This window comes from Penicillium hordei, assembly GCF_028827395.1.
Source record: "Penicillium hordei strain IBT 12815 chromosome Unknown utg000002l_segment0_segment0, whole genome shotgun sequence".
Lineage (NCBI taxonomy): Eukaryota > Fungi > Ascomycota > Eurotiomycetes > Eurotiales > Aspergillaceae > Penicillium > Penicillium hordei.
In genome coordinates, this window is record NW_026623143.1 from 616,748 (window position 1) to 1,699,153 (window position 1,082,406).

Sequence of the window (1,082,406 nt, forward strand, 5' to 3'; positions counted from 1 at the left end):
GTCCTATAACCGATATTATATATAATAAGGATTTAGTTATAACTTATCGATTATCTTTAAATCTTAGGTTTATAAAATTATTAATAGCTCCTAAGTCGATAAGAGTCTATACTATTCCTATAAGTAGGTTTATATATAGTTTAATATATATTCCTAATAGTATTACCGCTAGATATATTATTAGTCGATCCTTATAATCGTATATCTATCGTCTATTATACTAAATTCCCTAGTATTCTTTCGTCTATTATAGCTTCTTTATCTACTATAGTAGTCTTAGTTCGATATTATAATCTAACTTTACTAACCTATAAATAGTATACGTTTTATTATAATATATAATACTAGCTATCTTACTATATCCTAGGTATTATATATATCCTCTATACGCGTAAGTAGAATTTTTATAAGGGTATCTTACTAGGTCGCCGCCTTCCTTAATTATATTAATAAGGTACTAGTCTAGTCTAGTAGGCTATATCTTTCCTTCGAGATATCTTATAAGCTCTTTAGCTTCTTTATTATTATAATAGTTTATAAGGCTTTCTATTAATATCTCTAGGATAGTTTAATCTATTCTAGGAAGCGTATCTAGCGTTCCTAAATTACTATTAGCTTTAGGGATTAGGTTTTACGTCTCTATAAGCCCTATATTATTAGTCGTAAGATATTTAGGGTTTAAGGACCTTTCTATTCCTATAACTATAGTCTCTAGTCCTAGCGGGTCTTATAACCGCTAACTAAGGTCCTCCCTAGCTATAAGTCCTATTAGGTCCTAGATTAGTACCTAAGATATATACTATATCTACCCTTAACTTTCTACTATATCCTAATCGATTTTTAGATAATCGAGTTCTAGCTTATTAGTTAACCCTTTAATATATAGATTACCTATTATTATCTCTTCTAGGCTTAGGCCTTTATATCTAGCTATAAGATCTTCTAAGAGTTCGTCTTTTAGGTCTATAGCGACTCGCCTTTTCTATCTAAGGCTATCGATAAAGGTCCCGACCTACCCTCCTAGGTCGCCCTATTACTTATTAAGGTATATTTCCTCCTAGTATTCCTAATTAGCGCTTATTCCTTCGGCGCTAGTACCTATATTAGTAGTAGCTTCTCTCTTTTAGGTCGCTTATAGTACTTTACGTATCGCCTATATATATTACCGTTTTTTATATAGTTTCTTCTATTTATATTCCCTTATATAGTATCTTAGTTTCTTATAAGTAAAGTAAAGATTCTTCTATCGATACTCGTCTTATTCTTTACGTATCGCGTCGAGATCTATCGGTATTAGGCCGTATAGACCTATATATCTCGCCGGTTATAATATAGACTATCTAGATCGCCTATCGTTCTAGCGATACTAGATAGATAGTCGCTATCCGCCTATCCTTTACTATCTTATTTCGCGGCGTTATATCTCGCGATCGTAGATTCGATTATCGATTTTAATTATAATACCGATAATCTTATCTAGCGTATCTAGTCGATTATCGCGTATTAGTTTATCTTTAATATATTCCTTTAGTCTATCCTCGAAGACTAAAACGAAGTAGTCCTTATCCTAACTTAAGTATAAGATAATTTATTAAAATTTAGTGGTATATATACTAACTAAGGTAATCTATTATAGGCGTTAAAGGTATCGTTTAGCCGTTTATTTCGCGTCGATATTATTAAACGTAAGTTTAATTCGTTCTTTAAACTTATCGTAGCTATTAAATACTTCCTAGATAAAGTCGTTCTAGACTTCTTAGTCGGTTTCTTCTTAAAACTCGTATAAAAATAGTTCGAATTAATTAAAGGCTAGTCCTTAGAGGAAGATCGATATATAGATAACCTTATCGGCTTCTATAGGTAGCTTAGATCGATTAACCTATTAGTTTATATCTAGTTAAGTAAAGAACGATCGAAGCTTAGATCGTATTCTATTAAAGAACTCTAGTTATAGAATCTTAACTATAGAGACCGGATATTAGCTCTCTAAGATTAAGATTTACTCCTATAATTACTAGATTATCTTAGCTATCTACTAAGGGCTAGATATATTACTTTATATAGAAGCGCCGCTACCGATAGTCGATTCGTTAACTATATTATCTTATTATAACTCGAAACTTAATTTAAGATAGTCTTTAATATATTATATACTAGCTAACTAGTTATAGTTAGATTAGATAGTTTTAGGGTATACTTACCTTAATACTCCTTAAAATAGTCTAATATTAATAATCGGGTCTTAACTAAGCTAATACCGCGTAGGGCCTTATAGTAACCTAAGTCCTTTTAAGCGATTAAGGAACTAATACTAGGTAGAGCGCTAAGTAGATCTATACCGGGGTATTAGTCTACTTATAAGTATTATTAAGTTATAATTAAGTAAAGAGTCATAGTAATCTAAAAGGTAAATATAAGTAATAATATATAATTAAAGACAAAGAACTAAACTAGATATATAAATAAGTATCCTTATATATCCCTAAGTTCTTCCTTATATAGAATAGTAGATAGTAGAATAGTAGAATCGTTCTACTATTCTACTATCGACCGTTCTACTACCTATATAGTCACGTATTTTCCCTAAAGTAGTATAGTAGTTATCTAGTACGTAGAGTAACCTATATAACGGAAATCCTCTACGGGGTAGATCCGCTTAGGGCGGATCATACTCTTACTTAGTAAGCTTATACGTGATCTACTAATAGATATCCTAGTTGGCTCTTAATGGCCTATTAGTGTGCCTAGTGGGTCACCACTAATTGGTAACGGATAGGTGTTACGCACTAGCTAACTGGTCACAGTTAGGTTAGATGGGTTCAGGGTATACTTGCCTTAATACTCCTCGAATGGTCCAACGTCAATAATCGGGTCTCAACTGAGCTAATGCCGCGCAGGGCCTTATAGTAGCCTAAGTCCTTTTGAGCGATCAAGGAACTGATGCTAGGTAGAGCGCCGAGTAGATCTATACCGGAGTATTGGTCTGCTCGTAAGTGTTATCAAGTTATAATCAAGTAAAGAGTCACAGTAATCTAAAAGGTAAACACAAGTAACAATATATAATTGAAGACGAAGAACTAAACTAGATATATAAATGAGTGTCCTTATATATCCCTAAGTTCTTCCTATATAGAATAGTAGATAGTAGAATAGTAGAATCGTCTTGGCGGATTCTACCGATCTACTTACTACCCTTCTACTACCTATATAATCACGTGCTCTAGGCGGTTACGGGTAATCGGTATTGTTATAAGGTAGAATTGCTATTTACCCCGCGAGGGCCGGTAATGGCTACCTTCTGGCAAAACCCTTTTCTACTAGATGCGTTGTACGTGATCTCGATCTGTTAGCTCTCGATAGCCTATTAGTGTGCCTATGGGTTACTACTGATTGGTAACGGATAGGTCCGTAATATCACCTCCCCTCTTCCTAGGAGTTTCGTCCCCGAGACTTATAAAGCTACGGTGTCCCCCCTTAGGTAGGTGATAGATTTCGTTTTCTAAAAATAATGCTTCCTCGTTATGCCTAAACGCAAGGCTGACTCTGTTTCTTTGCTCACTCCTAAACTTCCCTCTAATTCTTCTAATACTCATCATCGTCAGGCGACTTATATTGAGGATAACAGTTTCACCACCTCCATTTCTTACGATCATTGTAAATCGGCAGGTGTTGCTTATCTGATGGATCGTTCTCGTCAATATTCGAAATGTACTTCGTGCACTCGCGCGGGTCGCTTATGTAAGCGTGACTTTCACACTGGTCGGGAATGGGATTTGTTGCGTCGTAATAGGTAAACCTTTTCTCCCTCCTTAAGGTTAGGTCCCTCTCTATAGTGGTCGTCGTAATATTTTTTCATACGTAGATTGACAAAGTCAATATCTCTAGCTAGTTGCGTATGCAACTTTCTTAGTCCGCTAGCCTTTAGTCTCGCTAACTCTACCACGGCTGTCTTGTTTATTGGTTCTCCGAACACTATTGGATTATATCTATAATTCGTAAAGAATAGTGTTTCGTTAGTCGTAGAGTGCGCTATATTATTATATACTAGCTATGCTATTAGTAGTAGTCCTACCTAGTTGTCTTACTAGTAATTTACGTAGTATCGTAGGTACTATTTTACTATCTAGTTCACTCTTTCTATCTAACTATTAGTCTACGGGTAGTATACGGTAGAGAGTCTAAGCTTAATACCTATCTAGTCCGTAAAAGACTTCTATATATTCGATATAAATAACTTATCTCTATCTAATATAATCTTACTCGGTATCCCGTGGTTCGTAACTATATATCGAAGTATAATATTCGCTATTTGATTAGTATCGATAGTTTCTATAGTCGGAATTATATAGGCGTACTTAGTAAGCCTATCGACTATAACTATAATTATATCGTATCTATCTAAGATTAGTAACTTTGTAATAAAGTCTATCGTAATCTATTCCTATAGCTAGATTAGCGTCTTAGATAACTATAATTCTCCGTAAGATACGTATCGTATAGGTTTGTTTCGTTAGTATATATCGTAAACGCGGATATAGAATCGAACCTTTCGCTATATATTTAGAAAATAATAATTTCGTATAATATATTCGATAGTTTTTTCTATTCCTATATATCTATATAAGATATTATCGTAGTATCGACGTATAACCTCTTCTCTTAGCTTACTTAGGATATATATCAATCTATATATATAGAGTAATCCTTAGTCGTTCTTAGTAAGTTTTCTACCTTTCTCAACGAGTTAATTAATCGTATCTTCTTCTAATACGTCTTTGATTTTCTATAGGAAGTCGTTATTCTTAACTTCTATCGTTATAGCTAGTAACTATTTATTATACGAAATAGTACTATTAGAGTTTTATCTTAATATAGTAGGATCCGCTACCTTAGTTCCTAATTCGTAGTCTAGTCGTCTACTTAAAGCGTCGGCTTATCCGTTCTCTATTCCTTTATAGTATTCGATTTTAAAATCGTATTATATAAGGGTTTCGGCCTATCGCGCTTATCGTCTCGTTAACTTCTTCGTCGTAGTAAAGAATATAAGATTCTTATAATCGGTCTTAACTATTACTATATACTTTACTCCTTCTAGATATACTCTCTAGACTTAGAACGCTAATACTATAGCTAATAGTTCTTTATTATATATATTATAATTAAGTTCTACTAGAACTATTTTCCTTAACTAAAATATAACTAGTCGGTGCTTACCGTTAGTTCCCGGTTGTATTAGTCTTACTCCTAGAGTATAGTCTGATATATCGGTTTCTATAATAATTAGTCGGTCGTAGCTAAACGTAGCTACGATTGTTCCTTTATTAAAGAGTTCTTTAAGGTCCTAGAACGATTTGTCTACTACCTTATCCTATATAAATTTCTGATCTTTCTTAGTAAGATAGTAGAGTCCTAATATAACTCCGGCGTATCTATCGATAATCTTCCGATAATAGTTAGCTAGACTAAGAAATTGTTATACTTCCTTTATATTTTTAGGTATCGGCTATTCTATAATACTTTTAACCTTATCTTCTTCTATCCCTAGTCCTTTAGGGGTAATACGGTATCCGAGGAAAGTCGTTTCCTAAACGTAGAATTCGTATTTTTTTAGTTTAAGAGTAACTTCTACTTCTCTTAGCTTCTATAATATAAGTCGGTTATATTTAATATAATCTTCGAGTATCTCTAAGAAGACTAAGATATTATCTAGGTATATAATAACGAAGATATCTAAGTATTCCTTAATCGCTTTAAAGATAAAGCGTTAGAATATTACTAGTACGTTAGTAAGGCCGAAAGGTATAACCTTATATTCGTAATATCCGAATTTAGTTCTAAATACCGTTTTCTATTTATAGCCTAGCTTAATCCTAATATAGTGATAGGTATTAGTAATATTATACTTCGAAAAGTACTTAGTATATCTAATCCTATCTTATATTTTGTTAATTAAAGATAGTAGGTATCGATCTTTAATAGTAATCGAATTTAAATATTAGTAATCTATATAAAGTCGAAGACTCCTATCCTTCTTTAGTACGAAGATAATAGGATATCTAGCCGCTAACTTCGAGACTTAGATATATCCTTTTCGTAGGTTCTCCTAGATATATTCTTTAAGTATATCGGACTCCTTTTATAATAACTAATAGATAGGTATAAAAGTTAGTTTAGTACCTTCTATAGTATTAATCTCGTGATCGAAGGATCTATATTTCGGTAATACTCTATCGGCCGGTACTATAAAAATATCCGTAAACTCCTAGTATTCCTCCGGAATCCTAGGTTTATCGCTAGTTATATATAGCTTCTTATATTTAATTATTATATAGTCCTTTAACTCTTAGTCGGATATATCTAGTGATTGTTCTATAGTATCTAGGGCGACGCCTATAACTAATACTCTAGTCCTCTTACTTCGGGACTATTTACTACGCTCGTTTCGTTAGGTAGACTTCTATCGATATATCTCGTATTCGTCGTATATCTCTATATACGTATATCTATCGAATAAGATATATCCCGACTACTAATTAATACTCGGGTTATACTTCTTAAGCTATAGAATGCCTAAAATAATATTATAGTCTCCCGTCTCTAAGATATTAAACCGTATTAATTCTAGGTATCTATAGATAGATATAGGTAATATAATAGTTTCCTCGCTAACTCCTCCTAAGAGTACTTCTCCGTCGAGTCCTACGACTAGTATTACGTATAGTAGGGGTTCGGTCGTAACTTATCGATCTTTCTTAAACCTTAGGTTTATAAAATTGTTAGTAGCTCCTAAGTCGATAAGAGTCTATACCTTCCCTATAGGTAGGATCGTATATAATTTAATATATATTCCTAACGTTATTACCGCTAGATATATTATTAGTCGATCCTCGTAATTATATATCTAGCGTCCGTTATACTAAATTCCCTAGTATTCCTTCGTCTATTATAGCTTCTTTATCTACTATAGTGGTTTTGGTTCGATGCCGTAATCTAACTTTACTAACCTATAAATAGTATACGTTTCGTCGTAGTATATAATACTAGCTATCTTACTATATCCTAGGTATCGCGTATATCCTTTATACGCGTAAGTAGAATTTTTGTAAGGGTATCCTACTAGGTCGTCGCCTTCCTTAATTACGTTAATAAGGTGCTAGTCTAGTCTACTAGGCTATATCTTTCCTTTAAGATATCCTATAAGCTCTTTAGCTTCTTTATTATCGTAATAGTTCGTAGGGCTTTTTATTAGTATTTCTAGGATAGTTTGATCTATTCTAGGAAGCGCGTCTAGCGTTCCTAGATTACTATTAGCTCCGGGGATCGGGTTCTATATCTCCGCGGGCCCTATATCGTTAGTCGTAAGATACTTAGGGTCCTAGGACTCCTTTATTCCCGCGACTATAATTTCTAGTCCTAGTAGGTCTTACGACCGCTAACTAAGGTCCTCCCTAGCCGTAAGTCCTATTAGGTCCTAGATTAGTACCTAGGGTACGTGCTATATCTACCCTTGACTTTCTACCGTATCCTAATCGATTTCTAGATAATCGAGTTCTAGCTCGTCGGCTAACCCTTTAATATATAGGTTGCCCGCTATTATCTCTTCCGGGTCGAGGCCTTAGTGCCTACCTATAAGATCTTCTAAGAGCTCGTCTCTTAGGTCTATAGCGACTCGCCTACTGCTTCTAAGGCTATCGATAAGGGTCCCGACCTACCCTCCTAGGTCGCCCTATTACTCGTTAGGGTGTATTTCCTCCTAGTATTCCTAACTAGCGCTTATTCCTTCGGCGCTAGTACCTATGCTAGTAGTAGCCTTTCCCTCTTAGGTCGCTCGTAGTGCTTCGCGTGTCGCCTATATATATTGCCGTTTCTCGTACGGTTTCTTCTATTTATATTCCTTCGCGCGGTATCCTAGTTTTCTATAGGTAAAGTAAAGATTCTTATTACGACGCTCTTTTTACTTATTATAAGTAGCGTCTAACTCTATTAGCTTTAGGCTATATAGATCGTTGTCCTATAGTATCGCCCTCTCGCGGCGTCTACCGAATCGGTTAAAGCTATATATCTTTCTACGCTTCTATAGTTCTATTTCGTATCGTTCCTTTCTTCGCTCGTTATTACGGTTGTCGATCTTAACCGTAATCTTAATAAGTTAATTAAGCTCTTCGGGCTAATCTATTCGCGTTAGTTTATCCTTAACGTCGGATTTTATTCTAGCTTCGAAGTAAGGAAGGTATACTCTATCTAGCTAATCTAAGTAAGAGATAATTTATAAGAACTTAGAGGTATAGCTTAATATAGTTCCGGTTTGTCGGATTTGTTATAACTTTTTCTAGGCTATTCTTATAGCGTCGATATCTCCGAACGTATTTTCGAGGTATCGACGGAAGTTGCGATACTCGCTGAAGATATTTGTCGTAGTATCCGACTATTCTTTAGGTTTCTTTCTATAATAGTCACGGATATAAGGTTCGAACTAATCCTATACTTAACCGCGTAAGTAGGTTAATATAAAAATCACCTTACCGGCTTCGTTAGGTATCTTAGTACTATTTATATCGAGGTATATATCTATCTAAGTAAGGAATCCTCGAAGTTTAATTCGGTTTCCCTTAAAGAACTTAGCCTTAGGTAGTCGTAGTGCCTAGATAGTACTAATAGGTACGGATACGTTAACTTAAGCCTTAATCTACTCGAGGTAGTCGTCGACCTCGCTAAACTTACTACCGCTTCTTTTACCTAAGTGACTAAGCTAGTCTATAACCTTCTTAAGGTTATATTTAAGTTTATTAATCTTTCGCTTCTATTCCGTAATAGTATTATCTCTCTCGACGTTAGAGTCGGGGTCCTCTACGGGTAGAGTAACCTATTCCCGAACGGGTTTCTTCCCGGTATTAACGGAAGACATATTACTTATTATAACTCGAAACTTGATTCGAGACGGTCTTTAATATATTACGCACTAGCTAACTAGTTATAGTTAGGTTAGATAGGTTCAGGGTATACTTGCCTTAATACTCCTCGAATAGTCTAACGTTAATGATCGGGTCTTAACTAAGCTAATGCCGCGTAGGGCCTTATAGTAGCCTAAGTCCTTTTGAGCGATTAAGGAACTGATGCTAGGTAGAGCGCTAAGTAGATCTATACCGGAGTATTAGTCTGCTCGTAAGTGTTGTTAAGTTATAATTAAGTAAAGAGTTATAGTAATCCAAAAGGTAAATATAAGTAACAATATATGATTGAAGACGAAGAACTAAACTAGATATATAAATGAGTGTCCTTATATATCCCTAAGTTCTTCCTGTGTAGAATGGTAGATAGTAGAATAGTAGAATCGTCTTGGCGGATTCTACCGATCTACTTGCTACCCTTCTACTACCTATATGATTACGTGCTCTAGGCGGTCACGGGTGATCGGTATTGTTATGAGGTAGAATTGCTATTTGCCCCGCGAGGGCCGGTAATGGCTACCTTCTGGCAAAACCCTTTTCTGCTAGATGCGTTGTACGTGATCTCGATCTGTTGGCTCTCGATGGCCTATTGGTGTGCCTGTGGGTCACTACTGATTGGTGACGGATAGGTCCGTAACAATAGGTCCGTAACAATAGTCTTTAATATATTATATACTAGCTAACTAGTTATAATTAGATTAGATAGGTTTAGGGTATACTTACTTTAATACTCCTCGAATAGTCTAATATTAATAATCCGGTCTTAACTAAGCTAATACCGCGTAGGGCCTTATAGTAGCCTAAGTCCTTTTAAGCGATTAAGGAACTAATACTAGGTAGAGCGCCGAGTAGGTCTATACTAGGGTATTAGTCTACTTATAAGTATTATTAAGTTATAATTAAGTAAAGAGTTATAGTAATCTAAAAGGTAAATATAAGAAATAATATATAATTAAAGATAAAGAACTAAACTAGGTATATAAATAAGTATCCTTATATATCCCTAAGTTCTTCCTATATAAAATAGTAGATAGTAGAATAGTAGAATCGCCTTAGCGGATTCTACCGATCTACTTACTACCCTTCTACTACCTATATAATTATATAATACTAACTAACCGTCTTCTACGTATAGCGGTTATCTAGTACGTAGAGTAACCTATATAATAGTAATCCTCTACAGGGTAGATCCGCTTAGGGCGGATCATACTCTTACTTAGTAAGCTTACACGTGATCTACTGATAGGTCTGCTGGTTAGCTCTTGATGGCCTATTGGTATACCTGGTGGGTCACTACTGATTGGTAACGGATAGGTCCGTAACAACTAGGAGGAATTATACCCTAACGAGTAATAGGGCGACTTAAGAGGGTAGGTCGGGACCCTTATCGATAGCCTTAGATAGAAAAGGCAAGTCGCTATAGACCTAAGAGACGAACTCTTAAAAGATCTTTTAATAAGATAGACTAACCTAAGCCTAGAAGAGATAATAGCGAGTAACGTATATATTAAAGAGTTAGCTAATAAGCTAGAACTCGATTATCTAGAAATCGATTAAGATATAGTAGAAAGTTAAGGGTAGATATAATATATACCCTAGGTACTAATCTAGGACCTAATAGGACTTTAGACTAAAGAGGATCTTAGTTAGTAGTTATAAGACCTACTAGATATAGAGACTATAGTTATAGGAATAGAGAGATCCTAGGATCCTAAGTATCTTACGACTAATAATATAGGGCCTATAGAGACGTAAAACCCGATCCCTAGAGCTAATAGTAATCTAGGAACGCTAGATATGCTTCTTAGAATAGATTAAACTATCTTAGAGATACTAATAGAAAGCCCTACGAATTATTATAATAATAAAGAAGCTAAAGAGCTTATAGGATATCTTAAAGGAAAGATATAGCCTAGTAGACTAGACTAGTATGTTACGCACTAGCTAACTGGTCACAGTTAGGTTAGATGGGTTCAGGGTATACTTGCCTTAATACTCCTCGAATGGTCCAACGTCAATGATCGGGTCTCAACTGAGCTAATGCCACGCAGGGCCTTATAGTAGCCTAAGTCCTTTTGAGCGATCAAGGAACTGATGCCAGGTAGAGCGCCGAGTAGATCTATACCGGGGTATTGGTCTGCTCGTGAGTGTTGTCAAGTTATAATCAAGTAAAGAGTCACAGTAATCCAAAAGGTAAACACAAGTAACAATGTATAATTGAAGACGAAGAACTAAACTAGATACATGAATGAGTGTCCTTATATATCTCTGAGTTCTTCCTGTGTAGAATGGTAGATGGTAGAATAGTAGAATCGCCTTGGCGGATTCTACCGATCTACTTGCTACCCTTCTACTACCTGCATGATCACGTGATGCTGACCAACCGTCTTCTGCGTGCAGCGGTTGTCTGGTACGTAGAGTAACCTATGTAACGGAAATCCTCTGCGGGGTGGATCCGCTCAGGGCGGATCATGCTCTTGCTCAGTGAGCTTGCACGTGATCTGCTGACAGATATCCTGGTTGGCTCTTGATGGCCCATTGGTGTGCCTGGTGGGTCACCACTGATTGGTGACGGACAGGTCCATAACATCACCTCCCCTCTTCCTAGGAGTTTCGTCCCCGAGACTCATAAAGCTGCGGTGTCCCCCCTCAGGTAGGTGATGGATTTCTTTTCCTCAAAATAATGCTTCCTCGTCATGCCTAAACGAAAGGCTGACTCTGTTTCTTTGCTCACTCCCAAACTTCCCTCCGATTCTTCTGACGCTCATCATCGTCAGGCGACTTATATTGAGGACAACAGTTTCACCACCTCCATCTCTTGCGATCATTGTAAATCGGCAGGTGTTGCTTGTCTGATGGACCGTTCTCGTCAATATTCGAAATGTGCCTCGTGCACTCGCGCGGGTCGCTCATGTAAGCGTGACTTTCACACTGGTCGGGAATGGGATTTGTTGCGTCGTGCCGAAACCAAACTTTCTTCGGATCTTGAAACGAATGAAAGTGAACTCGATTTGTTGGAACCCGAGTTAAGCGAACTGCAAGCTCATCTCGCAGAGCTGCATCAAAAATTGTTGAATAAACAAAAACAATACCAGGAAGCAATGTCTAGGCAACGTCGGTTGCGTAAACAAATGTCCTTCCTAAAACAAAAGGGTTTCAAAATGTCGGAACATGATGCTGAACTCCTTCAAATTCTCGATGAAAAGCAAACATCCCCAGAGCAGGCTTTCCCTTCTGCTCTCGACCTCGAGCAGCTTGCTGCTACTGCCGATCATCCGAACTTTGATCAGATGTTGGCGGAGATTGCTGATCTCCCTGTTTCTTTCTGGGATGAATCCGGTTTCGTGCCCTCCTCGCTTTCCGTTGCGCAGGGGTCCTTTTCGCCTGTTGGTAATACTGTTGAACGAGCTGGTGGCAGCCCCTCAGGTTCTGGATAGGTTCCCATGTGTTTTCTGAGGTAGGATACCCTTTCCACTGAACTAAGAGTTGTTGCTGACTGTTGTACCATCTGTCCGACAGGATTCGTTCGACTTCATATTCGTCTTCGGTTTCCTCGATTTCCACATTGGTTGCAATTTCGGCGTTGTCTGGTGCTGGTTCGAGTAACGAGATATGAAACACTGCATGGAGTTTTTGCATGCTTTCGGGTAGCTTCAAGCGATAATTTACTGGTCCCAATTTTTCCTCAATCTTGAACGGTCCTAGTCGTAGGTGGTCCAATTTGTTGCTGGGTCGCTTGGTTTTGATGTTGCGTCGCAATAGGTAAACCTTTTCTCCCTCCTCAAGGTCAGGTCCCTCTCCATGGTGGTTGTCGTAATATTTCTTCATGCGCAGATTGACAAAGTCAATGTCTCTGGCTAGTTGCGTGTGCAATTTTCTCAGTCCGCTGGCCTTCAGTCTCGCTGATTCTGCCACGGCTGTCTTGTTGATTGGTTCTCCAAACACCATTGGATTATATCCATAATTCGCAAAGAATGGTGTTTCGTTGGTCGTAGAGTGTGCTGCATTGTTGTATGCCAGCTGTGCTGTTGGTAGCAGTCCTGCCCAGTTGTCTTGCTGGTAGTTCACGTAGTGTCGCAGGTACTGTTTCACTGTCTGATTCACTCTTTCTGTCTGACCGTTGGTTTGCGGGTGGTATGCGGTAGAGAGTCTAAGCTCAATACCCATCTGGTCCGCAAAAGACTTCCACATGTTCGATGTGAACAACTTGTCTCTGTCTGATGTGATCTTGCTCGGCATTCCGTGGTTCGCAACCACATGTCGAAGCACAATGTTCGCCATTTGATCAGCATCAATGGTTTCTGTAGTCGGAATCATGTAGGCGTACTTGGTGAGCCTATCGACTATAACCATAATCATGTCGTGTCCATCTGAAACTGGTAACTTCGTGATGAAGTCCATCGTGATCCATTCCCATGGCTGGGTTGGTGTTTCAGATAACTGTAATTCTCCGTAAGGTGCGTGTCGTGCAGGTTTGTTTCGTTGGCACGTGTCGCAAACGCGGATGTAGAATCGAACCTTTCGCCACATGTTCGGAAAATAATAATTTCGCGTGATGTGTTCGATGGTTTTTTCCACTCCCATATGTCCATGTGAGATGTCATCGTGGTGTCGACGTATGACCTCTTCTCTCAGCTTGTTTGGAACATATATCAATCCATGCATATGGAGCAATCCTTGGTCGTCCTTGGTGAGTTTTCCACCCTTCTCAACGAGTTGATTGATCGTATCTTCCTCCAATGCGTCTTTGATTTTCTGCAAGAAGTCGTCATCCTTGACTTCTATCGTTGCGGCCAGTAACTGTTTGTTGTACGAAATAGTACCATCAGAGTTTTGTCTCAATACAGCAGGATCCGCTGCCTTGGTTCCTAATTCGTAATCTGGTCGTCTGCTTAAAGCGTCGGCTTGTCCGTTTTCTGTTCCTTTGCAGTGTTCGATTTTAAAATCGTATTGTGCAAGGGTTTCGGCCCATCGCGCTTGTCGTCTCGTCAACTTCTTCGTCGTGGTGAAGAATGTGAGATTCTTGTGATCGGTCTTGACCGTCACCGTATACTTTGCTCCTTCTAGATATGCTCTCCAGACTTGGAATGCTGACACTATAGCCAATAATTCCTTGTCGTGCACATCGTAGTTGAGTTCTGCTGGAACCATTTTCCTTGACCAAAATGCAACTGGTCGGTGCTTGCCGTCAGTTCCCGGTTGCGTCAGTCTTGCTCCCAGAGCATAGTCTGATGCATCGGTTTCCATGATGATTGGTCGGTCGTAGCTAAACGTAGCCACGATTGTTCCTTTGTTGAAGAGTTTCTTGAGGTCCTGGAACGATTTGTCTGCTGCCTCATCCCATATGAATTTCTGATCTTTCTTGGTGAGATGGTAGAGTCCTGATGCGACTCCGGCGTATCCATCGATGATCTTCCGATAATAATTGGCTAGACCAAGAAATTGTTGTACTTCCTTCACATTTTTGGGTGTCGGCCATTCCATAATGCTTTTGACCTTGTCTTCTTCCATCCCTAGTCCTTCAGGGGTAATGCGGTATCCGAGGAAAGTCGTTTCCTGAACGTGGAATTCGCATTTCTTCAGTTTGAGAGTGACTTCTGCTTCTCTCAGCTTCTGCAACACAAGTCTGTTGTGTTTGATGTGATCTTCGAGTGTCTCTGAGAAGACCAAGATGTCGTCCAGATATGCGACAACGAAGATGTCCAAATATTCCTCAATCGCTTTGAAGATGAAGCGTTGGAATGTTGCTGGTGCGTTGGTGAGGCCGAAAGGCATAACCTTATATTCGTAATGTCCGAACTTGGTTCTGAATGCCGTTTTCCATTCATGGCCTGGCTTGATCCTGATGCGATGGTAGGCATTGGTAATGTCATACTTCGAAAAGTACTTGGCATGTCCAATCCTGTCTTGCATTTCGTTGATCAAAGGTAGTGGGTGTCGATCTTTGATGGTAATCGAATTTAAATGTCGGTAATCCACACAAAGTCGAAGACTCCCGTCCTTCTTTGGTACGAAGATGATAGGATATCCAGCCGCTGACTTCGAGACTCGGATGTATCCTTTTCGTAGGTTCTCCTGGATGTATTCCTTGAGTGTGTCGGACTCCTTCTGTGACAACTGATAGATAGGCATGAAAGTTGGTTCAGTGCCTTCCATAGTGTTGATCTCGTGATCAAAGGATCCATGTTTCGGTAACACTCCATCGGCCGGTGCCGTAAAAACATCCGTAAACTCCTGGTATTCCTCCGGAATCCTGGGTTCATCGCTGGTTGCGTACAGCTTCTCATGTTTGATCATCACATAGTCCTTCAATTCTTGGTCGGACATGTCTGGTGATTGTTCCGTAGTGTCTGGGGCGACGCCCGTGACTGACACTCTAGTCCTCTTGCTTCGGGACTGTTTGCTGCGCTCGTTTCGTTGGGCAGACTTCTGTCGACGCATTTCGTATTCGTCGTATGTTTCCGCACATGTACATCTGTCGAATGAGATGTATCCCGATTGCCAATCGATGCTCGGGTTATGCTTCTTAAGCCATGGAATGCCTAAAACAATGTCGTAGTCTCCCGTTTCCAAGATATTGAACCGTATCAATTCTGGGTGTCCGTAGACAGACATAGGCAGTGTGATGGTTTCCTCGCTGACTCCTCCTGAGAGTACTTCTCCGTCGAGTCCTGCGACTGGTATCACGTGTGGTAGGGGTTCGGTCGCAACTTGTCGATCTTCCTTAAACCTTGGGTTCATGAAGTTGTTGGTGGCTCCCGAGTCGATGAGAGTCCATGCCTTCCCCATAGGTAGGATCGCGTACAACTTAATGTGTGTTCCTGACGTTGTTGCCGCTAGATGTGTTGTTGGTCGACCCTCGTGGTCGTACATCTGGCGCCCATTGTACCAAATTCCTTGGTATCCCTTCGTCCATTGTGGCTTCTTCATCCACCGTAGTGGTTTCGGTTCGATGCCGTAATCTAACTTTGCTGACCCATGAATGATGCACGTTTCGTCGTAGCACATGACACTGGCCATCTTGCCATGTCCTGGGTGTCGCGCATATCCTTTGCACGCGCAAGTGGAATTTTCGCAAGGGCATCCTGCTGGGTCGTCGCCTTCCTCAATTGCGTCAATGAGGTGCTGGTCCAGTCTGCTGGGCCACATCTTTCCTTCGAGATGTCCCCTAAGCTCTTTAGCTTCTTCATCATCGTGATGGTTCGTAGGGCTTTCTGTTGGTGTTTCTGGGATGGTTTGATCTATTCCGGGAAGCGCATCTGGCGTTCCTAGATCACTATTGGCTCCGGGGATCGGGTCCTGTGTCTCCGGGGGCCCCACATCGTTAGTCGTGAGATGCTTGGGGTCCCGGGACTCCTTTGTTCCCGCGACCGTGGTCTCCAGACCTGGTGGGTCTTGCGACCGCCGACCGAGGTCCTCCCTAGCCTTAAGTCCTGCTGGGTCTTGGATCAGTGCCTGGGGCACGTGCTGTGTCCACCCTTGACTTTCTACCGTATCCCAATCGATTTCTGGATAATCGAGTTCTGGCTCGTCGGCTAACCCTTCAATGCACAGGTTGCCCGCCGTTATCTCTTCCGGGTCGAGGCCTTGGTGCCTACCCATGAGATCTTCTAAGAGCTCGTCTCTTAGGTCCATAGCGACTCGCCTTTTCTGTCTGAGGCTGTCGATGAGGGTCCCGACCTGCCCTCTCAGGTCGCCCTGTTGCTCGTTAGGGTGCATTTCCTCCCAGTGTTCCCAACTGGCGCTCATTCCTTCGGCGCTGGTGCCTGTGCTGGTGGTGGCTTTTCCCTCTTGGGTCGCTCGCAGTGCTTCGCGTGTCGCCCGCATGTGTTGCCGTTTCTCATACGGTTTCTTCTGTTTGCATTCCTTCGCGCGGTGTCCTGGTTTCCCGCAGGTAAAGCAAAGATTCTTGTTGCGACGCTCCTTTTGCTCATCGTGAGTAGCGTCCAACTCCATTGGCTTCGGGCCATATGGATCGTTGTCCCGTGGTGTCGCTCTGTCGCGGCGTCCACCGAATCGGTTGAAGCTGTGCATCTTTCCACGCTTCCATAGTTCCATTTCGTGTCGTTCCCTTCTTCGCTCGCTGTTGCGGTTGTCGATTTTGACCGCAATCTTGATGAGTTGATCAAGCTCCTCTGGCTGATCCATTCGCGCTAGCTCGTCCTTGACGTCGGATTTCATTCCAGCTTCGAAGTAAGGAAGGTATGCTCTGTCTGGCCAATCCAAGTAAGAGATGATTTGCAAGAACTCAGAGGCATAGCTTGACATGGTTCCGGTTTGTCGGATTCGTTGTAACTTTTTCTGGGCTGTTCTCGCAGCGTCGATGTCTCCGAACGTATTTTCGAGGTGTCGACGGAAGTTGCGATACTCGCTGAAGATGTTTGTCGTGGTATCCGACCATTCTTCAGGTTTCTTTCCATAATAGTCACGGATGTGAGGTTCGAACCAATCCCATGCCTGACCGCGCAAGTAGGTTGACACAAAAATCACCTTGCCGGCTTCGTTGGGTATCTTGGCGCTGTTCACATCGAGGTGCATGTCCATCTGAGTGAGGAATCCTCGAAGTTTGATTCGGTTTCCTTCAAAGAACTCAGCCTTGGGCAATCGTGGTGCCTGGACAGTACTGATGGGTGCGGATGCGTTGACTTGAGCCTTGATCTGCTCGAGGTAGTCGTCGACCTCGCCAAACTTGGTGCCGCTTTGCTTACCCAAGTTGCTGAGCTGATCCATGACCTTTTTGAGGTTATGCTCGAGTTCGCTGATCTTTCGCTTCTGTTCCGCAATGGTGTTGTCTCGTTCGACGTCAGAGTCGGGATCCTCCACGGGTGGAGTGACTTGCTCCCGAATGGGCTTCTTCCCAGCACTGGCGTGAGACATGTTGCTTGTCGTGACTCGAAACTTGATTCGAGACGGTCTTCAATGTGTTACGCACTAGCTAACTGGTCACAGTTAGGTTAGATGGGTTCAGGGTATACTTGCCTTAATACTCCTCGAATGGTCCAACGTCAATGATCGGGTCTCAACTGAGCTAATGCCACGCAGGGCCTTATAGTAGCCTAAGTCCTTTTGAGCGATCAAGGAACTGATGCCAGGTAGAGCGCCGAGTAGATCTATACCGGGGTATTGGTCTGCTCGTGAGTGTTGTCAAGTTATAATCAAGTAAAGAGTCACAGTAATCCAAAAGGTAAACACAAGTAACAATGTATAATTGAAGACGAAGAACTAAACTAGATACATGAATGAGTGTCCTTATATATCTCTGAGTTCTTCCTGTGTAGAATGGTAGATGGTAGAATAGTAGAATCGCCTTGGCGGATTCTACCGATCTACTTGCTACCCTTCTACTACCTGCATGATCACGTGATGCTGACCAACCGTCTTCTGCGTGCAGCGGTTGTCTGGTACGTAGAGTAACCTATGTAACGGAAATCCTCTGCGGGGTGGATCCGCTCAGGGCGGATCATGCTCTTGCTCAGTGAGCTTGCACGTGATCTGCTGACAGATATCCTGGTTGGCTCTTGATGGCCCATTGGTGTGCCTGGTGGGTCACCACTGATTGGTGACGGACAGGTCCATAACATAGTACCTTATTAACGTAATTAAAGAAGGCGACGATCTAATAGGATACCCTTATAAAAATTCTACTTATATATATAAAGAATATATATAATATCTAGGATATAGTAAGATAGCTAGTATTATATACTATAATAAAATATATATTATTTATAGGTTAGTAAGGTTAGATTATAGTATTAAACTAAGACTACTATAGTAGATAAAGAAGCTATAATAGATAAAAAAATACTAAGGAATTTAGTACGATAGACGCTAGATATATAATTATAAGGATCGACTAATAATATATCTAGCGGTAATACTATTAGGGATATATATTAAACTATATATAAATCTACTAATAGGAACGGTATAGACTCTTATCGACTTAGGGGCTACTAATAACTTTATAAACCTAAGATTTAAGGAAGATCGATAAGTTATAACCGAACCTTTATTATATATAATACTAGTCGCGGGACTTAATAAAGAAGTACTCTTAGGAAGAGTTAGCGAGGAAACTATTATATTATTTATATCTATCTATAGATATCTAGAATTAATATAGTTTAATATCTTAAAGATAGGAGACTATAATATTATTTTAGATATTCTATAGCTTAAGAAGTATAATCTAAGTATTAATTAGTAATTAGGATATATCTTATTTAATAGATATATATATATAGAAATATATAATAAATATAAGATATATTAATAGAAGTCTATCTAATAAAATAAGCGTAGTAAATAGTCCTAAAAGAAGAGGACTAGAGTATTAGTTATAAGCGTCGCCTTAGATACTATAGAATAATTACTAGATATATCTAATTAAGAATTAAAGGACTATATAATAATTAAATATAAGAAGCTATATATAACTAGTAATAAATCTAGGATTCTAGAGAAATATTAGGAGTTTATAGATATTTTTATAGTGCTAGCTAATAGAGTATTATCGAAATATAGATCTTTTAATTATAAGATTAATATTATAGAAGGTACTAAACTAACTTTTATACTAATCTATATACTAATCTATTAATTATTATAAAAGGAGTCCGATATATTTAAGGAATATATCTAAGAAAATCTATAAAAAAGGTATATCTAAGTCTTAAAGTTAGCGGCCGGATATCCTATTATCTTTATACTAAAGAAGGACGGGAGTCTTCGACTTTATATAGATTACTAAGATTTAAATTTGATTACTATTAAAGATCGATACCTATTAACGTATTTCACAAGCGAGCCGCCACCACAAGCGAGCCGCCACCCCATCTAAAAACGCGTCCATGAATTAGCACTTAGTCATTTTAACCACCTACCATGCCACCAATTCGCTCCCGAAGCTCTAAAGATTTAATAGAGCAAGAGGGTAGGCTTTTATTAGCTATCCAGGCCCTTAAAAATAGAGATATTAGCTCTATTTCTCTTGTTGCGCGTACATTCAATGTCCCACGTTCAACTTTACGCGACCGCCTTAACGGCCATACTGAACGAAGCACTATACGCGCCAATTCATATAAATTGACAGAGATTGAAGAGGAATCTCTTGAAAAATGGATTCTTTCTATGGATCTACGTAGAGCAGCCCCCCGGCCCTCTATGGTACGAGAAATGGCCGATCTTCTTCTTTAAAAGCGTGGAACTACCCCGGTCCTTTCGGTCGGCCAAAATTGGGTTACGAACTTTGTTAAAAGGCGTCCTCTCCTCTCTTCCCGATTCTCGAAACGGTATAACTACGAGCGTACGAAATGTAAAGATCCTAAAATCATTATAGAGTGGTTTAATCTAGTTTAAAAGACAATCCTTGAATTTGGAATCGATTCCGACGATATCTATAACTTTGATAAGACCGGCTTCGCGATAGGATTGACTATAACGACAAAGGTTATTACGAGAAGTAAATACTATAGTCGGAGGCCGGTTTTATAACCTAGAAATCGTGAATAGGTGACTACAATTGAATATACGAATGCTTCTAGATAGGTGCTTCCTCCGTATATAATCTTTAAAGGCAAAGTCTTTATTAAATCATAGTTTAACGGCCTCCCGGAGGATTAGCGCTTCGAAGTTAGTCCTAACGGCTGGACTTCCGATGAAATTAGCCTTCGCTAGCTTAAAAAGCTCTTTATTCCTAGTACTACGCGTACAAAAGGGGTATACCGGCTTTTAATACTCGACGGCTATAGAAGTCATTTGACACCTAGATTTAATAAACTTTATAAGTAAAATAAGGTAATACCAATCTATATGCTAGCTCATTCATCTTATCTTTTACAACCTCTTAATATTAGTTGTTTTGCGGTGTTAAAACGTACGTACGGTCGGATGGTTGAAATCAAGATACGGAATCGGATCAACTATATCGATAAACTTAACTTCCTCGAAGCATACCCCTAGGCACGAATTGAAGCATTTAAATCGGAGACGATTAAAAATAGCTTCGTAGTAGCCGGTTTAGTACCATTTGGACCCGACCGAGTAATCTCAAAGCTTAATATCCGGCTTCGAACCCTAACCCCCCTAGCTAGCCGGGGTAGTGAATCGAGCCGGAATTTCACCCTAAAAACCCCCTTTACAGAGAAAGAACTACGTCGGCAAGCTTCATCAATCAAAGCTCTACTTCGTACAAGATCTCAGAGCCCACCTAGCCCGTCAGATCGTGTATTAAACCAGCTTATAAAGGGCTTCCGTCTTACAATGCAAGGTGCTATCTTACTCGCCAAGGAAAACAAGGAATTACGCGCCGCCAACGAGAAGCAGAAGCAAAAGCGTACTAGATCCCGGAGGCAGATACCTACAGAAGAAGGCCTCTCAGTACAAGAAGCTTCTCAATTGATTCCTGAGCTAGTGGAAGCAGATAAAGCACCCCATGCCGGTGCCGGCATAGATAAAGAACCGGCTTTAGAACTACGTACGCGGGCTACACCAAGGTGTAGTGGGTGCAGATCAACTGAGCATAGATTTAATAGATGCCCAGCTAGATAGATTTATTTTAGTATATTCAATTTAATGGAGTTATGGTAGAGATATATACATTTAAATTCAATGGGTTATGATGGGGTGGCGGCTCGCTTGTAGTGGCGGCTCGCTTGTGAAATACGTTACCTTTAATTAATAAGATAACGTATTCGGTAAGCGAGTGGCCACTATAAGCGAGTGGCCACCCCAACCAAAAACGCGTCTATGAATTAGCACTTAGTTAATTCAACCACCCACTATGCCACCAATACGCTCTCAATCCTCTATAAATTCAATAGAGCAACAGGGTAGGATCTTATTAGCTATCCAGGCTTTTAAAAATAGAGATATTAGCTCTATTTCTCTTGCTACGCGTACATTCAATATCCCGCGTACAACTCTCCGCCGCCGAATTGATAGAGTACAACACCGCGTGATTTCATACGCCAATTGCTCGAAATTGACTAAAATTAAAGAGGAGTCTCTTCAAAAATAGATTCTCTCTATAGATCTACGTAGAGCGGCCCCTCGGCCCTCTATAGTACGAGAAATAGTAGATCTTCTTCTTCAAAAGCGTAGAACTACCCTAGTTCTTTCGGTCGGCGAAAAATAGGTATTTAACTATATAAAACGGTATCCTCTCCTTTCCTCCCGATTCTCGAAACGATATAACTACGAGCGCGCGAAATATAAAGACCCTAAAATCATTTAAGGGTAGTTTAATCTTATTTAAAAAACCATCCTTTAATTTAGGATCGACCCCGACGATATCTATAACTTCGATAAGACCGGCTTTATAATAGAATTAACTATAACTACAAAGGTTATTACGAGGAGTAAATACTATAGTCGGAGGCCGGTTTTATAACCTAGAAATCGAGAGTAGATAACTATTATTAAGTATACGAATACTTCTAGCTAGGCCCTTCCTCCGTATATAGTTTTTAAAGGCAAAGTCTTTATTAAATCATAGTTCGACGGCCTCCCGGAGGATTAGCGCTTCGAAGTTAGTCCTAATAGCTAGACCTCCGATAAAATTAGCCTTCGTTAGCTCGAAAAGCTCTTTATTCCGACTACTTCTTTACGTACGAAGGGGGGGTATCGACTTTTAATACTCGATAGCCATAGAAGTTATTTAATACCTCAATTTAACAAAATTTACGAGCAAAATAAAGTGATACTAATCTATATACTAGTATATTTATCTTATCTATTACAACCTCTAGATATTAGTTATTTTACGGTATTAAAACGTACGTACGGTCGGATAGTTAAAACTAAGATACGGAACGGGATCAACTATATTAACAAACTTGACTTCCTCGAAGTATACCCCCCTCGTACGAATTAAAGCCTTTAAATCGGAGACGATTAAAAATAGCTTCGTAGCAGCCGGTTTAGTACTATTTAGACCCGACCGAGTGATCTTAAAGCTCGATATCTAGCTCCGAACGCCTACCCCCCCTCCGAGTAGGGGGAGTGAATCAAGCCGGAATTTTACCCTAAAAACCCCTTTTATAGAGAAAGAACTACGTCGACAGGCTTTATCAATTAAAGCTCTACTTCGTATAAGATCTCAGAGCCCGCCTAGCCCGTTAGATCGTATATTAAACCAGCTTATAAAGGGCTTCCGTCTTATAATACAAGGTACTATCTTACTCGCCAACGAAAACAAGGAATTACGCGCCGCTAACGAGAAGCAGAAGCAAAAGCGTACTAGATCCCGGAGGTATATACCTATAGAAGAAGGCCTCTCAGTTTAAGAAGCCTCTGTATTAATTATACAGCAATAGGAAGCAACTAAAGCACCTCCCCCCGGCCCCGGCATACCTAGAGAATCGGCTATTCAGCTACGTACGCGGCCCCCCCGGGGGTGTGGAATATGTAGGAAGCCAGGACATAGAAGAGAGACATGTCTAGATAGATGATGATTTTAGTTTATTCAATTTAATGGAGTTTTGGTTGACGTATATGCATTTAAATTAGTAGGTTTTAGTTAGGGTGGCCACTCGCTTACAGTGGCCACTCGCTTACCGAATACGTTATAAGATAGGATTAGATATACTAAGTACTTCTTAAAGTATAATATTATTAATACCTATTATCGTATTAGAATTAAGCTAGGCTATAAATAGAAAATAGTATTTAGAACTAAGTTTAGATATTATAAATATAAGATTATACCTTTTTAGCCTTACTAACGTACTAATAATATTCTAACGCTTTATCTTTAAAGCGATTAAGAAATATTTAGATATCTTTATTATCGCGTATCTAGATAATATCTTAGTTTTCTTAGAAACGTTTAAAGATTATATTAAATATAATAGACTTATATTATAGAAGCTAAGAGAAGTAGAAGTTACTCTTAAATTAAAGAAATATAAATTTTACGTTTAGGAAACGACTTTCTTTAGATACTATATTATCTTTAATAGACTAAGAATAGAAGATAAGATTAAAAATATTATAGAATAGCCGATACTTAAAAATATAAAAGAAATATAATAATTTCTTAGTCTAGCTAATTATTATTAGAAGATTATTAATAGATATACTAAAATTATATTAGGACTTTACTATCTTACTAAGAAAAATTAGAAATTCCTATAGGATAAGATAGTAGATAAATCGTTCTAGGACCTTAAAGAACTCTTTAATAAAAGAATAATTATAGCTACGTTTAGCTATAACTAACTAATTATTATAGAAATCGATATATTAGACTATACTCTAAAAGTAAGACTAACGTAACTAGGAACTAATAGTAAGTACCGACTAGTTATATTTTAGTCGAGAAAAATAGTTCTAGTAGAACTTAACTATAATATATATAATAAAGAACTATTAACTATAATATTAGCGTTCTAAATCTAGAGAGTATATCTAGAGGGAGTAAAATATATAGTAATAATTAAGACTAATTATAAGAATCTTATATTCTTTATTATAATAAAGAAGTTAATAAGACGATAAGTATAATAAGCCGAAACTCTTATATAATATAATTTTAGAATCGAATACTATAAAGGAATAAAAAATAGATAAGCCGACGCTTTAAATAGATAACTAGATTATAAATTAAGAACTAAAATAGTAGATCCTACTATACTAAGATAAAACTCTAATAGTACTATCTTATATAATAAATAGTTACTAGCTATAATAATAGAAGTTAAAGATAACGACTTCTTATAGAAAATTAAAGATATATTAGAGAAGGATATAATTAATTAACTTATTAAGAAGGGTAAAAAACTTACTAAGGATAATTAAGGATTACTCTATATATATAGATTAATATATATTCTAAGTAAGCTAAAAGACGAGATTATATATCGATATTATAATAATACCTTATATAGATATATAGAAGTAAAAAAAAATATCGAATATATTACGCGAAATTATTATTTTCTAAATATATAGCGAAAGGTTCGATTCTATATCTACGTTTATAATATATACTAATAAAATAAACCTATACGATATATATCTTATAAAGAATTATAGTTATCTAAGACGCTAACCTAACTATAAGAATAGATTATAATAGACTTTATTATAAAGCTACTAGTCTTAGATAGATATAATATAATTATAGTTATAGTTAATAGGCTTACTAAGTATATCTATATAATTCCGACTATAGAAACTATCGATACTAATTAAATAGCGAATATTATACTTCGATATATAGTTACGAATTATAAGATACTAAATAAGATTATATCGGATAGAGATAAATTATTTATATCGAATATATAGAAGTCTTTTATAGACTAAATAGATATTAAGCTTAGACTCTTTATTATATATTACTTATAAACTAATAATTAGATAGAAAGAGTAAACTAGATAGTAAAATAGTATCTATAATATTATATAAATTCCTAGTAAGATAACTAAATAAAACTACTACTAATAGTATAACTAGTATATAATAATATAATATACTCTATAATTAATAAAATACTATTCTTTATAAATTATAAATATAATCTAATAGTATTCGGAGAACTAATTAATAAGATAGCTATAGTAGAATTAGCGAGGCTAAAGGCTAGCGGATTAAGAAAGTTATATATATAACTAGCTAGGGATATTAACTTTATTAACCTATATATAAAAAAATATTATAACGACTACTATAGAGAGGGACCTAACCTTAAGGAGGGAAAAAAGGTTTACCTATTATAATATAATATTAAAACTAAGCGACCTAATAATAAATTAGACTACTTATAACTAAGACTATTTAAGATTAAAGAGAAATTAGGACTAGTAAATTATCGCTTAAAGCTACTAGAAAGTATATAAAAACTCTATATAATATTTTATATCTTATTACTCGAACTAGTACTAGATAACGCCGAAATTATAACTAATATAGAAATCGAGGAAACTAAAGATAAATATAAAGTCGAACGAATCCTATTAGATAGATAGTATAATAGATAGTAATAACTCTTAGTTTAGTAGAAAGAGTATCCTACCTTAGAAAATATATAGGAACCTATCTAGAATCTAAAGGGCTACTACTAGCTCGTTTAGTGGTATTACTAATAGGCGAAAAAGACCCCTAAATAGCGGAAAGCGAGGAAGATATAAAACTAGAGTTATCTTAGAAAGAAATAGGAAGATTAGTAATCTCCGCTAATATCTAATTAAAGTTCGGATAATCGGTAATAATAGTAAGCTACTTAAGATTAATAGTAGAAGAGGAAACCTACTCTAAGGATATTTATTTTTTTATCGAGAATTTAAAGGAGTTTAGTATTATATTCCGATATTTTAAAACCCTTTTATTTTAGGAAAAATATCTATTTATATAACCGACGTTACCTAGATATAGCCTCCTAGTATTATTTTTATTTATTTAACAATTTTTAATATAGCTCTATAAGATAAGGTTATAATTTACTTAGGTTCTAATAAATCGAGTTTACTTTTATTAGTTTTAAGATCTAAAGAAAGTTTAGTTTCGGTACGGCGTAATAAATCCTATTCCTAACTAGTATAGAAGATATATTTATAAAAGCGACTTATATAAATATATAAGGATATATATTTCGAATATTAACGAGAATAATCTATTAGATAAGTAATATCTACCGATTTATAATAATTATAGGAGATAGAGATAGTAAAATTATTATCCTTAATATAAGTCGCCTAACGATAATAAGCGCTAGAAGAATCGGAGGGAAGTTTAGGAGTAAGTAAAGAAATATAGTTAGCCTTTCGTTTAGGTATAATAGGGGCGTATTATTTTAAAGAAAAGAAAATCTATTACCTATCTAAGGGAGGGAACTATAGCTTTATAAAGTCTCGGGGACGAAACTCCTAGGAAGAGGGGAGGTAATATTATAGACCTATCCGTTACTAATTAGTAGTAATCTACTAGGTATATTAATAGGCTATCGAGAGCTAATATATCGAGGTTATATAATAAACCGTAGAGGAGCCGGTTCTAGCCTCTTATTCGCTATATTAGAATATACTCTATTATACGATAAGATAGTTAGTTAGTATTATATGATTAGATAGGTAGTAGAAGGGTAGCAAGTAGATTAGCAGAATCCGCTAAGGAGATTCTACTATTCTACTATCTACTATTTTATATAGGAAGAACTTAGGGATATATAAGGACACTTATTTATATATCTAGTTTAGTTCTTCGTCTTTAATTATATATTATTACTTATATTTACCTTTTAGATTACTATAACTCTTTACTTAATTATAACTTAATAATACTTATAAGTAGACTAATACCCTAGTATAGATCTACTCGGCGCTCTACCTAGTATTAGTTCCTTAATCGCTTAAAAGGACTTAGGCTATAGTAAGGCCCGGCGCGGTAATAGCTTAGTTACGATCCGATTATTAACGTTAGACTATTCGAGGAGTATTAAAGTAAGTATACCCTAAAACTATCTAATCTAACTATAACTAGTTAACGTATTTCATATACGAGTGGTCCACCCCATCTAACCTATTAAATTTAAATACATTTATCTCAACCATAACGCTATTAAATTAAATCAACTAACTAACTGGTCTATCTGGATATGTTTCTCTTCTATGTCCTGGCAATCTGTATATTCCACAACCCCGGGGGGGGGGCGTACGTGGCTGAATAGCTGATTCTCTAAGTATGCTGGGGCCGGGGGGGAGATGCTTTAGTTGCTTCCTATTGCTGTATAATTAATGTAGAGGCTTCTTAAACTAAGAGGCCTTCTTCAGTAGGTATCTGCCTCTGGGATCTAGTACGCTTTTACTTCTGCTTCTCGTTAGCGGCGCGTAATTCGCTTACTTCTTTCTTGAGAAATGCGGCGGATTGTATAGTGATCTAGTATGCCTTTAAAACCTAGTTTATAGCGGAATTAAGAGGACTTGGGGGACTCGTTAATCTTATACGAAGCAATGCTTTAATTAACGAAGCTTGCTTTTATAATTGAACGTAGTTCGAAGGGGTTTTAGGGTCCTAATCACTACCCCGGCTCGGAGGGGGGTCGGGGTTCGAAGCTAGATATTAAGCTTTAAAATGACTTAATCGGATATAAATAGTACTAAACCGGCAGCTACGAAGCTATTTTTAATAGTCTCCGATTTAAAAGCTTTAATTCGTACGAGGGGGTACGCTTCGAGGAAGTTAAGTTTGTTAATATAGTTGATCCCGTTCCGTATCTTAGTTTTAACTATCCGACTATAGGCACGTTTTAATACCGTAAAATAACTAATATCTAAAGGTTATAAAAGATAAGATAAATACGCTAGTATATAAATTGGTATTACCTTATTTTACTTATAAATTTCGTCAAATTTAGGTATTAAATAACTTCCGTAGCCGTTAAGTATTAAAAGCCGATACGCCCCCTTTATACGTAAAGAAGTAGTCGGAATAAAGAGCTTCTTAAGCTAGCGAAGGCTAATTTTATCGGAGGTCTAGCTATTAGGACTAACTTTAAAGCGCTAATCCTCCGGGAGGCTATCGAACTATAATTTAATAAAGACTTTGCCTTTAAAAATTATATACGGAGGAAGGGCCTATCTAGAAGTATTCGTATATTTAACTACCGTTACCTATTTACGATTTCTAGGTTATAAAACCGGCCTCCGACCGTAGTATTTACTCCTCGTAATAACCTTTATAGTTACAATCAATCCTATTACGAAGCCGGTCTTATTAAAGTTATAGATATCGTCGGAATCGATTCTATATTAAAGGATTGTCTTTTAAACTAGATTAAACCACTCTATAATAATTTTAGGATCTTTATATTTCGTACGCTCGTAGTTATACCGTTTCGAGAATTAGGAGGAGAGGAGAGGACGCCTTTTAATAAAGTTCGTAACCTAATTTTAGCCGACCGAAAGAACCGGGGTAGTTCTACACTTTTAAAGAAGAAGATCGGCTATTTCTCGTACCATAGAGGGCCGGGGGGCTACTCTACGTAGATCTATAGAGAGAATCTATTTTTCAAGAGAATCCTCTTCAATTTAGGTCAATTTAAATAAATTGGCGCGTGTAGTACTTCGTTAAGTATAGCCGGATAGGCGGTCGCGTAAGGTTGTACGTAGTATATCAAAGCGGCGTGCTATTTTACGAATTGAAGAGATTTCTCGATTCTTAAAAGCCTAGATAGCTAGTAAGATCCTACCCTCTTACTCTATTGAATCTTTAGAGCTTCGGGATCGAATTGGTGGCATGGTAGGTGGTTGAATTGACTAAGTGCTAATCTATGGACGCGTTTTGGTTGGGGTGGGCGGCTCGCTTGTGTGGGCGGCTCGCTTGTGAAATACGTTAAAATATAGACCTTTTAATTATAAGATTAATATAATAGAAAATACTAAATTAACTTTTATATCTATTTATTAATTATTATAAAAAGAGTCTAAAATACTTAAGGAATATATTAATAAGAATCTATAAAAGAGATATATCTAAGCCTTAAAGTTATCGGCTAGATATCCTATTATCTTTATACTAAAAAAGGATAGGAGTATTTAACTTTATATAGATTATTATTAAAAATCGATATCTACTACCTTTAATTAATAAAATATAAGATAGAATTAGATATACTAAGTACTTTTTAAAATATAATATTATTAATATCTATTATTATATTAAGATTAAGCTAGGCTATAACTAGAAAACGGTATTTAGAACTAAATTCGGATATTATAAATATAAGATTATATCTTTTAGCCTTATTAATATACTAATAATATTCTAACGCTTTATTTTTAACACGATTAAAGAATATTTAGATATCTTTATTATTATATATCTAAATAATATTTTAGTCTTTTTAGAGATACTCGAAGATTATATTAAATATAACCAACTTATATTATAAAAACTAAAAGAAGCGGAAGTTACTTTTAAATTAAAGAAATATAAATTCTATATTTAGAAAACGACTTTCTTTAATATATTAAAAATAGAAGAAGATAAGATTAAAAGTATTATAGAATAATTAATATCTAAAAATATAAAGAAAGTATAATTATTTCTTAGTCTAGCTAACTATTATTAGAAGATTATTAATAAATATACTAGAGTTATATTAAGACTCTATTATTACGGACCTATCTGTTACCAATCAGTAGTAACCTACTAGATATACTAATAGGCTATCGAGAGCCAATAGATCGATATCACGTGATAACCCGCGAAGTAGCCGGTTCTAGCCTCTCTTTCGCCGTATTAATATACTATAATATACGACGAAACGGTTAATTAGTATCACGTAACCGTGACTCTAGGATCTACTCCTAGGGAGTATATTAAGGGAGTTACTAGTGACTCTAGTAGTAACTCTAGAGGGAGTTACCTAGTGGGTAGGAGAAGAAGGATATATAAGAATACTCCTATATATACTTAGTTTAGTTCTTCGTCTTTAATTATATATTATTACTTATATTTACCTTTTAGATTACTATAACTCTTTACTTAATTATAACTTAATAATACTTACAAGTAGATTAATACCCCGGTATAGATCTACTCGGCGCTCTACCTAGTATTAGTTCTTTAATCGCTTAAAAGGACTTAGGCTATAGTAAGGCCCTACGCGGTATTAGCTTAGTTACGACCCGATTATTAATATTAGACTATTCGAGGAGTATTAAGGTAAGGATACCCTAAACCTATCTAACCTAATTATAACTAGTTAGCTAGTATATAATATATTAAAGACTATCTTAAATTAAGTTTCGAGTTATTATTAATATATCTTATATTAGTACCGGAAAGAAGCTAGTAATTAAATATGACGACCCTAACTCTAATAACGAACGAGATAACTAAATCGAAATACTAAAGGAATAAGTAACGACTTTATTAGCTAAGTTATAAGAGTAGGAAAAGTATAATATCTAGGTTAAAGACTACTTAGTTGTTACGCACTAGCTAACTAGTCACAGTTAGGTTAGATGGGTTCAGGGTATACTTACCTTAATACTCCTCGAGTGGTCTAACGTTAATAATCGGATCTAAGCTAATGCCGCGTAGGGCCTTACTATAGCCTAAGTCCTTTTAAGCGATTAAGGAACCAATGCTAGGTAGAGCGCCGAGTAGATCTATACTAGGGTATTAGTCTACTCGTAAGTGTTATTAAGTTATAATCAAGTAAAGAGTCATAGTAATCCGAAAGGTATATATAAGTAATAATATATAATTGAAGACGAAGAACTAAACTAAGTATATAAGGGAATGTCCTTATATATCCTTCGTTTCCTACTCCTTAATATACTCCTAGAGTATATTCGGGAGTCACCGTATACTTCTACGTATACTCCTAGAGTCGACGTAGGAGTTATAGTCACGTATTATCCTATTTAGGTATATTATATTTGCTAATATATTAAGATATATATATACTAAACTTTAGTCCGGCTTAGGGCGGATTATACTCTTATTTAGTAAGCTTATATATAATCTAATAATAGACCCGCTAGTTGGCTCTCGATAGCCTATTGTCGTACCTAGTAGGTCACTACTGATTGGTGACGGATAGGTCCGTAACATTAGTATAGATATACGCTTAGGTTATCGCTTCCGCCCTAGCTAGTACTATTAAGGGACCGATATTACCTAAAGCTAAGTACTTTAAAGGAAACCGAACTAAGCTTCGAGGGTTCCTTAGATAAATATATATATCGATATAAATAAGGTTAAGCTTCTATTTAAAGCTAATAGGGTAATTTTTATATTATCCTACCTATATAGATAAGTATAGAAGTAGTTTAAGCTATATATCCGGGACTACTATAAGAAAGTATCTAAAGATTAGTCTATAACGACTACTAAAATCTTTAATAGCTATAGTAGCTTCCGACGATACTTAGAAAGAACCTTTCGAGATATCGATATTACTTAAATAGCTAAACGAAAACTATAAAAAATTAGATAAATAACTAATATATTAGTATACTCCTCTAAGTTCTAATAAATTATATCCTATTTAGACTTACTTAATCGGGCGTATATTTTATACTATAAAGTAGGACTTAAATCTAATATAAAGGATAAACTAATATAAATCGATAGACTAGAAATCTTAGACTAACTTATTATAATTATAATTAAGATTAATAATTATATTAATAAATAGTAATATAAGCGATAAAAAATAGACTAATAGAAGAAAGATAAGACTTATAGATTTAATCGCTTTAATAATAGGCGCTTATGGTAGGTACCTTAAAACCCCGATCTATATAGCCTAAGGCTAATAAAATTAGATATTACTTATAACGAGTAAAACGAGCGTTAATAGAAGAATCTTTACTTTATCTATAAGAAACTAGGATACTATATAAAAGAATATAAATAGAAGAAACTATATAAAAAATAGTAAAATATATAAGTAATATATAAAGTACTATAAGTAATCTAAGAGGGAAAGACTACTATTAGTATAAATACTAGTATTAAAGAAATAAGCGCTAGATAGGAATATTAGAAGGAAATATATCCTAACGAATAATAAAGCGATTTAAGAGGGTAGGTTAGGACTTTTATTAAGAACTTTAGATAGAAAAGCGGGTCGCTATAGACCTAAAAGATAAACTCTTAAAAGATCTTATAGCTAGATATAAAGGCCTAAGCCTAAAAGAGATATTAGCGGGTAACCTATATATTAAAGGGTTAGCCGATAAGCTAGAACTCGATTATCTAAAAATCGATTAAGATATAGTAGAAAGTTAAAGGTAGATATAATACGTACCCTAAGTATTAATCTAGGATCTAATAGAACTTAAGACTAAGAAGGATCTTAGCTAGTAATTATAAGGCCTATTAGGACTAGAGACTATAGTTATAGGAATAAAGAAGTCTTAGGAACTTAAGTATCTTATAACTAATAATATAGGGCCTCTAAGAATATAAAATCTAATCTTTAGAGCTAATAGTAATCTAGGAACGCTAGATATATTTCCTAGAATAGATTAAACTATCCTAAGAATATTAATAGAAAGCCTTACGAATTATTATAATAATAAAGAAGCTAAAGAGCTTATAGGATATCTTAAAGAAAAGATTAGTACCTTATTAATATAATTAAAGAAGGTAACGACCTAGTAGGATACCCTTATAAAAATTCTATATATATATATAAAAGATATACGCGATACTTAAGATATAGTAAAATAATTAATATTATATACTATAATAAAATATATACTATTTATAGGTTAATAAAATTAGATTATAGTATCGAACTAAGACTACTATAGTAGATAAAGAAGCTATAATAGATAAAAGAATACTAGGGAATTTAATATAATAGACGCTAGATATACGATTATAAGGATCGACCGATAATATATCTAGCGGTAATACTATTAGGAATATATATTAAACTATATATAAATCTACTAATAGAAATAGTATAGACTCTTATTAATTTAGGAGCTACTAATAACTTTATAAACCTAAGATTTAAAGAAGATCGGTAAGTTATAACTAAACCCCTACTATATATAATATTAATTATAGGACTCGATAAAGAAGTACTTTTAAAAGGAGTTAGCGAGGAAACGATTATACTATCTATATCTATCTATATATACTTAGAATTAATATAGTTTAATATCTTAGAAATAGAAAACTATAATATTATTTTAGATATTCTATAGCTTAGGAAGTATAAGCTAAATATCGATTAGTAATTAGGAAGAATTATCTTTAATATATATAAATATATATAGGAATATAATAAGTATAAGATATATTAATAAAAGTCTATCTAATAAACGAGTATAGTAAATAGTCCTAAAGGAAAAGGACTAGAGTATTAATTATAGACGTTACCCTAGATATTATAGAATAATTACTAGATATATCCGACTAAGAATTAAAGGAATATATAATAATTAAATATAAAAAGCTATATATAACTAGCGATATACTTAAGATTCTAGAGGAATACTAGGAGTTTATAGATATTTTTATAATATTAGCTAATAGAGTATTATTAAAATATAGATCCTTTAATTATAAGATTAATATAATAGAAGGTACTAAACTAACTTTTATATTAATCTATTAGCTATTTTAGAAAGAGTCCGAAATACTTAAGGAATATATCGATAAGAATCTATAAAAGAGATATATCTAAGCCTCGAAGTTATTAGCTAGATACCCTATTATCTTTATACTAAAGAAGGATAGGAGTCTTCGATTTTATATAGATTACCGATATTTAAATTCGATTATTATTAAAGATCGATACCTACTATCTTTAATTAATAAGATATAAGATAGAATTAGCTATTATAATATTACTAATACCTATTACTATATTAAGATTAAGCTAGGCTATAAATAGAAAATAGTATTTAGAACTCAGTTTATACCTTTTAGCCTTACTAATATACTAGCGATATTCTAACGCCTTATCTTTAAAGTAATTAAAGAATATTTAGATATCTTTATTATTATATATCTAGATAATATTTTAGTTTTCTTAAAGACGCTTAAAGATTATATTAAATATAATAGATTTATATTATAAAAGCTAAGAGAAGTAGAAGTTACTCTTAAACTAAAGAAATATAAATTCTATATATAGGAAATAACTTTCTTTAGATATTATATTACCCTTAATAGACTAAAGATAGAAGAAGATAAGATTAAAAGTATTATAGAATAGCCGATACTTAAGAATATAAAAGAAGTATAATAATTTCTTAATCTAGCTAGCTATTATCGAAAGATTATTAATAGATATTACTAGAATTATATTAGGACTCTACTATCTTATTAAAAAGGATTAGAAATTCCTATAGGATAAGGTAGTAGATAAATCGTTCTAGGATCTTAAGGAACTCTTTAATAAAAAAATAATCGTAGCTATATTTAGCTATAACTAACTAATTATGATAGAAACTAATATATTAGATTACGCTCTAAGAGTAAGACTAATATAGCTAGGAATAGACGGTAAATACCGACTAGTTATATTTTAGTTAATAAAAATAGTTCTAGTAGAACTTAACTATAATATATATAATAAAGAACTATTAGCTATAATATTAACGTTTTAAGTCTAAAGAGTAGTATATCTAGAAGGAGCTAAATATATAATAACGGTTAAGACCGATTATAAGAATCTTATATTCTTTACTATAATAAAGAAACTTATAAGACGATAAACGCGATAGGCCGAACCCTTATATAATATAATTTTAAAATCGAATACTATAAAGGAATAGAGAATAGATAAACCGACGCTTTAAATAAACGACTAGATTACAAACTAAGAACTAAGATAGCGGATCCCGCTATATTAAGATAAAACTCTAATAGAACTATTTTATATAATAAGTAGTTACTAGCTATAACGATAGAAATTAAAGACGTATTAGAGGAAGATATAATTAATTGGCTCGCTAAGAAAGGTAAAAAACTTGCTAAGAACGACTAAGGATTACTCTATATATATAGATTAATATATATTCTAACTAAGCTAAAAGACGAAGTTATATATCGATACTATAATAACCTTTTATATAGATATATAGGAGTAGAAAAACCTATCGAATATATTATATAAAATTACTATTTTCTAAATATATATCGAAAGGTTCGATTCTATATCCGCGTTTATAGTACGTACTAACAAAATAAATCTATATAATACGTACCTTATAGAGAATTATAGTTATCTAAGACCCTAACCTAATTATAGGAATAGATTATAATAAATTTTATTACGAAGTTATTAGTCTTAGACGGATATAATATAATTATAGTTATAGTCGATAGGCTTACTAAGTACGCCTATATAATTCCGACTATAGAAACTATTAATACTAATTAAATAGTAAATATTATACTTCGATATATAGTTACGAACTATAGGATACCGAGTAAGATTATATCGGATAGAGATAAACTATTTATATCGAATATATAGAAGTCTTTTATAGACTAGATAGATATTAAGCTTAGACTCTCTATCGTATACTACCTATAAACTAATAGTTAAATAGAAAGAGTAAACTAACGTATTTCACTACCGAGTGGCCCACCCCACCCAACCCATTGAATTTAAATGCATTTATCTCAACCATAACGCTATTAAATTAATTCAACTAACTAACTGGTCTATCTAGACATATTTCTCTTCTATGTCCTGGTAATCTATATATTCCACAACCCCGGGGGGGGGGGGGGGGGGGCGTACGTGGCTGGATAGTCGATTCTCTAGGTATGCCGGGGCCGGGGGGAGGTGCTTTAGTTACTTCCTATTGCTATACAATTAATATAGAGGCTTCTTAAACTAAAAGGCCTTCTTTAGCGGGTATCTACCTCTAGGATCTAGTACGCTTTTACTTCTACTTCTTATTAGCGGCGTATAATTCGCTTACTTCTTTCTTAAGGAAAGCGGCGGATTATATAGTAATCTAGTATACCTTTAAAACCTAGTTTATAGCGGAATTAAGAGGACTTAGAGGACTCCTTGATCTTATACAAAGTAATACTTTAATTGACGAAGCTTACTTTTATAGTTAGACGTAGTTCGATAGAGTTTTAGGGTCCTAATCACTACCCCAGCTCGGAGGGGAGGTCGCGGTTCGAAGCTAGATATTAAGCTTTAAAATCACTCTTTCTAGTTTAAAAGGGACTAAACCGGCTACTACGAAGCTATTTTTAATAGTCTCCGATTTAAAAGCTTTAATTCGTACCTAGGGGTATACTTCGAGGAAGTTAAGTTTATTAATATAGTTAATCCTATTCTATATCTTTATCTTAACTATCCGACTATATATACGTTTTAATACTATAAAATAACTAATATTTAAAGGTTATAAAAGATAAGATAAATATATTAGTATATAGATTAGTATTACCTTATTTTACTTATAAATTTTGTTAAATTTAGGTATTAAATAACTTCTATAACTATCGAGTATTAAAAGCTAGTATACCTCCTTCATATATATAGTACTATAAATAAGGAGCTTTTTAAGCTAGCGAAGGCTAATTTTATCGGAAGTCTAGCCGTTAGGACTAACTTCGAAACGCTAATCCTCTAAGAGGCTATCGAATTATAATTTAATAAAGACTTTACCTTTAAAAATCATATATAAAGGAAGCGCCTACCTAGAGGTATTCGTATACTTAATAATAGTTACCTACTCTCGATTTCTAGGTTATAAAACTAGCCTCCGACTATAGTATTTATACCTTATAATAATCTTTATAGTTATAGTTAATCCTACTATAAAACCGGTCTTATTAAAGTTATAGATATTATTAGGGTTAATTCTAAATTAAAGGATTATCTTTTAAACTAGATTAAACTACCCCCTAATAATTTTAGGGTCTTTATATTTCATACGCTTATAGTTATACCGTTTCGAGAATCGGGAGGAGAGGAGAGGATATCGTTTAATAAATTTCGTAACTTAATTTTAGCCGACCGAAGGAACCGGGGTAGTTCTACGCTTTTAAAGAAGAAGATCTACTATTTCTCGTACTATAGAGGGCTAGGGGGCTACTCTACGTAGATCTATAGAGAGAATCTATTTTTTAAGAGATTCCTCTTTAATTCTAGTCAATTTCGAGCAATTAGCGCGTATAGTACTCCTTTAAGTATAGCCGGAGAGGCGGTCGCGTAAGGTTGTACGGGGTATATTAAAACGGCGTGCTAATTTATATATTAAGTATATTTCTTGATTTTTATAAGCCTAGATAGCTAGTATAATCCTACCCTCTTACTCTATTAAATTCTTAGATCTTCGAGAGCTAATTGGTGGTATAGTAGGTGGTTGAATTGACTAAGTACTAATTTATAGACGTGTTTTCGTTAGGGTGGGCGGTTCGGTAGTAAAATACGTTATAATCTTATATTTATAATATCCGAACTTAGTTCTAAATACTATTTGCTATTTATAGCCTAACTTAATCTTAATATAGTAATAGGTATTAGTAATATTATATTTCGAGAAGTACTTAGTATATCTAATTCTATCTTATATCTTATTAATTAAAGATAGTAGATATCGATCTTTAATAGTAATCGAATTTAGATATTAGTAATCTATATAAAGTTAAAAAAGACTCCTATCTTTCTTTAGTATAAAGATAATAGGATATCTAGCTAATAACTTCGAGACTTAAATATATCCTTTTCGTAGACTTTCTTTAATATATTCCTAAGTATATTAGACTCCTTTTATAATAACTAATAGATAGGTATAAAAGTTAGTTTAATATCTTCTATAATATTAATCTTATAATTAAAAGATCTATATTTTAGTAATACTCTATTAGCTAGTACTATAAAAATATCTATAAATTTCTAATATTCTTCCGGAATCCTAGATATATTACTAGTTATATATAGCTTTTTATATTTAATTATTATATATTCCGTTAGTTCCTAGTTAGATATATCTAATAATTATTCTATAGTATCTAAGATAATATTTATAACTAATATTCTAGTCCTCTTACTATAGGACTACTTATTATACTTATTTTATTAGATAGACTTCTATTAATATATCTTAATTATTAATCGATATTTAGATTATAATTTTTAAGTTATAAAATACCTAGAATAATATTATAGTCTTTTATTTTTAAGATATTAAATTATATTAATTCTAGATATTTATAGATATATATAAATAATATAATAGTCTCCTCGCTAACTCTTCTTAAGAGTACTTATTTATTAACTCTTATAATTAGTATTATATATAATAAGGGTTTAGTTATAACTTATCGATTATTTTTAAATCTTAGGTTTATAAAGTTATTAGTAGCTTATAAGTTAATAAGAGTCTATACTATTCCTATTAATAGGTTTATATATAGTTTAATATATATTCCTAATAGTATTACCGCTAGATATATTATTAGTCGATCTTTATAATTATATATTTAATATCTATTATACTAAATTCTCTAGTATTCTTTTATCTATTATAGTTTCTTTATCTACTATAATAGTCTTAGTTCGATACTATAATCTAATTTTACTAACCTATAAGTAGTATATATTTTATTATAATATATAATACTAGCTATCTTACTATATCCTAGATATCGTATATATCCTTTATATATATAAATAGAATTTTTATAAAGGTATCTTATTAGGTCGTCGCTTTCTTTAATTATATTTATACTAGTCTAGTCTACTAGACTATATCTTTCCTTCGAGATATTTTATAAGCCTTTTAGCTTCTTTATTATTATAATAGTTTATAAGGCTTTCTATTAATATCTCTAGGATAGTTTAATCTATTCGAGGGAATATATCTAGCGTTCTTAGATTATTAGTAGCTTTAGAGATTAGGTTTTATATTCCTATAGCCCCTATATTATTAGTTTTATAATATTTAGGATTTTAGGACTTCTATATTCCTATAACTATAGTCTCTAGTCTTAGTAGGTCTTATAACTACTAATTAAAGTCCTCTTTAGCTATAAGTCTTATTAGATCTTAGATTAGTATTTAGGGTAACGTATTTAGTAAGCGAGTAGGCCATATAAGCTAGTAGGCGACCTAACCTAAAACGTATCAATTAATTTAACCCCTTCTTCTTTAACCACCTACTATACCACTAATTCGCTCTCAATCCTCTAGCAATTTAGTAGATAAAGAGGGTAGGATCTTAATAGCTATCTAGGCTTTTAAGAACTAAGAAATCTCTTTAATTCGTGAAGTAGCCCGCCGGTTTAATATACCGCGTATAACTTTATAACGCCGCCTTACTAGTAGTAATCCCTTTCGTCCTAAAACACGTACTAATAATTATAAATTAATACAAATTAAGGAGGAATCTCTTAAAAAATAGATACTCTCTATAGATTCTTATAGAGTAGCCCCCTAGCCCTCTATAGTATAAGAAATAGCGCATCTTCTTCTTAAAAAGCGTAGAACTACCTCGGTTCTTTCGGTCGGCGAAAAATAGGTATATAACTTTATAAAACGACTTCCTCTTCTATCCTCCCGATTCTCGAAACGGTATAACTACGAGCGTACGAAATACGAAGATCCTAAAACTATTACGGAGTGGTTTAATCTAGTTTAAAAGATAATCCTTTAATTTAGAATTAACCCTAACGATATCTATAACTTTCATAAGACCGGCTTTATAATAGGATTAACTATAACTATAAAAGTTATTATATAGAGTAAATATTATAGTCGGAGGATGGTTTTATTATCTAGAAATCGCGAATAGGTTATAGTAGTTAAATATACGAATACTTCTAGATAGGCCCTTCCTTTATATATAATTTTTAAAGGTAAAGTCTTTATTAAATTATAGTTTAACGGCGGCCTTTTAGAGGATTAGCGCTTCGAAGTTAGTCTTAATAGCTAGACCTCTAATAAAATTAGCGAATTTTACTCTAAAAACCCCCTTTATAGAGAAAGAGCTACGTCGATAGGCTTTATTAATCAAATCTTTACTTCGTATAAGATCTCGAAGCCCGCCTAGCCTATTAGATCGTATATTAAACTAGCTTATAAAAGGCTTCCGTCTTATAATATAAGGTACTATCCTACTCGCTAAAGAAAATAAGGAATTATACGCCGCTAACGAGAAGTAGAAGTAAAAGTGTACTAGATCCCGGAGATATATACCCGCCGAAAACGGCCTTTTAGTTTAAGAAGCCTCTATATTAATTATATAGTAATAGGAAGCAACTAAAGCCCTCCCCCGGGCCCCGGTATACCTAGAGAATCGACTATTTAGCCACGTATACGGCCCCCCGGGGTATAGAATATATAGATTGCTAGGGTATAGAAGAGAAATATGTCTAGATAGACCAGTTAGTTAGTTGATTTAATTTAATAGCGTTATAGTTAAGATAAATATATTTAAATCTACGCGTTTTGGGTTAGGTGGCCTACTAGCTTATATAGCCTACTCGCTTACCGAATACGTTATATATTATATCTACCTTTAACTTTATACTATATTTTAGTCGATTTCTAGATAATTAAGTTCTAGTTTATCGGCTAACCCTTAATATATAGAGTATCTACTAATATCTCTTCTAGATCTAGGCTTTTATATCTAGTTATAAGGTTTTCTAAAAGTTCGTCTTTTAGGTCTATAGCGACTCGCCTTTTCTAAGGCTATTAATAAAGATCCTAACCTATCTTTTTAAATCGCTTTATTATTTATTAGAATATATTTTCTTCTAGTATTCCTAACTAATATTTATTCTTTTAGCGCTAGTATCTATATTAGTAGTAGCTCTTCTCTCTTAGATTGTATATAGTACTTTATAACGGAAAGCTAGTATACGAATAATATATAGTATAAATGACTAATATTAACAACTCTACCTTACTAAAATAACAAAACCCGCTATCTTAACAATCTATACGGACTATAATAACCAACTATAATATACACTTTTATATAGTATGCCTAGTACCTAATATTATATAATATTTCCGGTATATTACCTAGTTTCTACTATATATTCGGACTTAGTATTCGATATACCCCCTAGTTCTTAAAGCCTATATTTTCCTAGCTTTAAGAGCTATTAATTCCTTTATTTCTATACTCTCTTTAATTAGCCTCTATTTCTCGGATTAGATAACTAATCTCTCTTATCCTAATTAACTCTCTAAAGAGATATTACTTCTACTTTAGAAGCGCTTTCGTAAGGCTATCTACTAGTATAGCCGTAGTTAGAACCTAGTTAATATTAACTCGACCCTCGCTAACCTCCTATCTTATCTAGTAACGATTAATATTAATATATCGCCGCCCCTTCCTTTATTAATAATTTAACGGTTTACTAGTTATTATATATAATAAATAGTAGGTAGTTAGGTTAGAAGCCTAATATAGAGAGGACTCGATACTACTACTATATAGTTTTGCCTACCTCGGCTAGAGCTAGTAGCTCTACCTCTATGGTCGACGTAGTTACTATCTTCTACTTAGTTACTTTCTAATCTCTAGGGCCTCTATATAGCTTATAAATCCAACCCTTAGAGCTTTTCCTATCCTTATTATCTCTAGACGATATATTACTTATAAATTTAATTAATTTTATAGCTAGCTAGAGACTATAGTTTTTATTATATCGATATTAACGATCTATCTCTCTAGAACTATACTTAATAGCCTAGTACCTAGTCTTATATAGGTATTATATAACTCGGTCGATAGTATTAATATACTTAGGACCGGGGTTAGTTAGGAACTTAGCTAGTTTAGCTATAGCTTTTATAATATCTAGCTAGGTAATAGTAGTAGTATATTAAGTAGATCCTACCTTAGCCTAAAAACTATAAATCTAACTCGGTAACGCTACTCTATTATACGGAATTAATTAATCGATAGCTAGTAGGGATCCATCCTACTTTCGTTATAGTAATTAAATTATACCTCGCTACTATACTCTTAATATAGCTATCCTAGTATAGCTAAAGCTTCTTTTATTCCCTATCTCTAAGAATTCGTATATTTAAGAACTAGCTTATATCTAGTTTATATAATTCCTATTATTTCTTAATCTCTCTATCTAGCTAATCTACTTACTCTATATAATAAGGATCTAGATAATTTATAATAATAATATCGTCGATATAAAAGAAAACGATAATACCGGTACTAATAAAGATATATAGATCTTCCGGTACTAGGGTAAGGCCTAGTTTTACTAGTATCCTAACGTATTTTACCACCGAGTGACCTACCCTACCTAACCTATTAAATTTAAATGTATTTATCTTAACTATAACGCTATTAAATTAATTCAACTAACTAACTAGTCTATCTAGATATATTTCTCTTCTATATCCTAGTAATCTATATATTCCACAACCCCCGGGGGGCCGCGTACGTGGCTAGATAGTCGATTCTCTAGGTATGCCGGGGCCGGGGGGAGGTGCTTTAGTTACTTCCTATTGCTATATAATTAATATAGAGGCTTCTTAAACTAAAAGGCCTTCTTTAGCGGGTATCTACCTCTAGGATCTAGTACGCTTTTGCTTCTACTTCTCGTTAGCGGCGCGTAATTCGCTTACTTCTTTCTCGAGAAAGGCGGCGGAATATATAGTGATCTTATATATATTTAAAACCTAGTTTATAGCGGAATTAAGAGGACTTAGAGGGCTCCTTAATCGTATACGAAGTAATACTTTAATTAACGATACTTGCTTTTATAATTAGACGTAGTTCGATAGGGTATTAGGATCCTAATTACTACCCCTACTAGAAGGGGGGGGGGGTAGGTATTCGGAGCCGGATATTAAGCTTTAAGATAACTTAGTCGGGTCTAAATAGGACTAAACCGGCTACTACGAAGCTATTTTTAATCGTCTCCGATTTAAAAGCTTTAATTCGTATAACAGGGTATACTTTAAGGAAGTTAAGTTTATTAATATAGTTAATCCCGTTCTATATCTTAGTTTTAATTATCCGACTATATATACGTTTTAATATAGCGAAATAACTAATATTAAGAGGTTATAAAAGATAAGATAAATACGCTAGTATATAGATTAGTATAACTTTATTTTACTTATAAAATTTATTAAATTTAAGTATTAAATAACTTCTATAGCCGTTAAGAATTAAAAGCCGGTATACCCCCTTTGTACGTATAGTACTAGGAATAAAGAGCTTTTTAAGCTAATAAAGTCTAATCTTATCGGAGGTCTAGCTATTAGAACTAATTTCGAAGCGCTAATCCTCCGGAAAGCCGTCGAACTATAATTTAATAAAGACTTTACCTTTAAAAATTATATATAAAGGAAGGGCCTATCTAGAAGTATTCGTATATTTAACTACTATTATCTATTTACGATTTCTAGATTATAAAACTAGCCTCCGACTATAGTATTTACTCCGCGTAATAACCTTTATAGTTATAGTTAACCCTATTATAAAACTAGTCTTATCGAAGTTATAGATATCGTTAGGGTTAATCTTAAATTAAAGGATAGTTCTTTAAACTAGATTAAACTACTTTTTAATGATTTTAGGGTCTTTATATTTCGTACGCTTATAGTTATACCGTTTCGAGAATCGGGAGGAGAGGAGAGGATATCGTTTTATAAATTTTATAACCTAATTTTAGCCGACCAAAAGAACTAGGGTAGTTCTACGCTTTTAAAGAAGAAGATCTACTATTTCTTATACTATAAAGGGCCGAGGGGCTACTCTATAAGAGTCTATAGAGAGGATCTATTTTTAAAGAGATTCCTCTTTAATTTCCGTTAATTTAGAGTAATTAACGCGTAAAGTCGCGTAGTAATATATCCTATCAATTCGGTAGCGAAGAGTTATACGTAGTATATTAAAACGGCGCGCTATTTTACTAATTGAAGAGATTTCTTAGTTCTTAAAAGCCTAGATAGCTAGTAAGACCCTACCCTCTTACTCTATTGAATTTTTAGAGCTCCGGGAGCGTATTAGTGGTATAGTAGGTGGTTAAAGAAGAAGGGGTTAAATTAATTGACGCGTTTTAGATAGGGTAGGCCACTCGGTGGTGAAATACGTTAGTTACTTCTTACTACTATAGCCTTAGTAATATACGTAATCTATATAGCGCTCTATAGAGTAGCTAATATTAATTTAATACTTCGAATCCTAAAGGGTACTTTATATATATCTTACTTTATAGTACTAAGTTTAGAAATATAATAACTATATCTCTCTATATTATATCTAGGTTAAATATAGCTACTAATATAAATATAGCCCTCGCTATCTTAATAGCTAGTATTATAGCTCTCTTTTCCTCTATAGATAACTATTAAAGATCTCTACGGATATAGATTCTCGCTTTAAACTTCTCTAGTATACTATTAGTATCGAATTTAAATATAAATACCTACTTTAGTAGTAGTACCTATATACCTTACTTATTCGGAATTAGAATCTAAGAGAACGTTTCCTTTTTCCTAAATATCTCGACCTCGAATATAGCCGCTACTTTAAACTACTCGGCGAATCGATAGGTCTCTAATTAATTCTAGGTCTCTAGCGGCGGTAGTAGGTTATCTCGATATAGCTTAGTATCGAACCGCTTATTTATACCTATAGTAAATATATATAGTAAGCTTAGTAGCTCTATCTATTCGTTAAGAGATAGGTATATAGTATAATCTAGAACTAACCTTAGTTTCCTAGATCTAGTACCGGTAATAATATTTAATATATCGATATTACCTACTATATCTCTTAGTACTCGATCTAAACTTACTTAGAACGATATTAATCTAGATATTATCTCTCGCTAGGATAGTAGTATCTCTAGAGTCGGTAAGTATACTATTTCTTACTATAGTTAACGCTCTATCTTAGTTTCTTTATCTATCTCCTCCCCCCTAGTTTCGATCGATAGTATTATAGAGATTAGATCTAGCGACAATAGGATAGTTTCTTAGGGTACTAGATTCGATAGATTTAGAGATATAGATAATACTAGTAGTAGAGAGGATAATAATAGTCTTAGTAGTAGGGAGGTTAGAAAGCTACTAAGTAGGTTATCTATATACTCCCTTAGTCCTATCTAGTCCCTTAGTCTGATAATAGACTATAAGGTAAGTAATCTAGTTATTACTAACTTAGGATTTATATATACTAGAGTTCTCTCTTTAGTAACTATCTCTTTAGCTACTTAGCTAGCAATTTTATTATATATTTTATTAACTATATCGATAGCTATATTAGCTATATTAGTTTTATCGATAGCTATATCGGTAGCTATCTAGCCTTACTCGGTAACCTTAGTTTTATTATCTAGAGCTATCCTTACTATCGATCTAGGTATTTATATCTATATACTAAGCTTAATCTATACTTCTTCTATAGTAAGTATAGCTAGCTAACGTATTCGGTAACCGAGTGGCTACCCTAACTAAAACCTCCTAATTTAAATGTATATACGTTAACTAAAACTCTATTAAATTAAATTAACTAAAATTATTATCTATCTAGATATATCTCTCTTCTATGTCCTAGCTTCCTATATATTCTATACCCCGGGGGGGGGGGGGCGCGTACGTAGCTAAATAGCCGATTCTCTAGGTATACCGGGGCCGGGGGGAGGTACTTTAGTTGCTTCCTATTACTATATAATTAATATAAAGGCTTCTTAAATTAAGAGGCCTTCTTCTATAGGTATATACCTTCGGGATCTAGTACGCTTTTACTTCTACTTCTCGTTAGCCGCGCGTAATTCCTTATTTTCGTTAGCGAGTAAGATAGTACCTTATATTATAAGACGGAAGCCCTTTATAAGCTAGTTTAATATACGATCTAACGGGCTAGGTAGGCTCCGAGATCTTATACGAAATAGAGCTTTAATTAATAAAGCTTACCGACGTAGTTCTTTCTCTATAATAGGGGTTTTTAGTATAAAATTCCGGCTTAATTTACTCCCCCTACTTAGAAGGGGGGTCGGGGTTCGGAGCCGGATATTAAGCTTTAAGATTACTTAGTCGGGTCTAAATAGGACTAAACCGGCTACTACGAAGCTATTTTTAATCGTCTCCGATTTAAAAGCTTTAATTCGTATAATAGGGTATACTTTAAGGAAGTTAAGTTTATTAATATAGTTAATCCCGTTCTATATCTTAGTTTTAACTATCCGACTATATATATATTTTAATACTATAAAATAACTAATATCTAAAGGTTATAAAAGATAAAATAAATACGCTAATATATAGATTAGTATAACTTTATTTTACTTATAAAGTTTATTAAATTTTAAGTATTAAATAACTTCTATAGCTATCGAGAATTAAAAGTCGATACCCCCCCCTTTATATATAAAGAAGTAGTCGGAATAAAGAGCTTTTCGAGCTAATAAAAGCTAATTTTATCGGAGGTTAGTTATTAAGACTAACTTCGAAGTACTAATCCTCTAGGAGGCTATCGAACTATAATTTAATAAAGACTTTCTTTACCTTTAAAAACTATATATAGAGGAAGGGCCTAGTTAGAAGTATTCGTATACTTAATAATAGTTACTTACTCTCGATTTCTAGATTATAAAACCGGCCTCCGACTATAGTATTTACTCCTTATAATAACCTTTATAGTTATAGTTAATCCTATTATAAAGCCGGTCTTATCGAAGTTATAGATATCGTCAGGGTTAATCCTAAATTAAAGGATAGTTTTTTTTAAATAAGATTAAACTACCTTTAAATAATTTTAGGGTTTTTATATTTCGCGCGTTTATAATTATATCGTTTCGAGAATCGGGAGGAAAAGAGAGGATATTATTTTATATAGTTAAATACCTATTTTTCGCCGACCGAAAGAACCGGGGTAGTTCTACGCTTCTAAAGAAAAAGATCTACTATTTCTTATACTATAAAGGACTGAGGGGCCGCTCTATATAGATCTATAAAGAGAATCTATTTTTAAAGAGACTCCTCTTTGATTTCAGTCAATTTCGAGCAATTAGCGCGTGAAATCACGCGGTATTATACTCTATTAATTCGGCGGCGGAGAGTTATACGCGGGATATTAAATATACGCGTAGTAAGAGAAATAGAGCTAATATCTCTATTTTTAAAAGCCTAGATAGCTAATAAGATCCTACCCTCTTGCTCTATTGAATTTTTAGAGGATTGAGAGCGTATTGGTAGCATAGTAGGTAGTTGAATTAACTAAGTGCTAATTCATAGACGCGTTTTTAGTTAGGGTGGCCACTCGCTTACTAAATACGTTATATAATTAGTCCTAGTCTATTCATTATAGTACTAATTATATTCTCTTACTTAGATAGGGTCTCGATTTCGAATACCGTCTCGTCTCGTCGAATATAGTATCTCGAACGACGTCTACCCTCCCTATACCGCTAGTACGTCCCTTATAAAGGAACTATACTTTATATAGGTTCTTAGAGATATACCTAACGAGATATCCTATCTTTACTCTAGGTAATATCTTATCTAACTAGGTCCTTTTAATAATTCTCGAGTAAGTTAAGTACCTATATAACCTTATATTCGATAGGTTAATTATCTAATATTAGATCCTTTCTAATATAGTATATTTTATCAATTCCTTCTAAGGTATAATCTATTAGCTACTAGTTTTACTAGGTTTAATAACCTTAATAGAGGTCCTATTTAGGATATATATCGCTATGTATATTACCTCTAGCTATAGAGTATAGGGTAGCTCTATATCGTTAATTAATACTAAAATTATAATTAATATAGAGATCAAAGAAACCGAAGATAAATATAAAGTCGAACGAATCCTATTAGGTAGATAATATAATAATTAGTAATAACTCTTAGTTTAGTAGAAAGGATATCCTACTGTCGAATACCAAGTCCGAATATATAGTAGAAACCAGGTAATATACCGGAAACTTCATATGACATTGGGTACCAGGCATACCATACAAAAGTGCATATTACAGTTAGTTATCATGGTCCGTACAGATTGTTAAAATAGCGGGTTTTATCATTTTAGTTAGTTAGAATTGTCAATATTAGTCATTTATACTATATATTATTCGTATACTAGCTTTCCGTTAGTTATAAGCCCGGAATCGTTCTATTGAACCTAGCTATCGTCGAATTAAGGTCAAAGTGACATTGTATCGTTAACCCCGTCGCCGAAGCTAACCCCTAAATTAAGAATCGGAAGCCTATCTATAATGGACAACGAATATAGCTAAATACCTCTCCGCGGGTATATCCTCTCGCGTTATACTAAAGGATATAACGATATAGGATATATAGCTAGCTAACATTAAATCGATTATAGTACAATTCGATATATAGGAGCTATATAAACCTAGTAATAATAAGAGACTAGAGCCGCTAGTAGTACCTAAGAAAGTTATTTTAATTATAGAAGTATAAATATAGTATAAACACTAATAGGTCGATATATATAAGATACTATAGATAGAATAGGCTAATAATAACGTAGCCTATACCTAGTAGAAGAAGGGACTAAATATAGTAGTAATAGCTATTCGGAATAGCGTCTACGCTAACTATTAACTATTTATTATCGTTTTTAAGACCCTATATAACCTCCTCTATAACCTCCGATAATAGTTCGCTGCCGAGTATAATCTAATAAGTATAGCTAGGCTTCGTTAGCTTTAGCGTACCCTAGATCGAGGATTAAATCGGAATACTAATATCGATAAGTGGTTATTGAACTAGGAGACTATATAGGTAAGGTATAAGAGAGTAAAGATACCGGAAGTAGATAATACTCCGACGTAGTTCCTAGATACTATCTTAGTAATATCCCCTAGGTTTTATAAAATATAGACCCTAAGACTATAAGATAAAGTAGATAAGGTAATATTTACCGAGCTTCTTAACCGATATAGAGCTTACTAGAGAATTACCTACGGTAAGCTAGCTACTAACTAGAGAGGTATTTCTAGAGCTATATTTTCGATATAGTAAGGTTATAAAGAAGTAAAGCTAAGTAATTCGAATTCGATAAGTAATAACGAATTATTTAGGAATAAGTCCTATTTATATAGCTAGAGTAATAGCCGGTATCTAGCTTAGAAATATTAGGACGTATTCGATAAGAATAAGTCGCCTTTATATATAAGAAACTAAAGTACTAAGGACAAATAGGAGAAAGTAATAAAAGCTAACCCCGCTAAGAAAGCCTAGGTTAATAAGAAACGTTAAAAGCTAAAAGTATAAGAGTAAGTAAATACCGCTTTTGAAGACTAAGGTTATAGCTTCTTCTCCTCCGAAGCTAGTTTAGTAGCTAGTAAGATAGTAGTTAGTAAGATAGCACCTAGTACGGTATAGGTAGCTATATTACCGGCTAGTAAGTATATTAACGTCTCTACTACCGTTCTATCTATCTAAATCGATAATATATAGCCCGTACGAAAGCGCTAGGTAGTCGATACTAGAGTATATATATATATAATAATCGAGAGTTAGTTATAACTTTCGAGGATATATAGAGTAGCGTATAGATAGGAGATATAGAGACGAAAATCGATAGGGTAGGCACTATAGTTATCTATAGTATTAGTCCTAGTAGTAGAAAGGTAGTAAGAATAGAGTTATATAACGTTAGATACTCTCCTAATTTCTATACTAATCTAATATCCTATAGGTTAATAATAAAAGAAGATCTAATAATAAACTTTAGACTATATTAAGTCTAAAGATAGATAACCGATTTTTAAAGTCTATTAGGATATAAAGCTATCCTAGTTAACCCTACCGAAGGATCTTTAGTATCCTAAACTCGAACCTAAGGACTTAGTGTTCGTAACTAAGAAGTTAGCTTAAGAACTAAGAGTAGAAGCATCGATTCAAACCTAGTATAAACGCCTAAGCTATATCGGCTAGTAGCATATTAAGAAGCTAGTAGAGATAACGGAAGGTATTACTATTAAAAGCAACCCTAGTAATAACGAAAAGTAGGTATATAAAGCTTATCAATTAGTAGATATACCGAGATAGATCTCTCGCCGGAAGATAGGCTAAGTATATAGTATATTTAGAAAGGTCTATTTCGACATAGTATAGAATTAGCCGGCCTATAATAGATATATCTAGTTAACTTACTTCTACCTAGATAGTATTAAATACTACTTTATATTTACCTATACTAAGAAAAATAACTATTAGATAGCTATTAGGAAGTTCCTAGTACTAGTTAAGAACTAGTTAAAACTAGAAATTAGAGTAGTCTACTATAATAACGAGCGGAGCGCTAGTAATAAGGTTAAATTAATAATAGGGGTAGAGGGATATACTATTAAGCATTTACTACCTAGCCTACTAGAAATTAATAGTCTAGCCGAGAGATCTAGGGGGATAATAGTACGTACTACTAGAGCGTTAATTAACGATATAGAACTACCCTATACTCTATAGCTAGAGGTATTATATATAGCGATATATATCCTAAATAGGACCCTAACTAACATTAGTAGTACTAAATAGATTATACCTTAGAAGGAATTAATAAAATATACTATACTAGATAGGATCTAATACTAGATAATCAACCTATCGAATATAAGGTTATATAGGTACTTAACATACTCGAGAATTATCAAAAGGACATAGTTAGATAAGATATCACCTAGAGTAGAGATAGGATATCTCGTTGGATATATCTCTAAGAACCTATATAAAGTATAGTTCCCCTATAAAGGACGTACTAGTATAGGGAGGGTAGACGTCGTTCGAGATACTATATTTAATAGGAATTTAGTATAATAGACGCTAGATATATAATTATAAGATCGCCTAATAATATATCTAGTAGTAATACTATTAAGAATATATATTAAATTATATATAATCTTATCTATAAGAAAGATATAGACTTTTATCGATTTAGGAGCTACTAATAACTTTATAAATCTAAGATTTAAAGATAATCGATAAGTTATAATTAAACCCCTACTATATATATTATTAGTTATAGGACTTAATAGAAAAAGTACTTTTAAGAGGAGTTAGTAAAGAAACTATTATATTATTTATATCTATCTATAGATATCTAGAATTAATATAGTTTAATATCTTAGAAATAAGAGATTATAATATTATTCTAGATATTTTATAGTTTAGAAAGTATAATCTAAATATTAATTAATAATCAGGATAAATTATCTTTAATAGGTATAAATGTATATAAGAATATAATAAGTATAAGATATATTAATAAAAGTCTATCTAATAAAATAAGTATAATAAATATTCCTAAGATAAAAGGACTACAGTATTAATTATAGGTATTACCCTAGATACTATAAAATAATTACTAGATATATCCGACTAAAAGCTAATAAAATATATAATAATTAAATATAAAAAGCTATATATAATTAATAATATATTTAGGATTCTAAAAAAATATTAAAAGTTTATAGATATTTTTATAATACTAGCTAATAAAGTATTACTAAAATATAGACTTTTTTATTATAAAATTAAAATAATAAAAGGTACTAAACTAACTTTTATACTTATCTACTAGTTATTATAAAAGGAATCCGATATATTTAAAGAATATATTAAAGAAAATCTATAAAAAGAATATATCTAAATCTTAAAGTTAATAGCTAGATATCCTATTATCTTTATACTAAAGAAAGATAGGAGTCTTTAACTTTATAGAGATTACTAATAACTAAATTCGATTATTATTAAAGATCGATACTTACTACTTTTAATTAATAAGATATAAGATAAGATTAGATATATTAAGTACTTTTTAAAATATAATATTATTAATATATATTATTATATTAGGATTAAGCTAGGCTATAAATCGAAAATAATATTTAGAATTAAGTTTAGATATTATAAATATAAGATTATATCTTTTAGCCTTACTAATAATATACTAGTAATATTTTAATATTTTATCTTTAAAGCGATTAAAGAATATTTAATGTCTTTACTATATATCTAGATAATATTTTAGTCCTCTAAGAAATACTTAAAGATTATATTTAATATAATAAATTTATATTATAAAAGCTAAGAGAAGTAGAAATTACTTTTAAACTAATAAAATATAAATTCTATATCTAAAAAACGACTTTCTTTAGATATTATATTATCTTTAATAGACTAGGAATAAAAAAAGATAAGATTAAAAATATTATAGAATAGCCGATATCTAAAAATATAATAATTACTTAGTCTAGCTAATTATTATTAAAAGATTATCGATAGATATACTAGAGTTATATTAAGACTCTATTATTTTATTAAGAAAGACTAGAAATTTATATAGGATAAAATAGTAAAAAAGTTATTTTAGATCTCAAAAAACTCTTTAATAAAAGAATAATTATAGCTATATTTAATTATACCTAATTAATTATTACAGAAATCGATATATTAGATTATACTATAAAGTAAGACTAATATAACTAGGAATAGATAGTAAATACTAACTAATTATATTTTAGTTAAGAAAAATAGTTCTAGTAAAATTTAACTATACTATATATAATAAGAATCTTATATTTTTTATAATAATAAAGAAACTTATAAAATAATAAGCGCGATAGGCTAACATCTTTATATAATATAATTTTAAAATCGAATACTATAAAGAAATAGAGAATAGATAAGCTGATATTTTAAATAGATAACTAGACTATAAATTAGAAATTAAAGTAATAAATCCTACTATATTAAGATAAAACTTTAATAGTACTATTTTATATAATAAATAATTATTAGCTATAATAATAGAAGTTAAGAATAACGACTTCTTATAAAAAATTAAAGATATATTAGAGAAAGATATAATTAATTAACTTATTAAAAAAAGTAGAAATCTTATTAAAAATGACTAAAGATTACTATATAACTTTTTATAGAAATATATAGAAATAGAAAAGACTATTAAATATATTATATAAAATTATTATTTTCCGAATATATAGTAAAAGGTTTAATTCTATATTCGAGTTTATAATATATATCTTATAAAGAATTATAGTTATAGTCGATAGGCTTACTAAATATATCTATATAATTCTAACTATAGAAACTATCGATACTAATTAAAAAGCGAATATTATACTTTAATATATAATTATAAACTATAAAATACCAAATAAGATTATATTAGATAGAGATAAGTTATTTATATTAAATATATAAGTCTTTTATAGACTAAATAGATATTAAGCTTAGACTCTTTAATATATACTATCTATAGATTAATAGATAAACTAAAAGAGATAAACTAAAAGAGTAAATTAGATAGTAAAATAGTATCTATAATACTATATATATTACTAATAAAATAACTAGATAAGACTACTACTAATAATATAGTTAGTATATAATATATAGTATACTTTATAACTAATAAAATACTATTCTTTATAAATTATAGATATAATCTAATAGTATATAGAGAAATAATTAATAAAATAGCTATAGTAGAATTAGTGAGATTAAAAGCTAGTAGGCTAAATATATATAATTAACTAAAGATATTAACTTTATTAATCTATATATAAAGAAATATTATAACGATTACTATAAAAAGGGACTTAATCTTAAGGAAAGAAAAGATTTACTTATTATACTATAATATTAAAACTAAGCGACTTAATAATAAATTAGACTATTTATAATTAGAACTATTTAAAATTAAGGAAAAATTAGGACTAATAAATTATTGCTTAAAGTTATTTAAAAATCTATAAAAACTCTATATAGTATATTATATTTTATTACTCGAACTAGTATTAAATAATACTAAAATTATAACTAATATTTCTAAGAAATTATAGAAATTAAAGATAAATATAAAGTCGAATAAATCTTATTAGATAGATAATATAATAATTAGTAATAACTTTTAGTTTAGTAGAAAGGGTACCCTACTTTAGAAAATATTTAAGAATCTATCTAGAATCTAAAAGACTATTACTAGCTTATTTAATAATATTATTAATAGGCGTAAAAGACCTTTATATAACGATCTAAAGAGAGGAAACTCGATTCTACTAAGGGTTTCCCGCCTTACGTAGTTTGTATTATTTGATTGATAGTAATAGGATCTTATAAAGGATCCTATCTTAGGGATTCCTTTCTTTCTTCTTTTCTTTTTCTCTCTATACTTAGTATTTTCGTTAAAATATACTCTTTCCTTTAAAGAACTAGTTAGTAATATAATACTAAGTACTATTCTTATTTCTAATAAAGTAATACGGCTATATAGATTATTTATTATAATTAGTCTCGGTTACGCTTACCCTACTTCCCGTTCCTTAGTATTATATAGCTAAGACTCGATCTAAAACTAAGCCTCTAGCTAATTAGGATAGCCGGAACGAAACGAAATCTAATAAACTATAGTAAGTAACTAATTATTATAATAGATAAAGATAATAAGTAGGAGATAACTATTTAAGAACTATATACCCTAATACTTAAAATAATTAAACTAGTTAATACTAATAAGTTTAAAGAAAAAGATAATAACGCTAGAGAAGGATCCTCTATATATGAGACTATAGAAGACCCTAACTAAAGAGCGATTCTATAAACTTACGAGTATATAAAATTATAAAAAAAGTATCTAAGTACTTAAGGATAAAGTAATAATCCTATAAGTTAATAAGATCGAGACTAAGACTCTAATCGAATATCTTAGTCTTAAGCGGGATAAAGTAATCGCTTATCGAGATATTATTATTTATAAATAAAAAGACCTTATATTCTATTTTATAAACTAGACTAGCTTTAATATACCGATTATATAGGCTATTACTACTTATAGATCTATTAAGATATCGGATACTCCGATACTTAGTAATAGTAAAGAAGTCTATTATAAAATCTAGGAAACTATAATCTAATAGAAACTTAAAACTAACGCCGACTATTATCTATTACTAGTTTATTATAAACTCTATATATAGAGTTAGTATAAAGATAAAGCTTAGTTATATATTGTATCCTAAATAAGTTCTAATTTAAGTAATCCTTATAATAATTCGAACGATATAATTATTTACTTAAAGACTATTTTTAAAAATCCGAACTATTATACGAATCTTATATTATATATTATAAATTAAAGATAAAACTAAAAGATAGCTTTACTAATTTCTTTATTAAATTTATATAACTTACTAGAAAGTCTACTATTATTAAAGAGAACTAAAAGCGCGACCTATATTTAAAATTACTATACTTTAAAGTTAAGTAATATAGATAGTTAACTAAGACTTTATTTCTTTTAATACTTTTGTCTAGAACTATTAGAGTATATCTTATAAGATTAGCCTTTAGTAAGAGGCTAAGTCTATCTTTTATATATAATTAACTCCTACTTCTAATAGTAGAGCTAATATAATACTAAATTTAAATTTAATCTATATTCTTTATATAAAACGCGAAGGAAGTACTAGTTTTATTGGTCTTCCGATAGCTAAATAAGAGACCCTTATAAAAGAAGAACGATACTTCAATTATAAGAATTATAAGAAATAAAGATGTATAACTTATAATTATTTAAAGAAGTTAGCTACTACTATTACTATAATTAATCTTTCTCCTTAAATTATTAAACTTAATAAAGAATATTATAACTAAAGAAAAGTTAATACTTAGGCGAAGTCTTTTATTTAGATAGTTATAAAGTATTACTTTATTCGCCAGATTTATAGAAGTTAATTAGAGATCCTAGAAATAGTTTAGTTTTTAATACTTAATTAATATAGAATAGACGCTCTTTCTCTATTTTAGTACTTAATAATATTAGGGCAAATAGATATATATTTATAAATTATAAGATAATTATACTTTTTAAGAAATAATTTAGTCTAAAGATAGAGATACTAAATTAAGAATATCCTATTCGAGGTTTCGATAAAAAGCTAAGTAAATCTATATCTATCTCTATCTTTAAAAGACTAAAAACCGATACTAATTACTAAGTAGATATTAATTAATAATATCTTCCTTTTAGATAGGAAAATTAGAAAAAGAAGAAGGAAATATTAGTATAGATACTAATAAATAGAAGAATAATAAAAGATAATTCGGAATTTAAAGATCGAGGATTAAAATAAAGAGAAATTATTAATTAATATTAGTATTATTAATAATATAAGATTTAACTAACTTTATAAAAAAAAGATCGATAAAGAAGTTAAAATCTTTATAACTTTACTCTATAAGATTAATTATATTAATATAAAAAATTAATAAGATTTTAAAAAGAATTTCTAGAAGAGTATTATAATCTAATAAAAGTCTTTTTAAAAAAGAAATCTAATAAGCTTCTACTATATAGATCTAGAGTAGATTGTAATATTATATTTAAAACTAAAGTTTAACTAAGATATTATCCTCTTTATAAGCTATCTTTAAATAAATAAAAATAGTAAAGAAGTATATCCTTAATAACCTAAATAGAAGATTTATTACCCTAAGCTTACCTCCCTATATATTATTAATCCTAATAGCTAAAAAGCTAAGTAAAGGACTTTATTTTTATATAGATTTCTAAAAGCTAAATATAATTATAAAGAAGGACTATTACTTTTTACCTTTAATCGATAAAATATTATAATAAATAAGTAAAGCTAAGATCTATATAAAGCTTAATATCTAATAAAGCTTTTATCGGATTTATTTAATACTTAAAGTAGAAGATCTTACTATCTTTAGGATAAGATATAGATCTTTTAAATATAAGATAATATTATTTAGATTAATAAATAGTCTAATAATCTTTTAGAGATTTATAAATAATATACTTTAGAATATTTATACGAGTATATAGTAGCCTTTATAGATAATATCTTAATCTATAGCGAGAATATTAAAGAATACTAATAATAAGTCTAAAAAGTACTTTAATACCTTTAGAAGGTAGATTTATAAGTTACTTTATTAAAATCTAAATTCTTAGTTTAAAAAACTAAGTTTTTAGGCTTTATTATAAGTATAGATAGTATCGTTATTAACCTAAGAAAGATTTAAGTAGTTTAATTATAGTTAGAACTAACTATAGTAAAAGGAGTATAGTTATTCTTTAGATTCTATAACTTCTACTAATAATTTATATAAAGATATAACGCTATCTCTAAACTACTATATCGATTAATAAGATATAATATTCTATTTAAATAATTAAAGAAAAATTAATTAATATACTAATACTCCGATATTATAATCTAGATTAAAGGACTTAAGTTAAGATAAATATATTAGATAGAGTTCTTAGTATAATATTTATATAGTATTATAAAGAAAAGGATCTTTAATACTTTATAGCTTTCTATTTAAAAATAATATAACCTATAAAATTAAACTATAAAATATATAAAGAACTTCTTATAATTATCTATATATTATAATAGAAACCTAAACTTAAAGGATTATCTCGGAAAGATTATTTTAAGATTCTTACTAATTACTAGTTACTTAAGTATATTATAACTACCTAATAGATAAATTAGCGATAAATAAGATAGAGTAAATTCCTATATTAGTTCTATTTTATAATAAAGTACTATCCTAGTAGGAGGAATATTATTATTAATATCTTATTATAAAAAGACTTCTTTTATATAGTTAATAGATAATAGTTTATTATATTTCTAAAAGACTAATTTAAGAAAGAAGTCTTCTTAGCTTATTTAGCTTCTATTTAATTAACTAAACTAAATATCTTTAGAATTATCGAATAAGTAAAGAAAGTTAATTATTAAAGTCTAGAATTAGATAAATTGTATTAAGAAATATAATCTAAATAATCCTTAATAAACGTTAGATAAAGGACTACTTTTTTATAAGGAATAATCTAAAATATCTAATAAAGAAGATCTCTATATCTATTTAATAATATATACTATTAATTATTAACTATATATCTAGATATTAAGAAGCTTAAGAAACTAGTTTTAACTAAGTATTACTAGCCTAGATAGATAACTAATATAAAATAATATATTAATAATTACCTATCTTTAAAAGATCCTAGTAATATATCTTAATAGACTTCTATTTATTCCTAAAGGATTATTATAGCTATAATATAGTTTTTATAATAGTCGATTATTTAAGTAAAAGATTAATATCTATCTCTTATTATAAGGATATAAATATAAAATAGATAGTTTAATTAATTATTAATTATATTATTCGAATTACTAATATCTTAGAAATAATTATTTTAGATTAAAAAGGGTAGTTTATTTTAGAATTCTAGACTAAGTTTTATTAGATCCTTAAGATTAAGAGAAATTTATTAATTATATACTATCTCTAAATAGATAAATAAAGCGAGATTACTAATTAATATATAATATAGAAATTATACCTATATATTAAGTAAAATTACGATAACTAATTAACGTATTCGGTAAGCGAGTAGCTACGATAACTAAAATCATTATCTATCTAGATATATCTCTCTTCTATATCCTAGCTTCCTATATATTCTATACCCCCCTTGTGGGGGGGGGGGGGGGGGGGGCGTACGTGGCTGAATAGCCGATTCTCTAGGTATGCCGGGGCCGGGGGGAGGTGCTTTAGTTGCTTCCTATTGCTATATAATTAATATAGAGGCTTCTTAAACTAAGAGGCCTTCTTCTATAGGTATATACCTTCGGGATCTAGTACGCTTTTATTTCTACTTCTCGTTAGCGGCGTATAATTCCTCGTTTTCGTTAGCGAGTAGGATAGTACCTTATATTATAAGACGGAAGCCCTTTATAAGCTAGTTTAATATACGATCTAACGGGCTAGGCGGGCTCCGAGATCTTATACGAAGTAGAGCTTTGATTAATAAAGCCTATCGACGTAGTTCTTTCTCTATAAAGGGGGTTTTTAGGGTAAAATTCCGGCTTAATTTACTCCCCCTACACGAAGGGGGGGTAGGTATTCGGAGCTAGATATCGAGCTTTAAAATTACTTACTCGGGTCTAAATAGTACTAAACCGGCTACTATAAAGCTATTTTTAATCGTCTCCGATTTAAAGGCTTCAATTTATATAAGGGGGTATACTTCGAGGAAGTTAAGTTTATTAATATAGTGTTACGTACTAGCTAACTAGTTATAGTTAGGTTAGATAGGTTTAGGGTATACTTGCCTTAATACTCCTCGAATAGTCTAACGGCGATAATCGGGTCTTAACTAAGCTAATACTATATAGGGCCTTACTATAGCCTAAGTCCTTTTAAGCGATTAAGGAACTAATACTAGGTAGAGCGCCGAGTAGATCTATACCGGGGTATTAGTCTACTCGTAAGTATTATTAAGTTATAATCAAGTAAAGAGTCATAGTAATCTAAAAGGTAAATATAAGTAATAATATATAATTAAAGACGAAGAACTAAACTAAGTATATAAGGGAATGTCCTTATATATCATATCCTTCGTTCCCTACTCCCTAAGATATACTCCCTAGAGTATATCTACCGGAGTTATAGTAACTATCTACTCTTTCTTAGCGTTAGTAGATAGTTACGGTTACGTAGTAGTTTAATTGCCTAAATAGATATATAATATTTACTAATATATCGAGGTATATATATACTAAATTTTAGTCCGGCTTAGGGCGGATCATACTCTTGCTCAGTGAGCTATACGTGATCTGATGATAGGTTTACTTAGTTAGCTCTCGATAGCCTATTGGTGTACCTAGTGGGTCACTACTGATTGGTAACGGATAGGTCCGTAATATATAGTTAATCCCGTTCTATATCTTAGTTTTAACTATCCGACTATACGTACGTTTTAATACCGTAAAATAACTAATATCTAGAGGTTATAATAGATAAGATAAATATACTAGTATATAGATTAGTATCACTTTATTTTACTCGTAAATTTCGTTAAATTAAGGTATAAAATAACTTCTATAGCCGTCGAGTATTAAAAGTCGATACCCCCCCCCCCCCCCCCCCTTTATATATAAAGAAGTAGTTAGAATAAAGAGCTTTTCGAGCTAACGAAGGCTAATTTTATCGGAAGTCTAGCTATTAAGACTAACTTCGAAGCGCTAATCCTCTAGGAGGCTATCGAACTATAATTTAATAAAGACTTTATCTTTAAAAACTATATATAGAGGAAGGGCCTAGCTAGAAGTATTCGTATACTTAATAATAATTACCTACTCTCGATTTCTAGGTTATAAAACCGGCCTCCGACTATAGTATTTACTCCTTATAATAACCTTCGTAGTTATAGTTAATCCTATTATAAAACCGGTCTCGTCGAAGTTATAGATATCGTCGGGGTCGATCCTAAATTAAAGGATAGATTTTTAAATAAGATTAAACTACTCTATAATGATTTTTAGGTCTTTATATTTCGTTCGCTCGTAGTTATACTGTTTCGAGAATCGGGAGGAGAGGAGAGGACGTCGTTTAATAAATTTCGTAACCTAATTTTAGCCGACCGAAAGAACCGAGGTAGTTCTACGCTTTTAAAGAAGAAGATCTACTATTTCTCGTACTATAGAGGGCCGGGGAGCTACTCTACGTAGATCTATAGAGAGAATCTATTTTTAAAGAGATTCCTCTTTAATTTTAGTTAATTTAGAGCAATTAGCGCGAGAATTCGCGCGGTTTTATATACTACTAAGGCGGCGGCGGAGGGTAGTTTTAGGTATAGTAAAACGGCGTACCACTTCACGAATTGAAGAGATTTCTTGATTCTTAAAAGCCTAGATAGCTAGTAAGATCCTACCCTCCTACTTTATTAAATTTCTAGAGTGTTAAGAGCGAATTAGTGGCATGGTAGGTGGTTGAAGAAGAAAGGGTTAAATTAATTGACGCGTTTTCGATGGGGTGCGCCACTCGGTGGTGTGCGCCGCTCGGTAGTGAAAAACGTTAGCTAGAGGATATAGGTAATATATAGAACTCTAATAATAGTAGTTAGTATCTTCTAGTATTACTTACTAGAGACTTTCGACTAATATTTTATTGTTTAAAGTATTGTCGGTTATAATCGTAAGTAGACTTCGGCACGACCCACTATAACCCGAACCCAACCCAACCCAACCCAACCCAAAATGGGTTTTGGGTCCATTGCTTCGACCCAACGATGGGTTTTGGGTTATTAGTTATAACCCAAAACCCATTGGGTAACCCATTGGGGCCCCAATATAGTGCAAACAAGACAAACAAAATTTTTATATGGTTGAAATTCAAAGATTTGAATATATATATATCTAGCATAGTAACTCAATTACAAAACAAAAACAAAAATATATAAAAAGCTTTTTATACTACTGAAAAAGTATGTTTAAAAATGCCAAGACTTAGATTTTATGAATTTTATGAATTTTTATACAAAAATGGGTTCAAATGGGTTATTATTGGGTTATTGGGTTTAACCCATTGGGTTTTGGGTCGGAGACTCCGACCCAAAATGGGTTCTGCCGAAGTCTAATCGTAAGTACCTTATATTTAATATTATACCTCTTAAGAATATCTATAAGTATAATACTAAGGTTTATACTAGAGTAGGTTCCGTAGAGAGGTTTGAATCTAAGAAGGATCTTATAGTACTACTAGTCCTTATTAATAAAATAGCTAGTAATTGCTATAAAAGCCTATACGAACGGTAAGGTCTAACAATTAAGTATAACGGATAGTTTTATACTAGGAGGTAGCCTCTATAGGATACTCTACTAGCGCTCTTATATAGTACTTTAAAGACGGCGTCTAATTATTTTCGCGGAGGGAATTTTAGGTAGGGAATCCGCTACTTATATAAGTACGACTAATATATAAAATTCAGGGTATTTAATTAACCGGAATAGGAGGCGAGCGACTATAAGAAATCGTAGTAGCTAGTAGTTCTAGGCTATCTAGTTAAACGTTATCCGTACTAAGGAATCCTAGTTCTAGAAGATAGATATATTAGTAATAGTAAAGTACTAAATTTGAAATATATAAGTATACTATAGCCTTTATAAACTAAGTAATCCCCGACTTCTAAGTACGGTATCGAGCTATCTTAGTATAGTTAGTACCTTTAAGGTACTTTCCTATCGTAGAGGTACCTTAGCGTACTATTATCTCTAATAATAGGGATTAAGGATACTCTAAGATTACTCTATATCGCTTATATATTACCTTAGGTACGCTATCGGAGCTATATACGACCTAATCGAATTTATCCTAGGATTTTAACTAATACTTCGAGTCCTATCTAATCTTAGTATTACTAGGACCCCTATATTATATTCTAATCTACTAATCTATAAATTTTTTATTAACTACTTTGTTATAAAGAACGAATGCCTTTCTATAGTCTAGGCCTACGCGTATAAGACCTTTAGGGACTAGGAGTAGAATTAGTAGGCGTAGAAACTTAGGGTTAAATAAATCGATTATAAGCTAGCTAGTAGAGGGTTCGGAAATAGTAGCGAGCTACTTATTCTTAGGCGTAAGGTAGGTAAGGTTAATATTACTATTATATAGAGATAATAAAAACGCGTTAGAATATTAGCTTTAAGATATAGTATCGGGGAAGGGTAGAGTTAAAGATTTTAGTAGAAGGGCCTTACGTATAGGAAGAATCTTAAAGACCCTAGCAATCTATCCTAAGGTACTATATCGCGTTTAAATATAGGTTGATATATCGTAGTACTAAACCTCTATATAATAATAATTAGCTTATCTAATTTAGCTTTAGTAGCTAGAGCCCGTAGAAACCTATATAAACCCGTAGAAACCCGCGTTAATACCTATAATAACCCGTAAACCCTATAGTATAACCCGAATAACCCGCAAAATAACCCGTAGAAACCCGTAGAACCTATATAAAAAACCCGTAAGAACTAAGAAAATCACGAAAACTATAATACCCTATTAAAATATATATCTATAAAATATATATTTCTAACTCTACCTATAGTTTCTAGCTTATAGTACGATAACCCTAATAAAGAGGTAATTTCTAACCGCGGTTAGAGATAGTAGTAGTCTTAAGGGAGCTTTCAATATATAGATAATTTCTGACCGCGGTTAGAAATAGTAGTAGTCGAAGGGTGCCTTAGACGTATAAACAAAACCGCCGTAGATTACTATATTTTATTAGTATAAATCAGCATTTTTATATACTTCGCCATGGCTTAATTGGGAAAATTATATAGCCGCGGGTTACGGGGCGGGTTGCGGGTTGGTCGAGTCTACCCATCGGGTTTGCGGGTTCGGGTTGCGGGTCGACTTCTCTTACCCATTCTCGGGTTTTGGCGCAGTCTACTATTAAGAGCTAACTAATAGACTTATTATTAGATTATATATAGTATCTTATACTCCAGTAACCCTAGGTATAAAGGAAAGGAGAAAGTATAATTATACTTACTAAGTAAGGGTATAATCCGTCTTAAGTAGACCTATTTTATAAAGATTTTCTACTATATATATTACTCTCTATATACCAGATAATAATTGTACTAGGGAAAGCCCGATTAGGAATAGGGAGTATATAATTATATATATATAGTATAAGGGTAGTAAGTAAATCAGTAGAATTCGCTAAAGCGATTCTACTATTCTACTATTTACTATTCTAAATAGGAAGAACGTAGGGATATAAGAATACATATTTATATATCTAGTTTAGTTCTTTATCTTTATATATTATAACTTATATTTACCTTTTAGATTACTATATCTTTTTACTTGATTATAACTTAATAATACTTATAAGTAGACTAATACCCCGGTATAGATCTACTCGGCGCTCTACCTAGTATTAGTTCCTTAATCGCTTAAAAGGACTTAGGCTATAGTAAGGCCCTACGCGGTATTAGCTTAGTTACGACCTAATTATTAACGTTAGACTATTCGAGGAGTATTAAGGTAAGTATACCCTAAAACTATCTAACCTAATTATAACTAGTTAGCTAGTACGTAACAACTAATCCTTATTAGCCCAAATAGGTTCCTAGGGAGCCCCGGACTATATATCAATTTACCCCGCTTCTATAACGTAGGAGCTATATAACGATTAGGTCACGAATCGTTCTTATAACCTAATCGATAAGGTTAAGCAGCAACTCTTATCCCTATATTATAAGGATCGTTATCCGTTATATGTCCTTATAATAGTTTAGTTAAAGTAGCTCTTTATAGCTTACTTAGATAGAAAATAGGATATACTCGAACTGATTTAGTTAGCTCCAACTAGTATAAATTGCTAACCTTCTTAAGAATCTTATATAGTCTATTTATAAGATAAGATAGCTTCTTACTCGGTCGATCCTAAAGCTAGTCTTTATCGTTACGAATACCGAGTTACTAACTCCGAAGTCCTCCTCTCGTCGATACTTATTCGCCTAACGAATCTATAACTACTATAACTTTATAATTTACTCCTTAGTCTAGGTCTAGATCCCTTATAGCTCGGAAAGTATTTATACTATATCTTATTTATTAGGCGTTATAGTCTTTTAATCTTTCTAATTAAACGTTATTATAGATTTATATCCTCTTTCTATAAAGAAAGACGATTTCTTTATTATATCTTATAGAAGAATTAAAGCCGCGAAATTAACTATTAATAGGACCTTTAACTAGTTATCTTAGTTTTATTTAATATATTGGCGTAGTCTCTATACTATATACTAGTTAGCGATATCGGTCTTTTACTTAAATAGTCGATTACTATAAAAACTATATTATAGCTATAATAATCTTTTAGGAATAAATAGAAGTCTATTAAGATATATTATTAGGGTCTTTTAAAAATAGGTAATAGTTATAATAATCTTAGTATATAGTCTCTCTAGGTCTTTATATACTTATAGATAAAGTAGTTATTAATATATTATTTTATATTAGTTACCTATCTAGGCTAGTAATATCTAGTTAAAACTAGTTTCTTAAGCTTTTTAATACTTAGGTATATAATTAATAATTAATAGTATATATTATTAAATAAATAGGTATAAAGGTCATTTTTATTAGGTATTTTAAGTCGTTCTTTATAAAGAAGTAGTCCTTTATCTAACGCTTATTAAGGATTATTTTTAGATTATACTTTTAATATAATTTGTCTAATTCTAGACTTTAATAGTTAGCTTCTTTTACTTATTCGATAATTCTAAAGGTCTCTAGTTTAGCTAATTAAATAGAAGTTAAATAAGCTAGCTAGTAAGACTTCTTTTTTAAGCTAGTCTTTCGGAAATATAATAGAGTCTTTCTATAATAAGATATCGGTAATAATATTCTTTCTATTAGAATAGTATTTTATTATAAAGTAAAACTAAGATAGAAATTTATTTTATCTTATTTATTACTAATTTATCTATTAAGTAATTATAAAGTATTTAAGTAATTAATAATTAATAAAGATCTTAAAACGATCCTTCTAAAATAGTCTTTTAAGTTTAGGTTTTTATTCCTATAATATATAAATAATTATAAAAAGTTCTTTATTATATATTTTATAGTTTAATTCTATAGATTATATTATTTTTAAATAGAAAACTATAGGATATTAGAAATCTTCTTCTTTATAATACTATATAAGTACTATATTAAGAACTCTATCTAATATATTTATTTTAATGACGGAAAGCTGGTGTACGAACAATGTATGGTATAAATGACCAATGTTGACAACTCTAACTAACTAAAATGACAAAACCCGCTATTTCAACAATCTGTGCGGACCATGATGACTAACTATAATATGCACTTTTGTATGGTATGCCTGGTACCCAATGTCACATGATGTTTCCGGTATATTACCTGGTTTCTACCATGTATTCGGACCTGGTATTCGACATTTAACTTAAGTCTTTTAATTTAGATTATAATATTAGAGTATTAACTAACTTTTCTTTAAAAAGTCGGAACGCTTCTTAATAATTTATTAACTATTTAAATAGAACGTTTTATCTTATTAATCGATATAGTAATTTAAAGATAATATTATATCTTTATATAAATTATTAGTAGAAATTATAGAATCCGAGAAATAACTATACTTCTTTTACTATAGTTAATACTAATTATAATTAAATTACTTAAACCTTTCTTAAGTTAATAGCGATACCATTTATATTTACAATAAAGCCTAAAAACTTAGTTTTTTAAACTAAGAATTTAGATTTTAATAAAGTAACTTATAAATCTACCTTCTAAAGGTATTAAAGTACTTTTTAGACTTATTATTAGTATTCTTTTAATATTCTCGCTATAAATTAAGATATTATTTATAAATCTCTAAAAAATTATTAGACTATTTATTAATCTAAATAGTATTATCTTATATTTAAAAGATCTATATTTTATCTTAAAGATAAAAAGATCTTCTACTCTAGATATTAAATAAATCTAATAGAAGCTTTACTATATATTAAGCTTTATATAGATTTTAGCTTTACTTATTTATTATAATATTTTATTAATTAGAGGTAGAGGGTAATAGTCTTTTTTTATAATTATATTTAGCTTTTAGAAATCTATATAAAAATAGAGTCTTTTATCTAGTTTTTCAGTTATTAGGATTAGTAATATATAGAGAGCTAAGCTTAGGATAATAAATCTTTTATTTAAATTATTAAAGATATACTTCTTTACTACTTTTAATTTAAAGGATAGCTTATAAAAAGAATAATATCTTAATTAAGCTTTAGCTTCAAATATAATATTATAATTTACTTTAGATTTATATAGTAAAAATTTATTAGATTTTTTTTAAAAAAAGACTTCTATTAAATTATAATACTCTTTTAAAAGATTATTTAAGATCTTATTAATTTTAGGATTATAAGCTTATAAATTTCTTATATTAGTAATATAATTAATTTTATAAAGTAAAGTTATAAAGATTTTAACTTTTTTATTAATCTTCCCTTTCTTATAAAGTTAATTAAATCCTATACTACTAATAATACTAATATTAATTAATAGTTTCTCTTTATTCTAATCTTTAATCTTTAAATTCCGAACTATTTTCTATTATTCTTTTATTTACTGATATCTATATCTATATTAATATTCCTTTTTCTTTTTTTAGTCTTCTTTTATTTAAAAAGGAGATCTTATTAATATCTATTTAATAGTTAGTATCAGTTTTTAATCTTTTAAAGATAGAGGTAGGTATAGATATTATTATCTTATTTATTATTTTATTAAAGAGTATTTTTTCTTTCAGTTAAATTATTTAATATTAATAATAATTAAAGAAAAAATTATAATTTATAAAACTATTTTCTTTTAAGGATTATGTTATATTTTCTAAGATCTATAATTAATATTAGAACTTACTATTATATCCTTCTATCTATATAAATTATAAAAAAGGTTATATAGATAATAGGCTTATTTAGCTTTCTATTAAAACTTTAAATAGGATATTTTTAATCTAATCTCTTTATCTTTAGACTAAATTATTTTTAAAAAGTATAATTATTTTATAGTTTATAAATATATATCTATTTACTCTAATATTACTAAATATTAAAAACTAAACTATCTTTAAAATCTTTAATTAACTTCTATAAATCTAGCGAATAAAATAATACTTCAACTACTTAGATAGGAGACTTTATGTAAGTATTAACTTTTTTCTTAGTTATAATATTCTTTATTAAGTTTAATAATTTAAAGAGAAAGATTAATTATAATAGTAGTAGTAGTTAACTTCTTCTTTAGATAATTATAAGTTATATATCTTTATTCTTTATAATTAAAGTATTATCCTTCTCTTATAAAGGTCTTTTATTTAGCTATTAAAAGACTAATAAAACTAGTTCTTTTTTTTTATTTTATATAAAAAGTATAAATTATACTAGCTTTACTACTAAAAGTAAGACTTAATTATATATAAAAGATAGACTTTACTTTTTATTAGAGGCTAATCTTATAAGATATATTTTAATAGTTTTAACTTAAAAGAAATAGAGTCCTAGTTAACTTTCTATATTATTTAATTTTAGAGTAAGTATAATAAATTTAAGTATAGATCGCGCTTTTAGTTCTTTTTAATAATAATAGCCTCTTTAATAAGTTATATAAATTTAATAAAAATATTAATAAAACTATCTTTTAGTTTTATTTTTAATTTATAATATATAGTATAAGATTTAATATAATAGTTTAGATTTATAAAAATAGTCTTTAAATAAATAATTATATTATTTAAGTTATTATAAGAATTATTTAAATTAGAACTTATTTAAAGTATAATATATAATTAAGCCTTACCTTTATATTAACTCTATATATAAAGTTTATAATAAATTAATAATAAGTAATAGTCGGTATTAACTTCGAGTTTCAATTAGATTATAATTTCCTAGATTTTAAAATAGACTTCTTTACTATTACTAAATATTAAAACGTTTAGTATCTTAATAGATCTATAAATAGTAATGGCCTCTATAATCGGTATATTAAAGCTAGTCTAGTTTATAAGACGGAATATAAGATCTTCTTATTTATATATAGTAATATCTTAATAAGCTATTACTTTATCCTATTTTAAATTAAGATATTCGACTAGAATCTTAGTCTTAACCTTATTAGCTTATAGGAATTTTATTTTATCCTTCAAGTACTTAGATACTTTCTTATAATTTAATATATTTATAAGTTTATAGAATCGCTTTTTAGTTATAGTCTTCTATAGTCTATATATAGAGGATCCTTCTCTAGTATTATTATCTTCTTCTTTAAACTTATTAATATTAACTAGTTTAATTATTTTAGATATCGGGGTATATAGTTCCTAAGTAGCTATCTTCTACTTATTATCTTTATCTAGTATAATAATCGGTTATTTACTATAGTTCATTAGGTTTCGTTTCGTTCCGGCTATCTTAATTAGCTAGAAGCTTAGTTTCGGTTTCGGGTTAAGTCTTAGCTATATAATACTAAAGAATAGAAAGTAGGGTAAGCGTAACCGAGACTAATTATAATAAATAATCTATATAGCCGTACTACTTTATTAGAAATAAGAATAGTACTTAGTATTATATTACTAACTAGTTCTTTAAAGGAAAGAGTATATTTTAACGAAAATACTAAGTATAGAGAGAAAAAGAAAAGAAGAAAGAAAGGAATCTCTGAGATAGGATCCTTTATAAGATCCTATTACTATCAATCAAATAATACAAACTACGTAAGGCGGAAACCCTTAGTAGAATCGAGTTTCCTCTCTTTAGATCGTTATAGTATATATAGATATTAAACTAGTAACTAGCTTACCTACCCTATAGTCTATTACTAGACTAAGGGAGCAAATATTAATATAGATAGGTCTGAGGGAGTAAATAGATAATCTATCTAGTAGCTTTCTAACCTCCCTACTACTAAGACTATTATTATTATCCTCTCTAATACTAAGATTATTGTTCCTAGTACCTATAATAGTATTAGTATCTCTGAATCTATCGAGTCTATCGAATCTATCGAATCTAGTACCCGGAGAAACTATCCTATCGTCGCTAGATCCGATTTCTATAATACTATCGATCGAAATTATGGGGGAGGAGATAGATAAAGAAACTAAGATAGAGCGTTAGCTATAGTAAGAAATAGTATACTCGCCGACCCTAGAGCTATTCTAGCGAGAAACGTCGTCCTAGGTCTAGATCGAGTACTAAGAGATATAGTAGGTAATATCGATATATTAAATATTATTACCGGTACTAGATCTAGGAAACTAAGGTTAGATCTAGATTATACTATATACTTATCTCTTAACGATACTAACTAGATAGAGCTACTAAGCTTACTATATATATTTACTATAGGTATAAATAAGCGGTTCGATACTAAGCTATATTAGGATAACCTACTACCGCTACTAGAGATATAGAATTAATTGAAGATCTACCGGTTCGCCGAGTACATTTGAAGTAGCGGCTATATCCGAGGTCGAGATATTAAGAAAAAAGGAGACGTTCTCCTAGATTCTAATTCCGAACGAGCGAGGTATATAGATATTACTACTAAAGTAGGTATTTATATATAAATTTAATACTAATAGTATACTACAGAAATTTAAAATAAGAATCTATATCTATAAAGATCTTCAATAGTTATTTATAGAGGAAAAGAGAGCTATAATACTAACTATTAAGATAGCGAGGGCTATCTTTATATTAGTAGCTATATTCGATCTAGATATAATATAAAGAGATATAATTACTATATTTCTAAATTTATCACTATAAAGTAAGATATATAAAAAGTACCCTCTAGAATTCGAAGTATTAAATTAATACTAGCTAACGTATTTCACCACCGAACCGCTCACACCACCGAGCCGCCCACCCTAACGAAAACGCGTCCATGAATTAGCACTTAGTCAATTCAACCACCCACTATGCCACTAATTCGCTCTCGAAGCTCTAGGAATTTAATAGAGTAAGAGGGTAGGATTTTACTAGCTATCTAGGCTTATAAAAATTAAGAAATATACTTAATACGTGAATTAGTACGCCGTTTTAATATACCCCGTATAACCTTACGCGACTACCTCTCCGGCTATACTTAACGGAGTACTATATACGCTAATTACTCGAAATTGACTAGAATTAAAGAGGAATCTCTTAAAAAATAGATTCTCTCTATAGATCTATATAGAGTAGCCCTCCGGCCCTCTATGTATAAGAAGTAGTAGATCTTTTTCTTTAAAAGCGTAGAACTATCTTAGTTCTTTCGGTTAACTAAAATTAGGCTATAAAATTTATAAAATAATATCCTCTCCTTTCCTCCCGATTCTCGAAATAGTATAACTATAAGCGTACGAAATATAAAGACCCTAAAATTATTAGGAAGTAGTTTAATTTAGTTTAAAAGATAATTTTTTAATTTAGAATTAATCCTAATAATATCTATAACTTTAATAAGACTAGTTTTATAATAGGATTAACTATAACTACGAAGGTTAGTATAAAGAGTAAATATTATAGTTAGCGTTTATTTTTATAACCTAGAAATCGAAAGTAAATAATTACTATTAAATATATAAATACTTTTAGCTAAGCCCTTCTTTTATATACGATTTTTAAAGGTAAAGTCTTATTAAATTATAGTTCGATAGCCTTCTAGAGGATTAGCGCTTTAAAGTTAGCCCTAACGGCTAGACTTCTAATAAAATTAAACTTTATTAACTTAAAGAGCTTTTTATTCTAATTACTTCTTTATATATAAAGGGGACGTATCGGCTTTTAATACTTAAATTTAACGAAATTTATAAGTAAAATAAAGTAATATTAATCTATATATTAGCGTATTTATCTTATCTTTTATAACCTTTAAATATTAGTTATTTTATAGTATTAAAATACATATATAATTAGATAGTTAAAATTAAGATATAGAATAGTATTAACTATATTAATAAACTTAACTTCCTCGAAGTATACTCTCTTATACGAATTAAAGCTTTTAAATCGGAGATAATTAAAAATAGCTTTATAGTAGCCGGTTTAGTCCTATTTAGACCCGAATAGGTAATCTTAAAGCTTAATATCTAGCTCCGAATACCTACCCTCCTTCTAGTAGGGGTAGTAATTAGGATTCTAAAACCCTATCAAACTACGTCTAATTATAAAAGTAAGTATCGTTAATTAAAGTATTACTTTATATATAATTAAAGAGCCCTCTAAGTCCCCTTAATTCCGCTATAAACTAGGTTTTAAAGATATACTAGATTACTATATAATCCGCCGCTTTCCTTAAGAAAGAAGTAAGCGAATTATACGCCGCTAATAAGAAGTAGAAGTAAAAGCGTACTATATCCTAAAGGCTTATACCTACTAAAGAAGGCCTTTTAGTCTAAGAAGCCTCTATATTAATAGTAGTAGCTTAAAACTCGATTCGAGATAGTCTTTAATATATTATATACTAGCTAACTAGTTATAATTAGATTAGATAGATTTAGGGTATATTTATCTTAATACTCCTTAAATAGTCTAATATTAATAATTAGATTATAATTAAGCTATTACTATATAGGATCTTACTATAGCCTAAGTCCTTTTAAATAGTTAATAAATTAATATTAGATAGAGCGCTAAGTAGATCTATACTAAGGTATTAGTCTACTTATAAGTATTATTAAGTTATAGTAATCTAAAGGGTAAATATAAGTAATAATATATAATTGAAGATAAAGAACTAAACTAAGTATATAAAGGAGTATCCTTATATATCCTTCGTTCACTGCTCCTTAAATAACCCCCTCTAGGGTTACTAGAGTCGCTAGTAACTCCCCGATATACTCCCTAGAGAGTAGATCCGGAGTTATAGTTATATATTAGTAATTCCCGATTAGGTAGTTTCCGGTACGTCTATTATTCGGTATATATAGTAACCTATATAGTAGAAAACCTCTATAGAGTAGGTCTACTTAGGGTGGATTATACTCTCGCTTAGTAAGTATGATTATAGTTTCTCTTTTCCTCTATACCTAGGGTTGCTAGAGTATAGGATGCTATACGTGACCTAACGACAGATCTTGCTAGTTGGCTCTTGATAGCCTATTGGTATGCCTGGTAGGTCACTACTGATTAGTGACGGACAGGTCTGTAACACCCTACTATACAAATAGGCTACCGCTAATAGACTAGGAGTACTAGAATAGCCGGAGAGGGGGGTAAATAAGTATATAAATAGGCTAGGAGGTAAGGGGCCGAGATAGGGTAAACGTAGTAGACTTGGTAGTTATCTAGCTAGGCTTAGGTATACTACCGGCTACTAGTAATAAACGGAGAAGGAGAGAGATATATATAGCTAGTTCGTAGGCTTAGACCTTCTCTCCCTATTAATAATATTTCGTTTTAGATAAGTACCTCCTTCCTAACTAGCGAATCGAGTTTGACAACGTCACAATGGGCCCGGAATGAAAGCCCACAAATTTAACCGGGGCCTATAATAGGCCCCTACTATAAACTAAATAATATAAACATGCCAATTTATCGCGGTTACATAATTAATGCATTTTTCCCTTGTTTTTTTAGGTATTTCAATTACCTACTGCCTATAGAGAAAGCAGTGATTCTATTAACCATAATATATAAATGACTTTATATTGATACCTAGTAATGCTCCGAGGTACAAATTCGTAGACCACGGGTCAAACTAGGTCTTTTTACGGTGATTTTGTATAAAGTCTAGCATCATAATTCCAAAATAAGTATAATATCTACTTAATTCCTACTTCTTACTATGATAATATAATAATACTAAATATATATGTTAGTATATACGTAAATTACAGCCATTAATCAGCTACTTTATACGTGCCATGACTATATTTATACATAGAAATGGGCTAGGGGCTTGGGCCCATTTGTGGGCCATCTTGAGGTGTAGACACGCCTAGAGGTATAACGATCTAGAGAGTAGAAACAGAAAGTGGATTCTACTAGAGGTTTAGGATCATATCATAGAGGATCTTTTGTTTCCTTCCTCTTACTCCTTATAATTAGTATTCTAGTTGAAATACAATCTTTTCGTTAAAGAACTGGCTGGTAAAATCTAATAAGTTTATTATATTTATAAGCTAGTTTACAAAAATTGTTTATAAGTCAGAGTGCTAGATGCCTTTTCGGATCTCATTTTTTAAGGTATCTTCTTCCCTCCTCATCGCTAGGTAGAGGGCGGAAGAAAGGCGGCAAAAGGCTTTCAGTGTCAAAACGACAATTCAATACATATATATCATTTGACTAGTAGGGATGTGTGATTAGGAAGGTGTTGAAAAACGTTACTCTCATGCGCATGGATCCTACATTCAATTGATATGATACTGGGACTGAGAATATTATCGGATAAGACTATTACCTGTGAACATCCATGGATATGTAGGGTAGAGAGGGACGAAGTATAGATATTTAATCTATCCACCCCATCGCATGCCCATATCCCAAGACGACAACATAGGTGCACCCGAGTTGAACCTAGGGACCATAGAACATCACTATACCCGCGTGAAGAAGTAAAGATATGCAGTTTTCTTCATCGCTTCGATATCTTCGAACTTGACAACCTTTTCATCATTGAACATCACCCATGACAGGCCATTTTGACCTGACAATGTTTTGCGAATCACGGCAACATAATGCCTTAGCATGCATGTGTTAGTCTAACTCAAGAAAACGAGAACCGAGAGATATCAAGCCACTCACCCTGCATGAACAGATGTGCCTTTGTGGCACACAATCGACCTTAATTCATAGCGAGCAGGTAAGCTGGTGAGACCAACCGAGCCACTATGAGACTGTGCGTCGAGATCACCGACACTCGGTTCTTCCTTCTCCACCACATCATCCGGGTGAGTGAAAACCCAATCAAGTGCCCTGTTAACATCCCCGTCGGTCGCAGCCAATGCTCGCTGGGCACGAGACGCCTCAATGCCCATATCTCCTAGTTGGGCAATTTTTGTCGCATCTTGCCCAGTAGAACTAGAGGTGCCGACTCGATCGAGGGCCACCGGTTCATCAATGCCTGGATCCTCCATGTGGGCAAACAGCCAATTCATGGCAGTTTCCGGATCCAAGTTACCAGTGGCATGCAGAGCTTTCTCACACCTCACAGGAGGGAACCCCATGCCCATAAGTTGGTCGAGCGCTTCCGGATTCGGGACAAACGCGGTGGATTCTTCAATATCCGGAAGTTGCTCCTCATTCGCATCATGCTCACCAGTAAGGTAAGAGCTGAAATCTAGTGGCTTATCGTCGACCAGCACAGGGATATCCAACTTTGTAGGAACCCAGTTGACGAGCTCAAACCGACGAGCATTGACCACCAATTCCCGAGGCAATGTTTTGAAAGACGACTGCTTCGAAAAGCCACCTTCGCTGCCACAAGCAGGACATGTAAGCTCGACGACCTCCATCGAAGTAAAAATGTCTAGACACTCCGACAAATCCACAGATTCATATTGCTTTCCGGTTTCATCAGAAGTGGCAGCAGGACGTGCGGGAACAGCAACCGAAACATTATCTTGCTCATCCACTTTATAGCGGACTTTCTTGCAATGCAAACATTGAAGACGCTGCTCAACTTGGAAGCGAAAGTCCTGTACCGGGTTAATCTGCGGACTGATGTGCTTCGATAGGCTGACCGACTTGAATAGATGAAGAAGGAATTCAAATGCATCCTGCTGTCTCATGGTTGCAAACTCCTCATGACCTTGCCCAATAAGATACTTGAACATTGCTGGTGCTAGACCTTTCTGGTGAGCGATTTCTGGGATGTCTGCGGACAACATAACGCGAGAATCAGGTTGAGAATACCGGCCTGAGAGTAAACCATCGGCGAGCTTTTGCAATTGTGTCTCAAGGTCTTGTGCTGGTGCTTGGCAGAGTGGTGGTTCTTCCGACACCTGATAGTATCGCTCACGAAATCCAGCCACAGAAAATATGCATTGCATAATACTAGAGAGATAGCAGCTGTTTCCAAGATTCGCTAGGCCTGTAAATGCAGGCCCAAAGACTGGAGCCAGCTCCCGGCCATCCTCGGTCGTCATGGAGAATTCCCATTTTAGATTGTGCTCGACCTGCATTTCCATCAGACTCTTCTCTGTCTTCTCACGTCCAGCCAAGTAGATTCCCCAGTGCGCAAGGTGGGTCGCCAGTTCAGGGTCTACTCTTTCTTCGTTGCACTTATAGCAGTAGACATCAGCGGAGCCTTCTGCCGTGATGGAGCCGAGCTTGACAGCCACAGCATGTGATGTCGAGTCTGCGTGAGTAAGCCCATGTGAGTTTCCCTTGCTTCCACCAAATTGACTTCGCCCACAACCCTTGTTCCCACATTCTAGACAGAGCCATAGGTTCTCGCCCATATCACACTCTGAGCAATGGTTTGAATCTGAAATTTCGTTAGCATTGGCCCAGTTGAGTATTGCAGGGAATCAATACCCGTCGACGCGGCTTGCGTGTTGTCCTGTTGAACCAGACAGAGCGTATGCTCGCAAGGAACAAACTCTTGCTCCCAAGCTTTGATTTCTTCCTTTCTTGAGAAAGTCATCGCGGTCATCACACCTTCAATGACAGCGGGAAGCTTGCCACTGGCTTTGTCCACATTGTCCCGAGGGCATGAATAGCACACCACTGACGTAGCAATGTTATATCTATCCTCTTCCGTTTCAGCTGCAATGGAAAGCTTCGAAATCTTCGGCGGAGGCTCGTCGCGCTATAAATCAGGGGTGTGAGAATCATTGGTCACAATCTCAGGAAGTGTTTGGACGCTATACCTGCACTTTCTTGGGGGTCCTTCGAATGTTCAAAGCCAGTGAATGGCCAAATCTCTTGTAATGAAGCAGGGCGTGGTCTCTGTTTCCAGCACATCCACCATTGAAGCAATGGAGACAAACATTCAGACCGGCATCATCGTCCTTGCAAGGTCAGAGTCAGTGGAGTAGTGTAGGGACCAAAGTGGCTGGCATACAATAGAATCAAAGCACTGAGTGCAATCTTCTCGATAAACCGCCTGAGAGGATCCTGGTGGATTCAGATCTATAAAGGAGTGTTCTCCATTAGCTCGATTTGCGATTATCAAGGTGATGTCACAAACCCGCAGCACCGGTATGGACACAAGAGGCCATATCCAGAGAGGGTATCTCGGGAATTCAGAACGAAGTGCCAACAAGGTTTCTTAGCTTTTTACAGAGACTTCAGAAGACGTGACAGTATCCCATTGAAAGTAAAGATGGTAAAAGAGAGAATATCAGATACCGCAGATCAACCCAAAGCTACGATGCGTGGGGTTGCTCCTCACCGCCTGCACGTGCTGTTATCAATATTATCCTGAGGCACCAAGTCATGTGGTGGGGGGCGTTGTGCCACTTAACGCGTTATTTTTCTCAACACGCGTTTCCAACCTTGTCCTACAACTACTTTGCAACTTGATCTGGACTTGCTCTGTCAAGTTCAGTCTTTGCTTCTACCTCTACCTCTACTTCTTCTTTTTTTGTTTCCCCGATCCATCCCTTCATTCCATCATTTTCAGTCTTTTCCCAATACTTCATTCTCGACAGTGTCAATTACTGAAATTTGAATTCATCATCATGGCTTCCGAGGCAGCATCCCAAGTCACTATTGGGGCTCTAAGGTTTGTATCCATTTGATACAATGATCCTATATCGCATTATATTTATTAATCGCGTATTTATTTAACAGTGCCATCTTTGATGAAACTAAACCCAAAGTACGAGAGCCGATTGTTCAATGCGTTCAGATCAAGGCATTGCCAGCTCAGCCCAACCAACCAGAACGTTACCGGGCTGTTTTCAGTGATATTGCAAATTATGTTCAAACCATGCTTGCTACTCGTATGTGTTGTCCTTTCAGTACTCTGTGTAACTCATCGGGCCTACTAACTGCTTTAAGAAGCCAACTCGGTGGTGACGGATGGGTCTCTCCGGAAGGGATCTTTCGTGCGACTCAAGTCATTTCAATCAAACTCCGTCAAGGGAAAGAAGTATGTGAGGGAACTCTATCAATTTTGATTGTTCTGACTATTATAGAATCCTCATCATCTTGGACCTTGAAGTTCTAAAGGAACTGGGCGAGGCTGAAAAAATCGGTGAGCCTAAACCACTTGAAGTCAAAGCCGAGGAAGAGGAAGTGGCTCAACCGACAACGATATCCAGCAATGGGTTTTACGGCTCCAAGATGGAGGGTGCACAGGCTCAGCCAAACAGCCGAGCGCAGCCAATGTCCGCTCCTATGTCTACTTCCTCCGCTCATGTCACAATCTTCCCGATTGAAGCCATCTCCCCGTATTCCAACAAATGGACGATGAAAGCGCGATGCACGAGCAAGTCCAGCATCAAAACATGGCATAACAAGAATGGTGAGGGTAAACTGTTCAGTGTGAATTTGCTGGACGACAGTGGTGAAATTCGGGCAACCGGTTTCAATGAACAGTGTGACATGCTCTATGAACTCTTCCAGGAGGGCAGTGTTTATTACATCTCGAGTCCCTGTCGGGTCCAAATTGCCAAGAAACAATTCACAAATCTCAACAACGATTATGAACTCACGTTTGAGAGAGATACCATCGTTGAGAAGGTAACATCTCTTTCTTTACAAACCAAATGCGTCGCTCATATTTTATGATAGGCCGAGGAGCAAAATGATGTCCCTCAGATTCGATTCAACTTCACCACCGTTTCTGATTTGCAGACCGTTGAAAAAGACACAACCACCGATGTCATTGGCGTGCTGAAGGATGTTGGGGAGACCTCCCAGATTACATCAAAAAGCACCGGCAAACCCTATGACAAACGTGAGCTTACGCTGGTCGATAACACAGGATTTTCTGTCCGCTTGACAATCTGGGGTGCAACTGCAACCAATTTTAGTGTGGCGCCTGAGTCTGTTGTTGCCTTCAAGGGAGTCAAGGTTTCTGACTTTGGCGGAAGGAGTCTGAGTCTTCTAAGTTCGGGCTCAATGACTGTTGACCCTGATATTGGGGAGGCTCACCGACTCAGAGGTTGGTATGACGCTCAAGGCAGATCGGAGAACTTTGCATCCCATGCTTCATTGTCAAATGCGACCAACTCCACGGGCAAAACAGATCGGCTCAAGACCGTTGCGCAGGTTCGCGAAGAGCAGCTTGGCATGTCTGAAACTCCTGATTACTTCTCCCTGAAAGCAACTGTGATCTACATCAAGCAGGATTCCACCTGGTGCTACCCTGCTTGCCTTTCTGAAAACTGCAACAAGAAGGTAACGGAACTTGATCCAGGACAGTGGCGGTGCGAAAGGTGTGATAAGACCCACCCCAAGCCAGAGTATCGCTTCATCATGCCCATTAGCGTCAGCGACCATACTGGCCAGCTTTGGCTGAGCTGTTTTGATGACACTGGAAGAAACATCATGGGCACAACGGCCGATGAGTTAACTCAACTTCGCGAAGACGATCCAACTGCTTTTGGTGAAGTCTTCCAAGGAGCCAATTGCCAGACCTGGATCTTCAGGTGCCGAGCCCAGATGGACAATTTCGGCGACCAGCAGCGGTAAGAATGATGGAATGACAATAATTCTAATGACGTGAACTTCACACTAATTATGCCATCCAGTGTGCGATATCAGGTCTCATCCTCCCAAGCAATCAATTACTCGGATGAAGCCTCTCGCCTTGCCAACATCATTGACTCCTACAGCATTGAGTGAGTACAGGCGAAGTAAGGAAATATCTTTGTCCAGCTCTGTCCTAGCTTTACTATTTCTACATGCACTCGGAGCTTTTTTTATCAATGTTCATGTGTACTTTTATGCTGCCCGAGCTGCGCCATGATCATTCCATTTATGGCTTCTTTCTGTTGGTTCTTTCTCGCCTATTTAGTACTCCAAAAAAAAAAAAAACCATAACTAGTAATTTTATCATACTCTTATTTATGAGTCTGCAACCCGGGCTATCACTCCACACCTGGACAGGGCATTACCCCAGGGGTTTTAGGATGAGAAACATACATACAGATCCATGGATGTTCTAGAGTGTAAGGCGGTAAGACAACAAAGGCGGAAACCAACGCCAATATATCATGGGGGGATTTTTTTTTTTTTTTTTTTTCCCCATTCCTGTTTTTCTGCTGGAACAATCCAGGCAGAGAATCCAGTCTGCTCCTCTTTATCTTTTATTCCAATAATTTTTTGTTATATACTCCTTCTAGAATCCTCGTCATGGGTAAGCGAAGCCATCTCGAGGCAACTGAGCAGCGACCGAAGAAAAAGTCCAAGTCCGAGAAACCCGCAAAAGCTTCTAAAGATAAGCAGGAAAATGGAAATGAGAAGACTGCATCTTATTCTGATGCGTCTGCTCTATCTGAGATCCCTCAGTCGGACATTGACAGTTTCTTGACCGAGAACGTGATTAAAATCTCTGATCCCTCACCCGACGCCTCCCAATTCCGCCCAATCCTTTCGTTTGATCACCTACCCGAATGTGATGCTGGTCTGTACACCCAGTTGAAGTCTTTCCCTGCGCCAACACCGATTCAGTCCACTACCTGGCCTCTTCTTTTTGCTGGCCGTGATGTGATTGGTATCGCAGAGACTGGAAGTGGCAAGACCTTGGGATTTGGCTTGCCGTGTCTGAAGAAATTGATCGACTCCAAGTCAAGCAAGCCTTGTCAACCCAAGGCAGTGATTATTACACCAACACGAGAGCTTGCAATGCAGATTTACGACCAGCTTGTTAAATTTGGCGGCACTGAGAAGACTCAGGTGACATGCATTTACGGTGGTGTGGGTAAAGATGAACAGCGTCGGGCTCTTCAAAAGGCCGCCATTGTGGTTGCCACCCCTGGCCGTCTCAAGGATCTCCAGAATGATGGCTCGATTGATCTTGGAAAGGTCAACTACCTCGTCTTGGATGAGGCGGATCGCATGCTTGACAAAGGATTTGAGCAGGATATCAAGGACATCGTCAAGCCAATGCCCGTCTCCAGGAGACAGACTGTCATGTTTACGGCAACATGGCCCCGGTCGGTTCGGGATCTTGCAGCAACCTTTATGCAGACCCCGGTGACTGTTACCATTGGCGGAGACCCATCTGCGGATCCCCGAGCCAACACAAGGATCAAGCAGGTCGTCGAGGTTGTTGATGGCCGAGACAAGGAGGGCCGACTCGTGCAACTGCTCACTAAATCCCAGCGTGGCCATCCGTCGCCCGAGAAAGTCCTGGTTTTCTGCCTCTACAAGAAGGAGGCTATGCGTATTGAGAATCTCATCAGAAACAAGGGATTTGCAGTCGCCGGTATTCATGGTGATTTGAACCAATCAGATAGATTCCGAAATCTTGATGCTTTCAAGAAAGGCAATGCTACCGTTCTTGTCGCAACCGATGTGGCGGCGCGTGGTCTCGATATCCCAAACGTGAAATTGGTGATTAATGTGACCTTCCCTCTTACCGTTGAGGATTACGTGCACCGAATTGGAAGAACTGGACGTGCTGGGGCTGAGGGCCTTGCCATCACCATGTTTACTGAAACTGACAAGGGACTTTCTGGCGGGTATGTTGCTCATTTCTCCTATCCTTGAACGGAAAAAATCATCAGGGCAAAGCTAATTATGAAATAGATTGATCAATGTTCTCAAGGCAGCTAAGCAAGATGTGCCAGAGGCGCTGTTGAAGTTTGGGACAACAGTCAAGAAGAAGCAGCACGACGTTTACGGTGCCTTTTACAAGGACGTTGATATGGACAAGACAGCAACAAAGATCACATTTGACGATTAATTGGATTTATTCCGACTTGGTACCTTTGGTGGAGGATCTGGAGGATAACATGTGACGAAGCCTTGTCAATTGACCCATCAAATATTCCCTTTCTGTATAGATTCTATTATTATTTTTCGTTAGGCGTTAAGAACAAATCAACATCAGATCAGGTCAGGTCAGGTCAGTACTCACATAAGGAGAGCATAGCCGCCACTTAAGGCACATGCTTTGATAATTCCCAATTCCCGGCCAAATCGGCCCAAGAACAAGCTCACCAGAGCACACAGAATGAAGCTAGCAGGTCGAATGGCCACTTCACTCGTGTGCAGGCTACATCCATTTCGATGGAGGTACGATTTGATAAAACTGTAACTCCAAAAGGTTCGAACCACCATATTCACGATGTTGGCCAGGACCAATCCATACGCACCCAAGTTCCCTACTTCTAGGAACATATAGGCCGCCAAGGCATAGCAGGCGGAAAAGACACCCATCCACGCTGTTTGCTTCCGTATCTGTTGCGAATTTGCTGCAGATGACACAAACGCTTCAGTAATCCCATTGAATGCCAAAAATGGAATGTAATAGCAGTAGATGGAGAGCAGGTCCCCGATTCTGGGGGAAGCCCATTGACGACCTCCCAAGATATGCAACAATCGAGGAACCATCATTGGGCCCAACGGGAATATCAAGATTGACATCAACTGGTACGCTCGTAGAATATCTACGAGGTGATCTCTGGTAGTGCGGATATGGATATTCTTCAGCTTCTCGCCCACATCGTGGCTCAGTAGTGCTGAGAATAAGTTCCGGCTGCTCTCTTCTAGTGGCTGGAAGATGATCCGTGCAATGAGCCCGCCATAGTTGGACGCAAGAGAATACATGCCCTGATCTTCTAGCCCCGAAAGGGCTGCGAGCATCATAGTGTCGCCCTGTGTGAGCAAATGCTTCACCAGAGATTGGAAAAAGACATTCGCAGCAAGCGACGTTAACTGGCGTGAGAACCGCCCAAGGAAGTAGTTAGAGGGGTCACTATAGACGGTTACTTTGTTGTTCTCCGTGCTATAGCTTGGATGAGATCAAGCCAGTCTTACCTGGATTGTATACGTGTCAATAAGAAAGAGAACTGGGTTGTGTTGGTTCCTCTGAGTAGGGCCAGCGAGTAGCCACAGATGAGTGCCAGCGAGTAACTGAGATGACCAAGAGCAAATGGTAGCACACCGAGGTCATAATTGACTTGAGAAGCATATATAAAGGCAGAGGATGTCACCGCACTTCTCAGAAATGCCGCTGGCATTTCAACAACAGCACGTTTCTCGTAAAACATATGTTGCTGCACTACCGAGAAAAAGGGCTCGATGCTGAGTTCCATGAGAGCTGCAGCTCCGATCAAGATGACACTGTGGTAAAAGAAGGCAGTCTCCGATGCTTCCTCTGGGACAAAGCGCTGGTAAAGCATAGCGAACATCAGACTAGAAGGAATCCCAAGGGCGAGGCTCAGGTAGGACACGTTCACTACTGCTTGAGACGCTACAGATTGCGAGTCTGTCGCTACGGCATCTGCTTCAAGGGAAGATTTTTTGTCGGGCGAAGATGGAATAGGCTGTCTTTGGATGGCCATCCGAATACTTTCCCTCGAGAAATACAGGATGGAAACCTGGAAGAGCTCCAGTTGTGCTGCTATTCCCAGTACGACCGGTGAAAGGGAGCGCAAAATCAATTGGTTCGAGGCAAAGGTAAAGATTCTGGACGCCAATTGAATCAAGATCAGAAAGCTTGTGCCCGTGGCTGATGACGCCAGAATCTTGCCCATACGGGCATCGTCAGGTTTAGCCATGCCCGTGATTTAACCCAGCTATGACAGTGGACGCAATGAGGTGTACTTAAATCAAGGAAACCAAGACTTCAAGCCGACGTCGGGAAGTGTAGGGTTCATATGGGAAGGGGTTGTAAAGGAGAGGATGTGAACACATAGGTGGGGCCTCTTTCAAGGAATGGGAGAGATATCTGCCAGATGAAATCAAGAACTATCTTCAAGGTCAATACATATAAAAGGGATACTTTTCATATAGGTATCTACAATAAATCTATATAACTTACTTAGAATTCCACTTGGCCCTGTATACTTGCTTATAAGTAGCCCCCAAGGTCTAGGTATAGTTAAGTGTGCCTATAGGCAATTGTGAAATTTCGTCTAAAAGAACCCTCCATGATATCTTTGATAGGCAAAAATTTTCATGGCAAAGGAAAAGAGGCACTATGGGTTAAAATCCGCAAAGCACCATGCTTCTTCCAAGTGGTCCTGGCCCCTGCCAACTTCTGTCATCATATACAGGAAGCCCTAGAGATGCCTAGCCACCAGGATGTCAATGATAGCTTGTAGACCACTATGTTTCCAGGTGTTGCCGTCTTCAGGCCATTGATAAGATAGACTCCTGAACGTTCTAGAACGGAGGCAGATAGAATGGATAGCCACCATTCTTGGTTTTGAAGACACTGAGAAGGAAGCTGTATGTTGCAAAAAGAACAGTTGCCCAGATCAAGACAGCCAGCTGCTGACCCTTGACATCTTCCATCCGGGGAACCTTCAGTGCGAGTGCGATCGTAGCAAAGGAGAGAACGGCGTCTGTGCGAGCAAAATGTTAATCCAGGAACTTGGCATGGGAATAACGCTCAGTATCAATGAGCCCCATGACTATCACTTACAGATGGCAGCGATAATTTGAGTCTCCATCCCGAACTGGTTCTGGAATCCACCAGCAAAATAGCTAATACCACCTTTGCCATCACCAGCAACATATGGAACCTTTCGGATGTGGTTGAACATTTGACCACTTGTGAACAGAAGAATAGCGATAAGGCTGATTGCAGCCCAAAGGTTTCGGTTCTGGATAATTGGTAGCAGGTAGGGAGAAAGGACCGCAATCGCGGTCACAACCGCCATCAGAATTGTGATCGCTGATACAATCCGCATGTAGTTGATGGGTCGAACTAGTTGAGGCTTAGGGCCCTCAGGAAAATGACGTCCAATCCAAGAGTAGACCTGGTCGGCTGAGATCGGGCTGTTTGGGATTGATGTGTCAGTGAGATAGGGCCTCGGCGCAAGAGCCTTGGTAAAGAAACATACCCTGTGAAATCAAACCGGAGGGGATTCCCTTCAACCTTGGCAAAGGGACCGATGGTAGGAGGGAAGACAAGGAGTACGGGTGCAGTTTGCAGCATGAGCTGGTTAGGTTAGTCGCATGTCAAATAACTTAAGTTTCGAGTAAAGATGCCCTACCTTTTGGAAAACAGCCTTGCCATTATCAAAGTCCAGTGTTCCAAAGACTACCTTGAGATCATCAGGCTTGGTGCCCTTAGTCCAGCTTCGGGCGATCAGGTCCCATTCAGATTCAAAGTCGCGGCATAGGATGCAGCCAAAGCGAGGATCCGTGGCAGTCAGGATAACCACAGCATAATAATCTCGAGGTGCCGAGGTGAGGTCTTCATATGATGCACTGTCAAGATCAACAGGTCCCGAACGAGACAGGGATTGGTATCTTGCAAACTTGTCCGGTGTTGAGCTCGCAGACAGGACGCCGGACACGACCGACAAAAGGAGAAAAAGGGCCGTCCAGAGCTTCATTTTGACATTCCAAGGAGCTGGACAGCTTTAAAGAGGTTAGTTATAAAGTGCAATTGATTGAAAATTTATCAATCGGTTGCAATTGAAGACGTGTGAACACGTTTGAGGTGATAAAGTCTAGGTGTCCACTATCAACGTAATCGGGTGGCCATATCGGCTTACTTAATATACTCGGGGCGATGCCAAAACACCCATGGACCAGCGCGTCGTCCTTTGTGACGATTTATATCATATACTTTGGACATTAGATACAACACGACATATCTTACCTAGGTATTTCTTTTGCTCTGGAAAGGCATACTTTAATTTATAGGCCATTCCCTTCTATTTTCTTATATCGAAGGGCTGCTGTTTTATTGTGGACACTGTCGTCATGGCAATGGCCAAAGAAGCATCCGCCTTAGATGTATGTGGCTTCCCTGGATTGATGGGCATTTGCTCAAGCTTCTAACTTGATCATGCAGTTTGAAATGTCCATGAGGACTATGCGTTTAGAGAAGGAGTATGAGAAGACTATTTCGGATTCCGCTCGTCTTCTGGATGGCGAGAGGGATCGCGTACGACGCATCGAGCTCTTGCTCTCAAAATTCGAGAATGAAGCTCTCCGATCCCAGTTGGAGGAAGCAAATGGGCATCTTTTGGGACTCACAAGTGCTGATTCAGAGGCATGTGCTCAACTTCAGGAGGCTTGCCAGGAAATTGATCATTTGGAGCTTCAAGCACAGGCATCCTCGAGTGAGATTAACCGACTCAAAGTAAGTTTTAACTTGATGTAGGGGCTGGATGCATAATCCGTCATGTTGACAGCAACAGGAAGAACTTTCGGCCCAGAAAAATAGTTCGACCAGTTACAATACTGTCCTTGCAGAGAAACTTCATCTCTCCAGAGACTTTTCGACTCTGCAGTCAGAGCTAGAGCGGTTCAAAGCGCAAAATGCATCGTATCAAGCTATCGTTTCCGAGAAACATGACATGGAACGGCAAATAAACACTCTGGAGCTTCAACTGGACAATGAAAAACATGCCCACGAACGTACCCAGGCCAAGGGATCACAGCAATTAACAGAGATCAGCCAGCTCTCTGCCCGAGTTGAAGAGTTGCGGAATGAGCTAGCGGGAGAAGTACGAGCCAAACAGCAGCAGGAACGAGACAACCACCATCAGAACTCGACATGGGCCAATCAGCGGGCGACGTTTGAAGGAAAGATCGATTCGCTCAAACAACAATTGCGGTCAACAAAGGACAAGCTCCAAGAAACCCAGATTGAAATCCAACAGCGACGCAGCCTCAAATCACACGCAGGAAATGACTCTGAATCCAGTTCTCGAACAGTCCCGCTTCAGCGCCCTGGTCCGAGTGGGCATGCCGGCGTGACGATTGCAACCCCTGGGGCTGTTCGTGTGCAAGAGAAACTGAAGAGGGATTCGGCCATGCCTGGTGATAAGTCGGCGTTTTCCATCACCCCCTTCCTGAACCGCACAGGGGCACCTTCGGATTCGCCAATGAGCTCAGTCGGAGACGAAGACGATATTCTTGGAGATAACGACACTCCTCGTGGACCACTTGGCAAGCAGAGCACTTTTGGGGAATCAAAGCGTATGGGTTCGACCCTCCGGCGCCAACTATCTCCAACAGAAGACCGCATTCCAATCACCAAATTCTCTAAATCAAGGGCACGCGATGGCGCTATTCCTGTCTCAGCGCCGAACAACGAGGTCAAGAAACCAACCCATCGCGTAGATCGCAGGGTGCCAGCCACTGAGACCGATGAATTACACGAGCAGTGTGAGCATGAACAGGCCAAGCCAAAAAAACGCAAACTTGGTGGCCAGCGGGATCGGAGTTTGTTTGAGGAGGAGGGTGAAGAAGAAGAGCTTCAACTCAATAAGAAATTTGCGCGAAAACTTGCAATGGGAAATGGTCGGGCTTCAACGCTGGGGAGTAGAACACAGCCTGGTACCACTAGTCTACCACGGGCGCTTGGTCTTGGGGCAGCGCCCATGGGATTTTCTCCCTTGAAGAAAGATCGCAAACGGTTTTAATGGATATATCAGAAGAAATACTCATTTCTATTGGTACAGACTCTACATAGTGTATATTATAACTAAGTTGTATGTACATGTGTATGATGTAGGCAGAATATCCGTCCAAGTTAAATAGTTAAGAGCTGTCCGACTCGGAAGTTCGGCGGTCCAATCTGTTTTGCCGGCAGAACTAGAAAGCTTCTTGCTCTCAGGACTCCTATTATTTCCCCTGACATTATTCAATTCGCATTATGTTTGTTTTACGTTCAATTCGATTTTCGCAGAATGCCTGTCACCCGCAGGCAATTGGTCAAGCAAGACATGCATCATCCAAGCGCTGGCAAGCCCGGCAGCAAAAGGACCAGTTCACCAGAGAGGCAGCTGTCCAAGGGCTGAAAAGCCGTGCTGCTTTCAAATTGCTACAGGTAATCCAGCACTGGCATTACTCTATTTTACCTGGGTTGATCTGACATACTGGCATCTGTCGTTAGATTGATGAAAAATATCGAATCTTCAAGGCTGGGCAGACAGTTGTTGACTTAGTATGCTAGTCGTTCAACCTGAACTCGAATTGTTGTTTAATTCGTTTCATTTAGGGTTATGCTCCAGGGTCGTGGTCGCAGGTGTGTCGACCATTCCTCTTTTGCCTTTGACTTATCCACTCCCGTTTTTCTGTCAAATGGGCCGTGATTAACTGCCAGAGAAGGTTGCTGCAAGCCGTACCCAACCGCATGGTCGAGTCCTCGGCGTCGATATCATCCCAGCTCAACCACCGAAAGGAGTGTCTACAATCCAAGGCAATTTCCTCGCACCCGAAATCCAAACATACATCCGAGACTTTCTCCGCAGTCCAGACAGAGGCAGGCCGCGCCAACCCGGCTTTCTGGACAATTCCAGTGCCAGTCTATTGGAGCCAAATTCGGATACTGAACGCACTATCGAGGCCGAGAAGACGGATACGAGGGGCGATAAAATACTTGAAAGAACGGTAGATGTAGTTCTCAGCGATATGTCTGCTCCCTGGCACCAGACCTCCGGTTTCTGGAAACGAAGTCTAAGTGCTCCTTATAATAGGATGATGAACACCAGCGGTGTCAGTTTCAGAGATCATGCTGGAAGCATGGTATAAATTCTCGTTACTCAGTTGATAGGTGTGAACCCCTTCTGACTTTACGCAGGACCTCTGCCATGCGGCTTTGCGCTTCAGTTCGGATGTTTTAAAAGCAGGCGGTCATTTCGTCTGCAAATTCTACCAAGGCGCCGAAGATAAAGAACTGGAGCACCAGCTGAAGGAATTATTCAAAAAGGTTCATCGTCTAAAACCCGAATCATCTCGCAGTGTATGATTTGCCTTGCCCAATTTATACACATCCACCGACTAAAGCAATTGGCAGGAATCCAAGGAGGCCTTTTTCATTGGCCTAGAGCGAAAATCGTGAGACTAAAGCTGTCTCGGACTTACATGTCGGCAGATTACAGCGTAGCCGAAGAGCCGAATCACGCTGTCTGCCTAAAGGATCTCGATCTCCTCATTGTCAGATGCCTCATCCCAGTCAATATCGGCGAGTGCTGCTTCCGCCTTCTCGTGAACCTTTATATGTGTCAGTTTAGGATTGGGTCGTTTTACAGGCACTGACTGACCTCTTTTAGTCCACTCAATTCTTCGACATAACCATGTTCATTCAAAGCTCTTCGGACGAAGTCCCAACCCAGCTCGCGGTATGCACTGACAACTTTGTCCGAGCATGCACTGCAGCTTGGATAACTTTTGCCGGTGACAGACAGGTTCTCGAAATTGGAGAGAAATCCTCGGATTTGGTGGGGCACGATGCCTAAGGGATGATCATCATGCTCAGTGTTGCGGGTCAAGGGGGCCGGTGCGGTAGCGCCTTGGGGGTGCTGAAGGAGTGACACAAAAAGCTCCACCAAAAGTGCAGAGGCTATAGGAGCCACTCCAGGGCGGGTCACTGTACACTGCTGGTCGAGAGTTTGATCTTTAATAGACTATTCTGCAGTCAGCTCTGTATAAAGCGGGTCCCTCCTTTGGATAGTGTTACATTAGCTGGTGCCACCACATCGTTGCAGAAATAGCACCCAAGCTCAGCTGGATTTTCATCTTTCATGATACCATGGCGCATCACCACGAAGGAATCAAACCCTAGGGCTGCATTCATCACGATTTTCCCTGCTGCCTTCCCCATCACGGTGGGCAGCCATCGTGACTCTCGGGTGTCCATAAGGAGGAAGATAGCATCGTGTTCATCAATGAGTGTTTTGAGACGATCAAAATCGGCCCTTGTCACCTCTTCGTCCACCATAGGATGGCCTGCCATGGGCACCGAGAGCGCATGACCTGTAGTCTCTACTCCTGGGTAGATTTGGGTTAAGGCTTCGGATGCCCGATGTGCCTTTCGGACGCCACCGTTCAAGCAGTCTTCAAAATTGAATAGTGGCTGCCGAACAGGGTTAGAAAATGAAACGGTCCCGTTGTCGACGAAAGTGATCTTCTTCACGCCCCACCCCTGCATAGTTGATAATTAGAACTTGTGTTTCCGAGCGCGGAAGTTGACATCTACATACCAGCAAATTCCGGGAGACGTAGCTACCTAATGTACCGGCCCCTAGCAAGAGACATTTCGTGTGTTTGATTTTCTCAAGATCGAGCGTCGGGCTGATCCGCCATTTGATAAGCTTGAGGTTGAGATCGACCGACTGATCTGCTAATCTTTAGGGGAAAATTAGCTCCATTGATCAAGTTTTCGGGCTGGGTATCTCCAAATTAACGCCATACCTCTTGGGATCCATGTAATCTGTAAGATTGACAATTCTCCCGGCTAATTTCCCAGTCGAGTTACGTTCCCAGCCGGTCACTTTTGGCAGCGGTAACAACTTTGGGGTTTGCAGTGATTTCGGAGTATGGGCCTCTTGTTTTGAACTTGACCCTAAGTGAATTACTGTACTGCGCCCCTGATCACGCTTCGCGTGCACGTCGCGATAGCGTATCAACTGCACCCGTTCGATGCCCCATCGCTGCTTGACCAGAACGAGCAGGTTTCGTAACATCCACCCTGGGGCCTGTTCATAATTTGATGGGTCTGAGAAACAGAAATAGCGGTCTTCAGCAGCGACATTCTTGAAAAACCCATTTTCATATTCGGAGAGTGACGCTATCTGCCAGTTGCTATTTGATGTACCATCTTGTTGGGTACTCTTAGTCGAGGAATCGCCTGAGGATACGTTATCGGAACGTTGTCTGGCTTTTCGAGCCAAAAAGAACCCTCGTTGTCGATGATCCACAATATATGACCATGTTTGCACTGCTTCCACCAAGGCAGTGCTCTCATGTGGAGATAAGTGTTTTCCCTTCAGATTATCAATATCATGATCCTGGTGTGGCTGGAGTACTTGATCTGGTGGTTGCACGGGGCCCCATTGAGGATCTGAGTGGATTGCTGGGAAAGCAAACCAGTAGTGAAACTTGTATTTTTTGAGGTCTGCAAAAGATACAATCACAAAACTGCATAGTAAGGAGGGGCATGAAAGTATTGTGCCATCGTGAATGGCATCCCATATCTTTAAAGTTTTCATTAGCAATCTATCTTTTTCTCTCCAAGGCAACTGACTATGGTTATTCCTACCATTTGTCCAGCTTGATGGAGCAGTTGGGATCTATCCATGTTTCGATATTCCTCGACGGTATTGACATTTTTGATCATGCCCTCTGCTCTGTAGTAGCCAGCTGGGACCCTAGGTCGCTGTTAGAAGAGAAGTTTAGAACAATTTCGTTTTATCTTACTCGCTGCTAGTGAGGGCATTCCCATGTATTTGGATTCGACATGACGCAGCCTCGGGATCAGAAGGACGGATCTCGTATAGTCCCAGAACGGGCCGGGCAGCGTCATCTAGTTTGTCATGATTGATCTTATGGGAAGCCAGTGAAGTATAGAAAGGTAATTCGATGTCGGAAGCAAACGGTGTGTACTGCATTTCGGAGGAACAGAGAGAAAGAGAAGAGAGTATCAAATCCCCGAATGATACAGGCTTGGAAGGTTGGATGTAATAGTTAGGGTGGGGGTGTAAAAGGAGGTGAAAGGGTCTGATGTCACGAGAGAGAGAGGGGGGGGAGCTTATCGATAATCCCAAGGTTACCTGTGTGCTTTATAAGGTCAACAATAGTGGATTTTAAAAAAATCTACATATATTTAAGAATTTAAGGACATAAGACCTATTCGCCAGTATATATATCTACACTCTCTACTCTATGTACATATTAAATCGGTCAGGTTACAATCACTGCCTCGTGAGATTAACAGCTGACTTATGCTGAACACGCGATCTACATAAACATATGTGTCTCTGGTGTATTTATTATTTATATACACTACTTAGAATACATACTTATACAATACCTACATAGGTACTATCTCCTCGGCCTAACTTTTGGAATTCCATCCTTAGAACATTCCCTATTAGGCCGATAAGATCAGGCTGATAAGATCGCGTCGCGACTTTCACTTCGCTCTGCCCCACCCGGGGCACTCTGCTTCTGTTCTTTTCCTCTTTTCTCCTCTTTTCCTCTTTTCCACAGTACAAGTATTCAACAATTGAAAATGCTCATCGGATTATGTGGAGGTCAGCAGATAACTGTCGCAAATCAATCCTTCACCCCCACACCGGATGAACTAACGAGGATATACATCAAAAGGCATTTGCGCTGGCAAACATGCGATTGCCGAGTACCTGATTCAGCAAGGGTTTCAGCTTCTTGAACTCGCTAGCAAATCCCAATCTCATATCCCTGAGTTGGGGGATGACCTGCGACTGCAGGCGTCGGAAATTAGAAAGAAAGAGGACCCCAAGTCGCCAGAACTTACCTTTCAAGACCCCGACTCTCTACTCGACTTTGCGACAAAAAGATGGCAAGAACGCTGGGTTACCACAGACATTGCAGATGCCACTACCCTAGATCGATTCCTCCTGCGCCCCTTCTTCCTCCTTGTGAGCGTCGATGCGCCAGTTAGCCTTCGATGGAAACGATTTGCCGACAGGTTCGTGATGCTACGTCTGACTGAAGCCCGGGAGCTGACTGTTTTACTTTTATAAAAAAAAAGATGTTGGAGAAGACAACTGGATCCGCCTGAGCTCGAAAAGTTCGTAATGTGGAACGACCATAATCTTTACGATAAGGATATTGGCCGTGTTTACTTGACCGACAAAGCACAGTTGCGCCTATTCAACTCCTCTTCTTCTCTGGAAGAGCTACACTCAGCTTTGGAAACTCTCGACCTAGCAGACGAACAACGACTGAGGCCAAACTGGGACCAATATTTTATGCAACTGGCCTCTCTTGCCGCACAAAGAAGCAACTGCATGAAAAGAAGAGTGGGATGTGTGCTCGTTCGGGAGAGTCGTGTCATCAGCACGGGATACAATGGGACACCACGGCATCTCCAGAACTGCAACCAAGGTGGATGTACGATGCTGACCAGAACCGAATAATCCCAGTAGCCCTATTGTTCATCTAGCTCACTAGAAATCCTTATAGGTCCACGGTGCAATCGCGGGGATGGAGGAGGAGTCGGTCTCTCAACCTGTCTTTGCCTTCACGCTGAAGAAAACGCATTACTGGAAGCAGGCCGAGAGCGGATTCGAGAGGGGGCGATCCTCTACTGCGATACGTAAGTGTACTTCATTCTTCACTGAACTGTGCCAAAGATAAAATCTTACTGGATTTGTAGATGTCCCTGCCTGACATGTACTGTCAAGATAGCCCAAGTTGGAATTTCGGAGGTCGTTTACTCTCAAGGGTACAACATGGATAGCGATGTAAGTCAATGCTTGTCTGTTTCCAAGGGTTCCAATTAATTCAATTTGAATCTACAGAGTGCAGCTATCCTACAAGAAGCAGGCGTACGGCTACGACAATTCCACCCGGTAGCTAATCTTCCCTCTACACCCCTCACCTCTTTTATACACAACTAACTATAAGCTTACAGCCTACAAATGGACTCATCTATCTTCAAGCATCCGAGGTACCAGTTACAACCGAAAACCAATAACCTACAATATGACAGTGAAGGCGCAGGGCAACCCAACCTTAGTGTGAAGAGAAACACCTGCATCAGTAACTAAACATTTGCACCACCCTAGGGCCATGTCAAAGTTGTTGTACGAAGTAACTTGCCCAGATGACATTGTAATTAAAGAGGAGGTTATTGACGGAAACTAAATGTCCTAGGGCTGTTATTATGAAAACAACTCCAGAGCTACTCCTTAGACAGTATGCACATGCTAGTTATGTATGACTCACGGGTACTTATAAACCACAAAAAGAACCTAGATTACATAGTAACTTTACGTTTTAAAGGGGTACCCCAATGTACCTCTTTTCTCCGCATTTTGTCTGGCAGAAAAAAAACAGGTATGACTCAGCGTGCGAATTTTGGCGGGGTCCTCAAGCACCCCTCGACGGTCTTTATAGCTGGATGCTTTACTGTGTTGGTAGCTCAACCTCGATAGTCCAATACCCTGTCCGCTGTCAGCTGCGATCACCGTTGTGATTTTGGCCCAAGGCCCTACGCCATGCCTACCGTCCACTTGCTGGACTACGTTGCGGGAAACATCCGTTCCTTGGTCAATGCGATTAACCAAGTCGGATATGATGTCGAATGGGTTAAATCCCCGGAGGATGTGAAGAATGCTGATGTTAGTCAAAGGCTCCGGACAAATTCCACCATGATTGGCTCACGATCGTGCCATCGCTAACCATGGGATTTTAGAAACTGATACTCCCTGGTGTTGGCCATTTTGGCCATTGTCTCTCCCAACTGGAGAAAGGAGGATTCTTGGAGCCTATCCGACAGCACATCGAAGCAGGGAAGCCTTTTATGGGGATCTGTGTTGGTCTGCAAGCCCTTTTCCAGGGCTCAGAGGAGGACAATGACGTTCCAGGGCTTGGTGTGATTCCTATGCGCATCCAAAAATTCGACGATACCTCGAAGAGTGTACCGCACATTGGATGGAATTCCGCAATCAACACTGGATCTGATGGCACAAAATATGAAAGCTTTTATGGGCTGAGGCCGACCAGCAAGTATTATTACGTCCACTCCTTTGCCGCCCCCTACAACCCGGGTGTATTGGAAAGTGACGGCTGGTCTGTGGCTACAGCCACATATGGCGAGGAAGAGTTCATCGGTGCTATCAGTCGGGGTAACATTTTTGGCGCCCAATTTCACCCGGAGAAGAGTGGCGTGGCTGGGCTACGGGCCATACGCGCATTCTTGAATGGCGATCAATTCCAGTCGCTCTCAAAGGACCTGGTCACTGGCAAAGAAAATGGTCTCACTCGTCGCGTTATTGCTTGCCTTGATGTTCGGACAAACGACTCTGGTGACTTGGTTGTCACCAAGGGTGACCAATATGATGTCCGAGAGAAGAGTGGGGCAGACGCCGGCGGCAGCGTTCGCAACCTTGGTAAGCCTGTTGACATGGCTAAGAAATATTACGAGCAAGGGGCAGATGAAGTGACCTTTTTGAACATCACCTCTTTCCGAAACTGTCCCATTGCTGATACGCCCATGCTTGAAATTCTGCGACGAACATCGGAGACGGTCTTTGTGCCTTTGACCATTGGTGGAGGAATCAAAGACACCGTCGACACCGATGGCACCCGGGTCCCTGCTCTGGATGTGGCAACGATGTATTTCAAGTCTGGAGCCGATAAAGTCAGTGTTGGCTCCGATTCTGTCTTTGCCGCTGAAGACTACTACAACGCCGGTGAGAAGTTGAGTGGCCAAACAGCAATCGAGACGATATCCAAGGCCTATGGAAAACAGGCTGTTGTGGTGAGCGTCGACCCCAAGCGGGTATATGTGAATAAGCCAGAAGACACCCACCACCACACAATTAAGACCCAGTTCCCCAACTCAAATGGGCAAAGCTTCTGCTGGTATCAGTGCACCGTCAAAGGTGGCAGAGAAACTCGCGATATCGATGTGCGGCAACTTGTGCAGGCTGTTGAGGCCATGGGAGCTGGTGAAATTCTTCTGAATTGCATTGATAAAGATGGAAGCAACATTGGATTTGATCTGGAATTGATCAGAGATGTCAAAGCTTCGATCAAGATTCCCGTCATTGCTTCAAGTGGGGCTGGAGTACCTGCGCACTTTGCAGAGGTCTTCAACAAAACCACCACTGATGCAGCATTGGGAGCAGGAATGGTAAGTATATATTCTTCCAAGTATCCTTTTTTTTTCGCAACAGACTTTCTAATCCTTTCCCAGTTCCACCGCGGTGAATATACCGTGACTCAAGTGAAGGACCACCTGCAAACCGAGGGATTCCTTGTCCGCCAATTTGAGGCTGAGATCTAATGACTCGGCTGCGTCGAAGTTGTGATATTCTTACATGGGTATCTTTTGCAGCTTTCATGTTTTTATACGAGAATAGATGATAGAGATCATGAGGACGGAGCCATCAACCAAGATCACTATGTATGCAGTTCAAATGAAGTTCACACAAAAACAGTTTAATCTACAAATATGTTTGAGATAATGGATTCCATGCCCTTGATACTTGAAGGGCCGCGGTGCCACAGGGTATAGTAGGCAGTGCTAGAATGATTATGAAATAGTTAAGATACACTTCCACTTCACTTTAACTTGATACAATATGTACATATATTACCTAGTTTTTTGGGGGGGAGGTCACGTGGTAGTTAACCTAAACCATTACTGACCCAAAGCGGTCTAGAAGGCGGTGGAAGCAGGACCCAAATCATCTGACTTTTCCTCACTTGCCACTTCACCTTCTCCTTCTCCCCCAGTCAATAACCTACGGTGCGACGAAAAAAAAAGTTCTCACCCTCACCATCCCCACGCGTCCATTATTTTCCCCCCTAACTTCCCTCTTGCTAAATTTCGGTCTTCTGTTTTATCCTTTGATGATACTCCGTCTCGTGATCAACCAAGCCACATTACCTAACAACTGTGACACGGTCTTGTTTGACAGTGGATTTGCTCATTTCTAACAGGGTCTCTCTATAACTGGATTTGGTGTCTGCAAGGATCTCCAGATAGGTCCAATCACACAGGTCAGGGTGCTAGGGTGGCTCTGCGAATCACTTGAAGGACGGGGCAGACCATCAAATCTCTCTTGAATACACCTTTTTTATTCAGCGCCAGTGTTCCTTCGATCATCGTATTCATCAATTCTTTGATCTCCCATTTGTATGCAGTGACCTGAACACTCACCATTCAGCATTCAAAAAGATTCATTCACACATTCCATTGTCTCAGTGGTCTATTGATCCCTGCTTTCTTTTCTAAAAAAAAACCATATCTCGTGCTTTCTCTGTCATTTGAACAGATAAAATCTGTTTCCCGACCTTTTTTTGTTGTTGTTGTGAATGGTGATACACCAGTTTCACTTCATCTCACGAGTTTTTCTTTCCTCTCTATTATCCCTTATTGCTCACTGTACACGGCGGCGCTGCCTCTAAATCTGGGTCTTAATACACCCGCGGCCATCTTTGTTGCGTCACCTCCCGTCCCAAATTGAATACAATGTCATCGTCCGTTCATTTCAAATTCAAGTCCCAGAAAGAACCCTCAAGGGTCACCTTCGATGGCACTGGTATTTCGGTCTTTGAGCTCAAAAGAGAGATTATCAGCCAAAGTAGATTGGGCGATGGGAGTGATTTTGAGCTGTCGATCTACAACGAGGACACCAGAGAGGGTATGTTACTCTGTTCCAATATACTCCATTTGCTCATTAACAGGAATTCTTCTGACATCCAACAGAATACGACGATGACACCACCATAATCCCTCGGTCGACTTCCGTGATCGCCCGCCGATTGCCCGCCGCGCGCCCTGGGAAGGGCGGTGCTGCTCGTTATGTTTCAGGCAAGATGCCAGTCAATGCTCGCAGTGCCCCTCGCAACGAACCCTCGATGAGCCGAGTAGCACCCGGAACGGGACAATCCGTGAACAACAACGTCCTCGAACTCAATAATGCACAAACAGAAGAAGAGAAGATCAACGCTCTGTTCAACCTGCAGGCTAGCCAATGGCAGGAGCAACAACAAGAAATGGCAAAGTAAGAGCACTCTTAATTGGATTCTCGATCATATTGGAGATATTGATTTCATTTAGCGCAACACCCGTACCGTTTGGTCGTGGTAGAGGGAAACCCGTCAATATACCCGACCACCCTCCGCCTCCAGGGTATCTTTGCTATCGTTGCCGGGAAAAAGGTATGCGTCTCTAGCTCAATCACCACACCCACAGACCGCTAACCTTCGTACGCAGGTCACTGGATCCAAGCATGCCCTACGAATAACGACCCCAAGTTTGACGGCAAATATCGAGTCAAGCGATCAACTGGCATACCACGCTCACTTCAAACCAAAGTCGACAAACCAGAATCCCTGGCCCCCGATGGCTCTACTGAAGATTCAAGGAATACCGGGGTCATGGTGAATGCTGATGGTGATTTTGTCATTGCAAAGCCAGACAAAGCAGCCTGGGAACTGTACCAAGAGAAGGCGAAGGCATCGGCGGCGGCAGCAGCCGAAGCAGCAGCAGCCGAGGAGAGCAAAGAATTGCAAGCTCGAGGTCTGGAGTGCCCAATTGACAAGAGGATGTTTTTAGAGCCAACAAAGACACCATGTTGCCAGAGGACATATTGCAATGATTGTATTTCAAATGCCTTGATCGAAAGTGACTTTGTTTGCCCGGGATGTGCTACCGAGGGGGTCTTACTTGATAACCTCACTCCCGATGATGAATCTGCATCAAAAATTAAGGAATATGAAGCCGACAAGGCTGAAGCCAAGAAAGAGAAGGAAAAGATCCCCGCAGGCACGGATGGTACTCCTGTCCCCGAAATCTCCGAAACCGAGCCCAAGGAATCTCCCACCAACAAAGAGCAGAGCCCAGCCAATCAGATTCAAGAGACGGCGCCCACACAATCCAAGAAAAGACCTGCTGAGGACGAGCCTACCAGCCGGAATGAAAATGCAAACTCCGAGCTGGGTAATGTGCCAAAGAAACAGAAGGCAGATGACGGTCATTCCGACGTTCCGACCCAGGCTAATAGCGTTCAAGACGGTGTGCCTGGTGTTACCCCAGCAAATTTTAATAATCAGGATATGCCCTTCAACGGCTTTGGACCAATGCAAGGCATGCCTATGATGCCTTTCTCGGCTCCTGGATTCGGCAACGAAGCCATGGGGTTTATGAATCCCATGGCGATGGCGTCTGCCAATGGATTTCCCAGTGGCATGGGCCCAGGATGGAATCCCATGAACATGCCTTTCAATCCCCTTCAAGCTGGAATGTTCGATCAAAGCAATGGTGCCATGCCCAACGGATTTCCCAATATGTTCAATGGTGACCCTTCAATGATGTTCCCCATGCCCCAGAATGGCTTCCAGGGACCAAACTCTGGAATGAACAACTTCTCAAATCAGCAGCGAACGACTTTCAGCACACCATACTCCCGGGAAGAAGATTCACCATATTTCCGTCAACCTGTGAATCCGCAACGTCATCAGGCTAGAAACCGACGAGTTCGGCCTAGCGATTACAGGGAGCTCTGAATAGCTAAGTGCTGACCATGGCTTATATGGATTTGCATTATGGTTTTCCTAGTACACTGTGAATATGCATATTATCTAGAGCGGCTTTTTCCCCTCCTTTCTTTATGTTTCTTTCTCATTCTCTCATGTCATCCTGAGAGCTTTCTTTTTTTTTTTTTTACCTTCTTCGGAATGTGTACTACTACTACCATAGCCGCAATAAGAATAATCCAACCTTTAATCATTTTCTCTCTTAAGCACTCCCTAGGGCTTGACAGGGCTTAGGCATTAATATATGCCTTTCAAGGTGTATACGAACGTGGTAAAAAATAAGTATAACCTTTGATCTCACACCGTTTTCTCCGTTGGGCATTAATACTCCGATCATTTTATAACTTGGCTTTGATCACACACTTTTTATAGAATTGAATGGCTAGAAATCATGTATACGATACGAAAAAGTCAGAATAATAATAACTAATATGAGAAAAGGTGAGGGAATAGAATCAAAACTATAATTCTATGAGGGAGAGAGGGGGTCAGGTGACTGGGGAAAAGCGCCCGACTCACACCGTCTCTAATTCCACCGTCCACATCCGTCCACACCGTCCAACTTCCCTCACTTCCCTCACTTCCCTCTGTTCAACATCAAGACCATTCGGATTCTTCCTCATCAAACCAAAAAACAAACAACCGTCTTCATCGTGTCTTCTCCACTTACTTCAAATATCAAATTTCGATCTAGTTCGATATCTTGACCTACAACCATTCATCAAATCCCTCTCAGAACAATTACCTGAAAGATCAACTATCATGGCGAAATATATGAATAACCACAGTAGTAATTCCAATCAAATGCAGCGGTTCCTCGACCAAGACTCCCAGAGCACCGTTCTCGCTACTTGCTACAGTGCTGAGTCGTTGACCTCCAAGGTCCGCGGCTTCCACTACTGCACTACCCTGGGCGCCGGTAAGTATCTCGTAACCCCAAATCGCATCCATGTTGCTCGAGATCTAATCTTCAAATTTAGGGGTACAGTGGTATCCCTGAGGTCCCTTCGGGGACTAAATCGTCTCTTCTAAGTCCTCCCCACGACATCCTCGATTCCCGCGCGGAACGAATCTGGCCTGGAAATAAGCCAGATTACAAGGGGGAGGCAACGCATAACATCCCGGAAGAGTGTGAGAGACTCTTCTGTGACAGACTGTCTGCGACATTCCTGGGTGAGAGGAATTCCGTGGGACAGGAGTCACTGGGGATGGATGCGTTCCAAAATATCCAGTCAAATCAAATCGGGAACCAGCATGATCGGATCCAGCAATGGATAGAAGTGTGGGATTACTCTAGTGATGCTATCTACCGCGGATTTGTGGCTGAACACAATAAGGAGCGGACATTGTTCGTTTTCTTCGAGGACCGTGCACTTGAACACGGCCTCAAGTCAGGGTATGTACACCCCTCGTGATCTCTGCGACAAGCCAAGGCTTTCCCCTCTTGTTTAGTGGCAGGCCTCCATGTGTTTTTGATTCATCCGCTGACCTTCGCCCTCCTCAGCTTGATCGCTCTGTTTGAACTTGCCGATATTGTCACCTTTGGGTGCTCGCAAATAGTTGCCTGTGTCAGTCGCTCCCAGCGCACAGATGAAATGGAGCTCGTGCGAAGCCTAGGATGGTGTGGATTCAACCTCACCACCTTGGCACCCTGGGTCTCACGCGGTGACCAAGGGTCATGCCTTAGTAATAAATGGCTTTTCTTGGTTGCTGAAGTCTAGCGATAACATCATAGATAACATCCATGATTCGTTTACATCGTTTTGGATTGGAGTTTATTTATCTTTTTTTTTTTTGTATCTTGATCATTTTGATGCTTGAGCTTGTTACACAAGGCAAATATCCTTTTACGCCGAGTATGGAATATCGATTATCGCTTCATTATTTTCATTTAATTTCCATGCGTATTGTGTTTTATATATATATATAAGTAATGTATGTCTACTCTAATGAGAATTGTCACTTTCCCCCGCTTTGGGGGGAAAAAAAAGCCGCACGGATAAGATAAGAGATAAGTCATATATGACCTCACCTAAATTCACCTCTTGACCTGGGCATCACTTCCAACCTTGGCCTTTTAAGGCCCTCTCAAAGTGAAGCCTCCGGGTTAAAAATCTTCCAGAATGTCGAGGGAGCGTGTCAAATCTCTCCAGTTCCCCAAATTTCTCCTTTCTGCTGTGTTTTCTACAAAACGCAGTGCGGGGCTTACTCCAACGGACCATAGACCCCAAAACACAAAGACCGAGAAGTATCTCGACGGCCATGTTTCCTATCTGCGCTGTGCAGGCTGTGCATCACATCTGTGCTGGACCTCCCAAATTATTAGCAAAGGGTTTACAGGTCGGCATGGCCGTGCCTATCTTGTGTCGGCGGATCCAGTAGCTACTGCTGTGTCGGTCAGCGCCTCGTCTTCGCCAACAGCCTCACTCCCCAATACGATATTGCAGCGCCCAGTCCCTCGTCAGCTTGTAACGGGAGCACATACAGTCAGCGATGTTAGCTGCACATTCTGTGACAGTGTCCTGGGATGGAAGTATGTTGCAGCGGAAGAAGAATCACAGCGGTACAAGGTTGGCAAGTTCATTCTGGAAACTAAGAAAATTGCCGCCTCTTCATGTTGGGAATCTCCGCCTGGTGTGGATCAGACTGTGCAAGCCGATCACCAACATGAAACCGAGTCTAGCACAGCAGATACCGAGTTTGACAGCCAGGACGAAGATGAGTGCGAGGACCTGTTCGCCGGAATATGGAGCCCTGGACTTGCTGCACGCCGAAGAAACCGTGATATTAAACGTCGTCCTGCGATGTGGGGAATCTCATAAGCTGTAGGAAATCCGGGGGATGAACCTAGTGGGATGAGGCCATTGCAGAATGTGACATGATACCCTTTTGAACAACCTTGATCTCTTTGTCTTTTTCCTACTATCTTCTTTTCTCTTCTTCTTTCATTGGATACGAATCCACTATGACATCAGCAAACAAGAGCTCGCGATCTATGATCTATTTTATTTTTGGAAAGTCCGACATTTTCGTACGGGATATGATCCATTGAATTCATTAACACCCTGGTAATTTAGACGGGTTCTAGGATTTATAAAAGAGAAAGAAAGAACATTCCGGTTCAACCAGAGGACACAAGACAATCTTGTTCACGAGGAAGCATCATCAACGCGAGACCGCTTGGAGCCATTATCCGCAGATTCCTCGGCAGGCCTTTTTGAGGCAGTTTCAGGTTGGTGGGATGCCTGCTTTGCAGGCTTACGTTTGACAAAGGCAGACAGATCTGTTGCTCCCTTGCTAGCTGCATCAAGCTGAGCTTTCTGGTCCGTCGCGGACTGACCGATAATTTGACCCAGAACTCCCTTTAGCATAGCCTCGTTGGCTTGGTCATTCTGCTCAATCGAGACAGGTGGTCGGCGCAGATCAACAAGCTGATTTAGTTCATTATTAACGAATTCGAACAATATGTAGAAAAGACAGACCACGGAGAAAACACTTACCCTTTGCTCCATCTCAGTGACAATCTCCTTGACATTGGCGATCTTTCGCTTTGTCGCAGTTGCCTTGTCCTCATCCCCATCTTTCTCGGCCTCAAGTTTCTTCTCCTCCTGGGCCATCCGGACCTTGCAGCTCGCAATGGCATGTTCCATTTGGGTGGCAGCCTCTTTCCTCATCTCTTCATCAATTTTGGGTTTATCGTTGCTATCCTCCTCGCCACCTTGTTGGACCGATGCGAATTCTAGGGCCAGGGAGAGCTTGTAATGACACTCAGCAACAGAGGGATCTTCTAGAGGATACAGCGAGTTTCTCAATTCGAGAACAGTTCGCAAATCAGTAACCGCTTCGCTGAATCTTTCTGCTTCCAGTGAAATTTCAGCTTGAAGATCGTGCGTGTCTGCGATTCTTTCTTTGATGTGCTTGATGTCGGAGGACACCACAGTCGATTTTCCTTTGCCCCCGTCATTTTCCTCTGCAGCACTCAGCTTCTTGAGGTACAGAATGCGGGCAAGATCCAAGACCTCAAAGGCATTGGCGAAATCGTCGTCTTCTTCATCATCCTCGGCTTGCCCAGCGGTTTCCTCATCCTCGTCCTCGGAGTCGACAAAGTTCTCATCTCCCGTAAACTGAAAGAATGGCTTGGATTCTGTGGGCTCTGGTTCTCTCTCTGCACGCTTGGCGGAAGACGACTTTTCCGTCATAGAATTGGCAATCGCGTCTTGAACAAGGGAATCACTGGTGGATTTCGATCCAGCGGAAGATGTATTTGTTGAAGATGCGGTGCCGGATTGCGGCTGCTGCTCGCCGGCTACCTTGGAGCCAAGGACATCACTTTTACTCACAGCCACATTGTACAATGACTTTCCGTAGGCATAGAGTAAATCGGCATTCTCGGGGGACAATTCGCCGTTGAGTTCGGCCTGAAGCTCGGTAGCTTGGGAGTATAACTCGGAGGCAGAATCATGATCTTTGGTCGCATCCTTTGCAGCAGCCCGTGCGATCAAGTCATCGAGTTGAGTTCGTTTCTCTTGCTCCGAGACGGGAGATTGAACGTCTTGTGGATCAGCCATGGTGAATGCGATTCTGGTGAAGAGTATTGAAAGAAGGAAACAAATTTGAGAAAGGAAAAGAATAGCCTTAATAATTAAAAATAAGACTAAAATAGGCGAGTCGAGTGAGGTGAAAAAAAAAGAGAGAGAGAGAGATTGGAAGAAGAAGCTTTAGCTCCGGCGCGCGTGTCACGCGTCTTCGATTTAATTGAATTCTGGATCTCTCTCTCTCTCTCTCTCTCTCTCTGTCGGTCTTCTCCCTCCTTCTCCCCTCTTATTATGCATTTTCTTTGAATCTTTACCAGAGCCTTTTCTAGTCTGAATTGATCTCTATCGCGTTTCTTGAAATCTTGAGACAATATGGACGCCTCGACACCGCGACATCCTGATCGCTTCAGAATGGCGACGGGAGACCCTATTCCTTCGTCCTCGCCTGCATTTGGAACACCAGCACGTCCATTTCGAATACCTAAGGGAAATGCGCCTCCCTCCAAAACCTCGATTTTACCAATCTTACTCCCTCCATCAACCCTACGCCCAGTAGCCTTTCGAACCTTCACTCGCAAACATAACCTCACAATATCATCGTCTGCACTTCAAACACTAGCAGTGTTTGTGGGCAAGAACTGTGGCTCGGGATGGCGCGAGGAAGGCTTAGCAGAGCGAGTTCTGGATGAGGTTGCCAAGATATGGAAAAGAGCCGGCGGAGGCGTAATTGTTGAGGAAGGGAAAGGAGCGTCTCTAAAGACAATACTGCAAACCCTCGAGGGCAGTATGAGTGGTGGAAGGGTTGTTTTTGGGAAGACGACTTCCCAAGATGGGTCCTTGAAGGCATCCACCCTGGGTGTAGATGATGGGCGGGTTGAAACAGCGGGTGATACCTCTAAACAAGGGACTGCTGAGGAAGACACACAGCTGTCACTTCACCCAAGGCATTGGCTCAAGGTGATCGACGCTTTCGACCTTCCGCGCTTGACGTATAACGTCGACAAGAAATACTTCGAAGCCATGAAGTCAAAGCCATCCTTGTTTCCATCACCATCTTACAAAACTGCACTATTCCGAGATAGATACAATCTTGTGTATCAGCGATTGCTCCGCAATGAATCTTTTCAAAGCTCATTGGGTGTCGCGGGCGTTCCTTCACTGCAACGTTCATCGTCCAATATTGCCCACCGACAATCCTATAAACTGACGCCAATCGCAAATTTGCTCGGAAGAAGTGGAACCTCGCATCTACTATTAGGATTGCTTGCAATTTCTCCTACTGGAGACTTGTCCCTGGTGGACTTGACTGGAAGTGTAGCATTGGACTTGAGCCATGCCCGAATGATACCCGAAGATGGCGCGTGGTTCGCGCCAGGCATGATTGTGCTTGTCGATGGCATATACGAAGAGGAAGAGATGGTAAAAGGTGCTGCATTGGGAGGAAATACAGGAATTGGAGGTGCAATTGGAGGTCAGTTTGTCGGTATATCAATCTGCGGACCTCCCTGTGAGCGACGTGATATCTCTCTAGGAACAAGCAACCGCCACGGCAGCGCACAGCTGAGCTCTAGTGGTGGTTTTGGATGGGTTGACTTTCTTGGATTGGGAAGTGAACGTGCCCAGGGTGCACGGATGAGAAGAATCCAGGAAAAATGCCTACGAGGGGACCAGGAGGCACCAGAGACAACCAGGCTCAAAGTCGCTATCATGAGCGAAGTCAATCTAGACAACATGAAGATATTGGACGCCATGAAGAAGGTCTTCAGCACCTACAATGATCTGTCTCTTACCGAACGCCCACAAGCCTTTGTCTTGATCGGTAATTTTTCGCAGAAAGCTATCATCAGTGGAGGTGGCCGAGCCGGGAGTATCGAATACAAGGAATACTTTGACTCATTAGCGCTGGTTTTGTCTGATTTCCCCGCATTGCTACAACACTCGACCTTTGTATTCGTGCCCGGTGATAATGATCCTTGGGCATCGGCATTTTCTGCTGGTGCAGCCTCAACAGTACCACGACAGCCCATCCCGGAATTGTTCACCTCTCGAGTCAGACGTGCATTTGCAACAGCGAACTCAGAGGTGAATAGATCACAAGCCCCCGAACCCGCGGGTGATGCAATTTGGACCTCAAATCCAGCACGTCTTTCGTGGTTCGGGCCAGTGCATGACATCGCCATCTTCCGAGATGATATATCGGGAAGGCTGAGACGCAGCGCTGTCAACACCACCCTTGACAACGAGTCAGATGTTACAATGCATGAGCCCTCGAGCAGTGCTGCTAGTGATGCGGTCTTTCCTGAGGGCGAAAGCCAGATCGAAGACATGGGCCAGCAACAGGGAACCAATGCTACAACCGCCTCGCCTGGAGCGTCAATGGCCCGCAGACTCGTCAAAACCATCCTGGACCAGGGAACAATCTCCCCATTTCCGCTACCATTGCGGCCCGTCCTATGGGACCATGCCTCAGCCTTGCAGTTGTACCCGCTGCCAACCGCATTGGTACTTGCAGACCCCGAGGCTGCACCGTTTTGCATGACCTACGAGGGCTGTCATGTCATGAACCCCGGGCGCTTGCTACCGGAAGGTTGTGCTCCCTTGGCCAGATGGGTCGAGTACGATGTGTTACGCAATCGAGGGAAGATCAGGGAAGAGCGCTGTTAACCTAGTAGGAACGATTTAATTAAATTTCACGCATCATGAACAGAAATACATTTAGATGCTATGTCATATTGAGACCTAGGAATACATCGTGAAGAGAACATTGTAGTTGCTCTTGTATTAAAACGGAAAAGGTTCAAATCAAGGATATCGAGCTACGCCGAAGCCCTGAAGAAGACGGGGATGGAAATCATGGATCTTCACAATGCTTAGTCAATGGTGATGACATCGGTATTTCCCATTGCTTGCAGAGTGGCAGATGTCGAACCTTTGATGTGCAATTGTTTCGGAATTTGCTCAGGTTTGACTTCCACTTTTCTGTCGAGTTGAAGATGCGGAGCATTAAGGCACTCATGCATCTCGAGTATGAGGTTCCCAACCTTGTTGATACTCGCTACCGCTCCATCTCCAAGGCCATTCCAGCCATCGCCTTTGGACTGGTAAAGTTTCTCTTGTATAAAAGCTGCGACCTGGCCCCGGCCAGACTGGTCCAGTCCGTTGGCATCCCTTAACATCCAGACCAAGTGGTCCTGGTGCATCACTGCACTCAAGTGGAAACGAGACCTCAGTCGAGGATAGTGAATCAGGTATACAGTCGGTTTCCGCACGATGACCTGCACAATTGACAGATCCGTCTGATTCGACTGGGGAGTGATCTGATCCAATGACCGCAGCAGAGGAAGTGTGGTAGCCAGGAGCTGGAGGGTTGATTCAACGCCGGCTTCGGTGAATCGCTGGTTTAAAGCCACAGTGAGGGGTTCTTGAATCCGACGATGAGGGCTGGAGATTTCGAATTTGATGCCCAGCTTCAGTTGGAAAAGGGGAGTAGTCTTCGAAATAGCATCTGCAACGTCAACGTAGTCAAACAAAGAAGGTCCCTTGGCGCTGATATCAAAGAAAGCAGAAAATTTGTTCTCGGGCCCGTAGGCAAAATCAATTCGTGACATAGACAAAGATCGGGGTTCCATTCCTTTCCGGATGAGGGACTGGAGAATAGAGAGAACACACTCAAGTCGCTGCAAGAGTTCAAACAGACAAGCAACGACAGAATGCCCAGCTGGCACACGCAAACGAAGCGCGAAGCCAGAACCCTTGTCTTCAATAATCAAAGAAGGATCCATATTTGAGACAAGTGGGACTAAGGATTTGATGCGGGTTTTCAAACTACCGTGAGCCATCATTATGACAGAACGGGTCTGGCTGTCAATTCCATGGAAAACCAGTCGAATCATTTCTTTGAACTGCGACTGTTTCTTTGCCCCGAAGGGCAAGGTGACCCGGAAAGCAGGTGGAAGTGTGGACGAACTATAGTTGAATAAGAGATCCGGGACTGTGAGATCCGTTTCTAGTTGCAATTCCTTGAACGTTGGCCAGAAATTCATGGCTGGTAAATCTGCCAGATAACGCGCATTGGCATGGATCGCCAGGATTCCAGTGAGCCCATGGACTAGCTCGGCGCACGTTGTGTAGTTGAGTCGTCTCTGCGGAGGAATGAGAGTTTCACTGACCACGTGGGCCTGCGGAACACCCACGCTATGATCGCCAATACTATAAAATGGTCCTATTTTCGTTGCCTCGGTTGGCCGAAGTTGAACAAGCCACCAGCGGTCACCATCCATGCTACTGGTTGCTGCAGCGACCCAGTGCCGGTTCCAAAGCCGATGGGTGAAGAAAGTGGTCCGCATTACACCAGGAGGGAAGAGCTTGCGGGGATCAAGCCCAAGTGCTCTTTGGTTCACAAGTTCGAGACCGAGCGCCTTTGTGCCGGAGTCAATCTCATCCAAAGCAGTGATACATCGCAGGCGAGCGACACGAGATAATATCTCTTCTATCGACGATTTATAGAGCCCTCGATCACCATCGAGACGTTCCAACACATGTGGTGTCCCACACATGGTAATGGACCCTGACATAGGTTCGATAGAAACCCGAAGAGAGCGTGAGGCTGTGAGTTGCACATCAAGGCGACAATCTCCAGGTTCTGTTGGTGATAGTTGAGCTTGCAGTGATAGTGTGTGATTCGAGAACAGAACATGCTTTTTGAGGGTGGTAAATGCGGTAGAGAGAAGATATGACGTGTGTAATGCAATGACGCTTCTCAGAATAAGCTCCATAGATAGATTATCTGGGTTAAATCTGATGGCATCGCTGCTGACCTGCTGGCCGTCGCGCATCCATCGGAAGCCTAGGTGGGATATCCCAGGCTTCGGGTTGCTAGAACTGCCAGCGCGGTGACCACTCTTGACTCCGATTTCGAGCCAGCTCTTCGGCCCCGATCTCTGAGGCCAGTACTGAACAACAAGTGTTCGATGTAGTAGCTCAATACGCAACGCATCTGCCCAAAGGCCCCGAGAAAGCTCCACGGCTTGCTTGTAGAGAACGTTGATTTTATTCGTAAGAACGAGACCATGGAGAAATTGGAAACATCCCGTCAAACCATCATCACGGAGTAGATCGTTAATCTTACCATCAAGTTCATTGAATATTCGACCTTTTGGGATAGGCGATGATGGCAAGAAAAGGAAGCGAATATCCACAAAGAAAAACTGTGAAGTCTTTGACTCTTCCGCGACTGAGAGATCGAGTTCAAATTCACCAGAAATTGTGAATGTCACCCGGCCATCGTGGACCCGGTAATTGCGCAATGGCGGCGGCACTGAATCGTGTAATGCCAATCGCACGCTGATGATTCGGTTGAGTTTAAGTAGCTTTTTGAGTGTTGCTCGTGTTGTCAGTGGCGTAGGAGGCTTATAACCGAGCTAGGTAAGATGTTAGATTGTTACAGGTTGCGAATCCATTGGGAAGACTCACATCTGGCAAAGAGGCGACTCGTCCCTTTGATAATACCTCCACCGCCGTTTTTAAATCAGGGTTGGCGACTTGTGCTCGAACAAGATCTCGTTTAACTTCACCGACATACTGGAGAGCTGCGTCGTATGATTGGTGTCGTGTGCGAATAAACCCTTGGATATCAATGAGTCTGCTGACATCCGCAGCTTGGCGACTCCACTGCGAGAGAACTAGGAGTTTGATGAACTCGGCTCTCTTCGCATGAGCGAAATCCAAGAGTCGCAACTTCTTATGCACATTCTCCGATGACTGGTTGCCGGCTGGTTTTCCATTGGTTGATATCGAACCACCCGAGGCTGGCACTTGTATCGTAGCCAATTCTGTAATCAACTCCGAGAGCTCATTCCAACATTCCTGTACTGAGCGATTCACCAATGTCCCGAACGGAAAGAACCCTTGTGTAATATGTGGCAGTATGAATGGCGATGTCGGGATGATTTCCACTGCCTTATCTGCGAGCGTTCTTGATTGTTGATCCGAAGCAGCAATCCCGCTCGATGCGCCATTGACGTAAACTGACCCATTCATGCCAGAGAGCTGGCCAGACTTATCGGCATTATCAAGGGCATTAGGTACACCATTTCTAGCCTCGTTGAGGCCCGGTCGGCGGACAGATCCCTCAATATTGACATTATCCATGACGACACCGGGCATTTCTGGAAGCACAGCCTAGCTGTTTTGTGAGTGGCCGTCGAAGCTTTCCCCTCCTCGGCCCTCTGCACGGCGCAGAACAAGCGACGCAATACAGGCACTGCTCCGGGCTCGATCCAGTCGGCGCTGGGGTAGGAAGGGAAGCCGAAATCAAAGATAAGGCCACAGGTAGGTCCTCAATCTGATGCCATGCGTTTCACGGGCCGTGCAAACAGAAGGCCACGCTCATAATCGGAGGAGCTTGGTGTACGGCTTTGGCTTCAAATGGGCCTCAAACGGTCGGTCGAGGCTCGGGCGAGGATGGTAATGAATCGGGATCGGAATCAGTCAGAAATGCTCCGGATCGCACAGGTTTCAACTTCGACTTGTCTAGCAACTAGCTGTGACGAGGGACGCGATCGGGGAACTAGATTATTTCAAGGATAATAGCAGGGTTGTCGCAATGCGAGGAATGCAGCAAAACAGCCTGGTGGGCTGGCAGGAAACGAAAGGTAAATAAAGTAATGGTCAAAGTAACCGAGATGAATTTAAAGTTTCATAGATCGTGTGGAGAAGAAGCACTTAGGAAGAAAATGAGTGCCCAGAAGAGGACTGGGTCAATAATAATATCTCAAGCCCAAGATGATTTGATGAAAGCGCGATGCACTGCATGCGTTACCCTACCGCCTTCCATATGATGCCTTAATGCCTGAATGCCTGAATGCCTTGATGCCTGGTATTGTGCTGTATTACTTTGGTCAGTATGGTAATCAATCCATGTATTATTGGAAGTACTGCTACAACCACGATAGTACAATTTAATACCGAAGTTGAAGTTCTCAGTAACTTCTCAATACCATACCTCGTAAGAGCCCTCACCCCCAGCAAGTCAACATTGACCCTTTATATGACTTCACCTCTTCAGTCCCATCACCCCTCCAACACTACCACCTGGACATTGTTAACCCAAGTGACTTTCAAATTGAGCTTTATCACTTTACAATACTGTATGCCTTCTTGTTTCGTCGTTTTTCTTGCCATGAATTTGGCTTTCCCTCGCCAGCCATGAGTATACAGGAGAATGTTGAGTCTCTTCCTCAATATCCTGGCGATGACACCCGGCCGACTAGCAACAGGGAGCTTGCTGGCTGGTATTGCTATGGCTGGGCGGCCGAGGTCTTTGTAGTTTGTGCCATGGGTACGTGTGCTTCTACTTTCAGAAATCTTCATCCTAGACTTCATCTGATCTGAGAAAGGTTCATTTCTTCCGATAACACTGGAGCAGCTGGCTCGAGATCGGGGCGTTCTGCTGTCTGACAAAACCACACCATGCAGCGAAACTTGGAGCCCCCCGCTGCCACCACCAGGCTCAGATACACCAGTATATCTTCCCCAGGTGTCAGATGGCGGTCAGTGCATCATCTACTTCCTCGGTGCTGAAATCAACACGGCAAGCTTTGCCCTGTATATCTTTTCATTGAGCGTGTTGGTTCAGGCAGTCCTCATAATTTCAATGTCAGGGGCCGCTGATCATGGAACCTATCGCAAGAAACTCTTGGTTGTATTTGCTTTCATTGGCTCGATTGCGACCATGTTGTTTTTGGTTGTGGTCCCCAAAGTTTACCTCCTAGGTGGGCTGCTTGCAATCATCTCAAATACTTGCTTTGGTGCGTCTTTTGTCCTTTTAAATTCGTTTCTACCTGTTCTGGTCCGCCACCACCCGTCGCTCAAGGAAAGTGTAGAGCCGACGCCGTCAGATGATAATGTGACGAGCCCCAGGGGCGGTCCTTTGTTATCGTCGACCGGGGATATTGACCGAACAAACGTGGACGACTCTACGCCGCTACTCGGGCCTAACAGGGATACTACAAAAACGTCCGCTGCCACTATGACTTCCCTGGAGCTTAAACTCTCCACTAGAATCTCATCCAATGGTATCGGTATAGGCTATATCGGGGCAGTGATTCTACAGGTGTTTTCTATTTTAGTTGTTGTGGTCGTGCGTCCACCAACATTCTCATTACGCCTTGTACTTTTCTTGATTGGGCTATGGTGGTTTGTTTTTACCATCCCGGCAGCTTTGTGGCTGCGCACTCGGCCAGGCCCGCCTTTGTTGGGCAGTGATGGCAAACCACTCCATTCGTGGATCGGGTACATGGCATATGCCTGGAAATCTCTTGGAAAAACTGTGACGCGGGCGCGGCAACTGAAAGATATCATGATATTCCTTGCTGCCTGGTTCCTTCTCAGTGACGGAATTGCCACTGTCAGTGGTACTGCTGTACTGTTTGCCAAAACCCAACTGAACATGAAGCCTGCTGCCCTGGGACTGATCAATGTGATCGTCATGCTTGCAGGAGTCTTCGGTGCATTCTCTTGGAGCTACATATCGAATTTCTTCAACCTACGAGCCTCGCAGACAATCATTGCGTGCATTATCCTGTTTGAGCTCATTCCGCTGTATGGTCTTCTTGGATTCATTCCTGTCGTGCAACGCATGGGGCTTGGTCTCCATCAGCCTTGGGAAATGTATCCTTTGGGGGCCGTTTATGGCCTTGTCATGGGTGGACTGTCATCATATTGTCGAAGTTTCTTCGGGCAACTCATTCCCCCAGGTTACGAAGCAGCTTTCTATGCGCTTTATGCAATTACCGACAAAGGGTCTAGCATTTTTGGGCCAGCCATTGTTGGCGCCATTACGGATCGCTACGGTGAGATTCGACCGGCGTTTGTGTTCTTGGCGGTTTTAATTATTGTGCCACTCCCCCTTATGCTTTTGGTAGATGTTGACCGTGGGAAACGAGATGCCTTGGCGTTGGGAGCGGAATTGAATGGCATACCACAAGGATCTGAGTATGGGACCATATTTACTGGTCAAAACGTAGGGGATTCGATTGAAGAGTGAAGATTAAAGTACGGAGTATGTTTGACTGTGATGTTGACGAGTAAGGGAATTGCTCTGTTTTTATTTTAGGAGTCTATATGTTGGTAAATTAGTCCTTTTTCATCTCAGAACTATTCCGAAGTAAATATATGAAGGGAAACCAGGGTATTCCGATAGATTCCATGATGTTTTACGATGTTTTAATAGGGGATATATGATATATCGTACATACAACATAGTTAAATAAAGGCCAGTTGTCAACAATGCAGATATGCGTCAAATATCAAGGGCATGTGTCCGTTACCATTATAGACTATTACTACATATGTAACTATAACTACATAGGTAACTATGTAGTTATTATAATAAGTGTCATGTACTTCCAATTTCCCTATAAATTGGCCTAGTAGCCGAGGTACCAGGTACCTGAAGGAAAAGGTCCGCCCTTGCAGCCCTGCATAGTCCAGTCACAAAGCTCCACCTTTACTGAACAAACTGTCCTCAAGTTCCCATTCCCTCTCACCCCCCCCCAATAAAACCTTCCCTCTCTGGACCTTTTAAGCTTGCCTTTTCTTTTATTCAACCTTGAGCATTTTGGGCTTTTGTTTGATTTAAGACTCTTCATTATGCGGTCTTTCGCCCCTCTCGTTCTGAGCCTCCTTGGAGCTACTGCTGTAGTTCACGCTGCTGAGCCTGAAGTTGCCGACGCTGACGCCAATGTCGTCACTTTGACAACCGATACCTTTGATGACTTCGTCAAGGAGCACCCTTTGGTGCTTGCTGAGTTCTATGCGCCTTGGTGCGGTCACTGCAAGGCCCTTGCCCCCAAGTATGAAGAGGCTGCCACAGAGCTGAAAGCCAAGGATATCCCTGTGGTCAAGGTGGATTGCACCGAGGAGGAGGAGTTGTGCCGAACCTACGAAGTTGATGGCTACCCTACTCTGAAGGTCTTCCGTGGTCCGGACTCACACAAGCCCTACGCTGGTGCCCGCAAGTCCGACGCGTAAGTCATTCTAATTTTGTGGTTATTGTCCTTTGGAAATTAATGTGTTGCTCCAATAGAATCGTTTCATACATGACCAAGCAGTCCATGCCCGCTGTCTCGAACGTGAACGAGGAGAACCTGGAGGAATTCAAGGCCCTGGACAAGATTGTGATTATCGGATACGTGGCTTCTGATGACAAGACTGCCAACGAGAGCTTCACTTCGTTCGCTGAATCCCAGCGTGACAACTTCCTCTTCGCTGCCTCCAACGACGCAGCTCTCGCTAAGGCCGAGGGTGCCAAGCAACCCTCGATTGTTCTCTACAAGGACTTCGATGAGAAGAAGGCTGTGTACGACGGAAAGCTGGAGGATGAGGCCATCCTTGAATGGGTTAAGACCGCTAGCACTCCTCTTGTTGGCGAGCTTGGTCCTGAGACTTACTCAAAGTACATGGCGGTATGTCTAGCTTCTGTCCCGCATTTGAGCAAGAAAGTAAACTGACATTTTACAATGATTAGGCCGGTATTCCCCTGGCTTACATCTTCGCTGAGACTCCCGAAGAGCGTGAGCAGTTCGCTGCTGATTTCCGCCCCATCGCTGAGAACCACCGTGGAGCTATCAACATTGTTACCCTTGATGCTAAGCTCTTCGGCGCTCACGCTGGCAACCTCAACCTTGAGCCCGAGAAGTTCCCTGCTTTCGCTATCCAGGACACTACCAAGAATGCTAAGTACCCTTACGACCAGAACAAGAAGGTTGATGCCAAGGATGTCGGCAAGTTCATCAAGGACGTCCTTGACGGCAAGGTTGACCCTAGCCTTAAGTCCGAGCCCATTCCCGAGACTCAGGAGGGATCTGTTACTGTTGTTGTTGGTCGCAACTACCAGGAGGTTGTCATTGACAACGAGAAGGATGTCCTGGTCGAATTTTACGCTCCCTGGTGCGGACACTGCAAGTCGTAAGTTTTCATACAACTCATCTGCCATTTGTCGCATCTCTAACTCACTATCACCAGTCTTGCTCCCAAGTACGAGGAGCTTGCTGCGCTGTACGCCGATGTCCCTGAGTTGAATGAGAAGGTCACTGTGGCCAAGGTTGACGCCACAGCCAACGATGTGCCCGATTCCATCACCGGCTTCCCCACTATCAAGCTCTACCCCGCTGGTGCCAAGGACTCCCCCATTGAGTACGCCGGTTCCCGTACCGTTGAGGACCTCGTTACCTTCATCAAGGAGAACGGCAAGTACCAGGTGGACGGCCTGGCCGATGGTGCCAAGACCCCCGAGGAGCGTGCCGAGGTCACTGCAGCTCCCAAGGCCACTGAGTCTCCCGCATCCGATGAGAAGGATATTCACGATGAGCTTTAAGCGCTTACTTGGTTTTTGAATGTGTAACTTCATATGTTGTATTCTTTGTCTGAACTCGGACTATATTCGATACTATTTATTCCCCGTAGTTTGTTGTTCGCAAAGACCATTTATAGTGGTCTAGCGTAAATCAGTAAATTATTCTATAATTTTACCAATTTTGTCAATTCTATAAATTCTAACGTCGATTTCAGCCAAGCTCAACCTTGCTGATCAATCGCGTCGCGTGACACGCGTCGATCTCTAAACGCGTCGATCTCTTATCGCCCTGGAGGTCCCGACAACTTCCAACGTTCTGTGATCAACCCCATCTATCTTCGTATTTACCCATCCATCATGGTCAGCCCTGCCATAAAACGGAAATCGGAGCATCTCTCCGGCCCTGACTCGAAAAAACCCAAAGGTGGAAGCATCACTGCATTTTTTGGAGCTCCAAAGCCGAAACCCCTGAGCAATCAATCAACTTCAACCCCACGATCAAGCAGCTTTGATAAGGCAAAATGGGTTGCTTCCCTGACACCAGAACAAAAGGAACTATTGCAGTTGGAAATTGATACCTTAGATGAGAGCTGGCTCGCTCACTTGAAGGATGAAGTGGTCAGCACTGAATTCTTGAACTTGAAACGATTCCTGAAGAAGGAGAAAGATTCCAATGTCAAGGTCTTTCCGCCAGAGGAGGATGTCTATTCTTGGTAAATTAGACCACCCTCTATTTGGGCCAAGTCCGTATGCTGATCCGATCGTAGGTCCCGACACACCCCCCTGCACAACGTCAAAGTGGTCATCATTGGCCAGGATCCGTATCACAATCACAACCAAGCTCATGGGCTATGTTTCTCCGTCCGTGCTCCTGTGCGAGCCCCGCCATCATTGCTCAATATCTACAAGGGCATCAAGATCGACTATCCTGACTTCGAGTCACCGCCTGATAACGGAGGGCTACTCATACCTTGGGCTGAGCGTGGCATCCTGATGCTCAACACTTGCCTTACCGTTCGTGCCCACCAAGCCAACAGTCATTCCAACAAGGGCTGGGAGAAATTCACACAAAAGGTTATCGACCTCGTTGCTCGAGTACGAACCAACGGCGTCGTCTTTCTTGCTTGGGGCCGGCCTGCCGGAACCAGAGTGGCAAAGATCAACAAGGAAAAGCATTGCATCCTACAATCTGTGCATCCCAGTCCTCTGAGCGCGCACAATGGCTTTGTGGGTAGATCATTCTCTATGGACTTGTCCTTTAAACCCCTTCTTCGCTGACAGGATGATATATAGTTCAAAAACGGACACTTCAAAAAGTGCAATGATTGGCTTGCTTCGCGATACGGAGAAGACGAAATCATTGACTGGAGTTTAGTACCGTCCAAGAAGCCTCTGTTGGCTCCTTGTGTCTCCGACAAGGAAAATTCAACCGCTTTGACCAACAAGGTGCCAGTTGAGCCCCCTCAATCTGCCAAGACTGAGGTTGTCAAAGTCCAGCCTGGCAAGGTTGATGAGTTTGATGATGATGATGCTATTGAAGCCCTAGTGGCGGCTGAAGCAGCAGAAAATTCTTCAAATCTAGTTTAGGTTTCTTCACCTGCATGCATACATGTCATCTTCCTGGCCAAGAAGAGTCCTGTGTTGGCTATGTTTGTTTCCATGTTGTTTCAGCCGAGGGGATAAGGAGTTCAAAGGGTTAAGCGCATTCATGGGATGTCAGATCGATTGCAGACCCATTTGTATCATGTGCACTAGCTAATGGTTTATTTAAATCCATTTAAATCCATTGATATGTCTATGTATGACTGTGTAGAGAAAATGCCTGATGTTAACTTAATTAAGCTCCCGACGTCATTGGCTCGAATCTTGGGATCTCCCGAGGTCGGAAGCTCCTTATCGATAAGCCTATCTCGATCTTTGCTTCTTCTGCCCAGAATGTCCCTCATAAAGATCATTTCTAAGCTTTATAATAGCCTACCATCTTTAACTAGTTAACTGGTTAGTTAACTATGGGTTGTTTGACATAAAAGCATACCAAATTGGAAGGCGGTGTAGAGAGGTCAATTTATGTAACCACCCCAATTAAGAAGGCGGTACTAAATTTTCAGGCAGCGTGAGATTATCCAAAGGGTCTATCTAAGCAACACCCCTAAGAATATTAAGGAAATTAGATAACTAAAATAAGTAAGAGGTAAGGGTATACTTTTTTTTTTCTTTAAAAGAATTACACCTCCGTAAATGGTTTTCTTAGATGGAACTCACTTGGCTTCCGGATATCCCTCAGTCGCGGAATCGCACTCGAGCCTTGCGAGCTTGTCCCACATGCCAACGATCAAAGGTGCGTAAACGAGAGAACCATTGAATACAGCAATCCTCAATCTAACATTGCAACAGAAACGGTGCCGACATTTAATCCCCAACCGGGAGCCCTCCAATGATCTGAATCGACAGTCACCACCCCAGTTGAACGATGACCCTGGGAGGCACATCCACAGAGATGACTCGAATCGCGAACAGCTTCTTGTATCCGCGCACATAGACCGAGCGCAGACAACATCCGATAGTCCAGCTTCGTTTTCGGTCCCTGCCACCGAGCGATTTGTGGGCGATCTCAATCCAGAATCCCTGATTCGGGAAAGATTAGATGAGCCGACTGGGAGCCCTCTCCGGGATCATATTGGGCTCTGGATCAACTCCCCAGCTGCGCAGAAAGCGAAGCCTCGCAGCGCACACAGAAGACAAGCCACAACCGAAGAATCTGTAGCCAACCCCCCAGCACAAAGGGCAATCGATGGCCAAACCATTGCATCATTACTTCACCAACAGTTTACCGCGGGGATGCAAGCATGCGAACAACTACCCCTCGCGACGCGCCAGTCTTTGTCCGCTATCTACTTCTCCAAAGTTAATCACATTGTGCCAATAGTTGACCAGGAGTTTTGCCAAGCTCAATCAGAAGGTTCGGCGTCGGTGTTCCTTGAAAAAGCCATATGCCTCGCCGCAGCAAAGACCCGAGCGGCCAATCCCCACCTACGCCTTGTGGCAGGGGGCCCAATCATACCGTCACGCCAATTCTGTTCTGAGATTTACAAGGGATTGGTTGTTGCTATGAACGCAGAGCTAGAACCGGATCGATTGACACGGATCCGCGTTCTTGCACTAATGTCCTTGCACTGTGAGGGCCTTGAAGGGGCCGAGGCAGCGTCTTCACACCTCTGTCAAGCTATCCACCAGGCCCAAACGGTAGGATTGCATCTTGGCCGGCCGAATCAAACCTCCACCGATTCCCTGACTAAACTCTTCTGGTGTCTATGGACATTGGACAAGATGCATGCAAGTATCGGTGGCCGGCCGGTTCTTCTAGCTGACCGCGACATCGGGATCGTGAAACCCAATGTCAGCGCTCAGGCATCACGAGGGGCTTTTGAGGTGTGGCTTGCTGTGTCAGATCTGCTCGCAACTGTGATTTCGTTCTACCGACCCTCCGCAGAACCCACCAGTGGGTGGGAAGAGGGTTTCCCTGCATTTGAGGATATTGTCGGGGAGGACACCCAGGGTGATCTGGATTTTGCTACCCTAGGTATGTCTATCATAGACATCTTTGCTGCGTTATCGGGACTTCGAACTAACCGCGAGCAGGATTCTTGGAGCTTTATTACCATTCTGTTGCTATTTTGTCCTGTCGGTATAAACCCACCGAGAACATTGATAGCACCAGGCTCTCATCGGTCAGACAAGGACTAGCAGCTGTTCGAATTCACTCCATCGTCGCATCGGAGTGTGCACATGACCTACCACCTCTCCCAATCGTGCCATACTCTGTCACCTTGTCGATGGGTGTTTCGTACCGGCAACTCCGCTCGAGCAGACTTATTACGCACCTTGACCGAGCGAAAGCTAGTCTTGAGGCTTGCCGTTCTGTCCTAGAAAATCTTAGTCCCTACTGGTATTCCGCCGAGGCGATGGCCCGGCTGGGCCAAAAAGCCCTGCGCCAGGTTCAAGGCAAGCCACAATCCTCTCGGACAAACCCTATGGGTTCGCCTCTTGTAGCAGAGTCCTCGCACAAACCAGTCAACACCGACAGCTCGGTATCAAAGGGGCTAGAGACGATCAATTCCGCACCCCAGGGCAATGATTCCCCCCGAGCCAAGAGGCAGCGCAATAACGGCCATGGAATTGCAGCTGTATCTCCGACGCCAGAAATCGCAATGGACGTCCTCCAACCTCCGGTGGACGATCTGGATATATCTTTGCAGGATGGGTTTGCAGACATTGACACCTTATTTGGAGATTTCCTAGATATCTCTCTACCCACCCATTTCTGGGATCCTATTTTTATGGAGACTCAAGGGCAAACGAATAATCCGCAGTCATAATCATCATCATTATAAATATATACTGTGTATAGGAAAGAAAAAAGTGAAAAATGAAAAATGAAACTATACAGGATGCAGCATGAATTTTAGTGCCGAGCCGTTCGCCTGTGCAACCTTCGAATAAGTAGAATATACCCGGGGCACACGAAGAGCCGTCCTTCGTATTGACAACTCGGAGACTGACTGTAGCTAAGCCCGAGTTGGCTCTCGAATATGGTATTCAGTCTGAAAGCTTCAGAGTCTCGTGCTCGGGCATGCCGTTGTCCGCCAGATGGGCGAAATCAACAGCCTTCGTATCAGTATCAAAGCCCATCATATTCACGTTATCAACGTCAAAATCAAACCCCTTCTCCTGAGCCGGGGCACAATTTTGTTGGGCATTGTCATCAGCAAAGAAATCGGTATTGCCCGGATCGTCAAAGTTTATGAGGGCATCGAAGTCATTCTGGGTAACCTCGGCATCATTCGCTAGATCCATGAGTTCGGTGAGACTCATTTCAGAGGGCATAGCAAAGGCATCACGATCCTTGTTGCGGTTGGCATTCGGATTGAGATTATTTGTGCTGCCGTTTTCGCTTCCGTCGGAGTGCGGTGGCGTCGAAGCGAAAAGGTCTCCGGTAGACAGACCGCCCGCGGAAGGACCGGAGAGTTTGGGGTATGTAAGGTCCGGGATCTTCTGAGCAAGGGAATCCGGCGGGGGCGTCAGGGTGTTCAGACGGGAAGGAGCGGCAGTGGTGGTCGATTGGAAGGGGTCTGGGGATGTGGTAGGTTGGTCGGGGGGATGTGATGAGGCGGAAGAAGACTGGACGTCTTGGGGGGAGACGGTGAGCTGGATGCCTGCTTTGCGGATTGCGGCCTCAAGGAAGGAGGTGGCGAAGTCTGCAGAGGCGTAAATCTCACGCAGGCGCTGGAGGATGCGCATGCATTGATAGAAGCGTTGGAGACTGGTCATGCGGATGCTTGGGTCTGTGGACTTGATGTCGAGGAGGTGGATGATGACTGCTGGTAGGAGAACTGTGACGCCGGTGGTGGGGTAGTACCGGGTCAGATCGAGGCAATGCAGGTCCTGGGCGATGGCAGTGATCTCGACTGCGGCGAATCGCACCTTGTTCCGGGACATGTCTTGGAGTTCGGCGTCTGTGGATGGGTAGGGGAGGGCGGGGAGGACTTGTGGGCGGTGCAGAGCGCTAGATGTGGTGAGATAGACCATCTTCAACAAGGCACGGTGGGAATGAAGCACTTCGTCTGCTTCAGATAGCTTCGATCCACTAGAGGCTGCATATTGGGTTTCTACGGGGAGGTTGGCCAGCCAGTCCTCCAATTCCTGGTCACAACTTCGTACCTCAAAGGTCTCCGCAGTGGATTTCTTCGGGACGAGCATCATCGTGGTTTCCATGGTGCCACCAAACTTATGGCTAAGGACCGAGTACTGGGCAGATAATACATGGCTGACGCAGAGACAGAGCTTCGCTTTCTCGATGAACATCAATGCGAGCTCGCGCTGGTGGCTCACGTTCTGGAGAATCTCCGAGTTGCCAACGATCGCCACGATCTCGGGGGAGAAAGGGTGGAATTCAAAATCATCGAGACTTAGCATGGGCACATCACAATCGTCATCCTTGACACGCATGGGCCGTCGCATGCCCAAGGCAATCAGTCGGTCACGGGTGTAAGTGCTCCACCAGATCCGCTTCCACATGCGTTGGCGACGCACATCCATCCGCGAGTTTCCAGGATCCCGATGTAGGCCAATCGTGTGGGCCAAAGACAGACTGACACCCATCCAATGCCAGGTGTCCTTCTGGTCATCGGGAGTCTCGTACCAGTAGGTCATGAGCAGAAGCGACTGCACGAGCGAGATGCGGTCCACCTCGTAGTCGAAATCATAGAGGAGACGGGCACGTTGGAAGAAGACCTTTCGGGCAACTTTGCGGGTCTGGTAGCCGGCGGCCTGCAGATGCTTCATATCAATGAAGGCCACACCGGCGAACATGACGGCCTGGAAAAGCAACAGACTGATGCGGTGGATCCCATCGTTCTGGACGATATTCTGCAAGAACTCCTCCAAGTCGAGCAAGGGCATATAGGTGTGAACATAGTGGATGTAGCTCTTCAATAGTTCGTTCCGCAGTGTCACGTCGGGGATGGTCAAGGCACCCTTGACAGCCAAGTAGTCAATATCCTCTTTCTGGAGCCGTGCGGGGAGTCCTCGAATGTAATCCGGTAGGAACCCACTGGCAGATCGTGTATTGCCAAAATTGGGGTCTAAAAGTTGTTGGATTTGCGAGGTCACATTTGCCAATGGCATGGAAGCAGGAACTGCTGGGTTCGGGGCCATACGGCGTCGATAGTGGTCATCGGTGCCGATGCGTTGAGCCTGATTTTGATCTGTTTTGTTGTTTTTGCATGTCAGCCAAATGGAGTCCTCGGCAATTCGGAGGGAAATGACGAACATAGCAGGTGAGGCATATGTTGGCCCTGGTCAAAATCCACCGAGGCCTGCGAGGGAGACGTCGGCACCAAATCGGCCAACCCTGAAAGATCACCGAGTCGATGGAAAGGATTCTCCTCTGAGGCCTCCGGAGATTCGGAGTGGTTCTCTCTTTCAACGCGAGATTTCCTAGACCCCATGTCAGTCAATCTCAGAGGTAAAATTGAATTTCAATTCCACGAACTTTCTGCGTTTACTCTCTGTGACCACACACTCAACCTGATCTAAACGGCAATTCGTGCATGGAGAGCCATTCTCAACCACGTCACATCGCACTTTACGGGCACGGCAACAACAGCAGGCTTTTGAGGCGCGTCTCTTCACGGGACGGTTATGACCGGAGAGTCCGGCCGCGGAGGCCTTTCTTTTCCCAGATTCGGTATCAGTCATGTTGTGTTATTGCGTCCGGGGGCGAATGGGGGACATTCGAGTTATATAGAGATACTGAGCATGTGATAGAGAACTGAAAGGGGAACGATATGTTAACACGTGAAGGGGGAAAAAGAAGAGAAAAGGAAAAAGAAGTCCAAAGCAGAAATAGAGAGGAATCCTTTTTTTATTTAAATTGAAATCCAAAATAAGTTATGCCCCAGGTTCCCACAGTTTCTCTTACCATGGTTGAATCCACCAGCCAAGGTTTGAGGGGGGATAGATTACCGTTTCCCCCATGTATTACACATATTACATGTATTGCCATGATTACCCAGTTAGGTAATATGCCACTAACCCAGGGCTAAGGCCGTCAAACTGGGGTACTTTCGGACACCGTTGCGGCCTTTGTTTGGCCTTTGTTTGGCCGCTGTTTGGTCTGTACTGTCCCTCGGCCCGGTCACGTTACGTGTCTTTGGGGACTCCATGTGAAAGTGTATCGGTCTATGATATCATTCTCTTCAAACAACATACACCTAAAGTCGTCATATCTTCATATTAAGTCGGCTATGTACTCATGCTAGTAATCTTATAAATATGGGATTTTAATCTATTCATATTGAAGCTCTTAATATATGTTCCCTTTTACTCCGTACGAGATATATTCTGACTCTTATTCCCTCTTTTCAAAGTGGGCCCCATCCTCCGAGAAACACCGACCAACAAAAACTGAGCTAAAATAAATCAAATAAAACCCCGTGAAGATCCTAGATTGCGGGTCAACGTTGGAAAAAGGGGAGTTTTTTTTCCCAGGATTTTCGCACCATTCCCCCGACCCAGACTTTTCAGCCAAGACTGGAGAGAGTTCTCCAGTCTCCGACAAGCGGAGCCCATGTGGAGGGAGATTAGCCCTGTTGAGGTGGCTGAACGTCTGCAACGATGAGTAATGCATTTTCAAATTAAACATATATGTTGTACATACTGGACTATATACAATATATACATATATCAATGTAGGGTTGAACTACTTTGTATATGTCTAAAACTATGGTTACAGAATTCCATTGATTCCTTACATGTAATATCATAACCCGGTGATACCTACGTAATAGCACGGTCCTAAAGGCTCCATTTTGACGCAGCTCTGTTATATTATTATTAATCTTCAAGTCTAGGCCTTCTACAAGTGGAACACCGTTCTTCTGTGAGACAATTAAATGAATGTACTTTGTACAATATGTATATATGTTGTGCTTTGTACGGAGTACTCTGTGCTACAGATTACATTGTTTAGTTCTCACATTGGACTGCACATATTGTGTTACACTACCCACCGTCCACACCCAAGCGCCGAAATAATGACGACAAACAAGCCGGAATCCGTGGAGATGCCCCTGAATGGGCCCAAATGAATTGATGTATATCCCGCACCGTATTTCACACGGCCTGCCGAGTTAACCCTCACGTGGACCTAAAGTGCCGATTTCCGGAAGAAACGCATGTAACATTCTCGAAGTACATACCTACAATGGAGTACTCGATACTTTCTTTTTTCTTTTTCTTTTCTTTTTCTTTTACTTTTTTACTGTCCATTCCATTCAAAATATGTAAATGACCACAATTACGCCATGCTCTCAGAAGCCTCAAACTGGGAATTCCAATTCCAATGGAGAAACATGAAAGAAATAAGAGAATTTTGTCCCTCGCAAGGTTGAGAACGGATCCAGTGGGACGCCAATCACGAATATGGCAAAGTCACTCCCTTTTTAATTACCGGATCTTGGAAATTCTATTTCTGCCCGGCATATTCCGTTCCCCTAGAATAAAACCCAAGAAATCACCAGATCCTGGGGTAGAGGGTAATCGTGACTTTGTTCCTCTTTGGAATTTCCGAAAAAAGGAAGTTGGAACTCCAAGGGCAAAAGGCAAAAGCTTACATGCTCCGATACATTGCCGACTTTGCCATCCGAACCGGAACCATTCGGTTCCAACCCTGGAAGTACAAGGTTATATACATATATTTTTCGATTCCTCTAGATCACAAAAGATGTAGTCTCCCTCTGAATCTGATCCAGCGCTCGAAGGCGGAGGTACGCTTACGATTCAAATAGTCGATTCCGGAATAAAAGCGTTTATATGACATATTCCTAATGCAAATGCAACTCAATGGAATCGTGGCTGTAGGATTGCGGAGCGGATTGCGGAACATGCATGTACCCTCTTCAGGCATGTCAATGATAACAGGTTAAATACTTCAAAGAGATGGAGGATGTCAAATTACGAAGCGCTCAGAGGGAAATACACGGCAGTCCGGCATGATTTCACCCCACGTTTTCCCAGTCCGGGGGAAAGCCGAGTCTCAGCCACAAGCTAAACCTTGGAAGCCTTGGATGTCATAGACCTTTTCTAAAGGTTGGGGTCATGGCGTACTTGCCCCTCCAAATGCGGGGAGATTAGGAAACTTCCAATGAATCATTACGGACTGATAAGAGAAATCCCCCATATAATATAATATATTTCTTGCGCGTGACTAGATTCGGGTCAAAGTGTCCCCCGTATCCATCACACCCCGCTAGAAATCGCCATTTCCGGTGGATTTTTATTTTTATTTTTATTTTTATTTTTATTTTTATTTTTTCCCCTTTTTGCCTTTGGTACAGCTGCAATGATTCCATGGTTAAAGGATGTATGTTCCGGTATTCTAAGATGTCTTCCGTATTGAAACGGAGTAAGTCATGAGTGTACTAGCATCGCCATACTGGTCAAAGTTGCGAGAGTGCTACTCGCCGGGGTAAATCCACTATACATAAACGACTGAAATGCAGCCGCCAAAGACCTACAAATAGGGGGTTAGCATGATTTCAAACGGAATAATAACCTCTCGCAGAGAAAGTGGCACATCAGACCTGCGATAATCCTCGCCGGCCTAAATCTAAGAAACATAAGGAGCGCTATGGCAAGGATGAAAGCGATCTACTATACTCATGCTGTGATGGCGGCGAAGATATCTGCGACTGGTCAGCGAGGTCATATCTATAACTGGACAGGCTAGGTCTTTACTAGGACGGGAAAGCTATTGTAGGATACTCTGTAGCGGTGATAGCTAAGGGACTGTCCGCAACGAGGCCATGGCGCCTTATGCTATAGGTCGTTGCTGGAGTAAAACTCGAGCTAGCAATAAAGATATCGAGAGGATACATATTGCTGATAAAATACAGCGGAGAGGGGCAAAAGAGGAGAAGCAGAGAGAGGTATAGGATGTTGGGTGTTAATGTTGCTTCCTGCAGGTGCGCCTTGTTAGGTCTCATAGCCTATAGATAGCCGCTGGCTCCATTATCTCTCATCTCTTAGTGTCTCGGCTGTTCATCCATGAGCTGCCTATATTTCGATGCTGATTTCTTGTATGCTCATATACTGGAAAATAGGGAACTGGGCCTGGGAAAAAGTTAACAAAGAGACTACTGACTTGGCATCCAAGATCCCTCTGATGCTCTCCAACGGCACAGCAAGACTCCAGCCGCTTACTCACTGCCTAGGATGATCTTGAAAATCATGAAATGGACCTTTGGACTCGTTACATCATTTCATATCACTGAGGAATCCAATTCCAATAGACGCCCTGCGTGGACCAATCTGAACAGACGCCGAGAAATAGAAGTAGACATAAACATCGTAAACCAAATTTAGGTAAACCGCAAATCATATCTGCTGTCGGGGAATCAAGATGGGAATGACCCATGAAGATAAAAAAAAAAAAGAAAGCAAAACAAGTATCCAAGTAAAATCCATAAACCCCCTAAACACCACCACGGCCCATCCGCTCAATTGAACTCATGATCCCGCCTCGGCCGGGAGTAGGCATTGCAATGCCAGATCTGCCACCGCTATTACCACGAGAATGACCCCCGGGAGCTCCGAATCTAGGGATCCTCTTTTCCGTAGTGGCAGGAGGACGGATGCTTCCAGACATAGAACGGCTGACACTGCGACGGAAGTCATCAGGGGTGACTTCGCGAGATGGCTGAGCTGGTTCATCAATGTGGTCATTGTGCACAGAGGATGCCACAGAGGGCTCGCGGCCTCGAGGCTGAGATGGGGCGGGCGCCTGCTGCATGGCTAGCCACTCGTCAACAGCGGCAACAAGCTCGCCCTTCTCAGCGCGTTCAGACTCCAGGTTTGCACGAATACGCTCGGTATCGTCCTTCAGAGCAGCCATTTCTCGCTGCAGACCCTTGATCTGGGCATCCATGACACGCCTTTCGACCTCGTGCTCGTCATTCTCACGAGCGAAGTAACTGTTGTTAGCCGCGCCCATTGAATCGGATTTCGCAGTATCACGTTCGACACGGAGATGTTCATTCTCCTCGCGTGCAGCAGTGAGCTTCTTCTCCGCTTCACGCAAACGCTTCTCCCAGCGAGATTCGTAGCTCTTTTTTAAGGCCGCAACCTTGGTCTCATGCTTGCCCTTGTAGAGCACGTGAAGCTCACGAGCGACCTTTTCCACGGCATCCTGAACTTCGCGAGCAGTATCTTCAGCGGAGTTGGAAGACTGGTGAGATGAGCTAGCTTTACTAGTGTTAGACACAGCTGCAGCACGTGCAGCAGAAAGCTGGCTTTCGAGCTCGACAACTTTGCCTTCCAAAGTTTCCTTGATTTTTTCGGCCTCTTCCGCCCTTCGGGACAGACGGTCACGCTCGCGCTCTCCCTCCAGTAGTTCGGAGCGGGCAGACCGCAGAACAGTTTCCATCTCATTGACTCGGCGTTCCCACTCGGCCTGTTCCATCTCCAGCACCTCTTTGCCGGCGGCTTCGTTGCGCACTTCTTCCAGCGCTTCGCCAACTCGTCTCTCCGCATCTGCCACTGCTTGCTTTAGGCTGGCTACCTCGGCCTCTTTGCCACTGAGAGTAGCCTTGAGCGAAGATATGTCAGACAAAAAGCCGGACTTCAGTGACTCCAATTCACGGGGAGTAACCGTGGGAATGGATCGAGGGGTAGGTGCAGCCGGAATATCAAAGTCCAGCAGTGACGACATCTTCCCGGGAGATCGAATGGATTGCCGGGCAGATCGTATAGGCGAACGCCGCGAGGGGGAGAAACGCGTACTTTGCATGGACTGACGAGGGAAGAAGTTCATTTGATCGGACAAGTCAAGCGGATTGGTAGAGTCAACTGGATGAGCCATGTCCCGAGGGCCTCTGGGTCTCGGTGTAGGCGATCCCATCGGCAAATTTCCATCTAGATAGACACCCGCTCTGTATCCCCTGCGCCCTGTGTCTGGGGTTGTTGGATCGACACTGTGTCGATGCCCGTCCCTAGTGGGAGCTGGGCTGGGGGCGACACTGTCTCGCATTGATTTCATCGGCGACTGGGCGCGAAGCTTTGCAAATGTAGTCATATCAGGCATGGCGGAGAATGTACTCAAGCAAGTGTCATCCATTGAGTCGTCGACCATCGAATTCTCGTGTGAGATATTCTCTTTGTCGCCATCTTCATGAAGTACTGTGCTCATCCCTTCATTGTGCCTGTCCTCTATCATGCTGTTGCCAATTGCTGATCGGTCGTGCACGGCACTTGTAGCAGAGAGGACGCTCTGGTCATGGAGTACAGTCGGCTCCTCTGCGGCATCGATGTGAATCGCTGGTGCATCCGGTCGACTCACCATACCCTTCTTATGGCGCTCGTGCATCTGTAAATCGTCCTCCAGATCCTGGGGTGTTTGGTCATATGATCTTTTGCGGGGAGTTGCAGCAACCGAGCGCTGGTCACTCACCCCAAGTGGTGCACGAGAAATCCGGCGCGACTTATGAAGATCGAGGGTGCTTTCCTTGGGACTCGGCCGGAAGGACGAAGTAGGTACTGGAATAGGGGAAGAGGAGTTGGATGCTACTGGTGACTCTGCATGTGCATGTACCTTGGGAGAATCAATTGCCTCTGCTGCTTCGCCGCGGACGGGCAAGCTCGATTCCGCAGCAAAGGATGAACGCTTAGATGCCACCGGTGAGTCTTGTTTCAACTCGCGCAGCTTCGGTGAATCAGCCGCCGGCTCTAGTATTTCAGGGCCGATGGGCGAGTTCGGTACCACAATAGGCGAAGAATCCTTAGACACCATCGGGGAATCTTGTTGCATATCATCTAGTTCCGATGGATCGGCTGTTATGTTTCTTGCCTCATGGTGGAAAGGTGAACTAGCGGGATCGGGCAATGGCCGCGATTTAGGAATTGGCGAGTCATTCTGCATTTCGCACAAGCGATCAAAGTCGGCCGTCTCTTCCCGCGCATCAGGGCGGAACGGGGAGCTCGCGGGATCCTCTCTAGAGCTAGCCGCCTTCCCAATCCAGGAGACATGGGCTGGACCTCGCGCAGTTTTTGAAAACCCACTGTCTCTTCTCGGACATGAGGTCGGAACGGGGAACTTCCGGGGCTCTCCTCCTCTAGTGGCTCAAGTTGTGGGTATGGCAGAGGAGACGACTGTTGCTCTTCGTGCATATTTTGGAAATCCACTGTATCTTCACTGGCGTTAGGGCGGAAGGGAGAGCTCATTGGCTCCTCTAGAGCCAGCCGCTTGTCCAAGCCAGGTGACATGGGCTGCACTTCACGCAACCCTCGGAAATCACCTGTATCCTCTGTTGCATGTGGTCGGAATGGAGAGCTTACAGGGCTCTCCTCCTCTAGCGGTTCAAGTTGTTGGTGTGATTGGGACGAGGTCTGTCGCATCTCGTGCAGCTTCTGGAAATCCACGGTATCTTCGCGTCCATCAAACTGGAACGGTGAACTGGCACCGTGTTGATATGAGTCGGCATCATTGAAATCGTCATTCTCGTGTTCATACTCGTTATCGGGTTCGTTAGGGTAGTGGGCTTCGTTTTCATCATAGGCTTTCGGGCTCGGCGTGGCGTGGCTTGTCCATCCTTTCTTCAATGGACTTGAAGGGGCAACATGTTCTGAGGACTGGTCAAAGGTCTTGTGGAGAAAGGGCGAAGAATTCGCCATTTGAGATTGTGCGCGTGCGTTCTGATAGGAAGATGAGAGGGGCGAGAGTGGATTTGACATTATGAAAGCAAGAGCACCCCTGGGGAAAGGGAGGGGAAAGGGCTAGTCGTAAAAAGTCGTCTCTGGGCTATTTTCAGAGCCAGTTCAGTTGGACAGAAAGAAAGCAGAGCAAGGCAGAGTTTGTGTATACAAAAAGAGTTGCCGTGTTGACGTTGCTGGGTAAACAAAACTAGGCCTAACTGGGAAAGGTGCATCCAAACTATCTAATCGGAGCCTCGGACTATACAACGCAATAACCTGTCGTTGACGACGTAGTTCAGTTATCTGATACATTTGACTCATGTTACTAGTGATGTTTTATGCAAAATATCACCTTTGGACGTCTTTCTACATGCATTCTTAGGTGTCTTCGTACATATCTTTTCATGTCTTTCTAGATGTTCTTCTGTATCTCTTTCTACACTTGGATGAGGTGGAGCATCCTATAAGAGAGAACAATGCCCAATGCCTTTGTTGATCATATTATAATATTTATGATTATATGAGTTTAGAACTCTAGATATATATATAAAAAATCCCCCAGTCGCCCTTTGTTTCCTAATCAGACACTATTGCCCCTTATGTGTACGCATCATCTCCATTGACAATGATATGAACGATGTCGTCGTGCGACTGCACTGGAAGGGCAACATAATGACAAACGGCTGCTGGCTCCACGGTTACTGATGAGCGTTTATCGCGCTGGAGGAACCACAGCTGTAGAGCGCCGATAAACGCAACGAGACTACTCCCCCACCAGGCAAGAGCAGTGCAGCCAATCTCAGCCCCAGAGCTGTAAAGCAAGCCGGCAATCGGAGGAGCAAGAGTTCGAGATGCGGCCCCAGCGGAAGCAGCGAGGCCATTGATTTTTCCCATGACGGAGTCTGAGGGGCTAGCTTGCTTGATGAGAATCAAGAGAATAGGATAGTCGATAATGGACAGAATATTGCGAACGATCAAACAAGCATAAATACCGACATAGATGAGCTGGCGTGGCAAGAAGACCAGGAAGGGAACCATAAAGTATGCGATTGGATGGAGCACTGTAACGATGACAAAGAGCCGCCAGATTCCCAGGTAATGTGCCAGCATGGGGAAAATGATACTTTGGATCACGAGGGCGATGATACCATCGGTGGACATGATCACACCCACAGTTCGAGTGGAAAGACCGACTCCGCCCGGAATGTCAAAGGGTGGGTGATGCGGATGTGACGATCCTCCCGGGTCCTTATCCTGCAAGAAGATGGGCAAGAGATGGTCATATGTCATCGAGTGATAAGTGAAGATAGCCAACGCAACTATAAGCATACTGACTCGCCAGGTGAAAGCGTTGGGCTTTGGTAACTTCTTCCACGTAGGCGAGGAGCCATCGGCTTGCACACTCCAATTCTCATCATTATGCAAGTGAACCCGATTAAACGTCCCGTAAGACTCCGCTCGCAGGTCCACGCCAGCATTGGCAGTTGCGCCAGATGTAACCAGAAGCGGCTGCTCAGCTGCTTGGACGAAATGTCCATAGGCCTCGCTAGGTTGTATGTCTGGATGAGTCTCTTGCAGGAACAGCCAGCTGCCGATAATGCTAAGGAGAAGTAAGACACAGCACACGAGGTTGGGCAAAAGGTAAGGAAATTTGCCAAAGAGGCCATCGGCTGGGAACAGGGAGGGAAACCCTTCAGCGGGCTTTGCTAGCAAGCCCCCAATAGCTGAATGGAATTAGCATTTGCAGTAGAATTCAATCATGGAAAAACGAAGACTATACATACCTGGGCCGATAATCGTTCCAATTGACCAAACAAAAGGCATGACGGCATACGCTCGAGCTGTATGCAAGATTAGCCTCCCAACTCCGCTAGATTTGACAGAATGGCGATAGACTCACGTTCATGCTCAGGTCGCCTGATAAGCTCACCAACCATTGTCTGAATTACTCCAATATTCCCATTCAAGGCTCCACCAAGAGCGCGACCGGCGAGCGCGACCCAGAAGTTCGGGGCTATCCCTACCAGGATCAAAGAGGCCATAGTCCCCACGCAGCCAGATATAAGGATGGGCTTCCGGCCCACGCGGTCTGAAAGAGCACCCCAGAACATACCGGTCAGAGCCTCGGCGAGCGAGAATGCTGAAATCAGAATACCGGCATAGAAGGAGGCATTGTTGCCATTATCCATGTGGAAGTCCCTGACCATCACCCACGAATAGGGGAAGATAGAAGTCAAGGCAATGGGCTCTGCAACACGGCATATTGCTGTTGTTGTGTTAGTCATTGCCAAGTACGAGCCCGGAACATAACATACCTAGGAGGAAAAGCTGTGCTGTTGGAAAGCTGTCAGGCGACGGATGAGATCTTTCCTGTGGTGTCAATATCATAGTTCCTCAGAAGCTGTTAAGATCTTACGGCAATCCACCCCGGTAGTATCGAATTGATCTTGTTATCCACCGCACTGCTCGTACCTTGTGAGCGGAGCGGAAGGTCTGGCTTCTTCCTTTCTTGCTTTCTTTTTGTATTATCTCAAGACTGTCAACTCCTGTATTTTCTTGAGAGTATAAACCAAGGACAAGGTGGAAGAAGGGGTGAGGTTGAAAGTTCGGAGAGGGAGAGAGAACCTCGGTAAGAGACTTTATTTTCCACCGCCGAGAACGGACAACATCTGACCCTGATCCCTACCTAAAGCAATTTAGGATTCTTAATACTTTATAAACAACCACATAAACAGCCATATAAATGAATATAGATCTTAACTTTTGAGAATCTTATTTTGTACATGTAATTTAATACTTCTTTCCACGTGATGTAAAAAAAAAAAAAAAAAGAAAACTCTCTTTGGGTGGCGAACCAGAATTTGTTCGGGTATCTCGGTAACGGTCGAGGATATCGTTCAATAATAGCTGGCTATCAGGTTAATAACATATTACAACATGACAGGATATAATAAACATATAATAATGTTATTTACGATGTGAGATAAATAAACAACAATGGAGTCTTCCAAGGTTTTCCCCGCTCTGCATTCTTAACCCCTTCTCAACCAATCACAACTCGTAGCGTAATTTGAGTTGGACCCGCAGATCAGCCGCATATGTACTTCTTTGTTTTGCAAGTTTAGAAATGGAAAAACATCCCAAAAATATATTCAAAATATATTGTAGAAGGATGATTGGATATATCGTCCCTTACATCATTTTAAGCCATATGGATCAGATTGCTAAAATACATCGTCAAGGAAGCTACATTAGCGGCCAACTATTCAAGATCATATATAGTATGTACTTACGGACATGTATATAGTTGCCATAGCTGTATGTACCGACCCATTGCCTTCCTTGCGTAGATAGTTTGAAGAAATCAGAAATCTCACTATTCACCGATCTGAATGCTAAACACAAAGAATTTCTATCATTGACCAGAAAGTAAGAAATGATGATATGGAAGGCCCGATGTGACAGAAAAGGTGGGGAAAGAAAAAAAAAAAACAATGAGCATAGAAAAAGATAAGCAGAGATGCCTTCACCAGTGACCAATCCCCTGCGCCGGCTAACCCACACATGCCAAGCGGTCCGGATTGTATCTAGATACCAAACAAAGCCAGACTGGAGAAAAAGAAACAGCAAAAAGAAACAAAATCAAAGGTTTCACAAAGTAGCTTCCGGATGCGTGGGGGAACTAGTGATCTCGACAGAGCGAGTCTCAAGTTCCTTGGGAAGGGTATCAGAAGGACCGTGAGGCTCCTCACAAGACTCAACGATAGGCGCCGATCCAGGGTTCACCTCAGTGAAAGGCTGGTGGACCGACGGAGTGGCACTTGAGGAAGAGCCCTCTGTTTGTGGCTTGTTGGAGGTATCCTCAACGTGTTCCGCAGAGTCATCCACTTTCTCCTCATCTCCAATCACGGCAGCTAGACTGCGGAAATTGAACATTGGCTCAAGAGGGTTGGTGTTGCCCTCTCCAGCGGCGGAACCGCTTGCACCATCCTCTGGGGTGTTTTCCATGACAGAAGAGAACGATGAAGAAGCACTGGAGACCTGTCGCAGGTGAGATTGTCGTGACGGCTCGGACTGATCCACAGACTGGTTTGCTGGTGCTGCTGGATCAAGCAGCGTGGGGCGGTTCGTTTCTTCTGCAGTCGATGGCAGTGTGCGGTCAACTCCCTTGCCTTTGCTACCAGCAGCGATTTCTTCACCAATGACATCCTCGCCTCTGACAGAGGATGAGCTACTCCCCTTGCCTAAATTTGATTCGCCAAGGATATCCAAAGCGGAGGCGCTAGCATTATTGCTATACAAGCCAGTCTTGCGAGCTACCTTATCCGCCTTCTTGGCCTCTTTCTCCTTCTCCTTCTCCCTCTTTTTGGCCTCCTTCCTTGCCTCTTTCTCCTCCCGTTTGAGGCGTTCGTCTTCGCTGGCCAAGCTCAGTCGGATAGCTTCCATCATCATCATTTCCTCGAGATCGTCAATTCGATTGCGCCTTGAGCTTGATCGACCAGCAGCCGGGTTACCCGCACTTTCCTCGGCAGAAGCAGAATCGGTGTCTTGTCCAGTTGCTCGAGGCGTCCGATCAGCACCCGTACGCTCCGTCAAGAAAGCCAACGCATTGAGGGCGGGTGAAGCGGTCCGGCCGCTATACCCTTCTCCGCCGGTGGCTCTTCGCATTCCGCGCCGTCCGATGCCAAACCCACGCGAGTCACTCCCAGATGTACTGGGGTTGATCAAATACGCCGCAGTGTGAAGGGCAGTCGCTGCCGCAGATCGACGTGCCGCGTGGGCTCGTGCATTCGATAATTTGGTCGCCCAGTCCGGTCGAATCCTATCGGTTGTAACCACTGTGGGGTCAGTGGCCGATAGTGAGGTCGCACGGCGGCGACCTGGCACGGCGGCATTGGCAGATGATAAGGAGGAGGTGGAGGATACGGGGGAAGTGAAGTTAGGGGAGAGCCGGGCACTGGGGTCTGCAGCATAAGTCAGGCCCCGGCGAAACGAGGGCGGTGCGTAGGTGACTCCGAACTCGGGCTGGACACAGAAGGGGCATGCCGAGGGCTCAGAGACTAACTGTGACTCGGTCGACTCCGTCTGCTCTCCCTCGGGGGAAGGCGCATTCGCGCTAGGCTCTCCATGTTCTGGGGTGTGCGGGTCCGGGCGCTTGATCTGCACGAAGCACTCGGAGCAAATAGGTTGATCGCAGCATCGGGTACGATTTAAGTACGGCGGATAGTAGAGGAAACAGATAGGACATTCGCTTGCGTCTTTGTACAAATTGACTTCGATCGGCTGTCCGTTGACAAATGGGTCCTTGGGAAGCTGCAGTTCCCGGGGCGTTAGATCTGTCTGTGAGTTATGCTTGGAGGTAGTTAAAGCGGCCAAGGTCTTTGCCCTTGTTCGGAAAAGAGGGGAGGTGGATGTCCCGGATGCGATCGGAGATGCGGAGGGTAATGATTGAGGGGGGTTGGAGGACTGCGAAGCATCTGAATTATAAGATTGCGATCTGGACGTGATCGGCACTGTGAGATGCTGGATATTTGTTGAATCGGCGGAGGCTTTGTCCGGGATCTTGGACAGTTTGTACTCTAACTCGGGCGGGATTTCGTCGGGCTGGGGAATGGGCATCCCTCGTGCAGCCGCCATAATCTGATGCTCAGCCCACGACTCCGAGAAGTCATTAAGACCTCTCCAGAAGGGAGCTAGTCGGCGTTCGATCTAACCCTGCTGTCAGCCTTGGCTAGTTCGCATCGAGGGGTTATTTCAGACAAACATACCATCAGCTGGCGCACCACTACCTTATTGTAGTCTTCCGTCCCCACATACACGCCTTGTGTCACGAGATAACCTCCATCGACATGCTCCTCCTTCATACTACGCTCCCTCTCTTTGAGACGCGCCACCCGCTCCTTCTCCAAGCGGCGGGCCTCGCGCTCTTGCTTTGTCTCCCGCCGATGTTCTAATGTGGCCACCTCTCGATCATGACTGCCGATTCCAAGAATCGAAAGGTCAGGTCTACTGCCTCTTGCAGACCGGGAACCATGATACGGTCGACTTGAGGCATCGGAAGCGCCCGGGGATAATTGACTCCGACGACTGGACGGGGCTGTGGAGCGCGACTCCTTGGTTTGGGAGTTTCCCATTTTGGAGCCCAGATAGATGTGAGGATGTGAGGATGTGAGGGGAAGAAATTAATTCACAGTCACGGTGATCCGAATCGGATATGGCGGAAAAGGCCCCCAAGGGGGGTTTTTATTGGTGGGCAGTAGAAGGGGGGAGGGTAAAGGAGAAAAGGATAAGGCCAGAAAGTTGGAAGGCTAATAGTAGAGTGGAGGTAAGAGGAGTAACTCTCAGAGCGGGGGGGGGGGTTGTGATCTGTCCGGAGTAACTGGGGAAGTGAGATCGGTAAGGAACCCCCAAGCACAAGTTACAGATTCAAAGGTGTTTTCAGATTCAAAATTATAAAAAAAAAGAAGAAAGATAGAAAATATCGGATGTGGCGGATGTTGTCTTATTTTCTTATTTTATTTCATAAGTGGGCTATAGTTACTTGTTTGTCTCATTTTAAAGGTCTAGACTATATGAATTACATGTACCATAGTCATATATATATAACTAGATAACTATATAAACAAGCACACGTGGATATGAGATATACATGTAATTATCTACTATATTAATGTATATCAATGTATATCAACGTATAAACAGGTTATCTAGGTAAATAGCAAGCTTTTTACTACTCACCCAGGACCATCAGTTGATCCATCGTCATCGTAAAGTCATGGGCAGATTACAAAGAACACTCCTCTTCCACCTTTAATGCGATGTATACATCATAGGCCCTAAGATGCTGCACTTTGCAGATCTGAAAGATTACCTAATTAACTATGTGTTGGAATTGGAAGGTGAAGTCATTAAGTTAGGTAACTATGTTGTAGAGAATTCAGGCAGAAATAGCCAATTCGGGCCAATAAGGCCAATATCTAAGGCCAGAATGTGCTTTCCAACCTCGGAACCATCTCAGCCAATAAACACATACCCTTAAAAAGGCGGTGGCATAAAATCAGTCTGTACATTATTTTTGCCCCAAAAAAAAAAAGATTCGAAGAGCGGTGTTGAGGCTTTGGAATCTTTTCCCAATTTACCTTGTAACTTTGACATCCTCCACAGATCATGCATTAGTGATAACCCTAGTCTTTCTCAACTATCAAGCATCCTCTGGCAATGACTGAAACAACAAGACTATATATCACGCCTTTCACCCAGGATATCCTTCCGTCTGTGCTGCCAGCATCTATTCGCAACTTGGCCACAGAAATATCTTTCCACGAGATTTCCACCTTCCCCGAGAATAACTACGGATACGTGACTCTGCCAAACATGGAAGCCGAGAAGATCAAGAAGAAGTTGAACGGCTCCATCCTCAAGGGCAAGAAGTTCAAAGTCGAGGCCGCCCGCCCTCAAAAGAGACACCGGGAGGAAGAGGATGTGGTGCCTGAAGCCCCCTCTAGTGCCAAGAAGAAGTCCAAGAAGTCCAAGAAGGAAACGCCCGAGGACGGTGTAGTGGAAGGCTTTGAGCTTCCCGCAGACCGCAAAGTGAAACGAGGCTGGACCGAGTCTAGTGATGCCAAGCAGGAAAGACGAAAGTCGGAGAAGAAAGAGAAGAAGAGCAAGGAAGAGAAATTGCAATCCAAGTCCAAGTACACCGACAAATCGGAATGTCTGTTCCGAGCAACGATCCCACCCAACCGAGCATCCGACGCAACTTCCGACGATAAGAAAGCAAAGAAGAAGAAGAAGTCAAAGGATGATGTCATCCATGAATTTGAGAAGACGGTGACCCAGCCAAGCTTTCTGCGCACCGCGGAGGAAAGCGCAGCGCCTACGGCTACATTTGAAGATGGAAAAGGCTGGGTAGATTCCACAGGGAACCTGAGAGAACCTGCCAGCGAAAAAATCTCGAAGGACAATTATCGGCCTGGTCAGATTCCAGGAGCCAAGGAGAAGCGTCGAGCTGCCAAATTGGCCGCCAAAGACACGAAAAAGCTTTCACGCAAAGAAAAGACTCCAGATGAATCATCCGAGTCTGAAGATTATACCTCGTCAAGTGGCTCATCGTCAGACGAAGGCAGTGAATCGGAGAGCGAGGTGGATGAGAGCAAAGTCGATGAGAACCCTGAATATTCATCTGCATCTTCTGACGAAGATGATGTCAAGCCGCAATCCCAAGAAGAGACCACCAAGACTACAGAGGCTAACGACGGTGATGCCGATACACCGAGCCAGCCGGTCTCAGATGTGATACCCACGGAGGCTGCGCAAGGGGTTGAACAAAATTCATCTGCGAAGGAGGTTCACCCCCTTGAGGCTCTTTTCAAGCGGGCCGCCCCGACAGCATCCGATAACCAGCCAGTTCCCGAGGCCGAGGCTGGATTCAGCTTCTTTGGCAATGACATTGAATCCGAGGACGAGCCTCAAATGGCTGAGCCGCAGACACCTTTCACACCCTTCACAAAGAACGACCTACAAAACCGAGGCCAGCGCAGTGCAGCTCCCACTCCCGACACTACTGCGGCCACCCGGCACATGACGTGGAATGAGAGTGAGGACTCGGATGATGAGGATGTTTCGATCGATAGTCCTGTCCGCGCGAAAGCCGGTGCAAACATGGAAGAAACCGAATTCGCAAAGTGGTTCTGGGAAAATCGCGGTGACAACAATCGCGCCTGGAAGAAGAGGCGACGTGATGCTGCCAAGGAGCAGAGACAGAGAGACAACCGGAAGAAGGGAATCAAGGGAAAGTCATAGATTCGAAAAATCCGAGAGTTTTCTGAGAAGTTGAGTGATGTTTATCTAGACTCTGATGTGGTACTTATACATAACGAGGCTGCCAGTAGCCTTCCAACGACACAAATACTATGTAATTTATACTTAAGTTCCTTTACAAGCTTGATCAAATATAAACGTAAATATATATGAACATCCAGACATCTTTCGCCGCTCCAGGGCTGGTGTTTGTTGGATTGCGTACGCAGTCATGTGACCATCCATCGTCATTAAACCCAGTCCAACCAGGACTTGTCGCATCGTCCACTGCGTGCTCAGGATGTCTCCTACCTGGTCCTCACAGCGTAGCATACAGCTGCTGCTGCTACTATTTACATTTTTGTCTGTCACATCATTGGTAGCAGCATCCAGTAAGTGCTCGCCTCTCTTCTCCGACACCTCAATGCGCCCAGTGGGAGATCAAATGGCTACCATCTTTGTGCCGATATTTATGTGATACTAATACTCAATGCCTACAGCACCAACTTCGTTCTGCAAATGCACCTGTTTCTCCAATAGTACGATCATCCCCCTCAACCCGGCCAAGTCTGAAACCTCCTCCGGCATCGACCACGTCCGCTTTTACGAGCGCGACTCTCTCAGCTCTGAGATTGAGCATGCCGATGAATACCTCAAACGAGCTCAGAAATACCGATCCCTGAGCTGTAATGACTGCAACCGCAAGTTCTGTCTTGACTACGAGCTACCGACATGCAAAGGCGCCAAGGAGGAAGATGTGTACACGACTTGCTTCCGTAAGTGATTTGTCGGACCCATGGACCAGGCGAGAACCGAATTGGATGTGATAAGAGATGTGCTGACGGGGTCTTACCATATTAGAGCGAGATTCACGGAAAGACGAGGCGGTAGTGTTTATTTTCATTTTTGCTACAGGTGGACTGCTGGCTTGGGCTGCTTGCAAGCCATGGATTGAGCGATATGTCGAGGTAGGCCGCCAGTTGGATAGATCTTTGTGGACAACGTACTAACCGGTTTAGGCTGCTCGAGAACGCAGGTCGTATATACCCGTTGCTGAACCCGATTCCTAAATAATGAATTTGAAATATTTTACTGAAATATAAGCAAAGTGCCTAAAAACAAAAGAAAGATAGAAATGATGACATTGAGAATTGGAGATCGACATATGATGGATCCAGGAATCATTGGATCTCGAGATGATAAGTAGGAATGAGCATATAAGAGATGTACAAAGTATTTCAGGGGTAATATATAAACACCGCTTTATCTCGTATAATCGGAGTACGGGAGTTAGTCGATAGATCTTAGCGCTTTCAGACCGATCCAATCCCCACTATCTGAAACAGGGTAGATTGCATGGATAACCAATAGATTCGAGTAGTTCAAGGTGGAATGTGGTTTAATAGGCATTTGACGATCCTAACAATTGGCTAATTATCGAGTGGATTCTTAGAAACTCGATTATTATTTTTTTCCCCTTCATTTTCCCTTTTTTTTTCCCTTTTTTTCCCCTTTTTTTCCCTATTTTTCCCTATTTTTCCTATTTTTCTCTCCTTAAATTACTTGGTCTCCCTTCTTTAAAAGGCTTGATCTATTTCATATATTCGAACTGGTGTCAGATAACACACAAATTGACGGAATATGGCAATCTTCGACTCGGAGAAGCGCCCTCGCGGCCTTCGTGTGCCCTCGCTTGCAGCACTGAAGTCTTCAGCAACGAAATCGCAATTCTCTTTCCAAAAGAAATCCGACTTACCATCTGACTTGCCGTCCGAGTCATCCTTACCCAAACCGGCAGACTTTCCTGCCCCTCCACCACCAAAGCCGGCCCCTCCGCCGGACAAGGAACTACCAGTTCCCCCCAAAGTGGACATTCCAGTCTCCAACAACCCATACTTCCCTCCAATCCCCGGAAATGCAATCCCAGAACGACGCCCAATTGAACGGGTCCCCGTCCCAGCGCAGTCTCCTCCTCCTCGGATGACAGGTATGCGAACCAAGAAATCACAACCTGATTTCCACGCGCCTCAACAACAGCCAACCCCAGTGACATACTCTCCCCCTCAAGTCCCGACCCTAGTCCAGGCTCCAGCTCCAGCTCCAGCTCCTGCCGACGAGGCCAACTCCCCCTTGCCGGAAGACTTCATCCCGACCCCAGACAGCGCCGAACCGCCACTAGCAGTGCCAGAACTGCCGCGCGAGGAACTGGCCCCCTCACCCTTCGTCCCTCCGGATGTTGAGCCCGTGGCGCCGAAGTTGAATGAGATCCATCTCACATGCTACCAGCAGCACCGCGCTATGCCCGTGGCGCAGAATACTTGGTGTCCGATGCCGTGTATGACCTGTCAGAAATTTGACATTGAGATACGGCATCGCTGTGTGTTCTGCTGCTTGCGCATCTGCGTGTCGTGTTACGAGATCCTGCAGAAATCTAAGAATCGATCGGTCGAGGAGTTGGTTGATCAACTCGTATAATTTGTTGGTATCCTTGACATATCGGGTGCGTTGGTATAAATGATCTTGAGAGCATATATTGCATGATCCCAGCACATATTGTATAATCTCCTGCGCAGGAAGTACAAGTCCTGTCAAGGCTGTTAGTTATGTTTTCTTTCTTTTCTTTCTCTTCTTATCTATATACCTTTTTTTTTTTTTTTATGATACCAAGGATCTCGTGTATATTATGGTTTAACAAGATGGACTGAAGCTGCATATTTATAATGAATACTCTTTTTTGGCATTTGTGACATAAAATGTAACATTTCGTAGAGATACAAACCTTTCCATAAAAGGTTGGGCTATGTGCTGGGTATGATACCAAACCGTCAGCTCATTGCTGTGTCAAGAGGATACCCATACAATACAATACAAACGGCTCTGATAGATCAATCGTGATCTTCCTCGGTCAGGCCAGGACACCCTTCCAACTCAAGATCGGTTTCGTAGGCATATTTGCACCAGAAGCAATACCGATATTTCTCGCGCAGAAAGAGGACCACCTTGCGTAGCCGCTCAGCTGGCTCTAGCGCATTGAAGGCATCGAGCTCCTCATCGTCTTCTTCCAACTCTATCTCCAGTGTGGAGGTATTCTGATCCAGTTCACTGTCCAGTTCACGGTCAAGGGCCTTTTTATCCTCCCGGTCCATAGTCGGGTCGTCGTATTCTGGTAGTCGTAGTTTGGGGAAAAAGGATGAAGGAAGTGAGGAGTGGAGAGCATGGCGTGCCTGGCGGTCACTATCGTTCCGTTCGCGCTCACGGATAAGACCGCGGTAGAGGACATTGATTTGGGATGTGAGCTTGATTGGCTGCTTCTTTGTCGTGGGGACGTCGCGCCCGTCGCGTGCTTGACTAGGATCTGTGGAGTCACCTTCTTCTTCTTTGTTGGACTTGGCTGAGGACCCTATTCCTTGTTCTTTCTCTTCGTCGGCGGTAGCCCCACTCTCCGATTCCCCATCCAGCCTCTCTGCAACTTTCTGCGCCGCGCGCACCTGTGCTTCGATGCGTTTCAACTCGCGCTCTTCACGAACGCGATCTCGGTAACTTCCCTCTTCATGTTTGATTCTCTTTGCTGCTTCTTCTGCTTCCTCACGGAGCTTGCGCTTTTTCTCCGTGTCCAACCCGATTCCACCGCGGTTTTCTTTCAAGGTTAGGTTTAGCGGTTCAGCGCGTGATTTTAGGAAATCGGTAGTGTTGGTAGTGTCAGAGTGATTGGTAGCAGGTTTGCCTAGTACCCCACCAGGCTTGAACCCAAGCTTTGCCATCATTTGGAATCCTTTGTTGGTTGGGTTGAGGGTGCTTGTGGCCAAGGCTTCCTCTCGGCGGGCGGCTTCCCGAGCGGCGCGTTCGGCTTTGGATGGGACTCGACCTCGGGCTTCGGCCTGCAAATGGAAAAGAATGTTAGAATTGGGTTGGCATTTAGCCGGAGACAGATATGGTGTTAAGTTTAGAATGTGGAGGATACGGTACCTCTCGTAGTTCGCGGCGCTTTTTTTGGGTGAAGGTCTCCTTTTGAGTGGGTTCCTCAATGACCATATTCATATAGTCATCTTCATCTTCTGAAGCCATTATGCCAAGGGTTGAGGTATGGTCTAGAAGCCGAAGTAAGTGAAAACGAGAGACGGGAGAGAGAGAGAGGCAGATCCGCAGGCGGAAAGAAAACGCTTTGGGCTCTGGGCTTTTGGTTTTGCGGGGGAGTGGGGCTCTCGGCAATTCATTGGGGCTCTTGATGTACATTGGGTACACTTGGGTACATTTCGTCCATTTCGTCCATTTTTTACCATTTTTACCCTTGTAAATACTACTATATGCTCTATTTTTTCTCGCTTTTTGGTATAGAATAGATTACATTTAGAATCATTTCTTTACTATCTTATTTGAGGAATAAATGTAGAAGATCGAACAAAAAAGAACCTAGATGGTGTAACATAAACAAAGAAGCTATATAGAGTATCTAGGTATCTGTGAGGACCACCCCCTCTAGAACTTATCCCTCTTTGTTTAGACCCCTAGATTGAATGGTTTCAGATGTCTTTCAATGTCTCACGGTCCCTCTTACCCTAGAAAGTCTGTGGTGTGGAGTGTATCTGACTAGAGAGTTGCTTTGGTAGCAAAATAACTTCCAAGAACACCGAAATTACGGAATCTTGTGCCTATCACCTACTTCTGGGACCGACTAGTCTGCTGACTGCTAGAAAACCCCATGTATCATGTCTTTTATGGACACTGTGCTTCCCCGAACAGCTCCCTTGCTGCACATGTGACACATCCCCGCAAGCGTCGAGTATGCATATCTCAAGGAAGCAACAGTGGCGCAAGGGCTTTGTCCTCGTATTAACTTCCGATAGCCGAGTGCTGTGCGTTGTCACCGTGACTTCGATGGACAACGGTCGGCTTTTCTTTTATGCCCGTGGGGCCCTTTATAAACCATGGCATCGACCGGTTCACAATCAGACTGTCAGTCATCATGGCTAAGTTCTTTGCTATCTGTACTTTGATATCCCTAGCATCAGCTTCTACAGTGGTAGATTTGGGCTATGCTAGGTATGAGGGTCATACCCACTCCGGAGTCACACAGTGGCTTGGTATGCGGTTTGCTGCTCCTCCTGTAGGAGATCTGCGATTTGCTGCCCCGCAGGATCCCTTGTCGGTCGAGGGAATACAGCAAGCAACTAAGGTATGCACCTATTGTCTTCAGTTCTTCATAGGTAGCCACTGACTATTCACTACTAGCATGGAAGTATATGTATCCCCACGGTAGCAAGTGAAGGCCGGCCAGTCCCACAAGGAACTTCAGAGGACTGTCTCTTCCTTGATATATATGCTCCCCCAGCTGCAGTAAAAGGTGCAAAGAAACTACCTGTCTTCTTTTGGATCCAAGGAGGAGGATTTGCAGTCAATTCAAATGCCAACTATAACGGCACTGGGTTGATCAAGGCATCTGGAAACAATATGGTGGTGGTCACTTTCAACTACCGGGTTGGACCTTACGGATTTCTTGCCGGAGAAGAGGTTGAACAAGGGGCCAGCCTAAACAATGGTCTGAAAGACCAACGCAAGGCACTGAAGTGGGTGCAGAAGTATATCAGCAAGGTAGGTCAAGTCGTCATTCTTCGTTCTTCTCGTGTGGCTTTGTTGTTTGATATTTGGGTTTTGACACTGTCTCTAGTTTGGCGGAGACCCCAACCATGTTGTCATTGGTGGTGATAGTGCAGGTGCTGCCTCGGTGACTCTCATCCTCTCGGCGTATGGTGGAAGAGATGAAGGCCTGTTTATTGGGGCTGCTGCAGAGTCACAAAGCTTTGCCCAAATGCTCAACGTTACCGAAAGTCAATTTGCATACGACGCCCTGGTAACTGCGACTGCATGTGACAGTAGCCAAAACACACTGGCATGTCTGCGCAACCTCGATGTTAGTGCTTTGCAGGAGAAGAACGTCAACAGACCTAACCCAGGAGCAAAAGGGAAGCCGTTATACATGTACGGTCCCACAATCGACGAGGACCTGGTGCCGGACTACACGTACCGCCTCTTCCATGAAGGCAAATTCATCAAGGTGCCAGTAATATTTGGCGATGACACCAATGAAGGCACGAAATTCGTTACCAAGAGTACCTCGAGTGTTGACGACGCAGATACGTTCATCCAGAACCAATTTCCAGCAATAACACAGGCCCATCTTGCCTGGATCAACAGTATCTATCTTACTCCAAACCAGACGGAGGAATTCCCTGGCGCTGGGTCCTACTGGCGGCCGGCAAGCACGGCATACGGCGAAATTCGCTACATATGTCCCGGAATTGACATGTCTTCCATCTACGCAGCGGCAGGTGTCCCAAGCTGGAACTACCACTACGCAGTCCTGGACCCCGACCACGAGCACTCGGGATTGGGCACACCGCATACCATCGAAGTGAGTGCGATTTGGGGTCCGACCAATACCAGGAATAAAGCTCCAGCTTCGTACTACACCACCAACGCAGGTATCGTTCCTGTGATGCAGGGTTACTGGTCAAGCTTCATTACGTCTCTGGATCCGAACACCAAACGGCTTCCTTCGAGCCCGAAATGGGAGACTTGGGATCAAGGTGGTGATGGATATCAGCGGATCTTCATTCGAACCAACGAGACTAGGATGGAGACGGTGCCACAGGGACAGAGAAACCGATGTAAATATTTGACCAGCATTGGTCTTGATTTGAAGCAGTAGCATATAGTATATATATATACCCCTTAGAAGGAAATAAAACAGCGAATAACCTTGAACTAGTCAATTCTTTACTTAAAAAAAAAGAAAAAAGAAAAAGGACTAGTGAATTTTGTAGATATCGTAGATCTTGATGAACTTTACTTTTATTCCCAGCCTTACGCCAGATGTGTATATACCAGCCCAACAGGATGCACAACCAAGTGTGATATATGAAGAAAAAAGACCACCAGACGTGGAACAGGAAGTTGAAATGCAAATCGCAAAAAGCAAGATTATCGCCTGCCACGCGCCCGCTCGTACTCGTTGGCGGCACGGCCCTCCTGGCTCTGAATCTCCGCAACAAGACGCTTGTACTTCTTCTCGTACTCGGAGTCGCGCTCCTTCTTCTCGCGCAGTTGCTCGCGTGCAACGAAGCTGGCGTCCTTGCGGAGCTCGCGCATGGCGCCCTTGCGCTCGCGCTTGAACTCCTTCTTGAGACGGTTGGACTCGGCACGCTCGCGGTCGGGATCGTAGTGCTTGTCTGGGTTGAAATTCTCCTCGAACTTCGGAATGGCTGTCTTGATGGCCAGGGGTTTGTGGTCGTGCAGGAACAGCGGGCGACGAACGAGACGAGCCTGTGCAAGGTGGGAATCAATCTTGTCTAGGGTGCTCTGGATGGGCTCCCGGGCTGCCGCGTATACCTTGCCCTTGAGGGATTGGCGGAGGTAGTGCAGAACAGCACGGACCGGTGTGAAGATCTCGGTGAAAGCAGATTTCTCGGCCCAAATATCGGAAGCGGAACCAAGGAGAGAGACGAGGGTAGTGAGGAGGGAGATCTTAAGCTCCTCCTGCGCCTGAGGTTCAGAAGGAGAAGTGGTTACATCGCGGAATTGCAGCTTGCGAGGTGTGACCTTCTTGGAGGACACGAGTTGAACAGATTCCTGTGACTTTCTGTAGGGGAAAGCTCCGAACTTGACAGTTGGCTCTGTAGGAGCAAGATTGCAGAGGGCATTTAGAGTGTAGTTAATAAACTCGGGCATATATCTCTTGGAGGCCTTTTGATATTGGAGGCAAAGACTTGCGGCAAATGTACCACTGGCAAGGTCTGCGAGCGAGGTGGTGGTGCACTGACCCAGGTATCGCGCCAGACAGAGATGAGCGGGTGTGGCTGTCGTATGGAAGTGATCTGATGTGGGGAAGAAGGTTGAGAGGCCGGTAAGCAGGATAAGGTCGCCGGGCAGCAGATTGAGTGGGCGTTCCTTGCCGATCTCACGAAGTTGCGCTCGGCATGCGATTGTCACATTCAAAGGATGGGTCTTTGCCAAGGAATGGATGTGACGAATGATATTCTCCAGGATGGCAAATGGAGGCTGCTGAGTCTTGTTACCCATGTAAGAAACATGTTCAACAAGAACTTCAGCAAATCGGCCAAGCTTGTCCTTGTTGCCAGGCCTGAGCCGGGGATGATGCAATGCTCGAATGCGCTGGATGACCGTCGGGATTTCCTCGATAGGCACGTTCTTCGTGATACTCAGGAAGCTTTCGTGGTCCTTTGGACAAGGATACGTGAATGCGAGTTTTCCGTTTGTTTCCTTATTAACTTCGACAGCAGTCGATGCGGCAGCGGAATCCTCTGTCGGTAGCGTCATTCCGTTGATGTGCTCATCCTCCCCATCTGGCCCGTCAGACTCATCGCTCGACGAACCTTCCTCCTCCTCTTCCATGTCACTGTCACCCATATCGAGGCTGGCATTTGAATCTGTCTCGACCAGATCTTCGTCGATGATGAAATCATCCTCATCTTCAACACCGAGTTCAGGGCGTGTTTCAGTGGGGTAAGTCGGAAGGCCGAAATGCATAGCATCGTCAATTTCCGACTCGTCATCCTCGGGAATTTCGTCCTGATCCATATTGTCCTCCTCATCATCAGTGAGCTGCTCTCCACGCATACGTCGAAGTCGGTCGTTCTCAAGTTTCTTGAGTCGCTCGGCCTCTTCCTCCACCTTCTCCTCTTCGGTCTTCGTGCGATCCGTGGGTTTTGATCGCTGATCGAACGTCATTTGCCTGAGGCGCTGATCGTATTCCTTCTCTGGATCCTTGCTGTTTTGCGACTCTTCCAGCATGGCAGCACGCTCTGGGTTCATCTCTGAGAAATCTTGCTTTGGTGCCTCTGGCTTGGCTACCTTGGCTGCAGGCTTGATGCCCCGCAGAGCCTCGAAAAGATCAGGAAGTTCCTTATCCAGAGCTTCCCGTAGGTCTTCATCGTCGTCTTTGGCCTGTTGCCGTTCCGCTTTGTAGAACTTGGACTTGGCAATGACTTCTTTCATGACCTCGGCCTTGGTCTTTTTGCGCCCTGGCTGTTCTTCGTCCCCATAGTCGATGAAGTCCTCCTGGTCCTGATCTTGATGCTGGGGTTCATCGCCATCGGGGAATCGCTTCCGTTTCCGCGACGCTTCCTCGTCGGATTCCGCGTCATCCAGGTCTCCGGCCTCGAAGTCGTCTTGGTTCGGCCCATCGAACGACAAAGATTGACCCATGTGAGTAAGCTGCATCTCATCATCATCATCCTCGAGGTTGAACATGGACTCCTTCCGCATTTTTCTCTGGCTCTCTCGCGCAAATCTCTCGGCGGCTCGTTCCTCGGGTGTCATGGTGGGATCATTCTCACCGAACCGACGATCGATAAGTCCACCGACCTTGTTTCGGCTGTTCATCTCTTTCAGAAGAGTGGCGCGTCGCTAATCAAAGTCAGCTTTATAAATAGTAGTACTTGAGGAAAATTCGTAAACTTACTCTTTCTTCACCCAGTGATTTGGTAACACCTGGGCGAGCGCCACCTCCAGCAGTCGTATTACCGTCTCTGGTTGTGACATCGAACTTGCTGGATTTGTTTATCGTTTTGATCTCGAAAGGGTTGAACCGATCTCGAATGGCTTGCAAAGCGACCTCGCGCTGGTTGCGATTCTTCGCACCGACTCCGGTCTTCGCATTTTGTCGTTTTTCTTTCTTGGACTTCTGAGGACCAAGAACTCCATTTTCACGGAGCGAAGCCTTCAGCTGTTTCAGCTGAGAAGGCGGCATTTTGTGTGGTTGGGTTTGAATTCGAGAGTTGGGAGTTTTTTTCCCCGTCGTGATTCTCATCAAAAAAATCAGGTACACCGCCTCCGCGGCCTGCGCCGATCAGGATTCTGCCGATTGTGTTCTCCGCATCCAACTCTCACAATCTCACAACCACTATGGCTCCCTTTTCTGGGGATGGTGTGCTATGGCTATGCCTAGGTATGGACGCGCCCGCCCGGTGAATTGAGTTTGGCTCAGGTGGTTAACTTATCTAGGCGTCTCACTATTCTTTGCCATCCGCGGCATCGCTACAGACCTCCGCCAAGTCGTCGATCTTACAGAAATCAAACATGTTGAAAAGGAAGACAAGATCATCAGCGAGGGAACAGAAGAAGGTGCGCAGATATATATATCTAATATGTTACTGTACTAACGAATCCTGTAGCTCTCAAGTTAGACACCCTCTTGAAGCTTTCTCAAAGCACAAGCCATGACCTCCGAGCCGCGTACGCTAAAGCATTGTTCTCTTGGACCACTTTGTGCGCCAGCTAATACTTTCTAGGGCTTTGCGCATCATTTCAGAACGATCTACCAAGGGAGATACTCGTGACTTGCTATTGGAGGAACTGGCATCCAGGAACAAAGTTCACCAACGACGAGCTCTGAATGCATTGAACTTCTTAGTTTCTAACCGAGCCCGTATGCCACCCAATCTGCCTCATTTTGACAGTCTATGAATGTTCATATTGTTTTGCAGTCACTCGAACCTCCATTTGCAGTCGACTCGCCGACATACCCACCTTTACCGCCATTATCAACTGCCTTTGCAACTTACTAGAAGAACATGTGGAGAAGACGTCTACGACTAATTCGCCCATTTTGCCAAAGACACGGCCGATGGGGGAGAAGAAGGCGCTGAACATTCTGAACGCCCTATTGCAAGAGAACATACCCGATGCACTGGAAGCAGGGATCATCAGTCGATGGCTCTGCAGATATCCATTCCCATGTGCAATAGCCGAGCCTTCTCGCCGGCGGGACGTGGTAATCCTCATGAAAACATGGTGGTCAGATGACGCAGTCATGAGCGCAATTTTCAGCGCGCTTTCCTCGCACCCCGATGGGGTCAAGCAGCTGCGGAAACATGGACTGATGGGTAGCATGATTGAAGAAAATGACCATGACGATGAGGATGACGCGGATAGTGATGTTTGGATGGTAGATGCGGACGAGGCAGGGGGCTCCTTTGGTCGAACTCCTTCGCGTAGACTTCAGGAGGGGAGTGCTGAAGAGCAAGCGCTTCGCCGACGCAGGAGAGAGGCCATGGTTTTGAGCGACGGTGGACGGCCAATTGGAAATGACGACATAATCCAACGACCTATTGATTGATCGCGGTGAGTGCGTGCTCTTTATGATCTTCAAGTTGTCTACAACAGACAACCCAGTTTCAAAACTACATATGTAGCTTGTTAGCTACTGTATTTTTATGTCCATGATACCCCACGCCAGAAAGATGATATGCAATGAATTTCATTTGAACCTCAATAAAAAACTAAAGCCCCATCCACGCTGATTTGGCCAAGTGGTCAGTCTTCTTCCGACTGTTCTTGATCACACCGAATGCCTTTAGTTCCGAGAGAGCGCCATAGAACAAAGACATTACGACTCGGTCATCGCATCCACCAGCCTCTTCGGTTTCAAATACACCATAGAAAGCCTGCCAGAGATCATGGACGTTCACCAGAGCGCCCGAATCAAGGTACAACTGATAAAGAATCGCGGTGGCAGGTTGCTTGGCCGAGACCTTGGTCATAGTGACATCCGACGAGGAAAGCAGGTAATCAAAGGGAGTAGATAGGGCGCGCTCAATTGCAAAGCGTGGCCGAGGGGCAAATGTTTCCTTTAATGGATTTCGCAGATCAAACAAAAAGATTTCATGTAGAAACAGATCTTGTGGGTTGATAAGGGTTTCTGTGAGATGCACTTGCAAAAGAGCAACTAGTCGGTCGACAATGTTGGTATATTCCACGGCTGGTTCCGAGAGATCGGCCTGCCCTTTGCTTAGCAGGATACGCTGCTGGACGACAGTGGTTTTTGTGACGGTGCTGTTGATATTGTATCCACTGCGCAGTGGGCCGGAGTTCACGCACGTTCCCAATAAAGTCCTGAGATCTTCTTGGATCGCACCGGCTTCTGGACCCATTATAATCTCCCGGAGGCGGAGGAGGAGTCCATCCAGTTTGTCAGAATCTAGAGTCTTCGTCGTGGCGACCATTTCTTCCACAATAGTGGACTCAGACAGTTCGCCAGAGAGTGCGCGAATAGAAAGGTCCGACACATTGGTTTTTTTCGAGCTCTGTGTGTATTGAAGGCAGGTATGTACGACGCGGACTGCCTGGAACATGTTTTGCATTCTTTGCTGGTTTGCATCCAGGTACTTGGGCGCCTCCTGAATAAGATATTCGTCAACTTCTAGCATATCTCGGACTTGGTTTATAGAGCCCTCTTCGACTAGATCCTCGCAGAACCTTGAACAACATTAGTGGAGATATAACTTGAGAATCGGAGACACTTACATTCGGAATGACGGTAGGTTTCTGATCGCCTCACAAAACTTGTTTTGGGCGAGAACCGTAGAATCCGGGTTGGCTAATAGTACTGCCAGCGGATTTGCGAAGAAATGGGACATGTATGCATACTAGATAAATTAGATGTCTGTTTTTAAAGCCATTGGGGATAGTTCTCACCTTGACCATACGACTGAATGCCTCGGGACTTTGGAAATAGTCACTTGTGTTCTCAAACAGAGTGCTAGTAACGTTGCGGCCTAGCCAAAGATTGGTGTCTGGGTCGGTCTGGAGAGTCTCATAGATGCGGTCGACACAGTTTCCGGCCTCTTGGACCTCAAAATGCTTTCCCTGAAGGAGAGCAACACACGAGCGAGGCAGTCTTCCTTCGAAGAGCTCTACAGAGGTAGAGATACCAAGTAAGACTGTGAATGGTATACGGTCAAGCCATGATCTAGTAGAAGGTCAGTTAGGAGATCGACCAAAGTCTGGAATGTCAATCGCACTTGAATAGAGACAAAAGATCGGTCAAGAGGCCAGGGTCAAAAGCCTCACTATCTCGAAGAGCTAGGACCAGTTTCTTGGTCCCCTTTCTCTGCACATAGTCGTGAAGAAGATCTAAATCGTAACCAAGAAGTCGAGGTCCCTGGTGAACGGTTAGTACAATAATCCAATGTTTTTAAGGCGACCACATACAGCACGATCTGTAAGGAACCTTTGATATCCATCATTGCCATCCGTATTTGTAACAGTAGCTCGGATAATGTTCTTCAACGTTGTTTTCAAATTGGGAGCATCCCCTGATTCCAATACCACGACACTGCCTTCTCCGGCCGATATCAATTGACCATTAAGCCGTGATAGCAATCTGCTGAGCGAAGATACATTTGAACCAACTGTCACCAGAGCCGTAGGAATACATCCATCACATCTAAAGCCCTAGTTAGAGCACAGTCGTGGATCGCATTGGGATAGGGACGTACGTTTGAGGTGAGGTGTCTCTGACAAAGGACAACACATCCGTCAAAACCCCAGCATCGACATCCTCGAGGATGTTCTTGAGTCCTGGTGAGTAATTTATCACTATGACCACCCATGAATTTGCCTGACTAACCTGAATCTTATGTTCTTGCTTCGACCAGAGCTCCTGATAGGCATCATATCGTAATTGGACGGACTTGGCGTTCTCGTCTCCGTTCAAAAGGGGCACAAAATGCTGTCGATCAGGCCGCTCGTCCTTGTCGGCGGTTGACGAGACTTTGCGGCGCTTCGAAGGTCGCTCGCCCGCTGATTTTCTATGTTTGGGCGGTTGGTAGATGTACGCACCCTGCGATGATTTGTTAGCGCGCATCCTCAAGGTCCGTGCCGGATCTCAAGACAAACCAGGTTTTGGGACTTGTCATTCGACAAGCCCAAGGCATCGTTCAATCCATCAGCATCCATGCTGCTGCTCGAAAGGACTTAGTTGTCGCACTGGGGATGACTTCAAGGGCGGAAGCGCGACAAGACGCTAAACCCAATCAGGCGATAATTGGTTCTCTCCCGAACTTGAACTTCTTCATTTCTCCAACTTTTCTGGTCGCATTCGATGACCGATTGACTTCAGACTTCATGCTGCGCCAGGCTATTCAAGGAGCCCGATGGTGTCAGCATGTGGCCCGCAGCCCATCGACACGCGTTCCACGCCGGGCCTTCTCCGCCATAGCTCCGCAGCGTCTTAAATTTGGCGGACCGAACGACAAAGTCACATTCTACGAACAAGAATCCCTCGAGAGCAAAACGCGACGCAAAATCGACCCCGAAGCCGAAGATAATGAGGAGCGAGATGAGGTCAAAAAGGAGCTCGCGAAGCTCCAGGATGAATTGAAGGTTTTGGAGGAGGGACCTTTCGCTCCCAACAGCCCTTTCATCAAGAGTTTGCCAGAAGAGGACCGCAAGATTGCCCTAGAAGCCTTGAGAAAATTTGACGAGGAAAATCCTCAGTCTGCAGACGAGCCTGGGTTGGATCAGGTTTTCGATGAAGAACTTGATGATATGCTACGAGAGGAGTTTGAAGGCCTCGCCATGGAGGAGGAGAATTGGGAGGATGGCGTCAAGAATCGGCGAAAGCTAGCCGCCAGACGATCCGCCGCAGCAAAGCGTGCAGGGGCAGAGTCTCATCCCTACGCTATAAAGTTCAACGATTCCCTACGACAACTCCAAGGAAAGATATCAGATGAGCGGGCTCGACAAGACTTATGGAAGTGGTACCGACGATGCAAGCAGACCATCCCAGGCTTTTTGACAATAATGCCTGAGGGGGCACTCGAAACAATATGGGATGCACAAGCAATGGGGGAGACTGACCGGGATACACGCTCAACGCATTTGCAAATCCTGGTACAGGACGCTAAATCTATCGGCCAAGAACTGGCCACGCCTCAAATCCTATCTTACATCACATCTCTGCATGAAAATGGCTCCACCAACCTTGCACTGGAGCAATGGGAGGCATATCAAGCAGAGCTGTCCCAGAAGAAGGAGGATTTGGAAGAATACTGGAAGCTCGGAGTACGATTATTTGCTGCAGACAATAACCCACAACGAGCTCAAGATATTGCTTTGGCTTTCCTGGCAAACGACCGAACTCGCCAGCCGCGTGTACTCATTCCTGTCATCACAGCATGGGGAAGACTGCCCGGAAAGGAGGCTGAAGTAAAAGCCTGGGCACTTTATCTGCAGCTGAAGACATTCTTGGGCTCAGATATGACAATGGAAGACTATGATCAAATCAGCATTGCCCTTCTCACGGCTGGTCGATTGGACACTGCAGTTGCAATCTTCAAGGATATGATGGTGACTGGAAAAGACCCAGCCAATGACTCGACTGCTTTGTACAAAGCCGCGTTGGGTCTGGCAGGTAATCTTCATGCATCAAGCATCAACGAAAATGAAGTAAACAAGGTCTCTTTGTCGGCACTCAAGGTGTTGCCTCGCCAGTTCCAGAATCGGTTCTTCTATGCCAGTTGGATGAAGAAGCTCATTGGTATGGGCGAGGTCGACTCTGCTGCCCTGGTCATTGAACTTATGTATGAGCGGTGTGTCAAACCCGATAGCAAGCACTTGAATGGAATAATTGCGGGCTGGCTCCGTGACGGGAACACAAGTGCACGCGACAAGGCAGAGCGACTTGGCTGGGCCATGATCCAAAAGCGTGTCGATGTTGTATGGAGGCGGTACCAACCAGCCGAGATTTCCCCTCAGCTTCGAGTCAGATCTGGGGAAACAGAATCAGCACGCATGCCCCAATTTATGCAGAGAGAGGTCCCGCCTGCGAGCATCGAGACCTTCTCTATCCTTCTTCTTCATTACACGCGCCGAGGTGACGACGACATGGTCAAATACTTGGTCAAGTGCCTTGGGGATGCACATATCAAGCCGAATTCTTACTTCATGAACCACCTTCTATACGCAGAGCTCCGAAAGCAAGACGTGAAACAACTTTGGACCAAGTTCCAGACGATGTCTACCGCCATCCGGCCTGACATGGAAACATATGCCTGCCTCTGGGACTGTGCCAAGCTCCAATACGACCGCGGGCGTACTGCCTTCGATGCGGGCTTTCCATCAGCACGTCAGCTCTATGCCAATATGATATCCTGGTACTCCCAGTTATCTCCTCGCACCCAGAAAAACACCCAAGCACAGATTCCTAGAGCTCTATTTGATCAGATTGTGCGATGTTTTTGTCTCTCCAAAGACCTCTCCGGCACGTTGGTCGTCATACACTCGATGCATTCAGCCTTCGGCTTCGCACCTGATGACACGACTGCCCGCATGATAGTACTTCAAATTGCACGACTTGCTGGTGTACCGGCCGACACTCCGAAACGGCGCCTCCGCCGCTTGTCTTCGACGCCACGAAGCAAAGAGAATATCGGCCAAGTCAGCCGTTTGCTAGAACTGTTGGGTGATCGCAAAGCTGAAAACCTGCGATTGCAAGGATTGAGTCTTGAACAGCTAGACCCACGTGAGATGGAACAGTATCAACTGGAGATCATGGCCAGTCTACTACGGATCGTGATGAGCCGAGCAGATGCCTTGGATCCAGTTCAGGTCGAAAATAAACTCGAGGTAGCAGCGAAGGAGATGTTGGCTGAACATATCGACTTAGGACCGCCCTTGGGGGTAGACGATAGCAAGCTTCTGTAATTGACCATGTCAATCAAGCTATTCCATTGCATGGGAAATCATGGCGTTTGACGGTTTGACGGGTTTGTTTTACACCCAAATTAACTAGGGTTGTGTATATTATTTTGTTGTTTAGACATAATGTACTTACATCGATGTAGCGTCTATTATCTTTCCTCTCTACCTTGATCTTCCCTTTCCTCCTTTTTATATCTCCCTCTTCCACTACCTTAGCTCAAGGCTTCCCCCCCTTTTCCTACCTGCTCCAGCAAATTTCACCCGATTGTCACGCCAATCCAGCTGCTCTACCCAACCCTCTACAGCTAGACGACGGGTCAGTATCTAGCCTTACCTTCATAAACTCCCGGTTCGATTGAACCAATGACCGGAAATCCCACAAGCTCAATGTCGGCGCAAAACTTGCAGGCTCTTCTTGCCCAGGCGATGAGGCCTAGCAGGGACCCGTCTCTGCCAGCTCTCAACCCACGAGCTGTGGACGGGGCCACGACCTATAACAACACCCCATTCCAACTAGGCCTACACCACCCGTCTCATAACCCGATCCGGGATACACGGCCACAAATGGTACCTTACGCTAGTCAATTGCAACCCGGAGCCACGTATCCCTACCCCGAAGTCCCAAGCTTAGGTTATGACCCATTCCCACCGCCACCGTCGGGCCTGGAAGGGTATACGGCCGCTCAGCTAGCTACACTCGAGAATTCGTTCCGAGGACTGCAGTCTGCGAGTAATCCAGTCGACTCAACTGGTCCAATCCATCCCGAGGAGCCTGTTCCGCCAACCCACGTCTATAGCAAGGGGATTTTATCTGGGCACCACAAGTCTGGGAAAACCCAACCCTCGGCAAGCCTTCTATCCAAGAAAATTCGACCTCAAACATCGAGCTCTCATGTTCCTACTCGTGACTCAACCTCTGATCTGGCGGATATGGACTGGGACTCAGAACCGAGAACCGAATCCGAACTAGAACCTAAATCAAGATCAGAGAAGAGAGTAGCCTCTTGGGGTACCAACCAAAAGCGATCTCGATCTCAGACTCATGACCCAACCCCGAACAAGAAAGTGAGATCCGCCCCTGATCCAACTCCGGCCGAGCCTGCCCGGGGGGAATGGAAAGAGATCCGCACTAGATCGGTGAACAGACATCCGGATTTAATGAGGCACCTTGGGCAAAGAAAAACCGATCCTGTGTATCATTACTATCATGAAATCATGGATACCTCTAGCAACGAGTCCCCAGGGCATTGGGATTGGAAAACGGAGAAGGACCTGCCTGCGAACCTTAAAGGGTTGGAGAAGGAACGCTTGACCTACGAACAAATCAAGACATTGGCTTTCTTTAAGCCCGGCATCCGGAGAAAGTACGGAACAGCCTTCCGATGGAGAGGTCATATCCGCTCTGAATACGCCGCCTTCTCGAAGCCGTGGAGAAGGGGAGGTTCAAATTGCCTGCACACCTCCTTCATTCGTGTAACCCGTGTCTAGTCGGACAGTCTCTCTTCTGTAAGGTCTCTTCAGAGAACCTATCCTCGAGGAAAATCACACCATCCCCAGCGGACTCTTCCGTCATCCATCCCGAACTGACTAGTCCACCCATTCCTGCCCAGTCTGCTGAGAAGCAGGCAGCCAACCCTGCTCTATCTTTTTAAGTCCCTGGCAGTACTCAGAACGATAGTGTGATGGCCGTTACTCCATAAATTGCGCATCACTCAGCGGAACCGAAATAACCAATCCTCATTCAACCAAACCCTGTCCGCTCTATTGACAGTGCAGAGTGCAGAAGTGACATCACTCAGGGATAGGATACAACGCTACGATACACTCTTAGAGGTTCATCCGGCTCTACAGTCTCAAGTCAAAAAGTGGCGGCATCTACCTCAACCCACTCCGGTGTCTACCTTTCCCTGCCCAAAGCCTCAACCCGTTCCTGATTCAATATCCACTAAGTGTTTTTTTTTTATATTTTTTTTAATTCTATCTATGTTTGGCGTTATTTTCCAAGACACCATCTCTGTTCGGGACCCATCCTAGGGAAATGTGATTGTCCTTGGCAGAAAACTAGGGCATTGATACCCTAGGCCTTGCTCTTCTGTTGTTACCTATGAAACCCCCAAATGTCACTCATTTCCTATGGATTAGTTTCTAGTCATTCGCCAAATGGGCAGCTATTTTGTACCCTGTAGTTAGACTACCTGGCTGCATTACCTCGCAGCGTATTGGAGAACGTAGCATTTCTCAACCCGATATCATCGGTATCTTCTCTACTAGATATGCCCGCAGTCTATATTACCTATATAGTGTGCGCACTATAGGGTAACGATGCAATCACATGACTAGCAGATGTCTATATAAAAGCGTTGTTGAATTTGAGCATTATTTTCACTTCGGACTTGAATCTGGCCTTGAATTGGCCGGTTCGTGGTATATTGATAGGTTTTCTGGCTATTCAACCTCTCACCCATAACTTTAACTGGTATAATAATTTAATTCCTGAACCCGTGGCCCAAAATCCCCTAGCATTAAGAGTGTATTTTGAACCCCAGATTAGAGTACGAAAAAAAAGCAGAAAAAAAAATAATATCTATTTCTTGCCCTTGGCCTTCTTCTTTACGCTTGGCGGAGAAGCAGGCGTATTCGAGGAAGTTTCAGCCTCCACAAGAACAGCATCGTCATCACTGCCCTGGACAGAAGTACCGGCGGTAGAGATTGTGGGTGGAGCCTCAACAGACTTAGTTATGGTGTTGGTAGACCTAGCCTCTTCCGTAGAAGCGGTCGAGCCCTCGTTCAACTCCTTCATAAATCCCTCCTGGATACTCGTCTTCTTCTTGCTCCACCACTGGCGCTCCTCTTCCAATTTCTTTTGTTGATCGTCCATGCGCTTGCGGTAGATATCGTTATTCATCATTTCGTTAGCGGACTGGAAGATAGTCTGGCCCCAGCCGGGGACATAGGCGTTTGCCTGTTTGATTTCGGTCAGTAAAGCACAAAAGCGTGTACAATCATTTGTTCATTTGTTCGCCGAGAACAATGGTTTATTGGCAACGGAGAGCAAAGTTTATCATACCTCTGAAACCACATCCTTGACCTCGTCTTCCATCTCCTTCTCCGCGCGCTGGAATCGCTGCCAGAGATCATCCCCGACACTACCACGTTGAACTAGTGTTGTGAGAGCTTGCTTCTGGTTGCGCAGTGCCATAATGCGACGGATGTCCTCAGCTGCGCGACGGAGAAGAGAAGCCTTGAAGATAGAGTCGGGGATAGCGGGGGCCTTCTTCTCTTTTGTGGAGGTTGCTGAGGGTTCAAGATGGAGGAGAGAGAAGTAAATATCGCGCTGGAGGTGGGCGGGGAACCATGGCTCTAGAGATGCTGCCTTGTCTATAACGATTCACAAATCATATATTAGCATGCAAGGACAACCGGACGCAACGGCGCGCGAGATGGGTGGGTGTTGAGGACTCGAGGCTTTCTGGGGGCATTTCACATACGGGACTTGCGCTTGCGGTAGAGGGAGGAGAATGTAGCAAGCGATCCCAAAAGAATGCCTAGGTAGGCGATTGGGACGGCCAGACTGAGCCAGTCCACGTCGAACATTGCAGCGATGTGGTTTTTAGGACAGAGGTATAGGGATTGAAGGTCCGGGAAAGAAGATGAGATAGCAATACTCAATCTGTACCAGTGTGAAGGTGAAATGAAGAAAAGAAGGGTATTGAAGTTGCGAAATGTGGTGTTGGTCAAGCTCGAAAGGCCAGGGTGTTTAGTGGGTCACGTCACATGTTCATTCCCAAGTATAAAAAGTTGTAGATTTTAAGAGTCATAATTACGAAGAGAAACAACATTTTAGACCATTATCCTCATAGTCTACATACATTCCCCATGTCAAATAACCCACTAAAACTAATTTTTGCATAAACAATTAAGGAAATTGGGTAATTGACACATTTGCTCCCCCTATCCATCCATCTCGCCACACAAGAAAACAAAAACAAAAACCATCGCCAGATCAAAGGGGAATATGAACCGAGTCAACATATTGACAAAGTAAAAAAAGGGACAAAAAAAAAGGAGAAAAGGGTGAAAGTATGGAATTATCCATCAGTCAGCTCTCACTGGAAACTCAGGTTGGCCAGGATATCCTTGGTTTGTTGGCTGATAGGCCCGATCTCCTGCATCGCCTGCATATCTTCTAGGACTGCATTGTATGTTTTTCCGAGACCATCGGCGACACGAGTACGGTTCCATTCTCCACGCATGTGCCACACGTAGTCCATTAGATTGGTGTTGATTTGCTCCAGCTGCTCCACTGAGAATCCGCTGGTTGACAGGGTTAGCTGCGCGTGCAGACGCTCAACAACCTCAAGATCGAGGACGAATGGCTCATGGAGTTCTTCGCTCAGGATCGATTGCAAGTTAGTCGAAGCATTCGTTGCTGGCATGTTAGGTGCATCGAACAGCGGGGGTTGCGGCTTCGACTGCGACTGGCTTCCATTCAGACCACTGTTCTCCTGGGTGTCTGCATTGCTAAGCAGTGAGTCCCGGAGATTGGGAGAAGGTTGACTGCTGTCATTTTGCTGGGTGTCGGGCAGGTGGTCTTCCTGTGACACGCGATCGGGGTATTGAGTAAGGTCGGGGTATTCGGTTCTCGAGATATGAGGGCTCTGAGTGTGGTCATTTTGATTCGACAGATGCTCAGAGGATTTCTTATCAGAAGTCGTCTGAGTAGTGGACGCTTCATTGGTGTAATCAGCTGGCTGAGATCCGGGGGCCATTGGGGTCATGGGGCCTCGTTGGGAGAAGCTGGAAAGACCAGATTCTCGACGAATCTGCTGAGAAGGTGCCGTGTGGGAATAAGGAGGCTTCGGCTGTGCAGATGGCCCGAATGAGCTTCCCTGAGTGTCCTTGCTACCCGAATGATCATCAGAATTGGACATGAAAACGTCGCCGTCTCCATCTCCATGGGTACCGTTGCTCGCTCCGACAGCATGGGAACCAATCTCGTTGAGATCCGAACCACCGTCGTGATGATCTCCATTGGCGAAACTCTTGAACTGGGATGTGGGGGTCACGGGATGCAAAGCTGCTTTTCTATCATCCTCATTGTCGGGGAACTCCTCGCCGAGTTGAATTGGGCCTGTCGACAGGCCCGATTCGGTGTTGCCATGCGACTCATTGGAAGGGTCAGGGATGGGAGCTGCGTTCTCCACTTGGGCACGTTTCTCACGCTCCGCAGCCTCCTTTTCGCGAGCCATCTCACGCAGATAGACCTGCTCACATTCTGCCATAAGAGCTGGCTCGGCGACCAGGACACCGGCGATATCAACTTCGACATTGGTCAAAAGTTCACTTGACCGCAAAATGCGTTCGGGGTCACCAGTCTGACGAGCATCCTTGACCATTCGCTTGACATCCGCCACAAAGTCGATGGCACGCTTGTAGTATCCGTTTGCAAGGCGTTTTTCAATTGTCACAATCTCCAGGTTGTAGTAGAATTTCCCAGTGGCAGTTTCACGGAGACCCAACACACCATGTTTGTCGTACGCTTTCTCATAAGGCCGGAATGTGTTTTGTTGATCCGGGGGAAGATCACTGGTAACAATGTTGGGATTTTCCTCCTCCCACAAATATCGGATTTGGGATTCATCGATCACGCCCGACCTGAAACGCTTGTACCTCTTGACCTGATCCATGATAGGTTGAATCCGGGTTTTCAAAAGATTCAAGGATATGTAATCTTTCTTCTTTTGAGCCTTGATCTCCTCCTTGGTGAGTTCTGCCTCAGGCTTTGGAGGTGGGGGTGGCGCGACTTCCAGTTGTTCAAGCTGACGAAGTTTTCGATTTTCGGGGTTGGGGAATCCTTTCGGAGGAGTCTTGACGAATTCAATGATCTTTCCAAAGAATTCACGACGCGCGTCATGATTTGGAGCAGATAGACCATACAGGTTCTTCTTAGAAAATCCAAACATGTTCTTCAGTAGACCCTCATCCAGTTCCTCTTCTTGTGATTCGAGAATACCAAGCAAAAGAACTGGATCCGAAGGAGCCACCGACCGCAAAAGACTCATGAAGGTAGAAATCACAGTAGGTCCGACAGTCTGGAACCACAGTTGGATGTTGGGAATGTAAATCACACTCGGCTTGTGTCGCTTAACCTCGGTGAAGAGCTGGATGACAGCTGCCTCTGGGGAGCGGGTTGAGTCGCTCAACAAGGTGGGGAGATCGAACGCCTGCACATGCAGGCCCTCAAACACATGCAGTAGTGCGGCTGCGAGGTATTGCTGGCCCATGCCGTGGGGGCCCCGAAGAAGGAGTCGGGGTCGGAAGACACGCGAGCGATCAAACTCTTGCAAAAGGAGCTCTCGAGTGAAGCCTGCACCATCATCAGGTTCCTCGTATTGAGCCTCCTCGAGAGCAGTAAGCTTCTTTCGCTGCGGAAGAATCTCGGACAGCAAAGATTTGATTTCGGACAATGGATGGCGAAGCAGGGGTTCAATGTTCGGAGGCAGGGCAGTCGCACTAGATGAGGTCGACCGCTCTGAAGAGGGCACCATCTTCTTGATTGCCAGCATGAAATCTTTGGGGGCCACATCGATTGTCTTCGGATCAATCACGAGCTTTTGGTCTGATTTGTAGATTTGGGGGTATCTTCTTTGTACGGCATTGATTGCAGCCTCGGTGCAAAGCGCTCGCAAGTCAGCACCGCCATAACCCTTGGTCATATCTGCCAATTCATCTTTGATGTTGCTTGGAAGAGGAGGATCCCATTCCTTGGTGTGAATGTCGAGAATAGCACGACGTGCCTCAATATTAGGCAGCGAGAAATAGAATTCACGGTCAAAACGACCAGGGCGGCGAAGAGCAGGATCAACAGAGTCAGGTCGATTGGTAGCACCGATGACAACTACTTGACCACGACCATCCATGCCGTCCATCAACGCAAGTAGGGTCGAGACAATGGAGGCATGGATTTGTTCTTGTTTGCTGGATCTCACGGGAGCCAAACCTGGTATAGAATATTAGCACTTGTCAGCTATGCCTTCAAGAGGGGCCTTATTTACCGTCAATCTCATCAAAGAAGATGATACTGGGCTGGTTCTTGCGGGCTTCTTCGAAAAGAAGCCGAAGTTGTCGCTCAGCCTCACCGACCCATTTGCTCAGTGCATCCGCACCCTTTCTCATGTAGAATGTGACCTTGCGTCCTTCTGAGCTCACGCTGTTGGCTAAAGCACGAGCCATCAGCGTCTTTCCGGTACCAGGAGGACCGTGGAATAGAACACCGCGAGGGGGAGTGATTTTGAAACGCTGGAAGATTTCCGGGTACAGCAACGGCAAAGAAACCATTTCTTTCAACTGGTCAATGTGTCCTTGCAAACCGCCAACATGGTCAAAGTTGACATTCATGTCAACCCCCAAGGGATCGGCATCAGCCAAAGCCTGCTTGTTATTGAATTTTCCAAGGTTGGCAGGTGTACCGGCCGAGTTCTGACCAGGGTCAGCCGACTGGTTGTGGGTGGCTGCAACTCCAAGGCCAGGAGCACGATTTGGCTGTTGAGCACCTTCATCATCGCTGCTATCGCTGTCCGCTCCTCCGACTGCAGTAGGGCCACCAGGAACACCGAGAATAGCTGAATTACCACCCCCACCGAATGGACCCAACGTCGAGAACAAAGTGCGCTGCCAGCCTCCACCTCCACGGCCACGCCGGGATGGAGACCCTGTCACTTCGTTGTCGGTGTCTTCATTGGGTTGAAGCATTTCAGGTCGAATAATGCGATAATCAACGTCCTTTCGATTGCGACGCGGTTTCTCGTACACGACTGCTTGCTTCGCACGGCGACGGGCACGGCCAGTAAGGTCTTCCAATTCTTCAGCGAGTTCTTCTGCCTCCTCTGAGGGTGCGCGGGTTCGAGAAGGCCGTTGACGTAGGCCAGGGCGCCGACTGGCAGAGCTATCTTCGGCTTCCTCGCGAGCTCGAAGTTCTTTGCGAGGAGAGGCACGCGATTCAGGCTCCGAGTCTTCCTCTTCATCATTCGATAGCTCCTCCTCTGGCTCGAAATCACTTTCTTCATTTTTGCTTTTCCGCTGTGAGCTTCGAGACGGCTGCTTACGGCTGGATCGACGTAGCTGCGATTCTTCATTTGTCTCGGCGTCTTGCGCGGTATTCTCCTCGTGAGGTTGCTCGTGGGAGAGCCTGCCTCGTCGCCGAGTTGTTGGGGGTTCCTCGGCGTGTTCGGAATGATCAATCTTCGCGTCGCCATTTTCTGATTCAGGGACAACGTCTTCATCTGGCATTTCTTCGTCAATTGGGTCGTGATCTCCATCATTCACTGGCAATGTATCACCTTCAGCGCCGCCTTGAGGCACGTCACTTTCCAGTACCTCCATTTGCGAGCCCTGAATAGTCGTTTCGTTGATAACATCCTCAACATCCTCATGTCCTTCGGCGTCTTCATCCTCTTCGTCAATGATCGTGCGCTTGGCCATGCGGTCGACTCTGGAAACGCGGCGAAACGGGGATGGGATTTCAGCTTCTGGTGTATGTGTACCTCGCTCAACGGTATGTACGTGACGGCCAGAGTTGGTAAGGGCGTAGATATCCTCTGAAGCGTCACGGGTCCGGCGGGTTACACGTTTAGAGAAAGCCAAGTAATTGGGCGGGAGTTTCAATTTGATGACGGTGCTCTTGCGTGGAGCAGGAGCTCGAGTCTCATTCTCACCATCATCGTTCAGCGGGTCTTCTTCCGAATCTGGTTCCTCGTAGTGCGGGCGACGGCTCTGGGTGGTTCGTCGACGTGCCGTTCCTCTGACATTGCGTTCAACCTCCTCCTCTTCCTCCTCCTCCTCCTCCGATTCTTCTTCTACCTCATCGAAGTCAAAATCTTCGGACACGTCTTCCTCCTCCGAGGTGAGACCATCGTCTGAGCTGCGCCGTCTCTTCTTTGGGGCCGGCCGCGACTTTTTCTTGGGGCTGGCCTTCGACTTCCGGCCGGTCGAACGCGAGTAGTGAGCGTGGTCGCTGTAGTCCTCATCGTCGGAGTCAGACTTGTTGGCGACCTCGTCCAGGGTACGCTTTGCGCCACGAGCCATGACGGAGTTTTGGTGATTAGGGGATCACTTTGAAACCACAAAGTCAGCACAAACCGCTTCAATTTGGGGAGTACAATGAGAGTACAGTCAAGGGCTCAGACGCCCTGATAATAAGGAAGATACAAAGATGAAAAAAGGCGGATTGTCGATGTTGCGCGATGCGGGTAGGAGGGACAGCACTTACGAATGGTTCAGTTGTCGCCAGCAACAGCTGGACCACTCGATCGAAGGGAAAGAATCTGCCTGTCACAGCAGCAACCTTGACACTTTCTTCCCGACAATTGCTGATCAATATGTTAGCGGAGACGGCACGATGGTGGAGCGCAATTGGGGCAGAGGTGGAAGGGTCTCACGGACTCGGGAACGCGTGGGAAAACAGAAGTGTTGGAAAGCTGTCAGCCACCAAGATAAATGCGCAGTACACGGAAAGAATTATTGAAAGTAAAAGAAAGTAGAAGACGATGGGAACTCGAGGAACAAAGACTTCAGGGAAGAAGGGCGGAAAGGACTCGCTCTCATTGGGGCTGACTGCCTGAATTCATCAGCCACTTATTGTGGCGCTCCCAATTAGTCAACAAAGCGCACGTGCCACCCTCTCTCAATGGGGGGAATTGCTTCAATAGCCATTGTCGCCCTTCAGGTGATGAATCAAGCCCCCATGAATCGAGCTATTGTAGTGCTCCATTCTTCTCCTGAATTAGCTAAATGGATACTTTCGGCCATTTTGATGCCCTAATACGGCACATTCAGGACTGATGGAGGTGTGGGGAAATGACATGATACAATGATGACAGGAGGTGTCAGAGGGCAATTTGGGACATGAAGAAGACGAGAATAGTGCCCTTTGTTTTTTCCTTTTGGTTGTCTTTTTTTCTGCGACGCTTTCGACCGGACCTGATATCATGTGCTGCTGACTCAGCAGTGGCTCGTGCCACCCTGAAGCCCTGAAGATCTACAATCTGGACAAGCACCGATACTCATTTCGCCCATCCAGCCAATTAATCTTATTCTCGATCTTCTAATTTGTCACAAGGACACATTTATTGATATCGTTTCATTTATGTCGCACTATAGCACCGATGAAAGCCGTGGAGGCTCTCCAGTATATACCTTGACAATGCTTCTTGCGTTGCCAACATGACATCAAAGGAAACCCTTTTTTGTTTCTAGATAGGTCTTTTTAAAATAGCAATGGAATCTGTTGAATATCTGTCTATAGTTCAAGTGTTGAATCTTCAACTTCAAGAAAAAGTGTCAAAAGCTATCATTTCACGAGTAGCCATCTACTCCCTTCCGGTAATTTCCCTCCATTTGGACCGATTTGACGCCGGGTCAACATGCTCGGCCTTCTCGACCTTTTTGTCCCTTAACAAGTAAGCGCGAGGCAATGTGAGAAGATAAACTCTATCCGAGTACTAGTCGCTCTGAGCCTATCTTTAATCTTGTCCTTCTCTGTTCCAGTGAGCGCACATCCTCGAAAGTTCAAGCAGCATCCGCACCCAGTGGTACAATGCCCGACTCCCATGTTTCGTCTGGGAGTAGGCTCACGTTTCTCGCAGCACCTTCAGTCACGCCTGAAGCAACCAACTCACCTAACACAATCCCCGATTAGTTCCTTTTGTATATACCATTTTAGATCCTTTCTTAATGATTCATAGGCAAATTTTATAGGGCCACTGGGAATGCTGCATTGCCAATTGTAGAACACCCACTCCTGATGTTAGTATCTCTTCCGGAGCACCTCTTGCTCTTCGTCCAGTTTTCTGGAGTCGCGCTCTGTCTTCATCAGCGTTTCGCATTTTTCGGAGTGCCCAACCTTTTTCTTTCAGTGTTTCCTCCTGTTGAACGAGTTCATGGACATAGTAATCACACATGATAAGCTTTACGAAGAGATCAGCCTGACAACGAGCTGTTTTGTTGCCTATGCCGTACACGTATCTGGTTTGCGATACCCATCGGTCTTGTTGGTAGTTGTGGGCAGTTTCAATCCACAAAGGCTCTGTTTTGCAGACCATACTGGAAGAGATGTCTTTGGAGATGAATTTAGATATACGGTAATTTCACTGCCAAGGTTGGGACTATACATGTCATCATTCGGTGGTCAAGCGCCGACACCCGAAAAGATCAACTCTGTGTGTTATAAGTAATTGACTCTAGAAGAAACCGAAATACAATGAGAAAAAAGCTCTCGACCACCTTTTACCTGGTCTTGTTTTGGATAAGCTGTATAATCATGAGAGGATGAGAAAGCGAGAGACGGTATGATAAATCGACACCTGAGGAATAAATGCCAAGACCGCCATACCTGAAATGGAACACGAACTCTAACATCACCCTGGCTCGTCTCCTCGGATATCAACGAGAAAGAAGACACGTTAGAATCACAATATGTTCTCGCAATCAGCTCGTCGGTTGACACCGGCTGTGATGTCTTTTCAATCTGCTCGAGCTCCCATGAGCCTTCGCACCTTCTCCTCCACACAAGCCATATTCAACTCATCACAGAAGCCAAGTGCATACAAGGAAGGGGTTCGTATATGTTTTTCTTTAATACCGCAGGGTCAAATTGAAACCTTCTAATGTTCTATCTAGATGAACCAATACCGAACCTTTACTGGCCCCTTCGCCAAGGTCTTCTTGGGGGGCGTGTTCGTCTATCAAGTCCTTTATTGGACCTGGTTGAAGTTGGAGATGGATGAGATCAAGGTGGCGAAGAATGGTGAGACCAGCGAAAATTAATTAATTAGTACTCCATCATGTATGTTGCTTACCCTTCTTACAGAGAAAGTGGCAGTACTAGAGAAAGAGGCCCGGGAGATTACTAGCACTCAGAAATGAATCCGATCTTGAGAGAATCTTGAGAAAATGTGTACCATATTATGTTTCATTGATTCTCGGCACCATATTATATTGTGGCTTTGTATAATGCCATGACACTTCCAGATTTGGAGAAACATTGTCTTGATGATCCCAATAAACCAAACATTGCAGAATATCCTTATTATATTACGAGAAGCCAGGATTTCAGTATTCAAAGTCCCTGGTATGTCATGCCACGGCATACTTGCGCTTCCGCTCGCCAGTCGTTACAGCCTTCTTACTGTGGCCAAGCGTCTGGATCGCAACATCCTTGGACTGGTCCATCTCGTCCCCCTCGAGCGACGAAGACGGGAACCGCCAGTCCTGACCTTTCTCTCCTTTCTTGAAATGCTCAATATCGATATGATTGAACCTCTCATCCAGGGCCTCGGGGCCATGGTTCTTTAGTGGGACTCTGTGGTTACAGAAGCCACACCAGAAATGCGACTGGGCAGCCAGATCGAGCCGGTTATTGCCAGCCGAAGCTGCGACGTGATATTCGTGAACCCCATGTTGACGTAGGTGGTGAGTATATGTGTCGACTCGATAGAATAACCGCTCACATGAGGCGCCGGTTTGCACATCATGTTCTGTGCAGAACCAACTTGGCACACCGAGATGCTGGGAGCTCTCATGGCGCTTCCAGTCGGCTTTGCTGCCAAAAGACTTGGCGCAGTGAGGGAATGTACAAGCGTAGGGTCGTTCGTGACGCTTCTGGTGTTTCCTGATAGCGTTTGTGGTTAGAACCCTGATAAGAATAGGGAAGTGTCCGGGGTGGCTTACTTCATTTCACAGCGGAGCCGGGTCTGCTTTGGACACGCATCACATTGGAACCAACCACGCTTTTCGCTATCAGGTTCCTGTGCGGTGATTTCGTTGTCGTCGGATAGCCGTTCCAAGGCCACCGAAAGCACCTTCTGCAGCATTCGCCGCTGGGGCTGAGAGAGCTGAGCGGTGTCGGTTTCAAGATCGACCCCCTCATCAATATTCTGACTTGATCTCCGCCCGCGGTTGTTCATCATCTTCGTCATGGCGTTGATTAAGTTATCAGCTGCGTCTGCAACCGATCCATCGGGCCTCATGATACCGCGTTCAGCAGACGAATCTTGACTTGTTTTTGATAGACCTAGGGAGCCAAAAGCGGGAAATTGAGAAGATGTCGAGTCTGCAAGAGGCGGCGTAGTATACTGAGGGGGTCTTGGTGTGGCAGCACCAAATGTGAAGATATCAGTCCTCTGTTGAGATATGGAACCGTATTCTGGCTCCATATCGGCGGTCGACTGGACGGACGCCTCGTCTTCTTCCGGCTCTAAGACCGACTCATCTCTTGAGTTACGCTCGTCGAAGCTCTGTTCCGGTTGGTGGAGGATAACTTTCTCATACCAATCCATGGAACTGTTCATAAATTAGTGCTTGGAACATTACACGTCCCATGTCAAACTCACTTTTTCAGGAGTGTCTCCCCATCCTCTTCATGATGCATTCGGTTCAGGTGTTGCTTGAAGTTATCGAGACGCGGCCACCTCTTGTTCGGGCGAGGGCAGTTTGCCCCGAAACACATGTACATCATCTTGGGCCCACGTTCGGGCTCTTTATTGTGAACACATTTTTTATGACGAGCAAGATCATTAATGGTGCCGAAACCGTCCTTCCGCGGGCAATTTGGCACGTCACATTTGAACTGTTTCTTGTGGCGAGCCTCATGTTTTCTGCGGAAGTTAGTGTCTTGTTATCATCATTTTCAATGAAACTGAAACAGTGAGTACGACACACCTTTTGTCCGAAGGACATTTCCCAACCCACTTGCACGATGGATGCTCGCATCGCATAGAGGCATCAACCAACTGCGATGGCGAGCTCATGAACTCCGACGTGTAAGATGGCTCAGACACAGGCTCATACTGGGGATGATCAAACGAAAACCCTGACTCAGTGGACATATTCTCTGTCATGTCGATGTGAGGGCTCGAGGAATCCATGCTGTACGAAGAAGTAATCACCGATTGCGTTGCACAGCTGGTTGCACCGTACCCGGAATCCGTAGAGTGATAGCTATCCACGTACTGGCTCCCGTTCTCAGAGGGTTCGCTATATCGATGTTGCGAGAAGCAGCAGTCCTGGTCGGGCATCTGGGCAGGCATGTTCATATGCGAGATGGACGAAGCGGCCGGAACACCGGTGGCCAGCAACGGATTCCAGGCATCTTGGTCACCTGTCAGACGGGAGTGAGTGTATTGGGAGTAGTATAGGTCTCGGGAATGTGAAGGCCATTGGCCTAGCAGTGGGTTAAGTGTTGGATCGAGTGATCCGTGTTGGAGGTCTAGTAGTGGGTTTGCGGCATCGAAGGGGAGTGAAGATTTAGGATCGGACAGATCATGTCCTTCGTGCCCAACCATGATGCCTTGGAGGACGTCTGTGGAGTCATTCCAGTCCAGCTGTGTTTCCTGGGGTGCGGTTAGATTATCATTGATTGTGGAGAGCCGGGGCATCATAGAGTCAGTAGGGCACGAACCTCCATAGCTATATAATAAAGTCTTGAATATAAAAGACGAAAAAAAGCGTAACGTCGAGAGAGAATAAGCCAGTCAAAATGGGAGGGGCACAGTATTAAAAGGCTCACGATGCATGCAAATGCCAAACCCTACACGCGAGAGACACGCAAGCTCCACACCCTCGCCCCGAGCCGGTTGACTTCACCACGCGATAGGCAATTCAAGGGTTGGAATGTGTTAAGCGAACATGATTAGGAATATGCTCAAAAAATAAAAAGAGAAAAAGAAAAAGGAAGGAATTGATAAAAAAAGGACGAAAAAGCAATACTGAAATCTGAAAGGTAAAAAAAAGCTAAGACAAAGTTCACCCTCGCGTGTTGCCAGCGTGGAATGCAACATGTCATCCCTTGATTGCACAGCCCCTTCACCCGGGTAAATATTATAATTTGTAGGACGGAGTACACAGGTAATATTGTGATGATATCTTCTATAACAATGAGGCTGATAATTAATATCCAATAACAGATCATCACCTTAACCCAGGTCGTCCGATTGACGATCGGCTATACTTTCCCCCATCTCCCGGGGTTTCCCGGGGTTGATTCAGCCCGCTTCTAACATAATCTCAGATAAACCCGTAGTTTACACGTATCACACCCATACACCCACGCACACAGAAAATGTCGTTAGTCTCCCTGCACGGGGTATGCAAGACAAATCCAGCCCCTCATCTTAAGATAAGTCTCTACAGGGAAGGAGGGGTCTGCAAGGGAGCAAGGACCGGATTGGGCTGTGACAGGACAGACGATCGACATAGCTGATCGACGGCGATACTCGCTTGCCATGTTCGTGCCGCAAGGGATAAATAAGATAAATGCGCACGTTTATACGTGATACGGAGTACATGTTATGCAGTTTCGGATTTAGGAGTCAGGGGGGTTGTCTAACTTTGAAACGAGAATATTTTTTAATTCATGATCTTAGCCTGATAGATACTCCATCTCGTCTTGCATGTCTCAGATTACCATTTGATCCCCATATGTCCACTCCAGGGATGGCACACTTTATGTTATGAACCGTGGAACCGTGTTCTAAGTGGGAACGGCCTAGTACAGAAGAGGAAAAGCCAAAACATAAATCTGATCTCTCATATGCCATGCCATGCACATCGCCGTTTAGCAAAAACGCCATTCGGTCTGAAACGGAATTCCTGAGCGCCCGAAATATGTACAGAGATATTGAGAGTACATGTTAAAAAAAGGGATCTTGCTAAATCATCATCATAGTCATCATTCCAGAAATGCATAAGATTGGGACCTGCTTGCATAACTCTGCTGATGCTGGAAAAAGGGTACAGGAATTCCTTCTAGTGATCATGTGCCATCCATTACGATGCAGCTGATGTGGAAGAATTGATAGCAGAACGGAGAAGGGGAATAGGCAGTAAAGATAAAAAAAGGAAAAGGAAAGAAAAAAAAAAAAGAAAAAAGAAAAAAAAAAAGAAAAAAAGGGGGAAGACGATCTCAAGGGAGCATCGTGTCTATAATCACATTCGGGAGGGACATCCAGAAGAGTAAGTTGCAGAAGTGTAGGGGATGTTGGACTCCATGGGTTGGTAAGCCGGGTAATTATCGGGATACAAAGAGGGATGAGGGAGAAACTGAGCGAGAGGATACGAATGCTGCATGAGATCTGCCTCCGGGGATCTCGATCTCGGAACGGCGTTATAAGGCGGTGGGTACGTCACCGAGTTCTGATGCAGGGGATAGACCTGGGCCTGAGCCGGGTGGAGTGTAGTTTGGCCAAATTGGTCTGTCGTCTGCGTGTATGTTGAGAACTGATCAGGGGTGAGAGAGTCTGTCATGGACTCGGGCTCCATGGAAAGTTCGCTGCCAGAGATGGTGGGATAATTTGTCAGCGGGACGTTGTTGATTGAGAACGCAGGGTTGGCGGGCGTGCTAGTGTTTCGGGTCGCATACTGCGGCTGCAGATGGGTGGAGGCCGTTTCGGGTCCTTCGTGTCCAGGGTGATATGGCGCGACAGAGGGATAGGTTGCGGCCACTGATCCGCGATTTTTCTCCACTTGGCTGGGGCTGGGGTTGGCGACATGGGTTGGAGCGTTGCTCGGCTTCGCTAATCGCAAAACGGGCAGGGCTAGTTGCTCCAGGTGTTTGCCAAGGTGGACTGACAACTTTCTCCACTCGCTACAGACATTCCCGCAGAAGCGGCATGGCTCCTGCTGGGGGGCCTGCGCTGTGTCATGCTGACATTCTTCGACCATTTTCCATAATCGATCAAGCTCCTGCTCCCTTCGGCTATTCGGCACAGCCTCAGCATCCACAATGCTAGAGGCTTTGCCATTTTTTTTGATCTTGGGCTCTGGCATTTTGTGTTCCCGCACCAAGTGCTGAACGAAATTATCCTTACGATAACATTTGTGATTGCACTCGGGGAATGTACAAGTCCACCACTCTAGGTGCCGGTGTTTCTCGTTCTCATGGCGAACCCAGTCTGCTTTACGCTTGAATGACTTGGGCTCGGTGCAGTGGGGAAATGTGCAAGTAAATGGCTGCACATCCTCATGAACGTGTTTGGACCAGTCGGATGGTTTTTGGAATGTTTTTACTTCGAAGCAAATGGGGCACTCAAACCGGGCGGGAAGAGTGACTGGCGGAAGGGGCACACCGGGAGGGAACTGGGTGGCGGCCCCCGTGCCGTCGCCTGGAGAATACTGTTGCTCATGTCCATAACTGAAACTTGTCACTTGGAACTGGATCTGTCCTGCCTCAGGATCGTTGGGGGCCTTGGGGTCCTGCAACAGAGTGGGTTGCCCTCCCTGAACAGTACAAAAGTTGCCGGATTTACACGTATGGTTAGCAGCTGCAATAGAATGCTTCTGCTGCAAGTCAACCAAGATCTTGTATCGACGATTTTGCTCATGTGCTAGGCGATGAATCAAAGCCGACTCAAGCCTTGGATTCAACTGCATGATCTGCGATCTGAACCCTTCGATTGTCGGCACTGGGAGACTTTGAACAGCAGGGAAATCCATAACCACACCTTTGCTATTGCTGGTGTCCATATCATTCTCATCTTCGGCACCTCCGGTTTCAGGGTCCAGAGGTGTACTTCTGGGTGTTTGGTCGGTGTCCGAACTGACTCGAGGCGATGTGATGTTTGGAACTGGTGGTCCACCATGAGCGGTCATAAGATTTATTAGCCCGGGGCTACTTGGTCGGGGGATCTCGCTTCTGCTTCGACCTCGACCCTTAAATTGGATGTTCAAAGAACTCCTTTCCGGATTCGGCGAGGGTGCAGGCGATACTGCTCGGACAGGCTGACTACCCCCGACAGCCGCCATTTGACTGGTCATTGAAAGAAGTGCATTGCTCAAGCTTGGCGACCGTGAATGACGGCGGTGCAAGAACCCATTTCGTGGTGTGTAACTCGGTTTTGCCGGTGTGTCCTCTGTATCACGATGGGGAAGTCCGGGGTAGCTATTAGATTGACCAATGGAAAGTTCAGATGCTTGGCGCTTCAGAATCGAGGATGCCTGCAGAAATTGACGCTTAAACAGACTGGTACGTTTCTTGGGTTGTTCGGTGAAGGAGAAGTTCTCGAGAGATGCACCAACATTGATAATGCTATTGTTATCAATGGTTGCTGCGAGCGATGCCGTTTCAAGATCCCGCACACGTCTGTTAAAAGCTATCATAGCGTCGGTGGAGCTGTCCGGCTGCATCGCTTGCAATCTGGGCGTCGCATCGCGAGGGGGATCATGCCAGGGATAAAGACGGACACTTTCCTCAGCTTTGGTCGGAGAGAAAGACGAGTAAACATCGGGGGTGCTGCGATCATATCTGCCAGGTTCATCTACATCGGCTGAGGGCTCGTCGGAGTAAGTGCCAATGCTTGCTTCATCTTCGCTGATATCGTCGCTGCTCTCATGAACTAGTACACCAGGTCCAGGGAATGATGCGTCTCTGGTGCGGGATTTTAGGTTGAAATAATCTTCTTGTTTCAATGGGTGATCCCCGGTGCTCCTCGCTCGAAGCCTCCTGGAAACATGGTGTGGGCGTGGACGCGGTAGACAAGGTGAGTCCCCACCGGCGTCACTGTTGGCTGCGCTTACCGATACAGACCAGTGGGAAATGTCCTCGTTTTTCTCGTTCCTTTCTCGCTGGACATGGATATCATTAGGGCTTGGCACGAATTCATCTCCACGGGACCTTGGATCAATCCCAGCTAGACGGGTTGATGGGTTTGGAATCCATCCGCCGTCCTTAGATCGCTTCACGGGAACAGACGAAACCGAGTGACGATCGCCATCATCTTCGTCTTCTAGCTCGCTTGGATTAGCAGATAGGTGTGCAAAGGATTGGCTGAAATGTCCTTGCGGTGACGTGCTGCGTTCCTCGGGCGAATCGCCTCGAGTGAAAGTTGTAATCTTGACAACGGGGCTTCTTCCCCTGGTTGCACTCGACGCCAGCTCGGTGGTCGACTCCTCGTTGGTCAAGACACGGAGTCTCGATGGCTCGGCGGCTGCGTTCAAGACACCGAGGCCAGCCTGATACGAGGTGGGGATTGATTGTTGTGCGCTAGAATTTCCATGAGGCTCTAGACCTGCCGGCGTGGATGACGGAATCGTGTTCAGGTTACGGTCCGAGCTCGTCCACTGAAAGACATTCGGTGCCATGGACGAATCCCATGCAGGATCGACGGGAACATTACCCTCCCCAATCCTGTAAGATGGCAGGTTTTCATTTTGCCATGCCGAACCACTATCCAGTTCGATGTCTTTTGGCTCCACAAAGACACTTGTATCAGAGATAGGGGAGGTGCAAGTGCTTCGGTCCGTATAATCATTTGTCCTTGGGTCCAAATACCCTTGGATTGTGGAGTCGATCCGAGCGTCCTCATGAGGGGATGAGCCAGGTCCCGCAGTGTGCCCAGGACTTCCCCGCGATGGCGTTGGCGTTAGTCGAATGGCACTGGCCTGAAAGAAGACTTCTTCCGGATCAGATGCGGCTGACAGGTAAGGATCCGGAGCATATCGATCTTGAATCGAATCTGCTGGCGATTGCCCCTGAGCGCTGAGTGGGGAGGCGCGCGACATATTCAAATGGCGGTCAATTAGCCTAAGATTGACCGCGAAAATGGGAAGTATCAAATCAAGTTGATTATAAAAGCATCGAGTGGGGGGCGTTCGGTATAATCTGTACAAGCAGTTCTGTGATTATATTGGAGTTTGTTGCCCAGTTGTGTTTGGTGCTCTGTTGTCCTGTCCTGATGACCTTGTCCTGATACGGTCTTTTGACGCTCCCAATACATAAGGTAGTGGAGACTGGGACTGGACAGACGATGCCCCAAATAGTTGAAATTGAATTTAAACTTGAAAATCAAGAATCAAAGAGTAAACGAAGATGGAAGATTAAAGAGAAAGAAAAAGAAGAAGCGATGGGGGCCGAAGATCAGTCGGAGATGAGGGGGACAGCTGAACAAGCGCCGGGCGCATCCCTCCACTTATGATTTTATGCAGGACTAGCAAGAGAATCCAATAAGAACATATATTAAATCTTAGTGTGTGGCACAGGTAACTGCCTGTCAGCCTTGTTCAAAGAAGAAACACGAATACCCAAAAAAATTGCTCCGCTTTTTTTTTTACGGAGCCTCACTGACGAACGGCTCACAGCAAAGAGGCCCTGTGGCTGTGCAAGTTGTATTCTCTCTTTACATCATGACCTATGGAGCATGGAGTCTATAGTATGGAGTATTATTCCACAAGTATACACATGTAATAGGTTCATTATATATAGGCGCCCTAGCCACAGCATTCCCATTTCTATTCTTATCCTCTCGGGCTCAGCCTCCCGTGGGGTCCATCACAACATTATAGGGCTGAAAGGATTGGACGAGTTGGCTAAATCAAGTGAATTTGCCCTTTGACTGTTGAAAGAAATTACTCATGACCACTGGCGTATGCAGCATTTACATTCCTAAGTTCTATCTATATATCTGACCAATATCAATACATGAGGCATAACAATAGACCCCTCCCTACGCGCCCAGTGATATGTCTATAAACCACATGGTTTATAAACATGTCGAGATAGCATCAATTTCAGAATCCTACCTAGTTACAAACAAAACTCAATAATCTTCAATAACCTCAAACTCCGGCAAAGGTTTCGTACTAAATGTATGGTGATACTCCTTCAGCCAAAGATGCAACGACCAATCACGATCACAATTATATATGCCAAATGGTAGGTTGGTCAGTAACTGATTATTAGTTCGGTTCTACCCAAGTAGATTCAGGCTATCGGCTGGTGTCCTAGGTCTCCTATGACGTGCCCCGCAGTAACTACTCAGCCTCAATAATACGAAAGAATAAGAAAGCCCCACAGCTTTTATTCCAACCACAAGATTCATATCTTATGATCTCTAATGTAAATGTATGTAAGGAATCATAAGTTGGTCTATAATCATGAGGTTTATTCTGGCAGTGGTGCAGTTCACAGTTTGGCTGATGACAAGATTGGAAGAAAGGAACTATTGGGGACATCGTGAGGACGGGGCTGTGGAAGTATTTATACCTGGACATTTAGATCCTGGTTTGGCACCCTATTCGCTTTTAATATAGTACTTTATACAAAGACCACTCCGTATTATTTTCGGGACTATTCAAGTCGTGTCAACCATATGCCAAGATTGCCCCCCAGATAAGATAGGTCGTTCGATAACAGCCTAAGCCCTAGAGGGTTGTAAGATCCGGGGTCGGCACAAGAACAAGACGTAATTGGATGGTTGAAACTCCATGAAACACATTCTCTCGGATCCTTATCTTAAATCAGATCGGATAGTCCTCTTATCGTCAATAATTGATCTGACAGTCATAGAAATTAGAGGGATTCGGGGATTTCCCATGAATCGTTGGCGACTACTATAGATCTAAAGCTCCCCATTGATGCAAAGGAGTCTTGGCTGCTGTCATAAAATAGATAAGATGTTTGGAAATCGTTGTTCGAGCTATTATGGCCTATGTGAAGGTCCACTCCACTAGAGAATATATGTGCTGTGGACCCCCGAACCCAGAATTTAGGATTGCGATCCATTCTAGCTCTCATCATGGCTGACGGTGTAAGTCTAGTGATTGAAATGACACTTGCACACAGCTGACACGGTCATATAATATAGCCAGTATACAATGCATCTACCCCAACAGGCGGAGATCCACTCAAGGTCGATGTAAATGCTCAATATGCAGGCGTCGAATGGAACTATACCTACATCATCTTCTGCTCGTTCATTGTTTGGTTGATCATCCCCGGGATCGGTCTTCTATACAGTGGCCTCGCACGCAGAAAATCAGCTCTGGCATTACTCTTCCAGGCGTTCATGGTTGTGGCTGTGTATGTTGAGGTCTGCTTCAAACCCTACGTGTACATCGTACTAACAAAGATCCCACCAGAACAACATTTCAATGGATGTTCTGGGGTTACTCGTTGGCCTATGCTCGGGATGCAAGTCCATTCATTGGGACCCTGAAGAACTTTGGTCTGAGAGGTGTGATGGCAGCACCATCACCTGGCTCGACCGATCTCCCAGAGATTGTATTCTGCTTTTATCAGCTTCTATTCTGCGCGTGCACGGTAAGTAACACCTCGCAAGTCAATGTCGCGAATTCAAAACTAATGGAATGCTGCGGTAGGTCATGATCGTGGTTGGCGGAGCATTCGAACGAGGCAACATGATCCCCTCGCTGATCTTCAGCTTCTGCTGGGCGACCATCGTCTACTGTCCCCTAGCCTGTTGGACCTGGAACAGCAACGGGTGGCTGTATAATCTCCCGTCGCTTGATTTTGCCGGTGGCGGCCCGGTTCACATCGCATCTGGCTGGTCGGCATTGGCTTATGCCTTTGTCCTGGGGAAGCGCAAGAACATCGACCGCCCTTCACAGGCGAAACCCCACAACACCACCTTAGTCTTCTTGGGGACCACCTTGATTTGGTTTGGATGGTTTGGGTTCAACGTATGTCACACCTGTGCCTTTTTTCTCTAAGCCCAAACCTAACAGTTATCTCTTAGGGTGGATCGGCTCTCAATGCTAGCGTGCGGGCAATGCTAGCGGCATTTAACACCAACACTGCGGCTTGCACAGGAGTACTAGGATGGGTGATGGTTGACTATATCAAGCACCGCGGGAAGGTTTCGGTGGTAGGAGCGTGCGAAGGCGCAATCGCAGGGCTAGTTGGCATCACGCCAGCGGCCGGATTTGTGTCTGTGTGGCTTGCTGCCCTCATCGGGTTTCTCACGAGTATCGTTTGCGCCCTCCTCCAAAACATCAATGAGTGGTTGCATATAGACGAGGGGATGGATGTATTCAAGCTGCACGGTGTCGGTGGGATGGTGGGGGCCTTCCTTACCGGGATCTTTGCATCGCAGTCTATTGCGGCGTTGGATGGCGTGACCGAGGCTACTGGGGGCATTGACGGCAATGGAGTGCAAGTTGGGAAACAATTGACCGAAGTGTGTGCTATCTCGGCATATTCTTTTATTGTCTCGTGTATCCTGCTCTATATTCTCAAGTTCATACCGGGGATGCAGTTGCGGGTGGATGAGGAGGCGGAAATGGTTGGCCTGGACCGCGCGCAGTTTATCGATGAGCAGATTGGCGAGCGGATGCTCCTCGATGATTTATGCGGGTCTTCATCACCCACGAGTGTGCTTGATGGGCAGATTCCTGTAGTGGTTGGCTCTCAGGAAACGAAGACGTGACAGGGTTACAGCCCGTCTCATGACTCCAGCCCCCATACTTGTATGTAGAACATGTAACCTATCTCGGATCTATTACCTTCAATGTTTCTAATTTTAATTTACGTCCTTTTGTCTCTCTTTTATGAATAATATTTTAGAGAAAGATGTCTAAGAAAAAAGCTTAGTCGTATTTATTATATACATGGAAAAGGCTTTTTTTTTAAGGAGCTTTTTACTATAACCCGAATTATCTTTATCATTCTGGCCACAGGGAAAAACATGAAAAGCCTTGGCCAAGACATTTACCCTTCACCAGAGTGACGCAACGAATCTCCGGCTTCCAAGGCTGGGGAAGGGAGGGGCTGACGTATACTTTCCCCTCTCCCCGGCATTCTAGTCCTGTAAGCCCTGAAGACCCTGTTCGAGGGTCCTTTTCAACCTAGGTACATTCCATGATGACGAGGCTGGAATACCTATCCGCTTACAATGTGCGGAGTCCATAGGTACCTAGTTATAATAAATCACGAAGTTGAGATAGTCAAGATCCAAGTGGAATTGTCCCTGTCAAGATTAAAACGTTTAGTCTGCATGCCGCAGTGAGACGAGTACACATCTGCAGGAGTAAATAACCTTGGAAGTGTATGTGGTGTACATCAGAGATTGTACAATGTTGTAGATACTTCAATGTTACTATAGATGTGATACTAATTATACTGGTTATACTGTTATACTATGTTGTATTGTACGATGAAATTATAGTACGATGAAATGAAAATAAGCTGGAAAAAAAGAAAAGAAAAAAAAAAGAAAGAAAAGGGATTATTTGGTCACAGAAAGTTACATTACCCATAAATTACCCCACTTTCCCGAATTCAAACCAATCTGGGCCCTTTTCGCCACTTAAAATTCCTAGTCCGGCCCGTTATGCTTCGTACCGCCCCGGAGTCGTCGCGTCCAGGCCGCTTTTGGCACTCCTTATCTTTCTTGGCTGGAGTCCCTCTCTTTCTCTCTCTCTCCTCTCTCAAGTCTTCTTTACTTCCTGTCATTCGTTTACCCCATATTCTTGCTCTTTAATTTGAAGAATTGTTCTCTTTCTTTTTGACAAGTCTGTCATGATCTGCGAATAATCAAAAGTCCAAATGGGCAAATGTATGCAGGCCCACCTCAACTTTCATGATACGGCAAATTGACCTTTCTATTAGGGCGTTATGGTGTTGTCCTAGACGCGGGCTCGTCTGTATGTCGACCTAGTTTGGGAGACTCGGTGTCAGATAACTAATCAACTGTATAGGGGACTCGCGTACACGTTTATCGATGGCTACGAAATGCCGCTGCACGAAAGCACGCCCATGTGGAGGAGTTGAAATCGCTACCGGAAATCAAAACCAAGGAGGAATGGACGAAGAAGATTCACCCTGGTGAGTCCTTGAGTCAATACCAACCAACAACCCGACATTAACCCACCTGCGCAAAAGGTGTTTCTTCATTCGCCAATAGACCCGAATTGGTTGGATCAGACCATCTCGCTCAACTGTTAGACCACGCCAAGGGAATAATTCCTGCGGAGGATGCCAAGGATACTCCCATATTTCTCCTCGCCACTGCGGGCATGCGACTGCTAGGAAACCTCGAGCGCCAACTGCTTCTGGATCAGATCTGCTCTTATGCTCGTGACAACTCAGACTTTTTGCTTCCGGACTGTGGTGTTCACATCCAGGTGATTCCGGGTGTGACCGAGGGACTATACGGATGGATTGCGACAAATTACCTGATGGGATCCTTTGATGCCCCGGAAAAACACGACCATGGGAAGGGACACAACACCTACGGATTCCTCGATATGGGTGGCGCATCGGCCCAAATTGCATTCGCCCCGAATGTTACGGAGACAGAAAAGCACGCCGAGGACCTCAAATTGCTGCGATTGCGGAATATTGATGGATCTGTTCAAGAGCACAAGGTGTTTGTCACCTCGTGGTTGGAGTTTGGCGTGCACGAAGCCCGAAGACGTTATCTAGATGCTTTACAGACGGCAATTGGGCCAGATATCAAAGAGTTGCCTGACCCTTGTCTTCCCAGTGGATTGCGGACTACGCTTGACGGCAAAGTCGCATCGGCGAGCGAGACGGAAACATACCTGCTAGGTACAGGCAAATTCGACGAATGTCTCCGTCAGACATTCCCACTGCTGGACAAGGATGCCCCGTGTGCGGATGAACCGTGTCTGCTGAACGGTATCCACGTTCCAGCTATCGACTTCGATGTTAACCATTTTATCGGGATCAGCGAATACTGGCACACCACTCACGAGATTTTCGAGATGGGATATAAGGATAAAGCATACGACTTCAACACATATCAAGAACGGGTTCAAACGTTCTGCTCTCAAGACTGGGACTCCATTGAGCACGGCCTTGAACAGCACAAATGGGGAAAGAAGGTTGACCATCAAAAGGCCCACGAAGTATGCTTCAAGGCATCATGGATCATCAATATGCTACATGATGGCATTGGAGTGCCTCGCGTGGGTTTGGAGGATACAACTGGCTCTTCGCACAATGGAACTAAAGAAGTCTTGGCTCATGGAAAAGAAAAGGGCTATCTTGATGCGTTCCAGGCGGTTAACAAGATCGACTCTACCGAAGTGAGTTGGACTTTGGGTAAGATCGTTTTGTACGCATCTTCCCAGGTGCCTCTAGAGATTGAAGAAGGTCTCCCGGTAGGCTTTGGCAGCAACATCCCCGGTATCCCGGCCGACTTCCAGTATCCCAGTGTTCAACTACTACCGGATTCAGATAGCTTCCACAGTGAGCACTGGCATGACGCACTATTTGACGGTGATTCCCCGCGCCGGATCCCAGGCCTCGTCCTCTTTATGCTCATTGTTGTTATGGCCGGTTTCTTCTTGTGCGGACGCAGCCGTCGATCGCGGATTTTCAACCGCGTGAGTAACGTCTTACGCCGTGGTGGGCCATCGCACCCCAATCACCCTAAGAAACGAAAGGGACTTAAGTCGATGCTGCCATTCATCAATCGAAGTACCCCCTCTTATGAGCGAGTTCTTGAGGACGGTGCTCAAGATTACGAGCTTGGTGCCATCGAGTCTGACGGGAGCGAGGATGGTGGACGTCTTTCCGAGGCAGACTCGGCTAGACTGGGACCACCGAACCGAGCGTCGAGCTGGGGCAGCAACAACAACACTCCCAGTTTTAAATACGCGTTAGATAACAGTTCGACTGGGACGATTGGTCTTGGGATCAGCGGTGGTGGCGGTGGCTCAGGCATCGCTATGGATCGAGCAGGCTTGGTAGTCAGGACGGAGAGCAGGGACCACCTGGCTCCAATTGCTCTAGGCCCTACAACCAACGGCCGTCGATCAAGAGCTGGCAGTCCAACAAGATCCCACCAAAAATCACCCAGCATGACCCCCCTGGCCGACGACTAACGCGACATATCTGCCGGGCCCGAATTATGCATAATTACTTACACTGCATTGCATTTTCAATTGGAGTTTATTTGTTTCACATGCGTCGATCCAGTTCGGCGCTGTCTGGTTTTTTGCTTTTTTTCTTTCTCTTCTTTTTCATTTGCAAAGGGAGTTACTCTTTTTACTGAGTCGCGTGCATTGTGGCAGGCTGCTTTCGATTCTTCATATCATATTTCAAACACTGTGCTCCGGAGTACCTTTTTGTTGGTTGGTTGCGGTGCTTTTGATCTCAGGCCGGTGATTTACACGTAATGAGGTGTGTACTATTAGTGGTTGAGAATGTTTTTTTCCTGAATATAGATTAATACATTGCCAAGGTTTATCCTGCATTTGAATTGTACATCTTAGTGCTAATATTCATTAATTGATTATGCTACCTGGTAAGCCCTGGAGGTAGGCAGTTACATGTTCGAGCAATCAAGTTCCAAGCAAAATGATATCACGTGACAATATTGTCACCGCCTGGCAAAAATGATGTAGAGAGAAACTGGCGCAAGTAGCTTCCGATTTACTCGTTGCATTGATTCACCGAACTTGTTCAATATTCTTCCCAAACACTTCACCTATGCTGTCGCGATAGAACTCACCATCCCATACACCCCTTACTCTCGGTAACCGCCACCACCGCCACCATGCGCTTGACCGCTGAGCTCATTCAAAGTTCCCTAACATATATCAATCCGCTCACAGATCGTGAGCTGGATCTCCGAGGTGCGTTCACCCACTACACACCTGCCTGAAAAGAACAGGTACTACACTTTTGATAAGAGCTGGATTGATATCGTCTTTTTGTGTGGTCGTGTAGGTCACAAGATCCCCACAATTGAGAACTTGGGTATTGCCAAAGTAAGTGCTGTAGTTCTTCCCAATCCTTGAGGCATGCTTGTCTCTATTGTCTCTCTCCATGTTGCTGCTAGACCAATTTCCGAGTCCGCAGTCAACTCAGTCATTCGTTTGTGAACCCGATGTTGACAGCTTTTAGGATCAAGATGCGATCGACTTCACCGATAATGACATCTCTTCCCTCGGAAACTTCCCCCACTTCCCTCGCCTCCGCACCCTCCTCCTGGCCCGCAACCGTATCAATCACATCCAACCGGCACTCGCTACTTCAGTGCCTAATCTGACGACTCTGGTCCTGACTGACAACAATGTGTCTGAACTTGCCGACCTCGATCCGCTGCGGACCCTGGGACGGCTGACACACTTGTCTCTCCTCCAAAACCCAGTGACACGCAAAGAGGTTTGTCTAGCCCTTCGTGCATATACTAGTTAGATCTGGCTATATATTATATGGTCTGGATTCTGTTGGAAGCTAAGCTAACTGGTTCTCGTAGAACTACCGATACTGGCTCATTTGGCGCATTCCCTCCGTTCGCTTCCTTGACTTCCAAAAAGTAACCGACGCCGAGCGTGCCACGGCTAAAGAGCTCTTCGGCACCTACGAGGAACCCTCATCCCTCGCATCCAAGATTCTGGGTGTCAAGTCTCGCACCTTTGACGTCTCCACGCCGGCTGAACGCATCCCCGCCGAAAAGGGTGTCCGAGTACAACTCACGGACAAGGAGCGCAAGCGCGTTGAGAAGTTGATCCGTGACGCGAAGAGTCTGCAGGAAATCACCAAGTTGGAGAAAGAGCTTAACGAGGGACGGATACCCGGTGGAGCGGATGTCGATGGTGATGAGGCCATGCAGATGTGAGAGATGATATTCGGCTCTTTCTCTCATATGGGTTGTGCCGTGGATCATGAACATGCAATCACGTTTTGTTGTCTTTTTTTTCTCTGGAGCTTAGCTTTCTGGGTTTCTTTTCTGACCGGGTGGGGTTTAGTGTGTATCGTATCTGGGTATTCATTTATTCATGTGCCCCTAGTTTGGGATTGGAAAAAGAATCCCGGCTATGAATTGTGAGCATATCGAATTGGAAAAAGATCATTTGATGCTTCAACAGAAAAACATCGTGTTAGTCTATCAGACTGCATCTGGAGTAATGATCATCGAGGTGCCCCTGAACAGCACAGAGCCTAAAGGTTCGCCTGCCGGCTATCCTTTACTTGACGACGCATCTATCAGCCAATGGCGGTTTCGTCGCTCATGGGAGTCTACTACTTAACATACAGATGAGGTTCGTTCTCTATGACTTCACTACTGCTGTCTTATATAGCTTCAATCCCTGTGAAGTATTGAATTTACATTGGATAGAACATGATGTAATGTCAAGGCAAAATTGTATGATACATGTCAAGAAAAAAAAAAGTCCTATATACGACTTTGCTTCAGCCTTAGATATATACATCAAGTCGATTCCAACCCAGGGATCATTCATACCCAGGGTCAAAGATCCTCGCCTTGTAGAATTCAGCATCATCCCACCCTTTCTTATCCGTCACGGTCTTGGATGCGCTCTCATCACTAAACGACACATATTGTCCCATATCACCCTTTGCCCCGCGCACCCAGGCATACTCTCCAGAAGAATGCTGAACCAGAGACTTCAGTTTATCGACCTCCATGAGAACATCAAATTCCCCACTGGTTGTGTTGTACTTATATGCAGCAGCGGTATGTGTCAACAGCAAGATGTCATCATCCTTGTAACTGGCAGAAAGATCGTGGCCGTTGCTCGCCCTGCCTTTCACCTTAGGCAAAGGGATTGCTTTTCCATCCCTCTCTAGCTCGATGGCCATTCCTTTTCCCACCACATCAAATTTGTGAAGGTAATCCTCCCCGATGGCCCACAACTTGCCACCATGCCAGAGCACCCCATGAGCCTTTTGAACAGTATATTCATGGCTCTTCTTGATATTTTTCAGACTATTGATATCTGACACATCGGTTGGAACATACAGTGTCAGCTTATGGGAGGCTGAGCTTGCGGCAACAAATGCTCCCAAATAAGGGATTCGTTCGAGGGAATGCGGATTGCCATCGGGTGTTGCTGACCAGACGACGTCGTCTATCGTCGTGGACTTCTGCCCAGATTTGATATCGATCATGCCAACTTTGCCCCCGGACGCGGCGACCAGGGCAACCAGGCCCCGGTCAGCTGTTTTGCGGATTTTGACTTCAGAAAGGTCGGCCCAAACGTCCTTTTGCCAGGGCCATGGGTTCAGGTCGGCAGTGAAAGACCAGTGAATGGCGTCTTTGTTCCATTTGGAAGCATCTCGTGGGAAGACGCGAACGGACTTGGAGTGCTGGTCGGTAACAGCCAGATGGTAGGCTGTTGCGAAGGGAGCTGCAATGGAGAGAGAGAGGAGAGTACTTTTAAAATGCATGATTGTGGTGATAATAGGTGTTGGTTACACCACCAAGGAGTAAGTCATTGGAAAGAAAATTAGACAAGAAGGGACTTTATGGATTTATATCTTCAAGCTTCTACGGGATGATATTATCAACATAATTGGGGAATTGCTTCACCATACAACTATTAGGGAAACCATGCTCGTAAAGCTCGTATGCCATCGCGTACTCTGTCAATAACACGGACCAAGATGGGGACAACTATTCCTGATTTGGGTTGGGATCAACAACCCCTATAGTATACAGGCCAATGTGATGCTCTCTTTTTTCTTTTATTTTTATTTCTTTTATTTTATTTTATTTTTTATTTTATATCAACTCGAGCGAGATTCAACTAATTTTCGTGGAGAATTAGAATGAAGCTATTCTTAGATTCAGAGATCGGGGCTAGCATCAAGGGCGGGATAGGGTTTGGCAGGCAAGGGCTGTGCAATACGAGTTCTTCATTCTTTGCAACCTCGGTATAGTGACAGGGATAAAACGGGACGTATCTCGTATAACGCAGATCCGATGGGAAATCTAATTAACCAGCAATCAGGCAATGATGAATGATGTTGTCAGTTCATACAAGTATATTTAACCGCTTGTGCGGCCTTGTTTCTTTTTTGGATGTCTTTCTAGGTATATATGAAAACGGTAAAAAGCATACCTTGTGCAGGAGACTACAACATAGTGTGTACTAGACTAACAGTATCGAACCCCCGATAGCTCTTGATAGGAAATAACTTGAAAAGAGCATCCCGACTTTGCTGCATCTGATCTCCTGAAAGCCAACTTGCAATAGTGGAGAAGGCGGATCAAGACGCAACTCTGGTGTTCGTGTTTGACCGTGGAAAGACCATCCAGTGTCCCACATAATACGAGCCTACCCCAAAATTCCTCTTAACATTTCATTCCGCGTATTTACCCGCCTTTGCTTGAAAAGTTATTTTTCATGTAGAAGGGGCTTGACTGCGTAGAGACGCCCAGGGACTATGTTGTATAAGGTAGAAGTAGTACCCTGGAAACTCTCTGTATTGCGTTAAGGAGAGGAAGAAACGATCTACAGAACCGAGACTAAATGTTAGTAAATAACTGAAGTTATGTGACTCCCAACACTACGCTAACTGGACTAAGTCTCGTATTTTATGACGATCACATTCTAAGACGACTGATGCGACGGGAAAGGCCCCTTTACGGATGTGTGTATAAAGCAAAGGCTCTTCGGGTACACTTCATCTGCCGCTAATCGTCTTGACTCTCGCCGGATCAAAGTAGTGGACTACGCTATAAATTGTATCCTCCCTGGGAACTGGACTCACTCAAGCTTGCTGGTCAAAAGAAAACCCAAGTCCCATCATGCGGTATACATTAGTCTTGACTACTCTTCTTTCTCTTTGCTTCACCGTCACCACCGCAGCAGACCCTCGTTATTGCCAGGGAAAGACGACCCTTGACGGCAAAGACTTCACCCTCGAAGAATCCGCGGACAATGCTCACCTACCTGTGCTCGCAAAGTACTTCAAGTCAAAGGGTAAAATTGCGAGTGTCACTGCGGTTCTTCAGTCCGCAAATCGTGCCTTAAGCAAAGGTTCTCCTCCTGTCGGTAATGGGTCTCCCGCCGAAGCATGGGCTTGGAACTCGGGCGATGACAAGACGAAGGAGTGGGTTCCGCAAGGAATCACCAGCTCTGCCGATGCTTTCGGCAAGGGAACCTGGAATGACCACGAGGCGTGGGTTGTCAGTTGGTATCGCGATGGAGACAGTGTACGGCTCAGCTTTGTTGACCGCAAAACACACAAGTATCGCCATGTGATGCTTGTATATCCTACTGCCGACGATGACTTCAAATCCCTCACTATTCATGCGGGTGGCATCATGTGGTATGGTAATGTGCTGTATGTTGTTGATACCAAGAATGGTATTCGTGCATTTGACCTGGACAATATCTGGGAGGTTGAGATTGCAGATGGTGTGGGAAAGACCAAAGATGGAAAAGGATATTCTGCGGATGGGTACCGATATGTGCTCCCTCAAATCCGGTAAGTCTAGTCTATTTATTATTTTCCTTTTGACCAAAGACTGATAGCTTTCCAAGTTGGTATAAATGGACTCCCGGCGACTCTTCTCCCTTCCGCTTCTCTTGGATTTCCCTTGATCGCAGCGACTCACCCGACACTCTCATGGTGGGTGAGTTTGTGCGTGATGGAGAAACTTTCAAGGATGCCAACAAGACGCCAGTCCCTATCCGCTATGTGAAATACAATCTAGATGCTACGACCCGGCGCCTGCACACCGACGGTAAGGGCATCGCTACCGCAAGCTGGGCCCACTGTGTCGATGTACCCAATGTACAGGGTGGTGTTTCATACGATGGCAAGTTTTACATCTCGCGCAGTACGGGCAGAGCTCCCAAGGAAGGCGATCTTTTTATTTGGGAACAAGGGAAGACAGCGACAGAGCACAAGGGGTGGTTCATGGCTGGAAATGAGGATCTGAGCTTCAATCCTGTTCGCAAAGAGTACTATACTGTCACCGAGTATGATGGAGATCGGTACATTCTGGCCTACAAGGTCTAGTTTTACTCGATCTGTCATTGGAAGGACTGGTCCAACTGCAACATCGGTGGCGGTGCCGATATAGCATAGTCCTTATGATTGCTGATATCAATAATTAATGTTACGCAGTTGGTAGAACTATAGTACCTGGTACTTTATTTCAGGCAACTGTAATAGTTATTATTTTGATTCTTTTACCGGTCTTAATGCAAGCGTCCGGGCCAGAATAGGATATTAAGGCATGAATAATTAGTAAAATGGAGGGGGTTGGACGCTGGCGCCTATAGGACTGCGTATGTGCAGTAAGTGATAGATCTTGTCGTGCTTGTGCTGGGCCTGTGGCGAGTATCGCAGATCGACCGTCTTCATTGTAGCTCCGGTATAACCGACCATTCTCTCGCCCATCTCCCTGCACAGGCAATTTAGACGAATGATGATTGGCAGGACCTAATGTCTCTCCACCGGACAAAGGTGAGTCTTTGTGGCAACCGAGGAGAGTCCTGTTGGGCTTAGGAGGTAGCACGGTCGCTGGGTAGCCAGGGCTGGAACATCCTTCTCCTGAGACCATAGGGCTTATTCTGCATTGGAGTTGCAGTGATAATCCAGATAGCATTGTGTGGCAGACACACTCCGGTGCTGGCGGGGGATATAGCCTTCACACATTGACCTTCATTGCAGACAACACGTTCGAAGTTGGTATCTAGCAGTGGCTGGACTTGACGTCGAACCTCCTTCCTTACCAGGGGGTTGATTGACCTGGTGTTCAAAGATCTGCCACACTAGGAGACTGCGTTTAAATTGCCGTTTTTGGCAAACGAGATGCGTATTCTGGTGGGGCCAATGCTTGGCATCATCTATAGTCCACTGCTTGCGCAGTATAAAATATAAAATGCCCTCACCAGAGACTTTCTTCCAAATCTCCGACTCAAAGCTCAAGCACCTGCAGAATTTCGGAAAATGCACATTCTTGTTCTAGGGGCTTCTGGTATACATGGCTCTGTCCTTCGATCTGATGCAGAATCTCTAACTTGGATGTGACCTAGGTGCTATCGGCTGTCTATTCTGTGATATCGCTCTTAATGAAGGGCATCATCTTACACTATTTGTCCGAAATGCCAGCAAAGTTCCCGAACACCTCCGCCTGAGTGAAGGAACAGAGATTATTGTAGGCACGCTTGAGGCCGATTTGGACCTGGAAGTAGCCGCAAAATGTGGAGCAGACATCATCTCTTTTGCAGGGCCAGCATTTAGAGCACAGGGCACAGTATGAGCCCATTCTACAATCTTTTCAGCATTTGATTGGATACTGACAGATTACCTAGCCTTTGACAGATGCCTACAAACTCCTCATTCCAAAGCTCGCCTCCCAAAACATACCCCGTATTCTCATTCTTTGCACTCCATCTTTCAGAGACGAATCTGATATTATAACATCGACGTGGTGGGCAGGAAAATGGTTCATGAAGCTGTTCAGTCCTGGCCAATATCAGGAGATGGTAGGTGTTGGAGAAGCGATTTCTTCCTTACCCGACACAGATGGCCTCCAATGGGGATTATTCCGAGTCGGCGGGCTTACAAACGGAAAGGAGGCACCGGTTAATGCAACATACTTGGGTAGTGGAGTGGATAACACATGGATTATCCGAGCTAGTGTTGCGAGATGGGTTTTGGATGAGGCGGTTGAAGGGAAAGCGGTGGGAAAGATGCCATACATATGTAACAAATGAGGAATGCGGGAGGATCTTCAAAGAAATATGAGAGACAGACAACCTCACCGCCTGTGAGATAGCAACGGATTAATATTTTGCCTTGGAATGCTTATTTACTTTCTCTTCAACCTCATGTTGGCGCAGAATTCATAAACTCATGACATGCCTCAGAGACGCCCTCACACGAAATCCCGGGATGGCTGCAACCGATGTAAGAAATGACGGATAAAATGTGTCAAAGTGCACCTCCTTGTCCGACTTGCAAAGCTCGAAATGCAGTGTGTGAATACAACAGTAACGCCTTTCGACTTTCCAGCTGGACTGGGATATACGAAGAAAGGCATCCATCAGTAAGTAGGCAGCTACAGAAGACGGTGCCTGAAAACTCACATCAAAAGCCGCATCCTGAATTTGCTCAGAATACTCCAAGCACGCCATCGGCTTCACGCACACGGGAATTGCAACTGATGCATCATTGGACACTGAAAACATGCAGTAGCTTCTCGCCAATACTAAGAGAAGTTTTCCAAACATACGTGGTAGAACAAGCACTGCATTGCCCATTCCTGATGGACGCACTGCTAGCCCTTACGTCATTCCATATGGCGGCTGAACTCCCTATGCATAGTTCAGAAAAGGCAGAATTTCTGGGTGATGCTCTACAATACCAGAGCAGATCATTGCCTGCCTTTCGTATAGAACGAGAAAATGGATCACCAATAAACTGCGATGCGCTTTTTGCGTGTTCGGTGATAATGATGGTTTGTACTGTTATTTCCCCGTCACTGGAAAGCAACACCGATGACAAGCTAGCGACCAGAGTGAGAGTGCCCCCTGATCTAAAATCCCTTTTCCATTTGGTGGAAGGGATTCATTCGATCATTGACCAGGCCCGCCCGTCACTTGATGAAGGGCCATTCCATTTTATCATCCAACCCTGGTCCGGAGCAGATCCAACGTTCTTGTTTTCAGAAGATGGCGCCCTCCCTCCAGTGTTAAGGAAGCTTGGCTGTGGTATCGACGGTCCATCTCAGAAGATCCATGGACACGCTATCGATACACTTGAGCATTGTGCTCTAGCCGAAGGAATGGTGATTCCGTGGATAGTTATGGCTGGAGGAGGTTTTGTCGAACGAGTTCAAAGCGAAGAGCCTTTAGCATTACTTATATACATTTGCTGGGGAGCTCTGCTGGGACGTCTCGAGGGGATGTGGTGGGTTAAAGTGGCGGGAAAGACAATAGTACAAAGCCTTGCTGAGCATCTTACGCACCAAAGTGAGGAATGGGATGAGGTTGTGAGATGGGCGAAAGAGACAGTGGAGATAGATACCCTATAACACCCCACGTAAACAAATAATTGTTGATTATTGTAGCATTATTATTCCAACTATATGCTTAGTCATATGCCAATCCAATCATGTTCAGGTTCTATAATTTCGTTGGGGGCAATCTTATGCCTATCACTCTACATACCCTACAACAGCTGAATCGTCCGTCACAATTTCGGCACAATGGTTCCACTCTATACGCCAAGTGGATGAAATAAAACCCCCACCGAAAACAATCCAATCTAAACCGGCTATAGAACGAGCTAGAGAAGCTAGAGAAACTGGAGTAGCTTCAGGGCCTTTCAGAATTAGGCCCAAATCCTGTAACACCCCGGCAGCGAATAGCCAAGACTTCTGTCACTTTCGCTTCACTCCGCTCTCCGTCGACCAGGCTTCCAAAGTTGTATACTACCTAGGTATACTCATTCACCATGCGCATGGCATTAGCCATGCTCTCGCTGGTTGGCGTAGTCGCAGCATCGACAGCCGCTGATGTATCGCCCAATGTCTCCGCAGGCTGCAAGGCGCTGCAAACGCCCCTTGGGGATTCGTTGTTCTTCACCAGCAGCAGTATCTACAAGTACGAAGCGGCGAACTTTTGGTCGAACACGGAGCTGATGGCTCCTGGCTGTGTGTTCCGACCGCAGTCCAGCGCACAGCTTGCGGAGGGTATCGTGGCGCTGGCCAATGCCAATGCTCAGTTCGCTGTTCGGGGCGGTGGACACATGGGTATTCGGGTGGGTTTTTGATCTTCAAGTTACTAATTGCACTAATATGTTGGATTGACCCCGTTTTGACGATCACAGGGCTCCAATAATATCAATGATGGTGTCTTGATTGTTATGTCGAACTTGACTACTTTGGAATTATCGAAGGATCAGTCCACTGTGTCCATTGGTCCTTCTCACCGGTTAGCTCTTTGTTTCGTTCTGTTTGCATCGGTAATGGTCTTTACTTACCTCTGTTTAGGTGGAGTGATGTCTACGAATACCTGCAGAAGTTCGAACTGACTGCTGCCGGTGGTCGTCTCGGCCCTGTCGGTGTGCCTGGATTGCTCCTCGCTGGCGGTATCAACTTCTACGGTAACCAGGTTGGCTTCGGCTGTGATACCGTTGTCAACTACGAGATTGTTCTTGCCGATGGCTCAATCGTGGAAGCTAACAAGACAAGCCATCCGGATCTGTTCTGGGCCTTGAAGGGTGGGAGTAGTAACTTCGGCATCGTCACCCGGTTCGACCTGGAGACTATCAAGTCAGCCAAGGTTTGGGCTGGTGCGCACACCGTGTCCGCTGAGCACATAGATCAATTCTTAGAGGTATGTCATATTGGTGTCCTTGGTTGCTCTAGGATTGGCCACTAACTAGTTTCATTAGGCCGCGGCTACCTATGCATCTGACATCCATGACCCCAAGACGCACATTGTACCGGCCCTTTTGCCTGGCGAGACTAATCTCGCCTCCGTGATTCTGTTTTACGACAGCGACACCATCAGCTACCCCGATATCTTCAAGCCGTTCACCGATATCCCGGCTATTAGCAGCACCCTTGACTTTAAGACGGTCGCCGAATTTGCCGCTGAAACAGCCGTAGTGGTGGTTGATGGTATCAAGTACGATCCCTCGCTCAGAAGACCATAGACTAGTAGCTAACCAGACTTAGTGACGTATTCGTCGCCGGAACCGTTAAGGGTACAAGCTACAAGGAGCTCCTCAGCGGAATCAGCATCATCAACCAAACCTTCTTCAACGAGCTCCCCAAGCTGTACGCGCAGATCCCTACCGCCAACATCTCCACTATCCAGCTGGACTGGCAACCTATCGGCGCCGACTGGATGAAGGCCTCTGAGGCTCGTGGCGGGAACGCCATCGGCTTGGACTCCTCGCAGGTCTATCTCTGCTACGCGGAGGTGGTTGAGTGGATTGGCTCGGCTTATGATGAGATTGTCGCTTCCTGGGTGGAAGAGACAACGTACAAGATTAACAATGCTACCCTGAAGGCCGGCCTCTACGATGCCTTCAACTATATTGGTGATGCTGCTGGATTCCAGTCTATCTTCCCTGGCTATGGTGCCGAGAACCATCAAAAGCTCCGTGCTATTGCGAAGAAGTATGATCGTCGGGGTGTTTTCCAGACTCTAATGCCCGGTGGATTCAAGGTTTAGGAAATCCTCGGGAAGTGTATGGTTCTTCCTATGGATGGACAGAATATGGATATATAGTATCTACTGGTAGGATCTATGCCTGTTTTACAATACTCCGAGGTTTCAGAGGGTGATAGATCCATGTTTCGCGTGATGCAACTGGCATTTGGGTTTGATGGCGAACAAACGGACCAGTATCTTAAAGATATCGAGTGCAATCAATTTGGTATGGGCACATAAAATTAGACGATGAAGTCCCGGAGTCTTTCCTTATTGAGGATTTCTCCTTCCACCAATCTCCCCGTCTCAGTGACTTTCCCATTGACTTGCTCATAGCGTACCAGCGCGGGAATGTTGTTAGTGCCCCACGTTGTCCGGTAGACATTCCGAGGGTTACTCCACCTGATAGATATCAGCTCAATGTATCGGATGACATGGTTTTAATATGTAATTTGGAAATAAAATATCACAGGTTTAGGCACGAGAATGGTATAAACTTACTCAGGCTTTTGTCCAACCTCGATAATAGCTAATTCTGGTGCATCATCTCCGGAAAATGCCTTGTTGATATGTGGCAAGGCATCCCGTACGTCTGGGCACCAAGGTTGATTGGTAATTGGATCTGGTGAAGATATGAAGGCAATGAATAATTTCGAGTCTGGGCTCAGTGCCAGCTCTTTCGCCGAACTTGGCAGTGTGAGATTTTTGGTGATTGGCATTCTTGCGGTGTTGGATACAGTTCGAGTTTGAGTACAGAATGTGGGCAAGAAGTATGGCCGAGACAATCGAATTCTGTTCGAGATCCAAACTCCAGGCATTTACAAATTCTCCGTCGACATGTGGCCTTTGTTGATTGCATGACTAAGCACATCGCAATTCCACCGCATGAGGATTTCTCTTCACAAAGGATTGTAGATATTTTGCAATATCATCAATGTCATCAATGTCACCATGTCCCTTTTTAATGTGAACAGAGGTACTCTTATCTGGCGACTGCTATATTACACATAGGGTCTATGCACCTATTAGCTACAACTCTCAATTTGACCTGTTCCTATAGTCAAACCTCAGGGTTCAGTCCTTTGCCCTATCTACCTAGCTATCTCGATGGGTGAACTGACATATTTTTCGTGCTAGTTTTCTTTTCCTGGGGACTTATAATGGACTATGCATGTGGTCAGTGCTGAATTGTGGATATCCTCGTATTTTCCACGTTGACACTGTCCGGGCGTAGTCGGGGCGTAATGTAAGCGAAGTTTAGCCCCAGCGCTACTGCAGGTGAAGCCTTCTTTCATCGCATGCTGACCAAAGCTGTACAATTCAGCTTTACCACAGTATGGATCAAGCAGCATCCAGCTTCCGCGCACAGTTCCTCAATCCATCGGACTTGTTCTCAATTCTCTTGATTATTGGCGGAGATGTCATTGGGCTCGCTCTAGCAGCCCTCTCCGGCGGACCTATTACTCCCGTCACATTCTCTTTCGGATGGGTATCGTATGCCATCTCGGCGCTACTCACAGCCCAAAGCGAGGGCAACTTCATGCCCCCGAGCCCTGACTCTTCGCTCCGGGTAATCAACCTAAGCACGGGGTATACTCGATTCAACCGGTCCTGGACTTTAGGGCGAGTGTTTCAGAATTACGAATATTGGATGCCGAAAGAAGTGGAACAGCGACTGGAAAATCACCCGGTCTTGTACCAGGATGAGGAAGCCGGGGCCGTAGACACGGAGATGTCAGAGAAGGGCGCGGCAACGGCAGAAATATACCCTAATCCTCGCAAATTTGTGAGCCCTCACCAGGCGCGTCTCTGCGTTGCTGTTTACGAGTGGGCGCTGGATGGAAACTATCCCGTGGCGAAACCTGGTTATGACTGGGTGCATTGGCTGGGAATCATCGTGTCGGTGGTTCAACTAGGCATCGGTGCAGCACCGTTTGCCCTGTACGGAGACTGGAGTATCTTCCTGGTGACTGTAGCCGGGACCATCCTGGCCTACGCGTCTGGTGCGCTGCCACAGTGGCAGAAGGAGAAATGGGCGTGTCGAATCTTGGACAAGCGCAAGGATGTTGCATTGACGCTTGGTAATGGCATGCAGCATGTGATCATGGTGCTAGGGTCAAAGGGCGGGTTAGATTTGGAAGACATGGCTGGGGGGCAGTTGCCAAAGGATGGGGAGGGACGGCCACGTAGGGGCCGATTGATACGACTGATGAGCCCTGGCAATACTACACGCATGATGACGTTCTTCTTAACAGCGATGTGGCTCATGCTTCTCCTCAGCAGCACGGGAATTCAGGACCATGCGTGGTATTTACTCGCAGTGGGAGGCATTGGCATGGTGCAAAATCTCATCACGGCCGGGGCTCCGCGTCAGCCGGAGATGCTGGGGATACCGATCCGACTTGCTATGCATTCGAGCTCAGGGAACGAAACAGGCCCGATACCAATGGTGTTCGCCGAATTCAAGGTAATGCATACCCTGATGGAGCTCGAGTTAGACTTCAAGGGGGCTGGCCGAGCTCTGCTCCCAGAGTTCTTTCCTGGAGGCGGCGGCCTGCAACCGTGGGAGGAAAAATGGTGGTCCAGCAATGAACCGGAAATTCGACGCCAGCTACTACGGGCGGCGAAAGGAAAAGAATTCAACAAACAGATGCGCAGGACGCAAGCTGGCTGAAAAGTGGTGTACGATACCCCGGTATATGGCAGTTTTCCACCAAGTCCTGCCCCGCAGGTGGTGGTCTGTCTTGTTGATCCAAGCAAAGGAGAAAGAGCCGTCATTGCATGCATGCATTGTGTCCCAAAACTTTGCTTTTCACATTCAAACAACTGCCTTTTTCTACTCCGAATAATCGTTTATGCGACTACATATACCTTCTCCAAGTTTTACGTGTTACTAAGGACTTCGTTGTGTTTAAGGCTTAGAATGCCACGACGTAGGAAGAATAACATATCACATCACAGAATTACTATTTGTATCTTGCCTGGACATACATGCTGGAGAAACAGAGGCTGGATATGAAGATAGGAAGCATGAAGACAAGGGAAACAGTTTAGCAGCAAACGAGACAACAACGTGGAGAGTAAATACGAGAATCTCTTGGCATGGGAACTGACCAACCAGTACGAGACTAGCGTTTTAGGGCTATGCTGGCGCGGGGCTTCATCTGACTGGAAAAGTGCGACTGTCAAAGACCCTCGTTGGGCAGACAATCGCAATGGCGGAGCATGTGTTCTTCCCTGATGAACCCCCGAGGCCTCTTCGAATCAAGTACAACGGTTCACTATACGATGGAGGTAATTGGGACCAGTTCCCAGTTCGCCATGGGTGGAAATTGGAAACAGGAGCTGAAAAGTTCCCTCGACGCCGAATCCCACAGAGATTCCACTCTGGAATAGAGTGCTGGCTCTACTTCGGCATGCTCCACTATGTGTTCGGGGACCAGCTGGATCAGTCCGATTTTCTCCTGCGAAGGGAAGAAGACCCCCAGCAGTATATCACGACAAAGCATCTCCATAAATATATCGACAACGCCAAGGAATGGAAGAAGAGGAAACTTGGCGAGCGAGCCGTTGACATTGTCAATAAAGTCTGCGAGCAACTTTCCGGGTATGGCGATTATTATGTGCGGAATGACATGTCACTGGCCATTCGGCTGGTCTGCTATGTTTTCTGGAACGTTGCAGTCAAGCGAGACGGTCCTCAGACCCAGACCCATCATGTTAGGCAATGGATGTTCACCGGAGAAATTGAGACTAAGCGAATGGTCGCAGAGGGATGGTGCCCCTTGGAGGCAGCGAAGTGTCGCGTGGCTGGTGGTGGAGTGGACACCCCAGCGTATCTGCTTCAGTTAATGCGTGTCAAGCCTGGCTGGAACAAGATAACCCACGAGTTCTGCAAGAATACAGAATGTGTGGCTAACAACGTCGATGAGAGCGAATATGTCACTCGGCACGTGGAAGAAGATTGCACTTGTTCGCACCTCCAGGCAAATGTCGAGCAGCTGCATGCAATTCTCCGGGATGGGGGAGTCCCCCTTTTGATGCTCACACCTGGTAGCGAGGACGAGCTCGATAACCAGAATTTCAAAGTTGAGATTGTGAGCAAGCGCGTCGGGAAGCAATATTTGGCCATCTCGCATGTGTGGTCCGATGGGCTGGGCAACACGGAGGGTAACAGTCTCCCGAACTGCCAATTAAGTCTCCTTTACGGGGAGGCAAGGCGTGTCCTCACTGGCGGTGAATATGTCCCTCGCTATGAGGGCGGCCCATTTGCAACGCTGCACACTAGTGCGGCTCGACTTGCCCATTTCGCGGGCAGCCAAACTCTGCGCAGAGGCGATTCAGTACTGTTGTGGATTGACACCTTGTGCATACCCCATCAGCCCGACGTTCGGAGCCTGGCGATTCAGCGCATTCGTGAAGTATACGTGGATGGTCAGTGCTCGCTTTTGACAAATTACTGGACGATCTTAGGTGGTAACCTAACCGATTATAGCTTACCGGACGATGATCATTGATTCGGAGATGAGACATGTAAGCGCCAGCTCTACAAGTCATCTAGAGCTTCTCCTGAGAGTGCTGCACTGTTCGGGTTGGATGCGCCGGTTATGGACGCTTCAAGAAGGACTGGCAGCTAAGAGCAGGCTGTATGTGCTGTTCTCTGACAAGGCAGTTAACATTGCCACTATTGCCGACGAACTCCTGACCAAGCTTGACCGAGGAAAACTCCCCGTCATGCAGGAGAGGATTGCTACGTTCGCCATGGGTGTTTGGTTCACCTTCTTTAAACATACTATTGACTCTGCATCCAAATTCGAACGTTTTGTTAACCTAGTTGTTAGTCCTTTCGACAAAAGCGACATTACCAAGGATCAACTAATTCTATGGAATTGGTTTAATGTAGCCACGCGAGCCACCAGCAAGGCAGCCGATCGCCCAATCATTCTAGCGGGAATCCTCAATCTCGACGTGAAGGAAATTCTCCAGGTCAAGGGTTCCGATGAACGGATGAGGAAGTTTTACACCCTGATTGACGACTTTCCTCAAGGCGTGCTGTTCCAGCCTGGGCCACGGTTTGAAGAAGAGGGGATGCGCTGGGCAATGAAAGTGTGCCAATATACCGAAGAAATCCGATACCTCTCGGGCGGACCAGGAAAAATTACACCTCGAGGACTTCAGATCACACTTTATCCGTCGTGGCTGTTCCCATCCCGTATCGTGTTCGACCTCGGCCTCTTTGACGTCGACAATAATCAGGGGCAACGGGCTTGGGAGCAGTGGATCAAAGAGCACAATATTGAAGATGCCGACAACATGCCGAGTGTATGTTTGCTGAATACCGAAGTCCCTGTTGTTTTCGAGCCAAATGAAACCTACGGGATTATTGTGCACAGGTCAGAAGGGTCTCGTCCTGGATCAAAGAGATCGTGTGCAGTGGTGTCACTGCGTACAACGGAGGATTCAGTCCATTATTCACGATATGAAGCCCTAGGGACAATCAAATCTATCGCCAGCTTTGTACAATGGCCAGACGGAGGGTATCTAGTGCCAGTCGCTTGGGATGACCAGCAAGAACGTGAATGGATTGTTGGTTAACTGAATGGACTGTTGGTTTGGGTGAGTGAATAGTTGGTCAACTAAGGTCATAAAACAGGATTGATAAGCAGAGTTATAGGCAAAAACAATGTTATTTACACTATATAAGTTTATATATCACCACTTTTAGCTTGGTTTACAGCTTATTGATGTCTTTTTTTAAATGTCTGTTTAGTTATATTCTTATGTATTGCAAGAAGCGGTCTAAGCCCTCAAGATAATCAAACATCCAGGCATTAATGATACCCGAAAAGGGACTTATACTGCTGCGTGGTCTCTTGTGGCAGGAAGAACCGGGACCGAGAGGAAACGAGTCTGGTTATATGATGATGATGTGATGATGATGATCTCATTAACCCGATGTAGCTCGCTATTACATACATGCTGAGTCTGGTTATATTTCACCGGCGAGGCTGACCCTAGGGAACCTCCACAGACCTCGGATTCTATGTTTAAAGTACGTCTTAGTAGAAGCTTGAAAGAAAAATAAAAAGTAAGTTCATGACCTCGTGTATGCACATGTCGAGGTCATTAGTGCGAGCCACATCGAGCACCGAATAAAACATAGGCAAATCTAGTGGCTCATAGAAAGTAGACCCGTGAATTTAATTGACCTGGCCGCTTTCACCCTCACCTTCCTCGTCATTTCTCTCAACATCCTGTTCCCACATGGTATCGGTATGCTCCCCAGGCCACAAGGTGGCACAGAGGTCACGCGCATCGGCCCAGTCTTCATAGCCACCATCAGAGCTATAGATAATTAGCATGGATTATCTGGATGGATGTAACATGTAGCATACCCAAGATCCAGGTTCTTCGGTGCCAGCATCCAAATCCTGAGAAGGATGGATGTAACGACAACATCGTATGGCTTTCGAGCAGTCTTGCAGAAAGTCCACTCGCCCGGCCTGCACAGTATGAAGGGTTCATGGGCATTTCTTCTAACCCCGTTCAGGTCTATGCCTTTCTCAGAGTCCATGACCACCGGTGTAATCCTGTCTTCATCCTCGGTTGGGCCGCTGAGAGGAACCCGGGCTTCTTTGATGATATTGGGGACATCCTGGATGAGCTGGGCCCAGGCGTTTTGCCATTCAGGAGTATCCCAGCCGTGGATGGCATAATAGTGGGTGTAGCTTTTTTCTTGTTAGCAGTGTAATGTTTGGGATGATGGATAGACTAACCCCATGGTTGAAGATGAGTGTTGTGAATGGAAGTTGAGTTGTTGGAATCAACTTGGGCAGTTACAACCTTAAGAATTCACCTTCAGGGAAATGACATCACTTCACAACCTTCCGATATCTTTCTGCTTTCGAGAGAAAAAGAAATGATGAAGAGAAGTGAAAGCCCAGGTGATTACTGTTTTACACTTTTATTCAATCTTTGGCCTGAACAAACAGGTGTCTCAAAGCCTCCATTTCCCTAAGCACTCCATCTTTATCCTCATTCCCCGTCTTACACAGCTGTCTTTCAAGATTTCACAGAGATGGCTGAAGTGAGTTTATATGAGCCTAACTATCTAGATAACTTTGGGATGATTACGCTAACATCTCTCCTCTGCTACCTAGTCGACAACTGATGAGCAATGCTTAGCTCCAGAGCTTCGTCAAGCTCTTGATGACTTGAAAACGGTTGTCCATGCGACGAATTGCTGTCTGACTACTTCTCGCTTTCTGGACACGTTCCCAAACGTCAGTACCCAGCACTCAGAGATCCAGAGAGCTGTCGAAAAAGTGATTCGGTTTGCGCGGGACCAGGAAGAGAGCGCTGATCAGGCTGTACAAAAAGCCCAAACGACATTCGAAGCTCTATCTCCTGAACACCAACACAGCTTGGTGCAGTACTACGGGGAGGATCTCAGTTTCTACCTTGAGATCGCCATTCCTCTGGACTTGCCGCGTGCTCCCACATCCCCTTTCAAGGAATTTCAGGTTTTGCTATTTGATATGGAAAACCTCCACCGTGCACTCGCCCGGGTACGTGGGGTGGAGGCAAACATCACCAATGTCTTTTCTGGGCTACCTTCCATCCAACGACTGAGGCGGGAAAACCGGGACGAAGAAATCCGGCTGTTAGAGTTACGCAGCTCGGCTGAGATTCAACTTTGTAGGCAATTCTTTGCCTTGGATCGGGAACGACAGGACATGCTCTGGTTATGGTATCAGGACTCTATGGGGATCAGTGCGATCCAGAGGGATGACAATGCGCAAGACCCTTACTCGGCTAGGAGCTGAGATGGAGGCAGCCATGAGAATGATGAGATTGTCAATTCGAACGGTATCCGAACACGCAATCATTGAAGCACGCAAACCAGCAAATAGGGGGAAAGAATATCAGATGCCTACAGTTTCCGATTGGTAGTATCATTCCTCGAATAACCGACACATAATTCACTCATCAGCCAGATATGGGTTGTGGGTCAAACCACCCCGTTTATCTCGTATTCTTTAATCTCTTCGGATATTGCCAATGATTGGGAGTGTGGGGTAGATAACGGGCCAAATTGCCGAGTTTCGGGAAATTGTCCTTTTTCTTATCCTCTGTCCACTCTCCATGGCCCTTCGGATAACTGTCCAAATTGATTATGGACTCTGCCTCGAAACGACGACGAAGAAGACGGGTTGCCGACGAGGATCGCAAAAGAGCACCCCGAGCGTATGCATGATTTACCCGAGATGACGCGTATCCACTAACTGGCTCAGATGCGATCGCTGTAAGACCAGAAAAAGCAAGTGTGTGGAGGTGATGCCGGGAAGATGTCAGCGGTGCTTTGCGAGTAACCTAACCTGCAGGTTTAGAAGGTAGTGAGTCCATGATTTTGAGAAAACATCTGTCTAACATGAGACAGGGAGAGATCAGCTTCTGTTCAAGATACTGCGTCTAGTGACCTCATCGAACCTAGCATGCCCACTACATCAAGCACCAGCCAACCCCAGCTATTGCAAGACAATGTCAATCATAATGATCCGCTTTCTCCGGCATCAGTCTTGTCCCAAAGGCTCGCCGAACATGTTATTGCAGGTCAATCCAAAAGGGTCCCGTGGCCAAACATTCTCTCCCGCCTGAGGGAGGCTTTCTCGCTAGATAGAGATGCTACTCCCGAAGAAAGGGATATGGTCGCCATCCAGGCCGTGAGTCATATCAATAGTTTGATTCTCGTTTCATGTTAACTAACGAATTCAAGCATATGACGCGTTCAAAGGCACCTCATCCATCTGAGATGGCACGTTTACATGCAGCCATTGATGCATTTCCCCCACGACCGGTTGCCGACTTCTTACTTTCGGTATGCATTAAGCATGCAACAGATACATTTTTCTACTTTGACCAGAGCCAAATGCTGTCCGATATTGACCAATTTTACATAGACACCACCTCGCCGTTGAGATCTGACTTGAGCTTTGTCTGTCTTGCAATGGCAACATTCGCACTAGGCAGCCAATGGACGCCACTAGAAAGACCAGAAGGATTTGCAGTCAGTCTGCATCGGGATAATGATGATTTAGGCCAAGTGTTCTACACCCATGCCAAAACGCTTATCCCCGACCTGATTGACCGACCTTGTCTCCGATCCATTCAAGCGCCTTTTCTATTAGGTGTCTATCTAATGCCAGGAAGTGCCATTGGATCATCCTATATCTATATGGGCTTGGCTTTGCGCAAAGCTCTGGCACTTGATCTCCATCTCAACCCAGAGGATCAAGCAGTTGATGTTCGGGAGAGAGAGGTCCGGTGTCGGTTATGGTGGTCAATCTATTCCCTCGAGAGGTAGGTGACAAGACCATCGTCAACGCCAACCTCACTAACCACTATAGATGTACTACCGTCAAACTAAGCAGGCCTCGCTCTATTGATGTCAATGTAATCAAAGTGCCACATCCATCGCCTCTCCCAGCACTGGATCGCCTACAAAGATACAACAATATTCAATCTCAGATGGCGTACACTCGTCTAATCACGATCCTCGACCGAATTGCCGAAACATGGTATGTTGCTTCGACCCTAATAGAATAATATGAACTTATTTTATTCAAGTGGCGCTATCGTCGAAGCCGAAGAGGAGCCAGAATCCGAAGCCCTGGCCTCTGATCTTCGACAATGGAAGAAGTCCTTGCCGCCAGACTTCAAGCTTGATAACATGGACCCCAAAGACTCGAGATACCGCACGATATTCCATCTCTATTTGAATTATTACTATGCTTGGATAACTATAGGTAAAGTCTCGCTCGTAACTGTCGCCCGAACGAGGCTTCGCTGCCATATGTTTCCTGCGTCGCGCCCTCCTGATCTAAGCGACGCTACTTTGAGGCAATTTCGATATTGTGCAAAGGCAGGCAGAAAGCTTCTTCTGCTATTTGAGGGTCTGACAAAAACCCGCAACATCACTCGTTTCTCCTTCACCGACTTCCAGGGATGCAGTATTGCGACTATTGTGGCACTAGTGGCTGGGATTACGGAACGCGATTCAGGATACAATGCTCGAGTAAAATTTGGTTTAGATTGCCTTCGGAGAATGGCAAGTGGGAACATGACAGCCAAATTGGGGGTGAAGTTCGTGGAGGCTGTGCAGTCGATAACAAACGAGGCCGCGGAGAAGCTCCATCAGGCGTCCTCTACGGCCAACAAAACGCAGGATGTACAAGCTTCGGTTTCCGCATCTGACTACAGCCAATGGGCCGAATGGCTTACCACATTGGAACATTCTCAGGCACTGGAGCAACGAGTAGCCTGTGAGGTAGACTCCGCTGTGCCGTTTTCACCTACTGTACTGCACCCTCGGTCAAACGAGAATACGACTGATTATACGTCCGATTGGAGGACTGTTGGTGAACAATATATCTCGGATAGCTCAATCCCGCAAAACCTAGCACATGGATCAACTATGCTGCGAGAGTTCCAGTCGATAGAGGATGACCTTTTGTCGGGACTCCAGAGTGATGATCCAACTTTCCTCATGGGCTTAACTGGGATCGATGTCCTAGACTTCTCTGGGTTTACATGAATATCAAGTACAATAATCAGGAAGAAAACAAAACCTATATTTGATTCGTATATGTTTATTTCTGTCTTAACACTCACAACACTAACCGCCATGCAATGCAATGCAGTGCGCAACAACATAGATAGTCATTATACTCTCACAGGGATATGACCATCCTCTAGCAATGCATCCCATCTACTTTTATAAACACGACCATCCTTCATCACACCAAGCACATGTGCATCAGGCTTATCAAAAACGGTTACATCCTCAAGCGGATTCTTATTTAGAATCACGACGTCAGCATGGAAACCCTCCTTAATTTGACCCAGCTCATCCGCACATCCCATCATCTTCGCCGGATTCACGGTAGCACTACGCAAGATCTCCAGCGACGATAAAACCCGTGATCGCAGTGCAAATTCATGGGTCTGCGCAGAGCCCAGCGGACCCAGCAAATCAGAGCCATAACACATAGTCACACCAGCCTCCGAGGCAACTCCCAAAGCCTCAAGACCGGACTTTAACACGATCGAGTTCTTTGTCTGAGACTCAATGGGCAGATAATTCTTCCACCGCTCGGAAGCCATCTGAGCATACGTGATAAGCGTAGGGGTCAAGTAGACTCCCTTCTCGGCCATCAGCTTAGCAGTGGGTGGATCGATGAAGTTCCCGTGCTCAATACCACGGACACCATTGTCGATACAATGCCGGATAGCCTTGACGGTGTATGCATGAGCCGTGACAAAAGTCCCAGCATTATCGGCACATTCCACCATCGCCTGAATCTCCGCCGCTGTAAACTGCAGATGCTCCAGCTTATCCGTTGGCGAAGCCACACCACCAGAGCCCATAATTTTGATAAAGTCCGCACCGCAACGGATCTCCTCACGGACAGCACTCATGCACTCTGGCACGCCGTTGCACATACGGCCTAGGTGATTATTGTTGTGGGTGCCGCCGCAGCATTCCGTAGCTTCATGCGGGCCGCGCAGATCCCCATGACCGCCAAATTGCGAGAGAGCATGTCCTGCAATGAAGATGCGTGGGCCGGGGAAGACACCGTCTTCGATAGCTTCTTTCAGAGCAAGCTGGGCACCGCCACAGTCGCGGATGCTGGTGAAGCCGCGATGTAGCATCTGCGAGGCTGTGTAAGGCTGGCGCAAGAGGTGGACATCATTTGGGTTTCCGAAGGCTTTGGATAAGTCGCCGAAGCCTGGAACTGCGCATAGATGTACATGGGCATCGAATAGACCGGGGCAGAGGTATTTGCCTTGGCAGTCTACTGTTTCGAGATTGTTTTGTGAGGCTGGGATGGATAATTCTGAACCGACGTAGGTTATTTTGCCTTCGGTGGTAATGAGTGTTGTGTTTTCTTTGATTGTGCCTGATTCGACATCAACGACGTTGGCGTTGATGAATTTATACCCCTGCGGTGCGGGGCGGGTCCATGGCTTGATGTCTGAGCCGGGGAGGATGGGGATGGTTTGTGCCATGATGGGATTGTAGGATATGGTATGAAAGAGTTCTAGTTCTATTGTTTAAAATATTGAGTTTAAATAGCCAGAAAGAGAGAAGTCAAGTGAGGAGTTATCTCCCATTCGGCAAATTGGTCGACAGATTCCCGACGCCATCGGACCGATGTACCTTCTCCGCATATCTCCCTCAATGATAAGCCTCCATTTATAGTACGGGGAATCCGGGGCATATCAACTCATTTTACTGGGAAATTTGAACCTTCTCATATTTGTCTGTTCTGTTAAGCCAAATCTGAGCTTGTCCAAATCTATAAAAAATAACCCTAGCATTGGTATATCAAGGGGCACCAATTCCACCCGTGATGGATAACTTGGAGAAGGATGCTACGAGCAGCGATAATGCCGATCAGGCAAAGGGTGAAATGGTTGAGCTTCGTGGAAGTTACACCGAGAAGGAAGAGAAAGCTGTCCTACGCAAAATTGATTTGGTCATTTTGCCTTTTGTAAGGGGTTCAAGCTGTCTCCTTGGTTCTTGTTCAGGCTAATGACGCGTATACTTCCAGATGTGCTTCGTGTTTTTCCTACAGTACCTTGACAAGCAAAGTCTCAGCTATGCCGGGGTCTTTGGACTAATTGAAGACCTCAACATGTCCAGCTCGCAATATTCATGGTCGAGCTCGATTTTCTATGTTGGCCAACTGGTCGCCGAGTATCCATTCATCTATCTCATGAGCCGGCTCCCCTTGACCAAATTCGTCGGTGCGACTGTGTAAGTTTGCTCTTGCGGTGTTATATGTGCCATGTCTGTCTCCCATCATGTGTTAACCGCCAATTCAGAATTATCTGGGGCATTATATGCATGTGCCTCGCAGCGCCGAAGAACTTCGCCGGATTTGCCACGGTGCGTTTCCTTCTCGGTTTCAGTGAAGGCGCCGTCTCGCCTGCCTTCGTGACAATCACCAGCATCTGGTACCGAAAGAAAGAACACAATGTCCGCACGGCATTATGGATTTCCGTGAATGGTCTGGCACAGGTTCTAGGCTGCTTCCTGATGTATGGCATCGGCAAAAACTCCTCACTTCCAATCGCTCCTTGGCGCGTGCTGTTTATCATCTGTGGCACGATAACTTCTGCTGCAGGCGTGGCGTTCTTTTTCCTTATGCCAAACGGGCCCAAAGATGCATGGTTCTTGAATGCTCGCGAGAGGGAAGTCCTGTCTTTACGCATGGCACAAGACCGGGATGGTGGTGACAAGTCCTCTTTTTCTGTTGCCCAGCTCAAAGAGGCAATAATGGATCCCAAGGCGTGGGTTGTCTTTTGGTTTGGTGTTTTGGTATGCATGCAGTCGCCGGTTTTGACTTTTGCATCTCTTGTGATCAAGTCGATTGGTTATACTAATCTCGAGACTATGCTATACACGGCTCCTTCGGGGGCTGTACAAATTTTCTTGTTGTGGATCGGTGTCGGTCTAGTGCTTATCTTCCCTAATCAGCGAACGCTGGTGGTTCTTGTTCTTATTATCCCGCCTCTAATTGGGACTGTGTTTTTGATGAAGTTGGACGTGACTGCTCAATGGGGTTTAATTGTTGCCTCGTGGCTGGTATGTATTTCTATTGACCGGGCCGGGTTTCTGTTGTTAACTGATTTTTTGCAGTCTTCATGTATCACCGCCTCCATGACAATACTTCTTTCACTGGCGGCATCGAATTTCAAGGGAAATACAAAGCGCGCTGTTGTGAACGGCATGTTTTTCATTGGTTACTGTGCTGCCTGCATTGCCTCGCCTCAACTATGGACTCACAGTCCTCGTTATACGGAAGGTGTGATAACATCCATCGTGACATGGTGTCTGCTTTTCGTGGTGGTGATTTTATTCCGCTTCTTGTGTGTGTGGGATAATAAGCAACGTGATGAACAGGCTGCCAGTTCTAGTGTTGTTAGTGTGGATCAAGAGGTCAAACTGGACCAGAATGGGTTGCCACTGACAGACATCACGGATAAACAAGACCGACAATTCCGATATGTGTGGTAACGCATTGTTTATATTCGTCATGGAAAGGATTTCCAGGGGGTTAGCTAATTTGACTGGTGCGGTTTTGTTGTAATGTATAGCACCGGAAACGTAAAATGCATAACGCGAAATTATTTCAAAGACATCTCAAAAGCGATACTAAAAAGTAACAGTGTTGAATTAAATATAACCTGGATAGCATGATCATAAGCCAAATATACCCGATTGTTAAAGACCCGCGTCCTCGAATACAGAGGCTACAGAAACGGTCGATTATTGTTGTTCAGAATAAATAGGTGTTCAATATGCGTACACAATGTTAATATACCATGGCAAACTATGACTGCTCCTTGATGATATCGGCCGCACGCTCAGCAACCGCATACACGGTACTCTGAAGGTGACCGCAGACCTGGAAAGGCATGACGGAAGCATCCACAACACGAACGTTCGAGGTTCCGTAAACCTTCAGCGACGTATCGACAACACCACCAAGCTCCTTGGGCAGCATGCCAGCCGTGGTAATCGGGTGGAAGTTTGATCGGTCTAGTGAAACAAAATGTTAGCAATGGAATTCCCACCAATCTTCTCCCAGCAAGTCGAATGATACACGTACATTTGCTGTAGATAAAAGTAGACCAGGCCTTGTCATCGGCACCAGCAGCAACAGTAGAAAGGCCGGGAGTGATCTCGGCGCCAGCCATATCAGCAAATGGCTCAGTCTTGAAGATATCACGAATAAACCGCGCGGCCTGTGCCTGGGAGTGGAGATCAAAGTCCAGCATGAAGTACTTGGGATCAATGATAGCCGGCGCCGTGGGGTCTGCGGAAGAAAGGTGAACGCTGCCGCGAGAGAACGGAACGGAACCCCAGTATTCGCTGCTGTATGAGGCTCCAGAGGCCGATAGCAGGATCTCCGCGACAGGAATTTCATCCTTGAAGATCAGATCCCACTGGATCTTGAAGAAACGGTAGATGTCACGGGCTTTGGTGATGTTGCCGTTGGCGGAGGCAACCTGAGCTGCATACGCGGGAAGCTTGCGAAGAAGTTCGGCTCCCAGTGCGGTGGAGTTGGGGAAGAGCTGGTCAGCTGAGGGGTAGGCGACGTAGTCAGCACTCTTGTCGCTGCCGTAGGTCTTCTTTGACTCGAACTTGAGGCCGTTGTTCATTTGGTCCTGCAAGTTTTCGCCGACGGTTGGCAGGTTAACCTTGGTGGCGATTCCGTGCTTGGAAAGAATGCTAGTGGGGGGAGTTTGGGTTAGCTTTCGTCAAAGGTTGAACGGGGGCGGTATTATGCTTACTGTGGGTTTCCGACTCCAGAAAGCTCGAGCAGAACGGGGGATTTCAATGCGCCAGCAGCGAGAATTACTTCACGGGTAGCCTTCACCACGGTCTTCTTGCCGTTTGAAAGAGTGACTTCGACACCATTTGCGGTGGCCTCGTTTCCATCCTTCCAGGCAATCTTATTGGCGTGTGTGTTGAGCCAGACATGGAGGTTGGTTCTGTTCTGGTAAGGATAATAGTATGCACGAGCAGCATCCTCACGGATGTTGAGATCAGCGTCAACCGTCTTGGGATACAGACTGTATCCAACCATGTCTCCGCTATTGGCGTCCCGGTTGTACGGAACAGGAACATCGAGGTTTTGGTAAGTAGCGTTCAACTTCTGAGCAAGACCGTCGTTCAACTGATTTGAAGACCAGCCAACCTTCAAGGGCCCAGTAAAGCCGTGGTAGGCCGGGTCAAAGGCAACACCCGATCCCTCCAAGAATGGGTAATTTGCCGGATCTTGCAATTTCTCGCTCTTTTTGAAGTAAGGGAGGAGAGTCTTCCAGTTCCAGCCCTTATTTCCGATGGTCTCCCACGCGTCGATCTGGGCAGCCTGGGCACGGAGGTAGGCCATGCCGTTGATGGTCGATGTTCCTCCGAGTGCCTTTCCGGCACGCACAATTTGTGAGAATCCACCGGCATATTCTTGGGCTGTCGTTTCGTAGGCCCAGTCAATGTCTGTACCGAACGCTTTACCGTATCCGAGGGTGTCGGTCACGTTTGGGTTGCTATATACAGAACCGCCGGCTTCGATCACGAGGACCGTGGTGTCCTTTTGCTCAGACAGTCGGTTTGCAACAACGAGGCCACTGGTGCCACCTCCAACGACGATGTAATCGTAGGTCGAGTCTGACTTGTGTGAGGCATTGGGGACTGCAGCTGCTAGTGGAAGCAGGGCAAGGCCGAAGAGGCTGCGCATGATTGCTATAATTCCGGGTTTAGGGGAGAAGGTTCAACGAGGAATATAACAGAACTTGTTTCCTAATGATTTTCCTCGTGGCTACATGAACGATTTATACTTCTGGGTCCCAATATGATTTACAAGCATAACGATCCACCTTTGATTCAGGAACATGGTGGAACACTTTGTCACATCAGACTAATTCCTTAACACGCGATCTACTTAGCCGTTGCTCCGTATTCCGTAGCAAATGGAAGAACAGAAGAACCCACTCTCCATCACTATCCACCACTCTCCACCACTCCCTACCACTCTCTACCACTCCCTACCACTCTCTACCATTCTCTACCACTCGCTACCACTCGCTACCACTTGCTATCACTCGCTACCACTACTCCGTGAGTATTTTTTTTATCCCAAAATTGGATAGCCAAGTGTAAGCCCAACAAGTGGCGGCCGAAATTAGAAGTAAATCCTTCTGAGGTTACAATTGTGGATATAACGGACAATCCTGACACCTCAAATCTCCGTTGTTTTTCCGTTATAGCGCCGGTAAGCAAGTTTAAAGTTCTTGCAGTGTGTCTCAATACCTAAGCCCCTACTTTGCTGATACCATAATCACTTCCATCGATCCACTCAATCAGCGGAAGATGACCGCAGCCACAGTCTTACTCATCTTTAGTCAGGAAGAAAGTATCCACCTTGGAAAAGTCGGGATTAATAATAACGGCATGCCGATCTTATTCGTTTCGGAACTCAAGTCATGCCGAATCCCCACATGAAACTTTCGACCTAAGACAAAGATAACCGGTCCCCGGTACTATGTTTCACTCGTTTTTTTTTGGTATTTGGTTTAGTGCACAGTTGATATCATGTCCCGGGGCTATGCAATCCGTGGGCTATGCAATGTGCCAACATCCTATACTCCATATCTAGGTAACCATTGTAACCACTTCTCTAATTGGTTTCCTTTGGGAACTTAAGATTTACACTTTTGATCTGATAAATAAAAGGGTGAAAACTAAGTTGGTCTAGGCCCAAATGTTAGAGAGCAAGTGGCGAGTGGCATCAATTGTGGATACAATGCGGATATTTTCGACCTTAATCACTGGAGTCGCCAAAGTACAACATACTATGTTGTATATCCAACACGGATCAGTCATTCCCGTCACGACGGGTTACGTGAAACATTTGGAGTGGCACCACCAACCCCCGAATTAAGGATAGAAGCCCTTTACAAACTGACACTACCCGACTGAGATGGGGCGAATCATCATGGCGGAGTGTGACCTGCCAAGAGACAAATGACACGCTCTTGACACATACGAAGCTCCGTGGCATGTGCTGATGAGAAGAATGATTTCTACCATAGTTTCATCAGATCATGCATCCGAGATATTGACTCCATTATTTCTAGCGTAAAGAAGCTGCTCTACTAGACCGCATTTTGAGCATTAATTTAGTCAAAAGGGCAAGATCTGCACAACAATTCAACCATGATCTTCAAGATCTTCGATTAGAACATGCTCATGCAGGGCTTTTAGTGCGCTTTCAGTCTTGATCCCTTTAAAGTATCTATCCGCATTACTTGTACGTTGCGCCATAATACAGGAGAGACCACGGCCATTGTTGACTCGTGCCGTTTATAGGAACATTCTAAAACAGACTATCCAGTCTATCAGCATCCGTTCCCTAGAAAGTTAACACCCGGTAGATTCAAAACATCCACCGCATCCTCATCACCCAATCCATTAAGATCCTTGCGCAGCCAAAATGACCGGAACCCCTCCACCAATCTCTGGGTGAAAGGTGCCACCTCGTCAACCTCCATAGGGGCAAAAGCAAGACGGATATACCGATAAGCTTTCTGGGCAGACATAGGTGTCGCAGCGAACATCGATCCAGGACCGACAAGACAAAGGTGAGGCTTCTTGGTCAAATGAATCCAAAGCGCCTGTGCGAGTCGCTCGGGAGAATATTGTGAGCGCAAGGGATGAGTATCAACCCGAGTCTCAACCCACACGAACATGCCACCCATCGGCCAGACAAAGTCATACATCTGCACTCGATCAACGACCTCCCAGGCATCGATGTGCTCTTCACTCGATCCATAGAAGAGATACTTGTTCTCTTCTAGAATCGTGCACATAGCCTGCATGCGCGTCTCATACCCGGCACGTAACCCTTCCAGCCACCGTACCCAACCATCCATGTGCCAGCTCGAAGCGATCTGTTTGGATGATTTCCCAGATATATCATCCTGTTGACCAACGATCATTTCCGCTATTAGTGATTGAACAAATCCGGATGGTTGTTGAGTTGACACTTCTGTTATGCGAGTGAGACGTTCGATGATAGCCGGCTGTGCTGTGATCCAGCCGAGACGACTACCGGGTGCAATGGTCTTGGAGAATGTGTCGAGTCGCACTACTCGGCCCTCTGTGTCGATGGATAGATATGAGGGGACGAGTGAGTCCAGGTAAGCGTAGCCTGAGGACTTGCCCTCTGCGTTGTAGTTCTTGGTGTATAGATTTGGTTCCGAGGATGAGCCACGGTAATGCACCGTCTTCCCATAAGCGGATGGGAACTGCAAGTTCCAGTATGGCTCGTCTTCGATGATAATAACATCGTATTTCTGGCAGAGGGCGTAGATCACCTTTCGGCGTTCGACAGAGAGTGTTCCACCAGTGGGATTTTGGCCGGTTCTCATCATCCTGTCAGTACACATTCACGCCTTTTTTTTCCTCCTGCTTTTTCCGTTTCTTTCCACAGGATAGATACTCACGAAACAGTATACATCAAATGAGGCCGTCTGCCACGCCGGAAATCCCAATTCTCCAACACATCCTGTAATCCCCCTTTCCCGCTAGCAAGCATACCCTGACCATCCATCGCAACACCGGCGACATTCAAACCACGAGGTGACACCGTCTGGATAGCATTCATATAAGCAAACTCCTCACATAGGACGCCCTCCCGCTGCTGAATCCAATCCCGGTCGGGATTCCATATATTCGTAAATGCTTCAATGGCCTTGGCAAAGCCATCGGTCGATCCACAAGTCAACAACACCTCGGGACCGCCCACATAGGGTACATTTGGATGTAGATGGTCTCTTGTGAACGAGCGCAGAAAGGTCCTTAAAGGAGGGTATCCTTCGGCGGTGCCGTATTGGAGAGCGGTTGTTAAGTCGATTTTGCGAGTGACATCTGGCGTGGGGCTTTCCTTAGGGACTGTTACTCGGACGGAGTGTGAATCTTTATCTTTGGATTCGAAGCGCTGGGGTAGAGCGACTTTGGCTTCGAGTGTATCGTAGGGGAAATAGGATGCATGTGGCAAACCTAGGAGAATTAGTATATGCTAGAAGTAAGTGGAATTATCTCTTTTACCTCCAGCGAAATTAGCAATCCCGGGTGTCTGGAAGTATTTATAGAACCCCTTGACGCTGCTGGGTTTCTTGTTCTTGGTCGCATAGGACAAGTGGTGTGACAGGTCCAATGGTGGAGCCGTCATGATTACCGACCTAACGGTTTTGCATAAATAGGGTGGAGGGAAAAAGCAATTATAACATATGTAATGAGAACTGAGGTAAAATGTAAGTCTCTGGATTATTTCGACAATTCGATGTTTTTTTAATCGGAACTCCCCGGTTACCCCCCCCCCCCCCGCACCGTTTGCTTGATAATCAGGGTGTTGGACTCCAGTGTCAGTCTCCACCAGATCTAACCTCTTTCTGATAGCTTGAACTGATTTGGTTGGCTATATAACTTTGTAGATATCTTATCTGGCAGAATTGAGACTCTGACCATTGCCACGCAATATCAAGTGATTGGCGGGAGTCTTTTGGGGTGATTGGTTTCTCATATGACGAGCTCGGAGTATAAAGGGAGAATACGGAAAACAAGTTCAACCTGCGCTTAAAGCCATTTTATCTCGATAGCTCGATGGGTTTTATCCCAATTTCTTAGACTAGGTCGAGGTTGGCTTTGTTCTAACGGCATTCGCTTGCGCCTTACTCCAGCATCTATGGGAAATTATTGAGAGACTGTCCCTTTAGATATTCACCACCTTATTGATGTTAAAGCTAGAATCTAGAATCTAGAATGTAAATGTGATGGGTTTCCATCACGATAAAAATATTTACTTAGACCGAGCGCGTACTCGTATGGACGCGACTGGACGTGTTCATATCTGGTCTATGCTGTAGTTAATTTCATAAAAGTACGATAAAGTGTTGGGTTCATCGCACCTCCGAAGTCATTTTCTCGTCAATAGTCCGCACTAGCCCTATACCGTCAGGTTACGAACAGGTCTTTCAGGTGATTCTATACAAAACCATCGTTTGAATCGCGTGCCTTCTGCATACGTAATTGACAGAGTTGTCGCGGAAGACATATTGCCGAATATCCGAATTGTCGGATATAAGTTTCTCTGGAATATCGACATGGCCCACAAAATGGTGGTAGCTATGAATTTTAACAGGTCAAGCCTTAATCAAGCGGCAACACTATTTCCATCTCTCCTGCAAGACCCAATTCTTTTTTTCTAACGCCATGGGCTGGTGGCCAACCCTAAAAAAAAGCGGGAAATGGATTCAAGAACTACCGGCGACTCAAATCTTCCACTTCATACTCGTCACTCTTTTCCCCAACGCCTAGAGAGGTTGGATATATGATTCTGATTGATTATGGGGGACGACAACATGAATCTAAAGCCGGTCGAGTCGGCGCGGTCACTCGCTTCAACTTTCTCGCCCATCCACGAGGTCTTTTTCGTTGCCATTGTTTGCATGGGTCAATTTATGACACAAACCAATGTCGGAGTATGTCTTTCACCGCTTGATATTGTCGGTGATAGCTTTGGTATCGATGACCCTGGCATTTTGAGCTGGTTCATGGCTGGGTACTCCTTGACTGTTGGCACATTCATCTTGGTGTCTGGCCGGTGCGGCGATCTATTCGGTTATCGTCGAATGTTCATCATCGGATTCTGCTGGATTGCGCTCTGGTCTCTTGTTGCAGGTCTCAGCGTCTATTCTAACTATATCCTCTTTGTCTTCGCACGTGTTTTCCAAGGCATCGGTGGCGCATTGCTGATGCCCAACGCATTGGCTCTTCTCGGAGCCACTTACCAACAAGGAAAGAGAAAGAATATGATTTTTGCCATCTTCGGTGCCGCTGCCCCAAACAGTGCCCTTTTGGGATCTGTCTTCGGTGCGATCTTCTCTCAGTTAGCTTGGTGGCCCTGGACATATTGGACCCAGGCTCTCGTTGCTCTTGGTTGCGCTGGATTAGGCCTGCTCGTGATCCCGTCCATTCACCATGACACTCCCTTTGATAAATCCTTCCTGGGTCTGCTAAAAGCTCTCGATGCGCTCGGTGGAGCCTGCGGTATCGGTGGCCTGGTGCTCGTGAACATTGCATGGAACCAGGCACCTATCGTGGGATGGAGCGAACCCTACGTCTATATTCTTCTGATCATTGGAATTTTGTTAATCGCGGCGTTCTTCTGTGTCGAATTCTGGGTAGCCGAGCAACCCCTCATTCCGTTCCACGCATTCAGTCGCGATGTCTCATTTGTCCTTGGTTGTGTTGCCTGCGGTTGGGGCTCATTCGGAATCTGGATCTACTACTTCTGGCGATTTGAAGAGAACTTCCGTCAGGTGACCCCTCTGCTGGCTTCTGCTCAGTTTGTCCCCGTGGGTCCTGTGGGTATCATCGCATGCGTTGTCACCGGATGGCTGATGGGCCGCATGCGCCCCGGGCTGATCATGGTGTTGTCGATGACTGCCTTCACCTTAGGCAATGTTTTGATAGCAATTGCTCCGGTGCACCAGACCTATTGGGCCCTGACATTCGTTTGCTTGTTAGTTATCCCTTGGGGTATGGATATGTCCTTCCCCGCAGCGACTCTGATGTTGTCAAATGCGGTTGAGCGCAAGCATCAGGGTGTCGCAGCGTCATTGGTAACTACTATCGTCAACTACAGCATCTCGCTGAGTTTGGGACTCGCCGGTACTGTGGAAGTTCACGTCAACAATGGAGGTCACACTCCCGATGATGTTCTGAAAGGATATAGGGGCGCGTTGTATTTGGCTGTTGGTCTTGGTGGGTTAGGGATGTTCCTCAGTGCGATCTACGCATTTAAGGGTTATCGAGATGAGAGACAGTCAGTAAATTCCAATAACGAGGAAGCTTAGGAATAAGTTAGTGTCTAATTGTATGTAATATTTAATTTAGAAAATCAACAAACTAGTCAATCAAGCTTAGTACTTAGCTAGAAACAAGGTCATCAGATAATATTTACCGGCTTTTAGGTCATTTCAACTTATTAGTCTTCTTCCTACGTAGTCATCTATCATCTTCAAGATCACATGGCGACTGCAACCTCTAGGATCATTCAGTGGCTTAAAGGTTCCTTCCCTGGCAATTGATACATCAACCTTCCAATCTGTCCCCAACAACACGTTGAACCTCAGAAAAGACCACCTTTATCCCTCAACTCATCGTCGATAATTAGTTGAAAAGGGACCGACTTGTGACACTTTTGCATTTTTGCGGCATGCCACCGACCAGCACTGTCCACTCAAAATGGTTTGCGAACTCGCCGCTTGGTAAAGAAGTATGGTTGGGTGGAACAAACACCTGTGTACGGAATGCCTAGTTCCGAACTCTGTCTGGATGGACCTCGGCATCGAAGATAAAATCTCAATACGGCCATTGCCTCACTAACAGAATCCTATGGAAGAGGGAAAATGTCGCGGACTTGGCCAACCTTCAATGCAAGTCTGGCGAGTTTTGGAATCTACCAAACTGGGGAAAGGCTTCAACAGAGAAGTATCTGACTGGGTGTGAGGGTTCCTTAATCATATCGAACCACCTTGCCTTTTAACCCGGAAAGCTGATCCTGATTGGATCCTTTTCCAATCTGCGGGATCAACAATTCCACATCAGAGGAGCCCAAGGTTCCGGTCAGGGCAAATCTTAAAAGAGATGTAAGTCCAAACCTGGCTAAAGCTTCAAGCTCAGGGTCTTCTAGTTCGAGTGGTATAAATAGGTGTGGAATCATGATGTCCATTTTGTGGTGCTGTAAATAGTAATTCTATGATTCTCTATGTGCTTCTTGGATATCCTTCTCGATACATAGTTAGTGATAATATACAACTCAGTCAATCCCTTATTCAAACAAATTTTCATACCTAGACGCGAAGGGTCGGATTACTAATGCCGCATTAAGATAGACCTGATCTGGAAAATAGGATGCCTCATTGTCGATATCGTGGAGTCCACTGACTCCATAACTCGATGCCGCACATGAAGTATTCCAGGCCCTTGATGTACATTTCAAGTTCATAGGTCAAGCTTTCCATACTGTTATGTCGAATTTCATCAGTGGATTGCTTAAAAGCGAGCTCCAATTCCCGACAGTAGCTATACATCAAGCGCTTGCAGGCTGTATATGGTAGTCCTGTCTCGTTGGCAAGAATGTAGATGGCGGAGAATGGCTGGGCACCATCGGTTGGGTTCGCCTGGTATACTTTCCATTCTCGCTCCCAGCTATAGATATCATTCATAACACTGACATGCCGAAATGCCGTGCTTTCCAAAGCGGCGGTATTTTTGAGTTCAGGGGAAGTGAGATAGAGCTTGGCACCGAATCTAATGAGAGCTGTGTAGAGTCTACATAGCCGTCAGTACTCAACAACGATTTCTGAAAATAAACAACGACAATACATACGGTCTGCCCATATCTATCTCCCTAAACTTGAGGTATGATCCGAGAGCTTTTATTGTGGCCCTCTCTTGAGATGTCTGTGCCTGCAGCAGTTGACAGAATCCATGGGCAACATCACTTGCCAGAATCTCATCCATACTTCGCATGGCCATAACCGTATCGTGAAGCATCCACTCAAGACAGATACTTCTATCGGGGCTCGCTGTTCCAAGGGCAATTGTCATAACCCTGTCCCGATACGACAGCATTTGTGTAAAACTCATTTTCTCAAGTTGATCTATCTCAAAGGTCAATAATAGATGTCCAAACGGAACCCCCGGCCATGAGAACTCACCATCAATGAGTAAAGATAAGTAAAGCATCTTGCATGTCAAATCAATGCGATCGTCTCGCGTCAATGGAAAAAAGTGACTAAAGGCGCGGGAGAACCCGACACAAAGGAACCCCTTTTTCTCCTTCTCGCTGGCGAAATTCCAATTATTGCCGAAATATGGCTCAACCTGTGCTTGAATTTGTTCCCATCCTAGTGGATGAGTTTTGGATTCTAGTCGGCGTGCTGGAATCTCACAAGGGACATTTCGTGGTGTTGAGTACTGTCTGGCCGATTTTTTTATCGAATAGATATGGGACATAAAGACCGGCCGATTAACAGCCAATCCCACGTCAAATCGGCGTTCATTTGCCAATAGCTTCCAGATGCATGCCCTTTGAAATCTATGCATTGCAGCTTATATCGATTGGATTTCATTTGAGTTTTTGGTTGGCGATTGCGAGTCTCCACCACAGATGCTGCACAAAATTACGCACGGACCATCGAAACGTGATGTCACCCATATCAACCAACCATGGTCCATGTTACTCTTCTTTTTACGCTTATCTCTAATTCTACTCCAAGTTTGCTTCATACATATGTACGCACCATACCAATCGACATTCTCTCTCCATTACTATCTCATCTTGCAAGCTGAACTCAATATTAGAAATCAGTTCTACCCCGCCAATCCGATCGTCGGCGTTTGCGAGAGAAGGCCGAGACCTTCATACTGACATATGGTTCTAGCTTCGGCTTCTATCAGCCATCAAAGCTCTCTTCAGGTAGCCCTCCGGCGCCTCAGTGCAATCAAAGCATATAGTGGAAGTTTTCCCAGCAGTTCTTTGAGTCTATCAACGAAGGCTGCCACAATGAGCGCACCGTCAGAGAACCGACAGCCTGCCCCATGGCGCGATATCCTTGATTCTCATCTCAAACAAACACCTGGATATGAATTCACAATTGCAACAATTGGCTACAATGCTCAGCAGCGTCCTGTACCTCGCCTGCGGACTTGCGGCTGTCGTGGTTTCTTCCCAGAACTCGAGCTCCACCCTAAGGGCCAGGAAGCTATGGATCAGCAGGTGGAAGGTGGTGGCAATCCACCCGTGTTCGAAAGTGACATGCTTTCGTTTACCACTGATGCTCGAATGGATAAGCTTCCTCAACTGGAGTCCTCGGGTCATGCGATTGAAGCGGTGTTCTGGCTAAAGGATCTCATGACTCAGTGGCGCATCAAGGGGACGGCATATGCAATTGGCAACCCAAGTGGAGAGGATTCAGAGGAAGAGAAGACATCTCGAAATGAGATTAGAAAAGCATTGAGGGTGAAGGGGGATAACGACAGCGACATCGCAAAGTGGACATGGGAAAAGGCTGTCACAAAATACTTTGCAAACCACTCCCCTGTCGCAAGAGGTATGTTGTCTCTATCTAGGTTCTTGTGTTTTATTCCTACATTGATCTTATACCAGATTACAAAGCCGGTTGTTTTCCTGTCATCCGGAGCCCTTACTGACTGGGAATCTAGGTTCTTTCCGAAACCCTCACCCTGGACAACCTAGATCCTCAACTCCCAGCCAATTAGATCTCAAACTAGGTCAAAAGGTTCTGGACCTACATGACTCTGTTGCACGGGCAAATTTCCGAGTTGTCGTTATTCGACCGGAGGAGGTTGAGCGTTTAGATCTTACTGATCAAGAGGACGCCAAAAGATGGAACTGGACGTTGATTGACGGAAACGATGTTTCTTGGTGGAATGAGGTTGAATTGTGGCCGTGATTCTACAAATACTGCAAAGAGGTTTATTTTATACACGTTTAGATGAACTTGTATTCCAAAGAATATGCATGAATCGAGCTACCTACGTTGGATGTTTTCATCTAAAGTTATAAGGCTCTGTATCTATACGTATTAATGGGATATCTTGAAAAAAAAAAGCCTAATGTCTTGGTAGTTTCCGTAGGTGCTTATCGGAAGCTGCACCGAGTAAGTAAGATTATCAAATCTGTTTGATTTTCGTGGTTTGCTTGATGTGTGTGAGCTTGTCGTTTTGCTTTCTGGTTGTCGCATGCCTGAAAGAATCTTCACTCTTGTCAACCTGTCGCAACTCGAACACAACGACTAATAACGACTAATACGCGTCGCACGCGCGACAGTTACCTTTCACTTCTCATTTCCTCTGATCTCATTAGTAAAAGTGAGTCCCCTCAAATCTCATTCTCTTACCTGCGTTATCCCAGCACATACCCGACCACCGACACGTTCAAATAGTGTCTGATACCAAGATGCCTAACGACAACCCTGCCTGCGCTGACTGTAAAGCCAAGAAGAAGCGGTGCATTCACCGTAACCAGCCTGTGAAGGTCACCGAGGCTGAAGCTGTCCCAGCCAGCATGTCTTCCCCCTCCGCTCCCCCTCCCCCTCCCCCTCCTGTCCCAACTCCCACCGCGACTCCCGCCCCTGTGGCTCCCCCCGGTCCAGCTACCAGAGGCCGTCGCAAGGCCGCTGAGGCTAAGGCCAAGGCCAAGGTACGTAACATAGACCCTTTAACTTATCTTTGGTGTTGTCACCCAGCTAACGCATGGGTGTAGGAGATGAGTCCCGCTCCCGCGGACTCCAGTGACGAGCTTTCCTCCGTGCCCTCCGAGGCCGAGGAGAAGCCGGTGGTCAACAAACCCACCAAGCGCACTCGCCGCGCCAATACCACCGCCGCCGAGTCCCAGACCGGGGCCCCTGACCTCTCCCCCGATAATCTCCATGCCGCCTCCACCATGTCCATCCACCGCGTCTGGGCGCGCGTGCTTCAGGGCAACCTCCAGGAACTTGAGAGGAGCATGCAGGCCTTCAATGAGGCTCACCGCGAGAGCCTCGCCGCTCCTCAGGCCTTGAACGAGGCCCACCGTGAGACCCTCGCCGCCGCCCAGGCCATCCAGCGCACTGTCGAGGGCTGGATTCAGACCTGGGCGGCCACTGGTCGTTAAGCATTCTCAACGTTCATCGCCGCACCCTTCCAACGCCTCGGTCCTGGTTTCTTTGGTTCTCATGCTTTGGGATGGATATTTGCGGTCGGTTGAGATGTTATCGGAGGGAATTTTAGAGGGAAATTTACTGGTTCTGATCTGAGAGGAAATTCTTCGGTCCCTGATACGGGACGTGCGCGACCAGGTCGGGATAATTCACGTGGCTTGAAGCCACGTGAGCCTGGTCGGCACCCACGGATCTGTTTGTTTTGTTTTCGAGAAACGTTCCTGGTGTCCCTGGACACCTACATTATCCATGGATTTTCGAAGTCGAGTCGTCTTTGTAAACATAAACCCCTATACTACCGAGTAGTAGATTCAACATGTATACTCCATAGTTGGTCGGCCGTAATGATTAGCATAGTCCAATGTGGAATGAGTTATTTGTATGTCACGTGTGAAGCCTAGACTAGAAACTCCAAAGCCGTCTTTAAAAAATATATATATTACTTTAAAATTGTTTTGGAGAGTCGGGGACCTGATATGGGTACAGGGAAGTTCCCAGGAGAAAATGCCAAGAGGAATTCTATGATACCTATGACGGTCGATTTCCTCCGATCAGCCAACCACCGTTGGTTATCAAAATACAGTGGGTCCCGGCCTCCAACCAGGGACACTCCCGGTTCTTCCGCGGGAGGGATCGTCCGGCTCCCAATAGTGTGCCTAGGGACTCCATTTTCTTTTGGTATTTGAGTACGGAGTATGTATTAGAGTATTTGACTTTCACAATACTCGTATTCCCCGTGATCCCCGTGATCCCCGAGTCCCCGGTTTTTGGTCCCCGACCGTTACGTGTCAAACCTGTCTTAGGAAAGGTGTGTGTTGATGTTTACGAAACAGGGTTCTCATCAAATTTAATTGTCTTTTCTATTTGGTCTTGTCTAATTCAACAATCTCTAGTTCTCCAGGAATCTCCCCATATATTTCGGTTGCCGGGAGACTCGACTTTCCGAAGAATGGGTGACTTGAGTACAGCGGGTGGATGGTCAGGATCTTCTCATAATGATCATCACGAACTTTTTTGGAGTCTGATAGAGGAAGCTAAAGTACTAATGGAGTACGGAGTACTCCGTATACTCAGTTCCCTAGGGCAACACTACTCTTAGTCTGCATAAACTGACACTGACACATGCAGCAATCTGCCTCACCGCTTAAATGATAATGGTACAGGCGGTCCAATCACTAATGAAAGATCAGAAGTTGCCGATGCAGTTAGCCCTAGGATATGCAGGACGTGCAGGATTCCTATCAAATACATCAGGGGCCTTTTTCTGTACAACTGTCCCGTATATAGTTATGTACGGTATTCGTACTCCGTAGCAAGATATGACCCACTAAACAAAGTATTTACCATACCAATACCATACTCTTCAATTTCTCGATTTCCAAAGTTCTCTTATTTCTGTTCGAACTTTCCCCTCCTCTCTGCTTCACCGTTACTTGCACTTTTAACTGCAGATCATATATCATTGAGGGGTCAATAATCTCCTTTTTCGCTTTCTCCGTCACCTTTTGTCTTCCCTTCCGATTCTGGTCGAACTCACGATTTACGACGAAACGATCACCCAAACACCTACCCAACTATAAACAGGAGATTCAATAATTTGTTATGGCCATGGCATCAATGGATGCTCTAGGGGCCTTCACCCACATGAAAGACAACCTTCCTGCATGGATCGCTCGCGTTTCAGAGCTTGCTACACACACTCACAAGAAACACAATGAATACTCCGAAGCTTACAGACGCCACGCAAACATCAAGTCCCGCCGACGCAAAAACAGCTCTGTTTGCTCCATCCATACCAATGACCTCGTTCCGATCGCACAAAGGAAGAGTCCCAGCCCAGAACCTCTGACCCTGGAGACACCACAGGATGCGCCCGAGCAAGGCCAACGTTCAGGTCGCAAGCGCACTACAGATGACGCCCCATCAGTCGAGTCCAATGAAGAATACAACATGTTGGTAAGCACACGGCACAATGTCATCATTGAGTATGATGGCCATACACAGCAGACACTCGAGACAATTGTACACGATATCGGGGTGGCCAGGAACAACATCAGACGAGGGCAAATGTCATTGATGCCGCGCACAGGACTGCGCTCGGGCTTGTTGAGCAAAGGCATGATGAATATGCCGAGTGGACTGGGACAGACAGGGCCACTCTCTTGTGTTCGCAGCACCCGGACCACGGCTGGAGTTGTCGGTATTTCTGGGACCAGCGCACTTCGGAAAGACTCCCCTTTTGATTTCGCAGACAAGCAATTGGAACTTGCTCATTCGCTTTGCGAGACAGCAGCTTACCAAGTCCTCCGATCGGGCGACTGTGGCACGGAACTGGACGGCGTGGAGGAGAAATTCAAGATGCTACTCGAGGCGGCTATCAACGAGGTCGACCGCATTATGGCAGAAAAGAAACAACAAGAAGAACACGAGCAAAAACAGCAAGAAGGGACTGCGGAAGAAGGACCTCCCAAACCGCCCCCTACTCCATCCGCGGCGCGACTTGCCATGGTTGCTGCCATTGCTGCGAACAAACCCTCAATAGCCACGGCAGGCACCATTGAAGTCGATGATAACTCATCTCTCTCGGCTGAGTCGATTGATCTCACTGCATTCCGATCCACTCGGATCCGAGTTTAAACCCTGGCACAGCCAACACTTGATCTCATTAGCGATTTAGCGTGTGTTGAAACCCTTCCAGCAAAACCATTACAGCCAGTTGATCCCTTTGATCTGTTGAGACCATTTCTTTCTCTTTGATTGCGATCTGATTTGTAGTTACGGGGGCGCGCACACCAATTACTCCATTCATTCTCATATTTGCGATCCATATTTTACTGTTCTTACTGTCTTTGATCTCATTTTTCAAGATTGTCCTTGTTTGGGTTTGGGGGTACATATCTCCTACCTATCTCTTGCATCAGCTCATGACTCATTCCCCAAGGGAGCACGGCGTTGGAATCGGCGTTTTTATTGTTATTTATGTTTCTTCTGTCCTTGTCCACCGAGTTTTCTGGGCCCCTCTACGTTCCTTGCATCCATTCTCAGTACATATTTCTGGCAGGAATTTGAGTTTTCTTTTCATGGATATTTCAGCTTTGTTGTCAGGTTCGCATATAAGGTCTACAATACAAATAATTGCTCGGAGTACTCCGTACGTTGAAGGCGTGATGGGTCCAACATTCTAACAGATTTGAGTCAAGTTCCGCCAATAATGTGAAATGTACAAATGAATTTGTGTCCTTGTCATTATCCTTGTCATTATCCTTGTCTTCCCTGTAATAATCCTGGACTCAGGGCTCGGCAATGTCCCAATGCATGACCGTTGCCGTCCCCTGCCTCGGTACGGGAAGCCAACGGCATGCATGTCTTTAAATGATCCACCAAGCAAAGTCGCCAGGACGGGGCTGTCCGGAAGCCAGTGATACCCAACCTTCCTAATTAAGTAAACAGTCTGGTAATATAGTAGCGTGGAGACACAAGTGGGGGGGCCTTAGGGGTGAACTCCCATTCTTTGTACAACTACAATTATATGTTGAATACTCCATATAACAGATAACAAAGTGTATCATCCGTGTGCACTGCCGCTCAGATCATCTTTATCGTTCTCCACGGCAGCCACGAGGGCTGGGGCGGCAATTTCCTTAATTTGTTGAAGGATTTACACGTATGCATGCATGGCACATGCTGCGGAGAGTACAAAGTACAATGTACATCATGCGACCCATTAAAGGTGCCTACTTCGTGCTTAGTACAGAAAAGTCTTGTTTTTCTGCGTGCGAATGCATACTTTGTATGGGGTACACATATTTCTATATGCATTGAGAGGAAATTGAAAAACATATATACATGATATTATTATGCATGGTCTAGACACATTCTCTTTCGATGGATGTGGCAGCTGAAATGATAATAATAATAATAACATACGGAGTAGATGATAATAATATATGGTGGCATCCACCTGGCATGCAAGTACAGGGATCTTGCTTCTCGAATATATGTACGTAACTGAATCATGAATACAATCTATCTGTATTAGTATTATATTCCTTCTTTCTCGTTCTTCCAGCTTCTAACTCTAATGTCCCCTTGATGGTCTCACCTTGAGCATAGGCTCTATATTGGAAGATCCCAATTCAATCTAAAAACATGGGATATATCAAGATGCTTAGCATCAAAGCTGACACTCTTAATTCTGATATCACTACAGTATAGGTATAGTAATTTAGTATGTATTCTGTATCGAACCCCCACCCGTCTCTATGCCGATCATCTCGCTGTCAGCTTTACCTTCCCTTTTTAGGTAGCGTGGATCATTTTTCCAGTGGTTTTTTTTTTCCTTTTTTTTTACGGGATAAAAGTACGATGTAAGAGGGAAGTCAGATTTGAGTCTTTCTACAGACAAAATTGTTTTTTGATGGTTTGACTGTGCTTTATCCCTATACAAACGGAGTACAGAAATGCGTCCTACCCCTTAATAGGAGATTCCATGATACATTTACAGATGTATCAGGCATCAACCAAAAAAAAACACAAACACACACACACACACACACACACACACACACATTACAACCCAAAATTTGTATTTTAAATTGATAATATCGACCCCACTCCCACTAGCCAGAATTGACAGGTGTCAGAGAACATCGCAAGCCAGGCACGCCACCACGGTATCCTACCGCAATTAATCCTGGGCAACAAGGGGGCTATGACGCTTGGCGGCCCTTTCTCTGTTACTTAGTACTAAATTCACAACAAGGATGTGAACAAGGTGTATAGGCTATAGTAACCTCCTTCCCTCCTTGGCAAGAGGGTCGCAGGATTCTAGTAGCTTGCTAGCAGGGAAGGTTCTGCTAGTTTCTATTATTTCAATTATTTCAGGGGAGATGTTGGTACTTCTGGATGTGATGTCTAAATTGCGGCAGGATCAAATTTCGTTTGTAAGTATACTCCGTATGTGGTGTGATGATACACAGCATACACTTTGTGCGGGTACTTGATTGTCGAAAGGTAAAAGCCACCTGGGCACCTCAAAAGAAGCTTACTTGCAGGGGAATGGGGCGATTTGGGTTAAATACGAGTAACAGAGAACTAGCTGTATTAATCACCTCGGCCTTGACAAAAGCACCTACATGTCACATGTTCACAGGTAATGTTGTAAAGTACGAGATCTCATTGAGTGTATCCGCAATAGGGATGTCTACAATGTACTCTATGGCATAATAAAGTCGAGGATGCCTCAGTAATAGAGATCCAGATTACTAGTTGACTGGTATTTCTCAATCCAAGGACTAGACTGCTTATTTTGCAATACTCGAGAAGTCATGTGTGGTATACAAAGTAAAATATTGAATATATATTATGTACCCGAGAAACGAGAAAAATGAAGAACCTCACTATACTACAAATACTTCTTTACAAGGTCAGGAGATTCGATATTCAAGTTCTGTAGTCTCCCAGTGAGCTATAATGTGAAAATCAGATGGCATAATAAGGACTCCATTCAATATATATATATTACTGAGTGACCATGATCAGAAGAGTTACTGACTTCCTGGGATTTGATATCCATCCATGTCATTGATCCGAATTCGTTGGGACTTTGCAATGATAGTACCAGGACAACTGTGCAAAATCCAAAATCTATTGCCCAACAGCAAAAAGATATTTATTCTTTTAAAAAAGTAGCAATCACTTTTCATGTTCAAAACATATATAGATAAAAAATATAAATGATATTGCATTGACGGGGAATCGAACCCCGGCCACTACTTATCAACCACTTCAGATGAAATGATATGGAAGAGTAGTATTCTACCACTGAACTACCAAAGCTTCTTATTAATCATGCCATCTTGTAACGTACTCTGACTTCCTAGAATTTGAATCACTTTTATAAAGGTGTGGATTGGATTCGAATACGTTAGACAACCCGAGGAGTATTAAGGCAAGTATACCCTGAACCCATCTAACCTAACTGTGACCAGTTAGCAGTGCGTAATACGCCACTAAAAAGGGTTAGAGAATTAGATAAATAGGAAGTCGATAAAATCTTAGATATAAGAACCTACTACTATAAGTTATAATACCGAGTATAGTAGCTTAGATATAATCTCGATCTATAGTAGTCACCTATTAGAAAATTTAAATATATACCGAAGAGGTTCTAGGAATTCTACGAATAGTACCTTTTAAAACCTAGCCCTCCTATACGACTCTAAGACTAGCTTAATACTAATAAAGAAGGACGAACCCTAGAAGATCATACTAACGATAACAAGCTAGCATTTAGGGACTAAATATATTCTTAGTCGGGGGTTATATAACGAATGTTTCTTTGAGAATATTTCCGGACTCAACAGGTGCTGTGGTGAAGCTATAGTGGGTGAGATAGAAAAAGACTTGAAGACCGGCAAGCTCGAGAGGCCACACGTTATCGTACGCATCATATGCGTGTCATTCTTCTTCAAACAAGATGACCAGTAAGCCTGCGATAAGTAGGTGGGCACCAACCGCCTCTGGAAACAATTCTCGAAGGCTGTCGAGATCAGCTGGTGTGAGGAATCGCCTCGGGTTGATATATCGATCAAAGTGCTGGTTGTATTTTTCAGGCGATCGGGGGGTGAGTGGACCATAAGATGTCTCTATGGTATAATCTCCGGGGTAGTAGTGGATAGGTCGACCGCCAGCAAACACACTTTGGGACGCGGCGAGAGGAGAGCTGACAAGCCAAACAGGCTCTCCGAACACAGACTCCGAGACACACACATCCTCCTGTGAAGATAGACTTGGACGGTGGGTTCTGATAAACTGCTCATTTTCTTTGTTGATATGAGTTACTGATTCCGCGCGAAAAGCGTCTGCTAGGGAGCTATCTCCAGTGAAGGAGACTGATAGAAGAAACTTGGTCAGCGCTGGAAAAACGAACCTCGCAACAGGAGAGGTGTCGACATACCATCTACAGTTCGGAATGAAGTTGGCTTATTTGCAGCACTATGGGGAGGAATGTCTTGGTCCCTGGCTGGGATGGCAGGGTATGCAAACCCCGCTGTCTTGCGACGTTTTGCATGTGGACGAATGATATCTGACTTGGTTGTGGATCGAAAACGTTTCTGCAGCGGGATCAACCGGTCGCCCCTCCCCACTCGATATCGGGGCCTTGAAGGATGGAATTTTCGTGTGCGGAGCTGATGCTATTGTGATTCTGTCGGTGTTCGAGATCAAATTGTGAAACAAGCCTTGTCGGCCGGAAGATGTCATCAACCCATAGTGTGTGGGAAAGAAGGAAAGTGAAGTGAGAGGATGAGGAGAAAGAGATGGAGAGGAGAAAGACCCTTTTATAGCATTTGGATGATGACAGGAATACGTGGACGCACGAAGTAACGTAGAACTGCCCCAGGTGTCTCTACCTAGGTAGCTATCCTTCCCTTTCCTATCATTTTACTGTCGATCAAATACGGGCCCATGGCCATCAAAATCCTGATTGAAAGCCAGGCTAGGGTTCCAACGCATAAGTATTAATTGTTCCCTCCACTGCGCAACCGACGTCGTAATGTGCATCACGTAGCACCAATTTCCATCCTGTCATTTCCATATCCGGGTCCACCGCTATCCACAGGGCGTGCACTTGTTAAATTACCAGTGGATGGAGTAGAGGCAGTGACGAAATAACCGGAGAGCTGTTGAACTGATGAATTCAGGAATCAGGATACGTGCGTGGAGAATTCAATTGCTGGTTGAGACCAGTGCGGAGGGAATCGTTGATTCCTCTGTGGAAAGCGGAGATTTTCGTGATGTCAGGCTAACCTTGTACTTTGACTTCGTAGAGCACACGTTCGAACGTCGCGGTTTACGTTGGGAGAGTATCTGAAGGTTCCTGCTGATCGAGGGTTCATTTTCAGTCTGCTGCGTAATTGCTCAGGCTATCGTGCATTCAGTGAGCTGTCGAGGGTCCGTCTTCGTCTCCTGCGTATTGGTCGGACTGTCTAACCCGTTGGAGCCGATCGAGGGTCGAATTGAAGTCATGTATGCCGGAATCGCGCGCGGGAGCCACTAAAAGAAAAAACCATTGTCGGGCAGGACCCGACTGGAGAGGTGGAGGTAAACGTAGTAAAGTTGAGCTGCATCCCGAGGCAGCATTGGTTCTTGTATTCGCAGACCCTAATGGTAAAGGCTCCACTGAATCGAAGGCCTCCGGTGATAGAGCTGGCTAGGTCGGCGTTTTTCACTAGGCAGACACATCATGGATGCTTTGACCAACATTATGACACGTAGTTAGGATAAGTAGGTACTGGGACACCGACCATCGACCGCTGGGGAGAGTGGGGGAAGCAGTCTCTGGCGGTTCATTGTAGACAAGGCGATATGTTCCTGCAGTTCATTGCGCTTGTTCCTCCTGCGATCCGCGCTATTTCAAATTCAACGTCAAGTTGTGGGAATCAGTCACCCGACCCTAGTGGGATTCCCTTCTAAATCCAGAATATGTGAATTTCATCACTACTCTAGTAGAAAAACTGGTCGCAGCGGGCTGTGCTCCACGGGACATCTTGGTCCTATCATTCTACGATGAGGAATGCTGCGCTCTATCTTCTTTACTCCATGGTGAGATAGGCCTGAAGGATATTGACATTAAAAGTGTTGATGCCGCCCAAAGGAGTGAAAGCCCCTTTTCGGGATTCAATTAACGTTGTGAAATTTGAATTTATTTGAATTCAGTATCATTCATGTCTTATTAAACATAAGACGCACCTAAACGGATATCATCACTCATAAACCCCTGCTCCTTCTATTTAACCCATTGAAAATGCCCAACATAGCCCGGCCCTGAAAGATAGACAGTACGAAATAAAGAAAAAGAACATATTCAAGAGACAGAAAGCACAATCCCATCTCACATCTCCTCGTAGGCACAATCAGGATGCATGACGAAAAGAACTTTGCCGTCATTTTGCTGGGCGTCATCATTAGTTCCATCTGTGAGGCCAGACCCGGAGATACGCAGCAGGAGTTTGTCCTACAGAATAACTTTGTTAGTGGCATGTACTTGATGCAAATTTACAGAAATTGCCGTAGCAAAGGAAGAACGACTAACCTTGACCATGCGTTTCAAGACTTTGCCTGCCAAATCGCGCTCGCGCTCGTAATCATCTTCGGTGTTGAGTTCACCCTCAATTTGCTCCAAGTACCAGAGTACAAGATCCTCTTGCTCGACACCTTCGCCTGAGTTCACCTCGTCCTCGTGTACGCGTCGGACGATCTGGTTCAGGATCTTGGCGTACTTGTCGTAAGTGATCTTGGTCTTCTGGCGTTCCGGCTGGGCAGGGGCTTGAGCAGGTTCTGCGATATCACGCATGGGGCTGTCACCCTCGTTGTCGCCATCGGCCATCTCCTGGTCTTCATCGGCGCCGTTGGCGTGAGTAGGGACATCATCTTCAATCTCAACATCATCTTTCTCAACAGTGACGATACTCTGGCGGAGAAGATCGTATGCCTCGATGACGAACTTGGGAGTGATCTCCTCGACACAGTTGGCCTTGGCAACAGCCTCGGACAAACGGATCAATGACTCGAGCTGACGAACGGTGATACGGTATGAAGAGCGGCCCACACCTCCCTGGGCGTCATTGGAGCGTAGCTCCTTGTATTTCTCGACCAACAGTGTCTTCGCTTCGTCAGTGAAGACGGGGCGGAATGTGCGTGCAAACCGGATGTAGCGCTGCAGTTGTTCTGTGCTCAGCTCGGGCTCAACAGCCTCGTCGCGGTTCATGTGCACATTGACAATGTGCTCAGCCAAGCTGCGGTCAACAGACTCCTTTGGGTCATCGCGGATAACAAAGAACACATCGAAACGACTCATAATGGGAGCGCTGAAGTTCAAGTTGTTCCGAAGGGTTTGCTTCGGGTCATAGCGACCATTAACGGGGTTGGCGGCAGCGAGGATCGATGCGCGGGCATTCAGAGTAGTATGGATACCAGCCTTGGCAATAGAGATTGTCTGCTGTTCCATGGCTTCGTGAATAGCGACCTGATCGGCGATATCCATTTTATCAAACTCGTCAATGGCACAAATACCACCACCGTTCTACAAGTAAAATGTCAGCGTTGAACCCAAACTTAATCAGAACTGCATTTGGGACATACCGCAAGCATCAGGGCACCGGCTTCAATGGTGAACTCGCCTGTCTCGGGATCCTTGACCACTGAAGCGGTCAAACCAGCTGCCGAGGAGGCTTTACCACTGGTGTATACTGCACGAGGGTGCAATGAGCAAACATATCTAAGGAACCAAGTCAGTAACCAATGGCTATGTGTAAGGAGTTGGCAAGACTTACTTCAAGAACTGACTCTTACTGGTCGATGGATCGCCAACAATACAGATGTTGATATCACCGCGAAGTTTCAGGCTCTCAATTGAGGTCGACTTGCCAACACCACCAATCAACTGCAAAAGCAGACCCTTCTTGATTTGACGATGACCCCAGATCATGGGGGCAATCGAGTCCACAAGTCGGGAGTAAATATATTCGGAGTGCACCAGTCGCTTGAGATCCTGGACTTCAGCCGGGGTAAGACTTTGCAAGAAAGCTTCTTGGGCTGATTCATCCCCAATATCAGCCTCCTGGTTCTGGTTCAAGGAAGCCAGGATATTATTTGACTGGCCACTCAGCTGCTGCTCCGGCTTCTGGCCAGGAGTCGTTGTGTCTGGAGTAACCATGCAAGAAAGGAAGGCCAATCGGTAAGTCAGATCACGCACGCCCAGAGACTTCAATCCAGAGACTCCGCTACCACCGACCTCGTTACCCCGGAAGGAATTGTTATCGCGGACGGCCTCAGGACGCACACCCGGAAGACCCAATTGACTGACATCTGGAACGACAATCAAGGTACCTGTGAAGACGCAGCGTTCACCGGCCTTGGCGCGATCAACCATCTCACCACGCAAGATGACATCCATTGTGCGTGGCATACTACCCGTCGGAATTTCGTGCGACGATTCCTGGAGCTTGACTTTTTGCCAATCGACAAATGTACTCTTTCCGATATCCAGGCGCCATCCCACGCGGTTACCGCAGGTGTTATTGGGACACTCCGTTGGCTCAGTATACTTGAAAGTTTGTTCAACATTCGGGACGACAGTCTTGCAACCTTCACAGATAAAAGTACCCAGCGACAATTCTGGTCTAACTTCTGAAGTTCTTGTGACAGTTCCAGAGACGGAAAGCAATTTTCCGATCTGATTTGTCCGAAGTTGTCGGAGTCTGGAAACCAAAGGCAGGTTGTAAAATGCAAGAGCAAACAATTTGTCAGTTTGCTGGTGGCGAGTCTTCTCGCGGATCTGACGCTCAAGGTCGGGGTTATCTGAAACGCCCGCATATGCCGAGGCGACTGAGGTACTAGCTCGCGAAGAGGCGCTGGCAGTCATTCGGTGGGAGACGAAGTATTCAGGCTCGTACTTGGCGATAAGATTGTGAAGTCCCTTGGTGAGGAAGGGTTGGAATCGATAGTATTGGCCGGCAATGGCATCTGCCAAGACAGGGTTAAGGATGTGTGTGAAATCAACGTAGAGAGTTGATAGCTCGAATTTTTTCATCCCCTTGATCTGAGCAATATAATACTTGTCACTAAGAAACTCCCCCGATGAGGGCGGCGCGGAGGATGAGGGTTCATCGATGTATGACTCGAGCAGCTCTTCAAATGCCTGCTGGACTTTCTCTGCCGCCTCATCGACCACCGGCGGGGGGCCAGGGGCATATGGATTTCGCATACGGCTGACTGCCGAACTTCCCGCTCCGACAACTTGGTCATCTGGGAAGGCATTCATATCACTCATCGGCCCATTGCTCTCTGAGCGTCGGGAGCTGGGCAGATTGTCGGATCGGAGGTTTTGATCACGAGAAGGCGCAGAGCCCAGCTCGGACTGGATCACGGCGTCGAAAAGGGAAGACATGGTAAAGAGCTAATCGGCTGAAAATGGCCAATGTAAAAAAGGGTATTAAGCTCTCACGTCTTGAAGGGGGGAAAAATGTGGAGAGATGATATCGTCGATTCAGTTTGCTATCTTAGTTTTTCGTGGGTCTCTTTCGCAGGTCTCCTTGGGCAACTAACGCGCGACGCGAACGCGTCCTCGGAAGAACAGTTGATCCAATACCGACGCGTTAAGTGGTTTCCTTATGTAATTATACACGCTAACCCATATAGGCAGTCGGTCCTCCTCATCTTCACTGCAAATAACATTGAGTCTTCTGCTTAGCGCCCCACTATCGTTCATGTAAGGCGCACAAATGCTAGCTCCCGGGGTATCCGAAGTCATAGCCTAACCTCTGGTCTTCAAACCCTGAAGCATATTCATCTTACACTTACCAATGAAATTAAAGGGGAATAGGGTAGTATGGTCTGCAGCTATGGTCAATTTGGCTCGTTTGACCCCGAATTATTTGTCAATCCTAATAATATAAGGGTTGCAAATCAACACCCCTTTCATTCAATAAGTGACAAATAGGGATATAAGACCGTGAGCCCCTCAACCAGAAGCCCACTTTAAATGATATATTCCAAATCCCGGATACTACGGAGTACTTCACAGTTCGGCGTACTCCGTAATATATATTTGAAATGGAATACGATATACTCCAAATATGAATCTGAGATTATTTCCAAGTATAGAGTAGGACAGTGAACAGGTCAATAAACAGTTTATGCTTGTTTCTGATATGTATATGTGCTTATGTGCTTATGTACTTATGGGTCACCTTGCAAGGTTGGAAATTACATTGGGTAAATGGTTGATGCTTGGCGCTTATATAAGAGCTCCTCCACTCCCCGGGGTGGTGCCCGCACTGGAGCATCTGAAACCATCCCATTATTCCCTCCCGGGGAATTATATTCCCATCGCGTTGTATTATCTCGTGAGTTAGAACTATTCTGTGCTAGCGTACTTCCCTCAGCACCCTTTCTTCTGTGCATATTCTCCGTGACCTTCTGACACTGTCATGATATAGGACTTGTGTGTCTTGCGATGGTTTCTTCCAAATCCAGAGTCCTTGGCTGGAGGAATCTTGGTAACTATTGGTTGGTTATGCAGTCTTGATTGCTTTATTGTGCCGACGAAGGAAATATACTTTTTTGCAGCTCGACATGCCTGAGAACGAACGACGGTTAGTATCGACACTGACCAGGCCCAGCGCTGTCCCGCCGTTGGGCCCGTCTGACACGGATGCATTGGGTAAGCCCCGGCCCGCCTTTACGGGCCAACCTCTCAACTTGCTTGCACAAGTCAGCTAAATCTTCTCAACCAGCACCCTCTGCATCTGGGCGTGGCCAGAAAACCGCCAAACCTGGAAGGCGACGACGCGCCGCTGAATCGACAAACGCACCCAAGAACCAACACTTTTACTTTGTTGATCAGAACTCGTCATCTAAAGAAAAGCGCGCTCATGTTATGCGCCACCATGTACAGGAAAAAAGGAAACAACGCAAAATGTCACGCGGGACACTTCCCACAGAGCATACCCCAGATTATACCTCATATCCGGCGAAGAAAGAGGCAGGCACTGTCGAACAGACGCGACTGGAGTCGCCTTCGACAGCTGCGCAACCCCTCCCAAACGGGGAAACTTCGGTATGGGGATCACTTTCCTTTAGTCAAGTACCTAGGCCACAGCCAAGGCTAGCCTAATCTAGGCGTCGGCTTAGCTGCAAAGACGATGGATCGGAATACTAATCTCGTGGTGTGATACAGCTACAAATCAGATTCTCGAATCTGAAATCACAACCTCATACATCCATGCTACAACACATTGGCTCGCCAATCACGGTACTCGATGCTTCGCGAAGGGATCCGTTTGCCAGTCTCCCAATCGAATATGACACCCTAGATATTGAATTGGCTGACTATTGGAGGAACAAGTTGACATACTGGTCCGGGCAAAACCTTCACGTGAAAAACCAGATTTTCCGCACTGCTATGGGGAGCGTTCTTTCATTCAAGGCAGTAGTCCTGTCATACTGCGCGCGGTGGAAAGCACAACTGTACGGCGTGTCGGACAGCACCGAAATTCAGCGCCATGTTGGTCAAGCTGCGAAAATGATCGATGACGCTACCTCAGGCTTGACGCTTGTCAGGGTGGATGATCTTGCAATGGCCTTGGGGGGAATGGCCTTGCACGAAGGGCGCTTCGGGAGCAAGCAACTGGCCCACACGTATGTTGATCGGGCGGTCCAGATCATGCGACCGAGAACAGGAACCAACAGGCCGGTGGAAGTATTTATCCACTACATCCGATACCTTATGATGCCAGAATACCCCCAGATCAGTTTGACCGAGCAGCAATGGCTGCTCACTTTTCTGCGCGGAGCTGAAGACCTCATGCGACAACATAGCTCCCCCGAATACATACTCCAAGCACCACACAGACTCAAGACTTTCGAGATGGAAAGTCCTCTATTCTCCCTGCTGTCTAGTGGACCGCGGCCCTCTCAAGTGCCGCATGAGTCGCGCGTATATGTGGTCCGCGATGCGCAAACCCAAGAGGTCAGCCGTACGGCGGCGCTCATTTACATCACGGCTGCATTGTGGGATTTCCAGGAGTCCCCAAACAAGACTGACCGATTCCTTCGCTTTTTATGTACGGCGGTGAAACAGCACCATCTCGACCGAGATCCAGCTTGCGAAACCCTTTTGTGGGTGTTGCTGGAGGAAGGACATGATTCCGATCTACAAGATCCCGAACGTGGATGGTCCACTGGCGAGCTGCTCCAGGCACACAAACGGCTACGGCCGGAGCTCCAGTTTCAGTTTAATGAGATTCTCATGAGTTTCTTATCTTTTCAGAGACCTATTCGTGGGGTCACTACATTTGAAGAGGACCTTCGACATAGTCCAAATATTTCTCAATGATAAATTCTCGGATTTAACTCAACGCAGCTACTCTGTACGGAATACTATGGTATCAACACACAACTCAGGTACGAGTGGAATGTCTTGGCAGTCCTGGACCCGAGTACCAGGATAAGTCTAAGCGTCATTGAGTTCACCCCAGTGGATACTAAGGGGGAACCTTGGAAGCTCGAGGGCTGGTTGCCCCTTCCAGATTTTCACACAATTTGATATTCTATGCATATATCATATAGGAAAAAAAAAATTCAAAAAAAATCTATGATTCTTTAGACGTTGCCACACCACTTGGCAAAGAAAGATCGGGTCTCCATGAGTTCCAAGCGCATGCGTAACGCCGAATTATCTCCACTGCAAGACTAACCCGACGCTAACCAAATACGTATGTATCACCCGTAGGCGTGTCGCGTTGCCCACTATCCACCGCGGATTGTGAGATCGATCGTCATACAATTTGCTAGTTGTAACTCTAACGTTACAATGTAGATACATCATTACAGAAGATCAATTCATCGCCCACGATTCACAATAGAGTCCAGAATGTTACGTATTAATTTTTTTTGTTCTCATTGAGGTGCAACAAATGCAGCTCCTGTTGTCTGGGGGGCAGCTAAGGTTTCAAGTTGTGAGAATGTCGTACTCGTCCTAGGGCTCGGTAACTTTACCTACGGAGTACAGCACTGATGGACTCGCGAAACGAAGGGGGTTTCATGCAAATCTTAGCCCCGCTGAACACACAGATCCGGGTCAATAGTGTAGCCCACTAGCCTTAGCGCTCTGTGTGGCGACAAATCCCGATCTACGGGAGTTATTGGATCCAGCTCAGGTACTCCGTGTTTGGTATGAAATTATCATTTGATGATCACCTCATGACTTACTCCGTAGTGGGAATCGGTATGCAATGACACGACAGACCGCAATGATGTTGATAGTCCACTAATAAAGCAGAAGATAAAAAAAAGCAATAGCAATTGCAATAGCAATAAAAAGTATCGACACAAAAGACAACTTCCTGTCTTCTTGGACTCGGATATTGATCTGTGGAGACACAATTTACATACCCCTGGATTCTCCAAGGCCCGATAGATAGATTCCCTGGGACTTTTCCAATTTCGAATATGTGCGACAGAGGATTCTGCACCTACGAAGTATTCCAAGAAGTTTGTTTTGTCTCACAGCATCCCTTGCACGGTCAGTAGAATTAATCAACATCCTGGTCAACTGAGCGTCATGATCGTCGGGTAAAGTAGCTACGGTAGCTCATTTCGGTTGTACAACGTAGATGTGGCTGGGGTTGTGTGGCGGACATCTCCGTGTTGAAGGCTGGAAAAGTTGGATCGAATCTGAAAATCCATTTTTCTATTTTTTTTTTTTAAAAAAAATAATCCGTTTTATATGATTGAATAAGAGAATGGGGCCACCCGTGGATGGATCATTGATTGCGACGAACATGGATGGATCTTTGGTCGCATCTCAACCACAGTGAACAAAAGTCTGGATTGCCCACTTGCCACCCATGGATTGACCAACGCTAGATTGTGATATTAAGTTCAACTGCAGGAAACAAAAAATAGAAAAACAAAAAATCAGAAAATGAAATCCCTAAATAGGAGAATATCCCAAATAATACGAAAACATAATCTAAGGTCCTCCAATTACGTAGACAGATCGAAGATCCTAGCCCCTCTCCTCCCTGTTGTCTATGGGCTCCATGGGTCCTTACTAAACTTTAAGCTTCTCTCTTTTTTTTTCACCTTATCTTCTATTTTCCTCTCACACCTGGGGAGATTTAACCCCCCTCCCCCCCTCTCTTCCTCCCCGATACCCTTCCTCTCGATCCTTCACGTGAAGATCGAATCGCGTTTTTGGATATTTTGAATATACCATTGCGAATACCTTCAGAATGGCCAACCATGCCGTTCACTGGCTGGTTGCCAGGGACTCGGTAAGCCCTGTCGCGCAGCTAGGTAGTGGGCTCTTTACTAATGATACTAGAGCGATAACCCGCAGGACAGCACGCCGTCGCTGTCTGGCCTGCTCACCACCCTAATCCCCGCCCTCATCTCCTTCGTTGTGATGGTGGTTCTCTTCATCATCTTGCGTAAGAGCAATCGCAGGATGTACATGCCCCGAACCTTCATCGGATACCTCCGTCCCTGGCAGCGCTCCCCCGAATCTCCGACCGGAACCTGGGACTGGATCAAGGCCATGTACAAGCTACCCGACACCTATGTCCTGCAGCATCACTCGATGGACGCCTACCTCATGCTTCGGTTCCTGAAACTGTGCTCCGTCATGTTGTTTGTCGGCTGCTGTATCACTTTCCCCATTTTGTGGCCTGTCAATGCCACTGGTGGTGGTGGAAAGGTCGAACTCAACATGCTGAGCATTTCCAATATTCACGACACTCAATACGGTCGTTACTACGCGCATTGCTTCCTCGCCTGGATCTTTATCGGCTTCATCTTCTTCATGATCACCCGCGAGCACCTCTTCTATATTAACCTGCGTCAGGCGTACCTTTTCTCGCCCGCCTACGCTAACCGCCTCTCGTCTCGCACCGTTTTGTTCACGACCGTTACCCAGGACCTCTTGAACAAGGACAAGCTTCGCACTATGTTCGGCCGCGACAAGGTCAAGAATGTCTGGATCGCAACTGATACCAAGGAGCTCGAGGAGAAGGTCAAGGAGCGTGACAGTGCTGCTATGAAGCTCGAGGGTGCGGAGACCAAGCTCATTGTGCTTGCCAACAAGGCCCGCGCTAAGGCCATGAAGAAGCAGGGCTCGGCTGAGAACCCCGAGACCGAAATTGGTGATGGCCAGTTTGATGATGAATCTGGCTCCGTTGCTGCTCGCTGGGTGGAGGCCAAGAAACGCCCCACGCACCGTCTCAAAATGCTCATTGGCAAGAAGGTCGACACTATCAACTGGGCCCGTTCCGAAATCGAGCGTCTCTCTCCCGAAATCGAGGAATTGCAGGCTAAGCACCGCGCTGGAGAAACAAAGCTGGTCTCCTCCGTCTTTGTCGAGTTCTACTGTCAGGCTGATGCCCAAGCTTCTTTCCAGTCTGTGGCCCACAACCTCCCCCTGCACATGAGCCCTCGCTACATTGGTCTAGACCCTACTCAGGTTATCTGGTCCAACCTCCGCATCAAGTGGTGGGAACGCCTCGGTCGCTCCGCTGCCACCCTGGCCTTTGTTTGTGCCATGATCATCTTCTGGGCCATTCCCACTGCCGTTGTTGGTGCTATTTCCAACATTGACTCATTGACCAAGATTGTTCCTTTCCTGAAGTTCATCGACAGTGTTCCGTCGTGGATTAAGGGTGTTATTACCGGTCTTCTGCCCACTGTCTTGATGGCTGTCCTCATGGCGCTGGTCCCTATCATCCTTCGCCTGATGGCCAAGTTGGGCGGTGCTCCTAGTCTCGCTGCCGTTGAACTGACCGTCCAGAACTGGTACTTCGCTTTCCAAGTTGTTCAGGTCTTCCTGGTGGTTACCGTTGCCTCATCGGCTACCAGTGTCGTCAGTGATATCATTGACAACCCCTCCTCGGCTGCCTCGCTGCTCGCCCAGAAGATCCCTACCGCATCTAACTTCTACGTCGCCTACATCATTCTGCAGGGATTGTCCTTCAGCGCCGGTGCTCTTCTACAGATTGCTGGTCTCATCGTCGGCAAGATCCTGGGCAAGTTGCTCGATAGCACCCCTCGCAAGATTTACACTCGTTGGTCAAGCTTGGCTGGTCTCGGATGGGGCACTGTTTACCCTGCTTTCACATTGTTGACCGTCGTCGGTATGTTAAAAACCCCTAATTGATGTATTTGCTTACCATACTAATTTCCGTTCTAGCAATTGTCTACTCTTGCATTGCGCCGCTTGTCATGGGCTTCGGTACCATTGGTCTCTACCTGTTCTATTTCGCCTTCCGGTACAACCTGTTGTACGTGTCGAACGCAACCATCGACACCCAGGGTCGATCCTACACCCGTGCTCTGCAGCAGCTCACTGTCGGCTGCTATCTGTCCATGGTTTGTCTGATTGGACTGTTCGCTATCGGCTCCGGTGCCAACAGAATGGCTCTCGGTCCCCTTATTCTGATGATCATCTTCTTGATCTTTATCATCCTGTTCCACCTCTCGATGAACACCGCCATGGAGCCCCTTCTTAACTACTTGCCCAAGAACCTCGAGGCAGAGGAGGAGAGTCTGCTCGCTGCGGAGAAGGCCAACGTCAGTACCTTGAACGAGAAGTCGAAGGATGAGGACTTGAACGGCGCCAGCGGCTCCATCTCGGCACCCCGCGACAGCGGCGTCGCCAACGTGGACAACGGCCTCGGCAGCGTCGACTCCGCGGAGAAGGGTCTCACCGATACTTCGTCCCCAGCGCCCAAGCCGAACGTGTTCACCAAGTTCCTGCGTCCGGACCTGTACCACAACTACCACCAGCTGCGCAAGCTGGTTCCCAGCTCCTCGGAGATCCCCACTTACTCCGCCGAGGTCGAGCGTGACGCCTACTGCCACCCCGCCATTACCTCGCAGCCTCCTCTTCTCTGGATCCCCCGCGACGCCATTGGAGTCAGCTCCCAGGAAGTCGCGCACACCTCGCGTGTCATCCCCATCACGGACGAGGATGCCTATCTCGACGAGAACTGCAAGATCCAATGGAACGAGGAGAAGGGCGAGCCCCCCATCTACGAGGAGAAGGTTAACTATTAAACGCTTTCTCTCCTTGGTCGATCTTGATGTAGTTCTCGTTCGAGTGTCTAGTCAATGATCTGTCTCACCGGCCGACGAATGCACCCTGTTTATATACCTTGTGTACAGACATGTCATCGCCGACCTGGTTTCTTCTGTGATACCCAGCTGGCTAGTCCACTTGACTGGCTGGCTCTAACTCGGGCATTTTTTTTATATTTGTCCATCTAAGATTGGTTCTGGGGCTTACACAACTCCTGGGCCTTTCGCTTTCCTTTCTATAATCTTTAAAGTAATCAATCGGTGCTTGTTCACGTCTCATGTCAATGTTATGTTGTGAGGATTTTGGCCATAAAATTGGACATCTTGGACCATGCTTGACGATTCTTGATTTCGAGTATTTATTGCAGGATGTATTATATTCACCCGGCCACCTTTGGTTAGGGCTCTGAATGATATGGATGATTGTTCCTCTTTTATTTATGCCTAATGAGTGTGTACATGCCTGCCCAGGAAACCCATCTGGGCAGTGCAATAAGAATAAAATCCCTTTCGTAGCTGAAGCTGAAACAAGCCACTGCTCAAATCCATCGTTCTGCTCCTTTCCTCTTCTTCAATGTCTTTTTTTCGCTCTTTTTCTTTTCTTCTTTGCCTAGTAGCCAGCCTCCTAATCTTCTTCCGAAGAATTTGTCTCGAGGATCCCTGATTCGGCAACCCGAACCCAGCTGTGGGCATGCTTGTTTCCCTTGTTATTGAAAATGGAGAATCCACCGTTTGGCTTTTCACGGATTTCCCCAGAGAGACCGAGGATCTCCTTGAGCGCGTCTGCACTGAATACTTGACGGATATTCCGGGTCTTCCTTTTTTGCAACTCGACCATATAGTCGTCAATGGATCCCTTGGCCACGACTTGGACGGATTCCACAACGCGCGGCTGTCCGATGCGGTACAGTCGACAGTACGCCTAGCAAATCCATTGTTAGCTTGCTAATGGCCTTTCAACCGTTCTGAGGTCTGAGTCCTGGCTCCCTTACCTGGTCTTGGATTGCTTCATTCCACCAAGGATCCACAAGGATGCACTTGTTGGCCATAGTCAAATTGAGACCCACGCCACCAGTCCTCAGGGAAGAAATCATGATCTTGATGTCCTTCTGCTTGCCGAATTGCTCGATTTGTTTATCACGCGAGATGGGAGACACCCTTCCTGTAATCTGTATGGACGTTGTTAGTTATGTGACTCGTTTCTTTTTCTTAACCTTGACGTACAACTGCGTATTTCCAGCCCTCTTCCTCACACATGAACTGAAGAAGTCGGACGGTCTTCAGGAACTGAACGAAGATCACGACCTTAACGTCCTCATCCTCTTTCACCCAGTTTGTGACGAGTTCCCGAACCGCTGTGGTTTTCGCAGATGGCATGCTATCGCCAACCCGCGAAATCCAATCCTCCTCATCCTCACTGGGCTCATCCCACTCATCATCTGATGGATCTTTGTGTAGGAACCTTTGTTTGAAAACCTTTGGAGGTCGTTTGTCAAAAATCTTCTTGCCCTTTGGCTTCGGCTTTGACCGCTTTCTTTTCTTTGGCGAGCCCTTCTTTGGCGAGTTCTTTGGTGAATCATCGGAATACCCGGCTTCCTCGATGGGGTTCTTGCAAGAGCTGCAGACTCGGGTGATGGTATCGAGTTTTCCGTTTTGGTCAGGAAGCCCGTCGAAGCAGCCTTTACAGTAAAGGTGATAGCAAGACGTAATAACAAAGCTCCGGTCTTCCTTCACGATCACATTGCAACGAGGGCATAGTTTGTATGTAAGCTCTTCATGTACTCCCTTGTCTTGACGGACTTGCACCATGTGGTCGTAATATATTTTGCGAAGTTCGGAAAAGTTTCCTGGAAGCCTTGGTCGGGAAGCAACCTTGTCCCCCAGAGCGAGAATCAAGTCGATAATGATTCCAGATGCGTTTTCGGCCACACCTTCTTCTTGTGCTATGTCTTTGAGCCCTTTGATCACACTTTTGTTGAGAATGGCTTCGAGAGATTTTTGAACGAGGAGCGGGTGGCTCACAAACATTCTCAGCATTGTTATAACGGCGAAGATGCATCTGCTTTGTCTTTGTTTTGTATTAGCCGTGCCTGGTAGGCTGTGTTAGCGCATTGCCTCATCACTAGTATTGCCAAGCTTACCCTCGATCATCGCAATACCGAGATCCTGGATTTCCCTATAAAGGAGCCTTTCAGCTGCGCAAAGCTCGACCTCCACGACTCGGCTGTTGATTCCTGGAAGCGTGACGATGGGCTTGCCAAGCATCCGCGTACTGTATGTGCTGCGGTGTAGCACGATTTCCAGGATGTTGTCCAACCCCTAAGTGAAAGGTTAGTTTCCGATTTCGAAGTAAAGGCTCCAGGAGACTTACATTGGAATACTTCTTCAAGAAAGTCTCATACTCCATTCTTCCCGATGTAAAGATGAAATGGAGGTATGGGTACAATTCTTCCGCGCCGCTGGAACATATAGTTAGTACACATGATTCCAGTCATTTCAAACCCACAGTAGCTAGTGCTTACTTGTGCAAAGGTGTTCCGCTTATGGCCCATTTGAATTTGCCTTTCAAGGCTCGGATAGCGATAGAGGTTGCGGAATCTTTGTTCTTGATTGCATGAGCTTCTACAAAGTCGGATTAGTATCAACGTGGATCCTTTAGCAACGCCATGGTACATACCATCAAGGACGATCCGGTGCCACCCAATCTTATGGAAAGGTCCAGCTCTGAGTTTGTATTCTTCCTCCCTCCAGGCCTCAAGCTCTTCAGGAGACTTGATCGTCACTGGCGGCTTCAACTTCGGATGTGAACTGCAGACTTGCTCATATGTGGTAATCCTATAAAGTCAGTCATTGGGCATGAAACAGACAGTAACCGGCTTCAAATGTTGTCTTACACGATACGCTTTGCTTGCATCGTGTCCACAACAATGCCCTGGCTTGCTTGTGAACCGGCGCAATACTCGAAAATGTTGCTGCTTATCTTTGGCACGCAATGGGCATGAATTTGATTGATCCTAGAACAGCCAAGTTAAGGAAAACAGCCTTGATTCATGCGTCTAGGAGTGAGACATACCATTGTGCAACCAAGCTTCTCGGCACAACGAGCAGGGTAGGAGCGTTTGACCGACGTGGGATCTTTTCGTGCGCGATGGTTGCTTGTGAAAGAGGTAAGCTCTCCGATACCATAGCCCTATATTCTTCGTTCTTACTGAGAACTGTAAGTGTTTTCCCGAGGCCCATCTCGTCGCAGAGCAAGCCTCCATTTGGCTCTTCCTTTGAGCTTTCGCGGTCGTGCTATTCAGGTTAGCTAAACATCGTGTCATAACACCTAGAATACTAAGCTTACCATCCACGCAGCAGCCTTGAGCTTTGTCAATAGTTAGTCACATATCATAAATTCGGTTTGATAGAGATTCGAACCTGATGGTGTTTCAGCAAGGTGGTAAGTCCGCCGACCTGCCAATTCATATCCACAATTTTCGCCGAAGGGTCGAACGTCTTAGAGCACTCAATTAGTTCATTGACATCCTTTCTGGCCTGCGGTTGGTCCTCAATTGAGAGCTTCAAAACCTCCTCCGCGAGCGCTTTTGACTTATCCTTCTTCTGGGAAACAGGGATTTGGTGCATATTGTTTGCATTCACATTGGCATTTGCAGAGCTCAGTATGTCGCTACTCATTAAGCTCTTGAGTCTCTCATTCAAGGTCAACGAAATACTCGCCTTCCTTCGTCGCTCTTTCGAGGGCCCTTTTTTTGTTGGCTTGGTCGACGATTCATTGGGATCAAACTCGGAACCATCATCAGAAGACGGCACTGCTTCTTCAGAGTCAGATTTATCATCCGAGGAAGATTTATAATCTTCTTCGGAAGCTTGCTCGTCATTGAAACCTCCTTTCGAGTCTATTTGATCCAGTGATTCTTGTTTGGGCTTGTTGGGCAAATCATTTGCTTCAGGGTCCTCATTGTTGCGCACTTTCTTCGAACTGGGGAGAACTGCGTGGAGTTCCTGATTTGGCTTGACACTTGTGATGCTGACTTCCAGTTTTGGAAATTTGGCGGGACTGGTTGCCTGGTCCTCTGACTCAGTTTTCACCTGCATACCGTTGACAGGAATTGAAGCCTTCTTTGGGGCTTCGTTTGGAACCTCCTCAATTGGGTTTGTGGTGTGTTCAATGGATTGGTCCATTTCGACTTGCATCTGCGTATTGAAATTGTAGGATGACACTAGGGACTGTGCCGGAATATAGAACAGTGAGATAAAGATGGGCACAGTCTTTGTGGCTTTGGTGTGCTTGGGTACAAAGAAGTGTAATGTAGGAAACAGAAGGTTGAGTGAGTTCAGTGAACAATGTTTGATAAAGAACTTGTAGGTGATCGAACTCGAAATGGGGGATGAGGAGATAGAACTCGGTGAATTGTCTCAGAAGAACTTGGAGGTGTGTGAGCTGGAAATGGGGGATGAGACAAAGGAGCTCGTTGAATCGTGTCAAGAGATAAAGAAAGGACTCCAGTGTAACAATGCAGAGCACGAAAATGTTGTTGGAGGTTGATGTGAAGAAGATCTTTAGAACAGGGGCGAAAAGAGCTTAGTTGGGTGGACTGAAGCAGAGGATGGTGAGAGAATGATGGTCGGAGACCACAGAGTCGAAGATCAGTGAGTCAAAGATCGCAGAGTTGGAGAATCAAGGAGAACATATAGGTTGATGTTAAGAAATAGAGTGAAGGAAGGAATAAGAGACACGGATGGGGAACTGAGTAGAGGGATATCCAGGAAGTGAACGGTGAAGACTGTGACCATGGCAGAAATGAAACAGATTTGAAGGAACAAAGAAGGGGAATAGAGACAAGTTGAGAATGCCCAGGTGTAGGAAGACTATAAGAAGAAAGATAATTCGAGAAAGACGAGAAGAGATACTTCGAGAGCAAAATATATGATGTCTCGGTGAGATGTTCGGATTTGGTCAAGTAGGGTTGATGCAGATCACGTTGAAGATCAAGCAGAGATGTTAAGAGATACAATGTTGGAAAACGATGCTTGGTCTCATTTTGCCAACTATTTCTGAAGGATTGAGTGGGAGCTTTTTGAGAGATGAAAATGCGGGCTGGAAGGTAAATGGACTTTAGTCGAGATTGTTAACTGGAAAGAGAATATTGAGTTACTTTATGGGTTGAAATGCAAGAACCATCCAACACATCATCTTCGATATCTTTTTTAGTTGGACCCCCAAAGCAATATTTGATGAGACTACTACCGTGAAAGAAGAGGAAGAAACCCTGATATTCAACCTATGGGAAAGCAGGCCATTTATACCTTGAATCTGGCAAACAAGCGCTCAGTCTACAAGCAAACAAGGGGGAGATGGGATCATCTCAACAATATTTCAACGAGTTTGTTCGATGTTTTTATCGATGTCTTTCTTGGTACTCTCCTTAATGCCCTGGGAATGCCGCTTTTTATATGCGCTCTCAGGTCTAAAACGATATCAACAATATACGTAGCTATTAGATACGTCATAGTTATAGTAAATGCACTCATTCAAGATAAAGGCTATGTAAGCGGTCGACTAGTCTCTTCATGGAAGCATCATATGTGTATTGTTTCAAGTCGAAAATACACGAAAGGAATAAGTATCAAAAACTAGATAAATTAGGCTAGGCATCTTATGACCATATGGATTAAAGTGCGAGCAATGAAGATAGTGATGATAACCCTAATGCATGGGCTGTCACGATGGGCCTCTAAGATAGAATCCGGGGCTCGAGCTTCATCAATATATTAAGAATGATATTTAGGCCCTTTCTCCATTCGGTACGTACGTCGTTTCCTTCATGCCATACATATATTTTCTCCCCCTTTCATAACCTCAATACTACACAATTAGCCAAAATTCTCATTCTATTATTACCAGACCCAAGGTAGCTCCAATCTGTTTACTTCGTCTCTCTAGTTTTGTCTCAACCCTTGGCTGGTGGTTCTGAAAGGCTTTCCCTCCCTTCACACCATATGTCTTTCATATTTCCTCCTTCACATTCCCGTTGTTACACTATCCTCTCATCACTTGACCAAACCAGGGCCTTTGCCTGATTGCTTCGTCTATCTAACTCCATCTCGAGTCCTGGGAATGGTTCTTATAGACGTCCTTCGTGTCCTTCGCGTTACACATCCTTCCCCTATCCTCCGCATTCTCGTTGCGATAGTATTCTCTATAGCAACAACTAACCCGAGCTAGTCATCATCTCCCTAAGTGCCAAGCCCTAGAAGTGCCGTTTATAAAAGACCTCTACTTAATACCTAACATCCATCCTCTCTCTTCCTTCACATCCCTACTTGCTATATTGTCCTCTACATTACTACCTACCCTAAACCAGAGACTTAATCCGTTTGTGAAAATGGCCAAATGACCTTTTTCTCGCCATATATTTTCTTTGCACCTTAACCCTATACATCTGTCTTATCATACCCCTATTACTACACAATTAGCCAATGCCCTCAAACAGTTTCTGTTATTTCCAAACCCTAGGCAATCCCCATCTGATTACTTTGTTTCTGTGCTGGTATAAAAGGGTTCTGCTTCCTTCCTCCCTGCCATTCATCCTCTCTCCTCCACATCCCTACTTGCTGCTCTGTCCTCTACGATACGGCTTATACTTTTTAGTTCATACTACCCTGCATCATTACATGATCAACATGCAGTCCTTCGAAAGAGAGAAGGAAACCCGCAAGAACAGGGTCTCTGAGATGCCTCATTCCCAGTTCAACCTGAATGATCGCCACCTCACTTTCAGCCCCAACGAGGGGACCCAATACATGTCTCAAAACACAATCTACCCAGCGGCGCAGAGTTCAGGCAATGGCCAATATACCTTCGGTGGATTAAACCGGCCGCGGATCAAGAAAGAGTTTCCCGATGAGAATGACCAGCGAAGCAAAACCTGGGACAGGTACAATCCATTGACCATCAAACAAGAACCAAACATCAAACAGGAACCAGGAATCAAAATGGAACCACAGGAGGTCAACAATACCCAGCAAGTTGAAGGCCGTCTCGTCATTGACCTCACAGAAGATGACGACAATTCATCAATTCAAAAACGTCCGATGCCGCGTGCTGAAATATGGACTGCCATCCAAAAGCGCCAGAAGACGGCTATGACGCCGATTGAAATCATTGACCACCCGGTCGAAAGCTTGTTCGTACAGGATGATGATTCCCGACGATCTATCTCTCCCAACACCAGTAATCCGTTTCTTGAGCTAGGTGAAGATCATGTTTCTGAGTAAGTGTTAAGGGAACCTCTTCATGGGAATGGTAATCTGATGGACCTAGATTCAATGAACACCAGAAACAATTTCAAAGCCTGCAATCCCCTTCCATCGAACAGCAGATTGAGTTCGAAAAGCGAAGAGAAAAAGAGCTCCAACGAAGGAGAAAGGTTAAGAATGACAAGCTTTGCAATTTGACTGCACAGGCAGAATTGGAAGAGGGGTCCGAGGGTGATATTTCTTCTCGTCCTGCCGTGGAAGAACAGCCTCAACCCAAAGACGCTCAGCCCAAAAAGCAAACTCAGTCAGAGCTGAAAATTCCTGCTAGAGTAAAGCGAGCGGTTACACGAGTCTCAAAAGCGGGGACTCAAAAGGCCAAAGAAATTGGCCTTGCCCAGTTGCTTTTAAAGGAAGGGCATCGAAAGCGTGCTAAGGCTAACGAACCTGAACCTGAACCTGAACCTGAACCTGAACCTGAAACGGAGCAAGCACCTGAAGCAAAAGGAAACCGGAAAAAATCCCGACGTCCACACATGTTATTGTCAAATGAAGAAATCCGAAGCATTTTCCAAAGCGATGGTGGTCCCAAAAAAGGAAAGGACCCGTTACCCCGCGGGTTTGTCTCCACGGAGAAAAACAAGCAGAAGGCCTTCAGAGAGATGATCGCTAGTATCCCAGTTGCAGAACAGGCTGAAGCACGTGAAGACCTATCCATCCTGGATGAAGCGGCGCAGACTTTTAATCCATCAGCACGGCCAGACGGTCAAGGGAAATGGAAGGTTAGAGGGCTGCTAACATGCCTCATGGTGAACCAAGTTTGTGTCCATTTCTATATTGACTTTAATTAAATAAATGACTGACATTTAGAGCAGGTATTGGCTGGCTCTTGGATGGTGAGTTCGGATTTCTTCCTTCGAACCTCAAATTTACTGATTGGCACAGATCAAACGCGAGACTTCTTCGAGCAAGCCGAACGGTGGTTTACTCTGTGATGTGATGGGCTTTGGCAAGACCCTGTCGGCACTGGGTAAGAGAAATTGAGCTAAGAGACTGTGGCAAAACACAGAACTAAGCATTTCTAGCGTGCATTGTGAATCAAAAAGTGCCAACTGAGCCAGAAGGTCCGACACTGATTGTCGCCCCGAGAAATTTGATAGAGACCTGGTACGGCCTCTCCTTCAGCTATGCTAAGCATCATCTCTTAACACTAAACCATACAGGATGTTGCAGATTAGGCAACATTGTGACCGTGTGGCAGCCGGGACCGTCATTGCACATTGTTCTGGTGCACGCGTGAAGACCAATAACCTCGTCCACTATCTGAAACAATGCAGCATTGTGTAAGTGCTGGTTCCGACTAGAGACACACTAAGCCCTTACTAACAATAGCTAGGTTGACAACGTACTCAGATATATCTTCTTCCTATCCTGGTCTAAAGCTGCCCCCTGAACTGAAGAATGAAGCCGCCACCGAAAAGTGGTGGAATCGGGAATATGATGAGAAAGCCGGCGTCTTTCATCAAATCCACTGGCACAGGATCATTGTCGATGGTAAGTGAATCACGATTCGAAATGGAAACCAAAGGAAGCTTGCACTAAGTAAAGTCTACAGAAGCACACATCATCAGGAACAGGATGACCAGAACATCGATTGCAGTTCGTTCTTTAAGTGGGAATTTCAAATGGGCTTTAACCGGTACACCTCTGCACAAGTGAGTACAGGCCGTGTTTAAAATGGAGAACCCGGGCTGACGTTCCAACATAGCTCCGTTGATGAACTTTATGCTTTATTTACATTCATCGATGTCCCCAACAGCTACCCCTACGATGTGTTCACGCATAACTTTTGCAATGTAGGTTTTGCTTCTGTTCGGAGAATTTCATATTTAACAATATTTTGCCAATCTAGGGGACGCACCATGCTAAAAATCGGTTGATCAATACGCTTCGCGCCATCATCCATCGCAAGACACACGACAGCCGTCATATGGGAAGGCCCTTCATCGAGCTCAAAAGATTCGATCTGAAGGAGGTCAAGATTGAGTTCTACCCTGCCGAGAAACAGATCTACAACGCAATCGCGGAGAAGTTTCTCGAGAAAGTCAATGGTGAGCTTAGAAGCCCTCCGAAAGTATAGTCGATTAAATTCACTACTAAGATGGCTATAGCTACTCAAATGAAAAAGCAGAGAAAATGTGTTTTGACGATGATCCTAAAGCTACAGATGTTCGCTAGTCATCCACTTACCGCAGAAGATTACCTCAAACGAGTGTGTAATTTCAACAGCACACTGGTTACACAGCTAAAAGGTTGGGTTAAGGATGAAACAAGCCCAGGAAATCCGTCTCCATCAAGCAAAATTGCGAAGTGTTGTCTTGCAGGGAAATACCAAACCGGAATGCCTACAGCTCCTTTGAGGTCTCGAACAGAAAGTGAAAATCTTCGACTACGGCCGCCCGGAAATTGCGCAAAGCTTGTTTCAAAGTTCGAGGATAAAATCAGAGAGCTTGTTAGGCACGAAGCATACTATGAGAGTGATCATCGCACATGGTTTTGTCCTGGCTGTGACGGGCTCCCAACAAGGGCTATTATCACGGACTGTCAACACCTTTACTGCGAAGATTGCTTCGACGCACTCCCCGATGAAGGAGGAAATACTGATGGTGTCGCTCGATCGTGCTGTGAGTGCAGAATCCCTATTAAAAAGGCTGCATTCTACGGAATCTACGATGACTTCCACACACCTCCACTGGAGGCTGCCGAGTCTTCTTCTCTTGGATCAGCGGGCCAGCAAAAGCGACCAGCCACGCCAGGGACAAGAACAGCAAGTGAAGGTCAATCCAAGAGACGCCAGGCTAGTAAAAGCCGTGGTTCCACTTTCTCAGAATGGTTATTGGCCGATGGAAACCTAATCACATTTGACGACGAAAGCAACGACAGCGAAGATGAGCACCAAGATGGAGCGGAAGACAAAAACCCCGACGAGGATGATGTTCCCTGTGAAGAAGAGTTTGACCAAGAACAAGACTGGATAGCAGAATTCGGGAGATCCATGCCAGGCGCCAAATTTGCTGTAATCATGTCTCAAGCCAAAAAGTGGTTCGAAGAAGACAGCACCGCAAAGATCGTGATCTTTACGCAGTATGTCAACAGCACCAGGCTTTTGAAGTACTTGTGTGAGGACAACAACTGGAAATGCTCCCAAGTAAGTTTTTCGAAAGTAACGAATTAACGGAGGGCATACCTAACATGGCTTCACCAGATTACGGGTCGAATGGCCAACAGATCACGAGAAATTCATCTAGACAATTTCCGGGATGACGATGAAACCAAGATTATGATTGCGTCGATTAAGACAGGTGGTCTAGGTCTTGATTTCTCTGTGGCGAACAAGTGCATCCTGGTTGACCTATGGTGGAATGAGCCTGTCCAAGACCAAGTAAGTCGTGAACGAAAATTGAAGCTCCGGGGGTTAGCTAACTTGTGAAATAATAGGCGTTCTTTCGTCTTTGGCGGATTGGTCAACAGCGAGATGTCGAATGCATCATTTTAATGGTCAAGTCGTCCATTGACGATTGGATGGACAGGACCCAGAAGCGCAAAGCCAAGGAGATCAGCGAAGTCATGAGTCAAAATGTGCTCATGGACCGAAGCACCCTCAGAGAACTGCTGGAGATGTTCGGTGAAGTCATTGATGACCCAAAGAAGGGATTCAGGGTCTTAACGCACAAAGATGCGGCCCAAAGTGCGTCAAATCCAGCGCGCACTCGCGCACCCAAACCTACGCCCAAAGTTGCTGCCAGAGCCATTGCCACAGAAAGGGCCATTTGCTCTGCGCCTAATAAATGGAGTTAGCTTGCTGGGTTCATTACAGCAGAAGGATGGACCAGGAGATGGACAGCGAGAACGAAAGGAAAGGAAATTACTAGTCCTGATGCATACAAAAGGACAACCAAAAAAGGATGAAAAACAAAAACACACCAAAAACAGGAACGATATGGACTATGGCATTGTGCGTCGCGGGAGGGATTTGAGATGAACTGCTTATGGCTGAAATAGGCCTTTATTTTTAGTGGAGGAAGTCCTTTGTAGGACACTCAGTGCATTTACATAGCAGAAGCGACGCCAAATTTTAGCTGGTCAACATGAATTTTGCCCAATATCCCAGTAGGCCTAATCAAGCTATACAAATAGGGTACGAGAAGTGCTGGCTTTGTTTATTATATTGGCATCATATATGGAAAGGTCGTTTTATAGAAATTACGGATTAGTATGCGGTTGATTATTTTAAATAGACATTCATAGCTATCTAAAAAGAAGTCTTAAAAGGCACCTCGAAAGACATCTCAAAAGACATCTAGCACTACGAGAATGTTTACGCAGAATGTACTTTTTGTTTGGAAAAATAGCAGCAAAGATTCACGGGCTATCAATAAACTAATCATACATGCCGTGAATCTTAAAAACATATTCGAAGTAAGAACACAAATTTGAGTGGAGATTGTCAGACCATAACAGTGTCAGATCGCGAACAATCTCAGACCACGAAGCTGTATGTTCCCAGATTACTGACCCCGGTCCTGCTCCGGCTGGTGCTGCAGGGGCTCCTCGATTTCCTCGGGGATGACAGAGCGATGACCCTCGTTTAGCTCGGGAGTGGCAGGGCGACTAGCCTCGGGCTGCTGGAAATCAAGGACGCGGCGAACATTGTCAAAGTTGGCCGGATCCTGGAACGGGGCATTCTCACGAAAAGCAGGCTGACGATCAGAGCGGAGTCTAGTTCGTCCTCGTCGGATGCTCTCTTCAATTTGCTCAACCTCCTGAACCCGGGTGTCAGTCACAGTGTCATTACGCAGCCGACCATTATTCTCCTCGGGAACTCGTGGCGCATCAACCCAGATGGTTCGAAGGACCTCTCGACCGCGGCGCATGTGACGCTCGTGGATTGGGTTGGTGGTAGGTCGGACGAAATCAGACATTTCACGATTGAGGGGCAGACCGAAGGCATCAAGAAGGCCGATAGAAGCTTCACGTCCAGCGAGGTTGGGTCGAGTGTCTTCCTCTTCTTCATCAGAGTTAGCATAGTCGGAGCTAGTGAGGAAGATGTTCTCTTTATCCTCTTCGATACCGTGGAAGCCCTTCTGCAAAGGGCTGACGTTGGGGGTCTCCTGGTCCTTGGGGTCTTCGTAAATGGTGAAGTCCAAATTCGAAGGACGATGAGATTCCCAAACACGTGAGTTGGGGGTGGTAATGGGTGGGAGGTCAGGTAGCTCCAGGGGATCCAGGGGAGCCATTGCACCGCGAGGAGTCTGACGCTTGTCATCAACTTCCTCACTTCCTAGATTCGGAACGATGAGTTGCTCGTCCAATTGTTTAAGAATAGAAAGACGGTGGGATCAAAGGGGGAAAACTTACCAAGCCGAGGCAGAGGAGACTCGTCAACAGTAGACCAGGAGTCCGAGTCAATGGCGTCGGTAGCTGGACTTGCCTGCTCGCGTTCTGGGGTAGTGTCACGCTTGCGCTTCACCCCAGTAGAGCTGGATGCAGCGGCAAGGTCTTTGTCAGAGTAGTTTTCCGCTGAGGGTGGCACGGGGGGAAGGGCAAGTTTGATCTCGATGTGAGCGACCTAAGTGATGGACATGCGAGAGCGTCAAACGTTAGCTTGTTGAGACACAAATGGACAACACGCGCGAAGGGGGAAAGCGCCGAGACGTCTACTTACCCTGTCTTCGTCCAGTCTAAGGTTTACCTCCACGTTGGCAGGGTTCATCTTGTAACACTACTCAGCGATTCAATTAGTATACAATGTCCTCCGCGAGCGACGCGAGTCTTTACATCGCGGATGTCTCAAGCTAACCAATTTTTTTGGCTTGGAAAAGGAATATAAGAGATCATACCTTTGGGGAAGACATGTTGCAATATCGCTGATTTGAAGGATCGAGTAGTGGCCCTCGCCGATTGGCTGAAGCGCCTTGCCTGTGTTTCGAGGATGTTAGCATGAGATCAACACGGGGGATATATTTGGCTGTTTGAATTACAATATGAGACAACCTGAAGCTGTATCAGTATCAATATCTGTCCTCGATACTCGATGGCCTAACCCTGCACTGTTTTGTGTACAAGGTATTCTCGGCGACGGCACTGTGTCGGGTAACAACAGTGATGAGATTGGACACGAATGGGATTTATACCCACTCATTGCTTATGCCCAGGAAGGAAGAAATATTTTTACTTCGCTTAGTCGTCGTCCATCCAGGCCGCGCGTAGTCGTCGGAGTCGAACTAACTGAGTTTACTGGACATAATCTCACGATGTTGGGATTTCTAGATGATTTCACACTGCCTGGGCTCTAGGGTATCAGGGCATTTAAACATGAAAAAAAGAACGTTTTATCTACCTTCTCATCATTAACAGAGTCAACACTGTCGTCAGTCTTCATATGTGGTCTGGAATTGGAGGTGGTCATTGTATACTTCATTTTTATAGATCGATGGGGCAAGAGTTGTCACGTGCGGTCAACTCAGCTGAATCAGCTCACAGTATACAAGCTAATTCTAACCGTAGCTTTCCCCGGAATATACGATATATTCATTAGAAGATGCACTGAAATCATCAGTACGATTATTGTAGTTTTATGTGCTCTAATTCACAGTAAGCGGCGATCTGGTCATACAGTCACACCACAAATACAGGTTCCATCACCCAACACCACCTAAATCCCCAAGGGGTCTAAGCAGATCACAAAGAAGAGCCGCAGACACATCGGATACAGGCATGGCCAACGATAGGCCAAAATAATACAAAGAGAGCGAGACCGAGACAGAAAAGATCCCAGCCGATACGTAACTGGAAAAGGAACAAACTGCAACGACTGTAGCAAATAAATGAATTATGTACTACGGCATAGAAGGGAGCAATATGCTATCTTGTTCAGAACGGAGGAAGAGTAGTACAAATGTTTTGCGGTATTGCTCCTAAGCAGGGAGGGGTAGGATCTTGTTTGATTGATGTGGCAGCCGTAAGATAAAAATCGTTCAAGGCTTGCCTTGAGATCGTGCCGAGACATATTACCAATCGACCCTTCATACATTTAAACATGAAACATTTTACAAGGATCTCAGCCTCGAACAAATGGTGGATAGATTGTGGCTGGTCAGCTATCTATGGAAACAAAGTATGGGTCTACTGGCAACCAGCGAAGAACAGTTACCCAATAAAGTCATAGTTAAAAGACCATCCATCCACCACCCTATCGACACATATTGTCAACCCCGGGTTATAGTCGTCACGACTATACTCATCAGATTCACCACCAGAAGACACAGCACAGACACATCGCCCTCGAGAGATTTCAAGAACACCAAGAAAAATATGAAAGGGAGAGGAAAAGTAAAGGCCCGGTAATAGATGCAGCAAAATCACACCAGAGAAGCCAAAGCCAACGCAGCAAAGGCTTAAACGCGGAGTAGGGGGCAGTTATTGGTCACGGACATCACTTTGCCGGAATGGCATGAGCAAATACATCGAGGAACGGAAAAAAGACAAGAAAATGGGTATTTTGTTCTCTCAAAGGGAAGGGTGACGTTGCCGTGGGATCTGGGTGGATGGAAAATGAAAAACTAAGATCACGTGCCCTTGTACATCGGCTTCACCAAGCTAGCGTAGATAATCATAAATGGTCATTGGGCAGTGGTAAATGATGCATAAATGTAAGGAGGCGTTAGATATAATTTCCCAATATTTTCCGTTTATCTGAACTGGCCAGGACCGACCATGCCACCACGGACGTCACCGCCGTTGGACTGGCCGAACATCTCCAGAAGGTGTCTGGACGAGGGAGGAGGGCCCTGTGGGCCGGGGTTGCCAGGCCCAAAGGGACCCTGGCCACCGGGACCAAGTCCCATCATGGCCTCAGGGTTTGGCGGCATAGGTGGGAAACCTGGGGGAGGGCCATTCATGTAACCCGGAGGTGGCATCATACCTGGAGGCAGACCGCGAGGGAAGCCTTGGCGCTCATTCATTGGAGGCGCGCTACCGGGCATAGGAAGCATGCCAGGGGGGAAGTTGGGGTTCATTCCGCGGCCTGGATTGGATATTCCAGGAGGGCCCATGGGGCTTGGTACATTACCCTGCTGCGGGACAGGCTGGCCAGTCCATCCAGGAGGTGGCAGATGCTCGAGACCTGGGGGTCGCTGAAGCGGCATAGGAGGCTGATTCGGGCCCTGAGGAGGCCGCGACCCACCCGGAGTAATAGGTCCACCTGGGGTCATGGGGCCTTGATTACCCTGAGGGAACGGCATGTCGTCAAAGAATCCCATAGGCGGACCATTTGCAGGTCGCCGACGGAGGTGCTCGCTATCTGGTCGCTGCATGTTGGCAATGGCCGGGTCATCGAGGAAAGTAGGCGTCTTTTGAGCGGAAAGTCCTTGAGCAGAAAGCCCTGGCGGAGGACGTGGCATGCCTTCTGGCATCAGACCTGGGGGAGGGGCAATACCCGGGTTGGAAGACTGCTGGGGTAGATGACCCGCAGACGGTGGACCGACTCGGACTTGCTGCATCAAACGAAGCAAGTGCGCCCTCTCGAGCGCCTGGGGATCCTTGGGGCCAACTTGGGCCATTGGATTCTCGGGGCCAGCGCCCATATAATCGGATCGGTGGGGGTGTTCCCTGGAAGGAGATGACAGAGATAGGGCGGCATGCTGCTGCTCGGCATGCATCATGGAGATATTCCGTTGCTGCTGGGGCAAACCCATTTCGTGCGGCGTAGAATTCTCTGAACGTTGTCCACCGAGCATCTGTAGAATGCGCTGGAAGCCTTCTTGGTCCGCACTGTGCGATGGGAAAGGCATACTCTCAGGCGCCGGCTGAGGCGGCTGTTGATAATGCTGGGGCTGGGGCGGGGCACTGAAATAAGGCATCGGCTCGGGCTCTCTGGCAGGGCTCTCTGGCGTGGGGCTAAAGAGACCTGCAAAACGAGATGATTTTCCGGGCTTTCCGGGAAAGGGAGAGGGTTCCTTTTTGGCGACTGGATCGGCAGCGATAGGAGTACTGACTTCTGGGGTCTGAGGCTGAGCCTTCGAATCACCTAATAGTCCGAAGAATCGTTCCATCGACTCGTCGGACATGAACTGAGCACCGGAATTGCTGAAGATCTCACCATCAGTACGGCGGGTCTCCGGCTTTTGCTCTTCAACGTGTGCTTCTCTCTTCTCCTCAGCAAGTGCCGGGGGTGGCGCGGATGATCCAGATCCAGCCTTCATACGCTCTTTCCACCGCTCAAAGTCCTCCTGAGTGTGTGCTCGTCGTGGTTCGTCTCGGTCATTGGCATCCAGCCATTCAGGTTCTTGTTCAAATTTGGCGCCACGGTTCCACTCACGTTCGGTGCCGTGTCGGGTCTGGTTTTGGCGCCATTCTCGATTGCGCAACGGTGCTTTATCGTCATCGGCATCAGCGCCCTCTGGGGCCTGTTCCTCACGGAACCAGCTTCCTTCATATTTAGATCGTGGGGGTTGTCCTTCTTTCCGAGTGGGGAATCTGCCATCTTTGTCACGGGGCACCCGTTCAGCATTGGGATCGCGAGGTCCTTCTTTGTTTTCCCATCGGTCAAACTCGCCGTTTCGTCTAGGCTTGCGCTCCTGCTCATCCGGGCCGAATGTGCGACGTGGGCGCCCGGCATTCCAGTCTTCTCTCTCCCCACGCCGGGCAGCCAGTGGCCCTGGCTTGGCCTCCCGTCGATCTAACTCTTTATCTGGGGCATCACGGTCCTTGAAAAACTTGTCTCTGAAGTTGAATCGGTCGTTCTTCGTTTCATCCGAATCGGTTGGCCGCACCGCTGGTCGGTCTGTCTGATCAAACGAGCCTTTGCCGCCAATGCGAGATGAAGCAAAGGCGGTTTTCGGGGGGCCGAGTACAATGTCCTCTAAGAGCAGGAAGAATCTATATTAGCAAGTGCCTCTATTGCGGATCGATCAGGATGCCAGATGACCGATAGAAAGGGAGATAATAATACCAGAGTTGGACCCCCGAGAGATATGTTTGGCTTCAAAAAAGCTAGGTCTTCTGTTTGTGCCAGTCTCGGATGGATTGTTGGCATCACGGGTGCCATGGGCTTTGCGTTGTGTGGTTGTTGGGTCAGGTTGAGGCCTAGAGGTTGCGGTCAGTCTTGACGTTGACAGTGCGGGACAGCCGAAGAATTGCGATCATTGGAGCCAACATACATCCACTCTTCAATTGGAGGCAGACCAGGGGGCTTTGCGACAAGGGGCGAGCCGCGGAGCCATATCAGCTCATCGATCTCGTACCGTCGCGCCATGGCGGCTCGGTCTGTGAGGTTGTGTGTGTGTGATCTTCTTTACGGCGATGACCGGTTCATTGGTTGAAGGGGTAACAAAACCGGATAGGGGAATAAGGGATTCAAAGAGGATATGCGGAGGTATGGAATATTTCAAGCAAAGTATGGTGAATAGGTAGCAGGCACGTTGGGTGGTTATGGGAAAAGAGGTTGGATGAGGAGAAGCACACAAGCCACCGTGTGGCGATGGCGGTGACCAGAGTTTCGGGAGCCAACTTTACACTCGCCAGTTGGTGCGCAAATATGAAAGTGATGTATCATCTATCTAAGGGCAAATGCTGAACACTAAATGCGATCTAGAATAGAGTCACTGCTATACAATTAGATCGCATTTTATCTTTATATCTAAGAACAATTCTAAGTGGTAGTGCTGAACACTAATGCGACCTAGAACAGTGCCAGTGCTATACAATTGGATTGCATCTTATTTTTGTATTTAAGGTCAGATATAAGAGTCTATATTGAACAGCAAACGCGATCTACGATGGGGTAGATCCTATACAATCAAGTCACGTTTTATCTTTATATACAAGAACAAATCCAGTGGTCCATATTGAATGGCAAATGCAATCTACAGTAGTGCGAGTGCTATACAATCCAGTCGCGTTTTATCCCCATGTCTCAGAAATCTATACATCCTTCAGTATTATTAGGTCAAACACTACAGCCTGGTGCCAACCACAAATATTCATATCGCCCCTCATTTTTATGTTCGCTAAACAAAACCTATAAGACAAACTAATTGTATATGCCTATGACTTAACATATTCATGTAGAAAAACAAGTAAAGGAAATAGAAGAGTCTGTAAGATGAAATGGAACAATTTTTCCTATATCTCCCTCCTCGTCTTCTCTCATCTCATCTCACGGTATTGGAATTCATTTTTATAGTGATAGAGGAATGATATAAAAGAAACAAAAAGTCAAATTTCCTAAGACATGTGGATGATTGTTTGTTGAAAACAACTAGCCGAACACAATGCTTTCCAGATGTTGAGTCACAAAACCACGACATATCAAAAGAAGATACACTAGCCCATCGAAAAGCATCACCTTCTGTTGCGCGAAAATATGTTTCAAGGTAAAAGACATGGTTATTTCACACACAAGCTAGATCTTAGACCACCGCAAGAGCACAGCGGCGATGATGACGGGCAGTACACTGATTAGCTCCCCCAATCCCGCAAACTGGGGCGGAATTCTGGCATTCACAAAGGCCCCAGCCGCAAGGAGCACGGCGAATGTGTTGTACACAAAGCTCCAAACGAAGTTAAATTTGATGCGTCTCACAGAGACCTTGCTAGCATCCATTATGGTGAGAAGGCCAGACAGATCTGGACGCATAAGCACGACATCAGCTGCAGACTGGGCAACGTCACTACCTTCGTTCATATGAACGCCGATGGTTGCCTGGGCGAGCGCGACGGCGTCATTGGTGCCATCCCCGCAAAAGATGACAATTGGCACCTTACCATCCGAACAATTGCTTAGCAGATTTTTGATGTATACCTGCTTATCCGCCGGAGAGCTACGAGCGTGAACATTGCCCTCGGGGATTTGTAACTTTGTGGCCACGTTTTGCACAGCGCCATCGTCATCGCCCGATACCACATGAACTGACACGCCGCGTCTCTGTAGGGTATTGACCACGTGGGTTGCATCAGCTCGGAGAGAATCCTCGAGACCGAATACTGCAAGTAGTGCGCCGTCGATGGCAAAGCAGAACGCAGTATAGCCTTGCGAGAGAACCGGCTGCACCAGGGGGTGCGTGGAAAGCTCTAGCCAGCGAGAATTCCCAGCTTGCAGCGTTTGACTGCCTAGTTTCGCTTCCACACCTCGGCCGGTCAAGCTTTTGACGTCGGGGACAGCTGTAGCAACAATTCCCTTGTGACTAAGATGATTACCGACAGCAACCGAAACCGGGTGCTTACTGTCGCCGATCAGGCCCAAAAGGAGTGACAGACTTGATTCTCCGTTTCCAAGGTAGTGCTCAATGGCTACGCGGAGCTTTCCTTGGGTCAGGGTTCCTGTCTTGTCAAGGACCACGTGCGAGGCCTTGTGGGCGACTTCGATGGAATGCGCAGACTTGAATATCACCCCCCGCTCCGCCGCGATACCGCTGCAGATTACAACCACCATCGGCACGGCAAGACCAATGGCGCAAGGACAGGAGACGATAAGCACGGTCATGGCGTAGGTGACAGCCTGAATGGTTGCTTCGGAGCCAGTCTTGCCTTGCATCGCTATGCCAACAGCAACCCAGACTACAAATGTGATGATAGTCAAGCCCACAATGACTGGAACAAAGTAGGATGCCACTTTGTCGGCAAGTTCTTGGATCTTTGGCTTAGAAAGCTTGGCTTCATCGACCATGGCGGCGATGGTGTTGATGGCGTTGTCACCCGGGAGGCGAGTTAGCTTGACCATTAGACTTCCCGACCCGTTGATTGTCCCTGCAATGACACGCGATTTGGGATTTTTTTCAACGGGTCGAGACTCTCCAGTGAGCATCGACTCGTTTACTTCAGATGAACCAGATGTGACAGTTCCGTCGGTTGGGATTCTCACATCAGGAAGAACTTTAAATGTGTCTCCATATTGCAGTAGCCTAACGTCGATTTCCTTGGGCTCTGAAGAGTTTGATTTGTCCACGAGAAGGGCAGTTTGGGCCTGAAGGGATCGAACAGAGATTGACTCCACCGCTTTTTGGCGGGCAAGGGTGGCGATATATCGCCCGAACATGATCAATGTAACTAGAAGGGTGCTTGTCTCGAAGAACTGGCCAGTCGAAAGAGGTTTACCAGCGATGAGAAAGCCGAAAGACACCACAGAGAATATGTATGCCGCACTGGTACTCAGCACAATAAGAAGATCCATCTCAATGACTCGCGAAAAGAGAAGAGCCTTCAAAGCTTTAGGGTAAAAAGGCCCTGCTATCACAACCTGAATAACAGTAGCCAAAGCTAGTGAGGCAGAGCTGTAGGCGATTTCTCTCTGGGGATGGGGGCCCATGCCATGACTAACACTGGAATGGTGAGGACTGCAGATAAGAGAGTCATGAAGCCGGAATGGCGGACATGCTTGCTTCCAGCTGCGAGTGCTGGATCAGCACAGATGGGGGCAAGCTTTGCAGTGTCGCCCCAGTATTTTTCAATAAGATCTCGTGCCCCAATCACTTCCGGGTCAAAAGAAACACGAACAGTACAATCCTCGACGAGCGATATGTCACTCACGCCTTCTGGCCAAGCCTGGTTGACGATCGAATATGGATCTCCAGAGACGATAATATCCATAGTTGACCCATTACTGGTGATGGCCTCGCATTTGAATTCTGTGGTCCGCTCCAAGTGTTTCATAATAAAGTCCATAGTTGAGAGATTGAGGTCCAAGTCGAATTCAGCTCGAGAGAGAACCAGACTTGTCCTCAAGTTCTTTACACCTGTCACCGTTGCGAGGGTTCTGTTGAGTTTCGTCTCGCAGCCAGTGCAAGTCATACCAGATATCGAAAGAACCACGTGCTCGACGCCTATGGCCTGACCCTCTAGATCGGGGGTAATGCTAACATTCCCACTCTTCTTGTCTTTAGGCTTTTTCGGGGTGCAGCAAATATCAGCGCAGGAACCATCCGCTGACTTGACTTTTATTTCATTGGGTTTGGGGGCACAGGGATCGGTGAAGTTGACGCTGGATGTGGTAATATTAGATTTGCAGCAAGATTTGGAACAGGAACCTTTGCTGGCACTGTTTTCAATACCACATGCAACGTTGTACTTTCCGCCATGCTCGGTACTTCGACGCGGCGATCGACTTGTAGACGTGCCATTTGTGTGGCGAGATTCAACCAAGTCGCGCGAAAGAGACTGTTTCAGTGGTCTTTCAGAGCACCGCCCCTTTACCAGCGAAGTGCGCTTTCGAGGCTCGCAGCATGATTCTTTGCCCAGGGCAAGAAGAGCACGGCAGATACACCCGAGTGCTGTAAGCCTAGCGGCATATTGCTCTCTAACCGTGCGATGGTGACGGTCACAAGCTCTGCGGTTGAGCTTTGCACCCTCTACCGGTTTAGATGTCGAGGGAAAAGCTGCATTGGATCCAAAGTCAGTAGAGTAATATGAAGATAAACTATTTCATTTCAACATACAGTATCCATCTGCTTCCATGAAATGGGTGCTTGGCTCCATGCTACACTCACGTAGAGCCAGGCGGTCGAGGCAGGTCTCATTACAGCAGGGCGAAGACTTGCCCTCGCAGCACTCGGCCACGATAGGTTCAACTGAAGTAGCAGGTTCGTTTGAGGCGTTGGACCAGGAGGCACTGCGGTCTAACTTCCCAGCTTTGGTGGTAGGATTTCCTGTACAACAAGATTCCTTAAAAGCAGAAGCACCACAAGAAGGGACATCCTTTTTACCAATAGCCTCGGTAGACTGGTCGTTGCAGCAGCCTCCCTCGCAAGCCCTTGGTCGAGCCTTACCCTTGCAAAAATCAGTGGGCTCCTTGCACCCAGTCTCTGCAATTTCAGCGGAGGAAGCTGCATTGTTATTGTTGTTACTCGTTTTGTTGGTTTGGACAGCATGTTCTTCGCAAGAGCTCTCTTGACCAGACTTCTTCATGGGCTCACCGCCATAACAAGCCGCAGAAGAAGTATCGGGTTCTTCCACCTCAACCTCGTGAGTCGCATCTGTTTGAGAGGGTGTGCCTCCGCAGCAAGAGTGTCCCATAATGCTGGTTAGTTCTACGTGGGGTGAAGAGGGGATGGGGACCCGTCGGGCCCACTGTGTTTTGCCTGCGGGGCGGTGAGTTTGGCTTGTTTGCAGGGATCATCAACGCCAAGCCTCTACCTCCTAAATCCCTCGTCTGAATTGGTTTCGCCTTTAATGTGATTATAGATACAATTATAGGCCCTAGGTGTCAAATCTGGCAGGCCGCAGGTGCAACCAGCAGTTCCTTGTGAAAAATGGACATCACATCTTTCTACTATTGCACTGGCTGTCAATCTCTTTTACTGGGGAGTCTCATTGGGTGCTGAAACTAACAACCTGTCAAGCCCCAAGTCACAAGGATACCCTATTTTCATGGATCCACGACTGCACCCCATAGTGGGGCGCTCCCCATGGTCCCCAGTGTGGGATCGCACACATTGGGACAATATGTCGGTGGAGGTTGTATAAAGATGTGGGACAGGGGTTGGGCCTCAAAGATGGAGTGGACTTTTCTATTCATTCAATCTACTACTATGTTATTCCCCCTTCTTTCTAGCATCAGGTCGCCTTTTTGATCGGAGAATTGAAGCTGAACATTCATATATTCTGCCTTCTTTTCCATTTTACTGACAGTCGTGTAATCGTCGACATCAATTTCATGTAATCCATGATAAAAAAGGGCCAAAACGGACGACTTCCACAGCGATGTGCTGCCCTTCTTGTTTGCAAGAATGGTCAAGACGAAAAACAACATCCCAGAAACCACTAGCAAAGCTGGCAGGATTAACCAGGCCCACTGTACTTTCACAAACACTTCGATAGCATATGCTGTACCATTTACACCTTCGCCGCTAGCATGTAATGCCATCTTATTCAAAGAGCTGGCAACGTTAGACATGATGACTTCAAGACCGGCAATTCCAATGCGCTCTGTATTAGGATCAGGAAGTTTAAACGAGGCAGGATAGCTGTGAACGTCCCACATGTGATAGACAAAAGCTGAAGATCCCACAAAAAAGCCCACATTTAGTGGTATTCCTGGCCGAATCCCACAGAATGCAAATTCAACGGGACTTAATTGGAGCAAATCATTGTGTGCAGAATGTTCCCCAAAAGTGATATTTGATGGGCTAGATGTTGGCCTCCAGCAGAGAGTTTGATTTCCCGCAAAGTCCCCCTTTCTCCAGAACAATTGACCATAGTCGATGGTTGAGATATTGGTCATAGGAACACCGTTGTTAACTGAAACATCATGTTCGTTCAGGCAGAATGCAAGGCTACACTCGGTCACATTATCGATTGTAATTCCCTTGATTGGATCTGAGTCGAAGTGACTTGGATCATACCCAACTTTAGCGTACGCGAACACCACCAAAGGATTGGCTACCCCGGCAAAGGTCAGATTGTCCACATGTTGGTATACTTCAATGTCGGCGTTCTGATCGAAAGCAGAATACATATGCCAGGTGATGTTTTCTGGTATTCCCACACGACCAGCACTCGAGTTCTTGTATGCGATTCCGAATTTGACGAGAAAATTGGTCGACATCCCTTGTGAAGGGGTAAGGTGACATGATGCATTATAATTGTAGGACTCCGATTCGCTATCGTAATTATTCCAAAAGCCATCGTTTCGGGGGTCCTTGTGACAATCCAACGACACAGATGTTGTGATATCAGTGCATTGATTGCACACTTCAATAGACCGGTACCGAGGCCAGGTACAGTTCACGGACGAGCAGGTTGGATGGAACGTGTTGTCATCAGACCAGACTCCTGATACCCAGGCTAAATTCCACTGTACTTCGTTTACTTCTGGAAGAAAATACTTCAACCTCTTAGTTACTGCGACCCCGGTGCCATCATGAATAGCCGCCGACCGAGTAGGATAGCTCAAGATCTGCTGAACAAATGGATCGAATGAAAGTAAGAGAATCATGATCACTGCGCCAAACGATACGAGTGACCGTCCTTTGTGTTGGAATAGAATCATGATCGACCCAAGGGGTCCCCGACTAGCATTGTCAAAAGCCTGCATGTGAAGGAGCTGCTTCGGCTTTATACGAAACCAGATCCATTTCAATTGGCTCACGGCCTCTCCTATCACAAACATCAAAGAGGCTTTGCAACCCGTTGCCAGTATTGAGATAATCGCGTTCAAGGATAGGCCGTATGGAAACTCGGGTCGAGGCTGTTGGTCATAGGCAAATAAAATACCGCATATTGCAGTAAGACAGGCAATGCTAAATAGCGTAGCTAGTATCTCTAGCAACCATGTGTCCAGATAACGAGAATTCCAGTCTTGATTTGTTTTCTTTGCTGTTTTTGAGAGGGTATCATATAAAGCCATTGGTAAAGTTTCCTAGGTTTGGTGACTGATGGTATAGCTAATTTGACGGAGGTTGTTAGAGAGCCTGCAGTAATAAGGGATACTTTTGGCACTTCAAGGTTCTCCGCAATATAAAAACGTAGCCTAAGCGAAGCTGCCACTTGACCAATGTGGGCTGCTGCATAACAATGATATTCATTAGTATGTTGACTAGCATGGATATCACGTAGATCGGTAACCTTTTAGGTATACTGAGCTTTCTAGCCTGTTGCCAAGCGTTTCAGGCGGAATACATACATCCAATAACGTTAATTACAACTCAGCGAAGAGCTCCAGCGCGGCCGGTCGCGCACCCCCAGGGCAATCCTCACCCTAGTGGAGGCATTGGGGTGTCTAACGGACGGTCTCTTTGATCATAATAGCGCTCCTCGTCCCCGCACCTATGATGACCATGTTGCTTTGTTGCTCTTGTTCTACTGTGTATTGGGACTTCATCTTCGGCCGTCCACCATGTTCTACTCTTCGTAATACCTTTACTTATTCGCTCATATTACTGTTACTGAAAAAAAAAATGAAAAATGAAAAATGATTTTGCGCTCCATTTTAGCCATATGGGCTTTATTCATACTGAGGGAAGCCAGAAACGGTTCGAAAAAGGAAAATTAAAAGCATTTCTCATCTGAGCCCTATATTCTTATGCAGTGTCCACGATGCATTATTCCGCGTACAAAATTGTGGGAGCAGCTGGAGAGAATTGGGATCAGATTCACAGAGATAGACTATGACAAGATCATATCTAACCCGCAGGCCATCCACTACGCGGTCAACTTCATGCACCGAACAGATCTCTTCCAGCAGACTCAACACGTTGGGATCGAGGAGGACAACGACGACGAACCCACAGGCCTCGCGGCAATGGATCTAGGTGTGGAAGACGATGGGTATTAGCCAATGAGGATAGATGATGCTGTGGAACGAGAAACTCAGCCAGAGTCGACGAACATGCCAATCAACAACTGGCCATGCCAACGTCACCATCAATTGAAACTGAGGCAGGGGAGGGTACAGAGAAAGAGAGAGAGAGAGAGAAAAGTGGGGGTTAAAAGGAGGAGGGTACACTCCACAACTATCATTATATGTTAATTTCTTATGTATGGGATTACGGGTTTGAGGGTTTTTATGGGTTACAGGAATGGGCTGATTCCGCACTCTCTACGATCAGCATCTGTATACTCTGGGAGTGATCCCACTCAGCGTTTGGCTTCGAGTTCTTGCTTCAGTTGGATGAAGCGCCTGCATAGTCATACGGAACTAGTTAGACTGCAACAGGTTAATTGAACTTTGATTGATTGATTGATCATCTGAGCCCTGGAAAAGATAAGGGGAATTCTGGCTGACCTAGAGGTTGGCGTTAAGCCAGGCTGATTTGAATGAGCCAGAAAATAAACCCCTTGAGGTAGTTGACTAACTAGTTAGTTAATACTACTTCTCTTACTAATAGAGTCGATGGAGCGGTAACTATCGTATTAATGAATTTCTCTGAAGCGAAGTATGCAACCTTCCCTCGACACCACTCCCGTACTTCTAGTAGAAAATTAAAAGCAATCCCCCGTCTTAGAGTGCAATCTCAACGAGTGCTACATAACAATACAGACAACACATGCTGAAGAAAAAGTTTCAGGATCAAAGACACCATCACTACTCGACTCTTTTGCGTTTCGACGGGCGTACTAGTCGTCTACTAGTCATCATCTCGGCCTTCAGAGCTAAGGGCTTCCTCATCTCGAGTAGAAATCTTGAGGTTGGCAGAGACTTGTGTGGAGTCTGATGTATTCTTAATTGAGACCTGCCAGGAAGCCTTTCGGAAGAACATGCTTCTCGATAATATGTGTCTACTAGAAGTTAAATGATCCCAGCAATAACGTAAACAAAAACAAATTTGTATTTTCAAGAGTCCTGAGCTTTGCCGCAGCGCTTACTGTGGGTCTTGCGTTAATTATGGAAGAATGTTTCAGTGTAAAGTTGACAAAAGTGCTCCAAGACGAAATAGGGGCCCTAAAAAGAAGCTTACCACAGGAGCCAGCAGGCAGAACGGTATAATAATGTTCTCAAAAATCTCCAAGCCGATGTCTACAGACTCCAGGAGCAGACCTTGTGCCAGAGCCAGGAATTATCAGATTGTCTTATAAGCAAAACCATGTCCTTTGGTAGTCTACCGGCTAAGAATTGAGACGATGAGTATTGGTTAAAGGAATAATCACAAATAAATGAGCAGCCGGTTCAACTCTCGGGGTTATGAAAACCTCGAGTCTCTCGGGAATTGAGATGGGGAAGGAATTCGATGTCTCAGCCTCATTTCTTGGTTGGAGTGGTTCCGCATTTGACGACTGGGAGAAATTGGTCAAGTTTTCTTAGGAAGCTAGCTATGTAAAAAGTAGATTCGGCTGTAGTTCAAATGGGTGAGCATACTCACGGATACCTTCTTTGGGACCTGAATATAACGAGGTATGCTCTAAACCCAGAATCTGCACAGTAAGAAAGAGAGATCCCCGAAATGACATGTATTCCCCACAACGTACACCAGGACCCATATTTTCCTTATCTGACTGACAGGATCTGCGGGTGACAGTTTAATTTTCTTCACGGGGAAGTTCTGGGGCTTGGCAAATTGTACCTAGTATGCAAGAGCGGCGTTGGGATCCGGCGACCTTACAATACGATTATGCTTCAATTCCATGGCTTTTCCTAGCTAACGCTTTGTAAAATAGCCGCTCTTACCTAGGTATGGTGTAGCTATCAATAACGAAACATGTATGATGGATTGAATCGACAACCATTCCTAATTCTGAGTTATTTGCAATAAAGGAGTTCGTTCTAACTAGGTAGGGATATTCGCAAGTTATCGTGCACTAGTTCTCCATCTATGTGGCTACCTTACTAAAATTAATTTGGAGACTGCGGAATACGACAAGGTTGAAATGTCTCGGATTTTAAATCAACTTCCTCGGCTCAAAACCAAGCTGCTCCACCCGGGCGAGGACCATCACGACATCGTAATTTGGCTCACCCCCTATCCTCATTTCCTCTTGGTTTTTTAATTTTCCCGCCTTATTATCTGCTTTATAATAACATAGATAACCTTGGAATACCCTAATTTCACATAATCGCGGGATAATTCCGTCTACAAATCAACCGTAAATACATGTATAATATATATATTGTCCATGAGTGCCCTTATTAGCCATCACAACACACATTCACCCAGTCTCCTGGACATTTGGCCTCAACCCCGCGATGAAGATTGCTGGACAACCATTTATTCTTGGCCTTTTGGGCCTGGTCAACCTTGCTCGTTGCAACGTGCTGCCCAATTGGAATTCCTATCCCAGCCATGATCCTGCTATTGAGAATCGCACTTTGGACGAAATCTACGCGGCTGCTAAAAAGGAGACGGGTGATTTAATTGTTCTTTGGGGAGGTGATGGTAATGATTTCACCAGTCTTAAATTGCGGACGAACTCTTACTCACGCGGTTGAAAAGCTGTAAGCCAGGGTGATTCGACCATTGAAGCATGGCAGGCAAGATTCCCCGAAATTAAGCTCAATCTGACTGTCGATGTTTCAAAATATCATGACAGCCGAGTCAATCGTCAGTTCCAGCGCAATGGAACCGATGGGGCAGACATTGCGGTGTTGCAGACGCTCCACGATTTCGGCCGCTGGAAGAGGGAGGGACGGCTGCTGCCTTACAAGCCGTTGAAATGGGAGGACATTTATACCGCTGTCAAGGATCCTCACGGTGCCTTTGTGGGAGCATTTATATGTGAGCAACATGATGATTTCCCACTTCATAAATCGTTTTCCAAGCCAACTAATTTTATTCTTCGCCAATTAGATCAATTCGGAGATCTTATTTACAACACCGGTCTCTTGAATGAGTCTAATGTTCCATCCTCCTATGGAGACTTTGTCCGCCCGGAGTGGAAAAGCAAACTGACATTGACGTACCCCAATGACGACGACGCTATCACTTACCTTTTCTCTGTCATCATCGACAAATATGGTTGGGAATGGTTTGAATCACTCATCGAGCAGGACGTTCAGTGGGTTCGGGGAACTGGCGAGCCTGCTAACTATGTTGCCGAGACCAATTCAACTCGCTCGTTGTCTTTCACCACCAATTTGAACGGCGCGAACAACCTGGCTAGCAAAACTCCCCAAGAGGCTGCTTTGCTATGGCCACAGACTGGTGCTATTTTTGCGTCTACCCCTCGCCCTGAAAGTGCTAAATTGTTTATGAGCTGGTTGCTTAGCGACGAACGCCAGCAGGGTAGTGGGAGCTACTTAGTACGGAAAGACCTGTCTCCTAAGCTTGCAAGCGTGTGGGACGATAAATTCACGGCTCTCACTCAATTCGCAACTTTCATGGAAAACCGTGAGTTGGTCGAATGGTGGAGATTCCAGTTTGAGACTTCTATCGGGAGCGCACAGGGACCTAGCCCAGTGCATTCGTACTATGGTAGTCGCTAGACTGGGCATCATTCAATGTGCCCTGGCCTTCCACTATGTGATCAGAAGTGAATACTGCTGGTGGTAAGCTCCAGATGTGTTTGTCAGATTGATATACAGATTCATACTATACGCCGTCACTTTGAATGTATATTAGATGTGATCATTTAATAGTTCGAGAATGATATTTTAGTTTACACAATATTCAGCGACAATAAACCAAGCAATGTTCTTCAAAGGAGAGTTTCAGCTAGTGAAAGAGCTAAGTCTGGTGTTGGATGATTATTGATTTCTGCTTTTCCTTGCACCTTGATATTTAACAGACAACGATTTGAACTTTAACTACGTGCACTATGCCAACAATGCTACTTATACTAGCAGAGTATACTAGATGATCAGGTTTAATCAATGCATAGTAATCTCTATCTACTATAGAAGCAAACTCTACAATGAAAGATGTGAAACGTTACCTTGACGGGAGGTTCAAACGCCCGGAACCGTGCGAACCGGCTTCGGAAATTAGACTGGAAACCCCAGGAAAAGAGAACGTTTGATTCATTGGCTCATTAGTGGAGGAAGAGAACCCAAACATCATAGAGGAGACCGGGGAGTTTAGTGGTTATTCCAAGACGGTGGCTTCGTAACGTGGGTGTTGCCTTATTCACTGTTTCTAAATAAACCGTCAAAGTGTATCTATCTCAATTCATTTTGAAAGGTTTCAATGCGATCCAAAATTCTTTTTTTCTTTTTTTAAATAAATAAATAATAATAACGCGGTGTAAATCTAGGCTACACAAGGATCGGCAGTCCCTACAGTGATTGATTGTACTAGAGCCAAAGTTTGGCTGAGTGCCCTACATAGTACCTTTCTTTGATCATTCAGCGCTCAACATAATGCTTACCATGCATACCCTCATAACAGAGAGCCAAAGTTCACCAAAAATAGATATATCTTCTAATATCCAGCTTAAGTTATGCCGATATTGGAGGGCTTGTCGAAAGCGGATTACCGGCATGATATGGATCCCTCGGATTCATATAGCCACGATTAAATGACATACGTCGAATTTCTCTGCCAATTTATTCACACTGATCAAATAGTGTTGTGAAGGAACCCCTCACGTCTGCAGGCATCGCTCGGTATGGCTTCAGTTTGCTCTCGGCCATCAAGCTAGAAACGGTGGCCTTAGAGTAATTTCCAACATCCCAGGCATCGTCACCAATTATTTTGGCCTGCTCTTCAGTTGACCAAATCTTTCGACAATTTAGTCCCAGTGCAAATGGATTGATTGTTTCAACCGCCTCGTTCAAAGCCTGAATAATGTGCTCTTCACTTTCACTTCTGCTCAGCGGAGCCACCCCGAGCCTTTGTGTGAGGGCTTCGACGATTTTGGTACCAGACGGTCTCAGTTCACACAATGCTAGATCTTGGTTTTTCAATTGACTGATTGGGGTGGAAGCGAAGATACTTGCGTAAGCTGCTCCCACGTAAGATCGAGTGCTAGTCATTTGTCAGAGAAATCTAATAAAAGAAATATATATTTTCGGCTTGGGAGAGGCCTACCAAAGATTCAGAGGCTCTGACGCACTGTTGCCGATGAATTGAATTTTATTGCTTTCGTACTCAACGCCCAGTGCTCTGTAAGATCCAGTTCCGCCGTCAGAAAATTGAAAATTCACTTTTAGACGATCAGGCATGGTACTTACGGCGTGTCTAGGGCGAATTCTGCGAATTTTTCAGGAAGAATAACTGTGGTAGGGATTGCGGCTTGACAAGCTGCTTTCTCGACCTCGACCTTGTTCATGTTTACCGGAATTTGGTTACCCTGGTCATCATACCTTGCGGTTAGGTCAGAGGGAACAAATAGCTGCACTTGTGTTATCGGGATTGCCTCAACAAAGTGATGCTGAAGGGTCACGCCACCATGTCCAACAAGACAGCTGGGTAGAGAGGCGTGTGTAAGCAGGTGGTTCTGGGCATACTTCTTTTTTTTTCATAATCCACTAACTCACATGATGATATCGATATTCCTAAGGGTTTGAACCAATGATACTTGATCAGTCAGTTTGACTTCGGCGATTTCAACGTTGGCTGGTAAGCTTGAAATGTCGGAGTCAGGGCGATGGGGACCCGAATAGCAGCATCTGAGCTAGCGAGAGCTTGAATGACCTCGGAACTAGCCCATCCTCGATGATCATAAACTGCAATGCGATTGGATGTCATCTCGAAATAACCTTGTTCAGAAATAACCTTGTTCACGATGATCGAAGTAAGTCAATGGAAGTTGATATCTCGAGATATCCACAATTTCCGCCGATATTGGGTGCACCTGCCGGGTTTAAATATCGTCAACGCAGTGCTACAATACAAACTCATGAATCTACTCAAACAATTCTATAGTTGTTTATCAGGCGCAACGCAACTCCTCGAGTGGAGCCTATTTCCCGTTCCCGATTTGTCTGCTGTGTGTTCAAACATGCCAATAGGTAATTTCTGCGAATCTAGTAAACCTAGCAATCGATAACCGTGTGGCTTTTAACTGGGTGCTTTCTTGTAAAGTTGAAATTTTGACGGGCCTGAAATATTACATGTTATGTACAACACACATTCCGTGTATGTTGGTGCACCCCACTAGATGCAAAGAAATCCTCAATTATCAACTTCACATCCATTTTAGTACTATACCACAATGTCAGATCAAATCAAAGAATATGTAAGCCATCTGGGTACTGGACCGTAATGGCGTCCGGAAATAGATTGCCTGGTTGACAGGTCAACATACTTTTAGTGCACACCCCGACACCGCTTTCATTCATCTTACCGGTTGCTTCTCCTATTGGTGGCAAATTGGTTGGACTTGCCTCGGGACCCACACAACAGGCTGTCTGGGTGAGGCTGTTAGCCGGTTCCAAAAATGATTGGTTGCATCAACTCTGTCCCCACCTGTGCCCTGTGCCTTCTCACAACTATACATGTCATTCGACGAAAAGTGGTGACTGACTGACGGCTGCACTGGACGCGAGGCAATCTTTTTTTTCTATAAGAAGCTTGCAGCCTTGCCTTTCAGAGGTAGTCCATAATTCCTAAAAAACAATCATTCTAGGCTCTTTCCCATGATGGAGGTAAACATGGAGGAAGCGCAGCAATCGGTTTGCGACGACTGCCAAGAAGCTCTCGTGGTCAGCACGGAGGAGAATGCGGAACCTATCCATCTACACCAGCATGACCCACATCTCTTCCTGGCTAATTGCTCTGACGGCCTCTACTGGCAGGCCTCTGGGATGTATGAGACCCAGTCGATTCCGAATGGAAATCATGGTATGTATTCACAGAACTGGAAAATCCTGGTGAATTTTGACTGTCTAAGTACTCACCAAATTTCAGCTGAGGTCAATTCGAGTCAGAGCATTGAGTTCAACCACAACCTAAATTTTCAAAATTTGGCTTTACCATCAATCCAGCAGCCAGTGATTGCTGGCCCTGACCCGAATTTTGGTGATGGATATTCGTTTGTCCCTGCAGTGGATTGTACTCAGCCGGAGTATCTCCTCGGATACGAAGAGAATATTTTTGATCATCTCGTTTCGAATGATTATCGATTTACAAGCACCTCAAGCCTATTCGGTGCCCCAAATTTGGACAATCAGTATGCGCAACATGATGCATATTCGACATTAGGTGATTCCGTCTACCCACAAACACTTGAGTCAGAGGTCTATGCTCCTACTCTGGCACAAAGCCAGTGTTCCCTTTCTTCACCCCACATCACAACCCAGGGATATGATACACAGGGTGCTAGCTTGTTTCGGGGCTCAGGAAGCTGTCAACTCCCATATATGACAAACAGCGATGGTATTGCGGCTATGTGGGATATTGGTAGGTGGCCAAATGAGGGCAACATCGCCATGCCTTGGAGCGCGCCCTCTACAGTAGCCAATGATGGCGACTTGACTCTCAGTTCCGAAATTGGCCCGTGGCCAATGTTCACGTATTCAGAGTCCGTCCCGGTACAAGCAGAGCTATGGAATAATCAGGCTTCTGTTTCAAATTCCGTGGCTCTTGATACCTGGGAGAAAGCACCACAAACAGATCCTTTTTGCTCCCATATGCCGGAAACACTTGTTGAGACAGAGAGGCCTACAGCACCTATAGAGGTGGAGGAAAGACCACACACTGGTAGCCGACCAAGAAACTCCCTAGGTCTATCCCGTCCTGTGTCATTACCGCCAGTTCGCAGGGGAGGAAGAAAGGGTCCACTCACAGCACAGGAGAAAGTGATACGCAAAGAGGTTAGAAAAAGAGGGAGCTGCATAAGATGCCGGAAGATGAAGGAAAAGGTTAAAACCTGACCCAAATACACGAAATCAGACGTAAATACTGAGTCAAACTAACGTCTGATTAGTGCTATGCATTTATCCCTTACAGCAAATGCCTTCAGACCTCAAACGAGATAATTTGGAGCACCCCTTGTACTCAGTTCCATTTCTTGGATATACTTGAGACCGGATCATATTTTCAAAGTTTGTATTCCCTCATATATTTTCCCGGGTGAGCCTCATCCAATTATCATGCAATAACTGAATTTGGGTCTTTTATTCCTAGAGGTTTTTGTTTCCCGAAACAAATTGATAACCAAATTGGATCAGAAAGGCATATTTTTGCAGTTGCTGGTTGTGTTCTCGATTGGACAAAACGAAGATTTGGGGAAGATCATGACAGGTCTCCCAGCTCCGCTGAGAACCGAGGGAGTGATTATTTGGAAAGTTGCACTCGAAATCCTACTTGACCTTCTTACCAACGATGACTACCAACGCAAAGGAATGTCTTTTGCCGAGCGAGTATCTGCAACCGCGTGTCTTCGCTCAAAAGACGCATCTCTTCTGCCTCCGATTTTGTTTTCCAACCCTGAACACCTTGGCACATCTTGTTTAGACTGCATAGTAGGTTCAGCATTTGAAAGCAACATGTTCCATGCTGATACAATTGTAGCAAGCACCTTTGGCCTTCTGCCTGACAGAATTCAACTACAGTGGCAAACCAAACTATGGTGTTAATGAGGATATCATTACACAGTCTCTCGAGGCTACTTTGGAAACCATTGCGTATCTGAGCCGCCGTCAATTTGAGCTTACCACCTTTCAAAGATTACAGTGCTCCGCAAATCAGTTATTTGCACGCACGAAAAAGCATTCACAGAGGCAAAATTACAGCACAGCAAAAGCACTATTTCAGCTGTTAATGTCTGGCTTATTTGATAATTGCAAAATGGAGTCTACTAATTCTGTGAGAAAATCACCGGCTTGTACAAGGAACATATCTAATGATCGTTGATCTTAGGAAAGCAATGAGAGTGGGACTTTACTGGCGAGGGCGGCATACACGGAGCAGAAAAGAAGAATTCGCTGCGATCTCCTTCGTTACTTTGAAACAATTCTCAGCAAACTTCCTTCTTGGAACTACTTTTTTGAGGATACAATTGGCTATGGGGATTCAGACGGCGCGGACTTCATGCGAGGATTGTGCTCAGATGTGGACAGCTTTGACGCAAAAGCAATTGCTTACGGCTCAGTGGTTCAGGATCGTGTTACCCAATGGTTGAAATGGGAAGATACCTTCGATGACTTTGAACTCTATGACAAGTCTGAGTTACAAGAGGATGCAGAACTTGATCTAGCATGGTTTCAATCCTTCCATCGGGATGTCTTGCGGGGAACACCTTACAAATCTGATGTCAACGCCATCGAAACGGATCTGGATGAAAACTATAAGCCATTACTGAATTCACTGATCAAAACTTTCCAAGGGATTATTCCCGAGATGGCCGCACTCTTCGAAGAACTTATGGTGGACCTGGGAAGGCTTCGAGAAGCTTTGTCGGTGAATCTGAAACATTTCGAGGACTGTACTGCTTCCGAAGAAAAAGAAGCGGCTCTTCAGAACTTGAAGGACAGAGTTGTTGAGTGCTATGGGTGGATGAAAGAATTTGACAACATGTATGAAAGGATACGGATGGACTACGGACCTTCCGGTGATCATTCTTAATATCCAGAAGGCCCTCGATGACACAGGCGAGCGTGGTTCCATGTTATTGACACACTTTCTCTTCTTGGAGTCATTGGAGGAGCTACAACCGTCATTTTATTGCTATTAACCTTTTCCAAATTTGATTAGTCTTCTACCAATCAATTCCGACCGACGTTTTGAGATTTAAGGTTTTTGAGAAGGATTTATATAGCCCATATTTAGGTATCGTGACATAAAACGTCAGTATAATACTTGACAAGACCCCAGCTAATATCTGGTGGCAAGAAAGCTTATGGGTAATTCCTGATCGGCATATGCATTTTGATCATGAACTTAGGGTAACACAGCGATAATTTTAAAATACTATATTACGTGACTTATGGAGCTATGATTTGATAATTACTCTCGCTATATTCGAACCCTGCCTGGTTAATAGGCTATTGGCACTAGTTACCTACTCGTCTGACAATTAGCTAGTCACAGAGTTAGGGTTGCAGATGGGATCTACAATACCACCAGGCTAAGAGATCAACCTTACCCGAAATATGTTCTTTTCTCCGACTAAAAAGGGTTCTGCTTCGTTATCATTCTCATCTCATCTTTTCACGACATCCTTAGTTAAAAAATGTACTAGACCAAACTCTAGTACGTAATTCACATAATATACGTGTTCTCTAGTAACCGGTGAAGCTAAAATCAATGTACCTCAGGTGAATGGGTTGAAGGGACTGAAGAGTACGGCGGCGAGAGGGGATTCCCTAATGAATAGGAAAAATGGGTGAACAAAAAAACATACAACAGTGAGGATTCGCTGGTGGTCACCCACCCAACTACTAACTCACCGGCGTGTGGCTTAAGTACGGCTGAGCGGACGGGAAGCCCTGTTTTCCACACCCTATGGTCGTATGTATCTTATTATTTATAAAGACAAATTATAAAGTGCAATGGACTGGGTGATGAATAGATATCGAATGAACTATTCGGAATCCATTAGGCGTGGTGAGTTGGTTCGTCTGGGGCCACATCATTGGGACTATGTTGACAGTATTGAGTTAATTGAATATCTTCTTATCACAGGGGGACGAGGCATCATACGTGAAGAAACCAAGGTCTAATTGCATGCCCAAGACGGTCTTAATGAACGGCATGGAGTGACCAGGGGCCGAATCTCTTTACAACCCCTCAAGCAACGAGCTAGGATGTTTGAATCTATAGATGGTTTGGTAGAGTTTAGACCGAGGAGATTTCAAATCCTGCTAGCCGAGCGGTATCGCGCTTGAATGCTAGCATGAGGCCCTCCGTGCCGCAACCCTAGAATGGGGGACTAGCAAAGCATATTTAGATGATTGGGTCTGTCCAATTCCGAGTTGTATTTGGCAACACATTGCCAAAGATGACTTGACTGATAGATAAAGCATTATTGTCATCTACATAATTGCAGCCTCTGTAGTGATGCTTTTGAACGACCAGCCAAGCATCAAAAAGTCCTATTTAACCAATTAATAGACCTGGCTAGTCGGATCTGAGACCCTTTGGCATCGGAAAAGTCAGAAAAGCGAGCGTTCAGAATATCATCGAGCAAAACGTTACACAGCACGATCTATCCAGTACTTGTTGAGTCAGTGGTCCAGGTTGTCGTTCTCTATTAAAGGAAAAACGATTGTCTCCTCCTTGATGTCGAGACAAGGAACCACCCCCTCGATTATGTCCGTGGGATAATTTGCTCCCTACGGAGTATCGTGGGAAGCAGAAGTGTGACGAATGCGAAAACTTGGGAGCAGGAAGTACCGGCTCTCAGGTGAGTATTGCATGATCTGTCTTAATTTAGTGATGATGTGTGAAATGAGAAATTCAACAGTCAATTCAGAAAGGTTTAGGCGGGAAAAGTGGAAGACGAGACACGTACGGCAAGAAAATCAGCAAGATTTAACGTGGCTAAGACGTCGGGGGCGTGGTGGGTTGTCAAATGAATGAGGTACGTACTTGATGGAAATCCCAAGTGAGGACGCCGTGAAAGTGTATTGAAATGAAAGGTATTTTTAGTTTTATTATCAAAGACTAGAGAATTCTGTGAAAGACTTGAAAAAAAGTTGAGATAATCTCGTCTTGGATATGGTCTTCGGGGCAAATCAAATGGTTAAGCGATCTCAACGATATCATGGCCTTCGGTATGCAACGTAGCTTCATTATCAAGTACCCTCTTCTAGTTCTCTTCAAACAGCCACAATATAATTCATATCGATTGCTCAACTAGTTCTGCCTATACAAACTCATGACGGCAGTGACACAGCTTTTACCATGGGCTCCTTAAGCGTGAAATTTGAACATAGTGCTTCACATAGCCCTTGAATATTTGCTGTTCCTCGTTCAGTATGGCATTTTGGGCTCTATTGGTAACCTCCCTTCCCGAGTGATACACCCATAATCTATGGCAGTTCGGCTGATTCTTGCCCAGATTTGCTAACTTGTTAATAACTACTCCTTTCAACATAAAAGAAGTTCATTCGCTAACGTATTCCATATGCGAGCTGCGCAGCCCGATATATATATTTCTCAGTTCGAGCTACGTAATTTTCAATATAACAATAATGCCGCTTTTCAATTTCCTTAAAACTCGTATTTCTTGCTTACAAGGCCTATCAATGGCTATCGGCAAATAAACATATAATAGAAAGGCGTTTGTTATTGAAATATAAGTGTAGCATATGTCGCATTTACTATGGTGTTCCGGACTGCGCAGCTCGCTTGTATACGTTACCTATTTATTACATAGTTAATTACACTTTATAAACTGTCTTTATAAATAATAAGATACATACGACCATAGGGTGTGGAAAACAGGGCTTCCCGTCCGCTCAGCCGTACTTAAGCCACACGCCGGTGAGTTAGTAGTTGGGTGGGTGACCACCAGCGAATCCTCACTGTTGTATGTTTTTTTGTTCACCCATTTTTTTTTTATTCATTAGGGAATCCCCTCTTGCCGCCGTACTACTTAACTTACTCTTCAGCCCCTTCAGCTTATTTACCTGTATGCCCTGAACACCACTCACTATTCTACACTTGAATATCCTGCATGCCCCTAAACCCTGACGTGTCCTTCCCCTCCCATCTCCCATGCTGACTTTTACTTAGGCGTGCTGTTTTAATCACAACTCTCTGGTAATAGTTTCCACCGATTGGCACATGTCCTCCTAGTGTTCAAATGACAGTAGGAGAGAAAAAGAAGAAGGGCCGCCTTGGAGAATCAAATCTGTTATTAAATATAAATTCGCTGGAGGGCACTTACCCCACTACTAACTCACCGGCGTGAGGCTTATCTGCGGCCAGTAGTCGGGTGGGTGCCGCTCGTGCGAGTTTTAATTGAGCGCCGCTTTAGCGTTGCGCGACCAGGGTGAGTGTCGGCGAGAGGGGGTTGAGAACTATTCTTCGTCAGGCAACTGTCGCATTGACCCTCCCAGCTGGACTATGCTATATCATTAATGGGTCGCCTCAATGCATCTGAAACGCCGGTCTCTGGGCATCTGCACATAGCCACGATCTGGCTTTTGACAAATTAAAATTACAGCTTAGGTACTCAGATTTTGTGAGCCGTGCATGTTTTAACGCCCGCCCCGCACCTCTGAAATTCTGTTGAGAGGTGCTAGGCGCCCAGTCGTGCAAGCAGATCTCCCTCTTATCTCTATCTTTCCTTATTCTCATATGGATGGAAATTGACGACTTCAATCAAGTTCCCTTACTGTCTTCGTACTCCCAGGAACCTTTCTTTCAGGCAATAAGGTCGTCTCATTCACGAGGTGCCAGATGCTAGTATTATTGTGACCATATTGCTGGGGCTACCTATCCTACTCGAGACGATGAGAAGCCTTCTCAGACCGACAAAGTCATCTAAAGCTACACCCCAGAAGCTGCAAGAAACAAGCCTCGGCAGAGCAGGATTCTCCCAAGAGATAGATACCGGCGCGTCGAAATCTTCCACCGCCTCTTGCTTTCCAGATGGAACGAGGCTTCTGCACGACTGCTCGGATGCAATCGTAGATATCTGCTTTGTTCACGGATTGACCGGGGACCGCGATAGCACCTGGACGGCCGACGGAAAATCCACCCCGTGGCCGAAGACATTCCTCCCGTCGAAACTCCACCGGGCTCGCATTCTGACTTATGGCTATGATGCATATATAACTCGAAAAGTGGTTGCATCATCGAACCGGTTGATCGATCACGCTACCAACCTTCTCAATGATCTAGTAACCGATCGATTCGCATGTAATGCATCATCTCGCCCGCTCATCTTTGTCGTACATAGCCTAGGTGGTCTTGTCTGCAAAAAAGCTATCCTTCTTTCGCGGAATAACCCTGAGCCTCATCTTCGGGATATATTCGATAGTACCAAGGGCGTCATATTCATGGGCACTCCCCACAAAGGAGCCTGGATGGCGGACTGGGCCAAGATTCCCGCTTCTGTATTTGGCCTTGTGAAGTCAACCAATACAACGTTACTGGATGTTTTGAAGCGAGACAGTCAGCTTCTTCAATCGATTCAATTTGATTTCTTAGCTATGGTCCGCCAGTTAAGAGAAGATGGCAGGAGATTTGAAGTAACCTGCTTCTTTGAAGAACTTCCCATGCCTATTGTTGGACAGATTGTGTCTAAAGAGTCAGCCACCCTTGAAGGTTATACGCCCCTTAGTATCCATGCAAACCATCGAAATATGGTCAAGTTCAGGTCTACCGAAGAGAATGGGTTCAAGAGGTTACTGGGAGAGTTGAGTAGATGGATCGCACAGCCTTGTGAGGATGGTTAGCACTCGACTTCTATAAATATCTTATTCAAGCTAATAATGGCCTTAAGCCCGCCTTTCATCGAGAGTTTCGTCACCGAATGAGCGGCGTTTGTTTGATGCTGGAGACCGAGCCTGTCTGCGGGATCTATTTATAACCAACCCCTGCGATGACAAGAGTCGCATTGAAAGAACCAAGGGAGGGTTACTAAAAGATTCTTACCGCTGGATCCTTGATAACAACCAATTCAAAGATTGGTGCTACAATCAAGAGCAAAGGCTGCTCTGGATCAAGGGTCATCCTGGAAAGGGCAAAACAATGCTCCTATGCGGAATCATTGATGAGCTGATCAAAATGACGCCTGACACTACTCTCATTCTATTTTGTTTCTGCCAGTCGGCTGACGCACGAGTAAATAATGCCACAGCAATCCTACGGGGAATAATCTTTCAACTCGTTGACAAGCTACCGATGCTTATCCCCTATGTGCGACGACAATATGATCAGATCGGGAAACAATTATTTGAGGGTATTAATGCGTGGGACGCTTTATCCAAGATCTTTTCCGACATCTTAGAAGACCCGATATTATCTGGATCCTACATCATCATTGATGCGCTCGATGAATGCATAGAAGGCATGCCTCTACTTCTTGATTTGATTACTCAGAAGTCATATACGTGCTTGAATATCAAGTGGCTTATCTCAAGCCGTTATTGGCCAGCAATCGAAGAGCAGCTTTCCATGGTTAACCAGGAAGCAATGCTTTCGCTGGAGTTAGTTGATGAGGCTATTTCCGCAGCCGTCGCTACATACATCCACTTTAAAGTCCAAAAGCTGGCTGAGCGGAAGAAATATGAGGACGGAGTTCGTGAAACAATTTGTCGTCATTTACTGTCAAACGCACATGGCACCTTCCTCTGGGTAGCCTTGGTCTGCGACGAGCTAGCTAAAGCAAGAAAGTGGAACGCTCTTGAACTCCTCGACACCTTTCCCCCGGGACTTGAACCTCTCTATAGGCGGATGGTTGAACAGGTTCGCGGCTCACAAGAGATCGAAATTTATGAACGAATCCTACGCGTCGTCATAGCTGTGTACAGACCAATTACACTAGAAGAACTTCCAGCATTAGTCGACATACCCGATGGTGTCTCTAATGATAACGAATTCTTGACAGAAGTGATTGGAGGTTGCGGCTCATTTCTCATCCTTCGAGAACGTGATATCTTCTTCGTTCATCAGTCCGCAAAAGACTTTCTACTCGAAACCCCATTGAATGAGACGTTAGTAAGAGGAATAGAAGCCGAACACCACATGATCTTTTCCCGTTCGTTACAAGTCATTTCCAAGACACTTCACTGCAACATATATGACATCAGGTCTCCTGGCTTTCCAGTTGAGCAAGTCGCACGCCCTAACCCAGATCCGTTATGTGCCTTAGGTTATTCATGTATTTACTGGGTTGACCACCTCCAGGACAGTTATTCCGGTGAAAATCTCAGCTCTGAAATCTTTGATTGGGCCGCTGTGGATACGTTTTTACAACAAAGTTATCTTCACTGGCTCGAAGCTCTTAGCCTTCTCAGAAGCATTTCCAGAGGAATAGCTGCGATATTGAAGCTTGAAAAGATAATTCAGGTTAGTGGCCGTTATGACTGAATGAATTTCCATTCTAACAACTAAATGCATTATCAGACAATGGGTGTGTCACAAGAACTTTTGTGGCGAGTTCGAGATGCGTCCCGATTTATACAGTACCATAAGGTAGCAATTGAGAGCAGCCCTCTTCAAGTCTACAGTTCATCCCTCATATTCAGCCCAAACAAGAGTTTAACAAGAGCTTGCTATCAAAAGGAGAAGATAAGCTGGGTTCTAAATGAACCAGCAGTTGAAGATGATTGGAGTCCATGCCTTCAAACATTTGAGGGTCACAATGCTTCTGTTTTTTCTATCGTATGGTCGCAAAACGGAAGCAAACTTGCCACAAAGTCATGGGATGGGACGGTGAAGATCTGGGACTCGGTCACCGGACAGTGCACAACTACAATTCAACGAAATGATGGTTCAATCACGTCAGTCGTCTGGTGGCAAGATGAACCTCAAATTGCCATAGTACATGGCAAGACGGTGGAGATCTTGGATCCGATCACCAGAAAATTGATATTCGCCCTTGATGGACATGCCGATTTAGTCATATGTCTTGTCTGGTCGCAGGATAGAAGCCAGCTTGCAACAGGGTCTTTGGATAAGACAGTCAGAATTTGGAACTTAGCCACTGGAAAGTCTACATTGGTCTTGAAAAGCCATAACGATCGCTATTCGTCTATCTCTTGGTCCCAAGATGGAAGCCGGCTCGCAACGACGTCTGAAAACAAATCAGCTAGTGTCTGGGACCTAGCTAGCGGGCAATGTCTATTTACGCTTCAAGAACATACAATGCGAGTCTCGTCTATTACATGGTCTCAAGACACAAAATTGCTTGCCACAGCGTCTTGGGATAGTACGGTTAGAATCTGGGATTCAACCACAGGACAGTGCATATCCACCCTTGAGTTCCGTTGGGGCTCAAGCCTATCTGTTTCGTGGTCACAAAGCAAATTACTCCTCGCAATTACTCAGGGGAATATAGTGAGGATATGGGACCCAATCACCAAACAGTATACCGCTACTCTCAAGGGCCATAGTGAAAAAGTCCGCTCTATCGCGTGGTCCCAAGATGGAAGCCAGCTTGCATCAGCGTCAAACGATACAACGGTCAGGATATGGAACTCAGACACAGGCGATTGCGTGTCCACTCTCAGCGGACATGGTGATTCAGTAATATCTATTATCTGGTCGCAGAATGGAAGTCGACTCGCATCAGGTTCATTAGATAATACGGTCCGCATCTGGGCTGTTCCAGCCGTGCAGCCTATTTCAACAAGGCATGGTAGGCGGGTAATGTCTATCGCCTTATCGCAAGATGGAAGACGACTCGCAACAACCTCAGAAGATAATATAGCTGAGGTCTGGGATTCAACTACGGGAAAGCGTGTATTCAGTGTTGAGACGTACGCCCGACTAGTCGCCTCTCTTACCTGGTCGCAAGATGGGAACCGGCTCGCATTGGTACTAGACGATAATACAATCAGGGTAGAGGACATTGTCAACAAAGAGTGTATATCCACTCTTGAAGGGCATAGCGACTGGGTTAATTGCATCGCATGGTCGCAGGACGGAAGCAAGCTTGCATCAGCGTCACGCGATAAGACAGTTAGGATATGGAATCCTAGCAGGGGATATTGCGAGTCCACTCTCAGTGGGCATAGTGCTTCAGTTATATCCATGGCCTGGTCAAAGGATAGAACTCGTCTAGCTTCGGAGTCACGGGACAATACAGTGAGAATCTGGAACCTTACCACTGCCCAGAGTATCTGTAAGCTTGAGGGCTATACTGACTCAACTAAGCCTCCTGGATCATCGAAAGATGGCAGCAAACACGCAACAATGCCAGTCCCTGGCTTAGTTCAAATTTGGGACACAGCTACTGTACAGTGCATATCAATTTTCGATATTTGTTCGTCGCCTGATTTCGATATGGATGCATGCAAGGGTCTCCAGCTGGATGAGAACAGCTTGAGTCATCTCCATGCTAGTCTTGGTATATCCTATCAACAATATGCTGGCCCTGCCCCACCTTCCCTTGAGGATTCGGTTCCTTCATCACAATTGAGAGGATACGATCTGAGCATTGATCGTTCTTGGATAACCTACCGAGGGGAAAACGTCTTGTGGCTGCCCCCAGAGTATCGGCCATCCGCATTATGTTCATTCGCGTCGTTTGCGACAACAGTGGGAATTGGCTGTCCCTCAGGCAATGTCTTACTCTTGTCATTCCCCGAAAACATTTCAATGTCAAAAAGAAGAAAAGAGAGATATATATAGACTGGAGTAAATAGCAGCATCCATCAGACCCCAGATATCTCAACAAGACTGGGACATTCACTCCTTCCCCTTTTGCATACGATACAGCTATATTCGAAATTGGCTTCCATGCTTTGCATAAGAAGATTGTTTCTAGAACCCTAATCCAAAACACGCTAGCCCTAGCACTATACCCTATGCCCGCGCAAAGTCAGGGCAGACTCCTATTTCTCTTGCCGCTGATTGGGCTTAGCTAGACTCTAGCCCAATCGGTAGGGGTTCTACGATACTTATAGTGGTCTCGACACTATAACTAAGTCATCAAGATAGTTAAATCATTTAGGATACACCGCTATCTTTGTTCATTTACTTAGTTAAGAGAGGGATCTTGATCTTTAGTTCACCCACGATATACTATCTAGTATTAGCCCTGATTGCTTTAAAATGACGCTAGTATAGACCTTATTGATTGTAGTCCGAGTGGTAAGTGGGAATTCAAAGTTTCTTTTTCTCTTTATGCTAGTCGAGAATTTCCTAAAAAATCCCTAAATCGTCTCGACTTTAGGTCTTTCTTCGATCCGACCGTCTATTCCTCTTGCAACCCACTCGAGAGATGCAGAAATGCCCTATAAGCTCTAATGTCCGGCGGAATGACTGCCTATAGATATAATTTGATAAAACTAGGGATAGAGGCACAATTTAGCGATTTACTTCTCTACTCCTAGGGCTAAGACTTACTCGTCAAAAATAAGTAACGTGTGACTATAACTAGATTCTATTCGTAGTAGCACTGCCCGCTGGATTTCATTGTTACTATGCTCCCCGAAATCTACAATATTAGGCATATATTTCAACGTTAGGTCCTTGGTACGTATCTTATCGTGACAAAGCGAGGTTAAAGTGATAAAGTGAGACTAGAGATAGGGAAAAAAAAAGAGGGGGGGAACAGAAGGATACTTGTAGCTATTTTAGTCATGATAGGAATTGTACCTTTTGCTGTACGGGCTGAATATTTGGGTGAGGAATATTCAGGTGGGTGAATATCCGTCCTGAGTGCCCTGAATAAAGCGACGAGCCGCCCATGCCCGAACCGTGGGCGCTAGGTGACCACCAACTTAGACATGCTGTTGTATGTTTTTGCTATTTTTCTTTCGTTCAGAAACTCCCCTCTTGCCGCCGTACTCTCCAGTCCCTTCAACAAGAAGCTAGACTTGCGTGATTTGCAAAAGAAAGTTATCCAACCAAACGAGTTGTATCACTCGAAAACTGGATCTAGTTGGCACTTTATAGGTTCAAATTTTGTCCCAATTCCTTCAAGCTCTGTCGAGTTAGCCCACCTTGTCTCCCAGTCTAGCCGAGGTCCCATTGGTAAAGGTCGTTAATACCTCAAGACATCCATGCTATTCAAGTGAGTGTGGATGCGACGGGAGCGAAGTTGCACTGACCGACCCAGAAAGAATTTCCCGAGTTGGCGCTAAGCTCACGATAAAGACCTCATAGGATCCGAATATACACCAATGCAATAACATCCCTGTAGGGGGGGGGAAACTCGTCTCGAAGTATACATCTGCCTCAGGTTGGCTAGGGAAATATCCCCCATCAGGTGTGGGCCGAGGGAGTATTATTTCAAAGTAGCGCAGCTACGGGTGAGTGATAGTTAAATTGGTCTATAGTATCCCATCGCATAAACCATAAACGATAGCACGAGCTCTTGAGGTAGCTTTGTGGGAATTAAACCCTCCTATTTCCCACAATTAAATGATTTCTTGCCTTTCTCTCACGTCGCCAGTATCTCGAGGACTATGATAACAATGCAGTAGAAAACAGCATGTGGTAAATAGGACAGGACATGCCGTACAAATCTCGCGAGTTGGGGGCGAAACCTTCTGCTCAAGTGTAGCCTGAAAATCTACAACGACCTAAGTCTAGTCTAATTCGCGTTCCGTTCCGCCTTGGCGATGTTTTCTCAATGCAATATAAAGTCTACCTAGGCGATTACAGGAAGCAACCGCCCCTAACTTAGGGGTCTAGCTTTCTTAGCCTTGTTACTTTACTTGTTTTTTTGTCTTTTTTGCATGTGGAATTCGCGCAATATTCGGTACAATGGATTCAAGGGTCGTGTGTTTCCAGGTTGGATATAGTACCATTTCATATGCTCATAATTTGATATTCTTAATGTTAGAAGATCGAAAATGTAATCTAGACGGAAATCCGAGCTTGCATGAATTGCGGCTCGAGGTAATAAGGTGTCAGCATTACCTTACGAATACTGCATGAGACCGGGTCTATTTTGATTTGACCCATAAATAGCGAAAAAAAAGGGCAATGAAAGACAGAATTTTCGATATCGTCCAAGGTCGATAGAAACTGGTATTTGACAGCAGACAATGATCCGACGCTATTCGTAAGACGTGCTGATCCCCAACCTCCCTCTCACAAGAGATTCTGTATTAACCCCATGACCATGAGACTTCTGTTTATCACAAAGGCAAATATCTGATAGCATCTAGGACGGCCGTGGTGAATTATTACAATGGAACTGTTGTCGAGGTTGCCAAGATTTGGGGGAATCCGGAATACCTCGAGCTTATGGCACGCCTCGCTACATCTAAGCCAGTACTGCAATCAACTCGAAATTTTATGCACGAACTTCCATCCTGCTTAGTAGAATATCTCTTCCCGAGCGTCTCGTCGCCCTGGAGAGACTGGTGGCGTTGGCTGAACATGAAACTAGGCAGCCGATAAAAGCAGACAGTGTCGAAATTATTAATGATTTACTCCAAGAACTGAAAATCGCCACCGAAAAGGCAATTTCCCAGCCTCTGGATAGGGTTGCTGTTACAGAGCCGGGTTTCCAGGCGCTAACCCCGGCTATGGTCAACGCTGCACTCCGAGTCCTAGGTTTGCGCACGTGGCTACGCGACAGCGTTTATTACCCCTCTCGCTTAGTGGAAGGAGATGCTGTGTATGCAGCGAACGGTTATGGTTTATGTATCAACTACCTAGATCGTTTCCAATGCGCGGATGAATTTGCAAATTCGCCAGCTCCTACCGTTTTTGTGGTTTCCTACAACCACAATCTCTTATACAATAGTATCATGGACTATACTACTAGTGAAGCTTTCCCTTACGTTTCAAGTCCTGAGGCGCAACTCGTGGACTACGAGCTTGGCCTGGATAATCTTCTCGGGAATGATCAAGACCAAACCGTATTTTGGGATCGTCTTCGTTCACAACTCCAGATCCTTCCTCGGGAGTCTGAATATACTATCACGCATATCCTGCTAGCTGGCGAAAGCGTCACACACCCTCGCTTCCTAGCTTCCCTCAGAGAGTCTATGTCGGAACTCTCGCTTGGTACTACCACGGCCAAAATTCAACTCGCGATAGATCCAACTTTTATAGCAGCACGGGGTGCAGCACTTTACGCACGGAGGCGCCAAGAGGTGCCGAGTGACTGCTATGAAAAATTGGAATGCGAAGAAATGAGGTTACGAGAGCGTTTACACACTTCCACGCTAGAGGAACTTCGGTAAAAAAGGATTTAATAGCTATATTATCATAAGCCCTTTAGCTTCGCGTTATAAGTCAGCGAATGCATTCCTTTCGCAAAGCAGCCTCAATCTGAGCAGGCATTTTTTGGGCTGGCAACGGGACTATTTACGGGCGGCTATGTCGCGTTTTGATCTGGACATGTATTGTATATTGATATAGATTGGCAAGAGGCCCCGGGAACGAGGGTAATTTGCTAGGTACTCTAGTTGATCTCCTCATTTTCAAGTCCGAGGGCAATTTAGCGCAGTTGACTGGCTCGGTAGAAGAGGTTCTTCATAATGTGGCCGAGAAGCATTACACCAGGCGTTTTGGAGTTGAGGTCCAATACAACCAGCTTGTATAGCAACAAATATCCAGGTTGTACAAAACGTCAGTGCAATAATTCCGTTCCAGTCGAAGTAATTGAAAATTTTCAAGTCAACGTTATATGGATAATGTAAGTCAGAGTCAGATCCATGGATAGACTATGAAATTAGGTGGCAATCTGACGGAAATATTGAATATAGATAGAGAGTAATTTTATCATATAGGCCAGTGTGCATTAAAAGTCACAAGAAAATCTGTGCCAGGCAATCTTATTTATGTAAAGCTTTCACTGTGAGAGGTTTTTCACAGCATTTAAAAGATTGGGGAACGCAGTGACAAAATCGGATGACGCTTGACCCCTGGAGACAAATATCACCGCTGCAGTACGGCCATCGACGTCCTTCACACCAGCCTTTGATCCCCTCATTGTCGCAGCTGTGAGTAAACCAATGGTTTCGACGTCACCTCGCGCCGCTGCAATATGAAGAACAGTCCTGGATTTTCACTTAGATACAGGAATAGGAGATAAAGTGAGACATTGCTAAATCGTCGGGATTTCCAGCTCCTCAGCCACCCCGCAGAAGTCCAGTTATCAAAGAACTGATAAAATGCGGGACAAAAAATCTTGTCGACCTCGTACGACAATTACCAAAAGATCTAGATGGGGTCTATAGGAAGTTTTAAGAGAGACTATATGCATCCAATGACAGCTAAGAGTGCAAGAGAGTTCTTTAGGTTACAGCGCTCGCATATCGTCCTCTCAACATGTCTGAATTGGTAGAGCTATGTGAGTTAGAAGATAGGGATGCCCAGGAGGCAATTGTTAGGCACTGTGGTTACCTTATTATCCAGCCAGATGATATAGTTTACTTTGTGATCCACAAGCGTACGTTTTACGAAAACCGATCACTCCAAAATTTTTCATCGAATTGAATTTCAGAGCCGACGACAATCGGGTCGTGACGAAACCGAATAACCCCTCCTTTGCTCCTCGGGTGTGGGGCATGGACAGTGACGATTTAGAAGAAATGGAAATTCAAGATTTAGAATAATCACTCGGTGCACCAACAGCGGCTCATTGGTGGTATCATGGTCACGAAAATGAAAGCAAGACTTGAATTACCTGGAGGGGAGATAAAGTGCTCTAGTTACCATCAGGCTATCGTCCCGAATTGAAGACTTTAAAACCCTAAGCAAACTGTCCGGCTATTAGTTTGTCCAAGGGATGCAATGAATGGTCTAACTTAGTACTTTGCTCGTTAGTGCCTTGGAAGTTAAGGACCTCGGGAGCCCAAACTTGAATGCATAAGGAGTCGCCCACATATTTACTCCGTACATTTTGTATTTTGTATTTTGTATTTTGCACTTTGCACTTTGCACTTCATTTGGCCTTCCCAAAAGTTGACTGGAGACGGGATCTTTCCCTTCTGGAAGTGAAACGGGTTAGCCTCAAACGTGGAGCTTTCGGCCGAACCGGCTATATATCGGACCCGACCCATCGGCCCCGGCAGTTCGACAGACACATAACACCTATTCGGATAACGATCGGCAGCTTAGTGAACAGTGTTTTGCCGAAATCCTCTTGCAAATTGACATTCCTTTTTGTTTCCCGCGATACCTCTGAGCCCTGCAGTATTTCACAACACTACTTACTCACCCTTCAAGTTAGCATGTGCGAAACGCGGATCCAGATGCTGACTACCGAGCCTCTTTAAGGCAAACCATATACCTACCCTTCAACAGGAAACCCCGCAGGTTCTATGGATTGGATGCTCCGATAGTCATGCCAAAGATTGCACCGTTCTCAATATCCCCACCGGCTACCTGCTCGTGCTCAGGAACCTACGCAAATTCCCCGAAGTCACCGGTGCAATTACACTAGGGCGCTTACATATCCATGGGATAGTGTATGATTCAGAGACTGAGAAGGCCTATCGAGTATCGGAAGGGGAGCAGAACCACTAAGACAGGTGTTGAGGCCGCCTTCCTCTCTCTCTCTCTCTCTCTCTCTCTCAACGAACCACTCATTCATTCCATGGCTTTCTTTCCTATTCACATTTTCTACAACAGCATGGTGGATATGCGTGATGTCTATTACGCGCAGAGAGGAAGAAAGAAGAAATCAGAAGCAGAACTGATCGATGAACATGAAAACTGACTATGACAGATCACTGACTGCCACGAAGACATGTGTATAGCTCTATGGAGACAGGAGGGAACAAATCACAAGAGCAGTCTGAAAGATACAGGCTGAGCAACAACAAACCGGACACTTAAGTCGTGACTGGCAGTTGACAATTGTGACTGGGATCATTCAATGTCCCGAGCTGGAACCCGGAGACAGACAGTATATTTTCTGCACATCCGCCAACTCAGCTTCGAAATCAACCTTGAGGTCTTTCAGCAGTCCGTCGCCGAGATCGAAAACCCAACCGTGAACGATGGGGTACTGATTCTCTTGGTAGCTCTGCTGGACAGCCGCGGTCTTGATGATATTCCTACACGATTCCATCACGTTGAGTTCAATCAAACGATTGTATCTTGCGTGCTCCTCGGGGATATCGTCGAGTTCCTTCTCGTGCAAGCGATAAACATCGCGAATGTTTCGGAGCCATGGGTTAAGCAACCCTAGGTCAGCAGGTGTCAAGGCCGCCTTGACCCCTCCACAGTTGTAGTGGCCGCACACAATGATGTGTTTGACTTTCAAGTGTCGCACAGCATAGTTGATCACGGACATGACGTTGAGGTCGACATTGGGCACTAGGTTGGCGATATTACGGTGAACGAAGACCTCGCCCGCCTGCAGACCCATGATCTCGTTCGCGGGGACACGGCTATCGCTACAACCTATGTACCTGATTTGTTGTTAGACGTGTTCCGATACGAACAATTTTGACCAGCACAAGGTCATGTCTATGTTACTTACAGATAGTCGGGCGATTGTCCAGCAGAAAGCTTGTCAAAAAAGGAGGCATCTGTCTCTTTCTTGGACGAGACCCATTTCTTGTTGTTTTGGAAGATGTGGTCCAGTGACTGCTTGAGATAGCGATTGATATTGGATTTGGAGGCCATCTTGTCAGCTGTGCAAAGGTTTCGCAAAGGTGAATAGCGGTTCGAGGTTCTGGTCGTCTTACACAGAGCAGTAAGCAGATATTCCGAATCCGTTGGGACCTGTCGGCTTCGGAGGGGTTGGGCTTATATAAGCACATGCCAAGACCTGCCGCTTCAAGGTACTGCAAGTCTAATTAATGGTAGCTACTTTGTCCATCAAATAATTATTTACTTTCATCCAGATTTTTTATAATTTCTTAGTTCTTTTTCAATTGACTTTTCTGCAATCCCAAGGAAGACAAAGTCCAAAACTTCCGCTGGCTACTCGTGACTCTCCAGCCCCGCGGGAGGCTCCTCATCGTCAAGCACTTTTATACACTGTGACTCCGCCGTTGAACATTCCGATAGCCAGCGTCATGCCCGTGCTACCGCTGAAACTCGCCGCCCTTCCATATCGCACCGCTCCGATGGGGGTCTGTGAGCAGGTCGCACACCTCGATGCCGGTGTCGGAGCGGCACGCAAGCAGATAGCAGTCGGATAAAATAGCGAGCAGCAGCAGACCATCGAGCCAAAGTACTTCACGCTCTGACAGTGACAAAACTCGGTTGTTCCATCCAGCACAGGCGGTATGGGGATTAGCGCAAGGCTGCCAGCAATCCCAAAACACCGCCTGCAAACGGGAAAAACGAGCGAATGGTGTTGAGACTCGCCCATCTGTTCAGCAGGGGAGCCAATTGTGTTTCATCGTGGACGGGGGTTTCTGACGAGTCTTTCATATTTGCAACCTCGAATATGCTCGAGTTTGTTTGTAGCATGAAGAGAAGTGTCCATGGCACGATACCAATATTGAGGATTGCAGCCCCCCAGTACAACAAGGAATGCGACTTCATAGCCAGCCAAATAAAGCTCCCTGCTCCCAGGATAGCGAAAGGAGGGCCCAATGAATGTCCCTTGTGGTAAAATGCGGCCCACTGCGTTGCAGCTAAATGCTGGGAGGTTGGAGTGGCGACCAAGACTGCGGGGACTGCGCCCCATGAGTAGGTGAATATTTCACCTGTGTTATTGACATTTTTAGTATCCTGCACTTTCTTTATTCGAGATGGATAGATACATACCTGACAGCCAAAATGATGACGAAATTGCCACGACCTGTGTTAAGACGTAAGAGTTCATGTTGATGGTGTAAGAACTTCCCTTGTAAGTTGTCACAAAATATTTAGTTCGAGTCGGTTCAGATTTTATATCGTGGAATAAAAGGTTAAAAGCTCGAATTGAAAGTCATTGCATCAGAAACCGACAATACCGAATCTACAGCTCTCTACATTCCGGATATCGGGTTTAGCGGCTGCGCCAAAACCCGCTAATATGATATGGAAGAAGGTCCCCGCAAAGTCTCTAGGCTATGCATAAGGAATGCCCTCTCAGCCAATTTTCTTGCCACAGCCCCGGGGATGCGGTGTCCCGACGTGGACGAAGCCCGAAGCCTCGGCCCTGGAGCTGTACCACCGCTGAATCAGCAGGTGTCATCGAATTCAATCTATTCGCTTATATATCAATTCATATATGGAGCTTGAAGAGTTGAACTGATCCCCAGGATATATCCTTAAACACTAGCACAACTGGGCTTCCGGAGCCATCGATATATGACATGTAGGTTTGGTGATTCTTCTCACACTTGTAATGCTGTACTAAAGCAAGGCTAAGTATCAGAATGCCGTAGTCTTAACCAGCATTAGTTAGGTAGCAGCTAGTCTACCCTTTACGTGATAGTGATTCTAAGAGGACCTATGTAATTACCCAATCCACGATGCTCTCCAGGCATTCAATAAATTCCTACTGTTTGCTCTTTCAAGGTTGTTCCTTCCTTGATCCCTCGGCAAAGAGCCGTTTCCACATGGGTGCGAGATGCGTTTAGGAAACACACAGAACGGGAGGAAATCCACAGACTGAACTAGGATATTATCTACGGTGATGTGCGATCCGATGCTATGGTAGTCACTGAGCGCTACAAGAAAGGCAGTGCCGAATGGGAATGGTTCCGTACCCTATATAGCCTCAAAGACACATTGCTTTCATATCGTAAAACAGTTCAGTGACGCTCTGAAGAAAGAAGAAATGATTGTTCTAGTTGCCGAGGATGCTTTTAAATCCAATGAAGACGGGTGCATAGAAGCCATAATCTCATCCAAAAATGGCTGGACGCCTCCTGCCGATGGTACCAAGGTCATTATTGGGGCTGCGAGCATTAATCTGTAACCGCTGTCGAAGCGTCTTGGCTAATTTAAGTTGAGTGAAGGTACAGAAAACCCAACAATCAAGACTTGCTCAACTGGGAAACAAGATGTAATAAGTCCCCGGAGGTGAATACCCAGAGCTACCGCCAAACCTAGGCCGTGACCCCAATAAGAAGCATTCAATCCCCCGGTGTGATATCTCTGGTGGTATAAAAAAAGAGGTTGGTCTCAAAACTTGTTTTACCTTAAGGCCGATTAACCATGATTTAGATACTACGCCGACTTCTCGATAATGGACATTCTCGTTGTGAACCATACGTGCTAGAAGCGAGGCCATGGTACTCAGCTTGTTGAATGGGGTATTGGCCTTTCCAAGCTCGACAACGTTATCCAAGGGGTGAGCGCCGCGGAGATAGGATCTAAGCTATATAAAAATCTTGGATATACTTCCATCTACAATATTGAAGAGGAGGGTGACGAAGAGCATCCTAAGGAAATTTCTACTGAGCTCCTCAAGTTTGTCCCAATGCCTGCCTGGTCTTAATCAAATCAATTATGGACCCCAGACAAGATGCGTAGACTCTCAACACCTGGTGGGCCACCATCAATTGGTGACGGGTATTGGGTGCACGGCGTCTGTTCTACTTATGTATGCCTCTCCACACTCGTAATTGAGTATCTTGACGCTGTTTTTGGAAATCCTCGTCGATCGATTACCTCAAGCTTTGACCGCGAACCAATAGTCAGTTAGGTGTTGGGTCGAAAGTTAATTAACCAGTCTTTACCTGTTTATTCATCATACCGAGAGAGATCTGTCGAGAAAAGTGGAGATTTCTATTACAGTGACATGGGATTGGCCCAGACGGAAATCTCGAGCCCGCAGTCCTCCAAGACTTACGCCGCTCTCCATTTCTAGTCACCATTCTTTCCCGACATTCCCAGAGGGCTTAACTGTCATTCGGACCGACTATAACCTACACTCGCTTAAATCTACTATGCAAAGTCAGGACGTTATGATTAGTAGCGATGCAGCCGGGGACCAAAAAGATAAGGTTTTGACCAATCACATCAACTCTAGTTAATGATGCGCCACCTGGAAATATGAATAAACATTCCGAGCAAAGGTCTGTAGTAGTCAGTTAGTTAGTAGCGCAAATTAATAATCAAGCGGATAGGTTAGTTAATAACAACTTGGGATCAGGCAAAGAAATTCCTATAGAAGAAAGATGAGTATGATCATTGGGGACAAGTGGGTCCAGTCGGTCTTTATTGACGCACTGTATTGGTTCTAGTCGTTCGATCATCGTAGCTCGCAATGAATGTGATTGATTAGTCGGTCTAACTACCGATCTAGATCTACGGGGCCAGAGTTTATAAGGTTAGACCCGCCCAAATAGGGCAGGGGGCTCTAGCAATCAAGCCCCACTATTCATCGTATCTACTCCGTAATGAGTTGGTGAGTAAGTTAACTTTAACTAGAGCTAGGAATGTATAGTAATCAACCCGAGCGAATAAGTTATGCCTGATGATTCCACAAAGACGGTTGAACTTGTTAGGAAACCCTTAATACACGAGATGTTTACTAATCACCCCATCCGTCGAAAAGATGTCCCATGCTCTTCGTTTAGCACATCAATAAGGGATGAGACGGAGGGCTTCTTTGGGCTCCGGGCCTTGAATCGGATTATTAATCAGAAGCTAAGTTAACTATGGTCATATATCCCATTACTTTGTTGTTCTTATATCTTGTGCGTGATGTTGCTACTCTCCCACTAGCAACTCCAGTTGTCTGATCTCCAGCATTTTTTCCATCGAAGTTCTTCTGCTGTCAAAGTCTGGAAAATTAGCGAATCCGAACAACCACAACATGGAGGTCAATCGCGACCCCAAGAAAGCGATGTACCAGACGAGTTCGCTCGGAAAGCCCTCCGGACGAGCTCCCTCCCCAACGGCGGACCCTATCGTCAACTCCAGCGCGGAGCAGTCAGACGACGAATCTGGCCAAAAGACCGACCCCCAAGACATCTCACAATGGCCCATCACTCCAGATATACTACAAATACGACAACGTAACGAGACTAACGGTGGGAAATCGAAGAAGCTGGGTGTGACATGGCAGAACCTCACAGTAAAGGGCATCAGCAGTGATGCCCTTTACAACGAAAATGTTCTCTCTCAATTCAATCCATTCGGAAAGGGCAGTAAGAGCCCACCCCTGAGGACCATTATCGACAACTCTTCTGGATGTGTCAAACCCGGTGAGATGTTGCTTGTTCTTGGAAATCCAGGGGCCGGATGCACAACACTGCTTAGCGTTCTATCAAACCACAGAAATGGCTTCGCAGAAATTACTGGCGACGTCTCGTTCGGTTCAATGACCAGTCAAGAAGCCAAACAATATCGTGGTCAGATCATCATGAACTCAGAAGAGGAGATCTTCTTTCCAGCTCTTTCAGTTGGTGACACCATCGACTTCGCCACACGTTTGAAGGTGCCCTTCCACCTGCCACCGGACATTAAGAACGAGGAGGAGTACGCCCAAATATATAAAGAATTCCTCTTGAAGTCTCTCGGTATCACACATACAAAGGATACTAAGGTCGGAGATGAGTTCATTCGTGGCGTTTCGGGTGGCGAGCGTAAGCGAGTGTCCATTCTCGAATGCCTTGCGGCTAGAGGCAGCGTCTTCTCCTGGGATAACTCCACTCGTGGTCTCGATGCGAGCACTGCGCTAGATTGGACGAAAGCTATGCGCGCTATGACAGATATTTTTGGTCTCACTACAATTGCTAGTCTGTACCAAGCTGGTAATGGCATCTACGAGCAGTTCGACAAGATTCTGATTCTCGACAACGGCAAGCAAATCTTTTACGGACCTCGAGACGAAGCTGTGCCATATATGAAGGATCTTGGCTTCCTATACGACCCTACAGCCAACAAGTCGGATTTCCTCACGAGCGTATCAGCGCCTGCTGTGCGTACAATTGCCCCAGACTTTGAGGACCGATTTCCTCGATCAACAGAGGAGCTACTCGCTGCTTATAACAACTCGCCTATCAAGCCAAGGATGATAGCCGAGCTCGACTACCCCAATAGCCCCGAAGCTCAGCAGAATACGGCGGACTTCAAGGAACAGGAGGCTCAAGACAAGCACAAGAACCTCCCGAAGAAAGCTGCGGAGTCCGCAGGGTATTTCCATCAGGTACAGACGGCTACCATCCGCCAATTTCAGATCCTCTGGGGCGATAAGCAAACTCTGTTTATCAAGCAAGCCACAACTATCGTTCAGGCGCTGATCGGTGGCTCACTATTCTACAATGCTCCGGACAATACGGCAGGGTTATTTATCAAGGGAGGCTCACTCTTCTTCTCTCTACTATATCCTACCTTTATCGCTCTCGCCGAGGTTACAGATTCGTTCGTCGGCCGACCCGTCTTAGCCAAACACCGAGACTTCGCTCTCCACCATCCATCTGCCTTTGTCTTCGCCCAGGTCATTACCGACATCCCGATCATGCTCTTCCAAATCTCGCACTTTGGAATTGTGCTGTACTTTATGACTGGATTCCAGTACACCGCCCAGGCTTTCTTCATCTTCTGGCTTATCAACTTGATCTCGGCCCTAGCTATGACACAGCTGTTCCGGTTCATCGGTGCCGCTTTCCCGAATTTCGACGCAGCAACTAAAGCTTCTGGATTCACCATCGTCGCTGCCTTTACATATGCAGGATATATGATTCCTAAGCCCGACATGCACCCTTGGTTCGTTTGGTTCTTCTGGATCGACCCTATGGCCTACGCGTTCGAAGCATTGCTCGCGAACGAGTTCCACGACCAAGTGATTCCTTGTGTGGGCCCATTCCTGGTTCCAAATGGCGAAGGATACAGCCCCGAAACAGGAGGCGGACAAGCATGTACCGGCGTCCGTGGTGCGCCTCCTGGAGCAACCAGCGTTACTGGTGACCAATACCTGGCTTCCATGTCCTTCAGCCACAGCAATCTTTGGCGCAACTTTGGCATTCTCTGCGCCTGGTACGTTTTCTTCGTGGCAATGACCGTCTTCTTCACTTCTAGGTGGAAGCAAATAGGCGAAGGTGGTCGCGGCCTCCTTATCCCCCGTGAGAAGCAGAAAAAGGTACCTAAGGCCGTGGTTGCGGATGAGGAATCCCAGGCTGTCGAGAAGCCATCCGAGAACTCCGGCTCCGATTCCGAGAAGTCTGACGCAACCATCGACAACCAGCTCGTCCACAACACATCGGTATTTACCTGGAAGAATCTGACTTACACCGTCAAGACGCCGCATGGGGATCGTCTTCTTCTCGACAACGTTCAAGGATTTGTCAAGCCCGGTACGCTCGGTGCTCTTATGGGATCTTCGGGTGTAAGTGCACTAGCAATACGATTGACAGATGGATATATGCTAAAATTTTCACTCAGGCCGGAAAGACTACACTGCTCGACGTTCTAGCTCAACGCAAGACTGATGGTACCATTCATGGCTCCGTTCTAGTCGATGGTCGCCCGCTCCCTGTGTCCTTCCAACGATCTGCTGGCTACGTCGAACAGATGGATGTCCACGAGTCATTGTCCACGGTACGCGAGGCTTTGGAATTCTCTGCTCTTCTTCGTCAGAATCGTGAAATTCCCCGCGAGGAGAAGCTCCGCTATGTGGACACAATTGTCAAGCTTCTAGAGTTGGAAGATCTCGAGCACACCCTCATCGGTCGCCCTGGTGCCGGTCTTTCTGTCGAACAGCGCAAGCGTAAGTCTGAATCCATCGAACAGAGTCGAGACAGACACTAACAACTTATCAGGTCTCACGATTGGTATTGAGCTCGTAGCTAAGCCCAGTATTTTGATCTTCCTCGACGAACCTACTTCTGGTCTCGATGGCAAAGCTGCAAATAACACGGTACGCTTCTTGCGCAAACTCGCGGAAGTCGGACAAGCTGTCCTCGTCACGATTCATCAGCCATCGGCCGACCTCTTTGCCCAATTCGACACCCTCCTCCTACTGGCGAAGGGTGGCAAGACCGTATACTTTGGCGATATCGGCTATCATGCAAGGACCGTCAAGAAATACTTCGCTGATCATGGCGCACCGTGCCCCCGAGAGGCCAACCCTGCTGAGCACATGATTGAAGTCGTATCAGGGGGTCTTTCTAAGGGCAAGGACTGGAACCAAGTCTGGCTCAACTCGCCAGAACACGAGAAGATCACTCAAGAGCTTGACACTCTTGTCGCTGATGCTGCCGCCAAACCGCCTAGAACTATCGACGATGGCCATCAATTCGCAGCGCCCATTTGGGAGCAGGTAAAGCTTGTCACGCACCGCATGAACATCTCCTTGTTCCGCAACACCGAGTATATCAACAACAAGCTCATCTTACATATACTTCTGTCTCTTTACAACGGCTTTTCGTTCTGGTCGATTGGTAACAGCGTCAGCGATCTCCAGCAACGCCTCTTCACGGTCTTCAGTTTCCTGTTTGTGGCCCCCGGTCTCATCTCCCAGCTTCAGCCTATCTTCATCGATCGTCGCAACGTGTATGAGACGCGCGAGAAGAAGAGTAAGACCTACCACTGGGTGCCATTTGTCACTGGCTTGATCGTTTCTGAGCTGCCCTACCTGGTCGTCTGCGGTGTGTTGTACTTTGTGTGCTGGTATTGGACTGCTGGGTTGCCAAATGATACCAAGTGGGCAGGCAGCACATTCTTCGTCGCAGTAAGTTCTCTCTTCTTTGGTTGACTCCTCGCTCCAAACTAACAAACCATCTAGATGTTTTACGAGATGTTGTATACCGGTATTGGACAATCGATCGCCGCGTACGCTCCCAACGCAACCTTTGCATCTCTCGTCAACCCGCTGGTCATCACCACCCTCGTATCATTCTGCGGTGTCTTCGTTCCTTACTCCCAGATCACGGCGTTCTGGAGATACTGGTAAGCCTCATACGACTATCAACACCCACGAGATCAATGCTAACATCACATTTTAGGATCTACTACCTCGATCCCTTCAACTACCTCTTCGGCGCCTTCCTCACCTTCACCACCTTCTCTGTCGATATCACTTGCGAACGAGGCGAGCTTGCGGTCTTCAATCCTGCTGCGAACGAGACATGTGGCGACTATCTCTCCACCTATCAGCAAGGCATGGGACGTGGCACGAACCTTCTGAACCCAGGCGCTACGGAGAACTGCGAGGTGTGCCGATACACTACTGGACAAGACTACTTAAAGACACTCAACTTGAACGAAGAGTACTACGGCTGGAGGAATGCGGGACTGGTTGTATTGTGGGCTGGAGTGTTCTACGCCCTGGTGTTCTTGATGATGAAGTTGCGAACCAAGGCGACAAAGAGGGCGTCTGCGTAGACGCATGGTGTTGAAGAGTGAAAGATTGCCAAGATACCTTACTCGAAGAAGAGTAAAGACGGAGTGCGAAGTTGAACGCGTACGTGTTGGCTTCAGGTGTGGTATTGAAGCTGCACAAAGGATGGTTTAAATCCTAGATCATAAAATTGCGCACTTGCGCCAAGCCTAGACTGTTGTAATAGTTTCATTAGGTAATTAAGACCATATTGCATTCTCAAAGCTTCCTAGATGTGGTGACTGGTGATCTGTTGGGGCGCGAGCTGCCTGGGTTTGCCTCCTGTCCTTCCAGTATCTCGGTAGAGCGGAACATATTTGGTATTCTATCTATTGAAGACAATTATTGTTATTATACATAATTCATGGTATTTCGCACACAGCGTTAAACGCCCAAGGATGATCCATCAAGAGTTGCAAGGCGAATGGCTTTCTCAACATCGCGCTTTCGGAACGCTGGTCCGCGACCGAGACAGATAGGGCCGAGGGAAAGATCTACGACAAGGTCAGTAGATGCATGGAAAAGAAGACACAAAGAACCATTGATCTCGGCACTACTCACATTTAGCGAAGCTCGCGGCGTTGAGCTGCGGAGCCGAATTGAACCGGGGACTGGAGTCGGGCGAGCTCGGGTCCTGAATACGAATCCCTCGCTGCTGTAGCAGCCTTTGCACACCACTCGCATCCATCCACTCACCAGCACCCGATTCATTGACAATTTGCCACGTTCGAGAGGAAACGGTGAGTTGTTCAGGAGAGTAGCTGCTCCTCCTTGAACTGAGAACTTTTGCACTCAACTCGACCGTGTCTCCCATTTCGTCGTGCATGTTGGCGAAGAATCCGAAGATGAAGCAGTCGCGCTCGTCCATGGTCAATCGTTTGCCGAAGACTGCTTTGACCCTTGGATCGTCTGCAGATGATCTTGTTAATAGATAGTAACCAGTCTCGCAGCATTGTCGGACCAGACGGTGTGAGAGCGTCCAGCGCCCTTGCTTTAAGAGGCTGTCGGGCGGTACTATGGTCGGGAAATTCAAGGTGGGACTAGGGATGGATGAGAAGGGGATATTCGGAGACGATGAGACTATTCCGAACGGTAGCATTGCTTGTTCTTGGAAGGGTGGCGCGGGGGGTAGTTGTGACAGCCCAGGCCATTGAGTGGCGAGGTCCGACGAGGACTGGAAAGCGTCACCGATTATTGGCCATGAATCAAGTTGCGTTATGAGCGGATTGTGATTTGAGATTATATCTTGAGTATCGCTGAGCGTGGGAGACGTCGATTGCGATACTTCTGCCGGGGCTGCAGGTGCTTTTTCGGCCTCGTCGCAGCCACTTTTGGCAAGCGACACGCATTGCTGTGTAATTTTTTGCAGAGCAGCTGTGACACGAGGCTGATTTTGGAGAATCTTAGCCTCTAACAGAAGATCACTAAAGGAAAGGAACGACTCGCTGAGCTCTTCGATGCCCGACTCGAGTTCCTGTACGCGAGATTGCAGATTGACGATCGTGGTATCTTTTCTCTTGCGATATACTTGCTGCGCGACGCGAAGCTGCTTTCGACGTCTCTGGATTCCTTGAGTCAGTTCCAACTTGCTCTGTAGTTGTTTGGGATGTACCCACCTCGGGACCTTGCTGATTGTCCGTCCTAGCTCGAGGCCGGCCTCTCTTGCGAGGAGCGGGCGCGTCAGTCATTGCTTCGACCATCGTGTATTGCTTTTGAGGCCTTTTCCTTATCTTGAAGACATGCAGTGATGTAATGGATAATCCGAGAACGCGAAAAGGCCGTAACGGGGTTGCTTTACTGGGGCGTCGGGACAGTTGAATAATCGAAAAATCGGTGGGTCGCCACGATTGGCCTCCGTCCGAACGTCATCAACTCATCAAGACCGAGCGCGCCGCAACGAGGAATATAGATCAAATCATCAACCTCAGCTTACTCCATTATTCTCCATCTCCAATCCTTTGAAATACCTTCATCCGCAGCGCACAGCATACAGCTTACAGCTCTAGCAACATGTCTTCATTCACTCAGCCGATGCCAGTAGTTGCCTGCGGCAGAATACCCACGATGGGGAAATCAATCTCCCAGCACCTGCTGCCCGAATATGAAGGTTTTTGATATACATTCCTGAAAAAAACAAAGTATGGTGCTAATGCTCCTCAGTCATCCACTTCATCCTGTCATATGAGGCTGCAGAGGCTGAGCTCCCGCATCTGCTTGCAGGTCGCGATCCTCAGTCTCGGAGCCCCAATGAGATCGGAACCCACGATTACAGCCGGCCTCCTCGCGCGGTAATCTTCGGTCGCGGCTATGACCCTCAGCAGGTTGAAGAGCTTAAGAAGAAATTTGCGGGTGTTGCTAAAGAACCTGTTGCTTGGGTGAGGGGGAACCCAGCGGATTTGCCTGCCGGGGCCGCTGGGCCTGACTATGCTCAGAATATCGCGGCGGGTATGAAGAAGGTGGTTAAAAAATGGAGGGACGAGGGAGGAAAAGATGAGGAGATTTTGGTGTACTAGTTGCTTTTGTCGGGGAGAGATAATCTGATGCCTTGCTTTTTGCCAGTTCGAATCTCACAAACACAAATTCAAGGGCCGATATCAAGGATATTTGTAAGTAGTCTTGGACTTCGCTAGTTGGTTCCCTGGGTTTCGATCTTTTGGTGGTCGATGTACTTCTTCTGGTCGAGGCATAGAATGAGAATAGGAGATTGAGCATCCCAAATGTTTACAAAATCCATACATTAAAGCTGATGTTTCATCCGCGACATGGGAAGTACCATCGTTGTTCACTTTCTCCTTCGCTAGTTCAAGTGAATAATTCCACTTTCCGGAGTATCGTATTTATTCCTGAGCTATATCTGTGAATAGCTGGGGGAAGGAAGGATATAAATTAATAGATTTGTGCAGAATAGTGACGGCAACATCGAGACTGTATGCAAGTAAGATTCAAATCCCCAAGATATAACTGCGACATAGACTGGCTTCGCCTGAGCGATTGCCTTGATCTTCAACTAGAGGCCGGGGTACAGCAAATACAGTTTGAGATATATAATTATTGTTTCAGCGACCCTTCTTATACCCTGTCCCCTCTCAGTTCTGTCAAGCCCTTGGCCAACCCGAGACCCTTGTATGCACGATTTCCTTCACAAGGACACATAACACCTTTCATGAACCTGTATCTATGTTGCTGGGATAGTGAGACGGTCTGCCTTGGGAGCTAATCCCGAATGAGCGGAAGGAATAGTATAAGCTCTATAGGTGTCCTTTTCATATAGGGCTATGGGGCCCTGCGAAAAAAAAGCCTTGCCAACGTCAACAAAGTCGACTCCGATTGGCCTTTTTCTAGGCAAAGATATTGAATTAGCCATGTCTTAACCTAGGAAATGGTTCGTGTTAACTACGGGCCGGAAAATCCTAGTCCTAGACTCAAAGATTAGGCAACAACGACTTCGTCAGTAGATTGGCGTATGATAATTTCTTTCAGGGTGAGGTTTCGTTCTATGCCCATTTCGCATGTTGATACCTTGAGATGACGAGAAGGATACAAGGGTCATGGCAGGCGCGTATTTTTGCATCGAAAATTGAGCCAATGGCCTTTTCACCGAAAGGATATGACTTTGTCATTCACTAACTATATATTTTTGAAGTATGTCAGGTTAGAACGGAGCTGGACAACAAAGCCCGAAGCTTGGTGTGGTTACTCACTTAAATATTCTACTATCGTCAGCACTAAGATAGTGAGCCTTCTGGCTACTGAAATTACTTTCTAGGGTCCGGTTAACTACCACAACTCAATGGTTGGACTTGTTTATTTGTATTACTCGAGGCTGCGAGACTGCAATTTTCGAAGTATGGACCCCCCGTCTGCGTCTTTCCCTTCATTCTGGTTTCTTTATGAACAGCTAATGATGAAATCGAGTCTTGGTCATTTGATTTAGGCACCAAAATGAACGTATTGGGCCCACAGGTATGGCCTTCTCAAATTTTGTTCGCGGACAGTCATCACAGCCGTATGCAAAGCCGTTGCGACAGCCCGGTTGCCCTCCGCCAACCCACCCTCGGTGATGAGCTCACGATAGAAAATGGCAGCCACTTGTACACAAATTTCATCGTTCGATGACCACATTGACCCAACTGTGTGTGCAAAGCCCGCCACCTGAAAACCGCTCGCAAGATGAAGAGCTTCATCTGCCAATTCAGATATTTGGTTCTCCGCAGTGGAGCAGGCAGAAAGGTATGCAAGCCATGCTTGCTTCATATGGGACTCGGAGATCGTCTTGACTGTAAGAGGGTCGGCAGCTAAATCGGATTGCCCTTGAAGAGCCAGAAAACTGTTCGAGGGATCGCGCATGTCTGACGATCCGTGACAGGCAAAATGAGCGATACTGCAATCTTGGAGTCCCTGGATAACTACCTCTGCACTAGGCTGAATCAATGCTTTTACTGTATGAGGTGTGGTGACTGCTTCCTGGATTGCTTGGCTCTCCGCCATCACGCCAGGGAGATCATCTTCACCAGGAGTTTTCGGCATTGTGACTAGCAACACCGACTGTGCACCGACTGTGACATGTGTCTTTTCCCTTGCGAACTGTAGCATTTTGATTGATGGTGTATATGAGGAAAGGACGCAACTTAAGGAATTCTCGAGTGAGCCTGGTGAATGATCGCCCGCCGCATGGAAGGGAAGGGAGGCAGCAAGGCCCGTTCCAATCCACCAAATGCGAGGAAGTGCATTGTCGCTTGCAGGATATAGAAACCCTAGCTCATCTAGCACCAATCTAACACAGTCGGACCACAAATCACGTAGAAGCTGTTCAAAGGTATTCGGCCCTCCTGTCTCTTTCAGCTCAATCAATCTCGATGGGCTACGGGTCAATCCCCAGGATCGATATTGATTAGCCTTCGATATACCAAATTCGGGTAATGGAATGTGCTTGATGCCAGAAGGACGAACAATCAAGGCGTCGCTACTGATAGATGTGACATTCACAACCACAATCGGGCCGTCGGTGGCGTTTGCTTGTAAGGCCTCGGAAGAAGGGGGAAGTAGGAATCGATCAAACCCCTCTAGTTTCCGTATATCCGCTAGACAGTCCTCTAAGCGTCTCACAGCTTCTTCACGGTCTTCTAACAAACGTCGGCGAGTCTCAAGCGGGTCTTCTTTTCGAATAGGCATAAAAGCCTTATGACGAAGCCGATCGAACTCATCCGCTTCATTGGGATGCTTAATGGATAGATCTGAGATATCGCCCCGACTGTCAATGAGATATCCAATGATCAGGCCACGGCCATGCTCTAGGTATTCTAAAGCTTGGGCTGGATCATTGTCTGTTTGGAGGAGAAGAGAGGATGCTTCGGCAGCTAGGCCCGACATCTGCTGAATGGCATACTGCTGGTCCTCTCGGGAGAGGTAGCGGCTGCACACGAGAGGCAGGAGATCTAATGCTCTTCCAGCTAGCAATTGAGCTCGATCAAAGTCACCATCCGGAACAAGAAGGTCGATCGCTCGACGGGCAGCTTCGATTCGATGGCGCGGAGCTGCATTGTGGGAATCGAGTGATTGTGAGAAGTGCTTCAAAGCCGCGGCCTTATCGTTTTGCTGATGTGTATGTTCATATTGGATCGAAAGGTAGATCGCTAGATTATTCAACCAGGGTGCCAAATCGGGATGATCCTCTGGGGTATTGTCGACGGCCCTTTGAGCAACTGGAATTGCCTCCTGTAAATCAACCAAATTTCCAGTGCGATTGTATTTTTTTGACATATAAATAGATAGATTGTTCAACCAATGTGGTAAATCGGTGTGGACTTTAGGTGTAATATCGATGGCTCTTTGTGTAAGCTGAATCGCTTGTTGTATATCATCCAAGTGCGAGGTTCCAGATCGATCAAATCGGGTTGCGAGGTTGCTAGCCAGGTTCAGTAACCGATTTGCTAGATCAGAGTGGGTTTCTGTGGTAGCGGCGACAGCTGTTTCAGCCAGCTGGATTGCCTCCTGTAAATCTTTGAAGTCCCCAGTTCGATGATACCGGCTGGAGAGGAAAATTGATAAACTATTTAGCCAGTGTCCTAGGTCAGGATGGTTATCTGGGAGAGTATCGATAGCTGTTTTTGCTAGCCGGATTGCTTCTTGCAAATCATCTAGATCTCCTGTTCGGTCATACCGGATTGAGAGGTAGCCAGCCAAATTAATTGAGATAAGGGCTACATCAGGGTCGTCGTAGTCGTATGGGGTAGCAGAGACAGCTCTTTTAGCCAAGCGAACTGCTTGCTGTAAATCATTCAAGTCTCCTGTCCGATCATATCGCGTTGATAGATAGACCCCTAGAGTATTTAATCGCATGGCTAGGTTAGGGTGATCTTTCGGGATGATGTCGACTGCTTTTTGAGCAAGGCGGACTGCTTCTTGCAGATCATCAAAGTTCCCAGTTTGCTCATAACCGATGGAGCGAGTTCTCGCGAGAGTGCTCAACCGGAGAGCCAGATCCGGATGGTCATTCGGTGTAGTATTGATAGCTCTTTGGGCAGCCCGGATTGCCTGCTGCAAATCGTCTGAATTTCCCAATCCTTCGTATCGGGTTGAGAGATGGGTTGCTAGAGTATCCAACCGGGTCGCTAGATTGGGGTGACCTTCCGGGGTATTGTCGACAGCCGTCTTGGCCAGGTGAACTGCGCTGTGTAAATCGGCTAGATTTCCGGTTCGATCGTACCGGGTTGAGAGGTCGTTTACTAGATTGTTCAACCGGACCGGTAGATCGGAGTGACCTTTTGGGGTATCGTCGACGGCTGTTTCGTTCAGCCTGATTGCCTTGTGTAAATCCTCCAAGTTTCCAGTGCGATCGTATCTGCTTGACAGATGGATCGCGAGATTGGCCAACTGGGACGGTAGATCGTGGTGATCTTCTGGAGTAGCATCAACGGCTGTTTCGGTCAGGCGGATTGCCTCGTGCAAATCCTCCAAGTTTCTAGTTAGACCATATTGGGTTGAGAGGTTGCTCGCCAGATTAAATAGCCGAGTTGGCAGACCAAGGTCGCCTTCTTGGGTAGAGTCGATTGACTTTCGTAGAAAGCGCACTGCCTCCTCCAAGTCAACCCGATTTCTAGTTCGATCATATCTGGCTCTTAGAGACATCCCTAGTTCATTCAACCAGTGTGCTAGATCAGGGTCCTCTTCTGGGGTAACATCGACAGCCGTTTGTGCTAGCCGGATCGCCTCTTGCAAATCTTCCAAGTTGCCAGTTCGATCATATCGGGTTGAAAGGGCGCTCGCTAGATTGTTTAACCGTAACGCTACATAGTCATCATCTTTCGGGGTAGCATCCACAGATCTTTCGATGAGGCCCACTGCATCCTGTAAATCACTAAAGTCTCCGATACAATGATATCGATGTAATAGGTACGTCCCTAATTCATTTACCCAGTGTGGCAGATCGGGGTCGTCGTCTGGCGTAGCGTCAACGGCTATTTGTTCTAGCCGGATTGCCTCCTGCAAATCTTCCAAACTTCCAGTTCGCTCATATCGGGTCTCCAGGGCATTCGCCAGATAATGTAACCGCAACGGAAGATCAGGGTGGTTTTTTGGGGTAGCGTCCAAGGCTGTTTGAGCAAGGCTGACAGCCTCCTGCAAATCATCCATTCTTTCTAAGCGCTTGTTTTTATTTTATATGCTAGATTGTTTGACTGCGTCCATGATGTCAGTTTGTTCTTCCGGTGTTTTTCGGTTGCTATTTGTGCAGGCTACTTACAATTCGTGCTAGAAGTCTACGATAGTAGGGACCGGAAGAGGAGGGAGAGGGCTGAAGAGTACTCGCCTATGCTTAGGTCCTTTTTTTTTTTTTTTTTTTTTTTTCCCAAAGTACGGAGACAGTTGATGTGGCTGCTAGCGGAGTACATGTTCAGCTGTAATTTATATTTGGGTGGGAGCCTCGTATTCCGGAGATTCTCCGTAGTTGCCTGACACATCCCAGTGCCATCCCACAATATAATATAGCTAGTGATAATATAGCTAGATAATAAAACAACCCTCACTACCCTCATGAATGATTCTGGATAGTCACCGAAACCGGCTGGTACTTCACAATGCGCAAATCTGGCTTGTTCGCAAAATACACCGTCGCTCCAAGCGGTACCCTATCATTTTCAATATATAAGATCTTCTCGGGTCCTTTGAACACGCTGATTACACCAAATCCTTCTTTGCGGGTCCATAATGGGAATACCGCGGTACTACTCTCACGACCTTGGTCTTGAGCTGCGAGTGTTTTCCGTGAGGCTGGTCCTACAAAGGTCTTTGTGAAATGTCAGCCTAGTCACAAGAGTAAGGGGCTATAGCAGTGTACTATACCGTAGTCTCAAAGTTTAATCCTACTCCATTTGGTGAGGCACTTAATCCCATGCCCGTTAGGAGACGATTTGGTTTGTATTTCGAAACCACGACCGTGATTTCTTCTGAGTGTTGATTGATAACCCAAACACAAGCGGGGATATTTTTCAGTTTACGGACTGCTGCACCAAACATTCCCTTGCGATAAAAATTAGCGGCATTTTTGACAGAATGTTCTAGTTTCTTACTCTCGGAGTGGGCTCCCTCCGCGGAGGATAGCGGGGTAAGTCTGCCACTTCCATCATTTCCGCCTCTTTGAGATCAACAGCGGGAATCGGGTCTTGAGATACATAGTCGACATCATCATCTGTGCCTATACTATCATCCTGAAGGGATTGGTCCATGGCCTGGCCGTAATTCAGTTTAATAGTGTAGGAGAGAGAAGCGTATCTGCGTGAACAGTACAGATGTATAGTATAGTATTTTATTAGGGCGAACTAGCCCATTTATAACTGTCGCGGCCCCGTTATCACGAGTATAATATTTCAGGCTAAAGTTTCGGGTATAATTGGGCATATAGTGCGCCCTTCCTCTTCGCTCATTATTGGTTGGACTTCAAGCCAAGGAGTAAAATTCAGCTTCTAAGAATGCTCTAGTACCGAAAATGCAATTACAACCTCATTCTTTGTATATAACGTCATATATCGGCCATCCATACCATACATTATCATACGGCCGGATTTCTGTCATACAATAGAACTCCGTACCAATGCCACATGATACGAAAGGGGGGTTGTTTAGCTGATTCCACTCCGTGTTCGCTATCTGGTTTCGCTATCTGGCTTCTCTATTAAAGTATATCTGGACCCCTTTCCTGCCTACCACCTATTATAAATATCATATTCATTATGCCCCCAAACAAGCGCGCCCTACTTATCGCAAGTCCCTATGGCGATCTTGAGGGGCCCGAGAACGACGTTGAGATGATGTCTGAAGTCCTCCAAAAGCGGGGATTCCAAGTCTCTCAGTGTTGTGGTTCGGCAGCGACTCGCGATGGCATTCGTTCTGCTTGGCACACCCTCATATCCCAAATTTCACCCGATGATACAGTTGTCATCTACTATTCAGGGCATGGCGGAGAAGCGCTTTCGGCAAAGAGTGCAGACAAGCAAGATTCTGGTCAGCCACGGCGCCTACAATTCATTGTTCCAATAGACTATAAAGAGATCCCCGGAGAATTCCATGGGATTTCAGAAGAGGAGCTGTCTCAATGGCTGCTTGATACCACAGAGAAAACGCAGAATGTTACCATCATCATGGACTGCTGTCATTCTGGCCGCATGGTGCGCGATTCTCGCTATGTCAAGAATGCTAGACGGAGAAATCTCCCTACAACTATTTATCAAGATCTTGCTCATCATATCCAGTCACTTCAGGATAAGGGATTGGTTCGAGAACGCACACAGCCGGGAGACAATCCTCACGCAGTGCGAATTGCCGCCGCGGCACCTTGGGAAAGCGCGTATGAATACGAAAGTGATTCGGGGCTTCAACTCGGCGCGTTAACCGAGGCTCTTGTTCGCGTGATCCAGGAAACAGATGATGACTACATCTCTTGGAGGACCGTAATGCTTCGTGTACAGGAATTAGTCAATATGTCCTTTCCACAGCAGCATCCGCGAGTAGAAGGACCACACACTCGCTTTCTTTTTTCTCTGGATGGCCAAGACTCTACTTCCATTCTCATAAAGCAAGAGGGTGACAATGTAGCTACAATCAAAGCTGGCAGGATTTCAGGAGTCCGAGAGAAGAACACCTACGCGGTTATGCCACCTGGGTCAGAATTTGTTAATCCGCAAACTCAGATCGCCACTGCTATAGTCACAGATGCGAGTGGGTTCGATGCCGTCGCAACACTTACTTGGAGGAATGGGTTGTCTCAATTGCCTGATGGAGGCGCACTGGCCTTTCTTGTCGAAGAGGCTCTCTACAAATGGCCAGTCTCTCTTTCAGAAGATAATGCCGCGCTTCAGAAGCAGGTTGAGCAATCTAGGCTCGTAAGATGCAGCTACGATGGCGAGAGGGACTCTCTACTTGAAATTCGCCAGCAACAAGGCAAACTCACTGTGACCAACAAGTCCGGGGTTGAAATATTCTCGCAGCGGTTCTATGGCAAGGAACCTACACCTTCTACGTACAAAGCAGCTGTTGATATTGCAGATAGAGTGGCTCGTGCGCAACACTTTCTGGTTCAAACTTGTGACAGCCCGGATGAACATTTACAGCATGACCTTGAGATCAAACTTGGGTTAGTGGACGATAGCCGTGAGGGAAGAATCATCAACCCCACTGGCGAAGATTCCATCACTGAGAACTCCAATATCTTCATGTCTCTAAAAAATCATGACGACCTCAACAGTGTTTTCGTGTCTGTTTTTGAAGTGGAGGTGAATGGCCAGATAAATGCAGTAACTGAAAATCCAGATGGAATCGATCTGCCCCCAGGATGGTGTCACACAATCGGCAGTACCAAGGCCAAGCTTGAGGGGCTGAAGGTCAAATGGCCACTCAATATTTCCAAACGACAAGCTGTGGTAGATACCTTGATTGTGGTGATTTCAAATCGCCCTGTTAACTTGCAATTTTTGATAAGCTCGCAAATCGCCGCGCAACGGGCCATCACAAAACAGTCGTCTTTGGAGAGTCGCCTTCTACGACTTACACAAGACGTGGGCCGTCTTATTGTGACTGAAAAGAGCATATCAAAAACCCGATATGATATCGTTCAGTTGCCTTTTCTATTGAAGCCACTCAGTTCCTAGATTACCTCGTGAAAGGAATGTTCGCAACATTCAATCAAAATACCAGTTAATTGAGTGTCACCTGCCTCTTAATTGTCAATTAAAATAGAGAAATCCCCGCCACGTACTCTGTCTAGTTGTAAATAACTAGTGAAAGAGGCGTATTCGAGTTTGAGAAGTATCCAACTCTAAAAAGCCAATTATGACGGCAGGGGCATATTGAGTCTGAAAGCAATACCGAGAACGATCGGGAGTGAGCTGATCAAATTTGGGTCAAACACGTAGATCTTATCAGTCTCCAATATGATATCCGAGCTCATGCCTATGCCTGAATCGATACATTCGGGTGCAGAAACAACCGCGAAACCAGCCAGCTTCAAGAAAATGTACCCACGCTAGTCCCATCTAAATGTAATCCATCACCCAGCTGTCTTTCCCGGTGTCCTTTGAAAGAAGGACTGACATTATGAATGTGTCAATCACTCTTAGTTGTTTAGTCTGTACATAAACATTAACCGGGTCCGGCCAAACGGCCCGGCCCGGCGCAGTGGGACTAAACCTTGATACCTTTTGAGGCGTTAAGACTCTCTGAGCGGACCTATACCCTTCAGTGCCTAGGTAGATGGTATGATGACGTTAGAAATCAATTTTAGTAGCTGCATGAGACATAGACGACGGGATGGAACCAAAAATGGGATGAAAGTCTCTGTATCATGCATCGCACCAAGAACGTTTGCTGAGAAAATATTTTCAACGTTATCCCGTCTAGTAGAACCAAGTCAAAGTTGGGGCAGCATTGCTAATAAAGAAGTCAACTGGCCCTTGGCCGAAAGATGACTAGAAGGACTGGTCAAAGGACAACTTGAAGGAATGCCTTTGTATTTGTGTATTTATGTATTTGTATTGTAGGTGAGTGTACGAAGGAGAGCCCAGCGGTTTACGGCGGGTGGTCGCTGCAAAGTAGTGATGATCAACGCCCGCGCAAGCAAGTGAGAATAGCCTCCCAAAATCTTCAATATCTCAGTTACCTCAGTTCCTTCGGTTACCTGCTTTCATCTTATACATATCGCAGGGTTGCTTTTTTTTTCTTTGAGATTTGATCCTTTTCTACATTCAGTCATCCTATGTATATTTATATAATAGTTATAACCCTCACTTGAAAAGGGTAATGAGTGAGCACTAAGTCGTCGCTGCTGCGTTCACAAAGTGAGAACACCCTTTTCGAAAGCTTCAATTTAATAGTTCACTCATTTCCTTCGTTCGACTTCTCCAAACCTGAAATATCATATTATTAATCCCTCACTTCCTTTATTCAACTTCTCCAAACCTGAAATATCACATCATTTATCTCTTCAGCTTCAATCCTTATTGCAAATCCGAGGGTTATTGATATATCTATATCAGATAAAAACTCGAGAAACATGGATACAGACATATCAGGTACGGCAGCTCTACGCCGAGTGACTAGTGGATCTTTTGAAAGATACTAACAACGGATGCGAAGGGGCAGAGCGGCCAAAGGTCAAATGCCTGATTTTGTAGGAATGATGCCTTGATATGTCTGAATTATAGACTACTTTCGACACCGCTCTATACCATATACTGTAAATTGAAGCTATCCCTAGTTATACACACCATATATAGGAATAGTTGGTTGGTTATACGGCCTTGTCGTATCTTTTTAGGTGATATGTTTAGATATACTTTTTGTTAGTCTTTTTAGATGTTCTTTTTAGATGTCTTTTACGTATATATAAAGGCGGTAAAAAAAGCAAACGTATAAGAGACTTTGAAATCTCTATATTACTCAAAATTGAAGCTATTCCTACCCCATAAATCATCAGTTTCTTCGAATCCCCAACATCGAAAACGTCCAAACCGCGTAAAATGCCTCCTTATGTTATTCTCTCGAGATTTGGTCGGTCGAAATAGCTCCAACGCCTAGAAATAGGCGCATACGGTGATTTATATGGTAGGAATAGCTTCACTCTTACGAACTACTAGGCCGACGGGTGATCTGTTATAATTGAGTTAACTATTTTGATTTCTGCCAGTCTATGTAAGACAAGGCATAATTCAGGCATATTCAAGTACCAGGCCTACAAAATCAGGCATTTGACCTTTGGCCGCTCTGCCCCTTCGCAAACGGAAAAGCTCCTCAACCAACCGAAAGCAACGGGACAAACGCTCTTGACAGCGCCCCCAACCAGAACCCACCGCTATTTGACAAATTTGGTGCACTAGAATGAAAGCCAGGCTTCTGGGCTAAGCGAGCAATTGCATGCGAATGGAAAAGGGGGCTGAACGCGAGCCTGACACGAGGCACCCTTCTATACCGTCTCGTCAGATTGCCATTACAAAGGGAGCCGGTCCTTCAATTGAACGGCAAGAACTTCAAGAGGAGCCCCCCACACCGGTAGTCAGTGGGACCGACAAATTGGGTTCCACGGAACAAATATCGAAGCCCTAGTCGGGCAAGCCGTTGGGGAGCTCCTAGACGAGAACGCCTGCGACAATTGCGTTAGGTTAGATGGAAAGTTCGACAATTGTGTCAAAGTGCCTGGAATGGCATCGTGTCCAAATTGCCACTTTGACCGGCAGGGACAAAGATGCAGCTTTTTCAAAGAACGAAAGCCAACCAAAGCACCCATTCCTAAAAGGCGAGGGCTGAAGGCTATGCTTAAAGAAATGAGCAAGTTATACAAAAAGGAGCTTCAGGCCCGGAAAAGCAAAAACCGTCTTACATATCGTCAGTGAAAAGCGGAACCTCGCCAGGGCTATTATGGAGGAGGCTGAAAAGAGGGCCTATATCTGAATGTAAGATAGAAATATAATCAATATTTCAATTGGGATTTTTAAAACCTATTATATTTTATCCAAACAATGTAAAGATCACGGTAGCGAAGACCATATGACCTAGAAAGAGTGCTAGAGATATCTGTTCTATAAAGTCTACGGACCTAGATCCTACTAGTAAGGAGGAGACTGGGAGGATATTTGGAGGAGAATAGGGGAATAGTTAGAGAAGATTGTAGGTTATTCCGGATAAAGAAAAGAATAAGTGGAGAAGAGAGAATTTTTAATTGTTAACTTAGTTAGAATAAAACGAGTCTGTCCTCGGTTTTAAAGTGCCTTTACTTAAAGCTTTCTAGGAACTCCTGAAGCCGCTCCATTAGAGTTTCCACCGCAGGGACCCTTTCCTCCATCGTTGTCGCCGGGTTATCGAAGGTTCGTCGCACGGTTTCGAGTCTGGGCCCGGAGGGCACGGCGGACTGGGGGTTGACGGTGACGCTCCTACGCCTGGTGGGAGAGCTGTCGTTGCCTCTCCATCTGACCTTTTGTCAGGTTGGTGTCCATGGTGATGAGACTACTACTACCGAGAAGATAGAGAAAAAAATATTGATATTCAAAGTATGGGAAAGCAGGGTATTTGTACCCTGAATCTGACACATAAGCGCTCAGTCTGCAAGCACACAATGGGAGACGGGATCATCTCAACACATAGTATTGTCCACGCACTTGTAGATCCAGCCGATGGTAAGAAGCTATTAGGACAATATTATTGATTAGAAAACCCGATAGGGCAAGTATATTTGATACCATACTATAATATAGAGGTAAATACCTGGCAACTTGTCACTTTTCAATCCCAATTTCTCCACGAACATACGAAATTATGTATCTTTGGAAAGGATAATGGAGGATACAAAATAAAAGCGTCCATGTGCAGTGGCTTCTGGAAAATTAATTTCCTTGTGTGAAGACATTGGACCAATCCTGCTTCCTGAAGTACTCCACCACACTGTCCAGCTGCAGGAGCGAGTCCAACTAGGTTGAAATATCAGCAATTTGAAATAAAAAAACCACCTTGAGAATTCCTCTAACGAACTCACCTCTTTGGGGTGGATGAGCGTGGGGTCATCTCGGCCCTCGTATCCAAACTCGTTGCAATAAGCCCAATTGTCGTCCAATTCAAGTTGGAGTTCACTCGGAAGGGGGACTTTCGATTGTCCTTTTGGTGAAAGAATGCATTCTGCTTCGATCCCAGTAGCTTGAGAAAATGCCTTCGAAAGTTCGCGCAAGGAGCTCCATTCCCGATAGCCGATGATATTCTTCCCAGCGCTCTCTTGCACAAGGGCCTTGACAATTGGACCAGTATCTTCTTCCGCGGCGATGAAAGGCAGTTTAAGGTCTGGATCTAGACTGCTAACGAATTGGGCTGTACCATGCTCTGTCTGAATAGATTTAGTGATAATTTTGCGGGTCACAGCGATCAGTGAGCTTACCATCACGGGCCGGAATATAGGGTTCAAGACAAAATTGCTCAAGAAAAACCCAGCCTGGAAGACACTTGTCTTCTTCCACAGCTCAGGGTAGGTTTCTCTTCCGTACACCTCTGCCTTGGCTTTCGAGTCGAAGTGGTAGACGTGCGTGTATTTTCCCCGGGACCACTTCGTCGCGTCGGAAAGAGATGACAACACGAAGCGCTCCAGCGTAGGAATTCTCGCGGCAACATCGATGACTGCCTTTAGTTGCTCGGTCTCATGATTGGCAGCCCAGACATTGAGCGGCTGACCCTTTGCCTTGGCTTCGTTGGCAGGATCACCAAATAGACCCCAGAAGTCACTGACAGCGAAAATAGTATTCGCGTTCTCAAAGGCAGACGAGAGAGTCGATGGTGAATCCAAGTCCGCTTGGACCACTTCCGCACCGCGGGCAGCTAAAGCCTGGGCTTTTGTGCCGGTTGGATTCCTGGTCACTGCACGGACACGCCATTGCGGCTCCTGGAGGAAAACCTCTGCGACTGAGCCACCCTGATTTCCCGTAGCCCCGAGGATAACGATAAGTTTCTTAGATTCCATGATGAATGGCTTAAGAGCAGATCCTTAACCTTGATGGATGTAAGATACAGCTTGATGTCATGGAGAGAAAAAGAAAAAAAAAGCAGGTGCGACCTGCGAGCCTATCTATAGTTGCCATTCCTGCAGGACGGAGCAACGTCCTAGAAATGGAGTGAACGAACCATGGAAGAGGCTCGGAAGCTTCGGCGACTTTTTTGAGGTTTGCTTTGAGGATGATGTTATCGGCCCGTGTATGGTTTGAGGGCGAAGTTTAATCTCTGTGGATCGTCACCACCCTGAGGCCATATGATGTTCAACAGATAATCTTTAGTCATCGGGACATCCATAGCTTGGAGGCTTCTCTGTTCCCTGAAGAAGCTGATTGATGCTGATTGATGCTGATGTAAATTAATGATTACTGAACATTCCCAATGCAAACCAACCATGGAAGGTCCACTTAGCTCGAACGCAATCTGAGTTCCCCATTTTATGTTTGTTCCAAGCCATTCACTTCCCCACACGCTGCTCTTTAGTACACATAAAACGAGTCCGTATCACATTCATGAAACTCTTGGCGAGTTTGCATCACTACAGATGATTTTGATTTCTCATCAACCGAACGGTCTCCCTTCGAGAGCATCTCTAAACTCTCCGCAGTGACATAGATGTCCGGAAGCAGGTGTTAATTTATATGAAGTTCAAGATTCGTCAGTTACATGGCTTGGTTATCTAAAAAAACTCTTTAAGAATCAGCATTCAATTTTTCGCAGCCGGTGCACAATGGCTTTCCCTAATCGCCTCTTCACTCGTTCAACATGGCGCTTTATTGGCCTTGGTCTTACTACGACTGTCTTTTCTCTCGGAGCCTTGGCCATTCTATCTCCGTCCGTTGCTGCAGGGTCTCTCGGAGTCATCCCTACCACGCCAGAAGGCCGTGACATATCCGAAAAAGCAATGATATTCCTTGGAATACGTGATATTGCCGTGGCAGGTGCCCTGTTTTGGTTTTGGAGTGAAGGAAAATGGAAGGAAATGGGAGTTATTTTGACCGCGTGGACTGCTGTATGTGTGGTGGATACATGGGTTACGATACAGGGGCCAAGAGGATGGGACAACGGGGTTTGGGGACTGTGTGGAGGAGCAGCGGTGGTGGCCTTTGCGGGGTTAGGGCTGTTGCAATTGTAAGGCCTCGGGATTGCTGGGGTGCTAGGGAATGTCGCGGTATGAGCAGAGCAAGAGAGAAATCACCACTTCATGCCCACTTAGATAAATCCATCATCTTGGGAAATTCTGAGAGCGTTGACCGGTATTCCGTCAACATTACCCTTGGATACTCTGTGTCCTCGGAAATCATTGACCGCGTAATAAAGTACAAGCGAATGTGTCATTGCTTCAGCACTTTGGAAATTTCCAGGGAATATTGCAGTGTTTTATGTTAATTAGCCATAACAGTCAGGCAAGGTCAAAATGGAAAAGTGAGAGAAAGGATGGCGAGCAGCGACGAATATTTTAAGTCGGAGCATCAAAGGGAGGTTAGGTGACGTATAAGACGCTAAACCCAAACAGGAAGAACTAACCGGATGCAGTAATTCATAGGGCGAGGGCCAAAAGCCGCAGACGCCGGGCCGTGCTGAGGTTCGGGCCGCCAAAGACCGAAGAACTAGAATTCCATCACCAAACTACCGTTTTAGCTTATAGATTGTTCGTATTCGTTAGGTTAGAGTCATAATTCTATAGTCACTGGTTCTAGACCGTCGCGCTTTACGTTCTTTATTTAGGCTCCGATGCGGCTACATCTAGTCGCTTTATCTTCCCTATATCTATCTCTCGTCTAGCGCTTTTTTAAATCCCAACTTTTTGTTTTCTTTCCAATATCCAAGAGTACACTCTCCAAATACTATCACCGTTCTCTCTCGACCTTCATCACCCATCGATCTTCGCCCATTATGGCCGCGTCCCTCAAGTCAGCCCCCGCCATGACCGTTTTCCGGGGCTTCCCCGAAAAGGGCTGCTACACCTGGTCACCATTTGTCACTAAGCTCGAGGCCCGCTTGCGCTTTGGCAATATCAGCTACAACGTTGACGCAGGCTCACCCCCGAAAGGCCCTAGGGGCAAGGTGCCCTACATCACACTCGAGCACGAGGGGCAGTCTCAATCTGTCTCCGACTCCACCCTAATCGCAAAGTCATTCATTGAGTCTGGATACCTGGAGGATCTCAATCGTGGACTTTCCCCCGTGGAGAAAGCCCAGGATCTTTCCCTCAAGGCCCTACTAGAGGATAAGCTCTATTTCTACCAGGGCCACGAGCGGTGGGTGGTAAACTATTACGCCATGCGCTCCAAGATCCTGGCCAGCATCCCCTGGCCTGTACAGGTGATTGTCGGCAACATAATCTACAATAAGAACGTCCGTAACTTGCAGGGTCAAGGAACCGGCGTCTTTTCGGGCGAGGAGATCGCCGCATTCCGGCAGGAAATCTGGGAATCTGTTGACGGGTTGGTATCGGCTGCGTATGCTCAGCATCGGGATTGGGAGGGGCCGTTCTGGGTGTGGGGAGGTGATGCACCCACTGAGGCCGATGCAGTGCTGTTTGGCTTTGTGGTGTCGGGTTTGGTCTGTGGAGCGTAAGTACATACACTTTTCCATGCTATGCCTTAATATATCTGATGATGCTGACTTTTCCCAAGGGCTCCGGAAACCAAGCAGATTGTGAAAAGTTACCCAGCGCTGGTGGAGTATGCTCGGAGGATTCATGACAAGTATTTCCCGGATTATCAGCTTTGGGAGTAAATTTGGAAGTGTAACGGTACGAGAATAAAACAATATCATTGCATGTAGTCGCTTGAACAATAACTATCCCTGAAATTATTCACATAGATCGTTAGTCTGGTCTCAGCTGTATCGTTTCCTTCCCGAGCCATTCCTCTCCGAGCCATTTCTCTCCGAAGCCATTCTTCTCCGACGCCATTACTCCCCAGCCCCTATCCCATTTGTTCCGTCTATATAACATATAAAATATTTATATAAACCTACTAACATCAACTGCTAATCCCCAGCTTTGAAAGCCCATTTTACTTTTCATCCTAAAATATCCCGTACCCGAAACCCTCATTTTATTCTCATAATGCCAGCCGGCCCCGAGCTTGATAACGCTGCTGTGTTGGACTGGCTAGAAGCGGTAAGCCTATTTCTTTTGACAAAGCAGGACAACCGACTTATATCGATTAGTTCCACCGAGCGAGTGCTACCCTCAACGCCGATCAGTGGCTGGACGAATTCATGACCGACGATGTGGAGATGCAATATGCAAATAACCCCGTGATCAAGGGTAGCGAGGTGCGACAGATGTTCAAGACCGTCCTCGGCCAACTGGACATGATGGTTCACGATATCCGTTACTTCGACTATGTCGCCCCTCGCATATACCAAGCCGCGACCATCCGGTATCTTGTCAAAGGAGACAGTCTGGACACCGACGAAATCACCATTCCTGGGTTTGCTGTGTTCTCTGTCCGAAAGGATGACGCCGGGCGTGTGAAGTGCTATCGGGCAGAGACCTTCCTAGAGCCGTCCGCGGTATTTCAACGAATTGTTGAAAAGTCGAACCGACAATAAAAGCGATTGGTGGTAGGCATATATATTCATATTGGTTGAAGTGATGGACCAATTGACTGACAGCATAACAGAGGCTACAAGAATAGAGGAGTATGTTTCTCTGCATGGGTTTTGGGGGGGGGGGGGGGGGGGTTTGATGCGAGGGTTCGCTGCGCGGGTCCAAGAGAAGCGTATATAACCCTTCTATTGATACGAGCTAGAATATTAACTCTGATAACATATGATTTAGTCGGAATTTAAAGTATAAAAATAAAAAGAACAATATTCTAGAAAGTTAGAGTATGGAGAACGTAGGTCTCGAGAATCCAACTAAGAAGTATACGAGGTGGGCCACATTAATCCAGAGATATTGAGGCCTTATGTGCTCACTGGCCAATGTCACCGTGTCTATAGTACATAAAATAAAAGGAGAAAACAAGTGGATGATTCAAGATCTACGATCAGAGAGCCAAGAGAGCAAGATGCTGAAGCAGGATTTGGGAACATGAACAGGTTGTGGTATGGATAGGCGTCATACTGACGCGATCGAACGTTCTACAAAAAAAGGTATATAAATATCTTATATAAGTACTTTATTTGATCTTCTTATTTGATTCTCTTATTTAATTAAACTTCATAGTGTTTTATTTTTAATTTTATTACTAAAATACTCCAAAATTATCATGCAACAGGAAGTGGAAAAGCCCTCACGGGGACCCCAATCACAGTTTGAAAAGGGCAAGTTAATATCTTACTAAATGGTAATTGCGCTCTTTTTAATACGTACTGCAGGTCATCAAATTCCTGTCGAGCATCACAAAAAGCCCGGCTTACAAGCTGAAATGGAAGATCCCAAGCCCACCTCAAGCCAACTCCCAACTGAGGATAATGGGTACCAGACCTATAAAGCGGCGGGAAAACTTTCTGGGAAGAAGGCCATCATCACTGGTGGTGATTCAGGAATCGGTCGCGCAGTTGCTATTCTATTCGCCATGGAAGGGGCATCTAGCCTTATCACGTATCTGCCCGAAGAAGAAAAGGATGCGCAGGAGACCAAGCAACGAGTAGAAGAAACCGGACAAAGCTGTTATTGCTTTGCAACCGATATCCGGGATAAAAAGAACTGCCAAAAGGTGGTTGAAACAGCCCTCAAGAGCTTAGGTGGAATTGATATTCTCGTCAATAATGCCGGGACTCAAACGATGATTGACGACATCAAAGATTTGGAAGAGTATGTATCTTCTATGTCTTTTTCTGGTCTGCTGGAATCTTACATTAACGCGTTTCTATAGGTCCCAATGGGAGAGCACATTCGACACTAATATCCATCCCATCTTCTATCTCTCCAAGTACACGCTTCCTCACTTGAAGAACGGCTCCACGATAATCAACTGCGCTTCGGTCAACCACTATATTGGTCGTCCTGATCTGCTTGATTATACATCCACAAAGGGAGCCATCGTTGCCTTTACCAGGGGATTATCTAACCAGCAAGTCAAGAATGGAATCCGGGTGAACTGTGTGTGTCCTGGACCAAGTAAGTCCAACGGGCCGAAATTGAATACAAATGTATAAAAACTAATAATTATATGTCTAGTCTGGACCCCTCTAATTCCAGCAACCATGACGACCTCCGCAAAGGAGCAGTTTAGCGGTACACCAATGGGCCGCCCGGGACAACCCAGCGAGGTTGCAACATGTTTCGTCTTCCTTGCAAGTCAGGACAGTAGTTTTATCTCTGGCCAAAGCTTGCATCCGAATGGGGGAGTCGTAGTCAATGGGTAACTACGGACTCGCAGTGGATTATGCGAAAATGCTGTGATGCAATCCTTTCTTCCCAATGTGGTCCTGAACCCAGGCTTCAAAACCAGTAGCTCCTTGAAAGGATATGCGTGATAGTATATTGTACAAAAATATGTGGATATTTGACACGGTTAATTTCACCTAACTACATATGACCAGAAAGGCAAGAACGCCGATGATCCAATCTGCTATTGTACAAATTCCAATGCCTCAAACTTGCGCCTGAATCTCATCAACGACCCGTCCAAGAGTCCCATTACTCCAGCCATCAACTCGCTCACGATCACACTTCTCATATAAAGCACGTGCAAGTGCCGCAAGCTGAGCAGCCTCCTTGGGATCAGCCTCTGCAGCTTGGATCTGGATCCAACTGATGACACCAGAACGGGTGATCAGCGTAGTACTGCCACCGACCTGGGCGGCGCGGTACACAATGTGGAGGATCTTTCGTCGAGCTGCGGGACCAAGGGTTGGGGACTGGTAGAGGGAAAGGATGCGCTCGAAGACATTGGCTCGTCGGTAAACCTCCATATCCTAGATTCAATGTGTTAGCAATTGCGATTTTGGAGTGTAGAACTGAATAGAAACTTACAGCCTCGGTGCGGAGTGCCTTGATAAACAGGTTGAGGAGCCAGTCGATCTCCTCGAAATACCCATCATCCAACTCAGGCTCGTGTAGGAGGATTTTGTCAACCCAGTATGTTGGGATCTTCTCGACTTCCCAGGATGGTGCCTTCTGCAGGAACTTGTTGACTTTGCCGTAAACCTTGTGGAGGGGGTCTATGAGAACCGCCAGGCAGTTTGCAGCGCACTCGCCCACAATCCAAGGGACGGGCTTCTCCATGCCAATGTTGTTGACTGTCTCGAGGAGCTCACCGGCTAGAGTAAACACCGTGCGCCATTCTGCGTAGGTAGATTCCTTAAGCTTGGCCATGAAGCGAATAATGTTGGCAAAGGCCTGTCTTCGGACTTCTTCGTGCTGAGAACAGAGGCAGAGCATCAGCTCGGCGACATGACCTTGGTCCACTGCTTCTGCAATGTCCTCTCTTTCCCATTTGTTCAGGGCATTGTGGGTTGTGCCTTCAATGGGCAGGGATCCGAAGATCTCATCAAGGTCAACGGTAGAGGTTTTGTTGGATGAACTAGGCACATTAGAGCCAGAGTCAATGTCCATCTTGTCCTCATTATCGACATCATTTGCCTCCTTCAGGGACTTCTTAAGAAGAGACTTGATTTTCTTAGTCTCAGTTGCTTCAACCAACGCATCCCGAGCAGCTTTGAGCACCTTGGTGCTCTCGCCTGCCTGCTTCAGATTACCCAGAAGACTTGCGATCCAGGCTCCAACGGCAGCTTCCGCGGATACATCTCCGCTCTTGACGATAAATGGCCATTGCTCAACAATAGCAGCGACAAGCGCGCTAGTAGTTCTAGACGCATCCTCAGATAATGACTGTAGCAGATCCAAGTAGTGAACGGGCTTCTTGGCGACACGGGAGACACAGTTATCAAAGAAAACCAGCTGTTGATGCAAAGCATCAGCCTCGGAATTCTCAAGACTGGACAAGACAGAGGCAAATGCGTGTGGGGAGCTTTGCAGAACAGAGTTATCAACCAGAACAGTCCTGAGCAGGGTAGAGATACGGCGCGAAGAGTCCTTGTCTGAGGTATCCATGAGAACCTTCAGGATCGAGGTGAAGGGTGAGTATTGCATGGATGCTGGCTTTTGCCACCAACGCAATGAAGCAGACTGTTGTGCGATCTGGAGGATGCTCTGCAGTTGGCTCAAAAGGGATTCGGAATCATCTGCGCTAACGTCTGGGGCTTCCAGGCGCTTGAGAACGTCAACCAAGACTAGTGAGACGTCAAAGTTTTCCTCCAAAGCAATGTCCGGCATCACTTCATAGTAACAGGTCAAGAGCTCCGCAACAGCTTCCTGCTGGGTCAGGTCCTCCTTTTCTGTTCTCCGGAAGAGGACAACGACATCCTTGACAGCAGGGCACCGACGAGAGAACTCTGCCAGCAGCTTAGCAGAAGCCTGGTTCCAGAATAGCTGGCCTTGGCCGTGATCCGCCTGGAAGATTTTAAGGACAGCTCGCAGCTTAGTGAACGCGAGAGTCAGGATTCGCACGGCGAACAGAGTGATAATCTCCGCATTCTGGTTGAGGCAGCGGGTCATAATCTTCTGGCCAAGGGGACGAGGGAGAATATTTTCAATAACGATAGAAACCGGCGGGGGGAGGATGGGCTGCTTGTCCTTCCAGCCACAGTTTGCAGGGACAGGCAGCTGCACAGTTGAGAAAAGGAAAGCGGACTCGGCCATCCACGAGGGGGTGGCCTTGGGGTCTGAAATAAACATAGTTTTCCTCGAGAAGTAATCGGCAACGAGCTCTGGTGCCACTCTGAAGATTGACACCAGCAGTTCAATCTGAAGACTATCGACATCAGGCCGAAGGCACTGGATGAGGAATGAAAGAGAACCATTGCGCACGGGGACAGAATCTCGGTATTTGTCGACGTAGATGGGGGAATCCAGGCCCAATTCAATGCATGCATCATCATCAACAGCTAAGGTCTCTGGATCGGTTCCGGCCGGATACCAGCCGGTCTCGGGGAGGAGAACGCCGAGTCCGGCAGTTTTGCACACATTCATCATGACTCGGTGGATCTCATTGGCGATGATGACACCTCCAGCATTAGGTTCGTCTGACTCGCGATCATAGCCATAAAGTGTGACTAGTCGTTCGAGATTGTGTCTGTTGAAAAACTTGCTCTTTGATTTGCGAGACAGAGCGGAATCTTGTACCACGTCCCTCTCAATAGCCTTGATAATTTCTAGTACAGTGTCCCGCGGATCTTTCCGGATATATTCGAGGAAAGACCTGGTGATCTTGTGCTGTTCAATGATATCATTCTTCTCAGAGGCATGCTGAACTCTCAGGTTCGCTAGCAGGTATCGCTGAGCGTTACGTCTGAGGGTTGACTTGTTAGACTCATCCTCTGAGATCTCTTGTGCTTTGTTGGGGGTTAAAAAGACCTCCAGTCGCTTAAAGGTAATGTACCGGCGAAGGTACAGCTGTCGTGCCACTGCTCCTCCGTCAAAAGTCACGATCTCCGTAAGCAAACGGAGACATGGTGAAATCAAGTGCTCTTTAGACTTGGTTGCTGTCAAACCGCGGTTGAACAATCTCAGCTGGTCTTTCTGCAGCAGATGCTTGCACAGGGCGATTCCGAATTCCCGGAACTCTAGTTCCGACGAAATCGTCTTAAGAAAGATCGCGAGAACAGAAGGGACACTAGTCAATAAAGGCTCATTGTTATTGCTATCGCCAAATGACCAAGATTGGATGATGTCCGCAAAGCACACTGAGGTTTCATCCTCCTTCCCGGAGTTAGTGATTTGCTTATCGCAATACTCCTTGAGGACACGCAATTTCTCTGCTTTGTCGCTCTCTTTTTCTGTCTGTGAAATTGACAGTAGGAACTCTTTAAACTTGATTATACCTATATTCTAGTCAGTTTTCGTGTAGCTTTGGGTGGCTTGCGATCTGCCTCACCTTGCTTTGCCAACGGGGCATTTTGCTGGACAGCCAACAGGTCACGCAATGAAGCAGCAGACTTGATATTAGACGTGACAGTCAGTTTCTCCGGCTTAGGATCATCGAGCTTTCTTCTCTTCGCCCGAGAGGGATGCTCTGTGATGTGCGACATGATTTGATGGGTTGGTGTTGTAACTTATTTTTTTTTTATCGATGTTCCGATACCATCGACATTTCCAGCTCGTTGATTGGTTGGGGGCTCCCCGCCCAGTACAAAACTGTGGATACACCGCCTCCTTCTGCCCGATGAATATCAGGGCGGTGTGCTATTAGCCTCCGATAAGTGGAGACAACATCTTACTTTTGTACATTCTGGTTGTCGATTTTTCTCCGTCCTTTACACGATATCTTCGAAATGATGGCTTATACAGCCTGTTAGTAATGACCCTGTATGGGAATGGCACTTAATCCTCTGTTGGCGGCGATATGAATGGCCTGAATACATACAACGGGCTTATCGGAGTCCTGCTGCGGTGTTAGCAAGGCTAACAGGCTCTTTATTGCTGTTTCTTCATGCCGATCATTATCAGCTTTTACGGAGTATGCTACGCGACCTCGGACAATTAGCTTTTGGGGTGTGTACGGCGACTAAGTGTGCCACCCGGAACATAACTCTCTCATCAAATAATCCATGGATAATCCGTGGATATTGCCAGGCAGTAATTTATGCTTCCACCAAGGTTTCTGAGGCTCTAAGGTTAGCAGTCATCATTATCAAATATTATATATACGAGTGTGCTTTTTACGACATTCGTATATGTAGACATCTCAAAAGACATCTCAAAAGGAAAGACACTACAAGGCCATGCAAGCACCCAACCATTCTAATTAAATCCACTTACCTACCATAAATCGATAATTTACAAGTGCAGTAATTCAATCGATCCTTTATAATTGTATGCTCTATATCAATTCTATAGGGTCAACCCAGATCACAACTAATATAAAGAAATTGAAATTGAAATTGGCATATAGCTTTAAGGCGGTGATAACAACGGTCAGGTCATATCCAATGAGAGAGTTTATGTCCCGGGTAGCACACTTAGTCGCCATACACATCCCAAAAGCGGCTAGAGTGAGAAATAGGTTGTGGTATTTGACTGTTGCCTTAGTGTTCTTGTTCAAGATAAGCCTAGTGACCCCTGCCCATCACCCTCGGGACACTTGTTATGTGGCCTTCTGCCCCTCATGGTGTCACGACCTTGTATATAGTCAGATAGTTCCCTCTTGCCTCTTACCTCTTCTTCACTCTCCCTGTCTGCTCCTTTTGATAGTGAATGCCATCATATTCAGTAGCAATCTCTAGATCACGTCCTCTTTACACCCACCAGCCGATTCTCCTTGTCAGAGATTGAAGCCTTTCAAATCTTTTCTTCATTCTGCATCATGACATTTGTCATTCAACCCTGTTTCCCGGAAGATGCCCCGGGCCTTGCAGCAACCATGATGGGTGCTCGTCTCACCGATCCCCACTGGAGGTGTCTGTGGGATGATCCATCTGCCGAACGCATTATTCCTGGGGCTATCAAGCGCCTTCCTTGGAGCCTGGTGACCAGCACAGAAACCAAACGGCATCAGAAGGTTATTGATGTCGAGACCGGCCAAGTGGTGGGGTATTCGCGATGGATCCTCCCTCCAATTTTGGCAAAGAAGGGCGATGTTTGGCTTGAAGCACAGGTAGCCGAAGTGCCTCCCGCCAACCGCGCAGCGTATGAGAAGCAGTATCAAGAGAACAGCCGGAGTGGACAGCCTATAGGCCTAAAGGTTGGGGAGATGATGGATTATCGCAGTGGTCCTCTCGAGGAAGCGGATGCTCGAATTACGGCAGATGGGCCTTTTCTGAGTAAGATGCACACCGATATATCACTAGTAGGCGGATGACTGATAACACTCTCCAGCTCTTGATTATTTGACAACAGACCCTTCTTTCTGGCGTCGAGGTATCGGGAGTATGCTCGTGCAAAGTGGACTGCAGATTGCAGACCAACAAGGAATAAAAACCTATGTGATGTCGGAACCAGCTGCACTGAAGCTATACCTCAACCTTGGCTTTCAACTGGTGGATACGGTATCGGTGGACTACTCCCGTTATGGTGGAACGGAGCCCATGGTGGAGTACTTCCTTGTTCGCGAGCCATCTCAGGTGGAGTCTGTAGGTGTGTGATGATAACACAGAATATACGAATGCAGAGTAGTATTTTTGATCTAGCACCCCCGGGCGGACGTAAAGTCGCTTAGGAATGCTTAATGGTGGATGGAACAACCAATAATATTCCCATCTAGATATTATACAAGAATTAGATCCAAAACAAGTAACTCCCATATTTTAAGCTAAGTGATTCATGCAAAAGCACAATGGTAAAGAAATATAAGACGCAAGAAATAAAAAAACTCGCGATTGCAACCATGGCTGGTATATTGGAAAGACAAGAAAAATCAACCCCAAGTTCCACCACCACCACCTCTGCCCTGCCGCCGCTGGGCAGAAATACGCCAATCGTCTTCGCCAGCAAAGCGGTTGTGCAGGGGCTGGATGCGTTCTGCCTTCTTACGCTTCGACAATCGATCCGTAGGTGCAACCTTGAAGAAAGTGGGCGCCGCCTCCACGAGCCATTTCGGCTCAATAGCAGTGGTGCAGTGCATGTACTCCTTAGTCGTGAGGACGAGGGTGTGGTAGATGACGTGCTCAGCCGGTTTACCGAACATCGCAGAACTGGGATGCATGTAAACGGGCGTTCCTTCCACCAGGGTCTTGTATCCCTCCTGGGGGTCTTTGCGCGCTGCGTTGCGGAAGAAGCCGGTGCACAGGGACTGTCGCACTTTCATGGTATCCCGGCCGCAAGAGACGATGCGGTGCTTGTAGCGGTTCATGATGCCCATCAGCTGCTGGCGCACATCTTGGGCGCGCTTGATCTGTCGTGCTTGGATGAAGTTCTCGAAACACCAGGAGTTGTTGAAGCCTGCGTTCTTCCACCCATTGTAGACATTGAGGAGGGTCAGATGATCGCCGTGCGGATCGTGGAATTTGGACTTCTTCTGGTCTGCTTGTTGCTGTTTTTCTTTGGGGCGGTAGAAGACAGACTGGATGGACAGCATGGCGACAATGCTAAGCATTTCATCGGAGCAGCCTGAATCCACGGATGCAATGAGCACCTTGGCAAGCGCAGGCTCCATGGGGAAATCGGCCATCTTTCGTCCAAGGCGAGTCAAAAGACCCTCATCATCAAGTGCTGACAAGGCATACAGTTCTTCGAGTGCTGTCAACATGGTGTTGGTAGGCGGTGGGTCCATGAAATCGAAGTGGAGAAGGTCGTTGATACCCATTGCCTTGAGCATGAGAATGGTATGTGAGAGGTTCTGACGCTGAATTTCGGGGATGGTTGTTGGAAGCATTTCAGACTGATAAGCAGCCTCCGTATACAATCGGAAACACTTTCCAGGCCCTGTTCTTCCGGCACGGCCAGCTCTTTGTTTAGCTTGCGCTTGGGAAATAGGAGTCACCACAAGAGAATCCATGCCGAGCTTCGGATCGTAGGCGTTCTGCTTCACGAAACCGGGGTCAATAACGTAGTAAATCTGATCAATTGTGATCGAGGTCTCCGCAATATTAGTTGCAATGACGACTTTACGTCCACCCGGGGGTGCTGGGTCAAAAATCCTACTCTGCATCTCACTGGGCAATGCAGAATAGACAGGTAAAACGACCAGTTCAGGGACAGTAGGTCCCAAAGCTTTCATGCGCTCGAATAAAATCTCACATGCTGTATCAATCTCTTCTTGGCCCGTTAAGAAGACCAGAATGTCACCTTGCGGTTCTGTCAAGTGAATCTGCATGACAGTGATGAGTGCGGCATCCAGGTAATCAGATTCAGGTTCCTTGGAGTACATGACTTCGACAGGGAAAGTTCGGCCAGGAATGGAGAAAATGGGACAGCCGTGGAAGTATTCAGAGAACTTTTCAGCGTCCAGTGTGGCAGATGTGATAATCAATCTGAGATCGGGTCTTCGTTTGACTGTCTTTTTCAACAATCCGAAGAGGATATCAGTTGCGATTGTCCGCTCGTGCGCTTCGTCAAGCATGATAACGGAGTATCTCTTGAGATCTGGATCCAGAAGAATTTCTCTCTGAAGCATTCCATCGGTCATGTACTTGATCTTGGTGTCTGGGCTGGTACAATCCTCGAAACGGATGGTATATCCAACCTCGGCTCCGAGCTTGCAACCAACTTCTTCGGCCACACGTTTAGCCACTGACATGGCAGCAACACGGCGAGGCTGGGTGCAACCAATAATTCCATTGTTTCCATATCCGCCCTCGGCCAGGTACTGTGTCAACTGCGTGGTCTTTCCAGAACCCGTATCTCCGACGACAATCATCATTTGATTGTCCTTCACGGCATCCAGCAATTGCTTCCGGAACTTGTAGACGGGCAGACTCTCGCGCTGTTGTTTCATGGACATAGTCGTCCGCTTTCCAAAAGATGTGTTCTTGCCCATCGTTGCTCTCTTCCACTCCGGTACAGCCTCATCCTGCTTGGGCTGCTGCGCACTCCGAAGATCAGCAGCAAACTTTCGCTCTTCCGGTGCAACCATGGGATCCTGCCATTGAGCATTCAGATCAACATTGGCCGCCTTTTCGGCCGCCTTGTCCTGTGCTTCCTGCTGCTTCAATTCCCGTCTCTCCTTAGCAAGGTTAGTGCCTGCCATTGCAGAACGATTCATTGAACCATCGGGAGCCTTGACAACACGAATAGGAGAAAGTTCGAGGGACTGTTTCGTCTGGCCAGCCAAGAAAGGAGGCTCCTCATCTTTGACCTCAATGTCGATATCTTCCTCCTCTTCGAAAGTTCCTTCGCCAGTGAGCGTTGCGTTATATTCCTCGTCGATATCGGGATAGTCTGCTGCAGAGGCAACACCGGAGGCAATCAATTGTCTGATCTCCCACCGCTCTGGCGAAGTCATGCGTTTTCGGTTCCTCATTGGCCGGCTTCCGGATCCTTCAATAACGGGCACATCGGAGCCGAGGCTGCCGTACCTATCATCTGCGAATCCACCATCGAGACGTTCCATATTTGCACCAGAAGCAAGGCGCTTCTGGGGAACAAGATCCATGCCTGTCACTTGATCCACCTCCTTCATGGACAGTCCGATGCGAGTGCCTTCAATACTAGCGACTTTGACTTTGACTGGTTGTCCACGCGAGACCAAATCTGAGGGGTGATTGACCCGTGCTCCTTCTTGCATTGCTGAAACGTGAACAAGACCATCCACCTTCCCTTTGACGCCCTTTAGATTCACAAAAGCACCGAAATCTTTCACACCCGTGACAATCCCATCATATATTTTGAACACAACGGGGTGGTCATCCAGCTCGACAGGCGGAGGACGGCGGAAATCATCATCCTCGTCACGATCACGGTGTCTCCGACGGTCACTATGGCCATTGCGACGGCTGTCTTCCCGGTTGTTGTATTTTCCAATCGATCTACCGAACTCGTCGACGAGATCATCGTTTTTGTTGTAACGCCGGGCACTTCGAGACCTTGATCGCGAACGGTATTTTTCTCTGCGCCGTCCACGGTCGTAATCGTTGTGCTCCGGGCTGCGGCTCCGCTTCCTCGTTCCACGGCCGTTTCTCGATGCATGTGGTTTGTGCTCCTTCGCTTTTCCTGCTAGGCCCTCAAGCATGGCGAAAGTGTCGTCCATCGCACCTGCTTGTGCGTCGGCTTCGTCTGCCGCTTGGCGATCTGTGTAGTCCTCTTCCGCCCAGCGCTTCTCCGTATCGGGGACCGCAAGGCCCTTGAACACGCGAGACTTTTGCTCTAGAGCATCAAGCAAAGCCATGTCGTCGTTGGCATCAGAACTCCCCTTGTCGTTGTCTGCTTTCTTTCCCTTGTACTTGGGGTGCATCGTGAGCACCATGCGGTCGACACTCTCCAAGAGACTTTGGGGAAATTCGCCGCCCATGTCGTCGAAAAACTTCTTGAAATCGGAAAACTTGCCATTACATTTGAGGTGCTGATCGATCACGAACTCTGCGAGGGTCTTGTCGGCGATTCCCAGGTGATTCTCGAACTCGTTCGTCACGCGCGAGACGAGCGAGAACAGCTCCAGAGACTCAAGGTCATCCATGATGGGCGGTGGGACAAAAGAGATCCAACCGGATAAAAGATAGAGCCAGCAAAGCTGGAGAAGTGACGTTTAAATTGGCAAGCGCGCAAAACACTGCTACCCTGTAGCTCTTCCGTCGCAGTACGGGATCTTGAAGGCGGAAAATTAGTGCAGCCGACCTCAAGTTGCCACCGATAAGATAAGGCGGTATGCACTTTTTTTTAGCACTTGGGACTTCATCGATTTATGGTGACAATATAGTAGTAAATGTCGGGGATCTTCAAAGATGTTCAATCAAGATGTGAATGGAAGCTGAAAGAGACGCACAATAGAGCAAAAAGAAATAGTAAGTAAGTCTAAAGGTATTAGGTATTGAGTTTTGGAGATCGGTTTTATACATCTAATATACATATTTCTTGTTGTACATATTCATCATTCTTTGGGGACTTCTGTGTCATAGTAAGACTCTTTTGAGTCAGACTCCGAGTCGTTCGAGTCGGGGGGTGCACCCTCTGCCTCGCCCTCTGCCTCCGGTGATGGCTCATATAATGAGAGATCAGCGTCGGACGATTCACCCTCTGCAGCCTCCCCAACCTCCGAAGCAGCTTCTTCAGAGAGATTTATTTCCATCTGCTCTCCTTCACCAGATGGTTGCCTCCAGTCTCCAGCAACTCCCATGCGTTCCTGCTCCAACAGCTGTTTCTGCAGCGCAATCTGGCGCTTCAGAGAGGCACCCTTCCGCAACCTCTTATTAGCGGAGAATTCAGTCAATGCCCGAACCATCCGCTCCTCAACAAGTTCCTTGACATGACTTGCCAGAGTTCGGTCAGTGAAGACACCACCGAATCGGAAACTGAGCCACAGGTACAAGATAACTGCCCTATGAAGGCTCTCCAGATCATGCAAATAGTCATTGCTGCCAGAAACGGGCTGTTCGATGACTTCCAAGTTGAGATAGGCGATGTCCAACAGTCGCCCTTCATGATGTTCGGCTACACAGTCCGCCATAGCACCGGTAACATCACGCGCACCTGAACTTTTACGGTCCATTGGAGAAACCATGAACTTTAACTGATCCTCAAACGGCAGTCCTTTGACAGTGTCGATAATTTCGGCGTTTTCCAACTGACTGCTGGGGTCACACAAGAAGAACAAAGGATTGACCTTGGCAATGTCCAAGACCCGCTTGATCAGATATTCGAAAGGTACACCTGGTGGGAAGTAGGCGGCGAATTTCCGGAAAACAGATTCTGGAGGGAAGATGCCTGCCGCACTCAGCGGTGGGGGCTCCAACTTTAGAGCTTGCTGGATATATGGAAGGTCAACCTCTTCGAGACAGGAGATCAGGCCCACGTTAGGCTCGTCATTTGTGCTTTCCGTGGCATTGGCTGGGCGATATCGACCAGCACGTCCACCAATTTGTTTAATCTCGGGGACAGTAAGCCGTTGAAGTCCAGTCGGGACACGCTTGACGAGGGTGTCAAAGATAACGCGTTTGCAGCTCCTATTGTGAGTTAGCATGGAGCGTAAATATAAACAGGGAGCGTAGAACTCACAGGTTAAGACCCATGCCAATCGCATCACTTGCCACGAGGAAGTCATAGTCATTATCTGGGTCGTTGAACAGATTTGCCTGTTGGGTCCGAATCTCTGCTGGCAGACCGCCATAAACGATGGCTGCACGTCTCCCGGTGGTCTTCTCGATGTCTGCCTTCATGGCGTGTATACCTTTCCGGGAGAAGACGACTATACAGTCGCCCTTTTCAAGACTATTGAGATTACCCTTTAAACTGTGCGGCATCACTTCCAAGGCGTTCAGACGTTCGTAGCGGTGGACCTCCAAATTATCTCCCGTGAGTGCACATAGCTCCCGAATCAATGCTATGGCGCGGGTTTCACCACACAGGTGCAGTTCGGCTACCTGAGCACCAAGGAAAGCTCGAGTCCATGCCCATCCTCTTGACGAGTTAGCAATCATTTGGATCTCATCGATTACGCCAACATCGTATTCCTGCCCCAGGCTGACCATTTCCACGGTATTGCTGGTAATGCGCGGCACCTGATCATCATCGGGAAATTTGACATCGTCACCAGTGACGAGACTGCATGGAACCCCATCTGCTTTGAATCGATGATATACTTCTTGCGCGAGCAATCTCAGCGGACCTGCGTAGAACCCATTCTTGCTTTTCGCCAGCCGTTGTAGTGCATGGTAGGTTTTTCCGGAATTCGTCGGCCCGACATGGAGATGGATTGTTCGCTGCATCGATCGTGCGCGCGGATACCACTCGGCTGGCCATCGAAGGTCGGTCACTTCTTGCTGTGCTTCCAAGATGGGTGCTGAAAACCTGGCAGTGATGTTCTCCGAATACTGCATATATTCCACCTCCTCCCGCAGGCCCTGAAGTCCGGAGGAGAGGTAAGCCTTTTGCAGCGCTACCTTTGTATGCCGAAGGGGTCCCCATTGTGCAGATGCCTTCTTATCGTCTGATTTGCAGGCATTTTTAATTTGGCGCTCGAATTGGGACCATCCTTCTAGTGATTCGCCTGATTTCGTCAACTTGCTGTATAGATCGCGCAGGGTCGCATCCACCAGTTCGTTGAAATCTCGTGCGGCCGCAATATCCTGTCGGGCGGACCTTCCGGCCGAACCTCCTCCATGTGATTTGCCTTTTTTTGTGTCTTTCCTGTCTGTGGAGATCTCGGGTTTGACCTTTCTCGATCTCTGCAGAATCGAGGTTGTGGTGAAGGGTCGTACAGCGAAACGAGCCAAGGGTCGTAAGGTGAGGGAGCGACTAACGCCAGTCCATGGCTGCATTCCTAGACGACGGGGGCTCCAATCCCGTAGAGAGGAACAATCCTAAAACAAAGAAAGTCGAACGTAACAAAGAGAACGGGTAGACTAAAGGACAAGGGACATAAGACATAAGGAGAGAAACCAAAAAGTTCCCTTATCGACCTGATCCACTTTAAAGCTCCAATGGTGGGGAAAATCATCTTCCTTCATATACCTCAGACGGCCACCTCTCCTCCTCCTGGAACTAAACATCTACTCAATCTTCCTTACTATCTGCCTGCTTTTTTTTTGTGCTCTTTCTTTTCTGTTCCAGTCTTCACTCTGAAGCCCCAAGTTGTGGGCTGCCCGCCATCATGGGCTCCTCGATAATTAACATTCAACGCGACTGTGGGTGACTACTTCTACTACCTCTTGCAAGAACCCCTGGCTGACCTGATACTGTCTGGAATAGTTATACTGAACACAATCCGCAATACTGGTGGCCATGATGTGAGCCCGACCCCTCCGATCAACCCCTCTACCGCGGATACTGACGGCAACCCTCCCCCTAATAGTGGAAAGTTCTGGTGGTCGATGAGACCAGCAAGAAATTGGTCGACGGCGCTGTGAAGGAGGAGGAAATACTCAATCTCAATGTTTCCAGTGAGCTCGCTTTGTCCTTTGCGACTCAAGTAATCTCACTAATCACCACCACACCACAGACGTCGAGCAGATCGAACATCGACGACCGTCCAATCCCGATATGGACGCGTTGTACATATTGTCCCCGGAATCGTACGTGATCGACTGTCTGATGGCAGATTTCGAGGTGGGCCGATACAGAAAGGCATTCTTGGTGTGGACCTCATGTTAGTGGGCTAGCGAACCCGGAGCCATCACGACGTCATTTCGCTCACACAGCTTATAGCCCTCGACCCGCAGCTGCGATCTCGAATTGATCGGTCCCAAATGGCGCGCGAGCGCATTGCAGACTTTTACACTATGAACATCAATTTCTATCCCAGGGAATCACGCTTGATCACATTCCGGGACCCGTGGAGCTTCCCAGTGCTCTTCCACCCGGGTTGCAACAACTTAATTCGGCGTCATTTAGAAGAATTGGCCCAGAAGGTAAGGTGCACCCTCCGAGGATGCCAATTGGGCTTGCTGACGTTGAATCAAGGTCGTCTCTCTTTGCGCTTCCCTGGGCGAATACCCTGTGATTCGGTACTATCGGCCCCGGTCTCCGACTCATGAAGCCGGAGTTATGTGCTCTCACTTGGCGCGTTTCATTCAAAATGAATTGGATCAGTTTGCGCAGTATCAGCGCGACTTCCCGCCCCAAACAAACCGTCCCCGAGGCGTACTACTCGTAGTAGACCGTTCCATGGACTTGTTCGCACCCCTTCTTCACGAGTTTACATACCAGGCCATGGTCCATGATCTACTTCCTGTCACAGATGGAGACAAGGTCACCTACAAGACAGTTTTAAACCAGGGCAACAAAAATGAGGAGGTCAAGGAGATGGAGATTGGCGAGAATGACCGAGTCTGGGTGGACTACCGCCATATGCATATGAAGGATGTGCTTGGAAAACTGGGCGAGGACTTTGCCAAATTCCGAGCGGCAAACCCTCAGTTTTCAGACGAGTGAGTTTCAACGGGCCATCCCTATGCCAGAGTCGAAATACTAACTTGGGGGGTTCTTTTTCAGTAACGACAAATCCAACGTGAACACCATCAAGGATATGTTGGGCGGACTGACAGAATTCCAACAAGGTAAGGACGCCTACACGTTGCACCTCAACATGGCACAAGAGTGTATGAACTACTTCCAGTCCCGCAAACTCCTGGAAGTGAGCTCCACCGAGCAGTCATTCGCCACAGGTCTGGATGAGAACTACAAAAAGGCAAAGAACCTAGCAGCGCAACTCGTACAGCTCCTCGATGACGACTCAGTCGTACAACCAGATCGGCTTAGGCTCATACTTCTGTACATCATGTATCGTGGTGGATTGCTAGGTGGTGACATTCGCAAACTCATGGCGCACGCTGGACTCCCACCACAAGACGGCGGGGTGATTGCCAACCTCGAACTGCTTGGAGTTCGTGTCGAGAAACCTCTAAAGGATGAAAAGCCACCAGCGCAACCTCTTTTCAACCGACGAAACCCACCACCCGAATCAGAGGAGCTCAGCCTAAGCCGGTATGAGCTAGCTATCAAGCAGATGCTCGAAGACCAGCTTCAGGGAAATCTGGACCCGACTTCTTTCCCCTTCACACGCCCGCACACCGAGACGGATGGCGCCATAGCTGCCCAAGAAATGCAGTCACAGCAAGCCTCTTTGCGCAGCGCAAAACCGACTTGGGCACGTACAAGATCCGTCGACCAGCCTCGACAGCGCGTAATCGTCTTCATGGCCGGTGGTGCCACCTACGGCGAGTCACGAGCCTGTCACGAAATCTCAGCGACATACAACCGAGACGTCTACCTTGCCACAACTCACATGTTGACTCCGAGTCTCTTCCTCCGCCAGGTACGGGACCTTGGTGTTGACCGGCGTCGTCTAGACCTCCCATACGAGCGCCCCAAACCTACTGCCCCGGCCCATCTCTTCGAGCGGGAGGCCCCTCCAGCTCCCACTCCGCCACCACAGAAGAAGCCCGTCTCAACAGCACACCTCAACCCGCCAGCTCCGCCAGAGGCACTGATGGCTGGTATGTCGATAAACGGAAACGGAAGCGGAAGCATCCCTGCCTCATCTGGCAGCGGAAAGCACGACAAGAAGGACAAGAAAGATAAGGACAAGAAGGACAAGAAGGAGAAAAAATACCGTTTCTTCAAGTAGCACTCGCCATTTCTATTTCTCTTGATCCCACCCTGTTTTCTGTGTCCTGCTGTCCCCGTCCAGCGCTTTTGTGATACCATTCTTTTCCTTGTCTTTCTGTTGGTCTGGTCTGGTCCCTAGCATTCAAGGCGCTATTGTCAGCGGTTTTTTTATTATTTATTTCCCAAGATGAGTCCTATAAAGACTTAGGTCATGGGAATGTGCTCACTGTACTACAATTTATGTTTCAACTTACAGTACCTACGGTAAATATATCTTCAAGTTAAGCACCCAAACAGAAACAAATGCTGTATCTCCATTTGAAACTGATATCCACATAGAACCACACATAACAAATAAAAAAAACCAAATAGGGGTATCATCAAACACAAAAAAGACAAAAAAGAAGCATATCCATCCATTCACCGTCCATCCATCCATAGAACCCACCACCTAAGCCCCCTGCCCAAGATACTTCAAAACCTCATCATTCTGATAAAAAGCCTTCCTCATCCTCTCTGCCCTCTTCTTATCCTCCGCCGTCTTATTTCGCACCTGCTTAGCATTAAGCTTCTGCACCTTCACCGGCGCAGGTTTAGGCGGCAACGGATCTCCATCCGGATCAAGCCCAGTCCCCAGTCCAGCCGTACCATGCTTGGCACGGGGTTTGATAGGTTCACGGATCCCCTCACGGCCCGATACGCCGAGCCCAAGTCTGCTATCAGGATCCCAGCCGTAGGTAGAGAGGTATCGGAGACCTGGGCGTGTGCGGTCGAGGTGCGATGGCGGGTGGGAGTGAGTGAGACAGATCTGGTGAGCGAGAGAGGCTTCGTGGGGACGTGGTTTTTGGTCTGTTGCATTCGCTGTGGCTTTGAGGATAGGTAGTTTGCACACTTCGCAGTATTCTGAGGCCGCAGGGGCGGGCGCGGGGTCTGTGGGTGGAGGTGGGGGGATTATGTCTTGAGTGGGTGGCGCGGAGTGCGTACGGATTGGTGGCGAGGGTGCGCGCTGGGTTGGTGTGCTCGGTAATGTACTTGCGGCCGGTTGGGCCATCACAATAGAGAGGTATTTGTCGGCGATGCTGGTGCCGGAGGAAGAGGAGGGAGTTGGGGCTGTTGTTGTGTCTAGATTGGAGGAGCGCACGAACTGCACGCGTTTTCGGCGGATACCGGAGCTGAAGGGGCGTTGTTGCTCTGGTGGAAGGAAATAATCTTCGTCCTCGGAGGCCATGGTTGAGAATTGTAGAGCTGTGAAGGCAAGGAAAGAGAGAAGAGGGAAAGAAGATTGGGGGGCGGAGCGGAATTAAATGGTGGCGATAAGAGATAAGCGGAGATGTGGACGTGTACGTTGAAATCCCTTTGGACACATACCTGTCCTTCCTCTTCCCATCTTCGCATCTCAATTAAATATGCCCATCCCCATCATTGCCCAGGGTCTCCGGGATGGCGTCTCATCCATCCCGCATGCCTGGACAATCCTTCGTATAGCACCATGGGTGCTAGTCCTCGCGGCACTGAAATACTATTTCGAAGGAGCCCGCAACGGCTCCGAGCGGATGATGCGATCAAAAGTCATAATGGTGACGGTAAGACACCCCTATAGCACCGCCCAATCATCCAATTACCCAATCTCACAAATATCAAAATCATCAGGGCGGAACCTCCGGAATAGGCGCAGAAGTCGTCCGCGAGCTCGCAACTCGCGGCGCCCAAGTAATCCTCCTAACCCGCCAACCACCCTCAGACCTCTTCCTCTCCGAATACATCGACGATCTCCGCACAAGCACGAAAAACCCTCTAATCTACGCCGAACAAGTCGACCTCTCCTCCCTGCACTCAATCCGCACCTTCGCAACGAAATGGATCGACAACATCCCACCCCGTCGACTTGACGGTATAATCCTCGCCGGCGGCATAGCCGAGCCCTCCGCACCGCGCACCCTAACAATAGACGGCATCGACCAAGAATGGCAAACAAACTACCTGGCCAACTTCCATCTCCTCAGCATCCTCAGCCCAGCATTGCGCGCACAGCCCGCACACCGCGACGTCCGTGTCATCTTCGCAACATGCTCTAGCTACATTGGCGGCAACTTCAGCAATCTGGACTCCGTGGCGCGCGGGAAACAGAAGGTTGTCTCGAAGCGGACGAAGACTTCCCCGACTTTGTATGCGCAACCGAAGGGCGTGTACGCGCTCAGCAAGCTCGCATTGACTATCTTTGCGCACTCGTTCCAGCGGCATTTGAATTCCTACAAGCGGCCGGATAGTCTGCCGCCTTGTACGCGGGTTATCGTTGTTGATCCCGGTCTCACAAGAACTCCGGGGATGAGACGGTGGTTGACTGGTGGGTCGTTGTGGGGTCTTGCGTTGTACTTGATTACCTGGCCTATCTGGTGGTTGGTGTTTAAGTCGCCTACGCAGGGTGCGCAGAGTATTCTGTATGCGGCGATGGAGCAGCAATATGGACGGGGTGCGGGTGGGTGGTTGATTAAGGAATGTCGGGAGATGGATTATGCGCGGGCTGATGTGCGGAATGATGAGGTTGGGAAGAAGCTTTGGGAGTTTAGTGGGAAGATGGTTGAGGAGGCGGAGAAAGAGAGTGCTGTTATGAGGGCTTTGGAGAAGAAGGAGGTTAAGGTTGAGAAACAGAAGGCTGAGGATGAGCAGGTTAAAAAGGAGGCTGAGAAGAAGGGAAAGAAGACTGAGGGGTCGAGGAGGAGTCGAAAGGGTCAGAAATAAGTGAAGATATGTGCATGTGTATATCTATTTTATATGGAGGTATGGTATGATATGATTATATAGATGGAGTTGAGGGCTATAACTCTACTGTGATAGAAAGAAAAACAAACTCAAAATTATAGACCAAGCATCACAGAAAAAGGAAATTCGTTTCATGTATTCTACCAACTAAATCCAGGATTTCAGGACTTCCATATCAACAAAGGCAAGATCCATTACAAGCCACAAGCACAGTCACATCACCCCGAAGTAAATTTACTTCTTGAGCTGAGCGAGCAGCTCAGCAGGGGGCTCCTGGCGATAACCCTGGGGGTTGTTCTTAGTCCAGAGCCAGAGATCCTCGCAAGCCTGCTCGAGGGTACGCTCAGCCTTCCATCCGAGCTCGGTGTTAGCACGGGTGGGGTTGGCAGTGAGGTTGAGGACATCTCCAGCACGACGGGGAGCAACCTCGTAGGGTTGGTCCTTTCCGACGGCGGCAGAGAAGGCGCGGACCATCTCGTAGACGGTACTGCCCTTGCCGGTACCCAAGTTCCAGGCGCGGACACCGGGGTTGTTGGCGCGCAGGTAGTTCAGGGCCTTGAGGTGGCCGTCTGCGAGATCCAGGATGTGGATGTAATCGCGGATGGCGGTGCCGTCGTGGGAAGCGTAGTCTAGGGAAAATGTTAGATGAGGGGCTTTGCTAGTGGAGAGGATGCGGGTGAGGGGTTGGTTGCATACCATCACCGAAGACCATCAACTTCTCGCGCTTGCCAGTGGCAACCTGGGCAAGCAGGGGGAGAAGGTTGTAGGGGACACCCTGAGGGTCCTCGCCCATGATACCGCTGGGGTGGGCACCAGCGGGGTTGAAGTAGCGGAGCAGAGCACCGTTCCACTTCTTAGCCTCGGCCTCGTTGCCGGCCTTGGTGGCGTTGTTGCGCTGAGCATTGATCACGTCGGTGATGGCGTTCTCGACGGCGAACTTGGTGTTGCCGTAGGGGTTGGTGGGACCCAGAGGGCAGTCCTCGGGGATGGGGATCATGTTGGGGAAGCGGGTGGCATCACCGTAGACGGTGGCGGAGCTGGAGAAGACAATGTTGGTGACATTGTTCTTGACCATGGAGCGCAGGAGGTTGACGGTGCCGTAGACGTTGACCAGGTAGTAGTCCAGGGGCTTCTCGCCGGACTCGCCAACGGCCTAAATTAGGACAATTGGATTAGCCATTGGATTATACGATACAGGTTATTTTTTTGTTGTCTCGTAGGATAAATACCTTCAGGGCAGCGAAGTGGATAACGCTGTCAATGTCGGGGTGGGCCTCGAACACCTGGTCGAAGCTGTTCTCCTTGGTGACATCGAGCTCGTAGAACTCGGCCTTCTTGCCACAGATAAGCTCAACACGGTTGAGAGCCTCACGGGAAGAGTTGTACAGGTTGTCAGCAACGACGACCTTGTAACCAGCCTCGAGAAGGGCGAGAGTGGTGAACGAGCCAATGTAGCCCGTGCCACTAGCGGGGAGTTAGTTTCCAAGATCCCAAATAGGGAATTCGACCACTTACCCAGCAACAAGAACTGAACCAGAAGACATGATTTTAAATTCCGGGTAATAATTAACAGGAAAATGGAAAATACGGAGAGTCCGGAGTAAAAAGCGGACGAGGGGCAGCTTTTTAAGGGGAAATTGGAGGTGGGGGGGGGGAACCTGGGCCGTCTCCCCACGTGGATATGTGATGATGCGGCCAGGTGGTTTGATGGTTGTGTTTTTGGTTTGGGATTAATTTCCAAATATCCATTGATCTACACATTGGTACCTCCAATTTCCTTTTCCTCCCCTATTCGAGGTTATTAGACCATTGTTGATTGTTGATGCGAACATTATGTACAGGTATGTGTTCTGACCGGGGAGGTGAAAACAGCCCTCATCTCGAAACGGGAAAGGATATGCAAGGATGTGCAAGGATGTGCAATTGCAAAGATAAATCACTTGAATCCCTCGAATTCTCCGAAATCCCCTGAAAATCCTAAATTTCCTGCAAACGTCATTTCAATGCCGAATAGGAACATAGGTATGCAAGGGGGCAGTCCGTTCCCGGGGAATTTTCCGCCAAATAATATTTACTGTTTGAATATAGAACGTTGAAGTGAAATTGGTATTGGAAAAAAAAAAGGATAAAATAAACCGGGTTCAGGTACAACAGTATAACCTGATTTTGGGGGTCCCGTATACCCTGTAGATATGGTAGATAGCGTCGTTGCATTTCAGCATTGTCATGAGACCATTGAGTACTCAAGGCCTCGGGGCTCATTCTCATTCGTTCAAGTCTGGATGAACTCGGACAGAAGTGGTTAACATGCCAAGGATAGATACCCAAGGAGGCTCAAAATTAGAATATCCTTATTAACCGAGGTATTTAACCGAGGAGCTCAACGTCCAGACCAATGGCTCGCATGAAAAGATTGACGTTGTTCAGACGCTGACTGCCCATGTCGGCAGGAAGGGTCTTGCTATATCCCACGGTTTCCATGACTCGGTCCCTGTAAGAAATTAATTAGCACTGGTTCTCTGCGCTAGATCGAAACGGAAACACTTACTTAACGGCAATAACCAGACGCTGCTGCTGCTCAGGACTGGCGCCAATGCCCACGGCGGCAAGGAACTGCCACACATACATATCGTCACCGGAGCTGATCGATCCAGGGAAGATGTCATTCAAGCCAAGTTCCAAAGTATCAAACAACACGTTGAACTTCTCAACCCACTGCTGCCAATCATGCTCGGAAGCCTGACCGGCCTCCTTAACAATCTCGGCACGACTGAGCAACATGGTCAAAATGCCCAAGCCAACCTTGGTGCGAGCCACGGTCTGCACATGGGTTTGGTTGATGACCAATCCCAAAAGACCAATTATAATGTTGAATGGCGCCTCGTTCACATATCCCAAAAGGCAGGGCATGACGGCCAGCGAGAACAGATCAATGGCTTCGCGCACACCGAGCGATGGCTGGGCCTCACCGGGCACGGGCTGAGCAAGACGGACTACATCCAGGCTATCCAGGTGGACGACAATCATGGTGAGAATAGTGACACGCTGTTCCTGGTCAATGTGACGGAAGATGCGAGGAATGGCCTTCTTGCCCTTGGGGTATGACAAGAATGCGATAAAGGGGTGTGGTGTCGTCGAGTTGGGCACAATAGGTTCCATCACCTTCAATGACCGCCACAATTTCTGGTTCAGTGAGTGAAGTCTCTGTCTCCATTCCATGTGTTCTTGGATTGCCTCGGCATCGTCTTCTTCGGGGGGTGGCGGCATCGTGCGCTCCATGTCTTCCATTGCCATCAATGCACTGTAAACACCTTCGAGATTCGTAAGAATCGACTTGCGATCACTAAGACTCAGATCCGACTGCTTCTTGGGCTTAGGTCCTTCTGAGCTATCAGGGCGCTTAATGTTCAGCATCGGCTTGGGGGCCTTGGCATTGCTAAACGAGATCTTGCCCAAGCTGCCCTCGATGATGAGCTGCTTGTTCTTGGGCTTGGCCTTTGCTGCCTCTACGGCACGCTGGACCTGCTGCTGCATTCGCTGCATGTGGTTATCGGCACTCTGGAAATTGCCCCGACGATGCCCGCCGAGCCGGTTACCAGTCTGGAGCAGATAAGTCTGGGCGAAGTGACCAAGGGGTTGGTGGGGGTGTTGGCGTGGTGCGCCACGAATCTGGCTGTAGACCTGGTAGTAGAAGTCCTCTGCCAGCACGGCCTCAGGGTCCGAATCTGCGACATTTCCGGCAGCCGCGACCAGCTGTTGTAACTGAATACGGGTGATGAAATTCTTGTCCTGCGGGGTCATCAGACCATTACCGCGGGACAGGAGGAAAATCTTGTGATTGCGCTTTGCCCGCTTGGCATCCTCCACCAAATAAGAGTTACGCTGCTCTTCTGTGAGATGCATGAGTTGCTGCGGGTTAGTGATCACCGGCATTCCATTGTTGGAGCCCCGGCTAGGAGGCGGGCCTTGCTGATGTTGAAGAGGTTGCTGCGGCTGGGGTTGCTGAGGGCGCTGGGCCTGGAGCTGGGGTGGCCCACCATGGCGCGGGCCAGGAGGCGGCATGTTTTGCGGGGGGAGGTTGGCGTTTTGCATCATATGCAACGGCCCACCGGGTGGCATATGCGCAGGGCCACCGTAGAGCTCTGGCATACCAGGCGGTGGGTGTGGCATTTGCGGGGGTAGGTGGCCCTGTTTCATCTGTGCTTGAATAAACTCGGGAGGCACCGGAGGGAACCCATCAGGAAGTGTCTGAAGGTGCTGGAGCTGGGGTGGGTACTGAGGCTGCTCCACCATGGATCGCAGGAAGGCTTCCGCGGCTGGCGTCGCGGAAGTATGGCCATGATAACGCATCTGTGCTTCGACCTCTTCCAAGCTCATCATCTTCCGGCTCGGGGCAGCAGCGGCAGCGGGTTCAGCTTTCTTCTGCGACACACCCCATACACTAGATTTGGCTTGCAAGTCTGGAATATAGCCAGGATCCGAGTACTTCTCATAGCCTGAGCGCTTGGTGGTCTGCTGGGGGGCGGCCTGCTGAACAGGAATTTGGACAGGCTGAGGGGCGACTCGACCTGCATTGGGATTTTGTAGGCTAAAGCGAACCTGCTCCTCGCCAATGGCGTCGGAAACCTGAGCAGTCTTGCCAAAGAAATCAAAATCTCTGCCAACAGACGTATCGGGCCCGGCTCCGCCAAACGTGTCATCGTTGAACTCGTCCTGATCGTCGGGAAGCTGGTCTCCAAGACCATCGTAGGTATCCTCAAAATCAATCCTAAATGATGATAAGTATAACGGCCCATTCCAAGCCATTCAAAAAGATAAGCTCACACGTCGTCATCTCCCAGCGCATTAGCTCGAGCAATATCGGCGAAGGGATCTGGGTTCTCGAAGAACCCCTTGGCCCCGGAACCATCACGGTCCCTGGGTAGGGTTGTATCAAATCCAAAGAAAGCCATCCTCTGGATGAGAAAGGATGGAAAAGAGGTGGGGAGGTAAATAGCTTAGTGGGGGAGGTTGAGGGAAAGGTGCGATCGATGGACGGGAAGTTCTGGAGTGCGGATGCCTCAGGCATAAATGGGTGCTTTTTGCCAAGCCACAGTTGTCGATCTTCACTTCTGATGTGCAGCTTTACAGCTTTGGATATGTAAAGAAATGTCTAGGATTAAGAGGAGATAAGATGCTATAGGGCTATTTAAGACTTTAGAGTCTACCTGGTAATACTTTGGCCTTATCACTACATATGTCCATAATGTTACATACTCGCATACTTAACAGTAACAAGTTGACCAGAGAGAACATTAGCTTGAACTTGTATAACGAGAACCCTTCCCCTTTATCTCTCTTTTCTAAAGTGGATTTGACATCATTATCTTCAAGATCGAATATCGGATGAACATAGATATAGATCTCACTAACCCACCTCGGTACCCTAATAATATCCCCTAAGTACTAGAATGTCTCAAATTGGATGACACCCAAAGTGGCTGAAAGCGGTTGTCATTGTCTTGCGCGGCCTTTCATCTTTTCCACCTTTAATCTCCCCTCCACCCCCCTAAAACACCTTTGGGATTTCCAGTGACTGCTCCTTACTTTTGCTTCTATCTCATTCTCCATTGATGTCGCTCGCTTTTTAATCTGGATTGGTTCCAACTGCGCCGATCTGACCTCTGTTGTTGCCTTGCCACTTGACGGGGAATCATCATTGTTCCTCCCCCACATCGCCATGTCTATCACTATTCGATATGCGCGCTATCTAGTCTTTGCCGTCGTGGTGAGTCTCTCTTCTATGCTCATGACTGTCCGTTGCTAACGTTGAGTAGGCATTGGCGCTCTTCTTCGTCGTCTCAAAATCCTCTATCCCGATGCCTACCACCGGGTTAACCACTCCTACACCCAAGACCCCCACATACGACTCAGTCAAGTCGCAAAAACCGCAAGTTATCGGCTCACACAGTGGCCAACGTGTAAATGCCACCTTTGTCACCCTCGCGCGTAATTCCGACCTTTGGGACATGGTCAAGTCCATTCGAACAGTCGAAGACCGTTTCAACCACAACTACAACTATGATTGGGTATTCCTGAACGACGAAGAGTTCGATGAAGAGTTCAAGAAATTGACCACCGCACTGGTCTCCGGCAAAACTCACTATGGTGTGATCCCCGAAGAACACTGGTCATATCCAGAGTGGATCGACCAGGACAAGGCCAAAGAAGCGCGAGAGGAGATGGACCGCAAAAAGATCATTTACGGCGGTTCGGAGAGTTACCGCCATATGTGCCGTTATGAGTCCGGATTCTTCTTCCGCCACCCGCTCATGATGAACTTTGAGTACTACTGGCGCGTTGAGCCTAGTATTGAGCTCTACTGTGATGTCGACTCTGATCCGTTCCGCTTCATGAAGGAGAACAACAAGAAGTACAGCTTTGTCATCAGTCTGTATGAGTATGCAGCGACCATTCCTACCCTGTGGGATAGTGTGAAGAAGTTCACAGGTAGTCACCCTGAGCATATCTCCGAGGGAAATGCCATGGACTTCATCAGCAATGACGGCGGAGAAACCTACAACAACTGCCACTTCGTAAGTACTTCAGACTGGGTTAAACCTCAACCTCTCTAACCTTTCTATTAGTGGTCCAACTTTGAAATTGGCAGCTTGGAGTGGCTGCGATCCGACGCTTATATTAACTATTTCACTTCCTTGGACAAGGACGGTGGTTTCTTCTATGAGCGGTGGGGCGACGCACCGGTTCACTCCATTGCCGCTTCTATGATGTTAAAGAAAGAGGAAATTCACTTCTGGGATGAAATCGCCTACTACCATGTCCCATTTACGCATTGCCCCTCGGATGAAAAGAAACGCCTCGACTTGAGATGTTCCTGCCAACCGAAGGATAACTTCGACTGGAAGGATTACTCTTGTATGTCTTTACCCCACCGATCTATACCTCTAGTCCAAAACTAATTGTGATACAGGCACCAAGCATTGGTTCGATATCACCAAGACGGAGAAGCCGAACGGATGGAACACGAAATACGATTGATTTACTCATCTTGTTCATGGTCCCTCTGGGTCTGTTCAAGGATGGCCCAGTCGTTTCCTTATTGGCGACAATGCGCGGGTCGGTTGTCTCGTCTGGATACGAAGCGCTGCGCATTTTGGAGGCTGACAGTGTCACCCATTTGTGCGGCAACTGCAACACCTCGGTAGAATCCTCCGGTGCACTTTTCCCGCTGCTTTGCTTGTGGTGGGTCTCACCTAGATGTAGCAATATGCTACTGATTTTACCACGCTCGGCCAAAAAGCTGCACATTTACCTTTCAACTGTTTCATTGTGATTCCCGTTATCGCGTTACCTTCTGGAGGTTTTACTTCGATGTCTGACATGTGTTACTATTGATTTTCGAGCGTTCGTCCTTGTTTGGGGTCTGTTTTGTTGCATGGGTCCGGAGTAAAGTGATATTCCCGGAACCATTTTCTATACCTCTTAAGAATTTCAAAGATATGAAAACAGTTGACTTTAAAGAGCTTGAATATCGAAAGAGGTAACATGATAATAAACAGTCGCAATCCGTAGTGTTACATGCAAATATGAACAGAAGTTGCTCAGCGAAGAGCACAAAAAGCAAAATCCAAGTAGCCCCATAAGGCTTCCTCTTATACAGCAGTCAAAAGAGACCAGAATTGTATAATCTCACAGCAGGTCAATCATAATAAACCTGTATCCCCGAATCCTTCTTAGTTGGTCTTCGGCTTCTTCGCACCATATTTCGAGCGACTTGTCATACGGCTTCCAACACCGCCCTAGTAATATACAATCAGTAAAGGATCAAGGAAGACACTCCAAAAGTGGGTATATATAAACACAAGCAAAAAAGGACTTACCAAATCCATCGCACCACGAACAAGGGTATACTTCACACCAGGACAATCCTGAGCACGTCCACCACGGACCTGGACAACACTATGCTGCTGGATATTGTGACCTGTACAAGATAATTAGCCCAAATCCCGTTAAAAAAAAAGGACCAGCGCCGGAAACAGAATCCACAGAATTCTGTTCCCTACACCAATCCAACCCAATTGCAAGTAAATCTTACCTTCGCCAGGAATATAAGCAGTAATAACCTTCCCAGAACTCAACCGCACTCTTGCCACCTTCCTCTCGCCAGAGTTAGGCTTCTTAGGCTTGGTAACACCGGTCTTAAGACAAACACCCTTCAACCCAGGCGTACCCTTCAGCGCAGGCGATCCACCACGACGAGCCCGCTGTCCAGTCCGAATACCGCGACGGACCTGGTTGTACGTAGCGCGGATGATCGGCGAGCTAGAGAATTGCCGCTTCGGCACGGCAGCGAAGCCGGCAGCAGCTGTGCGGAAGACGGGGTGGAAGTTGAGACGGGAGGTGATGGGGGATTGTTTCGCGGCGAAGGAGATAGCGGGTGATGTGGAAATTGTGTGGCAGAGGGGTGATGAGACCGCAGGACGGTGGATGAGAGTCCGTAGAGCCCGGAGGGCTATTGGGGAGAATAATTGGGTCATTGTGGGTGGTGTGAGACGTGCGATTTGGGTCCCCTTTCGCTGAAGAATCTCGCGATAGAATTGAGTTGGCCCGGCGGAAGTGGAATGCACGTGATCTGATGGTTGGGGTGGTTGCGTTGTTGGTTTCTCTCGTCTGTCGTAGGAGCTGGCCGCGCTGCTTCTCTCTGCCTGAAGCATCATCGGTGCTTGTCATCTTGCATCCCTCCCTTTGGCTCTTGTTTCTACTTTTCTATCTCCTTTCCGAGCTTTGAATACACATCCAAAATTATCCAATCTCTGATTTCGGCCCTCGAACTTGAAATCCTAGCATTATCCATCCGTCATCATGGTACGTTATCAAGCTACGGACCCGGGACCTCACCCTGGAGTCCAGCCCATAAGCAAAGCATCTAGAACCACCATCACTATCCCTAAACTACTATCTTTGAAATCCCCAATTCACCTTAAACCCAATTTCAAACACAAAACTAACAAAAACCCCAGTCCCTCCGCATCGCCCCCCCAAGCGGCAACGCAACACAAACGAGCAATCTCACAACCCGCCAACAAGCAAGCCTCCAAGCACCCCGCCCGTCTAAGGGTGCCCCCTCCGCCCCAGGACTCCCGGATACTCTCCGCAACAAGCTCACGCAGACCGCCACCGCGCACGCGTCGTCCACGAACTCCAGCAGCGAGATTCCAACATCTACGCACCCTCTCGAGGCCCGACTCCTCGCGTGGCGGGCTACACAGGACGCCATGAAGATGGAGGGACTGCGTCGGGCATATGGTATTGCGGAGCCCGTTCGTCGCGGGATGGAGCTGAAGATCGTTCGGGATGGGACTTTCCGGCCTGCTGTTCTTGGCGGTGTGCGGGGTGGCAATGTTCATGAGGATATTCTTGTTATTGGAGGTCGGGATAGTGAAGTTCAGTGGGAGGATATTTACCATGGTACGTCATATTCTTATATTTTGGGGAAGGGAGACGGGATGGTTTGGTTTTTGGATCTGTTTTGGCTAACTTGGTTGCTTCAGGTGATGACCTCCGTGAGCCGCCTGCTTTCCATGATGAGATGGAGAAGAGGCTCAAGATGGATTTCTAATGGCTTTGATGATATGGTGTTCTTTTGTTTCTCTGCTTTTCTATGTCGATGTGTTCTACTATTCTCCTCTTACATCCCTCGTCATACTCCTACCCTTTATGTCGTCAAATAGAATGATAGATCACTGGGCTTGATGTATTTCCGATGTGTGTGTGTCTGTCTGTTATTAAGACAGTGCGGTACTCTCGATATATTGAATCAATCCATGATCTATTTCTACCAAGCAGAACTACAAAATCCACCACCAGCCGTAATATGTATTAGAGGTTTCTAGAGTATGAATGAACAGCATGCTACTCCCAAATTGTTCGTCAACCTCAAGAGCCCCGACTAGCAATTCTAACCAAGATCGCGGGAATATATAGGCGCTTTAAAGTTATTTAATATATGACAAAGAAATATATCAAACCCGGGGCCTTCTCCAAAAACACCCTATACACTACTAGCAACCATCCTAGGCCGTTATAAAAGCAAGTAAAAGCAATGAAACGCAAGGAAAAGAGAGATAGAGGAAAGAAGGAGCAAGGGGTCAGAGTCGTAAGTACACGAAAGTCCATGAGGAAAGGAAGCATACAGGGGAAATGATAGAGCGCAAAGAAAAGGAAAGTCAGATTGGAGGGGGTATATACCGAGAAACCGGGGTAAGAATAATGGTGACAGCAATGCGAAAAGCAAAGAATGAATCTCAGATCGAGCACTCGCAAGACATAGTCGAAAAGAAAACCCGAAGCACTCCGGTAAAAAGATCCATGGATAGATGAATGAGGCTTGCATGCAGACGATATGGCGTTGACAGAACAAGCGGACGGCCCACATATGGCACAGAAATAAGAGGAATAAGTCGAAACCCATGGTCCTAGGATGTAGGTCCAGTTAGAGGAAAGAAATGTCCAAACGCCGCTTGCCCATGTTGGCTCCACAAAACAGAGATGTTGATCCTGCGTCCAGGCAGAATTAGGCGTACCGCTGCAATAGCGGGTATATGGAGAATGGAGGGTTGGCGGAAGACGGACAAAGGAGAAAAGGTTAGGTATGGTGGTGGAAGGATGTACGCAACAGACAGTATAGTTGCCGGGAGCAGGCCGCTCACACTTGAGACCCGTAGCTGGGGCAGCGAGATTATAGAATCACGCATCGACATCCAGGACTGCGCTCGCTGGCTTCGCGCTCCCGGCTGTACTGTGCCTTTGCTCCCTTTGCGTCTTCCTCGTCGACGACTTCTTGCGGCTTGACGGTCATATGGACGACGTTTGGATGTTCCTTGCTGAATTTGGAGTCTAGTCGGGTTGTTAGTATCAAATTCTATAACCATAACAACCATTCATTTGAGACAAAAACATACCAGAAACAGGTGACTTATCATCCAACAACTTCCCGAACGAAATAAGACGGATAGAGCTCGGTGACGAGGGTCGGGTTTCCCAATCTGCATCGATAACAGTGTTAGCTTGAACTATTCTCATTCCACCACATCTCGTATCAAGATGTATTCTGCCCATCCGATGCCCATTTAGAGATCTAGGTCGGGGGTAAACTCTTACCAACTCTCCATTCGCGCCAGATCAACTCCTTAAGGGTGTAAACGCTCATCAAGAATGGGTCGTAGTTCTCAACAGTCACCGATCGCTTCTTTAGATATTTCCCATTGATAGTGAAAGGGTGTCGTGACCCCGTTGTTAACAGCAGCGTAATCACCAGCGACGGACCAGCATCAGCATCCTCCTCGAGTTCCTTCCCAGAGCCATCGTCGGAGTGCTCCGTTGAGGTCTCGGGCGCAGTCTTTGGCTCTTCGGTATCCATTGAAGGCGGTGTAGTGGTTTGTGGCAGCACGACAGCGGGTGCGTTTTCGGTTTGAGGAGGGTTGGTGGTTGTAGGTGGTGCTGTCACGGGGGCGGAATCAGTTTCGCCACTTGAACCAGTTGCGGGGTGGCTCTGGGTCTGGGGCGCGGGTGTTTGATCATGGACAGATGGGATGGACGTATCAGCGACGAGATCTGACTGGGGTTGAACCTCTGTGGTTGGTGCTGCAGTCTGTTGATCCTGCGGAGATGCTGTGATTGGGGGTTGGTTGATATCTCCGTTGGTTGGCCCCGACTCCGGGTGAAGCGTTGTAGACATTTTGAGATGCCCCGATGGCAGTTGACGATTGACTTTTCCCCGTTGGAAAGGGGCTGTCAACGGGGGTTTGGAAAGGAAGGGTATTCCGTAAGAGTTGGAATGGGAAGAGATAGAGGGAGAGATGTAAATGTGAGGAGTCAAAACAAGACTAAGCGGGAGGCGCAGTATAATACCTCAACTAGTGTGGATGGGATAGAATGGAATGGCTGTACATATGTACCCCCGTCCCAAATAGATATTCGATTGTATTTTGAATATGTTGAAGAGGGAAGAAAGAAGGCAAAAGGGGATCTGCAAGCCGAACAAGACTTCTTGACCCTGGTTGAACAACCTTGAAATTGCCAAATTATTTTCCCCCCTATTTTCGAGTCAAAGAAAAAAAACTTGTTAATGAGTTAGTACTTTGGTACTTTAGTACCGTAGTATTATTATAAATATCAATAGGGAATATCGATTGAAAATCCGGGGAAATTAGTTAGGCCAAGAGAAGTCTTGTTTATATGCTACCTCGTTAATTACTATGTAGATCTGGACATCTCGGGATAGTTGCATACACAAGACAGGTCACTTTCTCCACATGTGTAGCTCTGTACTCTCTGTACGACGATTGGGATCTCACGACTATAATGAGTAAACATGCAATTGTCACTGTTTCATTGTTTCACTGTCATCATGAAATGTAAGTGGATTCTATGTGTATTCAATATCTCATATGTTAGGTATCATGAAGCCGAAGAATATCGATGTGCGCAGTTCATTCCCTTGAGAGCAGTCCAGTTCATATTGAAACACGGACAAACAGACCATGGTCACACACAAGGGGACGTCGGGAAAAAAAAAAAAAAGAAAAGAAACGGGCAACCCTCAGCCAGGCAAAAGACTTGTGGTGCATATGCAGGGGGATAAGTTTGAAGATAGAGACGCAGATGGGTGGGTACTGGTGGAGCGCACGAGTAAGGGGAGGTAAAAGGTAGGAAACACATCCGAATCAATGTCGATGTTTCAGCCCGTGATTCGTGTAAGTAATTATCCTACAGGCTTGTGTATTTTCTGGAGGGTCCAGCCCAGGATGCAATAGGCGAGGCTAAGCTGGTAGCCGAAACACGTTGTTGATAAGTCATGGCGGGCTGGGACACCGGTTGCCTTGTTTTAAAACCAGAGCAACCTAGACCCAACCGGCATATTGCTCCAGCAGTTCGTTTTTCGCACCTTCAGATCCATGCTGCACGCCTAGCAGTCGTACGTTGCCGATCTTGCCTCCAAAGTCATCCTCGATCGAGCTCGTCCAGTTCGTAAGATGATCTCTCAGACGCGCAATTACAGTGGGATCATCCTGGATCAGGAGTGCGATGGCATCGTATCCTCCAGCTCCCGGGACGACACCGCCAATGACACCTTCGATCTCTGAAACACTGTCTAGCAGCTCGGTCTGCACACTTGGTTCAATGGGGACGCCCGTCCGGCGGGTCAATGTGCGAATATGCTGGCGTGTTCGCTGAATAAGGGTGCGAATATCAGAAAAGTCGCCTTCGGGGTTGGCATCGGGGTGTTGAGCCTGGCGCTTGAGCTCTTGACGCAGCCGCTCGTTGTTATTCTGGAGACTAGCCCAGAGAATATCGGCTTCCTTGCGGTTGTTATTTCGCCATTCGAGAACTTTCTTGACCATTGAGGGTGTCTGGGAACCACAGTCCACGTCGCACAGAACCAGCTGCATCCCACGGGGGAGCTGCATGCCAAAGTCAACACACTCGGTGTCCCATGGATGCTCGGGATCAGAGTCCTCCACGATGGGGAAGAGGCGCTCCTCGAAACCAGCCGAGCCTACATCGCCGAGAGACTCCAGAATTGACGGTGAGAACCGTCGGTAGAGGCACGAACCGTAGACAGCGCTAGCAACGTCGAATCCAGATCCGACCTTACCCTGGGCTGCGCAGTGGGCCGCTTGAGCGAGGTTGTGGAGTTTATCCCGACCAGCACCGAGGTCCTCCGGCTGCATGGTGCGGTGAATGACCAAGGCAGAGACAAGCGCAGTAACGAGAGCAGCTGAAGAGCCCAATCCTGTCTTGTGGGCTTCGAAAAGAGGAACGCCGAAGTTGACAAAGCGCCCACCACGCCCCTGCGACGCCGGGCCCCTGGAGGAAGCGGTTTCGGAGTAGTAGTCGCTGTCAGCCATGATGGTGACGGACAAGGACCCGAAGTCCTTGGAGTCGGCAACGTAGCTAATATAAGTCAATGCATAGCTAAGAGAGGTCTCGACAAAGGGGTTTCGCGGTCTAAAGAGAAGGTGATATCAGTCAATTGTGTTCGCGAAAAGAGACAGCGATAGCCAAGCATACCCATCTCCCTTCTGGATGACCTTGACCCCACCACCATTCCCACATCGCTGCACACCATATTCCCACACCGCATTGAGGAACTGCGGGGAGCGCACAACAACAGTATCCTGGCCATCCTGGTCCTCGACGCCCGAATTAGACGGTGCCTCAGTACCAACGGTGGGCCCAGATCCTGATGCCCCGCGGCGGTGACCCCTCCTCAGCTGCTGGACAATAACATGGATGCGGGCATCGAGCGCAAACACGGTACCCGTGTACCCGCGGTCTAGAACGAGGTAGCCACCGGTTAAAAGAACCTTGCCCGGCGCAGACAGCGCCGTGACGGAAGACGGTAAAGGAGACATGAAGTATTGATAGATTGGAGATATGGTTGTTGTGGGGGAGAAAAAAAGCCGAGATGGGATCTACGGGGCGCTTGAAGATTATGGAGGGACTGCCCTGCGGTCACGAGGGTGGTGGGGGGGGATAGGTTGGAACAGTGCAGATAATATGTGCTGAGCTTACGCCGCCATGCAGATGTAGCTCAAAGCAGACTTGAATATTTCCGAGGGGTATAAAGGGTGTATGGAATTATCCTAATAGGGACTAGTGGGGGTATTGCAGAACCCATGGTGAAGAAGAAGAATGAGTAAGTAGAGTATAATAAATACTTTCTTCTAAGGAAAAAGAACCCCCCCTAATATGGAATAGGTTGTGTAGTGTAATGGCCATCACTCTGGTTTCTGAAAAGAAATATACCAGCAATCCTGGTTCGATCCCGGGCACGACCTTTCTCTTTTTCTATTCCTTTTTTGAGGAACTGTTTAACTTGCTTAACTTTATTCTTTCTTTGTGTTTGTTGGTTAATTATTATATTTGCTTTTTTTTATGCTTTTTTTATTAGATAGTCATGCAGAACAAGGTATATTTGTGTAAATTATGTACTGTGAATCAGATCGGTATATATGCAGTTGAACTCCCTTCATGGAACTCCTTATTGTTCAAGAGACCACTGTAAACAAAGAATGAAATAAACGAAATAAACGAAATAAATCACCGAAACTCCCCATGCATCAAATCCGACAACCTTCTAATCCGTTGATTATAAATGTACAGGGTATGTTGTGCGTCGAGATATCCAATCGATTCGTGACGGGCGATGGCGTGGAAGTGGAAGGAGGGTGTGCTCGGGATATTGGTCCAACTTTTGAGGCCCGCAGAGTCCCGAGGTCTGATATCAGGAAATTATCCAATTCTGTCCAACTTCCCCACGTCTCCCGCGCTGAGAAACATTGCGCCAAAAGCCTAAGCCTTAGGCTTCTGCGCAATGATGCTATAACTCGTCGTAGCCAGGCGCATACGATCCATCTTAACAAAAGCCTGACCATCCAAACAAAGACGGTTAATCAAGGTCTTGAAGTGTCGTGGTAGCACGTGCACCTTGACTAGTGCAAGGATTGCTTGGCGCAGAGTGCGGAAGTATACATCGACGGTATCGATAAGCGGGGCCTGGAGACCATCGATACTAGCATTCTTCGACCGCACAACCTCAAACCCAGCTTCCTTCAACGCCGCCTCAAGACTTTCCTGCGTGGGTGTACCAACAGCACCAATGAGCGGCTTGACGCGGCGCATGAGCTCCGCATGTTCCGGGTTACTAGCGTCGTAAGCCGGCAAGCTGATCCAGTCCAACAGGGAGATCTTCGAGCCCGGCTTGACGACACGGAAGATCTCGCGGAACAGGGCGGGTAGATCCTTGCACAGACTCAGTGCTTGAATCTGGTAGAATGCATCGAAGCTCTCGTCGGCGAAGGGCAGGGGGAGGTCGTTGAAATCTTGCGTCACGAAGTTATTCTGGAGCCCGCGCTCCTTGTTAAAGGTCGTCGCTTGCTCGACCTGGTTCGGGTCGATGTTGAGACCCGTTACCTGGGCGCCGGTGTGTTGCGCCATGTGCGCTGCGACGCGCCCGCGACCACAGCCCAGATCCAGCACTTTCTTTCCCGTCCCTAAGCCGATATCTTGTGCGATTGAGCGCTCGTACAGGATCTGGTTCTCCAGAACGTTCGACTTGGGGTTCATCCAGGGTGGGATGTACATTTTTTCGACATCGCCCAGTGCGCACAGGTGGTTCAGGACTCCGTAATAGGATTTCAAGCAATCGCCGACTTTCTCTTGGTAATTGGGGCCCAGAGACTCGGTCATTTGTTTTTCGTCAGACCAGTCAAGGTTATAGATGACATATGACGCCATGAAATCGTCAACTTGTTTCGGGGTCAAGTGCGCGAGGTGTCGGAATGCCGTCCAGAAACTTTTCCACCGCTTCGGGGATGCTGAATTGTCGAGGTCCTTTCCATGATGACCGGGTGTTGTCACCAGCGCATTCTGCTTCTCCTGCGCGATCTCGTCGAGCGAGCTATCACTTTCCGAGCCTCGTCCGCTGCGCCCGGGGTGGTGTGGTGTCTCCGAGAGAGTTTGTGCCATGATGGATGAGCTTTGTACAGGCTATTAACAATATATATATATAAAGAAAAAGGTATATACTAGGTATCGTTGCCCAGAGGGAAAGGAGGACGTGTAGTAACCAGCAGCCCCAGCCCTGTAGGGGATATGGCGCGATTTATAAGCACGGTCAATCCCTTTGTCCAGGATCAATACGAAAAACATTTGCCAAGGTAGATGTATGGTCCGTAGCCACATAGTGGGTTTCATCACCAGACATGGAAGCTCTGACCGGTTATCCCGGCAATAATGGGTTGATCGGTTTAAGACGGCAGAGATCCAGAGAATGAAATTCGGATAACCAAGAACCATACTTCCCAATTGCTTCACTTTTTTTGCCATCCTTATCTAGGGCCTTCCGTTCTCTCTCCGAATTCTGTGATTCAGCTGTGGCGGAGGAGATACGAGGCCGTTGTATGCGACCACTACGACATGTCCAGGTGCGGATGACGCGGGTTCCTTGAAGGAAATTAGCATCGTCATTGGAGCGGCGATCCAGGCCCACTTCTATAGTTTGAATACAAAGTACTGTATTCTACATGGGTATATATTGATACATGATAATCGGTGAGTCAGCATCATTGTACACGCCGATCCCCCAATGTGGGATGTCAGATATGAAATATACAAAATATAGCAGTACAGCCCTAACCAAAGACTATATTCATGAACTTCCGTTTAGCCGTTGAAACACCCATGGCTCCCGGAACTTTCTCCCGTGTTACACAACGTTTGAAGTGTTCTAGAACTTCCAAGGTTCTCGAAACGAATATTCGACGGCGTTTTGTTTTTGCTTTGATTACCAACCAAAAGGCTAACATAAAGGAAATAAGCCCTAAACCGACCGTGAATGTGATTGAACAAAATATCAGGGACTTGATATTGGAGACCCGCATAGATCGTCTGGGCGAAAACCCATGCGCTCCCGAGTTCCGAGTCCGAGACCCTGTCCCCGTATTCCCGTATTCCCATATTCCCATATTCCGCCGGTCACGTGGAGTCCATATAGAGTATTATGCTCCTATAAAAATACACTTGGCATTGATTCTATCTCCGGCTCAGCCGAAATATAGTAGGGTATCTTTATGTAAAGCTGAGAGAGCATACGGGTAAGCACATTGGAATATGCACTTGGGCAAGTCTGTGGTGTGAGTCATAATGAATATCATTTATAATTATTCCCATGTCATAGTTCAAGCCGTGCATTAGTGGATAACAAAGTACTGTTGTATGTAGTTACCAGCAGATACAAGTACCAAGTGGGGAGAAAAGGCTGGGTTAATTCAAACTCTTTTTTTTAAAAAAAAATGAGGAGTTGAAAGATACATATGTAGATCAAACAAGCATTCCAGGTTTCTTAAAGATGACTTGGAGAAATAGCATTTTTACTACATGAATTTCCTGTTGGTCCGAGCTGCCTTTTTCGGTCAATGCGGTGATTAGCCCACATCTACTACGCGCACGGTGCCTGGGCTTGAACTTTAGTTTACTCCAAGAGTATATATAACATAGTATGATTGATGCAGAAGAAAAATAAACGGGTGCTAGTGACGAGAGGGGTCTTTACCACCCCGCTACTTCCCGCGATTACTGTCTGACCTGCTGTCAATATGGAGATTACGCATTTGATCGGCCACCCACTCAATACACTCCATTCGCAAAGCGAGTACTCTTATAATCTAGCTACGTCAGATATAGTCAGGCGCTGGGGTAGTTTTACGTCTTACCGCAAGAAAGATCATCACAGTCCGCATCTGCTTTTAGGGAACAGGGTAGTAAAATATATTGTTGATATTGAGAGAGAGATATATATATATATATACCAAGTTTGTCCCTCATCACACCCTTCAAGATCATCGATTGCTTGATATGTTCTTTCTTTTCGCTCCTCTTAAACAATCATATGCTCTTTAAAATCCAATATCACGGTAGATACAACTGGTTTTCACCTTTTGTTGTATCCGGTAAAAAAGACTTGGTTCATTCTTGATATCCGGAGGTGTTGGGGAAAGGAAATGCTACGGCGGGGTAACCTCTTTTACGATTTTAACCGTGCTTAGTTTGCTGGTACACACGTCAGGTTTCTATGCGTGATAAGGCTGAGAGACCAATGTTCGTAAGGCGAGGCGGTTTGTAGACGTTCGCCATACACGATTCAACTGGTTAATTCTTGAATCTGTTTGTGGGTCGCTTTAGCCCCGCTTTAGATGGGTCGAACGGTCTGGGCGTTTACCTGGGATAAAGGCTCTCGGGCTTTTCCGCTCTATACCTACATATATGTACATATTGAAGAGGGGAACGCTCAAGGCTATGTTTTCGATGGCATGCGGGTTGATTCAGCACCCGCAACTCAGCTTCATACCCAACCTTGTATACAAAAGAACCCGGGCGATCAGCCTAAGAAGTGAAATGAGGGAGGTGTAGGAGCGTGTGTTCTCAACCTGCTATCTGCTACTTTTATCCTCCCTACATCAACGATTACATAATAAATTGTCCTAACAAAAAGGGACGGGTAAGGCCAATATGCAGTGAGGACCTGGTTCCCCACTATAATATGCATGTTCTAATATGTTAAAATTGACTATAACTATATAGTTACATAGTTGTAAATAGGTTGCTCGTCGGCCTACAAAAAATAAATAGCTAATTGATGGATACTTTATATCTAGAGGTTGTTTAGATGTCGTTATATAGTTTAAACCGACCTACAGGGGACCCAAACAGCAGAACATTGCTTACTAGCAGAAATGGCTTCTACATATGATGCTGCTTATGGTGTCCGGACAACAACAGCAGATGTTGTATATGAGAGACTTAGGGTTTATTGCACCTAGCTATTCCTAATAAGGAACCTTGGCAACGTGGAATATCAGCCCCCACTAATGCGGGGGATTATAAGACTGAATTCACTAGATTTCATTTACATGCACAACATATGCGTGCAACTCCCTCTTTTTCCATTTCCCCATAATCAAATCGTCCGCTCACCATGGTCGTGACCACAAGGGAGCATACCGATAGCAGTCTGCCGTCCCTCTGGCATAGCGCCTGCGAGGACTATGGCAGGGAAACCGGAGTTTCATTAACGGAGGAGCGTTTCCCCAAAGTACAGGGGCCTGAGGACCTGTCTCGCCAGCTAGAATCCGAAAAGGACAACTTCGAAGATTTTCGAATGAAAAAACGGCCCCTTTTACATGCAATGCAGATGGTCATGGCGCCCTTTGAAAACTGGGGTGACCTGATCGCTGGTGCTGTCGCTGCAGCTTTCCCTCCAGCATCATCGATCATGGGTGCGATGCTCCTTCTAATCCGGGCGGCACGCAGAGTTAGTGACGCATTCAACGGCATCCTCGACTTATTTCATAAGCTGGGCAACTTCGCTCTACGTCTGGACTCATACAAGGGGATCACCCTCAGTGAGGGGATGAAAACAATCATCGTGAAAGTGTTGGTTAATTCCCTGAGAGTTTGCGCAGCGTCACAAAAACTCTTGAGCCAAGGTTCGCTCAAGGGGAGACTTTCAAAGTGGGCAAAGAATATATTTGTTGACGATACGTCAATCAGCTCTTTACTAGGCGAGTTAGAGGAGCTGACAAGCCAGGAGCATATGATGGTTTCTGCCCATGGGCTGAATCTCACCCATCAAGCTCTGAGAAACACCCAGGAATTGCTCAATAGAGACGATGACAGAAAGGATCGCGAGAGGCTGGAAATGGTCAAAGCAGCATTAGGCCCGGTTCCTGCATCGGGCCAGGTCTTCTCTTCCATCACCCAGAATCGCATACCGGGATCTGGCAGCTGGGTTGAAGATAGGCTTCGGTCCTGGTGGCAAGGATCTCATCCGCTCCTCTGGATTCACGGTGGCCCTGGAGTAGGCAAATCTCATCTGGCATCAAAAATTATCACCGAGCTTTCAAACGAGTCATCCACGACCCCGCCGCCCCTGGTTGCCTCTTTCTTTTGCAAGAACAACGATGTCGATTTACGTTCCCTCAACAAAGCCCTGCGAACCATAGCATGGCAGCTGGCCATGCAACAATCAAGCTTTGCGGTGCATGCCGAGGAATTCTGCATGAAAGAAGACCCGGGGAATAACTACCTTCTTTGGGAGAAACTCTTCCTAAACTACTTTACCGACGTTCCATCCACCACAACAGCATGTTTGGTTATTGATGGTATTGATGAGGTTGAAACAGAGGAACAAGAAGTCCTTTTCAGTCTGCTGGAGAAACCCTTCTTAGCGGAAGACAATATCAGCCGAACCTTCCCTTTACGAATCGTGCTTCTTAGTCGAGATTCGGTGCGCGCCATGCTCGATGAGCATTCGTTGAACTGGATCCCGGAGATTGAAGTCGGTAATCACGAGAATAAGGATGATCTCCACGAATACGTTTCGCAGAAACTACAGAAGACCAAATTGTTTCGTGGGCACCTTGATTTACTTGAAGAAACTATCACCGGTATCAGCCAGGAAGCCGAGGGTATGTGGGAATGGGCCAATCTCGTCATCAAATCTGTTTTGCGCTGTCGAACTAAAGAGCAGATCCGAAAAGTGGTCAGAACAATGCCCCGAGGGATCAGTGCGATGCTTAGTGAAGAACTGCAGCGTCTGAGTAAAGAACTGTCCGAGTGGGAAGAATTGTCTGACGATGAGACATCAGAGCGAGAAGAGCCTGCATCACAGATTGCGCAGTTGAACATCTTGCTCTCCTTTGTCACTTTGGCTCAAAAGCCACTGACCGTGCGTCAGCTTGAAATTATTCTCGAGCTCACCCTGAAGGAGGAGTTCATGAATCTTCAAGATGATATCCGTACGATTTACTCCTCGCTGTTTTATATCAGAGCCAACGATGATGAAGACGACCCGTACGAAGACGGTGGCGTCGTAACACTTCGGCATAGCTCCTTTTATGAATTTTTCCGGACATCTGCGGAGTCCGGACTAATCCATGTAGACGTCGACCAAGCGGAAGCGAACTTCCTATATGTTTCCCTCTATGCCCTCAACGACTGGTACACACCCTGTTCCGAAAAATTCATAGGAGCCCTCTGGGTATATGTTATGAATTTCCTGCCATCACATCTCACCCGTGCGAATCCCGAAAAGGCGGGAAATCTACGAGAAGATATTTCCACCTTGCTTGCGAGCCTGTTCAGCAATAAGAAAGCTAAGGAGTGGTTTCTTGATGAAATATTTGTTCGGGGGATTACCGCATACTCACCCTACCTAACATGCGAGCCATCAGAGCTCGGTTCATACTGGCTGGATGCTCAAGATCAAGATACTGCAAATAAGAGGGCTGAGGTTGTACTCCATTGGCTTCTTCCAGATCAAAAACAGAGCTTTGTGGATCATGCCCGAGAATCAGCGGTGGCAAGTGATGCATGTCCCTTCACCGTTCTCCTGTCACCCCTGGTAACGCATTGGAGCAGACTCTGGCTAGAACCAGAGGAAATCAAGCATAATGATGGATTGCCTGACATCGCTCCTGCCATTTTGACAGTATACGATGCGATGAAAGGAGGAATAAAGGAGTCTGGTACGGACGGTCTAATATCAAAGGTATCAGACGTAATGTGGAATCACAGAGAGCCTTCCAGTGTCTTGATTCCCGCCCAGTCACAAAATCTTCAACGGACACCTATGTGGCATGCGCGGGTCGCTCAGTCGCTCATGAAACACTGCTACGTGCAAGCTCTTGAGCATTTTCAAATTTCGCTCGACGGAAACCATAGTACTCCGACATTTAGTGACCAGTCCTTGTTCGTCATCCACAGAGACATGGCTCGTGCATGCACCGAGGTCGGGATGCACGAAGAGGCATTGAAGCATCTTGAGTTATCAGAGTCCCTGTGGAGCACCTTCGCAGGTGATACGGATCCAGACGCCGATGATGATATCAATCGCTTGCTAAACAAAGCGCAAATGAAACATCATGCCAATTTGAAGGATGATGCAATTGCAACCACAGAAGAAGCTTGGAATCTGTTCCTGGAAAATCGAAGCGAGAACCGCGATAATGAATTTTTGCCCTTCTTCAAGATCTTCCTGGAACTGAACCAACCGCACCGTCTGCGGTCCGTGTTTGACTTTGCTTTCACTCATTTTGAGAAGACAGCCGGCAGTAGAAGCATGTCTCTGAATTTTGAGAGCTTCATCCTCGGCTGCTGCGTTGTGCGACCCCTCATGATGTATAGGGTCATTCACTATGCCCTTACCCGCTACGATCAGAATTATCTTGATGTTATCGCCGGAGTCCTGAAGAAAGTCGATACTGAATCTGATTACCCCGTGGAAATCAAATACGTTCTCGCGACGGTCTTATTTGAAAAGGGGCAAAGAAATGCAGCGGTACAGGGTTGGTATGAGGTTGTCTCTCTCTCGGTTTCCTCCGAAAGCTGGGACAAGGGTCCTCGCATGCGGGCAATGAGCAAACTAGTTGCTTTGTGCCTGGACGATGCCGATATCCCTTTCTGTGAACGGCCTCGATTGGTTCTGAACGAAAACAGTGAACTCGACGATATCTGTCTGGTCCTATCAAGTTGGCTCCGGGACCGTGGGGATATTTCAAACGCTAGAGATGCTCTCCGGTGGTGTGTCAAAGAGTGTATCTCGTTGCTATCAGACGATGATCCTTCAAATGACATAGATGCCTATATGAGACTTTTCAGGGTATTCCTTGCCGTTACAGATAGCGACGAAGATCTTGGGGCAGCCTTATACTTGATCAAGCAAGAAACAGAGCCACGAACGAGCGTGGCTCGCAACAGGACAGGTGCTACCAAATTATCAGGCGATGATGTGCAGCTCGACATCTCCAGAACACTCCAAAATGTGCAACTGACTGATAACGAAGATCAATGTCTGGATGGTGACACTGATGATGACGATGATGATGATATAGACGATGCCTTATATGCTGACATCGTATACGACCGCTGCACCGACTGTTCGGGCTGCAAGCGGGAAATTGGGACCATGCAACACTGGTATTTCTGCCGCACTTGCGCATTCTCGACAGTTTGTCGACGATGTTACCGCCAGTGTGAGTCGGGCGATCTATCCAAAATCCCGGGTATCTGCAATCCTGAGCACAAATTCTTTTATACCGGCCCGCTTCTTCGGCCTTCTGAACGCGTGCCTAAAGGCATGGTACCCTTGATTTCTTCTGATGGCGAGAAACAGATTATCTGGATAGAAGAATGGAAGGATAGGCTTACAGAGAGATGGGAGACCGCGGATTTTGCATTTGCGGGTGGGCTGTCAGCTTGGTGTATGCGTGTTCTTCCAGAACCGCAGAGGACTCGGTGGGCTACATTTTTCCAGACATGACATGGTGATTGAATATCAGGTATGATGGTAGTCCGAGAAAGCCCGTACAAGACATCGTCTTTTCCGTTGGCTATGTTGAGATCCAGCGTTGTGGTCAGATTCGTAACCTATTTTATCCCATGCACTAGCCAACTTCTCAAAGACGTGGATTAGTTGTGCACCATGCAAGCTCCACGATTGGTACTTTCTTAGAAACAGCTATCTAGTAGTATGATCTGTCAATTGGGCATGAATCAGTAGTGGGCCAGAAGCAATCTATATATAGTTAGCTGAGACTCAATGCCTTCCGTGACTAATTGGAGCCGCAGATTGCAATCCCTCCGCATTGCTGCGAACAAAATATTAAATTGTGGCGGGAATAGGACCATCCCTATACTGGGATAGGAGCCTTGGGACTACTAGAATACAAAATACAGTGCATACTGCTCGTTAGACCGATTCACTAGTGATAAGGAACTAGGAGAAGAGAGAGCAGGCAATATGACTGTATTGAAGCTGACTGCAAACTGCTAAGGGGAAAGGAAGAAGAGGAAGAGGAAGCTATGTAGCTACCAGTTCTGTCAAACAGGGTCAGGTGATCCCAACAACTAGATTTATTTGAAGCCCATATGCAATCTTCATCAGATTGTAGATGTCGTTTCCGGAACGACATTCATCCATGAGATAGCAATTTCATTATCATATACATCATAAGAGCTGCATTGCTCATAACAAGCAGGAAAATATTGCAGTGTCCAGTCTAAACAAAATCCTTCGCCGAACTAGCAGCTTTGGAGGTTTCCATTACAGTCTGGCCGCACGCGTCACCGATCCAATACCGCGTCAGCAATTGCACAACATGAGTGTTCTTCCGCGTGAAATCGTACAACCTAGAAGCGCGTATATTGAGAATCTCTCCATCAAGGTCAGCCTCTAGTACACGGGCATGACGAGGACCCATGAGAGACAGGACAAGAATCTACCAGAGGAAGGTTAGTAGACCATTTAGAATCCACGAATCCACCATGGGAGGTCTTACTGGGGCAACAATATGCGGGCGCAGCGACTTGGTCCTCAGACGAGCAGCCATAATATCAGTGATAGTCATAATTTCTCCGCGAAGCAGTCGATCATCCCCGTTCACATCACTTTCCAGGATGACCTTGAAGTGTGGACGGTTCCCTGCTGGATAATCGGTTACTGACACGGCATACCAGTTGAACTTGATACACTCCAGCAGTTGGCCGAATCTGTAATCTCCAATTCTGTCGTGAACAGTCAGCAGGCAAGACAAAGTAGCTGTGAAAGATAACGTACTCTCGATATGCGCCAGATGGCGGAGGGTTATGGGGGTACTTCTTCGATGCATGTGCCCAGCAGTCATGAAACTGGCGAGTGAGAAAGAGCTGCATATCACGAGTATCCCACATGATGTGATCCGGGTCAGGCTCAAATTCCAGCAGCTTGTCCTCCTCCTCCTTCGGTGGGAGAGGCAGTTCTTCTTGGTATGGCTTGAAGAAGCATGGATGATGCCGGGGGTCCCCTTCAAGGAGTAAGGGGAGGTGGCGGATACCAGCCGCCTTCAGGTCAGAAGATTCGACGTGGTAACTCGGGGTTTGCTTGATTAGGTTCTCAATCCTAGCCAACGTGTGGCGACGAGTAGCTCGCTTCAGTATGAGTGCCTCCTCCATCTCGAGTTTGACGAGAATTGACGAAGATAACAACCTGCTGAAATTATCATCAAAATTACAAGAGCGAGTAAAAAATTAGCAAGTTTGATAGCTGGATGGAAGACGAGATGGGGAGGTGGTTTTCTTGTCTGAACGAAGGCGGCAAGGGCGGGCTTTGAGACCTGATATATAAGGCATCAACGGTCTGTCGGTCTTATTTACACAACTTCACCAACAGTTAACTAACTAGTTAAAGGTGCATACCTCCTTAGTAAGGATAATCGGTGTATTTCTCGTGTCAACAAGGTCAACTAGAACTAGTTGCTTGGCAACGTTGAGCAACTCTGTTCTTCTCAGCTTGCCGCCGCCACTTATTATCTAACTCGAAGAGATGCATTATATTACTATTTTAGTATTTTGCAGCGGCACGCGGACCATTTCTGCCTTGTGATTGCTCGCCACATCTAGCCTCGCCGGTAAGATGAATCACAATGCACCTCATCACGCCCGGGTCCTATTCCTTCATCACATCCGTTGATTGGCGAAGAGGAATTCTTATGGCTTCCAAGGCTTTTTTTTTTTTTTTTCACTCGGCGGCAACACCGAGTAGACCAATTATGAGGATGAGATTGGCGCTTGCTATACTCCGGCCGATGTGTGCCCTTGATCGTGAGCCTCATCCTGATAAGGGCCGGGTGACCTAGGCATATCTACTGCACGCTCGGCAAAGAGAGTAGCCTTAGGAGTCTGGTGCTTCATCTGTTTTCCTACTTAGTACACAATATCTTCTCCGCACACTACTATGGCAACAACAACCTCCCCTAGTACGGATCTCCCTTCGGACGAAAATAATTGGAATGATTGGACAGCTCGGTACCAAGTCTCCGGTTCGACCATCCATGATGCCACTCTCACCTCTGCATCCACAATCAGCGAGAAGCAATACTTGTTGTTCCAGATTCTCTGGACCTCAGGAAGCGGCCGACGTCTTAGACTAACACAATACGACCTGGAGACGTGGAAACGGGAAGCGGATAAGCTACTTGAAACATTCCGATCCTGGGATAAATATCGGCAAAGTTTCCCAAGCGGCCCTATTCGTGAAGGGACATTTGCCTTGGCCAAAAGGTATCAGTCACAGGCCTCAGAATCCAAGGATGAGATCTTCCAATCGAACGTGGCATTCTCACCTATTGCGAATCGCACACGGTCTAAGATGGGTAGTTTAGAGCAAAAATTGAGGGAAGCACAACTCGAAACTCCAACAAAGTCAACAGGCAAACCGTCGGACCTATTAGAAGTTGACGGCACTCCAGATGCCGGAGACTCGCCCTTTTATTCTCCAGGGCCTGATGAGATTGCACACCTGATGTATCCACAAACAAAAGATGAGCAGATTGTCAACACCGCGCTAGTGGACTTCCTAAATGCGCTGAGCATGCACTTTCTCCAGGCGAGCGACTGGACCTTGCACCGCAAATCGTTCAAGGCAGCGTTCCAACATACCTCATTTGAAGCACGGACCGATGGGTATCTTGAGGACGGGGGATCTTCAGAAAGGGTACGAGCATTGATCGAAGTGAAGCCAATGTTGAGGGAAAAGAAGAAAAATCCCATTCGTATGCAAGAGGCTGCACAGATGGTTGCATGGATAAAATCAGATCCTGATCCCAGGGGCGCTTTGAACCTCCCGGGCCGGTAAGGTCACCATTATTCTTAACCCCCCCCCCCTTAAAATCACCCTACTGGCTATGTTACTTACAATTCTTAGTCGTCTTCACATATCACAGGACCGTCACCAGATATTCATCACCTTCGCGGAGTATGACGAAAGTTATATTCAATATCTCAACAATACACTCCCCCCGAAATCGCCCCGTCCGTTTCTCAAAATGCATGAATTCGGACCTTGGAATACAATGGCTAGAAGTGATATGGAGGATATCGGTGGCATTTTGCTGGCGATCGCCTTGCGCGCGTATTCCGATGCCCATCCGAGCAAACCATCCTCCAATAAGCAGAAGGGTGGCTGACCGCAGTAGAAGAGCGGTTAGGTTAGCGAGTGCGGCAGTGTTCTCGGCTGCCATGCAATGTCGCTTTGATGACGCCTGAAAGAGCATCCTTTCCATGTTATTTCGTCCCAAGAATAGTCGGCCGCTTATGCTTTCTTGTCATCTCTTTTCTTGGTAGTCTTTTTGGTAGTCCTTCTAGATGTTATTTTAGATGTCTTTTTGTTAGGTATTTTCTCCCCTTTCTCGGTTTTATAGTTAAGACAGAGTAAACCATAGAGACGACCTTTTGATGTATAACCAGGGAGTCACTAGGATGGGAGACTCGGGCCTGATTATCCAACAGCTCCAGCAGAGATAACAAAAGTATTATAGGGTAAGGTGAAGACGCTTGACAGGTTTATACGTAGGTTTCTAGGCTGAGGCTCCAAGTTTTTAGATAGGGCGTAAAAGCTCGGATCCATATGTACATCGTGAGTCACTGATCCCAACTGCCTATATGCCTCAAGAGACCAGCCTACTTGATCCCGATTATATAATTGTATACAGGGTCCCTGACAATAGCTATAAGTCTCTAGGCTCTAATGACGATCTTTCCGACTTCGCTGTGCTTTTCCATATATACGAACGCATTAACAGCCTGGTCAAATGCAAACACATGCGCAATAGTAGGATGTATATTATGATGTTGGATGAACTTTACTAGCTGTGTATGCATCTCCTTTCTCCTACTCTAACAACGCCTCTGACTGTTCATTTGTTAGCTAAGTTAGGTTCCTAAGTGGCCTATTCACTAGCTCTACTCACGGGTTTTCCCTTCTATTATAAGCATCGGCACTAGATCTGATTTCTTCGACTCTGAAAACATACCTAGGACTAACATAACCCCACCTTGCCGCACGCTGAGCAATGCTTCCTCGATAGTGCTTGAGCTAGCGACATTAACTATATGATCAACCCCGCGGCTTTACGTAATAAGAAGGACATCTTCCGACCAATTCGGTATCTTGCGGTAATTTATTAAGTAAGTGGTACCTAGCTGCTTAGCAACTTTAAGCTTCTCGTTAGAGGAGGATGTCGCGATTATAGTGGCTCCTACAGCGGCAGCTAGCTATTTCAAAACGGCATACAATTAGTAGAGGAAAGGAAAGCCTTTATGATAATATAGGGCTATAACGTGAAATAGGGGGTTTCAAAAGTGCGAGAGGTAGTTCTATCTATATCTATATTGCGAAAGATCTAACATGTTAAAACTAAAATGCTAGGTCGACGTCGGACAGGCCTATGAGAAGCGTATTCTAAGCTGTTAAGGTAGCCGTTAGTAACGTAGAAGCCTCCTCTACGGTTAAATTTGTTAGCGACTCCTAAATTTGCATATTATGCAGCATGATATACTTAGTCAAAGTACTATATACATTACCTCCCCCTAGCACGCTCTTTATATCAAAATTACTTAAGTCTTCCTGCAAACATATGTTCGGATATAAGATAACTACCTCTTCACAGCGGGTTTCCTAGGAGGAGCCTAGTCCTACGCTAATTACGGTACCTACGCTATCACTATAAGGGACAAAACTCGTTTTCGTTAGCAGAGGGTAGGTGTGATAAAGAACGGTATAGTTACGGGGGTTAAGTAAGATAGCATTGATACGAATATAGACCTGATTTAGAGCGTAGGAATAGAAGTGTCGAGCTTGGTAAGTACGGTGGGGCTACTCCTAGTCCAAGGTTAATCCCTTCCATTATCACTTTCGGGTACCTTGCTCCTTTCGCTATAGGCTAATAGGAAATTATATCATTAGACTCTATTTTAACCTCACTATCACTATATATTTATCGGAGAATAAAGTTCTAAGCCAATTATTTTAAGTGGTTCGAACTAAATATCTCTAATCATTGGTAAGATTGGCAATCATTGGCAATTATTTCCACTTGTATTTCTAATCAAGTATATAGATATAAGAATGATATTGCAAAGCAGCAAGCTCGTACCTAATTTATCAAGGGTTGTCTAAGCGTTTTCTCGTAGTTATTAAATCCGAAGTCTCCCGTTTCCTTTTCAGTATAATCTCTATAACTCTCTTTGGACACATTGCAAACACCGTTGTACAATTCGATCGAGATATTCACAATGGCATCCATTCTACCCTCGGGCTCGACCGTGCTGGTTACCGGCATTACCGGCTACATCGGCTCTCATGTTGCTGATCAATTGCTCCAGGCGGGCTTCAAAGTTCGTGGAACTGTGCGAAATATCGAAAAGGCTGCAGGTTTGCTCAAGCATTGGGAGAGCAATTTTGGCACAGAGCAAGTGGAGTTGGTGGTTGTCCAAAACATCTCCGAGCCTGGGGCTTTTGATGAGGCCGTCAAAGGTTGTTTGAAGATAAACCGTACTCTGCTTCCTACCGCGCCCGCTGACGTCAACTTCTAGGCGTCTCTGGTATAGCTCATGTTGCCAGCAATGTGAGCTTCAACCCTGATCCCAACATTGTCATCACAGAGGTTGTCTCCTCTGTGCATTCCATCCTCGATTCGGCGATGCAATCATCATCAGTTCAGAGCTTCGTCTACACTGGGTCAGCAAGTGCTCTTGGACCTGCGGTGCTCAATGTTGCCCGAAAGCTAGATGCAACTTCCTACAATGAGGAGGCAGTTGAGAAGGCGTGGGCTCCTCCGCCTTACACAATGGATCGTGCAATGTCCGTTTATGCGGCGAGCAAAACACAGGCCGAGGAAGCTGTTTTCAAGTACGCGACTGAGAAAAAAGCGCCTTTCGTCGTTAACTCTATTGTCCTGGGCCTCAATTTTGGCAAAGTCCTGGATCCTTCTATTCCATCCAGTTCCGGAGACTTTGTAAAGCAGATCTTCAATGGAAATACCGAATTGGCCAAAACGGTCGACTATCGTGAGTTTTCTTCATAGCCGTGCTGAAGAGTCAGCATGGACGATTCTTCTGTGTTCTTAGCTTTAAGCCTCACGTCGCCCCTTGATGAGAGGTATGCTTTGCTAACCATATTCACAGAATGGTTTGTCGACGTGCAAGATTCCGCACGTCTGCACGTGGCGGCTTTGACAAATCCCGATGTTAAAAATGAGCGTATCATCGCATATGCCGAGCATTGCACTTGGAAGTACGTTTGACGTCTCTTTTTCAGCAACATAACCAGAGTTAACCCCTAAACAGTGACGTGCTGAAGCATCTTCGTGAACTACGACCGAACCACCAATGGGTAGATGATTTCACGGATCCTAGCAGGAAGGATATCTCCGAAATATCTAACGGACGTGGTCTGGTTTTGCTTCAGGCTTTGGGAAGACCAGGCTGGACTTCCCTTGCAGACTCGCTGAAGTTGAACCTGGAGGCGGTTTAGGATGCTGGCATTCTAAACACTAATGAATATGCCGAGTAGTCTAGGCTGGAATATTAGATTCAATAATAGAAGCTCGGCGCTGCCGGCACGTCAGATGTCCCTTCGGATATCGAACAAGTGTTACACCAGTAGGTGGGAGTAGAACATGATGAGACTACTACTGGGGAGAAGGTAGAGGAAGAAATCTTGGTATTCAAATGGGAGATGGGATCATTCAACTGAATACACCGCAATTCCGCCCAAATATCAGTGCTGAATGACCTAGTAGCCTATAGGGCAAGAGTGAAGATGTATAAGTGAAGAGATCTACGAGAAGACGGATCGGAGAAAACAGTCTGTCTCTGGATAGATGGACGGCATGCATGAGAGGCTGGGGTGTCGAAGATTGAAAAGAAATAAAAAGAAATAATTCATCAGAACGGTGAGCCGGGTCTAGATGACATGTAAGGTACGTAGACACCATGGAAAGCGACTTGAGGGATGAGATATAGTGCAAACTATAAAACCGCTAGAATAAGGTGTCCGCAATGCCTTGAACGGGTGGGACAACGAGCTATGACAGAACCTTGGCCACGGCGTACATGGACTTTCCGATGTATCCCAGTGGGTTTGCTTCACTCTCACCTCGCTCACGCTTTCACCTCACTTCCTCCTTACAAGCCTTTATGGTAGTGAATAGAAAGCCAAAGCCCATCAAAATATCCAAAATCTCTAGACAAATTATAAAAACTAGATCCAAAAAAGCCTATATAACACCTAAATCTCAACGCAATCCAAAATCTAAGCCCCCTCCCGCATCCCAACCAGAATACACCCAGCCCCCATCATCGCAGCCCCCAACCACCAAAGCCCCCCAACAGCCTCCTGAAAAACAATCATCCCGAACACCGCTGTCGCCAAGAAATTCGACGCCGTATTCGTGATGGAGACTTTGACCGTCGATGGACCGGCTGTTAGCGCGCGTGTGAAGAGTGCCCACATTATTATGTTGCAGAGAACGTTTAGGCCGAGGCAGGCCTGTTGAATAGAGGTTAGTATAATGAAACATATTATATATAACACATGTAGTAAGTAGATGGATGTGATGTATCCAGGATAATCCAGATACAAGAGAAGGGTGTAAACATACACCTCGAGTAAGCACCTCAATCACGGGCGATGACTCTAGACCGAAGAGGTGGGCGAGGGATTGCGCGAAGGCCGTTGTGTGGTCGTCCGTGGTTCTGTGCAACGTTCCAAGGTTAACTTCGGGGTTACACGGATCGTATAGCTTATAGCGTATAGCTTATATGCCTATAAATTATAGGGCATTGCTCCGATACTGCGCTATAGGGTGAATGACCCACATACAATTTCGCGAAAACACCGTTCAACGCAGCGAAGGCGCCGCTCGTTACTGCGAGGATGATCCAGGGGGATGTGGAGGATTGGGGGATTGACGGAGGCGTTGAGGTCGACATGGCTGCGGTGGAGATATAACTGTATATCCGGTGGTATATCGGACTGTTTTTTATAGGATTTCAGACTATATCCAAGTAGCGTAGGATTCAAGGGCTAGATGTTTTAGAGTGACGTTGAAGGAGTTCGCGTGCCAAGACTGATAATCGATAAGGATACTCGATAAGGATAATCGATAAGCTGATATGGATGATCGACGCGAGACATCAGACATCCATCGTTAATCAAAGTATCACTCGTTTGATTGAAAGGCCAAGTATAATAGCAGTAGGAATGCAACTAATCTACACCCACCTCTACGGCGACAACCTCTGAACCCGCCACTTAGCATCCTCCCCTTCCCCCTCAACACGCACATACCGGAACCGATCATGCAACCGACTCCGACGTCCCTGCCAGAACTCCACAGACTCCGGCACAAGCCTCACACCACCCCAAAACGGTGGCAAGGGAATATCTTCAACACCCGCAAACCTCTTCTCCATCTCCGCAACCCTGGCCTCCAACAACGCCCGTCCATCCTCGACATCCGTCTGCTCAATATCCAACGGAATAAGCTGATCCCCATCCCCCTGCAACCTCACTACACTCTTCCTTCTCTGGTTCTCCTCCATCTGCACAGGCTCTGCAGCCCACAAAACCCGACTCTGCCAGCTCGCCCATCCCCCAATGCGACTCCCCCGCTCACGCGTCCGCCAATACATCTCACTCTCCTCTCTCCGAAGCGGCTCGAGCAACCCCTCAACCCTCACCTGCCGCTCAACACTCGCCCAGCTAAACGTCAACGCGCCCCATTTATTCCCAGACCCAACCTCTGCCGTGATGGTAGGTTGCTCCGAATCCGGTTCCGGCATGGCATCTAGCGTGTCACCACTCTCGCCTCCGAAAACCTGTCTGCCTTTGCCTTCACGACTACCCCAGTTACTGTAGACGACCCAGCCGCGCTCGTCGAGTTCTTTTAGGTATACGACGCGCGCGCTGACGCGGCCCGAGGGGAGCGAGGCTGTTGATAGAGTGCATGTTTCCGGGGCGGAGGAGGCTGGGAGACGGGGGTCGCGGAACCAGGTGTTGAATTGGTGTAGCGGGTTTGTGCCATGGATTTGGGAGATTGTTAATGGTGGGTTTGTGCCGAATTGGTGGGCGCGCGCGGCGTGCGAGAGGACTTCGGTTTCCGTTGTGGAGTTTGGGGTTGAGGCTGAGGTGCGGAGGGCTTCTAGGACGGTGATTGGCGCCGGGATTTCTTGGGGCTGTGGTTCTGGTGTTGGCGCATTGGAGGTTGGTGCAATGTCGCCTGGTGCGACTGGGGTTTGGAGGGTTAGTTTGAGGTTTGGGGGAGGATGAGGGGGGGATCCGTGTGTGGAGGGATTGGCTTGGTATGTAGAGCAGACTTACAGATTAGCTTCTTCGGGCGCCGATGGGCGTCTGTCAGGTGTTCGATTTGATCCATTGCTGGTTTAGGATTGCTGAGTTGGTTGGTTGAGGAATATGGAAGTTGGCGGGGTTGGCCGGGAACGGTGCGGAGGAATGAGTCAACGGTTGAACGGAAAGTGAAGGGTAACCGAGTCTGCATTAAAATGGCAAGGGAACAGAATAAATGTAATGTCTCAATTGCCTGGGATTAGCAGAAGTAAAGCTAAGTTCTAGGAAGCTGTGAGTTCCGCAATAGGAATCCTATGAAGTGGATGTTTTGGTCTCACCGGATCCTTCCGAGACGTCATGCCATTTCTTCGGAAAATACTACGTACCTAAATATATATATAGAAGAATAGAAGATAGGAAAACATATTTTGACTCATTAAATTTTTTTCATTTTGATATTTGCGTCTATGACGCGGTGGGAGAGTGGAGATGTGTCTATGGACAAAAAAACAAAAAAAAACATAAATGGTATACAGTGCTTCAATGCACGCCCTTTTTGCTCACCAGAATAAACGCCGAACCTTCGCTGGATGCCAATATATATAAATCAGAGATCAAAAAACAAATAGATATCCCACCAGGTATATCCAACTGCCGCCCTGCAGACGCCAAACCGGAAATATCCCAACACAGGGATCCAGCCCTAGCAGAGAGATTGTAGGGGTGCAAATCATTAAACGGGTATCACCTGGTCACAAATATAGGCAAGAGAATTTAGAGAGAGGCGGAAGCTCCACCGATGAGATCAACGATCTTGCCGGCCACCGCAGAAGGGTATCCGCGCGACATCATCTCCTGGACGATGGTGGCGGCACTGGTGCGATCCTCGGCGCTCAGGAACGCACGGGTCATCGCTTCGTAGGTGCTGGGCTCTCGCTTCTGAATGCCGATGCTGTCGTAGATGGCCTTGGCCTTGGACACGTTACCCTCGGCGGCCCAGCCGTGGATCAGTGTGTTGGCAATATAGGCGGTCATCTCGACCTTGCGTGCGAACATGTTCTGGACAACTTCTTCGGTGTCGGTGACGCGGTGGTTGGCGACCATTGACTCGAAGAGAGCTTGGTAGAGGCATGGCTGGAGACGAACACGGCGGTCGGAGACGACGGCGTCGAAGACTTTGCGCGCGCCGGCGAGATCGTGCAGGACGCAGCCCTTGGCGTGCACTAGCGAGGCGTAGTGCACGGCATCCGGCTGGTGGCCTGCGGCCTTCATGGATTCCAGCACGGCTTCGGCGGCAGCCATGTTTACTGGCTCTAGGGAGGCGTGTGCGTCAATGAGAAGCTTGTAGGTGTGTAGGGTGGGCTGGATGTTGCGGGCCTGCATGCGCTCGTAGTAGTCTAGGACCTTGCTGATGTCGCGCTTGGTGTTGAGGAAGTACTGGATCATGGAGTTGTAAGGTGCGGGACGCGGCTTGTAGTTGGGCATGGACTCCATCTCTTCGAACATCTCCTCGGCGAAGCGCTCGTCACTCACACGGCAGAGGGCATTCACGATTGTTCCGTAGGTAACACTGGTCGGGCGCACGTTGTTGGCACGCATCTCGGCAAAGTACGCAAGGCAGTCGTCAATGCGGCGGGCTTTGCCCAACTTGCCGATCAGCGCGTTGTACAGGAAGGAGGTAGGCTCCACGCCTTCAGCGACAGCACGGTGGAAGACCTTGAGGGCCTCAGTAGCCTCGTCGAAGGTCTTGGTAGACTCCTTGAGGGTGGTGATGTACAAGCCGAAAGTGTTAGCCGAGGGTGCGGAACCGAGAGTGAGAAGCTCCTGGTGGTACTGAGCAGCAAGCTGGCGGTCGCCAATGGTGAGACAAGCAGCAACCATGGCATCAAGAATGGAGACCCATCCGTATTTGACAACGCTAAAGTTCATATCCAGGGGAACATCAGCCCGTGCCATGCTATGAATGTCGTGAGCCAGGGTCATGCGACCAGCCTTGGCCGCAGCGGTAATCAGCTTAGCATAGGTGATGTAGCGCGGGTGACGACCAGTGCGGCGCATGTTGTTCAGACGAGTCAGAGCCTCATTGAGGTGAGTCTCGGTGCGCCCGCTAGTCTTCTCAAGCTCCTCTGCGATGATGGCGGATCCGCGGAAGTCGGTCGCGTGAGCATAGGGATCAAACGATTCGGGAGCAGCAGACGGAGTTGTGATCGAGGTCTCCGCCATGGAGACGGGGCTTTGACGATCAGACGAAAGGAACATCTGCGAAGGTGAAACGGAGGTCTGGGAGCCAGCCTCCAGATAATCTTGCCACTTCTTGACGACATCAGGGCGACTGACAAAGAGCTTGCCAACAGCCTGGTCGACGAGGCCAGTGGTGTAGAGATCGAGAGGGAGGGCAGAAGACAGAGCGACATCGAGCATGTGGGCAAAGCGGACGGGATGAGCGACATCGAACAGCATGGAACCACTGCTGACCAGCATGCCAGCCTGGACTTGGAGCGCCAAGGTGAGGTCGGCAGCCTTGAGCTGGGAGATACCGATGGGACCAAGGTTGGCGACAGCGTGCTCAGCGAGGGGAGACACTAGACCACCGTTCTCTAGCATGGACCACAACAGGGTCATAGACGACTGAGGGGAGAGAATCACAGCCGACTGCATGAGGACGCGACCGAAGAGATGAAGTGACTCGGTAATCTGTTCTCTGGCGACGGCAGCGTGTTGATCTTGGGCGGTGTTGCGGATACGCTTAAACATGTGGCGGGCCTGGTCAAGACCTTCCTCAACATTTCCACTCTTGAGCAGAGCGACGGCATACATAGCTGTCGGCTGGACCAGATCCGGGGTTGCCTGACCCACCGTGTTCAGCATGATCCACAAGGAACGGGCAGCGGAAACATTGCCCCGGCGGACTTGAAGGGCCAACAGGGAAATAGCTGGGTTCTGTCGTACGTCAGGTGCAGTGGGCAGACTATCGTAGGCCGCAGAAGCGGTGGGGAGATCGCCCGCATCGGCTGCAGCAATACAGATGCGGGAAATGGCCTGATTCCGAGCGTCATCATGCAACTCATTCTTGGCCTGGTCCAATGCCTTGCTGTGGTCGCCCATGTTGAGCGAGTGTTGCACAAGTGCATCCTCGACAATCACGGCTTCCACTGCAGACCATCGGTCTTGACGACCTTCGGTTACCTCGTCGAACGAAGAACGAATCCGATCAAGGAATTGCGTGGCACCCTCCTCTTTACCGCAGTGCAGGTAAGCACGGATCACAGCAGCATAGACCTGGCCATCCTGGCGCTGAACGATACTGAAGACGCCGCTGTCATCGGAGACTGCAAGCCCTCGGTACTCGTTATAACATTCAACGGCACTCCGCAGATCACCAGTGGAAGCAAATGCGGTAATCATGGACGGGAATATAGTGGCATGCGGAATCATTTTCTGGGATTCCATGTGGGCGTAAATCCGGATCATATCCTCCACCTTGCCTTCCTTGGCACAGGCAATGATAAGATGGCGGTACATATCGCCCGGGAACACAAGTCGGTTGTGTCGCGCAGTGGCGGTATCAAAGAGCTTGACAGCGATAGACAGGGAAGTATCCTCAGCGAGAAGATCCCGCTCCAATTCACTCGACTGAAGCATGAACTTGCCAGGCTCTTCCATACCACCGAATCGAACGCGTTCCTGCTCCAATGCCTCCTTGGCCTTGATGATATCGTGAGACCGGGTGACCAGAAGCTGAACGAGAGTCTCATAGGTATCTTCATCGGGAATTACCCTACGACGAAGCATGTCAGAGTAGACATCGAGGGCCTTGGGAATGGCCTGAGCAGCATCAGGGTGAAGACGGATGGCAGCGACCAGCAGGGCATTATATGCCACGACAGTCGGGGTATATCCGTCTCGTAGCAAAGTTTCGAATGCAGCGGGGATTTCTGCAAATTTGTTGGAGTTGGCCAGTTGCACAACACGATCCGAAGCAATGTGGCTGGCTTCAGACACTTCCGAAACGGCGGCATCCTCCACAGTCGGTTCAACACTTGCTTCTGCCCCCAGTGCAGCCTCCTCGGCCTGTGCCTGTTCCTCCTGAATCTGAATCTCACGAGCTACGGCCTCCTCCACTTGCGCACTAACATCCTCGTTCATGGCAGCCTTCGTAGGATGAGGGGGAGATAGATCGGATGCAGCCCGGTCTTCGTTAACATTATCAGTCTCCTCGGTTGGCTTCCAGCCAATACGGCGCTTGAACTCGAACTGGGTCCAGTCGCTATCATCCCCGGTCTGCTGGGCGTTCTGCCATGCGGCATAGTAGGCTGCTAGACCGAGATCTCCATTTCCCGATCCTCCTTGGCTTGCCTTGGCGCCAGCGCCGGACGAACTGGACGCATTGGAGAAAGCATTCTGTAATTGGGTTGTGCGGGAGAATTTGGCGGGTTGGGCGAGGGGGTTAAAGGGGGTTGTCGACGCGTAGGACTGCGACGCGGCGACTACGGATTGAGCATAGCCGTGAGTAAAGGCTTTGGTGAAACTCTGGCGCGCGAGGTGGGTGAATGGTTTGAAAACCATTTATCTGATGGGCGACCTCTTTAGAACAAAGAGGCGATGCTATGGATCGAGGTTAGTGTTATTGTCAATAAATTTCACGTGCTCTTTTTCGTACCTTGCACTCAAGATAATATCGAAAGTGCAGGTTCATTTGACGACTGTCTGTCGCCAATGAACGCGCAAAAGCAAGATTAAGAAAAATAGTATAAAAAAAGGACCTGTTGACCAGGGCCCAAGAATTGTGTGAAAAGAGAGAATAGTGGGAGCCTGAAAAAAACGAAGGGGGAGTGTCCAAATAATATTATTTACCCGCGGACTTTCTGGAAGGAGATGGAGTCTCACAGGTGGACCATTTCCTTAGGGCCGATCTTCTCCGGAGAATCCTCTTGATACTTCGGACTCAGGAATCTACGTAACATTTTGTGACTGCTCCGCCTCATTCCTCCGATTTTGTATATGTATCTTTTACTCTTTACCAGATTATTGTACTAGTACATTGATGCATTGTATCGGGCATATCAGATCTTCCATATAGCGCGGGGGTTTCCCGACGGGTCATCTCGTAGATACATCGAGAGCAAGTATCTAGTACTGCCCATAGTAAGCTGAATCCACAATGAGGGTTTTAAACGTCAAACAGGTCAGGTGGCTAAAGTAAGACGTAGTAGATAGACGCCAATCAGCGTGAAGCCATTCTCTTGAAACCTTGGAAAAAAGGGGGGTCCCTGGAAGTGAGTCACGTTTTTCTTCCGGTTCTTTTTCTTTTAGTTTCCTTTTTTCGGAACTTCTTCATCTTCCCCGGCGATAGTACGGAAATTCGGTGTCCCGACTCGCCGATCGGATTTAACGGAGAGGGAATGACGGGGCAGAATCAAAAAGTCTTTAGGCGGTGAAGGCGGTGAGGCGGTGATCTGGCCTTTGATTTGTAACCTGCAAACCAACGGGAGAATCTTTCTTTTTTCGCATTGGTCTTGAACAGGGATTTTTGTGCCCCCTGTCACTTTCCAACACGTATTGAGTTTGTGGTTATCCTTGATTCGACGATATTCGGCGTAGTCGACGTCAGATCGAGGTGAATTGCCTCATTGTTTGGGTCTGAAAATGCCCAAAATCGGACTGCTTCGAACTATTACAATCTCACGGATCTTGCACTTGTGGCTGAGTATCTACCACAGCCACTACACATGAGGCTCTGGTCTTTATAGTGGCTTGGAAGGTGCCCAATTCCTTATGGGGTATTCCCTGGGGTGACACTAGTTCTGGTAGACTGATTTTGGGTGATTTTCAGGCTCAAACGGCGAGCTAATTTACCTTGCTCTTGTGATTACGGCATCTAGAAACCACCTAGACATGGATTGATCTATTAGGCTATATTTTAGCTACACCAATAAGGGGGAAATACCTGTAACAAAACATGTCAAAATATCTGATAAACATCTGGATATACTAGCAAACACACCTCCCTAAGGGTCCACGAAAGAAGAGGGAGTGATGATCGCGTAGAGTCAAAAATTCCTATGGAGTTTGCTTGCTAGTATCAGGTCCTACAGACAATAGGAAAGCTGCAGGTGGTTATCACACAGTTGAGAGTTTCTTGAGTTGGATTCAAAAGTCGAGTCTCGCACTTTAGTCACCGCTTGGAGGGAACCGAGAGGTTGGAAGCTGATGTGTGTAGTGTACGAGTAACCCCGTGGAAGCTTGGATCTAAGGCAATATCATCGCTATTGGAAAGAAGAGTATGTCGGTGTAATTCTTGGTCTAGCGATATACGCACTTACCGGAGCCACTGATGCCGAGCTACCTGTGTTGGTGGCCATAGCCATCGAAAAAAAAAAGGTGTCGTAGGCTTCACAGGTAATCTTTTTTCCAAGGGAAGGGAGAGAAACCGCCAACTATACTGAGTCTTGTGATAAGGTACGACTTGGCTTGGTGTGAGGTAAAATCAGATAGGTAAAGCCGTTGAGGCCCCTACCTCGGGTTGGTATCGGAGCCCAGTGGGTATGTTTGGACTATTTATGTGAAACACAAAGCAGGATAATGGAAATTCAGACTAGCCTCATCGTATACACACAATCTACTAGACTGAAAACGGTTCATCAATCGTGGATCTTGCGAAAAGAAGCAGTTGAAGCTACGACGACAAATACACAGTATCGTCCATATAGCGAGTAATACCTATTACCACATGTGCAATTAGTGTGTCAATTTCCACTCCTCGAAGACCTTTTCACAGTCTCCCAGCACATCTAGACCGAGGGTCTGCCCCTGTCGGAATGAAGACAGCCATGTCCAATCGCTCTTCCGGGTAACTCCTGCATACCCCAACAGGAAATCTCGAATCATTTGCAAGAGGCCATCTGGGATGTGGAAAAGCTTCCGATTCATGATTGCTCCTTGGACATTCCGGGTTGTGCGTGCTTTCCGGTATTTTTCGTAGAGCGTTAGCACAGCAGCTGTGAGACCTTGAGCTGAAGATCGCGTTGATATTGACGGGTCGCTTCCAGAGTTTTTAGGATCTAGATAATGAGCCTGAAATAGGCCAAGAAGTTTGCCAATGACTGCTCCGTCTTCGACAGCCATCGCAGCTCCTTGTGCCTGGTATGGCAGGGTGGGGTGGCACGCATCACCAAGTAAAGCAACCGATCCCTAGTGAGTCCCAGTTAGCAAATTTGTGATTGGAGGGACATGGTGATATGCCGACCTTGGTCCAAGATTCTAGCTCGGAGAGATGTGTCAGTTTCCATTTATACACCGATGGCACACAAGAAACCAGCTTTTGCAGTCTAGAGAAACATATTAGTGGGGAATTAGAGTTGACTATTCCAGGAGTCCTTACGTTTCATCCCAGTCGGCATAGCTCTCTCGCATCTCGTTAATATCTCCCTGCTCTCTGCGAGAGTCCGATGATAAATTATCGGGCCGCATGAGAACGAGATTGAACTCCTTTCCACCACGGAGAGGGTAGAAAATGGTGTGCTTCTCCGGCCCCAGCCAGCTTGTAACCGCAATTTTCTGACACAGTTCATTTACTTTTTCATCACCCAAGGCCTCCAGCTGCTCTCGTGAAAAGGTTGCTCGATAGGCCATGTCGCCGGTAGGGACTGGAGAATGAGGAGATCCAAGGACAGCCTTTCTGGTCGTAGACATTTGGCCTTCTCTTGTCAGATGAAACAGTCCAAAAGGTAACTAGCCAAATATCTATTGACGTACCATCAGCACCAATCACAACATCTGCCGATATGCATCTCCCGCCAGCGAGAAGCACGGCTGGCTGCTCTGTGTGAATATCCTCTACCTCTGCCCCGAGTTGAAGAATTGCACCAAGTCGGATTGCTTCATCTAGAAGGATGCCATGGTAATCCACCCGATGAATAATTCTGCAAAGCGGTTAAGGGTGTCTGTAAACATCAGAATCAGGCCAGTCACGTACATCCACGGTACCCCGAACTCCTCCGTAATATCATCCCCAAATGGCATTGATCGCAGAAGACGGCCATCTTTGTACCTTCGGAAATCTACTTGTTGCACCTGACTTCCTTTCTCGAGTAGTTGGGGAAGTAGGCCAAAGTCGCGCATTATCCTACCGCCATTTGGTGGGATTTGGATGCCTGCTCCAACTTCGTGGATCTCGGGAGACTGCTCGAGAATTTCCACGTCAATGCCTTCACGGCGACAGGCGATTGCACAGGCTAGGCCACCTAGACCTCCGCCGACAATAACAACCTTCATGTTCTCCGTTGATGTCAAAGTGATGTTCCCCGGACTGTGTTGGGTTCCGAATTAGGACTAGTGGGATTTTGATTGACCACCACGCAATTCGTATGCAGGCAATATATCGATGGATATGTAGGATTTCAGGTTTGGTCCATGGGAGATGAAATCAATATACTGCGTCCTAAGACACGCTCGTCGACCTAGAGATGAGAACTATATATTTCAAAGGAGTCGTGGATTTTGGGGGGAAACATCCCGAGGTCGCCCTAGATACAGCCACAGGTGATATCCAAGGGAACACGACTTTCCGGAGACATCAAGCAATCAACGGGACGTGTATTCTGTTGTCGCTGTGTTTTTATCTGAAAAATAACACCAGAGTCTGTGTGGCAGCACGTGACTGGGCGATTTCCCTGCCAGCAGCCTATCTCGCGCTCTTTCACTGGACAACTCTTTTCACCGGTCCCTTGAAGCACACATGATGCATCTATTCTCTTGGCCTCGATCTCATCTTCTAGAGATTGGTGATCAAACCTGGTGCCCCGCATGGCTTCACCAACACGAGCAACTGGTTCTCACCCAACTGTGGAATCTTCGAACTCCCGGGTGGAGCCATGGAAGTCTCGCCAAACAGGCATGTGCAGTTTTCAAAGAGCACCTGAAAGATCTTTCCTCATACACAGTTCTGGACATCTGCGCCGGTGCCGGTGGGCCTACTCCAGTCCTCGAATCAGAGCTCAACAAAGAACTCGAGTCCGAAGGCAATGGCCCTGTTCAGTTTGTTTTAAGCGATCTTTACCCCCATATTGAAGAGTGGGAGCGAATTTCGAAGAAACAACAGAACGTCACGTATATTGAGAGTCCGGTGGATGCTCGGGCCGTTCCTCGATTTGCAGCAAGTTCCAAAAGAGAGTGTCGGATCTTCAATATTTGTTTCCACCACTTCGGAGATGAAGATGCAGCGGGAATACTGAAGAGTGCAGTTGAGACCGCTGACTCGTTTATGCAAGTTACTATCACATTAATACCATTTGTTCCATTAGCTAATCCGATTCCCTTCAGCATATTCGAAATCACATCACGCGATCTTTGGACATGTCTATGTTCGCCTTTGGTCTTCTTTTGGACATTCTTTGTAACTCTTGTTTGGTACTGGGATTCGCCGGTCCACCTATTTTTCACATTCATTCTGCCCGTGGCGCCTCTGACTATCTTCATTGATGGGCTTATATCCTGTCTCCGAACCCGCACCGCGAAGGAAACCTGGCAACTACTGGATCAGCCAGATCTTGATCTTACCAACTGGACCTTCCACAGTGGGCAGAAGACTGTTCAATTTCCTTTCATCACTTTGTATTACCATGTTGGCATCAAATCATGACGAGAAAAGGGTTATGTTCATCGAGCTTGTTCTATATCCTCGCCTACACATCTGCCTGACAACCCAGGCCTTCAGCCATATCGCCCTAATTATATATGGCTTAGTCCAACCTCGGTTTATGCCTTTACTCTCTCTTATATATTTGCTGTTATGTGTTATTGTTTACCTATGTCATGGTTAGGTAACAAAATTCATATACAGTAAATCTATGTGGCGTCGAAGCCCTATGGACTAAAAGAGAAGCGGCGATGATGTCTGTCTGATGACCAGTTTATACTGCCTTTATTGATAAACCTTATAGTTCCCAAAACAGGACCGGAGCTTCAACTTCCTTCGACTGTCTAGCTATTCTTCTTCCAACACACTGTTATTCTTTTTGTCAAACTCACTATCTTTCTTTCATCCATCTCGATCTTATTCGCTTCATACGAATCCTATACCAATATCCTTTTTCCCGACTACTTCCTTTCTTACCAGCTCCCCTACGATTTTGTTGTTTATCTTCGACTTCGTTGCTTGTCTTCGGCTGTCCAACTATATTCTTCTCCTTCCAACTCACGATATTTCTTGCATTCAAATTCGTCTTATCAAGCTTTCTACTCTCGCTTCAGTATGGGCACCCAAATAGCGCTTGCATCAGGTATGCATAGTCTCCCAATTGAAATACTCGCGGATATCGCCAAATTTACCAAGTCACCCGAACTATGCGCTCTTCGGCTCACCTGCCGAGCGATGTACCAGAGCACCCTTCACCACTTCGTACAAACTTTTGTACATACATTGAAGACCGATCTTTCACCAAAGTCACTTCCCCGGGTCGAGGAAGCAGCCAACGATGCCCTCTTTTGCCCCTATGTCCGCAAGTTGGAGATCGTCAGGAATTCACAAGGTTGCCTGGGACCATTATCCCCTCATACCACATCAGAAGGAACAGATATCCAAGCGTGGCGAGACGTGATAAAACGCTTTTTCAACTGCCAATCCTTCGAGTTGCGCAATTCAATCTATACAACCGCGCATGCCGGCTGCGACGGCATCTCGCTTGACGAGGCCACTGGTGCTGTTCTCAAGGCCATAGCTACTGAGCACATTCGGATGGAATCTTTCTCGATAGACATAATCAAAAACAGAAGAAGGGCTCACGAGGATAACGATAACCTAACACAATTTCCTATCACCTATTTTGGGATCCCGGCCTTCACCCACCTCAAAGAGCTGAGCCTTGCGCTCCCGGATGCCGAGCGTGAGACTCTTGATTGGATGGCGAGCATGATCCAATGTGCCAAATCTCTCCGAAAACTTGCGATCCTTTTCAGCTGGAAGTGTGAAGCAGCTCCACTTCTCGCCCAGATCTCATCGGTTGGGTGCTTGCCGGCACTAGAAGAGTTGACTTTCTCGCGGATGACATTCCAATCTTCAGCTGCTTTGGCGATCTTTCTTTACAGTGTTACAGGTTCGCTTCGCCGTGCGACTTTCTCTTTTGTACAGCTGGAATTTGGAGGCTGGCGGTCCATTCTCCGCGAGTTGGGTGGAGGTGCCTACAAGCTTGACAGTTTGATTTTGCATAGTGTACTAGAACAGAACAAATTTCTGAGCTTTCGAAAGATTCCAGAATACCCACTCGCGAAAGAGTCTCTGGACAAAAAATTATGTCGTCCGTTCCAATTCAGCTTTGTTGATCCGAAGGATAAGGGCTTCAGCTGCTCTGGTCCGGCTTTACAACAGGTTTTACAGAGAGTGGCTGCGCTTGCAGAGATACGCTAAGATGAGTCGGATGGAAGTTTTCCTAAGTGTCTGTCTGTTTTTTTGCTTTAGTCTTATATCAATTTAAACAATATCAGTATCACTTGATTTCAGCGCATCATTGTAAGCAATATCTGGAGAAGAAACCGCACCTCACCGCAAAAATCAGAATCTTGAAGACTGACAATACCAAATGTACTCCGTTGGCATATGTGTGGAGTAGTCCATATCGTGTCCCATCCATGAGTGACCCATCCTGTTCTTCATGTGCCTGCCCCCTTACCATTTCAATCACAATGTCCGACCCAACAGAGTTACCTGCTAAACTGTTTGCTGCCGTTCTGGGCTTTGCTCTACACAACGATTCAAATTTAAACCTGCATTCTAGCACTTCTAACCCACAAATAGGTTGCATATACTATGGGTGGATCTACAATTCTCCTGGCATCAATCCCAAACCTGCCGTACCGCATAATGCATTGTCAGTGAGGCTGGTTGGGCTGACTACTGCCCAGGGAAAAATTAATCCCGATGATTGGACTTCGGCTGAGGACCTCTTGCGGCACCCCCGGTTAGGTGCACTTTAGCAAAGGGATCATTGGAGATAATTGGGAGAGAGGTTTTTTTTGGCCCTCATAGGCTTTTTCCCCGCAAGCGAAAACCTAACATATAATCAAGACTGCTCTTCTATACTTTGCATGAGCACTTGGAACGAGAGTCAGGAGATGAAAAATGAGAAATGAATGATAGATATGAAAATAGTTCGCTAATCAAGAATGCAGTAATTAAAAGAGCCACAAGCTCTTTTTGTGTTCTATATTAGTAATTATCCATCTACAAGCCATGCCTAATATATATCTCAGTGGAGCTTCAAAGCCTTGATAATCCGCGGGAAGATTGTCAAAGCATTCAGATTATTGATCTGGCCCATCTCCACTGTGGTAAAGTTACCATTACCCTGGATCGCGGATAATCCCGCCGATGCCTGCGAGACAGGAACGTACGGATCTGCATGCGTTAGTATACTGCAGCAGCACTGTTTCGGCGTTACTGGCACTGCCCACTTACAATCCGTTCCAGTCACGATCTGATCTGTGCCAATGAAGCTCTTCAGAGCCGCCAATTGAATAGCAGAAGTCGAGGCCGCGGTATCAAAATAATATCCGGCAAGTTGCGCCAGGGATTCGGGGACTGACAGCCCACCCAACCAGGGAAGGGATGCCATGCCGGCGATTCGGGTAGCCAGAAAGGGGATTGCGCCACCACCGTGAGCAAAGATCATCTTGATATCCGGATATCGCGCACGCTGACCCGTCAGTAGCATGTTCTCAATGGCACGCACGGTGTCGAAAGGATATTCGGTCATCGGGATGGGCCAGCCGTTGGCGACAGATGTGCATTCCGGAGAGGCTGGGTGGACAAACACGCTGGCATTGCGTTGGTCCAAGGCCGAGAAGACGGGGTCGAGGGATTTGTCACCCAAATACGTGCCATTGGCGTTGGTGTACAGTCCCACGCCAACAAACCCGAGGGTATCCAGGCAAAACTACGATTTCCAAGTTAGATTTGACCAGGTTGATATGATCTACTAGGGGTGGAATGGTACCTTCAACTCCTCAACGGCCCCGTCAACGTAAGGGAGAGGGAGAAGGCAGAGGGCTCCAAGTCGAGTTGGGTAAGTTTGAGTGTACTTATGAAGCAGGAGGTTGACTTTGCGAGCTAAAGATTTGGCCTTTTTGGCCTCTTTTAAGAAGAAGACGCCGGGGGCGCTGACACTGATTGTTGAATAATTAACTCCAAGGCTATTCATGGTGCTAATGTGTGAATCCAGTGTCCAGTCAGAGACAGGGAAACCATCCGTATACAATGTACCATTCTTGACTGGATAGCCTGCAGAGATCAATTCTTCCCTCCAAATGGACGGAACGACGTGGGAATGAACATCGATCTTATAGTTCGAGCTGACGGAATCAGTGAGGGCATGGCCGCTGGCTAGACATACCAGGGGAATTCCCAACAGGAGTTTCTGCAAAAGAGAAGGCATCAGGATATAATTCGCAGGTCGAGAAGTGTGTAAAGCAAAGACAAAAAAGAGCAATTCAAGGGTACTGGGGTAGTTAATACGAGCATTGGTTTCCAAAAAGGCTAAACCTCCCAGCCATTTATATTGGAAGACGCGTGGAATGTGGAGTTTCACCGCCTGGTTCTAACTGCCTATAACCAATATGGATTAGATATCTATCACTAGCATGTTCCTGTAGATATAGTTCGTACGGAGTACTACGGAGTACCGGATTGGCGAAGGCTTTGTCAGCGGAGACCCGGGGACATACCTAGGAGATCCGGCGTTTTATCCCGGTGGAGAAGCACATTATACGGAGCGAATGCCGTTGTGGAGGGCTAAAAAAAAGGCGGAACCATGACCAGCCGAAAATAGTCGATAATAGTTCTGACCTGGCCTTTTATCCAATGCCCCGGCATTTTTGGGGGCCAGAAGTATTCTGTCTTGGCAATACCAATTGTCTCACTCCGGGTCTGTATACGTAGGCCCTAGACTGCGTTTCACCCCTATGTTGTACATACGGAGTACCTTTTACAGATCCATTCGAACTAATGCATGTAATACAAGGCTACAAAATTGCAATAGACCAAAGAGTTAAGACAAGTGACAACCATAGTTATAATGGTATATAGTTATGGAAGTTAATGTTGGGTTTCCGGAGGATTTGGAACCAGAAAATTCCAATATCTCTATAATGAGAACACGAGGACTGCCGCAACGTCATTCACAGAGTCATGTCAGCGATTGGGTGCACCCCAGTCGCCCCCAATATACTATATATCTGGGCAGCTGGAAAAAAAATCCCCCTTAAAATCTTCCTGGAATAGAGATCATTGAACATGGGACTTTTATAGCCGCTTGGCCCATGCTCCTTTTCCTCACTCTGGAGTCGGATATCGACATATTATGGAGCCATTCTTTCAGCCGCGATCTGAGGTAAGTCAAGGTCCCACCCAAAAGGCAAAACATCCCCCTCCAATGGGGGTTTCTCACTATATATCCATCTAGGTTGAGAATCGTGGGCCCCTATTGCTGATCATCAATGGCACCATAACCGGCATCGCGGCGATCATTGTGGGCCTTCGCGTGGTTTCAAGGGTCTTCATCGTGAAAATGATGGGTGTGGACGACTGGATAATGGTGGCCGCGATGATTTTCGCAATTTTGAATGTGGTGGTCGCGGGACTTGGTACGCCTTCTGCCCCTTATATGATCATCCCATCTCTGATATGTTGTGAATAGGAGTCACGTATGGGACAGGGAAGCACAAATGGGATCTCAACAAAGTAGATGTGTTGCCTGCAGCGAAGGTATAGGAGAAATGGGAAGATAAATCACAACGAGGCTAACCAAGTTCGCAATATAGATTCGATACGTGACTCACATCATTTATACCCTGATCAGTGGTCTGATCAAGGTATCAATATGTCTGCTATACCTACGCGTGTTCCCTAACATCCGAATAATCTGCCTTGCAACAATCACATTCGTCACAGCCATGAGTGTCGCAATTATCCTGGCAACCATCTTTCAGTGCTCCCCGATTGATGCTGTCTACAACGAACAGAAATACAAGCATTATACTTGCTTTGCATCTATTCCGTTCTGGTATGCGACTGCCGCGCTGTCTCTGGCGACGGATATTTGGATTCTTCTCTTGCCACTGAAAACAGTTCTAGGACTTCATCTTAGAACGAGGAAAAGATTCGTCATCGCCAGTTTGCTATCATTGGGATCTTTGTATGTGCAAGGTGTGCTTTTTATTTGATGTATGCATTAGTGCTAACTGGATAACAGTGCATGTATAGCCAGCGTCGTGCGGATGGTCTATATTGTGAAATTATATCAGAGCTCAGATCCCTCCTGGGACACCTTTGGGATTTCTATTTGGTCAGGAATTGAATTGGCTATTGCTATCATTGCTGCCAGCATCCCGGCAACCAAGCCGCTCATGAACAAGCTATTTCCCAAGCTGGTTTCTAGCAGTACTGGCGAATCACACTCTGCTAGCCACCGAGTTTATCCTTCGGGTAGTCGAAGTCAAAGTACTCCACGTCGCTATCGTAGAGATAGTATTCCGCTCTCGCTTTTCACGAGGAGAGAAGGAAGTGATACGGGGGATGATGAGTCTACAAAAGCAATAGCGCATACAAACAACCCATGATATCAAAAAATATTAGAGGAAAGCGGGATCGGAATCAAAATAACTGTATTATATATGAATATCGACAGGACTTGGAGAAAATAAGAGAAAAAGGAAAAGTAGGGTCAAACAGATTTCTGCACAAGGCCCTGGCGCCAACGTCAAGGTTTAGTGCTTCGCACCTCCTTTCCTCCAACTTACGCCATGTTCCGCACTCTGTGCTTTCCGTTGATTTGATGCAGTGTCAAAAATGCCGTCCCTGCAGAATCTTCCTGATGAATTGCTGCTCGAGGTGATCAGCAAACTTTCGATATACAACGTGGCCGTGTCGCAGCAAAGCCGTGAAATACATGCTCTATGTGATGTGAAAATCCGTCGGAAATATTATCGATTGAAGTTCGGCTGAGAGAAGTACCCGCAGATGCATAAACCTTTACTCTAAGCTGACCTAGACATATTACTTGCCATCTTACGAACTCCCTCCCTTGAGGATTATCTTCGTCGTGTGGATCTGTACGGAAGTGGAATGATTGGGTTTGATCCTGACTCTGAAGATTCAATCCGAGACTCTCTACTTCCCCGAGGTTATTTACACACTCAAGCAAGCGACCATAGGCGCTGGCTTCCAAGACACATGGAAGCGCGACTCAATTTTATCCATGCTTTGGGCCTCTGCGTCTATAAAGACAGTGCTATACTACCAAAATCTACGAAATATTAGCTTCTACGTAGGCTATATATACTCTTAACGAATCTAATAAGTACGTTAAAGACCTATATTATCATCGGCTTGATATAGTGCACAAACTACCGGCTATTGAATCGGTCACTTTTAAGCTAGTAACGTGGAGCATTGAAGCCGAAATACCGCCTCCTCCTCGTTCCGCTAACTATAGTAAGATTAGCTTTATACATTCTATAATATAATGTTAGGAGCTTTGCCGTATCATCGAATTCTCTAAGACCTCGAAAAGTTTTACTTTTGCTATCGGTGCTCGTCTATACCCTAAGGGTGGCCACCCGTGTTATACGTGAGCTCCGATACTTAAGTCCCTTTGGATATATCGCTAGACTCTCGAATAATTGAATCTGGATAAAGAGAGCTAGACACCTCGGCAAGAATTGTATGGTGAGGAATATCAACCCGGTTAAGAAGATGGGATGACCGAAGAGGACTAAGGGGATTATAAGGAGCAATAGGCAGACGAGCTGCAGGAGCTAGCCACCCTAGAAATCGCACAGGCACGCGTCTCCCTGAAAGTCTTTCTACAACTTAAGAATATCAGTATTAGAGCCTATACGCTATGCTATCCAATGCCCAAATTAAGTGGCTCGCGAGTATAAAGAACCCAGAAGTAGGTTGGGCTGAGGCCCAGTTGGAGGTGATGAGGATAGAAGGTAAGTTATTGGATTATATGTTGGACTGAACTATGCACTTTCCCGATTTGGCCACTTTTGGACGGTCTGAGATCGATGTTTTCCCTCTTACTCTCTTACCTTTTACTTTTTACTTTCTACCTCAGACACTGAAGTCAGAGATTCCACCCTTTTTGAAAGGGCCATCTTAAGGCTCATCTTCATACCTGATATACCCTATTCGGGACAGAGGAAACAGGCCATCCAGTAAGTGAAGCCACAGTGATTATTGTATCATTTTCTCATTTCCCGTGCTTACAGTCACCTTCTTACTCTCCTCCATGGCCGTCCCGGGCAAGGCTCTAGGCACCCCATGTTTATGGGTTGCTAGACGCACACCACCAAAAACCCTGGTGTCTCAGAATCATATTTTTCAGTTATGTCAGGATGCCTAGTGGTGGCACAGGAATTCGAATATGGGAAATCCCCACAGCGACCATATCACGGTTGTCATTATCATTAACACCACTCGCGAGACAGCATGCGAATGGACCTAGAAGTCTGGACCGATGAACCTCGCCCAAGTTCAGAACTTCCATGGGAAGAGACCTCTAAAATGGGTATCTGGTTGTTGGACAATCCAAACAGTCAATTATAGAACCTAGAACGGACCATTTGCATAATTCGACGGAAGTCAATCGCAAAATACACGGAATATTGTTTGCTGGAGAATCCACAACCCATACCACTCACGAACAACCACACCGAAATGACGGGAAATGCAGGGATATGGTCCATAGCACACTCCAGCACGCTGGTCATCTCGTGCCTGGAGATTTCGGAACATTTTTATCAACATGACCCGAATGTTAATGGAGGCTGCTCAAGAATCGGTATCATCACCGAGGGAAGCTGTAACAGCTTTCTCTAATCGCCAGCGGAGATCCACCACAATCATACCTCAGCAATGTCACCTCCATCTACTTCACCCGCCTGTGATCTCTTAACTGTCCGCCTGCTACGAGCTTCACAATGCGAAACTTCAATCTCAACTTTGAGCTGGAAAGATTTGGGCCTTAGTTGGTTCCGATGCACAGGGCGTAGATATATTCGCCGGAATTGCCTTGACAATTCCGGTCCAAGCGAGGCATTAGAGGAGATATGCCTCAGAGGAGAGGATGTCTTCGAGCTCTACTCATTTCCTAGTATTTTTTACAATCTTCATTCTTGACGTGCTTTCACATGCTGCCAGATGCGATATTCCATGCAGAGGTAGATCGTCGCCATATGGGTAGCCAATTCGGCAAACGTAATATTTTGTTCCTTAGACTTGTTTCATAGTTCCAGGTTAAAGGGGCCTAGTCACGGTAACCTCCGTATAGAATTTAACGGGAGCAAGATGTGATGGGGCTAGTGTAGATTATATTGGGCGCCTTTTACTCTGAGACATAAGGAATTCCCGTTCTTGCCTCCATCGGCTTGAACACATTGGAGCTTGCAATAGATGGGAAAATAGATAGAGCAACGCTTGGTACATAGCAAACATATCTCTATCAACGTAACGTATAAACATGGCAACATAGCGAACCCGCTTTTCATGGGATCATCGGCCGATCCTCTCTATCCTCCAATTCTACTGCCGCATCATCATCCCTCCCTTCTAGGATATCCGCCGACTCCGATTGCCTAGGTACAGTGCGGTCACGCGGCCGGACCGGCCGGCGAGAGACCTTACCAGACACAAACCCAGCGACATTCTGAATGAGCCGCCACAAGCGGTCTTCCAGTGTTTCAGGAGCAGGGTTATTCAGATGTCCACCAAGTGCGCCAAATTCAGACGAACTTGTTGCGGCCAGTGTATGTTCTTCGGCTTCGACCTTGAACTGATACTTCAAACAGTCCTTAACGGTAACCAAGCCGGTGAGTTTACCGCGGTGCTCGACGAGAATAACTCGCGGACCCATCTTCTTGAAAATTTCCATGACCGTTTCGAGAGGATGGCGCGGGTGAACGGTCAGCGGTGTGTGGTCGACATATCGTGAGAAATCGACGAAAGATGCCCCTGCGCTCTGCTGGATTGCATCGAATGTATCTGATGACCGAGCGTTATGCGAGACGGATGCCCTGCGCGCAACGGCTGCGTCGGCTGCATCTTTGGTGAATACACACAGGGCGTTTGGCGCTACCATTCCCTGGTTACGGGCGCGGTCGATGGCATATCGGAGTTCGGTTCGGCCGATGTATCCGACTAGGGTTTTGGAAGTGCGGTCCTCCACGACGGGGAAGCCTTGGAATTTGTTGTCGTTTAGGAGATGTTCTGCTTCGCGTACGGGGAAATCCGATGCTGGCACCGAGAGCGGGCCTGTGGTCATTGCGTGGGATACAGGTACATTGAAGACGTGGTCTTCTTTGTTGTCTAGGAATGGGAACCCGTTGAACCAAATCATTCGATCGGCGATACCGCCGCTGCCGAATCGGTCGCCAACAGCTTTGGTGACGCCTACCACGATCTTTACAAGAACAGTCAGCGTGGTCAAATAAAACAATGCCACTTGGAATGAAGACTTACCATAGTTGGTAGAATGTAGGTCAATGCACCAGTCAGCTCGAACATGATGACCGTTACAGAGATGGTCAGATGCATGATTCCACTGAGGGCTGCTCCAGCTCCCAGGAACGCATATGTCCCCGGTGTAATGCAAGGAACATCTGGCTCACACGAAGCAAAGAATGCTGATTGGGGAAATGATTCATGTAGTGCCTGTACCATGATGCCAACCATGCGGCCGAATGAAGCGCCGACGGCCATCGAAGGCACGAAGATACCGGCCGGCACCTTGCAGCCGTAGGAAATAATTACCAGGCCAGTGCGAAGAACAGTCGCAATAGCTAGTGAGAAGACCATCGACCATCGGTTCTTGGATCTGCAATGAGTTAGTAGTGTCCTCTCATGTATATGAAGGGGTATATTCGTACTCGCATAGCCCTTGATAGTCATGGCCACCTTCGCATTCGCGGAATAAGATCTCCATCATTGCGGTCATGTTGATCTTTAAAAACATGTTGGGGAAGCACAGTATCGCGGTGAGCCCCGCGAGAACAACCGACTCGGTTATAGGCCACTGTGCAAGGTATTTCTTGCGGAAGGCGGCCACTCGAAGGTTCCATTTCATTACGAATGCGCCGTAAAGTCCACCGAAGATACCAAGGGCAATAAAGAAGATGAACTCGAAAAAGTGCCATGTACGATCATACTCCACTTGGAACATGACCAATTGGCCAGTCCGGAAAGGATTGACAGCCTATAATGGATCAGGTATGGTCCAGAATTAATTGACAATATGGGAAACATACCGCCAGCACACTGGTTGCCACCAAGGCACAGAAATAGCTGCGCCAAAGAGTCTTGAGGGGGAAATAGTTTGCCATTTCCTAATGACTGTCAGCTTTCATCCTATCAGGTAACGCGCCCCATTGAACTCACCTCCAGGGAGAACAGCACGCCTCCAATTGGACTGCCAAAAGCGACAGCCACACCAGCTGCCGCTGAGGCAGTCAATATTTCTCTCGTCTTCGATGCATTTTGTTTGTATTTACCAAAGAACCGTGATATCACGTTTCCGGTACACACAGCAAAATGCACACTAGGGCCCTCTTTTCCAACAGACAAGCCTGAAGCAATTGCTAGTGGAAGGGCAATTGACTTGATTAGAAGAGTCCAGGCACCTAGGAAACCCTTCATGACGAAGCCAGCAATAATGCATTTAATCTCTGAGATACCAGAGCCTGCGGCGTACGGCGCAAATGATTTGACCAGGACTGCGGCGATGGATGAAAGTAGCAACTATCTCACAAATTAGCCTATGGATTCATAGTTTCTCAAGTATTAGTCGGACATAGGTCTTACCGCGCCAAAGAAATAGAAAACATAATTTAACAGCCAAAATGAAGTCCAATGTTTCCATTCGGGGCAGCCTATCAAAGAAAAGGGTTAGATTATAAGGATCTCGCTGTACAACCTACTGAACATACCATTCTCGGCGCCCCAGCAGCAGAAAGACTCGTTGAGATAGAACGCGGTAGTACAATGGCCCAGCTTAATATCAGAGAGCCATTCCGTGATGATGTTGAGCACAGCCGAATTTAATCCAATTGCCATTCCCACAAGTGTAACAACAAGCCATGCCTGACCTGCATCGTATGACTCGTACATTTTCCGTCTCCAGCCAAAGATGCCTTCCTGATCCCAGAATCCAGTGCCACTGCGCCGTTTCGCGCGCCGCCGTGACTGCTCATAGACAGCATCTTGAACCCAGTCTATTGTGGTGAAATCTTCATAGCGCTTGATCCCACTGATCTCTTCTGAAATGGCGGGTGCTTCTTGGTTGTCGGGATCGGCTTGTGGGTCGATGGGGGAGGGAATAGAACGACCGGATGGCCTTCGCGAGCTGCGCCGCTCTCTTGAAACTGAAAGGGACCTATCAAAGGTCGGGGAGAGGCGTGGAGAGGTCATAACATTGATCGAGGAGGTAGGGTCAGCATAATCGATTTAAGGTTGACTCGATGATCTGTTCTTGTGTCCGTGATGGACGTCGCAATTCGATGTGAGAGGGCGAACTCTCGATTTCGAAGTCAGATCCCCCTGGGGTGCTTCTGTTCAACCCCTCTATGAGCGACAAATTCAGAAGAGGTAAATAGAGGTCTTGAAAGTAGATGATGTGACAAAGCGAAGTCGCCAAGTATCCATGGATCGATAACGGGGAGCCTCCTGAGATAACGCGGCCACGCGTTTTACTCTTCCTCGACTCCACGCTCGCGCCCACTTACGTCTACAACGGGAATATTTGACTGGCGCATGCTGCAAATTGTATATTTTTGTTCGGCCAATACTTTATCCCACCAGAATTAAACACCATGGCCCCAAAGACCGTGGGAGAGCCGGATGAGATCACCGGACAGAGCGCACTTCCGAGTACGTCCCAGGCACTACTATTACTTTGGATCGACACACTAACGCGTTTCTATAGTTGCTCGAATCAAGAAGATTATCCAGTTGGACGAGGATATCGTACAATGCTCGAACAACGCAACCTTCGTTATCGCAATGGCTACCGTGCGCCAAACCCTCTACCTTCATGCCTCGCACACCGGCTAATACTATATATAGGAGATGTTCATCCAGTATCTTGCTGAGCAAGGGCACAACGTGGTCAAATCTGAGCGAAAACCACGCAAGACCGTCCAGTACAAAGATCTTGGTTGGTTATGCCTATCATGCCTATAGTTGGCAAGAGTCAAACAGCATGCTAACCTGCAATAGCTTCGGCGGTATCACACACCGACAATCTCGAGTTCCTTTCTGACGTGATCCCTAAGACTACGACCTATAAACAATTCAAGGAAAAGAGGGCGAAGGATGCGGCGAATCAAGGCGCCATGGAGAAGGGTCAGCGCACTCTCAACGGTACCGGTGCACCTCCGGCACCAGAAAACGGCACAGGTACAGGAGATGCCACCCCACAAAGAGAAGATTCAAAGACGACATCTCCGTCGGTTTCTCGGCCTATGGTCCCTGTAAGCGCGTTGATTGCGGACCGAACAGTCGAGCCTGTGGCCACCCGTGACCATGATGTGGAAATGCAAGATTGATTGCGCCATATTGTCCCTTTTGCTTTTGAATCTTGTTATTTGCATAGGAGTTTTCTGATGGGTTTCCCTGCGCATTGGTTTTGGGATTTGTGAGGTCGCATTGGGTCGGGTTAGATATTAGCAGAAAAGAAAATGAGATAGTATACAATTGACGAGTAATTTTTAACATAAGCATCAATAATTAAACAATATCAATCAAAGAAACACCTTAGATATAGTTATATTGCAATAGTATTAAAGTAGAATGTTTTTCTTGTTAGGGAGTGAACGGGAACTGATCAGCCAATGACAGGCCCCGTGATTCCGATCGCTAGCGAAAGCTCTGGCTCCAACTTCAACTTCCGACTTCATCCACCCTCTATCCTCACCTCGCTCTCCACAACTCGCGGCTCAATTCCCTCCGTGGTCAATTGCCCTCACAATGTCGCTCTCCTCCGCTTCCAGCACTCTGCTGCGCACCGTCGCTCGGCAGCAGCTGCCCACTTCCCGCGCCGCCGTCACCTCCTGCCAGCAGCGGAGGGGAGTTGCCGATGCGAAGTCGTCCTTCGAATCTCCCTTCGCCAGCGCTAACGAGCGTGGCTCGACCCTGAAGATCCCCAACTTCAGCAAGTACAAGTCCAACAACTCGCCCCGCTCCAACCAGGTCTTCTCCTACTTCATGGCCGGCTCCCTCGGTCTGGCGACCGCTGTCGGTGCCAAGGCTACTGTCCAAGGTAGGTTTTTGCGAACTCCTCGAATCAGAAAGAGATGGGAAACAACATTGGCATGGAATACAGGGATTGAACAAGATTATTGAATCATCGGGGAAATTCGGGCGACTTTGAACACACGACTGATGTTATTCCTTTCTCTCCAGATTTCCTGGTCAACATGTCCGCCTCCGCCGATGTCCTGGCCCAGGCCAAGGTCGAGATCTCTCTCGGTGCCATCCCCGAGGGCAAGAACGTACGTGTTTCCATTCGCCACCTCATTCGACACATTCCAGTACCCAGTATCCCTATCTAACACTCTTTCCAACAGGTCATCATCAAGTGGCGTGGTAAGCCCGTCTTCATCCGTCACCGCACCCAGAGCGAGATCGATGAGGCCCGTGAGGCCAAGTGGGAGGGTCTCCGTGACCCCCAGCCCGATGAGGACCGTGTCCAGCGTCCCGAGTGGCTCGTCATGCTCGGTAAGTAAACATGCGATTCGCAAACAAGCTGCAGCATTCTAACTCTCCTTCCCCCTCCACAGGTGTCTGCACCCACTTGGGTTGTGTCCCCATCGGTGAGGCCGGTGACTACGGCGGCTGGTTCTGCCCCTGCCACGGTTCCCACTACGATATCTCCGGCCGTATTCGCAGGGGCCCTGCCCCTCTGAACTTGGAGGTTCCCACCTACAGCTTCCCCGAGGATGAGACCCTGGTTATCGGTTAAGCGAATTTCGAATACACCCTTTTTTTGATCGCCGCCAACGGGCGGATTGTCTCATTAGAAGTGTCGATGAGATAAAGATGGATGGATTATGTGTCCTATCTATCTGTGTATGTGCTTGTGCTTGTGTGTGTTGTTTTTCCCCTTTTTTAGACAGAGCGGCCGTGTGTCTTGTCAAGATTAAGAGACCTGTGTTTTAATATGGACAAAAAAATGAGCCTCTTTCTTCCTTTGTTCCTATCTTCCTGGATCTTGGTCTTTCTCCATGGCGAACACACGAGCTGTGGAGTTCAGAGGATATCCTATGGTCTCCTTAAGTACATATGTTCTTTGTTTAGTGTATCGCCTAGTCATGTTATTTCCTTTTTGTTCTAGATCAATGCTTCTTTAGTTCTTTTGTAATAGCAACAATTAACGCCAATGCCTCAGTGTTTTGATATATACTCCAGACAATTCTCAAGCAGTCATACACTAAATTCAAGTCCAAGGTTATATCCAACTGCTTATCTATTTTTCTCAATTGTATGTACAAGTATAACCACCCCAAGCAAAAGGGCAAGTGATTATCAAAAAGACCAACACATGAACCAAATATTGAGTTCTCGCTGGTAATGCAATATAACATGCTCAAAGGAAATGATTTTTTTACCTCGATCCGATCAGGGCGAAGAGTAGACCCGTCACAGCTGCACCAGCTGCTGCACTCTGAAGAGCCACAGCGGTGATATCGTATTGGGAGGCAGCAATGCTGCGATCACTGAAGAACTCGCCAACCACCTGCTTCCAGTACTCGAGCGACGAAACCGGCGAAGTAATATTTGCGAGACGGGTCTGAAGAGACTGGGATGCATTAGCATCGGTCACCGAGACAACAGACCCCGTAGTGGCCGCATCTATCTCCGGCGCAGCAAGCTTCGGCTCAATCAAAAGAGAAGGAGCGGGCTCGGTTAAGTTCTCATCGGTAGAATCAATAACTTCGGGGAGGATGGTGGTATTCGGCAACGCCGAGATCGAAACAGCGTTCTCAGCAAACATAGCCCGGTTCAAGACCTTCTCTTTCTCCAACGCTTCAACAACCTTATCCTCAAATCCCTTGACGAGTCGCTTCCGACGCCACGGCTCCACGAGGATTTGGAAGACAAGGAATAGTAGGACGTTCACGCCCATCAAACCCCAGGTTCCCCATGTCGACATGCGACGGATCTTATCAGACCAGACTTGCTCCTCGTGGTATCGCGAGAGGATGCTCTTGCTTAGTTGCCCGGCTGCCTCTTCAGCTTCGCGCTCTGCGGCTGATAGAGCTTGCGAGGTTTCGGTCTCGGCGACCTCGTTTGTGTGGTCGTTGCGGTAGAGGAGGGTGAATCGCTCCAGGTCTGTTGAGGACCAGGCGTGCTTGCGTTGGAGGAGCTCGTTTACTTCGCGTTGGGAGGTTGAGCGGCGGTTAATTGCTGCGGTGTACTCTTCTTTGGCTTGCTTGACCTTCGATCGAGCAGTGCGGAGTCGACTCTCTGGATAATTGAGCGGAATTAGTGTCTAGGATTGAGTGGGTTGGGGGTTTGGGCGGTGGTGCTATGCTACATACCGTGGAAATGGATATCGTTCTTCAGAGCTTCGATGCCGGAATATCCAGTCAAGTCGTTTAAACGCTGACCCGCTACAAAAACATTGGATTGCACATTGTCCATCACTGTGCTGAACTGCTTGGACCATTTTGACCGACGGCTTTCCAAGTACGAGGGCAGACCCCTGCTCCTTGTGCCAACGGAACTAGCATCTTCCTCAACCGAAGCTGACTGGTCCTTTTCATTCTCCTTTGTTTGTGACTGTGCGGTGGTCTCATCGGTTTCTGTGACAGGAGGTACTGAACCGAAGGAACTGCCCGCCTCCACACCCGGGATCGGGGCCGGGTCGCGCGAGGCGAGCTCCAGATCGGCCAGTTCTTTCTCCTTTTCCCTGATTAACCTCTCCGTATCAGCAGAGAACTTCTCTCGGTCATTGAAGGCCGAATATATGCCCGGCTGTCGGCGGAATTGGCATTGTACGCAGGCGGAGAAGCTCCGCGGAGTCGATCTGGTGACGGAGAATGCAGGGCGGAAGTGCGCTCGCACTGGGGAGGAAGTGCTTGTAAATTGGAGGCTTGACCGGAAAGATTGCCTAAGCAGCTGTGGCATAGACTGCATGGCCAGAACGAAGGCCACAGGCTTGTGGCAGGAAGTGGTGGTGGTGCTAAAGAGAACGAGGATCATCTCGGGACGGGACTTGGCCTCGGATAGCTTATCAGATTGCTGTTAGTGTAGCACGTTTCGTACTTTTCTATGAGTAGAATCTTGGGGTATTCTATTGTGTATTATACACATATTTGGCTAATTGTATTTAATGTTCTGACTTATTATTAAAATAGTGTTCCTGGGTTCCTGGGTTATTCCCACTTCCTCGAATTTGGTCTGCCACCGACATCCATAGCTCCGGCTACCAAGCACATAGAAAAGCAATAAGCAGCAAAAATATTGAAACACTAGAAAAATATACATAGCGAAGGGAAAGAAACTATTTAACAGCAGGGACAGGCTGAGAACAAGGGAATATAGGTCTAAACAACCTACTCAGCTGCCTGGAGAATTTCATGCTTTCCAACCATCCACAGCTCTCTAAACCAACTGTCCACCTCGTCAACCAATTGCATCGGCTTGCCCTCTTCCACGAGCCTGCCTTCATCCATAACAAAAACCTTGTCAAAATCCATAACCATATCAAGCCCATGGCTAACCATAACAACAGTGTACCCTGCAAATTCACGCCGTATAATATCCCGCATGGTCTTCTGCGTCGCCATATCAACACCACGGTTGACCTCGTCGAGGATAAGGACACCGGTATCACCCGAAGCCTCAGCTGCAGAATTGCGTGATTTGATGTAAGAATCCCCAATCTCGGCATCTAGATGGCGAGCATGAACTCGCCGACGCAGGACCGCCCTTGCCAGGTTGAACAGCTGCTTCTGGCCATGGCTAAGCCCATCGACACTCAGTCCGGCCGAGAGCCCCCCGCGATCAGATACCAAGGACCATAACCCTGTCATTTCGAGCACAGCTTGGCATTCATCCTCGTTTGCAACGTTGAATGGGTCGAGGTTTTTGAGGAAGGAAGTGCCATCAGGGAAGAATGTTGAATCTTGGGGCACTGCGATAATGCGCCGGCGCAAGGTGGAGCGGTCGATTGTCAGGAGTGAGACATCGTCAATGGTGAGTTCACCAGTACATGGAAGAAGTGGGTCTAAAAGGCGTAGTAGGAGGAGGATGATGGAGGATTTACCGCTGTTGAAAGTAGTCCTAAGTGTTGAGCACTAATGCATACCGATGTAAGGATCTGCTCAATGATCATTTCAGACTCACCTTCCTGTTCTTCCGCAAATCGCTACTTTCTGTCCCCCTTCAATCGTGAATGTGAGGTCTCGAAGTGCAAGATTGTCCGAGGCTTCCGACTTCTCGGTTGATTCGGTACCGCTGTATGATGCAGACATATTTTTGACTTCGATCCTACCTCTCACTGGCCATGCAGCTGGGGGAATACCATCCTCACCAGGTAGGTCTTCCGGAACAGTATTGTCGCTAAAAGACTTTAAGCGGGAGACGGCCCCAATTGAAGTCTCCAGCAACGTATACATTTGCACCAGAGTAGCCAAAGTTTTCCCAAGCGTCATGATTGACACCAAACTCGCACCGGTAAAGCCAGTGCTTGGACGAAGCTGAGTAGTAAGAGTGACCACTAGCAATGCAATAATCGCCACAATCATGTCGAGCACAAAGGACAGCCATCGCTGTATCATGCTCAACTGATAGGCAGGGCGTTGCGAGGTGTCTAAAAGGACATTGTTTACAGAGACGGAGTCCTCTATCCAACCAAAAGCTCGCAGGGTGGCCGCGCCTTTGATCGTATCCAAAAAGTGCGTACTAGAGACATTAAAGGTAAGTAAAGGATACTGTAATACATTAGAAGAGAGAGACATACTAAAGCGGGCTCTTTGCCTCTAGATCCAAGAGCCGAAGCTGGCGAGATGTGCGAAGATAGAATCTCTGAACACTGTAAAGAATTGCCACAATGAAGGGATAAGTGATAACAATATAGGGAGATGATGTTGCAACCACTGCCGCCCCTCCTACCGCTATCCAGGTTTGTAGGGACGTATTGATCAAAGCCTGTGGAAGCTCGCCATCGAGAAGCGTCATATCCTGGGAGAACAGATTGGTGATGATTCCCGTATCTGTCTGAGAGAAGAAACGCAGCGGTGCGGAAATAACTGTTTGCAGAGCAGCCTCGTGTAGACGTGACCCAGCGTTGCGAATAATTAATAGCATGCCGATGGCTGCCTCGCTGATGACTGTAGCTAAGGCCAGACATTGGAAAAGGGCGTATATGCCAATGTAGAAAGACTTCGATCGAGTGAAAGAATCCGTGCTCCAGTAGCTTAACCAGATCGTAGGGAAGTTGTAAAAGAATCCGCAAAGAAAACCAGTCAAGAAGAAGCTGACGAGCCAGAAAGTACCAATGCTCCGGCAGTAGTGCGCGAAGATGGAAAGGTCACCCAGTTTTCTACTCGATTTCTTGCCATTGGTTTCGGAAATGGATGCTTCATCGTCAGTAGTGCTTGCCTGAGCCGACTTCATTTGAATCTCGACCCTAGACTGTGGTATCTTAGGTATTGTTGTTGTCGGATGAGATATACCGCTGGCGTCAGTCTGGACTCCGAGGCCATGGACGTATTGGCGATTCACAACAAGATCAGGGAAACGACCTTGTTCCACGACCGTACCGTCATTTCCCAGTGCAACAATGTAATCGGCTGATGGGAGGTGTCGGATGGCGTTTGTGCAAAGTATCACAACTGCCTCTCTTGCCTTGAGAATTCCTGAAGGTCCAAAAATATTATGGAAAATGTGCTCTTCTGTATTGGAATCCAGTCCACCAAGGGCATCATCGAGAATAAGCACATCGCATTGCAGGTACAATGCTCTTGCAAGCGAGATTCGCTGTTTCTGTCCACCACTGAGGGCGAGTCCGTCACTGCCGATCTTGGTTTGATCTCCTTTAGACAGAAGAGGCAGGTCCTGAGCGAGCATTGTTGCTTCGATAACATTGGCATATCTTTCCTCATCAAAAGTTGAGAAGCCTATGATGGTGTCCCTGATACTTTCATTGGGGAGGAAGGAAACTTGATCGCAGTATCCGATCCTGCGATATTTGGTTCGTATGAGGATTTCTCCAGATGCAATGGGGATTTCTCCAAGCAAGGCTTTGCATAACGTCGACTTCCCAGAGGCAACGGGGCCAATAACCATATTCAAGCCCTTGGACATGGAAATATTGATGTTCTTCAGAGCCGGGACATCCTTTTCCCAGCTAAAGTCTGCGTTCTTGATCTCCACAATCGATGGCAATTTTTCACTCAAATGCTCTTTCTCAGACAATTCATCTGGACCCAAAATCTGACGGAAGTCATCCCTAGGCTCTGTCTCAAGGAACAGCTGAATTCGTGATAGACATGAAAATGCCGCAAGCAACTGAGGAAGAACTTGAAACAGCAATGACAGTGGTCCTGAGAGAAGCTGGAGATATGACAGTGACGTGAAGATAATCGTAACATTCAGTTCGAGAGATGAGAGAGCGAATGCGAAGACAGGGCCCAAGATAACTGGCGTAAACCCAATTCCCACAGAACCCACGAGAAAGGCACGGAAGTGGCCTCCAGCCTTCAATTCTTCAAGACGCAGCCATTGAATTGACTCTTCAACAGGCGCGGTGAGCCCAGATATCTTCAAATGTTTCATATTACCAATGACATTCGCTGTATGGCCGACCCGCCTCTGAATTCCTTTCATCCAAGCCATTTGCCTTGGACCAATAAAACGCATTAGGACAGTCGAGGCGATGATGCAAATAAGGACAACAACCACAGGGGCCACAAATGCCGTTCCAAGCCGGCGCTGAAGTAACCAACACACAATAGCTACCTGGATGGGATTTGCCCAAAATTCGTGAAGCTGCATGAGACCCATCCTGATCCTTTCGACATCGCTGCTCATAAGTGTAACTGCGGCCGAGTCGTCCGCGGCCGAAGTCTGTGCCTTGATGGTCTTGTCGTATATCGCAGAGACCAAAAGTGCTCGTGACATGAATAAGGCTCGTTCATGCAGATACCAATAAAGGGCAGTAGCAAGTGGCATTCCTGTGTAGATCAGTATCGTCGCGCCAATCAAACCGTAGCCCTTATTAGTAGTCAAGTAGGTTTGAGGTTCCTCGAGCGAGTTCAAGACGGCCTCGATAAGCAAAGGTTGACACAGAGTCAGTCCGATCAGGGCAATGCGAGGAGCCACTGGCAGCAAGATTGGGACTGTCAATGCGCGAAGAAGTGTTTTCGTCAAGCCGTTTTTGTCTCCGTGGAAACCGGCGCGCTTGATATACTGGCCAAAGGATGCTTGAAGGGTCTTTACAGAGATACTATTGTCAAGTGGAAAGAGATCTGATAAATTCAGAACCGTTTTGTATCCTGACAGGAAGAGGGGGTTGAGCCAGAAGAAGCTGCCTAGTCCATATAGCCCAGTGGTTTCTTCGGGACTATGCGTTTTCCGGTCCCAGGATAACCAGCTCTGGAGACGTAGTGATTGCACCAAGACTAGGACAGCCTTCCAGACGATAGCCGCAGTGAAAATCCTCACATAGGTAATCTCATTGTAGCTCTGGGCCAGCAGCCAGAGGGATCGTACTTGTGCAATATCAAAGAGGATAGTCAGGGAGAGAAAGGCGCTGAGCAAGATAGATGGCCGGGGTGAGCGAGAATGTTCTAAGGAACTCAGAATGGATATGGCTATCGCCACAACAAAGCTTAGCACGTCAGCTGTGATGGACAAGCCGCGCAGTTCGGATGGTTCAATGCTGCCGATAATGAGGAGAGTAAGCTGCAAGACTGTGTAGATTGCCCCTGCTGCCTTCATAGTTTCCAAGGCATATTAGTCAAGATGGTCCAATGTTCAGTAGGGGCCGAATGAAAACACACAATCTTTGTAAATCGGAAGGTTGTACCGCCCACTATTATCGGTCTACGAACGAGGTAAATACCTCGAGGGACCGATAATGCAATAAATATAGCGGACGGCAGTATCGAGAGGATGATTTTTTCGAACTTCAGCGTAAAGTCAAAGTTTCCGCGGCAACCATTGACTGTAGGGCCAAAGGAAACGTCGTTCATGCAGCTTGACAATTCCATGCCAGGCACAAGATCAGGTTGGACTGCAGCTCTTTGGCCTGAAGACAATGGATACAGGAACAGAACTTATATGTTGTATAAAAATTCTTAACAATCTAATGTCAATACCACGAGTTAAATAAGATTCTTCTTGTTGCCTATTCTATGTTGACAGTTGACTTGCACTTTGCTATAAACCCGTGATGATTCGTGGGAGATAAACAAAATAAATACCCCCTCCGATAAGAGCGCGTGTATCCCTGGGGAATTGCCCTGATGTTGCCCTACTAAGTGAAGCCTAGTCAAAGACTATCTGCTGAGGAAGATGTACTCTGTACGGAAATTGGTGCCTAGGATTTACTGTGTTTAATATTTGCGGAGGATAGTTTATTCCACCAGGTAGATTATCATGGTACTGTTTCTCGATGCCTAGCATATGGCTAAGTGATTACGAATTGACTACGAATTGACAAGGATAGTAAGACATGGCGCCATTGGCGCTGTCGGCGTTTCCTATTATGTTCGCAAGGCCGGGGATCAAGCCGGAGGCCATATTTGTACTTCGTGTACTTTTCTTAAATACGAACTCCAGGTCAGTCAAAGTACTATAAAGAACAATAAGCGAAGGAATGTGGTGGGAGCTAAGTTGACACTGGTTCTCTGGTGTCAGTTCTAGTCTCGATAACGACCTCAGATTGGCGAATGCTAGGCATCGCAAGTTTTAACCTTGGCACATATGAGACTAAATAAACATCGACCCTAGGTCCGAGGTAGTGCCGACGTAGGAGCCTGATACCCGAAGCTTTATTAGTATTTCCTGCAATATGCGGAGAAAATACACATGCGAATGGCATTCAATCAATACATTATCTTTGGGTATGTATGTAAAACACTAGAACTGCCTAATTAACTAGTAAGGTATAACTCCGATAGTTAGTCAGTTAGAGCGAGAAGTAACCGATGCCTAAACTCTTGGGTATCAAGCAACTTTCTAGTTTCTTAATACTCACCTTGTGCTCCAATCCGTGTACCGACGCTAGTTTTTCGGTTCTAGTACAAGCGATATATCGATTGTCGAGATCATTATACTCCGCCACAAGGATACAAAAAAAGATAACCACTTTTCAAGGTGGAAATTATTCAGAGTGGGGCCCTAATAATGATTAATATCTAGGACTTGTCAACCCAAAGGCTTATTTAGTGCTGAATGCCTCCAAGGCTAGCATAAAAAGTATTGGTATAGTATCACGCATCCAGAGCATTATAAAGAACATACAATCGAAGAACATCCACAATCAGTGAACAAAATCAAAAATTCAGAATTACATAGCACATTCCTTCGTCAAGTCATAACATAACGATGCAGTTCTTAGGAAGTGCGCGTACAAGAACAGCAAAGCGGAGGGGTATGGATAGTACAACCAGGTCGGGAACAAAGTGACCGATGAGATAATGGCAAGCCGAGGACACCACCCACAAGCACAGCCAACGAGTCGAGCCTCATTCTCATTCCTGACTCTGCACCTTGTTGTCACCCTTCACAGCCTCAGCATAAGTGGGTGGTGGGGGCGCGCTGCTGCTTCCCGCATTCCCACTATCTTCGGTCTGGTTGTGTGGTTTGTTCGCCGGAGCAGGCGCCGGCTGGCCGTGAGGGTTAACTGTGCCATATCCGCGCTGGGAGGGGTGTTGAATAGGCTGGTGAGAGACGTAGTAATAGGTAACATTGCCGTTCTCCAGATCACGACGTCGACTCCCGCCACCGGGGATGGGCTCGTAGGCTACATCGTCATCGTTTGGTTCCGGATACTTGAGGATGATGTACCATGCGTGGATGAGACCCGGGAAGAAGCAGAGTAGGGTGAGGGTTATGTTGATGATCGAGTCTGCGGTGCAGAACCCTGTCTTGACCCAGACTGTTGATGCAAGGGTTTGATTAGCATTGTGACTACCGAGTGGAGGTGGATTTGCGGGTTTGCGGGTGGACTTACCTGCGATCGGTGGGAAGAATACGGCGAGTACTGCTAGGAAAATGTCGGAGCTGCACATGGCTCAAGGTGTCTCTGAGATCTGGTGGGAAAATGTGAGTTGTATCAAGTACACTAGGGATTTGTGGCAATGGTCAGAGAGCTTTTCCACCGTTTGGACGAGTCGCAGATTGTCTGACGGCAGCCTGGTTCCAGATCAGATGATGTCAATGGTCACATGACCACTCCATAATTCGCCAGAGCCCTACATTGTACATCATACATAGCATATTGTGTGACTCTCTACAATATACACTTTCTATTATATTTCCAAGTAAGGTAAAAGTAAATTTACTGATCTATACAAGTAGAAATCAGACTTATCCGATATCTGCCCAAGCGGGGGGGGCAGTTTTGAATAAAATGTACTAAGTTTTGTAAGTACCTGGTACATGCAGCTGCCGGGTACCTGCTGCTTGCGACCGGGTACCCTGTACTCCATATTCCGTCCCAAGTGTGCACATCAGTCCCTCGCATTCTCAACCGATAGCTCACATACGTTGAAATGCGCTGCATCCATTGCCAAATTCTGTGCAAGAAGCAAGGGAAATTCGGGAAATTAATGTCAAGCTCCAGAGACTGGTAATAATATAGTTTCCCCAAGTTTTCGAGTTTTTCCGGACGGCAAAGGGTGATATAGCGATCGTCTCCCTAAGCCGCTAACGGGTCACTAGCGAGGCTGGTGATGAACAGAATCAGAATCTGACAATAGACGCCAATCATAACTGACTTGGATAACCGTTGTCATTGTCGAATATTGTATTTTATAGTACAATCTATGTACCAGGTAGAAATTCAGTCCCAATTGAAGTTCGATACCCAAAGAGTCCGGAGAATAAAGAGAGAGAAAAAAAAGGTAAACAACGCGGAACTACTGCCCCCCACCCCCTTTTTATCATTTTAGTTATTATTGTCTTTCTTCAAGTCCCATCTACGGAATAAGATAACAAGGTTGAGCTTAGCGTGTCTGAACCTGTACAGCCGATTATGCCTGTTTCCCGTGTTTCATAATTGGCCTTTTTCCCAGCAGTTCATCTCCCTAGCCCCCTGTTACCCACAAGCCCAGACCATCTTGAAGGTCTAATCTTGTCTTTTCCAATCTTAGAACTTCGTCTTGTCATCTCTTTCTCCGTTTTTCGAATTCAGGCCTACGGGGCTCGGTTGACCTTTCCTTCCGGGCGTTGAGAACCCCGAGTCACTCGTTTACCTGCCTTTGACGCGTTTTTCTTCTTTTCGAGCTTGAGTTTCGACCTGGGGTCGACACATTCTATCCAATTTTCCCATTCGAATATCCGATTCGCATCACGCCTAGAAACATTCTCGATCGCAACCTGACACATTCCGCGCCGATATAACCCAAAGGGGGTCCATTTATACGACCAGACTGCCAATATTGCCCGGCATGTCGAACTGCATTTCCCTCAAGGGGTCAAGTGCCTGCCCTGCCTGGAGTAGCTCGTCCATTTCAACCAGTTCCAGTCTATATGCGGACTTGTGAGTGGAAATTCGCCCGATTAGGCATGGGGGGAAAAACCGATTGCTGACAATGCACTGCTAGCCCTTTCCTTAAAAGCGTATCGAATCTGACGGATTTCGATAATTCATTAAAGGACTATATCAATGGATCATATATCTCGACAAAGTATGTGTTGGCATCAATGGACCGGGAGAAGAGTCACTAACGGGCCTAGGTATGATGACTTACTGGGATGCCAAGGCATGAATTCGAGCGCGCCCAACAACTACTATGCCCAGTATACAACCAGTGTTTTGTGCAGCAGTGTCGTGCAAAGCTCCATATCCGACTGCAAACTTTCCACGGCTGAATCGGTACCAATTTGCGTCGATACATGCGCTCTTTGGGCCCGGAGTGAGCAGGAGACAATGGCAAACACAGACTTATGCACCAGTGGCGACAAGAACTATACGGACCTAATCTATGCCGAATTGACCATCTGCGAAAAACCATCCAACGCCCTTTCTGGAGATTGTGTCAAAGGAGCTGCGAATGAGCCTCACAACTGCGGCTTTGGGACAAATACCATTGGTCTCTGCACTTTTTGCGCCAACGGCACCGATAGCTGCTGCACGAAATCCAACGCCACGAGTCGCTGTGACGGTGTTGCAGTACCGACTGTTACTCTACCACCTCTCACGCCCTCGCCCTCCGCCACCGGAAGTCCTAGCCATCGCTTGTCGGGCGGCGCAATTGCCGGAATCGTAATTGGCGCCGTTGTAGGAGCTGCCATTCTAGGTGCTCTCGCCTTCTTTTGCATTTTCATGCGCCGCCGTCGTCGTGAGACCCAAAACGAAGCTGCACTCAACCAACCAAACCCACAAAGAAAGGGCGGATCGCCATCAATGCAGCAGCCCCCAAGCCCAACGTCGTACAACATGGTGCCAGGAGGCCGAGTCACACGGATGTCTGCACTTCGCGAAGTGCCTAGTCAATCATCGCCCGCCTATTCGCGCACCTCCGCGGCGATGTACGGCAGCGGAGCCAAGTACAGCGACACGTCAGACTCAGAAGGCACGGGCGCCAGTCCAGGAGCTATGTCCAAGAGAATTCCACCAGTGACAGGGAAACGACATGGCTCACTCTCGAGCAGCTCGGTTCTGGCTGGACTAGAAAGCGACAGCTCGCCTCGCTCCGGCCCGACGAACCAATACTCTTCCCCCGAAGCAGTAACCAGTGGTCGATCTGAGCAGCTGTCTTATTTCCGCGACTACTACTCTCAAGATGAGATTCACGCTGGTGACAAGGTTGCCGTCCTGTGGGCGTACTCGCCACGCGCAGGTGACGAATTCGAACTCGACCGAGGCGAGATGTTGAGGGTAATTGGCATCTGGGACGATGGCTGGGCGACGGGTGTGCGACTCCCCGAGCGTGCCGAGGACCAAGATATGCACTACCGCGAACAGCGCGACAGTGGTGTCTCGAATGGCTCACGGATGCATCCTTCGTCGCCCATGCCGTCAGGTGAGATCAAGGCTTTCCCCTTGGTCTGTATCTGTCTGCCGCAGCACTGGCACAAGATCATCGACGGCGGCCAGGAAGACGAGGAAGTTTGAGCACGGTTCTCAATTCTCAGTTTTCATGCAAACTTACGTTTTGACGACAGCGCGTTGATCCTTCTGTTCCGTCCAGTGCTTTTTACGCCCCGACTGGCCATCCCCCAAACGATCTCAACAATCGACTTAGTGCTCCTTTATACTCGTATTCGATATACCCCCCATTTTATGACGGTCATCTCGTCTTTCTCATTTTGACCCTTTTTTTTCTTCTATTATCTTCTTCCACTTGATCCGTGTGGAACCGGTCGCTGGCGCATCGGGCTCGGTCAATGTGCTCTTTGCTCCTAGAGCACATTTCCGGTCTTTTTACGTACTACACCTCGGTTTGCCACTTGAGACTACTTCTATACCCCGATGGATGAGCGCCGCTGAAGGTTGGTCAGAAGATATCGGACACATATAGTGCACGCTTTAATGTATGTACATAATTAGACCAATTTTATCCAAGGACCTTAGTTAAGGTACAATAATTTCTCTACCACCTTACATATATGACAAATGGATCATTTCTGCAGGTCCCCCACATCTGTTCAATCCTTAGCCGCGAACGGGGAACGGCAACGGAGTTAACGACTCGATTTCGCGATTGATTAACAATTAAGTACATTTTACTAATCCAACCCCTCATTTCGCAATGTGGTTTAGAATGGCGTTTCTTCTTCTTCTATATAACTTCCTTCCCTAACCTCTTAGGTACTCCTACATAATTACCACACCTCAATTCATCATGTCCTCCCCAAAGATCGTCCTCTACACCAACCACCTGTGCCCCTGGGCTCACCGCGCACACATCGCACTCAAGGAAATCGGCCTCGAGTATGAAGAAGTCATAATCGACCTGAACACACCGCGTGAGCCGTGGTATCTGGAAATCAACCCAGTAAGTGCCGAGCCCTCTTCCCCAGCGCTCTTGTCATCTACACATAACCTACACTGCATACCACGCCTCATACACTATAACCCATATATTAACATCTCCAATAGCGTGGCCTCGTCCCCACCATCACCTATGATGGAACCATCGTAACCGAATCCGGCATCGTCGCCCAATTCCTCGCAGACGCCCACCAAACCCACCTCCTCCCCCCTTCCTCCCCAACCGAAAACGCCCTCTACCGCGCCCGTCTCAGCTTCTTCGTAGACGCCTTCTTCAGCAAAGTCCTCCCATCATTTTTCGCCAGTCTCCGCGCCGCCGATGAGACCGAGCGCGATGCCGCCGCTGAGCAGCTCGTCGCTGCCATCGTGAAGGAGGTTGAACCCCTTCTGGCAGACACGGAGGGCAAGGGTCCATTCTTTGGTGGTAGTGAGAAGTTAACCCTTGCGGAGGTGCAGTCGGGATCGTTCTTGTTGCGGATTTTGAGCTTTGCGAAGCCCGAGCATGGACTTGTTTCTGCTAAGTTGTCAACCTTGTTGGAGCAGGCTCCCAGGTTCAAGCGTTGGGCGGAGGCGACTGCTGCGCATGAGAGTGTTAATTTCATTTATGATGAGAAGTTGGTTGCGGATAAGATGAGGGCTAAGTTTGCGCCGGCGGCGAAGGTTTAGGTTTTTGTGTTTGTATGTATCTAGGTCCTGGGGGTTGGGTTTAGGATTAGAGGTGGTGCATAGTTACATAGTTACTTAGGCTGAGGTTCGCTTAATGTTGTTTATGGATTGAGGAATGAGAATGAATTTGTCAGGCATGATATTTATGATATTTTTGTATTTTTGGTTTGGATATATATATTGGTTCGGTATGAAATTATTTATACATAGATCTATATACACAGACACTTTTCCGGGTTGTATGCGAAGATATACATATATTGGTTATAAGTTACATTATTACCCCTACCGAGTTAGTATTCATATTGCATCTTGATGATCAATAAAATAATAGGGATAGGAAAAACTGCTTCTTACTGCATCAACCACAAAGTACATGGTGGGCCAGGACAAAAATAGCCACTGACGTGTCCCATGGTTGACCCGGTCTATTTTAGCCCGCAGACACCCACATTAGAGAGAGGCTTACTTCGAACATCTACAGGTATGTACCTAGTACATGTTATGCAGCTACAGCCTAATATTATGTGATTTCAACCCCTAGTGTACATAATGCCCGGAGTACCTGGTACTTCGAGACTGCAAAGGGAAAAAACTCATGAGGACACAAATATTGTTCCATATCAGCTCGTACACCAGTCACTATATGCCATTTCCCCCATTGTTTAAGCCAAACCCCCTAACAGCCTCGGAAAGCCCAAAAATCCAAAAAAACAAACACTATAAGATCAATTATCTACACGCTATCCAACCTGTAAACAGGTACCGAGCACTTGAATTATCAAAAGTCTGATATCACGTGCAGCCACCCCCACTATGGCCCATGGCAACACCTGGGAAACAATTCACCCCTCAAACTCCATCTTCCCCGTCTCAACCGTCTCCGTTGCTCGATCTCCGCCTCCTTCAATCCTTTGTAAGTCATTGGAGGGCATGCTACTTTGACTTCTCATGTCAAACCAAGAAGCTCGAGGGACCCCCTGAGTTTGGCCATCTCAGCTACTGACATAGCACTCGACAGCCCCGTCCTTTTTTTGTCTCCCTCATCTACATAAGCCATCATGTCGGTTAGTATTGACCCCCAAAACTCTGGTATACAATATCCAGTACTGACTATGATATTGCGCAGCTCGCATCCGGGTAAGTCGTCGGTGGTTCCCGCGCTCGCAACCTCTTTCCCCTCACTTCCACCACTTATTGACATTTCGCCCCCTACAGTGTCCAGATCCAGGATGACTGCATCACTGCATTCCAAGACTTCAGCCGCAGCCACGGAAAGACCAAGTACATCATCTACAAGATTGCCGACGACAAGAAGTCGGTTGTTGTAGACTCAGTCGGCAAGGACCAGGACTACGAGGTCTTCCGCAACGAGCTCGCCGATGCCAAGGACAGCCAGGGCCGCGCCTCTCCCCGTTACGCCGTCTACGATGTCGAGTACGAGATTGCCGGCGAGGGCAAGCGGTGCGCATTCCCATATTCGCAATTGTTTCTTGGACACCCCGCTGACTTGATTGTTCCCACAGCTCCAAGATTATCTTCATCTCTTGGGTGCCTAGCGAGACCCCCACTCTCGTAAGATTACCACCAGACCCAGGCTCAGCCCCAGGCTCCAACGCAATAACTAATTTTATTTTCAGTGGTCCATGATCTACGCCAGCACTCGCGAGGTTCTCAAGAACGCCCTTAACGTCGTCACTTCCATCCACGCCGATGACAAGTCCGATATCGAGTGGAAGACAGTCCTGAAGGAGGCTAGCGGTGGCAAGGCATAGATGACAGCGCCGGCTGGATCCGGGCTGCGCGACTGATAGGGGTGCGCCCTTGACGGCGCCGCGGAACGATCAATTCATAACCTTCTCTGCACACCGTTCTCCCATTTTCTTCTTAGTTGCAATGCAAGACCGTTACGACTTGGCCCGTGTTTGTTTTCATTTCGCGAGAGGCCTGAAAGAGTCTTGATTTCACTCCCAGCTTGTTCTAATCGTTCTGAATGATTTTCCACCTCAGGTTTGAGGGTATTTGGTTAACCGGGCACCGAATCTTGCTGCCTGTTGGTTTATTTTGCACATGGTGGGCGACGAGAGCTTCAGGATGCATGTTGTTGAATTGTAGAATAGTTAAGCAAACCGGACAACTCCTGGCTTTTCCTGCGAAGTTATTGCTTGACTGGAGCTAGTTTAAAGGCGGTTAAAGATTCCGACGATGGTCAAAAGACTTGAGCGACTGGCTGAAAATGGGAAAATTTGCGAATAGAGGAATAATAACTGTCGAAAAAAAAAAAAAAGTGCATAAGCCACTGAAAGAATATCAACATCATGCCATATCTGAAAATGATGATGATGCTCACTGGCAGAGAGAGCCGGTTTGGGCGATGAACCAATGAGAGGGCGGCCAAACCAAAACTGCGCTAGTCCCGACCGGATCCTCGCCTTTCCACCTCAAACCACAAGAAACGTCTTCAAGTCATTCCCCATCCACGATCCTCCTCCACTCTCTCCTAAGCCGTGCCCTGGCGTGCTCTCTGGCTTTCAATCTCCCAATCTCCCTCTAATTACCTCAATTGAAACCGATTTCGACGTGGTGCTGCCACCTCCCGCCTGCCGCACAATGTTTCTTCGCACCGTCTCTCGCGCTGTCCCTCGCAGCACCGCGGCCATCCGTGCTGCCCCGACTGCCTCTGTGAACGCCCTGCAGACCCGCGCTGCTTCGGACCATGCTATCCCCAACCCTACCCTCGCCAACATCGAGAAGCGCTGGGAGGGCATGCCCCCTCAGGAGCAGGCCGAGCTCTGGATGCAGCTCCGTGACCGCATGAAGACCGACTGGCACCAGTTGACCCTCCAGGAGAAGAAGGCCGGTACGTGATATTCCTAGAGCGGGAGGTCTTGAAAGACGGCCTTTCGCTTCGACTACCCTGAGCCTTCCGAGGTTATTTGTGTCGGGGTGGCCCGAACCCTCGAACAATCACAATTGTCTTTATAAGTAGTTATCTTTCGCTGACTGGAATTCTTTCCTTACTACAGCTTATTACATTGCCTTCGGTGCCCACGGTCCCCGCGCCCAGGCCCCCAAGGGTGAGGGCTTGCGCGTGTTCGCCAAGGTTCTCCAGCTCACTGCCGTCTCCGTTGCTCTCTTCTACGCCGTCCACGCCTTTGCCGGCAAGCAGCCCGGCACCATGTCCAAGGAGTGGCAGGAGGCCTCCAACGAATATGCCCTGGTACATATCCCATCACCCCTTTTCCGATCGCAGTCGGGAGAAGTCTCTGCCCCAGACAAATTGGACGATGCTAACCTATCCGACTACAGAAAGAGAAGATCAACCCTATCCACGGCATCAGCAAAGAGGGTTATGAAGGCAAGGGCTTCGTCCAGAGCCCCCCTGCCGAGAAGTCATAGATGTACTAGCTGCCCGACCAGGAATGATTTGATATCTACGCACGGACGGCGACACCCATCGCACGACCTAGAAGTCGATTTTCTTGCCAGCTACTCTTTCTATAGCCATGTTCGACAAGTCTTTGTATCGGAGGATGGATCTCCGCCCGTGCGCGCGGCCGTCGACTGTTCCCCCATTCTATCTTTTTTGGCAAGCATTGGAAAATGCGTGTATCCCGTACTGTGCTATAATCAATGTATCTCTTTTGTAGCCATAGAGCCTGAGCTTTTGATGAGTATAAAGATCTATAAAAATACCTGTAATAGTTCCCTTGCACCGACATGGTGTGGTCTACGGAGTGAATCGGAAGCCAACGTAAGTGCGGAGAATCCCTGCGGGAACACGGTTTCGAGGGTATATAATAAGGGTTAGTTCGATGTTTTAATGGAGGTTATGAGGTAGAAAATAATATAAATATAAACCAACATTATGAATTATAATTATAATTATAACTATAATGAACATATTTAGCTTCAGAATAGCATTTAGTGTATTTTCCTACTATAACTAATAGGCCAGTTCTATATTTTCGACCCGGAACTGGTTGACCCCCCAACATGTCAGAGTTTTTCCGATATTCGGACCAAAGGGCCATTGACTTTCATGATATATACTTTGGATACCATTGAAACACCTTAATTAGCAACTTACTTCCCTTAAAATATGAAGATTTCCAAGCTTTCTCCCGGGGAACGATGTCATTTAGAAAAGAAAATACGCTGTGGCTCCCCTGCACCCGGCCGCCAAGCCCCGGTGTGTGTGCGCGAATTCCAGGGCAACGGGCTGAGCTCTCCCTCGGTCACCACCTCACCACACAAGATTGGTATCAATGGGCATCTAAAATTGATAAAGATGAAGATTTATATCTAAAAAACAATTCTAAATTAGAAAATCAAGCTCTTTTCCCTGTAGAAAGCTCAAGTTGGTGCTCGGTTCATCACGGGATCGTCGGCAAAACCGCCCCGGAAAGGCTAAGGGCGACCAGTCCCCATCCACCAACCTCTTCCCTTCCTCTTCTTCCCTCTTTTCCCGTTCCAACCTCACCTCTTCCTTTCATCACATCTCGCTCTTCAACACCGTCATTATGTTCAAGAGGTATGATTTGATCATCAATCCAATCTTCTTCTCCTTTTCATTTCGAAACTAATTTTTTTATTCTCTCTAGCGGTCTCGCCCGGTCCTTTGGGAGGGCTGCTTTTGCCCGGACGACCCCCGTCGCCCGCGCTTTCCAGCCTATCCGCTCCAATGCTCTCCCGGCTCTCACTGCCCGTTTCGCTAGCTCCGATGCTTCTTTGACTGGAAAGGTTCACCAGGTCATTGGTGCCGTCGTTGACGGTACGTGTTGTCGACTCCTGACGGAATGGGGACCACGCGAAAATCTTTTCCCTGGACCCAATCCATCACCGAAACCATCGCAATCAACCCCAAAATCATCAACAAAACCGTATCTGACTTTATATTCGCCATATTACAGTGAAGTTCAGCGGAGAGAAGCTCCCTGCCATTTACAACGCCATTACCACCACCAACAACGGCCAGAAGCTCGTTCTGGAGGTTGCTGTACGTGATCTGATTGGCTGAACCTTGATTCAAATCCGCAACACAAGCTAACAATGACCTTCTAGCAACACTTGGGTGAGAATGTCGTCCGTACTATTGCCATGGACGGTAAGCTTCATACCCCCCTTCCTCACCCCCTTTCTTGGGCCACCGTGTCGTTCCCTACCCGATCGGGGGACCCACTGAGCTGTGGCCCTACTGTCTATGAGAGCTTCAACTAACGTCATCTAAAGGTACCGAGGGTCTCTCCCGTGGTGTCATCGCCGAGGACACTGGTGCTCCCATCACCATCCCCGTCGGTCCCGCCACTCTCGGCCGTATCATCAACGTCACTGGTGACCCCATTGACGAGCGTGGTCCCGTCAAGGCCACCAAGTTCGCTCCCATTCACGCCGATCCCCCTGCGTTCGTCGACCAGTCCACCTCTGCCGAGATTCTTGTCACCGGTATCAAGGTTGTCGACCTGCTCGCCCCCTACGCCCGTGGTGGTAAGATTGGTCTCTTCGGTGGTGCCGGTGTCGGTAAGACCGTGTTCATTCAGGAGCTGATTGTAAGGATTTTCCTCTCTTTTAATTGCATTGCAAAATTGGATAAAATGGCTTATACTTTGACCTATTTAGAACAACATCGCCAAGGCCCACGGTGGTTACTCCGTGTTCTGTGGTGTCGGTGAGCGTACCCGTGAGGGTAACGATCTGTACCACGAGATGCAGGAGACTGGTGTCATCCAGCTTGAGGGTGACTCCAAGGTCGCCCTTGTGTTCGGTCAGATGAACGAGCCCCCCGGTGCCCGTGCCCGTGTTGCCCTGACCGGTCTGACCATTGCCGAGTACTTCCGTGACGAGGAGGGTCAGGATGTGCTGCTCTTCATTGACAACATTTTCCGTTTCACTCAGGCCGGTTCTGAGGTGTCTGCCCTTTTGGGTCGTATCCCCTCTGCCGTCGGTTACCAGCCTACCCTGGCTGTTGACATGGGTGTCATGCAGGAGCGTATCACCACCACCCAGAAGGGTTCTATCACCTCCGTCCAGGCCGTCTACGTGCCCGCTGACGATCTGACTGATCCCGCCCCCGCCACCACCTTCGCTCACTTGGACGCCACCACTGTGTTGTCTCGTGGTATCTCCGAGTTGGGTATCTACCCCGCTGTCGACCCTCTCGACTCCAAGTCCCGTATGCTCGACCCCCGTATCATCGGTGACGAGCACTACAACACCGCCACCCGTGTCCAGCAGATGCTCCAGGAGTACAAGTCCCTCCAGGATATCATTGCCATTCTCGGTATGGATGAGTTGTCCGAGGCTGATAAGCTCACCGTCGAGCGTGCCCGTAAGCTCCAGCGTTTCCTGTCCCAGCCCTTCGCCGTCGCCCAGGTCTTCACTGGTATCGAGGGTACCCTTGTTGACTTGAAGGACACCATTTCCTCCTTCAAGGCCATCATTGCTGGTGAGGGTGACGACCTCCCCGAGGCCGCCTTCTACATGGTTGGTGACATCAACGCCGCTCGCGCCAAGGGTGAGAAGATTCTCGCTGAGCTTGAGAACAAGGCCTAAATGTAATTTTGTCATTTGCTAGCTAGCGCCGTCTTAACTTCCCCCTTCCATCTTCAAGCTCTTCCTCTCCTTTTCTTTTTTCCTCTTATCCCTCACCTATTCTCTATTGGTTCTCCCAGTTTCATTTTAATTCCCTTTGTCAGAACACTCAAAATGTTCCAACGTTGTACGCGACAACATAATTTTCCCTTTTTCGAGGCGTGTATATTACCATGTACATTACCCGATCTAAGAGAAAAGCAAAATGCAACAAGGAAAGGGATTTGATTTCACTTCTATTTTGCACTGCATCGTCGTCGCTCAACGTTGGAATACCCTTGTTTCGTTCTCTCTAGACTCGATCCGAAAGGAACCCGAGCAAGGGAATATGAAATGTCTGGTGATGGACTGAGGGCTGAATCGTGGTGTTGGGGATTTGTGAATGAGGAGTTGGGGGTTACTTGGTGGTTTGGGGGAGGTTGATATGCGTTCGTCTATCTTAGCGAGTTGATGGGATTTTAAAGCCGGTCTGGATTGGAGATACCTTACACAAACCCCCCCCCCCCTCGACCGGCGTGTTTCATTATTTTGTGTATTTAGAGTTCAAAACCTGATTCTCGACATTTCCTTTGTGATTGTGTCCTGGGTTTTCGTAGAGATCGTAGATGTAGATGTAGTAGTGGTAAGTATAGTTCATGGACGGGTTGTGATATATGGATGTGCAACCATCCTAGTCAACTCGATCGTCCAGGCTGGTCTTGTCTGCATATAGCTTGTAGTCCGTTCTGATTCATTCTCGTTCACGTTATATGGTCCCTTTCAAATCAACCCTTGAGATGATATTTGTATACTACCTACAGAGGAATTGCCCATCACAGTATCTCCCTTAAAGCTCTTTCTGTCCAGTCTACAATGGCGAACGGCGTTAATAAAAACAGTGTATATGATATGAGACTACTAGACATAGGTAGCGGTGGTTAGAAACAAAATGCAGGACATTACACAACGAAGAAGTCGAGTCAAGCGCACCATCAAAGAACAACACCCAGAACCAGCATTAGCCAGCACAAGATATTGAATCTCTGATTCGGCCGCGTGCAAGACACAGACATGGATTGGCGTTCGCATTACAGAGTATCTTCCAGAGCCAGGACCTGTAAACACATAGGGTCAGCAAACCAGACACAGAAAGACAGATGAACAGCAAAGGAAGGAGAAGAAACATACCAAAGCAGTCCTTGTAGGAATATAAACCTGCACAAAATTCCCCCTCCCATTCCATCCCATATCAGTGGTAAAGAACCTCGTCTCCTTAACATTCCTCCCAAACCCACCGAAATCCTTCTCATCGGTATCAAGCACAATGCGATACGTACCAGGGACATCAACCCCAACACGATAATCCGTAAAGCTCTTCTTAGCATTGAAATTGAAGATCCAAAGCAATCCAGCCCTTTCAAAGACAAGTACCTTGTCACTCTCATTCTTCAAACTGATATACGCCTGCGGCGCAGAAAGCCATCTGTACTTCTGCTCGGCCAGCTGCATCCCGCGATCGAACTCGTTCAGGAACTGGTACCGTAGAAGAGGGTCTTCGGTTAGGTTTAGTTGGCGGCGAGCGTACCAGAAGGAATTGTCGTTTCCGGCGCGTGGGAAGTCGAGCCATTCGGGGTGGCCGAATTCGTTGCCTTCGAAGTTTAGGTAGCCCTCGCCGCCTAGGGCGTGGGTTACAAGTCGGATCATTTTGTGCAGGGCCATGCCGCGCTCGATCACTGGGGTGAATTCGGTTAATTTCGACATGTGCGTGTACATCTCTTTGTCGCAGAGCCACATCATTAGGGTCTTGTCGCCGACGAGGCTGTGGCGTTTTGTCAGGTGGGTTGATTGGATGGATAGGGCTGGAGGGTGGTTGGGATTTGGACTTACGCTTGGTCGTGGCTCTCGGCGTAGGCAATGGTCTTCTCGCCATGGCGTCGGTTGGTGAGCGTGAAGGAGATGTTGGCCATGTCCCACTCGTCGTCTGTGCTTTCCTTGAGGAGCTTGATCCACATGTCGGGGACGGCCATTGCGAGGCGGTAATCGAAGCCAGCACCGCCTAGTTTGTGGGGTAGACACAGTGCAGGCATGCCGGAGACATCCTCTGCGACTGTGATGCAGTCTGGGTAGAGTTCGTGCAACATCTCGTTTGCTAGGGTGAGGTATGTTACGCCCTCCTCGTCGACGGATGGTCCGAAGTACTCGTGATACCCACCGGAGAAGCCACTGTTTCTTTTAGTTAGCAGGCTCTTCTAATACATACTAGAAGAATGCACGTACGTTCCGATACCGTGGTGCGAATAGAGCATGCTGGTCACACCATCGAAGCGGTATCCATCGAATCCATATTCTTCCATCCAGAAGCGCAGATTACTCAAAAGGAAACGCAGAACCTCGTGACTTCCATAATTGAACAGACGGCTGTCCCACAGCTCATGACGGCCCTTGGCACCGCCATGGAAGTAGAGGTGGTCCGTTCCATCGAACTCATTGATTCCATCAATGACGTTCTTGGAGGCATGGCTGTGAACCACATCAAGCAGCACAACCAACCCCAAGCTGTGGGCTGTATCAACAAGCTCCTTCAGATCCTCTGGGGATCCGTAGCGACTGCTCGCCGCGAAGAAGTTGCTCACCTGGTACCCGAAGCTAGCATAGTACGCATGCTCCATGATGGCCATTAGCTGGATTGCATTGTATCCCAGATACTTAATGCGGGGGAGCATATTCTTCGTAAACTCCTTGTATGTAGCGACCCTAGTCTCCGGCGACGAAATGCCGACGTGGGCCTCGTAGATTCGCAGACTCTCGGGCTTCTTGGGCCGTGCATGCTGGAATTTGTATACCTCTTCCGCGGGCGGGTTCCAGAAAACGGCATCGTATGCAGGCGACACGGTCAGGTCTTGGACTACGCGCTTGATCCAAGCGGGGATTCGGTAGATGCGCTCGCCGCTGGGGAGCACCATTGTAATCTGTGGAGTTATTAGCGGGGTATTCCACTAATGTGTATGGCTGGTATGATTACCTTGATCTTGCTGTCGTGGGGAATAGCGGCAGCGCCGTCCTTCGGTGGTACTGTTACATTCCAGATGCCGAAGCTATTCTTCGTCATGGGGTTGGCATTGACGTCCCAGTTGTCTACGAGTCTCAGTCAAGCTCATCAAATATGGCTCGTACACAACGTACTGAATTCGCCGACCAAAGAAGCCTCCGTTGCGTTTGGTGCCCATTCTTGGTATTTGATCTCTCCGTTGGGTTGTGCATGTAGTCCGAAGGTTTCGTAGCTCTGATAAGTGCATTAGTTAAGAGGATAGCAATAAATGGGGATGTAATTCACCTTGCTGAACTTGTCCAAGCCACCCTCTGTTTCATTGATGGTCTTGGCCCATTCCTCGACTACCTGGTATCTGTGCTTCAAGACATCGCGATGGGGTTCCAGCCAAGGGTCCAGCTGGATAACACCTATTTTTTTATTTTTTATTGGTTAGAATTGGAATTATATTTGAAAATGCGAGTAGTTGCAAGCTTACCTGTGCCATCGGTGGGAATGTTGGAGCTGTCAATGGTAGAAGACATGTCTGGTGGGGAGAGCTGGAGAGCTTGGGGAGTGGAGAGAAGATGGTCCAGATCAAGGAAATCCAGCGCGGGGACCTCTCAACATGTGACATCAACCCCTCAACGCTTTGTCCTTCGGGTTTTTTGACTTCTTTTTTTTTAAAGTGGGTTTTGCGCTTTGATTTTTTGGTTATTTCAGTCTTAATAAATGCATATGCTACATTGTAGCATTGGACTTTGAACAAGCTCCAGTGGGGATGTGGAGACAGGAACGGATCCGCAGATACAGCTGTTTTCAGACTACAACATACTACTATCTCTAACAGACTATAACAGACTATGTTTCTCATTTTTAACATGCAGGCGAATTGATTCGGACATCCTCAAAGCTTCCAAATAGGATTTTTCGGAGGCTTTGTACAAACTTTCCATGGTGTGGCAAAATTTGAACCTGGAAGCTATATATATATCTAGGTTGCATATATACTCGGAGGACACCTTGCCGTTAGTCGTATTCTCTCACCGGGTGAGTGCTATTACCATGTCAAAAGTTACACGATATTGTGCAGGTACCCGTTCAGGTATACCGGGTCTAGTCTCCTTAAAGAAGCATGTTGGACAACCTTTGGCTAAAGCTGCAATTTTCTGCATCGGGATCTAGGGCAAGATACCAGTAAATAAAGGTACCCCCGGATATAAAGGGGGAATACTTGGGATGAAAATAGGACAATGTACACGATGGTATTGATAAACCAACAGCTTCTCTAATGTGAATCACGTTAGGGGAACGCTATATGGAATCTAGGCATGATTTTGGCACAACTAATTCGCCAAATAGAGCCATAGTACCTCTTCGTGGGTTTCTCAAAGAACCGAGGGAGGTAAAGATCCAGTCTTTCGTTATAAACCATATATTACAAAATGAATAACACACAAGAGCACAGGTATCATAAAAAAAAAAAAGAAGAGTCGTTCAAATCAGCCTCATACAGAGGTATAGGCCGTGTTGTACGCCGGCTCAGGTCTCTGTTCCACGCGGTTGCGAGGCAAGTTCCGGGTCACCACTCCGGCTGTTAAATAGTTGATCATCACCAGGAACTCGGGGACAGTGCTAAAGATGACGCGCACTGGCAAACTGCCTCCGGAGGCCGAGTGATGGGCAAACGCACTGACAACTGCATAGATAACTCGAACACCAATAAGTGGCATAGCAATCATGACACTAAGGAGTATCTTTTTTATTATTCTTATGAGCCAAAATACTCTTGTAGGAAGGGTGTATTTCCATCATTGTCATACCTTTTCCTCGTCGTCAGATCGGAGACTAGCGGAATTTGCTTTCCAAGAAAAGAAGGCAAATGCTCCCACGATGAGCCACCCGATGGCAAAGATTACCAGGCCGACTTCAAGCAAGATTAAATGCTTGCTGCTAGCAGCCGCAAGTCCAATTCCGGCGCCAATAACCAGGTGAGGGATTAAGAGGCCAAAGCCCCCAAGGAACGCGGGGAGTGTTCGTTGGATGGAATGATTCCTATAACAAATCAGCTTTCATTTTCATTTTTTTCATAGCCAGTTCTGCGGTCAGGACGTACGATTCACTAAGGAGGCCTAGGGCTGCCATCAAAAGCGGCGAGAGACCGATTCCATTGATGATGGAGGCAGTCATGTTGGGCTGTCCAGTTGTAGATATGGCATGGTAAGCCATACCGTTTCCAACCAAGCGCAGTCCGCACATCAAAATCACATAGAGCCAGGCGAGTAGTCCATGTTTTCCATGTTTAGCGAAGCAATAAAAGGCGGGAATAGTTGCAATGGCATAGAAGATTATCTCGGCCAGCTCCAGGCCTTCGGTTGAGTTTGTCATGATGCGAATAGTAGTTTCGCGAGTGCCGGATAAAATCTTGATCTTGTAAGAGGTTGATTGCTTGAGATAAGATCCAATGCGATTCTGGAGTTGGGAGGTGGGTGTTTTCCAACCTTTTAAGCCCAATCCAAGCCTATATCAGAAGGATTTGTCAGGAGGATTTACTCGAAGGATTAGTTTCTATTTTTCCCTATGCAGATCCTTACTTCAATGTAATAGCTAAGCATTAGTGGGGCTCAGCATAGAATTACCATATCACAGCCCTATACCGAGTACGTTAGGTTTGGCCCCCAGTGTTGTATGCGTGTTGAGGCAGTGAGATTGAGATTGGCGATTGATAGCACTTCGCCCCACAGTTATAGCCACCAAGAAAAGCGGAGATCACAGACATTCACGTCGTGGCGGAGTCATTGGAAATTAGTTACAAAGTTGTGCGTGGGAGCCAACTCTGGTTTTTGGAATGAGCTACACAGCTTCCGGTGACAATAATGAATATCCCTCGGTTTCCCGGTCTTCAAATCATCACATTTTCAATTATCCGGCTTCTAATGAACCCCTTTTTTCTCCTTCTAAAGCAACTCTAAAGCATGGGTCTTATCAAGACTGGTCTTACCTTGGCTGGTGTCTATGGCCTTATTAAAGCTGCATCCAAGTGCGTTCTTCACATCTTCTATGCTTTCGCTCTCATACTCATATAATCTCCACTAGGGCCGCTTCTGAACATGAAGACAAGAAGCAAAACCTCCAAAATACTTCCCAGCAACAGTACTATCCTAACCACAACCCGCAAAGGGGCTATATGAATGGAAACTCAATGAACAACCCTCATGTCCAACCATCGTACCCTCCACATGGGCCTCGCTCAAACCATAGCGACGTGTATGAGCCTTCGCCACAAGCACAATCCCGGTCGATTCAGCAGCAGTCGATGGGCTATATAAGGACCATGGAGAACCCTCCGCCATACTATCAGAGCCACCCATACGAAATATAGCGAGATGACAAGACTGGATCAGCTCAGGAATATTACAAATTTAAATAGATATAGCTTGGGTCAAGTTCGCAGGCGTTTACGAGGGAGCTCTAGATTCGATTGGTCTACATTACCAACTAGAATATGAGGATCTATGAAAATGACGCCAAAATGACCACTTTTGGCACCAGGAACGGCCGCTTTTCCCGGTGCGGTAGTCGCCAGATGGCAATGTACTAGTTACTTCTAGTAGTCCATCGTAGGAGGTCAGTAGAAGGTTAGTATTACTAGTGTAAATTACGCCCTAGGAAGCTTGTAGGCGTTAAGCCGATGCCAAGCACTGCCCTGCCTCCTGGTTCAAACCGAACGATTAGAATTGTCTAAGCAGTTGAGACTAACTATTGAATTCTCCTGTCTTAAATAATAACAGGGAATTTCGGATTTTGAGGGCTAACCGGGGGGGAGAGGGGAGGGGTTTCTTTTAGTAAAATAATGACTTTTGGCCTCATAATTTCTAGTATGGCAGTATCTACACTACAGTACGAGCCAGTTTCAGCTACCCCAGACTACCCCCAAACCTGATGCAAGGCACGGTTAGGAAAAGTAAAGTGTGTGTGATAAGCACTTTAAGTATCGTCGTGGCTAGTATAAGCCAGCGAGCAAGAAGGACACTTGGATCGTAGACCTGGAAAATATGGCATAAGAGGGAATATGCATGAGGCTTTGAAGGCTGAATTGAGGCTACGAAAAACATAGCCAAATTACGCGGCAAGCCTTTCTCTCATTGGTCTGGTGCTTGTCCCCTCAGGTGCTCGCCTTTTTGTTTCGTTTCAGGGCAACTACGTGCGACATCAAACTTGGGGTAGTGTCTGGATATTGGAAATGCACGTGAAATTGAGTCTAACTAGGTCAGGGTTGTTTGTTAATCCTTCACAATCAACCTAGATGGTGCATAAGGTAGCCTTAGCTGCTAACTAAGGCGTCCTGCCGAATTCTTAGATAAGTAGGCGGGGCTGGGATGCACCTGATATGATTGGCTAACTCGAGTAGTCATCGATGATCTATCAGTCTAGAAAGCAAAGAATTGCTACATTGCAGTGGCAATGGTGATAGAGGGCCTTAGGCATCCTGATAATAGGGGGCCTTAGGTGTCCTGTCCTGGCTGAAGCAAGCCGCGGGTTGAGTGACAGGGGAACCTTTCAGCTGAAACGGGCTCTGGAAGAAGAAAGGATATTCTCCAATACTACCTATCGATGCACAGAGGGATGATTCACCTGGCTGGCCTGAATTGTCCAAATTTTCTCTTGAATCAAGTATAAAGTCTGCATTATCCATCATACGAAACTGACAAGAATCACTCGTCAACATTCAAAATCCAATACGAAAGTGCCTATCAGATACCATTGAAAGAAGTTCAAGATGCGTTTCACTTCGCAAATGTCGCTAGTACTGCCCTTGGCGATATGCGGCATGTCAACTATTGAAGGGGCAATGGCAGCCTGCTCAGATGGACTTGTGAACGTTGTCTTCAACGGACCCTCCAACTCGGCCCAGTTCCCTCAGAAGTTCTCTCAGATGCCTGGCGCTTCCAACTGGCTTACGTTCAAGTTTGGAACCGAGCCTAAGCAGATTCCAATGATCGGAAACGACAGGGCGGCTGTCAAGAAGGCCATCGATGCGGTCAACGGCCCAAATCCGCCAGACTACCTGCTCACATTCAACGAGCCTGACCATGATTATACTACCGGCAAGGTGATTTTGACTCCACATAACGCCTCTGTTCTCATCAAACCGTTGTTAGAGTCACCTGGAAAGCATACAAAATTCATCGCACCGGTGCCAGCCGCCCAAATGAGCTCCTGGCTTGATAATTTCTTCAAAGAATGTCAATGCAAAGACTCCTTCGCTGCATACAATGTTCATATATATCGAGGAAATGTCGAGGATGCTAAAGCCGAGATAAATGCTTTCCACGACAAGTTCAACGATAAGCCTTTGTGGATTACCGAGATTGGACCGGGAAATAGAACGACAGCTTGCCCGAATCCGCCGCCCTGGAACCAAACGATCAAGTTCATGCAAGAAATTTACGCCTGGGGACAGTCAAAAGAATGGATTCACAAAATCTTTTGGAACACTGGCAATCAGATCACCAGCCATGTAGACAACAATGTGTGCAACTCTTATCTACTTGATGGCAATGATAAGCCAACACCACTGCTGAATCCTTTCAATCACTTGACTTGTTCGTGAATATGGCTACTGCACCTATAGTGGTGAGCAGCTGAAGCTAGACAATCCTACCTTCTGCTGAAGTACCCCTACAAGCAGTAATTGTTGTCTGACAATAGACCGCTGTTGTCAACCAAGAATTGTGAAAAGAGTCATTCTTTTGGAACGTTTTGTATTATTCTCTTGTTGGGCGGAGTGATAGTTGAGAGATTGAGATATTGTTAGTGGGGTTCAGGAGGACGGTAGTAACTAGTTATAGCATCTTCCCTTCGCCTTGCACTGTGGTCCTGAGAACAGAGGTGTCCTAGGAATACCAGAGAATATGGCTATGAACTGTGAGGATCTCACATATACGTAGATGTGGACATTAAGCTTTAGATGAATAATCAATATTAAAAGCTATAGTCGACTCTAGACACAAGACGTAGCGCGAGGAAGCAAAGAAATATAGCTTCCTCGCGTTCAGGGGAATCCAGATGCGCCATATGGGTCCGTGTCCTTCGCTTATTGTATATACCTCATGTCAATCCCTGATGTCAGATGTTTATTTCTGTAAAATGATAAATTCCGTTGTTTTGCAATCTATACGGATATAGCTAACTAACAATAATATACAGTTTTATACAGAGCATGCTATTATAGCAGTCCGTTGGTTCTCCAGGGTTCAATACCCTATATTCCTACCATGTACTCCGTATTCGACCATAGTATCCGATATTAAGCATTAAGTAGAATTTAACATCCGAAACTCATACCGATCTCTACAGAATAATCTTGTGTAATTTTCGCCATAAACGCAATGATCAATCAGATAAACCGACACTAAGTCATCGCCAACGCTAACTCAGGATCGGCAGCAGTCTTGCCTATAAAAATCCGCCCCCATCATCCCCTATCCCTCCACTGTCTTCAACTGGCCCGCTTCAACTACTCCCCACCCACGGCCTCTTGATGCAAATGATTCCCTCAAATTTTCACCACAACCAGATTATCCGTTGCTTCTTTTATCGTCGCTTATCCGGATCCCTGCTCAGTTAAGCTTCGCAAACAAGCCCTGTCCAGTGAAACGGCCAATCGCCGCGCAGTGAACATCGTCTAAATCTTCCCCAAAACTTCAGGTATACCGGCTTCCAGTGTGAGAACTTCTGGCTCGAGTAGATAGACCATGCAGAAGCAGTTTAACAACGCAATGCCTTCCTCGCTGTGCAGTATGTGCCCCCACGTCATATGGTTCATATGGCCATGCCGATTAAGACTAAATACTAAAAAAATATTCGATCTACATTAGACGAGTGCAAGAAAGCAGAGAAAATTCTAAGTTCATTCGTGAAGCCCAAAAAATGGAACAAATCGAAATCAAAGTCAGAGGAGCCAGAGCTCGGCATCCCACGCGCAATCCTCTCCGGTGCAAAGGTTCGCAATTGTCCTCAAGAATGAAAACATTAGCTAATATTTTCATGTCCAACAGGCCCTAGTTATTTTTACAGCCATGAAAGCAGGCGCCGTAGCTTCAATGCGCTTCGGATCGGGCCTAATCGTCGCGCGACTTCCAGACGGCACCTGGTCCGCCCCGTCAGCCATGGCAATGGGTGGCATCGGTCTCGGCACCCAGCTAGGCTTTGAAATGACGGATTTTGTCTTCGTGTTGAACAGCGAGCAAGCTGTCAAAACGTTCACTCAATCAGGGTCTGTCACTCTCGGTAAGAATCTCTCCGTTGCATTGGGTCCATATGGACGAAGCGCGGAGCTGGGTGGCGCGATCAGTTCGAAAGGAATGGTAGGGATGTTTGCGTACTCAAAGACACGGGGCGTCTTTGGAGGGAAGTCCTATGAGGGCGGGATGATCGGGGAGCGGCCCGAGGCGAATAAGAAGATGTATGGCGTTACGTTGACGGCGAAGGAGCTGCTTAGTGGAAAGATTGCCCCGCCGCCTGATGCCGAGTCCCTCATGCAACTCCTGAATTCAGATAGGTTTAATTTTAGGGAGGGCGATGTGTCACCAGCGGCCTCTACAGCTGACTATCCTGCTTATGATAGTCGTCAAGAGGTCGCTGAACTGCCTGCTCAACTACCTGATCTGCATAAAGAGCCATTTGAACTAGGTGCCGAAGAGCCCCCAAAGTTTGCCGAATTGGATGCGGGACCTGGTCATCAAATTTTTGAGTTGCATGCTGAGGATGTTGACTCCAAAGTTTATGAGCTCGATACTTTCCAGTCGCTTCCGTATCGGGTATCAAAGGACGGGCATCCTGCGTCAAAAACTCCAGCAGTACTACCCTCCAAGGACTCGGCTCGTGAAAAGGAGCTGCCCCCGCTACCTTCATATTGAGTTTACGTCTACGTTGGAATATAAAGTCGAGCGGCTTGTAAGACAGGTCACTAGACGGATGCTCTTAGGAACTACGAGTATTCAATTTATTGACAGCAAAATAGTCGGACTATCATATTGCTTTCTCCTTCAAACATGTATGGATCATACTCATAGACTGGCAAGGACTATCGAACTTGATCAACGGCAAGTAATTCTGTAGAGAGGGATGGTACGCAGACAGCTCAATCATCACCATCGTAGTATGGGCGACCCAAACTCATGCCTCTATCAGTTTCCGCATTTCATTCTGAATCAGAGTCCTCGTTGATGTGGATGTCATGGACCTCACGCAAAATTATAAATGCCAGAGGCCCAATCCCGAATGCCAACATGGGATCAAGAACAGCAGCAGCGGTAACCATCAGCTTGGATGTCACCTGGCTAGGCTGCTTCTTGGGAGCTAGATTTGCCGCACGGTCCACACCACTTGCCGTAAGGAAAATATAGCCAATCATTCAGGGCAATTGGTTCTCTTTCTCCATGCTGCCTGCCCCGAAGAGTTCGCGAAGCTAGTCTGCACAAACCTCTTTGATGGTAGTCAGAAGCCGCCAACAGGTCCGACGGTTCTTAGCAAAGTTTGCCGCCGAGTATCCCATGCTGAGGCAAACCCGTTTCATGTACTCAAATAAAAGTGTATCTAACGGCTTCCCGATCCTCTTTGGTAATGTTCAACGCTTCTTCGTGACTATTCCGTGAGAATACATTAAAATAGGGTAGAAAGGTGTTATGACTAGTTAGTGAATTCCATCCCCCACAGGGCTTAATAATCAAAGGATAGGGTAAGTCGGGCTTCTCACCTGGGCAGGTATCGAGATGGCTTGATTGAGACTTGAGGCATGCTAAGCTTGGCCAGCGAATACTCTCGTATGGTACTTGTTTGTAGCAATCTTGAAGCCTTCTGGAGACCTAACCAGGTAACAAATACCAGGAGCTTTAGATACCATCATACCAGTATGGAAGATACGATACAAAAATCTATGACTAGACGCTTGGACTGGCTGGAATGTTCGATGCAAAATCGGCAAACATATAGACAAAGGGTAGGTGGGGGGGGGGGGGGGGGTGGTGATGTCGGAATCCAAAATATTGACACTAGACAAGATGAGTGATTCGAGATTTGGCGCATTTTCAACCATTCTGAATAAATGGGGGGGGGATAGGTGCTATTAGGAAAGGCAGTATATTCCGGTAAAACTGGCGTCTGCTTATGCCTCTGGTCCGCCGAATCCGTGTATGCACAAACGTATAGCCCTAGGTGTCGAAGATGTTGTATGATATCTTCAATAGGCGTTTGTAAAGAATTGGGTCTGTTCGGAAAGAAACGTCCAAAGTCGTGGGTGATAGGAAATCTGACTTCAAGTTCTGATAGGCTTGGAAGCGGTATGTAACAAAATATAGAGATAACTGTGTCTATGTACGCTGCTCTCTGGGCTTGCGGTAATGATAAGGGCGGTTCGTGAAATCCAAGGGCCCTGAGATTGGTGAATTTAATTAGAAGGGACGAGTGCCGTTCTGCTAGGTCTTCGATATATAGTGTACTGGCATCAGACTGACGGCTTTCCTTAAAGCCAAAGTCAATTTGACAAACACATGTAGCATACGGGCTTTTCGATAACCGCATAATCTGTTCTAGAGACGGAGTGACTAGCGAGGAAGTACACTCCGCATTGATATGCCGGAACAGCCAGGGTGACGCGCTGCGGCAGAAGGCCCTGTTGACAAGGCGTAGGTTGGCTAAGTCCCGTCGAGCCCCGCCTCCAATGATCGAGTAATTCCTAGCGTCGTCTTCCAAATATAAGAACTCATTGTATACGTTCCACACAAGATGAACAATCTGTAAGGAATGTTAAGCACCAAGCAAAAGAATTAACTGACACAATCCTCGGCCTTACATGATCGTATATCTCCGTAGGGATTTGCATGCTGTTTTCCAACTTCTTTCAAGTTTGAACCTTCAGTGCGATTTCCTGAGGTCTGGCGTTGGTAGTCAGAAGAGGGGTCGGTCTTGCGATGGTTGTCCTAGTGTGGGGAACTTCAGACCTCTTGTACCGTAACAACTTACTAAGCCGTTTCTTTCGTCTGGTATTAACTACAACATATACCATCCAGCCCTTGTGACAGATCCTCAAATACGGGAATAACCATATATGGGCTAGCGTAGGATGTGATTAGGGGTTGGAAAAGCTCCTCGGTATTGTCCGACATTGAGGCGAAAGCGGTCGCTACTATAAGTCAGAGATTGTCATCGTGACTCACAGTTTAATCTACTATTTATAGTAATACGAACATGGTAGGAACTGGCTGGACTGACTCATATATTACGTATTATTTGTTCATTGGATATAGCTCCGGAGCTATGACTAGCAAGCTTACCCCCAAAATAGGCTAGATTATGCATATTGTTGGAAAAATACAGGCTATTCTACCACTAGACCACAACAAAAACCAAGGTTCCTGTTTATGGCGTAGGGGGCCTTATTCCATTCTGACACATGCATAATGTCGTGGCAGGCCACTACGCATTCCGATAAGGGCAAGCTATGTCAGAATTTCGAGCCCGTATATAATCCTATGATTTCTATCTCTAAGATTTTTTAAAATAAGTTTGCAGCCTCATCTTTTCCGCCATCAATTCGCTCTTTGCAAAATGTCGTGTCCTGAATGTTTCAACGGCCATGTCCATGAAGGTACTCCACGAGGTGAAGTCACCACCTTACATGGGTTAAAGGCCTACACCACCAAACCTTCCAACGGTGAAGCCCACCGAGGAATCATCATCATAGTTCCCGACGCCTTCGGATGGGAATTTGTGAATAACCGTATCCTGGCCGATAACTATGCCGATAAGGGAAAGTACCTCGTCTACCTTCCCGACTTCATGAATGGTAAGTACTAGCATTGTCAAATATACCTTGAGTAAATAGCCCGCTGAGACTATTATCCCAACTTCAGGACATGCGGCACCGGTCAGCATGTTGCACAACACGAGAGAGTTACTCAGAGCAGATGGGATAGCAACTTGGCTTATGAAGCCGTAAGTCACAATAACATGATACGATTCACGGATATAATACCGGGAAGCGTTAATGGGACCATCACTAAATCGAGAAATAGCTATTATGTGACCGCTGTGATGACTCAAATCATCCCCTTCAAACACTACAATTCTTTCGAGGCCACATGGCCTATCGTGAGGGACTTCTTCAAGTCCGTGCGAGGAAACGAGGGCTCCGAGCTTCCTATCTATGCAGCTGGGTTCTGCTGGGGAGGAAAGCATACCGTAAATCTGGGCTTCGGGGGCGACACCGCTTCCAACGGAAAACCCCTTCTTAATGCTGCGTTTACCGGTCACCCCAGTTACCTCGAGATCCCTAGTGATATAGAGAATATTGTCATTCCTACTAGCTTTGCTCTTGGCGATAAGGACACGGTTGTGAAACCTCCACAGATAAAGCAGATTCGACAGGTTTTTGAGAATGAAGCTAAATCGACAAAAGGAGAGGTGAAAGTCTATGAAGGGGCCGGTCATGGGTTCTGTGTGCGAGCCAGTCTTACTATAGGTGATACAAGCAAGCAGGCTGATGAGGCGGAGAATCAAGCATTAGCTTGGTTCGAGAGACATTGAAGCATTATTTCAAACTACATTGTATATTTAATGCTTATATATGACGCTTGATTTGATCAAAATAGGAGTTGAGTGACTCACCCGTTATATAACTAACCGGCTAAGTCACCACCAGCACTTTCTTGGTCACCAAGACATTATCTTGACAACAACCAGCATTTAGAGCCCACGCCAACATCATCGTGAGCCCTTGGTAAAAATCTCATTCAAACTAGTGCTAGTCATAGATACTAGCGTGTGGTTTTCGTTAGCATCTAAATCTATTAGCTTTTCTATTTATATCCCTCAAGTTGCCTCGCCTTATCTCCGCCGTCCCTCCAACCTTTCCTAGCTACTGAGCCCGCCTTTGTCTGCTTGTCCGAGGACTTGTCAAAGGATCTATAAAAGCCATGGCGTTTGTTCTCTTATTGATTCAATGAACAAAGACTTTGTTCAATGAACCCAGTCAACAGCAACTGAAAAGCATAAATAGATGGAATTCTCTATCTTTTCGAGCTGTCCTTCTCATCGTCTAGAACCATCGAAGACTCCAGGTAAGCAGACCTACATACATTCACCCTGTTAATCAAGCCCCCAGTCTATTCCTCACTACAGAAAATCAACATGCCCTTGAATAAATACCCAGACAACGAAGAAGTCGACAAGATGAACTACGAGAAGCGATTCCTCATAGCATGCACCTGCTTCAAGTCCTGTCTCTACGAGGAGCTTCGATTCCTGAGTCTTGGAGATGGTCTCCGCTCCGAGATCATTCCAACCCTCCACAAGTTGGTGAAGCTGCTGAATGCTATCTTCCTTCTGGGCGAGGAGATGGCACGCACATGCCCGGATTGTCGCACTGTCCATAACAGGCCTACGGACCACTTCTTGGCCCAATTCGAGCGTCTGTGTAATAACCGCATTATGGTTCCTTTAACGCAGGCTATTGCTGACCTTGAGGCGGATGAGTTGTTGCCAGAGCCGAAGGCGAGCGTCGACTTTTATGTGTCTTCGGATTTGGATGATTGTCGTGCGGATGCTAGTGTCTTGCTCTCTAGTGACAAGCTGCCTCGGGATGTGACTAACGGCGTTCAGTTTCAGAGCGCTTCTCGCCCGTGAGCATCTTTTAGTTTTTTTACTTGTTTAGTTATTGAATAAACCAAGTGTATCTTTGACTCTGATTTTCCATTGTAAACCAATGTAGCGTTAAGTCTTAAGGAGTGTAGGTTTAAATTCTCAATCTCTAATATCTTTTAACCAAAGACTGTACGGGGTAGATAGACTAATGTAGAGTTGAGACTAAATAGGAAGGTTGTAATCATGTCCCTTGCATGCTCCGCGCATGAATCTGATCTCAAATTGAATTCGTGCCTATCTTCCCTTCTGATAATTCGCCTAAATTTTGTTTAATTAACTCTCTTTGATTTTTATTTCCATTAAAAATACACATATCTCCTACTCTGACATAATCACCCCCCAAAAAATAAATCGGAACCCTAAGGGGCCAAAAATCGCCCGATGCTGCACGGGCCGCTCCTGATGAGCCCCCCCCCCCCCCCCAATCACCTGGGTGTCATCAGCACTCCAGCTCTAGTCGCATTGCTTATCCAAAAGCCCAACACCATGTCCCTACAATCAGCAGCAGGTAGCCAGCTACCATTCCACCAAACGACCGCAATCCGACTCCTAGCCGACTCCCTGTATGAGTCGACGCGCGACTCAACGGGCCTAACGAACCAGGCCCAAAATGAGCTTGGTCTGCTTCTGGCCGTGCTAAGCACGACCGAGACGTACACTTCATCTCTAGGCGCAGAGTGCGTCCACTTTGCAGTTCTGAAAAAAAGATTGCATAGTTGCCATGCTGTTCTGCTGGAATTGCAGAAGCTCCTGCTGCATCCAGATGCGCTCGGGGCTCAGAGTCTGGTGTCTGATATACGCGCGCGTCTCTCATCAATTATTTTTGGAATTACTGAGGTGAATTTGAATATGATGATGTTTGTTGGCCATGTTCTGCGTGTGTGTGGGTTTTAACATTGGTACAGATCATCGCAGAAGATTATTGAGCGTGCGCTAAGATGTTTTGTCGATGACGTTCGCACTGGCAGAAGGGGGGCTTTAGTTGTTTCTGATGTTTCAAATGATTTTTCGAAGCTTAAGGAAGATGGTGTATGGCTTCGCCTGCAGGCAGAGTTGGTCGCTACTGGCATTGCTTCAGATCTATTGAAACTGAACCGGGACTTCGTTATATCGACTCTTCAAAAGATAGCAGATGGCCTTCTATCTACTAATAAGGAGAACACGACTCCAGTAGAAGTTTCCGAGTTTACGGTACCAGAACCAGCCCTGGAATCAAAACGCCAGAGAAGCCTAGACGACAAAGACTGGCTAGCAGACGAACCACCCGGTCTTCCATTCCTCCCGCTCCCGCCAAAAGGTTTCTCATTTTCAGACAAGTACAGCTCATATCCAAGCCAAGAGCAGCCCTATCCAGAAAAAGAGACAATACGAGAAGAAAACTTGCCAATACCAGTGATATTGGACATGCAAGATTGCACAGATACACAAAAGCAGGCAATACCAGTCGAAGACTTGCCCATCCCAGTTCCCGCAGAGAACCACCTACAGGAAAACAATGGCATGGACCTCCCAATACCAGTGACAGTACCTATCTCGCCCAAGCCGCAAAAACCCTCACTAGACCTGCATGCCTTCAAAGTATCAGCAAACTCAAAAAAGCCCCGCCGCATGAGCCGCATTCTCTGGGAAATAACCGGCTCCAAAGAACCCTTCATAGCCGCCATCAAGACCAACCAACACCAAACTGTTAAAACCCTCCTCTCCAAAGGCGCCGACGCCAACGCCCAAAAGACCGACGGTACAACAGCCCTAATGGCAGCCGTCTCCTTCGGCCACGAAGCCACAACCCGGCTACTGATAGAATACGGCGCAGCCCTAAATACCCGGGCCGGAACAGGCGAGACAGCCCTCAACGTCGCTGCAACACGCGGCTTCGACCGCATCGTACGGACACTGATTGCCTCGGGTGCGAATATCAATTCGGGGAAGGGGACGGGCAAGACGGCGCTCTCGCAAGCTGCCGCGTACGGACAGGACCGGATTGTAGAGCTTTTGCTGGACTGCGGGGCGGATATTGATGCTGTTAATAGTACAGGGGATACGGCGTTGGCGTTGGCGGCGTTGAATGGGAATATGAGGGTTGCGAGATTGTTGCTTGATCGTAGGGCGAAGGTTGATCTTATGCGTTATCCTTGGCAGACGCCGTTGTATAAGGCTGTTCAGTCGGATGTGGTGGGGATGGTTAGGCTTTTGATGGAGCGGAGGGCGGATCCGTTTGTTAAGGGGGGGATTCGAAGGACGGAGACAGTTATGGCTTTTGCGGGGAGAATGCAGAGGAGGGAGATTTTGGAGGTTTTTGCGCAGTATGGGTTTTATCCTGGGGGAGGGGGACTGGTGAGGTATCAGTATTTCTAATGGGGTTAGGATTCATGGAGTATGCGTATAATATTATGTAGTATCTAGCGTGAAGCGATTTTGATTCTTTTTTAGTTTGGCTCTTGATCTTTAGCAGGCCATGTTGTGGAGTTGAGAGTTGGGATGATTGTATGTCTGTCTATCTTCTAAATGTACGAAAGAGAGGTCTATAGGTACCATTGATATGCAGAAACTAAGATAATAAAAAGATACTCTCCTTGCATAGTAGCACACAATGACACAAGTGATAATCACAATAATATTTGGTACATCGTATTCTGAATAGCATTTGGGGGCCAAATATCCCGAAGCCCCACGAGTATCTACATGATTGAAGCATTTTGCGTCTAAGCCTACCAGCCAGCCTTGAAAGGCTTACGGAGGGGCGCCCAAACAGGAATCGATCAGCTGCGGAGCCGCAAATGGCCGCGTGATTGGGTTGGCGTTTACGATCGTCGCCCGCATCGGGTGTAATAATCTTAAAACTGCCAGGGGTCTACATGGGCGGGATTTTGATTTTGATTATTGTTATGGGGTGTATGTAGAAGAAAGCCTATGAGATAAGTACAATGAGCTGCGATATACTAAGCCCAATAGAATTATATCGCAATATATAGATTTCCACTATTTGGAAGCATTCTGCGCGGCTTCTAGGAGGTTGTACAATGTACAAGACTCTACTTTCATGTGGATCTGCTACATGTGGAAATTGGTCGCAAAATCAGCCGCATTACTGCCAGCAGCCTTTTGCAATACTCCGTGCACCTTTTAGACTGCTCCTGTGTTTCATGTTCCCGTCAACACGGGGCATGAGTATAGAGTCGGGTCAATAGTATCTTGTAAAGTCCTCCGACTACAAGTTCCGTACTTAATACTTCAAAGCTCGTTCAAAACATTAAAGTACAAAATACGAAGTACAAAGCTGTGGCTTAGACTTGGCATCCCCCAAACCCGTTTAAGGCAGTGCACTCATATGAAATCCCCCGGTATCCACTGTAATACGAGTTGTACTTTACATTTAAGCCCTTGACGATCATATCGTCTCTATTTTTAATTATCTTATTATCTGGAAGCTCTGCCGTCTTTCGCTTTAAAACCCTTCCCATCCCCATTACACAAGTGAGACGTCGCGCATCCACCAAACCATCTCTCCCCAATACCCCAGACTCTCAACTCAACAAGAATGCCCGAACACACCCAACACCCCGAGCCAACGCCTAGTACGCATCAGCCCCCTCACTAACCCCCTACAGTACCTAATAACTAACAACCTCTAGCACCAGCCCCAACATACAGCGAAGCCCCAGAAGTCGTCACCCCAGACCATCAGAACCAAGGCCCAGTCAGCCCATATTCCGACACCAATTCATACACCGGTCAATCTCTCCCATCCACCCTACACACAAGCCACACACCAACGCCAGTAAACGGTCCCTCGGAAAAACAATACCCCCACCAACCCGATTCCATCGGTCAAGCACCAGCATACGACGCGTCGACATCAATGTCTGCTCCCCCCGAGAAGGCATACCCGGGCCAGCCCCTACCACAGTATTCACAGGCACAAGCGCAAGCTCAAGCACAACTCCAGGGTCACCCGCAGCAGTACTACACGCCTACCGGCCATTCTAGTGGATATGCCACGTCTGTACCGCTGCACTGTGTCCAGTCTGCGCCTTGTCCGGTTGATTGTCCTGTTTGTGGAGAGCGGGAGATGACTAGTGTTGAGTCTGTTAGTGGCGGGACTACGCAGTAAGTTTAATTTCCCTGCACAGTTGAAATACTGGATTGGTCGTTGACTTTGTTTTGTGCAATAGTGGCTGGGCTGCTATTCTTTGCTTCTGTTGCTGTCTCGGATGTATCCCTTACTTGATGTCGTCGCTTAAGGATGTCGAGCATTCTTGTGGGAAGTGTGGTGCTAAGCTTGCGAAATGGCATAATAGTGGTCGTGTAAATGTTTTGCAGAATGGAGCGAGGAAGTGAGGTTTTTTTTTACTTCCCTTTTTGTTTTTTTCTGTTTCAGAATTGATACCACTTTGTTGTTTGACGTCATCGTTTGGAGGTTGGAGTTGTCGTTTGCGCAACTTTTGACTTATTTTTCTTTTCGATGTGATGGTTGCATATTTGACCCACTGACGATTTAATATGCTGAATTTATGAGAAATAGTTCAAACTGGCAGATATGAGGATAGACGTAGGAATAGATGAACGCGCCAAGCCAACCTCGTATCCGATGATGCGGATCATTTGACATCCTTTTTCTCAACACACAAAACCCCAAAGACCACAATTGGAGACGTCTCACAGCCTCAGATAACAAAATGATCCGTCTTATCTTCACAGCAACGGCAATAATAACCAGCTCCTCAGCAATCTACTTCTACATTTGCCATGAACGTCTATCAAAACGCATAGCGCACAAATCGCACCTCGGAACACTCTCCACGGCCACAAAACCACCAGGTATAGAATCAATCCCAGAAACCGTCTTCGGTGATGAGTACTTCACTCTCTATGACTATGCCTTAAAGTCTGTGCCACGGGCCTCCCTTCCTGGCGATGAGACCACAGATATGTTCTTCAAGAGACTCGTGCGCCGCAACATGAGGGCGTTCTCGCGGTTCCCGCAGGCGCTTGTGCTTGCTATGACCAGTAAGACGCCGGAGCAGAAGCAGAGTTTCAAGGCGGGTTATCTTGCCGCGTTAGACTTTGAAGTTGGGGATTTGGTTTGTGGAGTTTATCGCGTTGTTCTACGGAAGAGGAACCGGGTTGAGTTTGAGATTACGATGGAAGCGGTGGATTTTGTGCAGGGGAGGTTGGTGATTAGTTATGAGGAAAGTGGTAGTCTGGAGGGAGAGGGGGAGGTTGTGTTTTGTAGTGAGACGGTTATGTGGAAGAGAGCGGATGAGGTTAGGAAGATGCCGTTAGAGAGGCCTGTCTTGAAGTGGATGCATGAGACTGCTGCTTGGTGGTTGTTGGACTCTGGGATTAGGTGTTTGACGGATTTGGAGGGTTGAGTGATTTTTAGTTGTTTCTTCTAGTTTTACCTGCAGTTGGATCTGGATGTGTTTTGAGATAATACTTTTGTGTTGGGAATATTGGTATTACGGCAATGGGAGGGCTTTGCGAAATTAGTTATAGTTGTAATATATTTTGTGATGTACAATCTGACCTTTGAAGGGCGACTATGCTATTAGTGGTATGGTTGGACCTCAGGTAGGCAGGAGAGGTGCACGCAGTACGTCTCGGGCAGCTAGATGCATGACCTGCGTCATTTCTTTTCTAAGTTGAGTTTGTTGTACTATTGTGGAAGCCACATGCTCCAGATCATATACCAGTAAATTATGGCGTTTTCCCAGTCGCTTTGGTCATTTCTCTTGCGTTTTCCAGTGCCTGCGGCTTGGTTTGCGCGGTGTATTGTGATCAAGGTGAATGACGGGGTTTGGCAACCTAATGGGAAGATGTAGTTCCAGTCATTTCTGTAGAACTTTCGAAAAGTCGTCCGGGTAATTGTACTGAAGTCAATTTGGTCAGTGCCTCCACCCTCTTGGCTTGGAACTTGTCCTACTCGGCCCGAAAGATTATATTCCTAGCTCTCTTAGTTGATTGGCCTATATCTCCGGGGTAGTGCTATTCAAGTTAGCGAGGAGCATGGAAAGGTAAGGTGGTTATCACGAAATACCGATTCCCATATTCGATGTCGTGAGTAACCACATGGATGGGGTTTGGTAATCCTCTGCTCCCCACCTTCACTTAGTCCTGTTACACGGTCCTGTCCTCGCATATCTTATTGGTCCCAGACCCAACAGATGATGTAACTAATATAAGTCAACACTAATCTCTAGAACAGATGCAGATATCGAACTCTCATCTGGATGTTATTGTTCAGTGACAATTGGCGCATTCTTTTGGTCAACCTGGAGCATCGATGAAATAGAGCTCGAAAGGAGTTTCCTTTTTCTTGAAGTTGTACTCGCTTCCTCTCGCTGGTTAGCCCGATACATTGGATGTACGCAGCTCAAAGCTGGCAATAGGTCCTCCAATATTCTCATGAAACGCTTCCGATTTCCACAGATGTCCTTCCCGGTGGACTGGCTCTCGGTAGAGAGCTATTGTTTGAAAATAACTGGGCTAGACCCAACATAGGATTTAGTTGACATGGCTGCCACCTTCAACGTGGTGCCCATGTGTTCGTTCAGCAGCTTGTAGTGATCATATTGAAAGTGAAAGTGTAGGAAAGTTGCGAACGGTGAGATCTGCACGAGCTAGACACCCAAGCAACAGCATTTTGATGATAGGTGATAGCACCAGACAGTAAGCCAGCTTGAAGATGTACATGTCAATTAAACTCTGCGCAGCAGTAACCGTAGTGTCTCGGCGTCACTTAGCCATGGACGAAGGGTGCTGGAAAGAGCTTCTATCCCAGAAGTTGACCCCAATCATAATTCATTGTCCACATAATAGTAGATATCTGGTCGATGATGCTGTAACTTTGAAAACCATGGGGAAGAGAGGAAGGGAGGAGGAAGGAGGAAGGATAATGGTGAGGAGCAGAGGTCATATTCGCCTGAGGCAGGAAGGCCTGGCATATGAGAACAAGAACGTCTTAGATATTGGATTAGATTTCTTTATTCCTACACCTTCTAGTTTTGATTTCTATTGGATCAAGCTGATTGGACCTATAAGAAACCATTCCAGCATCAGGTCAACCTACCTATGTCTCGCTGTGCGCGTCATCGGAGTTGGATACAATGGGTATTGTCAGGTGGTTTGGATACAATGAGGATGACTCTTTGAGGATAGTTGGAACAAGGCATCTAAAAGGCCAAAAATCCTTGGGATTTTGTTTTACACATAAAGAATTGTTCACAGACAGTTGTGAACAAAGAGTTTCACCATGACACCGAAACAATGCCTTTAATCCTATCTTTGTTATATCACATACCATTGTCCATCGACTCGGCTTTGTACTCGCCCATCGGCGACTCCCTCACCCCCAGATCCAAGTTCTATATAAGCCGCGATCCTCGCACAGATCTAATATGGCAGCAGAGCACCCCTCTCATCTCATCTCATATATTCTCTACTTCCAACCCATCTATTCCATTTCTCCACTACTTGAAATGTGCAAACACACCTACCACCACTATCCCAGCTGCGGACACATCTCCAACTGGAGCCTGATCAGCTGCCAAGAATACACCAACAAGCTCCGCCTGGCCGGTCCAGAGCGCAGCGCATCCTGCACCCAGATCACATCCTCCCACGACCTCCTCCTCCCTACCCAACCCAGCATGTGCGTGCAGTGCGAGAGCGAGTGGGCTGAGAACTTCTCCAGAAACGACCAGATCCAACCCTCCAACTATTACCGGTCAATCGAGGGTATAGATTCTAGGCAAATTATCGAAGTTAACGCGCGCATGTTAAGCGACCCTATTCACGACGACAGGGACACAAGCAGTACTGACCACAGCGACAATGGCCAGGTCTTCTTGGGTGCTGCCGTTGATAATTCGGGAAATGGGGACGCGGACAGTGCTGGCCACAGCGACAATGGCCAGATCTACTCGCGTGCTGTTGTCGGAGAATCGGAGGAGGATTGCGGAAGCCTGGCGTGTTCTGATAAGTCGTCTAGAACGGCTTTTAAGTTTTCCCGTACTAATACCAGTTCGCCGGTGGTGGCTGGAGATCTTGATTCTTTTATCTCTACTATCGTCAGGACCAGTCCGGATTATCTCGCACACAGCGGACATGAAAAGGACAATGCTGAAACTGAAACTCTGGACATCGAGGATGCTGTATGTGTATCCCCCAGCGATACAAGTAGCTATGACACAGACAGTTCTGGCTCGTCGCTCTGTGGATCGTCTTTGATAAGGTATAACATACTTAAGCTGAGAATTGACGAATATCTTGAAAAGCGACAGCGACAGCGGGAGGTAGACACTGACCATAAACAGCACGATACTAAGACCTCTAGTGTGGACATGAACATTTACCTTGCTGACGTAGTTGACCCCTATGTTGCTCTGAAGGACACACCTCCTGCAGACCCAGTTGGTAACCCTGAAGCTGACCATCACTCATGCGACGAGCCCACTCTTGACATTGACATTGTGCAGCAGCGTATTGAAGCTACCATCCTAAAACGCATTGAAGAAAACAACGAAAAGGAAGCTCGGCAGGTAGCCATCTCCAAGCTCCTAGACACCGCACTTCTAAAGAAGGACCGATACGACCGGCGCGAGCGCAACGCCGAGCTCGGCATCGAAGAGGACCCCCATCTCTGGGACACAGAGTCCCTCGACCGAATGTGGCAAGCAAAAGATTATACTACTGTAACCACCGCTGACGCCAGCATCCCCGTCCCCCCACGGACCTGTACATCCCCCCAGACCAAACAGGTCTCACCAACCTCAAACCCAGCCCCCCAGCCCCAGAAGCACCTGTACATGGGCAGTATGTTCGCCAGCGAAGAACAAGCCTACCAACGAGGACTGCGCGAAGTCCGACCCTACGGTAATTACTCCGGTGAGTCTGAAGGGTTCATGCTAGCCCTCTCCATAGACGACGCGAACCGGCAGGGCCTGCTAGACCCAATTCACGTGCGGGGCTGCTGCACGGAGCGACGCGCCGACTTCCACCTCTACTACGGGGCGATGCAAGCACCGTCGGAGGTCGAAGCAGAAAAACGTTGGCTGGAGGATATCCGACGGATCCCCGGCGAAAATGGGAATTTCTACGGGTTGTTGCGGGCGGATGATCTGCAGCATGCCCGGGCAATGGGACTCACGGATATCAGCCATCCATGGGGGTGTTGCAAGGATGGGCTTTTTGCTATGCCGGAGCGTGTGCGTCATCGGTACACTGGGTTCATGTGTGCGATCTCATTGGAGGAGGTTGGACATATGGGACTGTGTGATGCGGAGCCAGTTCCTGGGGAATGTGGCGAATACTACGGTGGGACTTATTATGGGTATCTTGAGGCATATTGTGAGTTGGATGCTTTTCAGATGGGATTGAAGGAGCCTGAACATGATTGGGATTGTTGTGTGAAGGCCGAGGTTGCCGATGTGTCGATCACTGAAGCGGGGCAGTACACGTATTACGGTTATATGTATGCAGGTTCTGAAGAAGAGGTTGTGGATAGGGGCCTCGAGGATGTTCTGCTCGTTCCTGGATTTGATATAAAGTATTCTGGGAATTTACGGGCGGACTCCGAGGCGCAGGCGAAAGCTTTGGGGCTTTTTGAGCCTTCACGTATTAAGTGATGTGCGATACAGAATTTCCTTTTTGGGCGATATTTTCTTTGCACTCCTTTCCTTTCAATCTTAATTTTCTTTTGTGTACGGAATATTGAGGCATTCAATAGATCCTTTTTCCCTTTTTCTTTGTCTTAGAAAGAGAGCAAGAATAGAATCTCAAATTTGATCGCGACGGATTTTATAAAACAATAGTCTGTTGGGGTTTTATATGCTAGTCTAAATTTGGACGCTGCTACATCCTGGCTGTTTTTTTCAAGCAAAGCCAACTCGACTAGGCTATTATCTTGCATCCCATGTGATCCTGAACTAAGGATTCCACCAATAGTAGAAGATGTCTCTAATTTGACATAGGGACGTTGCGTCTGAAACATGCTTAGGATTTTTGCGGGAATTAACGATAGCATGAAGAAAAGAACTGCGATGTAGTTATTATTATAGCTATTATTATAGCTATTATTATAGTTATTATTATAGTTCTTATTATACCGTAAGTACACGATTAAAACGTCATAGGCATAATATAACGGCCTGCCTTTTAGGGCTACGATCGACTTCCTTCACAGAACACAGTTTTTGAGAAAATCAATAGTGTCCAGGGCGGATTCAAGAAAAAGGGGAGACTTTGGTGCCAAGAGATCTTGATCTTGAATTTCATCTTATTCATCTTATCCAACCAATCATAACTTGTCTTAAATTGACAAATAGCCCGAGTGGATATTCTCCATTCGTGAACGGGACCGAGACGGGCCACCACGGTGATGGAGTAACAGGACTTAACTGAAACCATAACTGAGCAGTTATTGACCTCAATCCCCAAAGAGTCTCCACAACGTAATATTTCCCAGCAGAACTATGGAGTCAAATGGATATCCCAGCCATAATGATCGACAACTCGATGCTGAAAAAAACCTGGTTAAGGGCCCACTTACTCGTGCAAGCGTTTACCCCGTGGCTCCAGTTTTGTCGATGCACGATGTTGTACATAAGGACATGGAGACCCGGCATTCTGGACACTAAGCGCTACCCAACTTCACTCACATTCATTAAGCACTTGCAATTTTTTTTTCCCGAGATGGGGTCCGAATACGGTGCCACGGCTGAGTCCAAGGCCCAGATTGATCTCGGCCCCGTCACCATCTGGTGGGCTGTTTGGGCATGCGTGTGGACGTCCGCCCTCGTGGCCGGTATGGTCTATCTGATCGCTAACCGCGATATGCCGACACTTCGCATTCGAGGCCTTGCTCTATCGTTAACCTCTATCGCTGTCCTTCATTTATACTGGATCCCGACCCAGTTCGGTACTATGATCGGTACCCTCTTGCCGGGTGATTGCGGCTATTGGCTTATGGGGACTCTGTTGCCCTGTGGCATGGCGCTTTTCCATGGCTCTAACACTCGTTTTCAACATGTCGCGAAGCTCCAGAGGAAATATGCTCTGGATGGGCACCGTTTTACTGAACCGCCTGCCTTGGAAAACAAGGATGGGCTGATCAATCGTTTCCGTGCTCTCAGATATACTACCAAGATTCTTATTTACGTTGGTATCGCAATGTTTGTTCAGGTATGATTACCTCACCTTCTCCTATATATAACAACTCTTATCTAACTCGCCTTCTCCCGTCTCATGCAGGTGTTCCTCACTATCCTCATGTGGTTAATCTCTCGCAAGTACCATAGCTCATGGGGTATCCCCGGTACCGAAGTCCATGGTACCCCCGCAGAGGTGCTCGCGGCACAAGGCGCAGGATGGGAATGGTGGCCCGGTGTGGTCTCGCAGTTCTTCTGGTCTTGGATCGTTGCCCCCGTCGTCCTCTGGAAATCCCGCAACATCCACGATACCCACGGCTGGCGCGTCCAGACCATTGGCTGTGCTGTTTCCAACCTTCACGCTACTCCAATGTGGCTCATCGGCCTCTACGTCCCCGCCATGGCCCCGGTCAACAAGGTCTTCGTTCCTCCTCAATGGTAAGTTCTAAACCAACCAACATAACCATAAAGTCCTACTTTCTAACGGAATTATTCTATAGGATCTGCGTATCCATCATGTTCATCGAAATCTTCACGGTCTTCCTCCCCTGCTGGGAAGTCATGCGCCACCAATCCCTGCGACAAGAAACCCTCGAATCGATCGCACGCTGGGAACTCAAAGTCAAATCCGCCGGCTCCGAAGAAAAGTCCCTCCACTCCGACATGACAACGGTAGCATCCATTATGTCAGGCTGGAAGTCCAACAGCTCGACAAGCACCCTCAACTCGCGCGACAGCATCCTCACAATGAGCGCCCTCGAACACGTCCTCGAGCGCAACCCAGCCCCACTCCAAGAATTCTCCGCTCTCCGCGAATTCTCCGGTGAGAACATCGTCTTCCTGACCAGCGTCGCGGAATGGCGTAGCCGACTACCACAATGCATCAGGGACGGCAGCGCACTGCGAGAAAGGAATAAGCGCGAAATCGTCCGCGAAGGCTTCAACCGTGCGCTGCACATCTATGCTGAGTTTATTAGCGTCCGTCATGCCGAGTTCCCCGTCAACATCTCGCACCAGGAGCTGCGAAAGCTAGAGGACGTTTTTGAGAAACCGACACGTCTTTTGTACGGCGAGGAACGCGAATGCGATCCCACTAGTCCCTTTGATAAATTCGCTTTTGATCTCCCGTCGCCGGCTTCTGCCGACTCCGGGAAGACTATGGCCGCTGATATGGTAGGGTCGATTAAGGACCGCGTTCAGTACTGGGGTGATATTCCTGTGGACTTTGACGCTTCGATCTTTGATGCTGCTGAGGCTAGTATTAAGTACCTCGTGCTTACGAATACTTGGCCTAAGTTTATCAAGGATCGTAGGACTTCGCTTGGTTCGATCGAGACTCTCAAGATTGGAATTGAAGTTTAGATGTTTTACTGTGTGTGGCATGCGAAATGAGTTTAAGTCGTTTTAAGATTTGGGTCGGGATTTTTGGACTTTTGATGTCTTTCTTTCTTTCTTTTTTTTTTTTTCTCTTCTCTGGCTTTCGGATATCCCTACACTTGTTGGGGGTCTCCTAGGCCGTACATACTAATTGGTTCTCATGGTTGGATATAATATTCTGGATACCCACACACAACGTATTTCTTATTGATAATATTATCAAACACATTCTTTTATCAGACTACAAAAAGACGTGGCTGTAAGCAGTATTCCTTCTACCCAGTAAAGTTAACACATCGAAGTAGCATGTCGACAAACTATAGCCGGCTGCGCTTACAGCGGGAAAAAAGAAAAATAAAATAAAATAAAATAAAAAAGCAATTAAATGACGTTTCAAGTAGAATGTGCACTGTCCATAAATTTGATATTTTTGGGATATAAACTTTCATATTTCATCACCATCCGCAATTGTACTAATTTTCAAAAGCCTTTACCACACTGGCACTCCCCTCAGCCCCTAACCCAGACTTCTTCGCCATGAACAACACACTCAAAGCAGCATTACCAAGATTCAAAGGACAGTGAAGATCACGAGCCTTCTGCACAGCCTTCTCTAGACGAGCAGTAGCACCCTCAACGGTCTCCCCACTCACATCCTGTCCAAGTCCCTCAATAATCTCCAACCCCTTCGTCATGAATTGCCGACTAGCACCAGCAGCATCGGCAACAAGAGTATAAAACTGCTTCAAATCGACTTTGAGATAGCGCGCAAACGAAATAGCCTCCGCAGCCGCAACGAGGTTAGTCACCTCCATCAGATCCAACACCAGCTGCAACGCCTCCGCCGTCTCCTCCTCAGCCTTAGTAGAAGAGACCTTCGTAATCGGCTCAGCAAAGTACTGTCGCACCATAGACGAGTCATCCACCGGCCCATAGCCCTGTAGCAAAGCAGACAAATAAACCTGTTCAGCAGTGGAGCATAGCGGAGTCGGGAATTGACTTTGCCGTGCAGAGGTCGTGATAATCCCCTGATCGGAAACTCAATTAGCAAACTTAGCCCCTGAACCAGCACCCACCCCTAAAATTAAACATCGAATATCCTTACCACATCCTTAAGAATAATAGTCAAAGCACTAGCACCCGGATGCCAATCCTCATCCAACATCCTCTGCAACCGATTCTCATGCATCCAACTCCAAGCCGGACTGGATTTAATCGCCTCAGCCGTCTTCACAGCATCTAACCCCAGTCGCGCCGCGAAGCCCTGAGCTTCACTAGCACCCAGAATATGGATACCTGCCAGCACCTGGTGCACCATCTTCATATTACTACCTGCGCCAATCCCGCCGGGGACAAGGTACAGCTTATTAGCGTCCGACATCTCCTGCAGCAGGAACCGGCCATTCTCTAGCGCGGCATCTGGAGCACCGGCCATGATTGACAATGTGCCGGCTGCGGCGCGGAGCGCGCCACCGGATACGGGTGCGTCGATGAAGGATATGTCGCTTCTGCCGATGGAGGCGAGCTCCGCGGCGACAGATTGGGCGTAGGATGCTGGGACGGTGGAACAGAGGAGGAGGGTTGCATTTTTGGGGAGGGCTATAGGATATACGGGTTAGTTTGTAGTTTTGATTTTATTTCTTTAATTATATTTCTGGTTTGAGCAGGTCGGGGTGGGGGTGGTGTTTACCTGCAACTATACCATCATCACCGAAAAGAACACTCTGCACCTGCGGCGCTGAAGCTACCATGCAAACATAGAAATCCTTTTCCTTTGCTGAGTCCTGTAGTGAGGACGCTGGGATCCCGCCTGCGGCCTTGAAGCGCTCTACTGAGGCTGGGAATACGTCGAAGCCGTGGACCGGGTAGCCCTCTTTCACGAGATGTGTGGCCATCCCGAAGCCCATGGCGCCTAGGCCGACGAAGCCGATTGAGGGTTTGGACATTGTTGTTGGTTGTTGAGACGAAAATGTATGGAATTGAATAGAATAAACGCTGGAGAATATTTCCTGAGGAAATGTCAATTGTTAATGTATAAAACGAAATAAATTGGCTCGAGCTGCGTGGGGGTTTTATGAGGGGAAGATGTTTGGGGAAACGCGGGATGGTTCGGTGGAAAGTCCGAGGGGTTTACCTTGCTTTTGCCGAAAGGTGATGGCTTTGCCAGGGTCCGATTTTGGATTTTGATGGTTTCTTGATTGCCGGTTAGTAGATTTGAGTCTTGTTATTCTTGTTGGAGTGGCACTTGGAAGTTCGGAGGTTGGCCGACATCACAGGCCAAACATCACTTTTATACTTGAATGGCTAATCAAAGGTCCTTCGATTGGGTTTGACGAAGCAGTGATATATATATGCTTAATATTCACAACAAAAACCAGATAAGAACTATTGCTCCCATCTATCTACTTTCCATATTAGCGGGTGTATAGTCGCATAAGAGCCCGTTATTTCTTTATTTCAATGTTAGTACCAACAATTAACTCATTTGTTTTGGAACATTTAGCCTAATCTAACCTATTGGAAATCAAAAACACCACCATTATCCTTTCTGGGTTAAAGTAAATTCTGCCAGCCCTGGCGAATAGCTCAAAGTGACGTAGCTTCCGGAGCAACTCCGACACTCGGATGTGAAGCGACCAACTCGGACAACACGAGACTATATAACACGGCCTTCGGTCTACAATAAACCTCAAAACTACAAACCCCTCATTTCCCACGAAAGGATCTCCTCACCCTCACTCTCCCACTCACACCCTCCCAAACCCCAAAAAAATGACTCTCCAAGAAAACCGCGCCCTGCGCATCCTAGACCACGCCTCCGCAAACCACTATGGCATCCCCGCAATGTGCTGCTACAACGTGGAAGGCATTCTGGCCACTGTCCGCGCCGCCGAAGTCAAAGGCTCGGCAGCAATGATCCTCCTCTTCCCATGGGCGATTCACTACGCCGACGGCCTCCTCGTCCACGCCGCCGCCGAAGCCGCGCGCAGAGCCACCGTACCCATAACCGTGCACATGGACCACGCACAAACACCGGAGATAATCCGGTATGCGGCTGATCTGGGCGGATTCGACAGCATCATGGTCGACATGTCTCACTACGAGAAGGCGGAGAACCTTTCGCTGACGCGTGAGCTGGTGGAGTACTGCCATGCGCGCGGAATCGCGACAGAGGCGGAGCCTGGTCGGATTGAGGGTGGTGAGGATGGTGTTGCTGATACGGCTGATCTTGAGGGGTTGCTTACGACGCCGGAGGAGAGTCGGGAGTTTGTTGATACGGGGATTGACTGGCTTGCACCTGCGTTCGGAAATGTTCATGGGGAGTATGGGCCCAGAGGGATTCAGTTGGAGTATGAGAGGTTGAAGTCGATTAATGAAGCTGTTGGTCGGGAAGTGAGGCTTGTGCTTCATGGGGCAGATCCGTTTACTGAGGAGATCTTTAAGAAGTGCATTGATTGTGGGGTTAGCAAGATCAATATCAATAAGGTGTTAAATAATGAATATGTGAGGGTCCAGGCAGAGATGGCTGGGAAGGTGCCTTTGACGACCTTGTTGGAGGAGGCGACCAATGCGATGCAGAAGGCTGTTGAGGGGTGCATTGATCGGTTGGGGTCTGGGGGGAAATACCCGTCGAGTTAGGAGATGAGGTTGGATGGTCTTGTATCTCATTTGTTGAGATGGATTTTGTGTGATAAACTTGTAGATTTCAGAACGCATGAAGAGCTAAAACAGATCCTATAAATAAAGCGATTGGACATATGAAAGACTTCAGGACGAAAAGAAAGTAAAAAGAGCCACCAATCGATTGCCAGAGGTACGGAAGTATAAAAGAGCAGAAGCGACCGACGTCAACATTCGACACATAGGTTAATATTCCACACCCCACGGAAATCATAACAGACAATAATCTCAACGACGGAGACCGAGGCCAGCCAGGGGACCGGCAACGAGGCCTCCGAACACCGGAACGTTCCCGGCCAGGCCACCAAGGGGGCCAGGGGCAGCAGGGGTGCTAGAGGCAGCAGATGCCGGAGTGGGAATTTCGCTAGAAGGAGAAGTAGAGCTGCCCTTAGCTGGAGTTGGGATAGTGGCGTAGGAAGGAGTAGCGATGGCGGCGTAAGAAGGAGTAGGGATTGCGGAGTAGGAAGGAGTAGCGATGGCGGCGTAAGAAGGAGTAGGGATTGCAGAGTAGGAAGGAGTAGCGATGGCGGCGTAAGAAGGAGTAGGGATTGCGGAGTAGGAAGAAGTGGGGATGGCGGTGTAGGAAGGGGCAGGGATTGCGGAGTAGGAAGAAGTGGGGATGGCGGCGTAGGAAGGAGTGGTGATGGCGGTGGGGGTAGCCTTGGAAGTGACATGAGACTGCGAGGTATCAGAGGAGGGGTGAGGGAGATCCGAAGGCTGAGAGATGACAGGAGCTGGGAAGTCCGCGACTCCATGGGCGGAAGTGGGCTTGGCTAGCACGACGTGGGTGGTGGATGGGTGTGCAGCGGCCTGAGCGGACTGCGCGGACTGTTGCTTCTCAGCCAAGGCCTGTTCCATTGCGTCGAGGGCGGAGGGGAAGTCGTCGAATCCATCATCGTTGTCTACGATGCTGGAAGGGCCCGCTGGGTTGAAAGGGAAGCCGCCAGTGACGCCTCCGACATCGTTGCTGGGCTTGGGAGCAGCGGGGGCGGCGATGACGCCGATGGTGAAGAACGCCAGAGAGATGTATGAGACGTGCATTTTTATTGGTATAGTGACCTTGGTCTTGGGAGTAAACGAGAGTATGGATGGTGAGAGAAGCAAACGAAGGAAGGGCTAGTGAACGAAGGAAGAGTTATAATGGTCTTTATGTAGGCAATATAGGGCTCTGATGGACTGTTATGATTGCTGTTTTCTCCCATGCCTCGCGCTCCTATTGATAGAGATCAACATCGCTGGGATGGCGTTCACATAGCAGGGAACGGCTGCGAAGGGTTCCGTATGCCGCGTATGCTGAGTTCCCGTGGAATGATCGCCTAGGGACCTGCCCAGCAAAGAGAAAAGCTTGTCAGATTCTGGATATCAAATCCCACGATCAACATTTTATGTGCGGAGTAGCCAAAGTGTGCAAACTTCGTGGCTGGAATATACCGGAGGTAATGTGACGTGGTGGCGCACAGGAAGCCCTTTCAGTTCCCTCGTGGATGTGAGTTCAAAATACGTGGAGTTTACCATCTAGGGCAATAAATAGGACTGCTTTTCCCAACCAGTTTGCTACCTAAGTCTCTTAGGCTGATGGTCCCCAGAAAGAGCAAACTACGTTGTATAATAGTATCACTATAACAAGTATGGCATAAACCCTTCGGAAAGACGTCTGCTCCAACACACAAAGTGATCAGACCTTATAAAAAATTCCTTCAAAGGGAGATGAATGTGTAGGGGATATTCTGGCACGTAGGTATCCCCTAGCAACCCTAACTACCCCTTGCAGCGCCAGCCAATCAGTCCATGATACATACGAGCTTACTTTGTATTGAGACTGGCTACATGTACTTTTCTTACTTCTACATTGTAGTCACATATTCGCAGGATCGCGTCAGATATGATCTGTCTTTAGCTTTGATCGTGCGCACAGTGTTGTGGTCTGTAGGGTTGCATCGAGCATGATCCCGCTCCTATCCCTAACTTGATGACATGACTTGCTTGATATGAATAGAGCCTTGTTGGTACATCTTGAATCTACTGTTCAATTCATTCAATGTTCAGTTCATTAAATTCTCGCTTGCAGGGTGGCGATTTACAGCAATAGTTTACCTGGAGTCAATTTAAAAAAAAATACCGTAGTAGCAACATTCTAATGCTGGATGAAGTGCTCCGTATGTATACCACTGTATGCATTATGAGTGAATAAACTAGTATTCTTCAATATATTCCGTATTATAGGCTAGAATTCCTACTATCAAAAATGAGTGACTATACCGAATGCAATGTTCTTGGCACCAGTTCGACCATTGGGCTCTTCATCGTGCCCAGCTAGAACATACCACTACAGTATAAGGAATATTTCTATATCTGTATAAGAAATGTTACATTAGAGGGAAAGAAGTCAATTGTTCTATAACCATATTATATAACACCTAACAACAGCTGCTATTTTTTAAACCTCGGTAATATCTATAATGCTTTTTTATTTGAACGCAAATTTTGAAAATAGCCCAAAAAACGGTAGACATGAAGACAAAGTTTAACTAAACAGCTTAATATAATATAACGATATAAGCTTACTATAAATAAACCGTTTAATAACGGTCACTAGTACAGTCTTATTAATTTGTACCTCGTACTTCCAACTGTCAACCTCTGCGTTGGGTGGATAATCATGCTTACATAATGGATGGGTCACGGCCAAGCCTGCCCAATTAGGACTAGTTCATCGATTTTGAAACTTTTCAGCCTCCAGTGGGAGGGGCTTCCTTGGAATATCCTATATCCCTCACTATTTTCTATTTTGTAAATCATTCTAATTATGTGATTTAGAAGAATCATCGGATAGTTGATTTTTCCAAATTGAAGAGGTATGGCTGATCTTTTCCAAGGTATGTAAAACCTCGGGTTTACTTTTTACCCGTTATGGTCAGTGATATTCTGCTCTACATGTAGTTTCCCTTTCACCTGTTCTAGACAGTAGTATTAGATCCAACGAGTTTAGGGATATCAATGTCAAGATGGAAACATATATAAAGGACACCCTTAACATGCCAATTCAATTATTTATCATTCATCTCTTCTGAATCATCTACATTCGTCCTCTGCTTTAATCTTCACTTCAAGATGCGACTCTTCGAACTTCAGGTTGTCGCTTTGGCTCATCTTGTCATCTCCCTGAATGGCTTTGCTGTTGCAGAGCATGGGAACAGCTCACTCCACGCTCGCGCTACACACGTTGCTTCTCCCGTGGCATCTTCTTCGCCCTCGCCTTCCCCTACTGGAGATACTCAGAAGCCACCGGAATGCACCGGGGTCTTTAGACAGTGCTGTAGTGACTCCACGACCACTACTGAGGATGTTGTATAACCCATACTCCTGACGAGGCAGTGGATCGAAATGTCAATGTGTCCTCCGGGATTGAGGTCTAGTTTCAATTCATTTAATTCCGCTTCTCTTTTAGTTATGTATCTATGTGCCGATCGTCCTTATTGTGATTATTGTGATTATTGTTAAGATTTATTCGTTTATTGGTGACCGATATAGTTGTTATTTCTTTCTTATTGCTTCATCCCTATATATATATACAAGAGATCTTTAAATCTTCACTAAGGCAAATGACACTATACATATAATAAGTATCCTCGGAGTTGCGTTCATCGGGTAATTGAAGAATTCAATAACTACCAGAATAAAATATCCGTCATCATCCAGCCACGTAGTTCCTCGAGTGCATATCAAGTGAAGCATACCCCACAACATGGTTACCTGCATATGTAATACGCACGTCAAAAAGCACCGCAAAAGCCCCTTGCAATAGACAAAAGTACAAGCTCCACTCCCAGATATCATCGTACTCATGATCAACCCCACAGATAAACCTTGCACAAGCTATAGTAACAACCCTACTCCTCCACAAGGCCCTCCACTGTAGCCTTAACATCAAACAAACCAACCTCTGGACACCCAATCCCCATGTCACGATAAACACAGATATTATCGGTAGTAGTCTCGTACAGCGCAAAGTTGATGCGACGAGCAATATGTGCCAGAGATAAGTAGATCTCCGCATAGGCAAGACTAGATAAGACTTAGTATATGAAATCCGGCGTGATACATAAACAACACTCACTTCATTCCCAGACATTGTCTGCTTCCCTTGGTGAACGATACAATATACCGACTCAGATACTCTCCCTTACCTGCAGCGCGGATCCAACGCTCCGGGTCAAATTTCTCTGGCTCAGGGAAGAGCGTGGGGTCCATATGGACGAAGTAGTTCGACTGACTGACCGGAGTCTGCAATCCAACAAGTATCAGTAACTTTTCTAGGAAAGAGGGGACTGAACCGGAATGTTACATCCAGTAAGCATCATTCACTTACCCCTGCAGGGATAACCCAATCCTTGTAGAACATAGGTTCAGTCGGTGAAACACGAGCCAGCCGGGCTGTCATGCCGTGGCTAAGACGGAGGCCTTCATTAACGACACCCGTCTTATTCACGGAACGACGAAAATCAGCGATCCACAATAAAAGTAAGAAAGGACTTGGAAACAATAACCCACCAAGTATGGTAATTTCTCCAAATCCACCCACGAAGCCTTGGACAACGGTGTCGCCAACACAGTCTTCAACTCCGCGCGCAGCTTCGCCATAACCTCCTTGTTGTGGATGAGATAGAACATCGCAACAGTAATAGACCTAGCGGTAGTCTCCGTACCAGCACCAAGCAACAGCGCAGATTCATCCTCTAGGCGATCAAGCGTCCTCTCATTCTCAGGCAACTCCAACCTCGTCAACGCATCAAATATAGTCGACCTCGCCTCAGAATCAATCTTCTGCAGACCCTGTTTCTGCAAAGTATCATCCGCCTGCTGTCTAAGTCTAGCCTTTAAATCAAACAAGTCCGCCATCTGTGGCTGCAGCCAGCGCAGCAGCTTAGGCGGCGCATTCCTAAAAACAGAGATAAGGAACGGGAAGAACCGGTTAATGTGGAACATAACCATCAACCCATTAACCGCGTCGACGAGGTCATTGCTCTGCGATCCCTTCTCGCCGTCCAGGTAGCCATAGCTCCAGCCGTAGCAGTAATTGGTAATGACATCTGCAGTCAGCGCGGCGAAGTCTAATTGCAGGTGCAGCACATCGTTGGTTTGGTGGGCTTGCTCGAAGCGCGCGATTAGCTTGTCGACTTTGTCGTGGATGGACGGGCCAAGGTCTACCACCGAGCGCTTGGAGAAGTAGTTACTCAGCAGGCCGCGGCGGAAGCGGTGGTGGTCGTGGGTTATTGTTCCTACGAGGGAGTTTGGCGCGCCGAAGGCGATGGCATATTTGGGGTCTTTCGAGCGTCTGCGTGAGGCGCCAGCGTGGATTTCGTCGTAGTAGCTTGAGTCTTTGATGTGCACTTCTCGTGGGCTGATTCGCACGATTGGGCCTAGTTTATTAGTCACATTTGCATTTCTGTATGTTTTTGCTGACTTGGATAGTTGATGTGGATCTCGGATCTATATACTTACCATATTTCTCGTGCATGCGCTCAATCTCCCATATGTACATGCCGCTCTTGACCACATCGTAATAGAACTCATAGAGAAAGGTCGCAGCAGCGAGTTTTGGACCGGGGAAGCTGGACAACGGGTGGAAGTACACATGGTACACAGTGCGCAATACCAGCAGTCCCAACGGCAACGCCAGTACAGACACGTATAGTGCCAGGGAATCCATTATAGACGAATCTACTCACTAATAGTGAGGAAGAGTAGCGGTGGACCGCCATGTCTTATATAGGAATGGCCAGGACAAGGGTTCAGATTGAATAATAATATAAAAAAAAACAGAGCCGTGCCCACGAGGTTGGTAGTGCATAGAGAGTGCATAATACAAAGTTAATGTACAAATCAACTCTTTCCTAATTCAACACACTTATTTAGTTAATCCAACCGTATTTGGATATTATGACGCGCCGGGGGCCCGCTAGGGTGCTATATGTAGCTATCATTCGTCGAGTACTATCTGAATTCGCCCACCGTGCAGATGCAAACGCATCTAACGCTAGGGTCAGGTCGAACACAATCCTGCTTGTCCATCAGCCTGGGAACAATGGGCCCCCCTGGTTTGAAAGGATGTGATGTAGATGACGAGGTACAGCTGCACGGCCGATAAATGGGCTGATATACCCACCTCCGTATGAGCCGGCCGCTGGAAGGACCCAATGAATCCCGGTGTTCGGTATTGGATTCCATAGCCTGCTTTTAGCTGCAGCCCGACAAGAGGACAAAGCAAATAAACCAAGAAAAATGTAGGGAGCCAAAAACAAAAACAAAGACAAAGTGGACTATCTGGTAATCGAAACCAGGACCTCCCGCACGCTCGCAATAATGCGAAGCGGGCGCACTACCAACTGTGCTAACAGCCCAGTTGAGTATCGCTCAAGACCTTAGTACGATTTGTGGAGGCAGTGTACAAGTGGCCTTTTTAGCGTGCTAGTCGTCTTAGCCGAATGAGTCTAGCCCAGACAGGGATAGGTGTATCAGGATTCGCTTAGCATGTGTTAGGGAAATACGCTGTGAATATAGATTGCAGATCTTTATATGGATATATATATATGGATATAGATGGAAATATCAGACATCTAGATTGAGAGATTGATACAATACAAAGGTATAGGTTGCGCTATCATCATGCAGCCGAATGGACTACCAGTGCATTCCTGTAAGAAACAAACGTCCACAATTTACACCTATAGAAACATGCGTGAAGTAGTCGGGAAAAAAAAAGTAAAAGAAAATAGGAAATAGAGAAACAGAGGGAAGGCGACTGGAAAGGCATTGGACAGAAAAAGAAAATTCCGCGGTACTCCGTTTTATATCCACAAATCTAGACAGCCAACATCTTCTTGATCTCGGCAATTGCGCGACCTGGGTTAAGACCCTTGGGGCAAGTCCGTGTGCAGTTGAGAATGGTGTGGCAACGGTAGACGCTCATGCTGTTGTCGAGAGCGGCCTTGCGCTCTGCGGTCTTCTCGTCACGGGAATCGGCCAACCAACGGAAGGACTGGAGCAGGATGGCGGGTCCGAGGTACTCCTCACTGTTCCACCAGTACGATGGGCAGGAGGTTGAGCAGCAGGCGCAGAGAATACATTCGTAGAGACCGTCGAGCTTCTTGCGATCCTGGGGGGATTGACGGAATTCGAGACCCTGGCAATTGTTAGTTTTTGTAACTGATGTTGGTATGTAAGAGAACTCACGTCTTCGGTAGGAGTGTCGCGCTGGAGATATGGCTTGATGGACTTGTATTGCTTGTAGAAGTGGGTCATATCAGGGACAAGATCCTTGACGACGTAGGTGTGAGGCAAAGGGTAGATGCGAGACTCGGACTTGGTATCGGTGGGAATGCGGCCTATACGGACACAGGATTAGCTTTCATTCGGAGCTGTCGGATGCTTCGAGATTGCGCGTGTGCGGGTCCGGGTACATACACAAGCAGGCGAGAGTGTTAACACCGTCGATGTTCATGGCGCAAGAACCGCAAATACCCTCACGGCAAGATCTGCGGAAAGTGAGGGTAGGGTCAAGTTCGTTCTTTATCCGGATGAGCGCATCGAGCATCATGGGTCCGGTCTTGTTCAGGTCGAGGTCGTAGGACTGCATCTGGGGCTTCTCGCTGGGCTGGTCCGGGTTCCAACGGTAGACCTTGAAAGTCTTCATCTTGGGCTGCTCGGAGGGAGTAGGCTCGACGGTCGCGTAGGTGCGAGCGAAGGCAGGGCGGAACATCGGCCGCGACGCCGCGAACAATCGCGAAGTGGTACGGAGGGAAGCCATGGCGGGTGATCGGAAATGTGAAAAAACACCGAGGTGGAAAGGAGAGAGGATGGAGAGGGTGGAGAGAATGGGATTGATAGCAGAAAGACAAAATAAGAGGGGAGAGCTTTCAAAAATGTGAAGGTAGCGACGACGAAGTCGAGTTTCACAAACCAACAAAGATCCTCAACAACGAAATGAAGTCCAAGGAGTCTGTTCGCTAGTAACCTCGGGTTTGACGGGTCGGGTGTGTAGATGCTGACATCAGCGGGTCTTGGCCAATCAGATCCAAGGTGTTTACAAGCCTCGGGCGGACACGGCGTCAAGGAGATTCAGGGAATTGTCTACTGCCGATACTACACTCCGATATGATCATATATATGTCCTGAATACGGGTCAATTGGAAGTGTAAATGGGATGTGATTGATAAAATATATCAATCTTCTCATCTTATCTACTCCAAGCCTCCATTGATCAGTGATTTCCCCAGTCAAAACCCACAAAAACTGGGTGCCTCAGGCTATAAGGCCACTCCCGGTCTAGTTGCCGAGAGGGATAACGGCTACTCCGGTCAACTCACATGCCATCCATTGGAATCTACCACATTGTCACATTACGACTTCAATATATTCGACCATTACAGTAATCGCTAACCAACTAACGAACTAACCACGATTAACATAGTTCTGATGCCATTCATAGTCCCGATTTTCCGTCAAAAAGGCCCGAATAGCCTCACGCGGTGGCACGGGTTGACGGTCCAGCACCTCCCCCATGAGCGGATCAATCGTGCACGTCTCCCCCTTCGAAATACTCTCGTACCATGACAACAGCGCCTGGAAGAACCCTTCCGGCTTCCCACCCTCGTCATCAGCCGCTTTCAACCGCACAAACTCCTCTGGCGAAACAAGCTTGAACTGAACATCTCGGCCGGTCGTATCGTTGATCAGATCCACGATCTCAGAGAATGTGATAGTCTGCTGCGCAGTGAGCAGCACGATTTCTCGATCGTGTCCACCCTGAATCATCAACCGCGCATTCGCCTCGCCTAGCTCTGACCGCAGTGTAAAGGCAATCGGCCCGTCTGAAGGGACGTAAACGGTTGATGCGTTTGGATACCAGCCCATGAAAACCGGGAAGGCGTCTGTGTACAAACCCTCACGAATAGAGGTGAAGTTGATATCGGCCCTGGCTGGTGTGAGTGAAACTGGATGGATTATCACGGTCGGAGGCTTGGCTTACTGTTTTAGCATTTCCTCCGTCATCAGATGGCCTTGTTGGACGGCTGCCTTGGAGTTGGAAGTGTATCCACCGAATGCGAGAGATGTATACCATATCTGCAGCTTCCATGTTAGCTGGGATAGTAGTGTGGGGAATTTTTTGATGACTTGCGTGTTTCACGTTCATCTTCTTCGCTGCAATTACAAAGTTTTCGTGTTGCTTGCGCCGCTTCTCGATGTCGAAGGTGTTGGTGCTAACGAAGAACAGGTTCTCCACGTCTTTGAATGCGGTCTCTAATGTCTCTGGGTCGTCATAGCTCGCTACTCGGAATGCGATCCCTCGGTCTTCGAATTGTTTGCGATTTTCCTCTCTCGAGGACGCTGCAGCATACTCTGATGCCGGGACATTCGCAGCAAGGTAGGATAGGACTCCTGAACCGAGGCCTCCAGTTGCTCCTGTAATGAGGTATTTGAGGGTCATTCTCGTAGAAATTGAACGATTTGGTCAAGGATCACTGGGGAAGATCAATGTTGTAAATGAAGTTGATAGTTTATTCTCTAGAACATCAAGTGTACTTATTCTTTTAAACATCAAATGTTCACCATATGACAAATCCAGTGATCGTCCCGAAATCAGCAGCTTCGCATTAGAAACATATCGACTATTCATGAGGTTGGTAAGCACCAAAATCGATTATTTAACAGCTTGAACTACACCCTAAAGAGGTTGGGTCATGCATCTTGGCAAATGACAACGTTGCACTTGAGAGGCCAACTTGGGGCCAAGTCTGGGGGCCAGTCTTGGGGGCCAGTCTTGGATCAACATTGGGGCCAGGAATAGTAGTCATGACGACATCTCGTGTTTTGTTCAACCGAAGGGCCGCCAACCGTTTTATATTCAAATGTGAAGCTAACCCGACAACATCACGAGACACAAAGCTTAGTCTCGGACCCCGGCATTGTAGAATCATTCGGAAATTATCTTTCGAAACTCTGGATCAATTTGAAAAAGAGAGGGTTGGAAAACACTGAGAAAGCTTCATGCTTCCGCGTTCTTCCTAACCAATTATACATCCACGTATGGAGTACAGTGACCTCCACAATAACTGAAACCAAGAGCGCATAAGCGCTAAATTCCAACGCCACTCGGACGAGAAAAGAAACCCCATTTTATGTCTCACTAAACAAACTAAGCGCCGTACACTAGTTATTCAACGCCTCTAAAGACGCCCAAAAGGAAATTACCCCACCTATTTACCGAACCCCCCCTTTAGTTTATCACGTCTTTTCTTTACTTGTTGCACGACGCCAGCACCTGAGGGTGTTTCATCAGATGATTCATTCCGGCTTGTTATGCTTCGTATACTATCTTGGCGGATTGGGAGACCGAGATTTACAAGCTCGTCGGTTAATTCGATAAACTCCCCAAACCTACAGCCCTTGCTTGCAATATCGATTGGGCTTCTCAGTCACATCCTCCCCTCGTAATTGTACGTGGGCCATGAATCCACAACTGTGGGATACAGTCTAGTTTCTGGGAAGGCGATTAGACTGTCAAGTTTCGCCGAGTTGAGATCGTAATGCTGCCTGAGAGTTTTTGGGAAGTGGATGTGGCTTTCTCCATAGCAGGAAAGGATTTCAAATACGGGTGTATCGAGGTCCACCTTGAGACGCTGGCGTGGCGTATCAGGTAGAAGCGCTTGCATGGTGGGATCATCTCTTGAAGCCATGGTATGGCCAACAAGATAGATATTGATAACTTGAAGTGAGCCCAGATGAGGATAGATGAGACAGCTGGTGATATGGGTAATTGTCGAGATAGAACACTCTATTTATGTGGTTTTAGACACTGCTGTTCCAACTGATATTGTCTGTATCACATCGCCGTTATTGAATAAAGGACTAGGTGATCGGTTTGTTCTTATGACCTGTGTGCCCCTATATGTTAATATATTTTTGGTTCCACCAACCTTGGAAAGAAACGAAAAGACATAGTCAATGCCATATATGGAGGCGCGTAGGATTCCTTGAGAAAAAAAGGCTTTTAATATGAATAAGTAGCCTAATATATATATATATCTATTTGATATACTAGAACAAAAAAAAAAGCATTTCTAACTCTCCCTAGACCCGGGCTTCTCAACCCTAACAACACCGTCATGCCCACGATTAATAGTAATCTCATTCGTAACCCGAATCACGGGACTCCTCGCACGACTCTCCACCTCCCCACTGTGATCACTCGCTCTCGACGCACCTCTAACATCCCTCGAAACTGATATCTCAGAAGGCATCATCTCATAATCATCCTTCCCAATCTTCGACCAATTAATGAGACGCTTGCTATCCCGATTGCTGGATACCGCACCGCTTGCAATAGTCTTAGAATGACCGAGACTGTGCAGTTTTGTCGAGCGCGAGCGCGTGTGGCTGGACGTGTACTCGGTCAAGTGTGCGAACAAGTTTCCGAAGACGGGTTTCAGCGCCGGCACCGAGAGCGCGATTAGAGTTGCCGCGATCTCGGCGTTCTCGACACACATCATCGGATTGTAGGCCCAGCTGCCGTCGGAGTCCCATTGACCCTCTGCTACAAGCCAGACGCGGATTGCGGAGATTATGATTACGCTGTGTGGTATTAGTTTTGTGGGACTTGTTTGACAATCTGGGAGGTGGGGGTTACTCACAGGATACCGGGGAACATCACGATGGATAGCTTGATCTTCTTTTCTAAAGAAACGTGCAGTCCCTTGATGAGTGCTGCTGGGATGGCGAACATCAATATATCACAGGCGAGAGATAGCCCCGAGTTCACCGAATACACGAGTCCCCATGAGAGGCAGTTGTATGTCTTCGGCTCAACTTGCCACTCGTAGGGCCAGAGCCCTGTGACCGGTTTGCAGTGGAAGATCAGGAGGAAGAGCTGGGGTAGGTACGCGGCGAAAAGGAGTGGCGCGGCGATGATAATGCTTAGGTGGAGTTTCGTTGAGCGGGCTGTGAGCCGGAAGTAGAAGGCTAGACCGGACAGACGACATAGGAATAGAGCCGTTGTGTAAAGAATGTGAGCGATGAAGTCTAGAACTTCGGTTTGGCGGACTGTGGGCAAAGATAGCACATATTGGATGTATTCGATGTGGCGACCGCTTCCCAAGTTGATCAGGATGATTGAGAGGATGACAAAGGCAATATAAAGCATCTGTGATTGGAGTTATTGTTAGTTTTTTTTTTCTTTGTTTATGTATATTTTTTGTAACTATTCATAACCAATTTGGTCGTGCGTGGTGCTCATGCATATTTATTTAGTGCAGTGTAGATCTGGGGTGAAAAGTGGAGGATCGTACCAATGTCACGACGGCCAATGCATCATCCAAACCAATCTTCTTCACAATGAATGCCCGGGCATATAAACGTATAATCATCAACAGGCCCGTGAAACATATCATGAAAATGATTCCCACAATGGCAGAGCTATCGCGGGACTGTGCTAGATATTCGAGCGTGACCCCACTGGGTATTCTCCCTGCTGCATCTGCAGCAAGGATATCATCGGGGATGGTCATTGCAATTTCAAATGAGTGACATGATAAATAGGAACGATGTAGTAAAGGTATAGACCGAGAGGAGCTTACCCATCACGTCCGGAAGGCCTGGTATATTATCTCAAAGAACCCGAAGGCAAAGATATACTTTTCTTTGTTCTCTTAATTCTCTCAAAGGAAAGTGGATATGAGCGGATCTTCCTTCCAATAATTCCATGGGATCCCGACCCCAGTGACCAACTGAAGTGCCGTACCAAACATTGGAGACTTTTGAAACCACGGACTTGGTTGCATTCGAAGTTTATGGAGTTTGGTCAAATCGAATAGTTTATTATACTTTGAGTATGTAAACAAAGTATCTTACTGGATAGATGTCATATGTCAGAATATATACCGAGTATAGAGATGTGAATTAGAACTAAATCAAAAGCCCTAACTCGGAACTAATGCGACCTGCTTTTTCCACGTGGGTGAAAAAGTCGGTTAGCATGCTATTCTTGGACTTCATAGGCCCAGTCGCGATGTTACATTTTCTATCAATCAACATCCACCATGCTATGGCCGAGCTAAGCCGAGCTGGTCGTACGATCTTTGACACCATGGGGGACATCGCGCAAGGCAGCCAATCAAAAATACTTTCAAAGTGGATTGGAGATCGAACGGAGCGCAACTCGGTTCCGATGGTCTTTGATGGGGCCGGCAGACTTTTCGGATCCAGTTAAACTTGCAGTTTTAGGCAGGTCGTCTCGGTTCTATAGCCAACTAGTACCAAGGTATGTTTTTTTTTTTTTTTTTTTTGGAATATAGGTAAACTAGTGCGCAAGGTACCTAGATTATAGATTAAAAAAAAATGTCCCTATTGGTCATTTTTGAACATTTTTCACGGAGGTTTGTACTGAACAAACGCCACTAATTCAAATAGTTTGGCAGATATAGTGGATGGAATGAGATTAGACCGAATAGAATAGCCGTCTAAAGCAGATAGGAAAAAAAAAAAAAAAAAAAAAAAGAGCTTAAAGGAAGAAGAGAAATATTCAAAACCGTGAAAAATGTTGAAAAATGTCTTGGGAATGCGGCCCCGGTTTATGTGCAATTAGTCACGTACCAAAGTTAACTATCTTGCAAGTATAACAACACGAACTCCCCCGAAATATAATCATTCTGCCACATGGTTTTTTGGCGGGGCTTTTCAATCTAATTCCCATCATGGCACCTTTAATTCAAACATTGGTGAGCGGCCTCGCCTTGGTGAGCTCTGTTGTTGCTCAGGAGTCCGACTGCTTGGTCGAATCCCAGATCCTAACTGATCCCTACCTCTATGACTTCCCTCGCCTGGGCGGTGATGGTGCCGCACAGTTCCCTATGCGCACCTGCCACGGCTTCAAGCTGGAGGAGGCTACTATCGACCAGATCCAGGCCGAGCTGGCGATTGGTACTTTCACCGGCGTCCAGTTGCTGGACTGCTACATGGACCGTGTTTACCAGACCCAGCCTTACTTGAAGTATATTATGTTTGAAATCCCTGTCATATAATTATTGACTAACAGCCTTATTAGTGCTATCCTGCAAGTGAACCCGGATGCTTACGCCATTGCCAAGTTGCTCGATGCTGAGCGTGACGAAGGCAAGGTCCGTGGTCCTCTCCATGGTATCCCATTCATTGTCAAGGACAACATCGCCACTAAGGACCGTTTGGAGACCACTGCCGGTAGCTGGGCTCTGCTCGGTAACGTCGTGCCCCGTGATTCTCACGTCGTCAACGGCATGCGCAAGGCCGGTGCTCTGCTTCTCGGCAAGGCCGCCCTGAGCGAGTGGGCCGACATGCGCTCTAACAACTACTCCGAAGGCTTCAGCGGCCGCGGCGGTCAGTGCCGCAGTGCTTACAACTTCACCGTGAACCCCGGTGGCAGCAGCACTGGCTCTGGTGTCGCCGTCGGCGCCAACCTGGTCCCCATTGCTCTGGGAACCGAGACCGATGGCTCTGTGATTAACCCCGCTCAGCGCAACTCCATTGTTGGTATTAAGCCCACTGTTGGTCTGACCTCCCGTGCCGGTGTCATCCCTGAGTCGACCCACCAGGACACCGTCGGAACCTTCGGTAAGACCGTCCGTGATGCCGTCTACGCCCTCGATGCCATCTACGGTATTGACCCCCGCGACAACTACACTTCCGCCCAGGAGGGTCTCACCCCCGTCGGTGGATACACCCAGTTCCTGTCCAACCAGACCGCTCTTAAGGGCGCTGTCTTCGGTATCCCTTGGGATTCCTTCTGGGCCCTCGGCGATGCCGACCAAATTGCCCGGCTCCTCGAGCTGGTCGAGCTGATCCAGTCCGCCGGCGCCACTGTCATCAACGGCACTGAGCTGCCTCACTACAAGGAGATTGTCTCGCCTGATGGCTGGAATTGGGACTACGGTACCACCCGCGGCTATTCCAACGAGTCCTCGTACTCCTACATCAAGGTTGACTTCTACAACAACCTGCGCACCTACCTTTCCGAGGTTGAGAACACCAACGTTCGCTCCGTCGAGGACCTTGTCCAGTACAACATCGATAACTACGGCTCCGAGGGTGGTCTGCCCGGTATCCACCCTGCCTTCGGCTCCGGCCAGGACGGTCTCCTTGCTTCCCTCGAGAGCAAGGGTGTCATGGACGAGACCTACTTCCAGGCTTTGGAGTTCTGCCAGCGCACTACCCGCGAGGAGGGTATCGATGCTGCCTTGAAGCACGGTAATGTTACTCTCGACGGTCTCCTTGTGCCCCCCGATGTTGCTCAAAGCGTTGAGATCGCCGCCCAGGCTGGATACCCTGTCATCACTCTGCCTGCTGGCGTCAGCGATGTCTCGGGCATGCCCTTTGGCCTTGCTCTCGTCAACACTGCTTTCTCTGAGGCTACCTTGATCAAGTACGCTAGTGCTATCGAGGACCTGAAGAAGAACCAAGGCGCCAAGTGGGACCGTCCACTTCCTCAGTGGCGTGGCTACCTGGAGCGTCCTCTGCCCGTCGCTTTCTAGAAGCCGTTGGAGTGGATTCTCTTTAGAGATGGTTATAGCTGATCATTTGTGCTTTTTATTGTATACCACACATCATTACATAGCCTACACATGTTTAATGAATAGAAATCTAGCGTTCATTCGGACATTTTCAATCCCCTTTCTTATCTTTTTTTCTTCTATGGCCTTTAGATGAAACGCGCCAATCACTAGTAATATTTATGCAATCTATATTACTCCACCAAATCTCCGAAATTATTTCAATCAAAAGAACCTCGAGTGGATCTGATTGCTGTGGTGGGTAACATTAGGCTCGTGGGCAGGTTCCGGATCTTCACATTTTTACGGAGTACAATTTAGACTACGACTATCATTGATGCAATAACAGTGCTTAAAGATCGACAGAGGAAAATCCCTGTGTTCGCCAAGACGGACAAATTCTCCAACCTCACCACTTGATCATCTTGCCGTAACACGAGAAATCAGAAAACCGAACACAGATCATGGACATTGGTGCAAAAAAAAAGGGAGAGAACCTCAGAATGAACCTCGGAGACCGTTCTCATCCGAGTAAAGAGTCCGACCACAAAGTTGACAAGCTTACTCCATACAGTTACCGATGTGGGGAACATCCCCCAAGTGAAACACCTTCAAGGACCGGACCCAATTCTTCAATGCCGGCCTGATTTACGACTGGGATTATTCAACTTTGACTCCTGAGGTTCCTTTGCATATTGAATTTGCACCACAGGGGACCTTGTGTACGAATATACGAATATACGAATATACGAATATACCCGCTATCCAACGGCCTCCTTATTGGTGTACTATCATCTCCCATAGCACAGGTCTACAATTTTTCCGCATGCTTCTCATCTACACTGTACCCCTGCAGAGCATAAGTGTTTATTTCTCCGCCAAATTGTGGATTATGCACAACCTTAATACATTGCCCGACTATTCAAGGCTGGTCCCACGTTTTATGCCAAGCCCCAGGCGCCTAGGGCTTCGGTCACTATTCGTCGGAACAACATCGGCTTACCACAACGGAGATTACCCGGGTGGAGAGACTTGGTTCTCAAACGTGCTTGTGTCTTAGCCCGGATTAGCTCGGAGAGCTATGTATATTGGACTGCTTGTTGATCCTATATAAGATCACGTCCATCGCGCCCAAAATGTCTCCCTCAGCTCTTCATCCCAAGGATTCCATTCTTTTAAACCGGTAGAACCTACCATCTCCCAACATGAAGATCACAGCTATCTTTGCAGCACTCGCTGTGCGAGCCGCTGCCGTCGGTGTCACCGGCGCCGCAGAGGGTTTCGCCAAGGGCGTCACTGGTGGTGGCTCTGCCACCCCTGTCTACCCCAGCACCACAGCCGAGCTGGTCTCGTACCTGGGTGACTCTTCCCCTCGCGTGATTGTTCTCTCCAAGACTTTCGACTTCACCGGCACTGAGGGAACTACCACCGGCACTGGCTGCGCTCCTTGGGGTACTGCCTCTGCTTGTCAGCTTGCCATCAACCAGAACAACTGGTGCAAAAACTACGAGCCGAATGCGCCCTCCGCCTCTGTCAAATAGTAAGCCACCTCCAACCACCCAAACTCTCTGTTTCAATCAATCCCTGAAGTCCATACTAACTGACCGCTCCCAGTGACAACGCCGGTACCCTCGGCATAACCGTCAAGTCCAACAAGTCCATCGTCGGCTCCGGCAGCGCCGGTGTCATCAAGGGCAAGGGTCTCCGTATCGTCAGCGGCGCGAACAACGTCATCATCCAGTAAGATATTGATAACACCCCCAAACCAAAACCCGAATCCCAAAACTGACGCATCTAACTAGGAACATCGCCATCACCGACATCAATCCCAAGTACGTCTGGGGCGGTGACGCCATCACCATCAACAACGCTGACATGGTCTGGATCGACCACGTCACCACTGCCCGTATCTCTCGCCAGCACATCGTGCTCGGCACCGAGGCCTCCAAGCGCGTCACTATCTCCAACAGCTACATCAACGGTGCCAGCGACTACTCCGCTACCTGTAACGGATACCACTACTGGGGCGTCTACCTCGATGGATCCAGCGATCTCGTTACCATGAAGGGTAACTACATCTACCACACCAGTGGACGTGCGCCCAAGGTTCAGGGCAACACCCTTCTGCACGCTGTAAGTTTTGATTGATCTACTTTTCTTTGGGATGGCACATCCTGTCTCGGGATTAAGTCTATGGAAATACGAATGATGCTAACGAATACATGCTAGGTCAACAACTACTGGTTCGACAACTCCGGCCACGCCTTCGAGATCGGCGCTGGCGGCTACGTTCTCGCTGAGGGTAACGTGTTCCAGAACATCGTTGCTGTTGTCGAGACTCCTATTGCTGGACAGCTGTTCTCCTCGCCCGATAGCAACACCAACGCTGTCTGCAGCTCTCACCTCGGCCGTTCCTGCCAGCTCAATGGATTCGGATCTTCCGGAACCTTCAGTGGCCGCGCTGATACTGGATTCTTGGCCAACTTTGCTGGAAAGAACATTGCTTCTGCTGCGGCTTACACTTCCGTTGTTGCCAGTGTTAATGCTAACGCCGGTCAGGGTAAGCTTTGAAGTGGAGTTGAGTGTCATATACTCCTGGGGAGGGGAGTTGTGAGGTGACAAAGGGGGATGGGAGAGGTAGCTGAGGATTGTTTGTGTGTAATTTAAACAATGAGATCTCTATGTGATCTACTAGCATTAATAAGAAATCATTTGATTTATCGAAAAGGGCAGTACGAGTAGAACTAATTCGAGTTGACAAGATGGACAACTTGTGCTCGAGTCATAGGGCTAATGATAGTGATGTGCATATGCAGTGATTTGCCAGAGGGGGCTGAGGATGCAGTTCAACTACTTGATGATGAAAAGACCAGGTCCGGCGACAGTTGCATTTGCCACACTGTATGCATTTGGGAATGGTCCCTCGGATGTGGTCACCGCAGCGATGGTCAACCCGTTCATTTGGTGTGCCTCATAGGGGAACAAAGCCTTTGCAGTAATTGTGTCATTCTCCTTCGAGATGACGTGGAGAGACTCCACAATCGGCCGATTCTGCTGATTGATGTAGGTGATCCACAGCGTGTCTCGATCAGTCTTGTCCTGGTCGTCGGCGGAAAAGGAAAACTTGATTCCTCTGGTCTCTGCAGTCGGTGGTATGATGACATTGAGAGGTGAAAAGGTTTTGAGCGGAATGGAGTTAATATTGGGGCAAGTGCCGGGCACGACGAAGCTCTGAATGGCAGTGAAGGCAAAGTTGAGATCACTAGTCGTCAAGAAGGGCAGTTCACTAGGGACCTTGCCCTGCATCACGCGGAACCATCCCTGCTGCTCCCCCTCCTGGCCGATAATTGAGGCAACCTCGCGTGTCAGCGCGAAATCACCACCGAGAGCGAATCTCTCCACGACGTCCTGCAGAGTCCCTAAAACCACGTCTGTGAAGGTGGTGGCGAGAACAAGGGCGGAATCGAAGTCATGGACGGGGAAGGTATATTGGCAAGGCTCAATTGGGTCAATACCAACATGAGCTAAGGCGTTGTTGGCGTCCAGGGCATGAAGCTCCTCTTGCTGCATCAAATTAGTAAATATCACCGAGTAACACGGGAATATCATGTCATACAGCCAGGATCACCTCCAAGCCATTCAAAACAAAGTCATAATCCTCTTCATCAGTGAAGCGATAGCCCAAGACTTTGTCGGTGATATTTGTGATCAATTGATGGAAAAAGGCAACTTCAAAGAGTTCGTTGAATGCGATGAGCTTGAGGTTGATGATCCCTCCTTCGCTGATACCAGGGGGAGGAGGACCGTTTGGCAAAGTGCCATGGGAATTCAGCTCAATTGTTTCCAGTTCACTGGGGCTTGGATTAGGCATCTCATCCGGGAGAGGGTGAATGGACACATTCGAAAACGGAGCGGCAAAGGCCAAGGAGGCCACGCCTAGAAGGACGGCAATGTGGAAACGCATATTGATGTTAAGAAAAGTACTTGGAATGAGAGACGCTGGTATCAATGTATGATAACAGAGTGGACTATGTATGAAAGAGTGGAAGATGAAGTTATGAAGTTGCGAAGTTGGGGGAAGTCGAGGGAAGCTAAGGCGAGTGGCAAGTACAGAAAAAAGGAAGGAGCTCATGGATTTAGATACTTCTATTTCCTTTTTGAACCTTCCCTTCTACATACTCTAATAGAGTGAATGTCTACTCTTCCGTTCTCCCTTTCCATGCCGGTCTACAAATAATTCTGTGGATGTCACTCATGAGGGCTGGTTTCTCTCTCCCTACTCCCAACTGGTGTTGTTTCTGCGTCAGACTCAGAACTCCGGAATCAACCAATTCGAAATGAAGTTAACGTATAGCATCCTTTTGGTAAGTAAAAACTTCGTCGAGGGTCATGAAAGAGCTACGCTCAACATATGATGACCATAGCTGACTAGAAAACATAGCTCAACATCCTCATATCGTTGCTCTTTCAATTCGAGACTCGGTTAATTAGCATGAGCCAAACCATTTCCGACCTATTGCGCTGCGTCATATGTTCGATGCATCCCAGGGAGAGTTCTCAACACCGGGGTATACGTATATTCTGACATTCGTACAGGGGGGCTGTCTGGACAGTTATATAATATCTCCCCCGAGTAGAAAGGAACATATAGACACACCTATGGGGTAAAGATAGTGACCGCGGACTAGGAGAGACTTAAGATAGTCTGCAACAACTCGGCAGACTTATTAAAAATAATGCCAGACAGCATGAACAAATCATCGAAACGTTGGATGAGCATTGCGGGAGATTTCGGCCGGGTGGAGCATATCACGACTGGATTGAAACTGGAACGAAGTTCGACTGGTTGATTCTAGAACATTGGACGTGATACTTTCCATCACCTCAAACGACATCCAGAAAGGCCCCCTAGAAAGGTTCTCAATATACCACCAATGTCGGATAGACCCCATTCTTAACACAACATACCAGGAGCGTAGGACCGCGGACAGCATTACCATGTACACCCTGCTCGTCTGTAGGAATCATAGAATAACCAAGAAGAGTATTACCAAATTAATTCATCAGTAGCAAGCAAATATATCATTGTCTAACGACAATCGGCACCAAAGCATGCCTATGGCTATCCTTTTCACAACGACACACAATCAAGCATGTTCCCTATACTCAGGCGACTCCTTCTCGGTAATTTGAATCTCCTTCTCGACCTGCTGAAGATCAACATGCGCCACCTGGGCATCATCACCATCGAAGATCTTAGCCAGCTCCTCGAGAGTGGGACCCCGGGTCTCGACGTAGAAGAAGTAGACGAAGCAGAGCTCAATAAAGATCCAAATCGTGTAGATCAGCGACAGGTTCCAGTGGTGAGGAAGGTTCTCCCACGCAATTGGGTTGGTATAGCTAGGATGGTTAGTTTGGTCTAAAGCGTGGGCATATATATTTAGCGCAACTTACTTTCCGAGAACCAGAGTTGCCTGTACCGTCAGGTTCATAATCATAATACCCTTGGCGCGTAGGCGATAGGGCAGGATCTCGAGCGCGTAGGCGACGAGTAGACCCGACCAGGCAATAGCATAGAACACAGAGAAGAGCCAGACAAAGACGACTTGTGGGTAACCGGTAGACGCGACATCCTGGGTTCTTTCGAAGACGGAGGAAACGACGGTCCATGCGAGGAACATGAGAACCATGCCTGGGAGGAGAAAGTTATTAACTTTGCAAATTTATCACGGAGATTCTAACACGTACCAATTGTGGAAATTAGGAAAAGAGGTCGTCGTCCAACTCTGTCAACGAAGAATGCACTTGAAACACTAACAACCAGACTCAGTAGGGTTTGTCCACCGTTGAGCTATGAAATGTCAGCAAGTGGTCATTTGACATAGGGCAAGGGGAAACAAACGGGAATCTTCTTGGTCTGTTCGGTGATACCCATGCTGTTGTAGATCAAATTGGTGTAGTTGCTGAACAAGGCATTGCCACTGTATTGGGAAATGATTCCCAGAGAAACCAAAAGTGCCAAACGATAACGATTACCCTTAGTCTTCATGAAGTCCAAATAGCTGCTGTTCTTCTGGAATTGCATCTCCAAGCTGATAGTTTCCTTAATCTCACGGTACTCGAACTGGACGGTGGCGTTGTTCTGATCGCCATTTCCGTGGTAGTAGGCGAGTGTGTCCAATGCTTCCTCGTACCGCTCCTTGGAGACGAGCCAACGGGGAGATTCCGGGACCCCTAATAATGATCAGCCACCTGGATGCAATCGAGTGAAAGAGGGGAAATGAAACTTACACCAGATGAAGGCGATCTGAATGACAGCGGGGAAGATTTGGAGGATGGTCAAACTACGCCATGACCAATCGTTGGGGATATACATCGTTCCCCATGCAATCCATGCGACAACTAGACCCAGTCAGCATACCAAGGTCCAAATTCTGGTCCGAAGGATACATACCTAGTGCGCCCAAATTCCACAAGCAGTTGTAAATAGTGGTGACTTTTCCGCGGTGTTGGGGGTGGCAGATTTCAGTGAGTAGGACTGGGGATGCCATCTGGGCTAGACTGTTTCCGAAACCAAGGAGCAATCGACCGGCGACATACACTAGATAGGATTAGTAAATCTAATGGTCCCAGTGTATAAAATGGGCAAGCTTACTTCCATAGTTCCTGCAGAATGCACCGAGCAAGCCACCGAGAATCATCAAGACACATCCGATCATGATAGGAACCTTGCGGCCCCATCGATCAGCGATGAAGGGCCTATTTGAGTCAGCGCGCTTCCATTGTATTTAGTGCAGGGGAACTTACACAAAGGGAAAACTGGCAAGACTACCAATCTGGTAAATTGCATTCATCAATCCCAGCTTGGCGCCATTGGGTGTGTCGAAGTACACCTGCCACGTATCCAAATTCTGGGAGGTGTTAAGCATCATTCTGCGCAATGTCCCGTCAGCTCTATACATATTCAATCGCATTGCTATAGTGCTTACCCATCGTATCCAGTAGTAGCAGAAGCAACACAAAGCACAGCAGCCCAGAAATAGAGCCTGCGCAGACCAGGCTCTTGCCACCAGTTAACCTTCTCCAACTCAGGCTTTGAAGCTTGAGTCGCGTCCAAATCGGACTGCAGAGTCGAAGCTCCGACAGCGATACCCATGTTGTCTGTATAGTCTGCTCAGATGAATGCTGTGTATGAAGTATCAAGGTAGAATGTCGAGATGTTGTGTCCACGAGCCTGTAACACAACCAAGGAGAGAAGTATGGAGATAGAGGGGCAACCCCCAGAGTTTTTAAGCAATTCAAATTTGCCATCATAGGATAATAAGCTGTGATATTAACCGGTGAATAAGAGCTGATGTCTTGGCTGATTTGCTCGGGTCGACAGCTCTCCCCGGTTTTCGCGATCGAAACACATTGGGAAAAATGGAAACAAAGAAATTCGAATATTTCCCAAGACGCTAGGACGGATTCCGTGCAGCGCCGGGACTAGGAATGCCCATTCATGAACGGACTAGCCGGATTCGTGGGATGTCAGACCAGCCTTGCCGTATAGGGGATGTTAGTAGGGCAAAAAAAAAAAAAAAAAAAAACGTTCTATCCCCGGGTTTTAGGGTTATGGTGTATCAGGCCCAGGCTAAACCCATAGCTTCTGAACTTTGGCGTAGAGATGCGATTGGCGCTGTCAAATAGGCTACAACAGCCGAGTCACAGGGTCTCAATTAGCCTGGCGTACTTGGGTACATAGCTGTGTGCCGCGGTTTTAGAATCCTTCCTTGGATACGAGACAAATGTTGGTCTTCCCCATAATCGTGTGGATTGGGCGGCCCGAGGCCCACAAATAAATAAATATGAACAAGGCAAAGCGTATACTATTGACATTCCTCCGTGCTCATTTGAGGTATGAGCTAGGTCAGCTGTGTTGACATTGGGTCTGTTTCTGCTCAAGGTTTTGGGTAATTCGTGTTGGGAGCTTTTCTGTATTCCAGACAGGTTCAGTCTCTGAATGGCATGCTCCGTGTCAGATTGAGTAATCACATTAGCCTGGACGCCACGGTGGAAGGCAAATGAAATAAGTGGTATATGAATGGTGATGCCAAGAAACCTGGGGGAAATTTGGGGGGAATTCTTCATTTGCGGGGGGACATGCACAGCACCAGGCTTCGGTGTTTAGCCGGAATTCGTATCTTGGCAACGCCACTTTATTAGGCGGTTAATGGTACGAGAATCTTGTTCAGATCCAAGCAAACGCCATATTCTTGAAGAAAAGGAAATGCGAATATCAAATAATGGGAGGTGTATACCCTAGTTCACCGCTTCCTTCTTTCCGTCTTATGCCGGGGATCGCCCCGAATCAAAGAGTGAAGGGGTAGCCTCTAATTGGTGCGATCCGAGTTACCGGCAGAATAGGGGACCCAGTCACGTAACGCCAACGCACCTTCTCCAAGTAAGTAACTGCCATCATTGCACGAGTCTATATCTCTCATCTTCTTAAAATGTGGGTTCATTCTGTAGTGCCACTGAGCACCCAAACACAATGCCAGCCAAGCCCAAATACAAGCTCTCACAAGAGCAAATCGATCACTTCATGAGATATGGCTACGTGCGTCTACCAGACTGTTTCTCGCGGGAGAAAGCAGCCGAATGGGCAGGCGACGTGTGGACTAGACTCGGTGTATCACCAACAGACAGGTCAACATGGACGACCGAAATTACCCACATGGGAGACAACAAGGAAGAGCCGGTTAGAGCTTTTGCACCCAAGGCATGGGCGGCCATCTGCGAGCTTCTCGGGGGTGAAGACCGCATAGCCCCGGAATCGGCCACTTGGAACGATGCCTTGATCGTCAATCTCGGCTCGCCGGAGTCCGAGGGCACATGGCCCCATCCTGCTGATCTGCCGGGGTGGCATGTGGATGGCGACTTCTTTACCCATTTTCTTGATTCGCCAGAGCAAGCCCTGCTCGTTATACCCCTATTTACCGATATCCAGGATCGTGCAGGTGGCACTATGATATGCCCTGAGGCGATGAAACATGTTGCCCAGCATCTGGTAGGTGGTCAAGCTTCTTATTCCACTTTTACGTCTTTCTGACTCGTGTGTTTCTAGTACAATCATCCTGAGGGTGTGACACCATATATGTATCCTCGTGGCCAAGAGCCTATTGGAGATCCAGGGGACACGCCCTTTTACTCGGATATTGTTAAGAATTGCAGCGACTTCCACCAGATGACCGGTCAGGTGGGCGATGTCGTTCTTCTCCATCCTTTGATGTGTCACTCGATTTCTGTCAACAGCCTGAGACACCCACGCGTCATCACCAACCCGCCAGTGTCCTTGAAACAACCGTTCAACTTTGACCAGGACGATCCCTCCAAATACAGTCTCGTTGAGAAGAAGACGCTAGCGATGCTTGGTAAAGACAGACTGTCTGGCTGGAAAATCAAGGGGAAGCGAGAGTTCGTTGTGCCAAAGAGGCTAAAGGATAAAAGCGGATCGAGTGAGCTAGAAAGACTAGCGAACATCACGGGACAACCTATTTCAGCCTGATTACCACGACCTTGACCTTAGCCGAGACAATGACTTTTATTCTTATGTGAGATTAGCATTTAGCATGGAATTCGAGTTATTCTTACCAGAGTTCAATCCATGCGTTCGCTTCTTGCCCTTACATTGCCTGTCATGACGCCGTACTCGATCAAGCTAGCTGTCTGTGCTAATTTGGGATGGTCGGTTTGCGACAAATGTAGTAATTACCAATGCGTTTTAATTCTGTCACGTTCAATATTCACATTCAATTTTTTCGCCATAGGAAACCGGACGAAACTCCGCCGAGGATAGCCACGCCCGTGATGAGATCCCATACTCCTTGAAAGGCCGCGACTGAAACAACTGTAACTGCTTCTCTCTGTTTATTTGTCATGCTCACGTCCTTCATAAGAATAAGATATCCGTTGGCAGAGTTTACTATATCCCGATCCAGCTCAACACTTGCAAGTCCATTGCCGAAGCAGTTCAACAACACAACACCCCCGACAGGGACCGCGACTGCCATACCCCAAGCTCGCATGTAGTATGACATAGTTGTTGGCAGAGTTGACATGGATCCATCCCCGTCTTTGGGCAGATTCTGGATGCGGACATTGTAACTGGAAAGCAACAGACCATGTCCAAGGCCTGCTGTGAACAACAGAAATACCCACGCCACGGTCGGCGTGGAGTTATCCAAGAGAATAGAGCATCCACTTGTCAGGGCAGTCAATACCCAACCGCCAGAGATGATCCACTGGGTACATCTTAACTCCTTCGCAAAAATTACACCAACCACCGTAGCCGGCGCAATCGCAAGCCCAACCATGGCTAGCAAGGTGATTCCAGACAAAGTGACGGACATATAATGAGTGGAAATAAAGTACAGTGGGAAGAATTGCAAGTGAGCAAAGACCTAGACGGGTATGTTAGAAACCATGAAGGAGATGCAAAGAAAATGGTGACTAACCACAAAGCCATGTAAAAAGCACCCTAGGTGTGTCATAGCCATCATCCTCGAGCGAAATACCCTCCTCCCAAACTGTGGATACACAGCCCACTTGGTCTCATAGAAGAGAAGTGCAAGAAGGACCACAGCGCCCACCGCAAGAGGCACAATCGTCTGCCAGTTGCCCCAATGATACGAGCTTCCACCGTAAGAAAGACCAACCAGAATAGCCCCAAGCCCCAAAAAGGCCAAAGTATTACCTGTCCAATCTAAACCGCGCAATTTGGACATCGGGATATATTTCAATGCGCGAAGATCCACAGCGAACGGAATAGCCAGCAAACCAAGAGCACAGAAAATGAGGTTGAAATAAAACACCCACCTCCAGTCCGCGTTATCCACAAACAAACCTCCGATAACGGGTCCCAGGATGCCGCCACACATGCGCGTCAACAGGATATAGCACGAATATCGTGAGTGCATGGATTCAGACGCTGTCTCGGTCATTACCAGGAAGCACAGACTCATTGCGCCGCCGCCGCCGATACCCTGGATCATGCGGCCGATTATCAGCTCTGCTAGACTCATCGAGCCGCAGCAGATTCCTGTGCCGATTGTTGCGAGGACCACAGCGATGATCCATACGGGTCCGTGGTTGAAGACTTCGCTCATCATTGTGAAGTAGAGGTGGCTGGTTGCGCCGAAAAGGAGGTATACCGTGTTGACCCACATTGTGCTTGCTAGTGGCTTTGCGAATGCGTTTGCCAGGTCCTAGATTGAGTTTCTGGTCAGTTCTAGTGTAGATATCAAATCACGCTCGAGGGTATTTCATGTGGCATACAGGTAAGGCTGGGATTAAAATGGTCGCATTGAACGAATCCATCATTGCTAGAATAACGATACAGATAATGATCAGCCATTCTCGCACTTCGATTCGTCTTTTTTGTTCCTCGGTTGAAGGGTCGCTCTCGAATAGTTGAATTGAGCTCCCCAGCGCTGGGTTGTGTGTCATCCCGTCCACGCTTCGGACACTGTCCGGTACACCGAAGTTGATTTTGGACTCATCATCGTAAATTTCTTCGGTAATTGAATGGCGTCCCATTTGTGCTGAATCTGGCCGTCGAAAGGCCCTTCGAGCTATATATACTAGTCGTTAAGTTGTCGTTCGTCACGACAATCGGGGTGCTGTGGTATCTGAGGTCGATCGCGGCATCGATCGAAACTGAACAGTGATTCCCGGAAGAAATTTCATAGCTAGAATTGCAAGGTTACCCACACTAATGTGGGATGGAAGAGATGTGTAATAGGGGCTCCCCCCTCCCCTCCTTCGTCGTCGGGAAACCTGGAAAGAGACGTTTAGGTGAATTCCACAAAAGAAGGGATACATAGTAAGTGCATTGCTATTGGCCTGGAGTTTGATATTTTCTTATTTAAACCTTCTATCGCGGGGAATATTAGCCCCAAATCGCTGGGAATGATGGGTTAAAGGGTGCCAGGGTCTTAGCACAGTTAACATTCCAGTCTCATCCCTTGTTGGATGTCGTGATGTAGGTGCATCGAGCATTCCGTGCATGATGTAAGGGGGCTTTCTCGTGAACTTGACGTAGCCTATCTTGTGGTAGTATCCTCAAGTTGTATCGCAGATTTTACATATAAAAGTGTTGCTAAATGGATGAAAGTGCATATATAAGATACATATTCTCGGAGAAACGCCAGGCCATACCTTTGACTTTGAAATTCTTTTGTTAGAACTAAGGAGAGACTTCTAAAAGCACCTAATAGTTCAATTATAATTCCCAAATCTCAATAGTAATTAATAGGCAGCGAAGTGAAGCCTCTTCGAACGTCTTCCTAGCGTCACATGCCTAGCCGTGGAGATGCCCCCGGCTTATCTTGCGTTGGCCTCGTGTTGGCTACTCGCCGCCGCTGGGGACACCCCCGCTATTTCAAAGGGAGGCATGCCCCTATTTTTACAAGCTCAAATCAGATTCCAAATATTTCGTCAGGAGTTTGATTTCTTCTTGTGGATAGTCTCCCTGGGAGACATCTGGCCTAGTCTCCTGAAATGGGAATCAGGAGATTGTGGAACTTGCAGGTGAACGGCCGTAAAATGCGTGATAATATATCTTGATATGCTTATGGATGGTTTTAATTAGGCCGTTGGTATCGTCTCTGTTATCTACAGATTCGAGTGAGCCCACCAGAAGTAGCCGAGACAGTGCGCAGAGTGAAGAAGATACATGACAAGACTATCGATCTGCGGCATGAGTTTTGGCCAGCGGAGGCTGGTTGACGTAGAATTTGTGGATGATGCTTTGGCGGAGGGAATCGCTGGCCATTGGTGATAGGATTGGTCTTTACAGGGCTTTTGCTCTGTGACCTTCGTTTACCTTTCCTATAATGCTTTCCCTTGCTACAATGCTGCGCCCTGCTAAGGGACTCTTCCGAATGACGCCTACCATCTACCCTCTACGAGCCGAAAGCTGGAATATGGACACAGATACGACAGTGCTCCACGCGTCGCTAAGTTCCTCCGCAACTTTCTGCCATTTAGGATAGGTCTGAAACCCGAAAATAAGCAGATGCGACTACCTCCTTCTAATACTTCTTAGGCAAAACATATCCGCCAATACTAACAAAGAACTGCATAGCCTGACCCATAAACTCCGTGAGATCCGCCCCTAACCACGAAGGCAAGAGCCTTGCCCTAGGCTCCTCAAGCTCGCGAAGATACTTACCAGCAACCTACACAAAAGAAAAGAGAGTTAGCACCATACGGGGTCACCCCCTTGCAATAGATATACTCACTAAAACACAATTCCCCTCCCGCTCTTCATCTAATGCCACAACCGCAATAGCCTCCGCAACTCGATCAGGAGTATTTTTCTCAAGACCAGCCTCATCCCACTTGTGCGCAAAGCCCGCCGTGATATGAGTCGGTGTCAGAAACGGTGCGACAGCATTAACCCGGACACCGTGTGAGCGCGCAACATCCTGACACGCCCGTAGGAGACCTAGCACGCCGTGCTTCGACGCGATATAGGCGGCTACACCTGTGCCGCCGAAATAACTCGATGTGGATGCAACTAGTAAGATTGACTTTGTCGGTTGAGGGTCTGTAGTGGTTGACGTGGAGGATCTCGTATAGTGTAACCCTAGGCGGAGAGCTGTTTTGTATAAATGGATAGGCAAGTTGTCAGTATACTAGCCAGCTGAAATTGGCATTTAACGTGAGATTGAATATTGAAGATAATGGGAAAATTCACTGTTCAATGTTCCTTTTAAATTAACATCAATAACTCTCCCCGCCTCCTGACTCTCGAGAAGACGTCCGTTCGCATCCACGTTGTTCATGTCTAGGGCGGACTCGGACTCCATAATGCCCGCGTTGGCTATAACGATATCGACTTTGCCGAAGGCGGTGATCGCCTCTTCGAAGCATGCTGTTAGCTCTGCCCAGTTGACAATGTTGGTAGATACAAATATCGAGCTGTTTGGGAATTTCATCTGTTTCTGGATGACTTCCTCGGCGCTGTTTCGCAATTGGGGGAGGTCGGCGAGAACGACATTGGCACCGTGGGAGTTGAATAGGACCGCGGTTGCAGCTCCGATCCCGCGCGCAGCACCGGTTATCAAGACTGTTTTACCGGCAGATTGGGAGAAGAGAGCTTGGCCGACTTTGACTTCGGTCATTATGGTTTGTTTAGACCGAAGATATGCGAATGGAGAGGAAGGAGGATGGCTGATGGTTGGTTGCTAAAGTCTGGTTATGCAGATGGACTAATTGCGGAAAACTATATTGCGGGGTATTGTTGATTGCGAGATCTACCGCAGTAATTTGTACAACTCACCTTATGCATTGATGAAGGCAATGATAGAATGACGCCAGTCATCTCATTATGTACAAGCCACGCCAAAATATGTACGGAAAGACTAGCAACCGCCAACAGACCAAAGGGAAAGACAATAAATCAATCGTTCTTGTGCCGATCACCACGTTGCGATGATGCATACTCGCTTAGATCCGCCCTTGATCCTGCCCGAGAGGGCATTCGCGACTCGGCCATTGACTCTCCTGTGCTTACAGCGTGGAAAGAGAAGTCTAATTCGCCGACTAATCCTTTGACAAGCCTAGGATCAACAGCCCAATTAGCAAACCTGGCTAGGTCTAACAACAAACTTTCTATTAGAAACCTACCGAAGTAATCTGTCCATATCACCGACAATGCAGCGGGTCGAGATTTGCAGAACTGCAAATGCCGCGAATCCCGGCTCGGCAATGTGTCGGAGACTAAGAAGGTCACTGTCAAGATCCATAAGGCGCTTTGTGAAGCTGTACGGACGGGGTGCTTTGAGATATGGCGGTAGAGGTTGTCGGTTCGTAATACTAGCAGAGAGAAGGCAGAGCAAAGATGTGACCTCGTGAGTCGTCACTTTGGCAGTATTGATCAGCCGCCGGAAATCGGTCATCCAGGCGGTATCTGTAGGATCTTCGCTGTCGCCGAGATTCATGAGTGTATCGGATGCATACCCTAGCAAGCTGAGGTAGTTCACGATGCTAAAGGATAAGCACTGTTAGTACCAGCAAAGGATGTGGGAGGGCATGGCATACTTTTCTACACAGATAATAATCGAATCATACTGCTTCTTAGGGAATCGACCGCCAACCGGAACCTCCCAGCGAAGGAACCCCGAGTATGTCCGTAGACCGGCTAGCATAAGCATCTGCTTTGAGAACACTTTGTGTCGTGCTTTCTCAAGTTTACGACCGGAAGAGGTCTTGAGTAGGTATTCACCCTCGTCCCCACGCATACGACCGGAGATCGTCTCGTGGATGATGGAGTAGTAGTTTGCCAGGAGATACAACGATGCACCTAGACTTTGACGGAGGACTGAATGCTCAGAAATTGGATATGGGAAGAATGTCCAAATAAATGCGACAGCTATACCGCCCGCCACAACAGCCAAGCGATAAGGCGCCAGGAGGTAAATAGGGTAGAAGGGCTGTCCATTGGATGTCGCGACAGCCTCGCCGACTCGGCGAACTTGGAGTTCATATCCAATGATCATGCTTGTAGTGATGATGCTGATGATCCCGACTGCTCGGAAGCGGAACATCTTGATGGGGATGTAGAAGGCCATGGACACAAATATGAACAGGAAAACGATGATACCCGGTGTCTGTTTACCTGGAATATACCAGATCAAAAGACTTGCTACCATTGCAAGGAATGTACCCAAAATCCGCAACACGAAACTGAAAATGCTCTGTCCTGAGGTGGGTGACATGCTGAGATTGATCATGATCAAGGCCCACACTAACCTTTGGGCAGTAAAGAAGGTCTGAGTATCGCGTAGGAACCCGATTACTGCAACAGTCATGGTGGCACAGGCAACACGGAAACCGTATGTCGACTCAAATGAGCGAAGGAATCCCGGGATGACACGAATTCTGTCTCCAATCCTTTCAAAGAGAGTAGTCGGTGGTAAGTGCTCTGGGTCTTTCCGCAGTTTATACGCCTCGCCAAGCTGCAGTATGTTGTTTTGTGTATGAATGTCACCCATATTATCATCTTCATGATCCTGAGCAGTCAAAAAGGACTTGGCCCACTTCCAAACTCGCTTACCACCGGGAATGATGAGTCGAGTCTTCGATAGCTTCCCTTTCGCCTCAACATGATTGGCATAGCGGACAAAGTCGAGCACGGTTTGACCGGTCGAGTACAGCAATTGCTCCATCTGAGTTTACGTTAGCTTTCATCATGTTGACTGACTGGTAGACAGAGGCTTACATAGAGAAATAGATACAGCTGTCGTCGGCTTCGCTCTTTTTGCGTAGCCGAGGTATCCAAAAAATCGGTGTCCAACATTTTAGCTGAAGCAGGGTGATCGAAAAAGTCGGGAGGGAGCGTGACACCCTTCTCCTCAGCCCATGTTTGCAAAGCAAGGCGTTTCGCACTTCGAAATTCGCCAAGTTTCTTTTCAAAATGCTGGGTAAATGCTTTCTCTCCGGGAGCAGTGCCCTCGGCTGTGGCCTCGACATCTTCGCCTCCCTCCGTTGAATTCTCATTTGAAGATTTCGCTGTCGTTTTACGTTTGGGTGGCTTTGTTAGCCCGAAAATATATGACGTATGTAGCAATCCCTCATCAATAGTTTGGATCATTACTGCGAAAGGATCGTGAACCGCCCTCATGATATCATTCCACTCGTGCACAACGCGTTGTCGGATATCCTCTGGGACTACAGGCTCATTTAGGTCAATGGGCTGATTCCATCTGTTATAGTCTGACAGTCGCTGAAAGATATCCACCACGAAGCTCAACCCCACAACCGGGATCATAATCTGGCGAAGATGACGGAAGATGGCCTGAAGATCATCAGGTCCTAATTTTCCCAATGCAACCTCACGCTTCGCAAATGTGAGATCACCATGAAGTTTGGCGTGGAGATCTGTGATCTGTCGCACCGCACCGCGGATGGCTTCTGCCTCGGGACTGTAGATCTTTCCATTCTTGCCAAACTTCTCACGGGCGTCATCATATGTCTCCGTGCGACCAAACATATCGTCTCTTTCCAATGATTGGAAGTATAGAGCATGGGCATTCAAAGCCGAGCGAAGCCCGCCAATGTAGCCTGCCATTTGTTTGAAGACGACCTGACGTGACGTCATCGGCAGGATGAATAGTGATGTTGCTGTTGAAATGCCGAGGCCAGTAAGGCATGATTTAAGCAATTGGCTCACCATGGCAAAAGCAGCTGTCATGTTCTTCATTTGCGGGGCGTATATTGAAGAAATGTTCGCGAAGATTGCGTAAATAATAACGGGGAATTGCAGCTGCGGGTATTTGGCGCGGAAGGTGTGAACCATCCAGATTTGAATGAACAGCCACAAACCACTGACAGCAGATGCGGATGAATTGTATGCATCAGTGGGGCTATTTGAGGTGTGTTGACGTGCCCTGACACTGCAGAACATTGTCAACAGAGCCAAACATGCTGCTATGCAGACAGCCAAAACGTCAAAGATCATCATCTGGATAAACTTTGCGCGGGGCATGATCGCAAAGCCCAGGATAGAGACGATGGCCACGAGATAGCCTAAGGTTGTGTACTCGTTGGCAACAGGCTTGGATTGGTAGCTAGACTAAGGGTCAGGGTTTTTCTGATAAACCGAGAACTTCGAAGGTTGATAACTCACATAGAAACAGCTATTGTGGGTGGGATACCGCCTCTATAGTAGCTGTTAGAGGTTTCCTACTATGGAACATTGGAAGCTTGATCCTGAACTCACTTCATCATCAAGAGGATGGTGGGTCTGTCCAAGCCCGTTTTCTGCCATGTCTTTTTAACAAAACCGAAGAGTGAAGCTTTCTCCTTGTTAGGGTCATCTTGCGCATCTGGCGATGGCGACGACCCGAAGGATGAGCCCGACTGATGGGATCGAACATGCGCCATATTCACACAGGGGTCACACAGTGATGTGCCTCGGCCCAGCCACAAAAGATCCAATTCTTCAGAAACGCGGCATGGTCCACGTGACCTTCAAATGAGGGGGATCTGCAACGCGGGCAAGAACGCGATAGATCTAGACAAGCCTCCAGAGCTGGTGGAGTAATTTGAAAGAACAAAGAAGTCGGATTAAAGTCCCCATCACGTCGTAGATGTTTGCAGTTCACCCCACCCTCGAGTGATTGGCTACCACATGTGGGGAGGAATGCTCTCCGCATATAAAATTTGGATGTTGATGCCTGACTTGTGAGGCCAAATATCAGGATTCTTCACGATATAATTCTTTCGTTTGATAGACTCAATAATTCATTTGCTATATTTATTGGCTTTTTGGTGATTTGAACAATGGGGCTATTAGATAGGACTGGCTAGGATTATGCCCATCGGTTCGATCAGTCTGCCATTTGATAGTCATATCGACGGCTGCCTTTTTTGTTTCCTATAGATAGTCTATAGATGGTCGTAGAAAGGAGTCTTGCAAGGTCTACTGGGTGGGTAGGAGGGATAAAAGTCGCTGCCTTGCGCTTACCGAGCTCCGCCAAAATGGGCGTAAACATTGAATGGCCTAAATAGTTATTGCCATCACAGTATCTCGTGAACAGCGTGGCACCGTTGGCTTTCAAAATAACCATAGCATACTGTATCTCATTCAATATGTCCTTTATATCCATCAGGGAGGGCAAAGGCGCGAAAAGTCCAAACTTGTCAGGATGTCTATCACGCAGGCCCGCAGCATATTCATTAGCCTTGCAGGCCAGATGTCGACCTTCCTGGTCAGTTGGGGGAATTGTTGCACCTGGGGCAGTCAAATAAATAATAGCTTTCTGTATCCCATTTTATTTCATGTTCTCTAAAGATAGCTGTGGGCTAACTGGACGGATCGCCGCTAGCTCTTCCAGGGCTACTCTTTTGTTAGTTGTCCAGCAGGATAGCCAAACTGGTATCATTACCACTTTCCTTTAATATAGAATTCAGTTACGAAATGGTGATGGGTATCTATCTTAGGTGGCTTGTAGGTCAGGGCGGTTGTTGGTTTTGCAAAAACCACGAACTCCAGAGGATATAAGGAATGAAAAAATAGAGAACAGGAAGAATGTGCGAAAACTAAAAGCAGGCTCAGCAGGCTGAAGAATAAATTCATGGCTGCACTCATGAATGGGATGGGTTCAGGATGGAAGCAAGGACTGGCTGATTCAAACTGCACTTATATATAATCCTTTAGATAGCTACCCAGTGAATACATAACTACAACTACATCCTACTGAGCCTAGTTGCGGAAATTCTTTTCCCGTAAAGGATCAATATACGTATCATGTAAATGCATTCCATGGGCTTCAATTGAAGCTTGCTGTGGGAGATGAATCCAAGTTTCGAAAACTACCGTATATTGATCATAGTCTGAGGTTATTATGCTCTATTGAGAGCTAACCACCTATTTGCCTCTCGCCCAGCGTGTTAGCCGAAATATATGTAACAAAGGGATACTAATTACCAGCTTCTCCAGCTTCTCCGCAAATCCCGGGGCTACTTCCGCCATCTCCCCGGAATTATTTGAGTGGAGATCGGACAGCTCAGAACCAAGACCGCTCATAGGGGTTAGACAGGCAGGATTTTAGGAGAGAAAAAAGACATACCTGATTGTCAATGAAGTTTCGGTCGGCAGGTCTACTCACGGATACTAGATACTCGAACTCTTGCTAAAGCTGACAAGCTGTAAACTGTGTTATGTTATCTTACGTCACACCTTGTACAATCCTACCCGCAATGCTGTAATTAGTCTAAGAATAATAATTTCGTGTCGAATACCGTAGGGAGAAGGGGCCAAAATCATACTTTGGTGTAATCCCGGTCATCGTTCCCCTCTGCACTATATAACTTCATTGAACAAAGAATCAGAATCATAAATAGAAGTCCACCAAACCCCATGAAATTGAAAGAGACTTCTATAGAATATCCATCTGTGCTCCTGCCAAGAGTTTGGAGGAACAGGCTGCTAGTTACCTAAAATAATTCCGTTCCGGAATCTTTGGAGGAAAAGAATTGCGTCTTTCTGGATAAGGGAATATAAATAAAACTGGATATATTTGTTGCACGGCTTCAGATCCTCGTAACTTTTTAGAAGTTTCTCTTCTAGAGTGAAAGTGGCAACTAAGTAGATATTGAAGAGGGGAACGCTTAAGGCTATATGCTCTGGAGCATACGGGTCGATTTAGCACTCGTAGTTCAGGTTTATACCCGACTTTATATACAAGGGAACCTAGGGGTACTAATCTAGATATAGATTTAGAGAGGTATAGGAGTATATATTCTCAATCTATATCTACCTACTACTTATAACCTTATAATCTCAATGCTTATATAACAACACTTCGAAATAAAAGAAAGAGAAGAGGTAAGGGCAAATACGTAGTGGGAGCAATATACACTAAAAGTCCTAAACCACTTAATAAAATGGAATCAAGATATAAACTACCTATGAATAGTTGAAAAACACTCAAAGTTGTCCCGTATAAAGTGTGATCTATACCGAATGAATTGCGGGGTGTATCCTTCCTTTTAGGGTTATATTGCTTCCTCCGATCTTCCGATTTTTCGTACATTGTAAACTCGACAGTGCCCCGAGGTCTGCACTATAGTTTTCTTAAGAGATTCTAACATAATATTACGGCGAGGTATGGAAATAGTTAAATAATTGACAATGTCCAAAATGAGTGCTGTTCCGTTCCTGTCCTTCCCAATAAACAGACAGCAACAACCCGACAATTCCATCGAAACGCTCCATTCACTCCGGTTATTTCAGATACTCCGATTTAGTTCTTTAGTCTTGCTTCTGATACTCCGCGGCATTTTGATGAGCGTAATTACATGGATCGTTCAAGTACAAAATGTCTTCACGGGAACATGATATAAACAGCGAGGGAATTCCCCAACTTTGACCTGAAATGGACAACCAGAACCACCGACTTTGCTGAAAAGCAAGAAAGAGAAGACCTGACAATGACTTGTAATGCAATCTTCAAGTGCAAGGCCATCGCCATGATGGCATTCCTCTTCACGGGATTAGCTGTGGGGGCTCCAATGGATACTCATGAAAATGCCACTTCTCATGATCTCAGCAAGTAAGTAAACTAATGCAAACTTGTGTGTTATTTTTATTCCTGCCTGTCCCTAGATTCACGCTCCATCGAGGCTCATGCTAACTCTGCCCCCAGCCCCAGCCAATGGAACAATACACATAGCCCCCGCGCAGAACACACCCTTGGCGGCGATCTAACCTGGTATGACACCGGGGTTGGAGCATGCGGCTGGTGGAATAACGCGTGGGACTACGTGTGTGCCGTGTCTCATTTTGTTTATGACCGTGCGAATGTAGACGGCAACCCCAACCACAATCCACTTTGTGGCCGGTTGATCCACATCAAACGGGGCGACAGGGGTATAGATGTCACTCTGGTGGATCGTTGCGAGGGATGTGGGGAGTTTGACATCGACGTTAGCCGTGGCGCTTTTGAGGCACTCGGTAACCTCGATGAGGGCCGGGTACACACTGAGTGGTGGTGGATATAGATAAAGTCATGATTTAGAAGCCACAACTCATAGTGTCATTGACTGTGATGTGGGCACTGGAGGCTGGTTGGTGGGTAAAAACAGGAAAACGAAAGGATATAGTTCGGATAGTGATTTCATGTGAGCGACATGATTCATTTAGTATTCGGGCCACGAGGGATCCACTTGTTCTTTCCATGATCGTAGTCCCCCGCGAATGTCACCAATGAATCTCTTTCCATGCTGATCTAGTCCCAACTCTTTCATTTTCTTGACGACAATCTGAGAGTCGTTTCCTAGGCGGCAGACGACGTAGATTGGGTTCGTAGACTCAGACGAGGCAACCTCGGACGGTAACCAAGAAGGGAATTGTTCAGCTTGCCCGTTACCATCCCCCTGTAACCCAGCAGTATAACCCGAGGAAAGGATATTTGAGATAGGAATGTTAATACTATTCTCCAGACTGCAGATCCCAAATTGAGCTTCGTCTCGGACGTCAATTATCGTATGGAGCTGTGACGAATCCGAGGTGACATTTGGGTGTCTCTCGTTGTATTCTCGAGCAGAGATACGTTCCTCGGGACCAAGTAAGGAGGGCAAATTTGTGGATCCACAAAAGAACACATAGTCCATTGACCCTGATTTTATTGTATCCAGTGTCACAGTTGCCTCAGCAGAGCAGACGGCACAATTGGCCCGGCGCGAACGCAGACGGATTGTGCGGACTAGAGGCGATGAGTAGGCGGAGAAGATATGCAAAGACGGGGGATCCTGTGCACGACATCTGTTAATATCAGGGGTAGTGATGACCTTGATTGCCTCTAGGGCTTGCAAGACACCCATTGTCCCAACAACCGGCCCCAGGATACCCCCATCCGCACAACTGACCACACTATCAGCCGGTGGTGGTTTAGGGAACACACACCGATAGCACGGTCCTCCAGTCTTGTCGCCCGGCGCACGGGGCGGGTTGTTCAACACCATCAGCTGTCCCTCGGTGCGCAGGGCGGACGCAGAGACCAATGGTTTTCCAAGAAGCACTGCAGTGTCAGAGATTAGATAACGGGTCGCCGGGTTATCAGTGCAGTCGAGAATAAGATCATAGTCCTGGAAGACCGCTGGTGCTGCCTCAGGCGTGAGGTGTGTTCGATGGGCAATATACGTGGGATGCGGATTCAGTCTGCAAGAAATCGTCAGCGCGTCGCTCAACATTCCTACACAGATCCACTTACTCTTTCAAGGACTCAATTGCGCTGTCAACCTTGTACTTCCCCACATTCTTCGTCCGGTGTAGGACCTGACGATGGAGGTTCGATACCTCGACTGTATCCCCATCGATGAGCCCGATAGTTCCAACGCCAGCACCAGCGAGATACTGCGCAGCGGGACATCCCAGTCCTCCGGCTCCAACGAGCAAAACTCTAGCCGATCGGAGTTTCAGTTGACCTGTAAATTCATTGAAATCGCGATTAGTCACACTGTTCAAGGCGAGAAATTCCCATATCTCTGCCAAAACGAAGCCATGGCCAACCTTTCAAACCAACTTGCGAAACAATCATTTGCCGTCCATATCGTTTGTATTCCTCCTGGAGCAAAGGCCACCGCCTTCCTTCGCCATTCTGGTCCTCGTGCCGGATTTCCGCAGTCGGTGCGGTCTCCGATTGCGCCGCTTGTTCGGCGTTTGCAAGGTCGCGTTTCAGCCCAGCAAGTTGTGTTTCCGTCGCGATGATCTGGGCGCGCAAAGAAGCGCATGTTTCGTCGAGAGATCCCATCGAGATTGTTCGCGTCAACGCATGTGGCAAAAAGAAAGTGACGCGGGAGTGGGAATTCTCGAAGTTCCCCGCGGTATCTATTGTGGGGCTCGGTGATGAGGTATGCTGGGTAGAGGCATACGAGTTTTGTACTCCACCGTTAAAACCCCCGTCAAATGTTCATATATGTTGTTTATACTGATCTATGGATATATAATGTAGTATTCTTGGATCCATGTATGACTTAATATAGGGGATCAATAACTCTATTATCCATTTACTCCTTGTGCTCTGGAGTCTCTGTAGTCTTCGCAGTCTCTGTCGTGTCTGCATGCTCTTCATGCATAATTTGAGTCTTTTGCAAGGTGTGTTCCACATCAGCGCGTCTCTGCTGCTCATCAACAGCACCGAAAATGAGATCCATCTCCTCCAGGGTCCGGCCTTTGGTTTCTTTGAAAAATACGATGACGAAGGTACCCATGGCAAAGCAAAAGATGCCAAACATGAGGAAGGTTTTCCAGCCAATCTTATTGATAGCACGAGGGGTAACCTCAGTGATGACGAAGTTGAACAGCCATTGTGTGGCGGCACCGAAACCGACACCGTAGGCGCGAAGACGAGTTGGGAAGATCTGTCGGAATAAACAATGTTGGTCGGCTGCAATGGGTAAGAATATAGAGTGAACAACTCACCTCGCCAAGATAGACCCAAGGAACTGGTCCCCAGGACGCGGAGTATCCGATGACATATAGATAAATCATCGCAACCATGGCGGTGGACGCCGATGAGACGGATGTGGCTTTTGTATCGGGGGGATTGGTAGCCAAGACTGCTCCAATGATGAACATCATACTAGCCATCCAGGCGGCACCACCAATCAAACTCTTCTTCCGGCCCCAGCGATCGATACCGACGACCAGGAAAATCGCAGTTGCAACCACCTTGACTGTTCCGTAGATACCAGTAGCAAACAAGGAGGAGTCCGTTTTGCTCAATCCGACCTGAAATTGTGGAAAAGGTTAGATTGATGCCAATCCAGAAAATGGGAGAAGATGTTGTGGTATATAGATACTGCGGTGTACTTACACTTGCAAAGATCTGAGGAGCATAATATCCTATGCTGTTTGTTCCGGAAAACTGCTGCCAGAACATCAGGACGAATGCTAGGAAGAAGCGGTATCGGTTGCTTGGCTTCAGGCATTCTCTCCACGTCAGACCCTCGGTAGCCTGCGACTCTTCGTGAATAGCAGCTGATATTTCAGCAAACTCGAGTTGAACAGCCTCGCTGTTTTCAGACTCGTTACGAATGTAAGCGAGGGAATTGAGTGCGTCGTCTTGGCGGCCTTTCGTCAGCAACCAGCGAGGAGACTCTTTCAGGAAGAATAATCCAATGAGCATTAAGCCACCCGGAATAAGCTGGATGGCAACTGGGATACGCCATTGGCTTGTGCCTTCAGGAACATGAAGCGAGACGCCATAGTTCAGCCAGTAGGCGAAGGTACTACCAATCACCAGGAACTCCTGGAAGAGACCGGCAACACGGCCACGGGTTGCCGGAGGGCAGTTCTCACTGACAAACACAGGGGTGATGCTGGACATACCACCGATACCGAAACCGGCGATGACACGTCCACCATAGATCACGCCGATCTCATGGTGAGCTCCAACTTGGACGGCTGCTCCTACTAGGAAGATCACAGCGAAAATCATCAGCGAGTATCTCCGGCCCAGTCTGTCGTTCATGTACGCAGCGAAGATGGATCCGAAAAAACATCCTGCTGTGAGTAGCGACACCACATTGGAGGAGATCTGAGCGTTCTTCTCGTCGCTGAATCCGGATGACTCTACGGGGAGGCCGAAGTCTTTTTTGAAACTTGAGAGGGCCAGGACTGACCCCATGACACCCGTGTCATAACCTAGGGAAGGTGTGTGAGTAACATTCTGTGATTGGATTGACCAAATCCGCTAACCAAAGAGCAAGGAGCCCAGATAGGCCACCGAGGTCAGGATGTAGACCCGATAGTTCTTGAAATTGACGAAACCCATCTTCGAGTAGGTTGGATAATATCCTCAGACAATCTATCGCCGGAATAAAGATTGACTTCGGGATGAGTCTTTCGTAACACAAAAGGAAGAAAGAAAAAGGAAAAGCACCATTTAGTCGGGCTGGGACCCGATTTATATTTGACCGAGAGATCAATCGGCATAATGCCGAGCGGCATTATAAGAATTACAAGCATTTAAACGGCTTGAGCATCATCTCACTATATTGATAACCCCCCAAAGATGCCGACTCTGATAGTCCGGGGCTCCGGGTGTGGAGACTGGGGAACGAATTGGGGAAATTGGTGGCGGGGGAATGCGGGTCCCACTGGATGGAAATATCGCCTGACATTTTCTCCGTCCATTCAGCAATGGCTCTGGTCTAGGGTATGTTGCTTGAGGCCTTGCTTGCGAGGAAAGCCGGTTGGCGTTGGCTGGATGCATGGCTTTGGTGGCGCCCCAAGGATTATCAAAGTGTGGGGGATTGGTGATTGGTGGAAGAATTATATCCGTGTATTTCCCTTTATTCTCCATAACATGGGCTTATAGTGCAGAAAAAAATTTGGGAAACGGGATATCCCGTGAACTGATGTTGTCATATTCTAAGTGCTATAAGTATTCCCAAATTGCAAAAGGTACCATTAGGACCTAAGAGATGGGACGGTTGTTAAAACCCCCGTGTCTCGTACTACATAACTGTCATCATTGGAGCTAATGGGCTAAACGATAATATATTGGACAAGGTCATCACATAGGCGGTCCTTTGAGTATATTTTCCGAGTCTGCATGGGTGGGTTTCATGATCTGACTCAACTCATCGAAGCTGGAAGAGAAAAATGGCGGAAGAAAACGACAGAAACGCAGGAAAAAAAAAAAAAAGAAAAAAGAAAAAAGAAATCCAAACCAACCTTAGTACTTCTGTTGAAGATTCCTAGATAGAAGCCACTCCTGAGACGTTGAGGTACGGTTGGCATCGAAAGGTGGTATTCAGTATGCCGGTGGTAGTTCAGTCGTTTCATATATCTCCCCACTTCGATAATCATGAACATCAAGAAGCACCCGAATCACAAAATTGGAGTTAGCCGGGTCTGAAAATACCCCGTGCAATACCTTCCACTGGGATCGGAACGCGTCGATCTGATAATAGCAACTATCTGTCTCCGATCGATACGACAACTTCATATCATACAAATTTAATCCATAACCACCACAGGACATCATATGTCGAATAATGTCCCGGAATGATGCAGCTGTCCTGCACAGTCGAGGGTCCTGTGTCATCGTCTGATCTGCTGGAGGGAGTAATTTCCCCTCATGCACGATAGATGAGAGGACGCGGCACAGATCCGCGTTCCTATGTGTGTTTTCGTCGCTATCCCAGGTTACCTTTACCTGAATTAGGGGGATGGCTTTGGTTTTTCCCTCGGGAGATGAAGACGAGCATTGCTGAGCTAGTCTAAGGTGGTTTGGCCTTGCTCTTGTCGCTGTCGGCATCCCGCTGCCATACGTGACCGCCTTATTTTCTGAGGAGACGAAGAATCCCAGGGCCTTTTCCCAAGACTTCATATAAGGAATCCATGAGATGTATCCCAAGATTGACCAGCAGCGATCACACCTATCGTTCAGCTCGTTTCTCCAAGATATGAGCTGGGGACGGGGATGGGAAATGTTGTCTAGCGGGATATCGAGCTCCAGCATCGCGCTTAGTTCCCCGCGATATCTCCTTGTGCGGTGGAAGTTATCTAGGTCACTGGACCTGATGTACTCCTCTATGTCCTTAGACATCTGCACCAGATGCCATGCCATGATATGTTTTAGCCTCAAGGAGGCGTGCTCTTCTGACTCCCGGGAACGTTGCGGCCAAATTTCATAAGGATCTTCGATACAGGGCAATTCTTTGCCTTCCTGGATGAGATGGTTTATCTCAACCTTCAGCGAGTGAGTCTGCTTATGTGGTGCCCTAATCCAGGTCTTGATGACAGGCCAAGACAAGGCAAAATGTCTGAGGTCGTGTTTGTTCTGAAGGCCAACATACACGGCTAGCTCTGCCTCGTCACGGGAGTCACGTAGGAACATTTTGAAGTTCCCAAGGTCGTCGAGTGTGTGATCAGAATGACTCGCCGAACTCGCTCCAGTAGGCCACGGTGACTTTCCTCTCCGGAATTAGCCGTTGTCAAATACGGGGAATTTCTATGTTTGCTCACCGCAATATGAGGCACCACAGGGACCTGTAGATATTGAGATGAAGTTTCCTTGGGGAATGTGTCACCAAGATCTAGACCATCGGCTTTTTCCTGATTCTTGGAGTGAATATGCGGTATTATGGCAGGAGTACCTGCATCTTACCTTCCGCGAGACAATCCTGGCTGACTGTCTCTGGGGGATCTTCATATCCTTGGACTATGGAATTGAGAGTCAGTGCCATGGCCTCAAACATAAGTACAGAAAATTAACCTTCTTAGACATCGGGTCTTGAGACGGTGACTCGGGCCGTTTCCTCTTTCCCTTGTCATCAATTGGACGAATGCTAGTTGGGCCTGCTTCTGAACTCATGATTCCACTTTAATAATCCGAAACGATGGGATAGACGTATGGTGACTGTCTCTAGAGTATCAGCAGAAGAGGAAATTGCTGTGGCATATAGGGGAAATGTCTCTGGGAGGGCTAGAAGAAGAATTGACCGACATTATGAGAGGCTTATTCTGGTTCTGTACAAGGTGCAGATGCACACAGGAACCGGAGAAATGGTTGAGAGAGATTGCCATAATTATTTCTGACATAATCTCGCATAGTGATGTTAGTTAAGTGGCCTACTGTATTATTTTCCTTCAACCATTTCATCTGTGGCAGTGACTTAAGACTTGAACAGTTAGAATATATGTATTATGCTCGCTTCAAACGGGGGGTATACACAAATGTTGACTGTAGCCCTATGTTGCTCCTCTACCTCGTTACTCCCTCTCGTTGCACAGGGCAAGTCTAGATCTGTAAAGCATCTGGTATCCACGGGAAGTGAAATACGATTTGTTTCAGCCATCTAGCCAGCCTCAGCAAATGAGTCTATGTGAAACGGAGAGGCCCCCCACGAAACACGACGAGTGTGTGATATTATACAAGATTCCCTCACATCTAAGACAGATCTAAGAATAGCAATTCCAAGGAAGATCCCAAACCTCACAATTTCCCACGTTCCCCCAACCTGCTTTCCATGTTTTGGGGGTAAAATATGCGAGTGTGCATCCCATTGCACAGAGTAACGCAACGTGTATGGACCAGACAAATCCAAGAGTTGAACCCACGAAGAAAATAACAGGGTTAGGTTGGTCCATCTACCCAAAGGTTGGATGTTGCACTAAAACGCTTGGTGCCTGCTCAGACCTTGTCAGACCTCTCTTTGGGTCTTTATGGGGACTTTGTTTGGCTTTCTCTGATGCACTTTCCTGGGGCCAATTGTGTGTTTTTCTTCCTCTCCTTGAACCTACACAGCTAGATTTATCAGAATGAGGGGTGAAATCGATCTCCTCTGCCAGCGGAACCAGAGGCTTTGCTCTCTGACTTCGAACCCAATCTTCGTGGCACCAAGACTGCAAGGCCCTGAGTAGCAAGTATCCCAATTTTGTACATTCGATAAAACAAAGTCAATTCCGGGAGATCAAACTCGAGGCGCTGTTAGAAATTTTCATTTTTCTAAGTGACTGCTGAGTTCCAAGGTCTTGAGGGTCAGGTCAGTTTTGATCACACAACAAGGGATGGGATGTCAGATTCGTCGGGTTCGAAAGAAATATAAGGTTTACTTTTTACCTCAAACAGCATTTTCTCGAGGATTAGCCGACAATCAAAGCGATGATGAATGACATGCCAAGGTGAAATTTGTTCAAGGTGTTGAAATAGGAGGAAACCACATGGTGTCAGGGCCCCCGAGTTATTTTCCCCACAGTCCATCGCCCTTTCGCTTTTGTAAAAAGCAAATAGAATTTTGGAATTTACTAATTAGCTGCGGTCTGTTTGGACGGCCCAGAGCGAATATTAGTCCATGACAATGCCTTCATCGAGCTCGTTATGAAACGCGTTGCCCAAAAAGCAACAAAAGACACATACATCAGAAATAGTTGCAAGCCAAACCAAGGTTCGTATTGTTGATTACTATTGATCTTTAACATGAAGGAGACCATATTGTTTACACTTGGACATTATTGATGCTATGCTCGCGGAAACTGCCCATCTCACTTGAAGTTGCATAATGGGGATTCGCTAGAGCCAAATACCAAGTCGAACATCAACCCGCACAAACGTACATCACCGACTTTGAGAAGCCCATCTTGGTGGCCCAAATCCCAGACGCACCTGCCGATTATAGTGAGGCCATCCGTCTTCGAGTCCGACTGCATGGCAATCCCAGTGCCAAGGTCGCAGAGTGCGGGATGAGCTAGTCACTCGTCGTCTCATAGGACTCCTTGTTGGCTTTCCGTTGCAACATTCGTCGATACCCAAATAGTGCCATGATTCCAACCACGACGAGAAAAACGATGCAGAAAACAAGCACCACCCCGCGGTTCCTGTTAGCCCAGTTGCCCTTGTGGCCCGATCGTTCGACAATCTGATGGAGAGACAGGGATGCGGACTTGGTGTGATGGATTATTTTGATCGCCGCCATACTATCGGAATGGTGGTAAGTCAACAGTGTATTTCTGTTTTATAAGTAAGTCGTCGGCTAGATAATGGACTCATCGGCTGCCTCATTTAAGAAGAGGGGCCAAGGGCCCTGGATTGAAAGGTATATTCTCACTGGATATTGCGGCTTGGCGATCTCGATCGATGACTCGGCTATATAAAGTATATTTCAGCAATCGTTCAGATCTCATTGTATCAGAACTACATCAACGCCATGACCAATGATAACTACCGACGAAAACAACGATGGAAAGAAATATCTCAAAGTCTTGGGGGAAAGACACCTACTGTCGCACCAATAACAAGACAACTGTAGAAGACGAGCTCAGACCACAGTGAGATTAAGACTGACTGGTAAATTGCAATGGATTCTCAATGATTGATCTAGCAGATGATGGTGATTTTGTCCGGGGGATGTTGGGACAAGTGCTCAAGCTCACCAGCGTTGCTTTCCCTCATCAGGGGAATCTCCGGCACGCGACGGACAAGGATCATTGCCAATCGATGATGCTGGCTCTCCTGGTACCTAGCATCGTCCTTAGTTGACCTTTAAGCTGAGACAGGCTCCAAGTTTGATTGGAGCCCGGTAATTCTTTACCGTGGCTATTGCCCTTTGAAGGCTAAAGATACCAGAAGGCAAGCTCCGCGGTGCTCCGATATGGAAGCACAAGCTCTAACTGCCTTTACAAGCCCATGGCGAGCTGTAAACTCGATGTAATTTGACCAGTCGCTATTTATGTAGTTTGCGAATCAAAGAAGCTTGTGGTCGAGTGTGCTGGAATAACCGCATGTGGTGCAACGACTACGACCAACAAACTAGGAATTCCGGACACCTCTGTGGTCGTACCGGCACTGCTACGTCACCCATCAATCATGTTCTAAGCTTGGCTCGTCAGGTACCTGGTGATAGCCTAGTTTAATATGACTGGCCTTTCTGGAAAATGGGGGTCACAATGTCTATCATTAGTAACTATACACAGTGGTGAGTATATTTTTGACCTCGCAGTAGACCTGAATATAGACACTCTTTGAGAGTCATGATAATCAACTATATCGTCTCTAGCAAGAACTTTGTGCGCATCATACCTTTGAGAAAACGTGGTTTGACGTCATATCTGGTCGCATGAACTGTTGGCAATAGTTAAAGGCCACCTGGGCAACTACAACATACTTTGTTACTGATCATTGCCAAAGCAAGGGTGAAAAATCACATACAATCACATGTTGCTGTTGATTGCATTCACGCCCGTGCACAAAAGACAACGGTCTATAAACCATTGTGGCTCAGGCATCCGAAATTTAGCCTTTACCAAAGAAATGAACGCACATCCACAAATACAAGTGAACGATTTCGGAGCGCAGAGAATCATATTCAATCGCAACAGAGTCCCCCAAAGTTTAATTTCCACTTAAACCCCTATCAGAAGCCCAACTCCTTGATGCGACCAAGCATTGTCGTCCCGCAACTCTTGGCAGTGCCGTGCGTTTTTTTCCCCCCTACTCAATGATGATCTGTAAAAGACGAAAGGAAAGAGAGTAACAAACTGCTTATATACTGCCTTACAGAAAGTAACATGCATTTATCTTTGTCTTCCCCCACAATACAGCAGATAATACGATGGTCTACTGTTGAAAACTTTTTTTTTCACATGCTCATCACCTCGTATTCGGCACACAGGGCACCAATCACCATACCCCACAGACGAAATAGCTGCAAGCCGAGACTCCAATTTTGCAGTTTTCGCAGCATATGGACAGAAATAGCTAAAGTACTCCGTATTCTGATTAAGAGTATCATTCTGACAGGGATGGTACGAAGTAAGAGCACAGGAATGCTGCACCCCGTATTCTCGGAAATGGTCAGCCACCAGGGGCTAGATATTGACTTGCATGGTATATTCACGCTATACAGCCACCACACGAAGGTTATTAGCACACATCGAGATTGGAATCGGGTTTAAGTGGTGACTGTTTTAGGTTGTGACTACGGGATGGAGCAATTTGATTCTCCCACGACCCACGCGACTAATTCATACTGACAAAATCTCCCATCCTAGAGATGCACTAGAGACCGCGTTAATCTGCATTTCAAACTAGCTCCTTGGTCTTCGCCCGTCTTTTCCCCACCCGGTATAGATCGGCCGCTACAGTCATCTTAGGGTCCAAAACCAGGGGCTTTAACTGGCTTCAGGCATAGGCTAGAGAATACCCACCACGGACGAGGCTCATTTCAATACGAGGTTTATTCTCTGCAAATTAAACAAGCGATCAGGGTCCCTGCGCTCTGTATATTACGACATGTTGCCCCCTCACACATTTAACAACTGAAAGTCTAATCCTACCGATCTTGTTCTTCTTTCTGCCTCGATTCACCTTTCAAAAGACACACGTCGCCATGATACTACCACTACACGCACTGTTCCTAATTCCACTAGCCAACGCATGGACCTTCAGCTATACCAATTCAACCGATGCTACTGAAATAGCCCGCGGCAACGAGGCACAGAACTGCACAAATTCCCCCATCGGCAAAGAAAAGCCCTTTTCCTGGGACCCTGAGGGATCAGATCTATGTGTCTCGATATACCGCGACACCAAGTGTGCTTCTAGGGCGGGATACTCGTGCGGAGTATGGAGGAAGAATGCTAGTGAATCCTTTGCAGCTTTTGATGTCCTGCTTGAAAGGGAGATTGATGCCAAACACCAAACTACTACGCTGACTTTGGAGTCTACCTCTACATCGGCCACGACATCTACGTCTACATCTACATCTACGTCCAAGTCCTCATCTTCATCCGTGTCCTCGACATCCGCATCCGCAACCACAACCCCCACCGAGTCCGCAGTCTCTGCAGGCAATGTCAACAGCGGCTCCTCTAGTCCATCACTATCCGGCGGCGCTATTGCGGGTGTTGTCATTGGCGTCGTAGCTGCTGTCGCCATTATCATCGCCTTCGTTGTCATCTTCATGAGAAAGAGGAACAAACAGAATGCAGCGGTTGCTAACCAGCATGGTGGGTACGGGCCCCATGAAGCGGATGCTACTGGATCATCCATCAGCGGTTCTACGGCCGTTGCAGAGAAGGGAGCAGACCCTGGTGCCCGACCATTCAGACCTCCGCCTGGATCCCATGTTGTTGAGTTGCCTGGTGATGAAGGGAGTGCCGAGCTGGGCAGCAGTCCAATTAGTGAGATGGATGGGAACAGCACCAAACGTGATTTTCATCGGTCCTGAATTCCCATGTGTAAAGATTACGGTTTCTGAGAGTTGAAGTTGTTGCTATGTCAAAGTGTGGTTGGTCTGGGTCTTTTAGTAGCGAGCGGGTTTTGGGGGCTTTTCTCTTCTATGCGACTTGATGTTGATACATCAGCTTTGTGTTCTGGATAATTCATACACATGTATCTATTAATCTATTTGTTTAATATCTCTATATATATAAACCGTTGTATGGAAAGGTGTGGTAAGGACACTATGTTTGTTTGTGCATATGTAATACCTTACCGAAAAGTATCCCCAAGCTACCTACCTAGGTACACCCAACAAGTATATAAGGATTACTACATCCAACAAAATGCTTATTTCTTTGCTCATCTAGGTTTCCGATTTGTTCTTCCTGCGAAATTGCTTCACTATTCCTTGACTTCCCTTTCACCGTTACGCATTCCCACTTTTCCTGCTTTACAGCTAGCTTGTCTTCCACAAGAGAAAACCGTGATCCTGGGAATGCCGATGCGGGGCAGCAACCCCGTATGCAGAGAGCTCTCTTCACCAACTATCGTGAGCGCGCCATGTGCCATTCTGTCCTCACTTATTGTGGCCATGACTGTGAACTGGCCAGAAATGCATATGGAATCCAGGGGGCAGTCACTGCTTTTCTGATGTTTGTTGTCAGACCCCACTGTCATGATCAGTTATCCAAGAAGGTTTCTAATCTGACATCTTCGCAGGAGTCTAGTTCTCCCTTCCCCAAACGCCCTGTGGGAGATGCCCCATGATACCAACACAGCTGACGGAAATGTCTTGTCCCGGACCCCCGCTTAAACCCCCTACCAATGTCCATGTTCAGAGCCTCCTGCCGACACCCCCACAAGTGCAAGGAGGATTCGAACCTTAGGGATTCCAGGGTTTAATCGAAGCGACAGCGTCAGTCTCCTGTAAAGGTTGCTCTGGGATAAAGCGGGTCTGCTACAAGGTGCGTTTTCGAAACTCTGAACAGGTGGGACGATATCTAGTTGTTTTTAGCACTTTCAATAAACGAGGCTAACAAATATGACGACACCATGCATGGATGGCCTGAGGAAAGAGTTGATACTGACAGCCGCGCCCTACACCGCACTTTTTATTAACTTATTGAGTAGAATGTCGGGCAGCCTGTCAACCGTCAAGCAGCTTGATGTGAGTATGGATGATGCAGCTTGTGGGACAACTTGGAGAGTCCAAATACGAGTGCTGTCTCAAGGCCAAAGGACCTATCACCTACTGCTGTCATATTGATGCTATGGGATTGCCCAAATCAGGCGATAACTGTCTCTGGAGGCACCACTCCAGCCGACCCTGCTCCATCACTCTTGCTACACCTAGTAGCCACCGTCACTGTCAAATCCTCCCTCAATCCGCCAAATTCCCCATGAATCAATTCAACAGGCCTCAGGTTCTACCGAGTCAAGCGTTCTGCGTAGACATTTGCTTCCAGAGCTGCAGCCTTTAATAAAGAGATATACGAGAAGCCACGTAAAAATCACTGCAACCCAGTCAACCAATTTTTCCAGTTCCGCCCACCCAGATTACTGCAATACCACCTCAGATTAGAATTCACGTATTGGCCGGACTATATATCACTTTGAATAACTTATCCTTCAAATTCGCTATTCGATGATGCAACATGGAGGACCAGACCAATCCGAGGAAACTATGGGCCTGCCATATATATTTATTCGAGGTTTACAAATCTTTAGTTCTCTTCGCCTGAACCTGATCAAAATATTCATCGACGGCACGCCGGACGAAGCTTAGACTCTGAGTATATAAAACGGGCTCTAGCTAAGGCACATGTCTTAATCGGACGTTATCGTGAATCCCCAGTGGGATGGCTTCGCGGGATGTAGGCTTTCGGCTGGTTCAGTCTCGTCTGTGGAGGATTTTCAAACCGGCCAGGCTCTATCTTGAGTTTGAAGAGGACTCAAGATATCTCCAAAGATCCATTCCTCATGGTTATCATCTCATGGTTATCACCTACAGCTCTTTGTCAGAAGCTAGCTAGCTTTGACCCAAGTCCAGAAGAACAATGGAGAGGCTCAGGATCTAGCTTTGAATTGTCGCCACCAGGTTCCTTAGGAATGGAACTAAATTCCATGTCGTTGATTTTTAGTTCGACCACCGGTCTCAGAAAAAATATCGGATTCTACCTCTAGGGCCCAACTTTATCAAATAGGCCTCATGCTGATCACATGAGTGGCCATTTCACCATCTCCTGGATCCAATTACTCGCACGAGAAAGCGAAAAAGTAACACTAACCGATGATGGCTCGTTGCCTTGCCGGCCTTCTTTGATATCCACGATGCCAAGCAACGCAGATGGCCATGCTGCAAAGTCCAGGTGGTTATGCAAATATCCTGCATGCCTTGCTCAAATACAAGGTACACGGCAGACGCAAGTTGACGCCTTGGCCCATTGTAAGGTGCATGTCCAACAAGGTAACTCCAACGTTCAAAACCATCCTAACCGACAGCCGAAAGGACATCCGCTCGTCGCAAGCAAATTCGGGGTGCCATTTATCGCCGTCTATAGTGACTATTATTCGCTGACCGACCAATATCTGGCTGCTTACGTCTGGCTGCTGGACAAACGAGATAACATAAAGATTTATCAGACAAGGAATTTTATTTTGTGAAACTGGTAGCATCACTCGACCAGAGCCTGGCCCCATCCAGAGGTGCCATTAACTTTGACTGGTCTGACGAAAGAGAAACAGTCTTACCCTGGCGGGCGCGATAACAAGAGACGAGGCTTTGGAGTGTCCACCACTGAAGCTTGTTCGAAGCCATTGGCAAGGTATCATCGTTGATTGCGTCCGAGATTGTTCATGCCGGGGCTGTTCTTGAAGTGGGATCATGTGTAGCGCCATCTAAATTTCAAGCCGGGCACACAAGCATCACATCAATTATCGATCGTGGCAGAATTTTAACCTATTGTTTATCTCAATGATACAGTCTTCCCTTTATCGCACCAGGGGGAACACCTTGTGCTGCAGTGGTTAGGGCAAGACATCCTACGTCAGCTTCAGGCTGAACATCCCCAAGCCATATTTTCGTGTCTCGCATATTCTTCGACCATTCATCTGAAGACCATGTAGAAGACCCAACAATTCCTTCGGTCTTATTTTGCAACAGGGCAACGGAGATAGATCCTAAGAGGTCGGGGGCGATCGTTATGATGTGGAGGTAGGCGCCCACTAATGCAAAGCAGAAGATAACCACCGATGAAATAATAAGGACGGCAAGCCATGGACGGTTACACCTGACAATATTTTGCAGATGGGTATTTTTGGCAGCGAATTTGAACGGGGTATCCTTGATTGTGCTTCCTTTCTGTGTGATTTGCGTCATGTTGACAGAGCCCGTGAATGCCGATGGGCTGATTCCAAGATAGAGCACAGAATTAAAGATCTGCGACAGACGCGTTTCAAATACTTTCGCCGTTGTCGTCTCAGGCGACATAAGACTCTCGCCGAAAAAGCTTCCAACAGCGTGAAAAGGGTCGATAAAATATCCAATTAATGGCTGTAGACCGCCGTTCTCGTCCATGTGTGGAAACATGGTAGTAAGGAGCTCAAAGAGTCCATTGTTATAGCCTTTAGGTAGCTTGATATCTCCTGAGATATTGACATCGAAAACAGTCCAATTCTTGTGGAAGTGGGATGTATCTACCGACCGACGAGCGGAGCGTAGGTTGCAAGTGTTTGTAGACTGATTCTCGTCTAAGCTCTCACATGTTGCGTTGGCATCGACGTATATTGTAGTGATGTCGCATATAGCTCGCGTGATGGGGGATCGATGCTTTTCAGGGCCTGCATAACCACGATCCCATGATTCCCATATCAACTTACGGGCGTTCCGAGTCCTCGTCATTGATGCATTGAGTGAGTTCGAACATGGCTCCGAGAGGGCGATCAGGAACTGCTGTCCACCCCATGCGCTGGTCCAGCTGCAATCATTCCCATTGCCAGGAGATGGAGCATCCGGGCCGGTGAAATTAGTGAAATTCAGACCGTGTATTGTGTCGAAGACGGGACAGGTGATGGATAAATAGGAGCCTAGGAGAGTAAAGGATGTGTTGCCCGATCTAGGTAGATCAATCACTGGCACGCCGACGAGAGACGCGTACGTCATGTTGTTGCTTTTGGGCACATTCATCCAACCTGTACTGTTTTTCTCGAGGTTCTCGATCACAGGGAACCTAATGTTGCCCCAGAGATCTTGGTTTCGGGTTGCAAGTAGCGAGGCCGCGGAAATGGATGCAGTCATTGGATTAGCAACTGATGTTATGGCCTCCGTTGCCGCTTGATTATAGCCGTACTGGTACGGGGTGAATGTGTTGAAACTTGTCAACTCAACCGGTTTACCTGGGTAACTCGGGACGATGGAAATTACCCGGAGAGATGCTTGACTACCTAACGGAGACAAGCACCACAGCAGTACGGTAAAGACGGCAACGAAGTTGACAGCACGCAGTCTGATTTGGGTGAGAAACGCTCCTGTGATAGTCTGGCTGCCGAGACATTGCTCTACTAGCCCGATGGTCGCTCCTCGAGTGGTCTGGATGCGCCATGATGCAATACTTTTGATGCTGCTACCGGCAATGGCAGCAAAAAGGACCGGGAATACAGTGGGCGCCTTTAAGAGGGAATGTGGTGTCAGCTGGGTCTGTTTGACGAGAATGAGAGGACGAGTGTAGGATCGGGGCAGCTAACGTATTGAGAGACCTCAAATAGTTTAGAACCTATAGATTCTGGGCCGGCCTTTTTTCCGTCGATACAAACAACCCATATACCGAAAACTGTGAAGAGGGAGGCTATAATAGCGAGAACCAAATCCCATAGTAGACGAGTAATTCTATCAAACCGAGAAGGCCTGAGGGGCTGTGGTTGATACCTCTGCTCGTCGATCTCGGGAAGCTGGATTGTTTCATAATATTGGAATTCTGATGGTCTTCGATTTGAGTGGTTTTCCTCTACTGGTACGGCCCCGTACGGGGGTCGTTTCGAGTCCCTCATCTCGTAGGGTTTCTTGGTCCAGAATTTTCGTAACAGCGACATGGCGGGGGTCTCCTTGATTTGGAAGGGAATCAGGGGTACGTACTCTGTCTTCATGCAGGAGAAACAAGCGTTATTTATAACGCGGGCGCTGACATTGACCTTAGTACGGAGTTGTGGGCACAGCTCAAAGCATTGAATGATTCGCAATTGGCTCCAGGGAATCCTCTAGGGCTCGTGCGACGCTAAGCATGCCAAATGCCCATCATTCCCATTTACCAGTGCTAGTTCGGCGCTTAGATCCAGCTGATTGGGTATGAGCCCCATAACCAGCCCCCTAAAACCGGGGGCCCCATTGCCCCAACACGTCAATCCGTTCAGTTTTGTCACACCACAATCACCCAGCCTTGGCGAGGGGTAAATCATCTGTTTCGGGTATTCCGCAGGGCATTAGACATGGGGGAATCTGAAATGTGTATCGAGAGGCTGGATGAAGATCTGACACTATTCTTCTGAGCACGTTGTAACCCAATTGTGATTTTATAGCTACCTTTTTATGTTGGCTAATATTCGCACTCAAATCAATCTTGACGCATAAAGTTCTAACTGCCGTCCCAAGTGTAGTTCCCCTCTGCCCAGATGAAACAAACAAGGGCTTCCAGTGAAAGGATAAGCTACTTAGCACCCACTCCAACTCTTGTTGTCTTATTATTCCTATTATTGCTTTTTCGGAGCATCTGCTTGGAAGGAATTTTGCCTGCTGCGGGAGATCAGCATCTGTCCGCCGTATCCGACCATACTCTATTACAATTAAGCGTTGACACCCTTTTAATGAAAGCTCGGGCACGAAGTATACGATGGAAAATGCCCTCCGTGAGAAGTTAGAAACTCCCATCACCAGCATTGGCCAAACACGGCAAAATCTTTTGTATAACAAATTCTCATAAGTGGCATTTTTATTGTTAACTTCTTGATGATGCTATACTTTGGACTCCGTATTAACCGATGGGGCGCTGCTGAGGGTTTCTTCGGCACGTCATGAGGCTTACACTGTCACAGCCCATTTCCCGTAGTTATGTAGTTTTATGATGCATAATATTGGGATATACTTAAAGTGTAGTGCATAGCGGTTAAATAAACTTCATATGTCTCCACGGGTCAAACCATGGTTTTGCGACCGGGATCCGGGGCGTATTACCCTTTTGGGACATCGCGGCAGTCCATAGCGGCACTGGTTGTATGGACTCCCGTAGCACTTTGAACGGATCAACCGGGGAAAACAACACTCCATGACGACACGGGCTACCATCAAGGTGATGAAAATTGGCCGTTTGATCCTTAGGAACAGAATTTTCCGAAAGGTTAGGTTTCTGAATTGTTGTATATATTTTGGTTGTTCGCTAGATAAAATCAATCTTAAAAGCCAAGGTGCATAGCATATCATACCATTCATCGGCATGCCTCACAGCCCACAGGATACTAGTTCCAATGGAAGTGATGACCTCAGTACTATCGAGACCAGGCCCGATCGCCGTCTATCGGAAATTGGGTCCATGCGCTCAGGGACCATCAATCGCCGTCAAAGTAACCTGAACGAAGTCGAGCTAGAGCGAATCAACACTTATCGACTCCAACATCGCTCAACAGTCGGCTCTGGCGTAGGAACAACACCGCCCGACCAGTGGCTCCCCCTCGGAGCTGGGAAGCCTCATCCCCCAACGCTCCCAGACCCGGAACAATATATCGTCGAATTCAACGATGCGAACGATCCTCTGCACCCCCAAAACTGGTCCCTCAAACGCAAAATCGGTATATCAGTGACTCTAGCATATACAACCTTCGTTTCGTCTTTCGCCAGCGCCATCTACTCCTCTGCGGTCGGACAAATCAGTGCTCACTTTCACATCAGCACCGAAGTCGCCATCCTCGGTGTGACCCTGTATGTTCTGGGATTTGCTTCAGGTCCGACAATATGGGCGCCGGCAAGTGAGCTCATTGGGAGAAGATGGCCAATCTGCATTGGCATGTTCGGGTACTCCATTTTTGCCGTTGCAGCAGCGACCAGCAAGGACGTCCAGACCTTGATGTTGACGAGATTCTTCGCTGGTTTTTTCTCTGCTTCCCCGATCGCTATTGTGCCGGCCGTGTTTGCCGATATCTGGAATAACCAGACCCGGGGTGTGGCTATCGCTATGTTCGCCATGGCTGTATTTGTCGGACCTTTCGCGTCGCCGTTCACTGGTGGCTTCATCACAATGTCGTACCTGGGATGGAGGTGGACCATGTATATTGCGTCCATCATGGGATGGCTGGCCACCGGTCTTTGTCTTCTTTTCTTGAAAGAGACCTATGCACCTGCCGTCCTTGTGGAAAAGGCGGCCATCCTGCGGCGTCAAACTCACAATTGGGGAATCCGCGCCAGGCAAGAGGAGATCGAGCTTGATTGGGGCGAGCTGATCACGAATAATTTCAGTCGGCCATTCCGCATGCTTTTCACCGAGCCAATTGTTTTCCTGGTAAGTCATGCATGAAGATCTCCAACTGGTTCAAGCTAACCTTCCTTCAGATTTCTCTCTGGATGAGCTTTGTATACGGCCTGATGTACGCGCTTCTCAGTGCTTACCCCGTTGTGTTCCAAGGGATCCATGGAATGAACCTCGGTGTTGGAAGTCTTCCATTCATTGGATTGATTATTGGCGAGATTTTAGCTGGCGCCTATATCCTTTGGGATCAACGAGCATATTCCAAAAAGCTAGCCGCTAACAATAACATTCCGATTCCGGAATGGAGACTTCCTCCCGCCATCATTGGAGGTGTTTGCTTCTGTGTCGGACTCTTCTGGTATGGCTGGACGGGATGGACAAAGTCAATCCACTGGATGGCCCCCACTGCCAGTGGAGTCATTACTGGATTCGGCATCTATGTCATCTTCCTGCAATGCTTCAATTACTTGATTGACTCATATTTGACATTGTAAGAATCTTGATTCCTGTGTTAGTTTACCGTGGAGCCATATACTGACTTTGAGATCTAGTGCCGCATCTGTGTTTGCTGCCAATACCATTATCCGGTCAGCGGTAGGAGCTGCATTCCCCCTGTTCTCAAAGCAGATGTTTGTAAACTTGGGCGTGCAATGGGCAGGTACACTTCTTGGATGTCTTGCGCTCATCATGATCCCAATTCCCTTGCTGTTCATCAAATGGGGACCTGCGTTACGCAAGAAGTCGAAATTTGCTCCCATCTTCGAGCCTGCTCTTGCAGCAAATTCGAAGACAGGGGAGGAGGCTGTCTAGGCGCTGGTTTGAAGTGACTTTTGTGTTTTGCATTTCTATACGTATAATTTGCCTGCTATAGTCATGAAATCCATGTAGTCAAAATTATAATTTTTAATCCCCGCACTTTCTCTATATGGGTCATTCATTCAAAAATGGATGAAGTAGAAGGTCGGTTAGGAAGCTGCGATCTTGGAGGTTTTGTTGTAGCATTGACCGAAGAACATTTGCCAACATGTCCGAACTCTCTGCGCAAATGTCTGGCGGCAGTCTCATACTCAAATAAGCAGCGAACTGGTCCCTCCCATCCTCAATTTTATTGGGAGATTTCAACTTTCCGTTCAACTAATCGGATAAGCCCCTGAAAGCCATCAGAACAAACAGTAGTTCATTTGTCACCACAGTCAAACACGGTGCTATCATTGCTGTCCCTTATTCTGAATCTTTGTCCGCCTGGCGTTGTAGCCAGCTGTCTCAGCCAGTGGAAATGGAACTCCTTTAGTGGGACACGAAGGCCTCTGGCGGACATAAATGTCCATGATTCGGCTAATCGGGTTGAATCTCTCCCTCTTTCATGATTCAGTGATGCTGATAATGTCATATTCATAGACCATATGCCACAATTGGGGTGGTTGCTACTACTTTGGTTGCCGGGAATGGGTCTTTCATTCAGCAAATGGCTACGGTCAAAAACCACCGCATCTTGTCTAATGTCGCGACAATGGGCGTGGATCACGTTTCCTGCGGCGTTGATGGTAATAACGATGGGATTCCGTGGAGTCACGATCTTGCAAACAAGACGAACCGGCGTACCCTTGTTTAAATCCTCTTCTATTCTAATTTTATGCTCCGGTTTAGACAATGATATTCAAAATAACATCCGCCATGTTAAGGACCCTGGGGCGATGGATGACCTCAGTCGCACTGTGATGATCAAGTTCATCAAAAACGAGAATACATCTTGGCGGATGACGGTCGAGCAAACTACTAACGATCAACCAGGTTAAATATCATACACTAGGCCCATGCATTCCGTCGATAATACAAAAATATGATGGTGCTCTTGTTGTCGCCAGGAACTTGTGCTATCTACGATATAGATAGTTCTCCACTGTAGATCGTATAAGCTCACTTAGAAGGAAGGGGTTTAGTTCTCTTCCAACACGTGCCTTATACTGCCGCAAAGAGCGGTGAATACAACGCTACGCGTGAATACAACACAAGGTATCTGACGGTGATGTGCATTGTTTCGGTATACTCCGCACGTATACAAGAAATAGATACGAGATGACCGGATTGACTTTTTGATACCTCGGAGTTTTTCTTGATGTCTTCGCCTGTCGCATATCCACGTGGCATAGCGCCTCAATAACTTCAGACTAACCCCTTCTTTCTCCAATGAGCAGAGCATGCCCATGCCACCAATTGGTGTAAGCAGCCCCTTGATGGACGAACGCTTAATTCATGTCAGACCGAATAAATCCGATATCTGCGGGTGAGATTTGTTGATGGTCCACGATCGGATGTGGCCGCCCCAGATATGCTAGAGCCATGAGACCGGGGACATTTGGATGCAGGATTTCTCCATACTACTTATGTCATCGGCTTCCTCCGTTATCGAGAACCCTGCAGATTTCCAAACACACGACACACAAAATTGATAAGATAGAGATCTCACGAGGGCTGAGCGCACTGGTGTCTTGGCATTCCAGAATCTTGGCATTGCAGGGGTGTTCATCTGCAGAGCATTTTTGCCAGCATCGAGCTCTTGCTTTGAACATTCTAATGTTGTTTCGAACACTTTTTATGCGCAACTGATGTCCATCGGTCTTTTTTTCGTCGCCGGTTTGCCGAGTCTTGACCCATGGACAACCCTGAACAAAATCCTGTCGGCAAATATACAGCCAATGAGGGCATCTACACGGCATCTCACGGGTGAAACGAGACCCCACCACCGCTGCCAAGAGTCCAACGACTCGGAGGTAGCTCAAATTGGAGGCGATTTTTTTTTTTTTTTTGGGTTCTTATCAGCAAGATGTGGTTGGTCGAGAGACACCATTGAGATTTGCCCATTTCTTCCTTCAAACCTATATTCTACACCTACCTCTACTGGAACATCTTTAAATACTGCGTCTCCACGACGACAGCGTCTCCGGAATTCGCTGTATCCACCGCACACGACCGTGATACTCTCTCGCAATGGGTTTAAGTAACTGGGTCCACGACACGAACGTGCGGGTTGCCCGCAGTCCCGTGGGGAAATGGTTTCGTTTGGAGGGCTCCGGTCATGTAAGTGACATTACATTCTATGCGACGTGTGATCGCATCGTCAATACCAATATGAGACTAAACCATGTCTCAGCCTCTCGAGAGGAAGGGTAGCTACTTCTTCACTGAAATCCGCGCCGGTCTCGCCACCTTCTTCGCCATGGCATACATCATCTCCGTCAACAGCAACATCACCTCTGCGACCGGTGGAACCTGCGTGTGCCCCGAGGAAGATATGCAAGACTTCTGTGCAACCAATGTCGAGTACGCTATGTGCACGCAAGAAATCAAACGCGATATCGTCACCGCCACTGCCGCCATCGCCGCCCTCTCAACTTTCTGCATGGGTTTCTTTGCCAACCTGCCTATCGCGCTCGCACCTGGAATGGGACTGAACGCATACTTCGCCTACACCGTTGTTGGAGTCCGTGGTAACGGCATGGTCCCATACTCGACTGCTCTCACGGCTGTCTTCGTCGAAGGATGGGTATTCTTGGGGTTGACGTTGATCGGTATGCGGCAGTGGCTGGCGCGTGCGCTACCAAAGTCTATCAAACTCGCAACTGGTGTCGGAATCGGTCTGTACCTCGCATTGATTGGTTTGACATACAGTGCCGGCATTGGACTGGTTCAGGGTGCCTCTGACACTCCCATTGAGCTGGCCGGGTGTGTGTCTAGCGCCTTCGACGAAAAAACGGGCCTATGTACGAGCGCATCTAAGATGCGCAACCCTACTATGTGGATTGGTATCTTCTGTGGCGGTATTCTGACGGTTATGCTCATGATGTACCGCATCAAGGGTGCTATCATTATCGGCATTTTGTTGGTTTCTATCATCTCTTGGCCTCGCACTACCCCCGTCACCTACTTCCCCTACACCGAGCTCGGAACTAGCCAGTTCGATTTCTTCAAGCAGGTGGTCACTTTCCATCCTATCAAGCATACCTTGCTCGCTCAGGATTGGAACCTAGCTGGCAAGGGTGGCCAGTTTGGACTGGCTTTCATCACATTTTTGGTATGTTGCAAGCTTTTTATACAGCGAGAAGTCCAAGACTAACATTTCCACAGTATGTGGATATTCTGGACACCACAGGCACAATGTACTCTATGGCCCGATTTGCCGGCGCAATCAACGAGGAGACTCAGGATTTCGAAGGCAGCGCCATGGCCTACATGGTTGACGCGATTTCCATTTCTATCGGATCCCTTTTCGGCAGTCCCCCCCGTTACAGCATTCGTCGAGTCCGGCGCCGGCATTTCTGAAGGCGGTAAAACCGGCCTAACATCATGTGTCACCGGCATTGCATTTTTCATCGCTGTATTCTTCGCCCCGATTTTCGCTTCCATTCCACCTTGGGCCACCGGCTGCACCCTCGTGATTGTCGGTGCGATGATGGCCAAGGCTGCTGCTGATATCAACTGGCGGTACTACGGTGATTCGATTCCCGCATTCCTCACCATCGCCATTATGCCTTTCACATACAGTATTGCCTACGGTCTGATCGCCGGAATCACCAGCTACATCACCCTCAATGGCTTTGCTTGGTGTCTTGAGAAGATTTCCGGTGGTCGCATCGTCCCGCCTAACAAGGATGAGTCTGATCCTTGGTCTTGGAAGGTTCAGGGCGGTTTCCTCCCACCCTGGGTTAAACGTGCTGCTCATGGAAAGAAGGACTTCTGGAAAGCTGATGAGGAGTATGCGGAGCCACGTATTGCATCTGGTGAGGCTGTATCTTCCTCTTCCTCGTCAGTGGACCGGGTGCCTCTTGAGAAAGGTCATGAGCCTACCGCTGCGCCAATGAAGTCGCAGTGAAGTCGACGTAAATATTTGGATGAATGAAGAAGGGGGGTTACGATATAGTTGTAATTTTTATTTGCATGGCATTATAGCGGATGTGTTCATTTTGTATACTTTCTTTTATGTATTTATTGACTTACTATTCACACCTGTTGTCTTCTCAGAGGTGTTGTACATACCGCGGGATGAACATATTGTTTTAATACCACAAAGTCCTCCTTTATGTAGTTGAAGATTATCTATATATATTCGCGGTAATAATTCTGGAGACTTTACATAGAGGAGCTTAATGTGAGTAAAAGAGACAAAAAGTCGATCAATTACAGCCAAGTCCATGCATGCTATCTTAAGGCAATCCCCCGCAAGCATCTTAAGAGAACGAGGCAATAAAGGGAGATATCAAAGCTGACTATATGGACTCTTAAACGAAGTCAAATTTTTAGAACTAAATACGGTCACACGGCTGACTGCTAGTCTTAAACAACGATCACTATAAATATTATCTCTACATAAATACATATCACACTAAACGAGTGGCGGAATTAAATGAATTTCAACAAGACCTCAATCCTGGAGCATGGACCGACTTTTCAACCCAATGTCGCAGTAAGCCAGAGGTATGGATTGATAGTAAATCCAGAGTTGATCGTCATATCACTGCAGTATATCTTCTACACTCGTCATCAGCGAAATCCAGGTCACCCCAGGCGCCAGGCCGCCACGCTTGGAGATCGTAACTAGGATTCCGATATCGACATAAACTTCAGAAGGGCCGCGCTTCATTGTACCAACTAGTACCCGACTAAGTATGACATTTCCTTGCAATCGTGGTGGAAGCAATGGAAATCAAATTTCGGCCCCCGGGGGAGAGTTTCCGCTGATGCCGTATGATTTAGGTCCTGTCGATCACCCAGACCCTAGCCTCTAAATGGATCATGTAGTAGCGATAGTGTTGCCATTTATAGAATTCGGCAGAGAGGCGCCTTCTATGTATCCAGTGGAGATTATACCTAACCCTGACGACATTTAAAGCCCTTGGGTGTATCCTATAATGGAAAGGGTCTTCAATGATGCACTCCACCGTTCTATAATCAATTACTCGCCTACTTAACGGCTCTCCCTAAGGATAAGTAGTCGGAGGATATTGTTGGAACACATTTTGGTGATATTGCGGCTCATATAAGAAATAAGCGAGACTAACGCACTCTTCAAGTGGTATAGCTAAACCAGACTGTTCAGTCTAATAAAATAATATTGGTGTTTTTAATATCTATTATGCTTTTTAACCACGCTTCTATAATTATCTTTTTCATACTTCTAACCTACAGGTCGCTAACATTATCACCATGCCTCCTAAGAACGACTAAGAGTGTCCCTTGGAATCGAGGAATGGCCCCGGGATAAAGATCGGGATCTAGAATAGGTAAAGAGGTGACTATGGTAAGGGAAAAACTAAGAGTTAGGAGGTTATTTTCAGAGAGGCAGGATCTCAATAGAATGGGGCAGTTAGTTGGGGTAGTGTCGTTGGTTATACCGTTAGCATCCACCAACCTAGCTTAATAGGGCTTGTATCGGGTCAATCTAGAGACCAATATCCAAAACATACCCCTCACTTTTCAAACCAATCCTGAAAAACCTGCGAACGGCGGGTTTTTGTGTTATCTTGCTGAACCTATTTAGTTGACTTCCAAATTGATGAATTGGGTAACAAGTGGCGCGGGCTGATTTAAACGTTACACTTGCACTGCGTGGGATGCACTTGATGAGACCGTAATTGACCGTTGAAATCTATCTGTACCTGGAAGATTCCTCGTTTCGCGAGAAGCAGGCGGTTATTATAGTGGATACTAATTTAACTTGTGATTGGGGTATTTTGCATGCATTAAAATAAATTACGCACACATTGAATAGACTATGTGGATATATTCAACAGAAGTCGTGTGATATATTTGATAGGCCGGGCGTAAACCCCGCTAACCGCAAGAATTAACCTTATCCACATAGACTGTACCTATTATGGTAATGGATGCGTCTGTTTGTTTCATTTTCTTTCGTCTTGAAAATGGGACTAGGTCATTGGATTACGATGGAATCTAGGATCCCCGCAGTAGAGACTACCATGCCGAGGTCTCTCCCAGAAGATCCCAGAGAACCGGCTATAAATATGGAGGCACCAGCCTTCATATTCTATATCGATTGTTCTCAGTTATCCAAAACCTCAGGAAGCTTCAAATATCCATATTCAACATATACTAGGAACTAAATCGACAGTTTTTACAATGGCTGCCACACAAGGTCTCTGCGACCCCGCATTCAACCGGGTCCGTGATATTTTTGAACAAAGACTTGCCTCGGGAGAAGAAGTCGGTGCCTCAATCTGCGTGAACATCGACGGAAAGAATGTCTTCGATATCTGGGGCGGTCATGCAGACGCTGCGAAGACGCGCTCATGGGAAGAAGACACCCTGGTCGTCGTCTTCTCATGCAGTAAGGTAGTCGCTGCCCTGGCTGCGATGATCCTGATTGATCGTGGCCTGCTTGACGTCGAGGAGAAAGTGTCAACGTACTGGCCGGAGTTCGCAGCTAACGGCAAGGAAGACACAAAAGTGTGGCACATCCTCAGCCACTCCTCTGGTGTGCCCCATTGGGAGTCGCGGATCCCCATGGAGTCCATTTACGATACCAAAACATCCACTGAGATGCTCGCTGCGCAGGCTCCGTGGTACAAGGCCGGCGAGGCATCCGCCTACCAGATGGTTAACCATGGACATTTAGTCGGCGAGCTGGTGCGGCGCGTTAGCGGGAAGTCGTTGAAGCAGTTCATTGCAGATGAGATCGCGGGTCCACTGGGCGCGGACTTTGGTCTCGGTGTGGCCGAGAAGGACTGGCCGCGTACGGCCGATATCATTCCCGGTGCGCCCACAGTTTTTCCGCCGCTCAACCCGGAAAGTGTTGCGGGTAAAGCCCTGCCCAACGTCATTGTCAACGCTGAAGATGCCCAGACGCCCGAGTTCAGGGGTGCTGGGGTCGGTGCCACGAACGGCTTTTCAAATGCACGTGCGCTGGCTCGGATTGGTTCAATTGTGTCCTTGCAAGGGACGGTCGATGGGAAGCAGTATCTTGGGCTTCAGACTATCGATCAGATGCTCCAGGAACGGATTAGCGGTGTCGATCAGATGTTGCTCTTCCACATTAGATTCGGCCTTGGAGTTGGCCTACCGGTGCCGGAATCTGTCACCTTTATCCCCGAAGGAAAAATTTGCTTTTGGGGAGGTTGGGGTGGATCTATGGTGGTCATGGATCTAGATCGCCGCATGACTATTGCTTATACCATGAACAAAATGGGATCAGATATCGTGGGTAATGACAACGCCAAGGCTTACATCGAAGCTATTTATGAAATAATGGCAGACAACAAACCGTCGGTGACCATCTGATGTGACAATATATTCCTTTTGCTTCTTTGAACAAATTGCACGGATGATTTTGCTTGTGGAATGGAAGGAACCCCTTCTAGATACACAAGATCACTTTATAAATGCACAAATATTACATCAGCATTGATAACCCAAAAGATGAATTCCATCCTTGCTCAAGTAATATCCCATCAGGTGGACTTCTTGGCCTTCGAAACCTGCTGCTTGTTACCACCAGTCTCTGTAAACACCAGCTCATCTCTCTCCCAGATCAACTCCACCGCAGCACCTGCGGGACCAGCAAAAACTGTCAACAGAGCAATTTTGACTAGTAGACTAGGCCAAGAGACAGTGTTCAGCAAGTACTTGTGAGCAACGGTGTACAACGAGGTAGCCCAAATCAAAACGCCCGCAGAGCCAATCAGATAGTCCCATTGGAGGAAAACCTGGACACCGTCGCCGACATTATCAACAGTCACCCCAGACCAAGGAAGAGGTAGCGAGAAAACTTTGGCCGGGTGAAGGGAGTTTCGGAAGCGTTCTTCAAACAGAACCGGTACCATGGCAGTCGCCAGGGAGATGACCCATGACACAATGTGTGACAGAGACGCATTAGCAAATGCAAATGCGTAGACCCAGCGCAAGCTGGACATGGATGCCCGGTGGTTGTTTGAGAGGAGAGGAGACAGAGTAAAGAAGGCGACCGTTGTCATAATTGACACGTATGCTGGCCAGGGGTGCCAGATGGCAATGGCGAGCTGCTTTAAGTCCACAGAAATCACAGAGGGAGCGGGTAACGTCATCGCCACGGTCGGCACCATGTATCCGACAACATAGATCAACGGCAGAGTTGCCAGAACAGCTCGCGGGATGCGGATATTATCTGCATGAGGGCGGCGCGCAGTGATCGAGCTGCCTAGCTGAAGACCACATGTCAATGGGATCCCAAAGGCAAACGTGAATACTTGAGCAATAAGGCCAAATATAGTCGGGCTGAATGCATTAGTGAGTTTTATCTCACATCAAGATGCTAGTGAGTGGGTGTAACATACTAAGCGGCTATTGTCCCGGCATTGCCCTTTCTCCAAGATTCCAAGACAATCAGTGTCCATGTTGCGCCGAATGTACCACTAAATCCAACACCATGAAGGAGCAGACCAGGATTGTTGCCATCGAGTGCCGGGTAGAAAAATGTGGTCAAAAGAGCCAGCACATGGTCGACTGCATTGATTCCCGTGTAGACTGTGCGTAAAGGCGCATCAATAGTGGGAAGCTTGCCCGATTCAATGGATTTGCGGGCTAGTGCATCTAGGCCATTGGTGGAGGCAAAATAGAATATGACATAGAACACCAGGGTGCTCAAAGAAAAGAGTACGTATCTCATTATGAGAGTTGTAATAGCTAGCACGGAATTAATCTAAATCTGGGGAAACAGGGTCAGGCGGACTTATAAACATGGGGTCAATGATCTTCGCCAAGTCCAACGGGATGTGTGAGACCGAGGCCTGTGTACTCCGTAGCGAGCCGAAGGTTGTGCAGCCGCTCCCCACACGATCTTTCATCCTTTTATTCACATGTGGATGACGCGCGAATGGGGCACGCGCGAATGGGCAACGCGCGGATGGGGCACGATTCTAGGTAGGTGATGTCCTGTGAGGTTGTCGCCTCAACATCTTGCATCCCCGAATTGGTTTAGCGTTCCCCACTTCATCTTCCCCCCCGGTCGCCCGAGGTCTCAGGCATCAATTACAACTTATCTTGTCTCTATTGATCGACATCCACTTCATTCGCTATGGCTGAATCATTGCCGCTTGAAACTCTTCGCCAGATATTCTCTGACCTGCAAGATAATCTTGCACCATATGCTTCTGTCTGCCGGAAATGGCAGGTTGCCGCTGAGCAACTCACCTTCGCCGATTTACATATCAATTCGGCAGACCTTGAGGACTTCAGTCAGATTGTTCTTTCCTCCCATTCCGTCAGTCGATGTTTCCATGTGAGGCGTCTCTATTTTAAAGTTATTATCCCAGAATATACTGTCGCCGCCCGGGGTCACTATGAAAACCGAAATGATCGCGATGGCAACAGCAAGGTCTTCACGCAGGCCATAACATCTCTCTTTGAAATTATGAGCTCATGGCCTGATGCCGATCGCCACCAGATGTCACTGCAGATTTACGCCAGGTCTCCTAGTGATTGGGAGGCGGAGAAGGACTGGACTATACGACGTATCCGGGCACAACGATGCTATGCTTTCCCAAATCAGGAGCTGCTACACCGGCGGTATCAACGTTCCTATCTGCAGCTGTCGGAGGTAACTCTACCCAACGTCAAATGTATTACTTCATTGAGGGTATTGGGATATGGCAGATACCGCAATATTGCACCAGGATCTGTATCTGAGATGGTAGCACGTCTTCCACGACTGGATACCATCAATGCTGAGCTCCGCGACAGAGAGAGAAAAGATGCTGCAGCGTCTGATGATGTTGGTGGTAAGTTGCACCGACCTTCCGTGTGCAATTATTTCAAATTATCCACAGGTTCTAACAGCGTGAATAGATTTCCCTAGTGCTAGTTGGCCTTCGTCCCTGCGGCATTTACGACTAGAGTGTGAGGCAAGCCAACACTATAGCGCGAAGTTCGCCCCTCTAGCAAACCCAGCCCCGAAATCTATGTGTCTTGCTTTGCACCGATTGACTCAGCAGTTAAAAACTGTTGAATTGTCACAAATCATGATCGACCCTGAATTCTTCTGGCCGATCGATGCCAACGGCACCACTCCATCCTGGCCAAATCTTATCAAAATTGACATAAACTACAGATATGCAGATAACTTGCTCTATGGTCCCCTTCGGACCTTGAAACAAGATACCTCTAGAGTTTCACGGGATGACTCTGTGGAACCACGCGATGACCAAGAACAAATTTCGTCCGGTAGACTGCTGAGCAAACAACTGGATGAATTGTATCTCGCTGCTGGACGCGCTGCACAATACATGCCTCGGCTAAATTCCATGGATCTTGATATTATCATATCCAACTTATCGGCAAGCCAGCATTATTTCAGATACGATGCAACTTTGGGCACAGCAACATGGACGAGGTCTTCGGATTACTGCACCACAAATGAAGTTCAAGAAGCATGGGACGTTGCGGCAAGGGGTCATGGACATGCTCAGATATCTACCGAGTTTCGTTCTACTGGGGATTCTGCCAGTGAGTCAAGTGTGTCCTCGTAAATATGGAAATTAGAAAACAAATACAGAGGAAAGCAAGAGTATTGAATGCAAAAGTTCACTAGCAATCATTCAGCACAAGTAAAGATAGAAGGATATCTAGTGTAAACGGCCAACTTGCACCATGAAACATACACAGACTTCTGATTGAAAGCTATGACAGGTAAGAATTAAGCAGAAAAACAGCCTGTCAACTTCCTCGAAGGCCTAGAATCGAACAACCCAACCACAAAGCGTGTGATTACAGCTAGGCGCCGAGTACTACGGTATACATCGTGGTGCTACGAGTTGCCTACAGGTGGGATCAGATCCGCGCATCCTGGTTGAGCCTAACTTCTACTACGACCAGGAGGACTATTTGCAGGGCTTGGCGAAGAAGCATCAAATCGGCTGGAGCACAATCCGACCGTCGCACATTGCCGGGGCAGTCCCAGATGCTGCCAAGAACTTGTGCTGCCTCTTGGCCATTTATGCCACAGTTCGAAAATATCTCAACCAATCTCTGGAATACCTAAGTGACATCGAGGCGTGGGAGGCAAACATGCCCATCTCAAGCGCCCGGGCGAATGGATACCTCGCGGAGTGGATCATACTGACCGAGCGGGTCGAAAACGAGAGTTTCAACGTGTCCAATGACCGCTTCTTCACACGGGGCAAGTTCTGGGCGGAGCTGGCTGAGCGTTTCCGGATGCCTTGGAAGGGTCCTGATGCGACAACGCCTCCTATGAGACCATGACCATTCCTCACGATACACCCCGTGGTTTATGGTCCGCCCGGTATTCTTCGGTTCCGCTTTATAATTGCGAGCTGGGCGAAGAGGTAGTAGGCTCAGTTTAGAAGGCGTGGGCGGAGATTGCGGAGAAGGGTTGTGCAAGCAGGAGTTTCGGTATATTGATCGCGTCTTTGGCTTCACTGACTTGTCCATCGCTATGAAGTTTCCTATTTCTCTGAGGTAAGTGGAAGACCTACTTTAAATGTCAATACAACATAGGCTAACTAGAAGTCAACTCATAGCACGCCTAAAGCCAAGAAGATGGGGTATGGGTTTGTTGATTTGATCTTGAGTGTCGTGGGGGAATGTGTGGGTCTGCGGATCATTCCGCCGCTGCCTTGATCTTGATTGGTCTGTGTGAAGTATGGAATTCGTGTGTGGCTCTCGAAATGCTCGGCTACCTACATTATGTAGGAATATATAACATCTTCTTAAGATACTTCAACTTTAGCAGGTTTAGGACCTTGGTGAGGAGTTGTCCGGGCAAAAATATTGGAAGCTAGAGGATTAGCTCTTTAGATGACCGAGAAGTGAACAGAGGACTAGTCCTTTGGCACGACACGGTAATTGAGGGATTCTTGGTTATCCACTGTGATATTGACACCTGGTGGATAAATATGTACAACTTGTCGCGGGACTGAAACACCGTCATGGTAGATGGGTGTATTATATATGGCTTGTCGAGTGATTAGATCGACAAAGGGCAGCCGGTGGACTCTTGGGGAAAGGGATCGTCCACACAGGTAGGACTACTCGAGAGAAGCTTTTCATAGGCTGTAGCTCGAATGAAAAATGGTAGGCAGCCAATACGATATTTCTTAGGAACCACCACACGAGATATCAAAAACAGCTGTTACTTTGGGAATGCATTTGAACCAAATATTCAAGATGGCGGTGACAGGTCAGTCAATTTGAGATTATATTTTCTTGCGTCCATTTCCCACCCCACTGCAACTACCCGCAGCAGAGGTAATAAAGTAATTTCTCATCGTACCTACCATTGTGGTGTTTTCGGCCAGCCTTCCTAGTGATTTGAGCAAGGCAATATTGAAGGTCTTCTTCAAGTAAACCCCTTCACCTGCCCGCACTCTAGCAGAACTGAAACACCTTGATTTAGTATTGTACGGTGAAGAGACATGCACTTCTAAGAATAGGGCCTGAAATTGACGAATGTTCCAAATCAATAGCTCCTGTTGTTCTCTGCTATTTAGACATGGCGCCTGGTTAGGTTTGTTTGTAACAAGCAGAGTAAAATCGGAAGTGTTTCAGATATGACAGCTACTGCGTTTCATGTACCTACAGTAGCGTGTGGAACACAATAATATGTGGAAACCACGCTGCTTCAGACACCTCGTCCTGCTATGAAGCGGCACGGCGTTACTACTGCTTCCGTGGGCTTTCCCACAACGCATCTTTTGGCAAACTGCTACGGGATAAAACTTCGTTCGCTTTTGGGGAGCTAGGTTAAACAGTTAGTCAACCACTAGGGTCTCTAAGCTTCAAAAATGCAAGGTTCAATGGCAGAGGCGACATAAAGTAGCTGCTCGCCTGCCTATGCTCATGTATATCGTATGTGATAACGTGTCCACTTCTTGGTAGGAAAACTGTGTCTCGGCCAAAGTTTAAAACTTAGGCGATGATCTCAAACAAGGAACAGGCCAAAATAGGAATGGCAATGGTGACTTCTATAGATGTGTCGGATAGGAGTGAGACCACTCGGTCGAACAAATGGGTCGCGTTGACGCTAATCCACCTTAGGCATTTTTACGGGGAATATCACGTGATGCTGCTAACGTTTCGCATTATACGTGAGGGGTCACCTGATGCCTAACGGCCATTGACCGCCCAACGAGCCAAACAGACAAACAAATTTCCCCACCGTAGCTCTTCATCTCACCTCACAGCTTGGACAATCAAATTTCTTCTTCTCAATTCTCAATCGAATGCTGGCAACTTGCGTTGAATCAACTTGGCTTATGGGACTGGCACATGCCGTCCCGGTACTCCGACAAGATGCTGAGAGATTCTGATATAGATTCCTTGAACGAGCATCTAGTGTCCTTATCACGAGAGCAACAGAAGCAACATGACAATCTGCAGAACTTGCTCAGCCAGTTTAAGAGTCTGCTAGATGACTACAGCTCGCTCAAGAGTGACTACGAGGAAGTTAAAGAAGGCCGAGAGAAATACAAAAGACAGGCCAGAGGCCAGGTAAGAGTCGACAAACTTACAGAAAGCCCGAGAGCGAAAAAAACGACTGACCTTCAACCAGGACCGTAACCCCTTTGTTCTTGTACTTGTAGATGGAGACGGATATTTGGTGAGGCTGTCTTACTTCCTTCGGTATCCACTCAGTTGACTAACGCAGCTGTTCAGTTCAAAGAGCATTTCCTCAAGCATGGAAGCGAGGGTGGCATCAATGCAGCCCGCGAGCTGAGCGACTCTGTTAAAGAGCTTATGCATTCGACAATGGGAACGCAGGCTGAACAGTGTCGGATCATGGTTCGTGTGTATGCAAATGTTCTCGGTTTGTCGAAGGCGTTAGCTCGAGCTGGACTTATGGGCCATGAGGCTCGATCCATGTCGCCATTTACTTCGTCATTTACCCGTGCTCAGGAACTTTTTGATTATGTCGATGCTGCAGAGAAGAAGGAAGGCAGTGATTTCAAGATCAGAGGTAATGAAAAATTTAGCATGAAAAGTCTTGTTACTATACTGATATTTGCTGCGAAATCAAGAAATGTTCCGTCTCTTTGTGGATCTCAACCAGTGCCGCCATATCTATTTTGCCGGCTGCCACGACACTGGATACGGCTCCCTTCTGACGCCCTATAGAGGCAGAAGTGACCGTATCACCCTCATCAAAGCTGCCGGTTTCCATCGTGAATTCGAGGCCTTGGATCTCCCTATCAGAGAGTTGCCTTCCGTATTCATGTCTACCCCTCTACTTAACAGCAAGCCACCCACAGGCCCGGCAGCGTCTGCTACTCTGGCCAAGTTCAATGGTGGAAACGGTACACACCACGTTTCTAACGGCTCAAATGGTACCAATTGTGCGAGTACCACTAAACCAATCTGCAGGCATTTCCAGAAGGTATTGATTGCAAACCTGGCGATGATATCGCGAATTAGTCATTAACTCACATCGACCTAGGGTATCTGCAAATTTGGCAACAGCTGCAATAAACAACATGTTATGCCGAACCAGTCATTGAATCACCAAGCATCGCCTAAACACTCAAGTGCAAGTGATTCACCTAAACAGTTCTGGTCTTCCCCTACAATTGTCGGTCGCTCCGAGGATTTCCTCAGATCCAAGCTTCCTTTGCCAAGCATCAAGACGGAAGAATTTATTCCAGTCAATAAAGATGGGGACCGTATCGACCCATACTATCCTCACCCATCGCCTGAAGCGTTCGATGAATACCACGCTCGAGCCAAGGAACACAAAGTCTGCAATAGCTATCATCTGTCAGGAGAATGCGGTGACATGAGCTGCACTTACGACCACAGCGATGTTTCTAATGTGATCATTGAGGTTTTGCGATACATGCTCCTCCAACACCCCTGCACTCGAGCCGGGGCTTGTCGATCAATCAAATGCTATATGGGCCACCTATGCCAGAAGCCTGGATGCAAGGCCGTGAAGAGCTGGCAGTGTCGATTCAACCAAACTGCTCACACCCTGGATCTTGAAACCGCTCGGTGGGACGTGCCAAGTGACCAGAGCGAAATTGATCAATGGTCTGTCAGCGGCAGTTCTATCGGAGATCGATCCATCGGGTTTGGTTTCTAATCAATCACAATCTCCGCCAAGAAATTTGCAATCCATACCTGCGGACAATCTCTCTTACCTGGGATGTCTTTGTATGTGTGAAAAGTCTGCAACTGCAAGGCCAGTTGCTAGACAAAACAATGGGTCGATGGCTAGCACTAAACAGACAGATTTAAGGAAGACATTTCAATGGGCTAGAAAGCAAGTTCAAGGCATCATTTCAATGTTTACAGATGAAGTTGCAGTACCTTAGTAATTACGACTATTTGCTGGTCTATTTTCATAACCGGTGATTCATCTGGTAGATAGGTTAAAGAGCACCAAGCTCTCATTCTCACTGTCCTTACTATTAATCTACTTAATTTGATGCTCCTCGCATACTTCCTATCTATGACCAACCCAATAGACCGACATGAAGGTCAATCATTTCGAGGTTTGTGATGTGCGTTGCCCGCCCACGAGACAGCGTAGGGGGGGGGGGTCCCACAACATGGATGCCTTGCATGAGAAATCAAAATTTTTGAGGTCCATGCAGGCCTACACCCAAATCAAACGGGGCATTCTCGTGTGTGTTATTTGACTTGATAAGTTCTAGGGAATGTATTGGGGTGTTTAATCACATCCCGTTTTATGGTATAGTTATTTACTAGATAGTCATTAGATACAATATCTAATATGTGTGGGTAGAGTAACAAGCCGTGCCTGTATACAAGCTATGCTGGGTGGCACTGATGATCTATAAATACGTATTTCCACCCAGTCAAGCTTAACACACTCCTACACAACTTAAAATATCTTTTTACCTAGAAAGCCATTCCTTCAATTACTATTTAGCATGGCCAAGGATATGGAACCAAGAGTCCACTCACCCTTTCTTCGGGCCCAAGACTTGTTCTTAGCAGTATGTAGTAGCTTGTGCTGAAAGAAAGCGGCCATCATCGACCCCGTCCTGGATTCTAATCCCGGAAACTTCCTAATCACCTCCGAGTCTACTGATGAACACATCGAATATGTTCTCAAGAACGGATACACAGTAACCATGCTGCTAGAGACGCATGCCCACGGAGACACCTCTCAGCCGCCTACTATATCCAACAAACTGTCTGGTCCCGCAGGTAACCTCACGCACAGATCTGCATCGGCGAGAACTTCAGAGTCGTCGAAAGCCACTTTGCAAATATCAAATCCCGAGACAAGAAATTGAGAATGCCATCGGCCATGTCTTCTAACCCAACGAAGTATTCAACATTGGCGATGTGACCAGCATCGCCCTTCACCTGCTTGCACACACACCGGACCATGGAGGCTACAGATAGGGAACAATATCTTTACGGGAGACAGTATGTTCAATCCAGATGTTGGCAGTGGCCGAGGTGACTTCCCACATGGCGATGCTCCGGAACATTTCCACTCGATGAAACGCCTCCTTGCTCTCCCGCCAGAAACGAGATTATACACGCATCATGATCATCCTCCTTCGAGTGAGTACACATCGTGAGACCCATTGGCGTATGTTAGGGTCGGCGAGCAAGAGAAGAAAAATAAGCACATCAAGAGTGACTCGTCAGAGGACGATTTTGTGAAGTGGAGGTCTCAGCGAGAAAAGATGTCTGAGCCTAAGCTTGTGCACCAGGCTATGTAGGTCAACGTGCGTGGAGGGAGGATGCCAAGCAAGTTACATAATGCAAAGGCATATCTACTTTATCTCATCAATGTCCCAAAGGTTTTAGTGACTGGAAAGCAAAGATAGGCAGTCCTGACAGGATCAAGATTTGATATTTTGGATTTGCTCGTGGCTAAATATGTAAAAGGATGAATGAAACTATAAAACAATGAATTACGGCGTGATATATATTTTGAAACTAAGTTGTCGACTCTGACATTTTATTTGTTTTAAACTCTCCACATGAATAACCATTTCTACTTCTCATCCAGGTATTTCCCTAGTATGATCTCAATCCTCATTGGGCACTTTTACCTTTTACTTTTTACCTTGAATCCTGATGTATGCTTCCTGGACTTCTTCCCGTGTCGCCATGAGTCCAAGCCACTTTTTGATCATAGGATAGTTGTCAAGTGAGAGGCCAGCAAAAGAGTACATACGCACCCAAGGCTCGAAATGGTAATCAACAGCAGTGACGCGACTGGGCAAAATGCTCTCGCCGCGGGTCTTCTTCAACTGTCCCTCGAGGACATCATAGCAGCGGTAGGTCTGCGCCGTGTATCGCTGGAGCGCATCCTCATTCTTCTGGGAGTGAAAGTTTCTGAAGGAATATAGTTAGTATCATCCTGGAATTTCTTCCGAATTCACATCGAACCTGAACCAATTTGCCTGTCCGGTCATGGGACCAAGCGTCGACAACAAGAAATACTCCCACTTTTCGAAATCCACCAAATCTTGCGCCGAGTCGCCCGACGGCCCAATAGAATTACCCATGTCATACACACGACGGACGTAGTTCATGCATGCTCCGGATTCCCACGAGACAACGCCGGTGTTTGGATCTTCGATGGCAGGAACGCGTCCGTTCTCATTGATTTTGAGGTACTCTGCGCCCTTAACACCCTTTTTGGGATCGTCTCCGAATTCCCACTGCTTCGCAGTGTACGGGATGTGGAGCGCTTCGAGCGCCATGGCGATCTTGACTGGGTTCGGGCCCGTCGCGTGGGCATGGAGGATTAGCGGCTTGATATGTGCGGCCATTATCTGATCGGTGGCGCGGTTTGACATTTGGTGTTGCTGGAAGGTGTCGAAGAGAACTTCATCTCCAGTGGGTTGAAATAAGGGAAGTATAGATGGCGACATGATATCACCATGATGTAATTTGCCTGGTGAAGGGATCGAATTTATTTAGCCTGATTTTCGGTTAACGTCAGGGATATAGAGGGGGAAGGTCCCGTATTTGAAGTTGTCTAGTTTATCACTTCTGAAAATATTAGTAGGTTGTAGTTTTGCCGGTGCGCCGGGTAATTGAGGAGATCTTCCTTCAATGGGATCAAAGTTGGCAGCCGGCTTGCTGCTCGGGTATGCGGAGTCAGCTTTGTTGATGCGGGGGAAATAGATGCAAATTTCGAATTACAAAACCAGATAAAATGCTACCTTGCGGGACTTTTGTTTGTGTTATTGTCACGCTTGATTACCTTACGAAGTGCTCGTCGGCAACACCCAGCCCATAGTTTATACAGTGATTTCAGTAATCACCACTGAAAGATGCTGTGCAAGATTTCACAGTTATTTACCCTGTTTTCCGCAGTTGCCAATTTGGTTTTAGCCTTCAGCAATAACCACACGGAACCCAAAAGCAATGGGCTACAGGATCTAGTGAGCCTAAAGCCTACCACCACCCTGGGAGTAGCATTGTACTAACGCACCACGGGTAGGTGACATGGGACCAGCATTCCATTATAGTACGCGGAGAGAGGCTCATGATATTTTCTGGAGAATTCCATCCATTCCGCCTGCCAGTGCCAGGTCTTTGGCTCGACGTGTTCCAAAAGATAAAGAGCATGGGCTTCACCGGCGTCTCATTCTACGTGGACTGGAGCCTCCTTGAAGGAAACCCGGGGCATGTCATCACCGATGGTATATGGAGTTTGGATGAATTCTTCAACGCGGCAAGCCAAACTGGATTATATCTCATCGCTCGGCCGGGTCCGTACATCAATGCAGAAACAACTGCTGGTGGGATACCTGGGTGGGTTCTACGAAAACAAGCGATTGTCCGGTCTGACGACCCCGAATACTTGAATGCGACTGCAAATTATGTGTCCGCATTGGGTCGAATGATTGAAAGAGCGCAGATCACACATGGTGGCCCAGTGATCATGGTTCAGCCAGAGAACGAATACTCCACGTGGCCGGGAGTGACTGATTTCCCCAATGAAATGAATCGGAATTATATGGCACATGTTGAAGAACAGCTACTTAGTGAAGGTATTACGGTTCCTTCAATCGTGAATGATAACTTGGTTATGGGGTACTTCGCACCGGGCTCAGGGCAAGGCCAAGTCGATATTTACGCTATCGATGCATACCCCATGCGCTATGATTGTGAGTTTGGCTCCAAAGTCTCCCAGTGCTATACATGATGCGAGGCTAACGCGCTTTACCACTTAGGTGCGAATCCTACTGTTTGGCCTACATACAGATTTCCATATGATTGGCAAGTCACGCACCAACAGCAGAGTCCAACGACACCCTTTGCTATTGCCGAGTTTCAAGGGGGTTCTGGCGAGGGGTGGTAAGCCAATTCCTTTACTCTAATCAATTGAAAGGACCTAAAATTATTCCAGGGGAGGCGTGGCTCAGGAGATGTGCGGCCAGTTAGTGAACGAAGAGGCCGCCAGAGTTGTGTACAAGAATAACTACAGTTTTGGCGTAAAGATCTTCAACATTTACATGGTAAGTGTATACAACCTTTCGGTTCCATATTTAAATGCTTATTATCGATTGTTATCAGACTTTTGGCGGCACCAACTGGGGTAACCTGGGTTACATGGGCGGGCACACATCATACGACTATGGCTCAGCTATCACGGAAGAAAGGGCCATCTGGCGTGAGAAATATAGTGAGCAGAAACTGGAAGCTAACTTCCTCAAAGTCTCCCCTGCTTATCTGACCGCAACTCCTCATCTTGGAGTAAATGGTACTTACGGCGCACCGTCCTCGATAGCTGTTACTCCTCTTCTTGGGAACGGGACGCGCACAAATTTCTATGTTGTCAGACATGCCGACTTCACTTCAGCCGACAACACCCAGTACACCCTGGCATTGTTGACAAGCATTGGAGACATCGAAATTCCTCAGCTGGGAGGTCACCTCACGCTGAGCGGACGAGATTCCAAATTCCACGTCACAGATTACGATGTCGGCGGCATCAACCTGATCTACTCCTCCGCGGAGATATTCACATGGGCGCGTGGGCCAGGGCCAACACGTGTATTAATTCTCTACGGAGGGGCCGGAGAAACACATGAGTTTGCTCTGCCTAGTCATCTTGGAAAACCAATTGTCCTCGAAGGAGAGGGCATCAAAATACAACAACACGGATCCACTTGGGTTGTGCAGTGGCATGTTACACCAGCCCGACGAATCGTCCAGGTAGTAGATCTCGAGGTATACCTGCTCTGGCGGAACGAGGCATACAACTACTGGGTGATGGAGTTGCCGATATCAAGTCCGATTGGAAACTACTCATCGCCATCGAAAAGCCTAGTAGTTGTCAAAGCCGGATATCTTATCCGCACCGCTGATCTGATAAACAAGCAACTTCGACTGACAGGTGATGTCAATGCCACAACAGAGATCGAGGTCATATCTACTCCACTGACAACCCTGAAAGGCATTACCTTCAATGGAGAAGTCTTACACATTTCGAAAACACCCAATGGGAACCTCTGGGGAACTGTCAGATACAACCCTCCCAAGTTGGACATTCCCGATTTGTCCAACCTGAAATGGAAGTTTATTGATTCTCTCCCTGAGATTCAGGCCTCGTACGACGACTCAGCTTGGACACCCTGCATACGAAGATCGACACACAATCCACGGCACCTGGATACCCCAATTAGTTTGTACTCCATGGACTACGGATATCACACAGGGTCATTGTTATACCGTGGTCATTTCAATGCCAATGGCCAAGAATCCAATGTTTGGTTGAATGTATCTGGCGGCGTAGGATTTGGACATTCCGTGTGGTTGAATAACACATTCCTTGGCTCATGGGTGGGGTCGAGTGCCAATACCTCGGTAGTCCACAACATGTCGCTGCCCGTCCTGTCGCAGGGAAGCCTGTATTTGATCTTGGTTCTGATTGATCACATGGGCCAGGATGAGGAGGCTCCTGGTACTGATGCGATCAAGTTCCCAAGAGGAATTTTGAACTATGGCATTTCCGGTCACGCGCAATCCGACGTTGTATGGAAGTTGACGGGTAACCTTGGAGGAGAGCAGTATCAGGATCTCGCCCGCGGCCCTCTCAATGAGGGAGGTATGTATGCCGAGCGACAAGGATACCATTACCCTAATCCACCCAGCTCGACATGGGACTTGTCAAACCCAGTCGTAGATGGTTTATCGAACGCAGGCGTCGGATTCTTCGCTACATCCTTCCGCCTGGGCATCCCCAGTGGATGGGACGTCCCAATGAGTGTGGTGTTTAACAACACAATCCAGAATAATACCAAGGATAATATTCGAGGCAACAATTATAGGTGTCAGCTATTTATCAACGGATATCAATTTGGAAAATACAGTATGTGTTCCGATGTTTGGTTCGGGGACATGGTTCCACGGCTCCAACCCGGAATCCACCAACTCTAATCTTTTTCAATTTAGTCAACAATCTCGGCCCCCAAACAGCTTTCCCAATTCCAGAGGGTATTCTTAACCACGTGGGTGATAATCATATAGCCTTGACGGTGTGGGCACAGGATAAAGAGGGCGCAACACTGGGAAAGTTGGAATTAGTTCCTACATCGGTCATTAGATCCGGCTATAACAGACCACAGGCTGCTCCACAGCCTCTCTGGACGAAGCGAGCACAGTCATACTAGACAGTGAGAAGAAAGGAGATTGAACAATAAATGTTGGACCGTTAAATAATATATGCATAATGAGAAGTATATATACATGAACTCTGTTGAAACCTGTTAACATTAACAGCCGAAATAATATGAAATGGCCTATATTTCATCACTTGGCGCCCAATGCAGCAACCGCCGCGACCAATGCATCGAGGGCCGAGCTATGTGTTGACGCATCCACCACTGCCTGGATAGGACCAGCCCAGTTGACGCCGAACTGTCCCTTTTCATTCCGATCATTATTCCAGATGCTGGTCGCACAGCTGCTTATCACCTTCTGGTAGATATCGTGAGGGGATGCTTTCTGCAACATCCGCAGGTTGCGAATGAAAATTCCCTTGAACTGTGTACCATCCGGAAGGCATTCCGGCTCACAGAATTCATGGATAACATTGTTCGAGTCTGCCAATGCCGTAATGGCTGCCTTTGCAATCTTGTTGGCTGCGGGTAGGTATGTATCATTGGGTGCCGCTCTATTCAATTCAACCAGTCCGCCAAGGACAACTCCTTGATTATATGACCATCTGCCGAAGATTAGCCGAAGGGAAGGATAATCGGAAAACAAATGCTTACACAGTAGCTCCGTTGTTCTTGCAATTGTCTAAAAGACCATCGTTGACGGTGCCGTTTGCACCAATGAAGTCCTGAGCCGCGAACCAGTCCCACTCCTTCTGAGCCCAGCGGACATAAAATTCTTTTCTATCGGGGACTCGGTTTGCAAGGTGTGCTGCAACAGAGAGAAATACCTCGTTTGTAATTGCATTGACGTATGTGCTGTTCGGACTCCAAGGAAGACCACCACCTCCACAATGGGTGCCCCATGCGTTTGCCTAGAAAGCATTAGCATACATCAAAATACCTATTGACCTTAGTCTATGCATACCAAGCTCTCAAATATTCCCTCAGCCAGTTCTAGGTATGTCGCCTGCTTTGTGACATCGTATGCGGCAATCCATGCAAGGGCCCACCATCCATCATCGTCATAAGCCTGATCGAGCCACTGGCTAGCATTGACAGAAGTTGATGGTTGGTTGTCGCGAGTATACACAGTTTTATGTTCCGGTCCGGGACTAGGATTGGACACTGGGCCCACGTGGAATGTGTTGTTGAAGACATATGTGGCTGTATCAATCACGGAGGGATCAAGAGCAGCTAAATCTGCCACTGTATTCATGCAGCTCGCACCATCCCACCAACCACAGGTGTCCCAAATGCCACTGGTGGAGTTATACCAACCCTGAAGGGTCTTGAGCGCGTCGCGTGCTCTTGTTCTTGCGTCACCAGCAACTGCATTTCCTGCCAGAAGCAGTGAAATAACTGAAGGGGCCAGAAGACCCTGGCGAGAGAACAACATGGTTGGGGGATGTGAAAGGAAAAGCGACCTATTTAAGCGGAGTTACGAAGGGCAGTGCGTGTTCGCTTTAAATAAGACAGATGGGGTATTCAGACCCGGCTCCTAGACACATTACGGCATATCCTAACCAAATATTCGTTGTACATTCTTGCGGCTGTAGTGCCTTGATTGGCGATCAAAATCAATCTGACCCACTGTAGCAGATCGCTAGGCCCCTGATCTGCAATGATCGCCTCGTCGTGAGACTGAAACTCGTCTAAAACCACGAATATGTATGCAGGTGAACGGCAATCTAAGGAACCAGCCTTGCAGAAAGACTGGTCCGATCTCAGCCAATTTGTCAATCTTCCTATTTCTCTTCATCAAGGGGGCTGTCGATTCATCAGGTTGGCGCTGTACTCCGTATAAGTGTTGCCATTAGCGCCCATCCCTTGCAATGCGATCCCCGCTCCTTTTTTCGCTGAACAAGAAAAATGGAGATTTTCATTGTGTCATTGTGAATAACTCATCGCTCTGTCGGGCCCGCTATGAGTTCATTTTTTGATCAGAATCGAAAACCCTATCGTCCCCAGAAGCCCACTTAAGCGCCGTTGGTAGGTTTTTGGATTAAGCCTATTTGTTCATTGGATGTGATTGGTCAATTGAAGTGATCGTTGATCATCAAATCAATTGACCTTTAATGTGTCGCGACCGAGCTTACTTGAACCTGTCTGTAATGTAATGTGCATTTGGGGCTGCATTATTTTCAGCAGATTGGTTCTCTTGAGCTTGGGCGCAATTAGCCTCGAGGGTAGCTCTATGAGACACTCATTGTCTGACCTGCATGGCATTTTAAATCGGACTATTGACGTCAGCCGCAGCTCCATTCCAAGGTTGTCATCCCCGTGGGAGACAGGTGTCTTGGCATATTCTCCGTGCAGCCAACTGTCGGCGAAAGGGAGAATTGAATATTCTCGTAATCGGTTCGACTTTTTTTAAAGGCAGCGGATTGTAGGGGAAAATTAAAAGGGGGAGAAGTCTCTTTTTCTCAATAATATTATCTCGAAGTCGGGGTTCGCTCTGTTCGCTAAAGCTGAGACAGACACGTACCACAAGTCAACAACGAGGCATATTCTAATATGTAATGTTCACTCGGTCATAGTCATATCACCCGGCATTTTCCAACTGCATCCGCAATGCATAACGAGAACATAGAGAGACACACGTTGCAGAACATAGGAGGTAGCCAAGTAAACCAAGGGGTTCGGCATCCCTTCTTTCACTACTTTCAGAGACTTAACAGAAAGATACCTCACCAATTAATACGTCCTTTATTCAACGTAAATAAAATGCACATGAACGGTCAGGGAGTGAAAACAAAAAATTCGTCTACCATGCCTTGCGCGAGATTCCGAAGATCGACGATTATATGTTCATTCGCACCGGAACCTAGGGCTAGCAAAAGATCGCCCGAAATAATCAAAGAAACGTCACAACGCGGAAACGAGCGTCATTTTGTGGGTAAAATTTGGGTTCATCCAGATGGAAACACTCCGGTAGGAATCTGCTGTTTGGTGACGACGATGCGACAGATTTTGCGGAGGCCCACAAGATCAATTCACTTCAGAGGCCGACTAACTGCGCTATAAATGCGAAGTATTTTATACCAAGTAAGCAGTAACTAAATGATTTCTGTTCTTAACTTCTGCCTAGTATGGTAGCCGTAGTTGGAGGCTAAACTTGAAAATTGAAGAGCAGAGCTCTCCTAGCTTGATGGCCGGCAAAGGATCATGGATTGTCTCAGACCTCTAATTCAGTCAAGGTCTCTGATAGTTAGATATATACGATAAGAACTAGGAAGACCGAGGAAAGAAAGTTGATTTTGTGAAGAAGAGAGACTACTTGGAGCTGACCAACTAACTGCCCGACATCCATACACCTGTACCAACAAAATCCTTCTTCCTTTCCCTTCCTTCGCATCCCCTCCTCTCCATATTTCCATCCTTACTATGGTAAATATCGTAGGTTCCTTCCCTATTAACATCATTCATCTAGCAGCGGTTCCCCTTAGCATAACTACAAGACGGCAAATATATTAACCGGGAGGAAGGGAATTCTTGATGACTTGGCAATTTTACATAGATTGAGTAGCAAATCATGGCGAAGGATAGATAAAGGATTAGCCATTGACAATTTCTAAAGAAAAATGAGAGATATATATCTTTATACATCCTCTATTGAGAACATAGTTGGTGAGGCCAGTATACCCCTCACTAGCGGTAGTGAGAGCACATTTTTATAACCTTTCCTTTGGACGATAACCAGACCGTGCTCTCACCAATAATAGCGATACTTTCGCCCATTACTTTCTACATGTGTAACCTCTGATTCCAGCTCTGGATTGTCCACCAACTTCTTTGCGAAAGTCCGGTTGGCCCACTGAAAGCTGAATGTCTGTGTGATTATTCCGGCGAGCCATACTGCGCCCAGGGATATACAGACAATCCATCCGGTATGATAGAGAGGGGCATCGCTCTGCATTAAGTATCAGTTGCATGTTCTCCACTGAACAAAGGTTTAACACCAATGGGAGCTTTACGTACCGCTCTGAATACTTGGTTGCCGTATGTACCCCCTAGGTTAGAACATCCAACTGCGGTACCGTTTGTCAGTAATCATCCTCTCTCAAAATCACCAAGGACAATGATTCCTTACTGTATACCGCATACGCGACGGCGCGTTTCTGGGGCGTCTTAAAGTTTAAGGACAACCAGGTTACATTGATCGGCTGCCAGTTGCTACCGGGTACTGGTTAGTTAACCGTTAAATTTCAGCATCAAACATCACTTACGGGGCAGATTGGGTGACTAGATAGGCCGCATAAAAGGACCACGAAGCCTTGGACGTGACTGGGAGAGACTGCGATAAGAACGTCAGAAGTCAAATACTACACAGCAGAGCAAAGGGTATCAGCCTTACATAAAGTGCAATTAGGCCCGCCAGGGTCCACACAGCCGAAAGGGTGATTGCATACCCAAACCGACTATACCTGTCTACAAATGTAGATAGCACAATGCCAAAGATTGCACCCAGCAGATTTCCAGGGGCATTAAGCAAGTTAGCTCGGATTGCACTGAAGTTGAGCGACTTGATGATGGTTGCACCCCAGGTGCTCAGCCCATTCGTAGATTGTAGGCCGGTCAGGCACACAATGAGGTACGGCCAGGTAGCCCAGTGGAAAAAGACATCGGTTCTTTAGACAGCCACATATTAGTCGAAGCTTCGGTAGCTATTAAGCAAGAGGGGCACACACATATCTTTCCAGCTAATTTTCAGAGTCGACCCGGCTCCCTGCTTGTATTCCTTTCTGACTTTTCGTGCAACGAGGATGTCAGCTTCATGCTCGTTGAGCCAGCCCCGTACACGGATAAGACCACCAAAGAGGTGACCTGTATGGTACGGAGACTTGGGCACAAGAGCAAAAGCCAGAACTCCTACGGCTGACTCGGGCCTGATATTAGCTAGGCAGGCAACACGGGATGTTGGTATGTGCATACTTATCGTAGAGACGCCACATATGACAAATATCCTACACAAATTACCCTCATGTCAACAGAAGTCACCTCGAGACGAAGCACAAAAATAAAAGCTAACCATTGCCATCCACTTAATCCTCCCTGCAAATGTAACGTCAAAGCCCCCGCCGAAATCAGCGAGCCAAAAGCCCCAGCCAACGCAGGCCCCAGGAAGAATATTGCAGTACGCTGTGTGAGTTCATTGGGTGCATACCATGTCGATAATATGTATAGGCCACCGGGGATGAACCCGCTCTCTGCAAGCCCTAGGAACAACCGTGCAACGTACCAACTACGGGCATTAGTCACAAACATTTGCAATACCTCGATCAAGCCCCAGACGACAACCTGGGCCGGAATCCAGTAGTGCGGACCCACTCGGTGGAGGATGATCTGCTTGGTGAGTTAGACGCGGATTCGCTATCCCCCAAAAAAAAGGGAGAAGTGGGGAATACGTTTGAAGGGATCTCAAGCAAGACAATGCCCAGCCAGAGTAGAGAGACACCTGTGTTGGCCTGATCCCGGGTCATAGACGTGTCGGGCAGGAAGGTGGAGGTCAGCACACTCGACACATTGGTACGATCAATGGCCATCCAGGTAAACAGTAGCTGAGGGTGATTTTTAGCGGGGAAGGATAATACGAGAGAGGTCAGGACGGCGGGGAGACCGACCGAGAATATGGGGAGGAAAAGAAAGTCGAGTTTGCGAACGATGACAGATTCTTCATCCAGTGTCCAAGTGACAAGGACTTGGTGGCCATCTTTGAGGATAGGGTGAGAGAGCGTGCCTTGTTGGGCTTCTGGGTCTGGATTGTCGCTCTCCGAGGGAGGGGGAGTGCCATTATAAACCTGATGCACATGTAGATTAACCGGTGTGTCTTTCTCATCAAAGGATTCCTTTGCAGGAAAATGCAGTTTTCCTTCTGCCATGTTGTAGTGTGGCTGATCCAGCCAGTTCTGCTGGTAAGCTGAGCGCCAATACTGGAGTAGGAACGATGCGTAGGGCTAAGATATCATTAAATTTGGGCTCTCACTACATTATATGAATTGATTGTCAATCTTCCTCCGAGTTGATATCGTCCGGTCCAAAGTCTATCGTTGAATCCATACATACGGTAGTTGCGGTGCATTTTATACGCTTAAGGGTTGGCGTATGATGTCGTCTTGGATAGAATTATGTCGTGACTTGCCCTAGGTGGAAGCACCCCATACCGGAATTTGAGAATCTCTCTTTATACGATTAGGCCTTGCCGTATGGGACTAAAACTTCGAAGAGTAGGTGAGCGTTTCTGGTGATTGCCTATTTCGGTAACCGAACTACCTAAATAGGATTAGTGTGCGACTATCGGACTAGAATCACATATTCCGTATCGGAAAAATGTCATGACTTGTCTACGACGCCTATGGAAAATGTCAAGTCTTGTGTATGATTATGATGCTACATATCTTTCTACATTAGGCGTAATTGGTACGTATAGCTGACCAGATCCTGATCAATATTCATTTGCACTCAGAATGTATTGGTTGGTCTATTTACCGGCGATGACGTCCCTGCTCGAATGTCTTTGCTGACGCCATATAGAGTTAATACACGGCATTCTAGGGTTATAAAACTGGTGTTCCAACCCCGGTTGTGCGGCACATCACAAAGAACAGTGACATACGTAGAGGAATTTCCTATACCCATTGACGCCATACACAACCAAGTACGCGCCATCCCACAATTCTGGAACTCACGTTTGCATCATGGGTAAGCGGCATATAGAAAAGAGGTATAATATATCGGCTTGTTCCGCACCTTATCTAAGTTCCACACTTCGCTTCTGCTCCTGGGGTCGTTGACCCGCATGGAATGTACAACATACGTTGAGGTAATTAGCAATCTAAATACATGACAGATAATTTCACGCCATGCTGTGATTATATAATTAGCCTCTGAGGGTCGGTTACATGGCACTTGGTATGATACACAGTAAAGATATGAAGCAGGGTTGTTGTGGACTTAATTTTTTTCCCCTTAGAGCCTTTAACAACGCACGACAGCGTACCCAGTCCCCTTCCAGCATTACGCGTTTCATTTCCAATGTCGTCTACCACCGAGCCTGCCCACTCTCTCCCCACCTATTTCATTGGTCATGCCGGTGTGGGACTTCTCTTTGATGATAGACCTCGAAACGAAATTGTGCAAGCGAACTTGAGGAATATTGGGGAAGAGATCCTTTCTTTGTCACCGCGTCCCAAAGCGGTTGTTGTCTTTAGCGGTCACTTTGAAGCGGACGAGATCCATGGGCCAGGGGTAATTGAAGGCGAGCTTACGTGATAGCATGGATGTTAACCCGTGGTCAAATAGAAGGTCAAACTGATACATATATATAGTAAATGTCAAACGTGTGACACACATTCAAGTGAGCAAACATATCTGCTATGTTCTAATCAATACCCATGGTGTGAGGTGAAAAAAATACTGATCATACATCAAGCACGACTTTGTCAACGACTTCCATGACTCTAAGCCGTTCGTCTATGAATACAACTGGCCGCATCAAGACGCGCCGGAGCTAGCGGCACAACTGTGGGAACATCTACGCAAGGCAGGAGTTAAGGCCAAACGAGTGGAGCGGGGAGTGGATCATGGTGTCTGGGTGCCGTTCAAGGTTATGTTTCCCAATGAGAAACCGCTGGACATACCCGTAATCCAAATCTCTACATTCCATGGGACCAATCTCGAGAGCCAGATCCGTCTGGGTCAGGCCTTGCAGTCGCTACGGTAAGTCTGACTCTGAATCATTTATGGATAACGCATATAAAGTAACCGATGACCAACACACATCTAGACATGAAGGTTATCTCATTATAGGTTCAGGCATGGCTGTTCACTCGTTCGCATCGATCGAGGAGATTGTAGATGCCCCAACAGAGGAGAGGGAAGCCACCCGGGCTAAGGTCCTTACCGAGTCGCGAGCGTTTGATACCCATCTGAGAGCAGCAGTGACAAAAAGGGATGCAAAGGAGAGAAATCAAGCCCTGCTAAACTTAGAGACCCTGTACGAGTTCAAGCGCTCCCATCCGACTGTTGAGGTACGTTCCATTAAATCTTCTAGAACTCACCCAAGAGGTCCCCTAACACTTGCTCGACTTGTGTATTAGCATTTTACACCACTTCTGGTGGCTGCAGCCGCGGCTGGAGATGCAGATGTAGAAGCCCTAGGCGTGGACTTAGTCGACCCAGGCTTCTCTTATCTCAATCTACGTTTTGTTTAGGAAGAGGCAAGGGTCGGGAATCGCCCATCCAACTTTATGGCTGAATATAGGGTGGGGTCTTACTAGTGAATCGTAAGGTCTGTCAACAGTCATAAGAGCCGCATTGACATCGAATCGGCTGTTGATATCATTTTACTTGCGGTTTTCTTATCCATGGAGCACACACTTCCATTGCACATGTTTATCAAGCGTTTGAGATAATCTTTAAGTGGACCTCCTTTTAGAGTTAAGCCGAGTAGAATACTCATGGTTATCTTCAACCTTCCAAGGTTCAACCGGACTCCCGAGATCAGATTCTAATTTTCTGTCAGCTAGATTCGATCGCATAGGCAGGAAGAAGAGTTTATTAGACACCTGTAGTTCCCGTTCGGTTCGATAGCTCTATAGACTCATCTCGTACGCTTACTTGTACAGTTTTCATAATTTGTAATCCTTGAATACCCTCGGATGAGTCCATGATTGGGTCCTCTTCTCGCTCCCAGCCCTTTACTCCTCGCCCTGTTCTCACACTACGGGACATCCGGCGAGAGATGGTATCCTTCGGTGCAGTAGTTGTCGATCGAGAACCAGACTTTGGCGGCCCCCGATGTGTGTATGTTATCCCCATATCGTCTTCGTAGACTGCAATGAAGGACTTGAGAAAGGCTGTCAACAGGCAGGTGACACTTATCCCTATGTATGTCTCCGTTGAGACCGTGGCATAGGACCCGATGAGAGTTGGGTCTTCGGAGGAGAGTTGGACTAGGATGAAGTGCAGACGAACTGCCGCGATGGGAATGAGTCTATCCAGTTGTCACGGTGTCAACAAAAGAGCTCACAAAAGAGTTCCTAAATCAATCGTCTAGTGAAGGGACTTACAAAATCCGACTCTCGAGAGCGCAAAGAACAACAATCTTTTTCTTTGTCGAGATTCTGACTTGACGGATTGCAAGTGCCGCATACACAAGAAGTAAAATCTCGGTACAAATGTCGAGGGCTGTAATGACTTCCCAGCGGGGCCGCTGTAGCTTGGTCAGTGCTTATACTCATCAGGGGTAGGGACAGGTCTTACCAATCCACTACACTCAGCGTCGCTGATATCGGACCAGGGATTAGAAGAACACCGAGTTCCTAACAGGATGACGGATAGTATCGTCCACGCGACCATTACTGGAAGCATGACGTAGGAAATCCGACGTTGTATCTGAGAGAATAGGCCCTCATAGAACATGCAGGCTGTCATCTTCGAAAGGCCGAGCACAACAATGGAGAAGATATCGGCAGCATATACTATCTTCGTAATGTTAAATATGTCAATATCATTAAATTCAATCACAACGCTTAGTTAGTTACCTTTAACATTAGCTCTTTGCTTGTCATGTCGATCCCGTCGATCGGAGTTCCCCACCCATAGTGCACCTGGCAAAACACGATGATAATTTGGACGATTGCTGCAAGCTATGAATTTGTTAGTTGAAAGGCCAGAAACTCAAGCATTGTAAGTTTAAAATGGTGTGAATAATACTGTACCACCAGAGCACCAAATGTGTAATCATCTCGCTGTAGTCTATTCCTATGGTAGGAAGAGAAGGTGCGCGCTGCGAGAGAAAGCAAAACCAGACAAAGATTGACTGCGGTGATGACCACAACCAGTCCGCTATGGTTATGGTCATTATCTGTCGTGAGAGGAGGGCTCACACCCGTAGGCCATGTGGTCGAAGTGGCCGACATGACAAGCTAGAAGTCGGGTAAACACCGGCAGAAAAAGAAATTGAGATCAGAAAATTTCATATTTGAAATATGACAGGGAAGGTTAAGGCAATTCTAATTATTATGGAATTGGAAGAACCCTGATCCTCGAATGGGTAGGTGTTGGGGCCAAATGGTCTAAAAAAAAATAACTCCTACGGCAATCAACCCTTGTTCGCTAGAAATGCCGAGTTTATCAACGCTAGATTTATTCAGTCGACGATACGAGGGCGCCTAGTGGGCCACGATAGCACCAAACATGACCGGGGGTAGAGAAACAACCGAGTGGCATGGTTTGCAGGGATTGTAATCCTTGTCGAACTATATCAAGGCTAGCAGGGCACTAGAAGCGAAATGGAGTCAAGGGCGTCGATTAAAAATTGATTTCCTCATTGAAATGACCGGCCCCCCATTCCTTAGAATACTCTTCCAGGTTGGCTTTGAAAGATTTGTCGACCTGTGCCAGTGTGAGTGAACTATGTATCTACGAATGAATGAACGACAATGTTTTTATGGGCACGGATCTGTGGAAAAGACTTCATCTACCCGCTCCCGTCCCAATCAAGAGCAATGCACCGGCTTGGCACAAGTCAAGCCAATGAGGATGTAGTCCCCGGTGGAGAACATCACTACACGACATTCGTATCTTGGTGGATTTCGTACTTTGGACAGTCTGCTAAACGATGGTATCCGTACATTGTGACCAATAGTTATACATCCCCCACTTAGTAAAGCCTCGAAGGAATTTGTTCATGCATCCCTACTCTAGTGCCAAAAAAATCTCCTATCTCTGAAACAAAAGCCGCTCTAGACCCCGATCAGAAATTTAAATTATATTGGGATTTTAAATCGAAACACGCGAACTAGATAGTCATCAGTCGAAATGAAAGGCTTCAAATGCTTCGGCTGTTTTTCCCGTTCCCCTCGGTGGGGCAGCACAGGGCAGCACAGGGCAGCACGAGGCCACAGGGGTACACTGTAAGGGATCCATTGTTCCACGGGTATCTCGGCCATCCATGCGAGGTAAAATTTAATACTTTACTCCCACAACCCCCTTAATCCTTGTGAATCAAGTTATATCTCAGTCACTCTTTTGTCTGGATTGGTATTCATCGCATTATGGAAACCTCAATCAAAGCGACCGCGATGGAGACCCTAGATATGGGTATAGATCATAGGAATCTAGAGGCGTCCCAAAAAGGTGGGACAACTCTGGATGACGATGAAATGCATCGCATGGGAAAGGTTCAGGAGTTCAAGGTTCGTTTACTCGCTTAGACAGGTATCAAAATCCATGGCTAATGTTCTGCGACTTCAATTAGAGAAACATGCGACCTCTTGCAGCATTGAGCTTTGCATCAGTTTTGCAAGCCACTTGGGAATATCTGATCATGTAAGCCAATTGAAATATCCTTTCTCTAAGTGACATGCATACCGGACAAGCATACTAACTCTTTCCAGCTCTGGCTCCCAGGGATTGGAGAATGGAGGTCTAGCAGGCATGTTCTGGTCATACATTTGGACATTTATCGGATTCGGATTCATCATTATGTCGTTGTCGGAAATGGCTTCGATCGCACCTACCGATGGAGGTCAATACCATTGGGTATCAGAGTTTTGCTCGCCTCGATACCAAAAGTTCCTCAGCTACGTCACTGGCTGGATGTCCGTACTGGCATGGCAAGCCGGAACAGCTTCTGGATCCTTCCTCACCGGCACCATCATCCAGGGTTTGATTAGTGTTCGCAATCCAGATTATGATCCTAAAGGCTGGCAAGGCACTCTACTTGTGTTCTCAATGGTGCTAGTGTCATACATTTTCAATGTGTATGCGTCAGACCTGATGCCAATGCTGAGTAACATCTTGATGATTCTCCACGTCCTTTGCTGGGCAGTGATTTTGATTGTCCTATGGGCCATGTCCCCTCATCGATCTGCTGAAGATGTTTTCGTCAATGACTGGAAAAATCTGGGAGGGTTACCTACGATGGGAGTGAGTGTGATGGTTGGACAAATTTCAGCTATCTACGGCTGCCTTAGTAAGTTTCACTTGTGTTATTCATGCAGATAAAATCCCATGGAAAAGAGACTAACTACCCCTTAGGTTCCGATGCCTGTGCGCATATGTCGGAAGAAATCAAGGACGCTGGCCGGAACGTACCACGAGCTATGGCCTGGGGATATTTCTCTAATGGAATTATGGCAGCCATCTTGCTGATTGCCTACCTCTTCGCCACCCCATCTGTCGAGGATTCCCTTAACGATGTCACCGGATTCCCATTCCTCTACGTGTTCAAGCAGGCTACCAACACGGCAGGAGTCAACGGGTTAACAGCTATCATCTTGTTGCCTGTCATTTTCAGCAATATCATGTTCAATGCCTCCACCTCTCGCCAAACTTGGGCTTTTGCTCGTGACAAGGGTCTTCCCTGTTCTGGCTGGATTTCCAAAATTGATCCCAAGCGCAAAATCCCCGTCAATGCTATCTTCCTCTCTTGCATGTTCAGCTGCCTGCTTTCTCTGATCAACATCGGTTCTGATACTGCATTCAACGCCATCATCTCTCTTAACACCGCTGCGTTGATGTACACCTACGTGATCTCAATGACCTGTCTGATCTGGCGAAAGATCTGGCATCCGAATACCCTGCCAGTCGGTCGGTGGGATATGGGCCGCAACAGGGGGTTGGCTATAAACATCATCGGCCTGTGTTACTCCGTTTTCGCGATGTTTTGGTCATTCTGGCCAGGTGAGCTACCGGTCACTGCTGAAAATTTCAACTGGAGTGTTGTGATCTTTGGTGCGGTCTTCATTCTTAGTCTTATCATGTATGTCATCAAGGGACGGAAAGAGTATTCTGGCCCAGCTGTGGATGTCAAACGTGAGGACTAGATTGTTGTATATTGACAACAGTTTAAAGAGGATAATAGATTTAAAAGCTACTAGTGAATAACTACGTCAAAATTCATATATTTAAGATATGAAAGCTGTAACAGAATTACACAAAACATAACGGGTGTGGCCGCTGGGTGCCTGTCCGAGTTCGCCGCAGTCTTTAGTGAGTATCCACCCTGCCGAACTTGAAGCATTAGGGAGAATAACAGTGCATCGTAGCGGTACTTATCTAAGATTGTCCTTTTGACCGAAAATAATGGCTATATTTAGAGTAATAAGACATTTCTACAAACTCGAAATGAGACTCGGTTGCTAAACCGTGACGGGGTAGTGTCCAAGGGCACAAGTGCATCAACCGTCAACCGGGTGCAATTTTCATCATCAACCAGTCAAAGTTGGATGCTCTGCCAAATTAGCCCAGAAATCCATCTCGAATTCCCAAGGCTGTGAGTCAATGAACGCATTCCAGTCTTCCGTGAGATAAGTGTTCTCGTTCTGATGTGAACTGCAGAGTTCGGTATGTGGTTTCCATGCAGTCAACGAATCCAACAAGCTCCGAATCGTTTGAGTAGCGCGAGTAAAAAGCGCAAAGTTTGGCTCCCCAGCTTGGATCCATGCGCCTATGGAGATCTCTGCAACAAGTGTACTTAAATCTTGTAACATCTTCGAACGTGGAAATGGTCTACAATCAGCGCTTATCGGATGTAAGAGGGCCAATGAAACAATTCCTGCCGCAGGAAGCCCGTATTGTGCAACCTATTATCTGATGAGAAGGTGAAACCGACAGAGTTTGCGTGTGATAGGCTTACTTTCCAAATCAGAGATGTTCCGGAATTTACCAAACGATCACGGAGAATAATCACTTCCACTGTTATAGAGAGCATCTCGCCTGCAACCTCAAGAAGAGACTGGTCTAGTTCCGATGCTCTCTTTTGTGAGACCAGCCCAAGTAGAAGGAGAATGTGTAAATAATCGAGTCTAGTTCCAGCAAGGAAGTCCCGCTCAAACGGGCTCCAGTCGCAATCCTTCAGGCTGGTAGCGAGACGAAAGTGAGCTGGAAGCTCCTGCCATTGCGCAACAATACGTGATCGAAGTTCACTTTTAAATCAGCATAATGGGTAGAGTAGAGTTTGCAAAGAATCGATTTGCTGACCTTATCCTTTCTGTTTCATTGAGGTGGCGCTTACGAAACATTAACAAAACTTCCTCCTTCAATGACGCAAACAAGGCCGAGCAACGTGTATCTGCAGTGTAATTGATGGGTTCAGGGTTGTCTTGAGTTCGGCCGCTCATCCCCCAGTTGACATTCGAAAGGGGTGATCGAGTCAGGCTGTCAAACCCCGCGGCATATTCGTCATTCCGTACCCCTGGGTGAGTTGGAAGCTGGAAGAAACAATATTCCTTGACGATTCGTGGCGGTCGTCCAAGAAATATTGCCAAACTTTTATCGGCGGCATAAATACGCGCGAAACACGCCCTCCGCAACTCGGCGAGGAAATCGGGAATGCCATCCATACCCCCATTAATTTTCTCATGGTATCCCAGGGCAAAGAGGGAGCTCGCGACGTCTCCCATCCTTCGCCAAGAGTGATAGCCTTGGTCTAAAATTTAGCTCTTCCGAACGCAAACTCGTAACAGATAAACGGTGGAGTAACTGACTCTGATCTCCATCGACTTGGGAATGTACTATAAGGTTTTCATACTGCAGAACAAGTTGCAGATCATTCAAGCAATCGAGTGCAAGACAGGTCTCCAAACAAAAATCTCCAATAAGACATAAGGTTTTGGTAAGCTCGCGACGCTGCCGATCAGTTGCGAACAGTGCCGGAAAAGAGCAAGTGTCCAAAGTGGCTCGTGCTGCAGCTGTTAGGAAAATTCCGAGGGCCTCCAATCGTAAATTCTCCCCGAGAATCTGACTCAGAAATAGCTCAAAGCTTGAGTCATGCTGTACGACAATTGGCTTCTGGGTGCTTTCCAAGAGAATTCGGACCCTGTTACGGGCATCAATCCTATAATCCGAGCTATTCCAGGAAGGTTTGGGGTGCTTGCTCCAATTTGTGACTGCATTTAAGGATTGGGGCACGAATGGCCCAGCCAAGGGGAGATTGACACCCCTCTCAAGCCAAGATCGCACCAAAGATGCAAGGTTGGGTATGTCCAGCTGATCCAAGTGACTTAACGCGAACAACCCCTTCTCCAAGATTGTCAAGTCCTGGATGGAATCGGTTAGAGCAGGGGAAATAGGCGGAGGAGCAGGTTGCTGCACATCATGCTGAGGTGCCGCGACATGCGCCGTCGTAGATGAAAAGACCTGGTTGAAAATAGTGGAATGACTTGACATTCCAAGATAACCAGGGTTTGGATAGTGACGGGGCAGGGATGAAGCGTTTGAATTTTCTTCGTCTGGTGAGCTGACTGGTAGTGACCCAACCATATTTTCTGATAGTGCCTCCCTAAAAGATGGATTTTAGAGCTGAGGCACAGCCATGCGCGTCGAACTAGCGGGACTCACACTGACTCATCGACTCTATTATTCTGATTCCTTCTCCGGAATGGACGGGCTCTGTATACGCACAAGTCATTGTGCCCCCGATGGCGGCATCGGGAGCATGTAGGCCGCTGATGGTCACAAGCCAACTTTGCCCGCCGACAAGGATCGCACGCGACGCTTCTAACAACCATCTTCAAGGCGCAAACGCGATAAATCTACAAAAAACCGGGGTAATAATAAAGGAAGGAAACCTTCTACCGGGTTGCTCAATCCAGCAGAAGCTCACAGTGCGAGTGTGAGAGTGTGGGCGGGCGGGCACCTGCGCACCCGGGCGCCCGGGCGATATTGTTGGATTAGTCATGTTTGGGGGGACAGCAGGCGGGTAGACAAGGGCATCTTTGGGGCCGGGTCTCTGGGGTGGATACCACATGCTAGTGCAACTCGATTTTAGACAAATATAATTTAAAACAGAAAGAGTTGGTGAGGAATTACGGCAACTGTATATATATATATATATACCTAGATAAGAACATTCCTCTCTTCACACTACAGCCCACTACAACCTGAGCGTTGATACCCCTCATCCCATTGTCGGCGAAGTCGGTACAGAGCTACTCATTCGACCGTATCCAACAGATGGAAACATGTTTTCAAAGCTTCCCCAAAGCGCATCACAGCCTCCTCAATTTGGTCTAACGATGCCGCTGCGAAAGTTGTCCTATAAAAGACTTCATTGCAAGTGGAGTCTCCTGTGGCACTGAACCAACTGCCGCAGGCCACGAGCGCTCCATTTGAGATGGCTTTAAGCCAAATCTCCTCCTCTATCTGTAGGGCAGATTTGATATTTGCGTCGGGGTGCTTTGTCCAATCTACTGCCAGCCATTGCTACCAGAGAATATTAGTATCTTGGGTGAATCAGCAAAAAGAAATTGTGAGCTTACAAACATGCCAGCCTGAGCAGGCTCCCAACTAGTAATTACACTCGGTAGATAGCGCTCGCAAGCCCGTATCATAAAGTCTCGCCGATCTGTGTATTCGTTGCGAATGTGCGTGAGCCATTCCAAATATCCAGCGTGTCCCCAGTGCTCATCTAGAAGTTTGAACAGCGCCAGCTGACTCAAGCCACCGGGACCTTGAGTTGAAACGTCGGTGTGGTTCTTGTATTGCTCGATCACCTGTTGGGGCGCGGTGAGCCATCCTAACCGGATTCCCGGGCTGACTACCTTGCTAAAGGAGTCCATGCGAACCACCCGTCCGTCGGTATCGATGGAAAGATACGACGGTACGAGGACCTTAAGCAGTTCTGCTGGTGTCTGGGGACCGAGTCTCGTTGAGTCTCGGGTTTCTGCCGCCGAGAAAGGATTCATCTGCAGAAAGTAGTATGGGTCGTCTTCCAAAATGATGAGATCGTGTTCTTGGGCTATGCGGTAAATGTCTCGGCGACGTTCTAGGCTCTGTGTTGCGCCCGTCGGATTCTGGCCCGTGGGGATTGCGTATAGTAAGAAAGGTTTCCGGGAACCTCCATGCACGTTCCGATCCCATCCCTCAAGTATCTGACAGAGGCTGTCCGGTCGCATGCCTTCCTTGTCCATTTTCACGCCTTCGAACTTGACACCCATCGGTTTTGCCGTTTCCATCGCTGTTGCGAAGGTGTACTCATCCGACAAAACGCAGTCTCCAGGCTGAGTAAACATGCGCAAAGCCATATCCAAGGCTGATGTGTTCCCGACCGTCATTGTACATTGCCAATCAGCGTAAGGAGGATCGTGTACTATCTCCGTGTGCTCTGTGATCCATCTCAGAAACTGGGCTGACCCGCTTCCCTGGCTATAATTCAATGCCACTGAAAGGTCGTAAATGCTACGGCCTTGGCTGATATCGCACTTTGAAGCGTGCAGGGGAGAATTTGCGCCATTCGAATCACTGTTCTTGGGATTCGGTTTCTCGGGTGAGGAGATGGTCAAAGATAGACTCTCGAATGGAAAGTAATCACTCAGAGGGAGCCCCCCTCCCAAGGAGATCACACTGGGGTTTTTGAGGTGTTTAAAGGCGCTTTTAAGGGTCGATCCCGTCCGACTCATAGACTCCGAACTTAGATAATCTGCATGGGTCTCTTAGCAACTCTCATCGAGATTCTCGGATCATGTCCTGGGTGAAGCATACACAGCATTGGGGAGGAAGGGGAGGTCACTCACGGTTCCATTCTCGAGCAATGGGCTTGCCCTGCTGCCTTCTGGTCTTGAATTGTTCGCTACTGCAAGGTGCCGCAACTGCCCATTGGGAGGGATCAACCACTTTGCGCTTGGGTTCAAGGTTGAGGAGTTCGTCAACTTCGCTAGATGCTTGCCGAGTAGACATTTTGAAAGTCAGCTTGGGCCGAGCAGTCCAAAATTGGGTGTTAGGGTCGGAAAGAAGCCGATCAAACTTTTTGGAGAAATCTCACTTGACAATGGTCACCATATATAAAATACCACTCATGGAAAATAGATTGTAGGAAGTGTCAATGTACGGGACATCGGAGTGCATTTCGGCATTAGGTGGGTCTGTCAGACTGGTCGGACTGGGGTGGGGTCTATCAATGTGGATGCCCCACAAGGCTCCGACACTGAGTTGGTACGGAGTTCATTCTGGTTAGAAAAGGCCGGAGGAGTCCGACCTAGTCGGTATGAAGTAGGAGATTAACTGGTTAACCTAGCTCGAAGGCAAGTCAGTTCGGCAAGATACTAGCCTCTTGGTATCGGCGATTGACAATCCACTGCATGTGTATGTACTATTACAAACATGGTAGCAGTAGGCATGCACAGCACTCCTATTTGGGTAAATTAACCACCTCCTTATCACCTTTTTAACTTTTTCCCTTCTTGGATTACTGTAAGCATGATAGTGTCAATGTCTAAAAAAGATTGCACATATCGTCTTTGATTTTGTAATATCTAATTATAAGCTCCTCGGACCCGGGTCCACTGACTATGGCCTCACCTGACGAAAATGAACCCTCAGCTCAGGCTTCGACCACATAACATGCAAAGAACTCTCCGACTCCCAATCCATTGACTTGTTGACCATTTCCATATCGTACATCCAAATCAGTCGGGCGAGAATGAGATTGATCTCCATATAGGCCACGCTGTCCGATTACTAATTAGCGACTGAGTTGTAAAAGACGGAGGTAATCGATGCCCCTGCGAAAGGTGGCGGCCATGACCTACTTTCGTCCTAGACAGGCACGAGTACCAAGAGAAAACGGCTGACTGGCCTCCTTAATACCGGCACAGTCTGGGTCGATCCACCGCTCCGGTTTAAAAGTGTGGGGTCATGGAAGTTAGCCTCGTCATGGGTCACTGTCCACGCACTTGTGTAGACTTCGGCCTGTAGAACGTACAAATGATCAGCGTTTTGTGGGCTCTTGTCGGGGGTAAGACTACCTACACCGGCGGGGACTAAAGTCCCGTCGATAGAGACTCCGGGAGATACTCGAGGAAAGCCTTGGGAGCCTGGAAGGTAGATGCAAAGTCCCTCGCTGATGACGGCTTGCAGATAAGGCAGGCTTTGCGCCGTGACGCTGGTAATCTCCGCGTAGGTGTTGAATTGCCCGCGGATTTCTGCTTTCAATTTCTCGTATACGGCGTCGTTTCGAAGGAGGTAAAAGGTTGTTGCGGCAAGGAAGGTAGCCACTGTCTCTCCACCGGCGATCCTGTTTCTAGGAATCAGAAAATTGGGAGACATAGATGGGATATGATTTGCTCACACCAGGGTAGACGCGTGGGCAGTGAGCTCTTCCCGGTCCATCTCTTTGGACTCTACCTTACCAATGAGGTTGGCCATGAAGTCCTTGCGGGCCGAGGATGAACCAATGCGCCTAGCCAGGATGTTTAGTTGACCACGCTCCTTATTTTAGAATCAGATAGAAAGACTCACCGAGCCACTTTCGCTCTTGTGTATCCAGTATGCTTTTTGCGGATACCGTCCAGAAACGGGGAGAGCAGCTTGGCTATCAAAGCAATCACGGGGAAATGTCGGAAGTTATCTGCCACAGTGATAAAATACAAATGATCTTCAACCAATGATGACCAGAAGTGTGGTTTTCCTAAAGAAGCAACAGAACGTATTAGAGGGGCGACGGGGGTGTTCTGAGGGGTCAATTGACACCATACCATCTTCAATAGAGTGGAAGGATTCGCCGAAAGCTATTCAAAGAAACGTGATGATTAGACTACGCGAGTAACTCTTCGGGAGAGCAGTGAAAAGGCATTGGGGCTTACCAAGTTCTCCGAGGATATCGAATGCCACCATTTCGTACCACTTGGTCATATTCAACCCCCCAGCATTAAGCTCAGGCTCACCCATCCGGGATACAAAGCGATCAACGCATTGGCTAACAATGGCCTCTTGATCTCCCAAAGAACGGAGAGAAAAGGCAGGCGAGAGACACTTTTTCATTCGGCTGTGCTTCTCTGGGTCGCGCTCACTTCCGATGCACAGGGAGCCAAAACCTGCGCCATAAATCTCGTAGAACTTGCTCTTGATCAGGGGGGGTTGCCCGCTGGCACGGTGACCGTAGATGCCTTTCCAAGACGCGACGCTGGCAAAAGACAACTCATTCGGTGAGACCCGGAAAACAGGACCTTATCATGCATATTAGAGGTCTGGGAAAGAAGAACATTGTGAGGAGGCCACAGCCACATACCATATCGGCGATGTCGATCATCAATTACCCGGTGAAAACGACCACCCATGGAATGATAGATCCTCCACGCCTATCGGGTTCCGGTGTAAGCTGAACATAGAGATATCAACGAATAGACGGAAACATACCAGTGACGCGCGAGCTAAAAAGGGACCCGGAAAACCTGCTAGCGGATGAAAATAAATGTTATACAGACTCCGCGTGGTGAGATAGAGTAGTGTCTGGAGTTCCGTGCCATTAGTATACTGCTTATTTTGAAATAGAAAGGTAGAATTTGAGAGATACCAGGACAAACACCACTTTGATGATGTCCAGCAAGCTGGCTGGTTCGTAACCCAAGCTCGCCGACATTTTGTGTAGGGTGATCTGGCCCAAAGGCAGCATTGGAATAGCTTGCCCACCGCTAGCTGGCAGGAGAATTTTTGGTGAAATATACCTGCCCACTTCCCAAGGTTACTGGCGTGTCGTGCTTGACAGAAATGGCCCAGCCTGGTTTGAATTTCGCCCAAATAGGCAACTCCCGAATACATCTCCCTTCCCTGCTTTCACCATGATTTCGTTCTAACCCTTTGGCTTCTTCTGACCAACTAGAAAGTGCAATCGAAAAAGCAGAACTAGGAGCTTCAGTTGAGATCCAGATTCTAACAAATATGGACCTACCTAAGCAGGCGGTAGTTCAAGTGCTTATTGATGATGAATTTGGAGATGTTTCATCCAGGGTTAGACATAAAAGACCACATTCCGACCATAGTAAAAATAAATATCTGATAAGAGCACGTTTTCTATCACTATCAATTTTCATCCATAGTCGTATATTTCGTAACTGATATGTTTCTCCCAGGATCCGCGGCCACTGGCTTATTAGAATCGACCCGCAATTCCGTGACAAGAGGACAGACGGACGTGAGCTTTCGAAACAAGTCCTTTATGTGTTGATCAATGCGCGACATTCTTGCCTGCTGATGCGTGCGGCGGGTGAGGGAGTCGATCATCTTCATGCGAGCTAGAAAGCTTTCCAATTCCAACAGCCGCCTGGTCACCAGCACTCCCATCATGACCTCGTAGTCTCCACCCTCGATCTCATACTCGCCCAGGGCTAAAGGCTGCTTCTCTATCATGGCCACCGGTATGGGTGGTGCCTCCGGACCATTTGCTTCCCTTTGTGCGATAAAAGCATCAATCACCTCCCCGCAGAGAATGGCTAATCGCTCAAGCACCATGCTGAGAATCATCATATTCTCCGACTTCCCTCGGCAAGAGTCACAGTTGATCATGCGCTTGCACAGGAAGATCACTTCCTGGTAGATCGAAAGAATGGAGTCGAGACCTTGCTCGCCGGCGTCCCCTTCATGATGGGGCGACTCCAATTTGTCCAGTAGGAAGACGGCCGAGTTAACGCACGAGCAGGACGATTGCTCGCCCATAGCATTCTCGACAGTATCCTCATTTGATCGGATTGTGCTTACGGTCGGAGCAAGAATATGGGTCAACCGTGGAGTAGGAAGTAGATCCGGCGGTGTGGAACCATTGGAAACGAGCGGCGGCGGCGGCGGTTGCTGCTGTGCGGTGCTTTCTGACCCAGAGTAACTGTCGTCCATCAGTGTTTTATTTCTGGAGCACGGTCCCTGAGCCAACAAAAGCGGGGTGTTTATATACCCAGTGTTGAAGAAATCGGCCGGGACGGGTGGAGAATTCCCCGCCATGGGGTAGTCCGAGTCTGGCACAATGGTGTCCTCACCTTCGAGAGACCAATCGAGGCAACTGGACCAAGTCGAGACTTCCTTGTACATCGGATCGAGGACCGAGCCCGGGTCACCTTGGACCTGGTGCATTGCCTTGTCCGGCCCGATATAATTCTCGTCTACTCTATGCGGTTCCATCGTCAATAGGGACGGCTGCATGTCAGCTGTAGCTGCAGCGTCCCTCGCGGGAGATCGGCTAGCTGCCGCGCCAATTTCTGGACAGGTCTCATTCTCATTGTCCTTTTTAGAAGAGCTGGGCGCTTGCTTCTTCTTGCCTTTCCGTGAGGGCCCTTGGGTATAGTTGCAGGGGAGAGAAAGGGTCTTGCACCGTGAACATCCCCCTTTTCGGCCGCTGCAGCGGATCTATTTGACACGTTTCAATTGCCTCGGTTAGCCGTTTCGAACATGGGCTGTGAACACATGAACTGAATGAAGCCTTCCAGGATTTGAGATCACATACCTTTTTTACCCGGCAATTATCACAGGCCCAGTGTTGAGGTTTGTTGGTTGCCACATTTCCCGCAACCCCTGATTCACGCTCGAGGAACTCCCCGGTCTTCTTCTCGGGCAGGTAGCGCAGAGTTCCGAACATTGCAGGATCGAATTGACTGAGATCGTCGAGCGGGAAAGGCTTAATGAACTTAAAAACGCGCACCGTCTATTTTAACTTGCATCTATGCCATAGAGATATGTGAGATCACGGTGATAAGCTACCTTAAGTAACGGCTGCTCAGCTCAGCCTTGGGTTCATCCTATGAAACGCAGTCTGGCGGCTCAGATCCAACTGGTGGATCGCCCGGATCACCCGAAATCTGATTGGAAGAACCCATCCCGCCGCTCTCGTAAGCAGCCACGTACATTTGTAAATCTGCGGGCTACCAACATGGCCTAATGCAAGGCTTTACGGCGCAGCCGAGTCTCAGGGTCAGTATCTGTATGGTGGATTTTGATCAGTGTCCGGGGCTGGCCCGCCTAAGTATAGTTTGACGCATGGCTCTACATTGCAGAAATGTGATTGGCTCGTGATATGGGGGCGCTGTATTGTCTCGATCGCTCCCGATGTTGCAGCCATAAATTTGGCGTTCACGGCTATTTATGTTGTAAAGCTGCAGAAGTTCAGGTACAATGGCCTAATGGGGACAATCGGACTGTTACCCTTATCGGGTAATTCCCGTAATCTGAAATGCGGGCCTAACCTAGTTGAAGAGAGGAAATACCCGTGAACAATGAGATTTGATCTAATTCGGTCGGACCGGATTGTACTTCATGTCTGATTTCATTCTGGTTGTGTTGTAGAGCATTAGACTCGAATCACATCCACAAACCAAGCACTCACAGACACACACACCTATAATGACTTCTCTCAATCTCTCCGTAGACGATATCCCCCTCCTGGAGGGGAAGACAGCTATCATCACTGGTATCTTCCAGCCCAATGCCTTCCGGTTTAGTTGATGGACCTAGTTGACCCCCGGCCCTAAATTAGGCGGTTGCTCCGGCATCGGATGGGAATCTGCCCAACTGCTCGCCTCGAAAGGAGCCACCGTGTACGTGCTCGATCTCCACCCCCCTCCCACCCAGGAGAATCAGAGCAATGAGGAAGAGGAGACAAAAGCATCCAGGATTCATTACAGGCCCTGCAATGTGACTTCCTGGCCAGCGCTCCGGGCAGTCTTCGACGAAATCCCGCAGGTGGATATCGCCATCGCGAACGCCGGGGTCTCAGAGGAATGCGACTACTTCGTCGACACCTGGGATGCGGAGGGCAAACTCGAAGAGCCGGGTTACGCAGTTGTCGAAGTGAATTATCGCGCGGTCCTCAACTTCGTCAAGCTGAGTCTGTCGGCGTTTCGCCGCGCTGGCAACAAGAATGGTAGTCTCATCCTCACGACCAGTGCCACGGCCTACTCGCCCGAGCATAGTTTGCCAGTGTACAGTGCCACAAAACTAGGGCTGGTGGGCCTCGTCCGTGCCTTGCGATCCTCCTTACCGCATCAGTACGGCGCAACCATCAACGCCGTTGCGCCCGCTGCTACCATCACCAGCCTCTTGCCAGCCAATCTAGCCGCCCCCATCATCGCTGCGGGGGCCCCCGTCAGCACGGCCCAGCATGTGGCCCTTGCAGTCGTATACTCCGCCATCGCCTCGCAAGAAAACTCCGTTGAGAGCTATGGGAATGATGGCCCCGAGCAACTTGGCCCCGGCCGGTGGAATGGCCGTGTCATTCTCACCCTGGGAGACAAGTGGACCGAGCTTGAAGAGCCATTGGCGGAATGTAGGGCAGGGTGGTTTGGGGCCTGGAATACGGAGAAGACTGCGTTCCAGCAGAAGTTGACAGATATGCGATTTGGGGGGTTGAAAGGAGGGGAATGAAAATGATCAAATGTTTCATACGCTTGAAGCGAGCCAGTGATAAAGCAAGCCTAGGGCCAAATAGTTTGGCGAGCCAGCAATAGACTCGGTAGACAGACAATTCTCGCCGAGGCCATTTAGAAACCTATCATGATAGATATTTCTACATTTATTTTCACAAAGAAATAAGAAAGGTAAGAACTACGAGGAAACTAGGGTTGCAAATTGCCTAAAGTCCGGATCCGCTACCAACCGCTCCATCTGCTCCGCCAATAATCCGACGACAATTTCCACCGACCCGTCATCCGCGCGCGGTTGAAAGCTGCAAATGCCTGCAAATTGGCCACGGGGCATCCGGAAGGTATCAATGCGCCCGGAAGTCCCCAGGGCAGGGCCGAAATCCAGCTGGTAGAAGGGGAGCGCGACCCAGGAGGTGGTGACGAGGTCTTCAGCAAACCAACTCGGGAAGGCATTGGCTAAGGGCTGGCGGACGTCAGGAATCCCGGCGGCGAGGGTCACAGCCTCCTTAAGCCGTGATGTATTGCGGTTGGCGATGGTTTCTTGGCGGATGCGCGCGGCGATCTCGCCCAGCGGGGTGTAGGGGTTGGTGAGCTCGTGAATTAGCATGTTGGTCATGCTGCAGAAAACCACGTTGCCCGCATAGTCGGCGGGGACTGAGAGGGGCCTGCGACCATCGATGGCGACCGAGACGTACGAGTTGTCTCGGTACGGTGCATTTGGCCGGCCGGCGGGAAAGCGGGCTTTGGAGACGGTCCGCCAGATCCAGGCCACTAGGGCATCGTTGGTTGAGATAGGGGAAAGAGAGGAGGAGGATACAGCGGAGGCTGTTCTCTTGAGGGTTGCCTGAGCTGCAGCGGAGAGGGAGAAGATGCGTGTCTCCGCGCCAGTCGAGGCCTATCAGCTTCCACAACTCCGGCCTCTGTTTCAACGTCGGGTACTGCTTGGCCGCCTGGCTATGTGAGACTTGAAATGCAGGAGGTAGCGAGGTTTGAGGCTGAGACGGCGCGTGAGGGAACGCCGCAGGCTGCGCCGGGAGGCCCTGGACTTGTCGACAGTGTTGGGCCCATTTCTCGAAGATCAGGTAAACTCCGTAGGCATCGGCGAATTGATGGGAGAACCCAACCGAGAGAAGACAGCCGCCGGGGATGAAGCTGGCTTGCGCTGCCATGACGCGCTGGGTCGTAGCGACGCCGGCAAGGGGGGCCAGCAGTTGACCATCGAGCTTGCAAGTCGGGAACCCTTGAGCTTGAAGCTGGGCATAGCTATACGGGAAAGGACTGTCAGAGCCGGTGAAGTCGCGAATGGTCAGAGGCGAGCCATGCCCCTCCAAGGGCCGAATGGTGGGTTGTGTTCGTGGTGGGGAGTCCGCTGGGGGAGCGACGATCTCCCCCGCCAAATCAGGCCATTCTTCAAGGACCAGGGCCAGCGAGCGTTGCAAGACCGAGACCAGAGAATCGCGGCCGTCGTCGGAACAAGACCAGCCCACGATCAGTGCGTTGAAGATCGGGGGCATGATCGCGTCAGGGGGCTGATTTGATGCATGTTTTCGTTGACCTCGTGGTTCGGGACCGTTGAACTCAAACGCTGGATGGATTGTGAGAATAAATGGGTGGAAGTCTCTTCCACTTGGTGCAAGACCTTCATACATACTTAGACACCCATCGCCGTCGCCGAGGAGCGCGGAGTTCTCGCGGACTGCTCTCACCAGAGTCTCTCGGGCTGACCGCATTAGGAAAGTTCCGAATTCACCTGGCGTCGATGAGATTAAAAAAAGGGCCATGGTTAGTTTTAGAGTAATTGGATCAAGAAAGAAGTTCACCTTATTCCATTTAGATTAACATCATGCCGTCCGCGATTGAAACCACTGCCATCTCGACTCAGCTGTTGCTGAAGGGAGACAAAAGCCATTCGCATTCGGCCTGGAAGGCCCTGATACATCCCCGTGCCGATGAGACTTGCCATGAAAATGATGACTATTTCCTGCAACACTGGCCATTTTCTTCCGAGAAGAGCCGAGAAACCTTTGTCAATGCCGGCTTCGGTCGAGTCACTAGCCTCTACTTCCCGCTGCCGCGCGATGACCGTATTATCTTTGCGTGCAAGCTGTTAACAATCCTGTTCCTCATTGATGGTGTGTAGAATGCGCCCTTCCCTATCTGTTAGACTGTGTTAAAGCCATGAGGAAGATATCCTGGAAGATATGTCCTTGGAGGACGGAGAGGCGTACAATGCCCATCTGATGCCCCTCATGCGGGGAGATGTGCTCCCGAACCGTAAGGGCTCTCTTGCTATGATTTTCGTGAAGTACGCCAGAACAGAAACTGACTGCGGTATGAGAGAGACAGGCAATATCCCCGTCGAGTTTATGATGTACGACCTTTGGGAGGAGATGCGCGCTGCGAGCCCGATCCTGGCGGACGGGATTCTCGAGCCCACCTTCACCTTCATGCGCGCGCAGACGGACAAGACCCGTATTTCGATCAAGGAGCTGGGTCACTACCTTGTCTACCGGGAGCGGGATGTGGGGAAGGCGTGAGTCCAGATCCAGTTAGGTCTTTTGCTTGATGGTTGCTAACTCCAGGCCGTCGTCAGTCTCCTGTCAGCGCTCATGCGATTCACCATGGACCTCGAGCTGACGCCCGAGGAGCAGGCGGCAATGGTGGCACTCGAGCGCAACTGTTCGAAGCAGATCTCGGTGGTGAATGATATCTGGAGCTGGGAGAAAGAAGTGCGCGCGTCGCAGACCGGCCATAAGGATCGGCCCTCTGCTCGGGTGTCAAGGTGCTGGCTGAAGCAACTAATCTAGACATCGCGGCGACGAAGCGGCTGCTTCAGGCCATGGTCAAAGAGTGGAATCAGGTTCACGATCGGCTCACGGCGGAACAAGTCGCGGTGGGATGTCGGCCGGCCGTCAAGCTCTATATGAAGGGGCTGGAATACCAGATGAGCGGCAATGAGATGTGGAGTCGGACGACCCTGCGCTATGTTGATAAAGAGGCAACCGGTGTTTAGGGTTTTGTGTTTGGCAATCCGCCTCGAAGTGGGATACTACGTTGTTTGGAAGCAGTGGATGGCCAAGGTCGAGGTCTCCCCATTTGCAAGACCTTCAATGATTCAATATTACGATCCTATACTTTGTTGAGATATCCCTGATGACTCTCCATGTACGGAGTAGTATTTCCCCCATAACCTTATTCCTTCGGTAGACCGTATTAGGTTACGAGCTGCATTGGTAGCGGCCTTCGGCCGCTGGTCCGGTGGCACGTCGAGCAGGATTGAATGGAGTTCATTGGAAGAGAGGTAGTTAGTGTAGAGAAATTAGAGCAAAATACCAAATCTACGAAGCAGGTGGCTCAACCTGGCCGAATCCCGACTGTGGAGTGAGATCAACTGTTGCCAAGCTTGCAGCATCTAATACCAATGGACCTTCAAACCCTCTCTTATACTCATCTCATCATGAATCTCACTTCAGACAGGCAGGAGCAGATCATGGTATACCACATTCAGTGTCGAGTGAGCAGTCTCATCAGGGTCCCGCAGGACGCAGATTTCCGCTGCCGCAGGATAGACGTTTCTTTGTTCTCCTTGACTCCGGAACTTTCCCTTCTGAGCGACAGGGGGCAAGGAAAACAAAGAAACGAAAATTCCTTCTTTTGAAACTACCCCTTTCCCTTCTCTTCTCCCGTGCATCTTCTCCTCCCTCTTTCTCTTTTTCTTCTCGTCAATCATCTCACAATGCCCCGTTGCGCTCTCGTCACCGGCTGCAGCGCCGGAGGCATCGGCTCGGCCCTGGTGGAGGAGCTCCACGCCCAAGGGCTGAGAGTGTACGCGACCGCCCGCTCCCCAGCCAAGATGGACCACCTTGCCAAACTTCCCAATGTCACTCTCGTCACCCTCGACGTCGCCGACCCGGCCAGCATTGCCGCTGCCGTCGATACCGTCCGCCAGGATTTGTCCTCGCACGGTGACTCCCTCGACGTTCTCATCAACAATGCCGGCCAATCCCTCGTCTCTCCCGCCCTGGATACCTCCATCGACAAGGCCAAGAGTCTTTTCGATGTGAATTTCTGGGGTGTCATCGCCGTCACCCAGGCTTTCACGCCGCTGCTTCAGGCTGCCCAGAATGGCAGTACGCTCGTGAACGTCTGCTCCATCTCGGGCTTCTTGTACGCCCCTTGGATGAGTGAATAACCTCCACCCCGGCGGTCGCGATAAAAATATATCACGAGTGACCCGCTGACCATTCGCATCAGGTGCCTACAACGCCTCAAAGGCCGCTCTGATGTCTTGGAGCGAGACTCTCCGGTTGGAATTGCAGCCTTTCAACATCCGGGTTATTTCCCTGGTCACCGGCTCGGTTGCCACAAATGTCATGTCGCATTCTGAACTGACCCTGCCTGAAAACTCACTTTACCAGAAGGCGCTCTCGGAGATTCAATTGCGCGGCGTCGGGAAGGATGTCTCGAATAAGAGCGCGCCGGCAGCCTTTGCTCGCGAGGTTGTCAAGGATGTCTTGGGCGGAGCGACGGGACCTGTGTGGCGTGGCGCGATGGCTTCCATGGTGAAGTTTATGTCCAAGTACATGCCGACATCCGTTTTAGTGAGTGTCCCTGTGTTCTTTGATTTGATATTTCTCTTTGACCTAAATTGATTACTGATATGTGTCGTGTAGGACCGGGCAATGAAGGGGGGGACTGGGCTGGACAAGTTGCCGTGAAAGAACATTGCACAGATATATCGTAGAACAACGACTAGGTCCGTCCATAATATATTTTCTCACCTCTCGTTGCTTATCCTACCTAGGGAATTATCTATTCACTTTTACACGTTCCCACTCACTTCGCCCGTGGAAGCACCTGCGTGATGAGCTTGGGCTTAACCCACAGGAGATGCATGGCCACGTCCCTGTGCCATTCCACCTCATCGTCCATCAGCTTCAGATCGTATCGGTAATAAAGCTTTGCCAGGGTCAACCGTAGTTCCAACCAGGCCAATCTGTCCAATAATTGTCAATTATACGCCACTAATCTCCATGGAAGAACTTGGGGGGAGAAAGGAGAGCTCACCCAATGCCAGCGGGGGAAAGATACGCAATGCCTCCAGACATACCGCGTGCAAGTACTTGAGCGAGGAGGTGAATTGTCCATTGATCTCCTTGTAGCTTCCGAAGGCGGATCGAACCTCCTTCTGCAATGCCTTGAGAATGCGGGGATTACGACCGACGTAGTAAATGACGGTTGCCAGACATGTGGCTGTTGTTTCACTCCCCGCAATGCTATGGTGGTCAGTTTTTAGCGTCGCTTTGACTGGCAAGGAAATGGAAGCAGTTGATCGGTACGTACACAAAGTCCGAGGCGTGAGCGGCCAACTGAATGTCTGATATCTGGGATGCGTCGCGCTCTACCAACAGGTAGCTCATGAAGTCTCTCTGGTTGATCTTCTGCTGGATTCGACTAGACGATGGAGAATGAGTATCCCAGTATTAATGAATGTCGGATGAGGCAGAGTACCGTTTGACCAAGTCGATCGTATATGTTTGGTGTTTGATCGCGCCATCCATGAGCTCCTTTAACCAGCGTGGATTGAGCTTACCTATTAGCGCCTTCTAGTCGACCTTTAAGATTACGAAACTCGATAACGGTATAAAGGATATTACGTTTATTTTAAAGGTCTTTTAGGTAGAAAAGTTCGATATCGCGATAGTAGACCGAGTCCGGAAGATCTTTTAAGGAAATATACTTTAGAAGATTACTCTAGAAGGTATTATCCCGTTTACGGGACTAGAGCTAGACTATAGTAAACTAAATAATTATATTCCTATAACGAAAGAATCTCGAATAGACCTAGTGATACTAGTAAATTATACTAAAAGTATCTATATCTAGAGTATTTTTATCTTTTATTTATTAGGGAATTTTACGCTCGGCTAGGAATATACCTATAAGAAACTTTCTAGGGTAAGTATACTCTATTTAGGAATAGATAGGATATAACTTACTCGTTATATCTATTAACGGGTATCCTTACCGACGCGGCGACGGGCGAATAGCTCGAAGTATTAATAAAGGTGTCGCTAGACTGCGACATCGCCCGTCCACGGTGGGCGGTGGGCTATTTGGATTTTCGAGTGCCCGTCTATAACGCCTAAGGTCCACGGGTATGCCTATCCCGGGTATGCCTACTATGCCTACTATTGTATAAAGTCACCTAAAATAGACGTATAACTCGCTGACTTTGTATAATAAATAACCGTTATTTATACCTATTTTGCTAACTCTATATAAAATCGCGGTTTTAATCTATAATATCTATAAATTTTACTAAAATATCTAAGTATATAAGAAACTAATATATATATGATACGACTTAGAATAAATTTTTAATCGAAATATATTATATTATATAGTATTTTTATTAACTTATTAAATTATACTATAATAGTTTAAAGATATATATTTAAGTTAGTAGTATATACCTACTATTTTCTATAAGTAAAATACTACTTATAGATTCTACTTTATCTCTCGCTCTAGTATATTTCTTATAGGTAGATCGAAAGTAAATTAGTATAATTCCTATTTTATAAGCTTATATTACTAAATTATATCAATTATATTACTAAAAGACTTATATTATTATTCTAGGAGTTTTAAATCCTTCGATTATAACTTAAGATAGGCGTTTAGGTATATATCTATAGATATACCCGTAGGTATACCTATAGATAAAGATATTTATAGCTAATTAGCTTATAATAGATAGTAGGTCTATACTTAATTTACGATCTATTAGATCTATATAAAGTACCCCTTTTACTAGTAACCCCTATCTTATACGGTTATAAGTTACCTATTATAAGTTTAGATTACTTACTCTCCCTTTATCGTTAAATTATCCCTTATATCGTATTAACTATATCCTAACCTAGTACCTATACTATAGGGCCTTCTTTACTTCCTCCGAGCTCCTAACTAGACCTCTCCTATATCGCTAATATATTTAATCCTAACCTTAATCTAAATATTAATCCTAGTCTCTTTAATAGCTAATAGACTTCTATATTAGTAATAGAGTCTAAGTTTACTTAATTAGCTATTCTTAATTACTCTTTTAAACGCGTTAGCCCTAATCGGAGAAAGTAGTTTATCCTTTATAACGCGATAAATAACGCGTCTAAAGTAAAGTTTATCGAGTAATAGCGTACTATAGTATATAGTAGCGGTACTAAGATATAAAAAAGGCTACGATAGGATATAAAATATATATTAGATATCTAGGAGAACTTCGATTAGATAGTATATTATATTATAGGCGAACCTTTAGTTATATATCGGACGTATAGGGCTATATTACCTTATCTAAGTACGAAGTAAAGCGGTACTAATATACTTAAGCGGTATATAACCTTAGGTAAATACTAAAAGGATAGTAAAAGTAAGTCTATATAATAGTCGATTAAGGATACTATATAGTATATACTAATAAGTCCTATATAATTATATCTTTTAAGATAACTAATATATTATATATTAGGTACTAGAGTTATCTTATAAGTCAAAATTCTCGAATAATAAATAGGAAAGAGAGTAAATTAAATATCTTACTAGTCTAAACCTCCCTTTCCGGATACTTAAGAGGAAGTAATTTACTTCTTTAATTCGAATAGTATAAAAGGCTCTAGCTAAACCTACTTTACTCTATCCTTATACTACTTAATACCGGCTTAAGAAATTAGTCGATAAGGAGTAGTATATAATTCTCGCTACCTTACTATAAGATATAAAACTCTTAATCGCCCTCGATTACTAGATATCGCCTTTTTAGTAGGTATTTATAGCGATTATAGGGTACTTTATTAACCGAGACTAGAATTACCGTAAGCTCCTACTTAGTTTCGAACTACTTAATAGGGCGTATTCTAGTATAAATCTAAGTAAAGTACTTATAGAGATCTTTAAGAAGCTTAATATTACTAATCGTATATTAGCGATTATATTAGATAACGTATCGAATAATATAACTTTAGTATAGGTAGTTTAAGACTCTATTAACTCCCTTAAACTATCGAATAGCCTAGTAGTTATTCGAATCTCTTATCTTATATATATTATCTAGCTAAGCCTTTATAAGCTACTTAGATTAGTAAAGGCCGATCCCTAGAACGATACTATAAATCGGAATATTTCTAATATCTAAGCCTAAGCCTAAGCTCGATCGCTCCGTACTTTATAGAGTAAATAAGTTATTATATAAACCCTTATTAAAATAAGTATATCACTTTATTTATTACTTAATATATCTAATAAATATCTAGATTTAAGGGCTTACTATATTTATTAATATAAGCCCCTAACGTCGCGATAATTTCTTCTATCTCTAGACTAATAAAGTAAAACTTACGCCTATCTAAGATATCTATATATACTAGAATTCTACCTTCTTAATACTTTATCGTACGAAACGCCTTAGTAAGCCCTATAATAAATACTATAATAATATTAGGACTTAGAAATATAAACTTAGTAAGATAGAATAGCGGTAGGTCGACTATCTTCTATATATTATAGAGCTATTCTACCGCTTTACTATAGTACTTTTAAAGACTAAAGAGATAATAATATATTATATTTTTAGTATTTATAACGCCCTCTTCGAGTACTTCGAGGAATCGATTATATAACTTACTCCGAAAACTATATCTTAGAAGAAGGCGATACTATAAGCCCTTAATATTAGGATAGTAAAGCTTACCTCTTACTATATAAAGACGAAAGAGATCTATAATAGTCTCTACGTAATTAGAATAATTCTTATACCCTAGTATAAGCTTTACTTCTTCTTAAGTAAGACGTAAGGTACGTTAGAGAACGATATAAACTAGAGTAATTAGTATAAGGAAACGCTTCGCTAGTTTATAGCTCCTTACGCCTAAAGATATACCTAGATATAATCCCTATAAAAAGAGTAACCCCCTAAGCGTTACTTAGCTAGTATAAATAATCTAGACGCCCTCCTCGACCTTCTATCTTATATCTACTCTAATTTATTAATATTAGAGTATAAACTTACTAGATACCTTAAAAAATATATATTATATTTACTATTATTATAAGCGGGAATACTAATACCTATAATAATAAAGAGAAAGGTCGATCCTTTATAATTCTAGAAGGAATATAAGAATAAATTCCCGATTCTTTTAAGTATTACTCGCGATATCCTCTCTATTCCTATAATAGGCGTTAGAGTTAAACGTTTTTTTAATTTAGTATAGGATATCTACTACTACCGACGTAGGCGGCTAAGTACAAAGATAGTCTAGGATATTATAATATTCTAGTATAAAACCTAGTTCGATATTAAAATTAAAGAACTACCTAATAAGGATATATACTTAGATTTTATATAAGAAATAGACGAATAGAGAGAGGCTAAGCTTACTACTAATATACCTAAACTAATTAGCGATAGTAAGGATTCCGAGGATAATAATCCTATTAGGCTAATCGAGTATAAGTTTATAATAGAGAGTTAGCTTTCTCGTCCTTCTATAGTACTAAGTACGCGGAAGCGATAGCGAAGTAAACTAGTCGATAGCGAAGATAAGAGTAGTCTATATCTCCCTTCTTATAGAGATAAGGGTAGTACTTAAAGGCGCCGTAGTTTAAGAGAAGTAAGGAAGCGTAGTAAACCTAATAATAATCAATTTATATTATATTAGTATAAATATATAACTATAATAAACGCCTAAGTTATTATATAAAGGCTTCTAAACCTTATTTCTAACCCTAGTTAAAAAAGTGATAGTATATTAAGTTATATAAAGGCTTCTAAACCTTATTTCTAACCCCGGTTAAAAAAGTGATAGTATATTAAGTTATTATATATAGGCTTCTAAAGCTTATTTCTAACCTCGGTTAGAAAATTGACTATAGTATCAAGTTATTATACAAAGGCTTCTATAGCTCATTTTTCTAACCGAGGTTAGAAAATTGATAGTAGTATCAAGTCATTATATATATAATCAAATTACTTAAAAATATAGAGAAAAAATATACAAATAATATAAGTCACGAAGTCAAGAAATTCTACTTACTAAAAAAGCCTATAGGCGCCCACGACGCCTAAGGCCCGTAGGCCCTAAGGGTAGGGCCCGTCTATAGGCCTCTCTATAGGGCCTATTTCCCGCTTATATAAGGCCTATAGGCAATGCCTACCCGCCCGTCTATAGGCGATGTCGTAGTCTAGGTGTCGCTAGTATTTATTATACGACTAAAGTAGTTTCTTTCGTGATATTTTGAATATCTAATTAAAAAAGTTTATATAGATTATCTAATCCTTTAAAAGAAGAAAGTCTATATAATCCTCGTTCGATTAAATATAAAATCTATTCTCGTATTATTCTTAGTTATAAGACTTTTCCTAACTAAGTAGGTACTTACTTTCGCTAATAACGTTTAACGATAGCGATACCTTCTAAGGTCTTTAGCTTAAAGTTTAGAGGAAGCTATCTAAGACTACGAAAATATTCTAGTCTAGCTCGAGTTTCCTCGTAAAGAATAGGATCGTTCTAGTATTAGTACTTATTAGTTTGAGCCGGATATATAGGCGTAGGTAATATAGAGGCGGTTAGATATAAAGACTAGGGTAGAAAATTTGTGTTATAGGAAACGATAATATTAAGGTCGCCTTAAAGCGTAGATAACGAGGGTAAGAGTGTTAAAAGATACTCTACAAGTCAGGGTAGGTGCCTATCAATCAGGTAGGAGAAGGTAATAAGATAGGTGGTTCCTAGAAGTCAAAGACTGTTTCTTAGAGAGCCGTTAGGCTTCCTCTATATAGTCCAATTTATATATAGTCTCTCTATATTAATAGCGGGAGGAAATGTAATACGTAGAGCGGGGTCTCGTTCCTACGGGGAACCCTTCTCGGAAGGGTAGGGAAATATAGGCGATCCCCCTCTAGAGAGGTCAAACCTCCTATAGGCCTAAGGCACTAATCTAGGAATAGCCTTACGTCTAATTATATTATAACAAATCATCCCTCCTTTAAGAATCGCGTACCTTTACGTAGGGTAATAGGTAATTAGGAGGAAGTATATAATAGGGTAAACGATATAAAATAGGTAGGAGCGTAAGATAGATAAATAAAGTAAGATCTCGCCTATAAAAATAGGGGACGCGTCTCTTTATTATAATCCTATAGCCTCTCTTCGTTTTATTTCTACTCTTTATATCTTACTTTCCTACCTTTCCCTTTATTAGAATCGTCGTTTCGTTAGCTCTTCTTTAGTTTCGAGGTACTAGAAATATTATAATACCTCGATAAAACCCTATATATAATACCCGCCTTCTTTTAGAGGCCCTAGTTCGTATTAGGATCCTCTAGTATATATACTATCTATATATTATAATCGCTAAATAGAAGGAGGACTAGACTCGCCCTTTTAAGATTAACTATATAATAGATATTAAAGCTTCTATTACGTATAAGTAGTACTCTAGCCGCGCTTCGATATATATTCCTATAGGTTTTATTAAGTTTTATATATAGAGATAGCGGCTAATAATTCTTAGGCCGCGACTATAATACTCGGCGACTATTAGGACCTAAGTAATATACTAGTATAAGCCTATAAGATATTCTAGCTAGACTAGATTAATATTAATAGTATTAAGAAGGATAGTAACGAGCTAGAATAGCTATTTTCTATAAAGACCTATTAAGTAGTCGCCGAGAAGATAATAGAGCTCTATAAATCCTTCGACGCCTCGGAGTAGGCTTATTATAAAGAGTATAGATTAACCGGTAATAAAGCCTAGGTTAAGATATATAATAAGGTAGTTTTAAATAAGGTTTTTAGCGTTCTCTAACTATAATTTCGGTAGTAAACCTAGGCCGATTATAATATATTTCTTATAGGCTATCGATCCGCGCTCCTTCCTATTACCGCCCTTAATTTCTTTAATATCTAGGAGTAGAGAGTAGCTTATTTTTCGAAAGGATTTATATATCTTTTATCTAGAGATAAGGGATACGTTTTATAGACTTTAGCGAAGTAGATATTTTATAAAGATATTTCGGCGGAGGTTTATAAGGTTTAAGATACCCTAGACTCTAATATAGATAATAATACTTCTATTAGGGGTAATAAGATAGAGGAGCGGACTATAATAGATTTCCCTATTCTTTTAAAGGAGATTTAAGAGTAGGCCTAGTTATATTTTTAGATACTTTTATTATATTATCGTTTCGGCGTTGTTGGCACTTTAGCAGATATAATATTATAGCCTATAATTAGGTTATAATATTTTAGTAGGGAAGTGGTATTAGGTAATCTTTATAGCTTATATAATTATATTATATAAGATATAAAGGGTTATACTTAGCTAGAATAGGAATTAATATAAGAGGTAGAAGTCAAGTTGATTGTTATTATGCTTATATTATTATAACATACTAGCTAAGCAAGGAATTTCGATTCCTTATATAGCTAGTTAGGAGGCAATTATGAGATAATATAATATCTTATAATGTTATAATATGACTTCACTATATATGGCAAATATCATAATATGACCTCACTATATATGGTAGATAATAGTGAGTCATAATATAGTTTACCATATATCATATATCTAAGGATCACTTAGATAGTACCGGTAAAATATATATAGGCTCCTTTCCTATCATAATAATATATATATACCATAATATATATCCTATATATATATTATATAATACTATTATGCTAACAGGCGTCCCTTTTCTCTACTTATTAGCCGGGTTTCCCTTATCTTTTAAAGTAGTTTCGCTATCCCTTTATAGTAACTAAAGGTTTTTTTTTTCCTTTTTCCGCTTCTAGTAAAAGTATATTACTTTAGTTATATTTTCTATATCTCTTTAGAGAACCTATTAGTTATATTCTAAGGGCTATCCTTTCTATTTAATAAGGAAGTATTTTTCGTTCTTAATTTATTTTTTATTATATACTTCTTCGACTTTATATTCCTCTTTATCTTTTAAGTCGGGTATTAGTAGAGATTCGCTACCCTTTCTAGGTAGTTTTCTCTATAGTTCGAGGAGGGTTATATAAAAGATATTATAGATTCGATTATATTACTAAGGTAAGCTTAGGCGGTAAGCTTATTTTCCGATAGCCTATAAGACGCGAAAAGGGCCGATAAAGCGAGGTACTAATTTTCTACTCTCTTTTAATCTAAAGTTTTTTATTAATAGGCTAATAAGATCTCCCTTTTTAAATTATATCGGAACGTAGTCTTTATTATAATATTTTATTATAGTTTCGTTTATCTTTTACTAGTATTCCTATAGTTTTTAGCGGAGATTTTCTAATTTCTTAACTTATATAGACGCCGCTAAGACCTCTTTATAAAGAGTTTCGCCCTCGAAATATTATTAGAAGTTAGGTAAGTATCCTAGTAGGGCCTAAAATAGAGATATACTAGTTATTACGTTAATAACGTTATTATATATAAATTCGGTAGATCTTAGTAAAGAAGCTTATAAGACTTACTTATTATCTATAAAGTACTAGAGGTAATATTTAAGGGTTTAGTTTATATATTCTATTTACCTATCGGTTTATAGGTAAAACGCTATCGAAAGCCTAAGATATATTTATAATAGGTAGTATAATTTTAACTAGAACTTACTTATAAATAATAATCTATAGTCGGATATAATACCCTTAAAGGGTCTAAAGCGTAGTTTAATATAGTTATAGAATAGTTCGGCGAGGTCTCTAGTAGTAATTATTAATAAAATAGGGAGGAATAGCGACTATTTCGTAAACCTATTAATAATTATAAAAATTGCGTCGACTAATCTATCCTCGAATATTACTAGCGGTAGGCTAGTTATAAAATCTATCAAAATTTCTATAAAGGGTCGTAAGGGGATTAGTAATAGTTAGATGTTACGTACTAGCTAACTAGTTATAGTTAGGTTAGATAGGTTTAGGGTATACTTACTTTAATACTCCTCGAATAGTCTAACGTTAATAATCCGGTCTTAATTAAGCTAATACTATATAGGGCCTTATAATAGCCTAAGTCCTTTTAAGCGATTAAGGAACTAATACTAGGTAGAGCGCCGAGTAGATCTATACTAGGGTATTAGTCTACTTATAAGTATTATTAGGTTATAACTAAGTAAAGAGTTATAGTAATCTAAAAGGTAAATATAAGTAATAATATATAATTAAAGACGAAGAACTAAACTAGATATATAAATAAGTGTCTTTATATATCCCTAAGTTCTTCCTATATAGAATAGTAGATAGTAGAATAGTAGAATCGTCTTAGCGGATTCTACCGATCTACTTACTACCCTTCTACTACCTATATAATCACGTGATACTAAGTAGCGGTTGTCTAGTACGTAGAGTAACCTATATACCGGAAATCTTCTACGGGGTAGATCCGCTTAGGGCGGATCATGCTCTTGCTTAGTGAGTTTATACGTGACCTACTGATAGGTATCCTGGTTGGCTCTCGATGGCCCATTGGTGCGCCTGGTTGGCTCTCGATGGCCCATTGGTGCGCCTAGTGGGTCACTACTGATTAGTAACGGATAGGTCCGTAATATTAGAGCTCTTTATATAGCTTATACGTTCTTACTATAACGCCTTAGTAGATCTAATAATTCCTTATATATTCGGTAACGTCTAGATAGAGGTTCGGCTAGTAGTATTTCCTTTTTATTAGCTTAAGTATTCTTATATATCTAAAATAGCCGGCTAGGGGGTTATTATAGTAAATACTTAATAGTTTAGTTCTTAAATTACTCTCTATAGGGATATAAATATATTTCTTAAATCGTAAAAAGCCCTTAGGCCCGATACTCTAGCCCTTTAACCCTAGAGTCGACGACTTTATAGCGGTCTTTCGGTACTAAGTCTCTAGGTCTTCGCCCTAAAGTTACCTAATAAGCTCTTTAAGATCTATACCTACCTTAGTAAGATATACTTACTTAAAGGCGTAAGCTAGCCCGACCTATACGTTAAGGAGATAGCGCGTACGTCTAAGCTCCCCCTAATCGATTATACTAATCGATTTATCCCTATTTTTATTCTCTTCGAAGTATAGGATATTTAAGATAAGTATATTTATAGTTAGCGACTAGATTATAATAGAACGGTAATTAGTTATCTATAATTCGCTAGCTATTCGGCGGCTTAATAATAAAATTAGATTAATCTTATAGTTACTTAGTAGCTAGCGCCGAGAGGGTCTATCTATAGGATTACTCTTCCTAACGCAATATCTTATTATAAAATTAAATAGAGTAAAGGCTAAGTACTATTATACTTACCTACTATTAAGCTTTAGCTATTTTATAAAAGCCTAAAGGTTCGAATAATCCGAAAATACTTTAATTAGGTAAGTACTCCTCTTAAGGTAGTATCGCTAGTATTTAAATAAGTATACGATAGTAAATAGCTCTTAATCCGGTATTCTATAAAGGGTCTCTATCTTACTAAACTTCTATAACTAGAAAGCTATTAGGTACTATATCTTATTCTCGTTCGGTTAAGAGAGAATCCTAGCTATAGCGCTATCCGATATATCTATTTCTAGCTAAATCGGCCCTAATAAGTCGAAGTATCGGAGGAGAGGCGCTAACTAAAAGGTAGCGATTAGATAGCGAAAGGCTACCTTCTTACTAAGTATTAGGTTAACCTAGCCTAGCTTTCGCCTATTTTTACTACTTTTTAATAAGGCTATAAGTAGTAATATAATTTAGGAATAATCCCTAATAAACCTACGATAAAAATTATAAAATCCTAGGAATACCTAGATATCCTAATAAGACTTAGGAATCTCTTATAAAGCGATATTAGTAACCTAGCGAGGGTCTATCGAAACGCCCCTTAGGGATATAATAAACCCTAAAAAGTCGACTTAGTCTTAGTAGAAGGCGTATTTACTAGGCTTAGTATAGAGGCCTACTTTCTATAGTCGTTTTATTACCTAGTAAAAGTAATTTATATATAATTCCTAGTCTAAGAAGAATATAAAGATATTATCGAGATACGCTACCGAAAAGGTATCGAGAACGTTATAAAGCGCTATATAAATATAGTTTTAAAAGATTACTAGAGTATTTATAAGACCGAAGGATATAACTATATATTTATAGTATCTATAGCGGGTTTAGAATATAGTTTTCTATTTATCGCCCTCTTTAATATAGATTCGGTAGTAGGCGTCTTAAATATCGATTTTATTAAAGACCTTAAAGCCGGAAAGCCGGTCTAAAATCTCCGAAATAAGAGATAATAGGTACTAATTTTTTACCGAAACCTTATTAAGTCCCTAATAGTCGATATAAAACTATAAACTCCTATTAGACTTCGGTATAAATAAGATAGGGGCCCTAGTAGGGCTCTTAGATTCGCGGATTCGACTATTCTAGAGGTTTTCGTCGAGGTATTTTCGTAGCTCTATAAGCTCTTTTTATAATAGGGGGTATATAGGACTAAATAAGACCTTTACCCCTAGAGTTAGGTTAATAGTATAATCGTACTTATTCGAGGAAGGTAAGGTTTTCGAGTTTTAGGATAAGAAGAAGTCTTAAAACTATACTAGTTTAGTAGATAATTAGTAGTATTCCGGCGATACTTTAGCGGTATTATAGTTAATAAGTAACTATACTTCTTCGGGTAGTTTAATTATAATAAAGATATATATAAGATTATAGATTTCCTTAGTAAAGCGGGCTAGAGGTAGTATTTTAATAAAAGGTATCCCGAACTACTAGAGGCTACTTCGTTCTATAATATAGATATTAAAGTCGTAAATTATTATTATAAAGAGAAGGATAAGGCTTCCGGAGAGTTAGGGGTCTTAGTCGATTACTATATAGATATAGGTAAATCGACGGGTAGTACCCCTTAAATCGGTAGCTTTTAGTAAGATAGTCTATACCCTATAAGTCGGTATTATCCTTTAATTAATAGCGTAAAGAAGAGGCGCGGTAAGTTTTACTTAGTTAAGTTTATATCTTTTAATAAATTAGAAGCTTATAAAGTTAACTTTAGCTCTACTATTAAGATTTATATAGGTTTCGAGATCGTTCTAGGTAGTAATCGGAAGATAAAGCCGAGTTCTAGTTCCTACTATAGGAAAAGATAGAGGTATAGGAGTTACTCTATCTCGCTATTATTTCTTTATAGGGCTAACTATATTATTATAGTTATTTAGCCCTTAAAAGGATTTAGGTATTTATTAGAATAGTACTTTTCGCTCCTATAATTAAAGTATTAGTTACGTTTTCTATTATCCCTAATAAGATTTAGACGCCTATCCGATAATATATCCTTATCTTCTTTAGATTTTAATTTTCCTATAAATCGGGGCTTCTAGGAATTTCGATTAGAGTTTCTTTTCTATAATATATTCTTAATAGTATTAGTATATTTTCGTTTATAATTCGACTCCGATTTCTTAAGGTCCTAGAAGTAATACGCGATATTAATTATATCTTCTTAGATTTTAGGGAGTTTAATAATATAATAGCGGATTTCGTTTTAAAGGTTATATAAGAGTTTTATAAAGAAGGAAAGAGCCCTCTCTTTCTCTACTATCCTTAGGAAATAATATTTTAGGGTATCGAGATATATATAGAATTCTTAAGGGTCCTCGTCTCTTTATTAGTAGGCCTTCTCGAGTTAGCCTATTACCTCGGATTCTAAGATAGCCGCGTTTTTAATAAGGGTTAAGGTCTAGTCTTTAAAATAGGGTTAGTCTTCCTTAGGATTTTATAGTAGAACCGGTATCTTTTTATTAATATATCTATACTATCTCTATCTATAAGTTATATCTATATTACTAAGTACTCTAAGAATCTAGGTCCGATCGTTATAGTAGCGCCTTAGCGCTCCTTTAAATTATTATTATAGGTCTAAAAGCTATTTTTAGCGTTATTATAGGGTATAGTTAAAGGTAAATATAGATATACTCTTAAGTTTAATTTCTTAGTCTCTACTAGAGGTATTATAAATATCTTAGTAGGGGCTTATTAGGGGTTTATTTAGGGTTCGGCCTATAAGCTAAAATCTAAGAGTCTTAACCTAATCTTAGAGGTCCTTAAGTCTCTATAGCTTCTCTATAGTAACTTAAGTCGCTACGAGATTCGTATTAAGATCGATAATTAGTTCAACTAGGTTAGCCTAGGAAATAGCTTCGGTAGGGGGTATTTCCCTAGTAGTTCGGGGAGGGTTCGGTATCTTCTCTATAATAGGAGTAGAGCGAGTTCTTAGTACTATTCTTCTAGGTAATTAAAGAAGAAGAAATAGAATTATTAAAAGATACTCTATAAGTTAGGGTAGGTACCTATTAATTAGGTAGAAGAAGGTAATAAGATAGGTAGTTCCTAGAAGTCAAAGACTATTTCTTAGAGAGCCGTTAGGCTTCCTCTATATAGTCTAATTTATATATAGTCTCTCTATATTAATAGCGGGAGGAAATATAATACGTAGAGCGGGGTCTCGTTCCCGCGGGAACCCTTCTCGGAAGGGTAGGGAAACATAGGCGATCCCCCTCCGGAGAGGTCAAACCTCCTATAGGCCTAAGGCACCAATCTAGGAATGGCCTCACGTCTGATTATATCATAACAAAGAGAATAGGAGGTATAATAATACCGGAAGGGAGGGAAGGCGATATATCTTATAGGCGCTTAAATAGACTAGGCGAAAAGGGAGGGGACTTTGATTTAGCTAGAGGGGAGCTATTTTCGGCGTCGTTTCGGTCGCTAGTAGAAATAAGGGGAACAACTATATAAGTCGAGCGTTAATATTAGGACTAGAGGATGACTAAAAGTGCTAGGTAGGTGTAGAATAGTGGTGTTATAGGGCAGTGGGCGGTCAAGGGGCGGCTAGACGTCCAAAATTACGGGTAGAAAGGCAGCCGTTTCTGGCCTCAAAAGCGGTCATTTTCGGCGTCAATCCCACAGGTCCTCATATTCTAGTTGTAAGCTTAGCTTTGATGTTACACCGAATATAACGAACAATTTGTAGATTTGCTTTCCTCTATTTCTACTTCTGCCCCATGTAACGCAGTCTTTGCCATTCCATGAGAATGGAGAATATGAAACTATGTGGGCAATATTTACATCAATTGTAGAATTCTAAATTATTACCACACTCGTCCAATTCATAAAAATGTTATCTGCAAATTAAGCTCAGGCGAATCAAGTTGTCCATCTCGTTAACTCGTTTTGTGACGAGAAGAGCAGAGCAAAAAAAGTAATCTATAGCTGTCCACTATTTCTTTTCTTCAGGTACTCAACAAATTTGCTCAGGGATTCTGGTGCATCATCCATGCTCAACGATATCTCCACAATGTTTAGCCCCTTACCCTCCTTGATATCAGGTCGCTGGAGGATAGTTTGCAGTTCGCCCCAGTTCTGAGCAGATTCGGTTTGCACGGGGTATGAGGCATCACAGTTGAGAGCCCCAAAATAGCTTGGTGCTTGGAGATTCCTCCACGGTTGAATATCGTTGTAGCTTTCTGAGAAGCCGTGGATAATTCTTTCGACTGTATACCCGTTGTTGTTTAACACAAAGATTATCACATCAAGCTTGTTCCTGATAATGTCGCTGATTGCCTGGGCGGTCATCTGAAGGCTCCCATCGCCTTCAAATAGGATGGTTCGGCCTGGGGGCCGTGTGCCATCCTTAATCATTTCTCTCTGTGCGAGAGAAGCTCCTTGGCAAGCACCAAGCATGTATCCGATAGATAACCAAATTGAAGAATTGATCAATGTCGTTCCCTCCGGAAGATCGAAGCTCTGACCGCCATAGGATGCAGTACCAGTCTCTGTCATGACAATGTCTCCTGGTTGGAGGAACCGAGACATACGAAGCCAAAGGGAATACTGGTCTATCGATGCAGTATCAAGAGCCTTGGGAAAGCTCTTCAGAATCTCACGCGGGAGAAAGGGGTCTTCTGGATACGGCTCTGGGGTAGGGATGTCCAAGCCATTCAGGCGACGTAATAATTTCGAGAGTACAGTATTGATGGAGACAAGGCGGGCCTTGACAGGTATCGAGCCTGTGGTGTCTAAGGACACTGAGTATTTGTCGAATGCCACTGTCGCTCCAGGTTGTGGCTGAGCAGTGAAGCCGAATGTGTTGATTTCAGATCCAAGTACCCCGAAGCGGAGAACCAGATCGCACCCTTGAACCCATGACTGATAGACCGCCCCGCCCGCCGACCCAAGATAGACTCCGTGGAAGTTGGGTATGTTTTCGTCAATGATGCTCTTGCCAAACGGCGTCGTGAGAGTTGGGAAGCCCGTAAGCTTGACCAATGCGTTGATATCATCTCCGACACCAAATCTAGCGGTAAATCCGTCGACCAGGATTAAAGGCCGCTTGCAGCTTTGGATGCGAGCAACAAGAGAGTCGACAATTTTGTCTTCGAAAGCTTCGTCATAAGCAGGTATCGAAAGATCAATTGGAAACTGTGGCACTGGCACCTTAGCCCGGACCATGTCGGTAGGTATTTCGATGTATACCGGGCGACTTTGTCGGAGACATTCTTTCAGCGTGGTATCGATCAAGTGAGGAGCGGTCACGGCATCCACAAGATTGGCTTGCGCACATGTGACACTTTTATATATATCCGCAAAGACTCTGAAGTTGCCATCACCCAGGCTATGGTGCAAACAGGCACCTGATTCTTGGGCAGCTCGCGGCGGCGTACCAACGATATGCACCACGGGGGCCTTTTCGGAATAGGCTGCGCCAATAGCGTTGATGGCCGACAGCTCTCCAACCCCAAAGGAGGTGATCAGGGCGCCAATGCCTTTGATTCGGGCGTACCCATCCGCAGCGTATCCAGCGCACAACTCATTGGCATTACCAACCCAATGAAGACCTGCCGGCTCAAGGTAATCCAAGACAGTAAGGTTGTAATCGCCAGGAACACCATGAATAGAGCCAACGCCCAGTTGGGCAAGCCTTCGAAGCAAATACTCTCCTAGATCCATTGGGGTGCTGCGAAAGTGTATTGTGTTAGGCTAAATCGCGATGCCTAAAATATTTTGTTACACTTATTGTAATGTATAGCAAAATGAATTTTGATGACATTATCGAAAAGGGCGCTGATTATTGTATTATAAGGGAGCAGATGAGTAACAGGCTAAACACAATAAACATTCTAGACGGAGGATTATTTGAAGCGTATCCACATCACTCCGATCAACGACAATCGGTCCGGTGTGGGGGCACTTGGTATGCCGAGCGCAGCCCCCGACTTTCTTCGACCTTCAACTCATTTTGATTCGATGCGAAAGAGATAGCACATTCTTTGGTGACTGGTAGCTCGGTGTCGATGGTTATTTCTCAACGGCGAGGACTTTTCACAAGGTTTCTGGTGCTCTAAGCATAAGTTCCGCGAGGAAAACCTCAAGTGAGTTCCAAGTGGCCGACGACTGCACAGACATACCCGTTTGCCAGTCTCCAGATAAATGTATAGAAGTATTATAGTCTATTTTTGGCTCTAGAGAAAACATGTGACAGAATCTCCGTATGAACTCCTTTCGGGGAGAGGTAATACACAGGAAAGGTTTCCTCACAAACATGTTGAATGTTCTGAACTGTTGTATTGTAAAGGAGACAAACTCCCAGAAACATCTGTTTCCTAGCTATCCCGATTTTGGCCTGATCTGCTAGGCAGTACCAAACACCCATCTCAATAGTCAAAGACTTGATCGGGGTCCTTCCATATGTGTCTCCGGCAGTTTTAAAACTCGAAGAGCACTCCCACCCATAAAGCCCCTCACCACACTTTCTCTGAAGCCACCCTTGGTCCCCACCAGATGGCTATTGACTTTATCAACGCAGTCCTTCCATCCCAACTGCGGAAAGTTTGTTCCTAACACCACTTTGTCCTTGCCCGTAGTGCTGGCGAACGTGATAAACTCCGGAGCGTAATATTTCGGAGACAATGCGCTGGTGTCTATATAGACATTTTTGTGCTTCCAAGCAACTACCGTGGTCTCCGCAGCCCAAGGATATCCAATATGACCCATGATGATTTTCAAGTCCGGGAATTTCAGCGCGATAGTATCGATGTACGGGATCGGACGCCCGACCTCACTTCGACAGGCAGGTGCGGTGTGACCGACTTGGGTCAGAAACGGAACGTCAAGCTCGATGCACTTGACAAAAAGAGGCCAATAGTGCGGGTCAGTTGGGGGTAGGTTCCATAGCCAAGGCACCACCCTCAACCCCACAACCCCTTCGACTCGAACGTAATATTCCGGATCTTTGACAGCTTCCACGGGATTGTGGAGATCAACAGCAGCTAAACCAAAGATTCGCTTCGGGTAGGCGCGAGTGTACTGGGCGACCTCTTCAAAAATACCATCTTCCCTGGGCGACTCCATGCGGATAAACAAATATGGGAAACTCCAGCTTCGTCCATCAACGCAATGGCCTCTTCGGACGATCGCTTCTTGTCAGCAACCTCCGAGTCGGAGTGACTGTAGGCAAAGAGACGAGCAACTTCAGGGATGGCAGCCCCAAGCTAAATGATATGTCAGTGATGCAACTATACAATGCTGAGGCATGATATATCTACTCCAGGAAGATTCTCCCACACGTCAACAATGGGATATTGGATAGATTTCGGTGCCATAGTGTCGCGCGTGTGCGTTGTGAGCGTGTTGAATCTGAACAAAAATGGAATTTGTATGGTCACTTGTCGAATGACAACTTGACTAGCCTTACACTTGGTAAAAGGTTCACTTCATACATTAAATAGCTAATACCAAGTCCCTAAATGAGCCGAGGGGACACAGTACGCAGTACTAGCTCCGGTTATTTCGGTTATTTCGGCTGGCTGGCTTGGCTCTCGATTCTAGCGAATTGTCCAACGCTTGTGGAACTTCACCCCGAGGTTAATTTGATTTCTCCAACTTCGCCCAAGGCCAAGTTGATTCTAAACAACAGACGAAAATGGAGAGATACCCAAGGACATGAAAATACTTATTAGTTGAAGACAATATGTGCCAAGCGTGTACTTTCTTTCCTTATCACTTCGAATATGCCATCGTCAGATACGATTTGAGTGAATTGGCCAGACACCTGCCTGATACTCGGCCCATGGACTGGCAGCGATTTCTAAGGACAAATATACACTCTGTGAGAAACCGCCTAGCATAGACATTGCGGAGGTAATTTTTTCTTCCTTGGTCAGTTGAATCATTGATATAGCCCTTATAGTTCCTCCTAGGCGCAATCCGTCGTTGACACCGCAAAGCAAAACCCATCGGTCAAAGTAATGGCAGGATTTTCTCGCGGGTTTGATGCCTCCTATCGCGATTCTAGAGACAAAATCTTCCGGCAACAATCCATTGGATCACCTTTTATGGTCCGGCTCAACACGTGTGATCTTCGTGATGAGACCAGATTTTTTGTTCGATATACAACCCGAAACGGAGGTTCAACCGGAGTATTGGCAACGATTCGAAGATGCGTTTGCGTTGGAGGCCAATGATTTTGTCGAAGCCATTGTCAAAAGTAAGGAGCTCCCTCTTAACCTTGAAACTGGAATTACTGTTATGAAGATTGGACATGCCCTGCAGAAAGCCCTATTGACTGGGGAAGTTACAAGGTTCAATGAGAGCGGGGAAATATTGGACTAGGATATTCTGCTATATAAAGACGTGGATAACCTTTTGTCTGATAAAATAAAGTACTTGAAAATAAACCCTTGCTGTCACACTGTAGTTTTTTTCGAGCAATTTATCAAGGTGAATTGGAAATGGAAACGGAGTCGACGGGATGAGAGATTTGCCACTGCGAACTTTCATTTTTAAATTGCACATGAATAATCGGCCGATTATGCGGCCTTATGATGCTTTTTCGAGTGTGCTTTTTAGATGCTCTTTTAGATGCCTTTTTAGGTGTATATGAAGGCGGTAGAAAAAGCATACTTTGCGCAAGAGACCTTTCTATCCATATATAACCTTTGATGTGAGCTCAACAAGGTGAGTTAATATTCAAGTCGGTTATCGATATATTGTAAGATTGCTTGTTTGATTGAACATTGCATGTCTCATTATTTTTGATTAGGTGTCAACAAATTAATGTTCCAACTAACAAGAGCATTCGGAGATTATATATCTCTTTCATACGGAGATACATATCATGAGTACCCACCTCAATCTTGGGCGTTTCTTGATAATTATAACGAATAGATATAATAACCAAGCTTAATATACTATGTATACCATAAGATATAGCAATATGGCGTATGAAGATGATTCGAATTGGAATGTGATATTCTACAAAACTGGTCTTGGTAACCACGTGACCATCCCATCTATCTTCGGGGGTTCAACTCTAGGGATTGGTATGCCGCCTGAGAGCCTGGGCATTCAATTTCCAACCGCGGGGCCCAAAGTTGGAGGTCTGATACAGAATCAACAAATGCTTTCTTTTCAATTCCTTCTGTTGAAGATGACGCCAAGTACCGCATGTGCCAATGTGGACACAAACACTCAATCGGCGGGCGTGGCTACCCAACACGGCAATTTACATGTGGGGTAATCACGCCTAACTGCATAAGGAAAGTGGCGCCGCCATATCTTCTAGCGGTTTGAACGTCCCGTTTACTCGAATTTTCTCTGTGACCTTTTTCTGTGGCCTAAGGGATTTTGTGAGATATGTCAGCTCGCAGTTCATTGGCGAATACACCTTGCTCGAGCTGCCGCGGTAATAATGCCCCTGCTTATGGTCCTGATCTTCGCTAATATGTGTTATAGATAGGCATCAGAAATGTGCGATATCCAGATGCAAAAACACCGTAGTCTCCCTTATCTTCATGTGCGCTAATTCCCCTCTCTGCAGGCGATCGGAGGCAACCGATTTGCCTGAAATGTGAGATCAAAGGTCTCGATTGTAGGCCTGCGCAACGAAAGCCAGTCTTTCGACACGGCTCCACGGCCAATTTAGATGCAAACTTTACGGAAGACCAAACATGGGTGAATAGCAGGCCTAGAAACTGGAGACCCCTGACGCGTTCAGCTCGATTATCCCATCAGTCTAGCCTGTCCGTATCAAACGAAGATCATGACGAGAGCTCACTCACATTGGGCGGCCTGTCAAATGAGCATCAAAGGCAAGCCGGCAGTTACCCGAGTGGGATGAATTTTGGATCCGCCGAGCCAATTGAAAATCTTCAGAATGAGTCATCGCATGCGGGCTCGTTTAGTGTAGTCGGTGCAAGGCCGGCAGTTTGTTCTCCCGGCTCATTAAACAATGCCTCGCATTCTTCGATATCACGAGGCCTTCCCAGTGGATTACAAGGGAAACGATTGCATCTGGCAAAAAGTGGTGGCAATCCCCGAAATGCCGAACCGGATTGCCATACAGCCACGTTGAGATCTGTCAACACATCTTATTTTGTCAATCAAGATTCGGCAGAGGCCGATAGCAATATCCAAGAATCTTGCTTACTACGGTATTTTATCGAAGAGCTATCCCCATGGGTGCGTTAAATCACTTATTCTAGGTGCTGTTTGGAAATAACGCTTCATAGTTTGATCATTGCGATGAGCGACGTCACTTTCAACTAGTGGTTCCTCGTCGAGCTAAGCACTGCCTTGCTCTACGAAATGCGGTATTTGCGGTATCATCCCGGCATCTTTGTCGTTTGCCACAGTACACAACATCCCGAGGAACTGTTTACCACGGGCAGGTTTTACCTGGCTTAACAAAATCGACGTCGGTTGAGTACATGTTGAAATGTATTCCAGAATTGATCCAATTCCCCGAAATTCAGGATCCACTACACCAGGAAAATATTATGGCGGCCACCGTGATTTTACGACAATACGAGGAAATGGAAGAGGAGATGGAGGAAGGAGAGATTGGAAATCATGTCTATGAAGGAGTCAATTTCCTGGCCATCACCCAGACAATCATTGACACCATGATTTCCACCCCGCTTGATCACTCCCTCGCCACCGCGGCCTACTGGATTGCCATCCGACAGGAAGTATATTATGCTTTGACAAGGCAACGGGCTCCACAGGTTCGCTTTGACTTGGAGCGCTCTCGAAACACCTCTGTTGCCAATATAATGATTGTATTCGCTAGTGAAGTTGCCAAGTGGCGCTGGGGGTTGAAACAGCCCCAGGAATGGGGTAAGTTTGCTTTCAGCTTTGCCATAAATAATCGAAGGTGTTAGTATCAACTGACTAACATACCTCATCGCACTAGAAAAGCTTAAGGCAAAACAGCATCAGCTTCACCAGGATTATCTGCATGAATTGGAACCAATTTTGGAGCAAGATGCTGATAGAGCCAGAGGGAATATCTTTCCTACTATATGGTACTCCTTTGAGGCGCAGGTGACGGCGATCCAACATTTGAAATTGGCTGAAATGATTTTAATTGCCGAAAGCCCCTATCTTGAGTAAGTCAACCTATATCATTTAGCACAGTTGAAATTTTGTTATATCTAATACGCCATCAATTTTCAGGAACACAAGGGGTGCATTACATCGCAAAACGGAGGCACAAGTCCGGACTATTGTCCTATGTCTTTGTGGTATCGCGTCAAACCATCCCCGATGTCAGCCTGCACTAGTTAATGCTGTTATGGCAATTACACTGTACGGTGAATATTTCACCAATCAAGGGGAGAGAGACGCCCTCCTTGGTATCATGAATCAAACCATGGAAATACATGCCTGGCCGATGAGGAAGGCCTACCAGTCTCTACAACGGCAATGGGATATGTTAGATGATGTTGAACTTTAAGCTAAAGTACAGAGTTGACGAATATCAGTTAGAACTCTGCTTACACTCTAAGGCGTTCTTAATCTTAAGTACGTACATGAACAGTTCTTACGGAAGGTTGACCCTGAGAGTCGTGCAGTTGCGTGACCGAGAACCCACAATCGCCCGTTTCTTCATCACTACGCTGAAATAATTACTGAAGCTGGCATTTGACCTGTGCCTCAAGGAAGGCGTAGCGGACGGGACGTCCTATTTTGCATACCCTATAGTCGTACGTATTAGGCTAGGCGTGAGAGAAAATGATAAAATATAGGTGAGATGATTGGGTGAGAATCAAGTCGTATAACCACCGCATGGGACGATCATGTTCATATTTTGTATTAAATAATTAGCTATGCATCATTATTCTAAATTCTCTAAATCATAATTCGAACTCCAAGACCTGATTATCTGCGATAACCCCAGGCCTCACATTCCAGAATCCTATCGACTTGATGACTTCGCTTCCTCATCAGGAATATCAGGCTGCGGTTTTGGCTTGACACTTCTCCAACGGATTCCAAGTGAAAGGAGGAATGCAATGGCGGCAACACTGGTTGCGACGTAAAACGCTGTGGTGATCGCGTGGTTGTATGAATCTAACACGCCTGGAAGGTGTGTCGCAGAAACGACGCTTCTTGCTTCGGCAGAGCCTGCACTGATAATTTCATCGACCTCATCGCTGCCAAATCCCCAACTGGCCAATCGCGAGTTAAGTTTGTTATCAAAGATAGCCTCCGCGATGGCGAGGTTCACAGAAGCACCGAAGAATTGGAAGCATTGCAGTATTGAGGTACCGACAGGAATATCTTCGGGCTTAAGAACTGTTTGTGTCGCAACATAGGGCATTGAGAGGGTCATTCCCACTCCGAGACCCTGGAGGACTTGGAATGGGATCCAGTGTTGGTGGGAAGTGATTAGAGAGAAGGTAGAGAAGAGTCCCGTTGCTATGCTCATCAAGCCCGTGCCAAGGAGCATATAGGGATTAGGATATCCGAGGTACTTGAGTGAGGCACCTGTCAGGGTTGCAGAGAGAACATCGGAAAGCGCGAGAGGAAGGTACATGAGTCCAGACTTCGTTGGCGAGGCACCTTTGATGACCTGGAACCACTCGGGAAGATAGTAGATCGAAATGTAGACAGCGCCCATGGCGAAGAATTCGCTGAAACAGGAGAAGAACATCGTACGCTCACTAATCAGACGCGGCGGAATCATAGCACAGTCACCCTTTCGTATTTGCCAGAGAGCAAAGGCAACACCGAGACCGGCGCCTCCAATGAAGAGACCAATGATGGTAGCACTCTTCCAAGCGTATTCGGTGCCTCCCCATTGCAGAGCCAGGAATATCATGATGATGGCGGGAGCGAATAGAACAGCGCCTAGCAAGTCCAGATTTTGCAATCTGCGAAGAACGGTCGGACCCTTGATCGAGTCACGGGTAGGCGGCTTGAAGAAGAAGAGTAGTGAGAGTATGGTGACAGCACCGATAGGGAGATTGATCCAGAAACACCAGCGCCAAGTGGCATGCTCTGTGAATGCACCACCTAGTACAGGTCCGATGATTGTGGCAATGCCAAAGGTTGACTGAAGGATTCCGATATAAAAGGGTCGCTTGACGAGCGGACTAGAAACCGCAACAATACAGAAGGCTCCTGTAAAGCATCCTGCTGCTCCAATTCCGGCTATAGCACGGCTGACGATGAGCATGGGACTGTTGACAGCAAGGGCGCAAAGCAATGAGCCAAGCTCGAATATACCAAGACTTCCGAGGAACATGACCTGATATTGTTAGGGGGTTTTCTCGTTTCCAAATGAAAGTTTCGGATAAGCTCACCTTCATAGGGAAGCTTCCAAACAGTTTACCTGCGATAGGCTGCAAAGCGCACATCGCAAATGAGTATGCACTTCCATACCAGCCAATATCGCCGGTGCTGTTGAATTCTGACGTGATCCGAGGAATAGCCGTGGAAATGATGGAGGAGTCTAGTGACATGAGAAATATAGAAAGAGAAAGTCCAGTGATGACCAGGACTAGTGGAATTCCAGTCAGCTCGTAGTCGCTCGCAACGTCTGTTCGAGAAGAGTCGCTGTCGCCAGCCGACAGGCTGTTCGCCTTCGGGGGGCATAGGCCCTCGATGGGAGGTTTCTCAGCCATTTGTTATTGCAGTTGAAATGACAAGGTGGTTCGAATTGGAAGAGATGGACAAATGGAGACAACAAGCTTACATAGTAAGTGAATTCTAATTGATGTATCCACGGATGCGACGCTCCACCGGCGGCGCCAACCTGCCTTCGGATTAGCGTGCGTGAATCAACATGACTCATGGTGGCTCAAGAAGCATCATTGGTCCGTAGCAGGACCCGCCGGAATTATGGTTCCCACAAGCCTCCTTTATTGGCTACTTGTACATCCTACACCAAGTTCACTCGAGATTTTTGAATCTATTAAGTATCCCCCACTACAGTAAAATCCCTTTATAGCGATATAATTGAGATATAGCCAAATATCGTTGAAACCAGGTAACCGTGCCAAGCGCCCAACCAAACGCAATCTTTTCACCGAATGCAAAATTTCCAATTTATTATCACTTTTCTGTGTATTTTACACCACAACACGATATCAGATCATATCAAAAAAGATGGAAAATCAAATCCGGCTTGCAGTCAAAGTGTTCTCTAAGGCTAAGAAGCCTAATATTGCCCAATTGGCCGGGAATTCGACGTACCATACCATCGGCTTAGGGCTAGGATTCATGGCCGCTAGTCCTATGCTAACTGTGCGAAAACAACCAGAACCTTGAATTTAATTCAAGAAAAGGCACTCACTAGCTAAGCTCAAACTGTAGATATCGCGTATACATCATCTACCTTAGATATAGTTAAAGATATTGCAAATTCCATCTTACAAAAGGCTGGTGAAGATCGGGTTGTTGGCTATAACTAGGCGTACCGCTTCCTTGTAAGACTACCCCCTAGGGTCAATTATATCAACTAAAAGCCAAAGGAAAAATCGAAGGTAGAGAGCGCAGATTATCGTTCCGCATTGACTACCGTTCACCAATTCTTAATTAAAGCCTTGGGTACAACAGATTGTATGCCTCATCTTTTGACATGCCAATTTCAACGCTCTAGCAGTAATTTGTCAGGCGATGTGGCGGTGCTATTAATGTTTGCATTGTTTGCTTATGTCAAACAAATACAAAAAGCCCGTGGGATCCTTTTCTGCGCTGGGGTTACTAGCATCCTTTTCTGATTCCTTAAGTCGATCGGCTACGTCAATCTTCATGACGAACGAGATGCATTCGACCATTGACCCCCGGCCGTTGACGAGATTGAAGCGTCGACCAATATCCTTAGTATACGAACAAATGCCATTAAAGTGGTTCGAGTGAAGGAACGCTTCGCAGTCAAGATTGGATATCCGATTCCACCTTTAGAAGCAGAGAACATGAAATTCGTTGCAGCCAACAGCAATGTTTCTGTGCCAAAAGTTCACGCCAACTTTGTCGATCCAGAGACCCAGAAAAGATACATCGTTATGGATTTCGTCCCTGGAACCGACTTGCAAAAATTACTACCATTGCTCACATCAGCCGAGAAGACGACGGTCAGCGAGCGGATCAAAGAGACAATCAACGAACTACGAACAATACCACCCACCGGACTACTTTGGAAACTTGAATGGCACGCCTTACATTGACAATGTTCTTTCAACGCCAGATAACAACCCAGTTATTTCTGGCCCATTCAAGGACCAGGATCAGATGAATGATGGAATACTAGTGAGGCTGGGCCAGACGCAGTCACCGCACTACATTTGTTTATTGCGAGAAATGGTAACCGCACCCTCAATAACCATCGAAATGTTTTTACCCATGGAGATCTGCAGCCAAAGAACATAGTCGTGGAGCGAAGAGTGGGCTGCGATGGTAGAAGCGCAGACTTTAAAGTTACTCTCATTGACTGGAATTTGTCAGGCTGGTACCCCGTGTTTTGGGATTTTTGCAATTCAACATTGTATTGTCAAATAAAACCGGATTGGCTCGAGCTTATCCCAGACATATTTGATCAGTACCCGTTGGAATATCTCATGATGCAAGTTGTCTACTCGTCCGTCTTTTACTGATAGTACATTGAGAAAAAGTGAAATGTTCGATCTTACGTCTAAAAACAAAATCCATAAGCTCTGCATTTTAATTTTCTCTGTACTCAGAATCAGCTCATCAGCCCATCCCCTATTTTAATATAAACACCAGATGGGCTTCAAAACTCAAGCTGGCTGTGACCCAGATATACTGAAAAGAACGTTCAACTGTAGAATGAACCTATTTGTAAGGGCTCTTCTATTCCGAATAGCCAGTTTGCGAGCTTTCGTGTTCTAAATTCCGTTAGAGCTTCAGCCGCGTTCCAACTGGGTTTGACGGGGTTACCTCATTCTACCGCTCAAAGATGCCCTTTTCGAAAGCCAGTCTCCACAACGATAAAGTGGTGTACCGTTACAATTGTTTGCCGCCGAGTGTCAACTGGGCTCGCGGTGCATCGACTGCTCTGCAGCACTCAGTCTCGAATCTGGGCAAATCTGCCGGTGCAATGGTTCCAATCCTTCTCTTCGTGCCTGGATAAAAGACACCGAGAACTCAGGTTCAAAGGAACCTCTTGGGTCGTATTTCATACTTCATACCCTGAAGTAGGCTGCATTAGTTTACACAGTAAGACGCGTAACATAAAACCTCTGGTGACTACCCCTCTTTTACCGCAGTGTACATAATGAATGCGCGCAGTAGGTTGGCAGATACTAAACCCTCCCCTGTTTTATCCCTCTTTATGCAGACATACCACATCACAAGTCAGCCACCAGCAAAGTAAACGCCGGGGAGGCCAACCAACAACGTATGGGTCTACGAGGTCGACAAATTGGACTCATTAATTGTTTCAATTTCCTTCCATGAATATGTGACACAACTGTAAACGCCCGAGGTCTCCATAATTAGATTGTCTGCGCTGGATAAAAAAACGTGGTAATTGACTAATCACACTTACATTGCCCTTTGATGCGGCGGCTACAACGAATGTTTTATCAACATGAATGTCAGCTTGCTTCCCTCGACATTTTTCCTACTATGCGGATAGGTCCTAGAGGCGTCATTGAACTTGGTTTGATAGATGAATGCAACTTCCGGCTTCATCTCAGTTATAGAATTTGTGGAATCCGGTCATAGTAAAGAACCACGCAGACATAGCATAAGCCTGGGATGTTAGCGTATTTCTTTCTCTCGCTGAGAGTGCCACTAGGCCAAATAGTCTCATATTACCAAAATCATACCTACACCTCGACCGCACTCTCACCATCCACCAAGTAAGAAATTACTGCGATGGTACCACACTCTACAAACTGAACCTTAGCTCTGAACATGAAACTCAAGACTTCTAAGCTGGACAACCCACGAATTCAAGTATAAGTTTATTGCCTTAGAAAAGAACAAGAGAGATCGTCTACTAGTCTCAAGATCGCACCGTCGATTTGCTTATTGATCGCAAACACAATGGCTAAACCAGACTAAAACGTACGAATCATGATTTTGAATGCGTCGTTAAATGCGTCATGCGAAATATAAGAATTTTACCCCTTGTAACCCTGCAAGGCGCTCTCGGTACCCTTCACCAGACCGAATAAGACGGCCAAAGAGACGGCGATCCAAAGCGGATACTACGGGCTTACATCGCATCGCGCCTCTCATTCCATCATTGTGTGATATTCGACGGCCGAGTCTCGTCAAATTCATTATCTGTATCCTTCTCGGTTTCCTTGGAACTATCAGCTGCTCTTGGATACTTGAGTTAAAGTATAATATTAGTTCACCAATACTTATCCACGGGAGTCACATTCTCAACTATTTAGCTCTCCACATCCGAGTCGCTCCCAGGATATGAAATAGATTTGAAAACGGCAAAATCTTTACATTCTTATGAAAGGCTCTTCCTATACTTCGCCAGGATGGTGATAGATATCATGCTATGTACCTTTCTCCTAGCACTGAAAAGATCGCTCCATCCGAGGATTTGTTCCTCTACAAGTCTCGAATACTGCGTCCTTTCCGACCTCTACGAGATTGTCCCTTGTTACAATTTTTTGTCGCAGACCCCGTTATCAATGTCCTTTGCTTTTCAGTTCAAAAGAAAACAGCTCGTAGTTCATTTCTCGTTTGTATTTTTCAAGCCTGCATGGTTTTCAATGTCCACAGTTGCCCTGTCAAATTGTCAGAGTAAGATGACAAGAGTGTAGCAGAAGCTAGTTCTTACCTCGAAAGATTGTCACTTCTGACGATTCTTCCTCCTCGTAGGAGACGAAAGTGCCGAATTCTAACCTCTCGCATGTACTTTTGTTGCTCTAGGCTCGGCGTCCATAATATGTCTTGGGAAGGATTGACGACAGTGAATATGCCCGCTGCGAGTGAGACACATGTGAGAGCACAAGCGAGCACGATAACTATGATAGCAAAATTGCTGACCATTGTGCATATATTGAACGATTGATTTTTGAAACGTGGTTTTAGGCCTCATCTGAAGGTTTCAAAGCCTCTTAAGTAGTGGTGAAAAAATGAAAAAAAAAATTCAACAATCAAGAAATGTGCAGCGTATTGCTTTTCGTGGCTTTCGCTGAAACCATCGTGGTCCTCAAACATAATACGGATGCCTAAAATTTCCGAGGATATCCAGGTCTTTATGCGAGCCCGAACTTTCCTAGACCTTACAAAAGTGGATGCCAGGTATTATACCTATCCCCGTAAGGAAGCTTAACATATGCCTATCTTGGCTGGTGGTATCAGTATGCTCCCTTGTTTGCGATGCGGTTCAAGTTCTCTAGTTTGATTCAGCTAAACATAGAATCAACAAAACATCCCCACCTCTCCCAATTACAAGCGCCTACATAGTTGTGGGAAAGTAGACCGTCGGTTTCGTATTCGGCTTTTCCCGAGCCAATTCTGTCTGCCAAACTATGTACCAAATGCTTGTCAAAAAAAAAAGCTTTGTAACTCCATAATTAGCACTTTGTTCTGGCTGCCTGACGTGGCAATTATTTATCGCAAAAACGGATTATGCAGAGGTTTTTGATTCTGGGACATAAATAACTTTGTAATGTGCTTATGATCTGGCCATCTTCCTTCAGTGTAAAAGCTGGCCTTCGGTTCCTAGACCTGTCATTTCATCTATTTGACCTATTTCCTATCATCTCATTTCTTAAGTCGCTCGTTACCTTTCTTTATCCGAATCATCGCAGCTCGATCCTTGTCATTCGCTATGTCCGATTACATTTTTTACAACTACACACCCTCGCTGGCAGCCGCAATCATTTGCATGCTTCTTTTTATTGCCATCACGTTTGGTCACATATTTTTTGTTTGGAAGCACAAGACAATATTCTTCATCACCTTCATTATCGGTGGTGTATTTGAAGCCGTTGGATACGGGGCACGAGCAGTCAACGCCCACGAAGCCCCAGATTACTCGACAATGCCATACGCCTTACAAAGTGTCTTTGTTTTACTCGCTCCTTCCTTGTTTGCGGCATCGATCTATATGATCCTTGGTCGGATCATACGTCTGCTGGATGGTGATTCCAGATCTCTCATTCGAGCAACGAGGTTGACCAAGATATTTGTACTGGGGGATGTGCTGGCATTTTTCATCCAGAGTGGAGGTAAGAAGAAGTATTTCCTCCCCACACTATGGATTACCTATTAACTTTCATATGCAGGAGGCGGAATTATGTCTAGTGCCAAATCCGCTAGTAGCTTGAAACTCGGCGAAGATGTCATCATTGTCGGATTGATCGTCCAAATTATCTTCTTTGGCTTCTTCGTTGTCGTCTCGGTCATCTTTCACAAGCGGATGGCGAGCGATCCCACTTCCGCAGCAATGGCTACTTCGGTGGACTGGCATCGGTACATGCTTGTGCTTTATTTTGCAAGCGCTTTGATTATGACTCGTTGTCTCTACCGAGTCATCGAGTATATCCAAGGATCGACTGGCTTTCTGCAAAGCCACGAGTACTTCGCGTACATCTTTGATGCTGCGCTCATGCTTTTAGTCACAATTGTTTTCCTGATTTTTCACCCAAGTCAAATCATTTCTGGAGGACATCGCAAACTTGACGATATGGAGCTCATAGGTGGAGATATGGCATAGCTGGATATAGAATAGAAGCAGAACTAGAATAAGTCTAGAGTCCACGTTTCATTTCAAGTTTTAGCTTTGATTTCACTGAGTTTTCACATTTATCCAAGTACAGGATGGATCGAAATCAGTTTCATCACTTTATTCTCATAGAATCTTTCTAGAACCCTATTCCCAAACACCCTAATCAATTTCTGCATTGGCGCGATTTCAGGTATTAAATCGTATTGAAATAAATTATACCGTGATACATATTCTATAAATCCCTTGCCGGTCAAAAATACTCGCATCTCCACAGGCCCTTAGCTCGCGCGTTGACGACTTTCCTTCTGTTTGTCCTCAAACTCTTGGCAGCGACAGTCATTGAAGTAGTTGAGTAAACCCCTGATTCCTCTACGTAGATACTAGGTTGACTATACTCGTCAATGTAGAGGGATTATCATCGCCGAGGTTTGCTTTGTGAGTCTCCATCACCTGCACTTCTAGCTGTTCGGCCATCGTCCACTGGCCTTCAAGCCGGAACGATATTGCCAACATGCTTATGCTATCAAGGACCTCTTCGTGGTCTTCGCCTAACAAGGTCGTCCTTTCGTTTCTTGAGGATGATGCCATTTTCCTAGCATCTGCGATGTTACTGCTTTGTAACGTATACTATACACTTCTATAAAGTAACGTGGCCCATGCTCACAGACATTCGGGCGATTTTGGCCGTTGCGACAGTGCAGATTTGACATGGGGAAAGAGTGACCTACACTTCTCCCAATTTTCGTATTCACCTGTTGGAGTTTCCGTATATAGGGTGCTGGTAAATCCCTCCCTCGAATGGTCTAACAGTCCGTTGTGAGATTCCAATCACGCGCGTGTAGCTAGTTGCAGTAGCCGGTGCATTGTGAAAAGAGCGGTGTTCTCACTGGCAGATATCAATGAATAATCCCTCAGTGTTATAACATCGTCTTCAAAATCGAGACCTATATCAGATTCGGATGCCTCCCCGTTATTGTGATAACTTAGAGCTTCTGAACTTAATAGTTATGTAGTTGGCCCTAGGCTGCTGCCCGATAAGGTTCTTTGGTATCCCTTGCCGATCAAAAAAGCTCATGAGGGAAAGCAACTTCGTAGCAGATGGCTTTGCGATATCACCTGCCCTAAAATTATCAGCTATAGTGACACATTGGACAAGCGTTGATTTCTTACTATGGTAGATCTTAAAATTAGCAGACGGTGCCGATAAAAGACGGAAAACCACCCTCACCTCGGTTCCTGTTTAAAGCCTAGAGGGCCATATCCCAGTCTGACAGATCCGCTAATGATCGACGGCCCCGCCCGTGATTCTACGGTCTATATGAAAACTATCAGATAAAAGTGGATTCCTACTAACTGGCCACTGTGATTTTCTTTTTCAAAAAATACGCACCCTATAAATGCGATCATCATAGCACCACCTAAAAAAAAAAAAAAAAAAAAAAAAAAAAAAAAGAGACCGACTGCGAAAATGCACATCCACTGAGCAAAAGAATAAGTCGAAGATAACTCAGCAAGATGACCCGCCCTCGTGACCTAAGATGCAAGCCCCGACCCTTCTGTTTGTGTGCCAAGGTAGTCCTAACTCAACTTTAGCTCGCACCCCTCACCTCTATCTCAGATTCAGTCTCGCTGATGGTATCAAGTGAGATAACCTAGGTTAGCCCCTCTATACTCGTCACTCATCTCGGTCACCTGAAGACTCGCTTCCCAACTTCGCTCTTGTACCATCACAACCACCACTCCCACAAAACCATATCATGGACAATATCGAAATTTCATCGACTTTCTCGGACGAAACCGGGATGACGCCCACGCATACCAGCTTACCTAGGTTATACGCCGACCCTGAACTACCGCCGTATATGTGTCCTGCACCTGCCGCAGTCGCTCCTTATAAGGGAGCGACCTTCGTCATTCGCGATCCTCAGAGCGGCCTTGTTATCACACTCAAGGATGGCAAGTTAGGTTTGGCCCCTGGGGATAAGGCGGATTCTTTCATCAATTATGATGACGGCCGTGGCAGCCACTGGCGCTGCGTCGAAAACAAGGACCGCTGGCTGGGCTTCAAAAATGCAGTTTCCGGAGAATTTATTGGACACGATAACAACAAGAAGAACTGGCGCTTTATGGCAAAGGTCGAGGCCCACAATGAATGGGAGTTTTTCTGTGTCCGTCAGCATCCGGATGGCGGTCATGAGCTGCTTATGAAGCATTGGGGTGGCTTTCGTGCGATGCAAGTAGGCGGCAATGACAACAGGGAGCTGGTGGTTGCTGGTGAAGGACAAGGCGGAATGGCATGGGAGTTTCTCAAGGTTCACTCTTGAGATTTGACTTATGTCTGACGCATTGTGAGAAAATCAGGAATTGGGCATTGTTGCTACCAGATTGTGATTTCGTGGGATACCGGAGTCCACTTGGGACCTCAATTAGCCGCAAGGACAATTTGCTTTTGAGCACAAGAATGACTAGCTTATAAGCAGCTCTTATATGCTTGGCCAAACCTCTAACCTACGTACAGTATTTTGAGTAGAGCAAGCAACAAGTTTACGTTTGAATGGCCCCAATCACCGCCATAAAAAAAGGCCCTCTAATATGAGCACGTACAGATCGTAATACCAGTTAATTAAGGTATCTAAGTTTCTACAGCAGTCCAATCGATATCGAGATAATCAAATCTTTTCATCAGGTCACGTTGGGAGCGATCATTTACCGATACGACGATCGAGGTGTCATCCAACTTTACCCTTCCTTTATCGGGGGTCTTTCCTTCTAATAGACTTTCTAACTTACCCTTTGAGCTCATTAGCTAGTATACACTCGGAGTATCTCGTAAAAGGACTTTCTTGTTCAAAGTGACTTTGCACTCTATCGTATACTAGATATAGTTTGCCGGAAGTTCGTTACTTATTATTTCATTATGCCATTCGGATAGCTGAAGCAGCCTCGGAGTTTGCGGTTGCTACTATGATATGACTTCCAGATCGTTCTCGGAGTGATAGTCGGGAGAAGGGCTGAGCCCATAGCTTGACGTGGGCGTACGACCGTAGCATCCTAGAGTGGGGGCATATTGCGAATCTCGATCTCCGGGCTTGAGGTCAAAATGACGGTCATCAGGAAACAAAATGCAGTCATCGTCTTCACTCTAGCCGATCCTACTCCAACGTGGACATGATCACGACAGTCAGTCCAGCAGGTACTATCCTATTAGAATGCCAAGCATGGTACATGAAGCGAAGACACATTACCCACTGGTACTGTCTCTATACAACGCTCTCGGTCACAATGGTCACTCTATAGGGTGCGTGGTTGACGGAGTGGGGAATCAAATTCCTGTTATATCTCCAGACAACAAACAAGAGCGGACTCGTCTGTTCGACTTGTTTGCAGGATCAACGTTCTAGACGCTCTAGAGACCATACATGTCTAATACAGAAGCTATTTTGATGCTGTTATTCAGAGCTGTACTAGATTAGTGCTAAAATAGGGGTTCAGGGGAGGACTAACTGTAATAGGAATAGCATATCTTGAAAGAGGGTTCGAGAATAAATCTGTGTGCACATAGTGAAACTGATTTTGATCCTCGTTGTGTTCCCAACCCTCCTTTGAAAAAGAAAGAAGAAACACATGGTTAGAAACTCAGAAGTGAAGCAACGTCACAATCATGAAAGGCTAATATAAGCAGCATTTAGAAAGCAAGAAATAATATATATTATTCCAGCTTATTTTTTACCTAAAGCATTGTCTACTATCCACTCATCGATGGTATACCTTGAAGTAGGATGTAACTTGAACGGTATGATAAAAGTGCGAAAGGAATTGTCATCATGCGTGTATATACGCATCCGAAGCGAAACAAAAATGTGTCTAAAGAGGAAATTCTACATTAAAAAAAAGAGAATACATCAGGGAAACTATAACGAACTGGTCCTAACAATGGTACTCCCAAATATTTGTTGAATCATAAAACTTTTACATGCTAAGCCTGCTCCTTCGACCGATCAACAGAACCCTCGCTTGAACTAGACTGGGCAGGTCCGTCATTCTGCAAAACATCAGAGGGGTGAAACACGTTCATGATCACCATAACCAAGAACATTATGGCAGCATCAAAAATGTACAAGAAAACCTCGTGACTGATAACGTAGCCATTGTTTCCTTGCACAAATTCGATGAGGCGATAAGCGGATCGAACCACAATCAACAGACTAACAGCATAGCATGTAAAGAGAAGGTTGGGCCAGTTTCTGGGCAAGATAGATATTCGGAGGTGCATTGTTCGTTCCGACTGTTCTGTGGGTGACTGGAGAATTCTCAGATGGAAGAGACCGGAGGATATCATAAAGGTACCGAAGAAAAGAAGTTGGACACAAAGACCCGCGATGATGACCCATTGGCCAATAATTAAGGTCTTTTCAGATCCACTGCTCATAACACCGCCACCTAAGAGATGAGTGAATCAGTTTCAAAGCCTTAAATTGAACGTCCCTTTATCAATTGCTTACCTGCACCTTGGAGGATAAAGGAGAGAATATCTCCACCCACAAAGATCTTCGTCATAAGACGGACAGGCACATAGCTCAGATGTTCGCCGTGGAGGAAGCTGATGATTCTTCCGAGAACCATGTAAATTGACGCCGCGTAAAGGATCGGTGCCAGCAAAATCAAGAGTTGCTGAATTGCGTAAAGAACGGTTGATGTTTTGTTATAATGAGCGGCGGCACGAGCGATATACCCTATGATTTGGACTACAATGGACATGTGTATGAGCCAATGAAGCGACCTTAATAAAGATGGCATAAACTTACATAATCCTCCAACAATGAATGGATTGAAGTATTTCGCATGACTTCTTATTCGCTGGTAGAGGTGGAAAGTAGTCGTTAAAAGGAAAAGCGCAGCAAATATTACTGCGCCCACCAGACTGGGCGTGTAACTGTAAAGGATATAGGTAGAGCTGGCCATTGTTGCAAAGAGAATGGTAATAAGAACGTCGAAGATACGTTTAGTATCGATACTGGGATTCAAATGTTTGATATTATTGACATGAAAGACCTGGGTGGACGTGACATATATAGGGCATTATTTCTGGGCACCGAAAATTTCAATCTATTTTTCCTGCAGGCAACATAGATTCCAATGTTCCAAGGTTCGATGAACCGTGAGGATGCAGAAAAGGCTTGTATGCCATCTACTACAAAGCACCAATACCTAAAATCTAGGTTATCTGTGCTAATCTCAGTACATCTAGTAGAAGATGGTGCTTATTGTTGCGATTGATATCCGAAGCCGAATACGAACAGAAAGGTTCCACTTTAACCTTAATCAGATGTGGGTCTCGTATTCGGGGTTCGTATTCGATCCGAACAAATGGCTATGTTCTAGGAGGCCTATAGAACTCCTTAATAACAATATGACCGTAGGTTCGTTTTTGAAGGATTAAAATACTTCACAGTTGCCTTCGGGATAAGAAAATAAAAGAGGCTTCCTAAGGGACCATACGCCACTGGCGCAATTCTATAATACGAAGGTGTTTCAACTGCTAAACTTGTGCCCACAAGATTCAGCAAAATGTCGTCGAAACTCGAGTTAAGACAACTGGAAGAGGACATACTCGAAATTAAGGAAATGAGTGAAGATTTACTCACTGATGAGCTGCCACCTACGTACAGCTCTCTCTTCTCCGAAGACTTACTACTTTCACCGCCAACCACCACGGATGAAAGCCGTGAATCGATCCTGATCGCAGGTATGAAATATGGAAAAAGAGGCTATAGTTAAAGGTGCTCTCGCTAAAAGAACCTAACTTACATAGATATCGGCCGTTTTAGCATAGACTTAAGCGCGGGAACTCGCACATCTATGCTAATCCAAGAATTTTCATTACCTGCGCAACGACCTCAGGTTATAGAAATTCGAGCCAACAATTCTAACCCAACTTCACTTGCCAAAAGCACCGATGATGTCAAGGATGCACTTGGAACTCATGAAATCCCACTAGATATTATTCTGATGCTAGTGGGAAGCAGAGGTAAGAACAGAACATCGCCAAGGGCAGACGCATGAACTGCTAATACAGGGCCACTATACAGAGGAGACTAAATCAATTATACTGATCGGACAGGAACTCCACCAACATGGCCACCGAGTTCGAGTCGCTGCACATTCAATCTTCCAGTCAGTCGTTCACAGGGCCGGACTGGAATTTTTCTCCATCGGCAGCGACCCAGAGCATACCATCGCGGTAAATCCCCGTTGACCTCCTTATCAATTTTGGAGTAAAAAAAAAGCTCACGAGTAACAGACAAAGGACTCAGCCCTCATGCCTGATTCCAGTGGTGTTGACAGGCACCAGGTCCTAAAAAACAAAAAGGTCTTACTAAACACACTCAAAGAATGTTGGAATGCGTGCACCCATCCCGGCTCGCACGAAGATAAACCCTTTGTCGCGGACGCCATCATTGCAACGCCTCTTGCGCATGCTCATATCCATTGTGCGGAGCACTTGTCCATCCCGCTTCATATCATGTCTAACAGCCCCTGGACACCGACGAGACGATTCGTACATCCGCTAGCACAAATCGAGACGGGAAGTGAGATTGATTATCAGTTGCAGAATTATCTGTCCCATTTACTGGTCGGAGAGTCTGTGTGGCACGAGTAATTATTATCTTGATCCACGAATCATTTAGCCGTATAAACATGGTCATTGACAGAGTTCTAGAGTCTACAGCGTCGTCGATCATTTTCGCCAAGCAGTTCTAGGTCTAGAACAGCTATCTTTGTCTAATGGAGCCGGGATTTTGAGAGAGTTCAAGATTCCTCATACTTATTTGTGGTCCTCTGGGTTTCTCCCAAAACCGGAGGACTGGGATGACTCCATTGGTATGCGCACATGCAATTTCGGACTTCACTGAAATTTCTTCTGACACGAATCTTTAGATATTTCCGGCTACCCCACTATCAAAAGCCCATCTCCTTATATTCCTTCAAAGGAGCTAGAAGACTTTCTCCAAGCCGCAATCGAACCTGTCTTTGTTGCACTGGATATCACCCAATTGAACAAACCGAAGTTATTCGTTCAATACGTTGTGGAAACTTCTCAAAAACATGGGGTTTATCTTCTTCTGCCGAGTGGGTTCCGAGAAGCAATTGATATTTCCGAAGCGCCCAAGATTTTCCTACTTGAGAATGACCCAAATGGTGAGTCCATTCATTTCTGAATAAGATATACGCCTATCACAATGATGAAGCTAACTGAGAATTTCAACGAAGTTAAAGAATGGCTCATCCCCAGAGTTTCCGTGTTGTTAACCAGTGGAGACATCCCAACGGTAAAGGAAGGTGTTAAAAACGGGAAACCAATGATCTCACTACCACTTCTCTGCGAGTAAGTCTTCTACTTTCAAATTACTCCGGCCTATCTGTGTGCCCCAAAGTCTGGGCCCTAACAATGGGACCTTTTAGCCAACCTTTTTGGGCAACAACCATTCATACTGCAGGCCTCGGTCCATCTCCACTTCGCGAGCAAGCCCTCAGCAGCGAGACCCTTGTCGAGGCATTCCAGTATTGTCTACGACGAGATGTGAAACAAGTTGCTTCGAGGATAGGCGAAAGGACCCATGAGGAGAACGGCACTGCAAACGCCGTCCAATCGTTCTATCGCCATCTACAATGGGAGAAGGTTCGATGCAGTGATATCAACACGGAGCCTGTGGTATACCGTATGCAATTGAAACCATCAATTAGGAGCAAGGTCGAGACTGATGGGGTGGTAATTTCGACAAGAGAAGGCGGGTCCCCCGTGGAACCGTAGGTGTTTTCTTCCTCTTCGCTGGTCCGGTTCGAACTCAAGGATTCCAACTAACCACGACCAACAGAGATGAGTATCCAGTCCACACAAGACGGGATAAAGCACCCGAGCTCCGCGAAGAAAAAGTTCACACCACCTTCCTTGTGGACGCAAAGGGCGTATCCAAAAGTCTGATTAAAGCCATCATCAAACCTACCGTATCGCATATCGCAGATGCGCACAGAAAACGTGAGGTAAAGCGTCCAAACATGGCTTAACCCAAGCGAAATTTATCTATCTGTGCACCCACAGCTAACCAGACTATTCATTGTTATCCAGGCTCAGAATGATGTACCCGTGCCGACAGTCCGGAAGGTCGAGAAATACAAAACCCGAACGGGAACGGCCATGAAATTGGTTAAGAATGTGGGATTTGGGTCTGCGGTTGCTTGTGGAAAGATTGCTGTACTGCCATTCAAGAGTGAGTTGCTCAACTTCTAGATTTCTCTCAGTCTTCGTGGGCTTCAATATTCGGTATCCATAGGTACTGACGCGGGATTTAGCTGTATGGTATATGAGCGAAACGGCATCATACGGAGTGCGGGCACTACAGGGGCTGGATCGTCAGGAACATAAAAGTCACGATCAAGGCGTGGAACAAACTTCCAATGTGAACGATTCTCGGTTATTCGATGAAGGTAACGTGATAGACTTGCGAAGCGTGAAAGATACTATGTCTGACGATTTATATGTTGTCACAGAGATCTATACCACTTCTTTGGGCCGAGACGATGCTTATACGCGCGCAATCACAGCTTCGGGTATGCGTCGGAGTACAACTCAGACTCGCGATGGTGATGGGTTATCTCTTGGATCTCGCCGGTCTCATTCTTCCGCGCCTAGTGCCAGGATGGAGTAGAGAAGATAGTGTGTATATTACGGATTTCAATTTTTCTGTGGCTAGGTCAAAATTGCGAATACTCTTGCGGGAAACCCAGGTTATCTGAACCGAGAGATTTTAACTTTTAATAAACAAGAATCATTATACGAATTTCAACAGCTTTCTTTACCGTCGCCCCGGGAATACTTTCTTTTCTTTTCCTTCATTTTGGGACATCCATAAGTAAGTAGTCACGCGTTTGACTGGAATGACGCCTACTCTATAATCCCTTCCACAGAGGCATGCGAACGTCCAAAAGAGAAGAACAGCCTCACCTGTGTAGGCTCACATAATTGCTCATACGTTGGCTCGCAAAGTGCCGACGAAGGCTGATTTTCTCCCATCTCTTGTTCGATAATATTATACGTCATCTATCTGACGCGTATCGAACTGTTCTCGTGTTAACAGCGTACGAGATGGGCAATGTCTTGCATCTTAGTCTGGCTTCTAGTCTAGCATTCACGGCTCGGGCTTACTACGCAGTAGTAATGCGCCCAAATTGTAAGAAATCTTGTCTCAATTGGCGCCTAAGCTAAATTTATATGGAAGCCTGAAAAGTTTCGGATAGAGGAACGATACAATCTGATGTGGCAGGATTGAGCGACATCCGAATACGATCCCGCGCTCGCATTCGGGATTTGCGTTTTAATTGGGGCCATGCCAAGCATTTAGTTCGGGTCCCTGTTGATCCAACAATCTCTCCTTGAAGTGTCCGAGTCTGTATCGCGCCTAAGCAGGTATAGGTAGTTGATTGAAATACGTTTAAGGATCTTTTTACATGTAATATTAGACTTAGTGGATATAAACTTTATTCCCGATTGGTTACTTTACGCATTTTCAGTCAACGGTTTGGTAATAGGAAAGTCTAGCAATATCCAGTAACTATCTGTTACAAGTTTCTAGGAGAAGAAATCATTAGTAAAAAACTTCGAGTCGATTAGGGAATTAAGGGGGGCATGTTTGTACATATTTGTAATAGCGGGTCTTCCGGCCCTTCCATCATATCCCTTCTAACTACTAGTAGTGCTAGGCTAGAATATTTCTAAGATGGTCAGTTGCTGGTAAGTGCTTGTCGATCCGAGGGCGACTAGCTACCTAGGTAGTCTAGGGTTTGTGAAGATCCACGGCACGATCGGCAGATGCCTTCATGGCAGATAAGCTTACTTCCAACCTTCATGAACCCCAGGGCTGTACCTAGGGGAGGCTCTCATGCTTCCTGTCAATATATGGTCCATAGTCCAAATTTTTTGTTTGAGTACTGGTAGTTTAGAGAGCCGATGCAGCCAATGAATTTATTACTCATCTCCACTTTCGAATGATCTGCGACCTTTTTACGTGAACCATTCCATTTCGAAGTTAATGTGCACCTGGACATTTTGCATGTCTGACGTGATTCGATAATAATTCAATGCGTGGCCCTAAAGGCTAAGTAATTCGGGGTTTTTGGAAGTTCCACTAATACACCTGTACATAAGAGAATACCAGGGATAGTCTACGAAGAAATAGCACCCGCATTTCACCTTTACTTCTGTTGAGGCAGTCTGACTGCCTATTTAGAGAGGACCTTGCTCCCTACCTATTTGACTTTCCTTCCTATTTCTTCCATTCACCGACTCAATTCAGCCTACGGTTTTCTTTCCCATCCTGTCGTGCCCCACACCTTATGAGTCCTCGCTCGTCGATTTCGTCCCCGAACGCATTCCATTTCATCAAACTCAGCAGCTAGGGTAGCAGGCCATCAGCTTCACTACCCTCGATACCCCCGGGTACCCTAATTAGACACCCACCACCTTAGGACCAGGGAGGGTGAGAGACTTCGCTATGGCCATTTTCGTCAACACTATTCTTACCATGCATCGCACTTCGCCCTATTTGTCGAGACCCCTTTCGGTATCGCAGTTGTCATCAAGACACCATTCATAATACACCTATTTGCACTTTCAGTCGAGACCTTTTCGATCTCGACGCACGTTTGAAAGTTGACCCTCATTTGGAGAACATTCAACCGCGTCGTCGGTTAAAATAGCTTCGACACCCAAAGTTCCACATACAGCCAACCGTACCTCGTTCTACCATAAACAGATCGTCAGAGTCAGCAACAAAGCTAGTAACAAAGTTAGCACTGCAGTTAAACTGGAGAAGGGGCCAGAGCGAGAGCTAGAGCGAGCGCCCCGTGCCAGTTACGACAATAATAGTGGATAGATTGGGGGGATTTAGTTCTGTGGGTTTACTTTTACACTGCTGATTCAATATCATACCTACTCAGAGACTAGGTTAGATCTGGTCCTATAGGGGGCTGAACTATCAGCCAGCCATCAACAGCAGATGGCTACACCATCAGCAGGTGTCGATATACAACCCCTTTTTCAGTGAAGTATACTCACGACCCTTGTTGTTCCGAGCGTGAAACCACAACATGCTGGCCCAAGTCCCCTAATCCCGAGGCTGAAGAAAGTTCACCTCGATCGAGAGCTATGCCGTGGTCTCGCTCCCCCTACCCGAGGAAAATTCAATATATTTGCTTCCATTATTTGATAGGAGCTATACGAGCTATGTGGTCCCTAGGAGTTATCCAAAGGAAGGTAGTGTTCTGGTGCTCCTAGGAGAGTGGGTTGAGAAGTGGAAGCATATTCTCGCCTCATTGCCTGCTAGTAATGTGGCCCGAGTTGACGAGTTCGATAAGATGGGCGCTTGCTATCACTCAACTGTGGCCAAATACTTGTCGTCCCTCAACGAGAATGGCAAATCAAAGAACTAAAATGGTTCACTTTGGGACTAATTACCGTCCATAGTATTATGATTGACTTGTTATCACCGTATATTTGGAATTGGTATGCGCATCACCCTCGTTTGGAAATATTACTCCGGCTTAATTTCACTTTTTCTAGCATATGATATGATATGCTCATTTGCAAAAGCAGCCAAACGCCAGTGAGCGGCTTAGATTTAAAAAGTCCCCATCCCGTAGCCAACGATATCAGTTTCACTTGTTCAATGAAGAATACAACTGCCAAGGTTGACCTCCATCCTTTGGGTACATAAGTTAATACGGCTGAGCGAACAGGAATCCCGTTTTCCACACCCTATGGTTGGATGTATCAGGTTACATGTGGGAGAGAAGTGTACATGTAGAGTATAAGCGGTTAGGTGCTAAATGGAGGGTCTATGCTATAGAGAAGGTAGGAATAATCGCCCACATAATGTACACACGACCCTGTTGACCAGTATCACCTATTTATTCTGGGCTGGTGATAGACTTGGGTGCATGCACAAAGGAATACGGGGCATTCGCAGCCAACAGGAACGAGGCCTTTCCAGTCACTTTAGGATCCGGACCGATAAAGTTGCCTGGGAAGCCAACGTCGAATGGCTTTTGGCTCTCAAGGTATTCGATTTGCTCCGCTGTCAATCGGATATTGAGAGCCTCGATGTTATCCTTGAGATGTTCAACTTTGCGGCCGCCAACAAGAGGGAACACATTCGGTGCTTTCGCCATCACGTATGCCAGGGCAACCGCAGTAAGAGATTTAATCCCATGCTCCTTGGCCACCTTCGAAAGTGCAGCACTCATTGCGGCTTCTTCTTCGGTTTGTTCCGAACTCAATATGCTACGGAGGCCCTGTCCCTGAGCTTTCCGTTGCTCAATTTCCTCCTTTGTTTTGAATTTTCCTCCGCCCATAACATCCCAGGGCGCAAGTGCCATTCCGAAATAGCGCGCCATGGGGATGATGTCCCGTTCGAAATCACGGAGCATGACATTCCATCTACCCTGGTAGATACTGAACGGTGTCTTTCCGTGCGATCGAGCATACAAGTTTGCTGCAGACACAACCCACGCCGGCGTATCCGATATCCCCAAATAGAGTACCTTTCCTTGTTCCACAAGAATATGCAGACTGTCCATAACCTCTTCGATTGAGGTGGTCTGATCCCACCAGTGGAGATACAGGATATCAATCCAATCGGTTTGCAGCTTCTTCAGTGAATCCCGAACACTCATATGGAGACTTCGCCTGTGGTTGCCGCAATGATTCGGGGCATTTCCCTTGCCAAGCTTATACGAGCGAAAGTCTGTGGTGAATTTGGTCGCAATCACCAATTGATCGCGGTTCTTGCGTTCGGCGATCCATTCCCCAATCCAGGTCTCGGATTGTTCGTCCTGGTAGTTGTTTGATGTATCAATGAAATTTCCGCCGGCTCCATGGAATGCGTCGAGAAGTTTAAAGGACTCCTCCTTGCTCATGGATCCCATTGTGTCCGACCACGCATCGCCAATGGACATGGCTCCGAGCTGTAGAGGGGAGACACGAATCCCAGCCGTAGAGGAGAGAACGCGGTACCGTCCCAACTCGGTGGTTGGTTCCGGAGCTGGGGTCCATAGATCCGCCATGATAAGTCAATTATAGAAGACTAGGAAAGAAAATATAAAGAGGAATGAAAGTTCGGTTTGAGGCAACTCGAAATTGGGTCTGTGAAAGTCCAGTATATATTCATTTTCTGACAACGTCATGACATCACTGGCAATGTGTTTTTTTTCTCCCGGCAATTGGAGTCATCGAGAACAAATCCCAAAGACCATTCTCTCATGACGTTGGAAAGCATATAGCGGGCCCAGTGTCATCAAGCGGGCCCACTGTCATCAAGCTGCATTAGTCTCCGTGTACAAGGTCTGGCTGCAATAACATATAGCACATTCATGAGGTAGAATCATGCGTACTAGAAACAAAGTGACTCGGTGGCTTATTTATCGAATAACCATAGTTAGTTGGCTATTGTAAGTGTAGTGATATCTAAACGTCACCTCGGCCCTCATTTTCTTAAAAGCTCCACTTGTCCTAATTGAATATTATTGTAACAATAGTGTGGATCCTATGCCACCCCATTGTACTCGTCATGGTGCCGCCAATAAAAACAGTTCTGTCATCACCATCCCATGGGATGGCTGATCAAGGTCGCACTTCTGGACAGCTATTCGATCGCAAAAAGTACCACCCGAAGAACCTAAATTCACCTTCATCCTCCACCATCCACCAATAACTTTAGGTACATACGTCAATTCCTATCGAAGTAAGTCCTGGGCGAGATAACATTTTTAAAGGGAAATGGGACAAGAGCTCAGGAGAGAGAATTAATACAATGCGAGGGCAGTATCCCAAACTAGCATGCGCAGACGAGTGTTTACATCGTCACTTCCCTCGCCATGCGGATATCCTAGAGTCACTCACAACCAACTTGGAGTAATTTGGGCTCATATTGACATGAGTTCGGAGTTTGGATATATCGCCGATTGCCCAGGTGTAGAATTGCCAACATTGGTTCAATCCGACCAATCAGGTTAAAGATGTCAGCACAGTGCAGCTATCTGTTCCCTTGGATAATTTGCTTCGTGCATCGCTGCTAGCCTGTACGTGCACAATTTGTGTTAGATTGTCACGCTTTTGTTTGGGATAGATAACTCATCTCCAAACGGATTCTCGGTAGCTGTGTGGCGGTGTATTGGGACCGGCCTCGTCAGGACCAAAATTCCACGGGAAAGTATTAATGTGCGAGGCTCTGGAAGTGTTCGGCACGTTGCTCACCAGATTCCGTTGATTTGGCCTAACAATCGAGATCGAGGGTGGTGCGATAGGGCGGGGTGGCAGGTGTTTATCCCAAGAGAAGAGATGGGCAACGACACAGGGCTACGAGTAGACCACCTCGCTCAAAATCGACAACGTGGCAGTCCATCCGACAGCTCAGGGTCGAGGTTACGGATATCATATGATCAAGTATGCGGAAGTGGAAGCTCAAAATAAGGGGCTGCGCAGTGTAACGTTACTCACCAATGTGAAGATGTTTGAGAATATCGGGTTCTATGCAAAACTCGGGTTTGTGGAAACGGATCGAAAAATGGAGGATGGGTTTGAACGTTTATATTTCTATAAGAAGCTTTGTTACTGAGGATTTTCTTCGACTCATGAAGTTCATTAGCATTTTGGGGAAGTGACTTAGACCCAGATCAATCATTCCCACTAGTGGTTCCCTGGATAAATTTACGCTCAACACGTTCTGATGCGACGACTTACGGGGAAATTCTTCCAATCGAAACCAAGTTCTGGGTCTTTAAATTCGAAAACATTAAGTAGCACATGCGAATCGCCATGGTTCACATGAGAAACGTGTCGGTCTTTTTCCAAAATATATACATAGAAGGTTCCGTTATAGAAGTAGATGCTGGGTGGGAGTATAAAGAGACATAGAAAAGAGGAAGAAAAGGGGGAAAGAAGAAGGGGTTGGAAATGAGACATGAAGCGGTAGTACTAAGGCCGTGAGGAAATGTTATAATGACAGAAAGGGGGTATCGAGGACATCACACCACGGGAAAATATAAATGGTGACGATTCAGACGACTCGAGCATAAAAGAAAAGAAGTGTGAAGGTTCATGAGAAAGGTTCATCTCCGCCATCCTGCATAAGGCGGCCGAGGCGAGGAGAAGTCCTCCTTGCTAGAGCGCTCACTGGACACCTCGTTGGGATAAGCAGGCTCGTGCGTGATCTCAATGGTGGTTTCTTGGTACACCTTTCCGATCGGGGTCATTTCATGATCATGGCTGTGGTGGCCGTGTGCGCTGGGCGAAACGATATTATCCGTTGACCCATCACGGTCAAGGTCATCGTTGAAAGTGCCGCCCACTTTGCGCTTGGGATCGGCAGTGATGGTGGTTAAGTTGGTCTCGCCGCCTCGCTTGCCCTTGCTGCCGGTGAACATGTTGTAGGAGTGGTCCTGGCTGGGTTCGGAGTCAATGATCAGGTTGCGGCGGGTGAGGGTATATAGAATGACATCGACCAGCCCGGAGCTGGTGATGATGGCGCCGGAACAACAGAAGAATATTATACTGGGTGCGTCGCCGTCAGCTGTGGCCATGCGGCCTGCTGCGAGCGGTAACGATAGGATGATGTAGACGATTGGGTAGATGGTCATGTAGCCTACGACGCGGCGCAGGCGCTTGAGGCTCTGCAGCTGGCTGTTGCCGAGGATGGCGGAGGCGGCGATCTGCCGACGTAGTTGGAAGTACATCACGGCGTAGAGAATGACTGTGCCGAATTCGGCAACGAAAATCCAAATGTAGTGAGTCCATAAACGGGTGGTCTCGAATTCATCGTTGATCCAGCACCAGGCGCCGGAAGGCACGAAGACGTTGGCACCATGTATTGCCAATGGGATCACTACCATTAAAGCCACAAAGGCCCAGACACCAACGACAAAACAGACAAAGTACTTGTAGGGCATTTTTCGTCCCCAGACGACTAAAAGGAATGTGTGGAAGGCGATGGCAAGCACGAACAGACCACTGCCGGGGTCTCCAATTTGCAGCCATAGCCCTTGGAGAAAGCATCCGGCGGAACCAGATTCGATTTTGTCTATCAGAATCCATCGTAAACAAATAATAAATGCAAGCGACTGTTGGAAATCTGCCAGGACAAGGTTGTAGATAAGAACGATGTACTGGTTGTAACCGATGTAACGTGCATAGCTGCCGCGCCAAAAAACAAGTCGATAGGTGATGAAACCGAGGAGTACTGATGTTGCAATGAGAGATAGGAAGGCCATAACTGCGATTGCTATTAGACCTCGTCGATGCGATTCTGGGAGAGGGTCGATATCAAGTTCGACGGAGCTGGTCAATCGAGCTGCCAATGAGTGCTCATTGTTTCTAGGCATCAAGCCCATGAGAATGAGTGTCGACATGGTGGAGTGTCTTGTCGGTTCCTTTCAGTTTCCAAGTTTCCAGGGTCTGCTATCATTGCCTGGTTGAATGGTAGAATCAAAATCTGCAAGATGACGTTCCTGGGGTCCAGAATCTGATCGACACCGGGCAACGAAAAGCGATATGTAAGGCCGACGCGAGTGCGAGCTGAATATGCTAAACACCACCTACCCCATGAACTGCCTGCAATGGAAGATAAAAAAAATAGCTCGGGAAGGAGAAAGGCAGGCATAAAAGTTGAAAGCCAGAGGCAATGCGAAAGAACCAAGAAACAGCACCCAAGCCTGATTGAACTCAAAATTTGATAGGCAAATACAGAAAAATGGGACTTAAACCCATTTGGTCTCTTTATCGGTCAATAACAGGGTGATCCACGACAAGTTTGAGTGAAGAGTGGAATTCTTTGCGGGAAAGATGGACAATTGGGAGAGACGGTGCGATCTCCATAATAGTTCACGGTCCAGAGCCGTGAATCCCTGTATACAACGTATATTGTGCTCCACTTACCCTATTTAGCCTACCTTTAGGCCATATGCGACGCTCAGGTGGGTAAAAGGACGCAAGTTTTGCCACGAGATGTCGAATAAAACGGCCGCAAACCTTAGCTTGGTTAGTCTACTCCGTACTAGTCCACTCGATAAACAAGGCGAACTGCCTAGTTGCATACAAAAATAACAAATCAAAGGACATTCGCCGTTTAGAAACGTCGTTGCATGAGAAAAAGACACACCCCCAATTTTTAGAACCATTAAGACACAAAATTCATCCAGATCCCACGAGCTTCGTGTTCTCCGTCTCAGGGCCAAAGCACACGTTGGCCCGGCCCATTGACAGGGGGCCTCGGATCGCTAGTACACTATGTTCACTGCAGGGGCGAGGCTTCTGGAACACTAGCGGGGTTCATTTAGGACGAGTTTATTATTTGTACTCCGTACTCCATGTTGAAAAAATATCCCCCGTATTTTATAAAAGCCACCAGCAGACTCTTTCCCGAACCGCTCAAAGGTTACAATATCAAATTGACCAGTGGAGGGATATATCATATTCAATACCATCCAAAGAAAAAGAATACAAAGCACAATGTGGGCGACCCAGGGGGGGGGTGTGGACCAGGGTGACACGAGCAGGAAGAAATGATTTCATGAATCCACCCCGCACAAAATAAGCCGGATGCAGAAGACGGGAGAAAGTTGTTGAACGTCAAAAAGACAAAAGGATTATTTAGCACCGGTGGACATTTGTGGACACTTCAACCTCTTGGCCATGCGATTGGGCCAGGTTAAGCTTCGATCCGCCTCTTGACTCTCCAACCACAAGTGAAAATCACCGGTTTTAAATGGAGTCGACAGGACGGAAAGGTTTTCTCGTGTCTGCATGAAAGAATGTCAATTGGGGAAATCACGCGGGTCTTTGTTTGGTCGCCTATTGCCGGTTTAATTTAACACGGATGTTTATGCCGAGAAAACTGGATAGACTGGATAAAGGAGACTGCTCGTGTCCAGTATGATTCCAGCTAATTAGCACGGATTAGTGGAGACTTTCTCCCCAAGTAGATGGGATCAACAGAGTAGAATCGCTGAAAGGATGATTACGCACCACGGGCAGCACGGTCTGGTTTAGAGCCGCAGCGATCATGGAGTAGGCATGGCCCGCCAAGGAAGGAATCTTACCCCCGAGTTAAGGCGGGAAGTCCACAAGGTAACACATTTTGGAACTGTCTCAGATGTACCTCAGGGGTAATCGGGAGCATCCCAATTTATATTGCACCCAAATTCTGGTTGACAGCTTTCAGTTGTCTGGCTGTCAGGTACCCCCGAACGTAAAACAATACCCTGATATCCTCGCGTACAGAATATGCTGCACAGACGGAGTACTTCCTTGGATATTTTAGAAGCCTCGCGGGGTTGAAACGCCGTTAACGCCGTGTCTCATTCCAACGGGATTTCTTTCCACGACTATCCTTGCTCCGCTCATTGCCGATCCAAATTCCAGCGCAGCACCGACCACATTGTGTGTATAGGCCAAGGCCCAGGTTTGGAAATAATTCCATATACTAGAATGAGATGAAAGCTTAACCGGTCCGCTATAAAAAAAATAAAAATAAAAAACTCAGTTCGCCGGCTATTGTTCCATTAGCTTCTACCGGCGGAACTCGGGGTAACCCCCCTTAACCTTGTTTTACCTCTTCGTCTTCTCCTCGGAATCAACTATGTTGTATATACAGCATAAATATGTAGCCGGGATATTATAACCTCCACTATGGAGCACGGAGTATCCAGTCACTTAATGCAGGAACGGCATCCCGAGGTCCCGGCTCAGGTTAGAGCAGTTGCAATATATGATCTATGATCTCTGAAACATACATATCTAACAAGACATCCTTATCAAGATGGAGCGTACTGTGGAATAACAACCCAAACCGGTCTAAGACATACGCCAATCAATCTATCAATAATCCAATTTTTACTCTTGTGGAAAGTATATACTCGCCCTAGCGCTTTGTTCCGAGCCGTGTACGTGCATACACACCAGCCTGTCATATCTAAAAATTCGACTGGGGGGCCAAGTTTCCTATTTTGGTGAAGACACTAACATAATAACCTTATGGCCTTAGCCTATCGACCATTAACTAGCGTAATACCTGCCTAAAATCACTCAAATCATACTGTACCATGGGACTTCGCTAATCAATAGCGTATGATCGTCTCTGGGATCTCCGAATTCTGCGACTCGGGCGCCTAGTGATCTACATTAACATCTTCTGTACCCCATATATACGGAGGTTTTACTCCGTACATCGTGGTGGTAAGTAGCGAATAGAGACTATTGGGTAGATCCCCTCTAGTGATACGACCCTACCAGTCCTTTCACTCCTGGCCCGTGTGCCATGTGATCGCCAATAGTTCTTCCAAAGTTATTATTGCTGTTGTGCATACGAAATACGGGGTAGTGTATACTCATCATGCAGGCCGAAATAACATCAACAGATCTACTTGCACAAAAAGCTAAAAGTACGTCGACGCTTACGGAAAAGGAAAATCCCGTGGATACCTCTGAACGCACCAGTAATGCATTGTCTCCACCAGTTTCACGGTAGAAGGGTATGAATAGCCATAAGCAGGTTAATCCCGGTCTGTCATTTTGGTACAAAGTACGTGTCGGTGAGGAATACATAAACCGCAGTGGGTAGTAGTGGAACTCACTTATGCAGCTTGGCCCATTGGACAGGGGATGGAGTAGCAGGATATAAGATGCCGAGGTCCGAGACGGGGCGAAGAAGGATTTTCAATCACGTCCCACAGCGGGCTAAACCCACAAAAGGTTTCACGTTGGGCATTCTTTGCACTCTGCAGTGTAGGTACGGAGTACATGACAACCCTATCAGTTGCCTTTTGCGGTTAGTTTACGGTTTCGCCTCTGTGGATGATTGTTTCCACTTTCATTGAAAGTCGTAGGATCAAGGTTGTGATTTAATGTGCAATTCCTGGTTATGGAAAATCGCCCTTCTATAGTATCAATTGTGCTTTGATAGAGTGCTCACTCTACTTATTTCGTCCATTCGTTCTATTTCCCGTATTGCCCTCCATCTATCTCACTCTATTATATATTTAAATTGATGATTTATTATACTCGGCCTATACTCCTTTAGTATCGATGTGAGTGAGCCGGAAAGGCTTGAAAGGCACTGAACATTGGTGCGTTGATACGTTACTATTCATTTTAGAGATAAAGAGTCGTCGCAAGATGTCAATCGTACGTTTCTGACGCATAGAGCGATCCATCGCAAGGACAATAGTAAGTCATCGAACAGCGTCTGTCAGGTACTGTTTGAGATCTCGATCCTCTCGAATAACATCCGAGGTGCCCATCACATCTTTGGTGGAATGCGCCGTCTCCGACATCATCGGCCTCCATCCAGTTCCTTACCGGCGAACCGATCTATCAGCAAAGAGAGCCTGGAGATGGCCATAAATCACCTGTTCATCGGACGGAAGCTTGTCGCCGAGACCGGGGCCCATGCCGTGCACTTGCACAGACTTACTATCGGTAATTTACACCACAACATCCATGTACTGTACGCCTAGTGAACGAGGTCCATTCGGTGGGATGATGTCGTAAAATGTCGTAAGATGCAGCTGATGACGAGTGGCCCTTCGTATGTCATGCTATTTCTACGTCGCGTTCTATATCAACTACTCTTTCTATTATGGGCTTTTCGGTGGACAGCTGTGTTCTGGCTTCCATTACAGCGATAGTATGGTTGGCATGGGTGGCAGTGTGTGTCTTGATTGACACTACTGGGTTTAAACATGAAGGTCTCGTTAAGGCTAGGCCGAATAGGGTGCTGGCTTAGTACATATGAGCCTCTTTGACAGACCCCAGCTAGCCTAGCCAGGGCGGCGCTAAAAGCCTGGGTTGTTGTGGTAGGAAAGCGCATGACTGTAGCGCATCTAGCCAATTTCGACCATAACAACTGTAAGATATCGAGCTGAGTGGTGTGGAGTATACAAATAATGCTACAGCACGGAGTCATACGAAATATATATACACGATCTGGATACATATCTGTACTCCGTAGGCGCATTCACTTTGGACTCAAGCGGGGATACGTAAGTCATACTACTAGTGGACTACCCCTGCAGTGTGTAGTAGAGCGAGGTTACAGTATATCCCTACTAGTAACGCCTCCTCGCCCCAAAGGGTTAATCGTGGTCGCATGATTGGGATTTCCATTAGAGCCAACCGTCGCGTTAACGGACTTAAAGCTCAGCTAGATGCAGAGCCATGGACATAGGCTGCTGTGGATCCTTATATCGCTTTCCCCTTGTTTGCATTTGTCTATAGTCTCCTATAGTTCATTGCAATGCCTGAATCCAGTTCGCTTATATTGCACAATGCTAATGATCCATCCGGTGAGAGATGCTAAATCAAACTTGTATCATAGCCTAAACGTACAGCCAGGCATTAGGTCGTGGGAGGGAAGCTCATGGCATTCATAAATCATCAAAAGAACAAAATATAAAAAGGGGGGTAGGCAGTAGGCCAAGCGCGAAAAAAAGATGCAAAAATAACAAGCTCGAAACATAGTAAAAACACCCAGGACAAGAGAGTAGGGGAGGGGGGGTATCATGAGTTCCTCAAGCCCATTGCGACAGCAACAGTTATATCCATATCCCATGCTATCCAGCAAACGGTCCTCGAATGATTCCAACGCTGCACGTAGATCATAAATCGAAAAGAATTATTCCCATTCCATCCCGGTACTGATCTATCTCCGCCTCGAGTTTCGCGTATCCCGACGACCAAGACCGTCATCTTCCTCGTCTTCCTCCTCGACAGGCGCAGGTGTGCGTCGCTCAGTGCGTCTCTTAGGTCGGCGACGACGGTTCGAGCTGATGTTACTGGCCGAGTCATCGGGCGCAAGAGAGCGCTCGTCGTCGAGGAAGTCGTCTTCACCACCGCTTTCCCACGTACCGACGCCCGAGAAGGGCGTGCCTAGACGCGCTTCGACGAACGAGCCACGGCGGCTTTGGTTTGCTACGGAGAGGCCGGCGCCACGTTCGCGTAGTGCGCGCCGCACGACTTCGGCTTTGCAGTGGAGGGCTTCGAAAGCGTCTTCGAGGGCTTCCATTCCGAGGAAAATGTCGCGCTCGACTTCTGCTAACGCGGCGATTTCAGTTTCCTCGTCGAGGGCGATTGGGCCGCCGAATGAGGCGGGGGTTGAAGGTGCGCCGTTGACTTGGCTTGACGGTCGGAAGCTGCCGTCCATGTAATTGGGTGTCGGTCCTCGGGAGATACCGCCGCCCAAGGGTGTGTTGGAGCGACTGCCGTTCCAACGAGGCCCCCCGGCGGCATTCGCAGTGGGACCTGTGTCTTCTGCGCCACTGCGGAGGAATCCGTCGAAGCGGCCAGAGATGAGGATCTCCCACTCGTCATCGCTGATAGCGGAGAGGGTGGCGAGGACATGGTGGAGGGTAGGGTTATTCAGCATGTACATAGCGGTTTCGGGGTCACGAGGGAGGGAGGATAGTCGGTAAAGACGCTGGATGGCAGAGGCCGATGAGACAAGCGCGGCAGGTTTCGGTCGGGGCCGTTCGTCGCTAGGTCGCGGGACAGGAGTAGAAGAATTGATGCCGAGCAAAGAGCAGAACAATGAGCGCTGGTGGGGTTCTAGATGCGTGAGCATGGCAAAGGTTAACGTCTCATCGTCGACCTCATTAGGGGCGCTGGTGCCTGGATCATTCTGCTCGTAAAGCCATTTGTCGACAGCGACCTTCGTCTTTCGAGATTGCCGGATGAAGTGCTCGCGGTACTCTTCAGGAACGTCAACGTCGAGCTTCTGCATTGGAACATGCTCATCGCCTGGCGCACCAGTATCCACGGTGGTTGGTGCCATTGTGAAGGGAGGCCACATGGGGAGTTCCCTGCGGCCAGACACGAGCTCCAAAACCTCGCCCCAGCTCACTCCATCTGGTCGATCGTCTGAGTCCGCTTGGTCGCATATCTGGCAGCTACATGGCTCGGATGAGATGTCGCGCGCGAACACGGCTTCGAGACGGTCCAATAAACGGCGGGCGACAGACCGGTAGCCTGTTGCGACAGCGAGAGATCCATTCTTACTCATGACCTTTTGGTAGTCGTCTAGTAAACGGTTATATGGATCGAAGATTTTGCCAGCGATAGCCCGGGACTGAGGTTGTCCTTGCGAGAATGGATCCTTCTGCCCGAGGCTAGTCAGCAGCGCCCTAGAGACCTTATTTTCGAGACCACCATTTTTCAGCAAGTAATCAACTCTAGGGATAGTAGCAGGCATTTCGGGCGGAGGTGGGGGCGGCGGGGGTGCGCCAAACGAATTCGGATTCACTGGTTTCACAAAATCGATCGATTCGTCACTTGCAGTGCGACGATGGGACATGGCCGATCGGTTCTGGGTTCGAGAAGGAGGCTTCGTAGGTGGGGTCAAGGGTTTTCGTGGCACCGAATGCTGCTGGTTAGGCGCAATAGACGTCGCGTCGGACCCGTTGACTGACTCTGCGCCGACATCACGAAGCGTAACGTTCGACTGGGAGGCAGACATCGTCGAGCGACTCGACCGTTTGGGTAGTTTCCTATCATCAGAGACCTTTGTCTTGGACTTATGGCTTGATGACCGAGGCGAAGCTTCACTCTCTTCCTTAGGTCTGGATTTTGTAGGGGTCTCTGTTCGCGACGTCTTGCTGGACTTGGACTTGGTGCTATCATCGCGTTTAGACCGGAGACTTGACGAGGACCTGTTGACCTCGGAGGCTCTGATTTTTATATTTGTTTTCCTCTTGGGTTTGTCTGCCTCCTTCTCATCCTCGTTGACGATACTACCCTTCCTCGACTCCTGGTCGAGACCAGTTAGGGGCGGGCTAGGAGGCGCATGGTGGTTCTCGCGGTGACCGTTCTTCCCGTCGTCATGTGTCAAATCGGTCGGGTCGGGTGTAGGGATGCTGGCTCGGACACCTTCCTTGCTGTGAGCTTTAGAGAAAGTAGGATACGGTAGACTAGTTCTCGACTCAAGGAACGAGGTCTCCGATCTCTCGAGTCCAGGCATGGAGGACCTGCGTTGGGAAGTTGATGAGCGAGCCGTGGTAGAATCCTCTGGGTCCTTGGTTGAGGTCTTTCTGTTTGTTTTGTTTGTCTTAGCCTTGACGGTCTTCGACTTCCTATCGTCGCGGTTTAGTCTAACAGGAAACATGGCGAAATCCGTATCGTGTTGAGGACCGCGCGAAAGAGTCGTTACCTGTCTAGGCTTGTACCGCCACTGAGGGGAATGTGATCCTATTTTTGTCTCCAATTGTCCTGGCGCTTAGTTCGGGCCGTGACTGGTTGTGACTGGTCGCTTAACGTTGCAATGCGCGGCAACCAATCCGGCATTCCGTGTGTCTAGGGTTTGGGGAAAAGAAAGGGATATGAGTCGAAAAAAGAAAAGACAAGAATAACCTCATTCAGGTACGACGCATGGAATTGTTGGAAGTGGAAAGAAGCGCACTATGCGATTATGCGGTGAGCAATCTGCGCCCCGCTCTTTTAACTGACGTGGTTTTGCTGCATGGAAGCCTGAAATCGGATCCTGAGAGAGAGATATATATATAGAGTACATAGCCCTCTCAGCTGAAAACTTGCTGAGGGAGCACAAATTTCTACTGGCTGAGGCAACAACGTATACAAGTATGTGGATTTGAAAACTTGATATTCAGAGTATCATGTACATCAACACTTGGAATCAATCTGATTCATGTAATCCATTCACAGCCTTGACGGGGGAGGTCTCTAGTACCCAATTCCCCTCTTCTTCACGAGCAACTCCTCCACTCTGCGCAGCTCTCATCATCTTGTCACTCGCAAGTGTCAGATCACCAGTGTTGTAATCCCAAATCCATCCTTCTTTTAGCCACATCCATGTAAGATAAGCACGTAGCTCCTTGTCGTGTGGCAGAACGCACTTCCATTCAGGCACAAACCCGACCTCTGTCGCATCCATCCCTTTCCAGTCAGAGGCTTTCCCCCGTAATTCGTCGCGACAGAAGATCCTCCAGCTATCAAGGGAATATGCTCCAACTCCTGGTAGATGTGCAATCTCCCATGCCACTCGCAAATCTTCTTCATCAATGCATTCTTCACGGCCAACATTTCGACCGTCAAGCTTTCGTGGGTAGTGGAGCTTGCGATATCTTTTGCTTCTGTTCGGGGGGTCTGATAGCCATGTTTGTGCCAATGTGATGCATTTCTTTGCACGTTGGTTTTGAAAGCCTAGGCAGTTTATCATCGATACAAGTTCCGGTGGGTTTGCTTCGGCCATCGCCTCAATCGTAGGGTATCGTTCAAACACTTTGAACAAAACCGGCAGGGCAACACCCCCGCGGGTTCGATTGAGAAAAATGGTTGCAATTAGTAAATGAAAGGGGTCATGTGCAAGCTGCTCCTGGATGAGTCCGAAAGAGGATGCTTCGATAGGGGGGAACGGGAGGCATGATTCAGGATCAACTGGGACACGTGGGAAATAAGGAGAATGCTTCAAGGGTTTGACTTGGGGGGTTTTAATAAGTTCTGGGTTAATGAAAGAGGTAGATTTCACAGGGGTTTGGGGGTCGGGGTTTGTGAATTGGGGAACAAGACGGGGGCTTTTCGGAGGTGATAATTTGATATGAACATGCGACCGGGGTTCATCTGAATCATCCGAATTGGAATCAAAATCACTCGGCGCATCACTCAAGGAAGAATCTGACGACAAGAAGTCTGGGGGCAGATTCAGATCTTTCAACAGCTGTCGGGTTTTGGGTGGGATAGACAAATCATACAGGGAAGAAGTCATTTCCCGCTTGTTTTTCGAGCCAACTTTGGGGTTGCCGGCTCCTAAGAAATACTTCGATTGAACCTCATCACTTGGAGTCACACCTGGCAAATCACTGGTATTCAAAAATCCATCGTCCACTCGGATGGATCGGCGGGTAGCGGAAGCTGACTGGAGCTCCGTCTGCTTCCATTTGGGCTATCGGAAGAGGTTTCTTGCGGAATGGGAGGCGGAATTGAGTCTTGATCTGCTCTATCGACTGAGTCACCTTGAGGGCGTTGCTGTCCACCCAACTTGATTCGATGTTTGTTGCGCTCCCTCCTCCGTTCGCGCTTGCGCTTGTTTTTGTCTCTCTGTGATGTTTTTCCTGGCTCACGACGTTTCCACGGTTTTCGTTCAACTTGTTCAGGTGATGGACTCTGAATCATCTCCGTCGGGGCATCGGGTAACAAGTGAGGCGTGATAGCCTTTTTGGTGCTATCCTGAAGATCCTTGGTCTCCCGGATGACATCAAGTTTTTGGGCATGAGATGGAACCACATCAGCTTCACGGGCGAACTCGTGATGAGGAGTAGAGTGGGTCAGGTCGATGGGTGCGCTGGGGCTACCCCGAATGATGTTCGTAGGCATTTTAGGCAGATCCGGCGTGTTGTCCTTACGTTTCGGTTCCTCCAGCTCAACGTAGCCATTGTCCTGGCCGTTAGTGAAAACACCTGCCGGGACATGAGTTTCCACAACCTTGTTTGGCTCATCATGCTGCATAGCATCATGGCTGTGCCGTCTTGCCTTATCCGAGTGTCGCTTCTTGCTTTTCTTGTGCTCTTTGTCCTCGGGCTGGCCCGAGCTGCTCTTGCGCCGTTTCCGGTGCGAGCTCTTAGTATGTGCTTTTTCCTCACCGTCCACCTCGTCCCCAAATGCAGAGCCGGCATCATCGGCTACCGCAATTCCACGGTCCTCAAGGTAGATCTTTCGAACGTGGTCGACCAAAGCATCGATAGCTATGTCGTCCATGCCAGCCTCTGCGGCGACCCCACGCACTTGGCCAGTGAATTCTCGCCGGGCCGAACGTCGAACATGTTGGACTGGCTCCGTCATGAAAGAGTGTGATACAACGAACTTCAACACCTCCATCTGCTTTTCGGAGTCCACCGAAGCAAAGATCTTCTCTTCCGCCGTCATTCCATAGTCATCAGTCAGCATTGCCGCCGAGTTGGTAATTTTAGGAACTGTAGAAGGGTGATCGCCAGCTTTGTGAACGGGATAAGGTTCAACTTGTAGGACTTCCTCCACACGCTGAGGTTGTGTGATGTTCTCGAGGCTCATAGGAGCTTCACCATGAGCATTGACATCCTCCATTGTAACACTCTTTCGTATTCTGGAAGACCTTCTCGACTTCGGCTTATTTGCCGAGGTGGTTGTGGGTGATGGGATTGATGTTGTAGAAAAATGCGCCGAGTTGGCTCCGGTCCTTTGGCTACGACGAACGTTGAGGTTCGAGGAGTCAGACGCACCGTCATACCCAAATGGACTCGATATGCCAGTGTTACCGTCCATCATCTCGTCCCGGGATTCTTCGAAGCTCGCCTCCTCTGACAAGATGTTGTCAACAGCACGATCAAAGAAGTCTTCGTCAAAGGTCCTGAGGGGATCAATATCGAAGGATGGAAGGGGAACAACAACGGAGACGTTGCTGAGTCGAGCCATTGTATTCCTGATACCACAGTAGATGGTAGGTTGCCTAGGGTAGGAAGTTGGTGAATCTCGAAGGGTTTGCAGACATATCGCGGTAGCGTTTGGATTGAGTGTGAACTGTTTTGATGAAAAGCCATCTGGTTAATACAAAGCACAAAGACAAACAAAGAGCAAGAGAAACTACCAGCGAGTATCCTATGCGAATGTAATGCGTCCTAGTCTCGGGGAAATCGCGAGTAAAGCTTCCTAGCTTCTTTGACGCGGGGAGGTCGATTCACGTGTAAGTTTGATAAGGTGACGCGATGTCGTGTCAATAAAACCATTAAAACAAAACTAAGGAAGGGAAGAGTTCAGATCAACTTTTTACGTCAGTCTAGACTTTTAAAGGAGGGGAAAAGGTTAAGTTAAGTTGGAGCTGTCTACATCAAAAAGGGAATATCGAAAGCACAGACCATCAGATAAAGAAACGCCAATCTACCCCCTGTCAAAGAATCTACAACAAAGGACTGCATTTGCGAAAGAGTTGAACTTGTTAGATCGGTTTGTCTATTTATAGTGATGCTTTTGTACCCTGACACGCGTTTGACAATGTATGTACTTTGGCATCCACAGTGCCAACATATCCCGTTCTATACAGAATACCCGCCAGAGTTGAGCTGCCTCGGCTCTCCAGCAGCATCGAATGTTCCATTGGGCAAGACCCGAATCAACTGGGCAGTACTCTGTCCCGGAGCAACCCAAGTAACGTTATGGCCGCGTGCCTTCATAGAGGCAACAGTTGCGTTGTCATAACTGTATTCGAACCTGACCTGGTTTGGCACCAGCTGATCATGCAGACGGGGCTTGGCCAACGCTTTAGCGGCGGAGAGTCCCTGATCAATGGAGTGAATGATACTCTGGACGGTGGCAGTGATGATACGACTTCCTCCTGCGGATCCCGCAATCAAAAATAGCTTGCCATTGGGTCGCTCAACTATCGCGGGCGTGATGGAGGACAGAGGGCGTTTTCCAGGGCGAATGTAGTTGGATGGGGAGGGGATGTATCCAAATGAGTTTGACGATCCAGGAATGGAGAAATCTGTGAACATGTTAGTTAACTCCGTGACCTAGGACTGGCTTTCTCAACATACCGTTCATCTCGTTGTTCATGATGATACCGGTTTCTGGGACCATGACCTGGCTACCGAATAATAGGTTGATTGTGGTGATTACGGAGATTGCAAGGCCAGTGTGGTCAGCTACTGCGATATGGGAAGTTCCAGGGCTGATGCGCAGTTAGCTTAATGTCAGAGAATGATATATCGAATAGGACCTACGTGTCCAGGCTTTCCAGTCCCGCTGGATCATAAGCAGATACGTTCTGAGTCCGCACATCCGAGATCTTAGATCGAATGTCATCAATTGTAGACTGATCCAAGATCTCCTTCTCATAGTCGGCCAAGCCGTCAACAAATAGGGGATCGCCAAAATTAGATCTCTGCGTTTCATGTAAGCGACCATTGACCAGAGTCCACGGGTGGAATAATAGTCGGTCATTCATACCTCGCCATATCCAAATCGGATCGCCTCGTCCAACCGATGGGTACTTAAATTCACAGATTTTTCAGTCGTGAAGAAATCCTTGTATGTCCCAAGGATCTTCAGAATGCTCAGGGCGATGCTGCCACTGGAGGGGGCCGACGTACTCGTGATCTTGTACCCACGGTAGTCTATCTGAGAGATATCCCGAATAGCCACAGTGTAATTTTTAAGATCTTCGAGTGTCATTGTGCCGTTTTCGCGCTGGACCGCATTGATCATAGCCTCGGCGATAGGGCCCGAGTAGAATGCATCCGCGCCACGCTGTGCAATAGCCTCGAGGGTGTCCGCATACCGGCGTCGGGTAATGATATCGCCCAGCCCAAGCCTGGTTCCATTCGGAGCAAAGTCAATTGCCCACGTGGGATTCTTAGATAGGAAGTCCTCTCCACTGCCAACGGCAGATTTCATGTATTTGACAAGATCCTCTGTGACAGGGAATCCGTCACGGGCTGTGCGGATAGCAGGCTCGACAACAGTCGACCATGGAAGCGAGCCGTATTTCTTGTGGAGATGCTCAAGACCTCGCACTTCGCCCGGTACTCCACTTGTATAGCTGTTAGCTTAGCTCCCATCAGCTCCGCGTATTCGTCTTACCTTGCCAGTCCGCCGTATATGGAAGCATCTTCGTTGTTTTTGTACATGTCCTCGAATGCCGCAGCCGGCGCCGTCTCTCGGAAATCAATGAACTCGTAATCGCCATTTGATGATCTCACGAGCATGAAGCCACCTCCGCCGATTCCACTGTGGTACATCCCTGGTCTCCGTTAGCTACGCTCAGATACAATTATTGACCGAATGAATGCTGCCTCACCTACGACACCAATGCAAAATTCGGTTGCAACCAACTATGTCATCTCAGCACCGAGATTCACCCCAAAATCCACCTGGATAGGTAAACTCACAGCATCAGCAGCGTTTCCGCCCTTCAACAAAATATCAGATCCATGACGGGAGCAGACCGAGCTTTCGCTAGCAACAGCGCCCAGCTTTCCAGGGCCAATTAAACCATGCGACCCGAGGTCGGCATTCGGGTCTCGCTCGGAGAACTCTAAGGGGGAGGTGTTTGCACTGGGCAGATGAATTGCGATCAATAGCAGTGATAAAATCGCCAAAAATCCGAGTTTGATTGGTCGCGACATGTTGACAAGGGTCTGCCTCCAATTCCTCCGTGGTATAGAATGTTGCGCAAGACTAGGTCCCGGAGAAGAAGAAGCTGGTAAGGCCTCAAGCTGTTACAGTCTCCGATATTAATATTCTCAACCCGGGCTCAAATGAGGTCGTAAACGAGAGGGGAAAAGATAGATTTACCTTCTCCACATCTTGGCTGATCGGACAGGGGTGGTGCATATTGCGATTGGAGGCCGTCCCGACGCTTTTGTATAGGATCAGCGGGCTCCAGGTTGCTTGGCGAATGCAGCCAGCACCGAGAGATAAGGAATGAAGAAAGGAAATGACGGATGGAACATTTTGAAAGATTAGAAGATCCTCTTCTAAGACGTTTAATTTACTGCGTAGCGGTGTGTTCTAAAACCCCGACCCCCGCTGATAAGCTGTCGGGTAGCTGTCGGGAGCAAATGTTATGGCTCGGGGGTTTTTCGGGATCAGTAGGATCAAACGCCATACTCCATACATAGCATCTTATCTCCCTTCGATATGATTCGGTCATTAGTTGACCTATCCTTTGTTATGAATAAACTACCCCAATCTATAACCCAAGTACTCTATACCCCACGCATGCTCAACATGGTATCAATCCCGCGGCTAGTCTTCCCTTGCAGCGGCTCGTCTTATCCAAGAAATAGTTTCCTCCCACTCCTGAGGAACCTTATCCAGTGCTTCCAGCGTGGCTAACACCAGCCGACGACCCCAGTCGCGCACATACCATCGACGGCACAAGAGACGCATAGCGATGCCAAAATGTAGAAACAGAATTCGGGCAATCCAGTCGCCATGTTTGAGTAGTGAGGAAAACTTGTCGGAGAGGAATAAGGGCCATGCAAGCGGGCCGCCATGCGGTCCGATTTTTGGCCACGGTTCGATGGCCTGATGAAGCTGCTGCCATGTGGCTAGGTAGATCGGTTGATCCGATCCTTTTCTTGTGTCAATAATCGAATGAAGTCGAACCAGCGACGTTACTATGTCTCTGTGTTGATAATCAGCTTCGCAAGCCCTACACCGTCACTCCATACGTTAGTGGAACATACTTGTGGAGGGTGAATAATATGTTTGTGCTCTCGACCGGGTAGCTGCCGCTATTTCGTGTTATCATCCAGCCTTCGCCAATGAGCTAGAGAGAAGGAGTTCCATACTGATCATGTTTCCCAGCTTCGAGAATTTCTTGTGTGTCAGGAGCGCACAGCCATCCATCCAGCTGCGAGTCAACCCCGGCTTCAAGTATCCGGGAAAGAAGCATGGCGGGGCCAGACATCAATGTGCGAGCCTCAAGAACCACCGAAAGCGGGTCCAGAGGTCGTGTTTCAAGGGATAATACTCGAGATCCCATGGCGAAAAGCATTATGATGATAGACGAGACGAATGCGGGTTCATAATCTGGCGGTGAGATTTCCGGAAGAACCTTGCTCAATCCAGCGCATGCCTGGCTCTGATATTGCACGGCATGATTCAGCCATAAAGCCCGATTATCAGTCTCAATCGAGGCCAAGTGTAAGGCTGAAAATGCATGGATGCTGTCAAGCAGGTAAGGACAAGATGCAGCCATGCGAGGAATCGTCATGGAGAGATGGTGTGCAGATAGTCCATCCTGTGACAAAGTGTGGTATGTTGAAGTCATATACTGGTGGAATAATCTCGTCTCAAGCAAGCGTGTTGCCTGTGGGAAATCCCGTGATGGGGTCACAGTGCCACTATCTGTTTCATCATGGGCGCTGGATGATGCCCCGGGGCTGTCTTCGTCCTCATTTGGGGGAGGATATCTGCACTCCAATTTTCGCTTCCTGCACAGAGTACATTTTGGGATGCTCTCATCACACTGACCGTTGTGTCAGAATATGAATCTCAGCTGGTGGGTTACTGCCGTCCGGGAATGCCGCCTGAGCTACATCCAACACGCCGACGGGTTCAGGGGAGCAAAATTGTTGACACTGACCTTTACATGTCTCCTTTTACACTCCAAACACCCCTTTCGAGACTTCGTGTGACTACGACGCGATGGCATTGATGGTTGCCATTCAGGAACGGAATCAAAGTGACCCGGTCTCAGCAAAGAAAACGAAAAGAAAAACAACAAGCCTCAGTTTCACTTCATATCTCGGTGAAATTAGATCGGTGGCCCCGACCTCGGTTCTTTCTGGGGGATCTGCATATGACACCGCGTGATTGGCAGAGACAGTGCCTGAAGGTGCACTGGGGTGGGAGCCCGCCCGCGGCTTCCTTGTGGCTTATGTAATCGTCACTTCGACCCGTCGACAAAAGGGGAGGGAATTTCGGGGGTTCCAGTAAGGAAATAATCCTTGTATATAGAGAGACACCCCTCGTACGGAGTAGATACCGATGACAGCAATGCGGTGGCTGAGCAGTTTCGAGTCGGCACTTCAGAGTTGAGTAACAATTGCCGACACGGGATTAGCGATCCATATGAACTTTTGCTATCACATGCTATAAAACACCAATTGCAGGATTTTTGTATCTGATAAAAAAAAAACTATGCTTTGAAAAATGACTTCCTCTGCATATAATGGGAACATTATATATATAATTTGTATCTCTTATTAGTGTAATATATAGAAGAGTTGTTCGGCGTCTTCACTGTTCTACTTTAACCTCCAATTCAACGTTGAAGCATGCAAGATAAATGAAAAAGGCCAATTTAAAGGAAGCATTGGATACTGTGGCAAATGAGTTCCCACCTGCTGATAGTCTGGTTGGAGTTGAATTATGGTTACTGAAAGTTGAGATTCGAACTGTACGGAGGATGATATCAGAATATACAACATATAAATGCGAGCTAGCCCCGCTTCGAGATTGGCCCAATCTGCTTTTGTGTATTAGGGCATTCGGTTAGTGATAATGAGATAAAGTATGGTTCAGAAAGTTGCTTAGGAGAGACATCGTTTAATCATATTAACAAGGGACCCCGGGAAAGTGGTATAGATTTCAAGAAGTGACTTACCGTCGATCTCTTCAACTATGTAATCGTGACTTGATAACCTTGGTACTAGTAAAGTTTCACACAAAACAGCAATTTGTTTAATATTCAGACCCACAAGAAAACTATAGAAGGCACCAGGCATTGTAGGCATCAAATATTTATACCTCGGGCCCTCAATCGATAAACGTAACCTCCAGGGCTGCATATACTCTGAATACTCAACAGCCTATCTACCTAGGTATCCTCGGTGGATTTTTCCAAGAGTCAAATCTCTCGTTATAGCCAATTAATTGTCGTTCACCTCCAGCTCCACTGCAGATTCAGAGTTGTATCCCATCCCCAAGGATCTTTTGTCAATCAAGCCAGAGTCATGGCTAGCGCCAATCGTGTAGGAACCCTGCCATCTTCCATATAGTACCTAGCCTTACCTACTCTGGGACATAGATATATCATTGCATCATCTACGGATACCTAGGTACCCATGATCGACTGTATACCACAACTGATACCAATAAAGCGCTAAGATGACATCGCCTCCTGGATGGATAATGAATCCCAAAGAACTCGACTACGAGCGTGAATGGAGCGCGGGGGATAGTTGGGGGTATAATGTCGCCGTAAAATTTGAGCTGAGGATTCGCACCCCTATAATTTCTTTCTTCAAAGTGGGATTGTTCCTGGTGTTTAAATAAAATGTTTCTCATATCACCACCTTAAGCCAAATATATTAGATTATTGGTTCTACTTCGTCCAGGATAGAGGCCGCATGAACGGCCAACTATTCTGGTCTTCATACTAAATAAAATTAGGTAATTTCAAACCACTCCGTAATGGTTATTCTAATGTTCTCGGAATATTCATGGGCGGGGGTTTCTTGCCAATCTGCCATGGGGGCCAAAAAGGGACAGGTAGGACCCGGGGGGGTACATGAGCCACCTGCGTAAGCGGCTTATTTTGTAAATAGACTGTAATTGACGGTAACTTGCCTTTTCGGAGAAATTCTTGTAAAACCTTTGGTTTAATTTCGAATTATTGAGCAATACATAAAGGTAGTGTATTTGGCCCCCAGGAACAGCGATCCACATATCTTCCTACTTGCAACACGCTCGAGCGTAGCAAATACATTATGTAATGGTATTGCCCTGCCCCACGTGGGCAACTGGGGTAACCTTGGTCCCGACGTTCGGTCTATTTGTGTCCCAGCTCTAAACCAAACTATACTATTTACCACTTTCTATATTTGCACCATTAGTTACCGGATAATCAAATACCGTATTGCTGGGAATATTGACAGATCCGGACCGAACTCGGTGCCCCAAGACAATGGATTCGAGCTCTGAATCGTACGAAAAAACAGGCGGAAACACCTTAACGGAAATCCTTCAGCCCGCTGTCTTCTTTTTGTCAGGTCAATCTGTCTTCGCTGAGTCTGCAACTCCAAGGCTGCTTTACCAATTAAACAGTGACATCAGGTCAACCTCGAATAAGGACTCATCTGTGGCATTCGAAAGAGTCGAGCAAGATACATCTGATCCCGAGATAGAAATCGAGGGTGTCACTCCTGGCACGTGGCGCAAGCGACATCTTTTCTATCTTGCACACCCTGTGAATGCACAATACCGGACCGACATACCCGCTAAGTACTACATCACAGCTGCGGTGCCCGAGATGATGGGCAATATTCGCCTCGAGAATTCTGAGGCACGATTTCAAAAGACGTCCTTCAAGGCGATGTTAAGTGCGAAAAAGACCGCCTCGGATAAACCATTATTCTACGAGGGCACGCAACAACTCCTATTGTTTGATATCCAACCAAACTGGAAGGTCGGTCGAAATTGCTACAAGTGGAGCAATTCCAATGGCACACAGGTCGCCGTTGAAGAAAAAGAAGATGACAGATATAAATTATCAGTCACGAGCAGTATGTCGCAGGAGTCGATGGATGCACTGGTCGCTACATGGCTATTGAGGCTGTGGCACGATACGGCTGAGAGTAAGCAAGCCAAAAGAGAATGTGAGTTAACTTGATCTCTGTTACTGTCGAACCCTTCTAACAATTACTGACATTTTGTACTTTGGTTAACTTCTCTTTCTAGTCTTTGAAAGCATGGCATCTCCGGAAGAGTATAAAGAATATATGCCGAGGCAGTGCATAATGATGTGAGATTAGTTAGGTAGTAACCATCTCTGTCGCCTACATGTTCAGCCTAGGAGAAGCGCTGGACTTCAATGTCGCCCAATACCCCACTCCCTCGTCGTTGTCATACACAAAGCCGAAAAAAACCCCCCAATATCGCCATCTTGTTACGAAACCTTCGGTCCACCAGCGGGGTGATCGCCCGTACTACGAACACAGCCTTCACGAGGAAGGGCGGGTTGAATTAACCATGCGCAAAGTGGAACGAGGTCTCCGTATGCCACTCCCTGACATACCTCCATAGCCGACTTCCTATTCATACAGCGAGTTGCTGCCATCACACACCTAGCCGTCGATATTATATATTGTTTAGGCAGCCTTTCTGCCCAAGGTTCCTCTAAATGCATTCATATTGCCAAATGTGACCAGGGGAGCAGGTCATCAGGGGTTGCTACCCCGGGGCGAAGAGACCTCGCTGTCGCCACTTTCGACGAGGCACCTTGAACACGTTAGAATTGAAGAATAAAGATACCTACAAGTTAGGGGAAAGGAATCTCGTAGTGCGAGGTATGTAAGACTAGAGAGGCAATGGAAAAGAAACCGGGCCTAGACCGTGTTTATCAACTTCTAGGATGTTCCTGTTTGGAGATTAACCTCGTATAATCCCGACATGGAAGTGTGTTCATCTTGCATCCAAGGCCTGGCTGATCTCGAAGAAATGTTTCTGAACTTAGCGCTGACTGAAATATAGTTCTTTCTCTGACTGTATTCATGAGCTTCGTGCTAGAAAATCCGACATGAGACAACATCTTGTTAACAATCAGACCCCCTAAGACAACTATCCTTAGTAACGCCCAGATCCTTCTAATCCCTTCAATCCCAGAAGAAGACCACATGTCCGAAACCAAGTAATCAAAATCACAAAGCTCCTGCTTGGATCTCAGATATATCCCCCGTGCACCCTTCCCACATGCTCCTTCATATTATCCTTTCGGTTGAAAGACTTATCACACCTAGGGCAGTTGACGGAGCGCGGGTTGATATGCTGAGTTCTGATATGACGAATCAACACACTTTCGCAGCTAAACGCGTGGCGGTGCTTACAGCCTATCCAGTGACATTCAAAAGAGATGTGGTAATCCCTAACGTCTTGTCAATGTCGATTTCTAATGTGAGGGTAGTTGTCTTACTCTTGTTTATTGGCTCGTCGACCGTCAGTACGGTTTCCCTGGGTTGCCAGCATGTCGTTGTCCTTGGGTGGAGATGGTTCTTCCACAGAGGGAGAGTCTAAAGATGGGACCCGAACGATGCTTTCGGCTAGACGGCGATAGTCTCTAGCCAGGCCTTCGGTGGTACTATTCCACTGGGAGAAGAAGCCCTGCATAGGGTCCTGGTCCATATACTCCAGATTGAGAGGGCCGAGAGTGGAAGGTAAAGTGAAGTTTGTGTCAAGCAGCGCTGAAGCATGCTGAACACGAGGATCGTAAAAGCTGTACTCGGTAGATAATGGCTTCGCGACCGTAACAATGGGAGTTTGAGTAGCAGTCACGTCCTTGTAAAAGGGAGAATCACCATGACTGGGCTCATATTGCCAGGATAGGCTTGGATGATCTATATGGTCATTGCACAAAGGCCATGCCATAATGAATGTTGTACTAAGATAAAAACAAACAAAAGTATAATTGAGATGTTGGAGGACAGCCAAAATGCCTCTGGTTGAATTGACTATCACAGTGAGGGAATTGGCTATCTGTTTAAATTCTCGAGGGTGAACAAATATTAAGTCGGGTTTACTTCAGCCGTACTATAACATGATCTCTGTAGAGGATCTTGGGGGCATCCCGGTATCCACAGTGGCACAACCTGATTTGATCGTAACGCCTTTGCATTGCTTACCTTCGATTGGGGGAAATTACGTGGACCAATCAGCCACATGGGTGCTAGGAAACGAGGTCAGAGCAGGAGAACATCTGGGGACTTGAGTTTGGTGGACTTGGGTTTTTAGAAGTCCGGCGCTGACATTATTATGTCTACGAACTTCGCTTTTTTTTTACAACTACACATAACCCAGTAACCCCTTTTACAACAAAAATCACTGACTTGCAATTGGTTCCATCTATTTTCTGCATCATTTCCTCCGCCTCTACGTCAGTGACTGCCCATGTCTGATAGAGAATGGCTCTCGTACCTTTGCCACCTCGATACATCCTTTGCTACATATTTAGATTCGGGAGTCCTATCCCTCCAACCCGACTCTATACTTAGCTATACCGAGGCTATTGCTAACTAAATAACTAGCAATCTGAGTCCGTGTTCTACGGGCTTTGTTGATCACGATCAGTTCAGAGTTTCATGAATACTGGACCGGGAGGGAGGTCTTCCCTTCGCAGCGAAAGATATTTCGGGAAGCGTTCATCCTTGTTACCGCGCGCCATCAGCTGGGCCTTCCATATATGAAGAATTTTTTTATCTTGGCTCAGCAAGAGTGCTTAAGCAAAATTAGATCCACAAGTCACAGGATTTCTACAAGGCCACACCTAGGATTCCGACAGCATCTTAGGCATTGAATATTAACGCCCCAAGCTTTAGGGTGATGAGCCTGACCTAATTTGAATAATCAGGAACCTTGGAACCCATCCATCTTTGGGTCAACTGGTATCCTGGGACCACCTCGCCATCGTCAATTAACTATTATCCACCTATAGCGTGGTTCCAGATTCAGAGCTATATCCCACCTCCCCAAAAGATCGCGAAGAACATATTCTACAATTCGTGATGGTTAGTGCTAGATGTTAGGCAAATGAGTTTATTATGAGTCCATCCATCCATCATGTAGTTGGTTAAATCACCTATGTACTTACCATGGGTTGACTTTATCAAGCTGATACTAATAAAGCGCTCAGATAACCCCCCCTCCCGGATGGACAATGGATTCCACCAAACTCGACCACGAAGGTGAATGAGCGGCAGAGGATAGCTGGGGGCATTCTCTCGCCGTTGCATTTGACCGCGGGAAATGCACTCCTATAATGTGTCGCTTGGATAGCTATGGCGGCTGCGAGGTGATGTTCCGTGCTGGCGGCACAGTTCTACCTATATGACCAGGGCAATCAGTACCTTGGTCAGATCACTTCCCTGACAACCCTATATGAGATCATTACTCTTATGAAAGGGGGTGATAAGGCGAAGGAGAGACTGAAGTACAAACCCCAAATTTTAAAAGCCCAAAGCAAGCGCACCATAGCAAGGCTCGAGTAAGCGGAATGGATTGAAACGATGCAGGTTCGGGTGGAAAGCCCGTCTGTGTTAATCGCCCACGGGCTCATATTTTTATTTTTATAGAATGCATAATCTCTATGTGTATCTGGAGTTGGTGGAGGTTGTGTTGCTGAAGACCCCGACGAGGCCGACTCAGAGTCTCGGCGAAAGCAAAATGAGACAACCCAACAGTGCCCGAAGCGTGTCCTGCCACCCAATCAGAAGGACACCTGAAATCTGGGACTCGTCCTTATGCGTTCACCATAAAACCAGAAGATGACAGGCAATGCGCAGAAGGCCAGAGCGATGAATCCAAGTAGCGAGTTACCCCAACCAAGTCCAAGAGCCTCATACATCTTCGGGCCGGCAAGTGGAAGCATGGCACCGGCCAGTGAGCGGAACACCGTGTTAGCTGCCATTGCGGAAGCGGCGTAATCCGTGAAGGCATCAACCAAGTATGTGCTCACACACATCTAAACAGCAATCCCGGTGTTAGTTGGCCAATTCGCAGCGAAAGGGAATCACGGATGGAAGGAAAGTAACTTACGAATGTGATCATCATGCCAACACCGAGGAAGGAGGTACCGATGATAGGCACAATCCAGTGGGTTTTGTAATAGGCAGTCCATCCATACATGAACAGCGATATGGGAACGAAAACGGCTCCGGGGATCATAGGCGGAAGACGATACTCGGGCTTTTTCTGGCCATTCTTGACAGATAGGTAGTTGAGTAGTCTGTCGGATGTTGCTCCGAGAATGAACAACCCGATCAAAGACCCAACGCCCAAACCCAGATAAGTGAGTCCGACTGATCCCTGAGAGAAATTGTACTGCTCTTCGAATACGGAGGTGATAGTTGTAAACAACAGATATAGGTATCCGTAGATGACGCCGACATAAAGCGAAAGAAGGAAGACGATCGGGGAGAGGAAGAGCATCTTCGTCGGTCGCACAATGGAGTATAGGAACAGTTCCTTCGGTGTACGGCCTGTATCGAGTGCAGAGCGCAAGTTCATGTTCCCCGTTTCCTTCCGGAGCTTCTTAGTCTTCCGGGCCAGAATAGTCGGGGCGTGGGATTCACGGAGGGTTATAATGGAGCTGGCCGTGATAGCACCACCCTGCCAGTTCTGTTAGTATATGTTCTGTCGTTGGGTGTCACGGTCTTCACTTACAGCCATAGCCAGCACATAGAAACTCCATCGCCAACCCTTTGCCTGTGCCAGATACGCACCCGCTATGCAAAGTTAGTAATCGAGTTATCAACTAGAGGAAGCATGAGGGAAATGAACATACCAACCGGACCAACGACAGGACCAATCAAAGGACCAAGAGCCCAAGCTGCCATCGCACCGCCTCTCTGTTCTTGTACGAACATATCTGCGATCGAGCCGGCGCCAATAGTCAGCGGACAACTACCGGCAAAGCCAGCGAGGAATCGGAAGACAACAAGACTACCCATCTCGGGCGCAAAGGCGCAAGCAATTGTCCAGATCACGTAGAGGATGTTGCATACATGGTAGACATACTGTCGACCGTACAACTCCGATAGAGGTGCGATGAGCAGGGGACCGAAACAGTATCCCAGCAGGTATACCGATACCACGAACGATGCTAGTTCGGTGCTGGTGACATTAAAGTCTTTGACCAGTTGACCTACGCCGGGGGCAAACATGGATGATCCGAGAGGGCTGTTAGTTTCCAGAAATTAGCTTTGGCCATCTGAATGATGTAGAAAAGGACCGTCCATACGTCAGAAACGTGATCAGCGCAATAGAACATGTCGCTGTGATCTTCTTTCTTGAGGTCCAGTTGAGAGGATTTTCGGGATCATCCGGCCCATCCCAATCGACGATGTTTGGGTCTGTCGATTTTTCCTCTTTTGATACATCATTCAGATCGAGGGGGCCGATTTCAAGGTCTGTTCCGAGATTTTCCCGGTTGCTCGTGCTTAGGGTCGATCCATCGACGGAGGGGGTTTCTGCATGAACACTTTAGATATTGCGCTTTTCGCGGATGTTATGTGGTGAAGGTTATTTTCACATAGACACATTACAGAAGTAGAGATAGCCATACCTAAGCCGTCCTTCATTTTGGGAGATATGTTGGTGTTACCAATATAAAAAGAATATAGAATCGCACGCTCATGTCACAAATCGTTGGATTTGGTCTCGTTCTAGGAGTAATATAGGTTGAAATCGAGGGTACCCGAGTAGTAATGGACTTGGGGACGTTTCATCCAGTTAGAAGAATAAAAGACAAAAGAGAGGGGATGAGCGCAATAATACTACCCCAAACGCCAACGGGAACCCATTATATAAACAAGCACCACCTTCGGAGCTGCTTTTGAACACCCGCGGGCATAACTTTCTTATTCTGCATTACTAGGGAGTCCATCTTGCAGCTGATCCCTAACACCCGGGTAAACTCATTAATTTGACCGAAGATATCTGGTCCCAAATGGTCGGATAGTTAATTAGGCCGAATAAAAGTATAGCATCACACTGTGCATTTTGTATTGCTTGTAAATAAGCCACATAAAATGTGATGCGACGCATAATCCCATAGCAGCGAATATATAACCCACCTTGGAGTCGGGGGAACTCCGAATCAGCCATCGGAATATGTATTGGCATTTGGCAACCAGTAGAAGTTCTTCCAAGCTTTGTTCCCCGCAAAGAGAAAAGTTCTGGATTCCACTAAGGCTGTAATGGCCAGTACATAAAAGTTGTGTACCGGGAAAGTTTCAGGGCTCGATTGCTTAGCCCTGTGACTATGTGATGCGCCTAAAATCTTACGTTAGGCCGGTCATGTGTTGTGATTGGTTTTTGTTGGAAACAATATAGCCTATTATACCACTAGACCATAACAAAAACTTCGGTTCCTGTTTAGGGCCTAGGGCGGGGGGGGGGGGCATATCCCAGTCTGACAGTTTTGTTTCTCGGTTTCTATGCTAGGTAATAGACATATGTTGTACTTAGCTAAAAGTCAGATGCTCGACTCAGCTCACTTCGTTCTACCAGCAATATCTTATGTATTGTCAATACATATCATTTAATAGAGCTTAATGTAGAATATATAAAGAAACAATGTCTAAAATGATCTTGATCGAGCTGAATAATGTACAGATTGGTACTCTTTTCAAATTTAACCATTGCTCTATATGTTTTATTCTAAGAAATATCAAATCTAGAGCATGTTCCAACTACATCTCTCCGGTCGGTTCGGTAATTGAATTACATGTCTTTCATGAGCATTGCTTGGCATTTGGGGGTTTTCAAATGCTCGGAGGGATTCTTGAAATGCTCGAAATGCCAAGAAATACAGAGTGGATACCCTTTTTATCCGTCTTCAGGCATAAATTAGGACTGTATTGGGCAGAAGCGAGCCGAACCGGGCATTCCAAGGTTTTACGGAGTAATGAGAGAATATCATAGATTCGTGCTGCAGGGATCTCGCCTCATTTTTTTTTGGTTGGATTTACAATATGCGGTCACATCCCTGGAAATGCACCGTGGTTACCGGGACATCCATTCGACGTATCGCTGGTAAACATGTCAAAAAATCCCAAATCAAGGTCCCAATCCCGCATATCGATTGAGGCAAGAGGCTCTTGACCACCTACACAATTTATACCTCCAGCGACAGCAGTAGCTGTCCCTAGGCTCATGGCAATACTCAGTAGAGGATGCGTGGGATGGTTGACGACCGGCGACGAGAGGAGGACCTGGACTAGTCGCTGAAGGTAGCTGGGAACACCCTCATCTTGCAGGTCATGAACGCATGGTCCTTGTTGGGCGGATACTTTCACCAGGCAGACACATGCAAATGCCACCATGGTTCCGATATAGGTTGGTAGCTTTCCCAGCCATGACGATGATGCGTCATCATCGACAATGCATTTGATAATTTCCAGAGCACTTCTCACCGCGCCATGTGCGAACTCGTCCGTACCAGTATCAGACTCACATTCAGCCCCTGCTTTTGGGAGTTTTGTATCTTGCGGCGAGCCTCGAAAAATATGGGAGAAAAGATACAACTTCGCTGAATGGGAGTAAAGATCAAAAAGACGTCGTGAAAATGTAGCCGGCGCATCCGTGAAAGAAAGCATGGCAATCCATTCCTCCAACCATCCATCGTAGGTAGCACTTAGCTGCGCCAGTTTATCCGACCCCTTGCTAGTGGCTTTGCATTCAATATCAGCGCCGAAAATGTCGAAGACACGACTGCTGATGGACCATAGCTCGACCTGGCTGATCAGACCCAAGTCAGAAGGGTTGGTGAAATAACTCTGCAGGAAATCCCTTGGTTTTCTTAATGAGTGGAAGTCTCGTGTAAGCGGAGGTCTTCCGTGAATGAGAGAGCAGTGGTGGTCGCAGAGATATACTAGCCAGTATAACCGAGTACGGTCGTAGCAGGCTCGTTTTGTGTGGGGCATTTTTGTGATGCACCTGTGTAAGTCTAACTCCGTGGAAATGCGTACAGCTTAATATTTGTTAGTGTGCGGACAAGCAGAACTCGAGATCATCGGCTCATCGCTCACCTAAACTATTCAGCGCGGTGGAGACTTCGTTCAGCCATAAAGCTCCAATGCACAGAGCACGGACGTCGTCGAATGTGTGGTTGCTCGAAAACACTTTCCCTGAGACTTGGTTGGTGAAATGTTTTAGTAGGGCGCTGTAGTTCTCGGAGCCAGTGCAAAACGCAGATACTGTGCATATTGAAGTAGTGAGGAGAGGAGAGCGTGTACGGATTGCAGGGAAAGTGTCGTTGTCGGTGAGGGTATTGTGAATGCAAGGGTCTAGGTTGTGTTTATAAAATACGAAGAGTCTCTCCGCTATTCGTTGTGAGATGATTCCGCATGAAACTGGGTCAGGGTTTTGTTCCGGGGTTGTTCCAATGTCACCCAACGTAAGATTGATCATTGACGATGCTGGAAATGCGCCAAGACTGCATGACAAATTCAAAGTTACTGTAGCGGACGTCTCGGTATGCGCTGGTTTGTACAAGATGCTGGGCGTGTCAGTTTCGATGTTGTTGGAATTAAGTAGCTGTGCCGGAGGAGCATTGCCCCAGGCAATCCTAGAAGGCTGAGTCGTGTTTTGTGTGATAGACTGTTCAAGTCTGCTAATTCGATCCTCCATCTTTTCCTTCCATCTAAACATATTCGTTAGGTTATTGAAACCAAAAGTTATATGTGAAACCATGCGTAATGGAGACAACTTACGAAGCATCATTCTCCAAGAGCATCTGGAGGCTCTTGTTGACCGAACACGCAAGCCCGCGCACTTTACACCGATTGCAGGGGGGTTTATTATCATTCATATGGCATTTTATCTGCTACAGTATGAGTGCGTGATTATTTTTTTCGTACTCGTGTCGTTCTCACCTTGAGTTTGCGGCACAAGACACACGCGGTGATCTTGCGTGAAATATCGGGGATCTTCCGATCACCAAAGGAATTGCGCAAATTCATTGCCGCAGACTGAGACATGGTGAACAAAATTTTATATCTCTCCTTGAAGGTGAGGTTAACGGTTAGAAGGAAGGGAAGGTGAAATGAAAGTCGACCTTCGGATGTATGAGCCTTGCGCCAATCACGGGTTCGGGTCAAGCCCCACGACGGTCTTCTTGCCGTCGCCTCGTTTTCGTAATGAATTCTAGGAGTATAATGAGTTTAAGATTTAAGGTGGCAATAATATCTCTAATTGGACCACAAGGACAAAAAAAATGAATAAATATGATTATTATTCGGTTTAGATAATTACGAGAATGAACGAGCATTTTGGTGGTAGGTAGCACAGTGAAATATATATATTGGTATTCTTCACGCTCAACAAGATAATTGCAATAAATGGACATTGAAGCAGTGGCTTTCGCTCTACATGGTAGGTAATGAAGCACACCAGAAATAACGCGAAACATGAACAAGGCTTCCCAACCCGTGCGTCATAACCGGGTATACTATGCAACGGAAAGGCCTTTCAGAAAATCATTTTACCCTTGTTCTGCTTCAGGTTAACGTCGTAGTTCTTCCAGACCAGGATGCAAGGAATAGTCAACGCCAAGATAGCAGTAGAAGCAATGCAGTTCAGGCGCTGGGCATAGCCCCACGTATACGCGACAGCTTCGCGAAGAGGGGTTCCCCAAGGGTAAGTTGATTGCACAGTGATACCACCGAGGTAAATCTGAGTGGCGTTGGCCTTCAAATTATCTGGCAATTGTGTCGTGAGGGTATCGACAAAGACATTATTGTAGATAGCAGCGCCAACAGCCAGGCCAATCGCACCGCCGATGTTCGAGAACAATCCGATGAGGGCCAGCATCATCGGAGTGCCCTCACGGCCACCTGCAGCCATAACAGCCATGTCTTCGCCAATGACGAGTGTGCCACCAGCGAAAGCAATGAATATCTGACACATGACAACGTAGCCAATGCCGTGGTCTGCGCCACGGAAGTAGATCATCAGCCCGGAGCCGAGGATCATGAGCGGGGCTCCGAAGAACAGGCATATGTATTTGAAGCGCGCAGTCGCCCAGATGATGGCTCCGATGACGGGAGAAAAGAAGCAGGAGCCAACGTTATAAATCTGGATCATGTAATTTGCATGAACTGGGGAAATATCGTAGGAGATCAGGACGTAGTTGTAGAAGTACTGATCCCAGAGCTCGAAGCTGAAAAATAGCACGGCGGCCAGTATGCATGCGCCTAGAATAGTGGGCCGCTTGATCAACTCGTAGCGGATAAAGTGGGTTCGTGCACCCCATTTCTCCCATGCTGCAAAGACACCCAACATAAAGACTCCGAGGATGAGGAGAACGATGAATTTTGCATTTGCATATGTAGAGCGGCCATATTGTGCCAAACTGAATGGCAGGAGGAACAGCACCCAACCAGCCATGAGCAAGAAAGCGCCAATGACTAGTGATGGAACGTTAGTGTCAACATCCCGGGATTGCTTTGGGGCATTCTTACCATCAAATTCATGAATATAGTGAATGATAGACTGTCCAGTAGTGCGACCACTAGGCTGTCGGCGGAAGATACCATTCTTTTCTGCCTTCTTCTCGAAATACTTGAAAGCCATGGCGAGGGGCAAGAACACAAATGGCATCACGATGCAGAAGATGCCATAACCCCAGCGCCACCCGAAATTACCATATATCGAGTTTGCTGCAAGACTGCCTGTGAAAGCAGTACAGATAAATGGAGTTTGCATAAAGCCAAAAGCGAACGCTCGGTTTCTTAGACCCGAGGTATCGGCGACGAAAACATTCAAGATCAGGTATAAGCAGTAGTACCCGATCCAGTACAGCACATAGCCCGCCGCGTATCCGTTGGGACCGTCACATGCCGTGAGGACGATCATACCAAGAAGGTAAATGCTGGCCGAGACCACCAGGCCCTCAGCACGACCCCACAAGTTCAAGGTCTTACCAAGCGGTAGCTTAAGAACGCCGCCCACAATATTCGCGAGGATATAGGACGTTGAGACCTGCGGTGCGGTCTTGAACCCTCCCTGGATATAGTTGATGAGGAACCCGCTTATATTCGAGTGAAACGCCAACATAAATGTGCAAATCCAGATCCTGCAAGTTCAATCATTGTTAGTAGAGGGTTTATCGCAAGGGCATTGAAACGAATGGGCAGAGATCTACTTACCAAGCATATATTCCAACCAAAGCTGGCCAGCTCCATGCGAGCGCCGCTGCTTCCGCCTTCTGCTGACCCAACTGAGCACCCTCTGTGATACTGTCGGGGTGTTGTGCTAATTCCTTTTCGTCATCGAACGTGTCGCCTGCATGAGAGCCGTCCGATGTGGGCGGTGATTCGGGATCATATTGTGATGATCTATCTCCGGTGGCACCGTTTCCTTCCAATTTCATATTTTGCGAGTTATATGATTCCTTTCCGAGTACAGCCCGCTCGATGGTTTTGCCGTCATCGCAATCTTCAGCGGTCGCCGGGAGACCCATCGCTGTATGTCCCATTCGTCCGATCACAGGAGGCCCAATCCAGATTCCAAATCCTCAATTATTTTCGGGGAGGCTGTATGAGGATAGACAGAAATTAAGTATTGGGCGCAATGGGAGGTTGGAAAGAAGAGAGGAGAGATTCGTGATGCTGGTGAGGCACATAATCTGAAGGGACAGAGACCCGGGGGGTTTCAGACGAGAAAGTCTTGAGTGGTCCAGGCACCGTCTCCATTTTTTTTTTTTTTCCATTTTTCTCTTTCCCTCACTCTCGACCGCAGGCTCCGATGTGACGAGGATCAGATAATCTCGGGGTGAGCGGATTACCCAGGTGGGTCAATCGGATAATTGATCCAATCAGGGGTTGCAGTGACGGGCTATCATCGCTCATTCGCTACTAGACGGTGTGGTGGTAATATCCCTGATTGGCCAATTTTTAACTTTGCGTCCTATTTTGGACTAGTATGCCTCTCCGTCCAAAGTTACAGTTCTTTTCAGGGCTACCTGCTTGATGCGGCAACCCGTTTGCATCTCAACCAAAGTGACATTATCCAATATTGTTGTATGCGAGTTATGCTCATCTGTCCGGCTCTTTTCTTTTTCCCCTTACTACGCTCGAACACAAAAGGCTATCCGCTCTGTCTGTCTCTTGCTCATCCATGCAGTGTACAGCGCAAGGTTGCCAGATGAGAAGCTTAAATACAAAAAGAGATCAAGATCTTTTCCAGTCCCCAATTTGTACCCAGACGAACAAGCATTATTGACTTCGTGCATGAATCATCTTGTTCATGAACTCACAATATCAATTCAAGTGAACTTCGTGGAACTGTTCGCCTTCGGCTCCTCGGTCCATGGGTGGGTGCATGGCGCAATTTAACATTTACGCCCTCTTATCTGATTAATTATTTATCTGATCGATCAGATATACATACTCAACTAGAATTAATGACGCTGTTAATCCAAGCTTCCTAGGTGTTCCCTTGGCATTCCCCAAAGTCAAGCCTCTCAAGGCAGGATCTGCCTGCGGGATGCTCGGACTACGGTAAGTCAGTGGTCCAACTCTTCGTGGTGTTGGATCGTATTTTCCCCAGCCGCTCGAGGCGCTTCGCAGTATGTACGGAATATCTTTTCTGTGAGATTCCAACGGCGCACTGACTCAGTTGTTGACACCCTCCAATGAGCGCGTGCGACCGCACAAATCAGAGTAAAACTTTTGTATCCGCTGTGACGGAGGAAGCTCTCTTGAACGAACCCACAATCATTTTAGCCTGCGCTGATTTAGATTAATCAATCAAATCAATCGCCCCATTTCATGTAATCTGATCTTGAATTTTCCTAATCCACTAATTTCCCTAAATACACCCATTGATTGTGCCCTCCATTGCGAATGATGTTGACATCCCTTGCCACTATGTGGAGCCTACCGCTACCACGATCCTGTCCGAATTCCCGTTTAATTTGCCTTGGATGGAACCTATAAGGATCCTGTCCATTAGTTTGTGCAATTTTCTACAGTCCCTCCTTGGTCTAGATGCGGCGAAGCGTTGCGTGAAACAATTCAATTGTGCTCTATGTCCCTAATTCCACTGGAATATCTGAGTTTATTGGCAGCCATACCGAAGTGGATGATGCGAGAAGCCCAACTTGTTCCCAATTAAATTCCCTTCGGCTTAATGTCCAACCATAGCCTGGTGCGTAGGGCCATATCTGTTACCGTGTGGCTTAGCAGCATCGATAATTTTGCGCATTTCTTGCTTTTCCTCCTCGGTCAATTCAATATCCCGAGAAGCCCAGTTCTCCTCCAGGCGGGCCGCTTTCGTTGTTCCCGGGATGGGGATCAGGCCTTGGGAAATAACCCAGGCTAGGGCGATCTGGCTAATCTTGCATCCCTTGCGGGTAGCTAGCTTCTTTATTTCCTCGACGATGGCCAAGTTCTTGTAGAAGTTTTCGCCTTGGAATTTGGGAGCTATCGAAACGGATAGCGTTAGCGAGTTTGTCCAGTCTATGATTAGGACGCTTGTGGCAGGGTATATACATACAGTTTCGGCGGAAATCGTCAGGGGCAAAGTCATCCGGGGACTTGTAATCGAAGTTATCAACGAGCCAACCGTGTCCCAGTGGACTGTATGCGACATAGGCGATGCCCAGCTCCTTTGCTGTCTCGATCAAGGCGTCTGTCTCGTGGAGTGTCTCAAAGGCTGAATACTCCGCTTGGATAGCATCGATCTTGGCAACTATTGACGGTTAGTAAAATATTCACAACCTCTCAGGAAAGAAGCGTACTTGAGTTTGCCTTGCGTAGTGTGGCAGCTGAACATTCGGAAAGTCCAATGTACTTGGTCTTGCCTGCCTTGCGAATTTCGTCAAGGGCAGGAATAGACTCAGTCAAGGCTGTGTCTATTGAAATTAGTAATTTGAGATTGGAAGATGATCACATATGTATTCAACTCACTGGGGTCAATCCGGTGCAGATAGTACAAATCAGGCGTAAAGCCAAGTCTCTCAATAGTTCCATCAATGTACTCCTTAATATGCGAGGCGGAGTTGGTGACGGCGCCATTCCCTCCCATGACGTCGAACCCACATTTGGAGGCAACTATCAATGACAGCAGTTAGTTTCTAACAATTTTCCTCATTCCGTAATGTCTTACTGAAAATCTTGTCGCGGACGTTGTGTTTCCTGATGAAGTCTCCCAAAAGCTTTTCGTTCACACCAGCTTGATAGACAACAGCGGTATCCCAGAATGTGCATCCCAGTTCAATCGCCTTCAGCAAGACTGGTTCGGCTTGCTCGAGGCTCATGTTGCTACCCAAACCGAAGCTCAAGCCCATGGCACCGAAGCCCGGTGTTGGGATCTGAATATCACCGAAGGGGAGCGTCTTGACCATGTTGACTGAGTTTAATAATTTGATGGGTGGTTCTCAATTTCTGTTGCTTTACAATTCTCCAGATGTGGCAGTGAGCTGGATTTATATCATACCCGGGATTAAGCCTTCAAGTGGGTCTTCCTGGTTTTCCTTGTAAGCCTTAACTCCGCTGGCTCCAATCAAGTTCCAAGGACTATTTCCTTCCATCTCGTGTGTGAAATGTAAAATGAGATGGTCCATTTCAATCCAATCATAGCGAGAAACAGACAGAGGTACGAATTTCTCCTGGTAATCGTCAACAGTAACGGACGTACCAATGCCTAACTCCGAACAATCTACAGGTGGGGTGTCATCAACCCACTAAACTCCGAAACCACAATGACATCATGCCGTATTGTGAAGCCCCACTATGTAGGGCTCCGGTTTAATCGATCAGAGTGACAGGGTGTATACAATACTACTACGAAGGCCAATACAACTAGTACTGCCTATATTCAAACTGAACTCTGAGCTTCTAATTGTTACGGACCTACCCGTCACCAATCGATAGTGACCCACCAGGTACATAGATAGGCAACCGAGTGCCAACTAACAGATCTATCATCAGATCACGTGTAATATCCTATACTCCAGGTTACCTAGGCACTAGGAGAAGAGAAACTGTAATCACACTTAGTAAGAAAGAGTATAATCCGCCCTAATCGGATCTACTACTAGGGGTTTTCTATTATATATATAACTATCTATATTAGATAGGGCCTACTATATAAATAGCGTTTTAGGAACTATAGACTACGTAACTATAACTTTAGGACCTACTCTATAGGAGTATATCCGGGAGTATACGGCGACTCTAGTAGTAACTCTAGGGGAGTTATTTAGGGAGTAGGAAACGAAGGATATATAAGGATACTCCTTTATATACTTAGTTTAGTTCTTCGTCTTCAATTATATATTATTACTTATATTTACCTTTTAGATTATTATAACTCTCTTACTTAATTATAACCTAATAATACTTTATTTGTCCAAGATCAACAGGGCCTTTTAAGTAGATTTTTGACTATCTTACCCCGCCTCTGACCTTAGTGCACCTTTCCCAAGAAATACCTAGCGTAAATGGCCATAGTCCCTCCTCGTTCTGACCCTGAATTGCAGTGCTCCGTGAGCAAGAACTATCGTACACCGGACAAAACCGCCACAACTCTCATGGTTCTTCAGTCTCATTTTTTATATCAGCATATCTGAAGTAACTATACCTAGTCTGATCGAGCTCACCATGTTGTAAACAGTAGGAAGTCTAACCGCCGATGGAAATACTACCACCGGCCCCACCTGCAACACTGTCTGATGTGGTAGTAGATGAACGATCAATGACAGTTCCGTCACCGGTTTCCCCCCCTTTACAAGCATCTCCCCCATTGCTCGAGATGTTGCCAGTCCGGACGACCTTGTTTCCACTGTTGTTGTAGGTAGTCGTATTGCCGCAATTCTCCGACACCGTGTTGCCACAGTTGGTTGATGTGACGTTGCCGCTGTTACTGGACCAGGTATATCGATTGTTGCTTCCACCGTGGGGGAATGAATTATTCCAGCTCCATGGGTTTGGAGCGTCGGATATGTTGCCTGATTTCCAGCCTCCGTAACTCATGTTGCTTTGAAATGACATTCACGTGGATTGGTCGGACATGTAGGGAGCAAAGAGTAAGGAGCAAAACGAAGAGTGAATTTATAAAAAGAGTAGTCCAAATCTCTGGCGTGTGCATTCCTTTAACCCAGCCTATAAGCAGTTAGGTCATGACACCATTGCGAAGGCCTTGCCGGCCCGGTGCCTCACGCTGTCTTTGTGATGAAGAGCTGAAATGATTGACACAAGGCGTTCAGGCAGCCCGACAGTAGGCCCATAGCTGCTGCAAGAATCTCGCCAATTATATGCAAGCAGAGCACAGCACCAATGCATGCACCACGCACCCACGCTGGACTGGATCATCCCCAAGGACAGGCTGGCAGTTGATGGTATTGAACGCCAAGCCAGCTGGATTGCAGCTCGCTCTATCCATCGTGTTTTTGTTCATTTGTGACAACCCAGTTGACACTTTCAAATTGTAGCGTATGTACCTACCAACATGTTAAAGAGATAAACTATGTTACTGCCTCAGAAAACTCATTTCCCCATCGTTTTCGTTTAGGTTTCCACGAATTGCATATCTAGACTGGAGGAAAAGGACGCCGTGAGGAATTTAGGCTAAGTGCTGGGTGGAAAGGATGTGAAGCCTTTGACTGCATATGACGAGTCAGGGCCTATTAATCTCTACAGTAAGAAGCAAAGCACCAGTGGAGCTATGAAGCATCCAATGCTGGCCCCAACATACTTTTGATGTCTCGGACAATGAGGCATGTAGATAAACCGGTATGATGACTGTATTCAATTGTACATATCTCTACATATGTAACTCTTGGCATGCCAATCAGTTGGATTAATGTTATACTCAAAGCCACGGCGACCCCCAAAGTGTTTCAGAAGCGTGCATGCAAAGATCATTGTTGCCCAAAAGTTGCAAGGTCATCGCTGTGTCCTATTTTTGAATCAGATAAGCTGCAAAGGTGCAGCCAGTAATGATTCGCAACTCCAAGTCACAGGTTCAGCACCCAAGAATATTTATCAGGGTCACCTTTTCCCTCCGAGCGAGCTTAGAGTTCTTTTTGAAAGCAGCCACCAAGGCAGATTCAGCCCACTCCAGAAGATCTACTTCTTTCATTGCATTTATTTTACTTCTCTTCCACGTTACAACCTTCGAGTCGACCATCCAACCAAAGCTATGGCCGAGTCCAAATCTCGCAAGTTCGGCAATCTCAATGCCAATGGTGCAAAGGCCACTGGAAACGCTGCAGTGAATGCGGGCCTTTTCAACGCCAGGGCCGGGACTTCGTCGGCCGATGTTACCGGTGGTGATGGTGGAAAGATTTCCATTAGCAAGGACTACGAGCATGTTGAGGCTGCGGATATTAACGTCAATGGAGGCGAGGCTACTCAGTCGGGATACACCGTCCGAGGCTTCCAGAATGCTCAGACTTCAGGCAATGTGAAGAGTGGCAGCGGTGGCACCCTTGACCTCTAAAGTACTCTCATTGGCCAAACATCTTCGCCGCCTATTTTGAGTATGTGGCCCTTCCTACTACATTTCGGATGAACGTAATGTTGAACTGCGTGATAGGCACAATCAGAGGGAGTGGGACTGATGACAGAGGACAGAGGACACCAAAGTGGGATAACTACTTCTCTTTAACACCTACGTATGGTAACTAGCTATTACTCAATGACAGTCAGTCCTGCAGTCAGCACGTAGCAAGTGATTGTAGGTGCATGCCTCGATACCCCGCACCTGATAATTGGTTCAGAGTAAAAGGATAGTCATACACCCAACAGGTATACTCCCTACTCACCTCATATTGTACCCGAATTCCCTATTAGCGTGACCTATTTCGATACAACGGGTTCAACATCTTTCCATAATTCCGTTGTCACGATCTGTCATAATATAGAATCTACGAATATGAGTTACTTATGGTGTATAAAGTGCCTAGGGAATAACTGTTAATTGGTCAACCATAAGGTCCTATCTGACGGGGGATGCCCCCTCCCCTCTTGTAAGTACCTGTGAGGGAGGAATCAGTAGGTGTCTGGTCTACGGAACATTGGTGGCTAATTGTAAAGTGAATTGTCGCATTGTCTGTCTGGAATCCTTGTATCATATTTTAATTTGCTCCCGTTGTGACTAGTATCAGGGCCAAGCGCATGCATAAAGCGGATATGGGTGTGATTTGTTTCTTTTTTTTCTTTTTTTTTCCCATTGTGCATGTCTATCCATACACTAGTATATCTCGATTGTCCGTGTATTCGGAAGATCTGATGGGTGTTTGGGAGAACACTATATATAGATGGGGAGCCATAACCAACTGGAGTTGATCTTTGAGCCTTTTGGCCAAGCGGATACGGTCCACTTGTGCCATAGCGCAGGAGTGGAGATTGGGATCTTCTCACGAACACCTCAGCTGGCACTGTCCTGCCTCGTTATTTTTCATATGATCGTAGTTAGAATCTCCCCTCTGGATTATTTTTTGCTTTTTGGGGTTTTTTTGCTTTCTTGGTTTCTTTTTCCAGAGAAGCCGAAAAACGAAAAATCACAGGGGTTGAAGCCTCCCCCAAACATCCTTATAAGCTGGGCTTCGGGCTTCGCCGCAAGCTATACAACTTGGTTTATTCTACAGTATATATTGTGATCAATACTTCGCCACCAACCATTCCCCACCTCACATATTACCCCAAGTTACTACCATCATCGACATTTCACACCGCTTAAATTTCTGACCATGAACTACCTCGTAAATACGCCTCGGAAAGTTCGCACCAGGAGGTGTAAAGGGCAAGCAAAGCATGGACGCATGTGCAGAAGACGTATGGCAATCTCCGACTCATATTGCCGATATCACAAACATCAGGTGGAACAACCTAGAGATCTACTACCAAGCAAGAAACCCCAGGAACCCCAGACTTGCTTGGAATCCAAAAGTCCTAACACATCGGTGTGCAATATGCAATCTGATGAAGCCGATATTTTGCCTGAAACTGCCGCCGCGGATGTCCCAACTAAGACGACCTCTGACGACGTTGCGTCAGCACGGAGCTTGCCAAACTCGATCCCCGAGTCATCAGATACCCAGGATAGGAATCAATCTGGAGGTTCAAATTCCATGTCAAAAGGAATAGAAGACAATGCGGAATCAACTGGCGTCTTCAACGGCATTGACAGCGATATTACGACCGCACACCCACCCACAAACCTTGACCTGCCACCCGAAATCGACTTCTTGGAGCAAGAGACTGCACCAACAAATGATGGCAACCCCTTCTCTAGTACAATCATTAATCGAGAGAGCGGAAACACAACAAATACGAACTGTGGAAACACTGAAAACCGGGATTGTGGAAATACCACGACAAACAACACAACCTCCCAGAATATTCAACAGGCTGTGGTGAGTGTATTACCATGTGACAGTTGCTATCTTTCGCAACAGCACTAATATAACCATGTCCATGTCCAGATAGCTCGAAAGTATCAAACTTTCATTACCAATAACTACTCTAGCTTTTTCTCTCCAGATGATCCGTCTATCAAGACGGTGATACACAAGGCAGCGGCTGAGATGATTCATATTACACAAAAGTATGGTATGGCTCCCAGCCGCGGGCATGGTATGGTCGAACTGGCGTTATTCGATATGGTCATTGTTTGCGGTAAGTTGCTGCAGAGCGCGAGCTACGTCAAACACTATCAGTCCTGTGATGAGCTAATAACCTTTTTATATGCTAGACAACAGTGGTTCCATGTGGAGATACGCGGCAGCTATGAAAAATACTCTACGACAACTTGTGACGATCACGTCGCTTCTCCTACCAAAGGGAATCACAATCCAGTTTCTCAATCCCAACAAGGACGGGAGGGATTTGCACGAAAATATCACTCACGGTAGCCAGGTGGATGAGATCTTTCAGATGGTCCAATTCATCTCTATCAGGAGAGCCATTGGGTTAAGTGGAGTTCCGGGCTCTCGGGGGCTTGGAGAAGTTGTCAAAGAAAGGATCCTCCACCCTATGATCTTTAGGAAAGCCCGTGCAAGGGAACTCAAACGGCCGGTGATCACTGTTATGATTACAGACGCACAGGTAAGGGTTTCGTAACGATTACAGAGGTCCCAAGAGGGTTACTAATCTATATGCTGACCGAACTTGCATCTCACACACTAGGTGTCTTCACAAGACGGCGAGACGCTTAAATCCACCGTTCGTTCCTGTAAAGAATCGCAGGTTCTGCAGTTCTATGGCGAAAAAGCAGCACTCTTCCTCTTCTCTCGAGTGGGAAACAGCAGGAAGGGAGAAAAATTTGTCCGCGAACTGGAGAGCGATGATACAATCAAAGATATCCTACACTGTTCGCCGGGTAGTCTGGATAGATGGCAGGAGGAATTTCAAACCCCTGGAAGCGAGGACAAGTACACAGGCATGGTTAGTACCCGTCTTCCCCCTCCGCTTTTTTCCAGGCTTAAAGGGATTCAACACTAACCGGGATTTTGCGGGCAAAACAGCTCATCGATATTTTCTTAACTGCCTTGGACCGTGATGGAACTGCCTGAAGACAATTCGCCTCTTCCGCATGTTATGAAATTGCTTCAAACCTGCCAAATATGGACTGCGGTATATCACTTGTAAGCCTATCGGGTCACTCCGCTATGTACATGTATACTATCATCGTCAAGTCATATCCGCTCATAACATACACTAGAACCAGTTCGTCCTATTCTAGGCTTGTCTAGAAAAGGAAAACCATATAATTATGCCACGAAATGAGTAAAACACGGAAATGCGACAGAAAGGCTCAAAGAATAGCCACTTTCAACTTTGGGGGTTGTATGCGCAATAGTCGAAATTGTCTGCACGATTACCTGCCCACGTCGGGAAAGCAACCGAGTTCCCAGAACCACCAAAAACTGCAAATGTGGCCAAGAACACCATCACTTGTGTGCCACCGTCTAGTGCAGCGGACATAAGGTAATTCCACTTCACAAACCATTGCGGTCGGTAACGTCGTAGATAGAACTGACCGAAAGCCCCCAGAATGTAGTAGCTGGTGAGAGAAGCATTCAAACCAACAAATAGTTCACCAAGATACCACAGAATAATGGCCGAGTTAAGGTATGACCAAATTCGTTGGTGAGGGAAGAAACGGTGCATGAGATAGAATGGCAATGGAGCAAGGAAGCCGACCAGGAAAGCTGCTGTGACCCATTCGTAGCGAGCACCGATGGAAAACATCTTGGGGGCAATAGACCAAGCAATGGCGAGCGTGTTAAACTGCTGGATTTGGGAGCCGGACCAAATGTTCGTTCCTTCGGCGGACTTGAGGATATCTGCTTGATTTTCGACAATGCTGAAGACAGGTTAGACTAGATGGCAATCTCACGAGTGTTTTGACTTACGTTATCATCATGACATAGTTGAGAAGGGCGCCCATGACACAACCCATAACTTGGGTGACAAACGTAGCTTTCGGTGACAGTTTATTCTGTTGAGCCAGTTTCAGGTCACGGAGAAGCAGCTGTCCTTGCGTGATACCATTGTAGGTGTACGTAGTGAAGTACATATTAGCTGGAATTTGTCAGTGGAAAGATATCAAAAAATCTCGAAATAGCGGAGTACATACCCAAAGGACGTCCGGGCATCATGTAACCAGCAAGCATTTGGAAAATTGGCTGCAAGTTGTATTGGAAGCCCGTAATGGCATACTGCGCCCCAAAGAAGATCGTGAAGACCACAAGAAAGAGGGTCGCGATAATAAAGCCCCACCACGGAAGGGTGGACTTCATCACGTATAAGCATACAAGACCAACGATCCAGCTGACAGCAAACACTATGAAATACCAACTACTTGGGACTTCATCATAGTCAAGCATCAATTTATAATGAGGGTCAATAGAAGGGTCCTGACGAATTCGCTCCTTCTCTTCCTCGGTTCGAACACCAGTGTGCCGCCAGAACATATAAAGGGAAGGATCTAAAATCTTCTTTATATTGTTTAGTGTCATCCAAGCCCATCCAAGACTGACTTCAGCGTAATTCCAGAGCAACATGTGAACAATAGTGGCAGTGAGCCCAGCGTTGGATGTAATGAGATAGTTCACGTATGTTGCAGTGAGATAAGGTGCTCCAGCCTGATCTATCATAGTGGTATTCACAGTGAAGTCCGGGCTCATAATTGCAGTCTCATTGTATTGGACAAAGGTGGTCGTGTTTGAGGTCTGGTCATAGAGAAGCTGAGACATGAAAGGGAAATCCTTGGCTCTCCAAACGTTTCCGTAGTAAAGTGCCATGGAGAGGACAATACATCCGAGATAACCGATGAAACTGTTGACCAGGGTTTGAAGCGGCATCCAGAGTGGTGATCCGAGTCCAGCAATGTAATTCCAGTCAAAGCAAACTGACAGCAATCCCATGCCTTCGTTACCCTGAGAACCTCCGAAGAGGTTTGTGAAGACTGGATTACTTTGATCCGCCAAGCAGAAAATGGAAACCGCAGACAAAAGTGGGAAGATATACTAGACATTATCAGGGCCCGTAACGTGGATCGATGTAGTTGAGCAAACGTACCTCGGGGAACCACTCCCAGCAAAAGATTGCCGCAAATACGATCCAGAATACCTTGAATCTCTGCTTGGTCTCCACTTTGGGCTTGTGCAAGGTTTCCATGACAGTCGTAATGGGTAGATTGACGGGGTACAACATTGAGGTGGGATTTACCAAAACATTCCGCATCATGCCGGCAACGCCATACCCAATAAGTTGTGAAGAAAGAGTAATGAAGATTCCCGCAGCTTGATTAGGATATCCTCCGTACCAGAGCTTTTGCACAGCCAAAGCTTCTGTTGACAAGGCCGAGACGGCGGCCGCCGATGACATGAGGACTGCTGCAGTGTGTTCCTTTCGGTTCCACGGGAAAGGATTAAGAAAACGTCCAATGACACCTTTTCGTGGGATGAAGGTAGACATAGCCGTGCCCAGGGTTTGAGCAAGGACAGTCAAGAACATGACCGAGACGAAAACAACCTGGGGCTTGAAGTACATGATTTCTTGCAGGACCGCTCCGAATGCGGACAATCCAAGACCTGACTTCGGGTAAGCGTACATGCTAGCTTATCACAAAAAGCAAATAAAGGGCTCACCAATGAAGAACATGCGAAAGGTCCATGGATTGAGTGTTGGGTCATCGTCAACATGAATGACATGAGTGACTATCTCCTCCGCGGTTGCAATGGGAGCTGCATTCTCTTTAGAGAGTGCTTCAGCGTCATCGTAATACGGAAGAGGCACTTCCCGAATAGAAGGGACCTTTTTCATATCTCCGCCCTTTTCCCCAGATTTTTCGCTCTCCACCCCCGCCGAGGGTTCGCGCTCAACCAGGCTACCTGTTTTGATTGGCGTCGCCTCCATGTCGAGGAACTGACAAATGCTGTGATGTCTCAGGGGTCAGAGATGAGATATATACCGGCCAGAGTCATAAGAATTGTCGGGTGGGGTCTTCTGATATATCAATGATGGCCAAGTCACGCAAGAAGCGGCATTGCCATTCTAACCCCTGGTCTCCCAGCACTTGAGAACAATGATTTCATTAGCCATAGAACCCAGCTCGTGGCACGATAAGAGAGACCAATCATAGCCTTTGCGTTGGAACTGTAACAACTACCTTCCTAGAAGAGGAGGTCGTTATACACTTTTAGATTGAGGTACCCACCTGGGCTCAGTACCGCCGACGGGACACCGTAGAGTAGTATTCAAATGTTCGAAACTAGATGCATCGCTTTATCACCGATAAGTAGGTCTCTCGTCAGAAATTAGTGTGGCGTCTCATTCATCCATCTTCTTCGGTAAGACAATAAGTGGATTCCACGCTAGCCTTATCTGCAGGTGAATTCGTAGCACTTGAACCTTACCACACACACACACACACACACAATATTAGATCGTGGGATGCATTGGCTGTCATACCCGCGCTTTGACCAAGGACCTACTAGAATGCTGAGGAGCTTGAAGTGGCTAAAACCAACACTATCGGAGGATGCTGCTCCGACGGAGTCCATGACTTTATCGGCTTATTTTTTCTTTTCTCAATCACCATGACAAACCCGATTCCGAAGAGTATTTAATTTGTCTGTGTAGAGAGAACTAAACTATGGAAGAGCAATTGTTTCAATTTCTGTGCTCTACCGAACCTTGGAAGTTACAGAAGTCTGAGCATAAGCTTTTGCCAAGTCCCCATCCTATTTCTATTTCACTTAAGCTAATCCAAGCATTTTCTAAGTATTCCTTGTCTTAAAAGTTATCCCGAAAGACTCTGCCGAAAGATCCACCCGAGCAACGCCACCAAAAGTTCCTGGCAGTCAAGTGGCTACTGATAACGAAAAGATTCTACTGGATTCGCACTCTTCTCATCCTTTACTTTTTTCCCCTGGGTCTTTCAATCTACGGCTTTGGGGGGATTCCGGTCATATTTTTCTCTCTTTAATCGGTTGCTTGATTGGTGCCATCACCGTGTTATTATACATATTTATCTACCCTTCCAAGATAGAGATCTATCAGGAACGGTCAGTGCCCTTTTTCATTAGCAGTGTGGGGTTACCAATCTGGCTTTTTCTGGTTTAATACTCCATGTATAATTCCTATGACTACGGAGTACAATCATATTATTCGCCGAGGGGAATGTTTACATCTTCATTAGGCAGTACAGCCTAGAATATGGTCGACACTTACCATAGTTTAACAATGGCAAGTGCCATGAGTGCCAAGAGCCTAAGTGCAGGGCTGACAGCTGCTTTCCCGCCATTCACGGTTCAGAGCCAGTGGTCTAAACATCATCTTCCCATGAAACCCACTACAGAATGGCGTTTACGAAACTTGGGATTGCATAGACCTCGAGCTTACTCGGATTTTTTGTCATTCTCTCGGCTGTGTGCCTTCAGGTTAATACATCAGTTACTCGGCCGCATGAGATATAAATAATACCAAACTTGTGATGTGAATTAAATAAGTGATTAGTAGTCACATGGGCCAGCTTTTGGCAAGGCCCAATGTCTGCCAAGGATATCCAACAGTTCGAAAAGCAACGTGGCCTATGGCTTCACGCTGCCAGACTCGTTGAGCCATCATATTAATTCCATGACTTACTTTAGCCAAACTAAAATTGAATCTCCAAAATGAAAATGACGAAACCGCTCAATAGTTCAGTATTGTTAGCATTGAACCAGTAGTATTATCTGGGTGCCACATAGAGATAGCCCTACCTTTAGAATAGAAAGCGACAGAATGTCGGACTCTTGAAAATCACCTTTGAGAAAGCTTTACTATTGCACTATAGCTTAAATGGAACCTCTTTGCTTATGTTGGAGGGGAGAAGTGAGGCTTTGTATACAACGAGAGGATCAAGGTGATATTTATCGAGCCATACATACCGAACTAGGTAGTACTGTGTACTTTTCCTTTACACTGATTGAATCCAGTGAAGTCTCAAATAAGAGGCTATGCTTATAAATGATTTTGATTTTAATTGCCAACAGCTACAACGTAACTCCAGTCAATATCTTAACATGATCTGAAAGGCTATTCATACAACGCGCAACTTTAACCCCGCACCCAAATGTTTCTCTGACATTCAACACTAACACTATTTAGGTCGTCGATCGCACAGGCATGCGACGTTACAGCACGGTGATATGAAAAACACTCTCCTTGCAGGGTAGGCGCTCGCTCCTTCTTCCCGCCTTCTGCATCCAGCGTATTCCTCACAGCCCAGATCAACAAACCCAACGCGTCATTACGCGTGTATCGACCCTCACATTCCAGAGTGCCATGGCGATTTTGCAGAGGAATACACTGTACAGCCTCCTACTTCTCCAATGTGCCCTGAGTACAGTAGCAACTCAGGATGACCTCCACTCCGTCAATCCTTTGATCGGGTCAACCAATGGCGGCAATGTCTTCGCAGGCGCAAGCCTTCCCTATGGCATGGCAAAACCTGTCGCTGACGTCGACGGCCAGAATACTGGAGGTTTCTCGACTGATGGGAGCAACGTCACCGGCTTCTCCCATATGCATGACAGTGGCACAGGCGGGAACCCGTCTATGGGCAATTTTCCTCTGTTCCCGCAGTACTGTAAAGACAATATCGTGGATAATTGCAAATTCCCTAAAGCTGCTCGCGCGGTTCGCTACAAGAATGACTCGGTCGTTGCGCAGCCTGGGTACTTTGCCTTGACCCTCGAGAACGGCATTAAGGCTGAGATGACTGCGGCCCGGCGCACGGCGTTATATCGATTCACTTTCCCAAAGGGACGGACGGCGGATGGAGATGACCTGAACCCTTTGATCTCAGTGGATCTAACTGATCTGTGGGATAGTCGACAGAATGCTTCCATTAGCCTTGATGCTGATAAAGGTCGAATCAAAGGCAATGGTACTTTCTTGCCGAGCTTCGGCTCTGGATCTTACAAATCATATTTCTGTGCTGATTTTGGCGATGCTGAGGTCGATGACAGTGGAATATGGGTCAATGACCGAGCTGGATCAGTGCAGGAGTTATTTGTCACTCGCGGCTTCAACAACTTCTACCTTCAAGCCGGGGGCTATATGGCCGTTGATCGTCCGAAAAATGGAGTCGTGACTGTGAGGGTGGGCGTCAGCTTTGTTAGCTCTGATCAAGCCTGCAAAAATGCCGAAGCGGAAGTGCCTCAACCGGAAGATGCCTTCGATCATCTGCGTAAAAGTGCAGAGGCTGCATGGGAGGAGAAGCTCAGTCCTATCAAGGTCACGCCAGGTGGGGCCAGCAAAGACATGATCAGCAGTTTCTGGAGTGGTATCTACCGAACCATGCTATCGCCTCAAGATCTGACTGGGGAGAATCCACTGTGGAAAAGCGATGAGCCATACTTTGACTCATTCTACTGCCTATGGGATGCTTTCCGGGCGCAGCATCCATTCCTCACAATCATCGACCCAAAGGCACAGTCAAAGATGGTCCGTAGCTTGTTGGACACTTTCAAACACGAAGGATGGCTGCCCGATTGCCGCATGAGTCTCTGCAAAGGTTGGACGCAAGGAGGTTCTAATGCCGATATTGTTCTCGCAGATGCTTACGTGAAGAATCTCACGGGTATTGACTGGGAACTTGCCTACAAAGCTATGGTTAATGATGCAGAGAACGAGCCACTTGAATGGTCATATGAAGGGCGAGGAGGTCTGCAGAGCTGGAAACACCTCAACTACATCCCATATCTGGACTTCGACTATATTGGCTTTGGAACCAATTCACGGAGTATCTCGCGAACGCTGGAGTACGCATACAATGACTACGCCCTATCAGTTATCGCCAAGGGCCTCGGCAAAAAAGATTACACCACTTATTTGTCTCGGTCTGGCAACTGGCAAAACTTATACAAAGAGGACCAGAAGTCACTACTGGGGAATGGAACTGATACTGGCTTTACTGGTTTCTTTCAGCCAAGGTACATCAACGGAACTTGGGGCTATCAGGATCCTATTGCCTGCAGTGCTCTAGCGTCATGGTGCTCTCTTACCTCAAACCCTTCAGAGACATTCGAGTCCAGCATCTGGGAGTACCTATTGTGCGTATATATTTCTTCCAAATAACCCTCCAACGCTAATCCTATATAGTTTTGTCCCCCATGACATGGCAAAGTTGATCAAGATGGTCGGCGGGCCGAAGTCCTTCGTGTCTCGCTTGGACTATTTCCACACCTCTGGCTTGGCAGACATGGGCAATGAACCTGTCTTCTTGACCGTGTACGATTATCACTACGCCGGCCGCCCTGGTCTGTCCGCCAGCCGGGCTCACGCTTACATCCCATCTTCGTTCAACGCTACGCACAACGGGCTACCTGGCAACGACGATTCGGGAGCCATGGGATCATTCCTGGCATGGAGCTTGATGGGCCTCTTCCCGAATCCCGGTCAAAATGTGTACTTGATTATTCCTCCGTTCTTTGAGGCCGTCGCAATCACTCATCCTGAAACTAATCAAACTGCTACCATTCGGAATGTTAACTTCGACAAAACCTACAAGAAGATCTATATCCAGAGTGCTAGGCTGGACGGAAAGCCATACACCAAGAGCTGGATTGGACACGAGTTCTTTACTCGGGGTATGACGCTGGAGCTGACACTCGGGGACAAGGAGAGCGACTGGGGTACTCGCAGGGAGGACTTACCTCCGAGTTTGAGCGACTCCGTTGCTGCAGTTGGAAATCGCGATGGGATGTAGATAAGTTTGGACTTCAACGTAATAATGCACTAGTTGGAGATGTCAAAAATGCTTTGCAGCGGTCTGACAACCCTTCTATGCATCCAGGATAAACCCTGCCAAATCAGAAGTAAATCGCCAGAACACATCCGATGTGGGTCTAAATGGGCTGAGTCTACAAAGTATGATTTATGATTCGAAGAGCCAGAGTATGGTCAGCGTAAAGTAATGCTCATCTGGCAAGGATATAGATTCTCTAAATCGTGTGTTGTCCCATACCGATCAATCGTATGACAGACACTCCAGCACTCTTCCAGAGCTACTATATTCGCGGCCCCGCACTACCTAGGCCCGGCGAATTCATGACTAAGCCGCGGCGTGCCCCGGCCCAAGTAGGCAACACGTCGAATCCCCTTTGTTGAAAACTCCCTTTAGCAATCATTTCTCGAATCTTCAGCTGAAATAATCTACCTCGTATTCCGCGCGGGAATATTCCCTGCTCACAAGTCCCAGGTCCTCCCGCGATCGGACCCTTGGCGACACTACTTTTCCCCATTCACCACCACGCGAACATGGCAAGCCGACAAATCACACGGCGCATTGTCACCAGCGCATCGATCGCACTATGCCTCATATTTTTCCTCTTTATTCGACCACAAGGGCCACCGAGCCCCGCCGTCCGCGCCCCAGGCCATATCGACCACTCGGCACCAGTATCCGCGCCGGGGATAACCATCCAAGATAGCACGCTAAAGGGCGACGTGGTGATGCCGAAGTTAGGCAACGAGACGGTCAAGTAAGGCGCTCTGGGAGGGACACAGTGGGAAGTACACGAGCGAGGTGGGACAATTTGCTGATTACGGTATTTGTGACTTTTACAGGGCTGAATTAGGTCGTGCGACTTGGAAGTACTTCCATACTGTCATGGCGCGGTTCCCCGAAACACCCACAGAAGATCAGAAGGAGGCGCTGCGCTCTTATATCTACCTATTTGCTCGGTTATATCCTTGGTAATGAGATTCTCCTTCCCAAGTGTGCTCCACCGTTCCGGTGCGAGGTCCTGTGCTAGATTGGAGACTAACGGTTGATGACATCAGTGGGGAATGTGCTGAACATTTTATGCAACATTTGAGCAAATATCCGCCTCAGGTTTCGTCGCGAAATGCGGCTTCTGGCTGGGCTTGCTTCGTTCATAATGAGGTTAATGCCATGCTTGGTAAGCCTGAGTTTGACTGCACCAATCTAGGGGAATTCTATGATTGCGGCTGCGGTGAGGATGAGAAGGAGGGTAAGGGCAAGGAGGGGACGGCTGCTTCTCGGTCTGATGCTGGGAAGGTGGCTCCGGGCCAGCATGATGGCCCTGCTGTGGAGATATCGAAGGAAGAGTTAGTGACTTCCCGTTGTGGCGCATGAATTATGGTTGCTAATATGCGATTTAGTACGACCCGCGGTTGAGGGGATGAATCCTCGACTATACTTTCGACTCTGTGGGCCTCATTCTATCTGGTTGTACCCAGCGATTGAATGTTTTTTTAGATACCTTGTTGTTCATACTTACGGAGCTGGTCTCACTTGTATAATAATAAATTGTCAGTTGACTGTGTCAATATCAATAAATATACCCTTGTTGTGTTCTGCATGTGGATTTCGGTGCAAAGAGGGGTCTATCTTAATATCTCTACTTCTAGTACCATCTCATTGTACCGATATAGTAGGTACCCTTGAGCACATCTTGTTTTCTGGCAGTCTCTCTCGATATGTTTTGGAGCCTATGCTCAATAGCACTTCCTCTTGTCAGAGAAGACAGATACTTCGAGAGCTTGTCCTATTCCTAAAAACAAAATGTGAATGATAACAACCTACAAGATGGTCAACGACTAGTAGGTGTACAGTACAAGGCATCCTCTAGATTGCCGATCCCCAAAAGTGCATGACCCTAGCCCTCTATGCCCAAAGATCATCCTATCTGGTGATCAAGTGTGAACAGATGGCGCGCATGACCAAGAGGCCTAGCCAGTATATCCCAGAATGACAAAGCAGACCAAAAGACGCATTCCGCCGTACCAAGCTCGAATGTCTTATCAGAAAGCCCTGATTGAACTTTGTCTTGTTATTCACTATACGCAACAGCGATGATGTTGTCAGGTTGCACCCTTGTGATACCAACCCTCCATCAGATCAACTAGTTTCATGTGGCATGACTCAAATGGCGGTATCTCATGGATCTTAGTATAGATGAAGGGAGTGTTTGAGTTTGGGCCAAAACTAGCAGTAAACCCACCAATACGGTATGTTAGAGGGGCCAGTTGGCTAGTCTGACTTCTCGGATCCTACCCGCGTCTGCTCGTTCAGCTAGGAAGAAGCGACAAAAGAAAACATGGGGTCTCCTGACAGGCCTGCTATCCATGTCCTCGTGGGATCTGCGCCTTTTTACGCTGAAACATGTAACAAGTCGAGGGATGATAAATCAGAGGCTTCTCGCTTGCTCTTTGGATTATTTTACGTGATGAAATGTTTCCAAAGTGGTTGGAAAGAGTACATTTTCAGCTCCCTCAACGCGCCCAGCCCATTCATATTACCCAAGATAGCCTAGTGCGGCTCCCAATTTAGACTAGCGTGGACCTGCGCGCCAAATTTTGACGCGAAAAGAAAAAGAAAAAAAGAGCAGAAAAGCCGAGATATTGAATTTCGTATCAAAGCGAATTCCCCCGCTTGGACGCTTTTTACTGGCATACTCTCTCAAGGGATACAACCCCCCCCCTTGAAAAACCCTCTTCAAACGCTTGTTCACCCACCTGATAAGGTGATCTTTAGTGTCAACAATGGTCTCCTTCTCTTGCGAGGTGAGTCCTATCTGCTGTCTGAGGTCTATGCCTTGCGCTTGAATCACTGCTAACAATCGGCCTAGGCATGTGGTGATGTTCTCACCAAGAAAAAGCTCGATCCTCATCGCGGCCAATGTCGCGGCGCCTCCTTCACCTGTATCGATTGCATGGTGCATTTCTACGGAATGGAGTATAGAGCTCATACGGTACGTCGGATCCGCGTCGCATTTTCGCATACTGGTCGTGGACCTACTTTATTAGAGTCCCAACTCTGGATCACCAAGGGAGACGTCCGCTAACGAGCCTGGTCACCACAGTCATGCATGAGCGAAGCGCAAAAGTATCAAGGTGCTCTGTATAAAGAGAAGCCCCAGAAAGGAAAGAAAGGACAGAACAACAAGCAAAATCCGAACCAAACCCCTAACGGCCGCCACCAGCAAGCCCGGGTGGAGGACGCTCCTCCTCCCCCTGCCCCCACGCCCCCGCCTGTCGGTGAGGTGAAAACGCCGGCTCCTGCCCCGGCCAACAACAACAAGCCTGTCAATGTGTTCGACTACCTCGTCGCCGATGAGACCCCGAACGCATCCAAGGTCGCTCTTGTCGAGCCGCCTAAGGAACAGATGAGGATGAACCCCAATGCCAAATCAGTTTTCGAGCCCAGCGAATCCCTCACTCGTGTCGAAACCAACCCTAACACTGATGACGAGGGTAAAAATTACGATGTCGCATACCAGGAGAATGGCTTTTCATACGGCGCCGGCCACATCCCGCACTCAACCTCGCCCCCGAACGTGTCAACAACAGAGTTAGTCACGCCCGCACCTAAGAAAAAGAAGGACCGCAAGACCCCCGGCACCGTCAGCGAGAAGAAGCGCAAGCGCGGCCAAGCAGAGATACTCAGCACCCCAGGCGAAGCAGTCGACACCCAAATGATGGATGCCCCCTCCAGCATCATCAACAACGCCGGCACACCCATGCTGAACCACTCCGGCCTGACCGGTGGCCTGAGCCGGATGATGCGCTCCGCATCCCCCGACGGCGACGACAGCCCAGAAACCAGCCGCCGTGCCTACCAAGACACCTCGTCCCCGATCAAGCGCAGCCGCCGCAACGGAAAAGAAGCCAACGGCAACGGCGACCCAGGTCTCGGCATCTCAATGAAGAACCGCGCCGGTCGCCTCGTCTCCTCTATGTTCGGCGGCTCCGCCGTCTCCAGCACCAACGGCTCAGAGCCCGGTTCCAATGCTGTTGTCCACGCCCGCCGCGGCAGCTCCTCCAGCGGCGACGGCCAGCTCGATGTCCGTAAGAGCAAGAAGTCGCACAGCTCGCGCGCAAAGAGAGATGACTCTCACAAGTCCAAGCGCAAGAGCTCAAACCCCATGGACGGCGACAGACCTTCCCGCCGTCTTAAGCAAATCGACGAGCGTCGCGGCTCCGCTGACTCCTCCCACGGCCACCAGGTCACTGTCTACAAGCAGTCGCGGCCCCCGGCGCGCACGGACGAGAGTCTTCAGCGCGAGCTGGGTCATCACTTCCTCTCGCTGGTCGCCAGCCATAGCGAGCGCGGCTGCTCCGTTAACAAGGCGCTTAAGCGCTTCCACCGTGATCTCTCGGATGAGTATGATGCCGATCGTGGTCGTGATACTGGGCGCAGCCGGGCGGACCGGGAACGCAGGGTTGATGATGAGAAGGATCTTTTCCGTGCGTTGAGGCTGAGACGCAATGACCGTGGTGAGATCGTTGTGTTCATTTAGAGCCTGACCCGGTGTGTATGATTCCAACCAAACGATAGGATCGCAGGGTGTTGTTTGGTTCTTTGTTACGAGGTGAATGGGCTGGTTTTTTGCATAGCGCCATGTTTCTTTTGATGCGCCGACTTCAATACATTTTTGTCTATATTAATTCAGGATTGGGGACTAAATTGCACTGATAATGTGTTTTTTGGCTGTCTTTTCACATGTTCTTCCTTTTGTAGCACTCATGGAATCGAAGAAAATTACCTCGTTTCATTCAAGATCGAGCATATTCCCAAAGTCCGATTGTGCTTTGAATATGCAGGTAGTGTTTTAGATACAAGCCTCCTGCACTGGGTCTTTGTTTAATGTCTTGGCATAAAGTGGAGTCAAACACCCGTGGACCCTCATTTTGTGATTACATGCATCAACCAAGACCAATGAATTGCATCAGTTCATGCTATCTCTCAGTGATACGAGCATGGCTCGAATTCATAGATCGCCGACCCACATTACCACTAGGCACAATGAGTCATGTTGTGTGATTCTTCAGGGCTGACTCACACCTGAGCCACTTGCCACTATGTCACCGCCTACTGCACCGCCCAATTCTGCCCATGCGAGCTTTTATCGCCTTCTAGATAATTCATTGTGCCACCAATTTTCTTTCTTCATTCGATAAGCGGGCTTTTGCCTTTGATTTTTCCCTCTTTGCATTATTTAGTGTCTAGATTACGCTCATTTCACTTTGCCGTACCTTTTCAACCTACATAGACCAACACACTCAGTCAACCACCAGTTACTCTCTTCAAAATAAGCGCCAGTGAGAAAATCCACCGGAAGCATATGAGTACACCAGGAGTCTCCAGTCAGACTTCCTCCACATTCTCAGTCATGGCAGCACCACAGCCAGAGACTTCAATTCCGGCCGGGCCACGACCCCCACGTTCTTCCAGGCCATCTAGACGCAGAGGGCGGGGTTCTGCGAAGCGTGATGGTCAACAACAAACGCCTGCGGGCGAAACCCAAAATCAAGTTGCACCGCAAGCACAGCCTACACAGCCTCAACCACAGCCGAATACAGTACCCCAGCCCAGTCAACCGGATGGACCATCCAGCTCACGGAGAGGGGGAAACAGAGAAGGAAGAGGCCGGAGACAAAGGAACCCTCCCCGACAGGGACAGAATCAGAATGGAGGAGCTGAAAGCAAAGAGGCACGGCCAGAGGCGCGAACCCGTGGAATGAGAGCGCGTGGCTTCGAAGCCCAGTTGACAAGACCAGACCAGGCCGAAAATGCCACTTTGGACGGTGCGGGGCATTTACATGACCACTCACTGAGAGCCGATGTACCGGATTTTGTACCGGGGATGCCGTCATCCCAACAACGACAACCTGCTGAATCAACGTCATCTTCAAAAGGGAAAGGGAAAGCCAGACAGCCTAGGGCACCGCCACCACCTAAAGTCACGGCGAAGTCCACAGCCGACGACTTAGCCACTCGCATCCATGAGGATATTTCGCATAACCTATACGAATGCCCTATTTGCTGCAGCGAGCTGGGTCGCAGGTCTAAGGTCTGGTCTTGTGAGCTATGCTGGACTGTTTTCCATCTGAGCTGTGTCAAGAAATGGTCCACGAATGAAGGTGCAGCTGCACAGAGGGCTTCTGCTCAAGAAGATGGGCAGGAAAGCTCCACTCCTCGCGCTTGGCGTTGTCCGGGTTGTAACCTTTCTCAACAAAACTTCCCCACGAGCTACTCTTGCTGGTGTGAGAAAGAGGTCGATCCTAGACCGCTTCCTGGTTTGCCTCCGCACTCGTGTGGTCAGACTTGCTCACGGCCTCGCAAAAATTGCCCCCATCCTTGTGATACGACTTGTCATGCTGGTCCGTGTACGCCTTGTACTGCTATGGGCCCGATCCAAGATTGTTTCTGTGGCCTTAATTCGTCGCAGAAGCGTTGTCAGGATACCGATTATGAGAATGGATGGAGCTGTGGCGAAATCTGTGGCGAGTTGCTGCCATGCGGGGAACATACTTGTCCGCTTCCATGTCATGAGGGATTGTGTGGTGGCTGTGAAGTTAGCATCGATGCCCGTTGCTATTGTGGAAAACTGCAGACGGAGATGCTGTGTAAGTCTAAGGATGATGAGGAGGACAGTCGAATCGTCCGTGATGATGGCTCAGAAGATGAGTGGACCGGCTGCTTCGGTTGTGGGGAGTCTTGTAACCGTCCGTTTGATTGTGGCAAACATTCATGTCAGAAGAACTGTCACCCGCAAGATCCTCATCCTGCGCACTGTCCACAGTCACCGGACGTCATTGTCGATTGCGCCTGTGGCAAGACACCGTTGTCTGAGATCCCGGGATATACACCTCGTACCTCCTGCGAAGACCCCATTTTGAATTGTTCAAAGCCATGTGGGAAGACTCTGCCATGTGGTCATCCTTGCGAGAAGCTGTGTCATGTTGGATCGTGTGGCGCTTGTTTGCGCAATGTTCACATCAAGTGCAACTGCGGTCGTACTAATAACCTGACCATTTGCCATCAAGGCCAGAATGAACCTCCACAGTGCCCACGCACATGCAAGGCGACTCTTCACTGTGGTCGACACACATGTACTGAACGGTGCTGTCCGGGAGAGCAAAGGGCCAACGAGCGCCAGGCTGCACGTCGTAAACTCAGGCCACATCTCCGCCCTGCTGACGAGGACATCGAGGCAGAACATATTTGCACTCGCGTATGTGGCCGGATGCTGAAATGCGGAAGGCACACATGTCCGGAGCTTTGCCATAAGGGTGCTTGCAATACCTGCAGGGAGGCAGTATTTGAAGAGATTCCGTGTAATTGCGGAAGGTCTGTTCTGTATCCCCCGCAGCCGTGTGGTGCAAAGCCACCCGCTTGCAACTTCCCCTGTGAGCGTCCAAAGCGATGCGGTCACCCTCAAGCCTCACATACCTGCCACACGGACGAGGAGAGCTGTCCGAAGTGTCCATTCTTGACCGAGAAGGCGTGTCTGTGCGGAAAGAAGGTATTGAAAAACGTTCCCTGCTGGCTGGCAGATGCGCGCTGCGGTCAAGTATGCGGGCAGCTGCTCAAGTGTGGCTCTCATTACTGTCGGAAGGACTGTCATCGCCCGGGGGATTGCGAAGACGCAACCAAACCTTGCAGCCAGCCCTGTGGAAAGAACAAGACGATGTGCGGTCATCCTTGCACAGAGCAATGCCACGCGCCGTACGCGTGTCCCGAGAAGACACCATGTTCGTCCAAGGTCGCAGTGACATGTGGCTGTGGACGACTGCGACAAGAAAGACGCTGCAACGCCGCCAAGGCCGTGACTTCCAAGGGCCAAGTGCAGTCGCCCCAGCGCCATCCAGAATTAACCCCGTTGACCTGCGACGACGAATGCACGCGTCTGGAGCGGAACCGCTCTCTGGCGGGCGCTCTCGGTATCGACATAAACCAGACAACCACACTTCAAACCATCACAGCAGAGAACCTCCCGTACTCGGAAGAAACTCTGAACCAATACGTCCAGCTCGCATGCTCGGTCCCTCTATCAACCCTCCAAACCTACGAATCCAATCTCCATGCCCTGGCAGCAGCAGATAAACCTACCCGCTCATTCCGCTTCCAGCCGGCGAAATCCACTCTTCGCGCATTCGCGCATTCTCTCGCCGCAGACTGGGGCTTCGTAACAGAAAGCCACGACCCAGAACCCCACCGTCACGTTTTCGTCTTGAAACCGGTTGCCTGGACGCCTCCCCTCTTCGGCATGGGCAGTGGCTCGACCATCGGCATTGGCGGCATGAGCGTGCGCGAGTGTGTCAAACTCCGCGAGCGCGAGCGCAGCAAAGAACAAGAAGCGCGTCGTGTCGCTGCCGTCGAGGCTAAGGCCGCCCGTGAAGCCGCTAAAGCACAGGCTAGTACTGGAGACGGTGGATGGGCTCAGGTTGCTTCCAAGAGTAAGGGTGGTAGCGGGGCTAGTTCGAGGACTGGAACTCCGGTTCAGAACTCGTGGGTGAGCAAGTCTATCTATGCTGCTCTTGATGGTGATGGGGCGAAGAAGGAGCGTTTGGTTCTGAGATCTGGTGTTGGGGTCGGCAAGTCTTTGCGTGCGAAGACACCTGCACCTGAGGTTGTTGATGATTGGGAAGAGGCTGAGGAGAAGGAAGAGAAGGAGGAAGCGGGGGAACAGAACCAGGACCAGGACCAGGACCAGGACCAGGAAATATCCGTTCGTGAGGACCCTGAGGGAAAGCCTGAACTTGCTCCTGAGACCGAGACTCCTGTGGACGATCGCCCCACTCAGGTCCAAGCAACTCAGGCTGAAGCGTCTGTTACAGATGATGTGCCAGTCTAAACTTTTGGACAGGATTTGATGACTGATGACCTGAGAAACAACATGAAATGTGTTTCAACAGCGGTGGACATTTCTCATTATTTGCGTACTCACTTGCATTAATCTCGGAGTTTGGAGTTTATCATACACAGTACAATATCACATATCGAAAGCGTCACACGCATCACGCATCATGCTTTAGCATAGCTAAGCAAAAAGAAGAGAAAAAAAAACCAAAACCTAGCTTGAAAACTCGAAAACCACCACCCAAAAAACCAGACCAAATTATCAATACGCAGACCCCAAATAGCCAAAGACGTAGCCATTAGTCTCCATAGATCCCAACTACACACTCAAAAAACCCAAACCCTCAACTCCTACTTCTTCACTGGCACGACCTTAACAAACTGCAAGCACCCCTCCTTCGTTGCCCGATATGGTCCATGCTCCATTCCAGGCTCCCGGTATGCATAAGCACCAATACCCCACGACTGCCCGAGCGAAAGATCCTCCAGCCCGCCGCGCAGAGTGCAGACCTCTTCGATGTAGGTATGTGTTATTGGCTTTGTCTGCGCAGAGACAGTGTTTGGCTCCCACCACTGCAACACAGCTTTGTGCTCTGCGTCGCCGTTTAGGAGGAACTCCCATACCCCCGGCGCGATGGAGTACCAGGGCAGCGCGGATGGGGAGTCCTTGGGTGTACCCGCTGGTGGATGGGGTGGTGGGGTAGAGAATTCTTTTTGACGGATTGGCATTTTTGTTGGACTTTTCTTAGTTTCCTTTTTCTAGGATGGGGGAGATGGGGAATATTGGGAGATGAAGAGCTGGATTTAGAGCGACGGTGCCTTTTAAGGTTATACTTCAGGGACCCAGCCCACATGGGCAACCATGGTTGGGCAGTGAAATGATGACTAATATATATACACGGGTGGATCCACTGTGATATAGATGTATGGAGATGCGAAATATTAGAAAAGACGTTCGTAAATGATTAGCTGGTATTTAGGCTATTTATTAAAAAGAAAATCAAATTGTTTCGTAAAAAACTATACATAAATGCACAGGCCAGGACCCTTATTGTGGAGAAACAGAAGTGGCATGTTGGAGCTAATCGAGGTATGGATGTACGTACGATGATGTGTTGGTGATTGTTTTTGTTTTTTTGAGTCGCCATTTCAAGTCAATCCAGATGTATTAAAAATCAAAAGATTGAAAAGGTAGCCTTGTGGCTACAATCCCCAGCTGAAGGGGTCGAAAGGTGTAGCTTGTAAAGCTCAATGGGGAGATTTGCTGGGGTGAGATCATGCTAGAAAACTAGATCTTCTTTGCTTCGACTTCTTTAGTTGTATAATACTATTGTCTTTGGCGGTCGGTCCTTTGGGCATGTGGTAGGCACCTACTCTGAAGTCCAAAGGATTAAAAAGGAATGAATCCTCTGATGCTGTGTTGAACGTATGCATCGGTCTCGCCGGTCCGGCTCAATATGGCAGTCTGCTCCCGCCCTAAGCTCGCAGAAGGCATAGCAGCTAACGGTTGGTCTACCCAAGGAGGATTCAAAAATATTTACTGTCCAGTGAAATATAAGGGACCCACATGACCCAATTAGGCAATATTGATGTCTGATATTTCCACTTCTGCCTTATTTCCCTGGCATGAATCAGAAATAGAAATGCTTATGTCAGTAATTATGTCATCTATTTCTCTTATCTGGAGATTCGGATATTCATTTTATTGACTCTACACACTCAAAATGCCATCATTCCGACTGCAGGGATTCCAATCGGTGATCCGTGGCAACTCCCACCTGCTGCGTCATCAGCAGCGCCGGTGGGCTCAGGTCCACGACGTACGCTTCCTCGCCTCACACCACGATCCCAAGTATGTCTTGGACAAGTATCGGTCCAAGCTGGACCAGAAGGCCAAGGAGTGAGCAAACTTCCCTCAACAATTATTTCCACTTCAATGCTAACTATTTTCCAGAGAGGGACATGACTCAGTCGAGTCCTTGAAGGAAGCCTACAACGAAAAAATCCAAGATCTCCGCCGCAAAGCATCCACCGCAGCTACCCCAGAACCCGGCACTCCTACATCCACCACCGCCGTCCCAGGCACACCCCCAGCATTCCAGGCACCCCCTCCCCCACAGGAATCGCGCACCGCCAAAGCCGCACGCGCCGTCTCCGGCGACTCCAGCCCCGTCAAGCCCCTCAGCAGCTACCTGGACGTCGAGAAGATCCGCGAGCTCCCAGCCAAGGAGATCGAAGCGCTGTGGCGTCTCCGCTTCGCGGAGAACTCGCACGCTATCACCGCCGCTATCCCCCTCGACACATACAAGCGCATCATGCAGGCCGCACGCGAGAACCCGCAGTTTATCCTACCCCTCCCGCGTCCGCAGACCCCCGAAGAGGCAGCGCAAGCGCCCGAGGGAGCTGGCACCGTTGCCGACATTCACTTCCTCCAATGGGCTTTCCACCCGCCTGCTGAGGGGTCCACTCTGTCGCCTTCTAATAGCCACACCTCTACTGTGATCTTCACGAATCTGGGTGTTTATAAGATGCACGGCGCTTTTGCCCAGCCTCATACTACTATCACTCACCACCTTGATCTGGCGGATGAGAAGGGTTTGGTCCTTATGCATGGTCAGATTATTCCTGAAGGCGGTGTTTCGGCACCCGAGGCCACTTGGCTTGTTAGCTGTGTGCAGCGCTTCTATGACTTTGAGGGACAGGCTGCTGGTCGGAAGAGTGAACTTGTTCGCATGTTCACCCGGGGTGATGTTGAGAACTTCAAGGTTGAGGAATTGGTGGATGAGGCCGAGAAACTTGAGTAGTTTGACTCTGTTGTACTAAACCTTGTGACTTGTATTATATGTATCACCCCATTCCATCTTGTGTAATGGTTTTATAGATTTCTGGGACTTGGGCTCTTGTGGTTTCAATAATAAACACGGATGTCTCCAGAGAATTGGCTATTGCGCATGGAACGGATGTAAAAATGAAAAAAGAAGAAATTGATTTCCAATTGCTTGGTATTCTGATATCTAAACAAGTAGCACAAACGTCGTAGATTTTTATGCGTTAATGAGTCCTTATTGATGGCCTTGTTCAAGGAAATCGAACCATTGGATAAAGCTAGTGATATATAAATTTTATTCTATTCCAGCTCGCCTCGGGTTATAAGAATCATTTCTCTTCTAATACATTCAACCATCAGTCCTAACAACCCAGAATGACATCTGTTTAGTATCACCACCCTGCCAATCCCCAGACCTCTCCCCCAGAGTTGTCGCGGTTTCATACCCGGATAATTGACTATGCACCTCCCACAACCCAACATCCACAGTGCTCCAAAGCTCTTTAATCGTCTGATCACTATGCCGATACATATCCCATCCAAGACTCTCCATAAAGAACGGCCCTCCTTGCTCCGCACTAATATTGCGTCCAAAAACCACAGAACCAGCCCTAGGAACAAGAAGCCTCCCAAGGCGAGCAACAATAGCCCGCTGCTCCTTAAAGCCAAACAGATGCAAAAAGTTCCCCAAGTAAATCATATCAATAGACCCACGTCGATCAACCAAGAAGTCCTCGTCAAAGACGCTCCTAGTCACAAATTGCGCCCCGAAGGAATCTTCATCTCGGAATAATTCATACCCCAGTTGAACAAAATCACCCTCGATATCTGCCCCGATCAGGTTCGTGGCTGAAGACAGCTCTGCATCAAATGCCAGCTTGCGTAGGTCTTGCCCGAAACAGCAGCCTAGATCTAGTAAGGTCTGCCCCTTGCGTACGCGGTCTACTACCTGTGTGTAGATTGGGGAGAGGCTTATGCTGAAGTTTAAGAAGCGAAATAGTCCGATGCAGGGGTATGGATGGCTATGGGGACTTTGATATTAGCGTTGCCTTTGCTAGAAAGCACGATGGCTCATTCTGGGGTGTTTTCAAGGGTGTCTTGCTTACATCTGCCATGCTTTGTCGCGGATTTTGTATATATGGTCTTTGACTTCGTTTTCGGATTTCAAGCCTGTGTATTGTAGGAACAGTTCCACTGTTGGTGCAGGGAGCTGGTCTAGGGTTGGTCGATACCATTCAACTGTATTGCATGCTGGGGTCATGATGGTTGGTTGGTCACTTGAAGTGTCCATCTTGTACTTGGAATAGTACAAGGGATAGTAGAAGAACTCGGGAGAAATAACAGGAAAGAGGACGGCTAGGGCTGATTGTGTTGAAATTGTGTAAAGTAGTGGTTGAAGTGCTACATGACAATGTACTTATAGCAAAGTGTGTGCAGCATTTGAGTGTAGAGTAAGTTATATGAGACTCCCTTCCGGGTCTATGTTTCTCCAGGCCTTCGGAGGATCTTGAAAGTTTCCTGGGCATGTGGGTAAGCTGGGGGGTGCTCCGGGGCCGTGCCTGCTGCTTACTATGCCCCTCTTCTGGCAATCCAGGCACCGAAGCAACCTAAGTAAGCAATGGGTGGTTCTCGAGGGTGCAAGGCCTCCACCTTAGGAATTTGGGGACCATCGGATAATATCAACATAAGATCTGTTGATGGGTATCCAGGAATGCGCAGTGAAATAATCATGAATCAAATTATTACATTCGTACGGGTTGCGAAGGGTTCTCCGTTTAGTATTTGCACAGAAGGAAACTTGCCGGAGCTGATAAGCAAGGCGAAAGGCAAAGGTCCGTAGAAAAATAAGCAGAGAAAAGAAACACGCCCAGCGCCCGACCTTGAGCCAATATTGTAAACACCGCGAGTATGATATCAGTGAGCAAGGAGGAAACAAGAAGTAAACAAGAATCGAACGGATATTGGACAAGAAGAGTTAGAAGAAAAGAGCCATTCTCAATCAAATGGGAGGCATGGCCCTTCGCCCCGAGGGCTTGGGGGGTCAATAAAGGAAGTCGTCACAGCCATGTATGGGCCATAAGAGGCAGGCCGTGATCATTTGAACAGATGCAAAGGAAAAGTCGTGTCTTGGTTGTGTGGCAGGGGTATCATGGTCATAATTAACAGTTCCTGTTAATTGATTCTTGTGTTGTAGGGGCCGAAACTAGACATCTAGATTGGCCGTCGAAAAACGGTTTGACAGCCAAGCATTGGAGCCAAGGTTGAAGTATTTACACTTCTTGGCGGAAAGGAAGACCTGAGACGGGAGGTCTTAGGCAAAGGGTTCGCCAGAGGGGATTCGAACAACCCGAGCAAGAGGAATAAGTCACATCGGTCTACTGTTTATTAGATAGCACTTCTTCCGTAATGAAAGAAAGAATGTGCTCGAAGTAGCCTGGCTCAGCCACAGAGTCATTATGACCGCCGTTCGGGAGTGTGCGCCAGATCTTGCATTCGGACTGGCAAACGGCGAATAATTGGGTCATATTGGACGGGCTAAGGGAGGTTAGCAATGAGAACGCCGCGCTTGGAGTAGACGAACTTACGGAATGAGTTCGTCCTTGAGTCCACTCAGGAAAAGAACCGGAGTTTTAGTGATCTTAGGCAGCACATCTTCACTGGTCCAATATTGGTGGCAGAGACGTGCCAGATAGCGTGCTGGGGGGAAGACACTGAGTTTAAGTTAGTGTTACTCGCCCGGAAATCTTGCTGATAATTTGAAAACATACTTTGGAATCAACTTCCGAATGCTCAGGAAAGTGTTCTCCAAGATCAGTCCTGCGATATCACCTTGCTCTTGGTTGGTGGCAACTAAATTAATCGCGACCGCTCCACCTAAACTTTGTCCGTAGACAACAATCTCGGTATCCCTTGTCTCTGGGCGTTGTCGTAGGTAATCAAGGCCGGTTTGAGCATCGATCTTGATACCGGCTTCATCCGGTGTGCCTGTGGACATCCCGTATCCGCGGTATTCCAGCAGGAAAACATTGCACTGAAGTGTATCCTGCACAGCTTTGGCGATGGGGACACGGTGACCGATGTTGCCTGCATTTCCGTGGAACATCAGGACTGTCAGATTGCGAGAGAAGCGCCCTGGTCGTTGGCGGAGAAAAAAGGCGTGCAAGGACTCTCCGTCGGGCGTGGGGATCTGGAGGTCTTCAAAGTCGGTGATGCCAAATTGGCGAGGACTAGGGACATTTGTGCGCGCATCCACTGGGACATTGCGGGGGTAGATTAGTTCACTAGGCAAAGTGGTTAGCTCCGTAAACAAATGGCCGATGCCAATAGCGTACTTTTGCTTGAAGTAGAGGAGCCCACTTGCAACAACAGCTAGACCAGATGACGCAAGAACAGGAAGTCGCATGAACTGCGCAGCACTGTTGGCCATGCTGCTGATGCTCCAAGACGGAGGTGGAGGGGAGTCGGACATGGCGCTCAAGTTGGCACTTTAAGAGTGGGGACCAGATAGAGAACGCGACAAAACGAGGTCTGGGAGATTCTGGTATTGCAAAATTATCGACTAGCAAATATGGTAAATGCAACCAGAGATGGATACAGTAAGTTAATAGGAACAGCCACAGAAGAAAAGGGTAATTGAGCTTCAGGAGTCTCGCGGGGGAGAAGATAAGTCGATCGCAGGGGCTGGGGCCTCACCGCCCGAGCTGCCGCGTTGTGAGCTTCTGCCTGTGTTCATGATAGCATCACCTCTACTTCTTCCCTTAACCTCCTACTTCTCCTTACCGTTTCTATCTGGTCTATTGAAGTCATCTTTATACTCGCCCTATCTTCTCTTGAACACAGCACAAAATGGTCGCCCCCCATGGAACATCAGGGATGCTCGGTGAAGGTTAGCAGAGCTATCGTCATCCGCCGACAGCAACCAGCTAACATCTCTCCAGATGGCATTCACGTCGACATGAACCACCTGAAGTCTGGTGAGGTCAAGTAAGCTAATCCCACGATGATATCATTTGCTGTGGTGCTATATAACATGTACTAACCTCTCGTTCTTCATTCAGCTTGGGAACCTCGATGTGAGTTGAGCTGAAGCTCTCGAACCTTCCCATCTCCAAACATCACCATTAACATTCCAACAGCATGGCCATCAACTTCAAAGACGGAGTCATTCTGGGTGCAGATAGTCGAACAACCACCGGTGCCTACATTGCCAACCGAGTCACCGACAAATTGACACAGGTGCACGACACCATCTGGTGCTGTCGATCGGGTTCCGCCGCAGACACCCAGGCTGTGGCCGACATTGTCTCCTACCATCTCAACATGTACGGCGTAACGAACGCCGAGGCCCCTACCACACAGGTTGCTGCATCACTCTTCCAGGAATTGTGTTACGAGAACAAGGATGCGTTGAGGTCTGTACCCGAGTCTTTGGCATCATCGGTTGTTGGTTTCGAAATCCATGCTAACTGAGCAATAGTGCGGGTATCATCCTTGCCGGATGGGATGCACGTCATGGAGGTCAGGTGTTCTCGATACCTTTGGGAGGATCCCTTCACAAACAGTCGTTCGCTATCGGCGGTTCGGGCTCAACCTACATCTACGGTTATACCGATGCCCACTGGCGGGAACAGATGACGGAGGAAGAGGGCATTGATTTCGTGCGGAGTGCTTTGCAGGAGGCGATTAAGTGGGACGGCAGCTCCGGTGGTGTCATTCGTCTTGTGGTCCTAACCAAGGCCGGTGCCGTGAGACATCTCTACCTGCCAGACAACGGCTACACCGGGCCGGGAGTGACGAATTAATAAGTGTTCTAATATTGCGTCCATCTCCAAATGAAATGGTTTCATGATCCCAGTTCTCCGGTCTTCGCATTCTGTTATCCGCCCCCACCGAGGGATATACAGTGTCTGAGCGCGAATCTATGACAAGTCTGGCACTAGTCCACGGGTGCTGCCATACCCCCCACCTTTATCATCGGGCTATGTAGGGCGAAAAGGACCGAGCAGTTCAAGAGGCACCAGATCGGAAGTGTTCGGCCAACTGGCTATTGGGTCATAACTGCCAAGTGTTATACATGAGCTGGGAAAAACGCCGGATTTATATACCCTGGTCTATTACAATATGGTATGAGGGACTTGATACTGTAGTAGCTTGTAGAACACAGAAACCGAACACTAGATCTGCAGTATCCATTAGTACTGCCCAGACCTTCTAAGGTTAGATAGGCAGAACATGTCACATCCCACATGCAGCATATGAACTGCCATGCTCTCCATTATTATTCTTTGATGCAAGTTTATATCCTGGAAGGAGAATGCATTCTATATGTCGGGAAATATCCGCATTAGCATTCTAATATTCGATGGATTCATCCCCGGACTAACATATCAAATCCCCTGAGGGTAAAGTAAACGCTAAGACAATGTCCGAATCATCCCTAACACGGGCTCGCAGATCGTTCTATCATTCGTCAATATATCCTGACCTATAGACCCTCTACACCGTCTTTCTTATATCTCTTTACTAAGATGACAGGTAGATAATCTCTTTTTGAAGAGTATGTTTCCTTTTTTTTGATATATATTTCCTTTATTATTTAGTCCAAACAAGAATGACAATTATATACAAGTTCCCAGTTTGAGTGTTTAATTAATTGAATCCTGTTTCATCTCCGAGCCACACATTCTGACCTCACCGATCTCACTTTGACCCAAACTCCCCTTCCCCAACTCCCCATATATCTCCATATCTCTCCATATCTCTCCATATCTCTCCAGATTACTTGTCCTCTTCCCCTATCTTGTTCTTCTGTTCTATTCTCTTCCTTTTCAATGGATTCGATCGACAGTCGTTGATCCTCGACCTCTCCTTTTTAGACCGGGGATTTTCCCCGATTCTGTGGTCTAGCCCTTGTGGTAATTAAAAGTGTATGCAAACCCCTCTCTCTCTCTTTTCCCTTGTATTGCGTATATCATTTCTATCCTCTCTATCCCCTCTATCCTCTCTATTCTCTGTATTCTCTTTTTTTCTACGTACCTGTGGTTTAATGGCCTCCGAGCTGCGACCGCCTTGCTGACCCGTGTTCCCGCAGAAAAACAGATCACGATAGCCTTGACATGGGCTCCGTTGTCGTCAACCACGTGCCGTCGGATCATAACGACGTGTTGGGAGGTTCAGACTCAGTTTACTCGTTCGCCCAGCCAATGGACACTCACTCGACTTCCTCCTCAAATCCCCCCACCTCTACTGCCCCACCGTCCGTAGGCTCTGCTCGGCTTCCTGTGCATGCGAATGATGTACCGGCTTACATCAACTCATACACACCCCAAGCTTCCCGTGCTTCTTCCGATACTCCCAACTTCACCCCACGACCGCCCTCGATGACGTCTCATCCCAACCATGCCTTTCCTCCGGACTCTTACACGTCAACACATACCCCACCAACCCAGAGCGGGATCAACCCATACTCTTCTAATCAGCTAGCGCCGGATTCACCGCGCCTCCAACCCACATACCAGTCCATGCAGTCTGTGCCAGGCTCCGAAGCCAATTCACCAAGTCGCATTCGCGTCCAAAGCTTGTCCCATATCCAGAGTCTCGCCAATGAGGATCTGATGGGATCGCGGAGCTCCCACACTCCCGGAACGGCGTCGCAGCAACGACAGTATGAGATTAGCTCCATGCCGGTCACGGAGATCATCGAGATGGTCGCTGGGCTTCTGACCAAGATCACGACTACAAATGATATGCATCACGAACATGTACATCGCCACATCCCGCCACCCGAGGGCACCTCCAACCTTAGCCCTCAGGCTACCAGCGTACTCGCATTCCACGGAAAGAATGTTCCGACCATCACCATCCTGAGTTACTTGACTCGCATTCACAAATATTGCCCTACAACCTACGAGGTCTTCCTAAGCTTGCTGGTCTACTTCGACCGTATGACTGAGCTGGTCAACCGCGATCAGCTCGACCACCTGCACCAACGTTGGGACTCTGCCGAGGAATCCGGATCTTCATCCGCATCTACCGAGTCTCCAGGAGACCACCAGATGCAGGATTCTCCAATGGCGACACCTCCCCCCTCCACAGGCTTTACTGCGCAGGACTCGCAGGGGTCGAATACTTCGATCTCACCCGGCCTTTCACCTCAGTCGGATCCTGAGGCACTTTCACATTTCTTCGTCGTTGATAGCTTTAATATCCATCGACTGGTCATCGCCGCTGTGACCTGTGCAAGCAAGTTCTTTTCTGATGTTTTCTACACCAATTCACGTTATGCAAAGGTATGTGATTCTTGATCTGACTAATGGATCACAACTAATCATGATATACAGGTTGGCGGTCTTCCACTGGTGGAGCTCAACCACTTGGAACTACAGTTCCTCCTTTTAAACGACTTCCGCCTCGCCATCACCGTCGAAGAACTAGAGTCATACGGGACCATGCTCGTAGAGTTCTACGCAAGAGAGGTTGTGACCCAACAGCAGCAACAGTACAGAAGTCTTCCCCGCCCGATTGATCCCCCAGCCAACACATACTCTGATGCCATGTACATGCGATCCCGCAATAAGCCTCGCGACCACGCCGAGTTCGGACAAACTCCGACACCACCGTAGTGCGTTCATCGGATACCTGAGTTTGCCATTCCACGTGGCCCATTGACTTTCTTTCCCTAGTCCATGATCTACCTGTCTTATCTTTCTCATATTTCTGTTGCTATCCTCGACCCGTTGAGCGTTTGCTTATCTCATATCTCGCACTCAACCTTGTATCCATTCCGGTTTCTGGCGTCTCATACCCTTCGCCCCCCCTCCACCTTATACTCACACACCATTCACACCTCTCTGGATCTGTTTCAGCGCATTTACACGTCACGACTTGTATAGAGTTTTGGTTCTCAGGCCGGGCTTTGTGGGTTGTCTCTTTACAACTATTCCCCCTTCTTGCAACATACATAAACATCTACTTGATCTTGTTACTGGTCTTGTGAGTTTGTGCTGTCTTCTCTTATCTTTTTCATGGGTTGGCGTTATGCTGGCGCTTTTCTTGCATCCCGAGTTTGTTTACAGATTAACGTGTCGTCCTTTAGGAGTGGTCTCGAATATCCTTCTAATATGCTTTTCTCTCATTACTGCTGTATTTTTATTGTAGTTGTAGCCCCGTGCATTCGTGGAGTGGTTCGAGTATATCAATCCTCGACCTCCGAGTTTCGAGTTTCGAGAACCGCATATTTCAGAGGAGCATCATGCAGTGATTTGATATTAATACCAGAACCTCAGGCTTCATCCCTGACGATAGCAAATAAGTTAATTCTGTGTAAAATTAAACAAACCAAACACTACAGGGCAGATTTCGGGTCTCGGCCTCAGGCTTTGTTATAATTAGCCCTAAGTGACAACCCGAAACACCTATCATGCATATTTATATCATACATGGAAGACATGATATAGCTTTAACTCCAGTCTGAACAGAGTCTGGTTACACTTCTATCAGTTATTAGCTGTTAGAAAATGCTGTCATACTATAGACAAAAAAAAAGCGCTAATCCCATTCTCTCCTTGATTATCACACTTGTCTTCTATATTTTGAGACGAAACATGATCTGAATTCAATCTCAATTCTCTCCTGTACAGGCCTGGCAGCTGTGTCAGCCATTTTTATGTCGTGGTCTAATGACTGTGCTTCAACTTAACCCGTGAGGAAGCGAGAACATCCACAATCAACTCCCATTTCCCTGTCCCTGACGAAGGCTTCTCTGGAGCTACCTACAGCGGCCACGAAATCACTACTCATTCTTGTGGACTGGTGAGTCTGGCAATACCCCAAGAACAGTAGGCTAAGTACTGACGAGGATCATTGAGTCCTGCTCATCTCACTTCGACCATCTCCATCTTCATCTCCATACCTAGGACAGACAGCGCGTATATTACAATGAATACGGATACCGCAGCTGCAAACAGGGATGTTCCAACAGTATCCTCGACGGGAGGTGATCTTGCTCTATTCGCAGTTCTTGACAGCAATCGAGAACACTGGTGTCTCAACTGCCACGGTGCCTGGCATGACCAACACGCTCGCGCACAATGACACCGTGATCAACAGAGGCACTGGAACCCTATAGGTAATGCAGAGGCAATTTCCCAGCACCGACCGTGACGACGGGAATTGCTAGGACGAGACCATTTGTACCTGACGTCTGGATAGACATCCTATGATGTTCTGGACGGTTGCTTGTACACGAACAATAGTAAAGCTGGTTTCGTATTCGATGGTCGCCCATTTCAGGGTTGTAGACAAGCACAGACCACTTAAATATACTCGGCTTCAACTTCATCCTTTCTTCTTCATACCCCTCGCACTGCGAGAACACATGATGAAAAAAAGAAGAAAAAGAAAAGAAAAAAGTATCAGGATACCAGCGGATACTGAAAAGTCAATTAGCGCAGCCACAGAAATCCATGCATCAACATACTCCCTTCGCCAAAGGATGAAACCACCACACGTCATGCTGCCTTCCGCATATTCACAGCTAGAGACGTTCGCCCTACCCCTCCCCCGGGAGTCATGTGGTTAGTATGCAATCAAGACGAAGAAAAACAGAGTGGAATCATATTTACCTTGAAAGAAAGAAAGATGAAGCCACCATATGTCCTGCTGCCTTCCACATGTTCACAGACAGAGACGTTCGACCGAGCTATACGATGTCAGCATACGAAGCAGGACGGCCTTGCGGCTCAACCACGCTGTCTCCAAAAGTATTGAGGGGATAGAATCAAGGGGGAAAGCAGGTTACCAAACGCTCTGCTGCCCTCCGCACATTCACAGACAGAGACGTTCCCTTCGATCGGTTCGATTCGTGGCGACGATACCCACCAACCAACTGTGGATATTAGCGGATAGAGCCATCAGAGGCCTGGAGTATACTTACCCCCGTCACCACTCCAATTGAGCCACCATACGCTCTGTTGCCTTCCGCACGTTCACAGACAGAGACGTCCCCAAACCGCTCCCCCGGAAGACATGCGGTTAGTATGAAGCAAGCCAAAAGGACGGGGTGGAATAATATTTACCTTGAAGGAGAAAATAATGAAGCCACCACACGTCCTGCTGCTTTCCGCATATTCACAGACAGCGACGTTTGATCAGTGCAATTTTCGATAGCGACGCCCACCAGCCACCTAGAATTGATTGTCATATTAGCTCTTGGAACCATCAGATACTTGACAAGGACTTACCTTCGTTGCCACCCGATTGGGCCACCACACGCTCTGTTGCCTTCCGCACGTTCACAGACAGAGACGTTTCATTCTATCGGTTTGATGCCCGCCAGCCACCTGGAATTGACCGCCATGTTAGCTCTTGGACTTGAAGCCATCGGATGCTCGAAAATACTTACCCTCGTCGCCATCCAATTGAGCCACCACACGCTCCGTTGCCTCCCGCACGATCACAGACAGAGACGTCGTCCCCCTTTCTCCAAAGTACTTACCATATCCCCAAAACAAACCAAAACAAAAAACAAAACAAAAAACGGCAAAAAATCAACAAGAAACACAGAAAGCAATGTTTTTGGGAGGGTTTTTTGTTTTCACAAAAGCAAACGGCAAAAGCCTCAGCAGAACAGACCAAAACGCCAACAACCAACACGAAAGCAATTTCTGGGGGGGTTTTTTGTTTTCACAAAAGCAAACGGCAAAAGCCTCAGCAGAACAGATCAAAACGCCAACAACCAACACGAAAGCAATTTTTTTGGGGGGGTTTTTGTTTTCACAAAAGCAAACGGCAAAAGCCTCAACAGAACAGAACAAAACGTCAAAAAGCAGACCCAGAAAGCAACAACAACAACATAAAGGCAGCAGAGGAAGGAGCAGGGAGAAAGAAAGAGGAAGCCAGCCAGTCAGGAAGGAGCGAGGACACCGAATATGGACCGTCAGCGGCAGCATCAAAAGCACGTCCCATAAATGGTCAGGAGCACAAGCGCAGCATATAATGCTGGTGCAAGGCATGGGAAGCAGAACCCCAACACAAGGCAGAGCCCACAGAGGTTGTAGAAGCAGGTGGCGAAGGGGCCATCCTGAACGTGGGTGTGAACCGCACGTACATGAACCTCTGCAGGTAGATCGTAGGAGTGGGGAGCAACCACATACTTGGGCGCAAGTGCAAGGGACGATACTTCAGAGGGAGTATCAGGGTCGGGAAGTGCACGCTTCAGGGAGGACATGTCGGAGGCAAACCCGCGTGGTGAACCATCAGGCTCAGGCAGGGCATCCATCAGCGAGCGCATGTCGAAGGTGTCATTTGGGTCCGGCAAGGCATCGGTCAAAGAGAACATGTCGAAGGCAGACCCATGCGGTGAGCCACTGGGGGCAGGCTCAGGCAGGGTGTCCTTCAGGGAAGCCATGTCGAAGGGGGACCCATCGGAGGAAGGTGCAGATTGCGGAGAACGGGGTTGAGAGGAATACGCAGCGGCGAGTTGGCGGGCACGAACAACGCTCATCCACTGGGAATGGCGTTCGTACCGAGGTCCATCGCTTCCAGGAAGCTTGGAGAGGAACCGCTGGTTCGAGCCTGAGGTATTCGAAGTGTACAAGAGGAACGACTTCGTCTCCGCAACTTGACCTTTTTTGAAGATGGTCTTCTGGTACCGATCCTTGCGAGCCGGGATTGTCCTGACCCGCTCTAGGAAGAGTTTGTCCTCGGGGAAGTGTACAGTCTTCCGGACGCGAAGCTCTTCAGAGGGGGTGGAGTCCCGGTCAGAGTCCGAGGCGGCGAGGCATGACTTCAGAGGATGTGGGCGATGTTTAGAAAGGAGCTGGAGGCGAGAAGGATGAAGCCTTCTGCCAAAAGAAGAAGAAGTAGGAGAAGAAGGGTGCATGATGAAAAGCTTTGAAAGCAATAAGAAATGGTTTTGTAGTCAAAAGCAAGAGCAATTGAAAAATAGCCAGTGGCATGGGGGAGAGAAGAAGAAAAGGAAAAGAGGAAAAGAGGACTGGGGGGAAATAAATAACAAGTTGGGGATGATCCATGGCAACGGGCAATGGCAACAGGAAGGTACGATGAGATGCTAAACAGAATACGATGAAGCTATACAGGAAGGAACTATGGGTGGCCATGGAAACCAGTTAGGGCAAGGAAACTACGACCTCACCAAAGGCAGGAGCATGGTATCACTACTATATACTATATACTACATGTATGGACTTTGGGATATACTCCAAGATTTGATATGTACAGTCAACTCGGGATTATCAAATTGATGGGAGTTAGGGCTAGATTATAATTGGGACCGAAGCATCTTTCTTTCGATGGACTATACTCTGTTTTGTAACGCTGCTTTGTGTCTATTCTTTTCGCTGTGCTGGCTAGAAGACGAAATCAGCCAGCAAAAATGATATCTAACAAGATGACACGAAAGACATCAAAAAAGACATCAAAAAAGATACATGGCCAATGCCCCTACCAAGTATATTAAAGATTATGCGAGGGTCCAAATGAGTAATTGTACAGTATCATGAACCACAGTAGTACGCATCTTTCATCAGGCTCCCAAAAAGTTGTCGTACATAATCGTCAACGATGCGCTCAGAGCTTTAATGCGAGGTTTGGGGTGTGCATTTTCTGGGTACGCCTCGGAGCCTCGGACGGATCAGTTATCCATCAGAGAAACATAGCCTCTCGACCCAGGAACTTAATTGTTGGCTTTGTTACTTCGACAAGAGTGAACATAGCACTCATTTCTACAAAATATAGCCACAGCAAGGCCCGAACGGTCGAAGTGGACGGACATCTTACACACGACAGATTAAATGTGATGCAAATAAATTCAAAATAAAATCGCTCAACCTGGGAACCGCCTGCACTCCACCGGGTCATAATGATACATGCATTTCTTCTCAATTTTTCCAGTGAGCATCAGTAGTCAAAGACTCATGAGAACATCGCTGGGCGGGCGATATGTTGGACTTCCTGCTCCTCGAACTACACTCAGTTAGTCACACGATCATCAATTCGGCTCAATAGATTGCAAGAAAAGAAAACGTACCTCCATGAAATCCGTCGCAGTAACAAGAGCCATGAATGTCTTGACTAGTTCGCATAGAGTCTTATGGTGGGCGGTTGATGTATTTCCAATCTTCGCAGATCGTTTGAAGATTCCCACCATGCATGCCCGGTTTTCGGCCAAAAATATCCGGGTCTGCTCCTTAAGCTGTTCGTTGTGGATACCTCGGGAGAAAACCGCATATACAATGACCTGAAGGACCGAAAGGAGAAGATCGTAATACCTCTGAAGGGCATCGGGATTCTCAATGTCTGAGGAGGTCAGCAAAGTACAATTGGAGCTGGATATGATTGACTGACCAATTCCGATGTCTGGATCAGCAGCGAAAAGTCGTGATTCGTGCACAGCTTGGAAGAGACCAGAGTTGAGCACACAATTTGCTCCGACCTTGGTTTGAGACAGCCGCTGAAGTAATGACAAAAGCGACTCGTAGTATGCCAGTAGTGCCGGGGTATCTGAAGTTTTGATTAGTTATAATAACATGGCTGTTTCAAAGGGGAAATGACTGACCGCTTCCCTGGGCATTTTGAAGTTCGACGGGAAGAGACCGCAAGGCATCCAGGAATAGACTCAAATAGTTTGACCTCGAGATTAACTCGGCCAAAACACAATCAGTTTGGCGATCTAGAACAGCTAAACTGTTCAATAGCACAAGAGCGGAGGCACGGCACGACTCTTGGCCAGTATAGGCGTCATCGCACATGGTCTCAATCAGGCTAGAACCGGCCGCTTTGATGACATGTTGGCTAAGGCGTTGTAGGTTTTCGTGGCCCTTGTTCGACGATGTGATGCGTATTATGTAGTGGGAACAAATACTGTAAAGTGTTTCTCTCAATAACACATTGCCTGTTGCCAGGTTGGTACCTCGGATGCAGAGTTGGAAGAGCTGGTGGAGCTTTTCGTCAATAACATCCCCGCTTCGAGACACATCTGTTGCCGGTGGCTCCGACGCAAGTCTACCGATCAACAATTCTGCCAATCGTGCCAGTTCAAGTGCTTCGGGAAGATCTGCCTCGATTGCCGTTGTGAGCTTGGGGAGAATCAGTTGGATTGAATGGAGAATGAAAGCCGGCCTGCTTCCTTCATCGATAGCAGAGCAAGTGATCATCGTAGCAACGAGCTCTACCCAGGAACGGAGAGCGTGATAGCGATTGATTTGAATCAGGTTGTTCTGCTTTGTTGCAAGAATGAACAACTTCAGATCATTGGCCTCAGCTAGCAACTGTTCCTCATCATGCGGGCGGAGCGGTCCATTGGTCATGAGTTCTGCCTTCCGCATTTGTATCATCTCCTCTACCCCTTCCATACTGTACACGCCATCCTCCCGCTTGCTTTCTAATTGAAGAGCAACATCACCGAGCAAGTAAAGCTCGGGCATGTTGAACTCGCGTCCAACATCAAGATCTGCGAAATCGAAAAGATCAAACACGGACGGACTGGAGGTTGGTTCACCGCTATCCGCAGTAGTATTTCCGAGCAAAACTGAAAGAATTTGGGCATGTAAAGCCGGTGATCTAGCCTTTGCTGTCGAGCGAACCTCGGTTGCAGCATATGTGAAGAGGTGACCTCGGTAAAGCAAGAATTCTGCCAAGGCAGTGGCAGCGTCTGTAAGCCAAAATTCCTCTGAATCGATAGGGAATCCATTCCAGGCCGTGCTCGGGCTGATGATCGGTTGGTAGGCAAACATCTCGCGCATGAATGCCTGAGCACGCATTTCACCAAGGGTGTAGTAGCTTGCCAGCTTCGATGACCACAAATGCTTTAACACTTCGAAAGCCATACGTTTGAGGTGCACTACCCATGATATAATGCCCGCATCGAGGATCTCCGGATAAGACTTCAGGAAATTCACGATGGCATGTAACAAGGAACTTTGATTTGCGAATAGCCCTTCCGATGACACATCAAGAATATTGCCCACGCAGTCGAAGCCCAGCAGCAGATGAGCTACCGTTGGGCGATCTGTAATTGTTCCGAGGCAGCTGTTCAAAAGAGCAAGAAGGCTTTCCCGAATGACATAGCCGGCGGCATTCGGGCCGAAATCAAGTTCTCTTACATCAGGTTCCATTTGTAACACAAGAGGCCGGGATATGCTATCCACGTCGACCTCAGATGCAAGCACCTCCACAATCTTGTTCGAGGATTGCCACTTGATGAGTTCCGGCGAAGTCATCTTGTTGAGCTTTCTGGAACTAGTAAGCTTTTCCAGCAAAGCCATGGAAATGACGGTGAGTTGTTCATGCGCCGTGCCACAATAGAGACAGAGTGACGGGATGAGTGTCAGATTGTTCAGCACGGTGTCCTCAAATGAAGCGAGCGAGGAGTTCGCGACGATGGTCCGGGATGGTACGGGCTGGGAGTGTACCAAAGGCTTGACAATGTTAAAGTATGTCGATTGCATGTCCACAAGCAGGTTCATAACCTCTAGACTCCGGTGCAAGGTCAGAACCAAAACAGAGTCAGGTGACGCGGTAGCAACATCCGAAACGTCTTGTTTAGAGGCTGCAAACAGAGATTTGAGTACGTCTTCGTTGAAAAGCCATTCCACCACGCGGGCGAACGGGTGAGAGCGCACGTAGGTGAGTAGCGATGAAGTCTGCGTCGGAGAATCAGACACGGATGGCTGGCTCAGAAGTAACACTAGGTCTTCATTGAAGGATTTCAAGCTGGCTACAACGAAGTCCAGGCAGTTGAAGGTCAACATGCGGGATTGATACTCGTTAAGATCTTGAATCTTCCGTGAAAAGGCGTGCCCCAAGATGAAATCGATGTAAGGCTCAATCCCCGACATGCGATAAGTTCCACCCAAGGTCTCCGGGAAAGGAAGTGACATTGGGTCGTCAATTGCGTCGGAGGAGGGAGCAGTAAGTGCATTGATAAGAACAACAAATGCATTCGTCTGGTCAAAGTTCTCTCCAATCTTCTGCAAGGCTTGTTGCTGGTGCCAGACGGCAGGGTTGGAAACCAAAGGCACTTTGCTAATGCCGGACGCCCCGGTTCCTCCTGATAACCACCCATCGAGACGGGACCACGTTTCGTTTCCAACGGTGGAAAATTTGTCAGTCATCAATGCGGAGAGAGTTGAAAAGGTAGTCGCCCGAAGGTGCGATGGAATCGGCCCACTGCACAGGTCTAGCAGCGTGCTAACTACATTGAAAGATTCGTTTTGCAGCATCCAGTCTCGGATAGGTCGGCTCTGCTTGCACAGGTGGCCTATCAGCCGAAGGTAGCATGTCAGCATCACTGGGCTCTCAGGCTCATTCATCTCCACCGGCTCTGGTTTCCGTGGACGAAAGATCCCTTGCGGCCCTTGGGGGCTTGTTGTAGTGGAAGGCTTCTCAGTGACCCGAGAGGCGTAAAGCTTTAGTTCAGCGAACATTTGCGACCAATTCATTGTTGTGGATCGTTTGAATTTGGAGGCCATGAATTTGTCTTCTTCCGACAGGAATCGATGCGCCGCGGCTGCATTTTCTTCGCCTTCGGATATCGAACACAGCATTTCGCAAAAAGCGCTCACCCGAGGAACAGTTTGCCGTTTGGACGCCCATTGAAGGAATCCATAAAGATTCCCATCGGGGTCAGCCCAAAATTCTTGGGCGGCTTCTTGTCGGTGCTCAAAGGCGAATGAAATTATCATAAGAAGGGACTCGAGGTGAGTCCGCACCTCTACCAAGCCACGGTGGAGGTTAGAAGTGAGGCCATCTCTGAGTGCGGTGATCTGGTCCAGTCGTTGTGAGTCCTCTTCCGATTTCAGTTGTCGGACCGCGTCAGGCATATTTGCAACGCATGATTCCACGAAGACCTCGAGGTTTTCCATCAAAAGCTCCTTCATAAATCCAGAACATGGCTCGGGATCAGGCAAGGATACGACACTTTCCCTGAGTAGTAATGTCACTAATTCGCTCCGCGCGGGGTCCGCCCATTCCTCGGTGTTGACGCTGGAGCAGATCGCAAGCATGAAATCAAGGGCGCCATCGTCGAGAGAAGACATGAACATCTTCGTACGCTCTTCGGATTCCTTCTCCGCATCGATTGATGGAGATAAAAGACCATCGAAGTACCATCCACTGTATACCGAGAGCCACAGCGCAACAAGGGCGGCGTGGAAATTTGACAGCTTCCAGCCTTGGCCATCCTTGGATGTAGTGACTAATTTGTGCAGGTCTCGTGCCTCCTTCTCGGATCCAGATCCCTCTGGAGAACCATGCTGTACAAAAGACACGATTGTGACTGGAATGTAGTGGAACAAAAGTCCATCAAAGCGATCAATGTTCTTCAACTGGTTCACAAGTATGCGGAAGTCTTCAGAGCTTGTGTATGTCCCCTTGAACATGTAGAATAGGATCGCTCCGAGTGACTCATGCTGCTGTTGCAGACTCGTACGTTGGAATTCAATGGCCTCCATGATATCGCGGTCATTTTCCTGCCCGACAACTGAGGCTTTTTGAACTTGATCTCCAAGGAGCGAGAGCCATTTCTGGATGTCAGCCATGGAACTCAAGGCTTTTCGCGCGAAGAGGGAGGCATTCCGCAGAGGGCCGTTTTTAATTTCCAAAACGTGGGCGAGTGTTTCGTGCATGATAGGGTGGGTCGCTTCATGTTCAATTTCGCGCGATTCTCGGAAAATGAGACGTAGACACTCGAGGGTAAAAAGGCGGCGCTCGTGGAAGCTTATTATCGCAGTGATGAGCGGTGGCCTGTCCAGCGCTTGTGAATTTTCCTGGGCGGCCAGAAACATAACTGCTGCTTCCATTTCATCAATGTCAAGCGCATCCGCAAGTTGCAGTGCGCCTTGTTGGAAATCCTGGTTCACCGAGTATTCAACGTCGGCAACGGTGATCTTCCCTAGCATATCGCATTCGATGTTAGTAGCTTGTCAAAACGGACCGGCAAAGCTTCTTGGGACAACCGAGATATCAAGATACCACTTACCCGAGAGAACAGCTTGACGGCTGGCATTGTTCTTTGCGGGCTTGTCTAGGAGTTTGCGGAAGTCTTGGATATGGATCTCCAATTCGAAACACAAGCGATCGACGTTGGGGAGTTGAGAGTTCGAAAGGGCAGAGAGATCCTGATACAGGCCACGCAGGCCATTCCGAGTGTCCTGGAGCTCTGCCATGACGGCGGGGTGAAGTTGGGAAGTGAAGCTCAAGCTCTCTGTTTGTTCCAGAGTCCAGGAAGGCGGAACGCGACAAAAATCGGGCGGTAGACAGCTTTCCCAAGTACTGCCACTCCACTTTCCACTACAATCACTTCGGCGCTTATCGACTCATTTATTAGCTGCACAGACTGGTTGATTTGAGATGTCTTCTTCTACCAGATGCCAGCAGAATTGTTGACCCTCAATGTTTCAAGGCTTGTTTTACGCCGAAGAAAAATACGAGAGAAGATACGAACAAAGATCCCAAACAATACCATAAAAAAGACCCTCAAGAAGACGCGATGGGGGAGGTCTTTCTTGACAAGACGATTAGCCTACTCTCGTCAGACAAGCAGAAGGCCCGCTCGGATGGTTTGGCAGGTTTGATACTTTCTATGTCTTCTCATCTCAAAAATACTGGTGCTTACCCACTTCGTAGACTTAAAGCACATCTTCCAGCAGAATAAGAAGAGCTCCAAGCTGTAGGCAGTCAACTACCCCCAAATGAACCATGCAAGCTATCAAAGACTAACCAGGCTTCTAATTACCTAGACAAACACTCAATGACAAAGCTTGCCACAAGATCTTCGAATCACTATTCCGTTTCGTCGCAGCAGAAAGGTCAACATATAATCGAGCCCAAAAATCCACAAACACCTCTTCTGCGTCGCGGCTCTCGACATGTGCTTCCGTACTCCGGATGGCCGTTGACCTCTTTCTGGGGAATTTGAGGATCAAGACAGTCCGCGCCATCGTCGATCACATTACTGAGACCATACCGGTCCCTGGGAAAGGTCTGTGGGAACCCCTGAGCCTGGACTATACCAAGTGTCTGTCGTCGCTTCTACGCTACCGTCCTCACACTGAGCATCTTGACGGAGAAGACTGGGAAAACCTCATAAACTTTTGCCTTGCTAGTATTAGCCTCCGGGATAACGAAGAAAGTCAATTGAGTATTCGAGGCAGCTATCGATCCGTTCCTGAAGATCAAGATGCCAGCGATACTCGTTCTACCCCTTCAAGGGTAATCGCCCCCGTCTCAGTCAGCAGGGAAAGGCACGACGGCAATAGAAATGTCATTGGAGAAGTTGTAAACTGTATTCAACTCTTGACAACGAGTCCGAACCCTCCTCTTGAAACTACAGCCCAAAGCATACTTCACGGACTTTCGGAGTTTGTCGAGTCAACTGTGGCTGGAAATGCACACCAGCTCGCTTTCAATAGCATCAATGCAGTCGTTACAAAAATCATGTTTGATCAATCCGAGCTTGTCCGTTCAGTTCTCTTGGGCCTGATCCCAGTAATTCGACGCGTATGGGCCACTAAGTTACAGGTTCTCAAGGAGGAGTTACTTATCACTTTGATGCTGTTGATGGTCGTCCTTGTGGACACTGCTCGAAAAGACCCATCTGAATCCCTGGCACATGATATCGAAGGATTGGCCAGTACACTTCATTCAGAATATGCCAAGCGGTCAGAAAAGGAAATCCTACAAATCGATGAAATAACACTCTATCAAAATGAGGTATGCAAGAGCAGACCAGTATATGGACCTCGTCTCGGAACTGCTAGATCGGAGAATAACTGGACAGTCCTCTGGTTGATTGCAGAATTGTTCAAGCTCTCGGACAGTATACATACTCGAATCAAGTCTGGGTCAGCACGCGACGGCTCAAACAAAAGGCAGCGCTTCAATTCTGAGATCCAAGATGTATTCCGAGACTCGGTCTCGGCTACAGGCACAGGGAGAATATGCGCATTGCAACTCATCCCATTCCTCGAATCCGAGATTGACATGGAGACGAAGGATCCCTTCTTCAAGCAGCTTGTTCTGAACGTTCCTGACAGTAATGGCGCCATATCATCATGGACAATGGTTGCTCTGACGAGGTACGTAAATAAATCATGACTGGAAAGACTCTGGAAATGCACCCAGATGTACCTTACCAAAAGCACAAGAACAAACGCACGCCCTAACTTGAACATAACGACAGTATTGCGAACGGGGCTACTGCCAAATCGCCTGGAATTAGAGCTCACTGGCCACGAGTAGTGGAATTTGCTACGCGTGCATTCTCATCTCCGGTGACATCGAGAGCTGCATGTAACCTATTGAGTATGGTTCTGCAGTCAGACTTATTGGATTACTCAATAGCTATGGACACAACGCGGTCACTCTTGACTTCTGCCAATGGACCATCTGCTATCTCAGACTCGTCTTTAAGGCTGTGGGCCTCAATTGCACGAAGGAAGACACAACTTGATCCTGGATCAGCCCAGCAGGCATCGATACAGATATGCGGCTGGCTAAGAGAAGTCTGGGCTGGTACGACACCCCAAAATTCTCATTTTATGATTTCTAGCTCTGACAAATTTTGCAGGTTCGGTGACCGATCGAATCCAGACAGCTCGAGTAGCTGCGTATGCCCGTCCGTTGGACTTGCTAGACCTTTTTTTGTCATGCACTAATCGATCCTTCGCCATTCCTCGTTACCAGGTCACAGGACCAATAGGGCATATAGCCCGCACTTGGTTCTTTCTACACGAGAACCGCGAATTGTTAGATTATGGTTTTCATACGAATTCTGCCGCAGTAAACCCCTGGGGCCTGCAGGAAACATGGTCCTTGGAGCAATTCTCTAGGCAAGACCCTGATGACATAGTGATCTTAGATCTGCTTCGAGTGAGATCTGATTCATTTCTACACGCATGGTACGCCATGAATGAAGAAAAATCATATATCACTCCCGATAACTTACAGATTATGGCGTCCTTTTGTGTTGTGGTTTCCCTTTTCATGGCATGTCTTCCTCGATCATCGCAATCTCAATCTCGATCACAAGATCTACATCAAAACTGTCAGAGTCTGTGGAACGCTATATGCGATTTTTTGGCAGCTCATACTCGAGAACCTGCTTTCGTGCAATCTTGCTTGGACTTGCTGTCGCCGCTCCTCGGTCCTTTAACGAGTTCAGACACCCCACCTGCCATCCGGAGTAGTCTTAAAGAGCTCGTTGCTCCACTCTCCAAAACGCTCGAGTATTTCCGCCGGAGCTCAAAGAGTCCATCTACAGCCGAAGATCCTATGGATCTGGACGACCGATTCATGGCCGAAACCACAGTGGCGACTGATGAGACTATTCTTACCTTGAACCGGAATTCTCTGTCTGTCTTCCTTGACCCTGTCGCATATCAACGCTATGTAACCATCCAACTCTCGATATTTCTCAGAACCCAAGCAGATTCTGACTCGTCAGCTCTCGTTGAATACCTGACAGGCTTGGATGAAGCCGATATCCTGGCAGGCCAAGCTATTTTACCTAAAATTTTCCAGCTCTGCTCGAAATCGGAACCCTCGGAACTGCTCTCCATCCTGGAAGATCTGGGTGAAAAATGTCTACAGTCTTATGAAATGGAGCGATGTGAGGCTTCACATTGCATTTGCATCCGCATGATGACCAGCTTTGTCGACTCCTGGACAAACGGGCCTGACGATACCTTGAAAGAGTCGGCTATGGACTTGTATAATTGGTTTATGGAAGTGCTGTTGACCCGTAAAAGAGCTTCCCCGAAAGTCTACATTGCATTAGCCGAGCTCATCCAGGGGGTGATTGGCACTTGCCCCTCATACGGCAATGAGCAGTCTCTTCCGTCGCCACGAACAAGTTTATTCACAATTCTTCGAGAAGGTGGTGTTCAGGTCAAATTCAGCATTGCAAAATTTATCCCTGCTTTATTTGAGCGGTTTCTTCTCAAAGACCACAATGCTATCTTCGATGATGTATTGGAAAGCCTCCCGCGAGACCCGGAATGGATCGAGGGAATTGCAGTCCGCCTTTTTGTGCTTTCACAGTTGGCTTCTCGATGGCACACTTTGCTACGAAGAAGCATCTACCATCTATTTGAAACCCCAGCTCAAGTCCCACTATCACTGTGGTACGCCGAGAGATGTATGATCTCTGTTTCTCAGACTCTTGGTCTAGAAGACGCCAAAGAACTATTTCGACTTTTCTCGTCTCAAATTCTTTACACATGGACCGAGACACAAAGTATCATGTCTATGCCATTTAGCATATTTGGGTATGAGAGCCTTCAAAACATGCTGGTGGACGTCAAAGATGAAATCGTTGGGCAAATGATGATGCGTGCCAAGGAACAAGAAACAATTGAGCTTGCGAAATACCTCCAGATTCCACACCCCGAGCTTTTGGCGACCTCGTTTCACAAGGCCGAGGCATACAGCATTGCACGAGATATCAGCACTCCTCCGGGGCAGGGTAGTCAGCCCAAGGGTGTTGAGATCCGTCTGCGGAAACTTCTCGGGACAGACCAGTTCGTGACACAAATCGAGAGTCAGTTCCCACTGATTATCGCGACATTTTTCAAATCCCTCGACTACTATGACCAGATCGAACGAGCATTCTCAAAGCGTCAAAACTTCAGTTATGCGCTCGACATTCAGGCGCAAATAATCAACAAAAGCACCTCTCAAAATTTACTGCCAGCAAATCAACAGCCCTCCTTTCGAGCACGCTATCTCCTGGATGAGATTGAGTTTCTTTGCAGACGCACTGGGTTTGACTTTGAGTCAATATGGACGCCATCACTGGTGTCTTTTGTGTGCCGCTCGCTGCTTGAATCCATACATCGGGCCCTTGGCTCGCTTCATGCCTGTTCTGTCATCCGCAAAATAAGAATTCTAGCCTGTGTGGCTGGTCCCATCATACTTCAAGACTATCCTCTAGAGATGACACTCAGCTCTTTGCGGCCTTTCCTTGGCGACATTCATTGTTCTGAGGATGCTCTTGGGGTTTTCTGGTATCTACTCGAGGCAGGGAACCCATATCTCCAGGTCGCACCAGGATTCACTGCAGGCATTGCTGTCTCGACACTGGTCACTCTCCGTAGAATATTTTCGTCATTACCTGAGAATACGACTCAAGAAAGTCAGTTCAGAATTGTGCAGTCAAATGCTAAAAGATTCCACCAATGGCTGGTCGAGCTCCTTGGAGAACTCCGTTCCTCTGATTGGGATGCAAAGACGAAAAAATCATTTGATCGACTTGTTTCACTAGCCGAGAAATTCTCAACATCCGAGGACTCTTCAGGCGCACAGCTTGGCAAGGATTTGGTCTTCGAAGTTCTCAAAGACAGGGATTCTGTGGATTCGCTGTTGAGTAAGCCTGTGGCAGATCTTGTTCTGTCGCTCTTATGTCCCGAATTCGAGCAGACATCCGAGGCTGGGAATTGGGTCTCGACTGAAGAAGTGGATCCTGCTTCCCATGTTGTGTCTCTGTGGCACACACTTCAAACATCCAATGGAGGACCTCAGTATCGACTTTGGGCTGCTCGGGTCATTGGAAGATCCTTTGCTGCCACTGGGAAAATCGATCAATTGCTCCTGCGAGAACAGGATCTCTCACTGTTTCAGTCCCCTGAGACTTCTCTGTCGTCTGATATTTTCTGCCATTCGAAAGCCAGAATTCTTCGGGTGCTCTGCGATATGCTACATGTGCAAAGGCACTTTGAAGCCGGCCTGGTTGAGCGTACTTTGCAACTGATTGTCAGCAATATCGCGCATTATCCGGATTTCCAAGGTTGCAGCGAAGTAATTCCCGAATCTCTGATGAAAGCCCTCATCTGGAACCCATACATATGTCCCGCCGTTTTACTTTCAAACTCGGAGCAGGAGAGATGCGAAAATGCAGTAACCAGCGCCTCTGGGCTGTCGGTTCCTGACTGGGCTCGCAATGTTTCCCTGTTCTTATCGAATGCTGCTTTAGAAGACCCAGTCATTGGCTCCCTTCGCAAAGTTCTCAATGTGACTCCTGGCTTAGCAGTGCAGCTGTTGCCATACGTGGTTCATGATGTTTTGCTCTCAGAAAGGGACGATAAAGGCGAGAAGGGGGAGGTCCGAGAAGATATCTCTACTACTTTCCAACAGGTGTTGTCTGAGACTGATGAGGAAACATTACCTCACGCTCAGCTTGTAATCAACTGCATTCTATACCTTCGCAATCAACCTGTGCCAGATGAATCAACTATAGTCCAACGCGATAAATGGCTTGATATTGATTTCGGAGAGGCATCTTTGGCTGCACATCGCTGCGGTTTGCATAAGACGTCGCTGCTTTTCCTGGAAATACAAACATCCCGAGTTCTTGCGACATCTCGTCGGTCATCTGTCATTAAATATGAGCCACCACCTGCTTTACTGCATGACGTTTTCAAAAACATCGATGACCCGGATCTATTTTATGGCATTCAGCAGAGCTCATCTTTGAACAGCGTCATGGAACGGCTGGAGTATGAAAGCTCCGGGTTCAAGAATCTCCTGTTCCAGAGTGCAAAATACGACAGTGAAATACAGATGTCCGACAATGCAGAATCGTACGGAGTGTTGAAGGCTTTGAATGCTACCAACCTCCAAGGCATCGCCAATACGATGCTCTCTGCCTCCAGCAGTGCAAACGATGCCCCTGTTGCCTTTGACAGCATGTTGCAGGCTGCAACTAGTCTTCAAAAATGGGATATTCCGGTATCACCTCTGGATGCATCACCATCTGCCACTGTATTCCGTACATTCCAAAGTCTCAATACCTCAGGCTCTCTACTCGAGGTCACTGGCTCAATCGAAAGCGGCCTGTTGACAACTCTGGGCTCTCTTCTCAAAACCAGTGGATCCGCTATTCAGTTACGAAGCTCGATGCGCACGTTGGGAATTATGACTGAGATCAGCGACACTTTGCACTCCGTGTGTTCTGAAGATATGGAGGAAGGGTGGCAGAATATTATGGCGAGAAGCAACTGGTTGAAAACTGAGAGGTGAGTGTTTTCCTTTCCAAACATGTCTACAGAATACATACTGACTATAGCAGTTATCATGAAGTTGGAGAAATCTTGTCGTGGCATGAGGCGTTGTTTTCATCAATCAGGAAAAACGACATCCTCAAGTCACGGGCAAAACTGAGTCTCGAGGATTCGCGACTTCTAGAAGCGAAAGTCATTCGACAATCCTTGGAAATCACAAGGACTCATGGTATCTCCCAGGCATCGCTCAAATCTGCAATGAGTCTTTCGAAGATTGCCGAACCGTGCGCAGCGTTGGGAATGAACATTGACGGAGCTGCAAAATTCGATCTTGCCAATGTTCTGTGGGATCAAGGAGAGATGACCGCGTCCATTCGCATGCTCCAGCAACTGAAGGGCCAGAATGACCTTCATAAGCAGGCAATCCCCCTCAGTCGGGCTGAACTTCTCGTGACTTTAGTAAGTTCGATGCCCTTTCAGAGACTGCTGAAGGGAACACGCAAAGACTTTCCATCCAAAATGCTAATATCATGTTTAGGGTCACCACGTTGCCGAAGCGCGCTTAGAAAAGCCCGACTCGATTCTTCAAGAGTACCTATATCCTGCAGTCAAGGAATTGAAAGGAGGCTCCGACGGAGAAGAAGCTGGACGGGTATATCACGGTTTTGCAACTTTTTGTGATCAGCAGCTCCTGAACCCAGATGGACTTGAAGATTTCAAGCGGGTGGAACAACTACGTGATCGCAAGGAGAAAGAAGTCCTTGGCCTGGAAGACTTGATGAAGAATGCCACAGGCAAAGAGAGAGAATACTTAAAGAATTATCGAGCCAAAGCAAAGCAATGGTTCGACCTTGACGACCGCGAATATCAACGTTTGCTGCGAAGTCGGGAGGCTTTCCTGCAGCAGTGCCTTGAAAATTACCTTCTCAGTTTGAGGGAAAGCGATACTTACAACAACGATGCTCTACGTTTCTGTGCACTCTGGCTTGACAAATCAGACAGTGAGACTGCAAATTCAGCTGTATCTCGGTATCTCAACGAGGTACCCAGCCGGAAATTTGCACCACTAATGAACCAGCTATCCTCTCGTCTGCTCGATGTCTCTGATGACTTCCAGAAATTGCTCACTCGATTGGTATTCAGAATATGTGTTGAGCATCCTTTCCATGGCATGTACCAAATTTTTGCCAGCAGCAAGTCCAAGGGAGGGAAAGATCAGTCGTCTCACTCACGTTTCCGTGCTGCGAATCAGCTTGTGGATCGTCTAAAGAACGATAGTCACATCGGCCAGACTTGGATTGCTGTGCACAATGTGAACATCAGCTATGTTCGATTTGCAATCGACAAACCAGACAGCAAATACAAAAGTGGTGCTAAGGTTCCACTGAAGAACTTAGCTACTGGCCAGCGTCTTGGGCAAGATGCCGTCACCTATAAACTGCCACCACCGACAATGAAAATCGACCTCCGTGCAGATTGCGACTACAGTCACGTTCCTACGGTCACGAAGTTCCAACCTGAGTTCACGATTGCTTCCGGCGTCAGCGCCCCGAAAATTGTGACCGCCGTTGCATCCAGCGGCGAGCGCTACAAGCAATTGGTGAGCTTTATGTTTATTTGAAGTCCATCAACTTTCTCAACCAAAAAACTAACAAAACAATAGTACAAGGGAGGAAATGACGACCTGCGGCAAGATGCCATCATGGAGCAAGTGTTTGAGCAAGTTAGCAGTCTTCTGAAAGACCACCAACCCACACGCCAGCGGAGCCTAGGCATCCGGACATACAAGGTTCTCCCATTGACACCAAGCGCAGGAATTATTGAGTTCGTCCCAAACACAATTCCCCTGCACGACTACCTGATGCCCGCACATCAAAAATACTTCCCGAAGGACATGAAACCCAACTCTTGTCGGAAACACATCGCCGATGTGCAAACCAAATCATTTGAGCAACGTGTCAGAACTTACAGACAGGTGACCGAGCACTTCCATCCAGTAATGAAGTATTTCTTCATGGAGAAGTTCAACAACCCCGATGACTGGTTTAGCAAACGGTTAGCCTACACACGAAGTACTGCTGCGATCTCTATCCTCGGTCATGTTCTCGGGCTCGGCGATCGACATGGACACAATATTCTCCTAGATGAGAAAACCGGAGAAGTGGTGCACATTGATCTCGGTGTGGCCTTTGAACAAGGTCGTGTGCTACCTGTTCCTGAGGTAGTACCGTTCCGGTTGACCCGCGATCTAGTTGATGGATTCGGCATCACTAAAACCGAAGGCGTTTTCCGGCGCTGTTGCGAATTCACACTGGAAGCCCTTCGCCAAGAATCGTACAGCATAATGACGATCCTTGACGTGTTACGTTATGATCCGTTGTATAGTTGGACTGTCTCCCCGCTCCGGATTAAGAAAATGCAGATGCAAGACAACCAAGCCGGTGATGGACCTCCAGCTCTGCCTGGCGCAGCTGACGCTCTCGTCTCGAAGAGTGGGAACGAGAATGAACCTAGTGAAGCTGATCGTGCGTTGACTGTCGTGGCGAAAAAACTGAGCAAAACACTCAGTGTCACTGCTACTGTCAATGAATTGGTGCAGCAGGCGTGTGATGAAAAGAATCTTGCTATGTTGTACTGTGGTATGTTTCTTTTTCCATTTCTTTTTCCATATTTGATCATCGACCGCTTTACTAACTTTCAATAGGCTGGGCATCTTATGCATGAGGCTTGTGGCATTTTGTGTGAGTTTTGTTGCGATAGCATCGATATCCTCCGAGGTTTGATTCCATGTGCATAGTAAAGAATCATCTAAAAGGACATCCTTTGGTTAGGTTATCCCGATCCTCTTGCTCCAAATGCAAAAGACATACAAAAGACATACAAAAAGATCTCTCGAGGCAGCCTTTCTACCCAAGGCAGATAGGACCACCAACTCGGCTCCTTCTTTCTTCTCTCCATGAAGAGATGTCTCATAGCTGGACGGAAATGTTTCGTGCATTGGAGAGAGACGATGAAACGATCGTTGAGGGCGTATAATCCAAGTGGAAAGACATCTAAACTATGCTTGCCCTTTATTCGAGTAATCCATCCCAAAAGGGAGAGTCGTCTTCCAAACAGTCATCGTAATCCGCCATTATCTTGCGTACTTGACAAAAAATCGTGGTTCGAAGATTTTCGAATGCTTCACAGCTCAACCCCTGCGGTGCCTCCCCTATTCGCTTTAAGACCGTATCTATCGTCCCTAAGAGCACCAACAGCGAAGGCATGGAACCTGCAATCAAACCTCGATCGGCCTGATCACCGTAGCCACCTAGGTCGTAATGAAGGATAATACCATCCTCGGCATCTACCATCACCATGGCATCGCTGCCAACACAACCGAAGCTATAACAAAAGTTGACTGGCGGGGAATCGTCATCCGCCCACCGACGGCCAAATATTTCATCGGCATCGTATGCATATAGCTCAACACCGGCATCTACACTCTTCTTCAACTCGCTCGAGTCCCATTGAATACCAGTACATTGGACTAATGGAAACCCAACGGTTGTGAGAAATCTTCGCGTGTCTGCATCTGTGAGCCTGGTGGGGAGCTCCGATTCAGTGGGTTTCCAGAGAGAGCCGGCCCCGAAGTGGGCTTCAAGCCAACTGGCGTCAGGAATTTTGGGAAGAGGTAACGCGTCCTGACAAAATCAGCGAGATCTCATGGGCAGATACTTTTGAACTTACACCTATCACGATTGATTCTAATATCTTTGCCTGATATCTTGGGTGGTTGAATAATCTGTTCAAAACTTTGCAACATTGAGACAGGTGAAGCGCGTCTCTGACGCTATCGAAACTCTCGAAAACCCACAGAATGACTTCGGTGGGTAATCCTAATAAATGATGCATGAAGGATAGGTAGTTGAGTCTAGCTTGCCCGGTGGGTTATTCTCCATATTTAGACCTTCTAGCACAAGCAAACTATGTACCGCATTAGCGCTCTTGAAGCCCACATTCTCGTATAAGTAATGGATACTCATTTTAAATCTCAATGGCCTAGTACTTTGTATCCGGAGATCTTTTTTTTTTGCCCTTTACCACAAATTAAAAAGAACACGAAACATGGAGTACATCCTTCTCTTGGCTGTTTCCTGTACAATATTGAGAGTAATATTATATTGTCCACTCTTGGTCCTGGTATAAATGCGATGATCATCCCGAAGCATGAGCATACAGTGGAGCTTCTCGTATTCACCACTTGGCATCAAAATTTAATTTTCTAGAACAATCATATCGAGCCTTGGCAAAGAATAACTAGCCTTGAGATACCCTATGTGTACTACTTCTAATGCCCTACAAGTTCTGTGAGGAAATATGGCATCTCAGCTGAATCTGTAAGCTGCCGTCAGTTTGACATAGAAATAGTGGAGCTGACGCCTGCGCAGGGTTCAGCTTCCTGAAATTTGCTTTGTTTCTTTCAATTCATCAACTCCGGTAATCTCGGGATTTGCAGTGATTCCGAGACCTCGTCGCCATAATTCTGCAGACTCTCTGGAATACATACCACACTACAAAAATCATGGAAGAATCGTACTATGTTGGTTGCCAATCATTCAACCCCTTGAATTCAAGGTGCTTCAATAGTATCTAGTCTCTAGGTCCCTCTGTTCCTTACCGTGTTGATCTTGAAAAACCAAGAATTGGACTATGTGATAGATTACAGTTATTACATTCCTGACCAGAAACTTTGGCATATAACAACGACAAAGCATTTGTAGATAACCAAGGTTCCAGGGGCAAGCAGAGAGAGCACACTGAAAGACCACAAACATCAACGCTGAAGGCTGCGTGGGTTCGGGTATTGAACAAGCTGGTTGTGATCCTCAAAAAAAGGTAGAGGCTCCTGGCCATGTCCATTGTGTAGCGCTGCCAGTGTCTCAGCCAGTGTTTTATCTAGGGGTTGTTTTCGGAAAATCGTAGGTTTCTTCGATAGTCGGAGGACGTAGGTAGGGATAATAGACATGTCTTTATGGGCAGTCTCATAAGCATAGCCGACATTGTTGAGGCCTACCACGAAATATGAGTGCTTTCCGGGGTATATTTTCACTGCTAGGAAACAAGTTTGGCTGTCTGGGCGAAATTCACGAATGGACGTATCGACCCCAGATAATTTCCAGGGTCGAGAAGGCTGTTAGGGGTATCGCCAAATATTCAAATCGGTGGTGAATCAACCGTTCGAAGGAAACATTGTATAACATCTGGAATGTGACTGATGATACTCTCACGGATTTTTTGCTTCGAGTCACCCATTGTGAAGATAGAAATGGATGAGGCGGTAGAAGCTAACGCAAAGAATTATGCGGTGGATGATATAATGTAAAGAAATAAAGCTGGGTTTCGTTCAAGGATTGTTATATATTTCAGAGCACACCACTCTAATTAGATATGCACCTACAGCATATGCGTATATATGTACGATATAGGCACCTCAAGTACTTCTTTTCCCAAATAGGAACAGCGTAAGCAGAAGCTGTTTCAATCATGCTCTATAATTGGTCAACTTTTAAACTTCATCCATGGACCTACAGGATCAAGACCATGGATTCATGTAACAAAGTGGCAAGGGATGTCCCAACCCGGAAAGGGGAGATCATATAAAATCTATGTGATCATCTATAAGAGGACCTTGGGGGTTTTTCGATGTATATAAAAAGCCCTGTCAACCCTCGACCTCTCTATTTTTCCTCTACAATATACTCCTCTGACTCTAATGTTTATTCTAACAATAGATGCAATTAATAATGACTGTATGCAGCTGAATGGAACCGAGGTCCTTCTAGGACTCCGCATCTCACCCCTCAATTCATCCGGACACAAAGGAACATATCATATTACTATAACGCATGGATGAATAATCAGCTTCCTCGGCATGCACAGCGTGTATCCGGGTACAAGCTGCATTAACCAACGTGTGTAAATGATCCGTCGATCCGAAAGCAAACCCCGCAATTCGTTGATGCAGTTCTCCTCTTTTAAGTACTTGGCGCGATAAGTCATAATCTACTTAAGAATCATTCCAGCGTTCAATGAAGCGTTTTCTCTAGATATATCTCCATCGAAACCCCCAATTGATATTAACTTCACAATTATACCGACCTCCTTTCTATCTATCACCAGCAGTCAGTTAATATGGCCGCTCCTGAGATCCCCGCCAAGCAGAAGGCCGTCGTCTACGACCAGCCTGGGACGGTTTCGACAAAGGTTGTGGAATTAGATGTCCCAGAGCCAGGTACCGGCGAGGTTTTGATTAATCTGTACGCCTTATTTCTCGCAATTTCGATCCTAGAATTGCACTGACAACATTAGAACACATTCGGGCGTGTGTCATTCGGACTTCAGTATCATGACCAACAAAGTACGTGCACATCCAAGTCTCTTTATCCATGGATGTTGCGAGCACTAACTAATACCCGCAAGTGGAGCGCGTTCCCAAACCCAACTCAGCCAGGCCAAGTCGGCGGCCACGAAGGTATCGGTAAGATAGTCAAGCTCGGTGCAGGCACCGAATCCTCAAACCTGAAGATCGGGGATCGAGTCGGCGTCAAATGGATTTCCAGCGCATGTGGGCACTGCCGTATGTATACGCTTTACTCTCATCAACAACCAAGACCTCGGACCTAACACCATGCTTATCCAGAACCCTGCCAGGCCAGCGCCGACGGGCTGTGCTTCAACCAGAAAGTCTCCGGCTACTACACCCCAGGAACATTCCAACAATACACACTAGGACCCGCAAACTACGTAACCCCCATCCCAGACGGTCTGGACTCCGCCGCAGCAGCACCACTCCTCTGCGCCGGTGTAACCGTATATTCCGCGCTGAAGCGCAGCAAGGCGCGGCCCGGACAGTGGGTCGTGATCTCCGGCGCCGGCGGCGGCCTAGGCCACCTCGCAGTGCAGCTTGCGAGCCGGGGAATGGGCCTACGGGTAATCGGTATCGACCACGGCAGCAAAGAGGGACTAGTTAAGGAATCTGGGGCGGAGCATTTCGTGGACATCACGCAATTCCCGAGGGACGATAATGGCGCCGCGCTGACGAAGCATGTTCATTCGCTGGCGGATGGACTGGGCGCTCATGCGGCGATTGTCTGTACGGCTGTGAATGCGGCGTATGCGCAGGCGCTGCCGTTGCTGCGTTTCAATGGTACGCTTGTTTGCGTGGGCATGCCGGAAAATGCCCCGCAGGCTATTGCAACTGCGTTCCCGCTTTCGATGGTTGGCAAGCAATGGACTATTACAGGGTCGGCGGTTGGGAGTCGGAAGGAGGCTATTGAGACTATGGAGTTTGCTGCGAGGGGTGTTATTAAAGTGCATTATCGGACTGAGAAAATGGATGCTTTGACTGGAGTGTTCAAGGAGATTGAGGAGGGGAAGCTGCAGGGTCGGGTTGTATTGGATCTTTCTGGGTGAATGCTGTGTATATAGGATATTGAATCTAACTTTATCTGCGACCATGAACCTTTTGTATATTTGGTAAAAAGATCCATAACCAGTTAACCAGGATGTGATATTACTGTTGGGATATATATATCTCCTTTGGCTAGCTACCACATTCGAGCTACCATATTTCGGACCAATTGAATAACTTATTCCCATCGAAAACACTGACAACAATTTACATTCCATCAACTGTTTTTTCAACCAAGAAAATGCAAAAAAAGGCAAAAAGAAACATTTTTGATTGGAGGAATTTAAAAAACGCAAAAAAAAAGAATTGACCGACGCAGGGATCGAACCTGCAATCTCTTGATTCGTAGTCAAGCGCCTTGCCATTGGGCCAGCCGGCCAGGGTTATTGAGAAGGTTGGCCAAAATGTGTATTATAAGCCAAAACAACTGCCTGGGCATATGCTTCACCCTAACTTATACGAATCAAGAAAGAACAATCTCCAAATAAGAGTAATTAGCCGTTACAACCTGACTTATCTGGCTCAAAATAATACGAGGGAGGCAATATGTAGGATAATACGCCTGCATCTTTTAAGATGTCTCTTTTTATGCGAAATGTTGAGGCGGATCCTTGTTAGGCTTCCACAGGCTATTTATTTCAATTTATCTGTAGAGAATAACAGACTACTCCTTCTCTCTTCTCCTTTTTCAAAATTTTTTTCCTTCGCGAGGAGGGAGTCTTTTCGGTGTGTTTATGGCATGCTTCGGATTGGCTAATACAATTTACGTTCATAGTCATGAAACATCGAAACATATCCCCAGGAGAATCCACCACAGAGTTTACATTAGGAATTCCTGCCTTAACACCGGTCACACTCCGCGGAAAACGAGAGTTACGCAGAGTATCGGACGACTCGATCATGGTGCGCCATAGACAAAACCTGTTACTAGGAATGATAGTGGACTTTCTGTGATTGAGCGAATGAGTGAAATAAAAGGAATACCGCCGAAGAAAGGCAGGGAGAGTATAGTTAAACAGAGACAAAGTGATTATCGAATCAAAACGCCGTATTGATTTGTTCTTATTTCATAATATAGACCATCCGATGACTATTCAATGATCTTGCTTGGAAAATTTAAGAACCAAATAAAAATAGAGTATTTGTTTTGAATTTGAATTTGCGTAAAATCAACGGCATCATCAAGCAATGTTAGCAGCAAGCCAGGTGCAAAGAGCTATGCAAACTCCCAAGAGCTGAGCTTCTATCAAAGAGAAAAGACAAACGTTCCACCTCGAAGCACCAAATCCACCCAGATAAAATGCACCATAGCGATTATTGTTTACCATTCATCCGAATTATTGCAGTTAGATTTTGCTTTCTTCCATCCCGGGCAGTCTCAATGATCGTATACGACCCATTATCTCCAAATCGTCCCCAGAGACCTCATGCTGATCACTCTGAGCTGCCACAGAACCAGGCTGTGGACTCAGAGAAGTGCAAGTGCACTCAATCGACACCGTACGCTCGTAGTCATTAGTACAGTGCTGAGAAGCGATAGGCACGCCTCCAGTCGGCACCACAGGCTCATAGTACCCAAGCCGGTACCGAGAAGCGATAGACCCCTGTCTAGCTCGTGAACGAAGTTGAGCGCAATCGTTCCCATAGTTCCTCGACTCAGAATGGTTGGGGGTTTTAATGCAGTCCCGTGAAGTGACGGATTCCGGTGAATGAGGCTGAGCGCAACAATCCCCATAGATTCTCGACTCGAAATTGTCAGGGGTTTTAATCCACGCTAGGAAAGTGGCAGCTGTCGGCTCCAGCATAGTCGGTGAACGTGGTTGAACGTATACATCCCTATAGTTTCTCGACTCAGAATGGTCAGGGTTCTTAATCCAGCCCAGAGAAGTGGTAGACTCCCGTCTAGCTGGCGAACGAGGCTGAGTGCAATCATCTTCATTCCTCGGTTCAATATGGTCGGAGTGTTCAATCCAGTGCTGGGAAGTGATAGATTTCCGCCTTGCTGGTGAACGAGACTGAGAGTATACATCCCCAAAGTTCGACTCAACACGCTCGTGGGTTTGAATCCAGTGCTGCGAAGTAAGAGGCAACCAGTTCCCGGAGATATCTCCCGCTCTCTCCACACAATCCCAAAAGACATCCTGCCTTCGAGCAGAACCAGAAAGATACACATCGCAGTCTGTGAACAGGGAATTCCACAGTTTGAATAGCGCTTGTATATCCGGCTTATTAGCCAGTTCCTGTATACGCTCCCACCTTGGCTGCAGATCTTCTAGGCGAGATTTCTTGAACTTAACAGATAGAACAGTCATCTGCTCCAGCGGCGTTTCCGCATGTTTAATGTGACTGAAGTGTTCGTAATCGACATGGTTTTCGATAAGTTCAAAGATGACCTGCAGTTTTGTTTGAATGTTTTCGTATGCGCGCATCTGCTTCCAGTATTGGTCCACGATCGAGGATAGCTCGATGAAGTCATCCTCTCCAAGGTCAACGATGGATTTTGCTTCGGGTCGGACTGTGGAAATGTGTGGTTTATCGGGTTCGTGGAGCTCGGAGTAGTATTCACCTGGGGAATCGGGGTTGCAGTACTTCCAGACTCCTTCTTTCCGGGCGTGCTTCTCGATCTCATTCTTCCATGATTTCCAGTTGCTGCGGGTGAGTATCTCGGGGCCTTCTAGATCTCGCCGCATGCTCATTTTTGGCCTGAATATTTTCTTGATGATGGGTTATTTTTTTGTAGTTGGTTTGTAGATGTTAGAAAAGTAAACAGGGTGCACTGAACTGGAGTGCTGGTCTAATAGTGAGTCAATTACCGAAATAGGTGTCGGAGGTCATCCATAGATCGAGGTTTAATACGTCATTTCAAACCTTTGGATGGATATGCGCATATCCGATAAACCTCGTCGTTCTCTTCAATGTTTCCTTTTACGGACAATTTCTTAATAATAGTCGGCGATTTATGCGGCCTCTTTCCTTGACTACGTAGTTCAATAACCTGACCCATTTGACTTAAGATGATATAAAGGACATTATAATTAAGATAGCACCACATTGTCATTTTTTGGATGTTATCACCCATTATTAGTGCTGTAGCTTACATAGACAGATCCCTGTACAATCAAGATGCACAGCACCCCTGCGGCAGGCGTCCACCTACATACAACATACACCGGAACAAGCCCACCCCATAAGCTAAACACAGCACTAAGCAAACTAGCCCCAAAGGATCCAAAGTCACGGCCGTGTGCACGGCTCAATATTGACTTTCACGGCCTAAACTCGGCTTAAATCGAATAATAAGTACATAATCCTAATCGCACACCTAAGCATCAATCCCAGTCTATAACGTGGGAAAAAAAAACGTGGTATGGCAATATCCACTTTTGATTGTTCACGTGGAATCCTTTGTCCTCATAAACTCCTAATATATAGTACAGTTTGTAGCATGTATGCCTAATCTTGTGATTAGGACACCATATTTCCCCGGCACATTATTGGTGAGTGTTATCGAACTTAACTTGTGCATTGGGCGTGGATTGAGGGGCGGATTTGAAATTAAGATGCCGCGTGGTCCCGATAGTTATATTCGTACCCAAAATGTTAGTACGGAGTATTACTCCGTAGATACATAGATCATCGGATGTGCGAAGCGATCGGACGGATATGGAGCTCAAGATCTACATTTGGAATTATGTGTCCATGGATGGCCCCCCGTCTTGATCTCGGCATTATATTTTGGTCTTGCTGATTCGTGTATTTGTTGGGCGTCCAAAAAAGGAGGAAAACCACGAAATCAAAGAGACATTTCCAAATTGTGGGTGACCCACAGCCTACCGAGCATCAGTTCCATGGTTCAACGTCATGAATTGGGTTAGCTCATCTCTGTCCACATGGCGGTGATACCCGGCTTACAGGGCCGTACCATGGACGTGGAAACCCAAAGCCGTAGTGTTGGGTTTGGGAATGACGACCCGTTAATCATGGGACTTGTATTTTGCTTTTTACGTGGTCATAGATATTGTTGATTCCAGTGGATTTGAAAACTTTATCCGTGCTGCCTGTGATAGTGATTGTATATGATAATGACTATGGCAAATATCAACAGTAGCAGCTCTTATGATCGTAAATAGTTAACGAATGACATGACATGGCTGCGAAGCAAAATAGAACTGGAGCGATTCGTCGCTGATGAAACGTAAAGACACGATGCAGCGGGGTATTGCAATGAATGAACACGATGGCCTCCTAGAACAAGATAACATATGTATAAAAAAAGATCGAGAACAATTCAACGGGTTCGTTTAGAGTATCCCCCAGAATTGCCATTCCCAGTCGCCGGTCGCTTTTGTCCCGATCCCATAGCAGCGGCAGCGGCAGATTCAGCGATACGGATCAACGATCCTAGATGGAGAAGATATGGCTTTGGGGCACGGTTGACTTCGATCTTGCGGAGGATGTCGCGCAGCCGGTTGGCGCATTGGTGAAGGTCCACCGGCGGCAGGGAATCAAGCGCGTGAAGGACAAAGTGCCGCGCGTCTGTTTCGGAGTCTGTTTCGACCGACCCGATGAGCAAGTGGTATAGATTGCGCTGGTCCTCGTCTTCGCCGTGGAAGGACTGCCGGCCCAGGGGATTTCCTTCGAGGGGATCATTATTGCGAGCCACGACTGACTCCAGGAGAGACACGAGGGCTTCGGCGGCGCCTTCCGAGCCGTGGGGGGCACGCGCTGCGATGTTGACTTCAATCCGGGACACAGAACGCTGGAGCTGTGTGACGACATCGTTGACCTCTACGCCCAGTCCTGGGATCACGGGGTCCGCAGGTAACTCGCCGGTTGTGCAGTATCTGTCGAAGTCGTTGAGTAGTCGGCGTGAATGTTCTTGTACTTTGTCGAAGTAGATGGCCGCACACGCGCCTGCTGGCATCGCTTTGCAGAGGCTGTTAAAAACCCCGTCGTCGTGCATTGCAAGCCGGAACATCGTCGCTTCGAAATCTCCCTGAACCACGCATTCCTCTGCCGTTCGTGCTTGCTCGGTTGTCTCTGTCAAGTCCCGGCGGGTGTCTTCTGGGAGGTTGCGGTTGAATGCAGAGAAGATGTCCCGGACCTTTTCTGTCCGCGTCATCCCATCCTCCTCCTCCCGTAGGTACTGCCACTTGAGCTGCGTTGCGACTGACATTAGATTACCCTTTAGGAGGTCCTCAATGCGAGGGAGGCGGTCCGGACGTCCGTCTGGAGTTAGTGACACCTCCGTCGACCGAGGCGTCGGGAGGAAGCAGCCGTGCAGTTGGTCGACGAGCCACTATTCAGGCGATGAGGGGTTAGTATTATCGGTTCAAGCCTTTTAGCTTTCAAGCTTCCTTTCCCAAAAGGCTATACTTACAAAGATGTGCTGGCAAGCCCCGCTTGGTCGATCCTGGAAGACGGCGCAAGTGCAGGTAGATGAGTCCGCGCCAATGTGCACCTGTGGCCGATCCGACAGCTGGAAGTCATAGCCGGCGGGAGTAGAGCGACAGTTGATGACATCAAAACGGCCGGTCAAACCCACAAAGGCCCTGGCTTCAGACTCGGAATCTAGTTGGCTGAGGTCATAGGTAATGCCGGACGTGGCGAGGACGGAGGCGCTATTCGATTCGGACTGTTCGACTCCGCTGCTTTCTTCATCGTCATCCTCGTCCTCCTCTTCTCCATTACTGGAGCTTTCCTCTGAAGAGCTATCGTCCTCCCCACGATCACTGTCGTTGGAAGTGTCCGACCGCCCCGCGCGGGCCGCTCTAGCAGGCAGGACTGTATCTGGCATGTTTCGACCAATAGACAGCCTGTGAAATTGCCCTGTTGGAGCGGACATGGCGAAAAGAAAAGGGAGAAGACAAGCTCCCCTTAAGGAAATCAAAGAGGGGCTACAGATTGCGAAGAACAGACGTATTTCCCACACGGTGGACTTTCGTAGACTCACAGAGTTCTTCCGACCCATGGACGGAAGCGGGTACACTGAACCATGGAACGGGCTTCCCTGGCGCCCGCTTTAAATAATCAGGGGCCATTGAAGACACACACTATGCTTTTCATGCTTTTGTCCTCATTCCACCTGCGCAAAATAATTGCAACTTTCACGAGTGGGGGCGTTGGGTCTTTGGATTTTGCAAGGGGGGGTTTTTTTTAACCCCCAACAGCGCGTAGTGAAAGGTGAGTGCTTAGGTAGCAAAGAGGGGGAAATTTGGAGGCTCAATTAGAGGTGCCGCAGGAGAGAAAGGAAGGGGTGATGTCTCAACAAGGCTGCGCCGTTTAATCCTACCTAGCACCATCTCATGGGATCAGCATCATCGCGCAGCGCACAGACATCCACTAATGGGGGATCCTGTGGAAAGATCTGGGGCTTAGTGGCTGGCAACCAAGAACAGATTGTGAACCCGAGGATGGCTACGGCGGTCTCCGCGGACACAGGGCCATGTCTCGTAAAGATGCTGCGCTGTTTTTGTCTGAGAGCAATACATGCGACTGGAAAGAATGTAAATAGAATCAACAGAAAGTTAAAATCTTGGTATGTGTATGTAGATCCCCGAGAGTCGCAAGTTGGCTGATTCTACAGTTGGCCAATGCAAAACCTGCATATCGTACTCGCATGTGTAGACGCTGTTGGCGAGCTCGATATTGAGCTTGATGCAGCGCATGGACGATGCCGCCGAAGCTGGGGAGATAACGAGTATAGGGGGACACTGTACTCCCAATACGGTACAAGATAAACCCAGCCCATACCTCACAACGTAGAGGCGCAAGCTGTGATCGCCGCCCGAGCAACCGAAAGCAAATTGGAAATTGTTTCGAAGCTCCAGAACAGCATGACTCGGACCCGCCACCTGGAAAAGTTCCTTTTTCTTGACAATGATTGCACCGTTGTATTTTCCGTGGTGGGGAATTACTAGGATGGATGCCATGGCTCCCGGATAGGTCGGGCACCCGAGGCTCTCTTTTCTCCAGTTGCCACACGGCCAGTCCACGCGACAACCATGCCTCAAAAGGAAAACAAAGAAAGCGCGCTAAAACCCCTGTTCATCAACGTGGGTTGAATGTGACAAACCATTCCAAATGAGGGCTTCTTGGCGGACATGGCGGGAACCCCGATGAGAATTCCGATGCTCCAGTCCCCCAATGATGGCGAGCGCAGCCGAGCATAGGCAAGAGGTATACGCCGCAATGTCCTTATTTCTCCGGTACCATATGATGTCTCCAGGATCATCAAAGATGCGTTGGTGATAGCAAGGGTCTGCCTTGCATATCGCGCAGAGAAACCATCAATCATTGGAAAGTGGATCACCGAAGTGTAACCGAACAAGACATGTTAAGTGGTTCAAAAGTCCTGCGCAGGATACTATATTGTCTGCGGCGTTCTTTCGGCCCCAAGTTGTCCGGGGATCGATATCCATCGTATAGTGCGAGGGCGCAGCGAATCCGAGCGCGACGCACAGGGAATTGTGCGGCACAGCAAGACCCGCGACCCGCCATATTGGGTATTGGGTTTGGAGGTAATCCTCTATCCCTGCAAGTTGATGCGGCCCAAGCACCGTGGCATCTCGAGACAGGCCTGTTGAGCTGCGGCAGGCACTTTTGACTGCGCAATACCGTTGATCGGCAGCAATTGGCGTTTAGCTCAATGGCTTGGCTATCGCCTGCCAATCACCACCCCTCGGCGCCTAAAAATTGTGCCCGGCTCTGCGCTGCGGTCAGTTTCACACAAGACGTAGGTGATGGCTTACTTCCTTAAGCATGGTTCTTGAGGGTTCGAAGATATCGTCTGTGCGCTGTTTTTCCCCCTTCCTGCACGTAGAATCACTTGACTGAATTTGGCCCCTGCCCATGACGCAGCCACAGTGGCGCGAATGGGAAAGCAACATCAGCATACCCTCAGAATGTATCGGAGCCTTACGGGTCTTCTGGGAAGGGAAAAAAGGTATGATTTCAACCATCAGGTTTATCATCAAAGTCGTCTAGTGAACTCTGGAGGTAGTTAAGACAGAATACTATGGTGCTGATGTTTATAGCTAACAAGACAACCCTGGAAGATCAGAGTGCTAAGAGAAAAGAATCTTCCTGTAACATCGGGAAAAAGACTCCGTCAAATTTGGTTTGATTCGAACTAGGCGTAACTTCGAAATCCATACACTCTTGTTTAAAATATTTTATCAACTGGATTACTGTGAAGAAATTAGACAAGAATAAGGGCCCACATAGTAAGAATTGGCTGTAATCTAAATGTGCGAGACAAAATGATCAAAATAGGCAATTTAGCCTAATCTTCATTTAACTAGTAGATTGCATAAAGTGGGTATCAACTCGGAAAATACGTAGTTGCAGAAACACAAAGTGGAAAACTGCACAGGACAAAAGAGAAAAGGGTATATTATTGAAACGCAAGGAAATTCGTTGCAATTCGTCGCGTCATGGATGTTCCGTTCGGCCTGCTTCCAACCCGGTCAATGGTGGCTCCTGGCAGCGTTGCGCTGCTTGGCTGCCTCTAGCGCTCTGAGAAGCCTCTGTTTATGTTCTATGTCTTCATCTGTGCTTTGGCTCATGGGCGCTGGGCTAGCAGATGAACCTGGGCTAGTAGTCGAAGGACGAAGGCTTAGAGGTAGAGGAGGCACTTCACCAGATGGGCTCGTTGGGAAAGGGCCTTGGACTGGAGATACCGGGGCAGCGGCTTGTGGGTCACTGTGTAAGCCATGGAGAAGGCGTTGAATTGTTGCCTCGATCTGCAAAGGCCCCTTTTGAATGCTCTGCAACTTTGAATTCAGCTCATCCTGGATTTTCTCATCCTCTTTTTTCTTCTCATCCCCCAGCCGGTGGAAAATATCCGTATCTGAGTTGGCATATCGCGCTTCGGCCACGGAGACTCCATAGTCTGCGTCGTTTAGGGCCATATCCGCAACCCCAGCGCTGCGGATGATGGCCTCCGAATCGGCTCGGAGGGACGCAGCAAAGGTTGCTGCAGATTTGAGAATCTGCTCAATCTCAGAATCCGGTAGACCAGAGGCTCGGAGGGTGGCGGTATCTAGCCGGGCTGCTTTCGAGGCAACCTCGTCTAGGAGGGTCTGATTTATACCTAGCCCGTTCAGGATTGCGTCGTCGAATGAATCCATGAGTCGGTTGGCTCGGTCATCACGATCCTTGCACGCTTCTAGAATGTTTCGCCGTTCCATCCGGTCAAATTCTCCGTCTAGCTTTTGCAGACCAGCTATATCACCCATGACCACAAGTGGTCGCCGCTCAGCCCTCTTCCGTCGTCGCTCACAATCAAGGGCCATCTCAAGCCGTTTCTGGAATCGGATCTCAAGCTTGTTATGAATGTCGTTAACCATTTTCATGGTCACGGATGGGCTGCCTCGCTCACTTGGTAAGCCTTTGCCCTGTTGGTCACGGTCGAGTTGACTGAGAGCAGAGTCGTAGGACTTGCGAAGCGCCGAAATTTCATTTTTCAGGCCTTCGTCTAAGGGGTTGAAGACATGTGTCATGAAATCGTCTACTTCGTGTCGTTCCTCCTCTAATTGGACCCGAGCCTCGGTTTGCCGAAAGTCTTCTTCCAAGGTATTGATGTCTGCATACCCAATCTCTTTCCCATTGAAAAGATCATCGATGTGCTGCTCAGATTCATCCTGACGAGCCACGCGCTCCTGTTCCAGCCTTTGCCGTCTAACTCTCGCTGTTTCTTCCCATTGACCAACGGTCCGTCCGATGTATGACAAGTCATCAGGGAATTTTTCGAGTTCTTCCCGAGTCGTGATGTGGCAAGAGCTTTCAGAGTGTTTGTCCAAGGGTGTCCATACTATGGTGCGTAACTCTTCCACGAGGCCCTGCGGTCGGCCTTGGCGGAGAGTTTCTGGCAGCAATGGAAGCGGCGGAGATTTTTGCTCAGCCGGTTTAGAATAAGCGACGCTCTTGTGACGGATTAGGCCCAGGAAGGTCTCATCGGTTTCATTCTGAGCCAAAGCAAGTGCAGTGTTTGACCTCGATCGAGATGTAGGTGTCGGCGCGTTTGACATGACTCGCCCGCTGACAGCAGCTTGCCGCAGATCGGAGTAGGCTTGATAGGCCGGGCGAGCAAAAGTGAGGTTGTCCGAGCCTCGCTGAGGACCCTCCGTATACTGGAATGGCGTGTATATGGGCCGCGGGGGGTTCGTAGTCAGGGGCTCCAAGGCTTGCTTCTGCGTATCTGCCGATATGAGCGATAAGGGTCTTGAGAGACTGGATTCTGTGCCCGAGAGCACAGTAGATAAACTAGGAACGAATTGCGAGACTCGTTGCGCTTGCTTAGCGAGCAGAGGCCGACCGCCTGAGCTGTACTCACTGCGAACATCATCGAGATCTTCATCCCCTGTCGCTGTTGCCTCCGAGAGGGGTGGGGTTTCTTCTGACGCAACGGGTATCAGTCCAGACTCAACAGGTGGTTCGCTTTTGCTGGAAATAGATAGCGGTTGAGGTGGAGCAGGGTCCGGAGCTCGCGGAGTCAGCGGTTTACTTTCAGGCTCATGCTCAATATTATAAAGAATCTCCCGGAGCTTGGTCTCTTTGGCCATGAAGGCCGTGAAAATCTTATATCGTTCTTCATCCAAGTCGGCCACTGCCTCCTTACGTAGCATGGCGACGTATCTTTCCAACGATGATTTAGACCAGGGGTCCAGATCTTCGAAGGGGTCTTGGCTTTTCGGCGTAGCCGCCCTTCTGGGTCCTTCGACCATTCGGGCAGGGTTATTTGAGTTTGATCGCATGTGGTCGAAGTAAGACGAGCTGGTTTGCGCTGATTGTGAGCGCTCTACTGGGCTATTGTGATAGAATGCGCCAGGCTGGCCCTGATTTTCCGGTTGAACGGGTTTATGTGCAGGCGATAATGGACGGACCCATGCATCTATTACATTGTCGATGCTTTCTGAGCGTCCACCCGTAGACAAGGCAGAGTTGGTGGTGTCCACGCGAACCATTGGAGGCGGTGTTGGTATTCCATGTGTCGTGCATGGACTGACGGGTGAATTTGAGCTAACGCGTCCCGACTGTGTCGCACCAGAGATGGTACTTGAAAGCGTCTCATTTGTATCTGTTCTCGGGCGAGCGAGCATGTCAGACTCGCTTCCCACAAACGCATTGGGAACATCGACCGGGAGGCTTGATGGTGGTTGAAACCCTTCGTGATGCAGAGGGGGCGTTCTGCGAGGTGGGAACCACGCTGCGTCATCGAAGTGTCCAGGGGTTGGTCCAAGGTGCTCCCAATCCGATGGTGTTCCAGGGCCAAGAGCCGATGCGCCGACAGGTGTAGTATTTGTATTGAGGATAGGCGCAGGACGGAATTCGTAGGATCCAGTCATCGCAGCCGGTCCTGCACCTTGTGCGAGCAGTGGAGGTCGCCCCACCTGATCGCATTGCAGGGTTGGTACATGTTGCGTGCCTTGTGGGATCTTTGGGGGCGGTTGTGGAACACCGGGTGTTGTTGGTGTATATGGAGGTGGGGGCGGAGGGGTTTGCGTGCCGTGAAAAGGAGTTGCGACAGATGGATGCGGCTGAGATTGCCCATAGGCATATCGTTGCTCATTAGTACTTGAAGGTCGGGGCTATGCAACTGTTAGTTGTTTATATTTGACATTCCAACGTCGAACTTGCCGGCAACGGGGGACCAGAGCTCTGGTTGAACCGCACTCCCCACGTGGTTGTATCCGCACCACTCGGTGATGGTAGTCTCTGTGGATTTGAAATCGGTCCATATGTGGCCGGCGAATATGGAGCAGCTGGTGAATATTGAGCAACTGGGGGGCGTGGAGGAGGGGGGGAGGAGGAGGTCCTGGCTGCGACGCCTGCGCGGGGAGACGCGGAGGGAGTCGCCATTCTGGCTGTGGGGGGGGATCGGGACGATTCGACTGTCCGTGCATAGTAAGATGAATCGGATCACTTTAGGGAGTTTAGAAAGACATGGGAATCTTTTAAAAGTCCAGTTCAAAAGTGTCGAAGGATTCCTCCAGGCTCCAACTATGTTGGGGGTTGGGTCAGCACGGTTCACCCCCACGAGACTCCCAGTGCAACTTCCCAACTACAACATACAACGTACTACTCCGTACCCGTTGGGCATATATATACATGTATGTACTGGTACCGATGCATCGAAGGCTGATCCAAGGTTTAGCATTGCAAGCCTTCGAGCAAATTCCATAGGCCATGGTTCGCGTTTCATCCTTTGTTTTGCCATTCTTCTATACCCCAAGGCTGTTTCCCACTGAAAGGTAGAGTGGATTTCAAGAACCTCCGACGGTCCCGATCTCTCTGCTCATTGCATATTAGTGTTGATAGGAAGTTAGCCAAGGGATCTATCTGCTGGCTTTCATTGTCGTAGAAGCAAGTTCATTTGGAAATTACGCATGTTTTTCGCTGTTCTTTGTTGAACTATAACTCAAGTCAACTGCGTTCATCTCCAAAAATAAACCACCATGATCTTATCCTTTCTTTGTCCTCCGGGAATCTTTGCTATGCGGATTTCTTTCAGTCGGATTTCTTTCAGTCGTGGCCTACGACAAGTATGTGAGCTAATTTAACATTTATACTCTCATGCCAACCCCATGGGTCCGTGTCGGCCTCTCAGTCTCATGAGATCTGAGGAAACCGAAATCCCGAGACCTGGCATACTCTTTCCTTCATATAGCCATCCTTACAACTGTTTTCCATTGCTTGATACAGCAAGATACCAAGATGGATCCGAGGCAACGACTATACGAAGTCTACCCAGGTGGAGACATCGTCCACCCACCCCCGTTTCCAAAGCGGCCAGATCTCTTTAATCGAGCGCCACTAGCCCCAGCGTTGACCGAAGACGACGCATTTCTTGCCCGCCGATTTTGGCAGCAGCCCGATGAGTCCCTCGGACGTGCATGGAAGGCACATCCCCATCGACCTTATACACGAGCAACCGAAGAAAAACGATCGGTAATGCATGCGTTGGCTCACAATGTCTATGAGCACCTGATGAGCAATCCACTTCTGCCTATTTCTCGCGAGGATGCACGAGTCAGATTCACAGCGGAGGGCTTGGACGAGACCTATAATGGCGTGCAGGGGCTAGACGCAATGGAACAAAAAGTATTCATACACGGCCTCAACGTCAGAGACCCGGATCTTTGGACGAAAGATGCACTCACAGACGAACTGACATCAAGGGGTTTAAGCACAGACGGGAGAAAAATAGACCTTCAACGTCGTCTATGGGAATACGAATGTGATGAGCGCTTTGGGGTCTCGAGACAAAGCAACCTGAGTCACTGGGGTATTCATCGTGAGCCAAGGCCTGTAATGAGCCCTGCTACGAGAACAGATATGTCTGCACTTGAAATGTACACTGCAGCAATTAAACTGAGCCCATACAACCCAACTTACTGGAACAGCCGCGCGTACTGCCATTATCTGCTGGGCCATTTTGATCTCGCCATTGGAGACGCCTATCGCGGAGAACTTCTCTGCGAAGTGTTGACGACAGCAACCCAAAGGAACAAACGCCCTGGGATGTATACCAGAGTTTGGGACGCCATTCAGCAGCACTTGATGGTAGAATTGAAGATCAAAGGAGTCCCAATGACAAGGGAAGTTCTGCAAATGAGGAAGGTAAATGGTATCAACTATTTCATTCCAACTCTGAGAAACGCCCTTCACAGTATCACTAGTCTTAGCCTTGCAGCACTGAATTGTTGGGATGATTTCGACGACCACATGCAGGGTCAACTCCAAAGACCACTACCATACCGCGACGTATCAGTCCCCAAAAAGCGGATGACAGTGAGCGCCCCCGTGAGAGCGGAGATCGAACACAGGAGAGAATCCCTCGGCGCTTCATCCATCCCTTTATGGGCATGAATGGAGCCGAGGATGGATCTCAGGCGCCGATAAATATCCATACGACCAAGCGGACGTGAGACGCGAAGCACCACATTTCATCAATGCATTTAATGCAAACATTTTCACAGTTAATGCTAGTGTCGGGACGTCTTCCAAACGGACATGTCAGGTACAACCAACACTCACAAAGGACAATTCCTTCAATGGGTTGGGAGTCTTCGCCACTGCAAACATCAAAGCAGGAACCCTGATTCACTACGAGGAACCCGTTATTCGCGGAAATCTCATACCCAACAGGCTCCTTGATGATGAAAGCGAAGAGCCCCTCCACGCCCCACGATGTGACAACTGTCAAACGGCGATTGACCCAGACGAGGTTCGGCATATCGGGGACAACTGGGACTCCATTCATAATCTGGCACCCCTTCCGGGATGGGGACACCCGCCTACTTGTGCGTGTCTTGACATGATGTGTAAATGTGCGGATGTCGGATACTTCAGAGCTACGAGGGGCGCTCTGCTATTCTGTTCTTCCAACAATGTAATATCAGACGGCGTGGCTCCCCATTGCTTGGCTATTGCGCGCGAGACATACCATTTCCAAGAATTCTGTGGCCTAGATTGGGGCTGGTTGCACGACGCAATGCGACCTAATAAAGTGGCGTGGGGGGGATCGCAGTATTTCACTCACACAAATGAACGCCACGGGACCGTTTTGAGTCTACTCTTGAAGAGCGTGCTCGAACTCACGCTCCACCGCCGCCAAGAGGACCCTAATCTTCTCGCGCATGAAATTAACGAACTCCTCATTCTTGAGGCAGGTACTGACACGAACGAGCCGTGGAGAGAGAGCTGGTTCCCTTTTACTCTGGCTGGTAATATCCAGATACCTTTCGATATCCTCTTCAATCTTGGAGTGGATATCTTCAGCGACCTTTCATTCGACACTTGGATTATTCAGACCGTGCTACGGAAGTTGCTGGTCAATGCTGTGCCCTGGGAACATGTACGGCGAGATGCAAACCCAACATTCAATGACTGGGATGGTCCCAAGCCGGTGCTACACCCAACCCTACAGTCTAGAATGAAAGACAGACTTGAAGACCTCTCGGCAATGGAGCCATCATTTGGGAACTTCTACCTCTTCCCTGGATTAAGCATGTTCAATCATTCCTGTCGCCCTTTTGAAAACGCACTGTGGGGATACGACAAAAAGGTCCCCAACCGCGTAGTCATCTGGGCGAACAAAGATATCAAAGCTGGAGAAGAGATTAGAATTCCGTATCAACGTTATAGGATCGCTGATGCTGTCGGTGAAGATGTCGAACTCAATATCCATGCCGTGCAGTTGTTTGGAAAGAATTGCGGGTGTCCCAGATGCCAAGGCAGAGGGCTTGTTCCTCCTGTTGATAATGGAAAGGCCAAATCCGTGTCCGGTAGTGAGGCTGTTCAGGACGATGGGGCTGTTGATTGGACACCAGGGCCTGTGATGATTCCTCCAAAGCAGGAAAATTGGCGTGGTGTTCTCGGAGAGGACGATTCTGAGCTTGATGAATATATGAAAGAGTATCGGGAGATTGTGGATGATATATACGACCAATATTACGATATCGATGACCCGGAATCCCAGGAGGACGATGAGAAGGAGGATGAGGGGGGCGCATTATGGGGATGAGGCCAATGATGGTGAGGCTAACGATAATGAGACCGAGGATGTTACGGCTAGGGATGGGGCTGGGGATGGCCCGGCCCTGTATTGCGGATTCTGAGCTTTAATATAACAAGAACTAACGACTCTATTTACTTGAATATGTGAATAAGTAAAAATGTCGCATATACTGTACCCCAACGGAGTTAACCCTGAACTGTCCCCAAACCCAGATTTGGCCGGACTTAGGAGTTAAAGAGGTCATACTACATGTACATATACTAACTACATATCACAGCTTGGAGACATCTATCCTACATAGATTATTAACACATTTAACCCCGCATATGGTGTGCTATAAAAGCCCCCTTCTACATCCTCCCAATCCTCATTTTTACACCAAATCAGCTTCAATCCTCAATTCTGACCATGTTTTCCCGAGCTCCCACCCCCAAGTCCTACCTCGGCCGCTACCGCCTGTTGGCACCCACCGCTGGTGTTAAGGTGAGCCCACTATGCCTAGGTGCCATGAACTTCGGTGATGGCTGGTACGTGAAATACCTACTTATAAATACATATCAATGGATATCCCAAATGTCAATTATAGAGTAACTAACACCGAAATAGGAAAGACCGTCTTGGGGAATGCAACAAAGAGACCTCTTTCCAGATTCTGGATACATACTATGAGAATGGAGGCAATTTCATCGATACGTATGTATAGCATCAATCAGTCACTCTTATAATATTCCCCACTGAGCCCAGCCACTAACAAACACCAAAGAGCAAATAACTACCAAGCGGAAGAATCCGAAAAATGGCTCGGCGAGTGGATGGAAGTCCGCGGCGTGCGCGACCAAATCGTCCTCGCGACAAAGTATACCTCGCCCTACCGTATACACAACCAGTCTGAGATTCAAGCCAACTTCATCGGCAATAATGCCAAGAGCTTGAAGCTGTCTGTTGATGCAAGTTTGAAGAAATTGAAGACGGATTATATTGATCTGGTACGTGGCTGTGGCTGCCCGCTTCTTTGGGCTTACTTCTCCGGATATTCTTGCTAACAAATACCCTCCGAATAAATAGCTCTATGTCCACTGGTGGGATTTCAGCACTTCCATCGAGGAGGTAATGACCTCACTCAACCAGCTAGTCTTATCCGGGAAGGTGCTTTACTTGGGTATCAGTGATACACCAGCGTGGATCGTAGCCAAGGCGAACCAATGTAAGTTTTACTTTTACAGATAGCTATACCACACCGCTACCCCCATTCAAGTCATTAACCAAAATCACAGACGCACGCGATCACGGTCTCCGCCCCTTCTCTGTGTATCAAGGCAAATGGAACGCGGCAACACGCGATTTTGAGCGGGACATAATCCCCATGGCCGCATCCGAAGGCATGGGCCTCGCACCCTGGGGCTCACTCGGCAGCGGCGCATTCAAAACAACCGCGCAGCGGGAAGAGATCGTGCAGAGCGGGAATCCTGGACGACAGAATCCAGTCACTGAACGGGACATTGCTGTGTCGAGAGTGTTGGAGGTTGTGGCAGAGCGACATGGGACTGCGTTGACCAGCGTTGCGTTGGCGTATGTGATGCGCAAGGCGCCGTATGTGGTGCCGATTGTGGGTGGGCGGAAGGTTGAGCATTTGTTGAGTAATATTGAGGGGCTTGGGGTTGATTTGTCGGACGAGGATCTGACGGAGATTGAAGCGGCTTATGAGTTTGATATTGGGTTCCCGATGAACTTTTTATTCCGGGGGGATGATGTGGTTAAGGAGGCGCATCCGGGGAATTCGGTTTTGAATATTGGGGGTAAGTTTGATTATCCTGATTTGGTGCGTGGGCCTAGGCCGAAGAAGTTGGATGCTTGAGGGCATTGGATTCAAAGTCGAGCCCTGAATGGTGCTCTTTGGATTAGTATTTCATTAGTCGTGGAAGAGACCAACCCAATGACACAATCATGAAATGCCAAATAAAAGGATATAAAACTTTTCCAAAAACAAATCCATTATATGCATACAGACACAAGCGGACCAAGTGAGATTTGTAAAATACATGGGCAAAGAACACACAAGGAAAACCCCAGGATCCGATATACAGTAGTAAACGTGAAAGACAAATTTGAAAGCCGGGGATAAGACAAGAGAAAGAAATGCAAGATGGAACCCTTATTTCGAGACGGAAGCAGTGGCGCGAACACGGCGGCCGAACTTCTCCAGTTCGCCGATGATACCGCCGCCAGACAAGCTCCACTTCTCGCTCACCCACTGGTCATTGATGATCTCACGCAGCAAGCCGCTGCGAGCAAAGTACTCCATGAAACCACGAGCCTCATCGCGAGTTAGACCGCCCAGTGTCTGCAACTCGAGTGGGCTGACAGCCTTCTCTGCGGGCTGGAACAGCTCCAGGACGCGAGGATCAGCATCGCTGTAGGCTGGTAGTTGCGGGTATTCCGGCGATGAGGCGCTGATACCGGCCTGGCGGGCGGCCAGGCGGTCCAGGGCAATTTTGAGAGCCGTGGGGTTGGGGTTGTTCGAGAATGAGGTGGCGTAAAGAAGGAGACCGCCGTTCTTCAGGGAATCGCCTTCCTTCAGCAATGAGAGGAAGTGGTGGACGAAGGCGAGGTCGTGGGCGTGAATTGGCTTATATTCCGCGGAGCGGTAGGCACTCTCGGTCATCCAATGGGCCAGACCGTCCACGGCAACAAGCATAGGAGGACGGGGCTTGAAGTCCTTCTCCAATCCTTCAGCAGGGGCAGTAGCAGTAAGCTCGGTCCAAAGAGCCTGGAATACGCGCCAGGAGACGGCAGGATCATTGAAGCCAAGCTTGGCGAGGTCTTCGAGGGTGGAGGAAGGCTTCAGCATCTTCAGAGCCGGGTGCTTCTGGGAGACCTTCAGGCTAGCGAGGAGTTCCCGGTTGGCCTCGACAGTGCGAGTCAACAAAGCCGAGGTCGCACTAGGCTGGACATACTGCAGCGGGTTGCTACCTTCAATGGCGGCGTAGGCGGTGTCACCGGACACAAGCTCTCGGGCTGCAAGATTGACAGGTCAGTAGTTGCAAAGTTGAAATACACACCGGCAGATAGTCACACTTACCATCGGGAATAGTGACCACAGCCCACTTCTTCAAGAAACCCATGGCCATAGCCTGCAGCAGGTGCACGGTCTTGCCAGACCCCTTCATACCGGTAACAATTTTCTTGACAACCTTGCCCTTCTGGGCCTCATCGCCCTCCCCGGAGATATGCTCAAACAAACGACCCATCTCAATGGTATCACGTCGGAGGACCGTTCCAGGTCGGCGGAATATCGACCAGCCTTGCTTAGGCTTGAAGGCTTGCACTGCTCTCAATTGATCGATCATCGGTACAGGCAACCCCAGAACGGTACCACGGAGACGGGAGTCCACCATAGTCTCCGGAGACAGCTCCAGCATACCCTCAATCTCAAGGGCATTAGGGTTGCTCAGGACAATGCGTTTCCGCAAGGCCTTGCGCTCACCCACGGCCGGGGGACGGCCGCCGCGATCAGCAACCTTCTTCTTCTTCCTTCTCAAGCTGGTTGACTGTCTGTGCTTCACTACAGTCAAGCTGTTTCCCTTCTTCTTGGCCGGCTGGGCATAGTGCACGGCGGTGGAGTGGAAGGGGGCGCTCGAAATCCGGGGCGTTGCGGACGGCGGGAGTAGTGCTCGCGGTGTCGGGCGAAGCCTCGATAGGCAATTCCAGCACCATGAGGAGGCCATTGTTGTCAGAAACACCGGCGCGGCCAGTGAGGGGACAACCCGTGCTGAGATGGAGAGGTGGGTGGGAATTGAGTTGAGAAAACAACAGCAGTTAACACTTCGGTCAATAATTTGATGCGAAATCCGCCCGCCCTGAGAAAGGAAAGGCGGTCGGGATGCCTTAGTCATGGCAGAAAAGTAGAAGCGGCTGTATCTGATAACCAACTTTTTTTTTCTTCGGGCTGATACCAACCTTTGAATATCAACAGTCTACCAATACTTACTAGTATCGCTATGTCTGATACCGAGATGGCCAACTCCGCGCCTGCGGCTGGTTCCAAGACCGAGAGACTGTAAGAATCCCTCTTCCCGAACCGGATACACGACCAAAAAAAGAAAATGAAGAAAAATATAGAAACTAACATCTCAATCAAGGCCCATCACCGTCTCAAAGCCCACTCCCTACACATTCGACCTGGGCCACCTGCTCGTCAACGACCCCAATCCCCTGGAGCTCCCCGCGGACCAGAAACTGAACGACTCGCTGAAAGCCACAGCCCGTGATGGCGTCCAGGTCCTCCTCAACCAGCTCCTGACAACCTGCGAGATCAAGACCTCCGTCTCTGACGGCGTGCTTCTCACCCTGCCAGAGCCTAATATCCACCTCCCTCGCCACAAGCCGCTTCCCGTCCCCAAGGCACCCACGAAATGGGAGTTGTTCGCCCGCAAGAAGGGTATCGGCAAGTTCAGCCAGAAGCCCGGTGCTGCTGGCCAGGACAAGGAGCGCCGCAAGAAGCTCACCTACGACGAGGCTTCCGGCGAGTGGGTACCACGCTGGGGTTACAAGGGCAAGAACAAGGACGACGAGAACCAATGGCTTGTTGAGGTTGATGAGAAGAAGTGGAAGAAGGAGGCTGAGGCCAATGCTGAGGGCGGTAACATTCGCGGTATCTCGCGGACCGAGCGCAAGGAACGCATTAAGCGTAATGAGCGTAAGCAACGCTCGAATGAGAAGCGGTCGAACCCTGCTCGTGCGAAATGAGAGGCGGTCGTTGATTGACCTGGTTTTTATCGGGTTCTTTTGTGCTCTTTTCTTTTCTTGTCACGCTTATGTTATGGCCTCTGGCCTTTTCCTGTCTTGATTCTTTTTACATCTCTGGCGTTGGGGTTGGGAGTCGAATGGGATTCTTCATATATTGTGGACATACCGTGATTCACTAAAAGCACTCTTGTTGCATCTATCGATGGCCTTTACTCGATGGTTCGATGGCATTGATTTATCTGTGTGAGGCTACGGGGATTATTGTAGCAGAAGTGATCTTACTCGAACTGAAAAGTGCAAATTTAAGGAAAGTTGGTCATCCCGCTCCGAATTTGGAAGCCAACCTTGGGAGTCACTTCCTCTGTTCTTTTTAGATGGCTTTAGATGCCCTTTTAGATGTTCTCCCTTTTAAATATTCTTTTCAATGTCTTTTTAGGAGTATACGAAGACCGTAACAAGCATATTCTGTGCAAGAGCCTTTGATATAACCTTTGATCCTTAGGGCTACGAGGATTATTGTAACAGAAATGATCTTGCTCGAACCGAAAAGTGCCTTTCTCACTTTCTTTATTGTACAATACTCGAAAGGAAACGCCAAATGAATACTTCAGACAAAAAAAGACGGAAATGGAAATGTAAACAAACCCCATTGCAAAACAGTGTAAAAACACGCATGAAGCAAATAGCGATGATGGAAATCAATGTCAACCGCAGAGGGGAATCTGGAGATGTCGCGATATCAAGCGAAGCATGGAATGAGATTTATTGCGCTTCCAAATAGACAAGAGGCAGCAAAAAGAGGGAAGAACAATGCGAGGTAAGCAAAATGGTACGAGTAAACGAAACGGCCCGCCATTCGCCAATTTCGGAGTAGGTGTCAGGAGAGCAAAGGATGTACACATGGAAGAGGAATATTGATGGGGCATCTGATCTCAATATGCGGTTGAGACCAAATGACAATGGGGATATCGACAATCATACCGCTAGCGGGCGATGGACGTATCGTATCAGAGGTATGGGGGGAGGAAAAAGTGGTCGTGACGAAGGAAGGGGATGCCATTCTGGAACAACTTGTCCAGTACTATCCGGTCCTGCAGATAGAACGGAAATCGGGCCAGCCGGATTGGAAGCAGGTCATAAAAGGTAGATAACGATGTGAAGCTGTTTTTAATCCAGGACAATTTGGTGTGAGGGACGTTTGTCGGATCTAGATTTTGATAGGAGAGAGCGGTGGGCCAAGCTCGGGAAGCTGAGAGATGCTCCGGTTATGTGCCGTCTCGATATTCTTTGGCGGAGCCTTTCGGGTTCGAGCGGTTGCTGGGCGAGCTGGTTCTAGGTGAGTGGTTGCTGGACGTGAGATCGAGGTCGCCGGGCGAGCTGGCTGGCGAGGTTCTTCCCCAGCGCTGCTGCTGGAAGATGAGATAGCGCGTTCATGGCTGGCAGAGGCTCGTTCCTTTGCTTTAGCGGCCTCTTGCTCTACTGAGACCCGCAGGTCGCGCTCGTCCATCTTTTTCTCAATCTCAAGGTATTCCTTCTCGGTCCAGCATCCCTGCCAGCAGTTCTTCCAGTCACATACTAAGAATTGGAAGCAGAATGCGTCGATCTTCATGCAGGGCTGGAAGCAGATGCACAAGTTTCGGTAGTCCATTTTGTTCTGGTCCACATATGAGTGAAGGAGGTTGAGGTGGCATGTGATGGCGAAAAGGAGATAGTAATGGTATGGTGGCAACTTGGAGAGCTCGTCTTTGAGTAGTTGCGGTGCGGTCGTGGCGCCTTCGCACTTCATAGCAATCATCGTTTGCGTTGCCTTGGGGAAAAGCTCATCCGGAAGCTCACGAAGCCAAGCTTTGAAGAGAGATCCAACCGTATTAATGTCGTAAAGATCAGGGATTTCGAAGAGATCGATGTCGAGTTCTGTGTCAAATCGTCGTTGCCAATGCTTGACCTCCCTGCCACTACCGGGTACACGGTAAAGGCCCTCTTCCTCACAACCCTTAAAGTTGAGATAATCAATTGAGCGGTATGGCAAGGCAGGCATCCAGAACTCGGTCTTGTCTCGGCAGTCTTCGAGCTTCTTCGCAATACGGGTCTTTCTCGCCTGCTCAATGAGCGGAAGGTTGATCACCGAACACGTGTACGAATCATCAGTGATCATCTCTCTCTCGTTGGTGCTGCCGCTGCGAGTGATCTTGCTAAAGAATCCTTTCCCAGCCTTGCCAATACGATCTGCAGTGCCGCTTGATGAAGACTTTAGATTGTTGAAAATGGTAGCCCCGGCGCCGGAAACTTGACTCAGCGAACCCGATGCAACAATGTTACCGTGGCTACGCTCTTTTCGCAAAGACACGGTATCAGCTTGGCGCTCAGGAGGCTGCAAACCTCCTCGGACGGTGCGTTCGGGTCGCGCGGTCGCAGTCGCGGTCGCGGTCGCGGTCGTTGTTGCGCCTTGACTGAACTCTTCAAGTTTCGCCAGACCAGTAGAGGGACGCCGGCGTGGTGGTCTGGGTCCGGACGAGTCGTCAACTCGAATGGAGCGAGATCGGGTCAAAAGGTTTGCAAATCGTTGTTTATTTTTCTTCGGCACGGCGGACTCTAGATCTGTAGCGACTTTCTTAGTGCTTGTTTGCTGCGAACTATTGTGACCTGAGAGTCCATCTGTAGATTAATCTGTTAGATATGGTCCCTATATGTGGCGATGGAAACTCACTAGTCCTTTCGTTGCCATTCGCATGGGCAAGTTCCCCTGGAAGATCAGGCGTTGACTCGTATTGTTTCGAAGCCATTGGTGTCTTCCGTTCCCTGGAGCTGCCTCTGCTCTTGGTATGTTCGGTGGAGTTCTCCGAGCTATCTGAACGTTGTGACTTGTGTGATGATTTCGGTGCTTTGAGGTTGCCAAAGAATGATTTCGAGGCATCGCGCGTATGCCTTGAATCTTTGGAAGAAGGGAAATGTTGAGGAATGGCTGTAAGACCGGGTGTCGTAGGCTCGGCGGAGCCTGTGTTAGGAGAAAGTGGGGGAACAGGACTAGTTGCCTTGTTGTCGGAGTCTTGCATGACAGGGCGAATTGTTGCGCCTTTGAAGAGTGGAGAGCTTGATGCAGACTTGGGCGAACGTGGCGTTAAGGGGGTCGGTTCGTCTGAACTGTGGTCACCTGGCGTCACAGGCGATGAAACCTTCTCTTTCTTCGACTCAGTCTTGCACGAGCTCAAGTCGAGGTTGGGCACTGTTGAAGTTCGGTTCGACATGTTGGGCGACAATTGGACCTGGTCCAGGATGAATATGAAGGTTCGGGGGTCAAGATTTTGTGGGTTGTGTGCCGCGTCACAGCTTCAGATGAATATGAATTGGTCCTTGGGCTGCTAGACGTGTACTTGGTCAGCGCTGAAAGCCAAGTCACGTATGCGGCTGAGAGGCTCGTACGGGTATCAATGCTCGAGGTCTGACCGTGTGGTGGGGGGCGAAGCGACTTTCAAAGCCGAGTAGTACTGGGAGATAGGTAATGTTGTCTACCTAAACGTCAGGTGTAATGACGAAAGTAGTATGGATCAAACGAAGTATTGAGGGCGTGGGATCTGAAGCGCCAGTTATAGGGTCAGCGCGAAATCAGAGACATGTGAAAGGAGAAGCAGAAGAATCCAAAAAAAAAAAAGACAAGAGGTGAGACCGCAGGTGACATATACACGCGAACCCCGAGTTAAACGAAGCCACACCTCGACTCTTTGTCGACAGACAAGGCCAGGAACGAATCGCAGAAACAATGAACGGGTTTCCTTCATTCAGCTGATCACTCACCAAATTCCTCATGTTATGTGTTTTCAATTTGTTTCCACCGATGTCTCCAGGTTTGTGAGACCGGGACTTGTTCAGTGCAAGTTCACTTTCCCCCCTCTTTTTAGGCGCTTTGAAGTTCGGGGATCGGCAGGGCGGAAGGGGGGGCGAGATAGGAGTTGCGGTGGATCAAGGTAAACCGATGAAAGAATTCAATTTCGAAGACGGTATGATGTATGATGTAGGAGTCAGGGTTATGAAAGGTGAAGAACTGAAACTGTAAACAAAAAAAAAGTCGCCAAAGTCCAAGTGTCTCCTAATAGACTTAGCGGTACACTAGTCCGAGTAGAGACTATCAGACAAGCCACGCTAGTATTATAGAAGTCATAATTATTAGATCATATCAAAAATCATAGGAATTAGAGAACTTGAAACCGTTCCACATTCTGTATTATCTTTTTCCTACTTAGGCACCTAAATATTTCTATAATTTCTATGGATACAGACCACAAAAAAGAGTGGAATATCTTTTTTTTTTAAAAAAAAAGGAAAAAAATATCCCTATCTGATCCCCCCTGAAGGCCGAAACGTCAGTTTTGTAGACCCAAGGAACACCTGTGGATGATCCGAGTGTGACGGTGGAGGAGCATCATAAATGTCCATAAATAGTCATAAACGTTCATCATTATCAAATTCCGATAACATTTTAGGTCTACTCAATTTGCATTGGCTCACATCACCCAAAAAACCCTCTCAGACACTGGAGCTTAACGGGATTAGATTCTATTCGCGTCCAAAGGTACTTGATACGATTATAGTGGGCTGTACTCCTTACGGAGTACACGAATGATCGGAGCTCTCCACTTTTGTAGGTCAGAGCCACGGAATGTGTTGCCTACGTTGCAGTCGATGTGGTCTGTCATTGGTTGATCGAAGAACCAGTGACAGTACAATAAATCAGTACCTGATTTCCGTTGCCGGAAGATCCATGGTTGTACTTGGGCTTGTTTATGGTCGCATATGCACCTGGTTATAGTATACCTCTACGGATATCATATAATATAGCCCATGATCTATACGGAGTAAGTGCTCAAGGCAATAAGCAACGATTGCTTTATCTATGTATTTAACAGAAATCTATTCATACATCAGGGGTAAGAGCTAAATGAATGCATAAACATGTCCGTGTCCGAAGTTGTCGCGTCCACTTTTTTATAAATTAATTTAGCCTGGTCTCGGATCCAACCTTGGAACCCATATTCCCGCTTGCGGATAAAGACCTCACACCAAGGATAACTGCCTCATGTGGAGAATACCTGTTTTAGAGACAATTTTAGAAAGTTTCCATTGCCTACAATTGTGATACGGTGTGCATTGTTAGCCAAAAAAAAAAAAAAAAAAAAAAAAGACCTTGTATAACATGGGAAGACTCGGGGCTACAACACTCACTGACAATACTCCAGAGCACTATCCTATAGAGAGAATAAATATGGATACTGTGTAACGGCTTAGATTGTATTTTATACTAAAGCCCTACAGCGAACAATGCCTATTATGTTGTATGTACTATTTCTAGCGCACTTTTCTACTTGATACAGCTCTTCCACGGTTCTTTTATTCTTTTACACACCACCCTCGTGTTCGCATCTTTCCACTTGAGGTTCCATCCAATCTGAAACATGGCTGGAGATGTCAAACTAGCGCCTCGGGGATGACAGTGCTTTTGGCGTGGTGCACGGGACATTTCGAGTGGATACTATTGAGTCTCTACCAATGAACGTCGAGTACAATAGTATAGCAAATGTAACAGAACCTTTGGCGCTTGCCTAGGGTGGATTATCAAATTGATAACCTTGGAATTAGCCGAAGCACGTGCTACTCGTTCTTCTCACGTGAGAGTGTACGGATTATAAATTATCCGAAGAAAAAGAAAACCAGCCTAACTGCATTTTTCCAAGCCATTAAAAAAAGGTCAAGCCACAAATGTCATCAGTGGTTCATAAATGACCTAGCTTGCAGCTTCACCGCCTTGTGCTAAAACAATAGTTTCACGAGCTCTCAGATCTTCGATCTACTAACCTGCACATCCCTATCCAATCATTGCTCGTCTTCTGAGATCACCCCCATTGTTCCCAAGACATGGCTCTAGTATCGGGCCCTGGTAGAGCTGGGGTCAGCCCCGCAGACTCTGAACTACACACCTCAAAGCATGTCACTTACATCAAGAACCTGGACACTGTGCGTGCTCCTTGAAAGAATAGAAAATGTTGAGTGAATGGTGATGATTGACCAACATAGAGGAAAGATGAGCTGGAATATTGGCTGACCGAGCACCTACGACTAAATGGTGTCTACTGGGGTCTCACAGCCCTGCATATTCTAGGTCATCCGGATACGTTACCCCGAGATCAGACCATCGACTTCGTTCTTTCGTGCCAAAATGATAATGGAGGCTTCGGTGCTGCCCCGGGTCATGATGCTCATATGTTATACACCGTTTCTGCCGTTCAGATCCTCATAACCATTGATGCTGTCGATGAACTCGAGAAGCGGGGCCGAGGTGGCAAGGAGAAAGTTGGGTCTTGTACGTATTCCCTCATATTCACTGATATCAATGATTTTTTACTGAACCATCATAGTCATTGCAAAATTACAGAATGCAGACGGCTCCTTCATGGGAGACCAGTGGGGCGAAACAGATACCCGGTTCTTATATGGTGCCCTAAATGCATTGTCACTATTGCGTCTGATGGACCTGATCGATGTCCCCAAAGCCGTTTCTCACATTCAAAGTTGTGAAAACCTGGATGGAGCTTATGGTATTCGCCCCGGTGCCGAGTCCCATGCTGGCCAGGTGTTTACTTGCATTGGTGCGTTGGCCATCGCTGGTCGCTTGGACTTGGTGAACAAGGATCGACTCGGAGCTTGGCTGAGCGAGCGCCAGATCGAAAGCGGTGGTTTCAATGGCCGACCAGAAAAACTTGCAGATGCGTGCTACAGCTGGTGGGTTGGATCAAGTCTTGCCATGATTGACCGTCTTCACTGGATCGATGGTGAGAAGCTCGCCGCATTTGTTCTACAATGCCAGGTCAGTTAATTGCCTATTGTGTGTGGTGGAATCTGTTGCTAAGCCTTATTTAGGACCCTGATGCTGGTGGCTTTGCTGATCGACCCGGAAATATGGTCGATGTGTATCACACACACTTCAGCCTTGCAGGACTGAGTTTATTGAAGTTCAATGGCCTCCAAGAAATAGATGCTGTTTAGTGAGCTATAATGCATCTGACTATTGGATTATTTGCTAACTTGAATGAATAGTTGCATGCCTAAGTCAATCACTGACAAATGCCTTGCGGGGTAATTGATCAGTTGATTAATGGGTGGATCAATGATCAATCCATCCATAATGAACCCTCCCGCATTCTAAAAACCCAGCGTTCTTCTCTATACACTATGGGATACAATGCGGGAGGAGAATAATGACCACGTTGACTTATTCCGCTTCATATCCCCCTACAATGGCCAAAGAGCTGTTAAGACATCGTGGTACATACACATTGTATACAGATCGTGTACATAAAGATAATTATGAAGAGATGAATGAAAGTTGTTTGGGCTCAATCCCGTGACTGACCGACCAGCGGACGCTCCTTCCTCAGATGTCAATAGCTGATTGATAACGAAGACGGTCAGAACCGTCTGCCTTGTTGACGTGTTTATAACGGCCGCTCATATTCCTCCATCGCTCCTTCACCAGCTTCATTCACATCCACTTTCTTGGCATTTGACACTTTGGTTGTTTTGCCCTTTCCATTTACATCTCATTCTATTACTTTGTTGCTTCCTGCAGGGCTTGCATCATGAATGACTCTGTCCTCCTATGCAGCATCTGTCCTGGGCAACCCCAGTTCAGCGATGTTTCCCACCTGTTGACCCATGCTGCCTCCAAGGCTCATCTAGCCAGCCACTTCAAGCTCAAGCTCCGCACCGACGATCCTAACGCAATCGAGCTTCTCAAACAATACGACAACTGGTTTGACGCCAATGGCTTTGCGAAGCAGCTGGCTGCTCGCATGGCCAGCAAAGAAAGTCGGAAAAAGAGAAAGTCGGATGAAGCATTGACTTCCCAGACCACCAAACGCGTAATTAGCCAAGCATCCAATATCGAGCCTGAGGGCTCCAGCACTGTCTCGGTTCCAACCACCCCCATCCCTGATTGCCTCGACCCCCGCCTGGCCGATTCCAACAATGACAAACAGCAACATGCGGGTACAACCGTCACACCAACTACGCCAAATCAATTGGCTACAACGAACAACAATACGAAATCTCGGACGGGCCCTATCCTCCGCTCAATGCGATCCTCCAATGGCACAAAGTCAACCGGATTACAACCAGTGAATGCTTCTGGACTCAGCAATGAAAACCGATCATTGGCTTTGCCTGTGACACCGATACAGCGCCGACGTAAACCGGATCCCTTGAAGAGGACCTGGACTTCCGGCAGAGATACCCCTGACCCTTTTATCGACTCCCGTGATCAGACTCAGGCATCGGGTGATGTCGAGACGGACAAGACTCGGGCTGAAGAAATCGCAAGACTGAAAGGAGTTCTGTGGCCAGGCATGGATATTTTTGATTCCGCCACAGTGCAGATGCGTCGTCGGCGCAACCAGAAGAAGGATGGTGCCGTGTTGAAGAACATGGAAATTACTTCTTCTCTCGTGGAGCCAACCGAACTGGTCTTTTCCCCACACGGAACTTTGTTGAAGGGACGTGTGATCACGGGTAATGTGGAGGAATACAGTCCACTGAAAGGAGAGACTCCAGTTCCCAGGCAAGGCCTCACTCGTACCAGGAGTACTCGTTTGACTAAAGCCGACCCCAATGTGCCCCGAGCTGTGGACAGAAAGCGACAGAAAACTGACAAAGACCGCAAGAACCCAGAAGAAGAAGAGAAGGTCAAAGAAGAACAAAAGTCTCCCCGCCGCTCGCGCCGCGCAGCAGACCGTACTCACTCTTATGCTGGCGATGATGACGAGTTTGGTTTCACTGTCAATACCTTTGGCAAGCGGCCGAGGGGTGGCTTCGACATTTTTGTTGACGAGGAAAAAGAAGAAGAGGTTACAACAGGTTATCAGGAACCGGGGTACCGAACGCAGTTTGACACATTGACCCCCACTCGCCTTGTTTTGAACGGAAAGACGAACACCGGCATTCATGCCTCGAGAATTGGGCACAAATCCATCGACAAGGAAAACATCGAGCCTATTCTGAACCCCCAAGGCCGAATTGGCCCCCACGATTGGCAGTCTCCATTTGCCAAGCGCACTGACGCTGACGATTTTGGATACGGCCCTCCATACCTTCCCGATCTTAGTGATCCATACAATCCATACGACAACTTTGACAAGGCCGGGTATCGATTCAACCCTCTGCAAGCCCCCTCGAGGCATCCTTTCTATGACAGCCACTACGAAGAGGAGCATGAAAGCACTGCAGCCCACAATGGCTGGCTTTCAATGGAGCAGACTGTTCCGTCCGAAGAAACCATCCCGGAAGACGACCACATGTTTCATGCATACTACTTGACTACTGATGCGAACTAAGTCTCTCCAACCTGCTGGTCAACCCTGCGACACTGTGATGCTATGTGATGTTCCCTGAAATGACAGAAGGCGTTATGGATAATCAAGGACCGAAAACCCAGACAGTGACAGTGGTAGCTTTACCTTGATTAGACCTCACCCGACGACCGTACCTTGTTCACACCCAGGCTGATTGCTATCTTTCATCAATTGTGATTATCCATGGGGGTGTCCATTTGTATTTCTCATCCTTGTTGGGTTGTTTGATATGCTGTACAATATCATGATTAGCCAGTATCAATATGAAGAATGTGCATTATGATTGTTTTCTGTGTCCTAATGTATACATTGTAGACCACTCCCTCTTTGGGGTCCTCTTGTCTTGTACAGCCCCAAGGCTGTTTCGGCACTTTTTGGTATATCCAATGGGACTGTCATAGAAACAGCCTTCGAGGCTCAATTCAATGCTTCAAGTTGTGGATGTTATCTTATTCCTAGCACATCTCTGTCTAATATCTAATAGCCTGGAAGATCAAGCATGATGATCTCAGAACGCCCTGCCCAGGTACGCCATACTGGTGCTGAGTCAGCAACCAATTAATTACCCAGCGCGTTCTGTACGCGTCGAGCTCCGAGTAAAATGCGGAGAACTCACATGGAGCTCGATTTGAAGCATTCTTAGTCTGAGATCAAGCTGAGATGAAATGCCCATGTATTGAATTCCATTGAAGTCCATCTCTCCCAACCCAACCCAGAACCCCTACGTCCAACGCCACTGCCACTTCGCATACTTGCGGAGGGAGCAGTTGGAATCATCCTTCGTCAAGATGGCACCTCATTCTTCGCAGTCCTCCGCACCCTCTCCATCGTTGAAACGAAAGCAAGCAAGCATCTCCAGCTTCTTCACCCAGAAACCCGCATCCTCGGCCTCACCCAAAGACTCCGCACCGACCCCGGCCAAGGCGCCCAAGAAAAAACAAGCGTCGCCAGTCAACAATATCGAGCCGAAGCAAGGCGATACCACCCCGGCAGATGGCGATGACGATGATGACGAGGATATCGTGGCACCAGCACCAAAGCGAGCCAAGACCACCGGCACAGACGCGGAGGAGCCAATCCGAGTTGCGACAAGCGTACATTTTGAGCACACATCCCAGGCAAGCAGCAGCCAACGCACCGATATCTTCAAGTTCCAGAGCTCCCCTGCTGTTACCCCAGTCCCCACAGAGGAGGAAGACCCAGAGCAGGAACAGCGGAAAAAAGAGAAAGAGAAACTCCATCAGCAGTTCGTCCGGAAGCTCGGTGGGTCAGATTGCCAGGTCGGGATTGGGAGAATCGCGGTGAGCGATGCTGCCAGCGCGGAGGCCGAAGCTGCAGAGGCCGAGGAAGATGATGAGCCTGCACCACCACCACCCCCAACCAAAGGCAAGGGTGCGAAGAAGGCCGCGAGCAAGCTCACGCCCATGGAGAAGCAGGTCATTGAGATCAAGCGTCAGAATATGAACACAGTGTTAGTTATTGAAGTGGGATACAAGTTCCGGTTCTTCGGAGAGGATGCGCGCACTGCAGCCAAGGAGTTGGGCATCGTGTGTATCCCAGGGAAATTCAGATTCGACGAACGTGAGTATCTCTTGCATGCCATACCGAAAATATACTAATGCCATGACCTACCGCAGATCCATCGGAGGCACACATCGGTCGATTTGCTTCGGCTAGTATTCCCGTGCACCGATTACACGTACATGTGAAGCGACTCGTTACAGCCGGACACAAGGTCGGCGTGGTGCGACAGATCGAGACGGCTGCGCTCAAGGCTGCGGGTGATAATCGTAATGCGCCATTTGTTCGCAAATTAACCAACCTCTACACGAAAGGAACTTATATCGATGACGCAGAAGGTCTGCAGGGTCCTGCGCCAGCGGCGGGAGGTGCCTCACCTGCTACCGGGTACATGCTGTGTATGACGGAGACCAATGCCAAGGGCCCCGGAAATGACGAGCGAGTCCATGTCGGGATTGTCGCTGTCCAGCCAGCTACCGGCGACGTTATCTACGATGACTTTGAGGACGGTTTCATGCGGAGCGAGATCGAGACACGGCTATTGCATATCGCTCCCTGTGAGATTTTGATTGTTGGAGAGATGTCTCGAGCTAGCGAAAAGCTCGTGCAGCATTTATCTGGAAGCAAGATGAATGTTTTTGGGGACGCCGTGCGCCTCGAACGGGCCCAGAAGAAGAAAACCTCCGCCGCTGAGGCACACAGCCATATATCGGGATTTTATGCAGGAAAAATGAAGGCTACCAGTACTGAGGAGGATACCCAAGCTGCGAATTTGCTTCAAAATGTCCTTGGCCTCCCGGAACAGGTGACTATCTGTTTGTCTGCTATGATCGAACATATGACCGAATATGGGTTGGAACATGTGTTTGATCTCACAAAGTATTTCCAGCCCTTCTCCGCTCGTTCGCATATGCTTCTGAACGGAAACACACTGGTCAATCTAGAAATCTACCAAAACCAGACCGATCTCTCGACAAAGGGTAGTTTATTCTGGACCTTGGATCGGACGCACACGCGATTCGGACAACGCATGTTACGGCAATGGGTTGGAAGACCTTTGCTGGACAAAGTGCGCCTCGAGGAGCGGACGAATGCCGTGGAAGAGCTTATTGATCCTGCGCGAGCGGTTCCGGTGGAGAGAGTGCGAGGCCTGCTACACAAAGTCAAGAGTGATCTTGAAAAGAGTTTGATCCGCGTTTACTATGGAAAGGTGGGTAATATTTCTGCGATAATGACCACACCTGTACTAATATGATCCCAGTGCGAGCGACCCGAACTTCTCACTGTTCTGCAAGCTATGCATATGATTGCAATGGAGTTTGCAGATATTAAATCACCTACCCAGACGGGTTTTCAATCATCGCTAGTGAGCGAGGCCATCGCCTCCCTGCCCACGATTCGAGCGTCAGTCGTCAAGTTTTTGGATAAGATCAACATGCACGCAGCACGAACCAATGACAAATATACTTTCTTTCGCGAAGCGGAGGAGACAGAGGAGATCGGTGAACTTAAGCTCCAAATTGGAAGCACTGAGCACGGGTTCTCGGAACACCGCAAAGAGGCAGCATCCACAATCGGGAGAGGCAAAGTCGAATACTCGACAGTCTCCGGGATTGAGTATTTGATCGAGATCGAAAACAACTCCCCGGCACTCAAGCGCGTGCCAGCATCGTGGGTCAAAGTCAGCGGCACAAAAAGAGTGTCCCGCTTCCACACGCCAGAAGTCATCCAGCTCATCCGCGAGCGTGATCAGTACAAAGAAGCCCTAGCAGCAGCCTGCGATCAAGCATACAAAACCCTCCTGGCTGATATTGCAGCGCAGTACCAGTCCTTCCGGGATTGCATCCAATCCCTCGCAACCCTCGACTGCCTACTATCTCTTGCCGACATAGCCCAGCAACCGGGCTATGTCAAACCCGAATACACAGAAGAAGCAGGCGTCCATATCGAGCAAGGCCGACACCCAATGGTCGAGCAACTCCTCACGGACACATACGTACCCAACGACACGAATCTCCAACACGACGGGACGCGCGCCCTCCTCGTCACCGGCCCAAACATGGGCGGTAAATCCAGCTACGTGCGACAGGTTGCATTAATCGCAATCATGGGCCAGATCGGATCCTACGTCCCAGCAGCTTCCGCCCGACTCGGTCTTCTAGATGCGGTCTTCACGCGCATGGGAGCCTTCGACAACATGCTCGCCGGCGAATCAACCTTCATGGTCGAACTCTCCGAAACAGCAGATATCCTCAAACAAGCAACCCCTCGATCCTTGGTTATCCTCGACGAGCTGGGCCGCGGCACATCGACGCATGATGGTGTCGCTATTGCGCAGGCGGTGCTGGATTATATGGTTCGGTCGATCCAACCCCTGACCCTTTTCATTACGCATTACCAGCATCTCTCGCGGATAGTGCATTCCTTCCCGGACCAGGCTCTCCGTAATGTCCATATGCGGTTCACGGAAACGGGTAACAAGGACAAGGAAGGGGAGGGGGAGATCACTTTCCTCTATGAGGTTACTGAGGGAGTTGCACATCGTAGTTACGGGTTGAACGTTGCGCGGCTGGCGAACTTGCCTTCGGCTGTTATTGACGTCGCCCGTCAGAAGAGTGCTGAGCTGGAAGAGTCTATCCGGCGGAAGCGCTTGGCTGGGCTTGTTGGGGCGGTTGGTCGGGTGCTTGATGATAAGAATGGTCTCGATGGAGAGTCTGCCGGTGCTGATAGCCTTCTTAATAGGCTTATAGCTAGTGCGGAGCAACTGTAGTTTTACATCATGCGAGACATTGGACATTTTCGGTTGTACAGTTACATAGTTATACACTCGTCGGGCCCAACCATTGCAGGTCCTTGAACCGTATTAGCTTTGGACAAATGAGTCCTCCAAATCTCTCTGTGGAACTCCGTTGTCAGATCTTCATATTTGATGGTCAGAGGGATGCGGCTTATCATTGCCTCATCAAGCTGGATCTTCCGGTTTGTTGTGAAGAACTTTGTGCATGTCCCCAACCAGTATCATGGATCTTAATCTCCTCCGGGTCATACCTAGGTAGCGCTATATTGATGCTTGGAAAGTTTTGCATTGTAGGAGAATGAATGAATTACCTCATGTTAAATCCGACAGCACGTTTAGCATAGATCACTCTAGATGGGATCTTACAAACAAGGGTAATAGTGACAACAAGCCCAAAGCTTATCTCTTTTAACCGCTAACGCTGTGAAGGACTTGAGTATTGTTACCGGGAGAATGTATTGGAAATACAATTACTAGAAGAGGTTTGGCAAGTCGAGAAAGGGTCCTATAACAGCGCGAGGGGGGGTTGGTTCATTTTAGGATAGCCCTAGTTTTATTCGAATTGAAGCTAGGTGACTTGCAAATCGAGCTGTAAATTGTGATTTTGTTCTGGTGATTAGTCAAGGCTTATGATACATAATAATTCGGAGAGTAATCATAACCGGTTCCATAACTCAGTTGGTTAGAGTGTGGTGCTAATAACGCCAAAGTCGAGGGTTCGACCCCCTCTGGAACCAACGAATTTCTATTTTTTCTAATTTTTTTACTACTATTATAGTACTAACAGAGTCATCGAATATTCATACTGCTATAAATTAGATTAAGTAGAAATATTATATGAAAAAAAAGCAAAAGAGACAAACAAGAGGAGCAAGGAGCAAGAAAGAGAACGGCAGGCAAGCACACGAGCCGAAAGCAGCACCACTTTCTTAGATTACTCTGTGATCTCTGATCCATGGGGTTTTGCTCGCAGGCTCTTACGAGGTGCAAGCGACTGGAGGGCTCGTCTGCCAATAGTTTTCAGCCACTCTCGGCCACGGCCACGGACACGTTCGTCTTGGCAAGCCCGTTGTTCATGGAACTCTTTTTGTGTCTCCATGAATTGCTCTATGGCATCTATAATAGCCAGAGTCTCATCGTCAGGCTTATTAGCCTCGACGAGAGCGGATATTAGGTAACAATTGGGTCGGAAGAACAGCGGACCTTGATTATCATTAGGGAGGGGAATAAAGCAGTCGCCAAGGGCACTTGATATACTCTTATATCGCTGCATCCAGGTAGGATCGGTCTTTGTAACGGCGGCTTGCCAGGCAGATTCATCCCAGAGGATACACATCCTCTTACTAGGCACAGGAAGGCCGAACACGCTAACGACATAATCTGCAAGAAGTGCCATCTCCCAACGAAAGCGGATTGTTGCTGCAAACTTCGGTGCTCGTTCCTTAAACTCATCGCGCTCGTAGTATGCACGTAAAGTTCCCCCAAATCCCACCATCCGCCCTCTGTCCCAGTCTCCAGGGCAAGTTTGGTGGAATATTCGTCCCATAGCTTTAATCCGTCCGTGAGCAATATCATCCGTCATATGATGGACAATCTCTTCAACACCACCAGTGCTTGCGGGGTCGGCCTCGCGGAAGGTAGGGTTGTCTGGGTGTGTGTTTCGGAGGTCACGAATGTCGGCCGGGCCGGTGTAGGGGTGAGATGCGAGCTGCTCCCATCGGCGTTTGAAGTCTTTGAGAGGGACTCCGGTTCGTCCTGTCCAAGAGAAATCCCACTCATCATTCTGCGCGCTGAATCTGAATCCCTGTTCACTCCAAAGCCGAGTTACACGATGCTCACATACTTCCCAGATCGAATGACAGAAAGCATTATACGTCAGGGTCTGGATTTCGTCGGGCTCTTCAGGCTGCAGGGTTTGGATTTCCTCCGACCCTTCAGCGTGCAGCAGGGGTTTGGTTCTAAGGGAGCGCGATGGCTGAGACCTCTCACGGGGGTCAAGGAGTGGGCTTGCTGCGCTGGACAGGCTCTGCACAAGCGTGCTAGCAAAAACGGAGCCGCAACTGCGGCCGATGCTCTGAGAGATTCCCCACGCATTTGACATTCCTTGTTTCGTTGAAGTCTCATCGGCAGCTGCCATAGTGGTATGGTTGAAATCCGGGCTTGTGGCCCAGCCACCAGAGTGACATGCCGTAGTAATGAGGGTGACACGTACACCGAGCTCAAGCACACCTCTGAGTCTCACCATGCTCAGACCCCTCTTCGTATCCCCGTTGTTTAAAAGCAAATGAAAGTCTGGGAGTCCGTGGCAGAAGATAATAAGAAGAAGGGGGGCTGACATTCTCTTGGCCAGCTCAGAAGCCCTTCTCGCTTCTATCAGAAATTGGTCAATCATTCTCGCCGGCCTAACCACAGTCACAGGCGAGAGTTCATCGCTGTCCAAGAGCTCTTGGCTCAGGCATATCTTTCGTTCCTCATAGGGGTTTCCATGCAGGAATGATCCGTACTTCTCGACGAGCTTGGCAGGTTCCACAGCGGTCAGCCAGGTTTGCTGCATCCCAAGTCCTTTAAACAAGTAGTTGAAAGCATAGAAGTCTGAAATGAACCAACCATCTTCTGTCGGGTCGGCGGTGGAGAGGGTAGGGTGTGTCGCCCCTAGGATGATAGTATTCTCATGGACGACGGGCACCGTTGAGGATATGAACATCGAAGGCAGCTTATCAGGTTGGTGGGCATGGCCACCCTGGACAAGAGGCTGGTAAGAGGATGATGTGGAGGTCATGATGACGGAGTATATGAGTGGGCTCTTTGGCAGATAGAACAAGTCAGTCAGTAGTGGCGTGTTCTCTGCTGACGAGCAACGATGGTGGACTCCAGTCCACAAGACTGGGGCTCACAATGCGATGACTGTATGATATAAGAAGACGAGTTCTGATGGAAGAAGGTGAGTCCTGGTGGCAGAGGACGAGTTCTGGTGGCAGAAGACGAGTCGTAGAAGATGAAGTAGAAGTTTGTGGTATTCTTAAGAACTAGAAAACCTGTCTCTTATCCAAATCCTTGACGAAGCGGAATCCCTTCCCTCTCCTCCGCTTAACACCATACTTCCAGCAGAAATTCTAATATCAAGCTTCAGAGTTTGCCAGAGGGGCCGAGACGCCACAAGGTTCCCACAATTTTTACTACGTATAGTTGTAGGTAAATCACAACGGCTTATATCAATCATTTAATTTAATTCTGCGCTAACTTGGCCAAAAATGGATCTAGTAGTAGTCTCAAATGGGGCCTGGTAAGCAGGGACTTCGCTCAAAAAGAGGCCATATGACGGGGGTGTCAGAAATTAATGTGGAGAAACTCAGTCAGACTGTCTGGAGTTAGGGGGACCGTGTAACTATTTCGCATTAACGAGTTGAGAGAAATTGAGCCCAGGGAGGGTGAATGAATATTGAAAGCGAGCTGGATGTCTCGTGGACCTGAGCCAGCTTCACTTCTCTCAGTTCACATGCATCGGACACCTTTGCCCATTGATCCCTTCTCAGTGACTCGTCTGTAGTCTACATTCTCTCTCACTTTCCCCGCCTTATATCCATCTCTTATTTTGCTCCTGATACATATATCCTTCCTTTGCTCCATTTCATCTCACTGACAGCATGGCGACTTCATCCTCGTCGCGCAGTTCTGAAGGACCTGGGGAAAGCAAGAAACCCAAGCAGAATGTCATGTCACGTACTATATATATTGGAGCCTAGTCTATCTGAGCATAACGCTCAGATATAGTGGCATTTTTGGCCTAGTTTGTAACTCGCTAGTCCAGGGGCAGGTTGTAACACAGAAGAAAGAATGCCCCAACCAGTCGTACATCTTCACATACAGGTGGTTGAACAATGTGTTTACACGCTCGCGAAAGCTGGCCCAGGATTCAGTCACTGGGGGATTCCCGTGGGGGTTTTTACCCCTGATCGTGATATTGGTCATCGTGTCGCCACTGTGGACGGAGACCTGCCGTACTACAGATTGGTTTTTTGCCAACTTGGATGTGACTTCATCCATGAGACTTAACGTCTCCGACGTTAACTTCACTGGGTCGATTCCTCCAGGACCCCGCAAGAAACGGGCAGCCGGTGCCAAGGGGAAAACTAGCTTCTTCCAAGAGCATATTGCTTTGAAGGGCCTGACATCTGTGGAGGCTACAATACATGTTTTCAAATGGATGCGGCACGACTGGGACATGGGGACGATGTTCGCGTGGCCAAACGTTAGGACATGCATCAAGGAACCGTACCGTTTTACGGCACGACTCGCTCGGAAAGACCGGCTTGACTCGAATGACTACCAGGTACCTTTATTCCGAGATGTTGACTTCAAGATGAATGATTCGGCGGAAGCCCGCCAGAGGGTGCTGCAATTGATGAGCAATACCGCTCAATTCCACAAAGGCTCGCCTGTCGGAGATTTGGGGCAAGCCATGAAGAAGATTCCCTCGGCCCACCAGCTCCAATTCTTGATGTGGACATTCATGCAGCAAATGGACATCATGAGCGAGATAAGGGATCAAATCCTAGCGGAACATAGCTGGACACTGGTCTCAACTCTGAGATGCCGCGAGTTATACCAGAGCCATTCCGACAAGTCAATACCGATGTCGCACAACGAAAAGAACGCCATGAGACGCATGATCAGTCATACATTGCTCTTCTCGAAGGGGGACCCGCCAAAAATGGCACTAGCTGGAGGACCGTCCTTATATGCCAGGTTCTCGCGAGAGGGATACTCAGATCCGGTCCAAATCATGAGCTCTTCCGCAGGAATTCCGCAGCGAATGGGCCCTCATCCTCCGCTCTCCAAATCAGAACAGGCTATTATAAAAGTTTTGGGATAATTTGAACATTTCAACAAGGTCCGATGGAATTGCGACGAGAAATTGGATAAAACCGTCTCTCTGGTTCACCAAGGCACATGGTCCGACGACTCACATGAATCTCGCGCAGATAGCAGTTCGAAAGGATCGGGCCGGTCCCGACGGTTGACAAAAAGGAGACGCGTGATTCACCTAAGGATCGAACGTATGAAGAGTAACAGGGAAATCCAAACGGCAGAGGTCAATCAAAGCCAAGAAATGCTCTCTGGGAAATGAGCCCCGACGGCCAGATTCTGGGGGAATTGCCGGCCATAGAGCCAAATCCACAAAAATCACCAGCAGCGAGAAAGGCGCAAGGTCCACCAGATCCATCAGCAAGTACACAGGTCATGCCCCTGCCCCGGCCCCCCCCCCCCCCCCCCCTCGGCCGCAAAACGTTCCAAGGGAGAGGCCACATACAATGAGGCGCACAGGAATTGACGGCCACCCGACTGAGGGACAAGACGGTGTCAGAGGCGTCTCTGGGAACCGAACCAGTAGCGGCTGAGCCGACGGATCTACATCAGTCGGACAGACACCAACAGCCCCTAAGCGAAACCAACAAGAGGCTGGGATTGGCAGAGAGAAGTACCCTACGCAGCCGCGAGGGGCCCAGCGGAACATCACACCAACGACAGGAGGCGCTTTCAGTGAGAGGACCCAGCGGCTGGTCGATGATTTCCTTCGTAGGACAGGGCGAACAGTCCGAGGAAACACTTCTCGTCCAAATCAAGAAGTATCGACGCCCAATGAAGCGGAGGCCGAAGAGCCAACATCTGATCATCAACTTGCGCCGGTGGAGACGGGCTCGGGAACAACTGAACCTTCAGAACCTGCCATTGAGGTGACAGGAGCCCTACTCCCGGAAGATTAACACCCACGACGAGGATCGCGGGGGCGGTCCCCTTCCATTATCGGACCGACCACGCACCTGGAATCGGTGCAGGAAGAATCATCTGCAGAGGAAGAATCAGTAAGACCTTCTGTTCCGAGATCTGCTACTCCCAGAAAAGAGCCCTCCGTACACACGGAAACTTCCAAAGGAAAGAAGAAGCGCTCATCCAAGGATCCTCCGGAAGAAGGGTTTCCGTTGGACATTGAGCCCAAGGGAAGAATCCGCGCGAGAGTACACCGTTTGGACAACACGATTTGTTTTACCAAGTTGCTCAAATCACCGCCGTCTCTCAGGGGTTCCTGCCCTACGATATTTGGGTGATTAACGAGTACGATCGGCGAGCCGCAATTCGACAGGGTTTCGGTGTGACCCGGTCAAAGATATCCAATCTAGAACAGCGATAGGCAGATGCACCACAACAAGCGAGACTAATGTCTATGCAGACATTACAGAGACTTCAGGCCCATACCGAGGCGGGCGTGTTCGGATACAATCCGTGGCAGCGCGATGCTATTGCTGGGGAGATCAAACAACGGAATGAAAGAAGGAGCGGTGGGCGAGGCGTTCTAAGTGGTGAAATGGAGTATTGATGGGACCGCGTTGTTTGATCGGGGGAGAGGGCGAGAAACATGACATTTCCATAAGGTGAGACGGGCAGTATGGGGGAATCAGCAGTCTAAGAGATATCCGAACTAATGGTATTAATACCGCTCGAAATCAGTCTTTACGGAGAAAGAAACCCCTGTCTTTACTATGCTTACAAGAATCCATATGGATTGAACCATTACTTGTGTTCGTTAAGAATTTATCTCATAGAAACGATATTTATCTTTAAGAATATGCTAGAGGGGAATAAGCAGAGTATGGAAGAAAAAATAACCTATATAATCATTTCCGTCGGACTCGGAGTCCGCCAGATTCTTAGAGCTATAGAAAACATACTTATACAAAGTTAAGCTATTCTTCGGGGTCTTCTCTTTTCCCGCGTTAGCTTATCTATATAAGCGTGTAAGCCTATTTGTTAGAGTCTATAGGTAGATAAGATCATGAAAGCACCACGATGTAATGTATTGTGGATGATGATAGATTTATGTTATATAGGAGGAAAGTTAGGAACTAGACTACTACAAACGTAGGGACACATCATATGACCAATGAGATATCTCAACACTATTAAATCATATACTATAATAAAATGGCCCTAAGCAGGGTGCCGCCGCTGGCGGCATTAGTGAGAGCTATAGCGCCTATAGTGCTATATATTGATTCTCTAGTAATTTTTATGATCTTATACTAATTATCCTAGACCTACCCTGTTTAAAGTATCCCTCGAGCGTTTTGGGTGAAAGGTACCGGGGTTGGGACTGTCTGTGGTATAATAGATAAGGGCGGTACTTCAGTAGCCTGTATAGTCTTGATAAAATTGTGATTCTTTAATATAGTGGCAAATATTTCTATCCAGAATATATACTTGGTTCCATAACTCAGTTGGTTAGAGTGTGGTGCTAATAACGCCAAAGTCGAGGGTTCGACCCCCTCTGGAACCACGATTTCTTTTTTGTCCTTTCTTTGCTTTTTTTGCCTCTTATTCAAATAACAATTAACCGCCTAACACACCGCCGTGTATTGATGCGCCCCAGTAGATAACCATGTTTCACTAGATAGCCAATCTACAATATATCCATATTTTGTATGACCTTTCCATACGAGAGATACTTATGTACCTCGTAGTCACCATGCAGAATTTTAATTCTCGATATCTAATGTGGATGAAGGGTAATATTTTAGAAAAAAAAGACAATATATATGAAATTATATGTCGAGATAAATATGTGTTTTTTTTTCCCTGAGTTCACTTGATATTCCTTATCAACCTATTGTTAAATGAATTAAACTTCCTTTATACTATATATCCCTTCTCATATCTCCCCTAACTGGTTCGAAGCCTGAGAAACTGTGCATGGTATCCACGAGATATATAAGTATCTTTCGTATGGAAAGGTCATACAAAATATGGATATATTGTAGATTGGCTATCTAGTGAAACATGGTTATCTACTGGGGCGTATCAATACACGGCAGTGTGTTGGGCCTAGTACGGTTATGGAGAGTATCGACTGTAGATATAATCTGTGTTGAATAATATAATCCTAAGTAGCATTAACAATCTTAGGATAAATAGAATCTCTCCCAGTGTTACGTGCCAGGTCGATCAATGAAGAAATTGTGCATTCCAACTAGAATAACAAGGCTAGAGAAGAGAGGGAGAGAGAGATGGGGTCCCTAGGGATTAAATAGCAGAAGCTAACCCACGTAGCAAACAAACTCATTAGGGCTAGTAACACTCTGTAGAACAAAGTACAAAGAAGCAAGAAGCAAGCATGTGACAAAGTATGTGACAACAGATCAGATCGTCATACAAATTATATGAACTAAATAACATTGTAGAACTATCTAATCTTCTTATACCTAGAAATCGAGCTATATTCATAGCTTCACTTCTACCCCTCAAGAATAAAAAAATGATAAGAGCACCAGAACATTGATAGTTGCAAATTATTGACACTACAATATACCCTGGTTCCATAACTCAGTTGGTTAGAGTGTGGTGCTAATAACGCCAAAGTCGAGGGTTCGACCCCCTCTGGAACCACGATTCGTTTTTTGTCCTTTCTTTTCTTTTTGCCACTCTATATTCTTCATCTCATTTCTGTCGATATTTTTGCTTCTATTCAAATAACAAGTTATAGAGAGTGTCGATCATAGATAGACACAATTTGTGTTGAATAATATACTAAGTAGCACACTGTTACGGACCTACCAGGCACCAATCAGACATATGCCTTCACTACACAAATGGGCCATCGAGCGCCAATCAGTTTATCTGTCATCAGATCACGTACAGCATCTTATACTCTGGGATCCATAACTACCGGATAAGGAACGGTAGGATACGTGATCATATAAGCGGTAGGAGGGTTAAAGGTGGATCTATAGAATTCATAAGGCGATTATACTATTCTACTACCTACTATTCTAACTAGGAAGGACTTGGGGATATATAAGGACATTTATCTATATATCTAGCTTAGTTCCTCGTCTTCGATCATATATTATTACTTATGTTTACCTTTCGGATAATTATGACTCTATTACTTGACTATAACTTGACAATACTCACGAGCAGACTAATACTCCGGTATAGATCTACTCGGCGCTCTACCTAGTATTGTTCCTCGATGCCCTCAAAAGAACCCAGCCCATAGTAAGGCCTGATACGCAACAGTACGGTTGAGAGATAGATCGTTGACGTTGAAGAACACGAGGAGTATTAAAGCAAGTATACCCTGGACCCATCTAACCTAACTGTGACCAGTTTGTTGTGCGTAGCACACTAAACAGCGTATAAGATCTCAGGATAAATGTTACTAGCCTCTGGATCGTTGTATAACCCCCGACTAGGAATATATTTAGTCTCTGAGCACTAGTTTAATATTATCTTTATAATCTTGAATAGTTTAGTTCTCTTTATCTGGATCTAACTATTCCTATATAGAGAAGGGAGGGGCTTTTGAGGGTATTATATTAGCTATACTACCACATTGCCCGTCTATAGGCACCTATGAGGTGCCTATCGCCCGTTTACGGTAGGCGAGGTAAGTTAGTCGATTGTGAAGATAAGAATAACGTATTCGGTAACTAAGCGAGCTGCGCATGTAAGCCAGCTGCGCAGTTCAAGACACATAGTAAAAGCGATAAACTACAACATGATATTGCAACAGAACTTATCTATATAAATTTTCCCTGTAGACTAGTGCGTTTTATATGATACTTTGCCACTTTCTAGAGTATAGGGGAGTTGGATAAATTGGTGACTGAGATATATATATTCCTGGGGCTCAGCGACGTATTTTTTGATGCCATAAAAATGCTAGTTTCTGATTTATTCAAAAATTACATATAACAACAAAAAGGCCTATCGATTGCTATCGGCAAGGAATGAAATAAGGTAAAAGCGTTGGTTGTTGAATGTAGAGAGATATATATATTTGATGGGGTGCGGGTAAAAACCGACCCGGGGATTGTCGCACGACTTACATCATAGGGTGTAGCTTCACTTCTACCCCCAAAGATTTATCTACCCCTCGTCATGAAATATTGATAGGTCCAAATTCTCGGCATGAACACATAATCCGGTTCCATAACTCAGTTGGTTAGAGTGTGGTGCTAATAACGCCAAAGTCGAGGGTTCGACCCCCTCTGGAACCACGATCTCTTTTTTTGGTCCTTTCTTTCCTTTTTTTTTGATCCTACCTAGAGAGCGTACGTTGACAAACGTCATCGAGAAGAGTCTGAAATCAAATAAAGACCGAATAGAGGAGAGAAGTACTATAGCAAGCAAATGCAACATCCGACAGTCAACCCTCTACCTTCTTCTCCACCAATCAGGATATCAATCTCAGTCCGGTACCACCTGACAAACAGTAAGTAGGTGGTAGATACCGGCGCCCAAGTCTACGTTTAAAACGATAAAGAGCTGTCTTTGACGTTCGAGAGCGTGCGAAGCGCTGTTCGTGTAGGAAATACCGAAACCTCGCAAATGCGAGGAAGTACCAACCTGAGACTATTGATAGCTAGGATCTATTGCATAAGACATGCTAGGATCATCAGCTTATTTGACTTACATAGCCGGATACAAAGATTCTGAACCCGACAGAAGGAGTGCTATTATTTGCAACTATAAAGAAGTCAACAAGAGAGCCAGCTTCACAAGCTCCGATTAAGCCTTCGCATAAGCGTTTAGGCCATATTGGTATTGAGCGTATTGTCAAATTAAGCGAGATGACAGAAGGTATGACTGTTGAAAGCAACCCTAGCCAAAAAAAGTAGGTATGTAAAGCTTGTCAATTGGCAGATGCTCCGAAGCAAACCTCGAGAAGAAGAATCGGAGAAGCCTATGGTGTATTCGGCAGAGTAAACTTTGGTCTTATCTAGATGCAGCCTGCGTATAATGACTATGCCTGGATGACGCATTTCTATCTAGATGGTACTAGATGCCACGTTGTATTCACTCACGTGAAGAAGAACGAGTGCCAGATGGTAGTGAGCAAGGCTGCTATGAAAATAAACACGCTAGTCGATATGCTAGAGGGTATCACTCTCACTGAGACTCGCTCGTTTTATCGCTGTTGGGATGTGAGTCGCACGAAGAAAGGAGCACCGCGGAAGACTAACTACACGAACGAGTAGCCCTAGTGTGAAGGCAGACAACCAGCAATCATATGCACGATTAAAGCGAGCTGCCTAAAATGGCCGCATTATGCCGATGGTTCAATCGTCGAAGCCGAGGTTTAAAAAAGAGAAAGGGACAAAAAAAAGGAATCGTGGTTCCAGAGGGGGTCGAACCCTCGACTTTGGCGTTATTAGCACCACACTCTAACCAACTGAGTTATGGAACCAGAGTATGTTTTATTTTCGAGAATTTGCATTTATCAATGTTTTCAATCTCTTCTCAAAATCGAAGATTCTATAGTAAGGGGCAGATAAATCTATAGGGGTAGAAGTGAGACTATAAATATAGCCCTGGTTCTAGGTATAAAGAGATTAGACAGTTTTACAATTTTGTTTGGCTTATATGCTTTATAAAAGATTATATTTATCCTAAGACTTTTAATGCTAACGTATTTCACTGCCAAGCGGCGCACACCACCGAGTGGCGCACCCCATCTAACCCATTAGATTTAAATACATTTATCTCAACTATAATGCCATTAAATTAATTCAACTAACTAAGTGGTTTACCTAGACATGTTTCTCTTCTATGCCCTAGCATTCTATATATCCCACACCCTCGCTGGCCCCGTATACGTGGCTGAATAGTAGATTCTCTAGGTATACCGGGGCCGGGGGGAGGTGCTTTAGTTGCTTCCTATTGCTATATAATCAATATAGATACTTCTTAAACTAAAAGGCCTTCTTCTACGGGTATCTACCTCCGGGATCTAGTACGCTTTTGCTTCTACTTCTCGTTAGCGGCGCGTAATTCCTTATTTTAGTTAGCGAGTAAGATAGTACCTTATATTATAAGACGGAAGCCTTTTATAAGCTAGTTTAATATACGATCTAATAGGATAGGCGGGATTCGAGATCTTATACGTAGTAAAGCTTTGATTAATAAAGCCTATCGACGTAGTTCTTTCTTTATAAAGGGGGTTTTTAGGGTAAAATTCTAGCTCGATTTACTACCCCGGTTTATTAGGGGGGTCGGGGTTCGAAGCCGGATATTAAGCTTAGAAATCACTTAGTTAGTTAGGTCTAAATAGTACTAAACCGGCTACTATAAAGCTATTTTTAATCGTCTCCGATTTAAAAGCTTTAATTCGTACGAGAGGGTATACTTCGAGGAAGTTAAAGTTATTAATATAGTTATGTTAAGATATAATCAGACATGAGGCTATTCCCAGATTGGTGCCTCAGGCCTACAGGAGGTTTGACCTCTCCGGAGGGGGATCGCCCGTGTTTCCCTATCTTTCCGAGAAGGGTTCCCCGCAGGAACGGGACCCCGCTCCACGTGTCACATTTCCTCCCGCTATCAATATGGGGAGACTGTATATAAATTGGACCATATGGAGGAAGCCTGACGGCTCGGCAAGAAACAGTCTTTGACTTTTGGGAACCACCTATCTTGTTACCTTCTCCTACCTGATTGACAGGCACCTACCCTGACTTGTAGAGTATCTTTTAACAAGTTAATCCCGTTCTATATCTTAGTTTTAACTATCCGACTATACGTACGTTAAAATTATAGATATTATCGGGGTTAATTCTAAATTAAAGGATTATCTTTTAAACTAGATTAAACTACTATCTAATAATTATAGGGTCTTTATATTTTATACGCCTATAATTTGTTACGGACCTATCCGTCACCAATCAGTAGCGACCCACCAGGCACGCCAATAGGCCATCGAGAGCCAACCGGGATACCTATCAGTAGATCACGTATAAGCTCACTAAGCAAGAGTATGATCCGCCCTAAGCGGATCCACCCCGCAAAGGATTTCCGTTATATAGGTTGCTCTACGTACTAGACAACCACTACTTAGCATCACGTGATTATATAGGTAGTAGAAGGGTAGTAAGTAGATCAGTAGAATCCGCTAAGGCGATTCTACTATTCTACTATCTACTATTCTATATAGGAAGAACTTAGGGATATATAAGGACACTTATTTATATATCTAGTTTAGTTCTTCGTCTTTAATTATATATTATTACTTATATTTACCTTTTAGATTACTATAACTCTTTACTTAATTATAACTTAATAACACTTACGAGTAGACTAATACTCCGGTATAGATCTACTCGGCGCTCTACCTAGTATTAGTTCCTTAATCGCTTAAAAGGACTTAGGCTATAGTAAGGCCCTACGCGGTAATAGCTTAGTTATAACCCGATTATTAACGTTAGACTATTCGAGGAGTATTAAGGCAAGTATACCCTAAACCTATCTAACCTAACTATAACTAGTTAGCTAGTACGTAATATATTAAAGACCGTCTCGAATTAAGTTTCGAGTTACGATAAGATAATATAGTTAACAATTCGACTACCGGTAGCGGTACTTCTATACGAAGTAACGCGCCTAGCCCTTAGTAGATAGCTAAGATAATCTAGTAACTATAGGAGTAAATCTTAACCCTAGAGAGCTAACGTCCGGTCTCTATAGTTAAGATTCCGTAACCTAAGTTCTTTAATAGAATACGATCTAAGCTTCGATCGTTCCTTACTTAACTAGATACGAACTAATAGGTTAACCGATCTAAGCTACCTATAGAAGCCGATAAGGTTATCTATATATCGACCTTCCTCCGAGAACTAGCCTTCGATTAGTTCGAACTATTCCTACGCGAGTTTTAAGAAGAAACCGACTAAGAAATCTAGAGCGACTTTACCTAGGAAGTATTTAATAGCTATAATAAGTTTAAGGAACGAATTAAACTTACGTTCGGTAATATTAACGCGAAACGAACGGCTAAACGACGCCTTTAACGCCTACGATAGACTACCTTAGTTAGCGTATATACCGCTAAGTTTTAATAAATTATCTTATACTTAAGTTAGGATAAGGACTACTTCGTTTTAGTCTTCGAAGACGGACTAAAAGAATATATTAAAGACGAACTAGTACGCGATAATCGACTAGATATACTAGATAAGATTATCGGTATCGTAGTTAAAATCGATAATCGAATCTACGATCGCGAAACGTAACGTCGCGAAATAAGATAGTAGAGAACGGGCGGATAATAACTACCTATTTAATATCGCTAGAACGATAAGCGACCTAGGTAGTCTACGCTATAACTAGCGAGATATATAGACCTATATAGCCCGATACCGATAGACCTCGATACGATACGAGAAGAATAAGACGAGCGTCGATAGAAGAACCTTTACTTTACTTATAAGAAACTAGGATACTATATAAGGGAATATAAATAAAAGAAACCGTACGAGAAACGGTAATATATATAGGCGATACGCGAAGTACTATAAGCGACCTAAAAGGGAAAGGCTACTACTAGTATAAGTACTAACGCCGAAGAAATAAGCGCTAGTTAGGAATACTAGGAGGAAATATACCCTAATAAGTAATAGGGCGATCTAGGAGGGTAGGTCGGGACCCTTATTAATAGCCTTAGATAGAAAAGGCGAGTCGCTATAGACCTAAGGGACGAACTCTTAGAAGATCTCTTAATAAGATAGACTAACCTAAGCCTAGAAGAGATAACGGCGGGTAACCTATATATTAAAGGGTTAGCCGACGAGCTAGAACTTAATTATCTAGAAATCGATTAAGATACGGTAGAAAGTTAAGGGTAGATATAGTATATACCCTAGGCATTAATCTAGGACCTAATAGGATTTACGGCTAGAGAGGACCTTAGTTAGCGGTCGTAAGACCCGCTAGGACTAGAGACTATAGATATAGGAATAAAGAAGTCCTAGGACCCTAAATATCTTATAACTAACGATATAGGGCCTATAAAGATATAGAACCCGATCCCTAGAGCTAATAGTAATCTAGGAACGCTAGATACGCTTCCTAGAATAGATTAAACTATCCTAGAAATACTAATAGAAAGCCCTATAAACTATTATAATAATAAAGAAGCTAAAGAGCTTATAGGATATCTCGAAGGAAAGATATAGCCTAGTAGACTAGACTAGTACCTTATTAACGTAATTAAGGAAGGTAACGACCTAGTAGGATACCCTTACGAAAATTCTACTTACGTATATAAAGAATATATATAATACCTAGGATATAGTAAGATAGCTAGTATTATATACTACGACGAAACGTATACTATTTATAGGTTAGTAAAGTTAGATTATAGTATCGAACTAAAACTACTATAGTAGATAAAGAAGCTATAATAAACGAAAGAATACTAGGGAATTTAGTATAATAGACGCTAGATATACGATTATAAGGATCGACTAATAACGTATCTAGCGGTAATACTATTAGGAATATATATCAAACTATATATAAACCTACTAATAGGAATAGTATAGACTTTTATCGACTTAGGGGCTACTAACAACTTTATAAACCTAAGGTTTAAAGACGATCGGTAAGTTATAACTAAACCCCTACTATATATAATACTAGTCGCGGGACTCGATAGAGAAGTACTTTTAGGAGGAGTTAGCGAAGAAACTATTATATTACCTATATCTATCTATAGGTACCTAGAATTAATATAGTTTAATATCTTAGAAATAGGAGACTATAATATTATTCTAGGTATTCTATAGCTTAGGAAGTATAACCCGAATATCGATTAGTAATCGGGACGAATTACCTTCGATAAGTATAAGTATATATAAGAATATAACGAGTACGAGATACGTCGATAGAAGTCTACCTAACGAAACGAGCGTAGCAAATAGTCCCGAAGTAAGAGGACTAGAGTATTAGTTATAGGCGTCGCCCTAGATACTATAGAATAATCACTAGATATATCCGACTAAGAGTTAATAGACTATATAATAATTAAATATAAGAAGCTATATATAACTAGCGACGTACCTAAGATTCCGGAGGAATACTAGGAGTTTATAGATATTTTTATAGTACTAGCTAATAGAGTATTACCGAAATATAGACCTTTTAATTATAAGATTAATACGATAGAAGATACTAAACCGACTTTTATACCTATCTATTAGCTATTATAAAAGGAGTCCGATATACTTAAGGATTATATTAAGGAAAATCTATTAAAGGGATATATCTAAGTCTCGAAGTTAGAGGCTAGATACCCTATTATCTTTATACTAAAGAAGGACGGGAGTCTTCGACTTTATATAGATTACCGATATTTAAATTCGATTACTATTAAAGATCGATACCTACTACCTTTAATTAATAAAATATAAGATAGGATTAGATATACTAAGTACTTTTCGAAGTATAATATTACTAATACCTACTACTATATTAGGATTAAGCTAGGCTATAAATAGAAAACGGTATTTAGAACTAAGTTCGGATACTACGAATATAAGATTATACCTTTCGGCCTTACTAACGTACTAGTAATATTCTAATACTTTATTTTCAAAGCGATTAAGGAATATTTAGATATCTTCGTTATTGTATATCTAGATAATATTTTAGTCTTCTCGGAAATACTCGAAGATTATATTAAATATAATAGACTTATATTATAGAAGCTAAGAGAAGTAGAAGTCACTCTTAAACTAAAGAAATACGAATTCTATATTTAAGAAACGACTTTCTTCGGATACTATATTACCCCTAAAGGACTAAGGATAGAAGAAGATAAGGTTAAAAGTATTATAGAATAGCCGATACCTAAAAATATAAAGGAAGTATAATAATTTCTTAGTCTAGCTAACTATTATCGGAAGATTATCGATAGATATACCGGAGTTATATTAGAACTCTACTATCTTACGAAGAAAGATTAGAAATTTATATAGGATAAGATAGTAGACAAATCGTTCTAAGACCTTAAGAAACTCTTTAATAAAAGAATAATTATAGCTATATTTAGCTATAACCGACTAATTATTATAGAAACCGATATATTAGACTACGCTCTAGGAGTAAGGTTAACGTAACTAGGAACTAATAGTAAGTACTAACTAGTCGTATTTTAGTTAAGGAAAATAGTTCTAGTAGAACTTAACTACAATATATATAATAAAGAACTATTAGCTATAGTATTAGCGTTCTAAGTCTAGAGAGTATATCTAGAAGGAGTAAAGTATATAATAACGGTTAAAACCGATTATAAGAATCTTACGTTCTTTACTATAACGAAGAAGTTAATAAGATAATAAACGCGATAGGCCGAAACCCTTATATAATACGATTTTAAAATCGAATACTATAAAGGGATAGAGAACGGATAAGCCGACGCTTTAAATAGATAACTAGACTATAAATTAAGAACTAAGGTAGCGGATCCCGCTATATTAAGATAAAACTCTAATAGTACTATCTCGTATAATAAGCAGCTACTAGCTATAATAATAAAAGTTAAGGATAACGACTTCTTATAGAAAATTAAAGATATATTAGAGGAAGATATAATCAATTAACTTATCGAGAAGGGTAGAAAACTTACTAAGGACGACTAAAGATTACTCTATATATATAGATTGATATATATTCTAAGTAAGTTAAGAGAAGAGGTTATATATCGATACTATAATAATATCTTATATAGATATATAGGAGTAGAAAAAACTATCGAATATATTATAAGAAATTACTATTTTCTAAATATATAGCAAAAGGTTCGATTCTATATCTACGTTTACGATATATACTAACGAAACAAACCTATATAATACGTACCTTATAGAGAATTATAGTTATCTAAGATACTAACCTAACTATAGGAATAGATTATAATAGACTTTATTACGAAGTTACTAATCTTAGATAGATATAATATAATTATAGTTATAGTCGATAGGCTTACTAAGTACGCCTATATAATTCCGACTATAGAAACTATCGATACTAATTAAATAGCGAATATTATACTTTAATATATAGTTACGAACTATAAGATACCGAGTAAGATTATATTAGATAGAGACAAACTATTTATATCGAATATATAGAAGTCTTTTATAGACTAGATAGGTATTAAGCTTAGACTCTCTACTATATACTACCTATAGACTAATAGTTAGATAGAAAGAGTAAACTAGATAGTAAAATAGTACCTATAGTACTATATAAACTACTAGTAAGATAACTAGGTAGGACTACTACTAATAGTATAGCTAGTATATAATAATATAGTATACTCTATAACTAACGAAACACTATTCTTTATAAATTATAGATATAATCTAATAGTATTTAGAGAACTAATTAATAAGATAGCTATAATAGAATCAGCGAGACTAAAGGCTAGCGGACTAAGAAAGTTATATATATAACTAGCTAGAGATATTAACTTTATCAATCTATATATAAAGAAATACTATAACGACTACTATAGAGAGGGACCTAACCTTAAAGAGGGAGAAAAGGTTTACCTATTATAACGTAATATTAAAACTAAGCGACCTAGTAATAAATTAGACTACCTACGACTAGGACCGTTTAAGATTAAGGAAAAATTAGGACTAGTAAATTATCACTTAAAGCTACCCGAAAGTATATAAAAACTCTATATAGTGTTTTATATCTTATTACTCGAACTAGTACTAGATAACGCCGAAATCGTAACTAATATAAAAATCGAGGAAACCGAAGACGAATATAAAGTCGAACGAATCCTATCGGATAGATAGTATAATAGTTAGTAATAACTCTTAGTTTAGTAGAAAGGATATCCTATCTTAGAAAATATATAGGAACCTATCTAGAACCTAAGGGGCTACTACTAGCTTATTTAATAGTATTACTAATAAGCGAAAAGGACCCCTACGTAACGGAAAGCGAGGAGGGCGCGAAACCGGATTTATCCTAAAAGGAAATAGGGAGATTAGTAATCTCCGCTAATATCTAATTAAAGTTCGGATAATCGGTAGTAGTAGTAAGCTACTCGAGATCGAGAGTAGAAAGGGAAGCCTACTCTAGGGATATTTACTTTTTATCGAGAATTTAAAGGAGTTTAGTATTATATTCTAATATTTTAAAACCCTTTTATTTTAGGAAGGATATTTATTTACGTAACCGACGTTACCTAGATATTACTTCCTAATATTATTTTTGTTTATTTAACAATTTTTAATATAGCTCTATAAGATAAGCTTATAGTTTACTTAACTCGGGTTCTAATAAATCGAGTTTACTTTTATTCGTTTTAAGATCCGAAGAAAGTTTAGTTTCGGTATAACGTAATAAATCCTATTCCTAACTAGTATAAAAGTCATGCTTATATAAGCGACCCGCGCGAGTATATAAGGTATATTTCGAATATTAACGAGAACGATCTATTAGATAAGTAATACCTACCGATTTATAATAATCGTAAGAAATAGAGGTAGTAAAACTATTATCCTTAATATAAGTCGCCTAACGATAATAAGTATTAGAAGAATCGGAGGGAAGTTTAGGAGTAAGTAAGGAAATAAAGTCAGCCTTTCGTTTAGGTATAATAAGGAAGTATTATTTTAAAAAAAAGAAATCTATTACCTACCTAAGGGGGGATACCGTAGCTTTATAAGTCTTAGGGACGAAACTCCTAGGAAGAGGGGAGGTAATATTATAGACCTATCCGTCACTAATTAGTAGCGACCTACTAGGCACGCTAATAGGCTATCGAGAGCTAACCGGGATACCTATTAGTAGATCATATATAAGCTTACTAAGTAAGAGTATAATCCGCCCTAAGCGGATCTACCCTATAGAGGATTTCCGTTATATAGGTTACTCTACGTACTAGACAACTACTACTTAGTATCACGTGATTATATAGGTAGTAGAAGGGTAATAAGTAGATTAGTAGAATCCGCTAAAGCGATTCTACTATTCTACTATCTACCATTCTATATAGGAAGAACTTAGGGATATATAAGGATACTCATTTATATATCTAGTTTAGTTCTTCGTCTTCAATTATATATTATTACTTATATTTACCTTTTAGATTACTATAACTCTTTACTTAATTATAACTTGATAACACTTACGAGCAGACTAATACTCCGGTATAGATCTACTCGGCGCTCTACCTAGCATTAGTTCCTTAATCGCTCAAAAGGACTTAGGCTACAATAAGGCCCTACGCGGTAATAGCTTAGTTGCGACCCGATTATTGACGTTGGACTATTCGAGGAGTATTAAGGCAAGTATACCCTGAACCCATCTAACCTAACTGTGACCAGTTAGCTAGTGCGTAACATAATTATATCGTTTTAAGAATCGGGAAGAGAGGAAAGGACGCTTTTTTAACGAAGTTCGTAACCTAATTTTCGCCGACCGAAAGAACTAGGATAGTTCTACGCTTTTAAAAAAGAAGATCTATTATTTCTCGTACTATAGAGGGCCGGGGGGGCTACTCTACGTAGATCTATAGAGATTCCTCTTCGATTCTAGTTAATTTAGACAAATTAGCGCGTAAATTCGCGCGGTTTTATATACTATTAAGCCTGGTAGAAAGGGTAGATCTTAGAATATTAAAACGGCGCGCCACTTTACGAATTAAAGAGATTTCTTGATTCTTAAAAGCCTAGATAACTAGTAAGATCCTACCCCCTTACTCTATTGAATTTTTAGAGCTTCGGGAGCGTATTAGTGGCATAGTAGGTGGTTAAAGAAGTAGGGTTTAAATTAATTGACGCGTTTTAGGTGGGGTGGCCAGCTCGTATGTGAAATACGTTATGTTTATAGCTCCACTTCTACCCCTCAAGAAATTAGAATGATAAGAACACGAGAGCATTGATAGTTGCAAATTCTTGAAACTACAACGTACCCTGGTTCCATAACTCAGTTGGTTAGAGTGTGGTGCTAATAACGCCAAAGTCGAGGGTTCGACCCCCTCTGGAACCACGATTCGTTTTTTGTCCTTTTCTTTGCTTTTTTGCTTCTTATTCAAATAACAATTAACCGTGCCAAGCGCCCAACACCATACCATACCATACATATATCACCTGGTATTAGTGTGCCCCACTACATTATCATTATTCTTCTATAATAAATACCAAGAATTAATATTAGAAATATAAAATCTACTCATAGAAGTATAAAAAAATCCTTCTAATTAATTTATTAACTATGTAACTATGGTATGGTAGGTAGTAGAGTAGGTAGGTAAGTAAGCTTATTAAAGTCGGCTTTATATCCCTTCTTTTTTGATTAAGGCTACTAAGACAAGGCTATATATATAACTATAGTAAAAGCTAGATAATTACTCTACTTCCAATAAAATAAGCAAAATAGGCCTACTAGAGCGGCCAGTTATCCGAAGCTATACTTCCCCAGTTCCTTAAGACTTAGTAGTTATATCTCTAACTTTACTTAATAAGGCCATCGATCTGTCTAAATTCGATAAAGAGCTTTTTTTATTAGTAATATATATAGCAGCGCATATAGTTATCCGTGACAGAACCGCTAGCTATTAGCTAGTATATTTTATTTAATTTCTAGATCTTATCTCTAGTTATCAAGCCTTACGACCTTAATAAGATATAGGTAATCTAGATTCGCTAGCTATTAGCTAGTATATTTTATTTAATTTCTAGATCTTATCTCTAGTTATCAAGCCTTACGACCTTAATAAGATATAGGTAATCTAGATTCGCTATTAGAGCGAGTTCTTAAGGATAATTCATACTTATAGAGTATTTATTACTAGGTAAGTGGTGAAACAAGTATGTATTACAAAGAGTAGTAAGCTACTTAATATATATTCTCTGAATGCTCATAGAATGAGTCTATATGTGGATCCTATACACACTAACTAAGCGAGGGGAAAATATTGTACGGGATGGGGCATTTCTGGCTGACACGGTCTACCTAACGAGACCCTGTAGGATTTGAATATGTGCATTCGTAAGAAGGTGGACGAGGACGAGGACCGGACGGGGACGGGGTCATGGATAGGGAGAAACTGGCAGCGGTGAGACTACTCGAGGACGTGGTCGAGGACGAAAATGCGCGCTTAGAGGTGTATGAAAAGAAGCATACGCAATATATAGAGTAGATCAATACAGAAACCAATGAAATGTACATTTTTTTACTATATAAACTAGAACTCATATAGTTGGGGCAGAATATATGGTAGAAAGCTCTATACCGGTAGGAATGACTGCAGAATCCAGTGCCCTACCGGATCCGGGATTGGGGGGGGGGGGGGGGGGGGGACTAACAATACCCTTTATTTATACTATAGATTCTTTTACTCTAAAAAAATGCTCTTTAGTACGGTATATAGTACTATAGTAGGAGTATTAAACTACTAGTTTAGAAGTAGATACCCCGGCTTCTAGGGTATTATAGATTCTAGTTCTCTACTTCGAAGATAGCGCTGCAGCCCATGCCTACGGCCTTGCCTTCTGTTTCCAGAAATTTCCATCCCAGAAGACCGTATGGTTGTTAAGAAAGAAGAATTTGGAAATAGGGTGGTTAGGGGGGGTTAGGGGAGTTGATGGTAGCGCTAAAAAAAAAGTGAAGCTTTTAGCAGGACTTAATATAGGGGACGTAGTTTAGTTGATCTTTAAGAAGGATAGAAAGACTAGAGACTTAAAAAAACATAGGAATTATTTGAATCCTGGTTCCAGAGGGGGTCGAACCCTCGACTTTGGCGTTATTAGCACCACACTCTAACCAACTGAGTTATGGAACCAAGTGTATTTGTCACCGAATTTTAAGCGTTATATTCAAAAAATATAATTTTATCTAGTTAAAAAACCCATCTAACTGGCCCTTACATTTTTTTTTTACAAAAATTACTGACCCTTGTAAGCGAGGGTCCGCTAGCTATATAATACTCTATCCAAATACTCCTTTCTAAGTAAATACCTACCGCTAATAAGTCTAGTTCCGTAAACCTCAGGCTATAATAACGATAATACTTTAATATAATTTACGGTTACTATGATTAGAAAAGGCTATACGAAGGTAAAGTAACTATAGGCTAGGCGTAGGGGGATCGCGGAGATATAAACCTATCCGTATATACGAAACACAACTTTGATTAGGCGATAATAACTATTAACGCTCACTAAATCCTAAGACTTTCGAAGCTTACCGCCGGAGTATTACCCTTAAAGATTCGTATAACTCCTAGAATATCCTCGACCTCGAGAGCTTCCTAATACCCTATATTTTAATAGGATAAGGTGTTACGGACCTACCCGTCACTAATCAGTGGTGACCCACCGGGTATATAGATAGGCCACCGAGAGTTAACCAGTTATCTGTCATTAGATTACGTATAGTATTCTATACTCTAGTAACCCTAGGTATCTAGGAAAAGAGAAACCGTAATCATACTTAGTAAGTAAGAGTATAATCCGCCCTAAGCAGACCTACTCCGTAGAGGTTTTCCGCTATATAGGTTACTCTATATACTAGATATTAGGCGTATTAAGGACTACCCGATTAAGGGCTAATAGGTACGTGACTATAACTCTAAGATCTACTCACTATAACTCTAAGATCTACTCCTAGGGAGTATATCTAGGAGTTACCGGCGACTCTAGCGAGTGACTCCAGGGGAGTTACTTAGGGAGTAGGAAATAAAGGATATATAAGGATACTCCCTTACATACTTAGTTTAGTTCTTTATCTTTAATTATATATTATTACTTATATTTACCTTTTAGATTACGGTAACTATTTACTTAATTATAATCTAATAATACTTACGAGTAGACTAATATCTTAGTATAGACCTACTCGGCGCTCTACCTAGTATTAGTTGACACGGTGAGCGGGGCGCTGGAAACGGCTCTCATTGCACTGCCCCTCTGCCATCCTCGACCGCCTGCCCGTCTCCGCCATATCCTTGCCCCTTCAGGTTTGGCGCCCTCACCCTCCCCCCGTTTGGGTTTAGCCCCGTCCCTGGCCGCTTTTACCGCCCGGCCATCTGCCATCCATCTATATAACACCGCTCGCCCTCTCCCCTCGACTTGTCGACGCACTTTCCCTTCTCTTTCCCTCTCTGCCCCCTTTCTTTCTCGCCCCCACCGTCGCCTGCGCATTGGCTTTCAGCCCGACGCACTGCCCCCTTTCATTTTACCAGAGATGCCGCTCGATCCGACCCCCAGCTCGTTCTGGCCCCGCAAAGCCGATATGGTTTCGTCTTCAGAAACAAGCATTTTCACTGGAGCAAAGTTCCAAGTTGGGGGGATTGGGGAGGGAGGCTTCGCGGTAATGAGGGAAAACCACCTGGTTTTGGAAAGTGAAATGAGCAATGAGGGGCATATGCTTCGACAAGCCAATGAATACGTAGGATGTAGGAACGCGATCTAACAATCTACGCATTCATTGGCTTCTAGCACATGCCTAGTCATAGGTTTGGACTGATCAGCGACTCCCGAGCCTTTCCCCGCTTTAGTGCTTTGGCTTTGCCTATAGAGGCTTGAGACCCCCCAAAAGAACGGACATGCCAAAGAGAGTCTACCGATTTTTTCCGACATCTAATTACTCCGGTCTCGATACGACTAGGTATGAAGGGTTTGAGCATAATATTTTGAGCCCCGCTCAAATTGTTAGAAGGATCAATTTTGAAATCTTGACGATCGCTAGCTCCCAGGAATTCTGCTTTGCTCCACTGCCGTTTTAAGCTCAGCTCAGCTCATATATTAATACACCAGCTTCTCTAGATGTACACCGCAATTTATCACAGACCAGCTGGGTTCATCTTTCTTAGGTCATTTCTATACGCTTTCTCGTATCATGTCTGGCGCATTATTCCAGCATCCGGGTTAGTGCTGGAAAATCATTCTTAATATTATTTCCTACTACCGAAAATTCATATTTTGCACCTCGGAAAGAGACATTGATATTGAAACCCCCATTGAGGTATAATTTTTGTCACCCTCTCTAATAGTACCGGCTATTCTAACATATCGTGGGCAGTTCAACAAGCGTTATCGTAACCATCAGTTCCGGAACGCTTCACTGCATTACGCAGACTCTGATCCTAGGATAGAACTTGTTTTCTACGAAGATCAAGAGGTTGTGACGACGACCCGCAGTCTTAGAGACCAAGATCTTCGGATATTAAGCGTGGGCTTGGGATACTCCGATGAATCGAACAGGTCGATAGTAGAATTAACACTTCAATTTTATCATTGGACTTTCATGCAGGATGTCCCTTAGGTTTGTATAAAAGGTCGATCGGATTTTAAGTCTTCCGAGGTGCTATGATTCCTTTATTTGGCAATATCCGCATTTTCTATCTGCTTTCTATACTCTCTATAGTTAAACGGAAATTGAAATAACTTTATCTTGTCTCTACTAGGTTCTCTAAATACAACTTCTAATACGTTAAGAATGAACCTGAAGACGGTAGGTATAAGTCTATCTAAGGATCCCTATAGTTTTTATAAGCATAAGGAATATTCAGTTAGTATACTAAGAGTCGCTGCAACAGAATAGCTGGCATATAAGGGTGTCACTCTCCCTAAACCAACCCGAACCCTTTTGACCGTGATATTTCATCCCAAAATTACCTCGCTCAAGCTTTTTTTAAAGGACTCGTTGAGTATCTTGGTATCCGTCATCCGTATCCTAGGAAGCCACATACATCAGCTCGTATCATTCTAGGATATAAAGTGGTTATGGCAAGTACCATTTAAGCCTAAATTCTATATAGAAGAGAGATATCTTGATTCATCTTCTCTCTGGTATAGATCTCTTCGGCATGGATACTATAGAGCTGACTTTGACCACCCTTATTGCAAGCTAGTATTTTCTCATTTTTTATGCACTTTACTACTTCCCATTTCTCCATAATCGCACTCAGGTAGGCAAATCTGCGTTCTCTATTCTTAGGTTTAAGCTAACTTGACTTCATATATAGAGATATCAATCCTCACATCGCGATTGAAAATACCAAGCGCAAATAACACACACCAAATCATACTGTGCTATATAATTCCTCCTAACGGGAATATGCCTAATACTGCTCAGTCTTCTTCTGGAGGTGATGATAGGAGAACGTCTCTGGGTTAGATCCCATTTGTATGATATCACAAAAGCATTGAGTGCCCGTGGGAGACAACTGATTTCTTTTGCTGCAAACGTGTTTGATCTTTACTATGTTCCGTATAAATTGCCAGAAATTGGGCTATAGAAATAAAGAGTCGTTAATGCGTGCTGATTGGCCATGCGAAACGTAATACTTCGCTTTAGCCTAATAAGGTCAATACGCGTGGGCTGTCTAGCACGTATAAACCTAGTGACTTTGACCAATTTAAGTCCTCGGTCTACAATATATGCACAGTAAATTAAGTAGTTGCTGTAATGAGTCTGATGTTTGCTCGTCAAGGAGATATGAAAGAACTTTGCTGATTGAGAAATTTTACCACTCCTGGAGTTAGATTAGGAGACATCGAGATAAGAGAATGTTTGCTGGTCTGCATCGTGCCTACGATGGTCGCGGTTTGCAGCGACCGACCTGTTGGAGAATATAAATCTAGCTGCTTCCCTAATTTACTTTCGCTTTTACTCATCTCAGAAACTCCTCGCGATGCCAGATGCCGAATTTGAACTCATACCAATGAGCGCAACCGACAAGCTCAGAAAGTATTATCGGAATACGCTTAAAAAGCTTAGCCTTGACGAGCTCCGCTACATTTCTAGAATATTAGGCGAGCCAAAAGGTATAGAGCCTCTACAATAAACTTAATATCCGCTAAGCTTCAAAGCAGAAACAATCAATTCTATTCTTTTCGTCTTACGCACGAAGCCTATGACTCTTTCACTTTTAGATAACTCTCCTTAAGTCTCAGTGGAAATGAGAAAAATACTAAGCGCAATCACACAACTTATGAAACTCGAAGAAGAGTACGAGAATAAAGAAATTGGTAAATCCTCTTTTACTAGTCTCTATAACTAGGTCTAAACTACGCAGGGGACAATATAGAAAATGCGGCTATCAAAATTACGACAGATAGTAACGGCTATACATTTGAACGATGTAAGATACGTGAGTGTTAACAGTCGGCGTGGCCATACACAAGTAGTCAGGATCGGCGTCCTAGTAGGGCTCAGGTGATCCCAGCTTCGCAGGTTGTAGGAGTGTCAACCCTTACGATAGAAATCAATAAGTGTTGAAGATTATTTCGCCAGGACTAGATTCTGCTCTTTGCCCGAGGTTCTAGATAGCTAATGCTTAATATTCTTTGATACCTCGGCCGACCTCATCATATAGTGAAAGGGCGGGTTGTCGAAGGCGAATATCGTATGACTAAGCTTTTGAGGGATAGAGGAGTCTATTGGTATGCTAAGTGTGAGAGACTGGATTCTCTAAAAGATTGGTAGCAACCAAGGGCAACCCTAACTCGTTAATGCTTTATATTGAAGGACGTCCTTTTGTCTCCCCTCCATTTTCTTTTAATACTTCACGTTAGCTTATACAAATTATATCTCTCGTTACCTTTTTCCCCCTTACCTATAGAAGAATAGGCGGTTCGTAAGAGGCTCTATCGGGTCTGGTGGAGGTCAATTCGGGTGATCCCTCACGAACTAAAGAAGCTTTCCATCTTCTATCCTTGATTTACGTAACTCATATAGATTACTGTCACTCTATTTGGCCATAGAGTTGTGTCTCTTAAGAGAGTCTATATTGGGAGCCAACGAACATCTCACAAATTAGACAATACGTCCTAGCCATATATCTATGCACAAAACTACACTATGTTGCCATTCTGTCCAAATACGCTTGTTTATCATGGTCAAGTAATTGCTCTTATGCTATGTGCCCATCCACACACTTTTGCAAACGTAGTAAATCTATACCTACCTCCATTGAATGTAGTGCGAGAGCTAGCTATATACCCTATCACGAGCATGCCTCAAGCCCTGAATAGTATTCAGAAAGCTATAGCTATATGCTTAAATGGTAAGTCAATAGCAACGGCAGTCCTAGCTGGTACTACTCCGTAAAACTATATGGGTATTCACCCACCGGGACATTGCGGTCACCAGATGGGCGTGGTAGTGATCAAACCACCTTTTCCTAATTTGGCCTAAGTCTTAAGCATCTTATACACCCGGGTAAACTGGTGGCGTCGCAAAGCTCGACAAGATGGTTTATGACTAGGCAGCGCTCTATTCTCCTATGAAACAACAACACACATAGTCATGCTTACCATTATCGAAAGGCCATATAATCTTAAAGGGAATAGCTCGGAATGCATACCCTATATAGACATTATATCGTTCATGGAGTCCGAATGGGCCTGTCGAGACCACCCGTCATATCAGTTAATTAAGCCAATGATCCAAAGGGCTACGTAATAGGCATAATTTCCCTGATAGTATTTCTGCATATTTATGCCTACTTCGTACCTTTTACCTCGTACCTCGCACCTAACCTTTTTCGAAGTAAGGGTGGACTATAAATATGTCGAATCTCTCCCATTGAAATAGCTTAGTCTTTTCTCAATATACCCGAGAATCCTTCCGCGTCGTTGCTTACAAACTCCGTAACTCCGGCCTTAGCTTTATCTAATCTATTTTCTCGCCGATCACTTGTTGCGAATCTCATATTAGACGCTAAGACTTGTCATTGTAGGTACCTTCATTAATCATTCTAGTCTATCGGCTTACCTTATATAATACCCAGCCGAAAGCCCATATCCGAAAATGAGCAATAATAGGATTCCCGTATACTATGCCCTTAGAAGCACTTAAGATCAACCTATAAGCCCGATTGAAGCAGTTCGGCGTGGCTTTCTAGCGCTTCTAGCCGCTATTAAGTCCCCGCCCTCAGAGGAAAATGATCTCGATATAGCGTTACAGTATTATACAGAGCGTTTAGTGGAGCTTTCCCCAATCTTAGGTGCTCTCGGAAGCAGTTCCCTGATAGGGGATATCAGTGCGCTCCTCGAGAACCTTAGGAAGCAACTATATATTCGATACGACCAAACAGAAAATATCGATCATCTTAACTCAGCGGTCGAGTGTTCTCGGCTTACGACTAAGATGACTACTTCTAACTATCCCGACTACAAACCGCGCCTTGATTTTCTGGCGGAACTACTCGAAACTCGATTCATATATAAGGGATTTCGGCCTGACATTGTTAATACGGTTTAACTTACTCGTGCTGTAGTCACCGCCACAAATCATAACGACGATGAAATTGTGCGTCGCTAGTCCGTCCTCGGGGAAAGGCTCAGAAGACTATATGACTCTAGAGGAACTACCGCCGATATCGATAATAGGATTCAGTACCTTTCCTAAGCGGTCGAGGTCACTAAAGATCCTATTTCCTTATTCGATCGCTTAGTTTAGCTCGCTTTCTATTTAGAGCTCCGATTCGACGGATTAGTAGAGATAGAGGATCTCGATAAGGCGATTTCACTACGTCTATAGGCTCTTCACGTTCCCGGTGATCAAGATAAAGAATAGTTAGATTGCCTATAAGAACTTAGAAGCGATATAGAAGCCCAAGACATATACCGGAGAACTATCTAACCTCCAAGAAGCGATCATAGAAGCTCACAATACAACCAAGGCAATAGTAGCCATCAGCCCTAGAGTAGGTGCTGCTATTAGGGGCACGCACGGATGTCTTTCGCCACCTCGAAAACTTATTAACACTTCGTCACAAGAAAACACATCAGATCGATGACTATGAAAAGCAGCTAGGTAGGCAGAAGAAGCAGCCAAGATAGAAAAAGTAGATCATTAGCCTTTATTAATAGCTACTTTCATAATCCCGATGTGGAGGCGTGCTTTTCATAGATGAATATAACTACCTCGTCCGTCGTCAATTCTAATAGTGAACATCTCTTTAAGCTCCATTGGCGTCTAAAACGCTGCTAGGAGTGATATACGCATTAATAGGGAAGCCCCATACTTATAGAAACCCGCACTCTATAAGCGGCTATGTCCGAACTAGGCACTATTAATAAATACAAAAAAGGGTAAGTATATATTTTGGTATCCTAGGATATCGAAATGAGATCACATGTCCCTTAGCACGCAATCTAGTCTTAGTAAGACATACCCGGGGAATTAATTTTAGTTAAGTCTTCTTTTCCTAGTCTCTATAACCGGAGCTAAACTACGTAAGGGACAATATAGAAAATATGGCTATCAAATTCACGAGAGATAGCGACGGTACATTTGAACCGTATAAAACCTATTATTAACCAACAAACAAAGTACCTCGGGAATTGTTTCTATATATCTGTCAGTTAAGGGGGGATGGTACTATACTAAAAGAATTCTCACATTTTTTTACCTACTTCTTTACTATACCGAATAAGAAAGCTAGGGCCAAAGTAGCACACACACCACTACCAATACTTACCGATTTTCTTTTCATTGTGAAAAGATTTGTGGAGTTTTCTTTTCTCGACTAGTATCAGGCCTCTCGAGTTGTAAAGCGTGCTCACGATAGTTCTTTTTAGAGTAGTCTTTGCTATACCCCGTTGACGTTTATACTCGATTTCTCTAATAAAAAACAAAAACAGAGAATATCGAGCAACACGTAGCTTTATATCATACATATCGTTCTCATTGTACAGGCGTATCAAATAGGTCATAAGACTAGTACGATTGGGCTTTTAAGCGGCATTCGAGGAGCTTGGGTCATTCTAGGAAGGGACGCTCTAGAAACCAGAGACCTTCTAGGTATAGGAGTACTTTTCTAAAGAGGCAGCGAGGTTGTATGAATGAAGGCGTTCGCCGGTACGCTAGACTTCCGTTAGCTATTACAAAGTTAGGCGGGAATAAACCGATTCTAGAATATTAGTTTCATTCGGTTCACAATCTTTAACTGCTATACTTTGTTACTTAGGCTCCTCTAGTTGCTTAGGGGCAAGGCGGGGCCTAAGGTTCCTAAAGGATTGGTCAGATTGAGATTCAACAGCAAGGGAAAGCTTCCGCTTGGAGCTTGCCTACAAACCCCTAATTAGCGAGGGCAAGTAAGACGCATCTGAAAGCTTCTTAGGTAACGCAGACAGGCCATTATTATTAAACGGAGAGATAGATATGGAAATGCCGCCTTAGGGGTTCGAGGTAAAGTCGACCGGATTCTCGTCTTCACTCAAAAACCTTATAGAATCACCAATAGCCAAGTCAATATCCGATTCCCTAAAGCTTTCATTTGAAATTGAACAATCATTAGGGTCGCTACCCCTTGCATTGCCAGGAGTATAGTCGGCTCGTTGCTATGGTTCCAATGAGTATCGTTCACTCGAATTAATATCGTCAGAGCCAATTAGATTGATAGCAGCAATTTCGTCCTCATCGGGAGTATCTTCAACTATCGGCTAGACTCTCGATAAGGATTGTCGGGGGCGTTCGGGCAGCCGAGTTGCTTGGTAAGTTTATGTTTAGGCCGTCCGGGAGGTGCTTGTCGAAATCGTTAGGGAAAGATTGATTATAGGTATCGACGGATATATCTAGAAAACAAAGGTAAATTTAGTCAAATCTTCTGAGACGTATTTCTAGGCTTCTTTACCGGACGAGTTTTAGTCGTTCAGCGGAACCACCGAGTCTGACGATACTATAAGATAGCCTTGATTTAGGCTACCATCGATAGCCGATAAGAAAAATTGCCCAGAGCTGTTGTGCTTTACCTTATAATCGATTAAATAGTCTATATCAGCTCGAATCTACTCGTAAAGGCTTATGACCGTTTCTATAGGTAACATCGATTGAAGTTTATAAGAGATGCGGACTACGTCTAGAATCTATGATAGTGTTAATAAGCGTTAGGCCCTAAGTAGAGTCAAGCCTACCTCTTTCTCTAAATTTTCTCTAGGTAAGAAGAAGTCGAAGCTCCCTTATTCTTTATAGTGATTAGCCTAGAAGAGTCAGATAGTACGAGTTCCGATTCGGGGGCTAGCTCATATTAAGAGAAAACTTGATCTAAAGCATTTTAAGGGTAAAAGCTTCTAAAGAGGACTAAGGAATTCGATAGCAAGTAATAAACGGGATATCGAGAGCACTTAGAGATCGCTTGGTATACTTTAGGGGGGAGGGGAGTAACGCCGACTACGAGGACAAAGTGGGTACCACTCTTTCTCGGCTCACCTTCTACTCACCCTCTGCTTACCTCCTCTAATCGTGGGATTCATTATATCCGTAAAGTCGAAATATACGGGATAGAAGGATTTATATAACATTTTATAAGTGGCTGAGGGTATAAAAGGAACTTCACGACAATTTGACAAATTCAACCTCCATAGTTGAAGTGAATGACCATATTCTTTCGTCTTGTTGTGAGTTGTTAAGGAAAGGAAAAAACGATCTAGTAAGTTAATCACACGGGGTTAGTCATTGTCAGCCAAAGCAGCTATCATATGACCGGTATTGTGGACTAATGACGAACGTTAAGTTACAATATAATTGCGGGGTGCTTAGAGCACTTAGGGAGCAAAGTAGGGATTATTCCTCCCTATAAAAAATGTAAACACACCCTGCACGTTTTAGGTATATATACTAGCCCAAAGCGGTTAGCGCTTGTCTTTACTCTAATCAGAGTCGCCTTTGTCCTTTCCGAGTCAGTTTCTATATAGTAACGCCGTAGAATCCCTGCTACTGTTCTCGAGGTATTGATTTATATGTTACGTATATAGAATCATGCTCTTATTCCTAGAGGCTAAAGTGATCTAGGATCAGTATATAAAGTTGAATCCCTAGCCAATAATAGGCTCTGTGGGCGATACAAAAACTGCCTTTATTGATAGGAACGGCAATGGTAATTTGTTTGGGTATTGCCAGAAGACCCGACGTCGGGTTGAGGTATTTATAGGCAAAGGGCTTACGTGATCGTGGTAGTCTTTGATTGAGTTCCCGGGTTTAGGTAGGCGTTGATGGCAAAGATGATAGGCACGATCATGCTTCCTAGTAGAAAAAGAAAAGTATGAATGATTCTTCAGATCCAAAAATGACTTTTTTCACCATCAATCGAAACTTGTTGGAACACGGTACGCCTCATTTTCAATGCCCCTACATAAATGCCTCAAATTTCTGCTCTTACGATAAGCTGATCTATATAAAAGATACAAGACATCATTTAGATCAAAAGCTACCGTATTATTCTAAAAGAAATAATGAATAAGAAACGAAAACCAAACTAGACCGTAAGACCTCCTGATAGGTTTTAAGACCTCTTGCTAGTTTTAGAATTGGGTAAGTATAGAAACATTCCTGAGTTAGTTTAAAGAAACTAGGATTTCAAACCAGGCCGCTACTAGGTTGCCTAAAGCTTGACAAATTGTCCTTTACATTATTACCCCCAGATAACATCATCTTGCTTAAGCAGCCTGATTTGGACTAGTGGCACTCTGAATGCTTTTCAGAGTCACGCCAGCTCTCGGCTAAACTAATTTCCGAATAGTCCATGGCCAATACCTCCTGTTTTATTAGGATGCGCCCCAAAGCTGTAGTCCGAGTAACCTTCCATATATGAGTTAAAGGAAGTCTCTCTGCTTTAGCTCTGCCCACTTTTCAGTAGTCTACGGAAGTCATAATGGCTCTTGGATCATCTTGCCCCTATAGAGTTCCCCGCACGACCCTTGTGCATTCGGAAGCGTAACCACAGTTCCCAGAGAACTAACTATAGGGCCCCGTGAATGGACGGGTGTGCTCCAGGATCTAAGGTTGAGGGCCTAGGAACGATCTGTCTCGCTCCTAGGAGTGACGGGTTTAGTTCCTAGAGGACATTAAGTTCCTAGAGGACATTAAGCTCCTAGAGGGGTAAGCATTCCTAGGAGCGATGATTAAAACTCAGCATATCGTAGGTTAATAAAAAAAACAGCTAGCTGGTTTAGATCTGTACAAGACAGGCAAACGCATTTAAGTGCGGCGGCGTTGAAGAATTGAGAAGCCGCTCATTTTCGATGGCGTTAGGGGCGATTCAACGTGTTTAAGCTCTCGTCATAGTAGAGTGAGGAAACAGATGCCCTTCAAGAAATGTTATTGTGGAAATCGGGTGGATTGGTTGATCCTGGACGTGTTGATCATTGCACACGACGAACTCGATAAACGTTGAGTAAATAGGAAGTCAAGAGCTGTTGACGGCAATGTTAGTGTTTACGGTCCTTGTCCTTTATGCGCATGCCAAACGTTACTGGGTGAGTGTTTTACTTGTTCGAGGAAATCGTATTGTTTAACTAATTAATTAAATCGATCACTAACTATTTAGCAGAAAAGGAAAGATTCTCGGTCCGCGATTATAAACAGCTTATCTCAATAGAGTAGAAGTTACCGAGGCCCTTAGGGTAAAGCACGATGACTTGTGGTTCCAAAGAGGATTCTCCACACTCAAGAATTCGCAGTAGATTCCTAAGTCATTCACGAATGACTTATTATCCTGAGGATAGGGGAAACTATATAGCCCATGCAGTCAGCTTATCGCGTGCGGAATTCAACGGTGGTGGAGACAAAGCGACTTCTAGAGGTATGAAAAAGCCTGTACAGTAGCGTCCGATATCGCCTTCCACGTCTCGGACAGAGATACTCTTTCAAACCCTAATCACATGATACGGGAAAAATAACATGTACTGTGCATACCCGTAATAATACCAGTTTCTTTTTATAGATCGTGAACAATAACAAACCCGCTATTTCGATCAATCTATGCGGTAACGATGACTAAACGTAATATATAGTAACTACTCGAAGTCATATGATGTATGTGGTATAATACCTGGTTTCTACCATGTATTCGGACTTCGTATTCGACAAAGAGCCTAAAATTAGAGACCGACCACACCTATTCTAGGCCCTGTTTCGTTATAGACGTTTAGTGGGTTCGAATAGGGGACTATTATAACAAGCGGATCCTCCGGAACGCAGGGTTTTACCCACTCATACAGTAATCAAGCACAACACTAGTCTTCTCTTCTAAACATCATCACTTTCAACGCATCCTATACATATAAGTCGCCTCTTTCTTCCCTTTGAATTCGAGCTCCATTCCTTATATTGGTCAATCGCTACCACGAACAGAATGGCTCAGGTCCAAGGCCACTGCGACGCCCGGTTTTCCAAGCTACGCGACTTGATGCAAGAGTTCATCGCGTCTGGACAAGATATCGGTGCCAGCCTATGTATTAATATCAACGGCAATAATGTGGTGGATTTATGGGGGGGCTACGCCGACGCATCGACCGAGAAACCATGGGAAAGGGATACGATAGTGAATGTCTTCTCGACCACCAAACTAGTCACCAACCTGGCGGCTCTAATGCTAATCTCGCGTGGTGTGCTTGCCCCCGAGGATAAGGTGGGCCAGCACTGGCCTGAGTTTGCAGCAAACGGGAAGTCGGAGGTCACGGTCGGCCAAGTACTATCCCACACGGCGGGTCTCTGCGCGTGGCAGGACAATATGACGCTGGAGGACCTATATGACCTCGAGGCGGCAACCAGCAAGCTAGCGCGCCAGGCACCGCTGTGGGCTCCCGGAACCGCAATGGGATACCACGGCATAACACAGGGATTCCTCGTCGCGGAGCTGGTGCGAAGGAAAACGGGGATGTCAATCGACAAGTTCGTAACGGAGGAGATTTGCCGGCCGCTGGGCGATGGGGCGGACTTCCAGCTCGGGTGTCGCAAGGAGGACTGGAACCGGGTAGCCCCCGTCGTGCCTCCACCAGGACCTTCGATCCAAGCGGTGCTTCGCCAACAGCCGGGATATAAGGAGGACTCGATCGTCGTACGCACGATTTGTAACCCCTTTCCCACGGCCGAGGCCGCCAACACTGAGCTCTGGCGGTCCAGTACGTTAGGCTCGGTCAACGGCCACACAAACGCTAGGGCGTTAGTCAAGATCCTCTCCTGCTTCTCGCTCGGCGGCACATGTGCGGAAACAGGCCATCGCCTACTGTCGGCTGAGACAGTGAAACTAGCGCTTACAGAGCATGCGACTGGAATAGATCTGGTGACAGGGGGGAGCGGGAGACGTGGACTTGGGATTTACCTCACCGGGCCTGGATCGGGGATGGTCGGAAGCAAGCTGCCGGACGGCAATATTGGATGGGGTAGCGGATGGGGGGGTTCGATCGTGGTTGTGGATAGCGATAGGAGGCTCACAATCGCGTATACTATGAACAGGATGCTCAACGCGGAACATCCTTCCCCGGCAGCATATATCAAGGCGGTTTATGAGATACTTGGAGCTACCCAGGCTGCCTAGGATCTGGACGGGCTTAGTTCAGAAACTGCATATTCCTGGGCTTGGCAGAGGTAGATCATATCAGGCGTGCAGTGTGAGAAATAAGCGGGACGGTCCTCGCCGAGCTTCGTCTTGCGAGTCTGCATGATCTGCACAAGAAGTTGCTCCGCCTCCTCAGCCCTACATCCTACATATCGACGCGATGTTAGCCATGTCTACTAACGCGTTGAAACGTTTCAAACCAAATGTTCTTTTCTTGTCTTGGGCACTTGGATTGACTTCAATGTCGCAACAACTATTTGTAGTATGGATCCCTGGGCAGGGATTGTTATTTTTGGATCAGTAATAATAAATATTGAATTTTACCGTTCAAAACCGAAACATGATCTAAAGTACGGGAGTAACCATATCTGGATTAAGAAGAGCATGTGATTAGGGTTTGAAACAGCATCTCCATGTTTCCGACATGGAAGGCGATGTCGGGCGCTACTGTACATAAAAGAATGAAAATATCTCGGGAAGGTTTGAGAAGAATTCTCCGCGCTGAGCTTTAATGGTATCTTGCACGGCTTCTATTAATTATTTAGAGAACTATCTAAGCCACCAAGGTACGAGGGGGTTGGAATGGGGCCTGGAAAATGTGGCATGAAATAAGCTTGGCACGGGTGAAAAGAAGTTCTAGCTGGAGAATTGGGGGGTGTCTAGGTATTAGGAAAAATGCGCGTGATTTGGAGTGGAGACTGCTGTCTACCCAATAATATTCAATAAACACCCTACTTCTTTAAAAAAACATTAAAGTAATTATAATTATAATTATTCTAAACCCTCGCATTTCTGAGACAACCAATTGTTTAATCAACAACTGCAAGTTTGCTTGCGGTTGACCCCTCATCTTTCACCACTATGGGCCTTCTACTACTCGTCGACGATGTCTTACAGACTCTCGTTTATTCTACTGATTGTTGTAAAAAATATCGTTGATATTGAATGTGCTTTCGGTCAACTCCCAAATAACCGTTGGTTGTATGTTATTGTTCATCAACGTCATGTCTCTTCAAACAGTGTCTTTACGCTTTGCCCGCGTTTTAATTTGCATTCCAAATATTAATTACCCAGACAAGATCCCGCTTTTTTTTATCTCGCGAGTGAGACCCTCACATTTCTGGGATCATATTCGATCCCAGAATCCACGGCATGGTCCCTAGGCACGCTCTTGGCCGCTCACAGGAGGAACGGTCATGGTCCCAGAGGACCTATAGCTCCCGGTGGACTGTATAGCTCCGGGGAATGAGAGGTGATACCCTGGGAGCATGGAATCTGGGATCAGATATTATCTGGCACTGGTTTATGTACTTCCGCTACGATAATTCATATACCATATTCTCGGCCGTTCGTAGGGTCGAATTCGTCTTTCCCACCAATTGCTTTGCATATAGTTATACAGAGTTTTTATTTGTTCCACCGAAATAGTTTAGCTACTCCAAGGTGGAGAATGGAGTAGCGGTAGGCCAATCACACATTATATTTCAACCAACCCATCAAACATATGATCAAGTGTCCTAGATAATAATTGGCAGCCTGTGAGGGATAACGGGCCCATTCGTGTCTCATCTATCTACCATCAGATCATCTAAAGCCTGTAATAAGGCAATAATATGTCCAGCAGCCTTAGAATTTACGTGTAATTGTCTACTCGGGATCTAAGTCCGGGTTAAGCGTTTAAACAGAACATGAATGATTTGGTCCTTTTTTTTTTCTTTCTGTACTCACATTTTGAATCAACCAATTATTTAATCACTGGTGCAAGTTTGCCTGCACGTTGTCTCATGCTTTCCACCAATATAGGTCTTGCACCGCTCGTCGACGACTATGTGTTTATTTACTAGATATCGTCGAAGGCATCGCTGAAAATGCAAATCGGCCAACTCTTAAATAACCGTTGCATTTTTTTTTTCTTTATCACCATTGTGACTCTGCGAACAATTTAGCTATCTTACAACCCCCCCCCCCCCCCTCCTTCGATTCGGTTAGCGTCTTTATATGCGTAGCTCAGAGTCACGCTAGTCCCGAACTGGTAACATGTCAAGTCGCGGACCGAGAATATAAAAAGGAATCAAGGACACAGAGCAAAATATGTCTCAAATTTTTTTCAAAGTGATCTGATAGCCAAAAGCCATGAGCTGGTAGTAGCTATGTTATTGATTAGGAATGAGAGGGACTGATGTGGGGCACGATGAGCTGAAAGCGGTTAGCCTTTCTCTGTCCTCCACTGCTGGTAGATCGAATAGATTCTATCGCCTATAAAATCAGGAACAGATTTACACTTCTGTCAAAAATAGTGGTTTAAGTACAGCTAAGGCTGACAGTAGGAGATAGGAGGCGTGGCCAAAACCGACCGTACATTTAGCAGCTTTCTTACTTTGGTGCAAAGCAGCTGGGCTCCAAAAGGCAACGAGTATGATTCATCTCTGTGTATACGCATAAATTTACTTTATAATTAGCGATAATTCTATTTAATGAGCAGGTAGAAGTAAATAAAAAACAAGAATCAGGAACTTTGGTACTTCGTATATCCTCGCTTCGCGCAAGCCGGCGACTGGTGTAGGAGATATTGTTCTTTTTGAGGAGCAGCGCGAACAAGTTCTTCAAATGGTTGAATTGCCCGAAGAGCAACAACCGAGACTTTCCACATGAGATGCCCTTCACCCCGTCCATCGATGAGCTCCCACCGAAGACGAACATTGGAGTCCCCTCCAGGAGCAGATACCTTCATGAAATTTAGTGCCCCAGTCACCGTGGAATAATCCAGCCAAAGGTTTTCTTCGGGACCAGGTATACCGTAGACAACGCTGCATTCTGAAGAGTACCGGATCACTCCAGCAAATCTCCCAAGGGTATCTCCTTCCTGGACTGAAATGATGGGGCAAACCGTGAGAAAGACATCGTCTTTGGGTTGAAGAATAACGAAAATAGACTTGTTCCGCATTGTTTCTGCCTTTGGCTGCAAGTCAAAGAACCCACCGAGTGTAACAGCGGATGGCTCGTGTGACCCGCTCAATTGGAAGACGGTTTCCTCCACGCTGGAGAACCATGGGTTGGTAGCGCTATTCCACGCATTTTCAGGAACACGAAGTCTGTCCGCTACAAGCGACTGGCTCAGCCATAGTCTTCCCGTGAAACCGCCCTTGCTCTCCTCGACCACACGCTCTTCCAACTGTTTGATATGGAAGGCATATCTTTCTTCCCAGTTCCGGACCATCTCTACTAAAGAAGCTCCAGCTTCTGACGAGTAGCTTTTGCAGAAGCGGTCGAATTCCTTTGTGCGATACAAGAGGATTTTGTCAACACCCGCGTTCCGCATCTCGAACAGTCGTTTCCAAAAAAGACGGCACTGCCGTTGATTAGCGAGGCTAAGTCCATAACCCGCTTCCCTCATGAAGCGCTCGGTAGCGACCTTCTCGGCCATCGTGAATTCATCAAGAGGGCCTTTGGAGGTTGGCAAATCCTTTGGGTCAAGGAGTTCGGCGCCTTTTTTGATGATTTCCCAATACACGGTCTCGTTAAATCGAGATTGGATACTTTTGCTTGCCGAGAATGCATTCTCCTGCTTGATTAGCTGGACTGCATCGGGGTATTGCAACTTGACAATGCCATCCACAAAACTCTGAATCGCCTCAACCTTCGTTGTCACAATTGCCTGCTTTGAACAGTGGCCATATCTTCCGAGTGGATCGTTAAGCTTGATACAGTTGACAAGTATGTTCTCGACGATACTGTGCGGCACTTTTCCACCTTGATGGGTATATACGTCGGTCAAGGGTGTTCCAGCCCGGGGTAAGTTCATCGCTGTGTTCGCTTCATCTGTCGACGGGGAATCGGTTGGTATGTTTCCTTCTATAGGTGGTACGGCATCATTCATCCCTTGCGACATTTCTTTGAGAGTAGTCTTGTCTTTCGCCTTGACTTTGTTCTTCCTTTTCTTCTTATGAGACGGTACGTCTAACCCCGTGTAGTCCGCTCTACTTCGTTTTTCAGGTGTGGGGAGGAACCGATAAGAGCCGCGCTTTGCTTTAGGATCCGGACTAGCTGTGGGAGTAGGAAGAGGTGGTGGATCTGTTATTCCTACCTCCTGTCTTGTTTGGCGGACTATGCGTGTCAGTGGATATAGTTGCTCGAACGGTAGTTTGGGGGCTTACTGAAGTCAGAAATACCAAGTATGTGTTGCTTGATAGGCTCATCGCAGCAGTTACTGATTCCGCAGATTACTAGCAGCTCCTGGATTTTCTCCGCTGTCAAAGACCGAAAGATTTCCTCCATGGTGGGTTGTGCTGTGGATGTAAGCTCCAACCAGGAGATGTTGGGGGAGAGAAGTCGGGCAGCCGCTATTTTCGGTCGCATGGGTAACACTAATCTGTATTGGGGAAATATGGGGTCTAGACCGTGGCTAGCAGAATGAGATGGAAAGAAAGGGAAATGAACTTTTCTAAGTAGACCATATTGTAACTAGTATCTTGCACTCTATCAATTCACTGCTGGTAATTTGTTTGCGTGCTCTTCCTGCTACAGCGTTGCTTTCGTGATGGCACATCATGCGGGTTTCTTCGGCACACCGGCCTCTTTGCTTTCTCGCGCTCTTCAGCCTGTCGTCGTGCAGGTGGTGTGATCCCTAGTAGAATAACGATCTTGAATTTCCTTGTAGTAATCTTCATATTATAGCATTTATTGTCCAAATTGGAAGACTTCCCACCAAAGGGGGTGTTCGACTAATAAGACATTCGCCTACTAAATACGCACATGGTGGTGGCCGCGCGCGTATCTGAGACTTGGCAAATCGATAAGATTACAGTTTGCGAGGCGGCTGAGGCGTTGTGCTTGCAGCGATTTTGATCCAGAAAGTGCATGCCACATGGTGATCTGGCAAGAAGCACGTACAGTAATGCATGCGCGAACATCTGCAGTCTACATAGATACCCGTTTTTAGATAAGGCTGCAGCCTCAGGCTTCATAATAGCCAGAGGCGGTTAGCGTTTCTCTTCATGTTTGCTCAGAGTCACGCTGGGCCCAATCAAGACACTATTAACCAGATTTTAGCACGGCGCAAGACTAGAAGGCCATGCAAGATTTGTCTCTACAGAAAAGAGCCTGGGATTAAGAAATACGATTGGTCACCGCCGCATATACGTACAACCCTTCGCCGCTTATGCTGAGATCTTGGAATAGGGAGGCTGCTACGGACCTACCCGTCACCAATCAGTTGGTGCCCCACCGGGTACACAGATGGGCCGACCAAGAGCCAACCGATCTTTCTGTTATCAGATCACGTGCAACATCCCCAGGTATCGGAGGAGAAAGAAGTCACGATGATGCTCACTAGCAAGAGCATGATCCGCCCTGAGCCGGACTAAAGTTTGGTGTATATGTAAACAAATATAGACACCACCTAGTGGTACAAGTGGTACATACAAGCCAATAAAGTCGGCTTGGATTTGATGCCTGGGAAATCTGGCATAAAAGTTGGCATGTTACCATGGGTAGGATGAAATGATTCTTCCAACAGACATTGGGGGTGCCTGGGTATTAGGAAATTCGCTTGGTTTAAAGTGGAGAGTGTTCCCTAGCCAATCATACTTAATGAACACCTTCTTTCACTGCGCTGATAAAAAAGATCAATAAATTAATGGGTTTGTTTATTCTTTTCAACAATTTTGTAGTCGGATTTCTGAGACAATCAATTGTTTATCATCGGCTGTAAATCTTCTCTTGCCCGTTGACCTTCATGCTTTACTAGCATTGATTGGCCTTCTCACGCTCGTTGACAACTCTTAGCACGCTATTAAGTATTCTATCCTCATTTTTCTGCGACACTAGTATCGTCGTTGACAATGCACGTTCGGTCGACTCCCAAATAACCGTTGTATCGTATCGTTTATCAACATGATACCTCACTCTAAAAAACATTTACACCGGCTTTTTGCCCAGTTAATATGCATCACCTCTTCTTTCTATTGCCCACACTTATGTCTGCATTTCAATTTGTGTTATTAAAACTGATTGACGAGGCTATCTCCCAGGACTGGTAGATCGGGTTTTAGTCTCTCGATCGCAGAGCATGTATTTTATTGCCTCTCTCCAGTGTCTTGACACCATGATTCTGCCCAGTTATGTAATCACATGAACTTTCCGTTGGGGGCGCATAGAACGGCCGAAAATAATAATAAACTGATTAATTCGTTCATACATAATTAATGCAAACACAGTGAAAGAAGTAAAGTACTGTTGACCATACTACACCCTCCGCCCCAAATGACGCGCATTTCCTAATACCTAGGCACCGCCCGGAACAGTCTTTTTTTACGTTAACCGATGATGAATTCATTTGCCAGGCTGCTTGAGATCACGTATATGCACTGATGAATATTTCGATCAACATGAAGGGTTGCTGGTGCTGAAGGTATGCTGTAGTGATGTTGCAGTCACGTAAAAGGTATGGTGGGCAACATGTCAATAACGTTGAAAGTACGGTTGCTTTCACGTTGCCGCACCCATTTGATGACCGCAAATAACACCGGTGAATGCCCTTCTAGTCTTGCGGGGGCCGCCTTGTGAGTTCAACACATAAAAGACCAATTTTCGTGGTCGTCTCGCCTTCCATGATTGATAACTCCCCTTCGTGCAATAACATTTATATTTATTGAGCCCTTTCCTATTAGCAGACCTAAGTTTTATAAGAGTCCCCGCTATCTATGTTTTCTATATAGGTTTCTCTTCTCCTAAGAACCCCCAGATATCAAGGCAATCCGCTCAATGGCCGCTATTAAGGCCACCAGGTCCAAGGATGCCACTTCGAAAATAAAATTGATACGGCAAAAACAATGCCGTCGCAAAACAAGTCTGATGAAAAAGGCATGCGAATATAGTAGGATGTGCAGCGCAGATGTGTGCGTAGGTATTCGCATGCGGGAGACCGGTCAGGTGCATATCTTGTCGGCGGATGCTTCGGGCTTTTGGGCTTTTCTTACTTCGCAATTGGTATGTAAACTACATGGCATCATCTACCAGGCGGAGCGCTGACTTACCAGAGCTCTCATTACCCGACTCCGACTGTGATGACAGATCGTGATTTGGAGAAAACCAGGGAGGAGACAGTTTTCAGGGAGCAACGATAGGCACTTTATAACGCAACTGCTGTATACTAGAGCATTCAAGTGTATTTCAATCCTCATTGCAGTATGTTTTCGCCCATAGACATTTTTGTGAAAAACAGTTGTTGCTTTTCCTTTCACTCTCTTACTTGCTATGTCAAGAAGTATATCAGAGGCTGTGCCAAGCCAAATACCACAGTAGTCCACAGTATCATTTTGAGCTTCATGAATAAAGCAGGAAGAGGCTCGAAGCTTGACCGGGAAGAGCCGCCAAATTGGGGCAGGGAAAGGAAGATGAGCCGCCCTGCAATAGACTATACAGTATCATGAGAGATATACACCTTAGTGTAACAACGGTTCCAAGCAGCGATATGGGTGCCTGAGAAATAAACGTGGTAACGCTGAACGAGTTGTTGCTTCCGGCATAAATATTAGTCATCCTACTGGTGAGGATTACTATCCTGGGAGTATAAAGCGCCGTGGTTTCCTTGCAATAGTTGAAAAATATGTGATACCCAAGTCCTGACTGACAATGGAAATCACGATATTTTACGCCATTGCAGTGGGGTGCTTACTGACAATGCTCTTTCTCATTCGCATAGCCCCCTCCTTTCTGAATCTACTCGGAATTTTGTCGTTCCTCATTACGAAACACTTAACATATCCATACTTGTGGGGTCGCCATAGGCTGATTGCTCCTTGCACTCGAGCAGATGCCTTATCATATCTCGCGTACGCTGTAACAAATGTTTTTCTTGTTGCCTTCAAGACTCCGTCAACAACAATGGCAAGAGACCGCGCCGGAACCCTTTCAGTGATCAACATGAGTTTCCTGTTCTTGGCACACCATCTGGGATTCCTTGCAAACGCCATGGGTGTTTCTTTGATGGTGTGCAAGCGCATCCATCGGGCTGTGGGTTGGATGACTGGAACTCTTCTTGGTTTACATATCATCATGGCAATGATAACTGATCGGAAGAGCTGGATACTTCGCGAGAAGCCCAACCTCTTCGCATTAATTGTTTGTCGTCGCTCTCACTCAACCTACCCTGTCAGATTAGTAGCGCTAATCCTTCTCAGGGCTCTGTGATTATGGCCGCGATTTTATTGTCATCCTTCCCTTTCATTCGCCGTTTCCTTTACGAGCCATTTCTTCGACTGCACCAAGCCCTGGCCACAGCTTGCATGTATTCTGTATGGCGGCATCTACCATCCGGTACTCTGCTGCCCCGGCTGTATGTTTACATTCCGCTTGGCACAATGCTACTTGCATTGCTGGTCGAACTTTTCCTTTTCATCGTTAGGAACGGTGTCTTCCCCCCACGTCCCTATTCTCGTGCCTCTATCAGATGTGATCGGGTGCAACAAACACCGATACAGAGCAAAGAGGCAACACCGCTGAAAGTAAGGATTGCACTTACAAGGCCCCTACATGTCGAGGCAGGCCAATACATAAGTCTCTGGATACCCGCGGCAAGCCTATTCTCCTGGGCCCAGACACACCCGTTCATGGTGACATCTTGGTCGCCAGAAAAGCAGGATGTCCTGGAGCTTTTTGTTCAACCTCGAAGAGGGCTCACTGAAACTATTCACCATCGTACAGCCCTGGATGGCTATACTTCCTTGACAGCATTTGTTAGCGGGCCGTATGGAGTCAGCAAATCCGTAGACCATTACGAATGCGTCTTGGCAATTGCGACCGATTTCGGTATAGCAGGTGTCATATCTTATCTTAAAAAGCTCCTGTACGGGTACAACACTTGCACGTCACATGTGCGCCGGGTACATTTCGTGTGGGAGGTCCAAACATTGGGTAAGTTCGGCCTCCACGTTCAAAGAGCAAACCAACGATGCTGAATTTCTCAGATATTGCTGTTGCAGCCCAACCGCTTCTGAACAGCTTGTTAAGCGATGATATCTTGGATGATGGCTATGTGGGTTGGCTGTTCTTGTTTAACCATACTCGCGCTGATAATGTGATACAGATACTCGAAATGTCCTTTTTTGTGGCATCAAACCAGATGATAGAACATGGCAAGCCGTTTGGCCAGCATCGCCGCGCGACAGTTTTTAATGGAAAGCCTCGATATGATGAAATTATATCAGAAGAGGCTTCCGGGCGAAACATAAAACGGCTGCCAAACACTCATGAAGACCGCGGTGAGGTTCTGGTTATGGGTAAGTCCATCACCTTGAATAACAAACCAGACGCTAACTTCCTAGTATCCGCATCGCATGAAGTACGAGACCGTTTGAGAGAATTAGTTCGTAAACACCTCGAACAGAGAGTAAGGTTGCATGAGACGGAGTTTCAACCTTCATAACGAGAAGGGACCAATCTGTCAAGTGGGGGGAGATGGGGCAGGTGGGGCCAGTGAATGACCAATTGGCCACAGATTAAATAGAATTCACCGCCCTCCAGAAACAAGTTTAACCATTGCACCCGATCTGTTCTTCACCTTCACCGTAAACCGATTCATCAGTATATTCTCCGGTCCAAGGAACAGCGTATGCTCTATGCTTCTGTGATCAGTTCTTGTTTATTCCAGTCACGGCACAATTCAGGATTTGTAAACAGGGTGTACTCCATTTCCTGATCGGCTTCTGTTTTAATTCTCACGGTTTCTTAGAAAGCGATTCCGTTCTGACCATGACCTTGCTGTTGCGTTGACGAGTATTTTCATTAGGGCATGGCGACCGGCAAAATCTACTTCAACGATCCCCCCCTTTTTTTGGCGGGTTGGGAAAACTGTGGCCATGAGCGAAAAATCGTGGTCAAATGATTCAATTAATTGCCGTTTAGGTTGCGACACCTTTTTGGGGTCGCAACCAACACGGCTCCCAGTTGTCACCTTTCAAGATGCGCCTTTTGGGGACGCTAGAAACCCCTGTGTGCCATTGTTTATCTTATTTTCTGGCCATTCGCTTTATTCCTTTATTTATCCAGCTATCCCGAATTCAGTGTCTGTTCCTCTTCACACTTTACTTGACAGAACACGAGGCAATTCTTCTACTATCCAGACGTTCCCCCTTGAAGCCCACCATTGCGAGAAGTTGACCATTAATTTCTTAGTATCGCTGACCAGCACACGAATAATGGTATCATTTGACCCAGACACTTTAGTCTCTCATGGTGCCCCTGGACCCGATATTTCTGATGATGACCTTGTTGATTGGGATGCCTGGCTCACACCAGAGGCACTCCACAATGAAAAATATCTGGCTACCTCACAATGCAGCTTTATCAACATGGGAGACTGTACTGAGCGTCAGCATTTACTGAAACATGCCCCTCAGCTTCATTCAAACCTTCCAGAAGTCCCTCTGCCATCAGATGGGAGTTTACAGTTGACGCAGTTCACAGACAGCAACAAAGAGACAATGACAATAGGCCTCCAAACGTCAAGTCCAGGCGTATATGCCTTTGCGAAATGTGGAAACACAGAAATCCAACCCATCGTGATCAACGAAAAAGAACAACTCAACTATTCAAAGCCCCGTGAAGACAATTTCAGTGCTTTCAGCCTTGGGAATCACCACCAGAGAAGAGCCCTCACTTTACCGGATCTCAAGCTTCTGAAAGTACAAGAGATCGAAAGGGAAACCTTTCACAAATACAAGCCAGTCGATAACCGGACCCAGGCAGCTGAGTACGTTGACTGCATTCAAACAGTATGTCAGATTGCAACTGGCGAGACTATGAGCGCAAAACAAGCTCGAGACGTCGAAGACTGCGGTGATAGCTTGATCACAATTATACGATCCGACGGCCCGATTGCCTCGTTTAAGTCTCTTTTACTCAACTGTCACTTGTATACCTTACCTCGCGTTGACTTGACTTCGTCCCTGACGGCATGCGTGTCATATCTGAGGTACCTGAACTCGCTCACTTGTTCAGTTTCGAAGTCAGACGATATGAATCGCCGTCTTGCCCAGATTTGGATCCATATTCATTTCGAAAATCATGTCAATGATTTGAAGGAAAGTGAGAAAAACGGTCTTCCGCTTAACCGACAACGTCGGGCAATCCCTACGATCGCTAGAGATTCTATCTTACAGGCTTTTCATGGGAACCAATTCGTGCCCCAAAAAACAGATCGCGACTATTTGAGTGATCAATGCCGCTGGGGCGAGCGTTGGTGGAAAGCTGCTACTTGCATGGGACTTGGTGTGATTTTACTAGCCAGTGAAGACTTGGCAAATCAAATGTACGCTCATTTATGCCCTATGGAATGGTTGTATTGCTGACTTTGAAATAGAGGTAGAAGAACAGCTTTTCAGAACAAAATGGTAGACACGTTGGCCATTTATGTTCTCAATCGCTACCCAGCTCTAACCAGTCTTTATCGATCGTTTGAGTCTATGGCAGTAGACCTCATGCTTGGAGGTGATAGCGTCTTTTCCCAGGACCAGCTAAACATCATCCAAGAGGCGCCCGTGGAGAATGAAGCAAATTCATGCAAGCTAGAAAGATGGGTGGTTCCCAACCTCAAGTCTCTGTCTAGAATTGCTTCTTCCCACCTGATCTTTCTCCAGAGATTCTAAGGCCATGATTATATCTAGTAGGTGTTGAGTAAAACATATTATTTCACAATGCCTTCGTCTCTCTCTTGCTCTTAGACCGTAGGGAACCGTGCCCCAGAGGGAGGGCCCTTTTCCAAGTCGCAATTGCTGACTCAGATTTATCTCCAAATGACCCCCTAAGCTAACGTTATTAGATCATATCCTACAACCAATCCTTGTCTTCTCGATACGCGCGCTGGCTGGTGGTTGCGGATGGCACCACCTTCTCGGTCCTGTCCTTTAAATTCTTCAATAAATTCGTGATAAAGATCGTGATCTATTGGAGGGTTTCGGTCGGCTGTGGCCTCCCGACGGGCCGGTCATGAGTCAATCACGTAGTCACCATGAGTCAATCACGCAGCATGTATGAAGTCCCTTATGCGGCAGCCACGTCTCATTTTAGGAATGGCGCCTCATACCCATCTCAATTTCTCGGACGACATTCTGAGCCCACGATCTCCTTCACTCATAACTGGTAATTATTGGTTTTGTACCATGATATTCTGAATAGTTAGGGCCTAGCCGCCGTTTAAGGACCTACTGGGGAAAATATAGCATTTCTAGGTTCTTAGTTTCTTCTGTACTCAAGATTAGATCTTTACCGACAGCTCTTTGCTGAAGCACACGAGCTGATAGATTTCATTGTCTGGATGCACGCTTGATGCATTTACTGACAGCCTTTCCGACATGATTGAAAGTTACGGGTATATAATGGAACCTTTGAAAACCATGAGCAAGCCAATACTCACAATTCCTTGAAAGATATCGTTTCCTACTATCTCTCGTAGGAATAGAACATCCTTGCAGAGACTAAAACAGACCGAGCAAGAAGCATCAACTCTCCCACCAATCGACTTTCTTTGCGGACAAGCGGTTGCTGATAAATGTTAGTTTTATATTCGTCTACTCGTGACATGTTGGCTTGGGTACCTCTTTCAAAGATTCAATAGACTTTGCTGTCGAGAGGGCGGAAAGGAACCCAAACGCATCTGAGTCGACAGGCCAACGATCCACGTCATCTACTCCCACCATTCCATCATCTTTCACATACTTCTGCATGATTTCCATGGTAATGGAAGCGAGAGTTTTGATGTATACATTCTGTGCCTGACCCGGCGGACGTTCCACGCACATCTCCAAGCTGGCTATAGGGGATTAGAATAATCATTACGAAGGAGGCAATTGCCACTTACCGATCTTGATAACGCCATCTAGGCCGAGAAGAATATTCCGGCATGTCAGAGACTGGTGTTCTAATCCAGTTTCATTGAGGTAACATAAACCATCCAAAATCTGCACTGTCGTGAGCTTAAAATACTTGAAGTGTCAAGAGCCACACACCTGCCAAGTCATGGAAGCTAATTCCGCCTCCGTAGGATAGAGAGACCGACACCCCACAAGCTGCTCCAAAGTGAGCTGGAGGTCGTTGACGAGAGCGTACATGCATCCTTCATTTACGAAGCACTCTCGGGCCGTCAATACATTATCGTGGTCAAGGATATCATACAGCCGTCGCATTTTAGCCACGTCCCCTTTGGTGTACTCCCGAAGGGCTACTACCTGGGACGGACGGGAACGGCGAGCTGCAATGAACACCTCACCTGCCAGATTACACCTGAGTGTCCGACGATAAGTGTCCCAGGGTGATTCCTCCCTCACGATTAACCCGCGAGATGTACCTTCCTCGCACACCTGAGGTAAGCCAAAGAGTTTTGGGCCTCCACTCACAACCTTTCGTGTATGTTCGCTCCAGGGAGACGTTTTTCTCTTTTTTTTGTTGGAACTACTGTCCAATTGGGTGGGTGCATCAAGCTGGTGTGGCTGTTTGCTCAAGGGTGCCTCTCGTGATGGGTTATTCGCAAGCCGTTCTTGGTAGCTCTCGAAGTCAATCGCCGTGCAGTGCTTATCTTGTTTCGACATATTTGGGCCAGATCAAGATGTGCGGAAAGAAAATGAGGTGGAAACGTATAGCGCTTGAAGGCGAAGAGGCCTATTTATAATGCAATTGTATTAATGGAACTAAATTTGTTTTGAGGGCCACCCCCGGCTTTTGCAGTCACATTGGTCACCAGGGCGCTGAATCAGCTAGGTGGACCCTTTCTTCTGTGAGGCCAAGACCAGTTAAATATAAACAACCGATACTCTACTGCTACATATATTCTGCCTCACCAGCACCATGGACGAGTCTATATACACAGATCCTGAGCTGCAGATTCTGACAGAAAGGTGTCGGACTTACCAAGGAACAGCCAAGGTTAACATCAGCCAGATTACCCCCCACCCATCCATCTCGCAACATATGAACACAAAAAATGTGGAAAGACTCTGTGAGGTATTTGACAAAGAAGGTTGTCGAAGACTCGATATATACAACCACGTGAGCGCTGTTGTGTCAAGAGAGCATCTCCATGAGGCTCTTCAAGCAGGGCGAGTAAACGCCGCTGACATGATGACTGATCAACCGAGCCGCTACCCACACCTCCATTTCTCCACTGGTTCCATACAGTGCCTTCATGGTCAACATCGATTAAAGGCCGGAGAACACTATTTACCATCGATCGACCAATGGTGGACTGTTGACTTGTATTTGGATGGTAAGCCAGAAATCCACCACATGCTTTCCCGCAGTTTTGACAACCCCAAGACATTAGTCCCGATCTTCAAACAAGCCTTGTCGATGAATATTCCAACGAGAGAGTTCCAAGCGATGGTGAGATTTACCTGAAAGTTCGGCAATATCGATATGAAGCAAATTCACACTTCGAAAATCGATGGTTGGCGCGGCTGTCAGACAACAAAGCCAGGCGGCTTCGCGGACTTGAGTCTCATCCGAGCGTCCGAGCTGCTTTTGACTCGTTACTCGGCTTGCCCTCCTTGATGATACATGGAATGCAAATCGGATCTCTTCCGCAGGCTCTAGCTATTTGCTGCGATGAGGTAAGGTCGTCTGACTCTTAAAAAAACATAGATGCTGATTACGTTCGTAGGAGATAGTTCACGCGCTGACTAGGCTACGGCAATACTGGTCTTCACTCGTGGGACACGATCGTGCTAAGATGCTCAAAGTTGACCCTCATACGGTGGAAACATTGCAACTCCTGGCACCTGGAGTCTCCTCGAAGGATAGAACCACCGTGAAAGGTCTTGTATACAGTGGCGAAGTCTTTTCAAACTTCACAGAATCCGAGCGGACCTCAATTTGGAAGCGATTGAAGAGGACAGAGGGCATAATTCCATCTCTGTATACGTTTTTCAAAGATCTCTGGTACCTAGAATCATGTGCGAACTGCCTCAAACGGCTTATCATACCTTCCAGATCATTCCCCACGATTAGAGGCGCCACGCGTGCGGCCTTCTTGTCTTTTGATCCCACCCATACGCAGTTCTTGATACAAACATCTGAAGCTGGGTTTCGATCTTACTCGCGCTCCCAGGGGGACCCAGCGGAACTTGGATATCGACAACTATGGCTCTATGCTATGCGTCACTACCCGAAGTTATCCAAAAAGCCTCAGAAGAAAAATCCTACGGCGAAGCCTAATTGTGAGGTGGTGGAGCCTATGATACTGTATGAGATGGCTGTACTCGCAAAGAGACTTGGGTTTCAGTCGCCACAAATTGAGCAGCTCATCCAGCAGTCGCCAGATCGGCAAATTGCGAAAGATGCTCTTTTGAGAGCCCGTCGACCAGATCGTTATCGGTACAATAGGGAAGAAATTGAATCTCTGATCAACAAAGTCACCGAGTGCTTCTTGAGGGCCGTCCTTCTTGACCATAAGCTTCCAGTACAATTCGTTGGTGGAAGGGAATCCAAGAAAGAATCTCGATGTGGACATCCGCAAACCGAAGCCCAACTGCAAGATTGTCAGTTCCTTTTCATCGACCAACTCCATGGTGATTCCCTCCAAAGGGAACGAAAAGCTACTTCCACTTTGGTGAGGAGGAGTGTCTACTTTACCTTCTTCAGCAAGCTGTCAATGCCCCGTGAAAATAACGACACAGCGGGTAGATCTCCAACTCCAGACTTGCCAATGTCCCCGCTTTTTATTCCGAGCAATCGTTCGCCGCAAGATGAAGGAGGACGGGTTGGGTCTGCGGGTACAGGAGCCGGCCAGGATAGCAACTTAGAGCGGCAACGCTTGAAAGATGCACGCCGAGGGAGACGTCAGCAGAAGCAAGCGAAGAAGCTACAGAAGCAACAACAACGACAGCAGCGAAGACACCGATCCTCACGTGCCGACCGTCATTATGGCAAGGAAATCGCGCGCATTGATTCGGAAGGCAGCCGGATAGGAGAGGTAGTGGAGCCAGCATCCGAGACAGAATTTGGATTCGTTGGAAGTAGGGGTATAATAAGTCAAAATGAGCAGGGTATTCTTCACATGGAACCGGCCGAAGCCGATGAACTGGAGCACGGCGAGATTATTGAGGGGGATCATGATTTCAGCGACGATGAAGCATCAGAAGATAGTCACGCTGGATTTGGGTTCGTTCCCTCGAGACCTCCCTCGCCTTCTGTGGGGTCAAGGTATACCTCCACGGAACTACAAGTATCAACGGTCTCGCACGACCAACTATCCTTGATGCAACCACCACAGTCACCGGGAGAGTTTCGTTTGACATCTATGGCCTCTTTACCACCACACCCAGATATGGATTCGCATGAGAGGCAACAACACCTCCTCGCCGCTGGATTTGAAGATCACGGCTCTATGGCACCAACGGGCAAGGAAAACAAAATCCTCCGCCTTGCTGATGCCGAGGACGAGCAGCCGCGGGGAGGGGGTGAGGAAAACATAGCTGGGGGAGAATCTTCGATAGATGTCAATATGGAAGAGCACGCAGGCGAACAAGAGAATGAAGCGGCAGAAACAGCAGCGCAGCTTTCTTCATCGGAAGAAATCGAAAAAGCACTGGCAATTTTAGAGGGACGTGAGGCATCGGAGATAACATCGGGCCCCTCTAGGACTGTGGGCACCAAAAGTGTGGCGCTGCGAGAGAGCGCTAAATTCAAACCATACGACCGTACGCAACGGCGCCAACAAACCCGCAAGTTATCCATTCCGCCACAGGAAACTCTGGAGCAGGATATAAACGCACTGTTACGAACGGCTGATCAGGAACAGACAGCAAGACCTGGTACTCAAATTGATTTCCTCGAAGCACAGCATCATCCTTTGTTGGAGATGAATGAAGAGCAGAGTCCATGGCCCGTGGCTAGTCAAGTTGGCCTGACTCAGGACCAGCAACAGGCACCGGAAGAAAGATCAGGCTTGGTCGAGTTCGAACCGCAGCCAGAAATTTCGAGCTTGATCGATCAGAACTCAGAACACCATGGAATAAGAAATATCCGATCGGAACAGGAAGAACGGTTGCCTGAGTCTGTTCCGCTGGACGCTTCGCCGCAGGTTCATGTTATAGCCGATGCTAAGCAGAAGGACACTCTGGTAGAGCGCCCCTCGTCGTCACTACAACGAGAGTATCCCGCGCAGACCGATACGCGCACACAAAAAGAAATAGCTGGGTCAGACAAGTTGCCAGAGGAACAAGACGAGTCTCGTGAGCGAGGAGAAGGAGCGAGCGATGCAGCCAAGCATTCTGCAGTGACAATCATGTTCCGTGCACGTGATGAACACGGCGACTGGAATCGCTTGGTCCACCAAATGGTGGTTGATCCATCTGACCCCTCTCCTGTTGGGCGAATGGCGTCCAAAAACGCGCGAGAACGTCAGGCAACGTTTTATGACCAGAATTTACGGCAGGTCCCACCGGGGCAGTGCTTTGATGCGGCGATTGAGGATGGCACGAACACGATATTCATGACATTCGGCGACGATCTGGTTGTGAGTGAAGAGGCGGTGAATTCGATCGCACGAGTAATTGAACCCGGTAGTGATGATGATCTGCCGACAAAACGCCGGCAGTAGGCGATGAATAATGCACTTGAGATCTAGATCAAAATACTTGTGTCCCATATAGACCGTAGTCAGAAGACCGAGGACCCTTATGGTCACTAAGCCAGGGTGGCCGCCAGTTGACAGCTATAAAGCCCACCTAGACTAGGAGCCGTGGACGTACGTCCAAAGTGGGTCCACGTCCACTGCCTTCCATCGGTGGCCTCGAATCAACTGTGCTAGGTCACAGTGCCTAAAGCCAAAGCCTTCCCACCACAGCTTCCCAACCACGGACCCACATCTCCGGACTTAAAGCCTGCCTGGACGCAGTTCCACAGATCTATTACATGACTGGCGTTAAGGCAGTGGATTTGTGTCTTTGTCGGCCTGGGGACAACATAGGCCAGAAAACACTCTTCCTCCATCTATGGAAGCGCCATGTCCCAGCTTTTTAGTTGAATCCGTCGTAAAGCTCATCTAGCCTCGATTTCTTGGTAAACGTCCCTATAGGGGTTCTTGAACCCTCCAGTTTGATACCGAAGGTAGGACTGGATACGGGCGAGCCTCTCACACCAAGATCAATCTCAACCTCTACCCAAGATACCCCTTTTCCAGCTAGCAAATGACGCAGGTAGCGGGGCTGGGCGTTCCAGTGGGGTGAAGGAGACCACGAAAGAAAGATGATCAAATTCGTGGGCCTTGCTCCAGCACGCTGACTCAGCGTCCTGGACCAATCACATTGAGGTAGCATGTAGACGACACATTTCTTGTTAGCCACTGATCAATTATTTAAACTCATGCTGCTCACTTCTTCCGATGCTCCTATATATAGTGCTGCCTCGAGTTTAATTGATAACACCGACGAAATATCTCGTTATGATTCAAGTACGGCCAGAGTAAGTACGCTTTCCTTTCCTCTGGAGGCGTTATCTAAAAACACCCAGTCACTTTATCTCCCCCCTCGCATACCTAGAGGTTGGCCCCAACGGGAAGAAATTCGCTGCGCCTAGCGGGATAATCCAAAGCCTCCGGTGTCGTTACAAAAGTTCGCCCGAAATAATTTATATGGTTGACGACGATGTTGAGGATATCTTTGGCCATATCCTTCAGTACCTTCACAGTGGGGACTACTCTGTCCTTATTCTAGCAGCCGATAAATCGAGTCATGCTTCATGCGAAGATGAAATCGATATTGTAACGTAGGATCTACTTCCCTTAAAAGAAAATTATTTTGCGAGTCATAAAGATATCCAGGTGAAGACCGACAATTCGATATCTTTGCTATATTATGGAGATGGAAACCACCTATGCAAATATCCTAAGATACTGCTGGTGCATGCTCGTTTGTATGACTTCGCTACTAGACATGGATTAGACCAACTTCGAAATGTGAGTTTGAACAAGCTTTACTAGACTCTCTCGGAATATCCGTTAGATTCAGAACAAGCGGACGCAATCGTCGAGCTTTTACGGGTTGCCAATAGAATAGGCACCATCTATACGCTAATGATTCACTATATATCATTATACCTAAAGACTTTCATACGTTGTTCCAGTTTTCTCTCGTTCTTAGAAGAAAACCATTATGTCAGCTTCCACTTATTCAATCTCTTATGTGATTCCCTATGAGCCTTTATTCTTTATAGAAGGGCCTAGAGCGCTGAAAGTATCCTAGGATATTGAGATAAGATCACGTGCCCCTAGGTACGTAAGACACACCCGGGGAATTAATTTTAGTTATAGTAGTTAAGCTAGAAGATTTGCCTCGCTTGGTTTCCTTATAATACCTTCTTCAGCCTTCTCCAGGTCTTGATCCATAATTAAAAATGGGGTCGGATAATAGGAGGCCTAGAAAAGTTAGTCTTGGTCATATGACTCGTTTCTGCCTACATACTAGTTGCGACCTAAGAAATCCCCAAAATCCCGAGGCATCCGCCGATAGGATAAACACTTAGCCCGTTTCCCGAAGGCGAATCCCGACGTAGATGTCTGCTTCACACAACTTACTATATTCGTGTGCCTTTTTCATCAAATTGGATTTGCGACGACCTTGTTTTTGACGCATTGATTTTCTTTTCGAAGAAGAGCCATTTGAACGAGGGCCTATAGTCGCCATCTGCTAGTCTATAGCCTAAAATATGCCTCGGGACTCTAGTATTAGACTTGCTGGAAAGTAAGATTAAGGGATAAGGAAGTGGGTGCTCTTATATTCGTATTCTCGTTGGCTAGGGAGTAGCTTTTAAAGAACGTCAAACGTTATGAAAGCACGAAAAGCGCAAAAGCGCAAAAGTGCAATGGCGGTTTTTGAACATATAACCATGCCAAGCCCACCAACACACTACCCGATGTTGGTGGGCTTGGCACGGTTAGTAAGACTTTAATCTAGCAAACAAATCAAACCACCAATTCAAGCACCAACAACAGCACTGACGATAGCCCAATCGACTGCAAGTGGGGCACAGGATCTTCATTGCCGATAGAGTAAGACTATTCTGAACAGTTTCGTGCTACGTGGCCAGGCTGCCCACAACTAAAACACTGACCATTCTGCCTTCGCTCCTCAGTAAGTTGACGTTTAACAGCGATCGCTTTCTCTGCCATCTTTTCCCACGTGTCAGGAAGCTCCCCTAATTGACGAAGACCAATTTGCAATTCTTTTTTAAGGCCAATGAAGAAAATGGATGCAATAAATGTCTCCCGTGTGATTTTGCTTCGGAGCTTCAGGAATTCGGAAACGTAGTCAGCTGCGCTCCCAGTCTGTACCAGACATTGAAGCCGAACTGCTGCTTCGATTCCAGCAAGGGGCTCATTCGATGCCGACATGTCTATTGTCATGCTAAGAGATATTTCTTAGGAAATCAAGACCAGAATACCAGCATGACATCTATCGCGCCGCCAAGCTCTACTAGCCGACCCCTGTCCGAATGCTTTTTCTCGTGTCGCTGGGAAATTACCACCGAGCCGCCCACCACCATGAAGTCTCCTGCCGAGTCCCCGTCATCAACCGGGACAATATGCGCCAAACCCATTACTCCTGCCGTGGGTGCACTGCCATGCTCACGTACAACAAGAGTGAACGAATCTCCGACAACAATATGCGGCTGATGCGACTTGATCCCGCCCTCGACAAGTATGAACGCTCGTTCGAGATCTTCCGTCGCGCCTTTCGTGTGTGGACTGAGGCGGATTTGATTGAGCATATTCGAGCCGAATGCATTGCAGGTTGGATCTTGCTGTATTTTTGAGGGTCAGAAACTGTAGTCCTGAGTGGCTTTATAGCCCTGGCTGCAAGAAGTGATGACAGCCAGTGGTGGACGGGGGAGCTGGAGAAGGAATGTATCGTGGTGACTCTTGGGGGCGTTTTGTGTTCAACGGAGCGTTGGAGGGTTCGAGGATTTTGATTTGAATGGATCGTGAAGAGATCTGGTTGGTTTTGGCGAACAATGTGTACTTTGGGCTTCCTACATAGGACAATAAAAGTACATAGCCGACGGCAGTTTGCTCAAGTGGACTGATCTAAAAGGGATCGATGGCTTCCATACAAAATGATAGGCCAGAAGCCCCCACCCAGTAAACGCATCCATGGATAAACGAATTTATTACTATATATATTTATCTGTCCTCCCCTATCGTTTCCCATCCAAGAGTGCTAGCAACTCGCCATTCCCGACAACAACTATCACCGAATAATAGAACAATAAGACATTGAAATCACCCTACTCATTAGGCTGCCCAGATGATTGACCTCCTTTCCGGCCTGCCTCTCTGGCCCTCGGGTCTCCAGGCTCGAAGCTTCCTCCTGAAGCTTGACCGCCTTTCGAGGCAATGCCATGCTGTATAGAGTCAGTCTGTTATCGTATATACAATAGGTGCTTCTACGAACCTGCTTGTTCGAATCCATGGAAGCGAATCCGCTCTGGTGGCTAGACTGCCCACCCTTGCGAGCGATATTCTCAACCTCTTCGTGAGGTCGGTTGGCGAAATTACCAGGGTTGGAGTTGTCGGACATAGTGAAGGTATGTCAAGGTAGTGTTTTTGTTTGGTAGTGTTGTGCGATTGCTTGGATAATTGCAAGATAGCTTGAAGGCACAAGAGGTCATCCGAGGGGTAAATTAATCGCTTATTTATGTGCGTCGCCAAGCTTGAGCTATTCATGATCTGAAGTCACCTTTGACGTCAGTCTACTTCGATTGGATATTTCCATCGCCACATACCAAACGCATCATTTTCAGATGACTTCAGAGGCAAGATAAAGCAGGGCAGAGTGAATGTGTGCTTGATGAGGCAATGCCAATGCCAAGTTTTCTTGTCTCTTGCTTAGTTTTGGGACCGGGTCAAAACTTGTTTGTACGAACGACACGTCACTATGAGTTACATACAGTTCGATCTGTATCTTTTCATAGGCTGGCCATAGGCTGACCCGAAGAAAGGAGACTAAAAGCATGGAACAGTTGATGCATGGATTGCGCGACTGACCGGTTTTCTATATGCTTCCTATTGCTCGCGGTGCTGGTTTGACCGGCGCAAGTTGAAGTACCGGTACAAAGGTAGGGCCAACGATATTTTTTATCGCTGCATTTACGTTTGATGATGGTTTTGTATAAGCGGTGGATCAACTTCGTACATCAATAACGCGTATAGACCATTCTCTATCAAGGCACTACGCACTACAGGGACCGAAGTACAAAGAAGGATGAAGAGACTTGTGTAAAGTTGTATGAAGAGAGAGAAACGAGAGCGAGCTTCAGACTAGCACACCTGGGGTGGATCAGGGCACCCGACTATCGACCTAATCCTAAGGCCACAGCAATAGTTCGGCTATCCCATACAAAGTAGTGGAAAAAGCAAATCACGGCAGATCTTCACCTGGACCCTCGCTGTACTTGTTCGAGGTTTTAGGCTTTGCGTGACGGAGACGGTCCCCCCTCAAGATGTTGGAGTTATCGATCGCCTCTTGTTCGTCCTCCTCTAGACGATGTTAGCGGCCTTCTAATTACTATAGAATTGTTTTAACAGAACATCAACTTACCAAGCTGCTGATCAGTATTGGAATAAGGAGGTTGCATTGGATCGTCAAATTGCTGATTGTCTCCCTGAACAGGGACTTGACCTTTCAAGTTTGGGTTGGTCTCTTTCGCATAGGAGTCATCTCTGAAGGTTCCGGCCACGGGCGAAGGATCATTCTCCCTCTCGTAGTTATCTTCTGCCACTCTCTCGGTACGGTTCGACATCTTGTGGTTGGAGTAAACTGTGTGGAAACTTTTAAAATTTCAAAATTCGATCAATAACCCCAAAAATGAGGAAGACATGTCCGGAATATATAACGGTTGTTGGACGGAAAACCTGTTGTCAAACCAGTCATTGCATGACCAAGAGGTTGGTCGTGCTACCTGTTTCCAACTATTATGACCCATGGAATATGTAAATTCAAATCCTGTTGGTAAATATATGTCGCTTGCTTCAGAACGGAGGGTGATGACAGGTGAAGTCATGGGTCACAGGCTATGGCTGCATCAGCTATTGTGAGATCATAGGCCGTAAGCAGCGGCTGCTCAACGAGAACGCTTGATTTGTCGGGTTGAGAACTCATGTTTATCGCCGATGACCGACGACTTTTATATTGGATGGGGATACTTTCTAGGTGTCAACGGCTCGAGATAGTCCAATGTCGAATTTTGGTGTCTCGAAGCTTAAGACCACGAAAACTAGTATCTTAACTGGATATTATAAACGGCCGATACTAATTCCAATTAAATAACTAGATATCCCTCAGTCTATACATGAAAGCATGTAGTCAAGCCCTTGACATGGCGTAACCGTGTATTGCGGTGCATGAGTACTACTAGAGGATTTCCAAGTTGGGGAAGTTGGATGAACAAGATCCGCTCTCGCTCTATAGAAATAATTCTGTGCCAATAGATCACATGGATATCTTAATTCATAAAGGTGATATTGGAGTGTCGATTGAGTTCTTTCGGCTACTTTCATAAATTCCTGATGATTCGTGGTTTGCACAACCGATGATCGAGTGTACAACATATTCACCAATCTAAAACAGTAGAGAGAGCCATTGAAAAGAAGGAGTTCAAAACAGGTAAGAAATAGATATTAAACTAGGAAGTGCTTGTATTGTCTTAGTTTGATAATGACGTAATTCCGGATGACGTCGGTCCCCAAAGTTATAAAATCCCAAGATCGCATTGATTCGACGGATATATATTTATATATTACTTGTACAGACTGTGAATAATTGCGACATTCGTACATATGTTGGCTTTCGACTTGAGGTATTCGATATGACGATTTTCGTCGCGTCTCTGTATGTGGTCATGGGTTTTCCTCGCATACGTATCTGATACAAATCGCCATCTAGTTTTCTCCCTTACACTGTGACCCGAAATTCATGCAGGTCTGAAATTCCATCACCAAATCCCCTCCTGCCTCAGAGCCTTAACTCACCACCGAGTGGAGGTAATGGTGAATTCAACAATGAGGCACTGCATGGAATTGACTTGACCCCGGATGCCACCCCAAACCACAAGCACATATTTACTTCCGATACACCCCTTCCACCAAAGAAGGGTATGGGTTATCCGTTTTTCTCAAAACCGCAGTTAAATGGTGGGCCACCTACAAAAGGCGCGCCTCAGTGGAGCATTATTCCTGCAACAGAATTCAACGATGGCTTAACAAGCGCTATACGTTCCGCTGAGGATATCGGCTACCTCAAGGACACAATGTGGGTGGGCACGCTCGGAACACAAACGGAGACAATGGAGGACTGTGATCGGATGGCCATTAAGCAAAAACTCAAGGATGAGTATGGGTCCTTGCCCGTGTTTGTATGCGACCGTGACTTTGATGGACACTGCACGCACTGCAAGACCATCCTCTGGCCGATCTTCCATTACCAGGTTCCCGATAGCCCCAAAAGTAAAGCCTACGAGGACTGCTCCTGGGACTACTATGTGAGGCTCAACCAGGCTTTTGCGGAGCACATTGCGGAACATTGCAAGATAGGCGATTCGGTTTGGGTACAGGACTATCACTTGATGCTGGTCCCAGCCATGCTCCGAAAGATGGTTCCCGACCTCCAGATTGGCTTTTTTCTTCATACCGCGTTTCCGTCCTCCGAAGTTTTCAGGTGCTTAGCCACGGATAAGGAGCTACTTATAGGTCTACTCGGTGCCGACTTGCTCGGCTTCCAGATCGACGAGTACTCTGGCCATTTTCTACGATCTTGTAGCAGAGTCCTTTCCGTTGAAGCTACCGACGAAGGGATTCAATTAAACGACCGCTTTGTCAACGTGGGTACATTCCCAATTGGCATTGATCCAACCTTATGGGATCGGCGAAGACAGCTAGCCGATATTAGGGTCTTGATCGACACTATCTTGGCTCGGTATCGTGGTAAGCGGATCATCATTTCCCACGACAAGATGGACTCTATCGGGGGGATCCGCCAGAAGCTGTTAAGCTATGAACATTTTCTTAACATATACCGGGAATGGGCAAACGATATCGTTTTGATACAATTAGTTACTAGCACTACACGGCAGCCCGACCTGGAAGCGACTATATCCGACATTGCTCTACGCATAAATTCTGCCTATACGACCCTTGAACATCAGCCCTTGATATTTCTCAGGCAGGACCTCTTGTCTGCACAGTACGTCGCACTTATCACGGTAGCAGACGTGCTGATAGTCACCAGCCTTCGAGAGGGAATGAATCTGACCAGCCACGAGTTCGTTTACTGCCAAGACGGGCTCTATAGTAATAAGGCGTACGGATCAATGATTCTCAGCGAGTTCACGGGTAGTGCATCCATATTTGGTGATAATGCGCTCCTAATCAATCCTTGGGACTTCCGTCAGTGCGCAAATGCAATACATACGGCATTAGTTCGGAACCGGGAAGAGCGAAAAAAGGCTTGGGAGCAGCTATACAGATCACTATTGGATAATACAGCAACAAATTGGGTTAAGTCCTTTAAAGAAAGGCTGTCTCATGTCTGCAGCAAACAGTTATCGCACCGAAGGTGCACACTACCGTGTCTTTCCGTCGACCGTTTAAAAGATCAATACCGACAGGCGCGCCATCGCATGATATTTATTAAATACGAAGGCACATTAGCACCCTGGAGACCCCCAAGTGGCGTCATGTTTCTTGTCACGCCCCAACGTGCAGTAACAACCTTGAGCGACCTGACAGACGATCCACTCACCGTCGTTTACGTGGTAAGCTCAAGAACACTGGGGGAACAGGAGCGACACTTCCGCCATGTTGCTGGTGTAGGATTGATTGCCGAACATGGGTGCTTTTTGCGTGAGCCGCACGCCACTGAATGGAAGAAGTTGGTGAGCGAAGGGCAGACGGATACGTGGAGAGAAGGGGTATTTTGTATCTTTGCATACTTCCATGAACGAATGGAAGGTAGCTGGGTCGAAATGCGCCACTTTTCGATTGTCTTCCACTTCGGTTCGGTGGCCGACACAGCAATGGCCAAGCGTCTCGCAGCTGAGTGTGCAGACCAGATTAATGATGCCTGTGCCAATCAGGGCATTCACGCTATTATCTATGAGTCTGCTGTGATAGCCGAGCCTATTAATACGAAAAAGCGTCCCGCGGCGGAAGTGGCGTGGCGCTACGCGGAAAGCTCCAACAATTCAAAGCCTGACTTCTTGTTGATCATTGGTGGTGACCGTGAGGATGAGGATTGGTTCAGGTGGGCCAATGAGATGGAGAGCACTGGTGCAGTCGATTACTCCATGACAGCGACAATAGGCTCACAAGGCTCTGAGGCTAAGACGAGGTTGACACATGGAGTGACAGGTGAGTCTAGTCATTCTATGAGATGTGATGTTGACTAACCTTAAAACTAGGCATTCTTGATTGCTTACAGCGACTGGCCTCCGACTAGGGGTAGACGCCCGGCATTGTTGCGAAGACAAATTACGGAACAGCAGTGTGGAGTCACTCACAGGAAACATTATTAGTTATGGCTAGATATTGTTATGCACGAGGTGGAATTACATTTGACCAGTGTCTTGGGAGCGGGACGGCCTGTCATGTTTGAGGCGTGCTCTATTTGGTTTAGTGGTGTTTGTTTCTGCGTGGCCAGGTTCTGCTCAGTCCTGCTTAGTGGGCAAAAGAACGGCAAAAGGCGTAAGCACAAAAACAGAATGAGAACGCCAAGAAGTAGCAGAGTAAATCTAGCATGTACAACACATTACATAAAAGTATTTGTCTCCAGAGATAGGACAGGAGATAGCAACCTTGGAAGGTTTGCGGCCCACCGCTCCACATTTACTCGCTTCCCTGAACATCTCGGCCCAATTCACTGAAACAGGGACAAATGCCGTACAAGCCTACGACATACAAAAGCAGTAAAGCCAAGGGTTTTGTCCAAGACCTTGGACTAATATGTCTTCACGAATCTTGCATATCACGCTATATTTTCGTATTTATCCGCCTCCGAAGATCGTCCACTTCCCCGCTAGTCGGCCTGTGGGTCTCCAGCTATCCAATGATACATGGAATAAGGCATAAGCACTGGGGCTGTCGCCGCAAGCCATGGATCGTCGGTTCGCGACTATCAAAGGCCTTGGTGGCCTGATAATCTTGCAGCGTTCTAACTGGTTGAAGTTGCCGCTCTCGGTCCGCCGGACCAGTCACAGACATGGCTGGTTATCGTATCCCTCAGTCCCGAAGTTTTATACCCCAAATCCGTTACATAACGCTACTCCGTACTCGCTTCCCCCGCGGGGAGACAACGGTAGCGGAGAAGTAAATTGGGAATATGAATTGATATTCGAAAATCTGTCGTCATGTGGTTTCAGCCGGGTCCTGCTTAAGATCCCTGTTTTTCCTTGTCTGATTTCTTTCTTTTCATCACTTGTTGCCTGTGGTACATCCTCGGCATGGACAAAGGAGAATACAATAGCGATGATGCTCAGCTGGCCCAGATGGGCCATAAGTCTGAGCTGAAGCGAAACTTCTCGCTGATGTATGTGCTACAATTGAACCACATTCCTGGATTGTGCTAACCTCTCTGTTCGTTCTTGAAGCTCAATGCTGGGTCTTGCTTTTGCCATTCTAAATGTATGTGATGCGATCGAAAGCTTACCAGATTCCATAAGAATCAACGATTAACACTAGGCAGTCACTGGCCAAACAATATTCTACCTGACATTTCTCTTCGCGGAGCTGCCCTCTCAGCTTATATCGAAATGGGTTGGCCCCGATCGCTGGATTCCCGTGTAAATGATAAGCTGGAGTCTCATCGCCGTATAACAGGCATTTATCTAGAACAAAAGCGGGTTCTTCGCAACCCGTGCTATGCTCGGTCTTCTCGAGGACGGCCTCATTCTAGACACCATCCTCTTCCTATCATTATGGTACAAGTCTAAGGAATTGACTATCCTTAGCAGAGTGCAAAAAGAGCGAAAATTACCACTATATATCTCTAGAGCCAAGGTGAGGGGTAATGCGGTGACACGTCCTAAGCGCCTTGCGGAATAAAACATACTTTTGGGATATATGATCTTCCCACGACTATGTGTTGTTTCAGGTCAAGACTCACACACAACATATATCTCGCTTTTACTATAGAATCCTCTTATATACTCTAAATGAACATTCTTGGGTCATACTCTTCCCACAGTTTGCATTCCCCTAGGTAGCCGTATCCTTACAAAATGCCGCAATTATCTTGGCAGATTTTCGGTTGAGAAAAAATACGTAAGCATTAGAGCACTAACGGCCCGAGACGCTGATAACAAGGTGATGTATATGCTGGCAGGTGCGTTGGGGATTTGAAGCCCCACTCTAAAGTTAGGAACGTTATCATTAGCCAGGGGTACCTCTAGGTATGATATATATCCTTAACCGTAGTCATCTCCGCAGTGGGTTCTTATTCGACTACACTAGGAATAGCGAGATGCTCTCCCGATGTAACAGTGGCTTATAGACGGCGGTTCTCAACCACCACTATAAAATTCAGCTACCTACTATTGTGCAGACCTCCTGATTGCAGCCAGGACCTATTGGTTCCTATACCAAATATTCAGCCGCACTTCGGTCCATATACGAATCCCGAATAGTTCAAGGATAGCAGCTCTAACGTTCCTAGAACATATGTTCCTAGGACGTGATAAATTTCTAGATAAGAAGATAAGAGCGAGGAGAAAATAATAAGATTTAAATTTTAAAGAGCTTTATTTCTAAATAAGCCGGAATAAAAGATCCCTTTCAAATTTGAAGTTTAGAATATTTGACCTTTTGGAAAATTATAGCGCGTAAATTTGAAGAGGCTATATAATTTAAGTGACCCTAAAATTAATAGCCCGAAATTTTCGAGCCCTGAGAATATTCTATTATCTAGAATATTATATGCCGATAATTTTCGACTCTGGCGGTGTTAACCGGACATAGGAAATTGGCGTAATGGTTATAAGGCGCAAAAGCGCATTGTGGACAAGGTGCATAAGCATAAGCGTCTTCTACAACATATTTAATATTTCACTCTTTAAGTTCGATTATCTCACATTACCTCTATTGCCTCATAATGGGACTTCTTTCCAAAATCGCCCGGAAGTTGGGATTTGTGCGCGGTTATTTAGCACGCCATACTAATGGACAAACACGGATTATCCACTCTATCTAGCCACCTCATGAAATTGTAAAAACAATAGAATAACCCGGCGATTTCGGACTAAATTTAAGAAGTAGAGTGATAAGGTTGAGCTGTTAGACGACGTTGATATCGAAAGAAAATTGAAAATAACCTGAGCGTTCACGACTGACACGGTCCCGACCCTATCCTTTAGTTGTATACTATATACTTCATAGTGTTCGCAAACTATAATCATTCCTAGGCTAATAAAAGAGGATTTCGAGTTGAATCACCAAATACGTCGAGCTTATATTAGAAAATACATGCACATCTATCCTGCAAATGGATAGCATTTGATAAACCCCGAAAAGCTTGCTCTACAAAAAGGGCATGCATTTTGATTAAGTCGTTCTGCGCATGTCTCACAAATCATATGCCCGTATAGTAGAATATACCAACAATCCGGCTGCTTATAGCATATTTTGCAGTCTAGAATGCGTCGCCGGGAAAGCTCCTCTTGATGCTGGTTTTCCTATTGGAGAAGCTTGCTTTGAAGTTCCTGGACTTGCTTTTGCTACTTTTCAACTTCTTACTCGAGATTTTCAACCTCCTGATCGAGTTTTTCAACTTCTTGATCTCTTTCGTCAAATGTCTTACGCAGTCTCTTAAAACAGGTATCCTAGTCCATCATTAGCTTAGGAAATCGGAGTATCTTAGGAGGGAAGGTTCTACCAGAGTGTTAGGTTGTTTTCTCTTAGCCCTTTTGCGTTTGCGGGATGGTTCTATGCTACCACTCGTAGCATCGTTTAGTTCAATTGGGGTCTTAAGAGATATACGTAGAGACGTCCTTTAGGCCTATGAATTGCCTAACCGCCAGCTCGGGGGTAGTTCGTCATCCTCAATAAGAATCGTGCTTGAAGGGCTAGTCATCGTAGCTTTAAAAGAAGAGACGGCTAGTGCTAGGTTGACTAGGTAGGAGGAAAGTAGAAGTTTGACTAAGTCAGAGTTAGGGTATAAGGGTCATTATATACCAGAGAGCTAGCAGCTCGAGTGGGCTACTACTAAGAAACGATTGGACACTACTTTGCGTGATTTATCGTGCATATATATACAACCCGATTAGATTGCACAAAACTAAAATAGTATATATAAAACGTTAAGTGCTAAGTCGGGTATATTCATGGCCGGTCTATTCTTGTTTTTGAAGTCCCTGTATCGGATTTGAGTATGGCCAGCGACTCCGCACGCGGTATATATTAGAAGCATGGCGTTGGAAAGCCATTCGATATAGCAAGCCTACTTCACACTAGTTATATTTAAGGGGTTTTTCTTTAAGATAAATAGCATCGAAGTGGCGTATAATATACCCGGGATCGTAAAATATCGGAAAGCTAACCTTGTCCGGAAGCCCTTCACTTGCGAAGTATTGTAAGTATGCCTCTAGCCGCTTAGCAGTTTCAAGGTATTCTCTGGCGGCACGAAACGGCTTGCCATATACAGGGACTATAAGACCGAATAATAAAGGAAAGCACCCGGAAACGGAGAATCAAAAGAGTTTATATTCATCAATATGTGTGTCTACAAGCTCCTAGGGTCGGCTTGTACGTTACTGGAGCCACTGGGGCTGTCTCTAGGATCGACTTCCTTTAAGGGTGAATTAAGGAATTTGAGAGGCAGTTTCATATATAGGCCCTATCAACTTTAGGGACGTATAGGCTAGCTCTAGGAGCTTCGCTACTCCTAGAAGCTCAAGCCTTTCCTAGAGGTAAACTATTAGTTCCCAGGCTCGAGCAAAGTGCCCCTATGATAGACAAGAGTCCCTAGGGCTAGTATGCGTACAGCAAAATGAGACACGGATCACCCTAGTTTGGAAAAATAAGGAAAATACCGATCCTAGAATCACTTCCGTTGATCCTAAGATGACTAGTGGTTGCCTCTAGGAACTTTACGTAGGGTTCTAGGAGCAATATAGCTCCTAGGAGAGGTGGTCCGTGTTCCTAGAGACAAACTTTATACTCCTAGGAAGCCCCGCGTATATAGCGGGGGAACCTTCTCTACGATTATGCTCCAGGAAAACTTTAATGTTTATTTTTAATTATCGCTTCTAGTCATACTATCGGCCTCTAGGAGCTAAACGTCCTCCGGGAACTAACGTAGCACTTCCCAGGAGGCATAGGGATCGTACCGTAGAATTCTACGGGGGAATGTTAGGGATGATATATATATATATCGTAGATAGCAACTTTGATATTGTACTTCTAGGCCCCGACACGCCTAAGCTCCTAGAAATCAACCTAAAGCCCCTAGGAACAATACTTTGTTCGGGGGAAATTTAGTTAGTTCCTAGAGCCACCAGCTTATAAGCGTGACGTATAACTTGCTAGCGTTTATAGTGCATCACTATTGTGTAGAGCTATATAGGAGGGCCAGACTACTACTAAAGACGGGAGCGTGGACGTTTACTCGAAGAGTGGAAACGGCCAAGGATAGAGTTCTTAAATTTGACTGAAAACCTATAAGCCTCCCAATTAATCGGTATTAATGTCCGATCCCGTATCTTCTTTAGCGTAGTAATTCCGTTCAGTACTAAGGCGATAAACCTCTTCTACATGCCTGCGAAGATACATCTTATATAGTCCGGAACTAACCATAGCTCAGGAACGCCAGACGCGCTCCTAGGCCCGGATCAAGTGATCCTAGAAACACCCCAAGAACAAAGTGTCCTCTAGGAACTCTAAGTCTGATCCCTAGGAGCGACTAAGAGCGTGCCTAGGAACCATACTATAGATCCTAGGAATAAGAGTCCTAGTAAACGGGTCTAGAATACTTAAAATTTACTTAAGGGTTTACTATTCCTAGCCCTCCTTAATACATTTGATTTCGCTATTGCGATTGAGAAGAGCATGTTTAGTCATCTCCTTAGAAGCCAAGGCAAAGCAGGTTATATAACTAGTAACATCATCGTATCAGAAGCAGGAAGGTAACGATATAGATTATCTTGTAAGAAATTCTATCGTAAAGACATCGATGTACTCACGAATATATTAATCGTTAGATCACGTCTATCGTAGGAAATACAACGGTTTCAACGCTATATTGCTGTTTAAATAAAGCGTTTCTTTGGGTATTATTCACGCACTTTCTTAGCAACTTAAAATAAGTAGAAACTTGCGGGACTAACAAACTTTTTCCCGAGGTACTTCCATTAAAACAATCTGCATCAAGCCCATATAACACAGAAGACATTGTAAACTTTCCCGAAATTTTATTTATATCTACACAAAGTAAGCGGCCTGATATATCTATGGCAACTTTGACTATGCGATTAGATATTTCGTAAGCGTGCTTATATATCATCATGCCTTGAACGCGATATACTGCTATATCTAGATATGGATTATAGGAGCTGGGTTTTCTTCTAGTGTAGGCCCGGCATTTAGTCGTAACTAAATAAGATAAAGGTTCTGGCGTTGTATCCTTATAGTGAAGGAAGTCCAATTGTTCATGGCCTTCATACTCAACTAACAAGGCTGCCGGACACCGGTAGTACCAAACAAACATGTGACTACGTGTCAAGTCTAGTTATTCCTTTATAGATAATAAGCGGAGTTCAGAATATATCAACCAAACTTTTGACTCACATAATTTACCCTTATATATGCCACGTCGTCATATTAGGCACTTCTAACCGTTGCTTTAGACTGTAGTGTATCAAGGACAAATCTACTTAAGTTATCGTCCTCGTAGGGGCCTTCTAATAAATCTTTGGACTCTGAAATCCCTGACCTAATAGCCTCACTTGAATAAATAGGGTATTTAACTTCAGCTTCGATGGCCTTAGGTGATTTAACATTGTTTTCAATATGCTCTAGCCCGGGCTCAGGGTCGGGTGCGAAGCTGGCAGATGGTTTCGCATTACGCGAACGGTACTTTGAACAAGTATGTTTCTTTCCTTTTCCTCCCATGATTTTAGTAACTAAAGATGGGTGGGTATATCTTCACTAAATTGAAGTATAAGAATCTGCGGAGGTTGATTATTTTATTCTCTAAGGGCTACAACTCTGTTCACTATATCGATTACGACACTACTTGATGCCTAACCAATTAACAATTGGCATGAAGCAGACTTTCGGGGAATTACTCTGTTTAAAGTATAACATTTGGTCCTTTGTATCATTGATTTAGTCCTAAGTCATAATATATAATTATCCACTACAGAAATGCTTTCGGAGTCGGCTAGCGTTCGAATGCTTCTTCGCATAGAAAGGGCATACTCGCATATAGGAAGCGATTCTAATCTCTGCATTTTCCTTAGGCCAATGCTGGTAGTCTGTCTGATATGCAACACAATCGCATATACGGTGTATATCTGTCGTATTTTCCATATGGCTGTCACGACTGGGAAGGACTGGGAATGATTGGGGTCGATTGAGAACGATTCGGGACGATTGAGGACGATTGGGGACGATTGGGGACGATTGAGATAATGGCTCTAAAGAGCGGTTCATACAATAAATTTAAATCTAGTAGGTGTTAATTAGTAATATCGATGATAAGAAGCTAATAAAAGCACAAACGGCTTCGTTCATACCGCGTATTTGCGCAAACTATCGCGTCTATATATAGGGATACAGGAGAGTAGTGCTTCTCTACCTACCATATTAGGTTAGATTGTATTTTTCCTATCTATACTGTAGTTAGGATAGATTAAGAATCTAGACAAGTGTTCCGCTTCCGAAGATCTATTCCTATTGGTTGCCCACGCATACTCGAATTATGTGTGACTTGACAATCCTTGTAGACCGTTAGATACGACACAGCATAGGACTACACAACAATTCACAGAATAACTTCGAAAAAGGTGGAATACAATTTATGCGATAGGGCACTTTGAACATTCTGATTAAACGTGCTATGAAATATCTGGAGTCTCTAATATGACCCTCACATAAAATGTAGTCAATAGTACAAAATGTGCCTTTGTCGCTGAAAGGACACCATCGAATGGTTGAACCGCCTAAAGAGTTCTCACCGAAACCTTCCACCCCAGACGCAACTTCTTTCCATGCCCCTTGTGGATTAGTTTCCACTTAAAGGTAGACATTTGAGTCATGATTGGCCAATTAGTGAAGAACAAGTTATCATAAATACACCTAGCTACGTGTAGAGTAAGGTTCTGGGTAACTAAATGCTTCCAAGGGCATCACTGGCCAGCCAACAACCTCAATCTCCGAAGGCCCACTGTGGGGACCCACCCTTCAGCTGATAATCCAATGATGAATCAGACACAAAAGGGCCCGACGAAGAGCGCAGGCGACACAGAAGGCTACACGTCATATTTCAACCAGGCACTATAATGGATTGAGGCTATGGGTCGGACGGATGCTGTTGGGAACGTACTGGGTTCTTATGGTGAGAGTTAAGTTAATTCAGTGCTTGGAAACCATTACATAGCTGAAGGCTTTATGGTCACTTCGAGGCGATAAAATAATACTACGAGTACAATATTACTGTACTGTAATAAAAGTGCTCTGTTCGGGAATTTCTTACAATCGTGTGGCTGTTTCCTGGTCTTCTGAATCGCAGTCTGTCATGTGACGTAAAGTCATGACGTCATATAATTATATCAATAGTTCCGTATCCTGGGATATTGAAATGAGATCACTTGCCCCGGGGCACGCAAGCCAGACTTGGCAAGACACACCCGGTGAATTAATTTCAGTTATAATATTCAAGCTAGAAGATTTGACTCGCTTGGTTTCTTCATAGTGCCTCTTCAACCTTCTCCAGGTCTTGATCTGTAATTAAAAATGGGGTCGGATAATAGGAGGCCTAGAAAAGTTAGCTTTGGTCATGTGACTCGTTTCTGCCTGCATACTAGTTGTGACCCAAGAAATCCCCAAAATCCCGAGTCGTATCCCGACGCAGACGTCTGCTTCACACAACATTCGCGTGCCTTTTTTATCAAATTGGATTTGCGACGACTCTGTTTTTGACGAGCCTCTTAACGCATCCCAAATTACCTGAAGACGAGACTGAAATAACCCGCTATCACGCCCTCTTTGAAAGTCCTTTTAGTTTCCTCTTGTGTGATCTGTCAAGTAATTACCAGTCCCGCGAGATTAATAAAGGTGCTCATAGAGGGTAGGACCTTCTGCCATCGCAAGAAATTCGGCGCCAACTATCTCCAGTTCAGACCAAGGATACCAAACGGCTAATGAACCCTGACGAGACAGGCACTTCTAGCCCTCGAGATGACTTGGACATGACAAACAATGAAACGCCAGCTTCCCAGGTTCAAAAATGGCATGACAGGCCTCCAAGCACCCTCAAGTCACTCAGCGCAGTGTCCGAGGCCTCAAGCGACCCGCTTACGGAAAGCTTTGTTCCGCAGCCCCTGATTGAAAAAATTGCCATCCCACGAGGATCAAACAGCGGACTTTGGACATCGAATGGAAGAGTAAGTCGAGCATGCGACACTTGCCGTGAACAAAAGGTCAAATGTAGTGGTCACCGGCCCGCATGTCAACGATGCCGCGAAGGCGACTTCACTTGCGTCTACACGGACCGAAAGCGAGAGCGAGAGGTCAAGTTTAGTGGCCCAGTCTCACAGAAATACTTGATGCATGAATGGCTGATACCCATATTTAGACAATCTGCCGATCTCATGTCTCAGGTTCGGATGTACGAGGATCTTCTACGCAATCTGCATCCTTGTCTCGAACGTCAATTGGCAATAAAAATTGAGAAAGCCATCGGCGTAGTAAGAAAACGGGATATATTTATTTTTCTGACAAGCATCTGACGATATCTAGCTCCCAGGCGCCTCGAGCACGACCCCCGATGGCCATCAAGCAAAGAGCAACCCTATACGACCGACCGATCATATGGTTGAGGACCTCAATCGTAATAGAAATACCCAGGCGGCAGGGCTGGTGGGCCGACCGTCGGAGGTAGCGTGGCTACATAGTCTCCAGTGTGAAATGGACAAGCACAGCAAACCTGAATGTCCGTTGGACAAGTCAGAACAGCCGCCACTGTTGTCTACCAATTACTTTCTCGACAACTTCCCAATGTCTATGGCCTATCTGAATAACTTGGCGGACTGGCCCTCCGAAGATGCTGCTAGTGAATTGGTGGAAAGTTATTTTCAGATCGTACACGCGTCCTATCCCTTTGTTGGAAAGTTGTACTTTTGGAAACAATTTCGCGCTTTTTATGCGAACCCCGGTAAGCAACCAGGCGGGGCATGGATAGCAGTGTTAAATCTGGTGTTGGCTATCGCTTCACGTCACAACTCTCTGATGAGGAAAGAACCGGAAACTGACACTGACGTACACATCTCATACTTCACAAGAGCTTGGCAGCTCTACATGAGGAACTCCGCTGTATTAGACCCCCCAAATCTACAACAGGTGCAGATCGAGTCCCTCATGTCACTATACATGCTTTCTATAGGTGATATTAATAGGTATGTGTATTCCAATGCCGCATCCAAAAACCGGGGATTGATGATGAGCAGGGCTTGGCGGATATGCGGCGTCGCAATGAGATCAGCAGTGGCCATGGGAATCCACCTTCGTAGTAAGAGTGAAAGCATTTCTTACATATCCAATGAGATGAGGTATCGTCTTTGGTGGGCATTGTACTCGCTTGACATTCAGCTATGCTCAATGACTGGACGTCCACCTAACATGAGCTTGGAATACTGTACAGCCTTTCTTCCAGCACCTTACCAAGAGGAAGACTTTCTAGAAGACCATGTTTCCCAATTCATTTCAGACGACGATACTCGGAAGGCTCTACTGGCATCTTTCATCTTCAGAGCGTTCAAATCGGACAGGAAAGGAGAACATGCAGAACATCTCCATCACCCCGCTATGAGCGACAATGACTCTCCCATAGCCTTGGCGCCAAATAGTGTTAAGCCCAACACATCGCTATACTTCCTATTTCGTTTAGGCTTGGCTTTCGTTGGAAGAGCTGCGATGGACGAAATACACTCACCTAGCACGGCTTCCCTTTCATGGGATGAGTTAGAGGCCTCAATTATCAGAAACAACGCATCTGCTGATAATTGGTTGGCTAATCTACCATTCGTCTACCACTTTGAAAAGTCATCGCCGAATCGCCCATTTGTTCGTCAACGCACTAGCTTGGCATTCCAATTTTACTCCATCAAGCTCGTCATCCTAGAGCCATGTTTGCGTCGTGCGATCAGGGTACCGTTTGAGGGCTCATGTAGCAAGCACTGTCAGATTATGGCCACTCTGTGCATGCAGGTAGCAGAAAGTGTCTTGAACCTTTTCCCGGATAAAGCGGATATTCGCTGGCTATACGGGTATTGCCCATGGTGGTCCATAGTGCACTATCTTATGCAAAGTTCTGCCATCCTCCTGATCGGCCTTGCGGGTCAAATCGACCTGGGGGCAATCCAAAACGCGGCAACGGTGAACAACATCAGAAAGGCTTGCGGATGGTTATATGAAATGTCCAAAAACGATCGTTTCTCCAAGCGTGCCTGGGGGGTCTATCGTGGATTAGCTGCACGTCACAACCCAAATTTGGTGCCTTTGTCAACTCTAAACACTTGACTTCATTCTCGATATGACCGAATGATAATCTGTCAGTATCTAGCCTTGCAATTGTAGAGCTGCGAATTTATATTACTACAGTGGTACAGTAGTTTTGAAATTCTACCAAGCAATTCTACGTGATGCATCGCGGTATTGTAAAGATGGCTTTAGTGAGCCATTACAGATACAGCGTGTGCGGAGGCCAATCATTTGCCTCCAAAATGTATGGGGCCCTAAAACAGATCATGTGATTGGATATCATGTGCGACTTGTTGCCACGTCACCTATCGCTGGGCGGGTCTGACATTCGATCACAGTCTTGACTAACGACAAAGTACAGACTTCCTCGCGTTCAGGGGAACCCATATACGGAGCCCTCTTCCATACGGAGCCTTCTTCCATACGTAGTTTTCTTCTAGGGTGACCACGAATTGCGGATGGCGGTTTAGCCAGACGCCGTTCAGTGAGGATTGCGTTCATTGGCTTATCATCTTGCTGTAGAAGCGGGTCTCTGCAGTGGCTTTCATTGGACGACAGTGTACGCTGCGGACGCTAGACCCACGTTCTTGTCTCAGAGCCTCGGTGGGCGCTTATATACAGCCACTGAAACCGTCCCACGATGAAGAAAGGCGGTATCGAAGGGTGTTTTTTTGGCCCGCTCTCTATCTGACTTGACTCGTTATCTCGGTCACCCACCCCACCTTCTACTTCCCGCTAACCGTCTCCTCCACCCTTCCTCTCAACACACTATATGACTATGTCTGCGCGCCCCCCCCCCTTCAGACCCATTCAGCCTCCAATAACAATTAACAAAGAAGCAGTAGTTGGTCAATTTCAAAATGAAGCATCAAAACAAGATACGAAGGCAGTCCACTGCCTGCAAAGAATGTCAGCGTCGGCGGACAAAGGTAGGGAATATTATAATAGTATAGATCTTCTACTTACTTTTCATTAAAATAGTGCACTGGTGGAAATCCGTGCTCGGAATGCAGAAAACGCGACTGTGTCTGCGATGTCGATGAGAGCTCTGACAAACGACGCAAACTCTACTTAAGTATGATGGAAGAAGAACTTAGGTACCATCAACAATTCATGGACGGGTTTCTTAAGGTAATACGGACTTCTAATAATACTGATGTCCACCACATTATCGATGTTGTGCGGTCGGGATCATCGACCAGTGAGATACAGACTGCGGTGAATCGCGTTCTTACGGATAATTGTTCTTCCTACAATGACGTCCCCGAAGGAGGTCCTGAAGCGGCCGGCCCAAGGAAGGCCTAAGAGGAAGGCTTCTAAATCGGCTACATCGGATTATCTTCTGGATCAAGCAACATTCAAAGTGATAGTGACTCAGCCCAGCAACCTGTTTCCGTGCCCGACGAGCCGTCGCGTGCTACCAAGGAATATCTCGAGAAGTCTGAGAATCTAGAAATGCTTTGCGAATGAGGAGCTTCCAGATGATGTTTGATTTCAGGTGTTTTACGACGCCGGATATGTTACGCGCCACTTTGGCGCTATTTATCTACAAGAATAGTCACTCAACTACAACTGGAAGTATCCTTGCTACATAAGATGGCGTTCCAACGCCATGCTATTGATGTGCATCATATGCGCAGTCAGTCGCTGGCGTTGCTCGAATTCAGTGCAGGAACTTCAAAGACAAGAATAAGCAGGCCATGATCTCCTGAACGGCAGTCAAGTAGGGAGATCCAGATAAATATAGGTATACACTGTCTGCTTCGTCGGGGCAGCCCATGCAACGCTATCGCCTGTTTCATCACTATCACGGTTTGATGTCCAATCGTGTAATGTAGCTTAGAAGATTGCGATTGCACCAGTGTCCAATGCTTTTCCGGGGCTGAGTCCGTCACCGTTGGGTCTCAGGTAGTCGCGTTTGAAAGAAAGTGCATTGAAGATGCGCTCACCGATGAGAAATGAGTAATTTTATTGCAAGACAATCCCAGCAGCAGAAGCCACTGTCGCTTCTGGGACTCTGTTCCTACGAAGTTAAATGGAGAACCTAATATCAGGTCTGTATTTCGTTTCAATGTTGAGGATCTTTCCGGTCGATACTATGGTAAGTCCTGATAGCCCCGTTAAAACCTATCTTGAATCTCACAAGCCGTAGAACCGAACAAGTACTATCATGTGTTATGTATAGAGCAAATATTTCCCAACCTAAGTGCCTTGGTAGAGCGGGGGGTTTTGTAGATAGAAGGTGTGGTCACCTAGCTGACCTTAGCCAGCCGGCAAATATCACGCTTTTATAACGCTATTAAAGATTAGTTCCGCTATAAGGGCCATACCTTCGAAGTGAACCTATGCGATCGATTCTAAAGAGCAAATGCTAAGTAGAGCGGAAAGCTAGCGCAGTAGAGATTAACTATCAACTCGAGGCTTATAAGGGTAGTTCTTAGGGTTATGAAAAGTGTGGAGAAGTACCGGATAAACCGCTAAGAAAAGACTACTTTCCTAAAGAGGCTCGTAGTAGCCTACTGAGCGAAGTTCTGGCCTCCGTGATTAGCGTAGGGTATTTGGATGGAGTAGATAGAGATTCGAATGCTCGCTATGGTAAGAAGATTCGGCGTAGGTAATGCTATAACTTATCAATTATGGTATTGCTCTGATTTTATTACTATGACTTATTATTAGATATCTTAGCTACGAGTGGTTATCAATATATTTCCTTAAATCAATAATTATGCGATCGGATATTTGTATACTATATATACTTAACCTCGCTCTATAGGACATATTTAATAGAGAAATAAGAAATATCGAATATTTAAGGAAGGGGTAGGCTAAGAGCTAGTAAAGGTAGGCAGGAGATAGTTCTATATATTCTTTACGTATAGTTTAGGAGTCTCGATTTTGATATTAGCTTTTCTCCGTAAATGTTATACTTATAGTGTATATTATTTGGGAACGGCTTAATATGTTTGTTAACGAAGTGTCGGCTAAGGGACCCGGGGTTCTTATACATTTTTAGGCGTTCGCGTTCTAGTAGTCTAGTATTACTAAGACAAATAAAGTAGATCGTTAGTCTCTCTCCTAGATATTTGACGCAAATAGAAGCGATCGCTTTAGAGAAAGTATTACTATTCTTATCTAAGGGGGTAGACTTCTGCCTCTTAGGCAGAGCGGTAGTAGGTAGTATATTAGTAGTATCGGCGGTACGTTTTTACGGGGCCCGAGGCCGCGAGGGAGTACCCTCTTCCGTATTATAGACCGCAATTACTATATTGATTATAGTAATTCGACGCTTATATTCTTTCTCGACTGTTATACCCGGTAGAGTTAGAATACTATCGATAAGTATTATATACTACGGTATTATATAGCCGGTACGCTATAACGCCCCTATAACTTCTTCGTTAACAACTTTTCCGGAAAGTTACCGCTTACTATCGATCACCGGCTACTTATTTTTATACCGCTCTAGATTTTCACAAATTAATCGGTACTTTTACTATCCCTTCTTATTTCGTAATTGCTTTACTATGCGATTATACTACTTATCTATATAATCAAATTTCTGGCGTAACTTTTTGATACCTTTCTCTTTAGCCTTCTACCGCTTATAGATTGTTCGGGAATAAGGGCTACTCTACGGTAGGATATCGCCGAACTCCTACTATAATCTAGCGTGCGCTTCTTTATAGATAAGCTTCTTAGCGTCTCGAATTCGCTTTCTTGCCTATTTTCTATCTTTTAGGGTACGTACGCGGGGAATATCTTTAATATAGCTCGAATCCTTAAGCCGATAGGGTCTACGAGGATTAATCGATCGACTTATTAAGTAGGCAAACCGTATAAGCTGTTTCTAAGCGGGTATACCCCGTATAATTGCCTAGGTATCTACGTAGATACCTATACTATAGTACCGGACAAAAGTATTAATACTAGCGTACTATAATATCACGTTCTACAATTCATTCGATACGTCCGCTAGTAGAGAGGAACGTATTAGCTAAAAGTTATATATATATAATATATCACTTACGACTATCGTTAAACGCTTTTACTACGCCGTATCGGAGATAATATAGCTTCGCGACTTCCGCGAAGCCGGTAATCTTACTACCTCGTTTTATTCTATAACGTAGCTATAACCTAGTAAGTCCCTTTTCGAGTACGATTCGAAGGCTATCCGCCTCTTATACTACTTAGTAAAATATATTCTAATCGAGAATTTCGTCCTTTAGCTTTAATTCCTACTTACTAAGTCTATCTAGGATCCGAAGACGGTACAAATTCTTAGGACAGTCTATTATAAGGCCGTCTTTTAATAGACTTTTAAATACGCCAATTCTAAATAGTATACCTAGTAGGAAAATATAAGGACTAAGAACCAATATAGGATTAAAGATAATCTCCGGAATCGGGAATATATTTCTAATTAGAAATAATAAGCAAAAGGGCGCTAAGAAGTATATAACTAGAGGAAAGACAAGTATAAAAAATGGCTTAGTAAGGGGATATTCTTACGACTCTTTTTTACTAAGAAATAATTTTGTGAATTTAGGTCTTAAGTAGATAAAAAGTCGAGGACGTCCTCTATTTAGATCCCGAACTAGTATTAACTTAAGATCCTAGAAGCGAAGTTTTAGTAGCGCCCCGGGACGGCTACTAGTAATAGCGGCTAGCTAGTAGAAAAGGAGGAGTTATATCCGGTACTAGCTATAAGGAAAAGTTATCTCTATCGTAGATAAGATCACTCGGGCAAACTCGGCTATATCCTCGATATATATAGTCGCTTTCGGTCGATCTTTAAGGGAAAGTTTCTTATCTCTAGCAACTATCGCGAGGACCTATAGAATATTAGTCGCGTACTATCTATACCGATCTCGATACTTAATCGGGATCTTATATCGCGGATCTTAACTTAGATATCTTTGCTAAGCTTATATCTAACCTCGGCCTTATAGATTAGATACCACTACTTCTAGAATAAGTCGAGCGAGCTTTTAGTCTTTACTCCTAGGGTACGACGTCTATCCTTTCTACGTCGCTAGTTATACCGCTAGGAGAAGAGAGCCTTAAAGAAGCGTACCGTCTCCTCTATATTAGAGAGCTAGGACAAACATTCTACCGGACCGCGCTTTGTACTATTATAGAACCTAGAATAATCAGCGAACCTAGTAATAGAAGCGGGATATTACAATGATATCTCACCTATCCCAAAAATATTATATCTTATCTAATCTCTCCTAAGTTTTCGGGCTATAGCGTTTCTATCGGAGCTAGGAGACATCAAAAGACTCGGCCTCCTAGAGATAGTATTCTAGTAGAAGTTGCTTCTCTTTATCTTCTAAAGCCAGCTTATCTTCGGACTTATCTTTAGACTCGGATTCGGATTCGCTACTTAAGTTAAAGACGCTAGGTACAGTAGAGGAATCAGAGTCGGAAGCGTTATTCGAGAAGATCTCGGGTAGGCGTAAGCTAGTGTCACTCTTATCATCAGATAGAGTAGGACACAGAGAAGGTATGGCAGTAGAACGTAGTATAGGTTTGAAGAGGGGGAAAGAGCAGCGAAGACGAGTAGAAGCACGAGAGAATGGTCGACAGTGATATTATTTCACTTTAAGTAAGTCACTCGTTAGAAACCTAGAACTAGGGCTAGAGTTACTAGGGAGCGAGGGAGGACTATCGTTCGGGGCCATAGTGGTCGATATTTATAGAAACTTAGGGAAGCAGAACGGTGAACAGAGGAGCCATTTTTAGCTCCCCTCCGCCAGGAGGGTGGACGAGGATAGGGCCCTATAGCGGCTGCGGCACGAATAGACATCGGTCGATCAATGGGCCCAGGCACCAGGCACGGCCAACCCGAAGTATAGGTAGCAGTAAACGGGGTTGGCCGTGGGCTTTAGTGCACGTGACGCCAAGACCGATCACGGTGAGCGAGCGGCCTAAAACGGCGTCAAAAGCGGCCGTTTCTAGCCTCCCATTCACCGTGTCATCCTTAAATATAGTATTAGTTCCTTAATCGTTTAAAAGGACTTAGGCTATAGTAAGGCCCTACGCGGTAATAGCTTAGTTACGAACCGACCATTGACGTTAGACTATTCGAGGAGTATTAAGGTAAGTATACCCTAAACCTATCTAACCTAACTATGGCTAGTTAGCTAGTGCGTAATATAAGGTAGCTAGAAATATAGGTATCCTAAGAGCTCTGAACTCTATAACCATATATTTACTTAATAGAATTGAATAAAGCGCGAGTTAAAGAAGGCCCTAGAAACTACCCTGTATTCTTTAATTTAATAATCTTATAGAACCAGCTAATCTTCTATAGATATAATAAAATTTAAGCCCCTAGTAATACCTAACTAGAGTCGCTTAGTAGATATAACCATAGTTGCTAGTACTATTACTACTAGTAGGCTGCCTACTTCTTCGATACGTAGGGTATCTTTACACGTACTGAAAATATCTTTAGGGGAGACCAGCCCTAGAAGTCCTGGTACTAGATTCCGCTTCTCCTTAGTAGTCCATCGGGCGATATACTAGACGTCTAGCGTATTTCCCTTATCTATTGCCCCTGATGAAACTAACGGCGGACCTTACGTGGCTGTGCTAGAGATTCTCTGATCCAAACGAAAGACCGACTGATTTTCCGGGCACTGTCGCCTCTTAGGTCTCCACGATACCGCTCTAGACGCGCGTGCGCGCGGCTAGGTCAGTGGAGAGGATAGTAGAGGGAACGTTCGGCCTAGCCGTGGAGACATCGACCATAGATGGGACTTTGATGGTCACATCGTAATTTGGACTTCCGGCAAGGCTCGCACGATGACAGCTGTCCATTTCGGCGAGGTGTTGCCATTTTCATCGAGTTTGTTAAAAAACAAGAGGCTGGCTGGCCTTTATCTGGTGAGGTGATGATAACAAACACGACTAGGTGATTAAGACATGAATTGTCTACTAAATAGGGCCTCAGTACCGGACCTCGGCACCGGACCTGATTAAATTTCCTATTTGAGTAATACCAGTTGAAACTCCGAATAGACTATAAAACAGGACTAGTATTAGCGGTCATCAATGTGGCCATCGAGGTGGGGGCGGCTAGTCCCGTATGAGTGGGCATATTTACCTCAGTATTTACCGCGACAATTCAGGATTTTGACCTTGACATTCCCAATGTTCTCTCCTTTTACATGAACCCTTGTCTATCATCACAATCATCAATTTCTGATTCGTCACTTCACCGCTCCTACATTCTTGTACCCAAAGCAAGAATTCCTATCAAAATGTCGATCACATCCTGCCAGTCGAAGTTATGTCGACGGTCTGTAGCTTTCTACAGCTCTCTGAATGGCGAGCGCTTAGATTGTCATGTCACGCACTTTACAGAATATCCCTCGAGGGATTTTCCATTCACTATCTCAAGAGCATTTGCTTCATTGCGACAAGCGATAGCCTTAGAGAACTAGAAGCACTAGCCCAAACAGATGGTATTCGGGAACGAGTTCAAGAGTTGTGGATGATTCCATCCGTGTTTGATGGTTCCCATGCAGAAAGTGAAAGTTCTATTTCCGAATTTGCCGTGTCATCGAGGAGTTGTCGCCAGGTACCTAATGACGAACTAAAGGCTCGTTTTTCAACATATAAAGCCTTGGTTACAGACAATTCTAGTCTTCTAGAATCGGAGGCCTTTAGCACTCGGCTACGCAAATGCTTGGAAAGGTTCGACAACCTTGACACGGTTGGACTTGCACATTGCACGACGAGCTTTTTGCTCGACCCGCGACAAGAAAAAGTCAGTTTCCTTGGCTGGCGCCGCCTCATTAATCAAATCGACTTCCGATTTGGGAGTAAGAACTTCGAGCCGCTTCGTAGTAGCGGAAGCGTAATGGACAAGGTTAACTCTTTAGCCGCGTCAAGGCTTTTGCAGGCGCTCAGTGGAACCAACCGGAAAATCAGGAAGTTACAGACATGTAATCCTGATTGCTGTGGTAACATTGCCCCCGAAATCCTCCTCACGGAAGAGCAATACAGCTCTGTTCAATCCGTTCTGGGTGATTTAGAGGATCTCCACGTTCGCATAGCTTTCAGAACCGCGAAGCCGGCTTGTGTCATGAGTGCAACGACCTGGATCACTCTGCTTATCCATGTTGCTCCCCGCCTAAAAAGACTTGCTCTCTCCCAAGACTATTCCCTTGGAGGGCTTTCTAGCGAAATCGAATTCAACCGGCTCAAAGAGCTCCATCTCCATAAGACTTGCATCAACTCCAAGAATTTGAAATCATTGCTCCTCAAAGCCAAGGAAACCCTCGCTATTTTCACGATTTTTAAGGTGATCATGGAGGATACCTCACCATCATTGTTGCCGGATTATCCATCAATTTGGTATCCTATAACTCCAGCCAGGCTTCGTCCACCTCCAGTCCCTATTTCTACAATCACAGATATCTATGATCCAATCTTAACAACCCCCTCTCTGACTCCAGCAGCCTACAATCCAACTTCAACAGCCTACACTCCAACCTCAGCCTACACTCCAACCTCAGCCTACACTCCAACCTCAGCCTACACTCCAACCTCAGACTACACTCCAACCTCAGACTACACTCCAACCTCAGACTACGCTCCAACCCCAACTCCGTATTATACTCAACCACCCGGACAACTACCACCCGGACAAACTTACATCCCTTCAACCCCCTACATACCCTCCGTGGGTCATGAAGATGTTCTTTGGAAGTCGGTTTGGAATTTCTTTGGAGAAAATCTATCGCTACAGAGATTCTCCATGGCAAAGATCGCCGACCGCAGCCATGAGATCTCTATTCAAAGCACAGATGACTCGATTGAACCTAGCGACAAGGCTTTTTTTGATGCTGAAACTGTTGGAATTTCGTTTCGTCAATGGATCAGCCAATTGACCCCTATGCATTTACTGGATTCACCTAGTATTCAAATGTGGCCGTACGACGATAACAGTAAGTAAATCAAGACAGAGTAGCTATCCAACAATTTTCTAATGATTTTCAGAGGCATGGTTCAACTAAATGATACCCGCAAACAGCAGCTCACAGAGTTCCGCCATATGTGACTGTGGGAGTGTATCTAGAGCCTGCTGCTTTGGATATGACTATAGGGGTTGGAACTGTGAGCAGGCAAGATGAGATGTGGCAAAAGACTGAACAATATCAGCTGCTCTACATGTCCCAAATTTGATGGGTTGTGATTCTGTGCTAGAAACAATACCCAGCGGTTCAGGTTGATCTTTATGTTTTCTGAAATGCGTGTAATTAAACCACAAAAACTGGGGTTAGCTTCGCATCGTGTCCGTATCAGACTGCCTTTATCGGGAATTTGTAATAGCCTGCCAATGATTTTCTTTATGATTGTGTAAATTCATGTTCTTCGAGGTTTACGCGGATAAGGAAGTCGATGAACTAATTTCATTGCTCTATAGTGCTAGCGCGAGAACTGCGTATCAAACCCATGCTATACTCTCAAGTTCTGCGGAGAAAAAGAAAAACCTCAGGTCAGAGAGAGAACTTCCCAGACCGTTCATATTTATGCTAGAATATTTGAACACCGAGGTACCTCGATGTACCCGCTCCCTATCCAGCCCCGATCCGTTCAGTTGTGGTGCCGGCGGATCACTCACATAACGGCACGATCCAGTGCCCCAATTGCAGATGTTGAGGAAAACAGCTAGAAGGAACAAGTTAGAGGCATATTAATTCCATACTAGTTTTACGGGGTAACCCATCACTCACCACAAGCCCAGTATGCAAAGGTATCTAGAAACTGTCAGTTTGATTTCCACTAGTTCAAGGCAGAATCTCTCATACCACCATTTTTAAGAGGCGGAAAGTCTTCGACCTCCGTGCTATCCTTATTCGCTATCGAATACAAGCTCATTTTGTCCCATCCATATGCCGGATCCCCTGGGCGTTGAAATATAAGATTAGTCCTGACTCACAACCACAGTTTGCAAAAGGAACACTTTGCCAAACTTACCTGTTTGGAATGATCCAGACGCATTATATCCACGGCTAAACTCGTGTAGGAGAAGTCGCTCCGGTATGTTGAAGATAATATTCCGAAGGTTTTGTCCTCTGAATGAGTCAATTCCATCAATCTTCACTTGGCTTAGGAAATACTGCATCCCTCTAAGTCCTCCGGGGCAAATTGTGATCCAGTCAGGAAGGTTAGCGTTAGGACTGAGGGTGACGGCAGCTGAGTCCTGTTCCACTGGGACTCCAGCGGCTGGGTTGGCAGGCATGGTACAGATATGTGACGTAAGTCTCTCAAACCGAGGGCTTATTGGCACCCCGTCCACCATCCAGTAATCTAGTGCCAATTGTTAGGAATTGGCCAATGCCAAAAAAGAATGTGGGCTTGAATGATAAACTCAAGTGTATGCTTGCTGCCCACCACCCATTCATCCGCGTCGCAGAGGATATAATAAGGGAAGGTCCGGGAGTGGAAACCGTTGTAAAAAATCGCCGCAAGCTCCGTAAATAGTCATTGGTTTCAACTAAACAATTATTTGCATCACATTATCGATTGATATGTTAACCCACTTTCCAACCGAAGTGCGCGGGCTTGAGATCTTTGCTTTGCAGCATTGTCATTTCACCTGAATGGGCTGTAGAGTGTCATAAAGATATCCAAGAGTCGTCGTTGTATTGTCAAATCCTACGTTGCATCGCGCTTGAATTTTATTCTGTACGGTCTGATAGTGTGTCAAGATTGAGGATGTAGGCATGCAAAAAGAAAAAGGAGTTGATTTGACGGTTTGGAAGTATGGGTTTATTATTAAAAGCTCATAAAGATTCAGGCCAAGGGCTACCCTAGGTGGCAACGCACTCACTCGTTTGCATTCTACCAGACACACTCATTCATTCATCTTTCAATTCACTCTTTTTAAATTTTGACATTTTCTCTTGGAAGGGTCCAAGCATGGGCCTCCTCTCTGTGGCCAAGGCCCTGGTTCTTTTGCCATTTATATTGAACTTGGTACTAGCTGAAGTCTCCATGGGCGCATCCGGTTCATGTTCATCGACTCAAAGATGTGTATCCGGCTGTTGCGGCAAAAGTGGCTATTGTGGGTTTGGACCTAGCTTCTGTGATGAGAACAATTGTGTATCAGACTGTGATGCTCAAGCAGAATGTGGCCGTAAGTCCAATCCGGACAAAGGACCTTGAAAAGGAAAATTACTCACCCGTGTATAGCGTATGCTCCTATCGCTAACACTACTTGTCCTTTGGGCGTGTGCTGCTCTCGATTTGGGTAAGCATTAATTGCTTCTCGCATCTCTTATACATGCTAAAGGTTGATCTAGTTTCTTTGGTACTACAGACGAGTTTTGCGGGGCGGGGTGCTCCAGTGGGTGCGATCCTATTGACCGACCGTATGTACCTGTTAATCCTCCAGCTTGAGACTCCTCCAGCTTACAAGATGTTAGGTCTTGTTCTGGAGGAGCAACAAGTGAAGCGATTTACGGTGGATACTTTGAAGCTTTTAACTACGAACACGCATGCGATACCACTGAGCCCCAAAACATCGATGTGGCACCATGGACGGGGATTCCAAGCCAGACTAATTCTTCTTATAGCATCTTTATTTTGCATTTTCTGGTATTGCCAGTGATGACTCGAGTATCGAACTAACCTATCAGCATGACATCGACTAAGTCCCACAGATGGTCGCTCTCAACGGAAAAAGCCATCTCTGAAAGTCTGGCTTTCGGTTGGAGAATGGGACCTTGGCGGTCTAATTTCCTCGGACATGGTACGCTTCAAAGGCACACGCAATAATTTCATCCGCTCCGCAGTCGAGGAGATGGAAAGTCGGAAGTTTGATGGCATTGACATTGACTGGGAGTATCCTGCTGCGTCGGACAGAGGTAAGCAGTGCATATCCAGGTGTTGGAGCGATGTATTTTGTGCTAATATTTATTTGTTCAGATGGTCGAGACGAAGACATCGCAAACCTTGTTACCTTCATGAAAGAGCTCGGGGCGGCTTGTGGTGATACGTATGGCATCTCCGCAACTCTACCATCATCCTACTGTGTGTTTTTACGTCAATGCTAATGGCAGTGCTATCGCATTCTAACTTTGTGAAGATTACTTGAAGGGCTTCGAATACCCTATTCTATTGATCTAGAAGACACTGTATCGGCTCTGTATAGCTTAGTACTACACCAAACTGGATATTATAGTAGCGATTAATCGCCTTCGTATTCCCAAGGGAGACGAATGGAAGACTGCGTTCCGGACGAGTTACTGGTTATTTAAATACTCTGTGCCCTTTTGGTTGACGAATGGCTATGCTTCTTTCTAGTACTATGTGAACGATGCCCTGAGAGAATACCTCGATATTTTTTGTACGGTATATCTAGATGATATCTTGATCTACAGCAATACATTGGACGAGTATAAGAGACACGTGAGACAAGTATTACAACACCTTAAAGACCATGGATTATAGTCCGACATTGTAAAGTGCAAATTCTACGTGCACGAAGTGAAATACTTGGGCCATATTGTGGGTACTAACGGGATTCGGATGGACCCACGAAATGTTAAGGATATACAAAGTTTTCTCGGATTTGTAAATTTCTACCGATGATTTATTAAAGGGTTTGCCAGAAAAGCCAGCGCGCTTACAAGATTGACCAAGAAAGATACCCCATTTATATGTGATGAGAAATGCTAGACATCGTTTGAAGAACAAAGAAGCGTTCACCTCAGCACCAATTCTACGACATTTTGACCTAGATAAGCCTCGCACTATCGAGTGCGATTTATCAGATTATATCAATATAGGTTGCTTGTTACAGCCTGGGACAGATAAGACGCTGTACCTAGTTATATTCTTCTCTCGTAAGCTGTCACCGACGGAGTGCAACTATGATATCTACGAAAAAGAACTGATGGCCGTTGTATAATCCTTTGAAGAATGGCGGGCCGAGCTGGAAGACGTAGATACTCCTATATAAGTGATCAGTGACCACAAGAACCTCTAACATTTTATGACACCTAGGGAATACGAAAACTTCTCGCAAAGCAATAACTCGATATCGATACTGTAGACGCTTTCGCGAACGAAATGGCAAGACTTACGGAGATACTACGTTCAGAGATGACCATGATTTAAGCGTAATACACCGAGTACGCAAATAAGAATCGAATGCCAGCGCTACAGTATCGCGAGGGAGACGAAGTGTAGCTAGGGACAAAGAATTTGAGTATAGAACGACCGGCTAGGAAACTCTCGGAGAAATTTATTGGGCCATTCAGAGTCGCCGAGGTTATAGTCCTAGTTACGTACCGATTGGAGCTTTCTCTAGCATTGAGAATTTACGATGTTTTCCACACGAGCTTGCTCCGCCTAGTGGCTTTGGACCCCTTCCCTAACCAAAATGAACCAACTTAACACCGAATTAGATCGAATAAAGATAACACCGAAGAAAGAGAATAGATGATCGAAATGATACTGGATTCACGCGTCACTAAGAATCGACATGGAAAGAGAGGATTGGAGTAATACGTGAAATGGAAAGGCTACCCTCCTTCGTGGCGACCCCAAATGGTGTATATGGGTTGCCCTGAACGCGAGGAAGCTACCTTTCTTCTGCTTCCTCGCGCTACGTCTTGTATCTAGAGTCGACTATAGTAGTTCTTACTTTTGATTATTTATCTTGAAACACTATCCACTTCTATGTATACGTGAGACCCTCGCAGAATGGTGCGAATGTAGACGCCCAAGTGGGCCGGTGTCCGGGCATCATTACATCGGCCATTATAGGTGGCCAGGGGTGCGGTGCGTGGTTATGACCGGGTAGATGCGTGCGAAAAGGGGTGGTGCCGAGGCCGCCACTTTTAGCGTTAGAAGGAGCCAGTTTCGACCATCCCAGCACAAATGGTTTTTGTTTATAGGCCCAAAAGGCCCAATAAGAAAAAAACGAGGCGGAAATAGAAGAAGGTATTGATCGAAGTTAGGAAGTATAGAAAGGCCAAAAAATGTCGGGGGGATTATATTATCTTTATATTATAGTAATAAAATAGCCAATTGATTTCTTTACTATTTTTGATCAATTAGATTACTACATTTTAGGGTAGTAAATGGTGGCTAAAGAAAAATGTAAGGGCCGGTTAATCTATAACTCTACGACCTACAACCAGCTATTATAGTACCGCCTAAAGTTCTTTAGGTTTTTTTTTTTCTCAGAGGATGAATTAAGCTACATAATAAATATCGATGGCTGTTTGAGAGACTATTATAATAGAATTAGAAAAAGATTAGCAAAAAATAGAGATACGTTGGTTCCAGAGGGGGTCGAACCCTCGACTTTGGCGTTATTAGCACCACACTCTAACCAACTGAGTTATGGAACCGTATTATGTGATCGTGCCAAAAATTAGGACCTATCAATGTTTTCCTAAATAATAAGTATTTCAGACCTAGTTAAGTTATTATGCTCATGTTGGCACTGTAAAAATACCTAACGTATTTCACTGCTGGAGTCACGGTCACGTGGTCTGTAGTTTCTAAGGCGTCGTTTGTATGGCAGACATTATCTGGTACAGGTAGTCACATATGTATTGGGTCATCCCATTGCTGCCTGGTTGTGTAGGCTTGATTGCTTGCGGGGTGATCGCTTGTTTGCCTGATTCATGGTACAAGTATCTACCCCGCTTCCTCTTCTTCCCCGATCTGTATAGCAGAGGCTATAACATAATCTGTAGTTTTAAGCACCGAAGGCTTTATTTTCAGCATGGAACCTTCGTCAAAGGATCAATACTTTTATCGTTGCTATTCTTCAGGCAGTGCCGGTGCCCTAAGATGTGAAAAATAACCCCCACGTCCCTAGGATGCTATCATAGGGACAGCTGCTTCATGAATTTAGCAGTCACATGATTCGAAGACAGAGAGTCCCCACTGCACTGATATCTGTTACCATTTGCCCCATTGAAGCGCTATATCGTGCTTCGGAAAGATGCTACGTTTTGCAGCAAGACCCGGAGGATCCAGCGGAGATATGGATCGTGATAATATTCGGGCTGGATGACGCCAATACGACGCTTCACCATGCTCGCGAACTTGCACAGCAGCTTATGGACAGCAAAGACTCAAATGCTTTTAAATACGAGTATTTGTTCGAACGGGAAATCCCGACGAGCTACCTGCAGCACAACGTCTCGCTCAAAGAGCTAATCAAACGCGGACTAACAGACGGGATGTTCCTCAACATAGAAGGCTCTTTTCCAAGCACTCTGGAAGAATTCCGGAATGTGGTAATGAGCGCAATATTGTCGGACGCTTATGGCGCTGGTCGTTGGCTAGGAGGCGCCCGAGCTTTCGGTGCCGGGCACCTGTATATGAGATCGCGAACAAGATATTTTTAGATTCTCTTGGAAGTTCAGGCGCATCGATCGGTATCGCCAATATATCGATGTATATTGGGTGAATGATGAAGGAGACCTTGAATTTGACTATGGTCTTGAGTTTGGGAGCATATGATGTTGAAAACGGCATCACGAATGAACTGGATTCCTGGCTTGGTATTTGAATGAAGAGCTAGCTGAGGTTTTGATGTAGTCCTCAATGCTGCTGGTTTCTTCTTACTTTAATTCATGTTTCTAGCGTCTTGCTTTGCTGATGCTATCTTCGTTCCCTTGCGGTTATTCTTTAGATTTTATGAGGGCCTTAGAAATTTTAAATAAAACAATACAATGCCCTGGCCGGTTTTACGGAAAGCTTAACAGGCGCATATAACGTACAGTTCCAATCTATGACAAGGCACAGGGCAGTTACCGTCTACATCCATGTACTTGGTGGATACGTCGTTGGGAACCCCAGACAACAGTCAAACCCCGGAAGATCTGATCTAGAACCCCACATAGACTACACTGGCCAGATGTTCTACGAACGCTTTCAAAACCTCGACCTCGACAAGGCTGAACTGGAAGTTTTCAAACTTTTTTTGGATTCCATTGTTCTTTTTGTCGATCGGGTTCCGGTTCGAATCGGCGTTTGTCTTTTCTGAGTACCAGTAATGGGGGGAAGCTGGTACGAGGAAGAAAAGAGAGGAAACAACATCACAACCTCGTTTGTCGCATTGAGCCCATGCAAGCACGCCTAGATGGACGTGTGTATGTAGTAAAACACCAAGATCGAAACCAGACCAGACCGTGCCACAAGTCCACAAACCAGCCCTCGCGCAAGAACCTGAATTCGTTTTCTCGTATCAATAAAAAAAAGGCTTTCTATTATCTTTTTTGCACTCTCTGCTCCTCTCTCTCACGATCGTTTCTCCATAATCGACCTTCCGCGGCTTTCGGTATAAAAACCAAAAAGTCAATCCACCCAAACTATCACCTCCAGTCGAAACGTCGGAAATCGTAGAAACGGCCGAGAGTCGGCAGGCGGGAATGGGTTGAGCAGCGCGGCGGTTTAGGGCTGATGGAGATAGGAGGTTGAAGGTACGGCAAGAAAGAAAAAGCGGGGGACTCGATTTTGGCCGAAGAGTAATCATGAAAAACCGGTCGTAAGGGATATGCGAGAGAAGAAGAGAGACAAAATAGACGACGCGAGCGAAATTTCGTTTTGGTGGATTTTAACGGAGACGGCGGGCCTCGCGCTCGGACTCGAGCAGGCAGAGGATGTCGTCAACGCGGACTGGTGCGGAAGAAATATATGTTAGTGATGTGGTTCGGTAAGGTTTTTCGTCTCTTGGGTCGATCTTCGAAAATTCCACATTTCAACATGAGGGGCTCTTCTTCATTGTAGAATGAATAGATTGACCCATGTTTGCTTCCTCCTCTTGTGATCCCAAAAGACGAACGGATTCAAGGTAATCAATGTCGCATACCTGGGCCCTTGACGTTGCGGATGATGGAACGCGAGGTGTCGTCCATGAACTCGACGCGGACCTGGGTGACACCACCACGGGATCCTAAATGAATAGACCACAAATTAGCCATTGCTATTCCTCCAAGTGTCTGGTTTTCATCGGTTTGTTTCGGGCGAGCCGGGGCGCAATGGGTGCACCCCGCGAATATCGAATATCGAATTGTGGGTTTTGGAGCTTCAAAAAGTTGGGAAAGCACATACCGGTGCGGCCGAGGACACGGGTCACCTTGACGAGCTTAACGGGCTGCTTGCTGGAATCCATCTTGGAGGTCTGGAGAGGGCGTTGAGCTCGAGGATTGGAGTTGGTTGGACTGAAGGTAAGAGAGTGTTGAAGTGGAATTTGGCCTGTGTGGGTTCGTGCAAATTACGCGAGGGCTCAGGGCTGGACACCTGAGCCGTCAGGCATCAGATGAGTCAGCGGATAAAATTGACACCTGGGTCATCAGGCAGCTTGAGGCAGATTCAGGCAGAACATATTTTCGCTGAACTCCGATATCGTTCAGCATCACCATTAGACAATTTAGACTTCCACAGCCAATTATCCTATGAAATAAATTAAAAATTTCATTGAAGACTCTACCAAGTATATCCTGTAGACGATCCAAATAGCTACATGCCACAGAATCCTACCACGTGGGTTCATACTGTCCAACGAACACGATACACACTCTGGTCCGGTCACCAGTCCACCGAAGTAATCTGCCCCTCCAATTTCTGCCGCAAGTAGCTCCGGCCTCTCCCTCCTTCTGACTCCTCCGGACTATATCAATTGTTCTACCTTGTCCCGAGATATATTCAAGTCTCAGAATTTCAATTGACTTAACCTCTTTGTCAATTGATCCCCGGTCAGCTTACTCTCCCACCAAAAACCAGTGAAAGCCCCGCGCCGCACCGCTCTATCGCCATGGATCTCGTCAACCAGTGAGTCAACTTCAATTACAAACCGCATTGAGAGATCTCTATTAACACAACGATTCTAACTAGCCTTGAAGGCCGTCTCCTCTTCGCTGTGCCCAAAAGCAAGTTCCCTCCCAAATCGTGACTCATAGACCTCTGCGAGCAGCGATACCTACATGAACAAGAACCAAGAAACAAGAAACAAAGTTAAAGAACCCAAGACTGACGAAGCAAACCCCACTATACAGAAGGACGTCTTCAACAAGCAACCCTCGATCTCCTCGCCGGCTGTGATGTCCAGTTCCGCCGCGAAACCCGCCTCGACATCGCGCTGGTCAAGAACCTGCCCATCGCGCTGATCTTCCTGCCCGCCGCCGACATCCCGACCTTCGTCGGCGAAGGCCGCGTCGATCTCGGAATCACTGGCCGCGACCAAGTCGCCGAGCACGATGCCACCCTGCCCGCTAGCGAGGTCTCCGGCGTCGAGGAGATCCTCGACCTAGGCTTCGGCGGCTGCAAGCTGCAGGTGCAGGTCCCGGAGAAGGGTGAGCTCAAGGAGGCCAAGGACCTCGTTGGCCGCAACGTCGTCACCAGCTTCACTGCCCTCACCGAGGCTTTCTTCCGTAACCTGGAGGGCGCCGAGGCTGGCCAGAAGCTCACCACGAAGATCAAGTATGTCGGCGGTAGTGTTGAGGCTGCTTGCGCCCTCGGCGTCGCGGATGGTATCGTTGATCTTGTTGGTATGTTGTGATAAGCGCCAGTCAAACTGAAATACCGGAATCTGTCGCTAACACTCAGATCTTTTTCTTCAGAGTCCGGTGAGACTATGAAGGCCGCCGGCCTGAAGGCAATTGACACCGTCGTCTCCAGCACTGCTGTGCTAGTCAAGTCCCGCCAGTCCAACAGCGACATCCTCACCCTCCTTACTTCCCGTTTGCGCGGTGTCATCACCGCCCAGAAGTTTGTCCTGTGCCAATACAACATCCCGCGTGATCAGCTGCCCGTCGCATCTAAGATCACCCCCGGCAAGCGCGCCCCTACTATCACCGCGCTCGAGGAGGAAGGATGGGTTGCTGTTAGCTCGATGGTGGAGAAGAAGCGCATTGCTACGGTAATGGATGAGCTGATTAAGGTTGGCGCAAGTGATATCTTGGTTCTGAACATTGCCAACTCGCGCACGGATTAAAGACTTGATGATGATACTTTGTTTCTTTTTGGGGTTTTTATAGCATCCTTCTTCTCATGATTTTTTTTTTTTTTTTTTTTACTATGATGGACTTTTCTGGGATACTGGTTCCTTTTCTTCTGACTGTCTTGCTATTCCAACAGGTATTGGACTGATAGGACAAAAAGCACATACATAGAATGGGATATAGCATGTGTGCAACGAGATCTATCCATGTTCGTATATTGAGCTCTGCTCTAGCTTTTTTTTGTCTATCTTTCTATGTATTTCTATATAAATAGCCTCATCCTCCCCTGCTATATATATGCTATAAAAACGAGAATATACTGATTCAATGCCAGTATGGTACAGTCACATCCAAATGTGCCACATCCCAAAACCCCTGCCCAGAACTACGTAACCAATCGAAAATCATCAAACATATGGCAATGGTATCATAAAAGATCATCAGGAAAAAAAAAACACCCCCCTCACAATTCCTTCTCCCCCAATCCAACACCCTCCTTCCTCCCCCGATGAATAGCCATAAGACACTGTCCAACCCCCTCAAGATCCCCAAGCAATCCAACATGCCCACGATCACTCTTCACCAATCCATCCTTAATAATCCTATATCCAGGTGGCAACATAGCAGCCGAAGCAAGACAAACACCATCCCCAGCAGCAAACGCAAGATCATCATACGCATCAACCTGCTTGATACTCTCACGCGATACAACCCGCGCACCATACACAGTCGGCAACGTCTTCCCGTACAGCACAGCCGCAGGCGGGTATCTGTTCTCGGAATGGTGCGTCGGCCGGAACGCCAGATTCTCCTTGAACCGTTTGGTATCTGCCAGCGTGCGCTGTAGGTACTCTCTCGCCGCGGGGAGCGGGATAGTGCTCGTCGTGGCGATTTTGTTGGCTGTGGAGCTGCTGCGCGGGTATGCGCCCGGTCCGACTAACCCGTCCGCTGGGTTTTGGGCTTTTTCCGCTGCGTATGCGGCGTACGAGGCTGGGTTATGCGGTGTGTTGTTATTGCGGGCGTAGATATCTTTTTCTATTCCGGTGATGGCGTGTCCGTCATGCGGGTGATTGTGTAGGTCTTGGGAGAGGAATTCGTCCGATTCCTCGCGCGGACCCATGGAGAAGCGCTTTCCGATTATAGGGATGTCCTTGAAGCCGAGGGTTGTTGGTGTTGGGGGTGCGGGGAGAGCTGGGCCCGTGCAAGGGGAAAGACGGTGGTCTTCCCAGGTTTGAGGGTTAAAGAAGTCGATGCGGAATTCTTGTTTGCTTTGTTTGTCGATGAAGCAGTGCCCGTCTTCCGGGAGGAGGGCGAAGCTCGTTCGGAAGGTGAAGTTTACTTGCGCTGTTAGAACGCGGGAACTGAGGAGGACGTCGTCGCCGCTGCGGAGGGGTCCGAGGATGTTTACGCAGTGCTGGGGTACGCCTGCGTACACGACTCCGGCGAAGAGGTCGGGTCGCTCGTTGACCGCGTGTCGGGTTATCAGACCGCCCAGGCTGTGTGCGATGACTGTAGCGCCGCGTCGCGGCTCACCCGGCGAAGGCTCTTGGTTGCATGGTAGGCTCTCTAGGAAGGCGATGAGCCTGCGCGAGAGTAGCTCGGGGCTTAGACGCCAGTCATATCCGTAATCGTGGACACGCATGTCGCCACGCAGGGCGTTTTCGCTCTTGCGCAAGCGCTTCATCAATCGTCGACAGACGTCCACGGGGCCAACGTGGGAGAGAACCCCAGATGGGATGATGGTCTCCTCCATATGTTCCTCGTCCTCAGGGTGTAGACCAACCTCCAAGTCTACTTTCCGCAGATTCAGGCCAACTTTCATCGGCACCCAGAGTTGGCGATGGGGTGGCTTAGCAGACCGCAGGATTGATCCTCGGTAGCCACCTAGAATCACCACATCGCCCGTAAGATCTGCCATTGCTTCTTCCAAGACTGGATGTGTTATGTTTGGATTGTTGCGCGGAGTTAGCGGTGGGGTTGCAGCCCGCGGTGGCTGTTCCCTTTTGGCAGTACCGTTAACACCGTTGCTGTTATTTGATGAACTGTTTCCAAGATCTGGCAGGAATTGACGAGAGCCCCAATCATTGCGGATATCCGGTAAATGGAGATTTGGCATGCTGAGCAGCCTGTTACTCGAGTCTTGGAGACTATCCTTGATTGCCTTGAAGCGGCTGTTTACCTGAGTATGCACATTCTCGTATAATGGTCGCTGCTCTAGGGACGATGCTGTGGATGACGCACGCAGATACAGCGATTGATCCGATGAGGACCTCCGTAGACTTGGCGGTCGACCGGGCATCGCTGAACTAGGCCTCCGTATGAAGGAATGCTTCGCGGCCGAGGTTCCATCTGGCGAGCGCAGCTCAGGTATCGGCCGAGCGGCTTCTCCGTCATCGTCAACGCTAGAGCTGCTTGGTGCAAGAGGTGATGGCGACGGGCGCAGGACCAGCGATGAGGTTCTTTTTGGCACTCCTGAGTTCTTTTTAACTGCGGGAGCTACTGTCTGGCTGCGGATTCGGTTTTGGCCATTGGGGGCACGGAACGAGAGAGACGGGCGTTTCCTCAAAGAGGTCAGATCAGGAAGGAATCTCTTCAGCTCGCCGGACCAGGCGCGTGGTCGGCGAGGCAACGTGTTCTTCAATAAGGTCCCGACAAAGCCAGACCTCTGGCTCACGGCTGAATCTTTCGACCCCGCCTTTTCAGGGGCCGTGGCAAAAAGATCGCTGCGAGGGCCATGCGCGAGGCCCGGCTCGGGCTGTTTATACTGCGGAGAGGGGTATGATGCCCGAGGCTTATGTCCGGACTTCCGTTCGCGTGGTGATGGTGCTGGTGCTGGTGCCTTTTCGGCCTTGGGCTCCACCGACTCCGGCTCGGCCGTGATTTCCGATGCAAATAGGCCATCCTCGCCAATAGTATCCGGTATCGTGGTAAAATACGACCCCTGGTGTTCTAGTACGCGGTTCTTCTCTTCCACGGGGGTTGCTCGGGCCTTCATGCGGCTCTGCTCGCGCCCAATGCTAACCCCCACCACGTCGCCAGCGGCATCTTCATCGGTGACCTCGATCGAGTGCGGGAGTGGCTCGTCGCTATCGGAGCTAGAGAAGGATGAATAATGGGAGGGGGAGTCTGAAACAACCAGATTCGAGGATGTCTCCGATGAGTACAATGTCTGGTTCGGCGGGTGTGTTGAGACAACCGCCGCCGCAGCAGTTTCCGGGGCCAGACTTGACGAATAGGGTCGGTTGGCGGGGATTGAGGCCATGGCGATTTATACCGGGAAAAGAGAAAAGCTCTGAAACCAGTTCAAAACATGAGGTCGTACGAGTGTGTAACTATTCCGAAACTTAGTATTGGCTGGATGCAGCAATGTGGGCCGCAAAACGGGGAGCAAGGATATCAAGAGCTTGGCCCTGATGTATATTGTATATAAGGTATATTTGGAAGAAGAGTGTTCAATGTTTTATTTTTTTTTTGAGAGATGCGTTCATAAAGGCTGGGAATAGGTGGGTTCCACCAGCACAGCCTTCTCGGGTCGGTCGGATGTTGACAAAAACCTTGGAAGTTTATGATCTCCCGGTTTTGACTTGGGTTCGATATCAGAACTTTTATGAAACCAAGCAAAATACTAGAAGCTTGGCCTAACCAGGTACATGGGTTACCTATGAACTATGAACTATGAGCCTATATCTCTTTCTATGTACATGCATGATCGACATTCGTATTGAATCCGGGGGATACCCTAACTTTCGTTGTCTTTTGCATGTGAGAATGAGAGATTCCTTAATAAGCCAACTGTTATACCAAAGTACCATATACCTCAATTTCGCCGACCTACTTGGAATAGCTTTACACTCGTACTCGTATACACTTATTCCCGAAACCGACCAGATCGAATCTCCTCCGCGCCCTTATTCGCAATCTCCTGATTCCGCTCAGCACCCTCATTAGACCCAAAAGCCCGGTCAACAGCCGCATTCAATGCCCCACGCAATGACTCTCCAGCACCCTATACCACAATCAGAACCCCATTTCCCATCAAAAATATATCAACTTACATGAACTGACGCCGCAACACCCTTCGCTTTATTTCCGACCCCCTCACCAGCCCGCGCAGCTCTAGAGTCCTCCATTTCCGCCCGCTGCGCTGTACTGGCTGTGTGCGGGAGCGGCGCATCCCCTACAATCCGGTCATCGCTGCGAGACGGCGACGGTGAGAGCGGTCGCTGGTGGGTCTGAGTTGGTCCACCTGCTGATGATCGCGAGTAACTAGCTCCTGTAGACGGGTTGTAGCCTTTGGTTGCGTCGTACTGGGATCGTGTATCGTGCAGGCCTGTCGGGAGGCCTGGGGCGCCGGTTGAGGAGCCGCCACCCACTGCGCCGCGGGAGGCTTGGATCGGATCGGCGTGTTCGTAGCTTTGGTAAGCTCGTGACATGATTATGTATTATTTATTGTTGGTCTGGTGTTGTTAGGATACTAAGTGTAGTTGGAGTGTTCTCGTAGTTCGACGACGCATCATTACCGGGCAATGACGTCACTATGAGAGGTATAAATCGTCTTGTTAGTCCTAGAGATGTCACTGAGCTGGATATAGGTACATCTATGCATATATCTCTTTTATGTTCAAATAAACGCAAATAATGCATTCCCAAGAAACTGATTATTCAACAACTTCTTCTTCGAGCCGGGGTAAAGCCGAGGTCCAAGGAGCAGTTTTCCTAATATGGAGCGTCTCCGATGGTACATAGATAATTTTATATCTCCGCGTTCTCTTCCTTCTCTACAACACATGTTCTCCCTAAACTCCTAATTCCCCAAACATCCTTCAAAATGTCCAATAAACAAATCATCTACACCACCCCTCCGGCCCCGGCCATCGACCCTTCTCTCAGCAGTGGCACCTTCCGCCTAAACACCCTCCCCATCCCCAAAGATGTCCCCACAGACCAGCTCCTCGTACGCGTACACTACCTCTCCCTCGACCCAGCCATGCGCCAATGGCTCACCGCCAAGCGCTCCTACATCGCCCCCGTCGAGCAAGGCGCCGTAATGCGTGGCCAGAGCATCGCCCAAGTCCTCGCCGTAGGCAGCGACCTGACATCAAAGTTCGCCAAGGGCGACTGGGTCGTCGCTGGTTCCGGCTGGCAGGAATACGCGGTGATCACCGCAAAAGAAGCACAAAAGGTAACTGTGCCGGCTGGCGGACGGCCCACGGATGCGATGTCCGTGCTTGGCATGACCGGGCTGACGGCCTACTTTGGCATGGTGGAGATCGCGCAGGTGAAGAAGGGAGACACGGTTGTTGTTTCTGGTGCTGCGGGTGCGACGGGCATGGTGGCTGGCCAGATTGCGCGCATCAAGGGCGCTAAGCGTGTTGTGGGGTTGGCGGGGAGTAAGGACAAGTGTGATTTCTTGGTTAAGGAGTTGGGCTTTGATGCGGCGGTCAATTATAAGGATCCGGATTGGAAGAAGCAGCTTAAGCTCGCTACGCCTGAGTATATTGATGTATTCTTTGATAACACCGGTGGTGATATCCTTGATGCTTGCTTGGCGAGGGCGGCTCAGGGCTCGCGCTTTGCTATCTGTGGCGCTATCAGTCAGTATAATGCTGCTAAGCCGCAGGGTCCGGCTAGTTTCATGAGTGTTATTGTGAGTTCTTCTTGGATTTGGGGGTTATTTTTTGGGGGGGGATTTGGGCTAATTGATGATAGTCGCAACGGATCACCTTGAAGGGTTTCATTGTCTTCGATTTTGCGAAGCAATACCCTGCTGCGCTCAAAGAGCTCGGCTCTTGGTTGGCTGAGGGTAAGCTCAAGCGCAAAGAGCATATCGTGCCTGGTGGCTTGGAGGCAGCGCCTCAGGGTCTTATTGACCTATATGCTGGTGCTAACACCGGTAAGATGATGGTTGAGGTGGCGCCGGTCAGCGAGGCGTTGGCACCAAAGGCCAAGCTGTGAGTATATCTGTGGGTAGCACGTATTTCTGGTTTTCTGGTTTCATGTCTTTGGTGATAGGATGGATGCTTTTGATGCAGGTCGTATTAGACCTTGTCTATTAGCTATATACTAAATAAATTTTCAGCTTGAGCAATCTCGAAAATATTTCCAATCAAAGTCAGTTTAATATCAAACAGTAAAATATATCCCAACAGGTTCTTTTTTTTTTTCTTTCTCCTTTTTCTTTGTTGTTTTTAGTCTACTTGAGTCTTTCTGCTCTGTTTCGAGTATACAGTGACGTCATTCTGAGACATACGAGCCCCGGTTACCACGTTCGTCTACCTAGATTTAGCAGGAATTGAAAAATATTCAAACAAATTGGAGCAACAGATGACCTACAAGTGATTCATAGACACAACAGGCAAAATAGGAGCAAAACAGGTTTGAGCTTTTGTCCCACACGGGTTATCCCCATTTTAATCGTCTATATATACAGCCATCCGCCATGCCGCGATTCTACATACCAGCTCTCAGCAAGAACCAGACTGTTCTAACGTCAATTCCATCAATCCGGGTATCCAAGATTTCTCTCCTGCTTTGTCGTCAATTCGGAGTAAATCCCACCAGAAAAGCTCCTGTTTCAGACAAGGTCAAGATGGCAGCTAGTGAAAGTAACAAAAGCTTCAAGCTGGAAAACCTGTTCAATGTAAAGGACAAAGGTGAGCAATGTATAATCACTCCAGACCATCATATCCTAACAACAGTAGTGGCCCTCATCACAGGCGGCGGCTCAGGAATAGGCCTAATGGCCGCGCAAGCGTTAGCCGTGAACGGCGCCAAAGTATACATAACCGGGCGCACAGAAAAGAAACTCGACCACGTAGCCACACTTTACGACAACGACGAGGGGAGCGGCAAAATAATCCCGCTCGCAGCCGACGTAACCAAAAAAGACGAGATCAGGAAACTAGTCTCCGAGATCTCCACACGCGAAGGCCACCTCTCAATACTAATGAACAACGCCGGAATATCCAACCAAACGCAAAAGACCGAAGCGGAAGATGCAACCGAGCTCCGCGAATCCCTCTTCGACGACCCATCCGCGACATTCGACGAATGGGATGATGTGTTCCGCACGAACGTCTCTCAGATCTTCTTCATGACAACTGCATTCCTGCCGTTGCTGCAGCGCGGCTCGGAGATCGAACATGGCTGGTCCAGCACCGTGCTCAACACGACTTCTATCTCGGGGATTGTGAAGCTCTCGCAGCATCATTTTGCGTATAATGCTTCCAAGGCTGCGGCGATTCATTTGACGAAGATGCTCGCGCACGAGGTTAGTTCGTCGAAGCTGCGGGTTAGGGTTAATAATATTGCGCCGGGGGTTTTCCCTAGTGAGATGACTGCTGGGGAGAGTGATGATATGCAGAAGAGTTATATTCCGGCTGAGAAGTATCGGGAGAAGGTTCCTGCTGCTAGGCCTGGGAGAGATGAGGATATGGGTAGTGCTGTGCTTTTTGCGGTTTGTAATCAGTACTTGAATGGGCAGAGTGTCGTTGTTGATGGGGGGTATGTTCTTGCTGCTGGGTCTGTGTGATTGGGAGTTGGATGGGTAGTGGGTGGTGTAAAACAAATTTGTTCTTTGTTTGTGGGTATCTGAAGGAAAGCTAGGAACATGTCAAAGAAAGCATCTTCAAACCACCAAGTACGTATTGTAACGGGGTATCAAATTGCAGCCTTGTTCAGTATCCTTTCGCTCCCGCTTCGCAAACTACCACACCATGTATCCATTCTGATCGCAACAACTTCGGAGTTGTGATACGCTTCCGAGAGCAGGGGTGCAACATTGCATAGATAGCGTTGCGACGTCTCTAGAGACTAGGTATTAGTGACTTGTCTGTGCCGGAGCTCCAAAAAATAATACTATAACATACCTGCCCCAGAGTCTCAATTGGCGGGTATCCATCCTCCCCGCTACGAGAATGAAGGTACTCTAGATACCGCACATCCTCCTGGTCGGGACGTGCACTACGCCACAACATCCGGTCGGTGACAAGCGCCATGTAAACCATAGCAGTGGCCCATACATCAGCGGGCCGAGAATCAAACTCACCACGATTGCCATGTTCCTCATGACAATGGGATTGAAAATGAAGCTGGAATTCTTCCGGCGGGATATACGGCAGCCTCATACCAACAAACGAAGCTGTTGGCGAGTTCGCAATGACGGCCTGACTGTCATTGCCAGAAGAAGATTCAGAATTTTGACGACATAATGAATTCAGCGGCCACGGTAGCGTAAACGACCATGCATAGTTTGTAGGTGGCTGTGGTCGCGGGGGAAGCATTCCTTCTCTCCCAGCCTCGGCAGACTCCTCCCATATCCGCCGGACATGTCCGTCGCCAAACCCGGCTAGTTTCACGGCTCCGTTAGCAGTGAGCAGGGCTGTCTCAAGGCGGACGTCGCGATGTGCCGTGCCGTGGTCGTGTAGGAAGGCAAGAGCGCGTAGGATCTGGGTGATTATACAGTCCGCTTCTTGGGTTGGTAGAGGACCGTTGCGAGATAGGAGGGTGTTTAAATCGCCACCGGCGCAGTATGGCATGACTAGACAGAGCTCGGCGCGTTCATTATGGAGGATATCTAGGATCGGCAAGATGTTTGGGTGGCTTGGATGCAGGGATGTTGAGTGGGAAGAGCTTGGGGGACCTCTGAGGATGGATCGTCGGTATACTTTGATTGCGACAAGTTGGTTATCGCTTCCTTTGTTTGTTTTGCTTTCATGTAAACGGGTTGTGCTGTTACAGCCATAGTGTACCATATGGCGATAACGACCGTATTTGTCTATGAAGGGGAGGTTTGGCGATGGGAATGTTGATTGTGATTGGGTAGATAATGATGGCGTTGAGTCTTGCCTTAACAAGGGTTGCTCCTCTGTTGGGATGGCTTCCAATAAGGGTAGATTGTTGTTTTTGATGGCGCTACCATTGGACAGGTGGTGTTCAGCTGAGAGCTTCCCTCGTATCAGGGTGTGGTGATGATCGACAATCTGGGCTGGAGGATACATGACAATTGTTAGACAAGTGTGGTCGTGTCTCTTTCTGTATGTGGTCACTGAGGCGGTTACCGCGTTGTAGAACTCCAACAAATTGAACAAATTGAACAAATTGAACGGAGAAAAACATCATAATTTCAACGAGGCGTCAAGCCAATGCCCTTTTATAGTATAGGATTAAAGTGAATGAGTGAATTCCCCCTTACAGATCTAGTTGGAGGGTAGCACCGGGGGGGGGGGGGGGGGGGAAGAATGTTCAACTCCATTGTGGCCTACATCACTCATGGACCAGATTCAATTCGAGTCAATTGGGATATTCTGCGATTGGACAGGACAAAATGCTCAGTTAAAGAGCGATTTATTTTTTCCCCAATCCTTCGAAGCCGCTCTTAGCGAAATTGAAGGAAAATTTCGATTGCGGAAGGGTATAGTATAGTGTAGTGTGAGGTCCGAATTGAGTCTGCAGTCAATTCTGTGGAGAAGAAAAATCCCTCATGGTCCCTCATGGCCGGGGATAAACACCGCACTTTCGTGGCTGTGTACTTTTCTTTAATTTTTTGTTCTACTTTGCCTTTTTTAGGAAATGTGCGGCATTTGTTCTTATCTTTTTACTAAAAAGCAAGAAATCTCTTCTGTTTCATATCCACGGAGACTCGTTGCTGAACCAGAGGGGACGAGTTAGGGCTGTGTTCTGTATTGTCATAGATCCATGGTTTCAAATTAATGATTGGCTATGGGGCCTCTTTCATGGTAATATTACCCTAAATCTTGTATATGTATGTAATATATATAGCACAATGACAGCTGATGGGTGTATCGATATATAAGGTACCATCTGTTTGTAATACCTAGCTCTAATATGCAAGCCTCAGTTGCTCATACAGCTGTGGACCCTTACATGTATGGATGGGATCTTCCCTTTATTCCCTCAATTTTCCAGAACCGGCAGGTCCCTCGTGGACTCGCGTGGCTGCGTGATACATCTCTTGCGTCAGGGAGAACCTTCCCAATTCATATCTGAGCTTAACCAGCTTGAGTTTAGGCATATTGGAGCCTCCCACCTGCGCACACCCTGGTGCCTATATAAAAGGCTGAGGGTCGTACACCTATTTTTTCTTTAACCCTTCAGCTACTCTTCGTCGGTGCACTTATTAGTCTCTGCCTCCCCTCCAGGGCTATCGACACTCTTGAAGTGCTCTGATTTAGTGTCTGTCTTCTTTAGGCTCTCCTCTTCTCATACTCTTACCGTCCTCTGACCATCCTCTCCCACCCACCTTCTGATCAACCCATGGCGCCCATCAGTTCAGATAACAGCAAGACCGACATCGATGTCGAGTCAGAAGGCGATACGCTCAAAAATGATGAGCGCACTGGACGTTCCAGGCAGATAACCTTCGAGGGGTCTACCTCCGCAGAGGGGGCTCGGTCTATCTACCAGCCCACTCAGATCAATCGGACCCGTTCGATAAGCCGCGATACCATTCATAGCACCAGAAGCAGCATTCAGGGAATGCCCGAACTGCCAATTGAGTTCCGAACCATCTCCATCCAGATTTCGGAATCCCAGAACGCTCCCAAGGAGGCTATTGTCCAAACAAAGGAGAAGCAGCCCCACCAAGATTATTTCGAGAGCTTGGACTTCCATATTATATCCACCGACAGCCTGTGTCGAGAATTCAACGTCGATCAGCGTACTGGGCTAAGCTCGTCCTCTGCAGCCACACGTTTGCAGCGAGACGGCAAGAACATCATTGCCCACCATGGGGAGAACTATTTCAAAAAGATCTTCTTCTACATCTTTGGTGGATTCTGCTCTGTTCTTTGGGTCGGAGTCATCATCTTCTTCATTTGCTGGAAACCTCTCAGCAACCCTCCCTCGGCTCAAAACCTTTCGCTGGCTGTCCTAATTCTGATCGTCATTGCCTTACAAGCAAGCTTCTCAGCTTTCCAGGATTGGTCCACGAAGCGTGTCATGAACTCGATCTTAGATCTCCTCCCCGCAGAAGCCATGGTAATGCGGGATGGGAAACTCATTCATCTCCCTGCTACGGAACTGGTCGCTGGTGATATTGTTCACATTGGAATTGGAAACAAAGTCCCAGCTGACATGCGCCTTTTGTCCAGCTCGGGCGATGTTCGCTTTGACCGTGCTATTCTGACAGGCGAGTCGGACGAGGTTGAAGGCGCCATTGATTGCACCGAGACCAACTTTTTGGAGACTCGCAATATTGCTCTCATGGGAACCGGCGTCACTAATGGCAATGCTATTGGAATTGTCGTTTTGACCGGCTCTCGCACCGTGATGGGCCGTATTGCGTCGATGACAGCTGGTGTCAAGCAGAAGACAACCTTGATCCAACGCGAGATCAATCGCTTCGTCACAATTATTGTCATTCTTACATTGTTCTTGGCTTTACTGATCCTGTTCACCTGGCTAGGATGGCTGCGCAAGGATCACCCTTCCTACATGAGTGTTGTAGCCATGTTGAACAATGTCATGGGGTGTGTTGTTGCCTTCATCCCCGAGGGAATGCCTGTCGCCGTCGCATTGACCCTTATGATGATTGCCAAGCGGATGAAACATACCAACATTTTGCCCAAGGGACTTGCAACCGTTGAAACTCTGGGCTGTGTGAATGTACTCTGCTCCGACAAGACTGGCACTCTCACTCAAAATCGCATGTTCGTCAAGTCACTCGGAATGGTCGACTGGGAATATAACCTCGAGGATTTAGCTCCTAGCGAGTCTGGCACTGTTGATCTTCCCGGCGGCCTAAAGAATATGCTGCAGGCATCTATTCTGTGCAATGATGCCATGTTCGACCCTACTACGATGGATATGCCCGTTAATGAACGTGCCGTCAATGGCAATGCTACAGATGCAGCAGTTTTGAGACTGGGTGACAGTGTTGGATTAAACTCCCCGACTGCCCTGGCTGCATATGAACGTGTGCATCAGATTCCATTCAACTCGAAGAACAAGTGGATGCTCACCCTGCATCGTGATCCCAAATCTACCAAGGAGTTCATTCTCTACGTTAAGGGAGCACCGGATGTGCTGTTGGATCGTTGCACCAGTTATTGGTCTGTCGTTCACAATGCAGTTCGTCCACTAGATGTCGGGGCGCGGGAAAAGTTCTCCAACTTCCAGGCTAAACTTTCACGTCGCGCAGAGCGGGTGATTGTCATCTGCCAGCGTCGTTACATCCCACACTCTGCTCCTGGCTCCAATGATTTCAGTAATGAAATGCTAGACCACGGTGTGCAGGATCTCACAATCCTCGGTATCTTTGGTATTATTGATCCGCCACGCCCGGAGACAGCCTCGACTGTCGCAGCTTGCCGTAAGGCGGGTATCCGTTTCTTCATGGTTACCGGTGACTTCGGATTGACCGCAGCTGCCATCGCTCGTGAGATTGGAATCTATGATGGACAAGCTGAGCCAGACACCATCGAAGAGCTGAGGTATAGCCTCGACCCATCAATGGAAGTCAAAGTTCCCAAGTCTCGACACAGCCTGCTTCTTGAAGGTCCCAACTTGTCAGCGTTGACTTCAGAAGACTGGGAAACAGTCTGCGGATACGATGAGATTGTTTTCGCTCGCACCACCCCTGAGCAAAAGCTTCGCATTGTGACAGAACTTCAAGCTCGCGGTTCCGTGGTTGCTGTGACAGGTGATGGTGTCAATGATGCGCCAGCCCTACGCGCAGCAGACGTAGGTATTGCAGTCGGATCCGGCAGCGATGTGGCAATTGAAGCAGCTGATCTGGTGCTCTTGGACAAGTTCGACTCTATCATTGAGGCCATTCGCCTTGGTCGGTTAGTCTTTCAGAATTTGCAAAAGGTCATCGCCTACCTGCTTCCAGCAGGTAGTTGGTCTGAGATCTGGCCCGTGATCATGAACGTTTTCTTTGGCTGTCCTTCTCCACTAAGCACATTCCTCATGATCATCGTCTGTGTGTTCACCGATCTGTTCCTATCTCTTTCAATCATCATGGAGAAAGAAGAATTCGACCTCCTCAGCCTCCCCCCACGCCGTCCAACCAAAGACCACCTCATCAACCTCCGCATCTACGGTCAGTCGTACTTGTTCGTCGGTGTGATGGAAGCCTTCAGTGCCCACTCCATGTTCTTCCTATACATGTGGCGTCACGCCGGTATCCCTTTCTCCGACCTGATCTTTGCATTCGAGGGCTATGCCGAAGGCTTCCACGGATATACCGAGGATGAATTGAACCACTTCATCAGCGTAGGCCAGTGTGTTTACTTCGTGACTCTGGTCATCATGCAATGGGGCAACATCTTGTCTGTCCGCAGCAAGCGCATGTCCATCCTACAAGCCGATCCGATCCGTCCAGCCCGCCGCAACCCATGGCTGCCACTGGCGATTCTAATTTCGTTCATCATCGCTATCTTCGTCACTGAAGTCCCCGGCCTCCAGACTCTCTTTAGCACCGCCTCAGTCCCAATCGAGTTCTGGTGCATTCCTCTTGGTCTTGCAATGGGCGTCCTCTGTATGGATGAACTGCGCAAGGTCTTGGTCCGGATGTTCCCGAAGGGACCTGTGGCCTGGGCTTCGTGGTAATGGGGTCTTTGAAAATGATTGTCTGTGAAAGAAAGAAGAAAAAAAAAACCCCCAAAAAAAACTAACTAATGAAAAAGAAAACCAAGCTGGCTGTAAATCCAACAGGAAATTGGTCACATCATACATACACTTATCATGGAGCAGATTGGATTGCTTCATTACCTGGTACCCCTACCTCTTGGTACTTTTTTGGTCATTTGTAATTACAAGCAATATTTCAATGTTGATTTCCTTGCCACTATGATTTCATGGCTTTACCGAAAGAAACGTGAAAGATGCCAATTGAGCGTGTTGCTCAGGATTTAATGAACATAACTACTTATCAAAAAATGTGATATTTGACACATATCCCTTTCCTAGATGTAGTCTATCCTCTTCCGGGGTTTGCTTTTATTATAAACCTATGTAGCTATATTATGTGTGTCGGGGTCTAGCCCCTAGCCACTCAAGATATGGTCCGGTAGTTGGCTCACGGCCTAGATAACCTCTCGAAGTCTTCATCTCAGACTGGCTCGCGCCTAGACGAAGAATCATGTCACGATATCGTCGCCCAGCCTCTTGGCTCATTGTGTCCTGGCGAAAGTCTCGAAAATATCAAAACAAGAACCGTGCCTCTGAGTATGTCGTTAGTTTTCTGAAGCTAAAACAGGCTGAGGGAAAAGCACGCAGTAGAGTACGTACAATAGGTAATTGTAGTATCTAACATCATATCTGTTAATCACGTTTCGGAAAGTTGCCTGGCCATGGCCCCATTCCCACCCCGAGGAGCTATACCCAACACTGCGGTATAGGGTGTCGCTACTACATAAGCCAAACAACGCTACCTTTTCATCCTTCACGCGTCGTTAGATGCATCAGTCAGTTACCTCCACCTACCCCTGGAATACAACACTACCTCCCAAGTATGAAAATGTAATATGTTTCGCTGGAATGATAGAAAGACTGAAAAAAGACCTGAATTGCTTGTAATACCACTAAACAAGTACGTACCAACAATGAAAAAACAGTGATTGCATCAGGGCATGAAAGTCAGGATGGCTAAAAATACAAGATGAAGTAGGAAAAGCAGGAAGTGAAAAAAGACCAATCAATGAGCTAAGAATATTGGGGTTCCTGGATGTGAAAAAAAGAAGATAGATAATATAATGAGAAGACAGAAACGAATGGTTCTCAGGCAGTCCATGATATAGAGAATAGACAAAGCGGCTGGGCAGCGAATGACAAGTGTGTATACGGGGTAGAGAATGGATGGTAAGACAAGTAGGCACGTTGGCTAGGGTCTGATGTCGTACTATGCATTCTCTGGGATAGCGAGTGGATATCAAGATGGATGAAGCATCGTGGATGAGGGGTATGGCGAGGAGGAAAAATGAAGAACATAAGGCTGGGGTTAAAGTGAAGGCGCAATTAAACACAGCCCGTGTCATACCCAGCAAGTTTACTGAGCTTGCTCAGTTGGTTGAATTGGCTGGCGCACCTTCCCAGCCTCTCGGACGACCTTCATAAACCCATCCTCGTTGCCTGCAGCAGTAAGAACCCAATAATCACCAACGCCAGGGTTCTCAATCTGCCCGCCGCCAAAGCCAGCTGCAGCAGGGGCGCTGTGTCGCTCTTTGGGTTTCTGGGTATTTGCTCCATGATTGCGGGGACCCCAGCCCAGCACGTTGCGCACAGCAAGACGGGACTGGTCATCAGTCTGGTGGAAGGAGAACAGCTGGGCCTGGAGACAACCCAGAATGGCGACGGCGGAGCGGATCATGATGCGGTCGCCCTCGAAGACCCAGCAGTCCCAGACGCGGGAGATGCGCTCGAGGTCCAGGCCGTTTGTCAACAGCGAGCGGAAGATAGGCTCCCAGATCTCTGCCTCGGAGAAGTGGAGGGTTTCCGTTAGATGAGTGTGCAGACGGGGGAACTTGTAGCGCAAGGTGTCTGAGGCCAACATGTAGGAGCGAGCCATGGCGCCGCGGTCCCAAGTGAGGAATGCGACGGGTAAAGGACGGTTGAGCGCGTTGGCCATGGCGAGGAAGGCGGAAGCGGGGGTAGGGAATTGCAAAAGGAGGAGGGCAGCGATGGTGTGCAGGCCGTGGATGTAGCCGACGTCGCTCCGGTACATGCAATATGCTTTCAGGACGTCAACGAGGGTTTCCCGTAGTGGACCGCCTTCTTGGAAGATGTTCAGATCTGGGAAGGCCTTGGGCACGTCTGTTTCGATTGCCTCAAAGCAGTCTAGCAGTCGTTTGTTGTTTTCGCTTTCTCCATCCTTCTGGCTTTGGAGATCCTTGGCTCGGTGAAGCGCTTTGGTAAAGGTTTCCTCGGTTAATGCTAGTTCATTGCCAATAGCTCGCTCCCATATAGTGCCCCGATTGCGAGGCGGAATTCCCCGCCACCATAACTCGCGAATTCGGGGCTCGCGGAGAGCGAGCTCCCAATTCGGATATACGTATTCATCCCATATGTTCTGTAGTGTTGCTCGGGTGTTGTCCTTTTCACACTGCGCATTTGCAACCTTAGCAGCTTTGCGTTTCTCTGAAATACCAATTAGAAGGCTCACAATACTACAGGATCCTGTCTGAGCACATACCGAGTTCTCGAGACTGGGCCATCATTTGCTGATACTGCCTCAGGTGCCTTTTCTCCTCCTTCTGGTCCTTAGGCGGAAGCCAGCTTGGGCGTGTCCGCGATAGGACCTTTTCTTTCTCCTTGCTAATTGGCAGCGGATCGATCATGGTATTGGATTTCTGCAGAGGCGGTAAAGCGACAGCATCACGAGATGCGCGATGCGAGTCCTCGCTGGACTTCCGCGAAGCACCAGTTTGAACATTCTCCTCCCGCTTGCGGTCTTTATCATCAGCATGCAGCTCCAGAGCTTCAGTGATGATCTTTGCTTCCTCGGACAAGTCTGATAGATAACTGTTGTATGAGTAGGTGCGAGGGTTGCGTGGCGAGAGCTGTCCACGCTCCGGTCCTGCGGAGCTCGATCGTTGTATACGCTTCATGCGGGATGCCTTAGCCGTGTTTTCGGGTGACGCTGGTTTATCGCTTCCCGCTACGGTGTGCTGGATAGGCAGAGGCCGCCGCCCGGGGCTGCGACCATTTGGACTGGCGGACCGTGATGGAGCCCGTTCTTGGGCTGGCCGCGGAGAAATAGGAATGTTCCACAGACTAGCATCGTCCGGTAGTTCATCGTCCGAATCATGGTATTCTTCTTCCAAGTCTTTAAGCGACTTGCGATTCGGTTGCCATGTTTGTTTCTGGATGGGTACTCGTGCGGATACCGGAGACAGACCTAGGCTGGTGCTCGAGGTGGAGCGAGTGGATGTCGGCCGGAGTGGTGAGACAGATCGTGAACGGCGAGCTTGCGACGGTGTCAAACCAGGTGACTGCAATGTGTTGCTCGAATGTGTCCGGTTTGCAGCTCTCGCCGTGAGGGAGCCTGCCGGCGCATTGGCCGATCCACTGTGAATCGGAGGTAGGGGGCTTCGCTTGCGAGGCTTTGGGGCCGCAGTCAAGTCGCGAGTCGAGGTCGCGGGGACTTTGCTTGACATTCTGGGGGCGGGCGACCGTGACATTACCCCAGAGCGGCCGTAGGAGCCTGGTGGATCTGCGTATGACAAGTCGGCGTCATCTTCCAAGCCAATATCTTCAAAATTCGAGATGTCGGTAAAGATACTGTCCGGACCGTCCAGGTGGGAGGAAGAATGAAACGAGGAGGATTTGGAGGATTTGGACCCGGAGAGCTCGGGGGGAGAATTGGGTATCGGTAAAACGGTGGTCATGATCTCATGTAATTATTCAGACGTATTGATCCCCCACAATTCTGATCTACCCGGGAGAAAAAAACAGAGTGGGTGGAAATCAACGGGATAGCCGGAAGGGGTCAACAACAAACGCGAGGATCGGGGTTTTTGGATGAGAGTGGTCGATAGGTTTCAGACAGGAAACAATAACACCGCAATAGAGGTCGATTAATGTAGAAGCGAATTGCAGGCACAGCCGCAGCCTGATGAAATCCAGATCAGGTGTTGTAAAGAGGGATCAGGAGAGAAGATTACGGGGTGACCATTGGAGACCAGGGGGGTTGGAGTGTAAACAAAAAAGGTGAGAATGAGTGTGGGGGGGTTGAAAGTGAGTAGAAAAGAAGTAAAAGATTCAAACGAGAGACGAAGACAAGAAATTCCAAAGAAAGTGAAAAAGAAGAAACCGTGATGCTCAAGTCTGCAAGCGGAGAGCCTCAGGCAGTGCCGCACTCGGTCTGGCCGAGAACAGGGGGGTACCTCGGGGATACTTTACGGCACTAGTACAAAAGGGGTGATCAAGAAGTACCGATTAAGTATTTAATACATTTCTGGAGATAAACCGATCTCTGCCTAGATGGGAAGGGATAGACTTACACAGCCTTGAAAGACTCTGAACACAGATATATGGACCTAAACCCCTGAACCATGATCACTTCTAGTCGGATCCAGTTGGATTCATGTCCAGGACGGGCTGGATAGACGTGGCACCGTATGTAACCTACAGTGTTTAACTGGCCCTAGGAGATAGTGTACGATTGTACATTGTACAAGTTGGGAGCAATTGATCGTACAATTACACCGATTATTTGGATCCGCCGACATTACAATCCACAGTCCAACACTTTAGAATTATTCTAGAATCGCCATTCCTGAAACATCGCATTTCCCTTCTTCACAACCTGCGTCATCCTTAAAGCCTCGGAATCTGATGTGGGTCGAGCATCTTTGATCAGCGCGTCTAGCCAGCGGAGCACCATCACATACCGCGTTTGCTTGCGCTTCAAAACAAACCGAAACGCTGCAGAAGCCAGATACTGCAGATGAGATCGCTGGACGAAACACGAGAATGAAGACTCTGAATTACTAGCACGCCTGGCCTGGATCGTGCCATTCGTCTGTGAAATTAGATCGTGGATAGTCTGTGTTATGATCGCTGGGCCGGGATGCGCACGGCCCTGAAGTGACTTCATGTAGCGGTACATCTTCATGGCAGAAGTGATGAAGCTGCAGTAGAGATTGGCTAGCACAACTGCGCGCGAGTTGTGCCCGTCATCGATGTACATGGCATGTAGCTGCAGACGGAATGAGGAGAGCACTTTACGATGAAAGGTGCGACCGGGGAGGCGGGTGGCCTCAACGGTTAAGGTGTTGGAAAGAGTCGCAGCAGCTGACTCGCCGCCCTCTAAGATGCGGTCTCGATCGCGGTGGAGTTCTAGCGTACGGGTGTCTATAAGACTACCACAGTACGGGAATAAAGGGGTCCCTTCTAGTCTGGGGAGAAAAATCCCATCAACTGCTGCGCTGAAATTGGCCATGCTTTTGGCTGGATTGACTTGTACGCCGTACGCGGGTTGGCCCCGGATCATTATTTCCAGGAACTGCATTGCCATGGCTGCATCCGGTGTGATCAGGAGGAAGTCGTCCACGAGTCGCAGGAGTAGAGAATCCTCGGGTTTGATAAAACCTAGTACTTTTCGCTCTAGCTCAGCGTAGAAGAAATTGCAAAGGATGCTGGACAGCACGGAGCCTTGAGGGATGCCGTTGCGTTGGCGGAAATATTTCTTGCCTATCTTCACAAGGTTGTGCCGAACATGTTCATCGAGGAGGGCCAGAAGACTATTAGTATCATGATTTTTCTGAGCTATAGAGTCAACAAAAACGGTATTGGCCTTTCGCGTCGTGCCTCCACTGTTGACGTAATCGGGTAGGTGTTGCGGTCTCGTCGCAGGCGCAGCGCGGCCCATAAACCTTCGTGTGGGCTTCCCGTTTTGCGTAGTTGGGGCGGGTGGTTGAAATTCGACGTGCTTTGAGATGCGGTAGCTCTCTTCAGAGACCAGCTCTTCGATCAGATCAAGCAACTTTTTTTGGGGGATGGTATCAAAACAAGCTTTGATGTCAAGCTTGACAAAGTACATCTGTGGGAGCTTGGATTTCGATGATTTAGGACCCGAGAGCAGCCGTTTGGACAATTGTTCTTTGTACGCCTTCAATCGGCGGTGCATGTCTCCAATGGAGAGCATTGACGAACCCAATTTGGCCGGAGCTTGCTGTCGCTCGTAGGTCAGCATGTTATAGATAGGTGTAATAGTTGTATTGATGCTGGCGGCAAGGTACGTGCGCCGTTTTCCCCATGACGATTTCTTCAAAGCTCGTTTGCGAAGATTCAAGATGGGCCGGAGGCCTGTAGATTTGGGAAGCAAACGGAGAGCACCGAACCCAAGAGATCGCCGTGCCAGCACACGTTGGGCTTGATCTGGTTCGAGTTCCTCGAACATCGTTGCCTTCAACTCCCCGAAAGGTTGCTGGGTCAATTGCTGCCACATATCATGGCGGAAATAGAAAAGGCGGTTTCGGTGCGTTTGAGACTCGGTGACATAGAAGTGCGAACGAATGAGAGGAATAAGAATTGAATCAAAAATCCAAAACATGAATTCGTGAAATAGTTCGGTGCGTTTGTGGAAGTCAGACAAGGCGATCTTCGATCTTGTCTCAGATGATGAATTAGTCTGGACCTGGGGTGGTTCGAGCCAAGGAAAGCTTGTTACCTAGCGTGTCGATCAGTACGGCATTGTCTCAGATGATTAGTCCAGTGCAAACGATGACTTACCTTGATACCTTTGCATACTTCGTGCAGACTTAGACTCTCGAATCGACGTAATTTGATAAAACGGTCAACATGTCTGAGAACAAGCTTTAAGTTCAAAGCGCCATCCGGACCAACCCCCCAAAATTGTCGAGGGATCAATTTCTGGATCACCGCTCGACAAAAAGCTGAGACGGAAGAAGCCGGAGTCGCATAATCAGTTAGACTGACTTGAGTTTTTCGAGCCACTGGTTTCTCGGCATCGATGCCACAAGATGCGTCGACAGTGATGTGCGACTCTAATCTCGAACCATCACTTGAGGTTTGTGCCGAACTATCACTTGACGATGGGTGATTAATTTGCACCTGTGTTACTAAATTTGACTGGAGAGAGGAGATAGGCTCGCTTTTGTTGGCATCAGGTGTGGAGGCAAACGCGCCAAGTCTCCCAGGTCCGGTTTGCTGCCAAAGGTCAGTACACAATCCTAGCCATTGTAAACAAAAGTGTCTCACTTCGGTTGGACAATAGTATCGCAGCAACTCTCCATAGGAGCATTGTGCGTTGCGGTTCCGGAGCTTCCGGACAAGCTCTATAGTAATTCCACGAAGCCTCTTAGGTACCTTGACACCACAATCTGCGTCTGCGAATTCATTCTTGGGTTGGGGCCGCTGGAGTCGTTTCTCTTCTTCCAAACGAGATATCTCACTCTCACGAAACATGAAAGTCTTCGAGTCATCCATGATGTTGCAGTTATCCGAGTCCAGCTTAAACACATTCCGCAGGCCAAATTGCCGGGGAAAGATGTACTTCATTACATGGACTGTTTCTGCCATTGAATCAAGTGATGAGAAGCGGCTAAGAACATCTAGAATGGAGATTAGTTTAAACCTAGAATTCGATATTCAAACGGCGAAGCACGTACGTGCCTGTCCTAGTCCAGAAGGTACTTTCTTGTTGGACTCGACGCGTCCATAGAGAATACGCCGTCGAAGAAACACAATGCTGTTCGGACTTTGGAGTGTCTTATCGGAATTCCGTGTACGATCGGCTTTCTCTTTGGGGGTTCTCTGATCAGTGGTAGGCATTGGGTTTTGTGCTGTAGTCGCAGACCCATTGGCTCCCGAGGACGCATCGCTCAAAGGCTCGAGTACCGAGAGCGGCAGGCCTAGAGAAAGATCAGCTAATTAGGCTCAAGTCCCTCTCCACACCTTAACAAAACCATACCACTGAGTTGGTAGTATATTCTCCTTCGAGCGTCAATAGCGGCAAAAACTCCGCAATCGAAAAGGAGTTGCATCATAATTTCCTCGCCATTACTACCAAGTAAGCCGAGGACCTCTGTCCATGCACCCTCTTTGAGAACTCGCACATTCTGATTCGGGAATTGTTGAGCATTTTGCCCATTATACGGGCGTTGGAAGCCATGCGTCAGCAAATGCTCGGGCCTTTGGTAGGAGCCATGGCTCTGACTAAAGAGTTTCCAGATCACAAAATCAACCACCTGCAACAAGGGTTAGCAGTCGGACACCTAGAAATAATTCGCACATCATGGGCGCACTTCGGACTGCGGACAGGTCGGCCCCGTATCGGTGCTGACGAGACTCGGCCGCAATTGAGACTCATTAAAAGATGAGTATTGCTTTTGTCGCTCCGAATTGAGAGTGGGAGAAGATTCCTTCAGCACACCCACCAGGGTAAAGTCTAGCAGCTGCGCCAATGTTTGGGATGTTTGGGATTGTGTATTGTGGTGTTGGTCTTCACGCGAGCCCAGTGTTAGGATGCGACGCCGACGCGACTTGGAGGTCACGGGAAGTTGCTGGAGCAGGTACTCCCGCAAGGATACGACATGCTGGTAGTACAGGGAGATAACGGGATGGCTTGTTTTTGTTTCCAGGGAAATTGGCGCGTGGGGGGTTCTGAAACGGCGGGGAGATGTGGTGATACCCATGTGAGACGAGGACGTGGGCCCGTCCTTGATGGGTCGTTTCCGCTTCTTGCCCATGTTAGGTGATTTGAGGTGTAATTTCTGCTCAGATCCTATGGTTTCCAATGTTGGTTTTACTCCAATGCGTGTCGATAGATTTAGGCGACGAGTTCCCCGACGCGCGACGCGTCAAGGTTCCGCAGCAAGCAGGAAGTTCGGATATGTGAATCCTCCCTAGCTTTCTCGAATTCGGGCACCTTCCTAGTATTAGTTTTTACACATGGATGATCAACTGTTGAAGGTCTCTGTATACATAGAAAGTACCTAGGTATAATAAAGTGTTACAACATAAGAGCCTTCACGTGAAACAGGAACAGGGCAGGAACCAATCAAGGCTACCAATTAAACATCGGAGTGAACCATGGAACGGGCGGTCTAGATACCTGGCCATTGCGTCTCCACTGCGTCATCCATGGGCCGAGGGATTAATCTTGTTCCTGAAGAGAAACAATATACATAGGTTTTAGTTACGGTATTGTAGGTGTTGAATATATGTGAAAGTATTTCACTAGCTACAGTGTAGACAGGAATACATACAAGAAAATATATGTATACAATTACCCATATTGTACATACAGTACAGCCCTACAAAGTGTAACAATGAACAAAAGACAAAGAAATCCAAATCCACGACATCCACGACATCCACGAAATCCACGAAATTCACGAAATCCACTTCCCAAATCCAGTTTCACCTTAAAACATATTATCCACCCCAATTTCTTTCTTCTCATCTCTTCTCTTTCTTCTTTTCGAACTCATCAATTTCATTTATCCAACACAAGCCAAAAATAGATCGACACTGTAACTTCACATTGTCACTAGTGTATGTCAGCCCGTCAAAATGGATTGGCCCCGGAGAGCTAACAAACCGGCCCACCGCTAAGATTCGCTTTCAAACCCCTCAACTACCAGGTCCCATCACCTATCAGCGTCCGCTGCTGCTAGACAAAACGTCAGTCCTGAGCTCGACCCTCCTATTTGTCCTTCCCCTCGCTAGAGTGTAATTTCGGCAACTGGCCGATCATCGATCTCACCACTTTACCCTCCTCCGATCCCTCCGATCCGAACTCCATTCAAACATCTTCGTTTTAGGTTCGACGGGGGACATATCCCCTCGATATCGCGGTGGTTTTTTTTTTGTTTTGCGAGTGTCTCAAATATGAATGCTGAATGGGTGTGCGCCACCCGAGAGGATTGCTTTGTAGCCTGAATCGACTCACCTGCGACATTCCCGTTGGGCGACCATCCTGGAACAACGCACCAGCTCAACCCGCCAAGAACCGAAAGGTCGCGATCAGTCCACGTCGACCTGTCGGCCTGAAGCATGCAAGATGTCTGGCGGTGACGAGCAGGGTTTTGATGTCCGGTATCGCGACCCGCCTCCGTTTGGGCGACAATCGTCGGCTCCGGTATTTGGCCAATCTGTCAATGGTCACACTACCACTTCTTTAGGTGACTCGCCGACCGTCTCTTTCTCCCCCCAGGCACAATCATCGACCACGTATTCTCCACTACCGTCGGGCTTCATTCGATCCCATAATCCCTCCACTTCCACGGATCATCTGTCGAGCGATCAATTGGAAGACCGTAGAGGGGAGTCTCCAGACCCTGCTGACTATTATCGCCAGCGTGGATCCCTGCCAGGAACTTCATCCAATGTAAGAGAGGGGTTCGGCGATGTAAGAACGGGCATGGCTGCGGCCGATTATCCTGCAGTCGGTGACAAAGTGTCACCCCTGCCAACAAACATGTTGGAGTCATCGCGTGTTAGACGTCAACCATATCGTTCAACATCAGATTCTCCAACATTAGGAGCTCCCTCGGCCAACATACCCCCATTACATACGAACGCAAGGTCACGGCAGCCCTCATTCAAAGATCTTGTCAACAAGTTCAACAAAACCTCTGATCAGATCCTCCCTTTGCCCTCTATTTCTCGTCCAATCTCAAGGGCACCGAGCCCTTCCGGAAGTGTTGACGGAGAGCGAAATCGGGTGTTACCACGGCATCGTCAGTATCGTGATTCTCTACCAGAGTCAATCACCAGCAATCCTCGAGCGCTAGTTGATTCGACCCCATCGTCGCCAGAGACAGATAGATTCGGTCCACCCCTAGGCACAAAGAGTGTTATTCCGCCGCCTCTGTTCCAACGGACCACAGAGTCCCATCCTCATCGGCCATTATTTGATGAACTGTTGCCAATCAACACACAATTGAACAACGGAGTCATATCGCGTCTACAACAACGCCGCGGGTCGGATGGAAGCCTTCCAAGCCCAAACCCGGCCTTCCTTGACCATCGCGATCGATATCCCACAAAAACACCACTCACACCTACTGCATGGTATCTTGGACACACAACTTCTTTGGAGGCAGTTCACGCTGGGATAAATACCACTGGCAAACATCGCCGGGTTCAAAGTGACTTGGATAAAACAAGAGAACCCCTTGCAGAACCGTGGAATCCTGAAATGGCCGTACCCGCGCCCTTGCTGCGGACCAAGCCCGATCATGGATCGCCCCCGGGCAGTCCAAATTCCAAGTCTCGCATTCCTGTCTCCTCGCACCGTCTCGTCACTGCTTCCGGTCCCGAAAGCTTATCACCATCCTCCAATCCAACCTTCAGCAGCCGATCCGCCGCCATTACCTCGCCGCCCAAGGGCAGTAGCCGCCTTCCTATTCCGTCAGCTAAACAAAGTCCTCACCGCATGCCAGCAGATGATCCCGCTTCGTTCGCGACAACCTCGCGTGGTAGGCGGGATCTAGCAATCGGCCGAACACGCAATCAATTGTCCGAATCCAGTCGGCGACTTCAGGCCTACATCGCTGAGCCACCACCTAAAAAGTCGCCTACGTTGCGCAGTTCACGACCCCGACAACCCGTTTCACATGATGCCGCGGTCTCTCCACGCTCCAAAATCGGAGATAGAGTTTTAAATTTACAGAAACACGCCACCCACAGTGACTCGCGGTCTCGTCCTGATCGAAAATTACCTGAATTGGGTAAGGTTGATTTTGACGCTCGTCGCCGGCACATTCAACAGGCAATCAACCGACATTCAAGCAACCCAGGCGTTCAAGGGAACCAGAATGACAGAGGACCGGACAGATCAGCTGCTGCAAAGCTTCGACGTCACGCTTTGGTGCGAGAGCAGGAGACACATAAAGATTCCAAGCAATTGATGGATGAACCTACAATTACCCCTAACCCGCCTGTAACCAACGCCCCGAAATCCGATGAGATGGCTACGATGATCAAAGAGTCGACCGGTTCGGTTGATTACAAGGAAAATAGGGCTCAAGCCGTTCCTAGGCTGCATCTCAACACTGCCTTGCCGGCTTCGGATATGGCAGCGCCACACACAACAATGGACTCTCCAACTCTTGGCCTCCCACAGGGTGTGAATTCAACCACTTCGGGTGAGGGACGGCCTACCAATGAAGACACGACACACTCGGGTGCCGCATCGGACTCCGACGGTACCCATGTCACTACTTTTGATCCTGAGCCGCAGTCCGGGCTGCTGCTGCGCAATCCCAGCGTTTCTCATCGAACTATTCTGGAACAAATAATGCAAATCCGCGGGTCCAGTCCGAGTGACGACTCATGCGACGAACCTGATTGCAGTCTTTCAGAGAACGACGACAGAGAGTCCATCCAGATTATGCTTGGAGATACGACCTACTACAACTCGTCTAGTAGCACCAATACTCAAGAGCCTGAGCGTGTATCAATGAACCAGGCTCAAAATGGGACTCATCTTCACAACCGATGGAGTATGAGTTCATGGTCCTCTGGACAAAACCAACATTCCACCTGTGACGAGCAGTGTGACGAGAGTGGAGATGATTATCTCCTACAAGGCCGTGAAACAGAACCACCAACTGAAACTTGTTCAGCTGTCTCAACAAGGCCAGCTTCAATAGCGGACGATGAACCACCCGCTCCAATTCAGGACCACGGCGTAATGGGACCGAATACACTTCAGACATCTGAGCAGTTTCGATCCAATGCCTTCTCTACTCCACCAAGCTTGGCTAGATTGGGCAGATGGGATTCGAAGCGTGTCACTCAGCTCTACCTGGAGGAGTTGACGCGAGGCAGGAGCCACCACCCTGGCTCATCAATCCACCCCTCATCCGAGCCTCGATCTCATCCCACTGATACACGTACAGATGGGCGACCCGATAGTCTGACTGACGATCCAGTTGTCGTTCCAGGATTCAAGGATTTCCAGACATCAGATAGACTCTCACACGCGGCTAGTTTGGTTGGGCGTGATGATTGGGAACATGCATCTCCTTCCATCATGGACTGGATGCAGGTCGCGGCTGAAGATGAGGTTTTGACCCCTAACACCGAAACCGATGGCATGCGTACTGAAGGGGTGCTCACACCCCGTCTGGTACCTTCGGCACACCACGACGCTGGTACATCAAGTACGAATAATGGCCTTGGAGTCTCCGTTGATATCCAAGCTTCCAACGAGCAGACTCAGTCTCATGTTTATTCTTCATCGGCATTCATCCCGCCCTCAACAACGCCCCCAGCCGATAATGAGCCTCTTGGAGGTCAGCCATCGGGATACGTTGGACTCAATCGCAGTACGCAGGCTGCTCCTAGAGGTCTGGGACACAGCCCGGGTAGCAGTCAGGACTCTTCTTTCCGAAATTTGGAGTCTATTCAATCTACTGTGGCCGCTGACTCCTCCGCTACTTCACTTGTTCCGTCCACCGAGCAAACCTTCCGTGTTGAGCCGAAGGACTCGCCTTCTCCAGAACAACGACGTCTCAAGAAGCGGCGCCACATAATCAAAGAACTTGTTGATACGGAACATACCTTTGGTCATGATATGATAATCATTGAGGACATCTACAAAAGGACCTCGCTCACGGTTTTAGATCCTGATGATGTCAAGGTTCTCTTCGGCAATTCCGATCAGGTCGCGGCCTTCTCCGACAAGTTCTTGTATGATCTTAAGCAAGCAGCACAAAGCGTCTACGTCATACCAAAGGCTTTGCGATGGACCAGCAAGCGAAAGCGTAACAATCAGCCTGCCGAATCCACAACCCCAGAATCCGATGAAGTAACCGAGCTTGCAGGAATGTCGGAGCTTGAAAAGGATCGCGCGACCTCTGTTGGTCAGATTTTTGTTACCCACATGACGCAGATGGAAAAGGTGTACACCGACTACTTGAAGAACCATGATGCCGCAAACAAGAAACTTCAGATCGTGCAGCGTAGTCCAAAAGTGGGCTTTTGGCTGAGCGAATGTCAGAAGGGTGCTATGGATCTCACGACCGCCTGGGATTTGGACTCTTTGCTCGTTAAACCAGTGCAAAGGATCTTGAAGTATCCCCTTATTCTCCGCGACCTATTGGAGTCAACGCCAAACGACCACCCGGACCGAGCGGCAATTGCCAATGCCCTGGAAGAGGTGACAAATGTTTCTCATCGTATCAACGAGCTGAAAAAACGAGTAGACCTTGTTGGTCAAGCTGTCGGTCGAAAGCGCAACCAGTCCGATGTGCGTACCGGTCTTTCTAAAGCCTTTGGTCGCCGCACGGAGAAATTCAGACAACAAGTTGGCCTCTCCGACTTGTTTGAAGACAAAACCTATGATTCACTAGCGCAGAAACTTAGCGACGGCTATTTTCAGTTGCAGGTTGTCATGCGTGACGCTGAGAGTTACTCCCGGGATGTGCAGCTCTATGTGAATCAGTTCAATGAGTATGCCGATTCGATCGAAGAGATTATTGGCATGTCGCCTTCTCCATATCCACAGTTGGAGAGCAAGTGGCATCAGTTCAAGATGACAGTTCAGGAACTTGTGTCGACTGCTCTGCCAGAACATGTATGTTGTGTCGTTTTTATATTTTGAACAGAATACTAACGTTTATTGCAGCTCGCTGTCGTCCGCAAAACGGTCATCGATCCGATGGTTGAATTACTAGGACTTTACAACGCACCCCAGCGAGTCATGCGGAAGCGCGACAAGCGACTCCCGGAGTATGCACGCTACAAAGCCATCAAAGACCGCGGCGACAAACCGGATAAGAAGACCATCGAGCAGGGCGAGCAGTTCCTAGCTTTGAACGATACTTTGAAGGATGAATTGCCTAAACTATATGCATTGACTTCCAAACTGATGGCGGCGTGTCTGAAGAACTTTGTCGAAATTCAAACTGTGTGGTACAGTGTTCTACAGAAAAAGATTGGTGCTCATGTGGAATTATTCCCCAATGACCTCGACAGGCTCATCAGCGACTTCAATAGTGATCACACTTTGATGGAGGCACGAATGGGGGAGCTAAGCTCCTGCAATGGGTCGATGGTGGCTCATTCGCTCAATTTGGTCCCCCTTTCGCCCAGTGAGCAGCAAAACCCCATGTCGCCTCGCCGTCCTTCTACGGTGAACAGCTCAAATGCGCGACCTGGGTCTATGACTGATGATTCACCAAACATGTCCCGGGATTTCAGCGTCGGCAGCCAATCATTCCAGTCTCCCCAGATGGAAAGCCACTCTAGCCGTAGCAGCCGCTACCGGGCTGATTCCATTCTATCTGGCCGAATGGTCCCAGACACCCCCGGCCAACTGCTGCAACAAGTCACCAGCTCCCCCGCCCCGGTCAGGGCCAGCGACATCGAGCCTTTCCCAAGCCTACCGAGACTCAGTCTAGACACACCTTTCCTCGAGGATGTGATCAACAGCTCCTCGCACTCGAGCAATGTGCCGACTTCCCCGACTGATCGATACTCGGGATTCTTCTCGTCCGCCATGCCCATGTCGGATGCCCCAAGTGATACTGTCGTGGATGGGCACCTTGAACGCAGCACCCCTCCTATGGGCCCTGCGACGTTGTTCTGCGCGGCGAGTGTTTATGACTTTAATATCGACACTCGCACCGAGGGCGGATATCCCTATCTGATCTACGCCTCCGGGGATATTTTCGACGTCATAGGCGAGAAGGGCGAGCTCTGGCTTGCCCGTAATCAGGACGATGCCACCAGAACAGTTGGGTGGATTTGGAACAAGCATTTTGCCCGTCTCGGCAGCTGAATCAAAAAACCTCACGCCATGTTTCCGATGTATTCGCCAAGTGTCTTTTCAAAAATCTGCACGAACACAAAAAGGCATAAAAGGTTCCATACTAACTACTGGATATTACAGGATGATATTCCATGTTTTTTTTACCTGATTTCTTTTCTTTTCTTTTCTTTTTTTCAATGATCTGTTTTCATATTTCTTCAAAATAATACCCCCTGAAGACCCAGGGCAAAACAAAAGTGACTACACTAGTTGCAATGTTGCTGCTTTGTTGCTTCGATCTTGCTTTGGCTTCATTCGGCGTCATCTCATGCTGATGATTTATGGTCGTTTTCTTTTTCTGTTCATTTAAATTGCTTTTCTCTCCCCGTTGTTTTTAGCTGATCTCTCTGTGCATTTCGTCCGATCTCTGTTCCTTTCCTCCCATCTCACTGCATCGTCTGAACCTCTTCTTCTACTGGAGCTCTGGGAGGCACGTTTAGATACCCCTCTTTCTTGTGAATTAAAGTCTTTAATAATAAAATCCTAAGATCCTGCAGACTTATCCAAATGATAGCTTTAAACTTATCAACCTTGGAACATTAGAACAATGGAATGTATTGTCAATGAGCCAGCGTAAATTACAGCCCTGGAGTACTCTCATCCCTTAACAGTTGGTATCCCACTCTACATCACTGGTCGATTAGTGAGTCTCCATACTGACGGCCGCTAGACTAAATTAGCGAACTACAGCCAAGCAATTAACAGAGGATGTACTTGATGGCCCTTTTAGATAGGTTTCCCCGCCACCGCTACTATCCCACACAGTCTATGCCGAGTCCCCCCAGCGCCTGTTGGATCTCGTTAACAGAAGTTGACATAGGCCACCTCAGACCAAGTGTCGGGAATCCTATACATATTTCTATATATTTACTGAATTTGTAGGGTTATATTGAGGTTGTCGGACGTTGTCGATATCGGCCCGAATTCGTGCTGGGGGATGTTACGCAGTGGTTTTATTCCATAGAGCGCATCAAAGATTTTGTAACCCGCCGTGTTTAGCTGTGCCATTTCAAATGGCCCAGGACTCGTGATTGTGATTGGCGAAGTCGAGGAATCTAGAAGGGGTTGGGGTTCTGTTGAATCTACGAGTGTGATGTGTATGCGGCCTCGGCCTAACCTCCCAACTCGGGTGATCTTCCACCACTGCCTAATCTACTTACTCTTACCCTTGGCGTAACTCCTCACCTATTGTCCATAAAGCGCAATTGAAATAGTATCGGCGTTCAAGTATTCACTCGATCCTCCTCCCTTCTCCGCCACCTATCAGGCTGGCGGCCTCCCCCTCCGAAGCGCCCAATCCCGAGGTCCCGACCGGTCCCACTTCCACTTCGCAAGTGCAGAAACGGGGGGGACACTTGCGAGCCTGTTACTCGGGACATTGCCGTCGCTTTCGCCTCTTGCCACTGGAACCAGGTTGCAGATTACATCCCATTTTACATTGTGCGCAGGGGCACCCCAAGCTCTCAAGTTCTGCACAAAGATCTGCCCCGTTTATCTCAACCGCGATTTGTGGGGTCTAGCTTGGCTGTCTGAGGAACCTAGGAAACCCAGCACATATTGCGCGTTCTCGATTGTGGCGCAGTGTATAGCTTGCCACTACCTTACACGGTGTTCGTATTCGTTTGACTGAGGTTTTGTGATTAACTTCAACATATCATATCTCCATCATGTTGCGCAAGGTGCGCGGGCGGTTTGGCGATAAGGTGAGTTTGGCGCGATTCGACATCAGCGGCGCGAGTACTGACTTGCGCAGTTGAACCCAGATGATGCCTTTTTAAGTTGTAAGTATCAGGAACAGAATCTGTCGCTTTGGTGATCGAAGACGGTATACTTACAAGTCGTCGTTGGGTGCTCATAGATTACGACGTGCGACGTATGGAATCAATCCCGAAAAGTGAGAAAGGGCTCTGCTAATGAACATGCAGTGACAAGAGAGGATATGCAAACTCTTAAGAACGATTGGCTCACAGATAATGTGGGTTTGAATGGCGAGACAATCCTTCCAGCTGGGACATATGAGCTAATTTGTCATAGATCATTTCATTCTGGGAGGAGTAAGTCCCTAAAATCAGTCCAGCATACTTCACAGTACCGAACATGGCACTGATCTCTGACTTTCATGCGCTAGATATCTCGAACATGAATTTCTATCACGATACCAATCCTCCAATATCATCCTTCTCCGCCCCAGCATGTCATTCATGATCCTCCAAACCCCCGATCCACGCACCCTCCGCGAAGCACTCCCGGATTTCACTCGAGCCACCCACGTCTTCCTCCCCATCAACGACTGCCGCAACGTCTCCCAAGCAGAAGGAGGCACACACTGGTCTCTCCTTTTGATCTCAGTCGTCGACCGCATCGCATTCCACTACGACTCGCTATACCAAGGAAACGTCTGGGAGGCAGACACGGTGACCCGCAAATTCGGATACCTCCTAAACATGCCCATTAGGTTCCTACATCTGAACGACTCGCCCCAGCAAGACGGCGGCAGCGACTGTGGCGTCTACGTGTGTATGAACATGCGGCATCTTCTCATGAAGCGGTTGCTGATGGCGAGCGCACACGAGAAAGTGAGTATGAGTCTCGGAGGGCGGAAGGTCGATGCCAATGCGTCTCGCAAAGAAATGGCCAAGATTATTGAGGGGTTCCGGAAAGAAGGCGAGCGCCGACGATCGTATGTCACCCGTGAACAACCTAGCTGCACGGCAGAAGCAAGAAGCTAATATTGGAATTCTTTTCAGAACAAGCGCCAGTCCTATGGGGAAGAAATCGAGGAGCCCTCCACGTGTTGATTGATTGGTCTTTCCTTTGCTTATTTATTTTTATGTGTCTACGCCTTCTTTATGCTTCCCTTGCGCACTCTCGGACTCCTCTTCAGAAGACAAAGCTTCATCGAAAACATATGGACATTGCATTGACGATTGTGTATCTACCAGCGTTGCATTACTTGAATGCATATCATGAACTACAGAATAACCTTCCAAGTACATTTTATTGTACTGTCTAATTCCCATGAACTTATTTCTTCCGGCTTTAAAGTTACCCTAGCTATATGTACTATACCATTATAGGGCGCTAGAAGTGCGCTTGCTATAGTTCTATAAGTTAGCTTAATTTTTAGGGTACGCTTTATAGACCCTATCTCTACCATTCAAAATATCAAGTTGCGCATTGCCAGTTATTAATATTAAATTCAATTGAATTTCCGTATTTGACTGGAAGGCTACAAAGTAGATCCTAGGCTAAAGTACCGAAGGTCAAATATGTACTACTGTACGGAGTATTTGTCGCTTCGCTATCTGACCATAATATGGGGCCATTGTAGTACTCGAGATGTGTATTTTCCATCTTATTCTCATAGCAAAATAAAGGGGATCTTGCTGATCCAGCAGTTGACGCCTTGGGAGTCAGGAAGCAGCGGGGGTTGGATGAATAAGTAACGGTACTAACCTTGGAACCCTTTCTCTAATTGTGACGGGAGGGAAGCGCAGTGCGTTCCTATTGGCAGAACTTCTGGGCGCTAATCCAAATGGGAAGAGAGAAACTAACATTTACCAACAGAGGGTCGCGTTTCTGCTGAGTAATATGAACGCTAGCCAGAATTCGACTAGTTTATTCTTGGAAGTACACTAGATAATAATAGCAGCTTGGGAGTAACCTTGAAACTGCGACGCTTTTCGAGATTTTTTAGTCGATACTCGAAGTCATCACCCCGGAGGATGTCCTCCATGAGTAATCCTGATCTATTCGAATACACCTCTGGACGCTTTTTGTGAGTCGTGACGGCGGCTAGCTGCTAAACGCGTCAATTGCGATAAACTAACTTGCTACGTCAAAATGGATTTAACGAAGAACTCCGTCGCCCTGAACGCTGTATTTAATTTGATATAGATGGCTCTTGTTAGGGCGGCCTGTGACTCTGTCGATCGACACCCTAATGGCGTGGCCTCGGTTATAAAACTCGCCGAGGGGGGCTTTAACCGTGTCTTGCAAGTCACCTTCAATGACGGATCTGCAGTTCTAGCAAGGATACCATACAAGACGACTGTTCCGAAGCATCATGCAGTGGCTAGTGATTGGGGCGATCCATTATCCGACACATTATCTAAGCCAGAGGTCAAATTGCCAGACAATTTTGATCAACTCAGCTATAAAGAACAGGAAACTATTCAAGAGACGATACGGAGACGGATTATACATTTCTATTATACTGCGTTAACCATAAAATTTCTGCCGGGTCATTTTGACGCTATCAGATCCGAAAACTGTATGCTCCGAGCGAAACTTTTTCATCGTGTATAGGCTCCTTAGGAAGGTGACTCTGTTTCGTTGAAGATGTTATGTTGTAGGTCCTTAATAATTGGCCTATTTCGCTGGATGAAGGAGCCCAAACGAGATATGTTGAGTGTCCAATTCACTTTTCTGAGGAAGAGATACAGAAATGTTCGGAGGATTATCGCCAAGAACAAGAGAAGCTACAAGAACTAGGCGAGATGAGGGATGTAATCGGGACAGATGCCCTAGGCTGGGTTTCAGATAAGGATGAGCTTGAACGGTGCAGGGCTGTCATCTAGAGCATCAAGGATGGTTGATAGAACATTCAAGCACTGAAATGGAGAAAACTGCGGTCCTTTCCCATTTTCCTTTCGATGATCATGAAGAAAACGCATGATACCTTTTCATAGTTCAGATCTCGATCTTGATAAATAAGGCATTGTGTCTTCCCAGGGTGTGCAAGTCTGCTCCTAGTTGGGAGACCCCCCATTGGCCGCTTCAAGGGTCTTTATTTATACATAGCTTACGGCCATCTTCAGATGGCTGGTCCCAAATTCGAGCAACAGATGGCTGAGATCCAGATTGGTGCTCTGTTGATGGCTTTGTTTGAAAACGGATTGGAAGAAGATGTCAAAAATACCTTATACCTGAGACCGCGACTGAGCACTCTATCTTGTCTGATGCAGGAGGCCTCGAAGAAAGATGATATGATTTAATAAAGGGGACCCAAACGAAGTGCTTCGAGCCCCTGGTTGAGATAATGTATTTATATGTGAGACCCCCATATACAACCTAAGCGGAATACTTGGAATTAACGTAGAATGGGGAAATAGAGGATAATGTATACTAGGGTAGTATAATAGATCAATAGCTGATGCTCTAAGGAAGCAGCCTACAAACAATATGGATGCTTGTAGGTCATATAACCTAAGGCCTAGGTATGTAACTAGGTATCAACACGTGCTACATTACTAGTTAGTTATCTGGATCTCCTGAAGGCTCCTAAGCCCCTAGGAACCAACGAATGGCTATCAACCCTGCAAAATCAGGCGGCATTTGACCTTTGGCCGCTCTGTCCCTTCACAATGGGTCGAAAGTCGGTGTGAGGGTAAGATATGGCAGGGGTACGTGGAAAGATACACGGATTACACTATACATGTAAGCTGTAAATACCTAGAATCAAGGATTCATCACAGAGATTGAATTCCTCTTATATATCAGATAGGGTGTCCACGCCGGTATATATTAGACTGCAATCAATGTATTGTTTGTAAGGTTATGGATGTTGTTGGGAGGTAAATGTGCAAGTTGATACATTGTACATATCTAATAAGACATAAGTAGTCAAGACTTGTGAATAAAAACAAGTGGAAGTCATCTATTTATCAAAACCCTCATAAAAGCCCAGTTCATCTCCAGTCATCAGGGCTGGTAGCTCCGTATCTTATCGCCGTGCGGAGCCAAACCCAAGCGCAACGTTAATTCCCCTCGTCTCTCGAATCCACTTTCCTCCATCATCTCCAACATATTGAGAGTGACCCAAAATCCCAGTCGGGCTGAACCGGGTAGATGCCGCAGAACTCGAGAGGCGACACCGAGCAGAGCGGTAAGCGCCAATCGATCGGCAAGAGGAAGCTTTCTGATCAAGGAGAGCCGTCGCAGCCGGCACAACAGACCATCTCCGAGCTCCTCTCCCAACGATATTCACCCGACCGGGGTTTCGATTCGCAAAAAAATAAGCGTTCTCGCCTGTCGCTATCTCCATCACGCCCCTCCTCAACACAAACGGTCCCACATAAGATGTATCCGATTTCCGGCTCCCCGCCTAAGAATGGCGCGCCTGGTCGGGGACTGTCTGGGCCAAATGGTCCCATCAGACCCCAAGGCTTGAACGCTAATACCCGCCAAAATAACTTTTCTCCTCACACCGGCGCGAAAAAGCTCGTCGTCAAGAATCTCCGTACCGGACCGCGGTTGAACCAGGAATCATATTTCGATAAGGTGTGGTCGCAGTTGGATGCGGCTTTAACCGCTATTTTTGATGGCAGGAAACCCGAGAACTCGCTGGAAGAGCTATACAAAGGCGGGGAGAACGTGTGCCGCCAGGAGCGGGCGGCCTTGTTGGCTAAGAAACTTCAGGATCGATGCAGAGAGTTTGTCAGTGGGAAAATGCGCACGAATCTTGTTACGAGAGCTGGAGGTAGCACTGATGTTGCTACATTACGGACAGTGATTGAAGCATGGTCGACCTGGCACTCGAGGCTGGTATGTGGCAAGGAAATATCTCGAATGAAGGTTCACAGCTGACTTTTCCGCTCCCCCAGGTTACTGTTCGCTGGATCTTCTATTATCTCGACCAGTCATTCCTCTTGCATTCCAAAGAACAACCAGTGATCCGTGAAATGGGATTGATTCAATTCCGGTCATACATCTTCTCCGACGCCAGTTTGAGGCCAAAGATTTTGAAAGGAGCATATGATTTGATCGAGGCGGATCGAGGCGGATTTACAAAGGCATTAGCTGATGCATCTCTGCTAAGAGAGGCCATAGAGCTTTTCCACAGCCTCGATGTTTATGGGAGTGACTTTGAGCCTTTATTCATGGCCAAGTCCGAGGAGTTTGTGAAAGAGTGGTCTCAGCAACAAGCAGCAGGAACCCTGGCCGCATACGTCGAGAATGCTCACCGGTTGATCGAACGTGAAGTAGAACGGTGCGGGCTGTTCTTTTTCAATCGAAGCACGAAGCTCAAACTGTCGGAGCTCCTGGATGAGACTCTAGTTACACAACAAACGGACGTATTGACCAGCGAAAGTGAAGTGCTTGGTTTGATGCGAGCCGGCAATAAGACCGCCTTGAAACAACTGTACGGGTTGCTTGACCGGCGAGATCTTAGTCTCGAATTGAAGCCTGCATTTAGGAAGTACATCATCGAGGAGGGTGAGAGCATCGTGTTTGATCAAGAAAGAGAGGCTGACATGGTCATTCACCTGCTCCAATTTAAGCAAAAGGTTGATGATATTTGCGCCAATGCCTTCGAGTCGAACGAGGAATTGGGTCACACGGTCCGCGAAGCCTTTGGTGTCTTTATGAACCATGGGAAGAAGATGGACTCTACTGGTGGCACCGACAACCCCAAATCGGGTGAAATGATCGCCAAATATGTGGATAGACTGCTTAAGGGTGGCTACAAGCTCCCACCGGGCCGTAATCCCGAGGAAATAAGTCTGATGTCCGACGATGCAGAGCTTGACCGACAGCTTGATCAAGTTCTCGACCTCTTCCGGTTCGTACATGGAAAGGCCGTCTTTGAAGCCTTTTACAAGAACGACCTTGCCCGGCGTCTCTTAATGAAACGAAGCGCGAGCAACGATGCGGAAAAGAGCATGTTAACTCGTTTGAAGAACGGTTTGTCGCATTGAAGATCCTACACTTGTGCGCTTTGACTAATATTTTGGTCAGAATGCGGGTCAAATTTCACCCATAACCTCGAGTCCATGTTCAACGACATGGACATTGCTAACGATGAAATGACGGCCTTCAAACGGTCGCAACAGGAGGAGCGAAAGGGCCGGTTCGAATTCGAAGTCAACGTCCTCTCTGCCGCCTCCTGGCCAACATATCCCGATGTCCCCGTACGGATTCCTGCCAAGATTGCACGCTCGATCAACAAATTCGAGACATTCTACCACAACAAACATACAGGCCGCAAGCTAACCTGGAAACATCAACTCGCGCATTGTCAGCTGACAGCAAACTTCCCCCTTGGCAAGAAGAACCTGGTAGTCAGCTCCTTCCAGGCGATCGTATTGCTGCTATTTAACGATATCCCCGATGGCGAGAGCATGCAGTACCCCCAGATCCAAGAAGCGACCGGATTGTGTAAGTGAACCATCACTGCCACACCCCAAAGAGTCGAACAATCCCTAATATAACACACAGCGGACCCGGAATTGAAGCGAACACTCCAGTCTCTCGCATGCGCCAAGTACCGAGTCTTATCCAAGACCCCCAAGGGTAAGGATGTGAACTCTAGCGACAAATTCTCGTACAACGCGAGTTTCAGTGACAAGCAAATGCGCATCAAGATCAACCAGATCCAGTTGAAGGAGACCAAAGAGGAGACCAAGACGACGCACGAGCGAGTTGCGGCCGACCGTCATTTCGAGACGCAAGCTGCTATCGTGCGCATTATGAAGAGTCGCAAATCACTCAGTCATGCCGAGCTGATTGCAGAGGTTATCAATGCTACTAAGAACCGGGGTGTTCTTCAGCCTGCGGAGATTAAGGGAGAGATTGAGAAGTATGTGTCCTCACTACTACCCGTCGTATCCGGTTACCGTGTCTAACGTCGTTTCCCCCTCTAGGTTGATTGAGAAGGAATACATTGAGCGCAAAGAAGGAACTAATCAATACAACTACGTGTCATGAGGCATAATCTTTACATGTTGAGAGTTGCAAGTAGGTACTTTGTTTCACTAAATGCACAGATTATTTGGTTTTATGTTTGATTCTTTGAGTGTGTGAACTATTTGGCTTGTCGGCAATTGATTATACCTGGAGAAATAACGGAGTAGCTCCGGTCCCACCAAGCCATTTAAAGTACTTGACCTCGGCCAGCGCCGATGGTTAATTAAACCAAAGTCAAAGCCACTAAAATACGAGAGACCAGGTAGAGGGGTAGACCAAAAAGGGAATCCGTGCCACCATTGTACATACCGAGGCCCGTTAGGATAATGATGATAATGATGATAATGATGATATTGGATATAATGGAATACTTGGCAATAGGATAATATTTGTGAATCATGAATGTTATAAAGTACGGAATAACAGCCGAATGCACCTGATACCCACAGTTATCACCCATCCGAACCCGATTGGGGAGGCATAACCCTATGAGATCAACGATATTCAAAGGACCCCATGACCTCGAACTAGACATATATTAACCCCACAACACCCCTGGATCTGACAGCAGATCCGAGGCTGGATGCTCCTTTCGTATTTTTGTAGATCCTTTTTTTTTTTCAAGGTCTCATGACGTCTCCACTTGAGACTTGCGGTATCCCAGTATTTGCTCTGGCAATTGGCGTTCGCATTGAGATACCATATTGTAGGTATTATGGCGAGAGTATCTCAATAGAACCTGAGATCAAGCCTATAATATGGGATAGCTATCCCTGGAATACATCAATCTATAGAACGTCCGTGGGTATGTAGCAAGTAAGAGGTGGTAGGTGCACCAGGAATGCCGGCATACCTACCCAGTTGAGGTTCGAACAAAAGTCCACTCGGGCGAGAGTGGACCAGAGTACCTTGTAAAGCTCTGGATGCATCGAATCTTACGTTCCAGGAATGTTCTCTGGCGGTGAAAACGTCCATTCGGACGATACAAAGACGCCTTTCTGGAATGTGGTGCCTGGCGGGATATCCCTAGAGGGTAAGCCGAACCGCAGATCCAGGCCTTGGATGTTCATGTGAGCAGAAAAAAAAGGAAAAAGAAAAGAAGAACAGTACGTACTCCATTACACGATGTACACGATGTACTTACTCAGGTTCCTTAAAGAGGGAGAGGGTTGCCTCTAGTGTTTAACCACGTACCTTGTACTCGCACACCTCTCGACTATCCATACGTGAGTCCCAACAATATACTTGCCCAGGCTATATACAAATACACTAACATCATATCCCCAGAGAAACCCACTTTTTCCCCGCCTTCAAACACCCTCAAATCCAATCCGAGAGCTTCTCGCTGGCGTCAATTCGATTCGAAAATCTTGGAATCTCGGGAGCCTCTATATCCTCATTGGCGAAAGCGAACAGTCCCCTTTACTTGGAGTACTTGGGAAAAACATTTAAAACCTCCCCAAAAATCAGATCAAAAACCAGTGATCTCTTCCTCATTTTTTTTGAATCCAAAGTCGAATATATCCACTAGTCCCAGCTGTCCACTTTTGATCAACAATGCAGAGTACGCTCCACCTCTGATCACCCCAGATCTTCCCCACAAATCTGACCATTTCCCAGCCAAACATTTCTTCACCGACCCAAACCACCTGGTCCTCACAGCGCTTAACTCGCTTACGCTCACAAACCCATCTCTGGCCCTGGACCGACAGAATAAGATCATTTTCCGCCGCCCAGATGCGCCCCGCAGAGCAAACAAAGTCTCCATCGTGACCGGCGGCGGCTCCGGCCACGAACCCGCATTTGCAGGCTTCGTCGGCCACGGACTCTGCGATGCCTCGGTCGCCGGTACAATATTTGCCTCGCCGTCTGCCGAGCAGATCCGCAGAGCGGTGATCGATCGTGTCCCCACCGAGAACGGCGTGCTGATCCTTCCTATGAACTATACCGGTGATGTGCTGAATTTCGGTATGGCTACGGAGAAGTCCCGTGTTGCTGGTATCAAGACGGAATTCTTTGCTATTAATGATGATGTCGGTGTTGGTCGTGAGAAGGGTGGGAAGGTCGGTCGTCGTGGTATTGGTGGTGGTGTATTGATATTGAAGATGGTTGGTGCTTTGGCTGAAGCTGGGTGAGTTGATATCGCATTACATATCGCATGTTTCCATGCTATACCTCTTTATCGCAATCGACTCAATACTAACATCCCTCCCACAGCGGCTCCCTGGACGATGTCTACGCTCTAGCCCAGCTAGCAAACGCAAACCTAGTCTCGCTAGGATCATCACTGGAACACGTTCACGTGCCAGGCCGCGGTGTACCCGAAGACACGATCCCGCACGGAGAGGTCGAAGTCGGCATGGGAATCCACAACGAGCCAGGCTCGCACCGTGTGAAATTCGACCTCGTCGAGCTGGTCGAGGGTATGTTGCTACAGCTCCTCGACCACAACGACCCAGACCGCTGCTTCGTCACCCGTAAGCCGGAGGATCAGTTCGTGCTACTGATTAACAATCTCGGCGGCGTCAGCCCGCTCGAGCTCGCCGGTATCACGGACGAAGTCTACCGCCAGCTCCAGCGTGATTACCAGGTCAACATGGTCCGCGTGATTCAGGGAACTTTCCTTACCAGTCTGAACGGCCTCGGATTCAGTATCTCGCTGATGAAGCTGGTTGACCCAGGTCTGGGCGTGAAAACCACTATGCTTGAGCTTCTCGATGCGCCCGCTGAGGCGGTTGGATGGTCTGCCCCGGTCAATACAGCTACCTGGGAAAACAACCGTAATGCGGACGCCGTCGACCTGAAGACATCTAATCTGGCCGAAGACATCCACAGCAACCTACAGCGTAAGTTTCCTTCCCATCCCACCTTCTCTTCTCCAATAACGGAACTAACCCAACCCTAGTCGACCCAGCCCTCCTCCAAAAAGCCCTAAGCGCCGGCCTCCAGCGCGTAATCAAAGCCGAAGCCGAAGTAACCCGCTACGACACAATCGTCGGCGATGGCGACTGCGGCGTCGGCCTAAAGCGCGGCGCCGAAGCAATCCAATCCCTCCTGACCAACGCCACCCCACCCCTAACAAACGACGTGGTCAGCACTGTCGCGCGAATCGTGACAGTCGTCGAGAACGTAATGGACGGGACATCCGGCGCGATCTACGCGATCTTCCTAAACGCCCTAGCGCACGGTCTACTAGCTCAGAACACACCTTCGCCTTCGACAATCACGACAGAGACGTGGGCGAAGGCGTTGAAGTCTTCGCTCGCGGCTTTGGGGAAATACACGCCTGCTAAACCTGGTGACCGCACGCTTATTGATGCGCTTGCGCCCTTTGTCGATACTTTGCTTGAGACAGGGGATGTTAGGGTTGCTGCAGCGGCGGCGCAGCAGGGGACTGAGTCTACGAAGGCTATGAAGGCGAGTCTTGGGCGGAGTGTTTATGTTGGTGGGGAAGATGAGTGGATTGGCAAGATTCCTGATCCGGGGGCTTTTGGGTTGTCGGAGTTTTTGACGGGGCTTGCGGAGGGTGTTTAGGGTTATGTGTTTGGGTTGCGGGTTGCGGGGTTTGGAGGGTGATTGTATACATAGCGACATACCTAGCCCTTCCTTTTCTCTTTTGTTGTTCATGGTTGTGTCTTGATATAGCTTGATATGGCCATCTGATGATAATGATATTCTTGCTTGGTTGATATTAGATGGCGAAGAATAAGCTATAATATCTACCTTTGGGCTTGAGCCTGGTAGACGAACCCTAACTTGTGCGTATGCAGTGCCTAGTATGGCGGAATAAGCTACGACAATCTACATCTTTGAGGCTGGGGCTGGGGCTGGGATGGATGAACCCTAACTTTCAGGAGACATTCCCGAGTGACGAGCTTGCAGGGGGAGTATGGATCACAAGACCTATGGTAACTTGCTAGCTTACGAACACCTACTGATGTCGGATGGAATCTTTCTATAACATTCATTGCTAACCAGCTCTGCCCAGGTTGACGCCGCCCGAGGATTCCCTCTACAAAAAAACAACGGGTCTAGCAGCCCGCGCAAAGATCTGAACGCCAACAGGTTTTTTTAGTCCGTCCCCTTGGAAGATCAAAAAACAAGACAAGATCAACCAGAACAGTCTTATTCATGCAATGGTTACTTTGGGACAAGTGACCATACCAATCAAGACAGTGGTTGGATCCGTCAACAGTGTTCTGGCGGGGACCAGAAGCAAGGGAGGAAAAGCGGGATGTGAGGGGAAAAGGAAAGAAAAAAGGGTATCGAGATCGATTACATGATAACTCGCCCACGGAAAATGTTTATGGGTTCGAGAGGCTGTGCAAATAGCTGGATATCGATCATCCCATAAATCGAAGATATCAAGATCATGTCAACGTGGGAATCGAAGTGTGCGAGAGGAAAGTGTGATGAATTGCTCAGCTGAGCAGGACGAGGATGACCGAGTCGCCGCGAAGGAACCTAAAGATAAGACAGTAAAGTTAATGACTGTTTCAAAGATATGGAATAGGGACGAATATCCGCCCACGGTTTGCACGTACATCTTGCTGATGAAGCGGTCCTTGTTCACGCCCTTGCCCTTGGCACCCTTGGGCTTCTCGGTCCACATCTCCTTAACATTCTCGAGAACCATGTTACAGTGTCGGTCAAAAGCCTTGACACGGGCCAACAGCTTGCGGTTGTTTCGGCAATTAATCAGGACCTGGGTGTGTGTGCGGGTGGCGGTCTGAAGAAGAGACAGGGGACCGGCGGTGAGCTCGTGCTCCTCGACGAGAGCGACCTCATATTCACTGTTGAGACGCAAGACGCAAGATGCAAGATTAGTTTTTTTTTCCTGCTATATGTGCTTTGCGCAGCTTGCATAAGAATGTGACGATGTCGGTCGCAAAGTTTCCGAGATCCAGGCGTGGTACGCAAGCCCCGCGAGCCCGGGAATCAGGCAGAAACTCCCAAGGTCAAGGGACAGTCGATTATTCAGAATGAGGAAGATCGCATGGGAAGGGAGAGGGGCAAATCCAATGTAACGGGTGTACATACGTGAGCTCGCTCTTCGGCTTGTTGAGAAGGTCTCTGTTCGGATCGTTAGCTGATTGGTCATTGACAGAGCTATGAGTCATTTATAGAGTAACATACTGAATCTGGGGTTCGGGAGCGGTCGACATGGTGGGCATAAAAAGGTCGTTGAGGTCAAGAGATGCCGTTGATGAAGCAGTGTGACAGTTGAAGTTGGCGGAGAGCGCAGGTCACGTGAAAAGTCTTCCTAGCACCTGAGGAAAATAATAACACCTTAAAGTTCAGGCATCAACTCCCAGCCATTTCCCGAGGTCGCGATTGGTCGCCGTCACGTCGCGTCACGCTTGTTTGGAGATCTTTCGATATAGCTTTGACCCGCGCATGCAAGGCTTCTTAACCTCATCCCTTCCTCACTTCTTCTCTCTTCCACTTCTGTCTGCTCATGCAGAGCTAGTGGAGAGACTATTGCTGCCCTTTTCTGTTTAATTGGTAAGAATTGGTTTTCTTTTTTTTTCCCTTTTCTAGTGCCTATGGTTTCCCTCTGCGAGGACATGCAAATCAATTGCTAATATTCCAGGCCTGCAGAAAAAAAGACCCCTCCACTACCTACTCCTGCATAATCTGTCTATTCCCCCGGTCGACGAGATCCCAGATAATGCACTGCTGATCGGCTGGCTCGCTAATACCTTCTGGTGCATTCCCGGTCCCGAGTGAAAGGGCTTTCTTTAATCGACAATTTCGCTCCGCTCTCTCCCCCCTCTTTCCACTTACCAACATTTTTCGGTCCTCGAATCTCATACCTTTTCCCATACTTGAATACCCTTCGCCCGCTATCCTTCATTTCAACCCCAGAATTTGATCTACCGTCTTGCATGGTGGGCAACAAAGTCCGATGAGATGGAATCTCAGGACGGTATCGATGTCCGCCCTATGAGGCGTATGTTTTCCACTACCGTTCTAATGAGGTTAATTGAGTGGCAACTAAACATGGTTATCCTACAGTGAAAGTTCTTTACACATTTGACAACGAAAATAAGACCAATTGCCTTGCTCGATGGCCACACGTGCTTGACATCCAAACGGCCTTTCTAGACGAGAACACTCCCGTTGGAGTGATCGAGTTGAAAACATGCATCCAAGCAATTGTCTCTGCTAGGTTTGACTTCCTTGCCCTCGGATGACCAAAATCGCATACTTACGCAGTCCCTTGTTCAGCCCGGAGCTTGTCGGTCAATTAGGGAAGGATTATACCGTCTATGCCTATGACTATTCCGAATTCGAAACCCCTCTTGTCGGACAAGGCATGCTTTCTGGGGTGCTGGCCACCTTCTCATCGACACCCGAGACACCCAACAACCCGTCGAAGACCATGATTACTGGGCGTGTTTGCAAGAGCCCTCTAAGTGGTCTTTTCTCCAAAGGTGCCCAAGAGACGTTGGAGGTCAAACTACGGCTGGTGCCTGTCCCGACGGTCACTCAGAGTGAGTACTTCACTAGCATACAGCAACATCAGAAGTTAACCAATGACAATTCAGGTGACTTTGACACCCAGTCATGGACAAACTTTGTTCGCCAAAGCCCCGCCCTCCTTGAAGCTTCGAGAAGCCAAAGCCACAACGACAATGTTGGATCTCCGATACATCAATCTGGTATTGAGAGATTCCACCAGCTCTTGAGCGAAGGCTCAACGCCACGAGAGTTCCCTACATTCCACAACAATGGATCGGTCCGCTCGGTATCACCTTCACACTCATACGCTGGTAGTCGAGTGTCAACACCTGGTGGATGTCGAACACCAGCTCATCATCAATCCTACACCAAGCAGAGCATTCCCCATAGTGATATGATTCGCCCATCCTCAAGTGCCTCTATGCGGGACTGTGACAACCAGACCCAACTTTCACACATCTCACAGAACAACCTTCGAAGAGGGTCCATTCAGTCAGGATACGGCAGTGGCGATGAAGAATCAACGGAGGCCCCAGCCCGGAAGAGAGCCAAGGTGTATCAAGCAAACTGGCCCGGAAAGTCAGGTATGAACATCGAAAGACAACCAAGTTCGCTTCGAGTTGCAGCCAGTACGGCGGCCTCTGTACGAATCCACCGCCCAACCCCCGTGAACCCTGCTCTCGCGGTTGAGCATTCCCATGAAGAGCCCGTCCGTCCACCTACCCCCATATCTCGACCATCCGATTTCACCCGTCGGAGCCGACCCACGGGTAGCTTGTTGCGGGAGTCGTCGAGCATGAGCATTGCCTCGTGTCCTGCTTCGTACAATTCTCCATACTGTATGAGCGATGACGTCCCTACTACTGACGCCGCCGGTCCATCTCCTGAGGATACTCGCTACCAAGGTCTCTTCGAGCCATCTTTCAACATGCCATCATCACCCCCAGTTTTCGATAGCCGGTTACCAAATAGATCAAGCCCCGTCTTGCCTACCATGTCTCTGGACAATGACTCCGGCTTCATGAGTGCTGGACCGGATGAACTCATGGATGATGAAACCGTTATCCCCTTTGATGACCCCAGAATGGCAGTGTCTCGTGGAATAACCCGAGACAAGTGCTCTGTCCGCACTACCGTGCAGGCAAACTCTCCAGCCAGCATTGTCAGTGCTGCACAGGGAACTAACAATGATCCTCTCCCCGTTGATGATAATCCAACGGAGCAGGTTTCAAAACAGCCGCCGCGTCCGATGTCTCATGCTCCCCCTTCTCACCCTGCTCAATCCCGTCCCACATCCCGTCCCACATCCCGTCCGCCCACAGCTACCACATCGAGACCTTCGTCGAGCTCTGGCACACAACGCTTGGCCCCCAAACCCCTCGCACCGGCGCCACATATCTACCATAATGAAGTTCCCCAAATGTTCCGCGCAATCCCCGCTAGTGATCCCATTATTCCTCGGTCTGCTGCGCCTGTGGATGTCACTTTCATGCCGTGTGAGACAGCTAGTTCCAATTCCAAGCAGTCGAAGCAATCTTCGAAGTCAAAGTCATCGACAAAGCAAGGGTCCAAGCCGGTGCCGAAGAACATAAAGGCACGCTTGGACAATGCTATTCTCAACGGGTTAATTCCGCCGTATTGTGAGAATTGCGGCTCCATCGAAACCGCCAGCTGGCGGCGAGCGTGGGTGAAAACAGTGAAGGGTGGCGAGAGCCTTGCAGAAGAGATGATGAAGTCTTCCCCCATGCTCTATTGGGAGGCCGTGGACCGAAACGATAAGGGTGAAGTGGAATGCTTCAAGATCTACAAAAAGGCTCTCGAGCAGGACGATAATGATTGGGATCAGATGACCTTCTGCAATCCATGTGGTCTGTGGCTCCACAAATTTAAACAAATGCGCCCAGAAGACAAATGGACCAAGCCAGGAGCAGCGAAGCCGGCTAACAAGAAAAACAACAAAAAGCGTCCTTCGAGGAGCCGAGAGGGTCAGGCCAAGTCCTGCCCTGCTGCCAGAACTCGGAGCAAGGCCGCACCAAAGAAACCTTCGGCTTCATCTCCAGCACCCACTGAAGCGTCTTCTGTCCATCCAGATGGGGAAACTCCCCAAATGGACAACGACGACGACGATGATCACGACGGCGAAGTGGATTATTCTCCCAACGAGTCTCCTCGAGCCACTAGTGCCGAGTTGGAGGGGACATTTGACACCCCAGGACGCCGTTGGTCCAAGGAGGATGCCAGAGAGGTATTGGCGCGCGCTACTAAGTCTAGCCCAGTGAGCCGTATGCACGCCCGCTCTGCTCAAATGACAGATGTCAATAGTCTCACCCCCAGGCCTTTGAGAAGGTCGCTTTTCCAGAATTCCCAGAATGACGGGCCTCTAAAGGAGCTTGATTCTTCTATGGTGAACAACTGCTCCCCACGTCGCAGCCCTCGCATTGCCTCCACAAAGGATGACAAGTCGGGCCAGCAGAAGGAGAACCTTGTACCCACTCTGCGTGATGACCTTGATGATCTATTCGAAAGTCCCTCAATTGGATTTGACTCAGCAAGCCCTACTCCTCGTCGGCGAAACCCGCGTATCAATGCGATTGACAAGCGTCTCTCTTTCCCTGCAAAATCCCCAAGCCTCACCAAACGCAAGGATCTAGGTTCGGTTATGTCTCCAGCTCGACTGTCCGCAGAGCGCCTGCAGCGTATCCAATCAATTCACGGAAGTCCTCAGTCATCGCCACGGCAGCAGAAGTCCCCAGCTAAGCAACAGTCTTTGGCACCACAGCCTGCCAACGACGGTCTTCCGGAATCCTTCGGGTCCCTTGATGGCATGATGCTTGACATTTTCGATGACGCTGACAAGGCCGATTCCTTCTTCGAAATGGAGAATAGCAAGTTCACCGGTGAAAACTGGGCCGAATGGCTTCCAGCGGACTATGTCTCCCCTGCTGGATCTTGCGAAACTCCTGCCAACGAGCTGCTCAACTCTCTTTTCTCGGACAACCCCAATGAGAAAGTCAACTACAACCCGGACCTCCTCCCTTTCAACTTCAATGATGTTGTCATTCCCGACTCCGGGTTCTTCAGTTCGGATGCGCTCACCACCGACGCACCCCAGAGTCAGCCCGCTGGTGAAGAACCTGAACGCCAATAGGCCATCTCCCTTGTCCAAGACCGGGAGCGACGCCACGGATGTGTTGAACTACATGTCCACTCAGTCAGCTTTGCTTTTTTTTCTCCTTTTTTGTTCTTTTAGCGACGGCGTTCGGTTTATGGGTTGATCTTGTTGCATACAGCCAACGGATCCTGACTTCGACCTTGAGATTTATGACCTTTTTTTATTTGTTCAAACCGATGACCTGGAGTATCTTGAAAGAACTCCGAAACAGATAGGCATTAGGCTCAAAATATCAAAAATCAATTGACTATAGAATTCCTTCAACACCCAATTGCGGACCTCGGTTGCCTTGAGTGAATCAACCGAGGCGCTCGGTGGCAATAGACTTTTAACATGTAATCATGCCAAGCCCACCGTTCCCAAAAACATATAAATTAGGTATCTTTTGTATGTCTTTCCCATATAAAAGATACTTATACACAATATAAACATAATGTCCATAAAGTAGTCAAGATCTAGATGTATATAATGTAGAAGTCTATTCTAGTATTCTTTGAGGATGGAGAAAAATTGAGCTTATGTGCATGTATCTTTTATATGGGAAAGCCATACGGTGGGGCATAGCTACCCACTTTCTTTCATGCCCACCAACACCCCCGGAGCTCGGACAACTCAACCATGACAGAGTGACCAACAGGGAAACTCCAGTAATTTTGCGCGATGGATAAGGCAGTCAAAGATGATGTAAGTGCTAATAGACTGCCCAGAGACTGCCCAGGTGGATCTCGAGGTGGGTTATTGCAGTGACTGACTAATGCCATCATAGAACAATGGAGGGGCGAGCGATACGGAGGCTCAGAATCACCTAGAGGTAAGCAGTTTGACTCCATGATAGTTCCATACTCCATACTAAGCTCATGTCGTTACCCAGGTCGTGTTCTATCCCGACTCGAACCACCGTCGCAAGTCCTCCCTTGTTACCATGGACAAGCCGAGGGTCCAGCCTCACCCAGCTCAGGATGACAGGACGACCGCCTGCTACGTCCACAACCTCATTGCGAGCGAGTGGGCCTCACCCCCAAAACACCTCAAAGATGTATTGAGAGAGGACGAGAGTCAACCCGTGACAAATACCAAGGGTATCGAGCCAGAGGAACTGGTCTCAGTGGTCGACCGTGACAACAAACCTATACCCACAATCATTGAATCTCGGCATCTCACGAAGAGACAACTATCAGATATGGCTTGGAACGTGCGCAAGCTATCTAAGAAGCTGGGCAGTATCAAGCTCAAGCTCACCGTGAAGAATATCTTCATAGTAAGCAAGGCGCAGGACCAGTCGCTGGTAAGCCTAACCCGAAAGGTTACAAGGTGGCTACTATCTACGGACCGGGACTCTCTATACGTGGTATACGTCGAGCGGCGCCTCGAGACGCATCCGGACTTCGGTGCGTTACAGCTAGTACAAGACGAGCCCTCCGCCGAGGGCCGGCTCAAGTACTGGGATCCCAAGCTTGCCCAAGAACAACCGCATTTGTTTGACTTTGTAATCACGCTCGGCGGAGACGGAACTGTTCTATACACGAGCTGGCTGTTCCAGCGCATCGTGCCACCCGTGCTCTCTTTTTCGCTGGGCTCACTGGGCTTCTTGACCAATTTTGACTTTGCGGATTACCAGAAGAGCCTCGATAATGCGTTCCGAGATGGCGTTTTCGTCAGCCTACGGCTACGGTTCGAATGTACCATCATGCGCAGCAAAGCGCGGATAAGAGACCCGCATGCGCGCTCTCTATCAGACCGTGACCTGGTAGAGGAACTAATCGGAGAGGAAGGGGAGGATACATTGACGCATACCCCAGATAAGGTGTATGAGATTCTCAACGACGTAGTCCTCGACCGGGGGCCAAACCCAAGTATGCCTTCCGATTTCCGACTCCCCTCAGTGTTATGTGTCAGGTTCCACGACAGAAATAGACGCACAGCTAACCAATCTTCGCTAGCCATGTCTCAAATTGAACTCTTCGGGGACGACGAGCACTTCACAACCCTGCTCGCTGACGGAATATGCATTGCTACCCCAACCGGATCGACTGCTTACAACCTCGCCGCTGGCGGCTCTCTTTCACACCCGGAAAACCCCGTTATACTTGTCACCGCCATCTGCGCGCACACGCTATCCTTCCGGCCGATTATTCTACCTGACACTATTGTCTTGCGTATGGGTGTGCCATACGATGCACGCACGAGCTCATGGGCTAGCTTTGATGGACGTGAAAGGTGAGTTTGTTATATTTGTTGCATCTGCTGTGTCGCTATTTGTTTGGCGCTTGGATTTGTTGTCTGACTGACAAACCCCAGAGTCGAGTTACATCCCGGTGACTACGTTACTGTGTCGGCTTCGAGATATCCTTTTGCCAATGTCTTGCCTCCCGGTGGACAGGGTGAGGGCTGGGTGCATAGCATCTCCAAGACTTTGAATTGGAATTCGCGACAAAAACAGAAGAGCTTCAAGTAGCTGAAGTGGAGAAAACCCTTCTTCAGCATGACCTCCGGCTCTTTCCTCCTCTTTTTCTTCCTCTTTTATGAGCATTTTTGGTGTCTATCTGGTTTGATTGCTTGGGTTATAGCCACTGGTTGGTTCATTTATGGGCGTACATGCTTTTTTTTAAAAAATCAGATCTACGTAAACGATATGACCTGGGATTAGTTAAAATAAAAACAAAAACACTTTGATTATTTTAGCTAATACTAATTAGCTGTAATTCCCAGCCATTTGTTTTTTTGTTTTTTTTTTTCCAAGTGGACACTCTTTTTTTCGCTTGAAACTGCGGCTCCGCTCGGCCCTATAAAAGGCCATCGCCCGGCCAGAAAATTCTTCTTCTTCATCTTCCTCAACCAACTCAGTTTCAAGGTCTTAATGTTGGCTTTGGAACCCCGTTGAGCCCGACACCTTCAAAGAGCATATGTGAATAGAATCACATATGCTCTTATTAACTGACTTGGTAAGTTTTTTTGCAACTTTCCTCTTGCATTGCATTTCCCACAGCCAACGGCCTCGCGCCGTTCGATGATGAAAATCTTCCTACATTCGCAGTTTCCACGCTAGCCGTCGCTTGAACCCAATCAAGGCGGCATTGAGCGGAATATCTTCCTTGGATGTCTGAGAAATATTTGGCTGTTCTTTTTTGAGAATTCTTTTCATGTTTTACAGTCGAGACAGTTGCTAATTGTCTCAGAAATAGGATCTCTCTTTGGCTACACATTCGATCTTCGATGCCATACGGAATACATATCATCGCTTTGCAGTGTCCAGTGTCTGGCTCTATAGCTAGTTGCGTTCTTGATGGTCACTGCTTTGCTAGACTGGGCTTGAGAGGATATCTCGACTCGTGTGCCGTGTCGGGAGTGGAAGTGCAACAGTTAGAACCTTTAGTATATCAGTATCAAATGAATGTCAGTTTGATCTACAAATTTCTTCCAATCAGATCATGTAGTATTGTATAGTCCATCTTTCTCGTTTCTCGGCGCAAAAGTAAAATCTCGTAGGATTGCACGCGAGGGAGTTGTGCTCCGCCGTACCGCATCCACTACCCCATTGCCAACGCTAGCCAACACCTCCCATAGATACCTCAACTTGACCAGATCCTCAAGCTCCCAAGCCAATATTTCTCGGTTCTGAGTCAAATTACAATACAACGCCATTCCTATGGCGGCACCACCTCGACATGCCACGATGCAATCCATCAGCAATGGCAACACAGCGCAAGGGACCGACAGACCACAGACACAGCAAACACAGCAAGCCCAGCTATCACAACAATCCCCTGGGCTACGTGTACCTTCCAATCGCAAGACCATCTACGACCGACACCTGAACCGAACTCGTAATGCAGAACTCAGCCGGGCGAGCTTCGCCTTTCTATTCGGGGAGATGGTCACATATGCTCAACGACGAGTAACAGGTATCCAAGATCTGGAGAAACGGTAAGAGAACACCCCTGATTCAAATCTAGAATCCTCTCCCCTGCCCTCCCAGAAAACAATCATCGCCATGTACCTGCCCAACAACCCGTGGCTCACAACCCCTCCATCCAGGTTAAACGAACAAGGCTATCCCCTCGGCCTCCGCCTCCTCGATCTCCTCTTCTACCGCTCAACGTCAACCTCCTCCTCCGCCCTCTCAAGTTCCTCCACCTCCTCTTCACCCCCAAACAGGCCCCTCCGCATCATAACCCTGCTGCACCTGATCCACGGCCCCCTCTGGCGCCTGCTCTTCAATCGCGCCGCAGATGCCCTCGAGCACTCTGTGTCCCCGGACACCCCCAACGAATACATGATCACCGATAACGACCCGATGGTCAACACATATATCAGCGCGCCCCGCGATATGAGCATGCTCAACTGCGCTGCCTATGTTGCCGGTATCATCGAGGGTGTCTGTGATGGGTGTGGCTTTGAGACCAAGGTTTCGGCGCATAATCAGCCTACGGAACTCTGGCCTAGTCGAACGGTGTTCCTGGTTCGCTTTGGGGATCCGGTTATGGAGAGGGAGAAGGTGCTTGAGAGGGCGGGTGTTAAATAATGAATGAGCTTGCTTTTGCGGTATTTGGCAGGCTGCAGGCTGATCGATATGTGCTTGTTAGCGTGATAGATCTACGGCGTTTGAGATGTGATAGGGTGGTTATGAAGCTCTTATTTCGCGGCTCTTTGGTTCCGGCACCGACACTCCCTTCACGAAGTCATGCAAGTACAACTCTGGACGGTCGATATAAGGAACTTGTTAGCAGTTCTTGGAATCTGCTGTGGATCTGTACACAAAAGTCCTTGATTGTCGGCCAGCAGATATCATACAATACAGTTCCTCCAGGAGAGGATATGCTATATTACGTTTACGTACATGTACATACAGAAGAGTATTGGCACATTGGTTGCTCGAAATTCAGATATCAAGAAGCAGATCCCACCATGTACCTTGTGATAGACTGGCGCCCCAACGCCAGCAGCAAAGTAGGATATCAACAGCGCCCGCTTGACCACTGAAACCAATCATGAACTGTCCACCCGCCGACGTTTCTCACGATCATCATAAGGCGACAGACTGCGCTTCCGCCTCTCCCTAGACCGACTCCTCTCAACCCGACCAGAATCTCTATCATCACGCCTGTCCCGCCGAGGCGAACGCGATCTCGACGTGCGCCGAGGTCTAACAACACTAGCATTAGCACCCGTGGGCCCACGATCCCCATCATCGCCACCCCGACGATCAGGCATAAACCTCTCATCCGTAACACCCTGAGGCGGCCCATCCCTCCTCCTCCTGTTCTCCAACCCATCCCCAAACCGCCCCGTATCCTCAGACTTAAGATCCCTATAACGCGTGCGACCCTTCTTCCCAAGCTTCGTCATATCACGAACCTGCATGTACTGCGGTAACGTATCGCGGTTGACATCATCCTCGAAACGAGCACCCATAAGCTCCCGCCGATTAAGACCCTCCGCCTCAAGATCATCGCGGAAGAAAGCACCCTTATGATAATACTTCTGCATAAAGCCCGTCTGTCCGCGCGTAGCATCGCGGTCTTCCTTCTGCTGCGCAATGAACTCGCTATCCTCGCGCTCCCGTTCCTCAGCCGTAAGGTTCCGCCGACGCTCGATCTCTTCGAGCTCTTTCTCGTGAGCCTCGATCGCTTCGCGGGATCGTTGAACACGTTTCAGTTCACGCAGTTTCCATGCTGCATACTCAGCCTCGGGGTCTAGACCATCTGTGTCGTCGATGGCTTCTTCGTCTTCGGCTTCGACGAGCTCGTCGTCATCCCAGGCGCGATTTGCGCTTGAGCGTGCTATCGCTTCTTTCTCCAGTTGGTCGCGGATTAGTTGGTCGGCTTTTTCTTGGCGTTGCGCGGCGCGTTGGGTTTCGGCTTCGGCCGCTCGAGCGGCGTCGGCTTGTGCTTGTGTTTGGCCCGCTGCTGAGGCTGCGGTGTTGCGCTGGTCTTTTTTGATGAATGTTGGTCGGATGAGCATGCGGCGGGGTGCTTCGTCTTCGGAACTGCTCTCTTCTTCGGAGCTTTCTTCCTCTTCCTCTTCCTCCTCTTCTTCTTCGTCACTCTCCGCGGCAGTTCTAGATACAGTAGGTTTTGAATCGTCGGTCGTAGCATGCGGTACTGCTTCCGGCGCGGGTGTGGGTGCGGGCTTGTCATCTTCTTCGTCTTCGGTGACGAACCCTTCCTCGTCGTCATCCTCCTCAACCTTTTGGCCTGCTACAGCGGAGGCTGGGAATGAGCTCGCTTTGGGCGCTTTTGCTCGGCGCAGTGCCTCGGCTCGTCTGCGCCGCTCTTGTTCTCGTCGCGCCTCCCGTTCCTTTTCGTCATCTTCTTCCTCCTCATCCTCTTCCTCGGATGAGGGCTCTTCTGCGATAGCCTTTCCAGGGCGGTAGCGAGCAGGCCTGACGGGGTTTTTGGTCATTCCCCGGTGGGAAGAGGGGAGCGGAGGAGGCATTGTGGTCGGATGTGATATGTAGAAGGGGGGTGGCTGTCGGTTATGCAAAAAGATATAGAGCTCCGTTGCCTAGCTTGCAGTTTACAGCCAGGCAATTGCGCTCGGTCTGCTCTGCCGTATGGTGTGGTGTGGACTCGTTGAATTGACGTATCGGGCTGAAGCTTTTGCTGGAGATTGATATGTGATCACGTGATGATATCGAAAAGCTGCGGGAGGGCAGAAGTGATAATTGACTGCGTCAACTCAGACGTTGATCTAGTGTACCTGAGTGCTTTTTTTTACTCTCGGTACAATCCAGAACGTAATTCTCACTGAGAGATGTTTTCGCATATTATTGCCAGATATCCAGCTTAAAAAGTTCACTTAACCATTTCATACTAATTAATCACCACGTGACCACGCGTTTCCGCGCCTCGCGTCGATCAACCTAACTTACGTTTTCCAGCATCAAACCAAGATAACGAACTCCATCACCTCAACACCGTCAAATCTTGAAATCTCAGACAGTCGAGAACCTTCTAATATTCACAAAAATGTCCCTTCAAACTCCCCGCATCCTCCCCTCCCACCTCCACGCCTTCCACCCCTCCAGCACTAGCTCGAACACCGTCCGCGTACTCGGCACCATCAGCGCGCTCCACGGGAATACCGGCACACTCACCTGCGGCAACAATGGCGATATTACGCTGATCTTGAAGCCCGATGCGCGCTTGCAGGTCGGGAAGTTGGTTGAGGTTGTGGGGAAGGTTGCTGATCTAGAGGGTGGACAGGTATGTTTGACATTTATCCCGGAGGGATATGGACTTGCTCTCTTAAGATCGGGATTTCATGGCTATCGAGAGTTAATGCTGACGATTTGGTTCTTGTAGGGATACGGAATCCGTGTACTGGGCTCGACGGAGTGGGGTGACCCAGCTGATTGTGGTATGTGTTGAATGCTTTCCCTCAAGGTGAATTGGACTAGAGACTGACTGATGGGTGTGTTGGGATTATAGATTATAAGATCTATGAGAACGTTGTCAACGCGACGCATAAGGTCAAGACTATCTTCTACGAGTGATGGGTTATGAGTTGAGATATTTGAATATATGGCCGTTTTATTTGATCTTTCACTGGCTGTATGCCCTCCAAAGCAGGTACTATCACTCTGATGATGACAGCTGATGTCACGTTTCATATAAGTGTAGGTTCCAGCGTGGGGTCAACTTGCGGGTTTTTTTCCTCATGCAGGTGGTCCCAGTTGCTTGGTCTATGTTTCGAGATGCAAATGCTGCATGCACGTTACTATAAGTCCGAACCGCAAATAGCAGCCTTAATACCCCAATAGTTTGCTTTTCATCGTCAAGTTATCTGGGTCTTCACATCTCTCACCGTAGTCACCTTTACATTTATCATCAGGATGTTCCGCGTCTCCGTGGTAGAGCAAGAGCTACAAAATATCTAGAATAACTTGATTTATGGGAGATCTTGCTTATATGGGTTCTATACGGTTTTCTATCTCGGCAATCTAGTCTAGTTGGAGATACGCTCTCAAGAAAGCACGCTCTCCACGGATATATATCGCAACATGTCATCCAGTAAATTTGCTCGCTAACTTGACTCCCATACTTTACATTGCATTCTTCATCTCTCTCAATGCTGCCATCACATCAACAGGGTCGGTCTTGCCAGTCACCTTTTGGATCTCGGGGTCCTATGTATTTTAGATCAGCAACGGCCGATATAGGAGCAAAGGACAAGGAACTTACATTGACGCGCATGAACACATTGTGGAGCTAAATGTCTGTCAGTCTCGACCGCAAATATCGCTTGAGTCCAGTTCTTACCTTCTCGTCGCCGATGGTGAATTTCCCTTGTGTCTCCTTGTTGTTCTCCGCAAACGCCTGGAGCTTCTTGATAGGCTCTGACTGCGACACTGCAATGCAGAACTTGACATTGGCCTTGGTATACTCATGACCGGGCTAGGAGGAGTCAGCATGAGCCCTGTACCAATACGAAAAGACAACTTTACATAAACCTTAGTGTCATCAGGCAGAGCCGCGAGGGTCTCGTTCAGGGCCTTGTGCATCTCCTTCGCATTTCCTTCAAAGAATCGACCACATCCTGATTTCAAAATTAGTCCATGACACACTCCATCGACGGACGTGGGATGCAATTTTTGAAAATGATACACTTACCGCCAATAAAGAGAGTATCGCCTGTGAAGACAACACGCTGGTCTCCATCTTGCATATAGTAGCAGACGCTGTCTTGCGTATGACAGGGAGTGTGCAATGCCTTCACTGAAATACGATCTCCGATCTTGAATTCCTCGCCATGCGCGGGAGTCTTGGTGACAGACGCGCAGTCCTTACCACCAATGACCTGAAGGCCCTTGAATTGTTTCAACTGGTGCAACATGTTAGATCGAGGTAACACCCAATATCCCGAGAAAGCATGCATACAATGTCATTATTACCGCCAGCATGATCCCAGTGGCTTCAGCAGATGTCAGCAAAACCGAGATTTTTGTTCTCTTTTTACCAGTCCATGAAAGTTCAATTCACATACTGGTGAGTGTTAACAATGGCCGTCAGGTCAATCTTGCCAGAATCAATCTGAGACTTGAGTTCCGGCGCAACCCTGCAATTCCATAGAATCAGTTTCGGCTCATTCAGTAGATCCCACCTGATCTAAAGATTCAACTCACTCCGGAGGATTGGCCGGATCAATAATAACCGACTTCTTGCTCGATTCGTCCGTCACTAGGTAGGCGTAATTGTTGCCCTTCCCCGTCCCTGTAGAATTGGCCTAGAATAAGCAAATATTCCTCCTGCAGTATCCCAAGGTTGCCGCTGTTGATTGGTAATCTATATGACGAGACCGGAAGATCAACATACACATAGGAATTGATTGGATATGCATGGCTCTGACTTGTGACTTGAATAGACGCGAGCTATTTCCGAATAATTGTGTTCTTAGAAAGTTCATCACCAACGAAGAATCCAAAAAGTGCGGGGAGCTCTTGAAAGAGGTACATCTGCCGAGGTAGATCTCTCGGAGTACAAACGTCATCCGGAAGAACTATTTTCCCTTTACCTTGACAGCTTTTAGTAATGCCATTGCTTTTGATTGGTTGCTCATTACTATGCAGTGTATATCGTATAGGAGATATTAGCCGTGGGTTCTCTAACGCTGCCAGCAGCGTGTGAATTTTTGAATTGGAGATATGCCCGTCTAATTCTAATTACTCGATACGACGCCCAATGGTCGACTGTCCCATTTCTCCAGGAACCCCCATCCATGTTCCAGCAGCTTGTCCGAGAGCTGAGTTGGAGCGTATTGCGAGTCATTTCTAACGTGTTTGGGCTTCGAGACCCGGTTCTTGGCAGCAGTTCGAGCCGCAAGAGCTGATTTGGGCTTACTAGCGTGCTTCCTTAACTGATCTCCCAACATCTTTGTCCAGTGGTGTGGACTTTCATCGCAAGCTCGAAGAACATAGCTCTGCGGACATGATTGCCTGTGGAACTCCCAGGCAGGAGATGTCAGGATATGCGCGATCCACAGATACAGTGCCTCGGAAGACGCATCTGCCGATATATCGGTTGTATTCTTAAAAGCCAGATCATTCACCAGATCTTCGGTCAAATGCCTCAAAAATGCAGGATGACTCTCTGCAACCTTTTGCAGAACCGGGCTCCATTCCTTGAATGTATCATTCAGCGAATCCCCAAGTCTAAGTAGAAAAAGGTCACAGTCAGCATGTACTCCCCGACATCAGCTGTACCCCTGACGAGAGAGCTGAGAAAACCGCAAAAAGAAGGGGGGGGGGGGGAGGGAGAAAACTCACTGCCGCCCATTAGGCACCAGGAACCCCCGCTCGAGCAAAACAGAAGACAGAAGCCTAACCCCAGTCGCAGAAACATTACAAACCGAGACAAGCCGCATAGCGACCGAAACAGCCTGATCACGCTTCCGCTTCTTGGGCACAGGATCCATCGATCCATCGGATAGAGGCTGTAGAGCGTCACACAAGGCGGCCCTGACAGACGCACTGTCGTCATGGGTCAATGCGGACGCACCGGAGTCATCAGCAACACCGGCCCAGTAATTGTCCCACAGCCACTCGAGCGAGCGCTGTGCAGCTTTGCGCAGTACGACAAGCGACGGCGGCTCACGGTGGGTTGCTTCGTGGCGGAGTTCCACGAAGGAGGCTGGGAGGCCTAGGTCTGTGGCGCGCTGGAACATTGTTCGGCGAACGCCGTGGATCTTGGTGTCCACGAGACCGGTTACGAAGCTAAACTGGCGTTAGTTATTATTATTTTTTTTTTAAAAAAAATGGATATATTATGTGAATAGGGAGTTTGAATTTGAGATATCATCACCAAGGGAATCAGAGTGGTTTTTTTCGGACAGATGTAAAAAAGAGAACCAGGTAGACTCAACACTCACCGACAGAAAGCTGCAGAATATGTAGCACGAATTGAGAAGATGGAATTCCTCTGCGCATCATCATGGAGAATGGCATCTGTCAACAACGCCGTAGCTTCAACATGGTGCGGTACATTGCCGCGTAGTTTCCAAGCTTCGACCTTTAATTTCGGACATCGTTAGTAAACCACATACACAGCTGGACATCAAATTAATTCTGTCCCTCATGCATATGTAACATACCACTGCACAGCCATGGGAACGCAAATCGGGTCCAGCGTACGCAGACGGAGGATAAAACTCGTTCCGCACATCCAGCAACTGGGACTTGGTTTTCCAAGCGGTGAAAATGACCTTCGCCATTCTCGGTGCTCAGTTTGAAATGAGAAATTAGAAATTAAATCCGACGCCGGATGAGTGACCTTTTGCTTGCTTAACTTTTCGTTGATAGCCTGCGAAATATTTTCGGGGGATTGTTGTTCCTTTGGGAAAGTTTTGCCGAAGCTTATTTTTTCCGCAGCCAATAAGAGAGCGAGTTTGTATACTTCGAGAATTTGAAATGCGCCGATGATTTGACACCCTGGGATTTAATAACTAGAAATGGAAATAATGATAGGTAGCAAATATTGAGATAGATTGTGTATCAGATCGTGTATGAGAGTACACTTGTAAATGTAGCTAGATGCGAGCCGTCTCGTCCCAGGGTATCCTTTCCTTGTATCTGACTCCGAAAATAAAAATGATGAAAGAATAACTCCACGCTATGCCGCTGGTACAGTAAAAAATGCGAAAAAAAAAAAAGGCAGAAAAAATGATCCTCCTTTAGGCGATCCCCTCAGATCCACCCATATCCATAGTTCATGCAGGGCTGATTGAAACCAGCAAAAGGTTGTGCAGCAGCCATCTGCTGCTGCTCGGTATCATCGTGGTCGAAGAAGAAAGACCGCTGGAGCAAGTTCAGAGCCTGTCTGGGTTGCTGCTTGGAAGTGAAGTTCGACTGGCGAATGGTAGGCGCAGATTCATGGTAGGTTGGTTGCTGAGGAACTTCACGTTCTCCAATTATCTCCACCTCATCACTCTCGTCGTCATTGTCTTCGTCGGATGGGGTGAATGTCTCTTCCAGCTTCAGGCCCTCACCTGATTTGCTCTGCGGGGCACGTGCCAGTGTTCCGTTGGGCTGACTGTAGAGGCCCATGCCGACCAGTTCTTCTTCACCCTTTCCGGTCTTCTTGGGCTCGGCGGTGAGTTGGAATGGATTCTCGAATTGTTGAATGGGTAGAAAGTCCGGTGTTGATGGGCCACTCAGTTCACCTGGGGAAGGGACGCTGACGTAGCTTGGACAAGTTGTCTCTGGTGGGGGGATGTTGGTACCCATTGATAGGATGTCGAGGTTCCAGTTGTCGGAGGCCGGGTGCGACATCGTTGACATATCTGTCGGCATGGCGGTGGCATCCCATCCCATCGGGTCGAGATGTGTCATGAGTGCCGGCGTGTGCTGTGGAAGTGGCAAGTCCTCTTGCATGGTTGAATAGACGGGGAAGTAGTTGGGGGAGAATGAAGGGTCGGCGGTCATGGGATATGAGATGGAGTTGTCGTCACAGTAGATGTCTGAGCTGAGGTACTGATCAGACACGGCCCCCATACCGGCGTAGCTATTCGAAGGGAAATCTGAGATGTACGGGTTGGAAAGACCGCGAGTTCTTGCTGACGAAGGATGCCAGCTCATCGGACGTGAGTTCCGGGCGGCTGAGGCGAGAAGGGCTTCTTCTAGGGTTGACTGATATTGAGTGGGCAGTCCATGCATCACATTTTGATTCACGGTTGATCGTCTCCTAATTGCCGAGGAGGGACTGTTGCCTGCACTACGAGGCTTCATGACGCGAGTGTGCCTCGGTCGAGGGAAAGCATGGGTTAGATCTTGCATGGTGGACTGGCTATAAGAAGCATGATCTTGAAGCCATTGAGAGCCTGTTGAAGGGGGCTGAGGTTGCCAGGAATAATTGGCCATATAAGAAACTGTAAAGTAAAAGCTTGAAGAGAGGAAGTTGGCTAAAGGGGGCTCAAGTCAGTATATAATCAATTGTGGTGGACAGCAAATAGCTTACGTAGTGTGGAGTTGAGAATAAAGAGTGGACGTGATAAAAAAAGAGCTGATGCTCCCGTTCAGGAACGGGTGAGAGTATTTAATTCCAGTGAAGATCCCGTTACTAGGCAAGGCAGGCTTATAAGGGAATCCAGGGAGCCCTGGATCTACGATGCCACCGCACATGCTAAGATGACACGACGTTGACACTAAAGGAGCCTAGACAAAAAAGAAAAACCAAAAAAAAAAAATTACAAAAGGGCAACCTGGAACCGAATCCATGAATCAGGGCAGTTCCACCGTTTCGACCAGGGCCCATAGGGAATACTCCGGAGTGCAGCAAATAGCAGAGTGGGGTGTGATCGGACCTGTGGGAACATGGAACATGCTTTTTGAGGCGAACATGGGGAAGAAATAGATTAATTAAATTAAATAGGTATAAGTATAATAAGTATAATAAGTATAATATAGTGTATAGGGTGTATAGAGTGTATAGGGTGTATAGTGGATATAGTGGATATAGTGCGTATGGTATATTATGCTAAAAGTCCAAATAGTCCAATGGGTAGTCTCACACCCTAGACTGGGGCTCCCGTTTTTCTTGGGTTTCTTTTTTCCTTTTCCCTTTTTACTATACGTTTCTCCCCTTTTGGGTAAGAAAAGCAAATTAAGAAAAATCAAAATTCCCAAGGATCCTTGATCCATTAGCCGCTGAGAATGCTCATTATGTACCTATTGGACCCGCCATCCGGCCCGATCTGCGGCCAACACTTCCAAGGCTGAGTCTGTCTCTCTTTCTTTCTTCTGATAGTAAGAATGCGGTTAGATGTGCTGAAATTAATCTATAGGATACCTTGTCCTTCCCTTCTCCTTCCCTTTCCCCAATTACAGCGTTACCGAGCTCGTTACGCAAGGGTTACAATGTGATGGGCTTGTAGAGATCGACTATGCACTGCCCTTTAGGATTTCAACAGGGGTGCAAGTGGAGTTTAAGATAATTATCGTCATTACCCTTTCCAAAGTCTAGATTAAGGAACATGTCGTCTCTCCCTTTGTACCGTGCATACCCGGATGTGAGGTTGCGATTCTCTCTGCGTGACTTCCTCTTTTATAACCACCCCCCGGAGTACGGAGTACATGATGCAGGAGATGCATCATTGCCACCGTGATCTTTGATGTATTTGTTCATTTACTCTGACTCTTTTTTTGACTTTTCTCGTTTAAATGTTCCGAGCCCAGAAATAGACTACTCGACTCAGTTTTCATTACAGGTTCACAGCCAATCAACTAGGTTCGGCTTGGCTGAGTCGAAAACGGAGGCTTTAGGCTACCGGCATTTTTGCAGGATCAACATTTTGAGGTCATTCTCTAGTATCACCTGAGAAAAAGAAAAGAAAAGAGGGGCGCCAACTAAAATTATAGCTAAATACGTAGTAACGTATCGATTGCCTCAACGTCTGTGGGCCTGTTTCATCGGGAGGGTGGCACAGAAACCCATCACAGACGCCACCAAATGGGAATATGGGAATACAACATGGTAGACAATCTCGAAAGCAGCCTAGTAAAAAGCCTAGTAAAAAAATAAATAAATGGGCTCTGAGCGGGAAGCTCGGTTATCCCAAGCGGTTGAACCCCCATTGAACTCGAATTTTGAGTTCAGATTAAGCGGAGGTTTTCTTTTCTTTTCTTTTCTTTTCTTTTTTCAATGACGTTTGATGTATTTAGAATGTGATCGGTCTTCATATCTCATATCACCTGCAGTTTTACAATGTACCCCGTACAAATATAGGCAGGTTGCAGGTGGCAGATTGCAGGTAGAACAAACAGTTCCAAGTCCCCTAAGATTGGCGCCAATTGCTAAAACTTGGCATGGACTAACGGAGAACTAAAATGAACGCCACATACGATAAAAAAAACCCCTCCCAACCCGTCAAAAAAAAGGAGTTAACTGGAGCCATTCACAACGTGGCCAGGTGGATCTGATCGTACTTAGGGCTCTGCCAAAGCCAAAAAAGCAGACCAATACCCGGCGAAAGCCCGGACCTTTTTGGTCAGGGGCGTTTTTTTTTTTCTTTTCCCTGATCTATCTACGGAGTATATATTGGCAGTGATTTGGGAGATAATTTAAATTGAAATACTACATCTCTTAAGAGGACCGATACATATTAAAAACATTGTTTCAGTTCAATATATAAGACTAGGTCACTAATCTACAAGAGCCGATCTTGATGCAAAACACAAGTCCATCACGCGGCATCCAAGCCTGCACTGGAACCCATTTGCAGACCCACTTCATGCACCCATAAAAATGGAAAAGCGGAAATAATTGAATTGGAGATGATTTTCCAGAAGGCCAGATGTGTCTGGTTTGTCTTGATCAGAGTTCTCTAGTGGAACCGCTGACATCTGGAAAATGCCGATCTCCGGAATGTTGAGCACACCGTCACAGCGGCACATTGGGATGTCTTTTATGTCTTTTCTAAGCCCTGGTCTGATCACCCCTTGAACACACACAGAGGCATCTTCGCAGGCTTGAGCTTATGTTGTACGGAGTACTCCGTATAGACCTCAGTATTTAGCAAATACGGGATTCCCACCCTGCATGCCGGGTAAGATCCGAGGCCCAGGACTATGTTTTGTTTTTCAAAAGAATCTACTTTGCTATAGTGAACTAGTAAACTAGTACTAGTAACATACGGAGGAACATCTCGTCCGAGACCAGGCGCTAGATCACAAAATCAGAAATCAGTGTCTTTTTTTTTTTCTTTCTATTTCTTTTCGCTCTAACAGTAACTTCCGAAAGGGCGTGTATTGTATATCCACTAAGGGATCCTATAATCAACTAGCGACGAACTTCCCATTTCACCGAATCCACTCCACCATTCCACTATTGGGGCAACACAAGGCGGAGCCGATCCCAGCTTCCTTCATCCTTCCAGACGTTCCAAGTCGGGAGTTATGATTGCCCGGTTCCCCTTCTTAGCCCCAAAGAATGCAGCGGGAGCTGCGGGCCAGGTCAATTTGGCTTGCTTTAGCGCCATGTCATCAGCTCCTTACGGTGTAGCATCGGGTGCATACGTCCTGGTCACCCTGGTCCCCGTGCGTTCCTTTGTCCCTTGTTTTTGGGGAAATGTGATGGGATTAAGTAGGGATATGAAGTACCTGTAGATAAAGAAGGAAAAAAAAAAAAAAAAAAAGAACCTACAGTACAAAGAGAAGGAAAGAAAAAAAAAAAATCCATAATTATGTTTATCGTCTCGGTCGCTATCCCTAAACTCAGATATTGGTCAGCATTATTGGCGGGGCCCATCTTAGGACTCGGCGATCGTTGGGATTATCGTTCCGATACCCAAATGTCTTCAGGGTTGAAACTTTGAGGGCCCTGCCATCTCCCGATAGGCTATGTTGAAATCAGCTGGTGCTTCAGAACTGGGCGATTTCCAAGTTGTTTCAATCCCAGTCTAGACCTTCGGGGCCGTGTGACACGGCATGGGATATACACCTGGACAGACACGTAAGGTCTAATGCACGATGGACGATGAAGGCTGCAGCCTCACGGTTATCCTTCGTCATTGACTCTTTTAACTCCACGAACCATAATTAGATCCCCAAAGTCAAAGATGTGTATCGGGCGCAATTCATAAATGCAGGCTGCCATCCTCGGATATGTTGGGTCCTGACGCCACGCAAGGTCCAGGTCCAGCAGGGGGGGAGTCAAACGTATGACTGGTGGCGGAGCAGAAACCCAGGTTGTTGGGTGTGGATGTTGAGGGGGGAAGATGGTTTGAGTCAAAGAGAGACAATGACGGCGCCTAGCGGTCAAGCCAACGTGGTTCTCCTCAAAGAGGTTGGGCCAATCACATTCCTTAGCCCGAATCGATCGAAATTACTCCAAAACCTTCGAAAATCCCCTTCAGCTACCCAATACAATTTACTTGCAACCAGCTTTTTTCCCGTTTCTCCTCGGTACTCATCCGTCACAGGTTCCACATTCTTGGTCTATGCACTCGCCCTTTTTCATAACTCAGGTGCTGATCTCCCCAGTACGCTGATCTTGTTCCCAACAAGGGAATGTGAAAAAGATCAATGAGGGATCCATATTGTAATCCGTACACATGCAGGGGCTGATCCTGAGGGGCTGCCCCTCGTATACTACGTTGCTCCATATTGACTATTTCCTATGGAGTATACGGAGTACTCCGAATGTTATTACCATTTACGATAATGGTCCAACAGTCGACATGTCTAGCTTAATCATACCTTGACATACAGGTGTCGCTAGAATAAGCCCGGTGCAGCAGATGGCAAGGATATATGCAACGAACAGCTGCAGTGAGATGGCACACCCATTTCTAGGGGAACAGGGGAACACAATCATATCACCGGCTATGACCCTAGCCTTGATTCTCGGCAGTTATCATGTGTCTGTGATATGAGATTTGCCATTCTGGACCACACTAATTTACTGTATGGAGTAAGCAATATTTCACATGAGATTAGAGGTGCTTCAAAGGCCAAGTGTTTAAACGGCAAAACAACTCATATCCACAATGTAATTCGACCTTTTCCCCTGCTTTTTTTCCGCTTAGTTTCTGCTTAGAAAATGAGAGGGGGCTCAAGCCCTGAAATCATCTCCCGTGTGCTCTCCATAATAAATGTAATAGACTAGTCTAAATGAGGGAATGTAATTGCCCGGACTCGCGTTAAGACTTTTGAGACATCAGAATCTTGCCTATCACCCCGAGCTCCGATTCCACTCTCGTACCTGGACGATATACACCCGCTTTGCTCTTCACCGCGTTCTCCATCGAGCCTGCAATTTTATCGTTCCACAAGCTCTGTATACTGAGGCACACACAGATGTGATATACAGTGCTTCCGTATGTACCTCCACACAGGAAATCTGCATCTTCAGTGTTGTGTACAACGTATGTATACCGATGCGCCCGTCTACTACGCGTACTCCATAATATGCGCCGAGTCCACATTACTTCACCTTGTCATTCCAACTCTCCCCTACATATGCACCTCCAACACACCAACGCTGATTAAGTGGTAATCCGTGTATACGCAGTACAAACTCCATAGTTGATTCCACTCTAAAAGCCACCCAAAAAAAAGATCCGAGGAAAAGAAAAAAATACTACATTATCAGTGAAAATAGTCTCCCCGAAAGCGCCAGTTTACCCAAGTTGCCCCCACCTAACACGAGTATCATTTCCATATCGGACAAATTCTCCAACGGACTCCCTCTCCCGCTTCTTTCCCGTTCCAACAGCGACACGGTGGATACATAGAAGGTGTGCTACTAAGAGTCATGAGCGCATTATTGATTTCGGGCACGAGCCATTGCAGTAGACCGAATTTTTACACTTTACCTGAGTGTAAACTCGTAGATCACGGGTGGAGTGTGGAGTACGGAGTCTTATGGATGGAACGCATTAATTGTAGCGGGCTTACGGTGTTGCGGTGTTGCGGTGTTGCGCCGTGGCTGTTTGAGAAATATACGTTTTGTTCGGATGTGAGTACTACGTTGTAGGTTTGGGATCTGCGACCGCTAGAATCTTGCAAACGAAACTAGTTCTTTTAAGAATGGATATAGCCAAGTCTGTCTTCAATTGCGACCTACGTAGGACAATTTCCCAGGTAGGGGGAGCGTGCGACTTGAGTTTAATTTCCTTAAATCTTATTGTTGGGTTTCCTCGGCGCAATCATCAGCCCATCGATGTGCGACAGAAGCCCTAGTGGAATCAATGGAAATATATATCCGGAACCAGAAGAGAACAGCCAGCTGTTCAACTTGAACTGACATGGTCAAAATTCAATTCTATCAATCACCTAGCATGGCATCGATTTTCTCCTGTTTGATTTTGATTACTTGCTTTCTTGTAGGGTTCTGAGGCAGACCAAAGCATCAGCAGCCGTCATACGAGAACCCGGAGCCTCTTTGAGCGTGTTTCGGGAACATCTGGCTATCGGTGAATTTTGTTGTAAATCCCCGAAAACCTCTTGATAATAGGCGAGGCCAAAGCGGCCGAGCACGATCCTCGACTCAATTGGTCTCAGACGCCTAGAACCAGCTCCAATCCGATTATACCGCGGGCCCAATCGATGGCTTGATCGTGGGGTTTCCGTTTCCCCTCAGCCTGCTCAGGTGCAGGATATTGTACAGTGTCTACAATATGATAGGGTTCAACACATACAATGAGTGAAACCTTGTGTTCGACAGGAGATACGAGTATCTATTCGTACAGAAAACTGTCCACGGTATGTAGGCTTTGAGTTTCCGACCAACCCAATATCTGATCCGGATCTAGATGTGTGAAATAGTAGTCCCTTTACAAAGTTAGTATCCAGCTCTAATACAAGCAATGATCGCTTGCTTAACTTTTGAGATGGACAAGTAAAGGGAACTGGCTGCAGGCTGGCCGTTCTCTGTAGCGTTTAGGTAATTGTCAAATGACCTTCGTGTCACTGCTTGCGTGAAGTGGGTGTTTGGCATAAAGAGCGCCCCATTTGATACTGGCGTGGTCTAAGCAGGAGAAACAGGAAAACACTGCATAGAGGCATACCGTCCAAACTTATCTTAGGATAAACCAATCCATCACTTGTAACTTCTATACCGTCTTCCCACTCCCAATCATCCTGTTCCAACTTTTTGTCAAAGAGTTTTGACTCGGGGCATACTTGGAAACGATACAGTGTTGCTGGAAATACGGAATGAGATGACACATATAAAAGACCTCAGCGGTTCCGCCAATGCGGAGAAGAACCAGAAATAGGGCGGAAAAGGTTTCGAAACCATTACAGATAAGCCCATTCTCATCCATTCGCAGGTCTCATTTGCGGAAGCCATGGATGGGAAAGCAGGTCCTGCGCCGTGGGCCGGTCCTCGGGCCTCCAGCGCAGCATTCTAGAAATAAAGTCTACAAACTGGGGCACTCCGTCGTCATCAATTTCTTTAGCCATAGAAATGAGGTCCTTTTTCCCGACAAGTTCGGGGAATTTGAATTGTCCTATAAAATCAGTTAGCTGCGTCTAAATAGGAACACAACTAGCATACCTCTAGCGTAAAATACCGAGATGTTTCTTTTCCGCGGGCGAGAAGATCAGGTGGAGGGGGCCCTAGGAGGGAAATTATCTTGCCCAGATGAGCTTCGTCTGCTGAGCCTGAGCCACACGAGTCTGGTGGTGCGTGGAAGGGACCGCGGCCATAGAACAGGTCCCAAAGCTGATAGACCATTAGTGGTGATCGCGATTATGATAACGAGGTCTTTACCATAACTCCCAGGTTCCAAACGTCAGCACTGTAGCTCCAGTCGCCCCCGAGACAAACTTCCGGGGACCGATATCCCTCTGGCTGGATGCAGTGGCTGTTCGGGGGCCCGTCACCGCGCACGGCAAGCCCAAAGTCAGTTATTACCGATCTACCCAATTTGTCGGGCGACAGTCCCCAGTAATTCCGAGATAGGTATATGTCCCGACCGTCCAGTTGTTTCCTTGGAGAGGGATTGTTCATCTCATCTTGTGCGACCGATTCCAGGATAGACGGGTTGCGTAGGGCCAGTAAGATGTTATCGGACTTGAGATCTTGTTTGTCCGTTAGCTGTGACCGATTCTAGGACAGGGTCGGTTGAATGGTTAGGTACCTGTGTGAATAACGCGGCATTCCGCGTGGAGGTACTGTAGTCCTTCTAGTATGAGTTTAGAAACCGGTTTCAAGACGTCGAGAGGAATTGTGTTTCCTTCGAAACGACGCTTCAGCATCCAGAGTGGTTCACAAAGCGCATCGAAGACCATGCAAATATGAGTGCCGCCCGGGCTAGCAACATAGAACGAGTCTAACAAGGTGGCGACGAAGTTGCGGCCTGGATGCTGGGTGTTTGCTTTGGTTATATGCTCAGTAATGCGCAGTTCCTTCTCCGCGGATTCTTGAGACTCATAATTATTTGCGTTAACTTTGATGGCCACTTATCGGGGCGGAAGCCATCGCCACCTATGACATAGTGAGACAAGGCTTGAATATATTATCAGGTAATCTTCACAAACTGGTGGAGATCGTGTGCTAGCCATACTGTCGAACTTGTTCCCCAGCCTAGTTTGGCGGCTATTTGGTATCGGCTGTTGAGTATCTCATGAAGACGTACAGAATAAAAGTGCTGAGGCTTATAATGGGCCGTGTGCTCTTCCTCAACCAGATCTGCCGTAGGGAGTAATTTTGCCGGGAGATGGGAAGGGTTGCAGGGAACGGACTGAATAATTCTTCTAAGATACATGGCCACAGAGAAATGAGTAATTACTCACTGCCCACTCTGGCGTTGACTTCTGTTGGTCGTGTTGAAAGCAGGGGAGGTGGGTTTGTACCAAGGGCAATGCACGAACCAACTGAATACTCATCATGTGATTTTTGTCCCATTCCAAATATATCTCCTGCCTCTGGGAGGGTGCGATCTGTTAATCAGATTCCCAGAAGCCGCATTGACCCCCGCTAACACTAGTGTATGTATGTTGAGTCACAAGCTATGTATGGTAAACCCAGGTTCGGAAGTCGACGACATGCAAGTGGCCAGGCGTAACTTCGCCATGACTGATTCAGCCTCAAGGATCGCAGGAATCGTACCTCATGCAACATATGGCGTGAAGTGTTCAGCAGTGTATATTCCTTAAAATACTCTTTTACAGAGAGCTAATGCAAGGAAGTTCTGGTCAATGGCTCACTATCCCAACATTCTCCACACCTTCGAACTCCAAACATATTTGAACAGCCTTCCTATTGCTACCTATTATCTCCTATTGCTTCCTATTACTCGCTACACCTTTCAGACAAAATCATTTATGTTGAAGGAGATAAAAGCATTGCAGGGTATTCAAGATGCGATAGAACGTTTGAATCGATGGCAGTCGATACCCAGCGACTACGGGTCAATACTCGAAGAACGTCTCGTGCTTGTCTGCAAACCGCCCGAGCGCTTAGAGCGAAGGAGACGCCCCGTCGAAAGAGCGAGTACAACTCGCATGACCGAGTCAAAAGGGCCCGAAAAATATATCTGAAAGCCCTTGAAAATTTCCCTCTTATTTTCCTACCCTTTATTCTAGTTGTGCCACCCAATGCATGCCGAACCTGGAAGGCTAGCGACGTCGCTTGAAGGACTCCAACGGGATACGTCTGAGCGATGGAACTCGAGTTAATCTTGAAGGTATTGCCAGGAAAAGAGACATCGACCAGCCAAGGAAATGGACGGCAGTCAAGGAAATTAACTTAGCTGCACCCCTATTCGGGTCGCAAACTAGATGTCTTGTTGAGTTCGACACTCCACAAAATTTTCTTGCTAGAGTAGGTTTATTCAAGCAGATATATTCTGGCATAGATGGGCAAGGGCTTTAGTGTCATTGTATGTCAATAGATCTGGTGTATTCTAGCTATTTGACAGAGTTTCAATCAGGCGGTAATTTCTCAAAACCCACCATTTGGGTGGATAATCACTTTTGTGTACCCATCCTCCCTTTTGTCAAATTTCTCATAAGCAGTCTCGGCATCTGCAAGTGCAATCGCATGGGAGATCACGAAGCTGGGCTTTGCTTTGCCAGCAATAATCATGTCTCGAAGGTATCGGTTATAAGACTTGACATTACACTGTCCAGTACCAAGAGAAAGACCCTACAGGAGGTTAGGTAGGTCGGTATAATGAAAAAGTAGAGAGAACGTTACCTTTTCAAACAACTTTCCGAAGCTAAGGCTGATCATTCCATTCGCGGTGGCAGCGTCAGATGCACCAGGGTCGCTATAGAATCGTTAGGTACGTTGTCGGCAATGTCAGACTTTTGTTCACATACCTAGGAACGTATAATCCAGGGATTCCCATCCCACCACAAGCCCTCGTCACTCGAATCATGTTCTCAAGAACGATATTCGCCTTTTCAGCAGAACCATTGGAGTCGACAGCCTGGTACCCAACGGCATCTACCGAACGGTCAACCATATCCCCGTTGTGACTGATTATTTGATCGACGGCATCCCCCTTTGTGAAGTCTATAGGAATAGCGCCAATCTTCTTGGCGGCATCAAGTCTCTCCGCAATGCGATCAACAACATAAATGTTAGACGCTCCCCGTAGAGCAGCGGAGTACGCGGCCATCAGTCCGACAGGTCCAGCACCGAATACTGCAATGCTTTCACCTGCTTGGAAACCGGAGATTTCCACACCATGCCAGCCTATAGATATGATCAAAAATCAGAGATAAACTTCGATCGTAGGGAAAATAGGGGGATTATATTACCGGTTGGGAAGATGTCTAACGAAATCTGCATTAGTATAGGAAATCGCGCAGAGACGAACGCCAATCATTAAACTTACCAGCTAGAAGAACGAAGTCTGCTTCATGCTCTTTACCCGGGGGTAACTTAAGAGCATTGAAGTCGGCATATGGGACACGAATGTACTGTGCCTGGCCTGTATTAACTGTTAAAGGTCTTGTATCAAGATTGAATCTTTCCTGGAAAATTTACCTCCGCGGTAGGGACCCATTGCGACGTATCCTAGGTCTCGTTAACTCCAATTAATTATAGGCAAGGTTTGAACCTTACCGTAGGCACCGCCAGCAAACCCAGGGTTGACACCAGTGCAGAATGCTGTTCTCCCCTCCTCACAGTTTCGACACCGACCATCGGCGACGTTGAAGGGCATGACGACACGATCTCCCCTTTTCAACAATGTAACTCCCTCTCCCAATTCTTCCACGATTCCCATGTTCTCGTGACCTGCGCTTGATGTTAGCGCTTTTAACAATTTTCGAGTCTTCAGGCGAGGAACTAATACCGAATGTAATCCCGGGCTCAGCGGCTGTTCTTCCTTCGTACATACTGTATCACAGTCAGTATCCCAGAAAGAAGCGCTTTAGACATGGCTAAGGAAAACTCACTGCAAGTCCGAACCGCAAATAGCAGCCTTGATACCCGATTAGTTTGTTTTGCATCATCAAGTTACCAGAGTCTTCACATCACTCACCGTAGTCACCTTTACAATTATATCATCAGGATGTTCCATCCTCGGCTTTTCGACATCCTCAACCCGAACCTGGTAAGGTCCGAGGTAGTTGAGCGCTTTCATAGTTGTTGTAGCCATTGTGATTGTGTTTCGTGGAGGTAATTAAATCGTGAGGAGTTGAGGCGCACACTCGGCGGGGGTGCTTGAATATTTGTAGGAAAGTGTCCCAGCAGTAGCTCACAGTTCAGCCAACGCGTACCTAATAATTAACGCGGAGCTTTACTTTATAATTTGCTTTGCTATAAACAGTGATATGAGGGGGAGCTGCAGTATCCCCGCACTGGTTTGACGCGGGGAATGTTGCCTTTTTTGCAACCCTCGACCTTACTATAAACTGGTCTTTGGGATCGGGGTTCAATGCTGTGGGAGAATTAGCTGATTCCCACGCGTTCGATCAGAATTTATACCATGATCAGCATCGTCAATATTTAGGCCAATAATTCCTTTCAGGAAATCATGTCATAAGGCGAATCATCGTAGCCCTGGACGTGCAATTTTGTTCAGAAAGGTCGGTGTCTTTGCAGCTATTATCGTGTTGGTTGTACTCATTTCGTCTTCAAGCTTGAGCATGAAAGAACTTTTGCTTCTCAAACCACAGTCTAGTGGAGAGATACGGAATGTATACCATGTTCCTCCCAAGAAGAAACCCCGTCGGGCAATGTTTTTGTTTTGCCTATATCGACGCTACTAGTATCTCCCATATTTTCTGACATCACTCCAGCGAGTCTCGTCCTTAAAATGGCATTTTCCCCCGCAAAGTGACCCAATTTGGGCCAATTGAGCCTTGGCAGTGGGGTCACTCTAAAAGAAAAAGAGCCAATGATAGCGTCGGCTCGAATGCCTAACCTTGGTACTAGGCGGGGAACTTTACCTATTGGGTACACGAACTTTCAATGAGAGGTACACATTGAGCTTTCATAAAAACATAAATGAATTCGTTTCTCCAGTTCGATTGAAACTTTTCCAATACACACAGTCCGCCTTCTATCCTACGCTATGAAAATCGACCGTTTTCGATCTGTCTGGGGAATTGTTCCCGGTCTGAACATGGACAACTGGGCCCAATGGTTTCCAGAACTAAAAGCTCAAGGTTACAGTATGTTCACATCCCGCCACGTTTTAAATACTATGTTAACATAATCTTGGTAGGTGGTGTCGAGGTAGATATTCATCCACTGGAGCCAAGCAGGGACTTTCCCCGTCTTAGAGAACTTTGCGACCAGGCTGGCTTAGAGCTTGGGTTGATGTAAGCGATTGAGCATTCTAGAAAGCCAAAGAAGCAACTTACTCATTTGAGTACAAGGATACACTCGTCTTGGTTTCAGTATCTCGGACCCCGCCCAGCTGGTACCAAAGCAGACCACCACTTGCAAAATTATCGAAGCCTGCTCAAATCGGTACAGCAATTGAAGCCATCGACCATGAACTTCCAATCAGGCGAGTAAGTGACAACTGTATAACCTCATTATTGTGTATTGTATCTGACATTTAGCTCAAGAGACCTTTGGGACGTCGAGGAGTCAATTAAATTCTATAAGGGGACTATCGAGATTGACAGCGAGCTTGGAATATCTGGCCGTGTCTACCATGAGACCCACAGAAACCGATCACTCTTCACGCCATATGCCACACGACGTATTCTGGAGGCTGTCCCCGAGTAGGAAAAACTTTACCTGCCATCATTCGCCCATTGAACAAAGTGCTAACATTACCCTAGGCTTCGGATTACGGCTGATTTCTCCCATTGGATGGTTGGATGTGAGAGAGTCCTTGACCTTAGCGAAGGCGATAAATTTATGATGGACGCTATCATACCGCATGTAAGGAGCACTCACGCAAGTTTCAGGTTATTTGATCTTAATGCCGGGTTAGGTTTACCATATTCACGCACGAATTGGAACGACACAAGCATCTCAATGCCCGGAACCTACAAACCCCGTCTTCAGAGAAGAAAAAGATTGCTTTGAGAGGATTTGGAAGGATGTCATCCGTTCGCGAGTCAAGGATGGAGCAACGAAAAGGATTGTTTTTGTGCCAGAATATGGGTTGGTCCTCTATAACCCCCCGGCTGCGGGCTGGATGCTAACCTGCCCTTAGACCATTCCCCTATCACCCAATTGGAAGTGCTAAGACTCATAGTCAAGTTGCAGATGAAGAGGGCCAGCGGCTGCAGGTTCTTTTCAGTGACTTCGCTGCAACCTTGAACAATGCTTGACTGGGCTCCGTCATAATGTGGCCCACTGTTTTAGAATTAATAGAACGTCCTCGGGAATTGTGTCTTAGCGGAACCATTGTTTTTATTGTGGTCTCAATGATTATACTTGATCTGATGCGCCTTTTAGAAAGCAAGATCGGGCGAAGCTAAACGGAGACGCTTTTTGCAACTGCCTCTTCGTGTTTCCTTCTCGAACTGAGTGCCCGCAGGGGTATATATATAGAGCATAAATGGGACCGGTGTTATCACGGCCGAGATGAAGCCTCTAACTCCTCTTTTTCCTGCTTGTTGGTCCGCCACCAACAGATAAGATTGCTCCCTATGGCAGCAACGACCCCCGCTAGAGCAATACCGAAACTGTTTTTATATCTGTTATATGCCCACTTAGACTGGAACAGCTGTGGTCCAATAACACCACCAAGCTGGCCGATGGAATTCTGTAAACCCCAAGCGAAGGCTGTTCCCGTGGCCCCTTTCATAGTAGCCGAGCGCCACGAGATAAAGGGAATGTAATAAATATTTACGAAGAAGGTGCCTAACATGCATGCAACGTATAGACCGGGTGTGGCGGAAACGACGAAGAAAAGGATGAAGGCGATGATCATCCCCACATTGTACACCCTGAGAAGTTAGCGATGGTATCACGACGCAAGGGGATGACATACAATAGCTGGATTGGTTTTGAAAAACTAGCGTGTCGCAGGATCAACGCGCCCAGTACTACACCAATGATGCCCGTGGCAGCCGGTGGAATGTTGAGTAACTGGTTGGCCGGTAGTTTTGTAAAGCCGAAACTGGTGGTGAGGGTTGGGAGATACCACTGAAGCGCGTACATTCCGAGGTTAATGAGCATTTGGGAGAATGTAAAAGACCATTGAATGGGTGATCGGAGAGCAGCGAGAATCTCCTTTTTGCTGAAGGCCGGATCGGCTGTTTTAGGAGCACGGTCACCCAGCCGAGCCTCAATGAATTCTTGTTCGCGTGGGCTGAGCCATTTGTTACTCCTCGGAGATTTGGGGTAATCGGGGAGCACGAGAAATATAACACCCGAGAAGAGAACGGTGATGACACCCTCAATGATGAATACCCTATACCCTTCTCCATTAGCTTGATCTCACACGCAAGACTCAAATTGTCGAAGGGAGATATATACCATCGCCATGCACTTAGTCCCCGCATGCCATCCATGTAGCTTATACCATAACAGAGCAGCGAGCCCACAATCGATGAACACTGGGATATACCTAATAGCCACACAACCGGAGTGGCCATTTCGTCGCTCGGATACCACGAGTTGAGCTGTGTTAAGATTCCTGGATAGGACCCGGTCTCAAGGACTGCGAGTAGGAAGCGCAGGGCGAGCAAGCCCTGGCGGTTTTGTACAGCTGCCTGACACGCTAGAACAATCCCCCAGGTGAAGAAAATTCTCGTCTGCCATAGCCTTGGAGTCATCTTCTTTAGCAGGAGATTACTCGGTGTTTCGAAGATAATATACCCAATCTACCCTGTTAGAACCATTCTCAGGTATGGAGTGAGAGACATACCGTGTATACCGAGGATACCCAGTTATACTGGTCAGCAGACATATTCAATTCATTGAGAATGTTGGACTGCTCTCCAACCTGCAGGACTTTGATGCTGGAGACGTTGTTCACGTCAATCTGACACTTAGTATTTTGGATCAAGTCTGGAGATGGATAATACATACTTGCTTAACCATGTACATCAAACCAATTAGCAAAAGGAAACGCTTGTCAACCTTGCGTCGGATATGTTTCTCCTCTTGTGAACTGAAACTAGCCAAGAACTCCTCCCGGTTCTCAGAAGTCGTCTCAACAACCGGCGTTTTGGAAATGTCGCTCATCATGCCCAGATTTCTAGTTGCTTATTCCAACCGTGATTCAGTTTTCAGCAGTCTTTTATATGTAATTTCAATAGCATCCTGGCTGATGTTATCATACGGTAGGTTCGATGGTGCCATATCAACTAGTATCACGCTCCCAAATACTAAATAGGATTTTGTATTAATCTAGTGTGAATCTAGCGTGATCTCCGAGCAACTCTTAAGCATCAAAATTTCTGGATGTATATATATATATAAAAGAAAAAACAATGTAAGCTAGGCGCTTCACTGTTTTATCTTTGTATAATTCCTAGGGTCTAATATTCAACCTTAAGTTAAGTAGAGCTTTTCTTCAAAGTTTAGTTGAATGTTACTCTTCCATCCACCAAATTCATATATGCTTATATCTTTAACTTAACGCCGAAGAATAGCCAGAGCCAATCGTGAGGTCTGTTTCTCTTGCGGGGGGAAATTGGCAAGTATCACGCATGATGACGCCTTTCCAATGTATTACCTCCTCACACATAGCTAGTTCACTAGTTAACTAGTGCATGTAAATGCTTAGGGAGTCTTAAGGCGTGCTAAGGCGTGCTCGCATTTACTCGGTGAGCAAAATGCGATAAGAGGTGAGCACTGAAATGGAAAAGGAAAGCTACATCTGTAATCTGGTCCATAGGTATGGATGAATGTATATGCTAGCTATAGATAGTAACTAGTACAAATGTTAACTAGTTACCTGCTATTGATAAGCAAACTATATCTGGAATAATGTGAAAGGTCAAGTCTGGCTTTTTTTCCAAGATGACGAAAGTACTTGGATTTCTTGTCGTTATACTACGTGGCTTCATATGGGTATCGTATATAACAAAAAATCTTCAGAAAGCCTCATGAAACATCACGTAACAACGGCGTATTCCCTTCGATATCAATCCCAAATCTTGTCCGCCTATCATCAACCCGTTCATTAACATCACCACTCTCCATCGCCGAAGTACGCCCTCCATCGTGGTTTTCAACCTCAACACTAGACACACTCGAACCACTCGAAGCCGAAGCATCAGACTGACTCGTCTCTTTTTCAACCTCCCACCACCCCATTGAAAACAACCCCTCAAACAACCCCCTCTTCCTCAACTCCGCATCAGAATACTCCGAACCCCTCAAAAGTTCCAATAACCTTGACTCAGCAACGAGACTCGCAACTGAAGCAATACTACACGGACTCTTAGGCAAAACCTCCTTTGTCCGCATTACACAAAGCACAGCAAGTGCACAAATCACCATCCCGGCCAATACGCCATCCAGGATGCGCGTGGAAACTTCACTTTGCACGAGATACTTCCGGCCATCATGGAAGATACCTTCGTATGTAGGTGCGTGTCTCGTAGCAGGCTCAACAAACCAAGTAGTGTTCAGCGGGTCATCAAAAGATTCCCGCCCATTGGAATTGAATAATTGCGCCATGATGATGCCCCAAACTGTATTAAGACGTGCTGCCAGGACAGTCGGGTCGAGAAGTTCTTCGGCAGGGACGCCGTGGATGCCATCGGTTAGAGTGCTGAGGAGTATGTTTCTGATGTTAGGGTTTGTTTTGAAGAGGTAATTCTCAATCGTGCTCAGTGAAGGGAAGGAGTCAATGGTCGTGTTGAAGACTGTTCTGTTTGTGTTTGGGACGACCCGGGGGTGAATGTCGGCGTCGATGGAGAAGGAAGGGAGCTGAAGTCTTGTGTCGACATCTACTTCTTCTATTGTCGCATTGCAATTGAGCAAATAGTATTTGGCCGACACAGCATTGTTGCCATAGAAGCCGTATAGTATGTTGTCAGTGGAGCAGTTTGAGGTTGCATTTTCGGCCGGAAAGAGGTAAGTACCTCGAAGGAAGTATGTCGGGTCGTCCAACGGGTTTGCTCCACTCTTATGCCTATAGCAGGGGTCATCAGAGGCGCAATAATATCCAGTGCTTGAAGTGGAACAGTTGACTGGGGTTTTTGCACAAGAGAGCTGGCTGCGGAGAGCGGGGATGCGGGCATCGATGTAGCCTGCGCCTGGTGGTAGGCTGGTGTCGAAGAGGGCGAATTGTGGGAAGGCAAGATTGTTGTATGTCCATTGTGGTTCGGATAGATTGAGATTAATGATAAGGCCGGCCGTTTTATCTGTATTAAAGTCCACGACTTTGCTATACTTTAACTCGTCGCCCGAAGTGGGGTCTCCTAGATTCCAGCGGGTAGTTTGCGTGATATTCATAGGGGATGTGGGCCACGAGGCTTCGGCGGTATAAAGACCGGATACCACGATTGGGTTTATTGCTGCAAGAAGGAGAGACGACGTGGCTGCGGCGAGAGTCCATTGTTTCTTTTGAAGGTTATCAAATACCCCGTAGAGGGCAATTTTGCGGAGTTGGTTCTCGAAGATGGTTGTTTGTGGTGGAGCAGAGCCCTCGCGGAGAAGAGCATAGGGTTGGACGATCCGTGCGCCAAACTCGACGGATGTGAACACGACACGGATGGTAAACATGACTAATGCCGGGATATAGGTCCAGATGTAGTGGATATAAGGTGATTTTCCGTCGACCAGGGTGATACCATGCGTACTAGCGGAGATGTGGTAGACAACCTCGAGACCTATAATCACGGCGACGGGAAGGGCAACCACGGAAATCTTTATGAGCCATGTGGTCGAGAAGGGATACCACCATGTTGGTGAAGAGGTATCCTGTTCACTGGATTTGATGCCTTTAGATGCCGGTTCATCCGCTGATTCATTTTGTGGAAGTAGCCTGAACGTTTCCTCCGTGTGACTTGAGGTATAAAGTGTCCGGCCCAGCCTAGTATCCGCCATTTGCGATTCTGTCTTGAGCTGTGATCCTTTGAATGAGGTCATAAACTCTGGGCTCTGGGCAAAGACAGCCGTCATTCCCCCAATGGACCCCGTGTCACGCGGGCACACGGCAACCGGGACAAAGAAGCAAAGGAGGGTGGTGACAATGGCAATCAAACAAACCAGTAGAGCTGCCATCAGCCAGAACGACAACTGACGCACAAATAGACGTTCCTCAATAAACTGCTCCGTGCCTTCAACATTGTGCGGGTCAGATTGAAGCAGCTCATACTGCATGACCTGCCGCATAAGACACGAGAACTCATTTTGCATGGCATCCGTAAACGCCGGCATATCGTTCCAATACACCTCTTGTGAAGTGCCTTTGGGTCCGGTAAAGTGAAAATCTTCCTCCGAAATCACCGCACTCCCATCGGCCTCGCTAAGACTCAAGGAGCGGAAGCTACTATGTAAAATCTTTGCTGCTGACACATTTGTGATTCCTTCTGTAACCCTCAAGCGCTGCGGTTGGATATCCGATGATACGGCGCTCTGTCCAGATTCACGCCAGATTCTCACTGGGCCCCAATACGCATTATACCTAGGTTTGCAGACAACCAGGTGAATAGGAGGAGTATCCCATGCCGATTGCAGTGTTTGATTTTTTGGGAATTTAACGCCAACCGTGTTTACGACAGCCGCCCAAACTCGCCAATCAACAGTCCAGTCCACAAGCAAATTCTTGCCGACAGCGTAGGCGTTGGCGCTTTCGCCTCCACATGCGGTTAGATGCATCTCAATGCTGATATTTCCTTTGTTCAGTATCGATTCGATACTGCTGGCGGGAATCTTATAAGTACATCCGTCCGGGGCTGACCATATTGTGGTGTTTCTTTCCACATATGTTTGCTCGACTGTACCATTCCAGTCTGGTGACGGCATGAGACCGGACCCCCAAGTCACGGTCCCATTCTGACAATCAAGGGAAGGCTCAATGACTTCTATATCCGCCTGATATCTCGGGCCTATCGGGATGGTATTGTTTTCTGTCGCATGTGAGCTGGCCGGTTGAAAAGGTGTGTATATGTAGGGTTCGTGGAGACCGAAAGGACGTGTTAAATTACGGGCAGCAAATGCAGAACAGGCCGCATATGACCGGGAGTCATAATGAGTCGCCGTATAATTGGCCCCGCTAAACGCTCTGGGGACGATCAGACTCGAGGGACGAGTGATGGGCACTGAATCAAGTTCAAAGAGACCAGTTGAAAACACTGTCACGCCGTTAAGAAGCAGCGAGCCTGCCACACAGAGAGATACCAGAAAGTGCTTTTGCTTCAGGGATTGATATAGCGATACAACGTTCCATTTCGACATATAGTCGAGGAAAATACTCTGCGAAGCTGGTGTTAGGCCCTGGTGCATCAAAATCCACGGCATGAGCTGTGCGGCGCGGTATTCAGCCTGCATCCAGCCGGCTGTGAGGATCGTAAATACTAAACCAACATTAGATCTTTTTTTTGTAGGCAAGTCATAGGTCTGCGTACCTGCAGTCGGCCCATATGTCCATAAATAATAGTATCGATCACCATCAGTCTTAATTCCCAAACTTCGACCCTGGCGTTGGGTGTACACATAAAGCGCGATGAGTGTGCCCAAGAGTGACAGGAAACTGAACAAAAATACGATCATGATCGGGCGGCGTAGAAAGAACGGCGCCCACAGTTTTCGATGGCCACTGTTCTCATTTTCCTCTTTTGCAACAGAGGCATAGTTGCCCAACTGTTCAGGAGAGCGTTCTTGAGCTACCATATTGAAGTTAGGGGCTCTGATGCCATCAGAATGGACGCAAGGGAAGGTATATGGCCCGGAAGGTTCTGTGTGAGTAGTTGGTATTTGTGAGAGAGAGAGAGAGAGTATGTAATCTGAGTACACTGACCTATGCACTTCCCTTTTTGGCTAGTTTCAAGGATTGGCCCCGGGGGCCGTCAGGGACCTAAGGTTGTGAGGTTCCAAGGCTGACCCTCGGCCCCACACATCAAGGTTTTCCTTACCTTTAGCCTCATGCACTGCCCCTTTCATTTTACGAAAATACAGGCGAAGCGAATGTAATTTTAGTCAGCACTGGCGGCAACCTGGAATATACAACATAGTCAGTTCACCTGGAAGCAACTTTCTAAGAAAGTGGTAAGGGATTCTGCTACGAAACTGTCTAGATTCGCTCATTGGTGAGGATTTTATCACGCATGCGTTCACTTTCTTTTCTTTTTATATCCCTTAAATTCATGGTTAGGGGTCTTTGATAAGTGCCAATTTGATGTGGGAAATAATACTGCCAATTTACCACTAGACCATAACGAAAACCTCGGTTCCTGTTTAGGGCCGCGCCATGCTCGTAGTTCGACAGTATGTAGACACTCAAACAATGCCATGACCATTGATCATTGCCTACATAACGTTAGGTAATTATCTATCTAACTTACACAAAATAAGCACGGCGGAACACTTATCCGTAATAGAAATCTTCTTAACTAATTGCCGCCTCGGTCTCTATTTGAGGTTATAGTGCTTAGCCCTAAAAATATAGACCTGCGTATATTCAATTCCTTGTTCGCAAATGTCTTAGCACACATTGTCATTATCGTCGGTCTCTCCAGTTTCTCCGGTATATTGATGCCCAGACGAGGAGGAGTCTTCAGAAGTGCACTGCGAAATACATAAATAGAACGGATATAAAACTCGTTTTACCATACACAGTGATGTGGACTATTAGCGAACACTTGCTCTTGCCGCTGACGGTGGTCAATGCTACCCGAAACTATCTAACAGTGGGTGGTCTTGGCGTTTGGGGTTATTTATAGAAGGGGTGTTTTAAAACGGCAGAATTCTACCCAAAAAGGCGGGATTTAAGATCAAGTCAATAGAATTAAGGTAGTCAGTCACGTGGGCGGTAGGACCTAACCAAACCCCACCTTAAAAAGCAAAGTTTAGTTTACAGCATGAAGTTGCACTAGGCCTAATTAGGTAGACCTAGCGTGTGTTACCCCCAGTTCCCTTGCCAATAGCCAATACAGCAGTATAAACCCCTCTTTCTCATTTGTGCCTGTGACAATGTCTAGTATTTACAGGATTCTATAAGCGCTACAGGCTATGCATGTACTAGCCTAATACGGAAGCTGTTCTTATGCTGCTATTTACATGTTGTAGTGGGGCGACAGGCTCTCCACTACGCATTGCCCTCACCTCTTTCTTATTTTTCTATGAGTTTGTTATGTAAGCGTTAGGTTATGAGGTTATAAGTAGCAGAGAGAAACATATTGAGAATACACACTCCTACACCTGAATCCACTTGGGCAGTGCACCAGGGATCCTCTACATGCAAAGTTGAGTATGAAGCTGAACTACGAGTGCTGAATCGACCCGTCTTAGAGCATACTTCCTTGAGTGTTCCCCTCTTCAATGTGGAATTACTTTCATATGAACCAAAGCCAAATCATCCCAGCAGCCAACCCCCGTTTGATGGACGTACTCAGCTATGTCTCTACAATGTGGAAGCAAGAAGGCGATCAACGGAAGTGAACGCTGATGATAGTCTATCTACTGGAATGGAGCCCTTTATATACCCCATGGAAACAAAGACGGAGGCATATCTAACTGCAAGCCGGCAAGCAAGGCCTTGTGACCTTGATACCTTGCTACCTAGATGTCTAAGTGCATCATCGTTTCTCCTTGCAGCCAGTATCTCAAGCGTTAGAAGGCTTCGCGGAACGCAAGGACACTGGGATAGCAGTTGTTTCATCAGACACATTCCACAGCAAGGAATAAATGCCTTCACCCTGGGAGTTCTCCCTAACATAGAAGCTGGAAGAGATCTCGCCAGAATCCGATTCCACCATCATCCAATTTCCATAGAAGATGAAACCCGTAGTAGTAACATTCGACATATTCTTCGATGTGAACCCCATTTGGTGGCTCGAAGATGATGAACTGGGGATGTAAAGCATCTGATCGGACCAGCTGGCGTTTCCATTGGTGGTTCCATTCGGGTTGCCGACCCAAGTGCTATCCGAGGACTCGACTAGTATGTCCTGTATTAGCGTATAATCATGACTGTAGGGTGGGGGATTTTACTAACAGTATACACTTGAGACTTCCGAAGCAGTTGAGTTGGCTGGGTCACCAATCTGAGCCTGGCCTAGCACCTTGTCAATATGGTTCCATATAGTCTGTCGGTGAATGCTAAAGCTTACCATCTGCATAGAAAAGGGAGAGACCACCAACAGACTCTCCATACGCATAAAGTGCGAACTGCTCACCCGTTTCGGGGGCTCTCCGCGCGACTGTAGGAGCGTACGCGGATGCTCCCAGGCACAGCATGGTGCAGGAGACTAAGAAACGAAACATGGTTGATATCAGATACTCAGAAAGCTGTTCGATGTTTGACTTTGTACAAGACTTTGCAGGGACTTGACTATTTTGTTCTCATTCCCTATATACATAGTCCCTTTGCATATTGTGGCCTCGGAGGCGGAGCTCCGCTTAGTCAAAGTTTCAGGTCAACATGCAGTGTCCAATCGCCGTTAGAATCTTCTATAGTTTCTCGCAAAATATAGATCTGTAGAGAGTTGTCAAAACTGGGTGTGTGGACGAGTCCCGGCCGCGCGTTGGCTGACGTCGGTGCCGCGGGTGGTCCGCGTGGTACCTGCTTGGTACCTACACGATATCAATGAGCTTGGCAGAATGCACGGGTAATCTGTCTTGCAGCCTTCAGAGTATAGCGCAATTTCTTTAAGTAAGTGGAAATGGACTACAATAGCCTTTCTTGGTCGAGTTGTAGGCAGTCCATGGATCCTACTCTGGGAGGGGGCACCCAACGTATGGCGATAGTCTACAGTTTTACCAAACCTTTCTTCCAATCGAAGTAATCTGATGGGGCTTGGAAATTATTCTTTATCTCTGCTCTATCTTAGATTTTCTACGCCGCGCAATTCGTGACAGTGGCCTGCATTAGGGCATATTCTCCAATCGTGCAGGCCCACCTCTAGATCGATAGCCTCGCGCAGCTCACAGTAGTTAAAAATAGCTTCATAAATAGGCCAACTCTGGATTGTCACGATCGCCACGGATCGGCCGCTCTAGCTCTGAGCTTACGCACCCTTACATGTTCATTCAAGCTGAGTCAAACCAGATGTCATGGATTTCGTTAACTTGTTGATCCTTTGGATGACCCAGACGAGTTTCAATTTACTTGGCGAGGTATCACAATGGTGCAGCATCGGGGGATTCTATATGTTGATAAAAGGTGGTTTGTACCTACAATACCTTTCTATAAATCATCTGACAGTCGTTTCAAACAAATCCGTTGTTGTTCTCATTTTTCATCTTTATTTTCCATTCTTCTATACATTTACTCTATTTTTGTTCTCTGCAGTGGCAATTTCTAGCATTCTTGACCGGCCTCAAGCGAGCATGAAGATCTGGACTGCTCTTGTGGCCGTCGCGGGAGTAGCCTCAGCAACCTCGATCCATCAAAGCAGACACACCATGTTTCGACGGGATTTTTGCTCAGGAAATACTGCCAGTGATAGACAGAGCTGGTGCAAGTACGATGTGAGCACCAACTACTATGATGTCGTCCCCACCACGGGCGTGACCAAAGAGTATTACCTCAATATCGAAGATGTTACAGTTGCTCCCGATGGCTACTCTCGCGCAGCAATGGCAATCAACGGGTCAATTCCAGGCCCTACCATTGAGGCCAACTGGGGTGATAATGTTATCGTTCATGTCACCAACAATCTGACCTCAGTGAATGGGTCTAGCATTCATTTCCACGGCATCCGCCAGAACTATACCAATCCGAACGATGGCGTTGTCTCCATCACCCAATGTCCTACTGCTCCAGGACAGACAACAACCTATAAGTGGAGAGCCACACAATATGGAACGTCATGGTACCATTCTCACATCGGGTTGCAAGCCTATGAAGGTGTCTTCGGTGGGATTGTTATCAACGGACCTGCCACTGAGAACTATGATGTGGACAAAGGAGTTTTGTTTCTCAATGATTGGAGTCACCAGACTGTTGATGAGCTCTACGCCACTGCCCAGGCCAGTGGTCCGCCCACATTGGACAATGGCCTCATCAACGGCACAAATGTGTATGGAGATGACGATTCAACCAGCCAAACAGGCTATCGTTTCAACACATCATTCACTGCAGGCACTTCTTATCGACTCCGTCTTATCAATGCTGCGGTTGACACTCACTTCAAGTTCTCAATTGACAATCATACTCTGACGGTCATGGCTATGGACTTGGTACCTATCGAGCCATTCAACACAACTGTCCTGAGCATCGGCATGGGTAAGAGACCAGTTACCTACCAACTGCAAATAATCTTACTAACCATTCTTTTTATCCAGGCCAGCGGTACGATATTGTGGTCAATGCAGATCAATCCACCGGAAACGACAGTTTCTGGATGCGTGCAATTCCCCAATCCGCCTGTTCCGACAATGACAGCACAGACAACATCAAAGGAATCGTCTATTACGGCAGCACAGCCTCCACGCCCAACACAACCGCATACACATACACCGATAGTTGTGATGATGAGGACATCTCCGATCTCGTCCCGTACCTGGGTCAGAGTGCATCGGCGCCATACTACAACTCCAGCGAGCCAGTCACACTAGGCACGAATTCCGAGAGTCTCTTCCGCTGGAAGATGAACGGGACATCGATGCAAGTATACTGGGATAATCCGACACTACTACAAATCTGGAACAATGACACATCATTCACCACCGAAAGCGGCGTAGTCGTGCTTCCGCGCGCAAATGAGTGGTCTTATGTTGTCATCGAAACTATCCTGACTGTCCCACATCCCATTCACTTGCACGGCCATGACTTCTATATTCTAGCGCAGGGAACAGGGACGTACAGCTCTTCCGATATCACCAGCTTGACGAACCCGCCCCGTCGGGATGTTGCTATGCTCCCGGGATCTGGATATCTTGTTGTTGCATTCAAGACTGATAACCCCGGGGCTTGGCTGATGCATTGCCATATCGGATGGCATACTGAGGAGGGATTTGCTATTCAGTTCTTGGAGAGGTATTCGGACGCGCGGAAGTTGATTGATTATGATACTTTGAATTCTACTTGTGAGGCCTGGGATGCCTACATCACGGAGGCATCGGTTGAGCAGGAGGATGATGGTATATAGATATGCAGACAGTTGGAGGTGGGGGATCATTTGAGGGTTCAATTAATGTGGAAAAGACCATTACTTGTCCTTTCTTTGCCTTCATCCTGACTTGCTCCCTGTGCATTCAATCTAGAAAGAGCGGGATATTTATACCTGAATCTAATAAAAAGGCGCTCAATCTGTAAGCAAACGGCAGATGGGATCATCTCAACAGAAACCTTCCATGATTTCGATACTTCGTGAAGTTTCTCACTTGCAGCTATTGATATGTATCTACTCTACCCCCTCCGCGTAATGGCAACTCCCACCCGAAAATGCTTCATAAACCTCCCCCAAACAGCCTTTCCCTCAACTTCCCCAACAGCAATAGGCCACAAAACCCTCGCAGCACCATCTTCAAATCCAATCGGACACCCCTCGTCAGTCCGACATTCCGGCGCAGCACTCATATACCCCGGATCAACCGAATTCATAGCAACACGCCGTCCCTTCCATGCAACATGTGCTTCTGTCTCTGTTATCATGTTGATCGCTGCTTTTGACATATTCGTGTGTACGTGGTGTCCAGCTTTGCTGCTTGACTGGGGTGTATCTTCTAGTATTCCTTCGCGAGATGAGACGTTTATTATGTATCCCGCCGGTGTGGATGGAGCCGAGGGGGAAGGGGAGGAGGAGGGGGGTGAAGTGCCCATCAATGGGAGGAGTTCGCGACAGAGGATTAGAGGCACGAAGGCGTTGACCGAGTGGGCACTTATTAGATCTGAGTAGGGAATTTCGTGGAGGGATTGGACCCAGGATGATTTTGAGGGCTCTTCGTCTTCATTGTTTGTCATCTGAAGGCCTTTTGTGGCTATTTGGTTTGTAGGTTGGGTACTCCTTGTATCTTCAATTTGAGGCTGGGTTTTGTTGTTCGTAATGCATGGGATCCAGGTTGCTTGTTGTCCTCCTCTTACGCGGGGTGTGTACTTGTCGTTCTCGGATTCTGCAAGTAGAGCCATGGCCTGTGGATGGTCTTTTAGATGGTCCTCTCTGGAAATGGCTCTCACTTCCCCTTTGATTGGATCGGTAAGGGTTTGCGCGGCGTTGTTGATAAGTATATCCAGGGATTGTGGCGTATCAGATGGAGTCTCGCCATCCCAAGCACGGAGTAATTGTTTCACAATGTGTACTAGCCGGAAAGCATCATTTGCTGTTCTGAAATCTGCACCAACCACCTTCAGTCTTTTCTCCCATTGGGAAAAGTCTGGCTCCGTGGAATATCGAACAGCAGCATCCGCTGGATACCGAGAGGATACAATGACTTTGGCTCCACAGCGGAGGAGTCTCAATACAGTGGAGTAACCCAAGTTTATTCTCCCGCCAGTAACGAGGGCAACTTTACCAGCAAGAATGAGCTTTTCTGGCAGGGAGAGATTCGAGCAGCCGATATTGAACATGCCGCATTGGCGACATAGTGACGGGTATAGTTCGTGCGAATCAGTGGGCGAGAAGCGGTACCGACAGATGTAGCATCTCTTCTTCACATCTGAAGACTTTGGTGCGTCATTTCTCTGGAATCTTTCATGCTGTGTGTATCGAATATTGTCGTCCATGGAGAGTTGCCCTCGCACGGCTAAAAGAACTTCAGACAGAGGGTCTGTTGGAGCAACCACTTTGTGCTTTTGAAGATAGTCTAGCACCTTAATTGTTGTCTCTAACTCTTCTGATGCTGGGACATGCATACTATCCATCGATATATGTTCCTCAGATTTGGCCATCGCTTCCAATTGGCCTAGGTAGGCCGCGATGCCTTTGATGATGCTCTTGCATCTAGTCGATCGCAATGCTTTGGAGACTTCGCTTTGTGGAGTGAGATGCCAGGCTACTTCATCAAAGATATCTTCCGTAACAGAAGATAGTTGGATTGCTAGATTACTGGGCACTTTTCTCTCTCTGCAGGCTTGCTGGTCTTGTCGCAAGCGCTGTGCGATTGTCTCTGCGTCTGGCAGATGCAATCCCGGGAGCCCTTCCTTCATCTTGTTGTTTGAATTTTTCCCAGGACAAAATACCGAACAGGATAGAAAGGCATAGATAAATAGGTAGAAGCTTGAGATGACTCAACGCAAATGACTCAGACACTAGTGTTGTCGATCCCGACTAGCTAGCCGCATCGCATGACGCTCCACAACATTTGTGATATTTTGTGATCTTTCCCTTATCTTTCTTTTCGTCACATTTTTCAAAGACAACGGACGTGACAAAATGGGTAACCAAAAAGCACCAACCAGTTCTATAGTCACAAATATCGCGACTATGCCGACCGAGCTCGCTCATCAAATCATTGATGACCTGCGAGTATGGGACGTGCTCAAGCTACTATGCTACGATAATGATCGAGTGGAAGACTGCATCATGTCCCATCCAATCTGCAGAAGCATGTTCGGCGCCGACCCAGAAACTCTCGCTAAGTGGAAATACGCTGCCCAGCTCTACCAAGACATATTCAGGGCAGTGGGAAAGGGATTTTTACGAGATCATTGGCGTGGAACAAACTATCTGGCCACAAATATCCACTGTGTTGCGCCTCAGAAATATGGAGAGACTTATATCTTGAACTATATGAAGTACCGCATTCATGATGAGCTCAATATTCATTGGTGTAAAATAGACCTGACTCGGTTCGGTGCTCCTGATTACTCCAACGGTATTGAAGATAAAAATCTCAAGACATTCCACTCTTTTGAAGAGCTGAAGGAATGTTGGCATGACATACAGAAAGCAAAAGCCAACTTGTTCCAGTTGAGAGCTTCAGAGCTTCGCTGGACCGCTGATATGTTGGAAGCAAATCCGGATATCCTAAAGCGCACACTAGACCCGGCACAGGAAGTTCGGCCAAATACTGCACACATCGTGTCGAGGTTGCGGCATGGTGCCGATGCAATCATGCGGGCTTCGGCCGAGAAGTTCGTCTTTTCTGAACATTTCTGTTATGACTTCCTGGGAATCATTCCGTTCGACTCGGCCTTGGACCTACTGTTGCATATGATGCAAAAGCATGGTCTGATAGCAGGTGATCAGGTTGTGGCAAGCAACACAATCGGTTTGACTGATGGCATTTCGCACCCATCTTCTATCATCAATTCGGTGGGAATCATTATTGATGGAATGCCAAGATTTTATATCTCGCCTCCGGAGACAGCAGAGCAACGAGCCAATCCTGCGTGGAGGCCTACAGCCAACAAAAATGGCGATCTTCTTCGAACGGCGAATACTCCGTGGTCCGAACCGTTTGGTGAGAACGAACGGGTATCTTTAGAGGGGCCCTACTTCACTGCGTTCAAATTTGGTGATAATAAAGGTTACTGGCGGCCAAAATCATTTCAATGGGATCCTCACAACCAGATGGAGAAAGCATGGCTCGTCAGCTTTGTCGAGGTCTATCGGTACTTGAAGAGCTACGATGGATAGACGTCTTTTTTGATGGGGGCTGTTTTTGTGCCAGTGAACCTTTGACTGAGATCAATAGAGGGCAAACAAGGCCATCACATCTTGCTTACAATAGAACAGTGTCGACGAGTATTTGACGTTGCTTCGGGCATTTTTATTGAGTTCATGTAGACTTATATCAAGTAAAAGCTTGTGTAGGCGAAGGATAAGGTGTAGCAGGACCACGATCCCAGGAGCCAAACGATATCACACAGCAGACATTAGAGGGCAACTTTGCCATGACATGCGGATTACCACATTGATGATGACACTAGCCTTTCACTGACAGTTAAGAGTGCTATATGAATGATACATTGGTATTTCTAGTTAGATGATTTTGGCTCCCAGATGAATCTCCGCGGAAGCAGTACTAGGCAAACATTGACATGGTAACCTGCTCCTGTCTAATTTTCTGCCACTCATTTTTGAGAATCCCCAAATGAACTTCGTCCCACCATTTATCATCCTTGAACAGGCACTCCCTTCTCCGCCCCTCCTCTCGGAAGCCAAATCTCTGATAAATCCTATGCGCACGAGTGTTCCAACCAAAGACATTGCATTCCACTCGGTGCAAACCAGCATTCTTGAATGCCCAATCAAGCATCCAGTCGATTGCCTCGCCGCCATATCCCTGGGTTTGATATTCCTTCTTTATGTCGATACCGAATTCTGAGCAACGGTGGTGGGCCATATCTGGACTTGGAGACTTCAAGAAAAGTGTGCCGATGCGCTCAGGTAGAATCCGGCTGCCTGTATCATTGGTAGCTTTGTAGATAACCACAAACAACAGCGTGTTCTCAGTGAGGTACTTTTTGATTTTCTCAGTAAATTGGCGGTCTACAGGTCGTACGAGTGACGCACAGGAGTTTGTGAAGGCAACCGGATCACTCTGGATGGAATGGAAGAAGTCATCATCCTCAGGAGAATTGAAACTACGGTATTCCAGACGTTTAGAGTGGAATAAATCCATAATGATGGGTGCAGCTGATGGAATAGTATAATGTTGCTGTTGGTCAAGAGAGGAAAGAGGGATAAAAGAAAAGAATATACAGAAAGATCCACGGGATGAAAAGATATATGAGGGGTTCTTTGATCAGATGACAGGATTGGAATCTAGTTGACGCCGTTAGTAATGGCCGGCACGAAAGATGCTCGGTAGGAAATGGTTCATGAACAGCTCTGTAACCACCATCTCCTAACTAGCACAGCTTAGAATTCAGTGCTACTGCTTGTCAGCCCCCAGAAAACCAGGCAATTTCTCAACTGTGCAGGGCAAATTGCCTCCAAAACTGGCATATACAATTAAGGTCTCATGGGGTATACTAGACTTCTCAAAAGGTTTAGAAAGAGAGAGGTGTATGACACTACTTAAGAAATAGTACTTGGTTTTTAGATAAAATGTTTAAACTGGTCAATTTTAATTTTGTCTCTTTTTCTTATTAACCTTACGTGTAGTAGAATCAACCACGTCGGGTCTCCTCTTCTTTAACTTCCTCAACCCTTGACGCACCGGTGTGGTCTCAGCACCTCCTTCATTTCTCTTCGCCGCCATTCGCACAAGGTTCTTCAATGATGTCGGCGCGTCTTCTTCGTGCATAATAACTTCCACCATATTGAAACCCTTGCCAGCCTTCAGCTGCTCATCTTGCATGACATCCAACAATTCGCCCCAGTTTTCGACTCGCTTATTGAATACAGGGTACTCGGGATCATTCTCGGGAGCACCAAAGTACCTCGCGGATTCCAAATACCGCCAGGGCTGAACCCAGTTATATCCCGCGTGCATACCGTTGATATAGCGTTCAATGGTGTACCCATTGTTGTTGATCACAAAGATAGTTATATCCAAGCGGTTGCGAATGATATCTCCAATAGCCTGCACACTCATCTGGAGACTGCCGTCGCCTTCAAATAGAATCGTTCGACCGGCCGGGCGGCTCTTTTCCGAGACCATCTCGCGTTGAGCGAGGGACGCACCGCTGCATGCGGCAAGCATGTATCCAATCGAAAGCCAGAGAGCGGAATTGATCACTGTTGTTTGTGGGGGCAAAACGAAGTCTCTTCCACCGGAAGACGAGGTGCCGGTCTCGGTCATGAGAATGTCGCCAGGGCGGAAGAAGTTTGAAATGCGCTGCCAGAATGTACCCTGGTCAATGATTGCATCGCGGGCCGGCGTTCCTAAGTCGTCGAGCTGTTTTGTAGGATTCCCGAGGTCCGGGTATGGGCTGAGTCGCGGCAGCTTTGATGTATCCAATCGATCAAGCAGTTTCTGCAAGAGAGTTTTGGTGTTCAGGCCACGATAGAGCGCTCCACAGACCTCGACCCCGTTTTGGTGAACTTCAATGGTCAAGTTGCGTTTCGTCAATGTAGTGAAGCTGTAGGTATTGGTGTCTGCGTTCAATGGTGCAATGCGGACAACAAGGTCACAGGAATTCACCCAAGGCACATATACCTCTTTGCCTGCAGCCCCTGCGTAGATACCATGGAAGTTCGGATATGTCTCGTTGATGATTCCTTTTCCAAATGGCGTAGTTGAGGTTGGAAATCCAGTGACACGAACGAGCTCATCTGCCTCAGAGCTTATTCCATATCGAGGGGCAAACCCGTCGACAATAATGAAGGGCTGTTTGGCAGCATACAGTCGCTTGAGGATGTCTTTAATGGCAGCATTTTCGATGACTGCATCATTCGGAGAAACAGATAGATCAATTGGTCGTTCGAGCTTGACTGCTGGGATCCGGGCCTTGACCAGGTCCGTAGGCAGTTCAATATATACAGGTCTGCTTTGGAGCAAGCATTGGCGCAGAGTCTGGTCAATCAAGGCAGGCGCAGCCTCTTTATCTCTCAGGTTTGCCTGGGCACATGTGAACTTGGCGTAGACGTCTGCATTCAGGCGGAAATTTCCATCGCCAAATGAATGGTGTAGACAAAGGCCCTGATCCTGGGATGCGGTGGATGGGACACCGACAATATGAACCACCGGGGCCTTCTCCGCATAAGCTCCACCAACCGCATTTAGGGCAGACAATTCTCCAACTCCAAATGCAGTTATCAATGCTGATAGCCCTTTGATTCTTGCGTAGCCATCGGCTGCGTATCCAGCATTGAGTTCGTTGGCATTACCAACCCAGTGTAGTCCTGAAGGTTCAACATAATCTAAGGCAACTAAGTTGTAGTCCCCAGGAACACCGTGAACACTGCGTACTCCGAGCTGATGCAGTCTGAGGAAAAGATATTCCGCGAGGGTAACTTCCTTGGCCATCATTATGGTGGCGAGCTAGTGGGGTTGCCTTTTTTTGATCATCACTTCCTAGATGGTAGGTGGAGTCGAGAAAGAATTGTCCAGCAACAGGACAAGGAGGAATAAAAGGTAGGAAGAGAAGCGGTACCTTCTCTCTTTAGAATATTTGTTTGCTTATCAGACTGTCATTTCATATTATTTATAGCTAAGTGAGCACCGCGGGAAATGCGGAATTGTCGCATATGATCCTTCTGTATCTTTACAACAGGATGGGGATCAGTTGTGCGCCTCCTTAATATAAAATCCACACTACAAACCCAGACGTACAGTATAGTATAACTATACAAGCAGTGTCTTCCGAAGGCAGTAAATGATCCGACCACGGAAGGTATAATTTCACCCACGTAGAGCCGAAAATTATCCGAATATCCTATCAGCAAAACGCACAATTGCGGCATCATGAATGAATACAGTTGATTGCAAGATCTTCTCGCGGGATTGTGTGGGTTCCAGCTCGTGGAGACTTGTAAAAGGTTGAGGGAGAATTGTAGAGTTTGAGTAACCTAATTAGGAAGAAGGCCAAGCCACTCAGGAAGAAAACGCTTGTTTTATATTAACTTTACAGCGATCTATTCTCTATTGGGGCACTTCATTTAAGACATATTTATTAAGATCCTATAAGAATTAGCAATTTAGGGTTTAGCGACTCTTTTTTTTACTTAATGATGTTAGTTCCAAGTCGCTCTGGACTTAAATGTTTCAGGTCGCTCGAGCGTCTTACGAATCTCAACGGGCTGCTAGCCCAATCTTGGACTACACTAAGGAACATGCGAGTCCATCCATACCGCCTCTTGCCAAGTTTCGGGGCCGCTAGTAACCGAATGTGAACACACCTTGATAATTTTTGATATTGCCTCTTATCTAAAAAGATCGATTGGATGATTGAAAATGAATAAGCGGCATCTTGCTTATCATAGAGCCAATTCCGCTCTTCTTCTTTTCCCGCGCACGTGCTGGCGGGCCGCGCCGGCCGGGATGGAAACATCTACTCCGTAGTGGAATAGAAAAAAAAAAGGAATGAAGATCAGGAAGACACTGTTCACAAGCCGGTGTGTGCTGAAGTCATAGCTGGAAAACTTAATACACTGGTTTCCGGGGTAGGATGTTATCGATAGGTGTGGTGTTCGTGTCTGCCGACATAGGTGGATAGAGACACCCTGGTTACTCAGATGGATCTGTCGAAGCAGTTGCCCGCTACTGATTTCACTATGGTGTTCATGTTGGCATTGGTGGTGGGTGGTATCGGCCGCGCTAAAAGTCTCACGGCTCTTAGTGTTTGACAGGGTTGGGTTTAGTTGTAGGAAGTTACTCTGGCAGGATACGCCGGTGCTGCAGGGTTTATTGATGATGGTGGAGTCGTCTTGCAGCACTAGATACCAGTGCTACTTAAAGATCGTCCCTGTAACGCTTGATACCGGCGCTACCGAGGTTTGTTGATGTTGATGTGCACGTCCTATAGCACTGGGGACCGATAATGTGGGGTGTGAGATTAAAGTAAGAAGAAAGCAAAACCAAGTCAGGTTGTCGCCCTGGATTACTCCTGGCGTAATTAACTACAAAACCACAACATGTTACCAATTATTAAGCTAGAAGCAAAGGGGAAGAAAAGGTTGATATTCATAGTAGCCGGCTGCTGTCACGTGGTACGTAGAGAGCGGTGCTGTGCTCCCGAGAGGTTTGCAGGGTTTGCTTACTCTCTGTGCCTAAGGCAGCCACTTGCTGTCGGCGTGGGCCGTATCGTAAATGTAGGGGTCCAATCAATGGTATTTGTCGAATACTAAGTCCGAATACGTGGTAGAAACCAGGTAATATACCGGAAACCTCATGTGACATTGGGCACCAGGCATACCATGTATTCGGACTTAGTATTCGACATAAACCAAAACAACACCAATTCTCAACTTCTGCCGTGATTATACCAAGAGCTTTTGGCTGATCAGAGCTCATACCTGTCGACATGTCAACCTCAATCCAGATTATTCACATCCACTACAAAACCAAGTCCCTCTTACTCCTGGATTCGGACAACAAAACACCTCTGTACACTGTGAAAGTGTGCCGGGAAACACCCCAAATGCAACTGGCCCATCTAAACAGGTCACCAAATTCTGCTCATAGCAATGTCGGTTTCTGTACTGCATCCTTCAAGGTGCTCAGCATGGACGTCAAACTCTCTCTGCATGGCCATGACGTCCATCTTCGACGTCCAACCGCTTTCACACGCACGTATGGGTTTGACAGCATTGCACTTCAAGGAAGAACCCTACACTGGGAACCCGACGGTGCATTGACGGGTGATTTTAAGCTCGTGGATCAGGACAGTAGTCAGGTACTCTCTCGATTTAGGAATAGGCTCTGGACTGTTGAGGAGGTTGGGTCGTTTGAGATGGTCGGGAATTTATCAGAGACTTTAAAGGAGGAGATTTTTATCAGCGGATTGGCAGTCCTTGTTATGGTGCAGAGCTTGAAATTGGCTGGCATGGTTTTGATGGGGAGTGCTTGATCACCCAGAAGGGTCAGGCCTCCCCGCACTTTTGTTATGAATGACCCCTGTGATTCGGGGATTTGGATAATTGTGGGCTGTGAGCGATGTTAGCTTTCCATTCTGACTTTAGAATTTGGTGAATCGCTCCATACCTAGATACCTAGGTAAAAGAGTCAGCACATGTCGGTCAGCACTCTACAGTGCTATGTATGTATATGCGTGAGTTATTCATTTACCCGCGATTGCCACCTTAAAAGCAATATATAGGCTATAACGTTTATATATCCATGTAAGTACATATGTAGTTCGAATATGTATGTATCCCCTAAGGTACACCTTACGTATCTGCCCAGTGAAGACTGGAAGCGCTGGCACGACGCTAATAGGCGATTCGACGCTAGCGAAGCCGCTAATTGCCTGGTGTTCTAAATTTCTATTTTTATGCTGCGCCTAGTCCTACTCGCAGGGCTTGGGGTTTGTTGTTTGGTTGGAATTTCTGGAAATGCAATTGGTCCCTGGTTTGTTGGTTTAACGTATGAGGCACCTATCCGAAGCAAAGTGCCCAATTCGCTTCTATTTTAAGAGGAGCCATCGGAAGACCCACTGCAACCCGAATCACAATCACATCATATTCAAGAGCGGCTATAGCTTTAGAGCAACTATTGAGCCACGAAAATATAAAGACTTCCATACAGCCCGGTATAGACTAGAATTAAAGGAGAGCCCCATTGCGACCAATCTTCCAGCAATAATCGGCCCAATTAGCAGAATATTTAGCCATCCAGGTCAACATCACTTGCAATGCCCTCTAACAAAGACCGGATATATGTTGTTCTCCATGCACGAAGAGGCAGATCAATTATGCCAGGCAAGGAAGACACGTGAGATCACCATCCATGATGTTGTCTAGCTTCAAGCAGCCAGCAAGGTTAATATTATATCTTGACTAGGTACCATTGGTCCCTGATTGTAGGGCCCAAATTTGAAAGAGAGAATAGCACGGGTTTCTGTTACCACGCGAACGAGAGTCCAAAGTTGGGAGGAGGCTCTGAGTGGCACTTCGAAGAGCTGGAGTGTTCACTTGCCGCTACTAGCATGTTACTCGTTCGTATCATGATTGGGAAGGTATTGGATGGATATCATGTAGCCGAAATTATGCGCAATACGCCTGTCCGACAGGGTCGACCAGGGTGGAATTGTGTTGCGTGGGTAAAGGAGGCTTTGGAAACGCTCAAAGCCGATCACAAAGCTTTAGGCACGAGCATGCTTGAATGGAGCACAGTGCGCAATGAAGCAATGGCTTACTGCCAACGGAAGAAAGATCAGCACCGTTTTGATGGTCGAGGGAATTTTGATATGAGAAAGGCTCCAACTTATGACTTGTTGGAAAAAAAGGAGATTATCGCTTGAGCTATTGAGGCAGATTAAGTCCAATATATGAGAAGCGCAATCGACGCAACCGCTTCAATAAGGTGTTGCTCTATGGATGGGAGGTGGTTTCTAGTATATGCACGTATTCCATGCCATAAGAATAACATAAAATATCCTCCTTACAACACTTCATATTGGAATTCAACCTCAATATATATAAATTTACTGTTAACAGCTTGAAGTACAGTGTATTATCGCTTCGTATTTCCACCAATTATATACTCTGTAGTCACTTCTAAATAGTCCCAAATAGGAAATCAACAATCATGGTGACGTCAATGCAATGGAAACAATTCAAGAAACTTGCCTCACGGATTCATATCGTTCAACTGTGACATCCAGTTCGTGTCATTTGAAGAGTCCATTAGCAAATACTCATTCACAATTCGCAAATACAATCTTCGAACTTAACGCACATACGACAAAATGTCAACCCCCGGAAAAAGCTGTTGCGCCAATGGAAATGAACTTCCAGGCGATCCACGGACAATGAAGAGTCGAGTTCTCGAAAGCGGAGCTGCAATGATTCAAGACTTCACGCCAGTAAAACAAATATGCGCACATCTCAATGCATTTCACGTTTACGCCAACGATCCAACCCGGTGCGTCGAAGCCAATCACTATTGCACTCATTTAACAGAGGGTATGTAACAACAGTCATGTTTATAGACAACCCCCCCCCCCTCCGGAATGACCCAAGTATTTGGCATTAATATCTCACCCAGATGTCCGCCAATGCCTGATCTACGACTCGCCCAATGCAAACGCCCGCCTCATTGGTGTGGAATACATGGTCTCCCCGCGAATTTTCGCGACTCTTCCCACTGAAGAGCGTAGGCTCTGGCACACCCACGAGTTCGAGGTCAAGAGCGGCATGCTGGTCATGCCAGCACCGGATGGTGTGCCCGATGCTATTTGGGAAGCGGCCGAGACGGCGGAGATGCAGGATGTTGCGCCTATCTATGGCAAGACTTATCATTTCTGGCAGATTGATCGTGGAGATCCTGTCCCTCTAGGTCAGCCCCAATTGATGGGCAGCTTTGTATCGAATGAGTGTGTGAAGGTGGCTCATCCTGCAGGGTTGGATTCGTTGCTTGAGGATCGGAATAAGAGGCACGGGGTGGATCATCGACAGAAGGCGAAGAAGAGGGAGGGCATTGAGGCCGTTGAGAAGCATCCCGGTATGTATCATGCTTGTTAATTGGCTTTGCCTGGACTTGGACTGACATTGTTGTGAGATGCTGATTCGTGGTTTAAAAAGTGAGCTTGATTTTGACACATGGATTAATGTCAATTGATATTGTTCAAGGAGGCTACACAAGAAATTAAGAGAGCATGAGAAATCGAAAATGATAATAAATTGTCTAATTGATGTCTCCCCACTATGTATGCCTCAAGAACCCAGTCCCATAATGAAATGGGGTCAAAGTGAGGCACACTGGGGGACAGTCTATCTAACAAGATAGACTGGTTGTTTTCATCTTGCTTCATATTCCACACGTGCTCGTCCTGGTTATGTATTTCGGCGACGGCAAGCTCTAGCATTTGGAGAAGCGAACATCCCGAAAGGGATTGGGGGTAGGGGTATGGGGTATGGGAGTATATTTTAAAGGATATCGACTGTTCAAGCATCTCTAATGATCGTAGAGGTGCTCAAAATGATCGAAGCATGAATGAAAATCCAGGTCCTTCTCAGCCCAGCACCCAAACATTAATGGGCAGCTGATGTAGCTGGGAATGTTCCTGGATATCTAAACCCAATGCAATGGCAATATCCCGTCAATCGCTGGTTCAAGACACAGGACATATTGAATGATGATGGGAGAAGAGGAAAAAGCGGAGCAAAAAAACGCACTTTAAAGGCTCCTTGCGGTCACATGACCGCTCCCGATCGCGGAACAGTTGATGCAGCTCCATCTAAGCAAGATTCCATGCTCCCAATTCACCACAGATGGAGCACTTAATCCGGTCAGCAATACAGGCTACCAATCTGCGCACCATTGGACGGCTCGCGCTCAATGGAACTAGCACGTTCTGCGCTTGCGCGCTGATCTGGGAGCACCTGATAACTGTCCAGCTCAGCGAGGGACCGTCGATGTACCCTACCTTCGACGTACGAGGTGACTGGCTTCTGATATCGCGTGTCCACCGCAACGGAAAAGGAATCGAGGTCGGAGATGTCGTGCGCTACGGCCACCCGAACTTTCAAGGCGTGCATGTGGCCAAGCGGGTAGTGGGGATGCCTGGGGATTTTGTCTGTCAAGATAAACCGCTTAGTACGAGTATTGGCAAGGAGGGAAATATGATTCAGGTGGGTTATGTGTTTTGGTTCTGGTTAGATTCAATTGCTGACTTGTGATGTTTTGTGCAGATCCCCGAAGGTCATGTCTTTCTGGCCGGCGACAATCTTCCCTGGTCAAGGGATTCGAGAAATTACGGTCCAGTACCCATGGGTCTCATTAATGGAAAGATAATTGCCAGGGTATGGCCTTTGTCGAAGATGGAGTGGGTGACCAATCCGTTGCAACCGGCGCAGCTGGATTCCCGGAACATTTGAGGATTATACAGTGTACATTATACCGGGCAGGTGGATTACGGTTTGCCAATGCCTGGCATTCGGGTCCATTTTGTTTAAGCATACGCATGGAGTTTGGCTGGAAGGGATTAAAACAGTGTGCATATTCATACATATATCAAATTGTACAATACAAAGGCTTCAAGACAAACAAGATCAGCGGAACGAAGAGGGGTTACGTCTCTTATATGGCAGAGGCTCGACTCTCTTGCGGCGCAGCTCCACATTGGCACCGTCGAATCCAATCTCCTTCATAACCTCCAGGGTCGTGTCGTCCCATTGGGTACGGAACAGGTGAGCACCGATGGCCTTGAGGTGGTAACGAGACTGGAGAGTGCGAAGGAGAGTATTGTCGCGGCTGCTCTCCTTAGCCTTCACGGCGGCAAAGTCGAGAGGCTGGGAATCCTTCTGCTCCATGACGAAGAGAGAAAGACGGTGGTAGGGACTTCCCTTCTGGGTAACAGGTGGCAGCCAGGGGAGAACCACCTGAGAATCTTCCAAAAGCTGCGCAAGATCGACCTTGGTGGAGGTGGCCGAGATGGGGACGTTGACGGCCAGGAAGTGTGTCTTATAATCGAAGTTGTCGTTCTCGACGTTGGGGACATCAGGGTCAACAACTGCAATGGTGACCAGCTTTTCACCGCCCTCGAACATTTGCACGTCGAGTTTAGGTGCGCTCGTGCTGAGTTTCGCTTCGACGAATTCACCGGCTTGGACTTGTCGCTTGCCGAAGTACAACTTTGTTTCGACGACGGGATCGCAGTGAGGCAGGACGTCGGGAATGACGTTCATCTGGGTAATACGCTGGACCAGAATCTTGCGGCGGTATTCGCGCCATTTGCGGTCGGCCAAAAAGCGGTAGATGGGCTTGGACATGTCGCCTGAATTGATAGAAAACGAACCATTAGCCTCACCCGAATTTGATTAGTTGACCTAGGGATGATTACCTTCATTATCTTCGAACTTTCTCTTGACGAGGGGGTCGTTAATATCGGCCAGAACCTTGAGGCGCTCCAGGTGTAATTGCATCGCAGTAACGCGGGACTTCTTCGCCTTTTCTCCTCCGGCCTCCTCGACAGACAGAGCCTCCTGTCTGGCAAGACGCTGTCTCATCGTCTCAATCTCCTTCAGCTTTTCTTCACGGTCTGCAAGCAAAACCTTCCGGGCTTCTTGGAAACATTGGTAGGGCAGTTGTTCGAAAGGAAGGTTCTCGGAATCTTGGAGCGCGGCACGACGACGACGAGATCCAATGGGGGCGGTTCCCTGTCGGAGCAACCGTCTTTCAAGACGGGGACTCGTCACAAGAGAGGGATCGGGTGCCTTGTGGAAAGGTTGGCTCGGGGTTTCAGCTTCGGGCTCTCGAACGTTGGCGGTGGACTGGAAGGCTCGCGTTTGGAGCTGGACTCCAGCCACGCCTCTAGAGTAGGTATTGCGAAGGCATTGAAGCAGAGGCTTCGAAGCCAGCTCGCAGTGGGCCATTATTCGTGGAATTGGGGGTTATGATGGGCTTGGCCTTGAGGATCCGACGTTGTTGTTTTCCCGGGGAACTTTTTCTGTTCGGACCTAGATTTATCACGTGACCATCGTAGCCGTACCTGGGATATATCATGTAGAAAATTCTAAATCCCTATATAGTTATATATAGTACGGTCCTTTGTACGGTTCATGACTACTTTCTTTGTATGAATATAAAGAGACATCTAAAAAGAATATCCAAAACACATCGAAGTGTCCTGACGTAAGCTGAGCCAAATCAATTCCAAGGCTGGATTTCTAGTTCTACATCGTAAAGGGCTTAGTCGACGTCAACCTGACAAGCATAATAAAGACCGAGTAAGAAATAGCTAGCAATGACGCCAGCAATAATGAGGTTGTCACCTACCTTGGGCTAGTAGTTTGTATCTTATACTTTGTAGCGCCAAGGTTCTGCTAGCACCCACCGCCCGGGATCAACTTTTGCTCCATTCGACTCCGGACACCACCAACTTATACGGCGATCACCCAGTGACTTTCACAATGCCAGGTAACGATGTTATGCGGTCGCTGAGACTGCTGTCCCGCAGCTCTGGCGGACTCATGTCAGGCCAGAAGCAGGTGACGGTTAGTGCACTCCATGATTTTCTCGGTCCGGTTCAAGGACGCACTTACTGACAGCGCATCGAATCACACAGCAACGATGCCTCACACGCTCAATGGCAACCGAAGCCACAACACAACCCCCAGTGGCAACTACGGATGCTGTCCAGGTTGAACAAGCACAACGACCAGGAGGCCAAACCCCTGTTCAAATCATGACCTACCGGTGGCCTGACTTGGAACCCCAGCGTCTGGTCCACTACTCCCGGAGGCTACTCCAGATGCCTACTCGTCACGATATTCTCCACCGCGCAGTCATCTACGAGGGTGATAGCACCCGCCAAGGTTCAGCCAGCACCAAGTGGAGGGACGATGTGCACGGTAGTCACAAGAAGCTGTACGCGCAGAAGGGCTCCGGTCGTGCGCGTGCCGGTGATAAGATGTCGCCAGTTCGACGAGGTGGTGGTGTCGCTTTCGGACCTCACCCTCGTGATTTCTCGACCGACCTGCCCCGAAAGATCTACGATCAAGCCTGGCGCATCGCCCTTAGCCACCGACTTTCACGCGGCGAATTGATTGTTGTCGATAACAGCATCGGTATCGATGAAGCCGCCAGTCCATTCTTCATTAGAAACCTCGTCAAAGCTCATGGCTGGTATCAGAAGGGCCGGTCTACATTCGTCACACTGAAGCCGAATGAGATGTTCTCTGATGCCGTCGAAAAGTTCGGCAACCACGCACGAACTATCAGCGTCGAGGATTTGGATGTGAAGAATGTTTTGGAGACAGCAAGATTGGTTATTGAGAAGAATGCACTGCACAAGATCCTGCTTTCGCATTCGACGGACTTGGCCAAGGTGGACACTCTCTTTTCGCCTTCAGCAAACGGAGAGAAGGTGTACCCGCTGGACTTTAGCCGGATGAAGGCTACATGGAAGAACGTTTAATTGTATTATTCTCTGTTTCTTGTTTTTTTTTCTGGCATTATCTAGCTGTGTACAAATAGATCATCTATACTTCGAACGTTATCACTTCTCAGAGTCGGCTTAGAGGCTACAATATATGCAGATGCAGTATTTAGCTGGCATTTGGTATTATATTATATTCATACTATGTGTTTCTATCTGAACTGTTTGAAAGAATGGCATCCATTTGCGGTGATGTTGCCGAAATGTACCTCCGAGCTTGTCGGTTATGGGCGGAGAGTTGATCCTCGGAGCGGAAAGAAAATCCAGCGAAAAACTCCCGAGGTCAAGGAAAGCGGAGAAACACCTGATTGTCACCACATAACCCCCTTCTCTGGTTCTCGTCATATTCCAGTTCTAATGTTACTTCGACAATTCAATCGCGTCTCCTCGCCGAGCTGGATCTCGCGCGTTCCTTCAGCGATGCCTCTACGCGCCAAGGTGACCAACCCTGCCTTTCGGGCAACAGCTATGGTACACACCCTGTTCGGAGAGAATTCCGATATCCAGTGCTTACTTGCTTACTATTGTTAGATGTCGACTACTCCTGATATTCCCAAAGAGCTCCCCGGCGATGAGCGTGATGATGTTCTGTTCAACTCGATCTACGGCATCCGCAGCGTTGAGCTCAACCGACCCAAGAAGCTCAACTCCCTGAACGCCTCAATGGCTCGCAAGATTCTCCCTCGGTTGAAGGTTAGAGTGAATATCCGGAACTTCAGAAACATACAATACTAAGCGTTGGATGAATAGGAGTGGGAGAAATCTCATCTTGCAAACATGATCCTCATCTCCGGAGCCGGCACCAAGGCTCTCTGCGCAGGAGGCGACGTTGCTGTCCTGGCGCAGCAGAATGAGAGTGGAGTGGAAGGACAAAAAGCATCGACAGATTTCTTCGGACTCGAATACCGTCTCGACCACTTGATCGCTACATACTCGAAGCCTGTTATCTCATTTATGGATGGAATCACCATGGGTGGTGGTGTCGGCCTTAGCATGCACGCCCCCTTCCGAATTGCGACCGAGCGTACCGTTTTCGCTATGCCCGAAACCACCATTGGCTTCTTCCCCGATGTTGGCGGCTCGTTCTTCCTCCCGCGTCTCGATGGCGAGACCGGCACATACCTGGCTTTGACCTCAGAGCGCCTGAAGGGTGTCCAGGCTCTGTATGCAGGCATTGCCACACACTACTTGCACTCCAGTGTTCTGAGCAGTGTGGCGCAGCGTCTTTCTGAGCTGACTTTCCCTGACCACGTCGAACTTCCCGAGCGTTTGGAAATTGTGAACAAGACCATGGCCGAGTTCTCTCTTGGCCTCCCCCCCGCTCGAGGAGGAGCCTATGCTCATGGCTGGTAGCCTGCGCACAGCCATTGACCGCTGCTTCGGATTTAACACTATGGAGGAGATTATCCAGGCTTTGGAGAAGGAAACCGAGCATAAGGAGTGGGCACAAAAGACATTGGAGACTCTGTCAGGACGCTCCCCGACTTCTCTGAAGGTGACCCTGCGCCAGATGCGTCTCGGTAAGAAGTGGAGCATCTCAGAGACCTTCCAGCGCGAGCACGAGATCGCTGCCAACTTCATGCGCCACCCCGATTTCGTCGAGGGTGTCAAGGCCCGTTTGATGTCCAAGCCTGCCCGTCAGGCCGAGTGGCAGCCTGCTACTCTCGAGGAGGTCTCGGATAAAACTGTGAAGAGCTTCTTCGAAATCCCCAACAAGGAATCCCGCCTTGCGCTTCTAAGCAAGGGAGATTACAAATACTACCCTCATGCCCACTTCGCTCTTCCCTCTGAGAGAGAGATTGAGCAGGTTGTGCGCCAAGGCCACGCATCGCGGAGACCTGTGGTCGACTACTTCCTCGAAAAATACGCCCACCGCGAGGGTGTGCGCCGAAAGGTCGTCGAGGTGATTGCCCGACGGACGACGACATCATCCCCCGAAGGACTCAAGTGGGTGAATTAAAGAGAGGGATACCGTCTATAGCTTGTAATTTTTATTGTTGTGTATTAGAATTTATTGGGAGTTGGACCCATATACCACATACCACTTATTGCTTTTCCTGGATCTGCAATTATTGATCGTCTTCTCTAGAAAAGATATAGTATTCAACTGACGACTCGAATATAGAGATATTTTGTTATATAAAACGTACAAATAGCACACATTTCAACCCCGAGTGAAAGTTCCCAAGGTCCTCAGCCCACCCACGGCATTACTGATCCGTCACCCAACTTAATCTCAAATCCACATAAACACCTGACTTGACCCTTGCACATCTGCTGTAATTACCAGCAGCACTTTTAGATGGATTTCGAAAGCAGGCCCCTCGTGCCTAGCCGGCGCTCATTAGAAAGCATCAGGACCACCACTGCCTCCAGCAATTTGTTACCGACATCGGCGGATGATGCTTCACAGCCCCGAGATGATCTCCCAGCACCAGAAGCCCGCTCAGTATTAACACGCCTATACATCTCACACACTCTCTCAGCATGGAACTCACGCATGTTCGAATTTGGCGCCGTGCTCTTCTTAGCCTCGATCTTCCCGGGGACACTACTGTATGCTTCGATATACGCTCTAGTGCGGGCGTTTTCAACCGTCGTGCTATCTTCCTGGTTGGGTGCGCAAGTTGATCGTTCGGATCGGCTGGTGGCTGTAAGGTATTCTATTGGTAGGTCGATGTTGATTTTAGTATTGCACTGTGTTATGTTTCACGGTGTTATCATTCAGGGCCAATGGCTAACCAAATGAGTAGTGTGGCAAAGAGTCCCTGTCGCGGTGTCTTGCTTGTGCTTTGTAGCAACCGTGTCTACGGACTCTTGGGCGGTTACGATTGCCTTGTTCGTTGTGCAGGGCTTGCTGGCTTGTATGGAGAAATTGGCCGCTACGGCTAATACGGTGGCTGTGGAACGGGATTGGGTATGTACCGGGAATCGTATTTGGGTTTTCTAATTCCTTCGATGCATCCATTATACATTTTTATTTTTAGAAAGACACATCGCTAATATTTTGACATTAGGCAATTGTGATCTCGGATAGTATTAATGTCCCTCGACAAGGTGAGAACCCCAAAACAACCTGAATCTACAATATCTAATTTTGATCAAATGCCAGACCTGAACGCCTCAATGAGACGAATCGATCTCTTCTGCAAACTCCTAGCACCAGTATTCATCTCCTTGATTGACGGCATATCAACTCGATACGCAATTTGGACAGTATTCAGCCTGAACACCACGTCTGTGCTAGTCGAATATATGGCCATTGCCCAGGTCTACCAATCAGTCCCAGCTTTGACAAAGACACAACCCTCTACGCCACAAGCAGATGATATAACTAGCGAGACCACCGAGGACCCCGAGCACACTCCATCTCGCAAGATCCCTCACTCCGTGTCAGAGTCACTAGCACCTTGGAAGGAGTATATAGCCAGCCCCGTTTTCCTAGCATCCTTCGCCCTGAGCCTGCTGTACCTAACAGTCCTATCCTTCGGCGCAACAATGACCACGTACCTGCTGGACACGGGCTTTACCTCGTTACAGGTTAGCTACATGCGCATCGGCGCCGTGGCCGCCGAGATATCTGGCACATGGACAGCGCCTATTATCATGAACCGGATTGGACCCATTCGGTCCGGGCTGTGGTTCCTCAACTGGCAATTTGTCTGTGTGGCTGGTGCTGCTGTGGCTTTTGTTGCTTGGGACTCGAGCTCGCAGTTTGTGGCGGGCACGCTGATTGCGGGCGTTGCTTTGAGTCGAGTTGGGCTTTGGGGATTTGATTTGTCTGTTCAGTTCCTTGTTCAGGAGGTAAGTGGTTTCTCTAACATTAACCTATTTTATTGTGCGTTGTGTGTACTAAACGAATGGCATTATGTAGAAGATCCAGGAACATGCTCGTGCCCGCTTCTCTGCGACGGAAATGGCACTGCAGAATGTTTTCGAGATGCTTTCTTTTGCTTCGACTATTGCTTTCCCGCTGCCGGCTCAGTTCGGGTATCCGGTGATGATCAGTTCTGGGGCTGTGGCGGTCGCTGCTGTTTGTTTTGCGGCGTATGTGCGCAAGGAACGAGGTCATCTACTGCACCGATCACGGTGTATGGGTGGGGATAAAGTGTTATATCGAGCGGTTGAATCCGGTTCGGTTTAGCATGTTTGGAGTGGGTTCTTACTTCTTGTATCATGATTCATGAGAAAATGTCTATATGTATGAACGAGATTGTCACCAAGCCAACAGTCAACCAGAAAAGCAAACTCGCTGGTTATATGACCGCACCACCAAACCGTTAGGGTCATATATACATCTCGTCTCCAACAGGAGGTCTAAATAACTATGAAAAAGTCCGAAAACAATTCCCGCCTTACACATTTCGAGTCCGCCCATGTGCGCGACACATCCTGTCGCCTCGTCATCTCCTCCACAAGCACAAGGACCTTATCAGCAGTTGGGTGACGAGTGACGGAAGGTGCCGCGTCAGCTTCGTGGGCAGCAGCCATACGCTGAATCTCATGGAGAATCCACTTGCGCTGGTGCTCCGTACCTTCGAGCCCAGCAATGAACAGCGGCCATAGGAAGCTAATAGGCAGATGGTCCGGCCCGGTAGAGTCAATGGTAGCCAGTTGAATGATTTGCTCGACGGCACCGTTGACGCGGTCTGTGCGAGGATAGATTGCAAAAGCAACCCGGTGCAAGTAGATAAAATTTGCTAAGAAGTTAGCCACGTATTGTCGGAATGTGCGACAGATTTCCGATGCCACAGGCGCGCTCAAGATATCTGTTAGGGCTTCTGGTCGTCCGTAGACGTCTATTACTGATGGACGTCGGTGCCAGAGTGTTTCAAGGTCTGCGCCGACTTTGTGCGCGAGTTGGAGGACTTCGAATTCGTCGGTGAGGGTTCCACGGCTGCGATGGTGGAGGTCGATGCAGACTATTCGTCGGACGACTTGTTGGGCTTGTGCGAAGAATCGGAATGCTGGGCCAACGATTGCTTCGTAGACGAGGTAGTTGGGGCTGAGGAATGGGTCTTCTATGCTGTCTTCTTTTTTGGTGTCTGCTGGCGCTGTTATGTGGCGTGTTTGGGAAGGATTTGTATCTAGTGGCTTCATTGGTATGCTATGTTCTGGGATGTTGCCGAGCTCAGTGAGAGGATCGCCATCTCGGCCTGCAATCAAGGACTTGACATCTAGCAGCGAGACCCATGACACCAGGAGCTGACCGATACCGGTCCAATGCCGGGTACGATCGTAGAATCGTTGTAGGATAAGGTACCCGGAGTGAATATAAGAAGTTCCGGTACATATTTCGGGGGATGAGAGAATCTAGGACAATATGAGCCAAGTCCGCTCGATCTTGGGACCAAGCAGAACATACCTCGGATATCATTAAAAGAAAAATAGCACCAAGGACTTTGATGAGTGTAGAGTCAGTCACCTCGCCATGAATACAAGCTTGGATCTCCGAATTGGACACTCTATAAAAAGAAGGCGCCCAGCGCCATCTTTTCCCTTCCATAATCGCTTTATGGACATCTGCATAGCAGTATACAGCATTCAAAAGTGGACTAGAATCTCGCGCATGAGCCAGTAGCGCTGGCCGCATATACTTCCATTCGATGTTTATCGGCACAAAAAGAGTAGCCGGCGGGTCAATAGTAAGAAAGTGCTGTAGCAGCTGGTTCTCATACGAAGCACCGCCTGCGTCGGACAAGCTGCGCCGCGTAGTTGAACCCTCCGAACTGCTGCCTGTTAAGGTCCTATCAATAGGTGCAGACGGGGTATCTGGAGTAAGTGGAGTGCGTCGGTCTGCCGAAAAGTTCCCTTCATCCACGCCTGGTGTGAGTGTCGCGGGTCGCGACTGCGACGCCGGACTAGCGGTGAAAGTCATCGGGAGTCCGGTTGTCAAGTCCAGATGTTTCTGTTCTAGCTCGGAGGTGATCCCGCCCATAAAACCAAGCATATCAAACTCGGACGGATAGGAGTCCTGGCCTGTAGGGAGCTGCCGAAGTGTGTTTGTTGGGGCTGGGATTGCTTGGTGGCCGTCTGCACGGAGCACAGTACTGAAGAAGTTGATGTCGGGGGAGCGAGATGCAGACGCGGCTGCAGCGGAAGGGCCTGAACTTCCTGGGTCCGCTGTGTTACTGGGCGATGCAGTCGTAATGTTTGATGGGCGGGTTGATGATAAACCCCACCCCACGCTGGGGGCGATGAGTGGTTTGTAGAGACATCGTAAACGCAGTCGGTCACAATTGAAGCAGCTTGGTTGTCCTTCGTCGCACCGGACCTTACGCGCCCTGCATGTTAGGCACCCTGTTCGTCGACGCGGGCCGGATCTGCCAGCTCCCCGGGCTTTTGGCACCTAAGAATTCATGGTTAGTCAGGGTCAGAAAGAAGGCGAGAAATATTCAAAGTACCTCCATAATGGATCAAGCCCGGGTCAAAGCTAAAGAAAGCATCCTCCGTAGATACAAAGTACGGAGCAGTCGTAAAGAAATTCGATGTGGCTAATTTTCCCCGCAATCACGCCAGTTCTCGGGGATCTGTACGATGACGAGCTCGGATGGTCATCAGATTGAATTCGTGAGAATATTCGAAATGATATTGCAAATAAATATCCTACGGGAAGCTCTATGTTGTAGAGGTTCTAGCGGATCCTTAGGACGTTGCTAATATACACAACTTCCTGTGACTGGCGATCTACACGAAACTACACCTCTCTTGGGGACTGTTGATGTACTACAAAATATGACACCTATGCTTGCATCTTCATGCCTAAAAATACATGATCTACGTAATAAGCCATATTCTCAATTCAAAATTAGGTCAAGGGTATAGAAAAGATACAACAAATGCAAAATATAGGGGAAAACACCACCTTTGAGACGCATTTGTATCCCTATTCCAACCTTTATATACCTCTGAAAGATATATATAAAGTGCAATATCAACTCCCTAAACCCCCCTCCTCCTTCTCAGCCAACTTCCTCTGTACAAACCCCTCCATCCTATCCCTCTCTTCAACAGTCAACAACCCAATTCTATCCCCCAAACTCCCCTCCCCAAAGAACCTCCGATCAACCTTTGCCCAGTAGATAACATCAAAGGCCCAACTCCTCCTCGCCGCATAACTAACCCAGAACCCACCATTATCCCAGCTCTCTCGCATATGACCAGAAAGCCGATTCTCCTCACCAATAAACCCACGCCAAATATCAACATCCTCTCGCATCCGCAGCTCCTGCAAGAAAACCTCCAACCGGTTCTCATACACCTGCTCCCAGTCATCAAGCCCATCTTCTCAGTACTTTGGCCGTTCAAGCAACAGCCAGCGCGGCGGACTATACACAAACTCCAACGGGGCCGCATAAGTAGAGTATACACCGAGCGCAGCCTATCTTCGTCAATATAGGGATCGATAACAGGTCGTTCTTCATCCGGTATTCCGGGTATATTCAGTGCATCTACCAGATCAGCGTTATGGTTGATATACTCCATGATAATGAATGGGCCTAGGCCAAGCGGACTTTCGGCGCTGCTTCCATGGTGAAAGATGTGTGGGATGCGGATACCTGTGTTACGCTGGAGAAAACGCATGACGGAGATGGCTGAGGCGCCGTCGATGAAGTGGAGACGGATTATCATATTGAAGGACCCTTTCTGTGGTGGGAAGAGTTTGTCTGCTACACTTTGTCGGTGGGTTTTGATTAATGTTGCTATTCTTCTCCTGGAGCCTGAGGTGAGGAGGCTTGTTTCCCAGGTTGATAGTTCGTCGTCGCTTTTGTCCCACGCTACTTCGTCGAAGTACATTAGTTTGCCTTTCATGATTGGTGATATTTTGGGATTCATGGTGCTCCTGGGATAGGGAGTGCTAGGTTCAGGGGATATTATTGTGTCTATGATGGATATATCTAGATCATGGTGAATCCCTTTACCCCGCGGTTACTCAGGAGTTATCGGCAAGTTACATGTTCTGAAACAAGACCGTCAGACTTCTAAGTCATTTCTATTCTGTTTGGTCTGGTTGAATGATTCAGGGATTCTTCTACCACTCCCTCAGAAAGGCTTTACAGTCCGCTGAAACCTGGGCGGCTGACGCGTGAACTTCTCCGGCTCATCCCTCGCTCCATCTTTCCAATAATCAAACTCCATCCACGCATTCTCAGGCATTTGCGCCTCAGTCGCTTCCAAAAACTCCCCAAGATCAGGACAAAGCGGAACAATACCCGTCTCAAGCACATACTGATCCCAGAGCTTAAGCAACTGCTTCAACTTCTCCGGCTTGGCATCTGCCAGATCATGAATCTCTCCGGGATCCTGCACAAGATTATACAACTGCCACTTCTCCGGGCCCTTAGGCTTAGGAATAAAAATGATCTTCCAATCCGCGCAACGCAAGGCAGCCCGTCCACACGTCTCCCATCCTTGAATAAACTCAACCGGGTGGATCCGCTCTGCCCGACCCACCGCCCAGGGGTGGAAGCTCCGTCCTCGCATCTCCACGATCTCACGACCTTGGTACGTCGGCGCCGGGTGCTTGATCCCCGCCATATCCAAGATTGACGGGGCGAGATCCATAACCGTGGCGAACTGATCCGTAATCCCGCCTTTACCGACCGCAACATCTGCAGGGTTGATATTGAAATTCGCAGGGAAGCGACAGGTGAATGGGACGCGCACGCCGCCCTCGGTGGTATACGCCTTATACAGACGCGATGGCGCAGTGGCAGCCTGCGCCCAGCGCGGACCGTACCAGATAAACGAGTTCCCGTTCCCGAGGTTCTCTAAGCTGTTGTCGTAGTATTTCTGCAGATGGGGCATGACGCCGTTCTGCACCATTGGGTAGGCTTCGTATGCGGCGCCTTCTGCTCCGTTGTCTGACATGAAACACACGAATGTGTTATCCAGCTCGTCAATAGAGCGCAGGTACTCGACTACTTTCCCGATGTTCGAATCAATGCACTCGACCATCCCCGCGAACACCTCCATCGCAACTGCGGACTTTTTCTTCTCCTCCGCGCTGTACGCCTCCCACTCTTTAACTTCCTCCGCTTGCACGGGATGCGGCTCGACATCATCCCGCACCATTCCCAGCTCCTTCAGACGCTGTAGTCGCTTCTCGCGGAGCACGTCCGGACCGTCGTCATACACTCCGCGGTAGTGGTCGATATACTCGCGCGGTGCTTGTAGCGGCCAGTGCGGCGCTGTGAAGGGGAGGTATGCGAAGAACGGACGGTCTCCCTGTCCATCGAGACCTTCGCTGCCACCACAGGCTTTCCATTCTTTCAGGTAATCCACCATCTTATCCCCGTACCCGTCGGAAGAGTACCAGTCTTCTGGTAGACGGTGCACGTACTCCCCATCTTCCATGTGCAGGGCAATATAGCTCGCCTCGATGAAAGTCGGGATCTTGTCCTTGTCTTTCAGCTCCGGCTCAAAGGCATAGTGGTTTGAACAGGCAGGCAGGTGCGCGAATGAGCGCTCAAAGCCTCGCTTGTGTGGTGATCTCTCTGGTGTTAGACCTAAGTGCCACTTGCCCGACATCACTGTGTGATATCCCCCGTCGCGTAGGACCTCGGGGAGTGCGACGACCCGCTCGTTAAGGTATCCTTCGTACCCGGGCATGCCGCGCTGCGGCGCAGTGCTCATGTCTGACCCTTTAGGCCCATTTTGGCCGGAGATGTTAGTCCATTCGATTAAGTTGCCTAGACCGGCGATGTGGTGGTCTGTGCCGGTCATGATCATGGCACGGGTGGGACTGGGCTTTGTGAGCTTGATTGGAAGCCAATGGTCCGAGTAGGGGAGACTTACGAGCATGCTGCTGCCGCGTGGAAATCGGTAAATCGGAGGCCTTCCTTGGCGATCTGGTCGATGTTGGGCGTGCGGATCTCTCCGCCGAAGCAGCCTACATCGGAGAAACCGAGGTCATCGGCGACTATGACGAGGAAGTTGGGGCGTTTAGATGTCATTGTCAAGAGACATTTGAAAATAGGGGGTATAAGTGGTATGTCAACAGTTATATCAGATCTAGCAGACCCGACCTAATAAACATCATATGTAAATGATCGCCAATCGGCCATCGGCCATCGGCAAGAAATGCGGGGATTAAGACTCCACATTTTTTATGTGGACTATGAAAAAGGAGAATTGGGCCAATAACATTGGAATCACGCAATATCAGGAGTATAAGAGGATATAAGAATAGTTAAGAATAGTTAAAAAGTATAGAAGACATCAGGTACTGGGAAGGATGTCACGCAATCACAGTAGTGACATAATCCATCGATCCATCGATCTACCTCATACAACCCTACATTCCCTCTTTCGGACTTCCTATGACACCTTTGACTCAATTTCTATCTAGACCATGTCAAATGTAAATATACCTTCCTCCCCATTTTCGAAATGGTATAATACTCTCCATACCTGGTGGAGCTCAACACCCACAATCTCCTACGCGCAGCTCCCCCAAACACCACAATCGAACCCCCCACCCCCAGCTACAATGGAAACAGAAACAGCTCGACCACCAAAACCCCACTGGCGCATATACTGGTTCGCTCTCGTACTCTGCTCCGGCGGAGCCTTATTCGGCTATGACTCGGGGGTAATTGGTGAGTAACACTCCACCAACCTCTCTACCTACCCATCCCAGCATTCCAATATATTCCGATTTATTCCAATCTATACTAATACCACCCAGGCGGTGTCCTAACCTTCAGAACCTTTCAAACCTCCTTCTCAATCCACCCCTCCAGCAAAACCCACACAAGCGCCATCGCCGTAGGAATCCAACAAGCCGGCGCCTTCACCGGCTGTTTCCTAATCTGGCCAATAACAAACCACTACGGCCGTCGCGTCGCGATGGCTCTCTGCTCTGCGATTTTCACTCTGGGCGTAATCCTCGAAACCATCGACTCCCACTCCCTCCCCGTGTTCTATCTTGGCCGCGTAATCTGCGGACTAGGCGTCGGCGGGTCCGCAACCGTGATCCCAATCTACATGTCCGAGATGAGTCCGAAGGAGATCCGGGGGAGATTGGGGAGTTGTTATCAGCTCACATACACGGTAGGGATCCTTGTTTCGTATTGGGTTGATTATGGGGTTAAGATGATGGGGGAGGGGGTTGGGGCGCGACAGTGGCAGGTTCCTGTTGCTTTGCAGCTTGTGCCGGGGGTTTTGATGGGGGTTGGGATGTTGGGAGTGAAAGAGAGTGTGAGGTGGTTGCTTGCAGTGGGGAGGGGGGCGGAGGCGTGGGAGAGTCTTGTTTGGGTGAGGGGTGGGGAGGGGGGGGGGGTTCGAGGGGAGTTTGAGGATATGAAACGGGGAGTGGAGGTAGAGAGGGAGGTTACTGATGGGTTTAGGGTTTGGGAGTTAGTCGAAGGGGGGAATTTGAAGAGGATGGGGATTGCTGGTGGGTTGTTTCTTGCGCAGCAGTCGACGGGATCGACGGCATTGGCGTATTTCGGGCCGCAGTTTTTCGAGCTGCTTGTTGGGGCTGGGAACCGGACACTTTTATTGACAGGGATTTTTGGCGCGATCAAGGTCGTTGCTTGTTTGATTTTTGTGGTGTTTTTGTCCGATCGGTTTGGGAGACGACCGCTGTTGGGTGGTGGTGCGGCGTTTATGGCGGTTTGTATGATTGCCACTGCAGCGGTTGTCAAGTCTTACCCCCAGCCTGGAGATGGGACGGTTACTTCTTCGGGAATTGCCACGGTTGCCTTGATATACCTCGATATCATCGCTTACAACTTCAGTTGGGGTCCATTGCCGTGGCCGTGTGCGAGTGAGATCTTCCCGACGCGCATCCGTGAGCCTGGTGTTGCGTTCGGTGTTGGGTCACAATGGTTGTTCAATTTTGTTTGGAGTTTCTCGACACCGTACATTCAGCAGAGTCTGGGATGGGGTACATTCTTGCTCTTTGGATTGCTGGATGTGGTGATTGTGGGCTTTACCTACTTCTGCCTGAAGGAGACGGCTGGCAAGTCTCTCGAGGAGATTAATGGGTTGTTTGGTCGAGTTGATCCGGATGCTGAGCATGGGTGGAAGGATCTAAATGATGATGCTGCATCGCATGTACCTGCTGAAAGACATCAAGATGCTCAGATTGATGCCAAACCACTGCAGTCCAAGCATCGGACTGCGCATGTCGAGTCAACCGCTGGACGGCCTTGACTTGTTATATCATCAGTTCTCTTTTATCTACCATGTATATATTGATAGAAACAACTTCATTCCCATCTGCCATATTGTGGAAGATACATCCCAGGTAACCTGGCTATGGTCCACAGCAACAATCCACCCCCTAGCCAATCGCCCTCAAGGCAGCTAGAATTGACAAAAATAATACTGAATATCAAAAGCTTCCGTTTACTCAGGTCGGAATCAAAACGCCAGACACCCTCCAGTTCCACTGGATCGCAATTCAAAGGTTTGCAAAAATCCACAACGCCAGACAGACCTGCTGCCACCCCCCATTACCTCCACATAAAAAGTTCGTTATCACATAAGCATTCCTGTTCACACTCACACATTGATCAAATCATCAAATGTATCCTCTGCCGAGAAAGAATAAGACCCCTCAGAGACAAGCGAAGCCTCCGACTCACGACGCATCTGCTGCTCAAACGCCTCCGCCGCCGCCGCAGCAGCCGGCTCAAGCTGGAGGGGATCATCAAAGCCAAACGACATGGCCGCCGAGGCCGGAGCAGACACAGACACCGCAGCGGTAACGGGAGCCGGAGGTTCGAGCGGGGAAACAGAAGGATTGTTATCTGAGATTCTGACGGGCGAATCCGGCAACGCAGGCGGGGCATCGTTATCGGTGATCTTCTTTACCATCTGCGCAAGATGAAGTCTAATGGGTTCATCTCCACACTGAGCATGTTTTAGGACCTCATTCTTGAGACCGAGGATCTCCGATCGCAGCCGTGCAATCTCCGCGATAAGCTGCTCTTTCTTCTGGGACTGTTCCTTGAAGTCGAATTCCAGCTTCTGGGTATGCTCTTTCTTCTTCTGGCGACACTTGCTTGCTGCAAGACGATTTCGCTCTAGGAATTTGGCACGCTTGGCGCGTTCGTGTGGGGCGTCGTCGAGATCTGGACTGAGACTTGCAGCGGCGGCTTCGTATTCTCGCACACGCCGCCGTTTGCTTGCGCTTTCCATCATGTTTAGGGAGAGATCGCGGCCTTGATCGTCGTATGGGGGCGGGGTTGGTTGGCCATTTCGGACTTGGGCGTTTTTAAGGTCCCGCTCGAGTGCGGAATTGGCAAATGCTGCCGAGTCGGGTTTATCCCAGGCAGTATCCATTGGTGAGATGGGGCTCAGACCCCAGAGTTGGTCGTCGTCTGGAATGGGAAGACCTAGGAAATCACCTGAAAAGGAAGATGTGAATGGTGATGGATCGATGTTGATATTTGCAAGGCCTGGAGGTAACCCTGACGGTAAACCTGATGGCATTGCAGATTTGAGGTTGGTAGACATGTCAAGAGAGAGAAGCTTTCGAGAAGAAAGTTATGTTCCTTCTAAAACATGGAGAGAGAAAGCAAGAGAGCACACTAAGGAAGCTAAGACAGGCTCTCTTGCCCTAATAACCCTAAACAGAAATAAAAAAAAGGGCTCACTGCCTGCCTTTCGGTCTTTCTGACTCACTGATTCACTGATTCACTGATTCATTCAGGAGGGTTTGGTCGGTGCCTGAAGAAGGGCAGAGTCCAGGTGCGGTCGACCTGGTTGGAGCCACGGTCGGACAAGACTTCCTGCGGTCCAGAAGATCCGGGCGAATGGGCACAGAATTAGGATGTTGGGGGATGGGAGATGTTTTTGGTGTCACCATGGGAATGTTCAAATGGAAAAGAAATGAAAGTGAAAAGGAATGTATTTTTTTATCTTTTTAACCCCCCTTCAAACGCTGTAGAGGCCTAGACCTGTCCAGGTCTAGACTCTCGTGAGTATAAAAATCATAAAGGACAACGGTAAGGCATAAAAAGACATAAAAACAAAAAAATAATGAATGGTATCCAACAGGATTCAAAGCCGAATGGGAAAACAAAAACAGGGTTGGGCTGGTGGAGAGAAGTATAGAGGTTTTTCTAGAATCCAATCAGAGAACCCAACCTGGTTTCTCAATATGAAACAGGGCTTTGTCCAATTATTCTCTGCCCACCACGTACCGTCCACTTGTCCAGTGTCGCAACTGTCGGTGCACGAAATGCCAATTATTGAGCAACAGACCCGCCACCCGTTGATCATCAATCTCCTTTTGAACTGCTGTCGAGGCCCCTTCTGGCTTCTCTTGCCCCTTGGGCCCGAGGAGTAGCGGTCCAAACACCCGCACCAACTCGTGGAAGTTCGGACTCGCCACTGGATCACGGAGCTCCATCCCGGGTTGCTCTTGGACGGTGGTCTCCGCATTCACCAACAAGGAAAGTAGCCCAAATACCGCACAGATAAGGTCGCGCTGCATCTCAGGAGCAAGGGCAATGAGCGCAAGGCATATCAGTTGCACTCGGGCGGCAGTCGTTGGGCTCGCCTCAGACATACAATCTGGCACACGAAGGTGATGAGATTGATTGGGGATGGAGTGATAGTACATCGCCCTCAAAACCTGGTAGAGCCGGACACTCCCGAGGATCCCGTTTGGAAGCCCCGCTAACACGGCCTTGAAGGCCCAGGCCACACCCAACACGGGCGCCGAGTTTTCATGAAGCTGCGGCATGGCTACCACACGCAAGGTAAGGGAAATCTTCGACTCATCTTTCTCCGCCTCGAGCACCTGGCTAGCAAAGTGATCATACAACCGAGTGGCGGCTTTCAGATCGCCGGACTGGATGAAGATCTCAGGAGTGTCAACACCTGCAGGAACCCGGGGTCAGTCAAGTCATGACGTAGAAGAAACAGCCACCAACCATATTTGTGCAGAAACATCAGAGTTGCCACAATGTATGCAGGCAGCTGCACGGGACAAGGGGCCAAGTCCGTCAGCATAAGATAGCCATATCCTCCAAGACGGGCTAATGTCTCAATCGATCTTCCTTGCAACGAAGTCATTGGAGTCGGACGGCGCAGATTCGTGAATGTTTTCATTCGTCGCAGCTTAGGAGGCGGTGCCAAAGGGGTTGTGTCGGCATCCAAACTGGATCGCACCTTGCGAACTTTACCCAACAATCCGAATCCACGACGACTCGTGCCCTCTTCCTCGGTGGGATTACCCTCTGCTTCTAGAATCTATTCAGTGGCAATCCATGCACAAGAAAAGATAAACCTACGTGGACTTGGAGTCTCATCACCTGGAATGGAAATCGGAATACCAAACTGAGATGCCATGCGATTAAAGGCCGAAATCGCCTTGGGCGAGTCAAGTGTGCTAGTCCAACTAACTTGACTTGTTTGGCTGTTGGCCGAACTTGCCCTCTGAGCATCCTGTTCTGCGGGCTCGGCTAGTTCGATGACAGGTTCGATTGTGTCAAAATCAGTCTCAGCGATAGGCTCCAGTGTCCCTTCAGAAGCCCTGGATGATTCCTCTCGGCTCGTGCCTGCACTATGCCTCGAAGGTCCCGGCTTTTCTTGTCCGACGTCGACGGCTTTCCCATCTGAGAATGGGTCCGAAGCCTCCTGGGTATGAGTCTTGGGGTTGCTGCTACGATCAGGGTAATACAGCATGAGTCCCGGCCATCCCCACTCCTCCAAGGGTTCCTGAATAGGCATCGCGATGTGTCGGGCAGGGTCTCGGCAAACGGTATCCTCAGTCTGGCTGGACTCCTGAGAATGAGTTGTCTGAGCGCTGACCTTCCGCCCTGATTTTGGGTCATCGAACCTGACGGACTTGCCAGCGGCTGTAGACGACTCCCCGGCAGCGGTATCCAGCTCAATGGGATTGGAGGACAAAGGTATGGAACTCGGTCTCTCTCTGTGGGAACTCTCCTGCGCAGTTTGAGGCTGTGTGTCTGTGATAGGATCCTCTTCGTGGGATAAGCTGCCACGCAAGCGAGCAACCATTTTCTTCAGACGCCTGGTACCATTCTTGGACCGAGGAAGTTCGCTAGTGTCTTGGGCGTATTGGGCATTCGAACCATTTCCGGTATTGTCAGTATTGTCAACGGGGGCTACTGCGGCCGAGCCAGATGGCTTGTTTGCGCTGGGTCCGGCTTCGGTTGTTGGCTCATCGCCTAGTTCATTCGAAGCGGCTTCTGGCTGAGGCTTCAATGGATCTCCTTCAGACGGCTGACGCCATCGTGGCCAGGCAGCACGAGATGCAGCAGGGTCGGGTGTCTCAGATCTGGACCGGAACGCTTTTCTAAGACGCCGCATGATTACGTTTGGATAATGTATACGAGAGGAAGAGATGAAGATGAAGTAAGGACTACGATGGGGGCCCGGGGATATCCACGGGTGACTTGGCCAAGGTCTTGTCCTTGAGGAAGGAGCTGAGATACAGGAAGGTACGTCTTAACATCAGGGTCAAGGTTCAGCCAACAATATAAGATAATGCTTCAAACATTCAAGATCTTCCAAGTCTATTTCTGAGCAATAAAAAAACAAAAGTTTTGGAATCCATATCATTACCTCTGTACATTCGTAAAGCCCAAAATCAAAATAATAGCCCAGAACAAGCATGACCTCGCCGGGCCCATGTGCTCCCAAGCAATTCATATGTTATCTTCATCTTCGAGGGATCCCTCGAAGAACCAGAACAGGGCAGATCAAAACGCCGGAACTATGCAAAACGGAATATGTATGGGAGAAGTCACTTGCAAACTCGAAGCCGATCAGGCTTCCTCATTCTCTCCCTCGAGAAGAATATAGTGCAGGATATCACTCAGAGTCAGAACGCCCTTGAGCTTGAAGTGCTCATCCACGACAACGAGACGGTGCACCCGGGATTTGCGGATAGTGTCAAAGATAGTGTCCAGTCCATCATTCAAAGAACATGTGTAGATACCCGGGAAACCCTGCGCAGAAGGTACAGCTGTAAGTATCAAACTGATATCATCAGGAACGGAGGGTCACATACCGGAGAACGTTTCTTCAATGCTTCCCCAACCGTGAGGCTCAAATCATCGTAGAAACCACCCTTAATCAGGGTAATGACATCGACCGACTCGAATACATTATACACCACGCCTTCCGAGTTCACAATCGGGACACTGGATATGCTGCGCTCGACCAAAATATGAATGACATCAATAACCGGGGTATCCATCGAAGCCGTGGCAACGTTATCATACGATCCAAGCAAGAGTTCCCCCAGCGGACGCCGCAGCTGCTGCGTATCGGGGACATTGACAGCGACAAATTTCAAGATACGATATTGTGTGATGACGCTGAGAACGTGGGGCCGCTCGGTCTGGCTATCGCTGGTGACGAGGGGAATACGGCGGGCGCGCGATTCCAGCATGCGCCGACAGGCATCGTAAAGAGGGCGCTCTGGATCGATGGAGACGGTCTCCGGCGGCGCCACGCCTAGCGCCTTTTCAACTTCTGTATATTCCCGTTAGCCAGGTGTACCTGCAGGAAATGCGGCGACACGGGGGAGGGCCCAACGCACCTCGCAAACTATCCAGGCGGAATTGATCGATTTGGTCCAGTGCGGCGGGGTTCTGGAAATAGTATTGGATGACATTGATGTAGTCGGAGGTGGTCAGAAGACCTGCGAATTTGGAAGCTTTGGAGTCCCACAACGGAGCTGAAACGATGCCTGTACCTCCCGATTTCCCGGTTCGCAGTCAGCTGGAGTCCAGCAATTTTGTAGAAAAGGATGTGAAGGGATCGCGGGAAACGTACCGTTTTGAATCAGGATGTTCAGACTCTCCTTGACGGAAAGCGACGTATCGAAGATGATGAGTCGGAAGCTGAGCGGTAGGACATCGTAGGAGTTTCGGGCCTTGAGGAAATCGCGAATGGCGCGCTGTTTGCGTTAGTCAAGATCTGGATATGGCCCCAGGTGATTTGGTGACTGGTGAACCCATGCCCCGAAACACGTTCACAATGTCCGATCCCCCACAGTGTCCAACGTCAGGTATAAAGAGGGGTTCCCCACCCTCTTTTGAAAAAGCAAAAAGGGAGACTTACAAGGCCTTGTCTCTCTTCCCGGTCGATCGCTCGCTCGGAGGCCATTGGGGGCGTAGGTACGAGGATGGGCTGCACGAAAGGCGCGTGACCAGAGATGAAGGTCCCGAGTCGAGGGTCTTCCGCCTTTCGATATGTGGGGGAGAGGGATCCTACGCAACCAGATTGAAATTTATTGGAAAAAGGGATACTAACAGGAAAATTTAATTGGAATATCTTACATGTGTTATTTTCTTTTTTTTTTTTTTCATATCAGATTATAATATTTGAATATTTCGATTGGGCTGCAAGTATGCGGGTTATACGGAAACATTGGAATGATCCTTGTTCAATGATATATGGATGTTGCCGCTCCTCACCTTTCCCTCGCCTTTCCATCTCCTCGTACTTATGGTGCGAGGTATGCCATTAACCATTTGATACTATACATTAGACTCGTTTACATTGGTATATTTAGACAAAGTATCACCAGATGATACAGCAGGTCCAATCTCGGGCAAATATCATATAAATCCATATGATACTCACGGATTCAAGCCGTTGTTTGACAAGTTCGATTGCCTGCGCCTTCTTCATCGTCAGCTGTTCACGGGGATTTACCAGAGCAGTCGAAGCGTTTGACGATTCTGTGTGCGGCTGGGGTTCCAACTTCAAGGGCTGTGAGCGCACTGGAGCCATGATGATAGTAGTTGAACTATGTTATGAAGAATTCGGAATCTGGATTGATGGTCAACAATTTCCTGGGGATCTAGCTCCATATTCAAACACTTTGGGGGACATCGTTCAGAGAGCTTATGCCGTTAACAGATAGCAGGATTCAGGGCACAACATCGTCTATCACATCTGCGTAGGAAGTTAGCATCCACTTGGCGAACATTCTATACCCAACTGTTTCAGTTACTTCTGTTCCCAGTGTTGGTTGGATACCAGCTTTCGAGATGACTTGGTAACAAACGGGTTGACGGGGGGGTATGCGCTTAGATTAAGGACATTCAAGTAAATAGAAGTAAAACATGACTCAAAGTTCCCATCTATATACTCCCGTCGCAGCCTGGCAGATAACGCGCTTTGCCCTATAGAAGGATTAGAGGGCAGAGAGATTCAGGGGTCGTTGTGTACCATGCGCCACGCGCCCAGAGGCATAGTACAAGAGATATAGTGACCGTGATACTGAAGGAATCGGCGGCTGTGAATGGGGAAAGTAGGAAGGAGCGACTCTCAACGAGTTGACAAGAGCCACCCGTTGTTTTCTCAGCTCATATTAACCTTCATATGTATATCCAAAGCCATATATACATGACCATGCACGCAAGGGCAACACGAAGCAACCGACAACGTATTAGGCTCTCGTTGCAAAGTTGAGTGTGACAAGAAAATATGAAACTACTAGGGAGGACAAGAGAAGCACGGGAACGTGCTGTTGGCAGATCAAAGCGCTAGGATAGAAACAGACCCGAATGAAACCATGGCTATTATATGATATGGCTCTAAAAGATAAATATCTCGAGGCGAAAAAAAAGAGAAAGAAAGAAACTGACCCAAAAGAAAACCATGTAACGCCGCCGCAGCCATGCAAGGTATCATCGCAAAGCACATTTTGTCCAAATTCTAGAACCAGCCAGAACCTGATTCCTTGGGTAAATACATGAAAGAGGTGTAGGAGACGGATCAAAGCCCAACGACCGAATACCTGTAGCCGGGTCTAGAGGTGTCCGTGTAACTTGAATCGGTAGATGCAGGTGTGGTTGGCACCCCAATTTGAGGTCACTCGGAAGACAACCTTGTCCACGCGGATTGTTGACACGTCGACGATGGTGTTGAGCTTGAATGTCTGTGCATAGTCCGGGCTGTGGAGGTCGTATTCGACCTTCCCGATGCGGTAGAAGTTGGGGCCGAGGATTGGGTCGTCTGAGTAAGCGCTTGGAGGTTCGAAGGGGTTGCTCCGACGCAATAGATCCATCACCAACCCGTGAAGTGAACCGATTCCAGGGATTAGGAATCCCCCAAGTCCTGTTTCGCGGGACGAAGGGGCCTGGGTTGACGGCGGCGCTTGTGACACTGTGGCATCTCCGAAGAGTTTCAGGAAGCCACGACCAGGTCGAGCCTCGGGCGTTGGTTTGGCTTTGACTGGTGTTTTGTGCGGGTTCACTTTGAAGCGAGCCCACAGCTCAATTGTTCGAGGTGCCGCTTCTGGTTCGAGAGAAGCGCCCGCGGGAATGTGCTCAACGACCAACTCTTCTGCCACGATGTCGCGGCCGAGAAGGACAGATAGTTGGGTTATTCCATTGCGAGGGGCACTGCACCAGCAGTCGCCTACCTCTTCCCACGTGCTAAGGGCAGACATGGGGGATTGCGGTGCTCGGAGGGTGCGTCGTGTTGCAAATGAAGTCGCCCAGAGGAGTGCTCGGAGGGAAGCGCTCTGCTTGGGACCCAAAGTTGGTGATGTTTTCGCTGGGTCAATGATTGCCCCCAATGCCACCGAAAGGAAATTCACCTTATAGACCGGTTTCTGATGGAGGCTTGCATCCGTGGGCGTCGAATCATGAATGGACTTTTCCGATCGAACAGAGCTGATCTCTTTCGACAGGGATGACATCTGAATGTCCATTTTTGATACCTGGTTCCGAAGGCTATGGAAAACTTCCGGTTTAGACATGTTTACGTTCGAAGACAAGTCCCAATCCAGAACACCATGATCTAGATAAACGCGAAGCTTTGCGGCAATCAGGGGCATGAAGATAAAGCTCAGGAACAAAAGCAAATAGAAGGCACCCCGGATCCAGTTTTGATAGGGGCCCTCCATTACTGCCGAGAACATCTGCATCCAGCTTTTTGGGCGTACCCCGGTGAGGGGTTCATTGTTACTCTGGGGCTCCTGATGTTGGGGTCGCACTGATCCTAGCCATCGACGCAAAAAGCCTTCCTTAGGGACATCGGGCTCTAAATCGTGATATATCGCCGATTCAAACTTATCTTCTTCTTCTTCTTTTTCCTCTTCTTCTTCCTCCTCCTCCTCGAGAACATTAGCCAGGCCAGAAATTCGTCGAGGGGGCGCTGTGATATTGCGTCCATGTTTGCTTGGTCGCGTTCTTTGCAGGTCATCATCGTTAATATCACGTTCCAGATTCCAAGACGCAACAGAAGCATTGTCGACAGAGCTGTGGCGGAATGGCGAGCTGCTACCCAGAGGACTGTGAATGCGAGGAGATCCTGCCCGCTGAAGCGGCGATGGATAAAGAGGAGAGTTCGACAACTGGCGTTTTAATGGGGGTTGAGCGCCCGGACTAGAGTCCGTTGATACCGAATGTGGAACAGGAGGCGAAGGAGTTTGATCGGAATGTTCGTCTGCTGCATTGTGTAGCGACTGCTGAAGCTGAGCCTCGTCGGGTGTTGGCTCACGCTTTGACTGGCGTGCTTGGGGGCCTTGCTTCTTCTTTGTAGCGGCTGTTCGCTTCCGAGCAACCTCAAGATGGGCATCGACTGCTCCAACCGCCTGGTCAATCCCAACATTGGGCCGCATCGACATGCGCTTGGGTAATGCTGTGGTAGTAGTAGCGCCATAGTTGAACGATGCTTGGACTGGAACACTGGGCAAAACAGGTCCTTGCACAAGGTCGAGGATGGACTCAAATTCGGGCGCCGGATGTGGCCGTTGAGGAGTCGCGCCAGCCCGGCGCGTAGCACGTTTAGGCGGCATCTGTACCTTTAACCTCTAGGGCGGATTCCAAAGATGATATGTTGTTCTTGTTTTGTATCTAGTTGAGATATCAGCTTTGGACTGGACAAGTAAAGCAGAACAAATCCAGTCAATGGGACATAATCAATGTGTAAATTGAAACCTGGGAATACCAAGCAATGATTGAAACAGGACATCCACACATTCATGTATCAAGACATAATACAACATAAACTGGAAATGGTGTCACGAGAATGGAACATGTACAAGTATGGCGGACCAAGGCCATTGGTTCCCGCGAGTATTAAGTAAAAAATAAAATAAAATAAAAAAGAAGAAGAAGGCGATAATAATTCCAGACTTACCAGAGAACAGATTAAAAATGCAGACCCCGAAAAGCCGCGTGTAGTTGTCCGAAGCCTGTAGATCGCGGCCCCGGAGAGACGCGCAGACGCGACGGGAACGTGACTTGCAGTTACCAGTAGCTTCCGAAGGTGATCCGCCCGAGAGAGATCGAAGGGTGTTCGCTTTGTTCCAAGAATAGCTGACAATCTGGGTCTGAGTTGGCAGGAATCCGGGGGAGAACTCAGAAGGTTGGGGTGAAGTGAATGAAAAGTAGGGGAAAAAGGGTGGAGGCGCAAGTCTAGAAGATCACTGAAGAATCTCAACTCTCGACTTTTGGAGTATATATGTACAACATCGGACTCTGGAATTTGATGTTCTTTATATTTCTGCTGTTCTTTATAGACTATAGTCTCACTTCCATAGTCTTTGTTGCTTAAGTCTCTTTGTCAACTCTTGCGCCTCGGACTACTACGATCTTGCTATTTTTGTTTCATCTTGCTCCCCTGCCTGAAGGACTTTGATCATGTATACAGAATAACCAACTTGGCCCTACTCCTGATTCACCCGGTCGCTACTAAGACATAGATTGAATACTATACAACGGTCGCAAAAAGGCTGAGGTAAAAGCAAGATGTGGACCCCCTCCCCCCCCCCAAGTATGCACCTCCTAACTAAAAGAAGATCTTACCTATCTAACACGTCCAGGCAGCCATGGTGCCGTCTTTACGTCCCTCAACGAGGTAGCCGTCTTTAAGACGAACCCGCTCGACGGTCGCAGGGAATGGCCCGTCGTCGTCAAGTCCAGCACCTGGACCGCAGTCCCAGTGGTTGCCATCGGCCTTGTCGTAGACCTTAACCACACTCTCTCCGGCAGCGGCCACGATTCGTTTGGCATCGAACATCATGTCGGTGATTGGCTTCTCGTAGGCATAAGCGTCGTAAATAGAGCCCATACGTAGATCCCAAATCTACGAACAATTAGAAACAATACCCAAGCGAGAGAGAAAAAAAGGAGAAAAAACTGGTATGCTTACCCGAATACTGCGATCGAGACTACCCGTGACCAGATGCACATCATCAAATTGAAGACATGTGACCGGCCCCGTGTGTCCTACAAGACTCCGGTGGACATGGCCACTGCGCAAATCCCAAAGACGGACCATGCCATCTGCCGTACCGCATGCCAGCGCAGCGTCAAAGCACTGCACTGCACCAATAAAGTCGGCCGAAGCATCGGGCATGCGACCCGATGGTCGCCAGTCGGAGTCTCCCATCATGGACGAGGATGCCTGGGCTGACGCCCACAGAACATCCAGAGTTTGGACACAGCGACCTTTGACTAGATCCCATTGTCTGAGTGTCTTGTCTGCAGAACCTGAGACAAGGGTGTCACCCTTGAAATGAAGCGCTGTCACCTCATCAACGTGTGCCTCTAGCGAGAATACATTGCAGTCTTCGAGGTTAGAGGACGGTGGTACTGGGAAATTGTGTTCTGAAGCTCCCTCTTCTTGGTCACGCTCGTGTTTGTTGAGGCGTCCATCCCGGGTCGCGGGCCGAGCACGGCTCAGGTCCCACAGCTTGACAGAAGCATCCATAGAACCCGTGGCTACGATGTTATCCTCCACTTGTAAGCATCGAACCGAGGCATTGTGTCCCTCCAAGAAACCGGAGCATCGGCCGACATTCATGTCCCAAACTCTCACAGTATCATCTAGTGCAGCGCTGACCATAGTACCAAATGGATAGTCAAAGTCAATGGCTGTGACCATGTCGGTGTGCGCTTCTATTTCCTTGATCAGAGACCCCGGGGCGAAGTGTTCATGTAGAATTGGCATCGACCGTTTCCCTAAATCTGTTGTCAGTTGTGTTTCGCGTACCAGACTGAAGGATTCCATACGATTAGATTTATGTCGTAGACTTTTTGGTGAAGGTGAGGGGATTTTCTCGTAAATGGATTCTGACATGAACGAAGCGTCCATCGCTGGATCTCCCGACGATGCGATAGAACCATCCTGGCCGTCTGACCGCGGCGTCGCAACTGGTGTGTCCTGTGATTCCTCCTCTTCTGGGAAATCTTCCAATTTATTATCGAGATCCGTCACTGTTCCATGTTAATCAGTTTTCTCCCATGGTTTCGTTTGTATCGACATGTTGACCCACGTTCTTGCTCCAATCCCGCTTCGTCCATTTCCAAGCCGGCCAATCGATCGAGAACAATCTTGCGCATTTTGTGTAAGTTGGCGACCTTGTTATCGATTTCATGAATCTCTGCGCTACACATATTCTTCCGGATTCCCATCAACTCCAATTTGCGACTCAGCGATTTCCGCTGATCCTTTAACCCGGCCGGGCCGGCAGTCAAGGTGCCACCTCTCTCCACGTCCTTCAAATGCTTCCCCTTGGAGGTACGCCTTCGGTGTCGCTTCTTCTCGTGCTCTTCTTCGGGAACGGAGGCCTGGAAGCCCTGGAAAAGGGAGTAGGAGCTGCTGTCTTCGGGAATGTTGGCGAGAAGATCATCCGGGAGGGATGAAAGGGCACGCGACTGGATCTCGGTAGTCGAAAGCTTTGAGCGGACAAGGTCGGTCGGCGTTGTTTGTGTTAGAGAGAACACTTTGCGCTGCGTGGCCGGTCGCCGCAGCTCGCGGTGGATGTCGGTCATAGCATTGTGCAAGTGGGCGCTGTTCTGTTCGCCCGGTCCCATCAGGTGTCCTGCGGTCGTTGTGACTTTTCGTCCGAATGCCTCAAGGTGACGAGTCTGCAATCACCGCAGAGGAAATCCAATCAGCCTGCAGTTTGGTGGGGGGTGCGCCATCGGAGGGTGGGAAAAAGCCTACCGTTAAGCCAGTGCCCAGAAGGCCATCGCCCTCGACGATATCTGATAGACCCGAGGGCGAGTCGTCGCGGCGCTGGTTCTCCATGAGACGGAGAGTATCTTGGCCTCAACCGAAACCCATGCGATACGAGGAGAGGAAAGTTGGAAGCTTGAGGTAGGTTGAAGTAGGAGACTTGGTGTCCCACGCGGGTTTACCGCGTTCCCCGGGTACTGCCGTATCGTACTTTTACAAGCTGAAACCAGCACTGGTGCTTTCGCTTTCGACTTGTCGGAATATGGGTTTAAATCGATGTTTGATCCAAGTGCAAGGATGTTCAAGTGTGTTGGTTTTTGCTCGATTGTGGTGTTTCTGCAAGTGCCTCGGTCGCATACGGTCCAAAGTACCAAATGCATGGATCATCATATACCAGATCATTGGAAGGCTGATCGTTGTTCATTCACCGTTTTTTCTATTTGTAATTGTTGATCTCTGCATATGAGAACGATGTAGACCTTCTCTCACTGCATGTTTCCTTTCTTTTTGCCCCTTTTCTGTCATATATAAATGGGAGGACGCGCGGAGTGGACTAGAGGTATTCAGAAACAACTTTGCAGTCCCGCAGACTCTCTTCATCTACACATCACCACATACAAGCCATGGACACCGCCATTGACCTCTCTGATGCCCTCAAGGCACTGGACCTTGCTAATATTCGTTTCCAGTTGATGTGAGTTCTCACCTTTCCCCCAGCTAAAAGACTGCCCAAACTCTTTCCCCGCCCCCGCCATAACCTTCAATACACACTATACACACGAAATACTACATTTCTATTGAACCTCCAACCCCCACCGCAATGAGAGCTGATAACTGACATTCCAGGCCCACAGTCGATTGGAAGACACCATTACCTTTCACCTGATCGAACGGGTTCAATTCCCGCTGAACAAGACTATCTACGCCCCCGGCGGCGTTAAGATCCCCAACAGCGAGCTCAGTCTGCTAGACTACCTACTCCGCGAACAAGAGCGTATTCAGTCGCGAGTACGCCGCTACCAGTCGCCCGACGAGTACCCCTTCTTCCCGGACGTGCTCGAAGAGCCCATCCTGCAACCGCTGGAATACCCGCGCATCCTGCACGAGAACGATGTCTGCGTCAACGACGTAATCAAGGAACGGTACATTAAAGAGGTCCTGCCGGCAGTGTGCCCCAAGTTTGGTCGGGAGGACCGTGGCGAGACACAGGAGAACTACGGTTCCGCGGCGACCTGCGATGTTGCTGTTTTGCAGGCACTGTCGCGCCGCATTCATTTCGGAAAGTTCGTTGCTGAGTCGAAGTTCCAGAAGGATCCTGAAACTTTTGTGCGTTTGATTAAGGCGGAGGATCGGGCGGGTATCGATGCTGCTATTACCAATTCCGCGGTTGAGCTCAAGGTTCTTGAACGTTTGGGTCTCAAGGCGAAGACTTATGGCACTGATCCTGCTTTTCCTGATGAGAATGGTTCCAAGATTAACATTGAGGCTGTCGTTGCTATGTACAAGGTGAGAAGAGACATTTTGGAGTTTTGGTTCTGGGTGCATGATCGCTGACTTTTGTGCTCCTCCACTAGGAATGTGTCATCCCATTGACCAAGATTGTTGAGGTCGAGTACCTCATGCAGAGACTCAAGGGCACACAATGGGAATAAACAGCATTCTAACATATGTATGGTTACGATATCAAACCATCAAATGTCAACATTTATGAGCAAGCATTATGAGAATCATGTGGCCGACGCAACACTGTCCCGGGGATACACAGAAGACAAAAGTTCAAAGCAAAATAAGCTAGAATTGAATATATTTTTGTCGTAAACTGGACGTGAGCTGCATCAGACTACAAAGTCTTAACATTAACTACGACATATATTGGGTAAGAGCCTTAACCATAGGCTCGAACTTAGCTGCCTCAATCAAAATCAAGCTACCTTTCGTCCGGATACCCAGCTCCTGGAACGCACGCTTGGAGTCTGAGTGACCATCGTCGGACTTGTGGGTGTAATCAATAGAGCCAGCACACAGCGCATGGCGCTCAATAACCTCGTCTTCGGGGTGGAAGAAGAAGCGCTCGGCCTGCTCACCACCCTTCTTCTTTTTCTTCTGAGGCCGGGACTCTTCCTGATCCAGCTTGGACTCGACTTCCTCGTAGTTCTTAGAGAGAACCAGGTAGTGCGAGAAGGTGTAGGGCTCCTTGTCCTCAACAGCCCAGGCAATCTCTTCCTGCAGCATGTTGTACATGGGAGGGACAATCTCGGAGGGCATGTTGATCAACCGCTCAGTCAGAATGAGACCGATGGGAGGGGTCGGGGATTGGGAAAGGAGCTGGGAAGCGGCGGAGAGGGACGGGTTAGAGGCGGATTTGGTCTTGAGGTAGTTGATCAGGTCCTGGACGACGGGTTTGTCCTAGGAGCAGATTGTTAGTGCAACGAAAATACGAAGATCGGGAAATTGCGAACCTTGTGTTCCTGCATATTGAGAATTGACAAGAACGCATAGGGATCCGATTCATGCCCATCAACCTTCACTGTTGATCCCAGTGTTGGCTGAGAGAGAATCAAATCAGCCAGCGCGGACATGTCGAAAATCTGGGCATCGTTGTCGAATAACTGGCGCAGGAGGTTCTTCAGGCCATGGAAATCGATAGGCTGAGGGTCGAACCATTCAAATTCTACATTGACCATGTCCATGTCCTGCAGTCGTCATTATGGTTAGCAATCCGACGGCACACAGTCCGGGGTACAAGTCTGACCTCGTCGGAGTCGGACTCCTCTGGCTTGGTGCCGCCCATGGTGACATCACCGAGTTCTTTCCGCTTAACCATTTTGTGCTAATTGAGGTGTGTTTTGCCTTGGATTGGGTAGAATTGAAGTTCAAAGGTTGACCTTGGCCCCGCGCTCGGCCGCTTTCGAACTTTTTTCCTTATCGGTTGTTATCGCAGATGTAGGTCATTGTTGGCTGCCCAGGTCCCAGGGACCATCAATTGATTCGCGTGATCTATGATAATATGCTACATATTACAAATGTATTTAGGTGTCTTCAAAAGTCTTAGGGAAAGCCTTCGTTAATCTATGGGCTTCGTTGACAAGCTGTCCAAGGGTGCACTGGCTAGCTATACTTACACCTAAATATATATAAATAGACCAAGTAAATAACATTTGAATACACAAACAAAACCTCAACAATTAGAGCGTTTGAAGCGTCGTAAGAACATGCACTCAGATACTATGCAATTGTAGCATATCAAACCCCGAAAAGTATTGCTTTTGGAAATTAAGCCTCCAAGTCTAAATATCGTACTCAACAGCTTCAACAGTCGGCACTTTATGAAGCTTAACATCAAAGAACTGAGCGACAAGCTGCACACAATCCCAAATAACCTGAACCTCCTCCCGAGGAACACCAATGCGCCTCGTGCCCCGAATATGCCAATGGGTCTCCTTAGGCAGATTTTGACTCATGATACCAGGCAGCACAACAAGCTGTGTATCAAGGTCATTCAAGACCTGACGATCGGACAAAAACAACCCGTAAGTAATCTCCTTGGAGAGCCAAGAAAAGTCCTTATGCGCACTGAACAAATCCAGCGTGCCTGTCGTGTTACGCGCGTACAGCTTCTGCAGCCACCCAGTGCCACGCTCGTGGTTTGCTTCGTCGCATTGCCATCCCTCGCGGGTGAAGGTAAAATCCTTGTCCTCGTCGCGCTCGACCTCGCTAATGGCTAGAATCGCCTCAATGGGCTTGCATACTCCGACTATAGGTACAGATTTGACGAGCGCCTCGCGCAGCCGGCGAATCAGGGCTTGCCGGGCTGCCGAGGTCGCATAGTCTGCTTGCTGGGTGAGGTGGAGGTAGAGCTGGTCTGCTCGCTCTGGGTCTGGGCTGGCGACTAGTGTGGAGATGGCTAGGATGTACCATTTATCATTGCCCAGATTGGTGGTCTTGAAGCGGTTCTCTAGCTCGGTGAAAAGTTGGCGGTAGCGGGGCTGGACCTCCGGTGTTGCGGTGGAAAAACTCATGGTTGTTCTTGGTGGGTGGGATGGTAGAAGTATCGAAAAGATTTTGGGCTGCAGCTGCAGCTTGCTGGCTCGGATTGGTAATCGACAGAACATGGCGTACAAAGTACATCGTACAATTACAGCGTTCAATACAACGTAAAGTTGGTGATCTCTCCATCAATCGCAGTACACTCCGGCGGCTGAAGTGGGTCGCTGCAGATCAAGGCATTTTGGACGGAGTATGGTATCTTAGTATAAAACTTCGAACCTCTCTTTTATTTTCTTCCTAGAGATGTAAAGGATGGAGAGTTATCGGATTTAAGAGGAAATAACCCAAAGAATATCAGGTACTACATTACATTAGCGAATTCCTACCTCGGAGGGATATAAGTCGATTGCGAACTGAATAGTTCACACACATCCACGAAAACAATGTACAAAAAGAAGTCAATAGGTACAAAATATCTACACCAAGCCATGCTATGAATAATGAAAACAACGCAACTTATTTACACATTAGGTACTACGAAATATAAGCAAGCTACCAACGTTCTACACGAACAAGTATGAAGTGGGGCGGACACTAACCAGCGGAACCCTCAAGCGTCAACAATGTCATCAAGCAATGCTCTGCCTTGATTGCAACGTTTTCTTTTCCAAACCAGAACCCTAAGGAAGGGCCCGGAGCAGATACGATCGGAAACGAACAAGAATCTGTTGTCATTGCCCCCAAGCCGGACTACGCCCCACTATGATTTCAGTGACTCCAGCATGACATCACAATCATAAAGGCAAGTATAAGATCGAGCTCTTCCAATGGTGTAAAAAGAAATCAAACACCTCTTCCATTCAGACAACCATTCTTAACGTCTCGAACCTCTCAACCATCTCTAAATCCCATTTACATATACACAACATGTCAAACTTGTCAGGCTCAGGTCATTCCAGTGTCGGAAACCCCAGTATCTATGAGGCAGGTGACCAGCGCAACGTCCCCGTGTCTGAGCTCCAAGAGCGCTCCCGTTACGCCGAGGGCATGCCCCATAGCCACCAGAACCTTGATTCCAAGGACGGCCGCTCTATTGCCAACAAGCTTGCCTCCCAGGAGAACAAGCCGGACTCCTCCAAGCACAACACCGAGTATGACGCCGAGGCTGAGTTGAGCAAGCAAGACCCTACCAAGCCTGTAAGTTGCATACAATCTCTGCTCACATAACAAGCTTTGATTAAGACGCACTTGCTAACGTTGTTTTTAATACAGGCCAGGTCGCACGGCAACGCTCCATCCAAGGGTGCTAAGATTGATGCTGAGCTCAAGGCTGAGGATGAGCAGCGTCTGCAAGAAAAGGGCATTAAGCACTAACTTTGTTAATGCTGGTTTTCTTTTTCATGTTACGATGCAAAATACCCCCCTCCATGTCTCCTGATTGGAATTGAATATAGTCGGGGATGGAAGGGTTGGTAGTAGAATATGTACGATAATAATGATATCTGGTCTTAACTTTCTCTTGAATGAGTAACGGGCCACTGAATGAATACCTACATTGAAGATAAAACATATGGGCGTTAAAAATATGTACACATGTGTCATTTGTAATAGTAACTTACAAATATTGAAGCAAGTACCTAAATGCAAGCAGTTACATGCCTACCTAGGTAGTGACTTTGTATTACTCGGAATGGCCTCCGCAGGCTAAGTGTTTTATGCCACTTCCACTTGCCCGGGACAGAAAGTGGCGTCATATATTATTTAAACTTCCCAACGTACAAGCGAGAAGTTATATAGTAGCAGTCTACATGAAAACAGTAAAATACTGTTCCAATTCAGGCACGCCATTGTAAAATGTAGGGGAAAATAGAACATATGTCATGAGATCGCTTTATAAACACAAATATGTGATATGTACGAGACCCGAGATTTCAAGGGCCGAGCTATTATTGTACAATCCTGTACAAAGCTAATTCCAATAGTGTGACTGGCGTGTTTAGCCAGAAGAAAAATGGCTTGGGTGATCGAAGACCCTCACTGCCAACCAATATGGTGCTCACCGCCGCAGATACCGAGACAACGGAGGTATATATCCGGAGTGCATTTGGAGTTCAGCCAAACACCGGAGTCCTGCTCGGGAGGGGGAGGGGATGAGAGGGGAGGCCGGGCAAGTGGAGGAGCGGCCTAATGCACAAAATATGCCAGTGAGACCTGAGATCAACCATCCAAAGTAAATTTGGGATCATCGTCATGCGGTTCAGCAAAGACATGGCCCCAGTATTCCTCGACATTCTTGCACAGGTCCACTTTGTTCTCCCACGTTTTGAACGCAGTTTCTAGCTCGCAGCTCACCCATTTGATCTCCTCCCAGTAAGCCTTTTCGACATCGTAGCCAAATCGCTTGATAGTATCCGGGGGTGCGATCCAGGCGCGTCCAGCTGAGCCGTCCTCCTTCAAGGTAGGTGTTGTTTCCCATCCAAGGCCGAAGATCCGGTCACCGGGGTTGAATTTGGGATAGTTTGCGTGGATGAAGAAAATGTGCGGTGCGGGGGCAACAGCCTCGTCTTTTACACGCCACTTATCCTGCTGGATCAAGACAAAGTCCTCGCGTGGATCTGATTGTGCCATAGCTGATCCAGACAGCCCATCCGCATTTGCGTGTCCGATGGCTTGCACCCTCTCACTGACAGTGTAGAAAGGCGCGCCTACAGCCGAGGCAGCCTGGATAAAAGTTTCCTTGTCTCCCTCGCCAGGTCCTCCTTGACTTAACAAGCGGAAATAATGTGAGGGGCCGTAAAAGTTATAATATGCCGCCAGCAAGAGAGCTAGAGAATGGGTTTTCTTAGAGACTAAGAATGCCCCAGTTTCTGACGACTGTCTGGCAGCCATGGATGGTGCCTGTTGGCGTGAAATTCTGTAGTACAATGGAGACGCGGAGGAGGCCCAGAAGTCGGGCCATGTGACAAGACCATTGGTTTTGAATGGCTCCGAGTCGAGTAGTTCCTCAGGCTTGCCAAGAGGGAAGCAGTCGGCATCCATCCAGACAATTTCTTCAAAGGACGAGAAAAGAACTGCGAAGATCTTGAGTTGATAATGCTCAATGATGTTCTTACCCACCACGTCCGCCAGAACCAAGCACCGCGCATCGAGTTTGGGAAGCACCTCGTTGCAAACCTGTTTCTCGAGCTCGGTGGCATCCTTCATGTAGAGTTCAACCGGCAACGTTGACCCCGCGCGGCGGAGCATGCGCAGCGATGAGACAAAAACAGGAAGGTACGTAGACCCGGCTGTCGATACCAGTCCTCGCTTGCCTGGGGTATGAATCGGCTTCAACTCCTTGTCCGATTTCTTGACATCCTCGATGAAGGCCGCATGGGCTTCTTCCATCTTGCGTACAGCTTCCTCGCTCATGCCCGTCAGGTCGGGTCGCGGCTGTTCTTTTGTGGGGTCAAAGTGTAGAGCTGCGACATCGCCGCGCTTTTCCGGGGAAGGGCAACTCGGTTTGTGGCGTTCAATTATGGGCCGCAGGACTTTCCAGAAGTCTTTCTGGCGTTGCGCGAGGGGAACCTCGAATGCTGTGTTTGGGACCAAGGGGACGGCGGAGGACGCGGTGATTGGGGATCGGTAAAAGTGGACGGTGCACACTAGAATCAGAGCGAGCATCGCCAGTATGAGCGCTTTGGCTCTCCCAGTTCGAAAAGCACTCATTATTGCTAGATAGTTCGGGCAACTGCACTTTGAATCAGGGGGTTAGGGAGCGGCGCACGGCCACGCCGATCGGATTTCACCAAGTCAAGAAGGAGAAAAGGTTTTATATATTGATTCACAGAGCGATGGCCGGTTGTTGTCGAATTGTGGCGCATTGATTGTCCGAGGGCGGAAAGAAGATTAGCTTACTGGGCTTGGCACGTCAATGCAATAAGTATTTCCATCGTACACCACTTGGGACCAGCATTGCCTATGTATATTCTTGTTATATATATTTGTATTTATAGTATTGATCTTGGATCATTTGAAGGATTCAAATGTTCAATCTCGGATATAAGGTATGAGACCCTGCGAAATGCACTCCGCACCTGAAAGTCGAGGCCTGCTAACCATACATTATCAGGCCAACTTCAAGGCAAACCTATGGATGGGATTAGAACACATGTGAGACACTTGAGGGATATTCAATATCATCGTGGGACCATTTGCCTTTTCGAAAAGGCGCCCCAATCCACCTAGTTCTTCCTCATCGACTAAAGCGCGGATCAGCCTCCACCGGGGAAGATCACATATCCACCCCCCAACCCTTCTCCATCATATTATTCCTTCTTTTTCAGTCTGCAGAACTCACAGAGTTGACTTTTTATTTTTATATATTTAAATATCCATACCCCCCCCCCCCCCAAACCCCGTTAGAATTCGCCGATCCCGTGTCATTCGACATTTCCGCCCCCATTACAAATCTTCAACCCCCCCGAAGTGGCCTACGCCTCCGTGAACATCCATTACTGCAATCCAACAGGTCTTTCAGGATCTAAACGAATGGACTCCGTGCGGGCCTTGCCCACACCCGTCTAAGATGGCCTCTGCCTCCGATAAAGCAGATCGTCCCGCGAAAGACCCCGCGCCCAAGGGAAAATCCCGCAAAACCGACCCAAACGCTCCGGTCCGGAAACGCCGTAAGAGAACGGTGGTCAGCGGAGCCCCCGATGACTGCTTTTCCTGCTCCAAGCGAGGAGCGCGGTGTGACCGGCGCCGACCATATTGCTCCCAGTGCCTCGACCTCGGCCGTGAATGTTCCGGATACAAAACGACGTTGACATGGGGTGTTGGAGTCGCAAGTCGAGGGAAACTCCGGGGCCAGAAGCTTCCGGTGATGGAGTCGGAGGAGAAATCAACGGGGAATGCTGAGAAATTACAACCAAAGGCCTCAGGCAGCAGCGGCCCGTCTTCTTCACGGGTACCCGCTAATGCTGCGGCCCCGATGCCTCCGTCCACCGGCCCTACAATGACATCGTTTGGTGGCAGCACGCCAAGTGTGAAACTGGAAGGTAGTCCGCCCATGATGCCAGCTGCCTTTGGCATGTCTTCAAACATGGTTTGGACAATGGACATGCCAGATCCACAATCATGGTCGAGCACCATTGCCGCCCCGCCTGCGATTTCAGGGCTTCCGTTACCCAGTCGGCCAATGATTCCAAATAATACGAGCCAGAGTATGACCCCGGAGTCGCCATTGTTATATGCTCCCATTCCAAGCCCGACGGCTAATTTTGGATCTCTGGTTTCGCCGACTGCAGTTCCATTCTCATCTCAGGCTGTTAGTCCCCCAGCGTCACAAGACGCGGATGAAGAGGATATCAAACATGATCCTAATTACCATGTGCTTTGGAACGCCGCCCATTCTCCATCACTCTCTCAGCTTCTCTTGGCACGATCCGTGGGACGGACCCCGCGTATTCGGTATCTCATCAGCTACTACGCTGAAGTTATCGCTCCTATGATTGTTGCCTTTGATACCCCGACAAATCCGTTCCGCACTCACATTATACGCTTGGCGATGGAGAGTGAGGCTCTGCAGGAGGCGATTGCAACGCTGGCTACGAGCAACTTGCGCCAGAGGCGAGAGCACAATCACCTCTCCACGGAACGAACTTTGCCGGCACGTATGTCATCAATGGCTCACCGCGCCCTTACCGACGAAGATTTCCAAGATCGATATGGTATCTCAATGGTGGAAGGGTATATGAGAGAAGAAAATCATCATCGAGGGATGGCCGTTAAGGCTTTAAATGCTGATTTGGCCGACCCTCGCCGCAGATTGTCAGACTCCGTATTGGCAACTCTGTTAATTCTCTGTCTTTTCCACGGCTGTGATACTGGCGTTGCCGGATTCCGTGCACAATTTGCTGGAGTAACAAGACTTCTTGCGATCCGAATGCGCCATTCCCGTGTCGTAACGGATGATCTCAAATGGTTCATCCGCATGTTCTCGTGGTTTGATACATTGACGGCAACTACAAATGACCGTGATGTACAACTCCGTGGAACATGTTTGGAGATCAGCTCCATAACCGATGGAGAATGGGGGCTGGAAAACTTGGCCGGCTGTGATGGTCGTCTGTTCAAGCTGATTTCTCAGCTGGGGCGTTTGAATCTTCTGAGTCAGGACCAAGAGCCCAATCTATCGCGCCCAAGTGACGCTGCTATCTCCACTGCGTCCCTCCCTCCTAATATGCTGTTCCCTGGATGGGAAACAGTGCCCAACACTGGAATGGGCTCCGCACCGGAATACGGATTCTCTCTTCCCACGCCGCCGCAAAGCAGTGACTCATGCCGTCGTCCTTCCTCTCCAGAATTCTGGACAGAGTGGTATTCGCTCAGGCAGCGACTCGAATCCTGGCGATTCGACCCACCTGCTCAAGCCGCTTTTCCCTCTCCGCCCTTATCTGCATCTACAATGACTTGGAACTCTACTACCTATGTGACACCACGGACTTCCTCATCAGCATACCAAGTGGCACCCGAGAATCTCCAGGACGTCTACCAGATCTCGGAGTGTTTCCGTCATGCTGCCCTTCTCTACTGCGAACGTCTAGCCGAGCCGACCCTTCCATCATCTCATGGCCGTATCCAGCACCTTGTCCAGCTCGCCATGCACTGCATCATTACCGTGCAATCAGATGTATATCTTCTCTGGCCACTGTTCATTGTCGGTTCAGAGTGTGTCCAGGACGATCACCGTTCGATTATCCGCAATCGCTGCAAGGATATCTCTAAGGACTCTGGCTTCATCAACAACCTTTCCTGTCTAGAGCTTCTGGAACGGATCTGGGCTGAGCATTCTGAGGAATCTTCATTCCCAATTTATCCTAACGGGCTCGGTCCCCCACCTCCACTGGTTGGCGGCAGGGCACCAGCTTCATCGCAGGCCTTCCGTTGGTCCCGAGTTATGCAGGCCAAGCGGGGCGACGGCGAGTATATGGTTGCATAGACCGTTTATCTTATATCTCTTTTTCTAATTTTTGCCCAAGATATATGCTTGTGGCTTCCAGCTTTACAGCATTCTGGTGGGAGGACTCATTGGATTTTTCTTTGTTCGAGGATCAGCGATTCGCGTGTTGGGGTTTGACAAACATGATACCATTCATTCTATGTGCAGCAATATTGCCTCCAGCCAATACTATCTACGTTGTACATACTGGCTTTTTTTTTTTTTTCTTTTTTTCCGGGTTTGTTAGGGGCTTAAATAGAATTTCATGCATGCTTGTACATATACCTACAAAATCAGGATAACCATCCAAATACAGACCATGTCATATAATCTTGTCCATGGAATGAACCCCACGAAGCAAAGAGTTTACCGCTCGCCCATTATTCACAGGCGGTTCTCAATTATCTGCTCCGCCTGAACAAAATTTCTTCCTAATACGTACGGAATATAATCTATATCCTCCACTACCAAGGTCCAAAGGCTAAATAGGGGCTGGCCCAAGCCACTTGGAGATAACTACACCGAGTCGAAGTATGCGCAAATAGTAGGGGGAAAAAGGCGCAACTTGACCACCACAGAACAACCCAACGCAAGCCCCCTGCCCCTATCACAAATCCCATGGGCGCAACGACAAAAGTACTAACCAACACTTAGACCAACACTTAGCCCAAACCTAGACCTATAGGCGCTTACGGAGCACATTCTTTATAGGGCACAGGGCAAGGGCAGCGATGCAAACCCTATATGATCAGCACGCACAGTGAAAATCTGAAAAGCTCAATACACAAGCCCTGATATCAATAATACAAGTACGAATTACCCTCGAGGATCTTCCCGACCGCTAGTAAGCCAACGGGGCCTAGAATACCAATAGCAAACACTAAACTGTGTTCAAGGTCTTGTTTTGATTCTCCGCCGGCATAGCCGACGTCCGCCCGTGCAAGGGGGTGGCAGATAGATAGGATTCTGTCGGAAGTACGATTCATGTGATATGGTTTTATGGATCTTGCCCAGAGCGTGCGTGCGTGTTTAATTAGATATCTAGGGGGCGAGGAGGTAGGTGCTTTGCAAAGTGTAGGTGAAGGCTGTTATCCTTACCAATTCCCCTGTACTTCCAGACTTGGCTTGAGATCAAAAAGCAAAATTTACCAATCAAACCCACTTTGAAATCCGCATTCTACCAGGGCTCTGTAACCCGCACGGAGAACGGAAGTACGCCGTATCCACACGGCAATCTAGGCGTCCACAAACCCCTATATCCAAAACCTGATTGTCTCGCAAGGATGTTGAGCTGTTTAAACCGCCGCGCTTTGGGGGTGTGGATATTAAATGATATATTAGCTGTAGGCCATACTAAGCTTACCTACTGTGCAAGCCGCAAGTCGCATGTCGCACGAGAAGCACGGGATATAAATTAGACAGAGCCAATTATTTGGCTCAGGGGGAACGGTGTACAAAGATTTGTGTGTGTGTCCCCGTGCGCCTGTTCAAGGTTATGTTCCTACAGCCGAGGGAATATGCGTCCCGGCTTCCAGCCCGTTGACCCCCCTGCAGCCTTGTTAGCGGCTTTGGTGTGGGCTTTTGGGCTTTAAACCTTGTTCCAGAAATTCCATGAGTCTTAGGCGAGTTGGTGTTCCGCACTAATCAAACTAAATATTATATCGATTTATTTTTTTGTCGTTGGCTGAACTCAGCTTGGTTTGGGTGGCGAAAGAAGAGAAAATAGGGGGCCGTTGTCGAGTAGGATCTGTTAGACGCTGGATTATCTATGGCGAGCAGATACGTCTATATTTCCCTTTTTTTTTTTAATCTGCTGCCTGCATGTGAGATCTATCATGCAGATACGATCAAAAAAACATGTTTGGTGGGTGTTTGATTTAATTCCTTTTTCGAAAAATAAATAAAAATAAGCCATGTGCAACCCTAGATGATCGGCAGTGCAGGACGGGTTTTTGCCTTCTGTTTAGCTGGTTGGCTAAGACAGGGGGGATTCTCGAAGGGTTGAGTCATTCAAGAAAAACAAAACCCTCGAATCAGGGGTGGACCTGGGATTCTTTTGTGTGGGCAGTAAGGATGCACTGGAAATTCCGTCTTTCATCCCTTTACTTGGTGCGTGAGCGTAAAAAGTATGTTGGTATTGGTGGTATTGGTGGCTGCGCAAAGTTGCGCTGGTCTTGTTCTTTACGCTGAAGATACAGAGGTACGTGCTTTGTTCCATAGAGTAGAGAATAGTTGTAGTCGAGGCCGTTGTAATATTAGTGTGTAGTCTATGTAGCTCTGCCGGTCATGACGCACACTGCACATCTGGTAGCGCTGGTTGGTGTCAGGCCAGTCCCGAAAAGGCAGACTAGGGCTTGAAATTGTATGCGATCGCAATGATAGCGAGTCGCCTATTGTTCATCGCCCCACGTTGAAACAATGAACTGTCGGCAGCCAAAATGTCAAAAATGGATACATAACAGCTTGGTGATCTAGATATGACTTCATTTTAGGTACGGTTGGAGGACACTGCCCCCCCATCATGCGGCTTCGATCCTAACGCGTTGTACACAACTGCTGCGCATCCCTCGATTTCATACTTGATAATAAGTTATGCTATTTTTACTACTCGGAAGACTTTTCAGCCCACTCAAGATATTGATGGTCAGACCCAAGGAGCAAGTTGCGGTCTGTGAATTCTCTATATTTTTGCCCAAAACGGTGGTTGCTGCCCAGCGACGCAGCGGTAAAGCCCATGCATGGCCCGTGATGTCGCCCAAGATGGCAGTGTGAAGTGGATGTGTGTGGAAAAGATATACCGATGGGGCTCGTTAGTCGTTTCTCTTGCCATGGCAACGTGTTCGTATATGTTACAAGATAGTAATAAAGTAGTAATGTCCGAAGTGTCTGGAGGGTTTGGTGGAGTCTGAACCACTGAACGAGACGGGATGGGCCGTCGTGAAATCTGGGATGCCGTCGGTCCAACCATGGAACCGGCTTTAGTTTGCTGGATCGAGCCCTGCATACATCGAGCCCTGCCTATAGCGAGTACATACATGAGCAATTACTAGTAGAGGATATTTTTTTTTCATATGATCAATATAAAGTACCATTTTGCTGTCTATAGTATTCTCCGTGTTGCTGCAACTAATGATGGCGTTCATGCAGATGAACTGTACGAGGCATGGAAAATGTAAGCCTAGTTCTGGAAGTCGAGCACATGGCTTTGCGCTCATCCAACCCAACCATGACACGCCAGCTGATGGAGGGGTGACCTAAATTAATTCCATCACTGGACATCTGTAAGGCAGCCAGTAAGATGCCTATGGAATCACACTACGTCTGAGTGGCGACATTCTCGCCTGGTCTTTTTTTCTTTTTTCTTTTGGTTACTTGGAGTGAGTCAGTCCACAAGAGCCAGAAAAATCTCGCTATGCAGTTGCCTTGAGACCAGAAAAGTCAAACACACCGAGGAAAATGCAGTTGTCCGCTGCCCGATTCAACGGAGGGGCTATCAGCTAAGCGGTTTGCATATAGCGTCCAATGGAAGCGTCTCCATCTGGGCTAGCTTGAGGGGTAGCGACATCAAGACTTGATGGTACTTTGGTTATGGTAGTTTCAGGAGGCAAATAGAAAGTACCAGTTTCTACTAGAATGATGACTAGAGTGTATCTGCAAGGTTGGCGCCTGAAGTTGAGTCAGAATATGTAATAGCTGACCTCGAGCGCAAGGTATAAAAAGAGACGGATTATCGTCTAGAAGAAGGAATACTATATCCTTAATTTTAATAAACTGAAAGAGGAAATGAATAGAATACCTTGAAATCCGTCGAATTTCAATACACGTAAGAAAGAATCCAAACGCCACAGCCCACAACGCCAACTCACACGCGCCAGTCACTAGTGGATGCACTGATTGGCCTGCGCCAATATCGCCGGCGCGCTGACATTGGGATCCATCTTCCTTTTCCCTTTCATCGGGTTGAAATTTTTCTCTCTCCACCTATCTCCACTGAATTCAAAGTCATTACATCTTTTGGAGTGGAGGTCTCTCTGCTCTTTGTTTTCCTCAATCTCCTTTTATCAATAGGAGATATTGGGTCGTAGGATCCCCTAAACGCACTCTCTCTCTTTTCCTCGGATTGACCGAAGAACGTTCAAATGCTCTCTCAGCACATTCAGTTTCAACCCTCCTCTCTTCGATCAGAAACCGTACCACGGTGACGGTCCTACTATCAAAAAACAAAAAAAACCTTGTCTGACCTGCAGTTCTAAAGTCGGCGTCGATTTCTGTTTGGGTGCACGATATCCTGTATAATATACTCGGTGTTCTTTTTTTCCTGATTTCATTTAACTGTCTTTGGATTGTTTGTATTTGCGGCTTGTCGCCTCCCATTTACATTTATCTGATCGACTTCTCCATATGCTCGTGCGATAATGTATCATTACTCCAGTCCACCGCCCGGGTGGTCCACCTACGACTACACTCAATCACCTCCCACCTCACCTCAATACGCCTACTACGCCTCTCAGTTCGCCAACTCCTACGCTTCACCCCGGGGCACCTCGCGCCGACACAACCGCAAGGCCAGCTACACGGCCACCAAAGAAACACCATGGTATTCATCTGGCTACCCTCAAGGGTACTATGAAGCAACCCCAGACTATGGCATTCCATCGCGAAAGCACGATCATGTAAGTGCTTCTTTTGCGGGAAAGCCCAAACACCGGTATTCCTCAACCGGTCACCCTGCGGGGGATGGCCTCGGCAACGGATACCACCCGTCGCAATCGCAGACTCGACCCATCTTCGTAGATGTGGTCGACGAAGCGTTCGATGTCCCGCGCACCACCCGCGAGCCCCGTACCGGTCGCCCAGGCCATCCCCCGGCCTCGAACCCCACTCGAGATGGCCCCGGCCAACATCGTCGTACCACCTCGACGTCTTACCGCAAATCAAATCCAGCTGATTCTCACTTTTACTTCACTCAGGCTCCTAACAACGAGGATATCGAAGCGGCCAGACGCTCCCGTACAAGGCGCCAATCCACATCAACCCGCACTCCCAGCAAACCAAAACCACCTCCTGCTACAGCTAAACCCCCGCCCATCGCCACCGAAGAGGACGCCGAGGCTGCAGGGATCCCGGCAGGCTATTCGATCAAAAACTGGGACCCAACCGAGGCACCGATCATCTTGCTTGGTAGTGTGTTTGATGCGAACTCCCTCGGCAAATGGATCTACGACTGGACCGTCTTTCATCATGGGGCATCGACACCCATGGCCGACGTCGCGGGCGACTTGTGGCTATTGTTGATCAAGCTGGCGGGCAAAGTAAAGAGGGCCGACGAATGTCTCCCTCGCATTCAAAGCGTGGATGCGCAGGAAGTCGTTGAAGATTTCCTGGAAAGTGGCGAGCGCCTCTGGTCCCGATTCAAGAAGCTCCTCAAGGGCTGCGAACTTTACATGTGGAAGGCCGCCAAGCGAGAAGGTGGCAAAGGACCCGTATCAATGGGTCGTAATGCAGGTTGCGAATTTGTCGAATCGATTTTCGGTCGCGACCGTGAGCTTGAAAATACAGAGAAGCTCATGAATAGTATTCGTCTTTGGAATATGCGATTCGACGCCAACTGCGAAGACATTCTGCGCCGACCGGCGGCTGCATAGGATGTTTTATACCTTTTTTTTCCTACTACCGACTGCCAAGGGAGCGATCCCCCCAAAGAGACAGAGACTTTCTTACTACTGTTTTTCTTATCTACACTTGGAGCATTTGACTATTGTTGAATCGCATTTGGAGCGTGTTGCTTTGGCTTCGGCTGGCTTTGCTCGTCGCATTTACAGCCTGTTTTTCTCGATCCATCGGCAAATGTTGCCCAGTGTTCGACACAAAAGATCATCGTTATTGTTTTTTTTTTTCTTTCTCTTTTCTGGCGCCGGCGCCTTGCGTTTGATATCGTTTCTTTCATAGGACGGCGCCCTTTTGATCCATTCTATTCCATTTCTGGCGTCCTCATTTAATCTTTTCATTTCTGGCCGTCAAGTCCGTTCTGTCTTGCCGTTGAAGTCCGTGTCACTCTGCTTCGATGATACCATCTTGCGATTTCTTATCTACGTGCTTGTTTGCTTGCTTGCTTTCTTTTTTTCTTTTCCCGTCTTTTATTTCCTTTGTCACTCGCATTGCAGCTATTTGATTATCATTTTTCCTGTTGCTTGATTTGATGTTGTGTCGGAAGAATCGGGTTGTATATAGAACCAACACGACCCAAACGTCCGATAGACCAACCCTAACACTCGTTAATACATTCTCATTCTATACCTTACTACCCGAGACCAAATTTAAATGTAATGTAAAATCAAACACTATTTCCACGTAGTCCATAATCCACTCAAAAATCCAAACGATGTGATAGCCCTAGAGCTACCCCTCACCCCAGCGCCTGCGCCATGCAAGTACCTACATCGTACAGCTGTGGATCTCTACCCCGCCCCGTAGAACCATAGAAAGCCCATAGAATCGCCCCGAAGTCGTTGCCCAGTATTAAACACATCGTTATTTTGGCCGTTTACTGGCTGTACCCCCTCCAAAGCCAGGTACTATCACTCCGATGACGGCTGATGTTGTCACGTTTCAATATAAGTGTAGGTCCCAGCGTGGGATCAACTTGCATTTTTCCTCATGCAGGTGATCGTACCTGCTATTGGTCTATCTTTCGAAATTCAAATGCTGCATGCACGTTGGTTGGGGGTATCCGAGAATGTGGCGACCCTATCACAGACGAGGGGCAGGGGCGTGGGGGGTTGCGTGCATAAGTTCTGAATTTGTCTTGGGTTGCATGGTGATCCTGGTTTGAGGGATTTTTTTTTTTCTAACGGAGATGGTTCTTAATTATAGTTATGGTAATTGATATTAAGGTGGTTGAGTTGGTATATAGAGGTCGAAGCTTTGGAGGAAGTGATACTATTGAGTTTGCTCGGTATATAATAAGTAACTTAAATAGGTGTTAGCTAACTACTTATCGGTCAATTGCTAGTTTACATATTAGCGCAGACTTCCGAGGTTGGTTTATGAATCTCTTTCTTGATTTGGAGTCATACCGAACTTGTGAGACGTTGGCTTAGAGGGTTGAGCCGGAGAAAAGAGCCGAACGGCCATATCTTAATATGTTGCGGGCACTCTTGGGAGACCTACAATGGAAAGCGACAACTTGACCTTTGTATAAAATAACAAGTACAACATATATGTAATTGCCCAGGCCAGACAGAGGCCATACGATTACCTACAGTGACCAGCCCTGGGAAGTGCACTGCAAGCCCATGTGGCCATGCAACCTTATTTGCCCTGTCAGACCTATTTTGGGGATTTCCTTAGAACATATTTGCCTTGTTCAAAATTCTCGTTTTCAATCACTTCTATACTCTGTAGTTCAAATGTTTTGGTATTGTTGACTTTTGAATAATGACCCACGGATGACGCACGTGGAACGGTCACGGGACCGCGAGCTGTCAGAACCGATCGTTGACATCATATGATCTGCGCTGCGCTTGAACCCTCGAATGAAGATGATTAGCTGAGATATTATTCGAGTTGATATTCTTTAAGAGACCTGCTTGGGAGTCATTAACTACCAGGACTGCTACCCGTCTTCTCCGCTCTCCTGATGCAATCTCACCATACCAAGAACATATGAGGATGCGACCTTTGAAGAAGTTACTTTTCAAATATATGGTTCCTAGCAAGTGAACTGGTATTTCATCTGAAAGCTTCAGCCACAGACCTACAAGGATCATTTGGCTTGCGACTGCCCCTGATCTAGGCACATGGTCATGCTGAATGAACGATGCGTCATGGATCTACGACAGTTAAGATGCCCATAGAGGACAAGTCTGATAGACTGTCCCCATGGGAATGGATCCGGGGTCAATTTCACATGAGACCACCTGAAGATGATGAGCCACAGTCGTGGTGGATTGCGTCGACAGCTATCCCGCTGGTTGCCGCTACAACGGGACCACTCGCCAATGTCATGTCAATCGTTGCACTGGTTATGCCATGGCGAAGCAAAATTCTTCCAAATGAACATACCGCTGCTGGAACATCCATTCAAGAAGGATATCCAGATCCTCGTTGGTGAGTATAAAGCAAGAGGTTGTGACCCTGAATCAGATATCTCTAACACCACGAATAGGGGCACTGTTCTAAATGCCGTTTCACTTTTCTGCGGGATCGTGGGAAATGCGTTTTTACTGTTCAATTTTACTCAGATCGTACGCTACATTATAGCTTTACCCGTGACGATCTTTTTGTGGTTCTTAGCCGCGGGAATCGTGAGTAACCTCACGGGTTTTGTATGTCCCAGACCTAACGCTTGCTTGTAGCTCTCTGGAATTACAATAGCCACAGAAATTTATGCTCCTCCGATAGGTATTGATAGGGTCTACTCGCAGGGTTATTGGAGTGCTGTCATTGCGGCAATTCTCTACTTTATCTTGAGCATTATCTTGATGATCAACATGCTAGGCTATTTTCTTGGTAAATACCCGCAACACTTTTCACTGACCGACGAGCAACGAACCTTGATCCTACAAATGACTGCATTGGTAATTTGGCTGTTGATTGGTGCTGCTATGTTTCAGCGAGTGTTCGGGATCTCTTTCGCCGATGCATTGTACTTTTCCGATGTCACCGTTCTCACATTAGGGTATGGCAACATAGTTGCGACTAGTGCCGTTGGTCGAGGACTTATTTGGCCATATGCAGTCATTGGGATTATTATTTTGGGACTGGTGGTGGAAAGCATCTTTAAATTTGCTCGCGAGGTTCACTACGACAACGTCGTTCGGAAACACATTGAACAGAAGCGGCAATCCACCTTCGAGCGATCAATCACGTTTGACGAGGTCCAATCCTCTCAAAAGAAACACCTGACTAGTGGAGAAGTTATCACCCCTCCGGGTCTCACTCGCCAAAAATCCGAGCCTAGTCGCCCTCTGTATCACCGGCCAATTCGCAACACCATCAACGCTATTGCCACGGCTCGCCGTCCCAGGATCCTTATTATGCGTGAAGAAAAAGATCGATTCGACGCTATGCGCCGTATCCAGCACGATACCATGCGTTTCCGTCGCTGGAACAATTTGATCATCAGCATCGTTACATTTGGAATTGTGTGGTCCTGCGGAGCAGTGGTATTCTGGAAATTAGAAGCCATGACCTATTTCGAATCACTCTACTTTTGCTTCACCTCCCTACTAACCATCGGCTACGGTGATTTCACACCGGAATCGAACCCAGGGAAACCTTTCTTTGTGGTATGGTCTCTAATCGCCATCCCAACAATGACCATGCTCATTTCCGAGATGAGCGATACAGTTGTCGCCAGCTTCAAGCGCGCCACTGAAGTATTCGCCGAGTACCTCGTGCTTCCCCAATCCCATGCCTACAAGACATGCTTCAGTCGGATTCCCGGCGTTGCCCAGTTCGTACTGTCTCGCCAAGAGAAAAAGCGACAAGAGCGCGGTTTCCCACTTGAGGGAGCTGACGAGCCCGACAACGGGGAAACAGCGGACGCCGAGGAATCTGGTCAATCTAACATTCAAAATGAGGACTTGGCCGAGTCTCATCCACACCGATCACTGGAGGAACTTGTTCGCGATCCGACCCCACCCGAACTTGCCCAGCAACTTGCCTTTGCTATTCGCCGCGCCTCAAAACAGGCACGAGAAGGCAAGCGAAAACGATACTCCTACGAAGAATGGGTCGAGTTCACCCGGCTCATTCAGTTCACGGATCCGCGAGGTCGGCCACCATCATCACAGAGAAACCAGCCGGCAAGTGAGGAAGGCATTCATACTGATGAAGACGAATATGGACTTCTCAATTGGGACTGGATTGGGGAGAACAGCCCCATGCTGGCAAAACAGACAGAGCCTGAATGGGTTCTGGATCGGTTGTGTGAAAGCTTGATTCGGTACGTGTCGACTCAAGAGGAGAGTCGGGCTGTGAGAGGTGATGCCGATTTAGCGGAAGAGCCAACTTTGAGGAAAGAGAGGGATATTGGAATAGATGAATGAATGTCCTTTGTTGTTTACGGGTACAGGTAGTTTGTACGAATTACCCTTAGCAGTGAGAACATATGCTTCCAAAAGAAGGTGGGTTCACGTCACACATTGGAGCTTGAATGTTTATTTCTGCCTGCAGATCATGGCCACCTCATGTAATTAACTAGTTAGTTAGAGAGAAGGTGTCTAGCTTTTCAGTTAAGCTTCATCAGACAGGGTCAGAACCTCCTATTGTGACCATGGAAAAGTAAGCTAATAAGGAGCTAATAAGAATATTCACAAATTCTCCCTTATTAAAGCAACGTCCCCATAATTCATTAAAACAACGCACTTGGGCGTATTTGGTCCCTCCTCATAATCAGAAAAGCTCCCCAACATTTGCCTTACGTCCTCGCTTTTCAATCTCGGCAATGAAACGCCCAGGCATTGCGCTCGTAGTCAGAACACCGCTAACCTCAAGGTACCGCTTGCGAAACTCGAACCAAAGCTTTTTATCCTTAGCAGTGGTCAACTCGGGTGATGGGTAGTAGGGGTCATTCCAGGTAAAAGCGTCCACGATTTGTTTCAGACCTGCAGGGTTCTCCTCGAACTTTGCGCACCTATCGACATGTTAGCAGTGTCCAGCAATATTCGGGAATAGTACCCACAGATTAAAATCGATGAGCCACATGCTGATTGACCGGTGAGAAAAATCAAACCGATCTCCTAGCGACCACTCGTCCTCGTCCGTAATCTCATCTGACCGCGGCATTTGGGACAACAACGGGGAGCTACCAAGGATGAACTCGATATCGTTGCCATCAACGCCGGCTTTCCAGTGTAGAATGGCTAGGGTTTGGGCCATGACATGGGCGAACGCACAGGTATTCAGCTGCAAATCCTCCATTTCGTTGACATGTAGCGGGAAATTGCGTAATTTGAAACTCTTCACATTCGGGTTAGTCTTGTTCGTCATTCGGCGTCCGAGATAGACCCGAATCAAGCAGTCCTTGTTTTCTGGCTTGGCCAGGAACTCCAACTTGTACTTCTGAATGCTTGGAGAGCAAAGAACATCAACTATAGCCTCCCTAACTAGGAGGGGGAGGGGGAAAACACGGCTTGAGATCATAGCGAAATTTTGCGCATCCGCAGTCTTTGGGAAATGTAGGCTGTTGTTGGTCCAGAAACCTTTTGACTTGGGCGTTTCCCAGCTGTACAACTTGGGGATGTGGATGTCCAGTTTTATCAGATTCTTAACGTCGTCCATTGCTTCCTTGACAGAGGCGTGCATCTTGAAGTCAGCAAGTAGTTGGGGGACCTTGACCGGGGAGTTGGGAAGTTTCGCGACGGTATCCGTTCCCACAATGGCGTAGACAGTACCGCACTGTCCTTTTCCAATCTCTAGGAATTGTCGTTGCGACGGGTTACCTCGGGCTTCATTGTTCAGTTCCGTGAGGCTAGAGGTAATTGATATGTAGGATTTGGTCGATAGCATGCGGGCGAGGGTTTCTTCTGGCTTTGCGGCAGCGATTTCCTCTGGGGGAAAAAAGGTATGTTTTGCCGACTGGAAACCAGTGAGAGCAAGATCCTCGATCGATTCAGTAATGGTATATGCCGAATAGTCGGTCCTGACCTGCTTGCGACGGTCCATAGTGATGAGGACGTCTTGCTGGTCAAAGCGTTGAGAAATGCAAGTAAAGGCGTATGAAAAATTAAGAGAAAAGTAAGAGGAAAGTAAGAGAAAAGTGAAGGTGCAGAGAAGAGTAGTGAAAAGAACACTGCCTAGGTAAGTAATGATATGAAAAGATTATAGCAACCTTGGGAATGTACCACCTTTACGGGTTGTAGGTATAGATGGTTCTGCACCGAAACCCAAATAGTGTACTTCGGTTTACCCCCGGTTTACAGTAGTTCATGGCTGCTAATATGCTGTCAGTCTGCCTTAGTTATATTATTCAATATCTGTTGTATGTGATCTTCAATCCGCTGTTCTATAGAGAGTAGTCTAGGTTGACACACGTCGGAAATTATATCTGTTCCGGAAAACTTCGCAGACACCTGTTAAAAGTATTCGCTACAATACCTTTTGGGCATTGTAAGTCACTGTATACAGTACGCAACTGATTTTAAGTGCCCGTAACTGTAGCCCCATGACTGTATTGCACCTGCCATCTGGGAGATATAAACAATGGAAGTAGTGGGGACTAAAGTAGAACCTCGACACAATTACTTCGCTTCCTCACTACGCCAAAGACATCTCCATTCCACCAAGAAACCGAACCAGATTTTATTCTACGACAGCCATATAGCACAGCCAAAGATTGCGCACAAATTACTTTCATTTAATGCGGCAACATCAACCACAGTCTCGCATCTCAAGGGAAAGCTTCCCCAGCTCCAGGCATATCTTGAGGATTTCAAAACCCCCCATACGCTCTCCAAAAATCCAGAACCGGACCCTCAACCTAGTTGAGAGATGGTCGGCAAAGTATTCAAGCGCACTGCTGATCTCACACAACCATAGCCCTCCATAATCTTCTTCCAGTGTGTGAGATGTCTACCCTCCTATCTTGGCATGACAACCTAAGTCGACGGTGACACGATTGATAACCCGCCAGGCAACAAGCCAACAACTGCACAACAGCCGGTGGCGACTTTCTAACACCACCCAGAAAAGCCAAAGATAAGCAAATTGTGAACAATGCTGCTGTTGTTGAAGGAGTGCTTGATATACAACTGTCGGACATACAGCTGGGTCCCAGATCGCTCAACACAAAATCAAGTTCGGCAAACGATCGAAGAAAATACGGACTGAGCACTAAAACGAAAAGGGAACGCCAAGAAGTGGCAGAGGAAATCAAGTACCTAGGTCACTATACCCTGCTGTCTAAACTCTGCCAACTTACATCAAACTCTCAGCATTTCTCCCTTCACCAACAACTGCACTAAACAAAAGATGACATCCAACATCCCCGAGATCATCCTGCTCTGCATGGACAAAATCTTCCTGACGGCCTTCAACGATGCCCTCGAAAAGACCTGGCAAGACCACGACACAGCAAAACTAAAGATCACTCCAATAAACGAGCGCCTAAACTCCCTCCCAGAAGGAGCAACCTTCGACCTAATCGTCTCACCAGCAAACTCCTACGCCCGTCTCGATGGAGCCTTCGACCACGCCATCTCAACACGAAGAAGGGTGAATGTCAGGGGCTGTTGGCTGGAGAAGCATACTGCATCGGAACTACTTCCAACAAATGTAAATAATTAAATGTAGAGACTGTTGGTGACTTATTCTATCGCTGGATGAGTACGGAGCATAGAATCTTCGAGTTATGGGGCAACCCAACATCATGGGCTCAGTACATATTTAACCTAACAAAGTGAATGCTAGTCTAATGATTTATTTATGATAAAGATGCATTTTATGCCTTTTGCCTTTATGTAGTGTATGGCAGATCTTCCTTTGCTCATAGAGCGTTTGTTACTAGATCTTTCTAGCCTTTATGTCTTTGATTTCTTTGTCCCATGAAGCTATATAGACGCAGCTTCATGGCAGCTAGTTAGATTCATTATCGTCATCTTTTATCTTTGATCCTAATCACATTCATCTTCTCCATTTTATAGATCTACATGCTCGTACGCTATAGACTCCATGATCTTATCCTTCGGACTTTTTCATAGCGGTAGCAACCTCCCGGCTCAAGTTCTGCGCAAAGATTTCTTCGTCTTTCATAGAAACAAAAGAGGCATTGTGAGGGTCCTTCCGGGCCGCATTCCATAAGTCCTCCATCGACCACTCGTCCGCGTGCCAGCGCCGGGCAACGTAGAAGTGATTGAGAAGTTGCTGAAGACGAACGCGAAGAAAGCCTTGGTACCCACTCGAGCTGTCCTGGATTTTTGGCTTATAGTCTGGGTCAACAGCCCAGATCCATACGCTATCTGGTCCGCGAGAATCTAAGACTGACGCCGCAGCGCTATGATCTAGATATAAGAAAACGTTGCGAAGAAGGCCTTCCGTAATTCCCTCCGGAATAGCGTCAATCTTGCCTTCGGCCATATCTATAAATAGATACGGTGCTTGCTTCTTAGGAGGCTGAGATCGGAGATAGTTGAATTGCTTCCGTAATTGATTTAACGTCGATAAGAAAGACTCATCACTACCAATTCTAGAGGGCAAATCAAGGCCCTCAAGGTACCACCGGGATCCGATCTTTGTTCCAGAACCAATAGCGAGGTGCGCCCAATGGAATAAGTTAGATTGTTTTTGTTCATATAACTCCTGCCGTTCAGGATCCTCGAGCTTCCACTGGAAGCTTTGGAAAATTGTATAGCCCCATGGTTTTTTGCCCTCGTCTTCCTGCCATAGCTGGCGTAGCCAGGGGTGGCCATATTCGAGAATCTGTGCTAGATCTGCTCTATCCTCAGCTTCTCTTCTTTTATCTTCCCATCGGGAAATCTCCGCCTCTGCGTTTTTTAATGCATCCGCTTCGAATTCCGCGTAGAAAGAACTTCGGAATCTCTCAAGCCGCTCGAGTGTTTGAAAGTAGTATTCATTAGAAACTAGCCTTAAATTCTCGAAACAATCGAAACGGATATCTTCTTCCGGGAAGCTGATTTGTCCCCAATAACGGCTATGTAGTAATTCAACCTCAGACGAAGTAAGGTCTCTAGGCGATTGAGCAGCCTTTTTTGAAAGCTCTTCCTTACTAAGAGTCGTTGCAGCGGAAATGTTTGCCTCTTGGGTTGAGAAGTCAGGAAAGTCGAGAAACCGAACGCGATCCTCTACACTGATAGCAGACGGGTTGCTTTCGAATTCTTGAAAAGTCGCGAGCAGCCTAGTAGCGTCATCGAGATTACGTATGACGCGGATAAAAGATGGGAATAGGTGCTCCATAGTTGGAAAGATAGAATTGTAAAAGATCGAGGGGCGGAAGTAAAGCTAAGAAGTGGGAAGAAGTACCCGTGGACACTGTAAGGGTGCGACCTTCGAACAGCCAATGACCACAACGAAATAATTGACTTACGGCCTTTTTCTCTAACTAACGTATTTCACCACGGTAGGTGTTCGAAGTTGAATATTAAGCTTTAAAATCACTCACATGTTCAGGGTATTTAAGTGAATGGGCTAAAGGGACCGAAGAGTAGGGCGGCAAAAGGGAGCCTCCGAACAAGTAAAAGAAAATTGGGTGAACAAAAACATACAACCATGTGTAAGGTCGTGTTCACCGAGCGCCCACGGTTCGGGCATGGGCGGCTCGCCGCTCTAATTCAGCCCTCCTCAGGGCACTCCGGGCAGATATTCACCTACCTGAATCTTCTTCACCTAAATATTCAGCCCGTACAGCAAAAGATACATTTTCCCATTCTGATCGAAAAAGTTGTAAGTAACCTTCGTTTTTCCACCGCTTTTATCTCTCCAGCCTCGCTTTATCACTCTAACCCCGCTTTTGTCACGAGCAAGATACGAACCAAACATGACCCGACGTTAAAATATATAGGCAATGTTGTGGATTTCAGGGAGCATAGTAATAATGAAATCTAGCGTATAGTGCTGCCACGAATAGAATCTGGTTATAGGGACAAGTTACTAATCTTCGACAAGTAAGTCTTAGCCCTAGGAGTAGACTTCGGCATAGGCTGCGGCACGATCCGCAATCCATATCTGCAAAGTGCGGATTTGGATATTTTTTGATATCCAACATCCGTAGCCTTGAGGATTTGGATATAGACCTTAGTCTATCGCACAACCCGGATTTGGGTCGAGATTTCGGACCCGGACCCGGACCCAGGCTAGGGCCCTATTGGGGTCGTGCAGAATACTCGTCTTAGCGAGAAGTATAGTTTTTGTCCTCGCCGGCTTGTGTCCTTTCGCTTCCTTTAGTTGATTGACAGTTGTTACCTCGGCTACGGCTTAATCGGATACGCGACGCTGCTGCGGCGGATAGCGATTGCGATTCTTAATCGCTGCTACTGCCTTCGGGCGACGAGTGCTTTAGTATAGATAAATCTAGTTGATAGCGAGCGCGAGAGCGTATGTTGTGTACTTTCTGATCTCATTTCTAATACGAGGGCCGATAATTAGAGGACCTCGCGTCTTTATGGAGAGTTTCGGGAATTTCCTTCAACACGTCAAGGTATTCAACCTCCTAGGTCGTCAGCTTGTCGTGTGCTATGTCGTGCCACTCTTGAGGGGGAGTTTCTGCGGCCAGCGCTTAAAGGGTAAACGTAAGTACCTGCCCGATGGCGGTCCGGTGGAGGCGCAATTCATCGTCCGGCTGCACGTCTTGATTCGGGATACACAAGAAAGATTGAACAATCGTGGGGTCATCTTCCGGGATATGTAGGAAAACCAAGGCCTCCCCTATGCAGATGTAGCCGTATCGAACTCCACTGTCGATCATGTATGAGAATATTTGAGTGACCACGGCGGCGACCAAACGCCAGCCCTCATTAGCCTAAATAGGTGTTTTCATAGAGGATGGTGAGCCTAGTCAATTGAGCAAGGTGAAGGCGTAAATTTGTCCTCCAGGACACTAGATAATTCTGTGGTTGAGTATTAGAAACTGAACACTATTTGACAGTGGCCTACATACCTATTGTCATTATATAGCAATGGCTGGCTCAACAAAATTTGAGAAATCAGAACCGTCATCATTATAATCCCCCACAGTACCTGCTATGGAATTATCGAGCACCATGAGGCTATATTGATAGTTCTCTATATGATGTTTCAGACCAATTCAACTAAACAGGAATAATTAATCGAAACGCTCTAGTGAGGGGCCTCTATGTGGGAAAGAGAGAGGGGGAGTGAAGAAGGATCTTTAATAAAACCTCCGATCTACGGTTTAAAACCCCATGCTCTCGAGGATCAATCATGCTTCGGCCGCCCGACTTTACCCGCCGTCCTCATTCCAAGCACAGTTACAAGAATCATAGCCACCGTTGCCCCGAAAGAGGCCCAAAACGCGGCGCTGTAACCCTCCGCAAGGGCTACAGGGGATGACTTGTTCTCCGTAGAGCTCATAGTAACAGCATTGGCAAGAATAGCCGTGAGATTCAGGCCGATACTAGTCCCCAACTGTGCGCATGTGTTAGAAACTCCTCCCGCAAGACCATGGAGCGACCGTGGGAAGAGTTGCGTGATAACCTGTGGTAATTTACGTCAGTACATATGGGGAAAAGAAAGACTGCGAATATATAGGTAGTTATATGAGAAGTAAACTTACTAAATTAGCTATAGTGAGTGTCACATCAGCCCAGATTGGAGAAAGGATAGCCGCAGGGAATGCCGCTGCCCAGTAAGGCAGTTGGGAATGGTTGACAACTACTAACGCCATTATCAGCGGTGTTGCTGCGCTGAGAAGCACTGACACTCCGATGAGAATATCGGCCCTCACATGGCGTACCAGCGCCCCAGTAGCAATATTCGTCAAGACTCCGCTGACCACAAGAGGTAGAAAGCGTAGGCTAGTCTGAAAGGCAGAGAGTCCTTGAACCTCTTCGAAAAAGAGTGCAAGGAAGTACTGGTTTGTAGTGACGGTGGCCCAGGCGAAGAACACCATGATACACGTGGACGTGAATATCGGATTGCGCCAGATGGAGTTGGGGATGAGAGCAGGTCGATTGAACTTCTCTTGGTAGTGCTCCCAGATTAAGAAAGCTAGTATTAGAACCAAGGAAACAACAAGCAATACAATGTTTGCTGCAGTGGAAATCGAGCTTGGGCGAGCACAGATTGCAGACAGAACATAAGAGAGCAATCCAAAAGCAACACTGATGAGGGAGACTCCTATCCAGTCAACGTCCTCTCGAAAACGGCGCAGAATTGAGTAACTCAACTGATCGTCTGCGGTTGAAGGCAAAAAGAAACAGCTGACCACGAATACCCCGGCATTGATGCCTGCGATGAGATACATTGCTGTTCGCCAGCCGATGCTGTCGATGAGAATCCCTCCAATGATGAGCCCAATCAGAAACCCCGTGGGCTGTGCGGCCCCCAGACAGGCAAAAGCAATGTTGCGCATACGGCCCAGAGGAAAAGTCTTGGTGACGATGCTGACTGAACCTGGTAAGCAGAGCGAGATCGCAACGCCCTGCAGAGCGCGGAAGATGATCAGTTCCATCCCATCGCGCGCAAGGCCACAGGCCAGAATCAGACACGTCGATAGAAAACTCCCAAGAAGATAGATACGGCGACAGCCAACCACGTCTGCCACACTCCCGGAAAGGAGCAATGTGCAGCCACAGGAAAGAGAGTAGACCGAGGCTGGCCTGGGAGCATCGTATGTCATTAATTATCAGAATAAGGACGAATTATCGAATGAATTCAGTAGTCACCCATGTATGGTACGTACCAAAGTAGAAGGCCTTCATCAAGATTGATTGACTTGGCAATTTTGGGGAGACCAACTGCCAGTATTCCGCTGAGGACTGTACTGATCATATACATGAGGCTGACAAGCATAAGGATAACTGCAATCTTCCATTGTGCTGGTTGGTTCTCGGAAACGTCTCTGAAGAGCTGTTCTTCACTGCCCAAGGTATTTTCTACTGGCAATGACTTGAGCGCAACAGTTTGAGGAGGAGCCCCTTTCGAGGAGGACAGGGATGTCTCTTCCAGTGTTACAGTGGTTGACATACTCGCGTGCAAACTCGTCTTGGACTGGTATCAGATCTGCAGAAGAGAGAAGAGACAGAAAGAAGGAAGTCCTGATATTTTTGAAACGGAAAAAAAGTAGTGTCCGTGATTTTCTCGCGAAGCATAAGTTTAGTGTGGAGAGGGTAGAGCGGGTAATATTGCCAGCCGCCCTTCCACGATACGGAGCACGCTATATTAGTGGAGTGGAGTATGAGAAACTTCGGAAAAAAAAAATAGAATATATATATTATAATTTAAAAGTAAATATGGTAAAATGAATCAATATTTCAAGGCAAAAATGGTAATATAAAACTATAATACAAGACCCCTAATCCACCCTGCGAAGAGACCCGTTTCCTGCTCCGTTTCTTCCGGGCCGCCCGCGACCCTGAGAAGATCGCTGGTCTTCATTCTGGTTCCGTATTTTTTGAAGGAACTCTGTTTCTTGATTTTTTTGTATTTTCTTAAATAAACATTCAAAATGGGTATTCCTCGTTTTTTTTTTCGGTTTTTCATTCTTCTCTTTTTCTTGCTTTTTCTTTCCAGAACTATTACTAGCAGGGATGTAGGTTACATCAGGACCAGACGATAAGGCGGTGGCCGAAACCACGAACGAAACGAGAATTGAAATCATTTTTGGGCCTTTGCAATCTTTCCAAGGTCACGTTTGGCAATACAGTCAAATCTGGTTGATTTAAACTAATCTAGCAGCATTAATTTGCTCGAATAATTCAGATTACAAGTAAAACAGAGCTCTTTGGCAGTCTCACTATAATTCAACGGCCTGAAATTGCTTGAATAAACGAGAATTCGAATTCCAGCAGCTTCGAATTACTATAAGCGGATTTGACTGTACTCGGCTATCACAAGCCCGAATCCACTGGAGCACACTGGATGTGGACGCCACGTCAGGAGAAATCCTCTTGAGAAAAGGATTAGGTTGCTGGAGGTCGCACCAGTCATTCGGGATACGCACGGATCAGCCCGCAATCTAGATGAGCAGTAAATCTGAATAAAAACAAGCCATTGCTTAGAGACACCATGTCGTATATCCTGAGATTAATATATCAAGTGCATAAATTTGCTCCTAATCTATCTACAGAAGCTCTCGTTCCATCCCAATTCAATTTATACCAACCAATACATATCATCCATCCATACCCTTGCGAACCGCCGAACTGGTGAACTTATTGACTGACCTAACACTCTATTCAGAGTCCTCCGCGGTGAAATCCTGGACATACGACTTGATGAAGTTGCTCCAAGCAGCCGCATTCCAATTTTCACCATCTCTCTTCACGGTATCGTCCACAGCATACACTTTGACGAAGTTGCTCCAAGCAGCCGCATTCCAATTTTCAACATCTCTCTTCGCGGTATCATCAACAGCATACACTTTGACGAAGTTGCTCCAAGCTTCAGCGTTCCATTTGTCAGCGGCCCGCTTGACAGATGCAAGGTCACCTATATATGGTAAAGAGATCAGTACCTCTATTGAATCTCTACATTAGAGACGTTGCAGGAAGTATTATTACCAATAGCGGCGGCTGAGACAGCCAAGGCCTGAACGAGGGTAACAGCGAGAGTAGAGATCTTCATGATGAATCAATTGTAAATAGAAAGGAGAAGAAATTGCTCTGTTTCAGACTCAGGGAGTACGAGATGTAAAGAATCAATGCTATGCGTAAATTGGAGATGGTGAATGATATGATGAACTGGTGTAATGCTTTAGCTACCTATAAGAAAAAAAATCAGTACGGTACGGGAGGGGAAGGACACGTTAGCTATTTAGGGGCGTGTAGGATTATTTAGGTATAGAATAGTGGTATTTAGGGCGTTCAGGTGAATGGGCTGAATAGACTAAAGGGTAGGGCGGTAAGAGGGGATTTCCTAACGAATCAAAAAAAGATAGGTGAACACCGACATACAACAGTGAGGATTCGCTGGTGGTCACCCACCCAACTACTAACTCACCGGCGTGTGGCTTAAGTACGGCTGAGCGGACGGGAAGCCCTGTTTTCCACACCCTATGGTCGTATGTATCAGTATTCGTGTGGGGGAGAATCATAGAATGCAAGTAGTTTGATGAGTGAGTGACAATGAACCGCAATGCCCAGCACTTTCGGTACACCGAGAGCCAGTACATCGGTATGTCCACATTCTCATTATAGCAGTGTACTTTGCTAATCTTCATAGCCACTGCCATTCCTTCACTTCAGGCCAAGGTTACCCATCAACATATCTCCAAATCAGAGTATGGGTTTGCACTTAGAGCGGATGAGGGGTTCGAGCGCGAAGAATGCGGCCGTGTTTTGCTTCAGGTTGCGGGAGTGTTGAGAGATACCTGGATCGTTGCGGTTTTGTCTTGCTGTCAAAAGGTGGCGGGTATTGGGTTAAGTCGTACATTCCTATGGCTCAGTGGCCATTAATGGTAGAGTATTTGGAATATCAAGCCATTCCCATATAAGTATGCATGTATTTTGATACTTCCCTTTCCTTGGCTACTATATCAAGTACCAAAGTATCCGATCATTTACCTGCCAAAAAGGAGATTCGAGCTGGGATTCCCGCTCTCTGTCATAACGGTCCGTGACAGTCCATTCTTTATTGATCATTGGCAACGCAGGCAGAATAGCCACGGAGCGGGTCGAATGCACCCTTGGAATGTGGCAACCAGGCAAGAAAATCTTCATATCTCATATTTGGCTCGTTTATTAATAAGCTGTATTCTTTTCGTGGTATGCAACCCAGTGCCGGGAGGATCTGATACACATTAGGTGCGGGCACTCGCGGCCTGGGGTACTGGCAGCATTTCCCACGCGATGATCCCTTCCTGACAGGATATGATGGTTCGGCTGGAACTAATCAGATAAAATAGCGAGTCAGAAGAGCTCTCAAATAGGCAGTAGTGTCTTCCAGATGAAAGTTTGTAACATACCTGGGGATTTTGTCTTAACCGCTGGAAGCGTCTACCTTCCATTGTTATAGGAGCTACATTCTGTGTAGCCCTCATTCAAATATCATATTTAGTACAGAAGGTCCACGCAGACGCAAAGATGGAGGTAACACATATCCAGTGGCCAGAAAGCGAAGACTCGACCTCGCTTTCCAAGACCGCCAGGCTGTACCTAAGCCAACCACACAAGATGACAATCCAATTCCCAAGCGTGTCATTCGACTGTTTCCAGCCAAGTCCAGCCAAGAAATTTGTCTCTCTCACCAAGAACCCCGGGGTAACTGATGGGAAAATCAGCACCGTCTTTCACGAGCTTAAGCCCCTTCAGCCAGATGATTTGATCGGCGAATGGGACGGATATATTCTTACCACAGGCCACCCATTCGAAGAGGAGCTGGACACGATCAATTGGTTTGGCAATACATTTTATTCCACCGAGGATGTGGCGCCGCTGATTGTTGCGCGGAACGGGGAACGGGTGCCTTTTGAGGATTGGGGGCGTGCATCCGTAAGTCCTTTCCCTTTATTTTGTGACACATCTCCAGTGGTGCGTAAGCTACGTATATCTATATATTCACATGTAGTTATGGATTCTGTGCGTGTTTGGGCTTGGGATATGAGAGCTGACATTTCTTTTCTTGACAGCTACGCGAAATCAAATACCATGGAGTCCTCTCTACGACTTTGGTCTACGATAAGCGACCAATGATGGTCCATTATCGAGCTGTGAAACATAATATGGTGGCCGGGTGTATTGAGAGTAAAGAGTGGCAGGGAAAAGTCTATTTCTATTTGACGAGATGATTGTTATATTTAATATATCCTTGGGTTGTATTGACAACTTCGCTTGAGTAACTAGGAACGTTGCGTCTAATAAATGATAAGTGTCATTTATTCAAATGACAGTAATTTACGTCAAGAATTCATAGACTATTGCTAATTCAGCCTCATGATGTAATTCTATCAGCCAAACTCAACCAACGTATTCTCGTCGTCAACCCAGGCCACTCGTTACATTAACGATACGTCGGTTATGGTACTTCGAGGCGCGTAGTAGTGGGAGAAAAGTGGCAGTCATCACTGCCACGCCGAATACATTGGTTTCAAACACCCTGACCTGAAACGGTCCTGGACGAACTTGGTTGCGGCGGTAATAGATCCATCTTGGTCTAGATCGATGACGATGGGTGTCAAAGAGATATCAATACTAGATTCTTGTAGTTTCTTGATGCTCCATCGGCTCTCTATTGGGAGCGGGCGCCAATAACGAGGCTGTATTGGCTGATGTTAGCCAGCTGCTGTGAAGTTGCACGAGATCTGTCACATTGAGGCCAAATTTAAAGCAAGTATAGCGTCAGGTATCCGCTAAAGCTAAACTATATGACTCTAGTTGTTAATTATAAAGATTTAAGCGCTACACCTACTAGTTTGTCGCTGTAAACTGGTGGTCGAATGGTGTGGACAGGTATTTTTATGAGCAAATGAAAGTTTTAAAATAGGTACATGTATGAACACGTCAACAAACGCAGCCACCTATCCAACCCCTGCCAATTTTCTCCACCTCAAATATTAGCTAGATAGCATCGCTGGCGGAAGAAAATATGCAATTATGCGCTCTTTGCGACAGTAAATAAATACGTGTACCCCCCTCTTTACCAACACACCAGCATGATCCTATCCTTGCTCTATCTTCATCACACTACTAAGGCCTAATATATTCCGAACCATATTCCTGTCCAGCACCAACAGAATGGCACGTAAAAACTCCAACAAGCCTAGAGTTGAGAAGAAAAGCTGGTCTCTCTTCCCTGAATTAAACAAGGAAGTATGTGGGATTCTCTCAGAAGCAAGCCTGCACCAATTTAAGTTCTACCCACTTGACGACTCTGATGCCTGCGAAGAACAATACGATACAAATATCATGGGCCGCTTTGTATGTAAAGCTACCTCATGTCCGTCGAATGGCTGGTCGAGCAAAATGATAGCCATAACTATTCGACTCTACCCCGGTTCACGATACAATGCTCGGGTGTATCATCAGCGTTGCAAGAGCTGTGAGGCTCTTAGTCGGCCGAAGTTGGATCAATCTTACGCGGATCGTGTTGCTTATCGAATCAAGAGATGGAGTGGGATACAGATGGAAACGCCAATTTACTCGAAGAAAAAGAGCAAGGGTCCACATAACGGCAGATTGTGTGAGGGCTGTAAGGATGGGCATTGCAAAGAGCTTGATGGTGTGTATTTAATCAAGATCCGCACATCTGAATCTGATTAATGACGTCTTTTTAGACTGAGTGAAATTGCCCTCGGAACAAAACTCACTCAAGTAAAAAGACCGATGGTTGCCGGGGAGACCATGAACGTTTATCAGACTGTGTGCTCAATATGAGTATGTGGAAAGAGCTGGTGTTCTATATGTGGCTCTACGCCAGCTGCCTCTCCGCGTCTGATGGCGATGTTAGATAGGATTATCTCAAATTTGGCGGCCAGGGAGATACGGTTACCGTATAATGAACGCTATGTATTGCCTTGCTTTACTAAACATTCTGATGATCACTATATACACAAACAAATCAGGTAAGACGTCTTTGCCCTGCTATCGTAGTGCATATTATATCTTTCGATTAAGGGCCACATCAAGGATGTGAAACTCCTAGAAAAGGCCGCCGACCTCAATTTGTGATAGTTGGTCCAGTATGAGTAGACTATTTGTCAACGTTACTTTTGGCGGAAATTCCGTTTGAGATAGTCATCAGTGACGCCCTACCATCGAACGAGCAACGGATGGCTCCTGCTCGTTTCTGTTTCCTGGGTGTCCAGGAGAACGGAAGCCAATCCGACAGCGCTTCCACAGAATATGTTCGTTTTTAGCTCGTAGAGATCTAACATTTCGGCCCACCCAATTTGCTCAAAATATGTGTCGGGGTGGGCTTTCTGGCTAGGCGCCCATCGGGCGCCTAGCCAGAAGAAAAAGATTTTTCTCCCGTGATAGCCAGTCCATTGCGCTGCGTGGAGACATCTGTTGTTTCATACCTTGAACATGTCACTATTGCATTGCATATACATGACTCGCGTGTTTTCCAGAAGCTGCATACATATATGGTCTCCCATATTTACTACTTTGTGCCTCACCCCAAAAGACCCTCCTTGCCCCCTCTATTCAATTGCTTATCCCTCTCCGCGCATCTTCGCCTTATCATTGACGATTGTGCATCATCATGACTCTTCAGGAAACCAGTTCTGACAGCCAGGCGCTGGCCGATTCCCTGTTACTCGAAAAAATTGATAAGCTATTTGCGTGTAACGTGGGACAATACATCGGCCTCCCTCAGATCGTGGTCGTTGGTGATCAGTCCAGCGGCAAGAGTTCAGTCTTGGAAGGCTTGACCCGCTTGAGCTTTCCGCGCGACAGTGGCCTGTGTACCAGATTTGCCACGCAGATAGTCTTTCGGCGTGATTTGATATTGACTCAGCGGCAGATTTCTGTTTCGATAATCCCTGCATCCGATACAGACGCAGCCGCGAAAGAGGAACTTGCGAGATGGAGTTCTTCGGGGATTGCGACACTTAGTGACGAAGGCTTTTCTCAGATGATGACCGAGGTGAATACGCTCCATCTGTGTAACAAATCATGATAACCTATTGACTTCAAACGTCTGCATAAATAAGGTGCATCAAATAATGGGACTTTCTGTCTCTAATGGAGATGGGCTACCGACATTCTCTAACCATGTGCTTCAACTTGAAATACGGGGTCCTCAAGAGAACCATCTCAGTGTTATTGATGTTCCTGGTATCTTCTCGGCCCACAAACCTGGACTTACTACAAAGGAGGACATAGTCCTTGTGCGAGAAATGGTTCTCCGCTACATGAAAAATGAACGATCGATTATGTTGACTGTGGTACCTGCAAATGTGGATGATGCTACGCAGGTGATCATTGAGATGGCTCGTGAGCTGGATCCCGAGGGAGAAAGAACATTGCAAGTTTTGACCAAACCTGATCTTGTTGATGAGGGAGCGAAGGACAAAGTGGTTGAGATGGTTGAAAATGCAACTAATGGCCTCGGGTGGATTGTTCTTCGAAACCTGGGACAAGCACAGCTAAGCCATGCTGATATCGACCGAGACAGGCAAGAGGAGGTTTTTTACCAAACCTCCCCCTGGAATCGTCTCCGTGTGGAGAACTTTGGTGTCAAGGCGCTGAGGAGCCGCTTGCGGGAAGTCCTGACCGCTAGTGTGCGTCGTGCGTTTCCATCAGTATGTGGTGCCCCGATTTGCTAGAGACGAATGGACATCTTACCCATCACCGACAGGTTCGTGCTGAAGTGATAAAAAAGCTTAACCAGGCTAAGGCGGATCTAAAATCCCTCGGCAAAGAGCGAGAAACCCCAGAACAGCAGAGGGGGTTTCTTCTGGACATCATTTCGGATTTCCAGGAGTTAACCCAGCTAGCTCTCACCACAAACTATGGCGCACGGGACGTCTTTGAGAAAAAGGAATCTCTAAGACTGGCTACTTCGGTCATCAATCGAAACATCACTTTCGCGGATGAGATCTTAACCAAGGGACACAGGTTTTCTTTTCAAACCAATTATAAGGATGATAATCGCACCGAGTCTCCTACTATTTCTGACGAGGAAGATGGATCCGACAGAGATCGATATTCGAGCAATGAAGAGCAGTGTGTCTTGAGTCGAAATACCGACTCATGCGAAGACCTTCAAGAAATTTTGCATGAAAATGTTGAGATACAACTACCATCTGCAAAAGGAGTTCTAGATTGGATCCAAGCTCAACATCATCAGTCCAGAGGGTTCGAAGTCGGAACATTCAGTTCTTCCTTGATCGCGACTTTGATGAAGAAACAATCTATGAAATGGTCGGCACTTTCCATGGGCTACATTAGCGATATCATTGTGATTGTTCACAGATTCATACAAGAGAACCTTCGTACTGCTTGTGATGATTCAAGATTATGCTCGAGCATCATTTCTCTTTTGATGGACTCCTTAATGGACAAATACCGACAAGCGTTGTCCAAAGCTGAGTTTTTGCTGAGGATTGAACTAGAGGGAACCCCGATGACCATGAACCATTATCTAAATGATAATATGCAAATATGGTATGCTCAACATACAGCCACGTTTCCTACTTAAAGAGATTGGGGACTCTAACTGACAGTGCCTTCTAGTCGTCAAAAGCGCATGCGGTCTGCTATGTCCAAGCATGTTATAGAATACAGTAATCATGGCAAGTGTGTCAGGTTGAGTGATATCATACAGCAAACTCCAATGAACAATACCGACCATACTGTCAAGGACTTGCATGACATTTTGCATGCCTACTACAAAGTGGCTCTCAAGAGGTTCATTGACAATATCTGCATGCAAGCCGCAGATTACCACTTGGTCACCGGACCTGAAGCCCCAATGAAGTTGTTTTCACCTGCATGGGTGAGCAGTCTTCCAGAAGACAAGTTAGAGGAGATAGCCGGAGAAGAGAAGAGTACCAGGCGCAGACGGCGACAGTTAAGGAAGCAGATAGAGGAGCTGGAGGCTGGACGTAAGGGGTTGATCTGATCGCACGGCTTAAAAATGCTTTTGAGCTTGACTATGTACCCTGGAAGGTGTCATATGAGTGGCATTTTGTTGTACGTATGATCGAGGAATAGGGCAGGCGACAGTATCTCATGGCAATTACTCCACAAATGTCTTATTTCATAATTGGTCGGCGCGGTAGTCGTCAGGTTGTCAGGTGGTAATTTACCAGTTGCTTCTAGTAGTTCAAAGTAGGAGGTTAGATTACTAGTGAGAGATGGACCCCAAAGAGGAACAGAGGTCCTATCCGCCTTGGCATAGACGGTGTCTCAACATTGGTAGACAAAGACCAAAAGGCAAATAAGTCCCAGGATACATATTCCGATAGCAAGAAAAAGCCGTCTCACAAGACAAAAAGAAAATTTGTTTCCATATACCGAGGAATGTGTAGGTCCTTCACTGTGAACACCTTGAGACGACCGGTCAGAACACGGAGGCCCGATCTCCTCGGTTTCACGGAAGATAGGGACGAAAACATCCGCAAGCCCGAGATAGTCACATTTGCCAAGGTCCTGGCACTCCTTGGAGTGCATCTCATAAGCTGACCTGGGCACTCCTTTTGGCTTACGGTGAGCCATACCTAGCGCCTTGGTATCCGGCTGCAGATCATGGCGCCTGAGATTGACCTCGTATATTTACCCCAGAGCTGAAGAAGATTGCGCCATAATTATCAGTGGTTCCTGGGGTGGGGTATATATTTTATATCAAAATATATGGAGATGATGAAGATAATGAAGCTGAGATAAAGAGGTTGAAGAGGGTGAAAGATGCAGCTGTTTCTTAGTTCAAACGGTGGCTGCATGAGATGCGGGATACGTACCGGGATTGTGCATAATCCTAGGTAAGACAGGAATCCTCCTTGGGGAAACTGCGATCACCCACTCCTTATACATAACAAGCACGTGAATTCGAATAGTGATTAGGGCTTACATTTTCGGGATGATTCGACAGTTATTGTAACCCTGCACTGCATGACTTCGCGTAGCGTCGGCCTTTAACCCATTCTGGTTGTCGCTTCCATGTTCTAGGTCAATCCTTGCATATTGGCATATGCCATTGACGCTCAATGAGTGTGGTAGGGCCTATATCGGACGCACAGGTTGGATTAGCGGATAGGGACTCGGGTATGGCCTCGGGTAAAAAAACCCGGGTAGGGAGGGATTCGGGAATGACCTTAGGAAGCTGAGTCTGATAGCAGATAGCCAAGACCTAAGAAGGCCTGTCATATCAATAAAATTGGTAATAGAATTGATAATCATTTGCTAAAGAAATTGATGAAGAAAAATTGAAAGAGAAATGGGTTAGAAGAAGATAGGTTAATAGGCACTCCCGGGTGTAAGCCAGATTTATAACCTTGGAATATCAACCCCCTATTTATACGTACAACATAGTATCATTCAGGTGTAACCAGCAATACCTAGGATACAAAGGACAGTTGTACTTACGTCCTAAGACTTACAAAAATGGGTAATATAGAGAGGATGTGGTTGGCTGTGTATCGTTTACCTTAATTCAGCCCTATCCGAGACCACATCAGGACTCTCCACTATTGCGTGCCGAGCTTCCAGGCAGCACAATTCTAAAGGGGTTTAGTTTGGGAATATTTTGCAGTATTTTGCAATATTATATGTTATTATATATAGTGTGGAGTATGTATTATATGTAGCTCTGAAGAAGATCAAGTCTGACTTAAGAGGGACCGTGATCGGACCTTACGATAAATTAACTTTTCCCCCCGGAAGTCGCCTCGTGCCGCCCAGGAACAAGAAAATTCTGTACACCCTAGGCTTTTCCCTGTGACATCTATTTATTACCCCGTACATACCCTGTACAGAGTACATCTTCACATACTCAGATTCCCTCAAAATGGAGAAGACAGAGGCCCCGGCCACCCCCGATCTCGAAGCCCCAGACCTCCCCGCCAAACAGTCCAGTGTCGCTCAACGATGGAAGCAGAACCTGTCGCCCACACACGCAGACTTGGTCTGTCTGCTCCTCACTTTCCTCACCGGTCTATGCGATAGCAGCGCTTACAATGCGTGGTCCTGCTTCCTGGGCATGCAAACAGGTACGAGTCATAGCCGTCGCTCTCCCGTAAGGGGCGCAAAGCCAAACCACCAACAACTTCCCCCGCGAAACACAGTAGAAAACTAACAACCCCTCCTCAAAAACAGGAAACACCATCTTCCTTGGTCTCGGCGCCTCCAATCAACCCAACAACAAGCCATGGGGCTGGCTCAAGTCCCTCGTCTCGATCGCGTCATTCTTCTTCGGCTCAATGATCTTCTCAATCGCAATGCGCAGCGTCGGCGCCCTCCGTCGCGGAACCCTCTTCGTCTCGTTCTTCGTGCAGACTATCCTCATCATCATCGCCGTCGCCTTAATCCAAGGTGATCTCATCCCCCACACCTCCGCTGACGCCACCCTAACCGGCGGCCCGCTTTTCCTCGAGTTGATCCCGATCGGTCTGCTGGCTTTCCAGTCCGCCGGTGGAATGACCTGCAGTCGTGCGCTGGGCTACAATGAGATCCCGACCGTGGTTTTGACAAGTGTTTACTTTGATATTGCGTCGGATCCGAAGATCATCGACAAGCCGAATACGAACGTTAAACGTAACCGTCGTATCGGTGGTGTTGTGTGTCTGCTTATCGGTGCGATTGTCGGTGGTTGGTTGAGTCGTAGCAGTGGTGGTATGCAGTCTGCGTTGTGGATGGCTGCTGGTATGAAGTTTGTTGCTGCGATTGCGTGGTTGTTCTGGAAGGCTGCGCCGAAATAGATTCGCCCGGCCATTCGGCGATGTGGGTTACCTTGTTCTGGTGTTGTAGAGGTTGAGTAGATTACAGTTTATATCTAGATTTGCATATATCAACGTTAATAATTTCCTATTTCAGGTATTCTTTGGATGTTTGGTGTTACAGCTACAGATATGACTATGACCATGAGAGGAATCTAAAGAAGCAAAGGCGGTTAACGTATGAATTGAGTTGCAAAGAGGTAGCTATACATTGGTCCAGTTGTTCTAATATAGATGATTATATAGGGAGTCTCCTACCGTCTTTCTAAACCTCGGTCTTTCTCCGGACTATCACCACGATCGTCCCCGCAGAGCTTAGTATTCGAATGCGAATTGGTCATCGAGTTCCAAAGCGTTACTTTAGTGACCCCCTGTTGCTGCCCAGTTCTCCGTTAGGAACAGTTACCCATGTGACAGCATCATGGTCTCTCTTGCTTCCTCGCCCCTTCTTCTTCCCTTCTCTCCCTGTCCGTAGACTGACTACCTTTCACACCACGAGTATCAGGAAAACTTATTTATTAATACGCCTAATGTGGAAGATATATACCTAGACTCCCTGATGCAAGAAAGCTTCGCCCGTGCCCAACAAACAAGAAATGCGTGGTATGCCAATTGGGTGGTGGAGATTCGGCCTTTGTCAAGGGCCTCACCACCAGTGCAAAAGGGCAATGTCGCCAAGAGCTAGCAGCAGGTTATCAATATGCATCCCATTTTACGCGCCTTCTTCCAGACCGGTACCCGGTCTAGCCAGCTCTACCAGGTGGTCCTTCGAGATTTCCCTACCCCCGTTTCCTATCTTAAAGCATCGCCCAATCCTGTCAACGATTTCGAGTTACTTCCTGATATGCCAGCAGATGGCACGCCTCCCACATGACCTTGATGGTAAGAACCCAGACACCATTGTATGAGCTCTTGATATAAATACCGATAGTACTTTTGTTCCTCTTAGGATTAAAACCGCTCGTTGGAGAATATGCATCCGCAGTGAAGGCTGCTCCAGGGCTCCAGAGCCCCATCTAGTCCCATAGTACTTCATATAAAGATGAAATAACGTGCACTGAGATATTTAAAACTCTGATGCGCTTAGGAAGGCTGGAAAATGACACCGCCCACTCACGCTAACTACATACTTGTTTCTACCTTTCCACTTCCCCCTGCAAAATTCAACTCATCCACTTTCCCGTAATGGCGCTCGACCAACTACCTACAGAGATCATATGGATCATCGCCTCATGCTTTTGCAAGCAGGGTGACATTTACGCCTTGATCCGGACCAACCGTCATCTACAGAGATTCCTCATCAAGTTTCTGTATTGTTTTCACGGCCAGTACAAGCATGGAATCGGGCTCTCTTTTGTCGCTGAACGGAACCTCGTTCCACAAGTTCGAGGTTTGCTAGACGGGTTGAACATTGCCCGTTATTACCATCCAGCGTCCGACGCAGTGACATTTGCAGCAGAAGACAAGTTACCAAAAATGTGCGCAGACGAGGATGAAATGACAGTTTCATCGACAGTGCAATATATATGGCGACAGACGGATCCTCATTCTCGGGATATTTATACCCATCCTCTTTTACAACAAGGATACAGCGTGCTGAGTGTCGTGAATATCCAGCACGCCCTGGTGGCAGCAATTCAGGGTGGCCATACCGAAGTTGTGGTCATCTTGCTAGGCTTCGGTGCACAAGTCAACTTCTACTGCAGGACTCGTGCTGACGACCTAAATCCTAAACATAATGTTTACTGGTGGCATCGTCAGGGCGTTGACTACCCACCCCTCTTTACTGCGGTGCAGAGAGGGAACCTAGAGCTAGTCAAATTACTGCTTCGGCGAGGTGCTGATCCGGAATTGTATGCCCCTTCCCCTTTGTATCGCGCCGTGAAAGATGGTCGACGGGATATCATTCCCATATTGCTTGAATACGGCGTGGGACCCCAAGATACAGCATTAAAGCTAGCTGTACTAAATGAGGATGAATCTATGGTGAGACTTCTCCTTGATCGAGAATTCAATATCTCATTGTATGGCTATACTGGACTCTTCGCTGCTGAACAGAAGTGTCTTTGGGATATCGTTAACCTGTTGAAAGCTCGTGGGGCGACACTGGCTGCACTTTCCCACCATGATAGACTTATTTGGGCACAGGAAGACGGGGATGGTACTGGCAGTCCCTATGGACTACCGATGTGTGTTGGCTGGGGAGATGAGGTGGATGAATCGGACGTGGAATCAGATGATGAACCAGAGGAGAATTGAATCACAGTTCAGCCAGCGTAAAGGTCTACGCACCTAGTTCGGCGTAACCTGCTAGAAGTATCAAACCACCCCTAGGTCTACGCCAGACCCTTTCGATGGCAAACGATGATCGAATTTTCAAAGCTTGTTTACAAGTCCAGGGATTCAATCATATATTGGTTCTTATTCATTCGCTCCCGGCTTCTCGCCGAAATTAAAAACACGGTAACTAACCGAATGGCCAATTGGGGCAGAGTTTAGATGCCCGGGCCCCGCTTCTGTGAGATTGGTGGGGTTGCCTATCAGCCCAGATGCTGTATTTGCAGTATTCCATGACTCGTTGAAATCCAATACGTTATAGGTATACAGCTAGAGAGTGTTTCCTAATACGAGACCTCGGTGGCTTCCCCCAAGGGAAATCCGACCCGGAGATAACCCGGGACTAGAAAATGCCGAGCCGACTCTGTTGGGTTTAAAAGGCTCAATCTGCTCAATTACATTAATCAACTCTCAAATAACACAGCAAGATGTCCGCTTCACCCACAATCCTTCTCATCGGCGCTTCGCGCGGCCTCGGCCATGCCATGGCATCAGAATTCCTAGAAAAGGGATGGAACGTCGTCGGCACAGTCCGCGGAGAGTCACGAACATTATTCCATGAGCTAGCAGACAAATACACTGGCCGGGTTGACATTGAGACCTTGGACATTTGCGAACCCGATCAAATCAAGGCGCTCAATAATCGCTTATCAGTATCGGGCAAGACATTTGACGTCCTCTTCGTCAACGCCGGAACAACGAATCGTGACCCAACCCAAAACATTGGAGATGTATCAACGGAAGATTTCATCCATGTCATGGTCACGAATTCGCTCAGCCCGATGCGTGTCGTTGAAAGCCTGGCACACCATGTGACTCCAAAGGGCCTTATTGGGGTGATGTCATCGGGACAGGGAAGCATCAGCAACAATGAAACGGGTCTTCGAGAGGTGTATCGGGGTACTAAAGCCGCGCTGAACATGTTCATGCGAAGCTTTGCGGCTCGCCAGGACCCATCGCGTCCAATGGTGGTGATGGCTCCGGGGTGGGTCAAAACTGAGTTGGGAGGTCCCGATGCTCGGCTCACAATCGAAGAAAGCATCCCCAGCTTAGTGAATGTACTTATTACAAAACAAGAACGACCCGGACTTGAATACCTCGATTACCTTGGTCGAACTGTGCCTTGGTGAAGGCTTCCCAAGCTCACTCGGAGTTTTCCCGATATCTCCAATCGTGCCAAGCCCACCTACACCTACCTGGACAACGTTGTTTTTTGCGAATTTTATCACGGACCGGATGGATTTTCTATGAAAATAAAGCGATACATACATCTCATAAGTTCCGAGTTCAATTTCAACCTTCTCCGGATATGGAGTAGGAAACCCTTCGGGGTCGGGTTTAGATGGGGATGGCCATCTTCGGCCACAGTCGTTAAGCCGTGGATATACCAATGTTTTTCGGAATTAGGTGGCTCTAGATGAGGACATTATGGTGTCCCAGTGATTCTCAACTTTCTATATCATGATGTCAAACGTAACTTCAAAATTCTAGCCCATCGGTTATAGATGGCGGGACTTTCATAACGGCAATAGAAGGCTTTAGACAACTCAAAATTACCAACTTGGTTGCTCTTCATCTTTTCCATCTCAAAGTTGCGTCACCTATATAACAGATAACGTTGACAATATTTCGATAACTACGAATTACAAGAGTACTCCAGCTCAGAATGACGGTCACCACAAACGGAATCACTTTTGCCCACATCTCCATCAAGCCTTTGCACCCGACCTTCGGTGCCGAGATCAGTGGCGTGGACTTTTCGTCTCCCTTGAAAGTTGAAGTATTCGAGGAGATATACCAAGCTGTGACCAAGGTATGTCCGGTCTCTTTGACATCGCGAACTTGCATTATGTCTTACAGAGTGTTTACAACCCAGTATGGTGTCGTCGTCTTCCGTAGTACGGGCCTCACAGATGAGGGCCATATTGCATTCTCTAAAAGATTTGGGGATCTAGACGACGTGAAACCGTATATCGCTGCTGGTCGGAAACAACGTCTCAAATACGCAGAGCTCTTCGATGTCAGCAATGTCGACACCGACGGGTCTATCCTTGACCCTACAAGCCCACGTTCCCAGGCAAACAAGGTAGCTACCTAACTGACCAGAAAAAGACCCCTTACGGCAGTTCTGACAATCACGGATACACAGGGTAATGACCTCTTCCACGTGGACTCGAGCTTCAACCCCCGCCGCGCCGGATACTCGCTTCTCCTAGCACACGAGCTACCACCAAGTGGAATGGGCGGCCACACTGCCTTTGCAGACACGAGGACTGCATTCGATGATCTTCCCCAAGGTTTCAAAGAGGAGCTATTGGCCAAAGACTACATAGCTTGCCACTCTATGCACCACTCTCGCAAAGTAGCCGCCCCCGACGCCTTTGCCGAGCTCAACCCGCTAGATTATCCTATGGGACGGCACAAATTGGTGCAGCGTCATGAGCCATCCGACCGTATGAATTTGTACATTGCGGCCCACGTTCATCATATTGAAGGCCTCGCTTCCGACGAATCACAGGCATTGTTTGACCGGTTGTTCAAGCACGCCACTCGTGATGAAAATACCGTGGAGATTGAGTGGCAGAAACCGGGCGATCTAGTTATTTGGGACAATACGTGCACTATGCACCGGGCTGTTGGGGGTCCTTTCCTTCGGACATACAAGCGGGATATGAGACGGACGACTGTTCATGATTCGAGCTCGACAGCCTGGGGATTAAATGAGCATACTGATGTCAGGCAAGGGCTTCCTTGAATAGCAGAACATATACACTAAGATACTCATAACTTGCATGGGCGATTGCAATGTTTGATAGTTACTCAATGAAGTTGGTCTTTCTGGGTTTTTACTTTGGATCTCCTAGTCGTTAAGTCATGTTGAAACATAAATTGAATGTTGATTGCGTGGCTTTTCCCAATTTCCTTTTACTATAATAAATTTCTTGATTGAATATTTCCATTCTCACAGAATTTCGGAAGTTCAATAGCGGGAGTACAGATTCTATTCTTCAGCTAAATTCCGCTTTCCTTCAGGCGTCCCAATTCGGGTGACTTCGCCTTTTTTTTTTTTAGAGAATCCCAACCTGCAACAAGACTGAGCTGGGTCACCAAGCTAAGTGCGAGGACTAATTCAGTAAATTTATTTTCTATGGAACCTATTAACCAATCTCTAGTTCCTGGAACTATGGGTTACAGTTTTCATAACGCTGAGGCAAGTGGAAAATACCGAGTTTCAATACTTCAGAATATTAGGTACACGGCTGTAGGTCTAGCACGACACGGCCTTGCAACTTGCCGCCTTTCATCTCCGCGAAGACATCATTGATATTCTGCACCTTCTCAAGACGGAAGGGAGTCGTGACTACCCGCTTTGCCATATCCAGCGTTTCGATTGCCTCTCGACGGTTGCCCACGGTGCTTCCAACGATAGCCAGTTGTTTACCAACCATCGTGTGGGGATAAGCGCTAGCAATTGCCTTGGCCTCACCCGGAACCCCAACACACACCAGTGTTCCATTGAACCTAAGATATGAAAGGGCTTCCGCATATGCAGCATTGCTTGCACTGCAAATAACAGCCGCCGAGGCTCCAAATCCGCCAGTAATGGCCATTATTTCATCTGCAATGCTCTTCCTTCCATCAACAGAATACTTGCTGATGTCGATGAAAGCTTCGGCACCACACTCCTTTACGAAACCTTCCTTGGATCCCATATCCAAACCAATGATTCTGAATCCCATTCCTCGGCCTCCGAGCTGCACTCCCAGATGACCCAGACCACCGCCGGCTCCAGCAATTACCACCCAATCCCCGGCCTGGGCTCTGCTCTTCTTGAGCGCCGAGTAAACCGTAACACCACCACAAAGAAGCGGTGCTGCCACTTCACTTGCCAACCCGTCGGGAATTGGCGTCACATAGTGAGCAGGAGCCAGAGTGTATTCCTGGAACGTGCCGGGGCACGTATAGCCCGATATTTCTGGGTTCGCGCAGATACCGTCGGCGCCAGCCAAACATGGCATGCAGTTACCACAGGCGGATGCAATCCATTTGATGCCTACACGGTCACCAATTTTGACACCGGAAGCTTCACAGGACGGTCCTAGCTGGGCGACGATGCCCACGCCTTCGTGGCCGCCAACCTGTCCGCTTTTTACGGGCTCCGGAAGCCAACTCCACTAATGGACGCGATGGAGTTAGGTAAAATATCCGATGCGAATTTGTGTGAAGGGAGACTCGAGTCTTACTGTAGTCGTCATGAGGCTGAGGTCTGAATGACATACTCCGGAGTGGGTGCTGGCTTGATGTCAGTACACTAAATAACGCCGAGGGACACAGCCTACATCTTGACCAGGATTTGCCCAGGGCCTGGACTCGGGGTATCCAATTCCACCAGACGAGTGGAGATACCGCCCGGCTTATCGTAGACTAAGCCTTTGTGGGTTTGGGGAACCTGCATTGTAGATGAATCGACCTTGAAAAAGATAGAATATGAGCCAACGAAGAAACCCGGTGTAAGTTGAGAAGAATTGTGAAGGACAGACAACTAGAATCGTTATACTTCTTTGTTTTATAGATGAGGTCCGTTCAGGAATAGTTACCCCCACCAATCCGCAATCCTGGGGAGAGCTTGAATCCGAGATGGTCCATCTGTTTCCATCTACAGCCGTCCTCAAATGTCCGTCGCAACGTCATCCATATCTGCTCCGGCTATAGATCCGGGCATATTAACGGGCGCAATTTACAACTCCGATATGGAAAGCATCTGTGAGGGCACGCCATTGGAATTCTATTAAATCTTTGAAATAGATAAATACGGCCCGGTCACAGCAGAACTGTCCACTCACCATCCCCAGCCTTATCACACAACCGAGCATAGCCAAGTCAAGAACAACCCAGTCATACACAATGGCAGAATCAACTCTGAATTTCGAAAACTTCTTTAATATAATCAAGGGCGAGTGCCAAACCTCCGACACCACAACGTTTAGCGTTGATCCTTCCACGGAATCCAGGCTATGGGACGTACCTGTGGCCACCAAGCAAGATGTGGAAGACGCCGTTCGCTCTGCTAATGAAGCATTCAAGTCGTGGTCTACGACCCCCTTTGGAGAGCGAGTTGACAAAATCCTTCAGTGGAAACATCTTTACGAGCCGCACATTGAGGATTTCACCAAGCTTCTCATAGCAGAGTGCGGGAAACCCCGCCCGGTGGCCGCCGGCGAGGCGAAAGAAATCCTCGCCCTGTTTGATCATAACGTGCAGCTTCGCATGCCGGAAGAGCGAATTGAAGACGATACCCGCATCGCAATTACGCGTCATGTCCCTGTCGGAGTCGTTGCTGCTATCTGCCCATGGAATTTCCCTCTTGTCTTGTCTGTTGGAAAAATCTTGCCAGCGTTACTGACCGGGTGTTCGATCATTGTCAAGCCGTCGCCCTTCACTCCATATTCCGCACTGAAAATGGTTGAACTGGCGCAGAAAGTCTTCCCTCCTGGCGTCGTCCAGATCATTGGTGGTGATGATTCCATTGGCCCAGCACTCGTTCAACACCCCGATATCAGCAAGGTTACATTTACGGGATCCAGTGCAACTGGAAAAAGAATCATGGCTTCTGCGGCTGCGACACTGAAACGTGTGACTCTTGAACTGTGTGTATAATCTCTTAGGACGGTACTCGAAGAATATCCTGCTCATATATTAATCTCTGCAGGGGAGGAAATGATCCAGCAATCGTCTACCCGGACGTGGACATTGAAAAAACAGCCCCAGAAGTGGCGCAGGGCTGTTTCGTCTTCTGCGGTCAAGTTTGCGTTGCCACTAAGAGAGTTTACGTGCATGAAAGCATTTACGAGCCATTCCTGAAATCTATGGTGGATGCGGTCTCTCGAATGGAGGTAGGCAAGGCCGATAGTCCCAGCACTACAATGGGCCCGATGCAGAACAAAATGCAATACGAAAAAGTCCAGGATCTGGTGGCGGATAGTAAGGCCCAGGGCTACAAGTTTGCTCTTGCTCCGCATCCCATTGAAGGGGAAGGCTACTATATCTCTCCAAGTATCGTTGACAATCCACCTCCGACCGCACGAATCGTCATGGAAGAGCAATTTGGTTGGTTGATGGGTACCATGAAAAATGTTGAACAATGCTAATTCTGTTGTGTTTAGGTCCCATCGTGCCAGTCCTCAAATGGTCCGATGAAAGGGATGTCATCGCCGCCGCCAACGGAACCACTTCGGGCCTTGGAGCCTCCGTGTGGAGTGCTGACGTTTCTCGAGCCGAGCGAGTTGGTAGGCAAATGCAGGCTGGAAGCGTCTTTGTAAACTCTTGGGCGAAAACAACGCCAAGGGCAATGTTGTCTGGACACAAGGAGAGTGGGATCGGGGGCGAGTGGGGTTCCACGGGGTTCCTTGAGTACTGTAACACGCAAGTTGTGCATTTATTCAAGTGAGATCAAGTGTTTCAGTGATTAATTAGCTCAATATACAATCAATCCATAGTATATGTCCATGTCTTGATAGGAAATAGTGCGGAGACAGAAACCATTGCCGTCTATTGCCGAACCCCACAGTGTGGGGTAAATCTGGGGAATAAATCTCTCTTCTACAACACTTCCTGCTTCCTACTTCCTACTACCTACAACCCTCACAATGACTCGTAGTCAAAATATTCGTGTCTATCGTGCCTGCCAGCGATGTCGTCAGCGGAAACTCAAGTGTGATCCGTGAGTTGTATGATGCCTCACCCTCTCCATCTTCATTAACATTCTCCAGGTCCAACTTGTCCGATGGGACAAGGTCCTCCTGCATTCAGTGTCTCCGTGCTGGTAATGAATGTATTCTTGCCGGGTCACGGCGCGGGGGCGACTTCTCACGATTTCGACGCTCACACAGGGAGCAAAGCTCTACGCCAGCCCTCAGTAGGGCTAACATAGGCCACGGACAGCATGAGCAAAGTAGAGATGATGAAAAAGTAATCGACGATCCGATATATGCTGAGTTAACCAATCCGGGCGATGCACTCCAGATTCTTGCCCAACTCGCGGCGAACGATTCCCGGGTTCCGAATCACCCTAATGACTCTACGACCTTCGGTCATTTCCCGGCGACTCCATCCGCAAAGCAAAGTGGAACGGATACTGCCTTCAATATGGGCAGTCAGATTGAGTCTACGCAGCCTCCTGTGTTACAGTCGACATTGTCTGAGACAGAAACATTAGTGATCGGCGTGTTAGGCACAGATACTGTGGGCCGTCTAATACATCAGTATGAGACCTTTTACATTCCGTGCATGATTGCCTTTCTTCTGACAGTCTAGCTACGCGGCAAATTACCATACTTTCTGTCCGCTCGCACCAAAACAGCTTTTGGCGACGACGGACCCGCGTGGGGCAGCGGTAGACGAGCCGTTCCTGCTGACAGTGCTTCTGACTATTGCATCCAAAGACGAACCCGCATATAAAGATATCCACCAACATTGCTGGAAGTATCTCAAGAGGCATTTGTTGGATATACTTCTCGCCACGCCGTCGACTCTAAGGGTCGGGTCTGTCGAAGGTCTCCTGCTTCTGGCGGAGTGGGTTCCTTACATGCAACTCGAGACCTGTTCCTATCCTAACATGTTCCCGAGGAACCTGAGTGCGGTCGAAGATAATATGGCCTGGTCACTCATCGGCCAGGCTGTAAGGCATTCTTATCTCCTGCGTTTAGACAAGGCGTCCTTTCGGGAGACGGCTATCGGAGAGTCGCAAGAACTCGAGAACCGAAACCTTTTAGCATGGATATGTGCGTCCCATAAAACCATACGAGTTCTCAGGCGATACTGACTAGCGTCCAGTTGTATATATCTCCGATCGGCAGATCTCCGTCCGTATGGGACAGTCATTTTGGTCGCGAGGGCCATCGCTCTCAACGAACTTCACGGCGAATGACTTTCCAAGTCTACGGCTCAGGGCAGATGCAGAGCACAAATATGCACATGTCTTACAGGCCACCATTGAGCTCACGCAGCTGCTTCACAACGTGCATGACACTTTGTACTCGTGCAAGGAACGAACTACTCAAATGGTTCGACGGGGGGACTACAATCGCTATCTAGATGATTTTCGCCACTCCATGTCGGCGTGGAAAGATCGCTGGGATGGTCTCGAGGCATCTCCCAAGCTGAACTGCACTCTGCATATCTTCAAGGAGTACGTCCGATTGTATGCAAACTCGTTTGCATTCCAATCACTTCTTTCCAGGGCAGCTCACCACACCCGTCCTGCGGGAGAAAACCGGACAGCAACTTCGGGGCCAAGGGGAGCCCCCTCGCTGTTTCCACGGGGCATCATGTCGACCGCAGAGGGTGCATATGTCCTCGAAGCAGTAGATGCAGCTCGGGGGATCCTAACAATAACCGTCCAGACAAGTTCCCAGGCGCAGATTCGATACATGCCGTTCCGCTTTTACGTGTACGTATTACTATTGACAATAATTAGGTTATCTTTAGGAATGGCTAATGGTTCGAATAGGTATACGGTGTACTCCGCTGTCTTTTTATATAAAGCAGACGTTTTTGGAACCTTCGTAGGCACAGAACATACTGAAGTCGCCAACCTAGTGCAGCATTTTATACAAGTACTCGAAGAAGCTGCCATTAGCGATTGTCATATTGCTAGTCGGTTTGCAAGTCTGTTGAAGCGTATGTGGCTCCCGGACGGGCAATGCCATTCTCCAAAGAGAACTGCATCTTCCGCCGCTGCGAACCATGCGAATGTATTATCGCAGCACTGCGAACTGCCCCAAAATACTGAGTTACTCGACGACGGGATTCGCCATGATTTTGCTTCTAGCATGCAGGTTCCTGAGCCTATACAGATTTCCACGCCATACTTTAATCTATTTTGTCCCGAATTCTCGACTTTAGAATCGGAATTGGTTGAATACGGGCTAGGCTCTCCCGATTTCCCGCTTTGAGGCAAAAACAATGCATAGAAATTCATAGTTTCAAGGGAGAGCACGGAAAGCCAAACAAGTGTTGGAAATTAACTAGAATGGTAATATCAAAGCGCACTCTCTGGAACTATGATATTGACCTGTTTTTTTTAAGGACATACTGCATGCTGACCAAGGCATCGGATGAAGGTGCCGGGACCAACTGGAAGTGAACGATAAACCCCGTTGAGGCTTAAACAAATTTACGCTAACCTCGTTATGGAAATGTGTAATGGGACTGTGAAGCCATTTCTTTATTGCACCTTTTTGGTGATTCTCAAGCCATTTTACTTTTTCCCTTGGTAGCTTCTCTCGAGGATGTAATGGATCTTCGAAGAAAGAAATTTAACTAGACTTGAGGTATCTTGGGTATAAGTACCTGGTCAAATTCGTATCATTAGTTAATCTTGGCCATGTATTACCCATCGGTACCTGGGGCTTCCTAAGTGTGTCTCGCTAGAAATTTTGATTTATTGATTGTCTTAATTTTGGAAAAAGGAAAAAATAATAATCAATAAATCAAGAAATCATAATGATAAGAGAGTAGGAGGAAACAGGCCCTGCCACACTAATGCAAGCTTTCTTAGCTCTCACCCCCTCCCAATCCTTCCACCTATCTCTCCTCGGTCTATTATCCTCTTTTCACTTCCCCGTCAAAGCTTGGAGCTTTATCTACGTTTGCACTCACAGCAACTGCTGGTATTTTCTGTGCCTTATAATCGACATTCAGGTATTCTTTGCCCAGAGAGTCCTTCCCAGCCGAGCTGGAAATCGCAATCCCAGTGCCGTAAATGATTTATTCAGACAAAGATGGCACTGCTTCCAAGGAGTCGGAGGAAATCTACCAAAATCGCATACGGCGTCTGTGTTCTTTAACCTCCCTAGTATCGCTTTTAGGGACTGGCGCGTTCTCACTGAGCGGCGGGTACGCCAGGGAAAACGAGTCTTGGAAACAGCCAATTCTCTTGGCTAAGATTCTGTGGGTAGGTTCCTGGAAAATATCATCATTGTCTTGGGACTCACGGCTAACTCAATTTTTAGCCTCTTCTATTACTCCATAGCCTTGCATTTCGTTGGATTAAAAGCCCAGTCAAGTTATATGCCTCTGGTCTGAGGGGGTCGCTGCTATCTGCTCTCATTATCATCTCACAGACTCTTGAAAACGCTCAGCATGACGAAGGGCCTTTCTTCGATCTCTCGTCGTCTTCGTTGCCACTGGTTGCCGCTTTGATTCTTGCAATTCTCCAGATTCAATTTCCGCGTCGACCGGACATTTTCTCACCAGAAGGACGACCTGTAGATTTCGAGAATACTTGCTCAGCCTTCCAACGATATTCAATGCAATGGTGCACAGGGGCCATTCATATTGCCGGCAACCTTAGGCTAGGCAAACTGCCAATATTGAATTATCACACTAGATCAAATGCTCAGCCACTGATAGTGCTGTCTGAGATATCACTGTGGAATCATATTCTTGCCGAGCGTTATCTAGGATTCGCTAAACAATGGATTCTAATGTTGATACGATCGGTGGTGACCTTTGGTTCTCCGTACTGCGTTATGCGATTGCTGAAGAGCCTAGAAGAGAACAGTGGCGTAACGAATTCCGCCTGGCTCTGGCTAATCGGTATCTCCATCTTCTCTGCAACCGAAACCATACTCCACCATCACCTAGCTTGGACCCAATGGTCTGAGATGGGAATTCCCATTCGAGCACAGCTTATTATGGCAATCTTTTCGAAGGTCCTACGCGTTAAAGATTCCAAAGAAACGGGAGATAAGCCGGAAGCGATCAATCTGATATCCCATGACACACTTTCCTTCAGCAAGTTCACTGCCGTAAACTACTTATTTCCCTTCTTATGTATCAAGTTCTTGTTTGTCATATTATTTTTGCTACGGTTGTTGGGATGGCAGAGTACGGTGATAGCAGTTCTGGCCACGATAGGAACCGCACCTGTGCATACAAAAGTCCTCAAGCACGAGCGAGCTGCGAAAAATAAACTCACAGTGGCCAGAGACAAGAAGACAAAGGCTGTTACTGAGGCTATGCAGGCTCTCCGGCAGATCAAGTTTTCGGCCCTTGAAAGGCAGTGGGAAGAGTGTATCGAATCATGTCGCCAGGAGGAGATGTCGCTGATGCGAAGGGCCTTTATTGCTATTAATATTCGATCGGTATGGAAAGTCGCATCGCCTTTCATCGTGGCCGCGGCTGCAATTTGCAGCTACGCCTATACTCAGAACGAGGTGTCATCGTCCATCATATTTACAATGATCGAGTTGCTACCGCAAATCCAAGGGACGCTAGGAACGGTTCCCACGGTCCTACAGGATTATTACAGCGCTCGTTCAAATGCTCGTCGCATAGAGAAGTATTTGAAAACTCCAGAAATGAAAAGGATCTTGGATGTGAGTCCTACTGGATGTGTTTCCTTCCGAGATGCCCACATTGCTTGGCCGTCAGATCAGAAGCAAGGGAAGCAAGGGATTGAAGAGAAGCAAGAGAAAGACGAGAAGAAAGCTTCCTTGCCCGAGCGGTTTGAACTCCATGGCCTTAATGTCGAGTTTCCTCGAGGTGAACTCAGTGTGATACGTGGAGAAACTGGATCAGGAAAGAGTTTGGTGCTTGCTGCTATCCTTGGAGAGGTTGACATCCTTAGCGGTCACATCGAGATACCGTCATTGAATGAAAAGTTCGGATTTGTTTCACAGACCCCGTGGCTTCAAAATGCCACTATCAAAGACAACATATTGTTTGGGAGTGCATTAGATGAAACCAAATACCGGAAAGTACTCAAAGCATGCGTACTTGAGACTGATCTTGCTGCCCTGACAAAAGGGGACGAGACTCATATTGGTCTGCGGGGTGTTAAACTTAGCGGTGGTCAACGGGCAAGAGTCTCGCTGGCTAGAGCTCTCTATTCTAATGCTCAAACACTGGTTTTGGATGATATCTTTTCTGCACTTGACGCTCATGTCTCCTCGGAGATCTTCAAAGCGCTGACCGGAGAGCTCAGCCATGGCCGCACACGGATACTGGCAACTCATCATGTGTCTTTGTGTTTGCCTCATGCCAAGATTGTTGTTCAAATCAAAAACAACACCATGAGCTCTTCTCTCAATCCCGATATGATTGAAGCAAGTTTGGATATTGTGGAACCCGAAATCGCCATCGAGACGAGTCTATCAACAAAAGAGGAACCCAAGAAGTGTGCCAGTGATAAGTCAAAGGTTAAGATGACAAAATCAGAATCTGATTGGGAATCTTGCAGGAGTTACTTTCGTGCTGCCGGTGGTGTGAGATTTGCAACGATTTACATTCTCGGTTTACTTGGCAAGCAACTAACGACTACACTGACAACATGGATTCTCAGCCATATCAATTCAAGACGCTCGAAAATAGGAATGTATGACCCAGAAAATATCGAGGTTGGAAATAATCTGTGGTATTATCTGTACATGTATCTTTTGGGATGCCTATCTGCGGTCATCCTAGAGTTTCTCTTGAATATGCATATCTTTTCGGGATCACTGCGTGCCTCGCAGACCTTGTTCCGCACGATGACTTCAAATGTCATCCGAATGCCCCTTCTCTGGCTTGACAACACGCCTCTTGGGGCGATCTTGAGGCGTTTCACTGTCGAAACAAGACAAATTGATGACAATCTGCTCGAAACCCTGTCTAACTTCGCCAACTGTCTTGTGAAACTAGTGATTGTTGGGTGCATAGGGTAAGCCTTGTTTCTGTTATTAAGTCGATCAGTCAGCTGACTATATCCAGAATACAACGGTCCCTCTTCACGGGTTGTTTAATAGCAGCCCTTCTGTTTTGGTGCTTCCAAGTCAGCAAGGGCTATGTTAAAGCCCGAAATCCTGTGAAACGTGGTGAATCCGAGGGCAACGCGGAAATCCTAGAATACTTCACCACCGCTGCCGCTGGAGTGTCGACTATAAGGGCTTTTGGAGTTGTGGATAAGTTTATTGACCAGATGCATTCTCGAATTGACGACCTATCCATTGCTCGGCGGCATTTTTGGATTTTCAACCGTTGGCTCGGTCTTCAAATATCTCTCATGGGGATCATCTTAAGCTCGGGTACAGGTTTCGTTCTATTGTCATCGAAAACCGTCTTTGATGCGTCCCTGGTGGGATTCTCCCTGACATTCTCGATGGGTTTCTCTCACGCTACTTTCACTGCCGTTAATAATTTTGGGATGCTAGAGAGCTATATGAATGCAGCTATGGGAATAATCTCATACTCGAAGCTAAAAGCCGAGGAGCAAGGTGGCAACGAAGTCCCAACGAATTGGCCATCTCAAGGAGAGGTTGAAGTTAACCAATTAAATATTTCATACTCGCCCGACCTTCCTCTCATCTTGAAAGATATCTCCTTTACTGTGGGGGCAGGTCAAAGAATTGGAATCGTCGGTCGAACCGGCGCTGGAAAATCATCCCTGACTCTGGCACTTCTTCGCTTAATCAACCCTCGATCCGGCTCGATCCTTATTGACGGCATTGATATTTCTATGATTAAGCTACAGTCCCTTCGATCCAAAATCGCATTTATCCCCCAAGATCCAGTTTTGTTCTCAGGAACAGTCCGATCTAATCTGGATTATTTCCAAGAGGTTCCAAAAGACCAATTGAACGAGGCCTTGCGCCACGTCAAGCTCCTCTCTGGGGAGGGTAGCAAGGGCTTATTCACTCTAGACTCTCCAATCAGTGCAGGCGGCGCAAATATTTCGCAAGGTCAAAGACAACTTCTTTGCCTTGCGAGGATCTTGATCCGGGATCCCAAGATTGTCATTCTCGACGAGGCGACATCTGCCGTCGATAATGAGACAGACTCATGGATTCAAGACACGATCCGAACCCAGTTCAACGGCACATTCATTGTCGTCGCCCATCGTCTGAGGACGATCGCGTGCTTTGATAAGGTGATCGTGATCGATGATGGACGCATTGAGGAAATTGGATCTCCGGCAGAGCTATTGAGAGCCAAAGGATTGTTCTATGATCTCGTTCAAAAGAGTCAAGATAAGGAGTTCGTGACCAATTCTGCATTGAAATAATGCTGCATGAAATCTCATGGCAATTTACACGTCCAATGAGCATTCTTCAGGGAGAATATAATGAGTGTCGACAAAGTTGAGCGGTACTTACGGTTTTTACGGTTTATCTCTTTATGTTTGATGGAGATTCCCTCCCTCGAGCCGATGTTTCCGCTGTTTGCTGTCCAGGACCAGAGTGGTTCTTTCCGTTTTATGGCCTATTTTGGCCTTTCTTGTGGTGTTTTGCTTCTTCTTCTTCTTTCTTTCCTTTCTCTCCTTATCCTTGCTTCCGACGGCCCGCGTCCTTACATTTGGATACGACGCGTATGTGGCGGACTGGAGAGGCGTAGTATCGCAAAGCTTTATCGCTAACCATGCGTGGAATCTACTCACTTCTCTTTAATCGTACAGAGAGAACGACGACACCGTAGGGCGGACAACTCTACTAAATGTCTTAATGTGTTAACACACTTAGATCCGGTTTTAGCTAGAGGATTCGTACGAAGCCTTAAGTTCGAAATAAAGACTAGTGATTATAAGAAAGTAACCTAGAAAAACGCGAAAGTCCTAGCTAGCTAGGATAGAATTCTATAAAAGAGACGAAGTGTAAAAGTATTGCTAGTCGTTCCTAGAGATTATAAGTCAGTCGTAGTAGAATAGGAAATAGGCCTACACCTTTTGTACGGGAGTGGTATGATCGATGAGTTTAGACTATTTTCGTGAATGTCCGTATCGCCAGAGCTCTGGTCGTATTCCTAGGAGCAAACGGAGGCACTAAGAGCGATAATCCGTTGTTATTTAAGCGCAAATAAAATTAAAATTACAATTGAAGAAAAGAAAAGAAGCCAGATTCAAAAATTACATTCTTTTACAAACCATCCAGGTGGGCTTTTTTGAGATATGCTAGATATTGTAGAACCAAAAATTGAGGGTTGGATATTTTCCGCTACTATATTGAGACGTCGAGTTGGATAGTGGCAGAGCCGCAGAATGGTAAAACCAAAAAAAGTACTGTCGGTTTCACCTCCCAGTTGGAGGCGGTACAACTAGGATCGACCACCAAATTGATGACGCCAGCCTTTCATTGATAGGGACAACAGTCAAGAGTTGTGGTGACCAGCTGCATTTCGATGAGGCTAGCGTGCATTTTATTGAGGTGAGCTGCTGACTTAGCTGCTCCTACGCAAGATTTGCTTAGGTCGTACTCAGTCAGGTGATACTCAGGGCGTGCTCAGTTTTACTCAGTGAGAAAAAGGCGGCAAGAGGTGAGCACTAAAACGGAAAGGGAAAGCCAAGACTCGTCGGACATTATCCTGTCTATATGCAGCGACCCGGTTGTTATGCGAGGTGTCTAATATTGATGTAAGAGATTCTGTCCCCCGACATCCACATGCAGATCCTTTGGCAAAAGCGAAACGTAGTGAGCATCCAATTGGCACTCACTGAACATCAGTCATTATGCACATGTCAGGCCTGAACGCGTACGCATGGTTTCCGACAACCTTAATGCATTCTAGTGGCGGCTTATAATATTATATAACTAAAAAGAGATCTGCTATTAAGTAACACTTTTGAGAATCGTTCTCTCTTTTAAGTTCATTGCTTATATATGTAAGTGATATCTCGGCGTCATGTAGTTTGCTTTCACGTACATAACCGAATTACAGGCCGATAAAACACCCTCAACCAGGGTAGGTACTAGGCCAATAGAATCAATGCATTTTGATTGCCACCAGACAGATGGTTATGGAAGGTACGATTCGTGGGGTACCAAAAAACAAATAACAAAACAGAGCTTTGTGGCAAAAAGGCTATGATGGCATATCCAAACATCCAGCATCCAGCATCCATGAATTACCTCAGAAAAACCACGGCCCACTACTAGCCTCAATTAACTGACCCATAGTAAATCAGATGCCAGAACATAATAGAATCAGTGGCACAACCAGATGCATCTGAATGGCAAGTGCGGAGAAGGACCCAAGGTGGTGGTGAATGTCATCGTCATGATCAAATCATTGCCGCCACCTTCAATAAACGCATAAATAGAAATACCCCTTCTCCAGATGTTAGAGGATGCATCACACAAACCAAACGAGCACCACATATAATCAAAACAACTCTTGGTATGGAGCCCAATTCAACCCTTGTACCTCATGAGAAGAGCATCGGGATGTTGACGGTGTGGAGGATGCGATGCTCTATAAGAACTCTCGCTAACATTGTCAAGACATCATGCCCAAGGAGAAAGGTGAAAATAAGGGCCAGGAAGCCGCTGCCTGCAGAGCCAAGTCCCATGCTACGCAAAAGGCCTCCCACAGCAATATGGGCCCGGATGAACTTTTGAGTGAACACATGGACTCTTCTGGCAACCCAGTTCCCGATCCAAGTTGGGGCCCAACAAGAAAACCTGGCGAGGATGCCGATTTGGTTGAAGCTATGACTGCGGAGACTTCCGAGTTTGATTAAGATGGATTTGATATAAGGGGTTGGAGCAAAAATCAAATAATTACATAGGATGTATTAAGGGAATTGAACTACATTTGATTAAACTACATTTGAAAGCAATCTAATGCAGGTTTCAATATGTTTCAACACATATATGTGTAGGTTTCACTCCAGAGCATGGGGGACATGTAGATATATAGTGGAGTTAGCGGGTCATTGCTATGGCAACAGCCCTTATAGACGGTGACACTTCGTAGAACCTTGGAAATCATCACTCTACTATTATTATCTTTCCAATTTCAATTTCAATTTCAATTCCACGTTCTTTCTTTTAATATATTATACATTCTACATTCTTTCCTTCAAATATGTTCTAGACTCATTGTGTTTACAATAAACTGAACTTCCCAAGGAAACAACGCGCAACAGTACCGACCCCCTCCCCCCTTTCACTCATTCCAGTCTACATATTCCCTCCAAATCTATTTCTTATTCTCCCCTTTGTCAATCCCATTCTATGTAATCAACCTTGCATGTACCACTCTCTTCTTGATCGACGGCGCGACGTCGTCACCGCTAGTGTGCAGCTATTAAGCGACAGCAGTAGGGACATGGCGCTCGATCCGCGCTTCTATCACCACATTGGCCATCCCGGCCCAGGCTCGATCTCTTCAGCCGCTTCATCCGACATATCAGCCGCCACTGGAATCACCTCCCCCAGTATTCTCTCCACCTCCGCTTCCGCCGCCACGCTTCGATCCACAGCGTCTAGTCCTTCCTTCCGCGCGCGAGAGGGGTTCGCAATATCTCGTACCAGAGATGGGATGGCTAGTCCAACACCAGGGGGAAATGTGCGCGTCGTCGTACGAGTGCGCAAGTTCTTACCTCGAGGTAGGTGTTTTCTGGGAGGGATGCGGGGAGGCGCGATAACCCAAAAGTGAGGGCATATTCTGACCTCATCTTGCAGAAATCGACCGCAAGGCAGAATGTTTGATTTCGATGGATCCGCGCACGCAGATGACCTGCCTTCAAGCTCCGAAACCGAAACCCGGCGATCAAGGAAAACCAAAGTCACAAGCCCGCGGCAAGATCTTGGAAGATAAATCTTTTACATTCGATAACTCCTTTTGGTCTCACAATGAGGAGGATGAGCATTATGCACACCAGGAGGATGTCTACAACTCTCTCGGCGAAGAGTTCTTGGATCACAACTTCGAAGGATACCACACGTGTATCTTCGCATACGGACAGACGGGTTCGGGAAAGAGTTACACCATGATGGGAACACCAGATCGGCCCGGCTTGATTCCTCGAACTTGCGAGGACCTATTCCAGCGCATTGAGAACTCGCCTTCGCCCGATATCAGCTACAACGTCCGAGTGTCTTATTTCGAAGTATACAACGAGCATGTTCGTGATCTTTTGGTCCCGCGAGCAGATCCCCCACACTATCTCCGCATTCGTGAATCGCCGTCAGAAGGTCCATACGTTAAGGATTTGACAGAGGTCACGGCAAGGAACTACACTGAATTGATGAAGTTTATGCGAAAGGGCGATGTCTCACGAACTACAGCTAGCACAAAGATGAACGACACTTCGTCTCGATCCCATGCAGTGTTTACCATCACTTTGAAACAGATCCACCACGACTTGTCAACAGATGAAACGACGGAGCGCACTGCTCGAATTCGGTTGGTCGATCTGGCGGGTTCCGAGCGTGCCAAATCTACCGAAGCAACGGGCGCTAGACTCCGTGAGGGTGCAAATATCAACAAATCTTTGACTACCTTAGGACGTGTCATTGCAGCGCTCGCAGATCCCAAGAAACTCCGCGGTCCACGAAAGGGCAAAGAACAAGTACCATACCGTGACTCGATCCTGACATGGCTATTGAAGGATAGTCTGGGCGGCAACTCCAAGACTGCGATGATTGCCTGTATCGCACCTGCGGACTATGAAGAGACGCTTTCGACCCTTCGTTATGCGGACCAGGCCAAGAATATTCGGACACGGGCACGAGTCAACCAAGATCAAATGTCGGCAGCTGAGCGTGACCGACAGATTGCGGAGATGACAGAAACAATTCGCACCCTTCAACTCAGCGTGAGCCAAGCAGCAGTCAATCAGCGGGCAAGCGAGGCCTCCGATGAAAGGCTCGAAGAGTACCAGCAGAAAGTCGAAAAAATGCAACGCCTCATGGAGGAGAACAAGATGGTCAGTGAATGCAAGATTCGACAACTGCAAACAGAAAACGACGCTTTGCGCATGCATCTGAAGCTAGCGGTTGAGAGTCTCAAGAACCCAATCCCACCCATTACCTTTGAGCAACGAAAGCCTAGCTTTACATCCCTGCAAGATGAGAACCAACTGTCCAACCATGATCCAGAAGACCGCGAAGGTTCTCCTTTGGTATCAGATGCCGAATCTGACATGGACGTCTGGGAAGATGACGATGCTACTACTGATGATCTCACCGAGCAAGAGGCCGAACAGATGCAAAATCACATGCATGAGCTTCTTGGTGACCTGAGTGTCTTCAAGAGGAAGCTGGCCACGGACCATGAACGGTTCCGTCCGATTGAGGAGCATACCACTCGGAAGCGGCGTGCCTTGGGGACCATTGTCAGCAATCGTTAATATGTGGATATGACTTTATTTTTATCTTTTGGGTGTACAGGGATTGAATGGTGTTGGCGGCGATCTCTTTGTCTGCACTTCTGCGATGCCCTTTTGGAATGTTTGAAGTCTTTGTTCAGACTTCCTTGTTTGAATTGGGACCAGACTAGTTTTGGCCTATGTACTTATTTCTGTCATAGCGAGCCCCTGCGATGAATAATGAGACACTTGATGTTATGCATGTTTCAATGTCAACTACCCTCATTGGGTATCACGAATTTCTTTCAGGCTGCACTCTTATATGGAGGCCATGTCATTTAATCGGGAATAGTAAATTATTGCTGTTTGATTCAAGTACTCAACTAGAAGTTGAGAGTTACTCATCATTCCACAATTATACACATTATTTATTGTAACGCGCGATGAACCGCAAGTTAGGGCTGCGCCGCTCAGTGGGCCGCTTATGGCATCATTTCTTTTTCCGTGAGTCAACCCTCCCTCCCTCTCCCCACCATCTTGACAGATCCACCCTCACACGAGAATTAATTCACAGACAAGATGGTGGGACCCTCCGATTCAGCGCCCACGGCGCCAGTCTCGACTCCTGCCTCATCGGCACCAGAGCAAGCTCAACCCGCGACCGAAAACCCTCCGCAAACTCTCCCGATCCGCGACTCAAAACCCACCCAACCCACCGGAGATGCGCCCGCGTCCACAGACGGCGCCACAGACAAGCCGCTTAGCCCAGCCGAGCTGAAGAAGAAAGCCAAGGCCGAGAAGGCTGCCCGGCGCATCCGAGAGAAACTTGAGAAAGAAGGAGGTCCCGTCGGCAGTACCACTCCTACTCCTGGTGTCGGAGCCCAGGCTCGTCCACCAACTACACCGAAGAAGGATGCTGCTGGCCCTGGCTCTGCACAGAAGGGACCGCGAGCGCCGCCCCCGCGCCGTGGCTCAGGTCCCATCGCGCAGAATGGGTCTGTTCTCGTGGAGCAAAAGAAAAAGAAAGATGATAAGAAGGTTGCTGTCTTCGGGCATTTGTACGGACAACAGCGCCGCGTCACTGTCGCTGGTGCCACAAAGGAAGTCCACCCTGCCATCCTGGCTCTGGGCATGCAGTTGATGGACTACACTATCTGCGGCAGCAGTGCGCGCTGCGTCGCCACGTTGATTGCTTTCAAACGAGTATGTTGTTCTCTTGCTTCATGTCAATAAGACATCACTGTGATTATGTATGCTGACAATTCGCTTTCTAAAGGTCATTGAATCTTACACAACCCCCATGGGCACTTCGCTGGCTCGCCACCTGACCACACACCTCTCGTACCAAATCACCTACCTCTCGACATGTCGACCCCTCTCCATCAGCCAGGGAAATGCCATCCGTGCCTTGAAGCTCTTCATTGCCGGTATTGATCCCTCTACCCCCGAGGCGAGCGCCAAGATTTCACTCTGCGAGTACATCGACAGCTTTATCCGTGAGAAGATTACCGTCGCCGATCAAGTGATTGCCGACAGCGCAGCACAGAAGGTCCAAGACGGCGACGTGATCGTGACATTTGCCGGTAGCAGCATCGTCAAGCAGACCCTTTTGTTAGCACACAACCAAGGCAAGCGATTCCGTGTCTCAATCATTGACTCACGGCCCCTCTTCGAAGGTAAAAGCCTTGCCCGCGATCTCGCCAAGAGTGGGCTCGACGTCCAATACTCGCTCGTCCACGCCATTACCCACGCCATCAAGGATGCCACAAAAGTCTTCCTCGGCGCCCATGCCATGACCAGTAACGGCGGCTTGTACTCCCGCGTCGGCACCGCCCTTGTCGCCATGTCCGCCAAGGAGCGCGCCAGTGGCGTCGAAATCCCCGTCATTGTCTGCTGTGAGACAATCAAGTTCACCGACCGCGTCGCCCTCGACAGCATCGTCGTTAACGAGATCGCCGATGCCAACGAGTTGCTACCCATGAGCACTCCCGTCTCCCTCGTCGTCCCCGACCCGGCAGATGCGTATGTGCCGCCTCCGCCTGAGAATAAAAAGGGTGGCAACCGCACCCCGGCTCCCGAGCCTCCTGTTATCACTCACAAGAACTCTTCGTCGCCTCTTGCTAACTGGCACAACACTCCCAACTTGCAGCTGCTGAACATCATGTATGACGTTACGCCTGCAGAATATGTCGACATGGTTATTACTGAGATGGGCAGTCTGCCTCCCAGTGCTGTCCCGATTGTCCACCGTATGGTGACAAACCTATGATATGTTAACTTCTTCGCTTTTACTCTGCAACATGGTCATGAATCTGGAGCGTATCCAACCTGTAATCTAAATTAGAAGCAATGAAAATGGTTCCGACTGCCTTGGCGTCGAGGTTTCCGGGTCTTTTTTTTCCTTTTTTTTTCTTATCCTTCTTTTCTTTTGGGGATCCTGCCGGATGGCATTTGTCTTGGTTCACCTAACTATGCAGGTGTACCTAGTTTATATGCATTCGCCCACCCCGATATTGGTGATGTTGGAACAGGATTAAATAGGCAAGAGATCTCTTGTATCATGGGTTTGGGGATAAGTGATTCCTATCCTGGCTTGCTTGTAAGTGTACTATGTATATTAGGTATATACATTCTGGTGTCAGGCTTTTTGTATACTGCCAATCCAACACCGTGGGGAGTATAAAACCTGCACCTCTTCCCTCCTGCCATTAATTTCTCTGTTTGGTAAAACTTCAACTTCACCCTAGGTTCTATAAAGTATAATACGACCTATATCATAATTAACAATGTATATGAATGCATGAAGATATTGGAGTAGATGAAGACATTTCCAAGGTTCCCTATACAAACTGAAAGGAGCGCCACCGAAAGGTATGAACTATAAGCCCCTAAAGTTGCCAGAAATGAAACACACAATAGAATAATATACATACAAAAAGAAAAGCTGTCGTTCTGAATTTCTTTATTTTTCTGGACACTTCAAACTAAATTATGTAGTATGTAGTATTTAGTATGAGATACTGATATTTCCAGGTTGCTTGATGTCCTTATTTTCTCACTTTTCTCCTACTCAAGAGCCTCTTTCCCGGATAAACTATTTATCACGGAATATCTATAATCCGAAACCTGGGGTATAAAAGGGCCCACTCCATCGCAGGCCCACTTTTCTTCCTTCCCTTCCCTCCCCGAGGGAAGCGGAACCGAATGTAGTATCTTGTTTTTTTTTATCTCAATTTTTAGACCTCGTGGCTTGACTGTGCTTCTGTACATTCAGGCTTCACTGTGTCATTGGGCTTACACTGCTCCCAAAGGATGCGACCACTTTCCATCAACTGTTCGGCTGTCCGGGCGCTTGGAGAAGAGTTGTTTATGTTGTAGTCTCATAGCGATGCGTTCTCTGTCAGTGCCAGTACCTTGTTACCACAGGGCTGGCCCCCATCGCGTACACAAACCACCCCGGAGTCTCTCCGCATATTATAACCCCATTTCCATCGTGTCTACATCTGCATCTACTCAAGGCGTCTCAGCTTGTGCTCGTCTTGTGACAACTTTGACCTTCATGACCTCGACCTTGTTTTCCTGATCTCGACGTTGATGTCTTCGACGTTGATGACCTCGGTCTTGTTCTCCTGATCTCAAACTGTCGAAATAAGCCCTTTGACCTTCTAAGTTAAAGGCTTTCCCCCTTTATAACTATGCAGTTACTGATAGGATCCATTTTTATAACAGCTTTGATTATCCTTCCCCTCTCGTTCCATCTACTCGTGATCATTCGCGAAGACCGCAACACCTTCTCAACTTCATATAAGTCGAGTGTTTCTCCCCCGGCCGCCCGCGTGTGCCTTTGCCTTTATATTCCGCAGGTTATCTGGCCGTTTTCCCCTCTGTCTTCTCGGTGTTTTGGCACTGGCACGAGAGCGACGATTTTCATTCTTCACCCTTTGCATATGCGCTCGATGTTTAACCTTTAACCTGTCTGGTGGATGTCCGAGGAACCAGACGACTTTGGTACAGGGCTCGAGGAAACTGACGGGTTTGCACTTTTCCTGGACGTCGAAAAGGCAGCCTTTGATTGCTTTATCGACTACTGAGAGCCAGTTGCTGATTGAACGTGACATTAGTGGTCTTCTTGAGAAGCTACTTTCCCTCTACTCAGACAACAACGATGCTATTGAACTGGCTTGGAACCCCCGAATTCCATTTGACGACAAAGCATACCGCCATTCTATTCCATCGCCTTGGGTAGGAAGTGACTGATGACATAGTTGTCTTCGTGAAGATCGCTACTGCGAAGATGGCTGCATGTAGTTTGGCAAGGCTGTTGGGGAGGGTCATGTTTAGGGGATGGACTCTGCGTAGGTATCAATAGAGAAGAATAACGAATCGTACAGTTGCCATGTAGATGGAGGATTTTACGATTTGGGGTTGATTCTCTCATGTTTTCCTAATACTATATATCTTTCTCGTAGCAGGAGGAGCATATATAGTTTTGTATATATTCGTTTCTACTTCTATATAGATGGTTCACTTTCATCCCTCCGTCTACATATCTACTTTCATTTAAGTCTCATCTTAGAGCAGTCGCAAAAGTAGATAAATTCTTAGCTCCAGACTCCATACCGATCAGCCTAGCCTCGGTAGTCCACAGAGACCTCATTAACAATATACATGGATGGACCAGCTTATGATTATATAATCTATAATACACGTGATATGAGCGGTGTACCCGATTGGTATTCTGCCATCAACAACCATCTAGTTACATGCCGATAAGCCATAGTGAGCTTCCGCAACAAGTCCATTGACAGAATATATTCTCACATCCCCCAAGATCTCGATAAGGGGATCAAAACTCTTTCAAAATGGTAAATACCCAACCACAACCTCCCTCCAGAATTTCAGGCCACCATCCCAAGCTAACACAAAACCACCAGAGCAAAGACTCCTCTGCCTCGTATCTTCACATGCACCAACCACGGCTAGCAGACCTCTTCGAAGAATTTACACGGCCACACATCTCAACAGCTACCAACTCAACAACAGACCCACATAATGCTAACAGCGCCTCAGCCGCAAACCGCGAAGCAGCAAACACAGCAAACGCCATACCTTACGGCTCAACCTCTCCCTCCACAATCCCCTCATACCTACCAATCGAAGACATCTACGTGGCACCACAATACCAGCCCCCGAATCCTGAAGATGAGGACGATGTCGTCCCAGACCAGCATGCGGCGTTCGGCATTACCCGCGCTATGGAGAGGAGACGGGATGCTGTGTGGCGCGATCTTGGTCTCGAGGCCCTTGCCAATGGCGAAGGGCATGGCCCTGATGCTGGCCCTTTGACTGGTCCTGGAGGTGCTGGTGCTGCTGGGGCTGCGACCTCTGGGCCTGGGGCTACGTTGCGGGGTAGTGGGGGTGGTGCGGCGGCGGCGGGGGCGCCTGTTATTAGGGTCAAGGATTCAGGGCGGAGGATGGGTGGGCGCAGGGTTATCGGGTTGCGGTAATGGATATCAGGGTTCACTGGAACCTTTGCAGGGTTGCCTTCCACTAGGGTTGGTGCTGCGAGCTGTCTACCTTTCCGTATAGACAGGTAAAAGGGTGTATTGTGTTACTTGCATTTTTTAACTGGAGCATTTTTTTTTCGGGGCTGGATAGCCTCGTTACGATACCCACGTTGGATGTATCATTATATATAACCTGAAGATCATTGATTCGTTTCCATTTGCGATTCTGTTCCAAGAATCGCCAATATCAAATGGCTGCAGACCTAGCTTGGTCTGAGCCTTAACGCCGCGCGTAATGCGATATGATTATACATTTCCTAGATACGAGTGATGTCGACCCGAGCCCGCTCGTACAGCTTGTGACCCAGCTGTTTCTGTTCGCGCTCGTCCTCTGCCACCAGTCGGGGGTGGACGGCCATTTGGGCATATGAGCCTGCGGCGCGACGCTTTGACAGGGTGCCTGGGTTGATGACTAGCACACTGTCGACGACCTGCAGAATAAATAAGGTTAGTACCGTTGATGGTAGTTGGAAACAAAAAGCCCGGGCTAGGGATAGCATACCTTTACGAAGGGCGGCAGCATACTAGGCACAATTAAAATATCAGGCCGGACATTCCACCACTCGCCCAATTTCATGTAGGGCAGGTCCACCATAGCGCCTGTAGCCAGACTACCTTCGGACCCGGGCTTGGGAAGATTTGACCGTGCGGTCGGAGGGAACAAGGGGAAGAAATGGCGTTGTTCGACAAGGTATTTGGGCAGACGGGTGAGCAAGTTGCCCTCTGCGGGCCGACCATTCAAAACCTCTTCACGGCGAAGCTCGGAGAGCACATCGTGTGAGCACATTCCAATAACGCATTCGTTGAAAGATAATGTGACGGGATTCGAGACAATGCGGACCTGCTTGGGCAGACCAAGGTCCTTCTTGGGAAGCTGCTCCTGGGGCCAGGAGACGTGTCGGCTGAGTGCATCGCGCACAGACGGAACCATCACGATCGTGATGCTTGGGACGGCGGCTGCAAGTCTTGATAGTGGCACCGAGATACAGTGCCGGAACATTATGGACAGTGTAGCTGTGTCCGGGTCGAGCCCCTTGATATCCGGGAGGTCAAAATCGCCCGATGCAAGAAGAGGGTGCTCAATGTCCAGGAACGGTCCCATCAGCACCAGACTATCGGCGTAGCTTTCGGCTGCCTTCTGGCATATTTCCTGCAATGGCTCAAAGTCCAGATTGTCGTCTGCTGTGTAGGGTCCAGCTGCAACCATGATGTTCAGCGGTGGGTTTGCATCTCCGTCAAGTCGCTCGTTGATGTTGTCTAGTGTCACAGCTGAAGATGCCGCTGGTGGTAATAGGGGAATCGGGAGCACTTCCTTGACAGTGAAATATTCACCGGAAGGGTTGATTCCACGGAGAGCCACGATTTGGCCTGGGAAGAAGTTCACTGAGGGTACGGCATCTACCTTCAAGGGGACTCGTCTGCCGGCTCCGGTGCGGCGCGAAGTCTCGAGTACGAGGGAAGCTGGGTTCAATTTCCCCTCGAGACTATCAGAAGCGATGCGTCCGACAGCAATAATCTCGCTTGTGCTCTGTATGGCTGCACTTCCGAATGTAATTTCGTCTGAATTGAATTCTGCCTGGAATATAGTCGCGAACTCGTCGATACGATCATCCAGAATCTCCGAGGCTTCTGACAATTTCATGCCCATTGGCTTGTAGCCAAACTTTTTGAGGTCTGTATTCGCAGTGGGCTTAATGCGTGGCTCGGAAAATGGCGCCATTGGGGTTTCTGGCAAGGATAGGTGTGCATTGAGGGTTTCCACCGTCTGGCCAGGGTTCGGTCGATCGGAGAACGAAATTGCTCTGTTCCTGATATCAGCATCTTTAAAACATTATATACACCCGAGAAACACATACTGCATTCCATCGCCAGGTGTTCCAGTGGGCGTGTTTGTGCCGCCTTGTGATCCAAACTTTTCGAACTTGCTAACTCTTGGTGTAGCGGGAGAGGTGAATTCGGCCTTGCGCTTTGCGGATCCAAATCCATTCCCAGTTCGACCACTCGAGGCAGTTGGTGTCAATTGATCGAACATCCCAAACATATCGCCGCCAGCTGCGGCCGCGCCCCGCGGAGTTGCCGTATTTGCGCTTCGTTTTTCTGTGTGTCGGCCAGCTTTGTCGCGACTTTCACGCTCCAGAGCTTCTTGGACATCTTGTTTAAAGCCTCGCACTGTTTGCATGGTCAAAGTCACCCCCTCACCCATCTTTATGCTGTATGATTCCCATTTGTAGAAGAGCTCCTCCGCGGGGATCGAATGCACTCGCAGCATGGAGAGAAGCTCGGCAAGGATATCTTTGGGGATTCCATCGGGGAATGAGCCCGCAAAAAACTCATTGAGCTCTCCCTCGGCGTCCATTGTGGCGAGATGTGTGTCGTGGAAGGGCAATAGACATTGAAAGTGCAGATACGCGTAAGACGCGTGAGGCCGTGTCGCTGACATAAGCGGCCTAAAGCAGTAATATTATTCGAGCATTTGACGGGAGTGGACCTGTCGATCGCAGGAATTGGTTAATTAAGTGCCCCTAAATTTATTCTTCATTTTCTAGATTTCCACGTGTCATTGTATAGTGTATAAATTTTAGATACCATCCAAGATCATGTCCAACTCTGAACAAGGCGCTACTGCGCATGCGCCCACCAATGGCGATACTGTGTCCGATGCGAACATACAGACATCAGTCGAATCAGCCCCCGTGAACGCCCAGGCCGAGCCTACTTCAACCGCGAAGCCAATTGACCTTCAGTTACCGACCTCCGCCGCAGACGGTCTCATTCAGAAGCCTTTCGGTAAGCCGCTGGACATAGCCAAGCCAACAGCACCCGCGGAGCTTACTCCGGAACAACAATCCAAGTACGAGGCCGTGTTGAAGTCTGCTTCATCGTGGACCACAGTCGCTACCAAGGCCGAGAAGAATGCCCCGACGTCTCCCATAACCGAGGATGAGAAGATGTGGTTGACTCGCGACTGTCTCCTGCGCTACCTACGCGCGACCAAGTGGGATGTCTCTGGGGCGGAGACACGGCTCCAGAGCACCCTCACATGGCGCCGCGAGTACGACTTGAAGAAATTGACACCTGAGTATATCTCAATTGAGAATGAAACGGGCAAGCAGGTCATTTTAGGCTATGATATCCACGGACGCCCATGCCTGTATCTCTTGCCCTCCAACCAGAACACGGAGAAGAGTGACCGCCAGCTCGAGCATCTTGTCTTCATGCTGGAGCGGGCCATTGATCTCACGGGACCTGGCCAGGATACTCTTGCCCTAATTGTCAACTTCAAAGAGACAAAATCTGGCCAGAATGCAAGCCTGGGCCAGGCCAAGCAGACGCTCGGCTTCTTGCAAAACCACTACCCTGAGAGACTTGGTCGGGCTCTGGTGATCAACGGTTAGTGACTTTATATTTCAGGCAATCTTATGACAGGTTACTAATTTCCTATCATAGTCCCCTTCGTCATTTGGGGATTCTTCAAGTTGATCACACCCTTAATTGACCCCAATACTCGACAGAAGCTCAAGTTCAATGAGGACCTGCGTCAACACGTCCCGCCTAGCCAACTTATGAAGTCTGTGGGTGGTGATGTCGAATTCCGCTACGACCATGCATCTTACTGGCCTACTCTGAACCAGCTGGCTGACCAACGACGTGAGGCTTACCGTGAACGCTGGGTTCAGGGTGGTAAGCAGGTCGGCGAGTTCGAGAACTACCTGAAGGGCGAGAATGTTCCCAGCCTGTCTCAGACCCAGGTTGAGGCCAAGGCCAGCGAACAAGCTTGAATGGGAGAGCATATCATTTTGGTCGCCATTTCTTTTTCTCTTTTCTATTGGTCAATAGCCGGCATTTTCTCACAGCGTTGGGGTGATTTACTGTTGGATTCTTTTACATATACCGCTCTGTTTCGACACACCTGTTTATAGACATGTCAACCTTTGTCAATACTTAAGCGATAGAGTACCGAATTAATTATAGTGCCTAATCTTTCTCTATTAGCCCTGCTTGTTTCCAACTCACATACACGCCAGTTTAGATCGCTTTGGAGAGAAGATAAAAATACAGTGATTCGTATTGTGGTAAGGCCCACACGTAAGTTGAAGACTATGCAAGAAAGTAAATATCGAAATCATAACCCAGAAACAAAATCCGAGTCATAAAATTTAACAAGTCAAAGATCCAAATCTTGGAACCTCCGGATATACCCATGATGGTTGCAGCGCCCTTGCACGCATCAAGCCACCGAATTTTAGCAAATCACCGAAAGCTACATAGACAACACAACGTGCGAAGAAAAACGCCTTAGAGCATGCGATTTATCTTACGTGAAGACCTGCACCTTCATCGCACCTATTAATTATCCATACATCATAACCAATTGGAACGCAAAGTAGATCATTGTGGCATAACGCTTAAAGTAAACAGGAATAGCTAGATGCAGTCGCCATCTCTCTACACCATCATCCTTCTTCTCTTTTATCAGATACCGTACTCCAGACCCACGCTTTTCACTAAACTGCAACGAATTGGCGCCATTGTATCCTTTGAATATTGGGTATCACCACTCGAATTCCTGCGTTGTAAATTTAGCTAAGTTTCTCGCTGGTGAGACTCTCATTAGCTTACCTCAGTGTAGAGTGTTATGGATGGTCCGCCGTTGAGCAACTCATTGTTAACAGCTTCCCGTGTTGTACTCATAAGCTCGCTAGGACCACAAGCACCAACAATGACGCGGTCACCTAAGTTGCCGCTTCCAGTGGCAGCAGCCTCGATCAAGTTGCCAATATTCGGGCGCCCTGACAACATCCGGTTGACCGAAGAAGAAATAGTGTCTGTAGACTGTTGCTCAACGCCTTTCTCAGGGTCATTCGTTGAAAAGACCAGAGAGGGTTCTGCTGGGACTACATCATCCTTTACAGATACTTTTTCTGACAAAGAGTCTGGGGATGTGGGTGACGATGTGCCGGACAGACCAGTTTGGCGGGTAACGTAAATCTGCACATTCACTTCTGGGTGGGACTGAAGTTGTTTGAGCTCTTGGGCAAACCATTCGAGGCTCTCTATGGAACAGGGTTAGTTGACGAGTATATAAACATTATTTCCTTGTCAACCTTTAACCTACCTTGATGTCTCACTATCCAAATAAAGTCGATCGACTTCACTGCCTTCTTAGATGTTTCGATCAAGTCTAGTGCAATAGCAAATGTGAAGCTAGCACCACTGCCACCGGCGACGAGAACGACTTTGTCAAACACTTTGAAGTTGGGGACTTGACCATATGCCCCGTCGACGGAACAGCGTAGAGATCTCCCAGGGGACGCTTGGGCAGCTTTATATAAATCCCGCGTAAAGCCATCGTACACTCGAATCACAAACTCGGACGGATTCGAAGACAACAGAGTGAATGGATGGCTTTCAACCCAGCGGATGGCAGGAACCCACAAGAATGCATGAGAACCGGGGGTGGAGTGCATGCGACGGCTAAGTTTCACCCGAATAGCATTGTTGGGCAAAGCTGTGATAGTGAGAGAATTTCCGAAGAAATTCCAGAGTATCTTTGCGCCACGGATAATGCGGTCCATGACCCAAAGACAGGCAGTGAAAATGATGATAATCACTGTTGAGGTTGAAAATTTCGGACGGTGCATTCCGATTGTGATCATAATCAGAAGGAACATGATTATGTGCAGCATATAGAAGACTGTAGATGTTAGAAGTGGAAATTATAGTAGTATATGAAGGAATGGCCTACGTTCATAATACCCCCGCATGAAGTATGTGATAGTTGAAAAGCCAATAATGACCATAGCAAAACCTGCAATTGCGCCGGCAAAATTGTGTACTTCTTTCATTTCGGACAAGCTCCCACTCAGTGACCAGGCAGATAAGTACACTATAGCATGCAAGACGCTTGTGAAGATGCAGGTGTAACCGGCAACCTTGTGTAACGGGCGGAGCTTTTCATAGGATGTGGCTGTCAAAGGCGCGAGGGGTGTATTCTTCAAGGCCAAGAAAACCAAAAGCACCAAGTTTGCGACTGAAATCCTGTTTATTAATGCTTGTCAGTTTCTAGACCGTGAGAGCATAATATATCGAGAACACATACCAGCCAAATCGTTTGGCAACCTAGGAATTTGTTAGTCAAGAGGTATAGTTATCAAGGACGGAGAATGAACGAGGTCAGCTCACGTTGATGAGAGTTGTAAAGTCTAGATTGGTTAAAGCGAGAACCAAGTTGATGACCCAGTAGATGATATACAGAAGAGACCGGTCTGCCCTTAGTCCCATTATTGAACTAGAAAGAAGGCATTGTAATTGTCTGTTACATTCAGGTGATTAGTGTTACCCTTGGCCCATGTTAGCAATGAACATACCTATACTTCCGAGTCAACGTAGGATGATTTTTCCTTCGACCATAATAAAAGTGAATTACACTTGACCAGTGATATACGGCAAAAAGAACCATGAGTGAGCCGATAGCGATGGCAAAATACTTATCACTCCACACATTGTTAGACAGGCGCAATGCTTTTGCAGCAGCCTTTGCAGCCTTGGGGTCACTCATCCTGGCTGTTGCAGACAGAGTCCACGTGGAAGCTTAAAAGGAGAATCTCTGGAATCCACACTGCTTGACTGGGGAGGTCAAGTATTAATCTTATTCCTCACATTGGAACTACACCGGAGAAATTCGTGCCAAGAGCAAGAGGATGAACGAGACTCCACTGTTGCCCAGTATACGTATTCGGCCTACTTCCGTGTCTCATAGGTTAAATACTACGCCTACCGGAGCATTGCCTATATCGTCACGTCCCGATGACCGTTCCTATTCTTAGTTAGGAAATATGACTAGGATATCATCTGCAGCGCACATGCGCCGGTAGAAAGGTAGAATAGTATACCAAGAACGGTTGGGGGAGTACTGTTTTTTTCCCACCAACCTTAAACAAATAAAACTATTCAATGCCGGTTATTCTACGGTTCTTCAACGGTTCTTCAACGGTTCTTCAGCGGTCCTTCAGCGGTTGCTCAACGGATATTTAGCGGACGTTTAGCGGTGGTTTAGCGGTCGTCCAGTTGTAAATTGGTTGTCAGTAGGCTTGCACAGGGCAGACGGCTAATGAGTAGTTGCTATATATTCAGCAGTTGTCCAACCATTTTCTGTACCCCTTTTCTTCCCATAATGTATGTCGTTACTATTCTCCCGTTTTGATAGGGCCGGGATGAAAGATAGGTACACTTCGGTCATTGGGCAGCATCAAGTCTTGGCATTTCATGCGTTCTCTTCAGCCAGTCTGTTGGATGGAGAGACTACCTGGGCAATATGAAGCGAATTGCGAGTCATATTGGCTGTAAAATCCGTGAAAATCTTTTTATCGTGTGCCTAGATACTATAACGGGTGGGGGCGTCCATAGGTATGAAAAGTCAAAATTTAAAATTATCTAATCAATCAGATAAAAAGCTGCCTATTTGGAATCTGATTAAAATTTCTGCCGATGATTTAGTTTCCTATCTTTCCATGGGAATTTTGGTGGCGTTAAGTTGTGGAACACGGGAGATACAGGTGTCAGCAGTGTTCATAACCGTTTAGTGTTTCTACGCAAAAGGCCATATAAACTTAAACCTCCTGGCTGGCATAGAATGACATAGTCGGGATTATTTCCTTGGATACAAACTATCGAATTGACGCATGGGACCCTATGCAGGCAATGAAAGCTCGATGTGTACAGGTTAAATCGGGGCTTTAAATTACAGGGTCCAAGATCGACAAACTTTTTCATTCATTTTCGAATTGGCATTCATTTTCGAATCGGTTGAGCGGGTACTTACGTACCTAACTAGGTATAGCCACCGTATTACGATAAGATTATCAATCAGTTAAATACTATGGGTTGATGTTTCGGATCCCTCACTAGGCTGGTCAAGTCGTCGGAAAAATTCATGTTTTCGGCGCTTAGTGAGATTATCTGCTTCCAAGAAGCCTTGTATTAGATGTGTTAGAGAAAACATCTCGACCACCTTTTGACCCATAGAACATATGGATTCGGCTGCTCCGGTGGGGAAGTACGCTCTGCCCACCGAGACACCAAGACCCCGAGAGGCCCTGCATGAAAGCTTAGTGCCGCTTGGCAGAAATGGTAAAAATTACTAGTTCTAGTTCACATTTGAAAATAATTCAAGGTTTTTCAATTTACAAAAAGTAAACCTTGAAAGCTCCTCGTTTTCGTTTTCTCCGGCCCACTCGCCCAATGACCCTGCGTTCGCCCAGTGGCCCCGCTGAAGTCTCCCCTCTCGCCCATATACCCCCTCCGATATTGGAACCGCTCTATCCGTCTCGACTGATTAAATCTTAAAGAGCCAAGACACCAGTCTCTGCACGTTTCTCCGAAACAGGAACGGTCGTATCAGCGGGTAATGTTGTCTCCACGGGTGTTGTCGGATCTTCATAGGGACGGCGCAGGATAAAGGCTCTGGCTCTGGCCTTGGCCCTTGCGACTCTGTTCATAGCCGGGTCAATGACAGGAATAGCTCCGCGCTTCTCACGGTAGAACATCAGCCCGTAGCCGATCATGACACAGATCCAGTATAAGTTGTAAGCGATCACGGAGCCATAGTCGGCGGAATTGGTCCAACCAAGAAGCGCGTTGAAGATACCCCAACCGCCGCCACCTCCTATCTCTGGGTTACAGCAGTTCACGTGCCAGACACTCTGTCGGATATCGTAGGACCCGGCACCAGAGCCAGTCTCCGATGCGTCGCCTCCGATAATATGGTTCCAGGCATTGTTCTCCAAGTACCAGACACCTCGCGAGAAAAGACCGGCGGCAACGAGGTAGAGGAAGCAGGTGGAAATAATCAAGAATATCTGCATCGAAGTCTGTCGTCCACCTCTATCGGTGTGTTAGCCCTGTATCTTTCTCAAGGGCAATTGAATCGACATACCGGTAGATAATATAGCCCACTGCGATACCGGCCAAAAGGCCGCAGACGACGGCCAAGGGGAACGAAGTGGCAGGAAGCCCTAATCCAACACCACCGACATAGACAACGGCCTCGAGGCCCTCACGGAGAACGGTGATAAATGGCAGGATAAACATAGAGTATTTCTCCAACCATCTCTTGACGCGACCCTTCCTTGTCTCATTAGGATCATGCTCGGTTTGGAGGGCCTTGGCGAGCTTGACACGCCATTTGTCTTGAAGTTTAGACACGCGCAGCAGGGCCGCACCCATAATCGTGATAATTATCGATGCGATGATTCCCAGAACACCCTCCCAAATATCCTCAGTGCTAGAGAAAGTATCTGTTCCGAGGCCGTAAAAACCACCGATCATGCCTGCGCCGACTGCGAGACAAATAAATAGTCCTAAGCCGCATCCCAGCCAGACCTGTTTCCTTTTAGCCAATGGACTTGAATGGCATTGTGAGAGTCGGTCACACATACTTGTTTCACCAGTCTTTTATACGTGGGGCGATCACTCTCGTAGAGCGACTGCTTCAAGAAAGCCAGTAGGACTGACACAACCACTGTCGTCTCGAGACATTCTCGAAAACAAATGAAAAACACTGAACCGAGTTGATAAGCGATTGCATTTTCCAAAAAGCAGTGCATGAACTATACCGGTGACAGCAAAAACCTTATTACTACCCATGATGCTTGATCTGTATGACTGTGAAGGAGAAGAGATTCAAAGAATCAAGTCGCAAGAAAGTCAAGGAGCACCTGGATAAGGCCGCTTGTAACCCGGTTACCAAAACATACTCTGTATTGTTGGAATTTCAAAAATTCAAAATTACAGATGCTATGACCTTGTGAACAAGCGTCTGACGACCCACTCTGTATTTATCCGGTTGAGCTTAGCCTTTTGTAAGCTCACCCGTATCCGTAAGGAAAGCTTTTCCTAAGCGTTTAGCGTTATGATTGGTGGCAGTGGATATGTCTTAAAGGCATGTACCATCACATGTTCTAGGGTCCAGCCACCTAAGTTCGTTTGGCTCGCAACTATACCCCACCGGAAGAGATAACGATCATACCATGTTCTCCCAATTTGGCAAGTGAGCACAAGTTCGTGACTCTTTGATTCGCCTACGATTGATAAAGCAAACTCCATTTCACGCTATGGCTCTCCCCCACCAGGGTACACCTGGAACTAAACCAATGGAAAATTGACAACCTCACACGTGGATATGCAATAGACTTCCGGGTTACATCTGATTAGCATGAAAATCTCTTCTAAGCTTCCCACGGTTTGGACCCAGATTGATTAAGATAATCGGGATGGATTAACTTCCCACTTATCAATCTTGTATTGCGCTAGCATTGTTACAAGCCTCCGTTCCACAGCTAGTCTTTTTTGTTCGCTCTCTCTTTTCGTCCGGAATCCGGAAATTCTTCTCCCACTTCCTCCCAGGCGAAACCAGGCGAAACCAGGCGAAATCTCAAAGCATGGCTATCTTTCATAGAATGCTGATTCGCCTTACGGCAGTACTACTTCTTGTGCAGTCCTGTCAAGCGAAGACGGTGAATCTGGATTTCAATGTCACCTGGGTCAATGCAAACCCTGATGGCCTTCATGAGCGCAAGGTGGTGGGTATCAACGGCCAGTGGCCGCTACCTGTCATTGAGGTAGACAAGGGCGATCGCCTGATTGTCAATATGTATAACGGGCTTGGGGACAAGGAGACTTCCATCCATTGGCATGGTATGTTCCAAAATGGTACCAATAATATGGATGGTCCGTCGATGGTTACCCAATGCCCAGTCGCTCCTGGTTCCTCCATTACCTACAACTTCACCATCCCCCAAAATGGTACTTACTGGTACCACTGCCATACCGACGCCTGCTACCCGGACGGCTATCGACAGGCTCTGATTGTGCACGATGATGACGCATATTTCAACGACATGTATGATCATGAAGTTACCGTTACGATGAGTGATTGGTACCATGAGCTTGTTGAGGACATTCCGTTCATTCGCGTTGAAAACCCGACGGGAGCTGAGCCTGTTCCGGATTCCTTCCTCTTCAATGACACTTTGAACACCAACATTCCTGTCGAAGCTGGAAAGACCTATTTGATGCGATTGATCAATATTGGTGCCTTTGTGGCGCAGTATTTCTATATCGAAGATCACACGTTCCGCATTGTTGAAATCGATGGAGTATACGTTGACGCGCAAGAGGCCGATACACTTTATATCGCCGTTGCGCAACGTTATGCCATCTTGGTCACCATGAAGAATTCTACGGATAAAAACTATCCGATCGTGATGGTTGCCGACTCACTTTTACTAGATGTAATCGATCCTTCTCTTCAGCTCAATCAAACCAATTGGCTCGAGTACAACAGCAGTGCGGCACATCCACAAGCTGTGATGAAGGTGGATGTTGCCTCCGACCTTATTCCATACGATGACATGAAGCTTGTTCCTCACGATCGGATGGAGCTCCTCCCAGACCCTGATATGATTGTTCAGGTTGATGTTATTATGGACAATTTGAATGACGGTGCGGGTTATGCATTCTTCAACAATATCTCCTACACGAGACCCAAGGTTCCGACCTTATACACTGTCCTCACATCCGGGGATTACGCCACAAACCCGGCGGTCTACGGAGAATACACGCATCCGTTCATTTTTGAGCACAACGCTGTCATTGAGGTCGTCCTCAATAACCTGGACACCGGATCACACCCCTTCCACTTGCACGGGCACAACTTCCAACTCGTCAGTCGCACTCCGTCATATGGTCCTTCTTTCTATGACTACGCCCAAGGTGACCCACTCCCTTATAATGCCACCGAGAATCCCTCCAGTAGCTTCCCGAAATACCCTGCTCGCCGAGATACCTTCGTCGCCCCACCCCAGGGTAACTTCGTTGTCCGGTTCGTCGCCGATAACCCTGGTGTTTGGATATTCCACTGCCACGTCGATTGGCATTTGTCACAGGGCTTGGCGATGGTATTCATCGAAGCCCCGAAGCAGATCCAACAGCAAATGTCGCTGACGGAGAGCGAAATTAACATCTGCAAAGTTGGCAACATATCCTACGAGGGAAATGCTGCCGCTAACACGGAGGATCTGCTTGACCTGACCGGTGAAAATAAGCAGCTTCCGTGGCTACCTGCCGGATTCACGGCGAAGGGAATTGTCGCAATGGTTTTCTCTTGTGTGTCCGCTTTCCTTGGCATGGCGTTCATCACCGTCTACGGTATCTCAGGCATCCAAACATCGAAGGAGGAAACTTCTGTGGCTACCGAGCGTGAGGAATTGTGAGTTACTTTTTGGGTTTTTGGTGTACTTTAATTTATATATTTATCTCGGTTGAGCGGATATACATTTGCATTCTCCTTGAAATTTATCTACTGGTTGTGAACTCTTCCTTCCGACATGTGGAGCGTAGAAAACTCATTTCGAATACATATATTGATTACTATGTTTCAACGTTGTCATCTGTGTCACGTTAAAGTTGCCATTGTACTCAAAATAATCATGCCAAATAAGAATAAAACGCTTCAATCCCGTTATACCTCCGATGCTGGACAGCATGTCAACCGACAAGGATTTCATAGTCTTGCATTCCTTCTCCCCCGTTTCCCGGCTTAGGTTGAGGTAAATCATGTCTTGTATAGTGTATAATGTACCTCTAACCAAGCCTGTATTCTATAATGCTTCAACAATAAGCTAGGTATAGTACATATTCCCTAAAGGGAATTTACTGAAGATGGAAGAAGACATCTGGTCGTAGCCAACGAAACCTCTCTGTATCTCCAATATCGATCCCAAAATTGCGCGTAGGAAGTAAAAATGGAGGTGCCTTAACAATCGTGTCCAGATCTAGGTAACGAGAGGAAAGTTGGGCGACATCATGTGCAAGCATATTGACTAGGCGAAATGTATGTTGTAACGTATTTCACAGCGAGCTACCATCTCCAGAACAGATAGTAAATGCGATAGATTAAAACTTGATATCTCAAAAATTGTCGTCTATAGGAACTTTTCTTTTTAGCCTGATGGCTTTTATGTGATATCTGGTCACTCTAGGGAGGTTCGAAGAATTTAATGATCTATTGTTTGAGAAATATATATTTTAAGAGTCCGGCGACGTAATTTCCGATATGGCAATTGTAAGTGCTCGATTGCTTCAAAATTGATACATGCTACTACAAATGTTTATTATTACCTATCTACCGACAGCGGAAATTAGATTGAATTGTCGTGGTTGAAACATGAAGCTACACTCTATCACATTTACTATGTGTTTTGGAGATGGCGGTAGTTCACTTAATTGCTACCTTCGGCCCATCTGAGCGCTGGATCGGCATCTCGCGTTCAGAGTTTCCAAGGGTTTGCAATAGTCAGCTTGACCCAGCTTCTGGACCTCTACTCTGGATTGTTGATCATGCAAATCTAGACCGGGTCATGCCCTTGGGAGCGCCCGGTGAGCTGCTGATTGAAGGCCCATTAGTTGGTCGTGGATACTTCCAAGATGAGCAGGACAATGCAACATTAATTGTGGTGATCTGCTTGGGGTGGCGGCTCACACATGAAATCCGGTATATGTTGCATAGAACTTTGATATTTAGAGACACTCTGGAGTGGAGGATATAACTCCCAGAAGAACGCTGCATTCCAAGCTGTCATGATTAACAGCTTACATTCACACTGATTATGTCTTAGCTACTGGTATCTTATTTCATTACTTTGACGGCAATGCAATGATCTCTTGGGTGGTGGGTTTGCTTGCCCTCTCTGTCTGGCTACATCACTTGTGATCACCGCCAGCCCCAGCTCGCTGGTCCATACCAATAGCTCTGGTTAGACACACTACCAGGCAATGGTGGTACACTAGTGAGAACACTACCTACATGCCTGAAATGTACTTTCTGACTGAAAACCAACGGCCGAGTTGGCTTTTTCTGCAATCTCGACCCTCGGTAATCTAACCTACTTCCGATGCCTGGCCAGCTACACTGAGAAGTACGATACCGCGGGCTCAACTTCATCGGTGCGGATATCGTCGAGGTGGTACCCGGCCAACAATATCACTGTGGAGTTGTCGACGATGTAGATGCTTTTTTTGTAGAGATGCCGTAGATGCTTTGTATGAGGTACTTATTATAATTATTATAAGGGTTCATTTTATATTGGTGAGACTTCTATTTGTATAAAGGAATTCAAGAACGGATGGACATTGAAGGACTTGAAACACTCCATGTCAGGTGGTGAACGCAGAAATTTGTTATGGTGCTCTGTTGACAAGGTCTTAGGGTTCGGGTTCTGGCATATGCAATGCAATGCAACGGGGTTTATTAGCCCAGAAATCGAGGAAAAGAAAAAAAAAAGCCATTGGCGATCCTTCAACGGTTTCTCTGATGATAGTGGACCTTTTTTCAAAATCCAGGAACCAAAGTTAAAAAAGTCCCAAATATGTATCCCCTTGTTTCAGCGCAATTTCCACGTGGATGACAAAATGGATGATTAAACATGTCAGGTTCGGGATAAATTAGGGCCAATTATAGAGCATCCCAGCTAAATAACAGTTTCCTAGCTGAACGGTTCAAGCTTTTAGACATCCTGCTTGGTCCGGAGTATGTTGTACATATATTGTAGACGGAGTAAAATCCGGTTGATATAGCGGTGGACATCAAGCGATGAACCTCAGTCTCCGCATCGCGGTCAATTGGAGTGGATCCCGGGTGCCAACGAACTACTGGATTGGTTTGGCTGGCCCGTCTTTGACCTGATTAGGCTCCATCTGGAAGTGAACGCGCAGCGATCGACACTCAGAGACCCATGAAGATGGCCGATTGGGAGGATTTCAAGGAAAATTGAGGCTGGATGGTTCCTTTCAGCCCCCCCCCCCCCCTCGAAATGTACCCTGTTGAAGCTAAAAAGCAAACCTGAAACGAACGGACACAACGTGGAGGTTCGAGACACTCGGCTTTTTTTTTTTAATTTATTCTCAGTGGAGATAAGAGCTTTGAAAGGCATATGTTTGCTAGTTCGCATCGGAGGACCGATGTAAGGCATGACACTATTGAACCATGTGCCCGGAGTATTTACAGAAAAGGAGACAATTCCAAGGTTTAATAGGGTGTGGTACCCGAACGTACAATATACCCCGAAATACAATAAAGAAAAGCAGTTGAACCTTGGTAGACAGTACGGAGTAAGTACATTCATTGGATAGTAGAAGATGTCAACCCCTGAACTAAAAAAGTAAAAAAAAAAGACAACTTCCCCCTTTTGGAAAAGACAAAATCGTCCTTCATCTTAATTAAAACGCTAAACTATTCTAAGCGGGTGCACGGTGGTCAATTACTCCAGCATCTTTCCATATTTTGTCAAATTCTACCGTATTCTACCTCCCTACTTTCTCCTATTACAGAAGGAACAGGTACGCGTTGTGGTTGTGTTCTTATCGATAGAGAAAAAAAAAATAAGGGAAACAAGGAGACTGACACTTCTCTCTCCACATTCCAGACATCTCCTTATTCTACGCCTCATGACTACGCCTATCGATTAACACTTCGAATTCCTTTTATTTCTATTCCACCTGGTGTGGTTCTCCTGGGGATATTAGGGAGAGAAATGACCGTCTCACCGCCAGCATCGCCCACTGGCGCACCCCCGCGTCCCATCAGTGCTGTCATGCGCACTCCGCGTAGTACCAGTCGATTAAGTATGAGCAGCAGACAAGGTGGAAGTCGTGCGTCTGATGAGGATGGCAAGACTGCAGTTAAAGTCGGTATGTGAATTCTTTGGATTCTTCCCCTGATTTCCCCCCTTCCATGGTCACCCGGTACCTGCAATAAAGAAAACACAACATCAGCCGGCAACTAAATTCATCACTGACCGACCGCAGCTGTCCGTGTGCGACCTCCGCTGAAACCAACCGATCCTGGTTATGAATTAATTCCTCAGCGATTCCAGAAATCCACGGTTCAGGTCACCGCGCCAACTAGTCTGGCCGTTGACGTATCCGCTGGGCGCAAACTATTTGTGTTCGATCGAGTTTTCCCTGAAACTACCGAACAGGAGGGTGTCTGGGAATATGTCAGTGATAGTGTCGACTCGTTTGTCCAGGGATATAATGTCTCGATTATGGCATATGGCCAGTCCGGCGCGGGAAAGTCCTTCACAATGGGTACCTCGGGTCCCATTAACCAGAATAACATGCAGGATATGGGTGAGTTTGAAATATGCTGGTTTACCAATCAACCCAGGGACTAACCGTGTGTGCGTTCATCTTGATTTAGGTATCATCCCCCGTGCTGCACAGGTCTTATTTGATAAATTAGACGGCCCCTCAAAACATAATCGGACCGGTTCGCACTCGACTACTGGCCTCCGAACACCCCAACGATATTCAATGACTTCCGCCGCAAGCTTTGGGAAGTTGAATCAGGAAAAAGATAAGACCTGGCAGCTGAAGGCTACATATGTGGAGGTGCGCTTTTATTTTATTTTTAGGAAACTGCTGGTGTGGCATTGTTCTGATTATTGTTCCACAGATCTATAATGAGCACCTAAGAGATTTGCTCCTTCCCGAATCGACCGCCGCAAACGATCGCAGCAACGTTACGATTCGTGAAGATACCAAGGGCCGCATTATTCTGACTGGGTTACACCAAGTCAACATTAACTCATTTGACGATCTGATCGGTGCCCTGAACTTTGGCTCGACCATCCGTCAAACAGACTCCACGGCAATTAACGCCAAATCATCGCGCTCGCATGCCGTCTTCAGCTTAAACCTTGTGCAGCGCAAGTCTTCACCAAATCACGCGGCCCCGAGCCCCATAAAAGAGAAGCGCATGTCGATGCCAGTCGACACATTCCACGCCGGGGAATCAATAACTGTTGATAGCAAACTGCATTTCGTGGATCTAGCGGGAAGCGAACGGCTGAAGAACACCGGTGCCTCTGGAGAACGCGCGAAGGAGGGTATCTCTATTAACGCGGGTTTGGCTGCACTCGGAAAAGTCATCTCCCAACTCTCGTCACGCCAACAGGGTTCTCACGTCTCCTACCGTGACTCAAAGCTTACCCGACTACTCCAGGATTCACTCGGTGGAAACGCTTACACGTACATGATTGCTTGTGTAACTCCTGCCGAGTTCCACCTCAGCGAGACTTTGAACACAATCTCCTATGCTCAGCGAGCCCGAGCTATTCAGAGCAAACCCCACATTCAACAAATTGCAGACGACGGCGACAAGCAGGCTTTGATTGAGCGGCTCAAGTCCGAGATATCTTTCTTGCGCCTACAGATCCGCAACTCTGAAGGATCTGAGCGACGTGAAGGAGGATCCACCGAACGAGGTGAACGCAAGAACGAACGTGAAAAGCACTTGCAGAATCAGTTGTTGGACATTCAAGAAAGCTACAATTCTCTCAGCCAGCGCCACGCCAAGCTGATTTCGAATATGGCCAATGATTCGCAGTCGCATCCCAACGGCGAGATGGACGACGCAACCTCCGAAATTGGGAAGAACTCCGTCGAGAGAATGCAGAGGTCCAAGTCCTTTGCTGAGTCTGTGGAGCAAATGGTCCTGGAGTACGAAAAGACCATCCAAAGCTTGGAGTCTTCGCTCTCTGAAACACGCGCCTCCCTCTCTATCACGGAGAGTGATTTACTCGAGCGTGAGACTAAGTGCGCCTATATCGAGACTGTCAAGGAACAGCTTCAGACCCGTGTCCAGAAGCTGACGGACCGGGAACTCAACACTGAGAACTATCTCCACGAGTTGGAGTCTAAGCTTGATGGTCACTCTACAGGAGAAGAGAAGCACGCTGCTATTGTTGCCGAATTGCGCAAAGAATTGAGCCGGGCCCGCGACAGCGAAGCCAGCTGCGAGGAATACATCTCGACGCTTGAAGAACGACTTGCGGAGGGTGACCAGGACATGGAACTTATGCAGCGCGAGGTGATGCGTTTGGAACATGTCATTGAGCGCCAGCGAGGCCTCGGGCAGCTAGACCGCCTACTCGGCGAGCTGGACCAACAAGATGGTGGGGATAGAAACGATGGTGCTAATGGCATTGACTACCCACACTATCACCAGCCCAGGAATATCCAGACCTCTCATAGACACACGCCCTCTCTCGACGTTCTCAGCGAAGCAGTTGAGACAGCCATTCCGGAATCAGATGAGGATCTTGTCGAGCCGACCGTCGAGGCCGAGCTTGAATCCATTGGAGAATCCGAGCACGAGACGGGTGAGGACTTGAAGGTCTTGGAAACCGTGACCAGCAAGCTGGAGGCACGTCGCTCGGAGTCTCTTCGTGAGGAACCCCACGCAAGTCCCGCCCAGTCCAAGTTCGTTGCCGACAAGCTTGAGGCTGTCACCCAGGAGCTTTTCGACCTGCGCCTGCAGCATGAGAACACCATTGGTGACTTTGAAAATCTCGAATCCAAGTACGAGCAAGCTCTCAAGGCCCTTGAAGAGCTTCGCCAGGATAAAATGGATGAAGCCCGCCACCCGGCACCCGACGTCCAAAATGAACTTTCGCCGCGCCCGGTGACTTTTTTAGGAAATGGAGGCACTCCGACCTTGAAGGCTGGACCACAACAATCATCCTCGCAATCACTCTCTTCGGAATTATCCTCGGTCGAGGAGCAATCTACTTTGCGCGCATCCTATGAGGACGGATCGAAGCCAAGTTCGCCCACACCCTCAACCCCGCATGTGCTGTCGACCCGTCAGGTAGACTCTGAAGAGTCCGAAAGCATGCGCAAGATGCTCACCGAGCATCAGGAGAGTGCCAAGCTCATGACCCAGAAATACACTGAGTTGCAAAACGAGCATGAAGAGATTCTTGGACTGGTCGAAAGACTGAAGGCCGAGGCTCAACGCGCCAAGTCGAGCTCACCCCCTGCAACCCCCGGTTTTAAAATGATCCGCCGCATGACTAGCCAGAACCTTCTGTCAGGAGTTGACCGTGCAACCCGAGCCCTTACCGGTCTCCGGCTCCTTGCGTCCGAGGAGTTTGCTGACAAGCCGGACGCTATGCACAACTTCGATTACCATTTGGACCAAACCATGCACGAGTTGCAAAGCCGTATGGAGCGCCTCCAATCCCTTGAAGCTGAGAACCAAGGCGTTAAGAAAGAAATGGAAATGAAAGCGACTATTATCTCTGGCCTGACTAGAGAACGGTCGAGTTTGCAGGGTACCTCACCTGTGGACATGGCTCTGGTGTCGCAACTGCGCGATCAGGTCGTCTCCCAGGAAAGGCAGATCAACCACCTTCGAGACGCCCATGAATCTCGGCAAAAGGAGCTGTTGACCGAGATCGATTCTCTAAAGAGTCTTTTGAAGTCCCAAGAAAGCGCTACCCGCGCAATGGACGCTGGCGCTGAGGAGCAGGACGGGAAGATCAGTGCACTGGAAGGAGAACTCACGGAGTGGCAAGATAAGCACAAGAGTGCTTTGGAGTCCCTCCAGTCCTCGGAATCGCAGCTCACTACTACTCTCGCTGAGCTGGAGGGTGCTTTGGCTTCGGTCGCTGCTATGCGCTCTGAGCGTGCTGCCGCCGATACGGACTCTGCTGAGAAAGCAGGCGCTTCTCGAGAGCTTGAGGGTGGCCGCGCCGAACAGCAGGAACTTGTGGATAGCCTGATGAAGAACATCGAGGATCACAAGTCTACTATTGCTACCCAGCTTGCTACAATCGCCAGTTTGGAAAGGTCTCACTCTGAGGCCCGGGATCAACTGGCTTCGCAGACCACTATCGAAGAGGAGACCAATACCGGCGCCGTTGACTTGGGTCTATCTTCTCGCATGGCCGAGCTTGAGCAGGAAATCTCTACCCATAAATCGGTTGTTGATTCTCATAATAATAAGCTGGATGCCCTCCAGGAATCTCACAAGCGTGAACTGGTCGAGTTGGAGGAGCGGACTAAGGCTGCTGCCCAGGCCGAGTACGATGCTCGGCTCGTCGAGAAGGATGCCGAGCATGAGCAGTCCATGGCAACTTTGCAGAAAGAAATTACCGAGTCTCGTGACGAGTTGGTCAAGCTGCTCAAGGCTGTGTCGACTCTTCTCAACTCCGAGGTCTCAGCCGAAAACTTGACAGATCAGATCCAAGACGTTTTGACCCAGAAACAGCACTTCTCAGACAAGTATGCTGAGCTCATGGGCACCAATGAAGACCTTCGCAAGCAGCTGGAGGCTAACGCGGACGCCGAGAGCCGCCTGGACGAGATAACCAAGAAGCACAACGTCCAGGACGCCAAGGTTAATGAGCTGGCTCTCTTGGTGGCTACGCTGGAGGATACCCTTCGCCAGAAGGACGAACAGGTCAAGAAGAAGGAAGCACTGGTTGAGGAGATCACGATCGAGAAGCAGAAGAGCGTGCGTCTCGTGGAGGAGCTAGAGGAACAAATTACCAGCAGCTTCGATCAGCACCACAACCGTCTGTCCATCATTCAGCAGGAGCGTGATCAGGCCCTGGAAGACGCTAAGGCCAAGATTGTTATCTACGAAGGCGATATCGAGACTTACCAAGTAAGGATCGAGCAGCTTGAGCTTCAAATCAAGAATACCGGAAACTCCGACGGGTCCCACGATCGCAGCAGCTCTCTCACATCCAATCTCCGCAAGAGCTCCTCCGCTGCTTCTCTTCCCTCGCCTCCACCGGCGATCCCTCTCCCTCCCCTCCCTACCATCGCCTCTCACTCCAACGGTAGTGTGTCCCCGCCCAGCTCTCGACACGCCAGCAAAGAGTTATCCAACGTCCAACTAGTCGAGGACCAGGAAGCTCGAATTCGAACAATCGAGAAGCACCTGTACGCCGAGAAGCAGCTGACCGCCACCCTGGAAGAGGCCCTCGGCGACCTTGAAGCCCAGAGTACCAAGGTCAAGAATGACTGCGAGGCCTGGAAGAAGAAGGCCTGGGGGTTCGAGGATGAACTATCCTCCCTCCGCAAGGAACGCAGCTCTGCCCGTCTGTCCCTCCAGGCCGTCGAAGAGGAGCGCAGTGCCCGCCGTGAAGCGGAGGCTGCGCGCGCTCAACTCGAAGAGCGCATGCTCGCCCTCAACAAGAAAAAGAAGAAAAGCACCCTCAACTGCTTCTAGGCTTTTTTGACTCTGACATTGCTCGAGCTTGAGCTTTCCCAGCATCAAAAGCAATCGCATTATCATCTGTCTTTATCGTTTTCTCTGGTTGTACACCGTTTTACCTTCTATGTTACTTCTTCTCATATTTTTTTTTATCTTTCTTCGGCCCTTGTTTCATACCCCCTTATTCGATTCCAATCAATTTCTCACCCAATTCCCTGTATTATGAGCTTTCACGTTTTTATCACTTGCCCCCGTCGATTCCGTCAATACCATGTCCTATAGCCCTAACACACCCCCTTTCTATCTCTGTTCTCCACATATTCCTCTTGTTTTCTTTGTTTTTTTTTTTTTTTTTTTCCTACTAGCACTCATGAATCCCTCATGACCAGGTGGTAGATCTTTTCATCGAATTTTTTATTGTCTCTACGCTGAATAACCTCGATATTGTACATTCCGTCGGCTTTCAATCTTTGTCGCAATCGGGGGGATCTTGTTAGCCCTCTGTCGCTTTTTCTCTGCTTGAATTTCATATGGGTGCTCACTCGTTCATATTGAGTTGCTTGTTTCGTACATTCTTGTCAATGAAGTTCACAATGTCGGCTTATTTTCTATCTCGCTCAGGCTGTAGGGTATACATTTGATATGCCATGAATGATTCAGTTCTGTTATTGATTTATTCTGTAGTTCCGCTTTGGTTATACCCCATCTGCTACAAAGAGGACGCGTTGAGAGAACCTGGAGGTTGTCTGGTCGATGATAATTATATTGTTGGCCTAGGCAAAAGGGGCACGGATAATCCCGACTATGTACCAGCCCGTGGCGTATCAGCTCATTCTTGCGCTTGAATCCTTCCCCTTGCTGCGTGGACAGCCTTCTACAGGGCGGAAATGATCTTGCGAATGTATGTTGGCGTCGAAATTGTTTTGTCTCGGTAGTAAGCACGTCACGGAAGCGATGGTCTAAGTGGCAGGGACAAATGGTATGGATTTGGTAGTTTCATTTGCTAGAAGTGAGAGATAAAGAAGTGAAATCAAAAACCTGGGGAAGTGATTTCTGTTGAGGCTGAGCAAGGTCCCGGTCAGTTGCCAGCCAAGTGGCAGCGGTACATTTCGGCTGGATTACCGTAGACATGTATGTAGGTAGATATATAATATCACCATGTGAGAGATATAGTCATGAGGAATAGTTTTAACCCTGATCTTGCTCCCTAAACCCCAATTCTTAATGAAGAACCATCTCTAATAGTGCCATCTAAGTCGTAGCATATTTGCATCACATGACGCGTCTACCCCACGTGTCTTTAAGCTTGTCGCGACAGCTCCAATCTTCAAGCTCCAAAAACAACTCATCATGGGCCTCCAACGGTCCAATGTGACAATAATCCACCCGGATCTGGGTATTGGTGGTGCCGAGCGGCTAATAATCGACGTCGCCCTAGCCCTTCAGAACCGAGGCCACCGCGTAACGATCTACACCTCCCACCGCGATAAGGCGCACTGCTTCGACGAGGCGCGCGATGGCACGCTGGACGTCCGCGTGCGCGGAAACACCCTCTTCCCCGCCCATGTCTGCGGCCGACTTCACATCCTCATGGCTGCGCTGCGCCAGCTACATCTTACCGTGTCACTACTAGGCGAGCTTGGGACAAGGGGGACACCGGAGACAACTACCACAACCACCGACAATGAGGATAGCGACGATATCTTCATTGTGGACCAGCTGCCAGCTTGTGTGCCATTTTTGAAGTCTTTCGGCCGCCCGCGCCAGTCCCGACGTCAACGCATTCTCTTCTATTGCCATTTCCCGGATCAATTGCTTGCCCGCCGAGATGAGGGCGGCTCGCTTCTTCGCTTGGCGAAGCTCCTGTACCGGTTCCCGTTTGATTGGTTTGAAGGATGGGCGATGAGCGCGTCGGATCGGGTTGTTGCGAACTCCAGGTTCTCCCGTGGGGTCGTGCGTGACGTCTTTGGCTCGGATAAGTTGGGTGATGTGGAGGTGGTTTATCCATGTGTCGATATGGACTCCGCGGTGTCAGTGCCCGAGAAAGCGGAGGAAGACCCCCTCTGGGGTGGGAAGAAGATTTTGCTCAGCATCAACCGCTTCGAGCGTAAGAAGGATATGGCGTTGGCGATTCGCGCTTATAATGGACTAGGAGCGGAGAAGAGGAAAGGGACGCGGCTGGTGATTGCTGGTAAGACCTTGTGCATGGATTTACGTTTCGTATAAAGTCTAACATGGTATTTTGCAGGCGGTTACGACAACCGTGTCCACGAGAATGTTCACTACCACCAAGAGCTGGATGAGCTCGCAACCAGTCTCGGGTTGAAGACTGCAACCTCCAAGACAGTCGTATCTGCGCTTTCAATCCCCGATAACATTGATGTCCTCTTCCTTCTTTCTGTTCCTACTGCATTCAAAGATACCCTGTTGGCGCAATCTAAGCTCCTTCTCTACACACCGATCAACGAACATTTTGGAATTGTACCCGTTGAAGCAATGCGTGTTGGTCTCCCAGTACTAGCATCCAATACTGGAGGTCCACTGGAGACCATTGTCGAGGGTGAAACGGGCTGGCTCCGCGACGCTCACGCAGATGAAGAGTGGACTGCTGTGATGGACAAGGCACTTTACGGACTAAGTCGGGAGGACCTTCAGCGCATGGCTCTTGCTGGCAAGAATAGGGCGCAGCAGGAATTCTCGCTCACTGCTATGGGTGATAGGTTAGAAGAAGAGATCTCCACCATGCTCAAAGCTGAAAGAAGACCGTTCAATGGGTGGCAGCAGGTGTTTGTCCTTCTCGCGTTGGTTGGGGCTGTTGTTGCAGTGATGGCTGCAATTTTACTTCGAGCGATATAAACAATAGTCCATGCATTTTGAATCCGTGTACTTTATATTAACCGACTGTTTCTCAATTTCAACCAGTTCCCACATCTCCCGTACTGCACATTGTTCACCCCCCAACTTCATATAACCCCTCACACATATAAGTCACATGACCTCGTGTTTTGTTCGCGGTGACGTCGCGTCCCTCTATTTGATCTTTATCCTTAATCGCCGGCCCTAGTGGCATTGGGGTCTCTCAACATGCCCGAAATAATAAATCTCCTATCCTCCGATCCTCCTACTCCACCAAAGCCCCAACCATCAAAACCGCGACAGCCAACCGAACTTCCGTCGCGACGTCCATCTCACCAGCTCAATCCGATTTCGTCAGACCCGTTCGATACATCCTTGTTTGACTATGAAGACGTCTTCGACAAGCCTGCCAAGAAACGGCGAGTGAGCGATCAAGACAACACTTCTTCTCTGCGACAAAGCACCACGCCAAATGAACCTCGAGCTCCAGCTTCTACGGCGGAGCCTTGGTTCTCGATCTCCGATGATGATTTTGACCTGCCGCCAGTAAACGCCGCGGCGCAGAACAAACCATCTCAATCGCATATTGAAGGGTCAGATCCAATTGTCTTTACCTCTTCGGCCCCCGTTCCTTTGCCAAAGCCACCATCGCGGAAAACGAATCTTTCAACCCGGGATATTCTTGCGCTTACTGACGATGACGTATTGTCGGATCCCATGAAACCTCCGCCCTCGAGCTTCCGAGGGCGTAGTGATATTGATGAATTTAGCGATCCGTTTGCTCTGCCAGAGTTTTCTGAACTGCTGAAAAAACCGACTGCCCCGAATCCTATCTTCTCCGAATCAACTGCTCGCCTGTTATCTCGCCTTGGCGATGAACAGACTCCAGGCCCTAAAGCAAAGTGTGGTACTCGAAAACAGACAGACACCAGCTTGAAATCTACGGCTGTGGAGGTCCTCTCCGACGACAACATTGACGAACCAGTAGCGCCCCGGAAAACAGCAAAGAAGACAAGCAAAGTTACTACGGTTGAAAAGGAAGCAAAGGCCAAAGCACGCGAAGAGGCAAAGCTACAGCGAGAACGAGAACGCGAGCTCGAGAAAGAGCGGAAGCTAAAGCTCAAAGAGGAGAAAGCAAAAGAGAAACAACGGGCAGCCGATATCGCGAGCGTCAACAAGCTGAAAGTGAACAAAAAGGATTCCACACCAGAGATGATCGTCGACATGGCCACATCTCTCGAAGATAGCAGCGTCGGCACTCAAACCGTTGAGTTCATGAAACGCCTCGACGTCCAACATACATTCTTCACAAGCGCAATTCCAAACGTAGTCAAATGGCGTCGCAAAATGAACGCCACATATAACAAAACCCTACGGTACTGGGAACCCTGTCCAGCCTTCATCCAAAAAGAAGACCACGTGCTGTGTCTGTTACCAGCGCAAGAGTTCATCAACATGATAACCCCGCCACCAGACGACCAAGAAAGAGAAACACTAGAAATCCACGTCCTCCGAATAAAAAGCGCCTACCCAGACTGCAAACCCATCTACCTAATCGAAGGGCTGGCCGCCCTAATGCGCAAAAACACAAACGCACGCAACAGAGCCTTCCAAGCCGAAGTCCTGCGCCAGCTGGCCGAAACAACCGCACCAGAAGATCAAGAACAAACCACAACGCGCAGAGCGCGAAAACCAAAGAAAAAGCCCGACACGGTGCCTCTCGTCGATGACGAGACTGTCGAAGACGCTCTGCTCGAATTGCAGGTCACGCATTCTTGTCTCATTCACCACACGACCGCGCCAGCCGATTCCGCAGAGTGGATTAAGAATTTCACCGAGCACATCTCGACAGTGCCATACCGTCGTGAACGACAGGAAGCACACAATGCGGCTTTCTGTATGGATACCGGACAGGTGAAGACGGGCGTTGATAAGCAGGATACTTTTATCAAGATGATTCAGGAGGTCAATCGCGTAACGGCTCCTATGGCTTATGGGATTGCGGGACAGTATCCCTGTGTTGCGGACTTGACCCGTGGAATGCGGATGCATGGTGCTATGATGCTGGAGGATATCAAGGTAAGTCTTTTTTTTTTTTTTTTTTTTTTTTTCAATCTCTATGCTGGCCTTTATTTAGCATCTAGATTGGCTTTGCTTTTTATATTGGAATCTCTTGCTGACTGCTATAGAAATCTGCGAACAAAAACGGCTCCTTGACGAACGCGCGCATAGGACCCGCTGCCAGTAGGCGGCTGTACAAAGTGTTCACTGGACTTGATCCGAGTTCGACGGACATTTAGGTTTGTTTTTGTCTTCATGCTTAATTTTGGTTATGATTGCCTTTTTTAGCTTGAGCTACTGCAGAGCGTGTCTCTGCATTCTGGATATTGCATCCAATTGGCACGTCGGATTATCTTTTGGTTAAGTGCTACTTGGGCTTCTGATACCCTGCCTCTCCTATCTTCTGGCTCGGAAATTGGATATTGTCCTCTAAATGAAGTAGACGTCCTGTTGGTTTATGAGGCATATTGCTGTCGACGGAATGCCAGTTAGTACAGAGTAGTCTTGAGTAGCACACCTACAAATGCAGCGATTTCCTTTTTATTTTTTTTCCCATGCAAGTATTATATTTGAACATCAATATAAGATGCCAGAAAGCGCCGAAATAATAAAAAATTGCCTAGCTATATGCAAATGCGAAACCACATCCATGTATGGAACCCATTAACGCCCATATAAAACCCAGATCTCAAAGGTAGATATCAGACAGATTAGATATCTCGAAGACAAACCACAAAATCAACCCCTTCCTTGCTACATAAGAAATTTAAACAACAACCCCTCTCCTCTTCCACCCCCTCCAAGCAGCAAACCAAGCCAAAACAGCAACCCAAACGCTAACCGTGCAGCCGACAGCCCAGAACCCATAGCATCGCCATCCATGACATTGACCATCAGACAATCCATCACCGTCGCCGCGATCCATAGCATTCTGATAAGCCGCAGAGTAGACAATACCCCAGAGCGCGGCACCGGCCGCAGGCATCATAGCAACGATACCCCAGTTCGTGGCGAAGTTCTCGACGCCCCAGACGACGGAGATAATGATGGGCGCGAGGGAGAAGGCGCCACCGTACCCGAAGCCGATTAGTGCGGTTGTCAGGTTGAAGATTCCTGGGTGGGCTAATGGGAGGGGGGAGGCGAGGAGGAGGTAGCCCAGGGAGAGGAGGAAAGCTGAGGGGATGAGGAAGGTCATGCGGGAGAGAGTGGGACGTGAGGATGAAGGGGATATATTTCGGGAACCCTCGGGAATTGAAGGGAAGAGGTGTGTTGCTGGGGGTGCGAAGAAGTCGGAAAGTGAGCCTGTTAGGAGACGGGCGATGGTCGAGGTTAGGGCTATGGTTGTGACGTGGGTTGACGGGGATCCGGCTGGGGGTGATGCGCCTGTGGGATAGGATTGAGGCGTGAGCGTTGGGATAATTGTGCCCAGCTTTGGATAATAAGTTAGCTTAATGGTGTGGAGGTGGAGGTAAGACTTCCGACAAACTCACGTTGTTGATGTACGATTCGCCGGGGCCTGTGACCAAGAAGAAGCCGGCGGCCAGCCACCACATGGTGTTGTCTTGTAAGAAGACACGGGTTTCATAGTTGAGGAGCCAGTTCTTTTTCCGGCGCTCTTCTTCCTCACGTTCCTTCTCTATTCTTTGCTGCTCGCGCTCTTCGTCGGACAGGTTTGATTGCTCCTCATCGAATGCATCAGAGAACGTGCCGTACTCAACCACTTGCCTGATTTCATTCCGCGGCTGGAAGAAATCACTCTCCTCTAGCAGTCCACTGCGCTCTAGTTCTTCAACTGTCTCATCAATATACTTATCATCATCTTCCACGATGCGCAATGCAAAGGTACCGATGATCCCGATTCCCAGCAATAGCAGCGCCAGAAAGACGAAGTATTGGAAAACGTCGAGATCACCGTGACTCCCATCCTCTAGACGTTCGTAGAACAGATATGTCCCGAGTTGACTCTGCCACATACCACTGAGACCAAACGCCGCAATAGGAACAGCAAGCATAATACCCTTGTGCTTTCCCCTGCCGAAGTTCTTGGCACATGTCGCAACAGCTGCTAGATACATGCAGCTAGTCCCCATACCAATGGCGATAAACGCCACGATCATCACCCAGAACGGCCATCCCGAGCCGCCCGCATCAGCAGGCGGGCCGCTCTTATACGTGAACGCAGCGAGGAGATACCCGATACCAAAGACCAGTCCCGAGAACATAGCTAGTGGCGACGGGCTGTACCGATCACACAAGTAGCCGAACAAAGGGACGGGGAGGTACATTGCGATTTCCGCAGCGATAGAAACGGCATTGACCTGGAGTTGCGAGTAATGAAGTCGGGTAAGGAGTAGATGGCCATACAGAGAGAACGCAGTGATACTGCCGGCCCCCAAGCTACAAGGCACGAATATAAGGGTCAGCTTCCAGGGCCCCAATTGAGATCTTCTCGTAAATATAACAGCCTGGCGAAAGGTTTTCCATACCAAGTAACAACACCCCAGCCAAAGCTAAGCACTCGGATAACCTCCTTCTGCATCTTCCGTCTGTCTCGCTCGACAATCTCCCCGACGACATCGCTCAATAGCCCATCATCACTCCGACCAAATTCATGATTAGCGGGGCTCCATGAATGTCGTCGTGATGGCTCTGCGCTTCGGTCGTTTATATCTTGTTCTGTATCGATATCCTGGAGGAGCGGGCGATTTGCGTCGAAATCGCGCTTATCGATCGTCATCGTGCTTTCTCCGCACCGGTTGCGCTAGGCGGTGGTACCGACTCTTTGCCGAGGGGAAGGGTAAGATAGGCGAGGTAGGTGTAAATGGGCAATGGGAGACAGGAAGGTGTTTAAGATGGAAGTTGTGGCATGAACGATGGAATGCTGGGCATCATTGTCCGTGTGATGGAGCTTCAAGGGCGGGGAGCGGTGTCGGCTGGGTGGATCCCGGGATGTTGTGCTGTTCAATGCTTTCTACGTCATTGGAGTTCAGCTTTTGAGCTACAAGAGCTACAAGAGCTACAAGAGCTAGAGCTACAAAGTTATATATGTTATCCAAATGTCGTCAACTCTTAGAAGATCTAGTCTATTATAAACGTACACAGGTCTACTAGATATCAGTGAAGGTGGAATACATGCATCATACATGGTATTTACCCCATAATCACATGACACTGGCCTCCATTACAGTAAGAACCCTTTTTTATCGACGAGAAAAACCGAAGGAAAAGCTTCGATCAAGAGCGATCCGATCATGTCATTTTGAAATAGTGGAAATGGAGGGGAATTGGCCATCTAAAGATAGAAACAAAAGGATACTCATGTACAAGTAAAATAAGATCATGATAACAACCCGTGAAGGGGACCGAAAAAAAAAAAAAAAGAATTTGGAGACATTGGGGGGTATTATCAATATCAAAAAACAAGACTGAGAAAACTGATACACGCCCGAGGAAAAAAAAAAGAAGAAAAGGCCTCTGTGAAACAAAATGAGCAAAAATAGAAACAAACGGGTAAAATAAGAAAACCTCAAAAGGACTCTAAATGCATCCAAGCGTTGACGGGGATCATAGAAACAGCCATTGAAGGGTCGGGTCGTTATTTCGTAGTGTCGATCAGGCGAGATCAGGCACTGGTGCATATGAATGCTGGCGGTCCCATGTAAAAGGGTCTAACCCCCGAACGCCACGTATCGGCAGTAGGCCGAGAAGATAGAAAAAAAGAGAAAAAAAAAAAACGAACTAGAAACTGACTTCGCCCGCGTCGGTTTCCATCATGGTCTCATCCCAATACTGAGCAGAGGGTCTCTCACGAGCCGCAGGTTGAGAGCCCAGCGCGATGGCTTCACCTTCACCGCGTTCCACGAATTCATCGAGACTAACCTCTTTCATGATCCGCTGGAAATACATCCTAAGTGTGCGTAGGCCACGCAGATATCCACGATCAATGTCGTGCGGGGAGTGAGGTGGACATGGTGTATCTGAAGGAAGTTCGTCCTCGCCAGTGACGCAATTAGCGAAATCGACAATCTTCAATTGAACTTCCAGTTTGCTCTGGCTGTCTTTGGAAGTTCCATGTTTGAGTGACGTGCGTTCACCAGAACGAGGCGGTTCTTGATCAGGTGAAGACTGTGGTTCTCCGTCATAAAGAATCAAGAGACTGCTAGCATAGAGTCGGTAGCTACCCAGCTGTCGAATCATGTGCTCCAACAAAGCTAATTTTTCCAGAATGACAGGGATCTTTTTGGCAACGCTGGCATAGTTGACGCCGTCGTAAAGGAACCGAGTGAGCGCGTCCTGGAACTCACGACCGGATTTCAAATCACGTCCGAAATACTTGTCTTCAAAGATGTACTCCTGCTTCTTGACGTTCCAAGACTGCATGCCACAGAGTCGCACACCCAGCTGCTGCGAGGTAGTGGACTGGCATTTCCGTCGCTGAGACTTCTTCTTCTTCTCATTCGCTTCGATACCATACTGTCGAGTGCCCATCTTCAAATCTAGCACACATGGTTTATTCATACCAGCTGTCAGATCCTCAAGGAGAAGGAAGAACTGCACTCTTTCATCCTTTCTCAGCTGTGCCTCTTTAGGGTTGCTGGGCAAGACCGGGTTGATGGGTTCTTGCGGTCTGAAGCGGGTTGGATCAGAAGTTCTACTAGAAGCGAAAGCTTCCGTGGCGTGGTAACCATTGGTCGAGTTACTTTCCGACACTGACGAAGTTGACTGTTTTGTAGTGGAAGGAGCATTCGGCATTGAGGTATCGGCTTCCATGGAGAAAATCTCATCCTCCTTGTCACCGCCATAATCATCGTCATCGAAGAACAAAAGCTCTCCATTATTGCGGGAGTTCATGCTACCACGTCTCCGGAGGCCACTCCCGGAATGCCGCCGTCTGTGAGGAGCCCGAGGGAGCGAGCTAGTTCGGTTAGGGTCCTCTTCGGTCCGGATCTTCTCTAAGCGGTTTTGGTTGGCATCTAGGGCAGTGGAAGCTGACGATGAAAGAGCAGGACCCTCACTAGGGGGCGCCTTGATGTCAATCGCTTCTGTCTTTAGAGCTGCAATTGGCCCAGGGACTGGTCGTCGATCGCTAGCTGTGTGGTCTTCTGATAGGTTCTCTCGGCGGTGGGTAGTGGCGGGCATGTCGGAATTAGCTCTTGGCAAATGGGCATGACCTCGAGCGTGTCGTCGATGATGATGAATAGCAGGAGGGCTGAATACCTCGCGGAGAACCTGCTCTTGAAGCTTGAGATTGACTGTTGTGGCGCCCCAGATCTTGGCCCGCTTGCTTAGAGCCGATGTATCAGACTCCGCTGACATACCCTTGAGGCCATCAACGGATCGTGCGCGGTTTATTGAAGCGTCTGCTGTCCGCGGTCGCTGCTGGTGTGTAAAAAGATCCGCAGGAATGATGTGGCGATTGTTCTCAAGAATGACCTTGGGGATGACCCCTGTGACTTGGGACTGGCTAACAATTCGCTGTGGCTCCTGTGATTCTGCTGCCTCGAGAAGCTGAGAGCTGAGCGCTGAAGTTCCATTGGCAGGTGTCGCCTCTGGAATTATTCCATCGGCAGAATCAACCTGATCCTTTCGTTTAGATGTCTTGGAGAAGGTGACGTTCAGCACTCCGATGTATCTGACAAGAATATTAGTATTCAATGCGCTAATAACGGTTTGCTTTCCGTGGGATTGATGTTACCTACTTTGGGAGAAATACAAGCATATCTGGATGTCTCCGTTCAATGCGTTCGTAGAACTCATTCTCTCGGTTGTTCAGCTGCTTGCATACAGCGCGTCGAGAAAAGCGGAAAACAGTTGTGTGTCCGCCAACCTGATGGCGATAGGGCTTCAATTCCACGGCACCAAGAGGTCCCGGAGGCGGGGGTTGGGGACGAGAAAGAAGTTGGGAAGACTGGGTCGGTGTGGCAGTCAGGTTTTCCGCCTCGTCAACAGACTGTATACTTTCATCTGCTGTTTGGGGTTCAATTTCGGTATCGTAGATCGAATCGCCGGATTCAGAGATGGCACTCAAAGGGGTTTGTGGCAAATTCTCTCGTGGAGAATGGATATCCCCATAAAGGATCTTACTTTCATTCTTAGATCGAAAGGATATATCCACATGGCTGATTTCCTTTTCGGGAGAATCGCTACGCTCTTGGGGTACTAACATCTGCTCATGACCTTTCTCTGTAGCCGACACCTGACCCGGTTGCACATCGAGCGGCCCGTCGGGAAATTGTTGTAGGCCATCAACCTCATCAGGCACTGTACGCTCGTGGGGGAAGTAAACGGCAGAGGAGATCTGCTCATTTTCCTCCTCCTCAACCCCAAATTGCCCTGATCCACGCTCCTCTTCCTCGAAAGAGTCAGACGGAGATACCTCGACGTGGAGATCCTTCTTGAAGTAGTCCCGACTGCGTTCTGAATATTGAGTTGGAATGCTTTTCGAGAAAGAAGATCCATGGCGACCGCCCGGTGTGAGATGAAAGTTTCGGATCTCCTCCAACAAGTTGCGTGGCAACGCTGTCGGGTGATGCTTAGAGGGTACCTCGTCATGTATGGTGTGGGGCAACTCTGGCTGAGGTGGAGGTTGGAAAGACGGAGCATCGTTAAGTGCGGAGAGTGATGTGCTTTTACGAAGCGAAGTTGCCTGCTCTAAACGATGTGGTTCTTGTTCATGATCCATGATGCGATCCCTCAACTCCGTCTCATCTTGTGGTCGGCCGCGATCCTCCCGTCGTTTGCGATCCGGTGATGAAGTGGTGTTTTCTTTAAAAAGGCCGAGGTAGTGGCTGGACTTACGGCTGCGCACATTAGAAGCCGGCTCCGCGTTGGTCAGATTGGCTTCAATTGAGCTATCAACCCGGCCACGACGACCTCTGCTGGGGCTTCGTTCAACCGCCACAGGGGTCTGAGGGCTTTCCTCTTTCGGACTGTAGGATAAGGGACCCGGACTGACCTGAGAGCCCTGGCCAGAGGATGGGATGGTCAAAGAATGGGAGGTACGTGAGACATCATCTAGTGTGGACGGGAAGAGATTCCGTTCAGGTAAAGTGCCTTGAAACCGACTGGTTTTCGTACCTGTGTTATCCAATGGCACCTTGTACCGCTGCGATCCGCCCAACTGAGCCTGCACGCCCGCCTCTACCTCGGTTTTCTTTGACTGATCAGTCGGCGAGATGGATGCGCGCAGGAGAGACAAACGAGGGAGATCGGTTGAGAAAAGAGTAGAGGAACGCAATGGAGAGTTTCTGTGGACGTCAACTTCCATGCGGGAAGGGTCGACGTTAAAACGGTGGGGAGAGACCTTGGAGAATGCACTTGGAGACACGGATGCATCGTCGAGGCTAGGGATCAGGTTGACCTGGCGTTCATTGCCCAAGGCCGTTTCGGGGGGTAACTGTGGGGTATTTGCGGCACTATCTGAGGGAAGGTAATGAGTAGCGAAAATGCTGTCACGTTCTGACAGCTGAGGCCTGTAGGCAATATCCGGGTGCGCAGTATTCTCTGGAGGCGCAGTCGCGGTTCTTTTTAGAGGGAATAATCGGGATGCGGGCTGAGACCAGGAATGGGTGGGGGATTCAGCGCGCGACGGTGATAATACCTCCTCCCCCTGGGACAGATGCTGGGCTTGCCCCAAGTGATGACGTGGGGTACCCAGGATATTGGAGCAATCATGTTGGGCAGGCGTAGCAGGTGTCACCAGGGGACTAGGCAAGGTATCTTCGGAAACGGACGGCGAGTTTGACATGGGGAGGACATTGGTCAAGTACAGGACAGGATGGTATGGAAGCGGAAACCGGAGTGGTTTAGGGGTAAAGAAAAAAAAGAGGATTTAAGACTAAGATAGATGCCTAGAACTTGAGGAAGAAAGATTGGCGTTAGGAATTTCCAACTATTTGCATTCAAGGGGGGTGGGGAAGGAGTTATTGGGGCACGTTTAGGCAGAGAGAGATCTTACAGGCTAGTGAAAAGCCGCAAATCGGTCAGAATGCCAGGATGAAGAGTTCAAGGAGTAAAGGGAAAGGGAGATGGGGAAGTTTGAGAGCGAGTCTTCGATCGTCACCGCCCTTGAGTGGATCCGATTAGGAAAAAACTAAAATAAAATAAAATAAAAAAGATAAAAAGATAAAAAGATGAAGATGAAGATGAAGATGAAGATGAAGATGAAGATATTGATATTGATATGGAGAATAAAAAAAGAGAGAAAGAAAAAGAATATGGAAGAAGTTATATGTAAAAAAAAAAAAAAAAAAAAACCCCAAAAATTGGCGGGGAGTTTGCCTCTTTCACTTCACTTTATGCAAAGAATATACAGCTTCCTATTAAGTATTACAAGACTATCAGTACGGAAGTACTCGGTCTATTGTGCAACGTCTTACAGAACTTCTCTTCCAACTAGTTGGATCTTTTGGCTAGGGTTCCTAGAGTATTGAGACCAAAAAATGATAACACATGAGTATTAGAGAACTCGGAATGATAATGATATGGGGTTATAACAATATTGTACTTCGTAAGCTTCATGAGATTTACACCTTGTGCTTCGAGCCTAAATATTTTCCATTTTCTCAGTATCTTTATTTTGATTCCTATCTTACATGATCTACCAATCATCTGTCTTAATGCATAGTGTGCAGCCATGTCGATCGCTAATAGGTGTCCTTGATTCACCTCCAATGACTGTAACATTTTAACATATTACCTAGGTACTAGTAGCATCTTAATATCTTAATACCCGTTAAGCTCAGAGACTAAAATGACCAAGGCTTATATCTCCTTCACCCTATGTCCCCGACAAAGAAACTAAACGAACTAAACGAACTAAACGAACTAAAAAGCATTCTCAGATTAATTGCCCCCACTTTGACAAGCCACGAAAATGACCTTATCTCGGAAAAAGATGTCAACTGGTTGGTGGCCAAGATGAGGCGGTATAATTTGTATGGGAATTAAATTTCTCAAAGCTGCTGCCTGTTTAGTATCCCGAGGTCATATTATCGACTTACAATATCATGGTATAATCTCAGTATATCTCTATCGGGTTGTAAATTGTTCAGAGTATACATATACAACATAGTACTGGATAAAATGTTAAATAAGGTCATATTCTTATATTCCACAAAAGCTTGGACATCCATGGATAAATAATAGAGTTAGTAATAATAAATCCCTTGGTAAACCAAGCACGAACTACGTCAAAAAACCAACAGCGCCTAAGTGTGATTGTGATGGGATAAAAGTGATTGGGAGCCGAGCGGGTCGTAATCCAACCAGAGTCCTCGACGAGGTGAAGAAGATGCATTAGGGGCCAACCAGGGCCAACCAGGACTAACCCGGATGGTCTTTTTCAACGAACCAGCTTCGTCGTAGAACAAAAAGAGAGGAGATCCCCGCAGACCTCTGACTTTTGTACTCCCCGTTTACAAGGCTCCTATGGTCTTCCACTCCTTAGTTCGATGCTGGCTTCCTTCCACCATGCGCGTTCGTTCACACTTGAGGCATTATAGCCACTGGGACCTTATACATCCCATTTTCCACCGATCGCATCTTCCTTAGCAACTGCTTCTTTTCCTAATACCCATGTTGATTCCAGTGGGAAAGCTGTTGAGTCGCGTGTCATACAGCTTCCCAGTTTCAATTATCTACCTTGTGATCGGGCAAATCTGCTATTTTCCCCTTGAGGAATCTCGATCAGAGTGAATCTCTATTTATTTGGTAACAAGTTCACGAGAAAGCCCACTGTCTTGACTTCAAAATGGGTCGCCTGAACGTGGACACTACAGTGGGAGGAAACCACCAGAGATATTCGTTTATGGAAACACCACTCGAAATGCACCCATCATCCTACGAACGGGATTTAGCCTCGCCTCCCCCAGCGGACCAGAGTGCGCCCCCGCACCATCCCGCAGTGGAAGGAACCCCGAAAGAGCACCAGCGAGCATGGTCATATGCGCCGAGTGAGAAAGAGCAATTTCAGCATCAGGGAATAATCCCGGATTATGCGAACTGTCCCCCCATCGAGCAACACCCGGCCAATTATGCGCCTTTGGTGCATAATCAGCAGCAGCAGCAACAACAACAGCAGCAACAACAACAGCAGCAACAACAACAGCAGCAACAACAACAGCAGCAACAACAACAGCAGCAACAACAACAGCAGCAACAACAACAGCAGCAACAACAACAGCAGCAACAACATAACACTTCAATGTCTCCTCAGTCGTACGCAATTGCGCCCGAGCATCAGCAGCACGCCGCTCAAGCTTATACCCCATCCTATACCGTCCAGTCGTATGCAAACATAGCCGAACAGCAAAGTCACACCATGTCTCCTCAGACATATGCGACTCAGTCGTATACAAACATACCGGAGCAACAGCAGCACCAGTGGCACCAACAGATAGACATGACCATATCTCCTCAGTATGCGAACGTACCTGAACAACAACAGTACAGCACCCCGATGTCTTCCCATTCGTACGTGAGCCATCCGCATGCGACGCAGTCATACACCCACCTCCAGGAACAACAGCGCGGCATCGAAATACCCACCCAGCAGTATGCCTCGTATACCGAACCTCCCAGTTCGCCACCCCCGAACTCACCAGGGCCACTGCCTCTGAAAGTAAACCCCGAGGCTCCACCACGGAGCGAAACCATGCCCATTGTTCCGGACGAAAATCCCCTACAGTCACCCAAGTCGCTGTATTTCCCTCCACCCACCAGAGCGACAACATCGCACCCTGCCCAACCAGATGACCTGAGCGCATACCACCAGCCTGGCCAAACCACCCATCCAAATCAGGAGATCAAGGGAGGAGGATGGAACAACGGACTGTGTGAATTTTCGAATTTCGGAATCTGCTGTCTGGGACTGCTATGTCCATGCATACTGTATGGGAGGACACAACACCGACTCTCGATGAAATCGAAGAAGGAGGACCCGACCAATATGCTCGGATACGAGACTTGCAATGGGTCATGCACGGGCATGGGACTGCTATGCGGATGTCAATGTAAGTCCAAGTCCTGTTCCAAGCTTGAGTGAGGTCTAAATCATCGCGATCGAAAAACCGAGAAAAGCACAAACACCATTCTGACATCAAAGCAGGGTTATTGGCCACAGTCCAACATACGAGAACGAGGAAGGCATATGGCATCCAGGGTAGTATCGTGTCAGACTGCGTGCGGGCGACCTGCTGTACATGCTGCACATTGATTCAGGACGAGAAGGAGATCCAGAAGCGTGAGGAGTACCGATCTCGCGTCGCTAGGGAACGGAGTGCGACTCTGCTCTCGCCGTATACTACTCCCGGGCCGATGTCGTATGGCCCGCCACCGAGGTAATGCGGTATGTCTAGCGAAGGAGCAGAGTTCGATGGCGTGGAGTCTTGTGTATATAGTCTATGCATTGTGATGAAATAGCGTTTGTTATTTGATATGGGACTACGGATTATTCTGTAGCTTGTCAACTTTGCCGATTTGTTATGTACAGGTGCAAGAGCGAGATGTTAACTTTGAAGATCAAGGCGGGTTATTACGTAAATCTATTACTTTGGTTTAATGTTGCAGATAATTGTATGCTGGTGGCATTTCAAATGTGATTTATCATATTCCCACCTACGTTGTAAACAGGGCATGGTGACTTCAGGTTGATTGTCTTAGTCGAGACACAGAGAACGGAGAATATCGCGCTGATGTCAGTGCTTTCACTCATTTGAGAAGTCACTTTCTATACTTCGTTGATATGTGCAATATGGTGGAGTCAGTGGGGCATAACATCCATGGCTATGAACAAGATAACTTGCGCTATGTGGTTATCGCTTCAACTTGCTTTGCTCTTGTCTACTACCGCAGTTGGCTTCCGCATCATCTACCGAGCGATCAACGGAAGCAGTCTTTTTTTGGCTGACTGGCTCATTATCCTTGCGTTGGTGAGAAGCAATATTAACATGTCAAGGCTAATCTTCGCAAACAGACCTTTGAATATGGTATATCGATCGTAGGAGTTGTGTGTACGTTGAGATCATTCACGCCCAAACCAGCCATGACCTAACGAATGGCAGTACTATAAAATGGACTCGGAACCCATATCATCGAGCTGTTCTCCCGAACAGACCGTTGTCTACCTAAAGGTATGACATTGTATTCGCATCGCTGTGAATCGCACATTTAGACCATGTACTGACATACCCACAGATACTGTTTACAGGCTCGATCCTCCACCCCGGCTGCACTACAAATATTAAACTATCCATCCTGATGATCTACCACAGACTGTTTTCCATCCGACCATGAGATATGCCGTCAATATTGTATCTCTGATTGTGATCCCATGGGCTACCTGCAGTATTCTCGCAGGCTACTTCACTTGCATCCCAACAGAGAAGCTATGGCACCCCATGATAGAAGGTGGTTGCGTGAATCTGTCAAGATTCTACTACGGTCTTCAGATGCCCAACATCACGACGGACACAATCATCCCCCTGCTGCCTATGCACATTGTGTGAAACCTTCCCATATCCAAGGCTCAGAAGTTGGGTCTTTCTGGGATTCTCATTTTGAGATTCTTGTGGGTTTTACCCGCTGTCCCTATGATAAATATTCCTCTAACATCATGCAGGACCCTAATTTTCGATACCATTCGTCTGGTCGTCCTGATCGAGCTTTCCACTAAGGGTGACCACATTACCTGCACGCATAGTTTCCTGTTAAATCACACATATGAGAAGTTCCTAATAATACTCGAACAGATAAAGAAGTCTCGACAAGCGTGTGGACATGCATCGAGCCTGCTGTCGGAATTATTGCGTCCTGTCTGTCAAATATGCGGCCTTTGTTTAAGGTCATGCATACCAAGGTTTGGTCTAGGCTTTCTAGCCGATATGCCACCAATACGGACAGTAACAAAAATTCACAAACTAAAGAGAGAAGTGGCTGGCCGCGACAGACCACTAGCCTCACCGATGAAGGGGGTATTTCTCCTAGTCCTTGTAGGGATTTGAACCAGTCGCCGACTCAAAACCAGTCTAATGTGTAAGAAAGGTGCTGGGATTATATACACCTATGCTGATAAGAGCTTTTCTTCTGCCATTCTATGAAGGGAGGAGATATTGTTTGATTCTTTTTGCCTTTGTAATTCCTTGCATATAACAAGGAAGCCACAATCGCTTTGTTGGCATCTTCCAGGTATTCGTCAGTAGAAAAGGAACACAAAGAAGTCAAATAATGTTGTTGTCTTTTGTCTAAACTATGTAATCCTCAGCCAATTGACAAAGTCATTGACTCAATGCAATTGGGATTACACGAGATATGAAAGAAGTGAACGACCAGCCTGAAGAGAAATGGATGACAACAAAACAAAGGCTTTTATATGCTTTGGTACCTTTCATTTTCTACTTCTCTCTAGAGCCCTTCAATGCATAGCTTAAGTGAACAGTAACCTGAAATTATAAACAGCTATTATTCCAGAATTTTCCCGAGTAAGTCAATCAAGCAACTCACTTTCAAATCTCCAAAAACAAGGTTTGCACGTTTTATTTTCTTTAGTTTGATAAATTCCAAATCGCTAACGATAAGGCCTAAGTGAGTCCCAATTTTAACCCTAGTTGCCTTTCCAGCAAAAGAATGTCTAACCGTGAGCCAGCATGCTCGCTGTACCAGAAAAGCTTCCAAAAGGAATGTCGCGCCTTCATGAAACGGGCAGAAGCTACAGCAGATTATGCCAGGAAATACCCAAACAACCATGAATTCGAGCCTAACAGTGAGGTTTACAGAGGGCTTATAAGTTTGTTGTCCCGAACAGCACGAGTAAAAGACACCGGACTTGATATGGTTGCAGAGACTCCGAGATGTTCTCTCGTTCTCAAGGAACGCAGCTATTGGTTCATCCGAGATCTTGCAGACCAGACAGAATTTGAAGATGAATGCGATAATATAGAGGCACGTCTAGAGGGACTGATGCAAAAGGTTGAGCGCCGCGAGATAGAGAATCTTTGGGTTGCTGGATTTCTTGAGTCTACGGCTTTGCGTATCCAGGATCAATTTCGTGTATAGATATATCAATGGAAGTGGGATATTTTGTTGGAATGTGCGTGTAAATTTGTAATATGGATTTAGCCACAATGACACCTCTAGGGATCAATGGTGGTCCTTGATATGATCAAGGATTTTCGCGATTTTACGCTGATCCTTTTCGTCTGAAATATGTAAGAGAGCTCCCTTTTCAACACCACGCGGAGCCCAGTCAACAACATCCTTTGTCATATCCGATATCCGAGTGCTTATACACCCGCATAACCCCCCCCCCCCCCGGTTAGTAATATCATGAAATGGCGCAACTGCTAAGCCTCTTCTTTCCAGATTGATTCCTGCCTTCCAGGCCCTTCCTCTTGCACCGAGTGATCAAGAACTTAGTGGCCGTTTCCCTGTCGTCTAGGGTAGTAAAGGGGATGTAGATCGGAATATCCGTTCTTTCCTGTTTGCGACGTGTGCTTCTTTTGAGGCAGTTATTAGGACAATTTTGCATTCCATACATCATAGGCAACGTACTCGGGACGGATTTACGATCTATCTCCCTTTGGGTGGCATGGATTTCGAAAGCTAATGACAGTTAGCTGACATGAAATATATTGATCGCAATTTGGTTTACCTGCGAGATAATGGGAGCAATGGTTCAGGAAATCCAGGGATCATGACACGAGGGATCTCTATGGTGAGAGAAACGAACTGTATTTGGTTCATATAGAGCGGAGCGGACGAAGAGAGAAAGGAGGCGAGAAAGGAAAGAAGATACGTAACAAACTACAGGTTCTTATACAAGAAAAAGAAAGACAACTGAAAAGACATCTGAAAAGATATCTGAAAAGAAAATCGGGGTATTATCCTACATATAACGTCCTATATATCATATTGAGCCATGTATATCAGAGTATTAAATTCTGCGCCATCACGAACAGAGGCGACAACTTCAAATTCTTATATGAGTAATGTGATCTAGGATTATTATCAGATTTGGTCTCCCTTTGGCTATTTTTTGGATTCTTCGATTTCCGGGATTCCCTCAAACTCTCGTGGGGATGCGTCTGACTGGAGGGAAGTTTTGAATACAAAGGCTTAAGTGGTAGTTGCTTTATTCATCATCTGAATCAAGATGCCATCCGTGCTCGAATTTATAAGTTATTGTAACTCATTGGGTCTACTGGTAGTGTTAGAATACGACCACCGATTTAAATAACATGATTTGAATACGCTCACCTGTGAATTTTCATCGAGCTTTCCAAACCAAAAATTGTACTTGTCAGCAAAGTTACCCGAGTCTACCAATTCCTTCGCACGGAATCAACGACATCCAAAAACATCACCGGTTTAAGACAACTGAGAGAAGGCTCTAACACATTTCTTACGAATTGAAAACGCTGTTGGTGACACCCCAAATAGCGAAGCTCATAATCGATTCACGCTGAATGAGTTGATCTTTTATACATATGAGCATGTCCGGAAATATCGTTCCACTAAGAGTAAACCTATCTACATAAACGGTATTGACATTGAAGCAAAGTCTGATTCTAAGTTTTTACCAGAAATTCCGCAAGCATTGGGTTACATGGGTAAGTGCCCTTTCAACTTCCCTACTACTATATACTAGGGGGAGAGTAACTTCTTGTTCATCGCCACAGGAAGGAGCAAAACAAAAAGAAGCAAGATTGTATCTCATTTATCCCCAGCTCACTTGTGGGGAAGCTGGGTTTTCTTGGGGTCTGTTGAATTGTTGAAACCTTGATTGCCTTGCTGGTCTTCTGCTTGAAGAGATCCATAGATTGCAACGTCTGCTCCCTGTGTTTTTGTCAGACGTCAGCGGCCAGGGCATTATAGTCAAGATCACCTGGCGGTGCCAAGCTGGGGGGGATCGCCAGATGAGGAAATAAGACGTACAAAATCTGCGGTATCTCCCTGAGCTGCATGGATTGTTTGTATCAAGTTGGAAACAGATCTAGGCGGGTGCCTAGCGTTGCCTCTGAGAATCTCTTGGGTTGAAATGCGCTCCCCATAGAATTTCTCGTTCTCGTCAAAGCGCTCAATGATGATCGTACCGTCCAATGCGACACCGCCATAGATACCCTTGCTCTTCATGTATGTCAAAATTGGTGCCTGTCGTTTATGAACTTCGCTGTCAACGAGTCCTCCTATACCGACCGGGCCGGCGGTGACGCTCAATTCACCACCGATAGTACAACGGACTTTCGTAAACGCTTCCAGGGCCTCGTATGTATTTATGACCATGATGCAATCGTAAATGTCCACACCAGCCAAGAAGCCAATGCCAGCGGTATGTAGGAGGATACCGGATGGTGGACTCCACTCATCAGTTCCGGGAATGCGTCCCAGCAACACTCCACTACCTCCGGCACCGCTAACCCACAGACCAGTGCGCATAGTGGTGAAGATAGCCAATCCTTTTGCATTCTTGATAACATGCTGCGGTATCTTTATGATAGCACGTTGATTGCTTTTGGGCCGATTGATCTTGCCATATTCATCCGTAGTACTCTCGGATTCGGGAGTATAGAAACCATCCTTGCAGAAACTGCGAATGATGCGTGCAGCTTTGTCGCTCTCTTTGTCGATAGACATTGGCCAGAAGGCCTCGGCACCTAGTCTGTTAGAGAGACGATTCATGGGAGGGCCCAGCTTGTCGATGGTGTCCCATGCTTTATCGAGGCCCAGTTTTGAGTAGCGCTTCGTGTCTTCCCAAAAATGAGCCATATTGTCAAACGGCAGAGAACACTCGGTGAATTACACAAAGTCACAAATCAGCATCCGGTAATAATAGACTGTATGGGATGTATACTGGAAATTTCAGCGTAAGTTGAGATTCCGGAAATTGGGGATGAGATTTAGTTTTCGTCAAGGGGCACAGTAGTGGAAAGGGTTGTAAAGAGGGCTTTAAACAGTGGCAGGCAAAACTAGAAGATAGGCAGCATCATAACGAGATTGATATAGAGGCCGAAATTCCCCACTATTTAGACCTTATAAGTGAATACCGCCTTACCGGTTCTGGTAATTTCAACCTATTCGTGCTTACAATCTTAATGAGGTAGATTTTATATTTCAATATGGAGTGCATTCAGGAACAGTGAAATACAGTAAGCTTAAATGGAACAAGCTACAATGGGAGGGGACGCTAAGGCCAGTCCTACTTTCTCCGTATCAGGCGTAGAAACGATTATTCCTGATCTTATTCTATCTGTGTATCTAAATATAATATATGACCGGTCCTTACATTTTCTTTTTACCAAAATTACAGACGGTGGCTTGCGAGGATCCACCACCCAACCCGCACTCTTTTTTATACTTTCTGCTGTACCATTTACTATACCACCACGTAGCAAATTAATTAATTAAAAACAGTAAGCAAATCAATTAACCAATTTAATACTAGTATAATGTTAAGAAGTGAGAGCCAAGGATGCCAAGCCTCCATTTACATAAGTCATTTCATTATAAGATGGCCACAGTCTTAACAAATAATGCGGGTATCGGAGGCATGAACATGACCCATCATCAGCGCCTCGACAATTTCACCCTTGATCCCAACCCCTCGCCCTGCACGGAGTATAACTAAAGCATTGGCTTTTGCAAGACTGCCTACCGCACTAACACCAGTGCTTGTAGCATATAGTCGGCCGTCCGATCGAGAGCCAGTCACGACAGCACGGTGGTACTCGGTTCGCTTGAGGTCGCGGGGGAAGTGGTGGGTTAAGACGACAGCGACCCGAGGCAGACCTACCTGCGGCGTAATCCCCGGCTTGGCAGCGATATCCTGGGAGGACTCGCCTAGACCGGCGAATTTATGCAGAGAAGGCAAGACAAAGAGGTTCAGGGTGGCTAGCGCAGAGGCTGGATCTCCGGGGAGCGAAAATATCAGCTTGGAGGTGTGCTTTTGTAGGATGTTCTTGGTAGCTGTGTCGGCTGTGGTAGCCTTGAAGGGTACCGTTGCGAAGGTAGTGGTCGTGCCGGGTTTCATAGAAACGCGGTTGAAGTGAATGGATCCACCGAGCGTGCGCTCAATGATAGGAGTAAAATCTAGTTTGCCCAGGGACATGCTGCCAGTGATTACGAGCACATCGACGCCAGAGAATGCACGGTCTACACCGTATAGGGAGTCACGAAGGGTATGTTCGAGCTCGCCTGCTGCTGTCTCGCGGGCGAGACCAAGGTCCACAGTCTCAATGCCCCAGGAGGCTAGGCACGACAAGAGGGATGGGCGGTTAGAATCGCGGATCTGGCCTCTGACGAGGGTGGAGGGGTTCGAATGCTCCACGAGATCGCCACCGACACTGAGAACGCCCACCCGGCACTTCTTGAAAACTTTAACGGTCCGCGTTCCCGTAGCAGCAAGCAGACCTATTTCGCCGCCAACTGGGGAGATAAGGTCGCCACGAGCAAGGATTCTGGAGTTAAGGGCAACGTCGCTGCCAGGCTCGCGGACATTTTCTCCTGGGACGATATCATCGGCCAGAATTTCAACAGTTGGTTCGTCTTGGCCGTCTAGGGTTGAGGATGCTATGTCCTCGAACATAACCACGGCGTTGGCATTAGAAGGGATGGGGTTGCCAGCGCTAATTTTAGCAATGGTTCCTGGTTGTAGGGGCTCAAAGGCCCCGCTCATGTTGGCGTGGGCGATTGAAGTTCTATGGAAAATGAGTTTGGTGGATCCGCCTTCTTTGGCAATAATGGCATAGCCATCGACAAGACTGGTGGGATATGCTGGTATCATCTCGCTAGCGTAAACGTCTTCGGCAATGACGGAGCCGATGATGGAAGTGGTGACAGGGGTTTTGACCACAGCGGGTGCAGGAGTTTGCTCGTGAATCACGCGTAGTGCTTCCTCTACAGAAAGCATAGGATCGGCACAAGGGCGGTAGTGCTGATTGCGGCCTATCGTGGGTCTGTTGGATTTGGATCGGAGACAGTCTGGTACAGATATGTGCGCTTTGGGGATCGAATGGCCATGTGTATGATGGTAATGGCGATAAGGTTGATGTTGGGGTTGGGGTAGATGCTGGACAATAGTGACTCCGGTCTTGTTGTTTGGTTTCTTCATATCACTAGTATGTAAAGAGCGAGGGTTTGGCAGGATGACATGCGGGAGGAGGTTCATAACGACTTCAAGATCCTCCATGGCTCCTTTGGAGGACCCTGGGAAATTGATTATCAAAGTCTTCTCACGAACACCAATAACCTGTCTTTCCAATTTTGCGGCTAGATATGAATGAGCTGGGGTGTACATAATCAGGTAGGAGGCCTAGAGTGATGTCCTCAGCACACGAGAACCGAGTTGCCAACAAAGATCCAGACCATCTCCTCACCTCGGGGGTAATATCCTTGACTGCTAAGCCTGCCGGGGCACTAAGAAAAACTAGATGGCGCCAATTGGGGCCACTAGTCCAGTTGCAAAGTGCTTGCTGGATTTGGAGAACATTGTTCGGAACTATGCGAATTGCGGAGAGTTCCCACTTTTCCTCCTTGACCAGAATAGGCGCAAGAGTATCAGGCCCGCGGTCCAAAGTGGTATCATTAGAGGCTTCGTCGGAGACGATCAGGATGGCAGCCCTTTTTATTTCCATTGTGTTAAGAGATGGGTTCAGCTAGTTTAGCTATGCGGGTAAGTGAGGCCTTTTAAGCCTCAAAAGACTGGGGTATGGGGAAATGGTGAAGTTTCAATGACATCTTACTACATACGTATTGGCCATGCCATGGTAGATGCAATCTGGTGTCTCTGCTATGCTAAGTTGCTGTCGGATCGAATCCAATGAACCAATGTGGTCCGTAGACGAGCACATGTGGCCATTAAGCGAGCTATGAAATCTAGAATACATAGGAAATATAGTACCCTACAACTTCATATCTCCTACCAGGGTATTTTACAGTCTTCTAACCGGGCACTATACTTGTTTCCAGATTCGAATCTCGCTTAATGGGCCACAATCTCGCTTACTGTCCACATGTGTAGGTCGATTATAGGCCAGCCTTATAGTTAGAATTGGCTTGTTGCTTCTGCTTGTTTCTTGTTTACTGTAAACACCCATTGCGTAAAGACCTCAAAAAACATCCACCAAACAATCCTCAGATTTGCTGTCATCCTCATGGTTCACAGAGACATAACTCATATTGCGAAAGGGCAAGCAGTGAAGTTGTTGGTGCCATAGCCGAATGATAACGCTAGCATGATCACTACACTTCTAAGGTTGGTATTCAATGGCGGTATATATCAGATGCAATTCCCTCCCAAAGCGATCAGCTAGTCATACTAGCACAAATGACGAGATAAACGTGGTCTTCGTGTTAACGTAGGGGAGGCGTAAAACAAGGAAGTAGCTTCTACCGACTCAATAAACACATGGCTCAGGTAGTAGGTGGACAGCTTGAGACCTACATGTGTAACTACCGGATGTGCCTTACACCGGCTTAATATCAATCCTTCGAAGCCTAACTATCTTCTACGCAGTTTCCCCAGATCGTCACTGGTGAACTTCCTTTGATGTCCGAATTTACCTTTCCTGCTCAACAATACGTAAAACCATGGCCAACGCGAGGAATTATTTTCAGTTGGAATATCATAGCTATAGTTCGAGAGATATACAGACTCATGTGCAACGTTGGATATATTTCAGGCTCGGTTCAACGTCCAACATTAGTATCATCACTGGTTACGCTGGCGGCGACGGAACCAAACATGCAAGAACAAAAAGTCAACAATGCCTACCGCTAGCATCGCCGAAATGGCAGAGAATCCTATGATATACTTAGGGCTATCCTTTTCTGGGAACAGGTACTGTGCGTTCCGAGTTAGCTTTATTGTCGAACAAAGGATATGATTTAGTGAGATACGTACCGATCCGTAGATCTGGGCCAAATTAGCCAGTGCATTCACCATAGCCAAAGCAACTCCTCGGGCCTGGGGGTGCATCCCACCAAAGGCAGAGGAGGCGTAGGCCAGTGTACCTCCATTCGTGGCCCAAAGGCCGGATGCCATGAGAACCAGGAGAACATAACGAGCTGTGAAATTGTACACAGCACAAACAATAATCGAACAAACCAGAGAAAATGTCAGCCAGCTGGCAATAATGACGCCACGCCAGTTGGGAATTTTGTCTCCGAAGTAGGATGTGACACCAGTGGCGATAAATGCCACGCCATAGATAGGCACAGTCAATAAATTAATCTCTTTGACGGATGCGTCTCCAAAAAGTCCTTTTATGAGGGTAGGGTAGAAGTACGTCAGGGTACTTGAACCGACGATGACCTATAGAGGATGACCTGGTTAGTGATGTTAAAGATAAGCGACAAAAAAGGGGGTTCGAACCATATATCCAATAACGAACGACCAGGTGCGAAGGTCTTGACACGCTACTTTACAAGCACCCCAGTTACTTAGGTGCTCAGTATTCTCGGTGGTAACGGTAACATTCTGACTAGCCAGGCGTGCCACAGCGATCTGCCTCTCGCGCTCAGAGAGACGTCGCGATGTACCCGGAAAATCGGGAAGAATGAAGAGGGAAATGATAGCAAAACCGACAGTGGCGGCACCTTCAATAATGAACAGCCATCGCCAACCACGAATCCCATGAACCCCCTCAAGGCCATCAACAATACCAGCAGCAATCAGGCCACCAAAGGCGCCTGATAGGACGGCCGCGGAGATGAACACACCGAATCTCTTGGACTGTTCAGTTTGTTTGTACCATGATGAAAGGAGAAGTATCACACCCGGGGCAAAGCCAGCCTCGACACATCCAAGAATGACTCGAAGAACTACGAGATGTGTGAAATCGTTGATAGCAGCCATTACGCAAGTCAATGCACCCCAAAGAATCATGATGGATGGGAGAAAGATAGAGGGTCGTGACCGACCCAGAACAAGACTGCAGAACAAGGGCAGTTAGCGGCCATGATCCAGGATGAGTACGAAGGATAGGATTTCCCTACTTGCTAGGCACTTCAAAAGCCACGTATCCGACGAAGAAGACAACCAGGGCAATCGAGTATTCGTTGGATGACAAGTCGAGATCTACTTCCATGCCAGATATCTTTGCATTGCCGATGCTGTACACAAACGCCCATTAGCACCCTGACGAAGTACAAGACCTCTAGCTATGACATGTTCATACTCACTTAGTTCGGTCCAGGTAGGACAGGAGGTACATGATCCAGACAGTCGGCAGGAGAGTGAGGTCAATCTTCCTCACCAACGCCTTCTCCTCTTCTGGGCTGAACGAGATACACTCGCTGATATTCACAGTCTCAACCTCATGAGAGGAGACATCCTTCGATTGGCTCTCAGAATCGCGATCCATGATGACTTGTTGGAAGAGCTAAAGGTTGGAAGAATAAAGAATAATGTTAGGTGGGACATGAACCTCCTTACAGAATGTGTATGTACTATCCCCTACCCCGGATATACAAGGCTAGGGCTTTGGGACCTAGAAAAATTCGGATATTCGTTCATATGTCATGCTCATTTTCCCCATATCCACCCCAAAACGTCCCAAGCGCGACTTCTCACTTTCTATAGTCGGGGTAACCTTGTGCGATTGGCGTGTGTGGTCGCATCGAGGCCAACGTGGGGCCTCTCGTTCAGCGCCAATCAAGCCACTGGGGAAAGTCTAATATTTCCAAACTTCGCGGAAGGGAATATATTTTGCCGTCTGATCACCCCATGGGGTATTTAATACCGCGCCATTGAGCAGTATTCTCACTCACATGGTCAATAAGCAGACTAAGGAGACTACCTTGGAAGCTTAGCCTTCGCCAGAGTCCATGGGTTTACTACTGATGCCCCGACCCAGAAGTAAAAAGGTCTTAAGCACTATGAATGTAGGTATTAAATGATGGGAACAAAGGAGCTGGAGAGAGAGTTCAAGTTATATTGGGGAAGAGCCCGTTCTGAGGTGTTTCTGCCCAAGCACCAACCATAGGCATACCAGGGGATTGATTAATCCTTCCATATTTTGCAATATATATTATATGATCGAAGCTCCATAACTAGCTAGTTGGCTATAACCCAAACCCCATTTTGGGTTCGGGTTAGAGTGGGTTGTGCCAAAGTCTAGAAGAAATGATCTATAATGTCTAGCAATCCTATACTAGGATCGCTAAGGTGAACACCATTGATTAGACCCTTCATTTTACGATACGACATCCACCGACACTTCAATTGGAAGAGCCGAAAGAAAATTGATAGGTCAACTTGCAGTAGTTTAATGCTGTCTCCGCAACGTTCTGCGTCCTGGTCCCGTTATATTTGGATTTAGATCATTTTCCAAGGTCAAACAAGCCTTGCATGAAGCTAAACTGTTTGGGGCTCATCTCCACGTGGGTGCTGGTCGATCTCCGCGCCTCGATACGAGGGTCGGTCTCGACCGCCAGTGCAGGCATTGCATGGGTGTTAGTTAGGACTCGCTTCGAAGGACATGCTTGATCTCCTACTTGATTCTCGCGGAAAGTGACCGTGGGTCGGCATGGGGTAGCAGTCCTCTACAACGCGTGGGTGGGGATCTTTCAACTGCCCCGACGCTACACGACTCTAGTATACCGAACCATTCGGTATGTATTTAGGCAATATCCGAGTTGGTTGGCTGAATAAAAGGCCACGACAGGCTTAAGAAGGTGCCTTCCCTTTCCAAGTGCTTAACAATTCTTTCAATCGTCCCTCATTCTTACGGCAAACAAAAATATTCTCAATAATGCCTCCAAGTGTTCATGACACCACCGTAGGCGCCCCTGTTGCCGAAGTCGCAGCACCAGCCCCTGCCTTCCTTGACACGCAACCAGGTCCAGACCACGACTGGAAAATTACGCTGAAGGACAAGGTCATTGCCATCACCGGTGCCAACCGAGGTATTGGCCTAGCTATCGCAGAGGTCTGCTTAGCCAACGAGGCGGCAGCCATCTTCAGTCTGGACGTGTTCGAACCTGGTGAAGAGTTTGTCGCCCTGCAGGTTGCCAACCCAAAGCGCTTATCTTACGTCCAATGCGACGTCACCTCTGAGGAGAGTGTCAACTCAGCAATTGATGCTGTCATCTCCGCACGAGGTGCCATCCACGGCTTCATCGCCAATGCTGGTATGACAAAGCACCAGCCGGCGCTTGACTTCAGCCGCGCCCAGTTGGACCAACTGTTCAATCTCAACGTTTTTGGCGCCTACTTCTGTGCTACTGCTGTGGCCCGCCGCTTCATTGATCTCGGAATCAAGGGATCCATTGTCTTCACTGCTTCCATGACAAGTTATCGACCTAACCGTGCGGCGCCTTCGGCTCCTTACGGAGCTACCAAGGGTGCTGTGCGGAATATGACACATACGCTGGCTATGGAGTGGGCCAAACATGGCATTCGTGTCAACTCAATCTCGCCGGGATTTATTAAAACTGCTATGACCTACTTCGTGAATCAGGCGCCGGACTGGAACCTCAAAATGCAGTATTATGGCGGCATGCCCAGATTAGCTGATCCCAAAGAGCTCGGCGGAGCCTACGTTTATCTGCTCTCTGACGGTGCATCTTACACTACGGGTATCGATATTCCGGTTGCTGGTATTGTCGGAGCGTGGTGAGGGAGGGAGTCCATGATAATGATGAAAGAGGTGATCTACGGATAACACATGTGAGGAGACTTGGAGTTCAATTGAAGGAATAATGATAGTCCATTTTGTATTTAGTCTTGGTCCATAAAAGGTCCGCGTTGAAATCAGCTCAATTAAACTCCTTTTAGTATACATAATTTTCCAGGGAATTAATTTACTCGGGAGAATCCTGCCTTGTCTTTGCTATAAATTATACTTGCCATGCTTTCTGGAGTTTGGTAACAAGGCCTTTACTGGGGAATTTGCTGATCCTCAGCATTTTCTCCAAGATACGAAGCAACTCGCGCTGCATCTCAGGCGACCGAACAAACTGGCCAACTTGGGTTATGTCAGTAAAGGACAGGAACAAAATGATGAGAGGCATTTACCTCCAAACAGAGCCTGTACATTAACAAAGGCTATTGCAGGTTCATGTTCTTGGCACGCATTGGCGATGCCGCAGACCACCTTGACACTTTCACTGAGCTGTTTCTCGCGGAGACAGTAGGCATTTAGTCCCCCCATCGTGGGTTGGTTCAGCAGCACGGTGGCTCTTGCAAAATGGTACATCTGCATGGCGCCTGCGTGATTAGGCGGATGGATCCATATAGATGGGAACACTGTATTTGAGCCGTGATCGACAGCGACGGTGACCGGCTGGTAAGAAGCGGGGAGGACACTATGCCAGTCGTCGAGTACGCGGAGAAGCCGGTCACCCTGCTGCATTCTGTGTCTTGTGTCCTTATTTGCTGACATTCCGCCCCATGCGGCATATTCTACACACTTGCCGCAGATGTAGACTATCCGTGTTGCGAGCTCATCTGAATCAAGTTCCTCGAGCTTTTTCCGAGCACGCCAGACGGTAAGAGTTGGCCGTCCTGCCTGAAAGGCTGCCCAAATGTCCTGCCGGAGCCACGCCCACCATACGGCTCGCCTCAAGCCGTCAACGGACTCACCATCATTGTCCTGAGACCGCTGTATCCAGAACGAGCCTCGCAGGTGCTGCTCCCAGTCACCACTGGCCGAGGCGTCGTCGGCGTCAAACATCTCATACATGCTGATCATGGTGGCTGTCGCCAAGATCTCACGGGATTCCGCATATGGTGGGTAGAGTAATGTCTGCGAGAGATATTGAAGCGTTTCGTAGTAATATTGTGTAGCTATATGTGTTAGAGCAAGGTCTGACTCTGATGGCAGGTCAGTCGCTGCTGCTAGCAAAGTTCGAGTATTCGCATTTTGAGCCGCATGCTCGCCTGATACATTTTCACCTGGCCCATGCATGAGACCCAGAGACATATGCTTAGCCCCAACTGCGAGTATCGACTTCAAAAGCCCCGTGTTTCGCATTCCAAGATGCGTCACGACATTAGTGAAATGCCGAGCGGGATCAAACAAGTCTAGAATCGGCCCAACAACATCGATAAAGTATCGAAAGAACTTGAGGTCGAGTGCCGATATTTCTATCCTACTCGTCGTGTTCCAAGGCTGGGATAATTGACGATAATCTAGCAAAGGGGCTTCGACTCCGTCACCTCGATGTTCCAGAGTGCGTCGCTGCTGTTCAGGGTCCCTCTCGGTTTGCTCGGGATGAGCCACAGGACATTCAGGTGCTGGTGACTGTCTACGCGAGAGGGCAATTTCGGGAAACTTCCATCGTGGGTCGCCCGTCGAAGCATCATTGAGCCTTTGGATATTGTTGATGGCATCCCGTGCTACCAGATCGAACCATTCACCGGGGGATATGTTGAGCAGGGGTATCTGGCTAAGTGAAAGTGGAGAACCCAAGAAGCTCGAGTCAAGGCCGGACAGTGTCTGCTCATTACCCAAACAGTCATTCAGTGGCGTCTCGCTCGAGCCGTTATGCTGGAGCGGGGCGAAGGCTTCAGCAGGGGTTGGACCGGTAGCCTGAAAGTAGGGTGTTGGTCCAGAGCTCAGCTGTTGCTCCTGGGAACTATGTAGTTCCTCCTGAGCGACGCCTGCATTATCGGTACCGCTTCTCCCATAACGTGACGCTTCAATCCTCTCCTCCCTTGAATCCGATTGAGCCCTTAGAGACTCATCGTCGGCTCCGGATCCGTTTGCATTTCGCTGGTCATCTACCTGGGCGTATCGACAGACACGATTTGACTTAGAGCATCGTACACAAGTGGGCTTTCCATCGTCGCACTTCACACGTCTCTCCCTGCAGGTGAGGCTGTCGTGCTTGTGAATGAGGTTGATGTTCGCTTAGGGGGCATTCCGAACTGGTACGTATCCACTCACCATCCTGTTTTGGTTCTCAATCCGCGGGCGCGAGATATTCTAACACGGCGACGCCGAGTCCCCGTGGCGTTGCCTTCTGAATCTTTTGCGTTAGTAACATCCATCGGGGATACTGCCGTGGGCTTCGTCTCGAAGCTGCCAAGGTTGTGAAAAATATTCCCCGGAATTCATTACCCCGCCTTGGCCTGACCCACTTGGGGGTTGGGGGTGGAGATTCCATTGTCGGGTCCAGCTCGGGGATACTCAGGAGGCCCTGATTTTTGCTTATATAACCGAGGTGTTTTCTGAGTATCCCGACGGGGTTCGGGATAGAACCATCCGCTCGACAGTCATTTTTCTTGAAGATGGCTACATATATGTACTCACTGATACCAGTATACCATATATTTAAGAAGGAATATTGGTATAGATTAATAATGTATATCAGAACCTAGATTTACCGAAGCATGAATAAGCCTGTACTCCGGAAAGACAATAAATACAGGAGCAGCACCGTAAGCGATGCTGATAGTATAACGGCTTGATCAGCCCGATGCAATACCGCCGTAGTTGGCAGGTCACCATCTGCACATCATAAGACTGCACGTCCACCAGCTGCCGTGACAAACCAACCAATTCCGAGGGTCCCATCTTCGACGGTGGTATTAGAGACAAAGTTGCGGGTTGGTTCTCGAGGCGAGGGCCACTGGCCTCGAAGCGAATGATTATACCCGACCAACATTGGCCGCTCACCATTCGGCAACAGGAGGTTTGTGCAAAGTCGCCAAATTTCCCTTCGTTGGTTCACTGGCACTGTCGGATCTGAGTGATCCATGATTTCTTCTCGATGCCGAACATCCACGATCCAGTAGTGGCATAATACATTGATTACCGGGGCACGCGATGGATATAAAATGATGCCCTGGGTATAAGAATCGGCATTCCGCTCGATTTTGTCCGCTAGCCTTTTGGATTTTCTAATAACGAAGTGCTATCCTCAAACAGTCAATCTTAATCTCGCAGTCAGTCGAACTTTACGCCATGGCACCTTCGCTGGAACACCTCGAGAAGCCCGCACATTACCTGCCGGTAAAGGCAGTCTCAGCGATCGGCAATGGGGATGCTGATGGACTCAGATTCGCGAGCGCAGAGAAGCATGAGCGGGTGATGAATGTCTTCCGAGCTTTCATCGCGGATCTATGCCAACAGTACGGCGAAGGCCATGCTGGGTAAGTCAATACCCTCTTCGGGAATCCCCTTGTTTGCGGTGCAGCGCTAAGTGGAACTCGTCGTAGATCTCCGATGGGTATGGCTGCGATCGGTATTTCCCTATATAAATATGTCATGGAGTACTCTCCAAATAATTGCAACTACTTCAACCGGGACCGCTTCGTTCTTTCAAATGGTATGTCCTCTACGCCCCTCCGGTTGTACGCAGAAGCAAAACCACTTGTAACTTAACTGATATCATAATAGGCCACGCCTGCTTGTGGCAGTATCTCTTTATGCATCTTGTGGGCGTCAAGAGCATGACACTCGAACAGCTCAAGTCTTACCACTCATCCAAGCTCGACTCCGTCTGTCCCGGCCACCCTGAAATCGAAAATGAGGGCATAGAGGTTACAACTGGACCCCTTGGCCAGGGTCTAGCCAGTGCTGTTGGTCTTGCCATGGCAACTAAAAACCTTGCCGCGACTTACAACAAGCCCGGCCATGAGCTAGTGAATAACATGACATGGTGCATGGTGGGCGATGCTTGCATTCAGGAAGGTGTTGGTCTCGAGGCACTCTCCCTTGCTGGTCACTGGAAACTAAACAATCTCTGTGTTATCTTCGACAATAACTCAGTTACATGTGACGGAACTGCGGATATCGCCAACACCGAGGATATCAACACCAAGATGCGGGCCACTGGCTTTAACGTAGTAGACGTGTACAACGGAAATTCGGACGTTGCTGGTAAGTCTCGGAGCTCCTTTAACTTGGCGGTGAAAGCTCTGCTAATATACACCAGAAATCTCAAACGTTCTTCTTGCCGCTAAATCGAGCGACAAGCCCACCTTTGTCAACGTCCGCACCACTATTGGCTACGGAGCTGCTCAGGCCGGTACTGCCAACATACACGGAGCTGCGCTTGGAGTCGACGAAGTGGCTAACTTCAAGAGAAGATTCGACCTCAATCCTGACGAGCATTTCCACATCCCCCAAGACGTCTATGACTTCTTCAGTGAAATTTCTGGTCGTGGTGATGTACACGAAGCGCGCTGGCAAAACGCTCTGGTAAAGTATCAGAATGAAGACCCCGTACTGGCGGCTGAATTTGCGCTCCGTGTCGCGGGCAAGATGCCCAAAGACTGGACTAAATGCATTCCTCGCACGGAAGACCAGCCTACTACACCAACAGCCTCACGGAAGTCAGCCGGCGTCGTAACCAACGCCCTCGCCACAAGTATAAATTCATTCTTGGTCGGAACAGCGGATCTTACTCCCTCGGTCAATGTCTCCTACAAAAACAAAGTCGACTTCCAATCCGTGAGTACATTATGTTCAGACTTCTATTTCCGGTCTCAAAGCACGATCCTAATGTAGAACTAGCCTGAACTCCAAACTACTTGTGGCCTGAACGGAAACTACAGCGGCCGGTATATCCACTACGGTATCCGCGAGCACGCCATGTGCTCCATCTCCAACGGGCTTTCTGCCTTCAACAAAGGCACTTTTATCCCCATGACGAGCACATACTTTGTCTTCCACTTGTACGCCGCTGCCGGTGTGCGCATGGCCGCACTTCAAGGCCTCCAGCAGATTCACATCGCCACCCATGACAGCATTGGCGTTGGTGAAAACGGACCTACGCACCAACCCATTGCCGTTGCCGCTCTCTACCGCGCCATGCCTAATGTTCTTTACATCCGTCCATGCGATGCAGAAGAAGTGGCCGGCGCCTACATTGCCGCCATCCAGGCCACCGAGACGCCTACTGTTATCTCACTCTCCCGGCAGAGCCTGGCCCAGTACCCCAAGAACTCTTCGCGTGAGGGCACGCTCAAGGGCGCATACGTCTTCGCCGAGGCAGAGGGCGGTGATTTTGATGTAACCTTGATCGGAGTCGGGTCTGAGATGGGCTACGCGATGCAGACTAGGGAATTGCTTCTTAACGACCATGGTATTAGGACACGAGTCATTTCTTTCCCTTGCACTAGGTTATTTGAGCAGCAGTCGCGGGAGTACAAGCAGTCGGTTTTGAAGACGCGCGCTGGGAAGCCCACTGTAGTGATTGAGGCGTACCCTTCCAACGGGTGGGAGCGCTATGCTGACGCTTCGGTGTCGATGAACAGCTTTGGAAAGAGCCTTCCTTCAAAGGAGACATACGAGCACTTTGGATTTGCGCCGGAGAGCATCGCGCCTAAAGTCAAGGAGCTAGTGGAGGAAGTCAGGAGAGACGGTATCGGAACCCTGAGGGGTGATTTTAGAGACTTCAACGGCGGCCTGCGGATTGGTGTTGAACATTAGAAGATGTTACATAGTGTATGGATGACCTGCGTAATTAATGAATACATATATACCGGATTCAGGCCAGGCAAGATGACTGCACTAATCCCGCGACAAGGTATTAGGTACTTACCACAAAGCATAATCATCCGCGTACTGCTGTGTACTGGGTACTTGGATAACCAAAACATCAACTCAGCCATTTCGAGGGCCAAACAAGCAACGCCTTCACACCTTGGTAGGTTTTTATTTTCACACCAGCGTGGCTATAGTGCACCTGAACTTTTAATGGTGGGCTACATGAATGCACATTTACGGAGTACTGCATCTATAAGGAAGCGCCAAGATAGCCTAATTGCATCCCCGCGCCCTAACCCACATGACCCGCATGGACGCCAAAGCTCCGATAAAGGCGCCCCTTGAGAGGCGTTTTCTAACTTTTTTTTTTTTTTTTTGGCTTTTGCCTGAATCTGCTCTCTTGAGCTCTACAACTTTACGAGATTTGCAACAACGCTGCCCTATAGACCAAACATGCGCGGTCTCGACGAAAGCACAGACGTCTTTTTACGTACTGGCCAGAAGGCCCAGGAGCAAGTGCGACATGCTTGGGATGGATTTATCAATTTCGCGGCGCGGGATAATGTTCTCGAAGTTGCGTTGGGTTTGATGTGAGTTCTCCCTCTTGCATAATAACGTAACCACCCTGCTAACATATATATCCTACTTAAAGCATAGCTAATGCGTTCACCAAAGTCGTCACGTCTTTCGTATCGGACGTGGTACTGCCAATTGTCTCTTTATTGCCATTTCTGAACCGAAATATGGATCAGAAGTTTGCCGTCCTCTCCAAGGGTCCGAGTTTCGACCAGCAGTATGGGTATAATACCCTCCGCCAAGCCAGAGAAGATGGAGCACTGGTTCTGGCTTATGGGTATGTATAGTTACCTCCCTCAGCTACTGATCGAAGGTAATCTATGGGTTAGTTTTGACACAGGTTTATGCAGAGTGTTTATTGAGACAGTTCTCAACTTCCTGGGTGTCAGCCTCACTTTGTACGCGGTCGGACATTTGTACATGTGGATCTTTCACGACAAGATCATCAAGCCTACTGTCCGGTGTCCATACTGCAAGCAGTATATCGGTGAATCCGTAAGTGGTTTGACCTTATCTGTGCTTTGCCTGGGCTAATTGCTCAAAGGCGCTTCGTTGTCGCCATTGCTCAACGTGGCAAGACGGAAGGGAAGATGAGCCTAGGAGTGACAAAAGCTCTCGCGAGGAATTGGCTGATGCCGAGTCGAGTTTTGTTGGGGGAATCCCCTAGGTGGTACTAGATGACGGTGGACTTTTGTGAGATACAGACCTAGTGATACGGAGGCAGTTTCAGTATGCATTTGTAGTTGTTTGGCGAGTCTGATTACTCGCGAGTGGATGATTTGGTCTGCTTGATTGATATTGACTCACACCTAGGAAAAAGACCGTTTAATCTGTCACGGATGAATTGGGATTTTAATTAAATGTACAAGAAGCTCTATAATACAGACCCCAAAAATCCCAGATGAAATCTAATTGTTTATGTGTCTAAATCGACCACCATTCGAATTCAGTCATATCCTGTACCGGCAAAGTATGTTGCTTGCGGCGCCACGTCCTGCGGGCATGTTTGGTGAACTCCTCTGGAGGGGACCAGGCCGCCTCCCAGGTCTGAGGTTGTCTGAGAGTAGTTTTAGATTGTAGAATGCCAAAGCGGAAATCAAGTGCATCGACCGTGCCTGCAGGAGACGGCAGTCGCATGTAGTAGCGGACGCTGTCAGGAATCTCCTCAGCCACATGACTAGTCATGATCAAGGCTTGATCCTCCGAGAGACCAGTCCACCGGAATTTCGACTCCGTTAGAGAACGGGGTTGGGCATTAAGGGCACGGCGTTTAGGTCTCTCGCCAATTTCCAAGAATTGCAAGCACCTGTTACGCTGTGCTGCAGATAGACCTGAGAAAGCTTCGTCGAGGATAACAATGTCCGGCTTGGCGACAATTGCCCGGAGGAAAAGCACAATACGTTGTTGCGCGGTGGTGAGCTCACTGAAGAGAATTTCATCCGCGTACCCAACAACGTGATCCATTAATGCATATGTTTCGAGCCTGACGTGAGTCCGTTTCGTCATGGGCGGTAGGCCAGCAGTCGATATTTTTGGCACCTCGCTCGTGACGTAGTTTGGATCGAGCTGGGGCTTGAAGAAATGCAGGGCTGCAGATATGTCTTGATCTCTTTCAATGTTCAGCTTCGGCTTTGATAGGAAGGTCTCGGCGAAGGCAGTCTCAAGCGCTTCGCGGATTGATAATTGACGCGGGAAGAATGCATGGATCTCCGGTGATGAGTGTCCAATGCGGGACTGCAGTTCAAAGATTGAAATCCCTGGTTTGCCAGGTTCCGGAAGCCTGGATCGACCGAAATGTTTGACAGGCTGCCCATACGCCTGCGGATGGTCGGATGTAATCATTGATAGTAAGGTTGTCTTGCCTGAGCCATTGGGACCGAGGATCGCCCAGCGTTGCCCCCGACGAACTCGCCAGTGGAGCCCATCCTTAATTTCACCATTCACGTTCTGCTGCCAATCACCGAGTACTACCTTGTCCCCATACTGGACATGAACTCCTTCCATATCAATGACTGGCTCTCCGCCCAATGGCGCCTGTACTTCTGAGGACTTTATAGCAGTCGTATGCGCCACCAAATCCGTAAGCAGTTCTTGGTCTAAGACACCAGCCTTCAAGTCTGCTTTACATTTCTTCAATATTTGTGTTTGCTCTTCGGGCAGAGAGTCCGGCTTAGACTTATTTGCAACGTAGCTCCAGACATTGAGTGTGTCCTCGATAACCAGCCTCGGCCCTTGCAAGAGAACCTTATGGGAATTACCCACAACCATAATGTGTGTGATCCACTCCGGCACCTTGTCCTGGGGGCGCAGAGCCAGAACAAGCCGTGGGGCGTGTTTCTTCGCTAGCTGATGAAGAAGTTTAGAGATCTTTCTCACTGCCACCGGGTCCAATCCCACTAAACAGAGGTTAGAATGTCATAGCCATCAAATGTGAATTCGAAATACTCACTGAATGGCTCGTCAAGAAGTAGTAACTCTGGTTTGCTTAGAATCGCCTTTGCAATTCGCGCTCGACGGGTTTGACCATTGCTCAGACTCGAGACTGGCAGGGTGAGCAGATTTCCTAGTTCAAGACTGCGAACGGTCCGTCGGAGAAAATCCTCATCATGTAACGTGCCTTCTTCCTCGCCTTCCATTGGGTTCAGGGAAGTTTGGCCACGCAAGTATTGCAGCAGGGTCCAATCGGTTTCCTCCCGATAACTCTCGTAGCGAGCACTGAGGTATGCGCCACGGACTCCCCCAATAGCCCCCGAGCCCTCACCACTGAATCCAACATATTGGACGGCATTTTCCACAACACGTAACCGTGGGTCCTTGGCAGCGATCTCGTCTGTGAGGAGGTATGGATATGAACGTGCGTTTGGCGGAATACAGATGTGTTCGCCGCGGAGGATATTGAGGAAGTCGGTTCGGTCAGATGGACCAATGACAGCCCAGTGCTGCAAAGGTGCCGCCTTGGTTGAGCCGGGAGCGCGAATAGCGGGTAGAGTGAAGTTCAGGTTCGGGAATAGAGGTGGATTGGACGGGTCTTCGGCGGTTGGATACTTCTTGTAAAAAGTTCCATCTTGAATGCGAATGAACGGGATTTCGGACTTGAAACGGGTCGGGCGATAGGCTGTAAGCCGCAACACCCTAGGCCGCAGTTTGGTTCGGAGTAGCATCGTCATCTACTGGAAAAGTCACAACAGCGCGGAGATTGGAGATTCGGGGTTAACATTTTAGAGGTCACGTGATCACATGGAGCGATCCTAGATGAAGAAGGGGTTATATCGGAGCCCTGGAGAGATCTATGAATTGCTATAATATAGGTAAATTTGGTGTAGGATCACGAACGAAGTATTTTTTGCAATGCTTATCGAACTAGGGGCGATATAATCAGGACTTGTCTTTTTACATATATCATGTGCCCTGACTAAAGGTCCATTTTCCTGCCTCATTCCATTGTCAAATCAGTCAAACAATCTCAATAACCAATTCGCAAGACAACCTGAATTTTAATATTGATCATTTCTTAAACAGATACGTATGTTGTACATTCTCTCAAAGATTAAAGAACCTGAATTTCTCACGTGACTGTTCCGATCTTATCACATCCGATCCCGGGGCGGGATAGCTCTCTTTTTCGGATCTGCAGCGTGCGGGGTACAGCTTGATTGTTCGAGGTGTGCTTTGTACCCGTCATCTATTGAGACAATGTCGAGGCTGCAAGTAGTGGAGAGAGAAAGTCGGAACAAAATTAGCATGTCATTCTTATAATTGCCGCCAAGTAGTGGTATGTAAATCCCAACATAAGAGGTAAGCCGACGGGTAATGGGGCGGGTGTGGCCACCCGACGGCCAAACTCTCGGGAGCCGATTATCAGAAGTCGTCATGGACCCTTATATAGCCGGCCTACTCTTACCTCACTCTCCACAAGCCTTCTGCGCATCTCGTGCTTTGTAGTTACAGACTCTCCCGTGGCACCCTCGGCTCGTGTTGATCTGATATCGACGAAATCAAGGTGAAGCTCCATTCAACCAACATCCAAGTGCAGGTATCTACACAGAGAGAAAGAAGCAACATAACAGGCAGCATGTACTCTCCGGTTCTTGAGACTAGTCGAATTTTCTCTGAGCTGTGCGAGCAGTCGGAACGCTTCGACTTACCACACGAGGTCCTTGCAAACAAAGATCATGTCTCATTCTCTACCAGTCATAATGAAATCTACTTCCCCATTCCTTTTAAAGAGACCGAAACTCTCGCTGCCCTGAAAGGCATCGAGGGTTCCGTGGCCGCCGCCATTGCCGACCTGCGCTTTGGTGCTGGTGCGGAACCTCGGGGCATTCAAGTCAATCTCGAAGCTGCTACTGCCTTCGGGTGTCAAGCTTACATGGCAAAGGTGGATGGTCTATCAAAGTTGGACCCGGCTGTGAAATCCAAGCTGAAGAGTATGTATTTTGGTGTACACTGATTTATGAAACGACAAGACAATATTGACTGTAATAGATACGGATTTGCTGGCTGCCCAATCCAACGGCTACCGACGTATGTCGGCAAATCTTTACAAGACTAAGAACCCAGACGAGTACTTCCATATTCACGGCTCGCTGGATGCCACGACGACCTTGAACATGATTGGGCTGGAGGGCCAACGACCAGACCTGACTGACTATGAAGAAATCATCAAGGTCATTGAGAATAAGGTACAGCAATACACAGCTGCAGAGCTTGAAGAGATGAATAAAGAGAGACGCCAGGCTGGTGTGACTGCTTACAAGCATGAGGACTTCATTAAGACCCCCCATGTAAGTTTTACAGAGCGCCGTATTTGACTGCAGCAAGCAAGCTAATCCTTTGACAGGGAAAGCTCAACGTCGAGGAGCCTGCATGGAAAGTCAGCAAGCTGCCTGGTGATCTTCCTTCGACACCTTTTCCAGCTAGACGCAACGGCAGCAAGAAGATTCTCGAAGGCGTCAAGGTATTGGAGATGTGCCGTATCATCGCCGGCCCGACTGTTACCCGTATCCTAGCCGAATATGGTGCCGATGTTTTGAAGATAACTAGCCCAAACCTTTCCGATGTGCCATTCTTCCAAGTTGATGGTAACATGGGTAAGCTTGCAGCAGATCTTGATTTGAAGAGCGAGGCTGGACGAAAGGAGTTTGAAAAACTCCTGGATGATGTGGACGTTATCGTGGATGGCTACCGCCCCGGAGCACTGGATAAGCTTGGTTACGGAGTAGAGGCCATGGCTGCGTTGGCCGAGAAGCGCGGCAAAGGAATCGTCTACGTGAATGAAAACTGCTTCGGATACGAAGGCGAATGGGCTGGCCGTGCTGGATGGCAGCAGATCGCAGACTGTGTAAGTGATCAGATCCAATTTTCCGAGGACTCAGATCAATACTAACTGCAGCTACAGGTTACTGGAATCGCATGGGCCCAAGGCCAGTTCATGGGGCTCTCAAACCCCGTTGTACCCCCCTTCCCCGTCTCCGACTACGGCACAGGCTGCATGGGTGCCATCGCCGCGCTGACTGGCCTCTATCACCGCGCAAAGACTGGCGGCTCGTACCACGGCAAAGCTTCGCTTATGCACTACGACCTTCTCCTTTTTGCAATGGGCCAATACCCCGCTGATGTGCAGGAGGAGCTTCGTAAGGTGCAGCCGCCCGATTTCTTCAAGTTGCGTCACTGCGACAGCGTTGACCGCATCTCTTCAACTGTGCTGAAGAGCATGCAGGAGCGGTTCCCGCACCTGTACAAGCCTGCAGGTTCTGAGTCGGAAGGCCGCAAGCCATTGACAGAGCTATGGTCATCGCACGCATATGGTGCGGATATCGAGGTTGTGAAGCCAGTTGCAGTTATTGGCGGAGTGGATAATCAGTTCAAGCGGTCTAGTCGTCCGAACGGATTTGATCGGGCTGCGTGGGAGAAGTTTAGCGTCGAGGAGACAGATGCGAAGAAGTGTTAGTCCTTTCGGTGCCGTGTTCGTTCTTTTTCTTTTGCCCTTGAATGTGGGGAATACTCTGTACGTAGATTGCAATTGGACACTAGTGTCCGAGTGATCTTGAAACCAGGATCTCCGATGTTGATGCAGTATGGCCCAATAGAAGAAATCAGGCTTATCTGGTTCAAATGATATAAGGCACGTTGTATGTGAGATACCACTCGGATGTGGTTTTACGTCGTTTTTGTTACATATTCTGTCTTCGCGGTATTATTGGTGTAAGGATGATAATGAACTATGGAATCACAACTATGAATGGGAATAATAGCACAGGGTAGACTCTACATCAATATACGATGGCGATAAAAAGTATAAATGTACAGAAGACCTTTCTACGTATAACTACCGCGGATATTTCTCTCATGCTTCATTATTGATAGATTTAGTCAAGTGTATTAAGTGGGCTAATGTATGCAGCCCTCATGTGGGTACAGGATACCTCTTCCACCACCTCCAGAGCCTGATGGTACACCACCTTCTCTCGAAGCAGTCTTTCTCCCATTGCTTTGATAGCTCCCCAACCAAGAGTAGACTACGATACAAATTATTGAGGGAGATGCCGCATTTATCGACAAATGGTATCAAGAGCTCAATGGCTCTTTTGTGATTTTTTCTTTTCCGCTGCCTGTGCCAGCATTGACGAGCCAAACCTGTCGTTGGGGAGGGGATTAGGAGCTCCTTCCAGGAGTAGGCAAAGGGAAGTCAATTGCTTCTAAGTTTAGTACGTATTAGTTGCTGTCTGGATCGGCCAGAAACGAGGAGGTAATTCCACTTTGCCTATATCCGTACCATGACACAGAAGTACGTCAACGGTCGCTTCTGCCGCTTCAGGGTCGACAGCTTCAGCAGCATCTCCCAGGTAAGATCTGGGGCGGTCGTCGTAGTCGTCGCCGTTTTCGTAACAAGTCCCTCGTTCAGAGGCCGTGTAAGTCGGGTCAAATCCTTGATTGAGGAGATATTCTGTGGTTTTGAGTCTCCCCTTCTCATAGCAGATCTCATTGCACTCTGCGCTTCTTCATTACTGGGAACAGGTATCACACCATATTGACGCAGGAATTGAAGCATAAATACCCTTCCTGTAGCTGCTGCGATCAGTATCATTCTCACCCGGGCCGCTTCTAGGAATACTTCCAGTGGAACACCGTGGCCGAGCAGCCTTTGAACCAAAGCAACATTTCCACTCTCGATAGCCCACTCGATTGAGTTAAGCTTAGGGGACATGAAAGCCACTTGACAATCTACTCCTCGAGATAGGAGCATATCAAGTATTGTTGGAAATGACATAGCCGCAACAAGAGCAGGGGCGCCTTCCCAATCTCTACAATTCACATTAGCGTCATGCTTGAGCAGCAATGCCACCAAGTCGGTGTTTACACTCCCGCGAGGATGCAACTCCCATCTTGTTACTTTATTGGGATCAGCTCCTTTTCGAGAAGCGTAGCGCTTTTGATTGTCGGGCGCATGTCGCCTACAGCAGTTGAACCACTTTGACTCATGCACCTTCTGGATAGCCCCATTCATTAGGCCCCCGTTCATACAAACAGGTTCTCGGTCACAGTTCTCTGTAGACTTGTCCCAGAAATTCCATCCAGGTCCCGGCTCCCGAAGCCACCATTTTATTGGCTGGGGTCGTTCCTGGACTAGCGAAGCACCGAGGATGATATGGAACTAAAGTCTAGACCAGTAAGTGGAGTTCTTACCGAACCACTAAGCCCCACTGGACACTGGTTTCCCCAAAACAGGTTTAACCCGTTTTTTTTTTTTTTTTTGGAACTCGGTTTTTAGCTCTCTTATTTTGACAACATCTCATATTTTGAGAACCTCTTAACTACCTATGTGGAAGTGACCAGCTATAGATTAGCTGACCCATCTAATATGGGTCAGTCGGTGGATGTTGAGCAAGAGAGAATCCGGGATTTATCAAAGTTTGTTGCTTCCCCGCCCTAGGATTGCGATCTCCACTAACGCATCCCCCGATCTCAACAGATATTATTGTACTTTTGATCCAGTCTCTACAAGCTCAGACCCCGAACTACATGAGGTCCCACAGGATATATCCCCCCCTCGTCTTTCAACCGATATCACCTTGACGGCCCTAACACAACTGGGTGTCTATCGCTTTGGATGCAATCGGTCTTTTGTGTCAATCATCGACGGAGAAAGTCAGCATGTTATTTCGGAGGCAACCGCCTCGATCTCTCTTCGAAATAAAGATCTTCATCGCCCAGATGATGGCATCTTCCTGGGTGTAACTACACTTGACTTGGAATGGGGAGTGTGTCCCCACGCCATTCGACTTTTCACTGGACAAGATCCTTCCCGGATACTAGACACGGAAAATATAACGGCCAACCAGACATGCAACATCATTCGCGATTTTACCAAGGATGATTTCTACAAAGATCGCCCGTATGTGCTTGGCTGGCCTTTTTTTCGATTCTACGCCGAGGTGCCATTGTACAGCCCTTCCGGGTTCGTACTAGGCTCATATTGCGTGGTGGACAACAAGCCACGAACGAAATTTGAACATGAAGATGTGGCTGCTCTTCGGGAAATCGCCGACTCGATTTCAAACCACCTTGAAAATGCGCGGATCGTGCAATACCATCGTCGTTCGGAGAACTTAGTCAAAGGATTGACAAATTTCGTCAAAAGTCATTCGAAATTTGACCCCACTAGCTCCTCCACTCAAGGTCAGATCGAAGCCTCTGCGAAGAAGCTCAATTCTGGAGATTCGGGTCTCATAGCCACCCGAGGCGATGTGGGTGGAACGCTCGATTCTTTGTCCACAGAAGAGGATATTGGTGTCTATTCACCCCTTGATCAACCATCGTCCACAACTTTGAATGGAAAGGAAACCTCAGTATTATCTCGAAACATACCTGCCGCGTCAAACTGTACACTGGTATCATCGCTTTCTCAAATTTCGGACCGAGCTGAACTGCTTCCCCCTTCGGTAGAAGGACCCCCGAAATCATTACTGCCAGACAACGTGCCTCTCACTGAACGCATAGCTGCAATTTTTGCCCGTGCCAGTCTTATACTGAAAGAATCTCTGGATCTGGACGGCGTGGTCTTTCTTGATGCCCACCGAAATGACCCGCAATTGTTAGTCACTCTTTCTTTGGATAATCGACATTTTCTAACTCAATTTTAGCCAATCTTCTGGGAGGCATGATGATTGGGATGCCTTGTCGAATTTTGAGCCAGATTCTCTCATTGCTTCACGCGCGAGCCCTTGGGGTCTTCCTAATGCAAATTCGCCCAAAAATACAGAAAACTACTGCGGCTCATTGGGCCATGCTATAAGCTGCAGCTCAGCTAAGAGCAACACTGACTCGAAATTCCAAGTCAAAGTGAACGAAAAGTTACTGCATTCGTTGATCACACACTTTCCAGATGGTCACATCTTCAACATAGACAGCAGGAGTAATTTAGCCAGCCCTGTGGAGTCCGAAAGTAGCAATTCGGAGATCTCTGCTCCTAATACCGAAATAATTCAGGAAATCTCCCATCGTCTCGCTCGTCAGCTCCCTGAAGCTAAGTGTGTGCTTTTCTACCCTCTATGGGATTGGAACAAATCCCGATGGCTTGCAGGTACACTCGTTTGGGTCAACGGAAGCCATCGTCCCTTGGGCACAGAAGACCTGCACTACTTTAAAGCCTTTGGAGATTCTATGATTTCCGAAGTATCTCGGATACACTGGACCGCCAGTGAAAACTCAAAATTCGACTTTGTAACTTCTATCAGTCATGAGCTTCGCTCCCCACTACACGGAATTCTCGCGAGCGCAGAGTTGCTGCGTGATATTCCGCTTCAGACTGCGCACCGTGACATGGTGAATATGATCTCAACATCAGGACTAACCTTACTGGACATAATAGATCACCTGTAGGTTATATTCACGGTTAGTTGAACGAAACCTTGGACTGACAAATACTAGGCTGGATTACTGTAAAATCAACAACTTGGCAACCATGCAAAGTGTCAGCGTAACCAACAGTGAAGATTCTGGAACATCCCTTGTCTCCGAATTTAACCTCGACTCCTTGGTTGAAGAAGTCGCTGCGATCGTCCATACCGGCCGAAAGGTACCTGGGCCTATCTCCTCTCTTGCAAACGAAACAGGTATTGGAACGTCAGCCTTTCAACCTACCCCTCGTGTTACTCGACATGAGGATGAATTGTCAGTAATTGTGAACATTGAGCAGTCCACTTCTTGGAATATCCAATCAGTCGC

At 46.6% G+C, this 1,082,406-nt stretch overlaps 372 protein-coding genes across 372 annotated transcripts in view; 194 read left to right on the forward strand and 178 right to left on the reverse strand.

The window, feature by feature from the left end:
* Nucleotides 1–74,372: 74,372 nt before the first annotated feature.
* N7537_003558 (ubiquitin-specific protease UBP14) lies at nucleotides 74,373–77,000 on the reverse strand (the record flags this gene model as incomplete). The annotated part of the gene is made up of 6 exons (XM_056894616.1): nucleotides 74,373–74,517; nucleotides 74,581–76,264; nucleotides 76,315–76,588; nucleotides 76,650–76,790; nucleotides 76,844–76,911; nucleotides 76,970–77,000. The coding sequence occupies 6 exons, from the start codon at nucleotides 76,998–77,000 to the stop codon at nucleotides 74,373–74,375; spliced, it is 2,343 nt and encodes a 780-aa protein (XP_056754364.1).
* Nucleotides 77,001–77,462: 462 nt separating this feature from the next.
* Nucleotides 77,463–79,575, forward strand: N7537_003559 (replication factor A subunit protein RFA1; the record flags this gene model as incomplete). The annotated part of the gene is made up of 6 exons (XM_056894617.1): nucleotides 77,463–77,506; nucleotides 77,575–77,726; nucleotides 77,785–77,875; nucleotides 77,922–78,468; nucleotides 78,520–79,418; nucleotides 79,482–79,575. 6 exons carry the CDS (start codon nucleotides 77,463–77,465, stop codon nucleotides 79,573–79,575), a joined length of 1,827 nt encoding a protein of 608 aa, XP_056754365.1.
* Nucleotides 79,576–80,085: 510 nt separating this feature from the next.
* Nucleotides 80,086–81,640, forward strand: dbp3 (RNA-dependent ATPase DBP3; the record flags this gene model as incomplete). The annotated part of the gene is made up of 2 exons (XM_056894618.1): nucleotides 80,086–81,416; nucleotides 81,484–81,640. The coding sequence occupies 2 exons, from the start codon at nucleotides 80,086–80,088 to the stop codon at nucleotides 81,638–81,640; spliced, it is 1,488 nt and encodes a 495-aa protein (XP_056754366.1).
* A 170-nt stretch (nucleotides 81,641–81,810) lies between these two features.
* N7537_003561 (oligosaccharide translocation protein RFT1) lies at nucleotides 81,811–83,459 on the reverse strand (the record flags this gene model as incomplete). The annotated part of the gene is made up of 2 exons (XM_056894619.1): nucleotides 81,811–82,654; nucleotides 82,717–83,459. 2 exons carry the CDS (start codon nucleotides 83,457–83,459, stop codon nucleotides 81,811–81,813), a joined length of 1,587 nt encoding a protein of 528 aa, XP_056754367.1.
* A 607-nt stretch (nucleotides 83,460–84,066) lies between these two features.
* N7537_003562 (OST3/OST6 family protein) lies at nucleotides 84,067–85,247 on the reverse strand (the record flags this gene model as incomplete). The annotated part of the gene is made up of 4 exons (XM_056894620.1): nucleotides 84,067–84,248; nucleotides 84,329–84,684; nucleotides 84,750–84,847; nucleotides 84,903–85,247. 4 exons carry the CDS (start codon nucleotides 85,245–85,247, stop codon nucleotides 84,067–84,069), a joined length of 981 nt encoding a protein of 326 aa, XP_056754368.1.
* A 373-nt stretch (nucleotides 85,248–85,620) lies between these two features.
* On the forward strand, nucleotides 85,621–87,290 carry N7537_003563 (uncharacterized protein; the record flags this gene model as incomplete). Its single annotated transcript, XM_056894621.1, has 3 exons — nucleotides 85,621–85,653; nucleotides 85,712–86,002; nucleotides 86,061–87,290. 3 exons carry the CDS (start codon nucleotides 85,621–85,623, stop codon nucleotides 87,288–87,290), a joined length of 1,554 nt encoding a protein of 517 aa, XP_056754369.1.
* Nucleotides 87,291–87,523: 233 nt separating this feature from the next.
* On the forward strand, nucleotides 87,524–88,711 carry N7537_003564 (RlmE family RNA methyltransferase; the record flags this gene model as incomplete). Its single annotated transcript, XM_056894622.1, has 6 exons — nucleotides 87,524–87,697; nucleotides 87,764–87,814; nucleotides 87,869–87,895; nucleotides 87,979–88,395; nucleotides 88,451–88,612; nucleotides 88,667–88,711. 6 exons carry the CDS (start codon nucleotides 87,524–87,526, stop codon nucleotides 88,709–88,711), a joined length of 876 nt encoding a protein of 291 aa, XP_056754370.1.
* Nucleotides 88,712–88,782: 71 nt separating this feature from the next.
* Nucleotides 88,783–91,259, reverse strand: N7537_003565 (putative autophagy ubiquitin-activating enzyme ApgG; the record flags this gene model as incomplete). Its single annotated transcript, XM_056894623.1, has 7 exons — nucleotides 88,783–88,863; nucleotides 88,914–89,276; nucleotides 89,330–89,794; nucleotides 89,853–89,997; nucleotides 90,064–90,845; nucleotides 90,911–91,019; nucleotides 91,069–91,259. The coding sequence occupies 7 exons, from the start codon at nucleotides 91,257–91,259 to the stop codon at nucleotides 88,783–88,785; spliced, it is 2,136 nt and encodes a 711-aa protein (XP_056754371.1).
* Nucleotides 91,260–91,882: 623 nt separating this feature from the next.
* N7537_003566 (deoxycytidine monophosphate deaminase) lies at nucleotides 91,883–93,331 on the forward strand (the record flags this gene model as incomplete). The annotated part of the gene is made up of 7 exons (XM_056894624.1): nucleotides 91,883–91,904; nucleotides 91,978–92,320; nucleotides 92,384–92,745; nucleotides 92,818–92,950; nucleotides 93,011–93,098; nucleotides 93,156–93,206; nucleotides 93,269–93,331. The coding sequence occupies 7 exons, from the start codon at nucleotides 91,883–91,885 to the stop codon at nucleotides 93,329–93,331; spliced, it is 1,062 nt and encodes a 353-aa protein (XP_056754372.1).
* A 523-nt stretch (nucleotides 93,332–93,854) lies between these two features.
* On the forward strand, nucleotides 93,855–95,647 carry N7537_003567 (imidazoleglycerol-phosphate synthase; the record flags this gene model as incomplete). The annotated part of the gene is made up of 3 exons (XM_056894625.1): nucleotides 93,855–93,977; nucleotides 94,052–95,494; nucleotides 95,558–95,647. The coding sequence occupies 3 exons, from the start codon at nucleotides 93,855–93,857 to the stop codon at nucleotides 95,645–95,647; spliced, it is 1,656 nt and encodes a 551-aa protein (XP_056754373.1).
* A 1,191-nt stretch (nucleotides 95,648–96,838) lies between these two features.
* N7537_003568 (cleavage polyadenylation factor subunit MPE1) lies at nucleotides 96,839–98,877 on the forward strand (the record flags this gene model as incomplete). The annotated part of the gene is made up of 4 exons (XM_056894626.1): nucleotides 96,839–97,010; nucleotides 97,076–97,373; nucleotides 97,430–97,530; nucleotides 97,586–98,877. The coding sequence occupies 4 exons, from the start codon at nucleotides 96,839–96,841 to the stop codon at nucleotides 98,875–98,877; spliced, it is 1,863 nt and encodes a 620-aa protein (XP_056754374.1).
* Nucleotides 98,878–99,711: 834 nt separating this feature from the next.
* N7537_003569 (ornithine decarboxylase antizyme) lies at nucleotides 99,712–100,628 on the forward strand (the record flags this gene model as incomplete). The annotated part of the gene is made up of 3 exons (XM_056894627.1): nucleotides 99,712–99,837; nucleotides 99,888–100,303; nucleotides 100,412–100,628. 3 exons carry the CDS (start codon nucleotides 99,712–99,714, stop codon nucleotides 100,626–100,628), a joined length of 759 nt encoding a protein of 252 aa, XP_056754375.1.
* A 402-nt stretch (nucleotides 100,629–101,030) lies between these two features.
* N7537_003570 (yippee/mis18 family protein) lies at nucleotides 101,031–101,729 on the forward strand (the record flags this gene model as incomplete). The annotated part of the gene is made up of 1 exon (XM_056894628.1): nucleotides 101,031–101,729. One exon carries the CDS (start codon nucleotides 101,031–101,033, stop codon nucleotides 101,727–101,729), a length of 699 nt encoding a protein of 232 aa, XP_056754376.1.
* Nucleotides 101,730–102,056: 327 nt separating this feature from the next.
* On the reverse strand, nucleotides 102,057–103,475 carry N7537_003571 (SHNi-TPR domain-containing protein; the record flags this gene model as incomplete). The annotated part of the gene is made up of 2 exons (XM_056894629.1): nucleotides 102,057–102,338; nucleotides 102,408–103,475. The coding sequence occupies 2 exons, from the start codon at nucleotides 103,473–103,475 to the stop codon at nucleotides 102,057–102,059; spliced, it is 1,350 nt and encodes a 449-aa protein (XP_056754377.1).
* A 378-nt stretch (nucleotides 103,476–103,853) lies between these two features.
* N7537_003572 (DNA polymerase epsilon noncatalytic subunit) lies at nucleotides 103,854–106,106 on the forward strand (the record flags this gene model as incomplete). The annotated part of the gene is made up of 1 exon (XM_056894630.1): nucleotides 103,854–106,106. One exon carries the CDS (start codon nucleotides 103,854–103,856, stop codon nucleotides 106,104–106,106), a length of 2,253 nt encoding a protein of 750 aa, XP_056754378.1.
* A 206-nt stretch (nucleotides 106,107–106,312) lies between these two features.
* Nucleotides 106,313–109,607, reverse strand: N7537_003573 (mediator of RNA polymerase II transcription subunit 14; the record flags this gene model as incomplete). Its single annotated transcript, XM_056894631.1, has 2 exons — nucleotides 106,313–108,862; nucleotides 108,915–109,607. The coding sequence occupies 2 exons, from the start codon at nucleotides 109,605–109,607 to the stop codon at nucleotides 106,313–106,315; spliced, it is 3,243 nt and encodes a 1,080-aa protein (XP_056754379.1).
* A 1,041-nt stretch (nucleotides 109,608–110,648) lies between these two features.
* Nucleotides 110,649–112,488, forward strand: atg22-1 (putative autophagy protein Atg22; the record flags this gene model as incomplete). The annotated part of the gene is made up of 2 exons (XM_056894632.1): nucleotides 110,649–110,781; nucleotides 110,840–112,488. The coding sequence occupies 2 exons, from the start codon at nucleotides 110,649–110,651 to the stop codon at nucleotides 112,486–112,488; spliced, it is 1,782 nt and encodes a 593-aa protein (XP_056754380.1).
* Nucleotides 112,489–113,093: 605 nt separating this feature from the next.
* On the forward strand, nucleotides 113,094–114,819 carry pdiA (protein disulfide isomerase PDI1; the record flags this gene model as incomplete). The annotated part of the gene is made up of 4 exons (XM_056894633.1): nucleotides 113,094–113,470; nucleotides 113,530–113,908; nucleotides 113,971–114,410; nucleotides 114,468–114,819. 4 exons carry the CDS (start codon nucleotides 113,094–113,096, stop codon nucleotides 114,817–114,819), a joined length of 1,548 nt encoding a protein of 515 aa, XP_056754381.1.
* Nucleotides 114,820–115,155: 336 nt separating this feature from the next.
* On the forward strand, nucleotides 115,156–116,385 carry N7537_003576 (uracil-DNA glycosylase; the record flags this gene model as incomplete). Its single annotated transcript, XM_056894634.1, has 3 exons — nucleotides 115,156–115,511; nucleotides 115,566–116,025; nucleotides 116,092–116,385. 3 exons carry the CDS (start codon nucleotides 115,156–115,158, stop codon nucleotides 116,383–116,385), a joined length of 1,110 nt encoding a protein of 369 aa, XP_056754382.1.
* A 664-nt stretch (nucleotides 116,386–117,049) lies between these two features.
* On the forward strand, nucleotides 117,050–119,174 carry N7537_003577 (transcription factor domain-containing protein; the record flags this gene model as incomplete). Its single annotated transcript, XM_056894635.1, has 3 exons — nucleotides 117,050–117,136; nucleotides 117,193–118,378; nucleotides 118,438–119,174. 3 exons carry the CDS (start codon nucleotides 117,050–117,052, stop codon nucleotides 119,172–119,174), a joined length of 2,010 nt encoding a protein of 669 aa, XP_056754383.1.
* Nucleotides 119,175–119,394: 220 nt separating this feature from the next.
* Nucleotides 119,395–122,055, reverse strand: farB1 (putative C6 transcription factor (Ctf1B); the record flags this gene model as incomplete). The annotated part of the gene is made up of 3 exons (XM_056894636.1): nucleotides 119,395–121,562; nucleotides 121,628–121,794; nucleotides 121,850–122,055. The coding sequence occupies 3 exons, from the start codon at nucleotides 122,053–122,055 to the stop codon at nucleotides 119,395–119,397; spliced, it is 2,541 nt and encodes an 846-aa protein (XP_056754384.1).
* Nucleotides 122,056–125,830: 3,775 nt separating this feature from the next.
* On the reverse strand, nucleotides 125,831–129,366 carry N7537_003579 (uncharacterized protein; the record flags this gene model as incomplete). The annotated part of the gene is made up of 3 exons (XM_056894637.1): nucleotides 125,831–128,382; nucleotides 128,409–129,103; nucleotides 129,356–129,366. The coding sequence occupies 3 exons, from the start codon at nucleotides 129,364–129,366 to the stop codon at nucleotides 125,831–125,833; spliced, it is 3,258 nt and encodes a 1,085-aa protein (XP_056754385.1).
* Nucleotides 129,367–129,642: 276 nt separating this feature from the next.
* On the reverse strand, nucleotides 129,643–131,433 carry N7537_003580 (MFS transporter; the record flags this gene model as incomplete). Its single annotated transcript, XM_056894638.1, has 4 exons — nucleotides 129,643–130,769; nucleotides 130,830–130,886; nucleotides 130,946–131,311; nucleotides 131,361–131,433. 4 exons carry the CDS (start codon nucleotides 131,431–131,433, stop codon nucleotides 129,643–129,645), a joined length of 1,623 nt encoding a protein of 540 aa, XP_056754386.1.
* A 1,263-nt stretch (nucleotides 131,434–132,696) lies between these two features.
* sip5 (Sip5p) lies at nucleotides 132,697–135,179 on the reverse strand (the record flags this gene model as incomplete). The annotated part of the gene is made up of 2 exons (XM_056894639.1): nucleotides 132,697–134,754; nucleotides 134,814–135,179. The coding sequence occupies 2 exons, from the start codon at nucleotides 135,177–135,179 to the stop codon at nucleotides 132,697–132,699; spliced, it is 2,424 nt and encodes an 807-aa protein (XP_056754387.1).
* A 1,084-nt stretch (nucleotides 135,180–136,263) lies between these two features.
* N7537_003582 (uncharacterized protein) lies at nucleotides 136,264–137,847 on the forward strand (the record flags this gene model as incomplete). The annotated part of the gene is made up of 1 exon (XM_056894640.1): nucleotides 136,264–137,847. One exon carries the CDS (start codon nucleotides 136,264–136,266, stop codon nucleotides 137,845–137,847), a length of 1,584 nt encoding a protein of 527 aa, XP_056754388.1.
* Nucleotides 137,848–138,334: 487 nt separating this feature from the next.
* On the forward strand, nucleotides 138,335–138,914 carry N7537_003583 (uncharacterized protein; the record flags this gene model as incomplete). Its single annotated transcript, XM_056894641.1, has 3 exons — nucleotides 138,335–138,620; nucleotides 138,706–138,812; nucleotides 138,864–138,914. 3 exons carry the CDS (start codon nucleotides 138,335–138,337, stop codon nucleotides 138,912–138,914), a joined length of 444 nt encoding a protein of 147 aa, XP_056754389.1.
* A 571-nt stretch (nucleotides 138,915–139,485) lies between these two features.
* On the forward strand, nucleotides 139,486–140,319 carry N7537_003584 (uncharacterized protein; the record flags this gene model as incomplete). Its single annotated transcript, XM_056894642.1, has 1 exon — nucleotides 139,486–140,319. One exon carries the CDS (start codon nucleotides 139,486–139,488, stop codon nucleotides 140,317–140,319), a length of 834 nt encoding a protein of 277 aa, XP_056754390.1.
* Nucleotides 140,320–140,729: 410 nt separating this feature from the next.
* Nucleotides 140,730–141,909, reverse strand: N7537_003585 (putative G-patch domain protein; the record flags this gene model as incomplete). Its single annotated transcript, XM_056894643.1, has 2 exons — nucleotides 140,730–141,722; nucleotides 141,811–141,909. The coding sequence occupies 2 exons, from the start codon at nucleotides 141,907–141,909 to the stop codon at nucleotides 140,730–140,732; spliced, it is 1,092 nt and encodes a 363-aa protein (XP_056754391.1).
* Nucleotides 141,910–142,807: 898 nt separating this feature from the next.
* On the forward strand, nucleotides 142,808–144,550 carry N7537_003586 (uncharacterized protein; the record flags this gene model as incomplete). The annotated part of the gene is made up of 3 exons (XM_056894644.1): nucleotides 142,808–143,017; nucleotides 143,074–143,433; nucleotides 143,510–144,550. The coding sequence occupies 3 exons, from the start codon at nucleotides 142,808–142,810 to the stop codon at nucleotides 144,548–144,550; spliced, it is 1,611 nt and encodes a 536-aa protein (XP_056754392.1).
* A 272-nt stretch (nucleotides 144,551–144,822) lies between these two features.
* On the reverse strand, nucleotides 144,823–147,630 carry N7537_003587 (snoRNA-binding rRNA-processing protein NOP14; the record flags this gene model as incomplete). The annotated part of the gene is made up of 2 exons (XM_056894645.1): nucleotides 147,323–147,630; nucleotides 144,823–147,267 (listed from the first exon to the last, which is right to left on the reverse strand). Exons 1-2 carry the CDS (start codon nucleotides 147,608–147,610, stop codon nucleotides 144,823–144,825), a joined length of 2,733 nt encoding a protein of 910 aa, XP_056754393.1. The 5' UTR covers nucleotides 147,611–147,630.
* Nucleotides 147,631–147,765: 135 nt separating this feature from the next.
* Nucleotides 147,766–148,978, forward strand: N7537_003588 (uncharacterized protein; the record flags this gene model as incomplete). Its single annotated transcript, XM_056894646.1, has 5 exons — nucleotides 147,766–147,808; nucleotides 147,865–147,984; nucleotides 148,035–148,095; nucleotides 148,152–148,288; nucleotides 148,347–148,978. 5 exons carry the CDS (start codon nucleotides 147,766–147,768, stop codon nucleotides 148,976–148,978), a joined length of 993 nt encoding a protein of 330 aa, XP_056754394.1.
* Nucleotides 148,979–149,141: 163 nt separating this feature from the next.
* On the reverse strand, nucleotides 149,142–151,599 carry N7537_003589 (uncharacterized protein; the record flags this gene model as incomplete). Its single annotated transcript, XM_056894647.1, has 7 exons — nucleotides 149,142–150,117; nucleotides 150,166–150,287; nucleotides 150,337–150,610; nucleotides 150,663–150,802; nucleotides 150,853–151,087; nucleotides 151,140–151,483; nucleotides 151,540–151,599. The coding sequence occupies 7 exons, from the start codon at nucleotides 151,597–151,599 to the stop codon at nucleotides 149,142–149,144; spliced, it is 2,151 nt and encodes a 716-aa protein (XP_056754395.1).
* Nucleotides 151,600–151,767: 168 nt separating this feature from the next.
* On the forward strand, nucleotides 151,768–154,347 carry N7537_003590 (pentatricopeptide repeat protein; the record flags this gene model as incomplete). Its single annotated transcript, XM_056894648.1, has 1 exon — nucleotides 151,768–154,347. One exon carries the CDS (start codon nucleotides 151,768–151,770, stop codon nucleotides 154,345–154,347), a length of 2,580 nt encoding a protein of 859 aa, XP_056754396.1.
* A 360-nt stretch (nucleotides 154,348–154,707) lies between these two features.
* Nucleotides 154,708–155,832, forward strand: N7537_003591 (uncharacterized protein; the record flags this gene model as incomplete). The annotated part of the gene is made up of 1 exon (XM_056894649.1): nucleotides 154,708–155,832. The coding sequence occupies one exon, from the start codon at nucleotides 154,708–154,710 to the stop codon at nucleotides 155,830–155,832; it is 1,125 nt and encodes a 374-aa protein (XP_056754397.1).
* A 1,096-nt stretch (nucleotides 155,833–156,928) lies between these two features.
* On the reverse strand, nucleotides 156,929–157,938 carry N7537_003592 (Sec63 complex subunit SEC66; the record flags this gene model as incomplete). The annotated part of the gene is made up of 3 exons (XM_056894650.1): nucleotides 156,929–157,306; nucleotides 157,412–157,722; nucleotides 157,833–157,938. 3 exons carry the CDS (start codon nucleotides 157,936–157,938, stop codon nucleotides 156,929–156,931), a joined length of 795 nt encoding a protein of 264 aa, XP_056754398.1.
* A 512-nt stretch (nucleotides 157,939–158,450) lies between these two features.
* Nucleotides 158,451–163,428, reverse strand: N7537_003593 (chromatin segregase YTA7; the record flags this gene model as incomplete). Its single annotated transcript, XM_056894651.1, has 2 exons — nucleotides 158,451–161,344; nucleotides 161,400–163,428. The coding sequence occupies 2 exons, from the start codon at nucleotides 163,426–163,428 to the stop codon at nucleotides 158,451–158,453; spliced, it is 4,923 nt and encodes a 1,640-aa protein (XP_056754399.1).
* A 127-nt stretch (nucleotides 163,429–163,555) lies between these two features.
* Nucleotides 163,556–163,867, forward strand: N7537_003594 (uncharacterized protein; the record flags this gene model as incomplete). Its single annotated transcript, XM_056894652.1, has 1 exon — nucleotides 163,556–163,867. One exon carries the CDS (start codon nucleotides 163,556–163,558, stop codon nucleotides 163,865–163,867), a length of 312 nt encoding a protein of 103 aa, XP_056754400.1.
* Nucleotides 163,868–164,910: 1,043 nt separating this feature from the next.
* N7537_003595 (uncharacterized protein) lies at nucleotides 164,911–165,443 on the reverse strand (the record flags this gene model as incomplete). The annotated part of the gene is made up of 2 exons (XM_056894653.1): nucleotides 164,911–165,020; nucleotides 165,137–165,443. The coding sequence occupies 2 exons, from the start codon at nucleotides 165,441–165,443 to the stop codon at nucleotides 164,911–164,913; spliced, it is 417 nt and encodes a 138-aa protein (XP_056754401.1).
* Nucleotides 165,444–165,803: 360 nt separating this feature from the next.
* Nucleotides 165,804–166,298, forward strand: N7537_003596 (uncharacterized protein). Its single transcript, XM_056894654.1, has 3 exons — nucleotides 165,804–165,957; nucleotides 166,021–166,147; nucleotides 166,211–166,298. Exons 1-3 carry the CDS (start codon nucleotides 165,817–165,819, stop codon nucleotides 166,264–166,266), a joined length of 324 nt encoding a protein of 107 aa, XP_056754402.1. The 5' UTR covers nucleotides 165,804–165,816; the 3' UTR covers nucleotides 166,267–166,298.
* A 178-nt stretch (nucleotides 166,299–166,476) lies between these two features.
* Nucleotides 166,477–168,805, reverse strand: N7537_003597 (putative C2H2 finger domain protein; the record flags this gene model as incomplete). Its single annotated transcript, XM_056894655.1, has 5 exons — nucleotides 166,477–167,011; nucleotides 167,071–167,682; nucleotides 167,733–167,996; nucleotides 168,061–168,731; nucleotides 168,800–168,805. 5 exons carry the CDS (start codon nucleotides 168,803–168,805, stop codon nucleotides 166,477–166,479), a joined length of 2,088 nt encoding a protein of 695 aa, XP_056754403.1.
* A 1,520-nt stretch (nucleotides 168,806–170,325) lies between these two features.
* On the reverse strand, nucleotides 170,326–173,895 carry N7537_003598 (putative C2H2 finger domain protein; the record flags this gene model as incomplete). The annotated part of the gene is made up of 1 exon (XM_056894656.1): nucleotides 170,326–173,895. The coding sequence occupies one exon, from the start codon at nucleotides 173,893–173,895 to the stop codon at nucleotides 170,326–170,328; it is 3,570 nt and encodes a 1,189-aa protein (XP_056754404.1).
* A 1,988-nt stretch (nucleotides 173,896–175,883) lies between these two features.
* N7537_003599 (ammonium transporter) lies at nucleotides 175,884–177,557 on the forward strand (the record flags this gene model as incomplete). The annotated part of the gene is made up of 5 exons (XM_056894657.1): nucleotides 175,884–175,919; nucleotides 175,977–176,191; nucleotides 176,251–176,431; nucleotides 176,491–176,811; nucleotides 176,868–177,557. The coding sequence occupies 5 exons, from the start codon at nucleotides 175,884–175,886 to the stop codon at nucleotides 177,555–177,557; spliced, it is 1,443 nt and encodes a 480-aa protein (XP_056754405.1).
* A 1,118-nt stretch (nucleotides 177,558–178,675) lies between these two features.
* Nucleotides 178,676–180,981, forward strand: N7537_003600 (putative nucleoside diphosphatase (Ynd1); the record flags this gene model as incomplete). The annotated part of the gene is made up of 4 exons (XM_056894658.1): nucleotides 178,676–178,685; nucleotides 178,739–178,773; nucleotides 178,828–178,954; nucleotides 179,012–180,981. 4 exons carry the CDS (start codon nucleotides 178,676–178,678, stop codon nucleotides 180,979–180,981), a joined length of 2,142 nt encoding a protein of 713 aa, XP_056754406.1.
* A 674-nt stretch (nucleotides 180,982–181,655) lies between these two features.
* lea1 (U2 snRNP complex subunit LEA1) lies at nucleotides 181,656–182,723 on the forward strand (the record flags this gene model as incomplete). The annotated part of the gene is made up of 4 exons (XM_056894659.1): nucleotides 181,656–181,734; nucleotides 181,829–181,869; nucleotides 182,006–182,266; nucleotides 182,361–182,723. The coding sequence occupies 4 exons, from the start codon at nucleotides 181,656–181,658 to the stop codon at nucleotides 182,721–182,723; spliced, it is 744 nt and encodes a 247-aa protein (XP_056754407.1).
* Nucleotides 182,724–183,340: 617 nt separating this feature from the next.
* N7537_003602 (uncharacterized protein) lies at nucleotides 183,341–184,297 on the reverse strand (the record flags this gene model as incomplete). Its single annotated transcript, XM_056894660.1, has 1 exon — nucleotides 183,341–184,297. One exon carries the CDS (start codon nucleotides 184,295–184,297, stop codon nucleotides 183,341–183,343), a length of 957 nt encoding a protein of 318 aa, XP_056754408.1.
* Nucleotides 184,298–185,660: 1,363 nt separating this feature from the next.
* Nucleotides 185,661–186,880, forward strand: N7537_003603 (uncharacterized protein; the record flags this gene model as incomplete). Its single annotated transcript, XM_056894661.1, has 2 exons — nucleotides 185,661–186,343; nucleotides 186,400–186,880. The coding sequence occupies 2 exons, from the start codon at nucleotides 185,661–185,663 to the stop codon at nucleotides 186,878–186,880; spliced, it is 1,164 nt and encodes a 387-aa protein (XP_056754409.1).
* A 936-nt stretch (nucleotides 186,881–187,816) lies between these two features.
* On the forward strand, nucleotides 187,817–188,586 carry N7537_003604 (NAD(P)-dependent oxidoreductase; the record flags this gene model as incomplete). Its single annotated transcript, XM_056894662.1, has 3 exons — nucleotides 187,817–187,844; nucleotides 187,903–188,123; nucleotides 188,182–188,586. The coding sequence occupies 3 exons, from the start codon at nucleotides 187,817–187,819 to the stop codon at nucleotides 188,584–188,586; spliced, it is 654 nt and encodes a 217-aa protein (XP_056754410.1).
* A 1,741-nt stretch (nucleotides 188,587–190,327) lies between these two features.
* On the forward strand, nucleotides 190,328–192,057 carry N7537_003605 (FAD-binding oxidoreductase; the record flags this gene model as incomplete). Its single annotated transcript, XM_056894663.1, has 5 exons — nucleotides 190,328–190,633; nucleotides 190,703–190,806; nucleotides 190,866–191,211; nucleotides 191,270–191,505; nucleotides 191,556–192,057. 5 exons carry the CDS (start codon nucleotides 190,328–190,330, stop codon nucleotides 192,055–192,057), a joined length of 1,494 nt encoding a protein of 497 aa, XP_056754411.1.
* A 221-nt stretch (nucleotides 192,058–192,278) lies between these two features.
* On the reverse strand, nucleotides 192,279–192,755 carry N7537_003606 (uncharacterized protein; the record flags this gene model as incomplete). Its single annotated transcript, XM_056894664.1, has 2 exons — nucleotides 192,279–192,438; nucleotides 192,538–192,755. The coding sequence occupies 2 exons, from the start codon at nucleotides 192,753–192,755 to the stop codon at nucleotides 192,279–192,281; spliced, it is 378 nt and encodes a 125-aa protein (XP_056754412.1).
* A 617-nt stretch (nucleotides 192,756–193,372) lies between these two features.
* On the forward strand, nucleotides 193,373–194,710 carry N7537_003607 (uncharacterized protein; the record flags this gene model as incomplete). The annotated part of the gene is made up of 1 exon (XM_056894665.1): nucleotides 193,373–194,710. The coding sequence occupies one exon, from the start codon at nucleotides 193,373–193,375 to the stop codon at nucleotides 194,708–194,710; it is 1,338 nt and encodes a 445-aa protein (XP_056754413.1).
* A 541-nt stretch (nucleotides 194,711–195,251) lies between these two features.
* On the forward strand, nucleotides 195,252–197,631 carry N7537_003608 (uncharacterized protein; the record flags this gene model as incomplete). The annotated part of the gene is made up of 2 exons (XM_056894666.1): nucleotides 195,252–196,470; nucleotides 196,532–197,631. The coding sequence occupies 2 exons, from the start codon at nucleotides 195,252–195,254 to the stop codon at nucleotides 197,629–197,631; spliced, it is 2,319 nt and encodes a 772-aa protein (XP_056754414.1).
* Nucleotides 197,632–198,236: 605 nt separating this feature from the next.
* N7537_003609 (uncharacterized protein) lies at nucleotides 198,237–198,817 on the reverse strand (the record flags this gene model as incomplete). Its single annotated transcript, XM_056894667.1, has 3 exons — nucleotides 198,237–198,381; nucleotides 198,432–198,764; nucleotides 198,813–198,817. 3 exons carry the CDS (start codon nucleotides 198,815–198,817, stop codon nucleotides 198,237–198,239), a joined length of 483 nt encoding a protein of 160 aa, XP_056754415.1.
* A 297-nt stretch (nucleotides 198,818–199,114) lies between these two features.
* On the forward strand, nucleotides 199,115–199,862 carry N7537_003610 (uncharacterized protein; the record flags this gene model as incomplete). Its single annotated transcript, XM_056894668.1, has 2 exons — nucleotides 199,115–199,123; nucleotides 199,197–199,862. 2 exons carry the CDS (start codon nucleotides 199,115–199,117, stop codon nucleotides 199,860–199,862), a joined length of 675 nt encoding a protein of 224 aa, XP_056754416.1.
* A 350-nt stretch (nucleotides 199,863–200,212) lies between these two features.
* Nucleotides 200,213–202,630, forward strand: N7537_003611 (fungal specific transcription factor domain-containing protein; the record flags this gene model as incomplete). The annotated part of the gene is made up of 5 exons (XM_056894669.1): nucleotides 200,213–200,283; nucleotides 200,477–200,759; nucleotides 200,813–201,396; nucleotides 201,444–201,614; nucleotides 201,664–202,630. 5 exons carry the CDS (start codon nucleotides 200,213–200,215, stop codon nucleotides 202,628–202,630), a joined length of 2,076 nt encoding a protein of 691 aa, XP_056754417.1.
* Nucleotides 202,631–202,758: 128 nt separating this feature from the next.
* Nucleotides 202,759–204,105, reverse strand: N7537_003612 (metal-dependent hydrolase family protein; the record flags this gene model as incomplete). The annotated part of the gene is made up of 1 exon (XM_056894670.1): nucleotides 202,759–204,105. The coding sequence occupies one exon, from the start codon at nucleotides 204,103–204,105 to the stop codon at nucleotides 202,759–202,761; it is 1,347 nt and encodes a 448-aa protein (XP_056754418.1).
* Nucleotides 204,106–204,449: 344 nt separating this feature from the next.
* N7537_003613 (uncharacterized protein) lies at nucleotides 204,450–206,119 on the forward strand (the record flags this gene model as incomplete). The annotated part of the gene is made up of 4 exons (XM_056894671.1): nucleotides 204,450–204,590; nucleotides 204,651–204,856; nucleotides 204,925–205,687; nucleotides 205,742–206,119. The coding sequence occupies 4 exons, from the start codon at nucleotides 204,450–204,452 to the stop codon at nucleotides 206,117–206,119; spliced, it is 1,488 nt and encodes a 495-aa protein (XP_056754419.1).
* A 316-nt stretch (nucleotides 206,120–206,435) lies between these two features.
* Nucleotides 206,436–208,346, reverse strand: N7537_003614 (GMC family oxidoreductase; the record flags this gene model as incomplete). The annotated part of the gene is made up of 3 exons (XM_056894672.1): nucleotides 206,436–206,644; nucleotides 206,715–207,337; nucleotides 207,400–208,346. 3 exons carry the CDS (start codon nucleotides 208,344–208,346, stop codon nucleotides 206,436–206,438), a joined length of 1,779 nt encoding a protein of 592 aa, XP_056754420.1.
* Nucleotides 208,347–210,006: 1,660 nt separating this feature from the next.
* N7537_003615 (putative aromatic amino acid aminotransferase) lies at nucleotides 210,007–211,841 on the reverse strand (the record flags this gene model as incomplete). Its single annotated transcript, XM_056894673.1, has 3 exons — nucleotides 210,007–211,033; nucleotides 211,114–211,669; nucleotides 211,718–211,841. 3 exons carry the CDS (start codon nucleotides 211,839–211,841, stop codon nucleotides 210,007–210,009), a joined length of 1,707 nt encoding a protein of 568 aa, XP_056754421.1.
* Nucleotides 211,842–213,030: 1,189 nt separating this feature from the next.
* On the forward strand, nucleotides 213,031–214,527 carry N7537_003616 (MFS transporter; the record flags this gene model as incomplete). The annotated part of the gene is made up of 1 exon (XM_056894674.1): nucleotides 213,031–214,527. The coding sequence occupies one exon, from the start codon at nucleotides 213,031–213,033 to the stop codon at nucleotides 214,525–214,527; it is 1,497 nt and encodes a 498-aa protein (XP_056754422.1).
* A 1,065-nt stretch (nucleotides 214,528–215,592) lies between these two features.
* On the reverse strand, nucleotides 215,593–216,784 carry N7537_003617 (uncharacterized protein; the record flags this gene model as incomplete). The annotated part of the gene is made up of 3 exons (XM_056894675.1): nucleotides 215,593–216,007; nucleotides 216,066–216,339; nucleotides 216,397–216,784. 3 exons carry the CDS (start codon nucleotides 216,782–216,784, stop codon nucleotides 215,593–215,595), a joined length of 1,077 nt encoding a protein of 358 aa, XP_056754423.1.
* Nucleotides 216,785–217,244: 460 nt separating this feature from the next.
* On the forward strand, nucleotides 217,245–218,154 carry N7537_003618 (uncharacterized protein; the record flags this gene model as incomplete). Its single annotated transcript, XM_056894676.1, has 2 exons — nucleotides 217,245–217,791; nucleotides 217,904–218,154. The coding sequence occupies 2 exons, from the start codon at nucleotides 217,245–217,247 to the stop codon at nucleotides 218,152–218,154; spliced, it is 798 nt and encodes a 265-aa protein (XP_056754424.1).
* Nucleotides 218,155–218,660: 506 nt separating this feature from the next.
* On the forward strand, nucleotides 218,661–219,356 carry N7537_003619 (uncharacterized protein; the record flags this gene model as incomplete). Its single annotated transcript, XM_056894677.1, has 2 exons — nucleotides 218,661–218,903; nucleotides 218,967–219,356. The coding sequence occupies 2 exons, from the start codon at nucleotides 218,661–218,663 to the stop codon at nucleotides 219,354–219,356; spliced, it is 633 nt and encodes a 210-aa protein (XP_056754425.1).
* Nucleotides 219,357–221,004: 1,648 nt separating this feature from the next.
* On the forward strand, nucleotides 221,005–222,039 carry N7537_003620 (uncharacterized protein; the record flags this gene model as incomplete). Its single annotated transcript, XM_056894678.1, has 1 exon — nucleotides 221,005–222,039. The coding sequence occupies one exon, from the start codon at nucleotides 221,005–221,007 to the stop codon at nucleotides 222,037–222,039; it is 1,035 nt and encodes a 344-aa protein (XP_056754426.1).
* A 3,822-nt stretch (nucleotides 222,040–225,861) lies between these two features.
* N7537_003621 (uncharacterized protein) lies at nucleotides 225,862–226,358 on the reverse strand (the record flags this gene model as incomplete). The annotated part of the gene is made up of 2 exons (XM_056894679.1): nucleotides 225,862–226,295; nucleotides 226,334–226,358. 2 exons carry the CDS (start codon nucleotides 226,356–226,358, stop codon nucleotides 225,862–225,864), a joined length of 459 nt encoding a protein of 152 aa, XP_056754427.1.
* A 1,909-nt stretch (nucleotides 226,359–228,267) lies between these two features.
* N7537_003622 (MCM DNA helicase complex subunit MCM6) lies at nucleotides 228,268–231,352 on the reverse strand (the record flags this gene model as incomplete). Its single annotated transcript, XM_056894680.1, has 4 exons — nucleotides 228,268–228,418; nucleotides 228,497–229,486; nucleotides 229,546–229,681; nucleotides 229,737–231,352. The coding sequence occupies 4 exons, from the start codon at nucleotides 231,350–231,352 to the stop codon at nucleotides 228,296–228,298; spliced, it is 2,865 nt and encodes a 954-aa protein (XP_056754428.1). The 3' UTR covers nucleotides 228,268–228,295.
* Nucleotides 231,353–232,539: 1,187 nt separating this feature from the next.
* Nucleotides 232,540–234,301, forward strand: N7537_003623 (uncharacterized protein; the record flags this gene model as incomplete). Its single annotated transcript, XM_056894681.1, has 3 exons — nucleotides 232,540–232,627; nucleotides 232,701–233,023; nucleotides 233,144–234,301. 3 exons carry the CDS (start codon nucleotides 232,540–232,542, stop codon nucleotides 234,299–234,301), a joined length of 1,569 nt encoding a protein of 522 aa, XP_056754429.1.
* A 1,900-nt stretch (nucleotides 234,302–236,201) lies between these two features.
* N7537_003624 (uncharacterized protein) lies at nucleotides 236,202–239,016 on the forward strand (the record flags this gene model as incomplete). The annotated part of the gene is made up of 3 exons (XM_056894682.1): nucleotides 236,202–236,243; nucleotides 236,294–238,094; nucleotides 238,151–239,016. 3 exons carry the CDS (start codon nucleotides 236,202–236,204, stop codon nucleotides 239,014–239,016), a joined length of 2,709 nt encoding a protein of 902 aa, XP_056754430.1.
* A 646-nt stretch (nucleotides 239,017–239,662) lies between these two features.
* On the reverse strand, nucleotides 239,663–243,222 carry N7537_003625 (DEAD/DEAH box helicase; the record flags this gene model as incomplete). The annotated part of the gene is made up of 11 exons (XM_056894683.1): nucleotides 239,663–239,959; nucleotides 240,030–240,206; nucleotides 240,262–241,127; nucleotides 241,179–241,356; nucleotides 241,409–241,496; nucleotides 241,560–241,659; nucleotides 241,715–241,872; nucleotides 241,932–242,051; nucleotides 242,111–242,331; nucleotides 242,384–242,404; nucleotides 242,458–243,222. The coding sequence occupies 11 exons, from the start codon at nucleotides 243,220–243,222 to the stop codon at nucleotides 239,663–239,665; spliced, it is 2,991 nt and encodes a 996-aa protein (XP_056754431.1).
* A 76-nt stretch (nucleotides 243,223–243,298) lies between these two features.
* N7537_003626 (uncharacterized protein) lies at nucleotides 243,299–243,586 on the forward strand (the record flags this gene model as incomplete). Its single annotated transcript, XM_056894684.1, has 2 exons — nucleotides 243,299–243,349; nucleotides 243,407–243,586. 2 exons carry the CDS (start codon nucleotides 243,299–243,301, stop codon nucleotides 243,584–243,586), a joined length of 231 nt encoding a protein of 76 aa, XP_056754432.1.
* A 2,129-nt stretch (nucleotides 243,587–245,715) lies between these two features.
* Nucleotides 245,716–250,155, forward strand: N7537_003627 (DEAD/DEAH box helicase; the record flags this gene model as incomplete). The annotated part of the gene is made up of 13 exons (XM_056894685.1): nucleotides 245,716–246,314; nucleotides 246,365–247,115; nucleotides 247,173–247,193; nucleotides 247,243–247,327; nucleotides 247,383–247,464; nucleotides 247,521–247,640; nucleotides 247,694–247,851; nucleotides 247,913–248,012; nucleotides 248,066–248,153; nucleotides 248,210–248,408; nucleotides 248,469–249,505; nucleotides 249,563–249,739; nucleotides 249,796–250,155. 13 exons carry the CDS (start codon nucleotides 245,716–245,718, stop codon nucleotides 250,153–250,155), a joined length of 3,777 nt encoding a protein of 1,258 aa, XP_056754433.1.
* Nucleotides 250,156–250,865: 710 nt separating this feature from the next.
* Nucleotides 250,866–252,212, reverse strand: N7537_003628 (uncharacterized protein; the record flags this gene model as incomplete). Its single annotated transcript, XM_056894686.1, has 4 exons — nucleotides 250,866–251,638; nucleotides 251,716–251,926; nucleotides 252,023–252,079; nucleotides 252,198–252,212. 4 exons carry the CDS (start codon nucleotides 252,210–252,212, stop codon nucleotides 250,866–250,868), a joined length of 1,056 nt encoding a protein of 351 aa, XP_056754434.1.
* A 1,836-nt stretch (nucleotides 252,213–254,048) lies between these two features.
* On the reverse strand, nucleotides 254,049–256,632 carry N7537_003629 (uncharacterized protein; the record flags this gene model as incomplete). Its single annotated transcript, XM_056894687.1, has 3 exons — nucleotides 256,518–256,632; nucleotides 256,310–256,443; nucleotides 254,049–256,219 (listed from the first exon to the last, which is right to left on the reverse strand). Exons 1-3 carry the CDS (start codon nucleotides 256,610–256,612, stop codon nucleotides 254,049–254,051), a joined length of 2,400 nt encoding a protein of 799 aa, XP_056754435.1. The 5' UTR covers nucleotides 256,613–256,632.
* Nucleotides 256,633–257,761: 1,129 nt separating this feature from the next.
* On the reverse strand, nucleotides 257,762–263,698 carry N7537_003630 (cation-transporting P-type ATPase PCA1; the record flags this gene model as incomplete). The annotated part of the gene is made up of 5 exons (XM_056894688.1): nucleotides 257,762–259,628; nucleotides 259,676–260,729; nucleotides 260,790–261,431; nucleotides 261,487–261,517; nucleotides 261,881–263,698. The coding sequence occupies 5 exons, from the start codon at nucleotides 263,696–263,698 to the stop codon at nucleotides 257,762–257,764; spliced, it is 5,412 nt and encodes a 1,803-aa protein (XP_056754436.1).
* A 3,273-nt stretch (nucleotides 263,699–266,971) lies between these two features.
* N7537_003631 (ABC transporter substrate-binding protein) lies at nucleotides 266,972–268,207 on the forward strand (the record flags this gene model as incomplete). Its single annotated transcript, XM_056894689.1, has 3 exons — nucleotides 266,972–267,161; nucleotides 267,219–267,500; nucleotides 267,573–268,207. The coding sequence occupies 3 exons, from the start codon at nucleotides 266,972–266,974 to the stop codon at nucleotides 268,205–268,207; spliced, it is 1,107 nt and encodes a 368-aa protein (XP_056754437.1).
* A 1,059-nt stretch (nucleotides 268,208–269,266) lies between these two features.
* N7537_003632 (uncharacterized protein) lies at nucleotides 269,267–269,991 on the reverse strand (the record flags this gene model as incomplete). Its single annotated transcript, XM_056894690.1, has 3 exons — nucleotides 269,267–269,687; nucleotides 269,751–269,825; nucleotides 269,894–269,991. 3 exons carry the CDS (start codon nucleotides 269,989–269,991, stop codon nucleotides 269,267–269,269), a joined length of 594 nt encoding a protein of 197 aa, XP_056754438.1.
* Nucleotides 269,992–271,315: 1,324 nt separating this feature from the next.
* N7537_003633 (uncharacterized protein) lies at nucleotides 271,316–274,229 on the forward strand (the record flags this gene model as incomplete). The annotated part of the gene is made up of 5 exons (XM_056894691.1): nucleotides 271,316–271,505; nucleotides 271,572–271,900; nucleotides 272,852–273,127; nucleotides 273,177–273,470; nucleotides 273,525–274,229. 5 exons carry the CDS (start codon nucleotides 271,316–271,318, stop codon nucleotides 274,227–274,229), a joined length of 1,794 nt encoding a protein of 597 aa, XP_056754439.1.
* Nucleotides 274,230–278,065: 3,836 nt separating this feature from the next.
* On the forward strand, nucleotides 278,066–280,431 carry N7537_003634 (uncharacterized protein; the record flags this gene model as incomplete). The annotated part of the gene is made up of 3 exons (XM_056894692.1): nucleotides 278,066–279,008; nucleotides 279,061–280,277; nucleotides 280,387–280,431. The coding sequence occupies 3 exons, from the start codon at nucleotides 278,066–278,068 to the stop codon at nucleotides 280,429–280,431; spliced, it is 2,205 nt and encodes a 734-aa protein (XP_056754440.1).
* A 5,335-nt stretch (nucleotides 280,432–285,766) lies between these two features.
* Nucleotides 285,767–286,429, forward strand: N7537_003635 (uncharacterized protein; the record flags this gene model as incomplete). Its single annotated transcript, XM_056894693.1, has 1 exon — nucleotides 285,767–286,429. One exon carries the CDS (start codon nucleotides 285,767–285,769, stop codon nucleotides 286,427–286,429), a length of 663 nt encoding a protein of 220 aa, XP_056754441.1.
* Nucleotides 286,430–289,068: 2,639 nt separating this feature from the next.
* On the reverse strand, nucleotides 289,069–289,826 carry N7537_003636 (carbonic anhydrase; the record flags this gene model as incomplete). Its single annotated transcript, XM_056894694.1, has 2 exons — nucleotides 289,069–289,609; nucleotides 289,681–289,826. 2 exons carry the CDS (start codon nucleotides 289,824–289,826, stop codon nucleotides 289,069–289,071), a joined length of 687 nt encoding a protein of 228 aa, XP_056754442.1.
* A 615-nt stretch (nucleotides 289,827–290,441) lies between these two features.
* On the reverse strand, nucleotides 290,442–290,979 carry N7537_003637 (anthrone oxygenase family protein; the record flags this gene model as incomplete). The annotated part of the gene is made up of 2 exons (XM_056894695.1): nucleotides 290,442–290,860; nucleotides 290,922–290,979. The coding sequence occupies 2 exons, from the start codon at nucleotides 290,977–290,979 to the stop codon at nucleotides 290,442–290,444; spliced, it is 477 nt and encodes a 158-aa protein (XP_056754443.1).
* A 2,928-nt stretch (nucleotides 290,980–293,907) lies between these two features.
* Nucleotides 293,908–298,418, forward strand: N7537_003638 (pleiotropic drug resistance family ABC transporter; the record flags this gene model as incomplete). Its single annotated transcript, XM_056894696.1, has 5 exons — nucleotides 293,908–296,421; nucleotides 296,478–296,802; nucleotides 296,855–297,765; nucleotides 297,820–297,983; nucleotides 298,040–298,418. The coding sequence occupies 5 exons, from the start codon at nucleotides 293,908–293,910 to the stop codon at nucleotides 298,416–298,418; spliced, it is 4,293 nt and encodes a 1,430-aa protein (XP_056754444.1).
* Nucleotides 298,419–298,797: 379 nt separating this feature from the next.
* On the reverse strand, nucleotides 298,798–300,113 carry N7537_003639 (bZIP transcription factor; the record flags this gene model as incomplete). The annotated part of the gene is made up of 3 exons (XM_056894697.1): nucleotides 298,798–298,907; nucleotides 298,975–299,974; nucleotides 300,030–300,113. The coding sequence occupies 3 exons, from the start codon at nucleotides 300,111–300,113 to the stop codon at nucleotides 298,798–298,800; spliced, it is 1,194 nt and encodes a 397-aa protein (XP_056754445.1).
* Nucleotides 300,114–300,423: 310 nt separating this feature from the next.
* On the forward strand, nucleotides 300,424–301,023 carry N7537_003640 (uncharacterized protein; the record flags this gene model as incomplete). Its single annotated transcript, XM_056894698.1, has 3 exons — nucleotides 300,424–300,520; nucleotides 300,574–300,917; nucleotides 300,973–301,023. 3 exons carry the CDS (start codon nucleotides 300,424–300,426, stop codon nucleotides 301,021–301,023), a joined length of 492 nt encoding a protein of 163 aa, XP_056754446.1.
* A 1,320-nt stretch (nucleotides 301,024–302,343) lies between these two features.
* On the reverse strand, nucleotides 302,344–306,045 carry N7537_003641 (CHAT domain-containing protein; the record flags this gene model as incomplete). The annotated part of the gene is made up of 1 exon (XM_056894699.1): nucleotides 302,344–306,045. The coding sequence occupies one exon, from the start codon at nucleotides 306,043–306,045 to the stop codon at nucleotides 302,344–302,346; it is 3,702 nt and encodes a 1,233-aa protein (XP_056754447.1).
* A 543-nt stretch (nucleotides 306,046–306,588) lies between these two features.
* On the reverse strand, nucleotides 306,589–307,136 carry N7537_003642 (uncharacterized protein; the record flags this gene model as incomplete). Its single annotated transcript, XM_056894700.1, has 3 exons — nucleotides 306,589–306,687; nucleotides 306,754–306,930; nucleotides 306,981–307,136. 3 exons carry the CDS (start codon nucleotides 307,134–307,136, stop codon nucleotides 306,589–306,591), a joined length of 432 nt encoding a protein of 143 aa, XP_056754448.1.
* A 504-nt stretch (nucleotides 307,137–307,640) lies between these two features.
* Nucleotides 307,641–309,554, forward strand: N7537_003643 (caspase family protein; the record flags this gene model as incomplete). Its single annotated transcript, XM_056894701.1, has 1 exon — nucleotides 307,641–309,554. The coding sequence occupies one exon, from the start codon at nucleotides 307,641–307,643 to the stop codon at nucleotides 309,552–309,554; it is 1,914 nt and encodes a 637-aa protein (XP_056754449.1).
* A 3,723-nt stretch (nucleotides 309,555–313,277) lies between these two features.
* N7537_003644 (NmrA/HSCARG family protein) lies at nucleotides 313,278–314,395 on the reverse strand (the record flags this gene model as incomplete). The annotated part of the gene is made up of 3 exons (XM_056894702.1): nucleotides 313,278–313,361; nucleotides 313,427–313,768; nucleotides 313,820–314,395. 3 exons carry the CDS (start codon nucleotides 314,393–314,395, stop codon nucleotides 313,278–313,280), a joined length of 1,002 nt encoding a protein of 333 aa, XP_056754450.1.
* A 1,925-nt stretch (nucleotides 314,396–316,320) lies between these two features.
* On the forward strand, nucleotides 316,321–317,166 carry N7537_003645 (glutathione S-transferase family protein; the record flags this gene model as incomplete). The annotated part of the gene is made up of 2 exons (XM_056894703.1): nucleotides 316,321–317,000; nucleotides 317,064–317,166. The coding sequence occupies 2 exons, from the start codon at nucleotides 316,321–316,323 to the stop codon at nucleotides 317,164–317,166; spliced, it is 783 nt and encodes a 260-aa protein (XP_056754451.1).
* A 334-nt stretch (nucleotides 317,167–317,500) lies between these two features.
* Nucleotides 317,501–317,991, forward strand: N7537_003646 (uncharacterized protein; the record flags this gene model as incomplete). The annotated part of the gene is made up of 2 exons (XM_056894704.1): nucleotides 317,501–317,554; nucleotides 317,605–317,991. The coding sequence occupies 2 exons, from the start codon at nucleotides 317,501–317,503 to the stop codon at nucleotides 317,989–317,991; spliced, it is 441 nt and encodes a 146-aa protein (XP_056754452.1).
* Nucleotides 317,992–318,812: 821 nt separating this feature from the next.
* Nucleotides 318,813–319,755, forward strand: N7537_003647 (uncharacterized protein; the record flags this gene model as incomplete). Its single annotated transcript, XM_056894705.1, has 3 exons — nucleotides 318,813–319,201; nucleotides 319,263–319,507; nucleotides 319,568–319,755. The coding sequence occupies 3 exons, from the start codon at nucleotides 318,813–318,815 to the stop codon at nucleotides 319,753–319,755; spliced, it is 822 nt and encodes a 273-aa protein (XP_056754453.1).
* Nucleotides 319,756–319,983: 228 nt separating this feature from the next.
* N7537_003648 (NPA1/URB1 family protein) lies at nucleotides 319,984–323,481 on the reverse strand (the record flags this gene model as incomplete). Its single annotated transcript, XM_056894706.1, has 3 exons — nucleotides 319,984–320,307; nucleotides 320,366–323,274; nucleotides 323,328–323,481. The coding sequence occupies 3 exons, from the start codon at nucleotides 323,479–323,481 to the stop codon at nucleotides 319,984–319,986; spliced, it is 3,387 nt and encodes a 1,128-aa protein (XP_056754454.1).
* Nucleotides 323,482–324,755: 1,274 nt separating this feature from the next.
* N7537_003649 (GNAT family N-acetyltransferase) lies at nucleotides 324,756–325,533 on the forward strand (the record flags this gene model as incomplete). Its single annotated transcript, XM_056894707.1, has 2 exons — nucleotides 324,756–325,212; nucleotides 325,268–325,533. The coding sequence occupies 2 exons, from the start codon at nucleotides 324,756–324,758 to the stop codon at nucleotides 325,531–325,533; spliced, it is 723 nt and encodes a 240-aa protein (XP_056754455.1).
* A 272-nt stretch (nucleotides 325,534–325,805) lies between these two features.
* Nucleotides 325,806–329,501, reverse strand: N7537_003650 (uncharacterized protein; the record flags this gene model as incomplete). Its single annotated transcript, XM_056894708.1, has 1 exon — nucleotides 325,806–329,501. The coding sequence occupies one exon, from the start codon at nucleotides 329,499–329,501 to the stop codon at nucleotides 325,806–325,808; it is 3,696 nt and encodes a 1,231-aa protein (XP_056754456.1).
* A 411-nt stretch (nucleotides 329,502–329,912) lies between these two features.
* Nucleotides 329,913–332,298, reverse strand: N7537_003651 (ATP-dependent RNA helicase SUV3; the record flags this gene model as incomplete). The annotated part of the gene is made up of 2 exons (XM_056894709.1): nucleotides 329,913–330,984; nucleotides 331,037–332,298. The coding sequence occupies 2 exons, from the start codon at nucleotides 332,296–332,298 to the stop codon at nucleotides 329,913–329,915; spliced, it is 2,334 nt and encodes a 777-aa protein (XP_056754457.1).
* Nucleotides 332,299–332,630: 332 nt separating this feature from the next.
* On the forward strand, nucleotides 332,631–335,105 carry N7537_003652 (Sec1 family protein; the record flags this gene model as incomplete). The annotated part of the gene is made up of 7 exons (XM_056894710.1): nucleotides 332,631–332,664; nucleotides 332,729–332,766; nucleotides 332,832–332,919; nucleotides 332,979–333,125; nucleotides 333,185–333,387; nucleotides 333,440–333,906; nucleotides 333,971–335,105. The coding sequence occupies 7 exons, from the start codon at nucleotides 332,631–332,633 to the stop codon at nucleotides 335,103–335,105; spliced, it is 2,112 nt and encodes a 703-aa protein (XP_056754458.1).
* A 432-nt stretch (nucleotides 335,106–335,537) lies between these two features.
* On the reverse strand, nucleotides 335,538–336,314 carry N7537_003653 (putative G-patch domain protein; the record flags this gene model as incomplete). The annotated part of the gene is made up of 1 exon (XM_056894711.1): nucleotides 335,538–336,314. The coding sequence occupies one exon, from the start codon at nucleotides 336,312–336,314 to the stop codon at nucleotides 335,538–335,540; it is 777 nt and encodes a 258-aa protein (XP_056754459.1).
* A 178-nt stretch (nucleotides 336,315–336,492) lies between these two features.
* On the forward strand, nucleotides 336,493–337,825 carry N7537_003654 (putative oxidoreductase; the record flags this gene model as incomplete). The annotated part of the gene is made up of 2 exons (XM_056894712.1): nucleotides 336,493–336,669; nucleotides 336,737–337,825. 2 exons carry the CDS (start codon nucleotides 336,493–336,495, stop codon nucleotides 337,823–337,825), a joined length of 1,266 nt encoding a protein of 421 aa, XP_056754460.1.
* A 255-nt stretch (nucleotides 337,826–338,080) lies between these two features.
* N7537_003655 (NAD-dependent epimerase/dehydratase family protein) lies at nucleotides 338,081–339,390 on the reverse strand (the record flags this gene model as incomplete). Its single annotated transcript, XM_056894713.1, has 4 exons — nucleotides 338,081–338,475; nucleotides 338,543–338,999; nucleotides 339,076–339,310; nucleotides 339,362–339,390. The coding sequence occupies 4 exons, from the start codon at nucleotides 339,388–339,390 to the stop codon at nucleotides 338,081–338,083; spliced, it is 1,116 nt and encodes a 371-aa protein (XP_056754461.1).
* An 823-nt stretch (nucleotides 339,391–340,213) lies between these two features.
* N7537_003656 (deadenylation-dependent mRNA-decapping factor PAT1) lies at nucleotides 340,214–342,798 on the reverse strand (the record flags this gene model as incomplete). The annotated part of the gene is made up of 3 exons (XM_056894714.1): nucleotides 340,214–340,337; nucleotides 340,395–342,614; nucleotides 342,671–342,798. 3 exons carry the CDS (start codon nucleotides 342,796–342,798, stop codon nucleotides 340,214–340,216), a joined length of 2,472 nt encoding a protein of 823 aa, XP_056754462.1.
* A 767-nt stretch (nucleotides 342,799–343,565) lies between these two features.
* On the forward strand, nucleotides 343,566–344,884 carry N7537_003657 (glycosyltransferase family 15 protein; the record flags this gene model as incomplete). The annotated part of the gene is made up of 4 exons (XM_056894715.1): nucleotides 343,566–343,613; nucleotides 343,663–344,421; nucleotides 344,473–344,761; nucleotides 344,817–344,884. The coding sequence occupies 4 exons, from the start codon at nucleotides 343,566–343,568 to the stop codon at nucleotides 344,882–344,884; spliced, it is 1,164 nt and encodes a 387-aa protein (XP_056754463.1).
* Nucleotides 344,885–345,579: 695 nt separating this feature from the next.
* On the reverse strand, nucleotides 345,580–346,560 carry N7537_003658 (mitochondrial 37S ribosomal uS12m domain-containing protein; the record flags this gene model as incomplete). The annotated part of the gene is made up of 3 exons (XM_056894716.1): nucleotides 345,580–345,645; nucleotides 345,727–345,827; nucleotides 345,942–346,560. The coding sequence occupies 3 exons, from the start codon at nucleotides 346,558–346,560 to the stop codon at nucleotides 345,580–345,582; spliced, it is 786 nt and encodes a 261-aa protein (XP_056754464.1).
* An 87-nt stretch (nucleotides 346,561–346,647) lies between these two features.
* N7537_003659 (proteasome maturation protein) lies at nucleotides 346,648–347,579 on the forward strand. The gene is made up of 3 exons (XM_056894717.1): nucleotides 346,648–346,711; nucleotides 346,867–347,314; nucleotides 347,398–347,579. Exons 1-3 carry the CDS (start codon nucleotides 346,709–346,711, stop codon nucleotides 347,463–347,465), a joined length of 519 nt encoding a protein of 172 aa, XP_056754465.1. The 5' UTR covers nucleotides 346,648–346,708; the 3' UTR covers nucleotides 347,466–347,579.
* A 953-nt stretch (nucleotides 347,580–348,532) lies between these two features.
* Nucleotides 348,533–349,583, reverse strand: N7537_003660 (uncharacterized protein; the record flags this gene model as incomplete). The annotated part of the gene is made up of 3 exons (XM_056894718.1): nucleotides 348,533–348,742; nucleotides 348,808–348,891; nucleotides 349,007–349,583. 3 exons carry the CDS (start codon nucleotides 349,581–349,583, stop codon nucleotides 348,585–348,587), a joined length of 819 nt encoding a protein of 272 aa, XP_056754466.1. The 3' UTR covers nucleotides 348,533–348,584.
* A 1,165-nt stretch (nucleotides 349,584–350,748) lies between these two features.
* erg8 (phosphomevalonate kinase) lies at nucleotides 350,749–352,263 on the reverse strand (the record flags this gene model as incomplete). Its single annotated transcript, XM_056894719.1, has 2 exons — nucleotides 350,749–351,856; nucleotides 351,920–352,263. The coding sequence occupies 2 exons, from the start codon at nucleotides 352,261–352,263 to the stop codon at nucleotides 350,749–350,751; spliced, it is 1,452 nt and encodes a 483-aa protein (XP_056754467.1).
* A 940-nt stretch (nucleotides 352,264–353,203) lies between these two features.
* On the reverse strand, nucleotides 353,204–354,379 carry N7537_003662 (class I SAM-dependent methyltransferase; the record flags this gene model as incomplete). Its single annotated transcript, XM_056894720.1, has 1 exon — nucleotides 353,204–354,379. The coding sequence occupies one exon, from the start codon at nucleotides 354,377–354,379 to the stop codon at nucleotides 353,204–353,206; it is 1,176 nt and encodes a 391-aa protein (XP_056754468.1).
* A 3,007-nt stretch (nucleotides 354,380–357,386) lies between these two features.
* N7537_003663 (NACHT domain protein) lies at nucleotides 357,387–361,730 on the forward strand (the record flags this gene model as incomplete). Its single annotated transcript, XM_056894721.1, has 1 exon — nucleotides 357,387–361,730. The coding sequence occupies one exon, from the start codon at nucleotides 357,387–357,389 to the stop codon at nucleotides 361,728–361,730; it is 4,344 nt and encodes a 1,447-aa protein (XP_056754469.1).
* A 739-nt stretch (nucleotides 361,731–362,469) lies between these two features.
* Nucleotides 362,470–363,400, reverse strand: N7537_003664 (uncharacterized protein; the record flags this gene model as incomplete). Its single annotated transcript, XM_056894722.1, has 3 exons — nucleotides 362,470–362,688; nucleotides 362,749–362,974; nucleotides 363,027–363,400. The coding sequence occupies 3 exons, from the start codon at nucleotides 363,398–363,400 to the stop codon at nucleotides 362,470–362,472; spliced, it is 819 nt and encodes a 272-aa protein (XP_056754470.1).
* A 781-nt stretch (nucleotides 363,401–364,181) lies between these two features.
* On the forward strand, nucleotides 364,182–365,412 carry N7537_003665 (uncharacterized protein; the record flags this gene model as incomplete). The annotated part of the gene is made up of 2 exons (XM_056894723.1): nucleotides 364,182–365,077; nucleotides 365,151–365,412. 2 exons carry the CDS (start codon nucleotides 364,182–364,184, stop codon nucleotides 365,410–365,412), a joined length of 1,158 nt encoding a protein of 385 aa, XP_056754471.1.
* A 2,107-nt stretch (nucleotides 365,413–367,519) lies between these two features.
* Nucleotides 367,520–368,759, forward strand: N7537_003666 (NAD-dependent epimerase/dehydratase; the record flags this gene model as incomplete). The annotated part of the gene is made up of 4 exons (XM_056894724.1): nucleotides 367,520–367,760; nucleotides 367,820–368,293; nucleotides 368,411–368,519; nucleotides 368,573–368,759. 4 exons carry the CDS (start codon nucleotides 367,520–367,522, stop codon nucleotides 368,757–368,759), a joined length of 1,011 nt encoding a protein of 336 aa, XP_056754472.1.
* A 780-nt stretch (nucleotides 368,760–369,539) lies between these two features.
* Nucleotides 369,540–371,664, reverse strand: N7537_003667 (pyridoxamine-phosphate oxidase PDX3; the record flags this gene model as incomplete). The annotated part of the gene is made up of 5 exons (XM_056894725.1): nucleotides 369,540–369,776; nucleotides 369,889–369,982; nucleotides 370,110–370,238; nucleotides 370,578–371,517; nucleotides 371,610–371,664. The coding sequence occupies 5 exons, from the start codon at nucleotides 371,662–371,664 to the stop codon at nucleotides 369,540–369,542; spliced, it is 1,455 nt and encodes a 484-aa protein (XP_056754473.1).
* A 686-nt stretch (nucleotides 371,665–372,350) lies between these two features.
* On the reverse strand, nucleotides 372,351–376,142 carry N7537_003668 (pentatricopeptide repeat protein; the record flags this gene model as incomplete). The annotated part of the gene is made up of 1 exon (XM_056894726.1): nucleotides 372,351–376,142. The coding sequence occupies one exon, from the start codon at nucleotides 376,140–376,142 to the stop codon at nucleotides 372,351–372,353; it is 3,792 nt and encodes a 1,263-aa protein (XP_056754474.1).
* A 2,172-nt stretch (nucleotides 376,143–378,314) lies between these two features.
* N7537_003669 (putative salicylate hydroxylase) lies at nucleotides 378,315–379,850 on the reverse strand (the record flags this gene model as incomplete). Its single annotated transcript, XM_056894727.1, has 5 exons — nucleotides 378,315–378,767; nucleotides 378,823–378,904; nucleotides 378,958–379,273; nucleotides 379,332–379,498; nucleotides 379,552–379,850. 5 exons carry the CDS (start codon nucleotides 379,848–379,850, stop codon nucleotides 378,315–378,317), a joined length of 1,317 nt encoding a protein of 438 aa, XP_056754475.1.
* A 463-nt stretch (nucleotides 379,851–380,313) lies between these two features.
* On the forward strand, nucleotides 380,314–381,216 carry N7537_003670 (uncharacterized protein; the record flags this gene model as incomplete). Its single annotated transcript, XM_056894728.1, has 1 exon — nucleotides 380,314–381,216. One exon carries the CDS (start codon nucleotides 380,314–380,316, stop codon nucleotides 381,214–381,216), a length of 903 nt encoding a protein of 300 aa, XP_056754476.1.
* Nucleotides 381,217–381,858: 642 nt separating this feature from the next.
* On the forward strand, nucleotides 381,859–382,980 carry N7537_003671 (uncharacterized protein; the record flags this gene model as incomplete). The annotated part of the gene is made up of 1 exon (XM_056894729.1): nucleotides 381,859–382,980. The coding sequence occupies one exon, from the start codon at nucleotides 381,859–381,861 to the stop codon at nucleotides 382,978–382,980; it is 1,122 nt and encodes a 373-aa protein (XP_056754477.1).
* Nucleotides 382,981–383,818: 838 nt separating this feature from the next.
* Nucleotides 383,819–385,003, reverse strand: N7537_003672 (amidohydrolase family protein; the record flags this gene model as incomplete). The annotated part of the gene is made up of 3 exons (XM_056894730.1): nucleotides 383,819–383,967; nucleotides 384,028–384,505; nucleotides 384,566–385,003. The coding sequence occupies 3 exons, from the start codon at nucleotides 385,001–385,003 to the stop codon at nucleotides 383,819–383,821; spliced, it is 1,065 nt and encodes a 354-aa protein (XP_056754478.1).
* Nucleotides 385,004–385,927: 924 nt separating this feature from the next.
* On the forward strand, nucleotides 385,928–387,185 carry N7537_003673 (uncharacterized protein; the record flags this gene model as incomplete). Its single annotated transcript, XM_056894731.1, has 5 exons — nucleotides 385,928–385,957; nucleotides 386,030–386,210; nucleotides 386,264–386,331; nucleotides 386,388–386,761; nucleotides 386,819–387,185. The coding sequence occupies 5 exons, from the start codon at nucleotides 385,928–385,930 to the stop codon at nucleotides 387,183–387,185; spliced, it is 1,020 nt and encodes a 339-aa protein (XP_056754479.1).
* A 2,930-nt stretch (nucleotides 387,186–390,115) lies between these two features.
* On the reverse strand, nucleotides 390,116–393,033 carry N7537_003674 (chloride channel protein; the record flags this gene model as incomplete). Its single annotated transcript, XM_056894732.1, has 7 exons — nucleotides 390,116–391,030; nucleotides 391,090–391,444; nucleotides 391,497–391,822; nucleotides 391,875–391,952; nucleotides 392,005–392,364; nucleotides 392,428–392,495; nucleotides 392,553–393,033. 7 exons carry the CDS (start codon nucleotides 393,031–393,033, stop codon nucleotides 390,116–390,118), a joined length of 2,583 nt encoding a protein of 860 aa, XP_056754480.1.
* A 401-nt stretch (nucleotides 393,034–393,434) lies between these two features.
* N7537_003675 (histone-fold domain-containing protein) lies at nucleotides 393,435–394,169 on the forward strand (the record flags this gene model as incomplete). The annotated part of the gene is made up of 4 exons (XM_056894733.1): nucleotides 393,435–393,492; nucleotides 393,548–393,633; nucleotides 393,688–393,778; nucleotides 393,841–394,169. 4 exons carry the CDS (start codon nucleotides 393,435–393,437, stop codon nucleotides 394,167–394,169), a joined length of 564 nt encoding a protein of 187 aa, XP_056754481.1.
* Nucleotides 394,170–394,520: 351 nt separating this feature from the next.
* rip1 (ubiquinol--cytochrome-c reductase catalytic subunit RIP1) lies at nucleotides 394,521–395,935 on the forward strand. Its single transcript, XM_056894734.1, has 4 exons — nucleotides 394,521–394,882; nucleotides 395,026–395,114; nucleotides 395,190–395,340; nucleotides 395,403–395,935. Exons 1-4 carry the CDS (start codon nucleotides 394,591–394,593, stop codon nucleotides 395,582–395,584), a joined length of 714 nt encoding a protein of 237 aa, XP_056754482.1. The 5' UTR covers nucleotides 394,521–394,590; the 3' UTR covers nucleotides 395,585–395,935.
* A 291-nt stretch (nucleotides 395,936–396,226) lies between these two features.
* Nucleotides 396,227–397,827, reverse strand: she9 (putative mitochondrion biogenesis protein (She9); the record flags this gene model as incomplete). Its single annotated transcript, XM_056894735.1, has 2 exons — nucleotides 396,227–397,089; nucleotides 397,164–397,827. 2 exons carry the CDS (start codon nucleotides 397,825–397,827, stop codon nucleotides 396,227–396,229), a joined length of 1,527 nt encoding a protein of 508 aa, XP_056754483.1.
* Nucleotides 397,828–398,180: 353 nt separating this feature from the next.
* N7537_003678 (uncharacterized protein) lies at nucleotides 398,181–402,570 on the reverse strand (the record flags this gene model as incomplete). The annotated part of the gene is made up of 3 exons (XM_056894736.1): nucleotides 398,181–398,910; nucleotides 398,974–399,531; nucleotides 399,590–402,570. The coding sequence occupies 3 exons, from the start codon at nucleotides 402,568–402,570 to the stop codon at nucleotides 398,181–398,183; spliced, it is 4,269 nt and encodes a 1,422-aa protein (XP_056754484.1).
* Nucleotides 402,571–404,327: 1,757 nt separating this feature from the next.
* On the reverse strand, nucleotides 404,328–404,867 carry N7537_003679 (putative stress response RCI peptide; the record flags this gene model as incomplete). The annotated part of the gene is made up of 2 exons (XM_056894737.1): nucleotides 404,328–404,734; nucleotides 404,810–404,867. The coding sequence occupies 2 exons, from the start codon at nucleotides 404,865–404,867 to the stop codon at nucleotides 404,328–404,330; spliced, it is 465 nt and encodes a 154-aa protein (XP_056754485.1).
* A 1,372-nt stretch (nucleotides 404,868–406,239) lies between these two features.
* Nucleotides 406,240–407,917, forward strand: N7537_003680 (SH3 domain protein; the record flags this gene model as incomplete). Its single annotated transcript, XM_056894738.1, has 3 exons — nucleotides 406,240–406,339; nucleotides 406,404–406,487; nucleotides 406,537–407,917. The coding sequence occupies exons 1-3, from the start codon at nucleotides 406,248–406,250 to the stop codon at nucleotides 407,915–407,917; spliced, it is 1,557 nt and encodes a 518-aa protein (XP_056754486.1). The 5' UTR covers nucleotides 406,240–406,247.
* A 699-nt stretch (nucleotides 407,918–408,616) lies between these two features.
* Nucleotides 408,617–409,462, forward strand: N7537_003681 (glutathione S-transferase family protein; the record flags this gene model as incomplete). Its single annotated transcript, XM_056894739.1, has 2 exons — nucleotides 408,617–408,800; nucleotides 408,905–409,462. The coding sequence occupies exons 1-2, from the start codon at nucleotides 408,648–408,650 to the stop codon at nucleotides 409,460–409,462; spliced, it is 711 nt and encodes a 236-aa protein (XP_056754487.1). The 5' UTR covers nucleotides 408,617–408,647.
* A 1,061-nt stretch (nucleotides 409,463–410,523) lies between these two features.
* N7537_003682 (actin-binding ADF family protein) lies at nucleotides 410,524–411,237 on the forward strand (the record flags this gene model as incomplete). The annotated part of the gene is made up of 5 exons (XM_056894740.1): nucleotides 410,524–410,529; nucleotides 410,592–410,602; nucleotides 410,681–410,926; nucleotides 410,989–411,037; nucleotides 411,103–411,237. The coding sequence occupies 5 exons, from the start codon at nucleotides 410,524–410,526 to the stop codon at nucleotides 411,235–411,237; spliced, it is 447 nt and encodes a 148-aa protein (XP_056754488.1).
* A 607-nt stretch (nucleotides 411,238–411,844) lies between these two features.
* On the forward strand, nucleotides 411,845–412,861 carry N7537_003683 (cytochrome c oxidase subunit IV family protein; the record flags this gene model as incomplete). Its single annotated transcript, XM_056894741.1, has 3 exons — nucleotides 411,845–412,322; nucleotides 412,489–412,682; nucleotides 412,772–412,861. The coding sequence occupies 3 exons, from the start codon at nucleotides 411,845–411,847 to the stop codon at nucleotides 412,859–412,861; spliced, it is 762 nt and encodes a 253-aa protein (XP_056754489.1).
* A 963-nt stretch (nucleotides 412,862–413,824) lies between these two features.
* Nucleotides 413,825–416,014, forward strand: N7537_003684 (F1F0 ATP synthase subunit beta; the record flags this gene model as incomplete). Its single annotated transcript, XM_056894742.1, has 6 exons — nucleotides 413,825–413,996; nucleotides 414,067–414,236; nucleotides 414,376–414,461; nucleotides 414,527–414,569; nucleotides 414,695–415,011; nucleotides 415,082–416,014. Exons 1-6 carry the CDS (start codon nucleotides 413,986–413,988, stop codon nucleotides 416,012–416,014), a joined length of 1,560 nt encoding a protein of 519 aa, XP_056754490.1. The 5' UTR covers nucleotides 413,825–413,985.
* A 1,106-nt stretch (nucleotides 416,015–417,120) lies between these two features.
* N7537_003685 (1,4-alpha-glucan branching enzyme GLC3) lies at nucleotides 417,121–419,630 on the reverse strand (the record flags this gene model as incomplete). Its single annotated transcript, XM_056894743.1, has 8 exons — nucleotides 419,560–419,630; nucleotides 419,367–419,491; nucleotides 419,216–419,315; nucleotides 419,055–419,167; nucleotides 418,310–419,001; nucleotides 417,920–418,255; nucleotides 417,221–417,851; nucleotides 417,121–417,147 (listed from the first exon to the last, which is right to left on the reverse strand). The coding sequence occupies exons 1-8, from the start codon at nucleotides 419,603–419,605 to the stop codon at nucleotides 417,121–417,123; spliced, it is 2,070 nt and encodes a 689-aa protein (XP_056754491.1). The 5' UTR covers nucleotides 419,606–419,630.
* A 938-nt stretch (nucleotides 419,631–420,568) lies between these two features.
* N7537_003686 (uncharacterized protein) lies at nucleotides 420,569–421,448 on the reverse strand (the record flags this gene model as incomplete). Its single annotated transcript, XM_056894744.1, has 3 exons — nucleotides 420,569–420,817; nucleotides 420,884–421,115; nucleotides 421,177–421,448. The coding sequence occupies 3 exons, from the start codon at nucleotides 421,446–421,448 to the stop codon at nucleotides 420,569–420,571; spliced, it is 753 nt and encodes a 250-aa protein (XP_056754492.1).
* Nucleotides 421,449–422,035: 587 nt separating this feature from the next.
* On the forward strand, nucleotides 422,036–422,442 carry N7537_003687 (uncharacterized protein; the record flags this gene model as incomplete). The annotated part of the gene is made up of 2 exons (XM_056894745.1): nucleotides 422,036–422,100; nucleotides 422,157–422,442. The coding sequence occupies 2 exons, from the start codon at nucleotides 422,036–422,038 to the stop codon at nucleotides 422,440–422,442; spliced, it is 351 nt and encodes a 116-aa protein (XP_056754493.1).
* Nucleotides 422,443–423,858: 1,416 nt separating this feature from the next.
* N7537_003688 (uncharacterized protein) lies at nucleotides 423,859–424,674 on the forward strand (the record flags this gene model as incomplete). The annotated part of the gene is made up of 1 exon (XM_056894746.1): nucleotides 423,859–424,674. The coding sequence occupies one exon, from the start codon at nucleotides 423,859–423,861 to the stop codon at nucleotides 424,672–424,674; it is 816 nt and encodes a 271-aa protein (XP_056754494.1).
* A 1,144-nt stretch (nucleotides 424,675–425,818) lies between these two features.
* On the forward strand, nucleotides 425,819–426,982 carry N7537_003689 (lipid-binding SYLF domain-containing protein; the record flags this gene model as incomplete). Its single annotated transcript, XM_056894747.1, has 3 exons — nucleotides 425,819–425,861; nucleotides 425,942–426,066; nucleotides 426,122–426,982. 3 exons carry the CDS (start codon nucleotides 425,819–425,821, stop codon nucleotides 426,980–426,982), a joined length of 1,029 nt encoding a protein of 342 aa, XP_056754495.1.
* Nucleotides 426,983–427,266: 284 nt separating this feature from the next.
* On the reverse strand, nucleotides 427,267–427,479 carry N7537_003690 (uncharacterized protein; the record flags this gene model as incomplete). The annotated part of the gene is made up of 1 exon (XM_056894748.1): nucleotides 427,267–427,479. The coding sequence occupies one exon, from the start codon at nucleotides 427,477–427,479 to the stop codon at nucleotides 427,267–427,269; it is 213 nt and encodes a 70-aa protein (XP_056754496.1).
* Nucleotides 427,480–428,117: 638 nt separating this feature from the next.
* Nucleotides 428,118–428,946, reverse strand: N7537_003691 (uncharacterized protein; the record flags this gene model as incomplete). The annotated part of the gene is made up of 2 exons (XM_056894749.1): nucleotides 428,118–428,858; nucleotides 428,917–428,946. Coding segments are annotated over 2 exons (771 nt in total), but the record flags the coding sequence as incomplete, so codon positions are not given.
* A 725-nt stretch (nucleotides 428,947–429,671) lies between these two features.
* N7537_003692 (uncharacterized protein) lies at nucleotides 429,672–430,649 on the forward strand (the record flags this gene model as incomplete). The annotated part of the gene is made up of 3 exons (XM_056894750.1): nucleotides 429,672–429,909; nucleotides 429,977–430,058; nucleotides 430,139–430,649. 3 exons carry the CDS (start codon nucleotides 429,672–429,674, stop codon nucleotides 430,647–430,649), a joined length of 831 nt encoding a protein of 276 aa, XP_056754498.1.
* Nucleotides 430,650–431,252: 603 nt separating this feature from the next.
* N7537_003693 (uncharacterized protein) lies at nucleotides 431,253–431,747 on the forward strand (the record flags this gene model as incomplete). The annotated part of the gene is made up of 1 exon (XM_056894751.1): nucleotides 431,253–431,747. The coding sequence occupies one exon, from the start codon at nucleotides 431,253–431,255 to the stop codon at nucleotides 431,745–431,747; it is 495 nt and encodes a 164-aa protein (XP_056754499.1).
* Nucleotides 431,748–432,251: 504 nt separating this feature from the next.
* On the forward strand, nucleotides 432,252–434,120 carry N7537_003694 (ankyrin repeat domain-containing protein; the record flags this gene model as incomplete). The annotated part of the gene is made up of 2 exons (XM_056894752.1): nucleotides 432,252–432,622; nucleotides 432,671–434,120. The coding sequence occupies 2 exons, from the start codon at nucleotides 432,252–432,254 to the stop codon at nucleotides 434,118–434,120; spliced, it is 1,821 nt and encodes a 606-aa protein (XP_056754500.1).
* Nucleotides 434,121–435,303: 1,183 nt separating this feature from the next.
* Nucleotides 435,304–436,103, forward strand: N7537_003695 (LITAF-like zinc ribbon domain-containing protein; the record flags this gene model as incomplete). The annotated part of the gene is made up of 3 exons (XM_056894753.1): nucleotides 435,304–435,340; nucleotides 435,398–435,872; nucleotides 435,938–436,103. 3 exons carry the CDS (start codon nucleotides 435,304–435,306, stop codon nucleotides 436,101–436,103), a joined length of 678 nt encoding a protein of 225 aa, XP_056754501.1.
* A 338-nt stretch (nucleotides 436,104–436,441) lies between these two features.
* On the forward strand, nucleotides 436,442–437,137 carry N7537_003696 (uncharacterized protein; the record flags this gene model as incomplete). The annotated part of the gene is made up of 1 exon (XM_056894754.1): nucleotides 436,442–437,137. One exon carries the CDS (start codon nucleotides 436,442–436,444, stop codon nucleotides 437,135–437,137), a length of 696 nt encoding a protein of 231 aa, XP_056754502.1.
* A 2,106-nt stretch (nucleotides 437,138–439,243) lies between these two features.
* Nucleotides 439,244–441,391, forward strand: N7537_003697 (uncharacterized protein; the record flags this gene model as incomplete). The annotated part of the gene is made up of 1 exon (XM_056894755.1): nucleotides 439,244–441,391. One exon carries the CDS (start codon nucleotides 439,244–439,246, stop codon nucleotides 441,389–441,391), a length of 2,148 nt encoding a protein of 715 aa, XP_056754503.1.
* Nucleotides 441,392–442,457: 1,066 nt separating this feature from the next.
* N7537_003698 (uncharacterized protein) lies at nucleotides 442,458–444,274 on the forward strand (the record flags this gene model as incomplete). Its single annotated transcript, XM_056894756.1, has 3 exons — nucleotides 442,458–442,946; nucleotides 443,016–443,350; nucleotides 443,413–444,274. 3 exons carry the CDS (start codon nucleotides 442,458–442,460, stop codon nucleotides 444,272–444,274), a joined length of 1,686 nt encoding a protein of 561 aa, XP_056754504.1.
* A 488-nt stretch (nucleotides 444,275–444,762) lies between these two features.
* N7537_003699 (uncharacterized protein) lies at nucleotides 444,763–446,235 on the reverse strand (the record flags this gene model as incomplete). Its single annotated transcript, XM_056894757.1, has 3 exons — nucleotides 444,763–445,317; nucleotides 445,395–445,888; nucleotides 445,992–446,235. 3 exons carry the CDS (start codon nucleotides 446,233–446,235, stop codon nucleotides 444,763–444,765), a joined length of 1,293 nt encoding a protein of 430 aa, XP_056754505.1.
* Nucleotides 446,236–447,061: 826 nt separating this feature from the next.
* On the forward strand, nucleotides 447,062–447,928 carry N7537_003700 (class II fructose-bisphosphate aldolase; the record flags this gene model as incomplete). The annotated part of the gene is made up of 1 exon (XM_056894758.1): nucleotides 447,062–447,928. One exon carries the CDS (start codon nucleotides 447,062–447,064, stop codon nucleotides 447,926–447,928), a length of 867 nt encoding a protein of 288 aa, XP_056754506.1.
* A 270-nt stretch (nucleotides 447,929–448,198) lies between these two features.
* Nucleotides 448,199–449,011, reverse strand: N7537_003701 (uncharacterized protein; the record flags this gene model as incomplete). Its single annotated transcript, XM_056894759.1, has 1 exon — nucleotides 448,199–449,011. The coding sequence occupies one exon, from the start codon at nucleotides 449,009–449,011 to the stop codon at nucleotides 448,199–448,201; it is 813 nt and encodes a 270-aa protein (XP_056754507.1).
* A 2,070-nt stretch (nucleotides 449,012–451,081) lies between these two features.
* N7537_003702 (uncharacterized protein) lies at nucleotides 451,082–451,324 on the forward strand (the record flags this gene model as incomplete). The annotated part of the gene is made up of 1 exon (XM_056894760.1): nucleotides 451,082–451,324. The coding sequence occupies one exon, from the start codon at nucleotides 451,082–451,084 to the stop codon at nucleotides 451,322–451,324; it is 243 nt and encodes an 80-aa protein (XP_056754508.1).
* A 536-nt stretch (nucleotides 451,325–451,860) lies between these two features.
* Nucleotides 451,861–453,680, reverse strand: N7537_003703 (cytochrome P450; the record flags this gene model as incomplete). Its single annotated transcript, XM_056894761.1, has 5 exons — nucleotides 451,861–452,035; nucleotides 452,088–452,254; nucleotides 452,340–452,450; nucleotides 452,522–453,390; nucleotides 453,473–453,680. The coding sequence occupies 5 exons, from the start codon at nucleotides 453,678–453,680 to the stop codon at nucleotides 451,861–451,863; spliced, it is 1,530 nt and encodes a 509-aa protein (XP_056754509.1).
* A 1,152-nt stretch (nucleotides 453,681–454,832) lies between these two features.
* On the reverse strand, nucleotides 454,833–455,777 carry sdh2 (succinate dehydrogenase iron-sulfur protein subunit SDH2; the record flags this gene model as incomplete). Its single annotated transcript, XM_056894762.1, has 3 exons — nucleotides 454,833–455,153; nucleotides 455,204–455,355; nucleotides 455,435–455,777. 3 exons carry the CDS (start codon nucleotides 455,775–455,777, stop codon nucleotides 454,833–454,835), a joined length of 816 nt encoding a protein of 271 aa, XP_056754510.1.
* A 644-nt stretch (nucleotides 455,778–456,421) lies between these two features.
* Nucleotides 456,422–457,457, reverse strand: N7537_003705 (uncharacterized protein; the record flags this gene model as incomplete). Its single annotated transcript, XM_056894763.1, has 3 exons — nucleotides 456,422–456,944; nucleotides 456,999–457,111; nucleotides 457,158–457,457. 3 exons carry the CDS (start codon nucleotides 457,455–457,457, stop codon nucleotides 456,422–456,424), a joined length of 936 nt encoding a protein of 311 aa, XP_056754511.1.
* A 1,633-nt stretch (nucleotides 457,458–459,090) lies between these two features.
* N7537_003706 (uncharacterized protein) lies at nucleotides 459,091–460,533 on the reverse strand (the record flags this gene model as incomplete). Its single annotated transcript, XM_056894764.1, has 3 exons — nucleotides 459,091–459,601; nucleotides 459,661–460,169; nucleotides 460,315–460,533. The coding sequence occupies 3 exons, from the start codon at nucleotides 460,531–460,533 to the stop codon at nucleotides 459,091–459,093; spliced, it is 1,239 nt and encodes a 412-aa protein (XP_056754512.1).
* Nucleotides 460,534–461,718: 1,185 nt separating this feature from the next.
* Nucleotides 461,719–463,527, forward strand: N7537_003707 (putative amidase; the record flags this gene model as incomplete). Its single annotated transcript, XM_056894765.1, has 2 exons — nucleotides 461,719–462,014; nucleotides 462,069–463,527. The coding sequence occupies 2 exons, from the start codon at nucleotides 461,719–461,721 to the stop codon at nucleotides 463,525–463,527; spliced, it is 1,755 nt and encodes a 584-aa protein (XP_056754513.1).
* Nucleotides 463,528–464,750: 1,223 nt separating this feature from the next.
* N7537_003708 (polysaccharide lyase family 1 protein) lies at nucleotides 464,751–466,116 on the forward strand (the record flags this gene model as incomplete). Its single annotated transcript, XM_056894766.1, has 4 exons — nucleotides 464,751–465,085; nucleotides 465,160–465,285; nucleotides 465,348–465,678; nucleotides 465,775–466,116. The coding sequence occupies 4 exons, from the start codon at nucleotides 464,751–464,753 to the stop codon at nucleotides 466,114–466,116; spliced, it is 1,134 nt and encodes a 377-aa protein (XP_056754514.1).
* Nucleotides 466,117–466,395: 279 nt separating this feature from the next.
* Nucleotides 466,396–467,509, reverse strand: N7537_003709 (putative sexual development protein (LsdA); the record flags this gene model as incomplete). The annotated part of the gene is made up of 2 exons (XM_056894767.1): nucleotides 466,396–467,109; nucleotides 467,162–467,509. 2 exons carry the CDS (start codon nucleotides 467,507–467,509, stop codon nucleotides 466,396–466,398), a joined length of 1,062 nt encoding a protein of 353 aa, XP_056754515.1.
* Nucleotides 467,510–468,692: 1,183 nt separating this feature from the next.
* N7537_003710 (putative MFS hexose transporter) lies at nucleotides 468,693–470,701 on the reverse strand (the record flags this gene model as incomplete). Its single annotated transcript, XM_056894768.1, has 9 exons — nucleotides 468,693–468,945; nucleotides 469,000–469,237; nucleotides 469,294–469,396; nucleotides 469,448–469,779; nucleotides 469,837–469,947; nucleotides 470,000–470,146; nucleotides 470,201–470,304; nucleotides 470,353–470,478; nucleotides 470,535–470,701. The coding sequence occupies 9 exons, from the start codon at nucleotides 470,699–470,701 to the stop codon at nucleotides 468,693–468,695; spliced, it is 1,581 nt and encodes a 526-aa protein (XP_056754516.1).
* Nucleotides 470,702–472,078: 1,377 nt separating this feature from the next.
* Nucleotides 472,079–473,092, forward strand: N7537_003711 (uncharacterized protein; the record flags this gene model as incomplete). Its single annotated transcript, XM_056894769.1, has 2 exons — nucleotides 472,079–472,594; nucleotides 472,652–473,092. 2 exons carry the CDS (start codon nucleotides 472,079–472,081, stop codon nucleotides 473,090–473,092), a joined length of 957 nt encoding a protein of 318 aa, XP_056754517.1.
* A 244-nt stretch (nucleotides 473,093–473,336) lies between these two features.
* Nucleotides 473,337–475,122, reverse strand: N7537_003712 (uncharacterized protein; the record flags this gene model as incomplete). Its single annotated transcript, XM_056894770.1, has 3 exons — nucleotides 473,337–473,987; nucleotides 474,042–474,791; nucleotides 474,862–475,122. The coding sequence occupies 3 exons, from the start codon at nucleotides 475,120–475,122 to the stop codon at nucleotides 473,337–473,339; spliced, it is 1,662 nt and encodes a 553-aa protein (XP_056754518.1).
* A 1,496-nt stretch (nucleotides 475,123–476,618) lies between these two features.
* On the reverse strand, nucleotides 476,619–477,713 carry N7537_003713 (Short-chain dehydrogenase/reductase SDR; the record flags this gene model as incomplete). The annotated part of the gene is made up of 3 exons (XM_056894771.1): nucleotides 476,619–476,765; nucleotides 476,829–477,106; nucleotides 477,287–477,713. The coding sequence occupies 3 exons, from the start codon at nucleotides 477,711–477,713 to the stop codon at nucleotides 476,619–476,621; spliced, it is 852 nt and encodes a 283-aa protein (XP_056754519.1).
* A 278-nt stretch (nucleotides 477,714–477,991) lies between these two features.
* On the reverse strand, nucleotides 477,992–481,476 carry N7537_003714 (uncharacterized protein; the record flags this gene model as incomplete). The annotated part of the gene is made up of 6 exons (XM_056894772.1): nucleotides 477,992–478,151; nucleotides 478,219–478,578; nucleotides 478,633–479,759; nucleotides 479,813–481,160; nucleotides 481,220–481,252; nucleotides 481,313–481,476. The coding sequence occupies 6 exons, from the start codon at nucleotides 481,474–481,476 to the stop codon at nucleotides 477,992–477,994; spliced, it is 3,192 nt and encodes a 1,063-aa protein (XP_056754520.1).
* Nucleotides 481,477–484,527: 3,051 nt separating this feature from the next.
* N7537_003715 (RlpA-like double-psi beta-barrel domain-containing protein) lies at nucleotides 484,528–485,097 on the forward strand (the record flags this gene model as incomplete). The annotated part of the gene is made up of 2 exons (XM_056894773.1): nucleotides 484,528–484,649; nucleotides 484,743–485,097. The coding sequence occupies 2 exons, from the start codon at nucleotides 484,528–484,530 to the stop codon at nucleotides 485,095–485,097; spliced, it is 477 nt and encodes a 158-aa protein (XP_056754521.1).
* Nucleotides 485,098–485,235: 138 nt separating this feature from the next.
* N7537_003716 (HesA/MoeB/ThiF family protein) lies at nucleotides 485,236–486,848 on the reverse strand (the record flags this gene model as incomplete). The annotated part of the gene is made up of 3 exons (XM_056894774.1): nucleotides 485,236–486,256; nucleotides 486,309–486,522; nucleotides 486,608–486,848. 3 exons carry the CDS (start codon nucleotides 486,846–486,848, stop codon nucleotides 485,236–485,238), a joined length of 1,476 nt encoding a protein of 491 aa, XP_056754522.1.
* A 256-nt stretch (nucleotides 486,849–487,104) lies between these two features.
* On the reverse strand, nucleotides 487,105–488,873 carry N7537_003717 (sugar porter family MFS transporter; the record flags this gene model as incomplete). The annotated part of the gene is made up of 4 exons (XM_056894775.1): nucleotides 487,105–487,458; nucleotides 487,520–487,828; nucleotides 487,914–488,743; nucleotides 488,798–488,873. 4 exons carry the CDS (start codon nucleotides 488,871–488,873, stop codon nucleotides 487,105–487,107), a joined length of 1,569 nt encoding a protein of 522 aa, XP_056754523.1.
* A 984-nt stretch (nucleotides 488,874–489,857) lies between these two features.
* On the reverse strand, nucleotides 489,858–491,423 carry N7537_003718 (uncharacterized protein; the record flags this gene model as incomplete). The annotated part of the gene is made up of 3 exons (XM_056894776.1): nucleotides 489,858–491,025; nucleotides 491,206–491,270; nucleotides 491,325–491,423. The coding sequence occupies 3 exons, from the start codon at nucleotides 491,421–491,423 to the stop codon at nucleotides 489,858–489,860; spliced, it is 1,332 nt and encodes a 443-aa protein (XP_056754524.1).
* A 1,873-nt stretch (nucleotides 491,424–493,296) lies between these two features.
* On the reverse strand, nucleotides 493,297–493,524 carry N7537_003719 (uncharacterized protein; the record flags this gene model as incomplete). The annotated part of the gene is made up of 1 exon (XM_056894777.1): nucleotides 493,297–493,524. The coding sequence occupies one exon, from the start codon at nucleotides 493,522–493,524 to the stop codon at nucleotides 493,297–493,299; it is 228 nt and encodes a 75-aa protein (XP_056754525.1).
* Nucleotides 493,525–495,936: 2,412 nt separating this feature from the next.
* Nucleotides 495,937–496,776, forward strand: N7537_003720 (uncharacterized protein; the record flags this gene model as incomplete). The annotated part of the gene is made up of 1 exon (XM_056894778.1): nucleotides 495,937–496,776. The coding sequence occupies one exon, from the start codon at nucleotides 495,937–495,939 to the stop codon at nucleotides 496,774–496,776; it is 840 nt and encodes a 279-aa protein (XP_056754526.1).
* Nucleotides 496,777–499,740: 2,964 nt separating this feature from the next.
* On the reverse strand, nucleotides 499,741–501,911 carry N7537_003721 (uncharacterized protein; the record flags this gene model as incomplete). Its single annotated transcript, XM_056894779.1, has 2 exons — nucleotides 499,741–501,435; nucleotides 501,513–501,911. 2 exons carry the CDS (start codon nucleotides 501,909–501,911, stop codon nucleotides 499,741–499,743), a joined length of 2,094 nt encoding a protein of 697 aa, XP_056754527.1.
* Nucleotides 501,912–503,251: 1,340 nt separating this feature from the next.
* Nucleotides 503,252–505,087, forward strand: N7537_003722 (MFS transporter; the record flags this gene model as incomplete). Its single annotated transcript, XM_056894780.1, has 3 exons — nucleotides 503,252–504,310; nucleotides 504,361–504,767; nucleotides 504,829–505,087. 3 exons carry the CDS (start codon nucleotides 503,252–503,254, stop codon nucleotides 505,085–505,087), a joined length of 1,725 nt encoding a protein of 574 aa, XP_056754528.1.
* A 2,178-nt stretch (nucleotides 505,088–507,265) lies between these two features.
* On the forward strand, nucleotides 507,266–509,147 carry N7537_003723 (NCS2 family permease; the record flags this gene model as incomplete). Its single annotated transcript, XM_056894781.1, has 4 exons — nucleotides 507,266–507,355; nucleotides 507,429–508,349; nucleotides 508,403–508,559; nucleotides 508,600–509,147. 4 exons carry the CDS (start codon nucleotides 507,266–507,268, stop codon nucleotides 509,145–509,147), a joined length of 1,716 nt encoding a protein of 571 aa, XP_056754529.1.
* A 2,264-nt stretch (nucleotides 509,148–511,411) lies between these two features.
* N7537_003724 (serine hydrolase domain-containing protein) lies at nucleotides 511,412–512,569 on the forward strand (the record flags this gene model as incomplete). The annotated part of the gene is made up of 1 exon (XM_056894782.1): nucleotides 511,412–512,569. One exon carries the CDS (start codon nucleotides 511,412–511,414, stop codon nucleotides 512,567–512,569), a length of 1,158 nt encoding a protein of 385 aa, XP_056754530.1.
* Nucleotides 512,570–512,739: 170 nt separating this feature from the next.
* On the reverse strand, nucleotides 512,740–513,932 carry N7537_003725 (uncharacterized protein; the record flags this gene model as incomplete). The annotated part of the gene is made up of 2 exons (XM_056894783.1): nucleotides 512,740–513,541; nucleotides 513,601–513,932. The coding sequence occupies 2 exons, from the start codon at nucleotides 513,930–513,932 to the stop codon at nucleotides 512,740–512,742; spliced, it is 1,134 nt and encodes a 377-aa protein (XP_056754531.1).
* A 408-nt stretch (nucleotides 513,933–514,340) lies between these two features.
* Nucleotides 514,341–516,523, forward strand: N7537_003726 (uncharacterized protein; the record flags this gene model as incomplete). Its single annotated transcript, XM_056894784.1, has 4 exons — nucleotides 514,341–515,043; nucleotides 515,111–515,767; nucleotides 515,966–516,024; nucleotides 516,086–516,523. 4 exons carry the CDS (start codon nucleotides 514,341–514,343, stop codon nucleotides 516,521–516,523), a joined length of 1,857 nt encoding a protein of 618 aa, XP_056754532.1.
* A 2,049-nt stretch (nucleotides 516,524–518,572) lies between these two features.
* On the forward strand, nucleotides 518,573–520,355 carry N7537_003727 (zinc finger CCCH domain-containing protein; the record flags this gene model as incomplete). The annotated part of the gene is made up of 5 exons (XM_056894785.1): nucleotides 518,573–518,770; nucleotides 518,832–518,879; nucleotides 518,936–519,236; nucleotides 519,298–519,653; nucleotides 519,714–520,355. 5 exons carry the CDS (start codon nucleotides 518,573–518,575, stop codon nucleotides 520,353–520,355), a joined length of 1,545 nt encoding a protein of 514 aa, XP_056754533.1.
* Nucleotides 520,356–521,455: 1,100 nt separating this feature from the next.
* N7537_003728 (uncharacterized protein) lies at nucleotides 521,456–521,635 on the reverse strand (the record flags this gene model as incomplete). Its single annotated transcript, XM_056894786.1, has 1 exon — nucleotides 521,456–521,635. The coding sequence occupies one exon, from the start codon at nucleotides 521,633–521,635 to the stop codon at nucleotides 521,456–521,458; it is 180 nt and encodes a 59-aa protein (XP_056754534.1).
* A 41-nt stretch (nucleotides 521,636–521,676) lies between these two features.
* N7537_003729 (uncharacterized protein) lies at nucleotides 521,677–521,976 on the forward strand (the record flags this gene model as incomplete). Its single annotated transcript, XM_056894787.1, has 2 exons — nucleotides 521,677–521,828; nucleotides 521,853–521,976. 2 exons carry the CDS (start codon nucleotides 521,677–521,679, stop codon nucleotides 521,974–521,976), a joined length of 276 nt encoding a protein of 91 aa, XP_056754535.1.
* Nucleotides 521,977–522,315: 339 nt separating this feature from the next.
* N7537_003730 (glutathione S-transferase family protein) lies at nucleotides 522,316–523,065 on the reverse strand (the record flags this gene model as incomplete). Its single annotated transcript, XM_056894788.1, has 2 exons — nucleotides 522,316–522,598; nucleotides 522,653–523,065. The coding sequence occupies 2 exons, from the start codon at nucleotides 523,063–523,065 to the stop codon at nucleotides 522,316–522,318; spliced, it is 696 nt and encodes a 231-aa protein (XP_056754536.1).
* Nucleotides 523,066–523,743: 678 nt separating this feature from the next.
* Nucleotides 523,744–526,893, forward strand: N7537_003731 (glycoside hydrolase family 35 protein; the record flags this gene model as incomplete). Its single annotated transcript, XM_056894789.1, has 5 exons — nucleotides 523,744–524,385; nucleotides 524,452–524,575; nucleotides 524,628–524,736; nucleotides 524,795–526,592; nucleotides 526,676–526,893. The coding sequence occupies exons 1-5, from the start codon at nucleotides 523,761–523,763 to the stop codon at nucleotides 526,891–526,893; spliced, it is 2,874 nt and encodes a 957-aa protein (XP_056754537.1). The 5' UTR covers nucleotides 523,744–523,760.
* A 139-nt stretch (nucleotides 526,894–527,032) lies between these two features.
* N7537_003732 (putative glycosyl hydrolase) lies at nucleotides 527,033–528,277 on the reverse strand (the record flags this gene model as incomplete). The annotated part of the gene is made up of 3 exons (XM_056894790.1): nucleotides 527,033–527,447; nucleotides 527,497–527,753; nucleotides 527,807–528,277. 3 exons carry the CDS (start codon nucleotides 528,275–528,277, stop codon nucleotides 527,033–527,035), a joined length of 1,143 nt encoding a protein of 380 aa, XP_056754538.1.
* A 2,313-nt stretch (nucleotides 528,278–530,590) lies between these two features.
* Nucleotides 530,591–532,760, reverse strand: N7537_003733 (Major facilitator superfamily domain general substrate transporter; the record flags this gene model as incomplete). Its single annotated transcript, XM_056894791.1, has 8 exons — nucleotides 530,591–530,791; nucleotides 530,860–530,909; nucleotides 530,972–531,054; nucleotides 531,108–531,175; nucleotides 531,236–531,509; nucleotides 531,570–531,845; nucleotides 531,911–532,224; nucleotides 532,287–532,760. The coding sequence occupies 8 exons, from the start codon at nucleotides 532,758–532,760 to the stop codon at nucleotides 530,591–530,593; spliced, it is 1,740 nt and encodes a 579-aa protein (XP_056754539.1).
* Nucleotides 532,761–533,913: 1,153 nt separating this feature from the next.
* N7537_003734 (DODA-type extradiol aromatic ring-opening family dioxygenase) lies at nucleotides 533,914–535,091 on the forward strand (the record flags this gene model as incomplete). Its single annotated transcript, XM_056894792.1, has 4 exons — nucleotides 533,914–534,126; nucleotides 534,311–534,597; nucleotides 534,665–534,908; nucleotides 534,978–535,091. The coding sequence occupies 4 exons, from the start codon at nucleotides 533,914–533,916 to the stop codon at nucleotides 535,089–535,091; spliced, it is 858 nt and encodes a 285-aa protein (XP_056754540.1).
* A 346-nt stretch (nucleotides 535,092–535,437) lies between these two features.
* N7537_003735 (uncharacterized protein) lies at nucleotides 535,438–536,801 on the reverse strand (the record flags this gene model as incomplete). The annotated part of the gene is made up of 5 exons (XM_056894793.1): nucleotides 535,438–535,873; nucleotides 535,950–536,092; nucleotides 536,143–536,364; nucleotides 536,424–536,528; nucleotides 536,601–536,801. The coding sequence occupies 5 exons, from the start codon at nucleotides 536,799–536,801 to the stop codon at nucleotides 535,438–535,440; spliced, it is 1,107 nt and encodes a 368-aa protein (XP_056754541.1).
* Nucleotides 536,802–537,938: 1,137 nt separating this feature from the next.
* N7537_003736 (putative GABA permease) lies at nucleotides 537,939–539,711 on the forward strand (the record flags this gene model as incomplete). The annotated part of the gene is made up of 4 exons (XM_056894794.1): nucleotides 537,939–538,079; nucleotides 538,142–538,212; nucleotides 538,281–538,858; nucleotides 538,924–539,711. 4 exons carry the CDS (start codon nucleotides 537,939–537,941, stop codon nucleotides 539,709–539,711), a joined length of 1,578 nt encoding a protein of 525 aa, XP_056754542.1.
* Nucleotides 539,712–540,095: 384 nt separating this feature from the next.
* Nucleotides 540,096–542,148, reverse strand: N7537_003737 (fungal specific transcription factor domain-containing protein; the record flags this gene model as incomplete). The annotated part of the gene is made up of 4 exons (XM_056894795.1): nucleotides 540,096–540,470; nucleotides 540,524–540,812; nucleotides 540,868–541,309; nucleotides 541,374–542,148. The coding sequence occupies 4 exons, from the start codon at nucleotides 542,146–542,148 to the stop codon at nucleotides 540,096–540,098; spliced, it is 1,881 nt and encodes a 626-aa protein (XP_056754543.1).
* Nucleotides 542,149–542,212: 64 nt separating this feature from the next.
* On the reverse strand, nucleotides 542,213–542,566 carry N7537_003738 (uncharacterized protein; the record flags this gene model as incomplete). Its single annotated transcript, XM_056894796.1, has 2 exons — nucleotides 542,213–542,396; nucleotides 542,457–542,566. 2 exons carry the CDS (start codon nucleotides 542,564–542,566, stop codon nucleotides 542,213–542,215), a joined length of 294 nt encoding a protein of 97 aa, XP_056754544.1.
* Nucleotides 542,567–542,820: 254 nt separating this feature from the next.
* N7537_003739 (aminotransferase-like domain-containing protein) lies at nucleotides 542,821–544,563 on the reverse strand (the record flags this gene model as incomplete). The annotated part of the gene is made up of 3 exons (XM_056894797.1): nucleotides 542,821–543,090; nucleotides 543,147–544,306; nucleotides 544,401–544,563. The coding sequence occupies 3 exons, from the start codon at nucleotides 544,561–544,563 to the stop codon at nucleotides 542,821–542,823; spliced, it is 1,593 nt and encodes a 530-aa protein (XP_056754545.1).
* Nucleotides 544,564–545,347: 784 nt separating this feature from the next.
* On the reverse strand, nucleotides 545,348–547,243 carry N7537_003740 (cytochrome P450; the record flags this gene model as incomplete). The annotated part of the gene is made up of 10 exons (XM_056894798.1): nucleotides 545,348–545,410; nucleotides 545,473–545,574; nucleotides 545,635–545,899; nucleotides 545,954–546,064; nucleotides 546,124–546,292; nucleotides 546,360–546,392; nucleotides 546,468–546,830; nucleotides 546,893–546,962; nucleotides 547,021–547,113; nucleotides 547,178–547,243. The coding sequence occupies 10 exons, from the start codon at nucleotides 547,241–547,243 to the stop codon at nucleotides 545,348–545,350; spliced, it is 1,335 nt and encodes a 444-aa protein (XP_056754546.1).
* Nucleotides 547,244–547,683: 440 nt separating this feature from the next.
* Nucleotides 547,684–549,226, reverse strand: N7537_003741 (Zn(II)2Cys6 transcription factor domain-containing protein; the record flags this gene model as incomplete). The annotated part of the gene is made up of 2 exons (XM_056894799.1): nucleotides 547,684–548,997; nucleotides 549,095–549,226. 2 exons carry the CDS (start codon nucleotides 549,224–549,226, stop codon nucleotides 547,684–547,686), a joined length of 1,446 nt encoding a protein of 481 aa, XP_056754547.1.
* Nucleotides 549,227–549,987: 761 nt separating this feature from the next.
* Nucleotides 549,988–551,007, forward strand: N7537_003742 (short chain dehydrogenase/reductase family oxidoreductase; the record flags this gene model as incomplete). The annotated part of the gene is made up of 2 exons (XM_056894800.1): nucleotides 549,988–550,054; nucleotides 550,121–551,007. The coding sequence occupies 2 exons, from the start codon at nucleotides 549,988–549,990 to the stop codon at nucleotides 551,005–551,007; spliced, it is 954 nt and encodes a 317-aa protein (XP_056754548.1).
* Nucleotides 551,008–551,187: 180 nt separating this feature from the next.
* Nucleotides 551,188–552,736, reverse strand: N7537_003743 (transferase family protein; the record flags this gene model as incomplete). Its single annotated transcript, XM_056894801.1, has 3 exons — nucleotides 551,188–551,901; nucleotides 551,972–552,591; nucleotides 552,658–552,736. The coding sequence occupies 3 exons, from the start codon at nucleotides 552,734–552,736 to the stop codon at nucleotides 551,188–551,190; spliced, it is 1,413 nt and encodes a 470-aa protein (XP_056754549.1).
* A 113-nt stretch (nucleotides 552,737–552,849) lies between these two features.
* Nucleotides 552,850–554,019, forward strand: N7537_003744 (uncharacterized protein; the record flags this gene model as incomplete). The annotated part of the gene is made up of 4 exons (XM_056894802.1): nucleotides 552,850–553,142; nucleotides 553,183–553,539; nucleotides 553,600–553,735; nucleotides 553,789–554,019. 4 exons carry the CDS (start codon nucleotides 552,850–552,852, stop codon nucleotides 554,017–554,019), a joined length of 1,017 nt encoding a protein of 338 aa, XP_056754550.1.
* A 723-nt stretch (nucleotides 554,020–554,742) lies between these two features.
* On the forward strand, nucleotides 554,743–555,724 carry N7537_003745 (SDR family oxidoreductase; the record flags this gene model as incomplete). Its single annotated transcript, XM_056894803.1, has 3 exons — nucleotides 554,743–555,190; nucleotides 555,261–555,607; nucleotides 555,680–555,724. The coding sequence occupies 3 exons, from the start codon at nucleotides 554,743–554,745 to the stop codon at nucleotides 555,722–555,724; spliced, it is 840 nt and encodes a 279-aa protein (XP_056754551.1).
* A 118-nt stretch (nucleotides 555,725–555,842) lies between these two features.
* Nucleotides 555,843–556,567, reverse strand: N7537_003746 (uncharacterized protein; the record flags this gene model as incomplete). The annotated part of the gene is made up of 4 exons (XM_056894804.1): nucleotides 555,843–555,965; nucleotides 556,117–556,282; nucleotides 556,350–556,460; nucleotides 556,518–556,567. The coding sequence occupies 4 exons, from the start codon at nucleotides 556,565–556,567 to the stop codon at nucleotides 555,843–555,845; spliced, it is 450 nt and encodes a 149-aa protein (XP_056754552.1).
* Nucleotides 556,568–570,282: 13,715 nt separating this feature from the next.
* Nucleotides 570,283–572,025, reverse strand: N7537_003747 (alpha-keto acid decarboxylase family protein; the record flags this gene model as incomplete). Its single annotated transcript, XM_056894805.1, has 1 exon — nucleotides 570,283–572,025. One exon carries the CDS (start codon nucleotides 572,023–572,025, stop codon nucleotides 570,283–570,285), a length of 1,743 nt encoding a protein of 580 aa, XP_056754553.1.
* A 711-nt stretch (nucleotides 572,026–572,736) lies between these two features.
* On the reverse strand, nucleotides 572,737–573,426 carry N7537_003748 (amidohydrolase family protein; the record flags this gene model as incomplete). The annotated part of the gene is made up of 1 exon (XM_056894806.1): nucleotides 572,737–573,426. The coding sequence occupies one exon, from the start codon at nucleotides 573,424–573,426 to the stop codon at nucleotides 572,737–572,739; it is 690 nt and encodes a 229-aa protein (XP_056754554.1).
* A 2,994-nt stretch (nucleotides 573,427–576,420) lies between these two features.
* Nucleotides 576,421–577,810, forward strand: N7537_003749 (uncharacterized protein; the record flags this gene model as incomplete). The annotated part of the gene is made up of 4 exons (XM_056894807.1): nucleotides 576,421–576,534; nucleotides 576,585–577,191; nucleotides 577,268–577,463; nucleotides 577,531–577,810. Coding segments are annotated over 4 exons (1,197 nt in total), but the record flags the coding sequence as incomplete, so codon positions are not given.
* Nucleotides 577,811–578,272: 462 nt separating this feature from the next.
* Nucleotides 578,273–579,983, reverse strand: N7537_003750 (MDR family MFS transporter; the record flags this gene model as incomplete). The annotated part of the gene is made up of 2 exons (XM_056894808.1): nucleotides 578,273–579,607; nucleotides 579,663–579,983. 2 exons carry the CDS (start codon nucleotides 579,981–579,983, stop codon nucleotides 578,273–578,275), a joined length of 1,656 nt encoding a protein of 551 aa, XP_056754556.1.
* A 5,144-nt stretch (nucleotides 579,984–585,127) lies between these two features.
* Nucleotides 585,128–586,015, forward strand: N7537_003751 (RTA1 domain-containing protein; the record flags this gene model as incomplete). Its single annotated transcript, XM_056894809.1, has 2 exons — nucleotides 585,128–585,527; nucleotides 585,585–586,015. 2 exons carry the CDS (start codon nucleotides 585,128–585,130, stop codon nucleotides 586,013–586,015), a joined length of 831 nt encoding a protein of 276 aa, XP_056754557.1.
* A 1,769-nt stretch (nucleotides 586,016–587,784) lies between these two features.
* Nucleotides 587,785–588,351, forward strand: N7537_003752 (uncharacterized protein; the record flags this gene model as incomplete). The annotated part of the gene is made up of 1 exon (XM_056894810.1): nucleotides 587,785–588,351. The coding sequence occupies one exon, from the start codon at nucleotides 587,785–587,787 to the stop codon at nucleotides 588,349–588,351; it is 567 nt and encodes a 188-aa protein (XP_056754558.1).
* Nucleotides 588,352–590,003: 1,652 nt separating this feature from the next.
* On the reverse strand, nucleotides 590,004–590,989 carry N7537_003753 (RTA1 domain-containing protein; the record flags this gene model as incomplete). The annotated part of the gene is made up of 3 exons (XM_056894811.1): nucleotides 590,004–590,467; nucleotides 590,530–590,772; nucleotides 590,833–590,989. 3 exons carry the CDS (start codon nucleotides 590,987–590,989, stop codon nucleotides 590,004–590,006), a joined length of 864 nt encoding a protein of 287 aa, XP_056754559.1.
* Nucleotides 590,990–591,595: 606 nt separating this feature from the next.
* On the forward strand, nucleotides 591,596–594,735 carry N7537_003754 (putative sterol glucosyltransferase; the record flags this gene model as incomplete). The annotated part of the gene is made up of 10 exons (XM_056894812.1): nucleotides 591,596–591,773; nucleotides 591,840–592,055; nucleotides 592,117–592,268; nucleotides 592,329–592,684; nucleotides 592,749–592,909; nucleotides 592,967–593,227; nucleotides 593,527–593,836; nucleotides 593,905–594,070; nucleotides 594,156–594,297; nucleotides 594,380–594,735. 10 exons carry the CDS (start codon nucleotides 591,596–591,598, stop codon nucleotides 594,733–594,735), a joined length of 2,298 nt encoding a protein of 765 aa, XP_056754560.1.
* A 3,256-nt stretch (nucleotides 594,736–597,991) lies between these two features.
* Nucleotides 597,992–599,146, reverse strand: N7537_003755 (putative aryl-alcohol dehydrogenase Aad14; the record flags this gene model as incomplete). Its single annotated transcript, XM_056894813.1, has 1 exon — nucleotides 597,992–599,146. One exon carries the CDS (start codon nucleotides 599,144–599,146, stop codon nucleotides 597,992–597,994), a length of 1,155 nt encoding a protein of 384 aa, XP_056754561.1.
* Nucleotides 599,147–601,189: 2,043 nt separating this feature from the next.
* Nucleotides 601,190–602,485, reverse strand: gprC (the record flags this gene model as incomplete). Its single annotated transcript, XM_056894814.1, has 1 exon — nucleotides 601,190–602,485. The coding sequence occupies one exon, from the start codon at nucleotides 602,483–602,485 to the stop codon at nucleotides 601,190–601,192; it is 1,296 nt and encodes a 431-aa protein (XP_056754562.1).
* Nucleotides 602,486–606,248: 3,763 nt separating this feature from the next.
* N7537_003757 (uncharacterized protein) lies at nucleotides 606,249–606,589 on the forward strand (the record flags this gene model as incomplete). The annotated part of the gene is made up of 2 exons (XM_056894815.1): nucleotides 606,249–606,257; nucleotides 606,326–606,589. The coding sequence occupies 2 exons, from the start codon at nucleotides 606,249–606,251 to the stop codon at nucleotides 606,587–606,589; spliced, it is 273 nt and encodes a 90-aa protein (XP_056754563.1).
* Nucleotides 606,590–607,773: 1,184 nt separating this feature from the next.
* N7537_003758 (uncharacterized protein) lies at nucleotides 607,774–610,227 on the reverse strand (the record flags this gene model as incomplete). The annotated part of the gene is made up of 1 exon (XM_056894816.1): nucleotides 607,774–610,227. One exon carries the CDS (start codon nucleotides 610,225–610,227, stop codon nucleotides 607,774–607,776), a length of 2,454 nt encoding a protein of 817 aa, XP_056754564.1.
* Nucleotides 610,228–610,755: 528 nt separating this feature from the next.
* Nucleotides 610,756–613,526, reverse strand: N7537_003759 (putative pre-mRNA splicing factor; the record flags this gene model as incomplete). The annotated part of the gene is made up of 2 exons (XM_056894817.1): nucleotides 610,756–612,021; nucleotides 612,084–613,526. 2 exons carry the CDS (start codon nucleotides 613,524–613,526, stop codon nucleotides 610,756–610,758), a joined length of 2,709 nt encoding a protein of 902 aa, XP_056754565.1.
* A 617-nt stretch (nucleotides 613,527–614,143) lies between these two features.
* N7537_003760 (gamma-glutamyltransferase) lies at nucleotides 614,144–616,234 on the reverse strand (the record flags this gene model as incomplete). The annotated part of the gene is made up of 7 exons (XM_056894818.1): nucleotides 614,144–614,592; nucleotides 614,645–614,778; nucleotides 614,831–614,991; nucleotides 615,057–615,639; nucleotides 615,690–615,849; nucleotides 615,907–615,940; nucleotides 615,998–616,234. 7 exons carry the CDS (start codon nucleotides 616,232–616,234, stop codon nucleotides 614,144–614,146), a joined length of 1,758 nt encoding a protein of 585 aa, XP_056754566.1.
* A 622-nt stretch (nucleotides 616,235–616,856) lies between these two features.
* N7537_003761 (uncharacterized protein) lies at nucleotides 616,857–617,829 on the reverse strand (the record flags this gene model as incomplete). The annotated part of the gene is made up of 3 exons (XM_056894819.1): nucleotides 616,857–617,238; nucleotides 617,300–617,347; nucleotides 617,405–617,829. The coding sequence occupies 3 exons, from the start codon at nucleotides 617,827–617,829 to the stop codon at nucleotides 616,857–616,859; spliced, it is 855 nt and encodes a 284-aa protein (XP_056754567.1).
* Nucleotides 617,830–620,526: 2,697 nt separating this feature from the next.
* N7537_003762 (uncharacterized protein) lies at nucleotides 620,527–621,231 on the forward strand (the record flags this gene model as incomplete). The annotated part of the gene is made up of 1 exon (XM_056894820.1): nucleotides 620,527–621,231. One exon carries the CDS (start codon nucleotides 620,527–620,529, stop codon nucleotides 621,229–621,231), a length of 705 nt encoding a protein of 234 aa, XP_056754568.1.
* Nucleotides 621,232–622,526: 1,295 nt separating this feature from the next.
* N7537_003763 (uncharacterized protein) lies at nucleotides 622,527–622,982 on the reverse strand (the record flags this gene model as incomplete). The annotated part of the gene is made up of 1 exon (XM_056894821.1): nucleotides 622,527–622,982. The coding sequence occupies one exon, from the start codon at nucleotides 622,980–622,982 to the stop codon at nucleotides 622,527–622,529; it is 456 nt and encodes a 151-aa protein (XP_056754569.1).
* A 1,834-nt stretch (nucleotides 622,983–624,816) lies between these two features.
* N7537_003764 (MFS transporter) lies at nucleotides 624,817–626,689 on the reverse strand (the record flags this gene model as incomplete). The annotated part of the gene is made up of 6 exons (XM_056894822.1): nucleotides 624,817–625,071; nucleotides 625,146–625,718; nucleotides 625,773–625,834; nucleotides 625,894–626,288; nucleotides 626,350–626,578; nucleotides 626,674–626,689. The coding sequence occupies 6 exons, from the start codon at nucleotides 626,687–626,689 to the stop codon at nucleotides 624,817–624,819; spliced, it is 1,530 nt and encodes a 509-aa protein (XP_056754570.1).
* A 1,401-nt stretch (nucleotides 626,690–628,090) lies between these two features.
* On the reverse strand, nucleotides 628,091–630,091 carry N7537_003765 (uncharacterized protein; the record flags this gene model as incomplete). Its single annotated transcript, XM_056894823.1, has 4 exons — nucleotides 628,091–629,082; nucleotides 629,141–629,754; nucleotides 629,825–629,934; nucleotides 629,987–630,091. The coding sequence occupies 4 exons, from the start codon at nucleotides 630,089–630,091 to the stop codon at nucleotides 628,091–628,093; spliced, it is 1,821 nt and encodes a 606-aa protein (XP_056754571.1).
* A 490-nt stretch (nucleotides 630,092–630,581) lies between these two features.
* sit2 (putative siderochrome-iron transporter) lies at nucleotides 630,582–632,574 on the reverse strand (the record flags this gene model as incomplete). The annotated part of the gene is made up of 3 exons (XM_056894824.1): nucleotides 630,582–631,519; nucleotides 631,574–632,187; nucleotides 632,261–632,574. The coding sequence occupies 3 exons, from the start codon at nucleotides 632,572–632,574 to the stop codon at nucleotides 630,582–630,584; spliced, it is 1,866 nt and encodes a 621-aa protein (XP_056754572.1).
* A 54-nt stretch (nucleotides 632,575–632,628) lies between these two features.
* N7537_003767 (uncharacterized protein) lies at nucleotides 632,629–632,962 on the reverse strand (the record flags this gene model as incomplete). Its single annotated transcript, XM_056894825.1, has 2 exons — nucleotides 632,629–632,800; nucleotides 632,841–632,962. 2 exons carry the CDS (start codon nucleotides 632,960–632,962, stop codon nucleotides 632,629–632,631), a joined length of 294 nt encoding a protein of 97 aa, XP_056754573.1.
* Nucleotides 632,963–634,241: 1,279 nt separating this feature from the next.
* On the reverse strand, nucleotides 634,242–635,460 carry N7537_003768 (uncharacterized protein; the record flags this gene model as incomplete). Its single annotated transcript, XM_056894826.1, has 5 exons — nucleotides 634,242–634,537; nucleotides 634,611–634,805; nucleotides 634,855–634,968; nucleotides 635,024–635,167; nucleotides 635,223–635,460. 5 exons carry the CDS (start codon nucleotides 635,458–635,460, stop codon nucleotides 634,242–634,244), a joined length of 987 nt encoding a protein of 328 aa, XP_056754574.1.
* A 1,279-nt stretch (nucleotides 635,461–636,739) lies between these two features.
* Nucleotides 636,740–637,090, reverse strand: N7537_003769 (uncharacterized protein; the record flags this gene model as incomplete). Its single annotated transcript, XM_056894827.1, has 1 exon — nucleotides 636,740–637,090. The coding sequence occupies one exon, from the start codon at nucleotides 637,088–637,090 to the stop codon at nucleotides 636,740–636,742; it is 351 nt and encodes a 116-aa protein (XP_056754575.1).
* A 1,168-nt stretch (nucleotides 637,091–638,258) lies between these two features.
* N7537_003770 (uncharacterized protein) lies at nucleotides 638,259–638,558 on the forward strand (the record flags this gene model as incomplete). The annotated part of the gene is made up of 1 exon (XM_056894828.1): nucleotides 638,259–638,558. One exon carries the CDS (start codon nucleotides 638,259–638,261, stop codon nucleotides 638,556–638,558), a length of 300 nt encoding a protein of 99 aa, XP_056754576.1.
* Nucleotides 638,559–640,032: 1,474 nt separating this feature from the next.
* N7537_003771 (vWA domain-containing protein) lies at nucleotides 640,033–641,634 on the forward strand (the record flags this gene model as incomplete). Its single annotated transcript, XM_056894829.1, has 5 exons — nucleotides 640,033–640,476; nucleotides 640,546–640,738; nucleotides 640,815–641,167; nucleotides 641,249–641,506; nucleotides 641,587–641,634. 5 exons carry the CDS (start codon nucleotides 640,033–640,035, stop codon nucleotides 641,632–641,634), a joined length of 1,296 nt encoding a protein of 431 aa, XP_056754577.1.
* A 259-nt stretch (nucleotides 641,635–641,893) lies between these two features.
* N7537_003772 (OPT family oligopeptide transporter) lies at nucleotides 641,894–644,485 on the reverse strand (the record flags this gene model as incomplete). Its single annotated transcript, XM_056894830.1, has 5 exons — nucleotides 641,894–642,428; nucleotides 642,478–642,646; nucleotides 642,702–643,593; nucleotides 643,646–644,160; nucleotides 644,218–644,485. The coding sequence occupies 5 exons, from the start codon at nucleotides 644,483–644,485 to the stop codon at nucleotides 641,894–641,896; spliced, it is 2,379 nt and encodes a 792-aa protein (XP_056754578.1).
* A 2,412-nt stretch (nucleotides 644,486–646,897) lies between these two features.
* Nucleotides 646,898–649,325, forward strand: N7537_003773 (GH92 family glycosyl hydrolase; the record flags this gene model as incomplete). Its single annotated transcript, XM_056894831.1, has 2 exons — nucleotides 646,898–648,669; nucleotides 648,719–649,325. 2 exons carry the CDS (start codon nucleotides 646,898–646,900, stop codon nucleotides 649,323–649,325), a joined length of 2,379 nt encoding a protein of 792 aa, XP_056754579.1.
* A 551-nt stretch (nucleotides 649,326–649,876) lies between these two features.
* On the forward strand, nucleotides 649,877–650,759 carry N7537_003774 (flavin-linked sulfhydryl oxidase ERV2; the record flags this gene model as incomplete). The annotated part of the gene is made up of 4 exons (XM_056894832.1): nucleotides 649,877–650,100; nucleotides 650,186–650,314; nucleotides 650,402–650,689; nucleotides 650,744–650,759. 4 exons carry the CDS (start codon nucleotides 649,877–649,879, stop codon nucleotides 650,757–650,759), a joined length of 657 nt encoding a protein of 218 aa, XP_056754580.1.
* A 1,329-nt stretch (nucleotides 650,760–652,088) lies between these two features.
* N7537_003775 (LYAR-type C2HC zinc finger protein) lies at nucleotides 652,089–653,883 on the forward strand (the record flags this gene model as incomplete). The annotated part of the gene is made up of 3 exons (XM_056894833.1): nucleotides 652,089–652,147; nucleotides 652,213–652,335; nucleotides 652,447–653,883. The coding sequence occupies exons 1-3, from the start codon at nucleotides 652,127–652,129 to the stop codon at nucleotides 653,881–653,883; spliced, it is 1,581 nt and encodes a 526-aa protein (XP_056754581.1). The 5' UTR covers nucleotides 652,089–652,126.
* Nucleotides 653,884–654,756: 873 nt separating this feature from the next.
* N7537_003776 (putative NF-X1 finger transcription factor) lies at nucleotides 654,757–658,224 on the forward strand (the record flags this gene model as incomplete). The annotated part of the gene is made up of 1 exon (XM_056894834.1): nucleotides 654,757–658,224. The coding sequence occupies one exon, from the start codon at nucleotides 654,757–654,759 to the stop codon at nucleotides 658,222–658,224; it is 3,468 nt and encodes a 1,155-aa protein (XP_056754582.1).
* A 356-nt stretch (nucleotides 658,225–658,580) lies between these two features.
* N7537_003777 (uncharacterized protein) lies at nucleotides 658,581–658,958 on the reverse strand (the record flags this gene model as incomplete). The annotated part of the gene is made up of 1 exon (XM_056894835.1): nucleotides 658,581–658,958. The coding sequence occupies one exon, from the start codon at nucleotides 658,956–658,958 to the stop codon at nucleotides 658,581–658,583; it is 378 nt and encodes a 125-aa protein (XP_056754583.1).
* A 995-nt stretch (nucleotides 658,959–659,953) lies between these two features.
* Nucleotides 659,954–661,033, forward strand: N7537_003778 (ATP11 family protein; the record flags this gene model as incomplete). Its single annotated transcript, XM_056894836.1, has 2 exons — nucleotides 659,954–660,129; nucleotides 660,184–661,033. 2 exons carry the CDS (start codon nucleotides 659,954–659,956, stop codon nucleotides 661,031–661,033), a joined length of 1,026 nt encoding a protein of 341 aa, XP_056754584.1.
* Nucleotides 661,034–661,405: 372 nt separating this feature from the next.
* On the reverse strand, nucleotides 661,406–662,347 carry N7537_003779 (uncharacterized protein; the record flags this gene model as incomplete). Its single annotated transcript, XM_056894837.1, has 2 exons — nucleotides 661,406–662,033; nucleotides 662,163–662,347. 2 exons carry the CDS (start codon nucleotides 662,345–662,347, stop codon nucleotides 661,406–661,408), a joined length of 813 nt encoding a protein of 270 aa, XP_056754585.1.
* Nucleotides 662,348–663,431: 1,084 nt separating this feature from the next.
* Nucleotides 663,432–664,525, reverse strand: N7537_003780 (alpha/beta hydrolase; the record flags this gene model as incomplete). Its single annotated transcript, XM_056894838.1, has 4 exons — nucleotides 663,432–663,591; nucleotides 663,642–663,767; nucleotides 663,825–664,337; nucleotides 664,389–664,525. The coding sequence occupies 4 exons, from the start codon at nucleotides 664,523–664,525 to the stop codon at nucleotides 663,432–663,434; spliced, it is 936 nt and encodes a 311-aa protein (XP_056754586.1).
* Nucleotides 664,526–664,902: 377 nt separating this feature from the next.
* On the forward strand, nucleotides 664,903–665,858 carry pre3 (proteasome core particle subunit beta 1; the record flags this gene model as incomplete). The annotated part of the gene is made up of 5 exons (XM_056894839.1): nucleotides 664,903–664,942; nucleotides 664,995–665,040; nucleotides 665,115–665,129; nucleotides 665,193–665,468; nucleotides 665,534–665,858. The coding sequence occupies 5 exons, from the start codon at nucleotides 664,903–664,905 to the stop codon at nucleotides 665,856–665,858; spliced, it is 702 nt and encodes a 233-aa protein (XP_056754587.1).
* A 1,314-nt stretch (nucleotides 665,859–667,172) lies between these two features.
* Nucleotides 667,173–668,678, forward strand: N7537_003782 (putative cyclin-dependent protein kinase complex component; the record flags this gene model as incomplete). Its single annotated transcript, XM_056894840.1, has 2 exons — nucleotides 667,173–668,345; nucleotides 668,397–668,678. 2 exons carry the CDS (start codon nucleotides 667,173–667,175, stop codon nucleotides 668,676–668,678), a joined length of 1,455 nt encoding a protein of 484 aa, XP_056754588.1.
* A 3,326-nt stretch (nucleotides 668,679–672,004) lies between these two features.
* On the reverse strand, nucleotides 672,005–672,937 carry N7537_003783 (uncharacterized protein; the record flags this gene model as incomplete). The annotated part of the gene is made up of 1 exon (XM_056894841.1): nucleotides 672,005–672,937. One exon carries the CDS (start codon nucleotides 672,935–672,937, stop codon nucleotides 672,005–672,007), a length of 933 nt encoding a protein of 310 aa, XP_056754589.1.
* Nucleotides 672,938–673,989: 1,052 nt separating this feature from the next.
* Nucleotides 673,990–679,241, reverse strand: N7537_003784 (nuclear pore complex Nup192/Nup205 family protein; the record flags this gene model as incomplete). Its single annotated transcript, XM_056894842.1, has 5 exons — nucleotides 673,990–674,040; nucleotides 674,105–674,373; nucleotides 674,422–674,577; nucleotides 674,633–678,967; nucleotides 679,055–679,241. 5 exons carry the CDS (start codon nucleotides 679,239–679,241, stop codon nucleotides 673,990–673,992), a joined length of 4,998 nt encoding a protein of 1,665 aa, XP_056754590.1.
* Nucleotides 679,242–679,564: 323 nt separating this feature from the next.
* On the forward strand, nucleotides 679,565–688,796 carry atmA (DNA-binding protein kinase TEL1; the record flags this gene model as incomplete). Its single annotated transcript, XM_056894843.1, has 9 exons — nucleotides 679,565–679,643; nucleotides 679,702–679,744; nucleotides 679,815–681,152; nucleotides 681,257–681,588; nucleotides 681,644–686,087; nucleotides 686,141–686,531; nucleotides 686,611–687,672; nucleotides 687,736–688,711; nucleotides 688,777–688,796. 9 exons carry the CDS (start codon nucleotides 679,565–679,567, stop codon nucleotides 688,794–688,796), a joined length of 8,685 nt encoding a protein of 2,894 aa, XP_056754591.1.
* Nucleotides 688,797–689,392: 596 nt separating this feature from the next.
* Nucleotides 689,393–689,605, forward strand: N7537_003786 (uncharacterized protein; the record flags this gene model as incomplete). Its single annotated transcript, XM_056894844.1, is given in 2 exon segments — nucleotides 689,393–689,524; nucleotides 689,537–689,605. The coding sequence occupies 2 exon segments, from the start codon at nucleotides 689,393–689,395 to the stop codon at nucleotides 689,603–689,605; spliced, it is 201 nt and encodes a 66-aa protein (XP_056754592.1).
* A 1,283-nt stretch (nucleotides 689,606–690,888) lies between these two features.
* N7537_003787 (uncharacterized protein) lies at nucleotides 690,889–691,080 on the reverse strand (the record flags this gene model as incomplete). Its single annotated transcript, XM_056894845.1, has 1 exon — nucleotides 690,889–691,080. The coding sequence occupies one exon, from the start codon at nucleotides 691,078–691,080 to the stop codon at nucleotides 690,889–690,891; it is 192 nt and encodes a 63-aa protein (XP_056754593.1).
* A 1,166-nt stretch (nucleotides 691,081–692,246) lies between these two features.
* On the forward strand, nucleotides 692,247–693,527 carry N7537_003788 (zinc-dependent alcohol dehydrogenase; the record flags this gene model as incomplete). Its single annotated transcript, XM_056894846.1, has 4 exons — nucleotides 692,247–692,371; nucleotides 692,424–692,472; nucleotides 692,535–692,691; nucleotides 692,755–693,527. 4 exons carry the CDS (start codon nucleotides 692,247–692,249, stop codon nucleotides 693,525–693,527), a joined length of 1,104 nt encoding a protein of 367 aa, XP_056754594.1.
* Nucleotides 693,528–694,871: 1,344 nt separating this feature from the next.
* N7537_003789 (uncharacterized protein) lies at nucleotides 694,872–696,221 on the reverse strand (the record flags this gene model as incomplete). The annotated part of the gene is made up of 1 exon (XM_056894847.1): nucleotides 694,872–696,221. The coding sequence occupies one exon, from the start codon at nucleotides 696,219–696,221 to the stop codon at nucleotides 694,872–694,874; it is 1,350 nt and encodes a 449-aa protein (XP_056754595.1).
* Nucleotides 696,222–697,813: 1,592 nt separating this feature from the next.
* N7537_003790 (uncharacterized protein) lies at nucleotides 697,814–699,322 on the reverse strand (the record flags this gene model as incomplete). Its single annotated transcript, XM_056894848.1, has 2 exons — nucleotides 697,814–698,824; nucleotides 698,906–699,322. 2 exons carry the CDS (start codon nucleotides 699,320–699,322, stop codon nucleotides 697,814–697,816), a joined length of 1,428 nt encoding a protein of 475 aa, XP_056754596.1.
* A 2,671-nt stretch (nucleotides 699,323–701,993) lies between these two features.
* Nucleotides 701,994–705,431, reverse strand: N7537_003791 (uncharacterized protein; the record flags this gene model as incomplete). The annotated part of the gene is made up of 2 exons (XM_056894849.1): nucleotides 701,994–705,116; nucleotides 705,225–705,431. 2 exons carry the CDS (start codon nucleotides 705,429–705,431, stop codon nucleotides 701,994–701,996), a joined length of 3,330 nt encoding a protein of 1,109 aa, XP_056754597.1.
* An 811-nt stretch (nucleotides 705,432–706,242) lies between these two features.
* Nucleotides 706,243–709,054, forward strand: N7537_003792 (uncharacterized protein; the record flags this gene model as incomplete). Its single annotated transcript, XM_056894850.1, has 2 exons — nucleotides 706,243–707,319; nucleotides 707,549–709,054. The coding sequence occupies 2 exons, from the start codon at nucleotides 706,243–706,245 to the stop codon at nucleotides 709,052–709,054; spliced, it is 2,583 nt and encodes an 860-aa protein (XP_056754598.1).
* Nucleotides 709,055–709,456: 402 nt separating this feature from the next.
* Nucleotides 709,457–710,903, forward strand: N7537_003793 (aldo/keto reductase; the record flags this gene model as incomplete). The annotated part of the gene is made up of 5 exons (XM_056894851.1): nucleotides 709,457–709,575; nucleotides 709,655–709,741; nucleotides 709,812–710,034; nucleotides 710,114–710,252; nucleotides 710,323–710,903. The coding sequence occupies 5 exons, from the start codon at nucleotides 709,457–709,459 to the stop codon at nucleotides 710,901–710,903; spliced, it is 1,149 nt and encodes a 382-aa protein (XP_056754599.1).
* Nucleotides 710,904–711,200: 297 nt separating this feature from the next.
* N7537_003794 (mitochondrial 37S ribosomal protein mS29) lies at nucleotides 711,201–712,773 on the reverse strand (the record flags this gene model as incomplete). The annotated part of the gene is made up of 2 exons (XM_056894852.1): nucleotides 711,201–712,063; nucleotides 712,128–712,773. 2 exons carry the CDS (start codon nucleotides 712,771–712,773, stop codon nucleotides 711,201–711,203), a joined length of 1,509 nt encoding a protein of 502 aa, XP_056754600.1.
* Nucleotides 712,774–712,998: 225 nt separating this feature from the next.
* On the forward strand, nucleotides 712,999–713,794 carry N7537_003795 (ribosome biogenesis protein RRS1; the record flags this gene model as incomplete). The annotated part of the gene is made up of 2 exons (XM_056894853.1): nucleotides 712,999–713,105; nucleotides 713,188–713,794. Exons 1-2 carry the CDS (start codon nucleotides 713,047–713,049, stop codon nucleotides 713,792–713,794), a joined length of 666 nt encoding a protein of 221 aa, XP_056754601.1. The 5' UTR covers nucleotides 712,999–713,046.
* A 1,207-nt stretch (nucleotides 713,795–715,001) lies between these two features.
* N7537_003796 (uncharacterized protein) lies at nucleotides 715,002–717,039 on the reverse strand (the record flags this gene model as incomplete). Its single annotated transcript, XM_056894854.1, has 2 exons — nucleotides 715,002–716,449; nucleotides 716,502–717,039. 2 exons carry the CDS (start codon nucleotides 717,037–717,039, stop codon nucleotides 715,002–715,004), a joined length of 1,986 nt encoding a protein of 661 aa, XP_056754602.1.
* A 2,641-nt stretch (nucleotides 717,040–719,680) lies between these two features.
* On the forward strand, nucleotides 719,681–721,109 carry N7537_003797 (Rab geranylgeranyltransferase subunit beta BET2). Its single transcript, XM_056894855.1, has 5 exons — nucleotides 719,681–719,800; nucleotides 719,861–720,146; nucleotides 720,202–720,650; nucleotides 720,704–720,828; nucleotides 720,881–721,109. The coding sequence occupies exons 1-5, from the start codon at nucleotides 719,702–719,704 to the stop codon at nucleotides 720,921–720,923; spliced, it is 1,002 nt and encodes a 333-aa protein (XP_056754603.1). The 5' UTR covers nucleotides 719,681–719,701; the 3' UTR covers nucleotides 720,924–721,109.
* Nucleotides 721,110–721,422: 313 nt separating this feature from the next.
* N7537_003798 (uncharacterized protein) lies at nucleotides 721,423–723,171 on the forward strand (the record flags this gene model as incomplete). The annotated part of the gene is made up of 1 exon (XM_056894856.1): nucleotides 721,423–723,171. The coding sequence occupies one exon, from the start codon at nucleotides 721,423–721,425 to the stop codon at nucleotides 723,169–723,171; it is 1,749 nt and encodes a 582-aa protein (XP_056754604.1).
* An 806-nt stretch (nucleotides 723,172–723,977) lies between these two features.
* msh3 (mismatch repair protein MSH3) lies at nucleotides 723,978–727,480 on the forward strand (the record flags this gene model as incomplete). The annotated part of the gene is made up of 3 exons (XM_056894857.1): nucleotides 723,978–724,770; nucleotides 724,827–725,920; nucleotides 725,972–727,480. The coding sequence occupies 3 exons, from the start codon at nucleotides 723,978–723,980 to the stop codon at nucleotides 727,478–727,480; spliced, it is 3,396 nt and encodes a 1,131-aa protein (XP_056754605.1).
* Nucleotides 727,481–728,441: 961 nt separating this feature from the next.
* On the reverse strand, nucleotides 728,442–730,286 carry N7537_003800 (uncharacterized protein; the record flags this gene model as incomplete). Its single annotated transcript, XM_056894858.1, has 1 exon — nucleotides 728,442–730,286. The coding sequence occupies one exon, from the start codon at nucleotides 730,284–730,286 to the stop codon at nucleotides 728,442–728,444; it is 1,845 nt and encodes a 614-aa protein (XP_056754606.1).
* Nucleotides 730,287–731,549: 1,263 nt separating this feature from the next.
* N7537_003801 (uncharacterized protein) lies at nucleotides 731,550–732,380 on the forward strand (the record flags this gene model as incomplete). Its single annotated transcript, XM_056894859.1, has 1 exon — nucleotides 731,550–732,380. One exon carries the CDS (start codon nucleotides 731,550–731,552, stop codon nucleotides 732,378–732,380), a length of 831 nt encoding a protein of 276 aa, XP_056754607.1.
* Nucleotides 732,381–732,819: 439 nt separating this feature from the next.
* Nucleotides 732,820–733,272, forward strand: N7537_003802 (uncharacterized protein; the record flags this gene model as incomplete). Its single annotated transcript, XM_056894860.1, has 2 exons — nucleotides 732,820–732,867; nucleotides 732,934–733,272. The coding sequence occupies 2 exons, from the start codon at nucleotides 732,820–732,822 to the stop codon at nucleotides 733,270–733,272; spliced, it is 387 nt and encodes a 128-aa protein (XP_056754608.1).
* Nucleotides 733,273–762,452: 29,180 nt separating this feature from the next.
* Nucleotides 762,453–763,637, forward strand: N7537_003803 (serine hydrolase domain-containing protein; the record flags this gene model as incomplete). Its single annotated transcript, XM_056894861.1, has 1 exon — nucleotides 762,453–763,637. One exon carries the CDS (start codon nucleotides 762,453–762,455, stop codon nucleotides 763,635–763,637), a length of 1,185 nt encoding a protein of 394 aa, XP_056754609.1.
* A 2,527-nt stretch (nucleotides 763,638–766,164) lies between these two features.
* N7537_003804 (uncharacterized protein) lies at nucleotides 766,165–767,933 on the reverse strand (the record flags this gene model as incomplete). The annotated part of the gene is made up of 2 exons (XM_056894862.1): nucleotides 766,165–767,762; nucleotides 767,813–767,933. 2 exons carry the CDS (start codon nucleotides 767,931–767,933, stop codon nucleotides 766,165–766,167), a joined length of 1,719 nt encoding a protein of 572 aa, XP_056754610.1.
* A 2,487-nt stretch (nucleotides 767,934–770,420) lies between these two features.
* Nucleotides 770,421–770,782, forward strand: N7537_003805 (uncharacterized protein; the record flags this gene model as incomplete). The annotated part of the gene is made up of 2 exons (XM_056894863.1): nucleotides 770,421–770,645; nucleotides 770,696–770,782. The coding sequence occupies 2 exons, from the start codon at nucleotides 770,421–770,423 to the stop codon at nucleotides 770,780–770,782; spliced, it is 312 nt and encodes a 103-aa protein (XP_056754611.1).
* A 760-nt stretch (nucleotides 770,783–771,542) lies between these two features.
* N7537_003806 (ferric reductase family protein) lies at nucleotides 771,543–775,303 on the forward strand (the record flags this gene model as incomplete). Its single annotated transcript, XM_056894864.1, has 6 exons — nucleotides 771,543–771,779; nucleotides 771,839–772,571; nucleotides 772,625–772,692; nucleotides 772,744–772,918; nucleotides 773,874–774,966; nucleotides 775,018–775,303. 6 exons carry the CDS (start codon nucleotides 771,543–771,545, stop codon nucleotides 775,301–775,303), a joined length of 2,592 nt encoding a protein of 863 aa, XP_056754612.1.
* A 793-nt stretch (nucleotides 775,304–776,096) lies between these two features.
* N7537_003807 (uncharacterized protein) lies at nucleotides 776,097–777,241 on the reverse strand (the record flags this gene model as incomplete). The annotated part of the gene is made up of 4 exons (XM_056894865.1): nucleotides 776,097–776,198; nucleotides 776,252–776,466; nucleotides 776,515–776,614; nucleotides 776,663–777,241. 4 exons carry the CDS (start codon nucleotides 777,239–777,241, stop codon nucleotides 776,097–776,099), a joined length of 996 nt encoding a protein of 331 aa, XP_056754613.1.
* A 256-nt stretch (nucleotides 777,242–777,497) lies between these two features.
* On the forward strand, nucleotides 777,498–781,248 carry N7537_003808 (DUF3723 domain-containing protein; the record flags this gene model as incomplete). Its single annotated transcript, XM_056894866.1, has 3 exons — nucleotides 777,498–777,915; nucleotides 777,966–778,258; nucleotides 778,309–781,248. The coding sequence occupies 3 exons, from the start codon at nucleotides 777,498–777,500 to the stop codon at nucleotides 781,246–781,248; spliced, it is 3,651 nt and encodes a 1,216-aa protein (XP_056754614.1).
* Nucleotides 781,249–782,961: 1,713 nt separating this feature from the next.
* On the reverse strand, nucleotides 782,962–783,331 carry N7537_003809 (uncharacterized protein; the record flags this gene model as incomplete). Its single annotated transcript, XM_056894867.1, has 3 exons — nucleotides 782,962–783,063; nucleotides 783,110–783,165; nucleotides 783,223–783,331. The coding sequence occupies 3 exons, from the start codon at nucleotides 783,329–783,331 to the stop codon at nucleotides 782,962–782,964; spliced, it is 267 nt and encodes an 88-aa protein (XP_056754615.1).
* Nucleotides 783,332–783,622: 291 nt separating this feature from the next.
* Nucleotides 783,623–784,038, reverse strand: N7537_003810 (uncharacterized protein; the record flags this gene model as incomplete). Its single annotated transcript, XM_056894868.1, has 2 exons — nucleotides 783,623–783,660; nucleotides 783,759–784,038. 2 exons carry the CDS (start codon nucleotides 784,036–784,038, stop codon nucleotides 783,623–783,625), a joined length of 318 nt encoding a protein of 105 aa, XP_056754616.1.
* A 101-nt stretch (nucleotides 784,039–784,139) lies between these two features.
* Nucleotides 784,140–784,460, forward strand: N7537_003811 (uncharacterized protein; the record flags this gene model as incomplete). The annotated part of the gene is made up of 1 exon (XM_056894869.1): nucleotides 784,140–784,460. One exon carries the CDS (start codon nucleotides 784,140–784,142, stop codon nucleotides 784,458–784,460), a length of 321 nt encoding a protein of 106 aa, XP_056754617.1.
* Nucleotides 784,461–784,931: 471 nt separating this feature from the next.
* N7537_003812 (con-10 family general stress protein) lies at nucleotides 784,932–785,224 on the reverse strand (the record flags this gene model as incomplete). Its single annotated transcript, XM_056894870.1, has 2 exons — nucleotides 784,932–785,048; nucleotides 785,099–785,224. 2 exons carry the CDS (start codon nucleotides 785,222–785,224, stop codon nucleotides 784,932–784,934), a joined length of 243 nt encoding a protein of 80 aa, XP_056754618.1.
* Nucleotides 785,225–786,064: 840 nt separating this feature from the next.
* N7537_003813 (uncharacterized protein) lies at nucleotides 786,065–786,446 on the reverse strand (the record flags this gene model as incomplete). Its single annotated transcript, XM_056894871.1, has 2 exons — nucleotides 786,065–786,183; nucleotides 786,245–786,446. 2 exons carry the CDS (start codon nucleotides 786,444–786,446, stop codon nucleotides 786,065–786,067), a joined length of 321 nt encoding a protein of 106 aa, XP_056754619.1.
* Nucleotides 786,447–787,511: 1,065 nt separating this feature from the next.
* N7537_003814 (trehalose-6-phosphate synthase) lies at nucleotides 787,512–790,138 on the forward strand (the record flags this gene model as incomplete). Its single annotated transcript, XM_056894872.1, has 3 exons — nucleotides 787,512–787,534; nucleotides 787,589–790,050; nucleotides 790,101–790,138. The coding sequence occupies 3 exons, from the start codon at nucleotides 787,512–787,514 to the stop codon at nucleotides 790,136–790,138; spliced, it is 2,523 nt and encodes an 840-aa protein (XP_056754620.1).
* Nucleotides 790,139–791,138: 1,000 nt separating this feature from the next.
* Nucleotides 791,139–791,481, forward strand: N7537_003815 (uncharacterized protein; the record flags this gene model as incomplete). Its single annotated transcript, XM_056894873.1, has 3 exons — nucleotides 791,139–791,224; nucleotides 791,286–791,319; nucleotides 791,377–791,481. 3 exons carry the CDS (start codon nucleotides 791,139–791,141, stop codon nucleotides 791,479–791,481), a joined length of 225 nt encoding a protein of 74 aa, XP_056754621.1.
* A 1,940-nt stretch (nucleotides 791,482–793,421) lies between these two features.
* On the reverse strand, nucleotides 793,422–793,762 carry N7537_003816 (uncharacterized protein; the record flags this gene model as incomplete). The annotated part of the gene is made up of 3 exons (XM_056894874.1): nucleotides 793,422–793,511; nucleotides 793,565–793,679; nucleotides 793,704–793,762. 3 exons carry the CDS (start codon nucleotides 793,760–793,762, stop codon nucleotides 793,422–793,424), a joined length of 264 nt encoding a protein of 87 aa, XP_056754622.1.
* Nucleotides 793,763–794,138: 376 nt separating this feature from the next.
* N7537_003817 (uncharacterized protein) lies at nucleotides 794,139–794,398 on the reverse strand (the record flags this gene model as incomplete). The annotated part of the gene is made up of 2 exons (XM_056894875.1): nucleotides 794,139–794,335; nucleotides 794,365–794,398. 2 exons carry the CDS (start codon nucleotides 794,396–794,398, stop codon nucleotides 794,139–794,141), a joined length of 231 nt encoding a protein of 76 aa, XP_056754623.1.
* A 4,651-nt stretch (nucleotides 794,399–799,049) lies between these two features.
* On the forward strand, nucleotides 799,050–801,426 carry N7537_003818 (uncharacterized protein; the record flags this gene model as incomplete). The annotated part of the gene is made up of 2 exons (XM_056894876.1): nucleotides 799,050–799,595; nucleotides 799,648–801,426. The coding sequence occupies 2 exons, from the start codon at nucleotides 799,050–799,052 to the stop codon at nucleotides 801,424–801,426; spliced, it is 2,325 nt and encodes a 774-aa protein (XP_056754624.1).
* Nucleotides 801,427–802,247: 821 nt separating this feature from the next.
* Nucleotides 802,248–802,692, forward strand: N7537_003819 (Zn(II)2Cys6 transcription factor domain-containing protein; the record flags this gene model as incomplete). The annotated part of the gene is made up of 2 exons (XM_056894877.1): nucleotides 802,248–802,316; nucleotides 802,369–802,692. 2 exons carry the CDS (start codon nucleotides 802,248–802,250, stop codon nucleotides 802,690–802,692), a joined length of 393 nt encoding a protein of 130 aa, XP_056754625.1.
* A 634-nt stretch (nucleotides 802,693–803,326) lies between these two features.
* Nucleotides 803,327–804,005, forward strand: N7537_003820 (uncharacterized protein; the record flags this gene model as incomplete). The annotated part of the gene is given in 4 exon segments (XM_056894878.1): nucleotides 803,327–803,349; nucleotides 803,376–803,488; nucleotides 803,503–803,618; nucleotides 803,829–804,005. The coding sequence occupies 4 exon segments, from the start codon at nucleotides 803,327–803,329 to the stop codon at nucleotides 804,003–804,005; spliced, it is 429 nt and encodes a 142-aa protein (XP_056754626.1).
* Nucleotides 804,006–804,256: 251 nt separating this feature from the next.
* On the reverse strand, nucleotides 804,257–807,275 carry N7537_003821 (uncharacterized protein; the record flags this gene model as incomplete). Its single annotated transcript, XM_056894879.1, is given in 13 exon segments — nucleotides 804,257–804,539; nucleotides 804,597–804,736; nucleotides 804,967–805,108; nucleotides 805,136–805,181; nucleotides 805,415–805,506; nucleotides 805,525–805,567; nucleotides 805,634–805,806; nucleotides 805,900–806,003; nucleotides 806,130–806,222; nucleotides 806,401–806,472; nucleotides 806,504–806,531; nucleotides 806,746–806,864; nucleotides 807,041–807,275. 13 exon segments carry the CDS (start codon nucleotides 807,197–807,199, stop codon nucleotides 804,257–804,259), a joined length of 1,494 nt encoding a protein of 497 aa, XP_056754627.1. The 5' UTR covers nucleotides 807,200–807,275.
* A 1,383-nt stretch (nucleotides 807,276–808,658) lies between these two features.
* Nucleotides 808,659–810,358, forward strand: N7537_003822 (uncharacterized protein; the record flags this gene model as incomplete). The annotated part of the gene is made up of 2 exons (XM_056894880.1): nucleotides 808,659–808,696; nucleotides 808,762–810,358. 2 exons carry the CDS (start codon nucleotides 808,659–808,661, stop codon nucleotides 810,356–810,358), a joined length of 1,635 nt encoding a protein of 544 aa, XP_056754628.1.
* Nucleotides 810,359–810,902: 544 nt separating this feature from the next.
* N7537_003823 (uncharacterized protein) lies at nucleotides 810,903–811,648 on the reverse strand (the record flags this gene model as incomplete). The annotated part of the gene is made up of 5 exons (XM_056894881.1): nucleotides 810,903–810,914; nucleotides 810,974–811,074; nucleotides 811,140–811,163; nucleotides 811,215–811,310; nucleotides 811,384–811,648. 5 exons carry the CDS (start codon nucleotides 811,646–811,648, stop codon nucleotides 810,903–810,905), a joined length of 498 nt encoding a protein of 165 aa, XP_056754629.1.
* Nucleotides 811,649–812,328: 680 nt separating this feature from the next.
* On the forward strand, nucleotides 812,329–813,062 carry N7537_003824 (uncharacterized protein; the record flags this gene model as incomplete). The annotated part of the gene is made up of 4 exons (XM_056894882.1): nucleotides 812,329–812,358; nucleotides 812,393–812,545; nucleotides 812,729–812,872; nucleotides 812,985–813,062. 4 exons carry the CDS (start codon nucleotides 812,329–812,331, stop codon nucleotides 813,060–813,062), a joined length of 405 nt encoding a protein of 134 aa, XP_056754630.1.
* Nucleotides 813,063–816,290: 3,228 nt separating this feature from the next.
* N7537_003825 (uncharacterized protein) lies at nucleotides 816,291–816,897 on the forward strand (the record flags this gene model as incomplete). Its single annotated transcript, XM_056894883.1, has 2 exons — nucleotides 816,291–816,751; nucleotides 816,783–816,897. 2 exons carry the CDS (start codon nucleotides 816,291–816,293, stop codon nucleotides 816,895–816,897), a joined length of 576 nt encoding a protein of 191 aa, XP_056754631.1.
* An 822-nt stretch (nucleotides 816,898–817,719) lies between these two features.
* N7537_003826 (40S ribosomal eS28 domain-containing protein) lies at nucleotides 817,720–819,049 on the reverse strand (the record flags this gene model as incomplete). Its single annotated transcript, XM_056894884.1, has 4 exons — nucleotides 817,720–818,055; nucleotides 818,249–818,332; nucleotides 818,491–818,634; nucleotides 818,935–819,049. Coding segments are annotated over 4 exons (405 nt in total), but the record flags the coding sequence as incomplete, so codon positions are not given.
* Nucleotides 819,050–819,193: 144 nt separating this feature from the next.
* On the forward strand, nucleotides 819,194–820,372 carry N7537_003827 (ATP phosphoribosyltransferase; the record flags this gene model as incomplete). Its single annotated transcript, XM_056894885.1, has 4 exons — nucleotides 819,194–819,210; nucleotides 819,274–819,327; nucleotides 819,418–819,926; nucleotides 819,999–820,372. 4 exons carry the CDS (start codon nucleotides 819,194–819,196, stop codon nucleotides 820,370–820,372), a joined length of 954 nt encoding a protein of 317 aa, XP_056754633.1.
* A 470-nt stretch (nucleotides 820,373–820,842) lies between these two features.
* N7537_003828 (uncharacterized protein) lies at nucleotides 820,843–823,641 on the reverse strand (the record flags this gene model as incomplete). Its single annotated transcript, XM_056894886.1, has 1 exon — nucleotides 820,843–823,641. The coding sequence occupies one exon, from the start codon at nucleotides 823,639–823,641 to the stop codon at nucleotides 820,843–820,845; it is 2,799 nt and encodes a 932-aa protein (XP_056754634.1).
* Nucleotides 823,642–824,247: 606 nt separating this feature from the next.
* Nucleotides 824,248–824,812, reverse strand: dprC (the record flags this gene model as incomplete). The annotated part of the gene is made up of 2 exons (XM_056894887.1): nucleotides 824,248–824,385; nucleotides 824,435–824,812. The coding sequence occupies 2 exons, from the start codon at nucleotides 824,810–824,812 to the stop codon at nucleotides 824,248–824,250; spliced, it is 516 nt and encodes a 171-aa protein (XP_056754635.1).
* A 395-nt stretch (nucleotides 824,813–825,207) lies between these two features.
* On the forward strand, nucleotides 825,208–826,334 carry N7537_003830 (MDR family NADP-dependent oxidoreductase; the record flags this gene model as incomplete). The annotated part of the gene is made up of 2 exons (XM_056894888.1): nucleotides 825,208–826,026; nucleotides 826,089–826,334. 2 exons carry the CDS (start codon nucleotides 825,208–825,210, stop codon nucleotides 826,332–826,334), a joined length of 1,065 nt encoding a protein of 354 aa, XP_056754636.1.
* A 634-nt stretch (nucleotides 826,335–826,968) lies between these two features.
* On the forward strand, nucleotides 826,969–827,910 carry N7537_003831 (SDR family NAD(P)-dependent oxidoreductase; the record flags this gene model as incomplete). Its single annotated transcript, XM_056894889.1, has 2 exons — nucleotides 826,969–827,032; nucleotides 827,081–827,910. 2 exons carry the CDS (start codon nucleotides 826,969–826,971, stop codon nucleotides 827,908–827,910), a joined length of 894 nt encoding a protein of 297 aa, XP_056754637.1.
* A 145-nt stretch (nucleotides 827,911–828,055) lies between these two features.
* On the reverse strand, nucleotides 828,056–829,378 carry N7537_003832 (uncharacterized protein; the record flags this gene model as incomplete). The annotated part of the gene is made up of 2 exons (XM_056894890.1): nucleotides 828,056–828,184; nucleotides 828,248–829,378. 2 exons carry the CDS (start codon nucleotides 829,376–829,378, stop codon nucleotides 828,056–828,058), a joined length of 1,260 nt encoding a protein of 419 aa, XP_056754638.1.
* A 1,276-nt stretch (nucleotides 829,379–830,654) lies between these two features.
* On the forward strand, nucleotides 830,655–833,951 carry N7537_003833 (cation-translocating P-type ATPase; the record flags this gene model as incomplete). The annotated part of the gene is made up of 1 exon (XM_056894891.1): nucleotides 830,655–833,951. The coding sequence occupies one exon, from the start codon at nucleotides 830,655–830,657 to the stop codon at nucleotides 833,949–833,951; it is 3,297 nt and encodes a 1,098-aa protein (XP_056754639.1).
* A 1,438-nt stretch (nucleotides 833,952–835,389) lies between these two features.
* On the reverse strand, nucleotides 835,390–837,727 carry N7537_003834 (putative TBC domain protein; the record flags this gene model as incomplete). The annotated part of the gene is made up of 2 exons (XM_056894892.1): nucleotides 835,390–836,477; nucleotides 836,533–837,727. The coding sequence occupies 2 exons, from the start codon at nucleotides 837,725–837,727 to the stop codon at nucleotides 835,390–835,392; spliced, it is 2,283 nt and encodes a 760-aa protein (XP_056754640.1).
* An 875-nt stretch (nucleotides 837,728–838,602) lies between these two features.
* Nucleotides 838,603–842,554, reverse strand: N7537_003835 (telomerase reverse transcriptase; the record flags this gene model as incomplete). Its single annotated transcript, XM_056894893.1, has 6 exons — nucleotides 838,603–840,513; nucleotides 840,576–841,013; nucleotides 841,065–841,417; nucleotides 841,475–841,717; nucleotides 841,777–842,053; nucleotides 842,111–842,554. 6 exons carry the CDS (start codon nucleotides 842,552–842,554, stop codon nucleotides 838,603–838,605), a joined length of 3,666 nt encoding a protein of 1,221 aa, XP_056754641.1.
* Nucleotides 842,555–843,870: 1,316 nt separating this feature from the next.
* Nucleotides 843,871–849,600, forward strand: N7537_003836 (putative Rho guanyl nucleotide exchange factor; the record flags this gene model as incomplete). The annotated part of the gene is made up of 2 exons (XM_056894894.1): nucleotides 843,871–848,394; nucleotides 848,446–849,600. 2 exons carry the CDS (start codon nucleotides 843,871–843,873, stop codon nucleotides 849,598–849,600), a joined length of 5,679 nt encoding a protein of 1,892 aa, XP_056754642.1.
* A 1,697-nt stretch (nucleotides 849,601–851,297) lies between these two features.
* Nucleotides 851,298–852,359, forward strand: N7537_003837 (Ulp1 protease family protein; the record flags this gene model as incomplete). Its single annotated transcript, XM_056894895.1, has 6 exons — nucleotides 851,298–851,333; nucleotides 851,384–851,411; nucleotides 851,489–851,503; nucleotides 851,556–851,605; nucleotides 851,665–851,684; nucleotides 851,759–852,359. 6 exons carry the CDS (start codon nucleotides 851,298–851,300, stop codon nucleotides 852,357–852,359), a joined length of 750 nt encoding a protein of 249 aa, XP_056754643.1.
* Nucleotides 852,360–853,473: 1,114 nt separating this feature from the next.
* N7537_003838 (uncharacterized protein) lies at nucleotides 853,474–854,210 on the forward strand (the record flags this gene model as incomplete). The annotated part of the gene is given in 3 exon segments (XM_056894896.1): nucleotides 853,474–853,509; nucleotides 853,528–853,932; nucleotides 853,986–854,210. The coding sequence occupies 3 exon segments, from the start codon at nucleotides 853,474–853,476 to the stop codon at nucleotides 854,208–854,210; spliced, it is 666 nt and encodes a 221-aa protein (XP_056754644.1).
* A 1,270-nt stretch (nucleotides 854,211–855,480) lies between these two features.
* Nucleotides 855,481–858,339, forward strand: N7537_003839 (cullin family protein; the record flags this gene model as incomplete). The annotated part of the gene is made up of 5 exons (XM_056894897.1): nucleotides 855,481–856,176; nucleotides 856,236–857,316; nucleotides 857,371–857,790; nucleotides 857,851–858,211; nucleotides 858,276–858,339. 5 exons carry the CDS (start codon nucleotides 855,481–855,483, stop codon nucleotides 858,337–858,339), a joined length of 2,622 nt encoding a protein of 873 aa, XP_056754645.1.
* A 1,536-nt stretch (nucleotides 858,340–859,875) lies between these two features.
* Nucleotides 859,876–861,852, forward strand: N7537_003840 (uncharacterized protein; the record flags this gene model as incomplete). The annotated part of the gene is made up of 4 exons (XM_056894898.1): nucleotides 859,876–859,882; nucleotides 859,939–860,449; nucleotides 860,536–861,164; nucleotides 861,224–861,852. The coding sequence occupies 4 exons, from the start codon at nucleotides 859,876–859,878 to the stop codon at nucleotides 861,850–861,852; spliced, it is 1,776 nt and encodes a 591-aa protein (XP_056754646.1).
* An 887-nt stretch (nucleotides 861,853–862,739) lies between these two features.
* Nucleotides 862,740–863,483, reverse strand: N7537_003841 (mRNA splicing protein SMD2; the record flags this gene model as incomplete). The annotated part of the gene is made up of 4 exons (XM_056894899.1): nucleotides 862,740–862,782; nucleotides 862,863–863,111; nucleotides 863,359–863,391; nucleotides 863,455–863,483. The coding sequence occupies 4 exons, from the start codon at nucleotides 863,481–863,483 to the stop codon at nucleotides 862,740–862,742; spliced, it is 354 nt and encodes a 117-aa protein (XP_056754647.1).
* A 748-nt stretch (nucleotides 863,484–864,231) lies between these two features.
* N7537_003842 (putative GATA transcription factor (Ams2)) lies at nucleotides 864,232–867,931 on the forward strand (the record flags this gene model as incomplete). Its single annotated transcript, XM_056894900.1, has 3 exons — nucleotides 864,232–864,271; nucleotides 864,337–864,490; nucleotides 864,538–867,931. The coding sequence occupies 3 exons, from the start codon at nucleotides 864,232–864,234 to the stop codon at nucleotides 867,929–867,931; spliced, it is 3,588 nt and encodes a 1,195-aa protein (XP_056754648.1).
* Nucleotides 867,932–868,615: 684 nt separating this feature from the next.
* Nucleotides 868,616–870,410, forward strand: N7537_003843 (putative NAD+ kinase; the record flags this gene model as incomplete). The annotated part of the gene is made up of 5 exons (XM_056894901.1): nucleotides 868,616–868,639; nucleotides 868,722–868,766; nucleotides 868,827–869,808; nucleotides 869,896–870,172; nucleotides 870,254–870,410. The coding sequence occupies 5 exons, from the start codon at nucleotides 868,616–868,618 to the stop codon at nucleotides 870,408–870,410; spliced, it is 1,485 nt and encodes a 494-aa protein (XP_056754649.1).
* Nucleotides 870,411–871,628: 1,218 nt separating this feature from the next.
* Nucleotides 871,629–872,477, forward strand: N7537_003844 (trafficking protein particle complex subunit 5; the record flags this gene model as incomplete). Its single annotated transcript, XM_056894902.1, has 2 exons — nucleotides 871,629–871,879; nucleotides 871,991–872,477. The coding sequence occupies 2 exons, from the start codon at nucleotides 871,629–871,631 to the stop codon at nucleotides 872,475–872,477; spliced, it is 738 nt and encodes a 245-aa protein (XP_056754650.1).
* Nucleotides 872,478–872,941: 464 nt separating this feature from the next.
* On the reverse strand, nucleotides 872,942–874,390 carry N7537_003845 (microfibrillar-associated 1 family protein; the record flags this gene model as incomplete). The annotated part of the gene is made up of 1 exon (XM_056894903.1): nucleotides 872,942–874,390. The coding sequence occupies one exon, from the start codon at nucleotides 874,388–874,390 to the stop codon at nucleotides 872,942–872,944; it is 1,449 nt and encodes a 482-aa protein (XP_056754651.1).
* Nucleotides 874,391–874,923: 533 nt separating this feature from the next.
* Nucleotides 874,924–875,450, forward strand: N7537_003846 (putative ssDNA binding protein Ssb3; the record flags this gene model as incomplete). Its single annotated transcript, XM_056894904.1, has 3 exons — nucleotides 874,924–875,160; nucleotides 875,260–875,314; nucleotides 875,386–875,450. 3 exons carry the CDS (start codon nucleotides 874,924–874,926, stop codon nucleotides 875,448–875,450), a joined length of 357 nt encoding a protein of 118 aa, XP_056754652.1.
* Nucleotides 875,451–875,999: 549 nt separating this feature from the next.
* Nucleotides 876,000–877,294, reverse strand: N7537_003847 (uncharacterized protein; the record flags this gene model as incomplete). Its single annotated transcript, XM_056894905.1, has 9 exons — nucleotides 876,000–876,083; nucleotides 876,139–876,165; nucleotides 876,217–876,351; nucleotides 876,402–876,493; nucleotides 876,568–876,778; nucleotides 876,835–876,868; nucleotides 876,941–877,012; nucleotides 877,080–877,167; nucleotides 877,270–877,294. The coding sequence occupies 9 exons, from the start codon at nucleotides 877,292–877,294 to the stop codon at nucleotides 876,000–876,002; spliced, it is 768 nt and encodes a 255-aa protein (XP_056754653.1).
* A 318-nt stretch (nucleotides 877,295–877,612) lies between these two features.
* Nucleotides 877,613–879,163, reverse strand: N7537_003848 (rRNA-processing protein LAS1; the record flags this gene model as incomplete). Its single annotated transcript, XM_056894906.1, has 4 exons — nucleotides 877,613–878,105; nucleotides 878,220–878,666; nucleotides 878,822–878,961; nucleotides 879,044–879,163. 4 exons carry the CDS (start codon nucleotides 879,161–879,163, stop codon nucleotides 877,613–877,615), a joined length of 1,200 nt encoding a protein of 399 aa, XP_056754654.1.
* Nucleotides 879,164–879,635: 472 nt separating this feature from the next.
* On the reverse strand, nucleotides 879,636–880,724 carry N7537_003849 (uncharacterized protein; the record flags this gene model as incomplete). Its single annotated transcript, XM_056894907.1, has 1 exon — nucleotides 879,636–880,724. The coding sequence occupies one exon, from the start codon at nucleotides 880,722–880,724 to the stop codon at nucleotides 879,636–879,638; it is 1,089 nt and encodes a 362-aa protein (XP_056754655.1).
* A 6,505-nt stretch (nucleotides 880,725–887,229) lies between these two features.
* N7537_003850 (uncharacterized protein) lies at nucleotides 887,230–887,688 on the reverse strand (the record flags this gene model as incomplete). The annotated part of the gene is made up of 3 exons (XM_056894908.1): nucleotides 887,230–887,405; nucleotides 887,456–887,569; nucleotides 887,601–887,688. 3 exons carry the CDS (start codon nucleotides 887,686–887,688, stop codon nucleotides 887,230–887,232), a joined length of 378 nt encoding a protein of 125 aa, XP_056754656.1.
* A 17-nt stretch (nucleotides 887,689–887,705) lies between these two features.
* On the reverse strand, nucleotides 887,706–888,873 carry N7537_003851 (uncharacterized protein; the record flags this gene model as incomplete). Its single annotated transcript, XM_056894909.1, is given in 5 exon segments — nucleotides 887,706–887,921; nucleotides 887,947–888,114; nucleotides 888,163–888,501; nucleotides 888,546–888,841; nucleotides 888,855–888,873. 5 exon segments carry the CDS (start codon nucleotides 888,871–888,873, stop codon nucleotides 887,706–887,708), a joined length of 1,038 nt encoding a protein of 345 aa, XP_056754657.1.
* A 1,464-nt stretch (nucleotides 888,874–890,337) lies between these two features.
* Nucleotides 890,338–892,006, reverse strand: N7537_003852 (glutathione-independent formaldehyde dehydrogenase; the record flags this gene model as incomplete). The annotated part of the gene is made up of 10 exons (XM_056894910.1): nucleotides 890,338–890,541; nucleotides 890,593–890,665; nucleotides 890,718–891,096; nucleotides 891,162–891,176; nucleotides 891,239–891,334; nucleotides 891,391–891,420; nucleotides 891,469–891,642; nucleotides 891,701–891,744; nucleotides 891,804–891,829; nucleotides 891,890–892,006. 10 exons carry the CDS (start codon nucleotides 892,004–892,006, stop codon nucleotides 890,338–890,340), a joined length of 1,158 nt encoding a protein of 385 aa, XP_056754658.1.
* A 918-nt stretch (nucleotides 892,007–892,924) lies between these two features.
* N7537_003853 (sugar phosphate isomerase/epimerase family protein) lies at nucleotides 892,925–894,143 on the forward strand (the record flags this gene model as incomplete). The annotated part of the gene is made up of 7 exons (XM_056894911.1): nucleotides 892,925–893,024; nucleotides 893,078–893,174; nucleotides 893,232–893,369; nucleotides 893,427–893,585; nucleotides 893,646–893,748; nucleotides 893,801–893,973; nucleotides 894,026–894,143. The coding sequence occupies 7 exons, from the start codon at nucleotides 892,925–892,927 to the stop codon at nucleotides 894,141–894,143; spliced, it is 888 nt and encodes a 295-aa protein (XP_056754659.1).
* A 245-nt stretch (nucleotides 894,144–894,388) lies between these two features.
* N7537_003854 (uncharacterized protein) lies at nucleotides 894,389–896,007 on the reverse strand (the record flags this gene model as incomplete). The annotated part of the gene is made up of 5 exons (XM_056894912.1): nucleotides 894,389–894,764; nucleotides 894,809–895,250; nucleotides 895,388–895,643; nucleotides 895,688–895,804; nucleotides 895,852–896,007. The coding sequence occupies 5 exons, from the start codon at nucleotides 896,005–896,007 to the stop codon at nucleotides 894,389–894,391; spliced, it is 1,347 nt and encodes a 448-aa protein (XP_056754660.1).
* Nucleotides 896,008–896,871: 864 nt separating this feature from the next.
* N7537_003855 (DUF3433 domain-containing protein) lies at nucleotides 896,872–900,612 on the reverse strand (the record flags this gene model as incomplete). The annotated part of the gene is made up of 2 exons (XM_056894913.1): nucleotides 896,872–900,296; nucleotides 900,348–900,612. The coding sequence occupies 2 exons, from the start codon at nucleotides 900,610–900,612 to the stop codon at nucleotides 896,872–896,874; spliced, it is 3,690 nt and encodes a 1,229-aa protein (XP_056754661.1).
* Nucleotides 900,613–902,543: 1,931 nt separating this feature from the next.
* On the reverse strand, nucleotides 902,544–903,177 carry N7537_003856 (uncharacterized protein; the record flags this gene model as incomplete). Its single annotated transcript, XM_056894914.1, has 3 exons — nucleotides 902,544–902,878; nucleotides 902,936–902,995; nucleotides 903,051–903,177. 3 exons carry the CDS (start codon nucleotides 903,175–903,177, stop codon nucleotides 902,544–902,546), a joined length of 522 nt encoding a protein of 173 aa, XP_056754662.1.
* Nucleotides 903,178–904,146: 969 nt separating this feature from the next.
* N7537_003857 (uncharacterized protein) lies at nucleotides 904,147–906,032 on the forward strand (the record flags this gene model as incomplete). The annotated part of the gene is made up of 2 exons (XM_056894915.1): nucleotides 904,147–905,167; nucleotides 905,227–906,032. Coding segments are annotated over 2 exons (1,827 nt in total), but the record flags the coding sequence as incomplete, so codon positions are not given.
* Nucleotides 906,033–906,292: 260 nt separating this feature from the next.
* On the reverse strand, nucleotides 906,293–908,029 carry N7537_003858 (uncharacterized protein; the record flags this gene model as incomplete). The annotated part of the gene is made up of 1 exon (XM_056894916.1): nucleotides 906,293–908,029. The coding sequence occupies one exon, from the start codon at nucleotides 908,027–908,029 to the stop codon at nucleotides 906,293–906,295; it is 1,737 nt and encodes a 578-aa protein (XP_056754664.1).
* A 277-nt stretch (nucleotides 908,030–908,306) lies between these two features.
* On the forward strand, nucleotides 908,307–909,461 carry N7537_003859 (uncharacterized protein; the record flags this gene model as incomplete). The annotated part of the gene is made up of 1 exon (XM_056894917.1): nucleotides 908,307–909,461. One exon carries the CDS (start codon nucleotides 908,307–908,309, stop codon nucleotides 909,459–909,461), a length of 1,155 nt encoding a protein of 384 aa, XP_056754665.1.
* Nucleotides 909,462–909,849: 388 nt separating this feature from the next.
* Nucleotides 909,850–910,449, reverse strand: N7537_003860 (GNAT family N-acetyltransferase; the record flags this gene model as incomplete). Its single annotated transcript, XM_056894918.1, has 1 exon — nucleotides 909,850–910,449. One exon carries the CDS (start codon nucleotides 910,447–910,449, stop codon nucleotides 909,850–909,852), a length of 600 nt encoding a protein of 199 aa, XP_056754666.1.
* Nucleotides 910,450–910,896: 447 nt separating this feature from the next.
* Nucleotides 910,897–912,744, reverse strand: N7537_003861 (alpha-keto acid decarboxylase family protein; the record flags this gene model as incomplete). Its single annotated transcript, XM_056894919.1, has 1 exon — nucleotides 910,897–912,744. The coding sequence occupies one exon, from the start codon at nucleotides 912,742–912,744 to the stop codon at nucleotides 910,897–910,899; it is 1,848 nt and encodes a 615-aa protein (XP_056754667.1).
* Nucleotides 912,745–914,737: 1,993 nt separating this feature from the next.
* On the forward strand, nucleotides 914,738–915,283 carry N7537_003862 (uncharacterized protein; the record flags this gene model as incomplete). The annotated part of the gene is made up of 1 exon (XM_056894920.1): nucleotides 914,738–915,283. One exon carries the CDS (start codon nucleotides 914,738–914,740, stop codon nucleotides 915,281–915,283), a length of 546 nt encoding a protein of 181 aa, XP_056754668.1.
* Nucleotides 915,284–916,031: 748 nt separating this feature from the next.
* Nucleotides 916,032–916,675, forward strand: N7537_003863 (uncharacterized protein; the record flags this gene model as incomplete). The annotated part of the gene is made up of 2 exons (XM_056894921.1): nucleotides 916,032–916,146; nucleotides 916,216–916,675. The coding sequence occupies exons 1-2, from the start codon at nucleotides 916,067–916,069 to the stop codon at nucleotides 916,673–916,675; spliced, it is 540 nt and encodes a 179-aa protein (XP_056754669.1). The 5' UTR covers nucleotides 916,032–916,066.
* A 447-nt stretch (nucleotides 916,676–917,122) lies between these two features.
* N7537_003864 (OBAP family protein) lies at nucleotides 917,123–917,960 on the forward strand (the record flags this gene model as incomplete). The annotated part of the gene is made up of 3 exons (XM_056894922.1): nucleotides 917,123–917,339; nucleotides 917,422–917,877; nucleotides 917,935–917,960. 3 exons carry the CDS (start codon nucleotides 917,123–917,125, stop codon nucleotides 917,958–917,960), a joined length of 699 nt encoding a protein of 232 aa, XP_056754670.1.
* A 687-nt stretch (nucleotides 917,961–918,647) lies between these two features.
* On the forward strand, nucleotides 918,648–919,253 carry N7537_003865 (putative mitochondrial inner membrane protease subunit 1; the record flags this gene model as incomplete). The annotated part of the gene is made up of 2 exons (XM_056894923.1): nucleotides 918,648–919,007; nucleotides 919,068–919,253. The coding sequence occupies 2 exons, from the start codon at nucleotides 918,648–918,650 to the stop codon at nucleotides 919,251–919,253; spliced, it is 546 nt and encodes a 181-aa protein (XP_056754671.1).
* A 174-nt stretch (nucleotides 919,254–919,427) lies between these two features.
* On the reverse strand, nucleotides 919,428–920,750 carry N7537_003866 (mitochondrial 54S ribosomal protein mL38; the record flags this gene model as incomplete). The annotated part of the gene is made up of 2 exons (XM_056894924.1): nucleotides 919,428–920,152; nucleotides 920,219–920,750. The coding sequence occupies 2 exons, from the start codon at nucleotides 920,748–920,750 to the stop codon at nucleotides 919,428–919,430; spliced, it is 1,257 nt and encodes a 418-aa protein (XP_056754672.1).
* Nucleotides 920,751–921,463: 713 nt separating this feature from the next.
* Nucleotides 921,464–922,294, forward strand: N7537_003867 (mitochondrial 54S ribosomal protein uL4m; the record flags this gene model as incomplete). Its single annotated transcript, XM_056894925.1, has 1 exon — nucleotides 921,464–922,294. The coding sequence occupies one exon, from the start codon at nucleotides 921,464–921,466 to the stop codon at nucleotides 922,292–922,294; it is 831 nt and encodes a 276-aa protein (XP_056754673.1).
* Nucleotides 922,295–922,604: 310 nt separating this feature from the next.
* On the forward strand, nucleotides 922,605–924,275 carry N7537_003868 (mitochondrial 37S ribosomal protein mS47; the record flags this gene model as incomplete). Its single annotated transcript, XM_056894926.1, has 4 exons — nucleotides 922,605–922,786; nucleotides 922,847–923,008; nucleotides 923,066–923,613; nucleotides 923,669–924,275. The coding sequence occupies exons 1-4, from the start codon at nucleotides 922,673–922,675 to the stop codon at nucleotides 924,273–924,275; spliced, it is 1,431 nt and encodes a 476-aa protein (XP_056754674.1). The 5' UTR covers nucleotides 922,605–922,672.
* Nucleotides 924,276–924,815: 540 nt separating this feature from the next.
* Nucleotides 924,816–926,459, forward strand: N7537_003869 (putative iron-regulated transporter; the record flags this gene model as incomplete). Its single annotated transcript, XM_056894927.1, has 5 exons — nucleotides 924,816–924,984; nucleotides 925,114–925,232; nucleotides 925,333–925,372; nucleotides 925,428–926,119; nucleotides 926,190–926,459. The coding sequence occupies 5 exons, from the start codon at nucleotides 924,816–924,818 to the stop codon at nucleotides 926,457–926,459; spliced, it is 1,290 nt and encodes a 429-aa protein (XP_056754675.1).
* A 173-nt stretch (nucleotides 926,460–926,632) lies between these two features.
* Nucleotides 926,633–928,725, reverse strand: N7537_003870 (Zn(II)2Cys6 transcription factor; the record flags this gene model as incomplete). Its single annotated transcript, XM_056894928.1, has 3 exons — nucleotides 926,633–927,628; nucleotides 927,681–928,664; nucleotides 928,720–928,725. The coding sequence occupies 3 exons, from the start codon at nucleotides 928,723–928,725 to the stop codon at nucleotides 926,633–926,635; spliced, it is 1,986 nt and encodes a 661-aa protein (XP_056754676.1).
* A 524-nt stretch (nucleotides 928,726–929,249) lies between these two features.
* Nucleotides 929,250–930,151, reverse strand: N7537_003871 (uncharacterized protein; the record flags this gene model as incomplete). Its single annotated transcript, XM_056894929.1, is given in 2 exon segments — nucleotides 929,250–929,599; nucleotides 929,611–930,151. 2 exon segments carry the CDS (start codon nucleotides 930,149–930,151, stop codon nucleotides 929,250–929,252), a joined length of 891 nt encoding a protein of 296 aa, XP_056754677.1.
* A 207-nt stretch (nucleotides 930,152–930,358) lies between these two features.
* Nucleotides 930,359–932,271, reverse strand: N7537_003872 (arylsulfatase; the record flags this gene model as incomplete). Its single annotated transcript, XM_056894930.1, has 2 exons — nucleotides 930,359–932,060; nucleotides 932,114–932,271. The coding sequence occupies 2 exons, from the start codon at nucleotides 932,269–932,271 to the stop codon at nucleotides 930,359–930,361; spliced, it is 1,860 nt and encodes a 619-aa protein (XP_056754678.1).
* A 398-nt stretch (nucleotides 932,272–932,669) lies between these two features.
* N7537_003873 (sugar porter family MFS transporter) lies at nucleotides 932,670–934,477 on the forward strand (the record flags this gene model as incomplete). The annotated part of the gene is made up of 2 exons (XM_056894931.1): nucleotides 932,670–932,916; nucleotides 933,006–934,477. 2 exons carry the CDS (start codon nucleotides 932,670–932,672, stop codon nucleotides 934,475–934,477), a joined length of 1,719 nt encoding a protein of 572 aa, XP_056754679.1.
* Nucleotides 934,478–934,828: 351 nt separating this feature from the next.
* atfB (bZIP transcription factor atfB) lies at nucleotides 934,829–935,785 on the reverse strand (the record flags this gene model as incomplete). The annotated part of the gene is made up of 1 exon (XM_056894932.1): nucleotides 934,829–935,785. The coding sequence occupies one exon, from the start codon at nucleotides 935,783–935,785 to the stop codon at nucleotides 934,829–934,831; it is 957 nt and encodes a 318-aa protein (XP_056754680.1).
* Nucleotides 935,786–936,452: 667 nt separating this feature from the next.
* N7537_003875 (uncharacterized protein) lies at nucleotides 936,453–938,611 on the reverse strand (the record flags this gene model as incomplete). The annotated part of the gene is made up of 3 exons (XM_056894933.1): nucleotides 936,453–937,156; nucleotides 937,210–937,521; nucleotides 937,570–938,611. The coding sequence occupies 3 exons, from the start codon at nucleotides 938,609–938,611 to the stop codon at nucleotides 936,453–936,455; spliced, it is 2,058 nt and encodes a 685-aa protein (XP_056754681.1).
* Nucleotides 938,612–939,069: 458 nt separating this feature from the next.
* Nucleotides 939,070–941,047, reverse strand: snf4 (AMP-activated serine/threonine-protein kinase regulatory subunit SNF4; the record flags this gene model as incomplete). The annotated part of the gene is made up of 6 exons (XM_056894934.1): nucleotides 939,070–939,252; nucleotides 939,315–939,781; nucleotides 939,849–939,998; nucleotides 940,085–940,208; nucleotides 940,373–940,495; nucleotides 940,898–941,047. 6 exons carry the CDS (start codon nucleotides 941,045–941,047, stop codon nucleotides 939,070–939,072), a joined length of 1,197 nt encoding a protein of 398 aa, XP_056754682.1.
* Nucleotides 941,048–942,071: 1,024 nt separating this feature from the next.
* N7537_003877 (uncharacterized protein) lies at nucleotides 942,072–944,066 on the reverse strand (the record flags this gene model as incomplete). The annotated part of the gene is made up of 1 exon (XM_056894935.1): nucleotides 942,072–944,066. One exon carries the CDS (start codon nucleotides 944,064–944,066, stop codon nucleotides 942,072–942,074), a length of 1,995 nt encoding a protein of 664 aa, XP_056754683.1.
* A 1,016-nt stretch (nucleotides 944,067–945,082) lies between these two features.
* Nucleotides 945,083–947,308, reverse strand: mdv1 (uncharacterized protein; the record flags this gene model as incomplete). The annotated part of the gene is made up of 5 exons (XM_056894936.1): nucleotides 945,083–945,358; nucleotides 945,425–946,236; nucleotides 946,288–946,491; nucleotides 946,551–947,145; nucleotides 947,225–947,308. 5 exons carry the CDS (start codon nucleotides 947,306–947,308, stop codon nucleotides 945,083–945,085), a joined length of 1,971 nt encoding a protein of 656 aa, XP_056754684.1.
* Nucleotides 947,309–947,859: 551 nt separating this feature from the next.
* On the forward strand, nucleotides 947,860–948,888 carry N7537_003879 (chorismate mutase ARO7; the record flags this gene model as incomplete). The annotated part of the gene is made up of 3 exons (XM_056894937.1): nucleotides 947,860–947,930; nucleotides 948,091–948,742; nucleotides 948,811–948,888. The coding sequence occupies 3 exons, from the start codon at nucleotides 947,860–947,862 to the stop codon at nucleotides 948,886–948,888; spliced, it is 801 nt and encodes a 266-aa protein (XP_056754685.1).
* Nucleotides 948,889–949,096: 208 nt separating this feature from the next.
* On the reverse strand, nucleotides 949,097–950,060 carry N7537_003880 (protein-transporting protein BCP1; the record flags this gene model as incomplete). Its single annotated transcript, XM_056894938.1, has 3 exons — nucleotides 949,097–949,642; nucleotides 949,696–949,929; nucleotides 949,989–950,060. 3 exons carry the CDS (start codon nucleotides 950,058–950,060, stop codon nucleotides 949,097–949,099), a joined length of 852 nt encoding a protein of 283 aa, XP_056754686.1.
* Nucleotides 950,061–950,523: 463 nt separating this feature from the next.
* N7537_003881 (uncharacterized protein) lies at nucleotides 950,524–951,255 on the reverse strand (the record flags this gene model as incomplete). The annotated part of the gene is made up of 1 exon (XM_056894939.1): nucleotides 950,524–951,255. The coding sequence occupies one exon, from the start codon at nucleotides 951,253–951,255 to the stop codon at nucleotides 950,524–950,526; it is 732 nt and encodes a 243-aa protein (XP_056754687.1).
* Nucleotides 951,256–952,150: 895 nt separating this feature from the next.
* On the forward strand, nucleotides 952,151–952,597 carry N7537_003882 (uncharacterized protein; the record flags this gene model as incomplete). The annotated part of the gene is made up of 2 exons (XM_056894940.1): nucleotides 952,151–952,420; nucleotides 952,496–952,597. 2 exons carry the CDS (start codon nucleotides 952,151–952,153, stop codon nucleotides 952,595–952,597), a joined length of 372 nt encoding a protein of 123 aa, XP_056754688.1.
* An 843-nt stretch (nucleotides 952,598–953,440) lies between these two features.
* On the reverse strand, nucleotides 953,441–954,931 carry N7537_003883 (alpha-mannosyltransferase; the record flags this gene model as incomplete). Its single annotated transcript, XM_056894941.1, has 1 exon — nucleotides 953,441–954,931. The coding sequence occupies one exon, from the start codon at nucleotides 954,929–954,931 to the stop codon at nucleotides 953,441–953,443; it is 1,491 nt and encodes a 496-aa protein (XP_056754689.1).
* Nucleotides 954,932–955,790: 859 nt separating this feature from the next.
* On the forward strand, nucleotides 955,791–958,205 carry N7537_003884 (Zn(II)2Cys6 transcription factor; the record flags this gene model as incomplete). Its single annotated transcript, XM_056894942.1, has 1 exon — nucleotides 955,791–958,205. One exon carries the CDS (start codon nucleotides 955,791–955,793, stop codon nucleotides 958,203–958,205), a length of 2,415 nt encoding a protein of 804 aa, XP_056754690.1.
* A 4,415-nt stretch (nucleotides 958,206–962,620) lies between these two features.
* On the forward strand, nucleotides 962,621–963,850 carry N7537_003885 (uncharacterized protein; the record flags this gene model as incomplete). The annotated part of the gene is made up of 1 exon (XM_056894943.1): nucleotides 962,621–963,850. One exon carries the CDS (start codon nucleotides 962,621–962,623, stop codon nucleotides 963,848–963,850), a length of 1,230 nt encoding a protein of 409 aa, XP_056754691.1.
* A 2,174-nt stretch (nucleotides 963,851–966,024) lies between these two features.
* Nucleotides 966,025–968,257, forward strand: N7537_003886 (potassium channel family protein; the record flags this gene model as incomplete). Its single annotated transcript, XM_056894944.1, has 3 exons — nucleotides 966,025–966,314; nucleotides 966,373–966,511; nucleotides 966,563–968,257. 3 exons carry the CDS (start codon nucleotides 966,025–966,027, stop codon nucleotides 968,255–968,257), a joined length of 2,124 nt encoding a protein of 707 aa, XP_056754692.1.
* A 346-nt stretch (nucleotides 968,258–968,603) lies between these two features.
* N7537_003887 (zinc finger protein) lies at nucleotides 968,604–969,875 on the reverse strand (the record flags this gene model as incomplete). The annotated part of the gene is made up of 2 exons (XM_056894945.1): nucleotides 968,604–968,844; nucleotides 968,893–969,875. The coding sequence occupies 2 exons, from the start codon at nucleotides 969,873–969,875 to the stop codon at nucleotides 968,604–968,606; spliced, it is 1,224 nt and encodes a 407-aa protein (XP_056754693.1).
* A 1,305-nt stretch (nucleotides 969,876–971,180) lies between these two features.
* On the forward strand, nucleotides 971,181–971,495 carry N7537_003888 (uncharacterized protein; the record flags this gene model as incomplete). Its single annotated transcript, XM_056894946.1, has 1 exon — nucleotides 971,181–971,495. The coding sequence occupies one exon, from the start codon at nucleotides 971,181–971,183 to the stop codon at nucleotides 971,493–971,495; it is 315 nt and encodes a 104-aa protein (XP_056754694.1).
* Nucleotides 971,496–971,885: 390 nt separating this feature from the next.
* N7537_003889 (uncharacterized protein) lies at nucleotides 971,886–973,121 on the reverse strand (the record flags this gene model as incomplete). Its single annotated transcript, XM_056894947.1, has 1 exon — nucleotides 971,886–973,121. The coding sequence occupies one exon, from the start codon at nucleotides 973,119–973,121 to the stop codon at nucleotides 971,886–971,888; it is 1,236 nt and encodes a 411-aa protein (XP_056754695.1).
* Nucleotides 973,122–975,098: 1,977 nt separating this feature from the next.
* On the reverse strand, nucleotides 975,099–976,868 carry N7537_003890 (uncharacterized protein; the record flags this gene model as incomplete). Its single annotated transcript, XM_056894948.1, has 3 exons — nucleotides 975,099–975,377; nucleotides 975,457–976,501; nucleotides 976,585–976,868. The coding sequence occupies 3 exons, from the start codon at nucleotides 976,866–976,868 to the stop codon at nucleotides 975,099–975,101; spliced, it is 1,608 nt and encodes a 535-aa protein (XP_056754696.1).
* Nucleotides 976,869–978,075: 1,207 nt separating this feature from the next.
* N7537_003891 (uncharacterized protein) lies at nucleotides 978,076–978,467 on the reverse strand (the record flags this gene model as incomplete). Its single annotated transcript, XM_056894949.1, has 2 exons — nucleotides 978,076–978,332; nucleotides 978,404–978,467. The coding sequence occupies 2 exons, from the start codon at nucleotides 978,465–978,467 to the stop codon at nucleotides 978,076–978,078; spliced, it is 321 nt and encodes a 106-aa protein (XP_056754697.1).
* Nucleotides 978,468–979,924: 1,457 nt separating this feature from the next.
* On the forward strand, nucleotides 979,925–980,628 carry N7537_003892 (uncharacterized protein; the record flags this gene model as incomplete). The annotated part of the gene is made up of 2 exons (XM_056894950.1): nucleotides 979,925–980,332; nucleotides 980,470–980,628. 2 exons carry the CDS (start codon nucleotides 979,925–979,927, stop codon nucleotides 980,626–980,628), a joined length of 567 nt encoding a protein of 188 aa, XP_056754698.1.
* Nucleotides 980,629–983,042: 2,414 nt separating this feature from the next.
* N7537_003893 (dynamin family protein) lies at nucleotides 983,043–985,406 on the forward strand (the record flags this gene model as incomplete). The annotated part of the gene is made up of 4 exons (XM_056894951.1): nucleotides 983,043–983,426; nucleotides 983,494–984,084; nucleotides 984,141–984,949; nucleotides 985,019–985,406. 4 exons carry the CDS (start codon nucleotides 983,043–983,045, stop codon nucleotides 985,404–985,406), a joined length of 2,172 nt encoding a protein of 723 aa, XP_056754699.1.
* Nucleotides 985,407–987,274: 1,868 nt separating this feature from the next.
* N7537_003894 (YoaK family protein) lies at nucleotides 987,275–988,200 on the forward strand (the record flags this gene model as incomplete). The annotated part of the gene is made up of 2 exons (XM_056894952.1): nucleotides 987,275–987,492; nucleotides 987,599–988,200. The coding sequence occupies exons 1-2, from the start codon at nucleotides 987,291–987,293 to the stop codon at nucleotides 988,198–988,200; spliced, it is 804 nt and encodes a 267-aa protein (XP_056754700.1). The 5' UTR covers nucleotides 987,275–987,290.
* Nucleotides 988,201–989,403: 1,203 nt separating this feature from the next.
* On the forward strand, nucleotides 989,404–990,477 carry N7537_003895 (ankyrin repeat domain-containing protein; the record flags this gene model as incomplete). The annotated part of the gene is made up of 1 exon (XM_056894953.1): nucleotides 989,404–990,477. The coding sequence occupies one exon, from the start codon at nucleotides 989,404–989,406 to the stop codon at nucleotides 990,475–990,477; it is 1,074 nt and encodes a 357-aa protein (XP_056754701.1).
* A 506-nt stretch (nucleotides 990,478–990,983) lies between these two features.
* N7537_003896 (uncharacterized protein) lies at nucleotides 990,984–991,685 on the forward strand (the record flags this gene model as incomplete). The annotated part of the gene is made up of 1 exon (XM_056894954.1): nucleotides 990,984–991,685. The coding sequence occupies one exon, from the start codon at nucleotides 990,984–990,986 to the stop codon at nucleotides 991,683–991,685; it is 702 nt and encodes a 233-aa protein (XP_056754702.1).
* Nucleotides 991,686–992,221: 536 nt separating this feature from the next.
* Nucleotides 992,222–993,310, forward strand: N7537_003897 (TauD/TfdA dioxygenase family protein; the record flags this gene model as incomplete). The annotated part of the gene is made up of 3 exons (XM_056894955.1): nucleotides 992,222–992,368; nucleotides 992,432–992,641; nucleotides 992,705–993,310. The coding sequence occupies 3 exons, from the start codon at nucleotides 992,222–992,224 to the stop codon at nucleotides 993,308–993,310; spliced, it is 963 nt and encodes a 320-aa protein (XP_056754703.1).
* Nucleotides 993,311–993,803: 493 nt separating this feature from the next.
* N7537_003898 (zinc-dependent alcohol dehydrogenase) lies at nucleotides 993,804–995,011 on the reverse strand (the record flags this gene model as incomplete). The annotated part of the gene is made up of 3 exons (XM_056894956.1): nucleotides 993,804–994,730; nucleotides 994,800–994,848; nucleotides 994,896–995,011. The coding sequence occupies 3 exons, from the start codon at nucleotides 995,009–995,011 to the stop codon at nucleotides 993,804–993,806; spliced, it is 1,092 nt and encodes a 363-aa protein (XP_056754704.1).
* Nucleotides 995,012–995,460: 449 nt separating this feature from the next.
* On the forward strand, nucleotides 995,461–999,509 carry N7537_003899 (transcriptional regulator family TF; the record flags this gene model as incomplete). The annotated part of the gene is made up of 7 exons (XM_056894957.1): nucleotides 995,461–996,203; nucleotides 996,266–996,663; nucleotides 996,720–996,842; nucleotides 997,214–997,817; nucleotides 997,870–998,336; nucleotides 998,389–999,004; nucleotides 999,065–999,509. 7 exons carry the CDS (start codon nucleotides 995,461–995,463, stop codon nucleotides 999,507–999,509), a joined length of 3,396 nt encoding a protein of 1,131 aa, XP_056754705.1.
* A 1,578-nt stretch (nucleotides 999,510–1,001,087) lies between these two features.
* Nucleotides 1,001,088–1,004,599, forward strand: N7537_003900 (uncharacterized protein; the record flags this gene model as incomplete). The annotated part of the gene is made up of 2 exons (XM_056894958.1): nucleotides 1,001,088–1,003,258; nucleotides 1,003,309–1,004,599. The coding sequence occupies 2 exons, from the start codon at nucleotides 1,001,088–1,001,090 to the stop codon at nucleotides 1,004,597–1,004,599; spliced, it is 3,462 nt and encodes a 1,153-aa protein (XP_056754706.1).
* A 2,214-nt stretch (nucleotides 1,004,600–1,006,813) lies between these two features.
* On the forward strand, nucleotides 1,006,814–1,007,047 carry N7537_003901 (uncharacterized protein; the record flags this gene model as incomplete). Its single annotated transcript, XM_056894959.1, has 1 exon — nucleotides 1,006,814–1,007,047. The coding sequence occupies one exon, from the start codon at nucleotides 1,006,814–1,006,816 to the stop codon at nucleotides 1,007,045–1,007,047; it is 234 nt and encodes a 77-aa protein (XP_056754707.1).
* A 512-nt stretch (nucleotides 1,007,048–1,007,559) lies between these two features.
* Nucleotides 1,007,560–1,009,663, forward strand: N7537_003902 (kinesin-3 family protein uncB; the record flags this gene model as incomplete). The annotated part of the gene is made up of 2 exons (XM_056894960.1): nucleotides 1,007,560–1,007,917; nucleotides 1,007,994–1,009,663. The coding sequence occupies 2 exons, from the start codon at nucleotides 1,007,560–1,007,562 to the stop codon at nucleotides 1,009,661–1,009,663; spliced, it is 2,028 nt and encodes a 675-aa protein (XP_056754708.1).
* Nucleotides 1,009,664–1,010,200: 537 nt separating this feature from the next.
* N7537_003903 (translation initiation factor eIF2B subunit delta) lies at nucleotides 1,010,201–1,011,890 on the forward strand (the record flags this gene model as incomplete). The annotated part of the gene is made up of 2 exons (XM_056894961.1): nucleotides 1,010,201–1,010,824; nucleotides 1,010,898–1,011,890. The coding sequence occupies 2 exons, from the start codon at nucleotides 1,010,201–1,010,203 to the stop codon at nucleotides 1,011,888–1,011,890; spliced, it is 1,617 nt and encodes a 538-aa protein (XP_056754709.1).
* A 2,593-nt stretch (nucleotides 1,011,891–1,014,483) lies between these two features.
* On the forward strand, nucleotides 1,014,484–1,015,128 carry N7537_003904 (uncharacterized protein; the record flags this gene model as incomplete). The annotated part of the gene is made up of 2 exons (XM_056894962.1): nucleotides 1,014,484–1,014,486; nucleotides 1,014,556–1,015,128. The coding sequence occupies 2 exons, from the start codon at nucleotides 1,014,484–1,014,486 to the stop codon at nucleotides 1,015,126–1,015,128; spliced, it is 576 nt and encodes a 191-aa protein (XP_056754710.1).
* A 317-nt stretch (nucleotides 1,015,129–1,015,445) lies between these two features.
* Nucleotides 1,015,446–1,017,628, reverse strand: N7537_003905 (DNA-directed DNA polymerase alpha subunit POL12; the record flags this gene model as incomplete). Its single annotated transcript, XM_056894963.1, has 3 exons — nucleotides 1,015,446–1,015,619; nucleotides 1,015,691–1,016,990; nucleotides 1,017,045–1,017,628. The coding sequence occupies 3 exons, from the start codon at nucleotides 1,017,626–1,017,628 to the stop codon at nucleotides 1,015,446–1,015,448; spliced, it is 2,058 nt and encodes a 685-aa protein (XP_056754711.1).
* A 157-nt stretch (nucleotides 1,017,629–1,017,785) lies between these two features.
* Nucleotides 1,017,786–1,018,967, forward strand: N7537_003906 (CRAL/TRIO domain protein; the record flags this gene model as incomplete). The annotated part of the gene is made up of 2 exons (XM_056894964.1): nucleotides 1,017,786–1,018,578; nucleotides 1,018,636–1,018,967. The coding sequence occupies 2 exons, from the start codon at nucleotides 1,017,786–1,017,788 to the stop codon at nucleotides 1,018,965–1,018,967; spliced, it is 1,125 nt and encodes a 374-aa protein (XP_056754712.1).
* Nucleotides 1,018,968–1,019,740: 773 nt separating this feature from the next.
* Nucleotides 1,019,741–1,021,747, reverse strand: N7537_003907 (uncharacterized protein; the record flags this gene model as incomplete). Its single annotated transcript, XM_056894965.1, has 7 exons — nucleotides 1,019,741–1,019,755; nucleotides 1,019,809–1,020,242; nucleotides 1,020,305–1,020,883; nucleotides 1,020,935–1,021,227; nucleotides 1,021,289–1,021,308; nucleotides 1,021,372–1,021,501; nucleotides 1,021,557–1,021,747. The coding sequence occupies 7 exons, from the start codon at nucleotides 1,021,745–1,021,747 to the stop codon at nucleotides 1,019,741–1,019,743; spliced, it is 1,662 nt and encodes a 553-aa protein (XP_056754713.1).
* Nucleotides 1,021,748–1,023,530: 1,783 nt separating this feature from the next.
* Nucleotides 1,023,531–1,024,833, reverse strand: N7537_003908 (FTR1 family protein; the record flags this gene model as incomplete). The annotated part of the gene is made up of 4 exons (XM_056894966.1): nucleotides 1,023,531–1,024,071; nucleotides 1,024,124–1,024,569; nucleotides 1,024,626–1,024,747; nucleotides 1,024,803–1,024,833. The coding sequence occupies 4 exons, from the start codon at nucleotides 1,024,831–1,024,833 to the stop codon at nucleotides 1,023,531–1,023,533; spliced, it is 1,140 nt and encodes a 379-aa protein (XP_056754714.1).
* An 812-nt stretch (nucleotides 1,024,834–1,025,645) lies between these two features.
* On the forward strand, nucleotides 1,025,646–1,027,460 carry fetC (putative ferrooxidoreductase Fet3; the record flags this gene model as incomplete). The annotated part of the gene is made up of 1 exon (XM_056894967.1): nucleotides 1,025,646–1,027,460. The coding sequence occupies one exon, from the start codon at nucleotides 1,025,646–1,025,648 to the stop codon at nucleotides 1,027,458–1,027,460; it is 1,815 nt and encodes a 604-aa protein (XP_056754715.1).
* A 3,318-nt stretch (nucleotides 1,027,461–1,030,778) lies between these two features.
* N7537_003910 (uncharacterized protein) lies at nucleotides 1,030,779–1,036,270 on the forward strand (the record flags this gene model as incomplete). Its single annotated transcript, XM_056894968.1, has 4 exons — nucleotides 1,030,779–1,030,935; nucleotides 1,031,053–1,031,376; nucleotides 1,031,447–1,031,637; nucleotides 1,031,702–1,036,270. The coding sequence occupies 4 exons, from the start codon at nucleotides 1,030,779–1,030,781 to the stop codon at nucleotides 1,036,268–1,036,270; spliced, it is 5,241 nt and encodes a 1,746-aa protein (XP_056754716.1).
* Nucleotides 1,036,271–1,037,500: 1,230 nt separating this feature from the next.
* N7537_003911 (GDP-Man:Man(1)GlcNAc(2)-PP-dolichol alpha-1,3-mannosyltransferase) lies at nucleotides 1,037,501–1,039,111 on the forward strand (the record flags this gene model as incomplete). Its single annotated transcript, XM_056894969.1, has 2 exons — nucleotides 1,037,501–1,038,446; nucleotides 1,038,504–1,039,111. Coding segments are annotated over 2 exons (1,554 nt in total), but the record flags the coding sequence as incomplete, so codon positions are not given.
* Nucleotides 1,039,112–1,039,339: 228 nt separating this feature from the next.
* Nucleotides 1,039,340–1,041,411, forward strand: N7537_003912 (uncharacterized protein; the record flags this gene model as incomplete). The annotated part of the gene is made up of 2 exons (XM_056894970.1): nucleotides 1,039,340–1,041,190; nucleotides 1,041,301–1,041,411. The coding sequence occupies 2 exons, from the start codon at nucleotides 1,039,340–1,039,342 to the stop codon at nucleotides 1,041,409–1,041,411; spliced, it is 1,962 nt and encodes a 653-aa protein (XP_056754718.1).
* Nucleotides 1,041,412–1,041,938: 527 nt separating this feature from the next.
* Nucleotides 1,041,939–1,043,909, reverse strand: N7537_003913 (MFS transporter; the record flags this gene model as incomplete). The annotated part of the gene is made up of 3 exons (XM_056894971.1): nucleotides 1,041,939–1,042,601; nucleotides 1,042,663–1,043,569; nucleotides 1,043,659–1,043,909. 3 exons carry the CDS (start codon nucleotides 1,043,907–1,043,909, stop codon nucleotides 1,041,939–1,041,941), a joined length of 1,821 nt encoding a protein of 606 aa, XP_056754719.1.
* A 1,001-nt stretch (nucleotides 1,043,910–1,044,910) lies between these two features.
* On the reverse strand, nucleotides 1,044,911–1,048,919 carry N7537_003914 (inositol polyphosphate kinase KCS1; the record flags this gene model as incomplete). Its single annotated transcript, XM_056894972.1, has 2 exons — nucleotides 1,044,911–1,046,804; nucleotides 1,046,872–1,048,919. 2 exons carry the CDS (start codon nucleotides 1,048,917–1,048,919, stop codon nucleotides 1,044,911–1,044,913), a joined length of 3,942 nt encoding a protein of 1,313 aa, XP_056754720.1.
* Nucleotides 1,048,920–1,050,923: 2,004 nt separating this feature from the next.
* On the forward strand, nucleotides 1,050,924–1,052,515 carry N7537_003915 (DUF614 domain protein; the record flags this gene model as incomplete). The annotated part of the gene is made up of 2 exons (XM_056894973.1): nucleotides 1,050,924–1,052,184; nucleotides 1,052,280–1,052,515. The coding sequence occupies 2 exons, from the start codon at nucleotides 1,050,924–1,050,926 to the stop codon at nucleotides 1,052,513–1,052,515; spliced, it is 1,497 nt and encodes a 498-aa protein (XP_056754721.1).
* Nucleotides 1,052,516–1,052,952: 437 nt separating this feature from the next.
* N7537_003916 (uncharacterized protein) lies at nucleotides 1,052,953–1,053,224 on the forward strand (the record flags this gene model as incomplete). Its single annotated transcript, XM_056894974.1, has 2 exons — nucleotides 1,052,953–1,053,102; nucleotides 1,053,129–1,053,224. The coding sequence occupies 2 exons, from the start codon at nucleotides 1,052,953–1,052,955 to the stop codon at nucleotides 1,053,222–1,053,224; spliced, it is 246 nt and encodes an 81-aa protein (XP_056754722.1).
* A 19-nt stretch (nucleotides 1,053,225–1,053,243) lies between these two features.
* Nucleotides 1,053,244–1,054,208, forward strand: N7537_003917 (uncharacterized protein; the record flags this gene model as incomplete). The annotated part of the gene is made up of 4 exons (XM_056894975.1): nucleotides 1,053,244–1,053,303; nucleotides 1,053,445–1,053,672; nucleotides 1,053,697–1,053,871; nucleotides 1,053,922–1,054,208. 4 exons carry the CDS (start codon nucleotides 1,053,244–1,053,246, stop codon nucleotides 1,054,206–1,054,208), a joined length of 750 nt encoding a protein of 249 aa, XP_056754723.1.
* A 587-nt stretch (nucleotides 1,054,209–1,054,795) lies between these two features.
* N7537_003918 (uncharacterized protein) lies at nucleotides 1,054,796–1,055,224 on the forward strand (the record flags this gene model as incomplete). Its single annotated transcript, XM_056894976.1, has 1 exon — nucleotides 1,054,796–1,055,224. One exon carries the CDS (start codon nucleotides 1,054,796–1,054,798, stop codon nucleotides 1,055,222–1,055,224), a length of 429 nt encoding a protein of 142 aa, XP_056754724.1.
* Nucleotides 1,055,225–1,057,048: 1,824 nt separating this feature from the next.
* On the reverse strand, nucleotides 1,057,049–1,057,933 carry N7537_003919 (lipid-binding SYLF domain-containing protein; the record flags this gene model as incomplete). The annotated part of the gene is made up of 1 exon (XM_056894977.1): nucleotides 1,057,049–1,057,933. The coding sequence occupies one exon, from the start codon at nucleotides 1,057,931–1,057,933 to the stop codon at nucleotides 1,057,049–1,057,051; it is 885 nt and encodes a 294-aa protein (XP_056754725.1).
* Nucleotides 1,057,934–1,058,687: 754 nt separating this feature from the next.
* Nucleotides 1,058,688–1,060,797, reverse strand: N7537_003920 (uncharacterized protein; the record flags this gene model as incomplete). The annotated part of the gene is made up of 2 exons (XM_056894978.1): nucleotides 1,058,688–1,060,475; nucleotides 1,060,540–1,060,797. 2 exons carry the CDS (start codon nucleotides 1,060,795–1,060,797, stop codon nucleotides 1,058,688–1,058,690), a joined length of 2,046 nt encoding a protein of 681 aa, XP_056754726.1.
* Nucleotides 1,060,798–1,061,873: 1,076 nt separating this feature from the next.
* On the reverse strand, nucleotides 1,061,874–1,063,527 carry N7537_003921 (uncharacterized protein; the record flags this gene model as incomplete). Its single annotated transcript, XM_056894979.1, has 5 exons — nucleotides 1,061,874–1,062,005; nucleotides 1,062,066–1,062,476; nucleotides 1,062,537–1,063,095; nucleotides 1,063,160–1,063,276; nucleotides 1,063,346–1,063,527. The coding sequence occupies 5 exons, from the start codon at nucleotides 1,063,525–1,063,527 to the stop codon at nucleotides 1,061,874–1,061,876; spliced, it is 1,401 nt and encodes a 466-aa protein (XP_056754727.1).
* Nucleotides 1,063,528–1,064,916: 1,389 nt separating this feature from the next.
* N7537_003922 (uncharacterized protein) lies at nucleotides 1,064,917–1,065,783 on the forward strand (the record flags this gene model as incomplete). The annotated part of the gene is made up of 1 exon (XM_056894980.1): nucleotides 1,064,917–1,065,783. The coding sequence occupies one exon, from the start codon at nucleotides 1,064,917–1,064,919 to the stop codon at nucleotides 1,065,781–1,065,783; it is 867 nt and encodes a 288-aa protein (XP_056754728.1).
* Nucleotides 1,065,784–1,066,003: 220 nt separating this feature from the next.
* N7537_003923 (Zn(II)2Cys6 transcription factor) lies at nucleotides 1,066,004–1,068,274 on the reverse strand (the record flags this gene model as incomplete). The annotated part of the gene is made up of 4 exons (XM_056894981.1): nucleotides 1,066,004–1,066,131; nucleotides 1,066,182–1,067,986; nucleotides 1,068,055–1,068,189; nucleotides 1,068,249–1,068,274. 4 exons carry the CDS (start codon nucleotides 1,068,272–1,068,274, stop codon nucleotides 1,066,004–1,066,006), a joined length of 2,094 nt encoding a protein of 697 aa, XP_056754729.1.
* An 800-nt stretch (nucleotides 1,068,275–1,069,074) lies between these two features.
* Nucleotides 1,069,075–1,071,546, forward strand: N7537_003924 (transketolase family protein; the record flags this gene model as incomplete). Its single annotated transcript, XM_056894982.1, has 5 exons — nucleotides 1,069,075–1,069,262; nucleotides 1,069,329–1,069,438; nucleotides 1,069,510–1,069,992; nucleotides 1,070,048–1,070,565; nucleotides 1,070,629–1,071,546. The coding sequence occupies 5 exons, from the start codon at nucleotides 1,069,075–1,069,077 to the stop codon at nucleotides 1,071,544–1,071,546; spliced, it is 2,217 nt and encodes a 738-aa protein (XP_056754730.1).
* Nucleotides 1,071,547–1,072,056: 510 nt separating this feature from the next.
* On the forward strand, nucleotides 1,072,057–1,072,846 carry N7537_003925 (uncharacterized protein; the record flags this gene model as incomplete). The annotated part of the gene is made up of 4 exons (XM_056894983.1): nucleotides 1,072,057–1,072,193; nucleotides 1,072,256–1,072,456; nucleotides 1,072,530–1,072,674; nucleotides 1,072,724–1,072,846. The coding sequence occupies 4 exons, from the start codon at nucleotides 1,072,057–1,072,059 to the stop codon at nucleotides 1,072,844–1,072,846; spliced, it is 606 nt and encodes a 201-aa protein (XP_056754731.1).
* A 257-nt stretch (nucleotides 1,072,847–1,073,103) lies between these two features.
* On the reverse strand, nucleotides 1,073,104–1,075,340 carry N7537_003926 (putative ABC transporter; the record flags this gene model as incomplete). The annotated part of the gene is made up of 2 exons (XM_056894984.1): nucleotides 1,073,104–1,074,575; nucleotides 1,074,629–1,075,340. 2 exons carry the CDS (start codon nucleotides 1,075,338–1,075,340, stop codon nucleotides 1,073,104–1,073,106), a joined length of 2,184 nt encoding a protein of 727 aa, XP_056754732.1.
* Nucleotides 1,075,341–1,076,251: 911 nt separating this feature from the next.
* On the forward strand, nucleotides 1,076,252–1,078,129 carry N7537_003927 (CAIB/BAIF family enzyme; the record flags this gene model as incomplete). The annotated part of the gene is made up of 4 exons (XM_056894985.1): nucleotides 1,076,252–1,076,606; nucleotides 1,076,665–1,076,963; nucleotides 1,077,020–1,077,520; nucleotides 1,077,578–1,078,129. The coding sequence occupies 4 exons, from the start codon at nucleotides 1,076,252–1,076,254 to the stop codon at nucleotides 1,078,127–1,078,129; spliced, it is 1,707 nt and encodes a 568-aa protein (XP_056754733.1).
* Nucleotides 1,078,130–1,078,754: 625 nt separating this feature from the next.
* N7537_003928 (ankyrin repeat domain-containing protein) lies at nucleotides 1,078,755–1,079,386 on the reverse strand (the record flags this gene model as incomplete). Its single annotated transcript, XM_056894986.1, has 2 exons — nucleotides 1,078,755–1,078,877; nucleotides 1,078,955–1,079,386. The coding sequence occupies 2 exons, from the start codon at nucleotides 1,079,384–1,079,386 to the stop codon at nucleotides 1,078,755–1,078,757; spliced, it is 555 nt and encodes a 184-aa protein (XP_056754734.1).
* A 654-nt stretch (nucleotides 1,079,387–1,080,040) lies between these two features.
* N7537_003929 (hybrid sensor histidine kinase/response regulator) overlaps nucleotides 1,080,041–1,082,406 on the forward strand; it is a gene marked incomplete at both ends in the record, with an annotated part of 3,977 nt that continues 1,611 nt past the window's right edge. The window contains 4 exons of the mRNA XM_056894987.1: nucleotides 1,080,041–1,080,044; nucleotides 1,080,175–1,081,273; nucleotides 1,081,323–1,082,057; nucleotides 1,082,110–1,082,406. The exon at nucleotides 1,082,110–1,082,406 is cut by the window's right edge and continues 753 nt beyond it. Coding sequence (XP_056754735.1) covers nucleotides 1,080,041–1,080,044; nucleotides 1,080,175–1,081,273; nucleotides 1,081,323–1,082,057; nucleotides 1,082,110–1,082,406 — 2,135 coding nt within the window. The remainder of the gene's footprint in view (nucleotides 1,080,045–1,080,174; nucleotides 1,081,274–1,081,322; nucleotides 1,082,058–1,082,109) is intronic.

Excerpts from the sequence above, each read along its gene's own strand:
- N7537_003596 (XM_056894654.1), top strand. The coding sequence starts at position 165,817 with ATGTTCTCGCAATCAGCTCGTCGGTTGACACCGGCTGTGATGTCTTTT. Across the intron at positions 165,958-166,020 it reads CAAGTGCATACAAGGAAGGG|ATGAACCAATACCGAACCTT; the intron begins GTTCGTATATGT and ends TGTTCTATCTAG. Across the intron at positions 166,148-166,210 it reads GATCAAGGTGGCGAAGAATG|AGAAAGTGGCAGTACTAGAG; the intron begins GTGAGACCAGCG and ends CCCTTCTTACAG.
- N7537_003659 (XM_056894717.1), top strand. Across the intron at positions 347,315-347,397 it reads GTGGGAGGATATTTACCATG|GTGATGACCTCCGTGAGCCG; the intron begins GTACGTCATATT and ends TGGTTGCTTCAG.
- rip1 (XM_056894734.1), top strand. The coding sequence starts at position 394,591 with ATGTCGCTCTCCTCCGCTTCCAGCACTCTGCTGCGCACCGTCGCTCGG. Across the intron at positions 395,115-395,189 it reads CCATCCCCGAGGGCAAGAAC|GTCATCATCAAGTGGCGTGG; the intron begins GTACGTGTTTCC and ends TCTTTCCAACAG. Across the intron at positions 395,341-395,402 it reads CGAGTGGCTCGTCATGCTCG|GTGTCTGCACCCACTTGGGT; the intron begins GTAAGTAAACAT and ends CCCCCTCCACAG.
- N7537_003797 (XM_056894855.1), top strand. The coding sequence starts at position 719,702 with ATGGCTCTAGTATCGGGCCCTGGTAGAGCTGGGGTCAGCCCCGCAGAC. Across the intron at positions 719,801-719,860 it reads ACATCAAGAACCTGGACACT|AGGAAAGATGAGCTGGAATA; the intron begins GTGCGTGCTCCT and ends TGACCAACATAG. Across the intron at positions 720,651-720,703 it reads CATTTGTTCTACAATGCCAG|GACCCTGATGCTGGTGGCTT; the intron begins GTCAGTTAATTG and ends AGCCTTATTTAG.